Here is a 1,102,766-nt window from a genome sequence, read left to right on the forward strand (position 1 = left end):
TTTCTTGATAGATACCAATGAAGACAAAGCATGATAGGTTGTGATAATTGTCGTGTAAGAATTAAAAACGCAGCTTCCGCGGTGTGTAGTAAGCATTTTTTGTTCCATATTTTTAAAGAAAGGTCCTTCTACTCTCTAGTTTCGGCTACTATAGTTGCAGCCTTAATTCATGAGCTACAACGAAAACGTGAGTTTCATTTAGAGTCTATCGTAAATTTTATTTTTATTTGTATATTCTATGAATGAATCAAAGGTTTAGAGCCGTCCATGGTCAATTTCAATTATGATTTTTAGTGAATGCTGCAATTTTTCTATGCTAATTAATTTTTTGCTATGAATATATGTACGTTCATTAAAGTATGAAACAAAGAACGCATGCCTGCGACCTATTGAAAGTAACCCATATTTTGATATGAAATATTCACAATTTTCCAATCTTGACAATAGCATTAAGAAGTTTGTTTGCCTAATCAATCAACCCTCAAACATGATCAGCTAATGCGCTTTAGTACTGGCTAGCACGTGGAAATTGGTGCAATGTCTGTGTCTCACCTCCAAACTTCCGTTTCCATTTTAAAATGCATTGGCGTGCTTCCTATTGTATATTCGAACCAAAAATGTTTCGTAGTGTCCAAAATTACTCAAGGAATAAGTGTGGTATTTGCTGTTTTTAATGCATTCTATAATTTGTCTTATAAAGTAATACGACCGCTTATCGAGTTATATGGATCAGATTCTAATTTAGCAGAATTTTCTGAAGATCCCGATACCAGAATGATTACGCTAGTTACACTATGTTACTTTACCATGTTTCTTATTCAGCTGTCCCATGTGGCGTTTTTGTTGAGACAAATTGGTAACATTGAAGTGCTATTCAAATATTTATTAGTTTTAGCCGAGAGCACCAAATTTAAAAATCAACTATTATGCAAAAATATTATAATATTTTTATTTTCATTTGGGGCTCTCTTTGTTTTTGCAGAGCAACATTTCTCAATGGATTATACATCAATTCATAGATTGAGATGTCTATTTCAGCCGACTTTATTAATTTATAGCGATTTAATTTCGCTGGGAATTTTATTATTCGCAGTTTTAGTTCAGATACATCTATTGCATTGTTTAAAAAACACGAACATCACAATCTCATCTTGCACCAAAGTTGAAAACTTTGATATAGATTATTTAAGGATGACTGCAAGGTTAATATTTGATACTGTTGATTTGCTGGAAGTAATTATGAAAAAATTATTTCTGTGTCTCCTTTGCTCAAAAACTGTATTTATCCAATACACGTCATATTTTTTAACAAGAGATACTTTTAACCATATTAATGGATTGGAAACCTCAAATGGAAAAGAATTAAAAATGAATATAGTATTTTTAGTTCGAGAGCTGCTAATTGTTGCCATGCTATTTATCACCCCAGCGCTGCTAACAAATGAGGTGAGTAACGTCAATACTGCGTCAATGTTGTGTAGCATCCTCTCATATCTCAGCACCCACTGCTTTTTCAATGGCACATTCTAAAATTAATTAACTAATGTTCGTCATTAGCGTAGCCAGCAAGCGTGTATCAAATTTGCAATGTAAACCGAATCGCCGTCAATGCTAGGGCTGCGGTCAAGAGATGAATGGTGTTCTAGTGATTAAACAGCCGGTACACACTGTCTGCAGTAGACAAAAAGCCACATCAGGGAGCACAATGTGTGGTGCAGATGCATTAACCCACTTTTAAACAACACTATTTCCATGCATTTTTTCGCTCCCAGAGTGAAACTTATTTGTTTAAAACTGCAGAAGATAAAATAATACTAGTTTATTTTGGACTTCAATTTTGTTCAATATAATTTTCATTAAAAGTCATTTGAATAAAAAACACTATTGGCTGTGAATAATAACCAAATAATTTTTTGACAAAGCTGAGTACTAAAATAGCTATTGATTTTTGCTCTGTTATCTACCGCATCTTTGTTGGCCAATGCGGCATTTGCTGAAATATTAATGACTCAGAAGCAAAATCAATTCTCCTCATTAGTGTCCCACGCTGTTGTCAGAGCTGGAGCAACACTGAACTTCGCTCATTGTGGTTTGGCAGACATAATCATCCAATTACATGCAACAGAACTTACGCCCAGCTGCCTGCATAAGCACTAATAAGTAATCGCCATGCCAGTGAACGGGTCGAACTCGATTTACCCTCTCTTACTGCCGGTTGTCTTCATTTCGAAGTTCAGTTTCACCATGCCAGTGAAACAGAAAAACAATTTGCTGGTGCTCTCGCCCTCGTATCTCGCGATCACAGTGCTGTTCCACGTGCTGAACGAAGTTAGAGACATTAATTTTGTGTACCAGAAAATTGCGCGCACCTACATCAATCAGCAGAAAGGCGTGGACGGCTACCGCTTGCTCAACACCATCGGCGATGTGTGTTACAACCTCTACATGTTCGCAATAATGCACGCGGTGTGCAATGGCTCCAAGGCTATCGTCCGCATGTATGTCGATTTCCAATTTGCATTCAGCAGGATTCCTATTTGCCAGTGGAAACTGACATTGATCACGACGGCCATCTACCTTGTTACCTTTATTCTCTGCGGCATCTACTACGTTTTTCGAATATACGACTCTTATACTTATGGCAAAAGGTAAATATGTAGTCCGGATATTATAAAAAAATTAACTATAATAATTTATCTTTCAACTCAGAAATAAATTTTAAAACCATTTCTATACTGAATACAAAATATTTTTTACTAATATAATCACCAGTAGACCACAAACAATTCCTAATTTTGTGATGTATCTGCAGGGAAAGGAAAAGAACCTTCATACCGGCCACACTGATGGCCGCAATAGCAGGCGGAGGCCAACTGTCCGTGGAGTTGCAAATATGGACCTTCAGTTTTTTGCTGGCTTGCTTATTTTATCACTTCAACAGAAATCTGCAAACCGAATCAGCAAAAGAGACGCTGACCCCGAAAAATGTCGACGCTTTGCGAACCGTTGTGGTACGACTCTTCGACATAAGCGAAGCACTGGACTCGTGTTTTGGGGTTTGCCTGCTCTTTTTCATGGTCAACCGGAGCGTATACGTCCAGTTCTACTCGTTTAAGGGAGTTAATTTCCTTTATCACGTAGTCAACGGTTCCAGAGAAGATGCAGTTGACGAACACATCACCGTCACCTGCAGGAATTTGGCGATACAAATTGCGAGAATTCTACTCATCGTCTCTACATTCAACATAGTTGTTAGAGAAGTAAAATTCAACTACCATTTTGATCCATCAAACTGCCTTGATTATCAATTTTGAGCGAGGAAGTTTAATTGAGGACTTAAAAAAACCATGCTAAAATATTTGTAATTTTTGTTATATATCCCATGAATTCAATAAGGCATTTTATCTACGTGTGCGCAGCATAAAAACGTTATTATACAAAATTCTTCATTGATTTTAATGCCAAACTTAACGTCGATGCTAATTTATTTATTCACTTCATATGGTGAAAAATCTCTAGAACAAAAGATAATTATTATTGCTATATTTTTGACATAAAATATATGAAAAGGTAAAAATAAAATATGTTGTTGTGAAAGTTCAAGTCACAAACAAAACTACTCTTGAGAGAGAAAAAAATCGAAGTTGGTTCTATTCCTGAGAGGAAAATCAACGAGGATTTAATCTTTCTTGTTATTCACTTTCCTCTCAAGATTTAACTTGACGTGTAAAAATGAAAAACGTTCGAAAAGTGGAATAATATCTACTTTTATTGCAGTTTTTTGCATCGGCCAAATGTACAACCCACGTCACATTTGAACAGAAGTTAATTTTCCTATAATTAAAGAGCAGCGAACATTATTTGTCGCTCCAGCACACTGCTCAAACTGCTAGCTGGGCTGCTGGATCAATATACCAAGCCGCAGATATAATAAAGCGGAGATAATCGCTGAATTAGAGGCGAAGCACGTGCTGCTTATGCCCATTTTCACACGACAATTTCGGTCCAAAGAGGCGGCAAACGAGTGCTGCGTCGTCTAGATGCAATTATGGCTCGGTCGCCGCACAAGCTGCTTGAGGTGCTGCACTTGACCCTGGTGGCCGGCAAGCTTCTCGGGGTGCTACCCGTCTCTTACAACGCCACCCTCAGCCAAATTCACAGCAGCCGCGCTTGGTTTGCCTACACGATGGCCTTTCATTCATTTTTCTATGCGCACGATACACTTTTGTTGATAAGAAACCTAAAAAAATACTTTTTCCACGACACCACGGTCACCGAGGTTCTGGAAACTGTCGGTATGGCTGCGCACAATTTGTACCTTTTGGCCTCTCTGGGCATGATTTTCAGCCAGAAGGAACGGCTCATTGGAATCATAAGATCCATCCGCGACTTAGAAGTCAATATAAGACTGCAGAATTACGTGAGACTTGGCCATGTCGTGAAAGTGCTCACATTTGGCTGCGTCCTCTGGTTCAATTTGTATTTCACTCCAGACTTTATGTCTACGGATTTGCACCGAGCACACGAATTAATATTTGCCGTGATAAACGGCTCTTCCCACATTTTGGTGGAATGCCAATTTTGGACCTTTTGCCTTTTGATCTTCAGCTACTTTGCAGCTCTGAACAGGCGCCTCGCCTGCGCGGCGTCTCTCTCGCTTGCGCAAATCGAGGTCTTGCGAGACAGCGCCGACACAGTTTTCAACCTGTGCGATGAATTGGACCAGATTTATAGCGTGACTCTGCTTTTTTATCTGACCGTGCGAAATGTCTACATTCAAATTGAAACGTTTACCGTTACTTCGCATTTGTATGAATTGATTAATTTCCATTCGAACGCGCCATCCTTTTATCAATATCGGTGGCTGCTGTTTGGGATTGGCAGGGTGACTACTTTGTTTTGGATCTGCGAAATAACTGCCTCTGAGGTATGTTCAGCTGCACGTAGTATTGGTTTATAAAATCAAATTTATAAAAGCATGAGATTATATGACTGTGTAATCTTATCTCTGTACAGTCATTTAAAATAATCAAATAAATTGGCATTGCAAAAATAAGTAAACAGCATGTAATGGCACACAGAATAGACAAAACTACATAAAAAGCGTTAGTCCGCAAACCACTCCCATAACTACAGTTTTCCACAACATTTATTTGCAAATTCCGAAATACTTGCACATTAACTGTGTGTGAGAATAGCTAATTTTGAAAAAAAAGAAAAGAAAAACTTACAATTTCGTATATTTTAAAAGCAACAATTTGTTTCTAAGGAAAATCTTAAGTCTGTGCCACTTGCTTCATAGCATAAATTATCAATGACAAGAGAGCATTTTTTGCCCATTTGAAATTCAACAAAGCCATGTTTAAGGCAACATATATGTAAGCAATTTATTAAGTTCAAGGAAAACACAGCAGCACATCAGAGCTTGTTTTACATGTGACAAAATGCTCATGCCTATTCTATTGAATTGCTGCGATTGATTGCAGGCGCGCATTTAGGCAAACACATGGGCATTGTGCCCACATAGCAGGACTGATGTCAATTGGCATTGACTCGGCAAATTCTGTCTCTGGCGTGTGAGAATCTGCAGCTGAAGCAACACGCGCACGCAGCATGAATTGCTGGCAGGCGACACAAAACGAGAGACGTGTGTATACAAAGCAACGAGCAGAACTCGACGGGGTGCATTTGCCATATACGCTAATGAGCGCGCACTAATGAGAACGTTGAAATGTCAGCACGCCAATCATCGCGAAATGCCGCTGTTATCCGCATTCGACGTGGATTACAAAATGGACCGCGTTCACCGCGCCCCATTAGCCATGTCCCGCTGTTCTGCTCTCTAAATTTCCCGGGCGAAAAGTGCAAATCACGCGAGCAGGTCGCTGCTATAATTGCTTTTTTGATGTAAAGCGTTGTTTTAGCGCTGCGTGATTTCCAATTCACGTTTAGCTCGCACAACAATTTTGCAAACACACAAATTACTATAGAGCTGGTATTTTTAAACTTTTTCGCCAAAATAGTCGACTATTTATGGACGGTTTTATGGAGCAATTGACACGGTTTTAGACGATTTTGTTTTTAAATGTAATAAGAAATTTGCTAAAATTTTGTTATATGGAAAAATGTTTCCTACGCGCTATTTTTGAGAATTTGTGCGTGTACAAATCTATGTTAAAAGATAAGCCAATGAATAATTATTAGGATTTATTTGCATTTTAAACTCATTTATACGCCCATATTTATACGCCCATAAAGAGAGCGTTTAATCTTAAAGATTCCATTTTAAATATGCACAATTTTGTGTTTGCTGAGTTTGAGGTATCAATCGTAGGCTTTAATCGTTTGAATGAGGCCTAAAAATAAAATCTAAAGTTATCTTTGAAACGCTTGTTGTGAATAGTAGATTGTAATTTCCAGTTTTTTAAGCCAATTTGTAGAAAGTATTTTGTGGGTTATTATTTTGAATTTGGGTATAAGCGTAAGAGTAGGTGAAACAGTTGTCGAGATAAATAATGCACGGAGGAAGATCAAATTTATCTAGTCACTAGGATAAAAAGTTTAATTTAAAGTTCAGTTTAAATCTAAAAAAATCAAACTATAATCTGAATCAATAAATATTGCTTTTAAGTTCCACCAAGATATGTGTGAATTAACGTTCAAATTGCCTCTCTCCAACCCCCAGCCATATTCCGTTTAGCGCCTCCTCTAAAAGGGGTGCTTAAGCAACCAGCATCATGCGCGTTTATTTATTATTAAAGAGAAGACACATCATTAAAAGCGACGGCTCTGGAGGCACCGCGCAGATGCCCGCTTTCCCACATTACTCTCTTCCAATAATTCCGCGCAAAAAAGGAAAGCGGAGAGACCTCAAGAGGGTTCGGAGCCCGCATTTGCTGCTAAACCGCCTCGACAGCGATGGCCAGTGTTTCGCAAATCTTGAAACCGCTTTTCCTGCTGTCAAAATTCACCGGCACTCTTCCAATAGACGTGCGAACCGAACCCTGCGGCCGCTTTTCGACGCTTTCCATCAACAAAACCGCTTTTGCCTGCTCCATGGTCTATCACGCGATTAATCTGTTGAGGGATGCGTTCTACATGTACAGCGTGGTGGTGGAAATTATTCTCTCTAAAGAAAACCTGAAGCCCATCCAGGTTCTGAGTTTCATTAACGATTCGCTGTATAACTTTTTTATGGTCTCCATTTTTCTTTTGAACTTTTACAAATTTAACGCATTCAAATTTATTTTTTCCAAATTCAATGATATTGAATCAAAATTTACATTGGCCCACCCGCGTAGATTGAAGTACATTTTGGTGATGTGTGTACTATTTCAAATGAAGGACGTTTTTGAACTAGTGTATCGAAAACTTAGTACCTGGGCATACCAGCCAATGACTCTTTCTTCCTCCTTTAAATCGGTTTTTACTGGTCTGGCTATAACAAATCACGGTGTAATCGAAGCTGAATTTGGACTCACGTTGTTGATGGTTTTCTACTTCCTCCGTCACATTAACGACTCCACCTGTAAAATTCAATCGAACACAAATGTTAAATGGGACAATTTGCGACAGTCCTATTCCAATCTTCACGACATTTGCATTCGTTTGAATAACTCGTACGCTTTGTGCATGTTATGCAGCCTCGTCTATCGGACTATACTCGTGCAAATTGAACTTTTCAGAAACGCGATTGGTATTTACGAATATTTAAAGACAAATAGGTTTCCACCTGATCTTGACATTTACAAAAGTGTGCGGTATTTGTTTCTCGAACTATTGAGGCTCATCTCCCTTATCAGCATATGCGCCAAAGTTACGTCTGAGGTAAGATGCCAACAAACCCATAATTTATGTTTCCCAACACTTAAAATTTACAATCGTGATAATTAGAAAATTATAACATCCCTGAAATTTCAATCAAAAAATAATTTGAAATAAATGCACTCAATAGGAGAAAACATTTTAAGCAAAACAAGATACTTTTTTGAGAAAATTTTACCATCCATTAAAACAAGAAACTTTTAACAGTTTTCACCGACTGCATTAAAAAATTTAAACATATAATTTTATGCACAAATAAATCTGCATTGGCCTCACGTTGCATTGTGCGCGCGCCACTCGTGTAAACCACATTCTCTTTTCCCACGTATAACCAGACCAAGAAAGCTTAACACAAAGATGAGCTTCTGTTGTATATTCCAACACTTCTTGTCGTCATTTGCAATTCCAAGACGCTTACGCGGGGTTCCTTTGTACCCAAAGCCCGTATTTCCATAGTTATGCTTATAATTAGCAGGTGCAAATTTTCCCACTCTTGCCCTGCATTTTAAGCGCTCTTCGCCTTATTCATTACTGCGGGGACAATTCATTTGCGGTTGAAATAGCCTTCGCTTGATGATTTTCCAGTTATATTTAGGCTGCCGCTCCACTCTCTACTTAAATTAGTTTCTCGACTGATGATGAAAGTAATTAGCATATTTTATTTTTAATTAGTACGAAGATGCGACATTTTATTTCCCTACTAGGTTTTATTATGTCTCATATTTTTTGTAGCTCATGCACGAAAGAGAAATTTATTCAGTGTGTCGTGTGTCACGTCTGTGAGTGAAGCACAATAAGGTAAGTTTATTGAGTCACACACATTACACCCAAATAATGGTGTTTTGTCAATTGTGCCGCGCTGTCACCGGTTTGTGTTCTTAATTAGAGCACGTGCAAATGTTCCCACCGCCGTCTGCTCAAAAGTGCGTGTCAGTTAACTCAAGTAGGCCAGTCAGGATGCAGCTTTCGTGCCCATCTTTCGTCCTTAGGCCCATTTTAGTATTTTCGCAAATCTCTGGGACGCTGCCTTTTTCTTTTAGCCCAGATTCAATGGGAAACTATGAAATTGGGAAGAATTACGTCATTTGGTTTGGAAGCGCAGCTTACACCGTGGCTGCTTACATGCGTGATGCTCGTTATATTTTCGGGATGCGGCTGAAGAAACTTGTGTACCCTCCAGCAGATCTCAAAGCTACTGAGATCCTCTCCATTGTTCATGACTCTATTTTCCATTGCTTTCTTTTCTCGGTTTTTGCTACAAGTTTTTTGAAGTTTCCGGTTTTCAGGAAAATTTTTAAATCTTTTAAAGAAATTAGTTGTAATTTAAAGTTGGAGAATCCACGAAAAATCAGGAGATTGGTAATTTTTCTCTTCGTTGCAATAAATTTTCTAGACTTAGCCCAGCAGGTGTACTATCAGTTCATAAAATCTGGGTACCCAAAAGATCCACTCCTAATTCGGATTTTAGCCGCAATTGTTCGCTTCAGCCAAAATTCTGTCGATTTTGAATTCGGCTCAATCAGCTACATCGTTTATAAATACTTCCAACGAATTAATAAGAATGTTTTAAGGCAATCTGGGAAAATGAGCCCTGAAGATGCCAACAATTTACGAAAGAGCTACGGCAACTTAAATTCCATTGTTGACTGTTTGAATCAGATATATGGGCCATGCATCCTTTTTAGTCTCTGTTTGAAGTGCATTGCACTTCAGCTTGATGTTTACTATATACTGATACGCGTTTATAGCTTTTCACACGATCCAAAAAGAAATTTGACAGCAATCTATCAAGCATTCGACAGTTTACGTTGGGCTGTTGTTAATTGCTATCGGGGATTCCTCATTATTTGGCTCGCAAGGAATATCACCCAAGAAGTGAGTATTTTCAAAAATTATTAACATGATGTTTGGTTATTTACTCACACAATACATTTTTTTAGATGATTATTTTAGCGATTTTACTCAGTTGTTGATTTGAACCTTTTAACAAACGGCGAAGGAGGGAAACTGTGCCGCAGAACCTTCCATTCGTGCGGGTTGCACATCCATCTGCTATTTTCTGAAGTAAAAATCTCTAGTTAAGTTAGGAACAGCGCGCAGTGATTTATTGAAATTATATTTTAAGAAGACATGAAAATTTAAAAAAAAAATATGCGGAATAATATTTCTTTTGTCGGGAAATTGCTAAAATAATTAATATCGATATTGGTTTGTTAATCACGAGAAAGAAGATAAAATGTGTTTTACTCAGTAGACTCCCTAAAATTAGATTTTTACCAAATTCACTTTGACTCTAATCCCGTTGAGAAGCGTATGTTTCCAATATTTATATCTTTTTCTGACATAATGTTTTGCCTCTAATCGCAGTTTAAATTGTTGAGTTAAAATTGTTGAAGAAACCATGCTCTAAATTCGGAGATAACACCGCGATAAGAACTTCGACGAAATTCCCCACTAGAATTTGGTTACGCTGAGTTTGTAGTTAATTATTAATCAACTGCTGTAGCATGTATAAACACTGAAGCTTAAGCAGCCTTATCCATCACACATTTGTATAATCGCGCGTGGATTAAAACTTTTCCATTTGCAGCGTGCGCCATTAGTGTGATTGCACTATATGCTGCTCTCTTTTACAAAGTGCTCCATTTGAAAACGGCGTTGAGTGGACCAGCGCACAGGTCGATGCCAAAGCGAACAAAAGTTGCCAGGTGTTTCTGCAGTGTTTTGTTTTTTACACTCGCCCGCTCTCATTACACCGGAGGGCGAGAAACAGAAACACACAAAAATACTTTGCTCTCACCCGAGATGGAGACGAACGCCGCAGTTGCGATGCTGCAACCGGTGCTCCTGTGCTCTCGCGCCACTTTAGTTTTGCCCCTTGGCGACCGCGACAGTCTCTTCCGAGCGTTCAGCCTCGTTTTCCTCATATTGGCTGCCGCGGACACAATCTATAACCTTATAATGCTGTCCATTCGATTGCTGGACAAACCCGAAGAAATCGGGGGCGAATCTTTGCTCCTTTTTATTAGCGACAGCCTCTTTTCCGCGTATATATTTAACACGATTTTCATAATTTTTTTCTCCCTGCCAAAGTTCCGGGAAATTCTTAATTCTTTTCAGACAGCCAAATTCCACGCAGATATTTTGGAAATCAATCGAATTCGTTTGAAAATTGCATGTTTCGTAGTTTTCATGCAATCAATAATTGCTTTGGTCAATATTTTGTACTACTTAGACATTCCAGAGTATCAGGGCAGTTCCATTTTCATAATATGCAAATTCGTGTTCACAATTTTGTACGAAACTGGACAGGTATCGGTCGACTTGCAAATTTGGTGCCTTTTGATCGTGATTAAACAGTTCTTTGCCGCCGTGAACTCGAGTGTGGTGCAAGACCAGAGTGAGTCGAACCTGGACAGATGTCGCCAGTGCGTAGTGTATCTTCACCAAGCGTGTGAACACACCGAGGAAGTACTTAGTTTAGCCGTATTTATTAACATCACGATGCACATTTTTTACGCGCAGTGGGCATTTTTGCACATGATATTTTACATCTGCGAAACTCTCTTTTGGAACGATGTGGTAACTGAATTTTATTTTTTTGATGCGATGAGCTTTTTAGTGGATTTTTCGCGAATCATCTTACATTTCTGGTCAGCCATGGGTGTCCTTAATGAGGTAATTTAAAACTTTGACATTTTCTAATCGGGAAATTAAATTGCACATTTGTTTAAATGCTACTGTGTCAAATACATCAAACCTATTATCAGCATGCTCTTTATGAGAATTGAGCTTTAGAAATTTTTTACATGATATTTCGATCGTAAGAAAAAAATCAACTTTCAATTAATTTAATTTCAAAGTAATGTGAGTTGGTAAGGATTTCGAAGAGTTTCATTTGTCCAATCGTTAAATCAATACATATGTATATGACGTAGAGGTCCCCTGCATGCATTTTGATTAACACATTACGTGAAAGATTTGAAACAGGTATACAATTAATTAATAACTTTATTTTCACTGAATCATATACCAGCCCATTAGCTCGTATTGTTAAGGTATTCCTATGGAGTTTCAAATGTTAACGGCAATGGGAGATATTTGAGCATTTCTGTGATCTATCGGCTGCCCCATGTCAGAGATGGCAAAACGAGGTTAATTTATAGTTATTCGAAATGCTTTAATGGTTCAACAACGGTCTTAGGGACGCACCGGCGCCGACCCGCCACTTACTGGTTAAAAAAACTAATGAAAGGCAGAAAAGTGAAAAGGGCAAAATTTATATGCGAACAATAACGACATCAAATCAAAACATTGCCTAGTCGTACACGGCCTAAATGCTGCAACTCATTCACAAACACGCTATAAAATTATCTCCACAGATGAATTTTTAGTTCCGACGGGAATAACGATTCTATACACAGAAAGGAAAAACCAGATGATATTTATTTAGTTCCTTGAGAACAAATTTTCACTCGAGGTTGGTTTCATTCTTCATTCTGTTGCACTTAAAAATGATATGTATTATATTTATAATTAATTTTTGAATAATTACATTGAAAAGCATGCCTCCTGATGATTCCTTGTCAACCTCAGCCGATTTAACCTCTAAACAGAATTTTCAATCAACTAACTGTCACACAAAATTTAATTTCGCTTCAAAATAATATGTTTATAAATACCAAACAGTCTAGTTTCGCGTTTTGAGCGTGACAAAGGGATCCAATTTCATAAATTGAACACCCAATTCAATTAGCGACCTTCCAATTCACATTCATCAACAGTCTATCCTGATGAAATGGGGCCTAGTCTGCTTGCTCTCTTTGCGCCAATTCTTCTCCTTCTAAAATATACTTGTTCATTTTCTTTCAATTTAAATATTGGAAATGATTGGGTTAAGAAGGAAAAATCAGTTGTTATTAATCGCAAATGCACTGTTTTTTATATTTGCAGTTTCATGTCACACTTAAATCATATGGTCGGTCAAATTTCCAAGCATTATGTCAATGGCATAGTAAACGCGGATATAATAATAATGAGTTTAACAGAGATATTCTTTTTCGTTCACATCTACTCTATGTATCTATTATCTTTCAAAATGGCTGATAAAATTCTGGAGTTAATCATTACACTCCATCGTGTGGATTCAATTCTTAAAAACGGCTATAAAAAAAGCATTTCTAAATTCCAATTAGTTCTCATTCCCCTTCCGATTCTATTAAGTCAAACTATTTTCATTTTAGGCGTGGTGAAAAATCTTTATGAAGGCGTTTACGTTGCTTACATCTGTAGAATTTTAACCGCTTTTTGCATATTTAAGCTGCTCATAGCCCGCAGTTCTTTTATTGTGCTTGCCTGGTTGACTATTTGCGCGATTTTTGTTTTGCAAAGAAACGCAAATGAATGCCTTCGTAAATTACCCTCACCAATCAGTTATTATCAGATCAAGCTAATAGATATACTAAGGGAAACGCACAGGCAGTTGAATCATTGCACTGCTCTTTACGAGAGCACTTTTGGTCTTTTGATCCTTTGTACCTTGATACATTACGCAGCATATACACAGCATGACATTTATTCAGTGCTACGTGAATTGCTCAAGCTTTTCATTCAAAGCGATGAGCAGACATTTTGTTTAGGTAAACTGTTTGAGCATTTGAGGTGGCTATTCTCAACGCTTTGCGAGTTGATTGCCTTCTTCCACTTACTGGAAAAAGTTCAAAATGAGGTGAGGCGAATATTTTATGTCGACAAAATAAAAATGACCAACCGCTTGCTTATCATTGGCATTCATATTCCAATTTTCACTCGACATTAAAATTGCTGTATTTTCCTTTTCCCAGCCAGTATGCGTCATGACTTCACTGCTTGAACACTTTTATTCTCTATTTAATCCGCACGTACTTCTAATTTCCAAAATTTTCTTTGTGTTCCCTTTTACAAGAAAAAAAGGAAACTCTTACGCACTTTCTAAAACTCTCTGGCTTATAAGCATTTTTTACACAGTAATTGTAACGAAAGGTGTCTTCATTTATTCACTCTACAGATTTTTCAAATACTACAAAAAACACCTTGTCATGCAAGTAACCGTTTTGCTCGCAGATGTTTTTATAATGTTCGCCAATACGTCTTTGCTTGCATTTTTAATTCGCTGTCCAGACACAATTGCCAAATCATTACATTTTATGTTTACCAAAAACAAGTATATCAACGCAAAAGTTTCAAAATTATTTTCCTGTTTTTATTGTCTTACTTTACTAGCATTTTACATTGCTTGGTCTCTAATTCATGTTTTTAGATATTCCAAAAAACTCAAGGCAACGATTTTGTACCTTCCAAAAGAGCTTTCACTGTTGGTATATGAAGCGCATTTGGTTTATTTACTAAGCTTTATTGAAAATGCAATTAAATCTGTGAACCACCAATTAGAAAATTTCAGCGACAAAACTAGATTCATGAAAAGATTAAATTTCCTGCGCGTTTCTCATAGAAATCTTATCACCGTTCTAGAGAACGTGCAAAATTTATACACTCCCACCATGCTCTTTTTTCTGCTCAATACATTCACCTTCATGCACAGCTCCATTTTCCAAATTGTGTTGAGTGTTTATGAAAATTTATTTTTCTGGAAAGAAATGAGATTCTTCCATTATTACAACTTCATGTGGACTGTGTTCAACCTGGTCAGAGTTTACGTGTTTGTGAAAAAGTGTGATGGTGCCGTTACAGAGGTAACATATTTCAACTATATTATTGCCTTGTTTAGTTAGCATTGATTTGTATGTGATCCTAAAATATTTGAAAAAATTGGTTTTGATTGTTGTAAAAGTTAGCCGTATAATTCGTATAATTTGCATTGCATAAATATTTATGATTGCGTCATAACGAATTCCTGAACGCACTCTTATCAAAAAGAAATAGGAAATTTTGGCTTTGGCACATGAAACTCACAACATTACTCGAAACAAGAACAATTCGGTTAATACAACCACTGAAATATTTATAACTGAACTGGCATGTCAAACGGGACACATTCATTTTCGTCTAATGGAGATTATATTCTAAAAAAAAGAATGAGCTTCGAGACAGCATGCAAATGTATGAATCGAACTTTGCGTGTCTGACTCATTGCCACCATTCAAGTGTGTAAGCTCAACGAATAGGCCATGTTGTATTAACTTAAGTCATATTCCTTCAGGCGACTAGTAGCATAATGGATTTCACGCTGCAAAAATTTCTTATGCCGCCATTGTTGTTGATTGATGCAACCTTCACAAATTACTATTCGGTAAAAATTAACACTGACGGTGTTTCCGTTAAAAATTTAAAATCCTCACGGGTTGCTTTATCCGGTATTGTTTACCTCCTGGTAGTTTGTGTGTATTCTTATAAAACTCAAAGCAGATTTCAACTCTTTGAACAAGCAATTGACGCACCAAACATGATGCTGCTCAGCTTAAATATAATTTTCATAATTGAATTAATCTATTGTTTAAAGATTGCTTTTCATTTTCACGAAATACCTAAGGACATAATTGATCGATTAATTTTATTCAAGAGACTATCTACTCACTGTAAAAAAAAATTTAAGATTAGCTTGAAAAATGTTGTCGTAACATACATTCCTTTAATAATTTCTCATTCGCTCTTTTTTTACGGCATACTAGAATTTATTTTTGAGAATCCGCTATACTTGCTGACAACAGCTTCATTACATCTGATAAGATCATCTTTCTTTGTATTAGCAATTGCTGTAATCCGACTAATTTTTTTCTCTCTTCGCTATTCGAATAAGATAATCAGATTTTTATTAGCAACATGCTCAGACTCTAAAACAGTAGAGCTTTGGAGGTTGCATCACTGTCTTCTGTTAAAATGTGCTGAAAATGTGGATGCGCTTTTCAAAATTTTGATTCTCTGCCACTTGTCTTATAACTATGTGTCGATTCAGTTTGATGCTTTTGAAATTATTAAAAACTGTTATGAATTCGACGCTGGAAGATGCTTAAGTTCGTCTTATAATTTAACCCGAATACGGTGGATGGCCTCTCACTTAATGGAAACTGCAGTAATTTTTATCACGTGTACGCAAGTCACCAATGAGGTGAGTTATCTAAATATATGTAATCATTCCATACTTTACTTATGCACTTTACGGTGCGCGTGCTGATTTTTTTCCTTAACGTCTGGGCGACCCGCGGAAGTTGCGCGCCTCCGAAAGGTACCCAGAGGGTGGATTACGACGACACAACCTTGAGAGAAAATGGCAGCGCTGGGTATAAGGATAAAATTGTACATTGTTTCAAGGTCAAACTAAAAAAACATTGCTGTAATCTGCCCCCAAGTGCTGAAAAGGGGAAATCTGTGGGTCCCATAGGGGCCCCGCAGTAACCCAGATTTTAGTCGAATGTGCCGACTAGCCACTTTTGAGCTAGGTATAGAATGGAGATCATTGTGAGATTTTTAGAATTTCAAATCACGTGGTTTGACCTGTGGTGGAATATTGCGTTTTATTGAAAACTTTAAACTTCCAGCCGCCATATCTCGCGATTGGAAAAATAAATCAAAGTATCGAAACAAGTAAAAAATGGTTATAGTTCTTTTAACGCATTACAACCACTGAAATATTTATAACTGAACTTTTTGACACGTCAAATGTGACATATTAATTTTCCTCTAATGGATATTATATTTTAAAAAAAGATTGAGCTTTGAGATAGCAAGTAAATGTATGAATCGAGCGTTGCGTGTCTGACTCATTGCCATCATTCAAGTGTGTTAAGCTCAAAGAATAGGCCATGTTGTATTAACTTAAGTCATTCCTTCAAGCAGCTAGAAGCAATGGATTTCACGCTGCAAAAATTTCTTATGCCGCCATTGTTGATGTTTGATGCATCCTGTACAAATTACTATTCGGCAAAAATTGACACTGAGGGTGTTTCCGTCGAAAAAATTAAATATTCACAGGTTGCTATATCCGGTATTGTTTACCTCATGTTAGCTTTTGTGTATTCTTATAAAACTCAAAGCCAATTTCAACTCTTTGAAAAAGCAATTGACGCACCAAACATGATGCTGCTCAGCTTAAATATCATTTTCATAATTGAATTAATCTATAGTTTAAAGATTGCTTATAATTTTCACGAAACTCCTAAAGACATAATTGATCGATTAATTTTATTCAAGAGACTTTTTTCTCACGGTCGAAAAAAATTTAAGATTAGCTTGAAAGATTTTGTCGTAACATATATTCCTTTGATAATTTCTCTTTCGCTCTTTTATTACGGAATGATAGAATTAATGATTGATGAGGATCCACTATACTTACTGACAGCAGCTTCATTACACCTGATAAGATCATCTTTCTTTGCATTAGCAATTGCGGTAATCCGACTAATTTTTTTTTCTCTTCGCTTTTCAAATAAGATAATCAGATATTTATTAACATCATGCTCAGACTCTAAAACAGTGGAGCTTTGGAGGTCGCATCACTGTCTTCTGTTAAAATGTGCTGAAAATTCCGATGCGCTTTTTAATATGCTGATTCTCTGCCACTTGTCTTATTACTATATGTCGATGCAGTTTGATGCTTTTGAAATGATTAAAAACTGTTATGAATTCGACACCGGAAGATGCTTAATTTCGTCTTATAATTTAACCCGAATACGTTGGATGGCCTCTCACTTAATGGAAACTGCAGTAATTTTTATCACGTGTACGCAAGTCACCAATGAGGTGAGTTATCTAAATATATGTAATCAATGCAATCATTCCTTATTTTCCTTATTTTTTCCATACTTTATTTATAATACGGTGCGCGTGCTGATTTTTTTCCTTAGCATCTAGGCGACCCGCGGAGGTTGCGTGCCTCCGAAAGGTACCCAGAGGGTGGATTACGGCGTCACAACCTTGAGAGAAAATTGCAACGCTGGGTATAAGGATAGCATTGTAAATTGTTTCAAGGTCAAACTAAAAACAGTGCCGTAATCTGCCCCCAAGTGCTGAAAAGAGGAAACCCGTGGGACCCATAGGGGCCCCGCAGTAACCCAGATTTTAGTCGAATGTGCCGACTAGCCACATCTGAGCTAGGTTTAGCATGAAGATCATTGTGAGATTTTTAGAATTTCAAATCACGTGGTTTGGCCTGTGGTGGAATTTTGGGTTTTTTGATTCAAAAACTTTCAACTTCTGGCCGCGATTAGGAAATAAATCTAAATATTGAAACAAGAAAAATCGGTCATAGTTCTTTTAACGCAACACAACCACTGCAATATTGATAACTGAACTTTTTACACGTCAAATGTGACATATTAATTTTCCTTTAATGGATATTATATTTAAAAAAAAAAACAAGATTGAGCTTTGAGATAGCATGTGAATTTATGAATCGAGCTTTTGCGTGTCTAACTCATTGTCATCATTCAATTGTGTAAGCTCAAAGAATAGGCCATGTTGTATTAACTTGAAGTCAGTTCTTCAAGCAGCTAGAAGCAATGGATTTCTCACTTCAAAAATTTCTTATGCTCCCATTGTTGATTTTTTATGCATCTTGTACAAATTACTATTCGGTAAAAATTAATACTGACAATGTTTCCTTCGAAAATTTAAAATCCTCACGGGTTGCTTTATCCGGTATTGTGTACCTACTGTTTGCTTTTGTTTTTACTTATAAAACTCAAAGCCAATTTCAACTCTTTGAAAAAGCAATTGACGCACCAAACATGATGCGGCTCAGCTTAAATATCATTTTCATAATTGAATTAATCTATAGTTTAAAGATTGCTTTTCATTTTCACGAAATACCTAAGGACATAATTGATCGATTAATTTTATTCAAGAGATTATCTACTCACTGTCGAAAAAAATTTAAGATTAGCTTGAAAGATGTTGTCGTAACATACATTCCTTTAATAATTTCTCATTCGCTCTTTTACTATGGCATTATAGAACTAATGATTGATGAGGATCCACTATACTTACTGACAACATCTTCATTACATCTGATAAGTTCGTCTTTCTTTGTATTAGCCATTGCGGTAATCCGACTAATTTTTTTTTCTCTTCGCTTTTCAAATAAGATAATTAGATATTTACTAACATCATGCTCAGACTTTAAAACAGTGGAACTTTGGAGGAGGCATCACTCTCTTCTATTAAAATGTGCTGAAAATGCCGATTCGCTTTTCGAAATGCTGATTCTCTGCCACTTGGCTTATTACTATATGTCGATGCATTTTGATGCTTTTGAAATTATTAAAAACTGTTATGAATTCGACGCCGGAAGATGTTTAATTTCCTCTTATAATTTAACTCGAATACGGTGGATGGCCTCTCACTTAATGGAAACTGCAGTAATTTTTATCTCGTGTACGCAAGTCACCAATGAGGTGAGTGTTCTAAACATATGTAATCAATGCAATCATTTATTCTAATTACATCAGGATAAATTTTGGTGGCGAAAGATCAGATGTGATATAGGACTCCTCATTTACACGTCGGTTTTGGCAACGAATTTTTGAAAATATCTCTGAAACAGCCAAGTTATGCGGGTTTAAATTCTGGAAAAAAGTTTTTGTTACTCTCCCATATAAATAGCATTAAAAGCAAGAATTATTCGAGATATTCAACTTTCGCTCGGTATTTTTCGTTTTTTATTCTTTTACTGTCACAAAATGGAATTATAAATTAAAAGAAATCGAGTCGGTGGGTCCTATTGAAAAATTAAAAAAAAAAAACTATCGATTTTAGAGCGATTTACGACTCAGCCAGAAAGCGGAGGGAGGGTGAATTACGGTTTCAATTGTCTTATAAATCGACGGATTTAAAGTCAGAAAGAGGTCTTAAATTAATGGTCTTGCCGATCGCTACAACCTGATGACCTTTTTCATGGTACCGCACCCTGAGATCGGTCCCAGAGTAACTTTCGCGATTTTTCCAAAGCCGCGACTCCAACATTTTTCGTTAAAAAACCTCTCACCAAACCTGAAGCACAAAAAGCACTTGTTTAGTTAGCATTAATATGTGTGTGCGCTCTTAAAATGTTCGAAAAAATGGTTTTTATTGTTGTAAAATTAAGCCTTATAATTAGCATTGCATGGATATTCATGAACGAACTATTATCAAAAAGAAAAATAAATAGGTAATTTTAGCTGGTATACTCTGCACAACATGACACACACGACAGTTCTCGAAACAAGTAAAAATCGGCTATAGTTCTTTAAATGCAACGCAACCACTGAAATATTTTTATAACTGTACTTTTTGGCTTGTCAAATGTGACACACTAATTTTCCTCTAATGGGATATTAATGAGATTATATTCTAAAAAAAATAAAGATTGAGCTTTGAGATATCATATAAATGAATGAATCGAGCTTTAAGTTTCTGACCCATTTCCACTACTCAAGTGTGTTAGCTCGAAGGGTAGCCCATGTTGTATCAACTTAAGACAGAGCTTCAAGCGAATATTAGTAATGTATTTCACGCTGCAAAACTTTCTTATGCCACCATTGTTGTTGCTTGATGCAACTTGCACAAATTACTATTCGGTAAAAATTAACGCTGACGGTGATTCCGTTAAAAATTTAAAATCCTCACTGGCTGCTATATCCGGCATTGCTTTCCTCCTGGTAGCTTGTGTGTTTACTTATAAAAATCAAAACCAATTTCATCTCTTTGAAACCAAAATTGACGCACCAAACATGATGCTTAACTATGATTTTCATAGTTGAATTCATTTATAGTTTAAAGATTGCTTATCAATTTCACAAAATGCCCAAAGACATAATTGATCAATTAATTTTATTCAAGAGACTTTTCTCACGGTCGAAAAAATTTAAGATTAGCTTAAAAGATGTTGTCGTAACATACATTCCTTTAATAATTTCTCATTCGCTCTTTTTTACGGCATGATAGAAATACATTTTGAGGATCCACTATACTTACTGGCAGCAGCTTCATTACATCTGATAAGATCATCTTTTTTTGTATTAGCAATTGCGTTGATTCGAACAATTTTCATTTCCCTTCGCTATTCAAATAAGATTATCAGATTTTTATTAACAACATGCTCAGACTTTAAAACAGTGGAACTTTGGAGGAGGCATCACTCTCATGTGCTAAAATGTGCTGAAAATGCCGATTCGCTTTTCAATACGCTGATGCTCTGCCAATTGTATTATTACTATATGTCGATTCAGTTTGATGCGTTTGAAATTATAAAAAACTGTTACTATTGCTACGCTGGAAGATGCTTAAGTTCCTTTTATAATTTAACCTCAGTGCGCTGGATGACTTCTCACTTAATAAGCGCTGCAGTAATTTTTATATCGTGTACGTAAGTCACTAATGAGGTGAGTAATCTAAATATATGTAATCTAAGCAATTATTTCCACTAAAAAATAACTAGGTAAAATTTATACTATTATGTATACCTATAACGTTTTCAATGTGTGTAAAATTCCAACAAAGAAAATATTTCTGATACTTTGTTCATTTTAAAATAATTCACACATCATTCCAACATTGAAAAAAATCAGGTCCTGCTCGTTCTGGTGGTAATGGAAGGATTATTTAAACAAAAATCATATATCGAGGAAGAAGATTACACGATTTAGAAATCGTTGAATTTAGACTAAGAATATGGAAAATATCGTTATAACACTTCAGATTAGGAGAATCAGTGAATACACAATTCCTTATATCCTCAAATATTCATTTTTATTTTTATGGTTCTTGCATTTGATGTATTATTTACTGTAAAAAATGACTTGTATCATGAAATATATACAATATAAGTTTAAAATCCGCAAAGGTTGAGTTTCTGGGACTTCTTAACAGATTTTCTAGTTAAAAAGGGTCATGTTTTAAGTAAAAAAATATATAATCATTATTGTTGGACCCTTGGCCAGAACTTACAATTACTTGTTTCCAGAGATTTTAGATCATCTTTAATTTTTCCTTGCGTTGATCAATACATAAATTGTTTCACCATATTACAATCTCAATAATATTTATCAAATTAAAAGGTGGTCTCTTTCTCATAATCGAATACGAAAAGCAATAAATGAAAATATTGATATGTCAATGCGTCGTGTCAAACATGCCACACCTGACACTATCTCCCTTGAAACTAAATGTGTTATCCGCAGTCAAAATAGATAGAGAGTAACATAGTATATATAATTGCACGGTTTGAGCATGGTATAGCTAACTTATTCCTTTTTCGCATTTTCGATAGTTTGGTGGGGCGTATATGTGATGCTATCAGAGGAGACTCTAAATTTAGTAATGAGAAAATTTACTAAAGTTCTGTCAAGAATGCAATTTTCAATGCAAACATTTATTTTGCCAGCATTACAGTTTCTACATTTATCTTACGGAAATGTTTCCCATGTTAATGCTAATGTTAAACGTGGTTTTGACTCATACTTTAAAATTGCTCGTATTTCATGGCTTGTTTTCTTCATATCGGCTTCATGTTTTGTGTATAATGTTCATCATAATTTGTTTCAACCATTCATTTCCCCAATGGATGCTCCAAGCATAATGCTTTATTGTTTGAATATAATGATTTTTGTTGAATTTTGCTTCAATTTAAATACAACGTTTAATTTTCATGAACTACCTAAAAGTGTTGTCTATTGCTTGATTATTTTTCAAAATTCATCTTTGCCGTGTGACAAAGCTTTAGAAATTACGATGAGAGATGTCGTCTGTACCTACTTTCCTTTAATTATTTCCCAGTCAATCTTTTACTTAGGAATTATAGACATGTTTTACAAAAAGCCTTTTTTCTTAATTTCTACATTTCCATTTTACCTGATAAGATTGCCCCTATTACTATTTTTGATTGCTTTGCTGCGATTAATTTTTTTATCACTACAACATTCAAATAAAAGCATTAAACTGAAGGCAACGAAAACAAACTTTAGGCACGAAACTGTTGACCTCTTGAGGTTGAATCATTCTCTTGTGTTAAAAAGTGCCGAAATTACCGATCAGCTATTCGGCACGTTGATTCTTTGCCACTTGTCCTATCACTTTATTTCGATACAGTTTGATATTTTCGCTATTGTACACAACTTTTATGAATATTTCGCCGGAATAAGGGATACTATTTCTGATATTTCCGGCCGCCTTAGATGGATGGCTGCTCACTTCATTGAAACCGCAGCAATTTTGTACTCATGCATGCGAGTCACTTATGAGGTGAGTGTATACATCCTTTTCCCCCTGGTTAAGATCCTGTTTTGAACTATGAAAAAATCACGTCCTGCTCCTTAAATTTAGGTGGTAATTGAACAATTATTTTAACAAAAAATGATATCAAGATACACACACGAATATTTAGAAAGCGATAAATTTAGACTATGAATTGAAAGAAAATATCGTTCTATGAACGTTTTCTTTACTACAACACTTCAGATAAGGAGAATCAGTAAATAACCTTTTTTATCTTCAAATAATCTTTTTGTATTTATTTTGGTTCTTGCTTTTGATACCATTTACTTTAGAATATAACTTAATATATCAAGAAATGTATGCAAATCTGTGTAAAATCCGCAAAAAAGGTTGAGTTTTGAGGGCTTCTTAACAGATTTTCTAGTTAATAAGCGACACATGTTTTAAGCAAAAAAAAACAATTATAATAATTTTAATAATTGGTTGACCCCTGGCCAGAACTTTGTTGCTGCCAGAGATTTTAGATCATCTTTATTTTTTGCATGCGATGATCAATACGTACATTTTTTTGCCATATTACAGTCTAAATAAATAAATAATTATCAAATTAAAAAGTGGTCTCTCTATCACAATCCATTTAGAAAAGCAACAAATGAAAATATTGATATCTGAATGCGTCGTGTCAAAAATGCCAAACCTGATTCTATCTCTCTTAAAACTAATTGTATTATCCGCAGTCAAAATAGATAAAGAATAACATAATGTATATTATAGCAAAGTTTGAGCATGGCACGGTTAACTTATTCCTTTTTTGCTTTTTCGTTAGTTTGGTTGGACGAATGTGATGCTATCGCAAGAGACTCTAAATTAAGTAATGAGAAATTTCCCAGAAGTTGTGTCAAGAATGCAATTTTCAATGCAAACATTTTTTTTGCCAGCATTACAGTTTCTACATTTATCTTACGGAAATGTTTCACTTATGAATGTTACTGTTAAACGTGGTTTTGATTCATACTTTAAACTTGCTCGTATTTCTTGTCTTGTTTTCCTCATATCGGCTTCATGTTTTATGTATAATGTTCATCATAATGTGTTTAAAAAATTCGTTTACCCAATGGATGCTCCAAGCATAATGCTTTATTGTTTGAATATAATGCTTTTTGTTGAATTTTGCTTCAATTTAAATACAGCGTATAATTTTCATAAACTGCCTAAATATGTTGTCTATTGCTTGATTATTTTTCAAAATTCATCATTGCCGTGTGACAAGGCTTTGGAGATTACGATGAGAGACGTCGCCTGTACCTACTTTCCTTTAATTATTTCCCAGTCGATCTTTTACTTAGGAATTATAGACATGTTTTACAAAAAGCCTTTTTTCTTAATTTCTACATTTCCATTTTACCTGATAAGATTGCCCGTATTTTTATTTTTGATTGCAATGCTGCGATTAATTTTTTTATCACTACAACATTCAAATAAAAGCATTAAACTGAAGGCAACGAAAACAAACTTTAGGCACGAAACTGTTGACCTCTTGAGATTGAATCATTCTCTTGTGTTAAAAAGTGCCGAAATTTCCGATCAGCTATTCGGCACGTTGATTCTTTGCCACTTGTCCTATCACTTTATTTCGATACAGTTTGATATTTTCGCTATTGTACACAACTTTTATGAATATTTCGCCGGAATAAGGGATACTATTTCTGATATTTCCGGCCGCCTTAGATGGATGGCTGCTCACTTCATTGAAACCGCAGCAATTTTGTACTCATGCATGCGAGTCACTTATGAGGTGAGTGAATACATCCTTTTCCCCCTGGTTAAGATCCTGTTTTGAACTATGAAAAAATCACGTCCTGCCCCTTTAATTTTGGTGGTGATTGAACAATTATTTAAACAAAAAAATTATATATCAAGATATACATGATTACACGATCATTTAGAAAGCGATAAATTTTGACTAAGAATTGAAGGAAAATATCGTTCTATGAACGTTTTCTTTACTACAACACTTCAGATAAGGAGAATCAGTAAATAACCTTTGTTATCTTCAAATATTCTGTTAGTATTTTTTAGTTCTTACATTTAATAACATTTACTCTATGAAAATGACTTTAATCTTGAAATATAAACAATTCTGTGAGTAAAATCCGCAAAAAAGTAGAATTTCGGGGGCTTCATAACAGATTTGCTAGATAAAAAGGGATTTTTTTAACCCAAAATTAAAATAATTTTAATAATTATTGCTGGACCCCTGGCCAGAACTTTGTTGCTTCCAGAGATTTTGGATCATCTTTATTTTTTCCATGTATGATCAATACGTAAATAGTTTATCCATAGTACAGTCTAAATAATATTTATCAAATTAAAAAGTGGTCTCTTTATCATAATCGAATAAGAAAAGCAATAAATGAAAATATTGATATTTCAAAGCGTCGTGTCAAACATGACACTATCTCTCTTGAAACTAATTGTATTATCCGCTGTCAAAATAGATATATAACATGTGTTATTGCACAGTTTGAGCATGGCCTGGTTAACTTATTCCTTTTTCCCTTTTTCATTAGTTTGGTGGGGCGAATGTTATGCTATCGCAAGAGACTCTAAATTAAGTAATGAGAAATTTCACAGAAGTTGTGTCGAGAATGCAATTTTCAATGCAAACATATTTTTTGCCAGCGTTACAGTTTCTACATTTTTATACGGAAATGTTTCACTTGCGAATGTTGATGTTAAACGTGGTTTTGATTCATACTTTAAACTTGCTCGTACTTCATGGCTTGTTTTCCTCATTTCGGCTTCATGTTTTATGTATAATGTTCATCATAATATGTTTCAACCATTCATTTCCCCAATGGATGCTCCAAGCATAATGCTTTATTGTTTGAATATAATGATGTTTGTTGAATTTTGCTTCAATTTAAATACAGCGTATAATTTTCATAAACTGCCTAAAAGTGTAGTTCATTGCTTGATTATTTTTCAAAATTCATCTTTGCTGTGTGGCAAAACGTTAAAAATAACGATGAGAGATGTCGTCTGTACCTACTTGCCTTTGATTATTTCCCAGTCAATCTTATGCTATGGAATTATAGACGTGTTTTATGAAATGCCATTTTTCTTAATTTCTACATTTCCATTTTACATGATAAGGTTGCCCGTATTTTTATTTTTGATTGTAATGCTGAGATTAATTTTTTTATCTCTGCAATATTCAAATAAAACCATTATATTGAAGGCAAAGAAAACAAACTTTAGGCACGAAACTGTTGACCTCTTGAGGTTGAATCATTCTCTTGTGTTAAAAAGTGCCGAAATTACCGATCAGCTTTTCGGCACGTTGATTCTTTGCCACTTGTCCTATCAATTTGTTTCGATACAGTTTGACATTTTCGCGATTATACAAAACTTTTATGAATATTTCGCCGGAAAAAGGGATACTATTTCCGATATTTCCAGCAACATTAGGTGGATGACTGCTCACTTCATTGAAACCGCAGCAATTTTGTACTCATGCATGCAAATCACTTATGAGGTGAGTTAATACATCCTGATTCCCCTTGTTAAGTTCCTGTTTTGAAATATTATATTATTAGGAATTTTAATGGATGCACAATGTTATTTATGCCGTTTCGATTCCTTTAATTTTGAATGTTCTAAAAAAAGAAGTCAAATTTGTTTTTGTTAAAATAAAAACTTACAAAGCACATGAAATTCACAATATTTCTAGAAACAAGGTATACATCAGTTTATAGTTTTTTTTTAATGCAATACAACCACTGAAATATTTATAACTTAACTTATTGGCATGTCAAATGGGACACATTCATTTTCCTCTAATGGAGATTAAATTCTAAAAAAATAAAGATCGAGCTTTGAGACAACATGTAATTGTATTGAATCGAAATTTGTGTGTCTGACTCATTGCCACCACTCAAGTGTGTAAGCTCAAAGAATAGGTCATGTTGTATTAACTTAAGTCATATTCCTTCAGGCGACTAGTAGCAATGGATTTCACGCTGCAAAAATGTCTTATGCCGCCATTGTTGTTGATTGATGCAACCTTCACAAATTACTATTCGGTAAAAATTAACACTGACGGTGTTTCCGTTGAAAATTTAAAATCCTCACGGGTTGCTTTATCCGGTATTGTTTACCTCCTGTTAGCTTTTGTGTATACTTATAAAAATCAAAGTCAATTTCATCTCTTTGAAAAAGCAATTGATGCACCAAACATGATGCTGCTCAGCTTAAATATAATTTTCATAATTGAATTAATCTCTGATACAAGGATTGCGTACAAGTTTCACGAAACGCCTATAGACATAATTGATCGATTAATTTCATTCAATAGATTTTCTTCTCACTGTCGAAAAAAATTTAAGATTAGCTTAAAAGATGCTGTCGTAACATATATTCCTTTAATAATTTCTCATTCGCTCTTTTTTTACGGCATGATAGAAATAATGTATGTAGAACCACTATACTTATTGACAAGAGCTTCATTACATCTGATAAGTTCGTCTTTCTTTGTATTAGCAATTGCGTTAATCCGACTAATTTTTCTCTCTCTTCGCTATTCAAATAACATAATCAGATATTTATTAACAAAATGTTCAAACTTTAAAACAGTGGAGCTTTGGAGGTTGCATCACTCTCTTCTATTAAAATGTGCAGAAAAAGCAGATGCGCTTTTCAATATGCTGATTCTCTGCCACTTGTCATATAACTATGTGTCGATTCAGTTTGATGCTTTTGAAATTATTAAAAACTGTTATGAATTCGACGCCGGAAGATGCTTAATTTCCTCTTATAATTTAACTCGAATACGGTGGATGGCCTCTCACTTAATGGAAACTGCAGTAATTTTTATCTCGTGTACGCAAGTCATCAATGAGGTGAGTGATCTAAATATATGTAATCAATGCAATGATGTCCACTTATAAAATCTGGGAGATTCGTAGACAGGTTTTAATTTGTTTAAAATTCTATCAAAGAATGATTTTCGCCAATATTTACCAAAATGAGTGTTTCCATGTGAAAGTTTCAAAAATATTTCTCTGTTTTTTACTGTTTTGCATTACTAGCATTTTACATTGATTGGTCTCTTATCCATGTTTTATAATGAGAACGTGTAAAATTTATACACTCCCATGCCATGCTTTTTTCTCTGCTTAATTCAGTTATTTTAATCTGCATTCTACATCCTAAATTGATAAGTTCTCATGTATGTGCAATTCACCGTTGAGGTGAGTTCTCTCCCGACCATTAATTCTTGCTTTTTTTTAATTATAATCTTTCATAGTGCAATACCTTAATGGACTAGTAATGATTTTCTTGTTTTGAATTATTACATTTATAATATGCCACTCCTCCCGCCACTTGCTACACGTGTATTTATTAGCATAATAACACTTGAAAGCTTAAATGTTTCGTTAGTTTGACAGCTCTGCAAAATGCGTCCTAAAAGCGAGCTCACCACACTTCTTTGACTGCTCTTTAAACATCACGAAATGGAGAGAAAGTCCATGTTTCTGTCTCTTTCTCGAATTGCCGTTTTACATTCGCAAATTGCGGGTACTTTTCCATTTCGAGTGGGAGCGAACGATATTTCAGAATGGTCGCGTTTAAAGATTGTCAGCATTATTCAGCTCACAGTTTTCATTGCAGGTACAATTTATGTAATGCTCCATAAGTTTTACAGACACCACACGCTAGGTGCAGTTGTCTCATTTACAACACTTCTTGGAGACTCGTGTCTTTGTTTAACTAATTTGACTGTGTATCACCTCGCAATTTTCCAATCAAATGTCTTACTAGCCATCTTTAAAAAAATAATCATTTTGGAAAGAGAACGAAGCATAATTATAAATGATTCGTTTCCGAAATATTACGTGCCCTTTATTAACATAACATACTTTTTACTCAGTGTAAGACAGCATTTTATAATTGAAAATTTTTCCTGGTTTCAATCAATTTTGGCGTACATGAAAGAGTTTTCCCTAATGGCTATTGAGTGTCAATACATCGTCATCACATTTTTTATTAAAAGTTCCTTCCTTCAAGTTAATAATCGGATTGAAATGTTAATAGTATCTGCTGAAAACCTTGAAAGAAAAATAAATGAAATTAGAGAAACCATTAGTTCTCTGCATATTACAGTAGATGATATCAACAGACTGTACGGTCTTTGTTTGCTCATGTGCCTGCTTTCGCTGAACGTCTATTTAAATTGCGATTGTTTCTGGATCGTTAGCACTTTGTATTCAAAAATCGATTCCTTGGAAAAACTTGAAACCTTTTTATATTATGGAGTTTGTTGGACGTCATTTGATTTTATCCGTGTCTTGGCGTGTACGTGGATTTCGACTAATACATCAAATGAGGTAATACCAATCGATATAATATTGATGATTTTTTAGCTGTCTCAAAAACCATTGCCAATTTGATTTTCAATCCTCAATTTAAGCTTGTATTTGGTCGATTCATGGTACAATTGAAGTGCAGATTTCATCCATAAATATCTTACTCTTCCTACAACTTTTCAAAATTACTGGCTCTGGATTATTAAATTTTGATTTAACAACTAGGCTATATTCAAAGTTCTCCACGAATCTCAAAACTAGTATGGTAATAATCTAGAGCAGCAGTTTTCGCCACGGCTAAAATGACCTCCCTCTCAAAGTCATCTGTCAACACGGCCTTAAAGCTTTTTGACCTTGCAGTCGCGCCTATCGCGAGCTATGGGGTTCAGGTGATCTGGCCGTACTTGACATTGAGCGATTTCGCAAAATTAGAATCAGTAAAGACGAGATTTTTAAAGAGAGCACTCGGCCTATCCAAATATACGAAATCGAGACTGTCTAACAAACTGGCCGACACTAGCTTCTTTGTAGAAGATTTAGCTGCTAGATTTTCTCTTCCTCACACTGAGAATTATAGTAAATTAATTCAAAACCAGTGGTATAAGATTTTCCTGATTGAGCCGGGGTTTTTCGATACGCCCGCGATGGTCGACCAGAGTTGGAAAGCCGTGTGCTATTCAAATAGGCACACGTTAACACGGCACGCTTGTCACGGCTTCCATTATCTTTTGTGTAAAGTAAAAGAATTCCACAGTGAAGCCCTTCCTAACTGTGTTTGTAAACTTTGTGATAAGAACATGGACTTTTATCATTTCCTGAGCTGTGATAAAAATCAGATGAGTTTGACTCAAGCTGCAAAATAACCAGCTAAATGACTGATACAAATTATTATTATTATAAAATCAGTTGTACACAACTTGTGTTAAATTAAGTGATTGATTGATTGTAATAATCTACTGTATGAGCTAATTAATATTTTTGATTCAAAGCGTATGATCAGTTTGTCAAAACACAATGTTGGGAGTGGAGTCGTTAAATCGTGTGCTCATCTCTCCAATTGCATGCATGCTACTTCTTGTTACTATATACCTATTTTGTTTTTACAAAACAAAATGCACTGATGCATATTCATCAGTGCATAAACTGGTCAAATCTTGATATTAACCTTGATTCCACAAGCACATAACAATTTCAATTTTTTTTTTATTTGTGTTTATTACAATATATAAAAAAAATTCGAGTTGTGGGACCTTATTCCTCGCGCTTTACTCAATTTTGCTTTCATCAAATCCTTGGTAATCTTACATTTGCTTAAAAGGTGCTTAAATACTCTAAATTAAGCGATTGAAAAACCAGATAAAAAGTTTTTAATAATGTGCACAAGGTAGAAGAAATCATGAGTATTTATGATATAATTCAAACAGTTTACGGGCCTGTATGTGTATCTATCCCCACTATTAGAATATGCACTTTAAGGCATGAATGGATTTATACAATAATTTGACAAATTTATACACATAGCCATTGTATCCATTTAAACGACCACGAAGTTAAAATATTTAAATATGAATCACCGAAGTCTACTCTCTGGAATGTTATCGACGTAATAATTATATCGCTGGCATCAGTTCATATGGACTGAAGCTTAAAAAAGAGGTCCATTGAACTTTTCACTGTTGTGAAGCACCGCTAGAATATTATGTGCATCAAAATGTTTTGCGGCTCTAAATAATTGTAAGTAGATCATACTAAATATTACATGCAAAATAAAATGCTTCTTAGATGCTTTGAAATATATATTGACGCAATAGTAAATGATTGATAGTAGATAGGTTGTATATAAATTAAGTAATTAATATTGATCTCTTCATGAAATTCATTTAGCTTAAGATGGAAACGTTGACTATTATTGAGGAACGAAATAAACTTGCGTGATGGAAGAGTATAACAACGCAATACAGGACTGGGCGTATTTCGGCATATTTTTCGCGAAAAGGGACCGAGAGCGCTCACTTTTAAAACCAATTTCCACTAAATACATGCGCGTTTTATCAGTTGCTCTTCACATCAACTCTTTGATTGGCGTTTCCTGTGTTTTCAATAAGTTTTTGGACGCTAGCGAACGAGAAGCGCAAATGCTGATTAGATTCGTAACTGACGTTAATTTTCATTTACTATCCTTTGTATGTACAATGTTTTTTAGAAATAATTATATCACTGTGACCACCATTGTAAACAAATGTCTAATTTTAGACAAAAAAACTAGTAATTTCCCTTCGGATTCTATTTTTATTCGCTTTTGTGACTTTGAGCGTTGTTTTCCTTGACATATACAGCTATCCCATATCAATATACACAGTCACAACGGTTGTTATAGATATATTTAGAAATATTCTTTTGGCCCAAATTTACTTGCTGGCAGTTTGGCTCAAGATTTGCGTCCATTCTGTTAACACAGGAATAGCTAAAATTGGTAAAACCGTGTCTGAAGTCCACTTAATTCGCAACTTTCACTCAAATGTAACGGATGTAATTGCGATGGTGGCGGATATGTATTCGTTCACTTTGCTTGTACTTATATATGATCACTTTTTTTACGCTCAACTCGATGTGGCTTACATATGCTTCAAAATGTACGACTCTAATGTGGGAGCTCTAAGCTATGTGCCAATTGACAGAGAAGACGCAACAGTGCTGTACATTTTTTGGACCATGTTGGACGTTTTTGGTGTTATCACGATTATATACCTTGCATCAGACGTTGTAATGGAGGTATGGTTAATTTAAATTGGATAAATTCATTGCAGACAATTTAACTAAAGTATGAAAATATTTTATTTCCTATTCCATAACTTCAGATTTTAAATCATTTTTATGGGTCTCTTGGTCAAAAATAAGGTGACAAGTTGCAAGCATTTAATTACAAATACATATAAAGGGCGTCAAAAATTTAACCAGTCATGTCGGGAATGACCGCGTTTTTTTGTAATAATACTTTTTACAAATTTTTGATAACCTTTTGTGATTTTCTTTCATTCAACTTTAATTATTTTTTATTGCCTAGTTATAACATCTATCATTTTTTTAAAATCTTTTATCAAACATTTTTTTTTTGCTAATTTTAAAAGCTGAAACAGCTGAAAAAGTAAATGAATTCCTGTGTTAAATATGCACTTATTTAATTTGTTTTGGTATTAGTGTTGTTACATTCACAATGCTTATCCAGCCATCTTAGAAATTACAAACACGGCAAATATTATTTTATTGATTTTATAACGCATTCTGCTAACAATACAAAGACATTTAATACATTATTTGAATATCAAATTTTTATCTGAACTTAATGCTCTATAAGCAATAAAGTAGCAGTTCCTTTTTCATTTCTGTTATGCAAGCAAACAGCTTGTGTCAATGGCAAAATTGACGACAAATCTTTCACTCGTGCTTGGTTTTTTACACTACACTGGCGCGTTAAATATAAAATTTGACGAAAAACGAAGGATTTTCAAAAAATGTAGTGAATTCAAGTCGGCTCTTTTTTTAGCCACTTATATTGTTTTAGACATTCCATTTCTGCTGATGTGCTACGTGCGTATTTCAAAACCTGGGCTAGATGGGTCAGATCTTGTACAGAGCATATCAGACATTTCCTACAATATTTGTGTCTTTCATGGAGCTTTTTTCATTTATTTTCAAAGAAATGAAGTGATCAAACTTTTTAACCAAGTCACATCCTTTCAACTGACTTTAGATATTTCTCGATTAACAATAGCAACATCCTTTTTCTACTTAACGCTGCTTTTCATTTTTAATTATTTTATGTACGCTCCCGAAAATTATTTAGCAATGTTTACCATTTCCATATCCGACGTACTCATTAAATCTGTGGCATTGCAAATTTTGACGATATTCCATTTGTTCTTGCAAACTTTACGCTGGGTCAACTTTGAAGTTAAAAACGGTAAAATGCCAGTGGAAAAAATGCGACTTATGCACTCAAAACAAATGCAGATATATGAAAAATTGCAAAACGTATACGGATTTATGGTTCTCAACTTGATATTTTATCATTGCCTTTACATTCAAACTGATCTTTATAGAGGCTCTTCAATGTTGTATGACATATTTATAAGTCGTGTGAAAGAATGGGGAGATGAGTATCTTCAAATAATATCTTATCTCGCGTGGATGTTTTCCGACTTGGTTGCAGTCGCAAGCATCACCATTTTATGCGCAACTATTGAAAACGAGGTAAATTTTAATATCGAACAAGGCTTATCGATTGAACACCCACTTAAATTAATATTGATGATTTTACAGACCTTTTTGAGTGATTGGCTTCTTTCCTTGGTTGCTATATTGATCAGAGTTCATTTATAAAGTTGCAGCATTTCAAACAGAATATTTCCAGAATGAACCATGTCTTAGTTTTCTTGAAATTCACGGGCGCATTACTTATATCTGTGGACGAGACTTCTAAGCAGTTTAAAGTTTGCAATCGCGCATTTCTGATATTTTCAGCGTCTATGTGTGTGACCTCGGATGCAAACTATATTTTTGAATCAGTGACGGGAATAATAAACAAGGCAGAAAATTTTAGCGGGGTTGATTTGATTCGAATGGTAGCTGATCTTTGTTACCATTTACAAATTTGGCACACTGCGCTTTTCATTTTTCGAAATATGCCAGATATAGCAATTTATATGCATATTATCGGTATAAATAACAAAACCAATTTGTGCAGTAAATTCGCATTATTTGCTTCAGTGTATTACCTTTTAGTCATATTCAATAACAGCTTGAGTTGGACATCTGCACATTTTTTTAAAAGACACATGCTGGGTACAGTATTATGTTTTGTGAATGACACTTTTAATTCCACAATGATGATTCTTATTTGTTTTCTACTAGACAGCTCAAAAAATGTGCTGAGGTTAACACACAATCAGTTGTTAAAAGTAAACAGCGCCGGGAGTCAACTAAAAGTTAAAATTGACGATTTCAGATTAAAAATCCGAAACACAATTAGAGTAATTGAACATTTAAACAGTAAAATCTCGATCTTACTTCTGACAATCATTTTGGGACGATGTTGCTACACACAGATTGACATTTTCTATGCAATTTGCGGTTTACTTGAATCAATTTTTCAATTGCAACCTCAAACGATACCATCATTTACGGCGAAAGATTATCTATTTTGGGGCATCATTGACATGGCTTCAGTGTTTATGTTAATCATTTGCTGCTGCCAAGTCGAAGCTGAGGTAATAACTAGTCCTTTACATGATAATCGCTTGACCTGAAATTTGTCTGTCTCATAACTCACAGGACACACCACCATTTTCTGAATTGCCATAATTTAAGGTGAATTCTGATCGAATACATGAGTAAACATTACAACATAATAATTATTATCAAACTGCGTCCAACGAGCTAAATGATTATTTCAGTGTTTTAGTATTTTAGTTTCGTTCTAGAGCATCATGGATTCGGTCGGAATGTTGTTTAAGTGGTGCGGAACTCTGTTGATAAAATTTGACAAGACCGATAAAACATTCAAACCGTGTTGCCCGCAACTCTTGATATTTTCGGCCACATTGTGTGTTTTAAGTGATTCAGAAATAACGGTTCACTCGTTGAAATCAAAATTCAAAGAGTGGCCTTTGCAAGGGGCAACTATCGTTCACTTATTTGGTGACGTGATGTACCACACTCAAATTTTAGTTACGGCAAATATGATTGTTCGGAGCAGTAGCCACGTGGCTGAATTTTTTAGTGCATTTGGATACCATAACAAACGTCGTCGAGAATTTGTTGGCTCGGTTTTTAAATCATACGTTTTTATTTACATGGGACTGATTATTTATTTCAACAGTTTCAGTTACAATGCATGTGACCTAGTTTGGTGCGGTTTTTTTGCTAACCTCATTTGCTTTTTTAACGATCTTTACAATTGCACTATGTTTTTACAAATCAACTATTTGATAATAACGCTGCGAAATATGCTCGCAGACTGCAACAAAAGAATATTATGTATTAGCTCTCGTAAAAATGAAAGAGATATTAACAATATTCGGAATTTCAGAGCCAACATATTGTCGGCTCAGGAAAAATTTGATTCCACGTTTTCCTTTCTTATGCTGATTACTTTTTGTGAAAGGTGTAATTATGTGCAAATCAACATTTACGGCCTCCTGTGCAATTTATTTAGCCTTCACGCCGGGCATAGTGATGGTTTTGATTTCTCAATCGTTCAAACGTTTTTCTGGATGTCTCTGGATTTGTGCTCTGCAATCTCCATGGTTACTTGCTGCGCCTTAGCCGAGTATGAGGTATTCACTATTGTGCAAATCCCGATGAAAACACAGGATTCGGTTAGGAAATGAACGTTATTATGTTTAAAATGCAATTACCATCGCCCACCCTCTCCCCCTTAGCACACAACAGTAATTAACGTTGCTAGAGGGAACCTCGTCAACTGTGCTATTAAAGGTTACAATAATATTCATGAATATTGAAGTAGCGGTAACAAAGGCTCTTCATTTTAAAGCGCCGTGCAAGCAAAATTGCCACAGTCGCACAAAAGCCGGAAAGCATGCAAGACCCATGTCGTTATCAGACTAGGAGTTTTTCCCTATACTTGAAAATTACTGGATCGTTTCTCGGGACGCTGGCAGACGATAACTTATATTATCCGTTCACTGGGAGACAGTTAAATTTGCTAGGAATATTTTACATGGTTATCGGGTCACCGATGCTGCTGAAACTGTGTAAATCTATCATGGCTTTAACCCCTGGAAATTCTCATGAAATAATAAGGGTTTCCTCTTTTCTATTCCACCATTTATTTTTATTGACTGCATGTCACGTAATATTCTGGAAAACTAATTCAACCACTCAAATTTTAAACAGTTTAGTCCGAATTCAGTCTTTTTTAAATACTGAAGTGGAATTTCAAGTACTTTCCTGTTCACTTTTCTCTTACATATTGTTGTGTTGTATTACCGGATTCAGCTCTGTCAGTCAAGGTAGAATAACAATTCATGAATACATAGTTCTTGAAGTCAACGAGACAATTTCTACGTCATTTACATTCCTAATTATTTTTTTCGTATTCTTCAAATTAAAACTCTTAAAAAGTCTCAATCAAAAGGTCATGATCATTGATCAAAATTCAGATGAGATCCAAGTTATGAAATTAATAGAAAGTAGAGCTCATATTGAAGAAACTTGGCAAATTTTTGAAGATGCGTTTAAATATTCGCTAATACTGTTCGTTTTTCACAAATATATGTTTGCAATATATGATATTCGCTTACTTTCAGTGGCTATATTTACCTGCGTTTATGATAGTAAAGTTATAAATGCTAGCGTCCTATTCTCGATTTTTGTTAGTGTGATCTGGATCCTTTTGAACTTGATTTTACTCATTGTAATTGTCCACCTTTGTGCAAATATCGAATTTGAGGTGAGGTTTTCATATGCTGAAGGATTTTGCTTATAATATGTCCAAGGAATTTGAAGACTAGAAACATTTTGAATTTAACTTTTTAAAAAGGGTATTGGTTTGTTGCAGGCAAAGAAAACAGGACCGCTGCTTAGCAAAATTGCTAATTCCCTACCAGAGTCACCCACAAGGGAGTCGGTACGTGAGCAAAATGAGCATTATATGTTGACAAGATTTAACAGATAATATATATCACAAACAGCTGCTATGGTTTGCGTCTGAAGTTTCGTCGAGGAAAGTCAAATTTACTGCTTGTGGGCTCTTTCCTATCAATTACGAGCTTCTCTTTGCCGTAAGAAAATAACCTTTTGTTTTGTTGATTTCAAAATAACATTAAGTTACAAACAGGCAGCAGGGTCCTGTGCAACCAACATGGCAATCCTTATGCAAGCGCACATCGTCACATTGAAGCAGAAAGAACAATGAGCTGTACTATATATGTTCTTTGCTCTGGTCATCAGTACAAAAAGAGAAAGAATTATTATGAATTCAATAAACATCTAACAGTAGATTTTACATAAATATTTATCACAGATTGTAATTAAATGGGTTTGACGAAAGGTGTGCATAGATTTTTCCATATCAATTTAATTAATGCACTAAAATCAGTCAAGCTGATGAAGTTTGTCGATTGGAAACCATATAGTGAATCGCATTGTAACTTGTAACTCAACACACGTTATTTATTTTTCTTTCTTATAAAAATATGTGAAAAAGTGAAGCCTGTGTGCAAGTTGAATATATTCAATAAGAACATGTTTCCATTAGCTTTATTATTTTCTAATCGGGTGTCGTTTTTTTAACAATTGAGCGTAATTGTATTTTTTATATCATTTAGAAAAACTACTACTAAATTTGTATGTGAAAAATATCTCTGCGTGAAATTTGTTTTTAATTTTAGCGTTAAAGAGTGTTTCAATATGCAAAAAATAAATACATATCAATAGCGTAATATTAATTATTGTATTGCTTAAAATGACAATCTTTTATTTGTGTAGCCTCATAAAATGTTGTGTAATCTAGAAATGAGTTGACTTTAACTATCGATTTTAATGCTGAGTACTTGATGATTTTTTCAGTGTGTCGTTAGATTTCAGAGTGCTACCATGTCTAAAATTGATAATCATTTTTGTTTTCAAGTAAGAAAGTGTGTCCTGTTATTTAGGATTGCAGGAGTATATCTATTTAAAACAAAGAATTTTTGTTTTTCAACTTACGAGAGTCGTAATTTGAAACTTATATCTGTTGTAGCTTTAGCTATAAACTTCATTCTGAGCTATTTCCATTTTTTTATAACATTCAATAACAATTTATATTACCAAGGTCTGTATAGCACATTTGCGCTACTACGCTGGATGAGTTTTGAACTGAACTGTTTGACATGCCTCTTTGTTGTGACATTCAAGACGGTAGATATTGTTGACTTGCTAAACAATATCTCTACAGTTCACAAATCTCTCAAAGGGCAATACAAAGAGCAGAATATTTTATTTCTTGCTTTCGTTTTATTTTTATTGAATACACTTAATTTGTTAATGACCTCAGTTGTTTATGACCCAGTTTCAAATTTTGATATGATTATATTTGGTTTTAGAGAACTATTTACTATATTAACAGCATTTCAAGTTGCTTTCATTGCAGACAGCATTAAATTTTTGTTCTCTCAGTTAAATAAACATTTGTCGTCAGAAAAAAATATTTGTCCCAAACGAATGCTCGATCTAAGATTCAGCTGGGAAGCATTAATGAATTTGAGCGATCAAGTTGAAAATTTGTTTGGCTTCTTCATCCTTATTACACTGACCTCCAGAACGCTGTACCTTCTCAAAGACATAGATGTGCTGACCAAAGACTTGGTCGACATTTTCTTTGCTCCCAACGTCGATGAAAATAGACACATACGTATTATCGTTTACATAGTTTGGTGCACAATAGACACGGCATTTGTGCTGCTGATTATCTTTGCATATTCTCGGATTGAAAAGGAGGTTGTCATTTCATTCTGAAATTCCCGCACTTTTGTAAATGCTTTTTTATTTCAGAGTATAAAAATTGGCCCTCTGCTAATCAGACAAACAGGACGTATGCCAGTGCACTCTCTAATCAGAGAAAATGTAAACTTTGAAGGTCATTGAGCTATTGATGTTTTACAAATTACACAGGTGACGTACTTTGCACTGGAGGTGGCATCGAGGAAATTTAAAATTACTGCGTTCGGCTTATTCCCTATCAACTTCGAGATAATTTTTCTGGTGAATATCGTGTCGGGATATTTTTCTTGTTTCTATTTTCCAATTTCTAGATTGCAGGATTTTGTGCTACGAATTTTGCAGTACTTATTCAAGCACACATTATGACACTGCAGAAACAACCTGAAAACTGTTCTTTCTAAATATTAAAAAGCATGTTTAAGAATGCATTACTTTTGGTGAAACTGTTAATTTCTAACTTGATTGATTAAAAAAATAGTTTCCATTGACTCGTTGGAACTTACGTAAACGTATTAACTGTTAATCTCTGGTCAATGAAACAAACAAATTGATTTAAATAATATTTTTCACTGATAGCTGCATTCAAATTCATTATTAGCCAATTAATACTTTCATTTTATTCCCAAATAATTTAATGATATAGTAGTTTGATTAAGTTGATCAAATGTAACGAAATTTTACGAAAGGTATTGAAGGAATGAAGTTCAAATGTTAAGACTGTTCTACACTTGTTTTTGTTTATTTCATAAAAAGTTAAAAGCAGAAGAGCAACGGTGCCCATTCATCGTCTTTCTCTGGAAAGTCATCAAAGTGAGTGGATTGCCTTTGGCATTAACATTAGCCAATGGAAATAAACAAGCAGGCGGAGGGCAAAATCGATTTAATCGCGATTGATCGGCTTAATTGCGACGGAAAAGGTCTCTCGAGGAAGGCACAAATAAAATGCACGCCGCGCTCTAGCAGCGGGTGTGTTATTATTCAAATTTGCATATTGAAGCGGGACTAGCGGGGCGGGGGAGGAAGGACGGCGCCCCATTACACTGGCCCTGCGACAATCAACTTGATGGCGTCGAATTCGGTGCCAACTTTTAATGCGCCCTTTTACTGGCCAATAAAAATAATGTGCACACTCACTCCGTCAGCCGGAGCATACCTGCCGCCTCGTAATAACTCATTCTCATATTCAAATGAGCCGCCATAAAAATGAATTGCTGCCGAGAATGTCTCTCGTCGCCGTTATTGAACCTGCTATTCCGTTTTGCGAGGGCTGTGCGAGCCGGCCCCCAAGAACTGCTGCATGTGCGCTTTTTTGCTTGAAAAATTGAAGCTCTGCCTGGCTCTTGGATTATTTTTTTTACCACTTTGCGTTTCGCGCGGCTAAATCGCAATTTGCACACTTTACGGTGGACCAGGTCCAATGCACAGATTCTTCCTCTGCAATTTAAACCGCAGACAAAAATATTGGCCTTTGTTGCAGCTCCTTATGATATATGCGACAATTCATCATCACTTTTAGCATACAATTTTATTTTATACGGCAGAGACTATAGTGTCAATTATTGCTCCGTTTTTACTGGTCAAATGATAGAGGAACGATTCAGTTAAGAGTCCATAGCCTAATTTCTTGGTTGATTTTCCAACATTTCTCACTAATTCAAGAAGGTAAAAGTAATGCTGTTCACGTTTGACTCCTACTTTTTTTACTTTTTAAAGTATGCAACCCGCGAGCCGTTCATGCCGACATGCGTGCCTAACTTTGTTTCAGAGGCTGCAAACGATCTGAAAACATATTATTTATTATTTTTCACCCACAATAGTATTCACCAAAACTTGTGTTTTAATGTTACCCCCAGACAACATAATTCTAATACCACGCCGCATTTTGAATCCCTGGGCGAGACCCTTAAGAGGACTCCATGGGGTTGACCCCTTTTACTCCGTCTCTTTTAAAATTCATAAAGTAGCAAAATGAAAAATATAGGCAGTGACAAGTCCCCAGTTGCTCTTTTGAGCACGCAGAAGTGTCCACTCCTAGAGGGGATTACACATGGGCTGGAGCGCAGCGTGCAGGCAATTTTTATTCAGGAGGAAAAAACTGACACGCCGAGCCTATCATGGGAGTTTCCTCAAAATTATTCCAACGTGGTATTAGGCGTTGCTGCTCTCCGATGACGGTTATTCAATAACATTTTGCTCTGACCAGACTAAAGGGAGAGACATGCGTGGAGCTAAAAATATGACGAATCAAAAAGGAGAGAGAGAGAGAGAGAGAGAGAGAAAACTGATAAAAAATTCATGTCTGTTCCCGCATGCATGGCGGATTGCAATGATGTAAAATATAAAAAGGGTCCGACAGAGCGACACAAAATTCCTATTCAGTGGTTGGTCTGCAGACGAGCCACGCTAGCTTTTTAGGAGAAGCCCTCTTATATTAACCAAGCAAAATTGGCGGGGTTATTATATGTATGCCATTCCGTTTTGCTCATTCAAAGAAAAAAGAGCTGCCTCCAAAATTAAAGTGCTGCTACTAAAGGTATGACTCAGAATTTTCATTTCAGTGAGTGGCAATTTGGAAATATGTAAACCTCAAGCCTCAAAAACACAAAATGATAATTTTTTGTTTGCATAGGTGTGAATGCGAATTGATAAGTTATGGAAAACCTTTGCCGCAAAGAATTTATATCGCCTAAATTAATGAGTCTGCAAATAATGTCGGCAATTGAACATCATGGTTGTCTGTATCCGCATGATTTTTCTGGCGCTTTTTTATTTTCTTACTTTGCATTGAAATTTGTTCAACCGGTTCGTTCAACCAAAGGCAAAATATTTGGATTTCATGTTTCAGCAACGTTTATTCAACTTTTTCAATACACTAAACCGTTGCACACATTTGTGGAATAATGCAGTGGGTTACGTAAGAAAAACCTCGCAATTCGCCAGAGTGCAGGAATGCAAGTGACACAAAGCATTCTGTGATGGAACTAGAAGGCTGTCGCCACTGCAAGCAGAAGAAGGATTCCACTCCATTTACCAGGAGACATTTGCACCTGGCTCCAATATGTGAAACACAATAGAGTCACTTCTTTCTCAGTTTTATGCCTCCCTGCGCGGATTATTTTACCACCGAGCGAGAGGGTGGCCTATTTTTCTTAGCGCGTGGTGGTTTTACGACTCGACTCCCTTTCTTGCCTCTGCCTACATTTTATGCCGCCGACTTTATCTTTTACAGGATTGATGCTTCAAAAATTCAACCTGCCTGCCACACATGCATGCACCATACTACCTCCAGCAGTCTGCTACCGAGGAGCTGTAAAAATCCGCCAGGGAGAAGAGCAAGGGAAAGAAACGCATTATTAAAGCGGATGAGCGGGCCGCCGATTTTTCCTTTCCACCGTTTCTTTCCTTTCGCAACGTCGACACCATCACCTTTTGCTCACGTGTCCCTTCATTTTTACCACGCGTAAAAAGAGTAAGGTGACAAGGAGTGTTGAATTTATTATGCTTTAATGAAAAGAATAAGAGTAGCAAGCAGGGCGGCAGCGGAGGAGACATTTTCTAGCTAGTGCTTTCTCATCCCTTAGGGTGAACATTTTTAAATGAGGACGTTGGGTCGAAAGCTCGCAAATTATGTCAAGGAAGAAATGCTTGCCGGTCGAGAGGAGAGCACGATAGGTGGATTTGCGTTGAAAATTAATTCCACATCTTAGTGAAAAATGTATTTCGTTAAGATGAGCCCAGTCGAAATGTGTAATTACCATTTTCAGAAATAAAATAATTACATGCTTGTGCGTATTTGCAAAGGTATCACCCCTACCACGGCATGCTCTCACGTAGCGCTCATAAGCCAGAATTTAAATTCCTAGAGGTACGGAGGGTAGTATCCACTTTTATTTATATCATTATCTGTCTGGCTATTGCTGACACGACCAACCGCGAGTGAAATTATTTATATACCATTTGCTTACTATTTCTTTTAATTTAATTGTTTTAAGGTGAATGATAAAAGAAATCGTCCCTTCCTAAGGAAAAATCAACAGATTGAAAACAGAGTTGCAATCAATCTTGTCTTAAAATCCAGCGCAGGAAAAATTGCTAGAGTGTAAAATGAGAATTGTGACCATGGTCATGTGGTTTTTCTGATTCGTCACGTTATTCACAGAATCTGCTTCGGTCGTTGCGACCGGTTGTTTTTCTCTATATTGGCAAGCGTGCTTTACTGCAAACTTAAATTTATCGTCAGCGGCAATTCGAAGGCAATGCGCTGCTGACATGTCGCAATAATTCCTGACCTGCTCTGGAACTGCAGTTGGCAAACTCGGCAGATAAATTTCAATTTTCTGCAGCAGAAGTAATAAAAGTGCAACACCCCAAGCAAGAACAAGGCCGGCGGTGGCGTCGTAAAAGTTGTTGCACCAACTATTAATCACGCAGCGAGAACAACACCCCGCAGGCGAGCGCGGTGGTGTTCTTGAAATGACAATGATCAATCTAAATTTAAAGCTAACTACGAGTGTAAGTGGTAATTCGTGACACGAGATTGAGTGTTAGCGGCGATTTGTTGCCTTCGCAACTTTTTCCACCGCATCTCTCGTGATTGCGAGCTGATTTAATGGCACGGTGCGTAGTATGTACTTTATTGAGACTTTTTAATGGAAAAAAACTGACCTACTCATCCAATATGCAGAATTCCAAAAGGCTCACCTCCATTTTTAATCGGCAAAGGAATATAGGGAATGTTAAGTGCGTCTAGGGCGGAAAATGGAAACTTTTTACGCATGCATAAGTGCACGTGGACTGCACGTCGGTTGCGGCAATCACACAAGTTTTATTCACCGCACGCCGCGAGTTGGAGTGGCGAAAGCCAAAACGAGACCTTGGGGAATCGTTGGCTTCGCACAGAAATGGAGACGGAAGGCGGTAAAAAGCAGGTGCAAGAGGTGTTCCATTTCTTTTTCTTTCCTCTCCCAGCAACCAACAAAAATGACTCAAAAGAGGCTCTGGAAAAACTATTTTTGGACTTAAAGTGACAGACCTCTTCCACGTAAAATGCGAGTATTTCTCTCCATTTTTTATACATTAAGAAATAGCAATGGTTGGTTGGCCTCCATTTTAGAGGGACCAACTGGTTTCTCGTTACCGATTGATTATTTTGAATGTGTTTATTTTTAGTATACACCACGAGGTGTATGAACAAAATTTACAAAAATATTTTTTGGCAGGAAATTCTAATAATAATCAAGAGCAGTTCTAAATTAAGATATTGCTAGACAATGTTGACCCTAGTGTCTTAGAGAGAGTTGACGATATTTTTAAATAGAAGGATAATCAACAATAAATCCAATAAAAATTGGGAAAACAACCCACGAAGTTAATGTGAGCACTGTGAAAAAAATTGTTAACAAAATGAACGTTCCTATAGCTGCCTAAAATTTATTTTTTCTTACTATGTGAAATGCAAATCGAAATTCAATGGAAGCCTTCATGCATTCCACACGTTTGCAGGCTAACAAAAAGCGCATATTTCTACGGAGAGTCCATGAAGCTGGAGTCCAGTCTCCTCACCCTCGTGCGTAGTCTGAGCGCAAGCACCAGATGCTCATTGTAGCATTAATCATATCACGTATTACGCTGGAAAATGGATCTGAGAGGTTTCCTGTGTAAGCTTCGAGCACTAAATAAAGGCCTTAACGCTGGCTCGTCCAGAGCGTGAAAACTAGGCAGCGACCACAGAGCTGTTCGCCGAGCATACTCAAATATACAAGAACCCTGTGTGTGCCATCGGTGCTAGCTAACCCTGTTGATGCTGTTTATAGATATTACATACAAGCCACCTCCGTGCTAATGACGAGCCTCGGACACAGACAAGTGAAACGCTGCGTCTGTTCATTTTATAGATATATATGATGTATAACACTTACAGTCGGGTATTTTTATGCAATTTGAAGAATTTTCTTTCCAATGCTTGCAAATTTTACCCACCTTTACGGGAATGACTAATGCACTAAACTGGAATTTATGTTGAAATCAGTAGCATCATTTTTAAATGCAAATTATGTAGGATCTTTAAAAACTCGTACTGATAGGCCGTTGGGGCACGTATGATCTATCCTAAAATAACGCAATCTTATTCTAGAATCTATTTGAATAAATATGTCGTGTATAAAGTCATTTCATAGAGTCAAATAATTTAGGGCATCAAAAGTACTTGACAAAATAAAAATTAATATATTCCCTCAGCACCAATAATATTAATTGAACGTTTAATATTGATGACACTACCTTCAAATTATCACTATAAGCGGGATTATAAGACCTGCTTACAGATCAGAAAACTTTTGAGAAGGAGTTAAGTATTCTCGAATCGGTTTGCAACTTTGAAAACTCTTGGTGGAACAATCTGCGGTGTTCACAAATTTCATCGGAAAAGGACGTAGCAAACTTCAGAGAACTTGGTGCTCACGCAAGCCAGAATGATTAAAAACCGCAAGTTATTGGCTGCCGTTTTAATTTACCTTCGCTACTTTCACAACACTTAATTGCTTTTCGACGCGAGCGTCAACTTTACCAACAATAAATAGCGAACAGCTCTGCTTGCTGCGGCGTGTGTATTATTCCCGATAAAATGCAAGCGCCAGCGAGGTAAGCAAAAATTTTTAATTAAAATTTCTCTCCGCCGGCGTTCAGGTGCGTGCGGGGAAATATCGACTGCGCTGGTTTTGGTCTCTCGTTCGCTCTCACGGCGTGTGTGCTCGCGCGCGAGGGCTGCGGAGATTGAATAGAACTTTCAGCGACAAAAAGCCTGTTGATTTATGGCATCGGCCATGCGCAAGCCTTAATTGAAGCCTCGCAGAGCCGCTTTAAAAAGGAAAGTTTCATTTGCATAAGTTTACTCCTGCTGCTGTCCGCCACAAACTTTTCCCGCGCAGAGACTTTTTCCTTTTGAATATCATATCTGCTCTCTTTAATACCAAAAGCTAATAAAGTGTCTGCGAAACTTTGTTATTAAAAGTGAGAGAAAAGTGCTATATCTAGCGGTGGAATCATTTTTTTCCCGGGCTTCGCCAGGATTTTTTGGCAGTGAAATATTGCACCCATCAATTTTTATGCATAAAAGAGAAAGAGATAACGTGCGGAACCATTCTTTATCGTTATTACAATTTTACGTTTAAGGTATAACTAATATATATGAGGCAGGATTGCTGGCTTTATTTCTGAATGGTAGATTGTGCTGCAACGTCCCGTAAAAGCTATATGAAAAGGTATGATCTGGGGGTGGGAAGCTTTGATATATCACTGAAAAATATTTAACGCACACGTTTATAACATTTTCGAAAAGGATAGGATATTGTATGAAATCAGGTGTAAAATTTTTAGTTCCGCGCCTCTTGCTCTTTTGTTTGAAAGGCTATGCAACTATATTTTGCTGCATGTCACACAGGTTGCATACCTTAACTTTTACAGAAGTTAGATGCGCAAATCTAGGAGGATCACGTTTGGCGGTTTCGAAGGAACGAAATATTTTTTCGCGATCAAACTGAAATCCAAAGTAGGAAAAGTACTGAACCATAGCCTATAGCGGATTTCAGGACTACGAGGGTCGAAAATCCAGAGGGTCCAGCATTGCTACAGAATAGGAGTAGCTTCTACTATTAAATTAAATCCAAGAAACTACTATATTAAGAGCTCAGATTGTTTTTTACGTTTTTTATTCCTATTTCCATATTGCACAAAAGAACCATAATTCATTAGACATATGCAATATAGTGTCCATATTTTGTAATATATTTTTTAGAAAAGAAACTTGATAATGTATGTTATATTCATTTGATTTGAGAATCCTATAGCTTGGTGCTTTCGAAATCATTCAATGTTGAAATTTGTTTCCTAATAAACACAAGCGTCAGTTTCAGTTTATCTCCACATTGTAATAGTGAGTATGCTATTCTATAATTATTAATTAATTGGCTAAAGTAATTGCCTTGGGCTTCAGCCATCTATAACGCAGCCTTTGGTCGTGTTTCAAATTGCATGCTCGAACGAGTGAACTGACACGCAAAGACATGCTTGTTTGCATGGCGCAAAAAGAGCGTGAAAAATCTCGGGAGGATTTGCTGGTGGCATTTCTTTGCCACAACCAGACTGCCGAGGATACACGCGCGCAGCCGTGTGTTGGAGAAAAAGCCATCTCTGTCGTTGGGTTGGTGTTTTGGTAATTTTTCCGGCAGTTGAGTGGCTGCAAGTCCGCGGGAGAAGGGTCTCTGGTGACCTGCGGTATGTGCTCCGTAGCAAAGGCAAAGGCACACACGAAACTCATCCGCCCAGGAAAAAAAGCAACAAAAGCAGTGTGCCGCTGTGCGCAAAAACAATCCCGCAATTTATGGCTTCAGCTAGTCCAGGCAAAAAATAAAATTCCATTGGCCCAAGGGAGTCCCACATTAGCAGAACACGCGCGACAGTACATTTATTGCACTCCTCTTGGTAACTTTTTGTTCTACTGACGGGCTCGAAAAGCGCACAAATAGAGAAACCGTTGTTGATTTGCTATTTATATTCTGGTACTTAAGTAGTTTTTGGCAGCTGTGGCAGAGATTAAAATACTCCACAGAGACCAATAATAATAATAATAATAAAATTCCAGAATTAAAAAAGGATGTACAAGAATACTGTACTTATTGATGGATAAAAATTGTTTATAAGGTGCTAACTCAACATAGGTTTTTTAGTCATAACCTTTAAGCAGTATACTTCAAAAATGTATCTTATAACTCCAATTTTCAGCAATTTTATCAAAAATGAGGTATTGTCTGGACCAGAACTTCAGAAGGCCGGAACTGAATATATTCTCAAGGGCGGACTGGATTAAATGAAACTGTTGGAGTTAGTTAAATTACTCTTGAAATCAACGAGGATGAAGACTCTTGTTATTCATTTACCTCCTTAAATTTAAAATAGCAATTATTAGCAAAAAATCTTCCGTTTGGATTGGAAAAAGGTTTAATAATCGGAGATATTAAAACATTTGTCTGCTTCACAGATAGTGCCTTTTATTTATATGCAAATCTATGTAACCATATGTACTTCAAATAAGCGCAGACATGAAGCTGAAAACATTAATTTTTTATGTACACATGAAAATTAAAATGAACAAAAGAAAATTTTAACATCTCTTACGTAAGAATATACAGAGTTGTTTACAAATTGGTATCTATAGTCAATTGATTTCTAACTTTTACGTGTCCGATTTATTTACCTGATCTCTCGTTCTGCACATGAAACCAATAATTTAGAAAATCACATGTGCATACTTGTTGGTTGCAAATATAATTCAAGTCTTAACTAGATTTTATTGATATACCGACTAGACTTGGCTACAGGTCGTACGCTCTCGACTTCACTTAAATTATCCAGCATTTCATAACCCATGTAAATAATTAAATGAACAAACAATCAACCAAATATGATTAAATGGACCTGTAAATGATAACAAGGTGAAAGAGAATAGGATGCAATTGTCGAGAACGTGACCAACCAGCTGTATCAAGTCAACGTCATCCTCTGAATAGCCAATTTTGCAACAAAATTAAAACACGTGAAAGGATGCAAATGGCACAACAGATTTAAGCATGCACTGAATTTTGTTGAATGAAAAGCAATTCGCGAGTGTTCGAGATCTTCAAGTCAAAAACACGAGAGTATCTTTATCGTAATCATTTGATAGAACAATTTTCAGTGGTGCGTGTTCTGTTTGTTTACACTTTTTGCTAATGATATTTGGAGGAAAAGGCCCAAAATTTCGAATTTAAATGTTCAGACTAGTCACAATTCCAAGTTAATAAATATCCGAATGACAAAATTTTGTGCCTTTTTGCATTTTTGTTTCTCGTCCATTATTAGCGAGCTTGTTGATTCGGGGGAGGGGGGGGGGGGGTAAGACTTGAATCCGACTTCTACGTTTGTTTTGGTGTGACCACCACTCTGACAGTATCATACAACTCTCGCCTAACAAGATTAGAACTTAATCTTGCGTTCTACACTAACACCCAATCAGAATTATATTTTGTAAAAAGATACAAATTTGTGTTTGTAATCAACTGTGTCTCCAAAATCAGAAATTGAACCATTAAGTGTGGCCAACAGACGGCCTGAAACTAAACCCCAAAGAGTCCTTGACCCTCAGCCTTAAATTGAACAAGTTGAACTTGTGTCAGGATTTAATATTAAGCCACTGATCCATTGTTGGACAATGGCTTGCAGCATCCTTCTCGCACTATTGTAAAGACGTTTGAATGACGGACAACTTTGATTTTAGGACTGGATTGCCTTCTTTCGTAAAGGTATTGAATGTGCTTTGGTTTATGTTCCCAAAATGTGCTAAAACTAACATGGCTACCACTTATCCAGTGCGTTTACTCACTAATACTTCCCCTCTTGTCAATTTTGGTCCAAATTTCACCACCCCGAATATAGTATCCATTGTAACATTGACAAAGATTTCTAACAGATCCAGGAAACTAGTCCTAAAATGAAAGTGATCCATTGTTGTTCCAATCAATCCGAAGTAAGGCTGTGTGGCAAGAAATTTTGACAAACCTTGAGTGAATTTGTTTATTTTCCACACCATCCCGCGCTGATCAATAAAGACCCAAAGAGCAAAGAAATTTGAGTGTTTTGGTTGTATCAGGTCGGGCACTCTTAGTACCCTTAAAATAAAACCATCTAGCCACATCAATGTGGCTGTTACTAAAATGGTCAACTACTTGATTGCTGCTTCTCTAAGGAGGCTCAGCTCAGTGGTCAGCCATGGTAGCCTCCCCTATTCGAGCCTTTTTCACACCTTCTTCAAGATGATCAGCACCATCAGTGGTGGAAGTAGTCACCACCTCCATTTCTTCCTCGATGTTACGCTTCATACCGACAACCACCTGGTGATCAACAGCTGGAGTACTGGCTGGACTGACAAAGGTCCCGCTAGAACAGAAGCCAGTAGAATGTTAACCATACAGAATATTGACCATTTTAAATGCAATCACTTCATAAAACCCAAAAGAATGATTAGAACCGTCAGCATTTTGTTTAGCACAGTAATAGCAGAATGTTGATATTTTCCATTAAGAAGTTTGAAATTAGTTTAATTTACAAAAAAAAAAATTATTGACTTTGCCGCTCGGATTTCCTATAAGAGAGAATTGAGCGTCGAAAGTTGGATTTCTTGGTATGCACATGCTGCTCGCTCGCTGCATCTTCTGTCTTGCAATCTGTACTCCATAATATGTTCGTCTGGACAGGCGGCAAAGTGATGAAGGGAAAAAAGTATTCCTATGTTCTTGTATTGGATAGAAGCTGTATGGCCCCTAATGCCTCTTCAACAATAAGCACAACTTAACCTACAAAGCAAATTCTGCAACACAGATTATAAACTGCAGACATCAAAAGAGGTACATGCAATGAATTTCCGTGAATTAGTGCCGCATCAAAATACCTGAAAAAGCAGAAAAATTTATTTAAATTTAGGGCTTACAAATTTAGTAAAAATGGAGTTTTTCATAAGGAGAGTAAGTTGTTGTCGATTCTCTCATAGATTTGTGCTGTTTCATCTTGAGTGTCTTGAGAAAACTGGAAAACTACTGCCCAACAAGAAAATGATAGATTAATCTTTTTTCTTCCCTTTTCCTTTAGCCACAAATCCCTTCAAAACAGAGCCAAAATAATTTGTAAAATTGATTTAACTTGAACAAATTGAATTATAAGTAAAACAATTTCCGCCACAGCGTTGCCATTCTGTAATAATACATAAGAATAAGTAGAGACAATATATGTACATTGCCCCTGTTATGAAAAAGCACTCTTTAGAGGAACAATTTTTAAGGTCATAACTATGAAAAGAATTCATAGCTAGAACATTTTAGCAATAATGGCCGAGTTATTTAAAACATAATGTTGAATACAGAATAAAAATAACATGATAGAATTAGAGAGAATATTAATGGCTCTACTCTGCGCCGAAACAAGCAGAAATAATTGAAGGGTTAGCGGTTATGAGTGTAACTCAGTAGAGAAAAACTCTCATTAGCTCAAGTAGTGCACAGCAAACAGTTTCCAACCCTCTGTTCATATGAGGAGGCCTGAGTGGCCTTAAAAGTGTGCTGCATAGTACAAGAACGTGCGAGATAATTATTCTTTTCACGATTCACTTCAATTGTCCATCCTTAAATTAATTCTCTGCAGAGAAGAGATATCTGTAGTTCTTCTTTCTTTAGGCAGAGAATTATTTCCCAAAAGAGAAAATGCTTATGAACAGTGACTATATACCTGTAATTATATGCTGCTTGAACAATGACAGGGGCTGGTGTGAAAGCAGCTGGAGACACAGAGCGGTCTTCACTCTTGACAGCAACTAATGTAGTGGTAGTTCCGTTTCCACTGTTTTGGACAACATATTTCTCTGTAACAAGAGAGTTAGCTAATTGGAACAAACGCTTGAATGTGAGACAAACCTTCGCGCTGTTCTGCCACGACTCCGTTAGTAACCAAAGTGATCTGCTGGGCAGGCACCATGAGCCTAGTTTTGCCAACCACCACCGACTGTTGCGGATGAGCGTTCATCACCGTGCTGCTCACAAATGATCCCACGCCTGAAATTAGAACTGCGCGAATAAAATTAAAATGCATCACCGGAGTAAGAGTCAAGCATTACCTTGTCCAGGCGATCCAGGGGCTGACTGGCTGGTTTTAACCTCAAGGTGAGATGACCCGTGAGATACGATGGGAGAAGAAACTCCAGACGAGAGTGCACTGTCATTGTAGGCGTCAGGAATCGGGGAGCCTTCTCTTGAAAGCGACTCTGGAGTGATCAGACCGCCCATGCTGTGAGTCGGAGAGGCGGGTGCGCTGCGAGATGCAAGACCAAAGGGAGCCCTGAAGCATGGCACGCCACGTTGGCGTCGTCTCCGGAAAGCCTGCTCGATCAGCTTGGCCTCTGAGGTGGGGTCGATTCGCCAAAAGGAACCTTTGCCTGGCTCTTCGGTGGAGCGAGGCACTTTGATGAAGTAGCGGTTCAGAGAAAGGTTGTGTCGAATAGAGTTCTGATGAGAGAAACCAATAAATTAGAAACACATGGAATTGTTTTTTTTTAATAAACCAATGATTGATCTTGAAAGTAACAAAATCGTGCAATTTAATATTGGATTATTTTAATGACAGTTAAAAATTACACATTCCCATTCATTTTTCCAAATTTTGAAGTTATGCTCACTTGCTAGGGTTAACATCCCAAGCAACTCTCACTATTTTGAGAAAATATAAAGAGCACTTAATTTTATCGAACTTTTCCAGCTAACGCAAAAAGCCTGGAAGCAAAATCAAATAAGCTAACATTTTTGAGGGTTCAATTTTGGGTGCTTCGCTTTTAGCAGAGATGCTAGAAAATGGTTGATTTCTCCAGATTCTTCAATTTCCATAACTGGTTTCTTTCTTGACCTGCCTTCTAAAGTAAGATCGTGAACGTACAAACTTATTTTGTTTAAATTTAAACCAAATCCACTTTGACTTTGGAGCTTATCAATCCTGTGTTAATTTTACAACACATGAAATGCCCCATGGTGACTTTGTTTTTAAAAACAGGGCGATCCTTGATAATGACCTAGCTGTCAACAAACCAAGCAAGCGTAGAATTAAGTTGAAAAAAAAACAAGCAGAAATGCCAGAAATTTAAGGCTTAGTCAACAGTATCGTCATAGATTGTATAAAAATACCATAAAACCAGCAAGACATTATTTCTACAAGAGCACCAGTAAATAAGGTTTCAATATAGTTAGAAAATGTGTTGAATTCATTGAAAAAAATTGAAAAAAATCAAAATAAATTTTTTGCTTATATTATCTTATCATAATAAGAATATTCAAAATTAAATCAACAAAAGCGTTTAGAAAAAAGAAGTGACCATGTTTTACCTGCCAGCCTTTATCAGCAGTGCGATAGTATGGGTAGTTTTTAGTAATGTAAGAGTAGATGCCACTGAGAGTTAGTTGTTTGTCATGAGCCGAAGCAATGGCTTGGACTATCAGTTGGGCATACGAGAATGGAGGTTTTGAGTCATCCTGGAACAAAAAATATAATATTTTGTATTAATCTGCAACATGATATTATTGGTACATAGAAAATATCAAACAATAAGGCATGTGCTGAGGAAAAAATTCTGCAAAGCCACAATACATACCTTAGGTGGGCTATATTGTTCAGCAGTGGCCATTGGAGTGGCGGTTCCATTTGGTCCTGCCCTATATAACTTCTGGGTTGGTTGTTCCTCAGGAACCACGGAGCTGGAGGGAGCCGTGCCAATGTCGCTGCTGATGACTACAGATCGACCTCCTCCACCGTCCTCTGTGCTTGCTGTTGCAATAACTGGCCGCTGAGCTGCTGCATATGCAGCTACCATCGAAAGATCAGGGCCTACATTGCGGCGTCCAGAACCCCCTCGTGGGCTGGCCGGACATGAGTTGGCAGCACTGTCAATGCAGACGAAGTATTTGTTAATACTAGGATTCAATTTGAGGGCAAAATATTATGTTTTTATGGCAATAGCTATGCTAAACAGCATTCATTTAACATTTGACCTTAATAATGTAAATAGCATCACAATGAAAATTATATATATTGGAGAATTTAGATTATACTGTATGTGGTACTTAGAAACAAAAAGCTAATAACGATTACTGCACAAACAAGTAAAAGTAATAATGTTTAAGTGGTAATTTTAACATCAAAATTTTACTAACTGTTAGAATGTTAAAATTTAAAAAAATCAAACCATCAGAGGGAAGCGAAATACGTTATGCTTTCATAGGCTTTTTGATCCAGAAGCCATTTTATCAACGTCAATAGTCTCAATCTTAAGACAAATCAGTTTGTTTACATGCACTTCGTGTAAATAGAACTGTCACGTGACGACACAACACAATATCTCAGCGCCATAAGAGGTTACGCCTTTAAAAAATCAAGAAAAATCTTAAGTATCATTGAACTAAATTCATTAGGAAACGTCACAAAATTTGTTTATAAAGTGAAAAAAGGTACTAATATTTTTGTGGTAGTCAAAAAGATAGTTTGGAACCCGTTAGAAGTTCATTTGCAATCATTTTGTAAGTTTCTCCATGATTAAATACCATACTGTGCTTAATTAACATCAGCACAACAGGATTCCGCATCTGCGCTAGAGGCACGTGACATTTATTTTGTTATTATCATCTCCTGCAATTCTAGTCTAGTCGCTTTGGTGGTATGAGTTTTTAATCTGATTTATCAGAGGAAAAACTATATATGTTTTGACAGTGACGACACAGTTAACAGTGCTGAAATTTGATGATCAAGAGATAAATAAAAACATAACCTGTAGGTCCCAAATGCATTAGAAAATTTTTAACATTAAATTGGGTTAGGGGTTACCTAATTGTTCCGCTCGGGGACGGGAATGGACTACTAAATCCTCCGTCTGAGTCTGGAATGTTGATTCTAAGTGGTGCCATTGGCTTTTGTTTGGCAGGCGAAGGCATCCGGACTGCGACAGGAGGGTCTGCATCTCCCACAAGAGATTGGAACGTCAGCCTAATACTCGTACTTGGAAACCGGAAGGTGCAACTGAAACAAGCAGAGTAAAATATTATAATTAGATGGTTACAAAATTACTGTTGAACGTTGTTTGTAAATATGGGTAAAACATGGGTTTGTGTTTACTCAAGAATGCAGCAGAATTTGTCGGGCTCTATTAATATTTCAAAGTGCTGTTAAATGCACTTGAGAGAAAATTTCGATTTCAAAATGAGAGGTTATCCAACCTTAATGGAAAGCCACCGGGCGCCTGACACGCGGCAACAAACATTGCGTTCTACCAATGCATCAATTTAGCCCTTCCGCCCCCCCTTGAGCCGCTGTTAAGCGAGCTAAACCATCCAAGTCTGCGAGATAAAATCCTTCAAATTAACACAGGTAGCTGCAATTTCTCATCGAATTAAGCCTTCTAGCTGAGCATAATTTTCAAAATTGGGATGATCAGATGCTAAAATGATCGTCTGGCTGTGGGTGTCGTCGTGACCGACGAAAACATCCGGGGGAAAACAAGAGAGCGCTCGATAATTCAGCCTCCATTAGCTAGCGGCGCCCGTCGGCCCCCGACCGAGCCCCGCGGCCCCCATCGGCGGGTCCGGAGCCCGACTCAGGTTGCATGCCCCCTGCCGACCCACGGTGGCCCGGCGGACAAATATGAAGATGGCCTTGGGCCGAATGTAAACACGCGTGTGTTTACATTGGGCCGGGCCTGGCTCACTTTTTAGATAACTGGAGGGCCGGGGCCCCTTTCCGCTGGAACACGCCGTCGACGAAAACGCCATTCTTGCCGTTGCAGGTCATGTAGAAGTGCGGATGTTCGAAAAAGACTTCTATGTGTTTGCGCGAAATGAAGCTCGAGTGGCCCATGTTTACATCGACCTCGCCTCGCGAGCTGTTGCGGCCGATGGTGATCCTCTTCTGCCGCACCATAAACTCGAGGTCTCGTCCCTCTATCCGCGCGATGGCCACTCCGTTGTTCTCGGGACTCCATTGCACCTTGGAGGGACTTGCCGGGGCCGATTTGAGGGCCAATAGGGCCCACGCATCGCTTTCTTGGGACATAGATTGTGCGGCCATATCTCTGTTACGAATATGGCTTCCCAGAAGGAGAAATAAACCCAAGAGGGGAGGGGAATGACGGAGCCTGGCTACTGCTGCATTCCAAAACAAATGGTGGGGGAGGAGAATCATAACAAAAACAAATTATTTTCCTCTGACGGCGGGGAATTTTGTTTTGCTTTTTTCTGCTGGCGAGCTGAGCGAATGTTCTCCTCTCTCGTTTTTAAGTGACTGCCAGCTTGCTTGTCCAGAATAACTATTTTTATACCTAACCAGATTTCTTCTATTAAATCAGGATATTTTTTTGGTTTGATAATCTTGCTAGCGATTTTGGCCAAAAACAAGTCATAAATATCTGCAGTAAAAATATGTAGGATTCTTTGTTTGTTGAAAAGTTTGCTGGAAATCAAAGAGCACTTCAATAAATTTATGTATATCACAATATATAATTATGATATTTATTGCAAAATGGGCTCTGTATTTCACAGTTGGCAAAACACTATTTTACAAGCACAAAATGAACAACTTTACAATTTATAATGCGTATATTCTTAATCGTCAACTTTGTCTCAAAATGCAAAAATATCAGTTGCTATTGATTTTCATACAGTTTTACTGTCCAAACATTGCAACGTTAAGTTCTCTCGTCAGCTGAATGAAGGTACCATAGAAGGTTCCTTAATATTTTCAATATTTTAAACTAGTGATCACTGGATTGGCCCATACTGCACACCAAATTTGCGATAGCCTTTGCTTGGTCTTTGTATTTGCCATCCTCTAAACTAGAATACAATGCCCCAAGAGTACATTTCTTTGCTGTGAGGTTCTTCCATTGCAACAGCACCTGATAAGCAAATTCCCTCACCCCATCCCCTTTGTGATTTTGTTCAATGTTTGTGACTGTGCCTTCATCGAGACCCAAATTTCGACCAAGCTCTTTCCACTTAATGTTCGTCAAATGTTCGGAAGCTTTCCACAGATCATTTGTACTGAGCTTTCGAGTGTTTTGTCTGTAACCTAATGAGGAAGATTTGACAGACGCAACTCTACGGGATCGATAATGGGTGGAACGAACACCATCTTCTTCATCACTCTCTTCAACGCTGCGGTCAGAGGAACTATCTTTGTTATGACCGCGTCTTCGTTTTGGAGGTATTTCATTTCTTTTGAGACTTGAGGATCTCGCAGAACTAGGATGAGATCGTTTTCGAGAAGATGACGCACGTTCTTTAGAAGGGGGTGCTGGCATTTCTGCAAGATCATTGATAAGTTTTAGGCGAGCAAAATAATTGTATCTGACGCAACAACTACCTTCATCCATGTCAACTTCCTCTGGAGGCTCTTCTCCTTTTTTATTGCTCCACCAATTGAAGTATTTGGATATGGGCGATGATTGTTGGTTGTGGGATCCATTTAACGAGTTACTAGGACTGGAGCCTGTGCTGCTGCTTGGTGGGGTTTCGTCAGCGAGTCCGTTTTGTGCAATATCACGGTGTACAGCAAACAAAGCCTGGACAAACTCATCTGGAGTGCCTCCTCGATTCTGATATATGTTTGTCATAGCAACGAAAGGATCACCACTTGTCTGAAAGTTGGAGCATAGAGTAGCTGATAGATAATTAGAGCTTGTTTTCTTACCATTAGTTTTGTTCTAATTTCGTTGTTGTTGAATCCAACATACTTTGCAAACTTTTTCCAGTTATTTCCATCTGTGATCTGCAAATTTGCTGCCAGCTCTTTGATTGCAACAATTGTCCACCGCTCCCCTTGAACTTGCATGTTTAATTCAGCCTCATACCCAGACTGTCCAATTTGAGAAGTCAGCATCCATTTATAAAATCAATAGGATTATTACTTTGTAAAGGTTGAATTCAAAAACCAAATCATTCCTTCCAGAGCTCTTTGATTTCTCCACGAGAACTTTCCCGATTGTTCCGATGTCAATCTTGGCATCGCTCTTGAACCTTGGTAAAAATATATTTATATAGTACATTTAAATAAAATAACACTGGTTTATTACTTGCAGGCATATTGGAATTCAAAGTCCCGCCCTCTGAAATCTGGCTCCTCTTTGCACATTTCTGGCAATTCCCCAGCTTCTACGTCAGCTTCAAACATCTGCGATCTTAGTCTCACTAAAATTTTTCCAGGTCTAATCAATTTGGGCTTGTTGCAGGCACCAGCCCGGTGCTGAAGGTTAGTAACGTCTGGCAATTTGCGATCGCTGCGGTAGCAAATTACTTCCAAGCTAAACCTAAGAAGGAAAATAATCCCATTTAAAAGTTTGAATATTAAGTGAATTTATGCAACCTACCTATCATTTTTTGGGGTTTCTTGCATGTATGCTTCACACATCATGGAAAAGGTTACAAAATTGGCAAAGTGTGCCATGCCAACCTTGGCCTCATACAGACTGTTGGACACTATGTCCCAGAAGACTGTAAAGAAGCTAAAGTGCTTTACTTGAAACGAGATAATTGGAATCCCCGAGTGGTGCTTCAGGTTCAATTTGATCTCTGTTTTTAGCCTTTTCCAGACGATTGGCTCCATTTCATCTGATGGACTGTGCCAAACAGAGAGGGATTTAAGAGGGTCCTTGTCAAATTTCTTGCAGATGTCTTGCAGATCAGGCACTGGGAGATTTATTGTTACGGGGGGCCTATTTGAAGGGAACTTGAGCCCATGAGGCCCAATCATGATAACTGGAGAGGCAAGCGAGTATCTCATCTTCAGGTTGTTCGGAAATAAAGCTGTTTCGGTGTCAAAAATTACTCTGAGGTAGGCGTCAATATCATCTTCCAAACAGCCTTTAGGGAAGGCCACCTCTACACCAGGGATGTCCGGAATGTAGAGAGTGCCTCCATTGCGTTTCCGAATCCGTTTCAGCCTTTCTGGGTAAGGCTCCTCCGTTATCACAGTGAATAAGCTGAAGTGGTTCACTTTCAAGATAATAAAGCCATCTTTGTAGCAGTAACTTGTTTTTGGCAACCGTTCCCATTGCGCCTTCTGGAATGAAAGGAATGTAATTTATAAATACAGTGTGTATTACATGATCATATAGTTCATCTCATCAATAAAGTTTCAAATATTGTACTCAGGACACATTGTTCCAAATTAGAATATCTGACAAAGGAATTGTCTTAAATATTTTAAAATGTTTGTGCAAATAAAATAGCTAAAAATAGAACACAGCGGCAAAGGTCACATTAAAACCACTATCGTGATTTGTATTTTGAAGTCAAAATTTTCTTTTACCTGTCATCATTTTCCAATTTTGATAAAAAATTGAATTTTGAAAAATATCTGTTGAATTGGTCCATGCTATCAGTTAGACTGTTGTATGTCAATCAACCACTAATTAAAATATACAATCTGGATTTTATAACGTGGTAAACATAGCTGCAAATGAATTTCATTGCTTTAAAGATTTTTAACATGCCAAATTAATATGTGATTTGGGGTATTAGTTTTCCTTTTGGACAATTAAATACTGGTTTGATCAAAGACAATAAAAACCTCAAATTAGAAGTCTAACCTCAAATTCTGACGTGTTGCTAGTGAAGCACACAATGCAGCTCTCGTCGTGAACACAGACAGGGATAGAAAGATACACTTGGTACTTTTCCTCAAATTGCATGCCATGAGGACCAAGTGATATAATTGGGGCACAAAGACGTTGCATCTTGTTCAGTTTTGGCTTAAACTGGTCACCATTAAGTGTTTTCAACTCTGCGTTTTGTAGTAATTTTGAGCTAGAAGCAGGAATGATGGCAGTGACTCTGCTGTCAGGGTCTGTGAGCATTCTCGCTGTGGGAGGTCTGTCGCACTCCCAGTCTTGTTTGACCTTATCCTCCTCGCTGTCCCAGCCGCATGCCTCCAACGAATTCTTTAAGTCTTCCACATTGAGACCTTCATCTTCATCGCTGAAAATGAAGCTATAATTTCAGCTCCCTGCAATAGAAGAGGTTTAAATGCACGGGACCAACCTTGATAGAAATCCAACTCCACTCATGTTCTCGCAAGCGCAAGGATCATGGGGGGAATTGGAATTCCTGCTCTGGAATGACTGACTCGACTTTTCTGAAGCAGTCCCATAGTCAGACGTACTTGAAGATTCGTTAACTTTCAACCTAAGCCCTGGAAGATCACTCCAGGGCTTACAAGTGCCTTCCTGCCAAGCTTTAACGGATCCGCGGGTGACTGGGCGCTCTGGAGGCAGCGTCGGAAGGCGCAGTTTCCTTGACGCGGAAGGACAATCTCGCACTTGCCTTGCCCGATTAGGCACCTTGAACGCGTCTTGAGGCATTTTGGTTTGGGTCTTGTTCCACTTAAATATTGGTTCAGCATCTGGGAAAATGTCAAAATGTTTATTTGATAATTTTCATATTTCTGATTGCTTTGATGGCATGACACTTACTTGAGCTTATATGACACAAACGATGCACGAGAATCGACAATAATTTTTCATTTTAGTGGAAGAATTACTCACAAATTCGAGCCAATTTTGTGAGTGATTGGACTTTAAATGCAGCAAAATGATGCTCTCATAACACACAAACAAAAACAACACAAAGAGCGCAAGCGCATCTGGCGAGTGTGCTGTCACCTGGCTGTCACCAGCAGCGAGCAGCGCCCCTAGTGGCTATTCTGCGTTAGCCCAAAAAGTTATTTTTGCGCGGCAGTGGCGACACTGGCGACGCAAAACGCAAGAGCGGCAGAGCGCTTTTCTCGCTTTTCTAAGCTAGTGAGTAATAATTATCAAGTCGTTCTTCGAGCTCTTTAGAAAAGATGATCCAAACAAATCTCTCAATTTAAGGAAATTTACATATACACGCTGTTCAATATAAAATAGTTTACTTCTACAAACTTTTGTAGTCAAAAACCTTTAATTGGTAAATTAAACTTTAAAATTGCTGCACTTCCATACATTAGACTAATAATTTGAATTATTTTCAAATATTATCAAACATAATTACATAATATATATATAATATATATAATTCAACAAAAATATTAATGTACTTTAAATATTGAACTTGTGAGGGACAAATATATAATACATAATGAATTTAAGAAAGAGGGTTAAAGTGATTGCAAGATAATTTACAAAAATTGCAATTATGCCGCACCCCATATAAATAATACATAATATAATAACCAATAATAAATTGAATTATTACCAACAAATAATTTTATTATGTCCGTAATAGGTATGCTACAAATAACCATTTACAACATACATAACAGTAAACAATAGAAGTGTACATATCTATAATTGATGGAAAAACTGTATGAATACTGGTAGGATTCATCAATCCAAAGTAACAATCTTGAACACACATGCATTCATATTTACAAAACTGGGTAATGGACAAATTAGATAGTTTAAAAATAGGACACAAATAATTGAAGCCTACTTTTAAGCATACATGAGAGAGCCCGCTTAAAACCAGAATAAAAATTTTGTTCTTTAAACTTTGTTAACATTTTGTACTAGCCCTTACTCATGGGCAAACTGGAAAAATGCAAAATTAATATAGATGAGCCAATTGAAGAAGGAATATATCCCAAGTTTGCAACTGCGTGTAGCATACTTACAAAGCGCATTGCACAGCGAGTATAAATGACTTATTATGATCCCTTCAAGGTGAATTAACAAAAGTTTGTAATTTGATTGAAGTAAACCAATCATTTCACAGTCAGTTGCAACAGTATCTGTTATTCAACATTGAATAATCTCTCAATTTCTGGACCGTCGAAACTCCAAATTCCTGTTCATTGCTGGAAGTAGTCTACTTTGATCAGTACATGAACTGAATATTTCCCATGAAAGATCAGTTGTGTTGAATGTGTCAGTTTAGCTCAAACGACAATACAACTCTCAGTCAGTCTCTTTACTTGTATTGTCACAAATACAAACCACTCACTGAATTGAATTGAAAGAAGGTAACACATTGGTGGTCTAAAATGTAATACGTAAGTTAATTTGCATTACTTTTATTGCGAATTCTCTTCTTCTGGTCCAAAAACCGAGGCTGTCAATTATTCTAATAGTTTATGCGCTAAACACCAAGTTAGAATGTGTGCTTTAAAAAAGTGGTAACGTCACAACATGTCCGCAACTCTTCTCTCACGGAAGATCACACCGCGCTTAATCTAATAAGGCCAGCTTGACTGCTGTTTCCTATAGACGACGCCTCTTCTAAAGAATCCAAGTCCAGCGCGGACTCAATCATGGTAGTGTCCTGCAGGAGGCGCAGCCTGCTCGCACTCAAAACAGTTGTCTCTGGGGTGCCACTCGACATATCATGTACACTGTACGCGGCAGACATCTCGTACCTGACAGGCGTTGGCGTGTTCACAGGAGCCATCAGAGTAGGCGCGATGGTTGCCACGGCTACTGTTCCCGGCTCAGTGTAGGTTACTACTGTCGACAGGGCTGTCACATCACCTGCAAATCAAAGGTCGGTGTAGCAAAACGTGATTAGAAGGACGAGTCAGAGTGCACAAAATGTTCCCAAAGCTGTGGGACAAATTGGTTGTAAGAAGCTTTAAGCTGAAAGTCCAAATATTGCATGCGGAATTCCTTGTTGGGCCAAAAAACTAACTGAAGCAGTTGGTTGATTATTGGTAACGGTCACTTATTTTCAGAATTTAAAGCAATGATGTGTATTAATTTTTCAGTTATTTGCCATGCATTAATTCTGAAGAAAAAAAGAGTAACAACCAAAGTGCAAAGAGCAACAGTTATGAAACAAAAAATATAAACAGCAGCTTTGCTCGCTAAAACTAAATCATACCTTCAATTAGGTGAGATTTTAAATCACTTACCTAATGGGCACATAAATTAACACAAAAATGGATTTAATTTTGCGGAATGAAAATTAACATTTCAGACAATTATCTCCTCAATTATATCTATTTGCTCAGAAAGATTTAAGTTTTCACATCGCCATCGAAGTGTTTATGCTTCTGTACAAAAGAAATTAAAATATGACAAACTGTCATAATGCATAGCAAACAGTTATGCTCCTGTGTTTTTGTTAAGAATCATCCTAAATAATGACAGTAATAGCTTCACAAAACTTCCCCTAATGGACATTTACTGACACACTTTCCTTGCCTGATGCACATGAACACTATTTTAGACCAGAGTTCTTGTTACCAAAGCAAGAAACAACATGATGGACCATAAATATAATCAATTTTGAGAACGCAGGATGAAATCTTACAAAATTGATGTTAATTTCTTGGAAGCAATCCCCAACAAAGAGTTGTTAATAATTCACAGCCAAAGGAGGGACTAATGTGTCCACTTTCACAACACACCACATAAAAGTAGCACTAAGATAGCTAAATCAGCAGCATTAGAGTGGTTAGTCAACCAGATTTTTACAGATAACACTGGTACATGATTCAGTTGAAACCGACAAAAATTCTTGGTCTCCAAGCACAGACACGTTGGTCATTTTGAGTTACCTTAAAAAGCCATCTGCTTAGTAAAATATCTGTTCATTACAAAAGTATCTCTGGAATAAAAATTCATTGTTAGTGCTATTAGCCAGCAGCTTAATTTTAAGAGATTAAAAACCAGAACAGCTGCAAGTTAAAGAGATTGCGAAATACGTCAAACCACCAATGTACACTGCCTAAGTCAGGTGTCATCGTTAATCGGGCCTATAGCTGCCGAGTACGTGACGCACGGCCAGGGTCAGACTGGACTCTGGCGCATTTCAATCGAGTTGCACGGCGCGATTGGGGGGTTCTGGTAAGAGAATGGGGTGTCTTGGTACGCACCATTAATGGAATGTATCGAGGGCGATGTCATGCTCTGCTGCACCAAATTGTGTGTAGAGCCACCTACTTCACTCGGACCACTTCCCATGCTGGCAGACTGGCTAATGCCATTCTGAAATACAAAGGTATTTATGTTTAGTAATAGAATTTTAGATTCGTAGTCGGATTTATACAGCTATAATAGCTGATCTCAGACATGTGATTTAAATTATTTTTGGGGCGATTTGATATTACAATTAATGAATATTCAGCTTACCATTGTTATATACTTTTTTCAGCATTCTTTTACTTGACACTATAAAACCTAAAGTTTTTCAAACCCTCTTAATAATTAAAAAGAAAGAAAGGCTAGCATAAATAATAATAGGATCAAAATTATTTGCAAGTGCAAATATATTTAATAATTGACTTGAGGGGAAGTCAAGTTTACTCAGCATATTATTGATTGAGATTCAAAACTAGATCTATTGTGAATCATCAGGGTGACTTTATGTTCATATTTCACATTATTGCATTTTAGTTAGCTTATTTTTCCATATATTTAGAATTAGCTTTATATGACAAAACATGGAACAAAAGTAAAACTTAGCAGTACTTTTAAAAAGGATTTGTTTTCTTTTGGCAAGATAATCAATAACTTACCGTTGGCTGCGATATTCTCACAGTCCCATATGATCTGTTGGCGATGATCACATCATCTGCATTGTGAGCGATACTTGCAGAGTATTCAGGTGATACTTCGCCTCTCCTATCTGATTCAGGTTGTCAGCTTTCAAATAGCAAAAATAAATCTGAGCCAATTACCTATCAGGCTTGGAGGAACTGGTCCACACAGGACAAACACGCAGTTGGTGCAATAATTACCTTGGCTATAAGGGTTAAAGCTCTCTTGGCCTCGTCTTTTGCTGAATGAGCCTTTTATCTGCAAATTATGCATCATCAGCATTGCGGACACACAAGTAGAGAAATCTTACATCTTCGTTAGTTGTTTGATTTGTGGACGTGAGGTAAGTGTGGAATCCAGCCAGGCCAAGCACACTCCACACACTAAAGAAACAAATGACAGCCGAAATAATACTTCCTGGTGATTCCTTGATTGCATCTAAAAATTGCTTTTTATCCCTTGTCACTGCAAAAAAAGAGTTAGAGTCTCGTTCAATTGATTATTGGTATACTTACGTAAAACTAAATGTGTAATAGAGCAAGAAAATATGAAGACACACAGACATGCCAATGAGACGATGAACAGGTAAAAGTAGCGATAGTTTCTTTTGCCCACACAGTTCCCGACCCATGGGCAATGGTGGTCGAATCGCTCTGCAAATAATAGAGTTCATGTATATACCAATTGTTTTGAAAAATACATATGGAAAACAAAAACTCACCAACACAATTGTCACAAACGCTACAATGCGAAGCTCTTGGTGGGCGGAAAATTTTGCAGGTGAAGCAATACTTTAATTTCACAGTCTGGCCCTTGATTTGTATCTCTTTGGTGCGAGGAGGAGGACGATAAGTTGGAGAATTAGCATTGTTGGGAACTTCTGGAAAATTGAACTAGATTAGATGCAAAATTTGATAAAATTAATGCAAAGTCTTTTTCTAGTGATATCAAGAGTTAAAAATTTATATAAGTGAAAAATAGCTTTGGAAGTTTGAGATGTACTAAATTTTAGCCACCCTCACCTGTGGAAAAATAAGATAAATAGAAAGCCAATATTTGGCACAGGTAAGGTTTAAAAATTGTCCAATAATTATCATTTTTACAAGCAACAAATACTTACACCTTTAGTTCACTGTTAGTGTTTGGTGTTTCAGTGTTTTTATTACAACCACAAGGGAATAGAAAATTTTCAAACAATTCATTATTATTGTTTTGCGGTCTGAGATGACTTTTTTAATTGGTTTTCCAGCATTCTGCATGTTCTTCTCTCTCTCTCTCTCTCTCTCTCTCTCTCTCTCTCTCTCTCTCATGTTATGCATTTCAATCAAATTAATGATAACGTACTTTCAATATTATAAAACTCCTGGCAAGAATCAATAAAGACAGCAATTTTATTGCGACTTTGTTCAAGCATGAAACCAGAATTTAACACTGAATTAAATAGATTAGAGTGATATTATTGAATTTTTTTATCTTATATTTTATGTTGAATATTATTAGTGATTTCACAATGTTATGAAAAGGAAATTGCTATTAATTTCGAGTAAATAATTTTTGTCGTATACCAATGCTCCTCTCTATGTCTAAAGCCTCATCACGCGTGGCCCGTGGAATAATTCCAGGATCGCTGAAACTGGTCCTCAGAAGCGCGGAGACGACAAAAATGAAGAGGAGTCCACCAAATGCTGGGATAGCGGGTGTGTAATTCGTTGCCAAAAAGGGGCAGCTGGAATGTCATACGTAGTTTAATTATTTCATTAATTTTGTATCATAATGTTAACTTTCCACAAAAGACTTAAAAGTACTTCATTCCAATAATGTTTTTAATAAATGACCAGAATATTATAAAAAGTAACAATAAATATATGATTGTTATTGTTATTTATTAAATAATCCCATTAAACCTTGAGTAGCCTTAATTTATTATAATTGTATATATATGTATCTATTCTTTGATAGTCATAATGAGAGTCAAATACATAAATGACCTAGTGTCTGAGGTATCATAAACACAAGATCTTTGGCATTTTTTCGCAAACAGAGATCAGGTGTCACTGTTGGGCGGAACCCTCAGGTGACTTAACATTGAAGATTTACGCGACCACCTATTACATATTAACAAAATGCCCTTACACCCCAAATGGAACTAAAACGGTAAAATGATATAGGAGCGCACAACTTCCTGAGCCCGAAAAAGGAAATCCATTTCAACACCGGAAGGGTGACCCTGGGTGGGCCCCAGACACCAGAAGGTTGACTCACTCGAACACGAAACAGAGGGTGCTGGTTCCGACGATCAGGCCAAGGGTGACGTAGAAGACACCAGTGTGAGGGGCCATCATGATTCGGCCGTCGCAGCAAAACTTGTTGCGGCCTTGGAACACTTCCCATTTCCGAGAGACCCTTGGGGCCATCGCTAGATTTTCTCAGGCAGTAGACATGGACCGGACGAGCACAGAATCTGCAATCGATCACTCGAGCGGCGTTCGGGCCGATTTCTTGCGCACGAAACAGCACCACGACATGCTCTCCGTGCAGTTTATCGCCCGCCAGATAACCATCTTGATAATCTAGGCTGTCATTTCGCAAATTTTCACTCTTTGTTTACGAAATAAATGAACGTCTCTTCCTCGTCTTCTGGAATGGAATGCAACAATCGAGTCGTCGCCTCACTCGCCTTTACCCACTCACCACACCACTCACTTGCGCCACCTTGCAAAAGAAAGGACACTATCAGCAGTGCTACGGACTGCGGAGTCCCCGCCTCCTCTATTGACACCTTGAATTGGTGAAAGCCGCGAAATTTGAACTTTTGTTTACAAACGCATGTGCTTTGGACTGGCTTAGACTAGCCCAGACTAGCCTAGCCAAATCAATTCAATCCTCAAGTCCACCACTGGAGTTCAATTAAAAGAGCTCAATGAGTTTAAATGTGGAAAATAGGGCTGACAAGATTACGGAGTCAAAGGTTAAGGAAGAGGATGATAACTTTAGACTTAAGGGTACGTATTACATCCATTATACATACCTATTAATATACGTATTAAACTTTTCACCCTGCACCCTGCAATACTGTATGTATGTAGATGCCACTTCAAAATATATTTATTTTGCTATTTTTGTCATACAAATTTACAACTTAATGTATTGCATAAAAACACAAGCTTTTAAGATGTCAAGCGCAATCATACACACCGCAGGACCCCCGGGCCCCTAAACATAGGCTCCCAACCCTCTGAACTTTTCATAATGATACTCTCTACCTAATGGTCGAAACGAATTACACTCATATTTTAATTCTTTTGCTTATATGTAGCTGGAATTTTCCTTGGGAGCGTTTGCGGCATGTCGGCTTTAGTTGGATTCAGCTCTACTCTAGCAGCTGCTAAAAAGAGAGACCCGGACTTCTTTGACAAAGGTCTTACCAGTCAAACAGTTGGCAAAAGAGTTGTCCATGAAGCTGGACCAGCTCTCGCTATGAGGGCGCTTGGCTGGGGAACTTTCTACGCTGTCACAGGCTGTGGAATCCTATTTTATGGCATTTGGAAGATGCTGGGAGTCAAAGACGTAAGTACCAATAATTATTTGCCATCTTTATTTGTGTTTGGGGATTTTTACATTAAAAAGCTTTAACTGTGGGGTTGATTGTGAGTACAATTATAGGTAATAATGCCTGGTGTGTTATTCCGCTCTCTATGTTTGAATGTTTATATATGTATATTTATAGTAGATTAAGATAAATTTGATGAGTCGATTTAAATTATTTTAGCTTCACGAGTTCCGAATGAAAATGGGACACATGCTTCCACGGATACCAAAAAATGACCCACCACAGGGGAGGACTGAATTTGAGAACTTGACAGACTTACTGAAATATGTAAGTGAAGAAGGAAGCAAGAAATCATAAGTCTGTTAAGCGCTCAGCATCAGCATCTCACGGACATGAAGTGTATTCATAGAGATTTGAATAGTGCTGTGATAGTTTTTTATTTGCCATGATGATTAAGTGAACATGGAAATGTTTAGCTGAATGTTACATAAATATTTACAAAACATATAGAGATCGTTTATAAAATTTCCCGCTGGAATGAATCTCCTCGTCTAGGGAAAACTTGTTTACAAAATTGTGCAAGTCTTAGACTGTAAATGAGAAACAAAGTTAATTTTAAACCCTGTAATATCCCATTTTATATAATCTTTACCTTTTTCACTGCTGAAAAAATGTTCCCCGTGCTACTGGAGATTGCCTTTGCCTGATCTAAAACGAAATAATTTTACTTTCTGCTCCAATCCATAAAAGTAAAAGACAACATACCACTCAGCATGCCTTCTTCTTCTGGCATTTTTTCATTCAAATGCAGCAGTGACTTAACTTTCCTTATATTGCCACCAATGAATTCCGTAATTTTCCCTCCAATTGCTTGGATAGTGTTCTTGGCTCCAGTTTGCACCTCTTCAACAACTCCTTCCGCCTTGCCAATGATTTCCTTGACCAATGTTTCCTCTACCGGCTCCTCAGGTTGGTCCAACTCTTCAGGCTGAAGAGACAAAATTAATTTCCAATGGTGTTCATTAGCAGATCTGTTACCTCCTCAGGCTGCGGCATGCTTTCCATTTCTGGAGCCTCCTCGGGTTCTTGTGGGACCACTTCTTCGCTTACAGCTGCTGGCTCTTCAGGTTCTTCTAATGGCATTGCAGCCATATCTGCTGCAGCTTCTGCTGAGTCCTGTGGATCATTCGGAATCATTCCCGGCAAGGTTTCCTCCTCAGTTTGTACTGGGTCATTGATGTCATTTTCAGACAGTATCTCCTTCACCTCCTGATGATTAAAATCGGTTAAACAAATTGAATATATTTGCAATTTTAATTAAGAATACAACCTAAAAATACTGAAAAGAGCTATGTATAAATTAACTAGAAGTTCGTGACGTTAATCTCAAATTGGTAGGCAAGGAAATGATTTGAAATATTTTATGAGGAACCAGAAAGTCTAAATTAAGTTTGACATACTCTATATTTTCATCTTAAAAAATTATCATCGAGGTTACAGATAACCGGTAGTGATAATTGCAAAGAACGGCCTCTTTTCCCCCTTTCTGTGGAGCAGAAAATAAGGGCGTGTACTTTCATGTGCTCTTTAGATTTCCCTCTTGAAAGAGGTCAGAGGTTGCTCAGATTTTTATCATCACGTGTTGGACGAAAGATTGCGTGATTCTCGCACTATGGCCTCTTACCTCGGTGGTTTGCGCGGAGGGGGTAGGCGACGGGGCAGTGCTGTCGGCCAGCGGACTGTCAGAATCGCCTGGAGTTGCCGTTTCCAGCTCCAGTTCGTCGTCTTGCAGGACCATTCCTGCTTCAGATGGCAGAGGTAATTTGAATATGCTGGCTGACCTGGAAACAAAGTCATCAGTTTAGATCACAATGATACGTTTCTTCAAGAGCACGTAGTTGACGTAGTTGCATGTTAATCTTCAATTTCTCCTGACTTGAAATTTGTATCTGATATTTCTCGAGATTTTTAGTTTTTTTATATCAAACCCTAATTTTTGGTGTCATTTAGTTGATAATTATTTTTATTGATTTAACAATCACAGAAATAAAGAATGAATCTATGCCTAATCATAAATTAATGTTAAAAAATAAATTGATAATAATTTAAAGTTAGAGGTGGAACTTTTCTCTTTGCCTTTAGATCAGGAATTTAAAATTGAAATGAATCGTGCTAGGAGTCAAATGAGATAACTAAATATGTAGCAATGATTTGCGTTAAACTGTCGGCTAATACCAAGCCTTATTAGCAAATTTGGTACTGAAAATACTCACCATAATCCTTTCTCTCGCCACATTTGTCTCTTACACAATTTATTAAAAATTATAATTCTGACCAATTAAGGGAGTAGAAAATGTCCACCTCCAACAAAAGGAATTCTTAAATGGTCCATAGTTATTATTCCATAAAATTCCGCGTGAACGTTTAAAATTGTAATATTATAGTTTGAATCTGTCACAATCTTGCTATCTAACTATTAATGTAGAGCAACTTGAGTTGGAAGCAATAATGCCCTACTTTTATCTTCCTAGAACGCAACACAAAATTTTATGTCGAAAGCAAGAAAGCAACAGCCTGATTTCAAGCATTAAAGAAATGACGTTCTAGCGTCGTAGCGGCTTAAGTTATGCAACCGGTGTGACACGCGCATGAAACCGGTTGCATACATTAAAAAATGCAGGCGCGGATCAAAGTATAACCCACCTCCACATATAGTCCACATGGAAAATTGAATAATGAAGCGTGAGGTTAATTAAATCGTCCCGAAAGTATTTTTAGCTGCGATATCAACAATGGTGAGTCGACGGCACACTCCAAGTTTAGCAAACACCCGATAAATCTTCCGGTCAGTTCTGTGTTAGTGTGCGTCATCATCTGCGTATATGGCCCCTGTACGATCCAGGAGGAATAGTAAGTTGCGTGACTTAAGCAGCGAAACGAAAAATAGAACGGGAGAGCGTCTGTCATAATCTGAATTCGCCGTTACATTGTTCCTGCTTCCGCTTGCAAAGAGGAATGGCCGTAGATCGCGCTGATAGCATTTTAAGCCTGACACGTGAGAAGTGGGTATTTCCCACTATTTGCAACAAATATACAGAAAGAAACGAAAGAATATCAAATAAGATTTATTTATTATGTTAGTATGGATGGTTAATTGTTCATTTCAGGTTAAGTTAGTTGAATTTGCTTCGTTAATAATACCACACCTCAATAGAGTCCTTTAACTGATTTAATATGGGGAAACAAACGTGGATCTGCGCAGGGCGAAGGCTTGTTTGTTTGCTGATCTGCATGACTCGTACAAGGACTCTACCCCTTAATCAGTCTAATCGCTGAAAAAATTTATTTTTAACTAAATATTAGAAACCATTTTGGTTTGGCCCTCTGACGTGATAGCAAATTGTGAACATGGTTGTGAATATTTCAAGCGGAATTTATTTTCACGATAAATTACTCAGGAAAGCTGGCGGAAGGCATCTCCCGTTGAGAACCAATATAAATAAATAATAAAGAAGGCGTCACAAGCCTTGCTTTACACAAAGCTCAAATATAACAAAGATCGCTCTTTGAATTCCTCCATTCTTAGCAGCTTGTGAATAGGTTGTGGTGATCGATTTTCATGTTCAGTGTGATAATTAGCCTAAGACAGGAATGGCCGCATAGTAATAATCATTGCGTTTTTTCATTATTATTTTGAGATTTAATCTCGTCACTACTTTTACTTTTGACCAATCAAGAAGTTTATATTTTGGTGGTTGTTAGGTGATATCTGAGATCAACGTTGGAAAAAGGGATTTTCTGTAAAAAAAAGGTCACGCAGGGCTATACAATAGTGATAATATCATGTGGCTTTGACCCTAACCTTAAGCGGTGTTCTCTTATCTACAGCTTAAAATCGCGATTTTAGATTTGGATTATTGGCAATTCTCTAATAATGTAAAATATTTTGTTCGCAAATACAATATTTTCATTGTGTTTTTTTGAACCCGTAAATTGCAAACACATCTTAATCAATACAAATTTTTATTTTAAATCCAATTTTTACAGATCCATTTAACGAATAACATTTTCTCAACAACTTTTTTCAATTATTTATTTTGAAAGAAATTATATACATGAAGAATATTGAACCCTCTTTCTCAGCGTGTAATCGTTTTGACTCCGCCAACTAATTAGCGATAATTCAGTTTGTTCAGAGCATTTCTAAAAATTTCTTGTCAAATAAATCTGAATACTTTGATCTTCCGAATCACTTTCACTCGCTGGATTCTTTTAGAAATAGCAATTTCATTTTTTTCTTACCAGGCGTGAGGCGAAACGTAAACTCCCGGTCCAACAAATCCAATATGTGCAAACAAACACACGCTACGCGCTTTTCCCCAAACTGACGTGAACTGCGCGTCGATCAGCAGCAGGTGCCTATGGCCGCTAGCCCTGATGCAGACTGACTGAGGGTGGTGCGTGCTGTCCACCAAGGGGTTGGTGCACCCTCTCTTATCGACCACTGGTTCGCACGCCCCTGCTGCTCATTACGCTATACGCAAACATAAGAAAGAAAAGCAAGACGAACTGACCATTAGCTGAACGCGCATGCTTTCCCACCACAATTGCTTCTGGAAATTGCCCTTGGTCGTTCACGGTGGTGCTTTTGTTGCTTTCGGCAAATAGGAGAGGGCAAAGGTTGCAGCCAATGACCAGCGCGGTCAAGAAGTTGCGTCATTACTCAGAATCAAGAGCTGTCGCGACAGCGAGCAAAAAAGTGGTAATCTTGCACTTTCGTCACGCGAACAAGGCTTTTTGCAGGCACAGTGGGCTGCAGAGGTATCATTAAAATAGCCACTCTTAGAACACGTCTGCGGGCGGTGTAAAGCAATTGTGTTGTTAGCTCACAATTCCGAGACAAAACAGTTAGTCAACTTTTTATAGTAAAACAATATTTCAGTCGCACTATGTCGGCGAACAACACAACATGCATACCCAAATGATTTTTTGTCTAAATTTTGCCGCGTCTCTCGACTTGAGGTGCTCAATAATTGTCATTTTTCAAAGTTCACATCATTGAGCTGATCAATATAGTTATTTTTCAAATTCGATTCATTGTTTTGAATCCTTGTTTCTTCCTTAATTTAACTTGGAAACTCGAATCTTGAAAATTGGGCAAGTTTTATTTATAGCAATGCGCATGTAATTCAATTTCAGGGTTAATTTAACCCGCACTGCGCTGTTTTGGCAAAAGGCTGCAAAACTACTTAACTTTCAGAATAGTTGCATTGTAAAATTTAGAGCATTTATTGCATTGCAACACATACTAAAGCTGACATTGACGACAGATTGTGCTCAATTCAGAGTTTTCATGATTAATAGAATATTAGTGTAGCAATTATATAGCGATAAGATCAGAGTTATCCCGGAATCAAGGTTATGAGTTACCCCGGTGACCTCTTTCAGCACATTTTGAGTGGTGTTATAGGCAGCATGGTAATGCCACCCCCGTATGGTTGGTGCAGTAGAGAGGCATTGCATGTGTGAACAATAGAAACGCACCCCGTGACGAGAGCTCGTGATTCGCCCTCGTGCGTTGCGTTATCAATTTGCGTGCACGCGTCGAATAAAAAAAAGAAGCGCGTAGATTCTGACACAACCTTACACGACTAATGCGAAACATTCAAAAATTCAGTGTTGGTTGCCTCTGCGTGAATTTTTTCCTTATAATTTTAATAATTTATATTGCTCTTCGTTGTAAACGTGGGAAAAGAGACAGAAATGTTGTTATCCTGATGGGCAATGAAAGAAATTTACTTTATTTATTACATTCTGTATGAAAGAGTCTTTTTGAAGCACTTAATATCCAATAAATTATTCATATATTATGATCATATTTGGTGGAATTTATTTACATGACGTATATGTTATTTTGTCATCGGTGACATTGCTACGTAACAAAAACATTTGTATACTAATTTGCGTCATTGTAAAAAAAAAACACACCTATTTCGAGCACCATCATATATTGAGTTATTTTCAGTTTTCACTACAATCGAGAGAAAAAGCCAGTTCACTGGCACTTAACGAACTCGACATATCACGCAAACTAAATCTGTAGCGCTGCAATTTGTATGCACACCATCATTATTACAGCCGTCCGCGAAAGAGGAGCTCGCTGCCGCTGCTAAATTATCCACACAGGAGAATCGATATTTGCGTTGGTAATTCAACACAGCAGCGGCCAGACGGTCAGTTCATCGACCTCTTTTGGACAAACATCAACCTGCATTGCATAAATTATAACGCATAAGGACCTATTAGCATGAAAAAGAGAGTACGTCATGCAAGTGTTCTTGAAAATTTTATTTGCTTTCCGCGGATCGGAGGAACAAGAAATATATAATCGATGCTAACTAATATTTATGTCTAAAGAAGATCGTGTAGACATTTTGTATTTAAAAAATGGTTAAAACAACTCAAATGGGAAGATAGGTTGAAACAAAAGATGATCTCCCCCAGCACGCTTTCGCATGACATTGACGAAGGGGTTTGGAGGCTGGGGGAAAAAATCCGCCGTGGCCCTTACCTTGGCGGCGAAAACGACTTTGGCTTAGCGAACAATGATGCTATTTTTAATTTGGTTCGACAACAAAATTGAACCCAGCTCTAACGTTCGAAACACAACGGAAGAGTTAAATGCCTATTCTTCGTTGCGATGATAATTCGTTTTGAGCGATAGGTGTTATGTGTGTATATTAAAATAGCGGAAAATGAACAAACACCCTCCGAACGAATGAGTCACTCGAATTCTGGCATGCCGTCGCTGGAGGAACTCTCATTTGGCAAGCAGTCAGAAATATTTGACGCCAGATTTATGAAGCAGACGGCTGCATTTTGCGCTCAAAATTCGACTGCCGTCGTGCATGACATTTTGCTAATTACTCATGACTGGCTATTTTGGTGAAACACAATTTCTACGGCCATCGTGTTGACAAAACTGAACATTGTGCTATGCGGGCCTTTCTCATTTTTCAGCTAGTTGGGATGTAAACGTTATATTTAGTATGTTACTCTCAAATGTTTATAATCGATTTAGTTTAAATTCTGGACTACTTAATTATATAGTTTAGTGAGTGTACCATGCAATTAGATGTCATTATTATAGTACATGGGTTACAAGGGCCGCCTCTAGCCCTGATTCTGTAGGAATCGGACTGACCCGATATCAATTTAGAATAAAGATCGCTCAAACCGTTAATTAAAATTCTTGCAGAGCTGCACAAATTGCAGTCAGAAAGTGACTAACGATGTGTTGAATATATCTCGCGTCGCACACCAATTTGCATCTCGCAACTCTTGAGCAAAGCATCATTCTTGCGGGCAAGCTTGGAATTCGTGATGGATCTGCAGCTGGAATGGTGCCAAAATAGGCACGCTTCCCGTTCAAACTGCGCTGAAATTTTCTTACTTTAGCCTCTAGTCACTGCATTCCACAACGGCTGAAATCATCTTATTTATCACTATTTTCCTGCTGATCGGCGCCCAGTTGGCCACTCTGGAATTTGGGTCAACGACCAATTAACGCAATCGCAAGCAATGCTTTTAGGAAAATGGTTATGTTAAGCACTCAAATAAGTGGAATACTTAAGACTAAAACGCTGGACTGTTTCGTGTTAGCAAAGTAGGCTCACCAGATTTTTTTTTAGGTGCAGTTCATAAATTTTGCTGCCAATAGGAAAATTTGACCATGATTTCTTTGCAAAATAGGTAAAAAACTTGGTCGAGCTTCACATTTATCTTTTAATTTAAGAACACGTATATTCTATTTTGAAAAATTATATGATATTATGGATTTTTATGAACATATCATTTCAGGAAAACAAGAATTTGATTTTTTTCATGCAAGCAATCCTAGATAATTTATAAATTGGTTAACTTTTTAGCAAGTCAAACCTTAATAAATAATTTGCGTGGTAAAATTGTCGATTTTCTCATTCAAGCAGACTAAATAAATTACAAAGTTATAAATAATTGATTGTGCTAGAGGAAGTACTCGCATTGGAAGTATAGAAATCTCCGCATAAGATGGTTCCTTCTCAAAACAGAAAAACACTGTCTGTCGATTTTGAATTATTTCTCGTGACAAACAGGATGGCTGAAACAAAACAAATACCACTCACTTGTTCATTAGCCGATTTAAAAATAAATGCGCTTGCCGAAAGTTGAAAGCAAGAATTAAGACAAAAAGATTGTGTACCACAAAGAAGTACATCAATCGCGTTCGTCCCGGTGCGGAACAAAATCTTTAGGGTGGTAGCTGGCCACGTGGAACAACAGAGGGCGGAACGATCCAATCTACTTTGGTTTTAAATCGAAATACTGTATAAAAACAAACCAGTGAAAACGCGAGCGGAATTCGATTGTCTGACGTCAATGGGTTGCGTTTTAAGTGACTGGCTCGCTGTTTCGCTCGTCTCCCTTCGATTTAATGGCATTGCCCGCCGCCACAGATTGCTCCTTTTGTCACCAAACCCTCCTGACTGCGGCGCGTGTTTATTTGCACAGTCACTATTTTTCGCAAGGGGACGACGCACCAGCTGGCCAAATAGTGCCTCGCTATACGCTTCAAATTCGAAAGTGACATTCAATGGTACGAAGGGACTTGAATGTTTAACAAAAAATAATTTGTTTCCAATTGCGATCGATCTATAAGTAAAAATTCACTTAAACAGGTGAATGTGTATCATGTTCATTGTGGTCTGAATTAAATTGCTATTTTTCGTTTCTAAAATATTAATAAATTTCGTGTCACGACTATGAAAAATTGTTGTATTTTCTGGAAAAAGAATTTTACGGAAAGAAACAATTTTGAATGTTATCATATTAAACATTAGCGATTTATTCGACGTAGAAAATAAATACAGAATTCTTGTAATAAGAGCACACACATGCAGAAACACTTTAGAGTAAAGACATTGATAAAATGTAAAATATACAATGTAGCATGGAATGGAAAAAAGAGAAATCTTATTGCGCACAAAGAGAACGTTGACAGGCGATGTACGCAAAATAGCAACGCAAATGAGTAAAAAGAGATCAAACAAAAAATACTTATTGACAAAAAGCGGCCGACCTGACTCAAAGATCAAGTTTGGTCAGTTGTGTCTGTAATTTTCATGCTGAAGGAGGCTTGTGCATTGATCAAAATCGTGGTCTTCGTATTACAATAGGAATTTATCAAAAAATTAACCTTTTGAAAGTCTTCTTGGCATTCATAATTTTTAACATTGCTCCGTTGCCGGATCCGTGAAAAGCTAATATTCAGGTCGGCTCATATGGATATCAAGTAGCTTACAGACGAATTGTGCCCTCACACCAATCCCACGGCCTTCGCAACTAGCAGTTCCTGGCGAGTGACACGTTGCGATAGTTCCTCTGGAACCACACCATTTTTTGGTAGTCGACCTCGTAAACGTCTGGGATCTGCGTGCCTGCCGCCTCATTAAACACCATGGACACGGATTCACGGCCAAATAGCCGCAACTCGAGGTCGATAAGTTGGCGGAAGAAGCCAGAGTTGGGACGGACAGCTGGTCGAACATTTCGTAAGTGGGCGAACGCTTTTCGCAGTGGCATGTGCTGGTACTTCATCAGGTAGGCCAGGCACAGCGATGCACTTCGGCTCACTCCGGCCGTGCAGTGGACAAGCACGCAGCCACCTTTTTCCCTCGCTTCTTCAACCTGCAACGATAAAAATATTGGGATTCAGTTTGGTCTCAATTATCTAAAACAAAATTGCAACATCTTGTTATAATCAATGAAATTATAGAAGGCGTTAAAAATCTTAAACACACGTCTGTAGCCCTGACAATTTTTGTTAAGGTGAAAATGCAACCCACCTTGTCGGCAATGCTGTCAAAATAGGCACTGAGGTCAACCCCAGGAGAATCAACTACTCCGACCCTGAGCACCTCAATTCCATCCAAAGGCAGAAGGGGCAATTCCACAGTTGCATTCACAATGCAGGTGATCCTTAGAGCGTTTAAGCTCTGCAGTCTGACAGCGTTGGCGCCGCAAAGGTACAGCCAGGGCGTCACTTGGGCGATGGCCGAGTTAGGTACCACGGATGGCTTGTTTAGGTTTCCGCTAATGGACAGATCAGGATTGCTCTTTGAGTTCAAGTCTACCAATGTTGAGGGAGCTGGTTTTTATAGAATCGGCTACGCAAAACGAGTTCCGTTATTGTTGAACCGTCGTAAACACTACGTCGTTTTGTAACTATTTCGGCTCACGACGAGTCTTGCTCGTGCGCTAATCACTCGTTTTCGCTATGTTTATTTTTCTTCTTGCATACCCCTCACCGCCAAGACCGAAAAGCTCTGCTAATCTCAAACCCAAGCACCAAGTTCAAGAGGAATATCTGCATTGCATCAAGCAGAGAGGTGTTTACAAACCGATTCATAGGGAAGGAACAGTTAGGAATCTTTACCAAAAAGAGAAGTTCATCTAAAAAAAAACAATCGCTCACTTTTCTTTGTCGTCATCTTGGACCTCGACAGCATCGAGAGGATCCCTGATGTTGTTGTCAATCCTGTTTCCCAGGATAATCTTCATGTTGAACCAATGTGCCGCGCAGAAAGCAAATTCAGCCGCAGAAAGGGAGCACGTCTACACCGAGAGCGATTCGTGTTGTGACTGAAGCTGCGAGGGACAATCGGCTGGACCAAGAGGATGCGGTGGCTCAGCCGAGGCGGCGCGCATGCGGCGACATCGAGTCGTTGGCGCCCAAGGCTTGCAACTGGGCCAAGAATTCGGCGGGGTACTCCAGCCGCGGGACACCTGTTCCGCACACACGATTTACTCGTCATTATTCTTAATTATCTCCGACACACACTCTAGCCGTTCATTCCACCCTGGAATTTTGTTTTCGCTGCAAATGTGCCTGAAAATCAAGCGTGTTTTACGTGCAGACCACGCATTTGGTGGCTGTTAATTAATTTAATGTGTGATGGGAAAGTCCTTGGGTTGTTTTCAAAACAAGCCACACAACAGTTATTAAAATTTAAAATGTGAGATTTCAGTGGAATAAGGCTGTTTTTACTTTCATTTATGCTATAATTATAGTTTCTATTTAATACACAAGCATTTTTATAGCTTAAAAATGATTAATTTAATCATTAACTTTACGTGATCTTTTCTTGCAAAACTTTTGCATGAACTTTTGAACGATTTAAATGACTTTTCAGGGAGTGAGGGATGAAATCGAACTCGGATGCTTGATTTAATAACTTATATTATTCCAGTAGGACACTAGGATGATCTTTAATAAAATTAAATTCGCAATTCTAAACAACAATCTCTATTTGAACTTTAAAGATTAAGATTCTCAGCAATCCACGCAATAATTGACAAATTAATGTGGTTTGAATTATTATCTGATTTTAAAAGACTTAAATTAGAGCAAGAATTTACCCGCTTGATACGGGTACGTTGCAATTAAACTCTCGATACTTTTGTGCTCGGCTCCGTATCCGCTACAACTACAAAATAATTACCTCTGTAACAAGAACACTCAGTGGGCAGGACAATATTGACGATGCTCTCAATCAGGGTGGTGACCAAAATTAAATAAGTCAAATACGCGAAGAACAGCACCAGTGAGCCTCCATTGTCGAAATTCTCGTCCTGCTGGGGCGCGATGTTCAATAAGTGACACGTGTAGAGGCACACGCAGTTGATCAGCACCAATTTGAATATGCACGCCGCAAAGAAGACCAATTTCGACTTGTAATAATTGCACGAGCAGGGCATTTTTACATTCTCCTGAAATGTATTCGATGCGTTCGTACCATCACGTGAGAATGTCGACGCAGCTCTGCTCCCGACTCTTTGCGGTTCCGTGTGTACTACTTGCCAGGGCCAGGGAGACTCTCTTGTAAACACCCACGGTTGGATCTGGTATTCGTGACATAAAGAGAGGACACGCACGCAGGGAAAAGCCGTAAAAGTTGTTAAATGCTATTGGTTATACGCTGGAATTGGCCACCAACATGCGATATTAAAAATGAATTATAGTGGCTTGCTCGACGCATCCAAAAGTTAGTTTTATGGGATGGGGGCGAAAGTCTGCCAGGTAAATTAATTGTTTCATTGAAAAAACGCGAAGGTTGTGCTGCACTGTTTTTATTTGATGGAAAAATTAATGTTAACAATTTAAAATCTTTATATATAGTAAATACCTGTCTTAAATAATTAATTTGTTTATGCATCTCAGTCGGCGAAATGGCAAGCGATTCCCACACTCTGAAAGTACTATAAAAACTTAATTTTCTTTGATGTCAATAAACTAAGAAAAATTCTTTAGCTATTTTATAATTTAATTTTAACTTCGTCATGCTGATTTATCGGCAATTTATTCACCCGCCTCATATTTTTTACTTTTTTAATTTTATTAACTTCCACAAATCAAAAGCCTCCCAGACGATACTAAAACCAGCACACGCGCGTGCGTCCGTTATATTAATCCGCAAAAAGCCACATGATATACAGCCACTTTTTCTTCTCACCATGTAACTCAATGGAGCTCTCAAAGCGTCCCCTACGTCGTTTTTGCTGAGAGTGAGAGAAGCGGATAAATAACAAGGATTCGCAATTTACGATGGTAATTTAAATAGTAAATTAAGTCGCGACATCCCACGGCGCCGCTTGTGTGAAACTCGAAAGGAGCTCGTTTAATCCAGAGCACATAAAAAATACTACAGCAAACTACGCTGGTGCTCATTCGGTCCTTGAGTGCGAGCAAAGAGTCAACGACCACAGAAATGTGTTTGTAATTAAAGCTTGCGACGTGATAGCAAATTAATTTTTGCCGCTTGCACGCAAATTGAAACAAGGAGAAATTTGCTTTGTCTCGTGCGCGCTAGATATCGGCTTCGCGGTTCTCTCAGTTCGAAAGGAATTTGTCAACTCAAGTGAGGAACGTCGACGAGAAAAGAAATTCCTGCTCTCTCTCTCTCTATTTTTGCGCAGTGTTTAAAGCGGCGACTAATTTTATAAATAAGAGCAGCCACAATGTGTTTTTGCTGCTGTTGGGTGCGGGGAAATGCGCGAGAAGTGCCGGCCAAATGGCTGCGAAGGCCTCTCTGTCACTCGCTGGTGTTTATCTCTTCCAGACGCACTAATTTTTCTCCCCCAAAGTGCCCCGCCACTGCAGCAGCACGCTCCTTCAAGGCGGATCTCATTTCTTGCATAATGTGCTAGCGACGGATGGTTAGTGTCAGCGGCCAGACACAAATCATCTCGAGAGATGCCACTGCGAAATCCTGGCGTCATGTGTGTACTTTGAGATTCTTTCAAGTCAAAATAAACGGTTTTGCCTAAACAATCTAAAATGCTGAATTCAGTTTTTGTTGTATACTTGTTAATTTTATTCTGTTAGAAAATTTCAAAGAAAATTGGGTAATTACAATTGCATAAAAAGAATAAACCATATCAATTAATAAAAAAATTCCTATCCATTTAACAATTTTGCTTCAATATAAAATCATCACAATAAAACATTTTTCATTAAAGTGCAGACTAGCATGAAAAGTACTTGTTTTCATTAGCAAAAAGCATAAATTTGCTACTTTTGATAAAGATTTCCTCATTTATATCTGCGACTGTGATTGTTTTTCCTTAGCACATTTATCTCATTTGTTTCAATTCATTTTCAATCAAACTTCACCTGTCATCTTCATATATTCATATCTCTCCGACAAACAACAATATTGGAAGACGCATACAATATCTTTAACATTTGTTGCAATACAAAGTAGAGCTGACACATTCGCTTGCCCTTTTTATATATCATCTCGACTGCTCGCTCCAAGAATTCCACCCACTCTCGCTGCACTTCACTCTTCTCCAGGTACTTCCTCACAGCCTCCCTGATTTCTTCCCCGAATTCGAATGGCAGGGACCAAGGCAGATTTCTCTGCGTCGGCCAATTCCTCTCGCAGGCTTCACAATTGCATTTAAACCGAAATTGAGAGTACAGAATTTTGTTTCTCGTTTCGAAAGATTCTGCAATGAAGTGCGGGCCGTAGGAGTCAACAATCTGATCGCCCTTTTTTATCAGCGATATTGAACGCATGATGGAGTGCCGACCGATATTTTGCTTCGCAACGTTTTGATCGCAGGAATGGTTAACGAGGGAAAAAGCTGAGAACATACCTAGTGCGATACCGTGGTCCGACAGTTTTTCTCCATTGCAATTGCACCTGCACAGAAAAGTTAAAGAATTAAGAAATTATGTTCTTATTAATTTGGAATAATTAATTTTTTAAACAACTTTGTTTCGGAAAGTAATTGACTATTTTTTTACCGATTTGTGGCGCATCAATTATGATTCATTTACTTTAGTTGCAAATTTTTCTGATGGTTATTTGTCTAACATAAATAAAAATCAGCTTTCAAAAGAAATAAATTGCTCTATTGGAGTCTACAAGAAATAAATGGTCAATCGTTTTTATTTGACAGGAAAAAAGCTATTGATCAGAGGGTATTTCAAAGTCTATTGATAATACCTTTCAGCAATTTCGTGCGAATTCTGTGGAATGCTCTGCAAATTCCGCAGTACAAAAGCCGCGAGCTGAATCGATTGGGGGTGCCTGTCCAAGCCGTAAACGCGTAAGATGACTAGAGCCGTGACGAGCTGCCTCAGCGTTTCCTCAAAAGTCCAGCCTTGCGGGTTGCAGTGTATGTGCATAAACGCGTGCAGGCTGTCAGACTCAAATCGTCCTGTGGAACTAAAGCCGGCACAACGTGAATTGCGTTTGCCGCCAGCTTGGCAGCGCAGTATTTCGTCTGGCTTGGAGAGGCTAAGCACCCTGACAGCGAGCACATCCACCGGAGACAATCCAGCTGTCCGAAGCTGGCCAGCGATTTGGCACTCGACCGCGTGGTGTTCAGACCAGGCCGCCGCGCGGCACGACTCGCTGCAGTACATAGCCTGGTGGCAGTGAATTAATTATGTTACCGATTAGCGGTGTGAATGAGTGGGGCAGTGATTGACACGCGAAACGACGGAACGCTCTCTGCTAACATTTACCTGTGCGCAATTTTGGCAGGGAATCAGAAAATGAGCTTTCGCTAGGCATTGCGAACAGTGAGTGTACTTGCAGGACGAATGAAGAACGTTGGCGAACGGCAGCTCGACGCCAATTACGCACCCTGCCAAAAATTGATTCATCATTTTCGGCCACTGTAGATGATTAATGTATTTTGCATGTCATGTTTAAATATTGCTGTTAACAAGAAAATTGATTTTGTGGCTTCATTTATCATTTGTTCTCTAAATTGACTTGATTTTTTTTTTTGCAAAATTAGGCATTCAAAATTTTTTCTTAACAATAATATTGCTTAAAAAATAAAAATTTGGCATTTGTATAGTTTATTTAGACTGTGTCATACATTGTAAATCATTTTAAAAATACAAGATAGTGAGCCTGAAATAAAACTACAAGAAAAACAAAAGAAAAAACTACAACTTATACGTTTTTGCTCAAAGCAATTAATAAAAAACTTAATTTTTCGCGTAATTTAAAAAAATAAATATTTCTATAAAATCAAATCTTCTTTTCTACCTGTGGCTTTTAGTATTACTTAAAAAGCAAACAAGCCCATGTAATTATATTTTCTATTAATAATTTTTATTTTTCTTAATTAATGAGTGGTTACAAACAACTGATATATACAATTTTCAATGAAAGTAGAATTGTCGTTAATCACTCGGTGTTCCTTAAGTCAATTAAAATGAGAGGAATCAGGTTTTTAATTCGTTTACCTGGTGAAATAGGTTGCAACGCAATGAGGTGCCTTCCAAATTCCTCGTTGTATTGAAGCTCTACTGCAGCACTAAATGCACCGATTTCTCTGTTCTTACCCATTAATAACTTTGGCATCTCGGACGTCCACTTTAAACAATTTTTCCGTTCTTTTTCCTCTGTGTAGTCCCAAGTGTCACCAGTTTTTAAATTAATCTCGCTGTTCAGTCCTGACGTTGCAAGAACATGCTGTCTTTGAGATTCGATTTTCTTGATTATTTCCTTTTCCTTTGCAAAAGCAAGTGCTTGGTTCAGTGTCTTCAAGGTGAGGTGATATTTATGTTCTTTCAGGCTCTCTTCACTTTTCTTCAACAGCCTTGCAGATCTAATATTGGATTTGTTAGAAGCTATTTGTCTCATTTGCTTCTCACTCTTATTTAATTCTGTCTCAATGAAAGGTCGCGAAAACTTAACTTTTTCATCGTCGCTTCCTTCTCTGAAGACGCATTTCATTTTCGCGATTATCGATTCGTCGGCGCCGGCTATTACACGACGAGCACAATCTGACGGAGTCATTTCCCACGGTATTGTTGCTTGTCAGCGATTCAGACATTCTTCTCTAGCTCCAGAGTGCAGTCCTTGATCTAGTAAATGAATACCACTCTTCTCCACTTCGTGAATTCCGTACTGCTGATACAATTACGAATTTTATCACTTATTTCACACACTTACATGTTTTGACATGTCTAGACCTGCATCCTACAGCTGTGGTCAGGGATGCCAACACGCTGGAGAAATATTTTTGCACGCCTCTAAATCTATAGCAACAGATGTCCACGTTTTTGATATAGAAAACTGAGGACATATCAAATTAACTTTCAGAATACTTTTAACATATATATTTCAATACATACCAATAATAATTGTATACATAGTATACGAGAAAATTAAGGTGCGCGCATGATCAATAATTTTTGTTGTATTTACAAGTATTAATTCTTGAACAACAAAAAAATAATTTTATTAGATGGAACTGTCAGAATTTCGAAGCAAAACAACAACAACTTTGAATATCTTCAAAGATTCAAGCACATCGTATTACTGACATGAGAGTAAACTAGATAGAAGCGCGAGGCGCATTAAGTCCGCCAGGAGGTTTTCGGCACCGGCGCCGCGCAGTTGCAAAAGAACTCGATTGCGAAAAGAAATCACTCAGCCAATTCAGTGTGTGTGTGTGTGTGTGTGTGTGTGTGTGTGTGTGTGTGTGTGTGTGTGTGTGTGTGTGTGTGTGTGTACCACTTAAATTTCTATTTTTCAACAGCGCCACGCATAAATCCAATCTGGCGCACACTGACTCATGGACTCACGCTGATTTTGGCAGCGCGGTGTTCGGGATTCGCGCCTCACTCGTTAGGCAACCAGCTATTTTTCTTAAAATTGCGCCACCAGCAGGCTTGTTTCGCGAGCAAAAAATCCACTTTGCACTCTAGCTCTTAACTGCGAGGAGATAGAGGTAGGTCTCTAATTTACTTCATTACACTCGCAACTCACTCAGAGCGGCCAGTGTGGCGCAACGAGAGGCGCGTCTTTGCACTCTATTATTACGAGCAGAAACGTTTTTCAACTGCTTTTGAGTTATGAGAGGGCTTTTGCTGCTGCAGAAAACGAGATTCTTTACTTAGCTGCCTGTTGTAAATCCTGCGAAGGATGAAAGCCGCTTTGTTAATGAATAGTTCATTTTCGCGCAACCCAACAACACCTTGTTGAAATGTTCACACCTTTAGACTAAAATTCGTTTCATAAATTTGCTTTTTTCGTTTATGTATATTATGCAATTAACTTAAGTAGAGCACCTAAATATTTTTAATGAAGAATCAAATTAATTAAACCATTTTCTCGGACGTGGGGGAATGTTAAAGACTCGAATCTGGTAGTCTACTACAATTGCAATTCATAATACAATTAAAAATAAATAAAAGTGAACAGAAGAGATAAACTTGTTGATCCATATTTATAAAGAGACGAAAATTGCTCAAAACGCGGATTTTCCTCTTATTGTACATTCCACTCTTTGGCAAGACATGCAGAGAGGAAATGACTACAAAACTCGTTTGTGTGAGAGTAAGATAAGAATGGACCTAGCTGCACGAGACAAACGGTAAACAGCACCCTTGCTATTTTCGAAGGTTTCAAAATGGCAATATCGGTTGAAAGGAGACGACTCTATTCTTAGCAAAGTCAGACCCGACTGGCTGACTGAGTGGCTGACTAACGTTTTACGATTTGAGCCGCTCAAATTATATTGTTGCCGTCCCATTGTGGAGGAAACGCCGGGCAGCGAGGTGCTAATTGCACACTGTTATTCTCAATTTGCATAGCCAGCAATGCGGAGCACGTGACCCGACCGAGAAACTCCTGCGCAACCCGACCGCCCTCTCGCCGACCGAGAGATTTGCCAAATTTTTATTATTGCCACGCAAAAACACCTCCACGGACAAAAATACATTTCGGCAAAGGCACCTCTTCGGCCCAAGTCATTTGAATTGTGAATCACTCCAGCGTTATTCGTACAAACAAAATTAGATTCGAGACACGCCGCTTTTTAACAGGCTGTCACACAAGCACTTGCGAAAATTAAAGCTGTTAGAATGGGTGATAAATACTAGCACACATTAAAGAACTGCGCACTTTTGCTTTTTGCTGTAACGCATCTGTACTCTCGTCCTCGCATAAAGGTCGAAAGAATTTTGCAACCAAGGATTTTAAACAAATTCCTTAAATCATTCTAATTTCATTTGGTTGAGAAAAACTGCTACATATTGAAATATTTTAAGAGGTCAACAGACAAATATTCCCCTTCCCCAGAAATAGATAATTAAAACAATTAATGTTAGATGAGAACATAAAAATTGTAAAAATTTGAAATATACGAGCAGTTGAACTGAAAAATTATGAAATCTTTGAGGGCGTCTGCTTTCATTGACATCTTACAAAAAATATTACAGAAAAATAATGCAATGTTACCTGGGGGAGTTTTAATTCAAATAATTAACTTGCCACCAAGCCGATGTAAGGGAAACATATGTTATGAAAAGAATTTTTTACTAGACAATTCAGACTATATGTTTCAATAAGAATAGTCAAATTTCAAATAGTGACACTACTTTTACTAGGCTGACGCTTATCGCTAGTTTAATTTCTCTGCGCTTCCTCTTACAACCGTTTATCTTTGTGAGCTGTGTCGAACGTAGGGGAGACGTGCAGGTCTGCACCAAGAAACAAAACGTAGCAGAAGCACGTGAAACGCTAATTAAGGTATCGAAAAGAGCGTCAGAAAAGACGAAGCATTCCTTTTAATCGTCAACAGAATGCCTACGTGACGGCGAAGGCCACTCCGCAAAATTGTGTTTTGTGCCAAGCTCGAAAATGATATCTGTCTGACGCAGCAATCACACCGCCGCGTGTTCGAAAACTACCACGCAGAGTCAGGCAACTCCTGCTGCCCCAATTCCAATTAGACAGAGATCGACGAGATAGTCTGTTTTCGGTTCATCGAATTCGCGAGTTCGTTCTTTCTCGGGTCAAGGGTCTTGATTTACGGAAAGCTTATTTTAAATCCCAATGCTGAAATAATTCTCACAATGATATTTGGGTCAAATTGTCACGAGTAGACAGAAAGATCGGATTTGAGGGTGTAAATAAATTTCCGGCCGAGGATTAGAAGCTATTCACACCTTAGGGGAAAAAACCCCAGCACATGACCCACTTTTTCGCTCGCAATCTAATCGGCGAGACATCACTGAATTCCAGAACGGGGCCCAACAGTTGTTTTTGTGATGTTTTCCTGAGGCCAGCATCTCAAAACAGATTTGTTGATGGTGTTGGCCAATGAAGCTGAAAGCGAAAAGAGCAAAGCGGCGTCTAAAATGTAAAACTCTGTCTCAGCGGTGCTGTGTTATTTTTGCTGCTGAGTTTTCTTCAATGAAATTTCTTTTGCGCTTAAAATTCCTTTCTTCTCCTGGACAAATTTTTACCTTTTTCTTCAATATTTTAGCCACTATTTGAACTAAATAAATATGGCTTTCAAATCAGTCTCATATAATTAAGTTTTTCAAATTTTCAAACTATTATTTTTGCGACGAGTTCTATTTTTACTTCGGACAAGCAGGATGTTTTGCCAGAGCATATTAATTTAGATTAGGGTAGGCCTGTTTGTCGCAGAGCCACCCATCAATTTAACGTATATTTTATAATGATCATCGAACCATTGATTTTGGTTTATGCATTTATTTATTAAAGTATGCAAGTCGCTATAAGGTTCATACGAAAATGTTACTTGTATATCGTAGTAAATCATATAATTTATCTTAAAATATTTTTCCTCATCACAGAATGTGTGCTGCTGTATTTAATCTGTATTGAAGAGGAGCAAAAATGTTTTACGTATTCGACTATTAAAAGGGAATGGTTTCAATCAAGCGTTGCTAATATTGAGGCAAATCAAAAATAAACTTTATTTTTGGATTATAAGATTAGTGACTCACTGAATTGATAAAAAAACGATCAAAATTATAGTGTGACAAAGACGTGCATGATATTTTATTGCCAGTAGTTCTCTCGGGGTTGATGGATTTGAGGTGTAAGTGTAGATGAGTCAAACTTGAAGCGGCGATCTTGGTCGGCCAAGCATTTTGGTTTCCAGCCAAGATAGTTGGCACAAAATTAAAATTCTAAATTCCTTTGGGACGTGTGGTAATCAAAACATGGCGTGACACGTCGTGTGCTCTTTTGTGAGAGATTATTTTTACATGCAACATAAAAATTGTACGAATGAAGCATGTCCCATATTTTAATTGTCACTTTGCGTCCGGTAGTGCTTTTGAAATTTATAGCGGACGTTTAAATTAAACCGAAATTTGCGCATCTGCGATTCACATTAATTTTCCGTTCAATCTAGCGCTGCGCCCAGTTCAATCGATTTCCCTGTCGTCGAGAACAAAGGCCGTATGCAAAGGAGATAGGAGACAAAGGAAACATGGTTGCGGGCTTGCGAGACATTTTTGCACGTGACCTCTTTTGTGTAGCCAGAGTTAATTACCGACGCCGGGCAATGAACTCATATTAGAACTTTGTAAAAGTGAACCAACGAATAACCTAAAATACTCATCTGTCTAAAACAATATTAATTTTTGTCTGGATTTTTGCTAATTTGAAGTAAAATAAAATAAAAATTTTATGTGACTACTACTAAAGCCAGAATCCCACTCTTCAAATTCTCAGACACATACATATTTTCATATCATTATGTAGTAAACAAATTAATATGAAAGTGCTCAAGACCAGCCCGCATTGTTAAGGCACTCTCAGGAGTGTCAAAGCAATGTGAGGTATTTGAGCAGTTCGGAGATCTAAAACTGGCTACCCAATGTCAGAGATGGCAAAAAGTGGTTAGTTTAGTGACTCGAATTGCTCAAATTGCTCGACGGGCTGGGAGGCGCACCGGCGCCGACTCGCTACTTGCTGGTTTGCACCTTTCCAGCATGCGTGATTTGGCTTCACGGGACAAATGTCTAGCGTTTCAATGCAGTCCTCGGTGCAGAGGCAAGTGGCCCTTCAGTGGGCTGGGTCCCTGTGCGGCCTGGTGCGCCCATGTTATCCGTTCGCGGTGTTATTGGGACCCGGGTTTCAGCATTCGTGCTAGTGCAGTGCGCGCCCTTCCCGGTCCTCGGACGGACAAGGATAAAAAGAGCAAAAAAAAAAAAAAAAAAAAAAAAAAAAAAAAAAAGAAGCAACTTTCTATTTCAAATGCAACCTTGGGAGGCTGCATCTTGTTGCACAACAAAGGTTGCGGGTTGCTGTTCCACAACAGCTCTGTCTCTTTTGTTGTGACTCAAGCGCTGCTTTAGCAGCATTTTTGGCATCTCAAACACACCAATTTTAGGGGCGGCGCCACCCAAAAATAGATCCTTGAGGAATTCACTCCCTCTCTGATTCACACGCTCCCAGTCTCGGAGAGTTTGATGCTATTTTCGTGAGGGCATTCCTGTTGCTAAAAGCAAGATTTCTTCTACCTTTTATCGATTATATTTAAATGATGTAAAAACTTTCGATGACTTAATTTAAAAGCAGAATGACTCATGGCAAGAAATTTTATTCAGGTTCTAATCGTGCACATTTTTCCATTCAAATGTCAAAATTTTCAACAATCCATTTCGTCAAAAAGGACTTTTTTTATCTGCCAAAAGCAGTTGTGCTTTTTGCGAATGGCGATAATGATTTTTTGATGAAAGCAACATTGTGATTTATCCTGTGCGCATTATTAAGGTAACAGACCGCTTTCTAACATCGATATAATATATACATTCTATTTCTTTAATAATGTATTGTTTACTGACGACTTCAAATGTTTAAAAAAAATCTAGTTTGATTGCGATCGCGTAATTTATATCTGACAGAGAATCCCTCTTTATCGACATTATTTATTACGGTGTAAATGACTGTTATTTATAATAGCATACATGGGCAATCGGTTAAACAGAGAAAAATCATGTTGTATATAGGAAGCACACGTTTTAAGGCATAACAAGGACAACCATCAAAAGGCTAGCACTGCAGAGGCACCATGCCGTGATTGCACAAATCCTGCACCGAATTTTGGCAACAGGCTCATATAACGGGTAAGTCTGCAGAACTGGTTCCTTTTCTTTCAATTAAGCCTACGTAAACAGTATTTTTCTTGATTTAAAAATTATAATAAAATAAACATGGACGATGTGATTGTTGCAATAACATTGCAAAGCCTTCTCTGCTTGTTTCGCTTCAGCGCGCGTGGGCCTTGCAGAATGGACGGCCCTGCTTAGCAAAGAAGCTTTGACCCTCAAGGTTCTTCTTGCAACTCTGAAATAATGACTTTGTTGCATTCTGGCGTATTTGAAAGCTGTGTATAATGCATTACCGTGCAGTTGAAGCATTGGCTATGGTAGTTGTTGTTAAGGGCTTCGACCCAGCGATCTCCAGCCTCAATTGGGAACCCACAGGCAAAGCATTTCGTGGTGAACAGCTCATTCCAATCTGAAACGATTTTAAATATTTAAAATGCGATTTTACACGTAACAAAGTTTGACACTGACCTCCCTCACAGTAAGGAAGACCGTCCTCCAAAAAGAATGGGCTGTTTCCAAAAAGTTTGCCACAATACGCGCAGTTGAAGCACTCGGGGTGGAAATGCTTGCCAATCGCGTTCAAGCAATCCTGAAACATTATTTTACAACCATTATTAGGTATGATCTTTGACAAAACGAAGAAAAATATACCCCCTTGATCTTCTTGCGGCACTTATCACAAGCTGGAGCAAGGAACTGTTCAAAGCAGAACTCGCAATAGAGGTCACCTTTCTCCTCAACGAAGCCGCAGTCTTGTAGTGGACGCTGACACTGCGAGTTCACACACATGAAGTGGTCGGGGCACCAAGTTTTTCCCAGAGCAGTGATGAATGGGCCTCTATAAAAAGTTGACAGTCAGGGCTAATCTATTGAGATTTTAAGTTCGATGGGTTAGATGAATGCTATCAATGATGCGAATGCGAGGCGATTTTTGTTGTGGTTATGGGTACCTTGTTATTTCTTTGGCGCACGCAATACAAATAGGATAATCCTTGTTCGAAACGTCTTCCCTCAGCTTTGTCACTGCCGGTTCGACGTTTCTCGCGTAAGAAATGTCATTCCTTAGTGTCGTCACTCTGGGCTTGTCATTTTTGGCCACAGGAGCTTTGGTTTCTGGCGGACATTCATGCAAACAACATTTGGGTTACTACATCAACACCATGCTTTCTTTGAACTAGCTTCACATCAAGAGCGTGATCAATCATGCGTTATATATTTATAATTAAATGATCAAAGGGATCTTCGGGTGGAAGCATGCAACACTCTCCATGCCGCCGACCTGATTTGACCGTTGCAGAGACCGCAAAGTGGGACGCGGCCACCAGCTACTGGAGCAGTCAGAACACCCCTTCCGCGACGGGGAGCGGTCGTTCCTGCCAGGCTTCCACCCTTTGCATTGCCGCTGTTGTTTGCAGGCGGCGGTGCTGAGCCGAATCCTGATGGGTCAGGTTCAAATACTGGAGGTGGGGCAGCCGCAGCAGCCACCGCGGAGGACAGGGCTTTGTTCAGGTTCAGCAAAGGTGCTGGTGGAGGAAATGTCTGCTTGGCGGGAATACTGGTCAGGGGTGGTAGAGGCGAGGTCGGGCGGGGTAAGTTTACCGGAGCTGGAGGAGGGAAGGTTTGCTTGGCAGGAATATTGGTTAGGGGTGGCAGGGGGGAGGTGGGACGGGCAAAGTTTACTGGCGCTGGAGGAGGGAAGGTTTGCTTGACGGGAATAGTCTCCAACGGAGGCAGAGGCGAGATGGGTCGCAGGGGTGCAGCAACAGCAGCAACCGGTGGATTAGGTAGTTGAGGCTTGGGGGCAGCGATTTGGGGAGGAGGGGGAGGAGGAGGAGAAAAAACAATGGGCTGCGGTGGAGGTGGAGGTGGTGCGAAAACTGGCTGAGGCTGTGGTGCTGGGGGAGCAACCACTGGCTGAGGTTGAGGTGGAGGAGGAGGAGGTGCAATAGGCTGAGGGGCAGCAATTTTCTGTTGAGGGGCTTGGACTGGTTGGATGGGCTTAGCAGGGAAATTTTGAGGCTGGAAGGGCAAAGGCTGAGCATCGAATGAGGGCTGGAAGTGAGGTAGGTTGTGTGGTTGACCCTTGACAGAGGATCCACCCTTGCCCTGAACGGTCATTGGGCTGCCTCTCAAGTTGTAGGGTTGAGCGGGAGCAGTTGTAAGGGCGAAAACCATTGGGGAGACTGGTCTAGGATTGAATTCAGGCGCCAGGTGAACTGGAGGACCCTTTTCAATCGGAATTGGAGTGATTGAAGCGGGAGGTTTTACAGGGGCAATAAGCACAGGCTTGGTAGTAGGAGCTGAAACTGGCGCGATTTTGGAGGTGCCAGAAAGCTCCAAGGGAGTTGGGTCAAGAGGGTTGATGTAGATTGGGGTGGCTGTTGGGCCGGTGAGCATGGGATCCAAATCCTCTGGCTTTTGAGGAGGCCACACAAACTTTTGGCCTTGTTATTTGAAGTTAGGATTGCGAATTAAGCCGTTTTTAAGTTAGTAGCAGCGTGAAGTTAGGGAATGAGGAAGAGAGAAGCAAAGTTTTAATTAGTGAAGCTCTATGGCAACATTTGTTAAAAATTAAAAAACCTATCTTTTAAAAATTGTCTGATTTCTAATTAATTTCTGTATATTTTCTTTCAAAATACTTAAGCCAGTTCTACGTAAAAATCAATATCCAAAAATCTAACCTGAAAACTGTAAAAATGTTAATTTTGTTATGTCGAAGAGTAATTAAAATATTAATGAATTCACAAACATAGTCCAGACGTGCAGAAAACTCGGTTTATTAAATATGAAGCGTGATGACTTTTGAGAGCTACTCCAGGCAAAGAGAGAACGGACGAGGAGTCAGGTTAAAGGATTTGTATTCTGAAACGAAAGAAAGATAAAGGGACACTTATTGAGTTTCGACCACCAGAAAGTTCAGAAATAAAACAGGAAGCATCTAGCATCTTTTCAAGTGAAATGAAAAATTAATTTGCTGGAGGACAAATCAACTTTTAATTTCACTCTGTCGCAATGGTACACTAGATATGAGTAGCAGCTCTCAAAAGTGGTGATTGATATTAAATGGATTACTTGTGTCGTTCATGTCTTTTGTGTTTAAAAATTTCTGCAGATACTGTGTGCAATTTTTTTTAAATCTAAATTCAGGCCAATTCGATTTCTTGACATATTATCTTAAAACACGTTTACAGAGATTTCACTATCGTTTTGAACTGAGGTGGCTGAACGTGCTTAACTGGCCTCGTAGGCATTTCTGTATGCACGTAAGGTTGTGGAGGAGAATCAAAACTGGGACCAAATTTAGGAAGATTGGCAGGCTGAGCTTTAACGGAAGACTTTCTCCTGTTAAGTTCCAACTGATCAGGAAGATATGCCATTTGGTATGGATGGTCGGGGGCGGTTGTAAGCGCAAACACCATTGGGGTGCATGCTCTGGGGAGGGCGATCATGGGGTGCAGATGGACTGGCGGCCCTTGATCAACTACGGGTTTGGCTTCTGTGTATTGGGGAGCTTTGACGGGACCAAATTTGGGAGCAGGTTTAATCTCGACTGGAGTAACTTCAGCCAGGCTTTTGGACTTCTTAATGGGTCGTGAGAGGGTTTTCATAGCCTCTAAGTAAACTGGGGTTGCGGTTGGCCCAGTGAGCATAGGATCTTGTTCTTCGTCAGGCTTTTCGGGGGGCCACATGAAAGTGCGGCCTACAGAGGGGGAGAATTACAGATTTAGTACCTATTTCTAAAACAGCAGGAAATACTACACGAAACCAACGGCACATTAATAAGTGTTGTGCAGTGAGTGACAAGTGTGTCGTTTCTCGATTGGCCTGAATTTACAATGGAACACCATTCCAAGCGAAACTCGAAATAAAGAAGTGTAATGACCATATGTGTTACCTGATGGTTTGGAGTGTACAGGACGATTGTAAGTTGAGTAAGGTCGGTAACCACCTAAGAAAACGAATGGCGTGCAACATGTATACGTGAATATGTTTCGCACATGGAGAGGAAGAAAAACGATAGGAGCGAGATGCAAAAAGTGTGGATATTTTCGACGGTGGTTGCATTCTGTGCAGTTATTGGAGGAGCAAGGGTCAATGGAACATTTGTGTATGTTTCTTTGGTAAAGAAACTTCATGCCATTTAAAACATACCTCCAATTGGCTTGTTCAGAGCCGCGCTGCTGACCGTTGGAGGTGGAGGAGAGAAGAAGGGCTTTGGCGCTGAGGCCTGCTGGACGGGCGGCGGGGCCTGCTGGCCAGAGGCAGTCGGTCCCTAAAATTATTGCGTATTTGTTCAAATTCAAATAGCACAATGATCCGTAGCAGCTAATTATTTTTTTAAGCAATATCATGCAGCAGACGAGTTTTTATGAGGAAGATTTAATGGTGTGATTGGAGTGTATTATTTTTGAGTATTACGTGTAATATTTATTTCTATGTTTCTTTTATTTTTAACAGTTAACAAAGTTGTATAGCAATACATCTATTTGGATACTTTGTCGTTCTACACAGTCCTGTTCACGGAAGCAATTCCGTTTAACCATGCAATTTCTAATGAGGTTGCATTAAACTTCTGAAGAGTGCAGCGCATCATGGTAAAATTTGATCATTCTGGCGCCTAGTACAAACATTCTAAATACAAACTTAAATCATCAAACTAAAAATAAATTAAGTGTATCAGCCACGTTAATCTTACAGTAATTGATTAAAACTAGCTTGTTTGTAAGTAATAATTCAGCTCTTCTGGATTCTGCACCAAAGAGGACAAATAGGCTGCCTAATTACAAAAAGCTGAGAGAACAGGAGCAAAGAAGAAAATAAATATAATTCAAAGCAGTCCCAAATTGTGTTTGAGATGTTTGCTCATTCCACTCGAGTACTCAGGTTGTACCTGAACAAAGGTGCGAGGCGCGTTCACGTGAGAAGTACCTTTACGTGGTGTCTGCAAGAATTATTTTGTGCAATGATTGGTAATTTTCAAGTATGACGTGAATGAAATGTCTGCACTGGAGAAGTTTGAATGAGATAAGGTGCAGTAATTCAAGCTTACATGGAAAGGCAATGGAGCGTTGACATTGCTAGCCGGTGGTGCTTGATTCAGAGGCGCCGCGGCGTTTGCCAGAGGCATTGGTGGGAAGTTGGCAGCCGCCTGGTGTGCGGGAACGCTACCGGCTGGTGGAATTTGGCCCCTAAAAAAGACAAACTATAATAAACAAAACAAAGCACTTACAAAAAATAATATTTTGAATTCAATTTGAAGTGGTTATTGCACTTTTTCAATATAAAGAATGAATGTAACTGAGTGTTTGATTTGCAATTGGATGTTTGTGGTTTGGTGCATTTACTGTGTTAAATTATGTACATGTCAAAAGACAAATAAATTATTATTATTATTCAACCGGCTCAACGTCTATGTTACGCCGGTTGCCTAATTTAATAGAAGTCTACTTACGGAGAAACTGTGACAGGCTCCAAGTTAGGTCCAGGGGGATTTTTCCTGGCAGCCATTTTTGCGTGAACATCGCAGTACAGCTTGGTTCCGATGTTGTAGTAGCCTATTTGGATGAATAACGATACAAATTATAAAGATTGTACCTTATATTTTGGGCTTGAAAAAATTAAAAAGTGTAAAGTATAAATATATCCACAATCACAAAAATCAGCGGGAAAAAGCTTTGGCCAACTCACCAACATTCTTCAGGGACGCTCCACAGGTGGAACACTTGAAACAATCAACGTGCAGGTTTCTATCCTTGATCCTGACAAACACACCTCTAAAATAGAAAATAAACGCGGTGTTTTCCTCAGTAAATTGAGTGCCTCTGGTCAACTACAGGAGAGCACTTACACAATTAATCTCTCGCACTCAGAGCAAATGTTCTGTCCGGGAGGCAGCTGTGTCTTATTGTTCGACGGTGTGGTGTTGTTGGAGGCCTGAGGGGCGGGGGCGGGACGTGTCTCTGGGGCCGTCACTTTTCGCAGACTGCTTTTTGGAGCGAACGCGGGATCTGCGTGAAAATCAGCCCCTAATCAAATTAATTTCGTTGTGTTGAGCACGAGCAATGATTTTGCAAATAAATTAGACTGATAATTTCTTAGTAAAATTAAGTGCTAAGCGGCCTAGGCTTTTTATTAGAAGCGAGGTTCCTTTTGAATAATGCATTAAAAATGAGTTAATTTTACCACAAATTAACTAAATGCGAATGTATAAAATTTTGAAAAGTATGTTTGGTGAATATGAGGAAAATTTTTATTGAAGAAGTATGTATGCTATCAACAGGGGCTGATTAATTTTTTTTATGTGAGCAAATATCATGCAAATGAAAGATGTTAATAGTTCACATTATAAAACATGCACCATCTATACAACAAACTCTCTGACCTTCACCTCGTGTTGTTTCATTTACGAGCATCCTTCTTTTGCGGTATGGATAATAGTATTTATTTAAATGGAATTATCTAATTTCATCACTTCTTTGGAAAAGAGTATTTTAATGAATGATGATTTTAGTAAAAAAAATGAAAATAATGAAGCTCTTAGTGATATGGTTCCTACCTTTTAGTTGGCACTCATCCTCGAGTGCAGCCTGTAGTCTCTTAAACGTGTTCGACTGAACTGCACCAAGCCTGATATTCCTCAGGTTTTCCTTGTACTCAAATTCGGCCAATTTACCTTCAGGCTCAGGATCTCTAGGCTCGCTGTCCACCTCCTGCACCATCCTTAGCACCTCGCTATTATTGGGCTCGTACTTGCGTTCGTTCTTTTTGAAGTTGACTCTGCAAAAGTGCAACACAATGAAAATGTGGAACGGGCAATAACTCGTAGTGCGAGATAAAAATAATAGTTATATCTGGTTCAACTTTTAATAAGGCTATTTTCGTTTTTAATTGCGACATAAATTACCCAAGGACTCCGCTGGCCAGCACCTCAGCTTGTGCCGAAAGAGTTTCAGCAATGTTTTCTTCGCTGTATAGACCAACAGGTGTGTTATATTGCTTGTTGACGATCGACTTGACAGCGTCCACTTGTCCGTTGCTGCCGTTCACCTTTGAAAATCGCGTGATTAGTTTAAATGCTTTATTAACATACTGTCTACACAACATGCTGCTTTGCGAGGCGCAAAATCTTAACAATTTAAGTGTATGCAGGTCATTTGATTGGATTGAAATAATAGATTTAATTTAAAATCATAGCTAAAAATATTCTTTTTTTACTTGTGGAGCTCCAAAAGGCTTTGCAATGTTATTGTGTCCAGTTCCAATGGGGGCAGGCTCCTAGAGACAGGGATATTTTTAGAGCAACATTGCGGCTGGTTTTCATTGTTTAACTTACGGGATGGCTGACTGCGAGGGATGTTTTCGTGATGGGCGCTACATTGTTGTTTAGAGTTTGACCAGAAGGTTTTGGGAGTGCACCCACTGGAGCAACTTGGGGTTTCCAAGTGGAGCCTCCTCTGAAATTTAAATTGATTTTTAGAATATTAATAAATGTTAATTCGTTTATTGAGAAATAGGAAACATATGTAAAAGTAAATCACATGATTGTTCAATCGTTTTGTTCAGCGGATATCTCTAGTACTCTAATTCTGGAATAGTTACTCATTTTGCTGAGATAGGGACAGCGCCTGAATTATGCTGAAGTATGCAACCGGCGTGACACGAAAGCCATCAAGAAGAATAGTTTACGCCATTATCGTTTTGAAAGTTTTCTTTTATCTCGCAGCTCTGACGTCAAAGAATAATTCTGCAAAATTGTGAGGGCGCTCTCTGCTAGTTGTCCATTTGCACGGCAAACAAACATGGGGTTATTTCGGTGCCGGTATGGGCAAGGTGGGATGTGGGAGCCGACATTCGGGCTCCGCCGGGTACAACAGAAATAGGTGAGAGGGAAAACAAACAAAGGGAGCGGAGCAAAGGCCAAGCGATTTGATCAGAGCGGCGGTGGCGGAGGCCCACAAACAATCCGAGAAATGCACCCGCTGATCGGCCGTTCGATTTATTTTTAACCTCCAGTACCGAACGGGCCAAGTCACCAGAATCTGAAGAATGCCGGCCGTGCTTGTAGACGAAAGGGTGACTCGGTTTTTGAGTTTTGAGCCATTAAAAAGAGACCGAAAGAAATGGAGGAGCAAATGTGTTTCTGCCCTCAAGTCGGGCCCGCTAGCGATTACGTGGTGGCTATTTTCACTGCACCACCACAATGTTGCGACGTTTGACTCGCCCGCGCGGGATCTGTAGAGCAACCGACGGCGGATTTCATTCGGAAATCGAGTTTGAGCCGCCCGCGGTTGACACAATTTAAATTTTTGGCTGTAAGTCAATTTTTGGATGGCCAAATGTCTCAATCTTTACCAAATTGTGCAACGAAATTACTTTTTATATTTAAGTTTTTTATATTTAAAACAGAAAGTCAAACGTGGTCTTCAAAACGTTTTCCAACAACTGCTCTAAAAATTCTTACAAAATATCATTAATACTCTTAATTTATCAAAGCATTTTATATAAATTATGAAAAATATTTGACACCATTATGATGAGTGCTTTGCTGCTTAGCATACATATTTATTTTATAATATATATCTGCAACAAAGTTATTTTAAACTTTCAGCTATTGCTGTTTTAATAATGCACACCAAAACATGCAAGATGCTTTCCATATATTCACATGTGATCTGCGATTTATTTCGGGAGCCTCTCATATCGGATTAGTTAGCGATTCCGGTGGGCGGATTAGATATAAATTTTAGCGCCTGCGGGTGCTGCTGCTAGGCGTCCAAGTTAATATTTGGGACCATTAGTTTCGAGCAGATTTCCCGCGAGTCGCGGGCAGTCGACGGTACTTTTGGTCGGGCCGTGTGCAGAATGAGTGGACCGCAGCCAAAGCTCTGCAAATAGACGTGAGACCCACGGTTTCTCGCACCCCGAATCAACCGACACAACCACGCATCCTCATTACCACCACGAGCTAACTAAGTACAGTGCAGACGAAACGGCTCGGTAGTATTTTAGCAGTACTTTTCTAGCTAATTGGTACGACTGGGAATTATCAAGACCTGTTCATCTTGGAATCCATTTAAGTCAGGTTTAGTTTAAGAAAAATATGATTGAAACGATTTTTAATATGATTGGTGCAAGTTTAATGCAGAAAAAAGCCGATCACCCACCTCGAGATGGAGATTTCAAAGCTATTTCCGGCCTTAACGATGACATCTTGCGCCTCTTTGTGCCGCAGGTTGAAGACGTCGATGTTATTCACTTTGACGATAGCGTCTCCAGCCTGAAGACCCGCAGTCTCAGCCGGACTGCCCCCATTGACCTAAAACAGTTAAATAATATTTTAGAGCGATGAATTTTTTCAACCTTCCAATTATGACGTTTTGCCAAAATTTAAAAGCGTTGTTTTTCTCCTCGTGAACGGGAAATTCGAACTCTACGAGGATCGTGGTGCGATCACTTCTGCCTCTGTTCATTTTACTCACTGAAGTGAAAGCGAAAGTTCAAATTGCGGAAGAATGTGGGTCGGTTTTGATAAACTGGACTCTGCCGTATCAGAAATTTGATTGTGCACTCGGGTGTGACCTTGCATGCATGTGACGGAGACAGTTATTAAGCAATTATTACGAGTTCTTTTTTATTACCACGTGCACTTAAAAATTGTTATCAAAACTTTTGTTTTAGTTTTATATTTGCTCTCTTTGCTCAACTACAATTATTAATATTTTCTCCGTCGCGTGTGCAGTTGTTGAGTGTAGCCAGAAAATTTCCACATTTTGGAACAACTCGCTTGCATCGCCAAGTTGTGGTAATTATGCAAGCTTCTCGACGAGAATTAACCGACTTAGCGGATGTTCTCAAAAGATAATTAAAGGCGCCTCTCGCAAACGCTCTCGGTTAATTAAGCTTTGGCGCAACAACTCGGCTGATGTTCATGTTGGACTCCACCCCTTGAGTGAAAATGAGTGTCGTGCCAATCTTTTCCACTAAATCGATGATTATCTCATTTCCAGGAGCAGCTAAAAGTCAATATTCCCTTCTGATAAAACTGATAAGGCCAAAATGTTTTCAACTCAAGTGCGATCAATATTAATCTGGTCCGTGAAATTTGTAAAATATTTCAAATTAGCGGCTAATTAATGTGAAAGTTTAAAATGTTTGACCGACTCGCTTCCAAATAAATAACTTTTGAATAATGAAAAATATATCACCTTGACTTTAATGAATCGGAATAGATATAAATAGCCCTGCAGAACCATAATAAAGATTACTTTGAAACTAAATTGGATTCAGAACCAATATTAATAAGTTTTTAATCCGATTATAATGCACAAAAATAGTAAATCTGACTTGGAAAATAATATTTTGATGGGGTGCTTAATTTATATTTAAATTAAAACTTTTATCTAGATGAAATACATACATCCGATGCATAGTTCTATCACAATTAAAAATGCCAATATCTCTTATATCAATCAGAAGATTTAATTTCCCAGATTGCAGTTTCGAAATACGTTTGCGTACCCAATGGCGGTAGCCTGAGGAGAAGAAAATGGCCTTGTGATGCACGCAAACACGTAGCGCGTTCTTGTGTGTTATTCAATACCGCACTGCTCGGTCAATTAGCAAAGAAAATAAAAGTGCAGAGTTTCTCGTCATCGTGTGTGTACGTATGGTAGGTACATCCTGCCTGACGATGCAATGGTCAGACGCAACTTCTTGTGCTAAGTGCCAAGATAAGCTTCGGTTTTATTCGCGAGAGAGTGAGCACGCATCGAGATGAGCCAACAAGAGCCACCATTCATTCTGCCTGCGCGCTATGATAAATGCTGCACATAAAAAAACGGATGCAGAGTATAGGAAAAACGTCACCTTTCGTCCTCAAGTGATGTCATGCTCGCGGCAGTCGCGAGTGTCGACATCGCTCAAAATGCTCCCTCTCGAAATAGAAATTCTCGCGAGAGAGCAAGACGAAGTACCAGACGCCAGCCAGCACCCTGGCCCGTGTGTTTTACTTTCCTATTAAATCCTTTTATGAGAATCATTAAATTGTTCCTAAAGAGAGCCGAAGATACAATATTTACAATCTAGCCGGGGCAGGCTGTGGCGTGGAAAGTGGTTTTGATTGCGATAACATTGTCTCAGGAGGAACAATAGATTGTAAACGACACTTCTTGCAGCAATTGTTTCGATTTGAGATTTATTGGACGAATTGCACCAATTCTGTGTATCAGCATGGAGAGCACGTAACTCTGAACATCTTAAGTGATTTCCAGTTGCTACGAATCCTCTAACATACACGATTATTGAAAATTTCACTCACAAAATACTAAACAATCATAGATTAACAACTCGCATTAATGGACACGAATTCCATATTTTTTAATTGGAATCGGAATATAAAAAATACTTAGTGGCATTTTGGTGTTAGCATTTTTATTGTAAAATTTGGATATTAATTTTTTAATTCGAAATACAACATTAATGTTGTTTTGTTTTCAAGCAAGGAGGGCAGCTGGCGTGCATGATGCGAGGCAGCCAGTGGTTACAAATCTCGAGTTTCAGCGTGGCATCATACATGTGTGCAGTGCGCCACAAATATAGTAGATTCATTACGAGGGTGCAAAAAAATCTCGCACGCTGCCGCCTATGTGCTTTCTGCCGCTGACGCATTTTCGGTTGCTCGCCTCGCCTCCGCCACCGAACGTGTATTTCGGACCACGTGGTGTCTATTTCAAGAATATTAAACATCTACTTAAATGACGTGCTCCAAATTCACATCCTGATCTCTTTCGCGCCCCGCATTCGTCCACGAATACGGCGAGCTTTATGGTTTGCTTCGCTGAGATTTTAAAATCATTTCGCATTGAGAGCGCGCACTTAAAGTTTCCTGTGGCGGATGTTGAGGTCGCTTGCGTTAACCAGTTGCGGCTTAGGGCGTTTTTCGCAGGATGTCGATTACAGCATTGACACCACTTTCATTGTAAACTGAAAGCGTCCGTGAAATATTGAATGTAGGCAGCCCTCACTTTAATTTTTCTCGACGTTCACGCAGATATGAAGGCTGGAAATTACAAAGCTTGTTTTCAATTTAAATTGAATGCATTTTTCCCAAGGAAACAGTGTTAATGATAAACGAATTTTGTGCTCAGCGGAAAAAATATCCACATTTTTTTTGCGGTATCACATCCTGAGTTAAATGTTGGTCAAGGAATCTTTGTCTGAATTTAATAATTTTTAAAATGCTGTGAATTAGCTGTTACTGTTGCTTACTGCGGAGAAAACATAATCAAATGAAGCTATTTTGATCAACCACCACTGAATGAATCCACTTAGTGAATATTAACATCTCCAAAACAAGCCACTCCACTTCGTTTTTAAATATGTACACCAGAATACATTCGTTTATTTATGATAAGGGCAAGTCTAACTCACGACGAGTTGCCGTGAAAACGGCATCTGGAAATGCGCTCCGGTTGTAAGTTCCGTGCAACAAACAATTTTTTAAAGTTCACGTATGTGTTGCAGAAACATAAATTAAGCGCCGGACATGAAATTGCGACTATGAAAGTGTAACATTCCGAATAAATTTCAGCTGCCCGTCGCTTTTTGCTCGACGTCTGCGAGCGGGGACGAAAAACGAGCGTGCCAATAAAATAAATATATTCAACGTGAAGGGACACACTTGGTGACTCGTCGTTAACCAGTTTTCAATTATGATCGCGCACACATTGATGCAGTGAATGTGAACTGAAACGAAATCTCATCTCGTGTGCGCATTCCAACTCGAGAACCCATAATTTTCTCAACGCGGCGCGCGCGCTTGCTCGCCGAGTGTCTGTCCAAACACACAATATATGTAAAATTAAATTGAAGGCGCCCACACAATTGAGGATTAACATTCTTGTCTGTACACACACATAGAGCACGCGATGCACAATCACACACGCTTCGTTATGCTTGCGCGTGCGGGAGAAATGGAAAGGAAAGAGAGAAAGAAGTGTGCGGGACACTGACCCATGAGAACCTTGTACCGAAACAACAAAAGTGATACTTGAGTCATTGTGTGAGCTGCCTTAGATTTTGCTTCCCAAAAACATATTTTTACAAGCTTTAAAATTTGCATTTGTTAAGGTGTATTCATTTACATCGGACACCAGCTCATAAAGTGTCCAATAACTCCTACATAATTATTTTATATTTGGGAATTCGGAATTTCTGACGGTTTGATAATGTCGATTTAACAATAGGTAATGTGAACAGCTTCAATATTTTTAATTGTTTTTTAATAAAACCTGATGTTCTTCAGTGATTGCGATGAGAAGGTTTCCAATCCAAATAGCTTCAAGTCATACCTTAATTGGAAACTAATTTGAAACATCGTCTCAATTTGGTGAGCTAGGTCTCTCAACTCTCCTCACAAGGGCTCATTTAAAAAGAGACTTAGTTGTAGAGAGGCAAGGCTTGATCCTGAACTACAATGGTGTATTATGAAAGCACCACTCGACACGTAAATAAATGCAAAAGCTAAGTCTCACTGCACTTCATGACTTAAACTCAAAACATAATTGAGTTGCGTGTGTGTAGGCATGCGCTTTCCTTGTTTATCTGCGAACGATCAGTTGAGATTTTTGACAGGCCGCTTGGTGTTGAGGTAAAATAGTCGATGTATGCAATGATACTAAAGTTAAAGCAAACGGAGAAGCTATTGTGATGGGTTCTAAATTGTCTGTCTATCACAGATGCATTTTTTTCTTGATTTCTGAGATGGAAAAGAGCGGTACACGCGCCGGATGCACAACTCAAAGATCAGTAAATTGGTTGGCATCAAAAGTCACGGTCCTGTTTAACATCAAAGTCCATTTAAGTGCATGCTTCCTGCTCAATAATGAACATTAAATATCAAGATTTATTTCTGATGAAATTCCTGAATTGAATATATTATTTCATATTTTCCTCTGTTTTATATAAAATATCTCACATATTTTTAGATATTTACTTAAATAACCAATAATGACCTTTTAAGAATTTTTGGAAAGAGAACTCAAACAAACAAACCAAATCTAACTTAAACAGGTTTGTTTTTCATTGGATACCACAACAACTTTATTAACTATTATATCTCACTTTTCAACTTGTTTGCTAGAGTTTTCTTCCTATATTTTTCCAAAGCCTTATTTGGTGGGATAATTCAAACATTTGGGCGGTACTTTGATTTTAAGAATATTCTTAAATCAATATTCTAAAAAAGTCGTTGAAATACATAAAAACTATTTAAATGCATGAATAAACGCAAATCATTTCGTATTCATATATTCTATTGTTTTCAAACCATCTGGTATTAATGATATCAATTTCAAATCACATTTTTTCGCAGCATCAGGTTTCTTTACAGATTCTCTCACGCTCCTCGCTGCATTGGCAAACACGACCACCTCAAATTCCGTTTCAGAGATCTTGATTTGATCTTGAATCTACCTTCACCCTCACCTTTATAGTTTTTTATTTCGAGAGAGCCTATTTTTACTGGCGGCAGGCACCCTTCAACACGAGCTGGGGGCGACAAATTCATAAACCTATTCCTCATGAAATCTTTTTTCACCTGCATTCCTGGCCAGGGGCCAAAGCATCACCGCCTCTTGGAATACGTTTGTGGTCCTGCACCATTATTTGTTTGACGTGATTTTCACGAGTTTATTCACTCCTCAGCCTTATGAATGAATTCAGGATGGGAAAATATGCTTAGATTACGACGGCCAAGTGTGGGATTACGCTGCAGGCTTATTTCTGGAACGCTCTTTTGGCTTTGGCATTAACGCCGTAGAGACTGCAAACAATCCGCTGTAATTATAAGAGAGCTGAAACTGAATTTGGATTTAAAGTCATATTATTAAACAAAAAATCAGAAGTCATTTTGGAAGAAAAATTAATTGCAGAGAGGGCTGACAATTCGTTCCGATTAAATCAGATTATTGTTAAAAGATTGATAACCTTCGTTTGTAACACAGTCCACGCCACACGACAGAAAAAATCAGTTGGTTTTTTTATTTAATTCGTTAGATCGAACATTTCAAACTGTTGTTTCCTTCCAATGCACCCTTTTCGCAGAGCTCAATCAAGCCCACACCTGAGAACTCGCGTTAGTTCGCACCAGACGACATTATATATGCTAATGTGAACCCACTTGTATACACGGGACTGGGAGTTTCTACTGTGAGTAATCAAACGATAAACAAGAGGCGCTTTAATTGCCGTGTTAAAGTGAATAATCAAGTGATTTCTGAGAAAGCCAGACATCAAAGCGACACTATTTTCACTTAAAGTGAACGGGCAAAAAAGAAATTAATGGCAAGCGTGCGTAAATTTATTGAATCACGACCGAGGAATGCCATCGCAGTCAGCAGCGTATGTAACTTCGTCCCACATGATTTTCGAACCAACGACATCCGCACGGATGAATATATATAAAATTTCTCTGCTCTGCCGTTCGAATGACCATGCGAGTGGAATGTAAATATATTTAAATACGTTCCTCGGTGCAATTAACAAGGATTATGAACGTTTTATGGAGATGCTATTACTATTTTTAAGCGAATCAGCTTCCTTATTTTGGAATTTTTACGCTTCGGCGCACGGAAAAATAATTTGCTTCAACTACCTCCGGTTTCTCTAATTACCATCTGGTATATTCTGCCACTTATTCGAAATTTAAATTCAAATCGAAGTGAGCCAAAAAAGAGCTTTTAATGGTTGAAGTAGGAGATTACAAACTAGCATTTTTATGCGAAATTGTGTAAAAGGATTGCGTGCATTTAAATAGAAAGCGGCAGAACAATTTTTTATTAAAATTTGCTAAATTTCTACGCAAAGTAGATGCCGCTTTATTCACATCAAGCAATTTTGGTCTTGTTATTGGTACTTATATATTTGAATAATGTTGAAGTTTCCTTTTAAAGCATCAAATTTGCATTGACCTAAAAGCAAGAACCTTCAACTCGTTGGAAGATGAAACTCAAAATTAGAAGGACTTCTCTTTTTTCTTTTTTAACTATCATCTATCTTCAAGCTATTTAAATACAGACAATAAATTTGATATAAAAACAAATTATTCTGAGCCATGTGTCATATATAGTGTTAATAACCAATTAGTATTAAGCTAACTAATAATTATAGTGCTATTTAGAAACTGGCTCTTAATTAAAAGAAATGCCAGCTTTTATAAATGGGGCACATTAAAGATAAATATTATTAAGACCAACATAATATCTGTCTTCTATGGTGGTTTCTGGTTTCTATTACCATTTGATGATCATAAGATCGTGTTTCAGCGGTCCAGCCTCGCGAGCGTGCAATAAAAGGATGAGCGCGTGTAATAGCATTCGGCAATTCCTTTCCTCTCCATTGATGTCATTCAACCTGTTTTACACGACAAAAGGAAGCCTTCCAAAAAAATGCAAAGGGGCACGTGACTCTCCTCCGTGGGTGGCTCCTTGTTCAAATCTTAAAACGCTTTATTACACGGGACTCCTTTCACAGACGGAATTTGGTCAAACAGGTTGTCCTTCCTCTCTGTACCGTAGGAAATTCCATAACGTGCGCAAGATTAGCAGCGTTTGAAAGAATTTCCTTCTGCTACATGCGGTGGTCAATGGGATTTATGAGAAAGGCAGTGCTGAGTGAGGAAAGTGACTCAACAACTGTGTAAGCCCCTGTTCGCGTAATCAGGTGTGCGTTTTTGTGTGAGTAATGCCGACGCATAGCAGGGCTTCGGCACTCCGAGGCGTTTGTTGCTCGCTGATTGAGCGGGGGATGACCGGAGTGCAAAGGAATGCTATACAAACTTATATCGGCGATAAAAAAAGAGAGAAAGTTTTGTATCTATCGATTTGCATTTCGTCTCTCACCGTCAATTTTTTCTACCTTGAATTTATTTCTGAGAGTTTTTAAATTCGGCTTTAGTATGGAATAAAATTGTGTTAATGTGAACTGACATGATCTAGCCAAAAAGTGCGTGTAAAAAATCTAGGCATTTAATGCACAGATGTTACCGGCTGTGTCTTGTGCATATTTGATCTGAAACTCGCCTTGAAAGGTCCATTCGAATGATTTGCATATGAAAAGACACTTCTTTTGGCCGCAGAAATGAAATTTCCTTGAAAAGCACGCATTCCATGTATTGCACAAATGAGCGCCAACTTCATGCTTTTTTCCGTCTGTTAAAAAGAAATGTCCGTTTCGTACGGCCGTGGTGAGAGACGTGAGCGCCCCGTGTTTATTTTTTTACCGTCATGCATAAGTCCTTGGAACGATTCGCATATTTCCACAATAGTTGTTGTCACTCGACCCGTCCGGAGCTTAATAGTGTGGCATTCTTGCAGCCAGATTTACCATAAATTGCGCTCATACATCAAGTTTAGTGCAACTGGAATGGCAAGAAAAGTTGGTGAAAAATAATTCATGTTTTAGTGGCACTCGGCAGCTGCCTCTCTCGCGTTTGTTTGTCCTTTTGAGGAGAGCGTCGGTTTAATGACTCGCCGCCGCCGGACGCAGGCACAACGTACTTCAATCTGGAAAAAATCGTCAAACACGCGCAGCTTGCGAGCAAGAAATTTTGATTGGGACAGTGATGGCGGTCGTGACTGGCTGGCAATTCGAAATAATTGTCACATTCAATGCCTGCAATTAAGCCGCTTCCGCCGAGCAATGCAGTTTGAGTAATTTTCGCAGTGATTTAGTTCTTTATTTTCTGGCCACTTCTCGCAGGGCTGCTTCTCTCTTTTATTGAAAACGGTACACGGTGCCAATGAATAAAATAGTTTAAGTGCCACTCTATGGTTGATAAATTAAATCATTCCTCTTCTAGACGCATGAAATACGCTCGGTTTTCCTTCTCAATTAAGCGACTCATTCAGTCATTTGATCAGACCTCAGACCTGTTAAATTAAGTAGTGTATTCCTATTCAGGGACAAGCTTGCCATTTAGAGGGAGTGCCGAAAATTGTAATTCCATCCAAACAAAAATGCAAAAGTAAATCGTAATCAGCAATGCAAATAAGACGGATTTTCAAGCGGGCCTAAGGACGGAGGAGTAGTCTCGCGCGCAGCAGCGAAGGTGGCGTGTAGAAACTCGATAGTTTTGTGTACAAGATGAAAGCTCTTTTCAAAAATAACCTCCAGTGTGTGCGGTTCTAATTTTAGAGTTTTTATAGAACGCGAGCCGCTTGAACAAGAGCGCGACTGGCGGCGAAAATATTGAGACCAGACACCGCGCACCGCCCTCAGCCACCGTGGTCCACTTTCGGTTTCAATGAATCAGAATAAAAGATTTCAATTTTTTTCGTAAGTGTGTTCACATGATAGTTGCATTTTTAGTGTTTTAAATTATATTTGCAAACAAATTTAACGGTATAAGTTTAAATGCCGTCTTTCATTTCCAGGTAATTGTATTTTTATGGTCTGGGAAATGATCGTTAAAATAGAATAATAATACTGAGCAATATATGTCAAGAATTTGAAAGTAACTTGTAGCTTAATAAATAAAATTGGGCAATTTTAAAGTTGTACAAATCATATAATATTTCGTGAAAATCAGCTCGCAATTTCACCCATGAAGATAGACACACTATCAGGAAAGTACGCACCATAAGTAAAAATCAAGGCAAGTGAGTTTTATAGCTTTGTCTTCCTATTTTTAATCTGATTACAGGAGATAAGCCGGCTGTGCAGAATGAAAAATGTCCGTGGAAGTTAATCCCTTCAAGCAGTGTTGCGCTGCAAGAAGCGAGCGACGGACGTACCAGTGATATAGTTTTTTGCTCATTACGCATTTGAACTCTTAATAAATCAGCAGTCAATCAATCTACCGTCTGTTATGTTTGCAGCAGCAGCAGCAGCAGCGAGAAATGCAAACATCATTTTCTCAGTAGACTGAATTACATTCGAACGTGACAGCAAGGCAACGATTTGCACTCGACGCTCGTTGTCGTTGAATTATGCAGTAATCCGCACGTACCGCGCGCATATTGAACTTGGGAATGCTCAACTCTTTAAGTCTCTCGCAATCAGTTTTGATGCTAACACCTACTTCTCCTCTGCAGATTTTAAAATAAAACAATATGCGGTGTGCGTTCGGCCAAATCAAAAAGATGTCGATGTCCTGACTCAGTGGTCTGCGGGTTTCAGGTGATGTCACGGTGGCTTATCAAAATACTGTGGCTTTCATATTCATCCGTCTGATAAGTGCAAGTAGGATTTGACGCGGTTCGAAAGCAGGAGTGGTTAGAGCTTCTGATAAAAATATCAATGTGACACAAGCAACCCGAACGGAAATAACAAGAGGGAAAATGTTATTGATATAATAGCAAAAACAGCTTTTATAATAAGAAAATCTCTTATCGTAAAAAATTCCTATCTACAAAGTACAAACAAACCCAGAACAAAATAAAAAAAAAAACAGAAGGTCCCCACTAAATAAAGCCACTTCAGGAGTGGATCAAGTTCCTATTAAAAAATCTGCAGAAAATGAAATAAATGTGGCGAAATTCTTCAAAATTGGTGACAGAAAAGGGTTTGATAGGCGAATTCAGCAGATTACCTACCTTTTGGATGCAAAGGGGTTGGGCGAAGTCGATGCCGCCCTGGAGGCGGAACCCCCAGGGTGACCCGTCAAAGCGGGTGAGCTTGACTGTCATAAGCTGGGCCATCCTCGAAGCGACGGACGTGGGGCCGAATGCGCCGTGCACGACGACTGTGTCCGTGCGAGAGCACCGCTCTCGGCGCCTCCGTGCGCACACCGCTGCAACACCGGCACCGCCATCCGCCGGGCGCATGCGTTTCTTCTTGAATTGACCGCCACTCCGCCTGCCACGACCTCCTAGTCGCGTCGTCGGGACACAGATGGCGAATCGCAGACCCTCATCCTCAGACTCACTTTTCATCTCAGCAATAAAATATAGTTTTGTTATAATCGCTATTTTTTTAAGGCAAGAGTTAGAAACGTATAAAATATAAAGTTTATTAAAGGCTCACTGAACTGAACTTTTGTCGGCACTTTGAAAATAAATGCTTGTTGGCGTTCAATTTGTCGGTAATTGCCATCCAACAAGTATTTTCTACACAAAATCTGTCCAATTAGTTTGTTGTATTATTTAAAAAAAAGGCAAAAAAGTTCACCTCAGAGGTTCTGCAATTCAATTTTCAGAACTTTTAGGTTGCAGAATATTATTGCTTGGCCGGCGGCGATTGGGGGTGGTATTGTTTGCGCTGGTCTCTCTCTCGCATCCCGTTCTAAAATTCGGTCAGCAAGTTTTACTAAATAATCAAAATCATCATTTTCGTGCCCGATCAATGTTCCACTTAAGTTATCTGGCAAGCCCCGCAAAAATTGAGTCTTTATCGTTCGGTCTGGAAGACTTTTGCGCTGTAATTCAATCATAAATTACCCTGTAATACGGTTGTCTATGAGCTCTTACTTATTTGACAAAATAAATAAGCGATCGAGCTTGAATTATTAATACAATTAAGCAAAACACACAATTTTCAATCATTTTTTAGCAGGTCTATAACAAAATTTAAAAAATCCATTCATCCGCATCAATAGAATAGTACAACAGATCATTTTGCTTTTCTGATATACAAATAAGCTTTTATCAAATTGCTGTAAAATTTAAAACAAACTACTATTGTACTGTTTGATGGCGAAATATATGCAACACGTGCAACATTTCTGTTTAGAGATTGCCTAAGGTGCTGTGAATGTGAAGGTGATGGCTTAAGATTGAGCCACGCGCACCGCGCACTTTCATTTTTTCCTGACCTAGCGCTCCTTGTAAACTGAGATCAGGGGAAGAATTCGTGAATGAGTTTTTTAAAATTTGCTTTTTAAATTGTAACCAAATTTGCCTAAACTGAAATTTTGTTTCTCATTAATGAATTTCATTTTGATGCATTTAAAAAACCTAGGTCGGCTAATTCAAAGCCAGGTTCAGTCTTCAGGACCCAACCCTGACATGACCCTGAGGGTCGAAATTTCGAGATCGTCCATAGTTTTTGATTTTCTTAATGTTGTTTTGTGTTTTTGTGCACATGGTGATCAAGTGTTTTTTAATCGAAATAGTTGGTTTCAGTAAAAAACTATATTTTTATTGGGGGTGTTTAAATTCATTATTTTAATGCAGAATAACATGATATGCAGGTGTTTTGTGGCCAGTTTCTGCCAGACTAAGTTGAATTATCAAAATTCCTAAGCTAATCAATCATCTAGAAAGCATATATAAAGTTTAAAAAATCTTGACACCTACCATATCACAACAGCCCAGTGTTCACGAGCTCTCTCAGTGGCAGTTTGGTCTTTTGTCATTTAAAATTTGCTGGCGAAAAAGGACAACTATAAATTAACGTTTTTTATCTGTTCATAAAATAAGCCTGAATTAACATTGAGGATAGGTTGAAATTTCATTGAGCAAACGATTCTTAAGTATAAAGGCCACTTGTCATTGTTATCTCCAAAACTGTCCATTTCCTGGATGAAAATAATACCACCAACTTCCTCTAACTAAATGCTTTCCTATGCTGCTTGCAAATTAAATTCGTTACGAAGCCTCATTGTGCATGATTATGCCAAAATAATTTTTAACGCGAGAAACGTCGGGACGAAAGTTTGGCATTAATAATATTACTTCCTACTCTCAGGTTGTTTTATTGACCATTTTGGTAAGTCAAAACCTTACTTTTCTCTTCGTAAGTACTCTGTCAAACAAGGAACGATTTTCACAGACGAGTTTTGTCCAAGTCGTTTATGCGTCCAGCTCTCGTAATAACGTTAATTGCTGAGCTAACACCAGCTTTTGCCAAGTACAGACGTAGAATATTAAAGCTTTCTTCTCTGTGCGAAAGTGAAGTGGTTCTAAATGTCAAATCATGGTTTGGTTTTGTAAATCATTGCATTTTTACTATGATTTTAGAGGATAAATTTTCTGCTGATTGTCACAATAAAAAGCTCATCCTTTAATACAAAATTAACTTGTTCATTCGCAAGCAGCCATTAATTTCCAATAATAAATAATTCTATCATTGAGTCGGACAAAATGCAGCGGTCGGTTAAAAAGTCAGAAGAAGAAATGGAGACTTTTAAATTTTTCAACCAGTTGTGCAACTGAACCGCGGTGAATGAAGCGAAAATAAAGGGACTGTGTTGCTTGCTGGTTAAACTGGTTCAATACGACCAATCCTCTTTCCGATCCGATTTGAGCCCATATATCATGGCGCAAATCAACTCCGTGAGAGCAGAGCTGCGGGCCAACTTTTTGCTGCAGGAAGTTGGTGTCTGCCACTGATGTGTGGGGTCAACCACCCCTGCGTCTCGTCAGCCGCCGCCACTCGTTCGAAAGACACACACAAATAAATGCGCCAGTGAAAGTGGTCAGACGGGGAAGGTACTACTTACTTGCTTTTCTTGCGCACGAGGCCTCTCCTCGCATGTTTAGCTGCCGCTGTATGAATGTAAATTATTCACTTAGCCAAATCACACGAATTCGCCAGCGGAAAGATTGATTATAATGTTTTTCACTCTGTTGCCAAATAACATTTAGATGCCAGATTCTGGTTCGTGGGATGTGAGTCACTTTTAATCAAGATGTATGTTTACCTATCCAGTTGTATTGCGAATCAATGAGAGTGTTCCATTGTTCATTGTTGGGTACAAGTAAATCTGCAACGAATGGATTGTTCATAAATGTCTGATGCAAACAATGAAATAAATTCCTGAAAGAAGGAAATCTTTTATTTATTTTCTAACTGCTTTCGATCGCAATGCAATATGTACCTTACAATTTAAAATAATCTAATTAGGACTGTGTACTAACAGTGAAATTTCAGACCCAATTTATCGAAAAATTAGACGGGTTGTCAATTATTTTTTCATTTGATTTCGATTCCTCTCGCCGCGATCCATCCAACGGTGTGCGAACTCTAAGGTAAATATACTTTCTAGCGAAATAAATCATGATTTTCTATAGGGACGAGACAGTACTCGCCACGTGATTAGTAATTAGTATATGCAAACATTTGCACCGATTTTGTTAAAAATTTTGACGGCAACCTGGGAAAATGTTCAGCACTTTCCTTGTTTTTTAATTTTATAAATTAGTTCAAGATTGGAATGATTTTTCAGAATTAATGTATACACATATAACCACTTTATTTCAATATTTTATTTTCAAAGCTCAAAATATAATATAATATTTATAGTATATCGGAAGTTGTTGGAAATTAAGATTAAAAAGGAGGAAGGTTTAATTGCAACGAGGATGAAGCTCATTTTAATTAAAATATGTAGTGCACAATTTGTTAATACAAACTTTGATAACAGTCACATTTTGGTGATAAAAAATTAAATTTTTATTGATTGAACTTGATCAAAAAATATTATACCAAAGCCAGTGTACACAGTGTGCGATAATACACAATGAGGTCTTCATTCGTAATTTTTTCTTATTTTTCAATTCATAATAATTATGCTTGAGGCCAACTCCTTGCATTTAATTTGTTCCAGTCCAATTTTTACCAGACTCTAAACATTTGTTTTCAGTTTCAAGTGAGCAGTCAGAAACAGCACTTTCAAAAACGATTTTTCACAAGTAGGGCACACGTCCCTCGTGGAAGCTAGTAAAATCGCCCCAGCTGATTTGCATACAAAGTGAGCGAATTCCACGTGGAGCACACACTCGTAACAAGCACGTAGTAGAACAAACACTTGAGCAACGCTTAAAAGTGCTTCATTTACGAATGGAGCATTCTCTGAGAAAAACGCGCAAAATAATTGAGTGCATTATGCGATCTCGGCGGCAGAAAATCCCGAGGCACGCAATTAGGTCTCTGCCGGCCATTCTTTCTCGTCCACGTAATAATAAAGACACACGCTACTTCCTTATTTCCACCACTAGCAAGTTTCACAAATGATGCAAAGCGCCGGCTTTTGTGTTGTGTTTATATGAGTGCGGTGGCATGTGTGAAAACTCAGGTGCTGGTCTCCGAATTCTAATGACCCGAGGGGCCGCTTTCGGCAATTCATGTGCTGAAACTGCAATATTGTGGCGATGACAGTTATGTGCTTCTTAATTAAGCTATTCTGTTCTTTCGAAAGTATAATGAAGAGTACTTGCAAAATTTGAGGATTCTTTGCCGTCCTAAATTTATGTAATTGTGACGCACATATACATCTTTTACAAGTTTGTATTTTTTGAAATTTCACCGTCTGAAAATCCTTCCAAGAAAATGAAAAATGCCATAAAATGTGATGTATATTTCAGCATTAAACACCATAAAATAAACGGTTTATTTTATTAAAATGAAATATACTACTCACCTTATATATTTGCATCAAATAAATAGCCACGGGGCGCTGATCTGCATATTTATTACACGGCAATTTACTCATTACGACAGTGACAAAGACAGGTTTCAGGACGAGGGTATTAAAACCATTTCCTGACGCCAAAGACTCTGATCGACAGGTGTTAATCTTGAAAATTAAAACCCTCTAGCCTGTCCAGGCGGAACAATTGAAGAATTAGTTTCAATCATTTTGGTTTTAATCACTTGCGTTCATTGTACCAGGCACATTTGCAGAAGACTAAAGTGATAAACTGTGCTTTCCACGCGGAAAACAATTGAGACGAAACACCCGAGAGCGATTAATGCGAGTTGAATCGTGCAGGTGGTAATTTCAATTTGTTATTGTTACCTCACGATCAATACTGGAGGCAACAATGTAAATTAATAAGAGTTTTACATTATCTCGTGTACATGTCTCTGCCATCCCATTTTTCCTTATTGTTGACATCAATAAAATAAGAACCTGAAAAATCACAACTCAAGTAATACGTTTTAAACATATTTTTACGGTTTATTGCAAAATTGATTTTATATTTATGTATCACAAGTATTTTTCCTGTATTTCCCACGCATTTCAGCTACACAACATAGAGTTCAAAAGACTATACGTCCTTATGGGCACACACGTTTTCCTCTTCCGCAAACTGCACTTCCTGAATTATGATGTGAGAGGCCAAAGCTCGTATGCTCTCGGAATGGGTTTGCTCTGGAGTAAATTGACACCATTGTTCGCAGCAATGCGCAGAGACTGATCGCGCTGAAAGTACGTTTCAGCTCTCGAGGATAGCGCTAAAGAAACCACCTTGACCACCAGCTCGTGATTTGCCATGCCCTTGTTCCGGACTGAGAACAGATAATCGTATCTTCTATGATCACGATGCTTTCCGATCATGTAAACTAAGATTTACAATTTTGGTCGTGAATCGCTAGGATGTGAAATAATGATTCCCTGCCAATAGCAATTATATTGAATAAAAAAACATTCATGACCAAGCGTGATGACTGCGCACGGGTACAAAATTTTGTATTCATGCCAGAGAGGATTATTGTATCAAATTCTATGAATTTTCTCAACTATGCTTTAAAGATCAATGTATTTAAATTAATAATGAAATTTAATTAACTACTCATTGCTCTCGGCAGCACGCAAACTAGTGATGTGAACTTAAACAGGTGTGACTGTACGCTGCCCCTTGCAATGGCCATAATTATTACGCAGCAAGCTTTTTGATCTTGCGAGCTTATTAATTAAAGGCTTGAAATGCAACCCCATCACAGAGAATGTGGAATGAATCCGACCCTACGAGCAATTAATAACATAAAAATTATTGAATTTTCCCTGTGTGGATAGAGAACTAAATGCTCAATGCTCAGTTCAGTGAGGTCATTTACTTCGAAGGAGGTGCATTATAGTGAGGCTCTCTTAATGGCTAACATGAAGAGGCCCATCGATTTCATTGGAAGAAGTGGTCTTTTACTTATTAAGTTTTGGTCCATGCTTACATCGTGCAAAATCGGAATACCAGCAAGGGCAACAGAGATTCTACTGGCGACTCAGTTCTACGGGTCAGTCATTGGTATCGTCAGTGTAGGAGCAGTGCATCCAGCACCTCGAAAATTTTTCTCGAAATACTGGCTGCTAATGGTCCGCTTTGCAATACATGGGAGACTGTTGGCCTCCTTCTACCTATCCATCCCCCTGCTCAGGGAGCTCCTCACTTTTCAGCCAGAGCAGTTTTTGAAGTTCACCAAAAAACTTCAACTAGAACTGAAAAAGTAATTTCTCTTTTTATTTCTGTTTAGAATATATTGTTTATTTGCATTTCTAATTTTTTTCAGTGTTGGGGCAAGAAGGTGGAGAAACACAATCTATATTTTTACGTTTGTAGCACTTTCATTTACAGAGGCTTTCCTATATCTTAAAAAATATGCAAATAATCCGCAAATCGCGGGCACGTTTCATTTAATACCACTTCCCATTGCTATAATTTTTGTTATCACTTCAGCCATACTTACTGCAACTATTTTCACCGTTGAAGTCTCTTTCTTTATTTTCTCAAATTTCTTTCTTGAATACATACTGGCCTTAATGAACCACCTCCGATTCGCTGTTGAAAACGTACACTTGCGTACTCGACTTGAATTGTCAGCTGAATTCTGGCCCAGCGAATTTCAGGGCAACGTCTTTGACATACGTTACTTGACCGAATTCCACAACTACATCATTCAGTATTTAATTTACCAAGTTATCAGCTGGAAATAAACATTTACTCGATTGCAGGTTCGTTAAGAAGTTCATGAACGCCAGATATTTCACTATGTATTTCTTAACTCTGTATATGAGGAAGCTAGTAATGGTCAGCACACTTATTGCGAGGGTGATCAGCAAGGTATGTTAATAAACTGTTTTAACCAATCACTCATATATTTTGAGCGTAGGTTGTAGAAGTTGAAAGCTCGCCGGTTTTTATTTTAATCATCGGGATGCAAATATTTACTTTGGCTACCTATTGTTATCACGGAACTTTAATCACTGCCAAGGTAAGCCATATTAATAATGTAGTACGAAACCTAACACAGGCAGCGCAATTTCAGAATGTTGACATAAACCGAATGATTCAGTACAAAATGGCAAACCCTGGAGAAGGTGTTGATCTTGACCATCCTGATTTAAAGGGTTTGTCAGTTTTAGAGGCTCGCACCAGTTTGGATTTTTCCCTTGATCTCGACAGCAATTTCCCCCTCAAACTGAACACGAGCAGCCTCACAAGAGTAACTTATTTGTTAATTTGCATAGATGGTTGCTAACGGTAATTTTTTTCAGGTTTTTAGCTTCACAGTTTTAATCTTAATTTTGTTTTTGACCTTCGGCCCCTAGAAGGCGAGAAAAACGAATCCTGAGTTAATCATTAATCATTGTTTAAAAATAATTCGATGTGGTTGCGTAGCCTTATATTCAATGGTCTAAAAAGAATATATAATTTTTTTGCTGCAGCGCAACGATTGAATTCATAATTTGCCTGTCAAGTATTTTGAAACGCATTCACAAAGTCAAATACACTTACTATATTGTATTAATTAGAGCCAAAAATTGCCTGCCACAGTCAGTATCAGTGCATTGGAATAGTGTCAATTTCATAATTCGCTATTGACGAAATTCTACGTGTAAATGTTAATTATTACCTAAAATTAAACAGTATTGGAATTTTTGTGCCCGTAAAAATTAATCCTAGCTGTGGAGTTGTGGCTATTATAATTGTGCGATGAAATGTCTATTATAAAAAAATTATTCGAGATATTGAAAAAAACACTCCAGGCAAATAGTTTGCGTGTATAAATAAAATTTAAATGTGATGATATTTAAAAATTTGTGCATTATTTATATTTATTCCTTTGCCACAATTTTCCCACCATGCAACATTATTTCCAATAGTTTTAAATTTAAATCGCAGAGCTTAAGGTGCACTGTTGATATGAAGTTTTTACTCATTCCAATTTAATTTTCTTTTAAATTTACGCATATTGAAGGATTTGAATTGGCGATATGAAAAAGCTCGCGTGTAAAAAGAAGCGAGTGGAAGTGCAGGAGCAGATAGGCGGGAGAGGTGGATTCGATTCGAGTTTTCACTCGCGCCGAGTGTTCTCATTTCGACGGGAGGTGATTGGTGCCCCTTAACTTGACGGCTCTTGGCTAAAACCAGGCGCTCAGTAGTGCAAGTGAAGGAGCCGAAGAGCGACGAGTGAGTGTGCGTTCCTCTGGATATCTACCTGATCGAGAAGCTAACTTCACTTAACGCACGCTTTTCGCAACCAGCAGACAGAGACACCCTCCTCCCTCGCACGATACCCTCTATATAGAGGTGAAATATTTATTCAAAATGGTGAGTTCTTTACTTTCGGTCTGTGGTTATTTCCACAGGTTTTTCAGCAAGGCCACGTTTTGCGTTTTTTTTGCGGTAGGTGAGGTCAAATTTAATGTGCACGTGCTTATTTGCCACGCGCATTTTGCAGAAATGGCCAATTTAGGTAATTAAATGGTTGTGTTTTTGCACTGGTATTTTTCACTTAATTGTTTTTTTATAGCTATAAACTCATATGACAATTTTCCTAAGTTATGAGAAATTTTATTTTGTTGGACTATAATGTACGACAATACCAGATACAGTGTAGAGAATGATCTTAAATTGGAGTTAAAGAAACGGAAAAAACGTATAAACGTGAATAACTTAGTCAATCAGTCAACAAAAGTTTAATCTCTTCAGTTTCATTAGGTGTTCCTAAGGTTTGTTGCAGAATGAAATGAAAAATTATTATTTTTCTTCTTTTGGCCAGTCAGGCCGGAGGCGTGTAAGTTTCAAAAGAACTGAACAGGTTGTAACGCAAGCTCTTTAGCTCACTGTAGCAAGAGCGCCAGCTGCGTATTAACCAATTTTCTCCACTTTTCCCAACGAAACTTGTATCAAAGCGAGTGTGTAAGAGAGTACGCGAGGAGAGAGCGACAACAGAGAGAAAAGTCACCTATACTAAGCTGCATGCACTCATTGAAGTCAGTGGGTCAAAGCAGTGGGTCACACTCGGCGGCATCCAGACTAACTTGCTCTTCAAAATCAAATCACACGAATCCACAATCTCATCCTTATCAATTGGCGTTTTGTTTGCGGCTCTGGTTGCTCTCGGAAATATTTCGCGTTATTGTAAGTGGGCCACGCACTCGAATCGTTGGTCTAACAGGCCGATTTGCAAAACGCACAGCGGCGGACTGAATTAATGGCGATCAAAAGAGAGGGTCCGCCCATGCTAGTGGTAGCGCGGCTGCTATAATTTTATTGTTTTCTTTATTCTGTGCTTGAAACCGGAGCAAGGCCACCTCTGTCACGACAATTATGTTTTAATCTGTGGCTTCTACTGACTTGGAGCTATAGCACTGAGGGCAGAATTGGATATTAATTGGCTCTTTGACGGCCCACGCCATGCAAATTCTTTGGAAATCTGGCTAGAGTTGAAGGCTGACTTCTAAGACTAAATTAATTAAAAACTTATCGGTTCTAAAAACGGGGTATTTTATTAATTAATTTCATTCCTTAAAAATCACGCTGGATTCTACAATGTAAAAATACAATTTAAGCGCGTCCTTAAACTCATTGAAGTATTTCAAATTGCATAAATCGATCTTTTACAGTGTTGTTTCGATCTTGGCAAAAGTCCAGAACAGCATGCCGCGTAATCGTGCTCTATCAATCAGTCTGAACTCACATTCAGTAGCCGCATTTGTATTTTAATTCAGTCCAGCACATGCTCTATTATTACGTAAAATATGTTCGAAACAAATTCTCCCTGCAGCTATCCCTTGATAATTTTCGAACACCGCCCATGCAGAATTTTATTAAGTGCACAGCTTGTTGCCCAAATTCACCAATTGGAGCAATTTTCGTCTCGCGAATCGACTCTCTCGTCGGAAATAATCGAAATAATGGTAGGATGTTTGAAACACACTCGGGTGACTCACAATACCACATATAATCACGCCGCGAGTTATTAGAGGAGGCGTGGCTGCCTACCCTGAGAGGGCAAAGACCTGAGCCTAGGTTTGCAGCAATAATAAGCAACAGCGACCAGTGTGGATCGGAGAAAAAACGGCCTGGTTCTTGTCGTAATTAGCGAGAAAGTGAAAGGAATAAAATGGTTTTGTGTGCGAGCTCGAGTGCCGAGCCCGTTCGCAGCAGAGAGACCGTCGGCGCAGAGTCGGCCACAATCACCACAGCATATGGGTTTCTGGAAAATGACTTCCAAATGGATTTTCGGGGGTAGGATTTGCGTCGACGGGCGTTTCGGGGCACTTGGAGAAACGGCCGTTGAAATGAGAGCGCGTAGAAAGTTTGTTTTACTAAAAACGGCGTTTGAACTGCAATGCGTGTGTGTGTTCCACTTATTAATGTCATCATCGGCCAGAAGACAGCACGTAATTGTCTTTTGAAACCTCTTGAAACGATGAGTTCCCGGCCGCTTGAGCAAATATCGGGCGTGCTTTGAAAGGCTAAATCTCGGCGCCGACAGAAACCTGAGGTGCATGACCAATTCAAATTGGCAATGAAATCACAATGATGCCCCATTTCAGATTACTTTGCACATCCAACGCACAAAATTATTGTCTATTAAGAACTCAAGGTCTCCTTTTTAAAAGAGATTTAAAAACATATCTTTATTTAGTTTCATGCTTTAATTTCATAGTTTTTATGAAAATAATGTAAATGATACTTTTCTCCACTCCTTTCTGAGCGCAAGTCATCAAAATGCAAATCACGCCCGGAACCAGCAAGAACAGGTCAATGCGTAAGTGACCGCACGGAGAGTTAAATGTACTTGATTGCCGTCTGGCTTGTTGAAAAAATTCAGGGAGCAAACCGCCTTGGCAACAAAAAGTTGGTTCCCTTCCTGACTCACCACATGAGCCAAGGCCGATCTTCCGCAGAAAACGATTCCCGATAGGCCTTTCCACTTTTCGAGACTTTATTTGCTCGCAGCCGACACAGTTCATAAGTTTAATTGAAGACGTTCCACTTTCAGCCCGTAGAAATTGATCGAGGTAGCATAGACCACACGTTATTATTTTATATTGACTGAGCGCGAGTATATCTCCAGAGAAAAGTGCGAATGTCCTCGTCACACAAACGAGAGAGGCGAATAAATGAAATAAATACGTCACTTTCACGCACAGTCGATAAATTATTTCGAGCGATTCTCGTTTAGAAAATGAGCCAATGATAATTTATTGCAATGTGCGCGCGCCGCGTTAGCAGGGCAGTGGAGAACGTATTTTAATTAACGGCGACGCTTATCTAAAGTGGTTCTCAGTCAGCTCCGTGCTCCACATTAAATGGGATGTTGCTCAGGAGCATCTGAATAAACTATGGGAGCAGAAGAAAGGGAAAGGTTGCCTCTGAAAAGTCCATCGAGCCATGAAATTGAGGTTTTTCCTTTTCTCATGATTCTCTGCTTAAATAAAATATCTATTCAATTTTTTCTATGGAGGCAAACTTTAAATTAAAGGAAATGCTCTAATTCTAATAAGATCAGAAAGGATTGCAAAATTCCGAGATCTGCAGCCGCTGCTGGCCTTTGCACTTCCAGGTCAAATAGCTCGTTGTGCAAACAGAAGAAACGTTTGTCAGGCGTTAAAATCTCCGCCTTCTAAGCACTAGAAAATAACTCTAGGCGATTTGAGCAGCTGCAGTTGCGTCAGTTTTTTGTGTTACGTTCACTCGCATATATAAGAGTGTGTATGAATAATGATTGCAAATGACTGTGTGTGCTTAAATGCAAGGGCGCCTCGGGATCTCAAGCGTGTTACCTCTGCGTTTTTATCAGACCGGAGAATGAATGCAGGGTTCTTGGCAGACTGACGTCCGCTGCTCGTCTTCTTGCAATTTTCGCCTTCGGGCAAGCGAGCACTACACCTATCATGTAATGTGAATAAACTCTGATTGAAGAAATGCGTACTTTGTGGCATTTGTGAGTCTCTCAATGAATATTAAAAATAATTGCCACTATTGCATGGGAAAATTATTAAATAAAAATAGTTTAAAGTATTAAATTAAAAGTGAATGGATTTGATAAATATCTTCCTCCAAGTTGAAACTCCAACTTCAGGTTTGCGTTACAGAGAGCAATGACATTTATTTAGATCGCAGTATAGAGAAAATTCAAATAAATAAATAAATTATCTTCTTATAAGAAAAGTAAGAAGTAACTTATCCTCTATTTAAATGTGAGCTCTGCTTATGGATATACAAATCTCGCTGAATAGCAGAATCACGCACGCTAGAATACTGGTTTCTAAATGTAGCTCACTGACAATAAGTAGAATGCTTTTTTATAATTGTCATGCACACACATATGATGTTAGATGTGCCAAGTGGCAAATAAAATTACCGTATGCACTCCCCACTCTGCAGATTTTTCATTGTCAAAGGCGGTGGCTTCTCGGCGGCCTTGCCACCTGGGTCTCAGGTATGGGTTACTGGGCTGCGACTGTGTATGTCGAATGCACCTCACTCTCGGCCACATTATCCTCTTTCTAGTCGTCTGTTGGGGAAAATCACGACTTTCAAGACCGCTTCTCAAACTAAATCAAACAGAAATAGGTTATCCGCGGAAATCATAGTCGGCGACTTGCGGCAAAAGGTTCAACAGACTCCCTCGCGAGCAAAAAATGAGTTGATTGACACGGTTTCGCGTTTCACTCGCTCATTTTCTACATGCGAGGCGTGAAAAGCTTCTCAGTGGCCAATCAGGAAGTTAAGTTAATTGCGTACAATTAATCGCACTTGGTACACCCCTCGCGTATTTTTTTCTAACTATTTTCAATCACTTTCCGCAGTGTCAGCTTTCCAAAGCGTATAGGATCAGTCTTCATCGAGCAGCATTTCGCTCAATTTTTACGCATATATATATATATATATATATATATATATATATATATATATATATATATATATATATATATATATATATATAGTATATCATTCCGTCGACATACACGTTTCCAGAAGTGCATTAGATTAGAAAGCTCCATAAGTATTCACAGCGATCAACTGGATCGAGCGGATTTTGCACTTGAAATCATATACATAGCTGCTGGTTTCACGCTCGCAAAAAAATCAGCAACACTTGAAGGGCAATAAAATTTAGAGATTTGCGGAAGTTTGCTTGTGATGTAAGCCGCCGTTTTACAGCCTTATTAAATGAAGAAGGAAATGTAAATAAATATCTACGGCTGTTAATTAGTTGGAATATAGTAGATTCTTTTAATGTTGGTAATTTTTACATGAATCTAATTTTAATATTTGGTAGTCATTGCAATTTGCAAAGTCATAACTGTTCGTTATAAAAATAAAAGAAATCAAATTTATTCAACGAAACTACACAGTTCATCATTTGCATAACATGTAACCTTTTATTTACCTGTTTGCAATGTAATTTTTTACATGATAGATACTCAGATAGCTTGCGCCGCGCAACAAACATAAATAGAAAGCTACACTGGCGTTTTGCACTGATTCCAAGGTTCATGAAATGTCCCATATTTTGTCCGTTATTTATGTGCAATGTAAAGAGTCGCATATTAAACCTACCCAGAAGAGGATCGAAATTGCAAATAAATCTAGTCAATGCCACTCATTGACAAACTCGCCTTTTCCGCCAAGCATTCTCCATCAGATCCAATTGATTAATGGAAAATATTTGACAGCATATCATACGCTCAGCCAACCTTGATATGCACATTCCGCATGTCCATTAAGCGAAACGCCCTGAACCACATCACTCTTTTCACCCCCGCCGTCTTTTTGTTAATTTTTTCTCCTACTGTGCTCAACAAGAAGGAAAATCCGGTCCCGAGACAGACTAAAAAAAGTCCGGCGTGCACGCAGCTGACGTATGACCCAAGTAGAAAAATGGCCAGCAACAAATCCCGTTCTCGATCTTTCCAATTGAAAATTGCAAGGTCATCTGTGGCGGCGTCGGGCACCACGCCCTGAGCTGAAACCTTCCTACTTCTCTCGCGTCCTGCCCGGCGAGAAAGACGTCCAAGGTCCATCGTCCCTTATTCTCGCCCCACCCAACGCACGCCCGCCAACCCGCCGGACCATGCCTTAAGAGGTGTGCGAGTGCAATTTTACATAACGCACGAGAAATGTTCGAGTGATCGTGGCAGTGTCGAGAGATCGAACGCGGCCATCGGAACAGAAAGTGCGACTTCGCGGCCAGCGGGAAACCGACCATCTTGCACTCGACCTGCAACAAAGATTAACTTTGTCCGGCTCATTGCTCCTGTTGACGAGTGGCGTGCATTTGCCATTCTCTACTGGCGGCAACTGTCACAAATGAGCGCAACTCGGTTTAAAAATGAGTCATTTCAAACATTTCACTGAAATAATGCCAACGTAGCATAAAAAATTCTTATGAATAACTTTTAACGGAAGATAAGCATTTAAAACAATAAACTTTTGAAAAAACATGGATATTTCAGTTAAATCATTTTCTTGAGCACAATAAATTTTGCTAACTTGCTTAATTCAATATATTTTTATGAACATACACAAATAATATAAATTAAGTGCAGCTCTCGCCTTTTATTTAAATTTCATCCTTCATGATTTGTCTCTGTTTTGTCATAAAACCTCGACTGGGATGTGGAAGTCATATTTCTTAATTAGCAGCATAAAAATAAAATTATCAGCCTGCGAGCTAAAATAAAAAGCATTTTCATGCCCATTAGCGAATTTTCGGGCCTCTCTTCGCACGCATCCTGACAGGATCACTTTATGGCCAACCTTGACTTGTGCCCCACTCGGTGAGGGCGACCCTTTCAGATTTCCGCGGCGATTATAAATCGAGTTGGCTGCCTGGGCGCACCAGGAAATGGACTACTGCCTTTGTATAGCAGAGAGGGAGATGCGGAGAGTGATAAAAACACATTTCCCTTTACAACGCGTTTGAGGCGTAAATTTATGCAACAATCACAGCATGCAACTTCATTTCAGGCTACCTCTAGCCGTTAAATGAACTGCGGGTTGTAGCTTCTCACAGCAATGATAAACTCTTCTAATAATTTTTTCCTGAGGCAGATTATGATTTTCTTATTGCCTCTAGCTGCTTCAGACTAATTTGAAAGCAATAGAAAGGCAGTCCAAAGCTTTATTTAAAAATTAAGAGCATTTTATCAAATCAGGAGGCTATCACTGCAACGTGATTGGAACAATGTCATTTGATTATTGTATTCAGGCTTACAAATATTTGAACTGCCCCATTTTATGAATATGGAAAGTTCAGTTTTCGCCTCTTTCTACACTTCTTATATAAACAAACGCAAAATTCAGGTCACGACGTTTGAAATTAGCATAACAAAGGTTTTTGCTAATTCTGGTGTTTGCTTTGAACTTAGAGGGGGTCTAACTGTGCTAATTAATCATGAAATAGCTTTCGTCGGCATGATAAGTTGTGAAACTCATGCCAAGTGTGAATTTTAATGTTTTTTGTGCAGCTTTTGTGCTGCTGAGAAGCGAAAGGGATTATTGTTATTCCGATGAGAACTTTTTTTATGACAAGGTCATGCCGATTTAGCGGCAGAAATGGAGAAAATTACTCTCTCGCGCAGCCAGTTGTTCATTTGAAAAACACACACACGCCATGAGACAAACGCCACGCACTGCGAGAGTAAATAAACAAACAAACAGACGCAATTATATGGCCGTGAAGATATTTTGAAGCGTTAGAACAATTTCTGCTCGTAATTTATAGCAGCCAAGTGATTTCTGAGTTATGTAATATGTGCGTTACCTAATTTTTGCACGAAAAATTCACTTCCTTACAAAGCGCTCATTAAATTGGCCCTCTCTACAGCAAAATAAAACACAAAATTTCATTTAATTAACGTGCGTTCATTCGCATCGTGACTGCTGTCGGCATTCCTGCAAACAAACAGCGGAGCGCTCCGACTTTGAGAAGAAAAGCGAGCTTTAAGTGTGTCACTGTCTTCCAAAGAGAGGATTGCTTGCCTAATGAGCGATTCAATGTACTTTTTTCATTTTCCACAGCAAATTTTTATAAAACGATCGATATACCTTCAGAAATGGTTAGATAATTATTATGGAAGATCGATCAGACGAGGACAATCACCAATTATTTCCGCTCGTGCATGACTCAAATGCTCGAGTAAATAAACACGGTCATTATTTTCATTTGGCATCGTGCTAGACGCGCCCAGTGAAGCATGAGACGCACGACGCCAAATGACCTGGACAAAGAGCTAGACCTGCCTGCCAAATTATTCAGGCCGCGATGTTATTTAACGCTAAAAAGCACGTGGACTGATTCGCAAAACCCGCGATTGTAGTTCAGTAGCATGGTGATAGATCAGTATCGCGAGATCGTCTATTGTGATCAATAAATTTTTAGAATTGCGTCGACCTACTTGTCTCTGAATTAGAAACTTGAAAGTATGTGTTCGCATTCGTAGGTGGATTATTTATCAGGAGCAGGGAAACGGGTTCCAACCGCAAAGATCAAAGCTAATTTTGCAATAATTCTTTAATGAAACCAATGTGTGGATGGTTCACTCTTTGGTACGAAGAAAGCACTTTAGAGGGCAAATGAAAGTTCCCTACTTACATTTCACTCTAAATCAAACATTTCAAGATCTAACAATGTTTTGGTCCGTGACCCCTTGCTTTATATTCAAATATTGCCATAACTCGACAAAACAACAGTTCATTTCTTGCACCACCGAACGACCGCTCTCTTTTCCCTCGACTCTCTTCACACAATCTGCTTTTATTACCTTTATTACCACAGTTAAAAACAAAAAGCAGTTGAAGGTTCAAACGCATAAATAATATTTGCTGCAGCATGAAAAGTATGCAATTACTGTACTCGCGAATAAATTGCCTTGGAACACAATGCGAATAAACTGCTCACTTTTGTGAGGGGGCAAAAGACGTGCGGCTCGCTTCTGAAAATATGAAATGCCGCAACAGAAACAATGGAGTCGTAAGTGGAGGCCTGCTAGTCTCACATAATTTACGTTTTGCAATCGTGAATAAATCAACACAGCATTATGATAATATTTGAAATTGAAGTAGATTGGACTCGAAATGATGGGAATGGGAAAACTCTTATATGGCTTTTGGTCCAATTTGCACTTTTCTCAAGCTGAATGAGGTTTTATCATCATCGTCATATCTTAAGCAATGAGGATAACAATTGACTTCCTTTTTCGGAGCGATGTATTCTTCTTGATAAAGTAATTGTCTTGAAAAATGAAAACAGTAGTGAAACGGGTTCAGCCCTTTGATTTGTTCGTTCGAAGTGATCGCATCAATTTGAATCACGTCTTACCACATTATTCGATTACGTTCAAAGCCACAAGCCTAATTTCGCAAATTGCATCGTACATTTAGAACAATGAAGCTGAGTTCGTGGAAGTTATCAACAGAATGCATGGCCAAGAGGTGAAAATGACAGCTCACCGTACGAGACAAACGCTTTTGTTGAGTGCCGACTGATATCACTTTCACTGCGACCATTCAAATCTCCGCCTTTCTCTGCAAAATGAGCAAAAAAATTAATTTCAGATCACTGGCTCATGCTGATACAATTCCCAATCAAAAACTTCCTTTGTGGTCTAGAACATCAAGAAAGTTTAATTTGTGGATGTCTGCTAGGCCGTTAATTAGCGACTGCAGCTATCGTAGGGAAAAGCAGGCGAGCTTTTTGTGGAGACAAAGATTGAAATAGGCGCACGTACAATGCGGCTCTCCCTTTCTCACTTTGCCTGCATACGTTCGATTTCGATTGAATCAGCACTACGGTGATAATATCCGCTCTCCTTTCGCACAAGGATTTCCCTCAACCGCTCCGCTCCAAAATTCCCAAAGGGGTGATGATAAAAATTTAATTGCACATCCTGCTCAGAATGGATGTTATAAAAAGAGGCGGAATTAAAAACAAACTGAATATCCGTATCAATATTTTTTGGCTTTATTATTGAATTCAAGGACAACTTTATCCAATCAAGTAGTTTTGAAATACACAATCTTAAAAAATCGCATCTCTGCTGGTTAATACGTGTTGCTCTAAAAGTTAGCAAAAATGCTTCTCATTGACCCTGAAAATATGGACGTGGTAGGAATTTTTTGATTTAGTATCCCAAGAAAGTTTAAAAAATAATTACTCACGCCTTGGAGTAAAATTATATTAATATGACTTGCATTTTTTAATCATTTTCATGAAATTAAACCAGGATGCCACTAGAAAAAATTGTAAATATATAGCTGTTAAACAAATATTAAATCTTAACTAATGAAAGGTAAAGCTTCAGGCTTTCCTTTTTGTCCATAATTCTCTGCAGACATTTCAATCACTCATCTAGGACGGCCGAAAGCAAACACAGGTTTCACAGACAAATTAATTGATTGTGCCGGCGTGAAAATCGAGGACCAGAAGCAGCTCCCACTTTCTCTGCCGGCTGTACCGAAAGAGAAACAGACCCGAGAACGTGAGTGAGGCCCGACCTTGACTGGTGAATAAGCCGCGACGGTGACCACTTGCGCCAAATGACACCTCAACACGTAGGAAGTAAATCTGCGGGATCCACACCTGCCTGGTCAAACCCGAGATCGAGACTCAGGGTCAGGTGTGTGTGGCTCTGAAGGCGAGAAGAACGAAAACTGCACTAGTTGCACGTTGTCAACGACGCATTAGTTTATGTAATTAATTCGTGATAAAACGCGGAAGCTGCTGGCGGCTAATACTTTTGAAACGCACGCGTTTTTATTGCTCAGAATAGAGCGGCCAACTTTCTATTTCCTGACGGACAAACCCTTTCATTAATACTTATTGAGCTGCATTTTGGTTTATGAGCCCTTCTTTTAATCACTTGGCGTTTGTGAATGAACATGGTAATTGCCGCATGGCGTGCTGCTTCTAATAGGCCGAAAATATGGAGCTTCGATTATTGCACTTGATTATTAGTTTATGACGCACTCACGTGGAGATGCAATAAAAATTTCACTAGCTCACAAGCGCCCGGTTTGCGCTAATAACAAAGAAATGCGTTTTTCACATTCCACAGACAGTTGGATTGAACTAAAAATTATTGCAAATCGCCAGATTTAGAGTCATCAGAATTTTAAAGAAATGCTGCTTTGAATTGAGAAGAGAAATTGCCACTTTTAAAAAGTTGGATTCATCTTTCAAGCAGAAAACCGCACATTTCTCCTTTCATTCTTATTTTAATTATGCATCGTAACCATATAAACGTAATCATTGAATCGTTCCAAAAGACACAAAAAGGAGCTGCAAAGAATGTGCAGCTGATTCTCTCAGCTAACCAAAGCTATACGCTCTGATTGCACTCTACATACATTGTACTTTTTGTTACTCTTTATAAACTTTGTTACTCTTGTTAGAATAGTCAATTAAAAAAGCAAACAATTAAAAGGAAATGGACAGCGAGAAATGATAATAAAGAATAAGCTTCGAGACTTCACAATTTCATTTTTCAGGATATCTTACGAATATCAGTGCTAAAATTCCTGTACAGCAAAAAATTATCTGCTAGAGCAGTGTCAATAAAATGAAGTTTGACTGTGGTGTCCAATTATCTCATCTCTTTGTAAATAATTACTCAAAATGCATTGGTGTGTAAAAGACTAATCTATATAATTTGATTTGTTGTTCCTACAAGTCGATTAACATACACGAAAGCTAGAATTAAATATTTTTTAGTACTCTTCAGTTAATTATTTATGATTTCATGCATATGTGTCAAAAAAGCTTTCTTTTTGTAAGTAGCGCAGTTTTTTTTTAAGAAATACAAGCTGCTGTAAAATGCGGTCAAATCTGAATGGATTAGGATGCGAAAATCATGGTTCCCAGAGAACAGTGCCGAATTTAAAATTTGTAACTTCAAGAAGGACCCATGGTGTTAGCCACATATTATTTCAACTTTGCAGCCTTTCCAAACACGATGTTATTGCTGTGAATTACGCACTGACTGAAGCGTGCATCAATGATCACAGCAACGGCAGACCATCTTGGAAATTATAAATTAACATGTAAGCACACGTGAAACGCAGTTTTTTAAGTGCTCGAATTAACATTAAACAGTTTTGCACATTCGACAACAACTTTCACTCTTATATGGAAAAGAAATGGTTATTGTCAACTGTTGAAAAAAAGTTGCTTGGCTAGTTAATAATTTTGGTGGCTGAAAATCACGAATTTTCGCAACTTGATGATAAAGATAAATCCGAGAATTCCGCCTTTCACCCACGTAGGAAACTGTATCAGACGAAAATTCTGTGTCAAACGCCGGTTGAATGGCAGTTTGTGTTTCGCATTATGACTACGTGTACGGCGCATTTTTTACTCCTTACTTATTCCTTTGGACACGATTAATATGCTAGACCGGTAAACGTCTATTGTTCTGAACCTCGGAAGTCTCGACCGCATTATTTCACTCACTTTCTTCATTGATGTTAGGGCTTGTCGTTTACGAACATGGAATTGGTAAACACAAATGAAAGTGGAGGAAAATATTAGGGAAATCTGTCTCCTTAGTAAGAATCTAGAGGTTTATTTTTAGACTTGAATGTATAAAAATGTATGGATAATTTTACCTTTTTCAAGGTAACGTTTACACTTAGAAGTTTTCACAGAAATTCAAGTTATATAGGAAATGAGTTGACTCAATAGGAATTCATGATTGTAAATTTTGCGTAGAAGGTTAGAAAACAGGAAATGGATACCTTTCCGGGCCGCAGCAGGATGAAATGTTTATTTCGTGATACACCGCAAGCTGTCTTTCGGATTAATCATCAAGAATGGAGAAAACAATAGGGTTATAGTCAATTATGGTTTGATTGGCCCAGGGTTGGCCGAGAATTCACGCTCCAGTAGCGCCGCCTCCTAAGCGACTCACATGATTCAGTTTTGGGGAAAGGAAGAGCCTAATTTCCCAAGTTAAGCAAACTATCTCCACAATTTATGATGTCATTTCTTCGCTCTGCTGGAGCCATCTTTCAAATTTTTGACGCGTAGAAGTGTGTGCCAATATTTGAACTGTTTGCCACAGTAGCACAACATATTACGCGCAGACCTTGTATATTATAGCAAATTGATGGTTGCACTTTCCTCGTTTTAACACACGAGCAAAAAATGAATGTTTACACGTTAAACAAAATCATTTCATCTTATTATAGGTGTAGCAATTGACATACTAATTTATTTCATAAAACTCGCCAAGGTTTCCCTCACAAATACACATTTTACAATGATGTTTCACTCATTTATCACTCTTTATCTCTTATAACCATTGAAACAGGAAAAGTTTTTATTGCTTTTACCGATCTCGTACGTCTGTGATGAAATGCAATTGGAACAAAATGATCATTTTGCATCGTATGTTTAACTGTTCATTAATATATAATCTCTACGTTACTGACCTACTTGATTTTTTAATCTAGAGCAGGAAAATAATTAAATGAAATTCTTACAGTATATATTTATGTATGTTAGGTTTCGTGGAATGAAAAACCAGGAAGAATTGCAAAAGTTAATCAAAGTAGTTGAGTAACCCAAAAAGTGGTCACTTGCTGCCTTTTTGGCACTTCTTACAAAGGTCAGTCAACACTTAAGTCCATCGTCGAACCTGCATCGCAACTTAACTGCTTTTTAATCCCATAACAACTGCTAAACTTGGCTAATTTCGCATTCGTTTTTGTTGCAGGCGTCATCACGTCTTAGTCTCGTCCTATTGGCTGTCCTAATCGCCATCGCCGTGGCTGCCTCAGATGGTGAGAAAATCCTCGTCGTCACGTCAAACCTTTTACCAAATCACGCGTTTTTTTCATCGCCAGCGACGATGACCGACGACATTTGCGTGTTTGTTTGCGAAAATTGCCTCTGACTTTTCAACCTGCGCATCTGCTGGTCACAACCTGCAGCCATCTCACTGACTTTCCACTCTTGAAATTGACAGCTCTCGTCGCTAGCTCTTGATCAAATTACCAGCATAATTACATGCTCTGCCGCCGAGTAAATCATGGCAAACGCACTTTCTTTGCCAAAACAGCCGTGCGTGTGAGAGTTATTTATCTCAGTTAATGACTAGAGGAAAGGTCAGTGAACTATGTCTCGATCCGCGGTGACCCCAATCGGGTGTCTTGTGAAAGTTTACGACACTTAATATTACAATGAACAGCATGTGTGTCCGCCGCCACGCTTCCACCGACTTATAATAATGTGAGTCGGCCACGTTGTCGATTACTTCAATGATTTTGGCCAAAGATCGTTCATGCAGAAAATAATATAGTAACAAATAAATTAATTTATTAGGAAGCCTCGTTCATTTTTTATCTTTGAATTTTAATTATTACCTATAAATTTAGGAAAGTTATCGAATCTTTATGGGAATTATTAGAACTCACAAAAACCCAGTAACTTTATAGTTTTCATATTTTTTTTTTGTTACTTACAAAATATTATTTGTCATCGAGGCACGGTGTTATTATTAATTATTTATTAATTCATAACTTTTTTATCTGACTTGTGCAAATACCGTGACGACTGCTAACACCTTAAATCTCGTTCTTCCCTCAGGCCCGGTGCGTAGAAGACTGCGTAGACCAATTAAATCATCAAGCTCTAGTTCCTCAAGCCCTGCAGCGGAAGAGGCAGTTCCCGCTGCGCCGGTGCCGTCCAGGTCTGCGGTGACGGCCCTGCGCACGCGCGGCGACCAGGAAGTGTCTGCCAGCGTTAACCGGCTGCGCGTGCGCAACAGGCCGAGCGCCGGCTCCAAGAGCACCAGCAGCAACACCGTCAGCACCAGCACGGGCCCTGACGAGGATGGCTACAAGGTGGTGTGTTACTACACCAATTGGTCGCAGTATAGACCTAAACACGGCAAATTCTCCCCCGAAGACATCCAGCCCGACCTCTGCACTCACATCATTTTTGCCTTCGCCTGGCTGAAGAAGGGAAAGATCTCGTCCTTCGAGTCGAACGATGAGACCAAGGATGGAAAGACCGGTCTCTACGACAGAATCATGACCCTCAAAAAGGCCAACCCTAAGCTCAAGATCCTCATGGCTATTGGTGAGTTTCAGCCATTTAGAAAATTAACTAATTGCGTCTGAATTAATGATTTTCTATTCAAACTATTTGATTTTTGAGAAATCAAATGAATTGAATTGGTAAATTAATAAAAAAATCTTAGATATTATTGTGACCCCTTTTTTACGATGACCTCTAACTTAAAATTGCAATTAATCCAATATTTTAATCCTTACACACAATTAGAGATTTTTAACTCGCTAAATTTGTGCCCGAATGCATTCCAGGTGGATGGTCTTTCGGCACGCAGAAATTCAAGGACATGTCGTCGACCAGGTACGCTCGGCAGACGTTTATCTACAGCAGCATCCCCTTCCTGCGCGACAGAAATTTCGACGGACTGGACATGGATTGGGAGTACCCCAAAGGCTCTGACGATAAGAAGAACTTTGTCCTCCTCCTGAAAGGTACGGATTAGAAATCGCCCTCGCAAGCTCGTGCCTCGGAAAGGCGGAAACGTCACTCATGAAAATAGAATTAGCGGACGACCTGTCTGAGTGTATCTACACGCACGAGCAACAAGTGCAATTTCTCCGTGTCGTGAAGGGACTAACTCTTCCTAACTCCCTTAAATGGTCGTTTCCGCAGATAAAAAGCCGCGCGGCTTCTTCCTTTATCATTGTAGAAAGTTGCGGCTCTTTGACGTGATTTCGTGCATTTTTAATTTTACCTTTTTTCTCGCGGTTGTCAGTCAAACGTTCGAGAGCGCGCATATTGTTTCCGATTTTGCACGAGCGGTCGTATAATCTCAAAAATGAATGGCTTCAATAACGCCGACGTTTGCGTTTTTATTTTCGCGTGTCGTGACGTGCAGATCCTAGAAGGCGCTCTCCTTTACTTTGCATGGCCTCGCAGCAATCTCCGCGGCTATATTTTTGAGTATCACGTTGATTGAGGTCCATTGTAAAAATTTACCGTGGTGTGAAAACACTTTTCGGCTGTTAACCCAGATTTTTATGTAATGCCCTTTTTAATAATGCAGACAAATGATGCCGTCAATCGGGCGCCACGGCGCAATTTATTTTTCGTTTCTGTCTGCGTTTATTGTCGTTACGTGTGTGTACATTCAGCAGTCCCGCCAATTGTTGCTGCTTCTCAGAAAACGTTATAGTAGCAGGCAAATGCAAGGCCGCTTTACAGTGGTGTAGCTATTAACGATCTCATTTTTTCCACTGTTATGTGACTTAATATTCTTTCCTCATGAAATCTTATGACCTTATTTACGTTTCATAATTTCAAACAAATGATTTCAAGTTGAAGTGATGGAAATTGCACTAGAAACACCAGGCGATACAAAACAAGTTCGTTTATTCAAAAATAAATAAATAAACAATGAAAATAATATCTGATGATCAAAGAAAACTTCCAACAAAATTGATATCTATTCCTCCTAAAAGTCATATTCACTAAAATAAAATAATAATAATTCTTCTTCGTCTTTTACGAGGCCGCACAATAATTACACTATTAGGTTTTGCGATTTTGTTTATATTAATGTTTTGTAAGCGTATAAAAACTTAATACTTTGCTGTGGATAGATCCTTTATCTAGTTTTGCTTAAACTTGTGTTTCAGAACTGAGAGAAGCGTTCGAGGCCGAAGCCCAAGAAGTCAAGAAGCCCCGTCTTCTACTGACCGCTGCTGTCCCTGTTGGACCTGACAATGTTCGCGGAGGATATGACGTCCCCGCTGTTGCTGGGTAAGTTTACAACATTCCAATGAACCTACGCTCTGCGGAAATTTACTATTCGTGAGTTAATAATGAATAAAATTCATGCAATTCACTCTGCGATAAGAATTTTGCCGTAATGTTTATTTCCGCCTGTCAACTTTATCGCTCTCTACGCGGCTATTGTTCAATCAGCTGTGAAAAATGAAAGTCCCCTTGGCGCGGAGGAACGAACTGCGTCCTATATTATTTCAGACAAACTTGGCGTATTGAAAGTGCGGCGTGTGTTCGTTGCCGTTGCACCGAAATGGCCCAAGGGCTCAAACAAAAGACTTTATACAAGGAATGATACTGCCGCAATGAAGTGAATTCTGTTTAACTCGAGATAGCTGCACCTGTTAGACACTCACACTGTAGTCGGCGGCTACTCAATTAAACGCTCGCTTCTGGAGGATAATTGTGCAACGCTCTCGAGAGTCGCAGCTCACTTATGTAACACTTCACGGGCCCCGTTTCTAACAGATTTGTTTACTCGCAGGAGCGGTTCTCATTGTTTGTTTTGCGTGCGTAAAATCAGATTGTGAACTGTGAAGCTAAACCGTATCAAAATTTCAAAGCATCATTTACTTTTTCGCATGCGATGAACAGTATGAGTTTAAATAATGAGAATTTGTACAGAACCGACACTTGAATAACTAATTTTACTCTTGTTAAGTCAACACATAAAAATCAATTAGTAAGATTATTTAACAGCATTTAAATAAAATATCTTGTCCTCTGAAAGTCCCATAAACGTTCGCTTTTTCCATTAATCACCATTTTTGGTCAACATTAAACATATTGGTTCATGGTCATTAAATGGAGAGCTGCTGCTACCCTACAGCTAATTTAGAGCTCGGGTCTTGAAGGAGCAGATTGGAATCTCTGGAGTAAATGAGACGTCGATAAGTATGGACAAAAACTGGATTCGCTGGGAACCGCAAGAGATCGAACTGATTTTTCTCATCACCGCTGTCGATTCGATTATGTAAAGGTGCGCGTGTCCGGCAAAAAGCGAGGAGTATCGAATTAATCTCGATCGAGTGACGCAATGTGACTTGGGCAACCTGCTCTCTGGCTTCTGGTTCCACCAGATTCGGACGCATTTTCGGAGAATAAACCTCAGTTTTATTTTGCGCACGTCGTGCATTCATAAATATAAATCACTGCTGACCAAATGTGCGTCTGTGTATTGACTTCCAAGTCGGGGCAGCCGCAAGCTGCAATTAATTTTCAATTTAGGCTACGTTTGTTGCACAATTTTTGACAGGAGTAATGTATTTTGCCTTAAACGGCCGTCCAGTAAAAGCCAATAAAATAGCTGATTACGATTACTATGTGATTCGAACGTGCTTCAGGCTATTTACACGTTGCAAAACTCTCTTCTACTACAGCTGCAAAACATTCCTGAATTTTACGCTATCCTCAGATACTTGGACTTCATCAACCTGATGGCCTACGATTTCCACGGCAAGTGGGAGCGCGAGACCGGCCATAACGCCCCCCTGTACGCGCCCTCGTCCGACTCAGAGTGGCGCAAGCAGTTGAGCGTGGACCACGCCGCCAGCATGTGGGTGAAGCTGGGGGCGCCCAAGGACAAGCTGGTCATCGGCATGCCAACCTACGGACGTACTTTCACCCTCGCCGACAAGAACAACTTCCGCGTCAACGCGCCCGCCAGCGGTGGTGGCAAAGCTGGAGATTACACCAAGGAGGGTGGATTCCTCGCTTATTACGAGGTAAAATACATTTTTCTTTGCAAATAATATTTATTTACGAATGATAGTGTAACTTAATCTAACTTTATTCTGAATGGGTGCGAGTAGAAATTTATAGTAGTTTTAACATTTACAAATTCTTTGCTGTAGCAAAAAATTAACAAATAAAGTCAACAAATACCCAAAATATTTTTATTTAATTTGATTGTATTGTAATCTTACTGAATTTTGACTGCAAAATTACTTTTTGTATAATTTTTTAATTTTATTGATTTTGTTTACACTTTTTAATTTTTTTAAATAAAAAAGTAGTATTATTTATTTTTTTAAAATAATTAATTATTAATATTTTATTTATTACCTCATCACTTAATTTAGTACAAACTGAACACAAATTACGTAAGCTATGTGAAAGGGGTTAACTTTGAATTTAAAATTTGTCCAGTATTCCTGACTATTAAAATAAATCGAAAACTTTGAATATCATAGCTAATATAAATGACAATCATGAACTTCAGGTTTGTGACATGCTGAGAGCTGGAGCAACTTACATTTGGGATGAAGAGATGAAGGTGCCCTATGCCGTTCAGGATGATCAGTGGGTTGGATTTGACGACGAGCGTTCTATCAGAAACAAAATGCAATGGATCAAGGATAATGGCTTCGCTGGCGCCATGGTTTGGACCGTGGACATGGATGATTTCACCGGCACCATCTGTGGAGGAGGAGTCAAGTATCCCTTGATTGGAGCTATGAGGTGATCTATTTATTAATAAAAATTTAATAATATAAATTAGTTCCAATAAAAAAAACATTTGCTTCGCAATGGCGTGTTAGAACCGCATTTTGCGTGTTGATATCCGTGTTGTTTCTCTTTCCCTTCCTGCAATGCAAATTAGTAGTGATGACAAGGCTAATTTCACTCTCATTGTTAATCAGGGAGGAGCTGCGCGGAATTCCTCGTGCCGGCAACGCCAAGGACATTGACTGGAGCAAAGTGACCAACTCGGTGTCTGACAAGGACGAGCCGAAACCGTCGCCGATCAAGATTTCCGTGAGCGATCTGCTGAACAGGGCCAAGCCCCAGCGCAAGCAGAGCACCGCCCTCGCCACCGCTGCACCTGCCGTGGACACTAACTGTAAGCAAGCGAACCCAATTCTTTGCAAAGCAAACAAGGGCGTGCCCGCAGAAGAGAAAGCTGGCGAGAAATTTCGCTCCCACAATGCGTACATGCACTGCAGCAAATGCAGATTATTTCTCGCCTCGCGGTCTGGCCCGCCGTCTAGACTTGAAAGGAGCCGCCGCCCGCTTTGCTTTATTACTTTATCATGACTGGCCCTGGATTCATGACTCTTGCGGAGGACGGGCCATAAATTTTTCTCTAACTAGCTTGTTTTCACGCAAAAATATCTTTTCGTACGTTTAAACAGAAATAAAATCGTTTTGCTGATTTTTTTACGATTTTAGAGAGTTGGAAGCCATATATATATATAGATGCTCAATAAAGCGTAAATTGCTGTCCTTACTTAAACGCACTTTTTTCGTTTAAAATGTAAGTTAAATGAGATGCTTTCATAATTTTCCCTTAGCACTATTTCTAACATACCAATTATATTTAAAATTTGAAAAATTCTCAGACATCAATAGCAATATTTCTTTATTTCACGGTAACTAATCAATTTTTAAATCACTTTCCACTTCAATTTTTCTATTCTATATTTTCAACATCAGTTAAAATTATTTAGTCCCCTCTACTAGTATGAATAAATTTTAGAAGTGTAAATTGAACAAATTATTTTTCTTTCAGCTCGACCCGCCCAAGTTTTGTGCTACGTTACCAACTGGTCTCAGAAGAGACCTGGTCTTGGCAAATTCACCCCTGAGGACGTTGATACCAAACTTTGCACCCACGTGATTTACGCTTTCGCGACAATCAAGGACCATAAACTGACCGAATCCGACGCAAAGGATCCTGAAATGTACGAGCGAGTTGTCAAACTGAGAGAAAAGAACGCCAACCTGAAGGTAAGATCTTTTATCTTCTGGTAAATTTAGTTTATCCTGAGCTCTGTATCCGTTTGAATTTGTGCTGACGCTTTCTATTTTCGCAATGTAGGTTCTTTTGGCCATCGGTGGCTGGGCTTTCGGCTCAACGCCTTTCAAAGAGTTGACCAGCAACACCTTCAGAATGAATCAGTTCGTGTATGATGCCATTGAGTTCCTGCGCGAGTACAAATTCGACGGTCTGGATGTCGATTGGGAGTACCCCAGAGGCGCTGACGATAAGAACGCCTACGTCAACTTGCTGAAGGAACTGCGTCTCGCTTTTGAAGGCGAGGCCAAGAGCTCTGGACAGCCCAGGCTGCTGCTCACCGCCGCGGTGCCTGCCAGCTTTGAAGCCATCGCCGCTGGGTGAGCAGATTGAACTATGCAACCGGTGCAGCATGACGATGTTACCGGCTGCATACCTTAGCTGTAAAATAGAAAATTTCCATAATAAACTTGATGCAGTGGTTTTGCACGTGGGAATAAATTGTGACCGATATTTTTGCAGATACGATGTACCTGAAATTTCCAAGTACCTGGACATGATCAATGTCATGACTTATGATTTCCACGGCCAATGGGAAAGACAAGTTGGCCACAATGCCCCTCTATACCCTCTTGAAAGTGCCACCTCATATCAGAAGAAGCTCACAGTTGTAAGTATTTGTTAGTAAATTCAAAATTTACCCAGAATAGTTTTATTATATTCCTGATCAAATTCTTAACAATGTGCCCTCGATGTGTTCTTTCTCAGGACTACAGTGCCCGCGAATGGGTGAAGCAAGGTGCCCCCAAGGAAAAGCTCATGATCGGCATGCCCACCTATGGCCGCTCGTTCACTCTGGTGGAGAAAACCAAGTTTGACATCGGCGCCCCCGCTTCTGGAGGCGGCAGCCCTGGAAAATACACTGCTGAGGCTGGATTCATGTCATACTATGAAGTGTGCGACTTCCTGCACGGAGACAACACCACCCTTGTTTGGGACAACGAACAGCAAGTGCCATTCGCCTACAGGGACGACCAATGGGTTGGATTTGATGACGAACGCTCACTGAAAACCAAGGTAAAATCCGCTTAGTCATTATTTTTATTTTGAAGCCATAAAATTTATACTGTTTGATTTACAGCACGAGTTTGTTAAGATAAATTTGATTCAATGATTAATTTTGTAACATTAAATTAAAAGTTAATAACTGCGAGAAAAATACAATTTTTTGTCTTAATTTAGCCTTGCATTGACAATTAATTTTTTTTCAGATGGGCTGGCTGAAGGAGGAAGGATTTGGAGGAATCATGATCTGGTCCATCGACATGGATGACTTCCGAGGCTCTTGCGGCACTGGAAAGTATCCCCTGCTCAACGCTATGCGCCAGGAAATCGAAGGTTACAGAGTTTCTCTTGAGTACGAAGGACCCTATGAGAGCTCCAACCCTGGCTCCAAGGGATACACCACAAAGGATCGTAAGTTCAAATCCTTCAAATTAACCTAATTGGAACATGCCAACTGTTTTGGGCCCCTTGAGGACTCATCAGCAGAACTCTTCACAACTTGCTTAAGAAATCATGCCAAAGTAAATTTAAGTAAATTTTGAATTAATTGTTTGTTGTTTTAAAAAAAATCAACTGCACTAGTTGCTAAATACAGTAAAAAATCGGAAAAGCAAAAAAAAACATCTTGTTAAACTCCATCACTCGCTCTCCCTGCGAGAAAGTAAAATTCTTTCTTATAGAAATTCACAAGCCTTAGATTCCATCATTTAGATTGCCCCTTATTTCATCATATAAATATTAACAAATTAAAATTCTATGCACCTTAATCAAGTTGGTTTTAAAACATAATTCCGGGAAATATTTTCCACTAGAGAAAAAAATTTGGAAATCAGAACATTAAATTAATTTTTCTGATTTTTTAATTCGTGTGTTTGCAGCAAACGCAGTTGTTTGCGAAGAGGAGGATGGTCACATCTCTTACCACCGCGACAAGCTGGACTGCACCATGTACTACATGTGCGAGGGTGAGCGCAAACACCACATGCCCTGCCCGGCTCAGCTCGTGTTCAACGCCAACGAGAACGTGTGTGACTGGCCCGAGAACGTGGAGGGATGCATGCACCACACACAGGCGCCTCCTGCTGCCAAGCGGAGATAAACGAGAGTGGCCACAAAGTGATTAGCCAGGACTGTGAGGCCCAAGCGAGTGTAGTGGCACCCACGATTGGGCCCATTCGTTTAACTCTAAGTTCAAATTTGACGACAAAAATTGTATTAAACTATTTTTAAATTAATTTTGAGCATTCGTCCGTATTGTGCAGAACAGAGGCTTGTTTCAGATTTTCTCACCTGCGGATGACAAACATGGCAGCGACACTTTTTCCATTTAAAATGCTGTGAAATTAACTACAAACTTAAATCACGTTTTAACGCTGTTAGGAAACATTGAATTAACGTCTGCTTTTGCCGCATCCGCAGACTTTAAGTGTTTAGTTGAGTGAGATCCAAACCGACCGATGCCAAGTTTTTCACCCAATCTATCAGTTTTAGCTTTAAAGTTATCAAACTTGTGATCCGCCCTAGAAAGAATAACGCAGGTGCTTGGTCCAACAACCTTTTTATATTACACACGCAATATATTTATGATTCTTATTTTATACATAGTAGTTGTTAGGGAGTTATGCTGGTAAATATGCAGAACATGCGTGATCGAGTGAGTGAGTGCGACTCCGAGTTTGACGAAATAAATGAGTTGTGTGCGCCATTCTCAGCATCTGATGAGTGCATACCAATTTTCTACGCTCTCTTTCAATCAAAAGAGATCATTTCATTTGATGGTTGAGTGATAATAAAATTACACAATTGACTAAATAATTGTCATTTTATTTCATACGTCACCATTTTTACTTTAAGATTTTAACGTTATACATCAATATACAATTGATAACCTCAAAAGAGGATAAGGAATTATTAATTTCAATTTTTTAGGAATAAACAGAACTGTTTCAGTATAAATAGTGTCTTGCTTATTTACTTGAGTAATCTAAAAAAAGAGAAAGACATAATGAATAAGATACAAAATTAATCAAATTCGTGCATTATTGTTATCACAGGTTGCATATGAAAATTAATTTTCAAAGTTTACATTTAATGAAAATTAATCTAAAAGGGAGTTGTTTCAGCCAGCTGTATTGAAATAATTTTTTATACAAGTTGTAAATTACATCATCACGTTACTCGCCGGCAGCATTGAGGTTTTTCTCTTGTCTTGATTACTCATGACATTGCCTTGAGGCTAATTTAAGTTAAAAATCAGGCCGTACAAAATTTTTATTTAACTGCCATTTAATAAGTATGCATGGAGGCAAATTTCTATCCTTTAAAATGACCTAAAAATATCAAAGAAAAACTAAAATTGAAAAATAACAGCACTTAAGATTGACCATTTCCCATTTTATGATTTAATTCCACCAGAGAACAATAAAATGACTATTATGGCATTCGTATCTCCATTCAATTTTTGATAATAAATCTACATAATAATTAGTAGGGCCTGATACAACAGAGTAGAACGCTTACAAGCGACCTTCCAAAAGCAACACTATGTTATTTGTAGCGTCTCCCTTCAGGCAGAATTGTTAGAGTGCTACAAATGTTAATGGCAAAATTACCCTCCATTTTTTCCGCCTAATTGTATATATCCGGTTGGACCCTCGATCGCTTTCGAGTTAAACAAATTTCTAATTATTACTGTTGATCAGTTCAGTAACATTAAATGACTTTTATAAACTAGAAATCTCCAAATCTGGATTTTTTAAAGAGCATTGCACGTATTAAAATTAATGAAGTCCAGGCTGACACATGAATTGATCAGACTTTTTTCTAACGTGAAGCTAACGATTTTCATTTCTGAGATGTACTATTATGTTTAATAAATTCATTGTTGGAAAAAGTATTTTGATGCCTATTCATCGTTTCGGCATCAAGAGCGTGCGTTCCAGGCAACTCGAATCTGCCGGTTGCCCTCTCGACACCTGGGTGCTCGGATCATTAGCAGGTGATGCGCGCGTGACCTTCGTGCCCTGCCCGTCGACAACAAAGGCGGGCCGCCGGCTCGCGGAGCGATGCATTTTGCTGCGGCGAGCGCAAGTTCCCGTTACGACCCACTGGTACACAGACGCGCGCGCTAAGCAAGCACGGCAGAGCCGATATCGACGCTAGTTGAAGATGGTTAGTCGACGGCCGGCGCTTTCGCGGAGCGGCCGCACGTGAGCACCGCGCACATGGGCAACAACCACAGCAACGAGGAACTGCTGCGCTCGGCGGCGGCCGGCGGCCAGCAGGCAAACACTGCCGAGGCCGGCCGAATGGTTTTCCTGCTCTGGTTGGCACACAGGTACTGGAGCAACGTCGTGGACGTCGCCACCCTCAAGAGAAGCAAACGCAAGAAACGCCGACGCAATGGTTCTGACTGCTCCCTCGCCTCTGAAGATGATGACAACACTTCAAGGTAGGCCGTGGAGCGTCGGATTGTTTTCTACTTTAAAAATTATCAGCAGGGAATTTTTTACTTCCGTCCTAATTTTTAAAAATAGAGGAGAAATCGTTTAATAAGCCATGAGTTAGAATCCTGAAAATGTCTTAGTTATTGGCTTCGATCAATAATTCTTAAGCAATGTCACATGACTTGAGAACACTGTTTTTGAAACCAGCACAATTGCTTTCTCATTGAGACCACAAGATGCATATGATGAGCGCTTGGTCTGCACAAATTATCCACAGGAAAGGATGTTTAAAATTTCACAAAAAGGAAAGAACCAATGATTTAACTTGTTTACAAAGTGACGTTTGAACTAGAGAGTAGTGTATGTATTTTAGGAAATACGACTATAATACGACTATTTATAATTATTCTCTTTGACCAATCAACTCAAGAGTGCAAAAATTTTATTACACATACACGTCATATTATAATTATTTAGTAAACGAGGCGTTTTTTACTGAATACAAACAGTTATTAAAAATTTATTTTGTGTTTTGAACTCTAAAATAACAATCTTGTTTATCACCGACAGTTTATGTTTTAGCTTCGCGGCTTGTCATAATTAGCTTAAGCATTTCAGAACTTCATGTGCCCTTCTGACGAAATGTGTTGCAAACTGATCTTGCAGTAAATGCGGAAGAATCATCAGTATAATTAATGAGACTGAAAAGATTAGAGATTATGAAATGAAACAGTGATGAGTTGCCATGAAAAGAGCTGCATGTTTGCAAACCCAAGCATATTTTTTAAATGTTTATAGCTCTTTAGAAGGAGTAAAAAACTGTGACGGTAAAACTACAATCAGTTAGAATATACGCAGCTTACAAATTTTCGCAATTAAAATAAATTAACAAAATTTTATAACACGGAACAGCATGAGAAATATGCAAAATCACAGTAAAAATAGTTCATGTTATTTTTAAAATCATATTTAAAATTTTTATATTTTTGCGTCAGCAGAGGTCATATTCTAACTAGTAGAAATTTTCAATGCTGTGACTAGGTTAATAGAAACCAGAAGCTACGGATAATGTAAGAACATCAATCAGCCACACCTAAATGAATATTCGCGCTGTGGTCCACTCTTTTTACTGACAGGCACCTCTAACGTTGGGACGGGCAGTAATTAATTATCTAGCACCATTAAAATCGCTCTTTAAGGAAAATAAGGATACTCGTCTCCCCTCTAGGCCGCTTGATCATTAAGCCTGTTTTCGGCAATATCTAGCATCAAAAACGTTGTCTGCCGTGTTCACAGCTGTCCGGTCTGCGATAAAAAAATTATTACAACCACAAAGTTGGTGGCACCAAATCAGTCACTTTGGGTTTTTACAGCGTTGGGCACTTCATGTTAGCCCGTTCGCCAAAGTAAAAAGCCGCAAGTTGTACATGTACCACATGTACATATTATGAACTTATGGACCGTCATGCGACATCCATATATATTGTAATTTAACGCGCAGTTTACAGTTGCCTGGCTCTTTCGTAAATTGATATTTTAGCAATGCGTCAACCGCTCTCAGAAAATGCCACACGAATTAACTGCCGCGGGGAATGAGTAAAAAAATGACAAACTTGGATATTGTTTAACACGATTATGCAGTTCCTGCTTGTCACTTTATGTTGCCATTGATATTGCAATTTTTCTTTGTAATATATTATAGCATATAAATTATCAATTTTGCTCTGTGCTAATTGTCTATCCTGGGCGTTAAGACGTCAAAATTTATAAGTAGAGGTCTCGGCCGCAAGATTTAAGGCGTCGGCCGGCGGGATCAGCTTAGCCGATTTTTTTGTTCGGCGGTGGCTGGCTATATTTACCGACGGCTGGTGTGGCTGACAATATTTTAAACGAGACGTTTGATTGTGCTTAACGGCATGAAAGGCCGGAAGACATTTTTTTCTCCTGCACTTTTTAATTTTGACCCTTTTTCACCAGCAGCTGGCGTGGCTGGCGCAGCTTAGCCAGATTCACGGCGGCTGGCTGAGACCTCTATTTATTAGTAATATATACGTAATTCGCGTATTACCTCTTTATGCGAAGGTTTTTTTCTGAAAGAAAAAGGCACCCCTATTACTTAAGTCACAGTTGCAAACGAGCAATGAACGGCTTAATGTTACATAGAAAAAAACTAGTCCTAGTATTTGCTGTTGCTCTCACGATAACAAATCCAGAGATTTTAAATTATTGCTTTCAATCGCATGCAACGTACAAAAGGTACCGTACGTTGCTTGTCATTTAACGAGAATCGTGGAATAGATTAATTAGACCATCTCTCCCATTCGTGAGCGAAATCTTAATCAATAAAAAAGAAGTAAAATGATAGAGCAACCAAATCCTCAGCAAAATATTAAAAATTCGCTTTTTAGATTTACCCATAGCACAAGTATTTTTTTACGAATCAACCCATTGGTCTGCATCAAATAATATAAAAAAGCAATTGCGGAGAGCAATTCTGTAGAGCTATTACTCCAGATGACTTTCAGTTTGAAAAATGATGTTCGAAATCATTCATGACTGGGTTGATTTTCTACAAATATAGTAGCGGAAGAGCCGTCACTCGATGAGCAGGAAGCGTAGAGAATGAAACAAAACTATAGCTTTCTTTTCCTACTTATTCAATTCGGTAATTTTGTCAGATGGAATAGTGAAATAGGAAATTTCAAGTTGCGTAGCAGCTTTTTCCGCATTAAAAATGGAGCTGACGAGCAAAGGTTGCTGACGGTCATCGCGGTGACTCCGGATGCGGAGAGAAAGGCTGCCACTTCTATATTCATTTGTTTGATTCAACAGCAGGAGACGCGAGAAGAGCAAAAAGAGAGAATCGCCGCCATGCATCAATTTGTGCGGTGGCTCATGCTTGACTTGCTTGGCCCGGCACACTAAACACGACTGGCGAAATTAATATATATGCCGAGCAACGCCGAGGAAGCCGATTGCACTTGTACACCGAGTTTTTCGTCCGTTCGCCTCCGCTGCCCTGAAATGCACTTTTCTTTCCTTAAACAACCGTTTTTGTGGATATCTTTTGCTCTCCAGCAATCATTCATGCGACCACCGTTTAATCAAGATGTCAGTCAGCGTTAGCAAGAATGTGATTGTAGAAAGGGTTTTGTCTCTTTAAGACGCTTTTGATACACAATTAAGAAACACAATCTAATTAACAGTACCTCACTATTCCTTGCTTCATAGCTTTATTCATTAATTTAAATAAAAACGGTACCACATTGCATGCACAAACCAATTAATGGCATATTGTTATCCTTTGTGTCATAAGAAACGCATCAATGACATCAGATCTTTGAATAATTAGTGATCTAACAACCTTTTGTTTGATTACCTTGACATTGGGAATTTCGTTCTTAAATTTTTAATGAACAGAACAGAATTTGCGCTACTAAAACTGTAAGCTACTTACCGACAACATCAATTAGGTTTCTGAAATTTCTTGAAAGAATTAACGTGTAGCCTGTTAAGATTCAGATATTCTTTTATTTTGTTAAGCCAAATATTGACAGGGGTGGCTCTTAAAATAAGTCAGGTGTAGCCTTTTTGGGCTGTTAAAAAAAGCATGAAAGGTGACAAAAATGCTTGAATGAAGGAGACGGTGAAACTTTTGTCTCCTTCTTCCAGTCTAATCTCGAGACACTCACCATAAGCGACCGTGACTGTACTCATTGTCAGTGTATTTCAGCAGATATCATTACGACTCGCTTTTCTCTGGCAAGTGAATTTGCTGCAGGAGAGAATGCGTGAGATTAGTTCCCGCGCGGGTTTCCGTGCCATTCATTCTGCTCACCGCATGCAGTGATGCCTCTATCACAGCGAAAAGACCTCGGTCGGGTCGCGTGACAAAAGACGTGAATTGATTTTCATACTTTTCACGTTAAATCGACCGCAGATTAATTTTCGCTGCCACGCAAAGTTCAAAAGCGCCAGCCTTTTCCCACTTGTAAAGCGACACGCGGCTTAATTAGAGAGCGTATTACACGAAAACCACAAAGAAAGTCCTCAAAATTGCTCACAGCTGGAGTAGATTAAAGCTGTTGGACTCCTTTTTTACGCTTGATCTATATTTCAGAAAATAATATTTTCAAGTATTTCAAACTCTGGGAATCAATTCATTATATCAATAAAATTAATTATTCATCGCTATCCTGGATGAGAGACTTCATAATGATGCGTGCACAATAAACCTGCCACATTCATTATTTCTATTGTTATGACTTTGTAATTTAAAAATAAAGAGAAAATGTGCTGCAAAATCCTTGTTGTTGATTGGATTAGGCTAAAAACTAGATAGCTTGATAACACCAAAATTAACCCAGAGTGTACTGGATATACATAGGGTTTTAATCCAAGTTTTCAATCAAAGTGTAAGTAGTTTTTGAAAAGCGAGTAATGTATCCGCAATAGAAATTTGAAATGCCTCTTCTAAATTTATTCTTGATATGGATCTATCAATTTTCCTTTGAAAATCACTTCCAATTTACTCCTATTCAAAACATCAACAGAAATTAAATCATTTTCTATAATTTGTTCAACATCAGTGTTGTCTTAATATTTAATCCAAACATAAAATATACAATATGACATAACATGTACATTTTTATATAGTTTGTGTACCCATTTCGTTTAAAGCAAGACAACAAAAGTCAATTAAATTTCCCCAACAAAAAACAGTAGCCCAAAAGATAGTCTTACTTTTCCCTTTCACAGAGTCGGGAAACATTCAATAATATTATAATAAATAGGGGGTAATCATCGCACTTTTACAACCGCTTATTATGACCACTTTTTTGCAACATTTTACGCCGGAAAGCAAATGAAAATATTCTCGCTCGTGGGAATGCTCTAAAAGAGCAATGATTGCGATCATAAAAACTCGTTCGCAGCAGAACATGCAGGTACTGTAATTGATATAAATTTCGAGAGGCTTCGCTAACGTGACCTATGCTGGCAGTGCGCTGCAGATTTACTACGTGCTCGGCCCCTCCTCGTGGCCCACATACGGGGATGAAAACCAGAATCTCAGTCAGCTGCGAGCCGCTCGTCAATTACAGTACGAAAATAAATGCACAAAGTTCACTTAGCTGCACTTGGATGCAGCAGCGGCGGCAGACGCGTCTCAAACGCATAAAGCCGATGCTGTCCAGAGTGCATCGTAGCGGTGCTGATCCTCGCTGGCCCACTTTTAATTGCTTCTCGACGAGAAACACACAAAACCTGCTCTCTATTTGTCTTTCTCGAGATAGAGTGATCTCGCCGCTGACCGGAGCGAAACGTGTCTCCCTTTGTGCGCCTCAAACGTGCAAATTTCATGGGAGACGACTTTTGGTCTCATTATTGCATGCATAGGTGCGTAGGCGCTTTCGAAACAAAACTAGTTTTAACTGTGAACCTATTCAAATTGAGTGTCTAGGTTTAAAGCTCTTAACCTTGACTGCATGGTTTACGACGTGACGAGAGCACCTTGTAATTATGATTGATATCTTATAAAATCTGGCAATTTGTTTGTTTGTTGTAGTAGTGCGGCCTGTATCATTTTTTGAGAGCATGCAAGTGACTGTATGGGGATTGATCTATTACAACCTCTTTTCCCATTGATTGGACCAAGCACCTTTTATTTATACCTCCACATTTTAGATGATTGTTGTAACAAAATGAGACAAAATTTAAATTGCTCAGCACATTCCGTGGGCTATAAAAGCTCACTGGGTCCCGAGCGGATAGCAAGGGGCCCAAGTGGCTGCATAGGATCTTGGGCCCAATGTTACCATCTTTTCGGCCTCCCCGCACCGAGGACTTTGGTTGTAACGCCAGACTTTTGTACCTAAAGCCGCTGGACAGGTGCTAAAACCATTCAGAGCAATTGGAATTATTCAAGCAACAAAATTTCTCACCAATTTGCAAGGAAAGGTTTTTAAAAACAAATGGAACACGGGCATGAAAATAAAACATTCTTTACGCGTTGTTTTTGACGATTGTATTCCATGACAATATTTAAGCACCAACGTTTCTTGAAGCAAATCCAGACCAAATTGTTTCTTAAGTTAGCCTTGGATGATGTTATAAGATCGGAATATTTTAAAAAGTTTTTATCTAGATGATTGGTTAGGAAAGTTTATAGAATAAAAAATTAAATATCTAACCTACAAATTTTCTATTCGTGGTTTCTGCAACGATCTAGCTTAAATTAATGTTCCGAACATATAATCATTTTTTTAAAACATAGAATCAAGCTGAGCATAAATGACCTTGTTTGATCGGAAGGAGTACAAATGGAAGAAACGGTTGACTCAGGTTATCGCAGCTGAATAGTAATGGTGTAAAGAATTCGAATGCCACACTTTGGTCGGGATGCAATGAGTTTGTTATGGCCGGCACGTGAAACTTCGCTTGGCAATGGTAAAAATAGAGCGCCTACTAAACGAAAGGAGTGTGTAAAACGAAGCAAAGTCTACTTATCATTTATGCGCCTTATTGTGCGGCCGTACCTCCCACTAGGTTGTTAGGAATTCGCCTCGCTCAGGCTCTAACTCTGTGTTGATTTCTGTAGCATAACTGTCTCGCAAAAGCGCCTCAATTTGAACTCGAAAGTGGTGAAAAGAATTTCACACCTCTGTCGAGAAACTGGAACCGCAGAGGTGAGAATAATTACGATTTTAAGTCAACGCGGTGGCATTTGTGAGAAGAAATGAGGCGTACCAATTAAATGAACCGCAAAAATTATTGTGGTGTCAAGCATGTGGCGGATATAAGGTTTAACTTTTATGGAAAAGTGATTTATGTTCCTATTTTTTGTGGATGAGTTTATCATGATCAGTAACTAAAAGTAAAATAATATGGCAGTCCGTAACAAATTCCTGAGTTAGAAACGTATGCCCTACAGAAAGGCTGTTATAATAGAAAACACGCAGAAACACGAGTTTGCTTGTATTTAACCAAGAATATAAATATTTGTAAAATATATTTAAAATATAAAATATTTTAAAATATATAAATTATAAAAAATAATTAAAAAAATATAAAATATTTTAAAATATATAAATTATAAAAAATAATTAAAAAAATATAAAATATTTTAAAATATAAAATCATCAGATGTATTATATATACACCAGAATAATTTATGACCAAAAAACTCCCGGAGGATCTTTACTGCTCTTGTCTTATAATTATGCGTGTATGCATAGTAATGAATTTAGTATTTGAGCCCTGCGGCCGAGTGACAGACAGTCACGCTTAAGATCACTGTATCTTTTTAGATGCGCATATTGTGCGTGACCAGTTATATTCATTCCTTACTTGACCTCTTCACTGTATTTTGGCCTTGCCAGCGGATAAGTGGGACAAAACGACATTGTAATTTGCCGAAAACCGTTTTCAGCAACCGTCAAAAAGGGATTATAATTGTCTTGACAAATGGCTCGTTGGACCAGAAGACGAAACGCTACTTGATGCCGAGATCAGTGCCTGATTGGGATTGGCCTATCGGGCGTAGAAGGCTTTCCACGGGACGCCCTCCAACCGATAATATAGCGCTAGGTAAAATTTTCGACCTCAGGTCGGCACTGAATGACGTATAGATAATGATTACTACAATTTCTTGATCACAGCCGCAATGCTAGTAAACATTTAAAATCAGCTTAAATAATTGCAAGAAAACTAAAAGACGAATAACAATTTAATTTTAAACTGACGACTCATGGCAAAAATTGCCATCAATTTTTCGACCTATTCTGCAACCCAAATCTAGTTATATGTATTTACTCTATGATGAGTACATATTTTAAAATATAAGTTTAAATAACAAAGTTAGAATTGATAAATGATAGGTTCGATGTAAATTAGGGCGCATGATGATGATGATTGCGATAATAAGGATCCAATTATAATAAAATCATTTTTTTCGGTGTGATTTAATTATTTCCCTCAAGGTAATGCAGGCATTGCATGATTCGTGAAGCTGTGATAATAGGTGGGCAAACCCATAATACCGTAGTCCGCTCCAAATCTCGCGAGATGATGTACCTTTAAGAGTCAAAAGAAAAAAGCAAACTTAATGCCAGGATGGTATGCAACCGGCGGGGCACGCTATACCTTGCTAAAGATTCCAGTTCTCGCGTGAAGATGTCGCACCAAGTTCTTCTAAGCTGAAGAATCTCAAGAAGTAGAAAGGTAGAAGTGCCCGCGCTTGGCACGTTGCATAACTCGCAGTCGTCTTGCGAGTCGCAACTCGCGTCACGGTATTTCAAATAATAGCTTAAGAGATAAGAGCGGAATTCGTGTTTATGGTGTTTATACATAATTACTTGAAATATACTAGAGCAGAAAGGGTGATTGGTATGCGTATAGTGTAAAAACGCAAAAGATTAGAGTTGTGGCGTCAAAGTTTCAATTTATCAATCATCGTCATCACAAAATTCGCCTTGCACAATCTGTCATCAAAAACCCATCCATAAAACGCGATATTTCATTGCGTGCCGTCAGTTTTCCAACTGCGCCTCTTTTTTCTGCCAATTGGCGGCATCTGATAACAATATTTTCCTCGTAGTGTTGCAAAAATCACACGCATTATTTCACACGCGGCAGAACCCAAGCGTCTTGTTCGTTCCGCCTCCGTTAAACACAACAGAACAATTTTTCACTTCTCGCCTTTATTTTTTATGCTAGCGATCGTGAGCATTGCAAATGATAAATTCAAATGTAGTGCGTATCCCACTCACTTGGAACATTTTAAAGGGAGTGAAGTATAAAATATATTATGTCGCTTGTTCTTTTGCAATCATTTTGACACAGGATAAGGCGTCTTTTGCAAGGCTGCAAGTTCTGAAACATAAACGCAATTAGATTATTCCCTATATTAAATGATGGCCAGCTACATAAGTTTTTTTACCAGTCTTTTCAATATTGCCTCGTGTAGAAAATATAATATTTGATGGCATCAACTTTAATGTTATTTCATCATGACCCATAATAAATTCTGCAGATAATGCCCAAATTCAAAATTTTATTTTGTATTCTTTTAATTGCGTGTCCTGAAGAAACTGATTTCCTTTTAACCAAGGAAAATTTAAAATATCAAGAGATATTTTTTTGCGTTTGATATAATTATAAAATAATTTTTAGAGAATAGCACTTTGCTTGATGAATTTCTGAAATTCAACAATGATTACGAATTTGCAGACACAGACTTGTTTTCTGCGAATTGAGTCATAGATTTTCCTTGCCTGAGGCAGCAAAAGACTGTAAATTTATAGATAACCATCAGTTTAAGATCTCTGAGGATTAAGGACACGCCCGCGACGATCGACCGAAATTGAAAAATAAACTCGGTGACAATAATAGGCGGTTGTTTACGAGGTACGCTTATCAATGCCTCCATTATGGTGTCTTTAAAAGCAAAATGTAACACTGTTAAGTATCTGCTTACTGCATTATTTGCCAATTTTTAGATAAGTGATTAAGTTTCATTTCCTTTTTTAGATGTGGAAATGTCAATATTATTCAATCACAAGGCAGTAAAATAGAAATAGAGCCGTACAAAAATTTCACAATTAACTCTCAGTAGAGCTGCAGAAATGGCTGCTCAGAGCTAAAAAGAACCCAACCCTCTTTAGGTATTTTTTCTAAACTGATAATGGGGACCTTCATTCCATTTTTCATTTAGCGTGGCATTTTGGCAAAAAGAAAGAATAATCTACCGGTGGGGTTGGGAACGGCTTTAAAAGAGAGACTCGCATGACGCACTCACATTAGCACTCTGACAATGCAGATTAATTTATCGTGGCACGATTTACAGTCTGGGTGGCGCGTTTATTTCCTTGCCCTTCGCACTCGCGGCACTTGGAGCCACAGCTATGCGTACATACAACGCGTTGGTTTGCTTGCACGCGGCGCGGCAGCAAAGCTAATCGCCCGGCTGGCCTTGGTGCCGCGACACTGGCGAAATTATTTTGATCAGGGGGACTCACTTTGCGACGACACGACAGCATTTTTGCTCCTCAGCAGTCAGCCCTACGTGCTGAGAGCGAATTATTTATTTTGCGCGCCAGCATGTTTCGCCCTGCTCATTACGTCCAATCAGCGCGAGAGACAAAAGTCACAGAGAGACGCCACCGCCAAATTGCCACAGGTCTTCCGATATTCGCCACTATGGAAAGTAAAGATCTCTCAGGGTACCGGACTTGCAATCATTCCTTGAGAAAAATGAACCTGACCCTTTATAACAGAAACCCTATTTAAATATATTAACTCACGTGATTAGCTCTATTTTCACATTATAAATATATTTCAATAACTGAAGATATAGTAACGAAGGAATAGAAATTTCTAAGATGAGACATTTTTTATTGTGTGACAAGTTTAAACGAACTCCAAAGACTATGAAGAATATAATTGATTTAGCTCCTTTGATCATCTGGTCACAATTTGCTACGACGCGATGACTCAGGTTTACATTTTCTTTTCAATTAATATTATTTTGATTTTATTTTATTTTGAACTGCGTTCGTGCATGGAGCAGTCGGAAAACCCGTAAAACCACTGATGAGAATTGTCGCCTTGTTTTATTGCTTTCGCTCGAAAGCGTGGTGATGCCAAAATACAGCAATAAAAATCTGATAGAAAGTTGAGTTTTCTTTTGAAAAGTCAGCGTCCAGCTCCCTGTCCGAAAAGTGGAAGCTCATAAACCACTTTTGGTTTTATTGAAATAAATTTCCCATCGCCGGCCGTAAGGAGCGGTTATGTGTGTATGTTTTCTGCGCGAGAGGAAAAAATCAGGGGCTGCGAGTTCTCTCTTCGCCGACTTGTTGAACAAGCAGGCGCGCAACATGAGAAAATTTAATGCCGCTCGCAGCTATTTTATTATTATTACACACATCTCCAGCACATGCGTTGAAAGCAGAAATACTATATTGTTTTTGAGAGATCGGAGAAGAAACCCGTCCGAAACATAGTGTGTGTCCGGCCGACAAATGAAACATTACTTTCCTGCTTGGCTGCAAAGAATATTATTACTGCAGCGCAAGACAAAGGGCCGGTTCTCCTTCGTGCTGCTGCCTTTTTGTTGCTTCGCCGGCGAGGCACTACTCGTGGCGCTCACGTTTTCCCAATTCGTAACTCCTGGCAGTTGCAGCAGACAAATTGAGTTGTTGGAAAGTTTAGTTCTAAATAATATAAAGAAAAAATATCCTTGTTCGGGTACATTCCACAATTTTACAAACAAGAATTGTAACAAGTGTGGGATTTTTAAATTTATTAAACGAAAAACCCAATCGCACGCGGATTAATGTTTGAAAATGTTAGTTGAAGTGTGAAGCATTTGTTAATCTAGCTTTGACTTTTTGTCTCTTTCGAATCAATCAGAAATCAAAGCATGTATCTCATGCAATAAATCTCAACAGGCTTAGATTTTAATCCTCTCTTATTTCTCTAAACGCGCCATATTTAATCATTGGAGGTTAAAAAAACTCGTCAGCTCAAATGCACAAACCGCGTTGAACATATAAAAAGAGTTAAATAAATAGCAATCTCCTCGACCCTATTGCGAAATCGCAGCGTTTATTCCAATAAAATAAAATACAATATCTTGCTCGTCACTCTGCAGGAATAAACTTGATCTCTTTTCATAGGTGTACATAAATTTATTCAGACGAGGAAAATCGTCAAAGATTCCTCTCTAATCAATGTGTGCCCCAGCAAAATAATAATTGTATATTTTCACTAAGCCACCCAGCAATGTCTGTGATTTCACGCACCTAACGGAAGCTCAAAATGATTGCAAGCAAGCACCTGTTTTTAACGAAAGGTTGGGAAATTGGTCAATTACTCATTTCTCTCCTTCAGCTATTTTACCAGAACCGTGCGTTTCATATTCAAATCCAACAACACACATCCTTTGTAAATTGTCAAAAAAACAGCAACTCAACTCGATTTCTAAACGCAAATTCCAATAATTATTATTGCAGCTCTGCAATCCACCTGCAATTAAATGTGATTTTGTGAAATCAGCCGGCGTTTGTAGGAATTAGTTTATTATCATCGCCGACTGAGTGTGTCTCGGTTTGTTCACGCCGTTGTTCCTTTTTCGTTTCGCTTGCTCTTCTTGCTCACCAAGCCACTTGCTCAACCTACATTTTGATGCTCATTGTTGTGCAGTCTACGCCGCGGTTTGCGTGGACGCGAGAGAGAAAAGGGCCGATGAGTAAAAAGGCGAAGGGAAAACTAGTCAATCACTCGTTTTTTTTGCCTTCAACTTCCATTCCGTGTGTAATTTGTATTCAAGATTCACACAAACGCGGAAGGAGGTTAAGTTTCAGTGGGAAGTATTAGCATTTAAATCGCGGCGACTTCAAAAGAACACATAAGCATTGCTAGAAGAACCGAGGACGTTTGAAATAAAAATTTTAAACCAACGTCCGCCTCACGAAAGAGATTCTAAATATTATTTCGATTGTTTGATCGCTTCATACTTGTCATAATTGCGAACTAGAGTAATTCACTACAAGACCATTAATTAGAAACTCTGTCCATTAAGAACTGAAGTGCTCCTAATTCAGTTGGCACTCTTACGATCGCACTCAGCGTAATTCGCAGTTTAATGAACAAGACCATTTCTCCGCAGTAAAAGCAAGTGAACCACTTCTTCAATGTAAAATATTTTTAATCGTCGCTTTCATTAGTGGTCCTGCTGGCGCTAAATTTAATTAACAATCGGAAACGCTCTGTGAGAAACTCAGCCAATACAATCGGAGGATATTGCTCAACATAAAAAAACAGTTTGTACGCCGATTGAACGAAAGTCGCAGGATCATTTTCATAAATTTTTATTGCGCTCGCACAGGTTGTATCGAGCCGGTCGCAATTTTCACCTGATTACGAGCACACGCAGGAAATTTCAAAATCACTTTTCGTTTTTGCCCCAACGCAGCAGAGAGTTTAATTTTTGCCTGACGCTGTCTGACGTTGAGTATTTACTTTACTGCGGCATATGTATTTATTATCAGCCCTGATAGGGTAATTACTTAGGCTAAGTGCGACGCCGAGTTGTTTATTCATGAATTCACCGCGGCTTGCGATTATTAATAACTGGTTTTGCAGCTGGCGTAATGGTGCTTGAAGCGCTTCCTATCGGCCAGTTTCAATCAAAGTGCATGTTGTGTGTGTATGACTCAGGGGCAACGAACGCACTTTGGTGAGAAAATCCGCCCTTCCGATGCATAACACGCACTTTCGCGCAAAAAACGCCAGCAATAAAACGCGAACAAGCACAACACAAGCCGCACTCTGAGCAAAATTAATTGCATTTTTACTGTTCTTATATCTAAAGATTGCAACTTTGAAGCGATTGGTTGCAATAAGTAGTGCAGTTAAAATGTTTTAAGTATTCATGCCTCACTATCTGATTGAGCGAAAAGGAACGCAGCATGCGGAATACAAGAAGAGACGAGAGCATAGTAAGATTAAAAACGAGCATTTAAAATGTTTATTCAATTACTAATTATATTATGAGAAGAGTGGCAATTTGCGCGTTTTCTAAAAAAATATTGACTTGTCAATAAATTTAGAAAAAATCATTCGGTTTTTCAGAAAATTTTCATCAAATATCCGAGTTGAGCGAAAGTAGATGTCGATCCAGACGTGGGAAATGGAAATAGCATGTTAGCTTTGTTTTAAAGTTATGCATTGAAGCAAATATTTAAAAGCTGCAATGTGCTATTTTTAAATTGGGAATTGATATCGCTCCAAGTAAAAAGAAGGCGTCCTTTACAACTGAACATAATAAATTCTAAGGAAAAGTTTTCTGGCCGCTATAGTGTAAAAATTGAGTGGCTAAAATTGACGTAACAGGTGGTTGCACGTTGCGATGGACGAGGAGGGAGGGGTCGGTCAGAGGAGTTGGCCCCTTCTTCCTGCAGCCGCCTCGGCTCGACGCCACAGCAGCCGCCGTCGGTTCATTTTATTCAGTCGGCGTCTGCCTGTGCGCACGTTAAAGTCTCCAGCCAATTGCTCTGTTGCTCGCTTGTTGGTGTGTTTGTGCTTTGTTTGGCTGGAGGGTCGCGTCTGTTGGATACTTATTTTGCTATACGCATTTTCGGTCTGGATATTTGTAAGTACAATTTACTGCATATATATAAAGCATTCAAAATAAAATAATTAAAAGTAAAAAACTAAATAATGCAAGACATTTTATATCTCAATATTTTTTATCTTTTATGTATTTAAATTTTATTTAGTAAATCATTTTATTAATATTAAATTTATTTTAAATTAAAAAACTAAATATAATTTTTATTTTATGTAAATTTGCATGCAAATATATTCACAACATGACAAAAATTAATTGGAAAAATAGTATAATTAACATGCTCTGCGTAATAGTAATAGGTGTGCTCCTTTAAGTCCTTAACAATTAAGTGCATCAATAATTTTATTCTTCACTTATTTAACTGTATCCAGAGAAAACTGCAACCTATGAAATTAAAGGTACATCAAGTCAGGGGTTATTGATGACCGATTGCTCTTTTATTTTAATTTTAGAAAGGTGCAGTAGTTCCATTTTGTCTAGAAAAATGTAATTTTTATAATCAGGAGCTAACTAAGTCAGTAGAACTACTGTTTAGCAATTATCAATGGCGATTCGGCTATCTTCAACAATTATGGCTCGTACATCGGTGCGTCCTCTTTCTCTTCAAATTCAATACGGTAAACACGCGGTGTCCAAATAGACACAAACTCGTCCACCGGTACACCGCAGAGATCAAAATCAATTATTCCACTCGAAACAACTTAATTGGCCAAACTTCAGGCTGCAAATGGGACAAAAATCGGAAACAATCTCTCACACGGAGTGCAATCAAGCATCTAATCGGCGCTGGCTTTAATAATTGGCCTCGGAATCCTGACGTCTCTTTGACCACATTCGCGTGCTTTTCGAGCAGCAACAGTTATGTTTTGGGAATCGCTCCCAACTCGTTCTCAATATTGATTTACACAGCCGTAGCAGCATCTCCGCCGGTTGTATAATAAAAAGCGGCAGTTTAGGAAATACGGAGAATCGCCTGGCGATAAAAATATACCAGCGCCCGCGTCTTTGGATAATCTAACGGGCCTCGGAAATTAAATTTTTAATTCTCAATCGCATCGAGTGTGCATTGAAAGGTGTTCGTGTCGCACAATGCGCGAATGCATGAAAAGGCAGAGAGTGACTCCTCGCTTTTCTCGGCCGTGCAAAAGCTTAGGCAAATGAATTCAGCTGGCATTGCGATTTTATGAAGTTGACCTGCAATAAAATCGGGTATGCAGCAGTTTATGACATACAATAAACAAACTCTGATATAATCCAGGGCAAAAGTTTGTCTGAGTCTCCTACCAGTTAATTTTCCTCCTCGGTCATTGGCATTTTTGTCCAAAAGCACACATTCGAGCAGTTTGGATCCTTCAAATATTTGCTTGTACACGTCGCTGCTTAAAATTAATTAGAATCATCGTCTTATTCTCAGAAATTGGTCTGCTGGTGTGTACTCAAACTTACTCAGCTGCACTTGATAAGATATAAACGTGCGGCGAGATCGTCATCGCGGCTGGGAAAACACGTTTTAAGCAAATCCCTCTGCAAATATTGACGCCAGCGTTAAATTTTGGCCAACCTGGATCTGCGGATCGCTTGTTTAGCACGTTGATCATTGCCCAATACAAACTCCATAACATAATAAAAGAAGTAGTGGAAACAAAAGAGTTGAGTACCGCTTTTAAGTTGCTGCAGATTCGGAGTGAAATGCAGAAAATTGTTCCAATAATTAATTACCGCATGCTGTGTGATTAATGCAATTGCATTTAAACACAATGACAAACAAATTTAAATTACAGCGGAATGTTAAGTTGTAATTTTGCAATCATGGAAATATTTCTAGGCCAACCAATCGTATAGCTAACAAAGGAAAGTTAAAAATCAGCCTTTATGAAAAAGGCTGATACAGTAAGACAGTATATATATAATGTTAAATGCGCATTTGAGAATCACTGCATATCGCGTGGAATTTTGTTAGCTTGAAAACTTCTTACATTAAAGTTATAAAAAACAGTCATCGTCCTCTTTGCAGAACAACAAAATCATATTTTTCTTACAGTTCAGAATTAAAAACTTTTTAACTTTTGAAAAGGATCTAAAATTTTTAACTATAAAGCGAGTGAAACGCAAATCTTGGCAAAGACGTGCGGCACTTGACTTTGACAAGTCCTTGAACGAGCGTCGTTCCAGTTGAGAACTTGGAAGTTTTCATACACATTTTATCCCGCAGCAAAGGCAGCTCGTAAAATTGTGCTTTTGAGCCAAGCCACGCAATTTCATTGTCATCGCCGCCACACCGACTGAGAGCGGAGACGTCAAAAGCAATATCATCTACTGTTATACTTTAGCAAAGCTGCCAAAAAGTGGTCCTGCTCTTAAATACTTGTGGCGTCCGTCTTTTCCTTCGTGCTCTACCGCGGCGAGAGAGAAAAAAAAGCATGCAGACAATGCGTATGGAAGAGCAGGCGAATAATAAATAAATAAGTCATGCGGTGCACTCGGACTGAATCCACAAAAAGCTGCTTAGTTGGACGGCAACAGATGCAGATGACGTGTTTGGAAAATTATGCTTGCCGCGGTCCTTATTCGCTGGCCAGAAGAAGCATTGACCGCGCGTCTCAATTTCACCTCTCGTCGCGCAGACACAATTTTAATTTTTAATGAGCTCTGCGCCGCTGTGAGATTTGCTGCTCTCGGCCGCAATCAGAACTCACATAATAGGTTATGTAGAGACTAGCTGCCGTGATATTTCGCACTTTTCTTTCACAAAAGCGTCTTCCCGCTCGATATTTTGCAATTAGGCTTTTCTGCTATGCAAATCGACATCCTTATTGAACTGTAATTATTGGCATTCACAAGACTACATATTAATAACGCAACATATTATGTGAAGCTGTAAAAATCACTATCTGAAAATTATGGGTGGGAATGAATATTTGCCTGAATGCCATTTTTAACACTTAAAAAACCTTACACCTTTCAAGTCACACTTCCTGCATTTAGTCATCTCCCCTTTTTGCGCATAAATTAAAAAAGTACTGTCTCTGCGTGAATTTTAGAGTATATTAGCAGGTCGTGCACTTTCTTGCTAATGCCCCGCCTAAATTGCTTGTATTACTTTCTTCTAAACAATCATACACAAGCCGACGCCTCTGGCCACCACAAAAAACGTAAAACTTCGCATACGTTTTTTTGCAGAGTGAAACGGGCGGAACACATATATTAAGTTCGTAAATTTTTCGCTGCAGCGAATAGCAAGATCTTAAAACCGCAAGCTTCTTTTTTGTCTAATTGAGCGTAATTATACTGCACTGGTTTGCCTCAGTCATCCAAAGTGTGCTTAATTTTGGTCCAATCAACTTTCAAATGTTTTTTTTTTTTACCTCTGCCAGCTGGAGTTCCCGACCAGAGCAGTAATTCGCCAATGCCAACTTAAAACAAAGCGTGAAATTCCGGCTCGCCCTTCGAAACAATGCATCGTCCAATGTCCAATCAATCACTCTGGCAGCGAGAAGATTGAAAAGTCCAAATTCGTCCAGTTGAGGAGCGAGCGTCGCGAATTATTCGCGCCAACTCGACTTTGCCACGCAGCCCTGAGCGTTTTTTGGCCTGCCGCGAGACCTTGAGATGTTGTGTTTATCTCTTGCGACCTGCGCCGCGCCGCGAAAGGGTGAACGGCCCAAAATATGAAAGCCGCATTATCTCAGCCCGTGGGAACGGTGACGCCGGCTTCCCCTTGCAACGAAATTTCGTTTTAATAAAAATTGGTGTGTGTGTGTCTGCGAAGATTACTTTTTACTGCCTCCTCCGTCGCAGGGCAAAGTTTGCTTTTTTACTGTTTACGCTGAGAGTCATGCGAGAGGGCCATTACCGGCTGAGTTTTATTATTTTTCAAGTGGACGGTCGCACCTAACCTCTGCTAATTGTGCGTTCGGCTGGACAGCAATTACTCGGTATAGGTGCTTGTGCCGCAGCCCGAGCATCTCGAATTTACGGCTGCTGCTTCATTCCTCTCGCGTTTGTTTTGGCAGCTGGCAATCAACGATTTTCTTACAGCAGTCGCAGATTAAACAAATGTTCTGTCTGAGAGTAAAGGTCAAATTACTAGTTGACTCCGTGAAAAATGCTGCGGCAGCATGAAATTTTTATGTGTACATGTGAGGATGATCATAAAATATTTTAATATAAAAGAAAATGGAACGCAATGATCACGAGTATCTATTTCCCGAAGAATAGTGCGAAACAGTCACGCTGTCGAGAGACAATTATTTGCAACTAAGTAGAGCTTCTCCAAATAATGACGACTGCCGCTTTTACTTTTACGCTTCTCTACCAATAAAGTCATAAAAAAGGACTTTTTGATCACGTCTGAAATGCGGCAGACGAAATACCATATCGACCACGCGTATAAGAGTTTTCAGTGCCGTAAAAACGAAAACGAAATATAAAATCGGCACACACGCCGTCGGTCGTAATTTCGAAAGCGCATTTCCATTTCTACGCCGTGCATCAAATTGTTTTCCTCAGAAATTAATTTTGCCGAGTGAGGTGTTTGGGAAGGAGTTTGGGTCAAACGTGAGGCGGTAAAAGGTTGCTACTCACATTTTGGCATATCAGCTGCAGCAGCAGCCGCAGCAAAATCAGCACTTTACCTGCCATTTTCGTGGAGCATAATTAATCCGTCATGTCGGCGTCTCTCAATGAACGAAACAAATTGCCCTCTGTCAAGAAGAATTCGGGCTTTTCGCAGATTAATTGTTGCCTTGTGCAATAGCTTCGGCCCTTTCAACTCTGCTGGAGTTCAAAACTGCTCATTAAATGAAAATTCCACCTGTGGAGAACAAATCTTGAAGATTTTGAATTATCCGCCAAATTAACAATTTGTTTGGATTGTAAAGCCTTCTCTCATTATAATTACTCTTACCAGGCAAAGAATCTTCTAGAAATGAAGGGCGCAACCAACACTATAGCAAAAAAATGACGATGATTAGGTTTTATTGGTATACAAAATTTGATAGGTTTTCTATTTTATCACATCAATTTAGATTTTCACTCCTACTTTATTTAATTAAAAAATCAAATACAATATTTGCAGAAGAAAATTTTGCGGCTTGAAGTTGTAGAACAAAAAGCATTTTGCGGTGGCTGAGCGACCCGTTCAGGCGTGGAAAGCAGTAGAATCGTGAAGAGAACCATATCCTAGAGGAAATACTTGAGCTTATGTATATTTTTCAGACTTCTAATGCAGCTAATCTACATGCGCGCGAGAATGGTCGTTCACTCTTTGACTGCCGCGCGCGCGGATGTCGTAAAATATTATGCTGAATGAACAGTTAGCCACAGATATTATTAAGAAAATTGTCGAGAAGCACGCCAGTTGAATTGGATCCAATATCCAGTTCGAGTTTTGCTCGCTGCTGGACTCTTTTTATATATATAAAATCACTTGCAGCTGTGAGTGGATTTATACAACTTAAAAAATAGAACTCGCTGCTAATTGGGTTAAATGTCCGTAATGATGTTTACTTTAGGCATCGCACTAGAGAGCAAGGCAATAAAATTTTGTTTCGTGTTTCTGCAAAGATAAATGCATTCACTGATTTTGCTAACTTGATTGCATTTCAAAAATTGCTAAGGGATTTCATCATAAACTAATTTAAATTTAAACGGCCATTTATGTTCAATAGTAAGATAATAAACCACTCTTTAAATAATAAAGGCTGTTTGAACTCAACTCAACTGGAATTGTAAGTTTTGGCGTTGAAAGCAAAATGTTCATATTTCACTCTGTTCTTTAATTGCCATCAATGCCATTTTTTAATATGTGTTTTTCATATTTAAAAATGTAATTTTAAAAAACATTTAATCGATAGAGGCAGTCAAATGTGCAGTCTTATACTAGCTTACGATTGAGAAATTCTCACATCAATTAAAGAGATTAATCTGAGTAGAAAAACGAATAAAAAGTCAGTTAGTCTCAAGCTTCTAAGTCTGAAGGGACGAAATAGTGATTAAATCTGTTTTACAAAATTTTGTAATTAATAAAATTAAAGTAAAATACTTTGAACATAATAATTGCTTTAAACTATATTCCTCGACGGCTTACTTCGAAATAAATAAACGCTGACAAATTCCATAATCGCCTGTTAACGCGTCTTATAATAGAATAATTGCATTGGCCCCTTTCCTTTCACACCATTGAATCCTTTTTGCGCTTTTGTTACGCCATATGCCGTCTGTTCGAATGCGCACGGTTATTATTCATTTGCCTGTTTGCACGTCAGACACCTACAGAGAATATTCAGCACGCAGCGTGTGCGATTTGTCTTGCAAATATTTTTGCCAGCACGAATGACAATATTTCATCGCGCGTCAATGGCCGCTTTTCTTGGAAAAAAGCCCGAGGATGGCAAACGTGACAAGCAAATCTTGAACCAGTCGCGACGATAAAAAAATCCTCGACTCAAATTTGAATTTCATATTCGCCACGCAGTAAAAGATTCGTCAAATAATGCATGGCAACTCCCACTCTGTCGAAATTTTCTCTTGCTGCCGTTATTGGGCAGTAAATTTATCGCATTCTGACAGATTAATTTTACACCGCATAGCCAGCGACGATTCAATTAAATCTGCAGCATGGTTTTTTTCAATTGGTTAATAAGCTCAGAGTAGAGAATTACTGCCTGTCAAAAGGTCATATGTGGCTGTATTTCAAAAGAGAAGCTTACTTGTAATTAAGAGACCATTTTATTGCTTTTGGTGCATTATTAATAATTCATTTCGGCATAAGAACCAAAGCTTGAATTTTAGCGATGACGCACGTGCACTGCATACGAATATGGTGGAAAATTAATTTGCGCTCGAATTCGCCTACCGTTGCGCAGCATGGGCCTTCGCGTGATCGTATCTCCGCCATGCATACACACTCGCCTTCGCAAGTGCACGATTTCGGACGAGTGCGTGACAAAAATATTCTCAGCAACAGGAAATACTACTTTTGCAAGGGCACCAGGAACGGAAACGTATTGTTTTTGGAGGGTAAATTTCCGTTTTCATCGTGATATTGATATTTTGCTTGAAAATTAAGCCGTTTGGATCGTTATACTTAGCATTTTGTTATATAGAAAAATGAGCTAAATTTAATAAGGGAAAATGCTGAGCAACACATGAAAGACGTTAGCCAACGCTCCAAGCGCTGCATCTAGAAATTAAGATCTCTTTATTTTTATGCTAAGCGTTCTCACAAATGACTTCTTACGCCTCTAGTCAATAATTAGTGGACCAAACTCTCTCGTCCATCCAACTAAAAAGCACCGTAAAAACGCTTTTCCTCCGAATGTGATAATCCTGATCGTGGCGGGACCTTTCAACTCTGAATTCTTTTAATTGGCTTCTTCTGTTTACTTGAAAATGTTCCGGGCCACTCTCCTTATTTTCGAATCCGCGGGGCACATCATTTCGATTTTCAAACAGCGGTTAGATGATGCAGTGAAAGCTGTCGATTGGCGCGATGGAATTTGAGAATGGCACCAAGGAAAGTGCCACTGGAGCTCAACTTGACCCCTGCCAAAGGATCGTTTTTCGCCATCGATCGTGAGAGACGCAGCTGATGGATGCGCACGTGTTTCGTGTCACCCTACGCTTCTGGGAAAAATTCTAGGCTTCGTGACTCATTTCAAAGACCATCTTAATTGCTGCATTCCTATTAACCTTACCACAAAGCAGGTACTCTCGATCATATTTATTGAAACCTTCTCGCGTATGATAAATCTAATTAATTTAAAAAGAGTTAAGACTACTTTATTTTAATTAAACATAGCCAATCATCAGGATAAATAACATTTTAATTTTCATGCAAGATGTTTGAATCCGAGAACAAACCAGTTATTGCGTAATTAAAAAAAAACATTCGTCGCTCTTTAATTGTGTATTTAGAAAGGAACTTATTTGCTTGTAATTGAATCAATAATTCGTATCAACACGTCCATTGTACTTTTCTCGTGTTTCACTTTAAAGCTAACACACATTTTCTGCTTTACAATTTTACTGTGGTAATGAGAAAGGTGCTCTCTCAGTGAGAATCATGCACAATGAAGAGAGAAAATTGTAATGAGTTGCACATCCTGCTGTGTGGTTTGAGGTTATTGTCACCGGCCGACGCTGCTCAATTTTAATTTCTGAATTAAAAACTAATTTAATTCATTTAGTGCTGCTTCTTGTGTTACACGCACGATTGAGATTAAATCTAGCTCCCGCAATGCAAGGCAAAGCACCCTTCTGGTCTAATAATGGGCCTTTTCCTCATCACTTGCAATAAAACAAACACTGTGGTACATTTTCTAACTGCACCACTTCCTCCGACGGGATTTTATTCGCGACGAGCAGCAGTTTATTTCTCACACACTCTCGTGTCTCAACATTGAAAATTCCTCTTCTCGCGTGCACTTCTCGCTTTTTTATCGTACATTCTCGAGTTCATTCCGCCCAGGATAAGTGCATGGCGGGCATATTTTCCTTCACTTGCACTAGCAGACTGTTCTTCGAAATTGGTTCTTGCACAGTTAGATCGAACACACTGCAATTATTACAGGAACTCCTGCGGGCGTTAGAGGTATCACAAGTCCGTATTATTTACTTCAGAATATGGCAGACATATATAAACTGTTAAAGGTTTTTGGGAAAGATTCTAAAACTCTTTCTTCATTATTACCGTTTCGTTTTTTCCTAATAAATGAGCTCATAAAAATATTTAAAGTATAATTAGGTAGTGTCGGTTTGTAGCCTATTCCGATTTAAATGGTGCTGCCTAAATTTCGTCGCACATCTTGTATTTTAAATAGGGCTGGTTCTGAAAATTTAACAACCAACTGTTACCATTTTGAGCGGATTGCCGGCGAAGTGGACACTCACCGGTGCGAGTGAGACGTTCGTCTGGTTTATAACGGTACCTTAAACGCAACCACCGTTCTGCTCAGGTATAAATGCTCTCTCGCTCGTGTGCAGCTCCTGGTGCGCAATTTACACCGAGCATAATTTCAGCAGACGGACGAGCAACTACTATCCTTCTCACTCACTTCGGTTTTTACTCACTCGCTCATTTGCTCGTGTAGTTGGCCGATTTGGATTGGGTCTACACACGTCGCGCTTAATTTAGGGTTTGCTCACTTCCTCGAAGCCTCAAATGCAACAGTGTGAACAATCAAATTGAGCAAAAACTCGACAAATTGATTGAAATTGTTTATGGTGAGCGCAATCAAGAGAGTTTTTTATGGAGGAGTTTCGTTTACAAAATTTCTGAGCGGGGGAAAATGCAAGTATTTTCTCTGTAATTGTTTTATAAATCCCCGTTACGCTTCATAAATTTTTCCGCGAATCTAAAATACGATTTTTAATTGGGTTCCGGAATGCTGTGTATGCATGTACCTGTTTTATCTTGGTTCTCAATCATGAGCGGCACATCTCCTAGAATTTTAATCCGACCAAACCAGCTCCTAGACGACGTCAACCTGCAAACTAACGGGCCCGTCGAATGTGCGGCCGTGAAAAGCTGCCCTGTCCACTTATGCAAAATATGGTCCACGCACCTGTTGACGTTCAAAACGAGCTTGCCGCCCTAATCAAACTCGAGTGGGAAACCAGTAGAGAATATAAAAATTGGACCAAGGCACAGTGGTGCCATTTTGGCACTAATTCTGTTTTGTGCTGGTGTCAATCAACTCTTTCGCAATCCGATTGTTCACGCGTTAACTTCACTGCAATTGTGCCGCGGCAAACCGCGTGCCGAACAAAGGGTCGCGCAGCATGAGAGATTCTCAGCATCGGCGCCTCATAGATAATGTGCCCCTTTTGATAGTGTTTTGCGAATACAGAGGTGTTACACACGCACGCACACGACAGCAACCATTCCAGCCATTTAAAGCAGGCCTATTCTTCGACGAGATGGATGAATTGGTAATTATAAAAGTAAATCAGCTCGGCTCTTAAAAGAGGCAGACCTCAAAGGGAGATACGTGGAAGCCTTCGCTCAGTGTGTTGAGTTACTTTTCCATGTCTTACAGCTTGCTTTATAAATTTGTCATTCAGAAGAAAGGTATTATTAATTCAAATGTTAAATATAAAAAGGAAGCTAAGAATGATAAGAAATTACTTCAGGTGCCGAGAAAATGCTGGCCTTCGCTGCCGCGCACCTCTTTGAAAGACGTTTGTTTTATACTGCTGTCGTTACAAATTTAACTAAGATATTTCCTCGTAATTCTCTCAGCCTGACTGTTCAATTACCAGTGGCAATTAAATTTGTATGTATTATTATTCTCGCACAAGATAGGTTTCTCAGCCTTGAGTTTCCAATTAAGATATAAATCAATCTCGGCCAAGTAGATCTCTGCAAAATCAAGCACAAACCTATCGTTTCCGATTAGCATGCGCGCCATATTAAAAATTTCTAATCGACAGCCAAAGTAAAAGGGGACGAAATTCGATGAAAAGTTACGTTCGCCGCTGAGATTTCACCTGGACAATAAACGCAGCTTGATTTGGTCGAAGATAGCATTTTACTACTTTGAGAATTCCGTCGACGCGTTTCATCTGGCGCATTAAAATTTTTATCTTGAACTTAACGACCCGCAGGAGCAATTATATCTGCGCTATCTGTTAGATTCGAAACCCTTTTCCACGTGAATTAATCGCATTTCTGTCTATGATTCCAGGAGCTCGTTTTGGAGCGAGATGGCTCCAGAACCGCACGGCGCTGACGGTGTCCAGATGCGGCGAGGGAGCCGAGCCAGCGAGATGTCCTCCAGTCTGGCAGACCTTTGGCGACACGACACCACAAAGGTAGGAAAACCGCATCGCAACGGTTGCACGCAGCCCTAGCGAAGCAAGCCGAGCTGTACGCATGTTGATTTCATTATGTAAACTAACACGAAACCGAAGAGGTGAAAAATCCTTCAGATGAGGCAAATACCAGCACGACGCATTTCTGAAGGGCATTTCTCAGCTATTGGAACTATCTGCTCAACAGTTAGTCAAACAACTAATTTAAGTCACATTTATTTGGTGCCTTATCAAAATGAAAACTCGCTTGCAACGCAACTGTTCAATCCAGGCCCTAAATCGCAGTAGGTCTGGACCAAAGCCAGTTGTTGCTTACCTCAACTGACAAACCAGTAATCAACATGAAAGTAATTGTATCCCTTCTGCCACTGAAACACAAAGTTGGAAAAAATCGATTGCTCTTTCATTGCTTAACCCGTTGGTTTGAACGCGCTGCTGAGGACTCGATTTGCATTTTATTGAGCAAAATGAAATCTGCAACAGCAGCAATCATGATTATCCTCTATTAGAATCTGCTGAGAAACGGTCGTGAGCCAGCAATTATCGCCAAAAGCACACGCAAATTCTTTCCTTCGCGCACGCTCCTGCCGCAGCAACAACGGCTCCTTTCGCAACGACCGCTCGGATGCTGCGAACGAATTGAAATACCTCGACTTCACACGCAATAATTCATCTCTTCCAGCACTATTATAGGCACATTATAATTCGGTGAAATTAGAACTCGGAACTGTTATCGTGAAACGTTACTTGATTGTTCGTGGTATTTCTTCAAAAGCGATGACTTTATTTAGATGCGGTTTCAGTGTAAATTGATTTTTCTTTTTTTTAATTTAACATTCTAAACTATTTTACATTTGTATTTACATAAACAAGAATTCAATCTCAAACCTTTCAATTTTCAATGCTACCAGCGTAATATCTTCAAAATCATTATTTACTTATTTTAGCCTCGATAAATTGTGACTATTGGATTAAACCGTTAGCTCTTTAACTTTAAAATGTAGCTATCATTTCACTTTCTTAATAATTATCTTTGCTTTTGTTATGTTTTCATCAAAACATAAACCTAATGCTAGGCCTTATGGACACAACGTGAAATTTTAAATCGTTCAGCGTGCTCTGATTTAAACACGCAATTTTCTTAAATTATTCCTTTGCAACGAGCAACCCAGTCAAGCCTCCCAATCAAGCGTCCAAATGATTCACAGCATCTTGCGGTACCTACTTGGGGAGAGTGCGAAAAAACTAATCGAGTGACACTGAATCAGCAGAAAGAACTTGCATCATTAGAGAACAAAAACGACCGGCAAATTAGACCTATGAATGACTTTTGTGCTGCGTGACGACACGAGCTTCTATTTATAATTTAGAGAGAAAATTGGAAATTTCTAACGCAGCTAGCAGGCTCAATTTTCTTCTCGAATTTCCTCTCGTGGTCTTTTTCGTTTGCGCTAAATGAACACGGCGCTAAACAAGCGAAACGGTTCAAAAATTGCCTTTTCGACTGATAAGCAAGCACACGCTCTGGACCTGGATCACGTGATGGATGGTTAAATCGCGTCCGATAATTACAGGGCCCGATGCTTGGCCGGCGAATTAAATCAAAGGCACGCAGTCAAACCTACCGAAAATTACGCTCGATCGGCTCGATCGGGCCTGAGTTTACTTGACCGGCTGATCGGTTAATGGCCACTTTTTCGCCTGCGTGAATAGCTTTTCAGGGCTATTTGCATTTTCAAAGTAAAAGTCTATGATGAATGTGGCTATTTTGTGTGAGGGGTATGCCTTAAATGATCGCTTTCGCAAACATATTAATTTCATGGGTTTATTTGAGTCATCAAAATCAGAGTTTGATGAAAAATTTGTTTTGTTGGCAACATAATTTATTGAACTGGAGCTGGTGATCTTTTATAAATGGATATTTATTTAACGATTTTGCTCAAAGATGGAATGATTTTATTTAATATAATGTTGTTATATTGCTTTATATGGCCTTTGTGATAATCTAGATCATATGAATCGTTGCAAGCGTTTGTGCTGATGCTGATCAATCAAATTGAATGCGTTGAAAGCGAAATCGAACACAACAATGCGCGTGTTTTGATAATTGGCTCGATGAAAAGTGTCAATCTAATATCGTGCTCGAGATTCCAATCTGCAGACTTTCTAAATCACCAAATTCGGAAAGACGCACAGCATCCATAAACAAAATTAAAACGATGTTTACAGTTCCTTTGGCGTGCCGAAATTGTACACAACACATCCTGATACATGTTGCGTCTTCCGCCGCACAGAGGATTTGTGGGAGGAAGAACGGCATTCGCATAATAATAACGACTGAGAGGTTGATGTGCTGGGAACGAATGAAAATTTCGACCCAGCCATTCCCAAATACGGCGCCGATCGGCGAGAAACGCACAGGACGGAAATGATAAAAGTTTATTGTTGTTCGGCGGCGTGATGTATCCCACGATTTCGTGATTAATGCCACGCTCCGCGAGCTTGGTAACTGAGCAAGTTTGCCACTCATTCCTGATCGGACTACTATTCAGTTTTGAGTTGTTTTGTCTTTTACGCAGCCGCCTAGCTGATGTGAATACTCAATCAATTGTTTATTCAGTGCGTATTATTGATTGACTTGCAAAACGCCAGCAGGCGTGGGACTCTTTCGATGCCCGCAGTGCCCATTGTTCCTTTTTCAAATTGAGTGCTTGTTAGACAGACTAATAGGCAGGCTAATTTAGCTTATTTTGCTCTGCGAATGCAAATTTATAACGCCAGGGCGTTCCCCAAAGCGCAGCACGCCCTGGTTTATTTCTTTATTTATTAGGACCTAGCAAAGTTTACTTGACGAGTGAGTAAGGAAGTGTCCGTTTTATTGGCTGTGTTTTTGGTATATTGTGTTTCTTGCAGAATCTATGCTCCGCGGGTAATATTAAATGCCAATTGTTCATGACATCATATTACTGGAAAAGTGGTTGGATGAAAAATTGAGAGCGGCTTTTTAATTGGAAACTTCTACATGCACTTGAAGGAACTAAAAGAAACCTTATCCGAGATTTCTTATTGCCAGTTTTATATCAAGATGTCGCAAACTGAGATATCGATTGTATATCAATCAATGGCATGGTTTTATTTCCTGCTCCATGATACCAGAAGAGCAAACACGACAATATTCCGCAATTTTCCTCGAATTTTAAAAGTGCTGGTCTGCTTTCATTGCATTCGTGGCGCCTCGGTTAGCACTTTGTAGCAAGGCCGATACAGCGATTATTTATATCTCTAATCGCACGTAAAGAAGAGCGATAAAAGCATTTTCGCTCTCTTTCTCAGCACTGGAAAATGAGGATAAATTGCGTGGTGAGAGGAGGTCAAGCACCACGAGCCATAGGTCGATGATTGGCCTGCAATGAGGGTACAACTCGCGTAATTGCGGATTATCATCATTATGTCGAGCTGCTTCTTCTTCGCCGCCATTATCGCATCTGCATCAAAGCAAGAGTTATTTCACTCTCTGCGTGATCTCCTTCCCCGCGAAGGCCGAATTAATGTAATAAGCTTGCTACGCGCAATTATTATATGATGCCTCGCAGTACCTTAATTGAAAACCGAGATCTAACCTTTCGGTGTGATAAAATATTGCTAACATTGCATTACATTGTGATTTAATTGAATTTGTTAGCTCGTAGAGCAGTCAATTAAACGAAGCATAAAATGATTTTAATTGCATCAAGCTGATAAGCGCATTGTATTTTTAATTCGAATTAATTGAATTGGTGAAGTAATCAAGTGGCCGCACAAGAAGCGAGGGGTTTTTCTTAATTTGATGCATGTATCAAACGGACAAGCAGCAGCTGTTTGCCTGGAAGCCATTGCAGATAATACAATCGCGTCTTCTATAAATCAAATTCGCTCTTTGCCTTTTAAACAGAATGATATGGTACGTTCGTTGAAACAAAATCTGCATGCAACTGTTTCGAACAAATGAGCCGAGAGTCAAGATCAGCGGCATTAAATAGGAGAGCTGCCTCAAGTGAAATACCAAATTTCAGGTCCACTTGCGTTGAAATAGAATTAGTAACATTACCCAGACGGAGAAATGAACATAAATCCCTCATTGTGCAAAAGGAGCTTGAATATTTCCAAGTCGTTTTATACCATACTTAAAATATTTGTCTTTCGTTTTACCACTGCCTCTCATGAGGGCGTCGCTGTTTTATCAATTTGTAATTCATGGAGTAAAAAGAAAAAGTGAATAGCGCTCTGCAAAAATTTACATTTAATGAAGAATTTTGTCAAGCACTGCACTCTCTTGAAATACTGCATGAAATGCTAATTGAATTTAAATGTGTTAAGTCTGTGGTGAATGTAATGCGAAAGTGCACCTTGTGTACTTGAGGCGAAACATGCGTGTCGTGTCAACCAACGCAATTTTATGTCAACGCAATGTATTATTCCGGTACTACAGAATGGTTTATTGCTGAAATGTGCGTTTCTCAAAATTGTCAAAAGAAACGAAAAGTAACAACCCAGTTCCCAGGATCATTAAGAAGTATAAAAATACAAGAAAAGTGCCATTACTGCAGATACTGTTTCTCAGATCCAAATTAACATCCCATTATGTCAGCGTTGGATGTTTTTTGTTAATTACCCCCGTGCATAGTGCAATCATATCAAAATGAAAGGGAAATCGCCGCTCCTCGCTTATCAACACACGAAAACAGAGTGTTTTTGATCTCTTGCCGACAGCAACTCTCGCTCAATCTATATTGGTTGCAAATATTTTTAGTTATTTCATATTCTTTGAAATCATTATCTAAAATTGAAACTCAGGTACGCAAAAATAAGCTAAATGAAAGAATAGTGTTTTATAACAAGACATTGGGCGCCGGTGCCAGGCGCTGTCATCCTGAATGCCGATATCTCAGCAGGTCACGTCGGGGTCAGTTTCAGTCGATTAATCGAGATAGTCTTTGTCTTGCACCAAACCCTGAGAAAGTTAAAACTCCATTGACCTGGTATCAGCTATACTCCTTGGCCTTCTGAACTATCTCACAAAACCTTCAACATATATGTTTCAGCGCATATATGTCATTAAAAATTAACAGCATATCTCTTTTTGAAAAGGAAAAGTTTATTCAAAATTTAGTTACGTAAAAGAGGATGTTGTTCAAATGCAAAATCTATGTAACGGAAGTCTTCTTCAGTTAAAAATATTGCGAAAGTTATGATATGTGATGGCAATTTTAAAATGATTTACTTTGTGTCAGTATCGTACTGCACGTATTGCTGTAAATGTAGTAAGTGCAAGTTGATAAGCCTGCATCTCAAAGCTTAACAAATTAATGATTGGACTTTAAGATTTCTCAGAGCATTGTTTAGGGATTTGCGGCGTAGCATTATTAATGACTTCCAGCGGCTCAACAAAATGTCCTGTGAGATTTATTAAAGCTGCTGGGTTTTATCTGGATCATCAGGAAATATGATTTGCGAGTGCGCCATGAGAATTCTCCATCTGATTATTAATGGGGCACACACTGCTTCCTTGACAGCTTCCAATTACATGAATCAAATGGGAAGATGGGCCAATTATGAATGAGCGGAGGTTGGTGAGTAATTACTTATTGGCGGCTGTGTGACGGTCTATTTAAAGACGCAATAAAAGTGCATTAATTACAATATTATTTATAAATGACACAGCTGACCCACCTGAAGAAATTAATACAAATAGGCACCAAGCATGATCAACAGAGTCACTTTAACATTTGACTTGATTTTTGTTTGGGCTTCAATAATTTCATCTAGCTTTTAAATTATTTTTAAAATCGTCCGTGCGCAAATTGTGTTTATTTAATGTGTTGCAACTCCTTTATTCTCAAGAAAATGTGATCAATCTAGTGCGTCATTGTCGCATTACTGTGGAAATCGATTCACATAATATTTCTTAGTTGATTACGATCTAAACTCTTAAATGAAAATATACACAATGCGCCATTGACTGGCTTACTGTCCTAAAAACCAAGACAATACGTTTTTACTCATCCCTCGCAATATTCCAAGGTCTGCTGGACGCACGTAAGTTCGAAGCAAACCCACCGACGCAGCCGCCGCACCGACGACTTTTACTTTTTAAACGGCGAAAAATGGCGAGAGCGACGCAAACAAATGACCGGTTATCCATGTCTTGGCCGGCATTGGCACCATTGTGTTATTATAAATTGGCAGCATCGGCGCGCGGCTATCTCATTATCGGCGGCATCAAATCGGCCCAGCGACCTTGCACGGAGATTTGAACGCACGAACTGCCGGCGTTGAAAGCTGCGGCTTTTCTGCCAAACGGAGAGAAAAACGCGATGATCCTCTCTCGTGATGCAACCTCGCTCGTTTGACAGACAATGCCGGGTTGAAGGGCGGGGCCGCGTGGTCGCCAAATTATTTCGTGCCCGCCACCCATGAAACTGGTGCTCTTTGCTGAATTGCTGATAGCGATAGCCATTATTTTTAAACTATGCCGCCCGTGTGCATGACCATCGCGCCGCCCGTTTGCACGCTTAATTTGTGGTAATCTTGAATTTTAATCAACGTGATACGTCAGATACGTCTAATGGTTTTAGACGGGTATTGTGTGCAAATCACATACGTACGTCATGCTGGAACTGTTTAGCTAATTACTAAAATTTGCTCATTGACTTCATATTTATTTGCACTCATGAATTTAAAAACCCTTCCCCTGAGAGCAGGGATTTATTTATATACATGCAGCTAATTAACTAGCCAAATTTTCGCGTGACGTTAAGCAGTTTTAAAAATAAGAGTGACATAAAGAACGAGTTCATGTCTGTTTTGAGCAGCAAAAATTTAAAATTACTTGAAGGAGCAGGATACTAAAAACCATTACTTCCTCCCAACCGTGCGTGCTTTCTGGTTGAGCCGATGATGTTACGTGTGCATCAGCTTTCCTTATACAGCACTTGTCCGGTTCGTGAACCTGAGATGTCTGCTGCCGAGTTAATTGTGCTCGCTGGCAGCTTTTGTTTTGGCCCAAGTCTCACTCGGCGCGTAATGCCGTGTGTGTGAATAAATTTTCCTTCACGGAGGTGCTCTCGTCATTTATTTTCCTCGTGGTTCGTCAAAACTCGAGAGATGTGCCTGCCTGCTCTGCAGGTGGAATGTAACCTTGCTTCCTTCTCTCCATTAATTACGCTCTCATTGTTATGGGTCCCCTTACTCTTCATATCTTATCTAACCACCAGCGTGAAAAATAAAAATAAACTCGCACACACACGCAGTGCGTGGAAAGCAAAAGAATGAGAGCATTATTAACTTCGTTATGTAAAAGGGACGCGTTCACTTGCAGCAGACACCTGGCCTTGAAATTTTAATTTTAATTAGTTTTTAACACCAATTTACAAGTTTACAATTGAATAATTATTCACAATGGTGGCTAAGCTAGTTTTTTTAAATGCGTAAATTTTGTGAGTGAAAATTTCCTTAATTAGGAAAGTTTAGATGATCGCTTTATTTTTACCTGGTTTCACAACGCTACCTTAAAAAACGTAACGAAGTAATTCTGTAATTTTAAAGGCACAATGCACAATTCATTGCATTAAGAAATTTCATGGGCATAGTTGACCGAATTGTAAATTTTCTCATGTGCTAAAATCCAATATTTGCAAACATGAAATCTTAATTGCGACCTCATTTAAAATTAGCTAAACACCCAAGGTGCTACTGAAAAAAATGAATAACAGCCAGCTGAATCACCTGCATACTGTGGGACCTTTTGTTGAATTTCGAGAGCTTTTTTCTGCAACTTCATTCGCGAGTGTTTGTGTTGTAAAAACAAAGAAGCGATTATGTAACACAATAGCTGAGAGCGTGGGACTTGAAAGGGGCCGATTACACACACATATTTCATATTATGCTCTCCAGTTCTGCTGTATATTATTTGCATCTCACACCGCAGTTTCAATAAAATTATAAATCACGCCGATTTCCACGACCTGAGTCGCTGAAACAATATAAATAATCACTGCACTGGCTGGAGGAAAGTATGAAAATGTGTTTTCTCATTAGGGTTACCATATCTATTGAATTCATCTATAGAATATTAGAAACGGCTTGTGCACTTTCACTGCAAAGCTAGTAGTCATTGATAAAAATATTCTATTAGAGCTGATTCGGTAGCCAGTGCTGTTGCGTAATTTGTCTGGAAAAACGAAACAAACTAGATGATCCGCAGTGAATGATTGTTGCATCTTCGTGACTCTTTATGACTTACGGCAACCCTAAGCGTCGAGAGAGAGAGAGAGAGAGAGAGAGAGAGAGAGAGAGAGAGAGAGAGAGAGAGAGAGAGAGAGAGAGAGAGAGAGAGAGAGAGAGAGAGAAAGAAGGTTACATCAGCCAAGGAGAGAAATGCAATAAGTATTTTTCACACAATCTGCATCAACACAGACAGATTAAGTGTTATGCAACCTTTTTTGTGTTTTTATCGCTGTTTCGTGCTGCGAGGCGTTTTGTATGCTTTCAATTCAACCGTATACGCGCGGATCACGAGATGCATGCAAATCAAACTGGTCGCAATAATGATTTTTAACACACTCGCGTGCTGATCGCGCTGCAAAGGGGAAAAAATGCTAAAACGGCCGAGGCGAGGCTGCCGGCCAGTTTTTTGTGCGAATGCACTGACGATGTAAATAATTGGCGCTGCATTCAGGTCCACCTCCGCCCAGCCTTTGCTTTCCATCCGATTGTTTATTTACTGCGTCGCATTTTTTGCATTCGTGATTTACGAGGCGAAAAAGGCGTCGAGAGAAGAGTGCAGTGTGTAAAAACCAATAAATCCGGCCCGCAGCGGCATCAAACGAAAACAAATATCGCTTGTAGCAGTTGAGCTGTCAATGAGAGATTAATTGCTTCGCTTGCAGCATTACAGGGGCGAGCTTCTCGCATGTTATTAACAGTTCATGAGCCAGGGCGGCAGGTTTAAAAATGTGCATACCACTCAGTGCAGTCGCCGTGGATTATGGTCACACTCCTCTGCGACAGAAACCACAGCTGTCTGTCTGATCTTATGTAACTCAAAACTCATGGACGACTACAAAGAAGGTTTAACTGCGTACGTAATCATACAATGAAAGATTGATATTTAATCAGATTTTGCTAATATTTTAAGTTATCAGATTTGATTAAAAAAATTAACGAAATAAGCAGTTTTCAGAATAAAAGTAGTTTTTTTATTATGAAGTAATATGAAGCCCAGAGGAATTTTAATGTCAGGAAGATCCCACAGATCGATTTATACCTTGAATAAACTCTATATTTAGTTTGATGTCAAAATATTTAGCCAAGTTTTTAAAGTTCTGAAATTTGTCGAATCGAAAAATTTCGACCTCTGAACTTGGTTCACATCAAGACAGGCCACGCGATACTTACGAGATCTTCTTTTGTCAAAACGTAGAATGCTACTAGATAGTTCCTTGAAAGTCATATCTAATATTGCATGAACCGTTTTTTTACAAAAAGGTGAGAACTAACCAATCATTAACACCTGTGCTGTTATCAAAAATCAATATTTTAATCTCACGCGTTGCAAATTTAACAGCACGAGAGGAGAGGTACGTGCGCGCAAGTAAATCCAAAGTCAATCACGGTCCATTACGAACGACCTTAAGGCAATTTCACGGGCGTATCGCAAGTAAGCAACGACGATTGTCTCGTGTGCGAGAAGAGCATCTGGCGAGATTACGCAGAGATAATCTGGTTGCATGAGAAGCAATTTTGCTCGCTCACGGGCAGCAAAATCCGTCTAAAAATTGCGAGGTAGATTTACGAGATCGCCGGCCGCGGCGGCGGCTTGGTCACTTATGAGCAGTGTATGTGTCTGTGTGGGAGTTCATTGACCCGCACAGCAGAGGTACACTCGCGGACGAGAGGAGCAGCATCTTTGAATAGCTCCACGCCTGGCATCATTAGAGAAGAGCAGCATTTTTCCCCGCGAAGACGACGCATTTTTACTTTTTACCAACGGCGGCAGCTGCTCGACGAGAGCAAATCTGCGCTCGTGTGGATTTGGATTTGAGCAGGTTCACGCACTTTAATGGCCGGTCTGATTCGCTTTTAATTCCCATGCGTGATAAATGACAGGGGATTAGAATTCACACGCTGGTGCGGAGAGGCCGGACAAATTAAGATGGCTAATTTATGAGCACCTGCTGGATCGGTTTTGCGTCTGCAATTTATCGTCGGATTCTTCAAGGAAAGTGAATAAATCCCTGTCGTTCCACGTGTCAAGCCTGTTTACGCTTTTGAAATTAAACTGAGCTAAATTGTAATTTCTGGCCGTTTAACATTCCGAATTCTGCGGGATGCCAAATAAGGGGCCTATGTTGCCATTTTTGCCACTTTTTGCTCGTATAAATTTTGCGAGCAAAGAACGAAGTTGGTAATTACAATGGCGATGCCTATAATTATGACTATGAGCATTATTTTTTCATTAGATTGGAAATTCTCATAATTTGGTCTCTAATTTTTAGGTTGCGATTAACGTCAAATAGTTCGCCAGTTTTCCCTACTTTCAGTATCTTAACTTTTCAAGATTTATATTAAAACAAGTATTTCACAACAGTTTTTAAGGTTATCGAAAGCGGACGAAGCTCATTAGAATAAAAGAAACCAAGAATTGAGAGTTGCTGATCCGAAATCATCGCTTTGAGCGGACGTTTTGTCGAGAGCTGTTTCCGCCGCTCTCATTTTCGCCCGAAACGAGTTAATAATACAAATGTATCGTCACTCTGCCGACGCCCCAGTTGATATATCATATTTACTTTCAATTTTCACGCATGCCCGAAGTGAAACGGGAACTATAGAAGAAGAGACTGCACTGGACCGCAGGCAGGCAAATTTCATTTCCTGCGCGCATTTTAGCGGAATGGATGAAAGTGAAGTGATCAGCATCGACGAACTGTTTGACCAAGACTCGCACCTGTCTCAATGTCGGACTACTTTCAACACCAAAACTTGCGCTTTCTTCGAATGGGAGTTTGATAATTAGTGCAACTCGCGCCAAGGCGAATGAACTTGAATATTTGATGGCTTTCATAAAATAAGTAATGGACCGGCGCTGCCGCAGTGTATAATAGTGATAAAAAAGCATTTGGCGATATTTATAAGGAATTTGTAGAGGTTTTGTCCATATTTGGAATGGAAAATGCAGTCGTAAACTCCGAAACTTTTAACAAGCTAATTATATTGATCAAAAGGTTGCTGAGCATTCGTCAGTTTTATTTGCTAACTTTTGAGAGCAAACAAAAAATTTGTGTTTGAAGGCACATTAACTGGAATAAAAATTTACTATTTTAAATATTTTACAAAAACATTACCAGCAATTTTAATAATTAAATGTTGCTCAAAATGAAAAGAAAATCATTTAAGGAATTAGTTCTACAGAAATACTAACTAACTGTTTCAAACGATCCTGAAGTAGAGCTCATAGCCAGCCTTTGAGTCTCAAGGTTTGTCCAAATCTGCCGTACAATCTAAAATTATCATAATATGTATACGGTGATCTTCATCTCCTGTCCTCATTAACCACTCCAATTACAAAACACAAGAGCCATTCCATCTTGCACGGTAAATTACACATATTCGGCCCAAAACGTCGGTTAATTTTATCTCGCGAGTTGCTAACTACTCGAGCGACTAATCAGACTGCTGACTGAGATGTCGCATTAATTATTCCTCAATGACCTCTGACAATGAGCAGCTAGGGCGTCTCCACGTCTTTTGCTCAGGCAGGCGTGCTGCTTTGTCTGCGCCTCGAACAATAAGCCGCCTCCTTGGACTCACTTGAAAAGACGAGAGCGTTTAAATTTTTTTCTCTTCATAATAAAAATAGAGGCGTTGTCTGAAGCATGCACGCTCATCAATCCATCCATCAACACGCTGCAGCCGCTTTACTTTATGGTTGCACGGAATCCATCAAGGGAACTCGCCTGAATCTGAATTCATTAATGTCTCTTTTGAAAAAGCCATAGGGTGGAGAACTGAGACATGAAATCTGCTTCGTATTTCATTTTCAACTTTAACCAACTAACTAACGAGCAATATTTGTAAACGAGTCATTAAATACAGCTTCTAAACCGTGACTTATGGTTCGGCTAATGATGTTAATTTATAATTTAATATTAAAATAAATTTTTCCATCCTCATAACTTTGAATCACGATTCAATCTTCGTGCTGCAAGAACGTGTTAGTTGGAAATAGAGATATTTAAAAGAAATAAGCTTTTTGTTACATCTTAGTCCTTGCAGAAGCTGTGAACCTTAAAAAATATATTCGCCGTTAAATAAGGAGAGCATCTTCTACTCTCCTTACCGTTAAAGCTTTCCTCTGAGCGATCATCGCCCAGATGGACAAAAAACCTTTTTGCAAACTATCCCTCCATGAAAGTTGTTTTTTCGTGTCCGAAAAAAGCTCTCTTTAAACTCTCTGGAGAAGAGTGAATGAGACACAATTAGTGCCACACTCTATTTATACACGATGGCGAGAGAAGTCTTCAATCAATCAAATAATGAATGCGCAATATGCCACACCGCGTAGCTTGTGACGGTGCAAAAAAGAAACGAGATTGATGGTGAGATCCAAGTGAAAACGAAATTCACGCGACAAATATAGCTCTTCTAACAAATCAATCATTATGGATAGCCACAGCACGATCAATTTCACATATATTTCATGCTTCCTCTTCGAAAAACAATATGCAACGGGTTTGCAAGTGCACTTGAGCAATTCTGCACAAAAACGAAATATTCCGTTCTCGGCAGCCGCTTCATCGGACTTCCATCAAATTGGTACAGTCGCCTGACAAAACATCTCATCAAAATCGAGCTGGTTCATTCCGCAAGATTGCCTTCATGACCACACGCTCGCGCGAGTACCGTTTTTCTGCACGCATGTAGATTCGGCACAAAAAGAGCAGTGCACTCAACGGACGCCCATTGCGCCAGTCGAGCGTCCCGACGGCCAATTATTACTGCAGTCCCATAGTACAATCGGAGAATAATAAAGCATGGGCAACGCTCGAGTGCACCCGTCGAGTGTGAAAATCCGAGTGGAATGCAGCCCACGCACGCAGTGAAATGAGAGAAGTCTGCAACAAACACTTCACTTTCCCAGCTGAAACGCCGTTTATTCTTTTGGTGATTTATTGAACAAGTACCTGAGATTTAATTACGCCCTAAAAAGACTGATATTCACTCTGCTTTTGATTTAAATCGCGATTAAGAACCCCTGTTGCGAATAGTAGGGCATTTGATGCAGCGGTTGGATCCAATTAGGATATGTACGGCTATGTACATTTATCATCTACAGTTGAATTCTATTCACGTTATGGCAGTGAATTTTAAACTTCTCTCATATGAATAGCAGACTAAATAAGATTAATTTTAGGCGAATGTGGAGTTTTTGGCCCATTCTTTTCGCCCAGATTTTAACTTTCTGAATGATGCAAATTATCTATCATTTAACGGGCAACTTAAAACAATTTTCAAATGCCCTACTAATGAGGAAAAACCCGCTTCACAAAAATACAAATTAAATGTATACGTTATCATTCTTTCAGGGTAATTAATTCGGCATTATATACCATCGAAATGTAACTTCATCTAATTAGATGGATTTCTCACGCGCTCCATGCCGATGCAAATTCACTATAAACGCCATCGTTGCGTGTGCATAACTGTTTTTTCGTTCATCAAAAAAGAAGTTCTTGCGACGAGAAAGAAGAGAGATAATTATGCAATTTGTGTGTGTATCGCGTACGGCTCGCGCCTTGCGGAATTAACGCTAATTGTTTCCACATAATTAACTGCACTTTTCACACTGGGCCCGAGAGATCTGATTTATGTTTGCGTGTGGCCTAGTCTCCCGTCGCTACTTTGAAATGAATTTTTGCAAGCGTCATCCATCATTCAACCTCTGGACTCGTGCTGTCGTACTTGCAGTGAATAAATTTGGTTTTTGCCCCTGCGCGAAATATCATTAAATGGGTCAACTAGTATAACTGGCTCGAATTTCCAAGTGTCACTGCATTCGATTTTCGTTGCGCAAAATGTGTCCTTGTAAAATGCTATTATTGCATAGCATAAATATCTTTAAACATGCATTATTCCTCCTCAATACTAAATTTCCATGCTATCATAAAATTTAAAACAGCCGAATAGAAATTATTATATTTAAATCAATATTCATAAATATTAAAGAAAACCAAGTGACTTTTCAGGGTCGCCTAAAGGAATTCTAATGCAATCTCTAACAAGGTACTCATCCTTATCTCCCTAAAAGAAGTTTTCAACCTGAAGATAGTATATCATTCTATTTAGGCGTTGCGTCTGCCCCGCGCCAGAAATCAATGCAGTGCGTGCAATTATGCTATGGATGCCCGCGGAGGAGAAATGTTCAAACAAAGCTAATCGCGTATAAATCAAAGAGGCGCATCAGTGCGCTGCTGGCCAAAAGTAATTGGTTTCGCATTTATATTCCGACCACAAGTCAAGCTAATGATGCGACCTGTCAAATGTTAGGCACGATTTCAGAAATTCACTTTCCCACATTCCAAACGAAGAGAAGAAAAAAGAGAAAAACCTTTTTGTTGGGTGTGGTATATATGGGGAATAAATTTAGAGCGTTTTAGTTTCAAAGATAAAAAACGAAACAAAAACATCACACTTTATTCATCCGAATCAAACCAGCAAGATCTCACGGTTATAAATTTGAGAGCACTCGCCGTGAGAATTTGCCCAGTTTTTTTTATTCTATCTGAAACCTGCTTTGGCCTTTCTTACATAAATTATCAAGCTGCGCCAGATGATGGTTTGCCGAATTTAAAATGCGCGGAACGGCGAAAATAAGTTAGATGATAATTAGAAAGCGTCTAATGTTGGACGTCCGCGGTGGCTGATTAGCATAGAAATTTGGCGCCTCAAAAATCGGCCACAGCCAAGGTTGCTCGTAAAACAGCAAAGAGGACATTATCTACTTAGATTGTCACATTAGGACCAAGTTGCTTTGCATGCAGGTCCGATATTTATGAACGCCAAAAACATTTTGGTTAATTGCAGACTGTAAGACAGCGCACTGAGTGATTTACGGCCGGTGTGTCATTGCCCGGCTCCAATGGCCTCGGCAGTCGTTAAATTAAAGGGAAAAATCACTCGCATAACATGATAGCAAAGGTGTAAGTGATTTTTTTGCCGCACAACCATCAACGTGAACTTGAGTGCCTTGATTTTATTGGCGCAATAAAAGCGCCTTTGGCCTGGCCCCAGTCTCCCTTCATGAGTCATTTTTTGCGTTTCGCAACCACGATCATGATGTGTGCATGCAACAAACGCAGAACAATGAACCTGTTTTTGGCACACAGAGCAGGCAGTAATTGTTTGAAACGTATATATGACACACACACACAGACGTGTCCTTTACGTGCGGCCTATATTCGTACATTAAAAACCGCAACTTCTGGATCACTCTACCCGCGGATTCTCCATTGAAAAGGCTCAGTAGGAATCTAGCACCCATTGAATTTTATGCTCCATATTCAAATTTATACGCATGTCACCGCATTAGGAATGCTTTTTAACGCGAAAGAGCTAACTAAATCTTGCATGGTTATTCCTTGAATGAAAATTTTTAATCAATGGATGAGTCTAAAAACGGCCTGTTAGTAAGACTGAGTCATTTTAAACTTTTACTCTTTAAAACATCAGCCAAAGGGCATTTTTAAAACTGGCCAGGTTTGCCCATTCTTATTTCCCTGCATCCTGTTAAAGGTCAGATTCTGCTGTCAATTTAAACTTCGACACTTTCGCACGAGTTGACTGGACGTGAGCTGGTGCTCCGTGTCCATGAAATTAAGCACGGACAATGCAAACCGCGCGGCACAGTCGCTTTTGATTTACTCTTTACTGCTACTCGTTTTATCAGATCGAGGCGCTTGTGAGAATAATACAATAAGAGTTATTGGTTTTAAATTACGGGCGGGTGTTGGTTGGCCAATGCGGCGCAGAGGTTGTGCCTGGTCACTCGAAACATGAGCTCACCTCACTCAATCCACTAGCGGCAGGCAGATTCCTATCACCGCGTGATACATAATAAACAAAAAATTTCACTCTCTCGCCTTCGACAGCAGCGTTTTCAAACGCTCGCACATTACTGGTGATTTATGAACGATTGCCAGCAAGCCGTGCGGAGGCGGCTTGACCGTAAAAGGCTCTCGAAATTGTGCACGGATCTATTAGGCAGATAATAGCACTCAGTGGGCTTTCTGCACTAACAAACTCGCACCGTGAGACCAAATTTCATGCCTCATTTTTCAGACACTTTCGGGAAACTTTCTTCCAAGAAAGCCATTTTGGTAAAATTCGTGGAAGCACAATTTCATCATGATCAAAACTATTCCGTAAATATTTTTGCCCCTGCAAATTCATACTTCCTTTGTTTGTTCTCCTCGGTTGAAGAGGTGTTGATACCATCTTCCTGATAAAGCAATTCACTCTTCGAACGATTGTGTCTGCGCCGAATCTCTGTTTGCATTGTGTGTGTTTCGTACGTGGTGGTGCGAGGTTGTAATCTTGACCTCTATCCACGCAGGTGCTTCTGCCAAGTGCGCGCTCAATCAACATTGCCCATCAGAGTGCGGCATGATCATCACATTGTTTATTGTTTACCCGATGCATGACTACCGCAGCCTGCGCACAATAAAAACGCGAGCTCGCGATCAGTCAGTCAGGACTCGTGGCAGGAATCACGCTGAAAGTGCGCCGCTTTAACTGCTCAATTCGCCAATCGAATGAGCGCCTGGTGAAATTCACTAATTTTACGAGTTCATTAAATTGTGCTCATGATTTCACTCAACTTTTTATGTTTAGATTTCCCTTTCCGCGGCACAATATTAGCAAATTCGAAAACTCCCCGATTTGAAAATCAATTTGAAAAGCAAATCAACAGTTCAGCTGTGTTGACACAAAGAACGCCAGATGGAACTCGTCAGAAAATAATTTAGTGTTGAAATTTCATTATACGTTGTTATGGCTGATCATTTTGACGTTAACGTGAAAGAGCGTTGGCTTGGCAAACCCGAGGGCGCGAATCGCACGTTGCACTACAATTTAAATGACACATTGTAGCCAAAATAGGCGATCTCAGCCGGCGAAATCGCGCCCATCAAAAAGTCATGATCTCGTCACCGTCACCTTTCAAGACCTTTCTCACAGCAGGCGCGCGCGTGATTTTCGTTGAAACGATTTTCCTTTTGTTCTGTGGCTGACCACACAAAGCGAATGCGCCCACGCGCGCGATGCTGATCTCGAGATAATCTCTCTTGAGGCCTGATTTCCAACCGTGGTGGCTTCTGTTAAAAAAATCACAGATCAAGGAGGAAAGATTTGAATTAATTGACTCGTGAAAAGAAATAAATTAATAAAAAAATGAAAAGGCATCTTGTGCGATCTGTGTTTCCCCTTCCTCGGTTCCGTTTTATTTTTATCAAATTTCCCGTTGGTCACAAAACGGTTACGCTGCTTTAATGGGCTGATGAAACTGCTTCTGCTCGCCACGCATAAAACTTGATATTAATTAGCAAAACTGACCTCATTCCATTCGTCTTGGTAGAAGTGAAGGCACAAGGCCTGGATAAACAACATGAATTATCGCATTGATTTTTTAATTTCAAATCCGGCAGAAATACGAGATGAGTGCGCAATGTATTTGCGTTTCTATTTGTGGGCGATAGAGCAGATAATTGCACGGCGAGTAATTGCGATTTCGATTTCACACTGCTTGATTGTTCGCCAAAAACTGGCTGTCGGTTTTCTCTAAGCAAAGCAGCCACGATCTCCGCGGGTCCACTTGTTTAGTCCACTTGTGCACCAAGCTGTGGCCAACTTCTGAAGCCTCCTTTCCAAAAACTCGCTTGGCAGATGTATAGTTAGTTTCTGTTGAAATGTCAGAGGATGAGGACGAGAATCAAAGAGCCAATCAAGCCGGGCAGCAGTGTGTCACAGAGTTTTGAGATATTGCGCGTGTTGGGCTGCAAACGTAAAAAGCGCTCGTTCTCACTGCTGCCGACCCTTTGGAGATACCACAAGAGCGACGAGGTAATTTACCTGCAGACCCTTAACATTGGTCTTGCAAGTTCAGATTTTTTACCCAGTTCAATCGTGGCAGTTAACTGAGGATAAAGCCATGCAAACATTTGGCTTGAACAGCAATTTGGCATTGTACTGTGCGATGACCTGTAAGATAGCTCGATTAGAGCAGTACTATGGGAACCAAAACAAGCGAGAAAGTCAATTTGGCTGCGAGGAGCACCATAAATGTTTGCGAGAAGAGAGAATCTTTTAAACCCTTTTAGTATGGGACTAACCAAGCTGTAATTTCGTGTTATTAAGCGGCCAGCAGAACGAAAGCCTCAACACTTCCATCGTGCAAAATTTCCACGATTCAAATAACCACTTTGATGAAACTGGATGAATCCAAATTCTCTAATATATAAATACGCTGCAAAACACAGGTTGCCGCTAGTTTTTTTGCGAGGGGAAAAAGTAACCAAACGCAAAACGCATTCACGCGTGCACTGCGGGTATTTCTGTGAATCAACTTATTTTTTCTTTTAGTAAATTACCTTCTCAAATTGAAATTAAACCATTTTTATATTTTTGCTAAAAATTCACTTGGCTTTGCTTTGCTCATTCTTACAGGACCACCGTCCACCAGTTTACAACCCTGAAGATTATGCCTCCGCCCTGAAAAAATGGAGCCGCCGATCTGGACCACTGCTTTACGCCTCCAATATTGCCAACAGTGACGAGGCGACTATGGGTCCTGGAAGCACCAATACAGCGCCACCAAGATACAACTGGAGGTCCAGGTCGACCGACAACCTTCATCAGGAGCCCATGTCCCTTGGTGGCAGCAGGGATTTTAGAAATCCGAATCTAACTTCCTGTAGTCAAGGAGAAATGACTTTGAAACAATTTTCAAGTGTTTCTGAGCTGCTCAACAAATTGCGCCAAGATCTGCGTTTAGCACTGCCAAGGTATATTATCAGAATTATCAGATTTGGCCGGATTAATTGATTTCATTGTTTCCATGAAGCATGTTGTAAGTGCTTTTGACAACAACTTACCTAACTAATTAACTACATATCAGATCGCGCAAGATTAGCACGCTTTGTTTTAATATTTATGATGGTTTAATCGTCTCTTTCGATTTTATCTGGTTATTTACCATGACAGTAATCGTGACGTGTCATTAATCAATTCTTTGTGTGTATACAGGGTTTTGGTGTTGTCAATCAAAATTTAAATTTTGTTATATGTTAGTACAACTTTATTAAATAATACAAATAAATAAATTAACAATATAATATTCATTATAGATATATGTAACATAAAATTACCGGCGCCAGTCACAATGGTTAGGTGAAGCAATGAAAGAAGATCCATGTATGCGGTTGACTTAGAATTTATTAATACTTAGGTGCAGGCCAATTAGGTTTAATTTCAAAGTCTGAGTTGGGCTAAGCTAAGCAGAAGGGTCGCATCCAGCGTCCCGGGGCCAGTCGCAAACCTGCTTTTCGGCATTGAAATGGAGGCCATCGGGGCAGTCAAAGAGATAGCCGACTCCCCAGTCGCACTTGCAGAAGCTGTCGCAACGGCCAGGGTTGGAGAGGTGAAGAGCATATTCTCCATTGATTAAGGGGCACCTAACGTTAGGACAGGTTCGTCGAGGTGGGGTAACTGGGTCGGAAGTGGTGGGATTTCCGCCGGGAGAGGTAGTGGTGGGATTTCCGCCGGGAGAGGTAGTGGTGGTCACACCAGGAACACCACCCTCTTCTGTGCAGCCTGCGTCCTGAGGCCAGTCGCAAACCTGTAGGTTTGGATTGAAGTGGAGGCCATCAGGGCAGTCGAAGAGGTAGCCAGTGCCCCAGTCGCACTTGCAGAAGCTGTCGCAGTGACCAGGGTTGGGAAGGTGAACGGCGTCTCCTTCATTGATTTCGGGGCAATTGACGTTAGGGCAGATTGGACGTGGATTTGAAGTAGGGGTTGGATTCTTCGTAGTGGTGGGCGGAGCGTTTGTGGTCACAGTGCTAATTTCTGGTGGGTTCGTCGTGGTTATTTCTTCACCGTTACCATTGCAACTACCGCTATAATCGCAAATTCCCAATGCAGGGTTAAATTGAAGTCCAGGAGGGCATGGCTTGAAGATTCCAGTGCCGTTAGTGCACCTGCAGAAGCTATTACATTTGCCGGGGTTGGGGACATTAACGCCTCCACATTCGCCAGCGGGACAGGAGGCACTTGGGCAGTTATCCTCATCTGCTCCTGGGTCTGCTGGTCCTCCTGTTCCATTGCAGTTTACATTGCTAGGCCAGTCACAGGTTGACGTCGCGGGGTTGAAGTGCAGTCCAGGGGGGCATGGCATTAGAATTGGACGTCCCCAATCGCAGACGCAATAGCTGCCGCAATCTTCTGGATTTGGAAGATGGATGGCTTCACCTGCGTTGCTGTTCTCAGGGCAAATGACGTTGGAACAAAGTACGGGAGGCCTGTTTGTTGAATTAGTTGGCGGATTGGTTGGTGGGTTGGTTGGCGGATTGGTTGGTGGGTTGGTTGGTGCGTTGGTTGGTGGGTTGGTTGGCGGATTGGTTGGTGGGTTGGTTGGCTCTGTGATGAAGATTTCGCATCCAGCATTAAGGGGATGTTCGCAGACCTGTCTCTCTGCATTATAGTGCAAACCAGAAGGACATTGTTTCCAATTAGCGGTGCCATTTTCACAAAGGCAGTAGCTTTCACACTCCAAAGGGTTAGGAAGCGATCCATCTTCTGAAATTGAGCAGCGGACATATTGACAGCCGTTGATTGGGCCTGTAGGCGGCTCATCTCCTTCAATGCAACCGGCGCTTTCAGGCCAGTCGCAAACTTGCAGTTCCGGATTAAAGTGGAGGCCAGCAGGACAATCAAAGTAGATGGGAACTCCCCAGTCACATTTGCAGAAGCTTCCGCAGTCGTCAGGGTTGGGTAGGTGAATCGCCAGACCGGAGTTGCTATCCTCAGGACAAATGACATTGGAGCACCCTCCTCCTGTAGTAGGGGGTGGGTCAGACCCTCCTCCTGGTGCGGAAGGGGTAGTCAGGTCGCATTCAGGGTCCGTGACTCCTCCAGAGTTTTCGCAGCCAGCGGCCTCAGGCCAGTCACAAACTTCTTTGATTTTGTTAAAGTGAAGTCCGTCAGGGCACTTGAAATAAATGGCTTTTCCCCAGTCACATTTGCAGAAACTGTCGCATCTGAAGGGATGGGGTTTGTGCTCGGCTAATTCCCCGTTAAGGGGAGGACAAGACACGGTTTCACATCCTGTAGGAGCAGAGGTGGTTTGCGAGAGCGCGGAACTGACACAGGCCGCGAGTAAAAATAATGCTAGTTGAACACCTGTAAAAATTTAGGACATTTAAAACATGTTGCAAAAAACAGTTGAAAATGTTGTGTCACTTACTTTTCATTTTGTGTTGTGAGCCTCGTACCTCTGTTACCTAGTAGGTTGGTACAAACTGCTGTGAGTTTAAACACTTGAAGTGAATATGCTGCTGTAGGCGGATGCTCGCATATATATACCAAATTGGCTCGTATCTTAATCCGAGAGCTATGACGTTATCATTACCGTCTTTTACCGATAAATGAGTGAGAACAACGTCATTACTAAGGGGATTATGAACCATAATCCAATCAGTTTGAGCCTGGTAATTAATTACGACGCCCGCTCAAAATCTTGTGATATATATTTAGTTGTCGATTTCTGCAAGTAGCACTAAAGTACGCAATTAATCTTGATCCTAAATCTCTCGTCTCCTTGGCTCAGTTTTGCTGTGATCATTGCGCACATGGAATTCACGGTACAAAAAAATGCGCACTCTCTTGAGATAACGCGAATACGACTAATCTCTCTGTACAAGAAATGACCATGCCACCCAGTTTAATTAATCAATCGGGATTATGGAATGTCAACGAAAAATATTTCAAAAGTACCTACTTCTTATCCACAGTTTATATCATTTCATTAAACATGGCAATATACATATTGTTTGAACAAAACACGTTTGATATTCATTACATATCCTTATTTATAGGTTTTACAGCTGCCGGCATGATTATTAATGATTTTTTATATTTATTAGAACAAATTGTGTACAACAGACATCAAGCTCATTTTTAACTGCTCGCTTTTGCGTTAGTGGCTTGAGACAGAGTTAAATTTTCTTATTAGTCTAGGAAGTGGTGGAAATTAACTGGTTTATCACAGACTTTGCATTCACATTCCTCACTCGCGCAAGAGTAATCTTTTTACAAATCAAGTAGTGAAATACGTGACAAGCGTGTCTCGCGTGAACATGTGTCTATATATGCCCTTCGAATTTTGGTTGACCAAAAAAACTCAGGGTCGATATCAAAAGCTGGCTATAGCCATTAATTTTTCAAATGCGTCAGTCTTTACCAGTGAAAATCTCAATTTTTTTAGAATTAAACAATTTCACAAAAATTTGGCTCCTGTCGATTGAATCGTTTAAGTCTTTTGAACGTCTAAGGAAGGAGAAAAAAGTGGCTTTTCGCGCTCGAATATACATTCATATTAATTGCATTAATCAATTAATTCACGGCGTTAATTGCGTTGACTATCCTTTGGCAAAACCATACTGATTTACAGGAATGAACTCGACTAGGATGACTTGATTTAAGTGTTGCTTTTTTACAGTTTCGTTCAAGAGTTTGTCGGCGACCCTTTAGATGGTGTGACCCTTCTGTTGGAAATTCTTCGTGCTGTCCAACTGAGCCAAACTACCCAGAAAACAAGAATTCCACCCGCTATTGCCAGGAGGGCGTTGCTGGACGAACACGAGTGTCTGCAATGTCTGCAAAGCTGCGTGGCCAGGTCACAGGAAGGCGCCCGCAGATTAGCTTCCTCGCCTGCTGGACTTTTCACTGTCGCCGTTGGCATCATGAGCAACGTCACTAAATCCAGGATCCTCGCCCTTCAGGTATTAATTTTTCTTTTTCATAAAATAAAAGATTTAAATAGCCTTTAAGTTGTAATTAAAATGCTTGATGATGTATTTGGGGGGTTTTTAACACTTGATATTTCACTAGAAAAAGATGCAAAGGAAAGCGCGCTTGTTGTGAAAATTGCCGTTTTCTTAGAAAAATGGATTGTCGTGAGTTGCAGTGGCGGCTCCTCTTATTCAAAGATGATTTAGTGAAAAAAAATAATCTCCTCTCTCTGGTGAAATAAATGTTGGAATTGAGGAAAGTAAACACGCCGCCAGTTCGCGATATTTGTGTTTGCGCGGCATGCCATTGTGTTTGGAAATGTTCGTGACTGCTGCGAGATATTAATATTTGCATAACACACGCGAGAGGAAGATGATGACCAGATATGCAGCACGTACACTAATACAAGGCGCCTTGAATTCATAACTTTAATTTACTACGCAAAAAATTTATTATCCTGGGGTGGATCTTAAAAAAATGTTTTGCCCGCATCGCGTGCCATATACCACACTGCTCTATAATATGAGTTTAAATTAGACGTTTCTTCATAGCTTCGCGTGCAAAACGTTAGTTAATATATAATAATATATGAGGCCTAATTTTCACAATGCACATGCTCCTCTTCGTGCATTAAATTAGCTATCCTAGAAAATATAAAATTTGCTTCATTCAAACTAAAACTTGCGCACATTTATTCCTGCAATGAGGAAGCTTTTGTTCAAAATCGTTGAAATTTTTATCGCAAAAGCAATATAGAACGTCATGTTATTCTTATTAATAAATTTAATGTAACTTTTTAGTTTTATTTTTATCCCTTTACAGTGTAATGCGTTGATTACAAATAATAAAAATACACAGTATTTTGTTGAGCTATCATAAATGGCAAAGTGAGTTAAAATTAATTGCTGCAATTGACGCAATTCACGTTAAAAATATCTTGTAAATTGTAACAGACTAAAATTGAATCATTGTCCTAAATTAAACGTGAACGTGATATGAGTTTTAATTGTGTTATACTTTAATCTATCTTTTGAGTGCTAATCTATTAATTAGTATGACAGTTGAAGGATAGCAAATTCGAAACCGACAGACTAATTAACTCTGTTTCCAAATTATTTTTGTTACTAATTTTGGATGTAGAGATGTATAGTGTAAAGTTACTCTGCTTATCCGCAATAAAAACAAATTTTGAAAATCTCAAAAGTTATTCGCATAATTATATGAATGAAATTTGGTGCAGCTCTTTTGTGTCGTTGCCGTTAAGTTCAAATGATCGATGTACTGCATTTTTTTCGATTTTCGTGACATGTTACTTTTGAATTGAATTGAATTTACATATTTTCGTGATTTAAAATTCGTTTTTACCACGCATATCGTGGAAACGTAATTCCAAAATACTCGTAAAAATACTATCAATTAAGTTAATTTAAAATAGCCTAAAATCCCAGCATCAACAATTTCCGCAATTAATTTGACACTGAATTTTCGTGCGCAGTTGTTAACAAGAGCGTGTGAGCCGCCGGCCAACGGACACTCGGCTGTGTCTGAAGCCATGTCGACCCTGCGCCTCAGGTTCGGCGAGCCAGTGCGGTTTCGCTTCCTGGTTGGCATGCTGAGCAGCGGGGCTGGGGCCTCATCGCCCCAGTTGCAAAGCATCGGCCTCCGCTACGTTAACACCTTCTTGGAGGCGGCCCCCTCACCTCAAGTACGGCTCTACATTCAGGCAGAACTCGAGCAGGCTGGATTCCAACCAAGCACCATCAGAAAGGTATGATTTAATTGCAAATTTTCACATATTATTTGTAAAATTGTTCGTTTTTCCGTCGAAATTTTGAAGGATTTAGTTCCCTGCACTTATGGGTGAATAGAATTGTCCAATAAAGTCGTAAATATATCTGAGGCTTTTGAAGATTATATGTATCTAATTTTATTTGTCAACTACTATTTCAAAAAGAGTTCTTATTTTCTTTTTAATTGAAATTTCTGGCATCCTCTTTTAAACCAGCAATATTTACTCATGTAAAATCTAAAAAATCTAAATTAATTAGAACGATAGCTAAATCCATTTTGTTTATCGGTTCATCCATCAAATTTTGAAGGTTTCATGGAATATTTATTAATCACACACCTATTTGACTAACTAAGCTGTGAGATAAAATTTGCTATCCGTGCAATAGTTGCGAAATATTTGGGGAAAAAAGTCAAAATCAGTTGTACACAATTCTGTGTTTAGTAACCTTATATAACAAATTTTAGTCCTTGCCTGCAAACGCAAATGTTGCCGAGGAAATACAGAAGGAACTGAAAAGATGGGAAGACGGATATTTGGACATAAATATGCTGGAGGACAGAGCTAAGCACGCAGAGAAGGAGGTGTCGGCACTAAAGGAGAAAACATCTCTTCTGGAAAGGAAACTACAAGTATGACTTTAAGAGCCACATTCAATGTTTTTGTCTTCAACAAAATGTTTTTTCTTTCAGATCCTTCAGGAGGAAAAGGGTGTCCTCTTGTCTCTGGAGAGGTCTCTCAAGGAAAGATGTACTCAGCTTGAGGGTGAAGCCAATCACCAGCACATTATTTCCCCAAAAAGCTCAAAGGTTGGATCGACTCCTGAAGATGAGGGAATCAGTTCCTCAGACCAGCCCAGCAGTGGAGAGGAAGGCAACGGATCACCATTGGCACGCAGAAGGGACGTGATCGAGCTAAAAGTTGAGGGTCCACCTGTGCTCAGGGAGACCAGTGTCGACCAACAGGATTCCGATGAGGAGGAAACAACTATCGAGGAAGTGATGGAAGAGCTGAGAAATATCATAAATGATGCTGAGAGCGAGGATAGAGCTAGAATGCAGAGAGAGCAGGAATTGGAAATTGCAAGAACAAGGTATGTACTTCTTTTTATCAAGATCAATCTTTGGATAGCTGTAGAAATAGTAATCATTTTTAATACAGCAATTGCGACCTTTAAACTTCTTAATTAATTTTTGCTTAAATCCGCTAAAAGCTTTTAAGCTTTCATGCGATAACAGAGGACTTTAAAAAAAATTTTGCGTATCACGAAGTTTGATATATAGAAAATAACAACTTCTGGCATGGACGTTTTATTTTGATATTGATAGAAAAATTAAAGTTTTGCATCAAATGTAGGTCCATGGCATGGTTTTCTTTAATCCCTTGGCAAATCCCAAATTAAGATAACAAATATAGGTCAATACCAATAGACTCTATCATTTGTTGATTATTTCTGACAGTGAGATAGATTAATAAATCCAGTTTCATTTTTAGTAACAAGGCTAGACGCCCCCGCCAAAGAACGCCAGCTGAATATGAAGACCGTCTCAGCCCTGACACCCCCGCCTCTGATGAAATCGAAATCATCCCCATGAGGTTGCCTCAGCCTCCTCGCCGATCGCGAGCCCTGGCTATGATGAGAGACGGCGCCCAAGGAATTTTGTTTTTTGACGAAGAGACGCCAAGTGACACCAGTGACTCAGATTCCCTTCTCAGCGCCTCCAGAGAGCCAGAGCCTACGCAGAGGCCCACATACGTGTACGGGAGCAGGCCACTGATGCGCAGGGAGACCATATCAGCGCATCCTGTCTCTCCCATTAGACGAAGTGAATCTTTCCAATTGCAGCAGAGACCATCACAGGTATGATACGCATACAAAAAAAAGTTAAATAATATTCATATGATGGTTAAAATTGCTCTTCCAATTGTTATTTTCATATTTAATTCAATTTTTTCCATTGCGTATGTATATTAAAACACACTAAAAATCTGCTAGTTAAAAATCAATTGAAAATATAACCCAAAATTCAATTTTAATATCTACAAGGAAACTGATTGATTTTTCCTTAGCTTCAATTCAACCCAGTGCCAGTGATCACCAAGGAAACTACCACCCACCCACTTTTCTTTCTCAACGACTCGCCGCGACAAAACAACAGCAACAGCAGCAAATCGAAGAGCATGGAGCGGATCGACGAGGGACTCAACTCAATGGTTGACATCGTGACCCACGTCCGCTGGGAGACGCCCCAGGTGTCCTTGCACCATGACTACCGCAGTGGCGGCTTCCACAGGTACTCGGACCGGTACCCACCTGACGGTGCAAGCAGTGGAATGTCCGGCAGCGCTCTTTTCATTTCACCGCGGGAGCAGAGCCCTCCTAGCCATCACTACAAGGCGCCATTTATCAAAAGGGGCCACCTCAACGCAGGCCTTTACTCTGGCCAGGTCAAGCCAATGATGCAATGCCAGTCCTCGAGCAATAGCCGAACTGCCTCGGTGCCTAGCTCTGCTGGAAGATTAGCCGATCTGCCTTCAGGATTGTACTAAATTAACGAAAATTATTAGAGCCGCCTTGTACTGGTGTTAAATGAGATGATTAAAATTAACTGTTTAATTTTTTTGCCTATTGCTTTGAATTAAAAAGATGTCAAGGAACACAATTTGAAAGTTATTTTGATTAGACCAAGGGATTAAACAAATAATTTAATGAAAATCCTTGGCGCGGTACATATGGAAGTTAATTTTTTATGCGTGGATTGAAGGGTTGATTTGATATTTTCAATAATGTTCTATGCGTGTGTTGCAAACTGTACAGTTTTAATATATCAGATGCAATATGCTCATATTTGAACAGGGGAGAGGTGATGATCTCCAGATCACGTCATTTCCAATGTCTCTCATTGGTCACTCAATGACAATTTGCCAAGCACAAATCCTGTATATATTTGTACAAAGAAATAAAAAGATAAGTTTACAAAAACACAGTTTTATTTCTTATAAGTTATAAATTGTAACAAAATATAAATTTCGCAAAAAAGTGGTTAGTGATCACTATTAAACTTAAGTAAAGGAAAATAAATTATATTGTTATGATAAAAAAGAGGAAATAAATGCAGAAATGCTGACCTTCTGATCAAAAGTAAAATTTATAGTAAAATGTAGTGTCATATCACCCAGTACAGCCCCGTTCTTGGTCACCTTGAAAAGTACTCAATGGCACTAACTCTTCATCTCCACCACCAGATTTAGAAGATTGTATCAAAACATACTCTGCCAGAGAAAAAAGAAGTGGAAACAAGTTTTTATCTCACTAGGGGCCAATATCACCTTTAGTAATGTACTCATCAAGCTCATCCTCGTCGCCAAAATGAATAAATTCCTCTAAACTGGCACCTTTGAAGACTTCAATCACACCAGGCCTTAAGTTGTAGAAGTAAATTGGTTGACTCCTCCTCTTGAAGTCGTCAATTAAAGCAGCAATGCCCTGAAACGGCATTTTAGCACTTCAAATTGACATTTAAAATTGGTAAAATACTTTGGCCGCCGTAAAATCAGCACCAAGGACGAATTTACAGTCAACAACCACTGCACTTCGACCTTCTTGGCTTCCAGCTTTGCCTACTGTTGTCCTGATAAAGTCCACAGCCGGGAAATACAGACTGTTGCTGGGAGTGATCATCAAATAGCTCCTCCCTGATTTGGTCTGCAAAAAATAAATTACAATTTGTTTACATGCTATACTCTACCACCAAAATATTTATCACCATGGCTCGCTGCACTTGTATTGTTGGACGAGCTGATGGGTAGAGGAGCATGACTATGTTGATACCAACCCCAGCCAAGATCCCGTATTCTACTCCCCAAGCAAGACAGACAGCAAAGGTGGTGAACGTTGGCACCAGATCTTTTTCTGAAATAAATTTAAAATAAATTTGAAAAGTTACAGAAGCAAGCACAAATCTTACTGCTTGATCGCCACATTGGTGTGACCACCTCATACTCGATCATAAAAATGACTGCGCAGATAATGACCGCAGCCAAGGTTGCTTTCGGAATGAAGTAGAAGTAGGGCGTCAACCAACTCAGAGCCAGCAACACAAGGACGCCTGCAATGAAGGTGAACAGTCAGATTTTGAGTGTAAATTTTAAATGAAATTAGACCTGTGTATAAGCCCCCCATGGGAGTGCGGACTCCACTAGCGTGATTTACTGCACTACGTGAAAATGAACCATCCACTGGGTAAGCCGAGGTTAAACAAGCAGCCAGATTGGACATGCCAAGGCCAATCATCTCCTGAGTTGCGTCCACAGAATCACCAGTTGCTATAGTAAAAATTTTATTGATTAAACATGGGAGTTAAACATTAAATTTACCAAATGTTTTGGCAATGGCGACATTCCCAAGAATGGCAATCACTGGGACCAAAATAATGGAAGACCCAAGTTCTGAGACCATGTCAGTGAATGAGAGGGTTTGATTATTGAGGGTTGTGCTAAATGGAGGTAGTGATAAGCTTGGCAGACCCGATTGAACGGTTCCTGTGAACAACTAGGTGTTAACAGCGATATTTTAAACTATAAATAGGTGCAACCTATAAGTTGAAATGGAGGTTGGTTTCCAGTGGCCTCGAAGCAAAATGCGATTATTGAGCAAGCTATAACGACTAATATGTTTCTCGACACTGAAATTAGCCAGAGAGCCCTTTTCAGTACTTTGCGGACACTGCTTCTTCCATCTGCAGGTTCCTTGATTGGCAAATCCTTGATTTTCTAAAAACAAAAAAAGCGAAATAAAAATGGATCTTGGGGGATTCCTAGAACGTACTCTCAGAAGCAGTAACGCGAGTATACAAGAAAATCCAAGAAAAGTGTCTCCGAAACGAGTGTTCGGCAGATTCTTGAACACTTTAGTTACATTGTCCAGAAATGAGTTTGAGCTGAATTTGAGGCCAAGCAGCCCTTTCAGTTGGGACACAATGATGATAACTGACGTGGCTGACGTGAAGCCGATGCTAACCGGCACCGAAATGAAGTCCAAAAGGACGCCTTTTCAAAAGAAATGTTTAGTTTCTGTTTCGATTATATAGTGATAGCTTTTATCTCACCCAAGTTTAAAATACCAAAGAGCATCTGAACACAACCAGTTAGAAAGCAGAGGAGAACAGCGAAGTCTTTGTTTTTTCCTTTCACTTGGTCGTAAGTCATTAGAGACATGAGAGCGGTTGGACCTATTGTTATGTCTTTGCACCCGCCGAAAATGATGTACATGAAGCAGCCCATAAACGCAGAATAAAGTCCATACTGTAAATTTCAGAGTATAACGCGTATACATAATAGGTAATTTTAAAAATCCTTCTTAAATAATTTCTTAGATCCACTGATAATTAAAAAGGATGTATTTAATTTATAAACAGGATTTGCACAGTCATTCAGACACGTTTTTTGCGGTTTTTATAGAAAATAAAATATTTTTGCGTCAAGAAAATATACACACAGCTTTGGTTTTTTCGATTTTGTGGATAAAATGAAACACAATATTTGCAGCTTCTTTATACTCAGCTTCATAATTCAATTGTTAAACAGTCAGGTTATGACTGCATGAGTATGTTGTATAATTAATGAAAGTTTGCACCAACTTAATTCTGACGCGCTGTGTAAATTTTTGAAATTTAAAATTAACGAACGACTAAATTTTGAGCAGACAGATTAGCTATTACTGAATTTTTTAAAGAAAAACATTTTCTTGTAATGTTTCACCAAAACAAAATTTATTCTACAGCTGCAGAGAATTTGGAATCAGCGATTGTCGAATTTGTCCAGCTTTTCTTATTGCTGAGAATATCGTTTGTCTAACCTTTTCTATCGAAAAAATACAATAACTTAGAGTTTACTCTTAAAATACCATGAAAAATACTGCTGCAACCACAAAAATGCAGAAACTTGCATGACATTTTTTTGCAAAAATGTTTGTAATTAGCAAACCCTGTCTCTAAATGGTTAAATTGTATTTTTATACCTGTGGTTCAAGACCCGCGAGAGTGGAGTAAGCAAGAGCTTGTGGGATGACAGTGAGTCCGACAGTGACCCCTGCGATGAGGTCGCAGATGAAATCCGTGCGATCGTATGAGGGTAGCCAGGCGACGATAGGCACCCTTTGCCGGATCAACTGCTTCACCTTCTCGCGCTTAAAAAGGGCACTCATTGCTACCTCTGCAACAGCGGTTGTAATCAAAATCAGTGTTTAGATTATTGGAGCTTTCATGTTCTGCAAAAGCAAGCCTCTCTCTAGAAGTCACTTTCATCCTAATTAAAAATTATGCCCTAAGGGAATCAATCATCAGTCAGCAGTTTTAAGCATTGCAGTGTTCACAACGTTCATGACAAATACAAAATGGAGCAATAAAATTAGTTATTTTTTCAGTTCATAAAATGACAGCTTGAGAGTTGTGAAAGTGTGTTCCTGTTGATTTTTTCCAGATGTTATTATACTTTATTTTTGGTGATACGCACATTATTGATAAATGGCAGGTTATCTTATCTTTGACGCAACATGAACGTCTTCTGCCGGTGCAAAACAGGACGGTCTCATTCCGAATAATTCCTCAACTACGCACGTGGACGGAACACGTCTGCAAAGAGACTATAGCGCATTCTTAGTTAATCTTGGTTGAGATCATGTTTGCTGGAGATGACGAGGAACAAATCGAAGACTATGGTGGTAATCGTGAACTTTGTTATTGTGACGCTTAACTCTAAAACAAAACGATCTTTTGACATCAGATCTTAAATTATGTGCACCAATATAATGACAACCACACTATCATTTTCTAGCTCTTAACGATTTTCTCGAATTGAAGTATTACTTTACATGTGAAATTAAAAACATATATTAGACTAACGCCTATATCCTTGAATTAATATGGATGAAAATTAAGTTGAATGTTAAATCTCGATTTCTCGATTTAAATTAATGGCTGAATGACAAAGGTTGAGAGAACGTGCAAATATCCAAAATTTCTGACGCAAATAAAGAAGTTCAATTCCAATTTAAATGAGCGATTATGATGATGATGATGATGATCATGCAACCCGCATATGTATAATCTTTCGTGAACAACAAATTGCATAATTAACTAAATTATGAAATCAATTAACCTCTAAAACTGGAATTGAAATGACAAAAAATCCTATACAAACGAAAGGATTACTGACTCTATATTTACAAATATTGATGATTCCATGCTTCTTATGGTGCAGAATAATATTTGTATCAATATCTTTTGCAGAAAACACCCATTTAATGTTTTACTACCACTGATTGTGAGTGCAATTCTTGCATCTATGAATTTACACCTGAAAACAAAAATAGGAATACTCCTTAAATTTAATTTATTTTCAAAAGATTTTAAAGTACAATACATTGAAAAACTCACACTATGCACAACTACGTACTTACACAAATAAATTATTGATTCCCAAATTAAAACTAGAAGTTCCATGGGCATTTGATAATATATCTACACTCGGCTTGTTTGCAAAAATTACAAAACTATGACGTCATTTAAATATTTAGTTCAATTCTTTCGTGAATATGTATATTAGGGAGTAAGAGGATGAAGGGAAATTGTTTTGAGATTATTAGAGTTTAAGTGTAATTATTTTAAAAACGATTGAAAGTATTAGTGTTATGTACCTTTTAAGAAATTGTCAAAGGTAAATAGTACTTCATTGACATCACAAAGCAGGAAAACCAGGCAGAATTCCAATGCAGTGGCTAAACTTCATGATTACTTTATCATAAAGTTAAGAGTTAGTACGTGTCGTGCTGTCGTGCAGTGGGTCTGGGATGCTGCTGCTGCTGCTATCCAGCAAACAAATTTCACTGACATATGGAATCTGTAAACATGAGCAGTGATTGGTTGAAAATACGCTCTCTTGTCCTTGATTGGCTACAGCTGGAACTGCGCTAACAGAAACAAGAAACAGGAATTAAATTTTGTCCCTCACAAGTGCACTCTGAGCAAAAGTAAAATAAATATATTTTAACATACATCTGCAGACTCGGAGATGGCAGACACGTCAGGCAGAGACTTTTTATCGCAATACAGGAATATTAACGGCAAATTAAAAAAGTAAGCATGCTATAATGCAAGACAATCGTCGGTCATGTTAATTTTCTTTTAATAGGAGGTTTTTGCGCAAGCCAAATGTCGCCGAGGCTTCGGAGCAATATGGTATGTAACTTGGTATTTTACACTTTTTTATTGTTAAATAATAATCTTTTAAATTCATTTCTAAGACTTCAGAATTATTTGCTTAAGAAAAAATTCAATTGTCTGCAGCACTAATTTATTGATTAATAATGTTCTGTTTAGGCGCTTTAGTAACCCAGTTGGAAAATGAAAACCAGTTGGATTATGCGGGCTTTTGTTGTCTTTCTGTGGCCAAATGTGAGCAGAGTCTGGCCCACCTGCCTGGAGAGACTGCAGCTCTTATCAGAGCTTCCAGACTGTTTCTACAGGCAGAAAAGAACATTTACAAACTAGGATGCCCTAGTTTTGAGGAAAATTTACAAGTATAAATTATTATTATGATGTCTATGTTGAATAAGATTTTAAACACTGCATTTTTTAAGGCTGCTATTGGCTGCTACGGAAAGGCAGCAAATCTCTTGGTTGAACAACGTCAACCAAGTTTGGCTGCTGGTCTTTGTCTGGAGCTTGGAGATGCCCTCAGCCAACTTGGACACACCCTTGAAGCCACCACGCAGTACCAAAGAGCTGCAGAACTGCAAGCTGGCAGCCCTGCTGACCAGGCTCATGCGCTTGGTTTAGAAGCGTCTTGCAAAATCAAATTAGGTATACACTTCTTAAAGAATTTTGAGATGAATATTTTATAGTGATATCCTTTGTCTTTTTAGGAGATTATGATGGAGCCCTTCACATTTTCAATGACATGGCAGCGTTGGCTGAAACTGGCGGATCTTATGGAGTTCTTTGTGACATTAGGCACAGGTAACATCCTGATTACATTATTTATGGGTACTGTTTGGATTAGGTTTTTGTTCTGCTCTATATGTTCTAAGTTTTCACTGTTGCGTGTTTCTGTTTGTACTGGCAGCCACATCACCAATAATTTGGTGGCAGCGGTGAGGTAATGCCAAAATCACGCGTTACTTTACAGTCATAAGAAACCTTAATAAAGGTAATGCAAGGTTTGGCCCCAAATATTGCCTCAAAATATATGGTTGATGCTGTGGCTGCTGGTCCATGTTTGGGTGCTGAATAATAGGAAGCTGTGGCAGCGGCAATTACCATTAATAAGGATAGCAGAGATACAATCTGTCAATGGGCCAAAAATGCTGATACTCTCCATAAGTATTTCATTGGGGGTAACAGGATTTCGGATCCTGATCTCTACTAACCTTACCTGTTAACCTCTGACAAAAGGGATGAATTCTTATTTTTGCATGAATTTTTGAGCGATTTTTGCGCCACTCGAATTTGTGTTTCATTGTGAGAATTTACTGGCAATCGCTGCTCCCCCAGTCTTGCTTGGTTAGCTTTTCTTGATCTTTTTGCTATGTTGAAACTTAAATTAGGAAAAAATCATTCATTTTCAATTTTATCTAAATATATATCTTTAGGGCAACTGATTTATTTATAATATATCTTTGACGAGAAGAGAACTTCAAGAGAAAATTTTAGTGAGGCAATAATATTATTCAATAATATTTTGTTTATTGAAGGGTTTATTTGTTAATATTTTTCCCTCAAAATGATGTGGACAGTTATTAACTGTGCTGCCAAATAATATAATAATAGTAAAGGAAAAGAAGTCAAAGAAAAGAGCTAATCCTAATCTTTATTATTATTTTTTTTTAATTTTATATTGTACCCTATTCACCAATTTTGCGCTAATCTGCAAAACCTTAAAATTATTCATAAATAATTTAATATATTTATGAACGCTGGATTAACAAGGACACTTACAAATAATTGCTTTACTCTTAATTACCAAGTAAGTGGGGATTCATTTCAAGCCAATATCTACTGCAAGATCCTCATGTTTGGGCACTGGGAGCTCCAGCCTTGAAGTCTTTGGTGAGATACACAAAATATATCCTAGGCATTTCCATGAGATCCAAACATTTTTATCTTTTGAAATAAAATCAAGACAATTTGATGAAATTTTGGGCCCATTGTTTGTTCAAGAGGGAGCTATGTTGTAAGGAGGGTGAGTGGTGATATTGATTTGTGCTATGCAATGAGTTTGAGATCAGTACAATAGATTTTTTACCTTGTGCTCATGAAGGAAGCCAGCCGCGGATTGGTACATTGAACTATGTTAATTTTTAAATCTTCAATTTTTCTCTTGAAGGAACCCGCTTACGAAAATTATAACTATTTTTAATTTTTGTTTAATTTATTTAATTCGTCCAACAGGTGTAATTTCCATTTCTTTTTCTAACGTACTAGGCTAAAACGCAAAGATTTACCGTGGATAATTTTTCATTTAACGGCTTGGTGAAGAGCCATAGGCTAACATTTTAAGCAGCTGCACTGAAGTGTGATGCGTTTGAACACCACACCTGTTTAGTTCCTCTCCAAATGCAAACCTGTCACAAATAGTAGGAGTTGCATGCTGCATTCAGCCGCTTAATTTTGCACCTGTCTTAAACGACCACCCTGTCATGAAAACGAGGTCGTGTCACCCCTCTAAAATCAATTAAATTATGCAGGTGCGAGGTGACGCGGGTTCTCCTTTTGATGATCCTCCAACCAACGCCCCAGAAATTGACGCCCGAGCTTGGCACCTTGCTTGAAAAATACGCGTGGGCTGAGAATAACTCGCAATCAGGTAAGTTCTTGTTAGTAAGTCATTCCTACAAAAGCTGATGACTAACTCTACTCAGGAATCTTGTCTGAAGAGCTTTTCCTGCTTCTGCAATCCGTGGTTATGGCCTGTCAGTCGAAAGACGTGGATGCTCTTCATTTATTGGAATCAGATCTGCAAGAACTTCTCTCGCCAGAGCAAATGGATCTCATGCACATTCTCATCAGGTGCATGGTGTCAAAAATTTAATTATTTTCACATTCCTGAGTATTAACTATTAGTTTTAATAATATATTTGTTAGCCTATAGCTATTTCTTGTTTGTAGACAATAATAATGTATTTGAAGAATATTCGTTTATCTTTTCAGTAAACCTGTATTTATATTGTTTTAAAGGGTAGAGAAATAAAATAATATTATTTAAGAATTTTATACATATTTATTGAAGCTTTGATCTTGAGAAGCTTGGATAATAATTTATTAATTACGAGTAGTTGACAAATGTCATGAAGTTTTGACCGCCCAAGCAGCCAAACGACCAAACATACACACCTACTAACAAAAAATGCATTCAAGATTGCCCTGAGCGGGACCTTTTTGGAAATAATACTGGGCTACTAGGGCGATCACTTTGGTGGTGGTTCTGATTGTATGAACCCTACAGCCGGTGCACTTGCTTGGTTAAATATTCATATTTTACAATGGATTTAGATTGAGCTTGGAATGGACAAGCACTTGTCTTTTGCAAATTTTATTTCAATTTTAAGAACCCCCATAGTTACGGTAACAGTCTCTTTCTCGTTGGTTGCGTCCAAGAAATTTGCGCGTTTTCAACTACGCAGACAAACTTGATGGAGGCAACAAACACACTTACAAAAGGCAAACAAGGAATGTTCCGAAGTGGGAAGGAGATTCTGCAGATATTGATAAAAAAAAACAAGATGGATTGAAGGGGGTTCTGCTGACTCGAACATAAGAGTAAATGTAGGAGAAAATATAGAGGAAAAAGCTTAGAAGCATTTCCTGTGCACGATGGATGGGCCGGACTCGTCGTATTCCTGCTTGGAGATCCACATCTGCTGGAAGGTGGACAGGGAGGCAAGGATGGAACCTCCGATCCAGACGGAGTACTTCCTCTCAGGGGGAGCGATGATCTTGATCTTCATTGTGCTAGGGGCCAGGGCAGTGATTTCCTTCTGCATTCTGTCGGCGATGCCAGGGTACATGGTGGTGCCGCCGGACAGGACAGTGTTGGCGTACAGGTCCTTACGGATGTCCACGTCGCACTTCATGATGGAGTTATAGGTGGTCTCGTGGATGCCGCAGGCTTCCATACCCAGGAATGAGGGCTGGAAGAGGGCCTCAGGGCAACGGAAACGCTCGTTTCCGATGGTGATGACCTGTCCGTCGGGAAGCTCGTAGGACTTCTCCAGGGAGGAGGAGGAGGCGGCGGTAGCCATCTCCTGCTCGAAGTCAAGGGCGACATAGCAAAGCTTTTCCTTGATGTCGCGCACGATTTCACGCTCGGCGGTGGTGGTGAAGCTGTAGCCACGCTCAGTCAAGATCTTCATAAGATAATCAGTCAAGTCACGGCCAGCCAAGTCGAGACGCAGGATGGCGTGGGGGAGGGCATAGCCTGCGAAATAATGGCTCTGTTAGTCAAATTCACTTTGTTACCAATTTGATAAAAACGTACCTTCATAGATGGGCACTGTGTGGGACACACCATCACCAGAATCCAGCACAATACCAGTGGTACGGCCAGAGGCGTACAGGGACAGCACAGCCTGGATGGCGACGTACATGGCGGGGGTGTTGAAGGTCTCAAACATGATCTGCAACATGAAATTCAAATTAAAATTCACTGTAAAATAACTTAGTTACATAATAGCCCTGTTGCCATCGTTAGATGTCACTTAAGTATTCCTTAATTAGTAATAAATAAAAAACAAAGTTCCAAAACACTATCATTACACAACCTTAATTTAGGAAATATGAATTTTAAATGAGACTTTAACGCATAGACTATATAAGGAGATACATTTAGAAATTAAATAAAATATTTTGGAAAGATTTGGATATTATGGGCGTCAAAAATTGAAATTATATTATTTTGGCTAGCCATTAGAAATATCAATAAAATTACCTGGGTCATCTTTTCACGGTTGGCCTTAGGGTTGAGGGGAGCCTCAGTGAGCAGAACGGGGTGCTCCTCAGGGGCGACACGCAGCTCGTTATAGAAGGTGTGGTGCCAGATCTTCTCCATATCATCCCAGTTGGTGACAATGCCGTGCTCAATGGGGTATTTCAGGGTGAGGATACCACGCTTGGACTGGGCCTCATCACCGACATAGGAGTCCTTCTGGCCCATGCCGACCATCACACCCTGATGCCTGGGGCGGCCCACGATGGATGGGAATACGGCGCGGGGAGCGTCGTCACCGGCGAAACCGGCCTTGCACATGCCGGAGCCATTGTCGACAACGAGGGCAGCAACTTCTTCGTCGCACATGTTTGTTAGTTAGATTGCTGTAAACAGAGGATACGGCCAGGGTTACTCCTAGTTGCAATTAGCCAGCCGGTGGTTTGTCAAAGTGGGCGAAATTCGCGCGGCAGAACTAGCTGCTCACCGGCTTCACCGAATAGGGCAAATTGAAACCGAGAGTAGAGGCGGCGAACCCACATTTACCACCCCACACACGTGGCCTAATAAAGACGAGCCACACCCAACCCCTGACAAGGAAAGTCTACGGACTAAAACCGCACGTTCGGTTTTCCTGTCTAGATTTAATTTTTGCGGCAGGATGTTTGGGCGAGTTTACAGGTCGTTTCTTACGGTTGAAAACAATTGAGAAAACAAATAACATTGCAGGCAGTTTGAAGTCGAATTATGAACGAGAGTTTAAAATATGTACTTGGAACTGTTTAATTAAAGAAAATAAAACGAATTTAACAAATAATAACATTGGAAAGCAGTGAAAAATAAATCATTTAAAAGTGCTCCGAGCATAATGGAATTAAATAATTAAATGCCTGAAAAAATTATGTAAGATGTAAGTAAAAAAATAAAAAACCGAATAAATCGTTGGGAGAAGTGTACAAACTGCGAAGCGACCGATCCTGAAGAGTAAGTAATCCAAACAGCGGTGAACTGGGAGCAAGAACAACACTGACTCGCACGCGAACAATATTTCCGAACAAAACCAAAGAGTAAGGAAGAAACTTACAAATTTGTACAACTAATTACAAGATTCACACTGAAAGTGCCTCTAGGCCTTTCGAGAGCTCGATAGCGACTGAAGTTAAAGGGCCTGCTACGGCACCAATATACAGGCAGCAGGACCCTGTGCATGCACTCCCCTCCCTCCCCCACCCCCCATTCGACCAATCGCAGTTCTCATTGCCTTTTTAGGAATTTGTCTGCACTCGTGTTACTGATAAAACAATTCGGTCACTGGGGTTTCGCTTGAATGCCATTAATTTTTACTATAATTAGCAGAAATGGTTCCGATCAATGGACCTGCATTCGCGTAAGATAGAACATCATACTCAGTCGATCCGAGCTCTTGATACTCTAAAGATTGCTGCACAAAAGAGCGGGAAATTTGCCAGAAAGGCAGGCAAGGATTTTCGAAAAGAATTTGGTTTGAATTTGCGGTTGACATCACCTCGAACAAAGAGTGAGTTTGCTCGGGTATATCGGGTATATAGGTATTAAGGCAGTAGGCAGAGCAGGCTGCCGCCATGACGAAACAGCCACCGGCTCGGAAGCATGGCGGCGGCATCTAATTTTGGACGCGACCGGCAACCACCTGCCGAAAATCCCGAAGCCGGCGTGTCCCACCTGTTAGGCGACCGATTGCACGAGCAGAAAATGTGTGAAAATCAGAAAATTTTAGCTTAGCCGGAAAACTGTCTAAAGAGCGCGAATGCCGGTTAACGCGAGGAGCCGGCGCCCATCTGAAGGAACGCCTCTTTTATCTGTCAAAATTTCTGATAATATACCAGATTAGCGATTAGCTCGGCGATAATATTCAAGAGCAATCTTTGATTATTCATTTGATAATGTGCGGGAGACGATATGATACGAAATAGGCGAGATTTTAACATACCTTTTGAGCACTAAAGGACCAGCAGGAGAAGCCGCAACACAAACTTTGCCGCAAGTGAGCGAACGGTCGTTGAGCGAGGAGCGAAAGGCTCTCAGAAAATGGACTCGTCTAAGCGGGTGAATCCTGTTCGGCAAGTCCGACCGTTTAATTTCAAGCGCTAATGTTTCGGCGCAAAATCTCTATTCTGGACGTTTTTAGTGAGTATAGTTTCCTGAAGAAACGAATTCGGGCCAACAATTAAAAACAATTAATGAATGGCACGAATCTACAACCTGCGAAACTCCCCTCAACAGAATGAGACAGGCCCTCCGTCACAACTCCACAACGTAACCATATATGGGCATAAAACGCATGAGGCATTCTGATTGGCTGAACGGCGAGACGCCGGTCGCCGGTACGTTGAAACCGTTTGCTGGATGGCTTGGCTAGTGGCGGACTGGCGGTTCTAAGTTCTAAATCGCCGAACAGCCAGTGACACGTTTGCATAATTATTTTGATGCATCTCGTCTTTGATCACGGCTCCGAGGCTAGCCGATCGCTTCGATCACAGCTGCCGCGCGAAATTCTTGCGAATTTTTCATGCCACACCCCTAAACGACACAGTCAATAAGCCGGGAGTCGGGATTCCCTCGCATTCCTTACGCGACATAAAAAATGTTAACACGTAGTGTGTCCCTATTTTTTCCTAATAATATCAACAGGGCTGCTGTAAAATAAAAGAGATGAGGAATATCGGCGCTATGAGGGGGATAGGAATGCAGCAAGGGCCGCGTTGAGCAGAGAAATTATTAATATAAAAAGGTGCACTGGGAAGAGAGGGCAGTGGGGTGTGTCTCTACCGGATAATCAATACTTGTGCTTGGATCTCTCATCTTATGCCAAACTACTACGTACCCCACGTCAATTATTTTGTATTTAAATAAAAATCGTGGTGGACAAAGTTCACAGAGAATCGATGCCAAAATTCAAAATAATTGATCTTATCAATAATTAAACGCGAACAAAAGCACATGATTTTCTCTTTGGCTGCCTCACACAGGACGACGACAGTGAATTCCAATTTGAAGAATTGAGGTCATATTAAAATCTTGGCCATTTAAATTAATTTCACATTTATTTCTAGTTACGAGTAGCTATAAACAATATAATTATTATTATTGATCGATCATGGATATGAAATAATATTATTTATTGTTATTACTAAACCATTAATAAATAATATTTCAATAAAGTATTTTTCGACGATTTGAAAACAAGGTGTTGGTAAAAATACTATCTGGGCCAGGAAAGGAAATTATGGTTTCCTAAGTTTCTTTTCTTTGTTGTTGCACGACGCAAATAAGAAAATAATTTCAACCAGCAAACAAAAAATGAAGGTGGCATTGAGCGTTACAATTTTCCGCCAAAAGCTCGCCATGCATGTGGAGATAAAAATGGCCTTTCAGTGAAGAGACGACATTTTTCTTATTTTTACCCCTGGCATTCTTATACCAGAGAGTCCAATACTCTTCTGGACAATGGCAGCCGGGCACAGAAGGTGTTGTTCTCTTCTCTCCCAGGATATTATATCAGCAGCCAGGGAGCACCTGTCTCTCCTAAAAAGCTATTCGCCGGCAGCAGTTGGCGTCAAAAGCAACAGTCAACGGACTTTTTGTGTTTTTCCACGCGCCTATTTATGGAGAATAAATGCCAAGCAGCCTCATGCTTCATGGTACACTCAAGACCAAGATGGTAAGGCTGGGATGAATGCGCTTGGACACTAAAAATTCATTCAAATCACGCTGCTCTTAGAGGATACTGTGTAAAAGAAAACTCTAGATGGAATCCAAAATGGCAACAAGACGAAAAGTTGTTTAGTGCAGCTTGACAAATTTGGAAAGGGACAATATATTAGAATTAGATACCAAATTTGAGCATCGAAAAATTGACACATATTTAGAAGTAAATAATAAATTTCAGAAAATAAATGGCTACTCTATGTGGTAAAATTAAATTTGGATGGCCAGATATCAGTGGCTCATTGTCGGTTTCTTAAATTTAAAGACTGTGTTGTGTATTTATTTTCTGTTTTGAATTACTTCTTCATTTTCACTATTTTAACTATCTTCACTTGATATTTTCAAACCAATTTAAGTGCGTTTTTAATGATTTACTAATTATTACCTTCAAAAACATCATGATGGAAAATAAATCAACTGTCCACGTTTAAGGAATGAAAAACATGAGATGGCAAACTTCGGCTCGTTCAAGATCAAGAGAAGAGGGCAGAAATAAGTGTGTCTAGTGTTCACCTTCTGAATTAATAATTATGCAAATCTACTGAAAACACCAACACCTATGTGATCCAATTTTAATATGGGCAGAGAACATCACTAGTAGATTTGCATGAGCTAAAATATTTCCTTTCAACTTTCCTGCTCGCAGCGAGTCCGTGTCTTTCTTTCGCCTTCTCTACAGTTATAAAATCTCTAAAATCCCCTCTTCCTTTCACATTCTCGACGCGCTCTTCGAGGTTCAAAATCTGCTCACGAAGTTGACCACAATAAACAATAATTATTGCCAACAACGAAACCAATGTCGACCAGTACTCCCACACCGGCCAACGATTTCTGCACGTCTGGACCGCGTGCGCGCATTACCTAAAGGTGGTTAATCAAACTAAGAAATGTTACACAATAATGATTTCAACGAATATACTGTCGTTAAGAGAGTGAAAAAGTTGAATTTAAGCCATTGTCACGATGTTTTTGTTTTTTCGATTTCGAAAGTTTGTTTTATAAATTCAAAAATTACACTACAAAGGAAATTTACAGTCAGCACAGAATTTATGAATTCAAAATTGCCTGAAATTCTCAACCCTTGAATGCGAGATGTGTGCGAAAATCTGGCGAGCCCATATTATTGAGAGCGAGCGCGCCACCTTGACCCAGAATGAGAGCGCGAGAGGAGCAGGATAAAAAGAATTATGTCAACTCTCCATATAAGGCTGGCAGGCACCTAACGGGCCGTGAATACGCGAGACGAATAAACGAAAGCAAAAGTGCGAGTGGGTAAAAAGCTAAAAGTATGAACGAACACAAGCTCGCGTCTGGCGTGGAAAAAGCAGCCCCCGCGGCTCATTGATCTGCCAACGAGATCGGCCGTCTGGCTGCGGCGCGCCGACTAACAGTGGTTTGCAGCCGCAGAACAAAAGACCGGGGTGGACGCATCTGCGAATTTTAATTAGTGCGGCGGCCGTCTGGGCGTGTCGTCAGCCTCTAATCACAACATGCTAATATTTGTCTACTCAGTTTACACTAATTTGCTGTCTCTCAAGCTTAAATTGAATGCGATTGCTTCAGCCAGGGTTAATTAATCCTGGCATGCCTCTATTATATCGTGTTCAGTGAACAGGGTTGTTTCGAAATTTGTGATGTAAGAAAATTTTTCAATAAAAAGCTAACCTTGAAGAGCCCCTGAAATTGATCCACAGTTTTACGGCACCCCTTGTATGGTTGAAACATTTAATGTGACCATGACCCTTGTTTTTTAGATGATCACTATGGTTTTTACTACATTTAAAAAAAGTTTCACATATATGTAACTTCTGTGATAAACTTATCAACTTCAATACCATTTCCTCAACTGTGATTAGAACAATCTAACCTAGTTTCAAACTGCGAAAGCTATATAACGCAAAGTGAACTTTCAACTCCTTATTTCATTTGATGCAAACTTTTTTTGTGATATTCATTCTGTCAATAAAAATCTTAAACTGTTGAGCTCAAATTAATAAGTTTTAAAATGCATTTACTTCAGTTGACTCATTAACTTTGTCACCTGATGTTTCACGGGAAGGAAATAAAATATCTTAACACCATATATAAGTCTCCAACAACCTTGTAGCAACAAAAATTGTAGTTGTTTTTACTTGTTCATTCTTCCTGCAAGGCAAACGCAGTTTGAAATCAATTCAATTTAAGAATTTAAAATATTCTTAATATTTTATAATTATAGTTGTTGTTTCATTTAGTTATGTACTTATTTCACAGTTAATAATGCATTTTAAGTTTCGAAGAAAGCCAACAAACCGAAAATAAAAATTTCTCTTCGTAATTGAGTGTTGTTTTATTTAGTAAGAGAAGCCCTAATTGCCATTGACACCTCATTAATGAACATCCGAAACAAACCTAAGCCCTGGTTTCTTAGGTGCTGTACAATCGCACACAGGATGAAAGTGCGCGCGGCTTGTGTTTTTGATTTCTCTGCTTCTGTCAGATCTCGACCGTTATTGTTAAACTCTCCCACAGCAGTAAAATAACATCCCGCAGTATTAATACAAAAACATCAATACTCGCATCTCTCTCAAGACCTAAAATACGAAAACTTTTATATTTTGGCGTTTCACTGGCGGTTGTGGTGTGGTGTAAACTTCACCTTGATAATGAATGAGAGAATTTCTGTTGAGATTTTTCTCATCAATCTTTGTGTGCGCATTTCAATATTAGCTGGCGGTGGAAATGAGTCCTAAGGGTACCCAAGCGAGAGAAACTCGATCAGAATATGCGCGATGAAATTGGGAATTATGAGCACTCAATGTGGATCATCAAACTGCGAAGCAGACGAGGAAGGAGCGAGGATTATTGTTGAGCATGCATTCGACAGGCGCCTAGCTGGTAGATGGAGATGAGAGACTCATTAGGCAAAATCGAAATTGCCGCTTGTAATTTCCGAAACAGCGGTTCAGAAAATTAGATGCGCGTGAAAACAGCTGGTTAATTCGTAGTGTTAATTAGATGAGTATAAAATTGAATGGGTTATTGATTTCTGTTTTTAGCGCAAAGCAATTATTGTCAAATACTTTCCAGTTTTAATGGCTCGTAACGATAACACCAGCTAGTTCACAGGGAACCTTTTTACTTTTCTTCTGTCGTTAATCATAAATCTCGGCAGTTAAAAATTTTAATATTTATTATATGATCCTGCATTTTGGAGACTGATGCTCAACATGTTAATATTTTATAACTGATCTTGCTGATCTTCCAGTCAACATTTGTGAATTTTATTGCCTCATGCATTTTTATTGATTTAGGTTTAAAGTTTATTGTTTTTTCTACAATATTTACTCAAGCATTGATCTCATCCCATGTGTGCTATTACATCACTGCCGAATCTAACGACTGATTAGACGAAGCACTAGAGCACCAGATTTAGCGTGCACAATCGCATATCCACTGAGCAGCAATTTTTGCGCCTTTTTTGCGGTAAGCGTCTTGATGTGTCATCATTTTGGGCCGTTGGAGTGGCCTTCAGAACATACTATATGCGCCTGATAAATTGCAAACGGCGGCACATCCTCTATCATTAGATCATCCATCCTTTCAACCGTCATCCTTCCGAATAATCCATCCGCATACACAGAACGCCTCTAAAATAAACATTTGGCATCCGCGGAGGATTACATGTCCACAATGCATTGTGAAATCTAAGAATTTGGTGCATTAAGAGAACCATATCAATTCCTCGTGGTGCTTGGTTTTTCACTGAAGACAACATGTGCGGTTTATACCCGTATTCTCAACTTTTCCTTTTCACTTTTTATCGGTGAGAGAAAAGAAATTTGGGCCATGAAATTATCAAGCTCGCGTCACTTCAGAACAAAACAAGGTGAAATAATAATTTCCCAAGAGCGGCGGAAAAAACAAGCTAAAGGTGGAAGTTTCTAGATTACGGCCAGCCTTGCTCCACATGTTAAAACCAAGGAGAATAAGATAAGAAAAATTGTAATATTTGATCAAATAAGTGAAAAATGTGCTCAACAGGTGTACAAATAGTAAAGCATCTTTATTCCACTCAAACTAACATTTTTATTTTACCGAAATTATTTTCTATATTTGCTTCACAAACGTAATAAAGGTAAAATTTAAAATCAGTTAGATATAATAGCTACCAGCCAACGCATATAGAATTAAACAAACAAGTAAGGTAATGTATTTATACTCAAAAGCAGGACAATAAAACAAGACCTTCCTCCTTCCTTGAAATTGAAAATAAATTTGTTCGCAAGCCTGGAAAGCTAAGTGCGAAAATATAGCTTTGACGCCTTGACCCACAAAATGTGTGCACATGGCGCTTTGGCGACGACGCTGCGTTTTACTCTTCAAGTGTTGACCCTGGCCAGGGTCGATTTTACTCCAGTGCTGATCATCGCCAAATATAGTGATGTGGATGCTATAAGTATGAGCCAATCAATTATTATCCACGCTCCGCTTGAAGGCAAAGACATTTCACTTTTAACGCCTTTTACGTGCGAGGGTGTTTGCTAGCACGACGACCTCAAAAGGACACGCGTCGATTATAGCAACTAAATGCACAATGCAAAGCGACAGATTTTGTTTGTCGGACCAAAAATTCTTCGTGTGTTCTGCTCTTTTAAATTGACATAAAATTAGAAACACTTAAAATAAAATTAGAATCATATTTAAAAATCAAGTAAAGCAGATTGAGGTTGTGAAACTACTAAATCCGGGTGTGTAGTTTTTTGTTGCTCAACATTTTTATTGTTCAGAAGATTTTGAAGTTTTCTAAATATAAGTAATGATATTGTGTATTTTAATGTTTCAATATTTTACTGTCTGAAACGCATATTATACCAAATCTCATTGTTGAATCTATTTAGATGAAATTCACCCGACGGTTCAAACCTTCCTATTAACCTTAACTAAGTGAGCGATATAATAATGCTGTAGAATATATATTAATATTGAAGAGAAGCCAACCGAATCCATTAGGGCGGACACAGGGTGCGCGAGATCAAGGACTAAGCAAATAGAGCACTCGCAGAATTATTCCCACAAGCATGATTTGCACCGCCTAATTCAATGAGAAGAGAACTACGCAAACTCATGTGATTCTATTTGTCATGTCATTTCAGCACAATTGGACTGCATGCAGAGTGTGCCACAATTTCGCAAACAAGCGAGCACCATATCTGCATTGAATTTGTGGCAAATCAGTCAATATATTTTTCTGGTGTTTACTTTGGGGCCCTTTTTGCAATAAAAGAGACATATTGCCATTTTATATTTTCACTTATCCTTTTTTGAAGATATGTGTAGATTGGCACAACATGGCAAGTGACTAATGGACTTAAAATAGCCGCTGTTTACTACCGTAATATCACCAGGCACTTCTATATTGTTATCTCTAAAACGTTCACTTTTTAATACTTATCATTCATAAATCAATACTTATTAAGTGATATATTATATGATTGCTTATTAATCTTCTTCTACCCTTAAATTAAACTTTCTAAATTTCAAGCATTTTAATTTAACCTAATGGATAAGGTCACTATACATTCTTTTGGATCATGCCAACAATTTGAAATCAATGCCTTAACAACAACCACTCTGGCCATGAATTATGTATTTTTTTAAATTTACCTTTTTATAAATTATAAACTCAATTCTCAATTACTTGATGAAAGAAGACACCAAAATGGTGTAATTTGCATTATTTTTTTTTAACTCTGCTCAGCACAACTTGTGGGCTATGAGCTCACCGAATCCTAATAACACCACCAAGCGGATAACATGGGCCCCGAGTGGCCGCAGAGGAGCTTGGGCCCAATGTGGCCATCTTTTTGCCTCTCCGCACCGAAGTCTTTTATTCCCTAAAGCCGCTGGAATGGTGCAAAAAACAGCAAGTAGTGGTGAGTCGACGCCGGTGCGCCCCCCAGCCCGTTGGGCTTTTTGAGTATTCATTTCGATTCACTCAACTAAGCACCTTGTGCCGTCTCTGACATTGGGCAGCCAGTATATTAGATCCCTGAATGAACTGCTCAATATATATCTCCCATTGCTTTGACACTCCTGAGAACGCCTTGAGACCAGAATGCAATCGCAGACAAAGTTATAAATATGAGGAAATACGTTAATATATTCCTTTTGCAATATCTACAAAATTTTGCGTCAAAAATACTTGATATAGTCAAGTATTTTTTAGCACCCTGTCGCTTTGCTGATTGGAGTAAACCTGGTATAAATACGCACAAACGGCTCAAGTGCGTATCAAAGGTTGTCGAGTCTCGAAGCCAGCTAGAAGCACAACAAAAATGAATAAGGTAAAAATATTGGGTAAATGTTCTCGAAATGTTCCAAAATTTTAAAACGGTTTAAATTTTTCAGGCAATCGCGATCGGAATCATTGCAGCTCTAATAGCATTGTGCAACTGTTTGCCTACTAACGAGGACAACAGGCCTCAGGGTGTAGCATTTTCCGCGGAAGGCGCCAGTGCAACGCCCGCTGCCTCGACCCAAAGGTTGCCTCCTGTGAGGGCGAGCAGCACTACACCCGCATCTCCTGCAAGGCCCTCATCCCCCAACCCTCCTCCGAGGCCCGCCTTGACTCCTGCTGCTGCTGCTGCTGCCACTACTGCAAAAACTGTTCCTGCGACAGCCACTAATACCGCAAAACCGGTCCCTGCACCTAAAGCTCCGACAGTCAACACCACAGGATGCACCATGACTAAGGGTACAAGCCCTGCACCAAAAGCACAGACCAAGCACTAGTCTTGACTGTTATGATATTAACCTGTAAAATATCAGTTTTGATGCACAAAATATTTATTTATTTCCTTCCATTGTAGGTAGTTGTGAACGTTGCATTATGCACTTAGAACTGCCGTATTTTAAATTTCAAAGAAAATAAAAATAGCTCATATATAAACAGCAATTACTTCCTCGCTTCTTTCAATATATAATTAATCCTACCCTGTATGGCAGCAGCATAGTTTCCTCCGCCAAAAGTATTTTTTGTTTAGATTTTGCGGTTCTCTACTTCCGTTTCCATGCGCTGCGGTAAAATCTCCGGGCTGGAATCTGCCACGAAAATTAATTCTTTTGTGTTTTGTAGTATTTTCTATAAATGGCGTATGGCAGCAAAGTTCGAGGAAAAGGGAAACGAGGTTTGGTTTCGCGGTTTCATATCAAACAAGCGCGGGCAAGTCCATTGCTTCATAGCAAAAATAAAAAGGTGTGTTTTCCTAAAAATCTGGAGGCCCTTTTTAAGCAAGTGAGCAGAACAGGCTCTGAACTTGATCCGGTGAACACAATAAAAATCTCTTCATGAAAAACAAATCACACAGTCCACCGTCAGACACACTAACGGAGCAATTATTTTTTAAGAAGGCAGCCGAGTGAGACTTTTCGTGCAGAATTTAATAACGAGAGCCATTATACACGTAACATTTAGAACAAACATGCAATCCTGCTTGAAACCATAGTATTTCGAATCTAGATTTCGGTACTCCGCTGATTTATTCTTTACGTAAGGACAATATAACAGCTTTGATTTTAAGTAAATGATTTGGACGCGTTAAATTATATGGGCTTCTTTCCATAAAAACCGAGGGTTATCCGAAAATTGACTACGCGTATACGCAGCGCACGAGAGGGGGAGGTGAATGAAATGGATTTGCTCAGACTGTGAGAATCCATTGGCTCGAGGAAAATCAGAAAGAGTTCACGTGGCAGCGAGGGTGAAGCCACAAAAGACCACCCGCTGCATAAGTACGTTTTGTCGGCCTAAAATGCGCGCCCAACTGGTCGTCGAAACGCGAGATACCCCATGACGTCAGTGGTGAGCTCGCACGTGACAGCGAAATTGTCGCTAATTACTCAATATTCAGCTGCTTTTTGGCTTCAAGGCGATCAGCGATGATCACTTTCTCCACGCGATGATGATTTCAAAAAATTCACTGTGGGATACATAAATACAATTCATATAGGGATACATAAAGTGTGCAAGATAAATTATTGGTCTGTTATTAATCTAATCTGGTTACTTAATTTTTATTTCATTACTGGCTAAACATTTAATATTATTAGTTCCATCGGAAAAACTCTTTCCTCTTAATATTTCAAGAATGCACTTTCAAATTGCTGTTCCCAATTGAAGTCATCATACAGACAATTTTTGCATCGATTTAGTTAAGTCCCAGTTGACCTGATTAGTTAAATAGAAACTGTCTTAAACCACGTTTGTGCGTTGGAAATAAAACTAACATTAATTTTGGAATTTCAAACTGAAATTTCTATTGAAAAAATTGTTAATATATTATATCTGTGACAAAAATATTTTTTAATGTTTAAATTAGTGCTGGAATATACAAAAAATGAATCGCAAATTCCTCCACCTGGTGACAGAAAATTGCTAAACTAAAAGGCAAGGGACACTCATGTAAATTTTAGATTTCCAGTGGTCACACTAAATGAACAGCTGAGGTGTAATTAAATCTTAGAAACAGCGTGACTTTTTAAAATAATTAAGCCATTTCTCTATGCGAGTTGATTTTTCTACTCTCATTGAGCTGAAGTATTCGTGAATTTCACCAACAGGGTCCACCTACTCGCGAATGCCTGGAGTGCTTTCGAATCGCGCACGACTGTTTTATTATTCAGCTGCTGCAGCGGCACTAAGCAGAAAGAAAGCGTTTTGGTAACCCAGCTAGCAGGCACAAAAATATTTATGGCTTCCTCTCCCTCATGTTAACAATGCATACAACAATACACTATCGTCTTCACAGCATAGGGCAGAGAATGTGTAATGAAAATGCGCTCAGAATATAAAATATTCATTCGTCTGCGAGATTTCTATCTCAAATTCGTTGAAATCTTAGTGATATTTATTTTTCATTTTTGCTTGTTCTCGGAAAATGAAAAGCATCCTCTTAAAAACATTACTACAAACTTGAATGGAAATTAAGGCATTTAAAATGTGAGTCAAGTTTCTCTTTTATTGCATTGAACAATGTATTCAACCTGAATTTTTTCGTGCCGTCGTACTAAGTATGTGATTACAAAAAAGGAATTGGTGACAATCGGCTATTTGTTAAAACAATACAGGCGTTTAATCCTGAGCTCAATGAAAGGTCGCGCGATAGGTTCTTGGAGCAGCGGGTGAAATACTTATTATATTCTATCAATACTCTTACCAACAGGTGTGAGTCTTGGGTCGCGTGTGTCTGGCCAGGCGAGTCATAATGATTTATTCGAGGCTGACGTCACCCTTTTCACCTTACGATTTCCAGTAATATGACGTCAACTTCGCCGACACTCATCGATTCAGCTTGAAATTTTAGGAAGGCGTGTTTTTGCATTTTGTCATACATGAAGCACTTAAACGTCTGTGTGTTTTCCAAAACATTTGAGTTGACTCAGAGGTGTGTTTCCACATCTGGCAGCTCGTTCTGCCAAAACTGTTTATAAAATATTAATTACTAAAGGAGACCTAGAAACAAATTTATTTTATTTCAGAGTCAAAATCATCAACTTGTGTTATACAATATTTCTTTGCTGGAAGCTGTAAATATAAACTAATATTCGAAATGTATATCGTGAATGGCAATAAACGCAAAATGGCTCTGAAATTTTCCACCATAAAAGAGAAAAGTGGAGGTCGGACATAAAACTCCACATGTTCAACTCGCGTGGACGTAATACCATAATACCGAGAAGAATGTGAAGAGCTAGCTGGTTGGCTTGCAAAAAGTATTAAACTAAATTTATCGCACCGCATGCAAACAAGGTTAGCACCTCACACGCGTCCCCTATGCCACTATATTTTCTCCCCTAACGGCTAGAGCTTTTTTACAAACCACCATCGCTTAAGAACATGTCTACTCCGCTAGAAAATTTTAGTTTTCTTCCATTAAAAGCTATGTAGGTGCACGGGAATGCTGGTTTTCAACAGAAATTGATCATAAAACTCATATAAAGGGACGCTCACTGATGAGCAAAAAATCTGCTTAAAACTCCGTGATTAATTACAGGGCCATTTTGATATTAAAAATAACACTTGCAGCGTAAACTTCGTATATACTGAGCTTATTGATGAACTTCAAGCGATCTTATCGTTTTACTGAACAACAAACCATCGTTAATAATTCGATTACGTTATTTTCATACTTTCACGAGCGCTGGGATATAGTTAAAAAATTATCTCTATATTAATTATAGTTATGCATTTAATTAATTTTCAGCCCTGAAAATTTCGCTTCACTTTAGAAAATTCCCATAACGTCTTTTGACCTAGACGTTTTTTGTGCGCAGCAAAAGGCAGCAACCTGCGTGCTGGCACTTTTTATCAGCTGTCTTTAAAAACCACTTTTCCGCGTTGATCGCGAAGCAAATATCGCAAGCTTGTCAACGAGCAGCGAAAAAATATAAGCCTCTATCGGTGGACTCAGATAAGAAGCACTTTTATTGCCTCCTTCAAATACTAATTTACAACCAAATTGCCACCTTTGCCAGATTTTTATCGTCTTCTGCTGCGAGAAATTTATGTGACGCGCTTTGAAATGACGTCATTCCCGAAATATTTCTATAGAAATTGTTGTAACAATAATTATTTTCTTAAATCTCTCGATATGAAATTGGATTTACATTTATAAGCAAGAACTATGTAGTTACCAAATCAATTAAATCGAATTTCTAAACAATCAAGCTCGTTGGCTGGCATTGTTAAGGCTTTCGCAGGAGTGTCAAAGCAATGGGAGATCGGGAGATGTCTGAGCTTTTTGGGGATCTTTTAATACTGGCTGCTAATGTCAGGAATGGCAAAGGGTGGTTATTATTATTATTATCATCTTTAATTATAAAGTGACTCGAAATGCTCAAATAGCTCAAGAGGCGCACCGGCACCGACGCTCCACTTGCTTTCGCACCTTTCCAGCGTCTTTAGGGACAAATGTCTGGCGTTTCAATCAATGGCCTCGGTGCAGAGAACCAAAAAGATGCCAAAATTCGGCCCAAGCTCCTCTGCGGCCACTCGGACCTTATGTTATCCGCTCGGTGGTTTAATTTAGACTCGGTGAGCTCATAGTTCACTGGAAGTGCTGAGCAGAGGCTAAAAATTACCATATATGTTTCTACACACTGATGTAGCTTAAAGGAATATTTCCCGGCAGTAAATACAGGCATTCGTAATCACCGCAATATCGTCTGCACTCTCTCAATGTAATATATAAAACCAAGGCACGCCGATGGCATTCCTCTTGTGCTATTGATACCTATGCAGCCCTGGTGTATTTCATAAAGGGAATGCGTTTACGAGTACAACACAATAACGTATCCGCTGCCGACAGAAAGAAGAGAGCCGCGGATATACTTGTACATCTATCGCGTATACGTATATATTTGCCGATTGCGGCACTTACTCCCATTTGCTGTGACTGACTGCCTTTTAGTGTGTGAGAGAAATCTCCGCGCGAGTACGCACTACATATTGCTTGCTGAGTTATCCCACTTTGGCCGTGAAGCAGTTTCAAATAACAAGGCCATTGAACCGGCATGAATTTTACACACACGCAATGCAGCCACCGTATCATTCCGGAGTAAACGAACGGGCATCCTCTGCTGCGCTCTCGCAATTTTTCTTCCTCGCTGTCTGCACCAATCGCCCGCATACCTCCTTCAATTAATTTTATTTTAACTATTTCGCCTAGCAAAAAATATGTCGGACGAAAAACATCTCATCATCCGGGTGCTCAATTAAGCAGCTCAAAGATCTCACAGACAAAATTTTCTGCTCCATGGGACTGATTAAAATAATCGATTCGTGAAATACTCTTTAAAGATAAACCAAACTTTCAAAGATTATAAATAAATTAGACTTTCCGTGTAAAAATTTAAGAAATTTGTATTAAAAACTAAATTTTCTAATGAGGCTAATGCACTTGAGGAGATTTCTATTTTAGATTAAATGCAGCTCTTTGGTGCGAAGCGAGTAATATCTATCTACCGAAAGCTAAATAATCAAACATCTTTACTTGCCATTGTGTTCTGACAAAAAATTCTTAAATAATATGGCACGTATCGATTCCTTGCTGTGACTCGAGCTGAAAGCAAGAAGAGCGCTTCTTTTCAGAAAGATGGTAGATCTCATTTGAAATTCACCACCCAAGAGAATGCGCGAGGCACACATCAAGGAGAGCGAAGGTGCTCAATATTTATCGCGAAGTCAGCGCATTTGGATGAGAAAATAGCGCAAACGTTGCAAATAAGGAGAGATTTATTGTTCTCTCCTGCGCTGCTCCCGCACACTCCAGCGCCACCGCCACACACCGCGTCTTTCCTATTGTCGAATAGCAGGAGTGGCTCCAGCAGTGTGCAATTTCCACTGTCATTATCAGCGGCTTTAGCTGTCGCGTCCGTTTGAAGATTTGCGCCAACTCGGCGTATATCAATGTGTTTGCCGAGAAATTGACGGCTCTATTAGCGAAACTTAGGTGTGGCGGCGACACGCTCTAATCTGCCCGGCTGCGGCACTTGCGCGTCGAATCAACACAATGATTAATGCTTTCTTTTGATTGTGGGTGCATAATGGACATGTGGATACAACAATTTTCATTATTATCATTGTCAGAGTGTCTAGAACTCGTGTTGGACTCCTACGCAAAATCTGGAAGTAATTAACACTTTCCCATTATATTATTTTAAAATTTTGTCGAGAATAATACTCTAATAACTTTTTTAGAGTTTATAGTAACGTGTAAATTAGGGTTAGTGAAAATATCTCTGAATCCATTTACTGTGCAATAAATTTCAAGAATTAAACATTATTTGCGTCTTTCGGTAATGGTTGATTGTTTGATGTCTAAGCGAAAAGGCCGTCTAACATTTTTGCGGAAAGGAGGTCGTATCCGGACATGACTGCTTCGCCTGATTCTGCTGCTCCTTTCTATTCTTTTTGACAAAAAGAGATGCAGTTTGACCGGTTCCTTACTACAAGTACCGCGCGCGCGAGTGATTGAGCTCGTCTCTCTCTCTCTGTTTCCTAGTCTCTCAGCCGCGAGCTCGCATTTGATATCATATAAAAAGCACATTTAAATTCCAGTTTAACAGAGCAATTATAAAAACATATAAAACCCGTCTGCGCGAACGTGCAAATTGCTGTTTAATATTCTGACGAAGCGGATCAGGTTGCTTGACTCATTTGTTTTGATGAAAATTGAGCTCTTTCCCAGCAAAACATGTTACGATGGATTTTTTGTCATTTTCTTAACCTAGATTAGATATAAATGGAAAAAACAGTAATTTTTCACGAGGAAATGACATTTTAATTACACAGCGCAATACAATCTTATTTGTGTATTTACTTAAAGAATTTAAATAGATTTTCAACGGGAAAAATAGTTTTCCACTTTAAAACGATTAGGTTTCTCTTAAGAATGTTATGTTATATAGACCCTGATAATGATAAGCCTGCTAACAGCCTCTTAAAGATTTATGGCGTTCTCTTAGTCACGCAATGCTTTACTTTGCAAAAAGCTTTGATTCGCAAGAAAGGCAATGTGAGACGCGAGCAATTAGTTTTAATTAGGATTCCATATGTTACACTCAGTCAGCTTGACTTTCCTTACGCAGAATCACTGTGTTCGTTCGCTGCAGAGCTGATGTACAAAAATGTTGCTATGCACGCTTCACCAAAGGAGGATCATAAGCTGCGATGCCACGTATAGCAATAAAATTAAAATTATTGCGTGCCAAATGCTCATTCCGAATCCTAATTGATCGCTGGGTTATATGTTATGTTAACAACGGCTGGGCAAAATTTATTATAGAGGTTTCATTGCCGGATTAAGTCACGTGGTCAGCCGTCGTGATTTTTGCCATACACAAGTCGCACAAGCTACAGCAGGTGCTGGATCAAAATTAAAAAGTGCAATATTCAGAGAAAAGGGTTTTGCTGTTATTGAGCTGTAAGTTAAACTTTAGTAGAAAAATTAACAGACTTCCCAGAGTCAAGGATTCGCAGCTGACACTCCAATCAAACACATATAGATCGAACACAAAAAGATCTCAGAGAGGGACAGATAGTAAATTAAGCATTTATAATTATTACTAATTCTCATTTAATTTTACAAGCCCAAAAATCAGATCCAATTACTTCAATTTAGTCGACCACATGTGTGAGAAACAAAAATTTGCAGCATTTAGTCGGCTGGCTGCGAACCAGACCAATTTATTATATGAAAGGTTCCTCTCTGCAGAGCAGGTTTCCATATTTAACCAGCGGCTCTAAAGTTATTTGGCTGAAATCGGACTGATATTTATTCGACGGACTGAATTTCCTTTCAGTCTCGGCGAAAGTTCGGATCAGCCCACCCTGCCGCTTTTGCCAGTGCAAATTTTCTTGACCTGGATACCCGGTTGGCACATCGCTCGCCACATAAAAGTCGAGGTTTGTGTGCTTACACGACTGCGAGTCCCTCCGCGCGTTTCGTTTTTGTGTATGAATGGAGCTTGGAAATTCGCGACCAAATATGGGTACATGTATATAAACAGCTCAGGCACACACATGTGGTTCAGCCCCACTATTCTGAGAGACGTGACCCCTGCCGTCCCCCCTCCCTCCCCTAGATGCTGTGCAGTCGTGTGTCAGTGCTCGCTGAATGCAAGGGATAAATGAATGTGTGTCATCCGACAATGAGTGCGTGTTTTGCTTTTCTCGCCTTCATAATTATTCCGCTGAGCTTTGACTTTTTACACACGCGCTTTGCACAGCTGGTGCTGAGAAGTGATGGTTTTTGTCTGCGAGATGAATCTTTAAAGGGGAGGTTGTCGAGGGAGGGATCGATTATACGTGCGTCATTTTCATTTCCCGCTGAGTGAGAAGTATTATTTTTTTAGAAAATGGAGACTAAAATTTAAAATTCTTAAATTAAAGCACAGCCGATTATAATGCAAATGAAATTAAGCTTTCACAAAAATCATTTTCAGTGTTATTTTTTTGCTGCATGAGAGTGTCATGTGCGTTAAATGGAGAGTCGTTTGCGCGGACCTTTTACAGCATCAGTCTGCGAAAAAAAGCATCCATAAAACTGCTTTCCAAATTAGGCAAAATATGCTTACAGCGAAAAGCGATAATTAATCATGGGGGGCGACCATCTGACTTGTGTTTCGCAACAATTTTGACGCACTGGCCGCACTCGAAATGAAAAGTCGACGGCGTCAAAAAAGCTGTTTTGCATGTGGAGAACGATCGCCACTGGCGTCAATCCTGGCAACCATATGGATCTGGCCATTAAAGGACCACGACCGCGTTTGCCCATATTTGTCCTCTCTGCGCTGGTTGAGTGTATATTGGCCTACAATCTCAAACGACCGGGGGCTATTAAAAAACAAACGTGCGTCGGCCGATTGACAGAGGCTTGCGTTGGCCGCTGGAGTTGGAGGCGAACATTTTCAAACACAAAAGTCATTTCTTTCGTGAACAATGGCATTAATAAATGCAGCGCTCCAATGGCTTTTGTGAGTGAAAAACGTCCGCTTGACTGGACCAAGCTTTGGCAAATAATATGACTTTAAAGGCCGCTTGCTCTCTCAGCTGCTTTCTGTCGGGTCTGTTTGGAGATCTGCGCTCTAAATGGACATCCTGCTGTCATTCAATTAAGCTCAGCTTGCTTTATTTGTCCCTCAGCCAGGTATTGTGATTTGCAGAGATGGGGGCGCTTTCGTGCTATGCAAATAAATCAACGAAGGCTCTCTCTTTGCCTGCATCATTTCGTCCCTTTTGGAGATAAAATTGACCTGAGATTGTCATTAATTTGTGAAACGTTCTTTAGAAAGGTGGAATTTTCCTAAGACTATTGGGAGTGTTCTTACACCCCGGTGCACTTCAACAATGCTCTAAAAGTTACAGGTATATTTTTAATTCTTGTTTCATTTCTTAGACAGTGAATCTCTGACATTTTTCTTGTCAAAGGCTATATAAATGTAAGTTCCAGTAGAATGCATAAGACCTTTTTAATTGATTACGCTGCTCTAACTATAATTTTGAAATATCTTATAAAATATTTATTTAATGGAAAGAAAGCTTAGGTCATAAAGATTGTCAGAGTATGATTAGTTTTTAATTTGTCTAAAACAAGAAAAATACGTAAAATATAAAAAATCGACAAATTATCTTCGACTTGGTCGTTTGAGCTGGCATCATACAGCAGAACTCACCATATGGCGAAAGAGATCATGTATATATACAATGGAGAAAAGTAAACACAGCGTCCGAGGAGTGAGAGAACCGCGAGCAATAAAGCAACCCTTGGAATGGAAGCTCACGCGTGCATTTGTGTTCGGACGCCCATCCACGCGGATAGAGCACTGCTAATGAGCACCGAATACGCCAACCAAGGCAGGCTCAATTATCATTTTACAGCACAATTATAAACGCGCGGTTCTACTCAGAAATCGATATATGATCATTTAATTAGACCGGTGCTTCGCGTTCCGATTTTCGCACTCGACGAACTATGCGTTATTAAAGTATAAAAGGCACGCCAATTATACGGAACGAACGGCCTGCTTCCTGTCTCCCTTTTGTTCAATTAATTTCATCCCAATTCGTCCGAATGGGAGTTTTCCTAATTTTAACTTTTGAATATGAGCCTTTTGAAAATTTCTACAAAATCATGTGAAAAATTTGCATTATTTTTTCACTAACCATTTCTGAGACGCTGCTCTTCGTATAATTATATAAAATTAAAATCTTTAGCAAAAATAAAAAAAAATTGCGGGATTGGCAAGAAGTGTAAACAGATTAAATAATTTCTTTCCCCTATCATAAGTCGCAACCACAAAAAAAACTTTTTGTCTTCATTTTATGATGCAGCAGACAACTAATATTCTGAAATCTACTAATTTGCTTGTCCGGGCGCAGGTTGGAAGGAGTGGAGGCGCGTCCACGCATGGAGCATTGATGTGATTAAATTGTCTGCTCTCGGATCTGTGCATTCAGCATTATACGTTCCTCCCATCCGGTTCTCATCCACACAGGGTGAGAAGCCGAATTATTTAACGTGCCTGCTTGGCGTGTCCCGTCATTAGAAATGAGCACACACATGTAAGTGCCGCACAGTGATTAATTTGCATGTTTTATTTGTCCAGCCGGCACATGTTGCGTCCAACTTCGCGGAAATAAATTTAATGAGTCGGTGGGAGTGATGCATGACACTTGCCGAAAACACGTTTTTTGCTTTCCTCTCTCAACGATTTGAATTTCTCGCATTTAATCAACCGCGTCTGCAAGTCGGTGAGAGATAAGTTTATTGCTTAATATATGCCAATGACCGAGCGCAACTATTTTATAATTGGCTGCCTGGCACATGCATTTCAAGTCAACAAAGATAAAGTGAAGGCCGTTCGTGTGATGGTGTGATAATAATTGTGGGATGCTCATTATCGCACTAGCTCAGCCATCCCTGCCGCACGCCAGCCGTGAAATTAAATGGCTATATCTTCGGCTAGTTTATCATGGCAGCCTTCCCAGGCTCGTGCAAAGTTGACTCTAATTAAATTTGATCTCATATCCTCAGTACAGGGTCAAGAGGTCGATCCTTCCCTTATCTAGATTATTAGTCATTGATGCAACAAATAGATTTTAACTTATATATAAGAACGTTTACAATTTTAATCTTCTTTTTTCATGATATATCGGAACAACTCTCTAGCTTTACGACACCTTTTAATTTCTAATTTTATTTTCAGTTTGTGGTGAAACGTGAAAACCAGCTTTAAAATATTTGGTAATAATATTATGCAAAGGCGTCAATTTTTATCTATCATGAATTCTGTTGTCTGTTTTCAAAAATTTAAATTTATTCTAAACATTTTGTTTTCAAAAGTTCCACCAAAATATAGTCTTGTTGTTTGTCCTAATTTGTGTAACCCCACTGTTTGTTTTTAATAATATTAATAAAAATATATTTTCACAAAAGGGGTTTATGTTAGCATTTATTATTTTAACTCCTCCACATATTGAAATAGCAGTATCAATAAAAATTGATAACATCTAACAGAAAAACGAGTATCTATTAATTAAGAGTAAAGCTGTTGTTGGATTATCCGCTTCCTTCGCGAGATTTGTTCACCAACTTGATTCATTCGAGACTCTCTGACTCAAAGATGATAACAATTATCAGCAATATTCAATGAACTCAATTTATTTACGCACGTGATTCACAAAGTTCTTCCGTCACGAGAGAAACGCCTCCACTTGCGAAACGAGCTATCTATTTTATCGCTGCTTTTCCTGGAGAGCCGTTCTTTTACAGCGAACGCGTCGGCGAGCCCGTGGAGCTTTGCTCATATTTAGTTTTGTCCTTTTTAGTCGGCAAGGTGACGTGAGGACAATACTCGCTCATTTTCGAGCACTTCTCGACTGAAGCTGTTCACCCCTAGGGCTGCGAGCGAGCGAGAAACATCTCTTAATAAGGCCATAATCGAGAGAAAACTGGCGAGCTATATAAAGAGAAATGCCGGTTGCATCACTGCTCGGCGGCGCGTCGTCGTCACTCGATCTGCAATATCATTGCCTTCTGCTGCTGCTGCTCGGCGCCACCTTTTTTGTTTTCCGCCGTCTGCCCGGCTCGCCGCATGGCCTGATCGGCCGCAAATTGTTATATTTATTTGCCGGTGAATTAAAAATGAAATTCGAGTCGCGCGGCGTCTCGGCTTCCTTTTAGAGAAAAAGCAGCATTCGTTAAACGCACTCTCCATATTTGAGGGGAGGTCCAATTCACAAGTGTCCATTTACAGAATCTCACGATGCCTTTGTCTCTCGCCGGGTGTGTGCGACTTGAGTGAGTCGGAATTGCGCCTTTAAAGGAGATTGAAAAAGCATCGCAAAGCCAAGGCTCAGTACTTTGCACCAGCCTCCTCATCAAAGATATACTTACGCTTTCGCGCAGACCACACTGCCTGACAAGAATCATCCAAGCAAGAAACCAGCTTATCACCATCGATTTGGTTTTGTAAAAAGGCTCGCAGCGAAGATTGCAGCTTTATGTTCACCGAAACAATTGTTTTCTCCGCTTGACTGGCAGCAAATTCTCATCGCCCGTAAGGTTTATTTTTAGATTAAAAAGGAAGGCACAAGAGATAGTTCGTTGTTAAGTTTAATCCTTTGTTATAAGAGTTTTATCTGAGGAGGGCTCTGATTTAGCAATAATGTGGCAAACCATAGTTGAGAAGCATCATCAAAAACTACATGGGTGTGCAAAAAAATGCAGTGATGAAGCCCAGGCCTGTGAAGGACCTCCGAACTGATGAGAGCTTTGGCTTAAAATGTCATACTACTCCTTGAGCCATTCACAAAACGCTGAAGAGCAGTAGCGAGTTGGAGTGCTTTCGCAGTTCCCTAAAATACTTATTTTAATCAGTCTCTTCCGATTGATTGGAGTTTGAATGAACTTGCATCTCAGGCTATTTAACAAATAATCAACAAAAATAAATTTATTTCCTTTACACACTTCTTAAAATTTAATTAAACGTTTTACGCCAATTTAGCCAGCCGCGAAGAAACCTTGATAATAATTTAACGTGCCGTGCAATTTACGAAATTAAAACCACGCCTGAAAAACCGCACACTAATTGCTGAGACGTGAACTCGTTCGTCGGCGGTCGGCGGAATCAGACACCGTCGCTTGAGTCACGAGCACATCCACCAATTTTATATAGGCTCCTTCAATGGGTTTATTTGGATATGGCTGTTCCCTGTAGAGAATAAAAAATTATTGTTGGTGATTTGACGTCAGTTGAGCATTTGAAAAGGATGAGATCAAAAAAGGAATTAGTGTGGAGGCGATATGACTTTCAGGCTTGCTGTCACGCAATCAGAGTATGAGAGAGGGCTCGGATGCTGCATTTTTTTATTTTAATTTTTGATTCCCATTCAGCCATGTGTGTGTGTGTGTGTGGTTTGATATGGATGGTGGGAAACAAATTAAAATAGTAATTACATACATATGCCTCGCGTCTGCGGTGGGTGATGTGTGAGGATCAAAAGAGAGTCCCGCTGCGATGCAGTCTTTCGGGAGTTCATTGGCCAGCAGAGCATAAAAGTAACCGTTTAATTAATTGCCTTTGACCCAACTGAAGTGTGAATTGTGCAGAGCTTGTTAATTTTAAATCAAAATATGGGAGAGCGTTGCTATAGCTTGGAGAATTTCGACTGCGATTCCTTCGAGTCATTTAATTTTGGAGAAAATCCTTTATCATTTTAGCAGGTGACTTATTCCTATTATAATTTCCTCTTTGAATCTGCAGTAAGATGCTAATGGCGATATTCATTTTAAATTTAATAACGGAAATAAAATATGTTTTCTTCTTTCAAATTTCGTATAAATTTGTATAAAATGCCCGTCCTGAAGTGAAAATATTTGTGTCTATTATTCTCCTTCGTAGTCCATCATGTTTCATGCTTGCATTCCAGCAGTTTCTTCATGCTGTGAAAATGAACATTGTCCTTTGATGTGACGGATCAAGAACTTGACATTACCTATTGTGTTCACTTCGCCTTCACAGTTGTCAATATAAAATATTATATAGTCATATGTAATAGAGAAGACATGTCTTTAGTTTTCCTTTCAATAAGAACACGAGCGGGACACGCTGAGCGCGAGTATGAATATTGATGTCACGCACTTCCTCCACTCATTGAAAATCGAAATTGTTTTGTTTGTGCGAGTGCGTATATTAATTTCGCCATCATTCATTTATATCAGTACTCAAGGCATAATGCAAAGCGACAGGAATTAATAACCTCAAATGGATCGGCCCGCATGGACATAACAACGCGTGCCAAAAATCCTAAACTGCCAAGGTTAGCCTCGGCTGGACTAGTGCCAACTGCAAACAGCCAAGTCTCTCTATACGCTCTATACATTTGCGAATTTTCATCAGGGAGTGGTCCCTCAGCCGCCGCTGGAAGCCCAGCAGCGATTATTATACCAACGATTGTTCTCTTGGTCTCTCCGTCTGTACCCCACAGTCACATCATTCGCCTTGCGCTCTGTTGATCTCGTGACTTGAATTCTAGGCAAATGGGCCATCGGTCAATCTAAATTATTTAGTAGAGGCAGACGGGCGTTGCGCCGTCAAACACTCAAAATCACGCGATATCTATAAATGCAGCCCGCTCTCATTGTTGCGTCTCAAAAGTGTTTATTGTCGTCAGTTTCATGACGGCGCCATAATGGAGTTTTCCATTGTGATTAACTCGATGAATAATTGTAAATTTGACTCATATTTTGAAACCACAGGTGTGCGAGAATAATGAAGTAAAATCCTTTCGCCAAAGTAAAAAAAGTAAATATTATTCATACTATAATATCGTTAAGGATGCATAATTATATTTAAATTAAGGTTGAAATTGAAGTAAATTGGCTCACTTCCGCTGTAGATTCAAAATCAATAATATCATGACTAAAGAAAAGTGAGAAATCTTACCAAACACTCATTAAATTCTTTCCTACCTGCTTTGAAAGTGTCGTAATATATTTATCATTTTAAAACAATTTTTCAAAATACCTATTTATCGTGATTCATTTATAGCTACCTGAAATAAGCTATTTCTCATAGTTTTATGACCTGAAATATAAAGCAGATCATAAATTTCATAATTTAACTTTTTCACGTAAATTTTTTAGAATCAAATTTCCATTTCATATTAATAGTTAATAAAACACTTTAGGTTATCTCCATTTATATCAAGTCATTTAAATGTGATAAATTTGAGCCATCTACCACATATCCAGTGACGGAATTTCCCTATTTCCGATTGACAAATAATACGTTACTTCGAAAACAATTCTCTGTCAATAGCCGACATCAGTCAGACAATAACTTGATTTTTTGTATAGAAAAAAAGCTCGGGTGCTGCTGAGGCCAGAATTAACTTCGTTGTTATTATTTTCCCCTCGTGCAAAAAGGAATTCCCTGGCGATCGGTGCGGAGCCGTATGCTACTGCAGAGCACCAGCATAATTTCCCCGCGGCTGGCGCTGGCACGCAGACAGCGTGAGCTGCGAACTTCCCTACCACACCCCAGACAATGTTCCTCCCTCCTGGCCGGGGTTGCAGAGGCGTCGCATCTCGCCCCCTGTCGCCCCGTGGGCAAATAAATGAAGCAACAACAGCGTGGCAGACCGACCACCGCGCGAACGATCCGAGGGATCGGATGATTCAGTCACGCAGACACTGACCAAGGCCCGCGCCTTCCGAGTTTTTCTTATGCGTCACGCACGACACACACAATGACTCATCGAGCGGCGAGATATAGCTAGTGCTCCAATACAAGATCAGCGCGATATATAATGTATTGTTTTATTTGTTTCCAAAAAGGGATTATGTAAGGTTTAGATAAAGAGTTTTTGAAAACCATTTTTTGCATACAAATGGAAATAAAATAAATACATAGCTTTTTGGGAGAATGCTCGGCGTTTGCGAAAAGAGTGCAGAGAATCTTTCATGTGCTCTCTGGCAAAAAAATGAAAGTTGCACCATAACATTTTTATGGAATATACGAATAGCCAGAGAAAATGAAAGATAACCCTTTGATTTTCAAAGAATTCTATTATTCATTAGAGTGGAGCAACATTGTTCTCCTCATAAATATCACATGACATTGTACCTAATATCGTAATTCAAAAGGTTTCCGGACAACAAAGAAGTGATTTCTATGTTCCTTGCGTCTATACTTTTGGAAATTTGTATGATGCTTCGCATAATGATTTATTCTGATTAAAAGATACCATAATTTTTTAAATTTTTTCTGACTTATGGAAGATGTATTTTAGGGAAAAGCAAATAGTGAATTTTCTTGATTTCTGCAACCGTCTTAAAGCAACCAAAAGGGTATAAAAAGACACCATTTTTGTCCATGATATGTTACTATTGGTATTCTGATGAGGTAAAAGAGCGTGGAGATATTTAATCTGTATTGATGACTGCTGGCTAACACAAAACACAAAGTGAACTTTAATTATACACACACTATGTAAATATTTAATATAGAAATTCATAATACAAAAGGTTGCCTTAACTCCGTAATATAATAGGATACAAACTGTAGAATTGAAATGAAGTTAAAGTCTATTTTATTTTTGCTCTTTTTATCCCTGTCCTCGGACCGGGAAGGGCGCGCACTGCACTAGCACGAATGCTGAAACCCGGGTCCCAATAACACCGCGAACGGATAACATGGGCGTACCAGGGCGCACAGGGACCCATCCCACTCAAGGGCCACTTGCCCCCGCACCGAGGACTGCATTGAAACGCTAGACATTCGTCCCGTAAAGCCAAATCACGCATGCTGGAAAGGTGAAATCAGCAAGTAGCTGGTTGCTATACTATCATTTTAGTTAAAAATACCAAGAAAAATGCCCTCGCAGATGTAATTGGTTTTTATTCAAATTCCAAGAAGTAAATTTTTTCACGATACAATTTTTTAAGTTCCTGCAGAGTTGTGAGATTGAGTGTGGCATTCATATAGACAGGCTGGATATATCTTGTTTAAAGTTTTCTTTTTAAACTTTTATCTCAAATAACAGGACGTACATAGTGGTTTTGATTCTGGCACGTCGGCCTCTGTTTGCTTCGTTGGTTTCTAGGGCCTGGCTTTGGCTTCCGCATCGAAAAGCATAAACATAATGAGACAATCCAAATAAAATTGTTGAAGCTAGGTTAGACAAAAATTTCTAAATAATTTTATGAAGTTCAACTTGTTGCGCTAGAAATAAAATAAGTATTTTCATTCATTTAAAGACAAGCATACCGAGTGATGCGGAAATTCTTCATTTGACACCCAGATTTAAAGAAAAATCGGAAAAATCATTCCTTTCCAGCAATGAGACACATCAATTCAGATGTGAAACTTAAAAATTATTAATGGTTTATTGCATTCCAAACACAATATAAATGGAAAACTAATTATTTATTTAATTTTGTTAATGCCATTATGCGCACTTTACCTTTTTTAACAAAAAATGTGTGCTCCATTGAGTTGAATAGCTGAGAGCTCTACTAACTTAGAGTAGAGACGAGAAATAAGGTGTAAATTTTGTGCATTAATGTACTTGCAGTCCCTGTTAGTATTACTTTATGTTACTTAAATTATTATAATTTTAAATTTCATCCTTTTGGCTTTTCGGGAAAGGTGCGTCGCGTGAATTACAAGAGTGCCTAAAGTTAGACTTCTCGCTTCACACGTATAGCAGGTAGTAAAACTTTCATCCGCAAGGGGGCAGCATCTGAAAGATATCGAAACGGTCCAGCCAATGATAGCTCGTATTTTGAAAACGTCGAAGTTGAAAAGAAAACAGTGTTGTAAAATCATTCCGCAGTCATTGAGTGTGCAACGTGATGCAGTTTTTCACTCATTTTTGACATTGCACGCTGAACAAGACCGACTAGAGTCAGCAGACGTAGTTCCTGAGACACTCGAGTCTCGACCTGGAAGGATGTCACTAAACGAACAGCGACCGAGGCGAGTGCAGATGAGGCACAAAGTGTGGAATGGCTTTGTTACCCCTCAAAGTATTTCGACATGATCTTAAACGTTGATGGCTACTTTGAAATTTACAGCAGGAAGAGGTCGTTGCAAGATTGTGACGACGGCGCCTGTGATTTTGTCCCACTGTCCAAGAGGATCAACAACCTTCACCTGACAAGACCTGTGATTGGCGACGAGGCATTACAGGGCGCCCATAAAGTGGAAGCTCACCACAACCACCACCATGATCTTCCAGCCCCCCACCAGCACAATGTAATTTTTTTGTATTTGGGTGAATTTAGGATGGTTTACCCTCATACTAGAAGCATTTACTGTTATTTGGCTAAGCGTAAAATGCAGCTATCTTGATAATTATTGCATTTCACAGAGTACCTGATAGTTACTAATCAGAAAAATTAAATTATAAGTCAGTATAGCAAACTGAAAAAAGGAAACATTAATTTGGTCTCCAGTCTCCACACTTTTAGTTTATGCCACTATTGACGAATTAAATTATGTTTATTTTTTATAGAAACTAGCGTTATTTTTGTAGTGGCAAGCACTTCAATATCATCTGTTATATGGAAATTATACAAAAACCAGTTTCACAAATTAATTTCAGTTGTGATTTAACAGGAGTGTGTACGGAAATATTTCATTGAATTCTTGCTTCTTTTACTGTACAGTTGTTGAAGTTTGGCCCCTCAGGAGTGATCAGCAGTACTAAACCACCTGTAAAACAAAATCTAGGCTGCGGAGTTAGCTTTGTCTCTTTATTGATGTGCCAAAATATAAAAAACAAGGCTATTTTTGTTAACATTACTTTAAATATCTGGAGGGAAGAGTTGAAGTTTTTACATCTGTCGCAATATCAGGAGTGCATTTGTCAGCGATTTTGGCAATCTTCGAACTAGAGAAAAAACTGATTTTACTTATTAGCAAATGGAGTACACAACTTCTATCATCCAACTAGCTTGCACTCCTACTTTTCCTGCGTTTCTTTCAGGACATAACATTAATTATAATATTAAACAGTTGAGTGTACAAGAATTTTGAGGAGAAGAATGGAACAGAATTTCTATTTGCAAGAATAATTCCTCTTTTGTATATTTAACATATTTACAGAACAATCGTGTTGTAAAAATGTGAAAATATTCGTAAAATTAGTTAAAAATTATTATTTGACTTATTACTTTCTTAGCTAAAATGACAATATCTCTAAACTGGTTTGGATTAAAAAAATGCTTTCATACCAGTTCTCAATTTAGTTTGTTCCTTCAAACACAGGAAAATCCGGAAAATCAAATAATTATCTCACTAAGGAGAAATTTGACATTAAAGTAATCGCAGAAACTCGATCATCATAAGACTCTTCATCAAAATATACCATTTTGCTTGGCATATGCTTGCAAAAAACCAAAATTACTTTGTTACCATATATGTTGCTGAATGCTACATCTAGTCACATCACATCTAGATCGTGATGATTTCATTAGAAAATCAATGCGTTGGTGTAATGCCAGCTGCTAATTTTTCATTGATAATGAAGCTATTTTCCTTGCTTTAGAGTATATTTCAATTAAAAAATGGCTTTGGTCTGGTTTAACTAGCAATATTGAGTCTTATAGAATTCAAACATGTTATGAATTTCATATATTTTTCCTTAAAGTTATAATTTAGTTAAACGCACGTCCAAAATACGAACTCATTTTAGATTTTAATAAGAATGCCTATGCTTCTCTTTCCATTTGTAAAAAAGTTCCATGAACTGGCTATTCATAGGAAAATAGTAAACGCTCCTTGTGTTGCTTGGGTTGCACCCAATTTGTTCACAAATAAACATCCTGTGAATAAGAGACGCTTAATGAATGTGAGGTCCTCGACATCGTGATTATATTTTCAATGTCTTGGGTGCAATTCAATTGTACCGAATTTAGAATCAGTATATTTTACAGACTTCTTTCTTGGTTAATTTTTATGCTCTTTTTTATCTTCCAGGGACACAGCTCGAATGGTTTCATGAACGGCGTTAATGGTCACAATGGGTTGCCGGAGACTAACCAATACCAACAGCAACCATCGCCTGGACCATCAACCGTTGCGCCTTGGGTCACCGACCAAATGATGGCGCAATACGCTCCCCAAATCGAACAGGTGGACAGCCCGTATTACTATGAGCACAACAAATTGCTGTTTGCACTGTACTTGGAAAGACTGCAGAGGAACCCTCAAAACAGACCCTTATCTTGAGTATGCATTTTAAATCAAACAGCAACTATAAGTTATTTTAAGCATCCTTGTTGTAATAATAATTATTGTTAAAGATCAAAGTCACTCGGTCAAATGATGTCTTTCTGAAGTTGCATCTCTATGTTTTTGATCTGTGAGCTAGACACCACAATATTTCTTGACTGCCAATAATAAAACTGCGCATCTCCCACATTGGAGCTGAATGGATTCAACAGATCTTGTAATTAATTAATGCCACAGTATGGGCTGGTTGAAATGTTTCCCCTTCATATGTGTGATGCTATTACAGCTGTAACCTTAAGAATTTTAAAATGTGATTTTTTTAAAATTCAAGTTCATCAATAAACAAAATAAAACTCAAAATCTGGTCTCATTATCAATGTAATGTTGAGTAAATACTCGAAGCGATTTATTTTGCATGCAGTGGAACGAGATCTGCTCTGCTGATGCGCCTTGTTGCAAAATTACGTTCTTGATGGGGGGATTCTGTTTTTATATTTATTTTTTCAAGAGAACCAGTTTCAACTTCATTCATAGGAGTTTGTGAGTTTGCAGCCCCCACTATGCGTCCAATTCATAGCGCACCACGTGAATGGGCTTGTGTGTACTGTGCAGTTTGGTGGGGGCTGCATCCCAACTACCACCACCTCCAACCCAAACACGCGGAGGCAGGGGGACAGACGCGATGTCTGGCCGGCAAAAAATGCGAATGAGTCAAAGAGAGCGGGCCAGACCAAAGACGGGCGCCACCTCGCCATCTATCTGCCACAGGTTGGAGCATCGAAAATATTTCCCTGGCGTCCTTTTCACGTGTGTTGACGAGAGAGTGCGTTGACCGTGAGTTCAAGTTCCAGCCACCGTTGCCGCCGTTCTTCGAAAGCGGACGCGTAATCGGGCCGAACAGCGTGATTTCTTCGGCGTATATCAATTGCTTAAGAATTTCGATAAAATTTCCATCAATTTTTTTCGATGAAATAATAAAATTGGGAATAAATGGGGCAAAATCACCCCGATTCCAGAGTGTAGATTTGAATGTTCGCGCGCAAACTTTACGCTGCGGCAACGTTGGCGTAAGAGAAAACAAGCGAATAGCGCAAGCGAAGTACAGGTGTTTTCGTCCTTGTTGTGTTGTCGACGCATAAAGAGCCTAATTTCGCATTTGCTTGGTGGATTGGGGTGTTATGCCGAACAGGACTTCTACCCACGGCTCCTTCGTTAGGTAAGCCTCCCAGGAAACTCGAATCGGTGGCCGAATCGACGTCGCTAATGACCGAATGCGGCCGTCAGCCAGTGACCCTATTTGAGAGCACATAACGGAAGCACTCAAAGGCACTCAGCCACGACTTGTTCCTCACCGTCGGCACTCTGGGCCGATTCTCACCGTACCCTTGCTCTCTGTCCGCAGATGATACACGCTCCCTGTCTCACCGATATGCCAGTTTGCCCCGCTGAAAAGCGCCAGAGCGTTTTTTGACGTAAGTAGGTCTGCGCGCGGACTCGCCCCCACTTTCGCCCAAAAGAGCCCCTCCGCGGGCCCTTGAATTTTTCCCACCCGATTTTCAGTCGGTCAATCTATCAATGGGACCGGCTGTACGCAATTTACTGCCGGGAAAATGAGGTCAAAGCCACCTTTCTCCTAGCATTTCGCCACCCCCGGGACGTAAACAACCCCCGAGGGGTGTGTTTGTTGTATTCCTCGCCGGTCCAGGGACTGGGCCCAGTCGGAAAATTTGTGATTTGGCACCGTTTGTGAATAAAATGTCTCACTTTCAGGCTTGGACCACTTTCTGTGCTACTTTCTACACTGCTGTGAACTCGATTTTATTTTCTCGGTAAGTGCACGACTTTGAGTCCCTCTTCTTTTGTGCATGCATCGTGGTCGTCGTTTTTAATCACGCTGTGGCTATTATTTTATCATTTTTCCCTATTTGATCGATTCTACAAGTTTTCGAACGCACACCTTTGCCGCTTTGCTGGCGATTTCGCTTCGTAGTGAGCGATTTAATGCCTTCGCTTGCAACCTGATACACATTCCTTTAGTGCATGGTGAAAGTTCACTTAACATTATTTGATTCCGTGCTATATTTGTCTGCACGTTCGAACGAGATGACATGGTGGTGGTTTTACCTAGAAATTGTGTCTTTTCAGTTGCCGTTAGTCATTTTTGTTTTGTGTGTTTCTTTGCAGAAACCAGATTCGTAGGTCTCTGACCTACGAAACCAAAGGTTACCACCATTGAGCCCATAGTAGAAGGTAATATACACATTCTGCCACTATTGGTTATATTTTTTCTTATTATTTACAAATCAAAATCACTTGTGCTTAAGTTTGGTTTCTCGTATTTGTGTCTCGTCCAGCAACTACTTTTCATACGCTTTAATCGGTTGTAATTTCCTGCCAATTAACTCTGCTGCACCTTAAAGCTGATAGAATAGAAAAGGCTGAATCCATAGCTACTTAAACACAATGCGAGGCTTATTTTGTGCACTTACCCCATGCCAAGATTTTTTCATCGCTTTTTACTCAACTCTTTGGGAATTCAACCACCCTTAAAATATGAAGCATTACCAAATGAATGCCTTTTATTTCACACCATATTATACTTTGACCTTGGGACTTGGCCAACCGTCTAATAGGTGGAAGTTTATTTATTTTACTATTTCAAACAGAAAATTTCTTTTTGATATACTATGAAAATTGAAAAATTTATCTAATTGTAAAAAGCATTAACTCCAAGGAAGTCAAATTTTTTAGAATAGGACAAATAACAAAATGCATAATATGCGTGCTCGTCCTTCTGAATATTTACTTTTGAAATTACAGCGAACACATTGTTAGCATAGAAATGGAATATTGGTTGCATATCAAAATAATGCAATATCACAACGATAACACCTTAATTTCCATTTCAACACAGTTCAGGTGTGTGGGCTTACGCAACTATTTGGTAATAATCAAAATACTATTACGTTTCTCAACTCCCAAGAAAAATCTGGAATATTTATATTGCTTAAAATGATGTTACAACAATAACAATAAAATTGACTAATAGTCCAAGTAATTACCCCTCAGTTAAAAGAAAAAGCATCACAATATTTTCGTTTTGTTCAGAAACACAAAGTCAAACTTCGTTAAAGATACTTCCGGCCATAATTTAGAGAGATTAGTAAGTAGTGTCTGTTGGGGCAGAAGGCTTCGCCATATTCCAGGTTGAAGCTACAAATTTAAGTTGTTACATTCTTTGTAGGCAGCCTGCCTTGAAATTTTTTTTACTCCTCGCTCTACACCTCTTGATATAAAATTAATTTCATTTTCAACTTATTGCCGCTTGCGTTGGAGCTATAATATGGTAGCTCCACCCTATTCAGTTCACCCCACTTACCTAAATCAATTTTCAATCATCATTTAATAAGCTACTCCTTACTTTCACCTTGTCTTAAAAAAAATAACGATTTTGATCTTAGAATTAAAAAAAAAAACGAAAGAATTTTAAGAGCTCCAGATCATTAATCGAACTGGCTCGTTGGCTCGCATTGCTAAGGCATTCTCAGGATTGTCAAAGCAGTTGGCGATATTTGAGCAGTTTGGGGATCTAATACTGGCTGCCCAATGTCAGAGATGGCAAAAGATGGTTACTTAAGTGAATGGAAATGCTCAAATAAGCCATCGATTCGCCACTTACTGGTTATCGCACCTTTCCAGCGGCTTTAGGGACAAATATTTGGCGTTTCATTATAATGGCCTCTGTGCGGGGAGGCGAAAAGACGGCCACATTGGGCCCAAGCTCCTTTGCGGCCACTCGGTCCCCATGTTATCCGCTTGGTGGTGTTGTTGGGACTTGGGACCCGGTGGGCTCATAGCCTATGGAAAGTGCTGAGCAGAGGTTCTAAAAAAGTGATCACTTTGTTTTGATATTACAAGAACTTAAGTTTCCAACGCACAGCCAAATATTTTATATGGTCTAAGTCTTCAGATTTTATCTAAAGTTTAAACTGTGTATTTGCAGAAGCCCAGTGGAGTGCGATGAACTTCACGCCCTTCACTGCGCCCTTCACAGGCACAATTCCTGTGCACCAGTTTACCGCCAAGTTCGCAAATGCCAACGGCCAGACCACAACGGTGCCGCCCGGCACAGTGGTGCTTAGTGGCGGCGACGGCGGCATCCATTACCTGCGTCCCACTGAGGTGGTCAGCCAGGCGGGCACCCTCACCAATCAGACACTTATCACGGTACCGGTCAACCTCGAGCAGTCAACCTCAAAAGAAGACGGCACCACCACTGTCGACGCCCATACCATCCAGCCCACTGCCACTGTGCAGGCAAGTTTATAATAATTATGAATTGAAACATTTAAATGAGGAAGAAAATTATTCAATTTCTCTTGGACTTGACTGATTGGTTTCAACTGTATATTTGAAACTATGAAAACAAGGAACCTTAATGTATATTTCCACGGTAAATAAACTAAATTTAGCATTTTAACTTGATCCATTGCACACAAATGAATGAAGATACCGCAAAACGTTACGAGTTTGTTTACAAGATCAAGTTAAATGCGTCAGCACATATTATTTTTGCTATAATTCAAGAAAATTGATTTTTGCTCAAAATTCTATGCCCATTAATTTGAAACTTTCTAGGCACTATGTTACCATAGGACTAATGCTTTGCTCTGAAATTGTTAACGAACAGAATTTCGATAACAATTTCTCCTTACAGGTGTTGAACCACGCCGGCATCAAGTACAATATCACTCCAGTGTCCATGCAGCATTTCTCACAGGTCGGTGCCCCTGGCACGGTGCTCACCGTTGCGTACCCTGCTGATCTGGATGGAATCACTGTTGATGGCAAAGGCACCCAGACCCAGATGATCCCTGTGGAGATCCAAGGGCAAGACCTGTGCGCAACCTTGGTGGTTGCTGCTCCCTCAGGAGATGCTGATAAAGGTGAATACTGTTCCTGAGTCAAATCAATACATATTTCGTTTAGGTCGTTTACGTTGTCATACCAGAACCATTGTCTGCTTTTACAGTACTATTCCGGACACAAGAAGCAGATGGGTCTTTATCTGATGCATTAAACGGTACTTTTTTGTTTTTAAGTTGGTGTTGGGTTGGGTCAAATATTGTTTTCTTCCTTGGGTTGCAGGTGATTTGCACTCAATAAATTTACCTGTGTCATAGAACCATTGTGCTTTGAATGCAGTGCATATTTTAATTAATTAAATAATATTCTGTGACACTTAATCATTAAATTATCTCTTGAATATGTAATTAACACATCAATGACGTTTTTATATTTCATGCTTCCCAAACACAATTCAAACGCTCTTAATTCTGAACACGATTTGATATGATTTTTTTACACTTAACGCAAATTTCGTCCCGCAGGCATGCCTGTTGAAAAACTAATCACTATTAAGAGGGAGGAGGGTACCGAGGACGGCAAAGAGGGTGGCAGCTCCGAGCAACAGATCGAGCTGCAAGGCCAAACCCTGACGGCTGCCATGCCCGCTACCTGGCAAAGTATAGCTACGCCTGGCTCGACAGTGGCCGAGTATCTGTCACGTTTGCCCGCTTCAACCCTTCCACTCAGCTTGCACCACTTCCTGAAGTTCTCCGCCGAAAGCATCAAAAGAGAAAATAACGAAGCTTGCACAGTGACGCTGCCCCCCGCGCAGCCCATTGTCGTGACGACCCTACCAGACCCGGAAGGAGGCGAGGGCACCGTCACCGTGACCACAGTTGCTGCCCCTGAGGCTACGGAAGAGGCTGATGCTGCAGGAAAGGCTAAGAAAAGAAGACGTGGCACCAAAAAGGTGAAACAACCGAAAATGAGACCCGGACAGGTGCAGCTGACCACTGCCCTTGATGGCACAACGCTGTTCTGTTGCCCAGAGTGCAACATGGCCTACCCGGACAAAGATCTGCTAGAGCAACATCTAGTTGCTCATAAAATTGAGAGAAGGTGAGGAGGGTCTAGATCTAAAACTAATTTATTAATTGTGGTGCGTCTGTAAAAATACGATATATTTGTATAATGCGAATATGTTGTCAGTAAAAGAGTGATTTTTCTATTTTGACTTTGTGAAGTCACACTTTATTCTGAATCATGAGCTGCCACATTTTTATTGCTCCACTACTTCATTATGATACATCACATAAAAAATTTGAATGATTGAATATTCCCCATCAAGATACCTCTAGGTCATGGGCTGGAACATTCCTTTTATCTGATAAATTTTTGGCACAGGATTTGGAGACTGGTTTCCTGTCTAAACCACAAACCCAAAGCTAAATTTTCTTAAAAATTATTTTCTCTAGTAAACTCTTGACAAGTGCAAGCGAGTATTTTTTTAATTTATAATATATTGCTTCTCAGCTTCTGAGTTCTGTAAGTAGTTTTTAATTCGTTTTCCCATTTTCAGGTTTATCTGTGACATTTGCGGCGCTGGACTGAAGCGCAAAGAGCACCTGGACAGGCACAAGCAGGGCCACAACCCTGAACGACCATTCATATGTTCGGTGTGCATGAAAGGCTTTAAGCGCAAGGAGCACCTGAACCTGCACTTTGTCATCCACTCAGGTGAGAAGACGCACATCTGTCCGGAATGCGGCAAGGGCTTCTATCGAAAAGACCACTTGCGCAAACACTCACGCAGCCACCTCGCTAAGAGAATAAAGTCGGAAATGAACAACGCAGCAAACTCAACGCAACAGTCGACGCAGCCTCCGCAGCTCAAAATTGAGGTGATCCAGCAAGTGCCGTCAGCGGACACATCCTCGCCCACCGATGACCCCCTCAAGTTGATCCCGCTAAGTGATAAACTTGTGTAACGTCTGCCAAAGTGATGACGTCTGACTCTCATCAAAAACAAACAAACAAATCAAGAAACAAAGGAACTGACGTCGAGTTAGCGTGAAAGTTTGTCTATTTTTTGTTTAAATTGTATTGCAGGACCAGGCCGTCTTCTTAACGAATCTTGATTACTAGTAAAAATATCAATCTACACACTAGACATAAATTAATGCATTACGATGATTTTTTAATTTTAAAACAATGTCACTGGATGAGCAACATTGCTCGGTGCCTGGGCGAATCGTAGAATCAAGCCTGATGGCATTAAATTTATTTTTATTTTTTGTGCTAATACTGTGGGTGGTCTCTATAAACTGCTTTTTGTAAATGCGTGATTGACTAATAACTGAAGTGAGTTGCGTATTTATACAATGCACACGGCAGTGAAGGGCTAATGCAGTTACTCTCTTGCCAATGTTTTTTTTTCATCACAGCTTTTAAGTCGGCTGTTTTAAAGAGACCTGGAATTTCTTTTATTTCAAATACCTACGCACCAAATGTGATGCTGATAATGATTCCACTAGCCAATTCAGCCCAGATCGATCTGCGTTCGCTCCCAGGCAGACTTGCTTAAGTTTTCACTAGTGACGAAACCCAAACGGGCCTTACAATTATTAATTTTTATATGTTTAAAATCGCAATTGTTTGTACAGCAGATTTTCAAAGTTTGAAGAGCAGCGATTTTTACACAGCAAGAGACATCCACTCACACAAATACAAAAATTTGATTACATTTTTATTTTTGCATTGCTGTTGGCGAAATACAGCGTCCTGAAAATGAGAGATATATCCACGAGTAATATAAATAAATATATTTATTGTAGTTTAAAATCAGATAATTACTAATATGGGCTAGACTGGTACACTGGGTTTATATTTTTAATAATCAATAATTAGGTGTTGTGACAAAGCAGCAGTCTTATTTTACTAATGGCGTACCAGTATTCAAGCTGCCTGTTTGTTCATTCGTACGTACCTTTCATCAATTGTGTCAAGACGGAAAATAATACCTAATTTGAAACGGCCAATGCATTTTTGGATTTACCCTATCTTGATTGTCTCCAAGAAGCAGAAAATTTGATGCCAACCGAGTTTTAAATAATTCAATTTATCAGTCACCTCCTTCAAATTCAGTCTTGGCAAGTGGCTTGTTCAGACTCACCCATTGAATAGAATTACCAGAGCTTCTTGATTTCCTCGTTCCAAGTTGTAGAGACTTTACTGCTGTATATGCGTTGTTCTCTCAATTGAATAATATCGAATTGTTTATGATCCCATATGATGGACGCTTTGTCTTTATTTTCAAGAAGTAATAGTACCTCTAGCGTTATTTTTAAAAGGTGAAAATAATTGGAAGATTGTGAAATGGCCAAAGGTCTGATATGTTCTTGAATTGATTAAATAAAGGAAAGGTCTTGTCTCTCTTTCATAGTTGATTTATTGAGTTGTTGTAAAAATTGTTTTCGGGATTAATGCATTTTTATTATTATTTGAGAAAAATAAAGTGACATTACATTTTCAAAAAATGTGTTTTTGATTTCTATCAAGTCACGTGAGTAATTAAAGGGGTGGCATTTAGTTCCAACTACCCTCCAACAGAGGCGCCTTGCTCTTTAAATTACCCTCCCCTGCGGTGTGTTCACCCTAACATTTGCCAATGATGCAAAACAGGATATCCTCAACATCAAAACAATCCAATGCTCCAGCATTTTGAGGAAGAACAACTCACAGGTTAAGAAAATAATTTACTATCATTACGTTGTTCTTCTATGAAAATGTTCACTGCAGAAGTGCTACTGTGTAACGCAAAATTTGCCTGCTTGGATTAAATGAAGTAAAGGAGAAGTGAATTAGCCACCACATAGCCTCGCTGTTAAAATGAACTTCACAACCTCTGGAGGAACTTCTTTGGCTCTGGCGTTGCAGTTTGCGTCCAAAGACGAAACTGCGTCAGTTTCATTATCCCCAAACTTTGACACCACCCTATCCGTGCAGGCTGCAGGATGTGAAAACAGTGGCAGGCAGTTTGGCGACCTAAACCAGCACTTCAGCCAGGAGTTTCAGCCCACGCGCGTTCACCAGGGAAATCAGTCGACAAACCAGGTCGAGCTTTGCAAATATTTAATTAGTATTATTATTGATTGTGATTCTTAGGGTCTATTTGGTACATTCCAGCAAACAGGACACAGTCCTCAGCAGGACCAACAAACAAGATCAGTAATGCTGGAATATACAAATGAAAGTCATCAAGTATTGCTGGACAAGGATCAACCTCAGCAAACACTGCAGCCGGTTTGGCAACTGACAAATACTGGCTCAAACGTCGTGGAATACCTCTCTCACTTGCCAGTAGCCTCTCTTCCCATAAGCTTGGAACAAATTTTTAAGATATCTGGGGAAAGTACAAAAAAGGATTCTGCGCAGCAAGGATATTTAATCCAGGTAGTAAATATCAGAATGAACCGAAAATTAAAAATTTAAACGATTTGTACATCGAGCAGAACGCTAAAAAGAAGAAAAAGAAACGACCTGCGAAGGAACGAGCGCGCCAGCTTATTCCAGGTGAAGTTCGCATCACCACGGCCCTGGACGGGACCACCCTATTCTGCTGCCCTGAGTGCCACATGGGGTACTGCGAGAGAGAGTTGCTGGAGCAGCACTTGGTTGGCCACAAACTCGAGCGCCGTTTCATCTGCGATATTTGCGGAGCAGGACTCAAGCGGAAGGATCACCTGACAAGGCACAAGCACAGCCACAACCCTGAGCGGCCCTTCGTCTGCTCCATATGCAGCAAGGCCTTCAAGCGCAAGGAGCAACTCACGCTACACTTTGTCATCCACTCCGGGGAGAAGAGACATGTGTGTCCAGAGTGCAGCAAGGGCTTCTACAGGAAGGACCATCTGAGGAAACACATGAGAAGTCACATGTCAAGGTCTGTCAAGACCGACATGTCCAAATCCAGCGTCCAAACCCGGATTACAAATTAGAACAGCTTTCTGTAGAGAGCACTCGCAAAATACATGTGATATAGATTTCCGAAATTTGAGAATACCTGCTGTGAAGATCTTCATAGAAGGCCGACTTGCTTGTATATTTTGAGAAAACGTCGTAACTACGTATTATACGCCAAATATTGATGCTATAAATGTATACTTTGGGATTATAATGATTTTACCCTATGAAAGATAAAGTGATCTTGTGTAAACTTTGAGTACAAATTTAAATTCGGAAATTTTCTGCTAGTCATACGTCAGATAATAATAAAAAAAAACTTGCAAAGTAGTGCCACAAAAAGATTAAAATATTTTGAATCCGTGATTCAGTATGGTGACAGGTCAAACAGCTATTTTGTGTACGCACTAGTTTTATAACAAAGCGCACAACTAACGCTTGATACTTAAGCTCTAGAATTTATTTGCTGTGAACGTGCTTAGAAAAATAAACTGCTGTTCTAGAAGGCTTATTTATTTTAGAGTTTATTCTCATTGTTAAATGAAAAAATGTCTTGTTATTATATCAAATTAGTGTACGAACTGCTTCAAAAGCATTATGGCAACCTCAGACAGATCCGTCTGTGATGGCAGTTATAGTTAAACACTCACAAAATAACTACGAATTATCAAGAGCGTTCATAACATGACCCAGTAACTGAGGGAGTACACGCAATGACAACTAATGCTGCCCCAAAGATCACACTGGAGCTGACAGCAAGGACAACGTGGCACCATCTAGGTTGACGTTCTGCAGCGTCGTACCCATGGATACCATGGCGGCCAGCGACGCTACCGTGGGTTGGTTGGTCGATGGAGGTGGACTCTGTTCCGTTTTGATCCTCTTGGCAACGTGAGAGCGCAGGTGCTTCCGCAGATGGTCTTTCCGGTAGAATGCCTTCCCGCACTCTTGACATACTTGCGACTTTTCACCAGAGTGGATAATTGAATGCCGCGCTAGATGCTCGTTTCTTTTAAAGCCCTGAAACAAGGAGAAAAAACATAAGAAATTGGAAATATTTTGATCATCAAATCTCTCGCATTTATTCAGTGTGTTAAGATGTTAAAATAAAAACGCGCCCCTTTCAGAGAGTACTTCATAAAATCAAATTTTTCGCGCTTTTGCAAAAACCGAAACTGTTTATTTAGTTTGGATTTTCTGTACTGGTTTAATGCCTAGCAGTCTCTTGAATTATGCAATTTTAAATTACTATAAAACATATTATACACATTTCTATAAAACATAAATATATAATTTCTATTTAAGTTAAATTTGATGTTAATTTGGCGCAAATTAGTGCACATCAATGGACAGAGAAATAATAAAACAATGTTTTAAAAATAAAATATAATCAGCCATGGTTCCTACAGAAAATTTCTACATTTAGCCAGAGTAATTGACTGCTCACCTTCATACAAATATTGCAAACATAGGGCCTGTCAGGGTTATGACCCTGTTTGTGCCTGTCCAGGTGATCCTTGCAGTAAAATCCTTTCCCGCACTCTGGGCATATGTGTGTTTTCTCTCCTGAATGCATGATGAAGTGAAGGTTGAGGTGCTCTTTGCGTTTGAAGGCCTTCATGCATATGGTGCACACGTATGGCCTATCTGCGTTGTGACTCTGTTTGTGTCTGGTCAGGTGGTCCTTCCTCTTCAAACCAGCCCCGCAAATGTCGCACACAAACTTCCGGTCCAATTTATGTGTCTGAATGTGCCTCTCAAGGGACTCCTTCTCAGGATAGGCCATGTGGCATTCTGGACAGCAAAACAGAGTAGAGCCGTCCAAGGCGGTCGTAAGGCGGATTTCCAAATTTTTTGGCTTCGCAGGTTTTGGTCGGAACTGCTGTTGTTGCTGCTGTTTGACCTGCGCCTTGCCCTGAACACCTTTTAATGTCTTTTTCTTCACTGTCGTCGTTTGCGAATTGGGTGGTTGTCCACCGTCCCGCGTTCCATTTCCGTCCGTGGAGAGTTTCAAAAAGTGGTGCAGGTTGATCGGTAGCCTGGCAAGATAGTCTGCCATGCCAGGGTGAGAGACTAGACCTTGCCAGTTAACAGAGTTATTGCCCGAGTTGGCCGCTCTTGTGTCAGCTTGACGCATTTGATTTTTATTTTGTTCGTCCTCCTCGGATATCATTGAGTATTGTCTATTTTGCGAGCCAGTGCCCTCGAGATAAACTGCATGGCTCAGCTCTCCTGTCAAGTATTTGGAGTCGCCCATCTCTGCTGGATCCTCCACAGTGTACTTGCTGGTCATCTCGGTCAACATGCTAGGAGCATTTGCCGAATATTCGGCCTGCTGCGAAGTTTTAATTACATGCTGGTGCGGCTGATGATGTCCGCCAAAGTTCGCGGTGTACGAAGGAAAGTTTAGGGACATTTTCGTACCTGGAAATAACCGCGTTAATTTAATAGCCTCAGGAGAAAGGGCCTGACCTTCAATAACAAACCTCGTTTTAGTTGCTAAACTCAGATATAATCACAAAGTGCCGGCACAGTTTTGATCGTCACTATAGCAAAAGGTGTCTTGGCACTTTTTGAAAGCATTTTACGGCCATTTCGTCCCAAAATTTCAATCTTATACAGCATTAATCCCACAATTTTCGTAGAAAACACATGAGTTCGCCGGGCGAGAGTCAACTGTTGTCCCCCCAGCGCCCTCCGCCATCTCGTTCTCATAGCCTCCGGTTACTATAGCAACCATGCATTTCATTAAAATGGAAAGCGACTTCATGCTAGCGCATAATTTCCAATGATATACAAACTTTATGGATAAAAAAATCGTCCCAATAAATTGCTGAAGCTGGATTCATGAAATATATGTGGCGTAAAAGTTCTTTTTTTAAATACTTCATGAATTTATTTCTTGTTCCACCCAAATCGTACCACTAATTCAAATTGCGCGCCACGCTATACATCTACACCTAGCGATTCTAGCGGCGAAATCCTTCGTTCACATTGAAACGTCTGCACACCGCGTGTCTGGTATTGCAGCGTGGCCAACAAATAATAACCTCTTAACCATGGTAAGAAATTGCTAACTTTGATTTTCTATAGTAAAATGTAATGATCGAATTTTGCTCCCATAAAGGAGATAGAAATTATCTATTGAAGACATGATTTTTCTGTTAAAAACATACAAAATGTGTGCGCTACTCACTGATGGCTTGCCGACCTCCATCTTTATTGTGTTCTCAGTTTATTAACAACACCTTTACAATTTTCGCCGCCGAGTTACAGTTTTAGCCACCCCGCCACCCCTTTCTACTTTCATTATTATAAATACGGGAGTCTCATAAGAACTGCCGGGTTACACATCTCAGCAGTTTTTATGAGAATCCCATCTACATAAAGTAGGGGTGGCAAAAACTAACTTTTCCATAATATACATTATATTATGTACCTACGTCATCTATGTATCCATTTATGCAATGGATGTTGAGGTTTAGCTTTTTATAATATTTTGTGTACTAATATTTAAACTGTTATAAAGAAATATGAGAACAAAATGGCTAATATTCTCTGTTTCCAGGGTAAAGTCAAGTGTTCGGAGCTTAGAACAAAGGAGAAAAAGGAGCTCTTGAAGCAGCTGGATGAGCTGAAGACAGAACTTACCAACCTCCGAGTAGCTAAAGTTACTGGTGGAGCTGCTTCCAAACTTTCCAAGATGTAAGAGAAATTTTTGCTTGTACTCATTGTATCGTGTCTTATGATCAGTCAGGATCAGAGACACATAATACGTATTTCAACGCAGCAACCATGATGATTTTTATTTAAGGGTAATTTGCGTCTGTACAACTTTGATGAATAATTCTGTTAAAGTCTGAAAAACACTCACAACTGCCACATATTGGTACTGAAATTGTATCAATCCCATCTGTAACATTTTGTAATTTTTGCAGCCGTGTGGTACGCAAGGCCATCGCCCGTGTGTACATTGTGATGCACCAGAAACAGAAGGAAAACTTGAGGAAACTTTACAAGGTACGATATTTGATTTCAATTTTCAATAATTGTTAAATTTACATTTTTTTAAAGGACCGCAAGTACAAGCCTTTGGACTTGAGGGCAAAGAAGACCCGCGCCATGCGCCGTGCCCTGACCAAGCATGAGTTGAAGCTCAAGACCAAGAAGGAAATCTGCAAGCTTCGCAGATATCCTACTCGCGTCTTTGCTGTCAAGGCTTAAATAAATTTAATCTTGGTTATAAATCATACACAATTTAAAATAATTTGGACCCATTTGCCAGGCTGAATTAAGTTCCTGATTTAGTCAGATTTTATTTGCTTGTTCTTAAAAAAGTGAACTACGCTTAAAATTTTCATATTTACTTTTGGAATATGCAATAAATTTAAATATTTATACTCACCGTTTAGAACATCCTGGATTTGATAAAATATGCTAGTTATTTTGATAAAAAGTTGTATACTGACTGTTGCAATGGAGTGCTCAGGGTGGATTTTTGACTCCCATATTCTGTAAGTAACATACCCTTAATTAATGTGTCAAAAACATCTTTTTATGGCACGTTGTAAGCTCATTAAACAAAAAATATTTACTGTAGTAGCATTGGATGGCATTTTGTTCTGATAATAGCTCGTTTGTGTTGCTGATTTATTGAATAATGCAAGCTTAGATCAAATTATGAATTTCGCGTTAAAAAAATCTGACTTCAAAGTCAATTGAGAAGCAATATCATCTACGTTTTAAGTTGGATCATCATCAATAACTGAACTAAAAAGTAGGCTGACCAGACAAGAGTAGGAGTTAAACTGTTGGCAACACTGTCACATCAAAACATAAACATAGAACTAACAATAAGAAGCACGCAAATCACGGGCACAACTTCTGTCCACAACATCTTAAAGTATCTTTGGAATTACCAGGCACTACAAACAACACATTTTTCCGTACCCAAAACCCACTGAGAGAAATAAGTTGATTAGACACACACAGCTTACAGGTATGCGGGACCATTATGTACAATATATTATTATGTATTTGTACAAGCACTTGATGAAATCAGATGTGAAATTTTTTTGTTGAGTTTTGACTTTTTTTTCAGTTGACTCAAAATGAACCACAGCATACCGTTGGAGCATCTGAGAGAACAGCTGCGTGATGTAAAATGCACCATGAACACCTTGTATCCAATGATCGCATGCTGCAAGGATGAGCTTAATAACCTCACTTTGCAAGAGCTTGCCATAAGAACAGCGATGAGGACAAAGAAGAATGAAAATCTTAAAACTGAACCCGCTGAAACACAAACTGATCTGCCAATCCAACAATTCCAGGAGGTAGTAGTCAACACAGACACCAGCCAATTTTTTGAACCAGAGGAGGTAGATATTCAACCATCAAACTCAGCTCAGGGGCAAACGGATACAGAACTGGACTATAAAGAGTTTTTATACTTGGATCCAAACTTATTGAAGTACTCAAGTGGAGAAGAGGATGATGAAGATGAAGGGCAGGATGACCATTCAGAAGTCGATTATCGAGTCATTTTTCTGTCTGATTGCAATGAAGAGGATAGTGATAGCAACTGATATCAAATCTGCAAAGTGTGATGGTTAATTTCAGAGCTCAAACTTTATTATTTGAGATACAAAGTGTCATGTTTAAAAATATTGGAGCATACAACTTTCAAATAATAAATGGAATGTATGTTTGAAATAAACTTGTGCTATAAAGCTCAGATTGCAATTCTCTTTTCATAAGCAGCCCACAACTCTTCTTGATATAGTTTGGCCTCCTTTTCTGGACATTTTGCACCAGTGATGCCCCGGCCTACAACAATTACATCACCTCCCTTTTCAATAACTGCCTCCTCGGGGGTGACCCACCGTTGACCCAGACTGTCTTCTTTGATTTCTCCTCTGCGAACCCCAGGAGTGAGCTGCACTATTCCTGGCTGATCAGCGAGAAGCAGCGATTGGCAAACAAGGCCTGCCACAGTTTTTGGGAATTTGCTGGCCATCTGAGTAGATCCTGAGAACGAAAAAATCTTAAAGTTGATTGCAAGAAATGAGAGGTTTAAAGGTCCAGTATACATTTCATCCAAATGGAGATTTTAACTGGTGCCATTCACGCATATTTTGTATGTAAATTAGCGTTTGATTATCAAAGCCACATGACATAGCAGAATGATTAAAATTTTCACCTTTAATGTATTCAGTTGTGATAAGGTTTCCTTCGCTGCTCATTTCAGCAAGAAGGAAGCAGCCTCGTGGTTCCTCAATCTTCGCATTCTCTTCTTCTAGGGCTTTAACAATTCCATCACCAGGGAGCGAGTGAACTGTAACAAGGTCGGCCCAGCGAGACACCTCAAAACATCCTCCGGAGTATTGCTTGGCAACTGTGTTCCCAATGTCAGCAAATTTTCTGCAAAAAGTCTACTAAGCAAATTCCTCAAGGATATGAAATTACACAAACCTGTCTTCTAAAATCATGAAGTCAGCCTGCTTGGCTAGTGCGTGGAGCTGGCGCGATATCTCATCGGTGAAATTTTTAGTGAGGTCTGCGTGAGTCTTTAGAATGCAAATGTATGGTGCAAGAAGCTTGGCGAGGTCTATTAAATCATTGGCTTGATCAACATCCACTGCAACGCAGAGATTTGATTTCTTCCTGGCCATCAATTTCAGCAGTAATTGTGAAACTTCACATGGCGCTTGCTGGGCACGAGTTTCAAATGGAATCGTTGCTTTACTTGTCTTGACAACTAAATTTTCAAGTTAATATTAATTTTATTTATCATAATCCATCAGTACCTGGGTAGATCGGGGTTACGTCATTGTTGTCCTCCAAATAGGCTTTCACCTTTTCAACCATGGTAGAATCAACTTTGCCACTTTCTTTCAAAATAGACATTATCTGAAAAATAAATTGAAGTATTTTTAAATAAAAAATCATCGCAGCATACCTGCATTAAAGTGCACACACTGTGGCACTTGATGCCTTCTTTATGCAAGTTTTCAGGTCCTCCTTGCTCCCTATCGACGATTACAATAGCGTCAGTCACTTTGAGGCCAGTGCCTCTGAGGTCCTGAAATTTTGATTTAAAAATCAGAGTTTAAAGATAAAGACAAGGCATTCTATTTACAGCAACAGTTTCCAAAACGCTGGAACCAGTGGTCACAACATCTTCAATGATAACACAGACATCTCCAACATTAATGTCTCCTTCAATGAGCTTTTTGGTGCCGTAGCCTTTGGCCTCTTTGCGTCGGATTAGCATAGGGATGTTTTCGCGCACGGAAATCAGGGTGGCGATAGGCAACGCAGTGTATGGCACACCACAAACCGTGTCATATTTGGAGATACTCGGTGCCGCAAAGTTCCACATCAGCTTGGACAGCTCATCCTTTTAATACAGACATTAACATATCCTTAGAATAATTGCTTCTGATTAATTGTTTTATTTTTCTAAATTTTTATCGCACCAGAGATAGTGGAAATTATTGCACACGCTGCTTTTAGAAACAATAACTAGCAGATTTCACTAAACATCTCTTGATAAATATAGAAAAAAATCACATAAATCGTAAAAGGATTTAAATGCGCATATAATATGGAGGTTTCACACACAGATCTATATAATTTTAAGTATTATCACTTCTTGGCAAGATAGTGCAATAAATAGCAACTTTGGTTCTTCCCATCAGACCAAGAAGTTAGAAAAACATAAATCGCAAAGTCCAACTTAATATAGATATGCATCTAATAAGAATTTACATGATGCAAACATATGGTTCAAAAGTAGTAAGAGATTGAGCAAAATAACCCTGCAGAACAATAATAAATAAAGATCTGTTGAAACTAATTCAATATTGATACATCTCAAATATGCCCTTTAGTCCTCTCAAATAATATTATTCCATTTTTTAAACTTCAACAAACAGTTATTTATGTACATACCATGAGTTTTGGGTAAGATATGACCACTCTCAGGTCAATGTAAATTGGAGAACGGCGTCCGCTTTTCATAACAAAATCCCCAAATTTGATTCCTCCGACTTTATAGAGCAAATTCACAACATCGCTCAGTTGCTGCTGGAAATCCATGGTTTCGCCGGTTTTGCTGCGTTTTCTGAAATGCAGAGAATCAAGTGAAAAATTTGATATGTGTTATATGTTACACATTTGGGCACGTTGCTGCTCAAAAAAATGTGCGGAGGGCCGACGCAGAAGTTATAATATATCTTACAAAAGAAAACAATCACGCGCTTTGCCGGGACTCGGGCAACAGGTTGTTATACAGAAGTAGAAGCACAACGACGTATGTAAAACTTAAATGGTTGCGGTTTAGATTGATGTAAAGCTTAGATGGCTTCAGTTTACGACACCGGCGGTATCTGGCAGCTGCAAAATGCTATGCCTGTGCCTGTTCGCCTTGCCAGTGCCACCCTTTAACCCTCCCGAGCAAGCAATATTATTTCCCTGACTGCACTTGCGCATTGCTTCGTGTGGCACAACATGCACGAGCAGTCGAGTGAGTCGTGAGTCGAGCATCGAGCATGGTTTACAGTTTTGTATTGGTGGCAGCATTGCCGACGAGGGAGAGTGGGAGAGTGCACGTCAGCCGACTTCCGCCTCGCCTACTTTCGAAGTAAACGAAGTACAGCGACAGCTGTGGCAAAGCTGCACTTTTTGACGACGTGCGCCGCTGTCTATAAAAAATATAATTGACTTTGCTTTCAATTTGATTTTATAAATTTGGCCAAAATGGTGTCTGATGAGCCCGAAGTTGAGCTACAAGCAACTGAAAATGCTGAGCTGCAAGATGAAAACCAGCCTAAGAAGATCTGTACTTTAGAGAGTATCCTTTTCCAGAATTTTGAAGCAACATATGTATTTTTCCATTTGTTATGATCGATTTTTGTCCCAAACTCTTTCGCTTTTCATCTCCTGATCATTTAATTCATATAAATATGTACATAAATTCTTAATTATTATCCTTAACTAGTTGACAGTCCTTCGAATCATCAAAGAAGCTCAACAACAGCATGGTCTGCGGCATGGGGACTACCAGCGTTATCGGTATGATATCTACAAACGAAACTTATGTTATGAAAATCAGTATTAGCCAAAATTGTGTTTAAAATAGGGGATACTGCTCAAGGAAAATCAAACGCTTGAGGAAAGCCCTTCACATTCCTCAAGGAGACAGGCGCCACTTCCGTAAGAAAGATGTTACTGAGGAGATGGTCACCGAGGAAAAGTAAAATAAAAAATTGTAAAATGAGCAGTCGTAACTTTTTCTTTTGTGGCAGGTGGCTGTACATCCCTTTAATGCTTGCGGAAAGAGCCTGGAGCTACGCAATGCAGCTGCGACAGGAATCTAACACGGAACTAAGGAAGAAGTTCCATCTGATCAGCAGGCTCAGAAAAGCAGCCACCTATGCTCTTCAGCTCAACACCCTTTGTCAGGGTGACAAGGTTGATGCAAGAACGAAGCTAGAGGCTCAAGCTTATGTTGATTGGATCCACGGCTCTCTGCATTTTGAGCTGCAAATGTGGAAACCAGCTATGGAAAACCTGAAGAAGGCTCAGTATGATACACAGACGTTCCATATTTGCACTGCTTTGAATTATTGTATTGGTTTTAGGGTAGTTTATGAGAAACTCGCTGCAGCTCTTTCAGAGGACGATCGAGTTGTCTACAAGCAGAGGGTGGAAGAGCTGGCTCCCAGTTTGCGCTACTGTGCCTACAACGTTGGTGATGAGACGGCCATTGACGATTTGCTGAAGATGCGAGGAACAGGCCAAGGAGATCTCTTGGCTAATCTGGATGTAATACCCTTTGAATTAAGATTGTTACATATGTTTTGTTTTGACAGTTAAAACTTCTGAAAATGCATTTAAAAATACGAAATTAAAAAGTTTAGTAGGTTACTAGAAATCGTTTGTATTTATTAATTATGGCGTTTGTTTCAGACTCTGATAGCCCAAACAAGAGACAAGAGGTCTCAGGAGCTGTCTGATGTAGTATGGCGAGGTAGGACTGTTCCAGTCAAGCCTGACAAAGTCCGGCCTTTCCTTGCAGCGGACCAGGAGCTCAAGGAGACCCTTGATAGAGCACAAGATAGCCAGGCTAAGGTCACGCTCATTGAAAACTTGCTGATGGACTGCAAGGATGCTATTGCTGCAGTCAAGGATGAATTGAAGAACGATCCTGTGCGTGATGATTATTTCCTAAAAGATTGTAACTTTATTAAAACTTGATTTTGCAGAACTTCAAGATTCGTTGCCAATCTCAGAGCGGCCCCGTCTCTTCTCAGCATTATCTTCTCTCTTACTTGGTCTACATTCGACTGACCAGAAATGTCGAAAGAAACCTCATTATGGTTGAAAGCACCAAGCAGAATTTGGAGCAAGATGTAAGATTCAAAACAAACTCTTTGTTTCCTTCTTAACACGCATCTGTTATAGGGTGGCGAAGGGAAAAAGGCCAAGCCACAGGACTTGACTCGTCTCTATGAAATCATCCTTCAGAACATCACAGAACTGAAGTCCTTAGCTGGCTTTGAGGATGATGCCAAGTTCCAACAAGAAATTGAATCCCAGGTTAAGGGATACCGAGCATTCAGGTAGAAAATTTCAAGTCTTAGCCCTTTCCTTTTCTCATGAATTTTTCAATATAGATGCTATTACATGGCCCAAACGTTAGTGGGTCTGAAGCGCTGGAAAGAAGCGATTGCACTTTTCCACCGTGCTGAGGAGTACTTGAACCAGTCCTTAACGCAGCAGGCACCTGCACCTTTGTCTGCTCAGTTGAAAAAGCTGAAATCTGACATTGAAGGCCAAAAGTTCTCTGTACATGCTAACAGTGTGCTAAGTGAAGACGAGCAGACCGAGACGTCTACCAAAACTTACGTCAGGCAGAAAAAGGTTGGCTTGGTAAATTTTTTATTTTAGAAATTGAAAGTAATTTAAATTTGAATTTCAGCCACTTGCTGAGCGTCTGGATGAGTATTGCGAGGATCAAGCTCTCACTACAAAGCAGCCGAACGTTTTCAAATTGCCACCTGAATTTGAGCCAATCCCCTGTAAGCCGCTGTTCTTCGATTTGGCTTTCAACCACGTCGAGTTTCCCTCGCTGGAGGACAAGCTGGAGCAAAAACAGCAACAAGGCGCTGGAATTTCTGGATTTGTCAAAGGGTTGTGGGGCTGGGGTGGAAAGAAGTGATTTGATTTATCTGATTTATGAAAATATCATATAATTATGTTATTAAAACTTTCCTTGAATAAAGTTTTCTTTTTTGAAATATTCATCATGCATCATGATAAATTCCCATCGCAATAAATCAATATTGTGATTGCTAAAAACTTGAAAGTGACAAGAACAACTATTAAGGCTTATAAGTATGAGTGCACATTTGAGCCTAAAGTAAAAAAGCACGAAATTGAGCGTTAACTAAAACAGGCAAAAAGTTACGTATTCGATCAAAATAATCTGCCATACATCACCCAATTTTAATTTAGCTAGAGTCTTTCTTCTTATTTGTGCGTATTACACGAATAAGTCGTTTAAAAAATTGCATTATTTTGACACGACATATTTACGGCAGTAAATACAATATAGCAAAAATCCACACACTTAAGAACACGCGCCATTGAAAAACAATATTAAGTTTGAAGCTGTTTCGCGCCACAGGGCCTTAATATTTATTTTCTGTTAAGTTTCATTATCAATGACGATTGGCCTGGATCAGCCATCCACCAATCAGGACCGCTAGAAAAGAAACACCGACACCAGCGCCACGCTTGCCGCTTTGTAAACTTGTTTCTTCGAGGCTCGCCATCATAGCTGACTGGTTGTTCATTGCGTGGTGAGGTGAGTTTATCCTTAAATTTCTACATTTTCATTTAATCAAGCGCCTAAGTTTCGCTAACTATTGCATTTAATTATTCTTTAATTGTAAACTCTGCGCATTGCTTTTTCGATTTCAATAACGATGGCTCCGATTTTCGGAGATATTCAATGCCGGTCCGACTTGTATCGTGGCAGCGTGGGAGCCATGCTACTTTTCTAGACAGTGCCGTCACTAATGATAAATTTTGACAATTCCAGGACATAATTCTTCACCATGGTGAACGGACGTATCCCGTCAGTCCACAGCAAGACCTATGTCACCCCCAGAAGGCCTTTCGAGAAGGCCCGACTCGACCAGGAGTTAAAAATCATCGGCCAGTATGGTCTCCGCAACAAGCGTGAGGTCTGGAGGATCAAGTACGCCCTTGCAAAAATCCGCAAGGCTGCTCGTGAGCTGCTCACCCTGGAAGAGAAGGACCCCAAGAGGTTGTTTGAAGGTAAATTTGTTTGAATATTTTTCCATCCCGATGATATCAATTCTATGTAATGATGATAAAACACCGCATTCTGACACCTCTTCAGAAATTCTTTGTTGAGACTGTTGGCTGAAAGTCTTTAAATATTTAAAAATTATACACTCGTTTTTTATTCCGATAATAATTTCTCTTTCTCTTGATTGATTAGGTAACGCTCTCCTGCGTCGCCTTGTCCGCATCGGAGTGTTGGACGAAACCCGCATGAAGCTCGATCACGTGTTGGGTCTTAAAATTGAAGATTTCTTGGAACGCCGCTTGCAAACTCAGGTGTTCAAGCTTGGACTTGCGAAGTCCATCCATCACGCCCGAGTGTTGATCCGCCAGAGGCACATCCGGTAATTATCTTCATGCTAATTATTTAATTATCATAGAGCCTTATTCATTGGGCAAGGAAGCTTTGTATTTTCAAGCATTCCTAATCTATAAGGCGAAATTAAATTCCTTGCTTTTAATCCCAGTGAAATTAATCTGTAATTAACTGTTTCAATGCAAGGAAACACACATGTCTAATGTCAAGCAGTGTTGCATTGCGCACATATATTTGAATAGCTGAACTAAATGCGCGACTTTTGCAGCACCTGTTCTGAGTGAACGGTATTTAGACTCACGTAGACCACTTGGGCTTGCTTGCAAGTTCCCAACGTCTACTTTGGCTTTGAATTTGTCAAACAGACCACTTGCTTTTCGCTTGTCGAAAGTAACGTCTGCTAATAAATGCTGCCGGACAGAATAAGTGGCAGCTGCATTGAATTGACATGCTTGGTCCATTGAGTGAGTATCTTGATTGTGTTGTAAAAATAAATGAGTGATCTCCTCTCGGCTTAATTTGGTTTCTGATATTAATGGATTAACTTTTGTTGCAGTGTGCGCAAGCAGGTGGTGAACATTCCCAGCTTCACTGTTCGCCTGGACAGCCAAAAGCACATTGACTTCTCCCTGAAGTCGCCCTTCGGCGGTGGCCGCCCTGGCCGCGTCAAGAGGAAGAACATGCGCAAGGCTGCCAGCGGTGGTGGTGGTGGAGATGAAGAGGAGGACTAAATGTAAAAGTATCTGCCTTTCTAATAAAAAGGTCGAAATTGGAAACAACTATATTTTATTTCTATGTGATACGAATTACATTTCTACCGCATTGCAAAAGATCTTTCTATTTATCCGAGTACTTGTTTAACAATTGATCAAACGTTTCGCAGTCAGCCCTTTCTGTTCTAATTTCTTCATCAAGCTCGTTCAATAGCTCAGAATGTTGCTTTTTAATGCTTGATAGAATTGCCAAGTCGCTTTTGACTTCAGCTTCACTTATCTTAGTCCATATTGCTCCATGCCGCAGCTGTAGTTCTTTGTACCTCTGGTACATCTTCAGGATAACAAAAGTCATTTGAATCCAAAGCAGTATTCTTTTATATCTACCTGTTTAAGCGCCAGTTCAGACATGCAATCGTCACTCTTGAGCATAGCAATTTCACTTTTAAATTTACTCTTTCTTGAGGTGCCATCTTCACCCTCCTGTTAGGTCATGGTCCATGGAGTTGATTAATTTGGGCCAAGCTTTTCAATTTATTAGTACCTCCACGAGGGCGTCTTTCAAAGCAATATTTCTTGATAACAGATTCTGCGCCGCTGATAGTTTTTTCCTTAGACTGTTGTGTCGCATCTGTTGCTCCAACATCTTCAACTCTCTTTTAAAAATTGACTCTTTGAATTCATGTTTTTGCTGAGCATTTTGCGCATTAACACAAAGTTTCAATCTTAATTTTAAAACCTTGTCCTCCATCATTTTCTGCTCTTCAAACATTTTATTCAGCTCTTCACTCTGTAACTGCACTATGAGCCCTACACCAACTTCAAATTAATTGCATATCTATCTAGTTCACCTGCTCAGAGAGGGATGCTCTCCTACTTTTCTTGCTTCCCGTTTTTGGCCGCGTAGAGAAATAAATTCCCAATAAAATCCTTCTCAGATCTTCTCTAGCCAACTGGTGCTTTTCCTCCGCTTTTCTGTACTCATTTAACAGTCGCTCTTTAGTCTCGTATTGCCTTCTCTTTTTATGCTCCAATTCCTCATTGGCTTCAAAGTATTCCAAAAGGCCTCTTTCGAATTCTGCTTCATCAATTTCAGTGTCGTCCACTTCAATCTTCATTCCGTCTTTCTGGGTTGAAATCAGTTTATAAATTCAAGAATTTTAATATTTTCAAATCCTCTTACTAGGAATTTATGTCCAATGAACTTGGAGACATGTGCCAATCGTCGCTCATTTTTGCTTATTTCCTCATCAACTTCTTTCAATTGCAAATAGTCTTGCGATTTGCAAATTCCTTCCGTCATGAATGGTTTTTGGCTGGATGACGTACAGAACTCGCGGTATTATTTAGCGGCACCAAATTAACGAAAATGGATTGAACTCTCTTTCGCAGTGTGATCTTTGAATTTTATGGAGTTAGGTAGCAATTATTATGGTAACCTAGCAACGATAACACAAAAAATGTCATTTATTTTTGGCATGGTAGAAATTCGGGATACTATTAGTATTAAGCACTCACGAGTTGCGTTCAAAAGAGCATCTTTTCTATTTTTCCCAATTAAATACTCTCATCCTCACAATTTGAAAGGAGAAGACTAAATATTTAATTAGAGGAACGATATCAAAATCGACCAAAATTAAAATTTTAGTAACGAGTCATGCCGGTTGCATACTCGAAAAATAACAGGCGTTTAAAAAAAATCAGCGGGGATCTATGTAATCTATAATTTTAATCAAATTGAATTTCTCTGTATTCTTAACAAAAATACAAGATCTATAAAGCTCATTATTTTATTGAGAAGCCTTCTCTTCGTCATTCTTTTTCTGCTCGTTCTTATCATGGTCTTCCTCCTTAATCGACTTTCCATTTTCGCCCCAATTCCAAGGTTGAACTTCTCCAGACGCGGTAAAAACGTAAATAAGGTTGGTGGCGTTCATGACGCCGAACACGATCCAAAACACAGTTCTCCACTGCAACCTTGTTTTCTGAAATCATGACTTTCTATTTATATTCTAATTTCCTCACGCGAAAGCAATTCATACATCCACTGTGATGACGCCGACCAAATAAGGTGTGATGATTCCTGTCAAAGAGCCGATTCCGTTTACAATTGCCATCAGCACGCCAGCATAGTTGGGACTCAGATCGAGAGCGTTGACCTTCATGCCAGGGTAAAATGTGCCCATGAGTCCGACGAAAACGGTGAAAAGTGATATCACGGCGATTTCGTCGCATCCCGCGTAGGAGGCGGCAATCAAGCCAACGGCAGGGAAGAAAGACGCTGCACAGCAAAAATTTAAGACTTTTATTTAGCAAGCAAAATTTAATCTAACCGATAGATGTGAAGATTTTTCTGACGTTTGTGATGCTCAAATATTTTTTCTTCAAAAGCCAGTCTGCTAGTAGTCCAGAAGTCAAAGACACGATCCACATCACAAGATAAGGGATAGATGACACGAGTCCATTCTGTGAAGAGATTAACAGTTTTTAATTAATTATTAATTTGGAATTTATTGGTGTGATAATATAAAATCGAATTCTTGTATCGCTTCCCCTCACCTTTCCTATGCTATAATGTAAAACGTCGCTCATGTACAATGGCAAGTCCGTGACAAGAGTGTAAAATCCCCAGTCATGGCCAACCTGAGCTGCGACAAGACCCCACAACGGCACTGATGTAAAAATGGATTTCCACGGGATCGGTGGGAGCTGATCAGATAAATAATTAAATTCTCAGAGCCTTCCAGTATAGTGGCTGATATTTTTACATCTTTGTTCACTGTATCGTCTAGTTTCTCATGGAGGAATTTTTTCTCCTTCTCGGTGATGTAAGGGTGCTCGTCAGGTTTGCTGTAGCATATGAGCGTGAAAATAATGAACCAGACGATAGCGCAGGAGCCGAAGAAGTAGAAAACGCTCTCCCAACCGAAAGCCTCGATCAAGACACCACTTAAAGCGGTTCCAATCACCGTTCCGATTTGAGTGCCTGAAATGTTATTTGGAAATCATTATTCATTTTTTGGGGATAAACTGTGTTAATTACCAGCAAAAACCATTGTACCCCAAAATCCTCTCTCTTCAACCGGGATCCATTGCGCTAAAAGTGTGTTTAATGCTGGAAAAGTCGTGCCCTAAATAAACGAGTTATATTTCAGATGATAATATGATATAAAGGCGAGTGATCTAAATACTTCTCCCAGTCCCATAAGGACTCTGACGGCGATGAACCAACCAGGTCCTCCATATCTGGCCGCGACGGGTGAAACTAGAGTAAAGATTGCGGTGCTCAGGATACCAACGCTGAGAAGATATTTTCCGCCCCATTTCTCTGATAAAATTCCGCCGGGCAAGTGCGTAATTATATAGCCCCAGAAGAAGGAGCTTAAAATAAGACCCACTGTCTCGGTGTCCCAGTCAAACTCTCCCTTTGAAGAAAAAGTAAAATCAGTAAGAATTGCGCGCAACGAAACATTTTACAATTTTTTATATGCTCACTTCGACATTTTCCTCTCCGTTATTAGGTGGTATGGGACAAGAGTTCGGGTCTGTTTCAGAGGAGCTGCTACTGCCCGCCATGAAAACGATGGCCACAGACAAGCTCACCCTCATTGTGTACGCATTTATAATCGCAAATAGCCCCATGATAGCGAGCACATATCTTTGTGGAATGCATGCTGGAACATCACTTTGCATTAATTTATTTAGAAAAAAATTGGTTAGCTACAGCGCGTTTTAAATTGTTTTATGGAAATTCATACTTATTGACAGGTATGTATAATTAAAAGTTAATAGTTTTCATAGCGCATTCTCAAACTGAGAATAATTTTAGAACTGACAAAAAATATAAAATTTCATGACGTGACAAGCCAAGTTCAGAATGTTTTCGGCTCAAAAAAATATACATTTCAATTAAGAATATTTTTTTTGTAATTCGAAGCTTAGATCGAGTAAACTTACTTTTTCCTAACTTGTCGCGCCAGTTACTTGTTTCCACCATGACTGCTGCACTGTGTCAATCAAAACAGCGAAAGAGATAATATTCGATAGGTATTCATTTTAATAGCATTTGAATCAGTAGAGTGGGCAAAACATGACGGTTGAAGAGGCTGATTAGATTACGCGCCGGATTACTATGCTAAAATTGTCAACAGATGGACATCGAGAGAGGTCAACTGGTCGTCTTATCGCGTAAAAGACGAGCGCTCTTGGTCATCTTTTAAGTAGAGAAATACCTGGCTGATTAGATTGAGAACTCTGTTGCATGTGTAACTTGCTATTTCAAGTGATTTTGTGGAAAATTAATCATATGAAGTGCTTTTTGACGCTTAATCAACAAAGCTATATTCCTGATGAGTGAAAGTTGAAGTGGGTGTAGTCAAAAAAGAAAAATAAGGCGCATTTCTCCAGTCGATAGAATAGGGTTTTTATGTTATCGAGGTAAGTCGTACACCATTGGTTCCAATAAAATATAATAATTTCCTCTATTTTTACACAATACACACATATGCAGTAACAGTGTTGCAAAAAGTTATGATGCACTCTTTAAAACAAAATTTAATTTAATTTGGATTTCTGATAATAAAATCTTCTATTTTGGGGATAACAACTATATTTGTAAAAAGGTCTATTTGCACAGGTGTTTCATAAATTGCAAGGCGTCCCAGAGATCCATAAAAATGAGTACTGATCTATTACGAAAAAGTGTAACTGCATCGACAAAATTGCCTTGTGCTTCTATCAATTAAATTCAGTCTATTAAAGACGTGTATTACAATATGACTTCGGCTCGTTACGTTGACCATCTTTTTCACCTTCCTCAACAGGCCGTCCGTTTTCGCCCCAATTCCAAGGTTGAACTTCTCCTGAGGCAGTTAACACATAAATAAGGTTGGTCACATTCATAACACCGAACACGATCCAGAAAACCGTTCTCCACTGCAGGGCAGTGTGCTGCAACACCAATTATTCAAAATTAATACTCTTTTAAACTTAAAATAAAATTGCTATTCTTACGTCCTTAGCAATTACGCCGATCACATATGGCGTGGCGATTCCTGTCAATGAGCCGAGTCCGTTGATAATTGCCATCAAAATGCCAGCATAGTTTGGACTCAGATCAAGTGCATTGACCTTCATGCCAGGGATTAGTGTCCCCATAAGTCCAACGAAAAGAGTAAAAATTATCATCACGGCGGTTTCATTGCATCCCGCGTAAGATGCAGCAAGCAAGCCAACGGCAGGAAAGAAAGACGCTATTAAAAGAAATTGATTAAAACAGCAATTTAAAAAAATAATCAAATTATACGAACCAATGGTGGTGAATATTTTCCTAACGTTTACGACACTAACATATTTTTTCTTCAAAAGCCAATCTGCAAGATATCCAGACGATAAAGCAACGATCCACATCAAAATATAGGGGATAGACGTCATAAGTCCATTCTAAAAATTGATTTTGTTTTTATTAATATTTGGATAATAAAAATAAAATTAAAAACCTTATATCAAAATAAACATTTATTCTAAACTCTTCCACACTTACCTTTGCTATTCTGAAATGCAAAACGTCACTCATATAAAGTGGCAGGTCGGTGATCAGGGTGAAGAAACCCCAATCGTGGCCAACCTGAGCTGCGACAAGGCCCCAAAGGGGTACTGACGTAATAATGGATTTCCATGGAATCGGTGGAAGCTGCTCGCCAAGCATAATTTAGCTGAATATTTAATCTGCAGAAAATCGAAAAATTTAACTTACATCCTTTGTTACAGTATCACCAAGTCTTTCATGAAGGAATTCTAATTCCTTATCGCTAATAAAGGGATGATCGTCAGGTCTGCTGTAGCAGATAAGAGTGAAGATAATGAACCAAACGATGGCGCAGGTTCCGAAGAAATAGAAAGCGCTCTCCCAACCCCACGCTTCAACCAAGACGCCACTAAGGGCATTTCCAACGATGGTTCCCACTTGTCCACCTGAATTAACCTGTTCAATACAGACATGCCAAAAGAAAAAATATCAATTTACCAGAAAAAACCAGAGTACCCCAGAATCCTCGTTCTTCAACAGGAATCCATTGGGCCAGTAGCGAATTTAATGCCGGGAAAGTTGTACCCTTGAAATAGAAGGTAATTATAAATACGAGGGATATGCAACAGGATTATCAAAATACTTCTCCCATTCCCATGAGTACTCTGATGGCGATGAACCAACCAGGACCTAACCTGGCCGCGTAGGGGGAAATCAGGGTTAAAAATGCGGTACTCAGGATACCGATGCTCAGCAGATATTTCCCTCCCCATTTCTCAGAAAGCACGCCGCCCGGCAAATGCGTGAATATATAACCCCAGTAAAAAGAGCCCAAGATGAGGCCCACTGTCTCGGAGTCCCAATCAAATTCTCCCTATAAAAATTAATTAATAATTTGGTGATATTGTGGTAAAAATGTGAAAAAAATTACTGGTATTATTTTTTCGCCTTCAATGACAGGTGGGTAGGGGCACGAGTTTGGGTCGAGGTCCACTTGTGCCGAAGAATTACTGGAATTGCCAACACGATTTCCTACCATTGATACAATGGCCACCGACAGACATAACCTCATTGTAAATGCATTCGTAATTGCAAAAAAACCCATGATGGCGAGCACAAATCTTTGAGGAATCCATGCTGAAATTTTAAATTATATTACGAATCAAATTGCCAGATAATTGATGTTTGCGTCATTTTTATTTTGTTTTCGTGCTCTATTAGGTGAGGATTAAATTTGAAACAAAGTTTTTGCCATTTCTACCAATCCTTTTGATATATAAATTTCAAAATTTCTTACTCTTTTCAAAATATATTTACAATAATATAATATGCCATGGTATTTTTATCCCATGAAAACGTGAACCCATATGTTGTTGGGACGCGAGTTTTGCGAGTTATTGCTATCTTGGAAGAAAAAAACCGATGAACAATTTTGATTTCATACAAGTATAATAAGCATTTTCGAATATTTAATGTGAACAGCAAAGAATTCATTATTTGCAGTTGTCATCATCAAAAGAATGCTAATCAATATCCACACATTGATATGTGTTCAGACCGTGACATAAATTTAAATATGAATCTACGTAGAAGACTGTCAAAGTTTAAAGAGATCGATTAGCATCGATCTGAATGAGATTGATCACCCCAGTATGATTTGTACTCCCGACCATAATCCTCTGCAGCACAGAAAAGATTAGCTTTTAAGAACTATGATTATTGATTTGTCATGACAGAATAACTAAAATAATCCTAGTAAGGTAAATCACGAAAATCAGTGTGATATAAAAGATTCGAGAAACACTTTACGCCTTTAAACTAGTGTGATCAGTGATTATTTTTGTTAATATATCAAAAGAGCGATAAAATAATCATACAGATAAGAATACAAATGGGTTAAACTTACGTATTGCTAATTTTCCACGCCAGTCACTCGTTTTTTCCATAACTGCTGCTCTGTTTTAAAACAAATAATTTGTTTTAAATATATAGTTCCCTATGATAGGCTTCAATCAAACAAACATTCGATTTAAAGGCTCAAAGTTTTGGTTTAAATATATCGTGAATATTGACTTTTCAGGTTAAAGTGTGAATCGAGAATAAGAGTGGCCATAAAAAACAAAATATTATCCCATTATTATTCGGGTGTGCGTCCCATGTTGTCAGCGAGTGCATAAGCATTGAGCGAAAGCATACTCAGCTGGCGTTTTCAATGCAATATGCTTAAAATAATTTAACTTGTATTGGAGATTGCGTTCTTTGCAATCATTGCAAATTAAATAAATGGTTTTAATTACATTTTGAACGGAATTAATTACTTTTTGTTGCAGGCTGCTTCACAATAAACGAAAACTCATATATTTTACAATAGTTTCATTCTATTTTAATTATCGACGCAGGGCCTAATATTATTCAAATTGTTATCAATAACACCTACAATAACACTCTCTATAATGAATTAATTGGAACAAAATTGATTTGATTGATCATTACATCAAATCATTGAGCGCAAAATACCGTAATTCATGCCGATCTAAAATAGGACTAAATCTAATTATCGTTTCTTTAATTTCGCATGTTCTAGATTAGACAATTATCTGTCAGTGAAATATTCCAATTTGGTAATTGATAATAAACGTTTGATTAAGTGCTCTAAAAAGTTACAGAATTAGTTTTAGGGCAAGCTCGTTTAATATCTTAATCAATCAAGAAGTTATTATTGTCTAGCAATGAAATTAGTTGTCTACTTACTCTTGATTTGCAGTCGAAGAGACAGATGTTGACGCACGTTTATGCAGGATAGTTAAATACCATTCTTCAAGTTTGAGCTTTAAAAAGTTGGCCGCTAAAAGCGTAAAGCAATGAGTTGAGAAGCACAAGGTTTTAAAAAGGTACTTAATTTCTCATAATGGTTTAGGTCTACCAGGAAAATATATTAATTTACAATAACAGCTTTATTCAGTGGCGCTCTAATCGAGCAACTTATTTTACACGGCAGTGGCTTGAAAGTTGTCAAAAATGAATATTTAACACACATAAAAACATATTGGAAAACATCCCTTCGTTAAATATCGAAAACCAGGAAAATAGATTGCTTTCTAGCTTAACAAATTATTACAAATTTGATTCTCTCCAACTAGTACGTTAATTTGATGATAAAACATTATGCGCATCATATTTTTCAATTTTGTTTAATAACATATTGTTGTTTGAAATTAATTTTACTAGATGTGAGCTCGCAATAGCTCAGGGATGTGCTGCGCAGAGGTTAAAAACCAGTTGTAAGCACAACTGAGACGGCTCCGCCCTGATTTATCAGGCACCGCGTGAAGGACTCTTAGGCGGACTCAATTTTCGTTCTTATTGTTTGTAATTTTTAGGACTAAAATATTACTACTTATTCTCTAAAAATCTTTACTGGATCCCCTTCCTGTGTTAAATGCACTTATAGCAAGCCAACAGTTTTAAGTCAATATTTTATCTTTCTTCCCTTTTGACAACGTTGCATCAGTATTCATTTCCATGAGCAATTAATTTGTCAATTCATCGTTTTTGCAACTCTTTTGCTCGTTTCCGCAAACCATCTCTTTTTACTTTTCTTTGCTATCAATTTTCCCCGCAAATTTTTAACAAGAATAAACTGAAAGAGAGCTGCGATTATCACAGCGGGGTTCTTTCCAAATTGTGAATTGGTAAATAGTAATGGTGTCGCACGATAGGATTTTTTTTATTTTGAATACCATATTGACGAACTGTTGAGCAGCTAAAATATAATATATATTATGTACATGAATGTATTTGGTTTAAATGCGGTGGTTATGTTTTGTTACGGTAGATTTCAGTGTTTGACTGGCCAGCACAGCAGCGTCAACTCACCTTATCGCACTTGACGAGTGCATTTCGGTGATTTCTCAGGCAAAGAAATGAACGCAGCAGATAAGATTTTGCTATTGCAAAAAATATGCTCATTAAAGCTAATTTCGCTGAAAGTTGTTTAAGATATTTTTGACCTTTGAATTAGGCCACTCAAGCTGGAAATTTTGTGACAAAAAGTGAAGTGGGTCCACAGTTTTAATGATATAATTAATGATATAATATATAATGCACCACATACCGCGTCTAAGTGAGGAACATAAAAACAAAATCGGTCGGTATGTAAGCTTTACTCATTGCAGTTATTATTTACAATAAAAAAATTGTACATGCTCAAAACCCAGAATCTCGCTCATGAACAAAATTAATGAAAACAAATTCAAATTCATTCTTTACTTACGTAACTGTTAAACAGAACAAAATGTGAAAAATGCAACACATATGAAGGGAATTAAAAAATAAACTTTATTATATTTTAACATTAGCGCACGCTATTTTTTAAGCCTTTGTTTCCATTTCAATGGCTTTCTTTGAATTCCCTCGCTGTATTTGATCGTTGTTAAAATCTTTTCCATTTTCACCCCAGTTCCAGGGCTGAACTTTCCCTGTCGCGGTCAAAACGTAAACCAAGTTGGTTAAGTTCATGACAGCGAACACGATCCAAAACACTGTCCTCCATTGTTCGGCTGTGTGCTGTAATAACAATTATTAGCAAATTATAAATCGGGTCCTCTTTCAATCATACGTCTTTTGCAATTACGCCTGCCACGTATGGAGTGACGATCCCAGAAAGAGAGCCGATTCCATTTACTATTGCCATCAATAGACCAGCATAGTTTGGGCTAAGATCGAGTGCGTTGACTTTCATGCCTGGGTAGAATGCTCCCATGAATGCAATGAAAACGCAAAAAATGGTTACCACGGCGATCTCATTGCATCCCGCATATGAAGCAACAAGCAAGCCCACAGCAGGCAGCACAGACGCTGATTAATTGTACTTATTATTTGCCACTTATTTCATTAATATCAACGTACCGACAGTAGTGAAGATTTTCCGTACATTTGTAGTGCTCAAATACTTTTTCTTCAAAAGCCAGTCTGCCAGGAGCCCAGACGACAAAGACACAGACCACATTGCAACATATGGGAGGGATGACACAAGACCATTCTTTGAATAATTTTAATTTATAAATTATCATTTTGAAAGTACGCAATTTTGTTTTTTATTGCATGGTATTATAGTATTTTATCAAATGAGACATACTTATATTGCTTTTTTTTCACTCACCTTTCCTACTTTGTAGTGCAAAACATCTTTCATGTAAAGAGGCAGGTCTGTAATAAGGGTGAAGAAACCCCAGTCGTGGCCAATTTGAGCCACGACAAGACCCCACAACGGCACTGACGTAGCAACGGATTTCCACGGAATTGGTGGGATCTGTTCACGGATCAATTTCAAATTAAATTTGCTATCAATAACAGTTATAGTTGAATATATTACATCCTTGCTGACAGTGTCTCCCAGCTTTTCGTTAAGATATTCCAACTCTTCTTCCGTAATATAAGGGTGCTCATCGGGTCTACTATAGCAAATAAGAGTAAAGACGATGAACCAGATGAAAGCGCAACCACCGTAGAAGTAGAAAACACTTTCCCATCCCCATGCCTCGATCAAGAGCCCAGTCAGTGCGGTTCCGACAATCGTTCCAACCTGACTGCCTTTAAATCTCATTTTAATATGCCTTCACTAAAAGGGGAAATTTTTTAATTACCGGAGAAGACTAGCGTTCCCCAGAATCCTCGTTCTTCAACAGGAATCCATTGGGCTAAAAGCGCGTTCAGTGCTGGGAAAGTCGTTCCCTTAAAAATGAAAGTCGCAAATTTTGCAATAATTATTAAGAATATTTTAAAATTAAATACTTCTCCCAGTCCCATAAGGACTCTGACGGCGATGAACCAACTAGGCCCTCCATATCTGGCCGCGACGGGTGAAACTAGAGTAAAGATTGCGGTGCTCAGGATACCAACGCTGAGAAGATATTTCCCTCCCCATTTCTCAGATAATATTCCGCCTGGCAAATGTGTGAATATATATCCCCAGTAGAAAGAGCCCAAGATGATGCCTACAGTCTCGGTGTCCCAGTCAAACTCTCCCTTTAAAAAATGTCAAGGTCAGTTTGGGGAATTATGTCGAACCTTCCCAGTTTTACTTCTATTATTTTTTCTCCTTCAACGATGTCTGGGTAGGGGCATGAATTCGGGTCGCGGTCTACAATAGCAGAGGAATTGCCGTTACCGCGACCAAGGTTTCCTATCATTGATACAATAGCCACCGATAAGCTAATCCTCATTGTGTATGCATTCACAACGGCTAAAAGCCCCATGATGGCTAGCACGTGTCTTTGGGGCATGCATGCTGAAATTTTAAAACAATATTACTTTTTATCTTTTTATCACGGAAGCAAGGATGAGCTTTAAAATTTGTGTGCTGAAGTATTATTTATTTCCCGCCATGAATATATTTATTTTGTAAGGATATCACAAATTAATGGGAAATATCTAATCCCGCGTGTTGAGCTTTAAGCTTCGCTCATTGTCAGTCGGTGTGCAACTCTGAAGCTGGAATGAAAAGCCGTGTCCTTGAATCTCGACCACTGTCAGAAGGGCGAGTGCAACTAGGAGAATTACGTAAAAGGGATTATCGTTAAGTCGGACTTACTATTCTTTCGATTAGATCTCGAGGATAATCATACGAATCGTTACTCCCAATCGGGGTTTATATTAAAGTCTAATTGTAAGGTGAGGGAGCGTCGCGTTAGCCTGCTCGCTTGCAATTTCTCTCACTAACGTGAGTCGAGTGGGGAACTCTCAGGAGGAGAAATAAGGGAAGTTTTACAATTGGCCGCTGCAATTAAATCAATTTTTTTTCGAAAATTTAATTGCTTTTCTTAGTTATCGTGGTTTATCTTTTTTGAGATGGACGAACCCCCTCAACATGATAGCGAACAACTCGCAAAAACTCCGAGTCACAATAACATTGGGAACGGGTTGTACTTGGCTGGCACAGGCCGCACACAAATAAAGCGCACTTACCTTTCCCTAGCCTTCTACACCATTCGCTCTTCTCTGTCATGACTGCTACTACAGGAAAAGTGAGGAATGAAAAAATATTCATTATCAGTCTGTCATTCATGCATCATTCTTGAGTATGACATACAGCTCAAATTGTTTGGAAAAATAAATAGAGCTGATAGGCATGGTGCTCTTTTTAATTGTTTTATGTGCTATGATATTGAAAGTTTATTCAATTAAAGTATAGCCGTTTTTTAATTTTTGGATCTGGCCCGTTTAATTAAAATAGTATTCTTATTGAATGAAGATTGGGAAAATACGATAACATAGTATTGAGGGCAGATAGAATGGAATACATTGTTAGAGTTGCAGCTGAATTTAAATATGAGATTGTAAATCAAACTGGCACTGGTTTTGATAATTTTTTCAGATGGAATTTTAATGTTAGGCTTGTTCCCCCTATAAAGTCAAGTGGGGGGGGGGGTTTCCGACGGCAATGAAAGTTAAACCAACGTATCTTTCGCTTTGTAATACACGGATACACAAATCAGGTCTCAAGCTAAAATGAAAGTTGGTATTTTTCAGTTACAAATACAAAAGGTTTACTCTTTATTTTAATCATATACGGTAACAGAGTGATTTTTTCCTCAAATATTAATCATCGTTAACATTGATACATTAGAATCTTCAATAAGACTTAAAATAACGGATTAGGCATCAACAGAATAAGTCATATTTTAACACGCCAGCTTTCCAAAAACATGATGTGTACTTGTCATGATTTAAATCGAGAGCAATAATGCAATATAGCGCGCGCGTGAGTGTTTCCTCCCTTGCTTCATGTCCTTTGAAAGGGGTCGGAAAAACATACAACAACGTTCCACTGCACTCGCAAGCCCATACACGTAATGAAAGGCGTAATTGGAGAATAGATAAATTAATTACTAGTATTCTCTTGCGCTCGTCAACATTTACTTTGAATTTTCGCAATCTCGGTGATCACATTTTCCAGCTCCTCAGAAACTTAGGGGCGGAGAGAGGAGATTCCTTCTTAAATACTCCCGTTTTTAGACACGTGTGTAGGAAAATAGGGCGCTTGACGGTGGAATTTTTATCAAACCACAGGTTAAGTTCTACGAGTTATTAATTATTGGAAAAGGAGTCAAAAATCGGTGTGGTCGATCAAGGAAAATGTCAATAATTGCTGTTGTTCCAGGCGCGCGTTGCTTTGTCAGTTAGGTGCATCGATGTAAATAATGTGCTTTTGTGAAATGCCGCAAAAGATTTTTCCCGGAAATGCAACGTTAAAAAATTAAGGACAAGATTATTTTACATAATTTTAAATACCCAGAAGTATTTCTTTAATTGTTTCTACCATAACTAAATTTTGAATTGAAAACTATATTAATAAGTAATGAGTTATTGAAATTTTCAAACAACATATTTTCTCTCTAGCATCGCCATATTATTTATGAGTTTCGATTTTAGCAGATCAGGTTTGAAATTGAAATAATGCAGCAGCAATGACAATCATAATATCACGCTTAATGACGGTAAGTTAGGAGATTCGTCTAAATTTTGGTGTGGCTGCTGGAAAAAGCTGATACATTTTAATCTGAATGTGGTCAGTATTTATATATACCAATGATTTTGCTACTATACTCTCACATTTTATACTGTTAAGCCATTGAAATAATGCGGTGATAGCATAGAGATCAAATAATATTTCTTTAGTCTCTATTTTCCGGGGTTTCTTCTTTCCAGGCAACACATAATTTAGGCATTAGAGGACACTAATTTGAGATATAAATCAGGGGACTCGAATGTGCTGTGTAGCTCAGTTAATAGTGTTATGTTCGCTTAAGAGGTCCAAATTGATATTTTATTTTAGAATAATTTATTTTTAAATCAGGTCATCAGGAACGGTGATCTTTGAAAAGTTAGTTAAAATTGATTTATGATCATTAACAAGTTTAAACCAATTATTTGACTGTCTGTTTGGTTCAAATAAAAAATCACACAGGCCTTGTACGTTAATTAATAGTTAGAAAGTTCAGAAACATGCTTAGTAATAAAAAATAAACAACTTGAATAAATGAACAACACTAAAAAACAAGTTTGAACAAACGATTGTGATTAAATCGCGAAATCAGAGCCAGGAATGACCAGATATCAATAATAAAGCACTTTGTATACTCACTCTATAATCGTTACAGCATAACTACTTCAAGAAACTAAAGCAGTCCCATTAGGACTGTTTCACTTTCAACAAACGTTTAACAGCAGTGGTCTGCCAGCAGAGGTGTGAATGATTTATGCATGCTGGAATGGGTGGTAGGGATACCTGCGTTGCTGGGTTTGGAACCAAAGATAGTTAGGATGAAAAATATTTTGAAGGTTAACTGCTGACATGTGAGCTATGATATCTTTTGTTTTTGGTAACAAAATTTTAATTTTAAATAAATCATTATTAAAGCTTGTCATGAATTGAAAACAATAAGTTTTATAACCGGATTTGGAATGTGAGATTTGGAAAATTGAATTAAATCAATTAAAAAGTATTATCAATTTATAAATTATTATCTGATTTCGAAAACCTTTCGCAGAAACCGTTCGTTTAGACCTGGAGGAAAATAGCTTTTCTTAATTAGAAAAAAATGTATTAATCCGTTTTTATGGGGGAATGTTCTTAAAAGCAAAAATTAGTATTAGTGATAGAAGATGGACCTGACTGCGCGCGCCTCATTAGTCTGTGCTCATCGCACACTGTGTGACTTTAAAATATAAAAAGGCACAGTTTGGAGATGTTTTCAAAGTCAAAGGATGTATGCACCTCAACTGCTACGTAGTGTCTAAAAAATATATCAATATTGCTCTTGTCGCAGAATGAGAGGCGTCTTGTGTCTTTGCTTACGATACCTATAGAGTTTCCTTTTCTTTCGCTAAATTCTCCCAAGAGATAGAGGGATGACATGTAAATCGAATCAACTACATAAGGTTATCTTCCTGCAGGGGAAATATTGGCCTAACAGATACAGAGTGAAGAGTTGAGCTTTTGCAAGTGTATTTTAAAGAGAGGGAAACTGGAATCGTGTCGAAATGAGCGAGATTTCCCCGTGGCAAAGAGGAAGGACTGTTTCCTTGGGCCTGGTGCGGACAATTTTTGGCGTTTCCGCGATCCCTTGCCAAGAAAATCGAGCTTCCTTAGTATGGTACATTTACAAACAAAATTTGCGCGTGGCTCACACGCTCGTGCCAACGTTATAATTAATGGGACCGTTCACATGGATTATCAAGTTTGTCGAAGGTTACATTCACCAATGGTCGATTTCACTATAGATTATAATTTTGTGGCTCTCAAAGACTCACAAAAATTCGTGAACTGCATACACCAAATATGACAATTTACTCTTTTTTGCTCTCTTTCTACTGCTACCCTTTTTTGCGAATTTATAAATTACATACGCTTCCAAAACGTTCAAAGGGTTTAAAAATTTTACACAAAATTGACAACGTTTTTCTTCTTTTACAAAGGTGAGTTCTGCACTCTCAAATTTTTTAATATTGAACGAGCTACCGTCATCCATAATCAACACTCAGCTCACCATTTACTACTTTTTCTCTCTTGCAGAGCGATCAACACGTTTACATTTAAAAATCGACTCTACACGAAATTACACTTATTTTGAGGAATATTACTTTTACACACAAACCCTATCACAGAATTTCATATTACGTTAATGTAATCATAAATTTCTTTTCAGCTTTATAGCATATGCAACAGAAGTGAACGAACTCACTCCCAATCAGCAATCGCGAAACGTTTCAATGAATATTCATTTTGTCTCCAGCAGGGCAGATAGAAGGGAGGCCGAAAGTATGCAATTTTAGCTTTCACAGAAGGCATTTTTTCCATTATGTACTTTTGAACCGGATTGTATGTAAAGATGAATTGCGCGTGTTTGATTAATTGTAGCATAACATGTAAAACGAGCGAACAAAAGAGGAAATAAACGCACTACGCTTGATTTACATGCTTAAAAGGCAGCATTTGATTGAAATCACACAAATATTCCAAGGATATTAAGCTCTCATCATAGTCAAACCACCGAAAAGGAACCAAGTTAGCAACGAAAAAGGCGAAAGATCCCCAAAAAAGCGTGTCGGCCGCCGGATGCCCTGTTTCAGGTAAAGCGTACGCCAGAAGAGGCCTCACCCCGAATCCCAATCTCACTTTCATTTGCGTGTATGCGTTTAAATCTAGACGAACAACTGACTTATATAGGCCAAAAACGAAAACTATATCAACGCGACTTCGCTCACTAGAGTTCCGACGGCGAGGTGATAGACTCGGAGCTGCTGACTGTCTCACTGCAGCTGTCACTGTACGAGAACGAGAAGGTCGGCGTGGTGACCCCGAGGGGTGGGGCCTGCTCGCTGCTCGGGGTCTGGTACGGCGGGGGCACCATGGTTTTACCGGGGGCCACGCACTCGGGCGACAGCCCGCTTGACGTGTCGCGCGGCAATACGAGGGAGTGCAGGCTACCGCTGCTGCCGGGTCGTCGCAGCATCTTGCGCTCTGCTGCGCGACCACCCGCGCCGCCCCCGGAGGCGGCCGCGATGCTCGGTTCGCTGCCCGAGCGCCGGCACAGCATCGCCTTTGGACAGTTGTTGGCCGGGTAGGCAGGCGGCACTCGTCGGCGCAGCGGCGTCAGGTGCGTCGGGCGCAGCGGCTGAGAGATGCCCTGAGGCCCTGACGGCGCGTCTGTGAATTCACGAAAGTATGGTTAAGTTTAAATAGTTTTCACCGCTGTTTTTGTATAGCGATTAACAAATAAATACTCAAATGTTGATATCACAAACTCTCAATGACGCTTTATAGATAGGAACAGGGATTTATAAAACTATTGAAAATTGAATGTACTCGAGCTGGAGTAGATTATGGAACTCAATTTACAGTTGAGAGAAAACTAACAAGAAAGCAAAAATATGGGTTTGTGGGTCGATTTTGATCCATAAAATTTCGAAACGATTCACGAGGTTTCTAGAATTTAGACTTAACAATGAACTTGATTTTGCTTCTAAATTTGAGAAGGTTTCACAACCTAACAAATATGGGGGTAAAATTTATCATAATATGTTTCTTTTTGAATGAATGTGACTGTATGATTGTATTTTTTTTGCAATTGGATGTATGTAATTGGGTACAATTATTGTGATGAGTTATGTGCATGCCAAAAGTCAATTGAAGATATTATTATATTATTAGAGAAGAGAGCGAAAAATGATTAATTTCAGCTAATTTGTGATATAATTGACTTTATTCGTGTCAGTTATTTTACAATATTTTTTAGTATGTTCCGTTCTTTCAGTTTAATTTTCATTTAAAAGCATCTTAATTCTTGGAAAAGCAATATCAATGAAAACAACTAATATTTTTGCGACACAGGTAATAAAGAAATATTATTATTTTTGTTTCGAATTATCCAATCGTAGTACATTTGAGTGCCAAAATAAATAGCAAATAAATTTAGTAAATGAGTTTTAAATCAATATTATTATGCAGTGCCTGCCTCTGCGTAACGATATAAGACCCTATTTGCTAATTAATAAACCTCACGAATTCAACATAAAAGCAAAAATATTAACTTCCTATTTGCAGAATCATATACTTAAGACAATTTTATAACCTAATTTTTATTAGAATTAATAACAACTAAAGGAAAAACATTTGCCACTTTATTAAAACAAGTAATTGAAAAGTTCCTAAAAACTAACCTGCAGCTTCCTTAGATAAAGCTTGGCCTGACGCGTTAGTTCCGGCGTGTCCTTCTTCCATAGAACTAAATGTGAAATTAGCGGGTAGTGAGAGCACCTTGCTCAGTTGTTTGTGACGCCCCAAGTTGTTTTCCTCCTCCTGTTCAATACGAGGTTTTGCATAATTAGAGTTTGATCGCGACAATTTTTTTGCGCTGAATTCCTTACTTGCATGGTTAACCGTAGCGCCTGCTGCAAGGCCTCTGCAGCCTCCGCCTCCTCAGCTTCCTCTTGTTCCGCTTGAAGCTCTCTCTCCAGCTCCACCTCCATGTCAAGCTCATCCTCCATCTATTTAAAGTTACGAAATTTAGTGGAATGTTTGTGGAACAGTGGAAGAGCTCTGGAAAGCGTTGTGATTCGTGATGCATTTTAAGAAAAACTGAGCTGCAAATTGCATAATTGGTAAGCGTAAGATTGAAATTGATGCACAAAATTTGCATTTGCTGATGCTGAAGTGACACGCTGCGTGGGCACAAAAGACTGTAGAAATTTGCAAGTAATAAAAGAGTTAAAAAGTTGATTATTTTTACTATCTCCAAAGCCTGTGAAAGTGAAAACGGTGAAAAAGCGTTCAAAAGCGATTGAAAAATGACAAATTGAAGTAGTAAAAGAGTAAGTCGATTGAAGTGCCCAAAGTCTGCCCGAAGTTGCAGTATTGTAAAGGAATATAGCAGAGAGATAGATAAAATGAGAGCTGCACTTTTGAAATGTAACAAACCGTTGGTCACTAATCAAGCAAGTTTACTCTTGGATAATTACATCCCCCAGATCTGTATAAGCATCAGAAAATTCTGAGAGTGAGGGAAAAGGTCCTGTACACAGTCTGAACAGGGAGAATTTGGGCCCCAAATCCTCAGTTCCGTCAATCCAACTACAAATTCTAATTTGTCTACTTTCTGATTCACGACAGCTGCGACAAAACTGAAACAACGATGCACAAAAAATCGACGTAATATTTACACAAGACAGTAAGTAACGAGATAGGAAGAAAGAATAGAAAAGTTTGACAAGAGAGGAGATAGCGAGTGTTTACCTTCAGTCCGTGCTGAACATTTTAAGTTCGAGAAAAACACACATGTGTTTTGAATACGTTTTTCAAAATGTATTTTGCGGAAATATTGAGAGAACGTTTTATTGTTTCTGACAGTTTCAAGAGGAAGAGATAGATCAGATTCATAGAATAGAAGGACCGCGGTTGCCAATAATTTTAAGAAATTCACAGTATTATAAAGCAAAACACTAACCTGCTTATGCGACTCTTCTAGATGCTTCATAAGGACCGCGACGACGACGTTCACGAGCACAAACTGCGCCATCAGCACGAAGATGACGAAGAAAATTGGCGCAATAACCGTGGAAACGCAGCAGTTGCGTACGCAGTCGGCCGCATCATCACAAGTGTCCCGCAAGGTGTCTTTCATTATGCCATTCCAGTTGTCACCAGTGGCCACTCTGAACAAGGTCAGAAAAGCCATGCCGAAGTTGCTGAAATGCGCGTGCTCGCCTAAGCCCTGACAGGGTATTTCTTCACTGCATTCTGGAATTTTAAAATTGCGAAATAGATAGCTGCGAAAACCGAAAATCAGTCGGGTTACCCAGTCTGCCGAAAAGCTCGACTCCAAGGGCGGCGAATATGAAGAAGAGAAGAAAGAAGAGAAGGCCCAAGTTGCCCACCTGCGGCAGGGCTTGCATCACCGTGTCGAGAAGGGCCCTGATACCTTTGGCCATTTTCAGAAGTTTCAGAACTGTTGGAATTAATGATTTCGAATTTGTCAACTTTTCTACAATGTGAAAAGTTACCCCTGGCTATCCTTAGCACCCTCATTACCCTGATGATGGTAGGGTTGATCGGAATTATTTTTGACTCAACTTCTTCAAGAACGATTCCCACGATGGACAAAATCACTATCACTACGTCCAACTGGTTCCATCTAAAAAAAAGGGCTTGGTTAAAATCAATATAATCCACTCTAGACTAGGCACACCTGAACGCGACACACTCCCAACACATATATTGTTCTAAAAGTGATTATGCAACCTGTTCGACACTCGAGTGTTACAGGTTGCATTTATTCTTGTTCTTACAAAACATGCAGCAAAAATAAATATTGTTCTCACCCAACTCTAATCGTTCTTTTAAATTAATAAATTTAATTTAGCAAAGAACAATATAGAAAAAGTTTGAGCTGTGATGAAAATATATATTTTTTGGTCTTGCCTGTCTTTAAAGTATAAGTGCATTCCAAGGGCGAGTAGTTTCATCATGGACTCAAGGATGAAAACCGCTGTGAAAAAGTAGTTGAAAATTTTGAGCGCGTATGAGAGAGCTTTGGGCATCATGTAGAACTCAAGCGCCATGGTGACCACATTCAATCCGATGACTGCTGCAATGGCCAGGTCAAAGTATTTCGAGGTGACTACGTTGTGGACCAAAAGTCTGGGCCTCGAGTAGGTGGCGTAATAGGGCGGCTCGTGCATCCCTGTTGATCAAATGCCAATATTTTCCCATTTCTGATTAATAAAATCCTCACTTCTTCTCTTTTTCTCCATCTGCTTGGCCCTTTTGGCTGCCCGCCTTGCCTTCTCTTCTTTTTCTTGCTCTTCCCTACAGCGGTGGAAGTTCTCCACCACAACACCGACAAACATGTTGAGTACGAAAAAGCCGACAAGCAACAGGAATGAGATGAAATAAAGCAGGCGCCATTCCGAGAAGTTCTCGATGGGCTGAATTTGTATACATCAGCGGCGTGATTTAAAGCGTAAACAAAATAGTCAAACCTGTTGGTCAACGCCGACTGCGTCGAGGCCGGTGTACATGATGTTGACCCAACCGTCTTTGGATGAGAGCACGAACAATGACATGAGCGCTTTGCCCAGGTCGTCGAAATTGTACTTTCTGTTAACCCACGAGTTTTTCTTGTCGGCCAAACAGTCAGTCTTATTTCTCACATTCTTAATGTCTGGCCCTTCACAGTAGTAAAATGCACCTTTGAATAGCTGGAATTTCAAAGATATTGAAAGTCTGGATTAAAAGGGATTTATCCAGAAATATTTACCTGTACACCTAGGATTCCAAAAATAATGAAAAATGTGCAGCAAATCAGGACAATGTTTCCGATGGGTCTCAATGATGATAACAACGTTTGTACTACAAGTTTGAGGCCCGGCGCTCTGTTGATGACTCTCAGCGGCCTTAAAGATCGAAGTAACCGAAAAACCTGATGGCACATTTAGTTGCAACTTTTCCATTTCACATCGGACCATCGCAATACTCACTCTTAATATTCCAAATATTCTGGGGCTGCTTTCAGAAATCACGGACATAAGCAGATCAACTATGGAGATGAGAACGAGCACGCCATCCATGATGTTCCAGCCTGAAGTGAAGTACGCTTCGCGGCCGTAAAACATACCAGTGGCTATCACCTATTAATTTCAAATATATTTGGTTGCGTGAGCGACACGTCACACAAAGAAAAAAAACTCACTTTGATCAACATTTCTAGCGCAAAAACGGCGGTAAACACATAGTTTGCAGTGGCAAGAAATATTCTCTCAGTGGAGTCGGGCGGTATATTCGGTCTCTCCATGGCCAGGGTAATGCAGTTGAGGCCGATGAAGAACAGCACCACATTGTCAAACCACCTCCGCTCCACTATCCAGCAACATAACTTGCGAATTTTCCTAAGTAAATTTAAGCAGATTGAGAAAACAGACGTATATATCAGTTTTGCGCCATTACGAGTCGGTCGGCGAGAAAATGTAGAGGGAATAGTCGTCCCTCTCCTTCAGGCATCCCCTCGGCTCGAAGAATTTGAAGATCTTCTTGATGTTGGGCTCTTCCTCCTCTGTCGTGACCTTAACCTGGGGTAGTGGGGATGTGGACAGTTTGTGGCTGTTGTAGGATTTTGACGGGCCGATGGGGTGGTGATGCAGGCAAATGGACGCGTTGCGCGACCTATAGCCACCCACCTGAGGTCCCAAGGAGGGTCGATGGTGCAGCAGGCGCATTGGCACGTGCGCCCCCTCGCAGAGGGAGCTGTGCCGGCCGTGGTGGTAGTGTGCATGGTGTCTTTGCCAGGACGAACCCTGCAATGGGGTAGAATTTTGGATTAAATTGCGAAAAAACCGTAAAGTATTTAGTAGCCCCCAAAATAGTCACAAATTATTGATAAAATAAATTTAATATAAAAATAGATGTAGCCCTTTCAGATTTCATTTTTCGTCATTAAAAATATCAAGCTGAGATAAATGATTTTTAATTTTATTATTTTTGCACTTACCTGCAAGAATGGGGAATGCGGAGGAGCTATACTTGGAGATCTTGATGACGGATTAGAGACCGATGGTGGGAGGAGCGTGGAGCACGCTGAAGGGCGTCTCAGGGAACACGTGGACGTGGTGGGTGCCTGCACTGAGAGCAGGTTGTTGCGTGCAGGCGACTGAGTATCATTACGTATCGAGCCGAGGAGACCTCCATTGCAGTGCAAGTGCTGGTCGCCCTCTTGCCTACAAATTAGAATTTTTTAGTCTATATATTTCTTTGAAAGCAGCGTTGTCGCACATGGGAGGCACTGCGAGATTATTGTTTTGACGATTTTGTTGGTACGAGTTGTTGTGAGCACCATTGTTGAGTACAAAGTCCTCAGGGACCTCTTCGGCGCCCTGAATCCTCTGCCGTGATCGGAGGGATGGCCTTGATATTCGCCAACCTGCTGTCCTATTCAGTCCAGAGCTGAGAAAAATCAAACACATATTATGATAAAAAGTCCCATTTTTAAATATACAAAATTAGTGTGTCATAAAATATAAAAACAGGGAGAACAGTTATTAAAAATAAATGCTCTTCTGAGCATACCTAGGTCTGGAGCCACTTGGTGGAGTTACTGAAAGACTGACTCTTCGTGGTGTGTTAGAGCTGGAGTTTGTCGACCCTGAGGACTCGCGGGACGCGTGTGAGTGACTGGGACCCTGGGCCGGTGGCCTCAACAGGCCTGGAATGCTGCACTGGGATGACTGAAATGAGGGATTCGATTAGTTTTAAAACTCTCTGCATAATTCATACATAAACGGCCCTAAAATACCGAATTCTATTTTTAAAGCGTCATTATTTAACGCATAATATCTCTTATTGAGGTACATAAATTCCAACATCCAGGAAATTTTCATTGTCCTTGACACTTAACTAAATCTATGACAGCTATTTTGGGAAGGGGCCCACATTTAGTCTTACAAAATGCAGGCGGTTTTCCCAAAGTCTCTGGATACGCTGCGGAAATTCCCCGGGTAGAATCTTAATTTTAGTGTTCAAAAAGTTCGAAAGTAAAATATACTAACTGATGATCTGTCGATGGAATCAATGGAAAGAGAACTGGCGTATAAACTAATGTTAGGATTGAGCCTGTGCAGGCCAACGGCGCCAGGCTCGAGGGTGGCGTTCGGCGAGTCTTGCGGTGTGGCCGCCGTGTGGGTTATTACGGGCGCCGGCGGCATCGTCGGGGGTGGCGAAAGGCTAATCTGCTGGCCACCCTGTTGCTGCTGTTGTTGCAGCATTTGGCTTTCTGTGGACAAGAACAAAATATTTTAGCATACAAAATTGATTTTTCAACTGGTTATTAAATAAACATTCACCCCTGTTATAAAATTAAAAAAAAAACAACAAACCTTTTTGGATGTTGCATTTTGGTTCAAACTCAACTTGGGTCCTGACCTTCCACGCGTTTTCTCTCTCCTGCTGTCCAAAGTTGTTCCTCACAGGGTTGTCTGGCTTCATAACGTTTTCCTGCGAAATATTACACACAAGTCAGGACACGAGTAGCACTCCTAGGCAAATCAGGGCTGGAATCATCATTATCTCAAATGCTACAAATTTTTGAACAGACTTAAAGCCAAATGCACTGAAATTTGCTCCAGCTCTGACGTGGTGCTCAAATGCACGCAAATGCCATAGGCAGCACTCTATATGATAAAATAGAATCAAAATATCTAGCTACGATCATGAAAGTCTCCAAGAGAAATACGCCAGACTACCGTGAAGCGAGTCGGGCTGGCTGCGTAACCTACCAGGCAGGAACTGCTGCTGCCAGAGCCCCCTGAGTCCTCAGGGTCGTACTCTGCAGCCGCCGCTGCTGCTGCTGCCGCCGCCTCCTGGGCCGCCGCCTCCTGCTGCTGAGCCTTGGCAAGCTCTCTTTGCTCTCGCTCGAGTCGCTCATTTCTCTACAAATGCAAGCGTAAAGGATTCAGCCTAGCGTGTGCACATCTCTAAAGCGCCTGATTCCTCAAAAGCATCCAGCATGATTCGAGCAAATGGCGAGATTGATTTAATGGTTAAGTCGGAGCCGCTCCGCTGAGGATTGGTCGTAAACTTTCTCCAGTTAATTTGGTTTCAATCGGTTTGATTTCAAGTGTTTTATTTAGAAGAATTGTGTATGATCATGCGAGAGCGATGAATTATTTATAATCAACTGGTATAAATTGGAATATGCCACCACTTACTCAACAGTACACGTTTTTACTCAATGCTGATGCAAAATGGATGTAGAGCAGTAATACAAAATGTCATATGCAAATGTATGCAGATCGAATTTCGCATAAATAGAGAGAATACAAATGGGCCGACTGGCAAAAATGGTAAACCCAATTCCACTGTAGCGCTCTACGTAAAACAAGGAATAATATTGTGTGTCCTCCAGAAAGAACATAGATGGCTTTTTCATATATTAAAAAGTGGGTGCAGGTTGTGCATGAGGAGAGGAAACCAGTGCAATAGTATAAAGAGAAAGAGAGCGAAAGAATGTATATAAGAAGTTTTCTAAATAAAAATGCCGAAGGCGGCAGAGAGAATATTGCAGATGTTGTCGGGGAAATTGCGCGGTGTTTACCTCGGCGGAAAATCCCTCGACCAAGATAGCGACCAGCAGGTTGAAGAGCACGTAGTTGCCAAAGGTCATGAGGGCAACAAAGTAGAGGGCCGCCCAGTGACTGGTCTTCTCCATGCCGTTGAACAAGACCACGTTCCAGTCCTCTTGAGTCAGGATCTGCGCAAGAAAAAAGTCTCACCCCGGGGGCCGGAAAGCTCTCGGCGCGAGTGCCGTTCTAGAACGACTCGGTGGGAAAGTGATTAACAAGTCGCAACTTTTCAAGGCTCTAATTAGTAAAATAGCAAGTTTCGGCAGCGCGTACACTTTGCAAATCTAATTAATTCCGCGATAAGGAGAGAACGAGAGAGAATAGTCATGCAGATTTGCTAGAAAGGATACTAAAAACTTTTGGCAAATTTCCTTCGAAACACTGTCTCAGAAACAACTACTACGCTGCTGCAAAATATTTTCTGCTCTCCAGTCATCTATTACACGCAACAATGATTACTCTAATTTCGCGAGAGATTATTATGATAATAATAACGAGTCGGCCGGATTTTAATTCAATTAAGCCACCGGCGTGCTGCTTCGCAACAAAAGGCGGGCGGGGATTTACTTATGCAACCATTGCGTACGCCCAGTTCAACTTGTTGCATACCTAGCGAGCTGAGGAGCGGAACAGAGAATTACGCTGGCCGATTTTATCTAATTTATGGCCTTCTGAGCATGAAGATGGAACGAGCATAAACGCTTGCAGGAGCCAGTCGCTCTGAATGGAAATACGAATCGTACATATACGTAAAAGCGTGCGGTGATTATGCAAATTGGACTCGCGGCAGATTGCTGAGTAATAACCAGAGTTGCGATGCCAGTTCATGTCAGATTTTGAAAAGAATTTACTCAAACTTCCTCCATCAGTTCAAAGTAGATCATAATTTTAAACAAATCAAGTTTAAAGTAAGTGTGGAGAACGGTTCTTTCTCGAAATATCAGCTAAATCGCAAGCCTTTGGGCCTTAAAGATTGACTAACACATTCATTTTCCACCGAATACAAATATCCACTCAATTCCATCTTTATGCTGATAAAAAAGTTTAGCTGAATACTTTGCTAGCAGCAAGCAGCGTTTGTATAGATAAACGAGAAAACGTGTAGACACACGAATGTACACAAGAGGTGTTTTTATATTTTTAAAAATTGCAGATTCACAAGTGAGCGTGTCGAAGAAACAGTTTAAAGGATAGAGAGTCGGTCTACTTAAATTTAAGGGAGTGTTGAATACTCACCTGGAATACCGTGACTGTCGCCCATAGGATATTGTTAAAATGTTTGCGGTCACAAACACACTTTGGATCATGATTGACGATTTCATGACAAGAGCATTCCCTCGTTCCATCATACCACATGCAAAACTTACCGCCAAATAAGTACATTCCCAAAATACTGAAACAAAAAGCAAAAACAAGCGACGTGACCACAGCACCAGAACTTCTATTGGTTAGGAAAACTGAGAGATATACAGCACAGATATATTTATAATATATAGTAAATATTAAAGGTGAATCAAAAATTGAATACTGTGTGGTTTGACTTTACGTCACACACGAAATACTTTTACACTGCTCAGGGGCGTTTAAGTACAGTAAATTGTCAGTGTCAGGTTTTGGCGGAAAGGGCAACTAGGCCCGCGGACAAGTGCAAAACTGCATTGATTGCGTGAAATTCTATCGTTTGATTTTTCACTGGAGTACAGTGATCGGGCGCTATGTGGGTAGAGAAGGTTTGCTATAGAACACACAGGGAGCAATTTGAAATATATTGTTTATACAGAATTTGAAACACACGTATGATATATGTGATTCTAGATTAAAGGAGATTATAATATGAATTTCAAGTATAAACAAACACAGCATCGTCCGAGAGACGGAAAGATTTGCACAGAATAAGCGGACACAGTAGTAGTGGAGGAGTCACACTGGAATAATATGTGAGATTAAATATACGAATAAATGATAATAGTATAAAAACAGAGAGTTTTTGTCGACTGTATATAATACGTTTATATTTATAGTATGGTAATTGGTAATTGGACAGACACAGTGTATTATGTGGTTAATTTGTCGCATTGTTTGTTAAGTAGACACGAGGATCAGCACAAAGGTTCAAATGATTACACTCTTTCTACTGCCTTTTCAGATTCAACGGTTTCAACTAGAAGCTGCGATGCGCACTAAAGTACCAAGAGAGAGAGAGAGAGCTCAATGAGACAGAGGAAGACTGATGCAGTGCGAGTTTTTTTTAGCATATTATCATTATATTTGATGTATGCGGTCGCCGTGATGGATGGTTTATTCCAAGACTACAGGATGACGGATTTTATGCGTGTATTTACAGCAGGCGCGATGATGATCCTAGTCTGAAGTTGATCGATAAAATTCCGATTAGATTTCCACACTTGGATGGAATGAATTATCGCTCGATGAACAGTAAAGTAGCAGTTAGCAGGAATTTTCAAGGAAGAGCTGTCTGTTTGTGTACGCAAGGATGTATAATATCTAAAAATATAATGTGTCTATTCAAACCTACTACTGCTAAACAATGTAGAGCAGAGGTGACAAATATGTTGTGTTTGAGCAGGCAAATCGGGTGCAGTTAATTGAAGAGGAAAATACACGTCTCGCGTGACTTCTGTTAACTCTTTTCGCAAATGATGCTCATATATGGTCTTTTCGTCACATGCAAATTCGAGTGATATGCAAATAAGAGTTTGAAACTGGTGCAATCCCGCCGTCACGCGAGCGAACAGTAGTTTAACACACACTGGGGAAGAGGGTAGACGTTGCACGTACATAATAATTGTGGGTTGCGAATTTCAAGCAGCTGAATTTGAATTATTTTTCAATTAGAAATGGCACTTGCATGAAGTACATCGATTGCGGACGGTTATTTTTCAACGGCCTTTCATAAAACAACTTGAATGATTTCAAGCACTTTTTTTAGCCGTTGCTAACTTTTAAATTCATAATCTCATGCAATGAAGGAGTTTACTAGCATGAGTTTTTCACTTTTCATTCGATTCATACTTGTTTTTAAATCTCAGCAAACCATTCATGAAAAATTCACAACCCTCATAAAACAGAATTGAAGTCTAATGACTAGTAGAAAAACGGAATTGACTTAAATATGCAATTAATTGACTCACATTAGGAATTTCGCACACACGCGCACCCCCTAGGGTGATTAGTATTTAAAATTGCAAAAATATTATAGAAAAGCACGAGGGGGAATGAGAGAAAATCAGAAGCTGCGAAGTAATGAAAAACAGAGAAAGAAAGGGGAATGTACAAACAGAGTGGAAATGGGGAACTAACTCACGCTAGAGGGAAAATTTTAATTCATTTCAAATGTGTGCAAACGAAGTGAGCAGCATAAAATGTAAATGGAAAAGTGCACACAGAGTAAAAGCTGCAAAGTAAAGAGATGTGTGTGGAGTTTCAGAAATTGTTTGAAAATGTAGCTGCAGGCAGACATTCGTGACTCGCGTGTTTTTTGAGCCACCGAGGAGGCACATGCACTCTCCTGCCATTCGAAAGGTTTCAAAGGCGACAGGTGAGCAGAGTGTGTTCCAAAACGATGTAAAATATCAATAGAGAGAGAGAAAGAGAGGTAATATATACAAAACGAGTACGATCGACTAAGAACTGCTGTGAGATAGACTGTATTCATCAGCAAAAAAATCGAGTCAGCAATACGCAGCATAAAAGTGTTTATTTTACAGGTGCATGGCATGTCATCAATTAGAGTCTAAAGACAGGTGAGATATGAATGGTAATCGGATCTCAGCATTTGATGTAATGAGCAGAGAGACATTCTGGTACGTGTCAAAAAACTGCAGAAGCAAAAAACGTGGCATACTGTACCTTTTTGGTTCGTGAGGGGGACGTACCTCAAATCGGTCGCTCTCGTTCTTTCTTAGTTAAGTTAGTGACGAACGGAACGGAAAAATAATATGAACAAATGCGTTTCGCAAACAGGAGAAAAATATATAGAAGACTGCTCGAGTATTTATAAGTATGAAATATATATTATGCACAAAATATATATGTTCGGATTGGTTTGAAAAAAATGATGAGTGAATTGTTAGAGAGATGAGTGAGAGCGGATTCAATACCTGGAATACAGTCACAATGGCCCACAGCAGGGAGTCAAAATTTTTCCTGTCACAACTGACAGATCCGTCGTCGGCTTTATTGCAGAACTTACAACCAAATAGGTTCATCCCCAGTATACTAAAGAGGAAAAAATAAAAAAGAAGTCACATGATGTATAAAATGTTGAAAAGTATAGTTGGGAAATAAACATAAAATGTATATTTCTTATTCAGTACGGTGAGAGAGACATTTTTGTTCGTTATATGTGCCACTTGCGAGAATGCATAATATGATATGGGATGGTTACTCCTCTATAAAGCTGCTGATGTTTTGAGAGAGATAGTTTCATAAACTTTTCCAGAAAGAGCATAATGTGCTTTTTCAGACATGCTGTCCTGAACAAACTCGCTATTGAAAACCAGGACTGGATTATAACCGCCAATCAAAATCTTTCGACAAATTAAAGCTCAGTCCTGATTTTAGATGTTGCTTATTGGTGTCTCGCATAGTGTGAATCAACCGCAATAGTGGATGCGTGTGTGCATTTTAGAGCGTGTAATTTTAAGGGCGTATTTTGGTTTTCACTTTTCTTTTTAAAGGTGCAAGAAAGATTTACAGAAAGCCTCTAGATAGAATATAATGTTTGTTTTAAGTTTGTAGTGTTTACTTTTGGAAACATGTACCATGCCATAGTTTGCAAATTAAGCGTTTGCTAGTTATTATAAAAGTCTGTGTCCAGTTTAGCTAAGTTTTATTTTTGGAATTTGTATGTGGGTGAACGAAATCAGTATAACATTGTCCTACCTTGCGGTACAACTAAAAGTTTCTTTATCGAGATAAAGAGAAAGTAAGAGAGCAAGAAAAAGACAGATGAAACCACCAAAAGGAAAGTCCATAGAGAAAGTAAAGGAAGAGAGAAGAAGAGTATATAAAATTCATTGTATTTATATGTACAACAGGCGAAGTAAGAGTCCGATTAAATGACGAGGAAATCTCGTTATGGATGATTTTTTTGATGATAGGCAGTTATTTTCTCTTAGTCAAAGTCTCTTTTACTTGGATATAGTAATGACAAAATAGAGTACGTATCGTTAAGTATTCTTTTTACACTGTTCTGTCCTAGTCGAGTATTACTATTTTTAGATCCACTAAAATACGTGATATAACTCGGTAAGTACAGATCGTCAACTCCGTTCGCTTCCCTATCACATAGTTTTGGTATATTTTTTGTGACTAATATATTATTTTTCTACGGTTTTCCGAAATTCCATTCTGCAGCTAATGGTTGTGTTTGTTTATTTGTGAGTGTTGTAATTCATCATGGTACAGTATTTGCTTGGCCTGATCATAATTAATTTTCAGTATTTAAGACGGGAGGCAGTAACATTTTTTCCTTAGTATGTGTGTAAACACTGGAGGCAAAAAATCGCATCTTTGTGTCAGTAAAAACCTCATTCTGAAAGTGGACGTTACAATTGGAGTAAGAAGAAGGAAAAGTAGTGAATTTGATTCTTAACTTTGGCAAAATAGATGAAGTCCCGAAACCGTGTAAATCAGTAAAAATAATATGAAATTTTCCTTTCAATTGAAAAGAGCAACTAATTTAAGTTTTATTGCTTATCAACGCTGAAAAGTTTTCTATTTTCCCAAAGTCCACGAGAAACTGCCGAAAACACGCGTTTGTGAGGGTGTTAAAAGCCGCTAAGCGTCAAGCAGATCTAATTCGTCAAAGAGCACAAGGACAAAAGGGCCACGCCACTTTCAGAATTCTGTGCATGTCACAAAGTGGAAATTGATTAGCACGCAACACCACACAGCATGGCGCGTGAATAAAATTCCAAAAGTCAGATTTCCTCTGAGTCTCTCTCCAACACTGACTGTGAAAAGTCGAGCTTTAGGAAAGAGTGACGGAGGAAACCTCGGGCTGTAATGTGTCAAAGGTCAAGAATTTCGCTTTGATTGGAAAACAAATCTCAAAAAGAGTGATTCTGTTATTTTTCTGTGCGTATAAATGACATACATACCTGAATATAAAAATGAAGAGAATCAAAAGCGCAAAGAAAACCGCCACGTTATCCATGGTTCGCAGCATGACGAACAACTGGCGGCGCAAATTGGGCATGAACCTGACCAGTTTGAGGATGCGCAGCAGCCGGAAGGTTCGCAGGACGGATAGTCCTGAGCTGCCTTCGCGCGACCCAAGGAATGTTTGGCAGAGTTCCACCACACTGCGGGACAGAAATGAGAGGGTGGGTCACAATCACGAAACCGCTTCCGCCTCATTTAACCAGCGAGACGAGAAGCTCTCGCTTTTTCAGCTTCAAAGCGTGAAAAGCGCAAATGAAATCCCATTCATAAAGTTCTTTCCCTTGCCAGCCGTGCAGGCCAATTGGCCTCCTTTCACTGAGCACAGCCACTTTTCACTGATATAAATATGTGAAAGAGCCTCCGGTTGTGGTAGAAAAATAAACTAATTTTTGCATTGCCATGGAAAGCCGATTGTGGCAGTGCTTTCAAAACGGCCACAAAAAGACGGCAGAACCGAATTACGGACTTAATTTATCGACACTTTTGCCATCAGATTACGCAAACTTTTCTAAGCAAAATCGAAAAAAAGTAAAGACGAGTTGGAGTGGAACCGAAGTTTAGTGAACTATTTTTTGTCGGCTTGAATTGGTTCGTTGGGAGCATTGTTACCCACGGCAGCGTGTAGAACGTGTGCAAACTCACCTGAGGACAACAATGATGCCGTCAAAGACGTTGAATCCATTACTTATATAAGCAAAAGGCCCCTCTGCGGTGATTTTGAGCAGCATTTCCACGGCGAAAATTCCCGAGAACACAACATTGCTGTACTCCACAATGACAGTCAGCTCTTCAGGCTGTGGACAAATAGTAAAGCAGAAGCGTTCAAACGTCTTCCCGTGAGGCCTTGTTGAAAAACTCTTTTTTCTATTCTTAAAAATGAGAAATATTTGAAATAATTTAAACTGCATTATTCATAGTAGAATTTTTATGCAATCACCGTGTCACAATTTTGACACATAGCTGGAATTTTATTTGCCTGCTCACCTGGTTGTGGTACTCAATGCCCATACTGAGAGTGTTGACTAGAATGGCGAGCAGAATGCCTTGCTGAAAGTACTTGTGCTCGACGAGTGCTTTGATCATCCGCCGCACGCTGCCCAGGCAGCGAGAACAACAGCTTTTCTGGGCCGGAGGTCGCAGGGCTTGTTGGTAACAGCACGACTGCTCGTGGGCGTACCACTCAGCCTCACACTCAGACGTGCAATCGCCACACTCGTCCACGTCCGAGTCCCATTCCATCTGATTGAAAAAAGTAAAAGCTTTGAAACAGTGGAAAAATTTTGCTCAAAGTTCTAGTAAAAATACTCTGAGTTTTAGCAATAGAAGAAAACACCGCGTCACACAGAAAGATTTTAATCTGCTGCATATGCAGAATACGCAGGAATATTGGTGCCGAAAATGATTAATTTCTTTTTTATTTAACTGTGTTTAGCGTTTTAATTACATCAGAATAAAGCAAATGGAAAGCAACGTTAGGGAATTAAAATAAATATAATTAATTTACGAATTATGGAGCAAACTGATTAGTCGAACAATCCCAATAGATTACATCAGGCGTTTGTAATTGCCTCTCTCACTGAAACTTCTGATTGGAGAGAGAGAACACCTCCGGCGGATAAATTCCTTGAAAGCCAACTTCTGAGCGACTTTTATTGCCACTCAAGCGGCCATGTCAGTGTTTTTCATTATTTTCCTCTCTCACCGTTAGCTGAGCAAAGTGAGTGCACGCACCTGGTCGTTCTGCAGATCAGCGGGGGCGGACACATGCCTCCTGTCGCCCTTGCTGAGCGACGAAAAGAAAGAATGCACGTGCCTCGAGTCTAGGGCGAGCTGCGTCGGCAGGGCGGCGCTGAGGGCACCGCTGAGGGCCAAAAGTTCTTGACAAGTCATCGGGGCCGGCGCTGATATTGTGCTCTGGCGATGCAGGTCTAATTGATAGGCCGCCCCGCCAGCGTCAAACGAACTTTGCTGCGAACACGGCCGAGCACACACACCTTAGTTATTTCCACTTGGCGAGACATGGGGCTTTCCTCCGCCCATAACCAACATAAAAGTTGGCCACCTGGCTGGAAATTCAACAAAACTAATGGCGAATTTCCAGAGCAACGACCTCTCATCGATTTTCAATGATTTTCAAATTTCAATTGTTGATTTCTCGGATAATTTGTGTTTATTTACGGAAAAAATGTTCTATGCAAATTAAGTGATATTTCTCATCGCATTTGATTCAGTTATACTCACGTCGAAATTACTGACACGGGCAGATGGCGCACGAAACGGTAGAAACGCGAGCTAGGCTCGCATAAAAACTGAATGCAAAACTTTTCCCATCGGCATGAAACGCGGCCTTAAAATATGCAAAAACAGCCAGACCAATTGTTTGTTACCGCGAAAAAGCTGACGGCGCGTGTGGTCGTTTTTCACCTGAATCAATTTTCGCAAAATGTACCTGAACAACCGCACAGCAAGCCCCTATGTGAATTCTCCATCGACCGATGAAGATTAGAAAAAAACGGAGTCCACAAAGAATGCAAAATATTTATTCCAAATTTCAGCAGGAAAATATATTTCCACACGAGCAAAAACTCTTAATTTTTTTGCACCCAGGACGAGGATAAAAAATTATTCCCACCCTCCTCCCTAGGTTTCAACCCTTCCATTTGAAGTGGGAAAAGCTCCCTTAGGCTCTGATTGCACTATACTGTTGCAGAATCGAGGCGATCATGTCCATATTTAGGCCGCGCCAAGTGCAGCGAGCGCTCGCTCGCTCTGCAAACTTCTGATTGCTTCTTTTCTCTCTCCCACGAGCTTCGCAGCCGCAAGTAAGTGTATGGATTTGCGTTTTAATCCAGGCGAAAGCACACGCCACGTGCTTATGCATCACGCACAGTAACATAATCCCGTCCGTCGTACACACTTCTGCTTCTCGTGCGGCAGAACAGTTTTCTCAAGCACCACGTGTGCAATTAATGTGGTAGCTACCCGATCTGATTAACTTGCATCACCACGCTCTTGCTTGTTTGCAAACATTGTCTTTATTCCTGGATTTGTATTTGCAACCATGTGTTTGTTGAAATGTGCTTTTGATTGGCCTTGGTTATCAGTGTTCGTTTACATCTCTTCAACATGCCGTTACATTTTAGTTTGAGAAATCGTTGCGTGGAGCGCTATGTAGGTCAGCAAATTTAACTCTTTCATATTTTATTAGAAATTTCATGCTTTTCATTACAAGAAAGAAATATAGTGATTGTTTATTCATAGGGCTGTAAAATTCAGACGATTTTTTTCTTAAGCTTCCAAATGAGTATTGCGCCATTAAATCAATATTAAAAAATCGTAAATTGGCAAAATCATCTATTTTATAGCAGACTATATTAAGAGATCAGTTAAATGACCGTAGAAACTTGTATATTTTTTTCTTTTTAGAGGGCATTTTTTCGACTTATTAAAAAATTAGCTGAAATAAAAATTTTATTTTATTGTTTTAAATGGGTTCTATGGAATTAATAGTCTTATATACCCAGTTATTTTAACTCATTGAAGGAACAAGTCAAAAACCAAGCTGAGAAAATATGCAGCTGCATTTTTTTATTAATTCACTTCCTTCAATTTCAGAAACACTTCACAACAAGACTTCAAACAAAGCCGATATACTTACCACGCAAACACGCTTACTAGCACGTGTTTTTTTAGTAGTGCTATTACTAGCTAAGCAATCAATAGAGGGGAATTTTTTATCCCTCTGAAAATACAAACCGCTTTCATCATGCTCGCGAATTATAAAGTATAAAGGATTCATTGAAAACAACAGCTAAATAATAACTAATCTCACATACATGGCTGCGCAAATGTACTTGAACATTGCACCAGTCCAAGCGCTTTTTTGATTCGCTTAAAACAACTTGTATAAATAAAACAACTGGTGCAGAGTGCAGTGGATTACACGCGAGCGTATCAGCTAATATAAAACCAGTCGACTATAAAGAAAATATCTGTTTTTAATGACGACCCACTTTCTAACGGGGACATTTTAATTCACTTTTTCGCATCAGTTCATCAGTTGAATTAAAAGTGGACGATATTTGTTGTTCCACTGGCGCGCAATCGTCGCAAGTCGCAAATGATCGATAAGCGAGTTCGCATGAGTTGATGAAATGAAGATTATTCGGTGCTCGACGTCACGAATAGTGAGTGCACTTTGTCTAACCCTCTGGAGAATTACGGCCGGCTCGAAAGTTCAAGAAGAGTGCTTTAGATTTAACGAGGCGAACGCTCCGCCTTGAAATACAACAGAAGTGTCGCTCGTGCTGCCCAAGCCCAACGGGTTAAATAGAAAATAAAGCGATAAGCATGAGAGGTGCTCTGTTACGCTAAAGAAGTTAGAAGTTAAATGGCTACTCTACGTTAGCTAAGATTATGATTAAATTTCTAATCAATTGCAACTTCTGATGCTAATATAAATTTAGCCAGAGTAATTTTTCGAGGAGTGACTTTTCCATTATTTTCACAATTTTAAAAAGTAGATAAAAATAGGGAAGACTTACTGCCGAGAGTCCTCGTCCGCCTCGCCAAGAATGGATGTGCCCATCGCCAGCCTGGGTCATCTTCTCGCTAGAGCAAACGTTCTTAGTGACTCCAGGAGCGCTGTTGCTGCTGCCCTGATCATCGTGCAGCAGCACCACGTCGCTGAACATGACGCTGCTGCGTCTCCTGGCGTTGCCATTGCCTGGGGACAGAAGCCCTCCACCATTCCCTCCACCCTGAAGCACAATAGAGACAATGTTTTAACCCATCCAATTTTTTTCTTTGTTAGTCAAAAGCAAAATTGATTTGGCCCTATTTTCCCTTTCTGTTGTAAAAAATAAATAAATACTACGGTTTAATATAAGTATTATTTGAGACTCACCTCTCCTTCCCAAGCTCCATTGAAAGAGGGCACCCTAAGCAACCCACCGCTAGGGCCGCTCTGTTTGTTCCTCGGACTTGACAGAGGGTCGATGTCAGACACCTCTGGACTAGCCCTGGGGGCGTGAATCGACGGCGGCGAATTCAATTCGGGCTCGTCAGGCGGTCGGGGCCCGACCGGACACACTGGCGGTCCGCGACCGGCCTCCTCGTGCTCCAGAACGCGCGGCGGCGGTGGACCAGGACCGGCCTGGCTTTTTCTGCTCATCCCGTGCCTACAACTGAAAGATTAGTCTCGTCGTAATTTTTGACTAGGTCACTACGGGACACACCTAGAGGAAGAAGTTTGGTTTTATGTATGTACACAAATGGATTTTTATAGGTCTTAAAGAGGAAATATCTCATAAATATGATACATAAAATATCTTTACATATCATCTGTTATTTGTTTACAAATAGTTATTTTTTTATTCAGTAATTTTTCCAATAATGGTGTTTTTTTTGTATTTTTGTCCAATAAAATGTCCAGTAAAATAAATATGTAGGAAGCAGTATGTGAAGGTAGAAAAGGAGGATTCATTCAATGCGGGTAAAGCTGGTGAAACATATTTATATTGTGCGATTTTTTGGCAAATTTGTCACATTAATAAGCGTCTGAGCGATCTAACAATGAGATTGACACATTAAGTTAATTATAGTTTCTGTACTCACACAAACTCCGAGTGCCTGGCGCAGGGCTGAAAGGATAGGGGTGGATGTGTGTTGTTACGCTGCTGCTTGCGGCACTGGTAGAGCCGGTAGCGGTTTATGATGCGTCTCTTGGCCCTGCGCCACAGGTGCGCAGTGTAACGCACCAGTTCGGCGTAGCACGTGGTCGGCTCCGAGTTCTGCGTGCTGGCCAGCGTGGAGGACGAGTGGAAGCGCGCCCGCTCCAGCCGCATCCGCTCCATCTCGCGCTTCTTAGTCTCAGAGAACTGCGTAGCTATCACGACTAGGCACAGGTTTATCATGAAGAAGGAGCCGATCTGCAGAGCAAAAAATATGCCGCGTTTTTCACACACACTCCGCTGGCACGTGAAAGGCAAAGAGGATCATACCACAATTAGGAGGACGAAGTAGATCCAGTCCCAAAATGAGTGCGCGTCCTGCACGTAGTACATAATGTCCGTCCAACCCTCTAAGCTAATCACCTGAAATAAAAAAGCCATATTTTTATTATTAAATTTCTTAAAAATTTTATTTACCATTGTAAATATGTATATGCTTAATGTGTAAAATTTTAGAACAAAATTTGCAAATAATATAGTAAATTTTGTGCTTCAGTGAAATCTTTCTAAATATGTGGATGATTTTTTCAATCATCAATTGAAAATGTTGAGTTAAAATCATATTGTAACTACTCCAGAAAAGAATGATTTAAAAACGATTAAAAATTGCGTGGTTAATGGTTGCAAAAAGCCATTTTTGCATTCATGTTTAATTGAAACAATAATTGTAAAAATGAAGCAAATCGTCTGGATTGTCAGCACTTACAAGAAAAATGGCGACCCAAGCAAGTCCGATATTGTCAAAGGAGATGGCCCCCTGGAAGGGGTTGTTGCCCTGGCTCTTGCACTCGGTGTAGTATTGGTTCCAGTTAACACAGCTAGCGTTCGTGGGGATGTTGGAGCTAAAGGGGAGCGCGGTGCCGTTGCACTCGATTCCGTTGTGCCGGTATGGTGGCAGGTTGGAGCACGTGTGCATGCCGTTGTCCTCCGGTTTGGAACAAATGTAGTCGCGGTCTTGCTCCAGGTAGCGATAGTACGAACTCAGTGGCCTGGCAACGCGCGAGGTGCAAAGGATTAGTAGCGCTCCAACGCACTTTCCAGCACAGATTGAGTCACGATGTGGGAAATGACACAATTAGAAAGCAGAGAGGCGGAGTAGAGAATGACCTTTGACTTTTTCTGACATTTTTAAAATCGCATTTTCAAAAAATAATGAAAGGGGATGTCAAATTTTTACTGGTAAAATAAGAGTCTTTGAGATGGACCCATTCCGAATCAGCAAAACGAGTCGTTAGGAACTTAAAAATTAAATAGCTGTTCGTCGGTGGGGCTAAATGCATGTGTAGTGTTTATTAACCATGATTTATCCAGATTTATTAAGTGTGTTTCAAACAAATTTAAAAGAGCGGAAAAATCTTAATTAACTAAATTATGAAAACTAGTTTACTCCATGTAGCTCTTTTTTCGTTGTGTTTGGTGATCCCTATCTTATATCTAATTAATATGTTTTTATCTGATTAATTTTTTTCATATTTATTGACATTTTTTCTAATTCTGAATTGAAGCGATGCACCTCTCTGCTGTGAATGTTGGCGAATAGAAAACACGTCACGTGAGAACAGGAGGAAAACACGTCGTCCGTCAAACAACAGCACCACAAAGAGAAGCAGCCACCGAGCTAAATCATGCCTAATCGCCATCGGTCGGTGGAGATAAAGTGGCGAGGACCGCAAGCATGCTCGCTGAAAAGACACGCGCTGCACAGTGGCCGGAAAACAAGCCGGCCATTGTGAGGAGAGTTAGTTAGCAGGGAGAGCGAGTCGATGGACACACACACACACAGACGAGCGGAATAGATTTTCGGTGGGTAACAAAAACGGCTCCATTCCTTTGTCATTCCCAAGCTGCAACCACGTTAGAGGGACTAAACACGCATTCGTACATATGCACAGATACACAAAACAGCACAATCATAAAGTTATTTCCTCTCCTGGTAATTTGATAGCCTGAAAAACTTGAAAAGGCAGAGTGACTGCAAAACACATATAATTCAGCTGATTTTCAAAAAAATGTTTTTCCATTTACGAGGGGAATCGAACGTCTCAGCCATGTGAATGTTTATTTTCAATGACTTTTGGCGGAGTTTTCCGAGTGCGCCGTGGATATTCAGTGCTTGTCTCCTTTCAATTATGCGCGAAGTGGTTGTTTGGCGTGTTCGGAACACATGAGAACCGCGAAGCGCACTCATGAATGAAGAATGACCTGTTGGCGTGACCGCCGCGCGCGATAATGGCAACCAAGATGCATCAGGCGGAAGCACTTTGGTACGCTGATTGATAAGTTCGCTTCGATTTAGTGCTCTAGAAAAGAATGTGTTTTGTGCTTTCCCTGCCGATCCATTTGCGTCCAGGGGTCAAGTGGGAAAAGGGAAACTTCCATCAGCGGGAAGTCGTGGCATTGATGAACGTGGGCGTATCTTTCGCTTTGCTAATGACACTATTGATTGTTTGTTTCTTATTTCGCTTTGCTAATGGCACTATTGATTGTTTGTTTCTTACTGGTCATCTAAATTGAATTAAATTTTTCGAATCAATTGAATTTAACTTATTATATGTATTATTTTGTAACAAACAACAATGATGAAAACGATAGTTGGGGATAAATATATATAATATTTGTATTTCCATTACAGAAAATGATGTTCCGACTCTATCCATTCGAAATGAATTGTTTTGTTCTGTGCTACAAGCCAATAAAATAAAATCAGATTATTGACAGAAAATAAATAGCTAAAGGGCGTGGAGAACCAACAAAAACATACGAATTTATCAATCAAAAGAGATTATCTCTCGCTGCACTGATAGTGCGGCACATTTAGGGTGAAAATTAAATAGCTAGATTTAAATTTTTGGTAAAGAGCCCATTGTTTCTATAGGTTTGTAGTGGTTGCGGAGCCGAGCTCCCACTCCTTTTTCACTTTTGGTCTAGGGTATTGTTATTAATGATTGTTAAGCGATATTTGTTAAAAATTCGTGTATGCAACAGAGAGCGAATTTGAATTTAAATTAGCTTTCACCGAACACGAGCCAACAAGTCGCATCTGTAATTGTTCCGAGCGTTTAATTGAGAAGGACCCGGCTCATTCGGTTCATTGCATTCTGTTAGACTTAGTCGCCAAGTGACTGTCTTATATTAAAGAGAAGAATTGTTCAAGATCCCGCAAGGTTTATTTTACACCTATCCCCCAAAGTGGTGACCCCGACGTGACAGTAACGCAGCCAAACCATTTCAAGTATCACAGTCAAGCATTTCAAGATGTGAATTCGCCGGACACCAGCAAGCTCGGATACCCACTGGTTTCCTTAAACCCGGCGAACAAGCACCAAGAATTTTTTATTGGAGACCGAAGACCGTTACAGAGTGGACTCACAAACTGCAAATCGCAAGTTCAAGAATTTTCGGGTACAACAATCCCGAAATTTAAATCCACAACAATGCTGATGAGCAACAAGACAAGTAGTAACCATTTAGAATGCAAGAATTTTCAACTGAAGTCATCAGCATCAACCAACAATTAAGAGTAACAAGAGTAACAATGGACCATCGCACCAGTTTTAAGAATTTTCCAAGATTTATCCCCGTTCGTGTCAGCGGCCGCGACAATTTCGCTTGAGAGCCTCCCTGTCTGTGTGGAGTGAGGAAGTCTACAGATCTTCCCTTGGCCGGCCAAATGAGAAGAAAAATGAAGTCTGATATGAAACAGCAACTGCGTCCGCGTAGAGCCCACGCGAAAGAACAAGAGACGCCTAGTTCTGCTCGACTAATCAAAAAAAGGTTTGCCTCATTTGACACGGGTTAGATTCGGTCGCGATTGAGTTTTCATATAATTTTTTAATTTTTTGCCCTGCTGATCCGTAATAAACCAATTTTGAATCTAATTTTAATGCTAAGACAAAATGTGTCGCCTAATAATTTTCCTTTCTGCTGATATACAAAGTCATGTAAATTTCAGACACAAAATATTTTCAAACGCGCTGTTTTCGCTGTTGCATTTTTAATGTGAAATAGGAGTTCACGCTCCTTTCCACTTGCCCTTGTCTGAACAATGCGTTCGAAAATTCCCGTGCACCAAACACAGTATGACAAAATATTTGATTTTTTGTAGTTGATGATTGCGGCTGATCTGGAGCACAAACGCTCGACACCGTAGTGCAGCACCAATGTGCTGGGTTAATGACCGCGATTCAAAGTTGGTCCAGTTAAATTTTTCTTGGCTTTCCAAACTTCCAGTTTATGACCCCCCGGACTAATGTAGCGGTACAAAAAACAGCGCGGTCCGGCTTTTTGTTGGGAGCCAACAATTGTCAGTGGTTTGAGTTATTGTAATTTTGCATTATTGTTTAACGGCAGAAAGATGATTTTAAATTAAGAATTCAGTTTTCGTCCGTCAGCCACTCGGTGCTGACGTGAGCCGTGTAATTGTGCAGAACCCGATTCAAAGGGGTGAGTCCAACCGTCAGTTAAACAAAAATAATTTGTAACTTATTGAAAACCATTTCAGTTCTTGTACTTGATTTAAGTGTCCGATCGGAATGCAACTGTAAACTAACACTCCAACCAAAATTCGTAATCTGAATTTCATCGGTCTTCATCATTTCATCTCTTCATATCCTTTTTTTAGGTTTAAATACATTTTCCGCGGAGTCAAATGCTTAAAACCTATGTATTAATAACAGCTAAATAATTAAATCAGACATAATATTCAAGTTTCAAAGGACTAATATAATGATATTTGTTGCAAAGTCTCGCTGTGCTATAGCCGTCACTGCAGCGAAAGCACGCAAAAGCAAATTAAACCTCATTTGGGAGATCGTCGGCATTGTCCTTTTGCCATCGCAGTTTGCGGGGATCAATTTCGGAGAGTGCGTCTATTTGAGGCAGGTTGCTGTGTCTTGCCAGCATCAGTGGCGGCAGCAGCGCGTCGCGAGTCATTATTAAAACACACACAGCACGCCGAGCAGAGACAAAAATGAAATTAATTTCTGAATGAGTAAGGCGCGGATGAAATTCTGCACGCAAAACTCGAGGGAAGACGCGCACCTGGCGCCGAGGCAAGAGGCCTTGCGTCACTCTCATTATGATATCCACCTGGGCATAACTCAAAAACTTGTTTTTGTTAATTATACGACCGCCAACTTTTTAATTATTCCTGCTGCTTGCAGCTGCAAACACTACGTGTGTGTGTGTGTGTGTGTGTGTGTTTTGTCTGTGCTTCCAAAGGGGCTCGTGTCGCGCGCGACACGCGTCAAAAATCGATACTCCCCGCGCCTCTGACTTCAAAAAATGCGTGCGCGGATTTTCTTTCACTGGCGTCACGCCACAACAAACTGGAAACAAAAAGGTAATATTGCAACAGATACAACGGTCAAAAGAGGACGTGCGTTTATTTTTTGGTGTCAATGTCAATGTATTTTGAGCAGGTTATTATAATAACGAGGTTCAAAGTCACATAATAAAATATAAATTATTGTATTACCATTGAAAATATGAAAACTTGGTATTTTTTAGCAATTTCCAACGCCAAACAAATTTGATATTTCTTTTTTTATACAGCAAATCCATGTGAATAACTATTATGAAATGTTTTAATTAATATTTTTGGCACTAGCAATTTCACTTATCAGTAAACTCGAAACACAAGTTGTTGGTGAAATGTTGTACGAACATAATTTTCGATATGCACCAAATCATAGAGCTGTGAAGCATCATCAAACATTACGATACCTGGCGTGCACGTCAGAACTGTTAAGCGGCGTAGTGTTCAGTTCCAACTCTGTAATGCTCACTTCGTCAGCTTACAGTCGAAAATATTCTTGTACAGATTGTACCGCTTCGCTAAATCGACATTTATTTGAAATGAACGAGCCGAAATCGTTTTGAATGATAAGTCTGTTCACAAGTGAGCCTGCAAAATTGTGAACATAAAGTCCTTATTACCATGAAGCTTCATTATAAAGGGAATTTGCGATCCATTCAGCCCCATTTCTAGCTTTCGGTCTGGCACATCGCCCGATGGAAAATTTCCCTCTCGAATTAAATACACGCACATTAAAACGATATGTTCTCGCGAGTGGCAGAACATGTGTTTTGTGCGTGGCAAACAAACAAACCAACAAACAAACAAACAAACCGGCTACACATTGAGCTGGTTGGTTGGCAACCGAAAGACATATGTCTATCTGATTGTGAACACATCAGAAGCCCGCATTATTTTCCGCCACCGCTGAAATATCTCCCTGTACGCACCCTCGCGATATACGATGAATGAGAGCATGCTTTGGAAACGAGCATTTCAAACGGAAATTTCGATGCCAACATAATTTCAGGCTGAATTTGCGATCTGGCAGTTGTCAAGTGATCTTCCTGCTAATGGCTTCGTGAGTAGAAATTTAAAATTAAATTCTTATTGAAAAGAAACTAAACTTAATCCTTCGAATCTTTCATTATGTTGAAAACACCAGAAATTTTTCCAAATTTTAATTTTAAAGATTGCCTCAGAACAGAAAACAGCAATCGTTTGACAGTTGAAATACCATTACCGATCTCACTCTAGCAAATTGGAGAAGAGAAAGAATACGACTTATGGATTGCTGCGCTCCGATTTCAGCCATTTTTAAGAAGAGCAAATTTCGATTTGAATAAATCAAACAAAGCATTCAATAACTTATGACGCGCATTATTGACATGTACCCTTTTAATCTAGTGGTGTAGGTTAATCTTAGTATTTCAAAATTTTCGCACGTAGTTAGAAATAAACGATAATGTGTCAAAGGTTAAAATATTCTCTTGAATGAAAAACAATATTTTAAAGATAAAATAACATGTACCTTATATAATCGTTTTGACATTATTTTCATTTCAAATATATAGGAGATAAGCCTTTTGTTGATGAAATCGAACCCTGTCGATGCTAAAAATAGCACTCGCACACACAACAAACGAGCATCACGTTTCAAACGGCGTTGGCGGGGTCGCAAAAGAAAACAAGGCGATCCATCAGCAATAGATCGGTGACGAGGGAGGAGAGAAATGCGCCAAACGAAATCAGCTGGCGGATTATTTAATCAGGCAATGATGGGCGGAGAATAATTATGCGGCTGTCTGCTGAAAGCGCACGGTGATTTATAAACGACTGCACAGTGCCACTGTGGCCGATTAATTACAAGGTAATCGCATACGACCGGAAATAATGCCCCAGCCGATCAAACGCCATTATGGTGGTGCACAGCCGCCAGACAGCATGCACCGAGCGCATAATAAAGGGTATTATGCGCTTTGCCCGCATTCGTTGGTTCGCGCGCCAATCTAACTTGCACTACTTGCTGGCTAATTAATTTGTGCACTTGCAGCTTGCTTGCAATTACGTGTCTGGTGATTAACTCGCGACGCATGCTGCACTTGAATGTCTTGCTCCGACAGCACTCTAGCACAATTTAGGCAAAGAGTCGGTCGTTTGATGTTCTGAGAGTTGTAGGTAGCTGCTGCAAATGTTTTAAATGAATTTGAGAGCAGTTGTGACTAATTCTAAGAACTCTGTCGCAGAGTTTTGCAAGTTGCAATCGAATTTAAAAGAGTTTCTTGAATCTTTGCTCAGCACATCGCGTAGCTGTGAGCTCACGGAGTTCTAATAACACCATCAAGCGAATAACATGGGGCCCGTGTGGCCGCAGAAGATCTTGACCCAATGTGGCCATCTGTTCGCCTCCCCAAGCCGAGATTTTAATATTGAAACACTATAAATTTTTACATAAAGCCTTTGGAAATGCGCGCAAACCAGAAAGTGGCGAGTCGGGACCGATGCGCCTCACAACTCGATTTTTAAGAATTTCAAGACAAATTTTTGAAAGTGGTGAAATAGGAATAATGAAAGTTTGAACACCTAGAGCTGCAATTAACTTAAACTGTCAAAAATCGTTTTACGTTGTTTTTTTGTTAAGCACAGCCAAGAATCTTACTTTATTTCAATGAAAAATTCACAAAAAAAAAAAACTAAATGTATGACTCAATTCAAAATTTGAGGCAGTATTTCTGTACAAATTGTTTCCCTTTTTGTGGTCTCATGAAAGGCGTTGGCTGGCGTGTTTAACAGGGAGAAATTGATTGTGTCGTCAGATATCCGCGAGCTGCTGCGAAACGACATTCTCAGATGATGAATGAAACGCAATTGGAAAACTCGGCCGCCATTTGGAAATCAGATAATTTATCAACGTCGCGCCAGGGGGAAACTTTTGCAACTGAATTGCATCTAAAAAGAATCACAGGCTGGAGTGGTAATAAAAGGAAGTACTCGTCGTCGTGAGAGAAGATTAGTCTGTATTTATTGGCTAACTTTTTGCAGCCATGTTGGAGAAAAATCTAAATGCAGATCAAATTTGAGCTGAGAAAAAGCGCTAAAATAGAACTCTGGGAGGTTGCCCACGGGCAAGCCGATAGGCATTTTGCGTGAAAGCTGGAAATGACGCACAAAAGAGGCCGAGATTAGTATTACGTTCCGCGGGTCACAAAAGACACACTCTCTGGGACGGGCGGAAATTAGTAGAGAAGGCGAGATTAGTAGGCCAGTGAGTGAGGGGCACGCATGCCTAAATCAATAGGAACAACCCTTACAGAGTCACTTTCACCCTCATTGTGTAAAAATCTGGCAGGCTCCTGAAAAATATCAGTCGGGCATGATGAAATTGGCACTCGCGCGTTTAATGCGATAATTTCATTTTGCTTGTTTACTCAGTTGGAAAACTCAAAATTGAACTGGGGAGCGCTGGTACTCACTGCGGGTAGCTGATGTTGGGCAACTGCTTGAGAAAGCAACGCTGGCGTAGGATTCCCTCCCACAGCTGCACGCCGACAATGCCGAAGATGAAAAAGACGAAGAAGCACAACAGCAGGACGTTGCCCAACATGGGCAGGGTGTCCAGCAACAACATCACCAGAATGCGCATACCTAGGGAAAATAACGCTGGAATTAGTCAAAACGAAAATGACAAAAAAACGAGCACGTGTTAACCATAATTTTTAAAATCGCGGGTTCTAGAGCTTAGCTAAAAATATTGGCCATTTTTGTGCAGATTTTATACAAATTTTAAAAAATATTTTCCTTCCAAAAATACCAGATGGAATTATATATTTTGCAGCAGTTGATGAATGGGAACCTGCCATAAATTTTCACAATATGCTCAATCTTTAGCTTCACTTTGCATTGTTAGCTCCATAGCAAGTGGTCGATTGATTGAGTTAATTGTTTGTGAAAAATTTAAAAGATAAACTTTTCAATGTTTTCTAGTCCAAATATAGTGGGGAAATATTTAAAAATCTTAAGATTTTGCCAAGTTTTACAAAAATGGGCATCACTTGACCGTGCATTTGAGAATGTTCTCAATTCCGATTCTCGAGCTCTATCCAGCATCTGTAAATTAATTACATATCCAGTAAGGAAACGCCGTGTATGCCATTAGAGGAGTTGATTGTCACGAAAATTTACTGCGCTTTCAAGATCTTGTGCTCTTTACCGACGAAAACCTTTTAATATTGCGAGAGGCAACACATGCGGTGCTGTATATTATGTTTCTTAAAGGAAGTAATCAGGGGATGATGCGGGTTGGTGGTGGCGGTTCTCCGGAAGCAAGTAAATTTTGGCTTTAACTCAATCCTCAAAGGACGTACCAGTTAAAAATTGGCATTGAGAATTTTTTCTCTACATCGCTTGATTTTTAATTTTGAGGAGGCTCCCTTTATTTCAATTCCTCGACTTCTTGCTTTAAAGCCAACACGCGAGTTGTAATTACGACACTCTCGGATTTCTCACTTCCAAACTTCTAAATCAAATCCATGTTGCGAAAGGAAACCGAGGACTAGCTTAATTACGGCAACACGCCGCAGCTCCACTCAGAGAGAGAGTTGCGCCGGCATACGCGCTTCACCTGATTAGGCAGTTCGCTTGGCAAAATCAACCGCAAGTCAAGTGCGCCGGTGTAAAGATGTGTTCGTACGTACGAAGAGGTGGGTCTACGAGGCACGCGAGAGGCTTGTAGTGGCACGAAAGAAACTCGCGCGAGAATTAATCAGGTGGCGTCTTAATAGGCTGCTCATTCAGCCGGCGGAATTGGCAGGTTGTTATCTGACGAGCAGGTTTAGGTGCTGACAGGGGCATGATCGAGCGGGATGATCGTTCGCTTTTAACACCCGCCGCCGCACCGCTGAGGTATATTTAGTTAGGGGTGGAATTTGCAGTTGCTCTTTTGCATCAAACAAACAGTTGCCCGATTAAAACAAAAGCCTGACACAATTTCAAGATTTTGTTTAACAAAAATTTATTAGCGTGCCTTTCAAAGCTTGATTCAAAGTGAATGCGTTAAGTTAAAAAATGTGCTTTATCAATTTTGTAAATACAAAAATACCTAACGAAGATTCCTATCGAAGTCCTTCTTGACATTGAGTTGAACCTAAGGACATTTTCCTCAAAATTTAGCGTCTTTATTAAGCTCAACTAGTTTCGGCTTCTTCCCAATGCTTTATTTCATGAGAGGATTTTTTTCAGAACAAATATCGAATATATATATGATTAAATTTTGAAATAGGCGACCACTCGAGGTTGTGTTCATAATGGCAGTAAATTAACTTTATGTGAAATTTTGAATTATGAAAATATTAATTTTCGGAATATTTGTTTCTGTTTTAGAAATAGGGCTTCGGGAAAAAGCCGAAACGAGAAGACCAAATTAAAGGTGTTAAGCTTCGAGGAAAGTGTCCGAAATTTCAGTTTAATTTGATAAGTTATGGGGGTCTAGAATAGCATGCGGGTTTGTTATGTTACTATACTCTAATACATAATAATGACGTCAGTAAATTTATTAGATGGAGAGTTAAATTTGTTGCTTTTTGAAAGATTATTGAATTGTTTCACTAATGATAAGAGTCTTAATGTTTCTCCATTAATATGTCTTATGGATAAATTTCGCTGTCTTAAAAATTGAATTTTAAGTCCTTAAAAAGCATAGAGTATGCTATAAATCCCTTCCCAATTGTGCTGTCTTGTTACTGCCGTCAACAACACACAGGCTTCTCTATTAAAGCCCAGATTAGACCGAGCGAGTTTTCACTCCAGAGTGAGAGCTTGCTTTTCCAGGAGATGCGGGGATTTTTTTTATCAAAACATACGTTGGCAACAGGAACAAAGCCTGTTCGGCCACTTCGTTCAATTTAGCCGCAAAAAGCTGATGGAAAAAAGAGCGGCGAGTTTAAAAACCATCCGGCAGAGTGCCTCTTCCGATGGAAATTTATGGTGAGACAATTTAGGTTCTCAGGCCGCTTTATTCGATTTGTCAGAGCGAGGCAGGTTGTTTAGAGTTGCTCGGCTAAATTACAGTGTTGTCATCTTACATTTTCTCGGCACGCTGGTTTTCCGGCCAGAAAAACAAAGGTTCGCGGCGGTAAAGGCAAATCTTCATTGCAAATGCGTCCTTATGCAAATATACCCGCCTCCTGCTTATTTTCTCTCTTCAGAAGCGCAAAAGCTTTTGTCTGTTTATTGCGAGATAATTGCAAAGTCTTTTTTCTCTTTGAAGGCGGCGAAAGTTGTGACAATTTTAAAAAATGGCCACAAACTTAACGACATTTTCCCTTTGCTAGATTAATCGTGTAATGAGTCAATGTCATTCAGATTTTTTTAGTTTTGGAAGTGGCAGAGCCACGTCCTGGAAGCAGCCAGATACCAGTCAAAGCCGTGCCAAAAACGCCTAATTATGCTCGAAACGAGCTAAAAGTATTTTAGCTTAGCTTGCCGCAGATCATCTTACATCGAAGCAGTGATCTCAAAGCTAATTGCTGGAATGCTGAAAAATATTTCTTTTGAGAGCGACTTTAAAGCGTGTTCTCGCATGTCGGTTAATCTTGCGAGCAGTAAATATTAATGTACATTTTCCCTCAGGTCTCATCAACCACGCGTTTCCAGTTTCTCAAGAGTTTCCGGATAAACATGACCTTGGCATATATACTTCTCGTCGAGTGCTGGGGATGCGGAGATCCGATTTGCCTCTCGCGCTCCACACTCGCCCCTAGCAGTCGTCTTGTAAAATCTGCTGCGCTCCGCATGTGTACAAAGCTGTTATGCGCGTCGCGTATATGCGGAAGCAAACACCTCGAATCAATAGCGAGCATTGAAAAGCTGGCTGTTCCATTTGCTCCGAAATACTACTTTGCTATACACACTCGGAAAAACGGGCAAAACCGCTCAATATCGGCGGCTCACTTCTCCGGCGACAAACCTTTCATGGGGCTGTGACAAATAGCCAGATATAAATTCGTTCGTCGAAAACTTTAACTGATATCTTTTTACGTAGTAAATCAGATCGGGGTAAAAATTAACTATCGTTACATACAATCGCAGAAAGTGGGGCATGTTGCATCAAATTTTAGGATAGCAGATCAAGTTAACAACTTTTAGGTTTTGAATTTTTTTTCATGGGCCAACATACTTGTCCAATTAAACATATAAACATTTGAAATATACACAAACTATCACCTCGCCGCAATTAGGCAATCGTCAAATTAGTCTTGTTAAATAGCTTTTAAATGTCTAAAACACCACGCTTCGCGGAAATTTGTGCAAATTAGCATTGGTCCAGTGGTACCTTTCACAGTAGAAAGTAGTTTCGTGCACAAAATATGCACACCTGTCCTATCATTAGTAATTGTAAATTTTGCAATTTTCCACGTCCCCAGCTGTCAGATTTAGGCGGCGTTACGAAAAAAAGAGCATACTTACTTGGAATACGGTTGATGGCTCTCAAAGGACGAAGAACTCGAATGGTTCGAATAGCTGACAGGTTCATGTTCTCCACGTTCAGGCAGTATTCGAGCGCCCTGCAAAGAACAGAAAATAAATAAGCCGCCGATCGGCGCAAATTCATATCGGTATGCGGTAATGGGCCGTAAATATTATGATGAGCTCATAAGAAGTAGCCTGAGCGGCCGAGTGAGAGTGTGTTTATTTTCGATTCGCGGGCCTCGTTTTACGCAACAGGCTGAATCGATTGGCCTGCAATGTGTGTTGTGAGGAAGCGCTCGGCAGCGGCGGCGGCGGCAAGGTGGGCGCCGCTCGATGTGACTCACTCACGCCCAATTACACCCCCGGCCACTTTCCCTCAGCCCTCGCGCGTTTATTTGGAGACAAAAACCATTACCGGCCACCGAAAGTACACATATCATGATTAGTTATCAGCCGCGCCGGCAGATTTGATAGACGCCGAGATGCTTTTTGCACTAACCCAGCCATGACGATGAAAAAGTCGAGCCGGTTCCACGTGTCAGCCAGGTACGTTCCTTTCCCGTACACCCCCATGGCCAGCATCTTGATGGACATTTCGATGGCGAAGAAGGCAAAAATGAAATCATCAAAAATCTGCAACATCAAAAAAGAGATTAAATAAAAATAAAACATCTAGAACTGGGGTACAATATAATATATATTTTATCAAAAATTTTGAGTTACAATTTTTTTCTGATATACTTCATCGTTTGAAACGATTTGTTGTCTCCCATTAATAAAGAAAACAATAATAAATATTTTTAATCGCAAGTCTTAAGAAACTGCAGCTCTACCTTTCTTTTGAAAATGAAAATGACAAAGGCAAACAGCACAAAGAGAGTTATTTCTTTCTCCGCGAATACTACTTTAGGGAGAGCGTTACTGTGCGAAATGTTTCACAGTTGGTTGATTGAAGTAAATAATACGAGTAAGTAGTGAACGCTGCAGGCGTTGCGCAAGGAGTACAAAGGAGTAAAGTACATAAACCGGAGAATGCGGCTGTGGTGTGGTTAATTATTCAAACATACCTGGAGGATTTTGCACCTGCTGGTGGTGCAGTCGTCATCGATGCACGGCCGGTACATGCCCAGGGTGACGCAGTTGAGCAGGATGATCATCATGCTGACCCTCTCGAACCACGTGTTCACTGAGTTAAGGAAATTTCTCTTGTGTTCGACAAATATAGCAGATGGAGAAAAAGATTGAATTACAGGCACATAAAGGATTTCAGGTTTGAACACGATATGGTAATCAATAGCTTTAAATAGATCGCATTAAGGGTCGTGTCGGGCGACAAAAAGCAGAGGCGAATCACGCGAACCGATCGTTTACAATCTCGGCCAGACTGCACTCGTGTGTCCCGTCCGCGATAAAATCACGCACGCTGTCTCAATTTGCAGCGTGAACAAAGGTGAGCCCGACTGTGCTTTGTGTAATTGTGAGTGAGCAGAATACAAGGGAAAAGCTCCTTATGACGTCACGTTAATCCTGCTTCCTTGCGAGTCCGGCCTGCTTTTTAATCTGCCTCTGTCTCGCTTTCGCCGGCAAGTAAGGGGATTTTCAGTTTTCCGATATTTGCATAATCGCAGGCGATATTTCAAGATCATGACAATGTGGGTCACTGCTGGATTTACACCGTGTGTACACTGACAACGACAGGGATTATTTGTGCCCGATTTTAACTGGCAGAATCAATCGAATGTTTTCCTCTGCATCCATATGTGATCAAGTTTTATCCAGCATTTGGTCATCAACTTAATTCTCTTGTCGGACATTGAAGTTGACTCAGCTGTCCATGCAAAATACTCTTCAAATTATTTATAAATTATATTTTTCTAGCTCAGTGCCACGCCCCAATGCAAAAAATACTTTAGTTTTAAAAGACAGTGAGGACTATGGTGCAGCAGAAGAAATTTGAAATTACATTTGCAATTCAAGCAGCTCAACCTTGACCCGCGCTAGTGTCCTCTTCGCTAGATATGTGCCGTCAGAATATTTGCATTTTTTATTCAAAACGTAAGCACACGATGCAAAGCAACATGATTTAAAACCCCCATGTGAGTCGCTAGAATTTGATCCTGTGTAGGTTCAATACATCTCAAATGGGTCAAGTTATTTATAAAACCATTTATTCGAAATAGAAAATGTTATTTCATTATAAAAATACCTGAACCTCATTTAGCTAACCTAACGTAGTTTTATGCTGAAAAAGATTTTATCGCTACGAGCCTTCACCCTTCACCACTGATGGCCTCGAAAGAAGCAAAAGTCTCGAGTGTTAATTCGATGTGCAGTTTAATGTGTCAGGCGGAGCCATAAAAAGTGAGGTGGATGCGCAAAAACACGTTTGTCGCACTCTGCATTAGAGCATCAGGCAGAAAGGCAGCGGGGTGGATAACAATCGGCTACGTTTTATCGCATCGCGGTGCATTAATTCACGTGTCGTTCGTCGTTCTGTGGCGGTCGCTTACTTTCTCGGCTGGCCGGCCGGACTTTGTGTCCGCGGAACACACAATGGCTGAACGAGCGAGTATGGTGTTTCAAAACTCGTCAGGCCATTTATTCACATTTGCATATTAATTACCGTGCACAATAGTACGAGCGCACCGCGCGGCTGTTTTATGACGTGCGTGTGCGAGTGCGAATACGAAAGAGCCTGGAATGCGAGTGTGTGTGTGTGTGTGTGTGTGTGTGTGCTTTGCGAAATGTGAGTAATTCCAGCCTCTCGGTCTAACTGCGTTATTCCGCCATCAATTTGCAGTGCATGGAAGCCCATGCTCCCTGTTGAATAGGCCCGTGGGGGAATTTTGTGCATTTATAGAAATGGAACGGGTCATAAGCACCGAGCGTGTTTTCGTCCCGCGGCGTCATGACGCAGAATTTGTTGAGCTTATTAAATAAATTATGTTCCTCCTTTCCAAAACTGCTTTATGGATGCTATGAGTAGGCTCACAAAATGCGCCAAGTTTCAAAAGTGAAGGGAGGGGTCGTGAAATTAATTCGGATCATTTTGGGTGAACATTGCCAACTTTTATGTTCGTGAGCTAATTGTGAGCTTCAACCTGACTCAACTTCAACAAAATTTTATGCAATTGCTGTAAAATAAATTTAAATTCATATTCAAATAACTTTTAATCGAACTTTCATCGAACATTGCGACAAACCCAAAGAATTGAATTGCGCAGTACATACAAATTTATTTTTTCTGGCTTATTGTTTCATAATTCAAGATCAAAGCAAGAAAAATAACCCATGTTTGTGAGCTCAACAATGGTAGGAGGTTTATGCGGATAATCCTAGCCTTGACTCGATTAATCAAATTGTTCTTCCACTGAGGTGCTCAATTCACTATGTGGTTGTTGTTTTAACACGTTGGCAGAAGAGAAGCCTCTACTCCGAATTCCACCTGAGCTGCAACTTTTGATTAGTTTCCACGCGAGTGGCAACACAGGGTGCAAAAATAATTTGGCATTCCAAAGCAGCAGCCAGTTGGCAATGGCGTCACGCCTGAAAGGGATGAACTTAGGAATGTCTTTGAACGGATTGATCTGTGTGTGTCAGCGGGTGCATGCTGGCTCTAGCCGCCGCCGCCGCACACTTTATTATCTATCAGCACAGCGTGTGCGCCGAACCGGCTCGCTTTGATGCCCTCTCTCTCTCTCTCTCTTCTAGTCACCAATGCCAGAAGTAAATAATTCATGGCAATGAGTGGGAACCTCATTTGAATGCAAATTACGGCGTCGCCAACTTCGCCTGAGCCTACGTACACCCTCCGCCACCAACGTACGCTGACCTGTCTGTGTGCTGCTCACGACTACGTGCTGCTCCCTCTGCTACGTGTTTTGCTGATCTACTTTATTCCAACTTCCAAGAAATGGTTGAATTAAATTATTTAAATCACTCGAACCAGCCTGCTTATCACGGGATTTTACATGATTCTTGGTTTCTGTTTCAATTTAAATAATTGATTGATTTTCATAAAGAGATCAAATATAAAGCGGTTTTGGTTTATAAAATTAAAAAATTCAACATTCCTCAAGAAACTATCTAATTTGGTCATTTTTGTTCATCTCAATCTGTTAAAACCTTAAAAAATTGAAAATATCAGCTCTGGTGTGAGATATACTTTACAATAAAAAACCCTACTTAATGGGATTACCATTACCTTAAAATAAATAACATTCAGTTAATTTCTCATTCATTGAATCAAAAATTACAAAAGACCATCACATTTGAAATAAATTTGGCATTCATCGCATAAACTTATGATCATAATAGAACAAAAATTTACGTCACTGCTCTAACCACACAACATAGTAATGTTATTAGCCACATTGAATAAAATGGAAAATACCAATTTTCTGCAGAAATTAATAGTTAATGGAACTAGCCATTATAAAAACTGTCTGACAAAGTGTCTCCAAAATTAGTCTGGCCACTCTGCAAATTACACCGAGTCTCTTCAATTAATTTACCATCGAGAGGGCCATTTCGCAAATTACTTTTAGTCGAGAGCACACCGTGCTTACATAGGAAAAAAGCAACGCCCTCTGCGGAAAAGTTTTGCTCTGGAAACACACTCACAAAATCCAGACAATATCCTCGATCTTTCTCTTCTCGTACATGCACATACTATGCATAAAACATTTTTAATCCGAGCCGCTATAATTTCAAGCTGCTCCTCCGAATCATCCCCTGAAGACATTAGAAGCGCTGAATTTCACCGATCGATTTTCCCGGCGTGGCTCTCTCGGCGTGCGAGCATGCAGCTCCACTCCACATAATATCAAAGCGTGCGTTCGTGGTACATAATATAGAAAGCGGCGAGTTTTTGCCGCCGCTGTTGCGAGCAGGTGTCAAATAAATAACGCGAGATGAAGATATTGATTTCCAAGTTGCTGGTCCGCAACCCCGATCGCAAAAAAACGTGCCATGTGCCGGCCAGCGTGAAAGTTTGTCCGCGAATTGCACCGTGATTTAGGGGATTTTTGCAAACCCCACCTGGAAAATTAATTTCGGCGGTGGATTCCTCTTTCCTTTGCACGAACAGACGTGCAAAAATATTGTGAGAGAGTCTCTATAAAGCCACACGTTTTTCGTAACAAACTTTTCCGACTTTAATGACACTTTTTGTATGTGGGCCACGTTGGTGTTCCTTGGGAAACGTGTTTGCCTTCCTTACCCAAGAACAAATCCGTAATTATCAAAAGGAAAATTAAATAACCCTCAAATAAAGTTGCGAAATTAAAAATACTGGAAATGATTGCAACTCGTACTTCTGGACTCCTAAGCAATGCATTTAAGCAATCAAACCATTTCAAAAAGTTTTTTTTAAATAGTAAATTGATATTTTTTAAAACCATTTCCAAAAAGAACCCATATAAATTGAAAAATACTAATAGCTTTTGCCCTGATTACTACAGTTGTTTCAAACAAAATCTTGGGAGTTGATGCGTTCACACCACTTACTGGGTTTTCCACTCGTAATTATTATTTGTTTATTCCTACTGTCATAGTTACAATATTTAAGATTGCTTGAATGGTGTTTTAGCTTCAAGAATAAATTCCACACAGAAAGGGGCACTTTTGCAAGAAAGAGGACCGCGATCCAAATGCTATGAATTTTGAGTCTCAAAATCTAGCAAAAATTCTTTACTTTCTAAAGTTTTGCATTAAAGGGAAAGAGCAGTGAATAGAAAAAAGTTAAATGGCTTTAAAGGAATTTTTCGTGTAAATAATGTACAATAACAATCAAAAGAGACCAGTCTTTTTATGGCTACTGTGAAATATTTCAATTCAACGAAATTCAGTTAAGAAACGAAGACAGTGAGACAAAAAAATACATTCCATTTTGCAGAGGGATTAGGAAAACAGTTATGCAAATCTTTCTCGATTTCCTTCTTCCCACTTTGGCATGGACCCAGTTCGTGTGAAGCAGGAAAAATGTTTTCTTTGTAGGTCTAGATGCTCTCTTGGGTTTTGCACATGGGTTGAAATGCTTGGAACCGGGCGAGCGTTGGGTGAATCCCGTTTGGTTGTACACTTTGGGCGAAGAATTATAAGGGAGCATTTGCCTTGCACTGGCGCTGGCAACCGTGCGAGCCACCTTAAATATGTATGAACAATCCGCAAAACCCGGCACTCTCACCCCCGCCTGCTGCTTGTGCCGACTGACGTTATGCAGCAGCAGAGGAAAAAATGATTCTCCTCCTTACAATAGAGGCGCAGAGGAATCGAGATTTTGTGTTTTTCTTCGCACCTCCTCCTTTCTCTGTCTTGAACATTTTTGCGCGCGAGCGTATGACGTCAAGCAGGATAAAACAGGGAATGCTTTCACCGTTTGAATGTTGAGTGGAGTTGGCGATTGTAGACTGTTGACTGCAGCCTAATTTTGAAATAATTAATGATTCTTTGAACTGTCAAAAGAGTAAGCAAAATTGAGATGAAACGATGGAGCCGTGTATTTCAGTGTATCGTTCATTTAAGAAAATTTAGTTACTTGTAAAAAATCAAGTTCTCAACCAATGGCAATGATTTTCACACTTTCCGATAATTAGAAAACTGAATAATACAAATAGTTTTATCACGTTCTTCCGTTTTGATTACATATAACGGCTTCAAAAAGAGAAAATTGCTTAGTTTTCCAATTAAATTAGTGATATTGAATCAGGAACTTTAAAAAGACATCTACACAGAGAACTGTTTGAAGTTTTTATAATTTTGTTTTAAAGGTAAAATTAACGAACATGTTCGCACACAAAGGAGCGTTTGACTTACATTCTCTACAAAGGCAGAGGATAGCTTTTCGCACATTTTACTGAAAATTGTCTAATATTTCCTACCCGAAAATGGGAGAGTCCCTTTCCGCTAAGCACCCTTGTCTACAAGAGACAAAGGGCCACTTTGCTCAGCAGATGGGCCCTGTTTTTGCATAGTCCGCCGCCAATTAGAGGCCTTTGAGAGGATGAAGAATAATTTTCTTCCTTTTCTCGACGCGTTACTCGAGAGCTGAATTTTATTTATCGACGAGCGGCTCATTTTCTCCTCTCTGATCCTCCTTCAATTTCCTTAGGAATAACAAGCGGCTGAACGAAAGCTGCTCTGCACGCTCCGATGAGCTCGAGCAGTAAAAGTTGCCTAGTAAAAACAATATAAAAATAACGACTCGTAAAATCGAGAGAAACCCACTGGAGCTGCTCATAAATTTTATTTGCTGCCGAAGCGGTTCAGTTTTGCTCACAAAGGAGAGAGCAATCTACGTGTTGATTGCGCCCAGAAAATGCAATTTCTTTCATTCAAAGCTCTTTGTGAAACGTGTGCAGAAATTAGGGCCGAGCATGAAAGAATTGCTGGGTAAAAATACCCGACGTTTGCGTCGGTAATGGACGAGCGCTGATTCGGACTGACGGATTCAATTCCAGATGCTACCCATATTTTCAGCATTTTTATAGCTATTCTGACAGCCATTGTTTGCTTTAGTTAGCGAGTTTTGAGAGAATAATGGAGTTAAAATAAAATGGTTGCTTTGAGGATGAAAACTTTGAAGAGAGAGCTTAAATCTTCCTTAATTTTCCATCTTAGTTGAAGGTTACAAAATAAATAAGCGAAGAAAAATCAAAATTAATTTTGTGCAGAGTTTAAAAGCTTTTAGAGCTGTAAAATATTTATCAAAGGGGCATTATTTGCTGGAGTTGTGTTGGAGTAACTCCATGACCTCAGCGCTGCTGAATTAAACGGCATAGGTAACTACTAAATGGTCCAACTCACACAGCTCTCTACTCTAGCTCCAACACGAATCAATAGCAATTTAAATTTTATCAGCCCCAAATATAGAGGCCGTGTAGAACAATGGTGGTCGAGCCCACGAAGCTAATCAAACAGCCGCGTTTCATTCTCGTGTGCGGACAAAAGTTCCGGCTGCATAACGAGCTCCAGGGGCACCTAGAGCCGAGTTTCACAAGTATTTGCTCTTTCTTCTCCATGTATGGCATGCGAGAGCACGGCGCGATTCGGCCGTCGGGCGGGAGTGGTTTGCACTCCCTTCGGATTGGCCGAAAATGGAATTGGAAACCACCAACGTGCGCCATTTTTCGCCGAGAAGCAAAACGGGCAAAAGGGTTTCGCTGTTGCAACTTTATTACGCTTGTTTGCGGTGTGTGCGGCCTTGCGGAACAAATAGCCCGGCCGAGAGAGACATGAACTTGCGTACCTGCTGCTGCTCTTGGCAGACTCGATTTTTCGGCCTCTCTGCCCGCAGCGCCGAGTACGCAAAAAGCGGAGAAAGAGAGGGAGAGAATAAACCAACGCAATTTTTGCATGCAAATTGCTCCGGATTAAGGAGTCGGTTCAAATATTCATGTCATTTAAAGCAGACTCCGTGTGTTACCATTCTAACCGGCTGTATCAACAAAAGCAGATTTTAGCCCTTATTCATTGCTCCACAGAGTTTTCAGTTGGTTTCGACGATAGAAGGATATTTAAATTTAGGAATGCTAATGCTGGGTGCTGGGAGAAAACGGTCTAATTTAAATTTGGAGTATATATCAGGTATCTATTTTCCGACTTCTCATAATCTTACGTCGCACACTTATAAATCGTTTTCAATTATTATGCCCTAAAATCTTCTCTGCCGTTCCTCCTCACCTGTTGCTCGTAAAAAGGCTACGGTGCGAAAGCGCAGCGGGTTTTACCTCCCATTGCATCGCACTCTCCACTTTATTAAGAATAATTTCATCTCCGCCTCACACACGTGCTCCCATATTGTCATGCGAGATACGGTGAGAGAGATATTGCTAGTACCTGCCTGCCTTTTTGCAGAGAATAAAGATCAAAGAGCTCAAAACGGTTTACTGCGTGCTTGAGTGACTATATTGAATTTTGACTCACATTCTTGATAAAACAACATAATCTAATTTTTCAAACTCCATTCGGATTTCAAAGCAGAAGAAGATGCTTGTAAAAGTTGGTATCGGGTCAACTTGCGTTGCGCGTCAAATTTTTCGTGCAATCCAACACAAAACTTTCGCCTCCAGAGAGCAGAAGACAACAATAAATCCAGCAAAGTTGAACTGTCACGCCACAAAGCAATTTGCCAGTCGCAGACATGTGTAAATCGCTTCGTCAACAGACACGCCAAGTTAACCACACTCATTTTCAACGCGTCCTGTTGTTTGTCAAAAACACACGTGCCAGTGAGTGCTTCCCGAGCAATCAGCGCAACTTCCCGATTGCAGAATCGTTGTCCCCCCGTTCCCTGGAGTGGTTATTTCCGCTGCTAATGGCGATTGCCGTTTTCGTTATTAGTCTCTGCACTATCACCGCGCGAAAGTGCAGCGGCAAGAAAATAATCGCCTCGCAGACACTTTTGCAGTCGGAGTGACCCTGTTTCACTCGGTGCAATTTCCTCGTCCCGACACAATGATGTTGGCTGCCTCCGCGATGGTGCAGTTCGCCCGTCGTGCCACGGGTTAGATGTTATTTAATCAGTCATGAACACCATTTACACTGAGAACGGTGCTCGTCTACGTGCTTGTATAAATAATTACAATCGGAGAATCACACCAACCTGCTTACCCCGCGCATAAGCAGCAGACACAAGGCTCTTAAAGTTTCGGTCCATTCGGCTGGCACCCGACGTTGCGTGGTTTTAAACATTCAAAACCTGGCTGCTGCGAGCACTAGGATCAGGTGGATTACTGCACTGCACGCAATTCAATGGTTTCATGGATCGATTTGTAGCCCCTTGATATTGCAATTTGAATTTGAAATCGATTAATTAAAGAGTTCAAGCGTTAAATCAAACCTAAAAATGAGATGAATCTAAATAAAAGCTTCCAAATCTGTTTGCCTGTTTGGATGAGCTTTCGTTTAAGTGATAAAGTTTTAGTCACATTTTTTATGTGTAACACTTCAGATAAAATACTTTCATTCTTTATCATTATCATGGGTAAAATAGTAAAACATTTTTTTAAGGAGATGCAGAGCAAGAATGGACTAACAGCAAGAACGATTGATAACAAATCACAAGCCCTGAGCAGTGACAGTATTTTTTTAATTTAGAACAAGTGAAAAGTCCATAATTATGGGGTAATACATATAATTAATAATTGATTTTACAATATATACTCCCGCAGCCAAATTAATATTAATGGAAGGCAACTATTTTATTTTTGTTATTTTTCGACTTACTAGCCTTCCATTGCTTATGGAAGTAGCCATTGTAAAATCAATTAATAATTTTAATAATTATTATCAATATTTGATCGCTTGCGTTGTTATACTTACAAATGCTACGGATTATATTGTACAAGGAAGATAGCAAACAAATGCTTAACGAGCGGCCGAAAAGGGTTTACGTCGTCTGATTTCCATCTGCATTCACGTGAACCAGTCGGCATTTATTGCTGGCGTGCTTATTGTTCGCGTTTCGCAAATTGGCCATCATTGTGTACAAATACACGGCATTACGGTGGGTAGGCAGGCGGTGATGAGCAAATTCACGCCATTATACACACGAGAACAATGCCGGGCGAAATTGCAGCATACTCGGTGCCCCGTGTGTATGCATCGGCAGTATCGACCTGCTTGCTTTTGTGCCCCCGTGTGTTCGGCCCAAGCAGTGCAGTGTGCGGTGTGCACGAATTGAAAAGGTCGTGCTGCTTGTTTGAGGTCAATCCTGCCTGATTTGCATCGATTAAGCAACCGCGTGGAGCTTTGGTTTTTACCCAAAAGTAGTAAATTGAACACTCATGCCATTCACAAAGAGCTTATTCGTTTTGGACGTTTTTTTAGAAGGTCAATGCGTATGCAATTAGCTTCAACTATTTAAGCCAAAGTCGGATCTTTGATGTGGATATTGACTGGCAGGTGCTACCTTACTGCTCGTGCTTGCCGTTTTGGGATATTAATATTCATATTATCCAGTGGCCTATATTTTTTACTTTTAACCCTAAAAATATAAATTGTGTGCCAAAAATTAAACACAAAAGTTTAATTTTTAAATAGTTTACAAATTATGCACATTTTTTGATTCCGTTAATAGGAATACAAAAGAAGAGACCGCTCTTTGGGGCTGCGAACTAATTTATTCATTTCACGCCATCAGCCGATTAATCCTACCACAGAAAGGGCAAAAAGCAGCCGAGTTCCTGGAGGCCCTCCCCCCAGGGCGAAACGGGAGCGAATGTCGAATATTCGGCTGGTGGCTTTATTGCTTTGTGGCTGCGTGTGAATTATTGATGCGCCCACTTGCGCCAAGTTTAAAACCCCATAAAGCCCCGAAAGAGACGCCCGCTCTCTGGCTGGCTGAGCCGGCCGTGCGGTGTAATTGCAGCGAGCGCAGCAGCTACGGCGGCTGGAGGCTGGAGCGGCGGCGGGAGAGATCAGGCAGGTAAGTCGCGCACGCCCGTGTGCGTACCTCTGCCGTGACCAGCACAAAATATCAATAATATCATCCAGCAGCCGAACCCGGCAGCAACACGCCGGATGCTCCCGTCTCGCCAGCAAACTTCTCCTTTCTGCTCGCTCTCTCTCGGAATATAAATATTTCCCACTCTTTCCTCTCGACACGACCGGGCCAGGAGAACCCGAACCGAGGCCGGCGTTAGTTGCTTCTTTTTGCAGCATGGCCGGTAAATGAGGAAATAATGATCGTTGCGTAGAAGCAAAAGCCAATTTGAAACAGACGTCACAATGTCTCTTTTGCATCCTTTTTTGGCTGTTAGCAACATGAACAAATTTCAGTAGTCAGGCATTGTGCGACAAAATCATTTCGATAGTGCCACACTGCAGGAATATGCTAAAACTGGATTGTGAGTTAAAATCTTTCAGAAATGTTTGAATCGCATTACTATTAAAAGATGAATCAACAAACTTGCAATATCCTTACTGATGCAACAAAAGCAATTTTTAACTCTAACCCAGTAATAATTAATCATCATACTGTGCCACATCACTAAATTAATTACTTTTCTGGTAAGTAGAAGGAAAGCTCTGCCAATTTCCTTGGCACTCGTAATGAGAACTTGACATTCCACTTCTGAAAGTATATGTGTGTAAGAGGGAGTTTATCGCGGGAAGGACGAGTGGCGAGGTTTCACGAGATTTCGTCATTTGCATTGTATTTTTTGACTGTGCTCAACAGAAAAAAATATTGTCAAATGCCATTGATTCCTCATTTTCTGCCTCAAACACTGCTGTGTATATTTTTACGCGTTAATGAAGCCTTAGGGGCCAAAAGGTGCTGTAAAGTACGAGTGCATGTGTGTTTTTTTCCAGAAAAATAGACTATGTTCCATTTTTTTATTATTATTTTTTTAATTCTATTTTATCCAAGATATAAATGAGTGAGAAATATATCTTTTCCGCTTTTGGCTTACTAAAGTGACTTTTTATATTTTTCAAGCCCTCGTCTAGCTGTGATTTACAACAGACTCTTCACGTGACTTTTCTACAGAGCTTGGTGGAAAGCTTACAAATTAATTTCCACGCCACTTAACTAATCCACTTTGCTTGTATCAGGCGCAGAGCTAAAAAAGACCCATTTTTCTTTCGCCCTCTTTATCTTAAGCCATAAAAATCACAGTCTATTTTTACTAGTCTTGACTAACAACGAGGCAGACAGACAGACACCGTTCAACTTACATCAGAGAAATATGTTCACAATATATCGTCTCTCTCTCACTTTTGCAAGCCCAATCTCGGTGGGAATAAGCGAACATACTCCTCCTCTCCGAATCAGTGGTCTCACGTTGGGTTATAGAGTGGCAGATAAATAAATGTTACTGTTGTTTCTTTGCGCGCATTTCGCTCGCCCCGACAAAAATAAAGCGTTTCACAAAGAGAAATGTGCAAGACGCGCGGCGGCGAACGGAGAGGGAGATACGCTAAACACAAACATATTTCCCACCGCCACGATGCAAAAGGAGCCGCGCTGCCAGAATAAAAAGATGTTATCTGAGCAAGAGAGAGTGAACTGAATATTATTGACACACACAGCAAAAGAGAAAATTGCTTTCTTGCAGGCCGCTGCGGCTTTTTCAATTTGCGAAAAGAAAAGTTTGCTCTGCCACTGCGCGCCGCTTTTCCAGCGCTTCATGCACTAGAGACGTGTGTGTGTGAGAGAGAGAGAGAGAGAGAGAGAGAGAGAGAGAGAGAGAGAGAGAGAGAGAGAGAGATCCACATTATATTATTGCTATTGATTTCTACCGCCTTTGCTTCACGCGTGGTTTCATTTGACTCTCACTTCCACGCCATAAATTCATAATTTTGCAAAAACGGCGTCTGAGTGAAGAATGACTTGTAAGCGACAGTTAATGCTCACACGAAAACTAAAGAGTCAAGAAAAGTCATAATGGAGTTTTTTCGACGTTTACAGAAATATCAGAAACTGAAATTGTAAATTTGAATAATTTTCTTACTATACAGATTAAGAAAAGCAGATGGTTTTTCAATTAGTCTCGAAGCAGCATCTTATGGTCATCGTAAGCGGATTTTGAATTGCGGCTGGCAGCTGAGCCGAGATAAACTGCTGGCAAAGGCTGACACTGAGTGAGCGATGGTAGTGCACTGAGCAGACCACTTGCTCAACCACCGGGCAACTCGCAAACTTTATAATTAGCCGACTTTTCGCCAATCATTACTCTCAGCTCGAGCATGAAAGTTAAGAGGCTTTATTTTTAGCACCTGCCTCGCCGTTAACTGATTCAATGGCAGCGAGAACAATATTTCAATTAACATGCAATTTAAACTTTGTGCTGGAAGTTGCAATGTGACATCGTTAACTTTGGTTGGCATTTTGCGGCTCTGGAAATTAAAGCTTGAATTTATTCAAAAGTGCGTAATTAGATTGAAGCAACTTGCCATTAATAAACATTCTCAATGGTACTTGTCAATCAAATTGTCTGGAAATCCCAATTGTAATTTAGTGGACGCACAATTTTCGCAATTAGCTGGCGTCTCATTAGCGGGACAATTAGACACGAGTTGGCTCGGTAAACACTTGACGAGCGCGCTGCTTTAATTAGCGAAATTGTAGGCAAACAAAGGCCTCCCGTAGAGCTGATGGATGGAGGTCGGCGCCGAATCTGGGCACACGCACGACCTTTGCATCTGGGTCACTGCCAAGGGTCACGCGATGTTTGTGAATTGCCCTATGTGTGCCCAACAACGGCTGAGAGAGATCACACGTTCATGGAAAGCACCGGACTAATTGTTCCTGAAACAATGGGCAAGTTCCTATACAAACGCGGAGCTACGTAAAATGATAAGAGGAAAAAATTGTTTGACAGGGAGAACAGAAATAAAAATTAATGATATATAATAAATAGACTTAAGTTTGGTTTCAAACCGGCAAATATGACATCGTATTAAATTTAAAAATCAATTAAACAACATATAAATTTGAGAGTTCCCGTCTCAACGGTTAAAGTTGCGACGATAACTATAACCATTTAAGTATTTTTACCTTCCGGGAGCGAGCTATGCAATCATTTTGTCGTCCAAGGCGTGCAAGTTGCATACTTTGAAATATTCAAGGGGCTTGTGAGACCCAATTTAATGACGTTCAGTTGCTGCATTTAGGCTCGAGCGGGGTGGATTTTGTAAGCATCTCTTCGGAATGGGGGATATTTCCACCCTAACAGGTATAAAGGGCGATCGTCTTTGAACGCGCGCGTTTGCGGGACCTGTTGAATGGGAAGCCACGACGGCGATGGCCAAAAGTGTGCAAGAACGTGCCAACTGGGGCGAGGGCGAGATGAGTGCGACGACGGCGGCGGCGGCGAATAGATGGGCGCGTGGGTGGCATTCTTTGCATTGCGAGGCGTCGCTCTTGTTGATAAGCCGTCGAGCCGGAGCAAATAGCTGCGGTTTATTGTTGGCAACACACGCACACCAAGCGCGAAAGCCCTTTTTGCCACTTGAACGTCACAGCAGGCCGATTCGCAGTCGGACCGAATTCGTATCCTCTCGAGTCGAGCTATGTACTTCTGAATCGGCTCATTTTTTGGCAAATTTGGCAGAGCCGTTGAACTTGCATGCCGAAATTTGTGCCAACTTACAAGACGTCAAGCGAGGGTTCGGCGAATTAGAAAAAGTGAATCGCACTGTCAGGATTTCTTTACAACTTCCTCGCCTTGGAATTTAGTCCTAGCAAAATATTTGGACAGTGCAAAACGCGCGTAGAGTAAATAAACGTCTGGGAACGAGGCCAGCCGAATTATTCGATGACACCATTATTCGCGTTCAAACAACAGACGTATTACGTCATGCACATGCCTCTGCCATGTTTGTCGCTATTTTTCCGTATTCTCTTTGTCAGTCTGTTCCGTGAGAGGGACGTGAAAAACGGCCACACCTCCATGGAAAATTGCAGTCACTCGATCGTTAATTTTAGAACGGTCGCCAAATCTTGAGGAATAACATTTTCACCCTCTTCAACCCAATATTCGAATCTTTATGATTTTATTCCAAATCGGTGAGTGTTCAACGAGAAATGAATTCTAGCACTATCTCGCACTTTGTAAACCCCTCAGACCGCAACAGCCGGATTTTTATTTTAATTGTGCCCGAACATTGTCCCAGTGCAAAACATTGGTGATTCATTCAATCCGAGATTTCAAAGCAATTTTTCACATCCCAAACAAAACAGCATGCTGTTGCGCCAACTGTTTCAGCAAACATTCGAAATGTAATGTCAGCCCTTGTCAAACACGTTTTGTTTGCAATTAATCTAATCAAAAAGTGCACCCTTTTGCTACTGGGTACAATTCGAGGTCGTCAGCTGCTGGTTTTGTGTCGAAAAACGGCGCCTGTTGTTCGAACATCTTGGCGGCAGGGCCGAGTGACCTGCTGCTTTGCTCACTTGAGCCTTCCACCGCTGTGGCTCAATGTGTGTGACCTGCTCGTGAATCCCTCTCGAAAAGGATTTATTTTCCCGTCGTGCCACCGACTTGGGGAGGATGATGAATGGCAGAGGTGTGAAGCACTATTAGTCACTGCATTATGGAGTATGTGTAGTACAGCCGTTTTATTATATCTGCCGTGCAGCCGCGAACGGTGGCGTGATTTATGGAAAAGTACGCACCGCGGTCCCGGGAAATTGCATTTCGCCCCGCAATACGCTCCCGTTTTTAATGTGTTAATGGAAAAGTGCACTGCTTTCGTTCCTCCCAAGTGCGGTGGAAATTCATTGATAATGCTGCGTGTGATTTATTTCTGCCAGCGCAAGCGTTGGCAGTACGTGTTTTTTGTTTCCAATCACAGATGAATACGTAAACGAGATCTATTCCGGATCAGATTATACTAATTTCATAGAAAAGCTAGGAAAATCAATAGTTCTTTAATGCTCATCAATACACCGCGTAGCTAATTGTTACACATTTTAATGCATAAGACAATTTTTGAAACAAATATTTTTCAAGATTTTAGGCTTTATGATATTGTATTCTGAAAAATAAGACTGCAAATGAAGATGAAAATGGACGATGTTATTAGTAACATCTTTGTGAGAGGTGTCTGGATTTTTTATTTAATTTCTGCATGAATTTTATTCAAAATTTTTGTTGTTCTTTAACGCATAGTTTTTTTTATCATGAGATCCGAATTTTTGTCATCAGTCTAGAGAAAAAATTCTCTTTGATAATATATTCATTTGTAAACAGGGTTTAAAAGCAATCCATATTTTTATAAATAGGTACTATAATTTTTGTACCCTTTTAACCCTTTATGATAAGGTGAAATAGAAGCACACAATTTAAGGCTGCTAGTAATGTATGTTTTTTATCCATTTGCCTGATTGGACAGGTTTCAAATTGACAGCATAATTTATTCACCTGAAAATTTGATTGACTAGAGGACAAAGAACAAAACTTTTTAATTAATATCTTTCAGCAGTTTCTCACAGCGAGCAGACAAAACGTGAGCGGGACTAAAGGAAACACAAATAAACGAGTTGTTGCTCTTTAATCAAAAAAGTTTCCCTCCGCTCGCCCGCATGCTTTTCAACCAGGAAATTTATTAAGCCGGCGTGATTATACGCAGCGCGCACGACGAAAAATCTGCTAAACCAAGTTGGTCGCCTTATTGAATTGTTCCAGGCAACTTCTCACTCTCAGCTGTTTTCTTGAGTGCACCAGCTCCGGCCTCTGGTGCATTTTAGCTGAATAAGAGAGCAGAATTAGGCGCTCCTTTTGTGCGCGGCTGGGCGCGCGGCTTTGCTTGTTGAGTTATTGCACCCCCGAGTAGCATATTAAAACATGAAATATACGCGCGCAAACGCCCCTTCAGCGCCGGATGTATCGCCCCCTTCGGTGAGCTTTGAATGCTAGAGCAGATCGTAAAATAAATATGAAATTTTGATAAATTATACAATAATGGCAACGCGAGCTGAAGAGCATCCACACTTGCTATTCAATTTGAGCCGCTTTATTCGTCCAGAAGGAATTGAGTGTGGCCTAGAATTCGAATCCGCTGAGGAAGCGTTTTGTACGTGTGCAAAAGTTCTTCGATAATTAAAATGACTGCTAGGAATTGAACTAAAAGAACCATCCATTTTGAATTATTTTAATCTCTCATAAAAACGTAGTTGGCAAGCTAAGGAAAGGAAAAATGTTTGATATTTTCTTAACTGAATTCAAGTAAAAAATCAGTTGGAAACTTCAGACTTATTAAATTGTGTAAAAAACTTAATTATTTTAAATTTTTAGAACCATTAATTAATTCAGTTTGTTCAAGGTTTTATGTTGCCACGCCACCAGGCCAAGAGAATTTTTAATTCCGTTGGTTGGAGATTTTATTTTGCATATCTCATACAACAAAATCAGAAACGTATCCATGTACGAATAGTCAAGTCGCTGTCTTGGGATGAATTTGCTTCCCTGATTTTCGTGTGATTCGCTACTTCAAACTTACGAAGGAACATGGTTTGAAACTGTGCTCATAACGGACTTTGTAGTGTGCCGGAATGACTCGTACTCAAATATGCGCGGCGATTTCGGTGTTGCCACGTTTATGGCAAATTTGCAGGCAATTCCAGAGGCAGCAAATTGCGTCTGCGACAGTGAAAGTTGAGCTACAAAATCCGCTTCATTGTGAGTCAATTTGTTTACGGGCGCACATTGCAGTTGGCTACGAAACGCCTTTCATTTCGGCGGGGGTGCGTGGAATCAATAAAATGCGAAAGCAGAGGAACGCTTGGAATGAATATTTTTATGTACGTGTGCGATGCGAGCCGGGTGTGCGATAAAAATTACTGCGGCGCGAATGTATGCAAAGTAGGAGCCAAGAGAAGGCGCGCACTTTGTAATTTGAGCGGCGTGCGGATGGTTTTAAATTTGGTGCGAGCGTTACGGAAAGAGAATGAGAGAAAGAGCTGGAATCCGAGTGCGTAAAAAGCGGCAGGCAGGCAGCCCACTTCATTTGCGATCATTGTCCTCGCTGAATTGAGCAGCCACAACAGCCGAGATGTGCCAAGTGCTTAAAGGGCTCGACTCGCTTGGCAGGGATTCCACTTTCCACCGCCGTCGCGCAGACCAACCGCAAGAGAAATAATTCCTCGCAAGATGCTGGCAACTAAACCATCCTGCTAAATATCTAAACTGCGCGCATTCAAGCTCCTACCGAACGTTGGGTTGTTCAGTAACAACTATCTCTCCGTGCTATATAAATTGTTTATTGATAACGTACCAAACAAATTTATCCTTTGTTTACTAAATTTTGACAGAAATCCAGATCTCCCGATAGAACGATTCAGTTTACTTTTTAGAAAAATGCCTCACCTGTCACCTGCATTGGAAACTTCTCAATGATTAAAACGAGGTTTTTGATGTTAAATTTCCTATGTAGTGCTTATAGTATGAGTCTAGTTCCTAAGCATAAAAACGACAGATAGGATTTTAAAAAGATTGTGCGGTTGCATTTTTGCTTAAAATAAACTAAAATCCTTCGTCAATACTTTGTTATTAATAACCCTTCTTGCACAAAGATGACCAGGAAAACTAAATTTCATTGGTCTAAATGCAACAGTTTTTCAGAATCAGAGGCGTTTCTGATTTCCACTATTCCCTATGGCAATGCAAACGGTGCATATATTCCATATAGAAACCCGACAATAAACGCATGGTGAAGCAATTTGCGGCACAATTTCATTATTGCATCAATTGGCAAACACCTTGAGGCGCATACCGTGTGTGTTTGCGCGCTCTGATCATTAACGATACAGCCCACTCGAGCGTGCTGCAATTAATTAAATAACAATCACGTAGCCGGGCGTAATCATAATGCAATTTAATCCGTCCCTCTTGGCAACAAAACCGATTTACCAGCCGGCCGACGACACTTCATGAAATAATTTTTTGATTTCCAGCTCGAATTAATCCCGTGTCCAGCAGCAAATTGACGTCAGCACGTCGTCAAGGGACACACCATGCAAAAACTGCGTCCAATGTTTGCATGTTGTGTTGTTGTGTGTGCGAACACATAGGCTTCTCATCGTTTCGCGGGTGCGACTATTGATCCCGCCACTTTGCTCCCAACCACCTGCATAATGATCGTTATTAAATGTACTCGGTGACGTCCGTGACAGAGGGGATTTTCGCGGGTGACGCGCACCGGCGATCAAAATTAATGCCCACCCGCCAGGACAAACACATTCTCACACGCACAGGCCGTCCGGTATGAGCCCCTACGCGTCACCCATCCACTTCAACTAGGGTTTTTGCCAAGGGCATGATCTCCTTTTTTTGACATTGTTTATCACGCAGCGATGAATATGAACTCTACAATTAAACACGGTTCCTTGCCGGCCAATCCTTGGCAAAAAATGTGGAGGGTCCCGAACAAGAGTTAGGTAAGTAGTTAGGCAAGAGTTAAGTAAAGCTGGAAGCCTATTGGAGACTTCCAGGACCCCAAATATAGTGACGTTACAGTTAAATTTTCTATTATTTTACCAGCGCTGGCAGCAATTTTATAATTTTAACACCAGGAATTGACTTTGTATCTGATTTTTAATCTCATGATTGTGTGTTGGAATACAATTTTAGCCAATCTAACTGATATATAAGCGAATTTATTTGAGTGGGCACCCTTGTTCCTCTGATTAAAAGCTTGAAGTTTATATTTGTAAGTCAAAATGGTAATTTCCTAAATCCTTTCCGCGCTTGTGTAACCGCTCTGAATTGTCTGAAGTCTGAACAAGCGTGCGTTACAATGCCAGAGTGAGAGAAAATCCATTTCATGTATACTGACACGCATAAAACAGGGAAAAGAATGGTCACAAACAGTCGTTGAACACGAGGGACGTCATGAGGACATATGCGAGTTTCCGCAAGTTTCAACAGAAAAAGCAGTCCTTTTAATCAAAACATTTCAACCTTGCACAAAACTGCTCAGCAGAGCAAAAAGTGTTTTGCTCTCACTGCCCGTTTTTCTCTTTTTCTCACACAACTCCAGCGTACGCCCCATACTCTTAGCAGTGCGAGAGGCAAAAAGTCGGAATGAAGTCAAGAAATTCCTGAGGACGGTGGTGTCTCTTGCATTTAAAAAGGTAGAGAGTGTGTCGCAAGTCCATTCCATCCTCCCTTTCCAGCTCAGTAATAACAATATTCGCCCAAGTGGTGAAAGCTTTTCCCCATTTTTCCAGCGGTTGACACATTTCATGCGATCCTTTGATTTGCAATGCTCGTTAACGAAACGCCAATACGTGTACAACAGCTGTGCCTGACATGAACAGTGGTAATTATTGTTCAGCTAATGGCTCACAATAGGTACAATCTGAAACAATAAAAAATTGACCACCACGTTTCTCTGATTTAGAGCTCTAGCCTTTTGTTTTGCAATCACGCTCTCAGGTGCATGTCACCATATTACCTAGGTTTAAAAACTGTAGCAGGCATATAGTACATTTTTACTCTCTTTGATGGCATTATTGACTTACTGGCAATGAAATGTTTGCACATTTAACCATCACTGCCACCACCATCAAATTCGGCCTAAAAATGTCGCAAACTGTAATTGGCCGCTAAGCTCGGTTTGTCCTGCTGTTATATTTTGCAAATCCTCCGTAATACTGGCCCGGCCAATGTTGTTACAGCCGCCATGGTGATATTCTCATTCAAAGTGCACGGTCCAAACGATTCTATAAAAAAAATATTGACAAACCATCAACCTGTAATTTAGAGGCCTGCTGACTTGTTCGGCGCTGGGAAATCGGAATAAAAATTCATTTCTGGCCGTCTGGGAGTGTTTTGATCGATCCGTGCCTCTCTTCGTGACGCCAAACTGGTTCTCAGTGAACAGTCGCGGAACTGCTCAAATTGGAATAAGCAAAGCACACACGACTCGAGGAATTTCCGCTTGTACGTGCAAGCATGTAAAGTGTTGAAGTTTACGATGAGATTGAGGAGTGTCGACAGAAGGCTTAAACTGGGTCGAAAGAGAATAAGTGATATTTCTTTTTTTGCAGAATTTCATTTTTTACTTGGACAGCTCCTAGTTCATGATCACGCTAACACTTTTTCAAGGTCGCTATTATGTGCGTGTAGATTGCAATACTAAGCTTTTTTGTTTCAAATTTTAGTTATTTCTAAATCTTTAGTCAACACGATAAAAGTAAAAGAGGGAATATTTTTTCCTCTTTGTAAATTTCTATGGACGAGTATGATAAAGGTGAACAATTGTTTTCCAATTCATCTATTGCATCGCAGGATTAATGGTAATCAAACAAATGTTTTTCATTAACCCAGTGTTTTTTTTTCATTGAATTACCTAGAGGTATGACTGGATACGATAAGCAGCTCAAACCAAATTTCTCCTCTGGTACAGGTTTATTATTTAAAACGCAAATATTATTTGACCTGGAATGTTTGAATGATGAATACGATTTCCGACCGAGAGTGATTAATGATCGGCCCTATTTGCGCACCTTTGAAAAAATTATTGTCCGTGCGGCTCGCACCACCTGCGCGCTTGTTCGCCTCCCTTTTCCTCCCAACAAGGGCACGGCCGCCACAATAATGGTCCAATTTATTCTCTCTCTCTGCGAGCACTCGGCGTAATTTGAAACAGTTTTGCCGGGGATTTTTTTTACTCCCGGAACGTGTGGTTTGCACAGCCGTTTTTCACTCTGCGTGCAAAACAGCCAGCTTTTATGAACTTTATGAGTTTTCGCATCGACGACCGCGTGTTTGATGTGTGTGTCCTACCTCTTTGTCGGGTGCGTTTATGCACGCGTCTCCCTTCCTCTTCAAAGTCCTGGGAAATGTTAGCGGTTTGAAATATTTAATGAATTATAATTGAGTTTGTCCATATAATTAGAGACTAGCGTACGTGTGTGTGCCAGACGCACCTTTGTTCTCGTGAATGTCACCACTTTGGAACTTCCTCCGTGTGACGAACGCCTTTTCAACCTTTCTCTCCGTTATTTTAGTTGAGCTTTTCGCTTTCTGCTGGTTTTTATTCTACAACTCTACATAGGAAATTTTTAAACACAGTGCTAATTATAGCAAATGAAATTACCTTGTATATTTTAAATAGCATGGACTGAAAATCGTAACAAAAAAAATAGTAGAATGTTTACCATAAACGTCCTTTGTTCACTATTCCAAAAAATCGCATACTCATTAATATTCACTCCAACTTAAACTCCTTTTGGGAAAAGAGAAGCTGGTGTGTGCTCATGGATATCTCTGCTCTGACGCAGAATTAGATCAGAAAACGTCACTCGACGTGACACTATTTCCGCCAAGCTCCTGATTCAATTTGCTCTGATCCGTCAAACAAACCGTGTCCATTTGTAGCTCGCTTGACATGAAAGGCCGAGCTGGAGCGGTCGTGTTTACTTTGGAGGAGTCGTGTAAAATTGTGTACGCAACTACGCATACTCGCATGCATTCATTACGCACCAATTCGTGATGCAGCTCTCGTCGTCGGCGATTGCGAGCGAGCAAATAATGTTTTGTTGGTTAGTAGTTGAGCCTTTGTTGTCGTCTGGCGGACGGGATAATGGCCCCAGCCAGACTACACACCCGCCGCTGTTTATCTGCACATGCGAGAATAAGACGTGATAATAAACGAGCTTGGTTTCGTGAAACAATGGGGCAAGGTGGGCTTCGAATCCACCTCTCTCGCATTTGCACGCGCTAACCAGCAAACTTTGGTTGACACACGCGAAGTCTCTCAGAAATGGACCGATTGATTGATTGGCATGTCAGATTCACCGCGAGGAGAGTGAAACAATAAGACGATCTTTTTTAGAAGCATATAAATATGCGAACGGCTCGTTTGCGCATGACTGATGATGGAATTGATGAGGAGTCTGGTTTGCAAGGCAAACATTTGTTCTGCTGGCGAGTTTGCTGAGAGCCAAGTTGCTACCGGTGAGGGAACTTCTCGGCAAAGTCTGGCACAGGAAGTCCAAAGAAACTCGTATGTAACTTAAAAACACGGAGAGCTGCAGATTTCATCTTATTTCATCCAGTGGAAAATCTAAGCGAGGGTGCAACGCCCTCCAGTGCACTATGGATCGAGCAATTTTGTTGCTTGTGACTAAATTTGTTCAAATTAATCATAAAAACGGGAAAGGTATTTCATGGTTTATTATATGGCTTGAATTCCGAAAACTAAACCGAAATCTACGGATCGCAAAAGATATTAAAATTGCGTGATTAAATATTACAATTTACTTCAATCACTTCAATAATAAAAACAATGATACAATTTGGCTTTTCATATTTACTACAGAAACATTGCAAGTTTGGGTTGGAAAATCCTGAAATCGTACTGTTCCTGAATTTGTTTATCTTCGTAGAAACACTGAAAAAAGGGTGTGTGCCACTAACCTGCATGCTTTTATTTTAATATTTCAACCCAGCTAGTTAGTGACCTTATTTTTAGCCATTAAATTTTATCAAGTGTGGGAGAAAACTTTCTCTCGGTTATAAAAACGGATGCCCAGCTCCCCCAACACATCCAAATTTGCATAATCTTTGCATCGCCTTATGCTCTAAATTGCCAACCGCTTCGCTACAAAAACTCTTCTTCGCTTGGCTCCCCTTTTTAATCTGATTGTGAAATACAATAACCAACCAACTTATCACTCCCATAGAATATTACGAGAGAATACTTTAGAATTTTTGCATTGTTTTTTGCTGAAATTTGTTTCGTTTCTGCAAGACTACAGAATTTAAAGTAAAAAATATGCCTCAAGCCCTTATAAGTCGAAGAAAGTCCAATATTCGTTTCGCAGACAGCGCGATATCGCGTTTCCGATTTCGACTCGCAGAGTGCCCTTCTGCGATCAACTGAATAAGCAAAGCAAATTCGATGATTGCGTGTGCCTCTGCGAGCAGACGCTGCGTCGTTGGCAAACAGTATGCAGTGTAATTGCCCGCGGCAGGTGAGATCGGAGTGGCGCCTTTCGCCTTTCTCATTTCCTGCCGCTGATGACAAAACAGCGATAATTCGCTAGGGAGTGCGAGCGAGAGCAGAATTAAAAGAGCTGCAGAGCGAGCGAGCTGCTGACGTTCGGTGCAAATACGGAGTCCCTCGTGTGGGAATTAGTGTGCAAAATGAATTAGACAACTCCATTAGCAACGTGTTTCATACATAAAGGCCGACGTTGAAAGTAGCCGACAGAACGTTGCGAGTAGACAGCAAAAGCTGACTGTGAGCAGCTTAATGACAAAACCATAATGACCATTCTGTACCTCGTACTTATTGGCTCGATCCTCTTTACTGGCAGTTTCGGTCCATCTGTGATGGATTGGTTTCAATTTCACACTCGAGATGTAAGCCTTTGATGACTTCTTCCTCAGTAATTTGAGTCATAATCAACTATTCTCAAAGCTTTCAGCAGAGCAATCGACAAGGCGTATTATAAAATCGTGGATTTTGTTTTATTTAAATGTCATCTAATAATCAACTGGACTTTTTCGTCATATTGTGATTATATAATATACGCAAAATAACTGTCTTTTGTGAGTTTGTATTTACTTTTTTCGTTAGGTCTGGCCGCGGCATGTTTCCTTTTTCATTTCAGAAAGCTAGTCCAAATTTTTTTGTGTGCATTCAGATAGCAAATGTAAATATTAGTAAGATCAAGGTATTAATTTAGGTATTTAATTTTTCTTCGGGAGTTTTGTCGATTTTTATAATCGTGCGTGGCTGAATTAAGCAATTTATGAATTTCAATTCATTAAATATTTAATAGAACCGTAAAACAAACTTTTAAATAAAGCTGTGACTCTTAAGGGCACAAGAAATAAACATGATTTCTATGGATTTATTTACGTTCCAAAAGGCATTAAAATAATTAAAATTATCTTCAACCCACAGCCTCTCTGCAAACAAATATTTCGCTTTAAAAACTGACAGAACGCCAAAATATTATGGCCTTACGTGTTACATTAAACAGTCAGCCTTGTTGGCAAAATAATCCCTCACTACACAATTTTTGACGTGGCCTCCTTTCCTGATCATTTTGTCGTTCAAGCGCTTTTCTTCTTGTGCTCTAGCACAGGGCGGATGAACTTTGGCCTATGCGTTGCGAGGCTCACGGAAGCAACGCGGACTAATTCTGGGATGGGTAATCTGGTGAAATCTGCTGGTAATTTAGCAATTCGCGATGGGGATTACTCTTCTCCCTTGCACAAAGGTGCTGCGACGACATAGTTCCTCGAGGAGCTTGTTTGCTGGCGGTACGACGAATTAAAGCCACTTTGAATTTACAACGACCACGATTTCGGCGCCGCTTATGAGCTACGAAACGACGCGATGAAGCCCGCCCGGCGCGGCGGCGTGGACGCGCGTCTCGGAATGTCGGTGTCAGGACCGGCTTAATTTTCAACTCAAGTGCGTGCACGGTGAAAGCGCTTTTTGCACAGCAGTCTCGTGTCGGTTTCAAAACCTCCAGTCGTCTGCATGCCACAGCCGGATGCCTGAACAAACAGTGACTGTGAGCTGCGGTGTGTTGTTGTCCTAATTGAAGCGTACTTAGAATAACGACTTGGCATGCGAAACCGTTTGGGCTAAGCACGGAAAGTATTTAGCTTCGCTTTTTGCCAACTAATAAGTTGATTTTGGTCTCTCGGATATTTCTTGATGCTATTTATTGCTAAAAAGCTGTTATCATTAAAATTACTACCACAATTCATCAGTCAACAGCTCATACCCTCCTCTCAGCAGTCTAAATTGGCTGGACTTGCAATGTTCATACGTAAACTTTTCTTTAAAAAGCAGTAGATTTCTATTTTATGCGTGTGAGTAGAATCTAAAACTCAGAATTGGAAGCGTGCATTTTAATTTTTCCGAGTATCCATATGTCATGGGACCGTCATATTATGAACACGAACTATAACATTTAAAGTCATTTAAACCACTTTATATATAATGTATTTGACCCCAGAAAAAATAAAGAAGAATAAATTTGATGTCATCTAAAAGATTAATTTAAAAGCTACTGAAAGCATTTAATTCATGTGAATTATTAGGCAGCAGAATGATTAAATACGTTAAAACCATTTCTGAAACTGCTACTGTGCCCATAACCAAATTAGAATAAATTGAACCTCCGTTAGAGCAAACATAAATTCAATGTTTTTCCAACCAAACCTCTGGTGATGCATGAACCAGCAACGGAATCGAATATATTTTGTTAAAACGTTCCCTTGACACGTATTTCCTTCCAGGTTGCACTTCTCGCTCTGCATAATGCAATTTTCTCGGCTGTTGTGCTACTGGCCTGACACAACGACAAGACAAGTTGAGCTTCCATGCAACAATGCTACACCGGAGTTGCGCGAAATTGGTAGACGCGCTCGTTGAACGTGCAAATTCCCCGAAGCAAAATCGTCATCTCGGCAACAACTGCATCGGGAAGGGCAGAAACTGAAAGAAAAAGCGTCACAGGTGCGGACATCTATTTTTCATGAGTAACTGTGCTTTGTATGCGCAGAGCTCGTGTGTATGTGTGACGACGACTGGTGCTCATTATATGTATGTACAATTTCAGCAGCCACAAAAATGCCCTCGGGACTGACAAAGCAGTATGTAATAGGCTGCACGCTGCGGATGGCGGCGGAAAAGATACAAACCGGTCGCGCGTATTGATTTTCCGCTTGCGCCGCTTAATACGAAAAAGCTTTTAATAATTTATCGTGCCTTAAACAACCTGTGTGCGCGCCGCTCGCCAGCCTGCTTATATGTTGACAAAAAATGAACGCACACACGTCAGTCCTCTTTCAAATTATTGGCGTGGAAAATGCCTCGCGCTCTGAGACGCTGATATGCTCGCATTGTTGCTTTATTTATTTCGACTGGCTTTGTGCGCTGGGGATGTGCAAAGTAGCAACTGACGCATGAAAATTGTATAGTTTATTGGAAAGGATACGCGTGCTTATGCCAATTGTTCCAAATGTTTGCAGTTCATTATAGCTTTTGCTTAACTCAAACAAAATCTGCATACACACTCACAAGTTTTGTGAGAAGACTTCAGAGGATTATCTCAATAGTGATGGATTAAAACATTAATTTGATTTTGTGTTACGAAATATCCAAGAGTAAATATTTATTTACGGATGTTTACCCTTAACAATTTAAAATCGTAATATGAAGCCCAAAGATGGATTTTCCACTTTGGGCACAAATTGCCTGCAGCAAGTGTAGAGGAATCACGGAGCTAATTTTTAAATTTCTTTTAGGGTTAGAGACTTTTACGTGTGTCGTGTGTCCAATCATTTTCAAAACTTTTCGGCCGCTTCCTTTCCTGAAGTTCACCTTTGGTGCGATGCGTTTCGTTTCAACAATTCCTTTCAAATAATTTTTGTGCAATTAACTTCAAAACAGCCAATCGTTTATGCAAAGCCACTTAACTAAAAGTGTTGCTATTAGAAAATTCTCAACTGATTGACTGCTAATGGTCGAAACTCAAGTTTTGGTTATTATGACCAAACTACCGTCTTACACGTCCCCAACTGATAATGTCTATAACTGCGTTAACAAGGAAATTGTCAGTTCCACTCGCCATTTCGCATGCTGACGCAAAAACACAAACATCCTCTTTTTTCTGGGCCGATCGCGCGCGCCAGTTGCCCGCCTGCTAATATGTCAGAGTTCAAAAGTTCACCGGCGCGAGGTCGCGAGCGGCGAGAGCGAGAGACGAACAATTAAATTACCGGCCCGTCGATTGGAATTTGCATCCCGATGAACGTTTGCCCCCGCAAGATTGCATTATTGACGCCTGCACCGGTGATTGCTTTGCTTATTTTCCGCGCTCGCGGGACAGATTGCCCAAGAGCTAGCTGGTGGCGCGGCGCCACGAGAGCGGGCCATCAGCCAGCCGCCAGTCTGATTGGAAACTAGATCCGTTTTTAACATCACGCCTGTCGCCCATTTAGGACGATATCTCGGGTGGATAAGCACCGTCTGGAGAGGCTGGTTTACGGGCTCTGGACTTGTTTCGCGACGTCGTCAACCAGAGGACATCGTAAATGTCGGCGTTAGTGAATCTTATCTGTCAGACTGCTGGACTTATAGTAAGTCTGCTCCTCAGGTGATAAGACACTGCAGTCATTTCTCTGGGATCTTGGTAGCACTTGAGATTTTTAGTTGTTATATCCTTTAAGTTCCGAGTGCGCGCATTTTGACCTTTTTATTCAAAATATTTATTGCGCGACCAACATCAAAATAAATCATAATTATCGAGACCAGTTTTGAGCTAATTACAGGAAGCAAAAATCTGCCCACTATTACAATTGTTACAATTAGTTGTAAATCTTGAGGAGGGAAAATATCATATGTAGTTTACGTGTTTCAAATCAGTGGAAAGTAAATGCCAATAACACATGGAAGCGAGGACAATGAAAGCAGTTGCGTGACGAGGCGATACCAAATAGTATCGTTTATTGATGTAATATAAATCAGAGACTAGAGCCAAACGCAAACATTCGCGCAGAAATCTCGAAATGTGTCGCGTCCCGTAAGCAAGGCTGTAAAATTGTACGAGCGATTTCTTCTTTTTCCGCCGTTTGAAACAAACGCAGCAGCTCCGCCACTTGTGTGAGCCCACTTTAGCACTGAAATAACAGTAAAGACGAAGTGGTGGCAAAAACTTCCCCGCTTTCGAATAGCGCATTTCCGATCGCAGAGGGAACGGGAGCAGGCTTTCATTCTGCTGGACCCATTTTTCCCAATTGTTTGCACGCAGACAAATTGTTAGCTGCAAAGTCTTTCGAGGAGGTCTCCTTCGTTGTGCATGAAAAAGGAAGAGATTCTGATCTCCTCTGATATTTTAGCATAACAATTTTCTCAGTTAATTTCTTAGTATAGAACTAGAAAAAATAATTCATGGGAAAAGAAAATAAGAGTATTTTCTCGGAATTGTTTCTTTTGACTTTAGGTGTACACACTCGAGCAAGGCATTTCTGCAGAATAAATAATAACGGGATTTGTCCTCGTTGTTTGAAAGTTAAATCTTTATTATTTGTTCCTGCATGTTTCGGCTCCAAGTGGCACCCTGTTCATGAGGACATAAATTTTCCTATTAAAAATATCGTTATTAATTAAAAATATTTTATATTTTTTTTGTTAAGGTTGTTGTTTACTACAAAAGGGATTTATTATTTCTTTTAATGCTACTTCATATTTCCGAGGAGTAAGCCCTATTTTTGGGTTCAGCATTTTCTGATTCAGAGAATTTGGACTAATTATTTTTGGATGCAATGACGGCATCCCAAGTCCCACGGCCTAGGTGTTTTGTTGGTGGCGGAGGATGACAGGCAGAAACTATTTATCTTAATTCCCAAGCGAAGGCGATAGAGCCGAAAGAGGCGAGCAAGTAGTGTGCACTCTGTATCTGCGGCCGAATTAATTGTTTTTGTTTCACTGGTGGCGTAAAAAATAAAAATGGCCCGCGGGAATCCAGTCGCTATATTCAGTTTGCATGCACACACACACGCGCGCACATTTGGATCGATTCCGGTCCGTCGAGCGAAAAAAACAGCAGCCGGGAGAATTTGGAAGCTTCTAATCGAATAGCAAGTCGAATTGGCCGGCATAAATCAATCACATCACGCTTGATTACTTGCTCAATACTCTGGTGTTGGAGCTGGCTGGCCGGCCGGCCAGTCATGAATCAGATGCTCTTTCAAATGGCATTACCGACTTTTGGACGCTTAAGACGAAGTTTTTCCCCGCGCGCAACTTTTATTTCACTTTCGCTACGTGCACGCTTTGTGAGCACACGATTCGGTTTTTCAGCATGTTTGTGTCAAACCGACTCGCACCGCCGGCTAAAGTTCTGGCAGGCACTTTTACTTCGGCCGCTACGGAATCATATCGCTGTTTTCAACACGTCTGTCAAAGTACAAGAAGAAGAGAAACCTTGAACCAAACCACGCAGAAAAGCAAAAAAGTAGTTAAAATATATGACAGGGAAGATTCAATTTGGGCATAGACTGCTAAAATCTAAAATCCACGAAAATTTGGGCTCTTCTTTCTGATTTACATATATTTCATTGTGATTGGTCCATTCTATAATGCTGGGTAAAAAGTCAAATTTCTGTTCACGCCGCTATTCCAGCAGTCAATTTTGTAACGGATTTTCTTAAATCCCTCCTAAAACAAACCTTAATAAATTTTGTGCTAACATAGGTATGAATCAAGATGGCTAATTAGAAAGGAGAAATGAGTGTGGATTTTTTTTATTATATTATACGTCCCTTTATGTCATTGCTAACCAACATATCAAGCTGTTAAACAACTGTTACTAATCTTGCATCTCACTCATTTCATTTAGCTTTGAACAAAATATACAACATCTTGGCCTCTTTCAGTTTGCCTTGGCATTGCACCAACTCTTTTAAGCTGGAATCAAGTAATAACTTGAGCGTCTCGCGGTTGACAAGTGAGACTGCTGCTCTAAGGAGAGAAGAAGAAGCACATGACATTGATGCTCAAGATCGAATTTTTATCGCCCAGGAAGAATCTGCTGAGTGGAGAGAATTGCGAAAAAGCGGGTTTACATTGGACAAATGGGTCATTATCGGCGTAGGTTCCCAATAAAATTCTAATCAATTCCGTCTGTTACTCGCTGCATAAAAAATCTGATACCGGATTCGCGTGGGATGATCAGCGCCGACGAAAAGTTGCGTACTCGGCCATTGATCGAAAGGGATATTTAAGTCGTCTGCAAACTCGATAGACACTCGGAGAGAATTGTATAAGAAGGAGGCAGGCGAGCCTCGTCAGTCGCGCGCGAGAAGATTTATTTAACTTTTGCTGACGGGCTGCGGTGGTTTCATTCAATTAAATCAAGGAAATGTAACTCGCGTCGGAAGGCGTGTTTGCACAGCGAATCGTTCGCACTCACACTCTCAGCCTTCTCCACTGACGATCCCCAGCTTTTTGCGGATTTCGCGTGGTTAATTAGGAGCCGGCACTCCGCCGACGGAGAAGGCGGTGAAAAGCTGACTTTCTGCCATTGATACTGAATTTTAACAGCCTCGAAGCACAGCTCAAATAGAACGCTTTGCGGTCTTTGTAACTGTCGGATCGTGGGGGGAAATTAAAAAATTCATAATGGGAATTCTGTGGTGTTCAAATGTTTATTATGAAAATGAGGAGGATACGCCATTTCACTCTTTAAATTAAATTAAAAAGGTAAACACCCATTATTTAACAAACGAATATTTCGTTTAAAGCGCAATTCAACTTTTTATTGCAGTGCTTCATTATTGATGTTTTAGGTATCGCCAATATCTTGCGTACATTACAACTGAGCTGCTTCTCCTATATTGAATCTGAAGGAGATATGTGCGTAACTAACGGCGTTTAAATGCTAGTTTTCGGCCCGGAGCGTGGCGCAGATAATTCAATAATCGACGCCCCATGCCGCTCGCCGCCGTCAATCACGCTCTCGCAGGTGAAAATGCTTGTGGGTTTGGTTGCCGGCACAGACCAGGCCGCATTTATCTGCTCCCTTTTCTCGGAATGAGTCGGCAGACATTCTCTGCTCGCATTTTCCGAGAATTGATTTCGAATTTGGCAGCTAGGGCGTCGGGCGGCACTGTTGCGTCTGAGTGATGATCTAGTCGAGGCCTCGCCGGGGTATCAGATTTCAATCTGCACCACCGACCTCCCTTATTTCCACCAGCATCGTCTTGCATTGTTTGCCGGAAACCGGAGTCGGCCGCAATTAACGCGCGGCATCAATCAAATTTCGCACCGCAGAAATTCCTCTCGACTAATCTGCCCTGGAGTGGTTTTTCCGTTAGTTGCTGCTGCCGCGGTTGCCTGGCACTCGTGGAAATGCCAACTGATTTTATTGCTTTTTGGCGTAACACTCGGTGGCGGCAGCAATTACGGTAATGCATTTTATTGCATGTGATGAATGGTAAAAACGGAAACGCTCCACCGCGTACAGCCGTTTGGTGCGTTCGCCCGAACGAACACCGGCGCCACCAACGTATGAGTAGCTTTTAAAAGGGTGACAGAAAGCGGTGTAAAACGCACAAAATCGACAAAATTCCATTATTTGTTTAATGAATTAGACACCATTATGCTGCGGGTTACAAGGGGCTGGCGTGTTTTTTGCACTGAGTAGTTTTAAAAGGAGCATTCCCTTTTCGATATCTGCACGTCAGCCGTACTTTTTTCTATCTCTTTTTAGAAGATTAGGAGTCGGCTCATTGAGAATTCAGCAAACACACCGTTTTTCACCCATGCACGCCGGGCAATTACAAAAAAAAGAATCACCTGCTCACTCACCTCGGTGGCAAATAAAACGACGTGTCTGTTGTTCGCTTGACCGCCTTGCGCTTGATTGGAAATAGAGAAACAAAAGGCTTGTAATCGTCGGTCATTAGATGGCACCGTCTCGCTTAACGGGCGGGGTTTATCACGTCGATTCAGCAATCAAACGCCTGGAAAAGAGAACCAACAACGGCTGTACAAGAGTAGGAGGTGAACACATATACGAAAGTCAGTCGGCAAATTAGTTTTTATGCCTGCGAGGAGTGCAGAAAATGCCAAGCACCGCCGCTGCCCTTTCAGTTGCTCGATCCAAAGAGATTTTCTAGGCCAGTCAGCCTCTGCATTGAGAGATAAAAACTTTTTCTCCTCCTCAGAGATCAAAAAGTTGTGGAATATTCGTTCCTTTGAATCTGCGTTCAAAGATACCGTTTGATTTTCGTGAATAAGGTGAATGGGAAACTTGAACTTTATTCTACTTTAAGCCAGCGGACACTGCCAAAAAATAATTTCCGATTTTGATTTGAAAGAGAAAGGAGGCGCGGCTCCGTTCCAAAGAAGCTGACAACTAGGTGTGTGGATGCTCTCTCGTGACGGCGCATCACTAGTACTTGCTCGCAAGGGTGTTATTTATCCCCATTTCTCTCCAGCGGCGCGAACAATAAATACAAAGGGCAGGCAAGCCTTTCAGTCGTCCGTCGGTCGGTCGGCAGGCATCTCCTTGCCTTTTGTTATTCTCCAGGATAAAACCAAGCAAGCACAAGCTGTGGCGGCGGCGGCGGCACATGCTCCCCTTTCTCCGCCGCGCGCCGTTTCCATACTCCAATGAGCTCCAAAAGCTGAGGTCATGCTTAAAGCCGAGCTCTCCGAATAAAATATTATTATTATGTCCCTTTGTTGCCGACCGCTCACGCGTATCGCAAACGCAAAAATCGGCACACACATTGCACCTGCAAACGCCGCAATTTCGCTGCGGCTTCACGGCACAGATTCAATTTAATCAAATTTCGCCGGCGTGCCGCCTATCTGTTTTATGGCTTACATTATATCTCGCGCCACTGCTGCCTCCGTTATGAGTTTACGCGAGGCCAGAAGGTCGTCGGCGAAATCCGATGGGGATTCGGTGCCGTGGAAATTCTAAAAAATGGATTCCCTCCCAGCGCCTCCCAGAGTCGCGTCGTCGAGGGATGCTCGTTTTTCACTCTCTTCTTAAGCTGAAGATTGATTTTCTCAGGGACACGTTAATTTATTTTATGCTTTCAAGCTTTTTTAGGAAAAATTTGAATTCCCTTGGGTTCATCCTTGAAGGGCTGAGGCTCTATTTCACGATTAAAAATTGTTTGCGTTTTATTTAATTTCCCGAGCAATGGCAGTAGAAATATTGAATGAAAATCTCTGTAATTACACGAGGCTGACTGGCAGTTAGTTGGTTGGCTGAACGTGACTGTGGTCTTACGTCGCGAACGCTTTGAGCTAGCTCGATTTCCGGCTTCGTCACAGAGATTCTTTCTATTTGACCAATTAGCCACATTGATTTTGCACGACCAAACAGCTCAAGCCAAGTTCTGCGCTTTGAAGTTCCAACGGAAGGCAGCTTATAGTCACGTAAAACATAGCGGCCAAGCTGCGTTTTTCAAATCGCTCAAGGTAAAGGAAATGCGAAAAGCGAACGGACCTCCAAGAAGAGTCGGCTTCAAGGTAAGCATTCTTTGAATCCGTGAAAAGCAATCTCGGCAGATGCCATGATTTATTAAAACTTCATTAAAAATCGGCGGCTTGTAGCTAATTTGGCGTGTGGACTGCAAAGAGTGGGCAGCGTTTTTTACTTGTTCGCCGGCCGACAGAGCCGGCAGCAGCATCCAACACGCACACTCATTATTCATTATTTAATCTTCTCGGGCGTGGATGTGCGCGCGTGTGCTGCGCTGCATGTGTATAAAGTATGCGAGCTTCCGTATAAATTTTGCACGCCTTTCCTGCAGGATACGCACGCAGACGCTGCTGCTGCTGCAGAGGTGATCCAAATTGATACCAGTTAAACTTGTTACTCTGGGCACGAACGATCTCATCTTGTTGGCACGACCCTTCTTCGCCGTCCGCGTTAAGCAGACAGTGCGTATTATTTGTCTCTTTGCAACGCACACACGCTGCGTGCGAATGGAGCCATACATTTTATTTAAAGTTATAACCAGTCTCCTTTCATACTTGGCTTGAAATAAAGAAGTCGATTTGAAGTCAAAATTACTTTGTATTTTAAATCATCATTTGGAGAGAACTCTATCGTTCAAATATTTGGAGCCTTCATTTTACTGATCCATATTTTCAGTATAATTACTCGTGCATGCTCAAGGTTATTGAGAATTTGAAACGTTTAGACGACTTTTTACAGTTATTAACTACATGTAGCCTTTAGACCGTTTTGAGGCCAATCTGTAAGTTCTCAGATAGCTTTTCCCATTTTAATAATCAAATCACATTATTCAATGTAGTAAAAGGCATTATAGTCAAATTCAGACGATTTCTTTGGTTAATTTCGATTGTGTTGACCAAAAATTAATTATCTCGGGAATAGCACAACATTTTACTTTCTCAAAAATAACTTAATAAGTCGCAACCGACTAAATTTTGCTGAAACGAATGTTTCAAAAAAAATTCTTTAATTATTTGAATATTAAATTTAATAATATCATAATTCAACCAAACTATGTATCTTAAGCCTGATTTATGTCGCTGCGAAGATTTTGAAGACGCAACATTGGTAATTGAGATGGATTTTGACAATTTAAAATTCGCCTCCCGCTCGGAGCCCTGCTATTTTAGTGTTGCAAATCCAATGAGGTGAACAGAAAAAATATTCTACCGTCCTAAATACCCAACGATTTTTCTCCTTTTTTGACTAATTAAAATTCGAAAACATTTGAAAATATGTTACACATGATGTGACTAATGAGTAACACGTTAAAAATTTCGCCCACGTGTCTTTTATCACAAAATTATACATAACGCTGCAGGAAACTCCATTTTTATCTGTTTAGACGGGTAAATATTTGCGGTTCCCAATGCTCTTTTTATACGGTCGATCCGGAGGCAACCCGCGGCTTTCCAGCAGCTCCACAAAAGGAAGGGCAGAAAATCATAACGCAATATCAGCAGCGTGGCTGGAGCAGCCAGAGCCAAAATGGAAATCCTCGAGGTCTCACTCGTGCAGGCCTACATTGAAATGCCATTTTTAACAAAGTGATGAGGGATAACGGAGCCTCGTGCGGCCCACATGCCGCCGGCGCTCCCTGAAGCACATCAATAAGGAAGGAGCCGTGCAGAACACTACACGCCAGCCACCATGTAACAAAAGATTTGCCTGGCGCGCCAGCTTTTTATTCCCACTATGTATACGGTGTGCATATACACCCGCTCGAATGATGAAGGAGGGAAGAAACACTTCGCAGGAAAGCAGATTATTTCCTTTTCGCAGCGCCAGAGGTGGATTACCGTAAAAATGCAACAAAATGATGAGAAAATAAATCAAATGGTTACTGGATGATCCATCCGTCTGCTAGGCTCTTTCATCGCAAGTAAAATTGCGCCCTACTTTCCGCAATTAATCGCGGAGTGCGCTGCATCTCAATCTGCTTGATTGCGCTCCGGGCGCTGCAGAATGATGAATAATTGCATCAGCTTAGCGAATACTCGTCTGCTTCACTCTGCTCCTTGAGCTTTTAAATCAATTGGGGATGTGTTAAATAATCTTTCCAGGCTGAATTTTATGAGGGTGGGAATACCGAGAGAATACGAAACCAGAAAAAAAAAATTGTTTCATCTATATTATTGTTTTAACTTTTACTCAATGGGCTAACCAATGAGCAATGGCCAACCAAATTTAGCTACCAGGGATTTACTCAACAGCAGCATCATAATCTGGATTTTTACTGTCATTTTAGCCATTTTAAGTTGACTATGGAACACAATTATCTCAAAAATCCGTAGCAGAATAATTCTAGCACTTCCCTTTACTTGATGAAGCACTGCCTATTATCGTAGCTGAGTGATATTTCGCGATATTATCCTGCGTCAGCCAGCAACTCGCCCCGCAGATGAGACGCGTAATCAGCAACCTGCTGCTGCATTTCTATCTATACGAGCTGCGAAAAATATAGAGCCGCGCTTAGTCGGTGGGAGGATGCAGTATTTTCGCCCCCCGTACGTACATGAATAAGCCATCAGCAGGCCGGATTGTGTGCTGCAAAATGTCGCAACGTGCTCTATTCTACAGCAAACCACGGCAGTTGTCGCGTGCAAATCCGGTGCTTCGGCGCGATAAGGGTGCGCGCGAGATTTGCAATTTAATGAAAATTTTCCATCACTGCTGTGGAGCAGCGCTGCAAAATAAAGTGCTGCGGGCCGACGGCGTTTCATAAAAAGTGGATCAGCGAGTCGTGCACTTGCTGCGGGATATAAGCTGTAAATAACAGCGCACAGGTTTGATTGTTTCCTGAACTGTTTTCTTTTGCAAGTTGAGCGAGATGGCATTGCAAAACTTGGGAGATGCAGATTTCTATTGTTTCCTATTCGAACAAAGCTATCGTAAGACCCATTTGTCCGATGAAGTTGAACAAACGAGATCTGCATAAATTCGTTCCTTCTTCTTTACAACATGCTAGATTTCATTCTTAACCATTTTATGGAAACCAACAGATAAATCTTCAGGAACAGTATGCTAGCTTCCAAATTTATTCGAGTGTTCTAGAGTTTCAAGTCAACTAAATATTTATTGATGTAATTTTCAAGCTTATATTAGACCTAAACTAATAATTTAAATTTTGAAAGGAATGAACAAATCAATAATTACCACCAGTTAGCAATGAGTGGAAAAACAGATGCACCGAAAAGCCGTGTCGAAAATCAGGTTAAAACAAAATCGATGGCCATCGTCGCTTCATTAAGCCGCGTTCATTAAAGCCGGCGTGCGATTCTCAGCTCCCCAATGAATATTCTATCAGTTGAAATTAACTTCCTTGATCGGCCGTTAATTTGGCCTCGGCCAATGGCGGCCCCGTCACACTTGCCTTCCTACCGCTCGGGTCGCTCGCTGCTTCATGGTGTGTGACGCAAGTTTCGCGCGCTGCCTGCCTGATCTTTGGGGAATATTTTAAGTATACACACCGATATATAAACTCACAAGCACCTATCTGGTGCATATATATAGCTAGCTGCCAGTGATATACGAAAGCGTGGGCGACCCGGCTCTCGAATTTTCGCACAAGTCACTCTCAATGGTTCTATTCTTCTGCGGAGCTGCCGTGTGATTTTTCCGCTCTCCTGCTCGTTATGACCCTGCGGAGTTAGTTTCAAAGTTAAGCAATATCAATTTGAAAATAGAATTCAAATCAAATAGAAAGGGCAGGCTATATAACTAAAGGTGAAATGTGCGTTTTATCTTCTACTCTGATTTCGTGCAAAATTTATCATAGAAATCATGGCACATCCATGTCTTAAAATAAAATTACATTGACTTATAAATTATTCCAAAGAATTTTTTGACCAGTTACTTTTATTTTTCATCCCAACCGCGAGTGAGCGGTCGTGCGAAATCCCCGCAACATATTTTACAAGCCATCAGAGTTGATTCGGAAATATCAGCGGCGGTGCATTGGTGTGTCTGTTAAATCGGAGTGCGCAACAAATAAAGAGCAGCCAACCGCACATAAAGCGACCAAACGCAGGCAAACTGCTCTCGGCCGCACCGCTGTTTGAGCAGCTTTCTTCCCTTTCCTGCTGCCCGCGCGCAGTGAGCTCTTCAAACAAACAGCGTCCGAAATCTCTCGCGCGCGGCAGCGCGTGTGTGTACACAGCGGCCGTAACCGAGAGGAAGCCATTATTTTATTATTATAAAGAATGGACAATGACAAGTGTGTGTAAACAGGCCGGCGAAAGAGAGATCGCCGGAACACATGCGGCCTGTTTATAAATTAAATGCAGGCAGTCGCGTGGTGGCCCTGTGGCTGCGCAATTGGCACCGAGTGGCGCCTGGTGGCAGGCAATCCACAATCTTTACTGCGCTTTCCAGACAGCCAGCCGAACCGAGCTACTTCGCGGCTCGTGCAGGCCGTAAATCGAAAGTGTATTAGCGGCACTCACTGTAAAAACTAAACGAGCCTTCTGTTTTGCGATATTTTATGCTCTGATGAGAAAATTGGCTGTAAAATCAGCTGCAGCGTCTTCGCTGGGCACGTATATATTTAATATCCACCTTCAAACGACACACTTAATGTGATAAGCAATCATCCGTTCCGTATGCATGTGATTATAATGTAAGTGTGCAAAAGTCGACAGTAGAAAATCAATGGAAAAATATCAAATATTTATTATAGTGTAGCCAAGTTACGTTGAAGTAAAATTTTATCCTGCGAAGACAAGCACGATAGTCGTATATAATTATGTTTTGTCGTCGGTGTAAAATGCATCCTATACCAGAGGGAATATATGGCGGCGCCGAAAGAGTGTGGTGGAACGAACGTTAAAATAGCCAACCTGATTTTTCTTGTGATATATTCAAGGGCTTCAGATAATTCTATATTTAATGTCAGTCTGGTTGAGCAGGCTCAAGCACAAATTATTTTAAACAGGAGCGGATTTTCATGGTTGCTGGCTCGTCTGTTACATTAGCTGTTCCAGTCAGCCGCAATTTAAAAATTGAAAGTTCTAGAGTTAGTGTTTAAGTCTCGTCCATTCCACTTAAATAATGTGTCCATAATTTCGATCTTTTAATATCTAGACAACAGAAAATTGAAATAGCTGAAATAAGACTGCCCATTATGATCCACTTAACTCTCAAAAGAGTTGCAAAGTAAGCGGAAAGATCTTTATTAAAATTCATTCTCTTTTAAGGCATTTTTACGTTTGAATAGCCCCGCACCGCGAGCTCATTTCTCCAGCCGGGAGAGAGAGAAAGAGAGAGAGAGAGAGAGAGAGAGAGAGAGAGAGAGAGAGAGAGAGAGAGAGAGAGAGAGAGAGAGAGAGAGAAGGGTGAAACAGAGCTTATTACCATGTGAAATAATGCAAAGAGGATCCGCGCTGGCGCGCGCTTTTGACTCGGCTGCACGTGTGTGTGCCTAGCTGAATGGAATTGTTCTGGTTATGCAACCGGTTGGACAATTGCGTCGTGCGGGTCACGTGGCAGCGACAAAGGGCCGACGTTGCGTGAAAGCAGCGACGAAACAGAGCTCATTATTTTTACATCTCACCGCGGCAACTTTTCTCTTTGCACATAAATTTGAACGGCTCGTTTGACTGCTCGCCAAGAGTTTCTGCTGCCCTTCTTGCTCCCGAAATTGCGCAGCCAAGACCTCCACTCGCAGGGCAAACATTTATAATGAGTTTGGGGACAAAAGCCAGCAGGTCAGCCCTTTCTAACATAACGAATTTGGCGCCGAAACTTGTTTCAAAACTTTTCTTTGATCTGAATGCACTGCAGGTCCCTCTTTTTCACACTGCTTCGCGTAGCGTTTTCATTTTAATTTATTTTGCATCGGTAGATAGGGTGGACGATCGCAGCAACCAGGAATTTATAAACAAACTGGAAATAGTCCAGTTCGAATCAAACTCCTCTGCGGATCAAAAGATGGATAGCAGCGAAGTTGCCAAAATTGGGTTCGCCTCTCTTGGTCTCCACGCGTGCATGAAACCAAAACTAACTCCGACAAAACATCCATCAAACTCGCCTGCTCGCGCACACGGGGGATGGCTGCGGTTTTATTTGCTTCGGATATGTCAACCCGCTTCACGGGCAATTGAACTGATTCGCCAGGGTTTATACTCAGTGCGACCAAATTAAAACGGAATAAAACAGTGTTTGCATCAGTTTCTCCATTTTATTTTATCAGCGCCACGTCGCGGCCTCGTGAGATTGCGAAAAGGCGAGAAATAATCTCCAGACGGAATAATACACTCCTCTGCCTTCCAGGACAATGGCCAATTTGTAATTGTGATGTGCGGCTGCGAACTGAAATGCGCTTTTCGCGTGGCACTTTGTTAAGCTCGAACATAATAGAATTATAAATTTTAATGCATATATTGTTGGCATAACCAACAATGGTGATTGTTTTTTTATTTTATTTTTGGATGAGTTGGGCGCCTGCCAAAGGTCACTTTTGAATGTTTGATTATCATGAGCATTTACATTTTTACGTGAAACCTTGAAGTTGGTTCTTTTAGTGCTGATGCACTATGAATTGTTGTAAATGGAAATAAAATTTCGCCTCGGAACAATATTTTTTAATTTTTTTAAGATATTTGCTTATCTCAGCAATTTTGAACATTCGGCAATCGGCCAACTCATTCCAATAGTTTTTGAAGGCATTGGCAATGTGTAGAGGAATGAGAAATTCTCTAGCTGGTTAGTATTCAAGGTGAGCTCGTTTTAATTTCTCCAGAAATTATTTCCGGCGCTGCGAACAGCTGTTTCAACGTCCTAGAGCAGCCTGCTTGTGCAATTTATCTCTGGGCCGCTGGCAGAGGAGCCAAAAATCAGGATCATTCGCAGATTTGCTTTTATTAGCAACAAGATTGTGATTTTTAATTAGCACCAGTCAAATGACTGACAACCCAAGCACTTGAGGGACACGGCAATTAACTTGACGTGGATTAATAGAAAAAAAGAAGAGAAATTTTGATGCTTGAGGCGTTGTCAACAGCGCTGTAAGCTGGTCACTTTGTTGTGGATTATAGCCAGGGATCACAGCATTTGTCTAAACTAGACGCGTGATTAATGAACTCGGTTAACCAGAGCGTTATTCATCAATTTAAAAAGGCACCGTCGAAGGAAGGCTTTCAGCCAGAATGAAATATTGCTGCTGCTTGCTTTTAAAATGAGCCCTTCGAAATTTCGAAAGCTGATGAATGAGTTTTTAAGTTTGTCTCGATGTTGAGAGCAAACATTTCTCCAGCTCTATTCGAATTTGTCATACGTTTACTTTCAGAATAACGTATATAGTTGGACTAAATGACAAAAATCTAAAAAAAATTATAACCAGCTTCTTCAAGTTTCAAAAGCTTCGTTTTATGTAATGGATTTTATATATTATCCTAGGTAAAATCTCATTTTTTCTATTCTCATGCACTGTCTTAAAATCATTTAAATTAATTAATTAATTAAAACAAAAATTTTGGCTGTTTTGTTACTTTTGTCATTCGACAATCGATTTTTCTCTTTGTAAGAAAAATGTACCAGTAACAGAGTAAAGGGATGTTACTATTATTGTCGCGGCAAACTTGTTGGGATTACTCACCGGAAGGATGTGCAGCACATATTTCAAACGACCATGTCTTTGGCTCAGTGGCGTAATCGACACCCTTTTAAATTTATTGCAAAGCCACCACCGCGGGTGTGTTTCGCCACACGCACACTTCATTCGCATTCCAGCGCTTTAGAAGAAGACATCCGTAATACACTTCTTTACGATGGTGCCTCGAGATAAATTCTAAAACGACCGCAGCAGAAAGGATGAAATGTATTTTTGAAGCGTGTGCGAGTGGTTGATATCTACCGAAAAGTATAAACAGACCTGCCGCGCGATGCTCTCAGCGGCCGTAATTTTTATCAACGCTACGCACCATTTTTCCTAATAGAAGACGGACGCGAAGAGGAAGCGAAGCACATCCATAACATTAGCTGCTTTTCTGCTCCAAAAGTCGGCTGCTGCGCTTCATCACGATGCGCCGACGATAGCTGGCGTCTGCTAAATGGTAGTAAAATGAAATCGCTCTCCCTCTATTCATCTCGCTCTCTCTCTCTCTCTCTCTCTCACTCTCTGTCGAGGCAATAAATTTTTATTTACAACTCCAGTTGCTGCATGGAACGTTTGTACGTGAATATACGCGCGCCTGCTGCTGCTACTGCGACTTTTGGTTTGTGTATTTTTTATCACCAACAGCAGCGGGTCGTGGATATTTAACCTAATTTTTTGTGGCTGCATCCAAGGCTGCACGGAAGTGATTGTCCGGCCCGATGTGTGCAGACGGCCGAGGTTTATGGCCTTGTTTTCGTACGTGCATCGCTGGTGCATTTTGCTCGCAAGCTCTTTTCCGTTGGCAAATGCCAGCAAGCATCCTGAATTGCCTGACACTTGGGAATCTCTTGGGGCAATAAAAATGTTGAACTTTATGGGCCTGTCTGGAGCTTCCAATCCATGATTTTTGGCAATTCAAAACAAGATTATTTGCAATTTATACACGTGAATTCATTTTGAGAACTTACGCGGGAAGTAACAATTAAGTCGCTGACTGCGATCAAACTCTGTTGACTCAAGCTGTCAGGTCCGAGCAACTCGATTTATGATAATGAGCAAGCAGTCTAGCCGAAATCCGCCGCCTCTGGGTCCATAAATCAATTTGCCCAGTCTCCCCGGCAGATGCTGATAAGTCGTACAACTGCCGCAGCGGGAGCTTGAAAAAAAGAATCATGCGTGTGTGAATGTTCCGAGATTGTCAGGGCATTTTTCACTCGGCGGCAACGGGCTCTGCGCCTTAAAGCGATACGTGCGGCAATTTGTTGCCGCGAACAAGAAAACCCAGCAAGCCAGCGAGGAATTAGCATTCAAAAAGAGCGCTGCTGATGAGTTTCGCTTCGGAGCCGGCGGCTGGCTGACTGGGCTTGCGAAGTGACAGGAAAAGGACGAGAGCGCGCACCGCTGGATGGGCTAGTTAATATTTCATTGCCGAGGCTCCATTTCATCTGACTGCTGCTGCTGCTGCTTCTACTACTGCTGAGGGTGCACCAGGTAAAAAGGTGAGTGCGAGTCTGCCGTCAGATCGATATTTCACAAAACAGGCACACACACACACACACACTCGCACTCCGTGCTCGCAGTGTACGCATGCATAATGCACAAACGCGGATGTGAGCGTGTGCGCGGGCATGCATACATATATGTATCCATCATGCAGGATGTCTTACATACGCGGTTCAGAACGAGAGGCTCTCTCGCCATATTATTCTGCTCTTTCTCTAGAGTCTGGCTCATGCGTCTCACTAGAAACGCGTTTCGCCAAATGCGGGATGACATGTGGATTTATTGATTGTGTGCTCTTTTGGATTTGTGTCTACAGGGAAAGGGCGAAGTGGTTATTTGCTTATGGTTTCCCGAGTTGTTGCTTTCTTGGGGCAATGATTTATGCCCGGAAATTATTTCTACTTGACCTGCTTTTTTAAAATTTTTTAGAATGTGACATATTTAAATATATTGAAAACTCATACCCCTTTTAAAATTATTTGTCAGTAAAAATTATGACAACCTAGCGGACTTCTGCCTTCATTGGCCTGTATATTACCAATTTAAAAATTAGAATTTCTTCTCAGACTAGAATGTTTGAATTGTTTCCACGTGATTATCTAGAAAGCAGCAAAGCACTGAAATCAGAATCAGTTAACCAATTTAACTCTTACGCAAGTTGCGTGCTAAATGGAGCATACGTTAAGAACGATGAAAATCCAATTTTGAAACACATTGGAAAATAAGTGTCAGCCAATTGACCTCTATCGGTGAATATTACAAAATATTCGGTCGTAGGGCTTCAATATGTTAAGCTGAAGAAGTCTGGAACGTTAGAGACTAGAGCACGGAGTTGCGATGCCGAATGCAAACTCTGCTCGAGAACGGATCGCACCATCGCACGCGCCGCCTGAAAACAGGAGAGCAAATGCGAATCGGCATCACGAATAGCGAAGTTAGCAATTGAACAGCAAACTCGACGCTGTTTTGCGTGCGAGTGCTTCTGCAGTGTATTGTAATGTGATTTCGTCGCGCTGCAAACACCAACTGCTCTGTTTAACTTTGCGAAGCGGGAAAACGCCTGTTTTCACTCGGCGCTCGCCCTTCTCCATATGGCACGAGAGAGTGGTACAAAGCAGAGATGGATGGGTTTTTTGCTGCGTTCCGAGTGGAAATAATGGTGTAAACGGATGCAAGCGAAGATAAACACAGGTTGGAGAAAAAATAATTGGAATTTTTGCACCCCCACTAATTACAACGCCAGCATTTGGGAGACAATCAAATTTGCGAGGTTTAATCTTAGGGAGCCGGTGGAACGTAATCGAATTTCGCGGGTGGTTGAGTATAATTTGTTTATACTGTGGCCCTGCGAATAAACTAATTGGCTCGCTAATCCCCATTATTTAAGCTAATGGAGTGCAAGACTGCATTAACAAGGATTGGTAGGTAAAACAATTCACGGTGCCGTTCAAATTATTGAGCCACCCAACTTAAATTAATTTGGTTCAATCTTAGTCTCGATAAAAATTTGTACTACTTGTTTAACAATTAAATTTTAAGTTTGAATAATGCAATGACTACCTTTTATTTGAAAGTTCAGGACTCAAAGAAAAAACATTCCGTGAAAATAGGCATGTGCGTGAAACTAGTTTGCATAAAAATCGTGTATTCAACCTTTATCCCCCTGTCCAAGCAATTTAAACGAGGCAGTCGGTGGAGATGCAAGTATGAAAGTTTCATACGATCATGTTCTTGGCTTTCAGCTCTCCAGGTGCGTGCGGCTGTGGCGGGCAATTTACGCGAGACGAGTTTTTAGCATGTAAATTGAGCGCATTCCCCGATGGCTTCAGGTGCACACTCGCACGAGCGGCGCCCGAGGAGGAGTCAGGGCGGAATATTAAGGGCAATATATTCCGCGGAGAAACGAGAGCGCGCGGCGGGTTCATTATTTCGACTCGCGCCGAAACGAATGCCGCGCGCCGATGAAAAATGGCAGCTAATTTATTCTTGACAAGCACTTTTCTAAAGGCAAACGCCTTTTCGAATTAAAAAACGACGATGACGAGCGGCGCCTGCTGAGTAAATGAAGTGGTTATAGTGAAAGAAGCGCAGGTTCGTCGGCGTAAATGTTTCACGATTGAGCGTGTATGAATAATAAGCTTTGAGCCGCTCTCCGGTCCGAATGATGAATTGCCGCCCGCTGAAACAAAGGCGGCGAATCTCGGACTCGAGCGGATAATACGCTGTGTCTGTTTTTGTTCTCTTCTGCTGGCTGATCTTTATTCATAACTGGCTCAAAGAAGACACACGTCCTGCGACAACTGTTGGCGGACTCGAAAGTGGCAGCACCCTTTTTTGTTTCGCTCGTGTAATTTGCATTTTCTGTGAAACATGCATTATTATTACGCTTTGATGCAGTCTTTGTTAGGTCTACTCCTGGCTAGCTTTTTGTAAATTACGAACGTGTCAGAAAAAAGTTCAAGTTTCTGGCAAAATTTCGCATGATTTTTTTAAGCAAGGCATAAAAATTAATTGGAGGCAAAAAAAACACACGTGCTTTCTCGCTGAATTTCTCTTAAATTAGACTACTTAGATTTTGAAGGACTGCAACATATCAAAATTCCTCTCACCCTATATAAGAAGTTCTGGTAGTGCATTTTTGAAGTAATTAATTTTTGTGATTTAATTAACATAAATTATAACTTTAGTGCGGTGTTCATTAAAATTTTGTTCCGTTTGTTTATGCTTTAACCGTATTGATATTTGCTGTCACTTTATGTACACTTTCCGATGATTTGGGCTTGAAAAATGTTCAAAGCCTGGATATTAATCAACGATTAAATCGTAATGTTATTTCGGCTCTTCCGTTACACCTTAACTAGATGCCAAGGGTCGAAAACCATGACAACTCAATATAATGATTGTTTCGTTGATGATTTATAAACAACACAAATATGTAGAAGCTGACAAGACTTTATATGTGAATAAAAATCAGTTCTTAAAATAATTGCTGTATCATTTATCTGAATAGGAACAATTCTTCAAACGGTGAATATCAGACCTTGTCGAATTAGTACGTCTGTTGCTCCTGCTGTAGTGTGCCTCTTTTCGCGTTCCAAACATCTAGAGCAACAAATTTAAGCTTGGAGCCAGGCGAACCAATCGATGGAATGGTGCAATCGCATGAATTTTTCGATACGCCACCCTTTTCCATCATCCCTCCGCCTCTTCCGTGCGCAATATAGTTGTACGGCGGCTGTGGCGAGTGGTGGTACCGAGCAAGCAGTCGCACATTTATTTTTTCCTATCGCCTGGCGTCGAACAGTGAATGAGCGAGATAGACGCCTTTCATGAAACGTTGCGGAGCGAGAGAAAGCGATATTGCGCGGCGAGATTTATTTTTAAAACAAAGCCAAATACTGTTTGCGTATGACGGTCCAGTGGCCGCCTTTCGCAAAACACAGCCGCGTGCGTTGTTGCATATAGCCAGATAACAAAATTCAAATAATGGGGGTGAGATCCGCCAGATAGATTAGCGCACCCGCCGTTCCATTGGAAAGTGTGCCGCAAAGTGCACACACGAGGGAATGGGCAGGAAAAAACAGTGCTTTCGAGTGCTGATTTTGCAGCAATTACCGCGAGCCCAATTTCTTTCGGCACACCCTCATTTATAATAGATAATCCAGTCTCTCTTGATTTTTAATGAGGTGTCTGGCGTCAGCACTATTCGCCAGAGAGGCCAAAACAAACTCCATTGTTCATGCTGATGGGATGGAAAAAATCGATAAGGTGTGTCCCAAATTCGTTAACGGTGACACCGAACTGCTGTCTAAACTTTTTTCAACTAATTTTGTCAGAATGCGATGAGGATTTTGTGCTGCGTTGGTAAAGATTTCTCCAACCAGATATGCAAAATCGACGAAGGGCTCTCGCTGCAGCTGCCAACGGAAAACAATGGGACATTCAAACTGCGGAATTGCGTTTCCTTGGAGTTGTCTCTTCTTTCCCTTAATTAAGCTCAATGCGGAATTCTGAATTACACACCCGGAACGCAAAATAAACAAGCTATATCCGAGAAGGACGACGAAGCTTGTGTGCGTACGTATACAGCGTCCTCAAAGCAGAGGGTCCTTTACCAAAAGCATATCAGGCTGAATAAGATTGAGGATTAAAAAGGTTTTAGCTGATTTTCCACAGCGAATGACTTCGTATTCGTAATTCAGGCACGGACTGACCTGAATTTGAAGGTTTTACAAACAGTAACTTTGTCGTTTTTCTGGTCATGTTTGTATTGTTATCTTGACATTTAAACTATCAGCTTTAAATCAGAATTTAATTGCCTTTTCGCAGGGTGCATTTGTCATGAAATGGAAATTTTTAATTAAAAAATACTTCAAAGTTTTTCAAATGAAAATATTACAAATAACAGAGAAAGGAGAGACAGACAAACATATTTAATTTAAACTTGGTAATGAATCTCTGACGCAATTGCAAAAGCAAAAAATAAATGAATGAAGAAACCCACCAGCAGCGTTATTTTAGAACTGCCTCCATTCATGCAACCATGCCAAAATAATAAGAAGAAACGACCATAAACTTCAAACAGTAGAGCAGATTGCACAGGGGCTTAATTTTGAGGAAAAATATAATTTGCAAGGTAATATCTCAGTATTTGCACGGCGGGCAGTGCGGCCCCTTGGGCCCGTGCCGTCATTAAAAAAGTGCCGCATTCTCAAGGGTACGCCGTACCTGCAGCCCTAATTAGCACAATTATTTATGTGTTTCCGAGCTACAAACACACAACACATGGCGTCTCGGCAACTGGCACGCACGCCACACGCTGCAACTCCTATTATTTGGCGAATAGAGGAGGCCTGCTGTTGGCCAACCGACCCTGCTGCCGCTCGTTGCCGATGCCAAGCACGCAGTTTTATCGACGGAGGCGTGTGCGGCGGCGGCGGTCTCTAATTGATCGGCCCCTGATTACGGCGGCTACGGTGAGGGACACCGGGCGCACGGCTCACTTTAATATCGATCCGCGGGGGGACAGTAGCGCCTGTTGCTCTTCGGGGAATATGCAGCCGCAAGACTGCCTGCTTGCTTGCTTGCTTACTTGCACTGGCGGCCGGCGTCCTCGGGGATCCGAAGGCAGCTGAAAGCCTGCCCGGCCAGCTGGAGATGGATGAGAGGCCGCTTTGCCGACAGCAGCCCTCTCATCCCCGCCTTTATTTTATTCATAATTGATGGGACTGAGTTCGCACAAACTTACAATCTTCGGCCTCAAACTTTTGCTGTTTCTTGTGCACGGTCTTTAATAGTAATGAAACTCGGATGCAGAGTAACCGCGAGAAGGTCTTTACCTAAGTTAACATTAATGGAGCCCTAGTGGACATAGTACATAACTGCAGTGATTACGAAAGTCATAAATAATATCGTTTGCTGGGATATGTAAATTCTTGGGGTTTGTGTACTGGAAGAACTTTTTCCTCAAATTTATATACAAATAGAAAAAGAACTGCCACTCAAAATAGTCCCCACGCAACTTTTTACGCAACACTGCTCCATTCAAGTTTCATCAGCTCGAAACTCATATATGCATTGGACTCTTGCTTTTTTGCTCGGGGAGCAGTTTAATTTTGCTCAGGCTGAGAGTGACACGAAAAAGGTCCGAGACTTTTGGATGAGGGTGCCGCGAAAGTTGTTCCGGAAAAGCGGCCTGCTTTAAAGGAAGATGCTGCGGAAGTTTGGAAACTTTCGCAATCCTCTGGGGGAAGAAAGCAGTGCGAGTGCGGAGATGTGAGACATTCGTCTGCTTGTGTGCTAATTTGGCCGAGATAAAATGGAAACAAGAGCAAATGTGGTCTTGTGCTTTCCATTCACCACTCTCCACCAACTCGCATTAGTATGCGGTGCTTTTCAAACCAGATGCCTCTCCAGATCAGGCCGGATATTTAGGAACTCCAAAAGTTAGTTCTTTCATTTCAGGAAACCGCTCCATTTTACAGATATATGAATCAAGCTCAACCGGTACAAAATATTATTTTCTGTAGTGAGATTTAATCTCATTGGTGGGTGCTGTTTGAAAGTATAATTGAAAAGCATCGCCCGGAGCAAGGTCTCTGCTTGTGCGTGCAAATCAAAAGCAGGCTGGATTTCGCCGAAAACCATATCACTCCTCTTTTGAGCAGCACCAAATGCCGAAGGTTAAAAATTTCCTGCGCACGGGAGTTGCTTGGGAGCAGAAGAGCGTGCAATTAGTCTGCGCAAAAAGAATCGTTGGAAACCGTTCTGGCTGTATCTTTTTTTTTAATTTCTGTATCTTCCAATTGAAAACAGACGAGGCAAGACCTGTTGCCTGGGCTTTCGCTTTGCCGACCAGCTTTGTCGCACAGCATTCAGCGCCGACGTCGTAGCCGTTTGTTTGATGATAATCCAGCCTGCTCTGCCCAATCAATATCACTCGGGCTTTTGTAATGTACGCATATATGTTACATTCCGAACGCAGAATATTTTATTTAGACCGTTCTTTTGACTAACGATAAGATTCTACTATTGCAAATAATTATGGTACGTATTATTGATAAGTTGTTAATTCAATCCCTGTTTTTATTTTTAATATTTTGGCTCACTTGTCATTCAAACGAAAGTTTTCCAGCTGATATTATATACACCGTATATTCTGTGTGTCCTTTTGTATGGTTTTGCTCGTATAGACAGGATATTTAAAATAATCCTGGTTTAGTACGTGTTTTTAAATTAGATTTTCCTGTATATTTAATCTCATTCCATGCAGTGCCACCATTATTTCCAACCACCATAGCACAATCATATTCTACCTCCCCCGTTTCGTCCGCCGTTGAAAAACGAGCGCCCGCACATATACAGCGGAATATAGTAGGGTTATTTGTTGGACGGGAATTAATTTGCTCGTCTGTCGCCGACGCCGGTCAGTTTCCCCGCTGAATAAATATGCGAATCTCCTCCCTGCACCGCTCGCATGCATTTAAATTGCCTGCTGTTATTACTCCTGGGTGCGTGCATGTCTGTTTGTCTACTCGTCGACCTGTGAAAATCGCACCTCGAAGTGGAACGCGGCCACCCTTTCTCTAGCTCAGTGCTTGCGTGTGACCTTTACGTGGAAAGTAGCTTTTTATACATCAATATTTACCAAACGGCCTCTGAAAGCACTTCTTGTTCCATAAATGTTTCGTTCCTACAGCTGCGCCTTGTTGGTTTTGTGGCACAGCTTTGGCTCGTCATTTCGACAATTAGAAATAGCCATGGGTCAAATTCAAATGCCATTTTACAAATCAATATATGAATATCAGAATATGGCATAGTAAAATTGAGCAGAACCTGAGACCCGTTGAAAATGACGATTTGCTGTTTCACATAAAAATACCACCATTCAGCGAAAATATAACGAGCGAAATTCTCCATGAAAAAGGATCACGTAGCAGAGTACCGACGAGTGTTATATCTTGAAATAGTAACAGTAGTAGTCACCCTATAAAATAGCCAAAGTAGTCCATTTCACGGTCCATTTTTGCAGGCAAGCCGAGAGCGGCTATCACCATCGATCATTGCCGTCCGCTTAAGGGCCTTAAAGCGACCCTCAGAAGGCGTCGGGGCGATCAAAACAGACGGAGTGAAAACCATTCATTTGCATCCCTGCTGCAGAGGTGTCGGTGCGCGTGAAGGGTGCGTTCTGCGGCAATTAGTTAATGCTGAGCTGTGTCGTATCAGCCCGATATGAATAGCTAATATCGAAGGGCTGGCTATATAGGGTCCCCCGGGGCGTCGCTTCTGTCTCGGAATTGCACCGGTCTAATCCATTAATTAATCCAATTTCCGCTTTCGCCGAGCCGGGACAAAAATTAGGTTTTCCAGACTCTGCTCTGTTGTTTGGAGCACAAACGACGCGCTTTTTGAGCCGGAAAATTGGTCGTTTGGCTAATTATGCGTCACCCTCATCATCGTTTGCGCTTCGCATTTTGGAGTCAAGATTCCCAACTTTTGTGGTGCGTGTGTGGAAATTGTGTCGTTAAAAAGCATTTGGCAGTAGCTTTTGAACAATAGAGACCCATTTATGCGTGTTCCCACCTTCAAAAGCAGAGAACCGCAACACCATAGCCATTCTTCCGCAGCTGACATTTGAAATGTATCACGGAACGAGCGAGAATGAGGGAATTTCAAAGTTTGACCACCGACTACCACTGCAAGGAAGTGTCGACTGTCGAGGCGCGTTGTGGCAATGGTAGCTGGTGCTGGCCAATTGGCCCAGGCTGGCGTGTCTGAGTGCTGAGTGCGCATTAATCAAACTACAATTCCAACAATTACCCGGCTGCCCAACTATATGCACTTCACTAGGCCAGGCGCGGGGTTCAACGAGGGAGATAGGCCATTTCAGCAGGTGCGTGATGAGAGCATTTCACCGTATTCAATATCAGCTGGATGAATTATTGATAGGGGCCGGAGCAGAATTGCTTTTTGTGTCTTCCGGCTCTGAAATCTATATTATTAGTTGGACAGTGTATAACTAAGCGATGAAAAGTTTCAAATTCATGGCAGTGGGAATTGCTCACACACACGACACCAGTCAGAGTTAAGATTTTTGTGATTTTCTTTCTTTATTCGCTTTTTGAATTTTTAATTAATCGTTGATGCCAACCGCGAGAGCTATATGCAAGCATTGTAAACACGGTGGCACACATTCAGACTTGTGCAAAGCTTATCTTGGTCTGTATAGGGAAGTGGTAAAATACATAAAGTTTAAATTTTTGAATATTTGAAAAGTGCGACCACTCGAGGTTGTTTTCATGTTGAATATAATTAAAACCAGGCTTCATCCTCGTTGTCAATTAAAGAGAAATTCGTCTTCTTTATTTCTCGACCAGTTTCGACGTCATCAAGTACGTCCTATTTAAATTTTTGCATCGCAAAAAGTTTGTGGTAATTTCAAAATTAAATTCATTCTTCGACATTTAATTTTTATCGGTGTTATAAATCAAGAATAATTTTGTGCAAGGTTCGAGTATTAAAAATTCCAAATCCATATCAGACTGCTGTCTAAAAATCTAAAGGTACAAAATTAAAGCATGGTGGGAAGCTAAAATATTATGTCGAGTTTTTCATTTTTTCATGTCCCTTTCAAAGCCGGTACTAGTTCTATTGTCTGCCATTGCAGTCTAATACTCGAGGGTGCCGCAATTTGCAGCAGCAGATTGCACCCATAAATACGACGGCGCTTTGTTAAAATTGAATGTGTCGTACGTGTGTGTGTGTGTGTGTGTGCACACACGTGAATTATTTACAGGTTAATTACACACCACTGCAGCTGGTGGTGGCCATGGCGGCGCGCTAATGCTCATCAATAATGCCTCTCGTTCGCCCACGCTGGGCAGAATTTCAAAAAGCAGCAGCCACTACATGCATTTTCAGCCGGATTGTGTGGCAACTGGGGAAAAAATGAGCGGCCGAGAGCGAGGTGAGTTTCTGCCTGAAAAATTGGCCAACTTATGAAACTGCATACATATGCACGCTTTGCGGAGCGGTTGCATTGTTACACGGTTATGGTCATGCTGGGGTCGCTGCGGTGCCCTTTACGTACTACTAAATCGTTCCCGCGAGAGCGGTCATAATTTTTGCTGGCTCAAGGTTTGACCGTTTTATGCGATTGCGGAAGAAGCTAATTTGATTGAATGTACATTTTTTGTAATGCGCAATGCCTATTTAAAAATTGGCACCTCTTTAAGAATTCTTTTGGTGTTTCTGATGGGATTTAAATTTGTTTTAAATTCTTTCAAAAGTAATATTTATCTAATTCGAAATTTTTTCTGTATTATTCTCTAGAACCCTGGGAAAAGCTTTTTTCTAAGACTATTTATTTGGAAAAAAGCATCTCTGCGCCACTTTTAGACCCATGCAATGCTAGGCGTATTCCATTTTATGGAAATGTGTCAACAGGCTTTGCCATTCATCCAAGGTAATTATTTTTACTGCGCGCTTCACAATCACAATCACCGAACGAAATAATAGAATGGTGATTTGCAAAATAACCGCAGATCTGGCCACAAACACGTCACTCTTGATGAAATGAACCCTGCGCTGCTCATTGTGCGCGTGATGAGTTTGCCGAGAGAATTGCTGGCGTCCAAACAAATGGCCACAATTAACCCTACTCGGCCGCGATTGCAGATGTTAAATTTCAATGTTTGCGTCCGCAGCGTGCGATTAATAATTCGCGGGTTCGTCCATGCACACAGCTCACGTGCAGAAGCGGACAATGCGCCGACTGTATTCACGGATTTGACGTATTAACTCCAGCTGCCAGTCACTGTCGGCCGAAAAAGCCGATGTGTGCTGGGCTCCACCTGCCACCCGGCCAGATCGCCTGCTTTGCCAATCTGTCGCGTAAATGAGCCGCCGTAAAAATGTTGCGATGAGAGGCTAAATCCAAATTCATCTCGTTTTACACGCCACCCAGCGTTTCCGGTGCACTTGTTGAGTTCATCGTCCTGTCAAAAAGAAATCACATAGGAATGATAGTTCTATGGTGCTAAAAAATCTAAAGAGATGTTTCGTTTTTGCTACTTCTTTTAATTGATCAAAACTTCGTCTGCGGCTAAAAGTTTATATTGAGCATCGGTGAAAGAACCGTTTGCAAAATTATTAAAAGAAGAGAAAAATATGCTAAACTGGTCCAATTTTAAAATAAAGAAGAATCACGCACGGGATTAATCTTTAAAGTTTAGAAACTGAATGGATCTACTTTGTGTGGAAAATTAAATTTAGACTGTCAGTTATTAGGGAAAATCAAATGACACGCTCTTGACAGTACAAGAACGTGTCATTTGATTTTTCCTCGTAATATACTCAATAATAGCTAACCAACCAAGTTAAATGTTCTACACAGAGTAGAGTCATTCAGTTTCTTAAATTTAATGGTCCGATTTTGTTCAATATTTGCTATCTCCAATTAAATTTTTAGTTACGTATTTTCACTCAGACAGAATATAGTTCCCCCGTCAAATTTCAAACTACTGGAATTATTGCCGAATTTCTTAACATTACTTTTTTAATACCATCATTACCTTAAGTTTTATGTTCCATTTGGTTTTCGTTCCCGTCAGGTTTCTCGGGATGGTCTATTTCAAAATTGTGTGGGTTTCGATTTCATGCGTTTTTTACAGGCCCTGGGCGAGTTTACTTTCGTCCAAAATTACACCCTTGGAGCCGTGCGGAAAATTTTACAACCGAGCCTGCAGTTCAGTGTCGTCTCGGAAGTTCGCAATAAATTCGAGCTGATTCAGGAAAGACAATAATAACGGAAGCCAGTTGGCCCGGGGGCGGATCTCTGCTTTCCAGCTCCATTTGCCCGAATTGCGGATCTCCATCGCACACTCGGCTTCCCGGCGAGACTTTCCAAATTGCCTGATACGGACCGATGGGACGAGCCTGTATTTCAATTTGTCACTTGCGAGAGCAGCAGCCACCCGCCACTGTCACGCCGCTGAAATTTCCTTCGCGCCAGAAAGCCAAATCCCAGACGCTCGCCGGCTGCACGTCTCACTCACACTACTGCCGCACGAATCCTATTTGTCCCACACATACACACTCGTGCTGCATTCTTCTCCAATATGAGGCCAGGCCAGCATTTCCTCCGGCGAATTTAATCTGACATGATCCGCAGCCAGCAGGAGGCTCTGCAGGGCTGATCCCGCGCCGTTTGTGCTGCGATAAACTCTGGCACGCGCACGCATTAGCCACGCTCCGGCTTTGCCTGCGCATAGTGATAAAGTGAAAAATATGGCCTCTTTCCGCAGAGTTCTCCTGAATACGCCTTTTAAGCAGAAACACAGGCCTGTTGCTTATTTATTTTAGTAAACTCGAGACGCAGCAGCTGCGAGATGGACACTTCCTTTAACTCTAATTTGATATTCAACTCGAAGTAGGGCAACAGAACTGCGATATTATTCTCTGACAGCGAGAACCAGCGAGATGTTTAGGAGTGAAACTTTGAAAGACGAAAGACTCAGATAATCAAGCAGGCTTTGATGTTGCGCAGATATTTTACTCTCTAAGGTAAAAGCTCTTATATTTGTTAACAAAATGTTTCAGCAAAATTAAAATTAAATTAAATTTCAGGTGTTATGTCAGTTCTATGCACACACTGCAAGGGATATGGAGAGCCCAGAAAGTTTATATCAACCAGTATGTACTAAATTCCCTGGTAATTGTCTGCAGCGGTTTCAATTCTGCACTGCAGTCTGTGAGATTCATGGCTATGCAACACGCGCTCCACTGGTGCATGGGAATAGCCTAGACTAATTGGAGCACAGAGATATTACAATATGGTTGCCTAACATTTAAGTCGATATTCCTGGCAAATTTCAGACACTTTAAAGCAGTGACGCTCATTGAGAGATGTTTCCCGTATCCGCTGAAAAGTGATTTTTTAAATTCCAGCATAAGCAGTTAAGCTTATATTGAACAGCTTGGCAACAACCAGTAAAATTTGCATCTTGCTAAATTAAATTAAAGTTTATGATGTACTCCATCATTTTAGGCAGGCGTAATTGATGTTGACTTTATTCCGGAAATGTTAATGTGCTGCAAATTAAATTCGAGCGTTTAAAGCAGATAATTACCAATTCAATGTCCGGATCTTTTGAATACCGATGAGCGCCGAAAATTCATTCCATATACCCGCATAGAAAGGGACAAACACAAAGTACGCCATAATGGCGGATTTCCCATTTACACACACACACCAACTGGGCATAGTTTGTTTGCGCAGCTCTCTCAGTCTAATTAGCTTTTTCCACTTGCCGTGCCGGAGGACTCGCACGTCATTAAAGGTATCAAAACCTAGCTGTTGAAAGGGGCCTTCAACAGATGAGAGTCGACTGGCCTTTATGCCGATGCGAAAAGGCAGAAAACGAGTCGCGAATATATGCAGCGGCGGCGGATGGCCATTGTCGAGATAAAAGCACTCTCTCTGTGTGTAATGATGAAAAACATGACCATATAGCCAGCACAAACACGCGGCAGCAGCAGAAAAGGCCCTGCGTTATTATTTGCCGGCCAGTAATTAATTATTAAAATCGATCGGACCAGCCAGCTGCAAAATATGTTCTCTGTTGTTTGAAATGTACGTACTACGTGTGTAGATCTGTGAAAAAATTTAATTTTAAATTAAAAAAATGGAATTTTCAAAAACTAGTATATTTAAAAAAATATTACATGCAAAGCTACTCTGTTTTTATTCTGGAAGCTTCTGCTTTTAGCTGTTTGAAGTAAAATAAAGTTTGATCACAATCCTCGTATTTATGACTGTTTCCAACAAGAATTAAACGATATCAAATTTGGTAAAAATATTCAAAATGTTGTTTGCATCAAATCAATCCTACAAATAAAGCTAATGGTTAATTGTTTATTTCACTGCATTTTACTTAAGTTTTTTTACTTTGTTATTTTTGCTAATCATTCCAAAGAATTATCTTCTTGTACTGTGCAATGACTGTTTATTCAAATAAATTTGAGCAGTTTTCCACATCTATGGAGAGCGCGTGCTGCATGTATCATTTGATGAGCGATACGACCCGGCGAATTTAATCCAATATTTAAAGTCGCGCAGGAGCTTTTGTGCGTGCCACAAACTGTCATACAGGCGTGTTTGCACTTTTTGCGGTCCTTTTCACCAGCGTCAGCAGAAACGAGAAAGCGACCGTGACCGTATGCACGATCTACTAGCCCTGCTATGCTCTAAATTTATTACAAATTTAATTCAGCTCTATCGAGCGAGCTTGTCTCATCACTAATTGAAAACAGCAGGCTCACAGTTGATTGAATTTAAACCGAACGTTGGCCATCAGCTGGGAATCGTATTGATTGCGTTTAATGTTTGTTAGCGTTTTTAATTCAACGTGGGCAATCCCGCCCGCTGTGCATTCGTATTAATCAAAAGTTTAACTAAGACTAGGAATACATTTTTGATACATTTTTTTTTAAATATATGTAATCGGTACTAAGCAATTTTATTTTCTGTTTAATTTATTCAGCGTTTGTCTCACTCAAAGAATATTTTCCATGGTAAGTAAAAATTTGTTTGCTCCTTTTTAAAATTATATTTCAGCTCCGTTAGATACGCAGATCCTCTTCCTACGCAGGTTTCGTGGAAAATACGAAACCGCTTGGAACCCGGGGCTGTTTTCTTTGTATTGCTGCCGCGTGTGTATACGTCAGCGAGTGAGCCAGCCATATAGCATAAATAATCCTAAACAAACGACAGGCATAGGGCCGAATATCATCAATATTCAATCAGCAATCAAAATGAGTCGCCTTTGAAGCATACAGCACACAGACAAGTGTATCCCCTGTTTCCATTCCAGTGCATTGCAATTTGCGCTCGGTCAAGTCGCTTTGGTTAACACATCAAAGCATTGTTGGACGCTACTCCTGCTGCCCAAAAGGGAATGTATATATAACAGTGCATGTTGATTTTGAAAATTATATGTACACAAATCTAACTGTGGAACATACTCAAAAATTTACTTTCCTTCACAGCTGAACAAACTGAAATTTCCGGGGTGGAATTTGTGAAAAATCTCATGCTATGCAATGCAAATAGCAACTTGAACGTGAATTAACATTTAGATTGCAGTTCAAAGAGCGTCCCAGTTGCACACGCTGGGAAAAATGATGTCTTGATTAGCAAGATGCAGCTGTTGGGCTGGCTCTGCCTTCGGTGCATTAGAAGTACAAATAATCTCGACGCGGCAGCCAAGTGAAGAAGGCCGTTCATTGCCCTCTGCAGTGCTTGAGGAATGGAGTATGTGTGCACATCAGAGGCCGACCACAAACACAACACCAACAAATTTTGCTCGCGCGGCATCTCCTTCTCCGCCGCTCGCAGCATTCATCACGGAGGGCAACTCCTTCGCGCGAGCAAACAGCCAAATTGACAGTGAGAAATACAATTTGCGCGCAGTATGATATGGAAGCCGACGAGAGGAAATTGCCAGCGCTCCGGCTTCTTTATTTTGGAGCCTGGTTATTACCTTGTAGCTCAATTATTTGCTTTATATCGTTGCGGTTTTGTTGAAATTGAATCTGTCATTCAACCCGCGGTGCTGACGTTTTCCGTATTGATTCCCGCCGAGCTGCGTCACACCTCTACTAAAAAATTACTAATAATTCGGGTTCATTATACCGTATGTGTCACAGCGTCACAGCCAGTTGTTAGAGACGGAAAATACCTCATTCCTATTAGCTATGATGTATAAGCTAAAAGCACTATATAAGTTGCTTTTAAGCTTCTATTAAGCCAGGAAGTGAGACAAGTGATGGAAATTTTTAATTAATACTAAGCTCAAATTCTGGTGGAGACATTTTTATCATTACACGCTACTTATATTTATCAAACAGAGGCAACTACCCCCTGTCAAACAGCAAAGCTGTGATAAATTATAATATATCTAATTAACATGAACAATTTAGAAAATCTATCATAAGCTACTTATTATCTAGCAATTCAAAATTCTATGATTTTTAAAATACACAATTTGGAAACAAGTGTCACGTAAATTAGGAATTTCCGACATTTTCGTTTTTTTTTTTGAAACCACTAGAGAGCACCAAAAATTTGCCGTACAAGATTTTCACATGAACTTTGAAGCAGTTTGAGTCTAGCTCACTCGCTGCTCACTGACCGAAAAAGAGTCATTTGATCCTGAACCGAAACCTTTACACTTTTTTTTCTCGCTCCAGCGGAAAGTTAAGCTAGTTTGACAGTGGAATATACAGTGCGCACGGGCGTCCATTGCATTCGGCGAAAGGCGCGCGCAATTGTGTTACAAACTGTGGCGGTGGCGTTTCGCGTTGGCCTTTGGTAGCGGAAAAATCGTTTTTCCTGCGTCATCCAGCCGGCAGACGAAGAGAATAATAGAAAGCGAAGCGCTGCGCCGACGACCGACAGACTCGCGGCGAATAATGAGTTTCATTTTGTGCAGTTTTTCGAGTTTTTCATCAGCTGCTGTGCTGAGTAAGGAGGCCAGCGCAAAAACGGTTGTCCTGCTAGTTCAGCCAGACGCCGCACATGCATGTCCCACTTTGGTCTATTCTCGCGAAACGCGTCTGTTGAAGTCAATTTCAGGAGAAATGTGTCAAGAGGAAAACTCGGCTCAACACTCTGGAAAGGTCGTGACAAACGCTTTCTGGGTAAATGATTTTCGCTCCTCTCCGAAAATTTTTATTTCCATAGCTCTGATAAAGTTGCTATATTTTGCTAGGTTTGCTTAGTGAAACCCAAATTCTGTTTTTTTCTTTGTATGCGCAAACTTAAATTTTCATATGGCTCTAAAAGTTTACAGAAAAAGGTGCGGGGAAATGATTTGTGTCAATAAGTTGTCTCATCTCTTACTCTAATGATAAATTCATTATTTATAATATACTAAATTATTTTTCATTTAAACTAATGATCTACTACTGCGACACATGTTTAACGCTCATTAATCGGGATTAAATCAAATTAGCAACGGTTGTCAATTGTCGTCTGAAATGTCGGACAATCCTGCAAGTCTGCGGTTAATTGATTGAAACAGGCCCGGCAGCGTCTAGCCCGCATCGCCGTGCTGACTGACTGATCAAACCGACCATTGCATTTGCATAATACACATGAATATTTTATCAGGGTGAGCGGCAGCTCGGAGGCTGCGCCGAGAGGTATTTGGGCCGGATGTGTTTGGCTGCCCGAATTTGTATTAATACATGAGTGTTGCCTGCTCTGCGAGTGAGTGTTGTTGCTTTTGTGTGTGTGCGTACACACACACACACGCGCGCACAGCTTAACTAACTAGCCGAGGAGTAAGCAACGAACGCTCTCGCCCGCCCGCCAACCAGCCGCTGCGGTGCAACCAAAATTTGCGAGCCGAGCTTGAAGCCCCCGAGGAAAACGCGTGGCTTGATATTGGCCAAAATAAGCCGTGGCAGCCTGTGAATTTATGCTAATCAACGTTTGCGAGCCGGCCACGCGGGGCTCTCGACAAGAATTGTGCATTAAAGTTGAATTCGGATGCTCAAGAAAGATAAATGAGTTTTGCGAACAAGCGGGTGTGGCCAACAAGGTTTACCTTTCGACATTGTCTTGTTTTGCGAATTCATCTTCTAGCCAAGTGGTCATTAAAGTGTAAATTTGGTAAAGGTAACGCAATTCGGCTTTTTTAGACTGGAGCTGAGCATCACGGTTGGAAGGTATTTAATCTGCTTAAAGTGAACTCTTAGTGGTCATTAATAATTATTTAATTAATTGTTTCTTTATGTATATAGCGTCTCAAACGCCCTAAATATTGCTTTATATACATCATCTCCTCGCGTACAGGACGTCAATATCATTTTCAAGAGGCGCTTGCCACAACATATTTTTTTTACTCACAATCAGCTGTTTTCCAACCACTTTATTTCCTATATAGATTTATTATTCATAGGAGATGATTGCATTCACTCGACTTGATAAATTGAATTACAACCAAGCACCAACTTTCAGAGCTTGGCAGCACATCAGGTATTTAACTACGCGTTGTGGACGTCCTGGACGCGAAAGGAGGATGAAAAAATTTCGGGTATATGAAACGGTCATTATCCGGTAATGCGTGTTTTCACGTTTGGGACGTAAAATTTTATACTATCAAAAAAGTAACTAAAAAATCATCAGAGCTATTTTATGTTGATGTTTCCCCGGGTCCTACTTTTTATCTTTTCATATATGCCATGAAAATGAAATTTTTGTTCGTCTAACTATGGCGCAAGATGAAAAAAATGGAACAAAATTATTCACACATTTAATTTCAAATTCATGGCCTCCGCATAGAGGTCGTCTAGCTGATGGAGCGATAAATAAATTTTAATTAAAAGCGTCCGCACGTATATAGGTACTCATTTGTAAGCAAAGGTTGCTACTGCTGCTGGCGTGTGTGTCGTTCCCCTTTTTTATTTTAATTAAACGCCTGTTTTATGCACGTATGTGTCAAGAAGGAGTTTATCAGCGGCCAACACACATCCGCACGCTCTCTACACACATGTAACGAGGATTTTTGCGCCGTCATAATACGCTGCCGCAACATATGTTCCCATTTATTAACACAGTCCGCGTCGCTGAATTCGATTGTCCCTCAGCTTGTGTGACAGAAACGATTATAATACGGTTCACGGGGGGGGGGGGGGGGACGAATGTCCTAGATTTAAAGGTGAAATGCTGATTATTCCTCAAGGTTGCGAGACTCGAGAAAAGGTCACGGATTTCATCTGCGTGCGACTGCTTATTATTCCTGCGTATTAAAATTAATGAGGATTTTAATGAACATTGCAGCATCTGCTTCAACGCGCACCAGGCACAATAATGTAATAGCACGAGACGTGCTGACATGAGATTTCTCTGTTATCATTGCTTTCGCTCCATACTGTGTTTATTTAAGTGAACATTCTTTTACGCTTGTGCGAAGTGGAGAGGAAAATCGGTTAAATCCAGGAAAATTGGATTTTGTATGTATTTTAATAATTCACCGTTCACAAAAGAAGAAAATCCTATCTGACTCACTTAACTTGAAACCGCCGATCACAGCTAAATTAATTGATGGTAACTTTTAAAATTTAGTAATACCGAAACACTCTTGTCACCGAGAGTTTAATGGCTAAAAATCAATGTTCCATTTCTGAGAAAATGAACCCCACCGAACTTGTGAGAGCTTTATTACCATTTGGAAAGATTGCGTGATTAAACGCACTCTGTGGCGGCGTATTTTTTACTCAAATTCCACCCTCGTGCCGGCCTGACTTCATTAGACGAGAAATCACGACAGTGCAAAAAACGAATAAGAATGGGGTGATTAATTTTCTTGATTAATCTGCTGTGGCTTTCATCAGAGTAAAAGACGAGCGAGAAATTGGGGCATGGCATTAGTCGTTGGGTCTGGATGACATTCTAGATCTTCTTTAATTAACAGGCTAAATTTGGATTTTGTGGATTTCATTTTAAATAGAAATACCTAAATACAATTTCATTTGTGCTACTATCCAAAGAGCAGATCAATAAAGTTTGATTTGATAATTTTGGAGCTATTATCTGGTGAAATTAAATTTCTTGTTGCTTTGTAGATGAATTTTTTCTTTTCTACTTTTCTGATCGCTTTGTTTGATGACCAGAAACGATGTAACAAAGCAGAACCCCGATCGTCCCCCAATATCGGACCAGTCGACGAGCAAATAGGGGCAATTTGCGCACTGGGTGCGATAACTCACGGCTTCGACGCAGTACCAGAGTTTCGCATAATGGTTGGAACGCGAGTGGCCTGCATGAACAATGGCGCAGATAATGATGGTTTACAGGACTACATTCATTAGCACCAGAGTACATGTGTCCGAGCAGGCAGGCCGGTCGGTCGACTCCGGTACAATATGGAAATAATCACGCGCGCACGCGTGCGTATCGACTTTCCCAGGCCTCCTTCTTTCCTGGGGCTGAAAGGGTTGGTTGGTCGGAGAAACGAACTGTCTGGAATTACGTGTACTTTGCCGAGCAGCGCTAATTGAGTTTTATCCCGCGAGCGAGTGGTCCAGCGTTATTAAAAATTATCGTACCCTCGGCGAGAGCTGCCGATTGTGTCATAAAATTTTGGGTCACGCATGCCTGGTATTTGCAGTTCAATTCAATTAAAGGTCATGAAAATTTATCGCCCGTATCCGGGGATCCGAGCAATTATCTTCCTGTTTTTACGACGCATCTAGCATGTTTTCTCAAGAGGCTCGCTAATCCGTAGTGTGACACAAAGATTTTATAGCTTGGCAGCCACGGTGAATAATGGTATTGATTGTTTCTAATGCAGAAGGCTCAGTGCCTGGCGAAAATATGTATTCCAAATCCGCTTATTTTATTACCAGTCCGCGTATCGCATGACAATTTTACTGCCAAAAACCTCCCTTCTCATTCGCTATCTCTTGTGGAAGTGATACCAAATTTTCTGTATTTTTCGGATAGGGTTCAAATACTTTTTCACTGATCAAAAGTCAGTTTTTGAGAAGAATGAAATCTTGAACAAGTTGTTTAGCCTATAAGCGGATGTGAATATCTCGGCTGAATCCGTGTAAAATTCATAAAATGTCGGTATGGCTTAAGTTTTTGAGTGAAATTAAAATGTAAGCCTCTCAAAGCAATAAAACAAAGTTCTTCAAGAATTACCCTCATACAGAGGGCGCACATTTGTGCTGGATGTTTATTTACCCTTTCTGTCTCTCCCTGTTTTCGGGGTAAATTTTGTGTCAAAATAGCTAGTGGCACACAGTGCCGCAAGGCAATTATCTAATCCTCTTTCTACGTTATTATAAGCTGCCTGCCAACTTGAACCAGTGGTTCCTTTCCTGCTGCTGCTTCTGGTGTTGTTACTCCTGCTGTTGTTGTTGGGCCCGAAAAGTACAGCAGAAAAAGTGGATTATGTCCGGTAGCCGAGGCAGCGGTGGTAATTTTTATCAACAAGTTTTAGGAGCTTCAGCAAATGAAAGGATTTAACCTCTGCGAAAGTTTGTGACCGAGGGGTAGAGCGTAACTTCAAAAAACTGCTGCGCAAACACACGCCGCGAGAGTGCGAACAAGCCCGTTTTGAAAAAGATACGCAATGCTGCTTTTAGTGGCTGCTTCGCTATCAAACCAGCTCAAATAAAACCAGGCGTACTTTTTTTAAATATCCTACAGACTGGAATTTCGCTGGAGTTTGTTTGTGTTGCAATGCGGCTCGTGGAATGCTACGAAAAAGGCATTATGCGCTTTTTGTCTCAGGGTCCTTGTATTTCTTGGGGCGTTTTGCTCCACTTTGGGGACAGAAAAGCAAGGGGTGATGAATGGGGTCGTGCTTTGCAACGAGCAACCCTTGAGAGGCCGTGCGGTCGACGAAAAGGGAATTTTCTGCTGTTTAATTAAATGTATATATTTCAAGGGAGCCATCTGCAACACTTGCATTTTGGAAATTGGCTCCAGGCTTAAAGACCATTAACGAGACGCTCATCAGAGACACCAAAGGCCTTTTAAAACTCGTTTGAAAAAACTCGTATATTTTGCCTTTAAAACATAAAAAATTAATTTCACTGACAACTGTCTCCAACATTCAAGCACTTGATGAAAAAACGAATCTTTTTTTAACTTTTTGTTTTCTACACGATATAAATGTACTTTTCTCGGCACTTGTTCTATGACCGGACCGTAAAACGGTTTCTAACACAATAGTGTTCTTTTGATTGATAATATTTTATGGCGTAGAACAAAACGCGGCAAATCTGCGTGCACTCGGAAATGTACACACGTTTCCGTGCTTGTCGTTGAGCATGTCTTGCGGCTGCGGCAGAGGAGCTGAATGCGAGTGGAGAAAAAGATAGGCGCGCAAGGAGGCATTGTTGGCTGCAAACTCGGGATGAAGGAGGAGCGAAGAAGGCTGTGGCGTCACGACGATAACCGTGCGAAAAGAGTACAATGGAATGCATTCGTGCGTTAAAAAGCTGATTCAGATATATATGCTTTCCGTTTGCGAGCGAGCTGATAACGAACCGATAATGTGGCACCAAAAAAGACGCCAAAAGCAGGAGCCAAAAGGTTATCCACTCTCATCCCTCCCCCCCTCCTTCTATGAACGCAGCCGGCGTCAATCTCGCACTTATTACTGCAAAATTGGGTTAGTCGAGTTTCCTCTGGGTCGACCCTCTGCGCACTGCCTTGGCGACATATTGCCGTTTTGCAGAAAAATAAAGCGAGGGCGACAAATCACGTTGGCGGATGGGTCACGACCGAGCAGCAGTAAACATTTTTGTCTATTTGGGAAAATTGATATCGCTCCTATTTTCCGTTCTTCCGCAAGAGCTGTTGTGGAATGCCCTCCGCGATGCGGAATTGATTGTGAAACTTGTGTTGCTCTAGAAGCTATATAGCTCCATTTTTTTGTTCTGCCAGATCGATAAGTATGGACTTCTGCAGATATTTATGACACTGACTTGATTAAAAAGTTTTAAATATAGCTTGGATGCAACTTTGTAAGAGATACCTCTTATTATTGGATGCAAATGTTGAAACACGGCCGCATTTTCGTTCTACTTCGATGCGAGGTTTCCTGAGGGCAATATTTTATTAAAAGGCTGAACGGAGCGCTCGATTCCGCAATCTGCTAGTGTGATAGATGCGAAATTTCAATGAGCCCCTTTTCCGGCGAAAGAACGAAATCAGCACCATATACGCGGATACGTCTCTCAGGCTGGCTCGTTCAGCTCCGATCGCCTTCCTGAAAGTGCGGATCGAATAAGCAATTTATATTTGATTTACTCCTCTCGACATGTCCCGGCGGGAAAGGGTTAAGTTAATAAAGAGCCGGCTGTAAATTTTATGAGCGACTGCATCTCATTCTCGGTTTGCTGGGCTCGCGGCAATCAAATTAAGACGCTAGCAGGCCATATTGATCCTCGGCTGCTTTACTATGTTTCGCCGTTTCCGGCAGCGGGAGTTGCGCCAGCTAAAAATCTCACGCTCACGCGCGCAATTCCAGATGAAAACAAAGACGGTGCCAAAAAACACGCGCCGCTCTCACTTGAGTCGCTGCACTAAATCAGCTCGTAATCCTTGCCCGAGCAGCGGCAACAAAAAGCAGACTTCCCGGGTGCTAAGGAAATCCATTGTATCCCCTCGGTGAACTTCATAATTCCAATTTTTTTGCACCAAACGCAATATTAGTCCTTTGTTTTTATTGCAAGATATCTGGAAATTTTCTTTACTCACAGTCCTGACCGTAACTCAGACAAGGGACGAAATTTATAGTTACATTTTATATCCGGAATTGTGTGACATCAAACATAAATTGCTTTACGATTTATGTTTACTAAATTTTCCCATATTTTATTCATACAATGAAGATAACTTCGAGTGTTGATTTTCCTTCATAAATCTGAATTGTTAGGTTTCCTTAAAGCTTTGGAATATTGTTGCAATCCTTGAACTTAAATATAAATTGTAGAAAGAGGCGAAGACTATCATCCTCAGCTATATTCACACCTTCACTTGATTCCCCAATCCACAAGTGACCGTTTGCCAGACGCGCATGGAGTCCCAATTCCGACAGTGTGAGCGCAAATTGGCTGAAAATGCGGCACCTTTGCGGTCAGCAGAATGCAGGCATTCACGCCCATTGTCAACAGGGGATTGATTTTACATTTTCATCCGGCCGCGAACACTCCTCGGAATGCGAGCCGAGCCTCTTTTGTTGGCCACTTCCTCGCCTCGCAACACTTGGCTGTGTTTCGGCCAAACGGCGCCTGCCTTCGGCGGGCGTATGCAACCCGCTGGGCAGCCTCCCCGAGCGGGTTGCATAACACGAAAAACCGCTCGGCTCATGGATTTTCGATGTCCGATGCGACAGCCGTTTCCTTCCGCTTGTTGACATAGCCTCTTTATTATTACCATTATTTTTTCGCCCTCCTACAAGGCAATATTCGGGTCTGGTGAAAAAATCGCTGACCATAACACGGTGAGCATTGGATGGGCAACAAAAAAGTTATCCAATTTGTGGCCGGGGCCTCGTTTTGAATCAGGGCTTTTGAGCCATCTCGACAGTTTTCTTCTCCTGGTTTCTGTTTTCGTGATGACGCGATTTTTCACTGGGTCGAGCTTGAAATAGCGTCCATAAACTTGTTTCTGTGCACAAACTAAACACCCTTAGCACACATATCAGAGAGAAAATAACCAATTTGTTCGTCTTGTGAGTGGTGTGCATTGCAATAATAAACGAGGGAGGCAATCTACCGTGCGCAAGAGCAACAGTTAATGAGAGTCATTTTTCTTGCCGATAATGGCCATTGCCGCGTGGCTTTATTTCTAAACGACCGAACAAACAATTCGCTTCGCCCGTGCGCTGAAGAAAATGCCAATGAAACTTTCATCGTTACACACAACGGTCCCAAGGGCAGTATGTTGCCTTTGTGTATGCACGGTTATAGTAACTAACTCTTAAGTTCTGCCCCGGCTCGAATAATGAAGCCCATTGTTCTCTGCCGGAGCAAAAGTGCATACGAAAAAAACACAAGGTCTGCTGTTTGTGCAGGGCAACTTTTAATTATTAGCCGGCCGGCTGGCCTGCAAACAAGCGGCCGACCGAGTTTTTGCCCTCAGCCCGAAAGGCCGACTAATTTGGCAAAGAGACTAATGAGAGGGAAGGAGACCGACTCTTGCTTTCTCATTCTTTCACAAAAATCTCGCGTTCATTTCACAGATTAGTCGGCTGAGCGTGGGAAGCGCTCCATGTGCTGTGAAAAAGAAACCGTTCGTGCAAATGCGGCGACCGTGATGAACGCTTTTTCCCCTCGGTGTGGTTGATATTAATTTTGATGACCGGTCCATTTAATCTCAGTGAAAAACTCGCCACTCGACTGGCTGATGCGATTCGCACGGTTCCCAACATACGTATATATATATATCGCTGCTGGAAAAGCCTTTCGCTGTAATTAATTTTTCTGGAATGTAACGTGCGCGAGCAGGCCAATTTCGCGTACACCCATTTCACATAGCTATGCTCGGTTGGAGAGATTCATTAATTCGTGAATGGACCATTCAGTTTATATTAAATAAGGACAATCTTCAAACGCGATGCTACCTCTAATAATTCATTTTCTCCCTTTTTCAACGCCCCTTTCGCAATATTTCACATTCAGAGTCTCACATTTTCTCGCTTTCCAAGAAGAGTTATATTTCAAGGAGTCAAGGATCTGGTTCTCATAAATCAGCTCGCCTCCTCCTCTGCGCGATTCCTTCATTAGAATAGTTTGCTTTGTGCCCGATGCACGCACCGTTGCACAAATGAATTTCCAACGCCTCAGGTGCGGCAAAATCTGGAAGCGGTACATACATCAATCGCCAGCTCAGGGGATCTCATTAAAACGCATACTTTGGAGATGATCCATGCCGTCACTTCTTTCATCGTCTAAAACTGCATGTGTGCGCAAGCACAAAACGCCTTCGTGCATGTACGCGCATTGTTCTTCGTGCTCTATTTTCCCGAATGAATGGTGGGACGAGAAGAAGCTGCCGCGAATCACCAACCGACATCAAAGCACGAAACCTTTCTTGTCGCTTTCCACTCGACCCCGCTCGTTGATAAGTGACTTTTAACTTGGGAGCAACAATCGTGAGTTTGAAGTTTGCCTATCCATGTCAGAGAACGAGTAACTGTCTTTTTTGTCGGCTTCTCGCTCAAACCTTGATATCGATATCAAGTTCTGTACTCCTAGGAAAGGATTTTTACGTCGGGCCAAAGACTCTATGCCGTCGACTTTTCGAGAGATAAAATCAAGCCTTGAAAATTGTTTTTTCAATTTTAGTGTGCATACAATGGCCCTGTTTTAATAAATGCACTCATTTTAATTTTAAAGCTTTCTATTCAAACTTTGACGTCATTCTCACAATTGCCTTACCTTCATTTTGGGTAAATGTGGTTTGGGAACTGCAAATTAAAATTAATTAGCATTTTGGAATAAAACTGATTCGTAATTTAATGTTTTTGATATTCTGGGTTGGCTTGTTAGATGCGAAAGAGGGGTGCAAATGCTGCCGAGCATCAGTAAGTGATACCGTTTCTTGCAGCTCCCACTCAAGCCTGCTCGTGCCGACTTTTTACTTTGGAGCAACAACCGCGGTCGGCAAACTGCACTTTGAGCAAAGTTTTTCAGTGTGTTTGCACGCGACTGGCCCTGATAATGCTGTTTGCCTGCATAATCTGCCACCGCTCAACTCCCCCAGGTGAGTCTCCAGTTGTGTGTGAGTGTGTGTGGCAGACGCAAAGGAAACCAGCTCAAAGTAGTTGGCTGGCTCGCGGTTGCGAAATTTTCCGCCGCCGTCGTCGCAGCGCTCGCTCTATAAACAAACCGCTATGAAACTGCCGAGTCGTCGTCGGTCGGCCAGCTAAGTAAAAATGCAATTAAACCCACTGCCTGGTGTTTGTATGTATACTCAGTTTTATTGTTCGAGTCGAGCCCGCCGCTGGAAATAAAAGTGAGTGATCGTCTTCTACGATGAAAGGGTGAAAACGCTTTCGTTATAGACTTTTGGTTTTGTAGCGCTCTCTCGTTTCGGTTTTGCAGATGTCTCGTTTACACGGCATGGAAAAGATTGTTTTAAATGTTTAAATATAGACGAGACCTTGCGCTTTGGGACAGATTTTTCATGATAAATGGAATATATCTAAAACTAGTCCTGGTTTAATGGAATAAGATGCAGTCAAATCTTGTTTGCTTTAAATAATATTGCCTAAGTTTTCCCAACGTGCCACACTTTCAAATTACTTACTCTCTAACCTTTACTTATATTCTCCCTAGGCCAAAACTTTTAGGCTGTTCAGGTGAAATGTGCTGAAAAATGACTTGTGCTGCTTCTTATTTTTCTTCGAGTCAGGTAAACCGCGGGGCCACATTTTTCTCCTCCAATTTTTCCAGCGTGCGCCTCTCCCTCTTGGCAAATATTTTCTCAAGGATCCCCTCCGCCTCTTTCTCTTTTATTCTGCAGCAGCAGCAGCAGTGTCTTGCCTGCTCTTCATCAGCGCGCGGCCAGGTATGCAAAATCGATGGCACACGGCCTCTGCATTTATGACTTAATGGCCCAAGTTTGGCAGACGAAAATCGCAACGTCCGTCATTTATAACGAGATGCAGTCAACGTATATGAACGCCACCAAAGGCGGAGAACAATCGACACGATTTTATGATTGATCGCAAGACTCGAGTGGGCATGGACAATTTTATGGCTCGTAAATCCACAGAATTTTTGCTATCCATTGTCCTCTTTGGCGTTCTGGTTATTATGGTAATCCAACCATATTCTTGCAAGCATATAAGGGTGATAAAAATACACCAGACTGAGGGTATTCTGAGTGACGTCGCCGACCAAGCAAGTGATTTATAAAAGCTGAACATAGAAAGATAGAATGATTATTTCCTTTACATACATATATGAAGAGACTAAAGAGTGGAAAACAAACATTCGCACCAAAATTTTCGATTCCAGAATTGATTGTGAACTGTGATAGCCAATTAAAAGACAATTATGTTTTTTCTTTCAAATAAAACTGACGAATTCAATATGTAATTATGGCTAACTAGCTATTATAATTTTTCAATTAAGTGTCCAATATTACTCCAGTGCGAGTGACGATTGTAATAAACCTATTTATTGACTCATATCTTTCATGTCGCGAAAGTAGGTACGAGAAGTGAACAATGTGTAAAAAGTAATCATCAAAAAAAACTAGCTAGGAATGTAAATTATTGAATTTCATGACGTGTTTGCTCTTTCAATTCGTGTTATTTCTTTTGAGGTACTCGATGACGATTTGATTATTGATCTAAGCACATTTCCTTCCTTCAATGTGGAAGTGTTCTGCTCGCACCGTTCTCATTTACCGCTCTTAATTAGAGTTTGGTAGGCGGGAAACACTTGAAACGCTCTTGGGACCAATTATGCACAATCAAACGCACACTTTCCATTCATTGCAAGATTTCAATCTGGAGCACCAAACTTTGGCCAGAGGAACTTGTTGTCAGCGACGACGCTCTCACGCGCAGTGCCATTTCGTATTCTGGACCGAACAGTGCGTTTTGATCTTTTATTCATAAGTTGACTCTTTGTTGAATAATTTTGCTGCTCAGAGGCAGTAAGTGAAAATATAAGAAAACTGCTGCTGGAAAATTGAAAGTCGTTTATGCTGAGTGTCTGCTGCGAAACCTTTTGTTCCTGCCTTTTGCGCATTTCCGCCCAGAAGAAATTTGTATTGATATGGACAGAGTGTCGTGTATTTGCAATGGCTTGAAATTTTTCAACAGTTGTAAAGCATGATATTATTCCAGATGACGCAACGCTGCAAAAGCTCTCCAAGACTTGCGTGCTCAGCGCCCAAGAATTCGCAACGCACAAGAAAACCTCGGGGGCAGGAAGCAGGCACTCAGGTGCGCGCAGAGAAGTGCACAAAGGCGCAACCTTGCTCTTGACGGGCAGCCGCGCTGCCCCAAGACACACCGACAATTAAATTCTCGCTATTGGCGTAATCGCAGCAGCGAGCGGCTGAAGACGGGCGGGCGGGCGGACGCGGCAACTTAATCAACAACTAGAGGGGCTGCTCAGTTTTGAGCAACTCGTCAGCGAAATCGCCCGCGGCCCACTGGCTCAGCTGCCGGAGCTGTGTACACATTTCGCCAACAATGACAACCGAACCGCATCTCAGCGGCGAGTGGGAGACGTATGTGCTGTGTATTATTATGACGTCACCACATAATACACGGAGCAGTTTGGTGCTATTTCGAGAGAGCGTTGCTTGTGTATTGCCGCCCCGCGCGAGCGACCCACCAAGCGAGGTCTGCTGCTGGAATTTGTGTACCGAGTGGGAAGCCTCAATTGGTCCTAATACTACAATCCAGCCTCATTCAGACGGAGCAAAATTTATTTCATGTTGTGAAACTAAGCAAAAAACGACGTTTTCAAAATCTGGTCCGTGATAGCATCTGAACACACAAAAAAAGAAAAATTTATTCTAAGGATTTTAAAAAATTATTTCTTACACTATATATACTAGGTGTAAATTTAAATTACAGTGAATATAAATAAGTATTAGTGTTTTTCCATCTTGCTATTATTTAAATCAATTGTTAGAGCTATTTCTATTTAAATTATTTAAGTAAAAAATAGTTTTTCTGGTCTGCTTCATTCTGTTACCTGTTTCAAAGACGGGGTTGAAAACTTTGCTTTCTTCAAGCCGATTGCGGCGACCCTTGCCGAGTTTGCGGGCTCACGGCCAGACGCGAATCCGCGCGCGCGAGGCACCGTCGGTCCTTCCTTCCGGTTCTGCTCCGCGTCAAAACGTTCGACTTGTGGTGTGATGTCGTCTCTTTTACCCTAGTTTCACCGCCAAGTAGTTCACAGATATAAAAAAACACGCGTATGATATACTTTGTTGTCGGCACTGATTGAAACTGCCTGACGGATTTCTGCAGAGAATCACCCTTGAGGGGCGCTAAAAGATAACAGGCATTCGCACTGCCACAAAGGGATGTGCTAAAACAAAAAGGTGCAAATTTTCTTTGCAAGCTCACCGCGGTCTTCTATTTATCTGGAAATAATTTCAGCAGCAGGAGTGTTTGTTTCTTGACTCGAGACTGACAGAGTGATTGACTCCAGTGTTGACTTGTTCGGATTGCGTAATGTTGCCATTCGATGTTTTGAATAACTACACACAAACGTGGAGAGGAAAATGTAAATATTTTTACAACTTTTCATATTTCCGCGTTACCTCCAGAAATGTGGTTAAATTTTTTCAAAAGTCATAACTCTTCGAGACTTTTCAGCAACAAGAGCGACGGCAGGCGAAGTGGATTTTCTGCTCCAGATGATTCCGGCTAAATGCCCTATTTATCAACTTTCACGAGAGCCTCATTCCTACGTCTGCATACTTGTTTGAAGTAACAAGCCAACCGCCGCTGCGGCGCACAGAGTTTAAATTTGCAGCACGGCTTACCATTTTCTGGTTGAACTAACACTCCAAATGGACTCTGGCTGCCAAAATTTCTGCTCGCTCACCAAGCCAAAATCACACATGCAAAACGCAAACTGCTCGAAACGCGGCTGGTGAAACTGAAAACAAATCACACGGCCCATGTGCCGATACGTTTACAGTCCGGAAGGAGTACAAATTGAATATTTCCGTTCGATTCGGTGTTAGAGCGTTTTATTTTTCATCCACGGTTGGCACATTCCTCCCAGCGGAAATTATGAATAAAAGAGTATCATGCGCGCACGTTCTTTATTTGCAGCGCAGGGCCTTGTTTCCATTGTCGGTCGGGTGCTTCATTAAAATTAATTAAATGTTTACATTAATTAGGTGTGCTCACGGCAAGTTTTTACGACCCACTTGCGCCGTGCAAACCGATTCTAATTAATAAATTACCCTAAAAAATTTAATACCGGATAAAGCACTCGACTTGAGTTATAGGGACGTGAAAAGTTTTCATTTTGCGACATTTGGTAATTTATTAGAATGCAAAATTATTTTTAAAACTGAATATATTTTTGGTTAGATTAGTAAGGAAACTAAAAACAGTTAATCCTAGATTTTTCTATTAGACAAATTGTAAAGTGCTGAATAGCCTCAAATAGTATAAATTACTGAACTCTGCTCTTGGATTGTGACACCGCAAGCAGAATCTGATTTAAAATGTTTGCTCATTTCCATTTTAATTCCTCGGTGTAAATTATTCTTAGGAATATTAAATAGGCTATTTTTCACATCCCCAAGCCACACAGTTTCCCTTTTGCCCTCACAATTCACAATCTTTATCTCTGAAAGACAACACTCCTCAGCGCGGCTGCTGCTACATTTCCAAAAGATAATTCGCGCGGCAAAATACACAGAATTATAACAGCCGACCGAAACTTGCTTGCATTCCATTCGCCGTGGCAGATTCTCCCTGTAGCGGACTAAACACATACAAGAAGGCCCTCTTCAAATTAAAACTCCGGCTGCGCAAATGTAACTGGAAATAACCGTGCTCGGGCGAGTTGTTGTTTGAATTAGAGATTTGCCTCTTGCAGATCGCTTTTAAGAGAAACCAGTCGACCGCTGGCGGACTGGGTAATGAGAAACCTCCGGCGATTCTTTCGAAGGAGATGCACGGCAACTTAGTTTTTCGCTATATAGCTGTGGCACAAGTTCAACAGGCTGAATCCAAGCGTGTTTGATTTCAAAATCGAGGGCTTATTCATAAATACAAAGCGAGCTATCTGGTGCTCTGATTTAGTTGATTTGATTTGGAAATTTTATCTGCTTATACTAACTAATTTTTTGACTTTCAATCTTTAGTCTTAATATGAGGGAGAAAAGGAATATTTAGAAATACTTTCATGCGCTGCGTCTGAACATGCTAACACTATGAAACACTTGCTCATATATTTTACAGTGTATATATGAAATATATATTAATTGAGGAGCTAAATTGAATTGAGACATCGCTTTCGTACCAATGCTCTATGTCAACTGGTTTGAGTCGTGAAAACGATGCGTATCTAGATTGCAGTGCATTTTTTGGGCCTCTCAGGAAAAAAGGGCATTTCTCCTTTGGCTGTTTGAAGCGATGCCAACTTTTTTACGAGTTGTGGCTTTCAGTTCCTCTCCCCTTTTTGCTATCTTCATCAGGGAGGAAATGAATGAGAATGCAGCGGTAGCTAAATGGAATCACAAGTTTAATTGAACGCTCCAGCTCCATTGTGTATTTATATCTTTAATCTCTCCGTCTCTCTGCTCCAGTTGTTGCAATGCGGGTTGCATTCATTTTTACCCCCTTTAAAGCTGCTGACACTACTGCACGGGCAAAGAAAGCACGGTGAGAAAAAGAGAATGTCAGTGTGGCTTGACATGGCGTTGTTTATACTTGAAGATTTCCCCTGTGGGGGACTGAGCAAATTAATTTTTGTACACGCTAACACCGCATTTCCAGAAATTCTGGTTCATTTTTTATTTATAAATCCGAAATAATGAACAGACCGCGGGTATGTTCTCCGAATTTTTTCATTCCTTTGTGCTCGCATGTCGGCGGGGTACGTTCATTCGCAAATTCGTTCATTTTTGCAATTCAAATAGACTGCTTTCACGCTTCTTACAATGCGGCATGTGGATGCCAGGATTCGGCCATTAAGTGCTGACTCATGCTACGCGTGCATTAACTATTTTGCGTAGGATTAGCGCTATGCTATCGTTGTCCCTGTTTCGTTTATTTTGATTTGTCAGTTTGACGCCACTGGCATTTTTAATTTGTCGTGTCGCTGCCATTGTATTTGCGTGTAAGAGAAAATATCCAATAAGATTTTTATTTCATCGAACATTGAAACGGGGGCAAGGAAGATTAAATTCGTTGAGATTTTAAATGATTCAATTCAATAAAAATTAATTATTAAAGGAAAGACTGACGGAATAGTTCCAGGGTAATGCATAGATGAATAAATTCATATCATTATTTATTCAAATCCAAATACGGATGTTGATGGGCAAACAGTTTGATCTGCTTTCGTTAACAGCAGTCAGATGATCAGATTCCCAGCCTTCACCCCGAACGCGATCTCCTTTTCTCCTTCCGCTTGAGCACAATTTGCATTTGGGCTCGCGCTCGGGCGAGAGCAGATGAAGGAGTCAACACACCCTTCTCGCACACACACACACACACACACGCTCTTGAGGCATAACAGGGAAGGAGATAATACTATAAATATTTGGACATCCAGTTTACATCCTGTACGCCCTCCCTTGGCCCCTCTCTTTCTTTCCCTCGGCGAGACTTCTGCTAAAATAACCGGCGCACCGTTTCGCCGGCCGAGCCTGTTTCTTCCTCCGGCGGACGAATTCGACACGCCTCCGCGGAATCCGCCTGCTGGAATGCAAATCAGCTAGCTGGAATCGAACCAAATGAGATGAATGCAGATTTATTTCATCTGCTGACTGCCTCTGGAGAGAGAAAAATCTCGCCAAGCAGCGCGGCTAATTCCGTTCTCCAGGCCGCGTCCGTGCGTGGGAGGTAGGGAGGCTAATTTATCCGATTTGCTTTGAAATCTGCTGAGCAACAATTTCTCTTCTGTCTGCGAGTATTCCGATTGGGGAAATAAAACGGCGCCGACTGCTTACTCAGTTACAAGCAGGCGAAGACGAATTGAATTTCGGGAGAAACGTTGCCGAGGAAAATTGCCTATTTGTAAATCGATCTGGGGTGTTACGAGTGATTCCCGAGCTACTAAGATTTTTTTCGTGGAATCCCACTGAGGGTTTAAATACGTCCGATTTTCTTAATACGCATTTTGCTTTTTTCCTGCCAGTTCTAAATCAGCAGCCCGATAGAGAGGAATGAGAAAATTAAAATGTGTTTCCTCATGACTTGGAATATGAGCTATCTTTCGGTTAGTCAGTCCCTTCATCTGGCTGTGTTTGCATTAGTTTTACGACCCTCATTTTTCGCCGATGCCAACTCATCTGGCAAAACGCGTCAATCACCATTTCAAATGAACTGTTTGCTTTGGAACCCGACGCATAAAAGCGATAAATCCAACAAGCTTATTATGCCCCGGGGAATTTTTCGCAGACGATGGAACTTAGCAAAATCAAAAGGTCTTGAGCGAAACAAGAAATTGGCGATTTGTGTCGCCATTACCGCTGGCGGGCTGCTGGGGAGTTAGCTGCCATGCCACGTCGCCTCCGCACCAATCGACGCGCTCCCCAGGCTATCAGATTGACACCCGCTACCCGCTTTGCGTTTGATCCGATCAGGAAAAAATGTCGCTCTGCTAAAATAAACAAATAGACTTGAGAGCTGAGTCGGCCTTGTCGCGCGTGCCGGATTTCCAAATATTTGGACACTGATATACCGATATCCATTGTCCATGTTTTTCCTCGTGATTTTGTTTTATCACACTCTATGACAAGTGCAAATCGTTTTTTGATAAACAAATTGTTTGATCGTTCTCAATTTATTTTCTAGACAAAATCGACAGCTACGGGGCACACATAATCCTTGTTTCGATAGCATAAAGTTGATCCCTTGAGGATTGAATAAAAGCTGAATTGAACCCAGCCAGTTAATGCTCAATGAAAATTTTCCAGTTAGCTCTTTTGTTTGGGTGCTTGGTGAGCACTGTCTCGCTGCAAAAATAGTTTATCTTGAATCAAGGAATTTCTCCTTACCTAAGTATGCCTCGTTTTCGACAGGATTAGATATCAGCCAGGAAACTGCAGATTTTCGAGAAGATTGGAAAAATTATTTTTCCTCCGTTTAAAAAAATGATAAGATTTTTTGTACTTTCAGGTTGTACCAGGCTTGTTAGTCCGCAACCCTTTTGCAGTGTGGAAGGCAATGACCAAAATGCTTTTTAGTTGTTAAAGAACGTAACTCAAATGACCGCTCACCAAAAATCAAATCATTTTTAAATTGTTCCACAATAAAGCATAGCGTTAAATACAAATTACAGATACAGCAGGTCTACGGTCTTAGTTTGAATTTGATTGACAGCTCAATCTCGAAGCCATCAACGACCTGATTCACTGACAGTGAGGTATAATTATATCAAACAAAGTCCTTAGCAAAGATCTCGAAACGTAATTACAGTTGATTGTAAATAAGCAAACACGGCAAAGTTGGCCCAAGTTTGGCATTAATTGCTGTACCCGCCAAACTCGACGCAACTTGTGTAACGGTATAGTTTCTTGACTTGAGTATAAGCTCACACATACGTACACGTAAATATGACTGTCAGATGTGGTTTTGATCCCACTGTTGCGGCGAGGGCGAAATGCAAACAAAACAAGCAAGATTCGGATAAGCACGCGGCTGATGAAACAGTAAAATTTTTAATGATGCTGCTCGCGCTCGACGCGCTTGATGAATCTTAAAATTGTGTATGCGTGTGAAGAATTGCACGGCGCGTATACACGGCTCTCATCAGAACAAGCATGCGGCTTGTGTGTGTGTTTTGTAATTTAACAGCAGAGCAGCAGCATCATCATCTCGCCTCGTAAAATTGCAACCGCCGAAAATTCGCTCCGACCGCAACATTTGCATGCCTGGCGCAGGTCGGTCGGATTAATTCTTAATGAGCAGATGCAAAACGCTGAGCGGGAGGAGTTAGCCGGTTTTTTTGTCCGGAAATTAGAATAAACCGTCGACCTATTGAATTTTCATATCAGTATGAACGTGCGCGTTATGAATTTTGCAAATAAAGAAGATTAAAAAGCGGCATGCTAATCAGCCGGCTTATCGCGTTGCTTATTTATACGACTGCTGGCGCCGGTAGCGGGATGTGTGTTGTATCAGTTAATAGTAATGGGCATACACGCGCGAATTCATTCCTCCAGAGCGACGGAGAATGGGTGCGGAAATTAAATTCCATCTGCAGTCGATGAAATAATAATTATTATACTACATAACACATCTGATCTGCAGACTATTCATGAATAAATGGAACGAGATCGATGAACCGGCGAGAGCTGAGCTCAGCGACACCAGGGTCGTGAAAAGCGTAATTCAAATAATCAGTTGAACCACCTAACAGATTAACTAACAACTACTGCATGTTTCAAATTAGCTTGAATTTAAAATATCTTTGAAATGCTGTTCCTGTTGGAATATATTCCTTTAAAAATCATTAGATCATCTGATTCAGTTAATTAAGTTAAGTCTTAATTTGAATAAAAATGATATAAACTGTTGAATAATTTCTGTTTTTTGTTCATTTTTTCTAAACTTTTGCTATGGAATCCGTAACGAATCAAATCACCTTAAAAGGTAACAAAATTAAAACACCTCTCTAAGCACAAAAATAAAACTCTCACTGCCCTGCCATTGACTTTTCACATCCCTAACTAAACTGAGAGAGATCCCGATTTGCAAAATGGGTCTCACGTAGATTTTATTTTATCGCTTTTCACAGAGGGCGTTTTGATTTTACGACTTCTTATTTGCATCTCTTTCCAATGCAGTCACGCTGAATTGATATATTCGCATATATTCATATTCACAACGAAAATTAGGTTTGCTGTTTTCATGCATGTAATTGTCAGTTATTCTATTACCATAACATGTTCTTCCGAGTCCGAACCGTAAATAAAAATACTTTTATGTATAAGAAAAAGCATGTAATGAAAAAAGGTGGAGTAAACTATGGCTCAAACAACAGAATCAATTGACATAAAATTTCGCCCATGAGGATTGGCCTCTGCTTGCGTAATGCACAGAGCTAAAGCACTATTTTTATTATTGTTATCGAATTATATGATCGACGTAATGACCACCAAACAGTATTTGACCCGATCATATTTTTATGAACAGTGTTCTCAGAAATCCTCGCGTGTATATCAGTTGTTTGCTTATACAAATTGATGGAAAACGCGAATTGAAGGTCAAGAATTAATTCATGCAATACACAAAACAAACTAAATAGGACACTTCAATTTACTAGTTGTAATAGGATGATCAGCCCCAATTTAAATTTTTGCATCTTCTATAATACTTTTTTTTCATGGATGATTAGTAAATAACCATTTTCAGACCTTTTAAGCATAGGAAAATAATTTAATGTTGCGGTTCACCTACAAACTCATTTATTAACAACGCAAGCTCACAATAAAAAAGCCCTCTGCGTCGATTTCGCAATATACCCCACAGCCACCCACCTTGAATTACACGGAGAGGGTTAGTGTAGTTTCTCAACAAGAATTACCGGGAGCACCGTATCTTTAAGCTCGGCATGTCCCGAAATGCAATAAAAAGTTCCAGCGCGTGCGGCAAGAGGAGGTTCCGTATGCCTGCACGCCCGATCGGCCAGGACGCACCTTCGCCAAAGGGCTGCGGCTCGTCACGCAAAATTAAATCCCGACGTTTCACCAAATAGGCTTCTAAGTTCAGTGGAATAGGTGGCAAAAAATTGTGACGCACGGCTACCAAATAATGTGTGTTGTTGCAGGCAGCTTGATATAGCAATGCGCGCGTTTGCGAGGTTTCCTTGCACGCAATCAATACCCATATAATTACAGGCGACGGCGCTTGAACGTCTTAATTAGTCGGTGTCTTGTTACCGCCCTCACGATTATGTTAAAATTTGGTGTCAGCATCGTGTTATATATATATAATGATTTGCCTGATCATTATAGCAGGAAACTTTGTTCAGACAGCAATAATTGGAATATCATAACGGCAAATGTTCTTGGCGCAATTTATTCAGCAGTGTTAACAAGAACACAAAACCACCTTTAAAATTTGTGTCAATATATTCTAGGAAATTAGTTAGAAAACTACAGACCTGTGTAGTAGTACATAGTTTCTGTCGCGAGTGTCTATAGGACCTAAATCTAAACGATCATTAAAAAGTTCAATTGTAAAAATGGAATTGAATTAACATTAAATTAATCTAAAAAAATGCGCAATGCTGGAAATCGTTGAATGGATCGCTAAACAACTGTTTAAGTTTCCAAGCTTGATTTGCTCGCAGTTTTTTTAATAATCGAAATATTTTCAATTGCTTAAGTTCATATAATGAACCTTAAAATCCGTAGTGTTTTAAATTGTCGATGCTGACAAAAGAACTTCACCTTAGTACGTGTGCGCAAAGATTGAGATTGTAACTAAAGCTATATCGCATTTTTGCATTTAATTATATTTCATCATCATCATCATTGTGTAAGAAGTATTCAGGTTAAATGGTTGAAAAGAAGATAAAAATAAAAGGCAAAATGTAAATTCCACTTACCTTCTGCTGAGCCTGAAATTAGCACATTTTTCAATTAACCCTTTACTTTTCCACTGACGCAAAAGTTACATAACAATTTCATTCGTTGACATGAGACGCGGCTTCACAAAAAGACAAATTTGCTAGGAATTTCAGCCACGTCTCATATAAACAGCTCAGGCAGAGCCACTCGGGCCAGAACTTTGCTTTTAACGCGGGGTAATCAAAGTTGTACGAGAATAAAGCCTAATTACAACCGTCCTCGTCCAGGTGGAATGTAAAAATGTGAACATATAACCGGCGTATGTTTTATATAAATGTGTGCCGCCCAGCGACCCATTATGAAATGCTTGTGACCTCTGAACTTAAAAAAACCTGCGCTACTTCAACCAAACTCGCTATTCTTCAGTTTATGCAGACCGTCGGGATTTACTTAAAACAGAGATTTAAACCAAATTAAAGTCGTGCGTTTCACACAGCCGGCAGAGGGAAATGCACGGTATGCAGCGCGGCTCGTCGTTAAAACATCCCTTTGATGTTTCAAACAAGTAAATATATTCTTTTCGCGGTCTGCTAAAACCCTTTTTGTGCCTATATAGCTGTGTCGCATACGTTCAGGAAAAGTGAGCAGAAAAGGATATGGATTGGTGATCATCCGCAGGCACCAGTTCCTGGGTCGCGTCTGCTGGTCCAGGCATCCGAGGGCCAGGGGGATGAAGCCCGGGTAGGGCAAATCCTCCTCGTCATCGTCCTCATCGTCGTCGTCGTCGTCATCGTCGTCCTCGAAATCGGACATGGGCACGTCCGACTCGGAGTCGGCGCCGGCTCCACCGTTCACTTGCTCGCCGCCGAAACTGGTGGTGCCCTGACGCACCATGGTCGCTGCTGAAGACCCCCCTCCCCGCCGGCGAAAAGGGTCAGTCGTCACATTCAAGCATCACTCGCGCAAAAGTCTGTCGCACTAACCGATGACAAGTTTCTGACTTGCGGAGTGCTGGCTGGCTGCTGCTGAGGGTAGAAAAAAACTGCTGTGAATAAATGCAATGGACAGTTTGCTGGCTGCTGATGAGAGAGCGTTGCCACCGTCTCTTATGTGTGTATGACGTGCTGTGTGTTGTGTGCCGCTCGCTCTAACCTGTAGAGGAGCGCGCTTGTGAGTACTGAAATTACGCCGGTGCCTCTGCTGGCCAACTTTAGGCGTGCGCCGTGAAGATCGCGCGCTCGTCTGGAGGCTCCGCGCCGCGGCCCTGCTCGCCGACTCACTCCGGGGCTGCGCACCAGGGCGCAGCATCGCCCTGCGCGCCTCGCTCGCGTGAGCCGATTTTATTTTGCGTGATGCTCTTCTCACCCCATCAACGGGTGGGTGGTGCTATTTGCGAAGAATACGAAAAATACAATAGCTATACAAGAGAGCGTGATTACGGGATGTTTGACTTGGGGTGTGACCGAAATAGCTTTGATTTCCCGGAGCACGTTGTCCTGCCATTCCATCGTTCTTGAATCAAACACAAAATTGGACAGTGATTGCGACGCCTTATTCCTGAGTTTTTTTTATCTAGTAGCTTCTTCAAAGCAAACTTTTACTTTTAGTTCTATTTTATTTCAGTTCACTCAGCATTTTTTTATTTCTTCACACATCTCGCGGTAGCAGAGATATTAAAAATGTGCGTGTCAGTTACAAAAAAATAGTTTTTAAATTTAGCCCAGCATATTATAAAGATGTAACGCTACAAGAATAGCTCAAAAATTGATTTGAAATTTGTTACTTGTAAACTTTTGAGCTCGTTATATTTCTTCAGATTATCTCCTAAATATAAGTAATAAAATTATCAATTCTCTTTTGAATTTCAATATCTCGTCATTTTAAGATTTCATAGTTTCATTAGATTTTGTCTGTCGCGCACCTATTAAACCTAAAACCATATTTATTTCCTGCTTCTCGAATACATTATGCAACCTGTGTGACATATGTGAGAAGCATGATGCATAGCACTTTGCTGATTTTATCACCCTGCTTTCATATTTTTCAATTTCAAATCGAAGTTTATTTCTATTCAGTGCCTTTGGGCAACCTTTATTTAGTGTAGAAAGAGAGGTTAAATCAAAATTACCTCCTGTGAGTCACCACAAACAGTAGGCCACACAAGCCCCTGTTGAGAAAAAAATCAATTGATTTTTTAATAACTGCTCTCAATGCAATGAGACAACTTCATTTGCTTGTAATTTCGGCGTTGCTTTGCCAAGTTTCTCAATTTTCACATGGGCTAAAAGCAAAGTTCTTCTGAACAGCTCAAAAGTTTCGTAAATTAGTCATGTCCAAAATCAAGTCAAACCCAGCCAACGAAAATTTACATTAATATATTCATATGGAACTTTAGGCATTTTGAAATAAATAAATGCAAATTAAGCGTTAAACATCATTTATTAAGACTTCAACATTTAACAGAACAGTGCAATCGTTCAGAAAAAATACAATATAAGTTAGTTCCAATCACATAATTGTTAGGACTCAGCATGGCAAGAAAATATGTATAAGGTGGATAAGAAATAGCACTAAAATCGACAAAAATATATCTCGTGAGTAAACTTAGCACAAGATGGTGTCAAATAAATTGTTATCGGTATAATCTTAGGAGTATTTAATTGAGTTTGGTATAATTGTTGCACATAATTGTATTGTACTTTCATTTATCAGTTAGACGGTTCTAATGCCTACAAAAAAACAACAGTCACCCGTGGATTGAGCCTCCTTTTTTTGATTTGACAAAAACCAAGCCAGCTTGGTCTTTTCAGGTTTCACACATACTTATACCTAGTGCAAATCTAATTCGTTTATCATTATTTTCAGTTTGGCAACAGACTTTGAAACAGTTGTATTATTTTAAAGAAGTGAGACGCTCTCATCAAGCAACTGCTGAAGTTGCTCCTGCTTGGTGACAGGCAACGAACAGGTGCTATTCTTACAGACGTAAGCACTCGCCTTACCATCTTTCAAGACTTTCATCTTTTTCACGGTTAGGTTCTTCTGATACAAAATGCCGTCTTCGTCACCGTCAGCGTAGCCAAGAACTCTGCCAGGAATCAGTCGAGAGCGGATCTCTGCCAAAAGACGCTGCGCACTCTCGCTTCTTGGATCGCCAGTCACAACCACCTTTGACAATCAATTTAGCTAATTAGCGTAACTTTTATCCGTCAGATATATGTGACTGATTCTTCAAACGAATATTTTACTTTAACAATCGCACTCGTGAGGCGATGTTCATGTTGTTATTTTTTCCCACACATTGCTTTCGACAAGTACAAAAGAAGACTTTTTAATTACAATATCCTCACGAACAAAAATAAATACTGCTATCATGCTGAACTTAGTGTTTGACCCATTTAGTTTAATACACGCAATGAAAACATAAATACCTGAGTAGGAGAGTCCTGGTACAGTAGGAGGGAGGAGCTCATTTCTGGAAGAGCCACAGGAATTTTCTCCAATCTCTGCTTAAAAGCGAGCAGAAGCTTTTCGGCCCTGTCTTCAAGATCTTCTCTTTCCAGCATTCCAGCGAGACGGATCAAATTGGATGCAGAAACTGAATTGCAGCTCGGCTCTGCACCGTCTTGTCCTGAAACACCGCGATTTCAATTCTTGTTACTTTCATTTAGCCATAGGCGAAACTTTTAAATCAAAAAGTTGATTTCGAGAAGATTTTTCTGCAACCTGTATTTGATACCATGATTGAATGCTAGAGATACGCACACAAATAGGCCCCAAGGCAATCTGAAACGATGAAAGCCAATTATTCAGCAGGCAGTACTGCTAACACCGATTGAGCGAGAAATGCAGATTGGAAGACTTTGTCTGCCGCCTGCTGACAATTTCCCTTGCTGACAGGCCGAGCGCACAATGCTGAAACGAGCGAATTTCCGGTCTGCTCGAGCATGTAGGCGCTAATCAAGTCTTGCTTTTGCGAGCCGAGGACCAATAATGCCATGGGGACACGACATGAGATATATCCACTCAGTCCACCTCTGCAATGCGGTTGGCGTGAACGGGAACGGGAGCACACGTGACGTCGCATACGTTCTATTGCTGAGTAATTAAACTTTGTTGCACCAGGGATGATTTTTATTTCATGGAAATTGCTACGCGTCTGAATAACCTACCAGCTGCTTTTTAATTATCAGCGACCAGGGTACACGCGCGGGCGTGATAAGGGCTTGTTACAGTCTGCCTTGCTCCCTCAAGACCCATATGGTATTGTCAAGAAGGAAAAGGTCAAACGCACGCGTGGGACACCTTATTTCAGCGTACGTGTAAAAACAACTTTAAATAGAAACCGAAATCATTAATTTTTTGCTATACGTCAAAACAGCAATATTTCCCTTCGAAAACGGCAATCTTAGGCATTCCCCTCATATTTTATATTGAAAACGAAATCACACCCAGTTATTTTTATTCATAAGTAGTGATACTTTCATTTAAGTTAAGAAAGAGTCAATATTATAAGACCTGATGAAACCTAGATTAAGGTTCTTGCTACTTTGTACAATCTAAACTTATTTGATAACAAATAGAACGAAGCATGGAATAAATTACACAGCTATTTTATGTTGATTATGTGAAATAAAGTTGAGTTACTCGTCATGTTTCATTCAACTTGCTTCCACAGTTATGCTAAAACCCCTAAAATCGTAAATCAGTTCGGCTAATAGCCGTATATAGAAACGTGAGAAATATTTTTTTGAAATAAAACATCTTTCCCGACGATTCTATGGCGATTGGCAGGACGGAATTTTTCAGCACATCAAAATTAATAATTTAAAGAGCAGATTTGAGTCTCAAATCGTAGCGGAGTCGCATTAAAATCGTAAGTATCCTCTGGCGCTATTTATTTTCACAATCAGCTTCAAACACTAAGGGGCTTGAGCAACTGGTGAATTCAGATATAATTTGGAAAAACCTCACGATCTCTAAATTGCTCACTAATTATCGAGTTTTCCTGATACCTTAGTTGATCTCTAAACTTGAGAATCTTATAATTTTCCGGAAAATAACTGGTTTTCGTAAAATTTGATATTGCTAGATTTTATAGCTTGATCATGTTATAAACCATTGCTATTGTGAGAGAAATGTGATTTTCCATCAATATTGCTAAATCCAAAAATTCATTTTTATTGTTCCATTCAATAGAGGTGAATAAGTATAGCACCTTACACTTCTTTCTCAGGATATTTAACTCCCACACGCAGGCGTGACCATTTAGCTGGCCTGCCTCAATTTTGTTTTATATTCGTGTCTCATGGTCAGAGCTCCACACTGGCGCGGACGGAAGTTACCCCATGTTAGAATCCAGTAAGGCAGGTAACGTTCTATTATTTGAATCTTTCTACAGTACACATTATTGGAAACTAAACACCTTAATGTTTAAGGTCTTTCTAGAAAACTGAACTCATGACGTGCGAAAGCCTAAAAAAATACAAAAAGTAATCTTAGTCTGTGTGAATCCCTTATGGTACCAACACTAGTGGAAATTTCCAAACACTTTATTTCCAAGAATATTGAGCATTCCTCAAAGTACCATGAGTGATTTCAATCAAAATTGCCAAATGCGCTATTTCTAAGAATATTTAAGTAGCTACTGGGGAGTTCTTTCCTGCCGCCCGAATTAATGCCTGGGGCCTGGGTACGAAAATGTTGCAATGTACTTCTAAATAAAAGGCAAATCAGCTAGATTACTCCTGACAAAAGTTGCAATTGACATATTATGCCTGTTTCTGGTTTTTATAATACAAGCGATTTGATTGCCAAGAAGTTATTGTCTACTAGCAGATTTGGCTCAATCAACGAATTTTAAGAAATTTCCAACTGCAGCTTTCGGCGCTGCTTTTGTTATGCTTATGTTCAAAACTTTCTAATGCTAAATATTTTCCATGTGAATTTCCCTGAACAAAGATGCACCCAAATAATCGTAATTGGCTCGCGGATGGTGCGAGCAATCTAAAGAATTTATAACTTATTTAAAATATTACTTTCTTAAAAAGCCAGGAAGAATGCTATTGCAAGCTTGAAAAGCTTCCTTTTTCTCGGCAGCTTATGTCATTTTCGATTTTGTTTTTCACCATAGAAAGTTGACGTTAATTTTTGTTCTGATATTTTGAATTTTGAGAAAGCTTTCGATCGCGCAAGTCAAAATGATAGCAAACTTCGAGAAGATCTTCTTTATCTTATTGTGCTTAGGACCTGCAGGTATATATACATTTTTTCTATAAATGTCACAACGCAATCCAAACATTTTTTTTATATTTCCAGTTCTAACTATTGACGAACTTTATGTATTGAAAGACCTTGAAACAGCTAATGTGCTGCAGTGCTTACACAGCGGCCCTCAGGAAAAGACGGTCGGTCTGTCTTGGATTATCATGCCTATTGTTCCCCATTTGCTTGTTCATCAAAGTATATATCCTAATTTTTCTTACACCTCACGTAAAATGTTTAAAAAGCTCCATCAATTTCAACCGCAGGCCTCAAAAGAATTTCAATGTCGACGACAAAGGTAAAATTAGTTTAAAGACCGTTGAGGTTTTTATATGTATCGTTTTGTTGCAGGTCTTCAAGTTCCTTTCACACAGATTTACTGATAATAACTGGGTGAATATGAGGCGACATGCAGTTTCACACTTTGCTTTACCTCCAATTTTAGATGACAGATGGAATGGTAAATCTTAAAATTAGAGCATTATGTATTTTTAGAAATATTTCTTCCGTTTAAGACCTTCCAGAAGTAGAAACGAAACCCGGAAAAAATGTTAGGTTAGCTGAATTCCGCGACGAATTGCACTTCTCTGTTTTGGCTGAACACAGCGCTCAATTCAATCTGACGCCTCATACTAACACACCTGAAATTTTGTTCCATTACGTCTTTACGCTTGACCCTACTAATGATCTTGGTACTTTGAGAGTGGAAATTTGCATGGTCGACTCGTGTTTTCTTAAGAATGTAGTAAAGGTAAATGAATATCAAAAGTCAAAAAGCCAAAACACTCATTCGGCGTTTTCAGGCCCAGAACGGACCACATACTTGAAAAATGGCTCAGAATGGGTGCACTTTACAATCAGAGTTAAAAAAGTCTTGCGGCCTAAAAAATTAATACCTGTTGACTTGATGGACGCAAAAAGTGGGAAAGTTCTGTTCGATATCTCAATGATTAACTTCCTTCACTTATCAGCAGAAGTTTCAACCCTAAACTCCACTGGATACTGAAAACCTCACATTAATGGGTATTTTCTTAAATCATGTGACCCGCAGCTTTAATTTATTTTTGCAGATGACGCTATAATTCATAGAGGCAAGGTTAATGAAAGTAGCATAACCGTTAATATGACTAACATGTTTTCTAACGTTCCTTGTTTGAGCATCCACTATTATTTCCGCGAAAGATACGGGGATGCTTTTGTTCAGACAGGTTCCTTGATTCGTTTAGAGTTATAACTATAATGATTCAAAGTTTGCGCTGTTAATTTAAAAACGATTTTATACTTTTAGCCTACAAACGGGAAGTGGAAGCGTTTAGCTTTACGATATGCCTCAAACAGGTCAAGCGAGGTGGAAGTAGTAACTTTCAAGTTGCCAATTGTAAATGCAAGACTAGAACATCACGTGTTTGCCCTTCACGTGCCATTCAAGACTTGTGGAGGGGAAGGTAAAGTATTAGCCTGATCATTTAGATTTTTTTCCATTTATATCTAGCTCTTTATTAATTTGATTAACGCAATAACTTTTTCAATAGAATATTCCTATATTGATCTTCATGTGGGGGAAGAAGCGCTACCAGCCAAAATAGGTTGTCAAACCATTTCATACGATGAAAACAAAACTTTTGCATTTACACACAAAGCTGTGTTGGAACCGACTTGCTCATCGCTCCAAGGTGCAGCTAAATTTTCTTGTTTGAATTTAAAGTAATTCCTTGCATTTAGATTGCTCTGGCGGCCATAGCTTTGGACGGTATTGCAATATCTCATGTTTACCATTTGTGACTGGAAGCGGAATTCAATGTGGAAAAATGATCCAGTGCAACAGAGAAAAATGCGCGTATCTTCCAGGGTACAATGCCAGTAGAAATGGCTTGGACAAATCCTGCAGTAAGTTACACCCAATGTCTGTAAATTTAAATTCTAAAGCTTTTTCTTTAACATCCTAGCTTTAAATAATGAAACAGTAATTGATAATACTAAGCCCGTAGAAGAGAAGGATTATGAATACAATGAAGAAGAAGATTACAGTGTTGAAGAGGAATACGAGGATGAGGGAAATGAGATGGCAAAAAATTGGAAGAAGAAGAGATTAAAAATATAAACAAGATGTTTTCAAATTTCTTGGATGAGTCAAAAAAGGGACAGAATGAAAAAGGCGGAGGCATAAATTGGATTTTAGTCATCCTTTTTACAACTTCTTGGCTCATAAGTATTGCTTCAGTGATCCTTTTATTTAAAGGAAGGCTTGATTTGATTACTGCATGCCTACATGCAGCCTATCTGCGCTATAGACACAGGTAGGACCAGCAATAATATATGCTTTCAGGGCAACAACAAGAAGTTTCATTAGTCATGTACGTGGTGTCAGAAAGCTGTGTAGAAGTCTTGTTATTTGAGCAGTGAACACTGAGCGACTAAAATATCTAATTTTAATATTGATATGTAAAAATTTGTTAATTTGTTCGATGGGTGAATTGATATAATAATATTAACAATTTTTAAAAAAAAAATTCTTATTGAAAAGACATATATAGGTTACTGTGCTAATAAATGACAATAAAGTATGAGAAATGTTTTTTTTTTATTATTGAGCACTCGTTTCTGACAACGGCACTACTTGATTCACTTCTATTGTTCTATCTAACACAATATGTACAAAAACATGATATCAAACGGTCTTGATATATTAATAAAATTTGGTTAATGATATGGTCTGTTTTGCACTAACAGACATATAGTGAATATTATTTGGCGTATAGGTTCCCCACGATAAAGACTTAAATTTACTTAGGTTATAAAATTGTGTTACTAACCTTCTTTGAGGCGCAGTAATATGCTTGGATCCTGGGCAGTTGAGAAATAGCCAGCATCCTCATCATCCCAGAACTTCTCATCTTGCTTGTCTTGCAGCTCATTTGCCCAAGCGAGCCATTTAGAGTTGCCGCTGGCCTCATACAGGTCAAGCAGTCCTCGAATCACATAAGAATAGTCATCAGCAAATCCAGAAATCGGATCCTCACTAAAAAAACAATAAATTAATGATAGTACTTTTAAGTGTTAGTTACGCCTGGATAATTATTTTGCTTCCCTAGTTTATCATTCATGTTTATTAAATTCATGATAGTTTGAAATTGAAAGTCAATCTTACGTTTGAGATAGAGCTCCCTTTTCGCCTTGATAGCAACAGCGGAGTAATGAGCCCGTTTCTTTGTTGTACATGTGCTCCTCCAAAAAATTAGCTGCTCTGATCGCTCTGTCTAAAATGCTGGCATCATCAGTCGCTTCAAAGGCTTTGCTCAGTCCAGAAAGCATTAATCCTGCACAGAATGCGCGCAATTAAGAACAATTTTCTTCTACAAAAACAGTTACACAAGAATTTTGTTTGATTCTTTGATCTAACGCACTCTAACAGGAAGCATTTATGGCCATTTAATAAGAAAAAGATGTTAGGTTTAAGTTTTATAATAGTGCAAACAAATTAAAACATATTTTTGTTAGTTAGAGCCACTGAATATATTTTTTATTAATTTACGCTATCATAAATTACTCAAAATCTCATTAAAATAGATTTATACAGCCTGCTTTACACCGAGAAAACTGTATTTCATTCAACTGAGTTCAAAACACTCCTCCTAACTCCTGGAGAAATGTTTTTGTCCATATTTTGATAAAAAAAAAATAGGCTTGTATTATAGTTTTTGCCATGGTAAGATTTGTTCGGTTATAGTAAATGATTGAACCAGTCTAAAGCAGCGATTAAAGACAAAGTTGTTTTACATATTCATCCTTACTAAAGTGGTAAAAAGGTAAACAGCTAGAAATTAGCATCGACTGTAAACAAAACACGTTCAATTGAAAATCAATACTAACCATTCCACGCTGCAACCAACTTGTCATCAAGATGCGGCCTAGGGCGATTCTGTCTTGATTCATGCAGAACGCTTTGGATGATTTTAAGTGCATTTTTCGTCTCATGAACTGTCAATCCAAACTTCTCTGCTGTTTCTTCCTCACTTCCATTTACTATCAGCACATTCTGGTTCTTCAACTCATCATGAGGATCCTGCAAGGACAAAAAATGCTCAGCAGGAGCTGTTGTTGAACATGACACGCAATACCTGATTAGGATTTACATTTCCATTCATTCTGATATCGTAATGATGACATGCAAGTTCAAACAAGGTCACCGCACTGCCCTCTTTAGCAAATCTTGATTCCAGCAATGATTCAACTTCTTCGTGTGTCCAGACACAAAAGGCGCCTTCTCTTTTCTTTGGAGAGTCAAATCCTGGCAGCGAGTCTGCATCTTCAGCACTGAAGAAACCTCCAGACTATAAAGTAGCAGGGTGAATTCTTCTTTATTTTGAAGACAAAAATAATACTTACAGAGTGACTAAGATCTCTGCAAACGTAGGTGAATATGTCGTATATAATGTCGCGGAAGAATTCGTCTTTGCTCGCAACATACGCTTGGGAATACGAAACTAGCAATTGCGCTTGGTCATAAAGCATTTTTTCAAAATGCGGAACATGCCACCTTTCATCAGTTGAGTAACGAGCGAATCCCTAAAATTTCAAGTAAAGGAAATTTCAAGTAAAGGAAATTTCAAGTAAAGGAAATTTTCATCATGCAGTTTTAAGAGCTTACCTGAGAAATGTGGTCATGAATACCTCCTTTGGCCATCATTCTCAGAGTGTGTAAACTCATGCTCAGTGCACTTCTTCCTTCAGGAGATGAAGGGCTTCGAGAGAAAACGTGAAACAAAAAGTTGAAGTTTGATGGCTGAGGAAACTTTGGCGCCTGGCTGAAGCCCCCATACTGATCTTCAAATCCAGACGAGAGTTGCTCCAAACACGTTTTCCAGCTCGCAGATGAAATTTCTTCTGAGTCCGAAATTTCCATTTTTGACGTCCTTTCCAATATCTCCATTATCTTAGACCCTGATTCCAAGAAAGATTCTCTTTTTTCCCTCCACTGCAAAATAATTAGGGATGCATTCAAACACCATGAAACAATCAATCATGACATGTTAGAGTGGACGACAAAGACCTGTTTGCTAATCTCCAGCAAAACGGATTTAAATCCAGTTTGGCCATAGTATCTATCATTTGGAGGGAAATAAGTGCCTCCGTGGACAGGCGAAAGGTTTGGGGTTAGCCAGATGCTCATCGGCCACCCACCGTTCCCACAGAACTCCTTAAACAAAAAATATTCACCTGATTAGATAGACTTGTCAGAACAGTTTTGAATCCAGGTCGGCCGAAAGTGTTGTTGGGTGGGAAGTAAGTGCCACCAGCTATAGGGACTAGATCTGGGGTCAAGAATACGCTCATAGGCCATCCACCTCGACCTGAACTGGCCTGTAAGTATTTTTAGAGACTTCCATTTAACTAATGCAAGTCGATTCAAGTCACCTGGACAAAGGTCATGTAAACTCTGTCAACGTCGGGCCGCTCTTCTCGGTCCACCTTGATGTTGATAAACTGATCGTTCATGATGTGTGCAATTTCTTCATTCTCAAATGATTCATGCTCCATGACGTGGCACCAGTGGCAAGTAGAGTATCCCACAGAGAGAAAAATCAGCTTGTCCTGTTTGCGTGCTTCTTCAAAGGCTTCCTCGCCCCATGGATACCTTATTGCGTGAGTCAAAATTAGCAACATTTCCACAGATGCCCTGATTGTGAGCAGTAAACCATTGTTTCCCAAATTATTAATAATCTAAAAATGCTATATTCCAAAGGGTTGAAGTGACGGAGTTGAAGTTGAGGGAACGGCTCAGGCACTGAGTTTAATTTGATATCTAAATAAATTCAAGCAGAAATATTATAGTTACCAGTCAACGGGATTTGCTGCATGCTGCAGCAAGTATGGAGACTTTTCTTTAGCCAGCCGATTCATTTTTTTGGTTGAGCCAGTTGCCATTTCTCTCACTCCAAAATTTGTCTTCTTGTCCTCTTTGCACAAACTGTAGGAGCGTACAAATAAGATTTTTTGACTCTCAAGTGCCCGTCATAACAACAAATTACCAGTTGATGTAATTTTTACTTGTTGACTGGTGGAAGTCGGCCCTGTGGGGAGTCTGGAGATAAGAACCTTTGCCGACGAACGACACTGCAGGAACCTTAGCTCGAATTAGGTCCTCGCACTGCAAAACACTTTTGGCCGCAACCCTGAAGGTGTTAGCAGCTCGCAGGGCGCCGTACATACCATCCGTCAGAGAAAAACACTCGCCGTGGCAACGTCTGTTGACTTTCTTCAATTGGCACCAGACGTGCTGCAATGTTTACGCCCGACGCATGATTATTCTTGGCTAACAATAAGACGAAAAAATGATTGCTGCAATGCAACAATCAGAGCTTAACAGATAGCACAGCTTGTAAGAGAGGATAACACACAAACTTCGTTCGTTGTTTTGACGATCAGCAGTGTGGAGTGGAGTGTATAGTATACCAGCTGTGTTTGGGACATCACACAGGTTCAGCTTGATGAACGCATGCGCCTCTTGCAAAAATAAATTTACTGCATTATGGCGCGTTGGAATAAGTTGGATGAATAATTGCAATGACCGGAGCTATATTATTTTGCACTACACCAACAAAGAATTGTGTTTTTGTATTTTAATAATAGGTTTCGTCTAATCGTTACCATCAAAATCTTTCCAAGCACTGTGTCCTATAAAATCACAGGAGGCCATTGATGCAAAAAAAATGTAATAATTTATATTATTCATGTTTATTCTTGCGATGTCATATGTATATAGTACATAAAATACAAATAATATCAAATTAAGCAAGAAAGGGCGAACAGCACTAGCGAAAAAATGCTATAACGATCAATCACATTAAGGTATCATACAATATCGCACCGCACTGAGCCGCAAATCACATTATATTTAAACACTAACACTAGTAACACTAATCACGATCATTGTGCACTTTTCAAAGAAGTTAATCCTTGAATTTATTTTTCGTGTTATTTTGGTTATTATTTCATCAAACTTCATGGATTTTTGGTGGTTTTAGGGGGAAGGTTGAAAGGACGTCTGATTTCGAACCCAAATACCGAACCCACTGAAAACGGTGACAAATAAAGCATCATGTTTACTCTCTTTTTCTTGAAAAATATCCTTAAAAATTAAAACTGGCGGATATTTCATCAAGCAAATCAAAATAATGCACTTATCTACAGATTTTGAATCCAATTTAGACGTATTTAGACCGTTTTTGGATGCTTCAGACGGTTTTATAATGGTTCAAATGGTTAAAAATGGCATGATCCCGCAACGATTGGAAAGTCAGAAAAAATAGTCGATTGTCTAAATTTCACAGCTGTTTTAAAAAATAATTTTCAATTTTTAAAGCTAGTTTTTTATTCTGTTGATTCGTGACTGGCTCATGAGTTTTCAATAAATTATATTTCGTCATTATCCGTGAACTATATAAGGGTAAAATTTAAATTTGGTCCACTCTTCCCGTCTTTAATTTTTTAGATAACATGCTGGCAGGGACCAATAATACTGTATATTATTACATTTAATTTTGCATTTTCATAAAAATCTCCCTGTTGCAAAATAATTTTAATACACTATGAAACCAAAAACTCTATCAGAGTCACACAACTCGACCATTCAGCAACAGCAGCCAATAAAACCTTGGAGAGGCATCCGCTCTGCATTTCCGGACTGTTCTCCTGGACAATGTTTTAGAGCACACTCACCACGCCACTTTGTTGCAAAGCGAAAGGGCTAAAAATGCGTGCCCTAATAAACCAACTTATATTAATAATCACCACTGCCTATTTGGTGGTAGGCCAAAGCTCAGACAGCAACTCCACCAGCACCACGATCATTTACACTGCATCCTCAGATGGTAATTTACTTTTTTAATATTGTTAGGTATTCAAAAAAATAACATTTTCCCACTCACCGCAAAAGTGACGGCTACCAAAACTACACCTGCGCCTGAAATTGCAAAGCCTCTTATTGGAACATTGGATTCTATCTTGAATAAAGCTCCAGTAATTCCCGAAGTCATCCCCGTTCAAGCAATTTCCGACCGGGTTCAAATAATGCCAGAAGTGTTAATTGCTCCAAACGCGGACCCCTCTGCCGCGAGCAACAGTTCTAGCACAATTGCAGAGAGTCCGATAGTTAGCAGAAATAGGTGGAGGATACCACCACTTGGAAGCCCTGAGCCACTGCCTGACAGGGTGAATCCAATTTTATCTGCGGGACGAGAGGACCCGATGAAAATAAATCCAGTCGTGGACCCTATCGCACCCCAAGTGAAACCAATGATTATGGTTCCACAACTGCCACCTCTAGTAGTTGAATTACATAACTCGTGGCTTTAAAAGATGGTATTTAAAAAATATTATACAGGCCGCAACGTCAACGGATGAGCTTCCTGATGACGTAAAAATGCTGAAAATGGTTGAGTCTCCAAACTTACAATAGCAAACTAATCATAAAATAACATATTTAATTCAGATGATCAAAAATCGAGATGAAAAAATTAATTCTCTTATTGCTGATGTGAGTATAATAGGAAATTCTGAACGAATCTTGATTTGTTTCACAATGATCCCTTTCAATATAAAGATGACGCAATTACAAGACAAATGCGACAACAAGCCCGGACCAATAGGGATAGTGAGTTTGTTTACACTTTGAAAATAAGTAAGCACCTACGGATGTCGCCTTTTACTACTCAATTTTATCAGATACCACCTGGACCGATTTGTCCGCCGCCGACTAATGATATGGGATGCTCAGTAGTAAGTTTTTAGACAGAAAACCTCAATAATATTATTTATATATAACTTGAAACGTCAGTTTTCCCGAAGACTTATAATTACTTTTCAAGTATAAAAGACATTTATTTATGTTAATTTATTTTAAACAATGGCACATAGTAAATATTTTCGTATTTAGTCAGTTGTTGTATAGTTTAAAGATTGCTAGAAAAAAATCATAAGTTGATCTAGTTAATCGATTTAAATTCCCAGTTCTACGGATTTTGCAAAGACCTGCTGAAAAGGGGCTTTTCCAAAAACTTAATAAATAAATTAATTAATATTTCAAATATATTATTATTTGTTAGAATAAATTTTCTTCAATATAATTTTACTCATAATCCATGTGTATAGATTTTAGGAGCAAAAGATGATGAGATTCAAAATCTGAGAAAGCGGATGACTTATCTTGAGGTACGTGACAGCTGCAAGCATTAAATTGTTTTTTAAATTGAGTTTTAATTAAACATTAAATACTGTGTCAATCCTCAAAGAACCTTGGAAAACAACCAAAAAGGCAAATTGATGTATATATCCAAAAGTCGAAGCCGGTCAAAAAAGGAAAAGTAAATATTTTGCAACCACTCATATTCAAATATCAGCTTTCATTAGTTCCAGACAAAATCATCCACTGCAAATCCATCCGCTGCTGATTGTGAAAGCGCTGTAATAAAAATATATGAATGCAAATTTCTTTGAATGGCAAAATATTTATCATTTTAGCTTAATTATGAGAAAACAGTCACAACTGCTCTTCAAACAGGAGTATTATTAAACAAATTGGGCAAACTTTCGATTTCATGATTATAATTTGCTATAGGTGATTGAAAGAGATGTTCAAATTACAAATTTGCAAGAATCCCTGAAGAACGCAGAGGAACGAGCTACTGTCGTATGGCCAAAGTGAAAAATTGTAGTATTATAACTTTGTGAAAATTTGCAGATCCAAAATAGAGAAATTAACGCTTGCAACTTAAAAGTAAAGCATGAACAAAATGTATGCTTTAAATATTTTACAAAATTAAACACTTATAGATGAAGCGTGTTGAGATGGACTTACAGATGTGCAAAGATAGAGTTCAAAATAATAAATATGTCTCAAAAAATAGTGAAGATAGCGAAGACGATGAAGCTTCATACGATGATGAAGAAGGTAATATTTCTTGCCTTGGAGTTTCAATGAAATGAATACATATTTTTTCCAGATGATGAAGACGATAGCGAAGATCCTGGAATCCGTTCTATTGTTTACAGACTTTTAATTTCATCAGGTAAAGTGCAGTCTTTATTGAACAGTCTGATTTAAAGTTTACCTTTCTCATTCTGCAGCTATTCAAAACAGACACCCATTCGTTTATTTTAACGGTTTCCCGATGAAGTTTAACAGGCGTTTTGAAAATAAAGTACCAGTGATTACTTTGGGAAACAATGAATATTACTTCCAGAACAGTTCGAGGGTAGAGTATTATCATACGTGTTGTGCAATAAAAGGTGGAATAACATGTTACTTTTTTCAATTGCTCCAGGTGAACTGGAAGGTTGCCAGTAATAATTGTGAAAAGCGTAATATGAAATTAGCTTCGATTGAAAGTGAAGAAGAAAGCGCAATGATTTCTGCGAGTAGGACTCTTGCCCTGTTCTGTGTATATGGAGCAGTTATCTTTATTTTTGTTGGCATTCTAGTCATTGGCAACTCCAACTACAATTATTGGACCAGTGGGCGCGACAACTACGGCAAAGGAGATTTCCAATGGAGCACAATCAAAAAGCAATTCAACTTCACAAACTGGGCTCCTGACCAACCGCTCAATGGTAATGAAGAATATATTAATTTATCATCAGATGATTCTTTTTACCTTTCATTTGATTAGGTGATCCAAAGAGACAATGCGTGTCAACTGGGCCAGCCAATGATGGTGTGGTTTGGAAAGTAGAAGATTGCAACAATTACCTTTACTTTATTTGTGAGAAATCTTTGTAGCCATGTTGGGGCTGAAATAATAATCTATATCACAAATTTTCGAATCCAAAAAATATGCACTGTTCAAATGATGTTTGTTGAAAAGTGTTTTTATATCAGTGCAAACGTGCACCAATTTTCAATTTCATTGATCCAAGTTTGTTTTGGGGTCGGGAAATGATTTACTTTATTTAAATTTGCTTAAAAACCTTGTTACATGCTATACCTGATCTGATTGAGAATCAGTTAATAGCAGATTGTGATGGTGGTTGGTATGGAAAAGGAAAACACAAATTACCAAGAAAAAATTAATAAAACAAACATCCTAATTAGAATATATGCTTGCATTGTTTGATTGAAGAGTTTTATAAAATGAACCCAAAGTGTATTTTTCCAAATATTCTATAAAACAAAATTCTAAATTCTGTATCCAGGGAGAGTTGTAGAGTAGATGAGTGGATGTGGTACATATACATATGTTAATAATGCTAGAGTTTGTAGTTTGTTAATTCACATCAATAGTATGACTTATTAAGAATTCAAACTTTGAAAAGTGAATAGGAATAAGGAAAGACTGGCAATCAGTTTAGAATTTGTTGAAAAGGTAAAAATCGCAAACAGACTACTAGAGCTCTTTTATCTTTAGAATTAAAAACTATTAATTAGAAAATAAGAAGAGTAAAACTTTAATTAGTAATTAAAACTCCTAATTAGTAAAATAAAATCGAAAAAGTCAGAATATGGGAAAAGTAATAATGTTATATCATGCTACAAAATAACCAAATTAATGAATCAATTAATTAATCGCACGCGCTTTTCTTCCCCTCCCGGAATTCGCGCGCTTCGCTATGATTGGACCGTGAATGTGGTGAATGTTATACTTACGCCTCCTGTGCTCTCTTGTGTACAGCCTCACAATCCTTCTGTTTATATTTATAGATATATATTTGTATCTCTATCGTTAACAAAAATGGCGACGCTAGCGGCAGCAGCTCTTTTAGACGAATTAATGGGCAGAAATAGAAACATTCTGCCCGACGATGTTCACAATAAAATAAGCTGGGATGACAATGACGTAAGTAGCAGAGAATCGAGTAAAAATTCCGATCTAAACCCATTAAAATATTCGTTTTCAGATATGCAAGCTGCACCTTGTCAAACTCTGTCCACACGAGTTGTTTGTAAATACGCGTGCTGATCTCGGTCCATGCCCGAAAATCCACGATGACGAAATGAGGAAAGAATATGCGAAACAGTCAACCTACCGGAAGCAGCAATACGAGGACGAATTCATCCGATTTTGCCAAGGAATGCTGAACGAAGTTGAGAGGAAAATAGCCAAAGGAAAGGTCCGCCTAGCTCTCAGTGGACGGTCTGCCGATCCGGTAATAATATCAGTCTTTCATTGAAGTGGCAAAATTTTATTTTTATTTCACCCACAGGATCTTCAACAGGCTCCAGAAAGTGAAAAAGCCGAGACAGAAGAAATCCGAGAGCTGACTGAAAAAATCAACAAGTATGTCGAAGAGGCCGAAAAAGCCGGTATCATGGGCAACGTTGATGAAGCTCAGGAGTACATGAAACAATGCGACGAGATCAAAGAGCTGAGAGAGCAAATGCGCAGACAGAATGGCTACTCATGGACAAACGAACTTGCTCAAGCCCAGGAAAAGCAGATGGAAGTGTGCGAAACCTGTGGAGCCTTTTTGATTGTTGGTGATGCACAACAACGAATTGATGACCACTTGCAAGGCAAGCAGCACATGGGCTACGCGCGACTCAAGGACGCTGTTGATGAAATTCTGGTTGGTGGCATAGAGCTCTGGTTTGTTTTATCTTGATTAAATTCCCTTGACATTTTAGGAGAGCCGCAGGAAAGCTAAAGAGGAGCGCGAGAAGCGAAGGGAGGAAGAGCGGAAGGAGAGGGCTCGAGCTCAGAAAGTGGAAGAAAAGTTGAGGGAAGCAGAACGCGAGGTGCGAAGAATGAACCGGGGGAGCAAAGATGAGGATGAGCACAGGCACAAGAAGGTGAAGCCCAAGCACAGATCAAGGTCAAGAAGCCCACACCACAAAGGCAATCGACGAGATCATGACAGGCATGAGAAATCAAGGTTGCACTATGAAATGTTGCTCGAGTGCTGATTACTAATGAATGAATTGTTAGGCAAGGAAGGAGGAGCCCTGATTACAGAAGAGACTACAGAGATGACCGAAACCGCAATGATCGAAGTAATTACATTAATAATTATTGCTATCCACCTACGGTCAAAATGGCATTCCAAAACCAAGTGGTTCATTCCATATAAATTTTTAACGCAAAGAAAACTTTTATTACAAAGATAAAACTTGTTGACCGATCTGTAGACAAATTAATTTGGCAATTGCGGTCACTTGCAAGATTCAGTGGATTGACTGTCTTAATTGTTCCAGATGCAGGCAGAAACTACAAAGATTCAAGCCGAAGGGGTTCCTAAGTGCTCTAAATACAAGTTAGTGAAAATGGGAGCTCGAGGTAAGTGGAGACGGAAATATTGAATTTTCAAACAGGACCTCCCTGAGCATGTTTTTTAATTAAGTCGCCATGCAGGTATGTGGCGACTTTCGCAGAAGGGTTGATTATACAAAATTTGTTGTCTTGTCTTTGAGTATTTGCTGCTTTTGTTTTTCACTTTCAAAGTGAATAAAATGTAAATTGTGGTGGACAATTAGAATTCAGCATAGCGAGTCAAGCGAGCTTCACAACAGTTGTTGCCATCAAATGAGCCTGTCCATTACAGTGGAACCAGCAATATAGTCTGCTGCTACAATAATCCTCAGGTGACCCAGTTCTAGTTAGACAACAGTTTTGACTGTTGCTAATGGAAATTGTAGGGATTGTTCGCTCTGTTAAAGCGGCCAAAGGGCACTTTTAAGAATACATGATGACCGTGTGGGAGCAAAATTTCTCTTAAACACAACTGTTTTTTATTCACGTTAAACTGGTGTTCTTCAAGAGGCGAATATAAATAATAACAGTATGCATGTCTTTCTTGCAAATGTTGCTATGTAAGCCAAAATTATGAGTCCCTATCCGTTTGAAACAAACTTCACGAGCAAATGACTATCTAATTTTTCTTCCTTTTCCAGTGCATTCTGAAGGACTCTCTGCAGCTGGACGTGCAGTTTAACTGCTACGAAACCTTCTCATTATGGATCACGGACTCCAGGTGACTTAATTTTAATGGCCTCTGCATTCCTGAAATTCCCTGTAATGTTCTTTTGAGAGCCCACCTAGAATTGACACCAGCCGTTTTATCCGAGCCTTGATATATTCAACGGTACAACGGCACTTAACATAATTGTAAATCATTGCTATGTTAGTTAATGGGCTACCTAATTATTTGCTGCTGTTATATATTTGGTTGCTTCTTTTTAACACAAAAAAAACATGTTGATGTGGTTGCTCAAGTCCTAAACCCCATCATATTTTGCATGTTAAGAATATGTCAAGGCAGATTTTAATGCGGTCCACCAGACAGAACCTCTGTTGACCGAAGGTGATAATTTTCAGCAAGCTAGCTTAACACTGCTAGCAATTGGACATGCATTTAGAAAATAAAGTTTGAAAATTGAATTAATGTACTCTTGCGTTCTACGATTTATAACAAGTAATAAAGAAAAGAGAAATACCAAGCGTTTTTATTTAATGGAATATGTCACCAATTAGGCTACAACTTTAAGAATTTTTCAGTTTGTGTAATTCGTTAAAATTGAAAAGGCTGAAATCCGCGTGAGATCAAATATAAAATGTATTATGTTAACTATGGACGGTGGAGGGAGTGAGGAACAGGAAAGGCGTGTTTGCAAACGTGGCAACATTGTCATGGTGTATGGTACTGTGAAGTGCAGTACCCCTTGCTCTAACATTACTCTAGTGTTACATTCCATACTAAACCATGGACGAAATATTAAGTGATTTGGCTACTGACTATGCAAATTACTTAAAAATTGATATGGAAGATGAAGTAAGTCAAATTGGAGCTATTCTAATCAAGATAAAATGGTTTGTTTACAGTTGAAAAATGTTGGTGAAACAGTTGAGGATATGCTGACAAGGCTAGAGGAGTTTGGAAGTTTATTAGAAGGAGTAAGTTAAATTTTATGCCTAGATATGATTTAATAACACTAAAAATATTTTGTGCATAGGTTCACAATGGAGGTACAAGTAGCTTGTTGCACTTAGGCCCGGAATTAAAAATGAGTTGCCAGACGCTTGATGGGCTGTTCCAAAAGATTGACAATTTGGAAAAAATGGTTGCTAAAGTCAAAAAGGATGTTAGTACAATGGAAGCTCATTTGGAAAGTGCAGAAGCTAAATGCGGCATTCCATCATCTGATCTCAGAAGTTTTTTTAAGCCTTTATTCTTGGTAATTTGCTTTTAAAGCAGTAATTATATCGTGTTAAATTAATAATTTTCCTGGAATGTGTGTTTCAGAAAAATCAATTGTCTTCACCAGAAACAAGCTCTCAACCATTTGAGCAGCCTAACATCTTCAAGACATCCGAGTTCTTCCCCAAAGTTGAGGATCAAGTGGAGCTAAAATAAAAAGACGTTCTTTTACGATACCTAGTTGCAAATTTTATTTATATTTACAGCTTATATCCTTTTTGAAACTAAAAGTCAGGTAAATTCCAATTAGTTTTTCAAAAGGGTAAATCAGATTAAAAGGACTCTAATCACTTAACAGGTGAGGGAATGATTATAAAATAAAAATACATCTAACTTTATGAACAGATTCTTGGTGAAGTGGATAGAGATCATTGCGGCTGCTATTCCTTTCAAAGAAGCAACTTAACAAAAGAGCTTGCAGCAATGATTTGTCAAACCATGATCAGAAGAAGTTTAATCTAAATTTCGCTGCCACAGCAAATAAGTATAAGATAGGCATCAGAAAAGTTTCATGATAAAATAAAGGTTGGAAGGATTAAAATGAAGAAAAGAAAAATGTAATCAAGCGATGGACAACTCAATAATCTTCTTTGAGTAGGAGAATGCTGTTGAAAATCTTCACAGCTTGTCCAATTTTAAAGCCAAGAAGCTCCACAAGGTCAGATTGGCTCAACATTAAAAAGGCATCCCCACTGATATTCTGTGATGTGAGAGAATGTAAATTTAAATGTTTTAGATAATAGTAGGTAAGTACCTCTTCCACAAATTTTTTGGGTGTGTCTGCTGCTCCAAGTACTTGATCTGCAAAACTGCAAACTTCTTCTGGAGTCCACTTCTTCACTCCATCAATACTCAAATCAAATTTGCCCTCAATCTTGCTCCAGTTAACCAGTTTAGCGTGAGTTGCTTTAGCCACTGGCATATTCTTCACTGAAGGAGCGTAACCTGGTCTGAATACTGACTCGTGCACATCCGAGCGAACTGATTGTGGGTTGATAGGCGGTTGAGCAGGCTCAATTCCTCTCTTCTTCTTGTTGCGACCAATTGGAACCTCTGTTTGAGTATCCTCGGGAATTCCCAAAGTGGTGTCTTGCTCTTCCTCTTCGGGAACTTCTTCTTCCTCCAATTTCATCTCCACCTTCTCCACCTGCTTAAGCTTTGTCTCACTGTACCTGCAGAACCTAGCTTTGGCCAGGTTAGAGGTCGACAAAGGACAAGAGCCCATGTGTGGCAACACAAACTGGCTGTTTTTCAGAAGAGCGCGACAGCCTTGAGTGTAACACTGGTATTCAACGCCCGGGACTATCAAATTCAAGATTTAGCATTTTTTCTAATTTAAGTCAAGTTCATGCTAGTTACCTGGTGGGGGACCAAGAGGGTGACCAGTTTTGTTGCACCATCCCATTGGGTGTATGTCTGGAGAGTCACTGTCCATCCAGGTTGAAGTTTCAAGCGGCCAGTTGTCAAAACCAATATGAAGCCTGCTGTTCCTGACTTCAAGAATGGAACCAACCCTGAAAAAAGGTTACAAAAATAGACAACATGTTGATATTGTTGATTGAGCATGGAAGTGAAAAATATCAATCAAAGATCTATCAATTTTCAAAATCAGTCCTTACCGTATTAACTGTGGGAATCGTGGATCAACGCATTCTAATTTCATGCCCCTTTTAAAACCTAGGCTTGGTTTTGGCTTGAACGCTCTATGGGGCACGGCCTGACTTTTTGTTTCCCTCAGGTAATCATCCCAGTTGAATTCTCTGTATCCTGCAAAAAAGATAGTGATGCAGAGCAAATAAATTTAAGGCAAAAAGTGCACCTTTAGGAGGAACCAATTCAATTCCAACAGATTCACACCAGCCGATGGGATGAATGAAAGTGGACGAAGGATCAACCCAATAATCGTATGTGTCATCCCATGAATCAAAGTGGATCAAAATCCTGCCACCAAGAATGTCTCTCACAGTGGAAACACAAACAAGTTCATGGTTGGATTTGTCCAGGGCTTCTAGTTTCATTCCTATCCTAAAGCCACTGGGCCCAATCGTCTGCAAAACCAGCAAGTTAAAATTGACCATTTCAGAAGGCAGGTATTAAGACAGCTTACATTTTTGCTTGTTTGTCTGTGGACAAACAGGTTCCTTGGAGCAAGAGTGGCGTTTGTCGCCTTAACATAATGCGCCCAGTTGAACTTCTTTGATACTGCTTTTGGTGGAGATAACTTCCGCGAAATCTTTTCGCAGTGCCCGGCTGGGAAGATGTCTTTGCTATCTGCATTTACCCAAAAGTCTGTTGAGTCGCTTGCGCCATCGATGTGCATCTTTACTCGAAATCCTGGAGTGACAGTTGATTCATATGAGTCAATATTTTCATTAAATTTTCGAATATAGCTGTGATTAGTGGTACTGATACTTAAAGTTTGACCAAATCATTGATTTTTCATCATCACACTAATTGAGAGAGCACAAGCCAAAGTGGTCAATGCGTGGGAAAAATTTAATTTGCACAAAATTGGTAAAAAAATGCTTAGTGAGCAAACTACGCACTTTAAAGTACTTCTTCAGGATAAAAGCCAAATTTCAAGTGTGTACCAATACAATAATTTATTTTTCTACGAAACTGTAATGATTGAATGGGTCTTTCCTATAAAACTTAAATTTACCTTTAGTAGAAACAACAGTCAGGACGACAAACTGAGCGGGCATCCTCGGGTCAATGCCCTCTAGTTTCATTCCAGGCCTAAATCCATTTGCTCTGTCAGGAAAGCCACCTTCTTCGAAGAGTTTGGCTGGAGCTGCTCTTGTCTTCGTAAACTCCAAATATTTTGGCCACAAGAAATTCGGTGTGCGGTCAGTGTTAAAGTTAATCCATGGCATATCGTTAGGGTAACCCTGAAAATATAAAATCCATGGAAAAGATAAATAATGATGACAAATAGTTCAGGCATGGAAACTCAATTGACTGACTACAAGTTAGAAAGCATTTTGGTCCTGACTGCAAGCAGACATCACATGGGAAATTTCACAACTCTATAATAGCAAAATTGCTTTTATTCCATATATTTTAATTGTTAGGATAGTATTGGGTAAAATTATTAGGCGCTCATTGATTAAACTAAAATATACATTGAAAAAAGGGGAATGTTTGAGATGTTTCCTGGCACATTTTAACATAAGATGTATTCATTTAACATGTAATAATTAAGCTGGTGAATAATTAACACTTACCTCAGGATTTCTCGAGTCCTCATCTTGATCACTTACTGGGGTTGCAGAGGAAGAAGGAGCAGGCGAATTGGGCTCTGTGTTTGGCTTGCTGTCACCCGGCACGCTCTCTGCAGCACTTGAAGGAACCTCAGGATCTGGAGACTCAGGACAAGGCAGAGTTTCGCTAGTGCCTTCCTCGGAGCCTGTAGCCGATAATGTCCACTTAGAGACGTCGATTTTTTTCAATTCCACCTCAGCTGCTTCTGCTTTACTTTTTTCCTTGCGATCCATTTCCTCCTGTTCCTTCTTCTTTTGGGCAGCAGCTTTGCGCTTTTCAAATTTGTCTGAACAAGTTGTGCTGCAAAATCTAGAAAATCAAAACATAGAGGTGAAATTTCTCATTTGCAAACTGCCAAACAAAATACCTTTGTTTAATGTATTCCGATGCCAATCCATAGCAACCACATTGCTCGCAACAGCAGGTGCTATAAGAGCTTACCTTTTCTTTTCTTGCTCTTTTCTTTGGTACAGCATCTAAGATTAAATTTTTGTTGGTCCTCCAAACTGTAGTTAAAATTAAAGCAAAACCATTACCATCTACATCCGATTTTGTTTTCTGAATGATTGGGATATTCTCGCACTTCCTCAGCAAGTCATCTGTGTCAAGTTCCATGTCAGAACCTTCAGATTCTTCAACAAGCTCCATGAGTCCCAACTCATTTACACGAAACTGAAAAACCAATGAACATCACATTTTAATATAACTTGTACCAATTCCAAGGTTTCAACTATCTATATAACAGAATTATGGCTCGGCACAATCCGAATGCATTATTTTGCATATCCCTCCATATTGGACAGCAGCTATTTCAGCATGTGATATCTCATTAGCAGTGCGATATCAGCCAAACAAAATCTCAATTGAAGAAAGCCCAGATCTTGATACAATGCCAGTCCTGGCAGTAGCACGGTAGAACGCATCATTCATGAAATTTAAAACTCTCTAAGAGTGTGAATTTACCGAATCCCATCTATTTTTAATGCCAATATTCACATTGGTGATTGCAGTTAAAGGCAGGGTGCTTTAAACGAGGCCTTACAGATCTTTACAGCCGCTATCCAAAATGGAGATATAGTGTAAGTATTTGTTTCTCGGCCAAGTTTTGAGTTAATTAATAGTTTTGAAAAAATGTGCATTAAAGCCATTTCATGCAGAATTTTGAGATACTGAAAATGCTTTAATACTTTCAAGTTGCTTCCTGGAAGAACACCAACTCCATCTCTCCATTCCAATAAGTTTGCAGGGTCGAAGTCTTCAATAGCAGGTCTTATTAGACTTTGGTCTATTTTTGGTGCGATTTTTGCACCTGTCTTTTTGTCTCGGAAAAACTTAGGTTTCTTCTTCTTGTTACTCTCAACACTCTTATCCTGAGCATCCATGCGCCTCAGCTCCTCCTTCAGCTTTTCTTTCAACATGGCTTGCGAAGGTTTATCTTTTTTCTTGGCACCCAAGATGCTTGGTCGTTTGAACTGTCTCATAGGAGTTGTTGGCTTGTTGGATGCATCTTCATCGTTTTTTTGATCTGTATTTTCTGCAGCTTCGATGGATTCATTACCACTTTCTGCGTCATCCTTGCTCATTGATCCGATAACGCTTGTGCTGACAGAGTCATCCAAGTCGCATATGTCATCCATTTTCTCATCAGTTTCTAGCACTATGTCTTTCGTGGAATCATCCTCAACATCTTCTTCTGGATTCTTGGAGGCAACAGTAATGCTACTATCATCTGGAGTATTTGGTTTTTCGCTAGTCAGCCCATGAATTGTGATCAGATTGGGAAATTCATTCAGGATGGGCACATATGACCCATCTGCCAACTTTTTATACGCTATATTGCTGCCTTCCAATTTTTGAGTTTGACCTTCGCCTAATGTTGGATTTTGAGAGTCCATCTCTTCAGGTTGCGTCTTCTTAGACAGCTGAGCGGTGGAAAATAAATTGAGCTGGTTTAAGAGTTGATGATGCCCAAATTGAGCAGGCTGAAGGACTTTTACTTCACTGCCGGACACTGCAAAGAGGTATTAATAATATTTTGATTGAATTTAAATATATATGGACCTTTAGTCACAGGAAAGGTGCGGTTGGCAGTGGCCAAAGTTGTAGCTTTAGGCGTTGGAGTTGCTCCTGGAGTGATACTAATCTTTGCGCCTCCAGTTGATGAAGGAGTTACAACTTTGACAGTACCTTGACCTAAAATAAGTGCAATTAGAAAAGTAAAGTTGCTTTGGCATAAATAATTTACCTCCACTTAGCACGGGAGTCAGCATTCCAAATACAGTGTTGGGGGACTGCAAATTGGATCGTGGAGCTGTTGAGTTGATGATGAGGTTCTGAAGGGTTTGTGAAGGTCCAGCTTGTGTGGACGGCACAATGTGGGCTAGTGCAGACGTTCCATCAGGATTTGGAATGAGGAAAGCAGGCACCAAAACTCTTGTGGTGGATGACTGAAATTTTGGATTATATTAATTCAAATGTGTTATCAATCTAACATTTAATATATCAAATTTGCTTTTAGACACTAAATAAATCACTAGATAATTAATCACCGCATTGTTGGAGACTGTATTTGTAGTCTGAGTGCTTGGTTCTGTTGTAGTGGAACTAGTTTCGGTGGTTAAGACAGGACCAGGAGCTGGAGCCGCTGTCTTGGCATTATTTGTAGAATATACCTTTAAAACGTTGTGTTGTTGTGTACTCATCTACAACAGAAAAATAGTTATTATAATTTAGGAGGATATATTTTTGCCAAATTGAGAAGATAAATTATAATATTAGATTTCCTCATTTTTTTTTGCAGAACAGATTAAAAATTTTAACATTGCAAACAGAAAAATATAGAAGGAAATATGGGCTTAAAACTAGAATTACCAAAATATTTCAAGGAAATCAATCGAAAATATTAACGACGCGGCTGAAACACGATTTAAGTGCAATAATTTTACAAGGAAGCTTTCTTTGGACACTTATTTAATTCTGTAAATATTAATCTCCTCAAAGTGACCAGCAAAATCCTTATCCATTAGTGTTCTCACGGCCATATACCTAAGCCGCGATTTCGTAGTTAGCGTTAAATGGACAAATGAATTGAACCGCGTGTTAATCATAAACAACCGATTGCGCATTCAATTTTAATAAAAGTAGTAGCGCATTCGATTTAACATTTTAACTCACTCATGAAATTCAAACAAAGCAAATCGGAAATGCACAGCAGGTGGTAGCAACAATATTATCGAGTTGAGGGCATTAAAAGTTGAAACAGGCGGGCCGATAATCGTCACGAGGGTTTGCCACCAACAACACAGAAGAAGCGACTGAAAAGCCACGCCGCGATTGCTCTCGGCCTCCGCCAAACGCTTTCAAGCAGATGGTGCTGAGCATGCTTGCTAGGATATTGCTTAAGAAATAGTTTCACCCAATCAGTTATCCAGAAATTAAAGTGAAGGTTCAATTGCATATTACAAAAAATATTACTAAAATAATTACATAATAATATTCTTTAAAAACCCCTAAACAAATTCTTCAAATTAATAGTTTCAAATTTAATTTGAGGTTAAATTAAGTGCACTATAGCAAATTATTGAGAGTTAAATCTGAGCCCCTTATAATTGTGAAAAGTATTTTCATAATAAACTAAATTAATATTATGGAGCAATACAAACTGAAAATTATTTTTCTTACCAATGGAAAATTACGCGTAACTAGTGAATTAATAAAATAATACTAAATTTTATTCACGTGAGTATGATCGCGGGAACGTTTTGCTCGAAAAGTGAGGAGGAATATTGTAAAAATGTTCAACAAGTAATGAGATTTTTTATTTACTTCAAAAATCATTAGTTAGAAAAAATTGATAAATCTTCAATACATATATCCAGAATTAATATTGCAATAACCAGAAATAAATCAGTCGACATGAACGATTTAAAACAAAATATTGTTGCCTCATGGGAAAAATGAACAGGGCATCTCGCTACGTGCAGAGGGGGCGTTCTATTCAAGAGTTTCGTGTGAAGAACACCTCCATATCGCTTGAAAACGGCGCGAATTTCGATGACAACAAACACCACCTTACTGGATTTCGTTAAAATAAAGTTAAAATTATATTTATTTTAAATGGTTGTAAACGATTTCAAATAGTGCAACACATAACCTACGAGATAAATCCACAAAAAGATGACCAAACACAATTTGAAGGCGTGGAACGTGAATTTATAAAACAGCACTTCATACGGAAGCGTGATGACATTACGCACACGAACTATTTTGAACGAACATTGGGATAACTAAGAACTTTATTGAAGGTTGGAAAGATTTTTTCGGTTTCAAAGCAATGTGATTTTGAGTTTTTGAAGTTGTTTCGATTTAAATTACACACATAATTGTTCAATAAAATAGCTCCAGTTTAGATGGTGCTAGTTTGTGACGATCAGAATTTCTAGATCACGTCGTTAAACAAGTAAAAACTTCGTGTAAGAATATTAAAACTAAGAGATCATTGACTAAAGTAAAAGAAACGAGCAAAAACACAAGTGGATATATACCATGCTTAACGAATGTTCCAAAATTATCTAAGTTACCTTGATTCATGAAAGCCGTGGGGTGAGGACAGAGAGTGCCACCATCGGCTGCCTTGTGCCTTCCACTTTGCTGCTACGAGTGGACCAAGAGATTTGGTCCAATCAGCGTGCTGCTTTCATGGCCCGCCACTATCGAGCGCCGCTGCCGCAAAGCGGTTGTAGTTGGAACCACAAGCTGTTTGCGAGGTTGCCATTACCGATACTTTTGAGAAAATAAGATTTTACGTCTCTTTGCTACTATGCCAGTGTCAGTACTGTTTTGTTTTTGTATCGTTTGGCCCCGGTAGACCTGGGGCGCGGGCCGTTACGTTCTCTGAATGGTGGTAGTGGTATCAAGGCCCCCGAGATTTGGCTCATGTGAACAAGGACGAATTATCAGTGATCAGAAGAATCAGAGGCTGGAATTGAGTTTTGAATTAGATGCGATAGGTGAGAGTAGTTATGTATGTATTGGGTTATTTTTCAGTAGTAATTAAATGCAACCTCCTCGGTGTGTTTGATAAATTAACATCAGTTTAATAAAAAAAATTACATACGTACTTGATTTATTTATTAAAGAAATCTACGAAAATTTAATCTGACCGACTAACCATTGGTTCTCGTTTAATGTTTGGTCCTGGGATGGCTCACAATCTGAAATGCTGAAAATGAGAAGCCTATCTCAGCCCAGTATAGGGCCTTGAAGCTTGAAGACACCTCAATTAGACGAGTTCACGGCAGATATGCATAATTTGTATTCGCGTTTTCCAAAAATGCGTTAATGCATGAAGGTTGCTAAATTTCAATTCTATGAGATACTATTCTCGAGTTAGGTGTGAATATAGAGGCGGCAGGATTCTTTTTATCCTATTCGCACCAAATTTAAGCAAAAAAAAATTGTAGAAGTTGAAAGTTTGAGCAATAAATTCCATAATATATACATTTACACATTTTTTCTAAACTTCCACCTTGTGCAGGTCCATGGAACTGTGATGGAGGACAGCGCAATCGATGGCCTAAAACATTATGAGGAAGCAATCAAAAGAGATGTCATGTTTGATGAAATCGCTGACAAACTCGTCCCCAAAGAACTGCTGAATGGGGAGGAATTTTCCATCATCTCTAAACTGTCATCTAATTCCAAGAGAATGGATTTCTACTTAAAACAAGTTTTGCCATCTAAAAATAGAGGCTATGCGTTGAAATTCTGCGAAGTTCTCAAAGAAGCTGGTTTTCGGTGGATTGTCGACAAGATCATCCCACCAAGAAAGGACGAATCAACTAGTAAGAAAAGGAAATCTCTACCAACTGAGCCCAAAATCAAAGCAGCCACTAAAAAATCGGAGAATGAAGACGTAGTTGATGCAAAAAGGGCTTGTGCTGGATCTGTTGAAAATGTGGCTCCAGCTGAAATAGATCATGTTAATGCAAGAGAAACACTGTCAGGCGATGTAAAAAAAACTAAGCCCGAAGAAATGGTTGTTGATGGCAATCTTGGTAAGTGTCCCAGTCAGTTTACTTCCAGCCAAATTGATATTGGTACCAAGATGGTGATATTTATGTTCTTCTCAGGTGTTTCCAAGGAAATGATTGATATTGTCTCAAACGACTTATATGTGCTCAATGGATGGGTGTCGCTTGTGCACTCGCTGGAGATGGATAGCTGTTTACCTCAGCTTCGATTTGAGATGGCACTGAGTCCAAGCAGCACAACTACCATCGTTACGACACTTTTAAAAAATTGGATCAACATGAATCCCAAGAAGGCAAACTTGGGAGCATTGATACAAGGACTCAAGGAGTCAAGGTTCTTCTTTGCTGCCTGTAAGGCATTAGAGAATAATATGTCTCTCAAGTTGATAATTTACTGATCATTTTGCAGCCAAGCTAGAAGACGCATTTGGTACGCCGCAACATGGCCAATGATGGAGTTGATTGCAGTGCCCACGCATCACCTAGGAGGTTTTAAACCTTTCTCTTTGTAAGAGTTTTACTCAAGATATAATCTTCAACGCATTTATTTTGCTACCTTCTTCGATCTCTTTGTTTGAGAATATAATGAACTTATCCACTTACTTTTGATGATAGGAACCAATTTTGTATAATTAATCTTTAAATCCATCAATTTTAGACTGTTTGCAGAGGATAAATCTCAGTGAGTGAAGGGCTATTATGCTAGTATTACACATTTAAACTTAAGTTTTAACTATCTTGAATGAAATTTAGTTAACTTGTACCTGAATATTGAATTGCATCAATGCTTGCCTCTTGGATTGGCATACTTTGTGGAGCTAGCAACTTACAAAAGATGACTCAGGAATATTTCAGGGTTCCTGAAATCCCAAGTATTTGACACCTTTTAACACTAATTTTGTGAATATTTACTAAGCAACCTACACTTGTTTGTCTGGTTAAGAAATAAACGTAGTCAAATAGATTTATCAAATTAAATGCACAAAGTTTGGTTCAATTTTTAGCTTATATTCTCCTTTATTATATGAAGGTTCACAAGATGAAAAATAAAAAAATTGCAATTTCAAAATGACATTAACAAAGACTTGAGACAAAATAAAATAATCGTACATAATTACTCATGTATGTACATTGAAGACATGGTTCAGCTTTTGTGGGACACAAAATGGGAAAATACAAATCAATTGGTTTTAGCGTGTGCGCAATTTAGTTAAAGAGAGCCCAGTGTTAAGGCACAGCCCTAGAAGCTTCATGTAGTCGCCTACACTTTGAGCAATTTGCAATAAAAAATGGGATATTGGCAACAAAAAGACGCAAGGTCAATTAGAGAAAAGAATAAATACAAGATCGTGTAAATTTTTTACACTAAATTAATTCAATCAGAGAGATACTTAAGAGACGAAAGTGCAGCGCACTTAATACAAATTTATGAGTCCATTGACCTGTTACTATCAGCTTGAGCATCATCAATTCTGTCAAGTCAGGCTTCTCACTTTAAAAGTCATGTCCTCGATTTTCAAGAAATTGCAGATTCAAAACTAGATTGGCCACAGCAAATAATTCAGGAAAGTCTGCACAAAAGTTAAGTTGGTTGCTTTTCGCTATATTAATTCAGTCTAGCTCGAATTTCAAAAGTGAAATAATGCTTTGGTAACAAGTCAAGGAAGAGCATTTTAAGAGACAAGGAGGAGGGGGCGAGGAAATTGTTGTTATTACTAAAAACTCATATTCTTCCCTTTATACTCATTGTAATAATGACCGTTTGAAACAAACGTGGATAAAATATAACGGAAGTAATACACTCAAGTCAAACAGAATTTGAGTGAACTTGGGCTTTAAAGCTATGTTCTAAGACTAATATAGAAAATCTTGCAAATAACAAATTTAATTTCATGGTTTGAAAGGCAAGCCAAGGCAATTGTGATGAAAAAAACCATTTCTGCTGGCAGCATTATATATCAAATTCAAATTATTTTTGACTCTGTTGGCTAATAGTCAGTTTTATCATTTAGAAAATTGTACCTATGCTTGAATAATGAATATAATGGTGAAGAAAGTCACAATTAGCACAAGTAGGACATTTTACATTTCATGACAAAGGCTAATGAAATGACTTACAATAAAGTCGGTTTAGCAAAAAAAGAGTAAAAGAAAAAAGACTTGCACGATGAAGCTCAATTATTCTTCATCTTCTCCTTCTTCTTCTTGCTCATCATCCTCGTCTGCTACCGTGTCTTTTTCCGCTGTCGTATCTGTTGATTCGGCCTGCAAAACAAGAGCCAAGATTTGCAAAATTGTTGGGTGCACCAGCCAAATGCTATCAAGGATATAAGGCAATCTTGACGGACAGAAAGCCGCCCAAAGTTCAATGTCACATATAAGGCTGGCTGCCAATATTATTATTTGCCATTGCTAACCAAAGGTTGACTGTGGTTGGCATTCTTAACAAGCTAATCAAAAATGAGAATTCGGGATGCTAGAATTTTCTGTTTAAATGCTCCTCACTCGTGAAAGAGACGATTTGCAGACAACAATACAAAGCTGACATATATCTAGGATTTAAATTCGCATTTGTCGTGGGATAAATGATCCAATCACCCCTCTCCCCCTCTTTTGGCACAAGAACAACTGGCAGTAGTATTTTCTAGACAAGAGCGTGAATGAAAGGCATGAAATCAAGCAACACTTACCTTATCAGGTTCTGTTACTTCGGGTTCTTCAGCAGTCTTAATGCTTGTGGGCACTGGAATCTCGATGACTTTGTCGACGGATGCCTGATTGCAAGGCAATGAATAATATTTTCAATTAAAAATTAAAGCCGAGCAAAGTGCGGTATACATACCTCTCGACTTCCTGACACACCGTTGACTGTGCCATTGGTGCCCTCCTTCTTCGCCGCCTTGGCAGGGTCAACAGGAACTTTGAGGAATTTTTCCAGTTCGTCTATCTCATTGCTCAGATCAAAATCGTCGTAATCCTAAGGAATAAAAATGAAAAACCGTCAATTTTTTACTGATTCTAATAAATTTTCCATATTAAAAGCATGATTGTTTTTAAGAAATTTATCACATCATTACCCATTATAATAATTTATTTTTGACGACATTGAATCATGAGTTTAAGTTAATAAAATAAATTTGGATAACAAAGATGGATTGATATAATGTTATTTTTTGTAACGTAGACAGCGACAGTAAATTTTAACTGGTTCGTAAGATTGCTAGCTCAACGTTCAACGTGTCAGTGATTACATAAAAGAGCTCAAGTTTATTTGTGGTAGGATTAATCTGAAGCGCATAAATGTAGCTAGATGTATTTATATAAAAGCAAAAAGATTTATACAAGGGCAGATATTATGATGGCACAGCAGAAACTAGTACACAGAGTGCACCGGCCCATGTGGACTCCAGCCAAAAGCTAGTAAAAGAGCTACACTTTCAACTCAATGGTTTCAAACATGAGAGTTACGGGCCATATTTTCTTAATTCTAGTTAATATAACTGTGTTGAAACTTAAACTTACACTAATAAAAAAGAGCCTTGAAGGCATACCAGATGGAAACAATCACTTAAACATAATATACAATGCATGTTTTTTTGAGAGAGTAAAAATGGTGTTGTATTGTGAGGCTATTGATTTTTGTTCTGAATTGGAACTGGTTATACAGCTACACTTAAAGTAATATTTTTTTATACAAAGCACTTATAAAGATAAGCAGTGATTTTCTTTCTTTTAAAGGAGTTTTCAAGGGCATTATTTCCTTGGAATTTTAATTGAAACTTAGTAATCAAATATCACGTCGCAATCGTTATGTAAAAAACGATGGATGGCATTCATAGTAGGCGTTGCCGCTAACTTTTTCAAACAAAATTTTGACCTGTTTAATCCACAAAAATCCACGAGAAGCATTTGAGTTTTTTTGCGATTGTTCGCTTACTGCTAAGGAGAGTAAAACTCTCCTTATTTACAGCCAAATTTATGCTAACAATGTCATGAAAACACAGCGCTAGAAAAGGCGTGTGTCTTTGAAGGCCTATTATATTTGTATATCAATACTCAATTAACATAGTCATCATTTCTTTAAAATTCAACCAAATAATTTATTGTTTGATGCGTATGTACAAACCAAAATTTCTAATCACTATGATATCTTTCACTAACTAAATTAATATTGGGCCATTTCTTTTCCAGAATGTTAGAGTTTCTAATTATTAGAAGTGTGCTGCTTAAACATATATCCCTAAATTAACAGAGCGTTTTTAATGCAAAATCATAAAAATGCGGACGGTGAGCACAGATTGATTCCTCTTACGAGCAACGACCTCGGTTTGCACTCGTTTTTATTCCGAAACGAGCAACTGTGGAATTCCTTCCCATCCGTGATCAAATTGTGTCCGTGTTCCCCAGTTTACCAAATTTATGAGATGAAAAATGTTATGCATTATTTATACGTGGTGTGACACGTGATAAGAGTAGTGGTAATTTTGCTTCTAATTTAATCACATGTTTCAGCGGGTTGTACGCTAACTCTACAAATAAATTTAATGCCAATTTTTTCCTTTATGTGATTTACTGGACTATCAAATTTATGTCACATATATATTATATATGATGACTTGTTTTGGAGAAATAAGCCAAATTAATTTGAACTTCTATTTCCAAACTGTACTGACGCAACTGTTTGGACAAATCGTTTTAATATTTGAGTAAACATGAATACAGATAGTGTAAAACACAGAACCTTAACTTTATGATGAAGTAACAACTAGTAAAGTTGTAGATTGCGATAAGAAAAATAGCATGACATGTTATAACTTGCATGGTGTTGGTCACCTCAAATGTTGACACACTAGTAGTTACAATGAGGTCTAATGAAATAAAATTGCCAGAAAAAGTGCAAGCAAATTGTTGTCAGTGGTGATAGGTGGTAATACTTAAATGTATCGGTGGGAAAGTGACTTGCGCGCACTTTTACGAAATGATATATATTATATTGATTCATGCAATGCGTCATATATGAATGCTTTTTGAAGCATTTTGCAACTTTATTATCTTATCACGCCATCAAATAAACAATAGGTAAACTTTTCGCTGGAGAGTGTAATTATTGGAGCTTAAATGCGCTTCATTTAAAAGAGAAACGACGCATTTATTTGTTTAACTTTTGTTTCCCAACATGATCCACCTGTGATTTTAGAACAAATCGTCAAAAATGACAGCTCGCGAGCTTGCCGTGAGCATTCCTGCTGAGCTGCTTTCTCTTTATGAGCCAGCATCGCCGTATAGGGAAAAAAAATTAGCACACGGGCACCACCATGCTGGCCCAAGTCAATACACTGGTGGGACGCACACATGCATTAATGCAGAACAAAATGCAACCACTGTTCGGCTCAATGAGCCACATAAAGGAAGCAAGCAACTAACTAGACCACAGAGAGGGAAGTGGGTGTGGCTCTTCCCTTTCGCCTCACTCGACCAGTGAGGAAATGACCAAATTTTTAACTTAACAATAAAATTTGCAAATACTGACCCCGCAGTATTCACTGTCATTAAACAGTTGGGGTGGCAGCGGGTAGCGGTCGTTGTCTCTGTTCTTGCTGTTTTTTTGCATGAACTCTTTGTCCTCCTCTTTGCCAGGTTCTGTGATGTCCACCGCTTCGAATGGTATTCCTTTGCTCTCCAAAATCATTTGCACTCGTTGTTGGCGCTTTTTCACCTAAAACAAAAATAGAAAAAACCACTCGTATCAAGTCATCAATTGTATATGATACACGAGAGAGTCGCTGAGCGAGATTTAATATTCCAACACAAGATTTTATGTTGCAGCTTAAGTGTGTTCTTAAATTAACGTAGCCAGCGGTCTGTGTCAACCATTTGTTGACAGCAATCAAATTGCTTTGCAAGGTCAAGGTCAAACTACACAAATTGCTGCAATTGACATTCGCACCAAAACAAACTATCTATCACAACTTCATCGACGAAGATTGTGCTCCAATTCGGCAAGCACGCCTTCCAGTTTAAATGGACTGTGGAAGGATTTTTAGCACGCGCGTCGCAGCATTTGAGCCTGCTACGAGAGGAAACACGATTTTACAGAAATTTTAAGCTTAAATGAGAAGGCGAAGTGCATGTGCTTGTCGCAGACATTTCAATCTTCTCGTTTCTACAGCTTTTGTGTTTGCTAAGCGATGTGCAGCCACCCCGGAATGCGGCTGCTGCACGCACCCCGGTGCGACACCCACCTCTTTGTTTCCAGAAATTCCGGAGATGTAAATCTTGATGACCATCTTCAGATACGTTTTCGAACTCTCACAAACTAAATAACAGATACTTCTTGCAGTTAATTTTACAACGACCCGGGAAATCCAAAGCTCGCACTATCAGTCAGCTGCTCCTGGTGCTACGCCTTGATTCGGGAAACTGGTGCTCAACTCGACCGCTGGAGCGGCGCGGCGCTGCAGTCGGCTGACGCCCCTCTCTGCGCACGGGAGAACTCAAATCAAAAGCAAGACACGAACCCCACTCCACCTTTTCATGTCTCGCTTGTCTGGTTCTCTGCCCTGCTCCTTCTCTTGGCGAGGAATGTTATTTTTTGCAACCCACCCTACGCTCTCCCCCGCCGCCCCTATCAAATTCCTCTTTTGCTTGCAGACGTTGTAAACATTAACTTCTCGATTGACAGAGAATAGAACAGTTTAGTGGATGGTCGCACTTTGCGCAATTTTTGTTTTTGAGGGAAATAAAGCGAGGGTGAGAGCAGATATTTGAGAAATTCTAAATCAAATTAATATATTATTGCACAACCTTTGAAAATTCTTTTACCTTTAATTAACACAATATTACTTTATTTCAATTTTGACAAGGTCTAGTTGTTGCATTCACATAATTGAAGGAATTTTATTTACGTACTTTATAAATCCATTATCATTTTCGTTCTGATATAACGACTCATGCAAAGTACAAATTTTTACTCCAGATGCTAATTGTGCCTATTTGACCTTGCAAAAATCTCAGAAGTAGCATAACAAATTCAAATGAAGTACAAAATTAAACAACTCAATTTAAAAAATAATTTTTCCTCCTGCATTTTAGAAAATAAAATGGTTGATTTATAAAAAAGACTTGATAACACGTAAGAGCCCTTACATCAGACATGTTAGTTTTGCGCTTTTATGTATAGAATATTTTGCTAAAATATCCCAACTAACCCAATTATGACGATAAGGGTTCAAGACAATTTTAATTAAACCGATAACTTGTGAATTTTTAATATTATACAATAAAATTTATTTTTTTAATATAACTGTTCTCAATGGAGTAACATTGACTAAATACTTGGAGAAGTACCTTACAGATGCCCCCAGCCTTGAAGATTCTTCGTCCTCCGGCTCAACGTGCGTCAGAATGGCCAGAGCCAACGTTTTATCGTTCCTGTTTAAGTTAATCAGCCATGAAACTGTTTTTTTCCTTAAAAATTTAATATCACATACTTATCTGAGGATTTGAACAGTAACCATTGTAAAAGGCATTGAACCCTCTTCACATTGCACGCCAAACTAAGCAGCACACTGATGTCATCAATAATAATATTAACATGCGAGTATCTTTCATGGAGGTTGCGGATACTAATTTGAACAGTCTGGTAGATCCACTCAATGATGCTGTCGTCCAACTTTGGAGATTTGCATTCACGAACACTTCCTTGGGTTGCTTGAATGACATCGATGAACTTGACCTGCTGTTTGTCTATGTGGCTTTTCAAATTAAAGCCAATCTGGTTCCCCACATATTGATAGTGGCTCTGAGGATGCATTAGGGCGACAAAGCAGACAGCCTCTTTGTTCTTCAGAGCGTGGTCCACTACCGTGCTCAAAATGTGGTTGCCGTGACTGTTGTTTCCATTCTCAACAATGCCAATCATCTTTCCAATGTGCTGATCTCTTTTCTGCAGCTCCATCTGCACCGAAATAAAACTCTCTTTTGGCTTCCTACAAAATTAAGACAAGTGTTGAAAATGTAGTTCCGCACATAGTGTTTTTAAGAGTTAATTAAATATTGAAGATATTATTTAAGTCCATAAGTCCCACAAGTTTGCTTCTTTTTTAAGTAAAACAACAAAAAACAAGTTAAAGATAGAACTTACGAGTCCATTGTCAATTAGTTGGCCCCCGTCCACTTCCAATTTGGCTACGGTTCATCGAAAATATTTGTTTATGTATCATCTGCGCACCATGTGTTCGCGACAATGAAGCAATTCAAACGAGCCGCTGCAGAAACCTCATGCGATTGGCTCACTTGTACCAGCTGACCAGAAAGCCGATAGCTCTCCTCCAATGATGATTGAACAACCGAGCGTACGGCTGAAGTAGTGACGTCAGGTTCGATCGTCGGGCTCGGGGTCCATATTTGTTGTTGTTGCTGCATGAAAAACAGGAACATAATCACAGTGCATCGTTTTACGTGAAATTCAAGTCGCGTACATATTCGCCTAAGTGTCATTGACTCGGTGAGCGCGATGTCTAACGCAGGTAGCAGAGCAGCCGGTGCTCAAAGAGTTTTAGCCAAACTTCAAGATTCTTTAAGTAACGAGAAATATTATGAGGCTCATCAAATGTACAGAACTCTCTACTTTCGGTATGTGTCAGAGCCAGCACTACATAAAAAGTGACAAAATAATCATTTCACTATTTGCTCTGCCCAGATATTCCAGTCAGAAGCGATACCCTGAGTTGTTAGATTTGCTCTATGATGGTGCTACAAAGCTGTTGCTCAAAAATCAGGTAAAATCAGAAATTACTTCATGTTCTGCACGGTACGTCGTATTCTCATTAATAATATATTCGTCGAATGGCGTTGCGCATTACTTAACCATTTGTGCAATCACGCCCCAGCCCACGCGACGTGCTCAATGCACTACATACTTGTTGAGGCGTAATGAATGTCTTTAAATATTTGCCTTTTTTCTTTACAGCAAGGAAGTGGAGCTGACCTGGCAATTCTGTTTGTTGATGTTCTAGTTACTTCTGATGCACCGACGTCAGATGAGAACTTCTCTAAGATTTCAAAGTACCTTAAATTATGCTAAAACGAAAAAGAATTCCTGACCGGTGTGGTTGTACTTCAGGTTGTTCCAACTGATCAATTCAGTGGCACCTGAGAGAGACACATTCTTGACGAAGGCTCTCAGATGGTCTGGAATGGATGAAACCAAAAAGGGTCACCCTCATTTACACAAAGCAATCGCGCAAGTCTTCTGGAAAGGTCTGATATAATTTTCCTTTGTACAAGTGACACTAAATGATTGCTATATGTCAGAAAAAAATTACTACTTGGCCCGATTTCACTTCATGCACTCACCAGATGGTAGAAACTGTGCCAAAATGCTTGTCGAGCTTCATGTAGCTCGTGGATTTTCAAATGAAGCTGACCTTTTCATCGCCCAGGCTGTTCTTCAGTAAGACCTGCTACCTTGAGTTGGCGTGCAAATAAAAAAATATGATTTCAGGTACTTGTGCCTCCAAAACAAAAATGCTGCTATCCTGGCCTTCACAAGTTACACCACGAATCACCCAAACATTATGAAAAGAAGCCCTCCATTCCTGCTGCCTCTTTTGAATTTCCTGTGGTTTTTGTTGCAAGCAGTTGAAAGGTTGGACTTCAGTGATATCAGTCTTATGGTGCCTAGAACAAGATTTTTTTGCAGTGGCAAACTGGCCATCTTCAAAATGCTTTGTGATAAGTATAGGCCAAGTTTAGGAAGAGACCCATCATACCAGGAGTACTTGGATAAAATTGCCCAAATATTCTTTGGTGTGCGACCTCCTCCGAATTCTAGACCACGAGGATTGTTTGGTAATACTACGCCAAACCATTAACTTTTGGCGGTGGTGCTTATCCATACTCTGTTTGCAGATAATTTCCTGCAGCAACTTCTGGGAGGCACTGAGGAAGAGTCTGACGAAGATGGAGCCTCAGCTAGTTCAAGTTCTGGTCACAATACTCAACCCATGGAGACAGAGATGGATTAATTGACGCCTTGTTACTATTTGCATATTATGTTTTGTTTCAAACTTGATTGATCATTCAAATTTGTCTTAAAAACTAGCCCAAACAATATATCTTGAGTTACGACCTTGCAAATTAAGCGCATGGTATCTTGAAAAAGCCTGGTGTCTTACAATTATTCAATTAACTGGGTTGCAGAAAATTAATTAAGCTGTTACATTACCATTGTCATCACAACGCACTGATTATTATTTGCCTACTTAAACGTAAACACTACTTTTCATTTGCTAGGCAGACTGATGCTAACGTGGAGTCTACTAAACTAATAATTATTTGTCAGACACCTAACGTCCTAACCCACACTTCGGTTTTTTGTTGACTATGAATCAATATAATTTAACTGCTTCATGTTAAAAATTGTTTTTTAAATAAAGAATTTGTAAGGTGATAATTGAAATGGTGTCAATTGAAACAAAAATCCACACAAATATATAAAATTAAAATTTATTGCACAAACGTTAACGTCTCCATAAAATACTACACTAATACTCTTCATGAGTAAACGTGGTAAATAATAATCATTACTTTGAACCAACATAGTGCAAGTTCAAAACATGCCATCACCCCTGCTATAGGTTATCACTTCAATTACATAAGTTAATAAGTGATTTGCGGCGCAAGTAGTGCCTGCCTCCAGTATTGACGTAAAAACAATATAGAAATCAACACAGTCTCTTTGATGTGGTCAGTGGTTTACTAAATGATCTGCTCTATAAATTACTACTGTGTTGAAGCTCTAGTCAGATTTCACCCATGGCAAAAATAATGTTCGACAAAGCCTTTCTTGCGTCGTTTTCTTCAAAGCCCTCCAACTCCTGCAAGGCCTTTTGAGCGTGGTGCCGCTGCAGATCCTTGGTTTGAGGAATTCCAGGTCCGCTCATGACCGCGGCATGGATCTAGAAAAACACTCAGTATGGCCATTTAATTACAAGAAGACCAGGTAAAATCATACTTTTGAGTAATCAACATCTTCGATGTTTTCCTTTCCCTTGTTAATCTCTTCAAAGAGAGAAGGGTCATCCTGAAGAGTAAAGATGACCGGTGCCGACGTCAGGCTGAATGGCATTTGTCCATCTGCCCCAGCCGAGCTCGTGAATGGTTCCAACTCGAGGCACGCCTGTTAATGTCAAAATATAAGCTGATTTATCTTGAGATTTTTGTATCTGCTTACCTGCCAAGCCAAGGCCAAGTGCTGGCCAAACCTGTATCCCCTCAGCTGCAGCTCTTCACCATGTCCGGCCAATTTCAAAGTACCCTGGCAAGATTTTCCAAGCAGACTGCCCGCCGACAAGACACTCCTCAAGGTCCAATCTTGTTCTGTGAGTCCAGGAGAAGGAAGAGGGTTGTTTTGCTTGTCACGTTCGCCAACGAATTCACCCTCAGCCATGTCTCTCACAGCACTGCTCATTAGCTCCACAAGCTGAAGTTAATTTAACAAATAGGCTTCTTATATAAGAGATCGTCCTATGATTTAATTTGTTGCTCTTACTTCAGAGTTTCTCAAATTTGCAAGCTCGGCGCAAGAATTTCCAAGAAGGTAATCACCACTAAGCAGAGCGATTTTGTTTCCAAATGTCATGTCTTGCATTGTGCGTGCGTCGGTGTCCGGATACATTCCAGGGTAAATATTGACCAAACCTTTGTGGACAAGGTTACTCGTGCGGATCATCTCAGTAACTTCGGCAAGAGCTCGTTGGCTAAGAGTAACATTTTATAATTTAATTTTAATTCAATGTATTTGCATGACACCAAAAAATGTGTGTCACGGCTACCTATCACAACAGTAAAAATTTTAATTGTGAACGCACCGAGGTAAAACAAAAAAGGTACCTGTGGAGAACACCAGCAGCTTTGTCAATTTCGATGTCATCAACCAACTTGTGTCCAGCTGCTTTGGACACCAAAAGTACGATGAGGCCCCAGGCTTGCATGCTGCTGCGCCCATTATTAAGTAGGTTCCTTGTTAGAACATATGATAAGCAAACATAATATAGGCCTCGAGATGTAAAATAAAAATGCTTACTTTGCGGTTTTGAGCAAGGGATGATTTGAGCCAACTAATTTTCTGAGGTGAAGAGCAATGTTGGCGATTTCATCGCTGAGCAACCACCTTAAACTCAGGAAAGAAGTCGGGTAGCCCACAATTTTCTCAGCCTCTGACACAGCTCGGTTCCAATCTGGCCGCGGGTTGATGGCTTGTTTGTTGGAACGGATGGAGGTTGTGGAGAAGAAACTCTGTCCCTGCACAAGCACTGAAACTTTGGGTGCATTTCGGTGCACAAAGTTCGTTTTGTTCAGCAGGAATCGTCCGGCTCTGGACACACAATAAATAGGTTTCGTTCCAAGAGACATTGTCGATTCCTTCGATTCACTTTTGTCAGGAACGGTCCGCACGCACTAAACTTTCGTACACATTGAACTCTCTCCGGATTCTAGTTCAAGTTTGTAGGTCTTGAGGATGTTCTCTGAAAGAGAAAGTTATTCATACACATCAATGGAACGAAAATCGTAAAAATTAAAATCATAGAGCATGGCATTGGCGGAGAAAGTTTCCTCCTTCCAAATGCACCTGAGAAATTCCACCTCCAGAGCAACAAATTTACCTGGAAGGGAGGAGAGGCTTCTGACAGCAAAAAATAGATACATACATATGTATGTAATCCGAATTACATATACTTCACAAGATCTTGTGGTTGTTTTACCTCATGCGTGTGCTGTGTGTTTCCCCTGAAGTTTCACGAGCTTAACACGTGTAAAATTCCACATCCTTCTCTGATCGCTGCCTTTGCAAAGGTCATAACAAAAAAGGATTTATTAGCGGGGATTCCTTAGCGCAAAAAGTGCAAAGAACTCAGCGAGAGCCAGGCTCTCTGCCTGCTCTCTTCTCGTGTTTTCTTTTCTCGCCTTCTTGGCTGGCTGTCTAAACTCCGCCTTCTCTTAGTTTCCTTTACGCTGATAGGTCACACGCCTGCAAAAGTTGAAAGAGAGCCAATACAATGATGGGTCGAGGAGATTTTAAATATATTAATGCCGCGATTTACTAAAGATGTTTTTTGCGGAGCAAATAATGTAACATTAAAATGTTTATTTAAAACTATAATTACCAATGTCCACTCACGGCACTCGCACGACGATGTCACTGAAAATTGGTGAAATTGTCTTTTCTATTTTTAAATTACTACATATATATATGTTGTATAACTTTATATAGCTTACAATTTAATATGATACAAAATTATCTTATAACGTCATTCACCAAAATAGTTGTACTTAAATATCATAAAATAAAACTGCACTATATTGACTTATATTTTCATAAAAATCATTCATAAATTGTCTTTAATATCATAAAATTATGAAAGTAAATAAAGGGGGCGATCTTTTTTATAAAATCTAATTCTAAATCTGAATTTAACTGAATCAGTAGATTATCAGCACGTAGAAAATAGTCAGTTATATTCAATGTGGTTAGAATTACTTACCAATAACTAATATTGCCAAGATATGATTTTAAAACCACAACTTATACTAATTATTGCTCTCTTCAATTTTACTTTAACCATACAGCTTTTCATAAATAGCTAGAGAATTGTTGTTCAATACGAGTATTAATGTTTTGATAATCAGCACATCGTTTACATTTTGATAAATTTTGTTTATTTTTTAAAAATAACCTCTCATTTTAGCACGCCTGTGTATTCAAAACACGAGAGCAGACAAACAAATTTGAGAATTAGATATCAATGCCGAAAATTATAGAGCGACGGTTAGGACGTCATTTATTGTGAAAAAGAATGTTGTTTTTGAAATTTTTATTGTGTATTTACAATAACTCCAATATTGCAACAATCATTTTTGCAGAGTTATCCCTACTTTTTTCCTTACTTCAGACCATGTCTTGTCGGCTATGGAATGTGCCCTCTCTGCCCCATTATCCAAGACACTTTTAATATGACTAGGGTCTTTCACTAGCCGGTTGTATTCCTCTCGAATCGGTTTTAGAGTTTCAATTAGTACATCAGCCACTCTCAGTTTGAATTTCCCGGTATCTATGTCAGAATTCTCCGAGCACACTTGATGAGGAGGTTTACCTGTGCACAATGACACCAGGTCAATCAGCGTAGCAACTCCTCGTCGGCCTTCGGGGTCATATGTAACCTCAGAGGTGAAATCAGTAATTGCTTTTTTGCACTTTTCTACGATGACTTTAGGCTCATCCACTAAACTAATCCTGCTCTTTGGATCTGGGTCAGACTTAGACATTTTCTTCTCAGGATTGCGCAAACTTCTCAACCTAGCTACCCCACTTTCTGGAAGTTACAATTAATCAACTAACAATATATACAGCTAACCAGCATTATTCTCACCCTCAACCATGGCTTTGATTGGTGGAAATGTGTGTCCATATCGTGCGTTAAATGTGTTTCCTAAATGCTGAGCTAACTGAATGTGCTGCAATTGATCCTCCCCGACGGGAACGTGAGTTGCTCTGTAAATTAATGAATAAATTTCTAACTTCAGATATAACTTTATAAGTTATAGGAATTACTTGTAAAGCATGATGTCTGCGCTCTGTAGAACAGGATAAATGAAGAGTCCAAGAGGAATTTCCTTCATCGAAACTGATTTTTCTTTATACTGAGGTAAGTGTCCAAGTCTGGGCATAGTGGCAAGGCAGGCCAACACCCAACTCAGTTCTGCGTGACGGCTAACCTATGCATCCATGTTCATGATCACATGAACTCAAACCAGTTGACAAAGTGATTTTAAAACCATACCGACGACTGCAAAAAAAGAATGCACTTTTCAGCATTAATGCCACTAGCCAGAAGAGATGCAGTGCAGTTTAATATGTTTCGTGACAGCTCTTTTGGTTCCTGGAATTGAGGAAAAATATTTTATATGATTTTACAGTGTCATATTTAATTAATTTAAATTTTGACACAAAATATAGGTATACACATATCTCCTATAAAATGTATTATACAAAATTAAGTTTGTGAAAATGTACCTGTCGAAGCGTTATAGAATGCAGATCAACAACACTAAAAATAACATCTTCGCCTTCGTCCTGCAATTCTTTCCATCGTCGAACTGCACCAAAATAGTTTCCAATGTGTAAGCTTCCTGTTGGCTGAATGCCAGAGAAGATTCTTTTCTTAGCACCTATGGTTTCATTGGGTATCTAATAACAATAATTATTTATATTTTTTAAAACCAAATTCACACTTAATGGACTTAATAAAGAAATATGTAAATTCAAAACGCAAAGCTTCTCACCGGCTTGGAAGAGGAAATTGAAGAACTTGAAAGTTTCCTCTTCAAAAATTTTGTGCAAAATGACGACCGATGCATTCTGAATAAAATAAAGTGCCTTTTATTTTAAAATAAGAGCTCAAGGATTCTATTTTCACTTGTACTCAACTCAAAAATTGTCCAGCTTAGCTTTGGTTTTCAGATCAAAATTAAAGACAGATAAATCAGAATGCATAGCCGAGACCACACCAGTCATGAATAACAACAAAAAACATAAGGAGAGTAGAAACTCTACTCTCCTTAAAAAAACACATGGTGCGCCCAGCCCAGCCTCGCCCACTTTACCATCCCGTTTTGAAAGCGACTGTAACAGTGGCGACTGGCGAGATCGCAGCAGGGCGGGAGTTTTGGCATTAGCAGCATTATTACACCCCGTTTATGTTTCTTTCATCATTTTGTCAGGATTTATTATAAATTAATAAATATTGCTGTAAATCGAAAAAATGTGACTTCTTATATTTAATGATTCCAGCTTTTTTAGATTTTCAATTGTAAATAATGTTAAAATAAAGTACGTAAAATACAATAACATAAAAAGCCTATTTTATATTATTATTATCATTATTTGAGGTAGAACTTGGTAATTTGTGGAATAAACTGAATGAAACCGATATCATTCCTTTTAAAATAGTGTTGAAAATTGCCGTTCTAAATTAAGTAGTGTTTTTATAGCTACCCAAAAATGGATATTTCCAGTAAAAACCTCAAAATCAAATTTATTTTTGGTAGTAAAAGTGACCATCTTTTTAATATTCAGTTCAATAGAACAAATTTAATGCTCAAGGATCAACAGTAAAATCAAATAATTGTAGTAAAAATCGATTTAAAATGTGTTCAGCAATATTAATCTCATTTTATTGACTAAATTGAATCACATTTCTTCACATAAAGTTACCCATAACTAGGAATAAATTGGTTAGTCATTAACACTTTCCAAATATAACATCATAAACTTGTGCTGTATTATTAAATCAATCTAGCACTATTGACCAAAGGTGAAACAATTAAAAGTGATAATAAGAATTGGAATGAAGGTGATGCAGAAATCCTTGATTTACAGCATCAAAACAAAAATGTCAACGTGACATGTCTTAGTAACAGAAAATAAATGAATATATCAACGAGGCATAAAGTTTTCAAGAAAAATTCAAAATAGTGTACATCTTATCACAGCACCTATATCTAAAACACGAAAACATCTTAAGTCAACAATTTGCAGATATCTACCTCAATATAACCTTTGATCACATTTAGAAAAATTATTATCATCTCCATTTAAGGCTACGCTTCTCTTGCCGAATATTATATCAAAAAAATAGTTCATTTAAAAATTTTCTCCTCTGCAAGAAGTGTCCTCTCGACTTTCGTTCTTGATATGGCACTTAGTATGCTCCCTAATAAACGCCCTAATTTTAATCTGATGTATGTTGTGCTTCTTAAGTTCTAAATCAATTTTGTGCAATTAACTTCAATGTTAACAAAGATGTCTGAAAATTAAGAGGAATTTTGTGGTACAGTACCAAAATTCTTTCTCAGTTGTTCTAGGAAGACAAAGGTAAGGATTGTGTGAGGGCCGAGTCGAACGAATGCAGGTACATAGCCTTTGAAGAATCCAAGTGGACCAAGCTTACCCGTGTAGGTGATCAAATGCCACAAGTTCTGAAAATTTTTTTGTTTAACAAAATTACACAGTTATTATGATACTTACCCTGAACTCTCCTGGTTTGGCATTCATTGCCCTGGTTTTGATGACATCTAAAGGTTGAGTCATGGTCGTTGCGACAGCGCCCTAATGATAAAACATACAATGCTCAAAGACGCAAATCTCGACAAACACAAGAATCTTACTGCAGTAAGACTGGAGAGGAAGTGGGTCAACAAATTGTCCTGGAAGTATCCTGACGCGAGCAGCGTCAATTTTACTTGATCGTAGAAGGAGAGCTGGCCCACAGTCATCAAGACAGCCCTGCTGGTGGCAGTCGTGGCGCCAGCAAATAGCCGGCGAATTCCTTCTTCCTGGTACACCCGTAATAGACCATCAAATGCATGTTTGTAGCTGACATGGCAATTGAATCATGAGTGTAAGCGATTGCTTTGATTGTCCACAGTTACTTTCTCCTGGATTCAGGTGGAAGCTTAATGTCATTCTGCATACGAACGTTGATCATGTCAGCAGGCGTGCCAATGAAGCCCCCTGCAGCACCCGCAAGAGCCGCCAGGGCAACTCGCTGGTAAAATGGTATGGCCTCGCCAGATGGGGCAACAGCTTGTTTAGACACCTGTTATTATAAAAAAATAAATCTTGCATTTTAGAAGATTTCAGATGAAAGTTGAAAATAAAATGTATATAGCGTTGCTAAAACCAATTTTTAAAACAGAGATTGCCTCTGAGTTTCAGGTTGTTAGTTTGAACCATGAAGCCGACACCTGAACAGATGATGCCAGCAAGAGGAATGTGCTTGTGAAATTGTCTGATAATAAATACTTTTAGAAATTAAAAAGACGAACATCAAAGACCAATTTGATTTCATTATGTGCAGCAAACATAAAACGTTCAAAAGAAGCTAACACATTTCATCACTTTATCTGTGAAGCGCACATTAATTTGATATTATCAAAAACTATAATGTCAGTACACTTGTAAGGGACAGAAATTTCATCAAAAAAAGTTTTGCTAGTTTACTTTATGACTGTGTTGTTAGTTTGTGTATGAATTGTAGATATTAAAACAGGCCTCTATGTAATTTTCATAGATGAAAAAACCCATGCGTTTAAGTCATCCCTTATTTAAAATTAAGCCAGACTGATTCAAACTGAATATGAGGGAATTAATTTATTTGATTTTTAGCCAGACCTGAGAATGTTTTTGATGTCAGCAAACACCTTTCATCCAACAATAAGCATTGTTATTTACGACTTGAAAAGAATTCCTCATAAGGCCCATTTTTTTATTTTGAAGAACTTCGATTTTTATCTCTTCTATTTCAGATAATTCTGGTTGGTCTTAAATGGTTCACGGTTTGCCTTTTAATCTTAATATATTATTTAATTACCAAAAGGAATAACAGCACTGATTACTGATGTTGAGAAAAATTTAAATATTCTTTCCCTCGGAAAATAGCATAAAAAGGTCAAAAAGGCATAATAATTTGCATTGAATAAAAATATTTCGCAATTAATTTAAACTTTAGCTCAGAGCGCTGCCAAAAAGAGAAGATAAAATAGCCTTATCTAGAGAAATGATGAGGGCGAGCCTGCATCAAGCCCCTTTTATAAACACATCTGTGTGCGTAAGCAGCGCCAGGAGCCAAAAAACTTACCTCATAAATGCCAAATCTGGTGGTCGAGTATGACAACTGCCGGCACAGTGACGCTGAAAGACCATTATACAGTGCCAACACTCCTTGCTGACGCACGATGCTGCTTGCCATTCGCCCCAGACTAGATTTGCCCTCTTGTTGTGTTTGGAGATGGACCTACAAAATGACTTACCAAAATTAGACACAAAAATTTAACAAACCAGACTCATTACAAAATATTTAGGGGACTTTGAGACTGTCTTTAAGGAAAAAACAAAAGTGGAAAGAGATATAGACTTGGTCCAGCTCGATAATATTTTTTGTCTTTGAATATCTGTCTCAAAGAGAAGAACTTTGACCTCAAGATGACTCCTTGGCGAAAAAAGTGGTTGTCGCCAGAGGGGCGTGGTGGATAGGTAATGAATGAACCTCGCGGCTCAACGAAGCCACTTAAGTGCTAAAAGAAGGAAGTGTACTTAAAAAAAACATGTATACATGCCTTCAACAAGTCCAAGGGATGTGTGCAGCATGCTGCACCCGCAGAAGCAACTCCTCCAAAATACCAGCGGCTCAGTTTCTTTGCTTCGACTCCCATGATAAAAAAGTAGTGCACAAAAACTGACAGGGATTAAAATGTTCCTGATAAATAAAATAAAAGGAGAAAATCAATAAAAAGTTTCACAGAAGATAATGGGCGAAAGCTTTGAACCCACCCGATAGTAGCTCCTGTGGCGAAATATCAGGTGACTGGAGGGAGACGGGAAATGGTCTGATGGGAGCGACTCGTGAGGATGTTTAGTGATTGAGTGATAATTGCAGGCACATCGATTCCAAGCAATGCGAAGCAGTTTGTGTTGATCCAAACTTTGCTGTCACGATCTCATTATGCAAGGCTAGTCTCGCTGAAGAAGAGTGCGCCGGGTGAGAGCTCGCTCAAAAAAAGAGAGCTGCTGCCTTGTGTGACAGCGGGCCACACGATCCACTCATTCTAAAACTAGCGATACGCTGACCTTGGAGCGCGCATGTGCGTAAACTAATTGGTGGAAAGTGAAACCTAAAGCTTGGACTGACCGAAAAAACCGAAAGGATCGCAAGAAGAATGTGCGCTTGCTTGTTTTCTTAAGAGTAGTGCTGTTCAATTGGCTGACGCATAAAAACTCACAATTTCTCTATAAACACACGTTGCATGGAAAAACCAACATGCTCATTTTAAAGCACATTCATGTAGGCAATTTGCCAAGCCGTTATTCATTGCAGGTTGCATAAGCTCATAGCAAATTTTGGCGGGGACTTTTTGCGTCTTTTTCCTTAATTTTAATTCACAAATTATTCATAGCTACCGTTTTTATTTAACTCTGTACTACATTTTGTTACCGGTTCTAAAAATTTTAGTATCTTTTTACTATTTACTAACGGCTTTCCGAAGTTATAAATATTATAGCAGGCGCATATTTAGAAATTGTATGGAAATAAGTTAAAAATTAGGTCATTTGACAAATAACTATTAAAATAATTTTGATATACACTATATTACCAAAATTTATTCTAAATTCGCACTAAGAGCACTAAACACGTGACTAGAATAGCTTGGCTGTGAAAATATTTTTGAGAATCTTCAGCCATTCTGCACCAGTTGGTCTAACACAAGTACAATCATCGTTTGCTTTTTTCACTGCTTGGCAAAACGAAGCGCGACTAGGCACTAACTCCACAGTGTAGACATCAGAGTTCTGCTTTTCCCTCAAAACCATTACGGTGTTTGCTGAAATTTTATTGCCATTTTCAAGTAAAAGCTGAAATACTGCATAGCATGTATGCCGAAATTAAAAATACAAAAAGGTGTACTTACTGCACACATATTTGAGGCTGAAAATCCACGCAAGAGTAATAATGATTGGGAATGTTCGGATGAAATAACGGACCCTTGTCAGTATACCATTAATGGCATAGAACAAGAGCCGAATCTGTTGAAAATAACAAGCAAAAATGACCTCAAACTTAATATTTTGTGACGAATTAGCTCCATACCGTTGTGAAGAACACATAGTAAACTGTTGTTGTCGGCAATGAGTAGATCAAGACAGTAAACAGAAGAACTCCAACAAACAATTGGCTTGGAGGGTAATCAAAACTGTCAACGCATTGCCTTTGAGGGTTCCACTTTCGGCCTAGGAAGAGCCTCCAAAGATACATCAAAGCTTTTAGCTGAAGTGAACAAAAACTATAAATGAGAATGAGTTACAAATCACGTGGTTGGTAACAATTATTTAGCACTTACCGAGCGGCATACACGTAAATGCAGTAAGCATGGAAACTGGCTAGAGCAATGAGATCAGCTATAATAGCAACATGAGTTGTGATTCCTAAAAATCCAAGCCATCGAAGTGCGTGGAATGCTATCGACAAGACTGGTTGACAATGATCTTGAGGGACATACGTATCGATATACTAATACATTTTAGCTAATTTTTGGTGTTATGAAAAATCTTACCAAGGAAAACCCACCAGAGGTTGACATTGTAGATGAAAAATTTTCCAAGAAATCTGTTGAGATGGGTGTTTAATTTGAGCCCTGCTGGGGATCCCATCAAAAATGATAAAAGGGACCTGAGTGACACCACACCATCCTATAAAGTCAGTAAAAGGATCTTTTATTAAATCCCACCCCAAGTAAAGGTATGTACAAATAATTACATCGATGATGGACATCGTCCAATCGATCAACTGCTGAGGGGTGACAAGACTAAGAAAATAGTGCATGATGACAACCCCAAGGAAACAGTCGATCAGAGCGGCAGTCAGGTGGTTCAGGGCAGCAATGCTGTCTCTGCTGTCTTTGAACAAGCATTGTGAGGACCAGAGGAAGCCCTTGAATAGGTTGTGCAGATGAGTCAGGGAAGAACTGTAGCCGACGAGAGTTTGCACACACGCTTTCGGCGATTTCATGATTGAGACTTAAGGAAATTCATGCACTGAACTGAAGTATATTAAAAGCTGCGCATTTAATATCAGATTTTAACTCAAACGAATCACATTGTTCCATTAGAAATAAAGAAAGTAACAGATGCAAATTTTATGTTAGCCAAGAGAACACTTCGCCTGGTGCTTGGTTGCCGCTCCAGCTGAGCGATCAAGGGAGAGTTTGTTTTCGTTGGTGCCACCACCAATGAACGTCAAGAAGCAGTATTTTTAAAAGTATATTAGCGGGAAAAACACGTGCAATATAGCTGCGTATAGTAGAATGATAATTGGCATAATTGGGATAATTGATTCGCGGAATAAAATGAATGATTGCCTACAAAATGCCTTGGTAGCCTAGATTCTTAAAAAATCTCACCATTGCTTCAAAATTGAAGCGGGAGCAATGTTTAAAATTATCGGCAAAACTAATCAGACCAATTGTGCCGGGAATTAAAAGACATTATTTGAATATTTCAATGAACATTATTATTTTATATAATGTAGCTCATAAAAACAGTTAGGTTAATTCATAACTGAAGATATATCTTTAGGACCTCTAAAGGTGATCATGCAGGTTATGTTGCTTTGAGGGAAATTGAATTTTAAACGGGTACATTGTCATGTTGTTGGTAGATGATGCGGGGAAGCCATTGTTTGCGATAATGTTTGAATAAACCTCAGCAGAAAATTTTCTTGATCGCGGTCTTCTTGGATCGGTGAAGTTAATACTGTAAAGTCCAAATTTTTCCCTGCAATTTGAAAAAAAAGTAAATTACATAAGAGTAGCAATAAATTTCTCTTATTTTACGTGTATCCAGAGGACCATTCAAAATTATCGATGATGCTCCAGGCGGTATAGCCGAAAATATTGCAGCCATCCAAGTTAATGGCCTTCATCAGTTCATTGATGTAGCTCTAATTAGTTTGTGATAAAAATATTTATTCCCTTTTTAAGGAATATTTAATGAAAATTTTATATATTACGGTGTAATATTTGGCCCTGTCGTCATCTTTAATCTGTCCGTGGTCCGAAAATCCGTTCTCAGTGACAATTAGTCTGACGCCGTTATATTCTTTATGGATCCAGTTCACCAATTTGCGAAACCCCCACGGGACAACCTAATTGATGAGGTTAGTATCATAGGTTTAGGCCAATTATCTAAGACTTGATTGAACCTTAAGCCACGAAGATGCTGATGAAGGCCAGCTTGGATCGCTGCTTGAGGCCAAGTCCTGGTCATTTTCGTAGCTAGTCTCATTCCCTCCTTTAACTCTGTAGATCAGACGGGAAGTGTAATGATTCAACCCAAAAAAGTCATGTGTCCCTGGAGGTGGAGAATCATATAATTAACTAGGATACAGACCGATATTAAAAGTAATGTTTTTGCATCAAATCGTGCCAACTTTCATGAAATCGGAATTTTGACTGGTGTGGTTAATGTTTACATCACAAAATTGTATACGTTTGACGTCAAGAAATATACTAGTGACGGTCAGATCGTTTCCTTGTAAGTCTTAAATTTTGCAACTGTCATTCTAATTCTTGTAATATTTTTAACTCTAAAAAATTGGCATTCTAATTAAAAAACCTTTGATATAGTTGACCCAAGTCTGTCCAAATTCGGGAAGCCTGGACATATTGTAGCCTTCTTTGGCACTGCGACTTGCGATATACTCCTTCATGATCGGCGGATAATCTCCATTAGCGCTGAAAATGGGGTGAGCGAACCAACCAAGCTAAAATAAATTCCACTTATTTTTCTTGATTTTTCACCATTCCAAAATAATCTAACGTCACTCCATCGTAATCGTACTGCATTAATTAATAAAATTTAAAAAATATCACAATTAAATGAGTCAAATAAAAAATGACAAAACATAATTTCACCGTTCGATCCCGAACAGTAAAAACAAATAAACTAAATTGCAGCGGCCGAATGCAATTCCGCCGCTGCAAAATGGTTCAGTTATTGTCTAATCACGTTCATCGTTTTTATAAATAAGACCTTTATAAATCAAATGGACTACATATTACAGACCTCAAACTGCAAGGCGCGTTCGGCCGCCTCAATATCTTCAGGATTTTGCGTTTTTGGTTCATCCCAGGCGCAGTTGAAAGTGATTCCAACTTCACCTGTAAGCATGCGTTCAATTAATTTTTTTACCAAGTTTAATTAAGTTTAAATGACCATTTTGGGTGGCCCTGTAGTCTGCGTCATAGATGCGCCAAGCGCGGGCATGTGCTTTTATTTGGTTGTGCGCAGCGATGTAGTCAGTTTTGCCACTGCCTTTTACACGGGGTGCGAAGATCCCTAAGCCATAGCCCAAATGTGACTGCACCAATGGCTCATTGAAGGTGATCCACGATTTAACCTTAAGCAAAGAAAAACGTAAACCGTTTTATCGTTACTTAAAAAATCTTTAAAAAGAGACTGTAATGAACGTAACTCATTAATCACAAGCTTAAACGGAAATTTTGATAATTCTTCGCTATGAGGAAATTGGGGATGATATTCGTAGTTACCCTGTCCCCAAAGCTGCTGTATGAGAGATTGGCATATGCTCCAAAAATATCAACGACTTCTTCATTTAGCCATCCTCCAATGTCCTCCAGTGGCTGAGGCAAGTCCCAGTGGTAGAGGGTGATCTATGTGCGCGGCAGAAAATTAAAACAAGCACAGCTAGAGCATTAAGTTGGTGTACCATCGGGGAGATATTTTTGTCTAGCAGAGCATTGATCAGCTTATTGTAGTAGTCAATACCGTCTTGGTTGATCTGATCGATGCGGCCAGTGGGTAGAATTCGAGACCATGATAGAGAAAAACGATAGAAATTCACCTGCGGAGCGAATATTTCGAAATTGGCAATTTTGTAGAGTTTATTTTCATAGCGAAATTCTATAACAACTTTTTAGTTTGTAAAGCTCGTGCTTTATCTTGAAAACATGGAACTAAAATATAAAAATTTCAAAAATTTTAGTGCCAACAGAAATGATAGTCCAATCTCACCCCAGTTTCTTTAAGTGCTGCTACGTCATCCATGTACTTGTGGTAAGAGTCAGCTGCGACGTCTCCCGTGGAGTTGTCTTTAATGCCTCCATCGTATGCGTGGACCATTCTGTCCCAAATGTTTTCGCCCTTCCCTGCAAACCCAACCTTTCTCATGAACTCGCTGGGGCGCAAATCATGCCAAATAAATACCATTCTCGTTCCATCCACCCTCGATTTGATAGGACGCTGTAGCAGCGCCCCAAAGAAAACCTTTCGGGAAGGTGCCGTAGAGGAACTGGTCCTGGGCAATGACGAGACCAAAAAGGCCTACCATTAGTAACACCATCGCCATACACCTCTTCTTGTTCTCTGCTGAACTCATATTTTTACGCGTCGCAATTGAAAACTAACCTAGGCAGAGAGTAATAAAAACTTTCTCGATTAAATTGGTTGTCAAATAGTTACATGCGCGTGCACGTATATTTCACTGAAAGCGAAAGAAACTAGCAGATTACTATAAGAGAGGTTATCTGAGTTGGCTTACAAAGACGGATTATAAGAAAAAAAACTGTAGTGGTTGACGATATAATCTATATACCCGCGCGACCTCTATAAGCGGTAAAAAATAAGATGTTTTGGATCAAAGGTCTCTGTAGCTCTTCATTTTTTTCAGATTGATTTTTGTTTAATTAATTTTTACTCGGGTATCCACAGTCATTTTAATAGTATTTTAATGTAAAAACATTTCCAATTCCGCGGTTCTGATTATAAGGAAACTTTAAAGGGAATCTATCTTGTCAAATTTGATTTAAAATAATTGTTAAAAAAAAAACTTAGGAATTTGATGCAATCTCGTTCTTTTATGCATTGTTTATTTTTTACTCTCATAACAGAGTCTGGAGATAAAAAAAAGAAATTGGAAATACGTACGAATCAAAAAATTTTTAAATTATCTCTCGGAAAGTAAGGCAGGCAATGTTAAAACAACCTCCAGATATACTGAACAAATTAATTAATCAATGACTTCCTTTAACATTAAAATTATCTTTTTAAAAAAATGTTAAATAATGCCTCGAGACAAAGAAGTTAAGTTGGTATAATTACAGTCAATGGCACCTAAACTAAACAATCATGTGGCAGGAATAGACTACTAGATAAGAAAGATTATATCTTCCACGGGTGAAATGATCTTGCAATTTTTTCTTTTGAATTCTTTTAGAAGTAAAATTGTATGTCCGGAAGAAGTTGAATCTAGAAGAATCAAACAAAAAATATGCCTACTGATATGATTTGCATTTCCGTGGATTTCAAATCTTGTTCCATTATTCAAGAAGCTTTTCAAGAACGGAGATCATAGGATTTGCGAAATGAGAAGATCAATCTTTAAAACAAGTGAGGATAGAAGTCTCGCTCAGGGGTGATTGCACTCTTTATACGAAAGGTGCTAATCGTGCGTTGGTTTGGATTTATTACACGTAACTTACCGTCGCAGTTGAGGGCAAAAGAAGACAGCAACGCGGAGAAGGAGAGTTGATAATGAACGCCGTGTTCAAAGCGTTTTCCACCTACTTGCTCTTCTTTATTTCCTTCTTTTACTCGGCATTAAAGCAGCAGTGTGTGTACGTTGCGCACGGCATGAACCCCTGAGCGGGCTCAGTGCCCGTGCCAAGCGGCAGCCAGCCCCCGCACTGCATGCACGAATATGGGCACAACGGGTCCCTTGCCTGACGCGGCGAGCATGAACGCCTCGTTTTAACCTTGACAGCCTCTCAGGGACCACACCCGGATTGGCCCAAGCAGCGGAGGAAGCCCGCAACAACAAATAGAGTAAAGCGTATAACAGAGGGCATCTAACTCTTTTCCACGTCAAGTGTTACTCTTTGGCACGACCCAAAGTTTAACCTCATCAGGCGCAAATGGTATACGATAGCCACCGGAGGCGAGCATTGTTCTCCCGTTTGAATGTTGGGCCAAAATCAGAGTGCATTTCAAGGCTCCGCATAAAATTTCAACAGAGACTGATCCTTTTAAAAACAATCAAATAATGAATTTAAATTCTGAACATTTTCCTCAAAGCAAAAAATCGTGATCTTTATATTCTTGCTGATTAAATAATCGGACTTATTTTCCTCGTTTTTTTATTGCTGAGACTTTATTTTTCCCGACATTATTTGGCTCCACCTGGCGCCCTAGTTCCTATCACATAGCATCTCAGGCACAAAATAGAAACCCCTCATGACAAGGGAGTCAAAACATGTCGAGAGAAATTAAGTCCCAACTTTCAACCACGATGTCTAGTCCAATTAATCAATCAGCAGAAATGCCTTCCTCAAGTGAAAACACACCTTCAAGTCAGTCATCTTTTTATTGCTCTACGATAATTTCGGCTTCTGCCTAAAGCCCTTTCTAAATTATGAACAGCTAAGAAAAAAAATTCAGAACCATATTTTTTCACATTTACGAAAACGTTATGTGCTTTTTAACTTTTGTGGTTGCCTTCAAACTGTAATATTTAAAACATTTAAACGAATATTAATTAAAATGTATCATAAAAAACTTATTCGCAAAGATGCAATTTATTGACCTTGCGTTAATGAAAGTTAACATATCATAATACAGATATAGTCATTCCATTGTAGGTTGTCTAAAATTATATCACATCAGCAGGAACAGGAAAAGCGAATCAAAATTAACGTGCCGTTTATCTCATAACAATGATGTGCGTAGGCCTGTAGAAGAAGGAAGGGCGCGATTTTCACATGGAGGATGAAATTATGAAGCGGCTGCTGATGAGACATGAAGGCAAGGGTAAGGAAGATTTTTGCACCGAACCCGTCAAGTGGGAGTTGAACTTGCGAATTCGCGGGCTAACGCAAATCGCGTAGGCTCGTGCCAGCACACGCGAAATATTGAATTGCGCGTATATTATTTTCATTTCACAGAACGCTCGAGGTTGCTTCAGCGTTTCAATAGTGGTCACGTACGACGAACCTTCGAGAGCACAATGACGGAATTCTAGAAATAAATTAGTTCTTTGTATTTATTTATTTATTATTAACCTTATTGAAGCGTGCGGAGAAATAGCAACAATGTCCCTGGAATATGATTCAATTAAAGCGTTCTTTGGAAAAGTATTCGAATTATCCATGCACTTTTTTACAGCTAGATGAATGAAATCAATCAGTGGGGCATCTGGAAGCTAGATTGCCTACGCATGAATAGATCTAGCGATAATTACAGCGGAGAAAAGCATAAGGGAAATTAGCTTGTGTGTGTTCTTTCATGGAAAGTTCACCGAGATGAGCGTGACAAGTGATTTCCATTGTATTTAATAAAACTCTTTTCGCCCCGCAGCACTGCAACGAGTTGACTCACAAAGACGCGTGGAAAATCCGACGCCGGGTTAATAAACAAAAATTGGATTTTGAAGAAAAATTCTGAGAAAAGGAGAGCAAGAGGAAAAGATGATGGGCTCCTGCTGCGTTCTGTCTGTGGTTCAATTAAAAACCTAACACGCTTGGAAAACAGGATTCAATTTGTGATGCACGAGAACATAAGCAAAAACAGCATTGTTAATACCGCGCTCTGGGTGGGTCGGAGAATATTATTTTTGCGAATTGTTTGCTGTTTTCAATACTTAGACTTTTTGTTCAATCTTTCTGACTAAGCGTGCGGTCTTCATTCCATTCACACGACACGTGTTGCTATTATAGGAACTTGATCTGGACATGGTTGTCTATTTTATTGCACAATTACTACAATCTAGCAAGTGATTTATGTAATTGATTTGTTATGTGTGTTCATCGAATAATCCAAATATAGTGATCTCAACTTTTACGCGAACATAATTAGTGAGAGCATTTAAATCAGAATGCGCAGCCATAGTCAGATTATGCATATTGCAATAAACTGAAAGCAGTCCCTCGTTGCGCTGATTGAAACCACTGGCAATGCATCATTGTCTGCTCTCAATTCGCTTCATATGGTCGCCAATGGCCTCTTGTTGAGCGGTTTGGTGTACGTTACACTGTAAGCGTTGCATCTCCTCTGCATATTACATATTCGCAAACACAGTCTACTTTCACACCCGTCGACCTGTAAACGCCCTTTGGCCCATTATTACCATTGCTATTCGCTCGGCGCCGGTGGAATTCGGTCTTGGGAACACCAACGCGCCAGATTCCGAGCGCTATTTTATTATTTAATATAAAAAAGAAACCTGATATCACGTGCAGATGGCTTTCACGCTATTTAAAAGGTGTTTCTTCGTTTAATTAAGCATTATTTAATTTTTGGCAAGGTCCATTTCGACCATTTTTTAACAGTTTGGGCAAAGAGTTTTTTTAATTAAAGGCATTGCGGCATTTCTAAGCTAGAATGATTTGCAACGTAAATGCTTCGCAGAAGTGGGCGATTAGTAGATCTTTAGCTTGGAAATGAAAAGTGTGGGACTACCTTAAGGTCATGCGGAATGAAATATAATCTTGGTTCTCCACAATGTCGAACGAGCTGTGATGGGAGTGAAGATGACGGATTATATGCGCTGATTTGTGTTTTAATTAGGAACTGTCCAAGGTCACTCAGCTTTGATTTTGCAGGGAACAAGTTTGGAGAGCGAAATCTTAAGTAAGAGAGGATTACATTTGGGGCGAGCAAAAAAGTAAACCAGCCAGTTTTGATTGATTTCATGACAAAATTTCGATTCCCACGCACAGTTCCTTAGGGGCCACTCGCGAATTATCACCTGCACTGATCTGCAAACGTATGATTTGGGTCGCAGCTAAAAGATAAGTGAATGAAAACTTGTATAGCACTATATAATATAGTAATCAACGATAATTTATTTCAAAGACTGGATTGTGTCATTTCCAGTGATATTTAAATTTATTCAGATAAAATCTCTCTCTTTCATATAGATTGAATAGTACGATCATGTAACGGATATCTTGCACTCTATGTTTTTCCTGATTTTTATAAGATTATTTTTATGTCGCAAGAAGGCAAGAAGGGCACTAATACATCGAACAGCTCGTGCAATTTTGTGGTTTTTGGATCGCGTAATTCAGAGTGACATGCGGGGGACAATGCGACCGCTGCAGTGTTGTGCATGTCTTTCATCTTTCATATCACTCTTATCCCGTTGTTTCCACAGTGCGCATTCTCTTATTGCAAATGCGGCAACCGACGAGTGTTATGCACGCTATTATCTGCTTATTATTATTTGCGTTTCCCACGCATGTGTGAGTGTTAAGAAAAGATACGTTTGAGAGAAAGTACTTGTAAATTTATATGCCACGGGGGCGAGTTTATGTAACCGTTAATTAATAGCCTGGTTGGTCACCGATCAGTCAACACTTGATGTAGTGGAACATTACCCTTTCTGCCATGAGAGCTCCAGTTGCGTGTATTATGTATGATGTGCGAACGGGGAACGATAGCGAAGTGTTAATTGCTAACCAAATTAGGTTGCAACCGAGGTGAACCAAGTTTAAATTTTTAATAAAATAGACAGACTAATCCCTGTTCATTTGATTAGATATTTAAAAAACATTAAAGTCAGAGACTTTAAAAAATTAATTTAGCATCACTTGCAGATTCATAATTTAATTGATGCTCAATATTTCTCGAAATTGGATTTTAACAGTGATTTACTGTCAAACCTAAAACCAACCAATGCATTTTTTTCATTTTTTATTTAAAGTCGACGAAAGAGTGGGAATTTTTAAGGCCTGACGAAGGTAAATTAAATGAGCATTTCAAAATTTTCAAAGAAAAAGTACTTTAGATGCAGCGATAAATGTGCAATAAATTTGAATTTTAGGACTTTATAGCAAGCAGACATTCTGCAAAACGATGGGAGGCACAACATCTTCCTCAATATTAATAATATGATTCGTGTCGATAAATTATCTGGTGAATCGTGCAGCAGAGTCGATTAAGGCGCCTGATTCCTTCTTTGAACAAATGCAGGCGAGCTACGGTTGGGTTGCGCTCAATAAATTTCATCTGCGTGTCGTTTGGTGCATTTATAAATTATGCTAGATGATATGAACCTGACATTTTGCTATTCCTTCTGTGGCTGGATTTTCAAGCTCAAGGAGAAACATAGCCATTTGCGACGATTTGTCGATTCTATGATAACAACTTCCTTTTTGTTCAATGGATACGGATTTTCCTTTAACGTAATGTTAAATAACTCTTTTGAAATTATAGCTATAAAAAATGAAACTGTTGAATCCGAAAAGGTGAAATAATTGATTGATAATTAATGAGTTTCAAGTTGGCTCCACTTAAGTGAATAAGCAATGAGCAGCTACCAGTTGCAACGCCTCTGAAGAAGATCAGATAAAATAAAGAGATAAAAAGTTTATCATGCACTTTTCTACAATTGCCGATAGTAAAACAGCTATTGAAATTTTTCAAGAACTAACTTATTGCAGCTTTCTGAGAACGAATTATTTGGCGTGTAAAGTGTAAAAATTTAGATTTTAATTAATTTTTTTTTAATTTTTAATTTTTATTACGAATGTAGAAAAATAATTTTTGGAACTTATTTAATGTTTATCGCTCGAAACAGATGAAGCAGCTTCTTGTACATCCTGGTGAATATTTCAAGCCAACAGGAAATTATCACATTGCAAGTCGTGTTCGCGATATTATTCCATTTTAATTAACTTTTACGCTGCCGCAAATTTATATTGGAGCTATAAAGACAGCTCGAGGCTCTTCTAATTGCCGAATTTCATTTTCTTTGAGGGTAATATTCATCGTCTACCAATGCAATTATGTGATGAACGATATTTCGCAAGCTAAGCGCGAAGCAGGGCACTGTGTTGTTATATATATTTTTTTACAACACGCGGAGAAGGAACTGGTTGGTTTGAAGAATGTTATTCCGTGGCAAATTGCCATCAAAGGGGCATAATCATCGCTAGAAACATGTGCGTCAATTCGCAACTTGCGCAATTCTGAAATTGGTTTCACATATTCCATTATTATGATCGATTGATATAAATTACAAATTACGCACGTCAATTAATTTGTTTGTTTACATTGCGCTCAATGCTGCGATTCGATTGAGCAATGGAAAATACCTACAGTGTCGCTTGGGACGTGATACGATTTTAAATTTAGTAAAATGTTTCCTGCTCGAGAAAATCTCATCCCGTCAGCACATATTTCCGATCTAACAGAAATTTAGCAAATACATAATGTTTTGAATGCTTTAAGCCAATGCGGACAATTTTTTTTAATTCCATGTTCAATTGTTCACGTCTAGACAAAAATACAATATAAAACTACATGTATGCAAATATGAAGTGAAATTATTTAAAATAATTCATGATAGGTGTACAACAAGATTTTCCTTAAGATATTTTTTAAGAATTTTCGTCTGGTTGAAGTGATGAGTGACCAAAATTTTTGGTGACTAATTGCAGTCTTACGTAAGCGATTCATTTGGAGTCAAGTGTCTGCCAAACTGTGATGTCACTTTCCTCCGATATAATAGTCATGAGAAATGCCAGAATATATTCAAAATCTTAACGTTCATCATATTTGACAATGAAACCGTGTGTCATGAACGCACTGGCACAGGTGATAAAAACGTACGCACGTTCTCGCGAGTGATATGTGTGCGCGCCGCCTCATTGCATTTTTTGGGCCGAGCATTGTTTTGAATCGCTTGCGTTTTGCCGCCAGATTCCCATATTGGTATGATGCGACACAAACACAATGCGCTCATTAATTCAGCCAGAATGGAAAGAATGAACAGGCAAGCTGGAAAGTCAGGTTTTATAATTTAAAGTCTGCGGTGGTCAGGCCACAATCAAAACAGCTCTTTAACTTTTCGCGCATCGTTTTATAACTGCTGATTTTTCTTCCAAGTTTTCAAGCCAGCATTTCAATTATTAACAATTGAAATCATTTGGCAGACGATCTTTTTAATATTCATCGATTTTGTTGTTCAAATTTTAAAAATCATTACACTAAACTTTAAATGAGGCTACTTTATTATAGCTATCATCTTGAGCTATATAGATTTTAAAAAATTGGGCTTCAGTGAAATCCATTTAAATGACTAGTTATATTTTCATGTTTAGTTAAATAACACAAAACACCGGTAAAAATTATTCATCTGTCGCACTCAAGTGGCATAATTACTAAATAAATCATAAATAAAATATAAACGCTCCCAAAGGAAGAAAACCTGTTGCTCATCAGGTTGCCAAAATGCTGAAGAAATTAACGCTCAACCTCGGGCGTCGCAATCTTCTCTCAAACCCACGGGAGAGAATCGACCACTGGCAAATTGTATTAATTTATCAAAAGCTAGCGCTTTTGCGTTTTTTACGTGTGCCTGGGCAGGCAAAGAGGCAAGGGTGGCCCGATATGGGCCGAGATTGGCTAAGGCCGGCAGCGTGGGTCGCGTGGACAGCACCGGGGAGTGAGTGCTGGCGGGCTGGCGTGGGAGCTAGCCGAGCAGAGCAAGGACAGAATTGCCGCATCCAGTCAGTCGTACCTTTACCTCACAGGGGGACCTCCGCTCACAATTCAACATGCTGCTCCGCCACACACTTACGGTTAGTAATGCAATTTTCTGCTCTAATCAGCCTCTTTTTTAAGGACGCACAAGATAACTGTAATAATTAATTGATCTACAATTTCTATCTTATCCTAATTTAAAACTTTATTTTTAAATATAGCGGGTGGGAAAAATTGAGACTTTGAATTTTCTATAAGGATATTAATGACAATATTGAACTCAAGTATTGTTAATTTTCTATTCAACGGAATCTGATTTTTAATATGTATTTAGGATATTTAGCTTGTTTGAATGCACACACATGTCAATATTTAAATCAATCAAGTACAGTATTATTTAAGCCACTGCTGTTTGGGCAATGGATGAGTGAAGCCTAAAACAAAAAGTAGCAGATCGTAAGACGACAAGGATAGTAATTGCTTTTACAAGGAGAGAAAAAAACTAAAGTGTAATGCAATATTTTCAAACAAATTTTTAATACTGCACGCTGCTGTTTTTTTTTTAATTTAATGTTGCTTCGGATGCATCTCCTTTGCAACTATTTAACAAAAATTTCAAGTAAACATAAGTTTTCGCAAGAGCTTGAAACTCCTATCAAGTCTATATATCCGTAACAATACAATCTGAGACGATGAGTGTGTTTTTGTTCTGATGGCACTTCCGCCCAATTGAATTTTTTAACAAACGTGGCCCATGTAAAACGAGATCAAATGTATCAAGGCACGCACGCAGGTCTAATTGTCCATTCAAATGTGTAATAATTGAACCTGTTAGCGCGCAAATCAAAAAGCATGACTGTGAATATTAATGCGGTGGAAAATATGGCCTGCTGAATATCAGCACACGTAATTAATCATTGTGCCACGGTGTTGTATGCCGGCGAGTTTATAACAATGCGCCGACCGCGCATCACTGATTTTCCACTTTGATACTAACCAAAATTAATTAACCGGCGACAATACACGCAAGGCGTGGTCCAGGGAACAAAAACAAAATGGAAAGCAGAGAGTAGATGAGACTTACAGATTTGGGACCAAAAAGTTGCGCTCCCCAAATCCAAGGAGTTGGATGTTCTGGCCTGCGGACGCTGCCCAAAAAGGCTCTTGTTTGTTGTATTGTACATAAATTCTCGCTCGCACACAGTGGCTAATGTATTCGCGAGGCTGCGATGCAACCCACGGCCTGTGTTTCTGGTCGATTTGCATGCTAATGTGTCGAACGAGATAGCTGCGATTGAAACCATCAAAAGCGGTTTGATCAAGAGTGTCATTTATTACGCAAAGGATTCACTCGCGATTAATGGCTCTGAAACTATGAAACTCTAATGGATATTGATATGCTTTCAAAGCATGAATAATATTGATAGTAAAAAAGCATTAAAATATCCTAAATATTTAGCTAGTGATTTTTTCTCATTGTTTTTAACAAAAAATTTATGAGCCTTCTTGCAATTTGAAATTTTCATGTTTAAGTGTTAATTGCATTAGTAAATGAATCGGTTAAAATTTTAATACACCACAACTGCGCAAATTTTTTAACAATGAGATAGCAAGATTGAAGCATGTCAAATGAGCATATCACAAAAATTCAAGTAGATTACAATACAGAGGCCCTAAACATTAAGCAACCTGCTCTAAAGTCTTTTTCCCTGAGCGATCACATAATACACCGAGCCAAAAGAGAAGGAAGTGAACCTCTTTGTTTGAAAAAGGCGTTGATTATTTATGAAAACGCCTCATTTTTTCGCGGAAGGAAGCCGGCCGCGTCGGAATTCCAGCGCTGTGACCCCGAAGGTGCTCTGGATCGGTCCCTCTCCCTTAGAAAGGTCTGCTTTCTCCATTCATCTGAAGCCGGCTGCGCGCGAACGTCTCGTTATTCTCGTTTTCATGCCTGTTGTGTCATAACGAGCATTGAGTTGTGAAGTAGCGTGCCAAGCTCAAAGGCGAGTAGTGCGACACTTGAGCCGGTGACCGCAGCATCGCGGCAGCAAAGGAGCCCAACGCACCCAATATGCGTGCCCTCGCCAACCTAGCGGCCGCTACGGCTCTTGTGGTATGTTCGGCAAACCTTTGCCAATCGTTCCGTGCGCCAATAACACGTGGTTTGCTTTGCTCGTCCACGGTAACACACCCGTGTCGGCAGGAAACTGGAAACGAGTGCGAAACTTCCCACTAACGCCTTACCGGGAAGCTGTTCGTCCGTGGAGAGGCTGTGCTGCCCTTAGTCTAGCAGTCTCGCTATTGACAGGGACCGTGGGATAATTGCTTCACTATTTGCTCATAGCGTCCAACCTACTTATGAATTCCACAACAATTGTGTGCTTAATGCGATTGTTAATGAAATCCTTGTTGGTTCGTTTTGTGGAGCTCGAGTTTTTCATCACCTAGCTATTTTCTTCATTTTGTCACCCAAGCATTTTAGCACACATTAGCTTCAGTCTTGTTGACGGCATTTTGTTGAAAAAATAAATGGATCGGTGGACTTGAACAATGTAGGGTGTCTTCTCTCATCAATCAATTCTCTTCGCCATTACGGAACACAGATGTTACGCGATACTACTTCTTACCGCTGTAGCCAAACACCATAAAATAGCCAGACTGTGCCTAATCGGGTCAAAAAGAAAGTGTTTTGGGATCGAGTTTCAATTATATCAGAGGTCGCATTTCTCCGACGACATTACGCAGGAAGGATGACGCATCGACCAGCTGTTTCCACCGCAATTTCTTCCTCGGTGAAACTAAAGAGATGTAATTTTATTTTAGCTATTTTTTTTTTTTTTTTTTTTGAATCGGTTTAGTATTAATTTTCATGCAGTTGTGTGGCCCACCCACGAGAATTCAGTGGAAAATTAAATTTCTCGTCTGAATTCGATGCACGCGTGATCCCATCAGACACGGCTATGGAATCACAATTCGCGGCTTTTTAAATCGGAGAACAAAGCGAACGAAAAGGAAAAGCCGATCTTCCAAATTGCTGGCGGCAATTGCAGCTCTCGCAAAACCCATTGTGTAACGCGGCGTGCAAAAAACAAACTCGGCAAGTCGTTCACTCTGTCAGTAGCACACACATCACTATTTTAGTCTCGCGGTGCGTGCCGGCTTCTGAGATCGCATAATTCCGCGTCTCGCAGCATCACAAACTGCCGAGATTTGTAAACATGGCAAAAAATTCAAGGGCAGCTATGACTGGAATTCGTAAAACGTACGTGTTTTGATGAAGGAACAGCGCAAGTTTGGAGCCAGAAATGGACATGTCATCTCGTTTGAGCCCATCATTGCCATATTTTCGTGAAAATGTTTGTTTACATTTTAAGAACTCAAATATTTTTACCTCGGGAAATACGGAAGAAAAAAACGAACAATTTTACACAAAAATCTTAGGCTTTTACTCCGACGCAACAGCAGGAAAGAAAGTTCGCAAGAAATCAACCGCATAAATTGATTGATAATCGGAAATCCCATTTGTCCGGTGAGCTTCCTTAGCTCTCACTGACGTTTTTAAATAAATCGCAGAGTCGTGACAAAAGTTAATCGTAATTTCTCCATTATGTTAATCCTCGACGAGCACAAAGCGGTGATCAACGCACGTGTGCTCCGACAGACAGGTAAAAATAAGTCTGCCTCGGGCTAATAGGTTTGTTTAACTACCGCCTTCGATTCAGTTGCTCACTTTGTTGTCATAAAAAGCCAATAAATGCGTTCTATTGTGACATGAAGATGAGATAATGCCGAGGTTATAGCTAAAGAAAGGTGGAAATAAGCGGTTAGTGTCAGAGGAAGCAGACAACTCTATTTCGTATCGTTGAAGACCCAATGAAAATTATGCGTCGTTTTGTCAGGAAGAAGGGCAATAAAAATTTCTCTTCTGTTGTGACACTTATTTGGTTTCAAAAATAGTTTTTGACACAGGAGTATTTCCTGTTTAAAGATTTTTATAAGTTTCTTGAAATATAATTTTGAATGCAGGTTGATATGTTTTCAGAAATTATTCCTTTTAGTCAATATTTGTCAGAATATATTTTATGTTGCTTGATTTTACAAACCGAACAATTCTGAAGCTAAAACGGAGAAAGTTCAGCATTTTCATTAATGTTTCCTGGTTTCAAGAAAATGCCTTATTCAAAGAAATGCATGAAAATGTTGACTAAGCTTATGCAAATTTCGCGATTTAAAAAACATATTTTACTAAGCATTTTGCAAAATTGTTCACCACCTGATGAATGTCGAAAAGACGCAGTTGGTGTTGGTGTCTATCGCAAGTATCAAGACGAAAATCTTTCACAACAATGCTAATTAAATTAGACATTTTTTATGCAGAGTCCAAAGAATAATGAATCGCAAATTACGGCTAGGGAACCTCTCCGATATTGCCTAACCGCAAAGTCGGCTTTCCATCTTAATTGAGATCAGCGCACATTAACCTTTTTGAGTGGCGATTTGCATAATAAATCACTGAGCGAAACAATATTGACGTTGCTCATCCTCTCTCACACAATAAGCAGTGGAAAAAGGGAAAATTCCAGCGGCAGACGCACATCCCACGTGAAATTAACGACACACTGCTGCAAAACGCCATGCTTTATTATGAAACCATAGACAGTCAGAGCCTGCCAGACAGACAGTGAAGAGAGCCAGTCAACGCGCGCGAGAGCAGATTCCCTTTTTGTCTCGTTTAACTTCTCCTTTTACGGCAGCGAGAGGATATAAAGTATAAAGACTATGATCGACTTATATTTATATTCCCTGCGTCGAATCTTAACAAGTGCTGCTTGAGTTGATCCGATATTGCATAATTTGCCTTGGGTTCACGATTTAGATTGCGAGAGCACACATTTTATACCTGTAGCAGGAGAATGATTACAGCTTCCCAATGTCCATTTGCGTTGGATGCAAGGAAAATGCACCCACGCGAGAAATTATGGTTTGTGTGCACATCGTGCAATCATGTGGTGCGTGGAAAAAAACCGAATTATATTAACAAAAAGTAAAGTGTTGGACGCACAGGTGCATTGCAGGCTTTTGGTAATGAACAAGAAGCAAAGCTCTTCGGGTCATTCCTACTTTCCTACGCCAACTTGTATCTCGTCTAAAATAAATAAATTAAAAGCCAAAATTATTTGCCGAATTTTCAAGGGGTTCCTTTTAAAGGCTTTTCTTATTTTATGACAGCGTACTCAAAATATTTAGATCTCACGTTAGACTTTTGATGGTATGAGGTTGATAGCGTCTAAACGGATTTAACCCAAAAATGAAGAGCATTTTTGTAAAGTTTCAATCTTTTATTCAAATAGCTCTTTTCATTTTCATTTTAACTTGCCACATTTAGAACGCATGAGTTTCAAAAGGCATTAAAACTGGTATATTAACATGCGCAATGTTGAGTTCACAAACGATGCATGACTCACTTGCATAGGCGGATTGCGAGGCTAATCAAGCAAGGAAATTCTCTTCACACAATTGCATAATTTCAAGGAAATAAATGTAGTATTTTAGAAACTTTTCCTGAATTTCTTCGTGCGTATGCAACTCAAAAGCGTCACAGATGTCAATGCTCGTATCTATTTTCAGAAAATGGAATATGTTAACTCATTCTTAGCTTGTCTTTTTGCGTACGTTACTGGTTTCCGACCTTTGCTACACTGAAAGTAGTGCGACCATTGCTGAAATCGCTTTAAATCGAACACGCTGAGCTGCTGACGTTTCACGGCAAGGCGAACCGGTATGTGCGTGGGCGTATGGAGCGACGCAAAACAATAAAATACACACGGTTTGCGAATGACATCGAAATAGCTGTCCCTTTACTCTTTGTTTCCATTCAGACCGCGCCTAATCGTGGGATAAACTCACAATCAGAAAATTATGACAGCGCAGGACTGAAGATGCAGATGAGGTGAACATGAACTCGCGAGAATAATTACTGTAGATTTTCAGAGCAGCTCGTAAAATCTCCAGTTGCAAAACAAAAGGTGCTGAGGCAATAGAGCGGTTATAAACAAACAGATTTATATCGTCCGAGTAGGGAAACGCGAAGGGCGGTGTGTGTGATTAACAAACAGCTCGGCTTGATCTCTGCGTGTGTCGTACACCTTGTGCGTGGACGCGACTCTTTTCAATCAAGGCGAACCTCGAGTAATCTCTGCGCAGCGCGTATATTTATGATTATTGCTCCGCATGGCAGAGCAATTTATTTATTGGTTCATTACAGGGAAAGAGCTGTCTGGCACGCAGATGAGATGCTTTTTGTTTCATTTGGAGAGGCAACTCGCTTTCTATCATGAAAAACAATTTATGAGAATGGGGATTGAATTATGAATGGGATATACGTGAATGAGGAAACTAAGGATATTTCGTGTGGGGTAAATTTATAAGCAGATTATTTATACCTATCATTTAATTTAAAAAAGTATGGATCCCTATAGGAGTAGGAAAATTTCCCCCAAAATTTTTATTTTTACGGTATTTAAAGAGCTAGAGAAGGTGCATGAAAAAATTATTGCCACTCACAAACGTATCGGTTGATTGAAAAACGAAGGAATGATCACTTTTACTGTACAATGAGACTTTCGTGACAGCACGTGAAGTGCCGAACAAGAATCGCAAATTCAAGTGGCGTCCTGACTTTCACAGGGCCGCTGAGTATTCCAATATATTTGCCCGCTACTTTCGCACAACAGCTTTTGTCCGGCGGCTAAAACATTTTTCTTCAATGCACTGGGCGTTTGCTCTTCGTGCTATTGAACGAAAAAACTAGATGAAGTGTGAAATTAATAATGCGTTCGATAAAAGCGAGCGGCGCGCTTGACAAGGATTTATTTTTATTGCAATGCACGACTCGTGCCCCGCTATGTTTACTATAACGACCACGCACCTTTGGCGGGCATTATGCACTCTGCGTCATTAATAAAATACACGTTGTATTTAGCGCTAATAAAATATTCTGGACGCATGGTACAACTAACCTTGGTTACTTTTACAGAACACAATGAGACAAATATGCGAAACCCGATTCGGTGAAGCGAAAATTATGTCCAAGTTTCTAGGCGCTTTAAAATTTATTCCGGTCCAATAAAGGTTTTCCATCAGGCCGCACCCAAGTAATTCTCCTTCAAATTCGCCTTTGCATCTGGCATTACAGCAAATTCTTGCTCGAGTTTGATAAATCAATAATTGGGCGAGTACCAATCCAAGTGAGCTTTCCTCACGACTTCGTGCTTTGATGTTGTTCTTTCATCTGAAATAATTACTGATAAAGCCGATCAGAATTTATCTTTTAAATAAAATTCTTTCATCTTGAGGAGATTTCTTGCAGCGATATTGGATTATGATCTTACTGGTAGTACGATATTTTCCTATTTTGTCTCACATGTGTGAACTAAAAGAGTCAATCATTTTAATCTGCCTTTGAATTCTGACTGTGTGTTACCGGTTGGCGGCAAGACTGAGGATATTTTATCGCACGATCGCACCTTTGATAACGTGCCAATTAAATCGCTGGAATCAAAGCGTGCATTGTTTTGTCTCTGGGATAAAGTCAAGGCTAAACGCCTTGAAAATGTTAAATTTGTGTGCTGCTAGGCTCTAAAGAAATTTCACTCTCATGAATAAAAACAAAACCGTAAAAATATAGCATTCAGATTGTTAAAAGCTACAATGATTGGCCGCGGCCTTTGCGGTTAGTGTGGGTTAACCTGGGCCCAGGTTTGTTTTGTGGGCGGGCGCCACCGTCTCCGGAGTTTTCTCATAATTGACCTTAAAGAATAAGTAGTAAGAAAAGTTTTTCTCCTTTTACCGCTTTCAATTTGTGCAACTCCAGGCTAGAAATTTTGCCAAGGTCACGCGCGAGCAAAGAAAGAGTGCAAATTTGGCTTACAATCTGACATCTCTGACGAGCTGACAAAGGGGAAAACGCGCGGCGGCCTCTCACTTTTAGCCCCAATTGCGGAGAAATATGTATCAGCACCTTTGTTGAGCAAAGATCGTGTATGCACCCCGCGGGCACGTCAAAGGGCGCATTCAAGAGGAGCTGCGCGCACTCGAGCTAATTAATCGGGATTCTCGAGTTGCAATTCGGCATTCGGGTGTGATGAAACGCGTCGTGCTTTGCCTCCGCGATAGGGCAGACTCCCTTCAGAAGAACTTTCTCAGAAAGGCGTTAATCCCTTGAGACCTGCTTTCTGGATCTGATTTCTCTATTCGCTGGCGTAAATAAATTACTTTTACCCGCGGAAAGCAATGAGATGGATTGTGGAATGACGCAAATCGATTTTCTCCTTATTTGTTGCCAATCGCATTCCGCACATTCTGCAACTCGCCCATTTAGGAGATAAGATTCCACCCGTATCGACATCTAACCTATTTTTAGAAATAAAAATATTTTTATGTTTTTTGCACGGATGGCTATTTAGAGAAAGTAAACTTCTGTCGGTTATTCAGAACGACGGATGCTGTGTATATGCAAATTCTGATTCCAAACTGGTAGAGATTAACAAAGCTGCTCAAGTTTATTCAAACTAACGAACATAGCAGAAGCAGGAAATCAAATCCACCTAATACATAAAGCGAAAGCTCATATATTTTTGGAACACATAACAGTCAAGATTCATTTAAAAATGGATTCTACTATGGCCACAGATGACTGGATTTTAGGTTAATCATTGCCAAACGACCAAAACATGGAATCTAATTAATCTCCGAAATTAGATTTTTCACACGTCCCGCTAGAGAAGACAGATGTAACCTGAAGCGAGAAAAGTCGTGGTGCTAAAGATTTTATTGGGCAAATGTTTGCACACTCTCTTAACAGTGACGAGAGTTAATCATCAAAAAGGAGTATATTATCTAACACAAGTCTGGCTGGTTACGCCGACGCGGAGTCATCAGCTTCAATTAAAGTGACGCGTTCGCTTTCATTTCATGTCTGGCAACCAGCTCATTTTGCGTGCGTGAAATTTCACTGCCAATGCCAATCTGCCCTCAATTAAATGCGGACAAACAATGAAAGTCTTTGATATTTTCCAACGCCCCAACTGTAATGTAAGAGTGATTCTTAGCTTTCATTATAAATATTCCAAATCTGTGATCAAGTGATTTAAATTTATACAAGTTTTTATACTTATTGTGTTGTTTTATATTTGAATTGTACTGTAATGTAGCACACCTTGAGTGTTGACAAAATTTATCATCATTATAAATATTTCAAAATTGTAAACGTTTTCGACAAAGTGAAAATCTGGTTTTCATTCAGGAAACATCCTTAAAATCTTTAAAATGAAAAAAATGGAGGTTCATTAAAAAATATTGTTTTGAAATGGTTTTATTTGAAAGAGCTCCCGGAAAAATCTAATTTTATTCTTGTGGACACGCATTTAATAAAACGAAATTTTTGTTTCTAATCTTGTCCCAACTGGAGTCATTGATAGTCAACACTTAATACCATAATAAATTGAGCTGCGATCACAGCATTGCAACAATTCTTCCCCCGACACAAATTCAGTTCACTTATCCGTTTGGCCTTTGCCCTGCGTCAATTAGAGCCATGCGTTCCTGATAGAAGAGTTGAGATGGAAAGTTTCACCAGACCATCTGGTTGCGCCGAACGTGTACACGTTTTCCTGGTTTCACGTGCGTTGCTTCGAATGCACTTCTCGGCGTCTGGGGATTTATAAATTGCCATGCTCGGGAAAAATTCTCTTTGTTACGCCTGCCCATTATTGACGGCGCCTCGCGAATCACGTAATCGCGGCTCACATCACCAAGCGCAGCGGCACGCGCATTACACACACGTTATTAGCCGCTTTTAGAGCAAGATCCCATGTTTGGTCAGTTCCCACTTTCTCCCGCCCACTGAAACCACTACCTGGAAAAATTACGTTATAACCAGACAAGTATTATACAATTAGATTAGTATGCTTGCTTATCTCTTGATGGCACTTCGCAGTCCAGTTACTTTGTTGTGATTGCCCATTTCTGTACGGCGATCTGGTTTACTAACAATCTTGACTTGCAAGTCAATCAGGTTGGCTTGTATTAGATGCATAACAATTAGTTGGATTGAAACGTTCTTGTATTGGAATAAATTAAGTTATTATTTAAACTCTGAATTAATCTGACAAAACGTCATTTAGGAATTCTAATTGAGTGAATAAATCACTTCTAAGTTCTAAGTCTGCAGTTTGTTTTATAATGGAGAAAGTACCATAAATCCGAGCATCTGTTGGTCTGTACTCTAATCCTCAAGTCCAATTTTTGTTTGAGAGACGGTCTTGAGATCGTGAGATTGCTTCTAAGAATGCAGCTCGGCAGCCAGTATGCAAATGAGCGCATTTGGACGTGATAAAACAACATCCTCGCTTTTAGCTGCGGCTCTCGCGGGAGGAGCACATTTTTCACGATTGGCGGGGCATTAAATTTTATTGCAAAGTGATAAATAACAATAAAGGTGGAAAACCGAGCGGAGCGCGCGACTCCCACAGTGGAAACGATTGCTTTTCGGAGGTTTTGCGGTGTGCGTGAAAGGCGCACACTTTATACACAAATAAATCATCCTGGGAGCAGCGCCTGAAAATTGCACTTTTGTTGAAAATGGACCTTTACGGCCGTGACGACACAATATAACGAAGGATTGAAGAGCATGAATGAGTTTGATTTAGTGCTGCTCGAGAATGGCATTTCCGCGGAGGTGTGAATGTAGCTGGATATTGATTATGGATCTCTCTTAAAATTATTTATAGAGAAATCATAAACATTTGTGGGAAAGAAATAAATAACGTAGGAACGCGTTGCTATACAAATATTCACTGCCCATGAGTTGAAATATTTAGCTTTTTATTTATTATTCAAGTATTAATATTAATACACTACAAGAAAAATATAATTAGGATAAAATCTCGCAGGAAATAAACAAAGTACAAACAGTGCGTTTTACGGAACGGCCAATTTGACGCAAAAGAAGACTTTTCAGCGTTAATTTTGATAATTAATTCGTCATTCTTCCTTCAACAATTTTTTTTATAAGAAAACTGCATCACATTTTTTTTGTTAAAAATTTTTGTTCCAAATACAAACAGGTTTCTGATTTTCTATGAATTTTCTGTCTTTCAATTTTTAGATGGTTTTCGTGATTAATCTGCTTATCTAAAATTGTGAGCTATTTCCCGACTATCAAAGGCACGCAAGGCACTAACTGATATTTTTTAAGATCTTTTTTATTAAGTTTTACTAAGGAAATAAGCTGAAAAGTGATAAAAAAAAAATGGAAGACGAGAGCGGGTAATCAAGGGAAAATATTTTAGGGTTATTAAGCCTACGAGTTGTCAAAAACGGGAAATTTTTTAGAGCGAGACTTGGAAGGAGCGAAAATTTCTTGAAAACGTTTGCAAACACAAGAACTTGATTTGAAAATGAAAAGTTTTTACTATGAAAAGTTGATAATAATATTCCACCACTTTAATTTCTGGTGTTGCAGGTGGTCCTACTAACCCTGGCCGCGGGCGAAGCGGCCATCCAGGCCGGGTACGCTGGCTGGAACGATGATCCAGCCACGCAGTACCACATCCAGACGGACGAGGGCCCCGAGCGTTACTTCCGCTACCAAACCCAGTCTGGCCAATACCGCAAGGAGAAGAGGCTTGAGGACGGCACGGTAATCGGCACCTACGGCTGGGTTGACCCTACCGGCATGCTGTTGCTGCGCGACTACGTGGCCGACAACGCTGGCTACCGTATCGTGCGCACCAAGAAGGTGTTCGTGGGCACCGACGAAGGCAAGTCGGCCACGCCGACCAAGCCCGTGTACGTCGCCGCGCCCGTCGCCGCCGTAACCCCAGCCCCCATCGTTGTCACCCAGGCCCCCATCGTTGTCACCCCAGCCCCCATCGATGACACGCCTTCGGCCGCCCCCAACGTGGTGGTGATCAGGCCTAAGGTCACCTACAGGCAGCCCAGCAACACCAACTACCTGTACGACCACCCTGAGAGTGCCTCCAAACCACAGGCGTCCAACTTCAACAGCCACCCCTACTTCACTGGCGACTTTGGAGAGTACGAGCCCGTGGTTGGCTACCAGAAGAAGAAGACCGGCTTCCTGGTGCGTCCGTCCGTCTACACGTCGCCGACCGCGGCGCCGACCGCCCAAACTGCGTACTCGCCCAACTCGCTCGAGTACGGTGTGAGGAAGCAGCCGACTTACGCGCCGATCAGGGTGTTCACCCCCGAGCAACAGCAGTACCTGCTGCAGAAGCAGGCTGAACAGTCCGCCTCCGAGGTCAGGTACCAGCAGCAGGCGGCCGACTCCTCTTACGACGGCGTGTCGACCACTCGCAATGGCTTCAAGTACTTCCTGCCCAAGAACTACCACGAGGAGACGGGCACGGCCACCAACGAGCGCTCCGGAAGCTACGGCTACATCGATCCGTTTGGCATCAGACGCGTCGTCTACTACAACTCGGCACCAGGCACCGGATTCCAGGTGAAGAAGAACAACCGCTACGTCGGCTTCGAATCAACCCCGTACGACCCCCGGCCTTAAGAGCAGCGAGCGTCCCTGAGAGCGAGAAAATGCGCCCGTGCGCCTGTGTGGCATTAACTTATTAAGAAAAAGAAAAGACTAATAAGCAGTGGACTAATTATTCATGTAGGCGGGCTCTAATCCGTACTTGTACTAATGGTGAGAACGACGAATCGGAACAATAGAATTTTTTAAAAAAAGGAACACATGTGATAAATTAGGGGTTATATTTCGTGTTAAAATCGCAAATAAGAGAAATCCACGGCCGACCAGTTATAGGTTTTAATTTAATTTTTTCGAAAGCGAGAGATTCGCTGACCGGCGCTGAGAGCGCGTGCCAAATATTCCCACGCGTGGGAACGTGCTGGCAAATTACGCACTAAGCACGGGATGTTTACTCTTACTTTTGTAGGATTAAAAGCACTCAATTCGAGTGTGAGCGAGTCGCGTGCGCATATTTACGTGTGTGTTATGCAGTTCACTTTACATCAGCTTGTGGGAAGCAGTGCTGCGCACTCAGTAATTACCACGCCTCCTTAAAAAATGAAGACATTATAAGCTAATCTGCGAGTTTGAATTATTTCGTCGGCCGCTTCTGCGCTTTCCTCTTTTTGTGCTTTATTTACGCACGCGTCATTTCAAAAGCGGCGAGACGAAAATGAAACTCCCATGTTGCGATGCCATATATAATAACTCAAAGAAAATATGATAATTTTAGACGCTTAGTGGAAGATGCACTTAATTTTAAGCAAAAATAAAACAGATTGAGTGGTATTTTGATGCAAGTATCGTCAGTTCGTGTAAGCAGGTGTGCTCAATGGACCTTGACGATCACTGCACATTTTTGCGAGAAAGCATTGCATTCTGTCAGCGAAAATGGGCTCTAGTTGGAGGGTCCCTTCTGTGTGACTGTCAAATAAAAATTTTAAAATAAAGTGGACCAACCGATCTATCAATTCTTATTCCCCAATAATATATCGATGCCATCATTCCAAATTATTGGACCTCTTCAAAACACTCATTTGAACTGAAATTTTTTAAATCAAATTTATTTTAATAAGCTAATCTGGATTTTAATAAGTAATTTATATGATAGGTTTCTTGACATTTGAAGTGTACAGCAAATTATACAATATTTTTTTTACATGTATACCTCTAAAATATTTATTCAATATTTTAATTACTTGCGTTCGCTGTATTATAAAAAGTATGATTCAATTACTAAAAATTATCAAACAAAAAATTTTAAGATTTCGGCGCAATGAATTTTGAGCGAAATATAAATATCTTAGGTTCTTTCTAAATGATAATACAATTCAATGAAATAGCGAATAAGCTCCAGATAATACGCAGGAATTGCACTTTACACTCCTCATACTACTTTCTCGTTCTCTCTCTCTCTCTCTCTCTCTCTCTCTCTCTCTCTCTCTCTCTCTCTCTCTCTCTCTCTCTCTCTCTCTCTCTCTCTCTCTCTCTCTCTCTCTCTCTCTCTCTCTCTCTCTCTCTCTCTCTCTCTCTCTCTGTATACTCTTTGAAGTAGTCAATATGTCTAATGATTACAAATGATAAGCTGCGATCTTCCTCACTATCTCATGATTTGCGCGGCACCCTTATTCCAAGGTCACGTCATTCAGTGCTACTCATTAAGAGAGGCTAGGCTCAAAAGGGTGTCGCGCTTCACGGTCCTTAATTTTTATTTCCAACTATTAATAATCTACAAAAGTGGGAAAAGCGAGCCGTGCTCTCCTGATCAACATATTTTCACACTCTTCTTATCGCAGTAGGAGGAACCGAAAATACGTCAAAAAGTTGAAAACATAATCCTTGAGAGACTTAATCAGCCTCTTTTGTCGATAGCGGCTTGCTAATTATCTAGACTTAATAGGCAATTGAAGAATGATTCAGTCTTGATTTCCAGCACAGTTTGAGTATCGTGCTCGAGATGAAGATCGAGAAAACTTTCCTCTTCTGCCTCCTCGTTTTGCTCGCAACACTGAGGGTTCGCTGCAGAAATTTCATAGCGGATGAAGAAACTGTGGTTGTGGGAGACGGATCTGATTTGGTAAAAAAGTGAAATTATTTTTATTTTGCAAACATTCAAATATGTGAGTATGTGGGCAACGGAAAGGTCGCGAAGGAGCATTACGGAACAATTACGTTTCAATACACTCCCGTTGGCTGGGATCAAGAAGAACTGCAATTCAATATTATTGAACAAAATCTGGACCGGCTCAGCATTGACGACACAAAGGTTTTTTGGAACGAGTCAATTTCAAAGGATTAACACGTTGACAGTTTTATCCGAAAATCAGGGTCGAAAGCTGATGGTATTCCCGGAATACGCTTTGACAACAATCAAAGTTAAGGATGACAGGAAAGCAGCTTTCCGGCTCTCTCAAATTGTGCCGAGTAATGGAATCATCCTGTGCGATGACGCAGGCGACCCTGAGCAGGATTATCTGGTTTGAGAGTTAGGGCTTTTAAACAAATACTTTCCAGTTTATAAATAAGGTAAAATATGAATAAAAGGCGTATGTTAGGCAGTGCATCGTCTGTCCTGTCTCGCCCAGCGCCTGCAAATAGACCTGGTGGCGAACCTCGTGGAAAAAGTGGCGTGCAGCGCGACCGAAACAAATCAACCGTGCGGCTCTGATGGTGTTCTTTTGTACAACACGAACGTTGCATTCGATAAGGACGGCAGACTGTTGGCAAAGTAAAGTGAATCCACCATAGCTGCGGTGCCTTTGCCGCCAAAGAGATAAATAATGCACTTCTTGTTACTCTCAGGTATCGCAAATTCAATCTGCTCCAAGAGCCTGCTCTGAACCGAACAGACTCGGCGGAAGCTGTCACGTTCACGACGTCGTTCGGGGTCACTTTCGGTCTAGTTACAGGTCACGATCTGCTCTTCCACAAACCTGCCGTTGAATTGGTCAATGTTCACAGAGTAACTCATTTTGTGCACCCCACCGCTTGGGTTAACACTCTGCCTTTTAAAACTGGTACGAAATTAATTAAAAATAATAATTCCTGACTATGTATGTATACTGCTGCAAAATCTCTTCAGCTCAGCATACAATTTAAGCAGGATGGCAATATATAGTAAATTAAATATTACTCTCCCATATCCTATTTTTCATTGCCAATTTGCACTCATTTATTAAACTGCTTGTTTGCGAGTCTTTTGATGTTTTTTAAAATTATATTAAATCCAAAATAATTTTTATATGTATTCTTAAAAAATTACCCACCCTGCTGACCCACCAAAATATCATTTTTAATTAAAACAACTAAAATTCATTGTTACTAGGTACTCAAATTCAAATGGGTTGGTCGCGCACCCTAAAAGTAAATTTGGTGAGCAGCAGCTACCTTCACGTCGAGAAAGGCTACAGCGGCGCTGGCGTATACCGAAAGGATGGCACATACAGAATGGCAATTGGCCTTGAAACAGGTGGTGAACCTATAATCGATTTTTTCGACCAAGAAAAAGGTGCCGTCGATCTGACAATGAAAAGTTTCCACACCGAAAGTGACGCCCTGATGGCCGAGTTCAGCAGCACCCTTTTGCTGAACAACAAGACTGCTGAGACATGCCACGGAAAATTCTGCTGTCAGCTTGAGATTGAGGCCGATTTTGGCGATCAAGACCATTTCTATCAATTGTTGGCCTTTAGTGGCGAAGATGGGGCTGGGATCCAGATACAAGCTTGCGGACTTGTGGCGTGTGCAAATGCAGAAGTCGCCTCTTGCGGGAATGCGCTTGACGAGTCTGAATATGCAACGCGTGTTTCGTTTAACTCCATCTTACTGAAAGGCAATTTCAGGTTTGTCCTACTCAAATTCGATGCATTTTTTCCAATTTTAAGATTGCACAAATATTAATTAAAAAAACATTACATTAAAATTAAATTCAAGTAACTCACAAGACCTTAGAAAACACTTTTATCTTGAAAACGCTGCAGAGCTCATTTTTAATTCAGGAACAATTTCTTGATGCTATGCTGAACTGTGTGAACTGAAAATTGCAGCTCCTCCCACGTGATTCCGAGCACCCTACACTCGGAGAGTACACTGCCCTTTTCGTTCAGGGGCCAGTTGGCGAGGCAGTGGCATGAAAACAGCGGCTGGCTGTTCGGGCTCGCGCTGAGACAGCCGATTAAGGTGCACACTTTTGCCCTCTATTCCCACGACTACCGCGTCTCCAACAATGCAGCCGCTGCGATACCGTGCCTTATTTCGTTACTCTGCGCCACTGTGGGACTCCTTGTGTGAGGCCATTAACGAACTACACGTATAAAATATGCATATGTTCAACTTATTATGGTAATCGCAGTGGCACAATTTGCGTCACGACGTCCGTCCTTTACCTTTGTTGCTCATTGTTGTTTAACAACGCGCTGCAGCCTGGCGCGGTGTGAAGTAATTTATTATGCACTGAATTAAACACCCCCAGCTTCTTTTGTTTTGAAACTGTGGTCTTTTCTTGCAATTAAGAAATGAATTAATCGTTTTAAGTTTTTAAACATTGTCGCTGTGACAAACTGTACCAAATAAATAAATTCTGATCCTCACGGCGCCTCTGTCGGCGGTTTCCATGTGCGGACACATGCCACGCAACCTTGACGGAATCGTAGCATGTGTGCACCACCTACTTCATATAATTAGCATGATACAATAACACACGAATGTGGGCTGGAGATGAGTTTCAATCATCGTCGTCTCCGCTTAATAAAATCATTGCGCCATTCACGACTTTTAGGTTGCGATTTATCTATGGGTTGAGTGCGGTGTATTAGAGCGCCGAGAGATTGCCACACAAAACAAATATTTTGGGAGTAAAATTATGCAACTTATTCTTTAAAATGTCTAGTTAAATATTTGAAGTACAAAGGCGATTAACTATATATATATATATATATATATATATATATATATATATATATATATATATATATATATATATATATATATATATATATATATATATATATAGTTCATTTTAACATGAAACATCTTTATAGCAAATTTTATAAAGAATACAAGATTGAGGTTTTGAATTAGCTAAAATGGCTAATATAGCTTCGTAAGAATATAACTAAATCACAGCAGGCTTCAATTTTTGAAAATATTTATTATTATTATTGCTTGTTTATTCTCACCAAAAGATATGTACATACATGTTAAAAAACAATTTGTCATAAACTAAAAATATAAATCAGTGAGAAAAGGCACCATTCCTGGCAAACATCTCGCTAAAACTCTACCCAGGAGGGCAGAGCCGGAATGGGCCTTGAAAGGAGGAGATTAAGCTGCACTAGAAACACGCACTCACATACGCCTTACACTTGGAAGGAAACTGTGCCGCTGAACAGTCTTTCAATGCAGGTGGTGCAGCATTCCAAAAAGCGATGACACGAAAATCAAACACACACTGGCCGAGTTCAGTGCGCGCTGGTGGCTGTTGCAGCCGCGGATGCAGCGGGTCGTCGCCGCGGTGCACGCGGCCCTCGGTGATGCGCGCCATTGCGTCGTAATCTGTGAGGCCGCAAAGACTCTTCTTGAAAAATAGCAGGTCGTTGTAGCCAAGTTGGGCCGGCACGGACAGCATGTTCTGCTTCTCAGGTGGCGGGACGTGGCGACCGTGGATGAAATGGAGGGCTCTGTTCTGGGTTCTAACCATCTTCCCGATGTTTGCCTTGGTCCAGGGGTGCCACGCCGGAGTCCCGTAAAACAACTTGGGCTTCACGAGAGTCAGGTACGCCATCCTTTTCACTCTCTGCGTGCAGCCACGCAAATTGCGGGCCACGAATCCAAGAGTACGCGCTGCTTTCTTTCGCTGGACGTCGACATGGTGGTTCCAGCGCAGATCTCTCGAGATATGGACGCCAAGGAGGCGCTGCGTGCAGACGTAGTCGAGCACCACGCCGCCAATCGTGTACTGGGGCGTCCACGGCTGGCGCGCGCGCGAGATGTCCATCGCGACGCATTTCTTGGCGTTCAGCTGCATGCCGTTGTTGGTGCACCAAATGTCGACGAGGGCGAGGTCATCCTGCAGTTCGTCGACGTCGTCTTGGCAGCTCAGTCATTTGTATTACTCGGAGTATCGCTTGAAAATTTCAAGATGTTTTATAGTATAAAAGGTTTAATAGGAGTGAGCCATAATACGTTTGGACATGAAATCAATCACTTAAATGCAGGAACATTTTCATGATAGCTATCTGATGTATTAGTTTTGAAATTAATGCAAACAGTGGCAATAGTAAGTTAATACTTAAATGTCTTATTGTGTACTACAATTAAAAGTTTCAAACGCACCACTGGTGCATTGCTGCGACTGAAAATCATGGACTGATGAAAATTTTCTCTTCCACTTTGAATCTTAGCCAGTCTATACATATCATTATTCTTAATTGACATATCGGAATTTAGCTACCATTTTTGTTTTCAAATCGCACAGCAAAAATTTGCGGCGCGGCTTCAATAAGAAATGCGATATCGTCCGCGATATGATCAAATTTTGTGGAACTGCAATCGTAAAGGCCTGTCAGGTTTATTTATCAGCAGTGAAATGCTGTCAAGTGAACCTCGTCCTTCCCAAGTAATGTGGAATTCCCTTGCAATCTGAAACGAATAAAAAGTTTGAAAGACAATTCTAGCACCATTCAACAAAACTTCTCACTCTCAGAAGCATCATTTGAATGTTCTGCTCAGCCAACAATTTTGCAATGCACGCCCTAGGTCCGTGTCCAAAGGGTAGTGTAAGGTAAGGATGCACGGGTTCGTTCAGCTCGTGGCCTCTGAGCCACCTTTCAGGCAGGAACTCGTTTGGCCGTATAAAGTTGCTTGGTTGGCGGCACGAGACTTGATTCTGCGTCACGACCACTGTCTAATAATAAAAATATTATGTTTTTTGTTAATTTTTTCATAACGCGCTAAATAAATGTTTAAACAACTGCTAAAATCATGCACCTCCAAAAAATATTACCCTCTCATTGTCAGCCTTCTTGGACATCACCACAATTTTAATTTTAAATTTGTGTAACCTTCTCTTCATTTATCAAGAAATATAACTTTTTTGAATAAAATATTTTTATGGAAAATATTATTTGAAAGTTGTAGCCAAAGAATTAGCCAGGGATAAAAATGCTATTGCACACTCACCCCTTTGGGCACATTATATCCCGAGAAAACGGAATCGTGCTGGAGAATGCGTCCCACGCCAACCGATATAGGATTAAGGCGGAGCGATTCTTTGAGGACGGCTTTGGTGTACGCAGCGGCCGATAACGTCTGAGTCGTGATCCTAGAGTCAGGGGTCGGCAGTAGCGATCTCGCTTCTTCGTGCAGCAACCGCTGCTTTTCGGGGTTCGTCGCCAAATGGTACAGGGCGAAGCTAGAACTGTACGCCGTCTAAAAATATTAAATTTAATTGCATTATCCGGAGTGCTTAAATATAAATTTACTTGTAAAAGAGGTAAAAATAAATAGGAAAAATAAAAATAAAAGACAAACCGTATCAGCACCAGCGAGAAGCATGTCGACCACCATTCCTATCACATCTTTCCGATCAAGATCAGGGGACTGGAGGAATTGTTCCAGCAGAGACAAAGACTGCCCGACGCGGTTATCTACTGTCTTATAAGTCTCAAGATGTGCTGCTTTCCTCTCCACGAATTCGATAGCGACCCTATATTAATAGATTAAGAGAATTTGTTCTACAAGCTCCATTTAAATGATGCCGTTTTACTTTTCCAAGTGCAACATAGCTCTTTCCATTTTTTTGTACAATGGCGTTTTGAATTTCTTCCACAAATGGAGCCCTTGATCAGTGCCCAACACGCAGCTATTGATCGTTAAAGCAGCTTCCAACAGTTTCTCGCAGAGTACAATTGGTTCCTCCGCGATGCCACCCAATCTCTCATCAAAAGCTACTAATCCAGTTTCTAAAATTACAATTATACGACGTTATTCCTCTTTAACATAGCAAACGAAAATTATGCTTACGCTCAAGGCTCAGACGGGAGAGTTCGTGCAAAAAATCGTCCACCGGAGATCGGCACGCAGTCCTTTCAATGAGCTTGACAAAATCCGTGAGAACTTCATCCAACATAGGGATGTACATTCTGACATTTTGCGGCCTGCTCAGAGACTTTTGGAAAACTGTCCTTAGCCGCGCCCAATCAGGACCGTTTCTAAACACCTCTTTTAAGTTTGGGTAGTAATAACATAGGGTTAACTTTTCTCCTACGTTGGAAGGAGGCCGCCAGTATTATAGACATCGCGCCTTGTGAGCCTGAAGTGTAGAACTGCGAGGTGGCTCAACCTCTGAGGGTGTTTTCCCTCGCCGTGTCTGAAAAGGGTTTCAATATCGACGGGGTCGAATAACCACACTAGGTTGGTGCCTTTGACGATTTCCTCTCGCACGATTTTGCCGTATTGCGCAAGTTTTTTCTCTCCATTTCTGTGCAACCTTTCAAACTGATAATCACCTAAAAAAGAACACATTAAATAAATGGATTGACTTTTACTTTGTTGGCGTGAAGTAAGGATAGTAGAGATGAGGATCCCACAATCCTGTTACCCCAAATGTAATTCTTATGGAGGGTGACAGGATTTTGAGTCCATTTTGTCGGATCCTAATCTCTTACTCAGCGTGAAGATTGTTGGCGCGTATACAAGAACGATCACACTTAAAATTCGCTCCATAGAATTTTCCTTTTTTGGACCTGACTTTGGCCTTTGATTTGAAGAAATTGGCAGAGTAAAGAATAATCAAATCATACAGTTACCTACTGTTTAAAGTCGAGGAAAAAATTGATTGCAGAGATAAATTAAAAAAAATTGTCTCTCTCAAAGCCAATTTACGATTTAAATGTCAACTCAATTGAAGTATTATTTTTTCAACAAATGATTTTAATTGCTAAAACTGTTATGCATATTAAAATATAGTATGAAAAGTATTTTGTCCCATTGAATTTTATCTTTTAACCTTGAACCCTGACAAATCAACCTTCTGATCTTATGTGCATGAAAAAATGAAAATTCATCAAAAATTGAGGTAATGGAGACACTAAAATCCACAATATACAAAAATACTTAATGATGTTTTTAAATCTCACAAGTCTATCCTACACATGAGGTTGAATTGAACTTAATGGCCATTCCATGTTAAAATACTTCTGATATATTTTCGTTAAAAAGCTTCCGTACAAAAATGTTGTTCAAACAGTTTTGATTTCACCATTCTTGAGCACAGATATATCTCTTATTTCATTTTTGTTATTTTATTGTGGCTTGAACATCCAAATAATTACGCAGTAGCAAAAATTTGTTATTTTCATTTAGACGATAAAATGATAAAATAAATTAGCTCTATGTCATACAAAAATCTCTTTGTAGTAAATGATGTTGTGGCTAAAATTATATTTGGGTCAGAATCTCCATCTTAAGTATTTTAAATATCTGCAAATAAGAATTACCAATAACTGGGAAATATTTATAAAGAGTTCCTATGATTGGAAAAGATCGCGGTCCAGGCATATCTTGAAAAGGCCTGAAGGTGTCGCCATTGCTCAGGTGGCGGGCAACTGCTATGAGAAATCGACGGCGGGGGACGCCTGCTCCCACCTGCAGGTACCTGTCAAACACAGTTTGTTTTTATGCGCCACCCTGATCCAACAGTTCAGTATAAAGTGGAAAAAATTCTATTTGTTCGAAAGAAGAGAAATAGTAATTTTAAGTTGTAGCAGAAACGACACAGATTTTGTACTCACTTTTGAATCATTCGTATTTTGCTTTGATGATTTATTTCTCACAAAAATCTTCAAATTTTAACACCGGGGAATTCAACTTGCGGCTCTGGCACTATGATTCACAAGTAGATCAGGCCACCGCTTGTAGAGGGAGCTAAACCTCTGCTGCGTTCGGGGTAAGCTTCATAACTGAATGAAGAGAGTGGTTTATTCGATGAAGGCAAAGATCAACGAAGGTGAGAAAAATTTGCAAATCAAAACAGGTCAATCCAGAATGCAACAAATTAGTCAAACATGAGAGAAACTTCATCAAATTTAAAGCAACTTTTGTTTGAACCCATAGGCTGAATCTATAATCGTCTTCTAAACGTCTGCCTGAATTAATTCCTATTTATTCAATTTTTACAAAACTATTCCCTCTTGCTGTTGTATAATACGGTTGTAGAAATTATAAAATATTCATCTATTACCTTAAAAATGAGTTTAATACATGTCATGTTGAATTAAAGATTCATATGACATTCATTCATGAGAGCAAGTGATATATTTAAGCTGGTATTTTTTTTTCAAATTAAAAATAAATGTTTGTTCGCTGATCAAACAAGTACATGTTATAATTTGAATAATTAAATTTGCGCCAGTCACAATTCTTTCATGTGATCCTATTTGAAGGTCAATTAATTACTAGGCTTTTAGATAAAGTTTAATCACGGCGCTCTTAGCCAGAAGTAGTACCTTTTCTCACTGTTTTATCATTGACTTTTGTCATTTAAATGTGATGAATAATTTTTATATTTTTTAGGAATGAGTATTAAAATGAATATAAATATTTTGTTTACAACTTTTAACATAATTTATTAATGAGCCTCCTGCTAGTGTAACCTAAAAAAGACAAGGTCACGGTGAACAAAACTTAAGTTTCATCTTTTCAAATTTTAATTTACTAATTTAATTAAAAAATTCCTTTCACATGAATCATCTAATTACATTTTTTATCCATTCAGTGTAATTTGAAATCCTGACATACACGCCTGGAAAATTCTTCGAGCCGCACCCGACCCCTGTTGAGACAATGCCGATCAAATTGTGCACGTTGCCCTCTCGCATTACTAGCGGCCCGCCAGAGTCTCCCTGCACGATGAAATAATTAGTTTCAGTAGTGTCATTGCAACGGTCTCAAAGACTGGGGAAAAACCGTTGTACCTTGCAGGCGTCTTTGCCGCCTTCCTCGGTGTCACCGGCGCACAATAGATTATTTGTAATGCCCTGTGGATAATTCAATTTGGCAATAGTCCGCGAGGCAAAATACTTTGTGCATTGGCTATTTGGGATTATCGGCACGCCAACCTCCAAGAGAACGTTGCTCCGATCTTCACCCCATGCTGTGTCTCCCCAACCTGAAATAATAATAATAGATTTTATTTTATTTTACAATATACATTTTTTTAATGAATGAATAAAAGTTATTTATTTTAGTATTACTGCTCGGAATTATATTTTTGGTAATATGACGGCGTTGATGATAAATCAACACTCGAGCAGCTCTGAAGGTTTTGACCTCTCTGACATGTGTAATATTATAATACTGATGTCACACGTGCTAACTTTCGAACAAGGAAAATGTTCCTTTAAATATCCACTAATATATTCAATCCACTGCTATGTTAAATTTATCGATGCTAAAAGAGTTTACAAATTTTTAAAGCAAGTTACCGTGAGAAACTAAATGGTACAACAAACCATTTTGAAGAAATTTTTGGAAGTTTTTAAGTGCTCTAGAAAAATGATTTATAAGATTTACGAGATTTACATCATTGAGTACAAATTAGAAATATGAATAGTACCGAATTAAAATTATAAAATTTCTCAAAGTTATAAGGTGTTTAAAGAAACCCAGGAAATTTTAAATATTTATTCATCTTTGGCGTGTGTAAAACACACTCAAGTGTTTTTATTATTCTGTAGAAAAATGAATGAGGTGGCAAAAAGGAAAAGCAACATCACAACAATGACTGGGGAATAGTGGAGCTGTAAAAACCATTAATATTGCGATTCAGTACCTGACACTGTAGCGATGGCGCCTTCCAAATTTTTCATTATAGGAGGCGGCAGACAGACTGGCTGAATATACTGATTGAAGGTCACTGGCTCCCTCAGCTTGAGAAGAGCGACGTCATGGTAATAATTAGGAGGGCTGTAATCAGGGTGTTTCTCCACTTTAACGACAATAAAGTCTTTTGGCGCAGCTGGCTCGTCGGTGCGAGAGAAGTCAAGCTCTCCTAATCTCACAATTTCAGTCTTTCTGTTGACAAAAACGTGAGTTATTCACCTATTCATGTTTTTACATTAAAATTATACTCGCCTTGTGGTGCAGTGTGCCGCCGTAATAACCCACTGTGCGGATATTAAAGAGCCGCCGCAGAACCATTCAATCTCATTTTTAACGCGCTCACCAATTGCAGCCTGTAAAACAGAAATGATGAATAATTGCTGTGAAGCTACAGCAAAAAAAGGTCGGCTATTACCATCCAAGGTGAACTTTGGGCAGTTCGGAGGGGAACGCCGCCAACGATGGAAGCAGGGGCGTCATCGCGGAAGACGATTGCGCCTCGCGAATCAGACACTAGCTGGCCGCATTCTGTAATAATCACGATTTTTTTTATTGATATGAGTAAATCAAAATATTGCTCCGATTGTGAATCCTTCAAATAAAAATAAATATGAAAGTCTTTTTTGTATAAGATTGGGAAATAAATAAGAACTTATTCCCTTGTTTTAATGAAAATGATATTTAAAGACCGCAAACCACCTCTCTTCATTTTGAGTGATTTATAAAGTGTTTGTAGTTGTGACCGTCAAATTTAAAATGTTATAGTGATTTTTCCATCGCGATGACTTTGGTCTATTTGAATGATCTTCAATTGGCCTTGTTGCCCTTTTTTAGTGATGTACTACTGAATTTAAAGTGTCAATTTTTAGAGTAACCAATAAAATTAAAATGCTGAACCACTCACTTTGAACTTGAGGTTTGACTTGCACCGGAGGCCTGATATTATTTCTAGGCGGCACTCTTACGTCCGCTTGGATAGCCGCGTTCACGACGGGACAACACACCAAGGGCGAGCCAGCGCTCCATCCACAGTGCGTCCTAATGCCCCTAGGCTTGAGTGTGGTGCAGTTTTTGGTGGGTATGCACGGCCACCTGGTGCCTCCGCTCCAACCCCCGGGACAAGATTTGTTGTCAAATTGACTCTTGTCATCTTCTTCGTCGTCGTCATCGTAGAAACTACTGTCGTCCTCGTCGTGCGGGTGATTGTAATAGGGGTTGCGATGTGCAGTTGAATGGTGTGGCGGAAGCCACTCAGCGTCCTTGTTGCCTCTCCAGGGCCCTGGAGGGAAGCCTGCCTGGGGATTGTAGTAGGGGTACATAGGGCCAGGAGCGACAGGAGGGCCACGAGGCTGGGGGTAGAAACTGCCGAAACCATAGTTGCCGAAAACTGCTTCTGAACCTTTAAATTCAACAGAAAAATCGTTTTCTTTTACTGAAGATGATGACTTGATGCGATTAACACATTTAACTACATCTATTATTTATAATTTGTAACCCTAATAAAATTTTTCAATTATTATAAATTTTGGGTGCTATATAGGTCGAATTTTGCAACATATAATGGAGTTCTCCTTATGGGTGCAACTGTTAATCACCTAACAAAAGTTTCCTGTAAAAGTCACAGCCTACACACAACTTAAATATAGTATTAATTTTAAGGATCTTAACTCACATTCGATGAGAGCAAAAGCTGCAAAGATGATGAGTACACATTTCACTTGAGGTTCGACCTTCATCTTGGATAAAGTGCGGTGTTACATTTATAAAATACAAAAACTTCTGCGCTGTTAAGAGAACAGGTGGACGTAGCGAATCGCTTTTCTGCGAAAACGACAGGAGTCCTCCGCGAGAGATGTTGCATGAAGGAGCACAATCCAGTCAGTGACCAAGATGATGCCCGGGAATCCTTCTGAAAGTTCTGAAAAGTGAGTAAGATCGCCCTGAGAGATGCGGAGAGGTGGGGTATACCTTCGGTCTTGCCTGCCACTGTAACTGAGCGTATTTATTGCTTTAGGCCGGCTCCTCTGGCAATAAATACCACCGGTGTCGCGGCGTGGACGCGTGTGTAAGTACGTCAGAGACGGTACAATTAAACGACAAAATCACCCACACTTAAACGGATATTGTAGCGGTTTTCCTAAATAAATTACTCGTGCATTTTATTTCCCTTATTAGAGCAAAGAGGAGAACACACTGCTTTCTATTTCTCGCCATTCTTAACTTCTCAGTGGTGAGGAATGTGTTGAATATCATGTTAAACATATAATATAATGCTATTTGCATACACACGTAGCGACTGTCGCCGGTGCACAGACGGGTTTCCTTATTTTTCTGCGGACTTTCCTGTTTTCATTAGGTGGACAAAAAATCTGCCAAACGAATTGCAACATCACTTCCTTGATCATTTTGGCTGAAATTTGCAACTGTACTTAAACAAGACTGATTTGAACAAATCAATATAGGTTTAAGCCCTCTTTTTTTAAAAAAATAATAAGTATTTTTTTTTAAAACTCCAAAAAAGCAGCAATACAACTTTATCAACTTAATTAAATTCATTATTAATAACTCATTTCAACATTTCCGTGTGATTTATCATTTATCTTCTTTTTCCTTCTGTTAAAGTTTAAATGTTTAAATATTGTGGTTATATAAAAGACCTTTACAGAAAATATATTTAAAAAGGAATAAATTATATTTTTGGTCATCATTTGAATTGATGAATTTCACATAAGAAAGTGTGTTCAAAACGCAGATATTTATAGAGCAAGAATATATCGCGATGATGTTCAAAAAATTTTGAAATAGATTTAAATAATTTTTATCAGAAGCCCAAAAATGTGAAGTGAGTAAAATGTAATATCACATATTTATGCATACACTCGTTTTGCTGCACTTGATTGATATACCAATAGTTTGTTTTGGTCGCCTTATAAGAGTATATTTATTTACAATTAAAATCGAGCTGTTATATTCCCGACTCTTCAAGGCAAAATCACTCATCTGATCTTGGAAAAGCAAACACGCGAGGATTAGCCTCTAACCTTTAAAAATTAGGCACATCATGGTAAGTCATTATTTATTGCCACCTGATGACCCCGGCGTCTAAAAGGTGTTGGTGATTTTGTCTTTTCCCTTTTTTCAAATGGTGTGATTGATGATTAGATTACAGCAAATGTCAAATATCAAGGAAGCTCCCAACTCTATTTTTGAGAACACGAAACGCTCCATTCACTAATTCGCTACACGCTAGAGGCAAAATTCTTTACTCTTTAGTCACACTCTGGTGCGTAACATTGAAAATGAGGCAACGGCGTGTGGTGTTTGCAATCTAGTATAGTATCATTCATTTGTGTCCTGTTTCTTCAAGTTCATTAACTTTATCATCAACGTGAGCGTGTGATATCCGTGCTGCAATGATTATTCAGTATCGTAAAAAGTACATCCTATAGTCACGGAATTCCAGAAAGTGCTGAAAGTATAATATGACAAGGTCGAGGTAACGGATATATTATATGTGCCTGTTAAGTGAATTCAATTACTGCACAGATTCATTAAAACTGTATAAACATATATCCTTTATATACATATTTATTTATTTTATTTATGACATAGCAAGAATAAATAAGAACGAATATAATATCCTAATGTTAATTAATTTTGTTTTTTCTATAAAAAAAGTATTTTTTTTTCAAAACAGTTAATGAGTATTTTATGTGAAACTTCAATGTGTTTAATGAGTTACAAGTGTTGCTGGATAAAGAATTTCATGAGAGTATACGAACTATCATGTCTGGGAATCTGGGAACCATAATTATGCGTGAGCAGAGTATAATGACGCACTCTCTCTACCACGCGTCGGGTAAACCCAGCCTCGTCCCCCATTGAAAATATAACTGGCTTTGCCCAGCACAATCAAACTCAATCTGGTTTTTGGAGTAATATTTCGCTCAGCAAGGTGGGCTTTCTGCTCACACGCCACTCGCGTCAGCAACAGTCTCCAATTATACTCGTTCGAATGGTGCTTTTTTAACTTAGATACTAAAAGACGGCACAAAATCATGCACACGAAGGTTTGTTCCAGTTTACGTTGGTATATAGCTTCAAATTTTTATTAAACTGAAAAAATTTTAAAAGTCGATTTGATCAGGTAATTAGGAATGATTCTAAGCCAAATGAAACTCCAAAACTTAACTATTGAAATTCAACATACTTTATTTAATCAGTGTAATACTCTCTTGGTTTAATAACACACTCAACACATACAGTGCTAATATTGTATAATATGGTAGAAGTATACTTCATACTCGTTAACATGCGATATAATCATCTAATTATATTTAATATTTTTGTTTTAAAATAGAGAACAGCGCTGCAGTATACAAATGGTGGTCGCCCGTTTGATTATATTCAACAATATTTAATGGTCGAAAGGCTACTATAGTGAAAAATTACCCGTTGAAAGATAAAATGAATAGTATTGGTTTAAAATATAATATTCAGACTTCTCCAGGTCTTCTTAGAACTAATGCAGAGGGACACATTGTTCGATTAGGCAAAATATGGCAGCAAAAAACCGAAATGTGCAGACACGACAGCAACTTTACTGTTAGTTTATGCTAGCACTGGCCGCAATTGACAAAAGCACACAGGTACCAGAGTAGCGGTATTTATGGCAACATTCAAGCACTTTAAACAATAGTACACAATGTCTGCACATTTAACTAGTTAAAACACGGAGTGAATAGTGTGTCAAAAGAAAACTTGTAGTGTGGCAGTCTTTTATGTTCATCTCTCTGTAAAATGGCAACAAAAACTCATGTATATATATTACAAACCCAAATTTGTTAGATAATATGGCGATTTCATTAGTTTATTTTATGACTCTTAAGTTGATTGCACGTTGGCAACTTCGTTATAGGCTCTGTTGTGGTAACTTTCATAGCCCAACCCCAATTCAATTCTCAGATTTTTTGATGACAGCGTTTCTCAAGAAAAAACATATATTATTGAATGAACTCCTGCACCAGTCATTGAAATTCTCCACCTAAAAACTGCTAGAAAAAATGTTGACAAAAATTCTGGACTCAGCGAAGTGCTCAAAGGCTTTTGGTCAGGATTCGCAATCACTAAAATAGTTTTTGACAGCGATTTGAGACATTCGTTTTCCAAAAATTGTAAGCAATCCACTTTCGCTAGTAAAAGAGTAAAATTTTTATGCATGGACATCAGCTTGAATTTGTGCCATGGTGATCCACAGTCCATTTTTGAACTCAGCAAGCTTCTCCAAACTGATATTATTCAATGTTACGGAGTGCAATAGGCAAAAATACCTGCAGGGAGTTTTGTTCGTTAACATTTCTCTAGAAATGGCTCTGTGTTCAAAATTAACTTGATTCTCTAGAAGAGCAACACATTACAAAAGTTTCTAAATAATACACAATGATAATAATTGCCTGCGCCTTCCGCGCTTTTCTGGTTTTCTCATGGCAACTTAAATAACACTCTAAATGAAAATAAACTTCATAATTAACCGTCAGTTTTGGCAATCAAATCGATAATTCGCAAAATTTCTGTATATCCCTGAGAGTCGTCTTTGGGGTCGGTGGCTGATTCTCATTGTCTGGCACTCCTCTCCGTCTCTAGAAGGCATTCCCTGACCAAGATCCGCGAGTTGACAATGCCTCTCTTGAGCCTCTCGGCGGCTGTCTTGCTACCAGCGTAGGTCGGCCGCAGGTCTTTGCCCATGTCCTCGATGACCCTCAGCAGTTGAGCGTAATTGGACATTGCTGGTTGCTGGGGTGGCACCACGGTTATTGAAGCCATCGAGTTGGCCTCGACAAACGACACAGGCGGGGTGGGTGGCATGTTCGCTGGAATAGGTGTTATTGTCACCGATGGTTCCATGCTGGCGATTCGGGCTGGCAGTTCGTCGTCCATGGCTCTTTGGTCTTTGGTCTTGCTATGGGCCGAGTCTGAAAGGGTTGGGATTGGACTGAATTTATTATAGATTTTATTCAAGTTCGAAATTTCAAGGATTTGTTAATATTGCATACCTTTCTAGTGAACAAATAAAGAGTTCTCTTGATTTTGGGTTTAACGCACCGTAAAAGTTACTGCGACGTATTCTCTAATTTGAACGAAAATAGTGTTGGTACTGTTGGTTGTGTTGATGTGTTGTGAACGTGGTCGTGCAGATGGGGGTGGGATTCTGCTCCATATGATTTTTTGATGTTAGATGTGTGTGTGACCGCTAGAGGCGCTACTGAAATTTCTAGGGACTCGGTCAGAAATTGGATCCAGCCAATTCTTCCCATTTCTGCCAATTTTTTTGAGACTCGAAGGCAATAGCCACTTCTTATTGTGAAATTAAAATTTGGTGAGTGCAATGGTGTTGTGGATTATCATTTTCTTGTTACCAAAATGATTTTTATCAGCTTTTTAAATTGGCTTTTCACCCGCCTCAACGCGCCGGCTCAAATGCATGGTGTATGGCAGTGTTTATCGAGCCTCGGTACTCGGTATAGTCTCTTGTCTGTACAATGGGCCCCCAGCATAGGCACAGAGAAGGTTCAATCTCTAAATCGCTGAATTTAACTAACCCATTTTGACGGAATTTCAACTTTATTATTAAGAAGAGGACAATATGATAGTTATATTTACATACACAAAATAATATGGTACATATTACAAAAAAAGTGTTCGAAAATCTCCATTCAATAATACTTAAGGAATTGTTACACTATAGGATGGGTCTAAGCTTCAAAACTGTAACAACTGCAATAATTTTAGTGTTTTGCAATCTTCTATTCTTGCCGATTGATTTATTTGTAAATATCTAAATTTGTTGCCGGTCTGTCACAGTAGCTGGTACATAAAAGCTCTTTTATGTTTTGAAAGCGATCCAAAAATCAATGGCAGGGACAATTTGAATAAATATTTAAAGATTTCTTCATTTCAGCTGACTTCTATCAATTAATCGTATTCTGGGAAAATGGCAATCAACACAATTTTGATGGACTTTAAAGTCAATGAGCCTGCTAAACTGGGTGAGTGAAATATAAAATTAGTTGTCTGCTTGCAAAACTCACTCAACAATATTTAATTTGCAGACTCTGGCTCAAACATTCAAACTGACGTTCATCAAGTATTGGAGCAGTTCATTCCAGGGTTGAACATGCACATGATGCAGGACTGTGGCCCCGATGGCATCCTTATTTTATGGTCAGGGCCCAGAAGCTGCCTGGTGACTCTCAGGGCTTTCAGAGGACCTGGCCTAATTTCCATTAGCATTGAGTATTACAGAGGGGAGGAAGAGGACGCCCTTTTGTCTTTCGACGTAAGCTTCCAAAAAAATACCTAATTTAATCTCATAACTTGAAAAAAATGTTTTTTAAATGTGCCAAAATAATTTAAAATGTTTCCCATTGTAAATCGTGCAGCAAAGCCGGGCCTTAGAGTGTCAGATTAAGAACACCTTAGGCGCCAGCAGGGGCAAAATTCTGCCTGCCCTACGCAGAGGTGCTACTTTGGATGTTTACATGACTACTTCAGGTGACTGGCCACTGTAGCAATTTCCTCAGCTTTAATGTTACAATACCACATTGTATCAAGTCATTAGGGTTGCCAGCGTCTTTGAAATGAAATTGGAAAACAAGTTTCTCATTAGTCGTGGATGGGTACATTATTCTTGCTGGCAATCCTGCAAGGGCATTATTCTCCTCAATTATTCCTATCTTGGTGAATTTTGAGAATGTAGATTCATCAAGGTCGGTAGCTTGTAACATAATTCTGGCACATCTCATTATACTCGTCGCAATTTCTGATCATTATGATTTTTTGTGTGATCAACTATTATTTTAAAAAGGTCCTCTTTATTTGGCATGGTTAAATGCATGAGTCTAAAAGGGTAGTTGCACGTGTTGCAGCAAGTTCGGACCATTGAGTCGCTGCTGATTCCAAAGCTCAATAGCATTCGCAGCCACAAATATCCTGCCTTCAAGAGAGGTGGAATCCTCAATAGATATCTAGTCTCCTCAGGTCAGTGCAGCCGTCCTTCTTTTTATTTTCTTTGGTTATCCATTCATTACCACTGCATTCATAATTCGATCCAGCACGCATGCTCGCTCTATTGCTGTCCAATAAAAGGTGTGTTGGATCTTCTCACAAATTTGGAATTAATTTTACCTTTTTCTTTCTAGATGAAAGAGTTTTGGAGTACGATTTTGACAAGCTTCTCTTTGAAGAGAAAACTGCGCACCAAAAAGTTCAAATTTACCATTCGCCGACCTTTGGCAACATGCTGGTTTTAGATGACCTCCAGAGTGAGTTACATGGTGTCTTAGTTTCAAACTTTGGTATTACTTTTTACACTTGTAGACCTTGCGGACAGTGATATCATTTACACTGAAACATTGATGCAAAGGGGGAAGGAAAACTATGAAGGGAAAGAGGTGCTGATTTTGGGTGGCGGTGACGGAGCTTTGCTTTGGGAACTCCTCAAGGAGAAGCCAAAGTTTGTCACTATGCTGGAAATTGATGACGTTGTGATGCAGTCCTGCAAGAAGTACCTGCGTAATTCTTGTGGCACCTGTCTTGACAACTATAACGGGGAAAACTATAAGGTATGATTGTGGTCTTTAAGTAGTTGGATAAAAATATTTGGGGAAAAGTACAGCTCCCAGTATAATTTAAAGTAATTAGACAGAGTTTTGGGGTAGTAACTAACTGTTTGTTGCTGCTACTGGCAATTACATAATACAATTAATTGTTAAAACCAGACACTCAATGTCGACAAGGATCAATCCATGATTTTTCATCAAACTAAAATGTGAAGCTTCTTAAATTTTCTTGAAAAGTTCTTGTGATATCTCATATACTGTATTTGCATTATAATTTATGAAAGTTCAGATTTCATCAAATACTTGGGGAAATTAATTGTTATGAACTGCAACCAGGTAAAAAATGGTAAAGACCATAGATACTAACTAAAATGATGGATTTCAACACACGATGTTGGGTAGAAACAAATATATTGAAAAAAATTACTAAACCTAAAAAGCTTTTGAAATTTGGATTTCTTGATTTGGTGTTATATATCATATGTACATATTATGTCGTGGGAACTTCCAAGTGTAGCATGATTTTTTTTCAGATTATTGTAGCTGACTGCGTCCAATGGCTTGACAAGTACATCACCGATGGGACCAAATTCGACTATGTTTTTGGAGATCTCACCGATATTCCTCTCTCAAGCACACCTCAGGGTGAAATCTGGGATTTCATCAGACTTATCCTCAACAAGGCCCTCAAAGTGCTCAATAGCACTGGAAAATTTATGACCCATGTAAGGCACTTCTATCTCTCAATTTCTTTAGTACAAGATTGTTCTCAGGGGAATGGAATCTCATGCCCGACTGCTCTTGCCATGTACGAAGAGCAGCTGAAGAAGCTGGAGACCCCGGTGGACTTCAGTCGCGACCACGCTTTCGTGCCCAGCTTCATGGAAGATTGGGTTTTCTACCAGGTGTGGCGCAAGCAGTAGCACCCCCTGAATCATCTTGCTCTTCCTACTCGTTTACAGTTTTATTGCACCAGTAGCTGTTTACACGTAAGGAACACAGAATTAGACAACGCTGTTTCGTGACACCAGACCTATGGCTGCTCTTCTCAATTAATGCAGCCAAAGGGCGCGTTTGTAATTTACTTGTCTTGTTGCTGTAGTTGACATTCTTAACTATATCTACAAATCTCATAAATCTACTATAATCAAAATATTTTCGAGGCATCATGGTCAAAAATGTAGCCCTCGCATGGTTGTGCCACAGTCAGCCACCCAAAAAAGATCTTAAATTAACTAATAAATAGGAATTCTTCTAGAAATTGAATCTTGCCAATTCGGCGGCTATTTTACCTTTTTTTAGAAACTAGAACTAATCTTGCTGTTTTTAGTGCGCGGTATTGTGCGATAGAATTGAATTAAATAGTCTTATTTTGTTTTGTGCCATATTCCACTACAATGAAAATCCTTCTGTTGTGAATCACAATTACTCTGCTCGATTTCAACAAAAAAATAGATTTTTATCACTACGGTGGGAAGAGCGTTTAGTTGTGGATCCTGATAACAAATAGTTGACTTTACAAAGAAATGTTACCTTTTTAGTCATGAGAGTGTTCCATGCATGTGCCATCTCCTCCATTTTATGGCAACTTTTTGAATATTTTTCGTGGACTGTTACTATTGGTGCTTTTTGTTTAATGCTATTATACAAGCTTGAAGCTCAAGATTCCTAGATCGTCCATAAATTAAGTTTGAACGTGCCATCCAATGGCATAACTCATTTCGCACGGTATTTTACAGTTATTTCATTCTCCATTCCATTGACAAATTGACCGGTTTTATGATGTAATGCACCAAAGAGTAATTTTGAAACTATACCAGCAACTTCATTGCATGTAACAATTGATAAATGAATAAAAAATAATCATTACTTGAACAGAATCATATTAGTAATTCGTATTTTGTAGTAAAATCACCTGATTTCAACATCAAACATTTATTCAGTGTTTAATATGCTAGACAATAAACAAATATACACCTATTACACTAACTCTTCTACAGTCATTTGCATATATTTGATTCAATTCCATCGTAATTACACCAAACATTGAAACAATACAGACATCACATCACCCGTTATTTGTATATTTTAATGACACAATTAAATGGAGAACACTAATAAACAATACGCTGAACATTTTCATTTACAGGACTTGGCACCATTCTTGTCGAGTTTTTGTCAAGAACGTACCTATAAACCATAAGAATTCAACTTAAATTATTACATCAGTCTTATTCAATTTAAATAAAAGCATGCAAGCTCTTCTAGCAACGTACAGTCCATCTCTTAGGTGTAGAAGATAGCTCATCATTTGTTCTCTATCTTCACTAAGTGTACAAATATTAAAATACATTATATTATTTTTACAGAAATAAATATTTATCCGGTACAATTCTCCTCGCGTACTGGTATTGTCTTCATAAATATCTTTAAATATACACGTACATGAAAGTGTAAAAGTTATACCATCATACATTTAAATTTTGTTCATGTCCTAAATAATTTAAAGGACATTTAGTTTTTTCTGTGTTGTTGGGGTTTGCCGATTTAAAGCATTCGCCTAGATGCGGCGATGGTTCTCGGGGAGCCCTTACAGGTGGAGCGACTATACGCATTGCTGCTCGAGGATCGAGAGGCGAGCTCGCTGAGCGACGTGCTCTCGCCGCTGCCAGGCGCACCAGGACCGCCTCTCCAGCCTGAGGAACTGCTCAGAGCGCCAGGCGGGATTGACTCGGTGCCCCGCCGGCAAAACGGAATCCAAACCAAAGGAGGAAGTTTTCTAAAAACAGACAAAATAACTTTTATTAATAAATATTGAAGATATCGATGATAGATTGATGCCATTGAAGATAGACGTACTTCAAATGAAAACAACTCAAATTATTAAAAAAAATTGTAGCGTTATAGATTTGATTTTCATCGCACTGTACGATTTATTACCCAACCATCATGGATAATTTAAATCCCAAGCAATCATTCGCTTAACTCTACTTCGCTTAATTTTAAGATAAAAATTACGATTATGCAAATAATTCACAGCTACGTTCTACAGGTTGCTTACTTCCTGCTCTCCCCTTGCAAAGCATAATATTTTTTAACTATCCGAATTATTAAGACAGATCATATCGACCAATTTCTCTTCCGTGTGCCAGCCACATTGAAATAACAGTGCCATATATTGTTTTGAATTCAAAGATAAAATTTTAATCTTGACGCTGTGCGAGAGCGAGCCAAAAAGCCATGGTGTCATAAAATTATGCGCATAAAGAGAAAAACTCCAACTGGGAAATACTACACCGGCGTTAATAAAAATGTGCGCATGCCGACACATCTCGACGTAATCTGAAAGTGCAAAGCCCACACGTAACTACATGCTGTCTGTCTGAGGGGGCAGCGAGCGCAATTTATACAATTTATGGTGCGATTGTTCTTAATACCGAGTAACGACAGACACACAGAGCACTACCTTGTTATAGGCCATCATACCGCACGCGCTTCAATTACAATTCAGCGCACATTACATTTGTGGAATAGCTGGCTCGAGAACCTTTTTCAGTCGGACTTGAATGGCACCGAAAGAACAATAAATCATGCGTTTGTCAGTGTGCCACCGTTGGCGAAACTACTGCGGCTTTGTGCACCGCTCCCATTAATACTTTACAAGCGAGGAACGGTTCAAAAGTGTACATTGCGAGTGCCAAACTTTCATTGCGCGCCTTGCGAGCACACATTCAGTACGCACAGCTTTTTGCAATGAGGAACATTCGAGGCGTATGCCCACTTGTTACAGAAAATGCATGTGTGTTATCAGATTTCGCAGAAAGTTTTACATGCACATTAGCTTTTATTGTATCCGAGAGGCAATTTGCGCATAATGAGAATTTGAATTGTTGGTAAAGTTTACGTGAAACGAATGGAGCCCATTAAACCTTGAGCAAGTTTACATTTGCTTAAAAGACTAATTCTTGTACTTTACAGTGTCTGCGAACTATTTGCGATTTTTTACAGAAACGATACAGAAATTCTTTCAATGGCGAGCTTAACTTTTTGACTGGTGTGTGCTACATGTTTTTTGCTACAGCTTAAGAGCCCACATAAAATTAAAGCAGTTCTGGCTGTAAAATGAAGCCAAGAAAAAAATTATTTTCCTTCTCAGCCTAATTGGATAGTTTGTAAAAATGATGAAAATAGTGATTATTCCAATTACTTCCAGACGTTCTTCGTCAGCCAAGCAAACAGGCACGACTTTACAAGATTCACTTTTCATTTGTTTAAAGTAACATGAGAGCGGCTAACAGGTTTAATGAATATTTCATTCACTGTCTCGTTGAGAAAACACGTGTTTCAAACTCGTTCAGGTAGATCCGCGCCAAGAAAAGGTAATATCAACTAGACCTGAACCATCCAACTTTTGTGATGCAAATTCTCATGAGCAGCAGCAGCAGGTCGGCGCTATTATTATACCTCGACAATGGCGAGAGCCAATCTAATAAGCGGTAGGTACGCAGCGGCAATTAGACCAGCGCCGCTTACTCGCGCAGCAGCGAATAGAAAATTAAGCGTCATGCATGCGCCTGTTAATTTACGATCAATCACCAAAAATAGCAACAGCTCTCGAATTTGCGTTGCTAAATAGGCGGGTATAATCAAGAGGCGGCCTGCAAGACAAGAGCTTGGATGCTCCAAAAGGGGCAGATTTACGACTCCGGAGCGAGAAGTAATCTCGTTTGCGTAATTGAATGAACACAGTCCAAATTAACTGGGCCGTGTGTTTGTATGTTACCTGAGCGAGCGACAGATGCTGGAGGAGAAGAGGCAGTAGATGACTGGGTTGGCCGCCGAGTTGAGCGGGGCCAGCGACTGGATGAACGTGGCCACCGCCGTGGTGGTCTGCGTCCGCGGCACCTGCAATTACGCCGATACCATCTGCATTATGGCTTAATTTATAGGCACATACGCATGCAACACAATGGCAGAGATTTGTGTTTTGTGTTTCAATCGAACAAAATTTGTTGAGTTTTTTGTCGAAGAAAATTTGAGTTATTTTCAAACTGTCTGGCCTCAGATAAGATCTAAAGCCATTGTCTGCGCTTACGGCTGGCTGCTATACAATCGTGATTTGAATATTGTGTTTGAAAGGTTTCACGTGGTTCTTCACATTAATGGGACACAAGTTGTGGGGAAACTGGATTTCAACGTTTAAGGCGTGTGATTTGTTTATTGCCTGTAAAAAAGGATTTTGCTTGTAGAAATCAGGCTGCCCTGCTGTGCCTTGACACGTCGAAATTAGAAAAATGAGCTTCTACTTTGATTGAATCTTAACTTTCATTTCACTGCATAATACGTTTGTACACGACGCAACTGCTGATATTCCTTTTTAGGAGACAAAACGCATCAGGACAGCGTCAGGCTCAATTAAAATCAAGGCTGTGTAGCTGAGAGAGCTTTAATAGAGATAGTTAAATAAACCAATTAGAGGTAAAAATATTTTATTGCTGTAAACTCAATGAAATTTCCTAGTTACCAATTTGTCCTTTTCTTGCGAAGTACAAAGTATATTAATATAACTTAAGAGCAAGCATATTTTTAAACATTTAATGAGAACTAGAAAAAACATCCCTATCCTTCAGCACTTTTAAGCTTTTATAGCATTTGTTACAATAAAGAAGGAATAATTCGTATGGCTTTGCTAAAAAAAGTATCAATAAAAACACTTGAGCGTTGACAGAATGAAATATATCCCCATTTCCTGCTCTCATTCGACACGAATGTCAAAGGGAGGAGAAATCGAGGGATTTAACTAATTAAAAAAAACTCTGCCAGTCAGGTCAAGATGTTGGCAATTTTTCTCGCTCGATTAATAAGCCGTTAATTAATTAAGAAGAGGCGCCGCTTAGCGCTTATCCATAATGATAAAAAATCGGCAATTAATCACCCGAGTAGAAACTAGTTATATGCACGTCCAACACGCCGGCTGTAAATTTCCAACGAGTCAGCGGCACAAAACGCTGGAACGGCTTAACGAAGCAAACGAGACGAGAGCGAGCACACGCCGCGAGAATCCTCAATTAAAAATTGATTATCCATTCAACGCAATTTGCAGCCGCTCGTGTAAAAACGCGCAATCATTTATGCAAATGCGGGTGTCATAAATGCTAGCCACGAGATATCTATTGTGTCCTATCGGTGAGGTAATAACAAAGCATTGCACTTGTGCACGCGTCAGCTCTAATTTTAGTCGGCCGGTGCCAGTGCAGTGTGTGTATTAAAAAGCTCTCGATCGTTGCTATAGCTTGCGCTTTCAAACTAATAGGTCAGCCGATAGAAACGAGAATTTTTCAAGGAATATGTTGGCCTCTTACCTGCCCGTACACCTGAAGCAAATCAAACACGATGTATGGGCTCCAGCACATGATGAAAACTGCAAAAATCGGACGGCGTGTAAGAATGCATTGAAATTATTACAAATTAAAGCAGTCCGCCAGCACGTGTGCGCTGTAATTAATTCTTCGGCCTAGTAATTTACACAGATTCAGTTAATAGTACAAATTGCATTCTGATACAAATAGTTTTCAATTATATGAGGCTAATTGCATTTTTCAATGGCCAGCAGGATGGCAGCCATTATTAACGGATGTGTGTAAAAATATTTTTCAATTTTAATTATGATTTAGTTTCATTTCAAAAAGATATACAGAAAAAAGGAGGATTTTAATTGTGCTTAAAAATGTGTCAGAATGCAAAATGGGGGCGATGAGATGATAGATAATGAAACATTTTTTATTTGGTCACATCATGCAGTGCTTTTAAAATGTTGACATCTTTGTGACATAACCTGCGCTTCTCTTCTCCTAAAATAAGCTAATTTTATAATGACTTAAAAGTATAATATGAATGAAAAATGATAAACTCAGCCATCATGATATCTGCGGCATAAAAATGTCCACATTATTTTATGATATCACGTTATGAAGATCAAAATTGTTAAATCACGGCAGTTCGCAAAATTAGCCACATATAATAGCCCACTTACTGCGACAGTTTTCATTTATCCCAAGAGACGGAGCGATAGAAATAGTCGGTTGCATAATAATAAATGCCTCCAAATGAAAAGTAAACAAAAATAATACAAAGTAGTTTAGGGCCGCCACTTGTGAGCGAGATTATAAATATACATCTCACGCGTGGCCACGCTGCACTTGGAAGTCGGAGGAAGTGCCCAAGTGTCAAAATATTTATAGCTGCACGCACGCGAAACGTAAAATTAATCGAGATAATTAATAACCGCTCTGAGAGCAGATTCACTTTCATGAGTCCCACGGGTGGCTCGGAATCCAAAATAGATGCACACGGCTTGCCTGCTCGTTCGCGCGCGAGTGAGAGATGAAATGAAATGGGAATGCATTCGACAAATTGAAAACCATAAATTTCGAACCGGTCGACAGCAGGCGAATCGGTAGGCCATTCAGAAACAGCACTCGTCGCGTTCGTTTCTGACGCTCGTCTACCCTTTGAAAGGCTCAGTATATATATTCAAATTAGGCTCCAATAAGTGATACGCGTGAAATAATTAAGTTCCAGCAGAGCTGATCGGCGCGGAAATTTTCTAATTCTTAAAAAGATGTGTGGGTTTCAATATATTGTGTATATAGCTGGAAGCATTTACGGAAGCAAGAATCGTTTTGATTATCGGATGATTAGGAAATAGACGGCTCAAGTTTCAAACAAGCTATTGTGATATTGGTGCTTGAAAAACATAATGTTTTTAGTTTCACCGTAAAATGTATTTTTTTTATAGAAAATAATACCACCTTACGTCGCATGAATATCTGCTCAAAGTTCAAATTTTGTCTTAAAAATTCAGCTGTTTTTCAATTCCAAATATCAAAAAAATAACTTAAAATCGTGTTATCTATTTAATAGACTAAAACGACGATTTTCGACGAGTTTCCCATCTCGTTTCCTCTAGATGTTGAACTCAGTTTTGCTCACATAATGAAAGATCGCTCGAGGCCTTTGAACTGAAATTGAATTTGACTCAAAACACGTTCACCTAGTGCAGCATGGAAACCTGATAGACGCCTATCACGAATTCCCATAAAGTTGATATTTTCATTGCTCACAGAACTTCTGTCGGTTAAAAAAAACACCTTGCGTGTTTACGGCACACCGCGGCTTATTGCGCAAGTTTTGGCACTCAGCGCACACAACAATGAAAAATATAACTAATTTAAAATGCGCTATATGTATGTGTGAGAATGCCAATTCTAGAGCAGTGAACAGCGCGTTGAAATGATTCTGACAATGTCTTTCTCGACTGTTGAGATGTGCTAAGTGCTTCTTCGCCCTGAAAGATTTTTCTTCTTTATTTTTATTTTCGGCCCCCAGAGAACACGCGGTCTGCTCTTTTTCCTGCCTCTATTAAAGCTGACTGTCTTTGGAATCACTCACCAAACACAATGACGAGTGTCATTTTGACTGTTTTTATTTTGGCTCGCGGGATGAGGCCTCGCGAGCTAGCGCGCCTGCAGTCTGCTTCCTCTTCGGCGTGCCCGTCTGCAACAGAATATAGAAAGACACGCACAATTACGGCCAAATGGACGCATAAAATTGCTAGTGTGAAGGTATAGGCTCTTCTCTATTATGTGTAATTTTCCGCATTCTGCCCGGTCATTAGGATTTTGGCTCCGTTTTCTCTTTCTCTTGATTGCCACGATGAAAGTAAATTTTTTTTTGGCTTTTTGCCTGGTGCATGAGACGTTAAAATTGACCTTTTTTAACACTTTCCGTCTAAAATATTTGAATTAATACTGTGTGTTTCATTAAAATTATTTCCACAAAACTAATACAGTACATTGAGATGTATTGTAACCTCAAAGTTAGAGTAGCTGTTATGTTGAGTGAGAAGAAATCCCCCACGCACAACAGCCTTTGTCAGGTTTTGGGTATCTTTGAACCTGTGTGTATTTAAGAGTCAAAAAGCTAAATTTGCCTAATTTCAGTCTCTAATTTGCAAAAGAGAGCTAAAAAGATCGTCTTAGTGTGTCAGCCTTTGATAAAAGTCTCTACTATTAGCTAATAAAGTTTGAAATATTTCCTACTAGGTCATTTCACACTAAACATCAATTCGTGGAACTGATCTCTCAACTTTTGTTTGACATTTCACAAATCCAGCCGCACAATAAAACCATCGCGGGTTCCACAAATAGGTCTATCTCGGGAAATTTGGAAACAATTGCTCTAATGACGGGATTTTTATTAATTGTTTTGGCAGTCTCATCGCTTACATCAGTTTTTTCTAAAGAACGGACTAACTCGCAAGGTAGCTTTCTGCGCCAGGATGAAATAGAGAATCACTCCACAAAGTGACAGGTGCCAGCGGCGGTTCAGATTACGCGTACGAAATTGTGCGCTGTGATAAATTATACCGATCGCTGCTTCGAGCCACCTGTTGCCAACTCAAATTGCAAATTTGCGAATCATATACATAAGAAAATTAGCCAGGCGTAGATATAAAGACGTTAATACACACGAGGGCATCCATCTGGCTGGTGGATGGAATTTTATCACAATGAAGAAGAATGGACAAGTTTGTTTTGCTTCGAGACAATTTGTAGCTTTGGTCACACGCTGAAACGTGAGTATTTAATTTCAATAAATATTTTAAGAGGGATTTCTAGATGAGTATTTTTTGAGCAGCATCGCGCAAGGAAGTTATTAATTAATTTAAATCTGGCAAGTTTGCAGCAAATCCGGATCAATGATCAAACCCAAATGCATATATACTGTTTCCTTTTAACATTGTAACGGGTTGATTTTTTATAGAATGTGAGATGGAGGCATAAATTTTGCCAGGCCACTGATTTTCCCTTTTAATCACCGCGTCACCCTCCTGCTGTTAATCAACCACCGAAAACCTATTGTCTTCACTTGGCAACAAATTCCTCTGTAAATCCCCAGCATTTTATTTTTCTTCTATCTGCCTCTTTCACTACCCTGATTGGCGCCGAGTAAACTGCTGAAAGTGGGCGGCTCAATTAGCGCAACTAGTCGAGTGTACTGCAGATAATAACGGTAAAAAATGAATCAGATTTGCATGAAATAGTTGTTTACTTTGAATATTCGGCCGTGCGTGGGGTTTGGGGAAACTGGTTTGTGGCTGGCTGATCAGCATCTCAACAGCGAGTCCAAGGTGATTTTTGATTGACGCAATAATTGCTTTTTGGCCTGTGTTTCGTGACTAAATGCAATCCGTACAAGTGGCAAAACAATCGTCACGTAATTACAATTATTAAAAGCCGCAATTTTCCATGGCTTTTTTACACAACACACACTATGTCTCTCCAAGAGTGCTTTTGATTGGCGTGACGCGGCACATACATTTTTTCCTTTCTGCTTTTTCACATCTGACGCTTTTGCTACATGATGGGAGGCGCGCACAGTTTATCTCTCTTGCACATTATAAATGAGACGCTTGTATATTGCAATGTTCTAATGTCAAGTCAAGGGAGCAGATGTTCCGAGAGGGTTTACTTCAACCTCAACGATTTTTAGCCTTAGATATATACTTGGAAATTTGTAGCGCATTCAACCAATGATTTTTCGCTCTTCCCAAATCTTTTCTATCCTTTGAAGAAGACGAAGCTGTGATATTTACTCATTTCTATGCTCCATCATTGGGAATGCAAAATATGAAATGAAAAAAGAAATGAATGAATTGTGTATACTATAACTTTTAACAAATGTTATAATATTTAAGTCCCTTGAAAGTAAATTATAAAATTTAATGAACTGTGAGATTGAAAGAAGAGTCTTCATGTGTTGTTCTCATTTTGAGACCTGCGCGTAAAATTTACGAGTATACAGATAGGTATAACTTTATATTTCATATCTCCATCGTTCTTTTTGTGTTGACTATTTTGAATATCAAAGTAAGTATTTTTGCAGAAGGCTCTCGGAAGGCGTTTGCTAAATTTATAGTGGTTGAACTCGGGCCAAAGGAATGTCTTCGCAAAATCTATCTCACACGCGAGCTAGAGCATTGATATACATAATGCATGAACGTGCGGTTCCAAATTCGAGCCACTTTCTCGCACGCCGAGCGCAAAAAAGACACAGGACGCGAATAAATCATTTCAACGGTGGTCAGCAGCCCGGGAATCAAACTAAAGTATATTTATCTACATACTGGTCCTGGTGGGCGTCTTGACTCTGGAAACCTTTGTAGACCTGGCAGGCTGGGCGCCGAGGATTTTTCCCTGTGCCCAGATTGTGGCCACGATCACCGCGTAGCAGAAGGTGATGATGCACGCGGGGATGAAGAAAAGCGCCACCGCCACCAGAGTGATGTACAGCTGCCAGTGCCACTGCTCCGGAAGCTCGATCCAGCACTGCAACTGGCCTGGAAAGAGGAGGAAAACACGCGGTTTTATTGATCCGTGACCAACAGATAGGAAGTGGACAGGTCGCAAATTATTTGAAATGCCATAGATTAAAAGCCAATCCGGCAGTTATCAAAATTCATGATAATTAATTTAATCATTGAAACAGGAATTGCAAACTTGGCTACCTTTCACTGCCCACGAATTGTTTGTGTAAAATAATGAAAAAATCCAATTACCCTCACCAAGGCATCAATTTGCCGAATTGGATTAACAACTCAATCAAAAAATACAATCGGACATAATTTGGAAACGCTAATTCGGTGCGTGACGACCCTACAGTCGGTTGTCGTGCGCGTACGTGACTCTGGCACGAACCGACCACTTCTTGTCAACTCTTCTCCGTTGCAGGCTAGACTGCTTAAATTGACTGGACAGCTGCTTGCGACGCGACAAGCCCAATTAGCGAAAACATTAGTCTTCCGTCGATTTTAAGATGCTTAGAAACACGTCCCGTGGTTTAATTCAACGGGGATCTGAGTGCGGATTATGTTTGCAAAATGCCAGTGACACGTTTCCTAACTTTGGAGGACAATGTTACGGTTCCTGAAGGTTATCCACGTGCGGTAGTGTTTCCACGTGTTTTTCTTTTGATATTTTTATTCAACGTCAATATTATTTTTTCAATAAGATTGGCAATATATCATAATTTTTTTCATTTTATGGTCTGCTAAAGAAGCTGCAAATTTCTCAGAATAAGTAATTAAATAAAATAATTTAACGTTTTCTCAATTAAAATAAGACAATCTCAGCCTCATTTAAATTTAATATTTATTCACATTTGATTTTCACTAACTTTAAAATTCTCTGTCCTTGAAAGTGGAACAAAAAGACTTTGTAATTGCGCAATAAATTAAACTGCTGCTGTTGACTTCAGCCGGAAAAGATATAATGAACAAAAAGACTTCACGGTACATAAAAAGCTAATTATAGCAGCGTTGAAACTATAAAGAAAATTAACTGCTCACATGTAATAAGCAGCGTGAAATTGCAAGGGCACAAAAAATTGGAAATTGGAGAGCGTAATTTGAGATAAGGAATCGTGCGATGGAGGATCGTGATCGGGTCCTCCAGGAGAACAGCGAGCGCTCCATCTCTTTCTTACCTTGCACAAGTCGCTCTTCGAAGAGAAACATGATTGGAGCCGAGAAGAGGGCACTCAGCATCCATGCAGTGGCGATGAGGATGCGAGCCCGCCGCCCTGCAGTCAACCAAACAAACGCAATTCATTCATTCATTCGCCGCTGCAGAGAGGCGCATTGCTTTTTATTTTATTGCTCGTGACACGCGCGTTTAGCAGCGTTGCTCTTCGAACAGCCAATTAAAATTTTAACTCGTTCCTCGAGCAAAGAGTGCCGAGGAGCAGAGCTGGGCAATAAGCGTGAAAAGCCGTCACAGAGCCAAAATGGCTGTGACAACGAGTGCTAGAACCGAAAATAACCAGTAGTTAGACTGAAATGAAATTGAACTTTGAGGAGGAATTGCTGAATGAATGCAGTTCCATTCACATTTTGCCTCAATGGATTAATTCCAACCCAACGGAACATAGAGCTTAATTTTGCGAGAGTAAAACCACGTTTTTTAGAATTGTTTGTTGTCAACAATGTCATCCAGAATAGCAGGTAAAATTGGCCCGGAGGATTAAAATAATTAGCTATCATCAGAAATTAGCTCTACAGTCTGTACTTAAGAGCCAAACAATTTTGGAAAACTCTAGGTTGGCAAAAATATATCGTAGACTATTTATATTTAAAAAAAAAATAGCTGCGCTGCGTTACGAAATTTTTAACTGTCATTTAATATGAAAAGTATCCATGCCATCAAAAAAGTCATAAAATGAAATAGCAATGCGTTTGAAAAAGTCAAGTTGAGCGAGCAAATTAGTTTCGCGTTGCAGTTTCCGACGACGGCCCAATGTGTCACAGAGCTGTTTACAAGAACGCCCACGGCATGACTGTGCGGTTGAAACTGCTGCCTTTAATTAAAATGCGCAAAAGTGCATGCGACAAGACACATATGCACTGCCGATAAACTAGCCAGCATGCAGAATGTAAAAATACTCACAACTGCCGGAGAAGTTCATTGGGTGCCTGATTGCATCGTAGCGGTCAATGCTCAAAGCGACGAGTACGTAGGTGGACGCGTACGTTACTAAAACCTTTAAAAGTGGGACATACAGCTTAATATTTTACGCAAGACGAGAGTCAGAAAATGGTTGTTCCTAGGAGTACAAATTAAAAACAAAAAATATTGTCATATTGTATTAATCAAATGTCAGAACTAAAAGGTATAAGATTAACTCAACAAAATTTCATCAGGTTTAATCGAATGATACAGGGCACGATCTGAAATCTGAACATGATGTTTTTTGTCATCAGCTATAGTGATCGATTGAGAAAATATTTAAAGCAAGAAATGTGCGGAAGATATAAATATTTAAATTCAAAACTTGCCATTTTCCGCATATTTTAGAGTTCACTTGATCATATTTTTCTGGCTGATTTCGATTCATCTCGTGGAGATTTTTTTCTAGTAGTGTAAGAGCCTCATTATGGGGAATGTTGTATTAAAGAAATAAACTGAAGTAAAGCCGTGCTTGCCGTATGAAAAGCTCACAAATTTTGACTACAATTTTCTCGAAATATTTCAATGCTATACAACCAGACTTTATTTGAGAGGATGGTTCCACTGTAAAACTTGAATTCTAAAACAAAGGAAAAGGAAATTGAATAAAATATAGCTTCTTCAAAATTCGTGAACTAAAACAACCATCCAGCATAGATAGCGTGTCAAATCTCCTTTCCCGACATCAGTTTTAGTCAACCCCTCAACTATGCGATAAAACGATATAAATTATTTTAGATTATCTATGAACAATAAAACTCGATACCTTCGGACTAAATTCTATTCAAAGAAACCCAAGTTGTGTGGGAATGAAACGTTTCAGTCGAAGAAATCAACTTCCCACAGATATGGTGTCAATCGCAAAATAAACAAGGCATAAAATATCTCTCCAGTCCACGTGTTGGAGCAAAAACAACAGCAACTCTTACCGAGAAGTCAAACTTTTTATATTCTCACCTGCATGAATCTGATAAACTTGCAAGCCACATTCCCAGCGTACCAAGAGACGGTCTGTTTGCTGATGATGTCCGTCAGAACATTTATTAGGCCGACGCTCAGGTCTGCAAAAACAGCGAAAACACAATCATCAAGAGATGCTGGGTGGAGCGTTGAATGTAAAAAACGGGGCCTGAGGCAAGGTCCCTCCGCTCCGTTATTAGATCGACATAATCACGTGCGGCTGGAAGTCGCCGTCGCATTAATTCGCCACTGCTAAACCAGGCGAATTTAATTTTTGCACAGAGAATAGGAACGGGAGTTCGCTAAAGTAGATTCAAATAACCGTTCAAAGTCTAAACCAACATTAATAATTTTTTTAAATTTTAAACCAACAATTTAAGTCATATTTTACATGATGAATTTTATGGAAAAATATATTTTCCAGTTAAAATTAAAAAAGCCGCTCGCTGTACGGTTGTACACCGAGGAAGCTACTTTTAATTGCAACTGGAAATAATGACAACCTCAAATGCGTCTGTCTACATTGTCCTCTACCAACCAAGGAAACATGTTTAAAATTATTCTTAAATGGTGAACGCAATTTGCTTCATTCAATTCTAGTCCTTTGCTGTTCAACATGCAGTTATGTTTATAAGGATTTTATTCACCCACGTCAGTCTCCAGGTCATTAGGCAGTGAAATTAAATGGCATCAATCCTCTTTGAAAAGAGTGACAGTAAAAAGTACACAAAGGTGTTTTCAAATGCGTTGTCTCACCGGGACAATTGACGGAATGAATTGAAAATAGAAAAATGAATGGGTCTCCTCTTTTAGAGTGAATAATACACTGCGTCTCTAGAAGAGTGGATTTTCTTGGAGTCGTTCCAGGAGCAACTTTTCGAGATTGATTCTGCGGCTAGCAAAAGAAACTCGTCCTCCAATTAAATTATGCAGCGTCGACTTGAGATGTCTTCGGCGCTTTTTCCTCTCTCACTTTTGTGAAGAATAAAATATGAGGCGGCTAATACGAACTTTCAAAGGCAAGCGGAGTCGAGATGGAAATCTATCGCGACAGGGAAAAGCTTTTGTGCCATGCAGATCGATGTTATTATGTATATTTCCTGGAAATTGCTGGGACTACTCTAATATATATCGCGCATCTTTGTAAACTCTTGCACAACGTGTCTATTTCATGTCTCATCCATTACCCATTACTCTCAAACCTATTTGATTTTGCAGACATTCAAAGGATGGGGATATAATTCTTCTTGTAGAACCTTACATACCCTCGTTGTCAAAAATAACTCCTTTGACAGCAATGCATGATTAGTCTAGATATTAAAACATGAGCTTCCTATATCACTATTTTAATTTGAGTTTCAATCCCGCATGACTTGACTTATTCGTATGTGAGATAGAACGAAATAAATTCGCACCAGTGTGCAAGTGACGCGCAGTTTTCATTCCAAGACATGTACCTGCTATGGCAAGATGCATGATGAAAAAGTTCATGCGCGACTTTGCTCTCGTCCTGTCCAGTAGAAGTGCTGCCAAAACCGCTGAGTTGCCGACCAGAATGAGGATGAATAGCAGCCACATGACGATAAATTGCTCCGTCTGAAACAATCGAAAAAGCAGCAATTTTAATGCGGTGCCAGGAAAACGCCGCGCGACTCCAGCGCAAGGGCAAAAACTAGTCTGGCAATTAAAACGGGCAGTCTCTGATTTATCACTCGTTTGCTCGTCTGCGGAAAAACTGTAATGGTTTTCAGATATATGCAAGTGATTTTTCCCTTCTAATTACGGGCTCTAATGACGCATCTATAATCGCTTCAGTCAGTGGTGAAGCTCTTTTACAAAAGTCGTGTTTGAGACAAGCTCGGTGAAATCAATTGGGGCGCATTTTGCATTCGATTAGTCAAGCAGCGCAAGCAAATAAATATCAAAGAAAATGCAGGGCGTCGGTGTAAGGGAAGGCTCATTACTCCAGCCAGGCCGCATCACAATCAGCCACATTGCTCTCTGTAAGTGTGGTTCAACTGCTCCCGCGCGCGCGTTAAGTGCACGACGAGGAATTTGTGCTCGTCGGCTGCAGCTTAATTTTGCGCTTAATCGCCTCGCAAGCGACGCCAAGTCCGTTTCTTTGTGATATATTAATTCCCTTTTAAACGAGTAATGACTGAGAGCCCAATTCAATTAGCTGCACCCGACAAACCGTCGACTTGGACGAGACGCAAGCAGCTGTGTCAGACGAGGCGATGAGCTCTGATTGTCTCACCTATAATAAGCTATCACATTGAATAAATAATATATTAAATCCGGAAATTTGGATATTATTTTGCCACCACTGTTATTCCTTAATTGCTATTGCACCAATAAAAATTACAATAAATATACAATTTGTTGCACGTATTCTTATAAAATGAATATCAATTAAGGATTAAGGCTCTATATAGGATTATATAGGTTTTTGCAAAATCAGTGAAAGAGATTTGATTTTTTGCATTTTGAGAAAAAAATTAAAGATGATGTCTTATTAACCTTCCTGTCCCGTCTGGGGGCAGGACGTTTCTGTATAGAAATATGGAAAAATAAACAGCTACATACCGAGGACGCTGCATTTAATTCTTCTGACAAAATTGTTTAAATTTTTAATAATTAGAATTTGTTTATTAATTAGTTATATTTGACATTGCATGTCAACATTTCATTAGCAATATGTTCAAACGATTTTTGAACCTGCACACAAAAGTGATTTATGGCAGTGTATGTTGAATCATCTCCTAATTACTAATTAAATGAACTCGTCTTGCAATGGTTGAACAAGTACAAATAATAACACTACACTTGCTAAGATTTCCATCAGCAAATAATAAAACTTAAAGGGCAAGTGGGGCGATGAGTGTAGAAGTTTCGTTCTGATCTTCAAACGACGTACATGGGTAATAAAACGAAATCCCTCGAGCTTTCCTATAAAACACTCGCCGAGAGATATTCATCACAGAGCGACAACACGGTATATAAAATTAATAATAGACTCGTCGCTGCTGACTCGAGGTTAAAAATTATTAAGTGTGTGCTTCTCTTTGAGGAAATGTTCCTCTTCTCGTAAAACTGCAGCTGTAAAACAAAAATAATCCGACTGGCGTCTAATAAATCATTTGCTTCCTCACGAGATAATTTGCGTCTTGCAGAAAAAGTAAGAATGTACTTAAGGCTGTGACCCCTTTACTCTAATTCTTTGTTCTAAATTCATAAAATTTAATATTAAATCGGGAATTTAGTTGCTGGAAAAATTGTTTTCACTCTTAAGACAAAGTTTTTTTAATTGCATCTATGTATTTAGGGAGATATTAATAATTGAATTTTAAAATCACAGATTTTTGTACTCTCCTTCAAACAGGAAAAGTTCAAAATCCAAAAATTCCACACTTTAATATAGATCAAATTCATTGCCCCTTTAATATCCAGCCCATTTCCAAGTATTGCAATAGTTGCATTCATTAGTAATTGATAAGAAGTTAAAGATATTTTTGACATAGCAGAAAGGCAAGCAGAATTTTCAGGTTTGTCCAAATATTAAAAGTCCATGAGCATACCTCAACTGGTTGCTGCACTTACTGTCAGTGCATTTCATCAATTGACAGATTGACATTTTGCTTTTAATAGTTTTTAGTCAAGCTCAAGAATAAAAGAGCAAGCACCACTTGCAATCGATTAATGTGTCAAAAGCAGTCGAGAGACTTGAACACGAGAAAGTTCCTCAAAGTTTCCTGACGGTCGTCACAAACTGCAAGTGAAAAAGCAGTCCTGTTTTCCTCTCTCAGTACTCGGAATGAAAATCGCTGGCTGGCTCGGCTGGTGTAATTACAGAGTGCCGGTCGCTTGCTCGCTATTATTATCATGGTGCGCGGCTGTCGTCATTATGGATTCGCCGCATTTATCGCACCGCTACAATAATAATTTATGCATTCTCGCCGGGGCCATCAAGCAAGCAAACAGTGCGAGCGGACGGCCGAGTGCTCCACATCCTGACCTAGGCCAAGTCTTTGCTTCTTGCTCGCGCGCCTCGTGTCAGTGCATGCAGTCCGCGCGCGCCTCGCGATTTCGCTCGGGGCAGTGAATGAGCTTGAAAAATTGGCTGCCGGTGCTACAGTCTAGTCCAACGACCGTCCTTAGACTCAAATTGCGTGCTGAGGAAACATCAGATTCGCATCAGTAGACTCTAACGTTGGAAAAAGACGGAAAATTGGTCTTTTTCGCCAACTGCCTGAGACACTGGGATTTTCCAAAAGCAATTTAATTGTTTCTCAAAGTTAAGAACTAGTACTTCAGTCGTGCAACTCATAACACAACAACTGTGATGTGTTGCCTAACAGAAAAGTCACACCGTGACAAAGGATAAATGTTTTTGTGAAAATAGTACAAGCCCATCAAAATGGAGTTTCTCCAATTACTTATATATAGTTGTTTATTATTGTTCATACACATATCACAAAAAACAGCTATATATAAGTAATTGAAGAATCATACCAGAGGAAAGTGAGAACTAGAACACTGAAGGTAGTGCAGAGTAGGATATTTATTTGTTAAATGAGCCACACTGTGCAGAAATCTATGGTAGCAAGCCAGCAATTAGCGAGTCAGTCTGCCGAAACCAATCCTCCCTGGCCAGGGGCCAGATTCGCGCGACGCGTAGGTATGGCGTCGACTGGGGTACAGCGCTTAGAAATGGGCAAATGAAAATGTGGTAAATAAGCGAGAGTTTTTGACAATATTGTGATATGATTTGCATTACATGAATGAATTAAGTCCATATTGGGTCGGAAAAACACACTCACAACATTCTAAGCAAATGAGAGCTAGAAGAGTCCCGGATTTCTCGACACCATCTTGGATCTGACCGGTGGGAACCAATTTCAAAACGCATCTGACCACTGATAATATTTCCAAATCAGAATGGACTCGTCAATGCAATGCAAGAGAGTCAATTGTAGGCGAAAATCAGCCCTCATTCGACTTCTAAACATTGCAAGTGTACGCAAAGAATTAACTCATAAGTAAATCTTGCATTTTCTCATTTTACTTTTTGCGCAAAATCCCCATTTTTAAATAATACTTTAACGAACATATTGGAGTCAATTAAGACAGTAACATTATTGTGTCAGAATGGAGTGAGTTTGTGCAAATGCTTTACTAAAAATCTCTTTGAAGTGAACTTTATAAAAAGTTCATGAATTTTTAAATGCATATGAAAAGGATGTGTTTTAATTTAACTTTTAATAATGACGAACAAAAAAACAAACATATAAATTTAATGCAACACATACAGTCCTCAATTCAAGTAGTTTTTTATCTTTATTTTGCCCTTAATGCTGCTATTGCGGCAAGCTCGTCGTAATTGGCAACTCGCAACAAAGAATCTTTCCGCCTAAAAAGAAGCAAGTGAAAGATTTTTGTCGGGATTCACTTGGAGTGCCATCATCTATATCTTCTATTTACTTCACTGCCCTATTGCCCTATTGTGCCTGACGCGGCGCATATCGATTCCCTCGAACACAATACACCAGGATATCGTCAGCATGGAAATTTATATTGGTACGTAGTCGCGCAAGAAGAAGTTGGGGCTAGTATGTGCCGGCCGCGCGCGCACATTATGTGTGTGATGGAAGCAGATGCTGAGGGAAAAAATGGCGCGCCGGAGCACGCCACTTCGCCTTCTATCACGCTGCAAAAATGCCTGTCTGCGAACGCCAGCTGCAAAATGAAAATGAATCGAGCGCATTCTCGAGTGGAGTAAACCGAATTTGCGCGACACCAAACGCCTAGTTCCATGCAGCACGCCGGGTTCAAAAAAGCAAAGCCACGCCGGTCGAGCGAGGAAAAGAACTCGGGCGCAGCAAGAGCTACAATCAACTTGCATTTCTTTCTGAACGAGTTTTCAACAAGTGTTACACACTCACACTACCTCAACGACTTGGCAAAACTTTTGTTTGCGCGGGTGCTACTCCTTGATATTTTCCAGAGGCGATCTTCATGTGCGAGCTGCGTGTCCTCCAGAATGAAAAACAATTGCGACCGAGATGCTGAATGTTGTAATAAGCGATTACATCAACAGCGACAAAAACAATTGCAGAATTTTTCGAAGTTGCATGTTTCATAACTTAAAATATTAAAATTTATGTGGAAAAAGGGATAGAGAACAATACGTCTTTGGGAGATAGAAGGGTTGAAATGATGAAGACCGATGAATTCAGATTGACGAATTTTGTTCGTGGATTAGGTTACAGTTGGAAATCCGATCCACGAACAAAATTCGTCAATCTGAATTCATCGGTCTTCATCATTTCAACCCTTCTATCTCCCAAATTGGTCACTACTTTGGGGGGTAGTAGGTGGAAATTAAACCTTGCGGGATTTTCAACGAATTCTTCTCTTATTGAAACAGCTAGTCACTTGGCGACTTAGTCTAACAGAATACAAGGACCCGATTGAGCCGGGTCCTTCACAATTAAACGCTCGGAACTCTTAAGATGCGACTTGTTGGCTCGTGTGTCCGGCGAAAACTAATTTAAATTAAAAATCTCTCTCTCTGTTGCATTAACGAATTTCTAACAATCATGAATAACAATACCCTAGACTAAAAATGAAAAAGGAGTGGGAGCTCGGCTCCGCAACCACTACACGTCCTTATAGCACTAGAAAAGCTTTCTAAACTTTTATTTATGCTAAAGTTTCAACATATAATATATCACCCTGAAATGTAGATTACAGTTATTTCATATTATATCTCTATCAGATTTATAGCCTTAATGTGGGGTCAAAATGTAATAACCAAAATTAATCATGGTCTTGTCAGACATCAAAGCGCTATGCAACCTGCGTGACATTACAGACATCACCATTAATTCACTAAAAAAGCCTCCATGATGGTTACAGTCCAACGGGGTAGAGTAAGGGCTTTTTAAAAGGTTCGGTCCGCCTTTTTGCGTCAGTCAGGCAAAGAGGCCGACTTTTAACAGCGAAATTCAATCTCCAGCCGCTTCTGGCATAGGGGTTCAAGCAACTGCAAAGCCTGCACACACGAAATGTCCACATCATGAATATGCAAATTCTAGTGGGGCAGTAAACGCCCTTTCGTTTCTGCGGCACGTGCTTGCACAAGAGGCCATGCAACTCTAAATGCAGGTGCACGCAATCAACTTCCACTTGATGATGTGTTTATTTACTACAAACTCGAGAGAGCAGGACATGAATCCACGCGTGTGCTGTGTTTATCCACACAAAGAAATGATTTTGAAAACAAAAGCAAGCATTTTTAAAATCCAGAACAAAACATTGTTATGCATTTCATGCTATGCAGGAAAAGTTCAAGCAAGTGCACGTAAAAAGTTTCAGCCTCTTAAAACAACTTGTCAAAAGGGATGTCAGACACAGGGAGGCAGTAATGAGCTCGCAGACTTTCTGCCTGTAAACTTTTATACAAACTTTGTGGTAACCATAGCCAATCGATAATACGAATGCGTCGTACCAATGCACTTCAAATTAGAAGTTTTCTGTGTTCTGAAATACCAATGCACCTCAAATTAGAAGTTCGCTCCTTGTTTCTAAAGCCGTTTTCTCTACTAACTACAAGAGAGAATTTAAATCCACCATCAAAGCAACGAGGATTAAGTTCGATTTTCTAATACAACAGAACCAAACTTCAGTGAAGTTATTTTATCCTAAAACCACTATTAACTTACGAATGTATATAAATTTCCACATCTCATGGATTTTAGTTTCATCAAGAATACCAAAAATGCGAACAAAACGAGTTGTGCAGGTTTCATTAAATTTTAATTCCGTTTTGCATTGTAGTAATGAATAGTTCAATATAGACTCATTTGTTAAGGTTCAGCAGGGCAACTGCTGCAAAATGTTTATAATATGTAATGCTACATATACAAATATCTTTTCTGCACTAGAGAAAATTTGATTCTCGTAAAAATATAAATATCGATCAAATAGTATGTTGTTGTTGTTCACGAGCTAAGTGGAGAATGACAAGGCGTCTCTTGGAGAGAAATATTCCTCCAGGAAATGCCATGTCAAGAAAAGGAGCTTATTTTTTGCATGCGTTCCCGATCCATCCCGAGTCCAGAGATCACATTTGCTCCCTACACTTGTTTATCAGCTCAAAGGAGCGCAAACTAGGAATTCACCCTCGTGCTTTTTGAGCTGAACCATAAAGGGGTGAACGCGCTCCAAGCTTGCTTTATCTCTCTGGAGAGGAGATCAGAAAAATCCGTCCTCTTTGCTGACTTGGTAATCAAGAAAGTGGAGGAAACCGGGTTTCCGTTCAGAAGAATGGCCAAGGGGAAGCGAAATAATCCCACTTGCGCTTAATTTTTCTTCCTGGAGCATCGATCAAGCGCGGGGTTAATTGCACGCAACGAAAAAGCCCATAAAATATCGGCCAGCCGCCGAGTTTGTGCCAATGCATTTATGTGGCAGACTGGAGGCTGCATTAATTTGCAGTAAAACTGCATCCACTCGTTTATGCGAGTTCCCTTTTGCTGCGAGAGCAACACGTCATCACGGCAAGAAGAAAAGTAGCCGCACTGCAGACGATACCAGAGAGCGAAGCAAAAAAGCGCACCTTTCTCTTACATATATGTGCTCCGTACATGCTCCATCTTCAATCCGCACGAGCACTATTTTTATTTATTAATGACCGCTTGCTTGAATTGCATGTTGGTCGTCGAGTTCGAGAAGCGCTGTCTGAAAATGTCTTATCGGATGCAGTCTGGGAAATAAGTGCACCCTTTCCTTATGAGAGCAGAGAATGTTATTTACCCCGTTTTGTATTGGACAGAAATAACAAACTGGATGCCGCTCCAATACATTCTTTGAAATTGTTTGCCCGACTCTTTTTTATAGAATAGCAGGCGAATAAATACGGGGTCACACACACTAGTGGAGTGTATTGAGGGTGTGTGGTGTTTGACGTGACTTGCCAATAATCGTTTCCATTTGTGAAGCCATATCGTTTGTGGGCGCTGATAAAAGAAAACACGGAAGTATCACATGAGTCGATTTAATTGACGATATGATGATAAAAACCTTTACATGAACGGTACAACATTCAGTTCCATGGAGCTAAAACCTGATTTTGTATGATATAGCCCTTCGTTTCTGACTATTTTGTTTCTAATGTATGTATAAATTTTAAATGGCAGGTTTGATTTGTTCGTTTTATCTGTCACAGCCTTTGAATTTTCATTTCTAAGGAAATTTCTAAAATTTCTAAATAAATGTTTTTTTTATAAAAAGAGAAGGAAATTAAATACAAAGTAAGATGTTAGAGATATTTCGAGCTTCGTTTGTTTCAAAGTAAATTCAGTTTGTTATTTCTCACGTTCGTATTTTTTGTTTGAGATTACAAAAGATGGGGATAAATAATGTGTCCCTAGCCGAGAAAAGAATTTATCTTCCGAATATACGGCTCCCTCACGGCACCCTGGCTGATTTCGAAAACGAACGGAACTCCCGCGAAAACGAGCTGGAAATAGAAAATCCTGTGAAACAGAGGGAGTGATAATCCATTTTTTGTTTTAATTCTATGCAACCTAGTTTTGTGTGTGAGCCATGTCTCTAGATCTTTAGCCTGTGGGCTAGTTGGCCCGCATGACAGAAATCCAGATAGTCCATCAAAGTAAAATATGTTTTCACAAAACCAACACACGACGCAAGTCATTTCATTTCCGAGAATAAGATCATTGAAGCATAGGGAAGGGAAAAAGCTACTCAATTCTGCAAACGGGTTCAGATCTAGATAGCTTTCATATGATGAAAAATATATGCTTAATTTTGGCCGGGAAACGCTTCAAACAAGTCAAAAGCCTTTCAGCTCTTTGGATTCCGAGCGATAATAACATTCGTCCAGAAGCGCTGACCACAACTGGTTTTTGTTCCGAGCAGACAGGCTTTGCCATTTTGCACTAGGCGGTTCTTTGACAGCGGCGAACCTTTTATTATTCCTCGCTCTGATTGATTTAAGCTACTTGCGCAGCACAGACTCTGATAATGAGAGTGAGGAGGACGTGTGTGGAGCCTACGCTGCGAGCGCGCGGAGAAAAATTGCCTGCCGATCTCAGTCTGATTGTGAAAAAGCAGATCCCGAAGACTGTTAAGCAGCGGAATAATAAATGAAGCAATAAACGCTGGGTAAAATGTAATTCAAGAAATTTCGAGTCATACATAACATTGGCTGATATGTATCGCCGAGTGGACGAAACGACGAGCCGTGCCAGTGTAATTGAGTATTCACTAGATTTTATTTGCGGACGCGAAGGATAAATTGTGGTTGACCAGTGAGCCGGTAGGCAGCATTGCGAGACAGTAGGCACGAATTCAAAGAAATAATGAGATCCATTGGCGTAGCGGTCGAAGATACTAGGATTTTGACTCTTCTTAATCCTGAATTTTTGTGATACTCACACATAAATCAAGATATTGTATGTTTTTTACGATACCTTTTACAGGATAATATATTCTATTTGTCAATATTTTTCTTTTATTTAGGATTTTTTTACAATTGTGTATTAAAAAAGCATGATTCTGATCTATTCTGAGAATTCAAGGGGACCAGCAGTTGAATTAATTAAATAATTCAACTGCTGGCGTGCTATATGAAATCCTTTTGATTATGTAACGATTTAAAACTTTAAATAAATAATAAAGACCTAAAACTATTCTTACCAGAAAAGACAAATAATTTCCCTCTGAAGAATTTACCAAAAAAACCTAAACCAGACTTTAAAATAAAATTATTTGTACCATTCTATTAAGTTAAGTTGACCAAAAGTCATGATTTTTCATTGCTACGAAATAAAAATCTTATTGATTTTACTTTTCAATTCAGGTGATGCAGCAAGGGCAAAATCGTGTTCTTTGCTAAACTCATGCTGGAAATTTATTATTTCGTGGGGCTATTAAGAAACACGTATTAAATCGCACTAGGACTTGAAATAATTTATGCCATTACAGCGAGAGATAGTATCTGCGTGCGGCGGCCCCTGTGATTTATAGCCCCGCCTTTTGGATTAGGAAGCACCGACTAGCTTTACTAATTTAAAAAGTGTCACCGTGCTCCTATTTTTGCGAAAGTGCTCCAACCAGGTTGGCAAGCAATGGAGTTGTTAGGTTCTTTTCGAGTTTGTTTGTCTGGCTGCAGATAATTTGCTGGAGAGGAAAGTCTTAATTATGCTGTAGAACCAGTCGAGCAGCGAGCCGGATAAATGAAATTTTAATACACATGCACTAGTCTGCAGAGATATAAAGTAACAAAGAGTGCAACAGTGATTAATCGAAGCTCCAGCTAGCTCCCAGCTCTAATTATAATTGCGGGAGAGGTAATTAACGTAATTTCTCATTGACATTCCTCTAACAGAGCGGCTAATTGCTGAGTGGCGTATAAGCGCCTAGAGTGCCGCATTGCTGCAGGTTTTGCGAGAAAAATTGCCGTGCTTCTCTGGAATGAGTGTGATTAGTGGTTTTGAGAGATTGCATCGTGTTTCTAGGAATCTCTGACTCTTTACGAAAGGTATATTTTCATGGCTGGCAATGACAAATTTACGCTGCAATTGTGCCAAAAGCGTTTCTAAATTGAGTATTTTTTGCCAACGGAGATTCACAGTAAAAGCTCTGAAACTACTATACTCAGTTTTAAGTTATTTCCAATAAGTATGACATTAAAAACGTAAAGAACTATTCTTTAATCATGCAGATTCGATATCTATAATTGTGTCGACAATTGAAATTGAGGTTTTTTTAACCTCGCCCTAAGTTTATTCCTTACGAACGGCAGTTGCAAAATAATGTTTGCAGTTCAAGCTTCAATTTCTACATAAGATATAGAGAAAAAAATGATATCTTGATCTTGGCAAGCATTATTGTAAGGAGCAATAAATTAAGATATGCATTATTGGGGAGGTAAAAAAAATCCCAAAGGTTCTTGCGGTGCTCAAAATGATTTGAACTTGTTGGTAACCTCTTTGCAACTTTTAATTCTTGGCCATGACCACGGGAAAATAGGTCGTGTAAATTTGGTCATTATTATATCGATTATTTTTCAATCACCTCAAATGCCTATAGCTATTTGCCAACAACATGTGGCGCTTTCTTCACCTGTAATCAGCAAAAACCCTCGTTTTGCGGTTAGTCGGGATAATTGTGGCAAATCTTTTGCTACCAAGGAACGCAGCTTCATTATTAAGTGGCGAACTACGGAAAATTGACAAGCCAGCTATTTCCAACAAATCGAGCAGTCTTGGAGCGAGCGGATCCCCCGGAGCAGGAATTAGATTTGTGCGTTGACGCAATCGCCCCAAGCCCGAAAGCAAGGTGCTGATGACGAGAAAAACGATGACAATTTTCAAGCTCTGGGAATTGAGCGTGAAGGCGAGAGTTGTTTTACAATCACCTCGGCTCTTGGCAGGGAGCGGCGTATGTTTTTCTAATGCAGAATTTGTTTGTTATGACTTTTCTGACTATTTTACGGATCGCGGTGGCACGAAAGTGGCAGATATGAAGGCGCGCCACCGAATAAATTGTTTTAATTAGCTGAAAGCAAAGTCGCGTTTAGGTTAAATATACCACCTCCTTGGAGGTCTTTCAACTTTAATAGAGCCTGTTATTTATTTGCAAATGAGATTTTCGCGTCGTCGTCTCCCTCAGATGAAAGCTAGGCACTACTGCTAAAATCTTTACGAAGCGGATTACGAGCTTTCCGCACTTGCACTTTCCGTGCTGTTTGCGAGAGAGAGATATTTGAGGAAAACAGATGCGCTCGTCGATCTTTCAACTCGCGAGTTAAATGCTCTTTCGACGAGAGTAAAGGGGAATGCTCTTGTTGACACATCTCCACTCAAGACACTGGCACAAATCTAGATTTTAAAATATTTACTCAATCTCTGTAAAAAAAGTTGCATTTTATGCAAATTGTTTCGTTTTTAAATTTTGGTGCGGTCATATTCTTTGTCCGGGAGTCTTTTTTGCTCAAAGTAAAAGTCAGTAAGTAGCAAATATTAAATTAATCTTGTCTTTATCCTGTGGTTTCTACCTGCAGACGAAAGCGATAAATTGAATAGTGCTTCAAGTCCCTCAACAAACGCACTATTGAATTTCACAAATAAAATAAAATATCACTCTGCACAGTTTTTACCTATATACACTCTAGTTCTTATCTTTGACATAATCTCGAGACATCACTAGCATAAGTGTCGTTTAGTTTATAAAATTGTTTGTATCGGGTTAAAATTTTTGTTATCATAAAATAATTTACCTGTGCAGAATAACATTTGTAAAAAAAAGTGTCATCTGGAGTGTGTCCTCTCCGAAACTCAATTTCCAGCTTCACCGCTCCTTTGAAGAAATCGAGGCCAAACATCATTTTATTACCCAAGCGTTTCGTCAAGGGGCGCGTATTTCCGCTTTCGAAATCCCTCAAGCTGTCTTCAGCTTATTGAAACTCCTACTCTCGGCTTCGATTTGATGCCGAAAATAGTGAATTCCGTAAATTCCTGAAGTTGTGACGGTTTTTGCCTTGTAGAACGGATATTGCTCAAACACTGAATTGCACGCGACAAGGTTTTAATAGGTTGCCCACCTGACCGCAGCCTGCGGATCCGGGAGGTTGAAGCGTACGGCTCACATCGTGCTTGATTGGACTTAATTGGCTCAAGGGAATATTCTGGTGTGCAGAGAAAAAGCCAGTGCACCTGTGCACTTTGTGAGTGGAATTTATCTGTCATTCGACATAGCAAAATCAAGGACTTTATGCATAAGCGACTATTTTGTTTAACGTTGTCTAATATTTGGTCTCCACCGCAATCTCTGTTGATTAGGCTTTCAATATTCGTGTTGCAATGTTCGGGCTGTCTGAGTCACTTCCATAATTGAATTTCATTTGAATTGCAGCGATCATAAAATTTAACGAGGCGACGTTCCATGCGCAACGCGCTTTGCAATAGCACTGAATTTTCCATGCATTATACCTAATGTGGGGTTTGCTCCTGATTAAGTCGGTTGGGAACAGGTCATTGAGTAGTTATATTTAATATTTGTTTGATCTTCTTATTATAATGATTTTGAAAAATTATAATCTGATTCTCTAAGGGGTGATACTAATTCAACTTATCGATAGAAATATACCTCAATCCAGGATTGCCTTGATCAATACTTTTTATTTAACACAAATACGTGTAAAAGTAACGTTATCTGTCCTATAAACCACTTGTTCAAGTGACAAAAATTTGCGGACTTAGCTGCTTGTGTCAAACTAGTCAGGTTATTATCATTCAATTCAATTTGCCTTAATACTCATTATTTATTTAGTCACTTAATACGATAAAATTGAAAACTACTAAAAATGGACAAAAATTATTTTGTAGAAAATATGCCATGGCAAAGTGTAGTGCTACGAAAACAAATTTGGTTTGAATATAGCATATAGAAATTGTAAAAAAAATCAGTAATCTAGATTGGAAAGCTTAAAGGCAAATAAAATTAGCGATTTTTAAAAATTATATATGTGGATTCAATATGGCTAGAAAAGGTTTATAATTTTTTAGCAAGATGGGCAGTTATGGGTAGACTTGAGATCTACTGAGGATAATATTAAGCAATCATTTAAATAAAACTGTTATTTTTTAGCTCTTAACAGCGTACATGAGTCATTATTTACATCCATGTTTCGCCAGCTTTTGTTGGCCAGCCTCAATTATTTGTGGACACGAAAGTTTGTTACCCAGCCCGACGTTTTATTGTTTGCAGAGTGGTAATCTCGCACTTCTTGTTTTACAGCCCTGCCTTTAACTTACAACCCGACATAAAATTTCGCGCGCCAGCGTGCAGGAATTTCGTTCGAAAGCAAATGCGCGCGTCTCACTTTGTTGTTTGGGCCGCGGATTTAATCGTCGTGATCTCATTTTGATGGGTCCAAGAGCGATGTTCCGCTAATTAGTCTCATCGCGTCAAGTCTCGGGCAGCACCTGCAGTTGAGATTAAAGTCTATCTGCAGCAGACACGCAAGCACAACGTCTGGCTGACACTTTAATTTGCATATTAACACCGAAAAGGTGGATCGTCTTTCGAGATGAGAGCAAACGCGGCTCTGATTAATGGCATCATCTCGGTGCTATTACGCGCGCGTTTGAAAGTGAATTTTCGCCAGAGCCGAGAGCCAGTTACTATACGGCGCGCTCGAATTCTTGGCACATGTCCGCGTCTACCATGAGAAATGCCCCTCGCATTTAAAAATATGACCATCAAGCATTCGGCCGTTTATCATTCCGCGGACGAAATCGAGCATGCCCACCGGACGTTTCCTTCTTCTGCCCGCCCGCAATTTTATGATTCAATTTCGAGCGGACAGACAGTCGCGTGTTCGGCTGGTGCACAATTCCATCCCCCTCGTGTCAGCTGCTGCGACTTCCTTGATTGCATCTCGCTCGTCCCGGAAACTTTTCGTCGAGGACACTTTCCTCCAAGCGCACTATCCCTGGATGATCAGATGCAAAAGTTTGGGGAGGGATTCCTAGTTTCCTTCCATTCCATAAATCACGAAGCCAACTCTCCCAGAGCGATCCGGAGATGAAAAACTGATTTAAATAAAATTATAAAAGACCGTTGGAGCATGAAAATTACAAAAAAATAAATATCAAAGATCCACACAAAAGGAAATATTTTCATTTTTTAGGACACAAAATAATTAGTTGTGAAAAATTGAAATCTCCCCACTGCCAATTGGAAACACAAATAGAATTGAAAATAATTTTTCTGTTTTAAAAATTTTAGGTATTGACGCCAGCAAACTAAGGACATCGTTGATCTTAGAAAGCAGCCGATAGAATTGGTTCTTCAAACAATTGAACTCTAAACAATGTACAACAATTAAAAGAGGATTAAGCTGGCATAAAGCCTCAAATTTTACCTTTTACGGTGCTTCACCATTTTCTCAAGGAATATTTTGATTCCTCTCGTCGAAGTATATCCAACCATGTACGCCTTATCCAGGAGAAAAATTATTTCAAGTAGAGGGACAGTGCTCGTGTTTTGAAAATCTCACAAACTCTTGAGCCAATTTTCCCAAAAATAAGCAAGGAATTTTCAAGTTTCGTGGTATCAATCCTCTTTAAAACGATTTAAAGATAGCGTTCCATTTATACCTTCCATGAAAGGCATGCGAACAGAACCCTTCACATAATCTTATTTACATAAATTTTGTATGCAAAAAATCAGCAGCGGACCGTTATAATATTGGCCATAAAAATGCATGGCCAATAAATAAATAAAGCTCATTTTGATGAAAGGAGGATTGATAAACGATTGATTTGACTAGCAGAATGGGCAGTTAAAGGGCTTTTGTTCCTCGTGCGGCTCGGCGTCGTAAAAGCGCCACATGAACATCATTGCAGATGATTCCGCGCGCATCTCTGGTCGGCAGCGGCTGGTTTTGATTTCGCGCAGTTTATAGTTGCAATGCTCGCTCGGACCGATCTCGGGTTTCCCTCGGCAAATTGCAAACATTCCCTTGGGAAAAGACTATCTTCTTTCTCTCTCCGCGGGTAGGGCAACCTTCACATGTTTGGACGATTGAATTTATAGAGCGGCGCGCTGCCTTGATTGAGTGGTCGCTAAAGGGTTGCGACATTTGCATCGGCGGCGGTAATGACGACGATAAGAGAGCCTCTCGTTGAGGCGAATCTCTCCAAAGGGGACGATTTGCATGTTCAAACACCATGCTTTCATCAGCGCAAAATACTCGTCCTTTCCCACTAAAATGGGTCTCTCAGCGCCCTTTCCACTATTCATTTTCAATTTCAATTGAAAGGTAAGCGAATGACGAGAAAAGCAATTGCTGGAAATTCTGGTATTGCGCTGTTCAATCGAACAATAAAATTTGTTAATTAAATTTTACGATCAATTTTATTATGCAATGCTCTGGTGTATTTTTGTTCAAAGTTCCTTTCATTAGAACAGAGATCATTTAAATACAACTCACATTTATTACAACTCTTTTACCTCCAGCGCAAGCATCAAGGAAACATTAAGCCGTATACAGAAAATGAAAACAATGCAGCCATATTTTCTCAGTTTAATCTCTTGGAATCCGCGGAAAATAACGCAAAGCTCGAGAGGAGGAAAAAGTAAAGCAGCCACAGGGCGTGAAATGATTTTAACCTCGTCGGCTGTGTGCGTTTTTATTACACATCTGTCATAAATAATAAAAGCGTTGAGAGGCGCAAAGTGCACCGAGCGCGAGAGTAGCGGCGTTGCATCGGCAATTTTTGCACTGCATGCTCATGACAATGCATCTCTCTCTTTGCCGCTCGCTCTGTGCTGAATTGTGTGGCACGAGTTTGCAGCATCCCTCGCAGGGCAGCTTTTAAGGACGAAATTATCGAACGAGCCATAATGCAAACGCCGGCAGCATATTGTGCGAGCGCTGCCAAGCGCGACCTTTGTGCGAAGCACCTAATGTTTCTGCACATAATTTCGCATTAACAGAGCTTTCGCCATGCCATTACCAGACCAAGTTTGCAATTTTCTGCTGACAGTTCATTCCACGACGGAAGTTAATTAACTCACTGAATAACTTGACCTTTCCCTTTCATGATCATGGTGTGCCTATCGGTTTGTGAAATAGCTTTGATGTTTAATTGCTGCGTAATAGTGACAAAGTATTGTTAATGCTAAATTTAGAGTCTTCATTACAGCTATATTGAGAATAAATTTTTCCAAATGATCACAACGTGGTTTCTACTAACAAACTGTCAGGGTTGTACTCTCAACCTCAACATTATATCATTATTCTTATAATCAACGCATTTACGTCATAAAACAATATATTTTTGTCGAGAAATTTCTAGGGAGATGAGTGATTCTAAAGCAACCCAAAATATAAAATTCTACCTTATCCATAAATTTTCAACTACGGGAATGAACAGAAAAAAACACTTTTATTGATATAGCACCAAGACTAGAACGACATATTTTGGGAATAACAAAACATCGTTTTTTTTCTTTTAGCAAACAATCTTTTTCTTCCCTCATCTTCTCGTGAAACTATTATTTATTGCCTTGATGCAATGTTATATTCTTGATTCAGATAGTGCCACCGTTAAGTTGGAAACTTTCCTCCGTGCTCTTGTGGTTTATTTTTCTTTCCGCTCATCTGGTTATCAAAAAGTTAATTTTTTTGGAAATCATTTACAAACCACTTTTTGCGCAACGTTTTTACTCCATCGCTGTTTCCGCCCTGTCAAACAGAGACGAAATATTGCTCTTCCAGAAGAATCGGCTTTTGCGATCGTTATGGAGCAATAAGGCTTTTGAGCAAAACCTCCACTCGAAATTGCAATCCGCCACCATTAATCTTCTTTGCTCCTACTGGCACAACGCAATGCCAGATGCGAAGTGTCTCCCTTGGGGTCGTGAGAAGTAGTCCATTTTAAATTATTATATAGCAGCATCATTCATTTCAATTTGCCCCGGTTGCAGGAAATTTTCATAACCATTTCACTGAGAAAAATTACTGCTTTCAGGAGAATAAGACACTGAACCCTATAATTCCTTTACGATCATTTCCCCTGAGTAAAATTATACCACAGAAAATATTTCAACAAATTCATATTAATTTTTGTAATTGGAGCATAGAATTTTTCAACTCTTTCCTTGATTTGAATAATGAAGCTTTGTTTGAGGGAAGCATCAATTTCCACATCCCTGTACACTTCAGGGCCACCCTCCTTTTCGACCCACCCCATATCATCTGCGTGATGCAAGCACAGCAGAGCTTGGAAATGTGTCAGCAAGTCTACCGACCGACCGACGGACAGAGCTACACGACGCTAGGAACAACAAGCAGCCAGTATCTGATAGGATATCTAATGGCCGGCCGAGTGCATCCGTCGCCGTCTTCGAATGTCACCAACACACGAGCGAGCGAGCATTGATCCGCGCGCGCAATTGCACAAATGCATCTCCCTCTGCTGCATACAGTGTTTGCATGCGGTCTTAAAATGCCGATGAACAAATAAGAAAGAAATCGTGCCACTCTCGAAATATCATATTTCTGGCTCGATTTCAAGTCGTTTCTGCGAGAAGAAGTGGCCGAGAAACTGCTCTTTCTTGCACTTCCTGCTCGAGTCGACTTTCCGGATTGCACACAGTGTTGGCCGCTGATTTCATGCAGGTGAACATTCATGTCCCAGCAACTTTGTTTGCCTAAGAGGAAGTCGCTCTTCTGCGCGTTCCGCAGGAAGTACCCATTATCGGGTCGTTGTGGATGTTCAACGCGAGATGTAATTATCAAAAAATTCAATTACTCTTACGAATGCGTGACCTTTCCGGCGATTGGCTGTATTGGTAAAAACGCCAGACAAAGGGAACATTAAAACCTGCTGTCTCTGCCGCGGTTTCTCTTGCAATTAGTTAGAAGGGTCTGTGAACGTGACTGAAATTCAAATTCGCTGTATCTATAGAGCATAATGAGAACGAATGTGGTCCTGAAACACTCACTAATGGCGTAAGTTTGGAATGGCGTTTCTAACTCTATACTTGAACAAATTGCTTGAAGCAAGCTGTCCCAGCCAGGTGCGTTTGGAAGAACACTAATAATTAATGTTTTTCACTAATTCACAATTTGCAAATATATTTATAAATTTATTTTTAATTCTAAAATTTAAAAAATAGGTACTTTTGTATAAATTCTTCGGAAGCGCGCAATTCATTAATTGCTTTTTAACACATGACAGGCTTTTCGAGAAAAACTTTAATAATTTATAGTGATTTTTAGACATTTTGATATCAGTAAAGTAAAGCTTATACAAGTGGAGAATATTCAGTCACTGGTCCATCGTAAAAATACTTCTACTGATGGGATCACATATACATATGATATACGTGTATGATTTGAAAATCAACTTTAAGGATAACATTTATTCACGAAATGAGGATGAAATTTCATAACTTGACATAAGTTGCAGAAAGAACATCTCTGCTCAAGGAGATGAGGTGACGCTAAAAAATTCTCATTACTCTGAGAGTAGGGGCAACTCATTAAGGCGCCAGGCACTCGACGCGTGCATATTAAAAATTCCCCCAAAGCGTCTCCTGAGGAATTCACAAAAATACTTTCGGCAACGCTCCTCATGCGTAATGCAAAGGGTTCGTCAGCCCGGCACTTTCACCCTAGAAATTTTATTATTAAATTTGCAAATGTCAATTTGCTAAGCAACAACGAACGCCCGGGGGTGAAAAGGTGGTGCGAATACCGATGGCACTCTGCTGCTGCAACCGGAGGGAAATAATGCAATTAGAAAAGAGCCGGGCCACTATGCGAAAAGAATTTGGGTAATGCGGGCTAGCATCTCGGGCCGGAGGAATGTGTTGTTGTTGGTCGCCCGACGCCGTTCTCGCACGTAATTTTCCACTTTGCTTGGCAGCCCCGACGCCTTTTAAGTAATGGAAAATTCGCCAAGCAAGTGTTATCCGGCCGGGCGGGATGCATACGAGGCCAGGCGCGAGAACGAGAATTTCGCACACGCAAGCAGCCTGTCACTCACGCCCGGTGCCAACTACTTATGCTGTCGGTCCGAATTAGAAGCAGATAACAAACGATTGGGGAGTTGATGCAAATTGAATAGGCCCCCTGCGCAATGGAAAGAGATGAAATGAGTCGAATGGCAAAACGGGAAATCCAACAACGCAATCTGACAGACAGGTCTCTAAAACTTATCGTGAAATAACATCTTTCAAAAATAAAAATCTGAAATAACTTGCAGAGCAGCCCTTTGAAAATGCATGCAACTGCTTAAAGGCGTCAAATGTGTGAGATCACATCTTCAAAGTGCTCCATTGTATATTAAAGTTGCAATCGTTGTTTTCAATTACATAATATCGTTGGTTATAAACATATATGAGAGCATTGCTCTTATTGTGAGATTAGAATTGATTTAATAAAACCCACGTGTGGAGCACTTTCAAGCAGCAAAAAAAAATACTTGCACTCTCTCAGTAATTAATCTCTATTTTTGAGGAAAATAAATGAACAAATAAATATTCAACTAGCTCACAAAATTTGAAAATAATTATTGAACTAGAAGATTGTAAATAGTCATTCTTTCTTCTGAATAATGGACTTACAAGAAGAATTATGCGCCAAAGATTTAAGCTCCACTGAGAAAACTACCACTAAACCCGGAAAACCCCTTGCAGCCAACTGTTATGCAGTTATTAAAAGTAGATAATTAACTTTTTAACGTCTCACTCGTTGAAAACTCTGCAGAAACTTATATTCCTTTTAAACAATTTGATGAGAGACATTGTAAGCTACCAAGAAATTGCGAAAGTATGTTCATTAAGAGTCTATTTCTGCTTGAACACTTTGCGAAATGCGAGCAGACTCTGGATGGAGTTTATATTTAAAACAATTAACTGCACAAGCACTATAGCCTTGGGCTACATAGATTGCTATAAATTCGCAGAATGAAATCCAATTTAAACGACAGGCAAGCTTCAGCGAGGGGATAGCGCACAGTACGAAGAACTTCCCCGAGACAAAAGGTTGTGCGATTAACTAAGTTCAAGGCTGGCCACCACGTATCGCAGTGCAATGCAAATGCTGCAAATCCAATAAATGCCGGCGAATTCGCGAAACGGAGAGAGATTAAACGACGTAAATAACACGTTGGCTGCAAATTAAATTCCAGTAGCCACGAGCAGAGAAGCACGGAGTCGAAGGAGCAGAGATTTGCATGCAAATTATTACGCGACTGCGACAGAATCACACAGGGGTGAAGCTCTGATTTCTATCAAATCACACGTTCACTCTTGCAAGTCAGAATGGAGGCAGTGACACGCGCCCCGAGGGCAGACGTAAATTAAGTTTGCGTCTAATCCACGCACATGTCTCTCAATCTTTCACGACATGACAGCCCAAATCTTCAGTCGACCGCGGGGAAAAGACTTTAAATTGCTCCAGAATGACAGTTATCGGATAATGTTTGTTTTTCACATAATTCAGCTCTATAAGAAGCCCAAGAAATGAATTTCAGTGACATAAACCTTCCTCCTAATTAGGATATTTTTAGAGTTTTGATCTCTTACTGTAGAACCATTTGGAAGAAGTGCAACGCACTGAAAAAAATAGTAAAGTTTGTGGCGACTGTTCTCATGTCCAGCTGACCTTAATTTCTTATTCATAGATTTAGATTACTTAATTTGGGAAGGCAAAGAGAGGAAGCACAGGGTCGAGTTGTGCTTGGTCCAGTATTAAATTATTTTCTCTAAAGGATAGGAGCGGATGCCGGAGTTCCGCACTGCTACCGCGAATGCTTGCTATCAGATCGCTGTGTTTTGTGTACAGAATTGTTGGCTTTTCCTCAACAAGACATGACATCCCTTTGATATTAACTTTCAGCTACTACTTCTGAAGAAGACAGACTGACAAACACACGGCATGGCACTTTTCAAACTACTGGATCAGCTTTTGTAAGTCTCAAGATACAGAACGTTTCTTCCAAATATTCCTAAAAAGATCATTCAATGTGAAAAATTGTTCTTAACGAATTTGATTAAATTTATCAATTTAAATACAAATAGAAAATTTTTGAAAGCCCCCGGATTCATGTTATTGCCACGTCCCTGTTATCCTCGGTCTCAAATTGGAGACCAAGAACAAGCTTTTCCGCATGAAAACGTGTCCAACGAAAACACGCTCGCAATCAGAATATTCATTTCGAGTTACTCGGGGGAACAAAGTGGCACACAGGGGTGGCCAGCTTACCTCGTAAAAGTAGAACTGGTTGATGTCGCCCTCGGCCCCCGCCAGCGTGTCGTTGGCTGTGTCGTTGGTCGGCCCCTCGAACGCGGCGGTCGGCAACCCGGCGAGCAGTTCGCTCATTTCCTCGGTCGAGGTCATCTTGCCCGCGGTCTACAGCATTCCTCGCCTGAAAATAAGTGGAAAAGGAGATCAGAAATCGAGAGTGGACGAAATGGAGCTGCAGCGGGGAAAAGAGAGAACATATTGCTCTCGGCGGGCGCGATTTGGGGTGTGCTGGCAACAAATTTCTTATTTCTAAATATATATTTCCTCTCTGGCTGCAGCGTGTTAGTGTGTGGGCTGCGAGGAAATGTCTCTCTGTCTCATTCAGTCGGAAGGTGCATAAATCTCGGCTGATCGCATTGCCAATGCGAGAGGGAGGAATAACTTGAGTGCATTGCAACTATAAAACGCGATTCGTGTTATTATTTGTCCTCTGCCTCTGGATGCATTTCCCCGGCGATGTTATTGGCTTAAATGAAATATGGAGAATTTATGCATCATTGGGAGAGCTCGTCCACTTGCTTGGGTTTTCTATCTGTTCTCAGCTACGCTCTCGTTAGAATTGGGTTGCTGCACTTCTCTCAAAACCAAGAAAATCCCAAAGAAAATTGTACAATTTCTCGAGCGAAATTTGACTCTTGGTCTCTTATGGACCAGTTTTTTTTTAGATAAAATTATCATTTGTAGATAGATCAGCAAATTCAGACGCTAAACACTGCTGTCACATTACAAAAATAGTACATTGTAAAAAATGAATATCCACGGAGAAAAGCAATTTTTAACTTTCTGTTTCCTTCGTTTCAGTCTCTCAGAGTTCTTTTAATTCATGAGGGAGCTGAGTCCACAGTGTAAGACTTAAAATATGAAAATATCGAAAAGATCAGCTAAAAAATGGATTCATATCATTTATGGCAGAAATCGGTTTACTAGCTCAGCAATATCTTTCTCCGATATTAATTTAAACCAGGGATGGAAATTGATTTTTACGCGCACATCAGTTCGCCTTAAATATTGAGACGAAACGCGGCAAACATGCAGAAGAGGCGCACTCGTAAAAGAAAATCACTTTTTTTGGCCAGCGGTACGCGAGCTGGAAGACCGTGCGGTAAATCACGCATGCAAAGGGACGAAAGGCTTTATCGGATAAGCGTACGTATAAATTACGCGGTGGCCGTTTGTGGTGGTCGTATGGCACATCGGTATTAATAAGCGGCTGCGCGTCGAACGAGCCAAGTCCGATCGACAGACACACTCTTCTGGCCGGCTCACATAACACAGCAGCAGTTCGACGGACGATTCTCGCCCATTTCCATTCATGGGCAGAGGGCGTCCGCCCAGTGCATTCGCTCGTGAAAAGATTTATGGAATCTGCTCTTAAATTAGCATCAAGCAAAAATGCAGCTTGCAGAGAAAGAGAGATATCATTTCTGCTGCGCGCTCATGCACTTGTGAGCAGATCTCTTGCGAAACGCAGACGGATTCGCAAATGTGCGGCATAAAGGAAGCTGCGCGCACTCCTGTTTCTGGAGAGGGATGCACTTTGTCTTTGCAGACCTCGCAGCTGCAGCTTCAAAGGAAATTGATAAAAAGCCTTTGGCATGCATTCTCGCCATTCAAACGGAACAGTGCAAATCTGGAAGTTTGACTAGCTGGAAATTACACCTCAGATGGCAATCGTTTGTGTGTGCACTCACAGTGGGGGAAAGTGCGCTCTCCATAAAACACATGCTTGCAATTTGGGTCGTGCAGTATTGGAGAAGGTTCGCAAATATTACTTTTAAATATGCAGAATAGCATAAAAGTGTCTCAACGAAATGGCAATTATCTTTTATTTTACGGGAAATTAAATATGACCCACATGCGAATGATGTGATCAAAGTTCAAACAAATCTCAATTTAACATATAATTAAACAGACGAAATTGATTTTTTTTTACAATACGTGTATCAGGAGCTTCCTATAAGTTTGTGAAGAAAATATCATATTAATTGTTATTATAGAAAATAAATTCAAAAAATTATTATGACAAAATTTTAAGAAAGTTGTGCAATGTTTAAAGTTTTTAATATTTCTCACTGGGAACGCTATAGTTTTAGAACTGACAGTTCATTTTGTTTTTAATCAAAGGCCTATCCGACGCCTTTTACTGTCACACTGCAAATGGAAACCGTGGTGAATCTTTCACGTCACTAAGCCAATATGAGCAGCACAATCGGCGAGTGCATAAAAAGCGCGCAAGCAAAATCGTCAGCTGGCGGTGCACGCGGTGGCCAGAGGGCATGGTGTTGACCCCCGCCGACTGGTGCAGTCGATTTGTCGTTTAATATATATGTGAGTCTCTCATCACGGAGAGATGCACTCCCAGCAAAGCCAGCGCACATATTCTTGCTCTATCCCTCGCTTCCGCGCTGCTGTAGAGCCAGAGCGCAGTAAAATTCTTATATGCAGGTCATTTTCATGTATTTCGCACAAAGAAGCCGAGCTGACTAGCTGGCTGCCGCGCGCAGCAGAAAAGACGAATGAATGCTAATGTGATGACGCTGGGAGCAAGAAATGTGTGCAAGTCAGTACAAACGTGCATATCGCTGAAATTTATTATCGCCGGAGACGCGCGGCGTGTGTCCCTTTCAGCATCCCGCGCGCTTTGAGAGATGAATTTATGACACGAAACAGACAGCCGTCCTTTTTTCACATAACGACTCCTCAGTGGGAGAGACGCGGATTGGGAATAATGCAGATACTATAGGTTTCCAATAAAAGAGACGGTGCCTAACTTTGCCGAAATAAAAGTCCAAAGCAGTTATTTGAGGGAACAAAGTCCACCCTTCTTAAAGTTTGAATGCAAAATAAAACCAATATCTGAAAATCTGGGAAAACGAGAAACTGATTTAATTTATTTTGACGATTGTTGACTCGCTTGCTTCATGATCGACCAATTTCTGTCCTTTTTGACGAAGAAAGGGGTTTTTATTTTATTGTCGAGCAAAGGAATGGAATATCCTCAAATTTAACACGCTCTCAGTTGCTCTAGAGTAATGAGTAGTACTAAAATTAATTTTATAAAGTCAAACGAAGTGTCTTTAAGGTCTCTAGGAATATCCAAACGAATCCATACTTTTGACGCCGCGTTTCTCTATATTTGAGTCTCCTCAAAGTTCATTCATCTTATCGGGGTTAACTGGGTGCTAATTCATCATACGCGCCCCTGCTCCTCTTACAAAATATGTGCATATCGGCTGCGGCTGCACGGTTTCTTGGAACTAGATGTACTCTTTATGCAAAATTTTTTATAAAATGCATACGTAACGTTAGGTTGCGCGGTGAAGCAATATTTTTAATATACGCCTGCGAAACTTATTGCCCTTTTGTGCCGCAAAATTGAATAAGTTTTGCTCTCCCGCACACTTATTCTTGCGGACAGCAGCCGCGTGCGGGAAAATTGTGGTAATGACAGCTTCTACATCTCTCTTGCGAAGAGACGCTGCAGGCGAGAGAAAATGACAGGCCAAAATATGAAGAAAAAACGCTTTATTTGCGTATCACGCTTGGTAAATTGCCACTGTCACATTTGATTTTATCGTTGAGACGTGCCTTTTTAAAAATCACACCTTCTTTTTGTCTAGGGGGACTTCATTGGGAATCGTTTTAGCTACCACAACAAATTTTATCTTCAGCGTAGTGACATAATCAACATATTTGCTACTTCTGTAATACACGGCCTGATATCGGGTAAAATTTTGCTCCTCGAATTCTGAGAGTCAAAAATGCTGCATTAATGAGCAAAAAGCAAGTTGGGCTAATTAATGTAGAAAAACAGGAAAAAGCTAATCAACCCGCCGTGAAAACTATCCAACTCTAGGTCTGCAAAGCAATGAATCACGGCGCGGGCAAAAAGCGGTGGCACAATTTTGACCGCGCATATTTTTCTGTATCGCAGCAAAAAAGTCTCTTTCCCTCTGGCTCTGGTTCTTTGCCGCACAATAAAAATGAATTTGCGCCCGGCGTGCTCGCTGCGGTGAGAGAAAAGCGCGTCGGCGGGCGGCGAGCAATTTTATTATATCGATGACCAGCCAGAGAGCAAATTATTGCAGCAATAACAATCGATGAGTGGAGTCAGCAGAACTTTTAGAGGCCATAATTACGCCCAACTTTCGACATCGGACTAAACAGTGCCCTGGCATTGCAGCGAGGGGTACGTATGAGGGACGTGGAAAATGGTTATAAAATGAGATTTAAAATCAAATTGATCTTGATCAAAATACAAATTTTATTGAAGAAGAAATTTGGAAAGCCTTATTGAAAGACTTCGCACATTTTTCATAGAGATACCATATTCTAATCACATGAAATTGGAGTAGTTCCTGGTCAAAACTGGTTAGTATTTATTGATAATAATTAAAAATTACTTTTGAATCTAATAAAATTTACCGTTTTAGTTTTATAACTTTTATTGAGGAATAAAAAAACAATTATCCTGATTATGATTATATAATAACTCTTTTTTCTGGGGTCATATCTAATATATTAAAAAGAAAAAAGAGACATTTTTCACTGTCCCTGCCTGATCTAGACGGAGGACGAAGAAGGGCAGGCACACGAGCGGCGAATTGACGTTTGTTTTGGTCCAGCCGTTGATCGTGCTCCGGTGCTCTCGGGGGTGAATCAAATTTTACGAGTGGACGAAGAGACACACTGCTTTTTTTAAAGGCCATTTCTGCGCTGTCTTTATTTCATCTGTCGGAAGTGGCAGCATCGACGGAAGCCAAATTGTTTTTGGAGGGAAAAGCGTTTGCGAAAATGCCCTTTCGCGATCGTCATTCTGCCCAATGACTCGCGGAAAATACTTCCGCACGCAGTTGGTCAACTTTTTTCCCGGTATGCCTTGCGCCGAAGCAAGAAAAGAATGAACTCTGCAAAATGTTGGCTGTGAACGAAAAATAGCGCCCATGTACGTTGTTATTATCATTATTCGGAAAGTTTTCTTGTTAACAACGAAATTGCAGCTCGGAGTAACACTCGCGCGTGACACAAACACATCTCGCGCAGCTCGAAAAACTTACTACTACAAACTTTCTTGCGTGGAAAATTCATAAATAAGCGCAAGACATCATTGTTCCGTGATTGAAAACCTGAAAATGAGGGATTTTTCTGTTTTGTTTTTAATGAGTGCGAATCTATTCCTCAACAGTTTTGTTTATCACAATTTGCAGTCACATCCGTCGTGTTGTTTATCTCGGCAAGGTTAAATATGCACAGCAAGGGGAAACAAAACATCTCGCTCATCACCATTAACAACTCGGGAGTGCTTACATTCATTCATTCATTTGTCACTCGCGTCTCAAGCGTGAACAATTATATCCGATGCACAATGCGATGTGAGCCGCTGCTCAGAGAAGCGCAGCTGCGGACAAGAAGATTGCGGCCGTCGAGACATGTCAAAATAAAAAGCACTCGCTGCGTGTAATAATATGCACGGAGCTTGCGTGTATTGTAATACTGGTCCTTGGGGATGCTGCAGGTGTGTTGCGGCAACAGGCTGCTCTGTTCGCCGTTTTGTAATACTGACGCGCCGCGTGCAACCGACTTTTCCTCGTTACCTCGATAAATTGATGAATCTTTTTAATGACGTGACTCAAGATAAAATCTCCGTCGACGCTAAAATTATCCTAGAATTGCACCTCACCCACACTCGGCCATTATTTATAAATTAGATTCAAAATTGTTACCTTTATATCAAGGCAAATGTGATTATTTGAAAGTTGGCTATACGCTTCTAGGCTTCACAGCTCAGTCAATGGGTAATAAACTGGATTTAGATTAGGCGCAAAGAAGAATCGGATTGTTTATGGACGGCTGTAAAAGAAAAATAGAGATCTTTGATTTTACAAACCAGTTACTACTAAAAATTTATCTGGAATATCTAAACGATGCGTATCTAAATTCAGTCTGGTTACAAGTCAATTCAAGAGTAAACATCACGTCAGTTGGTGTCTAAATCCAATCTTGGGTTAGCTAATTATTTTGTACCATTTTTGAGTTAGCATTGAAGATTATATAAGGCTAAATCCGTTTTTACATTATATATAATTCAAATTATTTGAAGCTTATGTGTGTATGTGACGTTTGTGTGCCCGTAGCGCATCATTAGATCATGTGTAATTGACTCTCATGCAATTGCCGGCTAAAATAGTCACTGGATGATGCGATGGCATTTGAATTACTGCGAGATTGACAAGCATTCACCGTGCTCCACATTCATGAGTCCTCAATTAAGATGAAACGACCGCTCTAGTACATGCAATAATTATTACGATTAAATTGTTGATGCACGTCTATGAAATTGTGAGTCTTTCGTCAGATAACTCAGAAATAAATTGTTCCATTAATATTCCAAACTGGTAAATGATGCTGCTGGATCAGGACTTCTCAACACGAATCATTCTACTTTTGTTTTCAAAGAAATTAAAATCATTTTATAAAATAGCTCCCTAACTTTGTAAGTTTTTGGTATGATTAATTAATTGCTCAAAATTTTTAAAAGTGACAAAAAACCTGCAATTATTATCCCATCTGGAGAGCAGTAGGGTCAAAACCACGCGTGACACAAATTCAATATTGATGCATTTCCTACAAAAAGTCAAGTGAGTGTCTGAAGCGCCATCAAAACGAGAGCAAAGCCTTCAGCGACCAAGGACGTACGAATGTATGCAGCAAATCACAGACACGTTTAAATTGCCCGCTGCACACAGATCAAACCAACCACTTATGTAAAATTAATAACCGCACTTCTTGCTTTGTTTTCACCACAAAAAGTCGAGCGATCGCGTTGGCGTGGGATTTGCACACACATCCGAGCGACTTATTCATAAAGCACACTCGAGGAATTTAATGAGATCTTGCGGTCGGCGGCAGTTGCTAAATTTCGCCAGTCGGCACAAAATCCAGGTCACGGGCCGTAAATCGCGCGTCTCGGCCTGCGTGCCGGAAAGTGTGAATTTCATTTCATTCAACGCGTCCATTCTCCGATCCCTGCTATTATTCACAGCTTTTTATTTTCGATTCGGAGCCGGCGAAAAAGCGCGGCTTTTGAACGTTTGCCAGCCCGAGAACATATAAAAATACGGCTGGCGAAATATGCATGCACACACGAGGGCAACGGCTTTGTTTCCAAAGCAGTAAACTCGAGTAAAGCACCGGGGCGCATATTGCCAATCTAAAATGAGCGCCAGCCGACGACGGAGTCTGTTTTCCTTTTCGCAGACCGAATAGACACGCGTTATACGTCTTCGAAACAGATTTCACTTGTGTTAACTGCGCGCGTTGTTAGTCTACTTGTTGAGCTCGCCCGCGATCAACTTTTCCGCCGACGAAGTGCAGTGTACGTACGTGTGTGTATTTATATACTTTCCGAGTTGCGAACTTCCTTCTTCGCCGCGCGGTGCACTGAGCAAATTAATTTTGTGGGAGTGCTCCTCCTCTCTATTCATAGCAGAGGAATGTGTGTTACTTAAAAACTTTGCTCTACATCTTTTTTCGTTTGTTATCGAATTTGTTTTGACAGTTTCTCGTGAAAGGCACAACGCGAGTGCTGCAAAACAAGCGTATTCTTCGTGCAATGCTCTGTTATCTTCTGCGAAACATGCTAGTTTTATTAAGGAAGCTGGAAAAAATTATTAATGTGAACCAACATCGATTAATCTTGTTGAACTATTTATTTATTTGTATGTGAACGTTTGCCATTGTTGCCAAATGTTCTCGAGATATATTTTGAAACTTAACTGTACAACTGAGAAAAGCAGAAACTAAAACGTTGTTAAAAAATTTTAAGGTTTTGAATTTAAACTGCTAAATTAAAAAAAATATATATATGTGTAACGCACATTGCCTAGAACTGTAGCAGCAACTTGTTATCGAAACGCCAAAAAGTTTATAAACTGAATAATATCTCAGAGACTCCAAAATTTTTATGTTTAAAACAATATTGACCTATTTCTTGCCTTGTTAATACACAATGGAGGAGTTCAACATTAATGACTTGCTGTTGATCTTTCCCTTCAAGTTTCCCCATAACAAATCCTCCTGGTCAATTTAGAACATCAATGACAGCTCTAATGGCGATAAAATCAGCGTGTGTATTTCTGCTGGCATTTTAGTTAAAGAGAGTTTAGAGTAAGAAAGTATTTATAATTGTAATATCCCTTTGTTGTCCTTTGACCTCGTAGTGACCGATTGTTTTAAGCTCCGCGGCACTAACTAACTATTTTGCAAGAAAATAAATAAATATAAATAACCACGGGCTTTCCCTTGATGGAAGTCCTATTTAATCAGCTTAAGGGCAAAACTTACTCAACGCGGGGCGTATCTCTCGCTCGGCTGACAACTTCCTGTGCTGTTTCATCCTGCTGTCGTGGAAGCGAAAGAGTGCGTGGCCCTATTATTTTTAATCAGCATTGAGGTAAACCGGATTAAGCGCTATTTCCCAATAATGAAAGAGAGGCGACGCACCAAGTGATAAATGGAAAAGCAATTTCCTTCTCTGCGCACGTGCACCGACTAAAATGCAGTGTGTCACAAACGCAAAACGTGCCATTATCTAAACGGCGGGCGAATTATCGCTCAGCGTGGGAGGGTTGCAAGCGACGCAAGATAATATTCCAATTCGCCTGCACGCCGCTGACCTCATTAGACTCGCGTTTTCTGCAAGTCTCTGGCGCGAGTGCGTGTCGATAATTAATTACATGAAACCGCTTTGTACTTGTCGATTCCACGAACTCGCTGCGTTGTCACCCGAAGCGGCAGAGGCGCGCTTCACGGGAATTGTAGGTGCCGCGTTTAGGGCGAAGGAAATTCCTTTGCATATAGCAAGACTTCCGTTATTAAATTTTGCTTCGTTCTTCCATCTTTATTAGAACTCTCATGCTATACAATTGCAATTGGAGGTACATGCAATATAAAACTTTTCTCTTGTTTTAAAACAGAAGGGACTCACAATCAGCTCAAATATGAAACTGTCAGTTAATATGAATGAAGTGATTGGAAATTGAGAGAGTTTCATGATTTTAGGAATACAAAAATTAAATTTTGAGAAGCCATCTCAATGGGATTAAAATAAAAATGTATTTTTTTAGGTCTGCTTAAAATATATCGTCATGATTTAACCAAAGAGGAAGCGTACACCAAAATGGGTATCAGTCAGCGTGCCGCATATAGTTAATCGAAAGGCAAATTGGTTAAAGGCCATTATTTGTGTTTTAATGCCGAAATCCTTTGCCAAAAACTTACACTTGGGTGGTAATACCAAGTTTGCAGCTCCTTATCAAGAGTGAACAGCTGAACAGCTTTTCCACTTGATCTCGATTATTTCAAAGCTAAAAAGCGTGGAGTAAAAAAGTTCTATTAAATTTGGTTGGATCTGTTTTTCCAGAAAATCGAACCGTCAAGAGTGAAGATACAATTAGAATCTGATTCACACACAGATTTTCGCAAATTAATTTAGTTCGTAGAGCTTTGAGACAATCTTGCGTCTTTTAATCAAGTTTGATCACACTTGGAAGCGGCTACACTTCGTCTGAAGCTGAGAGGCAGTGTATAATTTTAATCGCATCAATCATAGAACGCGGGAGGTTTGTAATTACAGCAGAGCGTAGCAAAGAAAAGAAAGTCCGTCTCTCTCGAATGCAAATGCGAGTCGGGTAAGATAAATCGGCATTTCGTAACGCGTGGAAAAAAGGATCACAAGAATTGGATTATGTGTCCGTTTGAAGAGTTACATGCAGCTATGTAGTCTCGGAGATCTTCTCAGGACCAATTTACATCTCATTAAAGAAAAGCAAAACACGAGAAATTTATGGAAGACAAAGACGTGATTATGTATCCCCCGGGACAAAAATTGAAATCTGATATCGAGCCGCGGACGGAAAACAAACTTCGAAGGCTGCATTTTTTACCAAAGAACTGTTACTTTACAGTTTTCTCTCAAGAGTCAATCGGAGATAACGAAGGGAGGTGCGAACCACGCGCGTCTCCTCTGAACAACCGCAAATTGAATAGTGTGCGTGTTTTCGCGCCCGCCAGGCACGTTATTAATTTAAATATCTACACTTAACGACATTGTTCGGACAGTGGAATGTTCTGCAGAGATAATGGAGGCTCGACGGGTGTTTTGACAGCAAGAGTCAAAAGGCTCTTTTAAATCCATTGGCAGCGTCGGAGGCGCTGAATGAGAACGATAATGTGCGAATCAATATCCGCCGCGCGGTAATTGGCTGCAGATTTATAACCTCCGCGAGGGGAGAAGACTCATATAAATCACCAGCCTATATTTTCAATGCAAAAAAAAAATGTTTGCGATCGTCAAAATTTATTGGATCCGTCTCATTTTTTTGCCGGGTTGCGGGCTATGATTACAGCGAGCAAACGAAAAGATTATTTTTAAGCTTCGATGACAAAATGCAGCCAAAAATACATATCAATAAATAATAAAACAGATGAACTAAGGAAGCAATAAATTGGAAACCAGTAACTATTTTTATTTATTCCCACTCTTTATTGTAGCTTCATAATATGTAATGGTTTAAAATGCAAATTTACAAGGCATTCTGCGCTCTGTAACAAATATTCGACTTGAATGTTGTATTTTTTTCAAGGGGAGCTTTCATCCCTGGCAGCAACGAATTCAATTTGTTTTGTCCTTCAGGGGACTCAAGTGCTCCAACGCGTGCATAAGTAATTGCTGTGCTAAACCCAAGTGAAAGAGGAACAATTTATCACGAGTTGCTTTCTTTTGAGCAAAAGGGCACCTATGATATAAGTACTTTTCTTTCAGATTCGGTTGGCCATGGTAATAAAAATTTATCACTGGGAGAAAAAGCGCATGAAGAGCTGCAGGCGATCGACTCGTTCTTGTAAACTGCATGAACACCTTTCTATGTACACACGGTGCTTGACGTCTTCAATTTTATCAATTTTTGCTGCAATTCATTTTAATTCGAAAGTTGTATACCAAAGAAATTTATGATCGTTTGTTGCAGCGCGAGTTGTACAAATTGGCGCCCGACCGTAACTTTATTGCGAATCTTAATTAGCGCGTTATAACCGGAGAGGTGAGTATATAATTCATTTCGTAGATAATCGTTGCTTCGAGAAAACAGTAATGATTTTACATGGTTGAAATTCTGCTGGATAAATTGTTGGGGAGTTAATTACCGCAATAAAATATGCCAAGAAAATGAAATATCGTTAGCTGCTGTCAAAAAGAACCCTTCTGTTATATGAGAAATTACATTACAAATTATTTGAAAATAGTTTCAACCGGTGTGTGTGTGTGTGCGCGCGACAATTACATTTAGTCTCTGGCAATATCTGGTTACGGGATACTGCACAAACAAGGTCGAGGGTGTGCGTCATGTGCATGTTTATGTGTGTAAAAAGCTGAGGCACGCCAGTTTGATTGGGCATTCTGATTGCAAAAAATAGACGTGACCTTTATTGTTTCTCCTCCGCAATAAACTCGCAGCCTTTGATGTTCGCCAGATCTCCTCCAATGAAGCAATAAAGGCAAAGCGTGCTAGGCACCTCCTCACCATGCAGAAATCTCAAGAGACAACCGTGTTTACCCTCATTTTTCGCTCCTTTCTTCAAGCTTAGTCCAAAGAAGCTCACTCATAAATCCTTTGACAAACATTTGCTGTCGCTCGCAAGAAGTTTTGAGTAAAACTACAATATCTCATATGAGCTCGTCGCCCATGAAATTTGTGATATTGGTTAGTAAACGTATTTTTGGTTGATTTATTGAACGCAAATCTTTTTATGCGAATTAAATTTTTTTAGTGCAATAAACCAAATGACATTTTTTATCAGAGTTTAATATTTCTAGACGCTCTGGAGCTGAAGAAAAAGATCTAGATTTTGTCAGCATTGTCATGTGAAGGTGGTTTCACATCTCCCGACGACCGTAGGGGATTTCGCACCATGCAAATTCCGTTGCCATTCAACACTGCGCTCACCGCACGCACGAGTTGTTTCAGATATACGTGCGTGCCGCCGGACCATCGTCCAGCAGCAAGCTGGTCCGAATCTCGTTTTAGCAGCCGCGCGCGGGCATAAAAGTTTAAAAGTCCGCCCGCTGGGCCAAACAAAATCTAGTTTTTGTACGCATCTTTTCAGACGGAGCCATTATTTACTGGCGCGGCGCCAGAATAATCTTAATCAGCGAGCTTTCATCGTACATTATTCTGCCGATTTCTCGCGCCCTTATCACGCGCGTCGTGGGCCTCGCGACTCCGCTTTTATTGCCGCGCCGTTAAATTTTACGTCTTGTAATTTCGCTCCCGAGACCGCCGCACCACAATTAATTCATATTTTACGACATTTGACGCGCTCAACATAAACACCTCCACTCCTAGATAGGTGCCGTGTCCGCCGCCTTCTCTTTTTGGCCGACGATTTACGCCCGAACGTCATCGTAAATCGACGCAAAGTGGTGCATGAGAGGAGGATAATAGACAAAAAAACAGAGGACTAGCATTCTGCAGCTGTTATTAAAGGCTATGGAGAGCACAGACATTATTTCTGGAATTCGGACACACGATGGCTCCGATCTGCCGTCGGCGATATTGATCGGCTAATAGACATACATATTTTCAAGATCGCTCGTTGCGAGGATTGCAGCAGGATTTCCGGACGAAAAGCTATTGATTTCTTTTTTCTGGGAAGGTCCCAAAACAATTGAGATTTATTTGTTAATTGGGTTTTGATTTGGTTGTGAGGAAGTGAGTAAGATTGTTTTGAATGAAATAAAAATGTCTGAGAGCATCGGAGGCGTGGCTTGAATTTAATAGCCGGCGATTATATGCATGAATCAACTCTCGTCAAAATAATCGTAGCTTAAACTTGCAAATTAGTTTCAATGTGAATCATAACATTATGCCGTTCATTATAATGGAGGTGGATTCCATTTACTCACTGTCATCAACAGGACAGTCTGAAATGAGTTTTTATGAGCAAGCATAATTCATATTAAAATTTAATTCTCACGTTAAGAGCTCTTTGAGCCGTTTAAGAAAATGCGTGCCAAAATTGGAAGCGTTGATTTGAGCGAAAAATTCGAAATGTGCAAATTGAATAAAGACCGTTACAAAAAGTGGGAAAATGAGAAAAGTTCCTGTCCCTCACGAATTCCCGTGAGGGTTGAAAAGAGGAACGAGAAGGAAAGAGGGATAGGAAAAAGCTCAGCAGATGTTTTTTTCTGATGAGTGAAAGACGTTTTGGCTACAGGTACGAGAAGCTTTTTGACACCTCACTTGCTTTTCGGGCCATTCCATAATTTTCAGCATTGAAGAATAAGTGTATACGTATTATAATATTTGCGACAGTGTAATGCTCTCAGCGGACGGGAGGTATTTTGCATAAATTTAGTAGGCAACACCTGTTAGTCCGAGAGGCAAAAGTCTCTGCGCTGTTGCGAAAATCGCACACAAAGATGATGGTGCGTCTGGCCGCAATAAAATTTGCCAAAGCGCGTTTGTTGTTTTTGGCGGACCCTCTTCTCGCGTCTGACCCAAGATTCATTATTATTTAAGTTTTCGTTTTCATGCGTAAATTTCATCCACCATAATATTTATTTTGCTTACACACTTTTGATTTCTGCTCTGGTTTCATTTATCATGAAAAACATTCTAATTTATCGTCGTCGAGCCTCGTTTCGCAAATTTTTACGAGTTGGTCCTACTGCTAAAAACAAATCAACTTGCCGTCCGAGTTTTATGCGCGATTCACTTTTGATCTCTGTGAAGTCAAAGCACTGTCTGCAAACAGAGAGCGTGGAAAGGAAGAGAGATATTTGACTTTCTCTCCCAAAGGACGCTATTAGACCTGGTAGTCCTTTCAAAGGTCTATATATTTTTTTAATGTTTTTTCCAAAAGAAATCAAATAAATGCCAGTCATACGGAAGAGTATCGATTTCTAAAGTTAGCCTGGAGTTACAGAAGACAAAAAAAATTCGGCGAAATTTCAAAAACAAATTAATTAAAAAGTTTTGAAGTTGATGCCATGCGAAAGTTTATCACACGAATAAAAAGAAGTAATAAAAAATAAATCCCGTTGTATCGCAAACGAAAACCAATCTCTTCAATTTACTCCAGACACTTAACTTCGAGACAATGGTCAACTATTGGAGATAGCAAAAACCGAGTTTAATCAGTAGTGTCCAATTCACTGCCCGGAACTAATCACAAGGGAGGAAACTGACACACATGCAAGAACTCGAGCAATAAATCAAAGCGTCGTAAAATCGACAGGTTCACTTACCTCGCGAACAAAAAGTGAATATATCGAGATCGCGCGCGCGGAGTCGAGAAGGCCCGGAGGTTGCGCGCGAGCGTGTGTATCGGGAGCTGGGATCGGTCGTGCCGAATGAGCCGAGCCGAACACGACGACTGACTGAGCTTATACCGCGTCCTCTTAGACTGGCTCCGTGGGCCGGTGCCGCCGCCGCCGCCGCCACGGACTCGCGCACCAGCGTCTCCTTCCTCCCTGCCGCTCCACCACCACTCTGAGTGCATACACAAAACACGTACACCATAGCCAGGAAAGCATAGAGAAATAGCGTTGTGTTGCTCTGGAAACAGACACTCTGCCGACGATGTGAACATCTATCGGAAACCGCAAAGTTATGACACACTAATTTGGCATTAAAACAATTTGTGTGACCTGATCTTGAGAAGTGTCAGTGGCTCCTTTGAAGCGTTGAATTTGGAGATTTCAAGGGCTATTAAACAAAACTTTCTCGTGTACCTTATGTTTTCAGTGAAGGTCCGAGCGGCTATAATGTGTGCACCTGTGGGCAATTAAAATTCCAAAGAAAACGACAGGTAATATTGTTAATAGATGTGATTTTTTTGGTCAGACCAACTTTGATTGTGAGTTTAGTCGGTCCGTGCCCTCTATAATATGGCAGCACAGAAGGCGCCGCCCAACTTTTCAGATGTTTTTGATTAAAAATACCGTTTTTAATTTAAAAAAAGATTATTCAAGAAGTAAATGGAATGACAAAATATTAAACACGTAAAGTTTGCCTGGTTGCTTTTGACATTGAGCCGAAGAATAAAAGAAAACTCACCAAATAAAAGTATATTTTAGATAATAATTATAAATAATTAGAATTCATTTCAATTGTCGTGTTCCCCGAAGCAAAATTGTGTTGCTTTTTTGGCAAGATTAACAATTTGTTTCCATTCCGCTTGTACTATAAGCTCTAAAACACACTTGCAAAAAATAGTTCGGGGTATAGAGTTAGATGTATAGCCTCTTGACATTTTATTCTCTGAACATTACAGCTCATTTTTCGCGTAACGGATTTTCGAGAGTCTCCACGTGCCATATTAAGCAGGAAAAAGTTGATTCTCTAGCACTCGGCTTAAACACATTATCCGCACTTTTCAGGAGTGTCACTTGCTGAGCAGGTCGGTGACCGTCTCGCAGCAGAGGCCAAAAAATCTGCTCCTGTCGCTCGCAATGTGAAGCGAAATTAATGAAAATTTACGTCGATAAGTTGGCTGCTTCGGCTCCTCAAGAAACATACAAGATTCAACACGGCAGGTGAGTTTTGAAAGGTTCAGCCTGTCTACTGCTGCTGAGCATAACTTTAATGGATAAAGTAACTCGTAAAATCCGTGGCCTCACAACACTGATTGACTTTTTCAGCTCTAAAAACTTAAAATGCCACTTCCTAATTTATATAGTTGCTGGGTTTCGGAAAAATCAAGATTGTTCCTCATTCAAGTTCGATGTCTTAACAGAATGAAAAGATCAGAAAGTGCGCAATATCTCAATATCACGCGGAAATACGTCGTACACTCTGATAAAATATGCAATTTTTTAAGGATTGTGTGCTTGATCAAATCACGTTTGCTTCAATCCTAGGATTTTCGCAATAGGATGCAAATAGAAATTCTGTCGCAGTGATCTCTCCTGTGCTGCTGCTCGACATGGCTTTTTAGTTGCATGAGAGCGGAAACGCGGAAAATTTGCGCGAATTGAATTGAGCGCGCGCTACATCCTCTGGTAGAGAGCTCTCTGCAGATTATACGTCGGAAGACTTTTTTATTATCATCTGCACAACAAATTCGCAATAATTTGCTGCCGCGCGTGCACATTCTAGCTGCGTCGGCGGCAAAAACTGCGTCAGCGAGTGGAAGAAAAGTCCGCGTCCCTGGTGCAGCGGATAATGGGGCCAATTCGCACGGCCAACTCGGTGCGTACGTGTCGAAAGAAGGTGCGAACACTGCGCGAACTGAACCAATAAAACATAATATCCCAGCAGCCTTGACAGCCTGCGACCTCATAGATGTCATTATTATTATTATTTGCTTCTTATTATATAGCACTACGGCGCTGGCTGCTCATGGAATCAATTGTGTGTCACATGTCATGCGTGATAGATGCGAAATCTGCAAGTCGGCAGTTATATCCTGGCTGTCCAACCAACTACAGTGCGAATATAGTTGCTAAGTTGTTGCTCACACTGACTCATTTTATAGCAGCATACGAGGGGCATAAAATATGAATAAATTTTTGTTGCATCAGCATAAAAATTGCAACAATTTTGTCATTGCTTAAATTCAGAGGCTGAAGCCATTAATGCAGAGAAAAAATTGTAATCTAAAAATAATATTCGAAAATCCCAAACACGTGCCTCATATGTAATAAGAGGCTATATATTATACTATTTTTTCAAGATTATATGTGCTTGTACTTACGTTTTATTTTAACAATGAGCATATGGGATATATATATATATACGGATATAGCTTCAAATGAATAATAATTATGCAGTTTGATCTATGCTATTTAAACCATCCAAAATCGTTATAAATTGCCAAATCCAGCTGCAAAGCGTCTCAAAACCTTGAAAGTTATTTGCTAAAACTCAATTGAACCACCTATAATTTGTTTCGATCTTGGATATCAGGTCATTTAATCGATTAGCATATTTTTTTGGCTTAGAAATCTATCATTTTAATGTTTCTATCGGTTTCCCGAAAGGAATAGTATTTCCAGGCATTATAAAAGTAAGTTTCATTTAATTTTTTACTGATTTAATAATTTTACTTGTTGATTCCACGTGAAAAATCCAACAAATAATTAATAAGTGAATATACGTTTAAAAACTGACAACCGACTAACATGTTCCTATAAGACTAGGTAGTTTAATTATACTGTTAAACTGATCAAGGAAACTTGAGACGAAACTTGAAACCCATGCTTCCATTCTAGTTCATTAATTAGGTTTGCAACCAGTAGTCGAAACTAGTAGAGCAGGAAATTTCTGTAGAATTATGGCAAAATCAACAGCTCGCTACACACCGAGGAAGTTGCATTTAATTCGTCTGACATAAAAACAATTTAAACCATCACAGAAGCCTAAAACTGTCTATTTTGCTCATTAAACTGGCTTAAGATTGCTGGGAACGTCTACACCCTTTTTGCCATAAATCCATTATCAGCTCATGAATTTTCGAGATATGACATGAAAAAATGTTCTACTTTGATGGTATTACATCGATTTGTCTTTAACCTGGAAAAATTTACTTCGTGCGTGTTGTCGTCATGCAAGCTGCTCTCACGGGATTTGCACTTGAGACGAATTTATTAATCCCCGGGACGCTGCTTTCGCGATTCTGTTGCCATCTTTTTTCCGCCGCTTTTCAACCAGGGAATTAGCGCCCGCCATCCTTTCATTTCGCGGCCGCGTGTGCGCTCAAAGAAAATGCCCTGCGCACTCACTTGGCCGCGCTATAAATCACTTTTCCTCCCTGGCCCCCTCCAGCTGCCTTTCTTCTTTGTATCAAGCCTCATTGTCAAGAATAAGCATCTCTCAGGAGATAAAATGTTTTTAATTCTTCCTCCTGTACTCTCCAGGCATTGTGCGCTCCTCATGCTGCGCGTAATAAAATATTGGAGAAGCGGCTTCAGTACGTGACTTTTCGAGTGGCGTGCACCAAAAACTGCGGATGGAATTTATCTCATTGCTACGAATTCCATACTTTTATCACATTCTTTGGCAAAAAATGTAATTTATGGCTCTCCCGCAATGCGCATTTTCTATAAGCCATAAAATTCACTTGGTCTTTCATATCGCAAGCCTATTACGCTGTGTAAAGTGATCTTGTTACAGCTATAATTGCATCGATTAATATCTGATGTTCATCACGCCTAAAATCAAATCAAATTCTGGCTTCGCTTCGCTTGAACTTATTCAGCTGCCGATGGATTATTTTCTGCCACTTTTTGTCATAGAATGTTCAAGCATGAATTATACCGCCTTTTAAATCATTTCTAGCAATTTCTCGATTCACAGATTCTTATTGAAATTAATTCTTGAGAAGTTGAAATACAAGAAACGATCAATGCATGATTCATGATGGCACCTCAATTGTGCAATTCTAGTAACGACGATGAACGCGTTGGGTGCCAATTATAGCTTACAAGGATTGATCAACGGCATGTACTTTTACAACTGACTGAGAGAGTGAAAAGTCGAAAGGCAATGATGCAGAATCGAAAACATTGCGGGGCGTGTGTGATTGTTTTACTGCACCGATCATATTTTGCAAAATGCTGCAGCTGTTATATTATATGGCAGTTAGTTATGAAACGCGGAATGCAGCGTGGCAATGTGTGTGCAGTGCACCCGCACCCGCAGTGTGCAAATAAAGTGCAACTCAAGTGTCGGCCGAGAGCCAGGCGCCGTGTTTTTCGCGCTTGCTGACCCGCCGAGCACGCGCTGCCGTTTTGCATGCGACACGTTTTCACTCGCGCAGAACAAAAGGGAGTTATTATCACGTTGTTTCACAGCAGCAAGCGCAGCAGCTTCTGGCTCTCGTGATTAAAAATAAAAAAAAACTGCTCGTTTACGGTGTGAATATCCATTGTCAAAATGTCACTAGGTCAACTTCAATGCCAAGAATGACATATTGAAAAAATATTACATTTTGACATTTTTAGATTACATTCAACAGCGGTGGCAAGGAAAAAGATTTTTATGATCTCACAATTACTCTTTTCATTGAAATCTGGTATATAATACAAAATTCTGCGCCTTCAAATCGAGCGTCATTGGAATAATAAGAAGGAGCATAATTATTTTCAACTTCAGAGTTTGTTGATTTAATATAACGCTGAGAGAATCGATAGTTCACTACGTGCTGGATTAGCTACGTTTTTCTGCATGGACGGGCTTTCAGGATGAAAAACGGGACCATTGTTGTGAGGTGGAAATTGATTTGCTCTATTTTCCCCACGGGTAGAAATTAATAAAGGGCGTAATAAAATGACACGCCTTTAACCGAGAGCAGAGAAAAGGGCGCACGCACTAGCAATGAGTTAAATAACTAGTTTTCGCACAAGTGCCATAAATTGTGAGTATCGTGCATTTAGCGTCGTGTCGATGATGAGTGTGCATTCAAACACGTAATCTGATCGCGTGTGTGCAACTTTACTATAATTCCAAATCGGAGCGAACTTCGTTGTTTTCGCTTCACTTCTTCATAAATTCTAATCTCCAGTCAATCTCTTTCTGCTACTTTAGCCAAGCTGGAAATTCCGTTTCTCTCAACTCCAGTCGCTTAATTATTTTTGTTCGCTCAGCATAGGATCTCTTAATTAAGGAGCCTTTCCACGCAGCTCTTTCCATATTTTGTGTGTGCGTAACGACTCGACGCCTCACGCTCATTTATCATCCGTTTCCCCTGCATCCTTAAGCTGTCACAATTCGGTCTGCCGAGCAATTATCTCAATTATGAAGGCGTCTGATTGGTACACATAAGCCGGTGTCGATAATATTCTACAGAGCTTTTCTTTCTTTATTTCTTCATCTCAATCGCCGCCAGCTACATTTTGCGAGATGGAATTTTGCATGTTGAGCTGTCACGCTGATGTGCGTATTAAATAGTGAACAGATCTGATTTGCCAGCAGGTAAAACGGCGCTTCTTTCTGCTGCTGCGCACGTTGACTTACTCCCTGCTGGATGCTGGAATACAATTTTGACTCTTGTGTGTGGACATTGATTTCTGACGATGATATATTTACTAGGGAGTTTAAAATCTAGTGGTAATGAACAGATAGCAAAATCAATTTTGACACTTTTCCTGAAAAAGTTAATAAATGTGTGCAACAATTTACATTCATCATATACTTAAGCTATATATTTACATTTTGCAATTTGCTTTAAAACATCAGTGACTCGATCCACCCAAAAAATTGAAATATTTTAACCATAGAGTTGAGGAATAAAAGGGCTAATTATTATCAACAGAGAGAAATTTTCGTCGGCGAAATTTTGTATTATAAATAAAGTATTGTTATCCGGCTCGAATTGTATCAATTTCATTCGTAATTCAGAAAAAAAGGCAAAAAATTGTATTAGGGACACGCTATTTATATTCTTGAAGTGTATTATATTTATTTCTTCGAGCACGCGTGATGCTAATGCAAATTAGTCTGCCTGTAAGCGGTTACCTTTGAGAACAGTTAATTAGAGCCACATATTTTATGAGCAGTAGTCGTGAATTCAATTTTTCAAGTCCTTATTCATGAGTAAGGAAAACATTATTCTCAGAAATTAGACTGTGAGTTTTCAAGCAAAAAGGGACTGCTTTCTAAAGCAATTGTCATTGCCTCATAAACATCTAAATTTCCTTATATTTCAATAAAAAAAGTTCAAATTCGTAATCATTAAAGATAAGCATATATTAACAAAATAAATACACGTGTTTGTTGTGCATCTTATACTTTGTATTTATTTCCAACGCATTTCAGAACTCCCTGTGTGATTTTTTTTTAATTTTTATAAAAAAGCAACAATAACAAAAAACTTGGTCGATGTTTCATTTTCAGATGCCATTTCTCTGCAATAAGGAATGTCTTTGGTTATCAGGTATAATGCGGAATATGTATGCCCCATGTGTGCGCATTTCCAAAAAATGACACAAATTCTTCCATGACAAATTATTCGCTGGCATATGATCAGTCGCATTAATCACAGAGAACAATAATTCAAGGTTTCCTGATACCATTGTTTTCAAGTGAAAAAATATAATCGTTTTATTTTTTCTGCAGATTATGGAGGATTTCGTTGAATTAGACGTGATTGGACGAGGAGCCTTCGGAACTGTGACCTTGTGCCACCGCAAATCGGACAAGAACCTGCTAGTGCTTAAAGAAATCCAGCCGCAGGACAAACCTGAGATCACCGAAGAGGAGGTAAAAGTCGTCTCAAGCTTCAATCACCCCTTGATCGTCCGCTTTTTCGGCCGCTTCATGCAAAAAAACAGCATGTTCATCATCATGGAATACATGGCCGGTGGCTCCTTGTGGCACTACCTAAAGGGTCGGAAAGGAAATCTCCTACCTCAGGAGCAGGTGATCCGCTTGTTCGCCCAGTTGGTGATCGCTGTCGAGCACATCCACTCGAGAAAGGTGCTGCACAGAGACATCAAGCCGAAAAATTGCCTACTCTCTGCCGATCACTCCATCATCAAAATCGGAGACTTTGGAATATCAAAATTCTTGGAGTCAAGCAGGTAAAAATTAATAATTAAAATTCTGGATCGATTAGAATATATATATAAAAATATTTAAGGTCCCGCTCAGGCTCGATTGTGGGAACCCCTGAGTACTTCTCCCCTGAGTTGTGTCGCGGCGAGGCTTACGGACGCAAAAGCGACGTCTGGGCTTTGGGATGCGTCCTCTACGAAATGATGACCCTGACCAGACCCTTTCATGCAACCTCGGTGCCAGGACTGGCCATCAAGATCCTCAGCGGCGAGGTCAAACCACCGGATGCCCAAAAGTATTCTGAGATTCTCAGGCAACTGCGAAAGGACATGATGCACCCTGAGCCGTCTGAGAGGGTTGGAATCAGGGCGTGCGCTGCGTGTCCCCTGGTGGCAGTCGAAATAGTCAGACTTGCCTGCACCTTAGGGCGGGCTTAAGTGGAGGAATATTTCTAGTGAGGTGATGAATTGAATTTTAGAGCAATGTGTTGATTGGAAAAGTCCATTTATTTATCTGCAATAATTTTTGTCTGGTGTCTTTAACTTTTATGACCAATAAGCTTTAATAAATTCAATTAAATTGTGAAGTAAATTAAATCAAATTCCCATTTTTATTTTAAGTCTCGAATTGACTGTGCCACTGACGCTCAATGATGTGTGGCGTGGGGGCAACATATATTATTTATTATTTTCCTTTCTTTTTTGATCTTATAAAATGCACGGACATTAGCGTTCAAATAGTTGTCACAAAATTAGGGCTTTAGAAAATTGTGCCAAGGTTTAGTTAATAATCATATATAATCTACCAGTGCTGATTTTGCGGCTGGTTTCATTATTTTATGCAAGCAGTGCTCTCTTTTTAAACCCTTTTGCCTTTACAACTTCCCGCATCGATGCAAATTATTTCACTGACCTTTTTCAATACTAATATAGCAAAGTGAGAGATGACATTTATTGCTTCAATTAACTCTGGCAGCAGCGTGTGCACCTTCATAATAGCACCATGCAGCGTGAACCTTTATTGCTGATTATTAACGTTCGCAGCGATCAAGACGGCAGATACACACCAAGAAGTGAAGTAATATGCGGGTCGCGCTGGTGGAAATTTATTAACATGCAGGCCGACGTCATTGCCATTTTAGGACTCACATGGGTGTGAAAATGCAATCGTTCGAATAATTAATTACTATGCACCATAACATACAATTAATTATCATATATTCTGTCTGTCTTTGAATGGACGGATAGTATTTAGCGATACATAAAGTGCAACTATGACGTTATTTTGTAGGCCTATAGAAGAAGAAATATCCTGGATTTATTCTTTTGTTCTACATCTCAATTAGTTCCGAGAATAACGATATGAGGATCAGAAACGCCTCTTCTGTCGTTTAGAAGATTGCTTTTTAATGGGACAGAGGAAGGGATTTTTTTCTAAATTGAAATTAATTCCAAAGTTGTTTCTACGATTTTCATCAACCAAAAATAGGTTTTTCTTTTCACTTAAAATTTCTTTCTGCATATCACTTGTCACAATATTCTTAGTTGCTCACACTGGCTCTAGAAAAACATTTTAGTATTAACATAAATTATTTTTTAACAAAGATATGCAACTTAACCATTAAAAGCAATTAAATAATTTTTGTTCAAAATTTGACCTAATTGGAATATTGATTTATATAAATTTTTACAATAATACGTAAAATTGTTTAAAGGTTATAGAAAACTATAATGGACACTATCTCACTAATCGGGATTTAAGATTTAACCCATTTCTGAATAGTGTTTGAAATAAGTGGAGTGATATATTATACATTTTTTGTTGTAAATGTGACAAGCCACAAGGCAGATATATATAATGCTATCAAATCGGTTCGAAATTTCCTGAATGTCTGTGTTCTTTACAGTTCCTATATAGAATGAATAAGTACACTGTCTGTGATCTCAAACCTTCCCGTCCCCCATTTCCCGGAGCCCATGAGTCTATATGACCAGGAGGAAGGGAACCTAGTCTGGCATTTCTACTAAACCTTTTTTGCATCAAAAAAATTTCGCCTGATTTGTACGGGTACTCATTTTTTAGCTGACCTTGCAGAAAATTTTCAAATTATGTCAAATTAGCAGACCACAAATTTCATTTAAAATCTATACCAACAAATAAAACGACTCCAAGTGACTAAATTAATCCACCATTGTTTAACTCTTAGTGAAATCATTGCAAAACTCTAGCTATTAAATTAACTGTCTTGTTTGCGTAATTTATACTCCCGCATATCTGATATTTTATTGACGTTTTCTGGTGCGAGAGTTACGAAATGAGACCCGTCCTCGCATTGGAGACATCTCTGAAACGTCAAGCTGGCATACATATTTTAGCTGTCAGCAATTTAGATGTAAATGCCGCGCGCGAAATATGCTTTTTGCTGTCCAAAAAAATATTCGCAAGGGAATTTCGCGGAGAATCTTGAAAGCAGACACGAATCTCCGTCACTTTTTATGGGTTTTATATATTTATTCGATTCGACGCGAATGTAAAGTGCCGCAGCCGAGCATTAATAAATTTGAAACGAGCTGTGTGGCGCGCATTCCTTTTTTATCTCATTAACTTTAAAGGGGCCTGCTGCTAACTAAATTAATTTTGCGCCTCCTGCTCGTCGCGGCATGTCAGCGTGCGAAATAATTTATTCTAGCATGCGTCCTCTTTTTTGTTGATCCACAGTACTCACTTTTTCTGTAAACCAAAAGTTGAAAAGTTGAAGAGAAACTATCCGAAGGGAATTTTGTCAAATGATAACATCAAATTAAAGTTACAGCTAAAATTTCCCTGAATATTTTCCTTCGCCAATAAGTCTAGTAGTCTTTAAAGGTTTCCTTTAAAAGGGTTGCATTCCTAACGGTATAAAATTTTGTTCTTCGCGCGGTCTGACAAAAAACTGATGCAGGGGGTCATAAACCACGCGCGAGCTAGCCTGTAATATTGTTAATAACATAGAACTGAGCAGCTTCAAATTCATATTTATGCCGACTACAGTAGCAAATTAAAATGAGTGTCGCTCAGGGGCTCTAAGATTATCACCATAACGCAGACACTATTACATTTGGAAAATAAATTTAAAACGGCCTATATATATTTATCCTTTGCCTTTCTGGCTTTCAGCTAATCTTAAATCTATATAGGCCTTGCGCTCTTTTACTCGAAATGAAAAAAATGCAACGTATTATCTCGATTTTTTTAGCTATATTTGACTTGAGATAATTGTCTTCAGTTATTACAAGACCGAGCGTAAAATAAACTGCAGCTTCTTGTGCGCCTTATTTCTTCGATAGTTTAAAACGCGCAGAAATATCCATGTCGTATGAAACATATCACGTGCATGAGATGATTAAATCACGCTATCATATCTTTAAAGCTTTAATAAAAAACCACCGATCAATGTTCAAGTAAAGGTAGAGACATACCTCATCTCAAAAATGTATTATTATTTATATTCAAGTTTATTCACTTCCCTAATAGCATAGCAGTTAATCTGGCTGACTTACAATTAGCTCTGCCTTGCCTATGCATTTTGATGCCCCATTTAAATAGCAACTTTCATTTAGAACTTTAGTGAATTATTGCTTTCAGCTAATGTTGATAGGTTCTAAGATGCATATTATTTGTTCACATATCTCAGGCTTATCCACTAACAGGTTTTTGATCTTGACCTTTTGAGTATTGCAGGCACAATTTGATTAGAACAATGCAATAGTCATCAGATTAATTCAACTTTGATTTTAATATTATTTACAGCTGTCACATTTACATAATAAAACACATTTTCTCGTGGCTATCAAATTTATTTGATAAAAGTCCATTAAGCCTTGGTTTCTTCCTTGACACGGTCCTTCTTGAGGGGTCCCATGAAGGCAGACTTGTCGGCAGGGGTCTGGAAGCGACCATGACCAAACTTGGAAGAGGTATCGATGAACTTGAGGTTGATCTTCTCCAGGGCAGCCCTCTTGGTGTGCACCAGGAGTGACTGTAACATAAAATTCAACATTAATGCACTGCACACAATTGAAGAAATAATAATTAAGCATTAAACTTTCAGTCCTATCATTAAGCATCAAAAAAATCAGTTAGGGATATACTGGCTCTGATTATTCATCATTGAAAATTTAAGTTAAGAGATGCTACAGCGGACAAGGTGAAGTTACCTTTCTCAGAGTGATGACCCTCTTCTTCGATCCCATGCAGCAGCCCTTCAGCATGATGAAGTCGTTGTTAACTTCACCATAGTGGGGGAAGCCACCCATAGGTGTGATGGTCTTTTCGGAGAGATCGTACTCCGTGGCAGCGTTGTTCTTAATGACCTGCAAATTAAAAAAGAAGAATGTTAGAATTAGAAAACCTAAGGTACACTGACTGGAGAATGTAAAAAATAAGACATATGTCGGGAATATGGCCTTTGCCCACGCGTCTCAGCCCAATGGACTAACGGACCACAAGGAATATACCCCCGCCCTTCCTCAGCCTGGAGGCGAGAAAGGAGTTAATTTCGGACACTGCGGTTTGGAATGGACTGCACAAGCAGCTCCGGCGACCACTCTCGGGATCAAGCAGCAACCAGGAGGTCGCCGCCATTACCCAAGCATCCTACTTAAAATTTGCGGGAAGAGCAAAAAATGGGTGTTATTTTATAAGTTCTCACCTTGCCATCCTTGGTGTAGATGCCGTCACCAATGCGGTAGATCTTCTTGTTGATCTCAGTGCGGTGGTGGTAGCCCTTCTGACCAGCGCGGGCCACAGTGAACTGCACTCGGGAAGGATGCCACGCGCCGATGCAAGCAATCTTGCGCAGACCCTTGTGGGTCTTACGGGGGAGCTTCTTTGTATGCCAACGAGAAGTCACGCCTGTGAACATAAAAATAGATTGTTCCATTATCTGTGATAAAACTTGGCCAAGAAATATGAATTCAATTTTTTCAGAAGGAAGGCAGCAGTTCTAGAGATTTCTTCAAAATAGAAATTCAGAATTGCACTTAGAACATTCATCACTAGTGTATTCGACATATTAATGACTAAGATCAATCGTTGGTTTGGCTATAATCTTCAGGGTATAACCAAACAAACGATTGTAACCAGCTCACTTAAGAGAATAATAACTCACCTTTGTAGCCGTGACCCTTGGTGACACCAATGCAATCAATCATCTCGTCTTGAGAGAAGACAGCCTTAACAGGAACTGGCTTTTCCAGCTTCTCCCTAGCCCAGTCAACCTTCTCGCTGATGGTGCCTCCGTTGACCTGGATTTCCATGATGTGAGCCTTCTTCTGGCGTTTCTTGAGGAGCTTCATCTGCAAACAGGAAGAGAGAAATAATTAATAAAGAAAATATATATCTTCCTTAATTAGTGAATTTAATTAATTCTTTGAAAAACTATCAAATGGAATTTAGAAAATGTCGCAGAGTATGGCCTTTGCCCACGCGTCACAGCCCAATGGACTAACGGACCACAAGGAATATACCCGCGACCTTCCTCAGCCAGAAGGCGAGTAAGGATTTAATTTCGGACACTGCGGTTGGGAATGGACTGCACAAGCAGCTCCAGCGACCACTTACAGGGTCAGGCAGCAACCACTGCAACCAGGCGGTCGCCGCCATCACCCAAGCATCCTTCCAACAATACTTAGCACACGATGGATTAAAAATGGAATACACACCTGGGTGTGGGCAATGACACGGACGACAGTGCAGTACTTCTTGATTTTGTTGAGGTCCTTCTCAATCTCCTTCTTGCCAATATCCTCCTTCCACTTGGTGGAGGCCTTGGTGAAAGCACGCTTCTTGCACTTGTACCTGTTTTGGTCAAGGGCGCACACATGGTCTCATCAGTACACTGAGCGGAGACCAATGAATGCTCGGCTTCTTCAGCCGCAAGCAGGCAACAAAGCCCTCATCGGGACCGCAGTCGCGAGAGGAGGACTTAAGTTGTAATTTAATTTTCCTGCGATTTTAATAAGGGCTGTTCGAAGATAAGTTTTCACTTGGGGAGTTCATAAAAAATGCTCAGACCGCCCTAGACGTCTCATCAAGGAATCTCAGTGTCCATAAACGATGCATAAGTCTAGTTGTTCTCATCATTGCAAAATTCAACACTTAACCCACACTTCTTCAAATATTTTAATGGGGATAGAAAAAACTGACTAGGGCACCATAACGAATGGCAAAATTTAAAATTCTCACCAGTTCTTGTAGAACCTACGGCGGCACTCTTCTCCCAAATGCTCAGCCCAAACAGTCTTCAGGGCACGCATGCCATGAGGAGTCTCAATGTAGCCGACAATGCCAACAATGACCATTGGCGGCGCTTCCAAAATGGTGACAGGCTCCACGATTTCCTTTTTGTTCACCTCTGAAAACATATTAAATTTTAAAATACGCCCTGCATCAATTCACAATTTAACAAAATTAGGTGGTTCAGTCCGCTCGTCTTTAATCTTAAAGAATTTCATAGTTATAGATTTGTACACATGTGAGAGTTCATCATGAAACGAGCCAATGGCGTGGGACACGTGGTCTCAACTTACTTGAGCCGGGTCTGTCAGCCTCTCGGACAATGTGCGTCATGCCCGCTTTGTAGGCGATGAAGGCGGTCAAATGGACAGGCTTGCTAGGGTCATCCTTAGGGAAAGCCTTCACCTTGCCACGATGTCTGCGTGAACGCTTCTTGGGGTAGAATCCCATCGAGCCATGACGAGGGGCACTGAACTTACGATGCGACTAAACACACAATTCCATGTAGTTAGTTCACCAATTTTCCATAATTATATGTAACTCGGAAACTTAAGTGGCTTCAACAATATTACTAGAGTAGATGTTTAGAAATAGATGATTTAGCAAAGAAAATCTAAAACCTATTCGGATGTAACCATGCGGGAGACCGCCAAACGTGGCATTTTGTCTAAGTCTGTCGGCTTTCGTATTTTCCACAAAATTCGTACAATATAGCAAACAAATAAGCATTGAATACTAAAACAACATTAATGAAAATTATTTTCAAGCCAAAATGAAATAGAATGGGGAGAGGATGACTGAAATAATTCAAGATTTGAGAGCTGCCCTAAAATACGTACCATCTTGTTAGTCGTCGGTGTTCAAATGACTGAGAAAAATGATGCCTTGTTGAGGAATGGTGGGGTGGAGTGGCAAAAGTAACATGGCCGACATTATCAAGTGGGCAACTTAACATGTCATAATTATTGTTTGTGTGTTGTTTCACATTTCTCATAAATATTAAACAAATTTACCTCGAATGAGTGTTTTTTATTAAATGTTATAATATAGAACCTTATATAATATCTTAATAATTTAGAAATGAAACTGAAATAACTAAATATAAAACTCTACTACGTTGGCCTCAATGCGCAACAAAAAAATGTTGGATACATCTTTCAACGCCAGATGGCGTACGTAGGTACCAAGCCTAGATAAAACGGCGTGCAAGCAGCGTTTACCGCGCCCACCACACAGCAACGTTGCCACATAATCATCAATCATCGTCATTTTCGATTCTTGCGAGCAAGTGAAACGCTACCGCGGTAGGTTAAAATATTTCATTTTCCAAATCTTTGATCATCTGCTGAAGTCATTGACATTTTCCAATTTTTAACCTCTCAGATTGATACTGATATATTTTCTCTTCACACATGTTCAAATAAATGTGAAATTAATTCCGTACTTTAATTTTTACAGGATCCAAACAAAACGTTTCTAAAATGGTGAGCATGGCAGTGTGTTGTTGTCATTCAGTTACTAAACTTACTCTTCTTATTTTGCAGCCAAGGGAAATTAAGGAAATCAAGCAGTTCCTGCTTATTGCCAGGAATCAAAAGGATGCCAAATGTAAGATCAATATTTTCTGAATTGCTTGTTACCGAGACTGAAAAAAATGTGTTTAGCCGTCACCATCAAAAGGAACAAGGATAACACCAAGATGAAGATCCGCTGCAGCAGGTTTCTCTACACCCTTGTTATCACTGACAAAGAAAAGGCAGAGAAAGTTCGACAGTCTTTGCCTCCTGGTGAGTGCTCACTTATACGATTCAATAAATTATGTGATTACGGTAGATAATACATGAAACATTTTTAACAATAATATGGCCTGCAATGAGAGTTCAAACTGGATTTTTGCTATTGTTTTAGTTGAATCAGAGAGTGGCCAATAATTCCAATCAATTTCTGGTTTGGGAGTTTTTTTAATTTGTGCAAACTGTCAAGGCTGTTTATCATTGTTTACATTACTAAAATTAGGTGTGCCAGATAACTCACAGTCAGGTTTAAACCTGGAGATCCCTATTACCTCCTGTGTTTAAATTTCAAAAACAGATTCGCGGAATATCCTAATAAACCCTGAGATATCTGGGTCAAACTGGGAGGTTGGCATCTCTAATCTTAATTATCGGAACGTTGATTTAATTAGTATGTTGTACAGTAAATTAATTAGTTTTGAAAACAACAGTTCTCACCAGCTTTTAAATTTGAATTGCGAGTGTAGAGCATAGCTTAACAATTAAGGGTGATAAAAACGGTACTGTTTAGTGGCTTGGATGAGTATAAACTACTAAAGAAATAAAAATTTGTTTGGCGTATTATGAACTTTTCATTTATGTAAAACGAATGAAATTTATTTGCTGACAAGTTCATTCCAAAAAATTGATAAATTTTTCCGTGCTTTATATTATGCTTCTCTATGATTAAAATGATTATTGACCATTTTATATTGACAATGACTTGGTAATGTTGATGACAAATTGGTAAATACCATAAAAATTATTACTGCCTCGTGTAAGATGCACACAAGGGTTTGTTGTACTACGCTATTGTCATTTTTATCTGTTGTCTGCGCCAATTTCATGGTTTGGAATTAGGATCTTACGGATCTTATAATAATATAACCTTAATATAATTTTAATAACAATATAACATAATTATTTATCATACATTGCTGCATTTTTTAGGTTAGAAGTACAGAAAAATCGTTATACTTGTGGGTTTACATAGATACTTCATGCAGACATGATTGCAAGCTACCAACAAATTTTAAAAAAAATTAAATTCATTGGTCCATTTTCTTTTCTCAATTTCAATGTCAGGAATTGGAAAAAAATTCAATTTGATGATGGCTGGTGTTGGTTTTAGAGGAATTTGATTGTAAGGAAGTAGGGTGCAGTATGCTGGGCACACCGGTTCTCGTTAGATCACCGAAGTTAAGAAGCATGCGTTGCAACCAGTATAACTTTAGGCCAGCTCGCTACTTGCTGGTTTGCACCTTTCCAGCATGCGTGATTTGGCATCACAGGATGAATGTCAAGCTTAAGGAGAGTAGTCTCTACTCTCCTTAGTCAAGCTTTTCAAAAAGTCCTTGGTGCGGAGGCAAGTGGCCCTTCAGTGGACTGGGTCCCTGTGCGTCCATGTTATCCGTTCGCGGTGTTATTGGGACCCGGGTTTCAGCATTCATGCTAGTACAGTGCGCGCCCTTCCCGGTCCTCGGACAGGGATAAAAAAGCAAAAAAGTATTATTATCCCCTTTAATGAACTAAATAAATTTAATAGGACACAGTCCTATAAAGAGTGTACAGTTGAAACTTGATAGCTTAAAATGTGTTAATTACCCGTTATACAGATACATCCTTTTTAATTGAATGTCATTTTTTTTGTTGCAGGCCTTCAAGTGAAGGACATCAACAAGTCCAAACGAAGCTAGGTGTTTTTCTTACAATAAATAATTACAAAAATATCTCAAGAATGTTATTTAATGAAACTCCAAAACAGCGTCATCCTTCAAATCATTTCACTTGTAAATTTATTAGTTGTTCGGCTCTTTGTAATGTTAAAAACAATTGATTCATCAATTAAATCGCACTCATACTTCGGTTGAAAATTATTTTATGCGTCTCAATAGCATGGCTGATATCAAGTGGATAAATGACTAGAGGCTGTTAAGGATTGCCTGAAGAAGCTCAATGATTATATCACGAAATAAATTTAAAATGAAAGATAATGGTAAGTTTAACTCAATGATGTTGGCATGATATCTTAAAATATTATGGTGTAGTGACAATATTGATAACAAAAATCAACTCAATATGGCAATTTTCTTGACTTGCTTGAGAAATAGAAACAATTAAATCTTAGGTGTTGGCATTTTAAACCAAATATTTTGAGCTTAATTCTTTATTTGATGTGCAGTAAGTTGAGTTAAATTAAAACTTAAACAAAAAATATAGTTTAATATAGATCAGTGTAATAGCGATAACCTAACTATGCCGAAGCTGTATCATGATTTTAATATAGGGGTGTACATACTCTCTTGAGCTTGGTCACATTTTTTTTTAAATCAAAGAAATGACATTTAAAGTAATCCCCCCAGTGACTCTAATTCGATAAATGGAGGGGAAATCTTGATAGCACAATTGGAAAGATATAACTTAACTTCATCAGCTTAAAAAGTTATTTAAAATGCCAGGTATAGGCATAGGCAAGTTGCACGGCGCAACGGTGAATCAGGTTGCATACTTAGATTTTGGCAGGGGAACCAGTTCATTGATACATCCACCTTTCAACATCACCTAGTTGCTACAACTCAATTTATCACGTATCATGAATGTGTGTATCAAATAAAGCGGGAAGGGCAGGGAAAGGACTGAGCGGGTTGTTTCTTTGCTGATGCAGGAGATGGCATGCGAATCTGGCGCGGCGAGGGAGGCAGATCGCCCACACGCGGAGAGAGCTCGCGAGTCTCCCCTCCGGTCGGGCGGCCGCTTTGTGTTGATTCTCCAATTCCCCCATTTGACGGATCCTGCTGGCTGGCTGGCTGGCTGCTACACGGTGGTGGCAACCAAGTGAGTTCGCAACACACGGACCTCCCTTTGGCCGCCGCATTCCGCGAATCGGGGACACCTCTGGGGTCGTGTGAGCCCCACCAGTGATCCGTGTGAGTGTTCGCGGGCGACGCGGGGACCCTTTCGGCCGTCCTGCGAGCAGCGGGTTCTCTCGGCGACACAGCGGCCGAGCTGGTGGTGCGACTTTATTTTTAGGTTACTCGAGGGGCGTGTGTCAAGAGAGCAGTCTGGCCGCCGTCTGTCCGTCTGCACGCGGCCGAACCCAGAATAGACAAGTCGGACACGCACATTTTGGCCGCCCACCGCACGTCGGCCGAGCCAGCGGGCGCGATTTGCGAGCACCTACGTACCCCGAGTAAGCACCAATCCCCACCCTGGGTACCGCCATTACGTGGTGGTCCTCTCCGATCCGCGCTCCACATTGAGATAGTCCACCCGGAGACCCCACTTTTGGGCCCAACTCGCCCCGAACGCACTCCCCGCAGGCCGACAGCCTCGCCGACGACCGATTCGACCACCGAGGCGCGTCAGCCGACGCAGTGTGTTTTCCAGGTGGATACCCTCTCATAGGATATACCGTGTGCAACGTCAATACTCGCCAGCCGTGTAAATAAAAGGATACGCAGTCATTAAGGGTAAGTGCCGTGACATTTCTATTTGACACTATCTACTCTGACATGCTTTTCTGATTTTGGACGTTTGACACCCAATCGTGACGAGCTTAATTTGTCTCCCAGTGACATCGCCTTTAATTTGGGCGGACTCACTCAGTGGGGTGGGTGGTGCTCAAGATAATTTTGACAAACATTTGGCAAACAAGATTTATTTTTTGAATGACTTAATTCATTGCTCGAAAATATGGATAATGTGCCCTGATGTGACAGTCATGTCATAAACCACAAAACTGGTACATTGAAATTAACAGCATAGATTTTAAATTTAAAATTATTTTTGGCTGGCCAAAATTGTACAGGTTGTTATTTTTATATCATATTCTAAAAATTTTCTAAAACCGATTAGATATCAATCAAATTTCAGATTGGTGAATATTTGTTTATCAATTAATTGAATGGTCACCCAAGAAAATGCTGTTTTTCACAAGCCTCAATGTTTCGTCATAAATGTTGTTGCCTATTTTCCGTTGTAGAAATCGAGCATTCATCCGTAATAAGATATCCAATGGTGTGTATTTTGCACTGCTGCTGCTGATGTGATGCGATTTAATTTTGTGCGGCCAGCAACCAACCACTTCCATAGTGTTGGGACGTGAGAAAATCAATAAATGTGCTTGTTATACGAGTGTGTTATTCTGCGTGTGCTGCATTTATTCGCGGTTTTTGTCTCCAAAATGATTGTGAGTGGGGTTGTATGTGATCCTGCTCTTGGGTTGACGACAACCAGTATGCTGCCAGAGAAACTAATAACACAACTTCTCAAGAACAGCGTGTTGCAATTTTTCAACTGTGGAAGTTCGAGTGGAACGCAGAATGTTAAATTGCGCTATTCAGCTTAGCTGGGAAAATAATGGGGGAAATTTAATTCGCTGCAATCCTGCACAATATTGAAATCGCGGATGCTGCTGTCTCATCGTCATAAAAATGCAATATTGCCGTGGATGCCTTCGGGCGCGCACGCTTTTATGCTCCACACGTTATGTAACTGTCGATGACAAAGCTTTTCACTCTTCGTGCATGAACGTGGGGTTGCAAATCACAAAGTAAATACACAAATTGCGCTTGACACATGTCGAGCACTTTGTTGTCATAGAAAGTGATTTTAATTATGCTTATGCGCTTTTAAAAGTAACGATTTCGTCGAACAGATCTAAACATGAAAGCCAATCACGGCTGCGGGGAAATATTCCATTCCTTCAATCAAAGTCTTGATTTGAAATGAAAAAAATCAGATAATCCGCTACCTTAATTTTAGGTTTGAAATGAACTTGAATTACACAGAATTTGCTTTGATTGTTATAATTAGAAAAAATTTGTGAGTTAAATAGCTATCGAAAAGTTTTGAGCTAAAAGCCGTATGAGGCTATCAAACCGTCAATTACACCAGCTGAAACAAACAACAATCGCTGTTCTTTCGAGATAATAAGTGGCCGAAATTGAAAAAAAATGGGCAAGCAGGGTGGCTGTTGTGAAAGATCATAAGGGATACCATAATATTATTATTACTAACTGAAACGATTGTAGAAATTCCAAAAAAATACTCGTCTACGGTTAGAGAAAGTTAGAGAGTAAGTCACTTGATCAAGTTTAAATATTTATATTTGTGTTGAGATTTAAGCATTAAATTTGCCATTCAAATTCTTTGGTCAGCTTGCTTTTCCTCAACCAGTACGTAGAATATCCGAATCGAGAACGGCTATTTCCATCTGATTAACTCCCAAAAAACAAAATGCGATGTCGTTGTGGCGTGTTTGCTGTGCGAAAAGTCTCAGTGCCAATTTCCTGCGTTGGACGGCGACTTTTGAATGGCTGATGCGATGCGTCTCTCTGCTCTCTCGCATTTAGATAAATGAGCCCGACGTCCTCTTTTTTTTTTTGCTGCCAACAATGAAAGCGGCTTGCTTGATGCCACTGCGGGATGATATTTTGAGCTTAATGGGCGTATTGACATTTGCATCACACAGACGCTAAATAAAAGATACGCGCACGAAAATTGCTTTTCAGCATTAGACTGACTGTGCGGTTCTTTTCACTCGCTGAATGAAGTTACAAATTGAAACGCCGTCTAATGACGCGCCGAGAGCACCTTACAAATATTTGGTGTGCCCTGAGAACGGGGCAAAAAGTAAATTTGTCTTCATTCTCGTGACGCCGAGACTCAAGCAGGCTGGCTGTCGCCGGAATAATAATGACGCGTAATTTAGTTCCGGGTGAAAATAATTCACATTCCTCTTCGTGCTTGCTGGCTGCCTCTTGTACATTCCTTTGGATGACAAAAACTCCCGTCCAGACGTCTGCGTTTCTCTAGAGAAAATTTTGGAAAGGTGACTTTGCTTTTTGTGAGCATTTGCTCTGAACGTCGAGCAACTCATGAGTTAACATAGTTATTGCTTGGAATCTTGGAATTAATAGCGATAGGAGTTACTTATAATTATTCCTTGTTTTACAAAATGGATACTCTTAGATTTTAGATTTTGTGTTAAAATTTAAAATAAAAAATCAGTGAAGGAAGGATGCTAAACGCAAAAGAGACTGAAGTTACATGGTAACAAGATTACTCAAGAGAGTGGAAGACAAGCAAAAGCGATTTTACCCAGCACTAAACTTGCGTATTTTCAATTTTTTCCTTTTTGCACTTAAAATTATGTAAATTTAGGCCTGAGCTCTTTTTGCGCACCACAAGGAAAAAGTTGAGCCCCAAAACAAAAGTTAACATAAGATTCGCTGAGCCACAAATTTACCTCTCGTCTCTGAAAAACTGCAGCGCTCCAAATTAAAAAAGTTTCGCCATGATTATAAAAAGGATGAATGCAAACGACAATTTCCCCGGGCACCAGTCTGTCCCGTGACGAAGGGGGGCAGCGATACATAAGTCTCCCTTCTGTTTTTAATCACTCCTAAGTGGCGCCAGAATAAAATCATAGCCGCTCATGCTTTTAACTACTTTCTCCTTAGTTTTGCGTGACACAGTACAGCGGGCCGAAACGACGCACAACTCACAGCCGCAAGTCGACGGTCGACAACGACTGGTGCAACTTTTTTAAGGCGTAAAGTTTGCATCTCTGCGACTGGAGGCTGGAGAAGTCGGGGGAGGAGAAAGACAATTCCTGCAAGCTCGCAACTTTAGCGCTCAGGTTGAGATTAATCATGCTTTTTTCGTCATGCAAAGTAAGGGGCGCGTTGGAGTTACACGCCGCTATTTGATCTTCAGGGGCCCGTGGGGACAACACTCACTTTGTGCGTATGGATGGCAAGTTTAGTGCGTGTGTGCATTCGCTAAAAGGATGAGAGAGCGGGAAAGCCTTTGGAGGAGAGTGCGTGAATAGATGGGGGCGGCTATAGGGGTGTGAAAAGCAGTCGGTTCAAATGCTCTGCGTTGACTTGATAAAATTTAATATTTCGTCTGTTTGAGATTTGAGAACTGCTGCAAATATGCCTTTATGAAAATTTTCGAATTTCACTCACTTCCTTCAAAATTGAAAGTAATATGATTTTTTGCATTCAATAAATTCGTTTTAGTGCTTTTTTTACTTTGATTAAACATGGATTCTATTCTGTTAAAATTGCAAATGAAAGCTGCCGAGGTAAACAGAGCTTAACTTTTCTTACGCCCCTCTAGATTTCCCCTAAATTAAATTTGTTGCATAGTTTTCGAGATACTATACTCCTTCGAACAGGAAAATCCAGAGTCTAGCACACCCCTGGAGAAGTTTAAATCTGATTTAACAGACACGAACTCCGCCCTTCTGCTGTTGGGTTGCTTTCTCTCCTGAATTAGAGAGACATTGCGAATCAAAAATTTATTTCCCTCTCGGAACAGAAGCCGAAAAACGGCGCAGAATGCAAATGGTTTGTTTACGAACCGTCAGCAGGATAGTCAGCCGAGTCGACCCAGTGTAATCAATTACGGCAATTATGCTCGGCTCACGCATTTGACACTCAAATGCCTCTGCACCGAATATTTATATCAGCTCTAATTGTGTGTTTTGGCCTAACCGACCGACCAACTAAACGTTGAACCAGCTGGAATGGAATTTCGCTCTCGTAAGTTTCGTTGAAACCTTTTGGTTCGGCTCACTCATACTCCATACACTCACTCTCGCCGGTTTTTGAATATTCATCTGGCGCGGCCCGGCGCCTAGGCCATTTAAAATTGTAATGAGACGCTGCTGTGAGCTATGTGAAATTTATTACACGCATTATGTATTTATGTATGCTGAGTGTACTTTATGTATACTAATCGCAATTTGATTCTCCGCTGCTCTCGTTTCGCTGGCTCCTTTCGAATTAATTATGCACTTTGTCTGCAGAGTGATTTCCCTTGTCCTACAGATTTTAACTTTGGCCGTAAAACCGGGGATAAAAGTAATTTGCATTTGCTTTGTTGTTGTTATTTACAAAGTTGTCTTATTCCTTGAGAGAATAGAACAAAAGTAAAATTATAAAAGAAATAAGCTGCTTAAAACAGCTAGCTCCTCTTCAATTCTCCATTGCACTGTTCTCTTAGTAAGCTATGAAAAGCTATACATATAATGAAAAAAATTACATCTAATCTTGTGTGCGCAAAAATTTGGTTTTGTCTTGTTTGGAATCTTCCAAGTCTTCATAGTTTATTCTAAAAATCAGCTATCATATGTGCTCACTTATTATCAATCTCCATTTCCATGGTAGAAGCACGTTTATTAGTATGAAAAAGCCTGATATCCGAGTTGTTACGGCAAACCTATAGAAACGCAATGAATAATGACTGTAATTCAACTGATATTGAAAGGTATGTTGTGGCGGTTCTTTCCATTTTTTATCCCAACTATCGCCGCCGCGCCAGCTCCTCCTTTGCAGCTGCTATATTTATATTTATTTGTTCAAACATTGGAATTTCTCTCATTCGATTTTTTGTTTACCTTAGTAAGCCGATTTTGTTCTTGTCGCACAATTGCAGAAGCAGAGAAACTCTGCAATAAAACACTACAGGACAGCATTCATCCCAGTGCTCTAATTACCATCATAAATCATATTGCATTTGGAACAAAGGCACACCCAGAGATTTTTTGCCCATCTCTTATCAAATTGGGCCAAATTTTGTTGTTGCGTGCTGCTTCCGAAAAAATACCACTGTGTGAGTTATCACGCGCGCACTTAAACTTTTGGCTTTTCTCGCATGAATAATAATTTTGGTCGCGCCAACTATAAAATGTGTTCCACAGCGGAACAGACGTTTTTGCATTCTAATGCTCGCCGGAATGATTCTATCTAGAATGAGGCAGAACAGTTCCAAGTAAAGAGACGTCGAATGGAGATTCGCGGAGTTTTCCAGTTCATAATTTGCGCTCAAGTATTGCCCTCATGGACAGTTTTTATTGTTAGCCAAGCCTGACAAATGAAAATTAACAAAAATATGGCAAACTGAAAACATAACGTATAAGTTGATATTTTGAAGAGATAAATTATGTCACACGTTTCCATGCTGTACCGCTAGCTGTTACAGCCTTTCGGGCCTCATTAGCAGCAGAAAAAAATAATAATGAAAGAGAGAAAATTAACCTTTGTGAAATTTCAGAATCACCGGTCATTGGAAAAGATCGAATGCTCTCATCGCTGAGCACAGATAAAAAAGATGAAGGAGCGACAAAAATCTAGAGCTCTCATTGTCAGCCGCGAGTTTTAAGGAGGCGGCTGGCGGGACCGGCAAGAAAAAGTTAACTTTTTTCTCCTGTTATGCATGTCTTATATAAAGAAATCGCTCCTGCGGATCTTGTTCTTTCTGACAATGAGAACTCGCTTCTCCTTCTGAGATGCATAGCCAAGCACAGTCAGCCAAGAGCAGTGCAAGGTTCTTGTTCCTTCTCATTTTATGGCCGCTCTTCATATATAGTCGCTGCCATGCATTGGCCATTACTCGCTCGGGTCGGCGCGTGCATGCACCCGCGATGGATTAAGAAAGCGCGCGCGCGCCTAACCTATTTAGGCGTTTTCCCTTATTATCACTTAATCCTCGCGAGCAGTCTCATTGTCCCGCCGTTTTTCTGCAAGGCGCGCAACTTTATTAACTGCCTCACGAGCATGCTCTCGGGGAAACGCCTGTTCAATTAGCCGAACATAATCCAGTGGAAACTGCTGGAATTTTCCATCGGCTTTTAATTGCGAAGAGGAGACAGCGTTGTGCGATCCCAAGCACATTTTTTCCCGGCCTGCAATATTGATTTTCCAATATCTGCACGTGCTGGTGTAGTTTTACTTTATCTGTAAGGACTATTCTAAAATACGAAATCTGCGCATCGTTAAAATATGAGCTTTTTTCTATACTAGTACATAATTTGTTTTTGCTATAAAAGTAAATTTCTTACAAATTGAATAAAGCTCTCACTTTTGTAACAAAATTTAAAATTTTCGCTGGAAATAAAATGGCGGATTTTGGAAGCAGGTTTGTTCGCATGGCATTTTGGTGCTTTCAATAGATTTAAGAGTAAACTAGAGCGTTCATCGGGAGAGCAAAACTGCTCCCGCTCCTGTCTAGTCCCGTATTACTACTCCCGGTTTTGATCCGCCTCCCAAGATTTGGTAACCACTCGCTCCCGGTCTTGTCCCGGTTCTCAATTTCACGAGTGCACTCCCGGAGACTCCCGGTCTTTTAAACAGGAATTTTAATTTTCAAGAAATTCCACTTCAAGAATCGAAAAAAATGAATTTTTCATATTTCGTCATTTTTGCAACTTCAAATCTCGGGATCTGACCATCAGAATTGAGAAAACTACCACTTGTTGGAAACGTCTTGACCTTGCCTGACCAGCTGAAGGTTTAAGGGGTACTAACCCACCACCCCCAAATTGCTTTACTTGAACTCCCACAAAAAAGTAAAACATTTTATTACTTGGATTTTTGTAATAATTAATAGTACTTATAATTTAAAACATTTTTCCTGATTTGGTGTTAAATAAAGGAAAGAGTGATTTTTTTTATAGGAATTTTGGATATTTTAAAATATTTTAAAGCCCAGAAGATGAATGTTAAAATTTTTGCTATCAAATTTGTAGCAATGGGGTAGAAAGGCGATGGAGGTAAGCGACTCCTTAAAACTTTGGCTGGTTAGTAAATGTTGAAACGAGTGTAAATTGTAAGGCGGGTAGTATTTGCAACTCTGATGGTTAGAAACCGAGATTTGGAGGTGCAAAGAACCCTAAAAATCGATTTTTTTTTCTTTTAGTGAACGAATTTCAAAAAAATAAAAACACAACTCAGAAATTTCCAAAAATGGCGAAATATTTGAAAAATTTCAATTTCAGAGCTCTCCCGTCAGTCCCTATTGCGTTTGACTTTACACTCCCAGTACTTTCCGGTCAACGAACGACAGTCCCGCGGGACCGGGAGGGATGGGAAATTTCGGGAATCCCGCTAGCTCCAGCTCCCGATGAACGCTCTAGAGTAAACAAAAAGACTCTTGAGTGCCGCAATCAAATTCATTAGTCGCGCAATTGTTTCAATCTGAAAAGCCAAATTGTCTCATCTAGATATCGAGTTTATGAGCTCGTAAACGTTCCTTTATCACCCCTATTCCGTTGTTTACTTAATTTTTAAATTCATCTTTACTTTGCAACCGATTAAAATTATTTTAACACTGTAGGGTTACAGCTGTCGGTGATATTAGAAAAATTGACCTAATTTAAAATGATGATACTTGAAACAAATCAGGAGAGTTGCCTAATTTTGGTTTCTATCGTTCTGAATTTGGTGATGCCGATTTTCATGTGATTTAAGACATTGTTTAACCTTTCAAAATAAATGTAGAAATCGATTTAAAATTTTATAACACTCTTGGTTCGATATTGCTGGAATCTTATTTGCAAGTGTATACGTATAACAGCAATGAATGGATCGTGCAAAATTGCTGGTGTGTGCGCCATAAATATTTAGGACTGCCGCCGGTGCTCACTCTTCATTGCGAATTTTTCGCCCTGCATGTCGCTCTCGAAAGCAATTCGAGCAATAAATCTCGCGACGCGCACACAAAATATCAGAAATCCGCTCCATGCATCACTCGACATTCGGCGCTCTCTTTCATGCGTACCGCACAGCACAGAGGGCGAATTTATTTCTATCCTGGCGAGAGTTATTGCCGGTGCGGAATCGAAAGAGCGAGATGCTGTCGTTAGCAAGCAAGAGCAAAAAGAAATAGAGAGCGAGACGCGAGACCGAATCGAACGATTGTATTTCTCATTAATTCAACGCCGTCGTCTCGGTGGCAGAGCAAATTAAAAAACGCGGGTCTGTTGCATCGCCACCGCTGCTTGCCTGCTTGCTGCGCACGAAAAAGTAAATAACGAAGCCGCTGCTCCTTTCCGAAGAGCGTGTGTGTTTAAGTGCTCCGGAGCTTTAAAGGGGGTGTTTATTGTGCGAGCACGCCTCTGTACATAAATTTGAATCCCGGACGAGCAGGCCCGGCACGCGGAATACATTACTCGCTGTTTTTCATTTCCTTTTGTCTCTCCACCATAAATCACTCATCATCCCTTTTCGCTCCCCTTCACTTCGAAATTGGGACCATATTTTTAGCTGCGAGCCGCACATTGTGATGGAAAAATTGACGCTGTAAAATATGGAGGAAACCATTTTTGTTCATGTGTGGGATTTTAATTAAATCTAGAGGACCTTTCTCATTTCGCTGAGAGCAAGACAGCCAGAATATTATTTAAAATCATTAAAAAAGTTATGTAGTCAGCTGTTAAATGAAGTAATAACCCATATCACAGAAAAACAGTAAACTTTTACCACAACAATTGCTGCTACCATTGAAATAAAATATTGCTGTTCTTGTGATTGTGGTTAACTGTTCACAAAAAGAGCAAAGAATTGATGGCTAGTTAAGCTCTTCAGCCGTTCAATTGATGGTTTGCCCTGAACCAGTCGTGCCATCGCTTTCAGAGTTTTCCCGGCTACCCTTTGGTGATGAACATTTTCCCTCCTCCGAAACGTGTCGAGCTGAGGAGGATGAATTATGCAACAACTTTTTCTCCGCGGGAAGACCGATGAGGATGTGAGGCGCAAGGACAGATGTTGTGAGCTGCAAAATGATTGATTCCGCTCTTTCTCGCCCGCTTGGCGTTACGATGAAATTTTATTAAAGCGTTTTACGACAGAGCTCTTCAAGTAATTTTCCCCGTCGCGAGGGCCGCTGTCGAGTGAGATCTGATTGAATTTCTTTCTACTTTATAGAGCACTCCCGCTGTGTTTTATTGTGGAATTAATTTATGGCAAAAAAGCGGTGTGCCGTGCAGCGCTGTAAAGTGTCATGCCTAGAACGTGCTTATCAGATCCGTTGGGGAAAATGCTGAAAGCATTGTTCGTGTCATAAAAATGGCAGAAAATGTGTTTTGACTCGGGCTCCATACACGAGCTGCATTTTCAATAGGCGCTTTAATTGCGCGCCCGCAGATACTGTCGGAGCAAAATGAGAGCTGACGTATTTAAACGCGGCCAAAATTTCGCAGCAATTTGACAAGCAGAGCGGAATTTTAAGCAGCAGTTTATGCTCTGCAAAGCAATAAATCCAGCCCATTATTTCTTGAAACGGTTGAAACGTAATTTTGCTTTAATATGGCCTGAACCGCAACGAGGCTTTCTGTAACTACTGCTGCCTTCGTGAACAAAATGTGTGCTTTGCAAAGAGCAAAGAGAGCAACAAACAACGAACGAACTGCGGTTGGGAAAGCACGGAACCAATCGGGCAGGTCGTTGACTGCCGATTCATAGCGAAACGGGAATTTAGAGAATGGCCTCTCAGTTAAGCTTGATTTTAGTTCTGTTTTACTACTGATTCTAATTTTGCTCTTGTTACAGCTTTGTGAGTGTCTTATTTTAGCAAAGCAGATATAAATAGACAAATTTATACAGTTAAATGTAAAAGAATAATCTTGCTCTTTTACGATCACGAGTTGCCACTCTTTTTTGCCTTTGAAATCTGACGAACAACAATTCAAGTAATGTTCCCCCCTTTGTTTCAATTAGTCTAGAGCGGAATTTGCGCGCTCTGCCTGCTCATTACGATGTTTTCCGCCAAAAGCACAGCGCGAGTTGTTCTCCGTGATTCGCGAATTTAATTAACCGTCAAAATTTCCTTTGATTTGATGAAGTCGCCTGCTTTTCAATTAAAGCCCCATTATTTCGAGCTGCCTTCTCCTTGAATGAGCCCGGGCTGAAATAAATTTTCCAATATCCAATTAAGCGGGCGAAAACCAAACTTTGGCATCGTATTTTGCTGCTGCATATTTGGCGAGACCGCCTCGCCGCCTGCAAACACCTTTAGCCACATAATAATGCACACACACTACAAGCCTGGGTGAAATGTAACAGGCAGATTATTATTATTACAAAACACGACTAGTATGGCAGCTATTGTAGAGGTCGACGTGCAGCAGAACACACGAAAGGGCCAACAAAACGACCAGCCCAGCACTGCCGCCTGCCCACCACTCGGTTATGGCCCGAAAGCGGCACGAAACTCACAATCTGGGAAAAAGAAGTTTTACCAAGCCCCACAATAAGCTGCCAGTCTTGAAAATAAAATGAAAAGGGCGTCTATGGAAGAGCAGTCGATTTCTTTTGCCATATTCAAACTTTAGACCGTAAGTTGGTTCAAAAAATATAAACATTAGACGTGATCTGTTAGAGTTTTCGGCCGTTATTTTACAGCTGGCCATTAAGTTAGCAGCCACACAAACCACCTGGTCAAGAACCATCCAAAAAATGGTCAGAGGTTTCCTCCAAAAAAATTCGACGAAGTGATAAAACTGAAGTTTTATGCGAACGCCTTCTCGTCTCATTGCCTGCCCCAGGTCACGTTCTGGCCGAGCGATACCAAATATCGACCTAAATCGCGTGCCGACGGTAACACTTCCCTGTAGTACGGGCTGCTGGAAAACGCGGGCGCACGCCGGCGGAGGAGGAGGTAATTAAGGTCGTTCATACCGTATTTCAATTAGCGAGCGCACACACCACCTAATGGCTGCTGCCAGGGCTGCAAGCTGGGGGGCATCAGCAGCAGGCCGGCTGACTCGTCCTTTCTCGCTGGCTTGAAACGGGACTAATGAATTGTGAGAGTGGGCCGCATCCGCCACACCGCCACATTCCACCCGCTGCGAAACAATCGGTGCGAAATTCGCTGTAAACTACAGACTGATTTCCAGGAATGTGATTTGCGCTGGGAAGATGGAGGTGTTGTTTCCAGTGCAGACACCTCGTTATGACTGAACATTTTATATTTTTGCTTAGGAAAATAGTAAAACTTTATAGACAACAATAAAGGCACAAAAAAGTTACAAAAATATGATAAACAAATTAAAAAATTTGTCCATGCAGTCAATTTATATGAATCTAATTTGTATCAGCCGCATCCAGATTGATTGAAAGTAATGAGAAAATGCAGCATAATTTAGTGTACTACATGTACACCAGATAATCCAGCAGGAAATGTAAGCACATATATTTGTTTCGTTCTAAGAATTTCACTTTGAAGTGTGAGGTTTACTGATGAAATCCACATTTCCTTTAATTAAGAAATAATTTGTGCTGGTTGGCTAACAGGGCAAAAATTTAATCTGGCTTTCATTTCGGCTCTAGTTGACGAGTCGGCGAGCAAGCGGGGGTTGTTGCTAACGGTGCCAAGAAGTCAACCCGCCAACGGTGAAGTTCATGCAAGAAAAGAAATCAGGCTCCGACGCACAGCAGAAACTTTAATTACACACTCTTGCCGTGTGTGCTTCTGCCGCAAGCATTCCTCCGGTGTTGGGTCTCTGGTTCTGCGCCTTTGGCCAAATTACCACGCTGCTAGAAGCTCTCTTTGTCACACGCACAACGGTCGACCGCAAACAATGCGCTAATAGATTAGTTTACGGCCGAGAAATAGTTGCGAAAAAAGGGTATGTTTATCTCTGAGTTGTGCAGTGTCCGGTGATCCGACCAATTTAAAGTGCGAGAAAATAAATTCTTCTTTGTACTAGTGTGAAATGTATGCATTTTTGATTGTCAAAAATTGCTTGATATTCCCTATTTAAAATCTACTGTGATTTTTTGAAACGTTTAATTAAAAGGGCAATTTCAAACCTTACATATAAAGCAATTGCATTGTTAGGATTATTTTACGCATTTTAGGGGTTGGAGAAATAGTCCCAAACAAAACTGCCTCGCAATTGTGTTTCTGTTGTTTATGGACAAAGAATTGACGAATTGAATAACTGTTAGAAGTTGCAAAAATCAAGCATAAATAATTGTACAATATTTAAAGCATCTTTATCTAGTTTGAAAAAATATTTCAACATGAAATTCATTTTAAAAGCAGATAATGAAAATTTAATTCACATTTAAATTCACATTTAAGTCATTAACAACTGAACGAGAAATATAAATTCACATCACTGACATAATCGAATTGAATATTTTTTTACCTCCATTAATTTGAGCTCAATTGCAAATAAGTTTTACACGACGTGCGCGCTCAATTGTTGCTGTGATAATGAAAAAGGTGTTTCACAGATAGCTACTATAAAAAAGAAGAAAATCGTACAATATCACGAATTTCATTTGAAGCGCCTTTTCAATCGCGTGTTACGTTAACCAACTAGTCCGCCTCCTTTATCTGCGATAGGGTGGTGCACAGGTCAAACGGCAAATAATTTTTGACAGATGCGCATCAAGCGAGGAATCAGCAGTCGAATTTTATTATCCAGCCCACCGTACTCGCGGGGCAGTGGAATGGAATTGTGCCTCTGAAACGCGTCAATTATTCATTGCCACACATTCACAGCCGGGCAAATATGGCTGCCGTTTTGTGCCCCCAGCAGTTCGCACACACAGTCGGCGTTTTTCTAGCCGTTGTGTAAATAATTTATGAATAATTTAAACGATCTTGCCTGCCGGCCAGTGTGGGCATAAAGAAAAAGGGTTAAACCACATTACATGCTCACACACACACGTGTATACGAACGGTGGGTCGGTTGGGTGGAGGTCACTCCTCGACGTGCCCACCACCACCAACACCGGCATTAAATTATAAATAAGGATTTGCGCCACTCGGCGCTGGGAGATTGTCTTCTGCACAGTTCTCGGGAACTGCCGCTTTTTGTGTTCGTGTATCAGAACTGGTGTTTGTGTGTGCGTGTGTGTGTGCGCGATACGGATGTACACACACAACAGCAGCCCTCTGTGTTCTTTTTCATTTTCAAACGCACGCCCTTGGCTGCTGTTTCCTCGCGTCTCGACACTCGTTTCTTATTTATATCGTGTTGACTGTATTATTGATTTAATAATGTTGTTCGCGAAGCTAGGCGCTGTGTAGAAGAGGGAGCTAGACAATAATTTACGAGAGCCCGCGTGTTTTGATGGGGCGCGGCTGGCTCTTTTGTATTCCCGAGCCTTTTTCTGTTCAAACTGCTGCATTTTCGTGAGACGCAATTTATTGGCCTTTGGGAAAATGTCCGAAATGGTCTTCACGGCCCATTTGACTCGAATATTTCCATTCATCTACACTCTGAAATTATTTGCCGTTATGAACGCTTATTCGGTCAATTTAACAAATAAACCTAATACGTTTGGTAATAAGGACATGATAATCTGTAGTTCACCACTACCAACAGTTATCAAATTTTGGCATCTAATTTTGGCTCTAAAGAATATCTGAACAACGCACATTCTACACACACGTATTTTATAAACTAAGAACGCAGGAGTCAACTTACAATCAACTTTTATCGAATCAATTTTAACACTAACTTTGATGTCTGTGACATTAGAGAACAGTATAAAATAATCTTCTCCGTTCTTTGCAAAATGGGCGTGAATTCAATTTGAATCTCTTGAGCTCGTGCAAACTGGAAAAATAAAATTTCATCACGCCGCTCGACCAGCTCTAGCCATCCATGGTTTCTATTCAACAATTGAACTTACCTGCCTCTTCGGTGTCATTACTAGAAGTGCGAGTGTGATATTGCAACTCATCTTGCTAATAGCCCGGCCAGTGGAAAGTGGGTTAAGGATGCTCAAGAACTGCATAATATGCAACCAGCTTTGCGACGATAATGGAAACACACCATAGCAAAAGTCCGGCGTTGTATAGGATTTTTCTCCGCGGAGAGAGATCGAGTTTCTTTAATAAATTGGAATCTGTTTTGCAGCTCAAGTGCGCGTGTGTGCAAACACAACGTTCTTTGGCGAGCAGAATCGTTAGCATCATAAACCTTGAGCCGCAAAGCAAAAGAGAACAGGCACTTGCCAGTGAATAGCATCGCAATCAGAAATTGATTCCAAAAGTCCTTGTGCCCGTTTGCGCATCAAAGAATGCGAGACCACTTGATTAAAATGGTGACTTCAGTGATGACGCTTTGGGAAATGCACGATGCGTCAGCAGCGCTGTCACAGCCAATTATTGCTCTTAATTACGCACCGTTGGTAACCATACAACTCATTACTTGAACATTTCCCTCCCGTTTGCCGCTCACAATATTCTCAAAGGCACAATTTGATAAATCAGCTCGTTACACTTGGTATGCTGCTCGTTTCATGAATATGGAACTGCGCTTTACAAAAAGCAGTTTCCATAAATAATTATTTATCTTGCAAAAGTCATCTGAAGGACTAATTGAAAAAATTATTGATATACCTTAAAAGTGTTGTTACTGAAAGAAGTCGTGACTATTTTTGAACCAGAGAAAGCATCACTATCGAGAGAGTTTATTATTGGTTGCAGCAGAATTGAAAAGACGAAATTTGAAGCTGAAAAGTCGATCAACCAAAAGATCACAAAGCATATGCATACAAGACTCTTTGGGAAATTATATTTTCAATTGTTTTGCCAATACTTCTATTGTTATTTTCAGCTGCATGAAATTTCAACCGCTCTGTTCATGTTTGTTTAAAGTAAATTCATGACACAACAGCGAGAATTTATTTACAACTCGATGCAAATAGCGGGAGTCACCCCTCGGCTGGCAGCATTCGGCCTCAAATGCAATAAAACAACCAAATTAAATTCCACCAAATTTTCGTCTTTTACTCAGGCGCGCGCACTAAAGCATAAATCAATGCTTCAAAGGCACACTATGCTCTTACGTATTGTTAGTCTTGCTGCAAACTTGAACGCCATCGAGGCGGCGGATTAAATTTTAATTAACAAACACGCGTCCTTGCCAGGCAGCTCGCTTTCAGCTCACTCTTGAGCCGGCTGACGTGCTCTCGTGCAGCTGTGCAATAATAATTACCGTAATTACGCCGGAGAGCAATTTTTGCGCCGAGCAAGTCGAAGAAATTTCCGACACTCTTAATAGGGGTGTGGAAAGTAGCGAAGTGTGTGTCACCTACTTTTTCATTTCTTCTTCTTGGTGATTAATACCATACTTCTGCTAAAATGACAGTCTTCATTCTTGAAGTTTAATCAAATTATTAAGTTGCTCGATTTTCTTTCCTCTATGTATGAAATTTATTGCGAGGTCACAAAAAATGCACAAATTGTGTAATAGGTCTTGGCTCGCCTCGATTTTTCACGTCCCTGTAGCAGCACTCCATCAAGCGCCTGCGAGATGTGATTCACGCAACCCGCGCGGCCGAGCCGCCCGGCTCGCAGGCATAAGCAGGCAGGCGCAGAGCACTCGAAGAAGAGATTAAATTTTTCGCCGAAGCGTCGATTTCCACTTGCGACGCCCGGCTTCGGTGAATGACTCGTCGGCTGGCAATCGACCCGACCGAGCAACGACGTGTGGTACAAACGAGCGTAATAACTGCCGCCGCTCGAGAGTGCTTACAGACAGACGGAACGACATTATTCAACTGTCACATCTCATGATGACGCCGACTGGCTGGCTGGAAAAGTTGTTTTGCAGCTCGATAGGCAAGCAGGCTGTTTACCCTCCGCCCCTTCGCACCCCCCGGCAGCTGGCCTGCGAAATTTCCAGCGGGAACAATTGGAGCGGCTTTTGTTTACACCTCATCAACAAAATTTCTGCGCGCCTGCCTTTTCCTTCCATTGTGCAGGCGAATGGAAATTTTACGGCCCACCACCGCTGGAGAGCAGATTCGTTTGCAAAAAGGTGTCTCGCCCGCCTCGCGCACAAATCTGGTGTGATTCTTGCCAGGCGAGAGTGATGGTGGAAACGAGGAAATGCCAGTCTATAAAAGCTTTTCCAGGGGAGGGCACATTTTATGGACGAATAAACAGTGGCGTTGCGAAATTTATCATGCCGCCGCCTGAGAAAAAGAAACCGACTTGATTCATAGAAATCTTGCTGACGCTCCTAATTCTCGTCTCGGTTTCAAATTCTCTTGGGTGTCTATTTCTAGTCAACGTTAACAAAACAACGTGCAATATTCTCTGGTGTAGTTTACATCTTGACGATTCAAATTTATTTTTGTAAGGCTGACTAATGATTCAAGTTGCCCAGTGATTGCGAAATTTTCACCACGCGCAATTACTTTCGAAGCATTTCCGTCACATCTCTGAAATTCCCATTTTGCAAACCATCTTTCAAAACACACCTCACTCTCGGATTGTCATTCGCCTCCATTTAATTTCACTGCAGCACATCAAACGGGCGCAGCATAAAAACACGCTCGGCGCCGACAACGCCCTGAAAAATCTGGCACGTCGGCAAGCGCGCGCGTCGCAATTTCCAAAATTGTGCGTGCGCGCGGAACGTATTTGCGAAAGAATCTCAGTCCCACACATCCCTCCTCAGGCGCACCAGGCGAGAGAGGGTTGATTTTTTATTTTAAGCCCACTTTGCCCAGTGCCGCTGGAGCTAATTTTTCATCGTATTGTCTGCCCGCGCACTGTGCTCACCGGTGGCGAACATCGCACTGAGTGATGAGACGGCCCTAAATTATTAAGCAGCCCCTAATGAACGCGCTGCCGGTTTGCATTATACATCAAGCCGGCCTTTGAGCGAATGCATGTTGCGTGCCAACAACTATACTGTTAAAACGCCGCCGCACTTTTCCCCCACAGTTGGCTCAAGTCAGCCAAATTAACTGAACGCGCGCACCGCCTATTTTTCTCGGTGTATAGGCAAATTGTCAAACACACGCGACCCTCATTGGCTGAATCGCCGCTGCTCTGACAGAAATAATATTCCGCTCGCTCCTAGTCACCGCGGACTTCCCTCTCGTTTTATTTTCGACGAGGAAGACCTGGTTTGCAAATGACAAATTTCGATTCAATTCAATCTGGATTGTGATGAAGCCTGTTTGTTGATTGTAGCTTTTCAGAAGTCTGTATTTTGTATATTAAAAACACTGCGTCCTCAATATAATCAAACATACAAATTACCATTTTTAAGTGCGCTAATATTTGTTCATCTATCGAGTTTGTTGATTCTATAAATAAACACTTTGGCTTTGAAACAGACATTTGTGTTTGCTAAATGATCAGTCACCAATTTAGCTCTGAGAGAACATTTTATTTTACAGTTTTCACGTTTGATAGTGCATATAAAATGTGCCGATTTTTATATTTACGCTCCGAGCTGAATTCAAACAATCAAGCCAGATAACTCTTCAAGTAATAGATTTCAGGGAAGTTTTAATTGGAAATATGCAACTTTCAAGAGTCACAGTAAAAAGTTTCACGATACACGAATTTTGCTGTGCACCACGGAAATACAACACAACTCAGAGCGTCGCTTACTGAATCATAAATAGTAAATCCCTCTCGCTAGGCAGCTTTTTAAGCTGCACTTATTCGCTCAAATTTATAGTCTGGCCGGTGGAAAGTTAGGGCTGTGGGTCACGAAAACAATAATGCTCATTAACATTTTCTAGTGCGCGGGCCAGGAATCACGATTTTCATTTGTCCTCCGGCAGCGTGCGGTGCGTGTTGTGCATTCTGAGCAACCTTGTTTCTTTCACCCTCGTCCGCTCGAACAGCCCCCGCAGGCACACACACCATTATTTTATTCCAGACCCGTGCATTAGTAAATTGAAGAAAGCGGTGGCAAGTATAGCGCGAACGCCGACTAATCACGACCCCCAATCTTGGAGAAGCTGAATGCAATGGAAACCGCCTTGCGCACACCAGCGTCGATAAGTTAATTATTCAAAATGTACCGAGTTGCCGGGAAATTCGGAGGATTGTTCTCCACACTTTCTGGCTCGCCAGGGAACACGGCTATAAATTATTTCCTACTCACGTGTTATAGGAAATAATCGGTTTCGTGGAAGTGTCTCATTTTCTGCCAGAAATAAGGTGCTGTATTATTTTACTAGCTATACAGTTAATTGTGTTTCCAATGTCGTGCCTAGCCTAAATATTCATCGAAGAACGTTTATTTTGCCAAACTTGTTTGACACAAGAAACCCCAGATTTTTAACTGAGGCGTCAAATCTGTAGAGGAGAAGTGAGACTGTTTACCGAGCAAGTTTTTATTTTTATGATAAAATATTTGTGTCCGTTATTATTATGTTAACCTGCTCAAATCACATAAAAAAATTAAAAGCTGAGATATACTGATTTTTTATGGCGGTGGTTCCTGTGATGGCGTGTTAATAGGTTATTTATGCTTCGCTTCCGCGTTCGCATCACTTTAAATTGGCCAAGTTTAGAACGACCTTTTAGACGTATTCAGCATGACACGCATACATAAATATCCGTTTCCTGCAGCAACAAGATCACAGCAGAAATGGGTTTGCACCTTTTTAGCTCCCTTTGAGAGGCCTAAACTAAAATTACTCCTTTCGAGTGGCGGTACCCTCTTTGGCGTCTAATTGCTCTGATGATAATAACTTGGGCGAATGTCCGAAACACTCGAGACCGCACCTCCCTGCCAGTCGGTCAGTTTCTCCACTGTTGGCTGCGGTGAAATACGTCCGATGTGTGTTTAGCAAGATGGAAAAGCGGAGGACAGAGCTGGAGGAAAATCGAGCGGTGCGGCAAGGAGTGGCACTCGAAGCAGGTCCAACCCGCTCGGCTAATTTCGCAAATGATCACTCGAGTGCGGGCTCGAATTTTAAGCACCGACTTTGCTGCCGACGGCCTATTTGGCTGCGGCCGTGCTAAATTGAGTGGAAACTGAAAAACTGACGACGCGCACTGCAAATGCGGAATGTGATCCAGTCGGACACGAGCGAGCGAGCGAGTGAGCTAGAGAGGGAGGCGCGCGCATGATGAAATTCAATTATCTGATATGGTTAGTTCGCGAGCGTGTGTATTTTCTGAAGCGATGACGATTGCTGTCATTCTATTTCCTCTGGAGCGATAAAAATTTGAGTCCCTTCCTCATTTGTGTGCGTTTGGCCAAAAAATTATTATCTGCCGACGAGTATTAAAACGAGACGTTCGATTAGCCCGTTTCGATTTGTGCGAAACGGTGCGCTGGAAATTCCTCCCCAAATTGGAAGCCACGTCAGTGATCATTTTCAGCCGGCAATTTGTTACTGCTGTCAACCGCAGATTCATTACGCGAGCGGAAGGTCTTCCACACCTGGTGGTTCGTGGTTTTGAATTCGTGGAATGAATTAAATACGGAAAATCGAGTACGAATTTTACGAGCCGCAATAATAGACAAACGACGAACTTAACTTTTCCATTCTACTTTGTAGACTAAATACCAGTTAAGTACTCAACACAAAATAACCTACGCAGAGGACTGGATATAAAGGTTGCGTTTACTACAACCTGTTTTTCAAGGAGAATCAAATTTGTCATGTCAGTGCAAATTTGAGAACAGAAGAGAACAGTTCAATTCAATCTTTTTCTTTCGCGATCGGTGTTGGATCTCTTTAACATCACGACGAAGGGTTTCAAAAACATCGATTTGTATAAACTTGTGTTATTCAACTGAAGATTCGTTTAGCAAATATTTCTGTAATAATTTTACGTGAGATGAAAGACTATTTTCCTAATTCATTTGTGTAGAATTTATACTGGTATAAATTAACCACGCACTAACTAACTAGTCATGACCGCCAGAATTTCCACTCGTGTTTTGAGCTCATGCAACACAATCGGCCACTCATATGGCCGGGTCAACCCTCAGCACACTCTCTTTTATCGGCTCGATATCAAAAAAAGCAATATTCTCATTTAGCGGTCGTACGCTGCCAGATTTTTAATCACTCGTGCCGCACACATACTCGAGCTCTAGATGAATATTTTATCTGGAAACTCGATGAATTTTTCGTATCGTCATCAAAAAGTGAGCTCTCTCGTTTAATAACACCAGAGAGAGCGAGCAGATATATATGTCATCCAGCGGAAATTTAATATATCTGAACCTCACGTACACGAAACTTTTGTCCGTGCCGTCTAATTAAAAGCCTGGAGAGAATAGGTTGCATTATTTCGAAGTGCAGCTGCACGTGCATTAACTCATTTGAGCTTGTGCGCTGCCGCTAAAGTGTGTAATTCAATTTTGACGCTATACGGAACAAAACTCTCGTGCTGCTGCTGCAGCGGCATTAAATTTATCCCCTCTTGTAATCTTTTACTTAGGGCGGATAGTAAATACCCCGCCGCAGGTTCAACTTTGCTTCACTTATCTCACTCCAGACGTAAAAATGATACTTAGTGTGCAGCTTTTTTCGCAGAAGTCTCTCGCCGGTTAAAGCTTCTCCGAAAATAAATAAATGCCAAAAGCGCTTGCTTATATTTCTGCGCTAAAAGCTCAAAGGCCTCTTAAATTTGTCTCGACTCATTTGTCCCCAAAACACTGCAATTTGCTTGCATGGGGTGTGTGATACATGACGATTTTACAATCGGTCGAATTTAACGGCTACATTAAGAAAAATTATTGACCCGTGCTTATTTTGCAGGTATAAGATGCACTTGCATAAAAACAAAAAATATTAATAATTTATTAATGATAGAATAATTAAAAAACGAAACACAATAAAAAGCAGAATTAACCTGTTCCAAAATAAAAATTCTGGATAGCTTTTAATTTTGAACGAAAATTGGTTTTCATAAAGGAAGTGACGAAAGGATTCTAATACTACGTACTAAATGGCAACCTTTTAATATCATGCATATATTCAGAAGCTCCACACGCTCCAGAGCTTTTTGTACGAAGCAAAGTACATGCCCTGCGGCTCTATTGAATTCTTTGGGGAAAAGCTTTTCAGTCTACCTCTCTGTACCTCCACAATACCACACCCGTAATATCACCTGCCCCTTATAATGCAATTATTATTAGGATGGGCTTACGTATGATTTTGAAGCGCATTACCCGCATTAACGGTTAATCTAAATTCATAGAAAATTTATTATCACTTCACGGCGCACACTATTTCCACGAGCTACATTGCGAAGGCCTCGTATATATTCCTAATCTTGAACAACCGAGGTCGTTCGCCTGCTCCGAAAAAAATAATGCCCAACGCAGATCCACATGCGTTTCGCCAGCTTTAAAACCGCGCCACTATTTATGCCAATCGATTTTCCGCCTCCGAGCGCACTATAAGTAGGAGCATAAAAACCTCCCCCGGGCAGCTAGAATCGGAGTAGGGTGCATGATGCGAATGACAATAAAGAACCGAGTCTCGTCTATCCACTCGGCAAATGTGTTTGTGCATAAGTTCATTTTCTCGGGTGGCGCTGATTCAAGTTTCACATCACGCAACCCGGCAGAGAGTGCTACGATTGCACTTTTGCACAAAACTGGGACCGTGCTGCTTCATTATATTATATCAAAGCCGGTTGCCCTGCCCGGCGGGCATTATGCTGCCGAGTGTGAGTTTCACATTCGCACCGCGTCCTCCGCCCGGCCCAATGTGAATGCGGGTGGGTAATTGTACAAAGTGAGCCCTGTGCCGATATATACAAATTAATAACATAACACACTTTTCCCGTGTTCCAATCCGCCGGGCGGCAATTTAATTTGCATGCTGCCCGCCCAACGTACATATTTTCAAATGGTGATGCGTAATTGGAAATTTCAATTTGCAAACATCAGCAGCCTGGTAAAACTGCCTGCCGGGGTCGGTGGACTGGGTGGACCCTTTCATGTTGCAGCAGTGTACAACGTAAAAATAATTCGTATGTATTCAGGCAGCGTTTGCTATATTTAATGTTTAACTAGTTGATTAATTTATTTATTTGCCAAACATTTCGGTTAAATGTAAAGTAAATGGAGTAATTTAATATTACTTCATTTAAAATTTTATTAATTGTTTCCTAAATGATGTTCCTAATTGTAAGTAAAATTTAACTTTCTAAAATATTTCCCTCTGTTTACGGAGACTTGTGTAATCGGCTTATGGAGTTTTTCTTTCTTGAAACTTATCAAAATAAGTCAAGTACGTTTAGCATAAATCAAACGGTATTATTCCCACCAAATGGATGTTCTGGACGTACAGTCTGACAAATACATGCATATTCCTGCCCTTTATATTTCTGATCGGAGCCTTCCAGCCTGCTGAGTGTTTAACGGCAGGCAATAAACGAGGGCGAATGATCTACGAGCGTGCCTCTTGCATAATTCACATTTTATGCTCGTTCTTCACAGCAGCGACCAACTTCGCGGAGAACAAACTTTCCAATCAAAACAAGTTTGCTGTCTAACTTTTTATCGCTGCAAATTCACTTGGTCGTTTACATTAGCAATCTCGGAAAGAGTGCACTCTCGATCCGCGTTCCCTCCACTTTCCAAGTGCAAAAAGCGCTAATTTAAATGCGATCGAAGATAATCTCCGCCGTAACTTTGCCTCCAGATAAACTCGCCCGTCCCTATCGTCCCTGTGTGTATTATATATTGTATCTCCCCGTTCGGCCTTCGGTAAAAGCACCGCTAGTGGTACGAAATTTATTGAAAAGGCGAACCATGCGCGCGGGAAAACACATAAAGCAGGAAATTATCGCCGACGCAAAATAAAACAGGCGCAGCTTCCATTTTTATCTGCTACGAGGTGCGCACATGTGGCTCACAGGTATATAAAAATTTATACACACAAGCAGAGAAAGAAAAGGGCTGCTGATACCATGAGCACCACCGCAACGACAGCAGAAGTAGACCTGCCAAAAATCGTGCTCCCCCAATTCTATCGGGACATCTCTTTCGGCCGGCTCAAAAGCACGCACCGGCGATAAGCGCGCCGAGTATGGCAATAGAGAACGAGCGGATCATGCAAGTTGGTGCTGTTTGGATTCTCTGCCCTCTAATACGCCGGGGCTGGGGCTCTTTTGGGGGCGCACACTCGCTCGAGGGGCTCGCTGCTCTGTGTTTTGTGCGCGAGGCTCTCCTCGCAAATTGGAAACCGTATTAGCCGCCTCTGCAGGTGGAAGAGATGTTTTTATTCGAAAGAGAGTTACTAACAGAAATAATGCGGGGGCCCCAGGAGGTGGGCAAGGGTTATGTACGAGAGGGCGGCAATCATCAGGGGACGGAAATGGCGAATTTCATTTCCTGCAGCGTGTAATTTGTAAGTTTATTACGCGAGGCTATTCTACTACTTTTGCGGAAATTCTGGAGTGCCTGGCAATGCCACTAAATGACCCCAGCAGTGAATTGGCAGTTTCCATTTTCATACTCCAGCAGCTGATTCTTTTAAACGCTGCCATCAAATGGAATTGCGCTCCAATTTCACTTTCCAACTATCAATAAACGGAAGTTCACATTAACCGTCATGAAATTTTTATAAGGAAATGAATTATTTTGTGTTACCCACAGTCGTTTTATATAGAACCCGTATAGATTATCAACATTGTTCTGATTTGTTTGAGTCAATTTTGCCTCTGTGAACGACGTTTCTGGAATTCCCAGAATTCAAAGACAATTAAACAATTCTACAGAGCATACTCAAACATCATTTCACGAGATCCCTTTGTGGGTGAAAATAAACAGTGGGAACTGTGTACAGTATGCTCGAGACCGCTCCCAAAAGTTTAATTTTCTGCGACCATGCACTCGACACTCGACAGAGAGCAAACCCATTTCTAGTCGTTGGGACACGCTCAAAAGTCGCATACCGCGCGGACAAAAATCATCAGGAAACCATAGATGAACTTAATGAGAGAGGCATTAACGACTAGAGATTAAAAAGCCAAGACGGTCAAGCGTATTATAGGCAGAAACCCACGCGCGCTTTTTAAGGATATTGACGGAGGGAAACTTCAAAAGATGGTGCAAAAAATTTACCACACCATAAATCAGAGAAGCCGCCAAATTGATTCTCTAGACTAGAAAGAGAGAAGCGAGAAAGAGGGGCTCTTTGCTCCAGAATGCGGGGCCAAAAGAGTTTGGGAGGCGGGTGTCGGGCATAGTGAGCATGAGCCAAAGGGCGAAGTACCGATCTCTTTGGTTCTCCGACACACGGGGCCGACGGTGGCGGCGCCACGCGGCGTTCTCCGGCCCTCGTCGGGGTGGCATGGCAGCAAGCAGGGCAGAGGCAAGCAGGCAAAGTACGCAGGCCGCCGAGCGAGTGGAAGGAAAATCGATCGCGGCACGTCACAGGCCAGAAAGAGCCATGCTTGGCGCCGTTTGTGTTGTAATATGGAAGTGCACGTGCCCTGAGACCCATAACGCGCTCGCACATTCCAACTGCACACGGAAAGACGGGTCGAGGGGTGCGTGATGGAGGCGAGGTGTCGGCGACCAGAAAGAATCGTCCGGTGAGAAGCAGCAGAACGCAAATTTACGGCTGCAGTTTGTGGAATCTTGATGTGCGTGCGGCCTAAATAAATGATCGGCCCGCTACGCGTTTTTCACTCCGATCCGTGTTGCCCTTTATTCAGCTGCTTTTTTGGTTAACGCGTGCCGCACATACCAATTTAATTAATTTATTCCGGCACCCGGCTCACGCACCGGCAACTATTGTTCGCCAAATCGTACCGCGTGCTGGATAAAAATGAGAGGGAAAAAAACGCTTTTTGATGTAGATTATACCCTTGCGCGGCAATAATAATAAAACAAGCGTTTGTTTGGTTTTCGTTTCTGACATTCTCGCAAAAATACCACACGTTCCTTTTTTTAGAGTCTTAAATTACACTTGATTTTGAGAGTTCACCAAAGGCTGATTTTCTAAACATATATTTAGCAATAATCTGCCTTTGAACGTCGCTCCTGGAGTGCATTGCTTTGCTCCAAGGCTAGCACTCAGTTGGAAACGTTTCCCAGAAAATCAAACTCTCTGCAATTTGCACGTAATTGCCTGGATTTAATCCCATCGCACAATAATCTGAGCATAAATAGGTTTTGTGCTTAATCCCGTGCAACGAGTACACGTAAATTGCAAGCTGCTCACATGAAGCGCAGTGTCCGTCTCTCGAGTTAATACCCGCTGCTGTTGCTGAATTTTTGCAATCAAAGTTTTCCAGAAAAACCAAGCTGAAGCGCAATTATGCAGATGCAGCAGCCGACGAGGCGTAGTTTAATTGCGAGCTCTTCTTCGTGGAAAGTTGGTTTTAAAAACGCCACCGCCATCCACCAGCTGCATCGCTGAAATGACGAGTGTGCGGTGGAACACGCTGCTGGTTTTCTGGCGAAACCAACTCGTGGCATTTACAGAAGCAGCCAGGCAAATTAAGGCAGCGATGCATAAAAAGCAACTTACTGTTAGTGCAGTTTTCATTCATAAAACTAATATAGTGGCGCAAGTTTTAAATCGTGTGCTTCACAGTGTTTATTTATTATTATTGCTGAATTGAGAAAAGTGCGTGAGAATGTCCTTCATTTTATACAGATTGTGTGCTTAATTTACATTCTAGAATGTCTAGGAATTGATTATTGGAATACAATTTAAAGTAAAAATGTATATTTCCGTCGATCTAGCGTTGTTAAGCTGAGCAACAATATAAAAACAAAACTCGCAAAGTGGAGCTTGTTCACATGTGTGCCGTTTCCACGAATAGTATGCAATTGAAGAAGATGCCGGGAGTTGGCTGCTGAAGCTCTCTCTAATTTCATAATCACTTAGGCTGCCGTAAAACCAATTTATTTGAAATCCCACCCTTTCGAGAAGTGCTTAGGCTGGAGGGGGCGCGGCGCACATCCGCCGTCGACGCGCGAACAAAGGGATGCTTGAGAGCCAAAGTCATCAAGGTTTGATTTGAGGCGCAGCCATCACCGGCAGCCAGCCCGCGATTCGCCGGGCCTTCTTATTTATTGCATCAAGAGCGAAAACTTTGCGCATTATACAGGCCGTAAAAGCGGGCTTCTTCCTCTGCCCGATGTGCTGCATTATGCATTGCCATATTTCCAGCTCGGGGGCTGGCCTGCCGGTTGCATAAATCTTCGCCGACGGCCGGCTTTGTTGCGTTTTGTGTACGCAAATGGTTGCGAGCCTACTGCGCTTCAAATTGCCATCGATCTCGACACGGATGTCCGATGATCTCGTTGTTGATGCAGCAGTGTGAAGCAACTTGTCTGATGATTCATAATATGTAATTATATGAGAAGAGAATCAGGAGTGTCTAAAACCGGTAGCACAGCTGCGAAAAGCAAACGTATCAAAAAAAGTAAAGAATCGAGCACGATGATGACAAAAGTGATCAGAAAAGCATAAAACTGCGAAGAAAATTAAAAATTTTCACATCACAAAGCTCCAATTTTACACATAAAAATGCGAAGCAAGGAACAAGCGAAAAAAGCTGCATGATTTCGTTTTTTGGCTCGGATATGACACTCGTCAACTTCCATAGATGGTACTGTGGTGGCTCTGACTCTCTCTGACTCTCTCCCCCACTTTGTGCTAGTGCGCCCTGTGCTCTTGTGACTTCTCACCCCCACTTAAGATGGTGCTGAAAACCTCCAGAAGTTTCCCCCATCTCAAAATGTACTTAAATTAACAACATTAATTAGCTGACTAATTGTTTCCTCAATTCATCGATATTAGAATTTACAATAAACTCTGACAATAAAGGCAAACCCAATTTCACCCTTATTAGTAATGCACAGCAATAAATATGATTCAAATAAAACTCTACTTCGCGACGCACTTTACGGCCAGCCGTTTAGGCCGGTCTCTGTTCACTCAGTCTAATAAACCGAAGTTAAGCAAGTTAAAAATCAGTAGTTGAGTGTTTTACTTCATACGACTACCGCTCCTACAGTACCGTTGATGCATGATGCTCGTTCTAATATTTCAAATGTTTTTTAAAGTAACATGAATATTTTGATCTGGAAACCAGGATCATAGACAGTGACTATATCAAGCAGAAAATGTAAATAATAAGATCATCATCATTTTTTCTAAGAATAAAACGGTTCTGCTGATTATTATTTTTGAGGGCGGTGCCCTCTATCCAAAACCCCTTTTAATCAGTACTTTGAATCTTGATCGATTTGGAAACAAATAAACCATACCACCAAGCTTTTAACTTTTAAATTATTCTACCTATAGTCGAGGCTTCCAACAAAACCAAGTTACGCTAAGAATTTAGTTGAATTTCACTGCCCGCCCCATTTTCGGACGCATAAATGCGTGTGGCCCATAACATGAGTTTATCCACATAAGAGAGCTTTGCGGTGTTGTGGATCTGATTCTGAGCCAACTAATGCGGCATAATGAGGCTCCCCATTTTCCGCTGCAGGAGAGGTGTGTATGTAACAACCATTTCGGAAGTGTGCACGCGCGCTTTTCGAAAGAGGCATTTCTCACACCGACTTGTTTCGCAAACGTGCTCCATAGAGTGTGGCCGCGTTCGAATAACACGTGGCATAAAGATCATCGTTACTGCTGGATTTGTCTCGAGAGGGCGATTTCACCCTCGGCTAATCGGTAATTCGCTTTCAAGTGTTTTTACGAGAGCAAATACACTTTGTCGAGGAGCGCTGAGAAATCGATGCAAAAGCGTCAAAGTAAATGGAGGGTTTTGCCATCCGTCTGTATATAACGACGCACACATTTCTATATCGCACAGGGTGGAAATAGAGGGGGTTGCAAATGCGAATGGGAAATAAGTCTGACGGCAAAAGTCGCCTGTCAGAGACATGCACTATACAATTTATAAACCTATGAAGTGAAGCTTACTTAGATGCATCCTCAGGTACATTATCTACACGTTAATATTAAAAATGTAAAAAATCACTTTAAAAATCTTCATTCATATTATTGAGCTGGTTAAATTTGCAAAATGAAAAGGGAATCTCAAAGCAAAACCAGCCACACTCAAAGAGTAACCAGCCATTTTTTTAGGATCTTTTGTTTCGATTTCCTGCTTCTGTTAAAAAAACCGACTTAGATTAAAAAATGAGAGACTAGTTGTTTAATCTTCAAAGTCATTCCTCACTCTCTACTCTTTTCGACTTATCTAACCTCAAATTGTATGTTCGCAGGTCAGGAATCAACCCTCAATTGGCCAATGTAAGTACACTATTTAGATTGGGTCAAAATGGACCCAGTAACGTGAACGCCTTCCTTGTTATTTTTTGAAAAAATGGAATATTCTTCGAGCGTATTGAAATTTTAAACAAACTTCTTTCTCATTATGTTTTATTATTAATTCAAATCATTTATCCCTAAAACCAATGCATATGGATCTCATAGGGATTTTCAATCAATTCTAATCTTGCTCCTATGTTAATTATATTTTCTTCATTGATTTCATTCTTAATATGCACCATCCAGGATGCTAACTTTAATTTGCATTTCATCCAATTCCGCATCTATTCCCATGATTGCAAATTTCGTCAACGCGATTTGCAGACACATCCGATTTTATAATTCACCGTTTTCGCATCCTAGTTCGATCTGAATAATCAAGCGGGCGAGTGTGTGTGTGTGTGTGTGTGTGTGTGTGTGTGTGTGTGTGTGTGTGTGTGTGTGTGTGTGTGTGTGTGTGTGTGTGTGTGTGTGTGTGTACGCAATAAATATAAATAACGCGCGCGCTCGCAGCCACTGCCGGAATACAAGCAGCACCGCTGACGCCCAGAGCAGTTCACCTACCTGCCTAGCCAGCCGTTGGAGTGATTCATGTTTATTTATGACGGCGGACAACACCGCGCCGGCCTGCGAAGCCACCCACTCGGCCCGCGATCTATCTATACAAATGAGCACACCCTGTGCAGATATGCGCAATAAAATCATCATCCCTTAATGGCCGAATGCCGCGTTTTATTGTGCGCGTGTTCAATATGCGCGACGGATGTTTGCATTGGTCAAGCCCGGGGCTGAGGCCGTCCGTCGCGTGCAAATCACCCTTGTAAAATTTCAAAGCTGATTCAGAAAATAAATCCACATTGCCTCTTCTCCAGGTACGGCTCCAATTAGCCATGCTATTGCGTCGCTTTGTAAAATAAACACCAGTTTTCACTTCGGGATCGTGCAATAATGTTGGTGATTACGTTTGCTAGAGTACAAGTGGAGGTACTCTAGACAGCTTCTCTCTCTAGTAAAAGTGGAACAAAAATAATTATGCGAGCTACCCTTCTGACAGTGAGATGCAATTATATTGTTGACCTTAAAAAATATTATTTCCACATGGGAATTGAGACACGCTTTCTACCAACAAATCTTTATATCCATATAGGATTACCATAACTTGTGAAATTTAAATGCGATGATTTTAAATAAAGTTTTGAAACTTGTTTGTGGGGCTTCTGGCGTAACTATCCATGAATCGCAATTATTGTTCCGTCTTTTTTGTTACCTAAACATGTACAAGTCCAACAAATCAAATCCATACAAAACGTTTCCCATCTAAGAGTTAATACAAATAACGAGGAAGTTATGTTTAAAAATTAATATTAACTGTGAACGGCACTATTCGAGTGCTTTATTGCGTCTGCTCACAAACACGTAACTCGGAATCAATAAACAATCCATGGTAAAGAGGAAAGCCACACACTATTCGATCAAAAGGCTTACATATAACACAGTGAATAAACGCCTAGCGCGAGATTATTTATTCTGTATTTTCAATATCCGTGTCCAATGCAATAACTGCGCTGACAGTATGCATTTTGCAACAACCACCAACTGCAACTTGACGCAAACACTCATGCGATTCATGCGCTAGTTTCCATCACAACAGAGGAAACCAGAGTTTGCAGTGCGAGGCAGGGGGCCGCGATCAAATTTTTACCGCACCATAACTCGCCCGCCGTAATAAGAGTAATGACAATAGCAACGAGACGCTGAAAGCACATAAGAGAAAGATGGCGAGTCATGTATGTGCGCATTAAAGACCTGCAATTGAGCTGCGCGAACTGGGAAACCAGGTATTAGAGATTTGAGTACAAGGGGAAAAACAAAATAGGATGTTTTCAAAGCTTAAAACGATTCATAAAATAAATCTTGCGTCTTGCACGAGGAAAATAACTGTAAGACCTAAGACAGTCCCATAATTCTACAATGTTAAACGAGAGACAGACCGGCAGCTCTACGTCTTGGCCTCGGTCTCAATGAAATGTAAAAAAAATGTTTAAAAAGGTTCAGCAAATGGAGCTACTTAGCAACCGTATTTTAAAATCGAGAAAAGCAGGACGCTAGTTTGTTTGCGGCTCTCCTCTTTGGGTGTCGAGGACGAATGTGTCGCCATGCAAAACGCTGTAAAAGGGCCTGTGCAGGCAGGCAGGCACGAGTCAGGCACTCTGGGCGGGCGCTGGGCACGGCGGTGAGAGGCTCTTTGGCGTTGCAACCGCTCGCATTGTCCTTCGCTGCTCGTAATGATGCTGTAAATTTTTCTGCTCCACTTATGAAGGACTAAAGAGTGCGCCGCGCGCCACACCAAGTGTAATTATCATTCTCCATCATCGCCCCCTTATTGTGTATGTGTGTGTGTGTGCGCGCACCCCCATCCTGTTCCCACCCGCCCACGCATATTGTGCCACTTTTTGTTCTCCATACACCTGGACGCTAATCCGCGATTAATTTTTCGCGATGCGTGTTTTGTTTGCTTTGCTCCGCGTCCCGCGTCCTGTACTCTTTTGTGCGAATATGCGAGAAGTTGTATTTTTTTACGCAGCTCCCCTTGTTCGCTGGTGCTGATTGCGCACCCACTCTTGCGAAATTATACCGGGAGCGAAGCAGATGTGAAAGGGTGCGAGCATAATGTTCTCCTTGTTGCCACGCGCGCTGCTGCGAAATTCACGACTTTTTCAAGGGTTTGCCGTTCCGATGCTCGAAATATGGGCGTGTTTCAATTGGATCGAAATTGAAAGAAATCGGAAATTCGGCGGCCCTTCACTTTTAACACGTCAGCATACATTTCATGCTCACATCAAAATGGATGTTCTGTGTTTTCCTGAAAGTCGATTATTAATGTATTTCCTTTATATTTCCTCTACTATTCAGAAATTCAGAAGGAATGTGGTTAGCTGTCGCTTTTTTTTGGAAAACAATCATGTCAACGAATTGAGTGCTTCCTCTTTGCGTTGTTTCCACATGCTCTGATATTTCATTACTCTATTAAACCAGTCATTGGCACTCGCTTTATATAGCAGCAAAAGGCACCTTTTTACCGTTAGCTGAAGCTTTAATTCAAGGGGTTTGCACAAAAAACATGTAATACAACCCAAAAGGAGCAAAAAAGCCAACGCATCACATGTTTGGCCATTTAGAACGTCTGTGTTTCGCAAAGTCTAATGGTGGGTCGGTGCAGTTAATTTTAACGACTGTGCACAGGCGGCGAAGTGGTCGGTGGTTTGATGCAAACAGTAGCCGCTCGAATATTTCACCGCACCTCGGGCGCTTCGCTATGCTATTGAATAAAATAATCTCGTGGCGCTTTCATTATCGTAAAATTGGCTAATCCGTTGGGAGCTGCGCAAAAATCGCCTAGTGCAAATAGGGGCGAATTTCCCAAATATCTCTTTTTGTGGAGAATGTCGAATTGCTCATCTGAGAGGGAAATTGAGTTACCCCATTAATACTATTTTGTTCCAGCCCTCGCATTCTCCGCTACATGCGAGAAAGGTTTCATTAAAAGTTTGCACGATAATCCAATTTGATTGCATACCCCGCATCCTTGGTGAAAGAAAAACTTTAGACATATTTCAGAGGGCAACTCGCTAGTACTCGCACAAGCCACACCGACGTCATCGTCACGCTCGAAGGCAGTAACAATTATTGCCGTGTTTTCTCACGACGGAAGAGAGCAATTTGCATAAAACGTTACGATATGACAAACGCGAGTAATTCCGGCACTCTGCTAAAGGAAAAAATCAACTGTCTACGAGCGGTTGCCTGCACATAAAAGTTAATTCTCACTATGTATACTGAGAAACTGGATGGAGCTGCTGAGGGAGGGGTGGCTGCTAGTGATAGGATGACCACGTTCCACGGACTCGTTGCAGCCCGTGTGTTTTAAAAGGCCCCGTGTATGTTATAGTCACGGGTGTGAGTTAATGTCTTCAGCGCTGGACGAATAATCAACATGGAACATTTCCATGGAAAAACTAGACTGCCGCCATCTGTGCCAGCTGCAGTTCCGTGTTTGCAGACAATAATGATGTGCAGGTCACTGCACGTGATTGGGAATGCTTCGTTAGCGTCAATATAAAGGTGTTGAACTGGGTCAGACTGGCGCCTGGCAAATGGAAAACGTTTTATTGGTCGATTTTATAAATTTCAACATGCATTAATTTTTGCTCGTAAATCATATTCACATATGATTTATTTTTTAAACTATCAAAGACATTAATTTTGTGCATGCTTATAATTCTTTGTCTCTTATATAGTCAATACAAGATACATAAATAAACAAGTACAAACAATTAAATTAAATTAATGCTATAATGGGCTTACAGAAAGCAAAATACTGCAAACACGATTAATTACAGGGTAATCTCTCGCCGCACTGAGCCGCAATCACGAACGATTTAAGTCACTGATCACTGTTAACTTGCCACAAGTGCTTTTTGCACAGGAAGGAGAATTCGGTAACGAAGCTGTCCTAGTGCTTTTGTGGCAGATCATTGCTCTCCGAACAATTAATTACAAGAATTCGTAATCAGAGCTGAAAAAAATCGAGGCTTTACTGTAAAGCGCAAACTGCTGAATTCAAGACTGTGTTGAAAGTGTTTATTTACCGAGTAAGAAGGCGTCTGGTCTCCCTAACAGCAAGTGGAGCGCAAACGTAATTCTTGTCATGCGGCCGCCACACACGCCTGCGAAGTTATAATGTTATGCAACCCAATGAACACGTCCGACGCCCTGGCTGCCGCTGACGGTGCTGCCCTCGCGGGTTGCATAATCTCGCCTTTAGCTCGGCAAAGCGAAGAAAACTCGCATTTTCATACTCGGCTGGCTGCTTTTCCCAGCATTAATGTTTAATTATGTGATGCTGCAAATGCACCCTCTCGCTGATAAATGCGGGGCTGCATCCCGGTGCTCTCACAGTTAGCAATAATATTTGCATTACAACGCGAGGCGGCTTCATCAAGAGAGATGGATGCTTGAGACGTGTGCGCGATCATTCTTGTAGCTCCGCTCAACGATGAATATTTTAACGAGGCAAGCATGTCGTGCAGTTGAAAAGTTTGTGCCTTCGGATTAGGTACAAGTGAATTATGAAATTATTCTCACCTGCCGATAAAAAATGAATGCATGAAGTATTTATTTGGACACAAAATGCGTACGACAGACAATATACATCGCCATAATATTGAATATCTCCATACTACCAATGCTCACTGCTCATTTTTGCGTTGGCGGCTTGAGACAGTTAATTTCTTTTCATCACAGTCTAGGAACGGAATGAATTTACATTTACATTCACATTCCTCATTCGCGTATAGGATAGATAAGTCTCTTTTTTACCAATCTAGTAGTGAAGAGGAAAATGCAGAGAGCCTATTATTAGTTCCCATTGAGTTTTGACTATTCATATCTAGGCGTAATTTAACAGGCCTCTGGAAAAGCTTTTAGTAGATATATTGAAAAAAGTAGTTGTTATATTGCATCATTAATATTAAAAGTTTACCTCAATTATCAGTAGAAACTGCTATCAAACTTGTTGTTCTTGAAATTAGTTCAAATACCGCCTTTTGCTAGACGGCTTGAAATGGTCGAGTTTGCTCTCTGAATCAAGTTTACGTTTACCCATAATCTTGCTTTAATTAAACATACCTGTCTGCGAAATCGACTGTGATCTGCGAGAAAGTTGTTCACACACACAAACAGAATGGCTATGTATGCAGAACCGCAGCGGCAAACGATACTGGAAGCAAATAGAAGTGGACTAAATCGGCTTGGCCCGGGCGATTTGCTGGATTTGCAGGCTGGAAATGAGCTGGAAAAACAAGGCAGCCCATCCCAAACAGTGCGTGTCTCGCGTCCGATTCCCGGGATTACGGTTCGCGCGTATCGCAAATTAATCTGCCAGGGCAGTCGTCGTCGGTGCGTAATCCTAATCGAAATTGATTTCGGCGCCGCTCAAATGGCGCAGCGCAGCGCAGGAGCCGTCAGGACGCTCGGCCAGTCGCTAATTAATACGCCCTCGACCACCTATTTACATTGGCCGCACGACAGCGCACAGAGAAGCTGTCGACTTGTGTTTGTGTTAAATTGCAGTGCACGGTGCGACAGAACTCTATACGTACGTACGTATGAGAGTACGTGCAAACGCCAGCAGACCATTGTCAACTCCCTTGAATGCAATCTGATTTATTGTGTGCCCCGTGCTAGTCATTGTTTGCCCAGTCAGTCAATCAACGCGACACCGCATTCCTCATTAGCGCAGCAAGCTATTTGGAACACGATTGTTTCAACGCAGGAATCAATTGTGACGAGCCTCGTGTGTAAGATCAATCATAGCACAACTTTTTTTATTTGATTATACTAATTACAAAGCAACAATTTTCAGGTGAATGTTATTTAGTAAACAACAAGTTAACTAACCCAGAATAATCTTGCTATCACTTGCGTCTTTCGGAGGGATGAAAACTGTGCCGCCGAGCAATGTAATTTAAAATTTACCACTCTATAATCCATTTGTGTCTTTTAGACACGGGCTTTCAAGAATGGGATGGATGTAAATCCACTGGGCACACGGAGAATAAAATTTTTGGATGTGGGGATGTTTGCTGATCCGCAATAAACATAATTTTGAATATCTAAAAAAGGACTCTAGCCCAGGCCCAGGATTGAAAGGGCCTTTGAGACACTGATCGGCTGTCCTTCAATATTTTGCAGCAAAATGTAAGGTGGGTTTGCACCATGTGGATTTTTTTGCAAAAAGCTCGTTCGTGGCTTACAATCAGACGTGTTGAGCAAAATAGAAATGTCAAGCTTTTAATGAAGTTTAGCCCTGCTTCATTTTAATTATGTGATATCGTGTTTTGAAGCGAAAGTTAGTTTAAACTTTAGCTATGTAAAAACAGAAGCTCCCGGCCATTAATTAAAATGTGAGACACAGCAAAAAATCAGAATTTCCTACAACACAAAATATTAAAGTTCATTTTTTGTGTGTGTAGGAAAAGCACACGTTCCAGCTCATGCATACTCTGAATGAAATCTCGTTTTTCATTGACTTTGGACAGGCTTTGATCACAAAAATATCCATGTTGAGAGTATCGGGCTAAATTTGATTGATACAAAATCTCATGTCCATGCAGCAGTGAAATGGGCTTGTGGCTGTCGCTCCAACCCACCTTTGCTTTGTAGTCAGTCGCACAGAGTTTGCAAAGCCTGACGGCAGACAATGAGAGCTAACTGACTATAGGCAGCAGTTAGGGGCAGAAGGCAAATTCAAGTCTTTTGAACGTGCCACATCAGCGTTGTCAAAGTTCGTGACAAAGTCGGCGGAGTTGCGGCCAAAAATGGTGTTCTTTTGCGGTGGCCGCTGTCAAACGCATGGCGGCGGCTGCCAGTTAGTAATTAGGCGCCTCTCCCTCGTGCATCACAATGAAGCAGCCGTTTTGCAAACTAGATAGCATGTCAAAAACACGCGCGTTCACTCCGCACCAGCACAGCAACAGTTCATCTCTGCCAAGTTAATTCCATCAAAGTTTACAACGGCGGCCAACCAACCGTTCCGACTATGCAACCATGTTTGGGGTCTGCGAGCCGTCTCAGCGGCGTGCGAAGAAAAATATCGGCGGACGCCCTCGGAATGAGCCAAGCCGGAAAACTGCCGCTCCACTGCTATATACATATGTATATTATACACACGCGCGAGCTAAAGGAGCCACACGCTAGTGTTACGTTCCGCGTATTTTCAAGTTTATGTATACATACAAACTAAATGCACGATGCACTCAAGTGAACCGCTGATTCTTTTGGCTTCTGCAAAACGAAGCGACGGAGTTAAGTTTCAGTCATTGATATTCCTGTGTGATATTACATCGAGAGTGGCGTAATGTATGAAATTTCAGATCAGTGCATTTTACGTTCGTCTTAAGTGGAATTGGATGCCATAGCTGGTAGGATGGGGGGTTGAAAATGAATTTCATATCGACCTACTATTGCGATTTGATGGGGCACTTTTTCCGCGGATTTTTAGGCTTGAGCTTATTATTCGCCCTCTTTATATTTCATAAATTTTAGGAGAGACGGCGGCTGTTAAAAATATGTCAGCCATGAAATAAATACCAAGCTGTCAACAACTTTTGGAGTTGACGGCTATAGGTGTACCCCCACTGAGACTATCAAAACTCAAAGAAATCAAAGAAATTGACGTCAATGTTGCTGAGTGGGCAACGAGTTGGCTTATCGCGAACAATTCAGACATACCAACCGCACGTAAATCATTTAAGGAGCATATACCTACCGTTTTTTTGCTGCGTTTCTGCGAATACGCTTTTTCATGAAAAAATTGCCGGCACAGCGGAACTGTTTTTCCATAAAGGGCTTTCCTGTTTGAACGCGAAATACATCATACGAGCTTTTCAACTTTTCTGTGCCTCGCAGAAATAATGCCCTCTGCGAATTAAAATGCAATCCCACTAACAGCCTTTTTCTTCTTTCTCAGCTGCAGATAAAACGATTGCTTTTATATCCATCCTTGGACGTGGGAGTGCTGGAAAAAAAGAAGGAAAGGAAAGAAAGGAAAACAATACAGCGCGGCTCAGGCCGAAAAGAGCCAGAAACACATCCGCGCAGGGCGGTGGAAAAAGGATCGTGGATTAGTTGTGAACTCCTGCAAATTATTGTTATATTGGCGTCAAATTCCCACACACACTCAAAGGAGCTTAGAATATAGTGAATATAAAATGGGGGTTTCAGTTTGAGCCAAATACACACAAATCATCAGGACAGCAAATTCAAGATCCTTGTTCGTCGTGTTTTCATTGTGTGTATCAGAAAAACAAACCCATGTTTTAAAAATTTCGATTAGAAAACGGAAATTTCATAGAGTGGCTCTCGAATAAATAGTGGGGATTTTTTGGTAAAATATTATTAGAACGAGCTAGCGTGTTTTCTTCGCCGCTGCTCTCACTCTGCCCTGACTCTCTCCTTATCCGCGTGCCGCGCCGGCGAGGTTAATCGATGAAAACTGCTCTGCGCGATGTAGCTCGGCGTCAGCAGCGGCTTTCGTAGGCATTAAAGCTCCGTGTACCGAAAAGTTTACTTTCTGCCACGCCGGTCCGCACGGTAGTATAATGTATGTCGAGGTAGCAACCGCCGCCGTCGTCGACGACGAAAACGAGATTGCCCACTCGCCCGCCCGCTGCAAGAAACAAACAATCGTCGCACTGGCGAGAACTAAAAGCAGAGCTTGGTTTGCTCGGCACTAAAGGGGCCGCAGTTTCTCCTTCTACAGCTTCTTCTACTCTGCTTCTTTACAAATAAATTAAACTAAATGACGGCTCTATGAGATTCCTGCTTGCACTCGGCGGCTAGCTAATTTCATCTTACTCCGGGGAGAAAACGCAGGGGATGCTCACCACCGGACCGTGCGCCGAGGCTTTTCAATTAGGGTGTGTTGGTGTGTGAGTGTTCGGGGTTGAAAGCCGCCGCTTTCGCCACCCGTCCGCCAACAGGTTCAATTAGTCTCTGCGCGTTTCAAGCATTCACGGCTAATTTGGCCATCATTGTCCGGCCTGCCGATGCAGCCAGATGGGCGGAGAACTTTGGAAATCGCTTCGAGCCAACGATTGATTGCCGCCTTTTGATCGGCTCCCAGCCTGCTGGATTCCTATGTCCATTATTTGGATCTAGAAGGGGTTGTGGACGGTAAATCAAAGTCGGGTCGTAGAGCTGGACAAAAAATAGTGGATTGGGTTTGCGGAAACCTTCAAACACGGTTGATAAAATTGAAGCCGCTCATTATCCACGTTTTGCTGATATTCTGTTCACAGTTTTGACACTCTCGAGGCAAACATAGTATAGCGGAGGTGGATTTAAAAAAGCAAACTTTAGTCTTTATTTCTCGGCGAAAAACAGCTGGTGGGCCAAGTGGCGAGAGAGTGAACGGCTGCATGAAAGGGAATCGGTCGAGCATCACTTGGCCTAAAGTTAGTTCTCTGTAGAGTTGTTGCGATACTATCTTTCATCAAGAGAGAAAAAGAAAGCGCGGGGAGAGGAGGATAGCCAAAATAATTTTCAAAGCAATCTCTTTGTGCGGTTGCTAGTGAATGCGCCCACGTTCACTTTGATGCCCACACGAGTGCCCAGCCCGGCATCACCGCGCCTGATTCATCCCCGCGAGCTTTTCATCCACCCAGGGGAATTCCAGCCCCTTGTCTCGGACGCTGTTTGGCTGGAAACGAGAGCGAAATAAATGACCGTGCGAAATTTCCGCGTGCATCGCACGAAACAGAGCGAACGCCGCTCAATCTCTTTGCGCGCGTGCACATTCGCCAGCGTTATTTTTGAATGTTTTGGCACCAGATTCGTGTCCAACACCGTAGCCTGCTGTTACTGCCATCCGCCGTTGAAAAAGTTCGCACACCACTCACGTTCTACCGAGAATTCGCAATTTGTATGTTTGCTCGTCGTGGTGAAACCGCACTCTGTTGCAATTTCTTTTGTATCGCTGCCACAACAGTGTTTTTGCCAACCTGTCTTTTTTGATTAGGAGTTGAATAATGGTTGTAAATAAAAGCTAAACGAGTGTATTTTTTTAGACATAAGATACCAGAACATGGGGGGCTTAATTTAATTCAGCTACTGATTAAATAATAACGAATCTCAGAAGCTAAATTATTTTTAATTATGGTGGCTGTTGGAAGGAAAAGATTAAATTAAATGTTATTTTCCTATGGCGGAAAATACTCGTCATTTCAAGTAGTGTATTGAATTTTTTAAGCTTGATCGGTTCAGTTTTTAACGACTGATGTGATTTTAGTTCAATGATTATTTGTCTATACTTAATGGACCTGGCTTTTGATTTTATTTCCTGCCTAAAATTCAACCAACAAAGTGATCATACTTTTCCATTTCACAAAGAGAAAGGGTGACCCGGGCCCCGCTTTGCTACTCCTCGCCGCCGCCTCTCGTCAGCATGCAATTTTTCCGCCTGTGCCATACTCGCTCAATAAAATCCAGCGGACCAGTGTGCTCGGCGGCTGACTCTCTTTTATTTTAACAAGACCGTCAGCGAGTGCAATAAAAGAGCAGCTTGCTGATCATAATTCTGATAAAATTTCCAAGCAGCCCGCTTTTGGAAAAATGTTTCCATCTTTTGGCACTGCCGCGTGGCTTGCAGCAATAAAAGTGTCGCCGCGCCTTTTGTCTCTGCAAGAAAGGGGCGTCGAGTCATTAAATAAAAATTATATATACGCTGCTGCCTATGCTACCCGTCCCGCCGAGACAGCAGAAAAGTTTTGCCCTTCGCATTAGGCAGCCCCCTTTTGGCCCTCGCGGAGGAACTGTGACCTAAATAAACACTCCCCTTGTTTTCCCCAGGGCAAGTATGTTCTTTTTTCTTTTGATTATCTTATTGGTCCGGATCCAGTTAATTGCCTCTTGCGTTTTCTTCACGACCTATTTTTCCTCCTATCTAAAAGGTGGGGATTTCAAATGAGATATAGTTTGGAGCGATTGTCTCCTAATTAGCACTACTTGAAACTTAAATTTAGCATCGCAGGCGTTCGTTATGTTCAATGTGCAGCTGCTCTTGATTCGGCCAGCGAGCGTGGATGTTTCTTTTGTATTGCACTGCATTTAATTTACGATACAACGCCCTCACGGCTTGCGAAATTCACTCGCGAGTTATGACGGAACTTTGAACGTGAACTTTCATTTCCTCCAGTTTATTTTGTTGGCAGAATATTTCTCCCGATGTTTAACATGCCAGCCGTGTTTTCCTTGCAAATGCCACCCTTTGTTGGTGAATTAGTGGAGTTTCGCAATAGTTTCTGCCACTGCTGCCGAGTTGCTTCACGATTATTAAAATGGAATGACTTGGAGAATGTACAGAGAGCGCCGGCTTGAATATGGGAGGAGCGACAGCATTGGCATGGAAGCCCGAGTAGAAATTGTTTTTATCCTGAGAAAGTTGCAAACATTCAGAGGCCGAAGTTCGTTCGCGATGGTGTTTAAATGATATTAACCATTCCCTTGTGTATTTTAATATTGTTAGTTGTGAACCTGGAATGAAATTTAAATGTGGCCATTTGGTTGGGATGTTGAAATATTGCATAAATCATTATTTTGTAACGATTTCAAACGCCAATAAATGTATGTGTGTGTTTTTACACAATTTCACTTGAACTGTTACTACGCTTAGGACGAAGTAGTAAATTTTATCTTAAATCATTTGGAAATGGCTACTTAATATACTGTTTGAATTACTGATTTTTGAAATCTGAATCACCGACCGTTGAAAAAACGATTGACGACTCTCATTTTAAGGAACAATAAAAAACTGTTGAAGAAATAATTCATTTTAATCAAATTTACTTCATTACTTTTAATTTTCTGTTTTCAAAATGAGTCCCTCTGACACACATTCATCTCTTAAAAATATTATATTGCACAAAATTAAATATCCATAGTGGAAATTTAATAACAGACTTCATCCTCATTGATAAAATATCCTTTTATAATGTGATGAAAACTTCATTAGTCCGTTTAAGCCAACTTAATAAAAATAAAATATCTTTACCCGTGTTACGGCGCTTCGACACTCGGGCAGGCCAAAGGCAAGGCACAGCAATGTGTTTTGTAAAGAAAAATAAAAATTAAATCAATTTGATGATGAACGCATTATAAAATAATGATTCTGAGAATACTTCCGATGATTTCCAAATTGAAACGACACTTCCTTTTTCATGCAACGCATATCGCCTTTTCTCTCTCATTTAAATTAGCTCTTCTTATTTTTGCACAGTTCACGCGTTTGAAGCTTTAAAGAATAATTCCTTCATAATTGGCCGTCAACTTTTACTAGCCGGCAATTTTAATCCAATTAGCGGCCCAAGTTCTTCGACGATTCGATAAGTATGCCAAGAGCAGCAGCGGTGCAACCTCATCTCACGCTCGCCTTTCTTAACGAGTTCTTCAAATTTTCTGTGTCAATGGATGTTGATAATGACGAGCGCACAAGTTCGAGATGGTTCTGGGTGAGAAAAAGCCGTACTTCATTCGCAATTTGCACCGTCATAATGACCTCGGCGATAAGCATCGTAATTGGCTGCCTCTAACTTTAATTAAAACCGACTCGCGGAATCTGTGCGCGCGTAGGCGGAGAATCGATCAAAACGCCATAACTCAAGGCGGCGCGCGTTATAAGGATTAAATCAAGCGAGAGGCAGGCGGCCATAACAATAAATAAAATGTGCTAAGCGCGCCAGTCTAATAAAATGTGTGTAATCTCATTAAATCAATTATTATCTCGCTGCCTTTGTCTTCTGCGAAATAAGTGCTCCCACTCGGCTGAGAAAAGTTAAACGAGTTTCCGCCCGAATCGCAGCAATATATCATCGTCCCGCTTTTTGCCAGCCGGCTGAAATTACAGTTAAACGACGAAATGATGCAATGAGATGGAATCTCTCGCTCGTTTTTGTACTGAGTTAGTTTGGCGCTGGTTTTTCTCAGCCGGCTGTGATATATTCATTAAGCAACAGCGCCACTGGGGAGCCTCGGTTAGTCTGAACTGAAATGTACTTTCTCTTGGTGTTCACCGAATGTGAAGATTGCAGGCAAGATATTTGCTTCTAATTAATTGCCATTAATTAAAGCGTGGGTAAATAAATGCAGACTAGTTGGTTTAGTGGATTGGGAAACTTTATTTTCAGGGAATGTAGAACGATCAAATGGTACACCTCTGCGTGGATTCATTCAGGAGGGATTAGTGAAATTCTGTAGTTAATTTTCAGGGTTTTAAGACGTCATCAACACCAATATGGAATTTTACATTGTTTCTCATAAGTTAGATAATTGACATAAATGTTTTCTTTCTAGACCTTATGAGGTGGTCGGTCCCAATCCTTGCCTTCTTTTTTCCCTCTCCTGCTTTGTATTATTCAGCAGAAGTTGTGTCGCTGCAGAGGGGGCTCAATTTTTAATAAAATCTGGCAATCTGCCATGGGAATCAATAAAATTTAAACAGATAATATCGTCGGCGCGCAGAGGACCTGCTCTCGCTCTCTTGTGCTGTGCTGCTGGAGAATAGGCTTGCTGGCTGGCGAGCTCATTAAGATGTACTCCTTTGATACACATTCCTCGAGTTATGGCCCGGGAGTGAGCCAAACGCCATTATTCTTGTGCTGAGCCAGAATTTAAATGCAACATTAACGACACTTTCGGGCCCGTTTTTCACTCAATTCCTCGCGCCGAACCCCGAGTTTAAAATTAACTTTGACATCAGCCGGCAAGAGCTGTAATTCACTAAGAGACACGCAAACGATTTGGTGGACGAGACGAGTAAATATTTATTTTCCCATCGTTTGAGTCCTTTTCTCCAAATCGAACGTACTTCCGCTGAGGAGTTTAGAAGTTTGCCAATTTGCATTAAAGTTGCTTCAGCAGATGCAGACTTTTTTGCCTCATTTGAATAATTTATTTTTAGCTGCTTTCCCTCTTTGAATAAACAAACTCGTGCTTTAATGTCGAGTTTTTTATTCATTGCATTCGTCAGTTTTATTCAGAAAATGAGGGAAGCCAAACCAGTATTCAGCGCACTCGTTCCCGATTAAAAGACCCGAACATAGAATTTTCCAAACGGACTTCCTGCGCGCATCAAATTTATTCAAATGAGGCTGTTTGAAGCATTTTCGCCGAAACTTTCGCGTTTACATACAAACCAACCATGCGAACTTGTGAGCGAAAACAAACATATCCATCCTCTAGCAGTACACACACACGGAGCCGCTCCGGCTTCAATAATGCACGGCGTGGTAGAACCAAATTAAATTTAAAGTCTATTTGCCCCGTAGCCCTGCCGGAAAGTAAATAGACGATTTCCAGCGCCACTCGCTCTCTACTCCCTGGCTCGGGGCACAAAAAATGAGACGCTTTCATTTGAAGCACGCTTGCTCGCTGCGAAGACAACCCCTTAAAAATTCACAAGTGTGAGGGGCAGGCGGGCGCTTTTGCTTCGATTTATTTCGAGAGGCGCACGCATTTTTTGCCAGCCTCACCGCTAACTGTTTTTCGCGCTTAATTTGCCCTGCTTGGGGCGGCTTATCTGGTGCGCGCGACGCACTCCGCCGGGACAAAAAATCGGACGCACAAATAGAGCCCAGAAGGATAAGCCGGCCAGAAGAGTAATATTCGCGCCGCGTTTTTGTTTCCGCAGAGAAGCCGCGCTCAAGGGAAATGAAAAATAGTTGACTGGAACATAAATATATTTACTGGATTCAACATGAAATCAGACAATATCAAATTGTCTAACTTTTTGGACGAAAGGATATATTTCGGATATTCCTGAATGGGATTGCGGATGCGGACCCAGTGTTTCTGTTTCAAAGCTCACAATTTGAAGTAAACTTGCAATTCCTGTATTGTAGTGTTGGTGAGACCATTTTGACAAGACTCTTAATTCTATTTTCTGCACATGATTTTTTCATTCGGATAATTTTTCATTTTTAGACAGGATTTTTCACTTCCCTCTACCGCTCCTTTTTGTTGTGCGCATTCCTGCAGGTTTATATTATTGTCCGCCCTGGTGATAAATGTAAAAAGGGCGGCCAGTGTAGAAGCGATACATTTCATGCGTGCGAGTGTACAGCCCGCTCGCTCAACCCCTTGGCTGCGTGTATGCAAATAATGTCGTGCCAACGAGCGAGCAGAACATTTTCTCGCGACGCGCAAATTTGAATTGAAATGGCTCGTTTCTTTTGTGCAGCGAGCGCTGACGAGCAAACACGAATAAATAGCAAAATGAGGGAAGAGTTAGGAAAAGAGCTCTCGCGCCGCGTGTTGGTGCAAATAAATAAATGTATGTATGTAGTCGAGAGAGCAGAGTCACTCTTTCACTTGCGTCGGCAACTCGATGGGGATCAATACTTGATGCCGCCAATGAAAACTGCTTTTTATTTATTCGGCGTGCTTGCTCGAGAGATAAAATTGACTCGAGAGGGAGCAGTGAGTGAGACAGAGAAATGGCTCCGCCGAGCAAGTTTCGTCAACGCCGGCCGGAAAGTTTTGCCAAAATGGCTTGATGATGTTAAAAATTAAGATGGCGTGAATGAATGCAAGAGGAGTTGTGCGACAAAAATATGTACGTCAGCCGCAAAGTTTCTTGGTGAAAGTTTGCTTCGCAGGTAGAGCGAATTTTGCTGTACAAATTGAATTCATGACAAAAGGAAGCCGCGTGACTATCGTTAAGAATTCAGTGTTGATCATTAAAGCTCACTCAATCATTCTGTTTATAAATAATGGCTTTCAATTTAACTGTGAAACTGAGGATTCACAGTTGTTGAATGATTGCAAGATTGAAAGTATCGCGTAGATAGCAGCGTAATATTAAATTGCGAATCCCATTTGCTGAGTTTGCAATCTTATTTCTCTCCAGCGTGATGCAAGAAATGCAATCCTGTTCGTGCATTGGCTCGTTATTTTTCCATGCAATGCATTTGAGACAAGGTTTAGTCATTCAGATCATTATTTTTATAATGAGGCTTTCCTTAAATAAATAATGAAGACGATTTGTTTAAAAAATCGTCGTGCTGATCGATCCCATTTCTACAAAAGTTCTCAAACAAAAATTGCATGGAATTTTGTGATTTTTGTAGTATATTATTCCATAGTTAGAAGAGTTCATATATTAAAATGGCTTATAGTTATTTCAAATTCATCTTAAAATCATATCAATATCAGTGACATTCAATTTTAATTTAAACAAAATTTTGGAGGCACGAATGAAACAAAGAAATATCTTGACAATGCAACCATGCGTTGACAGTCAGTCGAAAGAAAAGTTCGCAGGTGAGCTTGGAAAGGCATTCTCTTTATTAGCCTTTTCGTCAGCATTCTCCTCTGTGCACTTCCATCAAACTTTTCAAGCCTCTGCGTCTCTCGCAGGGCCGTTGTTCCAAATGAAAATTTAATGACATTTAACCTCATCAGCCTTTTTCTCGGCCCACTCGCATGAAAGTCACTCCTTCCCCGGTGACGTGAAAAGTTAAATTCGCACTCATGATTTCGCACAATTTCGTCTGCAACGCGGCCTCGGGTGGCGCCACGACCCCATTGTTTCTGCACTCGGCTCCGTTTCCCTTTGTGCGATTTGATTAAGAAAGCTTTCGTTGGCGAGAGAGGGACTGCTTTTATCCCCAGTGACCTCCCATTTCGCTAAAGTAAACACGATTTCGTAGTTTCTGCGTTGTCACTGCGCTTAGAGGCAAGTGGCTTGAAAGTAATTTTTTAAAACTGCTATGCAAATTTTGCTTCACATGAATGTTAAAATGAAAAATGTGATTATTCTTGAATTGATTTTCATTTTCTCGTTCCATATATCTGCCTTTTTCTGAAACTCGTATTACAAAAGATTCTCAGCATCTTGACGCAGTAAATTGATGTGTTTTTGCTAAAAAATTAACCATCATACATTTTGTACAAAGATTTCCTATCTTCTCATAATTGAATTTAAGTTCGTATTTTCTTTGTCAACGGTTCATCATGAATTACCGGGGTGAGAATAAGAATGAAGATAATACCTTAAAAATTCTGGAAACAAAAAGCAGCCAAATTGCCATCTAGCTGGTTTAAATATCTATACTTTTATTTTACAAGGCAAAAATTCAATTTGATGTCACAAATTAAACCTTCTTTTTAATGCGAGGAAGAGCAAACTTATATTGACCACAACGTAAATTTTAATCGTGAAGTGCTTGTGAAGGCTTCTAACCGCAGATAACTGGCTGAAGCCATGTCAATTTCAAGCTATCTTACATTTCGAAAATACTTTTTTAATTTTTATAAAAAATGTGAGTGAATATGAATACGAACAATGAGCACGTTTTCAGCGTATTTTGCATTGTTTGTATCGATTACCTTCATTTGTTTTACCCAGTCCATTAGATCATATTAGATTAATATGAGGGGAAAATAAAAAAATACCCGCCTCACTCCAGCATTTTCTTGATTGCAAACATCGGATATTTGCTGGGAGGACGTATTTTTTCAGCTCTCACAACTTTCCCACAAAACGTGGAGAAAGCTGTCAATCAAGTGCGTGTGCTCACTGCCGCCCTTGTCGGAGGGTTCGGCCCGCGTGCTGCTTAATCAAATACGGACAGTTTGCTCGGCTGACTCGTCCCACACGCTCTGTTAATTTCATTCCGCCTCTAATTGCTTTCATTCAGAGCTGCTGATAAATAATGCAAAATCGTGATTAGTGTGGCGTATCCCGGCGGGTCGTTCTGTACACGAGATGAAAGCTAAATCAGCTTATGCACGTTTTCCTCAAAAACCGCACCGGGCTCTGTGCCGACGGCGGTTTTCGGCTCGCTTGCTCAGCACATTTATCTTGTTACTCGCGCGCGCGATGATGGAAATTTCGATTGCCGATAAGGAGACTTTTGAAATCTATATTCTGGGGGTTGCTCGTCGCACAAACTTTGGCGTGCGTTCAGGCGAAGCTTCCCTTTCCTGCGCACATTAGGCGACTGCTACTGCTAGATACCGACTGATGCGACGGACTGCCCAACGCACTCTCTGGCCTTTAATCATCGCGAACGTGATTTCGTCGCCTTTAACCGGATTCGACTCTGCAGTCGGTTCTTGTTTGGTTTTCCAAACTCAATTATTGCACAAGTAGCAAAGTTTAAGGTGTCGTCATTTCAGAGCAGCTTGTGATGATACTTGTCAGTCAGTATACCCATTCATTCTATTTAAGTGGATAAGGTACTACAAAATTCTGAAAAAAATTAACTATTACCTTAAATATTCTCTGATAATGGGTAAGAGTTAAAATTTTCCCTGGTTGCCGTTCATATATCTGAGAAAACTAGCAACAAAGCTTCCTCATTGAAATTCATAATTTATTTGGCGTGAAGGAAAATTTACCTCATAATTTGCATAACCTTGGATAGATCTCAACCAGAGGAATCGAAATCAAGCGAAAACCATTGCATGGACAATCCGTTTGATTTTACGAGAAATTGGGCAAAATGGAGACTTTTTAATTGTCCTTGGTCCTGATTTAGTTCTTATGCTTGTCCTTACTCAAAGATAAATTGTTGCTAGATTCCACAAGCATATTTAATGAACTAAGAATATTTTTTTAAAATCCTAACCTCTGCTATCCTTTTTGGCTATAACGATGGTAGACACAGGATTTGACAGTCGAATTAGATCCTAGTTACTCGCCATTGGCTAACAATAGCAAAGTAGCTATGATCCAAGTTGGCTGTCAACTGTCATATCCTGTATTTACCATCCTTATTTTTCCCACCATACTATACTTATTTACAATGAACCACTTTACGTAGCCAACAATGAAAATGGTGTTTGTTGTTGTCCTGTGTGGATCTGTTTTATTGAAGAATTTGAAATGCGAGATATGTGTATTATTTCTTCACAAATTGCATCCGATTCAAGTGTGTAGCATAAGCTATTTTCTTTTAAAGCCTCTATTTTCCCTGGAAATAAATTAGAATTGAATTTGCACAAATGGGAAGAAATGCAGGTGAAATACTGATGAAGTGGCCTGAAGGGCCTAAACCTAAAGAAGGTAAACCTCCTTACCTTCCTTACCTAATAACCTGTGATTTTATTGTCATTTCACTAAAAGGTCACTAAAAGCCACACCATCTGGTTTTAAATCCGCGTAGCAGAGTCACTCGTTAAATTTCTTTCTTTTACCTTGAGAACCATGTTTTAAAGGGCAGGAAACCGCTTAGTAGACTAGGAATAGAGCAGCTGTCCGGCAAGATGCCTGCCAAGCATGGATGCTCTCTTTTTGCTCATGCATTGCAAAAAGCATGTTCTATGGCAGCGCATACATGTATATATTCGTCAAATCAGTCGTGTCGCGCAGTGTATGCAATTTGTCGTCATCCATCTTTGCGAGTCAGCAGAACAGAGGCAGCAGCGGCATGAATATAAATAGTCTTATGCAGCCATGAAGTAAAACCAGCCTGACAAGTTGACAGCAACAATTATAAAATGTTTGTCCGTATAATAAAACCATAAAGCGTGTAATCATTCACCCGGCAAAGCGGAGATGCCCGGCGCGCAGTAGCAGCTCTCGCCGGACAACAAGCACTGTATGCGCAAACGTATTTTATGTGCCGCCGCCAACCATTTGTATTGGTTACTTTGCTCTCAAACTTTGGCATGTGAGTGTATAGTTCCGTTTTAATGCCGTTCGGCTTTAAACTGAAATGACGAATGCTGTGTGTGCTCTGCACGGTTTTGCGACTCGCACACGAGCTGTAAAATGAAACAGCAATACACACAGAGGCAATTTAAATTTTGTTACACCACGCACAATGAAGGCTGTTGGAACACGCGGTCGGCATCTACCAGCCCTGTGAAATTCTGAGTATCGTGTTAGAAGTTTCGTTCAACCAAATATTTAAAAGGCTCATTGACGTCGCACCCGATTTCCTTTGAGTGCGACAAACGCAAAATAAGGCAAACGGGAAAGCCTCAAATGCAAATTGCCATTCACCCTCCGTTCGCAAATTAAGTCTGCACGCATCGACTAAAGTGCTTTCTCTGCTTGTTGCAGGCAGGAAATGGTGAGCGGGCGCCGACGACGAGACGATCTCAAGTAAACAGCGTAATTAGAAGGGCCTTTGTATCGGCGGCTGACGACGATGGCGACGACGCAATTAGTGGCCTGAGCCCGTTGTCGTGCGCCGGACGCCGCGGCCCCGCAGCATGCTGTAAGGCTGGCTACTCTGCTCCCGCCCTGGCCGCAGTTCTCTGAAAAGGTGGCCCTCCACTGGCCGCACTCCAGGCTCGGCGCCGCGCAACCCTCGCTCGGCTGGGCTGGCGCCACCTGCCGGGCGACGCCGCCAACCCTTAAAGCACGGCGTTTCCACACAACAGCATACGTCACAGGTCAGTCTCACTATTTTTTGCAAACTCCCCTCCCCCACCTCCTATCTACGGTTTCAAAATAATTATAATCTTTAACACGTGGGTGAACCCCTTAATCTTGATTTGTGACAATGATAAAGGTTGAAGCAGACAGGAATATACATCCACAGTTCGGTTGGAGATTCTATTCACATTTATTTTTCCTAAAATGCTAGTCTTGGAACATTGAACCTTCTCTTATAATAAAGCAGTGCACCAACCATACAGTAATACGGTTACATTCATTCAATTATGATGCGAAGTAAATTCAATTTTAAATGGAATTACATTAAATTCGATTTTTGCAGTAATAAAATAGGAATGAGAACAGATGATCCTCTCTATTCATCTATAGCCACCATAGTAATTCAGACCTTATTGAAATTAATCTCCATCTCATCAAGAAAGCCTTTCATTGTGTATCCCGCTATTTGACTAACAAATTGCCAGGCTTGTCAAGAGAGAAATGCACCTCTGCAATGCAAATTACTGCGAGTTAATAAACCAAATTTAAGGGGTTCCCCGCAGTACCAAACATCCCACTTGTGATATATATCTGTGGCAAATTTCCTTCGTATCATTTACCAGCAAACGCTCTCACGACAGATTTCTGCTTCGCCATTTAGCGTGAAGTAATTTTTTTAACGCACGCCATCCATTGTTCGTGCGCTCAGCTGACAAAGGAATTGGGCAGGCGAAACGTGCGTTAACCATTATTGACGTCAGCTGCCCTTCTATCGCGAAAGGCCTGCAGTAATTTTTCTCGACAAACTTCCGCCCTGCTGCGAGATTTCCTGCTTGACCCGTTTCCATTGCAAACACCTAATAATAAAATCGATAGCATTCCCGCTGAATTCTTGCGATCCCTTGTGAATCGTTCCGCGTCCTTCGCTTTTCTTTTGATCCACCATTAATTCGCACGCAATGTGGGGAAATATATTTTCAAAAGTCGGCAAATCCAAGGCGAAGATTGCGATTTAACCGCTGCGATCCATCATTCCTAGTACGCAAATAGTTGAGTCTGAGGTGTCAGCCGACAATGGAATATTCCTTTCAGCCCGATTGGCATTGAATCCAACGCAGCACGAAGTCGTTTTCCTTTTATTTTCCCGCGCCAAGTTGACTGTCTTTAACTGGGTCAAGCGACAAGCTGATGTGAGAATGTGAAAAATTGTGCTTTGGAAAATTCATCATAACAAAATTCTGGTAGTGGTGGTGGATAAACTACTGAAATTCTCCAATTATAAAACAGATTCTCATCCGTGAATTAGTTCATATATTCAATTTATATGGAAATGCACCTATATGATTACTTCCATTTAAAATATCGATTTTTTCATGATAAAAAAGCCCAATTTTTAGTATGCCTGGCAAAAATTGAATTCCCATAGAAATTATATCAGAAAATTTATTGCTATCTCTATGTGGGTTGGACGGGGATATGCGGTGAATTCCTTTCTAGATAATCTACGATCTGTGTATTTCCTGAGCCGAAACACATCTCACTGCATCGACGTGGATTTTAATGGGATAGCCGACGGCGGTATTTGCACGTAGGCATACACGCTGCTTGTTTGCTGGCGGCTAAAGTGCGAAAAAACGGCCGTAGCGCGCCTCTCTTTATTCATGAAAGTACGTCCACCGACGAGACGAGAAATAAAGGGAACAGGGGGCGAGAGAAAGCGCAGCAGTTTTTCCCACTCGGGCTCATACTTTTACGCCCTTGTTCTAAAGCGCCAGACGAGCATACATTTATGCCACACACTCGCATACACACGCATCCAATGAGTGTGAAAATGGGCCACTTTGCTGTAGAAAAGAGAGAACCTTTTCATCCTGAATCCACGTCGTAAAACGGTGACGAGTCGCAAAAACCTACTTAAAAATTCATCGCGCTAGCAGATTTATGAATTTACGCTCGCGTGTGTTATTCCTGCAGATGGATGTTTATTTTCCATTTGTCAAGCTCAGGAAATTTAATAAAGGAACGTGTGCCGGGAGACGCTCGCCCTTCCTGGTCAAAAATTGCACAGTTTCTCGTCCACGGGCCAGGCGCTCCGTCGAGTATTGAGCCGGAAAATAAATAAACTGCCTTTGGGTATCTCCCCGCGCCAACAATAAGCCGAGCCGCCGCCTCTCCTTGTTAAAAAAAGCAAAGGAAAAACCACCAGCCAGATTGGCTGCGAGATGAGGCTTGACTCTTCAGGGACATTTTTCTGACGAGACGCTAGCTGCGTCTTGGCTGCTGGCAAATAATAATACCCTCTTATGTTATAAGGGTGCAATGAAATTACTCTCCTATCATCAGTTGCGGAATGCAGCGCAATTTTGTGGTTGAAGCAAAAATTGCGACAGTAGCAAATGACAAATTCCATTTGCAATAGTTAACCTAATTCATTATCAAAGAATTCATAGTGTAATAAATACTCATATAGATTCTTTCAAATGCATTCTTAAATTATGAAATATTTATAGAGCTTCCGAGACCTTAAAAATGCCACTGTAACAAGAGAAGCTGAATTACTCTGTGAGTCTGTGTTTAAAGATATGTCGGAACATATAGTTTATAACCAGAAATGAAAACGAATTGAACTATTCTTGAGAGCAAATGGTTTTCTTTCTTAACCAGTTCATGACGTTTTGAGAAACTAAGGAATAGTCGAGTTCAATTCTTTTGCATTTGCGAGCAGGATATGATGCCAGGAAATGAAACCCTCCCGCCCCCCAATGATGCTTCTTTGTGTACTATATTTATACTTCCCGCAACAGTTTGCTCCCCTGTTAGGAAACTGGAAGTACATAGTATCAACTTCCTGGAAGTTATTGACAGAAAAAAGTAAGCAAGTTGCCGAGTGGCATCAGAGCCAGTTACTTGTCAGCGAGTTTAACAAGTTTTGCATTAATTAGCAGCAATCCCGAGAATGCATCAATGAAAAGGTGTCCCTTCCGAAACAGACAAGACTTGCTGCCCGGCGTGAATCTGGAGCCGCCATCGCGAGCAGATTAATTAGTCAGGCCTCTTGCGGCAGCACGCTCCTCGCTTAGGCAGCCCGCAACATGCTCGTGTTGCAAATCGATCGATCGTGTCTGCAAATCCGACTGTTGACGCCCGTTAACTGCTGGAAATAATCGCAGTCATATAATTCATTCATCTCCAATTCCGTTGCTCTACTTCATGGTATAATTCAGTTTCGAGTAAAATATTCAACGTGTTCAGTAGTGATGAATATTTTTTGAACCTCTTTCCACTGAACATATTGAGCTACAATTTTATGACACATTTTCTCTTTTTACTAAGGCTGCTCCAGCCACGCCGGCCAAAAAGTCGAAAAATTGAAAAGGTCCGGACAAAAAAAATTGATCTGAATAAATACGACCTCATGCCGTTAAGCACTATCAAATTTCCCTTCTATTAATTTGTCTCAATAGCTACCGTAAGACTAATATCTATTGTTTCACAATTAAGGAAATGAGAGAATGATAAAAGCTCACACTCATATCGCAGAGATTATAAATACAGTCTGTAGTCGATTCACAATGGAAATTTTTGTTATTACACCCGATTACACCAGACATAATAAAGCTTGAAATTTGTTCAATGCCTCTAACTTTAGTTGAAAAAATAAACAATTTAAAATCGTCATAATTTAAATCTAGTTAAATTCCAGTTTCTGATAAATTAGCTATTAAAGAAGGAAGTAATGATTGATGTCACCCAGGTTGTCAGAGAGCAGGACAACGCCAGCAAAAAGGTTAATTTAGATGGATAAACCTATAATCTTGTTTTTAATATCAAATTTTGGTGTGGCATTTTTCTTTATTTCTCAAACTGCATGTCAACATTGTAAAATATTGAAGAATACAAACCCATACATTTTCTGTCCCCATTGCAAAAAGCGTCAATTTATTACCCAACTAGTTTCAGCATTATAACTGAAGCCCTAGTTCCTGGGAGCTCATTACCCTCCTGACAGTAGAATATAAAATTGATAACATTAAAATACTTATATTTCCTCATTGGTATTTTCAATAAAAAAAATTAAAATCCGGGTATGGTGATGTCTGGCGAGCTGTTTTATCGATCAGCCCACAGCAACTTCGTCATCTCGCGCCCTGGCAAACTTTAGCCGTCGCCACTCGAGCGGAGGCAAGTTAAACTGATTTTGATAAGTTCCTAATTAATATTCGCTGGCTTTTGGTCCATGGTGCGGTCTTTGGGGATGGCGCAGCCACCACTTTTAACCCGTTCGCCGTCGTCGCTGTGTGAGCGCTGACCTCGGTGTTCGGCTCTCACTCAGCAAGAAGAACAAAACGGTCGCATCAAGTGCTACCGCTTTTTATCCGCTAGCTGCGCGCTGCAAAACCGCACCAAAGAATATTCCAAAGTGGCTCGGACAATAGTGAGGTGGCAGCGCCACAGAGGCAGGATCCACATCCGCACTCGCCGCCGGAGTTTATCAAGCGGGTGTTTAGATACTAGAAAAGTTTATTTTTTCTCTCTACATGAGTGAAAGTATGCATTGAAAGTATGCATTTCTATAAAAATCAGTGATGCAAGATTTCCCGCCACTGGCAAAGCGGAGCTGAAGCACACAAAGGGCAAATATAAATAACGCCGTCGCTTTGTAAACTTTTGAGAAAGAGCGCCGCAGGATTTCCAGCTTAGGTTTAATCTCTTGTGAAGAAACAGTATGAGAATATAATGAGATTGGTATTTCGGTTACATGGCTTGCTTCATTAACATGCGATGAAAATGGGGCTGCTCCCATTCACCTCCATCTAATTATTTTGAACTCATGATCAGTGTATTATTTATGGCAGGGACTACTTTTTTATAATCTTTTCTCGCAAGGAATTTAACTAATTCAACTTTGATAAAATTTAATTTATGTTTTTTCTTGTTTATAATCTCTCTTCTTTTTTCCTGCTTAAAACCAAGCATTTCGAACTCGTGTTTTGCGTGAACTTGCAATGTTTGGGGGGTTGATTTGCGCCTACATATGTCTTGAATTGCAATTCCATTCGAATTTGGGAGAATTGCATTATCTTTCAGACTCTCTTCTGACTGGTTTGCACCTTTCCAACATGCATGAATTAATTTCACGGGACGGATGTTAAACGTTTCAATTGAAGACCCTGCAGGAACACAAACTGGTCAATTTCTGGACTAGGCTTTCAGGCCCCTGGCCCGTGTGCTCATGTGATTCGTTCACGATGTTGTTGGGATGCGGAATTTTTGCGAGTTGTTCTCTATCAGGGGGTCGCCCATCTAAAAAGAGATGAATGAACACAAAATTTGGAAATCTAAACAGAGTTGTTTTATTACTAAAAATTTGGTTTTTAATTTCGTTAATTTTAATATGAAAGTTTTTTATCCTCAGAGCCAAGTTAAAAACTTTTCATACGCATTTGCAGCTTTCTCCTTTTTTCAAAAGGACAAAGCTGAAACCAATCATGGAAAAACGTTTTTGATGCTTGCCATGCTTGCGTGAAAGGCAATTAGTGGAAAAGCATGCTGAAGCACCATACGCGTAAAATTTCACAACCCGGCCTCTTTTTAAGCGCGGATGCAGAACATGATTGGGGGTGGCCAACCTGTAATTCTATTGGGACGTGCTGTAGGAAGCAAATGGAGCAGCACAAAATTTTCAAATTATGGTTGCCAGGGGATATGAGCAGATTTTTCCATAATATTTCGATACTGCTCATCTTTGCCGGTTGCCTCTGTTTTGATGTTCAAACAAGCCAATATTTGGTGTAACATTTGCATTATTAGAGGAGTGTCTTTAGACAGGAAACCGATTAAAATCGCAATTAAATCATTTTTAAAAATCCTTTGAAGTTGTTAAGATGGATTTAATTCAATTCTCTCGACTGAGAATATCAAAAGTTATTTTGGATCAGGAGAAGATGCTTCCATTTTCGATTGCAAACTTTCTGCACCCAATTGCCAATTAAATTAGTGAGTGGCAACCCTGGGAGGCAGTACACGTGCCAGAAAGTGGGGACCGATCGGGTGCCGGAGCACGTGGGGTGCAGCCAAGTGGGAAATAATAATTCCCGATACCTGCGGCTGCTGCGGGCTCTTTTAATCCTGGGCCTGGTACATTGTGCGCACGGATGAGCGCAGACAGCTTTAATCCTTGCTTAATTCGCATAAAGCGATTATCCTTAATAAGAGCTCCACGGAAAATTAGTTTTTGCGAAAGAGAGAGAAAGGCACACTAAACTCGGCGCGATGGTGTACGCAGCCGATGCCTGCTAATTGGTGCGTAATGCGTGCGTGGTGCGTTAACAAAGTTATTGCCGGCGCAGGCAAGGCACTCGCGTAATCAATCATGCCAGGCCGCGCTTTATTATTCCTGCGCCGAGTATTAGCCTAATTGAATTGTTATTGCGTTTCACAGCCATTATCGAGACTTCGATGGGTCGCCATGCTGTGATGGACCGTAATGGCCATCGCGGGATTCCTCTCGAATTCCAACTAGGACAGATGCGCCCGCCTTTGAAGTCGGTCGGACTTGCTGACCGAGGCAGAATTTTGCACAGCGGTCTGTTTGTGCTGAAACTAACTGTTGCAGCGTTTTGTAAATTTGCGATGCTCCGCACTTTGATGGTGATGCATACCGCGTATTCAAAGCACGCTCGCTAGCAGTGAAAATCCGTCAAAAATAATGTCAACGCACAGAGAGCATTGCTTTTGGTATTGGTCAACTTGTATCAAAGCTGCGAAACGGTTCCGATATAAACCTGTCAGGAGTGGTTTGCTAAAGCAAATAATGGATTTTTCGTTTAGTTTCTAATTTATATAATCTAAATTCATTCGGAGCATCTGATTTCTTTGCGAATCCAATTAGTTCAATTTGACAAATTAAATGTTGAAAATAGAGATTACAGCCAGTACCAGGTTTAACTGATACATTTTAATCTACTTCATCACAAGAAGTAACCCAAATTTAAAAAAATGTCATTAAGAGCTTTTCAACAATACAATCTAAATCACTCGCTTTTACGAAATTTTAAAGCATAGCTATTTGCTAATTTTATATTTCCCTTTTGTCTTAGTGATAAAGTTGGTGCACGTTCTAAATGAAATGATCCATCTATTACGTGACCAGAAATTCAGAAAATCCAGTTTGCCCTATTTGCGGACTGGGACTTGTATCCTAAAACCTGACACGACCATTTTACTCGGTCCTTGATGTCCCGTTTGAAATATTATTTGTCTCCGTCGACGTGGAATCGAGGTCAAATTCGTCCTCTCCGTGCTCTTTATTTGATGAGCGAGCTACTGCTGCTGCATTCAGGGCATAAAATCGAGTAAAGTGGTATTGGCATTTTGTGTGTGTGCGCTCTGCCTTGTATCTTTTGCATCCGTGGCTGCCAACCGATGAGAATGTATCGCTGTTCTTGAAAGGAATGCTGCTGATGCCGGGAAACAATCGAGTTTGCGCTTATCAGGTCGCACAAGATAATTGGATTTTGAGCCGCCGCCTCGGGCCACCAATTGAATTTCAGCTGAAAGTTGCTGTAATTAGGTCTTGTCAAAATGAAAAACTTAATTTAGTTACCAAAGGAGGAAATTCTTAGCCTGGAATTTCAAAAAATGCTGATCAAATTTTTATAAAAAGTTTTGTCAGAAATATTTAAATAAATTATCTAACTTAAAATTAATGCCCCCAAACTTCAGAGATCAATTCCTCATATATTTGACTCAAGGACATATTAAAATAAAGACTGCACCAACGGTTTTCTCATCCGAATCCATCAGTCGAATTTACAGAAAAAACCCTAGGTTAGCAAATGCTTACAGCCCTTTTTCTGTTGAGTAAAATTTCTGTTAGTACAAGCACAAAAACAATAGTCTACAGTTACAGATAATTAAATAGGTTTGATGCAAAAATGGGTACTGTATTTATGCTAATCCGAATGCTATGCACGATTCCAATGAAATTGAAGCAAATTAGTGCTGTGGCCGTTTGTTTGAGCTCGCAACGCAAATTGGCTCAATCTTGTTCAACTCGGTTGCATCACGTGTGTGTGTACAATTTAGTGCATCAGCGTCACTCATCTTTTATTTATATCGGAATTGTAATTCAACGGCATTGTGCTCTCGTCACGGCCTTAATCAGCAAATGCATGCAGAGTGAGTGTGAGCTGAGTGCGTTGACTCGGACCGGGGTGGGTCGCCACTCACCCCCTGCCCCGACCGACCGACCGACCGACCATCTCTCTCCCTCTCGACCCAACTTTTCTTTCATGTTTACGGCCTCCGTGTGTTTGCGCGCTTCTCCGGTTGACAGATAGCCAAGTTGAGAGTCACGTTTGTCTGGCTTTTGGGCGCTGCCGCTTCGCAGAGTCCGTGCGCGCCTCTTAACACGGTATCATGCTGAAAAATCTTGCATTATTCATGCAACATGCAAATTATTTCAACCTGGAAACACGGCAAACGTGTGCGCCCCTTGCCTAACCAACAAATTAGCCAAGAACACAACTTTTTGCCAGCTTCCGCCGCACTCTTTTCGCTAAATTATGCAACCGGCTTGTCAGAGGTGCTGCTCCTGGTTGCATAAGCAGCACGCTTTGTTCAGCCAACTATGAATTATGCTCGTGCATACCCCCCTCTCTCTCGTTCCCTTTTTAATTTTCCTCTGCGAAATGACTTACTTTTACCATGGGTGGTCTTATTCCTTTGTTTCTCGGTTGTTTGAGGAACGAGGTATTCTTGTCAAATTAAAAAATAATAAACTAACTCTGAATGGAGATGAGGTTTGAGTTCCTATTGAAATTGTAATAAAAATAAAATCCTCTTACAAGCATCTTACACAAAAGCATTTCCAATTAGACCATCCTTTTGAATACAACATCTTTGAAATACTGCAGCTTAAGGCTGTTGGACGCTTTTAAATTTTCAAGCAATTATTTTTCGCAATAAAAAACCAACAAAATTCACAATTCATAGAAATTTTATCCTTTTGTTTGTTAACATATGTCCCGTGTTAACGATATATATATTATGGATATTATGGTAAATAACTCACCGATTAAAAAAACTCGCCAAACGAAACCAAATGTAATGCGTTTAATTTAAAAATTTGACAAATCTGAGTTTAATGAAACTCTTCTTTCTTGTAATACCATTTTGAATTTGAAGATTATTATTCTCCAAAATAATGCAAAATTTCACAATTATTTATAAGCTTAAAAATTGATTGTTTAGTTATATTATATACATACGTAAGATGCGTAATTTCAAGTTTAGTTTTTTCTTGGAGTAATTTCGACTTGTTTAAAAATGTGTATTGATGTGCTTTCAGATGTCCTGACAGCGGGCCGGGGGCGTGTGGCATGACATCGGTGCCTGACGGGCAGAACCAAGACTACCGCCGCCTGCTCGCCCTCCGCACTTCCGGCGCTACGCCACCTCCGTCTGAAAGGTTTCTGCCCATAGCTCCCGCGCCACCCCCGGCCAATGTCCAGCCGCAGCAGCAGCCCCAGCCTTCGTCGGCCTCGGCCCAGGGCGCGGCGTCGAACGGTCTCATCACCTCCGTCGGCGAGGCGTACATGAGGCGCGACGCGCCGCCGCCCAGTTCTTCCTACCACTACCGTCTGCCCCCTCATGTCGCCGCCGCCTACCAAACGCAGGTATGTGTGCTGTGGGCAGGGCAAAAATTAGTTTACACGGTCCAGCGATAGCTTGTTTACCCTCCGTGTAAATAACTCCATCGGTTTTTCTCTGTAGTCGCGGGCAAGCTGCCGGGAAATAAATACGGAGTCAGCCTTGCCTGTGCTTTTGAGTGTCTTTTCGCCTCAGTTGCATCAGCCCGAATATTTTCCCAAGCTATGTAAATGAGGATATCACGAAATTATGTAGCCACCAAAACATTTTGACGTGTTTTTTGGCCGTGCAGCCTTCTAAATAGGTTTGGGCGCGTCCAAAATATCAAAGTTACGCATGAAAGAACCAACGAGGATGTGTTGACGCACGAACAAACTTGGGCAAATAATTGCTGTGCAAATTACCGTTAACTGCGCAAAAAGTACGTTCAACGACCTTGTATGTCCAGTGATCCACTTGGAAGAGACTGGCGGCGTCTCCTAAAAAAAAGAACTGCACAAGAGACTACATGCCCGGCGCCTTTTCATTTTCATCGCGCTGTTTGGGTTTAATACGCGCGCAACGTGCGGAATAGAGACAAGCTGAAAAATTGTGTCAGTGCCGAGACACAAGCGTAATTTCATCGCGACGTCAAAGTCCACTTATCACGCAGAGAGGCCGCGGATGCGAAGCAAAACGCTTCCGTCGACGAGCGTAATGAGGAAATATTAGATGAGCTGTATTTCTCCCTCGACTCTCGCTGAGTTCTCAGAAGGGAATTAATAAACACGGCTAACAACAATCGTAAGTAAAAAGAGACGCGACCTCAGACCAGACGATCCTGAGAATAATTATAACAAAGCTAATCATAACTTTAATCGCCAAAATTCACTTGATAACAGAGACTTACCAAACTCTGCGCAGCATTTTTTTTCAGAATAGTCAGGACAAAATTATTCTTTGAAATTATAGAAGCGACCTTATTAATTTTGCTAAAGCTGGAGTAGGTTGCACTTTGCAGGTTTCCTTTAACCCGCATTTCGCTCGGCCCATGCAACATTCAAGCCCACAATTTCGAGCAGGGCAAAAGGCAAAGCCCGCGTTACTTGCAGCTTAGGCGATTAAATTTTCAAGCGATAAATTCATCATCTTTGACCCCAAACGGCCCTCCGGCGGCCTTGTTCCTCAAAGTAAGTGCGGCCGTAACTCAGTCGCGGGGGCAAACAAGAGAGGCAGTCCCGGTTCATTAACCGCGCCACTTGCGATGCGATAAATCAATAACTTTTGCTCTTAACCGCGTCCAGGGAATATATCGGGGCGGACACGCATGGAAATTGTAATGAAATAAATTAAATTATGACCGTAAAGGTCAGCTCACTCGCGCCTGCATGCAGCGCCAGTTTCACTGCGGTCGCATTGCACCAAGCCAATGTGCTCGCAACACCGAGAAACCGCCCGCCCCAGCGCGCGCGCGTGTGTGTGCATGGGCATGTGTGCCCTGTCAATAATAAATCGAAGCTAAGTAACTTTCGCAATAAGTTTTCAGCCATTGCTAATGAAATACGACCGCAGAGAGTGCCGGCGACGTGTGTTCTAGGGTCCGAACTGCCGAGAGCGAATGTTTCCAGCGTTTTGCGGTCGGCCCTTTGAAGTGCCGCCGCGTAGCTTTTATCTTTGTGCTCTCTAGTTGGTTGGCACTCACCCACCGTCACCGGATAATAGCATTCAATATTGGAGAGACGCGCTGGCGAAAATCGAAGATTCCTGAACAATGCAACTTTTTCTTCCGCTTTCATGATAAATGCCAGGAAATTGAGATCTGATTTTAGTCATGAAGTGAGCGCGGTGGATCTTAAGAAGCCTTTTGTAGCCGCTAGCGCAACGTGCAGCGGAATAACATCATCTTTTTGAGAGGACAGATTTTATAATAATTGCTATATTCAAGTGATTTTTCGCCACTTTATAACGATATAAAATACCGAATTGATTGGTTCCAATTACACAGAAAGACCAACCTTTTTATCCATGAATGATTAAATTTAATCACATGATCCGTCAGCTTGGTAAATTGAACAGAGTCCGCTTTTAGTGTGGACGGCGGTCAAAGATAAAAACGCTTAACGTCAACAGTCAGCCCAGAGCAAATTCTAGTGCCTTTAATCAGTTTCCAGGTGCAAAGACAAAAGGATAATATGAACGAAAGAAAGGTTCAGAGGGAGTTTCATCTAACAGCACTCCTTTTTACCTCTCAAAGAGTTTTCATCCTTTGTATGATAGCCCAACAAGGAAAACGGCTTATTCCACAAATTCAACAAAAGGGCCACCCAAGCAAACATTCCACAGAATTTGTTTTGGAACACTCGTGCAAGCGAGCTGGCTGAAAACAGACTAGATATCAAATTTCATTTCACTATAGCTGCTCTAGCTTGTTGTCGGAAGAGGAAAAAATAGCCTTCCTTTGCTGCTAACAGTCCAAGAGCGATTTCAATTTCGCCGGCCGAAAGCAGTGCTGCGAGAAAATTTTTGCGGAATCTGTGAGCACCTTTTTTTAGGGGACTTGTTTCAGCGGCTAACGCGGCGGCAGATTACACGCGAATTCACTCTCTCCCTTTGTCAGCATCATTATACTTGTGTAAGCACTTTTATGGTGGCGACGCATGCAAATGCAGCGTGTGCGGCTAAATTAACATGTTGCCAGGCGGGGAGAGCACAAAAGGCTGCCGTTTTGGCGAAAAATAACACTGCATGTACTCGGGATACGCCGGATCGGTGGGAATTGGAATTGATCGATCGATCCGCAGCTAGCAGCCTCGGGAGAAAAGCAAGGAACAAACTGCTGCTGGGCTGTGGAGGCGCGGAGCCCAGGGAAGTGACAGAGGGTTTTTTTAAAAAGTATAATTTTTTTTCTTAATTGTTAAATCAGACAATGCTTAATATTTCCTGCTAAACCAAAAATACTCAGAATAACTTTTCATAAAGATTATTGTTTTGATTGAACGAAACAAGCTGGGTTGCTTCATAGATCGAAATCATGCAAGTATATTCCTTTCAGAGGTTCCAGAAGTTTATTTTATTTTTTTCACGCCTTTCTAAATCAAAACTATACACATAAACTGTTGTCAAGCATTTTTCTTTAGCAAACATAAGAGCTACTTTTCACATCCCTAGTTGAGGGCTCAGTCGTTATTGTATAGCGGGCAACAGATTGGTGAACGACGAGAGAGAGAGAGAGAGAGAGAGAGAGAGAGAGAGAGAGAGAGAGAGAGAGAGAGAGAGAGAGAGAGAGAGAGAGAGAGAGAGAGAGAGAGAGAGAGAGAGAGGTTTTCTCTGTAATTTGCAGTGTGAGTGAACAACCACACATATGCATGCATACGATGGTATGCGGTGAATTCAAATTGTAGTTCGGTGGAAGAGATGTTGATGTTATTTGCGCAACTGCTTTCTCTCTGTTTAATATTGACCCTTTTGACGACGACGAAGACACGCTACTCGCCCGCTTTCTCTCTTTCCCGTGTAAACACGTACATCACATAATAGTAGAGGATTGTGCGTGAAAGCAAGAGGCGTCTCAATTCGGGGAAACGGCTCAGAAGGCCTGCTGACCCACAGGGGTCACACGCAGCTTGAAATAAATAGTTTTGAAATTCGTGATGCCTATGTAGCCTAAAAATTTTATTTATATAAATAAATCACGATGAAAATTTTTGTTCCCGTCCTTTATTTAGATTTAAATATCCATATCTTTGGTGCTTCATAATAAATTTATCGCAAAGCAGTAAGCACGCCTGCCACAGAAAATTTGAAATTACACCGTAAATTGAACCAAAGGCAGCTATTTCATTCAGAAAAGTTTCTCCCTCACTCCACCGAATGAAAGCCGCATTTAACGAACTCAAAACTACGAATTAATAACATACCATCACAGCAGCAGAAATATTTTCAACGAGATTACCCTCACGCCACAGAAACGGATTAAGCTGGGGCGGCACCCGCAAGCGTAAAAAGTGGCGGTAAAATTGCGAGTATCACACTGAAGAATCTACCGTGTTAATTATTTTTAATAACTTTCAAACTGGCAGAATCTCACCCCTCTCGAGTGCAAATATCATTACTTTTTCCGCGACGAGGGACCGTGAGTGTAATTATCTGCTCGTCGCGCGTGGGCGGCAGAGGGGTTGCCTGATGATGTTGCATAGGGCGAAAGATGCAAATTCAATTACACCTCACGCACACGCAGCCGAGGAGAGTGGCTGCGGGCTGCTCAATGTCACATCACCGCGTCGAGTTTGCAAATGGGTGTCATGTAATTACTCACACACACATCCAGTCACGTCTTCGCCGAGCTGCCATTTATGATTTATCACCGGGTCTTGTGATCAATTACTTTTCCTATATATCATCCCGTAGTAAGAAGGAAAACTGCTGGCCACAATTAAGGCCGGGGCAGAACCTGAAATAAATCACGCTTTGAAGTGAAGGATGCTGCACCGAGATATTACGTTGCGAAATCAATAGCAACGACTTCGCTTTTTTGAAACGAGAGTTTTCCGCTTTCTTTTTCGAGCGCACACGTACTTTGGATGAATGTGCGCGTATAGCCGGATTGAATATCAGATTCGAGACAGCGCCGGTTTTTTTATTTTTTCATTTTCTTATCGCCAATTTTTTGCCACTCTGCTCCATCCGACGCGCCGCGCAGCACTTTCGTATCGGCACATATGAGACTCTCTTTCGCCTGCACATGCTTTCTTTGACAAGACATGAAAGTAGAAATTTCGAGCAAATAATTTCGTTTCGTTCGGGTTGAATGCGATCTCTGTTATTGTTGCTGAGTGGTGATTTCACGTTGTCTGCTGGCAGCTTATGAAATATATACAGCAGTACTTCAATCTTGCTCAAGCAATTCCATAACGGAATGAAGAATAGTCAGCTATTGTGACAGATTTTGATATTTTGCATTCTTGTCAATGTTAAAAGTTGGTAAACATTTTAAAACATCATCAAAACTAAAATGCGATAAATTTTTGTAAATGTTATAGAAGAACGCTATAAATAATGAAAGGTTATAAAATTAAATATCTAAACTTCGAAATTACCACTGTGACTTGAAAGCAAACAGTGCAAATTTTGCGATAAGATAGTTATGAAAAACATTTATAAGTCAGATTGTATAGTTAGCAAAATGAAACCTGATTAACAACCTTGTTGTACACTTCAGTGTTCAATAAAAGCATCATGAAACTTTTTAAATTTGCAACAACCTTGTTAAAATATGTTTGAAAATCGATGCTACTTAACTTTATTTAATTAAGTTTATGCGTGTAATTGTATGGGTTAAGAATCAAAAGAGTATTATTTAATGCATTTAAGCAAGATGATAAAAATGTGCTTTTAGAATTTTCCGCCAGCGGTGAAATTTCGCCGGATTCTGAAATGTAGTTCGCGCTTGTGAAAAAGTTTCACCAAATACTCGAGTTGGGAGAGGCGAATTGTATTTATTTTGGCAGAAGGAGGGCGCGAACTGCAAGAGCGACGGACAAAAAGTGGGAAAGGCAGACAGCAAAAAGCGGTGCGTGTACAATCGTACTCCGTGCGGTGGCAGCCGAATTTTATTAACTGTGCGCGTGAGCAAAAGTTAATTCCGCAACTCACGTCAGCTGGGAAAAGTATAATGACAGTTTACATCGACGGCGTGGAATTTCCAGAGGCGAAACTTTGCTATCGCGCGTTCGGCATCTGCGCGGGGGCAAAAAGTTGAGAGCGAGAGAGTATGACATGCCTGCGCCTCGTAAAAAGCGACCAAATCATGAATGTGTGCCTTTTGCCTAGCGAGCTGGAGAGCTGTAATTTGTGAAATGACGATGGGGCGCAGCATAAGTCCGCACGACCCCTATTAGTCTTCGGGGACTGTCGATTGCCGTCGTTCGGCAGAAAGGGTTGGATTTTTCACTCGACTGCAAATCTCTCTCGTGCCCTGATTATCAAGGCTCGTCCGTGAAGCGCGCAGGGAGCATTAATAACTAAGCCAATTGCGAAAGAGCACGTGTCCTGTAACTTTGACCGACTGCGCGAGTTCCCTGCCAGTTTGTGTTTCTGACAAGTTCTCTCTTGACTTGGTGCCAGTGAAATGGAAACCCAGCAACATCGTTATGCCGGGGAGCTTACAATGTTTTAGTAAAACCCTGTTAATTAGCGAGTAAATAGATTCGAATTTCCACGTGTCCTTCTATGATATATTTTACAATATTATTTCAACTTTTGTCGACAAACCTACGCGTTCAGTGGTGGACTCGTTAATTGCTTTCCCTGCTCGTACATAAATAACGAAGTCAATTACAAGAGGCCCGCCGACGTGTCTTGCAACTTTGACCGGCAGCTCGTTTCCTCTAGCAGTTTATTTTTCCAGCCTCTCCAATTATGAAAGCCGTCGTTTTCCTCTTATTCGCCCCCACATCAGCCGTCCCCTTTTCGCTAGTCGCGAAATCTCTGACCTTAATTAATTTCCCCTCGGTGCCGCGCTCGGGTGGCGTCAGCGGCAGCGACAGGGAATTGCAGAGGTGTTATTGAGAAACACTACTTGCTGCCTTGGTTGCACACACAGATATGTATGTATGCCAACGAAAGTTTTCCCTCTGCTCCTCTCACGTCAGGCCTTGTGATCAAAGATCGGCCCGGATGAAAGCAAAGGCAATTACTCTCCCGGTGAAAAGTTGCGGCAGTATTTTCTGCCTGCTTGCAAGATGAAAGGCGGCTCTCTTTTCGCCCTATTCGCAGGCGTTTATAGCTTAACAACAAACTGTCAAAAGTCGCGATTTCGTGGTTTTCTCACCGTGTGTGTTTTCTGTTGCAGAACTACGACTGCGGGGCCTCGAGTAGCAGCTCGGGCAGCGGCAGGTCGCTGCCGCACGTGCCGGCCGACTACCTTTCGGCCTCGCACTACCACCCTGCTGCACACTCGAGCCACTACCACCACCCGCACTACAACACCATCTCCCACCCGAGCCACCACCACGGCTCACTGCACCACCAGCACCCGCACCACCGGTCGCCGCACCACCACCACCCTGACTACCGGCGCCACCTGAGCACGTCTCAATGCCCTGGCGCTTCCTACCTGCGCCACAGCTCGCGCAGCGCTCGCCTCGAGGAGCTCCTCAACTCGGCGGCGGCCGCCTCCAACAGGGTACCCAGCCCCCGCCTTCCGCCCACCCCCAGCACCCCGAGGACCACGCCGCCCCTGCAGACCCGTTCGCTACCGTCCAACGACTCGCTCGTGGACGCGCCGGCGCTCGACACCAGGGCCTCCCGCAGGTAAGATCTGCTTCGGATACTGAATGCTCGGTTTCTTTGATTAGCTTGTCATGAAAAATAGATTGTTTGCTTCTAGCAACTTGCTTTCCGTCTATCTTATCTCTTATCTGATGCATGCCAAAGTCGCGTAAACTCGGAGCTAATAGGCCTATTAAAAACATATAATATATATTACCAATTTTAAATATTATTTTGTAATTTTGACGAAGAAACTTTACAATGCTCATCAAATATCTTCAGTTGGAGTCAATTACATTGGTTTCTGTACGATTTTGCATTCCACTAGAGCAGCGTGCTGTCAGAAAATTTCGCTGACGATTTTATTCAAGGAACCGTCCTCTTTCGTCGCTGAACTATTTGGTTTCACGACAGCAAAACGTTTGGTTCCACGGTGGAATTGACCAATAATTAGTTGGGAGCGTTTGATACCTTTCATGGAAATGAACAGTTTCAAACAGAGGTGAATGCTTTAACGAGGAAGAACAAACGCTACTAAATCTCGCGTGGCTCACTTCCAACGCGAAGTCGGGAAGCGAATTTGCTTCAAATTCTCATTTCACTACCAATCCGCTTCCCTGGCAGTTTTTGGAAGCGTTTCGATTCCGCTGGAAGCGAATTTTACAGTAGACGTGTACCACCTTAGCTGTCTTATTCAATTTTGGGGATCGTGCTTAAACGCAGGCCTATGCAACTCACGTGCTTATTTCGCCACCTACAATACACTTCTTAGCTCCCTTCCTTGTCGTTGATTGTTCCGAAGGTATTTTTTCCGCAGTGGTTAATTGGTTGCCTAACTTTTTTTTAGCATATTGTGAATATCCCGTTTCCTTCTTGAAACTTTTAGCACGTTCATTTTGTTCCGAGTTTACTGCTGCAGAGAGGGAAACAATCATTTCATGTATCAATTTGCCGCTCAATTTGTATTTTATCTGCAATTTGGTTCTGCCCCTCCCCTGCTCCGTCAAGCGACAGAATCCGCCTGCGTCATGCACATAAACGTTTATTGCTCTCGCCAGGTATAGTGAGTGGGTGACGTTCTTTAGCACGAATGTGTTAACGTCGCATGCACTGAGCATAAAACCATTTTTCCTTGTTCGTGGCATTTTATAAACGGCCTTGTTGATTGCTATTATAAGCAGAGGCAAAGTTAGCACAATCTACGTGTTGCGTGAAACCAGGGATTCTGACATTGAGCTCGTTATTTTCTGCATAGAATAGAACTCTGTATTATGCAGCACTTAATGAATAGAAAATGCTTTGTAGATTACATCACGTCAACTATTAAATTAAATACATTGAAAGATCAAAATATCAACACCATGTTCTCATAGTAATACACAATCTGCTTACTGCGCAATTTATCTCGGCGCCTTTACATCTGTGCTAACTTCATCTCCATTTAAAGGTACCAACAGCAGCAAGCGGTGCTGGAGCAGCAGCAGCAACAACAACAGCAGCAGCAGCAATCCAACTCGAGACTGTACCAAGACCCAAGTCCGGTGCCCTCGCAGCAGTCCTCAAGGTCGTACCAATCGCAGCAGCAACAGCAGCAGCAGTCACAAGAGCCGTCGTCCAGCCTGACAGGCGCAGTGCAGCCGTCAAGACCAGAATCCAGGTGTTCAATTAGTAGTGTGGCTGGCAGTGCGTCTGCGTTGCCCCTGGCCTGGTAAGTTCAATTCAATTGTTTAGATTTATTTATTGTTATTTTTTTGGTCTCAAAAATGCTCATATATTCAAAAAATAAAAAATGAGAGAAATGGGGCTAACAGAAAAGCCGCAAAAACTATTGATCATAGAATAAACCTCTTATGCTGAAGTAGGCTGCATAATCTCTCGTGAGTTTAACGTCTACTTTTGCATTGCAACCCAAAGTATGCCGCATAAGCTCAATTCAAGAAGATGTCACACGCAATGCAGTTTTAATTTGTCTTTTAAATTTTCATTCTACTCCTTTGGAATCTTCGCGGTTGATTACCCAGCAAAAACAAAGGCTTCGTCTTTTTCTATCCTCCTTTGTGCGCCTTTAGTTCTCCACGGTGTGTTGTCAACAAGCAATTTTTTCCCGTCATTATTGCGACACAGATTCCAGCATTGACAGGCACTGTGAGCTACTTTTCACGCAGAAAAAGATTAACAAATTATTTATGAAAGAGGAGGCGTGCAGGATAACTAGGACGGAAAGAATGCTCGTATACATTAGAGCTTTTTATGAGCTGCTGGGTAATGGCAGGCTCTGCAAAGACAGCAGATAACTGGAAGAGACACACACAGTGGCTAATAAATCCGCCCCGCTCGCTGTCTGTGTATAAAATATAAATTACAGAGCGTGTCGTTGAGTGAGTTTGCGGCAAAAAAGCCGGCGGTCGGACACACACACTGCGAGTTCACAGTGATAATCCAAGGCCACCGACACCGCGCATGTAATGATACACCAAGTGGGTAGTGCAGTGCACCGACTAGGGTATGTAAATAAGTGCTCGCAATTTCCACCCACTCGCGGAGGTGCTGCTCCGATAGTAACAAGCCGCGCGCTTCACGGTGTCTGTCTCGATATGGATATGCAACCGGCTTGCCACTCGAGCTGCACAGGTTGCCTATTTTCTCATGTAGCAGGAACGTGAGACGACGCTCAACGAGCGCTCCTGCCAAGGAATTTCTACTTGCCTGCCACTTATGCTCCGTGATAATAAGTTGGCGGATTGCTACGGGGGTGTATCAAGGAATCTATCTGGCATTATATCCTCCCTATTCTGCCGACCAAGTGGCGCGTGTAGCATGGTAGTTTCCCAGATCCTTGGTGCGTTTTTCGATTTTTTTGTTCACGCAGCTGTGTTATGTTACCATTTAATGGTAGATAATGGCATTTTTTCACTAACTCCATAATGCGAGTGAAATATTACACTGGTTTTGTGTATGCTGCATGCTGTCGCACGCGCGCGAGGGCTATCAAGAGGATTAATTTTTTCACGCCCTTAATGGGGGTTGAGAATTAAACGGCGGCATTTCCACGGCTCGCAGCCTTTTCATTAATTACAACCGGTTTCAACTCGCACCTTCTCATTGGAATTAATTAATGCGCCGTAAAGTCTTTTGACAGCAGAGTTCATTTTCTTGCGACATACGTGTATTTCTCAAACTCGATGCAGTCCTATCGCTTCTCGCAAAAGAGGGCAAAAACTCCTTTAATTTAACGCTACAAGGCCGAGTGGCGGAAAATTTCCTGGTCGACCGAGAAGGAAAGTGGAAAGTGTCACTCAAGCACATATATAAAAGGCACCGCTGTGCACGCCAAAATGCGATCTCTGGCCGCATTCATACATATTTCTATAGGTAAAATTATGGCTGCGGAGCATTCTCCGTCACTTCTTTCTCTCTCTCGGACGGTCAAATCCAGCATGAGCTGGCTGATAATAATGACTGTATATGTGTGTGTGCGAGAGCAAGCGAGTTTCCATCCAACAACCTCCCTTATATCTCTCCGCCCCGCAGTAATCGATCAGGGAAACTCGAGCGACGACCTTTTTTACCCCAGTGACGGCCGCACTGCTGACACCTAGCGGCCTACCCCCGCGAAGTCCACCCTCCCCCCGATGGCGCTCTCTTCCGTACTCTGTACACCTGCACACTGCATTGTCTAATTCCGGCCTTGTTTTTATTGTGCGCGCGGCACATGATAGGATTTTTGTTTTTTGTTGGCAGCGCGAGCGCACTTTACGGCCCACCAGACGCGAATTGTGCAGTTCTAATTACCAGCTCGAATTTCATAACCGTAAAACAATGTGCCGTGAAGTAAGTTTGTTTACGGCGGCAAAACTTAATGCACCATATACGCGCTGCGAAATTCATGAGTGGATCCAATTTCAAGAGCTTTGAGTTCTCTCATTAAAAATTCTTCGCCATTCTAAACTCAGCACTTTATGTATAATTGTTTGTAATATGAACCTTGAACCTTTTTACAATAACTTTACATGAGACTATTTTTCGAAATATTTTTGTCGAACCATTGAAAACAAAATTTTAAATTGTATATTTTTCTTGGTAACACCCATTATCTGGAGGACAAATTAATGTATTAACCTTGCACGTTATTAATCTCTCCAGGCGGAATGCTGTGTCATCTGCCGCGGCTGCTGCCTCTGCGTCCGTGCCTCCCTGCACCCCGCCTGGCACGTCTCCATCGGGCCAGGCCACACCAGCATCACCTAGTTCCAGTTCCTCACCCTCTGCCTCCGCCACCTCCAGCACCGCCTCATGTTCCTCTCAGACCTGCTCCTCTGTCTCTTCCGTCTCTTCAGCTGCGTCCACCATTCCCGCAACCACCACCTCATCCCTGGCCCCTAGTCCGCCTCAGAACCCCACAATCACCCCTCCTGTCCCTTCCTCGCCCATCGAGAGCACAACTGCAGACACACCCAGAGTGGCGAGAGCTGTAACAAGAACTGAAACAATCAAAAAGTGAGTTGGGTTGACTTTTCCTTTCAAATTCGATCCTTTTTGTGACGGGCAGTTTCCCAAGGCAGCTCCATTGCCGCCTTTTAGCTTCCCATTATTCATTCAATTCAAATACCGCGAGAAAGTGCGTTAACAAATCAATCAGATGCTTGAAGTGGAAAATCTTTTTATTTAGCGTCTACAAGAATACTGCACCCAGAACAGTTAAGTGAATTATTAAAAAGGTGCTCCGGGTTTTCCCCTTGCACATATAACTTTTTTCTTTTATTAGTTGATGATTTATTTGTAATGCCCGCATAGTAACCAGAGTAAAAATACCAGCTTGCTTTAGATAACTGAAAATGTACGATTTAAAAATTTTCAGTTACATCAAACGCGGAACGGCCGAGTTCTTTGGACTGTGTGAAAATGATGAAGACGAAGAACGGCTGCGGCTGCGATGGTTGGAGCGGCGAAAGAGACTTGCAGTGCGGAAGTGTGGACCCTTGCGTGAAGAGTGTGCTCCGGTTGCGGCGAGACACGCGCCTGCCAGACAAAGGGCGGCCCAGGTCGCATCAAGGCCCGATGTTCTTCCTACTGACTCCCCGGACCACCCTGGGAGCAGCAGCGCGGAACCTGAAGGTCCTCGATGGACGGAGCCCCCAGTTAGGCGGAAAGAGTCTGTGGCCAGAATGGCACTTGGTGGACTTGGATATGTGATTACGGTGAATAGAAATGTCAAGAATCTGCCTTGAATTGGTTTTTAATCGAAATTTAATGTGCTTTTAGACGCTAACGAGACACAGAGCGAGGGCAACTTCGAGGAGTAGGGAGTGGTCGAGAAGCTATTCCCCCTCGGCGGCTCTGGACCCGCCTCAACAACAGCAACAACCAGCAACACCACCGAGACTCTTCCAGGACGAGGTGAACTCTTTTGTTGGCAGATAATGTCACTATTTTAATTTTCCAAATCGCCTTCTCAGGTATTCTTCGATAAACCGGCCTCAATTAGTGGAGCCAGTGGAGAGGGTGACAGTGGTGGAAACAAGGCTCAAGAAGAAAAGGCATCTTCGGCCTCAAACTTGCACACGGCTGCATCAGAACCTAGTTTTAGATCTGGTCAACAAAGTGGGGCATCTGAAAGCCTTCAGGATGACCCTGACCACAGACCAATTAGAGATCACAGATCATTCTCAAGTGATAGGTACTATGTCACTTTTCCAATTTTATGAAACTGTGGGACTCATTTGCTGACATTTTCAGAGCACACAGTTGGCGTCGTAGTAGACAAGAGCCCGGTGCCGAGGCTACTTCTCCTGAGGTTGGCGCCTCAAGGATTTGGAGCCACGTTCTTGACAGAGCACTTGACAACTCTGACCGCAGACAATATGGCATGGGATTTGTTGGCAGAATGTTGAGGTATAATATGTGAGACCATTATATATTCTAGATATATTGCATATTTAAAATATAATCAAAACCCCATATATGATGTTATCAGATCTTTGTGGAGGCACCACAGTAATGAGATTACAAGTTTTTAATTTACCATCACTTGATTTAATCTTTCTCTGACACAGATTATCTATTTGAATTTTCCCTTACCTCTTTAGTCAATCTCATGCCCTCAATTTATTTTTATGTTCTCAAAAAGCAGCAATTTTATTAATTTAAAAAAATACTTAGTCACAGCAATAAAATTGTGTAATATTTCGCAGTAGGCGCTCAAGAAAGCGCTCAGTCGTCCACCGCCACAAAAGGCAGTTGGATGACATGGAAGACTACAGACCTTTCTTTACGTACTGGGTAACGACCGTGCACGTCATGGTCATGGCCTTATCTCTCCTGTGTTATGGACTGGGTCCACTTGGCATCGACTTAAATCAAAGATCAAGCTTGGTAAAATGCACAACTCTTCTTTCCACTTTCTCATCATAAATAAATTTTCCAAAATTTCAGGTGATGGTGCCAAGCTTGTCTTTGCAGCAGGTTGACTATCTGGAGCCTGCCAACTTTTGGATAGGACCTAGAGCTGTAAGGCATTTTTACTTTTGCTCTGTGGGTTTTAATTTATTAATTCATCTCTTAGGCCGATCTGATACATTTGGGAGCTAAATTTTCACCCTGCATGAGAAAAGACCATAGGATTTGGAGGAGAATAAACAAGGCCAGGGAAAAAGAAAGAGAAACAGCATGTTGCATAAGAAATGATGATTCAGGTTGTGTGCAATCATCACAGGCAGAGTGCTCAGTAAGTAATAATTTTCAGTATTGTATTGAATTGAAGCAAATCGCAAGGAAAATCATACATCCCTGGGAAACTGTAAAATGATATCAGGGAAAACCATAATTTATGTTCAAAAGACTAATCTTGATCATTATTGTTGCTGCTGCAGCTGCGAGGATTGAGACCAACGGTACGTGAATATATTGCAGACTTTTCAGCATGCTTTTGTAGTGTCCAGAGAGTTTTCAGTTCATTTTCTTACATATATCTTCTTTTTCACTGAATTTCATTCACCTTTGCATTCACCTTGAATTTCTATTGCTTTTATCCCAATATCCTATTTTCCCACTTTTCACTGTCGTGATCAACAACCGCTAATCTTTGATAAATTCTATAGCAAACAATTTCTACCTGGAAAAAGTGGTCTGCCGGCGAATCTGGTCCAGGGGGACGCATCTCTGGTTCAGTGTGCGGGCTCGACCCAAAATACTGCGAGCTGCCCGCCTCGATAGCGCCGTTTGAGTGGCCTGACGACATCACCAAGTGGCCGATTTGCAGAAAACCCAGCTCGGTGGTGCAGAGACGCGGAGTCAACGGGGTTGGCACGCAGCTGCGAAGGGACAAGACCGCGGAACACATGGTCTGCGAGGTCATCGCGCACCCCTGCTGCATCGGCATCCACGGCTCCTGCTCCATAACAACCAAAGAATATTGTGATTTCGTCAGAGGAAAGTTCCATGAGGAAGCCTCACTGTGCTCACAGGCATGTTGTCCAAGAAGCTTACCAAAATCATCAATAATTTTAATTTGACTATTATTTTTAGGTGTCATGCCTGGATGATGTGTGCGGTATGATTCCATTCTACAACCCAGACAGGCCAGACCAGTTCTACCGACTCTGGACCTCATTGTTTTTGCATGCAGGGTGAGCGTGGTCTCATGAAATAATTTGATCAGAATTGCATTATGGTGGTGACTCAATTAGTGGCCAAAATCCTGGTCATGCCAAGACGAAGTACTTTTCTAAGTGCGGCCACTAACCAAGTCACACAACAAAACCTGGGCGCTAACTGATTCACAAGCATATTTCCTTATCACCTGGTTTTTACGATCAACATACTTATAATTTTTAGTATTTTGGTCACCACTAAATAAGAAAAAAGAACGGTATTTTTACTATTTTTTTTTCGTATTTAACAATACTTGTTTCAAACTTTTTTGGTCTAGCATCTTTATATTATATACTATTTTCGGACTATAAAATCTACTAAATCACTATATTGGAAAACACTAAAATATTAGTATAGATTTTAAGAGAGATCGTTTCAAAAAAATAATGTAACCCCTAATACTGTCCCTTGCAGATTTGTACACTTGCTGCTGACTCTGGTAGTCCAGTTGTGTATTATGAGAGATGTTGAGAGAATGACCGGCCCTCTGAGGATGGCGATGATATATCTGGGATCAGGCATGGGAGGCAACCTCGCGAGTGCTATCTTTGTGCCATACCGGGCAGAGGTACTACAGTTTAAATACGCGTCCTTTTAGAGCCACTATTATATATGGACACTTTTCCCAGGTTGGTCCTGCGGGTGCACAGTTTGGGCTGCTGGCCTGCCTTATGGTCGAGGTGCTGGACGTGTGGCCGATGCTGCGAAGACCGGAGCAGGCTCTACTCAAGCTACTGGCGGTGGTGGCTCTGCTGCTGCTGCTCGGCCTGCTGCCGTGGGTGGACAACTGGGCGCACGTGTTCGGCTTCGTGTTCGGACTGCTGCTGTCATCTGCGCTGCTGCCATTCGTCACGATCGGCTCGGCCCCGTTCTCGAGGCACAGGAAGCGATTGCAAGTGTGGTTGTGTCTGGGAGGCGCAATGCTTTTATTCCTAGCGCTCGTAGCAATATTTTATCTCGTGCCAGTGATAGACTGCCCGTTGTGTGATCTGTTCAACTGTCTGCCAATCACGTCACAGTTTTGTGCCGAGCAGGACATAAACTTTGGACGCGACGAGATCGTATGACGTCGACCCCCCTCGGTGCTGCATCATCATCAGCACCATCGAAGGCCATGGCGCACCTAGGGGGGTAATTTGCATAACTTCGAAGTTTTGTCTCTCAATCGAAAAATCGGCGGCGGACGCATAGCTTGCAATTCTTCGTTTGTGAATATACCAGTCAACCCTCCCCGGAGAAAATGAGAACTGCTGTGTCCTGGATCTAGACGATATGATAGTGTCTGATCTCTTCTTCTTAAACTTCTTCTTCATTGCAAGCTATGTTTGTATGATTCGTTCGATCTGCCACTTCTCTCAGTTGAAGCATCTTTATACAACCAAAGAATGCGTAATTTGGGATTGCATGGGAATTGTTAAGATAAAAAAAGAAAAAAATTAAGTCGGCCGGTATTTACCCAATGTTATATGAAAATGGTGAACTACAGATTAATCAAGTGACAGTTGTTTGTGATATGAAGACCTCTGATTTTTATCCACAGTGCAGCCGTGTGATATCAACTGAAAAAATGAGCCGTTTGAAAGCTTTGACTCTTCTCAGTGACGAGCGATGTGTTGTAGCCTAAAAGTATTTGACTCTCCGATACTGACGACGACATGCATTGCCAGGCAATTCACTAAAGACTATCATTAATGTAGGCAGAAAAGTGTTACATTGAAATATGATGGAAAAGAGAAATTCGGAAAATGGACACAGTTTGTTGTTTTCTGTTTGTTATATGCCATTATTATTATAAGTGAACATGAAATACTTCCCACCTTGTGTCACATCCTAATTACACAGCAATCTTACTTATTACATATAAATGCTGCTTATTAACAAATGAAGTTGTGATTTTGCCAACATTGCTGGCAAATGTGTGGTTTGATTATCAGAGAAAGAATGGTTTTCATTTTGACTGTCAAAACTCGCTACAAAGAAAAGTTGGCATCAAGTGCAATCAGAGTCGTTTGAAAGCCTGTAAATTTTTAATTGTAAAAAACTACCCTTTTGTTGAATTAGTACAAGACTCGTTTTCGATCTCAAAAAATGATTCCTGGAGCAATGCGTTCTCAAAAAGAGCTGATTGCATGATTCGACCGAAGACTTTTTAATTAGTTCTTCCATTAAGAAAGCCCTTGTAAAAGCGTATATTATTTCCTGTCTAGTCCCTCTAGCCAACAAATCACAATGAAACCAGTTTATTTTAATTGTAAAGGAAACGCGAATGATTAACAACAACGTATTTACAGTACACACCAGTTTTCATGAAAAAATTATTGATTAATATTACTGTTATTCTGGAAAGCCTTTATTTTCAACAACCAACCGCAGATGATTTCATAAATTGAGTGTGGATTTCATATCTCTTGTATGAATATAAAAAGTGTATGTGTATGACATAATGATATTATTTTCATTGTGATTGCATTTATGTTGTAAACTACTTGATTTTTCATTAAGTACCAGCTTCGACTAACAGCTTGCACTTAAACGTTGGTACAGTAAGACGCGCGCGCATAAAAATTATACTTGAAATCTGTCTCGTAGCAAAGAGCACTTACACCCCGTAAAAGTTTGCCACTGAATGCTCAGTTCGCAAAATTTATGTTAAGGGTTTCTCAGAAATTGTCCGGACAAGTAGAGGCCTAAATGTGAAGAACAGAGACGAGATTATTGGGTTTTGTTCCATTTCCCACCATTGGTCGCAGGAAAATTCACGCCAGTGATTAAAAAAATAATTATGTAAAACGAAAAGTTAAAACGAAAACGAGAAAAAAACAAATGTAAAATTATAGGAGATGACCTAATATTGGATTGCATTAAACATTCCATCACACGTTAACAAGGATATCATCAAATTGATTGTAAAATACACAATTATTATTCTTACGTGTACGTTATCGATTACTAAACACATTATTATAAGCGAGCTGTATGTCAATGCTGTGAACTTTTTTAAAAATAATAAAATTAATTGAAAATAATTTTGACTTTTTGCTCTCAGAAAGTCCCAAGACTAGATAGAGCTATGGAAATTAACAACAATGTTATAGATGCAGTGTAGTATGAAGGAGCAACCTGGAAACAATTATTATAATTTAAGAAATATTATATGTAGTAAAAATTTAGCAAATTATAGTCCTATCATACTTCATTGTGTAGGAGATTCAAATCGAGCAGGTTGGAGATCTGAACATAGCTGAATAATGCAAAGTTTGGTCGTTTAGGTCTGGGGTCAATTTAATATACTATTAATAAACTATTAAGTGGATTTCTCTTTAGTTAACATTAGCGCGAGCGGTAACACACTCTTGTGAGAATTTAAAAAATTAAAACACGATTATATTGGAAAAAGCAGAGCAGTACTTTACTAAATTGATCATATTTATTTTAAATGAAATTAAAAATTTGCATTAATTTTAAATTTTTGCTGCGCGCCAGAAATTTTTTGGATTTTTTGTATTTTTCCATTTTTTTAACCTTAAATCTGTATAATATAGTGAATATATATATAAAATATAATTATATTGCTTCTCTTGATATACCAGTTATAGACCACAAACCAGTCAGAAATCTAAATCTGCGTAAAATAAGTATGAATTAGATACAATTCGAAAAAATACAATATTTGGATACAAATAATGTTATAAAAGTTATAAAATTGTTTCGCGCCCGTGGTGTTTGAGCTGGAGGATCTACTAAACAGGAATGAAACTACGTCTGCGCAAAGCTCACGATTGGCCGTTGTGCATGGCATGTGTATATAACTGTACATACATGAACTCACGCTCCTCGCAGCGCAGCACAGCACGAAACCAAGCAGCTCATTTGTTTATTTACTTTCGTCTCGATTCAGAATTTGGATCAGATTCGGATGTAGCTGTGTTTCGCAAAACTGTTTGTCGTCATTAAAATGGTACTACACACCGCATTTGTACACACAGTCACACAGATGAAAATCGAATGGCCTGCTGCTCTAGAAAGTCTGTCCGATTTTAATATGACTGTCAATGGTAAGCATCATCGTCGCACAGTTAAAGTAAGCTTGGACTTAATTCGTTTGAATTCTATAACTTTGCCAATATATGTAAACGGATCAACCGTTTTCCGTGTTTCAGCGAGCCGCATGTAGTACATACATCACCTATATAATTTAAAATCAAGACAAAGTTTTAGTAAAACAAATTTTACACACAATGACGCACAACTTGTCTAGCAGCGAACCAAGTAAGTTCAATGAAAGAACGGAATCATTAATTAACGACTAAACTTCGTTCTTATCGCAGTGGACATTAGTCTTCGCAACAAATTAGCTGACAGCATATCAGGTCCGGTGGAAGTACAAGGTCAAGAGGCTGGAATTTGGCTGTCTGTATCAAAACTCCAGGAGCTAGTATCATCCCTTCCAAAGACCGACTTTAAAAGGATAACGCCTGAAAACCATGTAGAAATTCGGCTCACGGATGTTTTGGCCGGTAAACTTAAATTTTAAACTTGATTTTCGCGAAGAAAAGACAAAAATAAAATTATCCACACATGATCTAAAGCTATATCGTTGATTTTGCTTGAGACACGCAGGGTATGAACTTTTTAATGTTGCAGCTACCCACTTGAGTTCCTCGGCACCTAACTGTGATGCTCAATCAGCATTTTTTCCTCCGATTGGCGTATTCTGGGACATAGAGAACTGCCAGGTCCCAAGCGGAATATCTGCTCTCACAGTCGTTCAGTTTATCCGCGATAGGTTTTTTCAAGGCTATAGTGAGGAGGAATTTGTTGTTGTGTGCGACGTAACAAAAGAGAACAGTCAAGTAAGTGGAGCGAATTGTAATTGATGACGTTTGCTTGTAATGTATATGTTTGTAATCAAGGTCATGCAAGAACTGAATGCGGCACAAATTGATGTAGTTCATGTGTCGTCGATTTGCAAGAATGCTGCTGACGAAAAATTGAGGCAAGCTTTGAGAAGGTTTGCTGAGCGGCATGGAAGCCCTGCAGCTGTTGTTCTTATGACAGGCGATGTAAATTTCGCGTCAGACATAAGGGACCTGAAATATCGGTAATATGGCATTGCATTTTCTTTTGCGTCTTTAACCAGTGATTTTTTTGCAGTAAACAGATTAAGGTTATTCTTCTACACCCAACATACACAAGTGATGCTATGTTGATGAGTTCTGATGAACATTATAATTTTTTCGAGCTAACTAATTCGCTTCCTCACAGATCAATTTTGGTAATAGTTATTTTAAATCACTTTTATCTCGCAATTATTGTAATTCAAACTGCTGTTAACAGGGCTCAGTTTGCACAGACCATTTTGACGTTATTGTCAAAAATTTACCTGATAGTACAATTTATGGGACAAATAAGACGAGACAAAGACTGAAGTATCTTTCCTACAATTGCGGTGGAAAAATAATCCGCGTGACAAGATATGAGGCTGTTGTGAGATTTGGAAGTCGGGAGCTGGCAGAAAGGTAAATTTCCCTTTTTTCTGCTTTTTCACACAATTGTAGCATTTCATTTTATGAACTCATTTAATTCTCAAAAATATTTAAAAAAAATTATGGAAGTGACTTTATACAACTATTGACATATTTTTAGAATGTTTGAAGCATGGTCAATAATGAATGAACTCTTGTATGCAATTGTAATTATTACCCATTAAATTTAAATTAAGGATGTTAGACACAGGATACAACAATCAACTTGGACTGTAGTTTGCTATTGTTCGCAAATGGCAAGTAACTATAGGATACAAGTTGATTGTCGTATCCTGTGTCTAGAATCGTTATTTCAAACTGTCTGGAAACTGTTATAGAAGATGGATGGATATTCAGGATATTCGTTCATGTATCAAAGTAATATTGCAGATAGACTTTGGTATGGATTGCAAGTTGTTGAATGCAGGTGAAATTTTTGGCTTCATTCGTTTGTCCAGAACTGCTTCCTAGTCGATGGAAAATTTTTGAAATTCTCGAGAATTCTTGGCTCCTAACTCCCACTCTTTTGGTTCCCTTACTCCTGCTCCCATTACTATTAATCTTTCTCACTCTTCTTCCATCTGCCAAGAATACTATTTGCTCTGTAAGTTGCTCTTTCCTAATTTCCTGTACTGTCCATTTCTGAAAATTTAAATCTTGTACCTAATTAGAAATTTGCGATCCTTGTATGCTGGTTTTGTTTTTCTTTTGAATTGGACAAAAACAATTTTGTTACTTACTGCGTATAATTAGGGTTTCCACCAGCATTGCGATATTTCTCTCAGGGTTCGAAATCAGAGTTCTAGTCTTATTTATGTTAAACGTTATGGTTCTGTTTTATATCATATCTATTTCTCATAATCATCTAGATTTCAAATATATAATTTTGATATAATTTAATTGAGCGCATTTCATAGTTTTTCCTTAAAAACGTCTCACCAAGGAAGACATTAAAAATTCCAAGCATTCTCTCCTATTAAAATGTGTGGAATGTAAGTAATTCTGGTTCACTATTTTCCCCAGAGCCTGTATTCGTATGGATGGTGAAGATGTCCTAGGACGAAAAATAGTTGTTTCAATTCCCCAAACAGCAAGAAGCGCGAGCGCAGGTGTTGAGAACAAGCTAAGTAAGCGCAAAGAATGTAAAATATCTAGTCTCCTCTCTACATAATTCCAACAATTTTCTAGGTGCAGCCGAAGCCAATATCACAAACTCTCCAAATATGCCTCTCCATAAAGTTCCCCGCACCAGTTACCACCAACATGCGGTGTCTTCCAATCAACATCACTACAGCCCAGCTGTTAAGTCCAACTACTTCAATCCGAACTCACTTGCAGGTACAAATTGATTACAATTAATTTATTTGTTGTTTGTTAAACAATTCTTTGATTAATTTACTGTTGCTCATTCGTTCAGGAAATGGAGCTACGTCCTTGGCAACTGCTTCTGAACTGTTCAACTACTCCCTTGTGCCACCGCCAGCTATGCCAATGCATCCACCAGCCCCTTCTTTCTCACAAGTGCTGACTTCAGGACAGTCAAGCAAGAGTAGGACAGCTTCTCCAAACTTATGCAGCAATGGTAAAGGAAGAGTGAGCCCTTTCCCAACTCGAGCAGATGCAGATGGTTCAGATGTATGGGCATATTTTCATTACATTGTTACATCAATATTTAATTTATTACATTGCAGTCAAAGGAGAGATCTGAAAGCCCAGTGGAGTTGCAGATAGCAAATCTGGACTTCAACTTGGACATCAAGGAAGTTCGCAAAACTTTGCTAGAAGCTTTTAAGGAGCATGTCATGGTAACTGATGCTCTATTAAGTTTTGACTAATGGCATTATTTGCTGATGTATAATCTTGGTTAAGGTGCTGAACATGTCTGTGTTCACTCAGTCTGATGGCCAGCTTGGTGCCAGGGTGAAGGTACCGACCAAGAAGGATGCTCAGGTGGCAATCGCTGCCCTTCACAGAAAGCGTATCGGCAACCGTCGCGTCCGCATCACCATGTCCAGCCAGAGCCGCGGAGGCTCTGTCAGTCCCTCTTCTCAGCTTATCAGGGAAAACGTCAAGTCCCTTCTCATGGACGTACCTGAGCTCACCCTGCCCCTGTTCAAGCTCTGCGAACTCTATGAACGCAGATTCCTCTCCTCAGTGAGTGCTGATTTTAACTTTTCCCAATGTTATTCAAACAATTGTAACTGAATTCTCAGGTCAGCCTTTCTGAGTTGAACCGCATGCGTGATGTGGTCAGCATCACTGGCAGCTCCAATGCTGGCAGAACCATTACACTGCTTCCAGATGCTAGAAGGTCACCTACACCATCTTATATGGAGCTCGCAGAGGCAGCATTGAAGGTATTATTTTTCCATTGATTTTGTCATATTTTAATGTTGTAAAGTAATATTCTTTCCAATAGAGCCGGTGCTTATATTTTTCACATTATTCTAATTAAATTGTGTCCCATCTATTGTGACAGAATGGCCACCATGGTGAGCTACCTTACTGCCCGCGCCACTGCAAACAGACCTTCCAGGCTGGTTGGGCTGAAAAGAGCCTGGAGCCGCTGCCCAATGTCAGGATTCGCCTGCTTGAGTTCAGCGCTGAAATCTACCAGCTGCTGCAGTCGCATAACGGCTCCCTGCCACTGTTCAGTCTGCCCGCCTGCTACGAGTCCGAGATTGGCAAGATGGAGGCATACCCGCATGGTGTGCCGCTGGAGCACATGGTCACCTGGGTGCACGGTGTGGTGCTCAAGTCGTCTCCCAATGGAGGCTGCTCCAAGCTGCTCTGCTGGGGCACTGGCACACCCATCCAGCAGTGCCCCGTCTCATCTTTCGATGAGCCTAGCACCACTGAGGTCGCTCTTGAAAGAGCCACCTCTCCCGCTCAGTTGGCTGCTCAGCTTGCTCTCTTTGGTAGGGAGGTCGTCGAGCTGCTGCGAGGAGCCAACCACTGCCAGATCCAATTCACCAAGTTCATTCCTTCGTACCACCACCACTTTGGCAGGCAGTGCCGTGTTGCCTCTTATGGCTTTACAAGACTGATTGATTTGTTGGATGCAATCCCGACTGTGATCCAGGTATGTTCCTTATTAATTTTGTTGATAATATGCCCATCTTACATCGTGTAAATTTTTCTTAAGGTTATCGGAGAAGGCGAGAATAGGGTTGTTGTTCTTGCTCAACAGGCTCAGATTCGCCGCTTCACTTCAGATTTAATCCGAATCTTGAAGGCGCAACCCAAGAGGCAAGCTACTCTCAAAGAGATGCCTGACCTGTTCACCAAAACATTCAGCAAGGCCTTTGATCCCATTGATTACGGCCTGTGCACCTTTGAGGATCTAGTCCACTCTGTACCTCCAAACACTATAGTATTCGACCCACCTGCCCAAGAGGGTCAACTGCCTGACCTGAATACAATGCTTTCATTGCCTAAGAGGGAACAAACTCCAGAGGAGGCTGAAAGAACTCGCCACTTTGCTAAAGAGGTTAATTGCTCATTTATATCACTGATCAATTTTTCTAGATTGTGGTAAATTCCAAATTTAAAGTTATAAAATTAATTAAAAAAATGGTGTTAGTGCAAGAATTTCAGTTTTAAATAAAAAAAAATCATTATCATTGAATATGTTCTGCTAATTTTCATCACAGGTTGTGAGCCTCTTGAGAAATGCTCCTAGATGCGCCATTCCATTCAACAAGTTCATTCCTGCATACCATCACCACTTTGGTCGCCAGTGTCGGCTCTCAGACTATGGTGTTACAAAACTCACAGACTTGCTCATTGCTGTTTCTGATGTGGTAGAGGTAATTCAAATTTTTCCTGCTCACTTTTGTTTTTATCATAAAAATGATGACATTCGAGAATGGTAGAGGACGCAGTTGCGGTTGAACCGAGTTTCAAAGCTCCGGAGCCTGTAATAGCGCTCATTGACCACAGAAGCTTTGATCTTATCTGATTTTGCCTTGCGTGACCACATAATATATCCATGATGCACACATTTTAAAATATTGTCCAATAATTGCTGCAGATCAATGATTTGCCCAATGGTGATCGCCACATCATCCTTTCTCTGCATGAGCGCCAGAGCGTGCTAGCTGACCAGTTGAGGCGCATGCTGCTCCGAAACGGTGGCCGCATGCCTATTGACCAAATCAATGCAAGCTACCAACATGAGCATGGTGTCGCTTTGGACCCTGAGAAGTATGGAGCCACCAACATTTTCGATTTGGTCAACAATATATCCTCTTGGCTGCAAGTCATCAGCACTGCTCAAGGACCTTGTGTCCAAATAGTTAAGCAGGCCCAGAACATCAAGACTCGAGTATTGATCATCCTGGTCAAGAACTTAGGCGTAAGTAATCAAAGATACCAAAACATAGTTCTCTATTTAACTTTGGAAGGTCAAATTACAAGAGGTCATTCTCAAGCCATAATTTTAACCAATTTTGTTTTGCAGGTCGTCACCAAAATTGATGATCTGAGAGCTCGTTACTTTGATATCTATGATCAGTCACTTAGCATGTCTGATCTCACCACCATGGACAAGATGCTGTCGCTGGAAAACGGCAAAGTGAAGCTGACTCCTGTTTACACTTGTGCTGCGCAGATATTTGCTGTGATTAGTGAGCAGGGAGACTCTGTGCTCCTCAACAATCTGTACAGCCTGTTCGTAGTTAAATGGGGAAAGCCACTCAACACCACTCAGTATGGCCACCCTTCAGTTACGTCACTGTTGAACTCCCTGCCAGAGATGTTCACCATCACTGGAAAGGCTAACAAAAGAGTTGTCTCTATCCACCAGTTACTTGAAGGTATAAACTTGTTTGAATGTGTCCTGTATGATTTTACAGCGGCCTTTTGTTTGTTATATAGATTCAAAACCATGTTTGAAGTCATCTGCAAAGCCTCAAGCACAATCCATGCCTGCATTTAACAACAACACACTCTCCATCAAAACTCCAGGTGCTGCAGGAGGGACAGACCCAGACTTTGGACTACTTACCTGGGGTTCCCTCTTGCCAACACCAGCCCCTCAGCAATCTCAGGTATCTAAAACTTCAGCAATATAATTTTTAACTTTTTGTCCACTCAAGCTGAGACATGATGACAAAAAGGCCGAGTTTTATGGCGCGAAAGTTGAGGATTTACCTAAGTTCTCCTTTTGCCCTGCAATGAAATTAATCCTGCGAAGCGAATCTAGTCTGATCTCACTTGCTTGTTAATTCCTTTTTTCAATTTGCGCTTAGCAACTTTTAACACTGCATACTTTTAGTTGCCTTTTGCGCCTCAATCATGCATGCCTTGGATTGGAAAGCCTTTGGGCCTCCAACCTGCTAGCTACTTCAAGGTAATTTCTCACCCAACTTAAACACATGTTACTAAAATGCTGATGTCATTTTTGTGCGCATTCGTAGGACATGGGTGTAAACAATACTGGCATCTGGCCTGCTGCAGCCATCAACCCCATGAGTTCCTGGTCGCCTCCAAAGGCACACAGACAACTCCCATCTCCTGATCTGAGCAGGCTGCCAATGCCAACCCATGATCTGGCCACCAACATTGCTGAATCCGCTCTGGACTTGTCTGATTCTGGAATTGACCACTCATCTCCAGTGCCCTCCAAACGTAATTTTTTCAATACAAATAAATGTACATGATCTAAATAACACACGTTCTTTCACAGGCCGTTCTCGCTTAGCTGCCAACTTCAGCAATCCAATTGATTTGCACTAAAAAATATGTATTTTTAATGTGATGGGTAATGTTTTCCACAACTTAATTGGAAGGACAGGGAAAATATTATTTTATTTGTTTTGTTTGTGGGGATTTTTTAGATCTCACTAGCTTTACTGATTGGTTCCCCAGTAGGAAAATAACAAACACTTGTATGTTGTTAGGACTTGTTTCAGCGCTAGTCTTGATTGTTGCCAATGCTGGATATGGTTTGCACTGTCTGTGTGCGCAGCCAGTGTTACAAAGACTGCATAAATTGTTACGAAATATATCATTTGCTGGTCATTGCAATTAATTTTATTGATAAAGTGTATCTCTTGTCATGGAAGCAATCTTCATACTATTTTAAAAGCTTTTTACACCATTCAAATATTAATTGGTCCCTAGAGGAAGTTTTACCTTGTGATTGTGACCAAATGTTTAACAAAAAGCTTATATCACAATAACTTACTCGAATCTGGAGTATTCTTTTGAACATACTTTGTAAGGCAGCAATCATTTCTGCTTACTCAGTATTTTGTGTCTTAATTTACTAACAAGCACATGATTTTATGTCCAAGGTCAAAAACAGATTGTGATCGAGTAAAGTAAAGCATGTTTCACAATGTTGTGCCAACCTGCAATGTTTTCTGTATGAATATTTTACACAAATATGTGCCTGATATTCCCTGTCCTCAAGATGCGTTTTAGAAAAAAATACAGTTTTCTACGAAAAATATTAGTGTATTTTATTGTTAAATGCCTTTCATTGTTTTAATCTTGACCTTAGGTCATGCATAGTCATATTAAACTGAAAGTAATTTAAATTTTTATTTTTTCCAAAGTTTATTGAGTAGATCAAAAATGTAATGTGTTACATAAAAGGACCAGACTAAAAACTACTATTTTACCATTTTTTCAAACTATAGCAATCTGAAATTATCAGTCTTTTCACCGTGGTAAAAACAAAAAATGCTGACTTAATTAACGGCTTATTAAGATGAAAAACTTGCTATAGTTTTTGCATTAAAACGCACACCAATTCTTTTTAACAAATTAGAGTTTCAATGGGAAAATATGATTGCATTCATTACCAAATAGACAAGACCATTTCGTTTTGGCTAAAACTAATCCAGTATGAAGTTTGCCAATTTATTTTCACTTCATTTCTGCGTAAATTAAAGTTTCATTAAAGGAAGTTTTGATATATTATAATCTTTAATAATTGTATTTTAAAGACACTGGATTCCCAGTTTTACCCGTGAGGTAAGTTTTGTTGATGCTCGCTCTGCGTGAAAATTTTTTATTTCCTTAATACTGACTATAAAATATTAGAGAAATTTATTGATCCATGCAGTTGCTCTGCCAAATCAGATATCAAATAACAAGGAAATTTTCAAAATGAATGCAGTATGAACTAAAGGATATAGTAAAAACAACAAATGAAGTAACTTAATAATTTGCAATACTTGGCAAGTCTTTATTTGCTCTCGAAAACTTTAACATGTCACAAGTGATAATTTTGCAAGAGCTTTTCCGTTGTTTTAGCTTTGATATTGAGTAGCCGCACCAATCCGCACTGATAGCCAATGGCAATCCATCCAAAACTGGAGATGTTGCTATTCCAAGCCAGTCGGCTGATGCTTGAAAGTGGATAATTTGCTGAGCAGCAAGGATCCATTTTCTCCGTCAGCTGTGCTGCCTCACTTCCTGGTGGCCACTTTTTGTCAATGTCCAGCAATGAGTCACAAAAAACAAGTCCTCTCTTGCTCGCCTCCTCGTAGTTTGAAATGAAAGAATCACTAGGATTGTCGCATGTGAAAGATGTTCCTTCTCTTTGACGCAAGTCAAACGCCGTCACCATTGTCCTCGTCAGCATTGCCCTCCTGTCCTTCACGGGTTTCACGTTGTCAATACCAAACAACATCTGATTGCAGAGGAACAAGGAGACTTCGCCAGCGCCTGTGCAGTGCGCGACACAGTTTAACCAGTCAGACTTGGTCAAATCGCTCCCGGACGAGTTTTGCGGCAGCAGTGCGGTGTTGCCCATGAAGTTCCTCGGGGTCAAAGCCTGCGTCGCAAATGTTTGCTCCTCGTATGAGGCTATCGGGGTCGGCCAACAAAGCATCCAGTCTAAACTGGTGAACCTGCCCCTCTTTGTATTGTGTTGAATAACTGCATTTTCACCTCGCTCGTCCAAGTTCCAAAATAATAGATTCTTGTCTTGTATGCCTGCGGTCACAACAAACTTTGGCTTCGTGTGTGGGTAAATTTTAACAGAGATCACAGGGCCTTGATGAGCGTAAAAATTGAGATAAGGGAGGAGTTTGTTGCCAGCTATCTTGAGCAATGGCGATTCTGACGTTACATTCCAAAAGCAAACCAGTCCATCAGCAAAACCACCAGCCAAAACCTGATGGCCCTTGCCTCTGTACCAGTGAACGCTGATGCATTGGTTCAGTCTCTCTGAATTTTTGTGTGGAACCAAGGTCAAGGAGGCCTGAAAACATGAATATCATAATTTGGTTAGCAGGTGGAAGTTGAAATTTAACAAAATAAATTTCATGTAGTACTGTATTTTGTTTTAAAATATAATTGCTATCAAAGTATTGTATGAGCCTGGTATTTTTAACATCTACTCAGCACATCCCGTGGGCTATGGGCTCACCGACTGGGTACCAATAACACCGTTGAGCAGATAAAATGAGACACAGGTGGCCACAGAAGAGCTTGGGCCCAATGTGGCCATCTTTTCGGCTCCCCACATTGAGGACTTAATAATGAAACACTACATAATTCCCCCAAAGCTGCTGGAAAGGTGTGAAAACCAGCAAGTGGTGAGTCGGCACAGGTGCGTGTCCCAGCTTGTTAAACTTTTTGATAATTTCAATTTTGAGTCACTAAATAAACACCTTTTGCCATCTCTCACATTGGCAATCAGTAACATATCCCAAATATATCCAAATATCTACCATTGCATTGAAAATGCTGGCAATGCGTTAAAGGGCAGGTGTCATTTAATTTTAGTTTAATTTAAACTGGCAAGTAGTATTGATACACTTAATTAGAGAAGCAAATTTCTATAATTTCAGGGAGTGGCTTAATTTAAACATCTTTAGTAATACCTTAGCTTTCAAATGTGGTTGTTCAGGAATAGTGCTGATTATAGGGATGATTCTGACTGTTCCATCGGCACAAGCTGCTGCAAGCAAACCCAGTTTGTTTGTTTCTATGTCCCAGCAGCCTGATGGACACCATTCCAGCTGCCTGACAGCTCCCCACTCATGACCTAAGGTCATTAATAAGGTTGGGGCTGTGACAGTCTCTGTTTGGTTTTTCAAGAGGCCGAGAGACCATATTTGAATCAGACTGTTTTGTGGAAGAATTTCTTGAAAGCCCAGTTTAGAGTCCATACTCCTGTGGCAAGACACTGCTAGATACTGTTTACTCTCCGGATAAGTTTGAGGCGTTGGGCACCAAGCCAAACTCAGAATGGGGCCTCCTGCGAAGAACACTGGAGCATTGTTCTCTACCTCCCCTGTGGAGAAGTTTTAATAGAATCATTATTTACGTAAGATGTGAATGCAATTACCACTCAGACAATTTAAAGACCGCCACTCTGAGGATTCAACAAATGCTTTGTTAACTTTTGGCTTCATTGTGGAGGCTGAGCTAAAAAGTACAGAGGTCTTGGCTAGAGGTAGATACTCTTCTGGGTCTTTCAAGGTACAGAAGTCGGACTGATCAAAAAGCTTGGGAAACAAAAGTTCAGTGCTGTGGTTGGCTTTGATGAATTGCATTGTCCATTTAACGGTTGCATTGAATGGGGCTACACCCCTGCAAGATCTTTGCAAAGAAAAGCATTTGAGGATCAAGCCGTGGTGGATCGAGAGACCATTAACAGGTTCAAGTGATTCCTGCGCTCCCCTGGCTTTCTTTTTATTAGGGGTTGGAGTCAACTTATCTTCAAAATCTTCAGTTTCCTCTATAACATCCTCCTGTAAGTTGCAATTGCAGGATTAGAAAGACAAATTTTATTCCAATCTCAAACTTTCCTCTTGTTCTTCAAGGACTTCTACGATAGATTTATGGGTTTCTTTGTAATGAGCAAGGACCAATTCTTCACTTTGGAATTTTAAGTTGCATTGGCTGCAGACATATAACTGTAAATAAAAGACCAGTCATTTTTAAGCAAAAAAGTACGGAATTAATTTCCTTAACAATGAACAATAGGTTCCATGGTGTCTTGGTTAGCACTTTGAACTCTGAATACAGCGATCAGAGTTTAAATCTCGGTGGGACTTTTCTTTTTAATTGATATTTAAGACAGAAAATACGGAAAATACTTAGGCGTAAAGGCGCATCGCACAATATGGAAGGAATTATTTTATAAAACAAAATAATGTTCTTAATTCACAAGATGAAACGTCCTTTAAAAAAATATAATATAATAAAGAAATAAGTGTGTCAAAGCTAGGTACTTTTAATTACTTATAACGCTCTTGAATTAAAATATAAATAATTATAACATGTTGTCAGTTCTAATTTGAAATAAAAAATCCTTAATATTTACATTGTAAATAAATAAATTGTGTGGTTGTTTTCTTTTAGGAAAAAGAAGACTTTTTTATGGATTTGTGGGGACCTGCAGGAGAAAATTATACATGATGCTATTTTAGTTCACCTGCATTCATGTTATTGGATTCAATCGACTTTTAGTGGGCAATACAGGGACATGCGCAAGATATTACGCGCTCTAAATCTCATGGGTCATCAACGGGTTCCATGGTGTAATGGTTAGCACTCTGGACTCTGAATCCAGCGATCCGAGTTCAAATCTCGGTGGGACCTTGCTTTTTTGTAGGATTAGAGAATTGTACTTGTATGTGATATCAGTGAAATGTATCGCCACTTTGATATTATATATTTTTAACTCGCTGAACCTCTCATGTTCTTAATATGCAATATGCTGGTATTTGAAGAGATGGAAAATTTTAAATTCAACCATGATTTCAAACTGAACCCTTCAACTAATGGTAAAATATAACTTTTAAGTCAAAGTTGTCCTGAACATTAAAACACTTAAAAATTATTTTGAATGGGATGGCGTTTTACGACTTAATAAAACCGCGTTCAAAAATTATATCTCCTGCACATAAAAACTTGGCTTGTCATACCTTGGATATTTCTATAAATTTACATTCGTTTGTTACATATATGCCAAATTACATAATATCCTCGTTTTGCAGCACATGCACCCTTTTAGCTAGCTTGCATCATGGAATAATTATCAATTCTTCAAGAGGTAAAATTTTTAAGTGCAAATTAAAAAATTGAACTTGTTAAAAGAAAAATAAAAGCATAATTACCGTGGATTTGTGAGGGCATTCATCAACAACATGTTTTTCGTACTCAGCAACATCTGTAGATACATGATCACAGCCAATGTAGCAGCATTTTATAGATCCAAGCGACATCAAATCCTTAGCCCACGATTTCCTTTTCCATGTAATACCCTACAACAGACAGAAAACCTGTTACCACAAAATAACACGTAAATACATATTATGGATTTCTGTAATATCAATAGATATGAAATCGAGTTGCCTCAATAAACATGTATTTTGAATCAAACCAATCTTTTTACAAACTAGATATTTGTTTTACCATAATGTCAAAAAGCTGCTCAAATTTTAAATTCCAACGTGTTTTTTCTTATCTGCAAAGAAATTGCTTATGAACCCACCCTCTTAGATACAATAAAGACTTGCGGGAGTAGCAATTTTTTAAAACTGGCAGATAGGTTAAGGTTGTCTTAAATATTTAAGTGTTGTGTATGTTAATCATTCAGTGGATTCAAGTGCATACATTCCCTGAAAGTGACATGCAATATATATATATATATAAAATTAAAAAAAAAATTTCAAGTTCGCTTAGTTGGGATTAATGTTAACTAATTATAGGGGTCTCAGCCAGCCACGTTAGGCTGCACTGTGTCAGCTGCCCGTCTAAGTAAAAACTATCGAACAGTGCTAGAGATAAAACTGATCTCTAGCCCTTCAGGTCATGAAGCACTATCTAATCTCTATTAAAAAAATAAGCTGCCCGGCTGAAATTCAGCTCCAGCCAGGCAGCCAGCCGCCACCTCAAAATCACCTGGTGTGGTGGTTTCACTCAGGGCTAGATATCTATTTATAAATAAAAGTAAGTATCTCTAACAAACCCGTCTCGATTCAATTTTGATGACGCTAAACTCAGCACTTGGCCCGTCATTTTCTGTTGTGGTCACTGGCCCGTCGTCTTTTTCCAAGTTCTGCAAATATCCCCTAGCCTTTACAGCTGCAGCTCTCTTTGGGGTGCTATCAATGGCACGCTCAGACTCAACAGAGTTGCTATGACCAACTCCATCATTCTCTTTGTGTTTGCTCTCATGGAAATATCGACCTGACGGGGTCACTGACTTTTTGCAGATTGGGCACTGGAACATTCTCTTTTCTCGCTCCTCGTCAGAAACACCACAAAATGTGAAGTGCGACACGTAGCCCATGTATGAAGCGATCACCCTGCCGCATACTTGACATGGAAGTGCTGCGAGACAAAAGATGTACTCTGAGATCTAGCTTAGTTTCCATTTTGTCAGGAGACATACTTAATTTTTTAGGATGGGTGCCTTTCCCAAATTTAGAAAACGCTTCTTTCACTAGCAATCCTAGTTTATTTTGGTATAGGATGGTTGTGTTGTAGTAGTCGATTGGATCCTCTTCACCTTCAATCCAGGTCAAACCATGGTGAACCTCCAGTCGATGACTTACATACCTATCGCATTAATCATTAATATTTAGGGTTGCAACAAAAGCCATTCTTTACTACATATTCTTTGTCATTTTGGTGTTGCATGCTCCGCAGGTTATTTCATTTAACAGGGAAGGGTCCTTATTAGTACTCTGGTCATTCACGTCATTTTTGAAGAGCCCAGATTTTTTCACTCTAATTCTTGGAGTTGAATTCTCCCCCGTTTTGTAATCCTCGTCTTTGTTAGTTCTTCTTGCTGGGCCCTTTTTGCGTTCTGTAATTTAAACGCTGACTATGATTAATTGATTTATTTCACTGATTGAGAGTTCAATGTACTTTTAGGAGCAGGCGATACAGGAGCAGCAACGTCATCATCAGTATCTCCAGTCAGACTCTGCTCACAGTCAGATGTCTGTTCAGCTTCACTATCACTGTTGTCGCCATGACTGAATTCAGTATATTTCTGATTTTTGCCAGCGCTTGCTCTGGAAGTCCTCCTGACTGACTCTTTCGTATCTTTGCTGGTGACCTCTTTTCCCAATCTCTTCATACTACTGGGCTTCTTTGAAGCTTTCTCCGGCTGTTTTGAGACAACTGAAGCCTTTTTAACTATCTCACCATTGTCAAGCTCAATGTATTTGTTTGGACGGCCTCTCTTGCTTTTCCTGCTTTTTGAGCCATCATCAGCCTCGGAAGATTGCATTTGCAGAGTGTTGTCTGTGTCCTCCTCCATACTGGCATCTGAAATGGCGTACGATGTGCTTGGTCCACTTTGGTCTTCAGCAGAGACATTGTTCGGGATAATGACTACAGACTTGTTACTGAAATAATGAAGCGTTAAAAAGTTTTTAAATTTAATAAAATGAATTATCAACCTTGAAATGTGTTTCTGTATAACGTGTATTTGGTCTGCATTTATTAAACTTGACACGTTCAGTTCTTTTTTTCGTGAGGAAGCCACACTGTCTCTTCTTTGCAATGCTGAAGCTTTCCGAGCTGTCCCTGGTTTCCTTTTTTTAATAGAGCTCTGGAAAAATGGAAAATGCAAACATTTAACGATATTATCAAGGCTGTATGAAAAATCTGGGTACCATTTTCAACTCTCATTTATATATTCTTTTTGAATAGCAAGATTATCTAGAAGCTTTTGATTTCGGCTATATTTTGAAACTTAATGTGTGTATGTAACTGATCTATAAAACGGTAGAAATGTTTATATTTAATATTTATTATTAAGTTAACCTTTAAAGGATGTTATATTTTAATTTTTACAATAAAAAAGCGATAAAAGGAAATGATCGATTTAATTTACTTCAAAAACATGATAATTATACGTCATGAAGATGCTAAAAATCCTGGTACATAGATACATACACACGTCAATAACTAGATCATAAACTACATTAATAGATATATCAATTTTTTGGATAATCAACTTTCGCTCTTTTCTCTAATTTAAAACCATATTTTAAAATTTAATCATAAATAAATGAAAAGTATGCTGTACAATACAATTCTAAGCTGACTTAAAGAGCAGTGCGAGAAACCAGAGGTTGTGCGATCGAATCCAGCCCATTCCAAAACATGATAATCCACTAGCTAGAATTGTTGCCTGGACAAGATTAACCTATTTAATGCTGATAATAACTTTGTAACTACCATGGCTCTGGAAGTAAAAAGTTGTTTTGCTCTCTAGCAAGGTTGCAATTTCTGCATTTTGGGATTCCTTCTATGCCGGCATGCGTATGAACATTATAAACAGACAGTCACATACAGATCAGAGTTCACACATCAGCATAAACAAGGATAGAGATGAGAAAGAAAACCTCCTTGAGTAGGAAGAGTCAAAACCGAGAGGAGTGGGAGTTTTAAATTACACATCTCTGAACACACCAGGAGGAAACAGGTATGAAAATAACACAGCTGCCTGTTACTATCGGGATGAGGGGAGGAATGAAGATGTAGGGGAATCATGACAAGGTTGTTTGGGAACCTCTTGGCGCTGCAGCACGTCGCGTTCGCGTTGATATCCATTTTCTGTTAAAGTCTCGTGTTGAGTAGAAGCGACACACGGAAACAAGCCGCTAAATCAAGCTGTATCACCACGTGGGTAAGGGTTACAATGTTTTTCCTCGTGTTTTGATTGTTTATCGTTTATAATTATTCTATAATGCTAAAATATTGGAAATAAGGATCAATTTGACAACGATCCTGCTCTCTACATTTTCGTATTTTCTCCAAAATGCTCACTTTGAAACTGCACGTTTGCCTCGTGCGCTTGTTTAGGTTTGCTTATGCGGACGCGTGTAATATTTATGTTACTTTTATCAAATTTTAAGTTATCATTTCGATTTTACAGTTGCTTTCAAATATGCACAGTATATTTCAATACTAAAGCGATTTAGTTTGTTTTTAAAATACGAACAATTTTGAAGATTCTCGCTTAATCGCATCAACGAAACTTCTCTGCGTGTGAGCGGGAGCGTCATTTTTTTAGGTACATATCGGACGTTGCATTCTGTTTATTGGTTTTCTGCATCTCAAAAGGATTGGGATACATGAATGTTTCATGAATTAAGGATTTGATTTACAAACTGTATCATTAATATCGATTATAATAAGGAAAGTTTTGATTTTCGCATTCATTGCTACACTTAAATGTGGTTACTATGCACGTGGAGCTTGGCCTCATGGCTCATGGCTGCATACATAGTTATAAGGTTCCATTTTTTTACAGAATAATACATCATGGCGAAATCGAAAGCTAATGGTACTGTGGCTGCAGTGAAGCCCAACCCAGCAGATAAATTCAAGAAGGGCAAGAAGGGTGCTGTGGTGGCCAAGGCCCCTGCTGCTCCTTCAACTCCTAAAGCAATTCTTAACGCCAAACCGAAGGGCAAGAAGGGCGCTAATATTAAGGCAAAGCAACCATCTTCAGAGGAAGATAGTGATGATGATGATGAGGACGAAGAGGATTCTGAGGAGGAACAGACCGCCAATGGAAATGGAAAGGCCAAGGTGAGAATAAACATCACAATATTAATGATTATATTTTGGAATTTTGGAACAATTCCAAGGCCAAATCTTAAGGATGTTTTGGGCGCGTAGAGATCAGAGGATAATTTTTTCTCATTGTAGGAAGTTGAAAGTGAAGATGATGACGATGACGATGATGAGGAGGAGGAGGTACCAGTAGCCAAAACAAAAGCTGCGCCTAAAAGGTATGTTGATTTGCTTACTAGGTTTAATCAATATCAGCAACCCACTCGGGCTGTGAAATTAAAACCTTACTGAATTTGATGCATACTTTTCAGTGCCAAAGCTAAGGAAGAAAGTAGTGATGAGGATGATGATGATGATGATGAGGAGGAGGAGGAGGAAGAAGAAGAAAAACCCGTCTCTAAAGTACCTGCTAAGGCTACCCCTAAAGCGTAATTTTAAGAATCAGTCGTATCAGTATAATTATAAATAAACTTCTCATTTGCAGTGCTGCTAAGAAAGCAGAATCATCTGAAGAAGAAGAATCAAGTGAGGAGGAGGAGGATGATGAGGAAGAGAAACCTAAGGGTGAATCACCCAGAAAAGCTAGCCCACCATGCACAGAAGACTTCCTACAAGAAGAACCCGCGTTCAAACCCAGAGGAAGAGATTCGTTTAATAATTCCGGTGCTAGCTCTTTCAGAATATTCGTTGGCTACATTCCTGATGCGTAAGTTCAGGTCTTGTCTTTGACGATTTTATGTGCTAACATAACACTATTTTACAGTCCCAATCATGACGCTCTCATGAATCACTTAGGAGTCAATGAAAATGAGCTAAATGACATGCACATCATGAAGCCACGCTTTGATGAAGCTCCCCGGCCAAAGGGCTACTGCCACATGGAAGTAGCGGATGAGCAAACCTTCAAGGTACCTCTTAAGAAAAAAATCAATAATTATACACATCAATCATACGCTGTTTTAGGCTGTTTTGGAGAAGAACGACACCGTGTTTGAAGGCTGCAAGCTTGTCGTGGAAGCTGCAAGACCACGCGAAAGCGGCGGCGGTGGCCGTGGAGGTGGTTTCGGTGGCCGTGGAGGCGGTGGTGGATTTGGAGGCCGAGGTGGTGGAAGAGGTCGCGGTGGATTCGGTGGCGGCAGAGGTCGTGGTGGATTCGGAGACCGAGGAGGACGTGGTGGATTTGGAGATCGCGGACGTGGTGGCCGCGGAGGTGGTTTCCGAGGCGGTGACCGCGGAGGGCGAGGAGGCTTCAGGAAAAGCTTTGACGGAGAAGGTGGACCTCAAAATAAGAAAATGAAATTCGATGATTAATCTGATTAAGCATTTAAAATAAACAACTATATTCCTAGCTCTGAACGAAATCTTGTCTTTAACTCAACCTCTTCTGTCTTCCCTCTTCACCTAGCTTTGATTTGTTTTCCATATTTTCATTGGAACATTTTTTGCTCTTCAATAAATCAAGGTTTTAGTTTTATTATAAGTTTGTTTGGAGTGCACAACCAAACCAAAATGTAAAAGCATTAGTTTAGTATGAGAAGGATCGTTGTGAGATGAACATAAGCAGTTCATAATATATATTGCATTAAATATTTTTACGGATTCTCCCATGACCACGTGAAAGGAGAGAAGGGACTGACTACTAACCTCATGGAACGCAATGCGCAGCTGCTATGCCACGCCTTCTTTAGCAGGCCATGTTCGGCATTTGATTCCAACACAAAAACAGCACTTTTGATTGCATACACCTTTTTATTGTTAATCTTTCTTGCATAAATAGGCTAAACATATTTTAAAGCACCTAAAATCTGTAGAAAATAACCTGAAGTGCTTAATCCGCTAAATTCATCTTGTGTAGCTCCCAAACTCGATTTTATAATGCTGTGCAGGAGCCGAATTCTTCTGAACCATGTGGGCTCCATTTCTAAAAGGTTTCTGTTTTATCATCATTTTGTGTCTATTAATTCTAGAACTGCATGCTCACGAATTGAAATTTTAATATTTTATTAATTTTCTTATTTGGCTTTAGAATTGCAGTCCCAGCTTTCCAAAGGTTAAATCAATCAAGCCTTGCGGCGCCGGTTCCAGACGGGCATGAACAGCCGATCAGTCCGAAAATACAAACTCTGGTGACTGAAATTTCCAAACTTACCCTCCTGGAAGTTTCTGAATTAAGTGGCGCCCTCAAAAAAGCACTGAATCTACCAGATGCACCTGTAGCAATGATGGCTGCTCCTGGAGGTTTTGCTGCACCTGCTGCTGAGGTATGTATGATACATAAAAACTTTTGTTTAGAGGTCTCAGTCAGCTGGAAAAGTTGGGTCATGCAACCGCTTCTGAGACTTGGAGCAAAGCAACCATGCAGTCACAATAATTCACGCCAGCTGGCTCACAGAAATGACACCTTTTAAATTCTTTTGTCATGCAGCCTTTCTACACTCATAGATAAATTTTATCATACACAAACATGCTAGTTGCGCCAGTCACTGAGGCAGATTGGGGTGACTGGCCAGCTATTGCCTTTATTAAAATCTTGTTGCTGACTGAGGCTTTATATTAGTCACATGACATATTCAAATTAATCTACTTGTCACAGGAGGAAGAAGAAGCTGCTCCCCAGAAAGTTCAAACTGCTTTCACTGTCAAACTTATGAAGTTTGATGAATCAAAGAAAGTTGCTCTCATCAAAGAAGTGAAAAATCTCATCGAAGGAATGAATCTTGTTCAGGTAATTAAATTTTTGCCGAACTTTTGCCTCTGTGCAGGGTCTAAAATTTGTGTTGTCCAATGAAATTAATTATCCACTGTGTTTCTTTCACGTCATGTTAAATGTAAAACTTGTGATGCTTTTGGTTTCGCCAAACTTTCCCCTTTCAAATTGTATGATAATTATGATGCATTCTAAAATTAATTTAATAGCACATTCACCCTATCCACGTACTAATTTAATAATTCATAAAAGCTACCTGGTAGATTTCTACATCTTTATTTGTTGTTAATTGTGTAAATTTCATTTTTACAGTCCAAGAAATTTGTTGAGAGTTCGCCAACTGTTGTGAAAGCTGATATACCTAAAGAGGAGGCGGAAAAGCTTGTAGCCGCTTTAACTGCTGTTGGGGCAGTTTGTGAGATTCAATAGAAAAGCAGATAAACTGCCTTTCATAGAATTTTTGTATTTGAGCGAGCGAATGAAGTTAATTTTGCATTTTAACATTATTTGACAGCAAAACCAGCCGAATGTTGCAATGAATGAGAACTGTGAGAGTGAAATAATAAATAATATTAGATGCAACAGAAAATTAACGCATTTTAAAAGTTATTAGAGACCTTATCAATTTGTTTTAAAATATTGTCAAAATAAAATTTATCAATTCTAGTTAGAGCTGCAAAAACCTCTGGGTTTGACCCTGAGATCTTCGGAGTTTTTTATTTTTTGAAAACTCAACAAGGGATGAGGTAATTGGGTTTTTGGTCCCAAAATTTAACCTGGGTTTATCAGATTGGTGGGGGAAATCTCCGGGTTTGTAATTTTGGTTATATGGCGCCCATAATTTTGGTACTTTAGAGTAATAATAAAACTATTATTGAGATTATTTGGATCTCCAGTTGAGGTCATATAAATAGGTTACAATCTATGGTATAAAACAATTTGCCATATTACATTATTATTTCCCCCCAACAATACTGCGGTATATTAATTTTTAATGAACATTTTTTTTTTGTAAAAGTTTAATTATTTAAAGGGACGTAAAAGTAAGGGTGCCTTCGCACTACTTTCCGCAGAGCGAGGAGTTTCAATTATTCGCGCCTCTCTCAAGAAAGGCACGCCCTTTTCAATCGTCTCACGCCTGTTCGGAGGGCACCGCCATAGTCTGGGTGAAATTAATAAGAAAACAAAGTACTAGTTTTGTGGTTTTGGGATTAAAATGGGTGACAACAAAACACCCCGCAACATTTTTGATGGCTTCATCAATGCTGCCGTCACTTTAATTGACTCGCCTGTCACCTGGTTCAGAGGTAAATTTTGCTTTTCAATTTACTTTCGGGGGCTGAAAAAGTAATTTTTCACTACTTTGAACAATATTTTGCTCCGATTTGTTTGAAACTGTACATACATTACATATTTTAATGGCATGAATCTTACCCTCTTCATGAACAGAGCGAGTGGTCACTCCAAACCGCGAAAGCTACCCTTGGTATCACCAAAAGTTCCGCAGAGTGCCGACAATTGATGAGTGCTACACGGACGATGTTATTTGCTTTTATGAAGCTAACTCGCAGTTCAAGAGAGACAAGTATTAATTCAATTTAACCTTTTTACTTGACCTAATTATTTAAATAATCTCCTTCAGAGCTGTTGATTCTGAAATTTTGACCATCCTTCGTGTCCGAATGGAGGACTGCAATATGTTCCATGGACCAGATGCGGAGGCCAAGTGCAAATCTCTTGTTGAAACCTATAAGGAGGCCGAAGCCAACTGGTTCTGCAAATGTGAGAGAAATTACCTTAAAGGCTCGCCTTAAAATCAAGAGAGATGTTCCTTTTGAAATTCCAGATGGAGATTTGGGTTTCCACGGCAATGTGAAGGATGCTTACATGAAGCAGAAGCATCGCATGGTTTGGGAGAGGCGCCACGGACCAGTCGGCAGTGGAATGAGGGATGCGGCAGCAGCTGCTGGAGATGAATAAAAAAACTGTTGATATTTTGTTAGTAGGAAATGATATTGAGCGATTTCGTGGTAAAATGTAAAATAGTTGAAATACAGCCTTTATTGACAAACATCCTATGTTTTTTCTGGAACCAATCGTATGTTATAGCAGCTCTTGGAACCATTTGAACACAGTTTTAAACAATTAATGAATAGAAACTTGCACTTTTTTCAAACTGCCTTATCTGAAAGGGAACCACATTCCTGAGAAATGAGCACCACAAAAATTTGCTTGGGAAAATGAGGTTCACCGCTGCCACCACAGATATGAATTATGCAATAACTATTAGAAATGAGCAAAACTCATTTTTAAGGAGTAATTTTAAAACCTAACAAAAAATGGACGCGCAGTTAAATTAATAAAAAAAATTTCGAATTTTTAGTACAATCTTTATCCATCCTGAGTAACTCCGTGCTGAGCTGACAATAAGCTCCTAAGTGAATTTCAAACTTTTTTAATGACCGTACAATTTCAATTTTCCCCTTAAGTTCATAGCCTCGTTGTTGTCAGCAAAGTTAATAATTTTGTTGGCTCTCATTATATATTTTTTTAAATCGTTGAAGTTATTTTAAGCGCATTATAAAACTGCTATTTTTCTACTAGTAAATTACGGAATGCCTATATACTTAAATCAAAATAAGCACCAGTGTGCGAACAATGATTTTATCGAATCTATTAAATGACCACTCAAAGACAAATAACGCAGGGTATGCAGTTGTTGCAGAATTGGTATATATTACAGCTCATAATAGATACTGAACTTATGCAACCCGCTTAGTTTTCCAGGTACGCACATTGCCTATATGCACAGTAAGGTTTGTGCCTCAGACTTCCACAGTCAGCAGTATATTATGCCAATTGGTACACCTACACTAGACTCTTCCTTAATATATACGTTATTTGGATTTAAAAAATAATCAAATCAAATCAGGAATCGAAAACACTTATGCGGTGGTTTGCAGCATTACTGTAATTTTTATTATTTAAATTGGCGCTAGAATTTCTCTAATAATTTGGGCACGGTGTTCGTCATCACGATTATCCCTATTGAAAGTTTTAATTAAAGACTCATATAATTTCGCTAAATGGTCATCCATCTAAAAAAGATGCACATTATGTCATAAATGTTTTCTTCTTTTTTTAAACGGTATTTAATACCTTTTTTGGTTTAAAAGTTATGGGAGGTAAATAGCAAAATTATTTTTTGCCTAATATTTATTTAAAAAAATACTTTTTTGTGTTTTTCTTACTGAGGTGCTCATAAATATATTTTCTTTATACGTGCATTTGAATATTTTACTCATGATGTAAATAACGTTATACAAGTTAACATCGAGCTAAAATACTAAAATACGCAATAATTTCCGGTGAACAACTCGACTACCAGTAAGACATAAGAGCATAAGACCAGGAGGGCAAAGCTGGAAAGTGAGTTGATAAAGACAAAACAAAAATTACAAAATGTAAGTAATCCAGCAAATGATTATTATGATATTATCTTGCTGTCGCTTGTACGCCTTGCAGAGGGTTAGAAACTGTACCGTAGAACAGCCTCTCAGTGCGGGTCGTATAAATAAATATATATCTTTCCACTGCTAAAAATAAGTCACGAAAATTAAACATTATTTTTGGTCGAGGTCTGATTGTGAGTGCAGCCGCTGGCTGCTGTGCTAAGGATGCAGTCACTGAGGTGCATGCGTGTCGTCGCGTCGTAATCTGGAACATTTTTTGAAGATCAGCAGTATAATAGCGATATGCACGAGCGGGGCCGTCACTAAAGTAGTAAGAGATGTATTATGTATCGCGCTGCGCCTTGGCGGCTGGACGTCGAGCCACCCATAAAAAGTGCAGCGCCCTATAGCCCTGATCTGAACTCGATTAACATTTCATCATGTTTATCCTTATTCATTCTGTCCAAACGTAGCAGATGATTGCTTTTATTATGTGCGCACTTTCCTTATTTTGTTGGTCTTTCTATCTGTCCTAAAAATTTATTAAAATAAATTAGAAAGAGATCTATTTAGTGCCAGTTATTTATCCATCATTAATTCAAATGATTTTCCAGGCGATTTTAAGATACCCTACCATCTAGAAGATGACTTTGTAGGAGTAACGAGAGTGGTGGGTGGACATCTTGGGATCGGAACGGCGGTGCCTAATCAGTAGTCATTCCAGTGCGTCAGCTAGAGTTGTCAGTCGAGGCTGTCCGGGTGGTCTAGTGTCCAGGTTCCAGGGTGTCATCAGTTGTAGGTCCGGTGTTCTGGTTGTCGGTCTAGGGCCAGCCCCTGGACCGTCACCAGTTGTAAGAGTAATTGAGTTAATATACTCGTCGTGTTTCATTCAACTGACCCAAACTCCTAGAACTTATATCTGTCTTAATAAAAGTAGTATGTGCGAGGTTAACAGTAACCTTGACCCTTGGGAACGGAGCCAAATATCATTATAAATTGCAATTTAAGTGCTGGCGTTATTCGCGTTACAATTATTGCTGCATATCAGATTACGCACGGGCGTCGAGAGAGATAAATTGCCCACGTCCATTGCGTGCTGGGCACGCAGATGTATATTGAGAGATCAATCAAAGGTGATATCAAGAGCATTTAGATTTGCAATGAAGAATTGGAGTAGCGACCGCCTTAAATAATAATTAACGCGGCCGTTTTGCAGTTGGGGCTGTGCTATAAAAAAGGCCTGGCCGCTTTTACCGACTGAGGAATCTCGTTTTGTTTGCCAGTAAATCAACAGAGACGAGTGGTTTGTGTCTCACAGATCAGCAGCAGACGCTCTCTGCGCGCGGCTAATAATCATCGCGATCAACCAAGCGGAACGACTCGGACCTTGCTGATTAGCAGTCGCACATTAGCATCTCTCAACCCCTTCTCCTGTACGTTACAAATGCCAAAAGAAACGCGCCAAGTTTTCTGCAATTGACGGCTTGATCGAAATCTTTTTTAGCGAGATTTTTCCACAAGAAAGGATAGCCAAGCAGATCAGATGACACACACATCATCAGATTCTCCATGGTTAAAATTCTTAATTAAGGTTGGCGCACCATTTATTCTGAAAGTACGACATCAATTTCTTTTTCAATAAAGTTTATCAAGATGAATCAATATAAAGTGAGCTCCATTAATAAACTAATATTAGTCACACACAGAAGACTCATAAATTTCAACATCAACACCCAATTTTGTGCTTTTAGAAAATACATTTTAACCCCTGTCCGTAAAATTATTACCTCTCTAAGGTAACCATTAAGCCAGTAAAACACAACAGTAATGCTTGTGTCTTTCAAATGCGATATAATGCCTTAGATATTTTTTATTATCTCACTTTTCGAGTTGTATTAACAACTTTGACCCTTTTTAAAATGCACTTGAGCCTTCTTTGTAGGGCAAATTGGAGCTGTAAAGCTACAGCAGTTAAAACAAAGCCAGCCTGGCACCTCTGCTTTTAGCCGTCTCCGGTTGTTTCAATATGCAAGAGCGCCATGCATTCATCATGCTGTCCCCGCGGAGCGCGCATAAAAGGTTCCCTGCGAAGTTGTCTGGTGACCGCCAACATAAATAATTGTGCACACGTACTGTTCGCCTGCTCTCAGCTTGACGCATTTTCTCCTCAAACCGCCCACGCATTCAATTAGCGTTTTATCTGGAGCGGTGCAATAAACGTCTGAAAAGTAACCCTTTGGAATGTTGAAGCAGCTGTTTGATGTGTCTGATGGTAAATGTGCAAAAACGTTTTCGGGATCTCATAAAATACCTTACACTCTGAATCATTCAAGATACATCACTTTCAGATTTACTTTAGCGGAAAATTAGCAAAATCACACAGAAGAAACCTCAAATCCAATTTTAAAGACTTCAGGTGCATCGCAAATTAACTATAATTTTATAAAGCTGAATAATTTTTGTCTGATGGAAGGAAAATATTAAAGAGGAGATCAAGTGTCGTAAAAATACGATCAAACTTTCAAAACTGGCCGGCTGACCTACAGATAAAAAAAAAACTCTTTTTGTGCGAGTGTGTTTATTCCCTTCGCAATCATGACCAGTACAGCAGCAGAAAAGTAAGCGATTATTATCTCCTTGGGTTCTTTAGAGGAGCGATCGGAAATTAACACATTGTAAATATGTTTCGAGAGAAAAAGATGGAGGCTGCGAAACGCAACAATAATTCAAAGCGCGTTCATAAACACAGGTTGTGCAGCCGCGCTCGATTGCGAATAATGAGAGAGTTGTCCGACTCTAATCGTTATTTATTTGCCTAATTTAATTTGCGTCCTACATCTCGGAGCCACACGAATCATGCAAGCAGCGAAATTCGCTTCGATTAATTGTCGAGTGTCCGAATCAGAAATCCGCCTTCGCTATAGAGCACAGTTTTCCCCCGCGATTTCTTTTCTCTTTTTTGCGAGGGTTTCCTATGTTAACGACGAGAAAATGGATTTTAAGCATGCAATCAGATTGTCGCTGCTGATAACCTCTTCAAATTTCTCATAGTTCTTCGCTATAAAAAGCGAAAATTATACGCTACTTCTGTTTAGAAAGGCCAATAAAAGTGGGAAGTGTGTGAGAGGAACACAGTATTTTTTCATATTTCCTGGAGGCTGTTTTGACACACGCACGGTGCGTGTCTTGTGTTTTCTATTCTGTTTTTCAAACGAATCCAATACCGGCTGCCCAGTGGCAGAAGATAGTAAAAGGTGGTTAATTTTAGAGACTTGAAATGTTCAAAGAGCTCCCCGGGCTGGTAGGCGCACCAGCGCTGACTCACCTCTTTCTGATTTTTGCATTCGCATCTTTCCAGCGGCTTTGTTTGTTTGTTTATTCTCACCAAGAAAAAAAATGTACATACATGTTAAAAACAGTTTGTCAAAAATTAAAAAAATATAAAGTACATAGTGAGAAAAGGCACCATTCCTGGCAAACATCTCGCTAAAACTCTACCCGGGAGGGCAGAGCCGGAATGGGCCTGGTCGGGAGGTGAATAAGCTGCACTAAAAACACGCACTCACATACACCTTACACTTTGAAGGAAACTGTGCCGCGGAACCGTCTTTCAATGCGGGTGGTGCAGCATTCCAAAAAGCGACGACTCGATAATGAAACACACTTTATTTAGGGACAAATGTCTGGCGTTTCAATCAAAGTCCTCGGTGCAGGAAGGCAAAAATAGTGCCACATATTGAGCCTAAGCTCATTTGTGGCCACTGGCCCCATGTTATCCTCTCGACGGTGTTATTGGGACACTTAGAGCTCACAGATCACGGGAAATAATGCTGAGCAGAGGTAAAAAAAACGAATGAAATCATTGAATCTAGCAAGAATGCATCTGCTGAATATAAGCAAGGAATGCACCTCAAGCCGTGAGAAGAGTTATTTCCTGTTAATTTAAATAACAATGTACACCTCAATTGAATCTTGAATAAGATATATTTAAGTCTATAACGTGAATATTTACATTTTATGAACCATAAAACATACAACGGGAAGTTTTTTTTTAGAAGTTACGAGTTACTAAACAACGCAGTTAATTGCACAAGTTTTGAGAGCGCGAACATACATCGACGTCATTTAAAATTCAAATGGTGTCGAAAAAACGAGGAAAAGTTGCGTTAGTAAAAAATCAATTGCAAAATGGAGCAAAATGTAAAAAGATTAATTAAGTAATTATTATTCAGTAGTATATTATTGACTTCTTTCCATACCTCTAAATTAAAATTTCATATAATATAGCTATTCTTTAAAATCAAAAGAATCTTCCTTAAAATTACAGCTTTTTATTCGCATTATTTTAGCAGCTGCAGGTGACGTAAGATGGTACGAATAGAAAAATACGCAAAATTGCTCTATTTGAGTGATTTGGCACGAGACAATTTTCTCGTGCCAGCAACAGTTTTCTGCAACACAAAGCACGCTAGAGAGCAGCTAGTGCAGAACTTGAGTTATTCGTTGTCTGCACGGCCCGATCGATGTCAGTGTGTCTGTGCATAAAATAATCGCGATTGTGTAGCTCGCCGTTTATAAAATGCAGCAGGACTCTGTGCGGAGGCTGTTGTGTATCTGATGTCCATAACAAGACCTTGTTATTCAAAAAAGCCAGCCGCGCATAACCACGGAGGTGTGTGCGAAGAGATGTGTTATTTGAAAATGAGAATGCCACTTTCAGCAGCCGAGATCGTGGCCACAATAGCGGACGGATAAGTAACAATGAGCTTCCACTCGCTGCAGCTCGCTGCAAAAAGCGGCGATAAAATAGGCAAACAATCTGGAGCAACGATTACCATCTGATTCCGAGCCAACCGTGTGTGCATATATGAGCTGCGCGCATTAAGCCGAGTTATGCTGCGCTCGTTGGACGTTTTAATGGAGTTTAAATCATCTCGCGCGATATCTCTTGGCTAGCTGCTTATTCATGCCGCGCTTGCAGAAGCGTGTGCACTGCGCTGACCACTTGCTCAACGCGAATGCCAACAATTTGTATGCGCGTTGCTCCAGCTATGGTTTCATGTGTGTCAACTTCCGATGTTCGTAGCGCGTACAAACTCAATCTGCCTCCTCTTGATGACCTCTTAATGTCGGATCTGATTGTATCGGTTGGGTGGGTCACACACGTATCCAGCTAAACGATCTGTTTAGCCTTGATTCAAAGAATTGCAGAGATTTTTGAATACATAGAGATGTGTGGTGTTAAAAAAATGAGCATGGTGATATTTGATGCTTTGCAATAGTTGCTTGTTTTACAAATATGGAATTTTAACATTTGCTTGCTTTAATAACTTTTTTACTGTAAGGAGTACCCAACAGAGCTGTGGCATTCCGTTTCAACAGTATTTTTGCTGCACACGAAAAAATGCGAAATAAAGAAGCTGAAAAATCCGAGGCATCCGAGGGGTCAAAGCAAAATTAGCGATTCTGGTCTCGCACACGCATTTTTCGACTTTTGATCTCACTACTTGTGTTCTCGTGCGAATGGTGGAGGCGATTTGTGAAAGGTAACGGAAAACAAAACGCCAGAGAGCATAAAATCGCAATAGTAATGCACGTCGGGAATGCGAAAAGAGTGTGCGCGCTGAGAAAGAGAAAACCATTTGGCACGGTGCCTACCTTGTTGGTTTTCTGCTTTTACGCCAGATGACCACGTGCACAGTCCGGTGTGGATACAAAAAATGTAAAAAATGTCCCGTGTTCTCCCGCAGTAGAACAAGGCTTTAAAAATGAATCGCGGGTAGAGTGTTATTCCAGTCGGGCAGCTGCCGTGTTTGCTGCAAAAATGCAATAAATTATGCAGCAGTGGTCGTTATTGGAGTGCAGTTGATGCATAGTCCCTCTTGTGTTCTCCAGATCGACAAGGGAAGTGAAAAGAGAAAACAGCAACTTGGAATAAACAATTTGCAACTTGTGTCAAAGAGAAAGGGTCCAGTTTATTCAAGCCTAAAAAGGATTAAAATCACGCCGCACTTTGAATTAGTTTTTTTTTTCAAATATAACTCATGCAACAGCACCTTAACATTTAGATATAAATTCATGCGATGAAAATCACCCTAATGGCGTGAAGATTTTGCTAATTTTTCAAATAATTAAAAATTACGTCTTTTAATCAGGAACCAAAATAGACAAAAAATATACGACAGAAAATTTAATGGCAGAAATATTTTATTTTCCTTAACAACGTCGCTGTCAACCTATCCAAGCCTTTAACAAGAGATTGCCCACATCCGGTTGGTTGGACCTGGGTTGGACAAAGAGGTTAAATGCAGCTGCCTGGGAGTGCTCTCTCGACAGGTCTAGTTAACTTATAAGCAACAGGATTATCGTCACCTGAGCTCACGTTGTGTGTTGACCATTCGCAAAGTCAGAGCCACCCGCACGGCGGCCATAGGCAGCAGGCTGATAAAATTAGGCGTCGGCCGAGTTTACCCAGCGAGAGCACAATGCCAATGCCGGCTGAGTTATTGCCTCTTGATGAAGACTCGCAGTAAATTTACATACGCGAGACGGGAATTTGCATCCCTACGTTTGCAGCCCATTTTCCAATCAGCTTGGAATTTTTATTTTCGGCCGCGGACTGAAACAATGGGAAATAAAAGGATTATAAAACTGAAACAAAGGCAAACCAAAATCAGCCCAACTCGATCTGTGCTGTCGGTACGGAATATCGAGAGAGAATACGCGTGCCCACAGATAAATATATACACGCGAAATGACAACAAAGCTGTAGACTGTCAGATAGCGATCACTGATTAATGTTCATCGTCTAGAAAATGAATTTATTGACGCTGAATACCGCATTATTATTAATTAATTAGCCCGGAGGCTGCGGGGAACACGTGAACTTCTCGGAATAATATCGTCAGCAAAACTCCTGCAGCTTACTTAAGAAAAGTGGTTAAGGAACAAGTCCGCCATGCAGATGAGAGTGTGTTTACTGCTCCAGAGTAATAATTGCCCCTTGGGGAAGTGAGAAAGTAATCGTCCAGATAGTAAGAGTGGCTCCATTAATGAGGTTTCTGAGTGACTTTTGGTGTCAAAAAGGAATTAAACCACACAAAAATGCATTTACAAAACTGTGTTGATGGTGGCAATAAAATTCAAAACGGATTCCTCAGCTGAATATATGAATTTTAAACCCACGTAGGGGTGTGTATAAAGTTAGCATTAAGCGTTTATTGCCTGAAGGTTAACTATTCTTGGATGTTCTCAATATGCAAATTAAAGGAAAAAAATTAGCATAATGAGAATCAAACATGAGGTTCGATTTAGGCTCCTGAATTTTTATTTTTAAGTTCTCTCTTTTCATTAATTACAACGATAATGCTGTTTCACTGCCCTTGTTTAGTAAATTTATATTCCGTGGGCTGCACTGGAAACACACGAAGAGAGCAGCACAGCAGGCGCATTAAAGCATATTTTACGATTCGAAAATGCATTTGCCATGTGCATTACTGACTCGCTCCGGAGCAAAGGGCGTGGACACGAGTTGTCTGTTGGTGTGTGGTGACTGACCGCGAACATTACTCCGACCGGCGCTCAAAGAGTGCTCCTTGTCCTTTGTAAAAGTCGCACCGGTCGTGTCTCCGACTCGGCAACAGAGAAACAGCAAAATGTGATTCGCCAGCCGCCGGTCAATGGTCGCCGCTCACGGTTTGACCCTCGCGAAAAATAAAGCAATTACACTCTAGATTTGTACCGACGGCGTCTCCCCGTAGCTGTAAAATGAAATTCGCTACACGTGACCAATCGGGTTGTTGGCGTGTGGAAAGCAAAAGTAGGAATAAAATTGGAGCACATGATGTGCGGCTCACTTGAAAGGAAATCACTGGCATCTCGCTTATTACGCGCTTCCTGCGGCCGAGCAGATTTGAATTTAGAATCAAATTCGTGTTAAAAATTGCTTTTTGTCTGAGGTGAGTGTATTTGGTAATCAACTTTGGCAATCTTTTGGTCTTTTAAAATAATTGGCTGCATATTGCCCCTAAATTCAAAGACGTTTTGTTGAAGCTGGAAAATTGGTTGATTCTTGGTAAATTTAATTTAAAAAATATATTTTTTCCAAGAATTTTTAAATTTAAAAACAACATTTTTTAAACATAAAAGTTTTGGTTAGGAATATGATCAAATAAATTAAAATCTCCCCTCAACTTTTTTGTCTTCTTTAGTTGTTAATATTAACGGTACCAACTTTTTTAAGGTTTAAATTTTTGCAAAAAAATTGTAATTATTGAAATTAAGACAGAAAAATCACATATTGATTTCAAGTCTTACTCGTTATTCATATAAATCAATCGCCTCCTGATATTCACCTTGTCTTTCTCTAGGTTTGTACAACAATGTTGACTAGCATGGCACAACAAGAAGTAGTGAAATGCTGTGTATCGAGAAAATCAACATCCAATCACACCTTCGATTGCTTGCTTTATCTTTGCATCAAAACTGAAGCTCTCAAGTATTCTCAACAAGAGCAGAAGCACAGCAGCGGAAAGACAAGTGCGGGTAAGAAGTGAACATTTCACAGAGTGTCAATTGGCGTTATTTATCGTGATTTCTCTAATTTGCATGTGAATAGGAAAGAGCAATGACGCGACTGAAAGAAATGTCTTTTTGATCGACCCATTTAGTACAGCGCACATTAATTAAGCCATCTGCGAGTGGCGAGACCCAGAGTAACCTCTCGCGGGGACTTTATAACAAACGCAATGAATAATGTGTCCGCCTTTGCGCGAATGCACAGCCGGAATCGCGAGTCTTGTGTTTCATCCTTATTTATTTGCATTTATTCAGGCGGAGGACGAGTGTCATTAATAATCGGTGCATTATTGCAGCCAACCAGCACCGGCCACTCGACAACGGCGGTCACAGGTCAACGAAAAACATGCTCAAGCGGCCTCCGATCTCGAGGTGCGCCACTTCATAATTATGTGCGAGTGCACATGGTTCAAGTGGGCGACTTGGTCTCATTAGAAAAAATGGGAATGAGGAAATTTAATTAGCCGCAGTCCTTCCAGACGAATAATGGGGCATTTGGCTTGCAGACAATAACTGTTTCTTTCTCGCAGCATTTGAAAAACCCAAATTACGGTGAAAGGAAAGTCCCGACCATTTACGCCACTCATTTATCATTTGGTTGCATTCGCAAACATCCTTGAATTATTTTTTCGGCAAATGTGATACTGGGCTCTCCGTTATCGATGGAAAGGCTTTCTAACTCAAAAGTACTTGTGAGCATAATCATCAACAAATGTTCCCAATTTACATGGGTGTCAGGCGGTGGCCAGGCTCATCAATCACCAAGATCAAGGACCGAAAATCTCGACTCTCTCACCACAAATGAATTTTTCCTCGCCGCCGCCAGACAATATCAGCAGTCACGTATTTTATTTATTCAAATCACTTTTGCATCTCATGAAGTCATCAAAATTCGTTTTCAACGACCAGCAAGAGCCAAGAAAGAGTGCATTGACGTTTTGCTCATGTCGTGTTGTTGATTAAATTTTTGGCCGCAGATCAGCGAGAGTTCTGAACGTGACGAGTTCGTCGTATAATGACTTCTTCCAGCGTCGACTGGCCGCAGCGATTTTTGGCCACCTTTCGACCCCGAATTGGCAGACAGACAACACCACGATGTTCACGTCATTTCACTTGCGTGTAATCCAAAACTGTTATTACTTTTGCGTCCGACTGCTCGGTGGTCCCAGCCGCACGCCCACCGACTATTAAATTCATGATTCGGAAATGTGCACAAGAGAGTAGCATTTTTATTTTGCAATGATGAATTGAAGACCATTCGAACGCACATTGTCTTACAAAGATTATTATCCTTTCCAGTAATTAGATATTTAATGAGGAGGTTCAAATTTATAAGTATTGTAATGAAAAAGCAATATACTACAATTTAATTTAATTTAATTTCACGCTTCAATTTTTATTTACTTATTTTTTGTAAGCTGCGATAATTTGTGGAAGCGGATTGTCTGATAGCGCTTATAGCGCAAATTCTTTTCTTTGGTCCTTTCCAACTGATTTGACTTTTGTTCAGTAGCTGGAGCAGCTAATTTTAGTCAAAATTCCCGGAGGCTATAGCGGCTGACCTCGCAAGCAGTAAGCTCAGTCAGACCTTTGCTGGTTTCTGAAAAAATTCTGGCCAAAACTTGTTGCCATAATATGGTAATATATTTTTCCTCAATCAGCAGTTAGTTTTGAATGGGCAAAATTGGTTGCACGGAATATCAAAATTAGTACACCAATAATGTTTACGCGTATTAACTTTCCAAGACTATAAATGATCACATTTAAAATAATGACGATATATTTTTGTTTCATTTGCCACCAAAGAATGCCAAAAAAAATTTTGTATTCAAGAAGTCTAAAAGATATTTAAATAAATTAATAAAAATCGCAGTGAGCCCTATTGTGAACCCTCGAGGCGCGAGAAGAAAACCTAGTAAAATGAGATGTAAAGATCTGTCAGAAATGAATCACGCACTGGCGAGATATGGAATTCGCTGGAGAGCACATTTTTCTCTATTCACGCTTCTCAAAAGCCGCCGGTGGATTCCGGCGAATTCACCTTCGCGCCGTTTGATCCTTTATCAGTCTAACATCAGGTTGCAACAAAATACAAACAACTCTCTTTTTCTGCGATACGCTTGACGCTGTGTGTGTGTGTGTGTATTTGATTTATTTTATTTTTATTTTCTCCTGCGCGCCACTTGTACCTGCGATGCACACACAGCAGCACAACACAAGGCACGATATCTCATTTTGAAAGCACGACACGGAGTTGATGATGGAACATATGTTGCAGGCTGTTTGTTAAAATGTCTCTGCGCGCCTCACTGTGGCCGTATTATTCCGAGAAACTAAGCATACTAACAATAATTACGCGAATGGCGGTGCAGATGTGCGCTGCGCCAAATATTCCCGCAATATTTTGACGTTGATTTCAATCGGCCCGATTAGCGCTTCAAGGAAAATAGATCCTGTTCGCACAATCATCTGATAAAATGCACCGTGGATTTGAATAATTTGCTTATTGTGTTGTGCCAGCTAGTCTGGCAGAGATGAATCTGCTCTCCGTTTCGACGGTGAATTTGCATGAAATGTTCCTGTGACTCGCACATTTTGTGCATGAACTTTATATTCTGACCGAATCTTTGTTGTTTTGCCAGCATGCTAAGTTATACATAGAACAAGCCATATGGATTCCACATCAACGTATTTTTTCTATTGGAAATTATTTCACGTTGCGTAAAACGACCATTTCTGGTTTTATATAGGAAACATTCCAGATCTACAAAGAAGTTGACGAACTTTCCAAAAATTTGAAATCGCTCTCCCCACTTGCCTCTCATGATATTACAAAATTATGATTGAGCTAATTATCCCGTTTCAAGTTGACGTCAAAGTGTCTTCAGATCCTCAAATTTTAGTAAAAAACACCGGCATGGCCTAAAAATCCAAAGAAATACGGCCGATATTTCGTGTAATTAAGATCCTCGTCGAAGTGTCTCAGAAATAAAATGTCACCAAGATGTAAGAGGATTAAAAAGTTAAGTATGCAAATGATGTGACGAAACGCTCATCGCACAGAATGACAGGCACGTGCGGATGCTCTCAACTGCGTGGTTCGAGCGTAAATAAACGAATAAACAATTGCCAGAACAGTTATGTACCTGACGAAAACGCGTGTGTGTCTGCAGATTTCGTGTTAGAAAACGTGCCACATACAAAACGATCGGGGCACCTGAATTGAGATCGTGGTCAGCACAGACAGCGTTCGATTTCGTTTTGTCGACATTGTGTTTGTGCATACAGATCTGCTGGAATGTGAACCCAGACACGAGAAATTTATACCCAGGTTATAAAACGAAACGATGCAGTCATGCAAATCTCTGCGGCGCGCGCGCGCGTATATTTCCAATAATTTACTTTAGCATCAGCGGCCGCTTTGCTGCTGGATTTACATAGGGACGAAAGTAAGCAAGTATGTGTTCGAGAGTTATGTCAGGTCAGTTTTTAGTTGATGAGGTGGAACACAACACAATGGCCGGGTTCAAGGTCCGCGGATCCAAGCTAACACCGCGCGTCAAACAGCATTTATTATACCACGCCGCGCGACTGCAGCTCGGCCAACTCTGTATCAGGCGTAAAGATCCAATAAAAATAGTAGAGTTCATTCCTCTTAATTTAGTGGAGGCCTGCCGCGCTAAACCGTATTTCTGCTGGGTCAAACCATGCTAGAATTTTATTGTTGGTTGTTGTGCTGCATTAATGAGATTTTTTAACGTTTTGTAACAGTCAAAAACATATAAATTTGTGCTCTGGCAATTTGAATCACGAGTGTACAATAACCTAATCTTAAATGTCCAAATTTCGAAAGTGCGCTCTTTGCATTACTTTGCCCTTTTCCTAATGTGTTATGCATAACAGTCAGTTTAAAAACATAAGCGACGAACATCCAAACCTTTATGGCCTGCTGAACGTTTAATATCCCCATATCACCTCATGAACTCAGCGTTTTCTGCAAGGTCGATCAGCAGACATGCGCGTTAATGAAAACTAATATATGTTTCAGAATATGTCTGAGAAAAACAAATTTTATAGTTAAACTCATACCGGTATGACACTGTTAATTATTAACAGCCTTAAACCCGTTAAGCTAAAGAGAAAAAGCGTTTCGTTAAACATGAAGTAATTGTCACGCTACAAAAATCTGCTTACAAATTATTGGGAGTGCCAGCAATCAGCAATACCGCTCATATAACCAATTTATAGCTGAACATGCACCTTTATGAAATTCAGTGTCTTATTTAACAATACCCAACGCTCGAAATTTAATATCCCTTGTAATTTAGAGCACTAAAAATTCAAAAGAAAATCGGATGACTTCAAGTTGTAAAATTTTTTAGCTTTCATGTTCTTTATCTCATTAAGCCTTGTTGAATGTTCACAATTCAGGGCGTTGTCCTGCAGTAAAGCAATTTGCTTTACAAATTAATAATTCATCGCTCGTGTCCCAAAAAAAGAGATCAAGTTCATCTGGTAAAACCAAGTCAAGCCGGTTGGGCCAATGGCCAATAACAATAATTGTGTTCACCCGCGCAGCTCTTAAATTATCTGCGAAATCCGATTTCTCGCTGGGAGGCTGACATCTTTATGAGTTAGAAAATTATCAGACGCGCGTAACCTAGAGAGCAGCGTGGCCTAAAAATGTTAGAGGAAAACCAGGAATGACCAGCCAAAATGTGATGGAAAAATGATGAATTTACGCACAAAAAACAAGGCTCGTTTGCAAGCAATCTCTTTCGCTCTCCAAACCAAACGGCTCTTATCAAGTGTGCTGCGGAAAATTCTGGGCCAAACGTTCCAGTCAACAAATTTACAATAAAATGACAACACAATGAGAGGCTGCTCTGCTTTTGGCCGCGACGACGAATCAGCCCAAAAAACTGCTCGGCTCGCCGCGATATTATTATTTAGAAAGTGACTGAGTGTGTGCGACAGGCGAATGCTCTGTTGTTAAAATACGCATGAAATTAACTTCAGCGTGCGTCGGCGGCTTTTGTGCGCATCTGGAATGATAAGCAGGCGTGCCGAATGGATAAATAATGACCTCGCAATTTTGTTAATTAAAAAGTGGGCGGATTGTTTTCCGACACCTTTCCGAGCAGGCGGAAAGTTGATTTAGACATTTATCACTTTGTGGATATTCGTAGCAAAGGTGTTTAGGACATTAACAGAAATAATAAAGTGATTAATTCGTCGATTATATTCAACTGTCAAACTGGCTGACTTCTAAAAAATTTCAGAAAACCTTAAATACTTTTGGATCGCATATTAGCAAACCTTGCTTTACGTTGAAAGTTGAAATTAGAACTGTTTTTTTTCTGAAAGTGATAAAAATGATTTAAATAAACCTTAGAATTTACACCTCAAGCATTTTGCCACTCATTGCAAAATGAATTAGTTCAGTTGCTTACGGATACTCTTCATGCCAATAATTACTAGAATATTTATTTAAACTAATGAATAAAAAGCTTTAAAAAAATGCATAAACTTTACAGTAATTTATCGCCATCAAGAGCTAAACTTCAAATTAATGATTATAATAATAAGTATCATTTACCAAGAGAAGAAAGAAATACACACACAGGTTTGATCTTTAGATTTAAGAAAAACTTAATTTATCTACTCTGCGTGGAAATTTAATGATTTCCGAACTTTCAGTCACTTATTTAAAGTAAGGCCAAACTACATCTATACCATAAATGTTTCCATATTAGGAGAAACTTTTTAAAATATTTAGCACATATTCTATGGTTGATAGGAAACATTAAGATAAGCAAAGCTTAATTAGAGTCAAAGCTAATAAATTAGCTTACGTTTCAATAATGACAAAAAAATATAGTTTCCCCCTCTGCATCGTTGTCTTCTATTCCAGTTTCACATGCACAGATCCACTTAAACTCGCACACTCTTTGATTAAGGTCGTGAGTGCTAACGGAGCTCATTATTATTTTCCGCAGCACTTTTTATTTCGCGCGTTGTACGTACACTCTACATATATGCTTTCCGCCGCTCAGAAGATAATTGCGATTATGATAATCGCCTGCTTTTCGCATAGCGTACAATTGCACGGCCAGTTAATTAAACACGAGCGGAGAGATTTCCGATCGAGTGCTAATCAAGACTAAACGCTTTTTCTGCTCGACGAGCGCGGCAGCGTTGTTAGTTAGTCTTCCGCTCGTTTGGAACCTATCCTATTCTGCAACCCACCCACTATGAAATTGGTCACTGCCTACTTATTTATCGGGTCCACTAATGCGGATCTAGCGTTGACACACACTGTCTCGACGCGACTAATGTCTCATTTTATTGCCCTTGCACAACAATAAGCAATTAGATTTTGAATAAAAATATCATTGTACGCCTACAGCATACTTCATCAAATACAAACAAGTGTGGAATGCAATAAAGCTAATTGAAAGCGCGTCTACACTCATTAGAATGCATGCTGATTATTTTATTGGGCCGGTGGCAGTGCTAATGCAAAAGCGAGCGTTAAAAGCTTTTGCTGAGTGCGAAAGTTGCAGAGCGCGGTCATTATATAGTCCGAAAGAAAATCAACCGCCGGTCGGTCGGCTCTTTTATTATATTGTGGGATGCAGAAAGGAAGAAGTTTTGCTTTTCTGATGAGAGCAGTGCGTGACGAGAGCGAAGCAATTTTCCAATTAACCGCTGCTAAATGGGTCACATAAAATGAGACCTTGGTTGCCGTCTGGATAATCGCAACAAAAGAGTGAATTTTATTGTTCGCAGTCTTTGAGTAAAATTTTAATGTCCCCGAGATGAACCATGCAGTGAGTTGGAAAATATTACAGCATTAATAAACTAATAACTTCAGTGCGTGAGTAGAGTTTATGACTTTAATCTGTTCGATTTTTCTGTTAGAATCAGAAATTCAGTTTCTACACGCGTTCACAGTAAAATATCTCATTCGCATTGTCAGATTAGCATAAATCCAATCGCACTCGCTCTCTCGCTCATTCAGTCAGAACTCTCGATCTAAATCGAGTCTCATTTTGCTTCAGTCTAATGATGCCGACCATTAAAATTACCTCTTCTATTCTTTCACCAGAGTGAAGGGAAATGGCTAATTATGTCGCTTCATTCAAAATTGGATTCTACAATCCGTAGGCCGTTTAACAAATCCAGAATTTATGAGAATGTCTAGTGAAAAGAAAGTTGATAAGCTCCTCAGTGCGGATAATGATCATTGCTTTTTGTTCGTTGTCATTTGCAATGTGCTTTCGTCTGCAAGCAGAAATCGACAAGAATCGTCAACGACGAACGCATGTTGAGCCAAAGAAAGCAAAACGCGCAAAAACTAATCTCACCACCTGACGAGGTGTTAATTTTATATGCATTTCACTTGTGTTTTCGCGCATCGGGTGTATTGTACAATGGTCTAGCAGATTACTGGGTCGCGGGGGTTCATAAGCCATAACTAAACACCGCGAGCTCGCGCGAGGTTTAATTATAACCACCGCATAGCTCTCTCGCGCGGGAAAAATGAGTTCTCTTTCACTTGGTATCATCAATCAATTTAATTAATTCCAGCGCGCGGCAGCCGATCGGTGAGATTAAGAAAAGGAAAAACGCACAGAGCTGAGGAATTGGGCCAAACGAACAAAGAGTCGTTTACGCGCGTTCTCGCTTTTTGATTATTCAATTATTAATACAACATGCATGAGTGCGATCGCTGCGCTGCACTTTAATGTTGTACTCTTTAAAATTTAAATTGGTTCATTAAAGATATTTGGCCTTAATTAGTGTGAAGAAATAAAAGCAGGATATAAGAGAAGGTTGCATATTATAATATAAATTGTGTCTATTAAAAAGCAGGAAGCGGTTAGTGTAAATTGCAACGTTTCTTATTATTATACACACACTTGCACTTTTAGGCTAATTTTGTTTTCAAAACATGTCGATTTCTAGCGAGGCCACAAAATATCAGTTAGCAATGATACAGATACAAGATAGCAAAATTTCAAAATATGCGTAGATAACGAAATTACCTCTTTTAGTTACCTTCATTTAAATGTTTGAGAAATAAATACTTCCAAGGATTTCCTGATAAAATTTTAAAATAAATTCAATCCGAGCTAACAAAAGAGAGTGCAAACAAAAGCAAGTTTTTTCTAAAATAAAGTTCGTGCAGGAATCGATTGGTTCTATACGCATAAGCCTTAAAATATTAGGAAATATTTTGAATTCTACTGTTAATCATAATTTTCAGAGTAGGTAATTTTAATTTCAAGAAATATGATTTACGGTAAGACAAATCGGAGTGTGTTTCCCCTGCCGTTTTACTTCAACTTATGAAAGTCAGCGCACTCATTAAAGCAAGATTAAAACGAAACACGTCCTGAAAATCCCAAATTAATAGCCTCTCTTCAGAGTGGACGACAAAACAGTATAAAACGAGGGAAGCGTAATTTTCGGCTGAAACTCTGCGTAGGTCGCTCACACTCTCGGATATTAAATTAAATTTAATGATCGTAATAATGTGTCCAGTCAGGCCGTTTGATGATGAACAAATTATCGCGCCGCGAGCGAAGATTCAGAGAGATTGATTTGACAAGTGGAGCCGTCCATCTCGCAGCTAATTACCTGCGGAAGGCTGAAATTCTCGGCAGCAACACTCCACATGCATTGAAAAGGTACTCCAATAAATTCGCTTTCAATGCAATGCGTTCGGCTGCATTTAACTCGCGTGTTATTGTCGCTTTCGGAATAGTTTAACTTGTACTGCTCAGGGCAAAGTCAACCGCTCTCATTTGTGCATTGTGCTCTGGAGTAATGTGCTGACGGTGAATCGTTTTCGCGGCCTAATCGGATCCTTGGCTGAAAGATTTATTAGCGTGTAAACTGCATTCCTTGGAATATTGGTACACGAACAATTTGCAAAAATCTTCAGTTTAAGACGGACGCTGGTTTTTTTGGCGCCAGTTAAAATTTTTCTGTAAAGACTATAAGGGAACGGTTGGAACTTTAAATGCAGAAGGCTGTTATTATTCAAGCTCGTTGTTTCAAATAATTTTAAACCCCACTTGAACGAGGTTATGGAGTGTAACAAGTTCATCATTGATATCAAATTATCATATAAATTTTCACGCTAGATTTGAGGAATTTCATTTTTGAACTTGAATTGCACAACCTTGAACTTTTCTATTGAAAGGGACGCGGTGACGACAAAAAATTGATTCCATTAAGTGAACAAGTCAAAAGTCATCGTTTCTGGGAAATTTCGCATGAGCACAAAAGCGATGGTAAATCGGGTATTATTCCGCGAGTTTTGCTCCATGAAATTTTGCTTGCACTGCGTGCCGATGCATTTTATTGAAAAAAGCCGGCCCTCCGCGGGGGACCCTCTTAAGATCTGTCATCGGAGCTCTTTTTCTGTGAAAAGTCAGTTGAGTGGAGAAAACGTCCTTCTGATGTCTCGCTGCTCCATTTTCAGCACTTTTAACTCGCGAGACCACCCACGGTATTACGCACATCTCGCAACTCACCACTATCTCATCGAAAGCGTTTAACGAGCTAAGAGAAATGTAGATTTAGGTTTGGTGGACGAGCATGAGCGAGCCAATCAAATGGAATCAACACATATGCAAGGAACTTAATATTCGCTCAAGATTAACCGCATTTTATTTCTAATTGACATGCGGGCTGTCGGAAAATGGCTGATTGCTGTTTCGATTCGCCATTTGAAAAGCCCTTACGAAGATCGATCGTGCATTGTCTTTTAGCATACAAGCAAACATAAATAAAACATCCGGAGTGCTTAATTAACGGATATTTGTTCACTTGAGCTGGCAAGCAAAAAGGGCTGTCAATTAATTTTACATGTTCGAACGAGATGTACTTATGAGTTAAAGCATGACGCATCAAAGGTCGCCATTTGTTTTCTATGCACTAGACATAATACCGCTTGTTTTATTCTAATGGATCTGCTCAGCACAGACAGATGATCTCATATGCGAATTACAGAGAAGAGAAACGTTGTCCAAACTTGACTAAAAAAAATCGAGAGCATTGCATCCACCCACTTCTCCAGTGCAAATAAAAACAAAAAGGCTCCGTTGTTGCCGCCTGGAAAGTTGTCCGTGTTTTTAATTGCACCCACATGCATGTTTACGAGGAAAGGGCGGTTGTCCGTACTGTATAACGATTTGATGTGCTTTCGTCTCATGCTTTTTGCTAACTGTTCCAGGCGATTGCTTGACTATTGAACTTTCGGCGCGGTCGTTCAGTGTGTCATTTATAATAAAGCGGAAAAATGAGAACTCAATCATAAGCAGCAGCGTTTTTTGCGCTCACTGGGTGGACAATTTGTGCATGTCGCTCCGTTTTCTAATAAATTACATATATTGCCAAACAAGCAAAAGAAAAATATCAGGAAAATTTTACGTTTTTGTTAGTCTTTTTAGTCAAAATCAAATTTCTTGCTCTCACTTGCTAAACAAATCGAAGGAAAAGTAAATTTGAATAAGCTTCTTAAGATTTGAATAGTCTGATGTGAAGATAAAAGGACTTTAAAATTTGCACTGTGCGTCATTCTCCTTGACTATAGCTTTTTATGGCGCAATATATATCTTCATCCTTACTAATTACCACCGCAATCTTTTACTTTGTATAATTATGACACAGGGGCCTTCGGTAGTATTTTATGTGAAGATTCAAAGCTCTAAAATATGAGTATAACTGCAGCTTCAACACGCGGAAATTGCCTTTTAAATGGACTATAGAGGCCGTCTTGTGTTTACAGAAGCACTTGTTGAATCCGCGGTGACCTTAAAAGTGCAAATGCATGGTCCCGTCATTATATTTACCAAATGATACCACGATCTAAAACACAAAGGATCGGTTTTCATTTTCATTGGGCAAAAAGCTGTGGCGTCATCAATTTTACTTTTTTCGATCGCAAAATAAAACACAGGGAGACTGCGCGCGGCGGTCAAGGCAGTGATGTGCTAATTTTGCAATAAAAATAGTCATTTTTACTCAGGCTGCAAAGTGCAAATTAAGCTTAATGAATAAGTGAGTTTTTCACGAACGAAAAGGAAATGCTTCTTGTGTTCTTGGAAAGAAGCCGAAGTGCTGACTCACATACGTATCTGCTCTCGCGGAATGACACACGAGAGAGTAAGAAGTCGGTCAACAGCAACGTCTCTCTGACATTGCAATTAGGTAAACACAATTAACGACCACCGGCCGGCCAGCCAGTCGACTTTTCCTCTTCGTTCTGCGGGATCCCGAGATATTCTCCCCTGAGAATAAGAATTAAGATCAAATTACGCACATATTTATATATGCTGCTGAATCGAGTTTTTTATTATAATTTGTACGCGAGCACATTAGCTGAAGCGGAGATGCATTTTCTGCTGTTTGCGCTGTAGCTGTGCTTATTAATTAAATCCAGCGGATTGACATTGCCCTTTTATAGAAAAGAGTTACGGGTCTGCGCTTGTTTGCTTGTAAAGTGCGCACCGATGTCGTCGCCGGGCAGCAAAAAGTATAGTATACTTTCAATTGCTACATGTCAATCTTGATTATCTGATTCAGTGAGCGAGTCGCGCCACATGGATTTTAGAATTGTAATCCTATATATATCAGACATTCTTGTTCTCATTTCACAGTATAGTGTGCTCCCAGAAGGATAAATTTAATGTTGCGTGGGAAATGCTTAGTTTATGTCTTGATATGCGATTAAAGTAAAGTATCTATAAAATACATTTTGCAACTATTATTTAAAAGCATGCTTTGCCACATGGGCAAAAATTTACGACGATGTAGAAAAAAACTTTTTAATTTTTTTTTTATTTGCCAACTTTTACTTAAAATTGCTATACGGAGGAGGAGATCGGATTATGATCCATTACACAGATATGATTCATTACTTAAAATTTTGAAAAATAAATGGAACCAATTTTAAAATATGCAAATGTTTTGGTTCTTCAACATTAAATAATTTTTCCCCTACCAAACTTATAGCATGTTTCGAAAATAACGCGTAAAATTTCAGAGAACCGTGCATTATTTTTCTTAATTTTATGTGCCGCTAACCCCGTTTAAATCTAAAGCATCAGGACTCTTTCCTACGTATTGGGGTTTTTTTTTTGGGGGGGGGGGGTTAAATCAAGGAAACGACTGGCCCTAAATTGCTTTTGAAGAAGATACTATGCTCAAATGAAATTTTATATTTATTTTTCCTCAAAAATCGTTAAATTATATTTTTTAAAACAATTCTCATTTTCCTTTGACGGTCATTCCATTTTTGGAGCAGAAGAAAATCACATTTATTTTTAGATTACACTCTCCCTTGTGCTTTGAACAATAATAATAAAGCAAAAGTTCTACCATAAAGATGTGGTTACGCAAAAAGAGCACTGATAGATATCACAGCTATCATCCATCTGCGTTGCCAGATCAAATTACAATGGCTTGGACTGCTTTAATGACACGCCGATGGCTTAGCTCGTGATAATAGGCTGCGTAATTGAATCTAATATCTTGGCAGTCCAGCCTGCAGCGAATCCATAAACAGTAGCGGTTCATTAATTGCCACGAGCTTGGCCTTTAACTTGACTCAATTCCATCAGCTGCAATAATCTGATCGGGAAAAGAAAGAGCTGTGTGTGAAACAAAGTGACGAGCCCATTTGCATAATGGCCTTTTTATTAATGTTTCTCTGCGCGCGAGCGGCCAGTTTAACACAATACGCATCGCCTGTGAATCATCGTCATATAGACACTCGCGCAGGCGAAGCCGACCAATAGAAGAGAGCGAAAACCGCTGTAGGCGAGCAATTAAAATTTGCGGAAAGCAACTTGCATCCGTTTCCCGCGCAGAGGAATTTTTGCTACTTTACAAAAACTGTTTGATTCCTGCTATTGTTCCTCTTTCCGAATCTGGTGCAGTATTTAAATGTGGATTCTCACTTCTCACATTTGTCATCTCCCTAATTACAACTTGAGATAAATTCAAAGGTTAGCAGCCTTTGTACTCAAAAAGTTTTAATTTACGCTGACATCCGTGTGAAAGCAATCTAGAGGGTTAGTCCATTAGCCACCAATAACTAGCATTTTAATTGGAAAATGAACATTAAGTTAAATTACATAAGGTAATAGAAAAGGTGCGATCGTCTTGTTTTTATTTTCCTGATTTAAACATAATGATTTATCGTTTATACAGCTTGCTCGAAGAAAAATTAATTAAACTCTCATTCAACTTTCATTTTTAAACGAACACCGTAAAAATTTGGCTTCATATAGTTCAAAGATTTATTGGGAGATGAAAAGTAACGGTCTGAGCACAAAATTCCACCAACGCTCGCGGTAAAAGCAAAATTAGTGAACGATAACAAAGAGAAACTGCAGCTCGTTCGAGTGCATGCACATTAAACTTATAGCGGCGGCATCTAGGCCGGAATCGGGCGATTCTTCCGCTAATGCAGATAACGATTCGCCAATATGACCTTGAGCGTTGAAAGAGAATCCGATATTGCGGTTGAGTGGAGCTCTGCAGTCAATAAAGATAAAGATAGCGAAATTGCAGAGATAAATTTTAGAAATTTTTAATGCTTAACAGTATCAGAGGTCTATTTTTTACTAATACAAGTCTAGTCAACAATAAACGAATTCTCTGCGAAAATTTACTTTCTACTTAATTTAACGAATGGAAATTTCCTCATTTGACCGCGCTCCACTGGCGGGCATTTGCTGGACCTGTGGAATTTTGCGACTTTATTGAGCGTGCCACTCGTAAAATTCAGTTAACGTCTCGGGTCACAGTTGCGACATCCTCGGCGCATTTCTTCTATTCACGCTTTTAAATTGTACCAGGGAAAAGAAAGGGGTCCGACACATGGCTAACAAGAATTTTAATGAACGATTTTGCCCAGCTTTTGAATTCACACTAATCTCATTATACATTAGTGACGTGTTTTTCATTGTAACATGGTAAATCAATCACGGCGCGCGGCACACAGTCCGTTTTCAATTATTAATGGTATGTGTTCCATTTAACAGGACACAGAGAGCTAGCTGGCCGAGGAGATAGCCGCTCTGAGGAAAAAGGTCAAGCGCGAGGAAATCATCCACTCTCTTGTAGTGTCGGAGCAGCCGCCAAAGTAGACGAGGAAAATAGTGAATATGCATTATTTCTTCTGCACACATATCACATGCCGTGTCTGCCTGCACAGCACACTACTCACGCTTAAGATCGATGCGAAATCACGGCGAAGAGTGAGTGTGACATCTACCAAGAAGGAAAGCGCGGCGCCAAAGGATATATTATTGTCGTTTTGTAATTTCCGTGGGAACTAGAGCGATGCACTAGCAATTTATACAAAATCTCCATGCATGCTAATTTTACATATTGATCAGGATGACGAGGCCTACACTGTAGTGCAACTTTCCATGCATTTTTTTAACTAGTTTACTTTCTTGGAAAAGATCCCTAAGATGAATACTAATCCTGTGCTCTTTTATACTCTAGAAATTTTAGTAATTTTAATCAGATCTTAGTTTCTTATTTATTTAGGAGTTGTAATCTCATTTCTTATGTTCTCACCATTAGCTGTAGAGTAGGAAATCTTACGCTTATCATGGTTTGGATTCGATACCAATTTAGATAATTTAATGACAGCTTAGAGTTGATGGTATACTCCTTCAGTTTACACAACATTTTAAATAAGTACAAAAGTATTGAAATTGCGTGATTTATACTCATTCAGTGTCTAAAAATTAACCAGACGTACACACAATCGTATTAGTTTGCAATACTAGTATATTTCAGCATACTTACATGTTGTTTTAAAAATAACAAGAAAGGCATTTAAGTGTCTGAGTTGGGCTACAGATAGTGGGAAAAATGTCTAACTGATCATCTCTATCGCCTTTTAATGAAAAACCACAAAACACGCGTCAAAAATTAATAATTCAAAGAAAAACTAATTTCATTTCTTGGTATATACAAAAAAAAATAAGAGCCAAACATGCAACTCGTGCTTGTCCTAATTTTATAAAAATAAGGGCAATTCCTGTTCGACGTGGAAATCAAACCAATCTATGTTTTGGAAACTGGTACATATTTATTTTTCAAATATGAACAGTGCCGAAAGTAGTTTGGTAACCATGCAAAACACGATATGTCTGAAGAAAAAGAGCGATATGACCAAGGAGTGTAAAATCAAATATTTATCTCCAACATGGCCACGAACAAAACTCGCAGCGGTTGAGCAGAAAAGTGGGTTGAAATCGCAGCTGGCCGTTTCTAAAATTGAATTAGATGATGCGGCGTATGTGTACTCAGGTCCGTGTTATTTTTTTTCTTAGCTTTCGTACGTTGGGCGTTAATCCGAATCCCTGTGGAGCGAAGTCGGAGTCGCGCACGATGAGTTTCAGAGGAAACACGCCAAATTATGGAGTGCGCCGCATTGTTTGACCCCGTAATCGCCGGGAATAAGAGGTGTCGGAGTGGAGAGAACGAAATCTCAACGCAACACATGCGCTGAAATATCGCTACCTTCGCTAATCGAATTACCCACGTCAAAATTCACAGCTGTCGTTTTGATCGGGGCTTAAGTGCTCTCTTTACCGGGCCGACTCGCGAATATTTTAATGCTAATGAAGAGCATCCGCATTTCGGAGATGAGTCTCGAGATAATAGCGCGTGCCTCAACCTTAAAAATGAGGCGAGAACTGCTCTCAGTCATATGTATGGCCTCTTCAAGTTGTATTTCACAATTAGCGGAAAGTTTTAGTGACAATCCAGAGTGCGCGAGCTTGTCAAAACATCCCACTAAAGTCGCTGTTCGTTTTGTTGTAAAATGCGAGGAGAGATAATTTATGGTTGCTGTCTGCCAGTTATGTTTGTTTTAGAGGCACGCGCAAAGCAAGAGAAAAGTTAATAAAATAAGGCATTTTACGCCTTTAAATTCGTATCAACATTACTTCTTGAGAGTTGTGGCCTGAAAAAAATATGCTATAAAAATAGATGAAACAAAATAATATATGAAGGATTTGCCAGTAAGAATGCATGTGAAGAATGAGTAAAATTGAGCTCATTTATGTCGATCACGACTAAACTTTCAGCTGGTGTCTGTTGGCAATTTGTTCCCATGAATGTAGTTTGTATTATTTTATTATTTGTTTACAATTATCTCTGCAGGCCTAACGTGAAATTTTTTGTACACTTTTACGCTGCTTTTTTCCCCGAACGTCATTTTATTTTGATGGGATTCTGGGATGAAGTATGAAGAAATTTCTGCCAGAGAAAATGCCATAAATTTAATAACTTTTCAGTTTAAAAGCCGGGATAAATTCACTTTATTGCAAAAAAGTACAAATTTTCCTATAAATTATTTGGAAAATATCCCCGATAAAATATTATTTTATTTTTTTGTCGGAACAAATTTCGCTTATGGCAGTCAGCCCTCTGCGCTGCTAATGATGGCATAGACCAGCAAGACCAAGTCTTTGTCTGACCCAATAAATAAAGAAGAAGAAAATTCATTTTGACCAACTGCTAATCAGCGCACATCACAACATTCATCAGGTTGTCGGAGCCTCAACCAAAATGCGTGTGTGTGTGTGTGTGTGTGTGTGTGTGTGTGTGTGCGCGTGTGTGTGTGTGTGTGTGTGTGCGGCAAAGAGAGCGTCCAATTTAACTACCTGTTCTGTTGTTTTTATCGCTTGAAAGGCATCAAAAATACTTTTTCCATCAACACACACGACCATATTCTTATCCACTCTTGCGCGCGAGCGGAGAAACACACGTTTAAATCTCGTGTAATGCGGCGCGATAAGCCTTTCATTTTCGACACCTCGACATGGAATAAGCAAAGCCGACTAATCTGAAAAGCTTGCCGTCGCATCTTTGCTCGCTTTTAATTGGCAATCAAAAGTCAAATACCGCCCCTGCGCAACTTCCATAAACAAAGTGCGCGGTGAAAATGTGTTTTAAACGAGTCTCAAGTTCTTTATCGAATAAATTATTATCCGCTGCTTTCTTGCGGCCAGCAAGACACACGCACGCACACGGCAGTTTAAATTACATTCTCGCTTGTTACACTTTATCGTGAGGCACAAATCTCGCACTGCCTTTTAATTACTCTCGGATGTAGTCTGGCAGGCAAATTGTCCGCCTCAGAAATTAATATCCTCCTCCCAACTTGAAGATTTTGGACCGACACAGATTAAAATGTAAAAAACAACCCCCTTTGATTACCGTAAGAAGCAGATTTTTTACGAATCCATTCTAAAAATATTCTGCTCAAGGAAATGGACATTGATCTTCGAGGAACCTTTATTTTAGCTTGCCTGAATCTGTTTTGACGTGAGAAAAAGCCTTAAGAATTGAGCGGAGACAGATAACAGCTTTTATACCATTGTAAAAGTTCGCGCATTTCACTTTTACGTTTTTATTACACCCAAACGTTCCACGATTTAGGTATATTTCTTCAAATTTACGCAGCGGAACAGACAACCCAAATAAGAAGCAGCGTATTATAATGCTGGCTCCCGCGTATAAGGATACGGAGCATAGAATGAATTAAAAGGATTCAAATTTATTCAAATCAGAATTCACCTGAGCAAACTTCCTTGTCGTCGCACGCTTTCTGCTGTTTGTTTTTCGGCAATAATTATTGCTACGCGCGATTGTTTTTCGGGGCTCTTCTTTTATGGGGAAATAGGCCGCCACTGCGGTGTTTTGCGGCGATTTGATACGGGCGGCGTACGAAAGAGCGTCTGCAGCCGTTGAATGCAAATTTTTGGCATTGTGCTTTTGCACATGTGTGCTGGCACACAGGATGCAGGAAGTACGAGCATGCCAATGAACATGAGTGTTAAGTTCATGCACAAGTGCAAGAAATCGCACATTTTTGTTTCAATTGTTTGCATATCGAGACTACAATTTGCAAAGGAGAAAAATGTGCGTGTTTATGCTCTAGTAGTTGGTATACTCATTGCTCATTGTGCATGATTTCTGCACGCATTGAGAATATCAGATGCCATTGTTTATTTGCTAGGAATTTTCTTGCAAAAAAATATAAAATAAGAAGTACAGTTTAGATTTGTTGGTAGCTAATATGCAAATTTATTTTATTCACATTTAAAAAATTGAAGAAATTTTTATCTAATATCGGTAAGCGAACTTTGCTTTCTTTATGCGTGCAATCGCATTTATTTAAGCACTTCACCAGAATTTGTTTTAAAGCCAATTTTCACGCTTTTTACTAGAGCGAATTTACGCTTTCCTGAAGTAAACAACTGTTTAATTTCTCCAATTCTCTCTCCGATAAATTCGGCAGTGAGGAGGCTGCACAGTTAAATACCAATTTGAAATGGAATTGCAATTGCTTTGTTGATATATAGCAGTTTCACTATCAGCCTCCCATCCGCTTTGAACGAATTTAGATCAAGTTTCAAAGAAAGTTAGCAATTTTAATGATCGCCCATCTGCACTATAGATTTTGCTGATAGGATTTGCTTATAACCGTGGCGCCTGCCAATTCTTCGCTGTCATCAGCAATATAGGACATCAGTCGATTAAAATTCAATTGCAGCATCAGTTGAATTCATCTCCTCCTCGCAGAGGGCTTTTGTTGTATTCATGCATGATGTTTTAATTAAATTCGGCGCCCGGAGAGAGAGACTGCCGCGAATTATCATTTTTCGCGTGTGCGCCGCTTTGCATGATCTCTCCCCAGCGGATAATAATGGAAAAGAAAACGTGTATGCCAGAATATAAATGAACGGTCGTGACATTTCGGGCGTTTAATTCATCATTGCACTGAAATGGTTCATGTTCTGGGTAGATGAAAGGTGAGCCCTCTTTTTGAGGTCGAGCATTGTCAAATTACGGCGACATTTCTCATCTCCACTGCTGCTTCATTTTTTTCCTACCCAGCCGAGCTTCTCTGAACTCTGTTCAATTTCTCCGTGTCTTGTTCTCTCTCCACCGCAACATATTTTCAATTCTCGGCACAAACGAAAGAAGCAGCCTCATCTGTAACACTAAAGTGTGCGCTTGCAGTGTTTGTAATGTGAGCTGTGTGAATGCGCGCTCGCGAGACAGCAAATTATTTTATATCTCGCCGCCTCAAACACGCATCTGGAAATTCGGAGGAAAAATTGCCCGCCGCCACTTTCTGCTAATGGATTTAATGATTTCTGTTTTTGGGACGTCTGCAGAAAGTTTTGTTTTAAATGCGCTCGCACACAAAAAGCAAACATCAAACTTGGTAATTGCTGCCATATAATTTTTCTTGCCGAATTTAAAGGCGGCAATGAACATTAAAGGCTAAAGACGTCCCCATAATAATCACGTATATCTCGATGTCTTCTGATATAATTAATACAAAAAGGCAGGAAATGATCGTGTTTGCAGCAAAAAGAGTAAGCAATCAGCGTCCTAAAGTTTACCGCTCTCTTCTTTTTATTATTTGACAACTTTCGCAAATCGCAACCGAATTTCGCAGGTTATTGACGGGAAAATGAGCCATGAAGCTTCCTTGCAAGTGAAAAATGTTTTTACTCTAAAAATTAAAACTGTAAAAGATTTATTGCATTTTCTCTTTCTAAAATTTATTAATTTACGCTACAACCGCTAAACTTTTAAAGTTTTATAATCAATATTGCTAACCAGTTCATTTTTTATATCAAATATAATCATCAATTTGATGATGAGAATTAAAATAAAACTATCATTTTTACAAACTTTAATTTGTTGACGAATCTGCAACTTTAATTTTACCTGGAAGGTTGAGTTGTGTATTCGAAAAAAGCATCAAGTTTGATAGAAACTATTTCTAGAACCAGAAAAATCAAATTCTATTTCAATAAGTGCTCAAGTAAAAAACTGCAAGAGGAAAATAATCCGTGTTAAGCAAGAAAACGCAATCGTTTAGGACAAATAGAAAAAAATCATCAAATGAAATTCTTCTCCAGTTAAAAGAGTGTAGGTTTTTCTTTAAAATCTCTGGGGGTCTCATTCATTTTTTAAATTGATAGTTTACAACATTTACCGTTAGGCGTTTGTGTGCTAAGTGGATTAAAAACTACAAATATACAATTAACGTGTTGTGCGTTCAAATAATTGCGATCATAACTAACTGCAGAGTGAGATTCCTTCTCGTTAGCTCATTTAGGTTTGGGCCTTAATCCGCGGCCGCGTGTGAATCAGCAAGGCCGATTTCCCAAGCGCAACTACGGCGCGGCTGCCGCGCTCCTCTGCTTGTTGCCGAAACTCTTCTATGTTTCTCTTTCTTTTCTCTTTTGCACGCATGCATATCTTGGCTAATGCATTCCTTTTCTCATGTGTCTTATTGTTTCTTCTATGAATTAGTGGCGGAGATCTGGGAATAACATCAGCTGCGCTGCCTTTATCGCTTTGACACATATTTTTCTTCCGCCCAACGCACTCAGGCTGAGCAGCAACACTCAGATCCGTTTTCGGCACTCTTTGTCTCTCCTGTGTTTACGAAAAAATGTCGCGTTCACCGCGATAGAAATCATGACATGAAGTAAGCGCGTGTTACTCACTGAAATTCTCGCACGAGTTTCTGCGTAAGCGACATTTATTGCGCATTAAAATTGCGTTCAACTGTTATTTGCGTTCAGATTGTACACCTATATTTTGTGAGGTAAATTTCTTTTCAGGGAATTCGTACGAAAATGCAGTACTGCTATTCAACAGCACAAATGAGATAGTTTAAAAATTATACTCGTGAACAAATCTTTTAATTAGCGCACTTAGCGATTTTTAGATAATGCGTAATGAAGAAGAATTAGAAGAATTACAGTAATTCCTTTGAGAAAAAAGGATTAAAAATAATTTGAACGATTTCAGATTGATAATTAACTATGAAAATAAAGTGGAACCGAGCAGGTAGGAAAATTAGACAAATGAAGTGTAGTGTGTGGTGACTTTGGATGGAAGTTCTTTTTATTTATTTTTAACTGTTTGGTTTAGATTTGTATAGATTGTATACAGATTTCTATTTTCAAATTAAAACTACAATTGGCTAAACATAGGGGTTTCTTTATTTTAAAGGACAAACTGTTAGGTTTCTACGATGCCGTATTGCTCAAAGCCATTTCTTTGCTGTTTCTGGTATAATTGGGCTTAATTGCATTTAGTCATGTATATTTTTTCTCGTTGGTAATAAAGTCTCTTTGATTTAGTAAAAAACGGATTAATTAAACGGAAACATTCATCTGAAATTTTTGATTTGAAAAGAAAGTTTATAATGATTCCTCTGTTTCTTGTTTGATGCTCATTTATCAAAGAACCGCTCCGTGAGATTGCCAATTAGAAGCGATGTTTATATCGATCAATTATACCATATTTGAACGTAGAATCAAAGTTGAACAGCAGAGTCAAAGTGCTCCAGAAATGGCGATCATTAAGATTAATAAAGCACACACACAATAAATGCAAGTTCACGACGCCGTGTCGCATTTTATGTATATGGGTGCACAGAATATTGTGTTGCATGTATTATACATGCATCTCTCTTGGTACGAGTTTATTATAATAATTCCGAGCCGAAGAGCGCGCGGCGTGCAACGATGGAATAATTGATAAATAGTGCACACTCATCGCATGCTAGCTGCTTTTGTAATTACGATGCCGGCCAGATAATGAATATACCCACCCGAGCCGGTATTGGACATTTTTATGGCTGGATACGACACCACGCCACACCGCGCACCACACACATACACAACATACACACACACCGGTTCTTTTTCGCTCTCAATAAACTGACATGGAAAAATGACACGAGTCTCGGATGCATATAAATATAGGGACACATGGGAAGCGGCGTGTTCGGCTGACACGTTAGCTTTTTATTTCATAGATGATCGCTTCATCTCTCACACAATAACCTGCCGCGAGTGCACGGATGCGTTTCTTTATTGTTTAATGTATTTGTGTGTGCAGGTCGGAAAATCTGGAAATCAGCCGTCTTTCACTTGATCTTTGCGGTTTCTGACTTGTGTTACCCGTTGCGACGAGAAATGGGACTAAAACGGCGGTTAAATCCCAGTCAAAGGCGCAGATTTCTCAATTGTAACATTCGAAATTTAGTCATTGTTGAATTTGTTGCTCTGATTATTCACCTTCTACAGAGGCGTGCCCCAGTCGTTTTCTTACTGTTTTTTATTTCAGTATTTTAGCGTATCGAGCAAAAATCAGAGTTAGAAAAAGTGTTGTCGTGCTCACTTTCACCCGGAGTTGCATTCTCCGCTTCAATTTTAAATAAGTTTTAAAGTCAACGATGGTAAAGAGGGATCTTTCTTGATGCACGCCACACAACACCAATGTCAAAGCAAAATAATTTTTGTCTGCCAAACGCGTTGACATAATGTACTATATGTGTACTGTATTTGTATTATGACATGATGAGAATAAACAAGAATAACTGGTACCTTAATTTGAACAAATAATTATCATTTCCTGGTCCAGCTATGATAAATAAAATTGTCAACAATTTAACGAGTTTTCAATTTATTTAGTCTGGTAAAAATTTTAAGATTTCTCGATTAAAAGCCTCTCTACAAACATATACATCTGCATTGTGTTGGTGTAGCACTTATTTATCACTTTGTCATTAATTAAATATGTGTGAATGGTAATTAGCTGATAATGTTGTAACGAGTAATTGTATATCACTCGTTTAATTTCTTGTATGATTGATATGTTTCGCCATCTGAGGGATATGTTTGGAAATATTTGTAATTCACTATTAGAATGTTTGTGAGCCGGCAAGAGCGAATGCTCAAGCCTGGCATTAGGAGTGCGTGTCTGGCCGAGTGCAGCACGTAGCTCATTGAAGGTGGAATGGCCACGACGGGCCATGTCCACGAATGACGCACGCTTGATGCGGATCTGCGTACCTTTGTAATTTGAACTGATGTTCAAATTAATTTTTGCAACCTGGCCGATAGGCTGTAGCGTGGACACGGACCAGCTACTATTTTGAATTAAGGACGAACCGATAGGATGTTTAATGCTCGGATCGGATACGTACGAAGAAGAGATTAGCTCCATTGAAGATCGTCGGTTGAAGACTCATTTGTATATTTGTTGAGTATGAATGTAGATTACTAACCATGAAACCAAAATTTATAATTTAATTGCCACACGTCATTTAGAATTAAATTTGACGATTTTTAATTGATTTTTATCAAAACAATCAGTTTATTTCTCCTCTCGCCCCAAAGAAACTTCTATTCGTTAGAATGTATAATCATAATTTTGAGATTTTCCTTGACTTAAATATTAAAATAATTAGAACTTCCAACTGAAGCAGGAACTTTCATTTAAAAGTTTCGATACCTCTATTTCAATCAATTATATAGCATTTAAAATTACTTTCAACAAGCAACTAACAAAACTAACGCAACCAAAATGGAAATGCGTGTTTTGTATGAAAATATCAATACTTCTTCCGGAACCCATCGTTTTTATTCAATTATTTTTAAATTCCTAAGGAGAAAATCTTCCACCGTGTGTGCTTTCTTGAATTATAGATTTGAATTGTAATGAAATTCATTATCTTTTTCATGGAATTATTTTTTCCTCTTCGCGCAGTGTCTGCCTGAGAAAGATACATTGCAATTTTGACAGCGCGATATTTCTTCTGAGAAAAAGTCAAGCAAAACTTATTTACATTTCACGCCTGCTCATCTTTCTTTCCACGACGAACAGCCCACCTGATGTAAAGGTTAAGGCATTCACGCAGAACACCGAGGCAGAGAGAGAGAGAGAGAGAGAGAGAGAGAGAGAGAGAGAGAGAGAGAGAAGGAGAAGAAAGTACAAGATTTTGCACAAAAGAGAAATGGCGGAGAGCGTGATGAGACACCGTTTAGTTTCAGCATGCAACTTTTCAATTTATGCCTCGCAGCAGATGCGTGTGGATACCTAGACTTGATCCTCGTGCGTTCCTTCGAGCAGCAAATTGCTCACTTCATCAGGAAAAGTGCGTGCGAGTCGTGTGGCGCTGATAAACAAAACACACCAGCGATTTTTCGTGTGTTTTTATTAAAAAACAAAATTCACGATAAAGAGCTGATGTGAGACGCACACTTTCGCCATCTGCAAGACGCGCATGCATGAGCACGAAATCAAAAATGAAAAGATGCTTGATTGGAATGATGTGTGGTTGGAATTAAATTAATTAATGAGTCGGTAAAGGCCGTCAAATAATAAAACGCCACAAACAATAAAGTCCATCCTCTTCGCGGCGCGTGGAGCAACGATGAAATCTAGGCTTTCAATTACTCGAGAAAAGCGTGAAAATTAGCAACACCATTATTATCATTATTGCCTTATATTGCGCGGCTAATTGCGATGTACTTTGAGGTTTTATTGGAAGCGGAATTGCATGCCCTTCGGAGAAACGCAAAGTAAAAATAAGAATAAATAAAAGACTTTTCAGTTCACTGCGCGGGTCACATCCCGCGCAAATCGCAATTATTCATCTCAATGTTTCCATTTAAGATTGTTTGCTCTGAAAATCCCCCAGATGAGCTATTCTTCCATTATTCTCTGTACTCATTTCAGTAAGAGCATTACTCGTACTTTAGCACAAGTATCAATTTATATATGCGAGAGAGTTTTCAATAAAAATCTTTATTATTAGCTCCGTACTTCTTGCAAAAAAGTGCAAGACGGTGCGGATGAGAGCCTTTTTTCCTTCTGTAGTCACTTCTCATTTAGCAAAACAAATGGCGTGTTAAAAAATATAAGACATCATAAAATGTTTTTTATGAATATAAGGGACATACAATGAAAGGTTCTGTTATAGCTCATATTCCTGAAGTTTTCCATTTATTTATTAAACGGCGGAGTCAAAACACTAGAAAATATCAATTACCATGAATATTTTACTGACTGAAACGATTAATGGGAACAAGTCTGGCGTAATTATGAAATTAATATCAAACTTGTTGAGCTTTTAAATGAATGGCCGGATCTGATTTCTATCAAGTGCGACTGATTGTGAGTTCTTAAATTTCAACACAATTCAGTTTATTAATACCCGCTTTAAAATTCCCCCGTTTGACTTTATCCCTCAATTTAAAATGATTGCTTTGACTCAGTCTTGAGCGGAGGATGCGCTAAATAATGCATCCTTATAATAATGCAATCGCATTCCTAAAAGGGAGTCCCACGAACGAATTACGACGGCTGCGACAGGAGAACGACGACGTATGAGAGTTTAATTTCGCGTCGCCGTCGGAGCAGACAGCATATCCATATCGCAAGGAAAGTTGGTTGCTCCAGATATTAAATCCCCCTGCCTGCCTGCCTTTCCTACCTGGCGTCAGGATATGCAGCCGCATGCACGTCCTCCGCACTCAATCTCAGCTGTTTCCCATCCTCCCACCCGGCGGAGTTGGCGCGAGAGCAGCCTGCCGCCGACTCCTTCTTCTGCCTTCCTCACGCCGTCCGTTACGTCGGCATACAAAAAGCTTGTGGCCATCTCTGCTAGACTCATATTCCTCCTGGCATTCGGCAAGGTCGCATCGCAGCCTATTCCAGCTACCTGCAACCTTCCACCGGGATACCCTCCACCAAGGATAAATTCGAAAAGGTAGGATTTTTCCATTGGTTTGCCCAATTTTTCAATTGCAGTTTTTATATTATTTATTTTAAATTTATTTTGAGTTTTAAATTTAATGTATACCGCTTAAATTTCTTATGTTTTACGATTTTTAATATTTTGGTAGAGTTTCAAAACCTCTTAAGTAATGTGAAAATTTAAAACCGACTTTTGAGCTCATTTTTAATATATCACCAAATTGGTCAATGCTTAGGAATAAATTATGCTCCAGCGGGCAGAAGAATTTAAATTTTGTTACTTCGTCTTCTTTTTTGCCTCTGAAATTTTCAATCTGTACCGCCGGCATTCAATAATTTTCACCATTATGGTCAAGCAGAAATAGTTCTGCGGTCACGAGTTACACCTCATAAATTTTAATAGTCGATCATTTTCGTTCGGCCAATTCGCTAATTTGCCTCCAATCAATCTCGTCGACGCCGCAGACAAAACGAGACGTTTCTCCAATTTTTTCCTCTCGCACACCGGAATATATTGACGCCAGCTAGGCGGCGAGCAGGAAATTTGCCTGCCAGAGGCTCGGAAAATACACTCGCTCCTGCTTTATTGCCCCGTCGACGCAATGCAATTTCGATCGACCGTCCGCAGGGCAACGATCGACATTCGAACGACCTTGATTGTTTTACGCGCTCATCACTGGCGCCTGGCTGCTAGTGAAATTAATTTCGCAACACCTAATCATAACAAGACAGCGGTTCATAACAAGCGCCGCTTTTTTACACAACAAATGCTGGAAAGTAGCTCGTCCTCTTAAGCTTCCATTAAATAGCAGAAATATTAATGAGCTAAATTTAATATTGCCCTATGCTGCAAAATGAATGAATAGCATGCAATTCACTTGAGAAATATTGCGTGTTTGCATGCTCCTTCATGAATAATAAATTTTTCAATCAGAAAACCGGTATGCGTTAATAACATTGAGGAAATTTCCATTTAAATGATTTTAACTTACGAAATTAACCATTCGATTTTTATTTGCTCGGGCATTATCAGATTCACTATTTCGTTTGGAGCGTTCCTTCACATTTTCTGCTACGATCCAGGTTTTCCGCAGCTCGAGAAATTCAGCCTGAAGTTATTTTTCATGAGCACTTTTATCACCAATTGTTTCACAACGATAACCGCCCTTTCTTTGTAACCGTTTTACGAACAGATATATAGACCGACCCACAAAATTTCGGAGTAGAAAGGCATTGTAAACGCCCCCGCATTTAATTAGCCGCGCAGCCAGGTTTGCGTTTTACGCCTGTTTAACAGAAACTTTCGGCAGGAAATTGGGCCGCTCTTTGTCGGCATTGTTCACGATTTGCTCACTAATTAGCGGCTCAATCTTTTGTGCATAAACGAGCCGCCCGCAGATTTTGGGCTGTAATTTCGGCAAATTGATCGGGCGCAAACAAAGGGCCGGATAGTTTCGCGGGCATCACCCGGGCAATTAATCGCGGCAGCTGAATGCCTCATTTGTAATGCTCTAGTGGCACATCTTTGTGTCGGACGAAAATTATGTTATCATCGCGCGCGCGGCGAAAACGGCGCTTTTTGTTGTGGAAACGCTGACAACGAGATGATAAATTGAGAGCGCGCCGAGAAATAATGAACCGCCGTCAGGCAGCACTATTCAAATTCGCCGCCGCTGCACTTGTGTGCCGCGCGCGTTTAATTTCGCGCAAACTGCCCGATTTCGGTCGCATTCCTTGCCTGAAAAGGACGATTTTCTATGCTACAAACACACACACGCCCGTCTGCAGACGCCGCGCGAGTTTTAATTGTTTTCCCTCAAGGTTGCGAAAGCGTCTTCTGATGGAATTAAACATGTTCGGTGTGAAAACGATTCTTTTCGAGCTCTCTCGTTAGCCCTTTTAACGCGGAGACTTTGTGCCTTCTGCAGATGAGAAATAAATTGTTTGCTGTGAGCTTTTTCTTTGTCTCAGTCGGCTGATGTTGCACGCTTTTCGGATGTGCGGGCTTTACAATTATCCGCAGGGTTGAGGAAGGGTTCTGTGAACCCTTTCAATGGTTTCTTTCTTGACCAAATGTTTGCGGTTTTTCCAAAATGAAACTCCAGACTAAAAATATATCACTCGTTGTCAGATTTTTGTTTAAATAAACTAACACACCGATCATGTTCAATTCTCTGCAGAAAAATCTCTAACTTAACTGTCAACTGGCATATAAAATTCGTTTACAAGAACGCATTAAAGAAGAGTTCTAGAAATAACGAGTAAAATTTGGAAACACGTACAGAATAAAGAAAGCAAGCACTGGAAGACGTTCGATTTTGCGGTCTGTCAAGTTAATAAGATCTCTCGGTGAATACACATTCTTCTTCTCTCGGCGCAAAAATGGAAATTGTGCCCACCACCACAAGATTTACTTTCACATCTCATCACCTCACTTTTGTGCCGTTTTGTCATTATTATTTGCTCTTCTCTTGATGATTTGGCTCACTGATCTACTTTTGCCGCTCGCTAATTGCGCTCCTATTTTCCACTGCTGATGATCGTTACTCGCTCGCCCATGCGAATTCTGCGGATTTGGAAACAATGCCCGCGTGTGCTGATGTATCATTCATGAAGCAAAAAGTCTGCCTCAAGTTCAAGGAGAGAACGCGCTTCTCACGCCGCGAATAAAGAAATTTCTGACGCCAGTTTCACGATTATCTTTGCTGACTTCCATTCTAATTAATTGTAGAATTTTTAATTTTGGAATGCTGCATGACGGAGGAAAAATGTAAGGACGACTGAGATTTATTGTTTTAGCGGAACATGAAAACGCAATTCTCATAGCACCGTCCGGACAACGCAACAAATTATTTCAAGTTCTTTTTACTACCACCAATGCCATTTTTTGGTAATGCTCTCTTAGCTAAACCCCATTGAAGTATCAAGCTCGTTAAGACCATGCTTGTCTGTACGAGAGTTCATTACCGCGCAAAATACAATTGTGGCCCTTGACTGATATTGCTCACAATGGGAATAAACGCCCGATAATTTGCTCAGGGCAAATCGAATGCACCACGGTCGGGCCATGTCCAATGGGTGCGCTGAACGTTCGGTGTCCGTAGATGGAAGCTCTCGGTGGCCGGGCGTCCGCGACGATTGCACGCAGACGATTGTCTCACTGATTCTACGGCCCATTGTTGATTCGGGGCAAAAGTGTGTGGGAATGTCACGGCTCGACTTGAGACTTTGCATGCGTTTGCATGCAGCCGGCGAGACAAAAAGGCTGCAGAGGTGCGATTAGCCGCGCTGGTCATGGACTATCGCTCGAAATCGCAGCAGCCGCCGCCGATTACGCGGCCCTAATTGACCGCTGAACAACGGCAAACTGTCACAGCGTATGCACACACGCCGAGAGTCAGAGCAACGCCGCGGGTAGGGGCCAGCTGATGAATTTGTCTGCAAATAGGCTCGTAGCACGCTTCATTGATGCTATGACTTTTTGGCCGTACGCATTGGAATTCCGAGATTTATTGGTGCGGTAGAGCAAAGGCAATTGCCTTGAGTTTTCAGCTTTGTTTAGCACCCTGTGATCCATATCACTTAGCTATTAATTCCTGGAAATAAGTCAGGTGAGGTGACGCGTCCCGCTTCATGGGGCTTATGCTCTAAGGTTCAGAAATCAAATTGTTGTCTAAATTTAGATTCGTAGAATGTCCTTGGAGTTAGGTTCCTCAACGTAGAGCATTGATTTGATTAAGGAATGATTTGCAATTCTAAAAATTTTTAACTAAATCCCTTGCGAGCAATTTTATCACACTCATTTTGAAAGTTACAACAGAAAATCTGCTGCTATATAGATTTAAAGTTTTGTTATTTTGAATAATGCCCCACGAAAGATATTTCGCAAACAGTTTGAAATTTTTTAATTATTGCGTCTAAGTGAAATGCAGACTAAACATTTTTTCTCCTCTCTGCACCGCTTCATACAAATACAGACCAAGGCATGTATATGTGCTTGCAAATTCTCCTCGTGAAGATCCAATCTTCTTCTTTTTGTGTTCTTTCCGTGCAAACTTTTCCATTTCAAACAAGCTCGAAAAAAATATAATCCAACCTCATCAGCTCACCCCTTGACGCGGACAAAAACGGTAAGCAAGAAACCGCTAGACCAAACAAAACGCCCAATTGTTACGATTCTTTGCAAAGCCCGAGTGCGAGCGAATCGGAATTCATTAGGGGTCAATTTCATGAGCAGTGCCGAGTGCGGTTCAACGAAACTTGTCAATGCTTGGCAATTTATGAGTTATTGTGAGGAAGAGTTCAATCACCGATGCATGTAAGGCACAGATGAGAGGAAAATCGATAATTCCATTTCGAGTGTGTGTGCATTGTTTTGTATATCGGTAGGGAAAACGCGGCTAGTTGGCTGGCAAACCCCCACGGGGAAGATTACACCTTTCGCTTTTAATCTCGACGCGCTGCCTAATGATGTGGCGGACACAAAGTGAAGCGACCCGCGGCCATTTCGGCGTTTTTTCTGCTCTCATTGTTGGCCGGCCGTCGTTACTATTCACCACGAGTATCCCCACTGATTACACTCCTAGCCAGGCTCAAATGAACACGTATTAGGGAATGACAGCTTTTTAATCAGTCATAATGATACGGCTCGCCACCACCGGGCCGCCTTTTTATTTACCATTATGTTGCCAAATCAGAAGGAATGCCTGCCAATAGATAATGACGAAGCGAGTGAACGTGTGTACGCTCACAAGAGAAGCCTGATGAGAGATGCTTTTTCTGCGAAAGAACAGGCGTCACGGTGCCGTTTGACGTGATAAACAAACACTATACTCGAGCAGCCGACCCGGGGAAACAGCAAGGCAAATAATTTGGCGAGCCATCAGGATAAATATTAATTCTTGCTGCCTGCAAGGCTTTTCCAAGGTTCTCATAATATTTGATTAATTTACTGACCAACATTCGGCGCTGTTTCTGTTTAACGAGCACTTTTATGTTTGATTAACCGCCTTGAAGAATGGATTTATCGGCCGACGAAAGCCTCTCCAAAAAATATTAGCTTGGTCAGTCAGCGGCATTCTCTCACAAAATTATATTTCTTTATTATTACAGGCTCATGAATTTCAAATTTTGCTACTTATGTACTTTCAGCTGTTTTTTTGCGTTGCACAGCTTGCTATATACCGCCTAATCTCTTATTCGTTTGGTCTTTTTGGAAAGTGTCCTTAAAAGAAGTAGACGTTTTGTTGTACATTTATTCGCGCACAAGAGAACTGAAAAATGAAATTCATGGCAAGTGAAGAAGAGAGTTTCACGGACTGACAAGAAAATATAAACGGCAGAGACAAAATCAGGCGACTCGAATGAAGCGGCTTAGCGGGAATTGTGCGCATTCACAATGGACACTGCAAATTAGTGTTGATAGTAAGCAGCTACATGAAAGCGCACGTACAGGATCTGCAAAGAAAGTACAGAAAATGAGCCAGATGGACGCACGGAGGTTCGGCCAGCCAGAGAAGAAGCAAGCGTCAGCCGGCAAAAAGTAATAACGCTGTGCGATTGCGAAGATTATTCGTGCAAGACAAAAAGATTTGCAAAAAGCTGGCGACGGCGACACCTCGGCCATTTTGAGCGTATTTGTGTGTGGATCCGAGTGATTAGGCCCCCTGCGCGTCCGATGAGAGCAAAATAAGATGCCAATTAGTGAGCGCTGCATTTTGCGGGCACCGTTACTTAGTGTTCTTCGTCCTTTTCCAAATTACACACACACACACACACACATGAGCGGATGGATGGACACCCCGCGCCTGTTAATGTTGCAGCATCATTCAAAAGTGAGCATCGGACGTGCTCCGGCTGCTCTGTGGTTGTCAACAAAAGAAACTCAGCCAGAAATGAATTTCAAATTGCTGCAATTGTATCTCACCTCACTCTCTCGCCGGCGAAAAGTGAACTTGAATTCATTATCCCGACTAAAGGAGTGGAAGTTGCGGAAAATGGGCTTAATTCGGGGTTGTTGACCTTCCCGACTTTTCACTCAAACTGGCAGGATTATTTCTGTCGGCTTTTTTTTTATCTCTGTGCAGATTTAATGTTTTTTCAATTTGATCTTACGGCATATCGATTGAAAAATATTTTCTCAATTATTTGAGAGGAATTCCTTGACTAATGCGTAAAAGGCAGGTAACGATGTACTTGATTCAGTAGAATAACTTACTCAAAACAAGCGAGTCGTGATTTAACCCGAAATGGAACGATCAATAACTGCATTTCTGACTCAGAGTGGGAAGTGAAAAATTGAATCTTAATAATATCGTAAATTTTTAAGCAAAAACAGATTTTTCATGGATAAAGTTTCATTATAAATTTTCACTCAGATTAAAACCAGCACAAGATTGTATAAAATAATTAAAACGTTATTGCTAAAGGTATAACAATATTTATGCTGCTGTGGCACTCCCCTGGCATTTCTTATATATTATTATAAAAGGTAGTAAATTGAAATTCCTCATTACAACTCAATATTGCCGGTCAACACAAATGCTGTGCAATAAATTTAATATCGATTGCAAACTTGGCCGCGATTCTAAAAATTAATATCCAATAACAGGTATGGTAGCTCTTTCTCTCTCGCGGCTGGAATTCCGGCGATCCAGCAAGTAAGATCAATACCGGTCGCCGGCATAAAAATATAGTTTATTAGCTGGCTGCAGGTCGGAACTGAGCCGAAGATAAGTGCAATTAAACGGAGGCTGTGCCGCTGCCGCGGCGTAATTACCTCAAGAAGTAAGTCACGTCTGTAGCTCTTTTGCAGACTACTTTTGCTGCCTTGTGCCAATTGATTCGTGCGCGATAAAGGTCGTTAGCAAAAGCATAAATTGGCCGGGACAAACTCAGTGCGCGCGCGTTTTATCGCGGGGTGGGTCCAGCGGATCACCGCTCAGGCCCTTTTACGGCGGGCGGTCGCATTAATCAGTTTACATATTATTGTTTCTCATTACGGAGCGAGTGGAGCGTGAGAGCCGAGATGCAAAGCAAAGCTAGACTCGTCGCCTCTTAATGTCAACTCGTTGCTTCCCATTAAGGCCGTGCGAGGATGATAAAAGTGCAGTAGCAGCATGCAATAAAATGAAAATTAACCGGCCAACTGCATTTCTCGTGCACTTTCCCATAATTTGCACGGCACGGTGTGAGAGAAAAAATGCCGTGTGCGCCAGAGAGGCTGCTAATGCGCATTTATATACCAACCAAAGAGAGAAAGACTGCTGCACCTCGCAGACGCGGGTGATGCATACTATTTGCTTTGCTGCTGTTCTCACGACGCCTCTCTATGGATGGAATCGCGAATCTTCTGAAGCGGATGCATGATGCAACTGAAAAAGGCGTGCTCGTGATTTTTCAAAGTGAAGCCCCAATTAAAATTCGTGAGCAAAAATGTTTGAAGCACCACTGCAATCAATTCATATCAAAATTCAATCAAATATCAAATAGGAAAATATTTCATAGTTTTTATTGCCACAAAATCTTATTTTATAGGACAGCAGTTAGTTGCAGCCTTTTTTATGGGGAAGTCGTGTCCTAGGGAGGGCGGGATTGCACGCTGCCTAGAGCAGGAATGTGCGAGATAATTTTTGTCTTCACAATTTTACCCAAGCCAATCATCCCTAGTCAATCTGCGTAGAATAGAGCCAGTAATAATTTAATTTTTTTAATGTCACGTGTACAGTTGCCATGTTAACGAACCGTTTCGATTTTGCCATTGTATCATTAGATCACGAGATGTGTAAATCCCTGGCACATGCTATACCGTTGCAGAAAAAAATTAAATTCCACGAGGTGTCAGCTGATAGAAAGCAAATTGCAATCCATTGATTGGAATTTCTGTCGCATCGATAGGCAGCACAAGTGCCATGCCATGATTTACAGTTGACCGCTGCGCTGACAATCGAGACAGTCGATCGACCCTGCCTGCGCCTAACAATGCCTTGGTCTTTTTCTGCCATTACGCAACTTGGCAGTGACTTTGTCTCGGCGACATATTGGTATGGGCGACGGTGCACGCACTTTAACCTCCACGCAGAGTCCAGCAAAACGATTGACTCACGTTCGGTAAATTCACACGCCCCCGGAGACGTTCGTATGGACACGTTTGGCGCGCCGTTCGTTTCTCCGTGCCAAAAGCAGTGAAATGCACAACCGTCATCATTACCCACGGCGGGCTAATTGCTTTCGCACCTGAGAGGTTATCATTAGAAACCTTTTCCTAAATATAGGGCAATTACTCTTGGCTGCACAGTTTATGACGTGGCTCCCTTTCTTATTGTTAATTGTGTGCTTCGGTAATGAAAGTATTTGTGTGCGGGAATACTTTTGCTCGATGCCCAACTTAATTAGCCTTGCTGAAAGTTTAGCAGCTCGTGAAATGAGCAGTTAGTGAGCAACCGAGTTGGCTTGTGTCGCATTTAAAACAACCAAATTTACACATGGCAGCGGTTTGCTTGTTTGTTGGCCGTAAAGAGGCAATGGAGTGTGCTGACTGCGTGAAAATCGTGTGGGAACACAACTATTTCTCCGCCAGCTGTGTAATTCGCTTTGCATTTTTCAGCTTGTGGTGAGCCAGAAGCTTTGTAGGCGTCAGCAAAGCTGTGACAAAATTTCTACTGAGACTTGTTCGAGTCAAAAATCAGAAATCAAAATTATATGGGAATGCAGGCTTAAAAGCATTTTTCTTAAATAATTTTTAGTTCAACGATCAAAGTAAAATTTTTGAATTTCATGTAAAATTTAAAATCCATAAATTGAAAGGGTTATTGAATCCTTTAAAGCAATGCGTGTTAGATTTTATCAACAGCGTTATTTCTTCCATAACTGTATCTCAAGTCCGTCAGCTGTCATGATCACTATATATATTTTTACACCTCCTGATCAAAAGGACTGCGCGAAAATTGACGGCAAAAAAGAGAGGCGGCTTATTCCCACGCAGAGATCTGAAATCAATAATCACTGCACCCTGAAGAAAAATGTAGGTCTCCCGGCCGGGAAGACCGCAATGTGAAAAGTGCATGTACATGAAATATGTAGGCAGGTAGCTTGTTACGAAAATCCACTCGACTTGCTCAATTTCCGCACAGAAGCCCTTTATTTGCTCAAATAACTCCTCCGATTCGTGTCTCTGCGCTGCAATTGTGTGGTTGTGTGTGGTACGCTCGGAATTGCAGGCTGCAGCAGAAGCTGGGAAATTAATTTTTGACCTCGGGTAATACGGCTGGGCCGGGTAATGATCACTTTGTCGAACACTTTTTATTGCTTGTTCAATTTATTTTCTTGTGGCCGACACGGTAAACGCATTAACATCACAATCGCGCGCATTGGGTTACCAGGCGAGTTTATGACTCCTATAAAGATTATTTTTCGCGGTTTCTTACTCTTGCTAAACGATATTCCATACACTGTTGTACACACTGTTATGTGAAGTTAAATCGTGTGAAAAGAGTTAGTTGCACCTGAATTGATTCCATTCATGGTGTATTGTATTGAAAATTAATCTCAACTATAGCTCATGATTTTTGCCATTTTTAATCGTTTTTCCTCATGAAATCTATATTCCCAAATTTCTCACAGACACACGTGCCACAAAAAGATTAAATTCCACCTGACAAAACTGTCACACTCTTTCTAATTTCTTATGTCTCACGTTGCCACATTTCGCTCATTTTCGCAGTTGATAACCCCGGAAAGGTAAAATTTGCAAGTCACTTGGACGTAAAAACCAAAGTTTACTCACACTCGACGCGTTCTACTACAACTGCTTTTTTCGCCTGCTCATTTGCTTGGCACAGGCTTAATTGCACCCGTCAATGAGCAATTAAAATCCCATTTAATGGCACGGACGGAGGTCTTTCAGGATCTGTTGAATAGCGTTTGAATTCCTGCCAAGGACGCGCACTTGATGGGAATGGAACGTCTGCTCTCGTAAAAACCAGTTTTATGGCCGCACACACCTGTTAAATTTTTCATGAATCCCATCTTTTTCCGCGCGAATTGAGTGATTTTTACAACTCAAGCCCGCCATGAAATCGCTGTTTCGGAGATTCGGTGCTCTAAAAAGATTGTTATTTAATCGAGCGGCGGGCATCCGAAATTGATGCCGCCGAGGTTAGTCACGATTTCCCATTAGATTCTGCAAATCTAGCCGAACCTTGACATTCAAAGATATCACTCGAATTTATCTAATTTAGCTGCCAAGGCCGCGACTCTGCGAAAGTGTGTAACTGCAGCATCATTTTCCATCATGCACTTGTTTACACACTTTCCATTTAATTTTCGCGAAATAAGGTAAAAGTGTGGCGCAGCGGACGCGGATGCAACGATGATCGATGAAATCGTGACCCAGGGCCAAGAACCAGCAGATGCAGCCGCAAATTGATGCCTTCTGCACCGCCGAGCGAGAGTTTGCGGCAACAAAAGGCGAAAAATGAGAGAAAGAAATTTGTTCCGAAAGTGGTTTTGCAATTAGCCAGCGTTTTAACGGAATGACTTTGAATACGGCCTTGGACGGATGATTGCACCAATTTCGGCCGGGAATGAGCTCTTGGTGCATAGCCATCGAAGTGGACCGTGGTAAAAGTACACAATCTTCTCGAGCAGAGCAGCTGACACGAGAGGAAGCCCTTGTCGCGTTTTTTACGCTTCTCTATATACACGTGTTTTTCATCGACAGCTCATCCTAGTTGGGCACTTAAAGCGGAAATATCGGCCAACTTGCACACCGCACTCTTGCATAGTGAGCGAGCGAGGATTTACATCAATTACCGTCATCGCTGATATGTTTATCTGTGCCGATTGGCCATTAAATCGCCAGCATGAAGCGCGGAGAATCATTTCAAGTATCATATCGTGACACTTTGGATTCTAGTCCAGCGCTAGTGAGAGGGAAGTTGCTTCCTCCTCGTTGCAGGAAACGCGCTTTTCAGCCGGCCTAACGGATTTTAGTTTCGATCAGTGGGCGTCCAATGTGCATTAATTGTGTATGAGTCGGTATTCAATGATGAAATTCAGGTTATACGCATACTCTTTACAGGGTCAGTTATGCACAAAGACAGGTTTTGAAACTTTAATGGTTTTCAGTGACACGATAGAAACTTCCACTGAGACTGACGAAAAATGCAAGTTTCCGTGCAGGTTTGAAAGTTCAATCTCCTTTTGAACTTGAAACTCCGTTGCCGCACGCCTGACATTACGCAACAAAATTGCAATCGTAATCATAATGGGCACAATTACACTACGAAGCGCACAATAGCCCGTGGGTAGATGCCGCGCGAGCTGATCCCGTCTATTATAATTTGCCACAATTAAAAAACAATGAGAGAGTGAGCAATTTATATTTTAGCACTTTGTTGCTCACCTTTTATACCATGGTACACGAAGCTACAAGCGGCGCCTACGGTGCCATTCCAGCCAGCACTTAATGTTTCTTTTCCTCCGTTTAACACGAGTAGCGAGCGAGTTAGCGGTTGATAATTAAATAAACATCAGACTCATGATGTGTCGACGTTGAGATGAACTCGAGAAGATGGATTGAGGCAAAAGGAGCGCATTTTGACTCGAATTTCGAATGCCGCTGATGATGAATTGGCTGCGGTTTTGAAAAACGCATTCCATTTATCAGATAACAAATTGAGTTTAAATTGTTCTCCTCTTATGGTAGAAAGCTGAGCCGGAAATCGCATTGCAGATGAGTTCAAAATCATAATTTAAAATTTAGGTTTTGATATGCAATTAGCGGTGCGAAAACTAGGGGAAGCGCAGGATTTTCCTGGTTGGTCCAATTATTCTATGGAGAAGAACATAGGTTTTCCCAAATTCAAAGGTATTCGTGCGCATTATATTTTTTATACAGCAGAGACAGATTCCGGGAACCGAGCTGAAAACGCAATTTCATCTTTTCAATTCGATCGCATCCGCATATTGCCTCTAGCGTGAGATTATGCAACATTCGTTTCACGACTGGAAAAATTTATCGCGCGGCGCTGTCGTTTTTTTGCGACGCGCGTTGTGCAAAACTGGGCGTAAAATGAGGCATAAATCGCGTCCCATGCATCGCAATTTTGCAATGATTGAAGTCACCGCGCGTTAGACACTCCAAGGCTGCCGACGGACGCAAAAAGCCCACGCAATACCGCGCCGACGGGGATGACCATCGCTCTTCAGTGGTTGTGAAAGACTGCATTCCGCTTCTAATTGCCCCGCGATACGATATAATTAAGAAATCAATCGCAGCCTAATCATGTCTGCGCTTTTTCCGCGAAGCAAAATTATTAAGCTGAATCGAATGCGTGGGATTTTTCTGTCTTGACCAGCGCTGTCTCGCGTAATTATTGCCGGTGAGCACAAGTCGTAATTCTCTGCCGGCAATGACCTTGATATTGAAAAGAAAGACGGAAAAAGAGCCGCAAAGGATGCAGAGGTTTAATGAAGTAATGAGTAAAAAGTTTGCTTATGCGTGAATGTGACAAGTGAAATTTATTGTCGTGTACCAAGATGAGCGTGCGTATTAGTTGCTCACGTATCGACAGCAGAAGAAAACATAATTAGCAAGATCATTTCTGTGTCAAGTTTGAAATTATTTAATTCTCAGAAACTTTTTACTTACTGTCATCCACATCGGAATTTCCAACAAATTTCTCCTCTGCTTTAGAGTGCAACAGGTAGAGATTTTTCTTTTAAAAATGAAGATATCTACACTCATTCATGCTAATTAGTGCTGAAGCCGCGCTTGTGGCGTTCAATTTTTGATTGACGTATCAGTGCCACCGCACACACAGCTCTAGAAACTTGACACGGCAATGTTTTCGCCATGGCTCGGCAAGTACGTATATAATTATCATCGTTGAGATTTTAATTTCTCTTTTCAAGCGAGACAAAGCGAGTCGTGCAGTCGGCAGCACGTACGTCTCTCTTCACCTCGTCGTCTGTTGCATTCCTTCGCGGCCCTTTTTAATGCATCTTTCGCTCTCTCGATTAGTTTTCCAATTTGCGGGGAAGAGAAGCACTCTCGTTCGGGAAAAGGCAAATTAGCTGTGCTGCATCTAGTGGAATTCCGCTGAGTAATTAAAAGTCTTCTCGAGAAAAGATGAAATGAAGTGAAATGGGAATTTTCTTTAGTGCGATCAAATTGCTGGTTAATTGAATTGCAAATATTTATAATACTTCTTATAATTACTTAATTTACAAAAAAAATCTAGTTTAATTTTAATTAATTGCAGAGCCTGGTTCTGGGAAACTAAGTTGTAACACCAATAATATCGTATACTAACTGTTAAATTTGATTCATGAGCATTTATTTCAAACTTTAACGCCCACAATGTGTCAGTCAAATGTCTCGTATTCTCTCTCCCTTTATTTTTTTATTGGGCCCATATGAACACCAAATTTTTGCATTCATAATCTACACCCACTCGCACCAGCAAAATCACATTATTGCGTTTAAAACAGGCGTAGAAAATTCGCAAAAGCCAGGGAGCTGTCAGTGGCAAAGTTTCTCAAACTTCTGACAGGGAACTGTCGAAAGAATCACAAACGAAGCATTCAGGGAGCAAAACGGCGACGCTTTTGGCATTTAAGTGTCCATCAATATGCAATCGATCAAAAGCCGCGGGTCTGGAGGAAGCTGCAGCATAACACGCGGAGAGAATGCGCCGCAAGTGGAGCGTGCAGTCGAGCCTTATGAAATCTCGAGAGAGAAAGATCTTCTCGTCTGCCTCTCCGCAAGGAGCCGAAAAAAATTCGGAGCTCATTCAATGAAGCAGAGAGGAGAGCTGCACCTGCTGTCCCGTTTAATTTCGCCCGCGCTTTGTGTGCTGCGTTTTAATTGCCTCGTGTAAAATGACGCGATCGCTTATTACCGCTGAATTGGGATGAATTACAACGGTCGTGGCGTTTGTTTCTGTATTATTATCCTCGATGCCAACAGGGAACATGTTTTTCGGTGTAAAAAATTAATTGTTTTTAGACACATTAACCCAGGATTAACTGTGTTCCTCTAGCTTTTAAGAAATTCCTCCCATTAGAAAGCATTTTCAGGGAAATTACCATTTAAAGTTCCTGCAGGAAAACACCAAATTAAAAAATAATGCGTACATCAGGATATAACTGACCTGAATAACCGATACAAAAAAACTCTTAAAATTAACGTCATAGATGCTCTTTTCCTTATGAGGTTTAAGTTCCTGTTTGCATCTTGAGGTTTGTTATTTTTATTGTGACTGAAAACCCGTTCGAGAGAAAACACGGAGCAGTGCCAAACGTCAGAGGAGTGACGTGTTCTTGGCCCCCTCGTCGTATATGCGCCTCTTGCAATGCACATGCAACACTTCTGTAATTGCGGCCTTCCTTGGACACAATCCAGGCTGGAAATGACAAACAAGACAAGTGCACTCGAATGGCTTTAGTGAATGAAATGCGAGCAAAACGTGAGCCAAGTCACACAAGCCGTTTTTTGTCGACGTGCACTTCGCCGGAGAAAAGGAATCGCGAGAGGCTCTAACAGCGAGAGAAAGAGGCTTTCCTTCAATCAATACTCGGTAATTGCAAGCGCTTTTTCGCCTGACAATTGGCAGAAAAATCAACACCGCTGTTAGAGAGTGGCAACCCTCGACGCTCTCAGTCGGCCGAAGTACCGCTTATTCAGCATACGCCAAATGCTTGGGAAAAATCCGAATTGCTGATGAATCGATTGACTCGTCTCCATTCTCACACTAGTTGAGTTGAAAGGATGAGAAATCGACTCACAATTGGGAAAAAATCGTCCGTGAAATGGCTTTCCGAAAAATTGAATTGTCTCAATGAGTCACACAAGAATTGATTTGAAATAGATTTTGTATATACGTTTAGATTGGTTCTGGGGAAAATCTTCAAAGTTCCAAAAGTAATTTTTGCTGGAATGCAGAATGCAAAGATCGAAAATTTTAAGAACTTGTCTAGGAATGATGCATTACAATTCTAGAGACAAATTAACTTCCTCATTTTGAACCCTAACAAACGAGATTTTGATGCAAATAATGTTCATGACTAAAAAGTGCACAGAGCGTGGGAAAAGTTCATCGATCTTCCACATATAAAGCTGTGTGTTATGACAGGTGATTGTCTAATTTCACGCACCGCGCATAGGACACACGACGCCCAATCAGATGTTCAACTCATCGTCACTGAACTTATCAATGGATTAATCGCGGAGGGAAAAGCGCAGAATCATTTCTGAGCACTCCAAGGTGGTCACAATAAATTCAATTCGCGTCGGCCGGAGAGCTTAACGCTCGCGTTTCAATAAATCAAAAGGTCTAATTGAATTTTCTTTTTTTCCGCTCAGCACGGCCGCGCGTGTTCAAGTCGGATAATTCAAAACTGATTGATCGATATCGCGGTGTAGGTACGGTTCCTGCCGTGTGCCGAATAAATGCGCGAAAGACGGACCACACGTTGCTGCACAAGAACAAGGGACGCGCGTGCGGTATAATCCTCTGGTGGCCCAAATCCATTTGCTGGCTCGAGATCGCCGCAGGAAACACGCGCATTGCGGGATCCGTGTGCAGAAATCACCAGCCAAGCAGCTATAATTAATGCTCTTTCGGCGTTATTTTTGTTCGGATTTTTGCACATTTTTACTGAGCTAGATAGGCCTGGCTAATTTGTAGACGACGTAATAAAAAGATGAAATCTGATAAAGTGTTAAAAATGTGCTCGCATCAATTAAGCACCTCTTGTGCTCAGGAAATGTATACTCCGTATCATTTCAATTGTAACGAAGTTCAGGAAGCCTCTCATTTAAGTTTTCTGAATTAGGTTATTATTTTTTAATATGAAAACGTTATTAACCTCCATAATAGAGGAAAAATGAAGAATGAACCAACACTAAATTCATTTTGAAATCAAATCATGTTCTCTAGCCGCTATAGGGTGCACGGAAAATAATCAAATTTCATAAATATCTTTATCTCATTAATATCAGGGTAGCTAATTTTAAATTTAACTCTGTGTGATTTGAATGCAAAAACCTAAATCGTACATTTTATCTGAATGGCAGGCGTTCTACTCCACAATTATGTCCGTTTCCCTCCGCCCCTCGAGACTTTAATTACAGTATTTACGCAGTAACAGTACTCGGTCTCATCGCGTGGCGTCACATTACATTCTGGCATTCCCTTGATAAAAAGAGCTAGACGTGGACGAGCACAAATAATGGCTCGAATCGGTGAAAATATATTCGGCGCGTACCGTCTGAGCCAAAGATCGCCACTGGAGCCGAACATGCGCGCTTTCAATCACCGGCAGTGCCGTTTTTGCTGGCTAAAAAGCAAATGACTTACTTTTCTGCTTGGTAAACACCAAAATCAAACTGCTGGTTGACGTCAAACTCGCAAAAAATTTATGTATGTTGCATTATAAAAATAAAGCACAATTTTTGCCCCTGTAAATAGTCCAAGTGAGTGAAAGGATATCATGAACTCATTGTTTGAGCGACCATTTCACGGTCAAACGCGTTGGCCTCAGCGAATTTTTAAGTGTTTTATGCTATTTTTGTCACGTGCTCTTGTTTACAAGTACTTAGCCAAGTGCATCAGGGGCGTTTTTATTTGTGATTCTCCGTATCGAATTTGATTTTTCTGCAATTACGCTCTAGATATTCTTTTTAAATTTAAATTAGTGATGTACAATCCAAATAAGAATTCCCCTGAAAATGAAAGAAAAATTTCAATTCAAGCGGTGTGAAAATCGAAAGGTTCAGATCAGCTCGATAAATATTTTACTATTTCCATTGCTGAAAAAAGTAAATGGCAAACCAATTACAGTCTAATTTTAAATTGTAAACGATGCTGCCTGAAGGCGAACAATGCGAGTTTCATTCTACTTGGCACAATGATTAACAGCTCATTAACGTCTAATTATGTAGGCACTTTAGAAGCACCGGAATGTAAACTGCTAGTTTCACTCATTTGCCGCGGCCACCTACGCACACAAAAGCTGGCTAGCAAGGGGAAACTTTCCTCTATCGCACTATGAACAATACGAACAATACAATAAATCACCATGGAAAGCTTCTTATCACGATGTAACGTTTTTCTCCGAAAATGCTTTATCGCGGAGAGTGACCACCCACCAGCACGGAAAACGATAATTCTTTCAAGCTCTGTGATCGTTTAATGAAGAAATTAACCAACGCCTCTCGGAATTGAAATTAATTTTTATGCACACGTCAATTGGTACGCGCGGCGGAAAGAAAAGAAAATCTTACTCCGTTATACGCACCCAGACGCTTTGGGTGCGCTTCTCGCGAGCGGCGCAAGAATTAAATTATCTCCCAGCCCGCGAGATAATCATCGTGAGAATAATAACACCATTCAGCCGCTTTGTGCGTTCCGCAGAAGCCAAGGAGTTTTTTGTTCGGAAACACCTCGGCTGCGGGTTTTTGGGTCACTCATTTGAATTTAATTTAATTTTCGAGTGTTCCATCCTGGTTTGGCCGACCATTGTGCCCGCTGCCCGTAATTGAAATCCATTCATATAACAATAACTGCGCAAGAGAGATCGGAGAAAGAGATCCGATCTCGACCCTGTCAGTCGAGATTGAATTTCGATTCCACTTTTTTTCGGCTGATCGATTTGAAAGTTCGGACAGGAAGATGCGGTAATTGAAGTTTGGGAAAAGTTGCCGAGTAACGAGGTGCAACCTATATAGACGCGGCCCTATCGAAATTACATTAAATATTTTGGACGTCACTCACTACTAAAAGAAACGAGAGTTAAAATTAAGAGATAGCATTTGAATCAGACATGTATTCTGTAAAACCATTCAGTTATTCAATCACATGCTCAGTAAGTTAATCATTTTTTTGAAAACTGTCTATTGCAAATATTTTCATTTTCAGGCTCTGACTAATTGGCTTGGTCACTGTAAAAGAATTTTAATATTAACTCATTGAACGCATGAGAAGATGAGTAAGCTTTAATGTATACTTCAATTACCTACGTCCTAAATTTTGCGAACTAAAAAAACTGGTATCTCCTGGGTCAGGACCTCTGCTGATCGAAGTTTAATTAAAACGACAGTTTCTCCTTTCCTCTCGCGCTATTTCGGCAAAGTGAACGCGGACCACTAGATGTATGTGTGAAAATGGCAATCTCTCCTGCCGATAGGCGTCTGGAAAACGAAACTCGCATTAGCCTTGTTTTCAATTTCTCTCGGGTGTGCGAGGCTGAAAACAAGAAAATCAAGGTGCATGGCCCGCTGTCATATTATCCGCCCGTCTATCGTTGTTGTTAACCAACAAAAAATCACCACTTTTCATCTTTGACACACTCGATTGTGCCCCCATTCAAGACACTTTTGACGTGCTCGCAACTGTTCCCATTCACTCACACATAATGAGCTGATATTACACGAGAAGCCTGCGAATGTGTTACACTTTCCGGCATGGAAATGATATACATCCTTTCAACTAAAATGAGGGAAACACGGTCTCCGCGGGTAGTTATGAGATGCGTATCCGCGTCTCAGCCATTATAAAATGTGTCATAATCCCACTGCTGATCAAAGCCGCAAGAGAAGATCTGGAAGCACGCTTATAATTGCACGTTTCGCGCGGCAAAATTATTAATCCAACTGCTTGAAATGTCGACGGGCAACAGCCGCGCGCGTGGCAATCTCTCTGATTTAATGCTGGTGCGGAGCTGCAAATGAAATTGTACGCCGCGCGGCAGCTGGCAGGTTCAAATTAATTTAACTGTGTTTCGGAGAGCATTAACACGTGCTTCAAAAATTTCGAAAGACCACCGCGGCTTGGAAAATTACTTTCCATGCTGTAAGCCAGGACCAGACGGTTTGAATTTATTTCATAAAAAAAACACCTATTACTAACTAATTTATTTTTCGACCAGAGTTTAATATATGTAAACAAAAATTGGTCCATAAAAATTGTTATTATTAATCTCTTCTCTTTTTGATTGTGATAAAAATTTCAAAATAATGCATCTCTCTACGTTATAATACATTTAGAAAGGTGCGCATTAACAAATAGTTAAATTAATTGTAATTTCTTTTCACTCATCTTCTCCTAACTTGTTAAACAATTTATCAACTTCTTAAGTACTTATGAAATAAATTTCTCTTGCATCTAATGGTGTTTAAGATGATTAAAATGACGTTTGGATGAAAAAAAGATGCCGCAAAAGAGAAAACGGAATGCGCTCATTACACAAATGGTAAGCGCGCGCGTGTTCTCGCGTCTGGTACGTCTCGTCAGCCAGCATCCGAGTTAATGCCATTAACCGGAGGATTAAAGAGCAATGACGGGAGGTGAGATGACCACACGCGATTATAAATGGACAAATAATAACTCTTGCGACTGCAGGTTATTGGGTCACCAATGCTTTTCTTATTCCACGAACAAACCCGAACAGTGCATTTATCTCTCACGTTTTATTTATATCTCTGTGGCTGTCGGTGGAAGTAGGAAAGCAGTGCTTTACAGGCATTTATCGCCGTGTTTTATTAGCATAAAACGTTGCCACCAAGCTTGGAATTGGAATTTTGTTGCCTTTACACAAAGTGTAGTTTCTCCGGCAGATCACACGATTTTAATGAAGTGCTTTTGATTAAACTATAAATCATTTTGTATTCCAAACACTCTGATCATGCTTAAAACATTCTGGTATCCGCCAGACCTGATTTTAAAAATGTATTAACCCTCTCAAAACTACATGGCATTGATTGATGGAAGCGACTCTGTACATACGTTCAATCCTTACATGAATCCTCAAGAACTGATGAAGAAATTTCAAATTAAATTGTGTGCATCAATCTCCTTTCTGTCTTCATTCGCAATATAAATCAAAGGAAATTATTGACCTGACTCACGTGTGTTTTCCTTTCGCCGCTCTCTCCGCCCGTTTTATTGTTTGTTTATTCGTCTTGACGGATTTGCGGTTTCGTGAAAATAAGGAGAAAGAGATTCCAATCGATATTATTCGGCACGCTTCGCTCCACTATATATTGACTTCTCCAGCACTTAAAATCTCCGGAATGAGCTCGTTAAAAAGGAATAAAAGTCTTGATGGAAAACACGTCTGACGCGCAAGGATGATCATATAATATTTTCGGCCAAAAAGGAAAAATATTTTATAACTATTTTCCTCCCCGACATCGAAAGTGGGCTAATAAATGTTCAAGGACACGCGCCTCTAATTACTGACAGCATGCAAGCTTGGAGTGTAAATGATGGTAACCGAGTTTTGGCCAAAAGTAGAAAAAATGCGAGACGCGCAATAAATAAAAACCTGCGCCAGCAATAAAAGTCACGGATTTGACTTGCTGCTTCTTCTTCGAACCGCCTAAACGCTGTCGTAAAATTTGCGCTCGTACAATTTATAATTTAATACACTTTGAATGGGCATAGACAGCCGAGAAGTGCGTAGACGAAAATTATGTCACCGGGGGCAGAATTCCTCTTGTTCGAGCGTGAGATTCAGGCTATATAGCCACATTTTATTCACACATACACGCTGAAAACGGCTCTTACGTGACTCAAAATTTTACGCACAGGAAAATAAAACCGTTTAACGCCTGCATTTTTGGCAGTGTGCCACTCGTGTCTGATTTGCATCTACGCTGAAATATGGAGAGAGAAAAAAGCGCGCGGAATTCTAAGTAATTGCTCCTTATCGCTCGTTGTATAATTAGGCAACACAATATTTCTCGCCGTTTTACTTCTTAATTTAAGACATTACTGTCACAAAATTTTCGGTTAGGAATACCCTGTCCATTTTTAAAATTGTTTTCCTTATTTTGGCCATACCAGAGGAAAAGAAAATTACTTTCCTCATAAGCCGTCACAAAGGCGTCACCGGCAAATTAAATTTTTCAATTTCCTGCAAATGCGACTCGGCCTCAAATATTCAATATACGCACTTTTTCCACGAAGACAATTTGGCCCAGTCTGTAATTTTCATAGCCGAAAACCACAGCAAAGGAAAGGGTGTTTTTTTACATTGATCTCTCTAAATTTTTTTCTGCTTAAACAATTAGCATTGCTCACTGGGAACCACGCCTAACCTACTCAGCTGTTAAAGTAGCGAAAATATTTTTGCTTTGCCACAAGAATTATTATTGAAGCACAAAGGATTATTCAATGCCCGTAATTTAATTTAAAACTTAATTGTATGCAATTGTTACCACAGCTTCTCACCACCGGTTGCATACACACGCGGATAGATTAAGTTACACGTTTAAATTGGAAAAACCGTTTCCACTTCATTACTAAACAGTTTCTGAATATCCGCACAAACTTTTCTAATTGTCGAACGGCGTGTACAGTAATGGCAATGAAAGCGGCGCTGATTTGAATCACGACTCTCGCTGATAAAAAAATCAATATGCACGGATCTGCCGCCGCCGCCGTGTGGATACGCACACAATAAAACTGCACTGAATAATGGCCAGCGGTCCTGTTAGGACCGACAGCGCGTTGTATTCTTTGTGTCATAAGCCAGTGAGCATCGGAAAATAAAGTGCACCCACGCTGGCCAGCCGTGTGATTGCGCGCATTTCATATTCCATGCGGTTTGGCGCGTATTGATTCGCATCTACCGTTTTTCTCTCTTTGCGGCTGCCCGGCTCGGGTTTTTTTCCTGTCCGCGGACCAAACATACGTCGAAACGAAAAGAGCAACAGTGATGTGTGCGTCTGCCGCGATATAGGGGGAGAGAAGGAGAAGATCAACGGCCTTAATTCTCTCGCCGGGATTCTTTCGCACTGTTCGACCTTCCAAGGATGCGGCCTTCTCATCTTCCTCCTCGTAGCCAAACACAAATAATCAGCAGCCAACAAAGGAGCCTCAAACACAGGCTATTTTCCCCGCAGGCCACCTTTAATCAAAACACCTTTCTTTCTCGCTCTGACTTGACGCAGCTCGTCACGTAAAATGAGAAATGATAATTTGATGCGGATTGTCTACCGCTTGGTGATTGCTACAGGACTCTCGTTAGGGAAACTCCAAAACAGCGATTATACTTTAAACTGGAGTTCACCATTTTCGTCACAAAATAACAATATTTCCTTTTTAATATCAGTTGTCCTCCAAAATTTAAATGATCAATGAGGTTATATTTTTCACCGTGATAGGAATTTTCCTTGCGGGTTTTGAAAATGACCAAGTCAAGTAAGAAACAAGTAAAGCTTTCAAATTACTTGGCATCAGCACCAATTTTTGCGATGGCTATATTAGTTTAAAAACAACTCTTGCAGGCATACTTCAATGACTCAATTTTTCTTTATACCTACATACGTGTAATTTTTACTAATCTCCAAATCCCTCTGTCCTTAAAAATGCATTGCAGAACCATTTACGTCAAAGAAATAGGCCAAAATTTAACGCCCAATAATATGTTTGTAGGGTCGTGTTCCTTAAATTGGTCAGCCCAAAGTCCAGCGGTCATAACTCCCAGACTTTTCAATACCCTTCCAATCGAAATCAAATTGGTCTAGGATTACTACCTGTTTTAGAAAAAAATATTAAACAAATATTCATGAAATATCAGTTCTACGACTTAGCTAAATTGTTTACCTGTGATATTGCATAGTAACTATGTAATATTAGACTTTTTTTGTAATTAATTCATATACTTTGAGGTATTTTAATAAGTTGACTAAAAAGTAAATAAAAATGACTAACCTAATCGAAAAACGTGTAATGAAGATGTTACCTTTTTTACATTAATTGAACTTCAAATGCTCACCACCAACTTTTAAATTGCTCCATCCTGGTGAACCTCGGTAGCTTTTAAGCATTCGTCTTTATCCTTCGGACTAAAATCAATGACGCATGCAAACATCTTCAATTACGAACATGCGAACTAATTAGCGAAAACTACAATTAGAGTGGAATTTTCCCTTTAAAAAAAATTGAAAGTGTTATTCATTTTGATGTTAGAGGACAGAAGGCGCAACTATGGTTTTTGCGTGCATTAAAGAGTCATACAAACATCTGCCTGGAATAATGGGATTGGGGCGTTGACCAGAGAATTTTGCCAGTGTTTCTGGCTCCCTGCCGCGTTCCAGGAGTAAAAAATTTCTTATCGGCGGCGCATAATGTGGTGGCGATGCGTTTTGTGCTCTTGGCGCGAGCGTAATTACATCGCCGCACGGCAATAAATAAATTGCTTACGCGGAAAATAATTTGAGATGGCGGCGGCGGCTCGCATACTCCACAAACGTAATGATATGCCCTTTTTAGCAAATGATCTCTAATGACTCACTCTGTAAGTGATGGTTTGTAAAAATTGAAAGTGGGAGACGCGCGTTTTTATTTATTCCGCCGAACTGGTTTTTATGTCCGACCGCATTCAGGAAATTATAAGCAGGTGTGCATATTTGTGCCACTTTAAAACAGCCTTGATGGGTGATTAGCTGATTTTCATTAAATTATAATTTGGCCAATTTTATGTTATATGAGCCATTATCTCTTTAACGAATGCGGGAAACGAGCCCAAATTTTAAGAATTAATTGTGTGGTCTGAAGCTAATAAATCTGGAAAGGTTTTCCTTCGTTTCTTACGTTTCTTAGAGGGTAAATTTTAGATTAGCAAACCTTTAGAACTTGACGGTTGGTTGTCCCTTTAAATTTTCGAGCTCACACAGTTGTTGTCCTCAAAAGAATTTTAAAACAGTACGTCTGGACAGCTTCCGTCAATTTCATCACCTCAGCCGGCTGTATAACTAAACTTTCTAAGTCAAGTACCTGAGAAGCACTTAATCCCAAACATCAACTTTTTGTTGAGGCAAGAAAGCGTGTGCCTGTCTATATTTAGCAAGTGTGCTGGCAGCATGCATTATTGCATTATTATAATTCTGATTGAGCAGACAAAAAGAGGAGCACAAAAACTCTAATTTTCTTTAACAATGCATCTCAGTCAGCGGACGCGAGAGTTGCTCCCGCCGCACATATACTGATGGACCCGTTTGTGATCATGCAACGCACGGAGGCGTTGTGCGAATTTCCTGGAAACCAAGCGTGCCCGGCCAATTCGTGAAGATGGGTTTCCAAATGCTAATCGACTTACCCATGCCCCGGCCAAAAATCGCAAAAGCCAAGTCGAAACAACCGCTCATTGGCTAACAGCAAAAGGCCGATTCTGAGGCAAATTAAGGGTTCTCTGACACCTCGTTGCTCGCTGCTCGGCTCGTTTCGGCGTGCCGAATGGAATTTTTATGAGTTTATTTTTCCAACGAGTCATTTTGTATAACAGTGAATGTGCTTTCATTGTGTCCGCGCGTTGGAATAACAACGCCAGGCAGCCCATTACCAAATTGGCTTGCTGAGATATGGAATTGCTTATGTGCACACGCCGCAGAGAAATGGACAGTCACTTTCTTCTTTCTGCTTCACTTTTGTCCATAGCTGCGGTCCTTTTCATGTGCCGTTAATTTGCGTCTGCCGGGATAACGAGATTAATTCGCATCTCTCGAACTGACGCGCACGCATAACATCTGCTTCGCAATGCTCAGCTGGAGCCGCCTAATAAGCGTAAATCTGCTATAATAACTTCTGTTTGATGCTTAATTTTTATAATCATCCAAATGAGCTTATAAAAGTCAAAATAGACGGAAATAGTAAAGAATGCGCGAATGATGAAGTGGATTTTTAACTTCTCCTTGGAGGCAAGTAGCTTATAAATAATGGTTTAGACGCAGTAAAGTAAAATGCATCTCTTAAAAATTTAATCAACAGATTAAAGCTGCATTTTAAATCCACGTGGAGTTTTCACTGCTTGTTTGCATCATTTTTCCTACCATAATGAAGAGTTGAAAACATTTTCCTCGTCCTTTAAATTTTTATGACATGGAAAACTTGGCAAATGCTCGAAACATGGGTAAAATAATTCGACGACTTAATCAATAAATTCTTCAAACCTTAAACTGATTTGTTTAATATTTAACAAATTTATGCTATTGATAAATTACCCTAAAATATATCCTCTTCTCTTTGCAACAAATCACTAATTAAATCTCTTGTTGATTCCAGATGACGAGCTTCAAATTGTACTCAACGCTGTTCTCGCTGTCGCTGCTGGTGCTTGTGGTGTCCAGCGCACCTCTGCAAAGAGAGGAAGAGTCAGACTCGACGGCCAGCAGCCGCTCTGGCCGCTCCAAGGGCTCATCACGCAGTGCCCGCTACCTGGGCTCCTCGTGGTTCGACTTCCTGAATCCTGCGCCCTACCAGGACCCACTCCTGTCGAGGGCCGCCGAGGATGACAATAGCAGCAACAACCAGGCCGATTCGCCCATCTACTACATTCGGCTGCCGGCCAACCCGTACGTCTACATGCCTGGCATGGGCTACGTGAGCCGGCCGCAGCCCCTGCAGACCCCGGTGGCCAGCCCCCCGCCCGTGGTGCCCCCGAGGCCCGCCAGCCCCTTCTACCAGCTGCCGCTAGACTTTGTTTCTAACGGCAAGCCTGGCAGCACCGTGCAAATCTGGCCCCGTGACCCCACCCCCGCGCCCATCGTGCCTTCGACCCCGGCCGCCCCCGTTATGCCTCCCCGCCCCAAGCCTGTGTCGACCATCAACCGACTGCCCGGACAGTTCTACTTCAACGGCAAGCCCAGTGGATTCTACATTCTGCAGCAAGACCCCTACAACTCCTTATACGCGGACGTACTGCACAATTTCTACCCTTAAGACGGGCCAACCGACGCCGCCGTCGCTTAAGGGATGCTTAATTGTGCACGCGCTGCCCCTATATGGACTGAAATTATGTTTATCTAAAACCACAAAGCTGTGATTGCCGCCGCGACAAGTGTTACACTACTGAAAGTTTTGCAATCGGAGCTAGAGAGCCGATGTTGAGAGATGAATTTGTGCGTGTGAGTGCTCGACATGAACGATGCGATTCAAAACTCGAATTTAATTAAACCTTTTTATGTCGTAATGTATTTATGGTTTTAGTTAATTTAATTTCGAAGCAAGTGAAAATGAGCGAGTTGATGAGCCATGTTGGTGCGAATGTATTGTTTTGTAAATTAAAGAAAGTGAGCTTGACGAAAGATCTAAACTGTTAAAAGCTTAGCATCGTTAATACTATTTATGTATTTAATATTTAAGATCACAATAGAAAACGAATGTTTAATCTTATTTCAATTGTTCAGAGTGTTTTAAGCAATTAAAATAATAAATATGCAAAATCAACAACAGATTAGTTTTATTTCAATCCAACACATATTAAGAAAAAGAGGGGCATTTTGTCATTATATCCATATCTTCATCTAAAGATATAAAGTAAAAGAAAACTCCGCCAACTATTTTATTAGTTGGAACGATTGTTTTAAATAATATTTTTTCAAATTAAAGTTGTTCCAGGTGTTCTCAAGTTAACGATCTTAAATTGCAATAAACAAGATATAGTTAAAAAAGTCTACATAGCAGTAGTTCGAGATTGCGTTCATTAGTTTATTTGAGACTTATGTATCACATGGATTTTATTAAGTGTAGTGCAATGCTCCAAAATATGGATGCGTCCAATTCAATCATTAGAAGGCAATAGCTATGCTGCTCTGTAACACTCCGAGGCACAGCAGGTTGCATATCTCGCAGTTACGTTTTACTCAATGCAGCCGCTTAAAATCTTAACAACGCAAGTTCTTGGCTTCGTCATTTCTACTAATCTCATTATTCCAAATTTCCAAACATTCACACTGGTAAATTAAGTGCCTTGGTCTCATATGCGATCTAATTTTTTACTGGGTAGTTTCGCAAGTTTGAGGAAAGAAAGATGATACTGCTGTCTCATAGTCAGACAATGAATTTTTTGCACCAAATAATATCGCTTTAGGAACGAATAACATGATCAGCATGAGCGGTAAGTATTTTTTTGCCGTCCCATCGGGATCATCGCTGGTTACACCGCCAATCATTCATTCCGTCAATATCTAGGAAAAGAGCAAACCAACAAGAAGCGAGTCGGTGTGATGTTGCACGCCTTACGACTGACAATGATTTGTGCGTGCAAACGCAGGAAAGCAGGCAGCTCTGATCCAGAACCATCCATCACATATTGCATATAGATACAATGCAAATGCATGCGCTCTACAGTCAGCTTCACAAGAATCTTTTTTTTCTGTTTGGAGAGTGGAGAAAATAGAGCTCAACAAACCAGAAAAATTGCTGCATGGTTTGATAACTCCACACCAGTCTAGAAGTCTCAACTAGTTCAATATTTTCTCTTTTACTATTTTATATAGCATTATAGTGCGAAATTTTTTGATTCATTTGATAAAAATCATGCTGTATTAGAAGGTAATTTAATATATGAATTAACAATCCGAAACTGGAAAATGTAACTATAAAATTTTAAAACTTTACTTTTCAAAATTGTGTGTAGTTTAGTTTTTATTCGATATCATCTAATAATTTATTTTGGACACCGTTATTGAGGAACATATACTAGAGTCGTGTTTGTATGTAGTTGATTTTTAATATTTCTGCAAAACTACGCTGTTCCGCCAAACTCTAAAGCAATGCAGGCTGCATATCTTCCAGTGGTTAAGGCACTGTTCAGTCCATTAACCTTTATATTCAAACAATATGTTTATTGCAAAGAGTGTCTAGTGGCAGCAGTTAAAGCCATCATATTATTAAATAGTTTATTTCACTGAATTATATACATTAAAATGGACAAGCAATTTTCCTGATATTATTCGTGTCATTCATATCAAAGAAGTAAAATTGGCACACTTTGAAATAACGCCAAGGATAGGATCAAATGTTGAGCTTATGAATGTTTTAGGTCTGATTTGTGTCTAGTACGAGGACGTGCGAGACTTGTTTCTATCTTCACAATCCACTCGTAGCTCCCCATGGTATATTTAATATTTATTATCTGAATCGAGAGCCTATATGTAGTTTTTTTTATCTTAATTTCAAGAATATAGATAACTAAATTGAAAATTGAATTCTATTTCAGGTGTTTTAAATGTTTCAATACTTTTTACTTTTAGGAAGTTATTTGTCTGCTAAGTAAAATTAGAACTGAATTATGGCTATGATATAATAAAAATGTAGAAGAATCATTTAGACGTATGTGCGATTTCTATTTTTAAATAAACCTTATGTGTGTCAAATGAAATTGAATCACACAACAGAATTTATACGTTTTTAAGCAATATCTTCAGTGTGGTTTTAATTTTTTTTGGCATGAGAGACTGAAATAAATATATACCATTTAGCCTTATCAACTCGCTCGAGTTATGTGAAAAATATTACATACTAAAGTGCCGTGCAAAAAATGACTCTAAAAGAAGCTTCAAAACTTGTAACTGTAATAATTATAGTGTTGTACGCCAAGTGCGTTTGATAAAATTTTATATTCTATTCTCACTCGAAAAATGTATGCGTGATTAGGAAAGGAACGGACTTCTCTCGCTTTTATTCATCTTGACTCAGTGTGGGCTCTATTTATGAGATATGCTACCAGTTTTAAAAGTTCTCTCATAAATGATGCAAAGAAAGTCTATAATCTTATGGGAATGTTGTACAATTACGAATGTCATGTTGCTTTGAGAATATTTTATTAAAATGCAAAGAGTACAGTCAGTTTTACTGAAAAAGTCAGAAAGTTTGATATTATTTGCTAAAATTGAAAATTTAAGTCACATGCATTGAAACAACAAAGTCACCTTACTAGAACAGAGTTTGCAGTTAATTTTATAATGTCGCTATCAAAATGTTATTAAAATTAGTATTTACAGTCGTTTTAAAGTGAGGATACAAAATTCTAGAGCTACACAGATAATTATTGCTACATCAAAAGAGTACATGCGCGCGTATGCAGCTGAGCAGAACTTTCAAGCACAGCATGTTGCATAGCTACAAGGTGTTATTCATTTCGTGCCTCTTGTGCAGTTGGTTAGCGCGATTAGTCACTCACTGGCAATGGCACAATCAAATCTCCACACTCTGTGCAATATCAGCCTGGACTAAACATTTCTCTCGCATTTAATCCAGAGATTTCAACTATAAGCACAGGCCAATGTGGACATTTGCAACTAAAATTACAGTGGAAAGCTTTTAAAAAAAACACGGACACTCCATCATAAATTACGCTTACAGGATAAAGTGCTGTTCAGTACTCAAGCACAAGGAGCCTGTCGAATAAATACTGAACTTTGAAAAGACATCAGGCAAATCGTGCTCAAGTAGTCAACGAGTCTCGAGTGGACAACTTGCGCTGCTGCTTGTGAAATTCGGCCACCTGTGTTTGAGTTGGCGGACAGAAGCGTTTTTGTGCGTTTGAGCGTGTGTGTCTCCGTCCGCCGAACCTCGATGCCTTTAGTGCTTGGTCATCCTCTTGTTGCCCGTGCCGCTGATCCTGTGGATGGGGCTGTCTCCAGAGCTCTTCTGCCTGTACCTCTTGATCTGCACGGGGTAGTGCTCGCGGTGGTGCACGGTGCGCTGCTGGGCGTGCATGTGGTCGAAGCTCGAGCGCCTCCGCTGCATGTTCTTCTCCAGTTCCATGCGTTGCACCTGTGGCAGGTTCCAGTGGTAGATGCCGGCGGGACGGCCGTTGCTTTCGAAGCTCATCGGCAGCAAACGGCGGACGTGAGCTGTGCCTGAAATCACGAAATTAGAGAACGTTAATTAGGAGCGATTAGAGCATCTACAAAAAAGAATAATATATAATTTTCGGATGTTTATAAAAGACCACCCACTTGTGTTTTGTTTGGAGATTGTGGTTTTTAACCTTTATAAAGTCGAACCATTTACACTGTTCAATCAAAGCCACTTTTATTTATGTTGTCAAGTAAATTAAATTTTTCGCAATGCTCTTTCAACCTACCTATTAAGAAAATTATACCAAAATATACAAAGTGGTACACGGTCAAAAACCCATAACGATTCAACCAATGATTTAAAAAGATGCGTCTTAAAATCGAGAAAATGGGATTTTTTAAACCTAATATTTCAACTATTTTGACAAAAACTCAATTAAAGGTGGAAATTGAAGTTAAATTCTGCAAATAATTTGAGTTAATAATGAAGCTATCACTCTAAAGGCAAAATTAAGACCTCATACTAAATTTGAATACTTTCCTGACCCTTTTTGTAAAAACTTTTGCTCCCTCGAGGATTCGAAAAATTGACAGTGTTGATGGAACAAAATGCTTGTCCCAATTTCAGCCTAAAATCTGTTCCTTAAATGCGCCAAAAAATCAATTATTCTAATAGAGCAAATTATTCTCTTGGTTTGGCCGGAAAATAATCTCAGAATTAAAATTTAGGGCCAAAAATCGTTTAATGTGCAACAACATGAACTAATGAAGACAGTGACAATTTACCAAAGATATCATGAGGTCCTAATGTTTGCTGACGACCGACAAGAATTTAACGAGCTTTATTATTTAGGCACATATTTTAATATCCTGCATATATATATATATTGATCTCTCTCAGCTTTCTGCTATTTCCTGATACTATGCAGACTCTCTTTTGAGCCAACTGTCATCTGGAATTATGATTGCGGGACTAATCAACTTCTCCAATGACATGAAATTCACACCACAAGTCGTGGCTTCTGATGGAAAATCTTAGAATAAACATAAGAATACAGCTTGAAGACGATATTTGTTTTTAAAATCCGTTGGCCCTAATATCAGGCCACATTTTTCTGACGCTCAAGAAATCCTTTTCAAATCATAAATATCAAGATTCCGTTGTCAGATGCAAAACCATCGCATTTTCGCGCTGGAAGCTCAGCCTCCGCGAACGTACGCTAAATTGATCGGTACATGTGCTACGCGAGATTAAGCAGTCGCTGAGAACAGTTTGAAGGCGCGCTCGTCTGCCAAAATATGGTCGGGATTATAAATTTCTCTTTACGACCTGTCGTTCAGCGTTTGGCTTTGAGAAGAAAATGTGCCGGTCGCACCGTTCGTTTTCGCGCGTAAAAATATCGCAAACTTGACCAACTGGATCGGCAGCTGGATTGTAGGCGAGCCCCAGAATTGCTTGTTTTGCTAAGTAACCGCGTCCCAGATGTGTAACTTCATTATAAAAAATTAACTTTTATAGTGCTCCTAACACGTTGGATTAGGCCCGAGCTAAATAACGTGATGATATCAAATTAGAATCCTGCGGGCTTCTTTTATTGTGCCTTGAAACTATAATTTGCATTTTGATGTGATCCAGGACCTGTCTAAGATCTTGGATTGTGAAATTTACAATTACAGTTGCTTAAAAAACGGTTTTAGCGTCATTATAAATAGATACGTAGGCCAATTGACACCTTTAAAGCGATATAAGGCAGTAAACTTTATCCTAACATATAGTCGTAAATCCTTTCTTAAGGCCTCAAAATTAAATTTGATTGAAAAAAAGAAAAATCTATTCTTAATTGACCGCTCGCGGACATTAGAGCAGAAGTGCTCTGAAGAATAACATTTAGAGACCAGCTTATAGTATTATATTGTACACTGATAAATTGATGCGTACCGTGGGGCTCAAAAGGCACCTTGCTGCTGAGAGCGCTGTAGTAATGAGGACTGGCCGGCAGTTTGACGTAGTAGGTGTTGGAGTCTCCACCACGTCCAGCCACCGTCTTAAGCGGCATCAATCCGGAGGGCTTCTTGTGGTACGTGTCCTTGCCCATGTACTTGGAGTTGAGCAATTCGATTCGCGCCTCTGAGGCCACAAACAGCGCCATCAAGAGAACCAGCACACTGCAATCATAATCAAAGATTTATACATTTAATTTTTACAAACACAAGTAATTCGATTTGAATTTATAATGGAGTTGGAGCTCATTATATTATATTATTCAATTCAAAATTAATTATATTCTACTTTTCTTCTCTGGGTTGTCTTATAAAAATTTCTATATGAATGTAAGTTCTAATCGTAAATCTCATTTCAGCTTGTTAATAATCAATAGGAGCAATCAGAGAGGTGGACAACGTTTTTGTTTCAAGGCCAAAATGCAAATGAATGCACATTCACGAAGAGCAGCACGATTACAAACGCATGAAGTCGCCGCCGCCGCCACGCCGGGTAGAGAAGCAAAAAACAAACAATTGCGAGAGCGTAACAAAGAAGAAAAGGCCGGACCTGAGCATAAATCAAAGCGAGCAGACCCTCTCATTATGCGCGCGTAATTATATATCCTTTCATTTATGCATTATTGCAGTAAATCAATCGCATACGCCAAGTCTGAATTAATTTTCTTTTACTCGTCGCTTCAGTGGCGAGAGAGCGAAAGGAAAAGAATATGATAATAAATCTCGGGCCATAAACCTTCTGATGAATTGGAAGTGCTGGAGATTCACAATTTTACAAGCAGCGCCGCTGCACTTGAAATTTGTTTTCCCCGTTATTCGCCGTCGCGCAATTATCGCTCCGATTTATGGTGTGTAAAGAGAACGTGTGCTGCCTGAATTTACGTGAATACACGCCTTTTAGGAAATTTCATGTTCATTTTAAATATCGAATGGGGTTGCCAATTTTAAGCTGATCCAGAAATTCTGAAAAATGACAAATCTAGGAGTTTTTTAATTCAATATTTTTGAGTTGTGAAAGATTTGAGAGCATGTTTTAGATTTTTATTTTGGACTTGTTTTTAAAACCTATATATAGCTTCATAGCTTCTCTACTTTTGAATACATAACAGGATTTTTTAAGGAAAACTCTGTCCACAAATAGAATTGATTAAGTTGAAGGACTTTTCATCAAATGAATACAAGACGTATACTACTTGTAATTTTTTAATTCGCTGTGGAAAATTTTCCAATAAAGCTTAATCGTATATAATGATGAACGTTAAATAAATGCAGAGAACAAGAATACTTTGAGTAGCCTGTAATTGTCTACAATTTGCAACCCAAGTATACACTGCAAACCAAATAAAAGCACATTTCTTTCAGACACGTGTTTTATTGCCCTGCTGCTGCTGATCGTTTTACACCGTAGAAAGAAGAGCCACGAGCACGCTAAATCCATTATTATAGAAAGAAATATTGGCGTGGACCAGTAGCACGGCAGTGACGACGGCCGGAATAATTGTTACCACGCAGGTGGGCCACCAGAAATTCGGGCGAGGTCGCCTTTCATTCAGCCGGCCGTTGAACCTGAACTTTTGGCAACTAATTTATGTTATTATTGAGTAGCTGCATGCCATTGTCTATTTCCTATCGGACTGTTTAATGACTTGATCCATTCTTCCTGGAAGGAACGCGTGCAAAAGGCCGCGCGTGCGTGCGGTGCTCTATCATTAGCCTCGATTCGTCCCCTGGCCCGAATGAGATCCGAATCTGATTATTCTTCCTTTAGTGCCTTAATTGCTCCTAGGTGATATATATTCATGCAAGCTGACACGTTTGGATCTACGTTTATTTTGATGAACGAGTTCGACTTCTTGGAATCGGAGAAATGGTCCACTTGACTATCAACAGAAACACTTAAAAGTTGTGAATTATAAAACGGATCTTTCTTTATCTACGGAACAATCGGACCCAAAACACATGAAACGCCGCTAGTTTTGCTATGCAAGCGGTTAGACAATCCGATTGGGAAAAAAACAATTTAAAAGGCATGCAGAACAGACAAAATGGTCATCCAATTTTTCCTCTCTTCATTTTTTATTGTTAACTTCTAGACTGAATTTAAAACAGCTGTTTAATTTTTTTATGAATAAACCCGCTGTCGTCCTGGACCATAAATTGTTCTTCGCGTACGAAAGAAGTGGGAACAAATGATATAGTGTAGCAATATGATTATTAAAATTTCACAATGGCGATCTCTGAATTCCAAGAGTCACAATTACTGCGCAAATTGCTTTCAACTGCTGCGTATAGTCTGAGCGCTTGGTGGTCAGCTGGTGGAGTGAGTGCATTTGCCTCTTGCACAAATTGCTGGCTGTTTCCTCTGGCGGTTATTGTTATTATCATTTATCGAAAGCGGTAGACGCCACTTTGCGTCTGTTACCCAGTGTTTACGTTTACAATCTGGCAGAAGGAAAATGTTCCTCCAATGCGCCAAGGTCGCACAAGGCTGTTCCCAATAATAGTCTCGCGCCCAAGTTAATTACTCGCGTCATGCAACGCTGCATTCCGATCAAACAATGCAATAAATTCTGCTGGAGCGAACAATTAAATGCACTTATACTCACCGCGGTTGCATGCTCAGCTTCGAAATTTGTTTAGTACTTTCATCCTGAGCAAGAAACTTTTCCTTTTTATAAAAATGGCAAAAACTTGAATAATTTAAACCAGTTTCTCGAATAAGTCGTTTCCATAATAAGCGAGAATTGAAAATGAATTTAATTTGAGCTCATGCTTCATTCATGAAACATATACGTACAATTAATTTAGCCTTGCGAAATCAACCGGTTGTGTTGATCTTGCTCAATCGTTTATTTTGTCGGGAAAAAAGGGGAAAGAGAAAAAGGATGTATGAGACAATATTTACGTCAGCTTTTAAGCTAAAAAAGAGAGAACGCCAAGATCAATATCAAGAAATTAAATTTAATACCGGCTATAAAAGGATTTCATCCTCGCATGTTTGTGCGTTTTTTCCTTTCTTCAAATATTTTGGTACATCTCATGTGAGAGAGCTCTGCTGGAAAAAAGCAGCAAATGATGATGTCATTCTCCTTTAAAAGGTTCTTTTAACCGGCGGACACCGCATTTTTCGCAAATTAAAAGGGGGTAGCACACCGTGGAATTAACAACAAAGCGCTTCTTCGCGTGCTGAGAGTTGTTGAAATGCCTCCCAGAAAAACATTTCACAACTTCTTGCATGAGCTTAAAAACAGTTGGTAAGTGCCGCACAGCGTCGTAAACTGTTTATTAATCTGCAAAACGAATCTGCCCACGCTCGGAATACTTTAATTACCTCTGGAACACGCAAAGGTCGAATTTGGCTGTCAAAAGCAATTTTGCTGATTAATTTATTAAACCCGCAAAAAACGTTACTTGATGGGTGACGCCATTGCGTAAAAACAGCGGTGCTCTTCCCTGCAGACTTACATATAAAAAGGTTGGGAGATATACTAATTTCTGTAATTTTTGTTAAACGATTTGTAGATGAAAAATATTTTGCAAAGGATGAACATAATAAGGTTGCTGCAAGCGATTTTTTAGTATACGTAGAATACGTTGGAATAAATTTAATTTAAACATATGACAGAAAAACATCAGCTACCAAAACAACTTACAACTACTTTACATAATTTAACACCTCCACGATGAGAGGAAAAATCTTAGGATGCTAAATTTTTTTCGCTGATACAACTCTTAAGTCAGAGATCCGTTAGCTAAAAGCACGCATTCCCGCCTTTCCGGACTAATTACTCCATTAAGCCGCCTCTGCTGCGCGAAATTCAGCCAGGGCAATTATCGCACAAGGTCTCCCGCGCATTTATTTTGCTGAATCACGACTGCGACTCGTCTGCGACCCCTGACCCCGGTGGTCGTGTCCCCGCAGGCATGCGGTGACCGAGCGTGCCTCTTGAGTCCGGTACCCTACCGGAGGGCCTTAATAGCGGTCCTTTCAAGAGAACGGCGACTCCTCCCACCTCTCGAGGGTCTCCTCCGCGCGCACATGCATATGCCCGTCGGAAATTAATAATTCATCAGCAGCTAGCTGCCTCTATTTTGTGCACTCTGCCGGAATGGGCAGATTAAGTGAATAGGAAAGTATGGCCCTTTGGCTGTGCGCCGTGCGAGGCGTGCGCGCAAAACAGTTATCTTGAGAGAAAAGTGTTTTTAATAAATTTCCTCGTCCAGACAGCCGCGTTCAGCTTCTTGGTTTTAATTGACTGTTTTTCGCAACCAGAGATGGATATTAATTCGGGCCAGTTCGCGCTCCGCACAGCGCCGACCTGCTAATTTTTCTATCAACACTATAAAACCCGTTTATATGGAGTTTAATAGACTTAAGAGTATCGAATTACAAGCCCTCCCATGACTTGATTAACTGGCAGGAATGTCTAATTTTTCAATAAGTCGTAAAATTTAAGACAAATAATGTTTACTTGATTACATCAACTTTTCTAAAATAATTAGGACTATAAACAAGGGAAACCGCATTTAATACAGGGATTATAAATTTATAACATTTGAATTCTAATAAAATGAAATTTATTCTTTGTAAGTAAATACCGAGAAGTGCCACATTCATCCCAAAAGCAGCAAAAGAGTATTACAAATAAAACTCCGCCTTGATTGCGCAATAAAAAGGTTTGTCTTTCTTTTCTTTCTCTACTCTTAACAACAAGGTATACAATCCTATCACATTCCACATATATGTGAATCGCACATCATCTCGCTTTTCTGCTTCTCGAGCCAAACAAAGGGAAATCATAAAAAGCGAGAGTATAGTTATTGGTGGTCATCATCGTTTGAGTGCTCCAACTCTTCAAACCTTTTACGGCGGTAAAAGTCAAAAGCTGCGCTCGTGCTATACTCGCGCACAATTGGCCCCTAACGAAAAAGGAATGCATTTTAGAGTGCTTCGGCTAAAGGATCGCTTACACGAGCAAGGTGTTAATCACCTGAGCAATTTTTTCTCCTGCTAACTCTCCATCATTCGTGTAATTATCGTGGGCTCGCGCACAGGAGGAAAATGTCCGTCTCCCTCCGCCGGTCTCCGCTCATTTTTCACTGAGGAAAAGGGCTTTTTGTCTTGATTACGTCCGGATAGTGGATCAGAGTAGACAGCACACGCTCTCGTTGCTGTTGATTGTAATCTGATTTCGCGTGCACTTGGAATTACGGTGCCAAGAGCAAAAAGGGTTCGCCGTCGGCGACTTTTTCCGCACTCGCTTTTCACACTCCCAGGATCATAATAAGGTGTAACAGAGTGCCGCGCGTTTTATCATTACATTGCATCATTTCCGCGATTCGCTCACAATTGGTAAGTGATAAAACGTGCCACGGTAGCCCGGCGATTGAATCAAAATTAAGCGACTTGCGCTAACAGTACTCGATCTCTCCTCGCCAGGGATTAACTGGAAGAGGTTTCGATTTGCGAAACTCCCTTCTTACAGCAGCCAAAGGTCATCGTCCAAATGCGCCGCTATAAATTGTATCAGTGCGCGGTAATGAAGGCTCGCATTTTTACACCTTTGTAATTGAGTTAAGAAACGGATCGCTCGCGATTTCGATCCTTTAATTATTGAGTACACCGCGCCAATCAAAATGCTCTACATGTCTCAACATTATGACGTGGCGTCGTCGATTCACAGAGTGCTTACATTCACATGCTTAGAGGGTACCAAGTGTAATAATTTATCTTCCGAAACCAGTTACTTATCTACTTTGAGGCTGCCCGCGACGGGAATGCAAAACACAATCAGAGAGCGGAGCCGCGTGTTCCACTCAATCAATTTTTCAAAATCTGCCAAACGTCAAAGCACTGCAGACAAGAGTGCAGGGGTAACAGATCGCCTCACATTAGATGCGGTCATCTTGATTGCAATTAGGACTACGAAAGCAGCACTGAAGCGATCATATCGCTAATTTAGTGCATATAATATATTTTTCTCATCCATACGATATCTTAATAAAACCGTTAAAACTGACAAAAATGTTTGGCATTTAAACAGTCAATTTTGAATCAAATAGTTATCTTCAAGACACTTGGACGCTTATTCCTGTCACGTTCGAGCCCGAGTGAAAAGGTTAAATAAATATACTTGAAATGAATACAGTGAAAAACATGTTGGTATACAACTGAGAAGCAATCTCATAAATTCCCCATCCTGATTTGTATTTACAATGAAGCAGCATGGTTTAATGACAGTCCTTTTGCGCTCTGCTTCTGCATAATTTTCCAATTTTATTGACCAATATAAACTGCTCGAAAGACTAAAATAAAACGTTTTATACCGCAAGCCAAGCAAATGTCATGAGATCACTGCTTGAATAGCTCCAGCTGGCTCGCTTAAAAATAAAAATTGTGTGCCAGAGTCCCGTGGTTTTTTTCAGTCTGAACGAAAGAGCAGTAGCCTTATGAAAATTGGCGTGGCCAGCATTCCACCGGCTTGCCTCTTTATTCGCCGAGTGCATGATTTTTTTTGCGAAGACAACCCGCCCGGTCGCAGCATGTTTGTGTTTTTAATTGAGCCACGACGCTGCCTGAATAATAAAAGCGAAATCCCGTACTGGTCTCTTGGGACCACTTGCCGCGAGTGAGCCTATCAGAGGGGCCGATCGCTTGCTCTCTAGGTGAATTTTGGCAGATGCCAATTAACCTTTAACACAACAAAGTGCATAACCTTTTTCCATGCTTATTATGCGGATTGGCTGCCACAAAAGAGAACTGTTTACAGCACACTATTGTGTAATTAACAACTTAATTAGGGGTTTCCGATAGGGCGTCTTTTCTAAAATAAAAGCTTTTTGTTGAAGGGGTTGAACCCAATTAGTAAACATCACAAATTCCAAAAGCCGATTATTTAGTCTTTAATTTCAGGCTGTTGTGACTTGCGTGTTTCAAGAAATAAAGATGCTATCAAAATACTTATTTTGTGTTGGTGAAAGTGCAAAATCAGAGATATAGAAGCAAAAAACATTCCCTAAGCCAGAATCGAATAATATCATCTGCCGAGGATGAAATATGTTTCGAAGATGTTTGCGCTCCTGAAATGGAAGGTGATAGGGAAACCATGCCAGGATTTAAACTACGCTCGAGCGATTCAAGGCATGATTTTTTACAATGTGTGCGTCAAACGCTTGTATTCTTGATGCACACAAAAGAAAATAGCTAGTCGTGCGGATATAAAATGATATGTGACCTTCTTCAATTTTCTCCACGTTCATTTTCGCGGTTCTGCCAATTTTCCGGATATTTTCCGGCTGATTCGCAAAAACTGGCTTCTTCATGGAAAAAAATGGGATTTTCGTCTTGGGAGGTGCCTTGGTCGGCCACAGTGGGTAATCCACCGTGAGGTCGGCACTTTCTGCCAAATCTCATTATTCGGTAGTCAGTCAGAAATTCCAGTCGGAAATTAAAATGCTGCTTGGCACTTTTTTCCACCCCACGCGTACAGAGTAATAAAGACCAAGCGGCGTCCCATTCTTTTCGCGCATTCGCTTTTTGCGCAGTTGATCATAAACTCAAAGCTACCAATTATGATACATTTTTACAGTTTGTGTTGCAGCAGCCGCGAACAAATTTGCAGCTGCAGAACCAGTTTTTAGCGTGCCACTGCTGCGAAATTAGACGAAAGAGCAGAGGTGTTCGTTTCTGACAGCCAGCAGGGCCAGGTCAACCTTCCTCGACATATTTATGCTAACGGGTGTCTATTTTGTTAGTTCGCGGTGGATATCTTGTGAGTCTCGCCTAAGGAGCACATTTTTTTCTGCCTCCGAAAATATTGGAACAAATTTGAGATAAATGTTGTAGTTAAATATTTATTAGTGAACTCCACAGAATCGTTTTCATTGCACATGCCAACTGTTTTGGCAGCTGTTCCTAGCTAAGATTCAGTGCCAATAGTTAAATATTTTTAACAATATTTTATGGTCGCCAGGAGGCAGAAATCCGCTAAAACTCAACCGGTCATTAAGTGAGCATTTATATAATAGCATTAAACCCGACACAAGGCTACTTTGCGCAAATTTGAATGGTTTATAGCCTTTTGCTCACATAACTTTGTCTACAAAATCGGTCGCTCTAATCTGCACGCATTGAGCACAGTTCAGTAGTTGGTTAGTTCGTTTGCTAGTATTTTATTCGTGTTTCTTTATAGACAATCTTCGCTTCAAATATCATGAAAAATGTGTTCAGAAGCAGTAGTTATTTTCAATCCTGCGATATTGACCAGAACTGAATTTACCGGATATTTTTTCCATGCGCTCAAATTTTACATCAGTGAGTTTTGTTTATTCTTCAGCTAAGACTTGTAATCCCTATTGTGTTGAGTTTCTAAATTATTCAATAGAGTTCGATATTCAACTCATGCAATCTTAACATCGTCGTCATCAATTCTGCTTTTCCTTTTATCGCAAAAGTAAGGAGAACCAGTGTTTAACATGCACTGCGAAAGCCTGTCCTGCCAGCTCAATTACTTCATGTTCTTCTTAAGGCCTTTAATTTATCCGTAAATTATGTAACGCCGAGGCAACTTGGAGGAAAGTCCTGAAAAAGCAGTGGTCTGCAGGCCAGGGGCCATGGAGTGTCCGGCGTCTGGTGGCAAAAACGGGGCCACGCCATAATTGCATCTCGGCGGTCATCTCGCATGTGGCGGCCTTGCCATTCTAATTCCGAAGGCACGAGAGCAGCGGGGCCAGTGACTCTCAGCCGAAATGATCATCACTCAAACGTACCCTGGGGTGGTGCTAGCCCAGCATTTCCTTCTGCTCCGCCAGCCAGCGCAGCACGGTAGTTGAGGAACAATGAACGCGGAGAAAAGTCGAAAAACATTACGCCGAAATTGCTCTTTCTCTCTCTCTTGGCTGGCAATACCGCTATTTTCTGATTCCAATGCGCGCAATAGTAATTTGGAAGCGCGGACACGTCTTGGAATTCCACAGAAATTGCCAAATTGCACTTGAAGGACGTGCAGCGCCATTGGAGAGAAGGAAAATGACCTTGCCACAGAGCACACAAATCGATGGGCTTTTTGTTTCCTGAAAAGGATCAAATTCCCGATTGGCATTTAATGCAACACGAGAATTAAAATGCAATTTGCATGGTACAGAAATTTTTCGCTCGCCAGAGTTTAAGTACAAAAAATATATCATTAATTTTTTAGCAATATTTTTGCGATTGAAAAAATAATATGATTTGGATGAACGTAATATGCAATAATATTCAAACGACCGGTTTGTTGTTAACGTTAACTAGAATGTTTTATTTTTCTTCAAATGTCTTTCACCCACGTATAATTTGCCCTTGGTTCGTGTTAGGCGGCCTTGCGTTTAAAATGTGATATTTTAATCTTTTGAACGTAGGTAGATACATGCAGTTTGTTTTACTTATTCTCAGAACTGATTTACATAATTAGTTGAGCCAAGCAGGCCGGATCGGTTCGCGAACACTGCTTTCACATTTGCATAGTGTTCCACCGATATTCATCTCGTGTTTTTCTGCACACCAGATAACTTTTGAATGACTAAGCTTAGCACCGCACCGGTACAAGCTCGCAAACTCGCTCGAGCATTTTGGATATTTCAACTGTAAACTTCGCAAAATTGAAATTAAACGGTGCTGCTTCCGGCTGAGTGCTAATTTTTCAAACGAAAACATTCTTTGCTTCCTTTGAATATCTCATCGGCTGAAAAACTGTACAGATTCGTGACCGTATGTAACTGTCGCAAATGTAAATACCGCCAGAGGTAAAAAGAGAAGCACTGACCTATGAAGGAGATGTGCGAGGCAATTCTGGCAACATACGTGAGAAAGATTTTCTCATAAATGTAAGTACACCTAAGGTAGCTGTTGGATATTTTTTTATAAAGTTGAAAAATGCATACGTTTTAGAACTTCAAGCAAGGCAAAAAATATTTAAGAAAAGGAATCGTAATTTGTAATTAAAAGCCTATTGTATCTAATCAAATATTAATAAATCTAGATATTCCATCAGTTATCAAAAAGCGCTGTACTCTGTTTAAAATAGTGTTACATTTTAAACATTTGCGTTTTCCACATTCTACTATTGATTTGACAACATAATTTGTGTTTGTTTTCTACGAAATTTTTTATTTTTTGCAGAATTGTTTTAGCCAATGGCGTAGGCTAAATTTACTTTGAAATGATTATCCACAAAATTAATTGCCTCGTGGATATAACTGTACCACCGAAATTAGAATGTTCCTCTAGAAATTGGGGACTGGACCTCCTGAGGTCCGGCTAGCACATCTAACAAGCGTTTCGACAGTTTCTATAGTCTTGCGGTGATTTATTTCAATTTTTGGCGGCGCCGCATGAAAAGCTGGCGTGTGCATCTGGTAATGTTGACGGCTTAATACCTCCTTAGGCTCATACGCAGCCGCGGTCCTCTCGTTAAAGACGGGTAATAATAGATAATGACACGCCGGCTGCGTTTTAATAATGCCGCGACCCGTTATGAATAGAAAAATCGGCGGCCGGCATAATGAATTATTTCCATGCCACTCAGCGCTGATTACTATTTTGGCGGCCGCAAATTACCATTGTGCGCCCGCGATTCTCGCCTCGGCGGCTTTTTGCACGCCAACGGCGTGCATAATGCGCGCACTGTGCTTTTTGCCAGCAGACACCGGCGGCCCTTTGCACTGCCGAAATCAGATAATCGCTTTTTGATTGAGTCAATCACTCGCGATTGCTGCTCAACGAGCGTTTAAAACGTGCATTTATCGCATGTAAAAAGAGGTGAGTATACGCTCGCTCGCAGGCGTGAATCAAAAAGAGAGGCTTTGAAAACGCGGAGAAGCGCGGCTGTCAAACAGAGGAGCAGGGTTTTTACGAGTCTGTTCAAACCCGAACAATAAAAATTGGTTTAAGAGGAGTGTTTTAGCCATGGTAAATAGTTTCACTTTTTACAAGGAGCACTCATGACTAATTTCATTTGTAAAATTAAACCGACTGCACTCAAAGTTAGCTCTCGACCACCACTGGAAAGAATCTTGCTTGAAGATCATAATTTTTAATATCCTAATCATTTTTGATACTTTCCTTCCCAGAAACCGACGCGTAGTATAATCTCCGAAGCACGATAGATAGCGCATTAAATGGAAATTACAGCGCAGCCTAGAGAAAGGAGCAAGAGTCATTTCCATTGGAACGACGCCGGATCTCCCATTGCCAAAAAGACATTTAACCGTTCCAGAAGAGTACTAATCATACATACCTCACTAATCCCGCTTTAATTATGAAATAATTGCGCTGCCAAGAGCCAGCCTTTAATTTCCGATCGGAAAACACCGCGGGCGCCGTTGCACGTGCTGGCATGTCTGTTTTGACAGAGAATCTGCTCCAGTTTCGCCGGGAGTGACCAACAAGGTCTCCGGATTCCCATGCACCTTCGCACACGGCGATCGATTGTCTGGCGGTGCGGACAATACGTGCTGGTACCGCTAGCGTCGGACGGCACAAAAATGCGCACCTCTCATTCAAGTCTCCGCACTCAGCGCAGCAGACAGCAGCGGGCATCGCATTGTCCGTTTGTCCCCTTGTAGTCAGGCCCTGCTTTCACAGTGCAAACTTGCAAATTTAACCGTTCCCGGACCGATTGATGACTGGACAAATCGAGCGTGTAATTGAATTAATACTCGAGCCACTGCCTGCGGACCTCTTTTGCGTTCGTTTTTTATCCGGCGGAAAATTGGAGCTCCGTTCGGAATGATCGATTCGTAAACTAGAATGGAGGCTGGCCTGCTTTTAAACCGATTGGTGTGCGCGGCTGAAATTGAAAATCCCGTCTTGTGGTGCCTGCGTGGACGGCCACTGCGGTTTCGGCTGGGAAAATATCAATTTCGAGCGCAGTCTGGAAATCAATTCGCCTCGGAATTAATGGATCGGAAGAGAGGCGATCACATGCCTCTCAGTGGTTGAGCATTCCTCCTTTCAACTGACGTATGTTTGCCTTCTCTCTCGGTCAATCATGCCCCGAATTTCGCAATTTACGACGCTGTTTCCTTCTCAAAGTTCATTGATTTCCAACACGCATTGCAGATGATGTCGGCAATCATAAACTCAAATTATCGCATGCTGGGCAATGTGTAATAACTGCCAGAATAATTGAAAATTTACTACTCTGAAAAGCATCAGATGGACGGTTGAAAGATCCGTTTTCAACAGGTGTAAAAATGGGCCATAAAAGAACAAAAAAATTTGCAAGGCGATAAAAATTTACATAAACGATGGAGGAGAGAGCACAAATTTACAAATACCACGTGTGTGGTCTTCAGTCACGCATTCCGACACCTTCTTTACCATAGCTGCAGCCAAAATCTTAACCTAACTTGGCTCCTCCCTTCGTATTTTAATAATTAAAAACGCAATTTAGAATTTTAATATTTTAAATAAGTAAAAATAATAATGGCTCGCCTAAGTTTGGAGAAGGTAATCGACACCGTGACACCTACTGTGCGAACGAATATCCCACTCAATCCTTCTTCTCATGGCAGCCGCACGTTATTAGTATTATTTGTATTGATGGCATTTGCGCTACAACCACAATGAGATTAATTGCACTACTGTGCGGGGAGTCTCTTCTTTCAAGCTGGAAATCAGGGTGAGAGAGTTTTTCGAGCCGAAACCATTAGGCTTGTGTGTTTGTAAATTAGCAGGTGCGCGCAATGACAGGCAAACAAGAGCCAGTCAACGGGATGCAATTCGTATTGCGCGCGTCAATTAATCATAGCGGTCAATCAGGCAGCCACTCTTGTGTGAGCGACTCCTGATGAGGCGCATTCAGCTTTTGTCTGTGATATCATCTGATCCCAGAGTGCCGAGATCACTCCTGCGGCACGCTTTTCACGAGCAATGTTCGTCACTGCCGCGCTGATGAATCATGAAAGGAGTGCGAAAGGTGGATTCCTCTTCGCTCGGGTCACGCGGTGATGCGTAAGAAAGGTGGCCACAAAAAACATTCACCAGAGAAGAATTTTTCAAAAGGCACTAGACACTTCTGCGCCTGCAGAAAATGATTTGGGGATAGATAAAGCACCTGAGAATTTTGTAAGCCTTTGAGTTCTAAGACGAGAGACGAGAGAAGCACTAGAAATGAAAACTACAGCCTATATTTCAACAGGGAAATTTAATATCAATACACGACACAAATCTGAGAATAGAAACTGAGGAAAAGCATTCATTTGATTGTGGTTCATGTCAGTTCTTTAGGCCAAAAGAATATTTCTGATAGGTAGTTTCACTTTGAGAAATTAATACAGGCAGTGTACTTATAGTGCACAACATTTTCCCTAGAGTGATCTCGCCTTTGGATGCATTGTATTTAGCATAAACACAATCTTTGGCGGGGTCCATTGAAGGCTCGCCGTCATCCCAACGATAAAGCGAGGTGTTCAGAAAAGGTTTATCCTTGTGCTCACACCACCTGATCGATTTTGGGCATCCAAATGAGGTTGCCCCTATAAAGAACGTGGTGTCCTTAATACCATTCGCTTAAATTGAAAGGAGCATTCGGTTCAGTGTAATTTTATGAATAAAAACTGTACCTTTGAATACCTCAAGGACGCATTTGAGTTTTTCGGTCGATTCCAAAGTTAAAGCCATAAAGGCCTCTTCAAAATTTACTCTGCACCACTTAAGGCCCTGATAGTAGTTATACTAAGATTTTATTAAAGAATATCATTGTGAAAAACATTGCAAATTTATGTGAAAGAGGAAAACATACCGATGGTTCCGGGCATACATCAAATACTCTTTGGCAGCCGTAAAGGTATTTACAGTTCCTTCTGTAAAACACTGTGGGATTTGATTCTTATTATTAACAAGTTAATTAGATGAATCTTTAACTAACCGGTGTTTTTTATCCCTTGAATATCTCTTTTCTGAAACAGTTTACGACGTCACGGCTAGTTCCAAAATTTTATTTTACTCTCACTTCAACGGCGAATCCAACGGGGTGGCAAAGCGATTCTCGACAGTTTTGAGGTTGCTCTCTCTAAAATTTCAATCATGTCTAAACGGTGAAAATTTCTGTCAATATTTACCTCGCAAATTACCCGGCTCTTTGCACTTGGTTCACCAAATTCAAAACTCAGCAGCTCTGTTTTGGCATTTGCTTGAACCATAACAAATTTCCCGCTTGATTTCGCGTTCTGGGGCCGTGGCAACGATTCCTGGTCCACCACTTCTCCTGAACCATCCAACGAGCACCAAACATAAGTGCCTGTGCAATTGCTTGGCGTCGCACTTGTCCAAAAATTAATGCCACTTTGATTTCTTTCTGTCACATTTAAGTTAATTTCAAAAATCACTTATATTTAGAATTGAAAAACTTCGTGTACTTATTAGTGCTCGAGCAAAGCAATTAGCTTCCTCTGGAGTTTCAATACTGCCGACGCTCATGTGTTTGGTGCAGCAAAAGGTTTGGCCCGATTGTTGTGTAAACTATGGTCTTGTTATAAGTAATTTGGACTGGCATTATAATACCATTACGCACTGATGTTGATTTAGAAAGCAAGTACTGGCTTCCGCAGACTTCAAAACGATTTCCATCAGCTGGCTCTGGGAAATATTTTTGATATAACGAACAAAAAGATAAAGAAAAATTTCACTGTATCCAAAATTAACTGCTTTCTGACGGATTGACGTATTAGTTGGTGCTGTATTAGGTAAAAATATTTTTAAAACCTCCTCGCCACAGTCCGGCTCTCGGCAGTTTGCATAGCAGCTGCCAGCCTGATGTAAAATATTTTCCTTTGCCAAAATTCTTTGCATAATGGGAAGTTAATTTACCTCCCTAACGTTCTGGGTTGCCTCACATTGGTCATTACACGTAGATGAACATTTGTTCAAATGACATTTTTCTGGCAAGACGCATACGAAATTATTATTATTTTTGCAGTTTTCATTTTTTTCTTCAAAAGCTTTATTTCGGCTAAAAATATCGCTTGTACTAATTAAAATATTTTTCAATGTGAGGGTTTACTACTGAAGAACTTTGCACATTATAGTGGGGTTTCCAGGTAAGTTAGAAGAAGAATTAACTGTCTCCACTGTACGCATCCAAATTTTTGCATCTAAAATATCTGTTAGTGAGTGTTAGCAGCAGTTTGTTAAAATAATAAATCAAACCAGTTGCGTATTGTTCAATCAAAGACTTTTCAACGCCCAAGCTTAAACCATGAATGCTGCAAAATTTTTCCGCCTCAAATCTTGAAAGCTATACGAGTGATTTCATGCAATTTTTTCTTGTGAATTAATAATCAATCAAACCAGCACTAGCCGAGGAAAATAAAACAAGGGCAAATCCGAAATTTGCTTCAATGTCAACCCCCTTACTGAAATATAAAATTGCTGGAGTAACATCGTGTAAGTTGAAAATTAACCACTCTACATTTTACTGCACAAAATGACGCAACAAGCCTTTCCTGCGATATAAAAAACGCAATTTTTATATTATTAAATACGTTTTAAATTATTCAGTCACCTCTCGAACGCAATCAATGGTCGTTCGGAACGGAGTAAACACTCTTTCAAAGTATTTTGACCTCGACAGTTCGTTTAGCCTTGCTGCATAACTCGATTTACACTTGGCTATGCAGTTGAATGCTTTACCAGCAAACCTCCACGAGAATTCTTGCTCTAAATCAAAATTCACACAATTTAGGATGAATTGTATATATGTATATTCACTCTAGCAGAGCATATATGGCACTCTGATAGCAAAATTACTTTCCACATATGCTGACAGCCCACAAAACTCCGCAGACAAAACACTCTAAAAATAGCAATTGACTGAACAGGATTTGAAAAAAATGTACTCACAGTAGAGCCGAATAACAGGTAGAAAACAAATATGGGCGAGAAAATTTGAAACATGTTTAGTTACTTTGATTCAAAACGAATATGATTTTAGGACGGACTGCATAGTCGGGAGTGCACGGAAGTGATAAAAATGACGCAGTGTAGTTTGACTCGGGTCCACACATTTTGTCTCATATTTCACAGAGAAAACTAAAATGTGCGTTTTATTGTGATATTAGTTGAGCGAATGCGTTCATTTTTAAAATAAAGTTACATCATTTCAATGAAATAAAGATTGATATTTTTGTATCGTGCGTTTATACAGCACGTTTTGGAAAGAATTACATAAATTATTTTAAATTAACCCAAGCATCTGTGAATCGGCATTTTATACAAACAAATCAGATTTCTCATTTAATCAGAGCATTTCTCAAAATTTAAAGATAAAAAAATGGTTGACGACCACGACAAATAATAACTTTCTGCAAAAAGCGTTCCAAAAACCGCAACCTCTTTTTCGCCGTCTTAACTCGCCTACCTAATATGCAATTACTCTCATCCGGGCAGTCTCGCGCAGGTGTGTTAATATTAATTTCCCAGGGAGAAACGTCCGGCATGCCGCACAACAATTGTATGGTTGCCAATCTGAGATGACACTGCACTCTGATCTCCCATTGTGCATCTCATCGAGCACAAATTACCACGCCGACAGTTAGCTTAATAATTCCTAGGGCTGGCGACAAAAGCGCAAGTAAGGCAGTTCGTGCGCGACACACAATTTTGTCCGCGCACACATCTACAGTTAAAGTTCGATAATTTCGAAAGATGAGGCTGTGTATTGGGGATTTTGTCGATTTTCTCCTCGGTGTGCACATCAGGTTCACTCACCTTTCGCCTCTCGTCGATATGCGTGCATGTGCTTCAAGCCAATTACATTACTTATACGCCTCCATACTGCACTCCCGCGATCAAAGGATTATAAATATACGCGTAGCTAACATTCTTGTTTGCGACTTTTATCTCTTTCTCTCATGCAGCATCTTTGTCGATGCTATTATTACTGGAATTAAAAAATATTGTGCTTTTGCGTGTAATTTATGCGCCGAGCTCCGACCGTAAAATTGGAAATTAACTGACTTTCTTGTTGGGTTCTTGAGAGTGTGCCGTGGTAGATGGAGCGACACTTTGAGAGATAAATTTCTTTTGGAGAACCTTAAAAGGAGGTACTCAGTTTGCCAATTAACTTAAAACGCCTCATGCTTAAACCGAGCCTGCTGCCGATTTGTATTAAAGGAATTCGAAAAAAATAACGGCAGCTCGATTTGACTGACGTTACTTCTCAGAGTTAATACTTTTAGATAAACGACTAGTTTCTTTTCTACTAAGGTAATTCGTATAATTAAGAAACAATTAATGTGCTAGTGAACGTTTCAACTTAAGTGTCCAGTAGTTTGTGGTATTTATTTTCTCAAAGTCTAACTTTTAAAGTGAAATAGACAAGAAATGCGCATATGAGCCGCTTAAATTTTCTCACAAAATTTAAGGATCGACATCCTCGTTCATGTACTCGAAGAAGATCGGTTTACACTTGCGTTGAAGTGTGTGTATATAGAATCATGTATTTCTCTTATCAAATCTCAATAATCTGACCGAGAGAGCGTTTCAGCGTAATTCCAAAATCACCAGGTTTCTTTGATGACGATTGATTGCACTCTAATTAATGCTTTGTGAGGCTCTTTAGTTCGTTTTGAACATAAAATTGAATACCTTGCATCTTTTTCTGATCACAAAGTCAACATAAACAACAGTTTGACACAAATTCCACGGTCTTTTTAGCCAAAGTGATCCATCTGGCCACTTTTAATTGCCGTGCCAAACCAGTTCTGTCGTCTACGTAATTATTCCCTGCTCTTCCCACTTTTAATACACTTTAATAATTCCGAGGTAAAACGCGCGGGCCGTGCTCCACATTCGAGAGCACCACCTCCGATTGATATTGTGCGGTCAATTCGGCGAAATCACTATAGAGTGGATGTCCAAATAGGGACGCCGCCGTGAGAAAAACAATTTATTTCTGTCTCTCAGAAGTAATTCGTGTTTAACACAACCAGAACGAGAAGTTAAAAAGTCTGAACTATATTCTTAAAAAGAAAAGAGCTAGATGAAACCGAACATCCATTCAGATAAAAATGATTTTTCTATACAAATTGATACTGAATGCACATCCTATAAGCATGCATGAGCTTGGTTTTATTACAATTTCCGCTTTCTTTTCCTTTTTTAAAAATATTTCTGTCAGGAACGATCTTTAAATATTAGCCTTGGCAAAGTAAATAAAAAACCCGTTCCGCGCGTAATCTGCAATCAAACTATAACAAGTTAATCATCAAGCTTGTCAGCGCTGCTATCAGCCTCTCATAAAAACAGATGGCGTGTAATGATTGTGCGCATGCATGTTAAATATTTCACGTCCAGCACTCGGTTTTAAAGATAATCTCGGGCAATTACTCGAGGCACTGGACAACATCCTTCCTCGTCTCTCTCGCGAAGGGCGAACGTTTTTCTCTGAGAATCGCGCGTAAATCCAGATTCGCCAGCGGCAAGGTTGCGTCTGCAGGTAAAATTTCTGCTACATTAACGCAAGGAAAATGGTGGGAGCGGCCCCAAACAAATAAGATGGGTCGGCGACCTTTCAAGGAATTCACCCTCTCGCAGCTCAAGAAGTGGAAAGGCGAATAATAGCAGCTGCATGAGTGCTATTACCTTTGATCACTCGCTGCAGTGCAATAAAATTTTTCTCTCCGCGGGCAGTCCCTATGAAAGAGTGACGGAAGTCTTGCACTTGCAATGAGAGTGTTGCGTTTGACGCTTGTCATGAGAATTCCTTTGAAGGGAAAAATAATTATTTTTAGGTGTTCAAATAATGTGGCGGCACTTTGTCGCTGTCAAAGATTTATTTCACACCTTTTTTCAACAAAAAGTAAATATTAATTTGCAAAATTCTCCGTGCATGACTCATTCTTGGTATTTCCGGCCTATTTGAAACAGGTGAATTTAAGCTGTTTCAAAATCAGAGAAACAACATATGAGTCAGGAATATATGCATGAGATTTGAGAAATTTTGGCAACAGCAAAACGTGATATCGTGGACCATTTTTAAGAAAAGTTGACTCAAACAGTTATTATAATCATTCAGCATGCTTCTTTTATGTCTCTGATTTGTAAAAAAAGGAATCAATGTCCATAAGATTTATGTTTACTGCCTTTTACTATTCCAGCCGATGCCTTCTCCATCTAAATTACAGAATCATTTCAGGGCAAACAGCTGCAGACATCCACTGTCATATTAGCGTTTTTGCGCGCAATCCACATTGAAACATCTTTGCTTTGGCTCAATGTATAGAAAAGTATGCTCGAGCACATATTTTCAAATAATGTATAAAATGAATAGTCACGCACGGCTTCAAATCGACGGAGATATTTCAATCAGTGCATCCATTTCTGCGGATTCCAAACTATTTTCATTCGCTTGAGCGCAGAGGCGAGAGCGAACATCGAAAAACAAGACGAGCCGCGATCGCCGCTTGGAATGAGAAATGAGCGGAGAAGATGTAAAAGGTAATCCGGCCGCAGCTTCTAATAAAACGGCGGCGTTGAACGCGCGAGTGCATGCACAGCCAATAAGTTCAACAACCACTTACGCCGTCTTTTATGGAGTGCACTTGGCGTCCCTCCAGCTACAAAGACTCATTATGCATTTCGAGCGAAACCCCCTCGATCGGTGCGTATGCGCGTGAGATTTGTCTGGCAGGGGTTTCGGTCGCGACGCGGCCGCGGCGCATCACGCGTTTTTTCTTTGAGATTTCCAGCCCGGTGCATGCGAGATTTGCATTTAATTGCGCAGCTGCAGCACACCACCGCTCTTTTCTCTCAAAAATTGGAATATGCAAATCAGGCGTGATTTTCTTGAGGCTTATCGAGCAGACAGCATGTTATTACCGGCGTCTGCTCTCTTATGGCTAAAAATTTAATGAGCAACCAACGGTGCAGTCGAAATTAAAACCGCTTCCAGCTGACCGCTGCCTGTCGGAAGACTTTGCCGTAAATCACCACATTGTTGTTCCGCGGGTTTTAAAAATGCCCATAAAGTGTGCATCTTGTTTTTCAACCATTGTTCCGATTGAAATGTAGAAGGAGAATTGTGAGTGAGTATTTTTTCCGTTTTAAGAAAATTTCGTGATTTTTTTCTATCAACTCATCACCATTTCTAAAATTCAATTTTTTTCTGACTAACAATATTTTACAATCTTCTTGATTTGTTTATGCACTCGTTGTTAGAATTGAAGAAGTACAAAATAGTTTACATACGTAGGTAGTTTACATCTGGATGACTGAATGTTGGATATGAAAAAGCCTTTCGTATGATTTGCTAAATAATTCCTTTACCAAATTAGGTAATCCGTTGAAGTGGAAAAAAGGAATTCTAAATTGCTGATGCATTTCTATCGACGCTTCTAGTCAGCCGCCTGAGGCATTTTCACTTATTGAACTCTGATCGAGCCACTTTTCTTTTTCTTTCATATGAAAGTTATGAAACCGCAGAGAATTTTACGTGCCGGCACTCCTTTTCAGACGCGCTGCTGCAATTTAATATTATTCGAATTTTTCTCACTGTGATTTCCATCGCTTTACAAGGTGTCATTACACATTTTCCTCTCCAGTGGCGAACAACGCGCGAATCTTCACGTCCTGGCTATCAACCGTGCACCTTTTATTATGAGCATTTCTCTCCTGACAGCGACAGCAGAGGCGAACAACAGATGTTCCAGCGAGGGGATAAATTCCGCGAACGTTTAATCTCAACCGTTTCATCGAATTTCGCCATACTTTTCAAAATTTCATTGGATCTGACTTTTTACTACATGAGCGCAGTGTAGTAAATTTATCACAAGCACTATCTGCGTAAATTATTGCTTGATTTCCAGGAAAATCCTATTTGTTTTGAATTGATAGGAAGGCTTTTGATAAAATAATTATTGCAAGAGGTACTAAAACCTTTTCCTATGTGCCAAGCTGAAATAAGGCCCTCCAATAAACCACAGTTTTTATTAAACCATCTTACCTGCTTCAAAAAAGTTCACAATCTACGAGTTCAAAAAATATATTAATCAATATGATACATTACAAATTAAATATGCTCCATATGGCTCTAAATCAGCCACTGACCCTTATGATTCTCAGCAACTGCGATGTTGATGAAACAAGCAAAAAAGGATTAGGCCCGCGGCTACGAACCAATTCCGTACAGGCTCATTACTAATTTGTCGCCCGGCAAGTACCTCTCTCGCAGGCCATTAAAGTTGATTAATTTTACCGTGCTTTTATGGATTCACTCATTCGTCACGGGATAGGAGCTGGTTTTAATTGAATCCGAGCAGTCCTCGCCGAGATAGTTCTGTGCAATTAACTCTGCACTATATCATGTTCGTCTTGCCGCGAGAAGTGCGAAATCCTTGACATTTGGATTTATTTTCTCATGCCTGAGTAAGCCAAACATCCTTGTCTTCCGATCGTTTGAGCCGATTGAAGAGGAAAAAGGAGCAGAGCACCCTGCTTGGATGCCCCCGCTGATGAATTCATCGTTTTGCGCGGCGAAATTACTTATGATTCTCTCTGCTCGCGTGGGTTTTTGCTCACCATACTTGTTTACTTTTAAGGATAATTGAGCAGCTGGTCAGCCACCGCTTTGTTCTAACTAAAAATACATGAAACACGACGAGCACGTGTTTGTTTTCCATTGAACTGTCCGCCAGTGGAAAGGAGTCGATTTTATTGACGCATGCCGATACAGTTATTTAAAAACGGAGTATCCATTCTGTAATATTAACTTTTTGCTCTGCTACTTTTGAATCAATTTGGAATGCGAGTGCTAACCTTTTCGAATGGGAATATGAAGAACAAAGAAGGTGGAATGAAGAGTCTAGCGTATAAAATTACTAATCCAATGTAGTTTTTACTACATTCTTTTTCATCCAAAACAAATAAATTGTTTTATGGAAAATAATGCAGAATTGGCTCTAACGAATGTATTTTTCCCATTGTTCAAATAAATAACAAAGAGAATATAAAACATGAATTCATTGGTCTAGAATGGTTCATGAAGCAAGCACTGAAGAATAAAGCAAAAATGAATCACATATACATGCGAGCCACTCGTGCTCATTCCCATCGTTGAATTGCGTCCAACCAAATTATTTTGCCTCGACTACGATTTTTCCTAATCGAGAGCGTGAGTCAGATGCTGCAATAAAATATAGAAACAAGCTCATTCTCTTGGAACAATTCTGCGCAATTGTGAGGGATGCATCTCCAATTAGGGATTTACTGCAGATCCGCTCACGCTCCGAGCAGCACAATTTCCCGAGGCAGCGAGTGTGCGCAGCGGCCGGCCACACATCGCCGCGAACGATTAAAGGGTATATAGAGACCAGTTTTTAGCGAAACAAAGAGCAAAGAGGCTGGCTCCCACGCACGTTTTGTATTCTCCGTGGCGGCCTGTCCGCTCAAATTGAAATTCACCGCCCGACGAAGAAAACGAGCAAGTTGGCACGGTGTGCGATATAAAAGTTTAATGAAATGCCTGTTTGATCACTGCGTGAAGGTCGGCCATAAGTCACACTCAGACAACTTGCGGCTGTGCAGTAATTGGAAAAAGGAAAATGAGCAGAGGAGGCTGGCTTCGGCTTGCGCTCGCTTTTTTCTTTCCTGTTTACTCGGCTGGAATAATGACTTGCGCACATCCTGAAGAATACACTCCCTTCGAAAAAGATAAAGGGTTCACATGCCTAAACCTTTGACAGTGGTATTTGCCTCCTCATTGTTTGAGCTTGAATTTGTGATTTCGAGAACCCAAAAGGGAAACAATTAAGTGATTTCCTCACGTTTAGAGAAATATTAAAAGTACTTCCAAGGCAGGAACCAAACACTTTTTAAATTAAAACGCTTTCGCATCCGCATTAAGCAATAGATGGTTCCTTTGAATTTTCCTTTTTCCTGCAGAATAAAATCGGTCACGGAATTTTCGTTTCAGTTGGAAGCAATTTTTTTCGACTAGGTGTACCTTTAAAATTCATCATTTTAGCCCGTGTCAACAAAAAATATTTGAATTTGAGGATCCCTCAGTATCTGTTAAACGTTAGGACCATTTTTCAAGTTGATTGATTTGTTCTGCTATTTGAATGAAATGAAATAAACACTCCTGTTGGTAAGGGGAGAGGCAGGTTGCTCTTTGAAAGATCGTAAAACATTGCAGTGCGGCGTATTTCACAGACACAATAGCGTGACTGGAGAGCCCTTCGGATGCGCGGTTCCTGTGACTGACTTTATAAATTCATTATCAAGATGCCGCGTAGCGATTAAAAATTACCTGCGCGCGTGGTTCAACTAAATATAAAATAGTGTAGCCAGCTAACAACGGAAAACGACGGATAATCTTCCGGTGGGACCATCAGCATGATTTTTCAAAAACTGGCTGCGCGCGACAATGGGAGAACACAACAAACGTGACATCCACTTTACACGATAGGATGCGCGGCGTGAGCATTATTCGTGTGTACCTTGTATCGCGAATTCGCCGGAATGTAGCGGTTTCGGCCAAATTCTATTTTTTCTCTTTACCCGCGATGTCAGGCACAGCGTGGCTTCTTTGGACACGATTTACATACGTTCTCATGATTCAGTTAACCTGCTTTTGCTCACAAATGATAGACTATGGCTCATTGGCCAATTTGTGACGTATTTTTACTCAATATACGCACGCCGCGTGTTCAATTCAACCCATGACCTGCAAGACACTATAATAATGTCTTCATCGTACCCAAAGGCATTTTGTGCATTACAATGCGGTACAATGTAGGAACTATCCACGATCTGAAAATCACATTCTGAAATTTTTTAAGCCGATTTCAGGTAGCCAAAACTAAATTGCGAGAAATGAATATCATCACTGATATAAACTTTTTTGAATATTGAGACCAAAGATTAATTGCATTATTGAATTTTTCAAACAAATTCAACAAATTATTTGGTTCTATTGTATAATTTAGGAAGTTGCGAAATTTGTGAAAATCAATTAAATTTTAAACTAAAAAATTTTCATAATGGTTTATAAATGTATAGATGGTTAGACATTTTTCAACGTCTACAAAAGTATATTCTTCCAACTTCTATACACATCGGGCTTGTTATTTGCTACTTGGGTGGATAACAGATAGGAGCAGAAACTGTTCTTTTTTCTCCAAGCCACACACCAAATCAAACACAAAATATCTCACCGCCGCCGAGAATGAATAATCCTGACGCTTTTCCCATAAAATTCACTGAACACTTATAATTTTCGTCTTTCAGCTTGCATCCGGTTTAGCCTAGCTTCTTTTCACGAGCAGAATGGGACATTCGTAATAAATCTCATCCTATTAGGGCTGGGCGCGTATTGTGATCAAAGAGAGCAGCCAAGGCGGTCGGTAATAACAGACAACAATAAAAGAGAATGATAAAGAACGCTCGCGCCTCCCTCACCTTCGCTTTCGGCAAGTGCACCATAATTTTGATTTACAGGGAGCTGGCGGCGGCCAAATAATAGAAATTAACTTTTTTCAGTTGTGTGGCCCGGGATTTTCAGAGTTAGTCAGCACCATTTGCTTTGATATAAAAGGCAGGCCCCTCGGAAACTTTTCAGGCCTTTTCATTTCACTTGTCAGAAAGAAACGCCTGCAATCAAGGGATTACTATGGGAAGATTTTGAGCGAGAAGAATTTGTTGCATTGGAATAGATGCTTTTTAGATGCACGTCCATCATGCAGATGAGTTTTTTATTTCCAGATTCACTGCCTGCTCAGCATGGGTGCGCGCGATCGATTTCTTACACTAGAGACCAGAGACGCTATCACAATTCTGATCGCTTTTTTACCACCATACCTCCCTTCATGTCCTATTCCAAGGTTGAATATACTTTTTAGTAAAATGTGTGCCTTTTTATCTGACTGATGCTTTTTTTCATACAATTGTGGCTCTGCGCTGAACTACCCGCCTAGTGACAGAATCATTTTGGTAGCTTACTCAGACAGAATAAGCGTTTTAAATTTTACTGGGTTAAATTTACCAATTGAATTATAACCTTTTCAGTGAAAAATGCTGGATGTGAATCAGAAAATCATCCGATATAAATGTTATAAAATCCTTTGGTATTCCTCAGAATGCTCTTTGTAGCACGAGTTAAATTTAATTTTAAAAGAGCAGATTTCAGCAGAAGTTTAAGGTGTGTTTTATACTACATAATTATTTATTAATAAAGTTTGTCTGAGAAATGTATATTGTAATTTTTACTAGCGAACTAGCAGCAAATGATTTCATCCCAGTGAAGACCTTGTGTTTCGATTTAATTTTCAGCTCAAATTAAAGTAGCATTTAAACGTTAAAATGGTTACAATTATTTATAGATGAATTCTGAAATTTATGTTAACAATTAAAATCTGATCATTTATAAAATTGATTTTCTTAGTTGTTGGCCAAGATTCTGTTGACTCTTGAATATTTTAAAGTAAAAATATTGGCATATTTTCATAAGGAAAATTTAACTCCCGCCTGCCGCCCAAATTAATTTCACCATCGAAGATTGTGTTCATTGATCTAAGAAAGAAGAAAAAAATAGAAAAGGAACCAAATTTCTAAGTGTAATACAATCAGATTTAAATTACCTATTTAGTTTTTAAATTTGTATTGGAAGAAACCTAAAACATTGCTGGAATAAATGAGGAACTTACCTAAAAGTTGGGCTGAACATGTTGAGGTAGTCTTCCTGCGAGGAGGCTGTGCGATGCGGAGAGTGCGAAGAACGACTGAGCACCAGTGTCAGCGGCGTCCCTGAATTTACCTAGGCATCAGCGAGAAGAGTCTGGCCAGCCTTCCAGAGAGGGGGAGAAGAAGTATGTGAGTGCTGCTTGTTCTCGCTGCGGCGTATTTCACGAGAGAGAAGAAGCAGGAGGTGCAGCAGACTGGATCCACAAGAGCGTCACTGTTTGCACTGTCAAATGGAAAATACACTATAAGAGAAAAGAACCCCTTCAGTCTCCTGAGGGGACTCGAATCACCACAATACTTGCATATTTAAATAATGGATCAAAGTCCTCAGGCGCTCATTTGCAATTCTGCATCACATTTCACGACGTAATTTGTGTGTAAATGCGCCACAGCTTAAACAAAAGTTCGAGTTCATCTAAAGGCGAGAGAGGGATGGGGCCTCAAGTCGCTCTTATTGCTCCTGTATGAGAACTTCTTGGGAATAATAAATTAACCTTTTGGCATGAAGCTTTTACTTAGTGCGAATGCGGAGTTTTGCTTATATTATTCATAATTCACAAGTGAAAATGCTGTCTTGGTACTTACCATTAATGCCTTTACTTATATTTCGGAAAAAATATTAGAATCACTTTCTTAAATGTGGAAAATATTACAAACAGAAAATTTAACAATTCAAAGTACCACAAAACTTTATAGTTAGTGCATATTTCATGCGCGATCAATTAAATAATTTGGTCTTGACACACTTATAAAATGGTCACTTTTCAATACTATTCTAAATAATGTTTAGAGAAAACAGGATTTTTTACTGTTCTTTACTACTAAACTAAAAATTACTTTGAATCTAAACTAATTGTAAGATGTTAAATGACTGTAAGCGAGTTCCATTTAAAACTAAAAGTAAATACCTTGTAATACTCCTATGCTATTTTAGCAGGTATAAAATTAATTTTCGCAATTAATAATGGAGTGGATAGGTAACTGAGTTGATTAGAAGAAACCAATAAGAAAAAAACTTGATACTTGTGCAATGATTAATGAGCATCTGTGGCGACGGGATATTCATTTACCTTGAATAATGAAATGACTTTGAGAAAATCTCAAAACAGAATTCAATAGAACAAAATTCATCATTGCACAAGTATTGAGTTTGGTTTCTCATTGGTTTCTTCTAATCAACTTAATTACCTATCCATTATATTATTGATTACGAAACCTCATTTTATACCTGCTAAAATAGCATCAGGGATATTCCAATCTGCGTTCGCAATATTATTTGATTGAATAGTTTTCATTTTATCTCATTTTCAATAGTAGTCAATATTCAGTGGTAGTGTAAAAATGTTTTCATTGACGTCGTCGTCTTTGTGAAATTAAGTTAAGTAGGTTTTTACCATTCGCTTTTAACAATAAACCCAGAAACGCAATAAAAGAAGGTTCGAGCAAGAAAATGATTCCTGTTCCAGTTGTCTAATATCTCGAAAGTGCATTTTATTGAAAACCACAAGATTAGACTCAATTTCGTAATTGTGTTCCAAATCTACTTCTTGACAGGCAGAAAGACAATACAAACAGGATCGAAAAATTAAGACGCCACTTGGAGAGGGACATTTATCAAGAGTAAATTTGGTGTCGATTTCCTCAAGAGAGATTCTCTCGCGCCACTTAATTCCTTAATTACTGGCACACTAATAAAAAGGAGTGCCTTCAAAAGCGCTCCAAGCATCAACATTAAGTATAGTAGAAGTAAGGAATGATGCAAGTGAAATTTTGTGAAGATATATTTTACATTTTATTGATAGTTTGGCGATTTTAACAAATTCCAGATGATGGTTGTTTGGTTTTACAACAAAGTGCACTAACTGGATGAAGCAAGATTGGTTGGCATCAGGCGCAGTTATTGCCCCAAGTGAGGCGGAGAACGTGGTCTGCCTTTCTTGAAGTTGGTTTAATGAAGCCCAAGAACTGCATGTCCGCAATGGACTGTGTGAATCGAGCTCTGTTAATTAGTTAAGGAAATACCACTCTGAAATGTACTATTTATATATTTACATATTATGTAATTTTTCTTTTAAAAATATTTCATTTCTATACATTGCAAAATATTTTGTTGCTCGATGTTTTTGAAAATTCATATTTAACAATTTGATCTCAAATTAAAATGTTGGATGGAATCTGAATGCTTTCTTGGAATCAAGCCGGGGACAGAATCTAAAATATTGCGTTGAATGATATAAAAGCTAAATTTCTAATATTTGTCTTTTCAATTTGGCTGATGTGTATTAATGGGTCAATCAAATTCACAAACTTGAATAATTTTGCAGATACTGAAAAGACTGTCAAAATTTATGAAACACAACTTGGGCTTATAGTAATGTTGTATTTGAAAAGAACCCCCCCCCCCCCAATTATTTGCAATGTAAAGAAATGATTAATTGTCTTTGTTATTTGTTTGCATGTACGGAATAAATTAATCAACCCACATTCAATTATTGGTGAGACAAAGTTGAGAAAGTGGCATTTTACGAGAGCAAGGTTGATTGCTTTCTATGCCAAATAGATAAATTAGAATTTACTTTTGAGGTATTACCTTACATCAACCCAGATGGAATTGCAAATATTTTTCTATTTTCTTTTCTTTGTCACATCTTTCAAATCAAACTACTGGTAAGGAGTTCGTTCCATAAATTCCCTTAGGAATAAATTTGGTAAATTTACTCCAATTTAAATAACTTAAAATTTATCTTCAATGAGTGATCAAGATTTGATATTTTTTTAAATATCAAGGATAAATGCGTTTTGAAAATGGTTAAAAATTGAAAAGTTAATTTTATATTTTTTGGCTGACTAGAATTGCGAAGATTGAAAAGGATACTGTGTTTCAGTGCTGACAGAAGAGTCTTCTTCCTCTTTAGCATTCCGCTCAACAATCAGGTTGAAAGACTGAAAATAAATTTGAATCAGTATTCATGATATTTTGCGGGAAAAATCATAATACCTGGAGCCAATCGTACAAGTTGATGTGCTTCATGAATTCCAAGTGCAGATGATACGAGATGCACACGTCTGGGAATGAAGTACTAATCCCCTCTTCGTACTTTTGCTCACAGCATTTGCACTACAAAATAAGCCTCAGTGAATGCCGATATATATAATGTTTTGATATGCCTACTTTTAAGTAGTGATGAGGGTTGAAAAGCGCCTTGTTCAGGGCCAGTCTCGAGTTACCCATCAGTTCTTTCTTTGCCAGCTCCAGATCGTCAAACAACATGAGCTCATGCAATGGCATTTCTCTCGGAGGCCTCAGCAGAGACCTGAACATTTTGTCCACCAATTCCAAAGCTTCATTTCGAACCAGTTCAAACTTGTTTTGCACTGGCGAAGACTTTGAGAGCTCTTTCAGTTGCTGCTCAAAAAGAAGTTAATTTTCCATTTCCTTTATATCTTAATTTTAAATTTTACTTGCTGCAATTCAGTCCTACTGAGGCCAGAGAGATCTGCAGATTTACTTTGCTTCTTTGGAGAGCAGGAAGCACTTCGCTGACCGGTAAATATCCGCTTTAGCTTAGCGTTCACAGTAGTGATGTCGGCAATCCACTCATTAAGACCCGCCAGTTCATTGCTGGCACCTAAACACAATAAACACAAACAATCTTGATGTTACAAATTGTTTACAATACAGTATGAATATTTAGAAAATTTTGACTTTCCCCCCTGTCCGTGGTAGGCTTGCCTGGATTTGCCAAAAATTGGAATCAGTCATCAGGGAATGCCCCAACAGAAGATTATGGAATACCTGATAAAAAGCTACATAAATTGCGAAACGCCTGTTAAGGACCAGGAAATGTCAAAAACTGTTATGCCTAAAAATTTACGAGAGGATATTAAACATGTGATGCCCTCTAGCTTGTCTGTTTTTTAACCTCTGCTCAGCACATCCCGTGGGCTTTGAGTGGCCGCAGAGGAGTTTGGGCCCAATGTGTACATCTTGTCGCCTCCTCACACCAAGGTCTTTTATTGAATGGCAGACATTTTGTGTCCCTAAAGACACTGGAATGGTGCGAAAACCAGCAATTATCGAGTTGGCGCCCATGGAGCTATTTGAGCATTTCCAGTCATTTAACTAACCATCTTTTGCCATCTCTGACATTGGGCAGCCAGTATTAGATCCCCGAAATGCTCAAATAACTTCTGAGGATGCCTTAACAATGCGAGCCATGTAGCGGCATGTTTTTAATTAAAAAAATTCAAAATTTATTTTAAAGGATAGAACCCCCTCTAAAATATTTAGAAATTGGGATGGGAGGTCTTAATGTATCTCTCATCAGTCTACTGCTGTTCATTTTATGTTTCCTCTAGAAATATGGGACCCTGCCCAATGATTCAAGTCTTTTTTTAAAACATACAATATTAAATCATCTATTTTTTCAGATTTAAGTCAGCAAATACCACAACCATAGACATTTTATCTGCAGATTTGAGATTGTTATATTCATTTTTTTTGTGGTGCTGACTAGTTTTTTTTTTTTAATATTTTCCTTTTCCTTTTCTCTGAATTCTCTAGCAATGCATTATCTGAGTAAAGCGCAAAAAAAATTCTCAAAATATGCTTTAAGACGTTCCATTTTCAGTCTAAACCAGGGATAACTAATTGTAAGTGAACAATAGCATAATACTGTGTACTTCCGGCTCTACTTGGATTTCCCACTTGTCTGCTATTTACAACCACCAGAGCTTTGTTTTAGGTGGCATAAATTGATAAAAAACATTGTTAGTATTATCACTTATTTTCGCAAAAACAGGCAAACATTTAATGCAATTAAAAATTAGAAAAACTGGATTACCTCTTAAATTTAACTAATAATAGCTGCTGGTAGCGCAAAAAATTAAAATATTACAATATCACTCGCTTATTGTATCTTTATCATAAATTACCTTCTAAAATGAGTAGCATTCTGTCTAGTTGTTCTTCCAGCTCTGTCCCAGATAAGTGCTTCCACAAACTAGCGCATTTCAAGTATTCTGGCATTTCCCAGATCTTCTTAGAAACAGCTTCAAAGTATAAATCGCTAACCTGCATTAACATTTTTTCTAGAAGGTCATGAAATATTTATAGCAAGTGTTATACTTGTCGGCCAAGCGGATGTTGCGGCAGAGATGCGGTCATTTCATGCAAACACTTGAGGCCAACAAGAAAATAATCAAAATGGTCAAGCAGTTCGTTTTCCAGTCTTTTGATTGTTTCCTAAAATTCAACGTTAATTGCAGACGCCAAATCAATTACAATAAATACTTTGATGTGGTCGTCATTGGTAAGCAAATCCAACTTTTCTTGCCCTCGGTGTTGCTCGACAAAGAGGCGGAATGATTTCAGCTTTGGTACAATTGACTTTGCGACATCTTTGCTTGTCATTAAATCAACTGTTAAGTCCTCCTTGCAGTAAACAGCAAAAACACCTCTATTGACGAAATGATTGAGCATGCAGAACTAAACACAATAAGTCAGTAAATAATTTCTTATGTTATTCCCTGCCCCTGTTACCTTGAACTTTTGTAGAAAACTCTGTATCGAAAAATCATAGAAAAGGAAAATGTCTGTGAGCATTTTAAACACAGTCCCGCCAATGCGAAAAAGGCACTTTGATGACAAGATGACCTGATTTCAAAATGGAGCAATGTAAATGATCATTGAATTGAGTGAAGAATTAAAGTTATTACCTCATTAATGAGGTGGCTTAAGAAGTCTTTGGAATTTTTAGTGGCAAACGTTTCCATCGCCAATCTGGACATAATTCTGTGAGGAAGGGCACTGTGCACTGTCGTTTCAGTTGTCGCCACTCCAAACACAAGAGCCACAGGAACTTCACTCTTGTACTCGCTATTGGAAGTGATTAAAAATTAATTTTAACTGAGGAGAAAAATCACGGTTAACATACACAATACACAGAATTAACTTTACAAGCTTATAATACGGAATGGATTAGAAAAGATCCCAATGCGAGACTCTAGGAAAAGACATAAATACACATACAGTTGTGTGAGTTGTAAATCTATGGCTAGAAAATTTGATTGGCATGATTTTTCAGTAAGTTTAACTAATTTTAAGCTAAGGAAAACGTTGCTAATTTGCTGTAATACAAATTTAAAGACAAGATTCTCTACCCACCTAGCTAAGTAAATAAAGTCTTCAACAACAGTGGGAGTGAAAGCTTCAAAGTCTGTCAGGACCACAACGATTGGCTTATCACTTCCTTGGTTCTTGTACCACAAGGAAATTTCACTGAAAGTACACTTAGTGGCTCTCTTTCTCAGATGAGGAGTCTCGATGTCATCAGAGTCTTCAGCTGACTCGATTTCCTGTAACAAACCATTCATATAGATAGAGCTAATAATAGATTTCAGTAGAAACCATTTCAGAGTCTCCAAACTGGCACTGGTTCAGTATTTGACCAAATAGATGCCTAGCAGTAGAACAGGTTCGAGAGGAAAGCAGAACCACATGTGGAGAAATATCCTCGATCAGCTTCTTCTCGACTGCTTCAAAAATTACTGCATGGTCGGGAAGGTTTATTCCTAAATTAAAGAAGTTCAATGACGAGTTTTTATTGAAAAGGTATTAAATAACCTGTCAAAACAACAGCCGTGGGAATCTCGTTTATAGCAGTGGAAGATGTTCTTCCTAAAAATACTGACACGTTTTCCAGCAGCTGAGCGAACATATCGGTGTATAAGTTCTAAAAGCAAATAGATACATAAATGATTATTTATTTAGTTCATGTTAACTGACAGTTCAAAATAATTGACTCTTGCCTGCACTTGGTCTTCTAAAGATATTAGTACACATTTGTACGCTTGGTACCAAGTTTCTTGAGAGTATCCTACGCTCTCTTCATCCCAAGTTTTCCGAATTTTCCTTGGGGAACTTTTGTTTGGTGAGCGACTTTTTCTGCCTTTGCCTCTCTTTCCTCTATACACGAACACACCCTACGATTTAGAAAATAATCAATAACATAAGCTTATCGTTTCCTATTATTTATGTATTTTTCAATTTGCTTTCGCATAATCCTAAAATAAAACTCACCGTTGACATAGAGGAAGTTTCCATGATGTAAAGTTGTCGTGACACGACTCGGCCTGATTTGCCCCAACAATATTTATAACAGAAATCTCTTTAAAGGAGGACCAGAAAATATGATATCACGAAAAATGTACAGTCTTTGAAGCTAATCAATAAAAAATAAATTTTATCCGGTGTAAACAAATACAAAGAAAAGTTCAAAATAAAAATTGGCAGCGGCGGCACTCACTTCACCGAGCTCTGTTTGTGTTTGTCGGCTTTGCCGCGTATTTGAGGAGTGAGGAGACAAAACATATGATTTGGAGGTCGCGAAAGGGGCGTATCCTCGGCAAAGGACCGCGAGGCGCGATATCTCCACGCTGAACAAGCTACAGGCAATGACCGATGAACGATGAATATAATATTATGGCAAAGGTTTTTTTAGTACAATGACAAGGGTTATTGACCTAAATAAATGCCGCCTATCGTCAACTTTTCTAGATTCAAAAGTGATTTTATTGCGGATCAGCAGAGCAACTATGCTCCACACCTCCCCACATTCAGAACATCAGATTATCATTATTTTCACAGAATATCTCAATGTTAATCGGAATTGTTGGCTTGAATTTATGGGATAATAACTCCACTTTTTTTAAAGTGCTCGATCGTCTTACTCAAGTTCAATTTATAGCAGAAATTAAAATTGTGGTTATAATTAACTGTAAGTTAAAACCATCAACAATTAGGATCAATTTTTATAAATAATTATTATGGAGCACTACTTATCCCTATCACCACATAATTATATGTATAGCGCAAACGGAACACATATTAGTCACATTTTAATATTGACTGACCCGCGTGGATTATTAAAGCATAATTAAAACCACAAGACCACAAGAATTTAACTATCAGGGCTAGGCATGGGTATTAGGCGGTTTTTGCGGATCCATTTTTTTGCGTTTTTTTAGTTTCCCGCATTTTTGGTATCCGTGAAAAATATTACATTCAAAAAATGTAAACAAAAAAAAACTCAAAAACACAACAGTACCCATTCCCTCTCCATTTTTAGGGCATTGAATTAGTTCATTATATAACCATAACTACCACAAGGTGCAAAAAAAACCGCACAAAACTGGTAAATACAGCAAAAAACACACTGCACTGCAAGTTTGGGAATCTCCCCGGGAGATACCCAGCCCTGATAATTACAAATAAAGCGCGCAATAAAAATACACTTCATAAAAACCAACTTAAGAGTGCATATAATAATAATATACCAAGAAGTAGTACAAATTTGTAATGTACACACACACACACACACACACACACACACACACACACATATATATATATATATATATATATATATATATATATATATATATATATATATATTGTAGATTGTCCTACCAGTCGCTCTCTTTACAGAAAAGGAGCTCATTAAAAATATGAAACATCCTATGTTTTTTATATTACGTTTGGTCGCTATTTTCCTTATCGCAATCTACAACTATAGTTGTTACAAAATAAACTTTTTGCGGCCTTGCTTATAAAATACAGACCACCACTTCCGCTGGTTGGTGATAAATAGTCGAGATTCACAAATATAAATAGCAGGCCTGGTTATGAGTGTCTCGCAGAGAGCTGAATAAATTGCAATTGCCCTGGTCCCGTGGAAAAAATGTCCTCAAGTAATGATGTCGGCAGCACTGAGCTGGAAAATACTGATGGCGCAGTTTTGTTGGCTCTTGGACACAGGGAGCAACCTAGTGTATCTGTACCTCCGTTAGAAGTGTTAGCACAATTTCACCCAAACACTCACAAGGCCGCAGAGGAAGCTGCCAAAAAGAGTTTCTCACGACCTGCAGCACTGCACCGACAAACAAGTGGTCTTTGGGGATTGGAAAGGTATTAAAATGGATCAATTATTTAACTTTTAATATTTCTAGCACATTTTCTGGAGACCTAAGATCAAATTTTTATTTTATTTCTTATTATGTTGTGACATAAACCATATTTTTTTAGATTCACAAAAAATATTTAAATTTTCACAACAATACAAATATGTGCTTTCAGCTTTGACCCGTTTCAACAGTACAAGGTAAAAAATTAAAGATTTTGCTGTGAATTACTTGAACGACAAAGTAACTTTTAAAGGTGAACAACGAACAATGCGTGGAATTGACAGTAGTTGTTTTAAACGGCGAGAAAATCACAAAAGGCTGGTTTAGTGATCTCGGTAATCTTGACTGTTCGAATATTTGGAGATAAATTTAAATCATTTCAATTTTTTCCAGTTGACAAGCCTGATCCGTATGTGAGACTTGATATAAGAGGTATCGCAAACGGCAGAAAGCAAACCAGTTATATCGAAAACTCCAAAAACCCCGAGTGGAATCAGAAGTTCAAATTCAGACTTCCTGGTGCCTCGTGTGGCAAGCGCTTCAAATTAGGTTATTTTATTCGAAATTTTAAACAAAATTAATTTAATGTTTAATTGTTTATTCCTTTGCAGACCTCCGTCTAATGGATTCGGACGTGCTGATTGACGATAAAATTGGGAAATGTTCAATTGATTTAAGCTCGCTTAAATTGGCCTACGGAGAGGCACAAAATGTACAAGCGAAATTTGGAAATGTAATCGAAATGTTGTTATTGCTGAGAATCAATAATTTATAATTTAAATTTGAACAGGGGTCCATTATAAATCTCAGCATCAAAAAGGAGCTAAAGTAATTTTAATTTTTAATATAATGGATTTTACTAAAACAAAAATAAAACCAATTATAGCGATCAAGAGCCCGACCTGCGCTACAGCTTAGCTTTGTGCGATGATGAAAAATCGTTTGTTTCAAAACGAAGGGAAGTGGTGTACAATGCGGTTCGCCAACTGATCGGTGAAGTCGATGGACCCGACAACATTCAAAATGCATGATAGATTTCCCTGTTTAGGCATTCAAATTTTAAATGTCCTATTCGAAACAAAAGGTTCCGGTCATCGGAGTTCTGGGGTCTGGAGGTGGAATCAGGGCAATGGTTGGTTTCAGCGGAGCATACACAGCGCTGCATGACTTGGGAATTCTGGACTGCGTAACATTTGCTGCCGCCCTTTCTGGATCAACTTGGTAAAAATAGTGCAAAGAATATATCATTAAATGCAATTGGCAATTGATTTGAGGTTAGATTGAAATCAAACATTTTCCCAGGTACTTGTCCTTTTTGTACTCGCATCCCGATTTCCCCAAAAATCCTCCAGGGGCTTTTAAAGAAGAACTACAAGAAGTAGCCAGCAAGGGTTGGGGACTGACTTTGGCCAAAGGATTGGTGGTGTATCTGTGGAAGCTACGCCAAAAGGTTTTACATTTTTTCTAAAACTTCGATATTGAGTATTTTAATGATTTAATCCCAAAAGTACAAGTCAGGCCAGCCGATTTCCCTAACTGATATCTTTGGCCACATACTTGGTGATATGATATTGAAGGATCGCAAAAATAGCAAATTGTCAACTCAGAGGAGAGTCGTCCACGAAGGAAAAGCTCCTCTTCCGCTTTACACGTGTTTGAACGTGAAAAATAATGTGCCAGCAAACGTTTACCAAGTATGCATGATGATTAAATTTAATATATTGCACCCTCATTATTGATTTGCGTTTCTAGGAGTGGGTAGAGTTCAGTCCGTATGAGATCGGAATTCCTAAGTACGGCGCTTTCGTGGACACAGAATTTTTCGGATCCAAATTCTACTTGGGACAGATCGTTCGAAACTATCCTGAGCTTCCACTGCATTACTTACAGGTAATCGTAGCCTAAAGTAATGAAATGTAAATCTATGGAATGAAAAATTATGATTTTGGAAAATTGTAAGGATTTAATCTACGCATATATATGAAAATAGAAATTTGACTGTTTATGCCAGTTTTGAAAGAATTTGAAAAAAATCAACAACCTAGAGTTGAATCAGTTCTATAATAATTATGTTTGAATATTTTTATTTATCATAACTTACCTTCTTTAATCAAAACGAAATTTTATGGTCCCATCTCATAGATTTTTATTTTCCTATATCATCTTTTGCATAAATAATTTATTTAAAGATATCAAAATAATGTTTCTTTGCAGGGCGTTTGGGGTAGTGGATTCAGCATCCTTTTGAAGCGCTTTTTCTCCTCGTGGGAAGAATTAAAAAAATCAGTAACTTCTCCACCTCAAGGAACACCTGAAACTATAGAAATCGATGGATTTACATTCAACAGTTAACTTGAAATTACACAAAGATAATTTGCTGCAAAGTTTGAGTTTCACTTTCAGGGTCTCAACTATTCAGCGATGATGACTATCAGCAGGATGACAGTTCCGATTCAGACATTGATTTGAGTCATGATGACGATGAAATTTCGGCTTCGGGAGAAGGTGCAGAAGATTCAATCAGACTGGATAATTCTCTAAATCCATTGAGAAAGAGAGGGTTCCTCAAATTCTTGAAGTTCTCCTTGAAATCTCTGTTGGCGGATAGCAACCTCCTGGAGCAACGAAGCAAACGCGCAGGGTTGGTATTCAACCCTTTAAGAGGACTGACAACTCAACAATGCTTCCCCATGTCTCCTTTATCGCCCACAAATGCTGATGATGGTGGATATATTTGTCTATTAATTCTAGTTCAAGATTATAATTATTTTTCGATATTACTATAGCTATCGACTTCAAGGGATTTTACGAGCAGACAAAGAGTTCGGCGAAAAGAATGCTCATTGTGGACGCCGGGCTAAATATCAACATCCCGTTTCCGGCACTCCTGCGGCCGCAGAGAGGTGTGGACATGTACCTGAGTTTCGATTTCACTAACCGCGACAGTGATAGCACTCCTCCCTTCAAGGTATTGCTAACTGACCTAGAAAATTATCTTTATATTTACCCCAAATGAATTTTTAGGAGTTGAAACTCAGCGAGCAATGGGCACGTCTGAACCACCTACCCTTTCCGCCGGTGGCTGAATTGGCGACTGCGTACGAAAAGGAGGAGATGCGCGAGTTTTACCTGTTTGAGGACGAGACCGACCCCCTCTGCCCGTCAATCCTGCACTTTGTGTTGTGCAACAACCAATTTAGACGCTGCAAGGCTCCAGGCAATCAATCTAATTTGGATCTTTAGAAAGAGTACTAATCAAAAGCGGTTGTTCAGGCGTCCCCAGGAGCACGGAAAGCGAGACTAAATTCGCAGACTTCGCAATCTTCGACGACCCTGACGAGGTGTACTCGACTTTTAATTTCTGCTACACTGCCGAACAGTTCAACCGACTGCACGAGCTAATGGAATTCAACGTGCGACTCGCTTTGCCGGATATTAAGCAGCAAATCAAATTGGCTGTTGACAGGAAGAAAAAGTCACGAGAATCGGTACTGGGCCTAGCCTCCGATCTGATTAGTGGCGATTGTCGATACAATAATAATTGTGAAAGCACAGTTGGCGAACCACAACCGCTGTTCACCAGTCACTTGCATTTTGGACCGCTGAAAGTGGACAAAAAATTATAATGCCGCTGTATATGTGGCGCCAAACCGCATAAACCGGGAAAACAAGAACACATTTACGACCAAACTCTTGAAAAAAGAGCAGTATTTAAGTCGTTTTAAAGTTAGCAAATTTAAAGTACTTTCATTTATTTTATGGGTTCCATGCAATTGCTTGTAGAGTTAAGCAACCAATAAAAAGCTTAGTTTTATGGTTCAAAAGGCATTTGCTTAAAATTTTGAAACTCACTAAAATAAGCTAAGAATTATGAGTAGGGCACAACCTATACTCTCTCATCTCAAACGACGGGAAATGCGGTCGTTTAAATCACCAACGCTCATCGATCCAAATTTTATTATCCTGCCCGCAATTGCAACGAAATTTCTCTTCAAAAGGTGTCGATTGCCACAAGGCTTTTCTGCGAGCGATCTGAAGTCACGTTTCCCGCGAGAGTTCATTACGCCCGTGATTAATAGTTTTATGGTGCTGAGTCTAGATTGGCCCTTTTGATTGGCTTCCGATGAAATAATATCAGCAGCAGCGTGCTTTTACCATCTGATCAATGCCTCTAGCGGCTGATTCGTGCGAAAGTGAATGAGCAATGATACCAAAAGTGCCCACTACTGCCGAGGGAATGACTTTTGTAGCCCTTTTATTTCTACCAATTCACTTTCGTGTGAAGCTGTGCTGAATGCTGAATGATTATGTTACTTTTTATCCAACCCGGATTTACACAAACCATCTTTTATAATAATATTGCATTTAAATATATTTTTCCTGCTGTCACACTGTATGTTTTGTAATAAATGATTAATTTAGTTAAATAATTTAGAAATTTAATTTATTTAAAAATTAATGCACCCAAAATAATAGTTTAATTTAGATCAATTAATTAAATACTCACATATCCTTTTGAGTAGAGGCTTTTTTACTAAATACAAGTAATATGAAAAGTAAAGCAATATTACGAAATCAGAATACTCAGTTTTTCTTTACCCTTCAATTATCATAACATAGATTTTAAAACTCACCGAATAATCCGAATATGCTACAGAAATGTATCTATAAGTGTCATCGTTAATCGCGCGCAAGAATTCCTGATGTTCCTTTTTTTCGGAATATTGCCCAGCAGCCCAAATTTCCCGAAATATTAAGTGACACTTTTCGGGAAAATATATAATGTCTTGGATATGTTGTGCTATAACACACATCATCTTAAGTTAACTGTATTATAACTTGAAATAATCATTTTTACAGTCAATAGGCCATAGGGCATCTAGCTAAAAAAAACAGAACCTATGCTTTAAAGTTTTAGTTAACAAACCTGATTCAAATTTGTGTTCTTATTATGTTATATCTTCAAGACAGAAAAATTGCAACTCTTTTATCTTTAATTTTTAGCAATGTCATCAAAAAATAAATAAAAGTTCATGATACTGCACTGCATTCAAGTCATCCAAAATAATCCTAATGATAATTATGCTCTGGCCCCATGTTTGGCAAAAATGACTATGCAATATTTAGTTAATTTAGGCGCCATTAATAAGTTGATTAAGTAGACCATACCAAGCAAGAAGACCATTTCAAAAAAAATAAACAAGTTGTGCGGTTGATATCACTTTCATTCGCATTATTTTCTTGGCTCGCGTATGAGATCATGAGATCATCCTGAACATCAATGAGAGAGAAAACAAGAAATCACGCAGACTCACTCATACACACGAAAGCTAGTCTCCTGCTCGCAACTCACTCTGCTCTAATTATAAATTTCTCTCATTGTTGGTTCGCTAGCACGACTAGTAGTATAACGCGTGATTATGCACAGATATATGGAGCACGCTTACATTTACGATATTTTTTTAATTATAGAATGGCTCTGCGTGGTCACGACCGGCATGGCAGCAGCTATTTTTCGAAACCCGTCGAATCACTTTTTTTCTGCGATAAAAGTAGTTTTCACCGACTTCCTTCCTTTCCTCGCAAGATGACCGCCTGTATAATAATCTCTTGCTATTTTAATGCAAAGTGAGAGGGAGTTATAGCTTTACAGCGGGAGCAATTTTTTTTATTTCGGAACACCACACCTCTCTCGAGCTGCTGTGCCCGCCGGAGAGGCGAGCAAAAAGACTCGCACGGCCAAGGTATAAAAGCCTGCATGGCTCTTCCACAATCATTCGACTCTCGATCGACTAACTTTCAGCACTCGCAGTCATGTCCGTTTTTAAGGTGAAAATCCGCAACAAAATCTCTCTTTTGAGTGCCAACTCAAAAGAAAGCTAATTCTGATACTATCATGGAATTTGTTCACTCGGCAGGTTGTCGTCCTCTTTGCGGTCCTGGTCGCCGCCGTCGCTGCCCAGGAAGGCTACGGACACCATGAAGATTACCACGTAAGTTCAACTCAACTCTATCCTATTTATATTTTCGGTTTTGGCTTGAATATTACTTTTATTCAAATTCAAATTTGACGTTTATTTTAACCTATTCAAACAAGCTTAAACAATAATTACCATTTTTTTACCAAAATATATTAACACAATCCCATATTTAAAAAATCAAACGAAATATTAAAATTTTAAACGTCGAGAAGGCGCCATCTAGTGGATAAATCAGTGAATTAGATTTAAAACTTTCCCGTCACTTTTACCACATTACTTGCCGCCAACATTCAACGGCTCCGACAAATGCACTAATTGGAGCTATATATCCTTTTTAGGCCCACCCCCAGTACAAGTTTGAATATGGAGTTCACGACTCGCACACCCACGACATCAAGCAACAGAGCGAGCAACGCGACGGCCACCACACTGACTCTGAATACCAGGTGCTGGAGGCCGACGGCAAGAACACCCGCCACGTGAAAATCACCGTTGACTCTCAGCCCATCCATGGACACCACGGTTGATCTAGCAAATACGTTCCTGCAGCACAAGTCTTGATATAATCGATAAGACACCCACCCTAAATGTTAAGTTTGATACAATGATGTGATTTCTTTTTTCTAAAATAAAGATTTTTGTACAAGAAAACTTGAGTTGAAACATTTAATTGAAAATGAACATAAACTTATGCAAGAGGGTTATGCAAAACTGCATGGGAATAGAATAGGACGTAATTATTTCGCAGGCAGCTCGGCGTGTAAATATTTAATGTTCGTGGTGACATTTGACACGCATACTTCCACCCTTCGCTTTGCGGCCCTTCCGAGCAAAGCAGATAGGCTCGTTTCACCAACAACAATTAGCGCTAATGGACCGGATGGCGAGGGTGCTTAGTTAGTTGGCTTATAAATAAAACACTCGCCGGCCAGCCCTTTTGCTCAACTGCTCATTATTCCAGAAAGTTGAGGGCCCACCAGCTGTAGTTGAAATTCGATAGATTGGAAAGAAAGTGAAACCGACCGCAATTTGTGGCAAGGATGGAGAACATCGCAGAAAATGAGAGTTTGCAGCTCAATTGATGACACTTCAGATTTTTAGGGACTGCGCCTCTGCTCTTTTTCTTCCCCCGTAGATCAAAGGCAGATTGCAGGCAACAGCTAGGGGCAATTATTCAGGCAGCAACCGCAAGAGAAACAAAGTGAACGAGATCGAGAGAGGTACGCGAAAGCCACAAAACGCTGGACAGAACAGAGGCCCTTATTATTTACATGCTCCTCTGCACACGGGTAACGAGAATCGCAAATAAGGCTGAGTGCACACCACTGCGAAAAAAGGACAGTGGGTGTCCGTGAAAAACAGACAAATTGCGAAACTCGAGAACCATTATTTTTACCTTTGGCTCAGCAGATAACATACAAAGAAAAAAAATGTGATCGCTGCAGAGTGAAAAATAAACTTTTCACATTTATATAGTAAAAATAATTTACATATATGCAAAATAGACTTTATAACTAAATATCCGCACAAATGAAACAAAACATACGTTTCAATTTCAGTAACAAACCCACTGAACATTTTCTGTATATTTTCATATTTTCACGTCTATCTTGTTTCATATATATATATATATACATACATATATTTTGTTTCTTGTCAATAATAAATAATAAGGCTCTTAATTTATAACAGTTTCATATATTAATCTGTGTATTTATAGCCTCCTAATAATTTGTTAATCAGGTTAATCAACTCTCAACGACACGTTTCGAGTAATTAATTTATAATTAGCAGAGCCGAGCGTTGGCCAATAAATCTATAGAGGAGGGAATCTCTTAATAAGCCGCATCCTCGTGTTCCTGTTATTTGCTCGTCCACTAATCCGAGGTTCCAACCGTCGTAGCTAATACTGTGCCGCAGCGTACAAATAATCCGCATGCAGCACGGCGACACAAGTCCACATTGATACAACATAAATCAATTCCCTCGAGATCTTCTTTCGACGTCGATATAATTGGACTTGCCAGCAGCAACAAAGGCTTCCTGCGAATTGTGTTTCACCCATCTTAAATAATCCGAATCGCCTTAACTTTTCTTTTCACCGCCAGATCGAAACCCACAGCATGAACAGGATGAGAGTAATTTTTCCTTTCATCCTTTTATATCCAAAAAATCGTGGACTCTTTTACGTCGCAAAAATTGGCAAATTACCGGATTGAATCATTGATTAATGCGCATGTTAAGGGCATTTTTTAAAGGAATAATTCTTTATTACTGTCAAAAGGTTTTGGCGTCTGGAAATAACACAATTTAGATAATATGCATGTTCTACAATAAATTCACGTAAAAAATACAGTTTAATTAATGTAAATTTATAAGGTTTCAAATATTCACTCTACAGTTTTTATCGATTTCACCCAGCAAAAATAACAAATTTCAATGTGAACAATATTGCTTCAACGCCTGTCACGCGTCATTTCTCGCAATCAGCGTTTCCATCTACCAATTACTAATTCCACACAACCGAACCCGTTCATGCAGGGGTGTGTTCGGCAGTAGCAGCGATATTAGCCGCACTCACTTTAATGCGGACGTGGGCAAAGCGATTAGCCGAATCAAGTTTCGCGCTCCAAGTCGCCGTCGAGTGGTGCATTTGCATGTTGATGGGAATATTAGCCGAATATTTTCAGCCCCGAGGAGGCAAAGCACCCCTTGCGACCAAGCAACTCCCACGCGTTCGCCCATCTGGCGGGGTTGCTTTGCATATAGAAAGTGTGTGCAAGAACTTCAATATGTGACCTCTTACGCGCAAGTAGCTCCCTCGCCCAAAATTGCTCTTGTTGCTCTCTCACGCTATAAATTCACTTTCGTCGCCGTGCTGGCGCGATGGGGACGACAACTAAATCCAATTCGCAGCCAATTTGAGGAGAGAAGAGACAGCTACTCTGTGCTCTTAACAACAAAACTAACTCAACATGCGCCTACAGTACAGGGCAGAACTTCCGCCTGAGATAAAAGTAGAATAAAATTTCTTAAAGTCTGCAGTTGAATTTTATTTTATTTTTATTATATATTATTAAATTTATATTATTTTATTATACTATATTATAAACAAAATCGATTTTAGTTAGTTTAAAATGTTATGAGACCAATAAAAATATAATTAAATAATTATTAATTTCTTTATTTCTCGAAAGCTATAGCAAAAGACTTAAAAAGGAAGCCTGTAAAAAACACTACCTGCAGCTAGGGTACAGTCATCCGTTGTTTTTTATGCTCAGTCAGGGGAAATATTGCTGATTTCTGCTAGTTCTATACTCGTCCTTTGTTTGTTTTGTCCCCCATCTATTAGCAGTACAATTATGTCTATTTAATGTTTTAAATATATCTTGCAATATTTAAGTTTCTAACTTATTTTAAGAATTACTAATAAGGTAAAGCTATTCCGAAAACCAAATAACTTTTTAATAAGTCATTAAAAAAAAGATTTTACTATTGCTACTCCCAAAGGCAAACAACAAAAAATAGTGGCTAAAAATTGTAAAAATCAATAATTTCATGGATTGAAATAAGGTCAAATGGTTTTACTCTTTACTCCTTTTTTACATTTTTAAATTTTTTATACCATTTCTGCAATTCGGTACAGATAAATCAATGGAGGATTTAAAAATATATCTAGCTTTTCTTACATCACCCCAAATTCCTTACAGATATTTTATACAATGTTCTTGTGGGTCTCACATATTTATGTTCTTTACAAAGATGTGCTCTAGGCGCGGTCATTGCGTCATGCGCTCCATTTATTTGTGCTGTATACCGTATACCTTTTCCTATTCACTCGACTCTTGGCGAGGGCTGCGCAGCGCGTGTTGCCCTGGCACTGCCTCACCAATCCGTAACGTAAAAGCTCTCCTTTCTGTTATCGAATAAGCAGACGAGGAGATGAATCCGACCAGCGACTTCCACACATAATACTTAGCACCGCGAAAAGATATTTCATCACGCGTTCTTTTATGTTCAGATATGATTTCTATAATAGAGACGCGTCCACACAAAGGAGAGGGCGAGTATGGATCGAGAAAGGACCCGTCTGGCCGCACGAATAAAGCTAAGTGCAGATATTTGAAAGAGAATAGAAAAGAATGGAGGAAGGGCGAGTGGGCAGAAATGAAAAAAATTGAACCCAAGTGTTAAGTTGAGAAAATTGAACGACTTCTCCCCTCTTTTGGTCATGGTCAGCAAATTGAGTGTGGTGAGGTCATGGAAAATAAAATTATTTGTAAGTAGTTTGAACCTTCGCAAAAACCATTTTTTTAAATTTGTTCTTTTCTTCATCAATAATTCACAGTTGAGTTTAGCATTTAAATTAAAACCCAACAAAGTTCCACCGTCGGAGTGAGCGCTATAATGTGCTTTGCCTAGTATAAAATGCTTTTGAAAAAGCCACGCGTGATTGAGGGGATGGAATTCGCACCCCCAAACGAGCCCAGCACTCCGTGGCGCGCATGCATCTGAGGAATTTGTCCGCAATAAAGCTCCCACTGACATGTTCATTAACCGTGGAATGTCGACCACATATTTCGCTGTGATACGTTTTTCGTCCGACGTCAGGTGATAATTAAAACTTTTTGCCATGATCTCTCTTCTTTGAAGTGCAACTTGTGATATATGCTTTGGCATCAGTGACAGCACTGGTATATATTTCGTACCATACTAGAGCTCAAATTTTGCAATTAGAATAAATTAAAAATTTTATTACTTGATATGTATGTACTAGATATTTAAAAAAACTATTTAAATAATTAAGTGGTGCAAAACCTAATAACAAGCTGCATGATGAGAATTTCAATAAAAGCAGCTTAAGAGTGATTACGAACAGAAGTTTATGCTGCGAAAACATTACTGAGTATATAAGTTGTTCGCTGCTTTTTATAAAATAAAAAATAATCAATCCTAATTAATTTTTCAACTAATGTTTATAAATATACTTTCCACCATGCATGCTGATAAAAACTGCTGCAAATCCAACTCACCCCCGTTAGGTCGCTACGCGTGAAGCAATTATATTGACGTGCCGGAGAACCAGGCAAGCTGGGAACCAGTGACGTCACTTGGAGGGCGCAATGCTCTGGGCGTGTCTCTCCCGGTATCTGGGGGCAGATGAGTGCACAGCATCTCGATTGGTCCACCAGCGTTCCAGAGTCGATTGGAGCGTACGTGCTGGGGCGCCTACGAATCTCGTGTGCAAAGGGTTGAGTCTTTTGGCAAAATTGCAGCTTGCGCCGAGACCAGAGAGATGGATCTGAACTGGCTTGCGCCGTGGCGATCACAAAATTAGGAGTGCAACATAAACGGAAAGATGTATTTTCTTGGCAGGTTTCTCGGGGACAAATGAAAGGTTTCCTCATACTTTTTCTATCCCACTTTTTGCTGGAAAATATCAATATTGTAACTCTTGTCATGATACCATAATCTTTGCGAGGAAAGGTATTCTAAGAAACGGAAACCAATATGAGAAATTATATAAAATCTGGATTAGCCGGTTAAATTTTCTGAGCAAATGCAGCAAGCACGGAAATATATCAACAAATAATTTAACAATCTTTCAATTCAAGAAAGACAGTACATATATTAAAACAATGAAAAAATATTGTAGATATTTTCGCTTTAGTTTCCCAAAAAATCTATACAAGTATTATTTCAGCCACGATTAATTGATATTAAATTTTCGGTTTCCCTGTCAATTATACGATTATGGTCGTTGAAATTGAAAGCCATAAATTAGTATAAATGAAATTAAACGGGTAGAGTGTTGAGACTACTAAGTCATTTGACTCTAGAGAGCTAATGAGAGTGAATTGAACAGCAAATTAATTTTATCTAAAACTTTCTCTCAGCACTCGCGGTTGAGAAGTAGTGTGGATGAGCACGTGGCGCCTGTGGATACGGTTTCATTTGAGAGGACATCAGGGACAAACCGCACTTGTTTATGTATGTACTCAAAACAAGCGCGTGTGAGAAAATTCGAGTTCTCATGCAGCCACAAAAATCCCCGAGCGAGCGGTGGAAGCGTGGGAAGGCGGAATTTCGAGTCCCGTCGCGGCCGGGGCAGCAGCCACCCCCGACGACGCGCGAAATCAGAACAACGGTCGCGTGGCTGCAACGACGAGCGGGAGATTGAACGAACGGATTCTGGCTCATTGTGCGGAGCAATCCCTAGGGCCTCTTCTGCATCAGAATAGCTGCAGATGTCGGCGGTGCCACCCCCGTGCGAACGGGGGGTGGGTGGGATTCGTGATGCGGACGTGCCGTTTAAAAGGCATCCCTAGTTCCCTTGCTAATGGGCAAATTGCTCGAAATTGTTGCGCGGATGATGAGAGCCGAGTCCTGTTTTTTCATAACTAGATTGTTTCGCGGGAAATGAGGATCAAAGGGTGCCGGATCGAGTTTCTCAGAAGCACTTTGAGCTGGGGAGCCATTCAATCGGAACCAAGTTTAAGCTTACGTTTGATAATCATTTAGCGAGAATTAACTAAGAATAATTAAAAATTAAAATACATATATTAATACATTCATTGTGAAAATATGAAGTTGCATAAGACAACTTTAAAAAAGAATAAGAGGAAAAGTATTATACACAAGTTATGCTGTTACATTATATGATAACCTAATTTACTTTGTTTCTATAATTTACTCTTTCAATGTATTTTTAAATGTATGTTTTAAAGTTCCAATTCAGTGTCTCAAGGGACGCGTCTGAGGTTTCACTCTATTTCAAATCGGGCCGCCTGTGAAGGAATAACGTGCAAAATTTCGCGACGCCGAAGAGCAGACGCGGCACGACACAAAAGCAATGTAAAAGCAGGGAGAATGTAGGCGGATCAGAGCGGAGGGCTCATGATTAATGCATGAAAGGAAGGAAGAAAAGCGAAGCATGTTTTTGCCATTACACGAGACAAAAAAGAGGCGCGCAGATTTAAAAGGTTATTCCTTCGAAATGCATCACGTTTTTGCTGGCGGAGCGCAGGAATGGGCCAGTTCATGATGAAAAGGAGAGTCGCAAACTGAAAAACCACTGATACGGATTCAGTACACATTTCATTCTATGAAGTTTTTACTGGTAGTGAGCTATTTGCTTTAATGTAACACAAACTGTAGTTTCAAATTATTTTATTTGGATCTCATTAGAAAAAGAAAGTAATTTTCCATTAAAATCATGCAATTTTGATCCAGAACGTAGAATTTTAAATTAAACAAATTTTGATGGCCAAACGTCACCCATTATTTAGATTTTTTCAGACATTTCTCCTTTCACAAAGTATAACAGGTATAATTTTTTTTTCAAATAACCATTCGATTTTATGATAACAATGAGTGTAGAGCTTCACGCATCTCCGTTCGATGTAGCTGCAGCAGTGAGAGCACCGCCTCCATTGCCTCTATATGTAGCACAACAGCAGCAGGTAAGCCGCTTTCCACCGTATACATATTTGATGCGATTTTAATGTGCCCGGCTGGCAGGCAACCCGCACATTCGGCGAGCATTCTGCCACAGCTATTACAGGCGCTAAGCTCCTTACGCGGCCGACGCTCGACTAACGCAGCACGGATTTCTGCGCGGCTGCTGCGTGCTGGGCGCCAACACCATCAAACAATCTGCCTTTTTATCATGCCGCTAATGCTCACACACAGTTATTTATTATTCACGGCCGTTGTTTAGCTTTCGGCACTATTTTGTCATGACAAATGTTTCGACACAGAGTGCTTGTCGATTTTGCTCTCTTTGGTGCGCTATGCCGGCAGGATTTGAATGTGGTTTTGTGGTACAGGCTACTTATTTAATCAATCGATGTTGTTTGGAAATATGTGGCTGAATGTTTGATTCGGAGTTTTTTTAAGTTTCAGATTCAATATTAAATAATATAAAAAACGGGGGGAAATAACAATATTTACTTCTATGAGAATTCCAGTAAACCCATCTGAAGAAGGAATATCAAGGATGTAGTAAAAGAACGGACGGTTCTATCACCCAGCAAATAAAGGAAATATCAGTCGAAATATGGCCACAGCAAATAAGGGACATTAAACATTTACCACCCCAGTAGTTTGGCGCGCGCAAAAATTTCGGCCCAGTTAATCCTCTTTGCAGCACCGAAGCGTTGATCACATCTCTCTCTCTCTCCCTTCGCTCCTTCTCTCCGCGATGGAGCAGGTTTCCTACATGTTGCAATCGCACAAAAAGACCAGAGTCCGTTAGCAAACACTTTTTGCTCTTCGAGAGCGCCGTATAAAAGATTTTCGTCTGATATCAACGCGCACACAGCAGACACGCTAGAGTGGGTAAATATTTTGCAGGCAGAGTAAAAATGTTTTCCCTCCACTCAAGTCGCCCCTGAGCCTGGACACACACAGAAATTGCTCTCTCAACCAGCAGCCAAATTGCAGGTCCATTTTGCTCTTCAGATTGAAGAGCCTCCGAGTTTTCTGATTGCAAATTGGCCATAGGTTTTTACGACTGCTTCAAATTGGTGTTTACAAATTGGGAAACTTGTCAAGCTTTGAACTTTTTTTGCTCTAACTTGAGGGTTAACTGAAAGCTTGCTGGCAGAAAAGAGTTTCAACACTTATTGGACCGTCATAATAATCATTCGTATGAAAATATTCAGTAAACAGTTATTCATTGAATCATCCGATAAATTAATTAAGATAAAGCATAATACTCGATGAGGCCTGAAAATATATGTAGTACGAGATTGTTTGATTTTTAATGTTTTCCTTATTAAACAATCAATCAAAGTCACCTATTGCTTGTCAATTCAAAATATTTTGTATTTTCATATTTTTCTCTTTCATCAAACTAACATTTAGTTGAATTTAACCTAATGTTTGAATGCTTGACAAAATTAAATGTTTTCCAGGATTTTTTTGCCAATGTCAGTTCCAACGCTGCAAATTTCCTGTGACCATTTGATTTCTTACAGATAAAAAAATCATTGTTATTCTTCAAGCAAATAGAGCGTTTTGCTCTTCTCTGTGACGTTTAGTTTTTATTTTGAGATAAAAGCGTCGCCGGAAAACTGCGCTGTCATTTCAAGGCGGCGGATCCAATCTCGTCAGATCCATCAGAGGCACTTGAAGGTTTTCACTTCGACGGATAGAAAGACTAAATAAAAATACGTTGACGACGGCACCACGTGAAACGACAATAGATTGCGAAATTCGCCGTACGCGTCTAGCGACCTTTTTTCTGCGTCTTCCTGCCGGTATTCTCTTGAGAGATAACATTTTTCCTTTTTACATCAACAGGAGAGCGAGCGGAAGAGCGAGGAAGCCGGAAAATGGTATTGCCTCCCTGCCAGATAGAGAGATGATTATTAGCTTTGTAAAGTTCGATTTGTGAGTCTTCGGTGAAAGCAGCTCCTGCCAAACTCCCTCGAGTTTCGGCGGCAAAAATGCCCTCAAGATCCTGTTATAGAATCGGGGAATGGGAGAAGAGGCTCGCTAAACCGACTAATGGACCGATTTTCCGCGAGAAAGAACTTTCATAATTTATAAAAGATTCACACGCTTGGATTTCTCCACAATCTTCACATTTCTAGTCTGCTATGTAAATTTTCTAGATACTTTTTACATTTTCAAAACATTTACTCTTCGGTTGTTTTGGTGGGAATGCAAGATTAAAAAAAGTCAAATTATGGTTAAGGTATGATTAAAAAAGGGCTCGGTTCAATTTCAAATGAGAAAGATAATCGCCCTTCATTTTCCTGTCAATATTTTTAAATTTAGATGGAAAAATATAAAATACTCTTAATTTTTGTTTAAAAATTTTCAGAATTTTTTATTTGTTCTTTTTAAAAATGACATATTCTTGACATTTGGAAAAAAACCGTACAAGATTTTTCAGCAATGTTGCCAATTAGACTATAAACACGTTTTAATTGAGCTTAACCGATGTCTCGAAGAACCGTCTAATTTGCTTAGATAACAGCCTAAAATAATAGTCGACTATTTCCTGGAAACAAAACCATCTAAAATTCCCAGCCCTAATAATAATTGTTGGTGTAACCACACTTTAAAAAACTTGTCAAAATAATGAATCTTACAAAATAATTACCCCACTTAACATTGTGCAGAGAAATTTTCTTTGCTTGCAGGGGGATGTAGTGAAGTGCTTTGAAATTCGAGCGTATGCAAACCGCCGTACTGGTGAATCATGCAGGTTGCCTAGTCAGAAACGCATTAAGGCGGCTGTGACGGCAGTCAGTCGGCCGCTCAGCCCTCCAATTTGGCGGATCAGCCGCAGCGCACGAGAGCAGCGAAGAGGAGAGGTGGCCAAATTGTTTTCCATCGACGCCGATAGATAAGGGAAAATATTGATTTCGCAGCTAGAGAGGCGGAAAAGATTTTTCGTGACTGCAGCTGCATACTTTCGAGGGGAGCGCAGGCCGCGTGTCGTGCACGTGTACATTCTCTGCTTCTTTTTGTCCAACCCCATTCGCAAATACGGCAGCGAAAATGCGTCTTATCTGACGCTTGCAGCCGAGCCGATGGTGATTATTCGTGTGATCGTTATTTCACGCAGGATTTGTTCCTCGTTTGAGAATGAAAATTTAATTCGCGCCGATTGCTTTGGGGCCACTGTTCACACTTGCCGAGATGAAAGGATATCGGATTTATTTACGCAATATTCAAAGTGCAGATGAGTGCACATCCAATTTGATTTCCTCTCGTCTGTGCTGAGGAGTGGTGAGTCGCAGAAAACGCGGCTGCAGTGAGAATCACAAAGTTTATTCCTTGCAGTCTGTTTTCTCGTTTTTAAAGTTTATTCGCCAATCACAATTTTCTCCCATATAACTTTCAAGAGTCATCCACGGTTAATGTCAGAAACAATATTGCCTCAGCTCATTAAACGCGACAACCTATAAATTTACTTTGAAAAAGTGCAAAAAAGTTGAGTCGTGCGAGTGACAATATTTGAATCGCAACAATAAAAGCTGAAGCCAGTCTGTGGGCGGAACTTGCCTTTCGGAGCAAAGTGCGCGACATTAACAAGCCCAAGCCGCAGCTCGACGGGGAGAAAGGGTGAGTTTTGCGCCAGCCGGGGGAGTCTTTAATTGGCCTCCTACAGAGAAGCTGCTTTGATACAAGCGTGCGCACGGAGCGCAAATTAAAATTTATACACAGTGAGCACTTTAATGATGTGTCGCGCTCGGGCCGGATGACACTCTCAGATGCCTGGCCCAGACTAATCAAATAATGGGCCGAGCCGCTCGCCGAAAGGAGTGCCAAAAGTTATATATTGCTGGTGAGCGAGAGGGGAAACCGCTGCTATGATTGTTCAAGCCGGTTCGTTTTACAACAGTGTGGTTAATTGAACTAGAATACATCATTTCATGACCCTCGTGCATACTTCTAAATTTAGACTCTTGTTGAAAATGAAATTCCCTTTTTTCGTATTAGGTATTTCTGGAATAAGGACCGGACCATTTGTAAAATATTAAGGATGCTGAAAGGGAAAATATATTTTAAAATCGAATATGGTCAAATATAAACGCATTCTAAAAATTCCGCTCTTAAAATTTATAATTAATGAACTGTGAACTGGCGCTTATTCTCTGCGCTAAACTGATGTTCGTATTTATTTCTTCCATTTTTTTAAGAATAGCATGAGCAGATTAATCATTACTGAACCGATTCTCTTATTGATTTCTTTGGGTTTTTTTTTAATCTGAATATATACAATAAAATGGGAAACGTTTCTAATTTCATCAATAAATTTACGTTCTATTTTTTTTTGCTATTTTTATCCCTGTCTTAGGAATAGCTTTTTTCTGAAAAAGCAAATTTTTCAACCTAATTTTCACGTTTCCTACAATATCAAATTAAAATTTGGAAGGGTATAGACTTGAGCCGAGTGTGCTGATATTAATGCTGTGTTGTGCGAGTTTTCATTCAATTAAGGTGCGTATGAATAGCACGAATTTGTCTTGTTGTGAGGAGATATTCGATTAGAGAGTTACGCGCACGTGCCCTTTGACAGCTCGCAAACTCGATTAAAACGCGATTAATCTGGCGCAAGGGATGTTACATTTGCATGCATTCATCATTCCTTCCAACTCGCAATAACTCGATTACCCTTTCGCTCCGCGTTTTGAGCTTGCAAATTTGTTTGCTCCCTGCTCTCATACACAGCCAAGTTCTGAATATGGTGAGCGTTTAAAAACGTAGTACAACAGTAATAATAAAATTATTTAATCAAGAAAATCGAAATAATTCCAATCTAAATAATTGAGATGCACCGTATAGACGGTGGAGGGAAATAACTTTGCAAACTTGGAAATGAAAAAAAGCACACGAGTTGCACACGCAAACAAATTATAAAAATAGAGGCTAGTGCTCGCAATCTCGTCTTGCATCAAATAAAAAATCGTTTCACATGTGTGTAATTCGCAGTAATTGGGCTGGGTGCAAGACTGCAATGCACCAATAAATTGCACACTTCCTCGACACGTTTCTTGCTCACGAGCTTTGCATTAGGATTGACCTCAGCGTACTCGTGAGCAGTTCAATCTTCAGCCGTATTATACACACGTACGGGGAGCGAAATTGGCCCGATAAAACGCTCTGTTTCCATTCATTCCCAGGAATATTGCAGCCTGGAATATCAAGTGAAACATGAATCCGCCATATCGTGATCGGAATAAAAATAAGGACATGCAGCACCAGCGGAAAATCGACAGGTTGCCGACGACGTTGACTCGCAACTTTAATTTTTTATTTACAAGCAAAAGTTGACAGAATATAAAGAGCAAAATCTTTGTTTCGATCGATAGATTTATTTTCACAGTGAGAAAATATCACAATTCCTTAGCTCAACTTTGGCTAGCTCGCACGTTTGTCCTGCAAACCTATAGTTTTAAAAGAGTCATTTTGTGGAAATTAAATCAAACCAGTATTCAACTGTCCAGGACATGTGTTGTAGGCCTAATTTTTGTATTAGTTTGAGCAGAGCTTTGTAAAATTCATTAAAACATTACCAGCATCATGGATCGTTTCACGCATCTCAAAAGTCTAAATGGGCTCAGAAGACATTTTTGTCCCATGGTGTTGTTCACGTGAGCTAATGGGTCTAAAAATAGTTGTTTTTATCAAAGCGGTCACACCCATGAATGTGATATTTCCAACCTCCGTATGTTTGAATAGAGGAGCATTCAGTTCTTGCGTTGAATAAAAGCGTGTTATACGGTCCGCTAGGAATTAAAACGGCCAGTTGCTGGTAAAAAAGGTTTTCGTCGATGTAATTCTCCGGCGCAAGCTGAATTTGAATGAAACATTAAATGATTTGAAGTGTGAAACAAAAAATACCCAACGCTGCTGCTTAAAAATGCAGTGGACCCTACACTTTATCAGAGTTGTAGTATTATTTGGTTTAAAAACAAACGTAAAAATTTACAATATCTTCTATGCTGGATTTGACTGAAAACACACGGACATGAAAAATTTCTAAATAATATGCTGGAGCATACTTGTGCTGTTTTTCGCTGATAGATTTTTCCTAAGTGTCCATCTTCTAACGCTAACAGGGAAGAAAGCGCTAAAGATGCCTCGAAAAACTGGAATCGTCTTCCTAAGTACTGTTTGCTGCGGCGTACAAATGGCGTTTATGTTATCTGGGTACAGTTGGGGCACTTTACAGCACTGGTCCATCCGCTGGAAGTAAAATCAGGTAAAAAGCATGAGATGGAAAAATAAAAACTTTACTCTAAATAATGCAGTTGAGCAAGCGAAACCAAACGGAGCAGGACTCAATGCCACTGGAGCTGCAATCGTCACTTCTTGCCGACGAACGCGAGAGTGGATTCTCGCTTCGATATCAGATTCTTGGAATGGCATAAATATTTGGGTGAGTAATATTTGTTGAATTATAGTTGCCTATACCAATCAGAATTTTGCTCGGCTGATCTGAAATACTGGCTAGCTCCTTTATAAAATTTGAAAATGCCTGGAATTTTGATGAAAGTTGATGCTGGACTTGAATAACTCCAATATTTACCAATCCAATATAAGCTAATGCCAGAATTAAAATTAACACCTTCATTTTAGCTTCATTTTTGGTAAAGCCGACTGCCAAGTACACCACGGTTTGTGCTAGTTTTACTAGACCGAATGGTTGCACACCGGATGCACAACATGTTGACGATGAACGGAAAACCCCATGGGAACCAAGGTTGCATTTTATAGAAGGTAATATTCTGATCTATATTATATTCTTGTTTATTTTTGCTAGGATCAATACTATAAATTACATTAAATATGAAAATTTAAAAGCATTTGTAAATTAAATGTTTTAGCATTCGTACTATATTTTTTAATTGTCACGTTGAATTTAAAGTATAATTTCATTTAAGCCATCATACAAATAACATATATTGCAATATCTATTTAAAAGAGTAATGCGATTTTTTTTAACTTAATTCAGTTTCACAAAAGAAATTTTTAATTTGTCATCAAAAATCCTTTAGCTCATTCAATAATGGGACTTTCAAACGTGGTTATGTGGTGGCTTGTAAATGATACACGAACTGGAAATTTCCCCGCGTCTGCTGCGGCCGCTTTTTGCGACACTCTGTCGTCTGCGCTTTGCCGCGAGACACACGCGTGCCTAAGCATTGGACTGCACAGCGAGGCGCCTCGTCATTGCAGCCAGCCGAGCCAGAATTCCTGGAGCCGCAGCGCAATGCATTCAATCACGCGAGCGAATCATTCCGTGGCCGGTGTGTCAGTGTGCCCGTTTGCGCGCGTGGCTTTTGTGTGCGCGCCTACCGCCAGCCACCGAACTATTAGCGAACAATATGTAACGAGGAGCCAAAGAGCGCCTTAATCAACCCCTTCGCAACCACGCACAACAATGTTTGATCACTTCCCGATGGTGGAGAGTAATGAAATGCCGCCTGCACACCCTCTCCTTACTCCCCGGTAGATTTCGATCAGCGAAATGCACGAATATTGTACATGTGCTGAATTTTACTAACTGCGCGCGGATCGCATGAGGTGCACCGTGCACGAGACCACTCGCTGGCCCGACTGGATACGAGTAGTGCGTACACGGCCAGTCGTAAAACGATGATAATAATGGGCGACGGACGTCTGGCTCCAGGTGTAGAACCCTACGTCGAGCTGCAAATATCAATAAAAGCCCGACATTTATGCAACCGGTGCGTCGCGAGCGCCAAACTGCTGCCTAGATGCAAGGCTGTGAGCTCTTGGCTAACTGTATAGTTGGTGCTTGTTTTCTCATCTCGAATGAAACAAAAAATGTGTAAAGAGAAAATCACCTTTTAATCAATTTGAGGAAATAGAAAAAAATACGGGCTTGTTTTTCAACATGGTCCAATTTTTTATATTTCAAATATCTACCCAAATAATAAGAGACATTTAGCAACCCCTACATTTTTAAATAAAAAATTGAAATCAAAGTTCAGCAATTTTTTAAAATAAAAAATAGGTTTATGACATTTTACGATTGCCTAAAATTTCTTATATTTCGTTTTATTGGCTCGGAACTTTCAATATCTATTAATTCCCCCCCCCCCTAGCAAAAATTTAGCGAATCTCAATGTCACACAAACACCTGAGGACATTTTTATCTCTGAGCAATATCTTAATATTTATTGGCTGGCCATTTTAGAGAAAATTAAACTGAAGCCGTTCTGGTCGCTTTTGAACGTCTCAGGTGTCTAGTGGGTCGTGGGTAGTTATGCATTCGTACAGGGGGTGTGTAGGACTCCCCCGCGTATACCTAAACAGGGGCGTGAGTCATATCAAGTCATGAAATGCACGAACGGCGCCTCCGCGACTGCACGCGACCTGGCTGCGAGTGTGACTGAATTTCAGCGCCTGATTATAAATAATAACATTTTGTCGTGCTCTGTGGGTCTGTCTGGCCGGCTCGCCCAGCAGAGGCACAATTCTCGTGTTTTATATTCGCCACTCGACGGGAAATTCTCTCGAGGAATGCCGAGGGGAAAAATTACTAGAGAGAAATAGGCATGCGTGTGTGCCCGAATTCTGGCCTTTTAGGATAATCGGTTCGTCGCACACGCCGACTAATATGGCTAATGGTGCGCGCGCGATTCCTGCTCAAAAACGTTTTGATTTGAAATTTCAATTTATCAGTATCATGAAAATTAGTCTCAACGCGAAATATAAAATGAGATTAATCCATTAGGGAAATTTATGCAAAAATTTAATACCGTGTCTGGCGATGAGCTTAATTTTTAAACCTTTTTCTGGATATATAATATGTATGTATCTTGCTAAATGTTGTTTTTTCGGAGGAAAAAGTTTTATAGAGAGACGAATTGATTCAAAGTTGAAGCTCTACAAATATTCTCTTGGAGACACTTTGAAATTTCAATCAAGCCGATACAACGAGGAGAGAAAAGTGAATCAGTGTGTTCACCCCTCGCCCCTTTTAAAAGAGAATTCTCCTTTCACCACTGCAGTGCACTTCTCTCCCCACGTCTTCTTTTCGCTCACCTGCCGCTTGGAAAAAGCCGAAGAAGGTGAATCACAATAATAAAGTCCCCCATTTAGGAGGAAGTGCGGTGTGCATGACTCAAGGTGTGGCTGGCTGGCCGCCCGGCCGGCTCTTTTAACCCTCATCCCTTCTTCCTGTCCGCCCGAGCGAACAAACTCCCCCACAGCCATCTCATAATTTGATCCTATTTCTTCTTTTGTGCCACGACGAGCGCCAAGGCAATAGGCGAAGAACAAGTTCAATGAGCACTCTTTCGGTTAGATAGAAAAATTGAGCATGTGCCCTCGACCCTGCGCGAGCTTTAAACATTAGCAGCAAAGGTGAAGAGCGGTGAATGGGCGACGAAAGATGTTATTCAGGAACAGCATATAATGTTTCATAGGACGATTGTGTACCTTAAAATAGTCGCGTGCGGGGAAGGAATGTGCACAATGCGACAAAAGGTTGTTGCGTTGCACCTTTTTACATCAGCCAGGGTTGCTCTTCGACGTAAATTGTTGTGATGTTTCCACCTGATTTATAGTATTTTACCTTCTATACCTTTTTGACACTTACTTGCTTAGCAATTTTATATAAACAGCTCGAAAAAAAAAATGAATTCAATTTGATTGTAGATGATAGTTTAATGAAAGGTCCAAAATCTATACCCTCAACCTCACAGCTCAAATTAATTATTATAGAACAACGAGCAATATTGCAGTAGCAAAATTAAACATACCTTAGTTATTTTAATGCAGGGAAATTTTATAATCAACAAACTGATATAACAAAATTTAATATCTCACTCAAGCAAAGCTGCTGATTAATTAAGGTTTTTTTTATAATAAATCATAATTCAAAGCAGATAGGCGGAATAAATTTGCAGCTGGCCGATTAGGGATGCAGGAATGCGTGCTGCGATCTAATCATCATAATAATCGCTGCCAATGAGAATTACCTGAGCCGGCCCACCCCTCCCTGACGCGCTATGCTGCAATAAATAATAGTGCACACGCATTATTTTTTATCCGATGTGATGTGCCGTGTGTAAATTTTCACGTGCGTGTGCACTCCCTGCCCTGCTGGACCTAGTCTGCGTGCATTAATGAAACATGCCTGTGCACTCGGCCGACCCCGCTATACGTAATATGCGGAGGCAGATGTTCGGAAATATCTGCAATGTGTCCCGAGATCAGAGAGGTCACGCTATTCAGCTGAGGGGGTTGCGCAACTCTGGTTTCTCGGCAAGCTTTTCAATAAAATCATAATATACATTATGCAGCTCTAACAATAAAGTAAAATGGCAAATATCATTTATAAATTCTATCAAAGAATCTCAAGAGAAAATGCAAACAGATTTACTATCTCAGCTTTTTGCAAATTTTGTAAAACTTTAAATTTAAATGTTTTGGCATTACTTTGTTTCATTCTTCATTGTGTAAAACAAATTAGGTTTTACAGATAATTTTAAATAAATATTAGTTCCTGAATTTTCGTCATTGTTTCCATTTTGAAAATCAAGATATGGTTAATTGGAAATTATTTTGTAAAAGGATGTCTCTTACTGTATTTTAAAGAATTACAGTTTGCAGAAAATATTTTTAAATTGTGTATCATCAAAAGATTTAATAAAATATGGTTGAGTTCGGTATATATTCCTAAAAATATTTTACCCAATGAACCATAACCCCCTACGCGAACGGGTAATATTGGAATATTAATAGCAATTCAAACTTTAATTACATGAACACAAAATGATTTTCCTAGTGGAGGTTTCCAAATTACAAAAACTACTTTTTGGTGTCTCGCAGAAAATTTACCGTCCATAATATTAATATTGTTAGAAAATTGCAGCATCATTCCCTAATCATACAATAACGAAACTTCCCATGAAATCCAAAAATGGGAACTCACAGCAACACGGTTGACCGAGTTTTCACTTGTTTCCATAGCAAAAACATGTGCCACACCATTTATATCAAAACATATTTGCCGTCATCCGTGTCGAATTGTCTTATTCCCTTGATTGCTGAGTAAAATAAATACAAAGTGTACCATCCAACACCACACCTGCCCATCAACTCGATTGCTGAATTTCACTGCCGTGCACACGTCGAAATTTGAAAAGGGGGACCCGGGCAGCAGCTTTCGTTTTGAAAAGGGGTATAGGCAGCAGCAGAAAAGTACAAAGTATAATGCGCGCATGAATCAGCTCATTACGCTAGGTACTGTGCTGTGCAGCTTGTCACTTTCACCTCCCCTCCGCGGCGGCAGACACGCGACCACGCACGGCCAGGTGCGGCGCTCTTTGCTTTGGGGTGGTGCGACTGCAGCTGCCTTTGTGCCGAATCTCTGATCGAATGCGCGGCACAATGCTATACACCCCCCGAGCGACGCTTTCTTTTTTTGTCTCGACGCGCCGCATATTTATCCCAGGTGCTGCTCTTCTTTTCGCCGTGCACCGCTATGGAATTTTCACTTTTGGCGCGAATTTTCACTTTCGGATTGCTTCGCTGCACCTGGAATAGACAGATCCTCTCTGCACTGCTTTGGAATCTCCTCTCATTCCTGCACTGCACAGAGCTTGATTCATTCGGTGCGAATGCGGAATTGACAGTTAACTTGGAACTAAGTTAAAGACTCCTCTATTGTTGTTCCTATAGCTTTGACTTTTCCCCTTATTTTCAATATTTTAATTTAAGGAGATGTGATTAAAAAGAAATGTACTATCCCCACTATATGGGGGAAAATAATTATCTCTGTGTTGAGAAAAATAATATTGGCTGCTTATTCATTAAATTTAGCTTGTAAAAATTCTAAGGTGTTCAATATGGAAAAATAGTTAAAAAATCCTAAAAAGGCTAAAAAATTAGTAATCTTTTATGTTATTCAAATATTTTTTCATTAATATTCTTTGCAATTTTCCCTAGTTTATGCACAATCGTCTCAAAAAAAAATTAATAAAATAAAATTTTAGAAACTCTAAAATCTGGAATTTTCAGAAAATCTGAATTTCATCCCTCACGATTCAAGTTAATTCCTCATCCTTTATTCGGCTTTCTCTCTTGTGATGTACAGGAAAGAAAAATAAGAGAAAGTAGGTCTCAAGTGTGTTTAGCTGGTGCGGAGAGTCTCTCTCAATTAGCTGTCGCGAGCGAGGAATAAAAAGTCGTGAGTACAACCTGCCGCCAAGTGAGAGTAGCGAAGGGGCTGCAGCTGGCCCATGAATGGGAGATTTGAATGGAGGGATTTGTGCCCTTCTGAAGAAAGCGAGAGCTTATTAAAATGCCGTCTCGTCTCGTCGCCCTCGCCTTTTTGTGAATGGGTCTCTTTAGGCCTCTCCCAGAGGAGCTGCAGAAGGAGGAGGAGCGACTATTCGAGTTAGTTAATGAGGTTGCAGCTGATGTGCGGTCGCAGAAGCCACACTAGTTCCTCCAGGATCAATTACCAGACAACAGGGGCACGAGACATAACCCGAGTTCTTTCACGTCCGTGTCACCAGTGCTGGACATTCGTGGACAGGAAATCGTTTGCTGGGCTGCTGAATTTCCTTTGCTCTGAGAAGCATATTTTATCCCTGAAATTGAATATCCTCAACAGCGTATCAATGTAAAATATGCTTCCTTTAATAAGAGTAAAACAAAAATCGAAAATAGACAGCAACCATAATAAATTCGAAGATTGCTTTCAAGCATGTTATATATGCAAAAATCCTAAATAAATTTTAGATACATGCGTTATATTTTGGTAGAGTGAAATGCATTTTATGTGTAGTATGAAATGGAAAAAATTGAATTCACCAATTGGTTTGTAGCCCAGGTAAGTATACATAGAGATCTCTAGTTCAAAAAGACTCGGAGAAGAAAAGCTGTTGGTGGCAGCAAGCATATATCAGACTACAAAGTATAAAGAGGATGCGAGATTAAATATTTTTGAAAAGAGAGTCCTCATCACCATACAATTTCGAAGAGACGAGATTTTTCCATACACGCAGAGGCAAGTAATAACTATCTGCTGGGAAATAGAGCAGCGACAGCATGGGGTCGAGTTCCCACATGTTGGCGGTCCTTTGAAGACGGATTACTGTTTGCTGTGCAAATGTGCGTAATCTTTTTTGCTCTCTTTATGGAAATTTCCTCAGATTTGAACATGAATACGCGAATCAAAAATGATACCTACGCCGTTATGAATATGAAAAAAAATCTGATTGAAAAATGAAACCCCCCAGTATGTGTGTAAAAGCGGTGAATTACGTCCTCCATACACATTGAACATTTTTACAGCTTTCATTTGATGGTTTTCGATGACTATTTTTTGCGTGGTGTAATTTATAAGTGCATAGGGGCACCGCCATTTATTCCGATTGCAATCGCACTAACTTCACCCCTTGGAATCTCAGTAGGATTCTCGACTTGAGTGTGCATTAATACGTAAAAACCCCTTTCACACCACAGGTATCCATCCCCTAAGAGGAAAAATACCCTCATCACTCCAACTCTAGAGAGTGACACACAATAACAGAAATCCGTTTTTCCCAAGATATCAACCCTCATAGCCATAATTTGATTCTTATCGAAATAAAATTCTGTTGCGTGGTTTTCTTTTGCACAAGAGCAAAGTGATGTTTTGTAACCATCGAGTGGGTCGTTGATGCTGAATAAAAACGCGCCGTAACTCTCGTGGAAGAGAGTTTAATAACTCCGTGGAATTTTTAATAACAAAGCCGGAGCGCGTAATTACGCAGTCATCAACGTACTACTAAAAGTTTCTTTGTAGAGGTAATTTTTAATAACTTTCTTCGCTCTCGAGAAAGATACCCAAAGGAGAGTTTCAACGAGGTGCAGATAATTAAGAGCTGGTTGTTTTTGCATCAATGGACGAATTTCATTAGAACCTCATTAATAACGGTAAAATACTGAAAGATTGAGCTTTAACGAGAACATAACGCTTATAGAAGATTTTTTTACTATAGCAAAATTTCATCGTTTAAGTTTAAGAAATTTTGAAGGAGACAACTCCTTAATATTTAAAATTACGCTCCTCTCAAAGCAATTGATAATGGTTAATAAAATATCATAATAAGGAATAAAATTTTGGCAAATATAAAATGCTTCTTGTTGATTGTCAGTTGAGATAAAAAATTATAGCTATGAAGATTGACATAACTGAATCAGTACTGCTCCATAATGTTAAAAGGCATGTACCCAGCATCAATAATAAATGTCATTTTCCTCATCAGTCATTCACACTCCGTAAAAGCAATTATTTGTATGTAGTTTATTTTCCCCGCGACCAACACGCCACAATATTCTTCCCTGCCCCAGGGCGATTCGAGAGTAAAAGTTGCATTATTCCGTATCCCGCCGAGCAATTTGCAGATTTCCTCTATTCCGCCCTCACTCTCACTGTCAGAGGCGAGACGCGTGGCGCGATATTTTCTCCCTTACACGACCGAACAAAAAGTCAGAGTCACGTGGCTTACATTTATTTATTCCTGCACTCAAGGGGCCACTCATCAAAAAATCCCATTTCGAATGGGCGGCTGGCCGAGCGGCCACATTTTGCTAAACAACTGCTGTTGAGTCAGCTGGATACAAGCGTAATTTGAAAGTTAACTTCCTAGTGCTTGTTCGCTATTGATGTTCTTGATTCGGTCAACTCTGGCAATCATTAAAATCCTTTAAGGACTTTTTCTAGTCATACAAAGAAAAGAGAGTAAATATTTCTTTTAGCCAGCGACGATTTTCGCGATAGGATTAAGGCTAATTGTCAATTTTTTCCGACTTTATTTGCCCATCCTGAATTTTACATATGTTGTTAGGGATGTTTCATAGTGTGTAACCTGAAATTTTGAGCAAAAAATTCGGGGGCTCTTTTTGGGAAATCGCGATTTTCGAAAATTGAAAACTTCAGATAGTAAATCCGAAATATCAAGTTATCTTCGGTCCAGATTGGAATTTTGATAAGATTTTTTCACCTCTAGACGTAACTTTTTAAGTAGAACAAGTTTGCCGTTGGTCAAAATTTTGTAGGTCAAAGGTCAAGGTCACAAATTCGCATGACAAATGTTTGGTTAAAAATATCGCAAAATACGCCCCCTCGGATTTTTTTCATGAAAACGTAAAAAATGTAGCCCTGAATGCGTAGAATTGAATGGTGAAGAGAAATCGATGGGCACTCTCATAGATCGCGAGATATATTGAATTTAAGGATTCGTGTCGAGCGTCCGGCACGACGACAACATAATCTGGCGATTTTACTTTCGTAATTCACGTCGCAATTTGATCTGTAGCCCCACATGTTATGCATATGATTACCTAGAAAAATAAACGAGCTTTCCAGTGGGGGGCTTAAAATTTTTCTTGGTCTCAAACTTTTCAAGTAATAGCGGCGCGCGAAAAGAAAATATAAAATTTTCAAATATTGACATTTTTGCAAATCTCAAAACTCGGGTTCTAATCATCAGAATTGCAAAAACTACCCACCGTTGGACTCGTCTCGACCTACCCTAACCAGCTGAAAGGTTTAGGGGTGCTTTTACCCCCTACCCCTAAGATGCTACACTTTTTTTACTTTTTTTGAGGGGGTTTAAGTATATAAACTTAGGGGTAGGGGGTAAAAGCACCCCTAAACCTTTCAGCTGGTTAGGGTAGGTCGAGACGAGTCCAACGGTGGGTAGTTTTTGCAATTCTGATGATTAGAACCCGAGTTTTGAGATTTGCAAAAATGTCAATATTTGAAAATTTTATATTTTCTTTTCGCGCGCCGCTATTACTTGAAAAGTTTGAGACCAAGAAAAATTTTAAGCCCCCCACTGGAAAGCTCGTTTATTTTTCTAGGTAATCATATGCATAACATGTGGGGCTACAGATCAAATTGCGACGTGAATTACGAAAGTAAAATCGCCAGATTATGTTGTCGTCGTGCCGGACGCTCGACACGAATCCTTAAATTCAATATATCTCGCGATCTATGAGAGTGCCCATCGATTTCTCTTCACCATTCAATTCTACGCATTCAGGGCTACATTTTTTACGTTTTCATGAAAAAAATCCGAGGGGGCGTATTTTACGATATTTTTAACCAAACATTTGTCATGCGAATTTGTGACCTTGACCTTTGACCTACAAAATTTTGACCAACGGCAAACTTGTTCTACTTAAAAAGTTACGTCTAGAGGTGAAAAAATCTTATCAAAATTCCAATCTGGACCGAAGATAACTTGATATTTCGGATTTACTATCTGAAGTTTTCAATTTTCGAAAATCGCGATTTCCCAAAAAGAGCCCCCGAATTTTTTGCTCAAAATTTCAGGTTACACACTATGAAACATCCCTAACAACATATGTAAAATTCAGGATGGGCAAATAAAGTCGGAAAAAATTGACAATTAGCCTTAATCCTATCGCGAAAATCGTCCAGCTTTAATCATTCTCTGGCCATGAGTGAATTTATACTCAAGTGCATCAGACGTCAATGATTTTGTATTTTGATAAAAGCATACTCTCGCTGTTCATCAAGCACAGACTATAGAACTATAATAAAGCTCTAACATGCACCTGGTGTTTTAAAAAAAAGCTGAGCCATAACTTTCCCCTTTACTCGGCATCTTTTTCCGCCCCCGAACGCAGCTATTACGGCTAGAGAGTGAATTTACATGCACCTTTTCAGCGTGATGAGTCATTCTCTCTTTCAACCAGGCATTGATACTATCCCTATTGTGCAATTCGGCTCTATATACCTGCAGTCAGCCTGCCCGCGGCCACGTGTCGGCCAGATAATGATAAAAATACGCGTACACTGCATGCACGCGTGGCGTGTGCTGCTTTATTTTCTGTTTGATCTGCTTCGGCAAACAGTAAAAATAAAATGCAGCGGTGTTTAATGTGCTGCTTATTCTTTTAAGGCACGCAGCTCGCCGTTTTTCCGGCTGCATGCCCCGTGCGGTGTGTTTGTGCAGTCGAAAGTGTGTGGGAAAGCAAATAGAGAGAGATGGCTTTGCAAAAGGGGTCCCTGCTATTTACTCTCAGTCAGCCGTAATTGCGCTAAAACTCAATCGTAATTTAGATATTTCTCGCCCCCTTCATGAAGAGATTCAACTATAATTTATATTTTTTAATCGTGTCAGACTTGGATTACGTCTTGTTGGTCCGTGAAGAAGGCACTGAACTATTTTTGCCAAAAACATATTTTTTAATTAAACATCATTCTTCCTTTACGTGGCTGGTCCCGACTTTGGGTTCCTTTATTCAATCCTGCGATGTCAAAAAGAGCCGGCTTTCCAAATTTAAAAGGCGTAATTTCAAGTTTTTAGAGAAATTCTTAAAAAAAACAGTAAATTATACAATCCTAATGAACACCCCATATAAAGTTAAAAATTATTATTTTATTATTTTCATCATAAAACCTGTAGTCTAAAATGTTCACTAAATTTAAAAATGGCAAGAGCAATTACCACAACCGGTTAAACCAAAATTAGCGAAATGAAAGTGACTATTCTTCGATAACCTCAAACAAGTTAATTAAAAGGCGACTAGATTAGTTTGATTACAGAATATTCAGTCGAGTTTGAACAGAGATAATTGGGCTGCACGTCTCTTTTGTTTGCCCAGAGTGATAAGGCGGACATGTGCGAGTGAGGTTGCTTCGTGCGGCTCGGCAGGCGCGCGTTCTTGTCGGACCTGTTGCTGGAAAAAGTGAGCTTATCTAGTCGCCGCGCCAGATTAGGCACTTGATCGATACGCAGACGGCTGTAAACCTAGATGGCGCGGTTTAAATGCCACACCACTGGAAATAATAAACTGTTTCGGAATTTCCACGTACTCCAATTTGAAATTCAGATCGCAAAATTGGACGACATAATTTACTCGAAGCACGCCAACTGCAGAAATCAGGATCAACTTGCGTGAGGGCAACTCGCACCTTTCAAGGTCCTTGTCCCAGACTGCTGGAACCAATTGAATTGTTCGTTGCAATTAATCAGATGGCGCTGGGCTGCCAAAAATATTAATTTAAGTCGCGTGTTTCAACTGCACACTTACATTTGTGCTTCAGAACGATGGAATATTTGTAATTCTGATTACTCTAAAAAAAAATTGGGTCATAATTTACAATTTGCATGCCGGCGCTCGACCCCAGGGAAAATTTTCTCGGCCGGCAACTCATTAACCAAATTGCAGCTCGTGATCGTCGACCTGTGCGCTTTTAAACTTTTTATATTTTTTGCCAGTCACGTGTCCCGGCCGATCCTCTTGGGGGAATTTTGATGGAAAACATTGTAAAGTTAAATGTGCGACGTGCAGCAGTCAATAGCCATTAGCCAAAGTGACCTCTTAACGTTTTACCTGTTGTTCCTTGGCAGGCACGACACATGCCATATAATATACGATTACTCCTTAAGTGATTGAGCCGACGTCTAATGGCTTTATTGTAATCAGCTTTAAGCAACGACCACAATCAATTGTTCGGCGAAACGATCAATTTTCCCTTTGCTAATCGCGGACGAAAATCATGCAAACGCAGCCCCCTTGCCTGACGCGATCATTTTTCACTTTGCCAACTTATTTGCCTGCTGCCTGATATGAAAAAGGAAACGTTAATAAACAAAACCCAGCTCAGAAGTCACTTCCATAAAAATGTAGAGAGGTTTCCGTGACGACCTCCGTTTTTTATCCAACTTGAATCCGCTAATGGCTCAATCCGTCCAAGTATTTATACTGACTTTAATTGCACCAAATTCGTCAGAAATTTATTTTTAAAAAGTTTCATACTTGAAACGGGAAAATAAAATAAGTTTTCTTTATAGAATGACGTAGATCCCTGAGCTATATGACTACCTCGGGAATTCTCCTTTTCTATTTATATGCTCTGCTGCGCAAAACGCTTTTGCTTTATTATTTTTTTTGTTGATAACAACAAAACTAGGCACAAAATTATCGCATCCAAGTCATTTTTTAGATATTGCAAACTCCCAAATTGCAATAAATAAATAGCTCTTTGTTAGGAGACCTGCTATCTAAATTAGTAATCTGATGAAGAAAGCCGAAATGTGTAACAAAGTGCTATAACAACTTTATGAATAATTAATTATTTAATTAATTAAATAATTATTATAAATTATTCAGACATTTAAACTAATAGAAAATTTTCAGTTTTGATGTGTCAAATTGAGATGGTCAGCAATACGTTTAAGTCAAGTCTTGGCAGACGCAAACTTGAAATCGCAATAGCCACGACTGCAGTTGCGTTTTATACGTTGAATTGCTAAACTCACACACCAACTGGCACACACAGTGGGCCAAGAGAATGTCAACTGCTTAGCATGTCGGCATGCAAAACAATAATAATAACAGCGGCGCAGCGCACACCCTGCAATATAATGTGTGCTCAATGTGTCTCGCTATTATCCCGGGAAATGAGGTGCCATATTATACGGCTATATAAGTGGCGACGGAGTTCTGAGAACGGGTTAAAAGGCAGTAGTGCTGTGCCTCATACACATAGAAAAGAGACGCAGATAAGAGCTGCCAGTGTAAAACGCTCAAGAATGGGAATGCAATAAAAAATTGGTTTTCATTTAAATTAAGGCAGGCGGTTAAAAAATTCCTTTGACCATTGCGACCTCGTATTACGAGATTTTTTTTAAATAATAAGAATTGTGTGCAGTGCATTCTTATTTGATTAGTTACAAACTAATAAATGGCATCACTGTTATAAGAAGAAGATTTTTTCTTATCCATTATAAATATGGATCAAATATTCAAGAATTTGTAATCTCTTTGATTCAATTTAGCTATATTAAGTAATTAAATCAATAACCAAAAATTAAAAATAATCTTTTTAATCTTGGTTTATACCTTCAAAATTCCATTGCAAATTTATTTCTGGAGTGGGTTGATTCCCACCAGACTGCTGAGTGCTAGTTAAAATTATCAAATGTACAGCAGAAACTCCATTACTTAATTAAGCGTCGGCGACGAAGATTCCGAGCTCCCCGCGGGGCCGTTTTCCACCTGAACTGCCGCCGCCGGTTTGATGGATTGCGCGCCCCTCGCCGCTTTCGTGTGTATGAGTCATACAGGTGTGCTCACCCTCACCCTCCGTGTACTGCACGAAAATAATGCAACCAACAATCGCAATGTAATTACTTGTTTTTGTGTCAGGCGAATATAATTTTCAGCCTTTTAATCCAAAACTAGACTGGGAAAAGAGCTGAGGGTTGTTGGAATTGCCTGTCACAGCTAGGAATTTCCGCTTCACTTGATGCCCCGGAGGATTGCTATTGTTAACGCGATGCGAGAAGTGTTTGAATTGGATTCTTTTCGGTGAATCACTCTCTGTCCTATTAAATACAACCACAGTAGATGTGTATTGAAGAGAAAAACTGAATTGTATTTTGGCCTTGTCATTCGATTTAAATAGATTTTTGAAATATAAACTTAAGTCTGGAATCAAAAAAAGTGTTTTGGGTTAATCGTTAATTACATCTGCAAGATTTTCCCCCAAAAGTAAGAACTAATTTAATGTCGCACAGCACACACGTAAATCGCTTTGGTTGGAAAAATAACGTAAATGTTTCTAGTATAATCATACACAACATTGGCACCAAAATTGGCAAAAATGTATGGATTTTTATAATTAGAAAATGCTCTTAGTTCTTCAATATTATTATTGATTATCAGAGCACTTAATAAAATTTACTACCATATCTTCATGATATACTTATAAAAAAGGAACAATTAAAAACTTTTTCTCTAAAAATATTCGGAATAATTTTGTACGTTTGAACCAAAATTTGCTCCCTATAGTAGCTTGTTTGAATTTTTTAAGAGGAAAATCTATCGCAGGGAGCTGAGGGGTTGTCAATTTCGTTGCTCGTGTTTCTCTTTTCGTTTGCACTCTGAAATGAGTGTGTATATAGGCGGACGTTTTCAACGATCTTTAATTCAAAATTTTCTGCAGCTAATACTGTGGCCATGAATTTTGTTTAAAGTACTGCTAATGAGGCCTGCGGTGCCGAAAAGCGTGTTAAATTGTTTTGTTTTTATAATTATTCAACTAATTTGCTTTTCCTTCTTAGTAATTTGCCTCAGAAAGTAACCATTGTAAAATCAATTAATAATTAATTTTGAATGGCATGTCAAAGTCTTTTGTTAATAGGTTAGGTCGGTCTGGCGTGTTGAAGATCACCACGTCCAACTGGTTGCATACCCTTAGCAATGCGCAGGCGAACGCCTGATGCGGCATGCGAAAAGAGGAGCCGCAGCTCAGATTTAGTTTTCTATTTATCAAATTCAATCGCTGCGTGACATTCATAGGGCCGTCGACGGATTATTTTCGGAGGCAGGCAGACGTTGCCGGCGTCACGTTAGCCAAATTAAACGAGATGGCTCTTTAGGAGTTGTTAGTCTGATTAAACGCGGAAAATCGCGTCCCTAGGGGTGAAGAACGAGGTGCAGCCGAGTGTCGGGTATCGCAATGGGCCCGTGACTCATGCATGCACCCCGGCCAGCGGGGTGGCGTGCCAGAAGGCCGGGGGCGGGAAATAAGATAAAGGAATCCGCCGCACGACAATAGAGTTGCGTACAAACATATTCGGCCAAGACCGGCGAGATAATCAAATATGAACGGAATTAATTAATTATAGTGGATGATGGTGGCAGATTTAGTTTTGATTGATGTGAGTATGTGTTTTGCGGACCCTCTAGATCTGAAAATGAATATTGTCGACGCAGAAAAAGGAAGGTTTGGCCCTCTTGAGCGCCCCTTGGGTGGTTGTTACTTTCGTCGACGACAATTTTTATTGTGTGTGCGCAGGGCGGGAGCGCGTGTTACGCTCTTAATGAGCGAGATGAACGAGTGCTTCGTATACACACGCCAAACCAGACGCTAACTTGATTTGCCGCAGAGGAGTGCTCCAAGTCGATTACCCCGAGCATAATTTTGATTCATTGAAACGGCCACCAGTCTGTTATTAAATTTGCAGCGTGATTCATCTAAAAAAAATTCTATAACTTTATAGCAGTGATTTCCTTGTGTTATTCTGTAGTTATTATCACTTGACAATTATTACATTTTAAAAGAATTGGAAGGTTTTCCAACAGTTTAAAAACAATTATATTATTTGTTTGATTAAAATCGTTGGAAACCGTGTAATTTAGAATGCCATATAGTGTCAAGGTTTTACCTGACGAGAATATTCTCGTCAGGTAAAACCCTGACATATAGCAATACTTATTTTCTTCCTTATAACTTTATGGTAACATCCAGCATCTTATCTCAAAAATCACATTGGAAAATGTCTGACAACAAAATTGGCTCTGGGAGAAGCAGCAAAATTCCGCTAAAGTAGATCTGTTGAATGCCTAGGGTGTCTACAAAATTGAAATCTCCATGATATGCTATATATAAGCAAGAAAATATATATATTAATTTCTCAATACTTGCATTTTTTATAAGGAACATCTTCTATACAGTTGCTGGATGGACGAATCAGGGCTTTTAAAAAAATGAAAAGAGGAAATATTTTAGGAGCAACCTTTTGTTTAAGTAAATTCAATAACAAAATCATTAAATAAACGAGGATGCACCGTAGTTATTTTATGTTATTGCCTGGCTTTTGTTTAAGCACTCATATTTAATTAATTAAACTAGTAGTAAGAAATTTTGATTTGATTGGATGTAAATCAAAACATCAAACCAAAAGTAAACCACCATAATCAATAAATTATGTTCTCGCCCTGTCAAGATTTGTATTGTTTCAAGTAACCGACGCATGTCGAATCAAGAAGCCGCAATCTCAACTCCCCCAAAACCCCACTGCACAATTAACAAAACTGCCCTCATTCCCTGCAAGTGCTCGCGGTGCGGATAATTGCCTCCAGCAGGCCCGTATACAACAATTTTTCATTCTCGAGTGAAACAAAATCACCTGGAAGAATGATGCATAAATAGTCGACGCGCGCGTAGCATGACGTCAGCGGCGGGACGGTATCGCAGCATCGCACCTGGCCTGCTCAAGGGTTGCTGCTGCTGCCGGAGCAAAGGGAATCCCCTCGACAAGCGAGCCACGGCCGCCCCCTTGGTGGCGAGGCCCCTTTGTCTGCGCGCACCCGGCTTGTGGGGCGGGCGCGACATTATGCACTTCCAGTTTAGCTAAGCGAAACTCGAACAGCTGCCGTTCTTGAATCAAAGCTGCGTAGCTCTACGCCAGCGATAGCAGTTTTACTCTCCTCTTCTTCGCGGGTTCCGTTTTATAGTACACACACGCGGGCAGAGTAGTAGTAGCATTGCTTGGAGAATTTGTTCTTGAGGAGGGTCTTGACTGCTTGAATGAATGAGTTTGAATGAGCCGAGGGGCGTTGCTCCTGCCAGGGGCTCTTTAATGGTAGCACAGGTGGAACGCACCTTATCTTGAAACAGCTGCGTTTGTCGTCTTTTGTGCGAAGAAAGGCACAAGGTGGAGCTGAGAAGAAGGTGTACCGCACCTGTTAAGTAGGTCACTGAGGGAAACAGGTCTTTCTTTTAAAAGGACGCGAATTTTTTAATAAAAAAAATAGCAAACTAATTTTTTTCCTGTCAAATTTCTTAATTATTCGCGTTTGATATTTAACTTACATTTCATTTTTATTTAAATTCATGGAATCTTCATTGATTCTTGGTCAAATTTTTGTTATAACTCGAGTTATCATGTTTATTTTCCTAATTTGGTGCCAGTTCGAGTTTTCCCGCCATCGGATCGACAAGTAAATATTTCTGATACATTGCGATATGTTATGTATATTATTCAACTGTGGATTTTAACATCATCTCAACAGCGTAGTTAAAATTATTAATCTACAGAGGGTCTGCTGTATGAATTCCATAAAAAATCAATGCAACAAATTAATGTAGCCAGATTACATTATTTCAGCGGTGAATGCGGGCTGAAGTATTTTCAAATTTGCAAAATCGCGAGAAAATAATATTTATCAACCTCTCAAAACATTAATATCATTAACCAGCCATTCACACAGAGCAAGGCATTGATAAACGAGGCGTGATTGGAGTTCACGGTTACTTGGCAACAATCTGCGCCGATTGCTTTCTGCCCCTGTGCAGTTTTCAGCAGCATGAGGGTATGTTGGTCGTCGGCGAGGCGCATCGGGAGAGCACGTTATTTCGGCAGAAATGCGTCAAGGGTGAGCGATAATTGGAGCTGTTTTTGTGTCGAGCCACGCGATTATGAAGACATCTGCGCTCTCATTACACCAACTTGATAATGCTCGAGCTAATAAATCCCACCCACCCCCGTCAGCACAGTGTGCAAATTGATAAGATATCAAAGCTGAAGGGGTTGCTGAGCACACGGACTCGCGGAAAATGATGCGGAGAATTGCATCATTTCGTGTGATAAAACATTAGCCGCGGATGCTCACTATTATTTGCCTCATTTTCTATGTACTTCATATGACAGATTTTTAAAATTGATAATATCCATTTTATATCCACTTGATGAAATAAATAATCCTCTTTATAACTTTTGTACATCTTTTTGGTCAGCTTGTGTAAAGTCATTCAATGGTGGCGATTACCCTTTTCAGTTGTCAAATGATTTATTTTGATGTTGTAAACACGGCCTCACTAGGAAAAGTGGCCCCTTGCCGCAGGTAAAAGGCGGACAAAGCGAAACGCTGAAAATAACTCGTTCCCAAACAAGTTGAACTCCCAGTTGGAGCAGCCGCCAGCAGCAAAGGTGAAACACGGACAACTCTTTGAATCCTGTTTCATTCCTGCACTGCCGGATTCTAAATTTAGCGCCCTGGATTGGTGCACGAACCGGCTGAACGTGTTTGCGAGGGTACAGATACCCTCGGAGCAACAACCAGACCACCGCCAACCGTCTGGTCTGGTCTAGTCTGACCAGACTCACCCCGCCCTGCCTGAGCATCCCCCGAGCGCGTGCTGCTTTTTGTGTTTGCAGCTGATCCGCGGGAGCAATCACCAGCTGGCTGGCCGAGGCAGGTGAAGCGACAGTGTGGATGATGCGGGCATGCATTTTCATCCCCCTTCATCCCCCTGCTGCACCGAGTTGATTATTATTATTGTCGCCCGCTGCACGATATGATAATGCTCAATAACTATGCTCTTTGACGAGCCTCTCTTTCTCTCTCTATTTTTAGTTTTTCAGCTGGAACAATGTGCGCACTTTTTTGTGCCGCAGCGCGATGCCACTTTATCATCTGGCCTTTTTGCATCCCGCGTCGCGAGCATAAAAGCCACTTCGATGCGATGCGCTCGACATGATTAAATACTGTGGCCGAGCAGTGAAAAGAGTCCAGCGTCATATGGCTACTTTAGTCGCTTTTTGTTAAAGGGTTGTTGAAAAAGTGTGTGATATTTTCATTCTTAAGGGGTTACTATCTCTTTGTAAAATGCCACTGCTTTGTTATGTTGCAATTTGTGTCGACAAAGAGCGAAAGATGTGTCTGTTCTCAGTTCTCAAGCTAACTGAATTTTTCTGCGAATATTTTAGTCTAATTTTCCTGTCAATTTTGTAAGATAATGAATTCCTCTCCTAAATTAAGTTGGCATATAGTAACCAATCAGTGAATTAAGGGATTTGCTTCAAGTATCATTTGGGAAATAAGCATCTGTAAAAATTGTACCTATTTTTTGAACAGCACATATTGTCTTAATTTAATTACTCGATTCTTAGTAGTAGTAAAAATCTTTGTTAAATTTATAGCAAAAATATTACGAGTACAATCTTCACAAAATTGCAGCATTTTTCTGAAGTGTTAAGTCCTTTAAAAACGAATGGGGTGTTTGCGGTGAATTTCGTGGGCACGTGGTACTCTACATTTTCATGGGCGGTGTCCGCTGGAAACAAAGCTCTCTGCGGCGTCCGCGGTGCAGCTGCGACGCCATCCGATACTTACATACACTCGTTCACGACAAAAGAGGTCCCCTTTGTTTGACGAGAATGAGACGGGCTCTGCATGCTTTTAATTATGTCCGGGCCAATAACGAGCTGGATTAATTGACGGTATCGTGCGATAATTGTGGTCGGCACACTTATCTCCAGTTGTGGTTCTGGGTCGAGACACTATGTGTTTGATCAGCTTTCTCCGCTCATACATTCAATTGTTGTGTTCATTAATACCTTGTGTTTGAGATTACGAATTGTACTCGTGTTTGATGAACGCAGTTATTAATAAATTCCATAAAAGAAAAGAATAATTTTTTAATCCCCTTATTAGTCGAATTAACGCTTTCCTTTTACATTTCTATTTTAAATTCTCCATAGAATTTGAAACGATTTATTTATTTTTTAATCACAGTTTATCGGTGAAATTAAATTTTCTAAAGAAAAATTTGAATTTGTTTTTTCAAACTGATTTGGACACTGCAGGCAAAATTTACAGTTTAAAAATCGCTCTGCCTGCACGTGCATCAGCTCTCTTCAAATTCCACCCTTTCCCTCCGTCGTTTCCCGATCGACACCCCGTTGGTGCCAAGCGGAAATATCTGCCGTGTCTCCCCAGCGTGTACTCTACTGTGCGGCTGGATCTCTGGCGTCCAAACCACTTCCTTTTCCCCGTTTCTGCGTGAAATTCTGATAAAGCATCTACCTAACTAATCATGCCGCGCTCTCGCACAAAAAATGCACGAACCTGGCAGCTGCGTCACAATCCAACGCAATGTTTATTTTAGGCCGTGTCATTTCCGTGTGGTTATATAGAATGCAATAAAAAAGTAATCGCATTGGAACCTGACGATTCGTGCCGGTCGCTTTATAATCGTCGTGAGAGAGAAAATTGCATGTGATCTAATTAACGGTCGTAAATGTCCAGGCGGTCGTTATGGGGTCCATCTGTGCGGGTGCAGAGAAACTTTGACTAAATGCTAACATAAAAGCATCTCAAGTACCAGCTTCCAAAATATTTACTATTGCAGTTTTTTAAATTATAAAAGTTATAAGCCTTTAGATATTGAATGTTTGATTCAACTAAAGCTTTAACATTTGAAAATATTTTGAAAGGATTTATATTTATTGAAGAGACTGCAAAGCCATGAAAGTTGAATTGTTATTTTTGTATTATTCAGCTTAGAGATTTAAGGAACTTCATCTAATTACTAACGACATGGCTTCAATCGGTTATTGTGAATTGAATCAAGCTGAATAGTGATCGACATGTACAAGCTTAAGCGTGTTATCTCAGCGGAAGTGAGGCAGCATTCCAAGCATCAGGATATGCATGATGAATAATATGAGGGTGTGCGAGCAGAAAAACGATGTTGGTCGGCGTGTAGGGCTTTATTTCCGATAAATTTGTCGGGAAGCCGGAGCAATGCAGGCGACAAACTCATCAACGTGCCCCATCTCAGCAAAATGCCACACACGAGTGGAATGCTCGCTTCCTCCTAGGTCCTCTCCCAATATCAACAGATCAGCACTCAAACCCTAATTTAGCAAGACCTGCCGTACGAAATCTTTTCGCTCGGTATATAGGAGGAGGGGGAAAGAAACAGGACCTCTATATTTTCACATTTTTTTTAAACACATGGGAATCACAATTGATTTTAATTAACAGTAATGAGACTGTATATTTTGCTTTTTAATATTTTATAATTGTTCGAAAAAATATATTCACATGCTTAAATACATTTTTTAGGATCAAAAGAGTGTCGTCAACGAGTTGATAGATTAAATTTGCTATTAATTAAAGATTTTGAAGATCTTCAACATAGTTTACTGCATATACAAAACAATATTTTATTATTCTAGAATAATAACAAAAAGAACGAACCTTGAGCATTCTGTTTGGAGGATTTTGTTAATGACAGAATTTTCACTGTCAGATTAAATACTCGTTTTGCACCTGTCAAAATGATAATTCAAGTGACACGTAATCAGTATGACTGCGTTGCGCTAAAATTCGATGGCGTCGTTCCGGCATTTGGTGGTATTAAAATGCATCACCTGAACCGAACACGCGCGGCATTTCATTGTGATAAGGAAGGAGGAACAATTATGCACGTTTGCTGATTGAAAATTTGACGTGTTTATGGGGAATGCGGGACAGCTGGTGACACTGACTCTACGACCAAGTTCATCCTCAGAGTAAATATACCAGAAGGTGGGCGCGCGCGTGCCGCGTATGTAATTAAAAGAGGATGCGCGAGATGCGGGCGGCGGCATCGCCCTTTCATGACGCCGCCCGATAAGTCCTGAATGCTAATAATCGTGCCCCTTTAATATGCACCTGCACTTCCATGATTTACGCAAGCTCAAATTTTACGGCCGCCGCACGAGTGTTTGGCAGCGACGCGGGGCAGGGCCGCCGAATGGGCGCAGTCGGCCCTGCCGGCGCGCCTTCTCCCTATCACGAGGTCAGAGTCTTTTCTTCTGTGGCCAAAGTAGACTTTACAGGGTGCAGGGTGGATAAGAAGGGAAAATGCCCAGTTACTATACCATACCAGTTTATTGTAGATAGCAGCGACAGTACACAGCGTGTCTACCCAGAGGGACGAGCGGGGGAGCGAGAGAGTTACCCTCTTGCTCGTGTGCCGTCAGGAGAGCGAGTGCGTTGGTGCGAGCGGGTCGTGTGCTCGTGAGGGGGAGGTTCTTGCGTTGCCTTTATTGATACCTGAGTTTCTCCCTCCGCTCTCCCTTGTGGGCGCCCGAAAGTTCACGTCAATTACATATCGGTGCTGAACAATTATTAATGCGATCGTAATATCGTCAGGTAAAACCCTGACATCTCATTGGGGTTTGGTTTTTTGTTTTTCTTTTTTTTCTTAATTCTAACATTTGATTTATTTCCCGTGCTTACATTTTTATTTCGGACATAATTGTGTATTCATGTGTTTGTGTTGTTTGCGTGCCCTCATTACTTCAGTTTAATCTAATTTTTCTTTCAAATCTTAACTAAGTATGTATCAATGTGTAGATGTGTGTATGTGTTTTCTAATGTGTGTCTTAGGTGTCTAACTTTCACTTTCGGAGATTTATATTAAACGTTAATTGTAATTAAATGGTAGAACACCTTCTACACCTCCAACCAGCAAAGAAAAAAATTGGCAAATTAGAGTTCGAAATTTACAAAACAATTTAAATAAAATGTGGAGCGCATGAAAAGATGAAAAAATTCTAGAGGAAAAGTGACAGGTAAATTATTTGCTCTCAACCAAGTGAGGTAAGTGGGAATTATCGGTCTTGAACGTTTAAGACAGCTGCATGTAGGAGCATAGTTGTTGGTTGCAAGCAAATCTTGGGGCGATGCTAGATGATTCTGTGGTCGTGAGTGATATATTATAACGGCGGCCGGATCTTCCAAGCCCTGAGGACTGAATGATGATTATGGTGTGATGTTCCATGTGTGTAATCACACACGCTGCTGTAATCAGTTGACGAAGTTTTTTCCAGGATTTTACCCAAACTTCCTCGTTCTGAGTCAAATAGAGAGCAATTCTTCACAAATCAAATTACCACTATAAATGTTTAAAGTAATGAATTGGTTGGATGGTTTCTTTTTTTTCTTGTTAATGAATCGCGATTTGAAATAAAGAAGAAAAGAAAATACTCCGATAGCAAAATGTTAATGTGGAATAAATTTAACGCTTAATGTGATATAATGTAACTTAATAAATTAAAGTATGCTAAGATCTGGCAAATGAATATCTATCTTAAATTTAAGTAAAATTAATAAGGAAACGATATTCGCGTTGTGTCCCTTGATTGCCTAATCTGAACAAAACAAAGAAAACTTCTTGAACACGTTTGAAAGGCTGTCCGTTTTGTTACCTTGGAAAGTGAAAAAAAAATTGCTTATATCTAATTTGGACAACCGTTTGCTGAGATAGAATGAAAATGAATACAATTCTTCGTCGTTAAATTAAAGAAATATACCGAACATAATAATATAACACTCGCGTCCGTTGCACTATGAGTAAATGTCATTGTTTTGGTTATAGCACTGCACAACACTTGTTTGTCATCTTTTCGAAAATGTCGTACTGTCTGGGTCCATTTGTTGTGGAATGGCAGAGTCACAATAGTCTTTGGCTGGAAGGCTTCTAATTTTCCAGGGGTCATCTGTTTCAGGTACCACTTCAAAACGGACCGGGCGCGCTTGTTAAAGTTGTGGCTTCTTTGATTTTCCAGGGGTCTGCTTTTTCGTGTGCCACATCCTTATGGTCAATTCCAGAGTTTCGTTTAGGAGTTACTCTCTGTGACTGCTTCTTCGGGTTATGTGCCCATAAGTGGAATATATAGGTACAGTGGAAAGTATTTACAGGAAATGGCACTAAATGTACGTTACTTTGTTTGTCTGTGAACTTAAAAAAAAACTTCTTACTGCTGGTGCCTTAAAATTCAAAATTTCAATTCCATCGTGAGAATAAGATGAAAAATTATATTATAAACAAATCGGAAAATAAAACAAAAGGAAAAAAAATTAAATGCTTGCATAAAATGATTATAGTGCAAAATCAATGTCTATCAAATTTTACTGTTGTATCCAAATTAAATAATTTGTCTTGAATATGAATTATTATTTTATAAAGCTCAACGATATACTCTTTTTTCTAAGCGTTTATATTCTTTATATCCATAAACTTTGTAACTTAATTTGAGCAGCTATATAGCATATATGAATATTCTTGAAAATGTTGAAAAATACATTAATTTACTGCTAAATCCATCAATTCCATTTCTTTTCTGTTATTTCTTGTTTTGCTGCTTTTTGGCAAAATTAGTCATTTTGTGTAAACAAGGGTGTTTTAATGTGTTCTAGAGTAGAGTTGCTGAATTAGGGGAAAAATGTGGCATAGAGTTTAAGCCATGAAAGTGTGTGTGTTTTGTTTTGAAATGATCATTCCGTCCAATTTAACAGTGTATCATGTGATTGGTGGGCTCGTGAAAAAATATTTTTTTCTAAGATTATTTAAAATTGCCGTAATATTTGGTTTTGTTAGAAGATATAAAGTGAGAATTTGTTGATACGCAATTTATTTAATTATGAAGGTGCGGTGTTGTTAGTTCTTTGTCCTCCGTAAATTAAAAAAAAGAACGAAATTTATTTGTGATTTTAGTGTTGATTTTATGTATTATTGCTCAAGTGTGTGTGAATTTAATTTCATATTAATTTGTCGGTTTTCTCACGTGTTGGTTTTTTTTTTTTTTGTGTCAGTGTGTTGTATTTACGTTTCTGGCAGAAACTGTGGTGTATGATGTTTGTGGAAATGTCTTCTTTTTGAGTGTTTCTATTATGTTGAGTCTATTATTTGTCGTTCCGGCGGGATTGCTATTATGGCTGAATTCAATAGGTTTATTGCACAATGTGAAAAATGATGTTATTCTTGAAATGTGGTATAATGAAAATGCAAACGAAATCATTCCAATTAAACTTAATGTTGCCAACTTAATTTGATTGTGTCTGATCAGTATGATATGGGATAATATATTCAATTATGCCAAAAAAATTAAGAATCCATTTTTTACAGTCTGAATTGGTTTTGTTTTACGCTAATCTAATTGTTGAATTAAATTGTTTTTGGATATACTTTGCAATAGCATTCTTAGAAAGGAGAAAAAAAATAATTTGCTGCATTTTTTTTTGTTTGAAAGACACAAATTTGTTGAACTCGAATTACAAGCTGCCGTTAACCGTGATCTGATTTTTTTCTTGATGGGAAACAAGTCTAATGTAGTCAATATACAATTACTGGAAACATCGTTGCGCTTCTGTAAGTTTTACAAAGTATATTAGTTTTGTTCATTTTAATGGCTGGTATTAACTCAAAATTTAATCAAATCTTCTATTTTGTAATAAATAAAAATAGCTCATTAAATGGAAATTAATCAATTTGATATTATATTTTAAATATTAAACATCTATTTTTTTTTTCAAAAGATAAATAACTTTAATATCTGTGCCATTGTTATACTCTTAGGTAAAATTTAAATTATCGTTGGAAATGCTCAGTATTTCGAAATTATTACTTCAACTTGATATTTTATTTACAATAATCTGGCTTTTTAAGTTATTTCTTAAATCAATTCAACTCTCAAAACTCTTTAAACTCTAGTCTACTCAAAATTAATTCTCTACCTGACTATTGCTTTAACATGAGCATTTCAAAGAATCCGAAAAGAATACGAAATTAAACTTGAAAATAAAATTTAATTAGAACAGAACAGGGAGTTAGGGGAGATGCACGACTTTTCTTGTAGTAATCGTCGAGACTAATTGTTTATATTTACAAGTATTGACATTGACAATGTTGATACCCTTTATTTTTTTGAAAAAAAAATTGTAACCGTAAATTGTATTAGAAATGTGTGGTGAATTTTTGTATAATGTCACAAAAATGTTTTATGTTTGCTACACTCTGCCTCTGCGTACATTATTGCTGTTGCATGCCTAACCGGGAGTAATTTTCTATTATGTTAAACCAACGCTACCGCCGCCGCCGCCGCGTGTCTGTTTCTATTTCTCTGTCTCTGTCACTTATGTCATGCTATGCTCAAAAATCTCTCAAGATTACAAAATCTGCTTTGCTAATAACTATCTTTTTCTCTAATTATGTTTCCAATGAAATTAATTTTTCTTTAACTGCGGTTCACTGGACTATTATTCAACTCGGCTAAAGAATAAGACCAACAATCAGTCATAATTATTACTAACTTGGCTGCTCACGCGTTGCAGTAAGTTGAAATACTTATGAGATGTTAGTAATATTTATTTGCCTTCTGCCTATATTAGCAGTCAGAAATCCTCAGGCTAAGATCTGTGTTTTGCTGGCCATGCAAAAACACAGGACTAGATTTGCCAAGTGACTTCCAAACGTTAATAAAGTCCAGTCTCCCAAAATTTATCAAACTATGAAAATTGCAAAATGATTGAATAATTAATATTTTTTTATGAAAATTTAATATCTTTTAATTTATTAAATGAAGAAAAAGATAAAGGATCGTGAGTTGTTCGAATTTTAAAATTGATTTGAGTGATATGGTTTATTGAAATCGAAGTGATTCTATTAAATTATGCTAAAAGGCTTCCAATCACGGAATTGATTTGAATTAAAAGTTACGTTAGCATTGGGGTTTCGTTGAGAATTTTAATAAAATAAATTAAATTTTATTATGGCTGGCTGGCGCGCGGGAATGGGGGGGGGGGGGTAGGCGCTTTTTGTTTAACTCTCTTTTTGCTATTAAATGAATATCTGATTGCATATTCATTATAATTTCTTGATTTGAGCAGTGAGAAGGGTGTCATGTCAATACTCTATTAATAACTAAAATATATATACACATTCCATGTTTAATTGAAGTACCTTGTCTTTAATGCTAAATCAATAGAACTCATCAGAGAAGCGATTTAATGGGATTCGCCATTTATCAGAGGGATAAATACTTTTAGAATTGCCTTCTTTTTTTTTTTTTTTGGCTTCATGTATTCTTTCTATTCCAACAAAATAAACAGTTCTTTGCTTCAGACCTTAAGGTTTAGTCACGTATGTATACGCCTTGTTATATTGGTGAGTTTCCTGGTGGTTCGAGGTGGATATTTTACGCTCAATTTCTCTTTTTCCTCCTTGTCGCGCTTAATACTTTGACTTTACATTCTACAAAAGTGTCCCTTTGATCGCTTTGAGAAAACTAGACTCGAGAAATATCTTTACTCATTGAGTATCATATTCATAACTTTTATAAATTATCGCCACTTTGTTTTGAACCTTTTTCCTTTAATATCGTGAATATCTAGAAGTTCGTCTCGTTTTGTGTCTACCATGCTCACACGTACCGTTGAGGTATATTGGAAAAGTATACCAAAAAATTAGAGTTTCGAAACACATATTATGTTCACCTTGATGGTGCAAATAAGCCGCTGCTTTTATCGCAACATACATACTCATTATTTTCTTTTTATTTTCATGAAATTCTGTGAAATTTCCATAACTCTTAATTTCCTATGCAGGGTTTAACGCAGTGATAACTCATTCTTTACTTGTCATTTCTCTTCAATCATTATCCAAAAACCGTGTGTTTCCGAAATGTAACCAAGATATAAAAAAATTCAATTTTGTGACATACTATCTCGCTTCTGTCCTGTAAACGTCAATTGCAACCACTAATTAATAAAGAAATAAAACAGTTGACCTCTTAAAACTAATATAAAAAAATTTGCGCGCTCTTAAAATTAAGATAAAAAATCGAATTTGAGTCAACTGCCCGATTGGCCGGAATTTTCTGCCCACGTTGGAAGATTGAGGTATTGTTAACCTCAAATCTTGACCAAGTGTGTGTCGCGTAATGAAAAATTAAATAAAACCGCGACTAATATTTGTGTTGCCCTAGGAGTATAAACTAACAATTGGATTATCTCCTTCTTGGTTCTGAATCACGGGAAAGCTTTCTGCACTTTATTATTAAACCTAATTGCGTGTTCCTGCCATATTAATTCATTACTTAAAACTTAATGTATGGGTATTGAGTATTGTGTTCATATTAAAACAGAGAAATAAGAGTGTGACAAAAATTAAATACATAAAGAAATCGTAATAATAGATGAAAGAGCAGAATGTATCAATGCTTCATAAAAAGATAGGAATTTTAAGCTTTGTAAGAACTTGACAATAACCTTTTGTTTTTTGTATAGAACCAAGTACAAAGGTGTCTCGTGGTTATTTGTTCGCTTGACCTTCTAAAACAGATGTGTTTCGTTGTAAGAGGGCGAGCGTGAGATAAATAGAGGGTTTTCTGTGGTGGGCGGTGGTCTAATTCTTTGAAGGGGGGGGGGGGAATTTTTCCTTTTTTTTTACAACAAAAGTTTACTGTGATACAATGTCTCTTGTGCTGCTTTGATCCTCTTAAAATAGGGTTCTTTGACCTGTATGAACTTGAAGCTTTAATGTCTTGCCGCTTTGTGGGACTTTTTAGATGTGAGGGTATTTTTTAAGGAAATGTTATTTTTTCTATGAGCAAGAAGGTGGAACCCCTGGTGATAGTTTCTAAACCTCTTTGTTGTTAATTATGTAACTTGGAAGATTTACAGAGAATTCGTGGGAAATGATTTTGAGGAAAATTGATTGACATTGGTGGTTTTTGGTGACCTTTAGGGGAGTAGGATTTTATTATAATATTTTTTGAATAAAAATTGCGCCGCCTGTAATGAGAATTTGTGAAGTAAAGGTTTTCATGCTGTGTGCTATTGTTTGCTAACGTTTGAAGCTTTGTATTACGCTTTGTGCTGGCGAGTGAAAAGTTAAGGGACGGGGGGTTACTTGGCATTGACTTGGTTCATTGACCTGGATTAATATAATACACATTCATGTAGAGAGATCTAGAGACCTGACCTTAAGAAATCAGTGTGAAGGAAGAAGAAAAGGAATATATACCGTCGTTTTTTTCTTTTGTGGACGTTAATTTACTTTTAAAAAAATCTGCGATCGGGACTTTAAAAATTCGATAACCTTGCGACAATCTGGATTTCATAAACGCATCATTCCGTTTTTCTTTATATTTTTACTGCGCGTAGAGGAAAATTTATCAATACTGCTTTTAGGAATATTTGTATTCCGTCATGTCAAATTTGTTTCATGTCCTTTTTTGAAAGGAAATCGTACCTAATTTATTTATTTGGAAAATCATGCACATTTTTCGAAGAAAAGCGTTTGACGTTCAAATTACTGAATGTAAATTTCACAAATCGATATTCTAAAATTACTTTACAAGAATATTTTACATATGCAACTTCAAATGTCAACCGTTCTGTGGCTTGTTCGGCAATACCTCGCTTTTCGGTATTTTGACCATTTCGAAGTTTTTTGTGTCGTCTTGTTCGCGTTTTCGGTTAATGCGCCACTTGCTACTAAAGTTCCCAAGATTTCGTAAAAAATCTACTGTGTTCTTGATAATGGGTTTTAGTTTCAAAGGAATTTCAAGTTTTTCCTTAATCCTGTCACTGGGAATAGTCGTATCACCGTTGTCAACGTGATTTTCGCGCTCATTCAAGTTATTAGTTTCTTGCTTAACTGCTGCTACAGTATCTACTACACATTTTCCGGGCAATGTGATGTTATTTTCTGCTGTACTGATTACCGCTTTTTTCTGCGGTTCGAACTTATTTACAACTACGCCATTTTCTATAGCAGTGTCTTTTGCAATTTGAGTTTCAGCCTTTTGCGCGTTTTTTAAATTTTTACGTTCAATTTTCCCTTGTGAATTGATCTTCTTTGGAGTTTTCTTTTTCTCAACTTGAGATCTTCCTATCTCATTTTTCACCTGAGCTGATTGGAATGACTCTAGTTGTCCAGTTATTCCGACATTCATGGTTTCCGCCAATGTACATGTATTTTCTGGAGACCTTTTTTCGGACATTAATGCACTTTGAGCTACAAATCCGGTTGTGTGTGTAACTTCTCTCTTTGGTTCGTGCAAATTCACTACTGGCTTTTGGCTTTCGTCTTGAAAATATGACAAATTGAAATACTCGCTTGAACTTGATTTTCGCACTGATGAGAATGGTATTTGGTTAATCGCGTGCTTTTGTTGTTGCGAATTACCCTTTTCCGAGGGAACTGAAGACTCGGCTTCTTTGGAGGAAATGGAATTTACAATATTTACATGAGTTCGTTCCCTGGCGAGGTTTTGATTTTGCGTGATTGACGATACCCCTTTTTGATTCTTCTTTTCTGGGTTTGCTGCTGATTTGGGTGCATAAACCGTCATGTTATGGAGTACCTTTCGCGTTTGAGTCGAGTGCGCGTTCTGGTGAAAAATCGCGTTTGGTGGATTGCCGCATGTCGTTGCCGGCTGAGATGTTATATGGCCGTGCGTGCGCGAAGAGTAATTTTGTCTCCTATTTCCGCGATGCGCATCTCCTACGCGTGATTTGCATTGTTTTCTAATGTGTCCACTGCGGTTGCATTTGAAACAAATTTTGGGGACTCGGTATGGGAAAAATTGCTGTTGTTCTGACTGGGGTGCCGTTTGGTAGGCAGGTGCGAAATCTGGTGGTGGGTGTATTTGGTACGACGGGTACTCGGCTGGGTATTGGTAAATTGGGAAAACATGCTGTGGTTGCGGCTGAGGAAGGATTTCCACGAACTGTTGTTGTATAGGTAGCGGGGTTTGCATGAGTACATAATTAGTATGAGGTGAAGTTAACACGTATGTGTTTTGTGCGGTGCAAGGTGCCACTTGAAGAGTGCGCAATTGCTCTTCTTTTTGTTGCAACTGTTTGAGGAGGAGTAAAATTAGTTCATCTTTTTCCTCCTTTTGTGTTTTTGATTTTTTCTTACGGTCTCGGCTGACTCTAAAGGTGTAATCTGTCTCAAAATTATCGGTAGATTGATCGCTATCTGAGAAAGGGGAAGAATCTCGCGGCTCGCTATGTTTTCTCGGGTTATTAACGTAGTACGAGTGTTTGAAATCATTGTGCCAATTTTTCAAATCGTTCAAAAGTTCATCAAGTCCCTTATTTACATTTAATGGGTCACATTCCCACTGCAAATGCCAGTTTTTTGCGTGTCCTTGTAATTTGCCTGCAAGAACATCAAGCGTTTCCTCTTCTGTCATTCCAGAGAGTTTCCTAATTACGTGTAAGTCCTGTAGGAATAATTCAACGTCCTCTGTACTTTCACCGAAAAATTCATCGAGCAACCGGCGTCCGATTTGCATAGATTTACCGTCCATTTTAAATTTACGTATGTCTTAGCGTGCAAAGAAAAAATTAGATCGCCTAATGTGCACCTGACATATTTTAAATTATACAATATTTACAAAATTTGCCTGACGCGTACGTAAGTTCGATTTTACATGTCCTTTAGGAGGAAATTACGCGCTTGTTGGGGGGGTTTCGGGTCAAAAAAATTTGGAGGGCTGGGTTTGGGAGGGCACTTTGGCAACAGAAAAAAAACTCTTTGCTCATGAGGGCTGACATATCAACTTACGGGTCATCTCGCCGGTGCCTCCACATGGCAGCGACGCGGGGCAGGGCCGCCGAATGGGCGCAGTCGGCCCTGCCGGCGCGCCTTCTCCCTATCACGAGGTCAGAGTCTTTTCTTCTGTGGCCAAAGTAGACTTTACAGGGTGCAGGGTGGATAAGAAGGGAAAATGCCCAGTTACTATACCATACCAGTTTATTGTAGATAGCAGCGACAGTACACAGCGTGTCTACCCAGAGGGACGAGCGGGGGAGCGAGAGAGTTACCCTCTTGCTCGTGTGCCGTCAGGAGAGCGAGTGCGTTGGTGCGAGCGGGTCGTGTGCTCGTGAGGGGGAGGTTCTTGCGTTGCCTTTATTGATACCTGAGTTTCTCCCTCCGCTCTCCCTTGTGGGCGCCCGAAAGTTCACGTCAATTACATATCGGTGCTGAACAATTATTAATGCGATCGTAATATCGTCAGGTAAAACCCTGACAGTGTTCTATATGAGTCATTCGCTTAAGTAAATTACTACATCTTCAATAAGTTTTATAGTTCTGCATTCTGGAAGTTCAAAAAGCGGATAAAAGCTTTAGATAATATAAGATAATTTTTTATCTGAAATATAATGAACTGAATCTTATTGTTCATTTGTTAAACTTAACACTGATTTTATTTATAGATTTTTACATCCGTGGTTGATTAGCAAAAATCGAGAACGGTTCAAATCTTTATGGGAAGGCGGATATTAAGCAACACGATCGATCAGCCATGAGAAAACGAAATAATTTTTAAATGCCATATGAAAAATAATAGCAATAAAAAGGCCAAGAGAGTAATAAATATTCAGTGGATCCTGTCCAAAGGTATTTCCGGCCGCTGACCCTTTGCAGAGCTCACCTTTTCAAATGTAATAATTTATCTCTTGCCGAGCGATTCAAATTTCCTCATGTGCTAAAAAGGTTCAGAGAGAGAAAGAGAGAGAGAGAGAGAGAGAGAGAGAGAGAGAGAGAGAGAGAGAGAGAGAGAGAGAGAGAGAGAGAGAGAGAGAGAGAGAGAGAGAGAGAGAGAGAGAGAGAGAGTGAAACAAACTCATGTCTGGGTCCAGCTGAGTAAGAGCTAATAGGGCGATATTATTCTCTCTAGTCATGCACTTTGTGCGGACAGATGGTGTTGTATAATAAAATGCGTGAGTGTGTTGGCAGAGCGGAACCCTGAAAAGAGCGTGGAGTAGCAGTTCTCTCTGCATTTGATGAGATTATAATTTGAAAGCTCTGCAAGTCTGTAATAAAAATAATACCCTTGCTTACGCTTGTGGAGCAGAAACACATACGGTGAGTGAGGGGATGCGAAATCATATTTCATACATTTTTCATGCTGCTCCCATTCAAGCCAGACGAGAGAGAAGATTGATGGTCAAACTGATGCACCGTGTGTCGCACTTTGTGTGTAAGAGCGCTCACTGCGCGGATTATTTAAATGGAGCGAAAGGCTTCATTGTCAGCTATGGATGGCTAATTACATTTACTGCTGACTGACGAGATTTGCCAAGAGCTGAGGGGAGACCGTTGAAAATTCTATCAACTGCGATAACAGTTGAGGAGATCATGAACGCTCATTTTTCCCTTTCCTGGTAGCACCTAATCATCTGCTAATCTTACAGATCGAACGGAAATACTTTATTTTTATCCTATAAGAGTGCGACTGTAAAAAATAGGTGTTTGTGCACTGGTGTTAATTCATTTCATGCCACCATTAAATTTGCATCTCATAGAAAGTATCTGGAATCCTCTTAAGTGCCAGAAATAAATTCAAACTAATGCGAACCCCATAATCTCACGTGGCATTTTTCATTTCCTCAACAAACATTATTTAATCTGTGTCCGGCTGGTGGAAACCCTCTAAAAGCACCCTTGGCCGCCAGATCAAAACTCATCTGGACGAAAAAAATTTAATTCCACCACCAAAGGAAATCCGGATCGAAATAGCAACTGCAGTGTTTGTCTCTGGCGGTGATAAGGGTACTGCACGTCCGCTCGAAGGTATTTTGGTCGAGCGGAGGGTCACCTGAACAACTTCCGTGTGCGGAGAAGCGGCAATTCAAGCGTGAAGTCTTTCCTCTCCATCTATGCGTGAGTGTGCGCGCATACACCACCTCAGCGAAACACATGCTTGGCATTTCTGCTGATCTAATTTGTTGTTAATTATAATGCTCGATTATAGCGTCAAACAGCTGCGCGGATGGAGCTGAGTGTTATTTTACACGCTTGATTTTATGCACCTCCTGCTGCTCATTTAAGCCAATTCCAATGGATATTCAAATCATTTAAATTTGGGACAAGTACAATTTTTTTCTTTGAGTATAAAACTTAGAAATTTTAATACTAAAAAAATATTAAAATTAAATTTATTTGTAACATGCATATAAGAACAAGCAGCTTAATTTGCGTTTTTCCAAACATCTTCTGGATAATGAGGTGAAAGAGTCGTAATTAAAAAGAAGTCAAGAACGTCTCAACAAATTCAATGAAATTTAATTTATGTTGTTTGCTGTCAGCTTGCGTGATTCGATAATTGCAGAATCTAAAAACGCAAACATTGATCTGATTTTTTTCCAGGATAATTGTATCACTGAAAGTTTCTTATAATCTATTATTAATGAAATTTGGAGTCAATTTTTAGACTATGAGCATCAGAGAAATTTTCATTCATTGTCCCTTTTTGGAACTGATCGTTATATAAGAGTTGTGAGAGTGGATGACAAAAAACTCTTGATCTCTTTCCTAGTTCTGACGTGACAGGAAAATCATAAACATACGGTCTCATTATTATCAGCAGCATCGTTTCCGTCGCAATAAAGTGCATTCGCAATAAACGTGCACAATAAACGCATTTTCGCCACGCGCAACTCAGCTGTCTCGCCTTTGCGCGCATCGAGCCATATCGCTGGTTCTCTGTCGTTCTGCACACCAAATTTATGCATATTTCCTCCCTTTGGCTGAGCCGCACGCGTCGCGCAACAAAAGGCGATGCATTGCAGCACGCGTCTATCGCAATTGTCCAATACGAATTCTCATTTGAACGCACGCAGGGGGTGGTTTTATTCCGGAGGGTGGCAGCTGCACAGACAGCTAGAGAAAAGTTAAACAATCGATCAGCCACGAGCCGACGAGCGAGAGCAAAGAGCACTTTTTAGCGTAGCACGTCGCGCGTGCATTTATTGGCGGAGTGACGAGACCGCACAATTATAAATGTAGGGTCGGGTACTTTAGGCCTGATCCAATCCTTTTCCACCCTTCCCTTTTGAACTTCATTTATTTATTTTTTTAAAGCAGTTCAATGAAAAATAAGAAAGAAAACCAAATGGGGTAGTTTAATTTTCAAATAAATCTCACAATGGTTACTACTCATACAGGAAAAAAATAAGGAATGGGTGGCTCAAAGATATATTTCATCTTATTTTAACTTGAATGTCGTGGATGATATAAACAACCCAATTAGAAATCGTTCCCCACCAAATAGTGAGTCCATTCAAATTCAGCAACCCGAAAAACAATGAACGCGAGCTTGTTCCTTTGTCTCTCACTCGCACACGCATTGGCGTTTGCCTGATTCGCATTTCGGAGCACTCAATCTGCAAAACGATCGGCGGAATGAGCCATAGCGACCAGCCGTTTAATGGGGTGCAACATCTGCCCTTGTCTCGCGGCAAAGCAGCCCCCGCGCGCAAATAATATTCTCTCTGAATGTTCTATATATAATATGTGTGTCACCCCTGCACGAGCGACGCGCATCTTTCTGCACCAGTATTTGCTCAAAGGCGCAGCCATAGTCCAAGGGTTGAGGATGAATTCAGTTTCTGGTATTTGCGTATGCCGCACAATGCTTCTTTATTGTGACATGCAGGGGTGGTAATCGATTTGCATATTTTGCATGCCAAATATATTTAATCACTTATTTCATTAACAAAACCGTGAGAATAAAATCAACATTGCAAAATATACAAAAATTGAAGTTTAAATATTAATTTATTGATCTTCTGCTTACATTTTTTGCAACACATAAATCGGCAAGGGTTTTGATTTTCGGATAAATACGGTTTCAGTATTGATTCACCTGGTTAAGTTCATGGTAATAATTTCCAATCAACAACGCAATGTTGCTGAATGCAATTCAAATTCCTGATTTTTTTGCATTTCTGACACTTAAAAACATTCTTTGCAGCTTTATCTGTAGACAATATAATTGATATATTGACAGCCATCAAAGCTGAAATCATTGATTTTTTTTATGAATTGAGTGATTTTTAAAGCATGATAATTAATTTATGAATTTTATTATTCCGTTTAAAAAATTTTTAACTCACAATCAGTTGCTATATATGTATATATGGTTCATTTGAATGAATTGGGCATATAGGAACAGAAATTAAACAAGGAGAATGTTCGGCGTACCTAACTGATAGACGTTCCAATTCAGAAAAAAATTATGTTTAAGAAAACAAAATATATTGCCATTAAAAGAAATCAAGTAAAACCATAACTAACAATTTTGAGTAAAAATATTCATAATAATTCCTTAAAACATTTCTGCAAACAAAAACCTTCCCGCTTCTAAGATAGCGTATGTTCTAGGTTTCCCACAAATCAATTGCAGCATGTCGCATTATATAATATATTATTTGAATCATTAAAACAGTTCTATAGAGCATTCAGGAATTTAATATCAAATCGTTTAGAAACGAACGTACACACGGCTTTGCCACTCGTCTAATTAAGTCCCGGATGAAAAAAAAAATCTGTTTTCCATGCTGGCAGCTGCAAAATGCGAAAAACGGTTTGGTTTGATCCTCTCTGGGCAGAATATCCCGGCAGCGCCGGGACCAAACAAACGCAGCCTGTTTGTAACGGCTGATTCGGCGTGTTTTTCATATCACGCCAAACCGTTATGTAATTTTCTCGTGTGTGTGTGTGTTTTAACGTGGACAGCTATATACATATACAAATTGCCCTACAGCGCGGGTGCGTTGCCTATAGTTTACGGCAAAATAGCGGCTTTGTCGCGATCTGAGGATGCGAGCGCGTTGATCTCTCTGGCCGCGCGAGTGGGAGCGCCCGCCAATGAAACGGGCCTCGGGGCGGAGCGAGCGGCAAGGGTTGGCGCCCGGCGGGGTGGGGGGAGCGGTGTGGCCGAGGACCCGGGTCGCTCCGCTGAATCATTGCCCCCGCAGAAGTCGAGGTGGCTGCGTCGCCCGCTCCGACCGCCAGAAGCATGCCGAGGGGCTTTCTAGTCAAGCGGCAGCCGGAGCAGCCAGACCCTGGCTACCACAGCGACCACTCGGACGACACGCCACACGACCTGAGCAAGAAGTCCAGCAGCCACCAGGTACTACACCCGACGGCGGTGATCCACCCGTACCCGCCGCCGGGTCTGTTCGCGCCCCATCTACACCCGATGGTGGTAGAGCGGCTCCAACACCATTTTTACCCTCCGAGCGAACTGTACCCTGAGTACTACCACCTATACCAGCCGCTGCGGCCGGTGCAGCCGCCCGTGCAGCCGGCCGGCCTGCTGCTCGACCTGACCATCAAGGCAAGCACACCCATCACCCCTCCGGCCACCCCTTCGCCGGTCAGCGCCGCACTCACCACTAACAGCCACCACCACCAGCAGCAGCAACAGCAGGGTGGAAACAGCGGTGCCAAGCGCAAGTTGGATACCCCCGGCAAGGCGGCCGCGGCGGCCAGCCCCAGCAAGAAGCAGAAGGCGGCCACCAGACGGCTGCACTTTGACGAGGACAAGAGCTCGCCGGTGTCCGGCACCATCATCAAGGAGCTAAACGCCGACGACCCGCCCCTGGTGGTGCGCAAGGGTGACATCGACCCCGCGTTTAACGTGGTCGAGGTCACCGAGGAGGCTAAGGCCGAGCTGGCAAAGATCGAGAACCGCATCGGCGACTACATCTGCAAGCTGTGCTGCGAAATGTACGACGACGCCTTCATGCTGGCGCAGCACCGCTGCTCGCGGATCGTCCACGTCGAGTACCGGTGTCCCGAGTGCGACAAGGTCTTCAACTGTCCGGCCAACCTGGCGTCGCACCGGCGGTGGCACAAGCCACGCCAGCCTCCCTCCGGCGAGCCCGTCGACCTGGCCAAGAAGGCTTCCAGCTCTGACAGCTCCTCAGAGCCGGAAGACTCGTCCGAGCAGCAGTTCCCCTGTGATGTGTGCCACAAGCGCTTCCGGCGGCAGGCGTACCTGAGGAAGCACCAGGCCACACACGGCCCGGCCGCCACCGCCACCGCGTCCTCCGTGCCAGGCCAGACGTCCCTCTGCGCCGCCGTGCCCCACCTTTCGGCCTTCCAGCCGCTCATCAAGCCCGAGACGATGGTGCTGGCCGACTGACACAGGCACCACTACTGGACTGCCTTCTGGCACCACCACCACCACCAACAGCAGCAGCAGCAACAACAGAAGAATTTGCTTTGAGGTGAAGTCTTGGTTTTACAATCTCCCACGAAAACATTTGCCTAGTCTGTCCTCTAGTCATGTATAATTTTAAGAAAAGGGCCAGTTGCTAGTCACTTTTACGTAACCGATGCTAGTCGCTGTATTGTTTAAAAAGATGAGTCTCTCTTTACCTGATGCTAGTCAAAGCTTTAAGTCAATTAGTTACGATTAAGGTTTGCTTTTTTCAAAGTTTTATTTGTTTTGAAAATTTTCTAGTCATTTGTTGAAGTCAGTTTTGAAGAAAGCTTTCTTAAGATCTCGAAATGTAGTAGTATATTCGCGTGAATCTAGTCAGTTTTCTTATATTAGGACCCGATCTCAAATATAGAGTATATTAGTCAGTCGATTCTAGTCTCAAGATCTCGTTTCTCGAACGATCTCACTCAAAATTCAGTCATTGAAATTCCCCTAGTCCCGCTTCTAGTGTAATCGTCACATCAGCCATAATGATCTCGTACCATGAAAATATGTAACAGCTCTTTAGTCATTCAAATTAGTCATTTGAATTTTCTAGTCAATGAAGTTTTATCTCAACTAGTCAAGCAATTATAAAATTTAATCTTTATTTTTCATTCATTCTAGTCCAAAACGAAGTAAATTTTAACCTGATAAAATATTTCGCTGATGTGCCAAATTTCAATCGAATTTATCGACCAGCGTCGAAATCTAGTCCTAAATTTTAGTATTTTATCTCGCGGGAGCGCCTGTGCCTCGTCCGCGATGCCACCTGCGGCACGGCTGAGCGCAACTGGTTGCATACTTTCCGCGCTCGCAAGCGTTTCTCCGCAGTTGTTGCTTTATAGTAAAGGATTATTTGGAAAAAATCGATCCGTGCCAGAAAGAGGCGACCAAAGAGTTACAAAATGAATATATTTAAAGTTTGCTTTATAATTGAAATGTTGCGCGTCTAGTCGACAATTTTAGTTATAAATCTATTCAAGTGTAATTAAAGTAAGTGTATTAATTTTCAGTTTATCTTATTTTGAGTTCAGTGGTTTTGCCGGTTTTCGCTGCAAAAGCGAAAACAGAAAACCGTGGATCTAAGCTGCCATGACATTAATTTTAATTATCATGAGAGGTGGTAAAGTTAGTTACCATGAAGCTACACGCGCATCTTAGTAGATTGCTGTCAAGTGTAAATTGTCAGTTTGATTCCTGCAGTGTTAAGTACTTAAACTACACGCGAGCCATGTCCGGTCATTGGATGTGCCAATTGTCTTTCAAACTAGTCACGTAGGAATATTATGCATAGGATTTTTTAATTGCAATTTCGACATTTATTTTCTCCGTTCTCCAATCGATGAGTTCTCTAGTCAGAAAACTTCAGTCAGTTGAGATCAGCCAAAGTACCAGAAATTTTCAGACTTTCTGGTATTTACAAATCGAGAGCTGATCAACGATCTCAGTCTGATGTGCGTAAATGTCTAAGAATCTATTTGTAAATTAATGGTTAGTTATTCAATATAAAATAAGGCCCAAAAAGGAATTGCCGTCACAGATTTTGTTGTAAAATATAATATGTCACCCCCACCAAAACGCATTGTGTAATATACTGTAACTCTTTACCATTCGTGGCATTTGTGCTAAACAGAAGTGTTATTGTTGTAAATTGAAAGTAAAATATTTGTGAAGGCTGTATAAAAAGGCAAGAAAAACCAAGACTTCTCCTCGAAAATGTGTTGTAAGTTTAACGCATTGTTCATCGCATATAATTAAAAAGATTGTGCTAAGTGTAAATACAAAAAAATTCCCACTATTATCCTTAATGTACTAAAATGTGTAGGGACTCTACAACCTCGTAATTTCATTTCTGTATATCTGCTGACAACGATTGCAATTGAATTGCTTTATATCACACCGTCTTTTGATTTTAACTTTAATATTGTACTGCGTATGAATTTTCGATACTTTAATAAGGTTGTGTTGGACATTGTTTTCGTGCTGCATTTTACAAAAAGAAAAGATTGCACATATTGTTCACCTTTATATTTATTACGAAAAAATTTTGTGTGCTATCTCTTCCGCTTTTTAACAATTTTTGTGTTCGTAGAGAAAATAAAATGAACATTCTTCATGTAATTAAGAATTCTTTAATTTATTTTCATCGCAACTAATACCCTTTCTAGCAATACAACAACGACATAAACTTAATACCCTCGAAAATTAATTTCCTGGGAAATATAAAGAAAAATATAATCAGGATCATTATTATATTATAAATAATTTGACCATACGCGAATGCATTTATTACATAAATAAAAAAATTAAATATTTCAAAATTAATACCAGAGAGAGCCTGTTCTGGAAAGTTTACGCAATTCCAAAGGCTTACGATCACAACAGAAAAAATAATTACAATCCTAGTTTACAAGAAAATTTATTTCAAAAACGCTTTTAGGAAGAGAGAGATCGATGTGAAATATATTTTTAAGATTTTTAAGATTTTTAAAAATAAAAGTCGAAAAATACTCAAGCTCGCAACGTAACAACCGCCGCTAGTGTAAGCACAATATGCACTCGAATTTTAGCTACTTCGTCCGACTGTCGGCAGGGGGAGACTACGATGGACCACTGCGGTATACATACGCCACATACACCGTGTAGATGGCACTGCCTGTTAGCTACATCTAGCTACATCCACGCTCACATGCTTCGACACATCGACACTGACGCCACCACCACGGACACACTCCATAGTGACGCACTGGCATGACTCGTGTTCTATCATAAATCGCTCGCGATAAAATGTAAACATCACCGCCTTTGTTTTTATCAATATCAACAACGTGACGAGGGAAACAAGCCTGGGACGGATCGCATTCGAAACTAAAATTCAGTATTCGCTATTGGAGTTAGCGCCCATCGAATACTGTGCTACATATTTGTAAGTTTCGCCATTCAATTGATGGAAAAGCTACAGTTCTCGCCGAATTTACCGTTAATGGTAAAGTTACAGTTTCTGCCGGGTTATACACATCTCGCGAGAAGTTCTTATGAGAATCACATGTTAAAGTAGGGGTGGTAAAAACTGTAACTCGGCGGCGAAAATTGTAATTTTGCCATACTTAATTATGTATCTTCGTGTAGTATTCTGAATGGGGTAGGAGGGTTCTTTTGATCTATTTGCACCATATTTAGGTGCGAACACAGTTTTCTTATGTCGGAAACAAGGAAATCAAAATAATGTACGAAAATTAATATATTTTGAAACCGATAAAAATAGTTTTGGAAGAGGTCGGTAAACAATGTACTGCTATAGACAAATATAAATAATGCATAAATTGTGAACACACGACGTGTCTGTTTTCTGCTTTGAGAAAGTTCTAATTTTGGTTTCGTGAGCAACCACAGTATCCTGAGGGCTGTCGATTACCTTGTTTTTGCAGAGCACATTATTTTGTTTGTTATGGTCTTGATTCAGAACATGGCAACTCTAAATATGAGACTCCTTAAGTTATCTATGTACTAAAATTCTCGACATCGATGATCAAGATTCTAACGCAACTAACTCTCTCTCAATCTGAGCGTCTGCTGAAAAGGCGCGTAAAACATTTATTTTTTCATGAGCCCTGTTCTGTTTCAGATTTCAGTGACAGTTAGAGGATGATCTAATCACCCTTCTTGAGTTGATATAAATATGAGAGCATCGAAAGCCCCCAGGCGGGTGTTTATTCAAGTGGATGCTGATTCTCCACATCGCGACCAGACGATGTTGAAATTCGCTCGTAGAGATGCGGATATGGAGATGAGGCGAAAAAGAAATGACATGAAAATGCGTGCACCAACTGTCTCTGAACCACCGTGTGTGAGTAGTACAGCAAAAAGCACCAAGCACGAGGTTAACAAACCTCAAGGAGTTTTGACTGCTAAAAGTGATGATACCTACAACCAGTCATCCATTTTCGCATCATTGCAAGAAGACATCAGTTTGTCTTTTGGAAGAAACAATAACATGGTAAATCGGTCTCTGAATGCCAGTTTTGTTTCTTTGGGCCAGCTAGATTTGAACTCAACTCTGGCAGCACTTCCAGAGGTATATCGAAATGTCTTGTCTGTTGGAAAGTAATTAAATTGTTTCATTCTTGTTCCCAGTGGTTTGCTGATGTGCATAGAAAGCGGAATACGGGACCTTCGGTAATATACTGACGATACAATGAACCGACCCATTAATAGTTTTTCATTTAATGTTTTCAGCAAATTAAAGCCAAAGTGGAGTACAAAGCTACCGTAAAACCTGACAATGAAAGAACAACCGCTGATTCAGCAGACAGCAAACTAATGCCTCCTCCTCTTGCGCCTTCCTATGAGAAGAAGATAAGAATCCAGGATACCGCTGATAGGTGTCACAAAATCCAAAACTGGTACCTTGGGTTTTCAGCTAATGGCGCTGCTGTAATTCAAGGCTATGACACCCAGTAAGCTAATTAACTTTTAATGATTGGAAGTCTTATCAGATCTTCGCCTCTTTTTATAGGCTGCAAATTTTTAAAAATTGTTATCTTTTTCAAGCTTTAATTCGCTGAAAATCGAATAAATTTAATTGTTGGTTGTTTTGATCCTTACATTGTCGTTCATGATATTATAAGACCAATTTCATCTTCTTAGTTTGTTTCAATTCATTATTTAATGAAGGAAAAACGTCCACAATCGTGCAATTTTTGATTACTTTATAATATCTCTTCAGGAAAGGGAAGAACATCAAGAGCACAGATATTGTGGCTGTGAAGAACCTAAGAGAAATCTTGACGACTCGCAGTACCTATGTACTTGTTGGAAATTTGGATAGACGGAAGTGGATCAAGCAGCTTCCGATCCAATCTGAGAGTTACTTCAAAGATGGGTTTCCAGATGATTGGAAGGTGGTTGTCAAAATGATCAAAACACGTGAGTTGCTTTTAATCACAGATCAGATAGCTTTGAATAAATTCTACTGTATTTCACAGAGCTGGATGCTGCGAACCAAGTGGACACGGAGAGTGACGCTGAGAATGATCAAGGGAATTTCTATGAAATCCCTAATGTGTCAGAGAGTAACAGACGTATTGGAACTAAGCCAAGTAAATTGCAAGTGGATGCGTTCCAACCAAGCTTGGCTATCAACAAGGTAATAAATTATTTAAAAAAGATAGGCGAGTACTGCATTAGATATTGGATATTAAAAAAAGGACCGAGGATTAACTTTTGTGTTTTAGGTGGACCAAAGCAAAAGTGATGAGAAAGTACAAATCATTCGTCTAGAGAACTGGACCATAATTCTGGCTGGAAGAGGAAAACATGCTCAATTCAAGCTGGCTGACACCATGGCAAAGTTCGTTAAAATCTAAGATTTAAAAACCTAGTTAACATTACTTTTCAGTGTGAGTGGCCACATAGAGACAAAATTTGAAATATCTTTGGACCAGATTGTCATGAAGAGCAGCCTCTGCTTCGTGAGCAAAGACAAACCAATTGAATATCACTTGATTGGCTTTGGTATATTTGATGAAAGTAAGTACTTTTGATCCTCATTTGTTGTGACTGGCATGTGAAAACCATAGGGCCTTTAATGATCAGGTCCATTCTAATTCTCTCTAATTGGCAAACACAATTATACTTTGCTCCGTGGCTGCAATCTTTCTGTTTTTATTTTTTAATTTGCTAATTTTTGACTAACTTCCAATGAAGCATGTTTTTAATTCTCAGAATGGTTAATGTAAATTTTTATTTTAGACACACCAGAATTTGTGAAACAAGAGTTTGCTGACGGTTTTCCTCAACACTATCAACTGTTCCTGGAGAAGTGGAGGGACTACGATATGAGTAAATTTGCTGAATCCTCGGCAACGCGATCTGGACGGTTTCCAAAACCAACTGAAAAGAAAACTGGTATATAGCTAAGTGGAACTTTAGACTTTGAATAATTTTCCATCCTCTAGAACTTATCAACCAAACTCCAAGAGAACAAATAGCAAGAAAAAAGGTGCCGAACAACATAGCAAACTTGAAGTTGACAAAGCAATATCAGAAGTCATCAGCAGACCAGATGCCTCTCTCTTCCAATGATTTGTCTTCCAGTATGTATTGTGTCTTTTCCTTTGAACTTAAAAATTTATGCTTGCTTTTGAAGGTGATGAAGATATGACGAAAGCAACTGGCAATACTAAAAAGGCTGCAAAAGTAAGGGCTGATATCAAGGAGAGACTGAAGGAGTCAGCGACATATGCGGACGATGACTTCTTCTTCCGTGCAGACGCTGAATCTCCTGCTGAAGATGATTTGCATGAAGTATGTTTAAATTGTCCTGATGCTATGCTGCTATAAGAGTCGTTTCCACAGATATTGCAAACTCCTGTGCAAAAATTGAAGGCAAGAACTAAAGTTATGTCCCCAATGGCTGCATTCTTGGCAAGTCAACATGAAGAGCATCAGGAATCAGAATCTGACCAAGAAGAGCAGGAGGAAGAAGTAAGGAGAGACAAAAGGAAGGAGAAGGCAATTGAAAAATTTGTATACCACGAGAAGACACAGAGGTTGAAAAGAAAAGAGCCACAAAAAAATGTGGCATCCAAGATCCGGAAGTTGACATCTAAGTCCAAAGATATGCAGTTAATGGAACAATTTCTACAACGAGAATTGACCCGGAAGAATAAAATTGACCAGAAGTTTATATTCGGAGAAGACTCGGACCCGTCAGATATCTCTGATTAAAATTTTGGTTTTCTGTATTAGATGTTCATTTTTTTAACCGCTTAACTTAACTTGTGGAACAAATCTCTTGCCACAATAAATTGATATAACTTTTGCTTAGCAGTAAAATTTATTTGAATTTGAACATTGTACCCTTGTCCTCACAATTTATAATTTTTGGTAGGCCGTACAAAACCTAAGACCTGGCATAAAATTTAAGATCGTAAGCAGTCGGAAAAACGTTCACACAAAATGGCACCAACTTAAGCAGTGTCTGAGGAAGCAGGCTCTGCTTCAGACTCGTCACTTGCAGAGGCACCTCGTCCCTTTTCGAGATCGTCAGAGTCACTCAACTGCAGAGCTGTACGAGTTGGATTGGCCGCAGCTCTGCTCGCAGTAATAGCCAAACGGTGCTCCAATGGAGCCCAAGGGTCTTCAACCATTGAATGTTTATAAAACAGTGAAACATCTGCCATTGGCGAATTGTGGCCAACGTTACTAGGACCACCTCTTCTCTGAAACTGAACAAATTGGATTTTTTTTTACCAATGAGATGCATTTTATAGGGAAATGTCAAGTCAAACATACCCTTCGTCTAGGGGAAAACGAATTTCGGCTGTTGCCATAAGGGGACAGTCCAGAACCAAAGCCACTGTATTCACCAAAGTTGTTGGCACCACCACTGTTGTTGTTGAAACTCATGTTGGACTGCTGATAAAACCGTTGCTGCACTGTCCATTTTCCGCGACCTCTGCCCCGGAAGCGAGCGCTTGGAGCTGAGGATGGATTGTTTCCAGCGCTGGGACTGCTAGAGCTTAAGGGGATGAAGTCAACGTTGCTGCGAGGCGAACTTTTAAACAAAGGCGACATCGGGCTACCAGGTTGAGACGCGTCGCCGCAGTGCGAATTTTCCGTGCTGCTCCACGGACCTGACTCACTGTTGGACTGGGCGCTCATGATCGGCGAATATTTTGCAAAGCTGGTGTTGAATTTCAGGCCTGAATTGGCAGGGCTGCCCTGTCGGTTCGAGGTCAATCTGCCAAAATTCGGACTGGGAAATCCACTCATTTTCTAGCCTGGTGGTTGCGACTGTTTAAATAGCGATTTCATTCGTGTTGTTCGTGCGTTTGGACGACAGGCGGCCCACTGGTTGATGAAACTAAGTAAGATTTCTTGAGTTTTACAGATGATATATTGACAGGTGAAATTTTCAAAGATATGCTGCACTTTTTTCAATCGAAATAAAAATTTAAAATGCCTGCTGAATTTAGTGTACTTGCCTAGCAAACAATCACTCTAGCCACATAAACAATAATTCTTACTCTTGTCGAATCTTGCAAAATTTTTGCCTCTACATGTATGAATATCATTTCAAAATTGTTTTCAAATGTCCATATTTTAATTTTTTTTAAATTTATGTTTTTTCATAATAAAAGATTTATTTTTTTGTAAAATTTACTTCAATAATATTTTGCTACTGTTGGTAGTGGTTGGTAGTGTTTGAAAATGCAAAAGATATGTCACGCCCCCACATTTGGTCGTGCATCGACTGCATCGAGTCCAGTCCAGTCTGTCGTGTATGGGAACAGATGATGTTAAGCTATGTACATTGTACATAATATACGCTGAGAATAGCATGCATGGTTTTTGACGTTTGAAACGTTGGGTTGTCTGATCTGCTACTCGCTACTCGTTATCATTTTACGTGACTCGAAAAAGGTGTTTCACACAAGTTACTTGCCTTTAGAATGCTGATAAAGGTAAACATCGACACGATTTACTGCTAGCTTAACAGTTTTTGCTGTTACCGTCAGTTCAGTTCAGCACCTCACACGATGCTTTTTACTTTTTTTCAGCTCAGTCTTACAAATAATGTCTGCTGTTAACACGCCGAATGCTCAAGGTGTTTACTCACCTTTGCCATACAGCGATTCTGAATCCGAGGAAGAAGTTTTTAGCAAATCTTCTCAGCTGACTTCAAGGAAGCATGAATCCCAACACAAGATTTCTCCAAATCATATCCTCACAGGAGCATTGCAAAACGGTAAAATAATTCACTCAAACAAAAGTCGATATTAATCAGAATTTTAGGAAAAGCTATTTCTAACGCTGAGAGTACCCTGATGGCCGAGTACCGGCCCTTGAGCAACAGCGAAACATCCCTCAATGGCTTTCCCGACAAGAGCAGGGTGATTCTCGTCACCACATCTCCCAAAGAAAACATAAAGTTTGAGCATCACAACCCCAATTCTAAAGCAAACAATCAAACTGGCTGGGAGGGCATGTCTCACGCTAGGAAACTCTGCTTCCTCAGCTCGATTTTCCTATGTGTCTTTACCATAGTGGGTTTTCTGTGGATCTTACCATGTGATCTTGAGTCCAACTGTGAACCAACAAGTAGAGAATTTAGTGGAGATCACTCTCAGCTCACCACGCCTGGCTCCTGGGAGTCCGTTTTTCAGGGAATAGGTGCGATTTTAAATTTTAATTTTGAAATAGTTTTCATTCCAAATAATTAAATTTAGAGCTCACTGGACCACCAATTTTCACTCAAAACCGGCTGATATTTACGGTGCGAGGGCCCCAACCTGCAGTGCGAAGCCTTACTTCAGGTGAACCCAAATGGCGCGAACTCGGCTATGGGCCATACAGTCCAGATAAAAGGAGTGGAGGACAGGCTGGCGGGGGTGCCCTTGCTCTTCTGCCTACAACAGGGTCACTACTGTGGACAATTAACATCCCTGGCGCAGCACCAACTGCAGCAAATTGTGAACTCTTGGATGTGAACAGTAATCGCAATCGAGACTGCCTCTTTGCAAATGCTGATTCCATATTGGCCGCAATCGATCCTAAAAATGGTATGGGTTGGAGATTTTTTCTCTGCTTGCTCTCTAACAGTGCCTTTTGTAGGCAAATATCTGTGGACACTTGATGCTCAGCGGGATAATAGCACCATAAAAAATAACTCCGGCAGGCAGTTGAAGCCGCTGCAACCTACGCCAGCTAAAATCATTTTCCCGCCTATTGTGGTGCAAGATTTGGATGATGATAATGTTTCTGAGCTACTAGCGCTTGGTAGTCATAATCCTGGAAGAAGGTAAACGTGCATGACTCTAATTTGCGGATTTCATAAAATTGTTGCTTTAAATGCTCATATTCAACTGAAGTCAACGCCTTTAATTTCTGTGCGAATAGAACTCTAATCTGTCAGAGAGTATGATAACAATTCATCAATTTTTAGTGACAAAAATTAGTATTAGACTGACTCAATACCTTCCGATGCGATTATAATTAATGATGTATTGAGGATCTTTGGCTTTTAGTCGCATAGTATCTCTGCTATTGTGTTTGGTTTTTTGCCATAGTAATAACTTTTCTTGCAGCACTGATTGTTTCGTTTTGATCTCTGGAAAAACGGGTACAATCATTGGCCAGCTGGTTAATGTTAGTGGTTGCACCTCCATAAGCAAACTGGAGTTAAGTGAAGAAGGTGAAACAGAAAGTATACTCTTTGACTGCTTGTATGCTGTTGGTGGAGGTAAAGTGGAGTAATTATAACTAATCACACTTATTATAACAGAGAATTTGTAAAATTGCAGTGTCGGTTCGAAAAATGAATGTTGAGGAAATCTACTTACGGGCAATAAACAAATCTCAGCAGGACCTGGCATCTGCTCCACCAATTCAGAAAAGACAACAGCCGTATCGAGATTCTTTAGACCACAGCTCGTACGATGGTCACTCCTACTTGCTCGAGGCAGAAGGCCATTACTTATCAATTGAAAACAGTGGCACTTGTCCAAAGTGCAAATCTGTCTTGACTTTGACTGATGACCGCAATACAACTGTGTGGGGATACACTGGCAAGGGAGAAAGAGCTATGTCGCCTGTCTCTTTGCACTTTTCTGGCACCACAACCTATACGTAAGCGTTAAATCAAGTTTCAAAAATATAATATTATTTACTTCCTGAACAGCAGCTCGGGCAGTCCGATTCACAAAAATGGCTTTGTGTTCAAACTTTGGGTATGGCCACCATCTGCGCCAAAGTCAAGTAAATCTCCAAGAAAGCCAAAAAGCAACGAGCCAATCCACAAACTAATGAAGAGGTCAGAAAAAAGCTACATTATTGATCACGGCGGGTAAACCTTTCATCTTTCTCTTGTGGCTTTTTATCAAACTATTTTGCTATCTAGAGCGGAGGAAGGGAGCCCCAATCTGAATAATGACGTTGAGGTCCTAGAGCTGAAAGAAAGAGTCGTATTGATCACTTTTAGCAGCACCGACCTGCATGTTGTGAATGCCAGCCAGAGCAACATTGCAGTTCTCTGCGCCACCAACAAACAGCGCTACAGGAGCTCGTTTGACAAAATATGCCAGCCAGAACTTGCCGCTCAGCAAAAATCATGTATGTATTTTTTCTGAGCTTCCAACCACTATAGCACAAATTTTGCAATTTGAAGCCATTTTGAACCATGTTTTAAACTTTTTAAAACTGCCAAAAGCATCCAATGAGTCAAACTGTATGTTTTGCTTTTTTAGAGGTCTTAGCCGCGTAATTTTTTTATGGAGGCTGGCCGAACCAGCTGGAGCCGAATTTTAGTCAAGCGGTGGCTGAGCATATTTGTTGGCAGCTAGCGCGGCTGACAGATTTTAAAAGTCAAGTTTGATCGTGCTCAACGGCCCAAAGGTCCATAGAAGCCATTTTTTTGACTTTTTGATTGACAGCTGGTGTGGCTTGCACAGCTTGGCCAATCTCACAGCGGCCGGCCACTTGACCCAAAATTAGACGTCTGAGCGTTAAGGAAGCGCATGAGTAATTTGTCTTATATTTATGATAGCAACCTTCTTGTTGCCAAAAAGGGCCAGCGAATTAAGAGATTTGAATTGATTCTGTTGCATTCATTTAAGGCATTCTTATAACAATTAAAAGTATTCACCTTTAGAATAACCTTTCTCACTCTTTATGTGACAAATTACTATTGAAATGATTCATTAGATAACAGTAAAGTAAATATTTGTATTTAACTCATGAATCATGTGATTATCTTATTTTTCGCAGTATTAGTTGCTGATTTGGATGCAGATGGAACTCAAGAGCTGGTGTCTTTCACTTCAACCTACAACCCCGTTGCAGAACCTGAGGGTGGTATTTACCACCCCAATCGATTCAGTACTCCGATATTGCCATCAAAGACCTCATGGGAGCTGATTTCTAAGATTAAAGTGATCCACCTTGAAACAGAGCTATCAAAACTGAAGTAAAAGTATTTTTAGCACTCACCGATAGTCAACACTCAACACAAGGCTGCAGATTCTGTTTTTAGAAATCTAGTCATTTAAGTTGACAGTTATTTCACAAGTTGCACAACGGTTGATATTTTTTGTCAGTTTAGGGTTTAGGATCTCTCAATGCCTTAACATCGCAAGACCTGGAATCATTTTGTAAAAAAATCTCTTGCAATGCCTTGTACATACTACACACAAAATACTTAAAACTACACACTCAATAAAAATAAATTGTATATTGCGATTGGGTCCACAATTAACAAGCTAGAGGGCTTTTATATTGAGTGTAGATTGGAATGCTAGAACCTTGCTATATCATTGAAATTTAGTTTCTATGGTAATGAATATATTAAATAATCATTTGGGACATTTCAGTTGTGATTTTCTGTGAGATTTATGAACCTGTTTTTACGCTGTCCTGTTTCTGAACACAAGTGTTTTAAAATCAATTTCATAACTTATTATTTGTTCCTATTTTCTATTTCGCCATCAATCCTGTTTAAATAAAAACGATTATTGTTAATTGATTGCTTTTATTGTGTTGCGAAAAATGTGGGTCAAAAAGTTAACTGAGTGGCTGAGAAAATATGAGCACCCCCTTAGCGCTATCTCATCTCTCAAACTCGAGGAGAGCAGCAGCCCGCCTTGGCGCCGTGTTGAGCACGTAGCCTACATTTCGGTCGGATCGCTGGTGATCTGTACACTAGCGCCACCATGGTGGTAGCAAAAATCAATCATATGTTCGCTGTATATCGTCACGGAAAGTGACAACGACCAAGACAAGTGTTTTTCGATCAGCATTTTAAAGCCGCGCACCACCCTGACCGGCCTTCAGACACGCCGGACACCTTCTTCGGACTCGAGAGGACACCGTGTACGAGTCAACCACGGAGCAAATCCGAAATATGGCCGCGAATCTGGATGAGGAGCAGAGTCTGCGGGAGTGCGAGGCCTACGTCCAGAGGCACAACATTCAGCAGACCCTGAAGGACTGCATCGTGCAGCTGTGCGTAAGCCGCCCTGACAACCCTATCGCCTTTCTCAGGGAGTACTTCCAGAAGCTAGAGAGGGTGAGTCGATCGTGAAATTGGCTCTGTGTTGGCGTAAAGGGGGAGTGGCCGCTTGTTAGTGGCCAGGTTATTATGCATACACCTTTTTTTGCTTTTTGCGGAGTAGTGGCTGACCTCATTTTTCGCGTTCAATGTAAACGCACTTGCACGTCTCATTATCGGCACTCAAAGGTGTCGCTATAAATCATTGTCTGCGTGTTTGCACACTGATTTCCGGACTAAACATCTTGCTAAAAAACAATACATAATAGTGCCGATGGTGTTGCCCACTCTCAGTTCACATTCTGCGTTTCAATTAAAGTTCTCAATTAACTTGCAGTTGTGCTCCTTAGATGATGAATGGACATTGAATTGATTTGTTTGCGCCGCGTCTAAACGATTCATATCATTTTGCGACCTCGTTTTGCTGTATTAATTAATTTGTTTCAAGATTGAAAATAATTTAAGTGTCAAACGAAGATGCTTAGACAGAACAAGAACACCACAAAACTTAAAACATTTCGATTCATAAAAATTTTAAATTAACTTCATAAGAAGGATGAATTGAATGTCATATATTTCATTTGAAGTTTCAAGAGAAGGGATTCAGTATATTTTGAGGAATGTCGTTTTCAAAGAAATTACAAAATTCCCAAAATTTATTTTGTAAAAACTAAGAACACATCTCGCCAGAATTACAACTAATGAACAAGTTTTCTTGGCTTACTTACATTTTTATTATAGTCATGAGCAATTATTTTATTTAATTAAAATGCAAGTTTAAGCTCCATGCAGACGCAGACGTTTACCGTTTGACGACGTGACGATGACCTTATCTTGTTTTCGGATTGCACTTAACAACCTGCTATGATGTTGAGCCGTAGCAGGTTTATCAAATTAGCTGTCGCAAAACGCAATTAGCTCAGCGTGCAACAACTGCTGCAGCTACTACTTGGTCTAAAAAACATGCTAACATAGCAATTTTCCTTTGCAGAAAAGTATGCAAAATATATATTCTCCTAGATGCCGTTTTCATGGATGGATACATAAAAATTCTGGGGTAAATTGCGAAAATTTATTTAAGATGCCGTGCGAGTCTTGCAAACAGCAACATTGCGTTTGATGAGTTTTTTAATGACTCTCTCTTAGCCGTTATCGTATCGTTTTGCTTATTTTTACAATTTAGATCTTAAAAGTTACCTGTTAAGTAAATAACACGACGTAAATTCTTACCTGACTTAAGAATAATTACACCATTACACTCATAAAGAGCTCTTAATTGCCCATAAAAATTATTGAATTTAGAATTCATATATATTCTTTGGTTTCTTGAACTTCTTTGAGCTTACAACTTGCTTCTACGATTGGATCGGGAAACTAAAAAGTAATTAATTAATTTTAAATGCTAAATCATGCTCTCAAAGTTGAGTGATTTTATAAAACAACAATATTTTGAGAAACCTTTGTTATGAGAAATTTTTATCTGTGTGTAGACCTTTCTGAATTGCAACGGGTTCCTGGCAATATAATCTTAAAACACTCCTACGTGTCAATTAAGAGTAAAAAACACAACACGCAGTAACCCTTTTTGCACCTCCGCACCAACCTGTGATCCACTCTTGCGGGGTGGCAGTGATTGCGAGCAATTCTCGGTCCATTCAATTGGCGAGAGGTTATGACGGTGGGATTGATCGAGACGAGCGGAGGCTGATTCTGAGGAGCGTAGCATTTTATTGAATCTGCCCACGCACTTTCGACTCTGGCACAGCCCGTGTGTTGAACATGATGAATTGTGCGGCGCGTGTATTTATTATAGAGCGCGCGAGGCTCCATGGTAACCGTGACAACCTGCTGATAAAAGCCCTGGCAAAGCACAAAGCTGTGTTGTGCTCCGTTTGTGCCGCCAGCAGCACCACTAGCTCATGCCGACATGGGCAACACGCTGCACGGGCTGCTCATCCGCTATCTCCGCAGGGCCCACGCACGCTTCGCCCCGCAGGTAACACTCTAAATCCACCCTGGCCGGGCTCAAGCTGTGGGGCTAGTCCAGCCTTTACTGTTTTCGCCCGCTGTCAATATTTACCCTGCTTGCTTTCCGCCTCTGCGGGGACGCTGTTGGTGGTTTTTGCTCGTTGTATGCCGATGGCGATTAAATGGACAGCACGATTGAACAATTGACTGATCTTGTTGGTTCAGCACGCTAGATATTTAGTATATTTCCGTTTTCTTGAAAATCCAGCCCATTTTACTAATAGGTTCTAGGAAACTCGGATTTAAAATACGAAAATAAAGTTCAGATGTTTAAATTCAATTTAAATCACAAACTTGATACACCAATATAGATCTATGCTGAACATATTCAATTCAGACATCAAAAACATGCATGAAATTGAATAATAAATGATCGCACCTTAGATTTGCATATGTTTGTTGACAGTCGCAATCATAATATTTGATAATATTATATTCCTTTTTCTTCTTAGCTGCTATCAGATAAAGAAATGTATTGAGTGGCAGTTTAGATAATACATAGAAAGCAATCACTGAGTCTTGTGGTTGCCAATTCTATTAATTGTTCATAAAAATCTCTTCAGAAAGATAAGATAAACAAATTTATAGCTCCTAAACTTGCCCATTTGACGTGTTTCTATCAGTCCTAGAAAATATCCCTTCTCATCAATACTTGAAATCCCGATTCTTATTAATTTTTCTTTAATCGTAAATTTAAAAGCAGCGAGATAGGTGGAGTTCTTGACACTTCTTAAAACTTGACTGAATGCTTTGGTATTTTAAATTACATATTAGTGTTTTAGATTCTAACTTTCATGCTCAAATCATCAATCAATATTTGCTTTCAAATTTCACTTTCGCAAAATGAAAATTCATTACAACGTTTCACTACAACATGTTTCCATTTGCAAACGACGCGGCCAAAGTTTGTTTGAGTTTGCAGTGACAGGTGAGCATGCTGTTGCTAAAGGAAGCAATTTCCGCACTGGCGCTTGTTTCATTCCATCTCCCTCGGGAAGAACGTTCCGCAACAGGAAATTCGTCTCAACAGTGCAATCCAACCTCTCCTGATAGATAAATACTCCAAGTCTGTGTCGTAGTAGTCACCAAGTGATATTTCAACTGGTAAAACAGTGAAAATAAAATTGGATTTAACTATTTAAACACGACGAGTAACTCAACTACTAAACACTTAATTTACATAATCGAGAGGCTGAGAAATCTGGTGTTTGAACTTTCTGTCGTGATTTTAAGTATATTTCAATCATATTTATGATATTTATTATTGTGCACAGCGATTGGAATGAAATTGTGTTTCTCTTTAATGTTTAAGTTTAGGACAATTCAATTCAATTCGTTTTTATTTCTCCAAAAGTCATAATATATACACAAATATTTCAAACTCAAGAAAATCTCATTAAGAGAAATTAGGCATTTGAAATGTTTACAAACAATCCGCTGAAACTCGCGACTAAAAAGTACATTATGACATTAATTAAGTTGAAAGTAATATTCACTTAATTCTTAATTAGAATAATTAATTTAATTTAAATGCAAAATTCATATTTCAGTTAAATCAATTCCGTGCAAAATATTCCAGGTAATAGTTCATACACAATTAACTTCTATCGTGAATTCATTTTACTCATGTGTGCCACATTATTTGCAGTTAATAAACCGATATTGTTGGTAAATTCAACATAATTATGATTGATTTTTTGCTACTTTTCTAACATTGATAATATTTCGCATGCCTATGTAATATTGACAATTCTTTCGCTACAATCGCATATCTAGCAAGTGTTGTTTCAAAACGAACTTTTTATAAAAATCTGTAAAAAGTTAATCATCAAATTTCAAACCTTCAAAATTATTTTAGCCATTTTTCCACTTCCATATTATATATATTAATGAGATATCATTCTTGCATCGCCAAAGAGGATTTTTTAGACCCGTCAGGTTGTTTATTTGAAACTTGGAAGGGTTTGCATTGTGCCTGGAACTTGCTGACTGACAATGAGGCCCCGCTTGTCATCAGAGAGTGCAACTATTTCGCTTGTTTTGCCAACGTCTCCCCTGCGAACGTCGTAATCATAATTACACACCGTTGCCTCGTTATTTGCATACACTCGGCAAGTTTCTCGCCTCGGGATAGGCCTTCAGAAACACATCGCTGCCAACGAACCGGCGCCTCATGCACGGAAAAGGAAAACTCGATTTTGGCAAATCGCTGCTGACGCCGACTCGAGCATTTCGTCAGAGGAAATGCGATTACTCACGTGCGATTGCTGTTCTTTACACCAAATTTCCTTCTTTCCTTGTTCGGTTTTGATGCGTGATTTTGCGGTGTTGAAAAGGACAAAGTCAAGGGTTTTTTTCATATGATTAACACGTTGTAATCAGTTTGTGTCTGAAAATATACACCAGCGTGTGTACGCAAACTTTTGCATTATCTCTATGGTGTTTGACAAGCGGCGTCAAGTGTGTTAAAACAACAGTATTTTCGTGTTTGTCCGGGAAACGAGTGGTAATGGAAAAGAGGCTTAATATATCGCCGTCAATAGCAAGAATTGCCTTGGGAATGAACAGACAATGACCACTCGCTAAAATAGCACCGCTCGTCAAACGTTACGCAATGTTGGTTACTGATTGGAAAATTAGCATATTATCTGAGAAATTTCGATGCCAATGCAATTCAATTTTCTAAATTATTGTTTCATTCAATGATACTAATGAGGATATTGAAGTTAATGTGGCAATCAGGCAGACAACCGATTGCTTTTTCACTGACCGTTTATGCTTTATTTGAACCCTTAAATGCCTAATATAAAATTAACATCGGATTTCTGTCTCCGCAGGAAAGTATCTTTTAAGTGTTGGTAATTTATAGTGCAATTTTTTCAATGGTTGCATTGAAACTAAATTGCTAAAATACAAAATTGTATTTTAGCAATTTTGCTTTTAGTTGGAGTTAGGAATATGCTTCTAGATCACACATTAAATCTATTTTGAGTGCTAAAATCAATTGATTGATTTTTTCTGTTTTAGTCTTCACCTAAGGATGATGTTAGTCTTCATTTAATAATAATTACTATTTTTTTTTATTAAGTTGCTGCTGCCATCATATCACAATCTCGGAAGGTTTATCATGATAAATGATCAGTAAAACAGCAATATTTATGCTAGTCAATAGTGTGAGATATCTGTATTTTAACTATAAATCACTGTTAAACAACGAGAGAAATTCTTCCTCGGTATGAAAGTAATTGTGCCTCTAAAATCAAATCAAAAGCAGTCTACTAAAAAAACGGGTCATTTGCACCCGTCACAAAGTCTATTAATTCCTAAACTCGTTTGGGACCCATTCACAGAAATTGATAATATTGAAACGACCTTGGTGAAAATTTATGGTCTCATTCATCCCCCCACCCCGCGGCTTCTAACGAATCAGTCCGTTGACGTGACGTGTCACCAAAATCGCGCCTTGACAAGGACAATGATAAGGCACATGTGCATCTAGAGATTGGCGGTCGCATTCCGGGGTGCAAGGATACCCCCGGGGGTGGTAGAGCGCTTGAATGACGTCATTGGTGCCAGGGAGCGGGCGCCACCTGCCACCAAGATCAATGCCACGGCTCCGCCCCCTTCGAGCACCCGAATTCGCGTGCTTCCTCAACAATAACAACAGAATTGGCGCGCGTTATACTTTTACATCGCACCACGACCGCGACGGCCACACGCTGAAACCGCCGAAATCAATCCCAACATGGTGCTGGTGAGTTGATTTGACTCTTGCTGGAAATATTTATATCACGATTGTGGTCAGGGGAGTCGGAGCATTGGTTAAAAAATGGTTTTGCGTCTTTTCAGAAAAAACCGTCTGATTGGGGGATGTCATTCGTAATTTCTTTTTTGCAAACATGAGTAAAATTTCCAACCTTTTTAAACACTCCTACGAAGTATTAAATTTTTCTCAGAGATGTGATGATAGAATTGTACTATTCTACTTAACACATAATTTTAAAATTTATCTTTTAACAATTTAATTTAAACATCTCTGAGACACTCATTTCCGAAAAAGCGCTGCAGTATCATTAATTTTTAAAAAAGTAGAAGCTGTTCGTTCTCAGATAATTATGTGTCTGTTTTCAAATGTAAACAATATAAATTACCCCCTTATATATAAAACAATGATTTTTGCAATTAATTAATAGTTTTGTCTGAATAAAATGATTTCACTGGAAATTTAAAAATATAATCCAACTCCTAATTGCGCCAGATAACGATCCTCTAGTTACTTAAAAGCCTTTCAAAAGCTGTGCACGTCAACCTTTAAATGACCAGCCCGTTTGCTCGCATTGTTAAGGCATTTCTCAGGAGTGTCAAAGCAATGGAAGGTATTTGAGCAGTTCGGAGATCTAATACTGGCTACCCAATGTCAGAGATGGCAAAAAGTGGTTAGTTTAGTGACTCAAAATGCTCAAATTGCTCAACGGGCTGGGAGGCGCACCGGCGCCGACTCGCTACGTGCTGGCTTGCACCTTTCCAGCATGCGTGATTTGGATTCACGGGACGAATGTTTAGCGTGTCAATGCAGTCCTCGGTGCGGAGGCAAGTGGCCCATGAGTGGGCTGGGTCCCTGTGCGGCCTGGTGCGCCCATGTTATCCGTTCGCGGTGTTATTGGGACCTGGGTTTCAGCATTCGTGCTAGTGCAGAGCGCGCCCTTCCCGGTCCTCGGACAGGGATAAAAAGAGCAAAAAAATGTAAAATTTTGATTATTGTGAGTGCAGCTAGCTTGACGTTTGGCCGGGTATATCTCGTTTTGATTCCTGCCCTTTACCTGTACCTGGCTGCTGCGCATATCACTGTGGGTGGGCGTGACCGTCTGAAAGGTCAGCAGCTAGCAGCAAACGCGCGTGTGGGTTAATTCACATGATGCGGATGCAGGCTTTGAGCCTAAAAATCTTTCATTTCGTCGGGGGAAAGTCAAAAGAATAGAACTTGATTCGCTACCGGGCCAGAGGATGAAAGGCGATGAAATTGAGAGCAACGAAATGAAACGAACGAGGTGGAGCGTAAAAGTTTTTGTGCCGCCGACATAAAAATGAAGCTCGTCGCGGCTCGCGCCACAAAGAAGAGAGGCACGGTTTGTTTGCATGCGCTAAAAGAATGGGGCTGATTTTGATTCAGCCGCCTTTATTGAAATTACACTCGAATGGAAAGTGCTTCTTTGCTCTTTACAATTTTTAGTAGATCATCTTGTACAGTAGACCGTCTTTTTTATATTCGAGACCAGCAGATGATCAAATAAAAATTATATATTCCCACAGCTTAACCGGGTGACAAATTTTTCCAGTAGTTTTGAATTAAGCATTTATTCCCCTCTGTTAGAGGCTCTTTTGAAATCATTGCGTAATAAACAGAGAAGAGGATGAATTTGATTAAATAAAAGGGTGCTTTCTGTCCTTCTCGGAAGCTCATTCAAATAATTTACGGTGAATTTTGACGCAGACATACGCGGTGTTGGGAAATGAAGCTGCTTTTTACGTGAACAATTTGCGTAGGCCAAAACTCGTTAAGAACATCCCAACTTGCACCCCTCTTCGTGACATCTGCGAAATGGCTCCGCGAGGGTCAAATGATTGCTGATAATGAAATATGATTGCGGAACCACCGTAAACACGTCATCTTAGCTGGAAATTCTTGGCCCAAAGCAATTTAGCTGATTACCCGCCGAGCCAAAACAACACTTGAGAGATTTCTCAGAATTTGCCCTGCTCTTTTGATGACCTATTAATATGCCTCTTTTCAAAGTAAAGGCCATTCGCGAGAGCGGAATCCTCAAAATCAATAGTCACATGCATGCGTGCTCGATTCAACAGATTGTGCTAGCCGACGATTTTCCGCAAGCTCGTATCTCTGCCAAACAGTCGGTAACTCGTCCAAAGCGAAAGGCTGCGGATATGCAACCCGCACGGCAACAAAGAGCAGCCGGTTGCCTGTCGCTTTATCGCAGGCAATCCACTGCCTTTTGCATACCACGTCTGAAAGACCGCCCTTGACGTTGTATGAAATTGAATACGCGTCTTATTATTCACTGTTCCCCTTCAAATTAATCTCTTGGATTCATCCGCAAGAAAATTGTATCGAGTAGAGAAAAACTTATCTAGAATTTTGTCTTTGCTTTTACCGATCTACCAACTAAATTAATAGTATCCTGCAGTCTCAAATTATGCATATTCTTTTTTTTAGGGACATGCTGATACTTTATTTTTATTCTTAATTTAAGCTCTAAATCTTAAACAACTATTATCATTAAAATGCCGACTCCCAAAATTTTCAGCTGAAATAAAGATATGGTGTATAAAGTTAGTTTCTAAATTAAAGGTCCTTAAATAATTCAATGGCATACAAAGTCGCCTTGTTTACGAGAGGCGACATGCCGTCGCTGATCAAATCGGCTTTCCGAGAGGGGGTTGCAACCCCCTGACAAACACACCTTTATTGCAGCACACAATCTGGACTCCACTCGACAAAATGAGTCAGACGAAAAGGGCGGCACTGTTGCTCCTTCTTCTTTTGCCTGTCATTCAATCATTCTGTTTGCTCCGAGCAGCGAGGGAGCGTCTTTGTGTTCGCTCGCCAGTTAAAATAAGACGAACAATACACTGCGTGCCAGATAAGAAGCAACTTGACAACAGCCAGCTAGGGGTGCAATTTGGCCAAGACACGCGAAAGGTGACGCACATGGTGACGTCAGCAATCCGCACTACCTTTACAATCCGCGCATGAATGATTGCCACCGCTACATCACTAAAACTTTTTTCCTTTGTGCATACAAACATGCATAGGAAAATGCTCTCGCGTGACGTGAAAAAGATTAAATGTGCCGCTCAATTACAGCGGCAAACTTTTCTGCCGCCTCAAATTCCGATTTGTGTTTATCATTGGCGCATTGACCGACGCAGTGGTGAGTAAAAAATGTCAAGACGAATGGCGAGAGGCAGGTAGGAAAAGCAATGAAATGATTTCTAAACGGGTCCTGCTAAAGTGCTTTTTCAACGTCGCTCTTGCTGCAGTCCTCAAGGGGCACTTATGCCAGTTAAAACCCAATTCCTAGAATTCTGGGAAATTTGCAAAGTTTCATGAGAGGCCTCTCTAATTGGATCGAAGCGGTGTTTCTCAAAAATGCCGCTTACCTCCGCTTCTATGCCGAAAGCGAACTTAATGTAAATTGCTTATATATACCATTATGTAATACTTATTATTCTGAATTTTTGGTCGTCGAAGCGTTTGTCGTTTATCTGCTCTAGATACTTTGAAGTGCACATGTCGGATATTTCAAATGAATATGCTACTGATTAAGGTCGTCGATATCGTTGTTTATTTAAGTAAAATCCTTTTAAAGTAATCCTAGTAAACACAACGGTAGATACACTTATTACATCAAATGATACGCATCTATTGTGCTTGAATTTAAAGCCGACCTATTTCCTTTGCTTATAATGTTTAGCACACGACCCATCGTATTTAAAATTGAAATCAAAGTAATAATCGTATTTGTAGAAAATCTTCATTCGCTATTCCTCCCCTTTTATTTGACACCAGTTAACCTCAACTTTGAGCTACTGTTCACTGATTCCTAATGTAATTTTGGCTTTCAAGCCGGCTGTTCCAACTAGAACTTCAATTACTTTGGTGATCTAGAGCTACAAGCCTCAGCTCACGTGCAAGGTGCGCAGTGGGAAAGCAGGGGTCGCGAATGCCCAGCGGGAGGGTGAGTTGGCGAGCGAGCACCATAGTCTGACACGATATTTGTAAGCTTTGAGTGGTGGCCCGACAAACCGTGCGGTGGCGACGGCAGCGGCAGACCCGCGCTAGGATTTTTATATACACTTGGACCTTTATTTTGCCCTGTCAGCTGCAAGCTCGCGCGCGGCGTGCAGAGGCAGCAACTCGAGTCGGGGCAGCTCAGTCGGCGTGCAACTCTCGCTCGAGCACCACCAGGCAGCCGTTGTACACACAGGCAACGCACACAAAATGCCGCTGGTGAGTTGGGCACGCCACCCAGATCCACCGTTTCGATTTCACACGACCTTTCCTCCTGAATTTCCCATTTTACGTTTGGAAAGCCGATTTTCTTTTGTGTTGTTGGTATTTACTTCAGTGGGTATGGAGACTTTGGGGGATTTGATACATCATGGGCAAAAATAATGTAGAGTTGTCTCGATAATATATGATGAGCTTAGGAGATTTAGCGCAAGTTCAGGTCGAGATCAAGAATGTGTATTCCAATCCATAACGACAAGAAGAAAACTTTTTGAGGTTTCTCTGGACGAAACACATCGGGTTGACGACCTGTGTAAGTTGCGAAGTTTATTTGACCTGGTTTACAGATTTGAACCTTCAATTTTAAAGGTACCAGTTGAATGTTGATTTTTTTGCAAATACTTCTTATTTTATTTAATGATTTTTAAAATTGACAGAGTCTTGTCGATTTCCGCGCATGATAGGTTGTGAAAGAAGCCAACCACAGGCTTTCAAACAACTGAATTGTCCTCGGTATTACTCTCAATCCATCTTCACTTTTTACGATAACTAATGAAGTTTAACTGCGCACCTTTTAATACTTCAATTTATATATTGTATAATTATAATAAAATCCCTGCTCATTTAATTATCTGTTGAATAACACTTTTAAAACGGTTGTTGAAAAATATTATGGTTACTATTTGAGTTGGAGACCTGCTCTGCCCAATTTATCATTTGCAGACCTGCGCGCTTGAGATCTCTCGCTCGCTGTAATTGATAAATACGTGCTCACATACATTTTGTATTACCTGTTTGCACGCGCGCGTTTTGTGGCTACAGTCCCGCATTGTGTATTCTGTAGCGGTGGTCAGGTCAGTCGGTTAAACTTGCGTCAGATGCCAAACTAGTACGGCTTTAACTTTGCTCACAAGAGCAAGTCTACTCTGGAAATACGCTCGCTGAAAATATTAAGTCAGGAAGAAAAGCGATTAAAAAGTGGTCCGCCGACCTTTGTCCCGGGGAAGCAGGGAAATTTTCTAAAGTTAAATGATTTGCCACCGCTCTCAACTTTTCGCCTTTAATTTTCTTTGTGAGCGACTCTGGTTTAATCATAGAGCTCTCTTCTCAGTCGACCGCCCTTCTGCATAATTAACTTTTGCATATTTACCACGAAATAATGAATGTATCCGCAGGCTCTGAAGTACGCTGCGCACGTACCCGCTGGCTTGGAAATTAATTTTCTCGAGCCAATTCCTTTTTCCTTTCACAAAAGTTTCTTTCTTGTTAAGGCCTCTATCTGCAAAGAGTTTTGACAGTGCAAAAGTTGCATGCTCCTTGTGACCTTGACTTTTCATTTTGTTTTTAACTAAAAAGTATTTTTTTGCGAATTTTTCGTCCCTTGATTGAAGAGAAACAAAATGAATAAACACTGTGGGTTTGTTTTGCGTTCGCTCGTATTTTAAAAAGACATTGCCTTTTAGTTTCAAGATAATTTTATTATGCTTGTTACTACCTCTCTTGCTTTAAATTACAGTATTCTTTATTTTCGTTGATATAATTATATTTTTCAACAAGAAGCGTAAATGGAAAGCACCGCTCGCTTCCCTTTTGTACCAAAACTCATTTCCGCCGTGAGCCTTGTTTTTAAAAATATCGACACATAATTTGTCTCTCTTGTTTTCTGACCAAACTGCCCCCAACGGACTATGTAATTTGGTTAAAAAACATAGCTCGTAGCTAGCCGCAAAAATAGGGGCATATAACGAACACTCTATGTTTGTGCCATGTCCTACCAAAGGTCAGCTACTCGCCAAATGCGTCAGTCCATACATTTCCCAAGTGCCGATGATGAAAAACATTTGCCATGAGCACGACCGAAAAGCGATTTTTTCGGTGACACGACGGGTCCCGTGTCACTTGCTATCTGTGAACAAGCAAATGAGTCACATGGTTTGGTTGGGTGCAATGTATTTCAGCGCAGCAGTATTTGAGAGAAAAGAGGCCGACACGCATGGGTTTATTATTAACAGAAAGGCGACTAGAAATAACTCGCGAGGCGCGCGCGGCGTCATCGTGCGATATTTCCACCAGGCCTTGGCCGCGGCCGCTGCTGCACCATCGCCCGATCACTTTTCTGCGGACGGAAAATCCTTAAATCTTCTCATCATAATGCGAGCTCCGCGTTTTTTCCCTGTCGAATTGGCCGCCCGAGGCATTTTGCTGCAGTTGACAGAGTGAATATAACTAGACGAGGGATGACAAACCTTTACCGTGTGCCAATACGCACTTTGGTTACCCGGACGTTCCTCCAATTTATTTATTCAAATATTAAAAACAATCCGAGATCATGCATATGTTAATAATATCAATCAGTTCTGTTTCGATCCCAGCATAGAATCGCTAATAACGTGACGTTAGCCTAAACGTCTAAAGTCAGCTTTGTTTATTTCGCGAGTAAGGCGTCTTAATAGTGGCATTAACGTCACACAATATCAGATGACGAGTCTACTTCTTGCAGGAACAGCCAAAAATATACCCACAATAAATGTGAGAAAACGGACTGAGGAGCCACTGAAAGTTTCCGCTCAGGCAGCCGAAAGTATCAATTTTGCACGCGAAGGCAAGGGTCGCTCCGAGTGGCAACCTAAACAAACACGTGCGTTGACTCGTTCGTTCCCATTCCCAGCAGAATTTTTTAAGACTCTATGTCTCGTGTTTTCAAGTGCAAACACGATTTTAATCAATAAAACTTTCTCGCCTTACCAAACATTAAACTTGTCAAAAATATTTAATAAAATGCATTGTGTTAAAATATTCCTCATAAAAATATAAACTTGTGCTCCTACTAAAAAGATATTTATGATCACACCAGTAAAATAATTGTTTTTTCCCCGCTTACTTTGACAGATAAGCAAATAATAGTTTTCTTATAATAATAATGAATTATAAGTATTCTTATCTAACAACAATAATTTATGATGCTCCAGTTTCACATGTTCTTGTTTTTCGCTGTCCTTCTGTTTAATATATTCAAAAAATTCGTGTCATAGTCTTGGTCAATTGGAGGGCTTGATTCGATTGCTGCATTTGCTGGCAACAAGGTCTTGTGTGCGCACAGACATTCAGATGAACGACCACTTTTGCATCCAAAGTTCGCATTGGCGCAAAAGGAAAGTCGATATTTACGTTTTCCTTGGGTCTGCGGCTCCATGTGTTTTATTGTTACTATTTTACGCGGCCGGCAGCAAGCGGCAGCCGCATTAGCCGCCGCGCACGGCATTAAATAATTACACACGCGCCCAGAATAAAGTCGCGCGCGCATGCAAGCCGAATGTATCGTTCCAAGCGACGCTTAATTATTCGGCAGCCAAAAATGCGTCTGCGGCCACGTTAATTTTAAATGGACGCCCCTGCTCTGCACTCGCTCACGCCACCCATTGCTCTCGGTCGTTCTGCTGGAAATCGACGCGGCGACGCCCACCCCGCCGCTATTTATAATTGTCATTTTTGTGTGGTGTATTTATATTCTATTATCGTGATTTCCACGAAGCGATATAGGGTTTCAAGAATTTTATATGTTCTAGTAGTGCTATTTTCGGGTACTGGGTAATTGCTTTGTGTGTTCCTATAGAAAGTAATACAGTTCAATCGTATGTATAATATATATAAATAGAGATGGCCAATTTATATACTTTTAGTTCAGATAAAAATTCAACGATTTCAAATTATTAGTGGACAAAGTTTTTGCTCCTTTTTCAGTCTCAAAAAAATATATATGAAGGCTCACAATTTCCTAAAAGGGTAAGTTTTATCTAAAAAATTTATTTTTCAATCAAATATCTTCAAATTATCAATCTGAAAAAGAGAGCAAGTCTTTTAAATCTATATTCCAAAGCTTTCAACAAGTCTTTGTAGTGCAAAAATCCCCATAAATTATTTTGCCACATGGTTATCCTGCACAGGCACGTTAATACCGAATTCCATTTCAAATCGATTCACTTCATGGCTGCAAAAACTCATTAAGGTGCAGCTTTGCGGGCGTGCATGGCAGATAAGGCTGCTGGAGCCCGGTGTGATTAAAAAGCCCCATCAATTAGGACGCTGTATCCAGGGGGACGACATGCGGCCCGGCAAGGGAAAGATAAAGCTTGCACCTCGCTTTGTTTACTAGCAGCAGGTCTAATTGTGGCGTGCTCGAACACAGTATTCGCACAACTCGCTTCTTTGTAGCCAGACAAAAGCCATGTTACTCCGTCGTTTTAATTGCCTCTGTTTCGAATGCCAATTAACGCGACGCGCTTTTTAATGCGGCTCTGACAGCACGGAATATGGTTTGACGATGAAAATTAATGCGGATTATACTCGCGGCAGTTTCAATTATTTACTAACGGTGAAATTTTGTTTTTTAATGAGATTAATTTGCGAGATTACAGCCCGGTGCGGCAATGATTTGCATTGCTGATCCGATTCGCTTGCATCAGTGTTATGCAGACTATATTCTCATTTGCAACCACCACACGTTTGACATTTGCGAAAAGTGCTTTGGTTGGCACGCCGTCCTGCGTACTCAAAAGGCCAAAAGATTTTTTATGGCATAAACCATATTTTAACACCACATCAATGATTGTATTTTTTGCCATGAATCTAAATGAAACAAAACATCTTTGTTTCTTGTTGGGGGCGCTCTCGGCTTCCCTCACCGGCCTTTTGCGTCTCAATTTTCCCTTTCCCTGATAACCTTATTTTGTAGAATATTTATTATAACTCTGTTGAGCTGACAGCGCATCATCCTTTGTTTGAGTTGGAATCCCTGTAAGTGCTTTATTTACAGCTTTTCCTCCCACTGCAGAATATTTTTCCAATCTCGTTCAACCAAACATACCCAAGCCATCGCCCTCATTTATAAAATTAATCTGTGCAAACCACAGCGCTTGGGTCCAAAAATAAATTCCGATTTGATTCACGTATGCGGGAAAAATGTCATTTCCCCAATTTTCCGCCTCTTCGTGTCAGCCGCAGAGCTGGTTTTCGCCTGCTGCCTGGAAAAATTCAATCTGGACGCGTCAACCAGCATCACATGCAGCCGGACGAAAGGATGAAATTCGGTGGATATGTGTACAGCTGCGTTATGGATTGGCATGCATGAGGGTGTCGCCGGCTCGCCCACCCCAGAAATAACCATCGCGTCTCGACGTCGGCATCGCACGCCCGTCACAGCGCCAAACCGTATTAATAATATGAATAAGCTCAAATGTGGCCACCGAGCCAATATTCAACACGAGTTGAGCGAAACAGTGATAATTAAACGTCTCATGTGAATTGCCCCTCGTCAGAAGTGGTAGTTTGGATTTTCATCATGTTGACTTCGTGGAACACGGGGCCTTTTGTTTTCTTCAGGGAACTTCAGCATGAAGTTGAGCAGGGCAAATTTATCTCGTCGTAAAATTTATCTCCGGGAAAATACTTGAACAAATGCCTTCAAAGAAAACTATCATTATTTATCACATATTACTATAGGAATGTGAATCATGCAAATTTGTAGGAAATTACGGGGTATGAGGAAAAGTGGTCTTTATATCCCAACCCCTATAGTTGAAAACATAAAGTAAAATTATTTAGTTTCAAATACGACTTTACTAAGGTGCCTCCGAGATTGATTTTTCTGTTGGTGAATTGCATTGATGGCATTTTGTCCTAAATTACTGGTTTGCATGACTAAGTAAATGAAAAATGATATTTAATTTTTATGTGAAATCACGGGCTTTTAACTCATATACCTTGAACATTTTAAAAGCTATTAAATTTATACGCAAGCAATTACCTTAAATGAAAAAATAAATTCCGAGTATTCCATAGAGAAGGCTGATAGTCTTTCCTGTCTAAGGCTGATTTACGGGTCGGTTGAAATAATAGCGCTTGCAGGGTGGAGGTGCCACCGTTAAAGCTTGCAGTAAATCAACTCTCACCGCCGGCCATGCAGGATCTAGGTTCGCGTGCAGCGGGCGCCAAATTGAAAGAGCGCTCGCTAATTTCAGCGAGCAAGGCTCGTCTTCTCGCGCCAAGTCAGGTAAACGCGATGCAAGTTTTCAAGCCGGGGATTAGGTTTAATGTGTTGCGCCGCGCAATTCCACAGGGAACCACGCGAAATTGATATTCATGGAGCAGTCAGTGCTGCTGGGAAAAATGAAATTGTGTTTCCTTCTTGCTTGCCTCTCGCGCCACCTAATATACGAAGAGGCGCCCCCGAAAATTGGAGATTGCTTCTTGGTTTATTTATCCGGCTCCACCTCTTTCTCCCCTTTCTAAATGCAAATATTTAAATTGCAACTCGCTCGATTTTGAATCCGCAAGAGACGCGAAAAGTCGCACTGGTGTGCCTGTCAACAGAATTCGGACAAATAACTTTGATGCGGTTTCACGTGCGCAGGCGCCAGAAATCGGTATTTAAGCTGATTTTAGTCTCTTTTTGCAACAAAGCTTGGAAGGTTTTATCGGAAATGGTAAATGAGAATGTTGGAATAATCAAAGTTTCAAATGATTTGACTTTTGTTCGTATCTTTTTGCCGTTTATTTAATCACACTTTTATATGCGGTCTTCGAAAATCATTCCTTTTGTTCGGTGGGACGTAACAAAACCATTTTCTCCAATCTGAATTATTATTCTTTCTGATGCTCGCCTGCAACGTGGTCTGAGTATCTCTCCATTATTCTGCTCGAAAACGCAAGAAGCAGACGAGATATTTCCAAGGGGCAGCGCTGATTGCGAACAAAATGAGAAAAGAGGTGAGCGTTGGCGACTGCCAGCGTTTTTCCTACAAAAATAGGACGTCTTATCCCCGTTTGGGAATCTTTATCATCAGCATTGTGTGGTTTTTCATCCTTCTTATCCTAAATACTAAAGCTTTGTACCACTAAAATTGTTTTGAAATGTTAAATATTCGTTTTTGTGGATCAATTTTTTGGAACGTGCTGATACGTCAATTTAGCCTTGAATTTTTAATTTTAAGTTATATTTGTTTCTATTTAGCCCTTACAAATTCATGAATTCTGATACCTAATTCCGTCACATTAAAAACTGGAAAAAGAGCTTTTTAGTCATTGTTCGGAAGGCCTTGTTATTTCTTCTTTCTGCGGACTTGATTCAGATGGATCCCGCTCTGCCGTTAATCCGTGCCCCGTTCACCGAACACTTTCGCAAAACCATTAACTTTGACACCCAAGAAAATCTCGCTAAAGTCTCACTTCGCTTCTTGTTAGACAAAGCGGCAGTGACGCTCTCCGTATTCTAAGGAAATAGGTGGTTGATCCTGCATTCATGCCAATATATGTGTGCTCAAGTCTTTCGCCTGCGATGGGCTGCTTGAGGCCTGGGTAGCAGTTTTGGAAGGTGTTGACATAAGGGTCGTATATACACAGTCCTGCGCTCGACGAAAAGCCAGCTGTTTCCTTTAGTTTTAACAACCGGTCAGACATAAAAACACCCTTTTGAGTACTGAGAAGAAGCCCTTCCAACGCTCTGAAGGCGCAAAAATATTTAGATCAAATATTATACAAATTTCAAACGTTAATGGCTCTGGATATAGTTATTGATATTCAAGCAAGTACATAGAACTTCGTTGATGTTTCATTTCTTCAAACTGCTTTGTTAGAAATGAACTAACATTCAGCTCTGTGATTTTCTTATATTGTAGAAGCCAACACATTGAATGGCAATGCGTCTTATTGTTAGTACCAAATCCAGCACACTTTAAGCTAATTGAATCAGAGCTTGAAGTTATTGGCCATTAAATTGTATTTTCCGTGTGCTCAATCGAAGGGCGATAAAAAGAAAAATAAAAAGCTTATACACCTGCAGCAAATGCGCAAGGGGTGATCGTCTCGTAAAAGCGGTCGAGCATTAAAAGACTTAAACGCTTTGACGTCAGCACCCGCGTCCATAAAATAATATTGACACGCGTGCGTGGCAACCGCCGTACCGCCGAGGAAAGCCAAGTGGCCAAAATGCGTGCGCTCGATACACATGGAAATAATTGTGCAAATGGCCACTTTTGACTCGGGCGGCCGCCGACGCTTCCATTTGCATCCGGCCGCACACTCGTGAGCGAGGCAGAACCGCGGATATTTTTATCCCTTTGAGCAGCTACTTCAGAGTCGATTTCAATGTGTACAAATACGCATATACACGAGAGGGAAGTGCTTATCACTTTCTCGTTGCACCCAGGAAGACGGACAAATGGACTATGGGGTTGATGGCAAGAATTACCGGTCTCCCTTTGAATAATGCGAGAGCACCTGTGGCTTTTAGCTGAAGAGTGCTCGCCTAACTTCAGCTAACAGTCGATTGTGATTGAATTAATATTAGAGGCGAACTTGTTGATCTCATTTCCTCTTTGTGCTTGGAAAAGCGACGGGCTCGTTCGTGTTCGTATAAACTTTTTTTAACATAAACGGCTGAAACTTTGCTCCATGAAAGATTCATTTTTCAGTCCAGACCCTTTCTCTGACCACACCGGCATGCCGCTAGTTATAAAATAATTAGCATACTCTGAAGAATATAAAGCTTGTTCCAGCCTACTAAAAGATTAATTAGCCTAGACCTTTGATCTCTGTTTATAACTTGCAGACTGGAAAATTATTTCATTTTGCATTCATATGTCTGTGAAACACTCAGCATATCATTTCAGGGAAGCAAAGCTAATAATTATAATCAGTGTTCAAGGACACTTATGACCGAAATAGTCGTGACCTAATTGTGCTAATTACCTGCATTGCACGAATTATTTTTCGCAGTGCTTATCTATCAGCAACTGTGCACGACCGGACATGCTCAGTTTGCAATGAAATTTTTATTAGTCACTTGAGAGTTGCGAGCGCCGACTTTTCGCCACTCGGTAAATTAATTATGACTACTTGGGCAGAGACAGTTTGAGTGTTGACTACCTTTGTTGCCTGTATGGATAAATAATCATCTTCCTGGCCCAATGCATTTTACATCATAGCTGTCAAAACAAATGGTAAAATAGCCTAAATAAAGAAGATAAATTTCCTCGTTCCAGTGTCTGAGAAAATGACTTCCATTTGACCTTTTTTAAGTCGATTCAGGGCTCGGGACCCTTGAGACAATAATACAAAGCGCACGGGATCAGGTTGAAAAGATGAAAGGGTTAAGTGGTTTATATCTCTCGAGGAAAGGCGAGCTGAACGACATAAGAGCCCCTAGAAGTCATCATTATTTCGAGGCTGTCGGTACAATTATATTGCACAGCTGCTCTCACATTCCGTCATTTCTCGGCGTCGCCCTTTCGCCTTTCCAATAAAACTCTCGAGCAGCGTGAAGTTCATAATATGTATTCCCACCCGACGCCCACACAGCTCGAGTGCCAAGGAATTCCTGTGACGTCAATCTGCAGCCCCAAATGCTCGTGTTTGTCTCGGTCACTCATCATTCCCTCTTCTCTCTCTCACTCAGCATCATGTGATTCCATATTTCTAGCAAAATGCCTCCTGTCACCAGACGTTTCCTGCCGCCGCCGCCACGCTCGCAAAAAACCAATTTCGTCCGCATACCATAGAGTAATAAAGCACTAAATTGCTTAATACTTTATGGGGCACAATAAAAGTTCAGAGGAGGTAAAAGTCTTTTTACTTCTTCTGCACACTCGAGCGTTGGTGTAGATATTAATCATTTCTTCCTATTATTGCTTTGAAGATTCAATCTGATAAAATATGAATTATGAAATACGGTTGAGAATTTAGGTTAACTATTTTTCGTATTTTTCCACTCATGGAAAATAACCTCCCTGCGTCTGACAGTGCACATTAATTCACGTCACGTCAGAGTTGTGGTGCATTGCGTCATAATATTCAAATACACGTGTATATACTCATACTCAGTACATTACGCAGGCAAGTAATATTGCAATCATGTCAGTTGCAAGCGACGCTGGTGCTTTTAAGCTGAAGAGGCACTCTCCTGTTGCCTATTTGGAGAAATTGTACGGCTTTCTCGTGTGCCACTCTGAGAGAGTCGAACGCACTCTGGAAAGCAAAATGCCGCAAATCCGTTTAAAACAAATTTGCAAGTTTAGCTACGCTCCCAAATCGCTTCGGCACCACCAACGCCCGCAGATTTGGGCGCGCTTTTCCATCGTCCGTGAAATGTGGTTATGATTGCTGTTTATTTCTCTTTGTGTCGAGCGAAATTGCGTTTTCGCTGGCAACGGAGGGTGATTTATTTCCAACCGAACTCGTGATTTCAATTTCCGGTTGCAAAAGGCCCCAATTTTATTCGAAATCGCGCCCAAAGAGTGGTTCTACTTTTCTGGGAAAATGACGAAGACTTGTGCCGCAATTAAGCGACATAGTGCTGAACAAGTGTGCGGTGTGGGGTGTGGGGCGAGCACGCTGAACTTTGGCGCTGCTCCAGCTCCCTTCCGCACATATTTCCACCTGCTTTGACATATTTTCGTCGTCGGTGCCTTCTCGAGACTCGCCTTATGTGCTCGATCTCCAGATTATAGCCTCCGCGCCAAGCTGCGATAAATCGATTTTTGCATACTTTTATTGCGCCGTTCGCACGAGGCGCCCGATCAGGGAGAATTGTTAAACATACTTTAAAGACGGTTTATATATGTCAACGCTGTTAAATTGCATGTTTCCTAACAGTTAGTGCGTCAAGAAACGCTAAAAATTGTGTACAGTCATAATACTTTTAATTTCTGATTCAGCTGTATTTAACATGGCTAACAATGGAATCAGGAACTGTAATACATTGTTCGTCTCTTCTTTAACAGACTATAAAAAGTACATACTGGCAGGAATTTTGATGAAAGTATTAATTTGTAATTTGCTAAAATCTTTTATATCTATCAGCAAAAAAATAAAAAAAACCGCAATCTCTTAAAGTCCAAAGATCGATTTACATAACGTGGATTGATGTTGACTCACTTTTAAAGTTGAATTTATCGCAGATCGGCAGGGTAACTATTTTGAAGACCCCTTGAAGTGCACGAGTGTCGTTAGGGCAATCATGCAATGCAGGGCACTTTAAAACTGAACACGTTGCGTAACTGTACCGCTTTCGCTGCTCCAAATTTTTTATACCGAAAATGTTTGCAAGATTTTAAATATCCTGGGAAAAATTCTAGTTTTTGAGACAAATGTCTCTTAGCCATGAAATGCATCGGTTTACGTTAACATTTATATGATGAGCCGTAAAACACAAATAGACAAATTCAAAATAGCCACTTAAAAAGAAATCTCGGTTCCTTTTGCAAAACTCGAGACCCCAGTATAGTAAAAGTATAAACTTATACAAGAATAAAAGAGGCTCTAAACCTTCTGTCGATTTTTTTGTTCTCTCTTTAGTCACGAAGATGACCCTGGAAAACAATGCTCTAACTCTGTGTGCTCTAAAAGAAAACATAGCACTACATTCACATAATATGGCTCTTGTATGACACAAGAAATGAGGCTTGGTGGCTCAGATTACCTACAAAGTGAATGAGCAGCACACGCCTTGAGCAAACTGAATTCTTTTATTAGTATTACCTGCTTGTCGGGCGAGCCGGACGTCAAGAGAGAAGAGAAGGTCTTTGTAAACCAACTCGGTAGCGTTATTATACCCAGCAAGAAGCAGCCCTAGTCTCCCCAGGGTGCGGCAAGCGCGCTGGGTCGCAGAACCTTTGCAAATGTCACAAGAACGCCAAGTTTGCTCTTGCCGGACATCCGTAGATTTGTGATTCCCTCGTGCACAAGATTTTTTTCTTGTTTTCTGTTCCTTCTGTTAAAGGTGGTAGAATCTGTTTTGGCAAGGGTCAGCGTATAACTTTCGTAACTTAATTTGGTCATCCAGTCGCTTAACTTTTTTATCTTTCTACTGGAGTCATAATCGATTTACAAAATGGTCATAGTTTTCCTTCGATTAATCACTCGGAATAAATGGATTCTAGTTCGCTCCGGCAATAAATTAGAACTTCTGTTGGAGTAAAGTATGCAACTTACTAAATCATTTTTTAGCATTGAATTTATGAGAAAAATGAGAGCATTAACTCTTGCGAAACACTTTATTTTCTTATCTGATTGGCTATTGCTACCATCTACGTATCAAATGCTACAGGATAATGGAAATGATAAAAACGCATTTTCAAAATTAATCGTTTAATACCAAAGAAAAGCCAACTTTGACAGATAGGATCTTGCGACGAGATAAGTCCTGATGACTATCGTGGGGGGCCGCACGAGCGTTCTTTCGGTTCTTTCAATCCAATACTATCGTCCGCTTAATCAGCCCCTTCGTTCTTTCCAAATTCCGACATTAACGCGCGAGAGGCAATAATTAACCTCCTCCGCCGCCGAATTTCCTCTTCCCCTGCCACCCGTCTAGTAGGCAACCGGGCAGTCGTGACGCAGGTGCGGGTTGCCGCTCTGGCCCCTGTGGCGCTGTAGTCGCAGCTGCCTCCCGCCGATCTTGTCGGTCGGTCGGCCATGTTTGTTTATGACGAGTACGCGTGCAGCGAAGACGGAAAGCCGGCGTCTGCGAAATTTTTGCTGATTTAGGTCAAAAAACTGCCCGAGATGTCGTACAAAGGCCCGCAAAAGGTGCAGAAGGTGATGGTGCAGCCCATCAACCTGATTTTCCGTTACCTGCAAAACAGGTCACGCGTCCAAGTCTGGCTCTATGAAAACATCAACCTCAGGATAGAAGGTGTGTACAAAACACATAAAATGCAAAATTTTGATTGAATTCAATCGAAAAAATAACATGGGACCATTAATTAAGTAGAATTTTAAAAGCTCATCGATGGTCCTTAATAAAAGATTTGATATATTGTATGATCAAATCACATTTTTATGTTAATACATAAATATACATGACATTGACTAATGATTTAATTAATTTTCAGGTCACATCGTTGGCTTTGACGAATACATGAATCTTGTTCTGGACGATGCTGAGGAAGTCAACATTAAGAATAAGGGAAGGAAGACGCTAGGCAGGATAATGCTGAAAGGCGACAACATCACCTTGATCCAGAATGTGAACCCTGCAGAATAGTGTTGTTTACATTTGGACTGTACATATTGATCTACTGAATTGACTTTATCATTTACTTAGGCGTATAAAATCTACTGCATTTTTCTAACTGGCCCAAAATGCCAATGCTTGACCTTCTTACAAACCATCTTGCATTAAATTGTCACCAATAAATTTAAATGTTGAGAACTTGAACTAGTTATTTTCTTTCAGACGCTCTTTCATTGCTTCAAATTGATTTGACACATTATCCAACCTACATTAACTCAGGAAATATTATGGAAAAGCTACAGTTCTGGCCGACTTTACCGTTTCCACGCATCACATCCGTCGTCCCTATACTAATAACATTGAATGGCGAGAACTGCAACTTTTCCATATTTATTAATACTGATGAATGAGTTCAGTACTTCCTAAACAACGTAAATCCTTGAAAATCATCTGCCTTTTGGTTAAGGGCTAAACTATTTCAGAGTTAATGGTACAAATTGAAAAGATTAGATTATGAATTGAAAATTTGTAGCATTAAGACTTACTATTTCATCAATCAAAAGTATCCAGGAGCAAATATTTAAAATTATTGCAAAATTAGAGTAGCAATCTCGGTTGATGTGTTGAATGTCCAGAGGTTAATGATTTTTTTAACTACTGAACGCTTCTAAAAAAGGGTCTCGATCTCAAACCCTTGCGAGAGCACTGCGCTTCACTCACAGAATCAATGCACCGTAATTCCTATTTCCTTTAAAAGTGTTCTCCCGGCGCTAGCACATAAAAAAAAATTAAGCTGAAAAGGGTCCCATGCGCTTCCACAACCTTGACTGAAAGAGCTCTTCAGTATTAAGTCTGGAAAAACTTAATGGAGGGAACTTCAAAAATTAAAAAACATCGTTTTAGTGTGGCCCTCAGGGCTGCAAAAACTTTAACTGGACTTGTGTGCTCCACAAGGCTGTGGTCTGCAGTCTGCAGGATTTCACACCCTCCCTGCCCTAATAGCCACTATATACATTACAATGCCATATTTTTAACCTCTGATGTTTTCTTTAATATTTTAAAACAAAATTTAAAGCTTGAAATTTTTGTTATAGGAGCAGGCACACGATGCAAAGCAGGCAGCTGCCAGTCCAGAGGACACGGAGGATCTGTCACCCCTTCCAGCTCAAGCCCATCAGCCTGTGAGGCGCCGGGGTGGAATATCGGCCGAACCAGTCACTGAGGAAGATGCAACCAGCTACGTTAAGAAGGTAAATCACTCGGTCTCAACTCGTCTCATCATTAGGCGCTCAATTTATTTCTTTGGGAATCAGGTTGTGCCAAAGGACTACAAGACCATGGCAGCTCTCTCAAAGGCTATTGCCAAAAACGTGCTCTTCTCTCACTTGGACGAAAACGAGCGTTCGGACATCTTCGATGCCATGTTTCCTGTCAACTTTTTGCCTGGCGAGAGTATCATCAAGCAGGGAGACGAAGGTGACAACTTCTACGTCGTGGACCAAGGGGAGGTTGAGGTAAGCATACGGATAGCTGCCAATATATTGGTTCACTATTGCTCTTCTTCAGTTCAACAACAATAAGGTTTTATAATATAAAAAGCTCATTTATTTTTTCTTGGTTCTCAGGTATTTGTTAATGGAGAGTTGGTCACCACAATCGGCGAAGGTGGCAGCTTTGGTGAACTTGCCCTGATTTATGGAACCCCTCGCGCAGCTACTGTTCGGGCCAAAACTGATGTCAAATTGTGGGGCATTGACCGTGACTCCTACCGCCGTATTCTGATGGGATCTACCATCAGGAAGCGCAAGATGTACGACGAGTTCCTCTCCAGGGTCTCCATCCTTGGTAAAGCACTTAATATTACATGATGACGTTGGTTCCTCATGTTTGTATATTTCAATTATCTTGAGATATTTTTAATCGAGGAAAGCATTATTTTCTACTTTGGGTACCAAAATCGGTCGTTTCTCCCTCCAAAGTAGCTGCAATTTTTTCTTGTGGACGTGTTTCACCTCCATCTGGTTCCCTAATAAAACTTGGGAGCCAAAGTGTTGCAAACCCTCATGATCAGGGCACAAACAGTTCATGTTCATGTTCTGGAGAGTAAAATTAATTTTTTGTCATTTTCAAATGCAGATATTTCTGATCATCCTATCTCAACGCTTAATAGTTGACAAAATTGCTAATTAGATTATGAATAACAGAAATCACAGTAAATTTTTATTCATGATTAGCTAGGTAATAAACTTTTAATGTTAGGTATAAACTGCTGTTTATATTTTAATTTAAGCTAGGTTAGAGTGTCCGCGAATTTTTGAACTTATTGCTTGGAAAATGTTGATTGATAAATCTCATCCTGAAACAGATGAAGGTGTCGGTTGAACGAAACACGACGAGTAACTCAGTCACTAAACCTTACTATCTAAATCAACAAGAAGCCGTGAAATCCAGTGTTTGAACTTTGAGTTTATTTTAATTGTATTTATTGCTGTGTACAAGTAATCAATCAGGATGAAATGAGGTTATCTTTCTTATTATAATTTCAGTATGTTATTAAAATAATTAATCGGAAAGGTAGTTTTGTCGCACTTAATTAGAATAATTAATTAAAGTTAATATGGACAGAAAAAATTGGCATCAAGTGCTTTGGAAGTTTGATGAGTGTAGAATGGACGCGGTGTTATTAAAACTTACTAGCGAGCACCCAAGTGGGGAGAATCACCACGCAGTTGTTAGATTATAAACTTATGTTGAAAATTTCATTTTGCAGAGAGTCTTGACAAATGGGAGCGTTTGACTGTGGCGGACGCCTTGGAGCCAGTTTCTTTTGATGAAAGAGAGACTATCGTCCGCCAGGGAGAACCAGGTGATGATTTCTACATCATTGTCGAAGGCACTGCGCTTGTCTTGCAGTACAGAGCAGAGGGTGATGAACCTGTTGAAGTTGGCCGATTGGGACCCTCAGACTATTTTGGTTGGTACTTGTGAATTTTTAATGGCATTGCCCCTCAATTATAAATTTTCAGGCGAGATTGCTTTGCTCCTGGACCGTCCCAGAGCTGCCACTGTGGTTGCTAAGGGTCCCTTGAAATGTGTCAAACTCGACCGTGCTAGGTAGGTTTTTTGCTGGCACTATGTTTGCTGGAAAACTATGTATCTCAGTATTGAAGCTATTTAAAATTCAACTCAATTCCGCAACTCTAATAATAGTGTAAAAACTGAAACTTTTGCAACATTTTCATATAAGACAGCACTATTTAGAATTAAAAAATAAGCAAATCAATTAAAGCAATTGGAATGACCGTTACTAGGCTCTAATATCTCTCAAAATAGTATTATTTACGACCTAAAGAAATTTCAAATAATAAATAACAAATTAAGTGCTTATAAAGCAAGCATTTTAGTTTCATATTGCCCTGTTGGCGATTTTGCCTGACTAATACAAATAATAACGTAATGTATCCCACTCTTGTTTCAGATTTGAGCGTGTGCTGGGCCCGTGCGCTGACATTCTGAAGAGGAACATTCAGCAGTACAACAGCTTTGTGTCCCTTTCTGTTTAAATCTGTTGTCCTTGTTCTTTTCTCCTTTGTTGTTTAAGTGCCCTAAACTCATTATCTACAAAATGGAACCCCTTCACGTCTGCCCGCGACTCTAAATGTAAATTTAAGAATTCGTACTCACTCCTAGAAGCACCGTGAAGGAAAAAACGCTAACTTTGTTTACTTTCAATTACCAAAAGTAACTGTGAACCATCTGTGTAACACCATGTCATAAAATCTTTGAAAAAGCGAATTGTCATATATATTTTAACTGTTAAGGGGATCAAAATGTTTGTGTGAACTCGTGGGAACTGCCAAAATTTTTGCATTCGTTTGCTCGAAAGCAGTGTTAGGCGATTATAAATGGTCTTTCCAGCATTTCAATGTTTAGTTTGCACTGATGAGACGCTGAGAAAAGTACTTATTATATCCGCACTTGGAAAGGCCCAGACTAAATAAATGTTGTAAAACGATTCCCTCGGAAAAATCTTTTGTAACTCGCTATTATGGTTTCTTATTCAAACATCTGCAGAGGATTTAAAGCGTTGCTGAAGAATTAGTTTGTGGTTAGGCCTGATAATATTTTATAAAATCGTTAGGCTAATATAGCTACTATATTTATATTTAATCCTTTATTTCATACCACACTAATTTATTATAAGTAATCAAATTATCTAGACGGTTATATTATATTATTGTTGCACACACGTGAAGAGAACTAATTTCAAGGTGTAGGTATGAACTTAAAATGATGCCAACTTAAAACTGATCAACTAGTTTCGTAACAAAAATTATAGCGGATGACTCATGAGCTTAGAAGGGATAAAACTAATGTTTCTACACACAGTTGTCACAACCCTTCTTATTCGGCACTTTATGATAATCCAAATACATTATGTGAGTGTTTTAGACAACATACATACATTTGTAAATTAAAACTACAACAATCAAAAGCCATTTTCGCCTCTTGCTGGTCGAGAGGAAAAACATGGTTGTTGGTCAACGGCAAGCAAAAGTGTATCAATATAAAAACTGACAGTCTGCAAAACATTTCTGATGAGGAGTTTTCAGCAAACAATAGATTCTTACATAGTGTGAGCCATTGAAGCTAGTAAAATTATCTTCCCTGCAAGCAGGATAATTAATTGAATGAGTGAACACAAAAACACGACATGACGTCAACACCTGGTCAAGTGGAAGCACGCAGTTATTGTTGTACCAATGTTTCTTCTAAATTATGCTGTGTTCAAGATGAATGTGTCGGCGAAAACCAAGCCTGGCTGTCAAAGCGGCGGGCGCGTGAGATTGCGGCTGGCTCCGCGGCCAAGCGAGCTGCGCTAATTTGACACCCTGAGGGCTTTTTTGTGTGATTTCTGTAGTTTATTTTGATCAGAGATCGTAACACAAGGAAAACCTTTGCTGTATGTATCTTTTGTCTCTTTAAATAAAATGAGGAAATATTAATTGTGAAGCCAGTTGTCTTTGTTTTGAAAATAAAAATCCTTTAGCCAAAATCGATCATGATCACGATCAAAGTGTACGAATGGATTTGCTCTATGTGGATTTTTTAGCAAAATGAGTGGCTAAAAGTGATCAGTTGTAAAGGTTGTTTTTTAAGTCAAATTTATCTTGTGGTAAAATATTTTAATGTCCACCTTGCTACACAATCCTCTTAGGGAAGACAAAGCAGCCCTTTTCCTGTGCTGGATTTTTCATGTTATAAGGAACAATTTCTCTCTTTGAAATAGTTTCAAATTAAGGATGGAATTTTTGGCTTGTAGACACATTAAATTCATTTATGACCTAAGGTGAGATTGAGCATTAATTTAAGTGAGTGAAAGGGTTACACAAAATTATTTCTCCTGTAATTTTTTGGCAGCAATAACAATGAATAAAAATAATCTTTTCTAACGGCCAACCAATTTGGACAATTTCAGTGCACCCCTTATTAGAGTCGTCTGAAGTGATTTTTGTATACATTAAAAGTGTTTTATTACGGATGAACAGAGCAACTATGCCCCATACTTGAAAATTCTGCTGAAACAGGTGTTGTCTACTAAAAGAACGTGCAAGATCATTTTTTTTCTTCGATAGTTCACTTTTATCCACAATGTCCTGTTCAAAAATTCACATTATAGAGACAGATGCAACTTTTCTTGGTTTAATTAGATTCAATTTGAGCTTATTCTCAATATTTTCTGTTCCCCAACTTTTTCATGATTATTTATGCCATGCAATTCAATTACATGCGACTGCGAAAACGTTTAAAATATGGATTGTAGTGAATGTAAATCAATATGTAATTCATTCGTGGCTGTTGCTTTTCAAGAGATTTTAACTTTGAGAATTGTTTTGATAATAAACTCATATTTACTTGTAGCAATCGTCGGAGCAAAGCAGATAATAGCAAGAAGTAGCAATAATTTAATTAGTTCGAACCTAATGACAATGATTTCTGATATTGTGAACATTTATGCATCCCTTGAGGCTTTCAAGTGCTGCAGGTTGCATAGCTACATGTTTCAAATTTTGAAGAGATTCTCTATGTCACTTAAATTACATGGGATCCGAATTTTCAGTTTCATCATTTTTTAACCTACACTATTCTATCTTTTTCTCAGTAACTTACTGAGGTATTATTAACAGAAATCAATCTTTAATTAATTTTTACGCTAACGATCAGGCTGTTGCGATGATGCTTAACATTTGAAAACTCAAAAGGCATTGGTCAATAAACCTACAGTAGCTGAAATGAGAGATTTTAACACAGAGTTAATGTGAAAAATTAGTTGGAAAAATAAAGCAAATTTATCTCTTTATGTATCTATAATACGTATTCGTCTCGTGGCAGCCTGCACAGCGCATATGTGATGCAGATTGCATACCCGAATCTGAGCAGGCGCTTCAAATTATGCGTTGCGATGGTTTTTTATATATTTAAGTATGCTACGCAATTGAGATACGGAAAGCTAATTTTTCACTTAACTGTTTTTCAAACGATAATATCTTTATATCTCATTAAATCTTAAAGAGGGATATTTTCTGAAAAAAAATGGGTATAATCTTAGTTATCAAATCTCATTTTTATTTATCCACAAATACAAATATACATCGCAAACATATAATAAAATTCCATCAACGTGTAGTGGTTGCACATTATTTCAAGTGCGGTAAACATCTGAAGAGAAATAATATGTGACAAAAAAACTAATAAACACGCCACGACGTGTGAGGGGAGCCAGCACGTCGCAACGCAATCAAAACATTATACACTCTATACGTAATCCAAACATATCGAAAAAACGAAAACCATGAAATTGCGAGCGGCGAAAGAAAGAAAAAAGCGGAGAAGAAATCAATCAGACGGATGCTTCTTGTTAGGCCGCAAATGGACGTGAGCCGCTGCCCGCTTCCCATGACGAGATCAAAAAGAGGAGACCAATTTGTGAGTATGTGTGCGTGCCACTACCACGGCCGCCACATCGGTTGCTGCTGCGGCGGAGGAGTCGGCCGACGCAGACCGTCCGCGCATTGTCCAAGGTGGTCCACAATGCGGCGAGAAATCTGCAAAAAATGACGGGTCTTATTACTCTTATGGGTGTCGTGTTAATGAGAATTTCACACTGCTTTTGCAGGAAGGGAAAAAACAGTAGAATCAATATTGCTGTTCAGGGATGCGAAGAAAAAACAATCTAAATATTTTGATCTCGAAGGTTCTGGTTTAAATAATTTGAAATTTCTGGATGACATCTCACCTGAGGGTCAAGTCCAGGCAGACTGAGAAGAAAATGGCACGCCTCCGAGGCGCACTGGCTGAACCCTGCCTCAAAGCGTCCTTTTGGATTCTGGCAGTCCTCCTCAGGGCCACTGGATTCTTGTTGGAGGTGGTGCAGGTGGCGCACTGTCAGCTCCAGGATGTCTGCCTTCTCGAGCTTCGAGACGTTTTCACCCTCAGTTTGCAGGGCGGTCACGACCAACTCCTTCAGCTCGTCCAAACATCGGTTGATGCGTGCTCGACGCTGTCGCTCCAGCAGAGGTTTAGTAATCTGAAATCAAAACGATTGCTGGATTGTCAAAAAATTTGAAAAAAGCTAGTTTAGTAAACGCAGGGTTTGCAACAAAATAATTAGTTTAACGCTAATTTTGCAAATTGATTGATTTCTTTTATTTATAAATTTTTTCAATGACAGTTTTCTGAAAATAAAAAAAAATAAATTATTTGCTTTTTGGGGGTTGTGTTGTTCTGTGCCCTTTATAGCAGTGCAGATGACACTGTTCATCTTTTTTAATCTTTATTTTAGGGGTGAAAAATGTATAATTTAGGATTAACCCGTTACAAAGAATAAAAGGGTTGAGTAAATATCTATGACACGAATTTGATTTAAATGTTAAACCATACTTAACCCCTAAACTGTTGGATATTACTCTACAAGAACGAAATATTTACATTTAAATTTTGACAAAAATCGCATTTAATATGAGAAAATTGGTTAATTTCACTAAAAAATTCCAATATTTATTTCCAATTCACAAAGTGGCACTCAACACAAATCAATAATTGTAATAATTACTTAAACTGACCTTTTTGTATCGTTGCGTCCTGGAAATGGGCGCGTGGAGGTCGTGGGGTCCTTGCGGGGCCAGCATGGTGGGCCGACTGTGCGGGCATGAAGCCGCTTGGTGGCCCGCCGCCGTCACCGAGGCTCCTCCCCCGTGCGTCCGAGTGTGGGAACGCGCGCCTACGTTCCCACACTTTCCAGCTAAACGCGTAATAAGCTGCTGCACCTGTGCACACTCATAAGTGCACACACTACACGCCGGCCGGCGGCGCACTTGCTACTCTCGGCGCGGCCAGTCGCGCGGCGCGACCTGAATCGACCGACCTCCCGTCGCCGCCCTCGTCGCGTTTTACAAATTTATGTACAACAGATTATCATAACGCGCGCAGCGTGATTGCTGTGGCAGGAAACCAAGTGCAGCGCCGCGATTTTAAGTTTATTCCCATGATGATATCACATAATGTTATAATTCCCCCTCTGCGTGTGGAGTGATTTTAACTGGCGTGCCTGCGGTGATTTGCATTTTACAGACACATATAATATACACCAACCATTAAAAATCACAAAATATAATTAAAATTAAAGGAAAAAATTTTAAGGGGAATATTTCATTCCTCTTCTCCCAGGGTTTCTTATTTACACAATCACTAATACAATTCAATTATTAAATTGTTGCAGCTCGATGACGAAAGGTTTACTGCTTTTACCAGGCTATGCGATTTTCAACTATAATTTTTCCCATTCTGGCTAAGCAACCATTTTTACAATTTTGTTTTCTTATTGAATGGCGCAAGACTTACGACAAGAATAAAAGAACACGCTATATTAAAATTAATGCTAGTGCTTACGTTTTTAAGATATTGAAATGAAAAGTGTAATGGATTTGAGGATATGGGCAGATCCCATTAAAATTGCTAGCTCTCGAGGATTATTTATCTGCTAAAACCATTTACGAACTGCTCATACAAATTACAAACCAAAAGCTATATTATGTATAACACTTATTTTTGGATCATTAATTTTTCCATCTTGAGCAGCGTAAATAAACCCGTCAAGTTTATGAGCCTTGTCGAAAAGCGATAAAACTGAAAGGATTTATTTCTAGCAAACTAATTTTTTTCCAAATGGCTTTTATTTTACTTTTGATAATGTTGAAAAATGTTTATTTGGTGCTAGGTAATTTTTAACTTCGAAATTAGATCTTCTGTTGAACCTTAATAATTCTAAATACATTTTTATGTAGTATGTTTGCACTTGTAATCAAAACAATACTATTTATCATATAATCTAAAATAAATAAATAAAGAATAAAAATCATCCCAGGAGAAGTTTTTTCTAATTATATTGCCCCTTTGTTGTTTCCTTCCCAATTTAATTAGGCCATAATAGTATGAAGTTAAGCTTCATTGAGAATTTTCGAGAATCTTTCGCCTTCCGCTCAAATATGTTGAAATTTTGATGGATCTAGATATCAAAACGGTGTGTAAAATTTCAATTTGGCTGCCAAACAGAAATTAAGTGCTGGCCATTAGAAGAGAAAAGCAAACCTGTTTGGGCTTTACAGAGCAATTTAAATTAGCCTCCGTCTTGTTTTTTCATTCTTGCTGGAAGCAATCAACGCCTCTAATCTTGGAAGAAAAATCAGGAAAGGTCGCGTCTTTCAACAAAAAAGGAAACGAACCAGCGTGTTATCTGCTGCCAAATCGGGGTGTGGGTCTCTTTTTCGCTTCTTCGTCTCACTCATTATTTTTTCCCTCCTTTTTTCACTGAGAGCAAGAGCAGTATGCTGGTCTCGCAGAAGAAAATAAAATAAAAAAGTGAAATAAAGCGGGCGAGGACAAAGTGGCTTTTGTGCGTCCAGCATGCGGAGCACCCTCATCTTTCTTGGTCGTGAGTCAGCCATGGGGATCGTGGGAAGACGCGCGGAGGAACGCAGCCAGCAGCAAAGAAAACGCTAAGGAGGCAGGCGGCGGGCACGTGCGCCGTCTTGCTCTGCTCTTTCTTGCTCCTCACCTGCCGCGCTTTCCCACGCCTCTGCTCCAACGTCTTCGGGCGCGCATCTGCATCTTCGCTCGGTTCTGCCCATTGTGCCTATCTTCCAGTCTTGATTCAGCCGTCTTTTCAACTCCGTTTACACACACACACGATGCGCAGCGCACAATCGTTTTTTGTATAATTGGAAGGAATCATCTGGAGCGGATTTTACAATCAAATGGCCAGGCCACACCAAGCGTTTTTACTGTCAAAAAGGGATGCACTGATTGATTTATGTTAAAAAAATTAATCGTGTTCTTAAATGTGATCAATATCTTATCTAAGCCTTGAAGATTTGACGAAAATTGCAATATGTTGTCGCAGAGCAAATGACGTTACTTCAAATATAAAATTGTCTCTAGGAATTCTATTAAGAATAACTTCAATAAATAAATACGACCTCTAATATCAAATTTTTCATCACCTCCTCTTAAACTCTATGCCGGACAAAATGAATACTGGACTGAAGACGAACCTGTTAAATAATTATCTAATAACTTAATAATCCAATTGATGTATGTCCTTTGCACCTGTGGTGGTTCATCGCTGGGTGCCAACACATTGCACTGGATCAGGCTACACACCCTTCATTTGGAATTCAAGACGGTAACCACTAGTTATTTTCTTATCCCCCGATTCCCCCGATCCACCAATTTAAATCACAAAATGAGCACTAATTATATTGGTCAAATTTTGAAAAAAACTGCCACAAGAAATAAAAATTATTCTGACCCCGAACATGTAATTAAATCTAGCAAGAGTGAAGAGAGCACGAATTTCCGGGTTTAATTGAAGCAAACGCCGTTTTCGGGATCTAATATAGACGCTCTCTTTCCGCTGCTCTGATCAATCTGATCGTGGCTGACGAAATGCTGATCAATTTGATGCAGAACTGGCGCTCAGCTCGCTCAGCCGCCTTTATTGTCGGTTTTCTCGACAAAAATTCGACTCTTTGTTTGTGATCGGTTTATCTCTTTTGAGATGGGCAACCCTCTGATAACGAACAACTCGTGAAAAATCCGTGTCCCAATAACATCGCGAACTAATAGCATGAGTCTCATTGAAGGAAGCCTAGTCTAGGAGTCCAGAAAAGGACCAGCCCGTGATACTTAAGAAGTGAGTCAGGAAAGCTTTTGCAATCCTCTCGAACCCGGATGGATTCGTCATTGCAATGCAAAGGGAGTCAAACATTTAAGCACATCAGCCCGCACTCGGCCCCCAAACATCGCCTCAGATTCTCACATTGCAACGTGCACGTAAAGCATGCGCTCAACAATGCGAGCCAACGGCTGTGGTTATTAGATTTTGAAATTGCTTTAAAAATCTGTTGATTCTAGAGGCATAGAGAAATAACAAATTTTTACTTAAAATTTGCCTGAGGAATGAGGAAAAAATAGATATATGCGTGAAAATATGAATCAATAAAAACAAATCCGCTCACAATCAGAGAAGTTAAAATATTTTTTTTTATGTTTTAATTAAAAACATCTGTTTAGTTTGAGAAAGTGTTACAAATTAAGGTTGTATGTGTAGAGTTTTTAAGGCACAATATTGACCCTGTTGCGTAATATGATCAGTTGCTGACTTACATAAGAGCTTGAGACAAAAATAAATTTTCTTTTCGTATATTATATAAATAAATAAATGTGTTAGTAAAACTGTCAGAATTTATATAGCACTGTTAGGAAGCAAAAACCGCGTAAGACAACTATAGACCTTCCCCTAAAAAGTAATATTAATACTGACAAATCAATCGAAAGGAAATCATTGGAAAAACAACCTAAAAGCGTCAAAACAGTCTAACCGGATCGCTCAAATCGCCAAGAAAAAGTCTCTATTGTCGAATATCCCACATCTTAAATTATCCCTTTACTCTTTTGTTAGAGACTACCCGATAAAGCTATTTAATTCTTATTCGAATCCAAGCACACGCTCACTAATGAGCCAAGCTTCGATGGCTTCGATTTTGGAAAGGGTGTGCCCGCCCTGCTGTCTCGTTTCCAAAAAGCAAAAAGCGCATCGCCGGCACGCAACCCTGCTATAGTGCTTCAAAATCAAATTGCTTTGACGGACGCTGACACAAATTGACACGGCCCATGAATCTCGCTTCCCCTTCTATTATGTATTTTGTTTTAAACACAGACGTACATAATATTATTCAAATCGGGAACGCGCTGGCCGCCACTATATATTCTTTTGTGTTCCAATTGACCATCAGCGCAGCAGCACACACACTCTCTGCTAACGCGCGATGATAACTTTTTGCCTTTTGCGTGCTGATGCATAAGCCAAGGTCGTATGCGGTGCATTGTCTGCGTGGCTCGCGATTGTCCAGCCCGCGGTGAACGAGCCGCACAAATTCGATTCAGAGGGAGCGAGATTAGAGCGAGAGGGCATGTAAATCAGGGCGCGGTGCGCGCTTCCGGCTGGTCACTCGTCGTCGCGCCGCAAATGCTCTTTTATTTGCAGCGTGCATATTATTATGCCGAGGCACAAGCACGGCTCGGTTCGCGCGAGCGGATGGCACGATTTTGAAATACATATAATCTGACGGTCGCTTTATATATGTTGCATGGACGGCGAAAATCCGGTTTCAGCTCGGGATACTCGCTGCGTGTGTGCATGTGTTATACACCCAGACTAATTAAATCAATGTCTCATCAAAAGCAACAACATGAAACCTTGTGCAGTTGAATTTCGACACAAAATTTTACTTTTACGTTATTAATCGGGGAGGCTTAGAAAGAATGTGATTGAAAATCTATAATTCTTCTTCTTTCACAGCAGAATGAAATCGCACACGTTCTAAAATGTACAAAAGTCTTGGCACAGCTGCAGAAATTAAAACGAATTATACATATAAAATTTGATTGAAGGTCGCAAACGAGGAGTCGTCCATTGAAAAAGGTTGTCGTTTAATCTTGCCTCATGCCTATAAGTTTGGCTGTCATACTTAAGTCCTATTATTATTGTAAATTTTTTAATAGATTTCAGATCGTACAGTAAAAATACACGCAGAATACAAAATTAGATTTACAGCAGGCAAATTAAGAAAATATTTTTATAAAAAAGTATATTTCTTGACACAAACTTGTTTTGCTGTTGGGTTAAGACAAAATGTGCAATTCGGCACGCACAAACAACAATATCAAACTTTTAACGAATCATTTTCGCTCATATTTAAAAATATACCTTCACATAGCACTGAGTTGCGGACGCTGGGGTGCCTAATTTGAATAATGACATTCTCATAGCTTTGAAAAGACTTACGCTGGGGTGTCATTATCCATCTCAGCGTCCAGCTCAGTGCTATGTGGAAGGAAAAATGTGAGTTAAAAACATTCCTGAAATGTCTTATGACTGTTTCATATTGTTTTTCGTACGTGCCGAATTGCACATTTTGCCTTTATACCCACCAACAAAGCGAGTTTGTCCCATGAAATCAGTTATGTACTTTTTTCTTACAAATATTTCTGAGAATATTTTATTAATTTACCTGATGTAAATCCAAGGTCGAATTCTGTGTATTTTTAATGAGTGATCTAGAACAGAATTAAATTTTTCCATGAAATAGGACTGCAGTTGACAACCAAACTTGTATACATATATGCATAAATACAACAACGGCTTTTTTCAATGAAGAATGTCCTTATTTTGCTTCCGCTTATATTAAATTAGTTGTGATAGCCAGGATCTAACAATTTTAATTTTTTCAGTCAAAGAGTATATTTTAAAAAAGATTGCATATATTTGCGTTTTATGATTGCTTTCTTCTAAGAAAACACTCGTAATGCGTGATCCTATAAAACAATTACGTCAAATCCTTAATGACATATATAAGCACAATTTTTTCCACATAGTGCACCTTTTGTGTATATCCCGAAGGTCAAAAACACCTAATGAGACATTTGGTCTGGTTGCATTTTGTTGTTTCCAAAAAGGACAGACTTAGCGTTTAATTGGCTTCGCTCCGAGCTCGCGTGATTTCACATTATTTGCAGCGAGCGACCGCACTTGTCTTTTGATGGTGTTGGCCGAGTCGCACAGGTGTGTGTTGCTTGTTTCATGAAGAGCAAAGACAAAATCTACAAGCCACCATGCGCCGGTTTCCTCTGTGTATGCGCTCTCTTTAAAAACCTTTTCTCTTGCTCTGATGCGTATCTCGCGGGTTTAAAAGACTTCTTAAAAGGCGATTTCTGTTTGACCACGGTGTGAGCAGGATGACTTTGTGCGCGGGCAACTTTTTATTTTCTCTTGTTTCTTTCGAAACACTTGACTAATAAAAACTAGAAACCCTCTGCGCATGTATGCTAGAGTATTTTCCTTAACAATTTCGGTTGAAATTCAATTTATTTAATTGCTTTGCTTAGTCATTCAAAAGGTGAAAAACATAAAATTGTTAAATTTCTAGTACACTTCATAACACTGTGGTGAAAATGGGTGAATAATGTTCGCCACAACACCATTTAATAGAAATGCTCTTAACCCCAGAGAAATAACGCAATGTTTTATTTGATAAAATCACTTGGGAAATTTAATATTTTTAAATGAGAGGAAAATGAAAACGTATAGCAAACAAATTTGCTCCTTCGTATAACCTGAGGTGCTCTAAAATTTCAAACATTTTTCAAAAATGTATTTAAGATTTAATTCGGTCACTTTCAAATATTTTAAATCGAATCAATGTGACCCTTATGGACTGTGACAAAATCAGCAAAAAAAGGTAAATTAAAAAAGCTTCTTACCATCACAAATAAAATATTTACTCATTTACAACAGGTTAATTTACTCTAATGGAACATAAAGCTTTTAAAAATTTTTTCTCGGTTACGTCTGAACCTGCTTTGATTTTTAAATAATTAACTGAAATAAAATACAGAAATTTAAAAAAAGATGCTAATTATACACAAGCATCAGCTCTGACCCGTGGATAGGAATGGAAACAAGCGAATGAAATATGTTACGCGCTCTTTGCTCTGAATCGTTGTCCCGAGTCCGGAAACACGAGAAATTTTCATTTCCCGTGCGCGGCGGCGGCGCTTCGCAGGTGAATAAATGAGCCGACGCGCGCGACGAGCAGATTCAAATGTTTATACATGCATATATTTAAATCACTCGCTAGCTGAGTAAGCGGCATGATGGGAAAGTGACCTGGCCGCTTCCGGCCGCCGGCCTCGCGAATCCAAGCATGCCGCCGACACCAAATTAATTGCGTTTCCCTGTCAACCATGGGAAAAGGAAACAATCATTATGCGCGTCGCAGCAAAAGACACACGCACACGATTGCATCGGAAACATAAACACGCTCGATTTTCTTGATACAGAAAAGTGAAGTGCTGCTGCTGGTGAGAAGGTATTCTTTCCTTAACAAAGTGTGTGTCTTGAGTAATGGGCCACCGCCCCCCTGTCGCACGCACTCACCTAAAGGCTATACTTTTCGGCGCCTTTTGTCTGCCAATTGACTCTGATTGTGGGTGAAAATTACATTGATTGTATTTTTGTCACTTATTTCATTATTATAAATCAATTAATAAGTTAATCTGGAGCAAGAAAATGTAGACAATTTTGCAAAACTTGTGTGCGTGTTACTGCTGCAGTTTTAGTCCATTTAAATGCGACGGTTTCAAGGTGTTGCGATGAAAAATGCAGAAAATTCATTTTAAGTTGTGCGATTTATTTGAACCACCACAACTGGGGGTTAAAATTTAACTGTGTCTCTCTTACAGTCAATCATCAGATATCAGATTACAAATAATCTCTTTGTACCATAAAATATATACTTAATGGTGAGTCTTACTCAGGTAAGACATTCAAACAATCAATAATTTACATCAGACTCAGGTACATGTCACAGCAGTCTGCGCAGCAAGGGCGCTCAGGATCCTTCTCAGGGGCTCACCAGGGCCTCCAGACGCCGCCGGTGGTGGCCGCCTCGACCTCGGTGTCGGTCAGCGGCGGGCTGAGAGGGGGCGTCTCGGGCCGGTGCGGGTCCTCCTCCAGCTGCTGCAGGCGCTCTCCGAGGTGGGCGAGCAGACTCTGTCCAAGCTGCGGGTCGACGGACACGCCCTCAACCCCGGTGGCGAGGCAGCGGGACACCTCGGAGGCGCAGTGGCTGAAGCCGGCGCGGAAGCGGTCGGCGAAGGACGCGGGCCGGCGCTGCTGGCGCCGCAGACGGTGAAGGTGGCGCACGGTCAGCTCCAGAATGTCGGCCTTCTCCAACTTGGACACGTTCTCGCCCTCGGTCTGCAGAGCCGACACCATCAACTCCTTCAGCTCGTCCAGGCAGCGGTTGATTCGGGCGCGGCGTTTGCGTTCCAGCATCGGTTTCATCACCTGAGGGCGGAGAGAAAAAGGGCGGCTTAGTCAAAGTTGCGGAGCAAAAGCATTGCAGTCGTTCAACTCCCTAAAAATATTCGGACGCTACCCAACCACACAACCCCCTCGGGGGAAAGAGAAAAATGGGAAAACTGACCTTTCTGTATTGGTAGGTGCGCGAGATGGGCTGCTGGTCAGGCGAGAGACACGTTTGCTCGGCGGCGTACATTTCGGCTGCGAGAGTGCGAGTGCGGGTATGTTGCCTGCTCGGCGGTTCGCGGCGGAATGAGCGTGCCGCAGGGAGGGGAGGCCTTTTTCAAGTGATCAAACTGCGGAGAGCCAGGTGCGCGCCGGGCCCGTGCTCTGAGAGAGCCGTGGGAAACGAGAGCCGCGTTCCCACACTTCTCGGCCGGATTCCGTCCCCGGCAGCAAGAACACACACAAATACACACACCTGTGCGTGCGGCGTGCCAGAGCAGAGCCCCCCAGGTCCCTCTACCTTTTGGCTTCTTCCCAGCAGCGGCGGCATAGCGTCATTGCGGCGCACATTACGATATCAATGCTCCCCGAGGGCTGATCGCAGCGCGCGTCGCGCAGCACACTCTCTCCCGCGCGCATAACCCATTGATCACGCGCTCGCGACGCCAAACTCTAATCATATCTAATGAGTGGCTCGCGCGAGACCTAAATGACGCGTTTGTCATGGCTTTAGAAAGTGATGCAACTGCAATTTGATCGCTTTGGAAATCGAAATTGGTTGCCAAGACGACATTTTAAAAAGTTTAAAGCCGCAATTTATTTCTCAATTTCAATACTTTATAAAACGGAGTGCGTGGTGGATACTTCAACTGGAATAATTTGTCCCATTGTTAACTTATTATGTTTGAAGTTATCGGGGGGTAACAACAATTTATTACGGTATAAGCTGCAGAATATCCATATGTTATTTTTGAAATGTTTGTAATTTCACATATATTAGTGTAAATTTTCATAGGGAGATCCCAATTTTTAAGATACCTTGCGTCAAAAATATTAAAGCTTAAGCTAAAAGAAAGTTTTAAAAGTTATTGATTGCATGACTTATCTCAATTTATCAATCATATCAACAACGTGCACGTGCTCTTACATCCTTTCTAATAGCGCCGCTGCTCCTATTCTGTAGATGGCACTGACTTAACATTCAGAAGAAATATTATGTAATCGACACTGATTTCATTATTTTTGTATTACAAATTTTCATGCCCATTTGATCAGTCATGTTCAATCAACTCTCGAAGTTTATGAGCATGGGAGAAGACAAACTATTTTTTTACCAAAAGTTTGTCCCAGGCACATATATTATATAAATGCTGAGCTTCATACAAATTCTTGAAAATTCCAAATTCTATGAATTTCTATTATGTGCACAATATTCGGTCATTGTGGTATATATATATATATACACTGGAGATTGTATTTTTCGTTCTAAAAACCTTAATATAGAAACAGATCTTGCATTATAGTATAGACTGATATTTTAGCAGGTATAAAATTAAATTGTCGCAATTAATAAATGGAATGGATAGGAAATAAAGTTGATTAGAAGGCAAAGAGAAACCAAACTCAATACTTGTGCAATGATTAATGAACATCCGTGGTGACCAGACATCTGTAAAATAACACAACTTGGCCAGTCAGAAGAAAATAATTTATTTGGAAATTGTGAAAGATCGTGAGGAAAGGTCAAACGACAATTTCTCAATGAGCATCCCTTAAGAAAGATCTGTTATATATTTAGGACAGGAGGGCTTTTTTCTCGTTTGTATTGCTAACGTAAGATAAAGAACTGACCGCTTGTAAAATTAAAAGAACCGAATCGGACGCGCACATCTGGTGTTGTTTGTATAACAACAATTACAAGACTTCAGGATTGAATTTTGGGCTTGCGAGTTTATTTTTGTTGGCATATAGCGGATAGGGTGAGTAACGCGATTTCTAAAAAAAATTGTTATTCATTCTTTTGATGCGTGATCACTGTGATAAGCAATTAGTGTTTATCTTCATCCTTGATTCAGATTCTCTGTACAGAGTGTTAATTTTTTTCTAAATGAAGGAAAATAAACAGCCACACACAAAACCTAAAGTGAACACCTCTCTTGTATATATAATACTTGTTATATAATTTCCCTCTCTTAATCACGCGATTTCAATATTTGAATCTGATTTATATTCTCCGCTCCTGTGTTATGTCAATTTCCGTGAAAAAATGCCGCCTCGCCTGAATGAACCTACAAAAAGCAATTATGTGGAGCTAGAGACTTTAATAATGAATGAACTCTTCCACGGCACGCACGCACACACGCATACCTTAAAATTTTCCCATACAAACAGTGGCTCAGAAAGTTCCCGGACCTTCCTATATAAAATGATCTCAAGTTGCGTTTTACATGTTGACTTTCAGCGTGTTGGACAAAACAAAATGTGGAGAAAAAGTTGGTTTTATTGCCTCAATAATATTCAACGGAGAATTTTCTCACACCGCCTTAGCAGCATCGATCGCATAAAATGGCATCGCGTGCGTAAACGCTGTGTTTTTGTGTTTGCCTGCACGGAACTTAATGAGCAAAAAATCGTCTCGATGAACTGGCGAAGGGCATTAAATATATACAGTTCAGCAGGAAAATGCGGGTTCCAAAGGCTTGATGAATATTTGCGCTCTCTCGCATACCAAAAACTTGTCATAAATAATATAGACTCGATAGCTTTACAGGAATAATAAATATATTTACGAGGAACTTAGATTTCGCATTTTTTGATTAAGTTTATGATGCACTGAAGCAAAACTTGTCTTGCTGAGCAGGATCTCAAATATCCACCCCGCAACATCCTATTGTGTATCAGCCTAGCATTTTTCATTATATATAACTTGTTCTGTGTGTAAACAGAGAATCGCGTGCTCGGCGTTCACCTCCGATTTTCTAAGGCTTCCTCTGCGCCGTTGACTTCCATTCACACGCTGCTCGTTTTATTCGCTCCATTCGCGCCAATTTCCAATCAAACAGCAGTGCCGTGCCGTATGCTCTTATGTTAGTACGCGCGAAGAGGATTCACACCTGAGGCCCCTGGAGCCGAATCACGCGAAAAGGAGCAGGAAAAGGACGCCGGCCGCGCATGATTTGCGCAACAACTCACACCATCAATTATTTTACGACCGTATACGCGCAGCGGATTCACTCTCTCGCCGCTTTGTGCGCGCTGCGCTGCCATTAAAGATAATGAGAGCAGACAATGAGAGTGGAGGAAAATTCGCGCCGCGACCTCCAAGACACATTAACAACAAAAACTATAATACATGTTTGAAACAACTCTCGCTTTCCGGTTGCGCCAAAACGAAATTGCAATTTCCCCTAATTTGATGGCCTCTCAGCAGCATGAAGGCAATTTTCACCTCTTCTTACGATAGTACGATTAGTACACTGCCATAAGCATTTTCCAGTGAATTTTACCTGAGAACGTGTCTAGAATTAAAGTTTCAATGGTTGAGTTGAGAGTGTTAGAGACTCATGAAGGTTGACCGGATGTATTTTATTTCAAAAAATGATTCGTTGGCTGGTGAAATTTGAATTGACAGTGAACAAACATTTTTAGTTGATATTTGCGGTTCAATGATAAAATTTAACCTTGCAAAACGTGCATATATCAGTTTATTTTGGGTTAACGCAAAATTTTTTTATCTGCCACTTAAAAACATCGATTGTATTAAAAATGCAAAAAAAACAAGGCCTTTCTGTTATGCGATTATTTCTAGAAGGTTTATATACTAAAATCTATAAGCACTTCACGTTCACAGCATTAATTTATCAAAAGTAAAGAATTACTCGCAGGCTGCATCAATTCGAAGACAATCGACAAATTGAATAAACGCGAGTGGAACGGGCAGGCAGCGAGAGCAAATAAAACATTCAACACAGTCAGTGGACCGACCGCGAGAGAGAGAGAGAGAGAGAGAGAGAGAGAGAGAGAGAGAGAGAGAGAGAGAGAGAGAGAGCCGACGAAGCTGCGAGGAGCACGTGCGGTGGCTGGCTGCTGGGCCGGCCGCCGCCGGAGGCTGTTGGCTCGCTGGCAGGCTGCGTTCCCACGCTTCTTCTCTGGCTGCTTCTTAATTCTCGTTCCATTGACTAGCTGCCTGCCGCCGCCAAGAGCCGCGGGGCCAACAACACTTGTTGCTCCTTCTTACATCTCTTGCTCTCCAGTCCTCCGGTCAGAGAGCAATTTTTTATTTATTTTGCTGTTACGCCGAACAGCAAACAACGACTGAATCGCGGACACACACACACACACGCATACTCATCCTCCCGTCTTCACAACATTGAAGAGCGGTGTTTTTTGTGTGCAAAAGGAAAGCTTGAAACTTGGCCGTCAAGGTAAATGAGAACATGCACGACTTTAGAAATTAATAAAGACATAAAAAGATGGACAGATTGGATGAGCGTGTTTTGTTTTGGACACAAAAAGAGTGTGATTTGACGCAATATGTTTTTTACGTTTCAAAACTAAATTAGTTTATTTAGCAACCGTTCATGGAAGTTTATTAACATTCATTATTTTGCTGAAGTTAATTTTGCGCAAAGGGTGTTAGTTGATTAATTAAAAAATAATACGTTAATAAATTAAAGGAAAACTTCTGGAAGGAATTAAAAAATGTCCATACATTTGTAAAGACAATAAGAACAGGTCTAATTTAGGATTGGTTGTTTTTAAACTTTTGGCTTATTCCAATTCTCATCACTCATCAAGCAAACTTTTGTGGTGATAAAGACAAAACTCTGACAACCCCTTTTTTGTAAAATAGTTCTGGATATCACATAGGGTCGACGAAATTTAAGAATAGGTGTATATTCATTTCAGCAGTTCAAATCAATTAAAATAACTGCAAAATGATTTTCAAGTGGCAATTCTGCGAAGGCAGCGTCTGATTTCGCGGCTCATCTTCCTGCTGGTATATTATAGGTGTAAATTGAAAAGGAGAGTCACGTAACTCGGTTGGATTCTGGCCGGGTTGGTGCGTTTTCAGTTCTCCAAGCCTCGATTGGAGAAGGCAAGAGCATCTTTTTTCTGGCGGTCGGTGTCGGTCGGTCGGTCGCGGCGGCCGCGCGGCGTGGGAAAATGAGCGAGCAAGCGAGGCTGGCGCGCAGTAATTTGGGCGGACAAAGAGATAATGAGCCCGGCTACCGTTGCACGTGTGGCGGCAAAAAACGCGCGCCGCCGCAGCCTCAGCAGACAGAAGCCGAGCTCGCGAGCGTGTGGCTGCCTCTGATCGCCCGAGAAGCACACAAAAGAGGTCGGCACGGGATTGCAAAGGTTTATAGTCAGGGAGAAAAGTTATGAGGAAAAAACAAGGCTTCAATACTTGGTTGTTGGTTAAGGAGCTACGCTGATCAATTTGAGGAAGATTTTATTTAAGTAGAATTGAAGTAGAATCCAAAGAAATAGCTCTATTGACCTTTTTTGTTAAGCTGGTCCAATGAAAAAAGCGAATTTCTAATAAAAAAAACTGATGCTTTACTGTTGGTAATAATTTACCCGCGGTAAAAATGAACCCTAATATCACTTCAGTGACGGAAATGAGCATGGACCAAAACAATAGTTTTTTCCTATTAATTATAATTTATTTTTCTATTTTTAAATACGGAAGAAAAACCTAAAAACAGATAAATGGTCTGTTTCATGATTATTTTTAATTGATCCAAAAATGCTCTATCTTTTTCTTCATTTAATTAGGCACTGCCTATTTGAGACTATAATTAACTTTGTTTTACTTGTGAAGTTAAAACAAAAATTTCACGATCTCCTCTTGCTTATCACGCAAAAACTAGACAGTTGGAACCCCAGGCCATGGCTAGAAACATTCTGATAGGACTAGTAATATGAAACATCTCAATACTGCGCAATAGATCTGGTTCAATTGACTTTTGTAGGCTCTCGCAGGCCTCTAATGGGTAGCGGCAGGGAGCGAGCGATCGTAATTGAGCTTGGCCTCGGGCGGGCTAAGTGCTTCTTGGCGCAGGCAGAGGAACAGGTCCTCGGCTGGATGTTGTGTTGTGGTGCTCGTTTCTTGCCGCGCGCAGGCCGAGGTTTCTTCTTTCCCACAGTCGCGACGCCGCCCGGGGCCACCGTTGCTCCCCGGCCGCCGCGCCGCGCCGCGCGCACTCGCCCGCTGATGAGCTGTGCTCTTTTATGACTTTCTAAAAACTGCCGCCGCTCCGCTCGCACCACGCCATCCTTCTTCTTCGTCTTCTTTCATGCCCTTTCAAAATTTATACTTAATAATCGCCTCTCGCTGCTGCCAAGCGGAGAAAAACGCTCACGCCAGCGAGCAATTTGGACGCCGGAGCAACCGAAAGAAAGAAGTGAGAAAAGCCAGTTCTACAAACCGTGCATGCACGGGATCCGCTTTTTACAATCAGCCAAGGCATTTTTATTGCAACTCTCCGGTGGAAATTTAAGGGAAAATAGCGCCGCAGATGGAGAACGGAAATGGGGGGTCCTAATCTCATGACCGTTTATTTCTTGCATCACACGGCACAAGATTATGCGCTTGCAAATGCCGTCGAATGGTCATTTTTGACATTAATATGATTTGTACGTTCTCGAGAGAGCCCCTTCGCGTAAAAGGTCATGAATTCCTCTCGGTAGAAAATGTTTAAGCTTAATCATCGCGAAGAATTTTTCATTGCGAAAATGAGGCTCGCGAAGTATTTTTACGGGCTTGGCAATATACAGCATACAGCTCATAATTATAATTAAGAATCTGTAAATGAGATGTGGCAAACCAATATGTGATGTAGAATTTTCACTATACAATATTAACTCCCAAACCTCTTTTGTAAAGAGTATTTTTTCTTCTTAAAAATCTAAATAAAAATATTGGGGACATTCTTAAATTAAAAATTTAGTTTGAACCAAAGAAAAATTGAATGGCTCTATACTATCTGTGTGGAAAATTTATTCTGGATGGCTATTAGCTTAAGTGAAAATTTTATGAGGAAAAATCAAATAACACGTTCTTGCAGGCCTCATCAGCAGTGTTTACCACCAAAACAAAATTCATATAGCCGCAATATTATAGCGATCATGTCGAATACGTCCGGCCTTTCTCCTAATTGTAAAAGTACTGTTGATGAGGCCGAAATAGCCGCTGTAGTATACAAGAACGTATTATTCGATTTTTCCTTAAATAATTTTCACTAATAGCCAGCTACTCAGAATTAATTTTCCACACAGGGTAAAGCCAACCAGTTTTTCTTAAAATTAAAAGATTAAACCTGTGTGTATTTATTCCTTTGTCCTAAAAAATTGTTCTGATACAACTAATGTTTTTGTTTCATTAAGATGAAACAGAGTGAGTACTTTAGACAAAAATGTTTTTCTAATTTGTATTAGGTTTTAAGATAGCCAAAAATTAAATACCTGTGCGGGGATCAATTATATTAAGAACAGTTTTTTTCGCTTATGATTTATTTCACATTATTGAAAGCTGATCTTTAGAACGTGTATTTTATATTTAGGTGCAATAATTGTAAAATCATATTTATTTATAAAGACGAAATGACACTAAAACTTTGCGTTTAAACCTTTATAGCAATACATTAATATTTAATCATAAATTATAGTATTCAACCTAAATCGGTCGACAATGGATTGAAGTTGGATATTCTTATCAACTGATATATACACCATGCTTTTATTTCGTTTTTAACTCACAGTCGATAATAGAAATAATTCAAGAGTTGATTCTTTCTCCGGAGTTTGATATATTATATAGACGTGTTGGATTTTAAATTGAACTATCAAAAGTTCGTGTCACATTAATGCGTGATTTGTAATACGGTGTGTTGCCCTATGGATCGATCCACGGATCGGCGCGATGCCCAGAGGTGCTGCTGCAGACAAAGTAATGATTTCGGTTTTTTGCGTCACGTGCCACAGCCAAGAGGCAAAGAGCAAAAAACGAGGCTGGAAGGAGTTTTGGGAAGGTGATGTTGGCGCCTTTCCCACGGTCACGCGCCACGCGAACCCAAGACCCGCCCGGCGGCCGAGAGACTAGCGGGGGCCGCGGCGGGCCGCCCCCAGCCGCCTCCAACCGACCCACTCGCCCCGCCTACTGAGCACCATAATGGCGGATGACCCGACCGTATTTTAATGAATTATTCACTCGCATCTGATGGAGTGGTTTTTAATTTCGTTGTGCAAAAAATTAAATTGAACCTGGCGCGAATACATTATTTTGCGAGTGAACTCAAATTTTAATTTTTCTGAGCTTTCTGCATTTTTAATCAACAGTTAGATTGTATAATATTATTATCAAAAGTAAATTCTAAACTTTAAACAATTTATTTATCAATCAATTTATTATCAAAAGTAAATGCTAAACTTTAAACAATTTATTCGCGGTGTTATTGGGACCCGGGTTTCAGAATTCGTGCTAGTAAAAAGTGCATGCCCTTCCCGGTCCCCGGACTTGGATAAAAAGTAAAAAATTTGCCATAATTTAAAACGAGGTTCTTTTTGTTGTTTCCTTTTAACTTTCTAGGTAATATTTTGATAAGAAAAAGGATATTGCGGTTGCACAAACCTTTAGCAACGTCATGATTAACGCGTAAAAGGAAATTTTATTTCCTATGCCAAATATTATAATCTCTCCCGTTCTTTCCAGTTTTACTAACATGGCTAACGCTCAGAGGCTCTCAAATGAGCCTCTATGGATTGCATTTACCATCGTATCCATGTTCTTAATATGCTACATGGCGAGCATAAGTAGCGTTATGTATTTTATCAGTATGCCCTGCAATAGATCGGTATCTTAATATTCTAACCAAAATGATGTTATACTAAGCAATCATATTTTATACCTTAACAGTTCTATAGGGATCAAGGACAGATGTACCTACAGTCCAATACCATAGGGAAAATTTGCGTGGATCCATGTGAGTACGTTTAAAAGTATAAGATTTTTAAAAGAGAAGCATTTCATTGAGTTTAAATTAACTACGCAGTTGAAAACTTCAAAGGATTGACTGAAGTGAATGGGAAAAAATACTACATCCACACCAGAGAGCAAGTATATTTATGAATATTCATTTAAAACATCATTTGAAGTGCGAAATTTTCTGTCTCATTATCATTTTTAGACGTCCTGGCATGTGGCAAAGGAATTTTGCGAAGACTTTGGGATGACGTTAGCCTCGTTGAAAACGGAAAAAGAGATGATCGACCTGTTTCATGCAACGCACAATGTCTCTGAATTTTGTAATAATTAAAAAGTGATTTGGTTTGGATCAATAAGGTTATTTTTGTCCCGCAGATTCATGGTGGGTGTCTGCCAAGTATGATGGAGCCGTTTTCAAATGGGAGGATGGAACTGTCTTAGGATTGGACAGTAAAATTTGGGGAAAAAATTATTCGCAACCTAATACCTACCTTAAGAACAAAAACGTTTGCACTGATTTTCATTCTGGAACCTACTCTGGTTTGCATGACAGTCCTTGCTCAGCGAATTACAGATTCATATGTGAGACAAATTTGAACTACCTGCGTGCTTGCAGTATAAATAAAACAACATGAAATGTTTTATATATTAATATGTTCTAATGTATATTTTTCCTGCTGGACAACTGTTCTTCAAGCCTGCTTATGGAACTCATTTTAGGATGTAATAATTCTTTTTTACTTTCAAAATGGAAGTTGGTTTGTTTTTTATTTGTTTTTATCTACAAATTAAATTGCTTTATGTGTTTGCATATTGTATTTTATGACCATGACAAAATTAAAAGTATGGAAACATCGCTAAATTGCTCTGCTGATCCTCAGTAAAATTACTTTTGAATCTATATTAATTTTAAATGCTTTATTTTGCCGCATATAATTAATATTTGTCTGTGTATTAATTAAGTTATTAACAAAGTGACAAATTAAAGAGTATTTTAACCGAGAGAGGCACGAAGTAGTTTTATTTCATTCAGGAAATAACCTGTTGCTATGCTGCCAACCCACAGATATTAAAAAGTTAAGACTTCAAAGAACCAAAAGAGACAATATTTTTGGTGGGGAAATGTGATCGTGAGATCAAAATAAAAATTCTTTAATGTTGTCCTGATAGCCAAGGAGCAAAACCTCGAACTTTATTTATAAAATAACAAGAAAAACACACGTCTATGCGGTTCAGCGTTCATTGAAGGAAGTTTCCGCACCGCTGGCTGCGCTCAGCACCCAACGCCACTTTATTTAGTGTTTTATACTGCTTCGCCTTTATATATCATGCCCGCGCGTTGAATTTGAGCCGGACAGACACGCTTCTCGACGCGATTCACTGCCCAAGATGAATTTATGTGGCTCGACTTTTTTCCTATCATTTGGTTTCTGCGGCTCGGCGGCGCGCCTCTTAATTCATCTCGTAGCGATTTTCCCACACTCGTGTCGATCACGCGCGCCTCTTGTTCCGTCGGTCGCGCACTTGACGCCAAGCCAAGCGCGACTTCCACCTTAATCGACTGCTTTTTGTTCTCTTCCTCTCGCGATTTTCATCCTTTTTCACATGAATGGACCTCGACGAAAAGTCACCTGTGCGTGGCGATCAATGGGAAGCGAAACAGGACGCGCACGTCGAACAATTTGCTGTGTGTACGCTTTATAATAACAAAATGTCTTGTCAGTAATATTTAAAATGTGATGGTTAGGAGACTAAAAATTTATTAAATAAATAACGATACAAATTTTTTAAAATTGAATTATTATTTAATATTAAAATCCAGTAGATTTGAGTCGATAGTGTGTAGTATCTGCACCCCACTAATTCAAGGAAATCGCATAATGATTATTTATTTATTGGACACCATCAGCGTGCGACTTTATTAAAAAATTTTGGTTTTGATTTGATTATCAGGCACAATGTTACAGGATTTTTTTGTATATACAGTTGAGTAAATGCATACTATAGGTAAGCGAATAATCACAATAGATACATTTACAATTTCAGTAACTTCAAGGTGAAAACAAATATAATATTATTACTTTGATTTTATTTTCTCAAATACTTATAGTGAATTGGAAAATTAACTTTCCTGGAGTACTCTGTGCAAAGGAAAATCGGCACCAAAGTTTGCAGGTTGCTTTTCATTTTCTGTTTCTGCTAAAAATCATGATTTATTTTCAAGATATAAAGTTTCCTCCAAAGTCGTTTCTATACCTTTGAATCGAAATTATAGTACGAGAAAGCAATAGCTTTGTATACAATATTTTTCGAGAAATTTAGCTAAAAAGGGATTATTAGTCATTGTTGCTTGGTCTAAATTCTACTAGTATAACTAATTATAGATGTACATCGTTGCATTAGATTTTATACAAAAATTGATTTTTACGAACAACTTGATTAACAACTGTTTTAAATGTAAAATAATGTTATTCGTTGTGGTCCTTAAAGATCTCCCTTTCTTAATCAATTTTATTCAGCGAAACACTTATCGCATAATTGAAAAAGGAATTCAGTAACATGTGTTCCAGGATAAATAAATGTTAGCATTTACATGAAAAACCTATCCTAACATCCATGTCTCCATAGCAAATTAATTCTTACTATGCAAGCAGAACATTTGAAATAAATTACACAAAAAATTCAAATATTTTGTGAATTGAATTTAACTTTGAATCATATTTTCATAACAATAATTATTTAATAATTTACGCTAAATATTTGCATCCATATTTTCTATAAAGTAAGAGTATCATATATAGTAACCGATGAGAATGCATTCTCTTGTTTAGCACCTGCCACGTTAAGATTAATTTCACTCTCTCTTGTTAATGGACTGATTGAATAGACCCTTAACCTTTTTCCAAGGACGATCTTATTTAATCGAAACAGAAAGCTGCACTTCATTTATAAATCAACTATTCATAAAATAATTTGTTTGAAGAAACATCACGATCACGAGGAATATGCTGAATAGAAAAATATGTATCATATTTGTACACGGTTAAATTTACCCTCATTAACTTCCCCACTATTTTCTTTGCCGTATCTTAAAATTGCATTTTTATTCCAATATATTATAGTTTTTTGATCAACAAAAGATTTAAAATATGCAAAATGTAGAGGACTAACAAATTTGTTAAAGCATACAAGATGTGTTTGCCAACTGCACCAAGTTATTGGTTTTGGTAATTAATTTTTATTTGTAGCATTTGATCATTACATTTTAATCTTTCGGGGACCTATGAAATCAAGTAATGATATAAAGCAAAATTTCAATGATGCATAGGCCTATATAGCTTCTCGAGCACAATTCCAAAAATAAAATCTGGCAGACCCTTAAACCGATTTCCTCATTTTACATTTGATTCCTCTACTTTCCCCTTCGTATCTGTCAGTGATAATGCTCAGAAGCATAACTCATTGAGATGAAAAGCGAAACTAGAAGATGAAAGGCAATTTCCTCCTGAAAGGGATCAGCACCTGCCACCTGACGGCCGAATTTCACTTTCAGAAGAAATTTCCTGGTTTCCCACGCTGCTCATGAGGCAGGGCTGCACCGGGGGATGGGGAAAGGGGACAAAAGGCGTTTGTTTGCATCAGGTGGTGCGCGCATCTCAAAGAAAATAGGCACAAAGGCGCGGGTGCAGCGATCGAGCAAGCGCCGAGAGCTGTGTGGAATTGGGCGGGAGGTGTGGTTTGCTCCTGAGCCGAGAGCTTGTGCCAGCACCTGCCTCTTTTCCCACGCCACTGACTCACTCAACGCGAAAATCCATCTCGGCAGCAGCTAGTGGGCGACCTTCGTATAAACTCTCTGGAGCAGCATTGTCGCACACACACACACACACACGCACTTGTCGGCTCGCGCGCGCACCTGCCTCACATTCCCACGCTCTCGGTTGCCGTGCAAATGCATAATACAAATCTCGCCGCCGCTCCCAAATCCGATGACCCCTGCGGGATTTTAATGAACGCAACCTGCTCAACGCACATTTCATCGCTATTTTTGTCCGACTGCAGGTGGATTGGCCTGTTTTGCACAAAGCACATTTTGTTGTATATAGGGGTGATAAACACGGTCGCCTCTTCACAATAAAATCCACGAAGAATGATTTTCTCGGATTTGAACTTTCTGGAGACATCACAACAACAGGAAATGAATCATATAATCGGTTGCCTTAAATACAGAAAATGTCAAACAAGGTGTTGCACAATTGCACTTTGAACGTTAGACTAAATCATCATAGTTATTATTTTAGAAATTTTCGTAAATATTACATATTGGGAATTTGCTTTTGAATTGATATAAATTGTCTAGAGATAGTCGGGACCCGTGTCATCAATCACCCTAAATTATCAACACAACGGCATGTTTTAAGCGGCCAAACAGAACTATTAATTTTCTTGCTCAAATAGAGCGGTCGTGTGGCCATGGCCACCTCTTGAAGCCATCTCAGAATTTATTTAAGGAAAAAGGAAGATTATTTGTTAAGAAAGCAAAATTGTCATGTTGAACAGTGGTACACGGCAACATTTTGTTAACTAGTTTTAGCTCCGAGCAATTAAATAAAAAAAATAAACGAAAATATATACCTAACGCATTAAGATTTTGTGTGATAGACTTGTAGGCATTTTCTATTTTTTTAGTAATTTAAGATATATTTTCATATTAGCCTGAGAGCAAATATGATATGCGTTTGTCGTACCTCGTATCTGATTTAACTACGCCTTATTTTAATTCTTCAATGTCTTGAACGGAATCTTGAAATTTTTGATTGTAAAAATATTAAATATTTACAAATATGGTTTCATAAATGATTTAATTAAAAGCTATACCAAAAATATAAGATCATCATATTATTGCATTAATTATGCCCTAAAGAGCAATTTAAATTAAAAATATTTCTAACTTTGCCAATTTTAATTTCCAACCCAGAGCGTTGATGCAATTTTTAGGGGGAGATTAATTTAGTTCAATAAATCTGTTCCACCTTCCCCTTCGCCACTATCCAAGCCGCCATGCTAGAGATATAATACTATTCCACTCCTATATATAGGGCAAGCATACGAAAATCATTATGGTAAATAGATATAATGAATAGAACCAGTGCGTTCCCTTCAAGATAAAGAAGAGATTGTAGAAGAAGCCGTAACGGTGCCAAAGAAATCGTCAAGGCCGCACGAAAGGGTTAAGTTTTATCTTAATATGGAAGGAAATGTTTCTTTGGCATACCAGGAGTGCATGCGAAGACAGGGGGTCGCGTCTACCGGGTTGTTTTCTTCAACCACCGTGGTCCCAAACTGGTCCTATTCAGCTATAGCGGAGCGGTACGCGGGGCTTCTTATTTACTACCTGCGGAGCGGATCGAAGCAGGAGGGGAAAAGGTGAAAACAGAAATTCGTGTGCAGAGACGCGTGATGGGTCCGTATTATATTCGATCACAAAAGAGACTTTTTACAGCCATTTCACAATAACTGTATTTAAATTAAAAGGCGCGCAACTCAATTGGCCGGGAAATAGATAAAATAGTTTTCATGACATTTTATAAAGTATTTTACTGTTGCAAAAATGAGGGCATTGAAGAAGCGGTCAATTAAAATTTACTCTTAAGTTTTAAAAATTATATTTTTCGTCCATTTATATAAAACATGATAATATCATGCCTGCCTTAATAAAGTAAACAGAGTATAAATAATTCATTTCAGAAAGATAACATTTTAAATTTACCAGTGAAAGACAAAATCTCAGATAAAAACTTGGCGAGGCAAGGAAAGAATTGTATTATGTCACTAAGCGGAATTTGACGAGGGTAAAAATACTTGAATTATAATTTACAGCATTGAAGTAAAATTGGAGATTTCGTAAGGATTGCGTGGTGATTTCAAAACTTCAATTAAGGTGGAGTATTCAAGGATTCATTGGATTTGTTCATAAAAAGAATTGGAAAAAACTGAGAATTTCCTTCATCTGATCAACTGCTCAGCATAATCACGGATATAAACTGATAAGCTAACAATATGCAAAGATTCCAATTTCCAACTGTGCTCCCCATTCCACTACCAGATCTTGTACAAATAAAAGCAGCTTATGTTTTGAGGGGGTGGGGCAATAACATATTTGATTTTTGAGGATGGACCAGTAGTTCCACTGTGAGTTTTAATAGATAGGAAAATATATTTCCTCATTTCTCATTTCCAAACACTAAACATGAAATCCGACAGTAAATCTCTGTAAATTAAAATTTTTCGAAGGAAATGCCTATATTACTAAAATTACCCATGTTTCACTAGTGGATCTATCGCGTATCCTTTAACTAAATAAAAACATAAACCTTGGACGTTTATGCTCTGCTTTCCGTCAAAAAAAGAAGCGAGAAAAACTTAAATTAAAATGGTTCAAAGTAAATTTTATTTGCAAAGATCTATACTTAATTTTAGTCAGATTCTCAAACTCAATTATTTGCTATCAGAACAGGGGTGACTGATTTAAAGCATAGGCAACCGGTGGCACTTGGCTGTGTAGAGTGAGGCAGATGCGCTAGGCTCTGAACCACTGTAAAATGAAGAGCACAAATATGTTGGGACGGGAGAGGAAACAGCACACGTTCAACATGCGCCATATAATGCAATGTAAATGAGTTATTTTTTATTTGTGATACGTTTATAATATATCATAGCATAGGTTTTTTTGAGGTGACAGGGGCAGGACAGTATGGAAACAAATAAACAGAATTGTGTGTTTGATAGTAAATTTATTTTTTTCATTTCAAAATAAATTTATAATGGTAATTTGGTCACAAAACGCAAGTATCTCTTAGATCTAACCGTGCCAAACTGTGACCAATGTTAATGAATTTCAAATTTTTATTAGTATGGAAAGCTTTGTATCATTAGTTTAGTGACAAATAAAATTTCAAAGCTTTTCTTCTTCGAAAATAGTGCAAATACTAATGTGGGCTAATGCAGCAATAGATATGGCAAGTTTAAATCAGATTGTGAAAACGCCATTTTTATTACAGAACTTTTGGGAATTGACTTACTTGACCTTTAAAGAAATAATTATATCGTGCCGTGCGTCACCCGCGTGCCCCTCATTAAGCATCAGCGGTCGGGATGGGTGGCGTGCAATGCGCACGCTGACGTTATTTATTAATCGAAACGCGTGTCCCACTCGCGCCATTGTTTTTTCCGGAGCATGCAGCGAGAGATATGGATAGGACGAGTGAATCGAAAAAAAAACAAAGCACTGGGTGGAATGCGCGCGCCATGTGCCAGCGGGTCGGAAGCATGTGGGTCACGGGGGTGGCTGACCTGCCCCCAGCTCAGCATAGTGCACTTGTCCTCGGATGCCAGAGCGGCAGGTGCTGCTGGCTGCTAAGAGAAAAAAGCGGGCTCGTCTCCTGAGAGCGCGCGAGTCGCGCCTTTCCCACGCCGAGAGCGCACCTGGCACGAGCCGCGAGCCTGCCGACCCCCTCCCCTGCGCGCCGCGGCTGCCTTTGCCGCGCAGCAAGCCAGCCAGTCTGTCAATCACATGCCCGCACATCACCACGTGGTCGCCAACCGGCTCGTCGCGATGCAACCCCCGACCCCTCCGCCCCCGAGTGTCGTACCGGGTTCCCGCCAAGATGCTCCGCGCACCCTGCAGCTGCTCCGAAATCTGCGTCGTCTTCCTCAAGGCCGGCTCCAATGCGGGCTGGAATGTCAAATTGTGCTGGCAAAGAAGTCATAAAAGTTGTTTTTGCACCTAAAATGTGCAAAAAGGTTGATCAATGAAATTCCGGGTATCCTTGTTTATTCAAAATTACCCGGTGTATTTTATTGGCTTCAGAGCTGATCGATTTCAACCCAATGTTTTTTCGTTGAAATGAAATTAATCCTGCAAGTTGAATTTTCTTTGTCTAATTGAATTAAATTGATCAATCTGTAAAATATTGGCGCTGGAATTTGATTCATATTAAAATTTGAATTAAAATCTAGGGCTAAATTGCTAAATTAGTAGTAACAATTTAGGAAATCAACGGACGCTACAATAACAACAATAGCTAAATAATAACTTTTCAATCACTCTCTGTAATATAATGGATATTTTTTAGTAATTGCTTTATTCCTATGTACAATTTGTATTGCGTCTCCCACGGCCTCAATTTAAGAGGGCTCTGCTCCTTTTCCCTCCTTTTGCGCCTTCTCTCTGCCAGCACAAAAGACGCGAGTATCGTGTAGAGTAAGGAGCGTAGTAGATTTTTTTGTCGCCGCACACATGGTCTTTGCTATATAATTTTGTGCTTCTTCTGCCTGGGTGCACCGACCAGAGACAAGCAAACCACCACCCCGCCGAGAAAAGAAAACGGGGCCATGTGATGATGCAATAAATAAAAGCGAACAGGCCTGTTTTCTCCTGCCTCTTGAAAGGGGCTGCTTTTTTTCTCTCGCTCTTCTTTTCAGAGAAAGACAGACGCACACATTTTGACGTCACGCAACTGCTTGCGTAAATCGTCTTCGCTCTGCTTTTTGTGCTGCCACCAGATTTTTTCACGTGATTTACACAATTTGGTCGCGACGGGGGTGCCGCGTCAGAGCAGCAAATCGAGAAGAGGGTTCTGCACGCACACACATGTGACAATCGTTGGGGGTTGTAATTCAAGAAGTCTCGCAACCACCCGCACGAGATGAGGCAAACAAGTCTCTAATGAGATCTTTTGAAAGAAGGATCAACGACAAAAACACCCAGGTTTACCGCCTGTTTGGGATAACGAATTGATATTATAACCTATTGAGTGTCACGTGATTTCTAATATGACATCAATAGAAATGCGATTCATCAAAAGACGAATTATTTTCACATCGGATCATATCATAGAATAACTCATATGAAAATAACAATTCAATAATAACTCAAAAATTAAATTAGTGCTAGTTATTCTTAGTTATAAAGAAAAAGAGCACAAGCAGTAAAGTTTAAAATTAATGTTCATCGCTTAATTTGACTTCTGCGACTCGAAAAAGTCAGATAATTGCAGAAATTGTTTAGGATTTGTAGCTTTAGCATTGAATGTCTCGCTTGGACAGTGAGTTTTTTGGAATGAATTTAACCATCTGGAAATAAATCAGGCCGTTCTTTTTGCCTTATTGCACAAGGATATAATTGTGATTTATACGGACCAAAAAGACTGAGTCCTAAAAAAATTGTAAGTTAATCACTTGATATTAAATTTAAAAACATTTTCAAACACTTAATTCACTGCATATTTAGTTTCTTCAAACAAGTCTTATAATGTACAGCTATGCTATTTTAGCAAGTATAAAATACAATTTGCTATAAATAGTGCGATCAAATAGGTAATTAAATCGAAAGAAAACCAATAATAAAAGAAACTCAATACTTGTGCAATGATTAATGAACAAACGTGGTGACCAGATGTCGATAGATTAACACAACATGGTCAGTGAGAAGAAAATAATTTATTTTGTAAATGTGAAATCGTGATAAATGGTCAAACTATACAGTTTCTCAGCAAGCATCCCTTAAAAAAGGTATATTATTTTGGGACAGCGGGATGTGTCCTCAACAATATAAATGAGGACACATCCGGCTGTCCCAAAATAATAGACCTTTTTTAAGGGATGCTTGCTGAGAAACTGTATAGTTTGACCATTTATCACTAAGGCAAACAGTCTTACCCCGTTTATCCGGGTCAGCCAACCACCTATTGGCAGGCACTACATCACGATTTCACATTTACAAAATAAATGATTTTCTTCTGACTGACCATGTTGTGTTAATCTATCGACATCTGGTCACCACGTTTGTTCATTAATCATTGCACAAGTATTGAGTTTTATTTATTATTGTTTTTCCCTCGTTTTAATTACCTATTTGATCGCACTATTTATAACGAAATTTATTTTATGCTTGCTAAAATAGCATAGGTACATTTTAATCTTACGCTGAAAATTTGATTTAAATCAATTTCTTCGAAATAAATGTGAAAAAGAAGAACAGATTGAGTTTCCTTAAACAGAAGTAATAACAATTATCTCGGTTGCAAGAAGTATTATCTGTAATTTTTTTACGGTTCGCGTCTTCCGAGATGGGTGACCCTCTGATAGCGAGCAACTCGCGAGCAACATGGACCTCAATGAGGAGGAAGCTTAGACCACAAAAGGACCAGATCGTGTTGCTGCCCCCGGACCGGGGTCTTTAATTGAAACGTAATTAGACATTCGTCCCTTGAAATTAATTCACACGCATGCATAAAAGGTATACAAACCTTAGAGTAGCGAGTCGGAAAGCTTTCGGATTCCTCCCAAATCCAGATGGATTCGTCATTGCGATGCAAAGGGAGTCAAATGTACATCAGCCTGCACTCGACCCTAAAACATCGCTCGGATTCATCTCACATTGCAAAAGTGCACTCAACATTGCATGCGCTCAACGATGCCTGTCATCGGCTTGGTTAATTTGTTAATTTATTACATCACATCAGTAAGATTAAAATTTTTTAGACCCTTAATAATCTGCAGTACAAACGGTAATGGAGGACCAGATTATAAATTAGAAAAATTGTTATTAGAAAACTTTTCCAACTAATAAATTTATATTTAAAATTATATGGTTAATTAATTAATTAAGGGTGGTCTGCTAATAGTGAAATTCTGAATTAATTTCGGCTGAGAGTAAAGCCACTCTAGTTCATTTAAATTTTAATAAATTGCCTGTATGCACACATTTTTACTTTTTTTGTTCTTAAAATAAATACATACTTATATTGAAAAGTATTATACAAAATCAAATTATTGACATTTCCTCTATTTAACTGGATTGGTCTTCCCTTTTTTTAAAAAAATAGTATTCCCCAAGAACCAAGTCAAGAAATACACAAAAATTTTGTAATTTGTTACAAGAAATTTTTATATTTATTTTTTTTAAAGAAAACTGAAAATTATACTATGACTGCGTTTCACTCATAAAATATTTTTTACCATAAGCACCCTGTCTTAAAGTTTGGAGTTTAGCATATCAACTCCTCCAGTAGAATTCATTTTAATGGTGAATAAAAATCTGCTTGAATGGTGGATGAATTGCTCTTTTTCTGTGACTTTCATTGCATTGAAGAATGCAACGCGGGGAGTATAGGCTACAGCACATGCACACACTTAATAAAAGAGGAAATAAAGTGGCGATCTGCTGACAAAAAGCATTTCATCTGTTTTTCTTTGCACCTTGAAAAGCGCTTCCAAGGTGTGCCTGCTCACGCAAATAGTCAATTGTGTGCGCGAGCACGTTCTCAATAGGAAATGGAGGACCAACTGGAGAAGTCGGAAAGCGCGACAAACTCGTCTCCATTCAGGGTGGCTTCACGTCAAAAGCCGAGATTTGAATGAGTCTCGTTTCGCTTCAGAGATATCGCTTTCAAATTGGTCTCTCTTTGAAGCAGAGGCGCGACAAAGCGAATAATATGCTCCTCGTCTTCTCATTTGTCCATCGCGCGACTTCTTTAAATGGTTCATAATTTTTCAGCTGCCGCGTTATCTCATTGAAATCGGGAATTCCGCAGCAGAGCGCGAGATTTTTGTCAAAAAGAAGTCAATTGAGGAAAATCGATTGACTATCTCATTCACTGCCCAATTATTGTCAAATTTGGAGCTATATGCCCATTGAATATGAATAGAGCAGGCCCAGGTGCTCAGGTTTTCTATCTTTACGAGTCATTTGTCGTAAATTTCGGACAATTATGGGTATTGTATCGGAAAGTGGCGGCCGTTTAGCCTTTTCAACGAATTCAGAAGTTGCGCACCTTACCTCAAAACTGCATGTAAATCAATCATTCACCAAGCGGATGAGAACGGAGACAATGTGGGCAGCTGTTGGAAGCAGACAGAAAAATCTGCTCGCTTTTTCATTCATCCTAATAGTGTCCACATTAGTTTTAGGACAGTGATTTTTATGAATACAATAGAAATTAAACTAATTTTTAAGTAAATCCATTTCATAAAATCATCTTTCTTCATTGCTATATTATAAGATTTGACATCAGAACAAAATCACAACAAACCATCATATGCTCCATAGTTAACTATAAAAATATTTCGCCAGATCGCCAGTGAAATTTTATTATTGAATGAATTTCATTTGAAATATTAATAGCACCGCAGTAGTTGAAATTCTTAATTGCTACACGCTGCACTTTTCATCTGAAAGAGTGTGCACATTGGCAAAATAAAAAACTAAAAACAAAAAAATCATTAACGTGTCCAGCATTATGTATATGAAGAATAAATAAATCGAATTGAATATACTCTCCTACGCTGATTGTAGATTTCGATTACATTTGTTAAACGTTAAAATTGCTCGTAAAATATTAAAATGCAGTGTTGATTATTAAGCAGAAATATTTTGCAATTTTCATCAACGCGCGTGCCCTGGTCTGTGCTTTGATCTAATATCGTCATCTGCGAAGCATATTTTAATAAACAGTTTAACAATCTAATTAGCAAGGAATGTATTTGATTATTCGAGGATGTATCAAGGAAGCGCGGCGATATTCTGGAAAAATTCCAGTCAAATTGCTTAAAAGATTATTTTAAAGGATAAATTATAAAGAAAATCTTCTCATCTGCTGCTTCCGGCCAGATTGGCTAAGATTTTCGCCTGATCCGAAGGTCGATTAGCATAGAGGAATGCGCACGAGATAGTCTTCACGCAGGTGTTCGATTTGCTCGGCTTGTCTCGAAAAATGCAAATGCCGATGATTGAAAAAGTTATTGATGGGCGATCAGGAAAGGAATCTCGCATGAATTAGCTCATCGAAAGGATCGCAGGCGCTCAGATGAGCGTTGCAAATCAGCGTTGTGGCAATTTCGCAAAAGAACGTACCTGACGTGAGATAGTTGATTGATGATTGCGAGCCATGGCGATGCGACTAGATGCCGCGCAAAATTCGAAAAGGAGCGCAGCTGCTGCTTCATCCTTCACGACCTTGCCGGCCAAATCTCGCTTCGGGAATTTTCATTCCTTTACGCCGTGTTTCCGCGGCCAAGGTGAGTTTTATAACGACAGGAAGTCATAAATTTTCCTCCCTATATTCGAGTTGCTTAAAAAATTTGATATGTTAAATTGTAGGTTCGCTTGCCGGGCTTAAAACAGTCCAGCATTTATTTATTTATTTTTGCGTCTGCGATCATCAGCGAAGCATCAATTTTATTTAATATATCCCAAGTTGATGTACAGCCAGAAAAAATATTCTGAGCATTGAATAAATAAATACACGCAAGAATTTATTCCGGTTTAAATCTTTAGCGATAACCAACAACAAATATTTAGCAAGGTCTATATATATAGTTCCCCGTATAATATAGCCTAAAAAGACCGGTGTGATTTGTTAGTTTGCTTTTTTATTTGGTATGAAATATCATCTGACGACTTTAATTTAAAGGTACGAATGTTCTAAAAGCATCCTAACTTTTTTAATGATTCTTAAACAAAATTTTAAGAGGGGATTAAGAACCACTTTTCATAGAATTGAAATATTGCGGTGAAGCGTAATCTGCTCATCTCCTGTTCTCCCAGGATGTACCATTTACATAAGTGGACGTGCAAAAGCGCTGCCAGACAGTGGCGGTATATACACTCAAAACCATTCAAGCATACTAATCATTTATTTAATCATTATGCTGATTATATTTATGTGGTTATGTAAAGATTGAAAGGTGCTGATAAAAAAGTAAAATGAAACATTTTTTTTAATCTTCTAATCTCTGTAATCTCTAAAATATTTGTTGCAATACATTGAAATACGGGAAATCTCAATTTAAAGTAGCTGCATTCATCTCTTTCAGCTAAATGGCTCTTGAAATTCTAGGTGTAATATTTTATGAAACAATACATTTATGTAAAATAAACAGTATTACACAACTGTGCGATGGCGATGGATGTTTTATTATTTGTATCAATTGTGGTATGACTTATTGCATTTTACCATTTTTTTAAATTAATTTGTGAAAAATACTGTAACTGTATTTGAAGCCGCAAATATTAAATTGTGAACGTTATATTGTTCTTTAATAAGTTTTTTTGTACACTCTCGCGTATAGAAACTGATTTTTAAATTTGCAATTTAGCCTATACAAATTTGCATCTTCAAACAGCTCTCACGATGAGGCTCTAAAAAATTCCAAGGTGTGTGATGGCCGGCTTTAAAAGTTATCAATAATTATATACCACTCTTATAAAAATAATTTGATCTACATCATTTAGTGTTACCTCTCCATTTTTTTATTAATAATATAATATTTCCATCCTTTGAGGGAAACATTAAACATTCGCATTCCATTCAATAATTTGCGAGCAACATAGAGCTGCAGATCTCGGCCAAAGATTATTTCCCTATGGTATATAATTAACCGACAAAGGATGGAATTTCTATTTGGTGGTGGCGCTCTGGTTCTTAAAATTCAAGCCACGAGAGATACTTCCGCGGACCATATGCTCAATCGGAATTCCTGCTGTGCGGTGTGACTCTATTCAACCCTTGAAAAAAAAACACACCTGACCGTCGACCAAGAGAATCCAAACACACAAACATCCAATGATTGGCTTTAGGAATGCGAATTGTGGGGCAAAGCCGCGCCGCGCCGCTCATAATGCCTATTCTGTGGGGGGCAGGTGTGCGCGCAGCGCTCTATTGCGTGTTGTTTTGATTTCGCGTGTGTGCAGAGAGCACGCTGATAAGAATTCTTTTGATTAATATAACATTTGAGGATCAAGGGCAGAAATGCCGTCAAAATGCAGCTGCTCACTCCAAAGCTAAAAATTATTTTTAGCATTGGACAACAAACAACAAAGCTTGCACCGTCTTTACACTGCGTCGTATGAGACGGCAGGAGCAATTAGCGCGAAAAACTTTTCTCACTTCAACCTCAACGAGCAGCTGCAATTGTTTCGCACCTCCATTCAATGCTCCCTTTACAACTGATTTTCATTCAAACCTTCTTGCTGGCAGGTGAGTAAAAGAATGAAGTGCGAAATCAAATTGAATCTAGTCCATTGAATGGATCCATAAATTTGAAGATATTAATACGAACACTTTACTATAAAATGTTTTTTTTTTTAATTTTCATGAATAATGTTATTCAAATTGATCATTTCAGTTTTTTTAGAACACTTCTTATGTGCAGCACAATTTGTGCATTGATGGGATTTTCATGCAATAATTAATGGTATGTAAATAAATTTTTATTTTAGTGAAAATTTATCATGAAATATTTTATTGCATAGTTCAAGCAAAAATAACTATGATTTTACATTTAATTACATAGCATTTTTTACATCGCTTGGTTGTCACTGCCCACGCGTCCTTAATGCGGGAAAATTTTTAATTGAGCTCAGAATTTATTAATATTCTGCCCTCTCAGATACTAAATGCTGCAAATTTAACAGGAAATTTTGACAGCCACAATTAAAAAATTGCATTCCCTGTATTTTGATATCCGCGCAGATATTATGAGAAATCAATGTCGTTTGAACGAGGATACGGTTATGAATACTGCAGACCAGCTGCTATATTGGTGGAAAGTGAGAAACTTTAAGTTCGACTGGTTTTTATATCTTTTTATCTCGCTCTCTTTTTTAAGATACCCAAGAGTGTTCATTGAAAAAACAACAACAATAGATTCAAATGAACTCCTGGTGAGCTGCTATTGGAAATTCCTGTGAAAAGGAAACAGAAATTGACCAAGTGCTTCGAAATAATCGATTTCCGCTCGGTGTCCGGTTCTATGAACTATTTTTCCACTATTTTTAACGCAGCAAAGCAAATCAAAACGTTTCGTGTTTCTCTTTCAAGGCAAAGCGCGCCGTCTTCTCCCGTATAATGATAAGCTTTTGAACGAACAAGAGGTTTGCTCGATGCGGGCGGCTATTATGTGATTATCTCTTTTTCACGGTGACCAACGCCACAAAACGATGATCACTGCTGTGCGCGCCAGGTATAAATAAAAACGACCTTTTGTGCCCTGGCAAGACGGCATCCCCGCTGATGCTGCGGGGGCGAATTCACGCTCCTTTTTCCACTCCAAAGGAGCACAAGCTCCTTTGCTGGCTCCATTATTCCCTCGATTGGCCACATGTGCTCGGAAAACCTTTTCTTTCTCTACAAATAGCACAATCTCGTGCTCCGGAATTTTTGTGTACGCCCAACGCGGCGGAAAAAGTGTCAGGCGGACGTTTTTATTTATTATTTGGCCCACCATCTACAAATCCTCTGACGCGATGTTCTTTTCAAATACGGTTTGTGTTGAAACGAGGAGCAAAAGCAGCACGTGAAGCAATCGATAGCAATTTTTCCTCCTGCTAGAGGAGAAGAAAGATCTCGTTTATTATTGCACGAGTCGCGTCGAGTATTATGATTTGTGGCCCGTGAAAAGCGTTGATCGCCTTTGATTTCCTTTTAAATCCGTTTCTTATAAGGTGAACCTAAATCCTGACGCACACAAGGAAGAAATCTACTTTTGATTTTCATAACATGCCAGCAGGAGAAAATGGAACGTTGTGAGTGAACTATTGTTGCCACTATTTTACACGCTGTCTGAATTTAATTGAACAAAAACCGTGTTTTTTCTTGGCACAGTCCTTGATAGTTTTGATATTTTGCAGTAGCGGCACTGCTTTGAAATATATTAATTTCTTGTGTTTCAAACAAAATAATGAAGCATTAAAAGCCATGAAATACTTGTTTCGGATGGTTTAGGACTTTTTTGTCGAACAATTCACGGAGATTTTTTACTTAAATATAGACATTATTTGTTAAATTGTAGCGTGGCTCTTGCGTGCAACGATTTGTAGTCTTGTTTATGTTAAAGATAAAAAATATTTACATATAAAAATACAATGAAGAAACGGACTTCATCCTTGTTGCTTTATTTCTCAGAAAAATTTATATAAATCACGCTGTTGGTTCGCATTGTTGAGCGCTTGCTTTGCGTGTACTTGCGATGTGAGAAACCGAGCGATGTTTAAGGGGTGATTTTCGCCTATACATTTGTTTCTCTCGAATTGCAATGACGATTTAAATTAACAAAAAGCGGAAAATTTAATTTACTGTGAGCGGGAAGACAAGCTGCTGTGTTTATTGTGTCACAAAGATTATTTTTTATCTTTTTCAATCAAATGATCAATGGATGTGTTGAATTATAGATATATAGCATATTATACGAACCGAAATAAATCGAGACAAGAACAGCTGATTCAATTGTCAACTAGTGCTTTATTATAGCTACAATTTTCTCCTATAGTGTAAATTAAATTTTTGCAAATGTGCTATATTAAAAGCTCAGCGCCTATTCGATAAAGGCAGGCACTCTCATTCTCATTCATAACACGTCGCTGGCGCGCGGGCCAGGCCGGTCGCGAGCTACACGAAATCGATTATTCGACACGCGAAATCGGATCGGCGCGCGCGACCGTTGGTGCAAGAAAAGAACGCAATTTGCATCGATTGTACGCGCTCTACCGCCGTATAAAATAGCAGTTTGTAACCGAACACGCGGCGAGAGGCGAATCAAAGCGAAACAGGTTCCTATTCACCGAAATACACAAGAAGCCCTCATGAGGCTGAGGAAAGTATAAAGAAAAGTAAAAGGAGAGGAGTGCAACAAACCCCTGCTCGCTTGGAGCGAAAAAGAAACCCCATCATCATCATGCGTGGCATGGGTGCCGTGAAAAGCGAGATTTGTGATATTGGATGAGCGAGCCGAGCGCGCGGGCACTTGCTTAAACAACAAAGCGAGCAGGGGCTGATCTGAATGGCCGGGGGCGTTGCACGTGTTCGTGCATAGGTCGGTCGGTCGGTCGGGGGCGAAGGAATCCCGGGTGCAGATAAGATGTAATTGCATATCCATGGAGAGTGCCGGTGCGCAGCTGTCGTCTGCCGAGCGGGCGGTGTGGGAACGCGCACTTCGCCGAGGTTCCCACACTCGTGTTGGGCACACACCTGCCACGGGCCGTGACGTCACGCCACCTATATAGTCGTCCGCCCGCCCCCTGAGCCACCACTACTCGTGAACCCACCGACCGAGCAACTCCACGCTCCGCTCTCCACGCTAGAAACAACACGACTTTACCTACCGGCAAACATGGCCAAGAACTCGAGCAACTCCTCCGTCCGCACCACAGCCACCATCAAGGTAAATTTTCGTTTCTGTCCTTTGAAATCTGCCCTTCGGCTGTACCCCTCAAATCTCTCAAAGTGTCACATTATTAGCCTGATGACTGACCTCCTTTTTCTCTTTTGTCCACAGTTTTTGAAGCCTCTGCTCCGCCTGCTGTGCAACCGGCGAGCGACCAAGCAGGTCGACGTGGCCGCCGACCTGGAGGCCGCGGCCCAGAACGCGGCCAACGAGGCCCTGGAGGCGGCGATGCAACTCAGCCTGCAACAGCACCACAACGACCTCAACCTGCGGCGCGACCTGCAACTCCGCCTGGTCTGCTGAGCCGACACTGCGAGCCCCGTTGAGGACTCCGCGAACGCTGTTCTGTGATATCTGTTGTTGTTGCTACCGTTGTACTGACTGTAATTAAGAATTGTTGACGATGGATGTTGTGATCAAGCTTTCACACATGAATCTCACTACCTACGTGTCTTCCATTAGCCTGTAACGCGCGAATTTAGCCCCAAGAGGGTTTTTGTATACAAAGTTTTATTCGCATCAAGAGAGACTTGTCTATATTATGTAAAATAAAAAAGACAAATTTTATATCTCTAAAACTCACATTTCTCTTTACAACTTAACCTTACAATAAAAATCGTGGTTCGCTTCAATTTACTGCTTTTGGGTTAGAGATAATCTCCTCACTTGGGGGAGAGAGGTTTGCTGCAAACAGCTCTGTTGTGCACACATGAGTTTGGCTCCGATTTTTTGTATGCCTTGGGCCGCATTCCTAAACGGCAGGTGTCAGGTGTGCTGCGCTTGCCTTCCTACACGCTACGTTCTCTCCATCTTCACGGCCCCCCTGCCTCCCCTAGTAACCCACGCCGAGGCGAAGAGAAGCGCCTGCAGGGGTTGCGAGATAAAAAGACACCAAGGGCAATGCTTTCAATTAGCGCGTCAACGCAGACCCAAATATATATACACACACACAGCTCCAGGGAGGGAGGCTTAAAACAAGCGGATGAAAAACACTTCGTATCTGCTAATGGGATCAGAACCGAATTTATTTATGGGGTGTGGGAACGGCAGCCACCGATTATATAGTCGCCCCAATTATTTCACCTCGGTCGAGGGTTGATTAATCAAAGGCGCGCAGATTAACATCTATTGCTCCGGGAGAAGAAAAGGGTTGCTCTTCGCCACCATGAAATTGGAGTATAATATTTTTTATATTTATGAAAGGGTGCGATGAACGTATCGTAAAAAATTTGTTCTTTAATTGCACAATAAAATCATTTTTTAATTTACAGTATTAAGAACACTTTTTGCAACAATTTATCGCCTCGCTATAACGAAGTATTGTGATTTCGCTATTCTAAAATAACATTTTCTAATTAAATATTTCAAAATTTTTATTATTTTCCTATATTTGGAAGACGAGTATAGGGGATTATGATTTTCAAATCAAATTTTTAATAAGTGAAAATGCTAAAAAAGATTTCAATAATTAAATTTGAACCTTTTTATTGAATACAGATGATAAATAAAAAGATCCAAAAATATAACAAGCGCCGCACGCAGATTAAATCTGCACACAAATATTAATACCGCTAAATGATTAGATGTTAAGTGATTCAAATGGCCGCAAACGAAATCAACAGGTTGATTTTGAAGCAACCTGTTGCTCGTGTTCTCTTCGTTAAGAAAATATGCGTGATTTTTTAGATGTGGAATAGCAAAGCAAAAAACTCCTTTGATCAAAATCGCATAACATTTTATTATGCTTTATTCTCCTCTTTTTCATCTGTTTGTGTAATGCATTGTATTGTTTTGCTATCACGCTTTTTGCCTTTGTTCCGCTCCCTCGTCGCGGTTTGCCGGCCCCACGTGTAAATGATGTAAATAAAAGCATAGCATTCGCGCGGTGACTCAGTCTTTGTTATTGTTTTGTGTTCGCCGCAGCGTGTTCACCATGCTGCAGCGCACTCTAATTTGCGATGTTCAATCACCGCCCGGAAAACTCTTACTCTTTATACGCATATCATTTTAATCGCTGAATAATAATATACATTTTTTGTAAACCGTGAATGAGTCACTATTTTTATCATATAAATATAAAATATTAGTGAAAATTTAGAGTAAAAATTATTACACAATATAGAACAAAGAAATAAATACACAATGCAAGTAATTTAATTTTATTACATTTTACGTTATGGATCTGGATCAGCTCTGCGTGGAGTTATTCAGGAGGAATTTATTGATTAGTGGAATTTTGAGATAAATTTATCTTAAATATTGATTTCATGAATATAAAGTTCATTCACTTTGATTTTGAGATTTTTCGCAGTTTAACAGTTTAGTCACCTTTCCTAAAATATTGATGTACCTCAGCTTAACTCCAGTGACGCAACATCCTTTATAAAGAACACCTTTGTGCATGTTATAGCTTGTGAGTCGCTGGAAGCATCTTTACGGCGTTTGTTCATGATTTTTAACGTTTGCTGCAGGGTAAACCAAAATGACTAGATAATGTTCCTGTTGCGCGACGCGTTGAAAAGTCCAGGTGGAAATGCATGCACTCTTTATAAGTCATCCTGAAAAGGTGGAATTTATTGCTTTCTTGGTACAAAAGATTCAACGACCTTTTACTTCTTCATGAAAAGAGGCACATATATATACACGCGCCAAGAGGCTCTTTTCGGCCTATTTCGTCGGAGGCTGCAAGAGGAGCGGAAGAAATTAATAAACGGCCTCACCATCAAAAGGAAACTTTTGTACAGGAAGGAGATGTGGTTCAACGCAACATTTTATTGATTACACACTTCAAATCATTCAATTTTAATGTAATTTATGATGCTGCACAATTTTATGCGTTATATACAGGATTCGATCTCTAGTTAAAATTAATCTTAATCGATTGCTCTGACTAACTTTTGAAAATTAGTAAATATGGATATTATTCAAACACGCTTTGCAACATTTATATATTTTTAAAAGAAGATTCAAACTGAGCCAGCAGAATAATAACAATTTAAATATCAAGAGAAAAATATATATTACATATGTAATATAGCAACAGTTATATACTTAATAGCAAATTAATTTATTAATGCATCTTTAAAAAAATCGTTCCTGTAAATAACTTAAGACGCTAGGTGGAATAAATTGAACTTAATAGCTAGAAAATATTCTGATCTATTTTCCTTGATTGTCACGCACATTGCAATTCAGCTGGTTTTCCTTATTAGCATTTTTGAAACGCACTTTCCTCCGCGCAGATCGTCACAATAATAAAGAGGCATCGGGAAAACGAAGCCGGCTATAGCACTTACGCGATTATTAAAAACACGTGACGAGATCTTTTTAAAGGGCCTTTGTCAATTACCCGCGCACTCGGCTCGTTTTCTTAAAAATCCCCCTCACGGTGTGTGTATAAACGTACATGCTGGCTGCAGAGTGAGTCACTCCATCGCTCTTGTGCCGAGTGTGGGAAAATGAGGCAGGTGGTCGGTCCAAGGAAGAGCTGAAGAAGGAGCGACTCTCGCGTTTCAGCCGCAAACCAAACCTCTTTTTTGCCCCGCCGGCATGCGATGCCGTCCAACAAGCCATCCGTCTCTGCGCCGCGTTGCCTCGAAAAAACGACCATATAACATAATACGCTTGTATACATATACAGCATGCGCGTACATTCAGGCATTTTCGCGTCTCGCTCCTCTAATTACGCGCGCGCCATATACAAGTGAACGCCAAACTGGTACTTATAAAGTAGTGTAGTTTTTGAGTCGAGGAAAATAATCGGCCAATCGGAAAATATAAAGCATTGCGATATTTTCTGCAATCAGAGTTCTACTGCTGCTAAAATTAATTAAACACCGCATTTCCTGAGCACTGGCTTGGCTTTCCCCGATAAATTTTTATTTCATTGTCGAGCCAAATAATATTATCTATTTAATTTTTTTAACGAAGAATAAAGCATATTTATATGGAAAATAATTTTGCGATGGTGTCGTAAAAACATCTCAATCCGTAAAACTAGAGCAAATAAACATGCAAATAAATTGGGAAAATGCTTGAATAGCGCAGTGTGTGAACCACAATCATTCAACTACCATTTTTGTAATTTTCGTGCCGCATTTTTCACGATGGATTAAAAATATACATATAGTTGTTATTATTTTTATATCAGATAACTTATGAACAACGTCCTTGGTGCTTTTATTTTGACTACACCAAAACTACTGCCATAAAAATAATTTTTTAATAATTACACGAAAAACTTTGATTCACCTAATTTTGTTGCTTTTCCTGGCTCCAGCGGTGTCTCTCCTCATTCCGCTTTTGATTCAAATCCACGACCACGAGCTCGAAAGATTTGCATTATTATTACCTATTTTCCTGCTTCCCGCGAGACGAAAATCGTTTCGCAACACAGTTTTAAATTGTATACTAACCATCAACCATCTTTACTTAGCATGCACGGCGTAATTACCACTTATTTTGCTCGCGCGATTAACAAAACAAGACAAGCAATGCTTTTAATGCTGTGCGTGTATTATTTCGCGTTGTCGCGCTCTTTCCCACGTCTTCGTTTGCATAATTGCGCGCTCGAGTGGTCTCGCGCCGTAATTTAGCGTCGCGCGGAGAGCAGGAAAAGACAGCAGATTAAATTAGCCACTACTCTCTCGCTTATGAATATTTAATCGGGGCCAACAACTGCAAATGGAACTTTTTATTGCCAATCAAAGCAGAGTAATTTTCCAACCACCGCAGCAGTCAGAGCAAATTCATTTCTGTTCGCATTAATATACTCCAACTATTGTATAAATAGCACTGCCCAATGGAAAAAAATAAACACCTTTGCACATAAAAAACTCCAAAGGGTGATTTTAAATTGAAGATGATTATACTTTACGACCGTATTATAATATTTAATCTCTCATAAAACCTTGAAATTATTGCTGCTGGTCACTTTTTTAAAAGGGTGCTTAGCCAGAATCATCAGATTTTTAAATACCATTGACCCTGAACCTGAAAAGTATATTAGAAAACAAATACGTATTTTACACCTGGCATACCGCTCGACGCATTTGACCAACGGGTTGCCTACCCCAACATGGCCAATGATGCACTCTCAAATCGTGCATGCAAGACGCTCTCCTTTTTCTTTCCCATTCTTAATGGCTTTCTTGTTGCAAACGCGGCCAGACGATGTGATAATAAAATTTGTTCAAAACGTGTGCGTACAATAAATTGGAAAAGCATTGAGAAAGGCATCGGGAGCAAACAGAGGGCAACATTCATAAAAAGAGGGCCGCGGGGTGATAAGAATTAAGCAGCGAGATGAAGAAGGAGCACACATACGATAATAAATAAATAAAGAAGGTATAGATATATATAGAGAAGACGAGAGAAGAAAAGGCGGGCAGCTGAGCCTCTCTGCTTTATGGTTGTTAAAGGAGAAGAAAGATTTGATTCCCCTCGGCTGCTGCTGAAGGAGCGAGTGTTATTATGTGTGCACGGCGCGGCGTGTTATTAGCGGCGGCATCAGCTGCCCGAGCACGTGCTGCGAGTTTAAGAGCGAGCAAGAAACCAGCTCGGCGGGCTGCGTTCCCACGGTCGGCCGACAGGCAGCCCGCCCGACACACAACTGCTGCTGCCGCGCGGAATCTCTAATGAGCCATTCCCATACACATTCATGCTGCTGCCGGGCACACGTGACACACCCCTTTGTCCGCGCTTTTTTGCCTGCGAATCGCGTGCGCCTCTTTCTTCCTGTGTCAGCCGAGCACCGCGCGTCTGTCTCATTGTTGACCGCGTGCACACCCCGCGCCAAAACTCTGCACACGTGACACCAGGGGTGCATCCACATCGCGTGCACCTCTGATTTCGCATTCTCGGAAAGGGGTCGCGTGGATGCGGTTTAATTTGGCGGGTGGGGTTGCTCCATTTTTCTTTCCACTTTTTTTGCTGTCATTGAAATCACCTCTTACAGTTTAGGGGATGAAAGTGACATTATTTGTGACACTCTCTTGAGAAATAAATTAATTTTATTACAGATTTTAATTTGTGATCTATTTTCTACTCTACATTTTAATTCAGCTTAAATAAACTGGCAACCCCAGAAATTGATGATATTAATAAATATGTTAACTTATTATTAACTGCTTTTTGCTCTTTGGGGGAAATCTACATGTTTAAAATAAAAAATTGTTTTGGGAATAAATAATTTAAACTTGGATTGCCCAGCGATATTTTTATTTCATATAATATGTGATTCATGTCTTGTTCTCACTTTGTTTATACTCTGGCCATTCTAAACTAAACTAGCTCAAGCCAATCACAATTTTTTAACGAACAATCTAGAAACAGTGGAACGCTTAGCGAGTGGCAACTACTACTTGAAGAGCTGAGTCACATTTATTTTAATACTTATCAGAGAACTTTGGCCTGGATATTGATGTGCGTCTTCACCTAATTATTGAGAGATCTGTCGCGTGTCTGCAGTGCAAACTTGGAGTTAACAACTGATAAATTGCAAAGCCCAAGAATTACCGCCTGAATGCGAGTGCTAAAAGGCAAATAATAACAATCAGAAACAATCAATTGTGCGGCTCGCGAGCCGCGCACAAGTCGCGGGGGCGTCATCGGCGGCCAACCTTGCTGCGTGTGCGAGCCCGGCGCGCGCGATTATCGCTGCTTGAGTCTCATTAGTCAGAAAGAAGAGTGTGGGGCCGCGCGATGAAAATTGTGCCGCGTGCGCTGATTGTTATTGTTTACGGTGGTGACGTCACGCAAGTGGCGAGCAAAGCGAGCCAGGCCACAGCCAAAGCGAGGCAGCTGGCGGAGCATCCATAGCTATTTCTCGACGGCAGCAGGCACAGGTGGCCGCTGGTGTGTGGGAACGCTGCCGAGAGTCGGTTTCCCACGCTCGCGAGCGAGCGACACACGCCTCCCCTCCGCCTATAAAAGCAGCCGCGGCCCCCGCCACTGCATTCAGTCGCTCGCAGCTCTCTGCACTGAGCACAAGCACACAGTGACTATCGCTATTTCGTCTTCACGACAAACACACGTGGATTACCTCTAACTCATCATGCTGACCCACGAAATGGACCAACAGCCAATCTCCCGCACCTACCAATACAGAAAGGTGAGCCCTGAGTTCCGAGTTATATTTTTTAATTAAGACAAGGGAAGAAGGGTACTTAAATTTGGGATTTTGCCTAATTTATTGTTTTCTTTTGAGACACATTGACTAAATTTTTCTTTTTCTTGTCTTTCTCAGGTGATGAAGCCAATGCTTGAGCGCAAACGCCGCGCCCGTATCAACCGCTGCCTGGACGAGTTGAAGGAGCTGATGGTTTCAGCCCTGCAAACCGAAGGCGAGAACGTGTCCAAGCTGGAGAAGGCCGATATTCTGGAGCTGACCGTGCGCCACCTGCACCGTCTGCGGCGCCAGCAGCGTCTGTCGACCCTGCCCGGCGCCGACGCCGACCGCTTCCGCGCCGGCTACACGCACTGCGCCGCCGAGGTGTCGCGCTGTTTGGCCTCTGTGCCCGGCGTCGACGTCGGCCTCGGCACCAAGCTGATGACCCACCTTGGCCACCGGCTCAATGAGATGGACAAGACGGCGCCCCTGAGTCTGGAGGTGTGCAGCCCGCCCGCATCGCCCGTCGGCTTCGCGCTGCCGCTCACGCCCGCCTCCTCGTCGGCCGCGTCGCCCTCTTCCAGCGAGCACAGCGGCCTGCTAAAGCTCGCCCCGGCCACGCCCACCACCACCGCCGACCCCTGGAGGCCGTGGTAAGCCGAACAGCCGCCTCCGGCCGCCCGCCTCCATCCAACTGATCTCTCACGCAGCCCGCGTCGTCTTTCGCATCTCATTACGTGCACCCGATAATTTTTTTCGGTCTGCCCAGTCTGTGATACAACAAACAACCAACGCATTTATATGTTATTGCATTTGTAAATTTTTATAAACAAACGATGTTAATAGGAACGATGTGCTATGTTTGTACAGAAATTCCGTGCCTTAGTGCTGAAATAAATTAGACTTGGCCATTAGGCCAAGATTGTCTATGAAATGAAAATTTGCATTTTACGTTAACCCAAACACCATAAAAAACAAATCGATTCACTTCTTGTCAAAACCGGTCAAAACACTAAATAAGGAACATTATATATAACTTCATAAAAACCACAACTTCTCCGAAAAAAAATATTAAGAAATTTGGCGCCAAAGCATTATTCTTCATATAAGGGCATACATAGGAGATTTATAAGGCTGCCGTTGCCGTTAAGTGCAGTTTCCTGCCTTCTATAACGAACTAAAGAATGATGTAATACAGAAGTTGTTGACCAATATTTAAAAAAAAAATTAAAATTGAATAGGATTGAAACCCGCACCATATTAAGTAAAGATAAAGAAGTTTAGAGGAACCGTTCAAAACTGGCAAAAATATAACTTTGCATCGCGCGTACTGTCCTGCAAAACAATGAAATGGTATATCTATTTGAAACTGTTTTGATGCAGTAAGTCATAGAGCTAATCATGAAATGAAAGTTTTCATTCCTTCCCGTAGCAATTTATATAATTTATATATTTATGGCAGAACTAATTCCCCATACAAATAACTCGCAACAAAACAGTTGCAACAGTGAGTGTTACTTTCATGATGAATAAAGAATAAAATATAATTCGCTATACGTCGTATATAATCACAGTCAAAACTTGCATAAAATGACCTTTTCAGCCCCAAGTTCTTAAGCTTCCGAGGTAAACAATGGTTGCGTGCTTTGATTGAATTATCATCTAGAAGGGTTATCAGTTGTGCATGTCGACCACTAGGGGGGAGAAGTGTGTAGAAAATAATGATAATACTTTATTCAATATGCGACTCCGTGACGTGCGGGAGTCGCACTTCCTTTTGTTTCATGCGATCCTGATCACATCAGTCAAAGTCGCTGCTTTTAACCCACGAGGCAATGCGTCATCATCGTGAACTCAGCAAACAACCACAAAGACGCGTCCGTTATTTCTGCTGCAAAATCGTACACACCTTAAGTACACGGAAATGAATGTTGTTGCTGTACTGAACGTTATATAGATAGCTTGCTCCAAGAATAGATTACCATGACTCGTGTGCAGCCTTTTCTTTCTGTATTATTTTGTATTATTTGCTCCAATGTTCAGTTTTGTTTTACAATTTATTTAATTTGAGTTTTATTACTAAAATATTATAGTTTAAAAGAAGGACAAAATGAGTTTGGCGTTGTTGGGTAAGATTGATGGCACTGAAATCAATGTTTGGATGATTCTAATTATTAATTAAAAGTAATTGATATGTGGTGACAGCAGTGCAAGAAATTTGAAACGGATTGATTATAAAATAAAAATTGGAATAAATGGTAAAAAGTTTTCCCTTCCCGCGTTTGAAGCTCGAGGTTCTCAGTTCCTTAAAAACTCCAATCGTGGCGCTGGAATCATCGTTTGTGTTACAAAGATTAAAAATCAACGTGTCAGTTGCGCAAGCGACCACTAGATGGCCAGTGACAAGCAATATCTTAAGAAAAAATTTTCAATTGTTTCCGCAATTTTCTATCAAATTACAATTTTGTTAGTTGTTGATAAAGTATCAATATTTAAGTCATTTCATTGTTTTTATTATAAATACATTAACTGTATATTACTAAATTTTACCAGTTATATATTTTAATATAACAAAGTCTATGCAAAATAATAAATGAGTTTGAATTTTAAATTTAATATTATTAAAATTAATATAAAATATTATTTTTATTTAATTCATTTTTAACAAATTTATAGCATATTTTTTATTTTATTTAATAATTAAAACTAAATTAGTTTTATTTTTTTTTAATATGTGCCTCTATGATGTTTTAAAACTTAAAAGTGATAATATTTTTCAAAAAGGGGTGGTCAGCACATGTGTATTATATTATTATTCTATTTCTTAAACTATCAAGATTTGATATACGATTTCAATAAGTCATAACATATATCATGAAAAATTCTAATTTTATTCACTGAAAACACTGAACAAACAAACACTGGCAATGATATACTGGTTGAATCGTTACGCTCCACAATGAGCCGCTAATGTTCTTAATTTGCTACCCAAGTATTGTTTCTATGCTATGTATGTAGGGCTCACGTATATGCGCGTTGGATGAAATCTAAAAGTATACAAAAACACTAGATAGTTCATTTAGCCCTTTTGCTACAAATTTGCCCGCTTTAATTTCATTCTTTTTAATATAAACCTTTAGAAGGGAAAAAACACAAATTTCGTTAATCAGCTAGAATTTATTTCGGTGTGGCAGAGTTACATCTCTCAATATTAAATGCTACAGGAAATAGCTTTGCGCGGACGGCACTGGGCAGGCTGGGTGTGCTTCACTGCTGGACTAAATTGTTGAAGTACTTGCAGTCGGGACTGACTTCGCAAATGAAGTAATCGTCGTCGTTGCACTTATAGTCAATGAGGCGGCCGCCGTTGGTGTGCAGTTCAATGCACGTTTCCTTCGATTCGCCAAAGTCGTTCGGTTGTCCGCTCGACCACCACGTGTCGTCCACGCGGTGGCCCGTCGACCAGTAAAAATGGCCAGGAATGTGTCCGATGTCGCTGCCAGACAACCAGTAGTAATCTATGAATATTGAAATATTACATATAAGAGAATGTTCAGATAACGTAATATTTTTTTTATTTTCAAGTAATAGGAAATATATAAGACCTGAATATTAATCTTAACTGTTTGGGTTAAAAGCTAATTTTGTATTGTCTTTACTGTTTTTAATGGGGGCTGATGCAAATAAGGTTTTCCTCTCCTCCTCCGTCTCTATGCTGGCCAACTGCATGCCGAATCGGTCGCAGAATGCCTTTGCCTTGTACCAGTCAGTCTAAATATAGAGGTTAAAATATTTTCCAACTTTATTAGCATAAAACCATTTATAGATACCTCGACTGTACTGAAGTAGTACTGACCGGATGGAAGGGTCGTCAGAGTGAGGCGACCTGAAAAATGGTATTTAAACGAAATTCTCCTCACGTTTGAAGGATATTACTTGCTTTGGAGCAATCAGAGAGCAATTTGATTTCAATCTGCGAACAAAGTGGAAAGGGATTTAAAAAGCGCTTAATCTAATTTTAGATTTGAAGGATTGTTAAAAAATGAAGTGTAATGATATATGAGCTAAAAGTTGAAGAACGGTATCTCAACTTTATTTAGAAGAAGAAACACCTTTTTAAGGGAATCGGCCGCCCTGCTTAGGAAATTGGTCATTTCTTGACCTCTTACTTGCGACTCGTTTTTCAACTGCTCGATCTGTTTGCCTATGCGCAGCGAGCTTTCTCTCACGTCCTGCGCAAGCGGCTTCACAAGATCCTGAAACCAGTCAGAGAAATTCACTAATTAATTATTGTCTGTCTTGGTTGCGGCCGCAATTTGTCAGACCGTTATAGTTTTGTTCAAATTCTCGATCGTGTCCTCGCGGTGCTTGTCCAGCTCGGTCAATTTTTCATCAGCTCGCGTGAAACGCTGGTTCATTTCGAACATTACACTCGAGTTTAGGGACTACAACATGCGATTTGGTATGGTTGTTGGAGTATGCTAGATTTTAGAATTTTACGTGGAACATTTCTTCAAAACTGTGTTTCTGGATGTCGCGAGCCAGGAGTTTCTTTTCTTCCATCTTTTCCACCTTTTCAGAGAAAACGCTCAGCTTTCGCTCAATGTCAATCACCAGTGGCTCCAGCTTTGACTGAAAATGTTTTTATTCATATTTAAATCTGATGATTTTAAATTTGATGATAAAAATTGGAAATGAACCACTGAAAAAAATCAAATTTTGAGAATCTCACAGTTATTCTAGTTTCCAGACCATCGATGCGCTGATCTTGGGCCATACTCAGCCTTTCATTGACTTGAATCATATCGGTCAGTTTAGCGTAGACGTCACCTAAGATACTGCTCTTTATCTCCTGCGGAAAATAATTAAATGACCTACAGAGAAGAACAAATTATTTAAATTACGGTTAGTCTCGTGTCTAGAAAATTGATCGTAGATGCTTTGTCCTGCTCGAACTTCTTCATGGTCAGCTCAAACTTGCTGTCAAACTTGGAGATGCGATTGGGTAGCTCCTTCAATGCGGAAGAGAGCTCGTTTTCAAACGCCGACAGTTTGTTGCTAATCTCAGCTACTGAGCATTCGCTTCTCAAACCTTCAACCTGCTCCTGTCATGCTCGTATATTAAAATTTTAAACTTAAAAGTTCATTTCTTATACCTTCTCTGAGTCGGAGTCTGTTTTAGGGTGTGCATCGCCTGCTATGTGTCGTAGTATCTTCGCAATTTCGTTCACTTTCTGCTCTAGAGCCAACTTGTACCTAAGAATTGTATACTTGTTTAATTTAGTTCTAATCAATACATTTAAATGAAATAAAAGTTATATATTAAGCATGATTTGGTGATCAGAATCAGAAAAATACGGGTGTAATCTCTTAAGCCGCATTCAATATAAAAATATCAATTGAGAGACAGCGGCAATCACTCACTCTTCAGTCGCCTTTTCGATTTCAGCCTTGAGGAATTCGGTATTGACGGAGCACTGGTCACCGCCAGGTGGGCAGACCTGCGGAAAGGTGAGTCTGAGGTTCCATGGCTAAAATGAGCGTCACTCACGTTAATGGCACGGAGGCCGTCGGCGGCCACCAGAAGGATGAGCAGCAGCGAGCGTCTCGCCTCCATCGCCGTCGTCTGCGGAATGACGGAAAATGCTTCTCTTTCGCGTATTCTTTTTCCCTCCAACCGATTTTTAAATAAATAATTAAATTACCGATCAATCACTTATAGCCTGAATGGAGTGCACCGGTGTGAGCAAAAGCTGGTCGGCAGAGAGTCTCAAGTCATAATAACGACATGTCTGACACTTCCAGAGTAGCGGAACTGCTCTTACTTAGTGCCTTCAGCTTTTGAAATATTTATTTGTTTTATTAACTTCTGACTTTTGAATTTCTAGTTAAACGAAGGGCTGGGAATACATAGCTTTGCACAAAAGGGAAAATACTTAAATGAGATTATAAGTAGAAATCAATTATTGAAAGTGTATCTGAAGCTCAATTGGGGCGAACAGCTGAAACAATAATGTAGAGCCGACTTTACTTTTAAGTCATCTTTAATCCTTCCGTTAAGCTTGGCCACAATGTTACGTGTGCTGTTTCCCCCTTTTTCCTGACTGCATTTCTAAATTGAAAATATTTTTTTCTAAACTAAAATAGTTTTCCACATGGATTCAAATTTTGGTAAAAATTCCAAGCAAAAATGCAAAGAAAGCAATGATTTAGTAAATAACTTTTATTTATTTAAATAGACAAAAGAAAAATTGAGAAAAAATCTTCCACTGTTTGCGTGATCATTTTTTGAATTTTCTGCATCATCCCAGCCACCCTTTCTCATCCAAGGGTCTGTACGTGGTTGATGCAAGTGACGTACTTTTGTTCATACACGGGGTCAAGAGGAGCTCCGCAGCCATAGCCTCCGAGACGGTGGATGCGCGCGAAGTCAGTGCAGTCGACTTGGCCGTCCTGGTTGCAGTCCTGAAATGTTTAATATGTAATTATAATAATCTGCTTTTAAGTGATAAAAAAATCAATTTGTTGACTTACCTGGGAATATTTTGTCATGTACTGCTGCACTGTCAGGGCTGCGCAGTAAGGGTCAACCGTGCACCTCGCGTAAGCTAAAATTAAAAGGAAATATTTACAAATAAATCCGGAATAATATGGTTTAACATTACCTCCATCGGCGCCAGGGTTGTCACCCTGAAGGACTGGTTTGCCAGCGTCCGACCAGTAAGCCCAGGTGATCCTGAAGAGACCGCAAACGTCGCCGCTGCAGGTCAAGGTGCGGTTACAGTTGGAGACGGCCTCACAGATGCAGCCCAAGCACTCGACGCTCAAAGGGCCGGTTTGTTGTGCTGAAAAGTTCAGAGAGTATTAATCTGATAAATCTATAAATATAGTTGGAAGATCAATGGTGTATGAGAGAGAAATAGCTGATTTTGTGGTTTGTTGGATACTAAAGCTCTCTGACTCATTTAATGTGGTTCCCTTCTTGCATAAATTCGACAACGGATTTTGATTGGTGTATATTTTTTTAATTTAAACTTTTCAATCACACCATCTTTAAATAAGTAGCCACAGCATCAATTTTTGACGGGCATCTTATTCAATTCAACAATTTGTCAGCTTAAGAAGCTATCAGAAATGAAAAATGGGAAATTTAAATTAGAAGATTAAAGGATTCAATTTTTTTAAAGAAAAACGTCGCTTCGGCTGAGAAGAGAGAGAGCAAAAGGTCAACGAGTCTGATGGGCACAAGAGTGCGGCCTGGCCAAGGTTCATTAACCTCTGCCGCCGTTATGTACTTGTGCGATTGCAATTGCTGCCATCGGAAAGCTGTTTAGTGCGCCGAAACCAGTGGCCTCCAGTCATAAAAGTGGAGTATTTCCTACGCTTTCCACGCGCTTATTTGAGAACAATAAATTTCGAAACATCAAAGCTATACTCATGTGTTAGTAATTGTCATTGGAGAGGCGCCAATTAAATGTGGTTATAGTCGGCGCGTGCTGCCGCGAATTTCCTCATAGGTCGTTTCCATATTGCTTTATTGGCTGATTTGTTGCGGCTCTGATTACTAATTATTTGTAGTTTTCTCACTGGAATTCCGAGAAGCGTAACGTCGTCTGCCGTCGGTGTCGCCTTGGCTGCTGGCGTTTCGTTACAAAGGTAGTCAAGGTGAACACCTCGTCGCCTTTTAACTGCCTCCTTTATCCGCCTTAATCGTCTTTTTATTTTCACGCCCATGCGACTCTTTTTTAATGCCACCGTTCCAAGAACGAAAGGATCAGACTGAGGAAATTAGATTTAAAATTCCTGAAGGGATTTTCCTCGCTCCTAGCAACAAAAAAAGGACCCGCAGAGACAAAGGAAAAGGAAGGACGTTCTACACATTCCAATTAACTCTTTTGATTGACGTAATTATTTTGTAAATACTACATGGAAACTAAAGCAACAAGATGCACCTTCACATTAAAAAAGCACGTTAAGTAGAATATTTTTAGAAATTTGAAAGGGAGAAAGATTAAATAAGTTAAGTCGAATATTTTATACGTAATATATGTTTACAAATTCTAAAGATTCCTAATTTTATTATTTTGAATTTACCTTAAGTTTAAATTTTCGTTTCTAAAATAAAGAATAGAATTAAAGTTAGAAGCATTCTACATCCAAAATCTTCTTTGCTTTTAAGTAGTGTATTCTAGAAACATCTGAAAATTAATCATTTTGGAAAATTAAAATTATTAAATATATTTTAAGAAAAAGAATCGTACAGAATCACGTTGGAAACAACAATTTAAAATGGTTTACCTGCAGCCAGGGGTGCAAAGAGAGCAAGTGCGAGGAAAAGCGCGGGCACCATGGTATCTTGGTCTGCTCGAGGCGCGAATCGAAACAAAACTGACTCACTCGATCTTTGAGCCATTCCACCGCTCCAGCTTACAGAAGGCGAGGACACCTTGAAGAAGTGGGCTTGGCACTGGTAAACTGTCGTTTTCTTTAATTTATCTATTTTTCTAATATAAAATAGAAAGGCAAGCCGTTTTATCGTTCGAAAAAATATCAATTCATACTCATGCAGAGGCTGTGATGATTCGCTATATATCCGATGATTACGCGTTCATTTAAAAACTGCTACTCTTGTTAGAGGTGATTTAAATTAATCATAAAATATAAGCAGTTTGAAAAATCTTCACATATCGTTTGGATTTGGGATGGTGCAAATCAATTATTGAATGCGAGTTGCATTCCTGACTCTGATTTTAAAAAATTAATTTTATATCATTTTCCTAAATTTAAAGTTCACTAGCACCACGTCAGAGCCCACGTCAAAGAAGGTTCTGGGACTTGAAACAAAGATGAACGGGTTGCTTAACCGGCCGTCTATTCTAGTTATTGCCTGAGTTGTGCGGTGAGTCAGGTCGGCGTGAAAGTGTGCGGGGTCACAGGGCACGCTACTATACAAATTGACGAAACACGCGGAATAAGTCGTGCAATTTGTAGAAACTTCTACTCCCAACGACCTAGCCCACTTTGCCTTGGTGTTTCCAACGAGGAAAATTAACTGGCTAATTAAAAATCTGCTGCTGTAGTGCGCTACCTAAAATTTTGGGGGACAATCAATAAGTTCTGCCTATTCGATTTGTATTAAATATTGAGTTGGAAAAATTACGTTTTCGAAGCGGATGCGCGGCATTAAACTGATGTCATTCTTTATTTGATATAAGTTCAATCGCACCAGGAACCGGTAAGGGAAAAGCCCAGTAGTGTTGACGTGACGAATATAAGAGAAAACCAGCGTAGAGGTGTCTCTCGCCAAACGATCCGCCGGTGAAGGCCGCGCTGCACACTGCCAAGGCTGACTTTTTTGTTAATTATTTTGGCGTCAAACTGCGTTAGAGAATATATCCGTAATTAGAGCAGCCACGCCTTTGCATTGTTCTCGACTACGTCAATTATTAAAATTGCGAGATTAGGTGACGAGAGAATACTATTAACTTTTTTAAGACTGTGAGATTGCGAAAATTTATCCATGCAGTAATAGTCGTCAGCTAATTTCCATACGTTTGGAGTTTGGATAATTCATTAACACGTACTTTACGTTCAAGGAAAACAAATAGTCAGCAACATTAGTTAAAGTTTGATTTTAAGTAACCGTTGCGTCGATTTTGTAATGAAACATAAACTAAATCCTCTCAACTCCCACTTTCTTGATTCCAATTTTAAATTTGTTTTATAGGCACGAAAAGCTTACTAAATATATTTCATACATTCCCATCAGTTCCACCAGCTTCATGCAGTTTTTTTATTATAGAGATCCTGGTCATATGATTAAATTGTTTATTTAAATTTTCGGGAAACAATATTTACAAGATTGTCGTTAGACCTTTTATATCATAAACATCTATTAATTTTACGTCTTCTATGTAAATCCAAAATTATAATTTGGTTTGTTCTTTGTTACAAATTGGACAGAGAGCAGTAGAAATGTGCGTGCGTGGATACCTAATAAAATAACCACATAAAACAAGGATTTTGTTGAGCCACATGCGTCAATCACGACTTTTATGCTTTAACATCATTATATATGATATTGCGATTTGTATATTCTGCTTATTTCTATACAGATCCGTCCCAGTTGCTGCACGCAAGATATAGCGTCTGTCTATAGCAATTTTATATTGACTCACGGCTAAATGATTAAGATTTATTGGAATAATCAAATGGTGTGGAAAAACGCCAAGAGATTAGCAAACCCAGCCACAAGCAGTGTTTCTTGAGTCAATAATTCCTGCATCTATTTCATGCAAACGAGACACATCATACTCATTTATTATAGAAGCTTCTGAAAATTCAGCCCTGTATGCATTATTCGATACAACATAGCTAAAACGGTTTGTGACTGATGTTATCATATGCTCTATTTTACTATTAAATATAAATTGTTGCTGCCACGAGTCAGATTTTAATCGCTTACATAGCAAAATCCCTGTGTTATTACTAAAATTATACGTTGGGATTTCAAGCCAATCAGAAAGAATGACTTAGTCCATAAACTCGGAAGCGGATGAGAGCAAAAAAGCCTTATGGATGGATGTCTCTTTTAAGAGCATTATTTTTATTTGATGATGGTCTAGTAGATCCGTGATGGAAAATATTACAGTGTGAGAAAGGACTCCCCAAGGCGAGCACGCTAAATATTGCGTATTTGAAACGGGCGTGGAGCGTTCAGAAAATCGGGATGAAACTATTACGCTTTAATATTTAAATAAAATTGTTTGTTAGATTTCAGCCGTAAAAAAATTCATGGGCACTTTTTTAATCTGACGATGCAGATACTCCAGAAGTTTCTTAGATTTTGAGATCTTATTTAATTAATCAAATCTAGCAACTCTTTCAGCTCGTTTAAAATATTTGAAGAAAATAAACTACAGCTTTTAAAAATGGTTCAGCCTTATTTGCTATTCAAATATTTGGTGCGTAAGTTAACCTTTGGCCATGACTGGTGGCAATGATATCGTTTGTTGGTGCGTGGCCGGACAATAAAGGAGTTCTGCGTGTGCGATGCGAGGTTTGTTTGCGTCATTCACGACTCACAGTCAAGCACGGCACGCGGGAGAACTCCCGCGAGATTCTCAAGCGATCGTTTTGCTTCATTTTTCCCTTCGCGGAGCTGTCCACGTTCTCCACTTTAGCGCGCACGACCGGACGATTGGTTGTTTTTGTATAACAAGAACAACTCAGTGTCAGTACAAATTTTAAAGAAAAAATTAAAATTATATTGGCGTTTACCTCTGTTGTTTCTAGGTTGGCTCGACAATTAAGAACGATTTATCCGTCATATTTTCCGCTTTCTCTCAACGCCTGCGACTGTAAATCAAAGCGGAGGGTAATAAAATTCAAATCTCATCTCCTTGGCAGCACCTCTAAAATTCGCTTATATGATATCGTATATCGTGAATATTGTGCATATTGTGTGCAATTCAGTCTTTGCTGGAACCAGTTAAATGTTGCAACAGTGATTAAAAGGTCCAAACAGTTAAAAAATCCAGCTTTTTTGCAATAAATTTGTTTCAATATTATATGTTTTTGGCTCGCTTTTTAGACTGAAAAAAAAATAAATTTACTGTTACAACTTTGGCATACATATTTAAAACGATGTAAATTTAGAGTTTCGGTTACAATTATTTTAATCCCAATTTAACAAAATTACTGTAATACTCTTCAGAGAGCAATTTGAATTTTTTGGCAAACGGCTATTATACTCGTTCCCTGATTTACGTCATGAGATAAAAATTGTGCTGGAAATAAATTAAACGTGTCGGCTCATTTTATTGTTGCGATCCTCTCTCGCTGTAATTTACGTAGAAAACTGCGAAAATGCGGACAGATAGAAGAGACGAGTGCGTGACTGGCCGGATGGCCGGGAGCGGAGTCTGAGCGCTTAAAAGGATCTGAATCCAACACCACCTCCGCACTCGATCATCCGTCGCTGACAGGAGCTAGTAACTTGCACGAGATTTTAGACCTGGCTGAAAATGTATTGCAGAGTGGTTTTGTTTTCTGCGTTCTTGGCTTCTTTTGCAGCGGCTTTGCTTATTCCAGAGAGAGGTAAAGTACTTTTATCATATACTTATTCAATCTTTTATTCCTTCTTCATTTTTATTACGCTAGAATGTCCAATGATTTTTTGCAAGTTTTTATTATTAAAATTTTATATTAAAAATATACCCATAAGCAGTTATGAGAAATTAATGAATTTACCAGATTTACATTTTAGCTAGATTTAAATTTCGAGTTTTTGATAAATGATATTAACTGTGTATCTTGGGCGATGGGATTGAAAGATTCGCATAAATATGTGACAAAAACGAATTTATAATTTAATTTTTGTCGCTAAATTTTTAAAGTGGAATAGGGTTTTGGTTGATATTTTGATTTTGTCAGTTCATTGTTCCCATTTTGTATGAACACAACAATTAAATAATTTACAAATGATTTTAACGACTTTATTATAAAAGACTGCTACAGACGGAAATGTTTTACTAAAATGGTTAGACTTAAGATAGAGCTTATTTAAATTCTTAATTCTGAATTTAAAATGGCAATGCCAAATATGCTGCATGTAACCTTCACCATTAAATTTTGGACATTGGAATAAGTATAAATCGGTGCTATTTTCTGTAAGTCGTGGCGCACTTAATCACGTCGTGCCCATCAAAGTTGAATATTGGGTTTGTTGCAGGCCTGGAGGCTGAAATGTCGATTGAGTGTCTGGGCTGCGTGTGCGAGGCGACCACGCGGTGCAACCTCAACTACAACTGCACGCAAGGACTTTGCGGGCCTTTGCTGATCTCGGAGCCGTATTGGTTCGACGCCGGCCGCCCCGTCATCGACGGAGATAACCCAACTTGGACTGGATGTAAGGCTGCCCAACTCAGTTATTATTGTAACAAGGTTGATTTTTATTTTTGACTATTCCAGCTTTCTACAGGTGCGTGACTGACCCTGTGTGTGCTGGAGTCACAGTTAGGAAGTACATGGTGAAATACAGACAGGTAATTATCAATATTTAAGTCCCATAATTCTAATCGAATGCAGATTATAACATATATACATTTTGATTGATCAGATTTGATCTTATAAAGATATCGAATGATCTTTTTCGTTAATATTGCCTCTGAATAGAAGCGCATTACAGTTGAAAAGAAAATGAGGTTTTTTTCTCCAAAACAAGTCGTTTTATATATTAAATTAAAAATTAGACGAATTATATTTAGGAGAAATTGAAGGCATTGGCATTATCAATAAATGTTTATTTTAAAATCAGTAAAGGATATTTTGTTAAATACGTCGAATAAGCATGCATCTTACACGTAGGGCTTAGTCTAATATTTATTTTACAACAAATTACCTCCTCATTTTAATACGACCTGTTTTATTTTTAAGGATTGCAATGGTGATGGAAGAATCGACTGCGAAGACTTTGCTAGGATTCATTACTACGGGGGCTATAAATGCTTCAAGAGCCTTGAAGGAACCAAGTACTGGCGGCAGTTCCGAGAGTGCCGAACCGCCACCAATCAGTTCGGCCAAAAATGATTCTGCTGTATTTACGTTCAAGAAAATAACAACTGATGCGGAGGGAAACAGTTGTTGTTACAATTAAGTCTAATTTATTTTTTCAGTTTTTAATATCAAGTCAGTGAGTGAAATATTTGGAACTGAATAAATTATTTTCTATACATAAACTGAATCTTGCGTTAGAATTATACAATAGCAAAAAATGACCAATACACTTTGCATGTTGAATCTTCCTTTTTAACAAGACGAGAAAAATTGAAAAACTGCACCACCCAGGGTCTGTTTTATATTATATTAATACACGATTCGTGCATGCATCGACCTACTTTACTAGAGAGAAGAGGCCTCTGCAGGAGAAGTGGCAAACTTAAATCGGTTTTCGCATTGCTGCTAGGTGGGGCCACTATAAAGTGTCGAGTCGATCCAATATACAATAATTTAAATATGCTACTGTGATTTTAACAAAATTATAAACTTGGGTGCCTAAAATTCTTTAAAAAAGGTAGACAATTAACTTGTTTGGAAGAATTTAATACCAAATTTTAAATAAGTTTCTGACCATATTATAATTATATATTATATACCGTTGAAATGCAGCAAGTACGTTTCATGTAGCTTTAAATAAAACAAAACAAAATAATTCATGTACAAAAAGTTAAAATCTTTTAACCCGTAATTATTCTCTTCCTTATGGCGTTGGTTTAAATATGCAGTATTTCACTTGAGCAGTGTCCGATAAGGGGGTGAAACGGGGCTGTGGGGTGGGTGGGTGGGTGGGGTGAGTAATGCGTGCGCGCAGGAGACGGCGGTAATTAATGGGCAGTGCGACCGGGCGCTAATTTGCATGCCGCTTGCCCACTAATTTATTCTGGGAATTAAATCCCGAGAGCAACCAGTGGCTTTGGTGTTTATTCAGATCAGATGCAAAGTCACACGCCTCGGCACCGAGAGCAAAGAACAAGAAGCGTGCTTGCGTGCTCTGGTCGAAACGAACTTCTTGCGCGCGCGGGCTTCCTGTTCTGTTTGCTGCTCTCTTCGCCCTCCCGAGAGCCGAGCCCACTCTGGAAATTCAATAAAATCCTCGACGCCGCCCGCCGACTTTTCATTTCAGGGGGACCATTCAAACGAAAAAAAAATAAAACGAGTCTTGTTCGCTTGTAGGCGTGAAATGACAAATGAGGCTTGCATTTAATAATTACGCCCTAATTAATCAATTAACAGTTTCGTAAGATGTGAAAGAATGTCTTGTAAAATACAGAGTCTGTTTGAGTTTTTTACCAGTGGCGCTACTTGAATTCAATTGAGAAGGCCTTTTTGCCAGAATTGAGATAGATTTAAGCTGAAATTAAAAATCGTTATTTTACTGATTTGTCATTATTATGAATTACAAAAGCCATTTTAAGAAGTTAAAGGAAAATTTTGTGTTAATTACATATTGCGCAGATTGTGAACCATAATATAGAATAACCCTGCTTGTTAACCACAGTACGTTTAGCATAGATTTTTCACTTCAATTTTTTTCTTTAGGCCACAATGTGCGGATTTTTTAAATTGACAATGAGAGTGAGAACAAATAAAAAATATAATTCTTATAAGCGTCAAATTTTTAGCTAAACTAACTATTATTTTTTTTTAAATTTTAAATAAAGTTTTAAACAGAAGAAATATAGTTGTACCTTTCCCTCACGAAGCCCATCTTGATATACGCGTACTTCCAGCGTGGCACCCGAACACGCAGGCAAACACATTGAAAGTGGAGAGAGTGCAGAAATAGGCTTTGCGCTGATCTACGGACGACGACGATCGCTGCCGCCTCAAGAGGCAAACATTATGCCAATCAACCTGTAACTGAGGTACACGTACCTGAACCTTTTCAAGAAATGTGAGGAAGGTGCGATTGACTTTTAACGACCAAGAGCGCATCATCGAAAGGAGGAAGGTGCGAACGACTTGCACCAAAGGTCTGCAGCAGCAGCCAGTGCGCAGTGATTTTTCTGTGAGTTGGGTTGTAGGGTGTAATGAAAACAATTCCTCTTATGGCTTCATGTATTTGTAGAATTTGAACCCAATTTGGGTTCAGTCACGGTTAACACGGCGAGCCGGAGGTTGCCCTTCAAACTAACCAACGCAGTGCGCGGTGGTTATCTCAAAATTATGAGCACTATGGTTAATTCACCTACACACGCCTCACACGCTCAATTGCTGAAGGTCGAATGACACAGCTCGCACTGTTGTTGGCACAGGTAAAGCATATATGCGGGTTGCGCTCGCTCACCACCAGCAACGCAGGTTGCCTAGGCCGCCATAAGTGTAGTAAAACCGTGGAACGCCCTGCCACCTGAACTTAAGGACTGTACCGTGGCCGGATTTCCCTCCCTGTGCAAAAAGCATGTGTGACAAGTTTTCAGTGATTAATATTTTAGTTCTTTTCCAAATAATATGATATTGTTAATATATGCATATCAAATTAAATTTAAAAACTAAATTTTAGTAAAAAATATTTTGAATTTACAGAACAATCAGACACTAATGAAGAATTAGCCTAAATTCTGCGCTTCCTTAGCAAATTCGCAATTTCCTTGGCACCGATCGCTCGTCTGTTTCGTTTCAGTTTGTCTACATTTCTCTCTTGGATCGCCATTTGCATGCTAAATCCGCCACTGAGTGGAGCTTTGATTATATTGCGGCGCGAATTTGCTCGTCGTCGTCAGTGGCGCGAATTCGCGGGGAGTCATTAGTGCCTGGTGTGAAATCTTTGCGACGAGAGTGAGAAAGAAGGTTCCGAGCGAGTTGGCCGGAAAAAAAGCATCTCGCACGTGCAATAATTGGGCTATTAATTAATTAGCGCGCGCTTTTCGCGGCAAATCGAGCGCACGCGGTGGCTGCCAGGCCGCGAGTAATTAAGCCGCTAATTGACTGGTTTCGAGTCGCGCGGATACGGGTGGCCCTCTTGTTTCGTTCGCCTTCTATCTCGATGCACTCGAGCCGCGAGCGGCGAAACCTTCTGGAAGAACACTTTTTATTTATTTTTCCAACACACGTATATATAGTATTGCATTCTATGTAAATAAATTACAAATTGAGACCGAGCGAGCGAGCACGCCAACCTGTTTCAGCACGACAGACTCATTGCCAAGTCGATTCAAAGCCGTTCAGCTCATTTTCCACTTGAGCTCGTAATTTGGGGTTTCGCTCCGCTTACCCGACGTATCACCTTGCAAAGACGAATTGAAGTTTCAATGCATTTGCGAGAAAAGTTAATAAGACGCTGGTGACCCGCGAAGAAACGAAATTCGGCTCGTTTCTCGCAAGTTTTAAATCAGCTTTTTTCCCCGCGGGTTTTGCACAAAGCGACGGCAATTAGGAATCTGCAAAATCCTATCGATATAGCTATACGACAGCATGTCTTCTTTCCTGCTTAAGGACGGAAATGAATATTTTTTTACTTCTAATATAAATGAATCATTTTTAAGTAAAAAATATTCCAAAAGTTTACACTGCCAAACTGACTTTAAATTTTTATGTAATGCTATTGGCAATATCGAGTTTTATAGGATACTCGACGAATATTTTTCTGTTAACTGATTTATCTTGCCATCCGAACAAGCAAATGAGAAATATTCGTGATCGTCAACTACACGGTGAAACCAATTTTAGAGAAATTTTAATTTATTAATTGTTAAATTTGAACCTTATTGGCATATGAAGGACATGGCCTATCTAAGATTTCGTCAAAAATTTTTTTTTCGCTAAGTCAGACATTTACTGGCATTGTCAATATTGAATAATCCGAAAACATATTTTTTGTGGCAGAATCTGTGGAGCAAATATTCCGAAAAAACTTGCGTCAAGTGTGCATACATCATGTTCACATTTCCATGTTAATGATGGTTGAGTGTTCTCGAAAAATTCCCCATTCACTTGAAATGATATTCGAAGCGTAGGACAAAAATGCAGCATTTATTTTACTTGTAAATTAGTTCGGCTGCAGGCTCAAGGGGTCGTAACTTGTTGAGTTTGGCGTCGGGCGAGAAACGGGCGCGCGCACGTGTTCGATCTGATTAGTTTTCTCATTATTATGCGGCGCGCTGTATGATAATTATTGCGCGTGAGCCTTACTCCATCTCGCGAATAAATTTATTCAGAAACACACTGTTGCTAGCTCAGAGAAGGAACCTTGAAAGCGGAAATTATGATGCCCTGATTCTCATATAGTAGAGCTAAAAAAGCTAAACGATTTATTATATACCTATGAGAAAGGACGAAGAGAAAAATTAATAAGTATACACCGCAAAATAAGAGCTAACAATTCTGCTGCAGCCATGAAAAGTACAGTTTTTTTAGAGATAAATATTTTTTCACTGAAATAAATTTTGTTTTACCAGTGGGAACCAAAGCATACTTAAAAAAACTGTTGTGATTAATTGATACGCTATATCGGAGATCGAAGCTTAATTTTTTGTTTTCAGAAACTAACCCGATAATGGTTTTTAATAATGTATTGATTGCTCTTCGGCGAATTGAAAGAGTTTTTTTTCTTCTTTAACGAAGAGAGAATATTTCAATGGCTCAGCTCTGTGTGGATTTTATAAAAAGAATGGTTGCCTTAAGGTTAAAAAAGGAAAAAACAAAAATTGTCTCTCGTAGGAGACAGTTTGGCAGTTTCAAACCTTTCGGCTAAACAAAATCCGTATTACATAATTGACTACAGATTATTTTTAAATCAAACTTTTTCATTCCATGAATTTAAAATAAATGACCAACGGGGAAAGGTTATTTAATATTTTGCAGCGGCGGAGCAACGTTGTATTGGGTTGAGCAACTTTGGAGAAAAATCGTTGATGCTACTCTCGCAGTCAGGGTGAACGGTGCTCGCCACTTTTTGCTTTCCGGTCGGGGGTCGGGGGTGGAAGAGCGAGAGAGCCCTTTTCTGGGCGCGTCGGGATGCGCGCGCGGCGGATGGGCTTTGTCGGCGGCGGCGGCAGCGGAAAGTCGATGCCTGGGCGGGCCGGCGATGAGCATGAGGAGAGCGAAAACGCGCAGATACAGGGACGAGCAGGCCGGGGAGAGGGGCGCCGCTGACTCGCTCGCCGCGCGCGTATTGATCGCCGCCGCCGCCGTCGTCGTCCTCGTCGTCCTCCTCTGTGTGTGTGTACATATTTACGGACGGGGTGGAATCTGCCAAGAGGCTCACCCTGCGCCGCGTGTATTGATTTCCCCACCGAGTAGCATCCGCTTCTCTCTCTCATCCTCTCCCACCCCCTCCGCCCCTGCGAATCGCGCGACAGCACCTGCAGTGTAGACACCTTTCTCTGCAGAATTATGCCGCAGCGAGTCGAGAGAGAAAGAGTCGTTGAAGGAGCTAGAACAAAAGGGTTGGTTTCGTTGCGTGCGACCATTTTGCCCAGCCAGGGCCTCTACGAACGAGACCTTTTGATTTTGAAAGACTATTATGTTATTTGCAGCGACCAGGTTGCAAAGGCCTATGCTATAAAATTTGATTCACTTAGATCAAGGATACATTTTTAAGCTGTGAAATTTACAGCACCAAAGAACCAAAAAAATTGAACACTTTGATAGAAGATGGCAATCCAACGAGGCCAATAATAACAGAAATAAAAACTTGGGATGTGGAAATTATCTTATTCAATAAAAGGACGCAAATCCTTTGCATTAAACTGGTTCCTCCGTGGAACCATCATTTCTGTTTATGTACCTAACATATAAAAAGAAAAATCAGTGTGCTCCAGAAGTCGTTCTGTTGAAGCACCTGACTGGAGCAAAGGTAACCCGACATGCAGGTAGCATACCCGGCACGGCGGTCACCATGCTTAAAGCTCTAATTATAAGTGATAGGCCCAGTTCTTTGAAGTGTGAAGTCTCACAGTTGCTCTTGTACTGCCTTGTACCGAGGTCTTGTAACAAAACTCTAGAGGATCGTTCAGTGAAAATATCTCACGCATGCTAGAGAAGTGCAGCCTCACAAATTTGGTTAATTAATTCTAAAAATTTAAGTTGATTGGACTCTCTGATTGTTGAAAACGATTGACTGCGGAATCATTGGGTGCGAGATAAAAAAAGAAGCAAAATCTAGTCAAAATTTCCTCCGACGTGAATTTTACTGTTACAGGTAATGAAAAGTACACTACTGATGACGGGCAGTGGCTGTCCTGAACAAGATGATGATGAGATATATTTTCTATTTCTGCTTGCCCTCCTACTCTAAAAGTCAAAATGCGTCGAAAAAAGGTAATGTTGATATAATTTTTCCGTTAAATTTCCTGTGTTTGATTTTTTTCTAAAAACATTTTCAACGGTACAAGCATGCACTTTCTTAGATGAAGGATAAATACAAATTTCGAAATCAAATACCCGATTGTCGGGATTCGGTTATACTTTCAAGAATTTTGCTCTTTACACATATTGATTTACTCTTTTTGCTTGAGAGTATCAAAATCAAAAGCTTCAATGTTTAAAAAGCCATCTGTAAACGCAATGAAATACACATTTGAGACACCAACAAAAAGTCAGCTCCTTTACCATTGGCTTTTAAACGAGGATTAGCAATCAGGAGGGCCTGCTAGACTTATTTTGGGACTGGATCGCCCCGCCCTTTAATATCTGTTTGTGTGAATGGAGGATCCTCGGGAAGACACCCGACCATTTTCGTGCGGCCGGAGATGAGCACCGTGCAATTATTTGCGCATGGCGTCTTCCAATGGGGTGGCAGCGAGTTCAGGGGTTGGTCGAGCGGCGTCGGTGTCATCCCCTTTGTGCCTCGAACCGCGGTGATCATTGGCGGGGATGAGCACAGTGTCCTGTCTGCCGGCGCATCCTTACTCCCTCCAATCCGCAGTTTTGCCGGCCTGAAAGCGGCGGCGCCACCCCCGCCGCCTCCGGGCCTCCGAGCCAGCTAGCGAGATGTTCGGGGAGCGATCCCCTTGCTGTTCGCTATGCTTGGACGAGCAAAGCAGCCGGAGAGAGAGAGGAACTTTTGCCAGAAATAAAAAGCAGCAGAGCGGCGTGGATCGATCCAACCGCTCTCTTTTCGTCGAGAAGCACGCCCGGATAACAACTTATTTATAGTCTCTCTCTCTCTCTCTCCCTCCTTGGTGGAAGAGAGGAGCGAGCTCCCTTCAGATGTACTTTTCTTCTCATTCTTTGCTTTTCCCTGGCTCCCTTTCGAGTTGCAGCGAATTGGCCAGGCCTATTGGTGCTACTGCCTGAGAGCGTCTCATTTCATTGCAACGCTCCAATGAAGTCAATCCACTTCTCGCTGGAGATTTGCGATGGAATCGCTTTTGAATTCTGATCTTGGATTTGCGTACAGCTCTAGAATTTCTATAGCCATTCGATTCTTGACATTTTTTATACGTTTCCCGAGAAAACGGGCAGAAATGGTTTTGTTAAAATTGCATAACCAAAGCGGCCATACAATTTTTATAAGGGCCTGGCGACATTCGTGCAAGATTTTATGGTTAATTCGGGATTATCGAATTTTTTTTTACTTTAAAATGTTATATCGATGCGTAACCAGTTTGGCAAAACATGGACACAAAAGAATAACGTTAATGTAGTGAATATAAAGCTTAATAGTTCAAGAAAAGCTATAACTGAGATCTCTTATTAAAAATTAGAGCAAATGATGGAAAAAATCTTTTGGTTTTAAATTCAAATAACTGCGACGCATCAAAATCCCCTCCCTGTACAAACAGTTCTTTTGGTGCAATTTTTTAAGTGTTTGTTCGGTGCAGTTAATTTTACTAACTAAGTGTAGCACATGACAATGTGGACTCAATTTTTTATTTCACGTGTCTACGCACTTATTGTTTGCCATACATGCATATTATGTTCAAAGAAAGTATTTTTTTTATTTAATATTTCAAATCATGAAGAACAATAAACAACAAAGTAACAAATTTAACTTTTCCTTTCAAATTTTAGCTAAACGTTTATTAGAAACGAATTTCCCCGAATCAGTTTAATTTGTACCATGCTTGTAGAAGCACAAAGTTAAAAGCTTAATTTAGCTTAAGAATAAACCAACTTAGCACACACTATGCCTTTGAACTTAATAATTCTTGGAAAAGCACGCTCCCTTATATTTTTGGCATTTTAGGTGTGGAGCATGGAGCAGGAGCCGCCTGCGAAACACGGTGCTATGCAACCCCCTCGACACCTGAATCGCGCCGGTTGCCTTCCCAGCCTGTGAAATTCGTCCACTTGTCCGTTGGTGCGTGCGTAGCGTGGGTGCAAGCAGGCAAAAGCGTCAAACAAACACTCACTCGTCGCACTCGCTCACTTCTTCCTTTTCGCGGCTTTTTAACCGCGTTTTTCTGCACGCATTTTCCGCGTTTGAGAACACACGCAGCCGGGAAAGCTTTGAGCAGACCAAATTAGCTGACAGGCCATTGTGGCCGCCGACAATGGCTAATGAGAGAAAAGAGATTCTCGTTTCTGCATCGCTCGCCACTCCAGCACCGCCCGCTTTTCCGAGCCAGCGAACACTTTTTTATCTTCTCTCCCGAGCGCAAAACGAAAGTGCGGAGGAAAGGTTATAATAGTGAAGTTAGAGGTTTTCTTTCGAACAAAATGTATTATTAATTGAAAAATTAGCAGAAACAAACCATGGTTTGTATCGCCGTCAAAGGAATTTCTAGAAATCTTCATCTCAGCTTTAAGGATGTCAAGAGGAGAACCACGTAGGTGCGGTTGGAAACCTATCGTCTCTGATCTCTTGCGTAGGCTCCAAACATTACAGTTCTCAGCAGCGGCTTTTGTTATTATTTTCACCGAGACGATTCAAGATAATTGGCAAGCGCGCCCCGAAAGTGCTCTTTTGACACGCGAACTGGAAGCCAAAACTCGCGTGTTTCGCATCTTTCTTCATCTGTAGACCGGCTGTTGATCGAGCATTGCGAAATTTTGGCCGAAGAAAAAGGACCTGTTCCGTGTTCGTGGGCGGAAAATTTTTAAACAAATGCCGCACCGACTCACACGATACCCGCATGAAATTTATTTAATGCTCCACCGGAAGTCGTAACTGTAAAAGCAGCCTCAAAATAGCAGCTTTCAAATTCACTTAAACTTAAGTTTTCTTCTACCGGGCGCGGCCTTGAATCGGTCGCGATTTTTTCTTCGGCGAGAAGGAGCGATTAGAGAGGGAAGCAGAGAGTGCGGCCGAGGGGGCGGCGGGAGGCAGGGTGACTCGCGAGTATCAGGGGTCGTGCATCGGAGGACAAGAAGTGGACACGCAAGCAGATGGGGGACATTTGATAGCGTAATTATCGCTCGCTCGGCTCCAAGTCGAGCGAAAGGGCAACTCTTGGAAATATTGCATGCGGCCAAAGATGGCCAGATAAACAACGCAACCCGCAATTCATCATAAAACTCGAGCGCGCGCACTTTATCTGATCTCATTAGACGAACCGCAGCGGTGGCGAGCAGGAAGAAAATTCACTCGCCTTCCCTTCCTTCTTTGCAAACACCAAAGCAACTGGCTGCTCAGCGACCCAAACACTGACTGGCCTTGAAATTGGATTATTTACAACAGTTTCAATATTTCGAATCTGGAAAACGTCACTTTTAGGATGCACGTAGGCTTGCAAGCCTTACAATTGAATATCTTAAAAATATCTAGCTTGTTGAGAAATAAAACATAAATTTTTCTCTCTCGATGAGAAATAAAATTATTTGATTTTTCAGATGAATAAATAAGCCACTTATTTATTTCGTGTTAAAAAATAAATACTATAGGCTTGAAAAGATTTACATTCAAATATTTAAATTTTAAATTTTGTTTGTCAAATAAAATTTAATTGTTTTTAAAAGAAATGTATTTAATAAGTATTCAACTTAAAAAAGGTTTGCATTCATAAGCTCAAACACTCCAATTCAATTTGTGAACATAAATAAATATATTGGTGTTTTATTCTTCTTGGAAGCCTAAAATAATTTATATCTTAACTCAAGCTGTGCAATAATAATGAAAATTTTCTCTTCCACTAGCATCGTTTAAAAGATAAATTAAATAAAAAATCAAATTAACTTTCTCGATAAAACAGTAATGCGATTTGTTTAAATCAAATTAAGATTTAATCAACCTGTCTCTAATAATTGTTATTACCAGACGTACTAGACCAAATTTACTGTTGCGTAGGTATTATAGCCAAAAGTTTTCACGCGCAATGAGAAAAGAGTTGCCTATTTGCTGCATGCAAATCAATTTAAACTTGCGCAGTAAACTAAAAGAGCGTAGCTGTAAAAGACCCTCAGCAAGAATAATGCGATTTCATCGATTGGAAGTGAGATAAGGCCGTGGCGGCGGTTAAAAGTCGAGTGTCCGTCGAGGGGGTGCGTGGAGGGCCAAGGGGCGGGGGTTAATTAAGCGCCGTCGGGGTGCAATTACATACACACACTCACGGCGGATAAATATTTTAATTGGCCTGGCGCGCTGGCGAGATCTATCGCTGCTGCGGCCGCTTCCATCAAAGCCGCCGCACATTTTTCCATTTCATTTTTTTCCTCGAGCACAGCGTCGTACGTGTCACGCGAAAGAGACCACGCGACGAGAGGAAGTGACCTCGCAGCTCGCGGAAAATATCATGTCTGCTGGCAAGATTTGTCACCGCGATTGCCTCCTTTCTATTCCGAAACACATACACACACATGTATCATGAATATGTGTCCGACGAAATTGCCGCAGCAATTGTGCCGAATTTGAATCGAGATACATTTAATTTCGGCGGCTCGCATCGTCCTTATGTTTATTTGATGAGGCCCACGCTCATAAATATTTATCCGCGCCTTGTTTTCTCCGTATGTGGATGAATGCGGGTGTGTGTCGAGCGCCGATTACAACCCGCCTCTATTTGTTGTTCCTCCCGCCCGCGATGAATCAAATTCTCGGCCAGGGAAACCTTCGGAGTGGGCTTTAATTAAACAAACTTGTCCACTTCATTTGCGTACTATGAGATTTGTTAAAACAAAATCGTAACGAATATTATGGCTATACACATCTCAGCAAGCAACTCGCATTATCCATTTGTTTTACCTTCCAAAAAAAAGGAAGGTAACAAAAATTTAAGGATAAAAGCAATAATTTTAGTTTGTATCCCATTTTACAATTAAATTCAGAATTAAATATGCTTTTAACTTAGGAGAATTGAAAAATATCATTGTGTCATGCGCGTAAAACAAAACAAAATATATTTAAAATCCGTTAATAAGTCGGAAAAATCAGTGAAAACTGTCACGAAATTATCAGACAAAATTCAAAGCTATCAGCAGTTGGCTTTCTCCAAAGTTAGGAATTTTAGTACAGATATTTTACATGTATACTCTGATTTCAGGTTCACTCCCTCCTAGCAAAAATCTTTTTATTTGCTTGAAACCAAAACTTAATCAAGATATAAAAAAAGAAAAAAATTCACAACTTCTATTAAAATAGCAGAGTTGATGTAATATTCTAATGCTCCATGCGATAAATATTGTAAATTGTTCAGATACGAAAATGTATTGAAATTTAATTGCATTCAACTTTTGAATGAACGATAGTGCCATGTGTTGGGGGCTCCTATACCTTTAGAATGTACAAAAATGACTAATTCAACCAAACTTCTTCATGACTTTGAGTTTTTTTAATAAATAAATAAATACCTAATCTATATATTTAAAACCAAAAATCAAATTACTTCTCAGTGATAACCAGTTCAGAATTTCCTAAACATGGAAAATCTCACCAATAGCTTTATATTTTCAGTGCGAAAATGCTACTTGGATGCTTCCATTTATATATTTTGTAACATTGTGAGAAGGCCCGTAAAGGAGAAGGCCCACATTGCTGCGAGAGCGTTTGCGGAGTTCATTTGGGATTCAATTTAAATTTATCGGCCGGTATCTTCAGCCCTCGAAAGGTCTCAGCAAACTCTGGTCTTATCTGAGCAGCAACCCTCGGCCATTGTTGTGCGCCGCTTTTATTGGAAAAGTTTACGGCCAACAAAAGAAAGAAAGCTGGAGAGAAGGCATCTTTCTCTCTCTTTTCCTTCGACCGCCGGACGGACGCTCGGCGGGGCTGCAGTTGAAAGGTCACGTTTTTATGGATGACACATCGGCCGCTGCAAATTGAAAACGTGCACGGAATCGAGCAGACCACAACCAACACAAAAGGGCGGCTGACCCACCAGCACGCCATATTGCGGAACGATCCAGGAAATTGGAAACTTTACGGCCAATAAAAGCGTTTTAGCATAAATATTTAAGATTTCAGACTTACAGAAATTTAGATTAGACTTAGCATTAAAGCTTTTAGGTCAATTTTCGTTTGCAGACTTAACATATCACTGCTAGGTAATATTCACATATCTGACTTTTATTTGAATTAGCTCTAGCATTCTCGTTTATAACTTCATTAGTTTTCGCATTATGCCAATAACAATATTACTAGCCTTTAATAAGTACGTCTTGAAAACAGAAATATAGATTCGCTCTTGATTATCTTTAATCTTCTCGTATATCTCGTTTATTTTAAAAAGTCAGTATATTTTCTGAAACTAAATTAATGTTTCAAGCGCATTTATTTTATTAACCCTATAGTAAATTTATTATTATATTTTAATGAGGTTAATACTTAGTCTTCCATTCCACGTCGGTACAAAATGCAGTATTTAGTGAATGTATCACGTTTACATGTAATTTATCGTATCTGTAAGGCTGTGTTATGAATGAATTTATTATTAAACGCATATGTGCGTGCGACACTAATCCTATACAATCAATTCTTACAAGTCTTTGCTGCTGTTCTTAAACTAATTCTTTTTACTACACATTTCAAAATATGATATTTTTCACACTGTTCCCCACAAAATCTACATTTACAAATCTCCTGAGGTTCATAATGGTACATCTGAGTTGCACAGAACAAATAGTGATATCCATGGCGTGCAAATCGAGTAAATACATGTCTATCTTCAAAATTCGGCACCCTCCAATTCCCATTCATCATTGTTTGAGTTTGATAAAATGCATCACAAATCAAGCGTCTATTTATAATCTTTATGTTAACAAACTTCTTATAATTATCAGTTTCAGGGAGATCATATTTCATTTTAAGATCTGTAGCAAAAAAGTTTAAGTCTTTGGCCACTAGTTCATAGACGTATCGCGATCTATTGTATTTAGAGATCCCCTGCACTTTCTTTAGATATCGGGTTTTGACTCGCTCTAATGTTTCAAAATCATCTATCTTATGGCATAGAAGTTATCTGGCCTTATCTTACAATAAGACTGTGTTATAGATATATTCAACTTGATCTTCCTGTCTTGATGGTGTAGATGATGCACATTTGAAACCATTTTGTTTTAACTGTCTAATTCTGTCCTTACTGGCTAAAAATCCGTGAAAAAGGTGGTTTTGAAGAAGAAATTTTCAGGTGGATATTAGAGGGAAAAAATTGGATATCCAAAAGTTTTTTCTGATACAAATATTGGGTCCTAAATACATTCTTTGGAGGAGAATAATATAGCAAAAATGCACGTCGTTTCTTTTAAGAATTCAATTCATAATTCAAGACTGAAGGCCTAAAAAAGTTTAATAATTGCTACAAGTTTGTGCTATTTATCACGTTAAATATTCATGGTAAAACGTCGGTGTTTGTTGGCAACCTGTCCTCCATTATAATAATTTAAAATAAAATGTTCAATTTGTATACCTTAACTGCCCCTCAAGAGAAATTTTTTTAAAAAATTAGCTTTTGCTACAAGAAAAATATGTCTGAAAAAATGAATGAACAAAATAAATAATTTTACAGCTCCAATCATATTTAGCGAAAACAAGTAATTAGCATGACTGAAGACACAGCAAATTTGCCATTACAAAAGCTAATGTGCAACTAACATAAATAATGATGATTTATACAACTTTTTCATCGAACCTAAAACATTTGCAAGAAAAGGTTTGATCATTCGGTATAAGAAGAAAAAGAGCTTAGTGTGGAAAATTTAAGCTCAAGCTTTAGATGAGTGAAGTCTACTATTCAATCAACAGTTTTAAGCTGTACCATATAGCACAAAAAGTAGGGTCGTAAAAACATTTAAATGAAAAGGGTCGGGTGAGACCAGCTCTTGTCCACTTGGGTGACTTGGGAGCGGGAGCTGCGTGCCAGCGGCCGCATCAATCAGTGACTTGGTCGTGTCCTGTGCACCTTGTTGCCGTGGCGCGCGAGGGAAAGCGGCGGCAATTTTGAGCTGAGTGCCCACTTATCTGTGCGCGGCGCGCGAGAGTCGTAAACTCTTTCCACGGACGGTGGGGATCGCTGCAAGCAAGTGGCGCGCGCGAGAAAGATGGAATCTGTTTGGCCAGAGGGTCGACCGCATAAAATTCTGGCCCGCGCAGATTATCGGCGCAAATCGTTTTTCCCTTTAAAAAGAGAGAGCAGAAAAAATGCCGGGCCGATCTTGATAGCCAGCGCCGCGAGTTATGGGAATTCTTTTCTGCGCTGCGTGCATGTCCGCCCGCCCAGTTGGTTATTATTGCCATTATCAAGGGGCCAGTAAGCGGGAGGAAAGGCAGGCAAGAGGGCTGCTTTTCCGGCCAAACAATAATAAAGCACAAATGTTTTTATCAGCGCAGATAAAAAGTTTGACGAACAAGACGTGCATGCGAGCGCAATCGAGACTCACACACGAGAATACGGGATTTTCAGCGAGACACGACGACGACCGCTCGACGTCACGAGACTTGTAGGCAACCCGCGCGACCCCGAAGCAAAGACGACTGCCTAACCTGATTACAAGCAGGCGGAACCTTCTCTAGCTTTTTTGAAAAGTATTTCAACATCATTGTGGGGCTGCAGTTTTCCAATCAAAATTAAAACACGACCGAAAATCACCTCATTTCCAAATTTTGTTACAGTACAAGATTTTTAACCATTAATTTTGATTTAAAAAAATAAAATCACATAGGTTTTGCTATTATATACAAGAAATATTATTAAAATAATTAGAGGAAGTAAAATACCAGTGGGAGGAGCTTCCTGATGTCTTAATTATCTAGAAAACGTTTTTACAATGCAGTGTGATTTATGATTTGGGGCAGAGTTGCCCTGTCAGCCCATAATAAACTTAAATTTTGAAACTAAAACACGGTTTATATTCCTTTTCTTCATTCACCAGTCAGTCCAAATTGGGCTTTATCAATTGATACAAACCTATTTATTATAAAATTTAAATGTATAAATAATTTGTACTAAATTAATGCATGCAAACAGGAATTGAATATTCAACTTAAAACGATTTTTTCCACAAACATTTCACCCAATAAATTTATATTGAAGCTCATTACAGATAATCACAATTTGAATTTTTTTTTAAACTGAACTTTGAAAAGTAGAGATGTAACTTTCAGCTCTATTAATGACATGTGCGAATGATGTCAAAGAGACCAGAAATAGCAGACGATTATATTTTTGATTCAGCAGTTGAGAATTTGAAAGCATTCGAAACTAAAAAAATCCATCACATCGTTAACTGTCTTTACCAGTCATTTAAATTGAATTTTCAATATTGTATTTGTTCCAGATTATAGCGGTTTAAACATGTAGTTTTCTACATTTACAAAAGCAACTGAATTTTTTTCAAATGAAATATATTCGCGATTCAATCAAGCAAAGAACTCAACAAGGGGTGAGATGCGAATTGAAATTTAAAATTCACCATAAAATAAAGTTGTCGTTTTTACATGCAGAGCATAATTTCATGGTAATGCATTCTGGTGTATTTTGTGTCAAAACACGTGTATTAGTGTAGTATTAGTGAAGTATATGCAAATCGGCAAGGGTTGAAAAGGGGCGAGACTCTTGGCTCGACGGGGCGGGGGGTGTAATTAATTTTTATTGCGAGCGAGCAGTCGCAGAGAGATGTGTGCATGTGATGTGGGTGAGCGAGCGAGTGTATGTGTGTGTGTCATTTCGCTGCGCGCGCGTTTCGAGTGAGAGAAAGAAAAAAACGGGAGGAAAGGACGAGGAGGCACGCAAGCCGATCGTTTCGAGGGATAATTTTTGTTGCTCGCCAACCCCCTGGCTGCGCGGGCAAAAAGGCCACCCACCCTCTTAGCTGCTCCGGGGCCAAAGACACAAAAAGACACTCTGCGAGAAAAATAACGCGTGTGCCCCTTGATTTATGACTCGGCGTCGGACGAGACCGCACAAACGACGCGGCGACGACGAGTGCGCGAGAGTCTCGCAAAGTAAAAGCTTCTTTCTCCCTTTGGGCCGCTCGTCCGCCGCCGACCACACCGCAGAAAGGAAAAGTGAGCCATGGCAGGGGTGCCGATGAAATGGTGTCGCAATAAAATTAATTTTAAGCAGAAGATTGAACATTCAACAATTCTCTTTCGACACTGCAAATTCAATGGTTGAAAACATACAGAAATTTTACAAAGTGAAAACATGCTTATTCATCATGAGTATGATATGATACCAAAAAAGGTAAAATTAAAAAAGGCAGAATTTTATAAAATTAATATCAATCAAAAATTGCACTGAGCTCATTGATATTGGTAAATAAAAATGGTGAATCGAGAATTTCCTTTAGTTGTCTTTTCTATAAAGTTCTTGTTCACAGTTGCGTACAGATTTTAGGAACAGTGGTGATTTTCACATTAATCCAAGAGAACCAATAAATTGAGAGTTCGCGTTTTCATACTGCTTTGTAAACCAGGAGACATGAAGTGTGTGGCTATCACTAAACAGTTAAAAGATCAGTTTTTGGAATTTTTGAACCCATTACAGCGTGAAACATTTTTTTAAGAAAATGGAGATATTACAATTTTTAAATGTTAAACATATACATGAATTCAGGACTTTATTGAATATCGGAAATATATATGTATATACTCAAAAAATTCATAAGTCTTAAGGAGGGGAAAGTTCAATTTTAGTGATTTTAATGTATCCAACTGTTGCAGAACGATAAAAAATCAGTATTATTTTCAAATTTTGTTAAGAGGCCTATAATAAAAAGATAAAAATGCATTGTAAAATTATTTTTGGTCATTTTTTAAATATTTTAAGGGTTCTATTTTTATCTTAAATTCTGATAAGATATTTTATCATCATTTCTTTATTAAACACTATCATGTGTACAACGAAGTAAATATTACAATTTGCATTTTATTTAGCTGGGCACTTTCCAGCTTGTGTCAGGCTCATCTTATTTTTATCACAACTAAGGAAATGGTAAAAGTCTATACTCTCATCACAAAGTTTACACACACAAGTAGGTAGAGTTTCGCTATGGAATTCTGTTACTTTACATAGCAAAAAGTGGAAGCCGTGACAGGCATGGCGCGTTATCATGTGTCTATTCGCATAACACACATCTTTCCACCTCTGGTCGACCATCGCGGGCGTATCGAAAAACCCCGGCTCAATCCGGAAAATCTTGAACCACTGGTTTTGGATAAATTTACTGTAATTTTCAGTGTGAGGCAGAGAGAATTTAGCAGACAAATCCTCAATAAAGAAGCTAGCGTCAGCCAGTTTATAGGCGAGTCTTGATTTCATATATTTGGACAAGCCGAGTGCTCTCTTTAGGAATCTCGACTTTACAGACTCTAGTTTTGCAAAATCACTTAATGTTAAGTACGGCCAGAAAATCTGGACGCCATAGCTCACAATAGGCGCAATCGCAAGGTCAAAGAGCTTTAAGGCCGTCTTGATAGATAATAAGATATTTTACGATGACCAATTTTAAAAATAAATTTATTTAATATGGTACCCCCTAACGAATAAAATCAGTTATGCAGTAGGGATCGGTACTCGCGCCAAAAACGATATAAAAAATCTTATATTGATATGATATTCTAAATATCTGCGATGATATTGATATTTTACACCAAAATATCAAGATATATCAGATATTTTTCCGAAATATCAGCTGATATTTTCTGATATTCAAAATATCAACGATGATATTGATATGATATTAAAATATCATATCAAAATTGATATATCAAAGTTGATATACCGAACCCTATTATGCAGCACAAAAACGTGACCAAAGAGGCATCAACCTTATTCAAAAATTAACAATCCACAAATTGTTGCTGAATCTATGCCATATTACATAATTATATAATTATGTTTTCGTGATTAGCTTTAGTCTTAAAATCGACCTTGTCCATTTTTGCTTTTCAAAACAAACTTACCATTTTTTGGTCTACCGCAATTTAAAAAATTTAAAGCATTTATATTTTCTCATATAAAGTTGCCGCTTGTCCCAAATACAGTTTAAATGATATTTTCTTAAATGAAAACGAGCCTTCCTAAAAAAATCATACAAAAATCATACATGGCGCTCTTTATATGTTGCAGTTGAAACGCAGGGCTGCCCATCTCTTGAAGAACGTGCTGCCGAGACCAGCAAGGGTGGGTGGGTACGCACGTAAGTAGTCGAGGGCCAAAGAAATGGCACACTGGAGAACCGCGGGGAGGTTTTGGTGGAAAAGTGGCGCTGGATGCACGCTGCGGTGCCGGTGGCGAAGAAGAAAGGGGCAGGCAGGTTGGCGGCGGGCGATCAAGCGCCGAGCGCGGCTGATCACTCTGCACGCGACCTCCTCGCCGCCCGCCCGCACCCGCCCCCGATGGCCTCGTCGGCCCCCACGGACCCCACAGCATGAGGTCCAAATCGGTCGCCAGGAGACTGCTCTCGCCGACACTGGACACCAAGGGTGAGTGCCTTTTTGTTAATTATATATATAAATTATAAAATAAATTTTATTTGAAGATTTGATTTCTTATCATAGGTTGGCGTTTTTTTATTTTGTTTTATCAATTTAATTTTATTTCTAAGCAGCAAATTATTTTTATAACTGGTGGGTTTAGTTTATATTTTATTGTGTTTATTGATCATATTTAATGTACAATAGGGGCATGTTTTTATTTATTCTTATTACAAGTCCTGAAAATGCAAAGTAATTTAATTTATTGTGTCTCATTTTAGCAACTGTACTTTTTTTTTAAAAAAAAATGGATATTTTAATCAAATTGAAATATTGCACCCCATTTGCATGCAAATTACTTAATGCCATCGATATCTCAGTGTCCCAACAGCATTTCTTTTTTTTCCAGAGCCAATTGAATAAAAATAAGTAGATTCAGACCGGAACAAAAGGCATTTGGAAGTAATAAATAATATAAAGTGAAGCAAACAATGCAAACCATACATGCTCGGTTTGAAAAGGAGGCAGCTTGCTTGCTTGCTTGCTTCTGCGGCGACTTTGCGCATGCAATTTTTTTTGCCCACGCGCGCGGTGCGGAGCGCAGGGAGCAAAGGGTCGGTGGGTGGTTGGGCGGTCGGGTGGGTCGGGGGATGAAGCGACCGCGGGGATGAGGGATGAGATGAGGGAGGAAGGGGATCGATGGAGCCTGTTGGTCGGTCGGCGGGTTCATCTCGGGCTCATCGCCAAGCGAAGAAGCGGCCGGGCCAGCGCAGACTCGAGGGCGTGGCGAATAAGACACACCGCATCAACCCCGCTCAAGCCCAACGCTGGAGCATCCAACCCCCTCCACAGGCCCCTCGCTGCCCCCGGGGGCCGCATTCATATTGCGAAAAGAAAGAAAGAAAAAGATTATTGTGTGTAGTTATGTAACATCTTATTGGGAACAACTCGATTTACCATCTTCATTGTTGAAATTTGCAGATCTTCACCTGCTGGTGGGTTTGATTTAAAATGCTTGAAACTTTTTAAATAAAATAAAATAATTTTAAAAAATAAATAAATAAATAAACGTACTTGATTGAAACAGATTCAGCAATGGAAAATAACTTAGAAATTATCAAAGTTAGGAACACATGTTCTGTGATAAAACGAATTCATTTTTATGAAATAATCTATAACGCGATTGTGACACTTTACATAAGATTCCAGATTTACCACAACATCCTTCTGCTAGAGAAATTTGTAAGCTGAAAGGATTTTATATTCAGATTTGATAATAAAGCAGTTTACTATGTCATCTATTTTAAAAAAGATCTGGTCATATAACTCCTCCTTTCTTCTTAAATCCAAATAGTATCCCTGTGCTAAATTTTGCTTGACACCACTTTAGATTCAAAGTAATTTTTACTGCGGATTAGTAGAGCATCTATGTCCTATGCATCCACAATCCCAAAACCACAACGAAATAACAAAAAATCGAATTGGGAAACAGTGAAACTATTAAAATTATCATAATTTTCCGTTTTTTTTTTAAATTTTATTTTGCAATATATGGCCATCACAGTTAAGCACAGCAGGGCTAAAATCTCAAAGGTTCACCAGAATTAGGATACTTTCGAAAATCTGACCCTCTGTTATACTCGAAACAAGAGCAGCTCGTGCAGGATTAAATTTCACTTCTAAACTCTCGCGATAGCAACTCCAAAAATTGGCATAGAATTTTATGGGTTTTATTTTTTAAAAATTCTAAGGATTCTTGTAAAATTGGAAGGCTATAGGTCATGGAGGTCATGCGCGACAAGTGACTATGACCTTTGACAGCAGATTTTTTCAATTAAAAGGATTTTGTTTTGGGTCTTAATTTAGTTTGTTAGGAAGGGGGACCAATTTTTGTTACCAATTATCACCATTTTAATGATTTTTTAATTGCGAATTAAGACTTATCTATTTTTATCGGGTCCCAAACTCAGGATATCACCTCATTTTATTTTTAAGGAAAATTTGTGTCACTTAAAAATCTAAAAAGGTTTTCCTGGAGGTTGCGTGAGTTTTTTTGCGTAGCAACTTGACATTATACATTCTTCTGTCAGCGTTGTAGTCTGTTTCTCATTTTTTGCTGCTGACGAGAGAGGAAAAATGATCCTCTTTGCGGTATCCTCCCTTGGGAAAGCGTCGTGGGTGTCTTTGGAGGTCAAGCAGGTGGGTGTCATAATCCCCATCTCCGCAGTATTAACGACTAAAGATGAAATATATTAAGTGTTGGCGTTTGTATTTCTTGTGCTTCATCATTTCACAACCCCTCTGGACTGACTGTCACATTGTCTACATTTATGACAAATAATTAAACCACAAGGTTTGTACCTTGAATTCTCAAATAAAATGATTTCACGGGATATGATTCTGGTAGTTAACAGAATTTGTAATATTCTCAGGCAATGTTGTATTAATCCTTCCGTGCCTAATAATTCTAAAACGAATCATTCAGTTGTCTAAGTGAAATAGGTTACTGCGAGCATCCCATTTATCTCAAATTTTTTCAGTTTTCAGTCAGACCTTAAAAATTATTGCAACCTCGACAGCACGGATAATATTTTTGAAATTAAATGTGGTCATTAACTTCGCATTTAAATTAAAATATTTGTTTATTTCATCAAATAATTTTCATTCGCTGCGCTGATCCTTCGTCAGTTCAACCTTCAATTAATTCCCCAATAATAAAAAAAATATCCAAGGGTGGAGCAGCGGCTCACTCAGACAGATAGATAAATATCGATAAATCCATTGATCATGCAGAGCCGGTTGTACAATAGAAAAGATGCTCCCCGCTATTTCAGCCAAGCACACAAAACACGTGCCAGTCTGAAGCATTTCCATGTTGAATGAAAGACAAAATACTCGTGGCAGACGAGCCCTGGTCAAATGAAAAGAGGGAAGATTCGTTTTTTTCTAATGAGAGAGACCGGATGTGTTAGGACGCGAGAACAAAAAGTAGGGTAGAGGAAGAAAGAGAGGCAGGAGAGAGGCAAAGATGCGCGTCGTTTATACAATCCGTCGGTTATTTGCGTTCGGTGGCTGGTATATTATTATTCATAAATTTTACATGATTTCTTTGATCTTCAGCAACAAACAGCAATCAGGGCCGGTCTATAAAATAGTTACTTTAATTTTGCAAAAATATTTTTTTATTTTGATTTATTTTTGTTTGCTGAACATGATTCAGGGCTGGAGGAGTTGACAATCAATAAAAGCAAATTTATGCCCTTTTCCCCGCCCCTCGCAGGCCTCAGCATGCATTGACATGTATTATTATTTTCCGCCGCTGACACGCGGATCATTTAAATAATTTGATTAGCCACGGCAACTTTATTGCATATTATTGTCGAAAGCGAGTTGAGCAAAGGCAGGGATAAGATAGAAGTTCCGACCGAATTTCGTGCTGGCGATGCGGCCTTTATTTATATATTCCGGCAGAGACATTTTAATCTGTCAGCTGCGCATATTTTAAGCCTTTTATTCACCCGATGAAGACGCCGCCTGCCCACACGTACAACCAAACAGCGGGCATATTATAATATTTTGTTTATCTTCTAGCGTGGCGAGCTTGAAATTTATTTGCTCCACGCTGCAAGCAAATAAAATGTCAAAATTTGGCCGCGCGGGCAGGGGACGAGATAATTGGTCGGATGAGTTATGCGGCCGCATTTGCATCTCCCCTCGCCCCAATTGAGATGTATCTCTACCGGCGATTTTTCACTGCAGATAATTGTTTTCCTGTATTTTTTCACAATGTACATAATTGGATCCTACACGCAAGTAATTTTTAGTAGCCACTAAGATTGTAATAAATAAAATCCACGTAACATACAAAATAAAAGGTAATCTATAAAGCACAAATGTCGCGATAGATGTTGTTATTTACCAGAATCAATTATTTTTGTTGAGTTTATGATGAATTAAATCCGAATTTTGTCATCATTCCAACTCTAACCAAACAACATGATACACAAATGTACATATCTTGTGAATTTCATAGAGACTTAGCGTCGTCTAATTTTTTGCAGCACTGACAACGATAACATAATTATATATATTATTTTATATGGTCAGACAAAGATTTGTCGGTCTGCATATCGCCTTAAGTAGACAAAAATTATAAAATTACTGGTAAACGTTTACTTTAAACTAAAAGCTGTCAATATTTTCACTTACAGACCAAAGATGTTAAAGTTCTAAAAATACGAAAGGAAATTTTCTGTTTCTTGGCGAGTTCGTAACACTCAAAATGTATTGAGAGATAAAGTCATAATTTCGGAAAAGATACATTCATTTGCTGAATATTTGCTCATATGCTGAGACGAGATCATAAACCGACTTTTTAACTTTGACAACGGCTAGAGGTATAGCAAAAACGACTAAAATGATCAAATGTCTTAGCAATTAATTTTTTAAAGTCACAATTTCACAGAGAAATCGAATTCATGAATTTTTAGTGCTCCAAATTTGTGCTCATTCTGAATTATTATTTTACGATGGAGACTCGAAATTATTGTTCACCTTAGGTCAGTCCTCCGCGGTTACCTTTACCCACTCGTTCTGACTTCATGCAGTCATTCAATTTCACAACCCATCGTGTATTAAGGCACTGCTGAAGGGGTATAGATTTTCATAAGTGAGCTAGCAAACAATATGGTATCGATGCGCGCGATAGCAAGGGGCATGTTGTTCTAGTGGTTGTTGTTCAATTACTCGTCTGCACACGGTTTTCGTATTGTAATGAGAGAAAGAGCGGATCGGATTATTATTTCTGTTGTTGTGGCAGAGTGCATGTGGCGGTCGAGAGGAGCTTCTTGAATCGCGAAAGAGGAAGCAGCTCTCGAGAATGTCTACGCAAACAATATATTAATGAAATCAAAGTCGCGTCACTCACTCGCATGCATATGGGTGTGTATGTATATATATACTCTCTCTTTCTCTAGCTGAGAGAGTCAAAAGAGGGAAAAGCAAGCAGGGAATGAAAAGCGACGAGACTGAGCAGCAGTGGCCAGGTGAATCTATACGTATGTGAGAATGCACCATGTGAAAAAGCGACCGAGAATTGTAAAAGAAAAGTCGACTCTCAACGGATGCCGATTTTTGAAGAGCCTCTCAACATCTCTTTCTCTGTTTTTGACTCATCGACGCAACAAAAGCAGCAGCGCGCGGACGGCAAATTTTCAAATGCAAAAGCACTAATTCATATATATTATTATATGCTTTACTTTACGTACAAAAGAGGCTTCGTCCGCGCTGTGAGAGCCATTTTCCGACTCTTCAGCTCGTCGTTGTCAACCTTTGGGACAACGGAAATTTTATAAAATATCATTACCGCAAGTATTTACAAGGAAAACCTCAAGTTTTAGCACAAATTACGTTAAACAAAGTAGCTGGATAGCAGAATTTTTTTATTTTTATACGATATAATTTTAAAAAAATAAAAGAAGGCCAAAAAGGGCCCAAGCTCCTCTATGCGGCCATCCGGGCCCCATTCGCTCAGGGATGTTATTGGGCTCCGGTGAGCTCATAGCCCACTGGAAGAGCTGAGCAGAGGTTCTTGTAAAAATAATAACTTTTTATTTGTGCTTCTTTGATATTGAGCGTAATTTAAACCACGCTGGTCAGAAATATTTTATTTTTTTCAACTCCCAATTAATTTTTGTGGAATTGCTGTAAATATAAATTTTATTTAACGATTTCCTACGTCAGACGGACGAGGACGCAAGGCTAAGACTGATAAAATAATGATCGTTTTAAGCACCGACGAGCGAGCTCATGTGCAAATCTACGCTTTGCGATTTCCTCTCGCGCGAACATGCACCGGCAGTAGACATAATGAAGAATACGTATGGAAACTCGCGTCACTGTTTGAGCGGGAGTAGCGTGGAATATAAATTATTTCAGCGCACTCATCCATTTAGGCCATTTGAAAGAGCGCAGAAAAAAGCGAAAAATGAGCAAAAAATAAATGCACCCTTCCACTGTGTGGCGGCGGTCGTCGTTGGCGGTGTGCTGCTCTGTTCTCGTTTGCTCACAGTTCCTACAGGGTGGCCCACAACACCAAGCATTATTATTGCTATATGGACGTTAGCAAGTTAAAGTGACAATTCACGATACGTGTTCTATCAAAAGCTACAACCGGAGAAACAGCAACATTAAAAGGCAGGAAAATTCTTGAGCTATGCTGATGTTTCAGAATGTTATTGTTTCATTCGAATGTTAATAATATTTCTTTGCGATGTTTGTTTTTCAAAGGAAATTTTCCATGAACTCTCCATCATAAATTAATTTCGCCTTTGGCAAACGGGGGCCATAACAGCAGAGTTTGTCGCAGACCTATCAAAACTGTCAAAATAAATTATATATTACGTGAATTTTTTTAATTATTCTATTGTTAATTTCGAGAACTTACATATTATGCGTTACTCTTGCTCTACTTAAGGGACGTGAAGCGCAGTTTTTTTCGGATTGACAAGGTAAAAATTGAATTTGATCGTTCAATTACAAATCTTTGCTATATCCGGTTCATCCAAATTGCTTATACAACAGTGACTTACTTTTGATGATATAATGGCATAGTAAAAATGCCAGTGGAAATAATTTAAACGGTTCGTTTGATTTGCTTGAGAACTGTCGCATAGATAAAAAAATAATCATTCGAAAGAAACTGCCTCACACATAGATATCAATATAGCAAATAAAAGTGTAAATTATATATTTGTTAAAGTTTTATCAATCTTGGAAAAGGATTTTTGGACCCCCATGTGTGCGATTGCAAACGTTGTGGTGCGGTTGTTAGCGCGGCGGCCCAGAGTTTGTTCCTCTCGTGGCACAAACCACGCGTTAACGTATTTAATGTCGACTTAAATCTGGCGGAAAATCGTCAGAGTACCCTCTTTTGGCTTCTCTCTCTCTCTCTCTCTCTCTCTCTCTCTCTCTCTCTCTCTCTCTCTCTCTCTCTCTCTCTCTCTCTCTCTCTCTCTCTCTCTCGCAGTGTGTGCTTACTGGAAAATCAATTGCAATGTATATAGAGAGGAGGAGCGGTGTAGGAGGAGGCATCATTAAAAATCAACCGCTGGCACAAAGTCTTGTCGTTTGCGACGTGCAAGTAAGGTCGTCCTCTCTCTCACACACTCATGGCTTTTCCTCTAATTGACGAGAAGTGGGCAATCGGGCGGAAAATTGACGCTTCTCAGCCACAGCGTAGATTTCGTCACTCCTAATTGGACACGCGATCTGAGAAAAGCGCTGGAAAAACGGAGACGCTTGAAAAAAACGGAGGAGGAAAAGCCAATATCGTCTGGAGTTGAGGGAATGAACAGCTCATTTCTGTCCTTTGAAAGAGCTGTTAAAAAAGCATCGTCCGAATAGAGCTAGAAGGAGAGAGAAAAAATCAGTCGATAATTGCGTAATGTGGGAATCCAGATGCTCTCCAAAATGAACGGGAAAATCCAGCTAGAATATTTCCTAAAGTGAGCAAAAAATCACCCCTTTTCACGAATCAGTACTCGCGAAACGCGTTTGAAAGCGAATATTGCGTCTGGGTCGGGGCATAAGAAGCAGGATGCACCGCCGCTTCTATTCTCTTTATTATTTTTGCATGAATGCGGGGATTACCGTGCGTTGTGCAGAAACAAACAAAAGGCTTTTCAGCCACTATGCGGAATTCTTATCTGTTTTTGTCACTCTCGTCCAGCATCGCTGCAAAAAGCTTCCCATTCAAGCCGATCCCATTCAACGGACATGCTCCATTCAACAACGCCTTGTGGGAAGATTCTCCATACTGCACAGACACTGGAATTCTTTTGTCTATACTTAAGGGGTTAAAAGTGCGGAAAATCCTGCTGCTGCTTCTGCTCAATTCCGGTCGGAACTATGCGTGGAGAAAATAAATTCGGTGGAATGTGAAGAGAGTGCGTGATTATTTTCCCGATTGATTTTAACGAGCTGTCGCGCCTCCTCACTCGTTTCGGGACTCTATTAATGCCCCTTTCATTGTTTTATCGTCTGTCGTCGTCGACGATTGCGTGATGATGATCGTTTTCTATTATCACGTGCTGCAGATGCCGTTCGAAAGACAATAAAAACGAGCCTCTTTGTTTTACGACGGTGGATCTGAGAAAATTGGAGGGGAACGGAATAAGTGCTGAGAAAAGAGAGCTCTCGCTTAAACGACAATCAAATGGATTTATCGATTTCCATTTTTCGGAAGATGATGAGGGGAATCTTCAGGCCATTACCAATATGAAAAATTGTGTCACTCTGAATAATTTCGATTGGGTGAAAAAATACACGAGCAATAAAATATTTTAAATGGTTCATACGGTGGAAAATTATTCAATATGGTTGCATCCTCCCCCAACGGATAATAAATGCAGATCGCTCTGGATCAAATTATAAAAACTAGGCGAGCAGGATCTCAATTTGATAATCGTGTTATGTAAAAATCAAAAGGGTAGGCGTGCGACAGGATTAGAGTGGAAAGGAAAGCTTGGATATAATTCGAAAAATCGTGATGTTGAAAAGAACCGTTGACGCGCGATGATGTGCTCATCTTTTTCAATTTGCCGACCGCGCGCACACAGATGGATGCGTCTGTCTCACTCGCGGGATTTTTGTTTGACCCAGCCGCTTCCGCCGCGGCCGGTCCACCAGCATCCCCCTCACGCTCGTTCGAACCACGCGGTCGGCAGCAACAATGGGTGTTAGAGCACCTGGATGCTTTGTAAGCAGCGTGAATATAAGTGTCAATGTTTGCTTTCATGTCTCGCTGCTATCAGGGATTTCCCTGATCATGGGTGTCATCCCTGATATCATCTCCAATGTTTTACAAATGTTTTTGCCCCTTTAAGTCGGCAGTTATAGAGTGAGGCCAATTTTTGCCGGGAAACCTTTTCGAACCAAGCCGCACGAATTCTTAAAAATCTTTTACTTTTAAATATCCTTGCTGGTGTCACAACTTTACTCAGCTAGCTTTGAGGCTTTTGTCACGTTTCATGCGACAACAGTTGCCAATTGAACGATTTAACAGTTGGAACTATTTTATCGAGACAATATATATGTTTATTCTTTTTTGATCAAGAGGAACAGTTATTATGTATTGTGCTGGAGGAGAATGCAGGTTGTTAATCTGAATGGCAAGCTGCAGCCAGCCAGCCACCCGTTATGGAGATGTCTTATCAATGAAAAGAGAGGGAAGACCAGTAGTGAACAAGAAAGTCCAGGATGAAAAAATTACTCAAGGAAAGGTGCTCGGCAAAAGGCAGATGGCACGAGCGACGGTGCTGTACGCCCACTTCCTCCTTGCCGTTCACCCTCTCTATCATCCCTCAAATCATTTCCCTTTCGCGAATCAAAAGGAAATCGAAACTTTTCCTCCTTGACACACTTCGCTTTCACTCGATACACATATAAATACAATCATATAAATGTCTGATAAACGTTCAGAACAGACTCAATCTTGACGGTAAAGATGCATTTTCAAATAAATAATATTTGTCCTTTGTTAACCACAATATTTTGTGGATAGTGAATACTATGCAAACAAATATTAAAATATATCTTTCGGCAGTAAGTTATGCACAGCAAACAGGATCATTAATACAAATATAACACGTCCCATCTTTGTTCGAATAAAAAATTAACTAACTGGGAACGATTAGTCAAATCAAACGCTCAAATTTACCGTGCGTAATATGCACATGAAATAAAATATCAGTCCAATATTCTGAAACTATATCACATTTTTTTGTGTTTTCTGTGTCAAACACGTCTCTATTAAGAGAGGATTTTTCGAAACCTTTCAATATTTTTAATTGAATAGTTATAAAACTAAAGTGAACTATTTTATCATTTTCTGAATTGTGAACAAAAATGTTGGACTGAAACTTGCTAGATGAAACCTAATTAATGCCCCAGTTGTACACGTTTCAAAGTTTAATAAATGTTGCATCAACGATAGTATTAGTAACGCACTAAGCATACTACAATATATTAACTATTACACTGCAAGTATTGCACAATTTGCTGCTTCTCTAACAATCATAGTTCTTGTTGCTAAATACTTTGGAATGCTGTACTTTCACAAAACTCCCCGCAGAATTCACTTTTGAAACCACCGTGTGGCTACTGCATTCGAAGCAAGAAATCGGAGTGAAAGCGATAAGAGCTATTTTTTATCTATACCCAGAAAATAAGGTCCCAGCTAGCTTACATTTAATATTGTTTCAGTCTCATAAAATGCGGCGCAAATTAGTTGTCTTTTCGATTTCTTTGAGCTATAAAATCTTTTATTTTTGCCATTCTTTTTTCAGAAATGTCAAAAGCAATATTTTCTCTGTTGTTTTTGATCATCTATTTTACAAATTAATAACGTGAGAAAGACTTAGGCACAGCAACAGATCTTGCGAGGACGATTGCGGTATATTTACGACGAGAAAAGATGGCTGCCGGTGGGGTGCTTTATCTGTTTCGACTCGGTTTGATTGATTGCTCTCGACTGCTCTCGAGCGAAAGAGAGAAGAAACGCGTAGAGTTGGCCCTGGCGATGGAAAACGAGCGGGAGCGAATTACGCTCTCGTGCACTTTGGTGTGCGCGAGCACTTAACCCCCGACCGTCTCGTTTCGAAAACAAAAATGCAACCACATCCCGGCTCGACGATGCAATAATTATGATGTGCGCGCGAAAGGGGGCTGGGAGTTGAGCGTGGAGAGCAGTTGAACTGAAATGCGAGTTCAAGAGGCGACATCGAACCCTTTTCGATGCTACCAACGCAGCGCGAGTGAGAGAAGTGCTGCTGCTGCGTGCCTCGAATAAAACGACGATTTCGTCAAAAATAAAAGCGGAGGAATTAAAACGTTCCCCCACTTTCCCAAGCTATTAGCAAAAGACCAATTGAGCATTTTGGGAAGCAATTCAAAATACATTTTAATATTTAACTTAGGAAATGATTGCTTGCTCTAAACATCCAGAGAAAAAAGCATCTCGCGTTGATTATTGTTTGTAGCTTTGGCTGGAGCGACGCATTAGTCGCTCGTCTCTCGTGATTTATGCGCTCGCGTTTCGTGGACAAAAAGATGAAAAACGAATGTCACGCATTTCACCCCTCGCTGGGCTAATGCAACCCCCGTCCACCCTCCGAACGGGACGGCAGTAATTTTCACCTCTCGCGCGCGCACGCGGAAGCGAAATGGAGACATGGGGCATTTGCGGCAATAAAGAGATGATGGAAAATTATGTGATTCTATAAATAAAAGGCCGTGTTATTGGCCTGGCTGGATGGCGAGCGGACAAGGGGATGAATAGTAATCGTACCCTCTCCCCTTTTTGCGAGTGATGTGTGTGTATATGTGTGTACTGATGTGCTTTGCATATTTTGGCCCCTTAGTGCACGCGCGGAGAAGAGCAGAACGTGTCATGCGATAGTGTTTGTTCTGTGCCACAGCCAAATAAATATAACGCGAGAACAAACTAATTTGCGGCCCGCATTTTGGCTGCACTGAAAGACGCGCATCTGCGCTTCTCGCTTGTTTGCTCGCGCGCACGCATATGCACGTAATTGTTTGCGGCGCCCTTTCCACTTTTTGCGCTCAGCTTATGTCCCAGCACAGCAAAAAAGAAAGAAAATCAATAAACACGATTTATTGGGAAATGGCTAATGAGGTGTGAGCGGCGTCTTTTTAGTCTGATTCACCACGGCAATAGCACGGATAATAATATACTGCTTCACTGATACTTCTTCGAAATTATTGGTTCAGTGCGCTTCAATTTCAATGTATATTGTTTCATGTTACCATTTATAGTTATCACTTTCCCACAATATGATTTAAATTTTTTTTCTCAGCTGCCATTGTCGCAGCAAAGTTTTGATTGTGTCGTTCACATGGTCAAGTAATTTCCTGTCTAGATAACAAAACTATTTGGTCTGGAGTGTAGCCGCCTATAACTTCTTTTATAGTTAAAGATTCCTTATCAACGTTTTAAATAAAATGACAAAAATAATAAGAAAACTAAATTGGTGCTCTACTTATTTTATTCAACAAACCATAAGAATTGTCCAATTAATAAAATGAAAAATATTTGGCTCGCTTTTTTAAGTCTAACCAGTAAAAAAATTAAATCAGCGTTCATTGAAATCCACGATTAATCTTTCAGGATGCCTTTTGTATGGAATTGAAAGCGTGTAAACAGATATTCGTATCAAAATCACTTCCGGCTTGATTTTGCAAGGGCGCGAAAGTCAATTAGAGTGATAATGTGAGCGGAGAACTGAAAAGGATTGTCGTCGGCGCGTGAAACATCTGCTTTGCGGCACAAATTGAGCCGCGCCCGCCCTTTGCCGGAGAGATAAACGCGTCGTTGTTCGGGGATGAGGGATGATATTGCTACCGGGGGTGGTTTTGTCATATTTGATGTCTCAATTGCGAGCAGGACAAGTTTTTTGCTCTCACATCGCGCACGCCGGCTTTGATATTGTCGCAGCAATAGATTATATTTTCAGCGTGCAGTTATGAAACATAAAACATCTGTCTTTATTATATTATTCCAAAGCAGCGACGCCCGGCCGGCGTCGGAGACTTTATTATTCATATTGCCCCCGCGGCCATTTATCACCGCGCGTAAAACCACCTGAGGAGGAAAATGTGTGTTCGCGCCGCCACGAAATGTCTTTCTCCGCGAATAAATTGAACATTCAGAGTCCCGAGCAAAAAGCATGTTATAGGATGGCTTCAAAACGGAATATTAAAGGAGCCATGCAAAAAAGGGCCATTTCACAGGCAAATCAGGCTATATCAAAATGGCAAAAGAATCCGCCAAATGGCGCACTTTGAGTCTTTCCTTGTTATAGTCACTATTTAGATATGCAGAAAACACCGCTAAGTACATTAGTAAGGTTTCAATTACTGCGGTATAGGGCACTCCCGCAAAAGCCTTCAGTGCACAAGGGGAAATTAAAAGATTTGACGGACAGAAATATAGACCTTTCAAGTTTTCATATTCCATCTTTTACTCTTTGCAATTTGTATCGTCATTTTACTCTGGATACATATTTCCTTACTCCTTAACTAAACTAAAAGCCAAAGTTTTTTAAAAGCACTTTTAATTTAAAACAAATAACTGTCTCAAAAATTGTCCAGCCTAAATATTGTTCCTAGAGTTCATATCTTAAAAATCCAAAATAAGGTACGATATTGAAAGAATCGCCTCTGAATTCAATTTTTCACTGCATCAATAAATTTCAATAAAAATAATGCAGACTAAAAAATCCTTCATTATCGGTTTCTAGTTATAGGGCTGCAGAGATTTATAGGAAATCTATTTTTTATTTCCCTCATTACTATAGTGTAAATTTCAGAATGGACACGTTTCTTTCGAATTTTCGATATAAACACTCAGTGCGATAAAACATAAAAACTATATTTTTTAAATCACATTACAAAGGGATGGGGTTGGCATAGGGGGAGGGGGATAAGGTGATGAATTAAGAAAAAGTGCACTTTGCGAAAACGGCGCTTTGTCGGCTGCGATGAGGAGCGCCGATGATGCTGCCATAAATCGAGCGTGGGCCGTAAAAAGCGGGGGGCGCGAACACGAAAATGCAATTTGCGCGCGCTCTCGTGCCGGTCGGTTGCTTCCGACCGACTCATACTCTTCTTATACACGCGTTTTCCCGACATGCAGATTCGTCGTTTGGCGGCCGCGACTGATAAGCCTGACAAGCCGAAAAAACACAGCAAAGCCAGTGAGTCGGGGGTGTTAGCTTTGAGACGCGCAGAGGAAATTAGTCTGCCACTGCATCTCGCAGATAATCCGAAGCCAATAAGTTGCTCCGTGCGCCTCGGAGCGCACGCAACTAGGTTTTTTCCTTACGCCGAGCACGCGATACGCCTCCCTAAACACACACCCTGAGACTTTGAGAATCGAGAAGTACGCCAGTCGAATAAGGAACCAATTACCTTGATCAGTGATTTTGCAATTCATTATCTTTCTAACCTGCTATTTGAAAAAACTGAAAAAATCACAGTTAATTTAAATTTTTGAAAACTAATACTCTCCGCACTGAGGATAAATTTTTCACTCAAGATCAATATAAAATTATTCATTATAGCTAAGTAATTATTATTAAAGATTAAAAGTGGAAATAATTTATTTAAAATTAATTACCATCTCTAGCCAATTTAAATTCATTAGAATGGAAAGTGCTCTTTTAGTTAAGCTTGACATCAAGGTTCAACATTCTTTCCGACAGCTCTACCCTCTCACGCGCAGCCAAGTTTTGCTCGCGAGCAGAAAGTTAGGATGAGCACGTGATCGCGCGAATAAGTGATGGTTTTACTGCAGTTAATTGGCCCCGCGCTCGATTATTATCGCGTGCTGGCTGCTCATCGCCTTTTGCGCCCTTTCTTTGCAGCAGCGGCCGGCACGAGCAAAGTACACACTTAATTTCTCCCCCTCAGCACACACACGTTATACATACTGGAGGGACTCTTTTGATACACTTAATACGCTCACTTGGCAACTTGTAAAACACGCCGGCGGATCCTCTTCGAATAAATAATCGCGTCTATCTCTCACTCAACAGAGGACGTATTTATATCAATTTTGACTGTAAACAAGAGGGAGACGAAAGCACTTGAACGAATTCACGCGATCGTTTTATGGTGAGGCAGGTTTATTTACAGGCCCTCCCGTGAGCAAAATTTTCAATTTCTATTTGAATAATAAAATTTCTCTACGTCAGGAAAAAAATAGTTGTCACTCAAACAATAATTATATACTTTGTCCCTTCGACTTCCAACTTGTCTTCCCGTGGATGTCAAAAATCTATTTCTGCCCCCTAAAGCACCCGCGTGTATTCATTTGAAAAAAAGCTAAGAATTAAGTTGGGCCCAGCAGCATGCGGCGCTGTTTCGTCCGCTGTCAAATTATCTGTTTCCTCGCACTCTGCGAGAGTCTAATTCTCCGGTTGCGTGAGTGTCATCTGGCCTCTTTCTTTAGTCGTTCTCTGCCGTTACATTTGGGCAGAAGAAACAGCAGTGGGAATAGAAAAGGGGAGCCGCGCGTGATTAGTGAAAATGTTGAGTCTTCTCGCGCGCACCCCTCGCCGCCAACGAGGGCAAAAGGTTAAGTACAGTGCCAATTAGACAATCAGCCAGGAATGTGAAATATTCATAGCATTCCTTGTAAGAATTGTAAAGCTTTATTAGGATCGTTTTCTCTTATGTTTGTTTTATAAGTCATAAAATAATAATTAATAAATATTCGGTATAATTTAATAATCATTGGCAATTAGAGAAACTTATATGTATTTAAGCTATTGCGAGTCATTTCAAATTCCAAGAAAAAAACTCAGATTCTAAATTCTCAAGTATTGCTCATCTATCTATTTTTAAAGTGTCAAATTACTTGAGCACATTTTCTAGGGGTGTAAAGGTCTCGCCTCCAATTAACCAGAGCGAACACACATGGTCAGCAAACGCAGAGTTTGGTTCGAGGAAATGTGTTCTTATTAAGACACTTCGACGCGCATCTTTCCGAACCGAAGATGCCAAAACACGCGTCGCTTTTGATGGATCGCCATCCTCATTTCCTTTTCTGTTTAGCCGCGGCAAATACAGCTAAATTAGAAACAAACGTCTGCTTGGCGTTAGGAAAATGTGTTGAATGATCTCACTTCTTCTTACGCTTTTCAAGGTTGAAATTTGTTTAAAACAATCATGTCTTAAAAATTCAGTGTGTGAATTTCAAAAGTAAAATTGGATGATTTATTTTAATATTTATTCTCAAATTATATTTTAGATCCAACAGACCAAAGTTCAGTCTCGAAATTTCGATCTGTGTCGTAAATAATTTACTTTTCCCTTGTGGGTTTGCACTGTGGTGAATGCGCGTGTACGCGTGTGTGAAAACAAAGAGCATCCCTGCAAGTAGCCCCTGCCAACAGCTTTGGCGCTGTGAATTAATTTGTCACTATATTTACTCTCTTCTCGCACATCTCGCCGCTGCACGTCTCGTGAAAGGCTCGAATAAACCCACAACGAGAGAAGCCGTTCATTTCAGCTAATGAATCTGTCTTTTGTGCGGCTGCTCGCTCAATCTTTCTCCGGTGTTTCCGCGCGTGCAGATGCAATTTCAGTTACAGCGATGACTGCCTTGTATCTCTGTTTCTGTGCGTGTCGTCGCACAATGACACATGTATATGTATTGAACATAGGTGCACATGCACAAAGAGACTCTATATATGCGATATGTCGTTTGGGGTGCTAATTCTCCCGTTTTCGCTTTTATTTGTTTCCTCCTCTGCTCTACAGCGAATGATTTCAACTGCTTCTGTGCGCGTTGGTACTGTGTTATTATTGTTATTGCATCGTGCGGGTAGATACGTATGCAAGGGAGGTGTACGTGTTTCACCCTCCACCCCAGCGAGAAAACGAGAAAATTGAATGTAAGTTCGTGGAATAAATGCCAATCAATCCTAGACTACGCATTATACAATGCCATGGCTGAAAATAAAAAAAAAATTTAATGTGAGATGCTTAAAAAACTACTGTGCATTTGAAACAAGACTATGTGAGCAAACATTTAGCTTTTTAAAATTTCCAGATTAAAACAATAATCATTAATTGATTTATTAACAGTTTGACAAAGATTGCACAGAAAATTCCAACAAAATGCTGCAACATATACTTTTCCATAAACACTTATACCACTGTCAGCAGGGCCGATTCCTCACGAGTTCTGAGCTTTATTCTCTTAGCCATAACTACGGAAAGGGTTTGACTTCGTATTTAGCCAGTCGATAAAGGAAAGAAGGGTCAGTGGTTTGAAATCCATACCTATGGCGGTTTATTGGTGTCGGATGCGATGAGAATATTACACTGCGGCTACCCAAGGGATGAGCAAGGGGAGAGAGCTAGAGGTGGCCCGACTTGACCGGTCCGCCGCCAGCAGGAGAAGCAGAGAGCCTTCGCGGGTGTGTGTGCGAGCGCTCCCCTCCGTGAGGGGTGGTTGTATAACCTGAGACTCTCCCTCCACGCTCCCCTTTGGGCGCCCGAATAGTTTACATTGAATGCTTCGTTACAAATAATATTGATCGTAATATCGTATTGGTAAAACCCTGACAACCACGTATAGTAACCTGGTATATTTTTTATTTAATGTTTGGTTGAAACTAATTAAGACGTAAATCTTTTAAATATAAAAAATAGTTTATACAATTTTTGACGTCCTTTTGTATGATTTTTGGCAAGTAAAAATAAACTTTTTACTCTATCAGAAGTTAAAAACAAAAAAACATGATTTTCTTTATCAAATAACTCTCAATATACAAAGTATATAAATTCATATAGGTATTATATCCCTTTAATAGACCTGAATATCAATTGTTACGGACTGAAGGTACCTTCTAGTCAATATAATGGCGAGGGATGAATCGAATAAGTTTAATAGAAAGATTTGTGTTGGTTATATAGATATTATAAATAATAGTAGGCCATAAGAAATTGGGCAGTTCCTCCTGCAGAGTTGAACTTGAACAAAAATACTCCACTAATTGTAAGTTAGGTAAATTAGCAATAAACAAATATTCCATGAAAATGCGGGAGCAGTCACAGAATTTGCATCGGTGTCGCTCCCTCTCCATCTGCTAAGTTTGTCTCAAATTGAGTGAGAGAGAGTTAATTAAAGCCGCGGCGAGTAAAGGGAAACGCGGGGCGCGGAGGAAGCATGCGGAAGGTGGCTTTTGATTCCGCGCACGAATATTAATGCAGGTCGTAAAGTCGCGAATGATGGGTGACAGATTGCGAGCCACTTTTGTCAAAAAACACGCTCTCTCTCTCTCTCTCTCTCTCTCTCTCTCTCTCTCTCTCTCTCTCTCTCACGCGCGCGCACACACACACACACACACACACCGACGTTTCGCCTGTCGCCGACGCTAATTAAAAGCTGTCTAATTAAGCCTCGTATTTTATTGCCCCGCGTCTCAGGCCTGAATCGCGAAGCAGAATCTCTGCAGCAACTGCCGACGCAGCTACAGGGGCTCAATTTCACTCAGCAGTGCAAAATCAGCCGGTGCAAGTGAGACAATTATTAAAAGCAGGCTGGGCCATCCGCTGGCTCTTATTAAATTTAAGCGTGAGAATGTTCGCGTCATGGCGCTTTCGCTACTCTTTCTCACCCTCGCCTTGCGATTTGCCTTTTCAGTTCACGCTCGTGAGGAAGCAAAATAATCCATAAGTTTGAAAATATTGAATTCACGAAGCTTTCCTAGATTACCCAATGAGGATAATCTCTTTGTAACTTTGCAAGTTCCAAAATTATTGTCGAAAATTTAAAATCAATTGACAACAAGCCTCAACTTTTTTTGTGAAATTCTAATTATTTGGACGGTCAATTATAAAAATTTATTATAGAGACGAACAGCGATATGTTTCCATTGCAATATTGTCCTTGGCAAAATATTATTTTTGTAACACTTCTTCTATATAGACAGATATAGAACGTTATCTATGTTATTCACATTAAAGGAAGCGCAGAAATAAAAAAAAAATATAATTATTTTTAATTAAGCGCGACCGACTTTATGATTAGATTGCCACCGCAAGTCGCTTCCCTTTAAATTAAATTAATTTTCAGACTTTTCAAGATAGACAGTATAAATTGCGTAAGCTAAATATTTAAATAAACGCATTGCTGTCGACATTGTTTTTGTATTATTCCCCAGATTGATAAGGTGTTAGTGCGCGTGCTGCGGTGATCGGAGAGCCGCGTCCTTCCTTCCTCCCTTTCCTCTCTTTTTGCCCTCCACGCGGGCAACCACTCTGCGGCAACAATCGCCGCCGATCAGTCCACGCAACAAAAGTTTTGAGAGAAAGGCTGTAGCGCAGCTGGACCAACTTGTACAATTGCAACGAGCGTGTTTGCTGTTTCTGCGGCATCTCGCGTCATTCGTGGCCACTCGAGGCCGCACACAATGGGCTCGTGAGCAGGTGAGTATTCGCGACGCAAATCCATAATTAGTAAAACAATCGGATCCAGCCCGATCGAATTCATTCTCGACAATCGTTTTCCTATTTATTTGATTGCATCTGCTAACAATCGAGCAGCAAAGTATGTACTTTTGATTATTTTGCCGCTTTGTTTGCTGAGCGAGGGAGGCGAAAAGATGCGAGAGTTCCGAATCGTCGCGACAGCTGCAACTTTTTATGGTGCAACATCAAATGCAATGCTCTCGCGAATAAAAAACGTTAGGTGCGTTAAACTAAAACAAACGACAAGGGATAGAAAACATGCTCCCTAAAAAATTATTTTATTTCTTTGTGGCGTGGAATTGAACGTAAATGAATGAATATAAAAGCATAATCAAAAGCATGTGATGATTTCTATTTTTTATGCCCCAAAAGCATAATCGATTTAAATTTGATTTTTTTCACTCCAATCAGACGACCAAAACATCTCGGATTAAACTTTTTTGTCTTTGGTCCGACTAAGACGGAGGTCTTGTCTCTCTAAATAAAGCCCTTTATGCAAAGCTGAATGCATTGCCCAACTTTAAATATTTTAGAACGTGATTCCGAACTTGATTAGCAGCAGTAACATTGCTCCTTTTTAAGAATTCCTTTTTAAATTTTTAAATCGTTAACTCGTAAGCAAGGAATGAATTCTTATATCCTGTGATATATGATTTTTGAAGACAGTTGTAAGACAGAGGAAAATAAATATCGATGGAATTAGAAAGAATGTAAGAGCTGTGTCAAACTTTTATTATTTTGAACATGATCGATTTCGGACTCGATATGCTTCAGCAAAAAAAAAAATAATTGAAAAACCCAATCCATTTCTATCCGGGAGAGCGTCTCAAATAAAATAGATTGAAGTTGATGGCAGTTAAAGTTTTGGATGACGTTTTCACAATGGCTCTTATTGGCATACGTGAAGCCCGCCCCCGGTGTCAGTTGTCCCTGGCGGCAACAAAAGTGTGCTTTTCATGCAAACAGTGTAGGTCCCAATATGTACACATTCGCGCCGTGTGCAGTGTCAGACAGACTAACTTGCGAGCAGACAGAGAGCGGGTTTCTAATAGTTTTTATTGCCCCGTCCTCTCATTTCATTTGTGATTGCGGGTAGATGCAAAGGGGCGCGGGGATGTTTGCGGCCTAATCCGCGCTCAAACAGCCGTTTGGGCCATGAATACGCGCCCGCTCTGCACGCCGCTTGGGCAAACAACGCGGCCTCTTCAATGTTCAAGCGCCCGGCATAGAGATAGATAGAGGAGGATGCAGCCTAATAAGCCGACTTATTGATCCGAGCCCGCCTGCTCGCTCTATCCTCAAAAGAAGAGACACGCACACGTGCGTTTTATTATCGCCAGCCTGACAGGTGCTGAGAGGGAACCAAAATCACGCCGCATCTCTCCACTCATCGCCGCACATTCCAATTAGTCGCATCGATTACTTATTTTGTATCCCTCTTACGTGATTTGATTCTATAATGGATATTACATGGGCATCGCTCTCGTGCTATTGGTTATAGTTAAAACGGTTCACCGTCAAATCATTATATTCTTAAATCCTTTCATATCTCACTGTCAGATAGTTTTTATGCATTGAATACTAGATATACTAACAGTCACTCATCAAAAGGAGATTAAAATTTGTTTTCATCCTCCTGCATTATTGGTATACGAGGTATTAATTTATTAAAAAAAATTCTAAAAGTAAGTCAATATCAGTGTAATTAACTGAACTTTACATAAGAATAATTATTTAATATTTTGTTATTCTTCAAATTAATTAATTACATATATAAAATATAAATTTCTGATTCGCAACAATTGTTTAAAATGTATTTATATGTTTAATTGCAGTTCAAAGATTTATTTATAAATAAATTATAGTACAGAGTTAACACAATTTTAAATTGTGATTCTGTCCTCTCAAATATGTTTTACTGCTGGTTATTTGCCGAATAACCAGATAAATAATATGTCCAGTTAATCCCAACATGATATAAACTTGTCCACAAACAAATTAGAAATAATATATCATCATTCTTGCTACTATTTAAACAACCCACCTTTCGCACACAAAAATATATTAATTTTCTATTTCATATTTCATCAAACTGATAATCAAAGCCTATAGTTTTTATAGTTCAGTACCTATTTTTTCGATTTTTTTCCTATTGTGAGAGAGTGGGGTAGCTTTCTCAATTCGTTTCAATTTTTAAATAGTGGGTATATAAGTGGAAAAACCTTTAGACAGTCTCTTTGTCAATTATTTCCCCTTTTGCCACAACCTCTGAAAATCTAAGTATAGTTGACTAAATCTATGATGAGCAGAAATGTCTCTTTCTACCCTTTCTACTCAACCGCAGCTGTTTCTTTGCTATTTTTACTTAAATTCGCCGATAAATTCTGTGCACTTTTTCTATACGCTGTCGATGTATTTTCCAATAGAGGTCAAACGCCATAATTTGCTCAAATAAGGAATCCGCCTTTTTTGTGTCGAGTGGGGAAGATTGAAACACGCGCCGCTTGTCCGGTGCCTCATCATCATAAATAAAAAGGTGGCGGCGCTCTATTTGCTCAGCCCTCTCGGCTGCGGGAAAACAAAAAAGGTTGATTTATAGATCTGCCGATGGCTATCTGTGTGGGGGCAATTTCTTGCACATTGTCATGCAAATGACTCGTCCGCTTGTTTCGTCGTTCATTTGCAAGTCTCATTAGAGGGCAAAAAGCATAAGAAAGAGATGACCGCTCGCGCGACGGCGAGAAGTCTGCATTGGCGTCCAGCCACTTCCGGCGCTCGCGTGCAACTAAAAAATGTGCTCCGAAGGCCATTAGCGCGGCGGCTCCGATGCGCCCCCGCGCGTGTGTGTCTCCAAAGACGGCCAACTGATTTGCATGGCAAAACACGGAGCTAATGGAAAAAAGATAGAGCTACAGACCGTCTCGTATTTCACATGTGTGTGTGTCGGCGGCTATTTTCAGGCCTAATTTGCCTGGCCATGTCTCTCTTTATCTACTGAGGAGAACAGGACAGGAAGTGGGAAAATTATTGTATTAATGAGCCTGGAATTGAGCTCTTAACTTGCCACACAGGGAAAGAATCTCGGTCTCTTTTTATCTCTCAGCTCTGTGGTTTCGTGTAATTGCTAAATGAAAACGTAGCAGGAAAAGAAGTCCGCGATTGCTTGGGTCGACATGTTTACATTAATACTCTTTGAAACTTTTAGCTGGTGTTTGAAACAGTTATGCATTAAACTAGATTTTTTCATGAATCTAAATGAAAATATCCGGGTTTTTTTAAACTACCTAGATGGTATGTCTGATTTCTTTTCAAAATCCAAAGGGAGTTGAGGAAAGGAGAAGAAAATTTGCCAAAAAAATTAAGCAATTGCGGAGGATGGAAGTTTGCACCCCTTTCTGAAATAAGAGAGTTAGATTATACCTCTGCATGTGCTTCACATTTGCAAGCAAAGAAGAAATCGTTCCCAAACTTTTAATGTACATCCGTGCAAATGTTATCAAAATTTATTTTTTTAATATTAAAAAACATTTTACATTGAGATTAAAATTTTGTATCCAATTTTATGTGTTAAAATAAGTGTGATGCAGGCTTAAAATAGACATTTGTGTGAAAGTTCTGCTTCAATTTGGAAATTATTGGTCGCAAATTGCGTGTAAATCACGCAAGGGCAGAATGTTTGTGCCATGCCATGGGGTGAGATGGCCCCACTTGCGATGAATTGGTGTGCGCGTGCATTATATTTATGGACACCCACGCTCTCACAAAGCTATAATATAGAGTGAAGATGTGTATGGGTGTAGTAGAGGGGTGAAAATTAAGGAAACAATAAAACGCTAGCTGTTCCCAGGGCCGTAAATTGATGTGCGGCGCACGCCACTCTAATGTCCTCCGCGATAAATTGAAGGCATCAATTTTACCGCGCTGACTATCGTCTCCTTTATTATATGCCAGTATATGCAATACATTTTTGATAATTAGACAAGGTTACCTTGATTAGTAATTGGAATTGGAGTAGGGAAATTTTAAATTAACTTTGTTTATTCTGGTTTTATATTTGCTTTGGTTAAATATCCAAAAAAAAAAACATTAAATTGTAAAGCATCAGAATAATTGATTATTGATGCAATGATTTTTAGACTAAGATTCAGATCCAATCCAAAATTAAAATTATACAATAGAAGAAAATGTTTTCGTTCAAAAACGGAATTATTGAAAATTTGGCCATTGATTTTGGCTCTAATGTGATGCTTTGGGCGGCAGTGGCTTCGCACGTTTGCTCGCACACATACATATATGTATATGTGTGGACGCGGAGCGTTGCTTGCGGTGCGGTTTGGCGCGATGACAAGAAACAAAGGGCGCCGGGGATGCGATTTGATGACCCCGGCCGGGGGCGCTAAGTGCTGTTGATCATTAAGCAGCCGCGGGGAGTGGCGAGGGGCGAGATTGCACCATTGCAGAGACGAGCAGTGTGCATCCTCGACCTCCTCCGCCGCTCATGAAACCGCATGAGCGAAATCGCCCACTTTGCCCTTTTTGTCTGCTGCTGCTGTGAGAGCTGACAGTGAGACAAAAGCTCAGCACTCTCGCAACAAATGACAAATGTGCAAGCGTGTCTCTCGCTGAAACTTTACTGTGTCTAACCCTAGCTGCAATTAAAATAGGAAGAAAAGCAATTTGGGGCTCGTATTACATTTACAGATCCATTATTTTTTAGATGAAAAAACTGCATAAAAAAATGTTAACTGCATCCACTGTATGCTACATGATTTATTCTCTTCCTCATCGTTGAGCAAAAAATTTTCTGGGTTGCCAATTTTTCCTGACAAGACGTTTGAGGTAGAACAAAAAACTTAAGACGCAGTTTTTTACGAGAAGAGATGCAAAAACTATAAATTGTCTAAAGAATTGCGACTTAAGGGGTGAAAATACACTAAAGTAAGAACAGGAAAACCAACGGTGAAAAACGGGGTTTAAGATGTAGCCCTGCATTTTTTAAATTAAAATGATTTATTTCCATTCTTCAACAACTATACTAGCTTCATGCATGGAGCTCTTTGAATAATTAAGTTATTAATTCGATCGTCGCATTATTTTACTATCCATGAACTTAAATTACCACTGATAGACAGAAGTGAATAAGTAATAAGGACATTTTAATAAAACGGTTATCTAAGCAGTATATTTTATATATAAGTGCACATGTATGTGTCTCGGTAAAGTCAGCTTTTAGGTCATGAAATGATCATGATAAGTGAACTCACTTAAATTGTTGTTTCTTTTCCTATACAAACACATTTGGCATATCGTGATTATGAGCGAGACAAATAATTACAGCAGTGCGTCCTTTCGTTTTTCGCATGCGGCACTGAGGGAACTGAAGCACACGTCGTAAATTGCGTTTTTTTTTCTCAAGCGAGCGTGTGTGTAATCCACCGCATCGTTTGCTGTCCGATGAATATTCAAGTGGCCTGACGCTGAAAACGGGGCTGAAAACGGCGCGACACGTGTTTTACAGCAGTCATTACACTATGGTGCGCGACATACACTCTTTGATCAACAACCCTCTCTCTCTTTTCTCGGTGGCACACAGTGAAATGGTGTGGAAAATATATTTCGTGAGAAGTGGCTTGTTTTATTAAATAATTTGCCATCATCACGCAGCTAGCAGATAGATGCAGAAAAGTCGGAAATCAAAACTTACGTCATCACCGTTCTCCGAAGCGGATGTTTAGGGTGGAATTTTTTATGACTCTCCTAAAAATGGAAATCGGCTGACATATCGACTCTTTGGCATTTACGAGCACACACAAGAATTTGAGCGTTGAGTTTTGTCACTATTCATTGAATATTTGAAACGTTTGTTAACCCAATTTCGGAAACCCCTCATTTAATTTAGTTTTCAAAAAATATCTATCGTATATATCGACTTGAACACGCTGAGCTATAAAAGCCATTTGTCAATTTATTTGAAACACAGACACACACAAATTTTTACTAAATAGTTCCAAAGATGATATTAAGGTATAGTTCTAGACAATCTCATTTCCTTTACTGTTTCCTAATATATAAATTTAAAAATGAAAAATTGGACGAGTGTGCCAAGTTGCGTCTGCCAAGAGTGGATGTCTGCTGGGCGAGTGAAGAATGAGACAAGCGAACAAAAACAGGATGGCCCAAGTGAAGAGCAAAACAATAATTATTATTATATGTGCAGCGCTGCTCGTAAAAATGGTCCAGCGCGTGAGTTTTCACGACAACAAAAATGGACAGCTCGTTTCTTTCGACTCCAATTCTGACTCATCTTTGCTTTTTGTTTCTTCGCTGAGTGTGACGAACGACGCCGCCGCCGAAAGAGAAAAAAAGAAAAACGATGACGGCAAGAAAAAATAGTATTGTCTGCCTGAACTCTCAAAGTGAGTGCCTGGTAATAAAAATGCCATGTGCATGCCATCAGCTGACCCCGCAATAAACGTGTGGCACAACTGAGCTATATTTTGTATTGCTCCCCCGAAAGAGAAGTGAGTTACGGTCTGCCTTAGCCAAAACAAAGCGACTGAAAAAGGGCACATTATGGACTGAGTAATGAGAGAAACAAACCACCAGCTTGGCGTCCTGGTACAGAACCAAAATTAAATTAATTTTAGAAGCAACCATCGTAATTTTCATCAAACTCCAGAATTACACATTAAACGCTTTTAAAAAATAAATTAATAATAATTTCAATAACAAGCAGCAAATACAATAATTTGTCTCGTCCAACTCTCTTTCTGCTTTCCTTAATCATGTAGAAATTTGGCATCTCGGTTGAGGATGACGTATGGGGAGGGGAGGAGAAGGAGAGGCTGGCTCTTTTTTGTCGGTTAATTGTTCAGCCGCCGAGTTATGCTAATTAATAGTCGCGCCTCAGCGTGATTTACGACGCTCCGGCAGCTTGTGTCAGACGAACACTATTATTGCGTTGTGCGACACGAATTTCGCCCCCTCGCTAGCCTGATTCAACCCCATCCTTTCCCCTGGCTCCACGGGATGAGCGCATTAGCGTGCTGCACACTGAACATCAACGCAGCTAATTGTTCTGCTAATAGACACCCCTGATGTGGACTAATTTTTGCCTCTTGCCATGGATGAAAATCATAACACGTTTTATGAAATGTGATATTATGTTAGCAGTACAGAGTAAAAATTAATTTATTTTCGATTTATTTAAGTTTTTTCATTATAATAAATTTGCTGGGCAAAACAAAAATTACTTTTGACAAAATCTGCTAGTTTTTTTATTTTTTTTATGGAATTGCCAAACGAGATCATTGGAAATTTCCTAATTTTCAAAATAACTTTCATAATTTATTTCATTTCGTTGAGTCATATAAAATGAATTATGGCATAAAAATTTAAATTTAATTATCACATTTTACAAGTCCATTATTTCAAGATTGGCCTAGAAATAATATTGTTTGGAATATTTTTGTAGGACTACCACACAATGTTAATTCGATCAGGGAACTTTTAACCCTTTCAGAAAATATTTTCAGATGAAAAATCTTGATATGCATTGAACAAAGCAGACAATAAGAAGGACTGGAAGGCGGTAGCCGATTTATGGGGATGTTCGGTGCGCAAGAAAACGTGTTGCACTCGTTTCCTGCAGCACAGCAGATGAAAATAAATGTGCGCCGGGGCTGCTGCGCGTGTTTTATCTTTGGGCATTCAAAAGGGCGTCTGCTGTCACGTAATCGGGTGTCTAACAAGCGGCTCAAAGGGTCGATCGTGTTGCAATAAGAAGTGCGCGCGCGTTCGCTGCTCTTGCAAGATAAATCAGCCGAACATCTGTTTATGATGTGACAGGGGTCGAGCGGCGAAAACGCAGCCGCCGAGTGTGGAAAAGCCACCCCCGACCGAAATTACGATCGCATCTCGCCCTTTCTGCCCGTTAGCCTTCGCTGCGAAATATCTGCAGACATGATAGTGACACACGGCCAAAATTGATTCGGCCCTCGGCCAATCAGAGCCGGTGACAACATTTCCTCTGTTACTTCTTGATTGCCTATTTCTGGGGAGGAAAATACTATATACAGATTTTATTGAAAAATATTTTTATGGCCAAGCTGGTCGAGAACACGTGTCTGGCAAATTTAGTGGGTGTAAGAGTAAGAAATTTGGAGAGGATAACGTTCCGTGCCCCCTCCTCGCCTGCCCAACCTCATAACGTCGGAATAAAGCGATGCCTGAATTTCCTTCCGTCTGCAATTAAATTGTGTTGGAATTCCCGGTTGCAAAATAAAACATAAATATAAAAAGTATGCTAGGGCCAGGATTATTATAAAAATTACAGGCACTTTGCAAATTTAGTAATTTTAACTGATAATATTTTAAATTGCTCAAATGAAAAATGTTGTCTTTTTCCATTAAATTTAGAGCGAGACCATTTTTGAAATCAAAAGTGGACAGTTTGTTAAATTTAATTTGTTTGGCCTCTTGCCCTCCTCATTCCACGCGTTTTGTTCGTTTTTAATTTGGCGCTTGATGGAAACCCCGTCTCTCTTTCTCTCGTTTTTCTCTCTCACCGCACATTCTGCTCTGCTCTCTGCTAAAAGGATGCCATTGAATGCGGAGGTTGGCTTTTTGTGCCGGGAAAACAAATTTGCGGCGCGCCAGCTTTCTTTGGCGCATCAAAGATGCATGAGCTGCGCTGTTCTGATGCTGGGGGACAAATTGTTTATTTTGACTCTCGTACGCGCGCGGTGCAGCTTATTAACCTCTCTCTCCGCTCCTGGCTCTCTTTCTCTCTCGCTCTTCGTTATTGTTAAATTATTAGCGCCACGAGGCGCTCTCTGTCAGAACAAAACGAGGACGACGAGCGATGAGAGAACTGCTCGCTATGTGAATAATTAATCGACGAGTGTGTTTCGGTCAATACACGCTAATTCCGCCAATCTGCCAGAGCAAACCGAATTAAATTTTCAGAGAGGCAAACCAAGCATATGCCACGCAGTGAGCACACACGCTGAATGGGACGAGGGGAAGTTGCAGCAGTGAAAATTAAATGCTCATTTTGCCTTCAAGTTTAATTCATTAAATTTCATTCGAATTTTAATGCAAAAAGAACTTAGATCTTCAATTTTATTCAAAAAGTTTAATCCATTATATATTTTAGCTTTCATGGAACCTAGAGCTTTTTCAGCATTATCTTATATTATCGAGTATTTAGTTCGTTATTATTTTCATCAAACCAACAACATAACTTTAAAAAATGTAAATTTAACTGACTTTATCCTAATTCGGTTATTAAAGTTTATTTGTTACCAAAGTGTTTTTAAAATTTTTTAAATATTATTTCTCGTCAGAACACCGTTGCTCTCTTCTCTTTGTATGCGGCTCCGCCGCGCGTCGTCTCTCGTCTCATTAATTATGCACGGCTCTGCAAAATTGATCTCGCTGATTGTTTGCTCAGCAAAACAATCAAATTTGAAGAAGCCCCGAGCGAGCTGCCGCCGCTCTGTTCTCTGCTCTCTATGTGTATCAACGGCGCGTGCTTTGCTCTCTCTCTCTCCTCTCTGTTTGGCTTGTCACGACATACACAAAGTGGCTCTCTATCGAGGAGCGAGAGGCATGTTGCCAGCAAAACAGCGCCTCGCTGATGATGTGTGTACCTACTGTGCATACTTTCGCGCAGGGAGCAAAATAAGTGAGCAACCAACGCAAATATTGTGCTCTGTGCCACAACGCTCGCCGCGGAGGATACACAAGATTAAGTACCTTCGGGCAATTGACAGGAGCAGTCTATATATACGGCAGAACTTTGTTACCTCCTCTGCGACAGTGGCATTAATTTAACATGGCTTTTTCATTTAAACGATTTAATAAAAGCGAGCAGTGAAAAGAATGTGCTCCTAATAATTCGAATTTAAAAAGTTGAGTCTATGGCTGAAATATGATTTTTCTGTGTAGATTAAAGTAAAAAACGGCTTCTCTTTTTGAGTAAATGCATGTGTTTTTACGAGAGTAAAATATTTGACAGTTTTGATTCGTAACTAATTGAAAGCGAGCATCCGTCTTAATTGACTAGACAGGATTGTAATGGTAAAAAATAATTAATATTTGCTGTCTTTTGCTTGTTTTTTAATTTCAAGTTTTTTGAATGACTTGAAGTTTTAGTAAAAATACAAAAGTGAACCTTAAAATAAAACATGAAACCTCCAATGTGCGTAGACGAGAGTGAAAGGACTAAGGATAGGGTTTGTGCGAGTCGTTTATAAGAAAGGTACGTTTCCCCCGCAATTTGATAATTCTTTTTTAAAATTTATCGGTGGCAATTAGAAAAAGTGGCGCCGTCGACTTCTCGCGCCTCATCTTGTCTCTCAGAGGGGTTTCTTCTCGGGGGTGGTTTTTTTTAACTCTCCCCAGCTTTGGAAAAAGTTTCTCCCTTCTGTTCTTCCGCGTCTCTCGCACTTAAAGACATTTGCCGCCTGTAATTTATGTTTGGCCCTGGTGGAGCGAGTATGAAATATATAAAAAGCGCCCTTCTAATTTTCCATCTTGCAGATACAAGCAAAAAATTACAAATTGAAAATCTCCCTCGTGGTTCCTCCAGCTTCTCTTATTTATTTGTAAATAAAAACCTGCAGTCAGAGGATAACTTTTTTTACACGTCACAGTTCCAAGTGTCGACGCGGCGTTTCAAGGAGTGAGCGACGGTTGAGCAGTTTTCCGATGGGATGCTGCTCACTGGGGTAATAAAGTGTCAGTGAGATGTGCACTTTTGAATGTTGCACGGCGCGCGACGAAGACAAGGGTCGGTCGCGACAAAAGAGCAGACGAGCTGCAGCTCAATAATAAATATTTTTTGTGCCCACAATGGCGTTTATTAAGACGTCGCAAATCGGCCGATAAACTGCTGCCAGAGGGGTGTGAAAAATAGTTAATCATTGTGATTCGAAAAAGGCTACATTTAAGTAACAATAAATGTTGGATTTAATTGTAAAGGAAACACAGAATCTTAATTTAAATTTTAATCAAAGAATTTTAATCGATTCTAACTCAGTAAGTTTATCACGAAAATCATTGTGGCGTTTACACTGCAATATGTATGATTTCAATTTAAGGTTGAAATAATCGACCAAACAAAAAAAGGAGGAATTTTGCTCTTTATTTTAAAAAGGTAGTAGCTAAAAAAATCTTACAAGTATCTTGTCAATTAGTTCAAAATCTTTTCGAGCGCATTCAGTCAGACTCGTTTAACACATCCCCTCAGTTGCTCTTCCTGCGCATTTTAAACTTTTGACGCATCAAAGGAGCAATAATAGAAGAAAGAGAGAGGAACGATCGGCCCTTTCATTCTATTAGTGTCATTATATTTTTTCCAGCCCTCTTTTTTATTTATTTGCACCTCGCAGAATATAATGGTGCCACTTTTTCCTCCTTTCCTTACTGCTACCCTTTTCCTGCTACGAGATATTGGCGTAGAGAGAGAATTTTATCTCAAAATGCAACTGTTCCCACATCCAGAAGGCAAGTGGTCGATATACCAACGCCAGAGTTCACTGATACACGTACAATCGTCCCGGAGAGGCACGACTGTTCGTGGCCGCAAAAGAGAAAATGTTAGATAAAGGTTAAAATTTCCTTGTTCAATTCCTCCAGAAGCTCGACTTCTTTTACTTCTGCGGTTTTGGCTGGCAATTTTATCTGAACTACCGGGGCAGCTGCATGATGTAGTGGGTAAAAATTGTAAGAAAATTGAATCTAATATTTAAAACAAAATCTTTAATTTTACAACTCAGCCTTTTTTTTGAAAGGCAAATTGATTTTTATGTAACATTTTATGTAATCATTAAATTTACTCAACATCACAAAAATCAACAGGCATATTATTACTAAGCAAAAAGGTAATTTTTATTACAAGAGATGGACTTCCTGTAATTTAAAAAAAAAATATGAAGTACCTTCTGTATGGCCAAAGAGGGCACATATCAAAAAGACTTTCTCCAGTCTTGGTCTTATCTAGAGATGCTCTCTAGTCTTATATCTATCATGAAATATAAAACTCATTTTTATTTAAAATTAATGAATTTGCAATGTTGTAAACAGTTTTTTAATAATAAAAATAAATAGAGGCATACCAAATATCATCAACGCTAAGTTGGTGCACTTTGCTATCAAAAATTTATATATGTAGAACCCATATGGCATAGTAATCAGTCATGTCCTTCTGAACAAAAACATTTGTTTGTGGGGAAGAGTTATTTCCAGACCGGTCTTTGGCAAAGCAAATTTTTTCTAGAATCTCAATTGTTACGTGTTTTTCTATAATCTTAATGAGACCATCTTGTGGGTGCTGATTTATTTGCCAAGCAGGCAAAAATTCTTACGTTCACTCTTAAATATAATCCCTCAATTAATATTTTACATGAATCATTAACTCGCTAAAATAGTCTTCTGAAAGTTCAAGTGAGTCTGAGGATAAGATTTCGCACGTTTAATTTGAATAATTTAATAATAATATAATTTGAATAATTTTGAATATTAGCCATCTGGAAAAACGAGCCTTTAAAAATATATTATTTTTATGTGGATTCCCTTTGCAAACAAATTTAAAATTCATTTTTAGTCATGTATCTATAGTATTCTCATTCTCTGTGTCCATATCTTCTCTACACGCATGTTTGGTCGAGATAAGCAAACACTTCTGATCCCTGCGTCAATCAAAGAGCTCGCATTGACATGACATGAGACAAAAGGAAGCGCCAAAGAACTCTCCCACAATGATAGCAAACTTCCTTTGCGCCGCTCATCTCGAAAAGTCCATCCGCTCATCTTTCATAGCTCTCAATTATCTCAGCTCGGCCGGGCTCAGGCCTCGTGCTGCATTGTCGATGCCGACCTATTCCCATGATTGGACCAAGTCTTATCTGCCGCCAGTGTCACAAATCTCTCGCTCTCAAACCAAATGTTGGCGTGAATTCTCAAAAGCGCTTTTTTGCTCTCTCTCTCTCTCTCTCTCTCTCTCTCTCTCTCTCTCTCTCTCTCTCTCTCTCTCTCTCTTCCATTGTGCAGAGCCACCCCTGCTGGACAATTGAGAAAAAAAACTCTTTGTGTGCGTCTGCCCGCTTATCAATCGCACACATACAAAGAGCGAAATAGCTTCTTTCCGACCATCTAGTTAAATGGAATCGTCGAAACGGTTTTATAAATGGCAATCGCGTATCGGCCCAAAAATTACCGAATGACAGGGTTGGGTCAGACGGGAGATCGGACCTTGACACTTGTATTGAGCAGGAAAACTGACTGGAAATTTTTATAAGGAAAAAATGCATGTTTTTATGAATAGGAGTATGCGTGCATACACCAAAGAGTGCGATAAGTCTCTCGAGTGTCGATAAAAGAGCGCGTTCTCAGGAGAGGACGCAGGAAGCAGTCGGTCTCGCGCGCGCGCTGGCCCAGCAATTATCATCTCTTGGGCTGCTTCCGTTGAGATATAAGGCGTGAAGTCGCGAGCGTCGCGTGAGCCTCTTAATTGGCTGGCTGCAGCAGATGCCCAGCAGACTCGAGGGTTAACCAGACCGCTCGCTGCTGCTGTGCAGATAAAACCGCCAATTAATTATCGCTAGCTCGCTCGTGCATATTTTAAAAGCTGACTACATATATATCTGCCCGAGTGGCCGGCCGCTCTGCGGTTTCGCAGATAAGACCAAGAAAGAAACTTCCTAAGCTAAAAAACAAAAATCTTCTCACCATATAAGCGACACAGTTAAAAATAAATTACATAATTTGTTCAGCAACAAAGCACAAAATGGAATTTTAGAAAAATTGGTTTTTTTAAATCTAATTTTTAACCAGCAACCCTATATGGCAGGACGGCATAACTGTGCCAATGAAATATTGAAATGAAATTAATTTCTTTCAGTTGCAGTAGAGGCAAAATACGTCCAGCAAAAGGACATAAATAAATATTCTTAAATATTACGTCAGCAATATTTCGAAATATTATTATTTCCTAGTCTGGGCTCACTTCGGCTGTGTTATTCCAACAGAGTCTTAATTTACTTGTTTAACAGAAGTGTTGCCCATTCTCACATGCTTCCTTTCTTTGTAATTGACCTGTGATACTATACTGTATTATTATGACTAAATGTGAAAATAAATAAACAAATAAAATTTACGTTTTTCAATTTAAGGAAAAATCATAAGTCAAGGTTGAAATTTAGATGGCAAATTTTTGACAGCTTCCAACCGCCAATGGATGTAAAATATATCTAAAAGTGGATATGTATTACAAAATTCTGTAAAATGATTGAAATAATTATCTGTTAAGTGGGAAAAAGGTTGAATTTATTTACACAGGTTGACGTCTACATTTCTGTGAATATTGGATGCAAAGTTTGCGTGCTAATTAAGCGACTAGCACTATGTCTCCGTATTTGGAAATCACGAGAAATTTTGTTATATATATTATAATATATAGTTTTCACATGAGAAGCTTTGTGCCATATGCGTCACGCTCTGCGACACAATTTCCGCGCGTGCGACAGGGGTTGAGCACGGCGTGTACATAAAAAAGGAAGTGCGAAACTGCATTTGTGGATGTCGATTTAATGGGTTAAGGGATGATTCTGTCGGGGTGGCTGCGAACGGGGCGGGGGTGGGTGAGCACACAATTTCCGCGGCGACGGCACTTGCCTCTGACAGCTCTGCCGGCGCCTCGAGCTTCTGCAACACGTGTTACTCATCTCCAATATCAGCTCTCATTTATCTTTTTCCTCCCCAGCTCTTGTTTATTTAATCAGAGATCCATTTTTCGTGCAGCGTGTGCTGCGACGAGCAGGCCGGGGCCAAATCGATAAATAAAAATAACAGGGCATATATAGCCACTCTTTTCCTCGTTAAGGTCTTGGTGATTATTTTTCAACCTATACATCATTATGCAAAAACTGTATTTTTACTGCTTGAAAGTCTCCTTCGTCCGGACTCGGATTCAGTGCTTGTGAAATTTCCATTTGAATGCAACTCGATTTACAGAAATCAAACGCATCAATATCCTCAGATGTTTCACTGCCAGATAAAAGCGTCGCTCTGGTCGATTTGCATTGCGTTTTTTGCGAGTGGGAGAGCACTGCTGGCAACAACAAAGCTCCGCTGGACTAGAAATCCGCCCCTGAGGGAATCAAAACGTGGTATTTGAGCTGCGACGAGCAGAAGAAAGGAAAGCTTCCGACGCTCTAAACGCTCAAAGTGGGAAAATGTTTCAATCAGAAGCTGTCACGCAAGCCAATAATGAGTTTTCTTTGCTTTTTCGAAGAGCTCAAACACTGCTGACCATTCCTTTTCAAGCTTCACAATCCTGCAACTTGCATATAAATCGTATCAGGAAGAAAAAAATGACTTTTGAGCCATTCGCGATTCAAGACCCAAAATTTAAAAATAAGTAAAACAACGCTATAGCAACGAGGACAAGTCCAAACACCATTCCGTACTCTTTTAAAATGCATTCCATTATTATTTATTAGAGTAGAGCAATGAATTTTATATTATTTTAGTTTGGCGAAAATTAAAAAAAACGTGTTTAAATTCATAATAATATTAATTAGCCGTTGGTACGATTTTCAATTGGCCTGTCAAAAAATTCGGTAGATTTTTAATCACTTTAAATTTGATTAGCATTTTGTCTGCAATTAATGTGTCACAATCACACGCATCCTCAATGATGATTCAGTATAGCGTGAGAAGAGCACGGAAATTAATTAAAAAGAAAATGAGCAGGCGACAAAGGGTGCGTCCTGTAATTACATCGAGGGGTGACATCTTGCCCCCTGAGCCCCCGTGGAGGATGATGACGCAAATATTTTGTGTCGTCGCGCATCATTAGAAATTATAAAGCGGCAATTACCGCGAGTGTCTGCTGCAGACCGAGTTATTAATAACAAAAGTTGCGAGGAGAGCGAGAGAGTTGAGTGTGTTTGAGAGCGTGCGTCTGCCAGGGAGCCAGCATCCCCCGCGCGCTCGCTCAGTTCAAAAGTGAGAGTTGCAGAGAGAAAGAGGCACCCCCGCCGCGAATCCGATGGATGCTGTTCTGCACGGCGAAAGAGTGTAAACGAATTCGCTTTTAACACTTTATTTTGGTGAAATGTAATGTGTCAGAAAACAACATGCGTGTCATCCGCGCGAGATGTTCAAGCCTCCCCCTTTATCATGAGTGGATTTTGATATTCTTTTTCCAGGATTTTTCTCTCCTCTTTACCACGAAAATTATATTGATACACATTCATGTGGTTATATTGTTTATTAAATAATAAATTAAGGAGTTTCAAACAAGCATAATTTATAGAGAGAAAACGATCCAAATTTAAGAGGTTTTTATATTGTTAAATAAAATGTCAGGAAGGGAATTCATAGCCTATATACTTTAGGCTTATAGTATGGTTTCTTTTAATAGCTCGAATGCTTTTATGCACAATTTAAATCAATGCTATTTAGCAATGAAAGGCAGAGACAGAACCAGCAGGAAATTTGCAGATAACGATTTAATTGTAAAAATACAAGCATTTATGAGTCAGAAGTTCAAAAATGTTTTTTGAATATGTGGTCTTCTTGAATTAGCCAGTAAAAATTATTTTCTAGATTCGCTCGCGGACACATTTGAGCGTTTTTTAAGATATGAAAAGCAGTGTTTTTACTTATCTTATCAATCACGATAAAAAGCACACTGCGCACCAAGGATTGAAAAATCAGGAAATTCAACTTATAAAGCTCAAACCGATGAGAGATTGTTAATCTGAAAGGAAAGTTACAATAAGATAAAGCGATAAAAACGGATGTGTGCTCTAAGTCAGCAAGTTTTTTGCTTCTAGACTAGAAACATATATATCAAGAGTTTACTAAAGTGAAATGAATTTTCCCTCAAAAGCTTGTGTTTACGAATTGAAGCAAAATATTCTGAATGGTGATAACCCTAGCAAAAATTTTATACTTTTATATTTAATTGATTTAATTAATTTAAGCATACAATTATGCACAAAACTTTTAAATCCATGACAACAAAAATTGCAGTTAATAGATTTTAGATACAGTCCTCAATTACGTATTGGATATATAGAGAGCTCAGTTCGGTCAATCAGATGAATTCAAAATCAATGAAAAGAGATATTTTGTGTGTGTCACAGTACACGTTTTTGCTTTGTAGTTTTCATAATTTGGACACGGACATAAATCCCTCGCATTGAAGCTTAATTGGTGTTCATAATAATTGAACAATATCTTTTAGAGATAGGGATTGTTCTTTAATATGCTGACTGAGAAAATAGTAAAGCAGTTATTACGCAGCACGCTGTGTTGGGGAAATGTAAACATTCCTTGCAATACTTGAGTGCTATACGTCGTCAGTCCAGGGCAGGACACCATTTATTTCTGTTCGTCTCCTCCAACCAGAAACAATTAGGTTTAGTTTGACGTATTTTAATAAGTCACCAATGTAAATATTGACTTGAAGAAAATAAAAACTATCTGAATACTGAATATCTTTGTCAATAAAATTATATTGTGACATTGGCTCTTTTTCCCACTAGACAAGGAAATGCATAATATATGTTATCACATTTGAGCAGAAAGAATAGTGATTTGTTCTCTAAGGTTGGCTGCATGGCGAGATAAAACGTTTATAAACGCAAACGCGGAGAGGAGTATAGTGAAAGGACGAGACAAAGCGGCGACTCCCGCAGCGGCGGGCGCGAATCTTGATACAGGGCGCGAATCAAACGCGAAGATTGCCGGCAGCTGCTTGATTCACTCTTATCTTCCGGTGTGTGATTGCACGCTGCTGAATAATTGGAATAAAAGCTGCACATCCGGAAGTCGGCATCTGCGCGTCTCGTCGGGCACCACCCAGCTCGTACCCTTCTTGGTCTTCTTCGGCCAGACAAAGCTCCAACCGACTTTCGCTCGCGACAGGGGGCGTGCCGCCGCGACTATACCAGTTTCGTCCTGCATCTTCGCCCCGGGCCATCCGCGTCCGTTTTATTCTCTTTCACGTGTAATTCGGACGGGGCATCAAGGTAGTCATTAAAAAGTCGACGCGCGGTGGGAACGAGCCTCCTCCTGCGCCGCACACAAAGCGCTCGCTCGCAAACACTCTTCGCTCGCTGCTCTTCCGCTCTGCCGAGCCAATGCTCCACAAAGGTCATTTATTCATTGTGCCGACGACGGAATTTTGATTAGCAAAAACGTCTCTCTCGCGCTGTCACACGTCCTCCCAGCCGTTCATTACTACCCAACGGTCCTTACAAATTGACTTGTTGCAGCCAGAAAACTGTTTTCTTTTTATTTTAATTCATGCGTGAATGGTGCTGTTAAAATTTGTGGTCTACTAAATTTAAATTCTACTCACTTTCTAGGTGAAAAACCTTGTTATTTTTCCAGTAATTCATTTTCTCAATGATTTTTGGCTATAGAATGATAGAAATGACGTGGGCTGAAGATGATTTTGAACAGTTAAATGAAAATCGGATGATACCGTATTTCGAAATATATATTTTAAATAAAAAAAAGTGTCTTAAAACTAACTTAAGCCAAAATTGTATATTTTAGACCTCTACCACCAGTCAAATATTAAATTGAGGGCAAAAAGGCAGCATTGCTATTAAAAGTTTTTGTCCGTCTGTGCATTTCTGGACAGATGAATGGCTCTTCCTAATTTTCTTTCAGAATCATGTATATAGTAGTAAATCAGGTTTTTTTATTGAAAGAGGATCATTTAATTAATATTTCACTGGCCGGATTTTCAATCAATCTGCCAATGATAGATTTTTGTTTGAATTAATAATTTGAATTTGATGAAACATTTGACGGTGAATTTTTCTTAGCATTAACTTGTATACTTCATGGAAATTTTTAAAGCATTTTGTCGAAACATAAATGCACAACTAATCTGTGACAAAATAGTAATAATACTTTACTTTTCAAACCATAAATGCATCAATTATTTTGATCTAAAAACCCCCAATTAATTAAACTCTGACTCAAACATTCGACTCTCTAAAACACGATAAAATTTTAAGCGAAACTCAATTTAAGATTTATATTATTTATTCTATTTAAGCCTATTTGTTGAACTTATTGCAGCACCCTTATATATAATTTCCAATAAACCATTTGAGTGACAAAGTGATTGAACGGAGCTCATTATGCAATCTGGCGCCAGTCCGGGTGAGGTGAGGACGAGTGCGGATGGATGTGCCGATGCCGAGCACGCGCGCGCTCTGCCAGTGCCGATAACGACGAGTACATATCATGTATATACGAACGAACTACATACACACAGAGGACACATGCAGCGACGAGTGTGTATGTTACATATGCGCCGAGTACGTAATAGGTTGGTAATTCGCCACGGGCTGTTTGATTTAGTGGCAGCCAATATGTTGCAATGCTGCGAGCCGGGGTCAAATTAATTTCAAGCACATCTGTGATGTATATGCGTTCGGCCTATAAGCTGCTTTGCAACCCGAAATTTCACCAGCAGCAGCCAGGCATCGGATTTTGATTTATGCGCTTTGTTTGTTGTCGTCTGGCAGTGGAGCGGAAAGCTTGATTGGAAGACTATATGATGTATATAATAGGTGCCCTTTTTGCCCCCCAAAAAATACATATATACGAGGAAAAGCGGGCAGTCTTTGAGGATCGATGATGGTGCCGATAATTTTGATATTTTAAGGTGTTTTTGTTGCAGGCTGCCAAAACAAATAAGGAAAATGATGATTCTTTCTGAACAGACTGCTTGTTTTGTTTTCTATAACATGAAATCATGCTAGAAAAAACCTTATCTTGAGGAAATAATTAGTTTAATCTATATTTTACTGGCAGCATTTTTCGAAAGTCTAACCAAGCGAATAACCATCATGCTTCGCTTTAAGAACACTGATATAATATAAAGATGTTTAATTTTCGCTAATTTTTAATTTACTCCTAACATGAATTAACTAAAAAACAAAGCAACCATGAAATGTTTCTCTCTATGCAAACTATACATAAAATTAAAATTTCAAGTAAAAGAATCTGCTGCACGGTATACGAGAGAGCGTGTGATATTATATTTTTGTATAATTTTCCAACTGATTAGCCTTCCATATTATGTTTAATTCACCCATGTAAAATCAATTGACAAAATAGTCCCACGGTTTGAGGAATCATCAGCAGTACTTGTACCTTGAAAAAAACTCATAGCAGGATGAGCTGCAGAGTATTCTAAATCGACGGTCTAATTAAATTTACCCCTCAAAAGAGGAAATTAAGTGACGAGATCTTGTCACTCGCCCTCCCTGCAATTAAACCATATCCCTCACAAAAATTCATAGTCCAAAATTTGATCCTTTTATTTTAAATCTTTTTTAAAGATCGAATTGCTGCATCACGGGTTTTAAACTTTTCATGTTCACAAGAATAAAATCAGATCAAGCTTTAAACGGTAAACAATTCCAAATTATTCTTCATAAGTTTTTCCTTGTGATTTGTGAGAATTAAGCCATTTTTAAAGCAAGAAAAATTATTAATATGTCAATGCCTTATTGGATGAATTCAATAGCACTTAAATTGATGATAAATAAAATAAAAAGACGTCAAGTGCATAGACACTGGCCATATGAAAAGCAATGGAAATTATATATACAGTATAAACTCTTTAAAAATAGTTCCCATTTAATTAATTGAGTTAATAAAAATATATTTATCAATCATGTTATTAATTACTAATATAGAACTCCAATCTTATTTTAAAATCAATTTACGAAAACATGCATTTAGAAGGATTGCTCAAAAATGTTTGTTAATGGATAAGGGTAGCCTTTAATACTATATAACTTCGGTAACTTCAAAAGACCATATCGCGTCAATTACAAGAAGGTATAAAGGTATTTCAAATCCTAATCCTTTTAACTCGTTGCTCAATGGGAATACAGTGTCTTAATTTTGGACATCATATTTTGAAATCTATTTAGTAAAAAAATAGATAAGACAGGAATTCATCCTTTCAGAATTGTGAAACGACTCCAATAATTAGAAAAATCCTTGCCAGGTGTGCGTATTCCATTCGATATAGAAAATTATTTCCAGAGTGATGGCGAAAAAATAGATTATATGCAGTGTCATTGTCAGGCCTCCTACAGGCACTGTTTTGTGTTCAATTAAAGAAAGGTTACAGCTTAATGTAAGTTTATTTTTGCTGCGCAAAAAATAACTAAGACAACCTCGGATCATGCGCCTGAGAAATCGTTTAGTAAATTTGTTAAGTCCTATGCCACATTTCTTGGACAAATATGTTTACTCACACAACCATCCATATTTTTTGCGGTTATTACCTAATAACTATTTATCGCTGAAATGTCCAAATTTCAAATGAACCAATGGTGAGAGGTGATGGGTTATTAGGTCTCAGCCAGGCATTAAAATCAATATCCGTGAGATTTTGAGGTGGCGGATGGCTAATCAGGCTCCTCTAATTTTTGGCTCCACTTCAGATAGACCAGATTTGTAAAGTTTCGTTTAAAAAATGCATGCTGACACACTTGAGACAGCCCAGAAGGCCAGAAGTCAATTTGTTGCTCTGAATATTTTTCGTCAGGGCTGGTGCAGCCTAAGCATAAGATTTTGGCATCTGAAGCCAAAGTAGCAAAGGGAAATTGTAGTTTGGCCGGGCTCAGTCAGCCAGCTGAGTTGAATTCTTGTAGTCAATCTATTGGGGAGAAAGAAATTCAGGTTTTTTCCGAAATTTAAATCTTTTTTCTGACCACTTTAATTTAGTTGGATGAGCAAACTAATGCTTAAGTATAACCTCTGCACCTGATCCTCATTCAAAATATTACATACATGATTTTCATAATTATGGTTTATGGTGCATTTTTTCTATATTTAGTGCGGTTTTTGCAAGTGTCGCGCGGGCGGCCGCCGGGCAGGCAGGGTGCTCGTCTGTCCGCCGATCGATTAAAAGCAGAGAGAGCGAGAGAGAGAGAGAGAGAGCCCGCATGAGGATGAGATTGGGCCCGCGCTCTCCGGGGATGGCTCCGCCTCCCCGACTCCGCCCTCGAGATTCGAGTGAGAGAGCATCTGTGCGGCCGAGATTTTGCTCTGTCGGGCCCGTAATCAGTAGGTGCAGGAGCGCGCGCACAGCAAGTAGTGTACAGATCGTTCCGCCGATGCACATGTAGTGAGAACTGCTGGAATTCCCTTTTTCCAGGCCAGTCACAAATGGACCTCTCCAGACACACGAGCCAAGGTAGGACACGAATGCATTAAAACGCCTAAACTCTGAATCTGCGCTGCGTTTGAAATTTGTTCCCTGATTTTAAAGGGAGCAGAGGAAGGCAATTGGATTAGTTCCTTTTATTTTTGATGAAATCGGGATCATTTGTAGTGCATCTAGGTGTGAAAGGCTGCAGCATTTATAGGAATTTAAAAGCACTGAAAGAGTTGCACAATGGGAATTAATATAAGTACGAGGGCGACTAAAAAAATTTTTTCCAATCCCTATAATGCTCCATTAAAAGTTTTTGGGGAGCATCTGTTCTTGAACATGAATTTTAAAATTTAAACACTGCCTAAATTCTCGATCTAAAATTTTTTAGAAGCTGCAATAATTTGAATTATTAAAATACAACGATTTTAGTGAGTAAACATGTGCTATTATTAAAATTAAATCGCGAGCCAGAAAATGATTTTTCAAAGGTTTATTTTTGCATAGGAAATTTCTGTAAATTTAAGTTTCAAAATCCTCACATCCTTGCACCACATGATTGACTGATATTTTTCTAACACCCCCTTTTCAATCGGTGGGAGAATACAAACATATTATATACTGTCTCGTAAAGACTGGATTAATATTACGAGCAACAACAACTGTCGATGAAGCATGTTTGTCGCCGCTCATAAAAATCAAACCATTTTTTATCTCCGGCACAGACACGCTGATACGAGTGTGTGAAGTCGTCTGGAGACAGACGAGAGGCTTCAAATAATAAAATTCGTCTCGCGCGCACCAGATGATCCAAACTGGCCGATTGGCCACGCTTATAATCCTCCCTCATCTGCGCCTTGCCTCTCGTTCCAAATGTCTGCGCGTGCCTAATCGCCCATCTGACGACTCAATCGGCATGATTCGATCCGCCTCGTTATACACTGTATTTGTTAATTAGGCTTAATTACCGCACAGATTGTGGAATCGAGAGCATTATATTTCACGAAATTTGAGAAGGATATAAGAGAACCAAGTTTGAAAATTATCCTTGTTAATCAATTTTCCGCTCCCCGTTGAGGCCACAATACATATTGAAGATTGAAATAATATAAACGTAGTTTTAATTTTTTTTAAATACTTATTGTTTGATTTTAAATTATATTTGCTTAGTTTGGAAATTTTAACATTTGAATTCAATTAATTCTTCAGTTGCTACTATGCGCACCTAAATTAGATGCAAATCTGCAAATAGGGGCTGGAAGTCATGTTAAACACACTAATTTTTTTGCGATGTTAGTAAAAATCCAGAAATAAACGTTGCAAATATCATTTGTAGACCATTTAATTACTGTATAAGGTGTAGGATCTCATCCTCTTCCCATCAAATTTGTGTGCGAAAATATCCTATATAAAACTTTGGCCGACTCTAGCCTTGACAGATTGATCAACGCGGTGCGTATTTTTTCTTTGCTGCAGATCTCGAAGACAACGGGTTAGCCACCGAGTCGCAGGAGCAGCCGTTTGTCTCAGCCGCAAGCGAGTGCGACGGGCGAAGCAGCAGCAGCGCTGCCGCCGTCCAGGAGATGACCCCCGAGAAGCAGCAGGCTGAACTGGAAGCAAAGCTCGCAAAGTTCGTTGCCGATTCCGCCGCCGCCGAAGTCGCCCGTTCCCACGCGTTCCAGAACTTCTACCTATCGTTCCAGAGGGACAACAGGCAGAAGCACGACCACTGTGAACGGTTCCAAGTGAGTACAAAATCACATTTTAAAATGCAATCTTTCAAATTTATTATAAGTTATGGATTTTGGGTGAGCAAATGTGTTACAGTTTTTAAATGTTGTGTATGCTAGATATTCATATAGATGCAAAATTAAAATAAATGGTTCAATTACAAAAATGGCGTATAATTTTAATTTTTCCATTATTTGATAACACCGACATTTAACTTTATTTAATTTAAAACGATTTGTTCTTAATTGTATGACTTTGGCAAGAAGTAACAACAACAATAATAATAGTTTTTTCATAAAATATGGTTTATGCAGCCGGACTGTCGGGATGGTCATGCCGGTTGCCTATACTTTACTCAAAATGAGAAGTAATTTAACCGGCATTCTCGTTGCAACTACTGGTAATATCCTTACGGGTCTTAGAGTTTGATATTGTTGTTGTGAAAAACCAACCTGCCGTGGACCGAGGTGGGTCAGGGAGGAGTGGCTGGCGGCAAAAAGTGGGAACGCGTGTCAAAACTGAGGCGGTGGCTCTTCAAATTGGCCTCGTTGGCCGGGAATCACGCTGCGACCGGCCGCCCCTCGCGCGTAACGCCTTTCATCTCGGCGGCGACTTTTTGGTTTTGCACAAATTGGAATGTCACAAAGCAAAGTAGGCGGCTGACCAGAGGCGACGGGGAGCAAAAAGCGCGTGCGAGAAATGGACGTGTCATCACGTGCCCGGCTAACCGCACGTTCAGCTCGTTGGGGTAATTGCGCCGGCGAGAAAGAGAGACATTAGCCGGCGTGTCAGGCGAGGCAGATGACAAAGCGAGAGGGCGGATCGGGCCTTTCTTCTCAATTACGGCCAATACATCGCGTGCCGCGGGGCAGTATTCCGGATTCAGTTTCCTCTCCGATGGGACTCGTCGCACCTGCTGCGGTTTATTTCATAAATTGTTTGTGCCGCGCCCGTGTGTGTATGTTTGTGTTTGTTCAGCTCTCGCGAAGAAAAGGTTAATTTCGCCCGGACTTACTTAATGCAATTACCTGCTGCTTAATTATACAGATTTAATCTGGCGAGCGCCGTGCGAATAATTCATGCTGCGTGCACATAGACCGCGCGCGCGCTGCGACGGCACTCGCTGCTCTCCCCTGCTTGTTTGGCCAGCCGCTAATTAAACCCTTTATGTGCGCGCAATTCCGACGACAGGACAAACCGAGCGGCCGCCGCCCCTGCCGCGCAATTCTGCACCACCGCTCTCTCACTTTACACACACCCTTGCGCCTCAATTTCCGCGCCAACACAATTTACCCACACAGCATGAATGCTTACACACAACTTAAATTTGTCGTCTCTGAACCACAGGCTCAACAGATTATATTCGCTCAAAAGTAATATATTTTCTGCATCATAGCTGCGCGGCCTTTCACTATTGTTCTTGCCAGAGAAATGCACAATTTCAACCTTAGCTGGACGCATGATAATTTCAGAATTTATTTGATTAATTTTGTTTGAAGCGTGGGGACTGCAGCTAAAATGAAATGAACTTAATTTTTTCAAAAACATAATTTAATTTCAATATTCTCCTATAATACAATAGATATAATAGATCTCGTTATCTTTATGAATTGATTGCAAAAGACTCTAATTTCTATGTAACTGACTTAAAAGATAGATTTAATCTACCAGAGACTGATGTGTATATAAAGCTCTGTGAAGCAAAGAAAATAAATAGATTGTTAATTTGTTCTGAATTTTTTGAGACTGAAACTATGATTAATGACAACTGGCGTGGCCCTGATTTTCCTGATAGACATATTTTTGCAAGATTTGTTTGTCATGGCTATCATCATATTTTCTGTAATAATGTAACGTTTCACGATGAACCTAATAATGATTTTAGATGTAAATTCTGTGGCGGGACTTGTGAAAAATATCATATCCAAAAGTGTACAGCAAGAAAACTTACTTTGAGAGAAGCAGCGAAAATTTGTAAAAATTGATTAACCTTTTGATGTAGAGTGTTGCACGCATATTTTGCGTTTAATAAACCATTAATTCATTTTATATTCTCCTCACGACTAAGGAAAACATTCAGTTTTTCAGAAATGCTTTGTAAAGTTGAAACTATTTGTTTTAATAGAGAAGTTGATTATCTTTCAGAAGGGCAACTGAGCGCCATACATTACCGCTTTTTCATTAAAAGATTATAGTTTAAATTCAATGAAACACAAAGTGTTTTATATATATATTTGCAGCAAATGCGGAAAATGTTATTTTCTGCCAGAAAAAAACCTAAAATAACTCGGGGATATTTAGGTTCACTTTATTTTTCTCATATCCCCCCCCCCCCCTAGAGCCTACACTATAAAGTGAGTGCGTTTGTATTTAAATATTTTTATTGGAAACAAAATGACAATCATGTGATCTTTTCTTGATTACCGTGAATCATTTTTGCTGTACAAATTAAACATTCTAATCTGCTAAAAATTTGGCCTGCTTAATAAAACACAAGAATGAAATATCTCATTTCAATCCTCCAATAGGAGGAGACAAATCCATTATGAGCATACGAAGTCCTTTCTGCCAACTATCAGACGCAATATCTGCTGCTTATCGAAACAATGCGTAAGCGAATTAGGCGCGGCACATTTGACATCGAATTTGTTTTTGGCGCAGTGATTTTTCACTCGATTTGCGGCACAATCCGCCGTCTCGAGTGCTCGTGCTGCCAACAAACCGCCGCCGCCGCTCTGGAGGACCCTGATTGAAATAAAGGAAAGGCAGCAGCAGATGCTCTCGCCAGCGATTCGATTTTCCGGCTGGCCAAGTGCTCAAAAACTCACTTCCGCCGCCAATGCTAATCGACGCGCACACCGGGGCCGGCCAGTGAAAGAGGGGGTAAAAATTGCGAGCGAATAAATATTACTACTCAACAGATCTGGAGGGCAACGTCGAATGCAGTGCGGTTCAAATTAAAAACACAATTTTTTTCAATTTTGTATTGCTCTAAAATTCATGGTTACTTTTTTTAGTATTGTGGCGCCTTCCCGCCACTACTATCCTAACAATTAGTTTGAATTTAACCCGTATCGCCAGGTGGCAGTGCAAAGGTAAAATTCACCCTTATACTGCACCTTCTCCCCCACTGCACCTTTAGCCTCGCAGGAGAGCAGTCGAACAAAATGTTATCTCCCCGGCTGGAGGTTAAGAAATTGTGCGAGAACATTCTAGAAACTTTATCTCTTACTAATAAGACCTGCGCTACTTACGGGGTAAGAATTTATCTAATTTTTTAATGATTGTAAATGTCCAAAATCGATATCGATATTTTCATGTTCAAATTATTTATTGTAAATGTGATTTTTATTACTTATGTACATCAAACCACGATCCAAAATATATGATGATATCTACTAAAGGACGCATTTCTGTCACGGCTCCTCGTACCCACAGTATCAGACGAATAATACTAAATTTAAATTATTAAAAATTGCTGAAAACATTGAAATGAAACTGAAATTTCAGCGGGGAGATGATCAATTGCGCACTGCCCCTGATGCACATGAGCAGGGACTAAACAAACGCGCACGCAGCAGCCTCCCCCTCGCGGCCTCGCAGCATTTGTCAGAACATCATCGTCCTGGATTTATGGAATTAATTGCGGCGAGAGAGAGAGAGAGAGAGAGAGAGCGAGAGCGAATTTTTTGCGAATGCGTGCGCTGCGGCAAACGAGATGCTTGCTCGGGCGGGTAACACGTGTTTTTGAGGCGATGCATCCATCAGAGATTCGCTTCCGCACCATTTGATTCATTCCGTAGAGAGAGTGAGTCGCAAGTCGCAATAAGGAAAATATTTTTGTTTGCGGTCGTCGCATTTTCTCCGCGTCATCAGCGAGATTTTCACGCGTCCTCGTGTTTCTGCAGTATCTAAAAGCAGGACAATGTAAGAGAGGAAAGGTGGGCTCGTAAAATGGAGCAACGATAAATCTCGAACCGTTTTGGAGCGGGGAAATCATTATTAAATCGATAAACACGGCGTTTTACTTTATTTACGATGGCCGAGGGTCTGCCACTCCCTTTGTGTTCCGTTTTGACGGCTCAATTTGGCCGCTTTTTTATGTTTTTGCGGAGCGACAGGGGTTGGTTGGTTACTGACAAAAAAATAATATATATCTCCGCTCCTTTGTCGTCGCCCCAAAAGTCAAATTAAAAGGGGTAGCTAGCAGCCGAGTGTGTGGTGAAAGGGAGGCATCGCGTGAAAAAATATGCAAGTCTGGCAGCTGCGCGAGCCTCTCCTCGCGTTTTGGGCCATTTTCGGCTCGGTTGGGCGCGAAATTGAATCAAAGTGTTGCCGATTGTACGCCTCTTTCACGGGCTTAGCTCTACACGACACCTTCGCACTTGCATTGTCAACTGCTTTACTAAAGGAAGATTTAGAGAGATGAATGAATGATCGCAGATTCACCAGATGAATAAGATGAATAATATGTTTTCGATGCGTACGCAAGTGTCCACACAATGTCCCTTATGCCGAGGTGAGAACATTTTTATGCTAGGATAGCTTCATCCTCTTTGCGGGAAACTTAAAATTCTGTGTTGATAATAGGGGCAAATGATAGTGGTTTGAACATTTCATTTACGTTCGTTTACTGTTAAATCTTTTTCTCAAGCTCATCGTAGCGTAGTTAAAAATCTAAGTCTCGCACAACATAATTTAGGGTAATGCTGACACAGTATTGCTTTATGTTTCTCCCCATAAATAATACAACATAAAGAAACATAACTAAATTAATTTGTGTTACTGAACTAATAAATATATGTGATGATGTATACTTATTCATTCAAGTAAAGATGCCGCGTGAATCATCCGGTCGTCCATTGATAATGCAGTACAATCGACACGTTTGCAATGAAAATTCAGCATCGCAAAGTGTGTGATGCTACTGAAAAGCGCCAAATCCCTGTCTTTTATAGGTTCGAGCTGTTTACAATCCGAGAGTAAAATTCCGCTTTTCTGCGGTGCGTCGTTGTGAAACTGAAAAGGACTGTGATGAACCTGCACGATCTTCTGATCCTTTTCTTCGTTTCACACCTCGTATTAATTCTCCCTCTTTCAAGCGAACGCTCCGTTCAATAGGATGCTGCAGATGTTTCGAGATCAATTGACAGCTCATCCCCGGGGCGCGAACAAAAATATCTTTTGATTGATTGACGCGTATGCTGCTATTGTATAAAATAAACTTCTCATTTCATACCGGCAAAAAACGTGTCATGAATATCTCCTTCTGCTCGTCCCTTTTCGCAATCAAAAGGGGATTCAAAACACATTCGTTGGAATTCCGTCTTCAATTGGCTTCCTCGCCGATACAGACGAGGGACCCAAATCTTTTAAGAACGTTTTAATTTCTTATTGATCGGTTTCCAATAGGGGAATATCAAGTATAGAGACACTTCCAGCAGGCACAAATAAGAAAGCATGAAGTATCAATCAAGAAAAATGTCAAGTTTTCTGATGAATAATTTTCAGAGCGTTTTCAAATATTTGAGAGTTTTGATATTATTAAAAACTGGGAACATTAAATTGCAGATTTATGTTAATTGCCAAAAAAATAAGCATTGTAGGATGCCGGTGGCCAGCTAGAAGGAGACGCCGCCACCTGAGGGTGTGTTGTGGAACTAGAGGCTGCCAGGTGAAAGCGGGTCGCGCACACAGGGGGCTGACGTATCGGAAATTCATGTCCTGTCACGCTCATTTCAGAAAAGCAACTAACACCAAAATTCTACCGGGCAGATAATATGCTGTACAGTATTTAGAATATTTCTTATGCAACTTACGCCCCCAAGGGCATGGAAATAATGCTAGCGTTAGGTCAAAATCTTGAAATATTGGAAAGGGAATTTTTGTGCTTACCAAATTTCATGTTTTAGAAAGAAAAATGCACTCCATGCGGCGCTTACCGCATCCAATCAACATGGTGTGGCTCTATTCAGCCATTCACTGAGGTGTAAATCGAAAATCGCAATTTCAGTCACGCATAACATACCCATCTATGTAAAAAGCAATCAAAGCGTCGCACCGAACAAAAGGCTGCGAAATTGAATTGAATGGCGTTGGCGTTGAATCGACGCGCCGGCTCATCGGATTCGCTCGCTGGCGAATGTGGCGCAAAGGCGAAAAAGCGCTGAATTAATCGGCAACGAATCGTGCCGCTCTGCTGCTCTCGTGGAACCTAAATGTGGCTTTGAAAACCCGAGTGTGCTGCTTGCCGAGAATTAGAATGGGAGGGACGGAAGCTTGAGACGAAGCGCAGATCAATCATGTGTCAAAATAGACGCCATTGTAGATAAATATTCTCCTTACGGAAATAATGTATTTTGAACGGTGTTGAAAGCTCTCACTTTATATTTTTACTCTAAATAATGTACAATTTTCCATTGTGCACATTTGAGACAGAGAGGAAACCACCTTCTTGGCATTTTCGTATTTATCTTTTGCTGATTCAGTTTGCTGGCGACTTGGAACAACTTTTGAATGGAAATGTCGAGTTAATTAATTAACTTAACTGCGCCACCAAGAGAACCCGCACGAGCCGAGAATCCTGTCAAGGGACGAGCCGTTTATGGGAGCCTCTTTGGCCGAAACTTTGGCCGCTGAAGTGAACTGAGGGGGTGAAACTTTTTTGAAAAATCACCGACGCACGTGCCGCGCTGAAAAGGCCGTTCAAAAGAAACAACGCGCGTTCCTCCTCCCGTCCACATTGGCTCGTCGCCCTTTTTCCTCTTGAAAGTGCGTAACCGTGTTTTTCAATCCGTCAAAATAGTATCAGCATTCAAATACTTCCATTATCAACTTGAACTAAAAAATAAAACTCTTTAACTTATTCACCAAAATATGAAATAATTTTTGAAGGTATGCAACCGGCTGGGCAAGCCCGCCCGACAAAATGCCTAACCGAAGCGCTCCCTAAAAATCTCTAACTTTCTTTTTTCAGGCTCAAAGCAAGCAGACTGGTGGCAGAGCCCGTGCCGGCCTCGAGAGTCCGTCAGCCCAATCGCACTGCGACACAGGTACATATTATACTTGTTTTTAAATTTCCGTATTGACGGCCCTAATGGCCGGTGCGATTAGCTGCTCGCGGGGCGGGATGATAAAATTACGGACAAACGGCTTTTGTGTGCTCGGACATCAGCTCTTTTTGTGCTACGCTGCTGGATGAAAGTGACACGCGAGTCAATCGCAATCAGGGGTGACACTAGGTACTTTCACTCGATTTCTCGTTTCGATTTTATCGTCGCCATTTATCGGGAAATTTGCAAGGGGCATTTCCATTTATATAGTTTTGAATGATTTTCACTACAGGCAATATAAATAAGTACTAATCAATGTGTTTTTGTGTCTAGTTTAAAAAATGCAAATAATTCATTCATTATTTTGTGCTAACTGCAAGATATTCCCGTTCTGAATTATGTTTTTGTTCCGGAAATGGTTACGCCCCTGAAAAAAAATGTCGAGCCGTACTGGAGCTTTAAAAGCTTAGTGATTTAACAATGTGCTTTTATTAAATTATTTGAAAGGTAGTTGTCGTTTAAAATTGTGTCACCGAATTTTAACTGAAATCTGTCTAAACGAGTGCCTGGTGATTTCGCTACCAGATTAGGGATGAATTAGGAAAATTTATATTTGGTCGAAGCGGCGATGGCCGGTGATAAGATCTCGTTGATGATTTTCCAGACACGCGACGCACAACAAATAAAACTAGGAAAGGTCTGTCCGTGTCTCTTCAATAATGCACGCGACACCGACCATTAGCCTCTCGCGGAGCATCGATTGTTGCAAGCCAGGAAGAGACAAAAATTATTCCATAAAAATAAAGCTTGAAAGCGCGGCGGGCAATAATTAGCTGTTGCCGCCAGTCTTTCATTTTATTCCTTTTACTGGTTAGTCTGCTTTAAATTATTTTAGTTATAAAACGACTCACAACAACAGCAAGTTGAAAATTGAGTATTAGCAAACAAATCTTAACTTTCAATGGTTATTAATCTGGGTGAGCAAACAAACGCCGCTTCGTTTTGAAAGGCGGATGAAACTTCAGAGGGCATGTTTGAAAACGATGCTAATTTGGCAGGTGCGATTTGCGTCGGCGTTGAGAAGGAGCACCTGCCCCGTGTCAGTTGATTTTTGACCGCTCAGCCTATGCATGTGTTTCATTTTTTTCATACGAAGCCGTGATTATGGTAGCGCGACCTCTGATTGCGCGATTATCCTTGCCCGTTGACCCTTCCTCCCTAGCTGCTGCCGCCGCTCTCCCTTTTCCGCCAGCTGCCGCCACAGCGCGCCGAGAAAAAGCGTCTTTTTTCATTGTTGTTAGTTAATCCGTGCTCTCTTTCTTAATTAAAACGCGGCCAGATTTCTCTCTCGGCGGATTAAGTTTACGATGCGCTCGTGTCGCTAATTACCTCCTGGGCGCGTGTGGATAAATTATTTGATTGCCGCGCGCGCTGCACAATCGGCGGAAGAAACATGTCTTGACACGCGCCTTTTAATTAAACTCGTTAGTCGCTCGCATTTAAAATGGCATGCGAAGGGTGTGCAGCAAGAGATTCTCGACTCCGGCGCGGAAAAGAAGAACACGCGATTGAGCTTACACTGTGTTCTTGTCATTTTTTTCACTGAAATAATTAATCACTTATTATAGTCTCAACTTTTGTAAACATTGAGCTGATATTGCGTGTTTAAAAATTTAGGAATATTTTTCGATGGAAAATAATGCGAAATTATATAACAATTTTTGAAACATTAATTTCTATTTTACATTTGTTAACTACTTGACGCGATTGTTGTTTAGATTGGTGGAAAAGTTGTATGCTCTAAATGAAGCGTGGGAGCAGAAGCGATTCCCGTTGCGTTCTCTAATTCTGACACCTTTCCGCTGCATAATTATCGCCATTAACTTGTGAAGCGGCAATTGAAATCATATAGAGTTGGATCGTGGGTGATTTGAGGAGGAAATTGAATTTGGGGACGAGGGGGATATAAATACCAAAAGCAGGTGAGATGCGTTTGGGAACCAATATTGCATGGGAAGCAAAATAAATTTTGAATAAACAAAGGTATTTATTAAGCGTCAAAGAATGATTTTTCAATTTTACTAGCTTTTCTTTTCAGTAAATGTTTCCAGGTATTTTCTATACTAAAATGTTAAACTCACGCCCGTCAGTAATTTCATCGAATAAAAAACAGCAGACTTTATGCCATTTGATAGAGTGACAACAAAGAAATGTAGATCAGCAGGGGAGCAAATGAAAGAACCGCAATCAAATTTAAAATGGACTCGTGTGTGTCGTTTGAAAAATTTCGGGTTGACGTGCGTGCGTTCGGCTGGCGCGGGGCGTGCGTGTCGTCGTTGCAATGAAGACGTCACCCTAGCCAAATTCGATTTGAAACTCAAACAAAGAAACGCCCCCGTGCCGCGAGTGCAGTAATGGGTGTTTGATGGAAATCGTTGATTCGATTATTAGCATCATAATGCACCGTCGGCCAGAGAGAAAGAAGGCTGCAGGACAAAGGGCTGCGAAAGAGCAGAAGGGGCGCTTGTCACTGACACCTTCCCGCTTCCCACCGAAATGAACCGAGCCGAAAAAACCAGCGCGCCGCGGTCATTTCTCTTATTTCCATTGTGACTTCTGCACTCCGCAAAAAAGGGGCGGCTGCCTGCACACCCCCGGCTTTCCATCCCTCTTTAGCGTGCACAATCATTAACCCCGGAATCGATTTAGTTAACCCTTTTTGCGGTGGGAATTAGGCAGCCCCGTTGCGTTATATTCGCTGTTTATGCATCCCCGCAATTTGTTTTGGAAATTTGATATGCTTTTTTGGATTTGTTCAGCAACAATTGGGTATTAACTAAACTGTCAAAGCTTTCACAAATCATTATGTTCTATTCAAGAATTTGGGCAGTGCCTTCTACCTATGTAGTCTGAACTATTTTGTGATTTTGTTTAATTCAGCCACTGTCAAATTTGTTTATTTGCAAGCTCAAATTATGCTATTGAAATTAAAGACTCGCGTAATTTTTTTAAACTATTTTTTATTTAGATATAAAATGCTGCACTCACATAAAATATAAAATTTACCAATAATATTATATGATGGCTACTCCCGTAGGCAGTTACCTAGTGTAAAATAAATTTGTATTTTTTAATTTTTAAAGCCAAATATTTTGTAAGTTCAACTTTAGTGAGTTTAACAAATTCTTTATTTTCTAATAGTTCTGTCTGACTTTTTGATTAGGTTTAATAATACCTTCTGCGACTCTGATGAAATCGTTTTTTCTGGTTTAAAAAGTCAGGAAGGGTTGTAATTCACTTGCATATGCCACGATTGCGGTTCCGGCCTTAGACTTGCCGACGCTTAAATTAATAGTTATCGCACACTTGGTGCACCCGCCAGATGCCTCTTTGAAGCGACGAATCTGCGGCTCTCTAACAGGTGAGTTACGGTTTCTGGAGTCCGTGGGAATGGCGGTTGAAGCTCATGGAAAAAGACATACGTTATCTAGTGAGCCACGCTGTGGAACGCAAATAATTTATTTTCTATGGAATAGGCAAAAAATAGTCAAAATGTTTAATATTTTAATAGGCAAAACTTTGGAGCTAATTTAAACAAGCTAATCAATTCTCATCAAAAACTACATTCTAAACATTAGAAACTTGCTAAAAATACGTTGATCATTATAAAACGCCATTTTTTCCTCAATAATTATTTGCAATTAAAAGAAATTTTGATAAATAAATATTTTATTCATTCGGCTTGTGATGTTTTAATTTCTTTTTTAGTCTCAAACCAATGAAGTTTGGATTAAAAATAAAACAAATCACTTCAATTATTAATTGTGAGTGGTTTGTTTGCCGTGAAATTTAGCACTACGCTGGCTGTCCTCCCCAATTGAAATTCCCACAGGCGCATAGCGTCAAGAGGGTCGCGTTTCCTCATTGCTTGTGGCATATTAATAAATTTAATTTTCACCTCCGGGTGCCCTCGGTATTACTTTCCATAATAATGAGAAGGGGTCAAAAAGTGCGGGGGTTGCATCTGTCTGCGTGTTCCTTCCGTTGTGATTGTTCCGACACAACAGCAATTTCGTGCCTTCTTCGGTCACGCTCGACCTGCGACACTCGCGGCGGCAGGTGCTCCTCCATTGTGACTTCTCTCCTGCTCTAATTTAATATTTATGCGCGCGCGTTGCCGTGCCGTATTGCAACACACTTGAATTAATTCGCTTATTCAAACAGCCCGCGACGCTTTGAAAGCAATTTCCGTATGCGTTTACCATTTTTCAACGCTGCCTTTTTTCACTTTAAAATCTGATTTTAGCGGAATCGTGAGTCACTGCCTCCTACAGTTTCTTGTATCGTTAGACTTGCTTGACTGGAAGCTACTTGCATCGTTTTCGTTTGGTTTTATACAATCTTATTAAAATTAGAATTAGGGTTGAAATGGAAACAAAAAAATGTGTGATTTTAATTTACGATTTCTGACCTTCAACGCAGTTTTTATTTATTTTGTTGACTGATGGGGAATTATGTTTTTTTTTTATAAAAAAATCCCTAGCTCATAGAGGGGTTACAAAAAAATATATCTCAACCTTTCTGTGATCTTTTGCAATTTAAAATATTTCCAATTTTAAGCATTTGATTTTCCAAACGGACTTTAGCGATATACTAATTATTGCACGGATGCAATATGATTACTAGCAAGGGAATATAAGCATATTGAATGCTATATAATGACAATATTAAATTTGTCCAGCGGTGTTGCACAAAAAATTTCCATATAATTCGAGCTTGTCGAATCTCGTGAGAAAATCTGCTTGAGCGACGAAAGAGCCGATGTGCAGAAGGCGACAAAGGTCGGCGGTTGGAAAGTGCTGGAGCATGAGCCGCGTCATCAGGTGGCCTATGGCAGGTGCTCAGGGTCCAGGGTGGGGTAGTGGCGGCTGGAGGGGCACCGTTCGTCCGGGGGTGGCATCATTCAGGGGTGTGCGGGTGGCGGCGCTGGTGCGAGCCTTCTCATTTGATGGACAGTGCGTGTTTCAGCCACTGAGTCCGAGACCGGCGACGAAGACACCGGCGACGAGGTAAACGACGACGAAATCAACCGCTGCCCTGACTGCGACAAACCCTTCATCAACCTTGAATCGTAAGTAAATTTATTATTTAAGAATAGAAAATTAGCCACGATAGTTTTAAATGAAATAAAAAAGAAAAAAATATACTCATGGTAAAATAGTTCTACACATTTTTAAACTTACTTCTTTTGTTTGTATTTTGTTACATATTTTTTAATTACTATTTAAAATAATATAAATAATAAAATAAAATATATATTTAATTTTTTTACACGACATAAAAGAACTTAAAAGTATGTATTAATCATTATTAATAAGTAATACATTTTTATATTTAAAGTAATATTTAATAATTTAAATTTGTTTTATACATTAGTCTAAATTTAAAATTGATAAATTTTATTTTTACATAAATATATACGCAAACGGATTGCCTCTTAATGAATCACTTCGAGGATTCTTAATTTGTGGCTTTCTATTTTTGGTATCTTGAATTAATTGTGAGCAAATACCGAAAGAATAAATTAAGTAACTTATTTATCAAGTTTCCAACTCGATAATAATAAATTTGCAACTCCTATAGACATGAAAAATCGATGTTTGCAATTCTATTCACTTCTCAATTTTTTCCTAATAAAGTTGTGCCTACAATTAGGTCAATATAAAAAATAGTTTGCAGAAATCAATTTTAAAAATAAATGGAATCTAAATTCCTAGGTTTACGCAGATAACGGACAGAATAATGGGTGGCTGACAGTTGAAACATAAATGTGATTCACTGTGGTGGCGATTTGCCGGCCGGGAAGCAACTTTCGAAGGCACCGCATCGGCAATTTGCGGGCCCATTATCGTCATCAAATGCGACACGCGCGCGGCTAGGTGCATTTGAATGTGTGCACGCCACGCGCGGGAGGCGGGCAGCATCGAAAAGCTCTCGCGCGCGTTATTGTTTTAATGCCTATCCTCGGGTGGATCTGACTCGATTTTCGATAAAATTGTCGCCCGCCCTTGCATGGAACACACACACACTTTGAACACGGCCGCGCGACACGCGCTCGCTGGCGGTAATTGGCGCCGCCGACGGCGAGAGATTCACGCTCTGATATAGGGTGGACAGAAAAAAAACGTAACAGGGATTTTTCCAGCGATGGAAAAGTGCCTTGCAGTTTGAATCGCGTGCGCTGACGAAGCAACAGACTCCACACAGAAATTGCTTTCGGAGTCTCGGCGTGTCAATTTAAAAAAATTCAAACTCATGTCGCAGGGTAGTTAATAACAGCTGAACCCCTTCCAGGTTGGACGAGCACCTGGTGTCAGGTCACGGCTACCAGGCCGGGCAGCACAAGTGCGACCACTGCGCGGCGTCCTTCAGCTGGCGGCCGTGCTTGCTGCGGCACAAGAGCGTGCACGGCGAACAGAAGAAGTACCACTGCGAGAACTGCGCCAAGGTCTTCAGCGACCCGAGCAACCTCCAGAGGCACATCAGGGCGCACCACGTTGGTGCCAGGTCGCACGCGTGTCACGAGTGCGGCAAGACGTTTGCCACGTCGAGCGGGCTGAAGCAGCACACGCACATCCACTCCAGCATCAAGCCGTTCCAGTGCGAGGTCTGCTTCAAGGCGTACACCCAGTTCTCCAACCTGTGCAGGCACAAGAGGATGCACGCCGACTGCAGGTCCGCACCCCAAGGGTACCATTTTCTCTCGCATCCATTATAGCCACCACACGTAAAATTTAAGGCCCCAGAAACTAAAAGTCTCCATCCGTTTTGAACCAAAATTTCCTTCAAGCTGATTTGCATGACAAAGGAGCAAAATTAATGTTAAAATAATTGGTATAAAATGGATTTTTTGCCCTCCGAACACTAGAACAAAATTCAAACAAACGAAAGTTTGAAAAAGTTTAAACAATTGTCGAATGGTCTGAAGAGGAAATATAAAGATGCTACTTTTTGGAGCTAAATAATTGATTATGACTATGAGATCCAGTAATGGAACCCTGAAAAATCAAACTTGTGTTCAATCGTGATGATTTTTTCAATACTTACATATTTTTTATAAATCGAAAAATTTTGACATTTGAATTTTGTTCACATTACAACTGACCAACACAAATTCAATGAGATCGCCACTTTTTAAAAAGTGGAATCCTTATAGTTTTCCTGTACTTATTCAAACGTAAATATTGAGTTAAATTGTTTCAAAGACGAAAATGCAACCCATTAAATTAAAAACAAATATTGTAGCTTTTGCAAAACTTTGAGACTGAAAACTGACGTCTCCATTTCGATCATAATGATCCAGGTCGCAGATCAAGTGCAACCGTTGCGGACAGGCGTTCAGCACGGTGACTTCGCTGTCCAAGCACAAGCGCTTCTGTGATTCGAGCCCGCCGAGCTCAGCTTCGAGCGGCTCCTCGAACGGCTCGTCGCTGCCACCGCCGCTGGCTCCGCCGGTGCCGCCTCCTCTGAACACCAACCATCTGCTGCAGATGTATCCTCGTCTGCCCCTGTACCAGCAGATTCCCTTCCCGGCGCTTCCCGCGCTCTTCTCGCCCACTGCCCAGCCTTTTCTGGGATTGCTCACGCACAAGATGATGCAGCAGCACCACGAAGCCGCCAAGGAACAGGCTGCCAAGCATGCCAGGGTGAGTCAATAATTTTATTCTTTTCATATTTTAATAGGCTAAAGCCAGGAATATTTCCCCAATGTAAATTTTTCAGGTTTTAATAATTTTTTAACAGCATAAAAACTGCCTGCATTCAAATTTGACTGATTTTTAAATATTAAATTGCTGAAAATTAGCGATATTTGCGAAATATATGCTAAGAAATAAATATGATAAACTCGTGTTTTTTTAAACGTATGATAAGATTTTCTTCATTTTCTTATCCAAATAAATAACAATTATATACATGCCGCGTGGTTCATTTTCTAAAAAATTCAACATTTAGGACTTTAACATGAGACAGAGAGAGGAAAGAACGCTTAGAAATGATAAAAAATATTCCTTGTAATTATTTGCCTATTCTGAACTTCTCGACATTCACGACATTGCTACAACAAATCAAAATCATTTTAGCTCTTGCGAAAGACTGCGTTAGCTAACGAGATGATGTGTGCACAGGCGGCCGCCGCACCTGCGGCTGAACAGGAGCAACAACGACCGTCGCCGCGACCGGGCATGACGTACCCGAACCCTCGCGAGGTTCTGCCGCCGTCGCCGACCCAGCGGCGCCGCTCCACGCCTCCCTCTCCGCTGACCGCTCGAGGCGAGGCGTCGTCCCCGGCGCCGCAGCCGCTGGACTTGCGCATCGGCGCCAAGCGAGAGTCGCCTCCCAGAGACGACAGCCCTCCACCCCAAAAACGCAGTTCCGTGCCCCCGGAGGCAACGCCACCCTCACCACCCCCGCAGGACGAAGACGATGAAGAGTTGGAAGTTGACGATAAGGTATACACGAATTTCTTACTTTTTTCATAACTCGAGATTAATATTCTCTCGTTTGTCGTGTAGCAGGAAAAAGAGTGCTTGCGTCCGCCGGTGGCGTGTCCTTTGCCGCTGCACCCCTTTGACTCGTTCATGTACCGCCCAGCGTTCCCGCCCTCGTTCAACCCGCCGATGCACCTGCTGCCGTCTGCCAGGAGCTACGGCTTCGGCACCTCGCCGCTCAGTCCCAGGCTCGGCTTTGGGCAACCACCCTATAAGCCGATGCATGATTTGACAGGCGGCACCGTCGCCGCCCCGCCACCTCCTACCAAGCAGAAGGACAGATACACGTGCTCGTTCTGTGGAAAGGTCAGTACATTCTGTTATTTTCCAGAGCTAGTCAATTTTGCAAGCTTCTCCACTCTCTCTCAATAATAAGCCAAGCTGTTTGATAATTTTTAATACCTATTAAGCTCTTGGAGAATTCTCAAAATTAAATTACATTGGTTTGCGAAAAAAATGATCAGGGAAATATGCATGTTCCTAAAATTCCAAATTAAATCAATACTAAACGCATTGGAAAATACCAATTTTTGCTAACTCTATCTGTTGTCCCTTTTTTATTTTTAAGATCCTTGATTTAATTGCCTCTATTTGAATGTTCAGTTGTATTAAATTTTTAAAACCAAAAGGCCAAAGTTTTTAAATATGTGTTTGGTCCTTCACAGGTTTTCCCACGGTCCGCCAACCTGACGAGGCACTTGCGCACGCACACAGGTGAACAGCCGTACAAGTGCAAGTACTGCGAACGCTCGTTCAGCATCTCGTCCAACCTGCAGCGCCACGTGCGCAACATCCACAACAAGGAGAAGCCGTTCAAGTGTCCGCTGTGCGAGCGGTGCTTCGGCCAGCAGACTAATTTGGACCGCCACCTCAAGAAGCACGAGGCGGAAGACGCGGGCGGCGTGCTGCTCGACAGTCCGGCCTCCAGCAACGACGACCCGGCGCTGGCCTTCGACGAAATCCGCTCGTTCATGGGCAAGGTGGCCGGCGGGTACGCGACCTCTGGCGCGGGCCCCAACCTCCCGCCGCTGTTTGACCTGTCGCGGACGCTGGTCAACAACAACAACCTGACGACGCCGTCGTTCCAAGCCAAAGGTGCGACCTCTCCGCGCACCCACGGACAGAAGGCCCCGAATCCCAACGTCGCGAACCCCGAGTCACCCTGATTCCCCGTAACGCTAAGTGTTTTCAAGCCAGAGTCAAGCTTTCCAGTCAACGTTTAACGCTAGTTTGGCGGCCGAATGTATATAGGTTTAGAACTCGGGATTGAGCCCTCGTGAAAGGTAGAATAAGTGTGAAACGGCCACAACGATAATTGTATGTCGCGTGCGCTCGGTGGTCATTGGTAACGCCCGCATTCGGCGGGAAGAAAGTCACCTCGAGACACACAGCAATCCTTTGATGACGTTTATTGTTAAAAAATACCACGCATGTACCAAAATAAGCTCTCTTTCACTCTTTGCAGTTTATCTTGTGAGAAAAGAAGCATCTTATTATCCACAAAGTATTTCAATCGTCATTCATTACATGGTTGTTATCATTATGAATATTACCTACATATAGCATTTAATAAAACTACCAAATAGTAATGCAAAACAACGTTTTTGCGATTCGCTGTTCAACAATTTGAAATGCAAATCGACCACGAGAATCTCTCTCACGCTCTCTTTGTGCTTTGTATACTGTGTGTTTGTGTCGTTTCATGTTGCGAAAAATATCAAAATAATGCAAAAAATTGCAGCTACGAGACGCAAGTTTTAATAATATTATATTCTTTGCGTCTAAAAGTCGTGCAAATCATTGAATCAACCTGGAAACTCCACATTGTAATTTATGGGCAAATTTGTCCTTTAAGATCATGATACCATTTGTGGAATAAATTCCATCACATCCAATTTACTGTATTATATTCATTTATTACAAAATCCCCTTTCAGCTTTCCACCTATTTCATTGGATTTATAGCATTGAAATGATAGAAATTTGTGGTCTTACAAATCATATTTACTTTTCAGATGATTTTAAACAAATATGCAAATGCTTGGCTATCCAAAACTATAATAAAATACGAGACGTATTTTATTTGGGTCATCGAAATCAAATATCACTGTATATGATAAACAAAAATCAAATCATTACTTACCATTTTTCACTCTTCAAGATTATAGCTATAAAAATATGTAATCCGCATTTGTGACTTAAAAAGAATTTAAGTTAAAATTTCCCCGAAAAAATTCTCAACTCTACACTTTTGATAATAAGACAAAATCATTTTTGAGGCGCCCAAAAATTAATGAAAAATTAAGGCAAATTGTGATGAGTATGCAACCTGCTGTACGCTGGTGCCAATGAATCTATCTACGCATCGCTTTTCAAAAGCGATGTGCTGTCGTGGTAATAATATTTCTGGGATGCTCCTTTCCAGCGCTTGGGTTTGGACGCCTGAGACCGGAATCGTATGGGAAAAACGACCCAGATCCAGTCAGTTGACGGTTAGATCTTTTGCCAATTCGTGAAAGTGTGCATTGTTGAAAGCGAGCAACCTTTTTGGACGCGATTTTTCCTAATTTTAAACGGGATAATACGTGCCAAGATAATGGGAGATATTAGAGCATTTCTGGCATCTATAACTATATGACTGTCTGATGCCAAAGATGGCAAACGGTGGTAAATTAAACAGAGACTCAAATTTACTTCTTAAAACTGCACTTCTATATCAGAAAAAGATAAATTTTGATTCATAATCATTTTCTTGACTGTTGCACAGCAGACATGTCCTTATTATATAATTGAGGTCTAATAAAGATTGACATGATCCTAAAATTTTAACCTTGCAAAATAATGCGAGAGTGGCCGCAGAGGAGCTTGGGCCCGATGTGACCATCTTTTCGCCTCCCCGCACCGAGGTCTTTTATTGAAACTCCAGACATTAATTTGTCCCTAAAGCCACTGGAAAGGTGCGTAAATCAACAAGTGGCGAATCGGCGCCGGTGCGCCCCCAAGATCGTTGAGCCATTAGAGCATTTCGAATCACGAATCACTATAATCTTCCTTTTGCCATCTCTTGACATAGGGCAGCCTCCAGCTAGTATAATAGATCTCAGATATACTCAATTACTTCTCATTCCCAATTGCTTTGACACTCCTGAGAATGCCTTAACAATGCGAGCCTATGGGCTGGTTATTGAGCTTAAATTTTACAAGCATCTTTATAATATTGAACTTGAGTCACAACTTTTAGACTGTACAAATAACAGTCTTGAAAAACTTTTGACTTCTGAAATCTGGCTTGGAAATCTGGCCGGGTTTTAATGAGAGCTTTATCCAAACTTTCAAAATATGCAAGTTTGTGCTAAATCTTAAAACTATTTAGGCCTATAACCTGGCTAGCTTTGAAAATGGAATCGCTAAATGTGATCCTATAAGGGCTAACTGTTAGGGCATATGTGCTACTCCTGGAAAGATCTTCCATTTTTTTTTTTAGATAAAAGGCAAATAACTTTACTTTTCTATTTGACTGATTTTTTATCAAAAACAATTAAGTTGGCTATTTCTTCATAAAAATTTTAACCTTATTATAAACTCAAACAAATTTTTTTATGTTGAACGAGGGCTTAGGCTTGAACTTGACTGCGCAAACCCAAGCAAAATATATCTTTTGAAAAACATAAAATTGAATAAAGTGAAACCAAATTGTATTTTTGCAGCGAGAGACTATTTTTACTGTTTCGAAATAAAAATTTTGTAAGAGTAAATCAATACCCATAAGTTTTTATATAAAAACCGTATATTTGTCAAAAGTTAAGGTTTAACACAGGGTTTGCGGTAAAACTCGCATATGTATGGATACTGCGACTCGCAAGAAATGTCATTATGCAAGCCACTATTGTCTGTGACGTAGCAGCTCTCCTTGCCCTGGGTGCAGTTGGGCATTGTGTAAGACGCTTGGTTGGGCTCACCCGCTCTCCAGCCCACCCAGCCACTGTTTGCCAACAATGTGCCTGTAAAGTAAATGAGTGGATCTCTTAAAAGTAGCAAATATATAATCGTAGCAGCATAACAATACCATCAACGCGGGGACCCAGTTGGTGTTGTCAAAGAAGCGGCCGACAAAGGCATATTGGAAGGAGCTTTCGCTGTACTTGGCCAGGTTGCCGATCAGTTTGACCTCAGTCTCGGAATTCGCTACAGCCAACCTGGCGCCCATTTGATCGCAACTCGCCTTCGCATCCTCGAAATTCTTCATGTCTGCGCGGTAAACATGCGTCAAGCCAGGCTAGTTGCCGCAAGACTCAGCTGGACAAAGATTAAAGGAAAGATCACGTTAAAGTTTTAGTAAAATGACATTCTGCAAATGAGAATGGCATAATTATGGATTTTTCCTGATTTTTCCAACTATACCCGCACAAAAAATATAACCCAATCTTTGAAATTTTTTTAAGTTGGTATAGCCATTACTCCATTAAGTCCATTGCGGATAGCAATGGAATTTTAGCTTAATTTTTTTGCTATTATGGATTTAGGAAAACATGAACCAACAAATGCTATGGGAAAATGTTCTCGACCACAGCATGCTTACAAATTTTGGCAGAATAGGGCACTCAATGTTATTATTATGGGGAAAACGACGACTGTGCGGTTTATAATTATGAGTAAAGTTTTAAGTGCAAATTTTTAAACAAGCCAAAATTTTGGATGAACAATTAATCCTATGATAATTTTAAAAATCAACTGTCACCTTCTGGCACCAGCAAGACAGCAACAAAGGCGGCGGCAAGAGTGGCTGAAAAGCCCTGCTTGAAGTTCTTACAGCTGAACATTTCAAACTTGATTGCTTTGCGTTTAAAGTCTAAGTGAGTTTCAACAAACCCCTGATCGCACTTATATAACAAGCAGATGAGTCATCTCCACTTTAATTGTTTTTTTTTTTTGTATGGAATTAATAAAAATTGTGTTTTACCGTCCCATATAATTTTATGGGATACTTTTCTAAGAGCTTTATAAGTCTAAACGTCATTAAATTAAGATACCTTTTCCCTACCTTCTTTAGTAAACTAAAAAATATTACATAATAAATTTTTTCGTAGCAGACTCTTCCGTATGAAGGCTCACGCAGCATGTAAAAATTTGTTAGAAAATTTTATATACTAGACAGAAAATTGAAAACAAAGAATGAAGAATCCACCAAAATCATAATCAGAGAGTAAGAGAATATTAAAAAAGTGTTCCACGTTGAAATGCTCTGCCAAAAAAGCTGATCTTATTAAAACAAAAATTGATTTGCGTATCTTTAAATATTAACAAAATTTATTAAAATCAAGTTTATCACTTATCAAAATCTCAGGAATCTCAATCAAATATCAAACTTTAGCCTTGAGAGCAAGTTGTAATTGGGCGAGATCTTCTGGTTTGATCCTTCTGCCAACAAATCGCACTTTCCTTCGCAAGTGCATTTTAAATCTCACAGGCAGGTCTGAGGCAGACCTTAGCCTCAATTCCAGCGGGGACAGCATCAACCAGTTGACTTCGACAAGGCGCAGACACTGCTCTGACGAACGTTGCATCCACAGCAACACCAAGGCAGCCAGCGCATCCAACAGTTTGGTTGCCGCTCGAAGGGTGGCCGAGTTCAGTCCGAATGTGGAGAAGCCTGCGACAAGGCGCTTGGCTTGAAACTGACCGACAGCAGCCACCTTAGAGATGATGGCCCATCGGTCTTGATTAGTGCAGCTGAACAGGAGAGGCTGCAACTTGAGGAGGCGAAGAGGCGCCACCACCGCCCAAAACATCCTAGGGTCAAATCAATAAGTTTAAAGCCAACAAGAAATAAGTATAAAATGCATCTTACTCAATTTTGTCAAGGTCTCCTGGATTTGGTTTTCGGAGAGTTTTCATTAAAATTTCTCTCATGGTAAACTTGGCGAAGTTTGGGTGGACTTCCATTGTTTTCAGGTCATAGCTGCAGCCATTAAAATTTATCCATTTGAGGTCAGGGTTTTCCAAGTTTTGTTTCATCTTTGCAGGGTTGACCGTCCATCCGTAACCAGCTGCTTTCTCCTTAAATTCACACATGAACCTGTTGACTAATCAGTGGGGTTCTAACACACATTATTCATTCAATCTACCTGTAGGCAATATCCTTGTTCAGTGAGAGCAGGAGAAAATCATCTGATGTCCTGAGAAGGATGGAATGGCTGTCAGGTTGGTTGTAGTTGGCAAGGTGATTTTGGTAAAAGTGATGTAGAGCAAGGTTGCACAGGCTGTTGGTAAGCTTGTGCCCCTGGCCAATACCCTTGACAACTTGGAAGATCCTTTTCCTGCCAAAGACAGCCTTTTGCTCCCACACTACATCTTTCACTACTCCTTCCATTTCAGGTCTAGTTGTAATCTGCAATAATACACAAAATTAAGATTTGATGAGAAAGCATAAATTAACACCCAAATACCACAGACTTGTTGATTTTGAATGAACCCTTTAGTGTCTTTAATGTCTGGAGATCAATACTGTAGCCTGTGTGATGATTACGCTGGAAAAAATTTAGCAATAAAATACAATTAAATGGGGAGGCTTTTAAACCTACAGATCTGAGCTGTAGGGTACTTGGCTGCCTCTGCAAATTTTCTTTGAAGATTTTGAAGACGATTTCTTGATGAACGTTGCTGAAAGCATTGCTGAGGTCTGCGTAAACGTAGTAAAGAATTGGCTCCGACTCACTATTTTTCTTCTGTTCTGTTTAAATTTCTCATCAGTTAATTTATAAAATCATACATCACTCATTGAATAGTCTTTTACCAAGGTAATTATTTCTAAAAGTGATCCAGTCTTCACTGAGGTTTCCTGAATGGCCAACTATATTGTTCATAAATTCTTTACACGCAATGATTATGCTCTGCTCCTTATCAATCTTCTTGAATACTCTTCTATGGATGTTAATTAAATAATTTCTAGACTGAAACTCATTTGAAAATTTAACCTGCGTTTTTGATACTGCAAAATGCATCGAACACCATTGTCCTTGGGCACAAACTTCAACGCAGGGAGCTTAGAAGATGCTGCATGCGGCACTTGCCGTAAGTACCCATCTTTCACAAGAGTGCTAAGCGCCCTTTCAGTACGGCTCTGCCAGCAAGGTTTGGTGAAGAAAACTGGCACCTTGGTCGCATCATGCTTGCAGCCATAAAAGGCAGCCTTCATTAGTTCCGGCATCAATTTCGTGGCGATCCAAACTGCCACAGATGCTGCTAGGTAGCTTCGAAGGGCTCCATCTGGCACTAGTCCAAGCCACCCTACCTTGCAGGTTCCCTTGTGAAGGTAGGAAACCACATGGCCCACTGTCACTATTGGCTTTCCCTAAAATAATTATTAAATAATCATACTTAATTATAGAAATAAGTCATTGGGAGCAGAAAAAACCTTAAGTAAATCCCTGGCAAGTTTCTGTAGCTGTTTGACGTTGTTCCCAACAATACCTTGAGGCAGAATTTTTGCCAGGGCATTTGAAATGTAGGTAAGGACCACTTTCAAAGGTGCTGCATCTTCGCAGAGTTTGTCCGGCAAAGCCATACCGTTCCTTTTGAAAGCTTCTTTCACATGATGAGATACATTGAACCTCCTAGAAAAATATTCAGATACAAATTATGTAAGACATTTTTTACCACAGACATAAGCTAACTGAAGAACCTTTTGTTTTGAATGAGCTTGGACAAACTGTCTAATAATTTCTTCTTCGGTAAGTTGTCTTCCTCGTCAGACAAGAACTGGGTGATTTTGGACGTCAAATGAGATGGCATACCAACATTGCAGTTGAGTACAGAACGGAGGAGTGCACAAGGAGCAATTTTTCCACTACCTGTCAGCTCTGTTCGCCAGTTTGACGAATATAAAAAGCTATCCATATTGATTAACTTCTGCTTGTTGAAGCCACTCATTTTTTTCTGTCAAGAAAACAGGATTTAGGGATCATTGTTTTGAGGATAGCAATGGCACTTAGCACACCATGTGATCATGCTCTTGTTTGGATACAGTAAAGGGAGGAGGGGGAGGGGTGAAAAGTGGGGAGTTCATTTTGGCAGGCAATTTGCAGCGCATAATAATATACATTATGTATATGTATTATGTCGTATCCATCATCCTACAAGATGCCCTTCAACGAAACATTTCTAAATAATAAAATTGATTCAGCATGATATAGTTATGTATGTGATCTAACTAACTTAAGAGGTTTTTTTTAATTTGGATACCTTGATTCAGGATAAATAAAACAAAATATTATGATTTTTGAAAATAAATTAAGATGAAAGACACGTCATTTCATTGATTCTTTATTATGGCAAATCTGGCAAATTTATATAAGTCAGTCGATTTACACTAGATCAATTTTGCCTACAAAAATACATCAACAGCACACATACAAGTGGTCAATCTTTTTAATTTAGAGTGTGTAATCAATAAATGTATTTCATGGAAAAAAACAATTATTTTTATGTATTTACAATTCTTAAGAGTACCATTCAGTCAGTCAGTTTTGTGGATTGGTTGTTTTCTGGAGGTTTAGTGCTTGCTAACTAGGTTGCGAGATTTAGGGGTCTCGTATTGGACTTTGCTAGAATAAAAGAAATCGTCAGCATGTAAAATTAGTGACAAAAAAGCCAACTAAACTAACTTTGAAACAGGCAGAATTGCTGGCGCACATGGTTCCAATCTGGGCTCTGGGTTATCGACAATAGCGTCATGGATTCGCTTTAGAACTATAGTGCTGCTCACGCGGTACAAGCGCAAGTGAGTCTTGACAATAAACTGCATTCGATGAATCGAAACCACTACTAGCGCTGCAGCTCTGGAATTCAAATTGGTACGCAAAAAGTCAAGGTTTGAATCGCATTGTGCGTTATATTTTACCTGAATCTGGAAAGAGGTGAGAGAGCTGGTTGGGGCAGTGCCTGAGGTTGTCGGGCCTTGACGGCATCCAAAGTTGCCTGGAAAGATGTGATCACGAGCTGCAGGTAACGCTTCTGCCACTTCAGGGACTTGCAGCGACTTTCGCTGTGCAGACACTTCTCATGCAAATATTCCACCTAATGTAAGGAAATAAGGAAATAATTTCCCATGAATGCTTTCCAGTGAATTATTGATGTAGTGAGCAATGCTACCACTTAAACCACTCGTTTTATAGTAAATTGTAATACAAAATTGTCATCTCATGATGATATAGATTTTTGAAGTCAATAAATTGGGGAAAATTCCTATGAATAAATTTTTTTTAATACTGCTCACCTTATCGTGATCAACAATAGAAGAAGTATCTTTTGCTGCCTTATACTGCGCTTTCATGCGTTCCAGAATGTGATTGGCCTTTTCTTGAGTGAGAGCGGCCTCTGCCTCCTGTGCCCTGTGGCTCAGCAGCTGAGCCTCCGTGAGCAAACGGCCTCGCTCAGCGCTCCAGGAACGGCGTTCGGCATCAAAGGTTGCCTCATGATCGCACTGACGGTCCCTTGTGGTAACGGCGGCCAGCTCTTGTCGAAGTTTGGCCACCTCAGCGATCAGGCTGGAGCGGGCGTCAGAGAGGCGCTGCTCAAGCTCAGCGCGGTGGCGATCAAAGTCTTTCTTGTCTCGGTCGTGACGCTCCAGCAGCCGCATTTCAGTCTCTTTCAGAGCAGACACCATGTCCTGCAGCTCGAGCGTCTTGAAATGCATTTGCACATTCTTCTCACGCTCCTCCTGCAACTGCAGAGAGTGCAAAAAATTGTTAAAACGCAACCAAGCACCGCCACCAAAGCTCTCATTGGCTTTAGGCATGACAAATATATTGTAATAATGTAGGTGTGAATTTTTTAATTGATAGTTGTAATATTTACACAATATTTTGCATTGCATATATGTACATATTAATTTCCTCCGATTTTTATTTCTGTCTAATTGTACCTATTAGAGAGGAGTTTTCGACAGCTCTCATGCAAAGATTATGTCACTTTCATCACACATCGCATTAATGAGAAAAGCACTGCCATCACATCAAGGATTCGAATAAAGAGCAATGAAACCAAATCACGCTTGCTGGAGAGGTGCAATATGGCAAGCAACATCAACGTGTAAGCTTTGTGATCAAATTATTGTAATTGTATGCTCAAAATTGTGAATTATTGCGTGTGTTGCGTGGTGCAGCGTGGGCAGAAGCATACCTGAGCCAAAAGGTGGCGAAGGTGGTGACGAGTAAAGCGCTGGCTCACCTCTGCTTGGTTGTCACCGTGGAAGTTTAACATTTCCTCATTGTCTTCGATCTAAGAGATCATATTCATTAAAACAATATTAGACAAAAATTTAATTCAACCGACTTTGACTTTAGGGCTTTGCTCTTTGCTTGAGTCTAGCTGCTGGAGGAGACTTTGCAACCTGTTCACTTCCTGTTCAAGCTGTCCCTTTTTATGCGAAAATTCCTTATCTTTTGAGTTGATGAGCTGCAATTGATAAATTAAATTACATTTATATAAAGGGAAATGCAAATAAGTAATACCTCTTGGAGCGTGTTAAAGTTTCTTCTTGTGACATTATGCCTAAAAGTTTCCCCTTCCAGATCAGCCTTCGTAAGTAAACTCTCAGTCTCTGCACTGCCAAGCGCGCTCTCCAATGCGTTAGCCCTGCTACGTTCTTTGTCCAGGTCCAGCCTATACAGAAATTAGATAAATCACATGAAGTTTTACATCTTTATACATTTACTTTGATTGTTGCAGTTGTCGCTCTGTAAACTCCACGCGTTCGTTGAGTATTTGGATTCGAGACTGATACTGAAATGAGTCAGGACCATGCTTTAAGAGAGCCAAGCGCGCATCAGTGGCAATTTGCTTTTCAGTAGCATAGCTTTCCTCAAGTTCAGTTACCCGCCTTCCACTTTCTTCTAAAGCCATCTTCAAGCTGACAACTAACAAATAAACAAGAAAAATCAAGAGTTAATCTTTGAAACAATTTTTTAAACAAAATTGTTTCTACTTAGATAAAAATGTTTTTCAGCACGGAATAAAAACTCACTTTGTTCTTCAAGAATTTTCTCTCTTCGAGCGGCTTCCTGAGCTGCAGCAGCTGTTTCGCGCTTAAGGTTGGCCAGTAAGGTAGCTTCTGTCAGAGAGGACCTGATTGTCTGCGTGGCCATCGACTGTGTTTCTGGGACAGAGCCTGATGCGTGCTTGCTGAGGACTGCAAGCTCGCTTAGACTTAGCACCTCAACGCCACCATCCTGAACTCTAGCCAAGATTTTCTGCAGATTCTCTGATGCTATTGAAATGTCAAGACTAGCCTCTGAAGCTGCCTCAGCCTGCAGGCACATACTTAGCTCATTTTGAATCTTCTGCGCGTATTCTTCAAAGCGAGCTACACAGGAAAACAAAGATAATTGCGTTACTTAAGTTCATAAATCATGACTTACTTGAGATGGACGTCAGTTCTTTCTTTAGCTGTTCATTCTCTTCTTGCTTAGCAGCCAGCTCTGCCTCCTTTTCATTCAGTTCCTGCTGCAGTGCAGCTACGTTTTGATCCGGCTGTTCCTCTTCAGGCTGGACTGGAGGGCTCTCCACAATTACTTCATTTCTGCTAAACGACTTTTGCAGGGGGGAGCAAGCAAAGCTGGAGGGTGGCCTGACCGACTCAATAAAGGTGGAGTCGAAGGATTCCACCTCATAGGCAGTGGCGCGAAGCACCTCCTGGTCTCCACTTCTGATCATGGTTGAGTGAGAACGCGTCTCTCGATTAGCCATTCGCAGTTCATGGACTGTCTCAAGAAGCTGCTCTTTGTTTGAGTCAGAAGTTTCAAGAGTGTGGTGCACACTGTCCAGTCGCTCCCGCAACACCTGCACCTATTGAATAGCAATATTGTGTCTCAAAAAAGGGAATTTCAAGACTTGAATGGCAAAAAAAGTACCTGCAATGAAAGTTCTTCAATCTCGGCATTCTTTTCAGCAACCAAGGAGTTCATTAGGTGGCTGCTGAACTTGCCAGGGCTGGAAGTTGCTCGGCGAGCAGTCTCTTCTTCAGTTACCTCCAGCATTTCACGCAACTTTTGATTTTCCTCAGCAAACTCTCGCTCTCTTTGGACAGCAAGTGCTTCCTGTTCAGACAGCACGCGTTTTGTCTTCTCTAGCTGACTTTTCACCTCTTTCACCTGTCAATCAAATAAAGCAGAATTGCAGCCAAACTGAGAAGCAAACAGCTAATAATTTAGTGTGTCACACGCATATTTGAAACTTAGCCAACTAAAACCACAGTACTAATTTTATTATTTCTCATCTTCTCTAAGTCAATAGGGTAAAAAGTACCTCAGTCTCTTTAGCAGCCAACTTTTCTTTGAGGTTCTCAAGCTGTTCGGCTGAGCGAAGTTGCACTTGTCGCACATTGGAACTCTGGAGTTGTTCCAGGCTGCTCTGCTGGAAGCGTTGCTGGTCCAATCGTGCTTGCAGACTAGTGATTTGCTGCAACTGGTCTTCTACTCGCTTCTGTAGCTCGCATCGCTCGATTTGTAGACCCTGCAAACAATTCAATGATGCAATAAAATCAGTGATAGATATAAAATTAATCACCTCCTCCGCGCGTCGAGCAGATGAGAGTTCAATCTCCAACTTTTTAATGTGTGCGAAGGCAGCATCCTCAGCTCGAGTGTGGTTCTGCAGTTTGTCCTGCAAGCGCCGCAGGGAGGTCAATGGCGACCGAACCCTATCAGTACTTTCTGGCGAGGTCACCCCTTCCGCAATATCGCTTAACTCAGTGCGCTTGTGTACGCGCTCAAGTTCTTTAGTTCGCTTGTCAAGAGTCATTTCTATAGTTTTTAACTGAAATTGCAAGTTGTTTAAATCTTTGAATCTTAAAATATCATACAAAACAAACCTGCAAGTTCATTTCTGCCTGGGCAGGTGTCTCTTGGCTAACCTTTTCTTCCAGCTTTCTCTTGTAATCGTTCAGCTGTTCCTCCAAGGTGCCGATTTGGTCAAGTAGGTCAATTGAGCTGTGGTCATTCTTTAAAGCGTCCAACTGGAATAAAAGATGAGTGATTGTAAAACCAATAGAATGCATAGCGTTTTAGGGAAGTTAAAATGTACCTGCTCGCTCAAGACTCGACTCTCTTGATTGAAAGCAGTTTGCAGGTCACTCAACTGCAGTTTTAGCTCCGCCTCACTCTTGGATTTATCCTCCAATTGTCCTTCTAAGGTTTTGACCACTTCACGCAAAACTTGCACCTGCATAAAGATTATGAAAAATCTGAATATTTAATAATATATCAAGCATCTGTGTAAAATAAAATATAACAAAAATATTGCCAAAATAAGTTACAGCGATCCCAGTAAGGTAACACGCACAGCAAAAAGAAGACAAAATTATGATTGAAATATATGAAAATTATTTTTAAAATTGTGTTTTGTTTAGTTACCTTATCATTGGCGGCCTTGAACTGTGCAGCTGCGTCCGCGGCGGTAGCTTGCGCTTTCTGCAACTGGACGGTGTTCTCCCTGCCCAGTCCTTCAAGAAATTCAACCTTGAGGACAAATGAGAAACAAACGGCGTCAGTCTTTAATGATAAATATGCAAAATGTCAATGGGAACTTTGGAAAGGCGTATGGCTCGCGGCCAGCAGCGCCGCGTTTATTTTTAGACTGCTTCCTGCTATCTTGCTCTCAAGTTAGACTGCGCATGGGGGCGAGAGAAAGCCCACGTGCAACAGGAGACCCCAACAAAACTAAACGTGCCGCGGAGGGGAGGAAATTGGTCCATTGAACGACACCGCACTGCTTCCTTTAAAATACTACCATAGTCTAGTATTCTGTTCAGGTGTACGCTACTTGTAAAAATACTCGCGGAATTTTTTGCAATTTTAAAATCAAGTTTTGTAATATAACAAGAATGTATAAAATTTACCAAATGCGTAAACCAACCTCTTTGGCCAATCGAACGATCTCATGCTTGTCCTTATCCTTGTCCTTGAGGGCATCCTTCAGTTGCTGCAGCTGGCGGGCAAACTCGTCGCGCTCCTGCTCGCGCTCTGCCGCTTGTTCATCCATAAACACTCGGTTTGCACGCACCTGTTTGTCTGCGCACTCAATCTAAGGCAAACATACAATTGGTATTTTTCCCCGGTTCACAAATAATGGTAAGAAGCATAGAAAAAATGTAAACCAATATTGTTGGAATAACAACCAGACATTTGTTTTTAGTACGACAGTGCGTCCTTATCAAGGAATACACTAACCTGCATATGAAGGTCATCTTTTTCCCGCCTGGTCTCGTCTGCTAGTCTCTGTCCTTCTGCAACTAACTGTTCAAGAAGTGGACCAGAGGGATGTGGCTCGTCCTGCAAGGCTGCCTTGACCATTTCCAATAACTGCTCTATTCTGCTAAGGCGAGCCTCCAGACCAAGTGGAGCCCCATCATCACCAAAACCTTCAGATATTGTATCTCTTGCTCTGCCATCAAGACGGGCCTCTAGGTTTGCGACCTTAGCTTCGCTGGCTGCTAGCAGTTGTTTTAATTCATCCAGCTGAATGAACAGATATTTTAATTTAAGGTATTAAATGTCAACATTCTCTGCTATTTAAGGTTGAAATGATGTAATTCTCTCCGCTAACTTTAATGCAATCAAGACAAATATTTGCATTTTATGGTTTTAAAAAGAAGAATGATAAAAGCCTGGCTTACCTGTTTTGTGCCGACAAGAGAAGCCTCCGAAACCCCGATGATGTCAGCTACCTCACGACGGAGGCGCAGCAAGCAGGCATCAAGGTCTGCTCGCATTTGGGCTGCGTCAAGCTGCGAGAGGTCAAGCGCCTCAGATAGGGCACTAAGGTCTGGCGCCAAACGCAGTCTTCGCTCCTCCTCGCTGGCATTGCTCTCGGTATCACTGCCCAACGCGTGAGTGTCAACAAACGACGCAAGCTGCTCATCCAGCTGGCCTAAGTATCGCACTAGTTCAGACACCAAGTGCCTAAGCAGTTCATTCTCTCGGTTCAACACCTGTTTCTGTTGCAAAAATTGCTCTCGGAGAGGTGCTTCACCACCCTTAAACAATATTTATATATTCATTACTTAAAACTGTAGACATTTGTTAGCTTCTTAGTATTAATTAGGCATAACTTTTAGGCTGTCAGAATACTCTTTGGAAGATCTTGCATTTGCACGTTACGTTGAAACACTATTAGGATAAATAACCGTAACAACTGTGACAAGCAACTTAATAATGTGGCTCTGCAGCCAGTGACCCAAAAGACGTCGCTTCCCACATTAGGAGATCCTTTGGAGCGAGAATAATACACAATTTACTACCAATTTACAACTATCAAATCAAGGCAGAGGTCATAAAAAATCAAAACATGTAAGTGTTATAATAATTTGAGGTGAAAAACATTTACACCCAAACATTATTATATTAGCATAAACTTACTTGCTACACATTTGGTTTGAGTAAAAGATATTTTTTGCAATATATGAAAGAAAATTTGTGTATACAGAATTAAAATTGAACATTACCTCATTCAATTGCTGACGAAGAACTTCCATTTCCCTCTGATGTTGCTTCTTGAGCTTGTCCACCTGGGATTGAGCATCAGTGACTAGGTATTGGCGCAGCTGCTCCATTTCAGCAGGCCACTCAGTGACCTCCTGTTCACCAGCGAGCATCGCCTGTCAATAAAATCAACAGTAATGTAGGAAACCGCGTGACTTCAGTCGCGAGATTCAAAGTCAAGGGAAGAAAACACACGAGATAGAAAAACTAGCAAAAAGCCTCCACCAGGGTGCCACAACCAGATATGTGCTCTTGAAATGGTTTAAGGCGACTTGGAACAGTACCTGCAGGTGTTGGCTGAGGGCGGACACTGTGTCAAGCCGCTCTTGCTGCAGGCGCCGCTCGAATTCAAGCTCCGAGACGGCGCCGCGCTTCGCCTGGTCCTCCAGCAGCGCCACAAAACTCTCTTCCTTTGTCAGCCATAATATTTCCACATTTAATTAAACCAGTCGGCACAAAGTGTGATTTTATTCCCAATCATTCTCTTTCAGTTTGGCATTGCAAGGCGACAAAAATTCAATGCATGCAAACGAGCACAAGAGATGACAAACAATAGTTTGATAAAATGAAATCAGGGGATTCTTGACCACAAACGTTTCTGAATGCTAAAATGTAAAACGAATATTTTTTTCGTTCATTTAAAAGGCTGAACAAAATTTTTGACCAATAAGCAGTTTGTTATGTATGGGATAGTTTGGCCTATCATAATATTCAATTGAAAATGTTGGTTTTGAGATATGAGCGTGCCTGCTAAATTTACCAAATTTTTGAGTAGTTTTTTTTAAATATAGCATAACATCAGTACACTTTGAACGTTCTTCCAATATCAATTACTGCGTGAACTAGGAAACATTAACGTTAAAATTTTATGAATGGAGAGTTATTTTAGGATTGAAGTAATGCCCTGACCACTTTTAAGATTAGGTTGCATGTAATTTTGGAACAACAAAGGTTAAAGTGAAACATTCAATTTACAGATTTTGGAAAGAGACACATTGAATTGAAGGGTACACTGTCGCTTACCTGCTGTTCTATTGACTGCTGTAGCTTAAGTACTTCTTTTTGATGCGCCTGAGCAAGCAGCTTTTCCAATCCCTCCAGATTTTCAGCAAACTTTGCATTCATTTCATTTAATACTAGTTCCAGATTTTCTTTGTGCGCTGTAATAATTTGTTCAGTTTCAATCGTTTCATTAGAAATCAAGATTATCACAGTATTCTTGATAGATGCCAATAAAGGATAAAGCACGTGGTTCTCATAGTTTCTTCCGATATATATCAATTTAATTCTGACTATTGTCAAGAAAAATAGCGAATGATTGACATAATAAAAAATGTTCATTAGTAATGAACGAGAGTTTAACAAGCAGATTACTCTGTATATTAAAAAAATTCTCCACTGAAAAAATTAATGGGAAATTTTATTCTTACTTTTGTTCAACTCCTCCTCAAGCTCTCCAAGTTCTTTCTCATGCTTCACTTTTAAATTAGAAATCTGCTTCTCGTGCTTTCCTTGAAGCTCAACCAAACTAGCTTGAAACTTTTCCTCCAACTCTTTAATAAGCTTTTCGCGTTGTTCAATACATTCAATGGCAGTCTTTTTGTGCTTCTCCTCTAGCGCCAACTGCAATGAAGCTCAATCATAAGAATTTAAAGTAAGCAAGGTTTGGTGTTTCGTTCAAACCTGCTCTTGAATGCTGGCTTTTTTAATGGCAGCAATTTCCTCATCAATTTGAGTGCTAATTTTTTGAGTCTCTTCAGCTACTCTTCTTTCCACTTCCTGTTCAATTTGTTTGCTCCAAACTGGAATTTCATCCACAGATTCCTGGATCAAAGGGGTTCATTAATATTTCTGTGGGTTTTGTTTTTAGCTTTGCTTACCTCAATAACAGGCTCGCGTGTTAGATTGAAAGTATGTATCCTGGGTAGCATCTCAGATCGTAGCCTTTCGCTTTGATCTGTGGCATCAAGCAGCTGAGAGATTTCTAGCTGATGCGCATCTTGCATGTCTTTTGCTAGTTGCTTAATCTGTTGCTCATATTTCTCCTCCTGTCTTGAAAACTTGTCACGCCATTCTGCTTCCACAGCCTCAAGTAAGCGAACGTCAGGTCTACTTAGAGAAATGAGCATTGATTAAAAAAATCCAGGTTGAGTAAAATGAGTTACCTTGTTAATGAAGGCGGTTCTGAGAAGCTTTCACAGTCTTTCGTTTTGTCCTGATCAAAATCGCCAGACTGGAACTCGTCAGAACTGATTGAAATTTTTCTGCTCTGGCTTCTCTGGCTTATCACGTCCTCTGTGTATCTATGGTTCATATATATAACATGGTTACAAATATTTTAATTTCTTGGTGTTTAACACTTTACTTTTCACACCGCTGCTCAAAATAGGATCTCAGCTCGTCCATTTCCTGCTTGTGTTTCTCCTCAAGCGCTGACTTCAAATCCAGCAAGGTACTAACAGTTAACCCTGATGATCGCAGATCAGCCAAGAGGTCATTGATCTGTTGCAGGTCAGTCACCTCACTAGTGAATAGAGGTTATAAGTATTTCCTAGTTAATGTCTTCGATGAATCACCTTGACTTTTCCCATTCCAGTTTAATTTGCTCCTGGATTTTTGAGTTGGCCTCCTTGAGGGCTTTTCGCAGGTTTTCCATCTCTTGATGATATTTGTTACTGAGCTGTAAAGAAGCTGCCCTCACTTCAGCAGCCACCTCCTGACCACCTTCCAGAGCTGCCTTACTGCACTTTTCACCCCATTTCTCACAGATTTCCTTTAAAATCACCATTCCATAGGCTTTAAGTTTAACAGTTATAAAGTTATAGCTTACCTGGAAGCAAGCATCTAGTTGAGAACAGACTGACCTCTCCAATCCCTTCAAAAGGGATTCATTGTGGCGCTCTTTATCCTGTTTCAAAATATTCTCCACCTTCTCATTGCTAGCCTTGGTGTCAAGCTTCTGGACGAAAACAGTTAGCATTATCGACCTTATCCTTATACTGAAGAACTTGCCTCTTTAAGACATGCGAATTTAGATTGACTCTCAGCTTTGAACACTTCAATTTCCTGGTTGTGCTTTTCTTGCAAACTGAGTACCTGCCTTTCAAAGCTGGTATTCAGTTTCTGCATTTCCGCCTCGACATCTTTTCGAACACAATTTTGCACTTTATTCAAGCACTTTTCATCAAAGGCTCCCTAGAAATAATCATTATATTTGTAAATATAACATTGAAGGTCTAAAATAAACGTAGCTTCATATGTTGAAATCTCCTTGCATTTAGATTGGAAAAAAATGAAAGAAATGATTATGTTGCTCACCTCTAAATTCTTAAGTACGGCTTCCACTTCTTGCGAGATTTTTTGAGCAAAATTTTCCCTCAGATGGATCTCCTGAGCATCAATTCGCTTTTTCATATCCTCAAGCTGCATGAAAAAGTTAATTTAATTGAAAAAATATTTTCATAAATAAAGAGAAAGAAGTAAAATAAAACTTTAGAATATATAATTTATTGCGAAACAACAGCTAAAAACTTAACAGGGCTTCAAGAAAAATAACACTTTAACTAAAATCTATAAAATTTGGTGCTGAGAAAACAACATAAAAAGAGACATCAATTGGTGAAATGTAAACAAACTGGACCACTTGAGTATAACCAACTACTAATTCATTTGAAATTTTATCAAGCAATAAACAAGAAGCATGAATTTGAGCATTTAAGCCGAGGACACTGTTACAGCAGAAGGAGGAGATATAATAAATCAAAAAGTTTGCTGCACCTGCTGCAGATGTATCATTTGAAGTTGACTGATGTTAACAGGATTATGGCTAGCCAATTGTTCTCGCATTTGTGCCACAGCAGTTTCATGAATTTCATCCAAGGCAGTTTTGACCTCTTGCAAGCGACCACAACCATCAGTCACGCAATCCATCCCCTCAGACATTCGGGAACGACAAAGTAGCAATTCTATCTGTAAAACAAATAGGAAGAGAGATGCTTAAAATTTAAAAAAGGAAAGAAAGTAAAATAATTATTTAACTAGTATTTATTTTTAACCTATATATAAAAAATCAGTTGTCTCAAGAATAAATGACAACACTGAAATTCACTATACATGCAGCAAATAAATATGATTTAATTCATTGAATAGCACAAAGTTTCCATTAGTGTTACAAACCTCTTTAACTGTGGCTTCTGCATGAACCTTTTTCACTTCCAAATCTTTCTCAGACACTTGCAACTGCAGCAATTTTCTCTGTTCCTCCATCAAAAGCTCTTTCTGTTGAAGACTTGCCTCCAAAGTTAATAACTCGTTTTCCAGGGCATTTTTCTCTTTCAAAAGACCCTAGTTCGACCCAATAAACATAATCAACACTGAGAGGTTCAATTGAGAATTATTTAAATCACCTGGCACTGAAGTTGCGCTTGCGCTAAACGAGCTTGCAGGTCACGCACTTCAGCTTCAAGCTTCCCACAAGCATCTACTTCTACCTCTTGACGAGTTGTGGAATCTGTAATGGAATTTTTGCGGCATTCCAACTCCTCTATCATTTCACACAGTTGCTGTTCCAAGCGTACAATCCAGTCACCAGAAGTGCAGGAATTTTCTTCCTAAACAAACAAAAACTCAAAAAACTGATTTAACCAGAACTGACTAGATTTAAACTTTTATACAATTAGAAAATTAAGTTTTAGCTTTATTTATTTTAAAGGCTAATTTTAGAAGGAAGAAGTACCTTGGCCAGTTGAAGTTGCTCTTTTTGCTGTCCTAGTTTTTCAAGCAGGATAGCAGAGTTGATCCGTTCTTGAAGAACCTCTGGTTGCTTGGAGCTTTTGAGACGCTCAGCTTTCAAAGCGGCTTTCAGATCACCAACTTCAGTCACCAGCTCTTCAACTAGGTCTCGCAATCCATTTTCAAGAGAGAGGGTCAACTCATCAGCTGCTAGTGCAGAAGCCATTCGCTGCTCCAACCTTGCAGCCCGCTCTTGGCACGCAGCTAGCTGTGCTGAAAAGGAAGATGCTGCTTCCTGATGGCCACTGGCTGTGGCCCATGCAGCAGCTAATTCGGCACTACTCTCCTCCAGCTTTGAGCCAACAGCATTGAGACCAGCTTCAAGAGAGGTGACTAGTTCCTCCAGGTTGGAGACTTTAACCCTAGGGGTGCATAGATTAATGCTTGATTTTGTATGGGAGGATGGCTAAAGACTCACTGAAGCAGGTTTTGTGCTTGTTTTGCATGTTTGAGCGAATGTTCAAGAATAATGGCTTGCTTGGCAGCAGACTCAAGATCTCTGTTGTCCACTCGGCTTCCTCTAGCTTTGGTCAGCTCAGTCTCCAGCTGCGCCAGTGCTTTCTGCAAATGTCCCCGCTCATTCTCCAGCTGCCCAATTTTTAATTCATACTGATTCATAAGCAGCTGCAAAGCGATTTTAGCATAAATATACTATTATCTAAAATAAATCTAAGAATTACCTTTGATCTGGCAACTGACGCTGAGGTTCTTTGCAGAGTGACCACCTTATCAGAGAGCTCTTTGTTCTTCTGCAGCAAAGCGATCTTTTCCTCAGTTAGAACCCTGACTCTAGCCTCTTGATGGTCCATTTGAGTAGCCAGGCGACTAGCATTGGCCTCTGCAGTGCGCAGCCGACCAGCCATCGCCTCGCACCGCTCTACCCAGCCCATAAGAGCGCCTTGGCCAGTGGGAACTTCCTCAGGACGAATTTTCTGCCTGCTCACGCCCTTTTCAGCTGCATCCACTTCATTTTCAACCTCATACTGTACATTTTCAGCAATTTCTTCTTCCTGCAGCCAATTGATATTGATTTTGAGTTGATTTACTCATTTGCTGAATCAAAAGCAATGCTATCAAAGTTAAAAAATATCTCATTAGTGAACCTCTTCAATTATGACGTCCTTAAGATTGCTGTTTCTGGAATAGAGCCGTTTGAACCTTAGTGCCTCTTGCTCAGTGGTCCTCCATCGGCTATAAAGAAGCTCAGCTTCTGCTTCAGCCTCCTCTTTCTCCGCATGCAGGCGGCCACACTCTGCCTCAAGGGCTCTGGCACGCGCCTGCACATGTCTCAGAGCCTCTTCAGCGTCCTCCATAATCTCAATTTTCTCATACAGCTTTGCATTCTCTTCTCTCAGAATGGCCTGGTTTGAACGCAGCTCAGCCACCTCTTGGCTGCTTTGAGCAACCAATTTGCGTAAATCCACCAGTTCTTGCAACTGGCTTTTGTCTTTTTCACTTGCCAAGGCATCCAATTGGCCCTTTAAACTCATCAATTAGTTCAAGCGTAGGTGACAATAGCATGTTTTACCTTGTCAAGATGGTTTTGCTGCAATTGTGTTCGCAGGGCAGCAACCACATTTTCCAAGGACTGCCTGTCTTCTAGCAGACCTTGGATCTGCTCCTTCAGACTTGAGTTGTCAAATTCTGACTTAATGGATTCCAACTCAGCTTCAAGTTTTGTGAGCAGTTCCTTGTGCTCCTTTTCTGCTCGTTCTTGACTGAGTCTAATAAAAGAAAATTGATTGGAAAATTTTTGATACCCAAGTGTTAGATTTAAAACTTACTTCCACTGATGATTAATATTTCTAAGTTGCTCTCCAAAACGGGATTCGCTATCTTCCTTACATTTAGCCAAATTTCTTTTATTTTCTGCTATTAATTCCTCCTTCTCTTTGGAAAGTTCTTCACACCTCTGACTCAGCACCTGAATCCCTTGTTTTAGTTCTTGCACCTGCAGCACAGGATGTGAAAAAATAACGTGATTGGCTGTTATTAACATAAATACTTAGGGAAAATTGGGTCACTAAGGTTTCAATTACTTTATTATATAAATCTATCGCATCACATGCAGACATCCTGTGTCTGTAGTGTCTGTACCACCTAAAACCAGCATTGTTTTCATAGCTAAAAAATAATTAATGTTTGTGTCATCAGCCCATTGTTTCATATTTCTCATGGACATCATTTGACCTTTATTTACTGCTCTGAATGAAAGATTAGTTCTTTGATTTGCTTCACAGACGTCTGGTATTCTAAACACGATAAATATAGAGCATATTTATATTCAACTAAGACAGACAAACTATGCAATCAGTTTTGCAAACAGTGCACATATTAATATAAGGTTGTGATGCATTACGGTAGCAGCAGAGGCTAAGGAAGGAATACGATATCTTCTATCAGTGCAAAACAGTGTGATTCGGAATTGCAAGATACATACACACATATTTCGAAAGGGACGACATCAAGACACAAAGGAAAATATCAAGTATCTTAACACGTAAGTTAAACAAATTAAATAAAAGAGTTAAAAAATACTCTAACAACCAGGTTCTCCTGCACTGAAGTAATAAAATGGGCAATGTTGAGGGAACACGATGGAAAAGATGTCCCTCTCTAGACGTGTACAGGACGAAACCATCACAATCTTTGGTATTTAATTTCAAAAAGGGCGTTGCAATCAACATCTTTGACTGCAGCGCATTAAAGGTAAACAGAGGTTCATTTAGCAAACTCTTCAAACACACCTGATGGATTAAGCAAATCGATTAAAACGCTATCCATTTAAAGAATATGTGTCAGCAAAAGTCTTCCAACCTTGATATTGAGTCATTTGAAACCTATGGTCGCGAGTTTCTCCAGGTAGGCAGCTACGTATAGCTAACTCTCATTGTTCTCATGCTTGATGTGTTTTTCAACAGTGGTACACATCTCAAAAACATGGCAACTACATAATTTCACCGGTTAACTGTCTCTTAAGCATGGAAATAATGACAGCTGAAGCTAAATGGGGCACCCTAGCTGCAGTAGCCAAGGCAGTGCAACTGCCAACCGATTGCAAAACGTCCTTCCAAGTCATGGTCCATTGTCTTAAGGTATATTTCATTTCATTGCATCATTAAATATCATATTTCAACCACAGTGGAAAGTACCGTTATAATTTGAATTAATAAGCTCATATACAATAAATAATTGAAATAAATAATAAAAAAGTATATCTTAATGCATAATCCATAAGACTTTAAATTCAAAATAATGAAAATTATCTTTATGGAGAGATCCCCTCCAGATATTGAGGACTCCAGTGGCGTAATTTTTTGATGCAGGAGCCCTTTGACAAAAATGTATTGGAGTTAAAGATGGCCACAAAAAGCTATGTTACCGATTGTTTTGGTTTGGAGCCAATTCACCAAATCCTACTTGATGGAAGCTTTGAGGCTGATATTGAAAATATCAACGATTTCTGCGACAAAGGCGCCATTCATAAAATCAACAAATGGGCCAAAGCTGCAACGGGAGGCAACGTTTCGAATTTAATTGATGGTAGAAAGAAGCGCTGAGATTTTTTTCTTCCAAGACTGATTTGCGTAATTTTTATTTCAGGTTCTGCAGCTACCAGCGCTCAAGGATGCTCAATAATAAACTGCGTGTACTTCAAGGGTCGCTGGGCTGCTGAGTTTGACGCAGCCCTAACAAAAAATGAGACATTCTTCTCAGACAGAAGGGATAAAAGTGTTGCCATGATGAAGAAAATAAATAAGTACCAACACGCTTATCTTCAGGATTTAGCGGCGCAGCTGCTCATTGTGCCCTTTAAGGCAAGACCCAAATAATTGAATTTCGTAATTACAATCAAATGGCCTTGGGGAAACAGATGGACACGTTCTGCATGATTTTGGTGCTGCCAGACAAAAAATTTGGCCTTGGCGAGTTAGAAAAGAAGATATTTAACAAAAACCTGAGGGAGCTGGCTGCTGCAGCAGCGTTAAAAGATGTGTATGTCCAGATTCCGAGACTTGATATTAAATATGAATCGATCCATTTGGATGAGCAACAGGCAAAGGTTCATCAAATAGCCTAAATTCAATTTGATGCTCTAATATCTATTTGCAGTTGGGTGTTGACATCATGTGCAACGATCAGATGACTCATAATAAATTATTTGGTAGCAAAAACAAGCGTGTCACGCGTAAGTTAGATTGTATTGTGTTGCATCTCTAATCATGTAAAAAATTTAAGATGTTCCACACATGAGGCTTAAAACAGCTGATAGTGAACCACCTGTGCTCTTTCGGTGTGATCATCCTTTCTATTACTTCCTAGCCTACAAAACCGATTTCTGCTTGTTTGCTGGAAGGATAACTAACCCTACAAAAGGAAAATAGTGAAATAGCTTTTATTTTCAAACACTTTTCCACCATATAGATTTTTTCTTGTTAACAAATCAAGCCAAAGCAATTCTTGTAAAACAAGTCTTAATATTTACCCTAATTTTTAATTTAAACGCACAATTTAAAAAATAGTTATAATATTGAATACTATTTTAATATAAAAAATGCCCACTAATTTTGAGGATTTTAAATACCTGTCTTGAACTTTGAAGGCCAATCTGAGCTCTAAGGTTAGCTGCCTCAGCCTGCGCTGCAGCAAGAGCTTTGTTGAGACTTTCAGCAATATTTTCAGCTTGAAGACGGCCGTTTTGAGCAGTCATGAGAGCGACCGCGTCTGGTCCAGCAGCTGACTCCAGGAGGCCGGTCGCGTTGTGCAGTTGTTCCTGCAGCATAGCAACTTGACGGCCTAAATCGACAACGGTTGAATCCTGCTCAGCCCTGCTGGCTGCTTCCACCATCAATTCCGCGTTCGTTTCTCGTAGCTGGCGCTGCAGATCTGATTTTTCGTTTTCGAGCTGGGGGAAAAAGGAATTTTTAATATTCAAATAGTTCCTACAGGTATGCGCAGATTAATTACCTTGCTGATGATATCCTCATCTGCGTCTTTTTGCCCTTCGACAAACCTCCTTTCCATTTCTGAAAATTTTATTTTTTAGCAACAAAAACTGTGCAATCTTGCTCATACCGTTCATTATGAGTTCATACTCGTTGGCTCTAATGAGACTCTCATCTGCACTGTCCACACTTGATCTGGCACTGTCCAGGCTTTGCAGACAGGCCGCATCGCCATCCCCTTTCGTTCCACCCTGAAATAATAATTTTTATTAATTATATTATTAGATTGTACATAATTTATTCTCTTTAATTTATTAGAGTCAACTCAAGTATGTATATGATTAATTTTTTCCCAGGGTGTGCCTTTGAGAGGCCCTGACAATATGTAGCTACACGCCCGCGATCTTTAATGCAAAGCAGGGGAGCCACTCAAGCGAATCACCGCGACTTAAGTGTTCATGCCAAATCGAGCAGACCGCATCTATTTTCGGAGCGATAGCAATTAAAGTGGGCTACGAGGTGCCCTTCTTCACAACCTAGCGAGCCCCTCGGCCTTACGATGCCCGAATTCAACGGATTAGGTGAAATTCAATCGCGATATGAATGATAATGATCGACCTCAGGATGGCAGATGTGACGGATCAAAGGGAAAGGTGGCTAACAAAATCATGTTATGTAAGTTTGATACCTTCGACAGCCCTCCGAGGGGCCCTTTGCCGGCCTGCGGCTCTCTCTGCATGTCAGGGGCCTTCTTTGCTCATGCCCCTCTGTAAAGAAGATGCCTTGGCGCGGCCGATTCGTTGGCAAAATTTGTCGGATCGTCCAAGCACTGTGTGCCTGCAGGTCGTGTTTACGTTTCTTCAGTACTGTCAGTTTCAATCGCCACAGAGCTCTCTGACTGGTGAGGCTGGCGCCGGCGCGTCTTCTTATTGGTTGGCGCGACGAAACGCGGGAAGCGGGAATGTAGCACGCTCCGCTCACAAGGCGCAGATGGCTCCTGGTAGCTGATATTAAAGCTGAAGGCTGAATAGCACAATAGCAGCTACAGCTACTAGCTAGATGCAGGTGAGGTGTAGATGTGGTACGTAATAAAATAAACTGATTGTATTAGCGAAATTTATATTTTTATCTTTATAAAGTTACAATATGTATATTAGAAGATCAATTTTGAACATCTGTTTATATTTTAGAGTATGAGAATAAAACGAATAAAATAACCTGAGTTAATATGAGCGTTCCTCATAGTCAGAGGTAAGGCACCAAGCTTTGCTCGAAATCAGTGTTAATAATGCATTAAAAATTATATTTCATTAATTTTTGATAAATATTTCACATAATTAACTTTATTAGCAATATTTCATTTTCAGTCCTAAAACTTCTTTGGCAAAGTCGAAAAAACTACAAAAAAATTGGTTGTTGTTTAAAGGCGTGATTAAATATCTCACAACACACGTGACGTCAACTATACTGGCTTGTCAGTATCAGCTGGCGAGTACAAAGTGGTATAGAGGTCGCCACAAATTTAATGGCCAGAAGAGCTGAGCCAGAAGAGCTTAACTAGGCGTTTTTTTTACCAGAAAGTATAATATCTTATGCGATTTTGCTCCAGCTAATTTCTTTTCATTTTGCAAGAATTTTTGTTCCTCATAATTTCCAATTCAAAGCGTTTTATTCTTAATTTAATTTGAATAATTTTTTCCCTCTCCTCCTTTCATTGCTACTGAGTGAGTATTTCTTATTACACGAGTAATGAGGCGGCCACACTCTGCTTCAAGGGCTCTGGCGCGCGCCTGCACACGTCTCAGAGCATGTTCGGTGTCCTCCATAAGCTCAATTTTCTCATACAGCATTTCGTTCTCCTCTTTAAGAATTGCCTTGTCTGAACGCAGATCAGCCACCTCTTGGATGCTATGGGCAACGATTTTGCGCAAATCCTCTAGTTCTTGCAGCTGGCATTTGTTTTTTTCACTCGCCAAGGCATCCAATTGGCCCTTTAAAAACATCAATTAGTTCAAGCCTTGGTGACAATATAGAATTTTTTACCTTCTCAAGATAGTTTTCCTGCAATTGTGTTCGCAGGGTAAGAACGACATTTTCGTAGGACTGCCTGTCTTCTAGCAGACCTTGGATCTGCTCCTTCAAACTCGAGTCGTCCAATTCTGACTTACGGGATTCCAACTCAGCTTGGAGTTGAGTGAGCAGTTCCTTGTGCTCCTTTTCTGTTTGCTCTTGACTGAGTCTAATAAAAGAAAAATTATTTTTGATAAATGAGTTTAAGAATTAAAACTTACTTCCACTGATGATTTTTATTTCGAAGTTGCTCTCCAAAGCGGGATTCGCTATCTTCCTTACATTTGGCCAAATTTATTTCATTTTCTGCAATCAATTCCTCCTTCTCTAAGGAAAGTTCCTCACACCTCTGACTCAGCACCTGAATCCCTTGTTCTAGTTCTTGCATCTGCAGCAGAATGTGGAAAGTAAAATGCTGATTTTAACGTAAATATTAAGCGAAAATTGGGTCAGTCCCAATAACACCGCGAACGGATAACATGGGCGCACCAGGCCGCACAGGGACCCAGCCCACTCAAGGGCCACTTCTTTTCTTTAGCCAAAACGCATAACATCAAATTTTGGGCTGTTTTGATTTTTTTTGTCAACTATTTCATAAAATTTTTTTTTAAGTTGTGGTTTTGGTTGAAATTTTACTGTACACTGCTACATTTGAGCCTGGTATCCTAGACTCACACTTAGAAAATAAATCAAATATACTAGTCATACCACCAACACAAAAAGATTTACAAACCATGTACGACCAAATAATAAATAATCTCCCCGTGACCACTGCTGATGTGAAAGTAGTAATTTGATCAATTGTTTAATTCAAACAAACTTAGCTTTAAAGTCCCGTATTTTATTAAGTCAGAAGATAAAAAGACAAGCCAATTTTCTTTGAAACAGGTAAACGTGCCAATGTGAAATTCCTCTAGACAGTGCTACAAATTTATTTAAAAGAGGAAATTAACCTGTGGATTGAGGCATACAGGAACTTCAATTTATGGCAAATTTTTATGAGAAAAGAAAACAATGCCGTTTAAAATTTTCCTAAATTTTTGCTGCAAAACCTGCATATCAAATCATTCCACTATTTTTTCTTTGTATCATATTAAATAGAATAAATTATGGCATACATAGATACTTAGGCAAAATAATATATGTCCTTATAGTATGTTAATTTTTTGCCACCAAATATTTGTGCGGTTTGTTGCAGTTTTGTGTTTTGGTTGCGGTTTGGTGGCCGGTTGCCGTTTAATTGGCGCGGTTTGGGCGCGGTTGCGGTTTTAAAATCTAGATAGCGAAGAAGCGGTCGCGGTCTTGCTTTCAAGCAGATTTCGTGTGGTTGCGGATTAAAATTTTTGTCCCACGCAAAGCACTAGCGTTCATGCCAAATCGAGCAGATCTATTTTCGGAGCAATAGTAATTTAAGCGGACCTTGAGGTGCCCTTCTTCATAACCTAACGAGCCCGAAGCCCCTCCTGTCTGAATTCGAGGGATACGGTGAAATTTAATCGCAAAATGAAGGATAGCAATCGACCTTTTTGGATGGCAGATGTGACAGATCAAAGGGAAATGTGGCAACACAATCAAGTTTAGTTTGATACCTTCGACAGCCCTCCGGTGGGCCCTTTGCCGGCGCGCGGCTCTCTCAGCATGTCAAGGGCCTTCTTAGCTCATGCCCCTCTGAAAAGAAGATGCCCTGGCGCGCCCGATTCGTTGACAATTTGTCGGATCGTCCAAGCCCTGGGTGCCTACCGGCAGGTCGTGTTTGGTGTTGAGCTAACGTTCCTTCCGTACTTTTACTGTCAGTGTCAGTGTCAGTATCCGTGTCAGTTCCATTCGTCATAGGGGTCTCTGACTGGTGAGGCCGGCGCCGGCGCGCATTCTAATTGGTTGGCGCGAGGAAACGCGGGAAGCGGGAATGGGAATGTAGCACGCTCCTCTCACAAGACGCACGCACAGATGCAGATGGGCTCCGGGTGGCTGCGATAGCTAAAGGAGCTATTGTGATAGCGATAGCAGCTACAGCCACTAGCTAGAAGCGGATGCAGGTGAGGAGCTTGACGATGTGTGGTGCGCAATAAAATAAAACAAATTATATTATATGTATAATAATATGTATGCAAAATTTTTTTTGCGCAGATGATATTTTTTTAATAATGGATTTTAAATTATATTTAATAATTTTTTGGATTTTTTGATAAATATTTCATTTATATAATTAACCTAACTAGCATAATTATTTCATTTTTTGTTCTCAAGCTTCTTTTGCAAAATAAGAAAATTTATATAAAAAAAATCATTGGCTGTTGTTTGGAGGTGTGATTAAAGGTCTCACAACGTATGTATATATGTGACGTCAACTACTGGCGTGTCAATAACAGCTGGCGAGTACAGACAGAGAGTGGTATGGAGGTCGCCGCAAATGGGGTTTAGCAGAAGAGCTTGACTTTTTGTTTCTTGATCAGAAAGCATATAATCTTCTACGATTTTGCTCCTGCTAATTTCTCTTTATTTCGCAAAGTTAATTATTTTTGTTTCTTATAATTTCCTATTCAAATTGTTTTATTCTTAATTTTTATTTTGAATATACTATTTTCCCTCTCCTCCCTACGTTGCTACTGAGCGTGTACTTATTACACGAATCAGTACTGTTGTTTAGAGGGGATCGGCTGTCGTCACACTACTGCCCGACTACTGCCGGCCTTATCGGCCGCTCGCTAATCAGATGTGATAACGGGAGTCTCCGCCAGGTCTCCGCTCTCGTTTCTCAAAGCAGTCGAAGGGTCCTTTCATTTCTTCGACAGACCCTCACCCGGAACGATGTCGGACGTGCGGGATCTCTCTGCCCTAAGTAAGCTCATTTTTACTTTAAAATCATTTTTGTGTAAAAAGAATTTATGAAATATTTTCAGTTTGACTTATATATTTAACAAATCGATATATGATGCGACCTTGCCCAATAATATAGGCTTTTTTCTTATCTTCTTCCGTACTTCTTTTAAATTTAGATTTGGTATCAGTTTTTTATTTACTTCACCGGCAGATAAGGAATTTTGATTGAATCAAATTTAACTTTTTCTTGGAACAAATTTGAGGTATGCACATGTTTTAATTATTATCTCAATAAACTGTTGCAATCGAAAAGCAATTAAAATATTCCAAAAGGCGCGGCTTTTATCTGCCTTAAAGTGATAACACAACACATTAAGCTTTGTTGTTTTGATCCATTTTAAGATTTGAAGTGTTCCGCACTTCTTAAGACCATTAAATCCATCAAGCACAGTTTACGATCAGCTCGTACCCAACTAGGCACTTGCACTCATATAGATTGCATTCTATTGAAAGTATCACGGGAGCGCTCAGCGTGGCGAGCGTGGCCAGGAAAAAATGCTATCGATCGCAAGTATAGGCGCAGTTGCCTGTAGCGCCAGCGTCGATTACATAATTATATATACGTCCTTCAGGCACCGGAAATTTCGAAGGCTCAACCAAAACCACAGACTTTATAGTGTCAAATTTTTTATATTTTAAGCAATGTGTTTTCCACACAACATGATATATTACTAGAAATTCTATACAATTATTTTTTAATACGGGAGCTTAAGTAAAAGCTGATCGGGAAAAATATTTTCGGAAGCCAGCGAAGCAGTCAATTTTAATTAAGACACAAAGGACCAGATGCCGATTAATTAAAAGTGGAACTTAATCTCCTTTTAATTGTGCGCAGACAGCTCTGCTCAGGAGCTTGTGCGGCTCAGTGTGGGCGTCCGCGAGAAAGCCTACTGCCCCTACAGCCGCTTTAAGGTCGGCGCCGCCCTCGTGTGCGACGACGGTACCACCTTCACCGGCGTCAACGTCGAGAACTCCTCGTACGGCGCCACTATCTGCGCCGAGCGCTCAGCCCTTGTCGCGGCCGTCACCGCAGGTACCTGTCATTATTTGCTTACGTGCACGACCTCTCGGTGTCGTTTCCAATTGCAATAAATTCATTCCTTCTAAATACCGGCGAATAACTCATGCGGATCGATTTAAATAATTTAAATTATGTTCGCTTGTCCTGACGAACAATTTATTTTTCTTATACTGTCATATTTCAATGGGAATAAATTTAGCGGAAATACAGTGGATTTTTTAGAATCAGTTTATTGTTTATGAGAATTCAAAGTATGATTGATGGTTTTAGAACTTTCCAATTCGCTAAACCTAAATTAAAACAGTTCAAGGTCACTGATTTACAATGAAAACTTTGAAAATAATAATTTTAGTATTTCAATTAATTTATCAATTTTAGGATAAATATTTACACGAGTGTACCGGGATAGAAGCTAATAAATGAAACTCTGTTGAAACCCAGGAAATCCTTGTTGCCAATGCATAATCCAATTCCTGAGGATTCAGTTAAAGCCAAAATTGACCTAGGTAGCAATGTAATTTTTTTAGAAAATTGGCTACAAAATTTCCATGCTTTTCAAGTGGTGAGGCCTGTTTCATCCCTACTTTGAAATTTTATTTTATTTCACAACAAAGAGTTTCCCCAGGAAGTGTCATGCACCGTTGGATAGATCTGGATGAGAGGAATCAAACCAATAAAATATTATGGTCAAATGCTGTAAATTTTGATGAAAATTGGCAAAATTTGAATTTTTACTGTAGCAATTTAATTATTTATTTATTGCTTGTTTCTTTTCACCATAAAAATGTACATGCATGTTAAAAAACAGTTACTCAAAAATATAAAATTTAAAAAAGCACAGTGAAAGTACATAGTGGAATTAAGGTCCTCTTTTTTTCTGTAGCTAATTGAGAACAAATTGCTTACTGTGCGTAGCCAACAATTCTCATAATTTTCAATTTTTCCTTCCTATTTTAATTAATAAGATTAATACCAAGAACAGAAACTACTGAATTTCTTTTTGAATTAAATTTATGTAGACTCGGGATGGCTCCACTCTCCGTCCATTCAGTCTATTTAAAATTAACTATTAACCTGTGTGTGCATTTCTTTCTTTATCTTTAAGAATGTTTTTGTTTTTATATACCTGTTCTTAAATTCAAATAAAATATTTTTGAACCCTAATTTAAATGATATTTAATTGCTAATAGTTGAGTGATACCTTTGCTGTGTTCTTACTCTCATTTTCAGAGAAAAAATAGACTGAGAGCTGCAGGAAAACAGCTATTTTTACAATCAGATATTGCGACTTTGAAAGAGGAATCAAAAAACGTCATTTTAACTGTTACAAATATAATTTGCTAATTTCAAGTCAATTTCCAAATAGCCCTATTATGTGGATATACCGTTATTAGAACAGTCTTTATACTGTTAACAACAATAATCGCCCATATTACCGATATTAAAGTAACTGATCACTCCCATCGCAGGACACCGCAAGTTCAAAAGGATCTGTGTTAGCGCCGAGGCAACCAGCACCACTGGCTTCATCTCGCCTTGCGGTGTTTGCCGCCAGTTCATGAGCGAATTCGGGGACTTTGATGTCATGCTGGTCCGCCCCTCAGACAAGCGAGTGCTGTTTACCTCCGTGCATCACCTTCTGCCTATCAACCTGGACCCGCTGCAGGAGTTCCTCACCACCGGAAGCTAATTCAATCATCAAGCTTTTTATGTTTTGGATCGACTGATTGCGTAGTTAATTGAATAAGGCAAAGTAATTATTATTGTTAGCGTTCGTTAGACCTGTTGAACGTTTGCTCGTTCATTTGACTATTTTTAGCGATTTTATGACACTCGCAGTGCAAATTTTAGCACAGTATTACTAAATATTAACATCACGCACGAAAGCCTGTAAACATCCTAAATATAGATGAAGTACCTGTCGACACGAAATGCATTTTTACTCTAATTCCCGTAAGTTACTGTGCTCGAGGTAGTAATCGAGATGATCTTTGACCCGGTCAAGGTCAAGACCGACGTCCAGGTGGGCCAGCACCGAAGCCCGCAGTGCAGGGCGAGGGCCAAGGCCTTTCCGTTTCTTAAAATCTGCGATTGCTCGCTTGATGGGCTCCACAGGCCCGCCGCCTAGCCTGCACTGTTCCAAAGCTTGCTGCGCGTGCTGCAGAACGTCTTGGTCCTCCTGCTGAAATCTCATCCTGCGGTCGGCCTCCTCCGCCGCGTCCACTGCATCCTCCCACGCGCGGTTCGCCGCTTCCTCGGCCTGTGCTCACACAGCATTTAATTATCGCGTCTCTAGAGTAAACACCACACCATTTGCTTATCATAGGCTCGTCGGTTTTCGACCTGCTGCCGCCTCCGTTCTGCCTCCCTGAGCCGCTTCCACTCGTTTGTTATCTGCTGCTGCAGTCTCCAGTCAAAGGCGTTCTCTCTTTCGTTCTCCTCCTTCTGTCTCCTTCGCCATTCCTCTGCAGCCTCTAGCTGGTGGTCTCGGTGTTCAACGGCGCGGCGACGACGCTCAACCCATCGCGCTTCTGCCTCTGCTAACTTTTGCCTCTCCCTAAAAATTATTTAATTGGGTTAGCAATTTCACGATTGGGGGAAATTTAAGTTTCTCTCATTGATTTTTTTCGGTTCCAAACAATTTTTCTTATTAAACTACGAGAAAACTAACAAAGCAAAATAAAAATGTGTCGTTAATTATCATTCCTTGATAGGCATTTTGTATGAAACGTAAGCCTAACGGGTTGTAAATGTGAACTCACCGCTGTACTCGTTCGCTTGAAGTTTTTGAAAACCGATTTTCGAATTTGGCATCTCGCATTTTTTGAGCATCTATGATTTTTTTGCCGACATGCTTGCTTTTATCGAAACGCACTCTCTGTTATTAATTCATATTATTAAATATATTCGATTAAAAATAAATTTTCCAACCCCTTTTTGAATTTGGTCCAATTTCTGCTTGATCTCACTTTTAAAATCTTCATATGCAAGACAAACCATCCTCTCTCTTTCCTCTCTTTCTATATAATCCTTCTTCCGTATTTTCTCTTCAGAAATCAGCCGCATTTCTTCCTCAAGCAGTTTTTTTCTTTTCTCCATTTCATTTTCCTTCTCTTTCTGTCTCTCTTCCTGCGATTTTTCTTGCTCCTCCTTATTTTTCTGTTTCTCTGCTTCTCTTTCAAACTTTTCTTCACGTCTTTTTTTGTGCTTTTCGTTTATTCTACAATTAAAAATTGCTGCTGAATCACATAGGAAATTATATTAAAGCAAGAAAGCTGCAGATGATCCTACACGTAAACAAATAATTTTTTCTTAAGAACGAAAGAATAAAATTTTGCATTCAATCATTGGACCGAAACTACTTAAATTTGTTTTTCTTTTAATTAACAAAATTTTACACACTGTGCAAGTAAATCTCGTCTCAAGATCTGCTTTCTCCGTTGCACCTCTCTTTTTTTAGCTATGTCCGCCTCCCTTTCCAGTTTAGTGCGTTCCTGGACCAGACGCTGGTGCTCCCTTTCTCGCTCCATTTCCTCCTTCTTTTGCCGCTCTTGTACCTATGAGAAAAGAAAGTATACTAATTGACGAATCAAAGGTAGATGGTGTGGATATTTTACATTTCCACGGACTTGGGGGTTGTTGTGTATCAAGAAAGAATAGTCTTTTGCATGCAACGATAATTATACTTTTTAATTCATCCGATTTATCGACCTATGCTTTTATATTCTTCAAGCTTGGTCAAAAGGAAAATTAGTCAGATCTTTAACCAGGTGAAACATAATATCGAGAGCTTAAATTTTTGTAAATTTTGTGAATTATATAGCCTTAAATATCACTTGTTTATAAAAGTTGAGCCAAAAGTTGAAATAAACGCTTTAACACAAACTAGTTTTACACCAGAGCGTGGCGGGAGCCGCTACAATACCATATTAATATTCCGACGTGCATTTTTTTATCCTTTCAATACCTCCATTTGTTCTTTGCGTTGCTCGAGCGCATACACGGCGCCTAGCGCAGCGTCAAGCTGCTTGACTGCGTCTCGCGACCGAAAGGCGAGAGTAAGCTGCCGTGCCGCCTCCTCAGCAGCCCGCTCGCGCAGCTCCTGTCTCGCCCTGACCGCCTCCGCCGCCTCTCTTCTCTGCGTCTCGCGTAGAGCCCTCTCGGCCTCCATCCTAGCGGCCTCTGCCAATTTGGCCGTCGTGCCGGCCATTGCGGCTGTTGTGGCCGCGGTGGCCGCCCTGTCGGCCTCCTGCCGCCGCTTACGGGCCTCAGCCGCCTCCATCTGTCGTCCACGCACGTCGGCATTCGCTTCTATTCGCTCAAGAGTGGGACGACTCAGCACCAAAGGGACGTGAGCGTGTGCCACGCAACATTCAGCCGCCTCCGGGGGTGGCATGGTTTCTAGTCACCTACCCGTTTTTATAGAGATTTTAGTATATCATAGATGATTTTTCAATTATAACCCTTAAAAATCCCTATAATGTCCATGCTCACTATTAATATTTTTACCAATGAAAATAGTAATAATAATGTGTTTTAAATAGTTCGAATATGTAACAAACCTTTCAATGTCAGTTTTATTTGGATTTACTCCAAAGCGATAAACAAAGTTGGTCACCATGGACACTAAATTTCTCCACGGCATTGTGAAACATGGAAATGCATATCTCTTAACAATTTAAGTCTCTCCCCTGGGGCTGATTTATCGCCAGTTTTGCTTCAAATGGAGCGTGCAAGGGAGAAACCACCCCCACGGGCCTTCCTGTCTGGGAGCAGTTGTCTCGTGTCAATAACCATCAACGTCGCGCATTAGGAGAAGCAGGGAAATTCGAAGCCACGCACTGCTGGCCATGTGTTTCTCAAGAGGATCTGGAAAACCGCACAAAATCTCGAGCTTGAGGAGCAGATCTGCTTTTGGCTGTTTTACGACGAAAACTTGGCATCTGAAAAAACACGCGGAGGCTCTCTCTATGTCGGCTAAAATTCACTTTTCACTGCAGGCCGCTACCTTTTACTATCAGAGGATAGAAAAGTAAATAGCTATTGTATAGCATGGAGGCGTAAAAATGTGGCACGCAGTCTTTCCTTTTGGAAAAACTAATTGTTTGGCATCTATCACGTTTTGAGCGATTGCGTGCTTTGTATTCAGGTCCTACCCTGAGCAACATGATGCACCCAAAAATCTCCCCTTATCATGCGGTGCTAGGACAGGAGCACAATACAAATCTGGTTAAATGTGACATATTATTTCCTTTGTGCCGCACATGCAGGTACAAAGGCACGCAAATCCTTTTCATCGTTCCATAAAATTATTTTCATCCAGAGCGCTGCGTTTTCACGTTCTTTATGAAGCTGTGAATGGCGAATAGAAATTCTATGCTACAGAAATTGGATCGCGTTCACCAAGGGTGACATAGGAGCTATAACAGGAAGGTTTTAATCGAATTTCGTCAGCTTGAATGAGGTGTAAGGGAGTTTATAAAAAATAAGTTTACAGTTTAGGGCTATGCACACTTAAATCTCACAGAAGCGCAACAGTGTTAAAGTTGTGGTTAGATCTTAATTCATTTTTTTGCGGTAGACTCAGGGCCGTCCAAAATATTTCAATGTAAAGATTTTTGCAGCTTTTTTTAACGCTTTCAAGGTACTTTGTAGTTTTACAGGGTTGAATTTTCAGGGTGTGATTGGTGGGAATTCCGCGGTCCAAAGGAGCATATAATCATATTGATGATAATTTATTCAACACTCAAGGTGTGCTACAAGACAGTACAATTCACATATACAACAATAAAATTTGTATAAATATACAGTTTAAATCACTTGATCTGAGCATATAAATAATAGCTAACATAAAAGTGCTGTCCATCTGGGCTGGATATATCCATATATGGTGCTTTCCGCAGTAGTCTTGGGCTGACCAAAATTGTAAAGTAGAATAAGCTAGGGAAAATTACAACACATAGAAAAATGTCAGAAGAGACATAAGAAACAAAGATGACGAAATTATATATTAAGCATAACTTTTTTGTGGCTGAATGGGAAGTAAAATTATTGAGGGGGTGACCCTAGATCCATGAAAATCCGGCCCAGCATGTTACGATATTTTCCAGAGGCATTTGGTATATTATATATACCAAATATATACACATATTTGAAATTTTGATTCATATATATATATATATACACATACATATCTTCATTTAATATTGACTCAACATTATAGCATTCCTTAATATGAATTTTTATTGCCACACACTTTATCCAAGTCCAGGGTGCAAACAAGTTAGTGAGGTCATCTGCTCGCGGAGTGTCGCCTCGCTGGCGCATTAATTTGAGCTCATTTATTAATCCGGCTGGCTCTATAGTTGAGGAGGGACCACGTGACTCGGAGGGCGAGCAGCCAGCATGCCTGTTGAGCTTGCCGGGCTGCACGCCGAGTGCTTCTCAGTTAGTCTCAGCGCGGCTGCCCTCGAGACCGCGAGGTAACCAGCAATCGGCTCTGTATATTCTGCGTGTCGCATCGTGGTGGTGTGTGTGTTGTTGAAGGGGGTTGGAAATTATGTGCTCTAGTTAAATAGCTGGAAGGATGTCTCGTTGGATTTTGCTAGTATTTCTGCTCGTCAGCGTGCTCCAGCTCTCGGCGGCACAGGGTCCGTATATTTTTCCAGGAGGACAAAATTTTCCTGGGAGCTATATTCTGAACGTTATATTTCCAGAAACACTGGATTGTTGTACAAAGGGGACTAACTCGTGTCGCTTGGCCTGCGAAGAGGTAACATAATTTTTTTATTCATAGTTTTATCTCCAAAAATATAAGAAGATTATTGGGAAGCACTCTTGAGCACAAAGCTAAGCTTTCAGTCGCCCTTTTGCCAACTTGAATGGATTTTTCAGTTTAAAATGACTTCTAAAGTCACATTTTTTGTTAATTGTGAATGAAAAAGGAAGTAAAATACTTGCACTTAATTTATTTTTAACATTTTTCTTTAATTATTGCTTTTGTTTTTTCAAGAGAAACCGATCATTGCAAAATAAAATCATCCATATTTGAAATAAAATACGTTAGTGTTTTTGCGTGAATTACTTGATGAATTAAATTACTTCAAATTCCGTTCCAGCTTTTTAAAAAATCATGTTTAAAGCAAGCACAATTTGTATGCACAATTAAGGAAAACGGAGGAAAGCTGGCAGGATTATATTTATTCGTTTAGTCTATTTATGTACCCTAATAAATTGTCCATGGACTTGTAGAGAATTTGTATCTTAGAGGTGATAGAATTTAACGAGCCCACGAGTATTTCCCAACATCTCTCGAGAGAATTATTCTAGTTTTCGTCCACTGTTTTCGTACTTCGTGGCGCGCGGCATTAGTTTACGACTTTTTCGCCTCGAAACAGCTGTTGTTTGTTATATAAGGCCGGAGAGCTGGGCAGAAAAGCGACTTCACTGCGTAGTGAAATGCCGAGCATCATTCGCGTCTTTCGTTTCAGTTAATAAATTTCTCGGCAAGCAGCCGAGAGAACAGTTTGGTTTGGAGAGTGAGAAGAGAGAGAGATAAACTTTGCTCGGTCGTGGCTGCTCGAAATAATAAAAGTGTCCAGCGGCTCCAGATTTTTATCACGCGCTTGAGTTATGGACTGAAAGGAAAAGAGCAGGCGACAATTTTCGATTTTCCTCCTCTCCTCTCACCTTTGCGTTTACTTTGAACAATTTTCGCACGCCAAAGCAAATATACAAGCCGCTGATAATTTTAATGAATCACGACTCCGCGCTCAGAGTCCCTCTTTAATTAATTATCTCATCTCTGCTGCTTTTTCTTCTTAATTTCGTTTGCAGCATCAGCAACTTCAAAGCGACTCTGCTGAAAAAATTGCTCTCCAGCAGCGCATCTGATGCTCCTTTTTTATTTCAAAGAGTACAAGATAAGCCATCAGGTCATCTTGTGGCGCGCCTAACACACACAAAAAACACGTGGAAATCATACATCACGGATATGCGTATTTTATGAACATTCATGCGAGATGCAGCAGCAAAACACGAAGATCAGAAGGGCGTGCAACACGCGGTAGAGACGAAACTGATTTCATATCAAGTGAATACATATTCAAAATATTTGTTGAGAAACAAACATGGAATTTTTCTCAACTGTGAGTACACCCGTGGTGCACGGAAGGGTTGCTCCGTCGTCCTTTTCGTGGGCCTCCCCCGATCTGGAACTCTTCTGCCAGCAGGGGTCACGACAAGCACAACTACCGCTTGTCGTGGAATATTTTTCATGACCCCTATCTGCTCGCCTTCATCGCACTCGCTGATTTATAGCATGATTGTTTTCCTCCTGCTAAAATGTCACGCTGAGATCGGGAATCAAAACAAAAAATTAGACAATATTAAGAAAAACGTGGAAAGGAATATATATGATGTACATGAATAAAGAAAGAGATATATATAATAATGCCGGTCTTGGAGCGGTGTTTTTGGAATAAATACTACTCACTGGGGTTGATAACAGTCATGATTCGAATGTCAATGGCCAAACGAGGCTGACCGTGTTACTTTTATTTTATTTTTACCTGATCTTTGGCTTTTTTTGTGAGCAGCATATGTTAATTAGGCAGCGTTTAATTTTATTAAACCAGTTTCAGGCTCATGTTCTATTCGGCGCAATCTGATTACGCGTCCAGAAACACCGACACAAACCTTAACACTCTCCCTTTTTTCGTTGGTCGCAACTAATTTGGGAAAAATTCGCGAGAGCGTGATTCGGCGAGTTTCGCGCACGAAAACGAGAGAAAAATAGAAAATAGGTGCCAACTCATTTCACCTACACGTTTGATAGCATTTATAAATGCCTGAAGCATCAAAAGGAACGTGAAGCCGGTGCGCGTCCTTTTGAAACAATCGTTACAAGCAAACGCGTGGAAATGACGAAAGCGGAAAAGAATTTTACTGCCACCTCTGCTTATTGAATCATTTCATAATATTCTAACCCATCAGATAAAAATCACTCATGTTATTTTTCTTTTTTTCTTTAACACATACTTACTTGCAAGATGTCATTTTTAGGGATATCTTGAAACAGTACAATGCCATTTAAGATATCTATACACAGTACAACTTTCCAGATTTTAATTGCTGGTTATCCATCTGATTGTTTTAAAACAATTAAATAATGCGTGCATTTTACACATTATGTGTGTGTAAATAAAAGTTAAAAACATATTTGTCCAGCTGGCCCTCCAACCTATAGTGGCGACCGAGAGGAATTCCGCTGACATATGATACTTTTACTGGAAGAAGTTGTGCGCGGCCGCGGGTAAAAATAACAAAACTTTTATGCCCTTGCTGCTCCTACTTGTTTTCTTCAACAATATCTTGTTCATACTTCAAATTAATTTAAGGATTTTCCTTTTTAAAAAAGCATTCACGTGTAAAATATGACTTCCATTTTTTCATAGTATTCAAAAATGGAAATATTGCAGGAAATAAACGTACATACTAAATTAATAATTCATTCAACCAGTCTGAAAACGAGCTAATAGAGCAAAAGTCAAGTAATAGGACTCGTTATTCGGTCGAGTTTAAACAAAAAGAAGCCCGGAGCATCACACAAGCCACAATTCATCTCTGTAGAAATTTAATTACAGTCTAATTCTTTGGCTCTTAGGCTGTCACTTTTTTGCACGTCAAAATTTATTGCGGTGAGTGTTCGGTTGAGTTTGAGGATTCGAATCTGGCCGCGAGTCAAGAATTCAGATTTCCTCGTCGGTCCAGTGGTAACAAACAGGGTGGTCTCAATTTTTCTTTCTCGCGTCTATTTCTGCGCTTCTCTGATCATTTTCTCTCTAGCTTTCCCAGCGCGGTGCTCGAATTCGTGCAGTAGCGAGAAAGGAGCAAAATACATAATATGCTCAGCGCGCACCAGGGCAAAAACACAGAAGCTCAGGCTGACCTGGGCGCGAGGTCACCAAACTGGTCACGACCACGATTTCGCCTTTGTCTCTTTTCGGTCTCGTCACGCGGTTTTTCCACTTTTTCCCCGCGTGTCAGCTGAAATCAAAGCAAACGCATTCTTCCCTCTCGCGGATTCACTCTCGAGTGAGCAGGCTGCTTCTGCTTATTCAGTCAATGATAAATGCTCGTCTGCTCCAGCACTGTCATTAGAGAGGCGTCTGCGGCCCCCAGCTCTGCAGCTTTGGCATTTTTCTCGCGCCCGGGGTTAATTAGTCGAGAAAATTACCCCTCAAAGTATGCATAGGGCGACATTTTCAAGCTACTTTATTCTTTACTCCTCGTAAATTAAAATTGAGAAGGCTCTGAACATTATAGATCGCAACACTGCCCTTTAAACTTTAAGATGATGCCACTGCTGATATGTGACTGGAGTAAGCTGTAAAAATCCGAGAACCTTCTAAATAATATCGTTATGCAGTCAAAGCACTTCCTTTCAAAAAAAACTGCATCTCGTTTAGCTGTAAGAATAAAAAATTTAAAAATATGGACGGATGTTGCTTATCTGATGTCACAGCTTAATTCTACGGATCAGTAAAAAAAATATCAATTGTTAGGCCGTTCTTCAGTCCAACGTCCCTTTTCATGGCAGGGTGGTCGAGAGTTAATAAATAATAAGGCTCTAGATGAGTAATGGAGGGCCTCTGGTCGTTTTGTCACGCGATCCCAAGTCAAGATAGCAAAAGGAGTGCGATTTGATGGATGGACCGCTCTCTGCCATTCATCTCAGACCTGACCCCTCCTTCCCCGCCGTGCCGACCGCCGACCCTGACAGGAAACAAAACCCATTGCTCGCTCCCATTGATCAAATGTTGTGGCTTCTTAAATTCACATAATGGACAGTGAGAGCTTAAACTTCTGGCGTGAAAATCGGTCGAAACTGACAATAATATCAGTCAGAAAAGAAAGTTTCTCTACATTTTTTCTTTTCAATAAAAATGATTTACCAGCAGATGGTATTTTTCCCCACGCTTTATCATCTTAAGAAAAAGGCAGAAATGGACCGATTTCGTTCCACCCGTAAAACATAAAAGGGTTTTGATATTTCAGCCCTCTCTAAAGGGCAGCAAGGGTGTTTTGTTTTGCAGTTTAGGGGAGGTGTGATGCGCACATGTTCCTCTCTGCCACCCGCTATTATTTTTTAGGCGAGTGAGAAGATGTCGTTTTTTGTGCGAGCGTCTCTCTTTCTCCAGCACGGCGTTTTTTCATTTCTGCTGCTCTAACTCACTGACTCATTTTCCACGCTCGCCGGGCTCCAGCCAAAACATTTGAGACGCAACAGAAGCTGCAGTGGGCGTCTGCTACATCTGACAACGTTTATGCACAAAACCATACTCCCATTATGTGATATTCAAATTGAATCCACGGTATTTCGGTTGAATATGATCACACACACGCCCGCGCGTACGCGCCTCAGCGAATTCGGGGAATTAAATTTATCTGCGGAACTCTCTTTTTTGTTATCAGTTTTCAATGCGAACGAACAAAGCGACTGATTCATTTCTCCCTCACAGACAGACTGCTTTTTACTTGCATTCAATTTTTCCACCCGACGCGTACACCAGCACACAATATGACCATTACTCTTTGCGTATTTTTTTCTGCAATCGTCAAGGTCCTTGAACTGTGTAGCTAACCTTTGCCCGGCCTGCTCGCAGGAAAAAAATCAGTATTGAGGCTGCAAAATTATCAAATGGAACCAGCTTTTGAACTGCTTAAGATTTTGATGAAAACTTTATTAAGATTTTTAACATCCATATTTTCCCAATTTAATTTGAGGCAAGGTCTTTTCCCTGAACTTTCACAATATTGATGATTTTTGCATTCGAGTTCATTTAATTTTAATTAATGAAAGTTTTAAAATGCTTCAAACAGGATTGAGTCCGTATAAGTGTCAAAAGCATTCTGTTTGAACCTGATTTTGTCTTTCTAACGATTTTTTTATTTTTCTTTTAACTAGATCAAGATGTTCAGAAATAAATCATCAGAATATTGAAAAGCAAATAGAATATTACATAACAAGATTTTAACATAATGTGTAAATAATCCCCATTGAGATAATTTCTATTAATATGGTCAAAATTGTCCTACAATGCCACAAAATAGATAAGATCTTCCTTTTTTAACCTTATCTCACCCATCTCACCTTAAAAAATCTTTCTTAAAATGCGCAGTACGAAATCCGGAGGGGCTGTGATGCTCAGTACTGTGGCATTAGAAAAAATAGTCGTCGCACAGGCGGCAGCAGTCGAGAGTCGCATAATAAATAATGAGTGGCAAGGGTTTATTTTCGATCGAGTGCGCGCGAGACACGACGACGAGGAGCCACTTCCGCCCTGCAGCTCCTTCCTCCACTCTCCTTACACTCGCATTTCATTATTTATTTATTTATTTATTATTCACTCGCCATGCGTGTCGCGCGAGAAACGCCGATTATTCCCGTATTGGAAACGACCAGGCCCTGGCTGCTGCAGCGTCTTTGTTTGTCCCCTATATAGTTTTACATTGTGCAACTGCAGTGACCCTTTTGATTAATGGCTGAATATTTTAGCTGGGTCGCATGAGAAGCCAGGAAATGTTATATTTGCTAAAACAAAGTTTTTAACTAAGCAATTACCGTGTTTTTTATTACTTTGTATAAAATATGATATCAAAGTCTTTTTGCACTTTTTAAATCAAGATTATAGAAATTGAATGTAAAATGTAGGGTTGTTAAGAAAGCCCAATCTTTATTTACCAGACTGAAGGAATCATGAAAATAGTTTATTTCTTGAATTTCATTTTTTAAACGAGCATTCCTTACTGTCACAAAAATAAGTGAGACAATTAAACCTATAATTTTAAATTATTCCAAATCGATGGGCGTGTTTCCTAAAACAATAGAACCATAAACCACATCCTTGGTGATAATATCAAATGTTTATAAGCTTGTATAATTTTTAGGAAAACATCTTCGTCTACATCCTTTTCATGTGCTTTGACACAAAGAAAGGAAAAGTTTTTAGAATTGAATTTGACGTGTCGCCAAAGTGGCTCTCGTGCGGATAAGCAGCAAGCGAGTCAAATATCCGATTCTGGGCACATGGAGGCAATATTTTCGCTGGCGATTTGTATGCACGGCTGCGAGCAGGTGCGCAGAAACCTCTCTCAGCGATGCATATAAAATCTCCACGCCCGAAAACTGCTGGAATTCGGCCAAATCGCGTCGATTCGCACACGGAACTCAACTTTGGCCAACGCTCTTGGCTGCTCAATCAAGGATCGTGATGAATCTGCGCCAGACGAAAAGTTCCAAAGCTGCTCCTCTAATTCCATTATGTGGAAATTAATCCAGCGCGTCTTTTGTCTGGTGAGGCGTGGTACGTGGCACCGAAGGCAAATAGCCCCTGATTGAAAGCCCTCCCTTAATCCGCTTATTGCGAGCCTACGTGCAGCCGACTTATCGCCCGTCACCTAGCTAGAGCTATCTCTAACAGAAATCAAATTTCTTTCCTTAGTCCTATATTATAACCAACGAAGCCCCGACGCGAGTGAAAGAACGAGCGCTCCATCACTGTTTAAGAATCGAGACACAGCCGCAAAAAAGTGCACAAATTTAGCCGCGCGCGGCTGAAATGCCACTTTCGAGTCACGTCCTCGCGACTCTGCACGGATAATAATAAAAAAGTGCGAGAATTTCTCGGCAGCCGATAAATCCATCGGCAGATCGCGACTTGGCCACCACTCAACTATTCGCGCGCCAGGAAATCAGCTTAACACCTGCAATTCCCACGCTCCAGGCTGATCATTTCTGACCCTGGATTCAAATATGAACTTTCCAAAGATTTTTGCTCTAAATTTTAAGTGGCTTGTGTCGTTGGCAATTCATGTAATTTTTAAACACTGGATCAGAATTCGACGACTGTTTCCAATCATCAGCTGATGCAAACTTAAACTCAACTTTCTCCTCCTTCAGGACCCCCATTTACAAATACGGAAAGTTCTTGAACTTAACAACCGAGAATTTGAATTTTATTCATCAACCAAATGTCAAGAATTGTGCATCAGCTTTTAAAAGGCTTTTACGACTTCTGCAAACAAATTTTTTCGTTTTATTGTTGATGTGTATAATGAACAATTATGTGAAATGAGCTGAACACAAATTTGAAAAGCAAAAACTGGAATAAATGTTTACGACTTGAAAGAATGTCCTTTCTAAACAATGCTAACTTTTATTTTTATTAATCTGAGGGTTTTGCTAATGAAGGAAGCGTATTGGGTTGGTGAGGCTAATTATAGAAGAGGCAATGAAAAATGATTTTTTTAGCGTTGACTGGTTCATTATTGAGTTTTAATGGTGTGTAATAAGACGTTATCGAGACATTAAAACGAGTTTTCAGTGTGACTAGAAAGTCTTAAAATTGCAACATTCGTACTATACATATAGTTTGGTGTCTAAAAGTGAGCCAGAAGAACAGAAAAAAATAGTCGAGTATTTTTTTTATTATCAAACCTTTTTAAATATTTGAGTTCTGAAGCTTGCTTGTATAGTATGAAAACAGAAAAACAAAGAAATACGCACGCAGTAAATTAAAATTAACACTCCACTCTGCGCGGAGTCAACCACTGAGGATGGGTGGCTATTTTTAATTTCTGCTACAATTGGAACAAATAATTATGGTCACAAGATATTTAGTTTTAAAACATGTGTATGTTATTTTGCAGATGTCACTGGTCGCTGTGGCTGTAGACCCCAAAGAGTTGTCGACAAGGGTGAAGGAGATTCGCAAGTACTGTTCTGAAGAAAAGGTGAGTTTTCCATCAGTGGCTAAAACGTAATTTCTCTCTGTTGTCGCTTGATTCGCTTAGTTACCTGCAGAAACCGAACTCATTTTTATCGCGTAAAAAACCTGGAGCTGCGGCAGCAGCTGCCGTATCTGCTTTTGTCTTTTCTGCACGGTCTGAGCTGCTGGCGACGACGAAGATAATGAGCCAATCGGTCGCAAAAAGAGAAAAGAAAGGAAAACGCCCCTCGCACGTTTATTCTCTCGAGAGTGAGAGCACATGAGGGACTGAAAATGTATTATAATGCACACGATTGTACTGCTCTGCGTAAGCAATAATGCTTCCTTTTCTTTCTCTGGTGGCGAATTTGACGGCGCGAGAGCGCTTTTCTCACACGCATTATGCGGTTGCAAATGAGAGCAAAAAGAACAGGAAATTGGCTCCTTCATCATTCAATATTATTTTAATTATTCGCACCCTCCCTTAACAGAACTCGTATGAGATTGAAAAGAGGCGATATTTTTTTGCATCAAAGCATAGTTCAATTTATTCCAGCCATGATTTTCCCCTTTTCATTTTTTGGCTGCAGGAAGAAGTACTCTTAAATTTTTTAACTGTCTCAGATGCTGTTAAATTGAGAAATGTAAATTTAGCACATTATATTTAAGCTCATTAATTCACTGTACATTCAAGAAAAATGAGTGTTAAATTAACAAGTTTATATCAATTGTTATTTTTTTCTCTTCTGGCAAAACGCGATGACGCAATCCCTTTATTTAAGTCACTGAAGTAGCACTTGAGGATTCGTTCATAGAAAAAAGAAAAAGAGTCGGACATTCCTCGTTGAAGGTCGTGAAAAATACCTGAATTCATCGGTCTTCATCATTTCAACCCTTCTATTCCCCAAATACCTAATTCATGAAACAAACATCGCTTTGTTTTTCCGAAAGGTTTTTCCCATTTTTCCCAAATTTAGTATCGCATTTGCTGTAAATTTTATTGTTTTCATTATTTTGTTCGGCTAAAACTGAATTACTTCCCACGATGAAAGTGCTTTTTTCTTCCTCAGTTTCTTTGAAAAAAATTGTTATGGTATGGTCATGGTTCGCACTTCAATGTGCAAGTCACTCTTCACTTGGCAAAGGCAGTTTACTGATTATTTGAGCACTTGCTCATAAGCTCCACAAATAACACAACAACATAATTTTTCATTTCAAATCCCACTGCTTATTGTCCTAAAGCAGACAAACCCCTGCCTGGACAAAAGCAAGAAGAATAGCATGCAACTGGTGTTTGAGAGCGCGCGTTTGTTCTCTGCCTCTATTCTTTTCTTTTTATTGTGTATGGTTTCTCCCCAAATGACGCTTTGGAGAGTTCAACTACTTCCCGCTTTTCTCACCGCCCCCGCACCACTAACAATCCGCCTTTCATCTCTCTGCTCATTTTTTCTAATTTGAGATCGTCCGAATTTTGTTCTCAGAAGCTGTTCTGGGCGTGCATGAACGAAACAATCCAAGGTAAGAAAGCAACAAAGTCTCGCAGCAGGGGCCCCGAAACACGTTCCTTTCGCCGTGTGTGTTTTATTAGTCAGCGAAATGTCTATTTACCTTTTCGTGTTCGAAGGGAAATTGAGAATTCCCGCTGCGCGCGAAAATCTGCATACGCCAACAACGCAATGCCCTCTAATTATCCTTCTTGCCCGGTCAACAGCTATTTTTTCGCGGCCTTATATATTATAATGTGGCTGGCCGCGATCACACTCGTTGCTATTTGGGAGATTTTGATGTCAAATGTAGTCTGGAATTTCATACTGCTATCACGACAACGTACCGGCACATCAAAATTTAAGATTCAAACTGTACACTCTTATATGGGGAAGGGGTTACAATATTTTTGACACCGTTCGTCAACAGATTCCTTGGGTTTTTGTGGCATCGCAATCAGCGAGAATAAAACGAAAAACTTGACGTCTTTGGTTGGTTTACCAACATCATTTTCTAATTTAGTAGAATATTCCCTTCTACTGGAATAAATTATGCTTAAAACTCAAATTAATCTGAATAAATCCGATTTTTCAAATTTACTTAACCTCATCAATGCGGATATCCTATGACCCTATGACAAGGAAAATCTCAGGCTCTTCATTTTTACCAGTAGCTATTTGATTTGTGAAGCCCGGCGTAATGAGAACAAAGGTTTTTAAATCGAATTTTTTAATAAAGGAAATAAAAGGAATGAAGCATCCTTTAGGCTGTTCTTCACAAGTTAATTCTAAATCTTATTTTTCACTTTAAGTCTTCTCTTAAAAAATCATGCACAATCTGCATTATGTAGAAAATATTCGCTCAAGAAGAGAAAATACAATATTTTCAAGGAATTGTGAAAGCGAAAACTCTGATTTTGATTTTTGATTTTTATATTTATTTTCGCCAAGCATGTTAATTAAGTGCAGCAACCGCTTGATTGCGTTATCCGTATTTGACTGCTTCTCGGTTGCTTTGAAGCGCAATTAAGATGAAAGAAAGCGAGAAGTAGCGCTTTAAAGACACGATAATATATAAGAGATGAAAGGGCGCGAGAGGCGCGCAAGTTCGCACCTGGCTATCTACGTTTTAGCGATCTGCCAAATTTCTCTTTGCTTTATCGCATTGATTAATCGGCGCTCTTTTCTTGCTCAGTTGGACGCTTCATTTATTTATTTGTTTACGCGGCGGCACGCTGCCTTTGATCTCAGCCAACAGAAGCAGAAAGAAAGGGTTTCTTGAGCCCGTCGGCCACATCAAACGCTTCTCGGCAGTTTCTTTCCAACCCTCTGCGGCATACCAGCGAGGAGAAAGGAAAATTCAAACGCGAGACAATGGGATGAAGTATTTTCCTCTCTTATCCGGCTCAGTTCATCAGCATTCAAATTATTGAAGTAGTGCTATAATGTTATGCCCTCTCCTAATTTCCCCATTTTCAACGCCCGTTCCAAATTGAAGGCGAAAGACAATATTTCAGTTTGTCTTGAGCGGCAACAGCCCTGCCTTTGATGAATGAGAAGAGTTTCTAAATTTAAGCGGCGCAAAAAGCAGCACCGGTGGCACGCGCCCAACTTTCTTTCTTTCTTTGATCTCATCCCGTTTCTTTCCATTTCACGTGCATCACTCTCCAAGCACGAAAATACGTATATAAATGTAAACGCACGCACCCTACGGGAAACCACAGCCAGCGTGACCGATCGACCGGAAAAACGTAAAGACAAGTTGCGCAGCTCTTGCCCGCGCTGCATCTCTGATCGGCCGGTTGCATATCGCGGTAAATGTCTTTAGTTGAGCCGACCTGCCGCAACGAGCAGCACCTCACCAGCAGATACGTTTACCGTGATGCCCGGTAGAGGCGCTGCTGCAGCAGTCATTGCCGGCAGGTCGAATGGGCGAATTGTTTTCGACGAAATAAAATATGCCGACAGTGAAAATTAAAGAATATTTTATTTTACTATATATATAAAACTATGAATTATTAGTTAAAGTTAAAATTAAGTGGATTTTATGAGCCATATGATAAAGCGGATTAAAACTAAAATCTGGCATAGAATTGACTAGTTTTCAATCGTACGAGTTTGGTTGCTTGTCGTTCATACGGGTCAATGTAGTCTCTTCGGAGCTACATATACTAAAATTGGAACGATACAGAGAAGATTAGCATGGCCCCTGCGCAAGGATGACACGCAAAATCGTGAAGCGTTCCACATTTTTTTGTGTATATAAATACTTCAATGATCGTTAATGGTTAAATATTTTGTAATATTCACCTTGATTCTCTGTATGTAATTATTTTGATATGAAAAGAAAGTAACATGCTATGCATACTATTATGAATTTTCTGAATTTTGAAATTAATCATGACATTAAATTATTTTTCTTTCATCGCAAGAAGTAATTATTTTTTCTGATGTTTTATCCCCGAATTTGTGCCAATTTCAGATATAACTCGAGGCGCTAATTGGTCTGGACGTATTTGCTGTTCGCGAGCTTTTTCCAGCCGGTGCCAGACTTCTTGTGCGAAAGCAAGCTCACGAGACGACCTCAAATCTGACTGCCGCCAGAGCGATGAGATCGACTTCTTTGGCTGCCTTACACGCCAAGAGGTATGTATGCCATTATTTGCAACATTTTGGGGAGTTACAATGTATTTAAATTGTATTATTTTGTTCTAAATGGGAAAGAAATGAATTAATCATTAATTTTGAAACCAGGACGGCGACGATTGCTGCACACCTGCAAATTCAAATGAGTGCCGCAATGCTTGTGCAGCCGTTTTTCGCTCAGAGCGCACGCCAGACAGTGGAATGCGCGGAGCCGTTCGCGAGGCTTGCGCCGAACGCAGTCCTCGCGTCCTTCAGTGCGTCAAGAATCACATCAAGCTCACGCCAGCCCACAACACGGACAAATGTAAGCCGTTATATACAAGTTGAAAGATCCGAAAGATCAAGTTAATTTATATTAGAAATACATAATAGGGCTGTGAATTTTAAATCGTTTTTTTATCGTTGAATAGTAGACTGTATTTGGAGCGAAATAGACGGTTTTAGATTTTTTACTAGCAGATTTTGCAAGTTATATGACACATCAGCACTTTTTATTAATCTTATTAATAAATATGGCAATTAAAAAAATCTTACGTTTTTTGGGATTTGAAATATTGTAATTTTTTAAGAGATTATTGCACCGAATACACAAACAAAAAATGTATTTTAATATTTATATTAAAATGAATTGTTTTATATTTCTTCCAAATTGCAACTTTAAAAAAACATGAGTATTTTTTTCTTTTTATGTGAATTGAACGCCATTTTTAATCGGAATTAGAACTTCTTAACTTTTTTTATTTAGTTCTTTTTAAAAACAACTTTCTTTTCAAGAAACTTAATCGCGCACTTTTGCCTTGACATTATAGTGTCAGCTTTTGAACTGCTTTAGATTTAAAGTGATTTTATTGCGGATCAGCAGAGCAACTATGCTCCACACCTCCCCAAATTCAGAACAGAACAGATAAATATACAAAACATTTATATATATATATATATATATATATATATATATATATATATATATATATATATAACAGAGGGAAATGCTTTAAGACGATTCTATTCGCTTGAACACTGATTATTGCAGTTTTAGACGATTTTTAGTGTTAAAATTTCATGATTCGTGCTCATTTGATCGTCCCATGACGTGTGGAAACCCAGAAAAAAGTTGAACGTCTAAAATTCACAGTCCTATGTATGACTAATACCCTTTTTGCATACAATACATGAGCCAACGGGCAGAATTTTTAATGAAAATTGCAACTATTTTTAATTTTATACGTATTGGTTTAGAAATTAAAATATTTCCACTGACCATCCCCCTTAAAAATCCTATCTTTCATTGATACCTTTTAATTCTAACAAATTGGACACCAGATCTTCACTGCTGCGAGAGGAGCGATGACAGTAACTGCAGGAATGCTTGTTTGCGAACGTTGCGAACCATGACTATGGACCGCGAGTTAGTGCAAACGCTGCAGGACGGTGGTTGTGGTGTCCCAATGGTGTCTGATATGGTAAGTTTCCAGTGCAGTTTCCACCCGCAAACCTTTTACACTTCCCCCCAGATGTGGCCGTGCTTAATGCAGGCTGGCAAACCGGAGCCAGGCAGGATTTCAAACGGCGCGTCCAGGGAGAAGTCGCGGATAGATCTCACAGGGATTGACAGCGCAAAACTCGTCTGCTGCAACCAGGCAAACAGTGCGTCCTGTTATAACCTCTGCAGATTGGCCTTCTCCAACGATTGGAACCGTCTAATTTTGTCCTTCTACAGCAATTGCCTCTCGCAACCCAGCGAGGAGAGGCTCGTCCGTTGCATCACAGAAGGTAAACATTTTTACTCTAACGTTCAGCCGCTGAGTTATAGTATAAAGCCAAACTCATACCCTCAGTATAATTTATCAATTAAATACTCGATTTAAAAAAAAAATCAACTCAGTAATTTTTTCAATCCATATTAAGAGTTTCAAGATTTTTAATTTAACCTAGAAGCTATTACAGTTGTAAAGAGTGTCTAAAATTTGAAATTTTGAAAGCGCAAATAGCGGAAAATTTGCCAAAGGAAAATTTCCATATAATTTCAACCCCTGAAAGATGTAAAAAGTAAGATCAAATTTTTATTAATGAGTGTACTCTACTTGACAAAAAAAATAGTCAACCATCTGAAATTTGCTGCCCTATTTAGTTATTTATTATTAGCGAAGTCACAAATAATCATTTCTCATTAAAATATTTGTTTCAGTGGAAGAGCCCTGTGAGCTCGGCTGCGATGGCCTCAGCTTCTGCACAAACCTGAACCACAGGCCAACCCAGTTGTTTCGCAGCTGCAGCCGCCAGTTTGACGAGGCAGCCCAGCTTGACGTAGCTCTCAGGCAGCAGCAGGGTTTCATCAACATTTCCAGCTTCTTGCTGCCCATGCGCAACATCTCGCAATGCAGCCCTGAAACGTGGAAGGCGGTCGCCTGTGTCCTGCACACCAGGCCTTGCCACCCAGCCTCACACACTTCCAACATTTGCTACGAGGTAAAAATAATACGACACTTTTTGTTTCATTCTCCAGTTCATCAAAAGTTCCACATTAAATTTAATTTTACTCGTTCGCGTGGGGAGATTGTGGAATGTAGCCTTGACCGATGAAGAATGTTTTTTATTTAAGATGTTAGAACAAATCGGTGAAATATTCCGTAGTTAGAGGAAATGAAAAAATTGTGTAAGGAGATGAATGACAACGGTGCTAGTGTGGCTCATTCACTTCTGCTTGACTCTGCTTTTGTGTCCTATATGTAGCAAATTGCAAAATTTCTCCTTTGCGACGACAAATAGCCATCCTTTTATACAAAATAATAATTGTTAAATTGTTTCAGGACTGTCTGGACTTGCTGAACGAGTGCGTAGACGACACTCGCCTGCCGCAGGGGTCGACACCGGAGTCATTGTGCAGTCGGCTCTCCCCTCAGGGTGCATCCTGCATTTCCCTGCAGGACTTCATGCAGCCGAACCCTGAGTGGGTCGATGCGACGCTGGACCTACAGGTGACTTCACCCTGCCGCGGTGACCCTTGCAACGAGTCGCAGGTGTGCATCGTCAACCGCAACTGCCCCGCTGGAAAAGCGTGTCCCAAATATTCCTGCGTTGATGGTGCGAGTTTTAAATAATTGGTACATTGCGCAAAAGAACTGACGGGTTGGTTTATAGGGTGTCGCCTGGGAGACGTGTCCAAGTACGTGGTGCCTCAGGGCACCTACATGCGGCTGCCTGTGGTGAAGGCCGGTAAAAATTGCTTCAAGATTTGCCAGTGCTCGGCCAAAGGTGGCGCTGAAAACTGCAGCCACTCGTTTTGCTACCTGTACGACAGCTGCATGTACGGGTCGCACAAGATCAGTAAGTCTTTCTTTGCATTTTAATATTCAGAATGATCTGACTAATGGCCTTGTTTAGACCACACCGACACATTTTACATCGATTGCAACCAGTGCAGCTGCAACGCGGGAGAAATCACGTGCAGTAAGAAGCACTGCGGCACCAGAGCCTTTTCCAGCCTGCCCTGCAACTGCCCGCCGCATCACATGCCCGTGTGCGGAAAAAACGGCAACACCTACCCTTCTGCCTGCCTTGCTAAGTAATTAAAAAAACACATACATTCTTTTAAATTGTTTCAAATGCTAATTCGAAAATTAAAAAAGATATTATGACCAACCTTTTTGAGATATTGATTTCATTAGTTCTGCCTATTTCATCTTTTCAAATATCAATTTCACCACAACTTACAAAAATTATTTCTCAGGTGCGCCGGTCTGAAGGACGCGGACTTCAAAATAGGTCCTTGCTCCAGCCAGGACCCGTGTGATCCGAACCCTTGCGGCGCTGGCCTCCGCTGCGTGCCTTCGCGCCAGGTGTGCCTCTCCCTAGTACACAATGTCTGTCCTCAGTTTGAATGTGGTGAGTTTTTTTTAACTCTTTCTGCCAGAACAAGTTTTAATTTTGAGATCATAGTGGACGCAAGATCCTCATGCAAAGGAGTACCGCATGAAAAAGTGTGCGATACAGACAACCAAGAGCACCCCAACCTCTGCTTCCTTGTGCAATACAATAAAAGGCTTGCGTATAAAGGACCGTGCTTGGTAAGAATTTCTTTCCAGAAAATATGATAATAATCACTTACAAATGAATAAGTGATAAATTGGACACCTTTTTTGTATCTCTTTGAATATCCCAAAGAGGGTAATTGATTTATTTAGAGTTAATTAATACACGTTAATTTGTGGCATTCTCTTTACTGGGCTATTGGTCTTAATGAACGAAAGTTATTAAATTTATTGATAATTGTGAAGCTATCTTGTTCCTTTGGGACACCCAATATTTTAGTGTGGAAAATCAATCAAAAACACATTTTTACTAACAGTTCTTACAAAAATTTAAAATTTGGTCGAAACACCTCTCCTGAATCATAGCAAAATGAGCAATTTTGTAAGATTTTTAGCCAGTTGGGATAGTTTTACATTAGATGAAAATTTCAAAATTAATATGGTTTTAACTACTGCAATTTGCATGCTCATTTATAATTTCCATGATTGGAAGCTCAGAAAAAATTTCCAGGATGATTTCAAATTTCACAGCCCTACTTTTACATCAGTAATTTCAATTATCAAGCCCCCCTTAAATTAATTAAAAGCTTGATATATGTTATTTTATTTATATTAAAAAATATACGGTATAATTTATTAAAATTGACCAGATAAATTTTAATAAGTGTTAATATGTATATTTGATTTAGGTCAACTGCAAGTGGACAGGAGTCGTGTGCGGCACTGACGGTCAAAACCACCTATCTGAGTGTGCTGCACTGGCCGCCCGCGTGGCTGTGGACTACGAGGGGCCATGTCAGGCCGTCGGCCTCGCCCTGCCGACGGCTGCCCCACAATGCGGCGCGACAGTTCGGTGTCGACCGCTGGCGGCCGCTGGATGTGCTGCGGCAACGCCCCCCGGCTCTTGCTGTCCCGCGTGCGGCGGCGCCCTCAGGCTGCTGGTGAGCCAGAAACAGGCCGACCGAGCCGCTTTGACCATCCGCAAGACGGCCTTCTCGGTGGCCACCGTGCTGGACGCGCTGGAGCGACTCGTGCAAACCGCCGAGTGCAGACTGCTCGGCCACCTCACCATCGAAGCAGACTTATTCGTGCAGGTGCGGCCGATCTCGGCCACACCATCCGCTCTCCAGCTGGCCGCCTGCGTGGCCGAGGCCCAAAAACTGGCCGCCCTCGTGCAGACGGCCAATCCACGCCTGCTCAGCCAGCTCAGCCTTTCTGTGCTGACAGCGGCCGCCGTCGTCCACGAACCTGCGGCCACGGCCGCCTCGGCCTTATTCGCACCCGCGTGGCCGCTGGCCGCCCTTCTGGCTGCACTCTTCGTTCTGTGATAGCAGTTTCAGACTCGTGCAATTGTTACCAACATGCAAAGTGATTGTTACTATGAATAATTTAGTGCCTCACTGCGCGCAAAAATTTTAGTCAGTTAAAAGAGCCAAAGTGATACATTAGGAATGGAAACGAAGACACGATCGCCTCTGATTGGTTCTCCAAGTTCTGTGGCTTTTTCTCTTAAGGCAAGACTGATGAGTTTCGATAACAAAAATGATAAGCAATGTGTGTATTGACCACTTCCTCTGCAAGTGTATTTTCGTATTTAACTGTCCAAAGAATCAAAAACAGCTCAGGTATTATCGGAGGAAAATATCATCATTGCTACGTATTATGGAATATTACGTATTATGTAATAAATGAATGGAAATTATTAAAAACCGTTTGCATTAGTTTATTTGTATGATTTCGTGCGTTCTCCGGAATAAAGTTTTGTTTATTTTTGCTATTGTCAATACATAAAATAAATTAAAGGATCAAATAGAAAATACGGCAAGAAAGGGCATAGTACTAGCTAACATATTGCAAAAACGATTAATTACAATGTAATCTCTCGCCGCACTGAGCCGTAAATGACACATAACAAATTCACTGATCACTTTAAATTTGCAACTCCTATTTACTGTCCTTGCGAAAAGTAGCTTAATATGCTTAATATTAAATCTTAAGTGGATGTCCTGAGCGCTGTCAGCGATTAGGATTGTTTCAAAGATGCTGAATATAGAAAATATAGATATTAACTTGTATAACTTTAATACAGATCAATCATTAAACCCGTCTAAAAGATCATATTTTGGATCCAAAAACACATCAACATTCATTAAATAATTTAATAATAATAGTTAAAAAAGGCGAAAAACGTATAAAATAGAACTGGAGTCGTTTATATCTTTCAAAGTTTGAAAAAGGATGTGCAAAATATTCCGTTGACGGGAATTCCAGCTCCACCCGTCCTGACCTGACATCCTTACAATCAGAAAATTTCAGTCGCAGCATTGTAAAAATTTCGGGTAAAGAGAGCCTTCCCTGTTATGGCTTATAGCGATCGCTCAACCATCATATTTTAGGCATTGAAAGCACAGTATTTTCACTCCAATGTATATTATATATACTTTTTGACCTTATAATTTCATTTGATAGCGAGCTCCACTGCTTTTGGAATATGCAACCGGCCTGATTCCAAAGCTGCACCGGTTGCATACCTCAGTTAATTTCTCGAATACTGGTTTTAGTTGCACTAGTTAACGCAGCAGCATCGATCTGCCCTTTTGCAAAAGGCTTGTACATATTTGCAGAGCCGCTAGAAAATAAAACACGTTCATTTTGCGAAAGTGGTCCGCGAGCTGTCGCTTTGGGCGTCTCTTCGTCAAGTAAAAAAATTGCGCGATAATTTGGTCTGGACGGGCGGAGAACAGACAGATGATGTTATCAGACGAAGGCAACACGAGTAGCGTGTGCGCGCGCGATTGCTGGCGAAATCGGCTGCATGGAGCGAAAAGTAAAAGCGAGAAGCAGCTGGAGACGAGACGTTTTCGTCCACCGCCCACGCATTTTTCACGACCTTTTTTTCTTTTTTTAGCGGGGTGGAAAAGTAATGACGGTCCCGTTGCGTCGGCAGCGACGCTTGACGCAAGTAAAAAATAGCGAGATGGAAAAGAGAAGGATGGCACGTACGGCACAGCTCTCGACCACGCCCGGTTGCGGAACTCACCCAAGGCCGCAACTCGCGTATTTTATCCTCTCGCTCGCGCCGCGCAGATGCTCCTGGACCGATCTCAAAGATGTTGCGTCATTCCAGACTGACCGAAAGTCGCGTCACGACAGGAAAACACTCGATATGAGGCCGGATTCGAGCTGCGCACGCGGAAAAACCTATCATAGCACATCCGACACGCCATCATGATCTGTAGGTAGTAAAAGGAACTGTGTTGTTTGTTTCGTTATTTCAATAAGCGAGAAATCAGTTCACGTTAAATGATAATAAAATGCATATAATTATTTTAGAGTCATGGCTTCTCTTTATAAATGACGGTGTTAAATTGTGGTTGTATCCATTACAACATTTATATCGCCTGAAAATGTACCATTTTTATCAGTAAATTAATACTGGAAGTGACTCTTTGTTCAGATTCGTAAAACAGTCGCTAAATTATCAGTCACGGAATAACATTTTATAAGTCCATTAAGAATTATTCAAATTGAATTCTCCAGCGACTTTCTGATCCTCTAGGCGTGTCCCACTCTAGACAATCTTTGATCACAGTCCACAAAGAGACAAATCCCAAAGCCAACTAGGCGACACACATACATACAGAGGAAAGATGAACCTTTCGCAGCAGTTTGGCGGGGCGATTATTGTGCAGAGGCGCGATCTGGCTGAGTGTTTATGGGCGCAACGCCTCGATGTCTCATTCTCGGGTATTTGCGGAGATGTTGTTAATTTGGCGCGGCGGGCGGATTTTACGAGCTCGCAATTTATGAATGGGCGACGTGATTTACGAGAGTCTGCGGCCTCGCCCCTCGGACTCGTCTTCGCATACGTGTGCGCGGCGACACACTCTGTTATAAATTAATAAATAAAAATAAATAAACGCACGGAGCATTGACAATTATTTACGAGAGCATATTTCAAAAGTGCAGCGTGCCGATTGATTTAGCACGAGTGCACAAGCGACGTGAAATTAATAAAAGCAAATCATGCAGAAAAACATTAATTACGCGCTCGTCGCGCTCGGCAGAGTGAGGAAATTCGATTCCGATTGGGAAAGCCGACTGAAGCGCTGTTCCGCCACTAAAGTTTCATTATTACAACCCGGCGTAACTATGTGATTAATTTGTTTCAAGTATTTATGTAGTCACCCGACGGTATTTGCTTGTCTCGTTGTATCATGTGTAAGCCACTTGAGTTGATAATTTCTCGTTGCAAATATTTGCTTGCAGACGTGGCCTTTCTGGATTTTTACCCAAATATCTAGGAATAGCAGATATCCTTCCAACAGTAAAATAGTACATTTATCATAGATTGATATCCTCTTTTTAATTCAATTAAACATAACTCTTTGTGAAGTAAGTTTATTTCTACTAGGTTTAACAAGAGATAAATTAATAATTGACACAGCAAACGCAAGCAAGGTTCAGAAAGCGATTCATCTTAAAAGAAAGGTGGTGAAAACAGAAGCAGTTCCTGGTATTAGATCTGTTCATGAACTTGGTAGCCCACGGATGGGAGACTACAGAACGAACAAAATGCATTAATAAATAATATGAAAAGGAGCAAGGTTCCATTTAAGGCCGATTGAAATAATCGCTAATTGTTCTTGGAAGCATGCTCATTGTTTTTCTCAGTCGCAAATACACACGGGCCTTGTTTCTCATAATTCGGAATGCGAGATTATATGTATGGCAGAGAAAAAGGAGATTGGCATCATCTGCTGCGGGTGACAAAAAGCGAGGCTGGGCGTCGCGAGTGGCGCGCGCAGGGCGGTCGTCGCGCTCTGGGAGGCTCTTGATGCTCTTTGAAAATGAATTTTTCATCTTTCACACACAGCCGGGTCACACTCAGTTTTAACCCTTTTCACGCCCAGCTCGCCATATTCGCTCGTATAATTTTCGTCGCTCGCCCTTTTTCGCCTCATTGAAAAATTGGATTGAACTGCAAGTATGCCACGCACTCACTAATAATAATTACTACATGCTTGCCTGCCTACGATGATCCGCAAATCAATTTTAATATTTTCTCTTTATAAAATCTGATTCAACACAAGAGACTTAGTTGTCACTAGTATAATGATGAATTATCCCTCTAAAAAAACCTGCAAAACTGTTGTGTACGTAGTGTCTTTATCACGGCACCGGTAACATTTTCATCCCTCAAAATATTGATGGAAACTGATATCGTAATTTCGCAATTATTGCCTTACATGTGTCAATAGCAATCTCGATCAGTAATTTTAGTACTTTAAAAACTTTCCTTGCGTCTTCAACTTTCTAATCGTTCACAATACACATTGACCTGTTGTCGAAACAAAGTGATTTGAATTGCACCTTGAGTTTAATGGCCAGGATAGTTAAGTTTCTGTGACACTTACGCAGTTTAGAGTGACTTTAGTTCACCATTGCAATAAAAAACAGGATTTAGTAAGATTTACTGGGGCGCGAAACGATAAGCTGAAAGAGCTGCTTTTAGAGAAAAGCTTTCGGCGCGGCGGAGGTTCCATTTCCTCAAGATGCGTGCACAACCCATAAATGTAAATCAAAAGGCTTTTTGATTTGCAGGTACACACTGGAGCGGAGAGTTCACCGCGCGAGATGAAAGAAAGGTTGCTCGCGCGACTTGAAACGTACAATTCTGGCGCGCAAATAATTTTTATTGTCAAGCATGCGGTGGAACAAGCAGGTGTGCCTTGGCAGGAATCAGGGTGGAGATCTAGATGGCCCTTTGCATATATGTTGGCTTTACAAGATTATTTTTCTCTCAATTTGATCAGCGCACCTTCGCACGCCAAATAAATAAAAGGCAGACGGTTTTCTAGCGATACCGATTTAATCAGTTTTGGAAAGCTAACTGGTAAAATATTTTACCAACAAATGAAAATTCCTAGTTGGACAAATACCTTAAAACATGAAAGATTCCTGAAGCTTCTCAATTAGGAAAAGCTCATGCTCCTTACAGTGCACATCATTCATGGCTGAAGTCTCACATCTCTCGGAGCAGAAAAGGTTGACGTCCAGATACTCTCCATTCATCTCTCGACACTCCTGGCACACACGGAACTCGGGACAGTCCACCAAACCACACCACCTGCAGTGAGCGATGGGGAAGAAGGTAATCGTGCCAGGCTTCTTCATGAACACCTTCATATTGCGTCCAAGGGTTTCAAGCAGGGTTCCATAGACTTCAGGATTGTCCCTTGCAAAGCTGAGTGAGACAAGAGAAGGATCTTGTAGGGCACCGTGGGGGTTGAGCCAAGAAGCGAGTGCCTGCTTCAGTTTCGACCAGTCCTCGTCCAAGAATGCCGCGTAGGCCATCGCGAGGGGGTCGAAAGCACACGCGTTGGACGCAAACTTTCTCTCCACTTTCGATTTCTTATCTTTGGAAACCTGCTTCAGGCCCAGATACATGAGGAGGGCGCCCAACTGCTCATGGCTGACGCCCTGCTGGGGCTGGCTAATGCGCCTCTTAACTTGCTGCCAGTAGCTCTTGAAATTGTTTTCCTTTGCTCGGCGAGCCACTGCTTCCAGGAGACGGAGGAACTGCTTTAAGGGCGACGTTTCCCAGTTGAATGAGAATGGTTGCTCATGGACGCCACCATACCGCTTGGCTGTTGTCTTGATGGAATGGAGCACCTTGGCGAAAAAGCGGTACACCTGTGCTGACCAGGCCTTGAAGTTTGGCCGCCAAATCTGATCGTCGCTGTCAAGTTTAAGGAAAGTGAAGCCCAGAAATACGTCGTCAATGACCTCAAACACGTTTTGGGGCAGGCCTGTCCTCTCCAACTCTTTACTGATTGCCTCAGACTTCAACCTGGAAAACGTAGCACTATTTTATATTTAACTGAAATTAACACAATTTTCCAGCATATACCTGAGCATTGCATTTGACTCTTCAGCAGTGCAATCAGCCAGCAGAACATCTTCAAAAGTAATACTCGTATGACGGTTTATGTACTGGCATTTGGATAAATCATAGCTGCTTGTCAGATGGTGCAAAAAGGTGGCGTATTTGGGCAGCAAACTCTGGTCACTTGTACGGGACAATTCTAGAAAGTGGGCAACCAGAGCAGGAAGCAAGTAGTGCACCACCTGCACCTCCAAGCACAGCTTCCTGGTACCTCGTGGCGCATTCAAAAGGCTTTCATAGAGCATATAGGCAGTGTTCTTGATCCTTGACTGTAATGTTCAAATAAGACATATATGTAGGATTGAAATTTGATATTTAAGACTTCCACAACACACCTCAAATTGCTTGGCCACCATTTCAAATCCAAGAAGAAGGTCAGGATGCCGTGAAATGCTTTCTGACGAAGGGCACTGCTTCTTAAGGTCATCCAGAACCAAAGTTAAGTTCCAGCTGTCTACTCTTTTCACAACGTCCAACAGAGCTTTTTTGATGCTTTCTTCGGTGATCAAAGGTCCTGCACATCCCACTGCATTTGTGTATACAATGCCTCCGCGTCTGGTAGCGCGGAGCACCGAAACCAAGGAGCCCAGCGACTCAGCAGCTACCACCCTCAAGAACACATTGTAAATATCGGTGATCACACCACAATCCTCTCCACGAAATTCACAGAAGCCATCTGTTGGAAAGATAAAGTTTATATAAGTTAGTAAATCCCAATTAGTACAAATTCAATATTTCGTATGATTAATTAATTAACCGTTGCAATATTATAATGGTAAGTGTTCTCATTGTAAGAAGTAAGAAATTTTGTTAATTTTCACTCCTCAAAAGATCTCGAAACGTTAAATTGGAATATGTAACATATATCACCCCCAACTTGTAAGGAAAGCATTGGGAATATTAAGGCATAAGAATCGGAGAAAATAAATTTTGCCTTCTAGTTAATACATCGTAAAAGATAATAAATATTATACCTGTGTGCAGGTTCCAATTGTAGAACAAATGCTGGCAGAGTATATAGCCTAGATCATTTTCCATCAATTCGTCAAAGATTGCTGGAACTGCCTTTTCGTCAATACCTTTCAGCCAACCAGTCTTGATAATCTTGTCCACGCATAGCTTCACCAATTTGTCTTTAGTTACATGAGGCATCTCGTCATGTGGTACTAAGCTTGTAATTGAGATGAAACTTGAACTCTTCGGTTTCACAAGCATTGAACCAAAGATCTCATTGTATTTGCGCCTCGACCAGAAATTCAGATCGTAGACCATGTTGGGGATATTCAGAAAGCCAACGTGCTCAAAATACCGTCTTTGTGGAGACGTGCACTTGTCGCGCGTCTTGACACTCCATGCCATTCTCTTGAGCGAATCAATTATATTGGTGCATTCCAGACTCATGGCAAACTGAAGAATTGAAATGAGAAGTTTCATTCCTGAACCCTTCATCATTTCAATGGTTGCCGAAGTGGCCTCCTCCATATTGGAAGTCTTGCAATTGATGTCCAATACATGGAACACCTCCTTGATAGTTTTCATGAACAAAGATTGCAGCAAAAAGAGTACTTCAATAATTTCACGGAGACTCGGCGGGAACGTTACGACCGTGAAAAAGGCCATCTGCTCACGTAGCTTCAAATACTCAACGTACACTGCAGCTACCCACTGCTGCAGAATGGAGGGTTGGAAGGGTAGCTGCACCAGAATCCACGGGTCCAAAATGAAGTCTCTTGGCTTGGTGCACAATTCAAATCCAGGTGTCTGGAAAAGTGATGCAAAAAGTGAGGTTTCTTCAAGTTGAATATATAAATTAATTTTCTCTGCCTAATTTAGGCAGCATATTTTAATTTAACAAAATCGCACCATAAACTTCCTTGTTGTCTTCAGGTAAACGAGGATATTTGGACTTAACAGCAAATCATTTGGTCTGGACATTAGTACTTTGTAGAGCTTTGCGCTATGCGCGTTGTTGGCAAGGAAAAAGTGCAGTGCTGCTTGGAGATTAACAAAGCTGTTGTCCTTTGAAAGCTCCATACTTTTCATACAGTGGAATCTATATAAGACAAAAAATAAATAGAACACATTATTATGAAATTAAAGATTCAATGTTACTCACTTGGGAGATAGATAATGAGGAAGACACTCGTTTAGAATTTTGTATACAAACACGTTGAGCTCCCCTGCTTCAAAGTCGCCTCTCTCCATGAACAGGTCAAAGAATTCTGAATCCTCGATCTCCAATTTTTCGTTTGTGTATCCTGTGAGCCATGGCAGGCGAGCAGGATTCACGGGTTTAGACGCCATCCTCAAGCTGGAACAAGGGAGATATGTTTCAAATAAAATTGTTACAGGTACTTTTGCAAATGAAGGCAGATGCAGTCAGTCAGAATTTTCTCAGTTGATATTTAATGCAGGTTACCTTGGTGCAAAACAAGCCTTTTTTACGATTCACACTACGAACATTTTCCTGCTTAACTATACGGTTTCAGCTACTGGTTGCAACCCTAATTCATGAGCTACAATTTGATGCTTCTTTCAAACTGTTTTCACTGACATACGTTATCTTAGTTTAATAACAAATACTAATTAAATAGCAGCCTTGTTTAATTATTACTTAAAAAATGTTTAAATTAAATCATTAATACTTTCGTGCTTCCCGTACCAATATTTCTCCAGATGCATCACGATATGAAATTTTGATAAGAATATGTTCCATATATTAGTTCATGAATTAGAGCTGCAAATATTGCAGCTGAAACTATTTTCTGTAAAGTAATACACAACTAAAAATCTCACTTAACACCAAGGTCGCTGCATTCAATTTTGATTTGACTGAAAAAATATCCTTGTAAAAAGCCTCAAATAAAGAATATGATAGTAAAATAATTGATACGGACGATTGCAGGACAAGGAATCCTTGTATAATAGGAGTCCTAACAATTAGTGTTGCACGCATAATTAAGGTTTACAAATTATTCACTCGCATATTTTTTTATTATTTACATTTAATTTTGTCATTGAGAGAGCGAGTGACGGGACTTCACGAGATTACATCAGTATTACTTATCTTTTTATGCTCAGCGATCAGTATACAGTCAATCGCTTTCAAATGCAAGTAGTGTTTAAATATTCTTTTATGCGGTGTGAATTTCGTTTTACAAGTTAAGTATTGCCTCAGCCGCCCATCCTAGATATAAATCCGCACATAGTTAAGTCATTGAGCAATATTTCGTAGTTAAATTGCAATTTAAATTAATTTAATTCGACCAAATGCCACAATTATATTCAATCAAGCTGTGACTTGAATTTTGGTCACACAGTTCAAAAGGTTATCGTCCTTCACACGAATTCGGAAGCCTGATTGACAGGTGAGCTCGCGCTTCTTGTAATCCGCTTCCTCTCTCGTGTTTGACAAATTACAAATGCGAGACAATGTGCGTAGCAGGGATAGATCACCAAAGGCGTAAGCGGCTTTTACAAAATCTCTAATTTCAAAACACAGCCGTGCATGTATATATGCACCAAAAGGCAGAGAGAGCGAGTCAAAGGCCGCGATCGAGTGATAAAAGTGCTGGAAAAGTGGCAAAAGTGAGCGGGACAACATCTCGCAGAATATATAAATTGTATAATAAATAGGAAGCTGGGCTGGAAAACGAACCGTTCGCCGTTGTTTCCGCTCGAGTAGAACGAAAAATGGTCCGCACGTCGTGTGATAAGAGTGCAAGCACCCTTCACTTTTGCTCTCCGCCAGAATGACCATTACGCTCCAAAATACTTATCTCGCAACCGACTGGAGACCACCTGTCAAAAACTTAACATTCAGCGAGGACTTCAAATAATTCGTTTCATCCTTCATTTAAACGTAAGATAAAATAATGAACATTTATCTAGAGTATTAATTTAAAAAATAAATAAATAAAATAAAAGCTTGCTGTCGCTATCCTTCCTTTTGAAATGAATATATACCTGTGATTCACACATAAATTGTCCAGTCCGCTGTGACAATAAGTGCGATAGCATCAGGAAGCAGGGAAGGCAGTAAAGCTCGATTTGAGCGCAAACAGGCTGGTCGCCCGTCAAATTAGAGCGAAAAAGTGTTTGTAGCGTCGTACATCTCGCGGAGAGCTAAAGGCAGAGGAGGAAGAAAGAAAGGAGACGCTGGAAAGATGGTCGAGCGCGATATGCATATTATTGCAAGAAAGAGCAGCAGCATTTATATATTCTGCACGGCGATAATTTTATTCCACACATACATACACATGTGTGCACAAAATGCATAATACAGCGGAGCAGCTCTACGGAGCAGCAAAAGTAATAACAGAATGCAAATTGACGCGCGGCGAAAACGTATTCAAATGTGCATTTGATGCAGCGAGCGCGCGCGTGTGTTTGCTTTGCCCTTTTTATGATGAATCTCTCTCGTCTCATTTGCATTGCAGTGTGCATGTGGATGCAAGTGAGTGCATTTACATGGAGAATAAAACGCACGCCCTTCAAGCACGGAGCAAACACAATTTGCTTCTCTTCTTCTTAAACCGAGATTTGGACCAAATGATAGCACAATTTCAAAGGCACACATCATCCAAGAAAAACGTGTTACTCAACGCCTCGTGCATGAATGAACTCGAAACATGAAATTTGATTTGCAGCCAAACATTCAATCCCTGTACCTTCATTTGAAGTGTGTGTCGTCTACTAAAGTTTCAACCCGACTTAGTTTGATTCTTGTAATTTTAAAAGTTAGAACGATTACTCTTCCTGGTCGCTCCCAGGAAGACCTTAAAATTCTGTGGACCAAACTGAAGTGCACCGACTTAATTTATTTGATTGCGAATGCTCTGCGGTACAGGAGAGTTTTCAAAAATGGTATGGAGGTTAACAATAACATAAAAAAGAATCATTTCCTGATCAAAGCAAGAGACGTGACAGAACGTCATCATCGTCGATTTGTCAGGTTACAATAGGAGCCCTGATAATATATTTTATACGACGTGGCTTGCTTGAGGGCAGAAAGCACAAGTTTTTCTATTGTCTCCAGGATAAAATTGAAAATCACTTAATCATTAGTTATCACAAGAACCATCTCTTGCTAATTACTTTCGCTCATTCTGTTTGCAGAAACCTTTGTTTTCACAAAGCTGCCAGGGCGCATTAGTTCCAGGCTATAGCCGAAAGTCACTTCGTTTGCGCCAATCGCCGATTTTTATCTCTTAAAGCAAAAAAGAAAAGCTCGACCAAATGAAAAAGGAAGGCATCAAAATAAAATTTATCGTGCCGAGAGATATTAACTTGTGGACCAGTGCGACGATGGTTGTAGCTCGTATAAGTCGTATTGCGTGGGAGGCGTGTTGCCGTGTTGCAGAGCAAATCACTTGGAGCTCATCTTTAAGTGCCTCGCCCGCCTGGACGCCCGCCCGCACCCACTGCTGGAGACAAAATAATAAAACGCGCGCAGCCCTTTTTTCTCGCGTGTCAGCGCCAACAATGGGGCGTCTGAGGTCGTCGCCGCTCAAGCGCCCCCACGTCCGCCAAAAACACAACACTGGCAAATCCGAGGCATTAATTACAGATAAATATCGAGAGCAGAGTAGCCAACACTAAAAATAACAATTTTCTACATGCTTTTTTCAATTGGAAAAATTCGCTAAAATAATGTCACATTTTAATCATAATCGTCTATAAGCATCCATTTTTTGCCACATCTGAAAATCACGAATCTCGAAAATTAAATGTTTTGTGTACCAAATGACCTTCAATGCGTTTATATTAAGAGATAACCCTACCTCTGTTCAAACTTTTAAAAAGAATGCTCTATAGCATGTATTTTCTTTAAATAAATATTTGGAGTACATGGCTTTGAACAAATGGGTTTGTGATTATATGATGGTGTTTAGAGCAAATAATATTTGCGGAATATTTTAAATAAAATCAAAAAAGTCTCCCCGGCGGGGAATCGAACCCCGGTCTCCCGCGTGACAGGCGGGGATACTGACCACTATACTACCGAGGACTTAATAACCACCCTTCAAGATTTGATACCATAACACTCAAACCTATGATAGGAATCACGATACCAAAAGTCGATTAGTTTAGTGACCGCATTTATATCTTTTTCCACCTCAATTATTGTAATATTAGACGATGCGTGAGGGTGCAAAGCTATTGTTAAAGGGCTTTTTATTAATTCTTGATAGATTCCAATGAAGGCAGAAGCACACGAGATTGTCATGATGCATAGCATAGCAGGGCCTTTTTTAATTTCTGTAAAAATTTGGAAAAATAAATGGCTCACCACACACCGAGGAAGTTGCATGTGTATTAAATAATGTCTTCTGACATGTTATTAAGTAGAAACAATTGCAAACTTGAATGTGTGTTCTATCTTTAACTCATGTAATAAAATAATTCAATGTGAACATATCTCTACTCTGTCCTTGTGTTTTTACTTGAGGCTATATTATATTCTTGGCAATATGTATTTATCGTATTTACAACAATGTTTATATTACCGACGGATAATTAAGCTACTCATTGTCAGCTTTTACCTCAAATTAAAGAATTCTCATGTATAAAATATTTTTTGCTTCCTGAACTTGGAGCTATCTAAAATTCTTGGTTCGATTTACTGTTAGCCCTGTTAACAGTCAAACCCTGTTTGGTAGGAAATTTCCTAATATTTAGCTCGTGAGACTTGAAACATTAGGATAATATATTATTAATAATGTATAATGAAAGAAGACCTTCAATAACCTAGATACGTACATATAATAATATGTAATATTAAAATCGGAATCATTGACTTCGAACAATACATATGATATATATGCAATCATTAATAAGTGAGTTGGCATCTCGTTTAGTTAAGAATCTTCAGAAACGGGAATTCAATACATATTATCGTGTTTCGAATAAAGATTTTCAACACAGGTTCAGTGCAGGACTGACCTACCCTTATATAAGGGTGAAGTGGGCATCGCCCGGTAGAAATTTCGACCCCATTATGTTTAATGTATGATATGTATATTTTATAATGTTGTATAATAATGGTCATGCATATACATAATTTACATTACATATGAACTTAATATACAATTATGACGTACTAACCATACATATTCGAGTTTAGTACATATGTATGTATTATGTATTAATACACATCGCACACGTCTATTAGGCTGCATTCACGACTTCGTGCATCCGTTTCTAACTTAATCCACTTAAGCGTTATTGTATAATAATTATGATCCATATTATGCACATATATTTAAGTATTTATCATACATACATACATAGATTATGTATATTTCACATCATCCAATATCAAGATGTGCTGATTTCAATGTTTAAATGTACATATTATGTATGTACGTATGTATGTATCATACATATGTATGTACATATCTCACCAATGAGTGAAAAAACTTATTATTTACCTTATTTACATTCATAAATTTGTATCATCATCCAACTTAATATTAACTAAATAATCCAATCCCAATAAACAGATCAAATGTAATGTATCATAGATAGATAAATACATACATACATATGTTATGTAAATAATACTCTTACCTTCCAAAGCCTCTTGATTCAATCTTGACGGAAACGTCTGGACATCAACAATCTGACAATATCAGGTCAAAGCGATGGTGTAACCAAAATCCAAAGAGTTGCACTGATGCTTCGTGTGCTAGTGCTACTAATCTCTGCGTGTCTGCGCCCAGTTACGCTGCATCAGCGACAGCGACAACGATAACAACAACTGTCATCACTGTCATGCCAGTAGTAGTAGTTATGTAGTAGTTCTGGCTAGTGGCTACGTGCTAGCCAACGCAAGGCGGTCTAAAGCACTAAAGCAGCCAAAAGGATGGACCAAATTTAAAAGGCATAGTATTATGTATTATGCTAGGGTGGATGGAGATGGAGAATGCTCGTGCTTGCAGCTTGCAGAGTTGCTAGATTGTCAGCTTTCCTGCTACTGTAAATAAACATTAAGAAGATAAAAATGTTGGGAAAATCAGCGTTAAAACAATAAATAATTAGGCAACTTTTGATTCTAATCCCAGAAGTGGTCAAATTTATTCCCGTGCAAATTAATTTCAATCAAGAAGTATGTACAACTGATTTCAACGTCCCGTGCGCAGCCGGTATAAGTACTTCATAAGTGTAAACAAGTAGTGGAAAAGAAAGAGATGACATCGGATCTTGTTGCCGCAATTGGATCCTCATAATGCTTCGTCGAGAAATCAGTCTTCTTGTTACATATTGTTCTATTACACAATTCATTAACCCAGATTCACTCTCGCTGCCCTCGGTCCATTTTCAATCCTGGAAATGTAGACTCTTTTGAGCATTTTGTTATCAAAATATTCCTCAGCTCAATTTCCAAAAATTATATTTATATCAATTGACAAAACTTGCAACATCAACCAAATATTTCGGAAATTATTCAGTAACAATAGATTTTAGCAGGATGTTAGGTTAAGCCCTGAAAATGTAGTTGCTATATTGAAATGGCAATCTACAAATTGCAGATTGTTAAAGTTGAAATCGACAAAGATAATGTAAATCATGTTCTCCTTCCTTCAAATGTGAATCAAAAACTAATTGTAAGTTTTGGCTTGTAGCGATAATAATTGAATTTTAATTATTCCCCTTTCAAAAGATTTTTGATGAAGTGCCAAGCATCAACTGTACAGTAATCCGCAAGAATTTGATTAGTGTGTTTGCTCGTTGAAGAATATGCCAGCTCCTTAATCAGAGAGAGAAATCGAAGAACGCTTTTTATACATCAAGGGACTCCAGATAAATCAAACGGCAGGCCGACAACTTTTGCCTAATTAAAGGCTTCTGAAAAATCGCCGCTCTTTCGGCCAATTGAGCCACAAATCAAACATTGTGTAATTATCCACCAGCATTGGCTACTGCCGCTACCGAGGCAAATTATTTTGCCATAACTCTTATAGCGCTGGGCTTCTGCTCATTTCTCACTTTGCAGTCTAGTTTTCAGGGAAAAGTGCAGATGATGCTTTGCAATCGCGTGCTGGAGAAATTGGCTTTTTGTTTGCGTGCTCATGTGTGAGCGAGGAGCGAGCATCGCTGCTTTCCGTCGTCGCGTGCACCGTTGAGTCGTAAAATATGAAAATCGACCTGGTGTGCTCACTAAACCGTAATTACCGAGAGATATACTCGTATAACACTCATTCAATTCATTCGAAAACTGCAAAATCCGTTAGAAGAAAAAATATTAAAAAATTTCTGTTCCAAATACAGCTTTGTATATCCAGAAACTGCTCCGTTGTTTCAAAGAACATTGGCTATAAGTATTTTTTGCCCTTTCTGGTTGTAGATCAAAATAGATTATTCAGGTAGCACAAAATCGATGCAATCAATAAAAAGTCCGGTCCGCCACCGTTCTCACCGAAGTATGCAATCAGCGGGAGCCTTTTAATCGGCATTAAAGCCTGCGTTTTTATTTTACGAGCCATAAAAGCTCGCTCTCTCGTCTACAAACAAATAAATAAGCAAATAACGAAATGAATTAATAGCCGCGCGCGCGACACGGGAGAGCGGACTGAGTCATTTCGTTTTTTCCCCTGGCTCGTTAATAGAAATGAAATGAACGGCTTCCAATTCATAATAATTGCTTTTTGTCCTTTTCCTTTTGCTATCTCTTATACATACGCCCAGGAGACAATCATATCGGGGAAAATGAACCCTGACTGCTTGTATGTCGTTAATGTGATGGGCGTGTTGGGGCAAAAAGGAGCAGAGATGCTGGATGATGCAGAGTGCAAAAAGAACCGGTTTTTTGCTCTCTCATCTCGCTCCGAGAGAGTGGGTGCGAACGAGGCGAAAAAAGAAAAGGTAGCGGTCAGCTCGATATTTGCGTGTTTGCGTGCTGTATGTAACCTCGTGGGTGGGGGCACGGCGGGGGAGGAGGGGAGGGCGATCGAGGTCAGCGCGCCCTGCCCTGCCCGCCCTGCCCTCGCCGCTCTCGTTTCTCAAACAACACCTTCTCTCCGCGAGATGTGTCGCCCGCCCGCCGACCGACCAACCTTTCATCCTTCATGTTTGGAGCCCGCTGCCAAGAAGGTCGCCATTGTTGGGGTGTAAACCCCCTTTGACTGGCCATCGTGAGAATAAAGGGGTGTAAGACATAAGGGTTAATATTAAAAATTTTCCCGTCAATTTTTAGCATTTTTTTCTTTTGTAAAATTTTTCAACTTAACTTTATGATACTTTATGATTTTTGCCTATAAAATCATTGCCAAGCACTGAAAACTTCTTGTTGCTTATCGATTGAGATGCATCCATTAACATTTGATGATCAGCAATTCTACAAATGTATCGCCATCCAAGCTTTGGATTGAAATGCGGGGGACATTCTCTTTAAAATCAAACTCGTTTTGTTCTCAAAGCAGGCACAAATGTATTTTTCTCAATTTTATAGTTAAGTATTTTACATCCCCCCGTGACTATTATTGTTATCTGGTAATTTATTCTTTGGTAAGAATTGTAAACATAACCCGACGGGCCTATGAAAGAGGCCAGGTCGGAAAATGTCGCCTGTACAAATTAGATTAGCCAAGGTCGTCTTCTAAGACGAGTTACAGTAAATCGCTGACGACTGGTTCTGTATGATAATTTCGTGACTTCAAACGTGATCATCGTAGCGTGTGCTTCAAATTTTAAAAATTTTCCGCTTGTGATTGCTATATAAATAAGTTAACCGGAACTTTTATAACACAATCTTACTGCTCTCTTAATTTATCAACCTTCATGCCAGCTCTAGAAAAAATCCAATTTTCTCACTTCAAAATCCTTATCTTGCGTACCTTATACTTAGTCATTTCGGACAAATGCACCAGAGCATCGTGCGTATATAGTTCTGTGTAGCAAAAAGGTATATTGCAAACACATTAAAAATTTGAAATAGTTTGAACACGATAGTTTTGTACCTATCACGAAAGAAATTATTAAATGTTTTAAGTGTCCACTGGCCATGAACCCCTTTAGAGTTAGGAAACGCGCTATGAAGCAAGTGATGTGAATTTCACAAAATCAGGTCGTTCAAAAATAAACTGTTTCGGAAGGAACCGCTTCTCGAGTGGGTTTCGCCAGAAGCCCAAATAAAGATCGGATTTGAATTTACGGGATTGCGCCGCGAGGCAGACTTTTTGCATAAAACTGGTCTTTCCAAACAAATGGTCTGTTTGGCTGGGCGATGAAAAGTGAAACGCGATCGATGGGAGGAGGACGGGCGCAGAGGCGATTAATTAATTGTGACCCGCGGCGGCAAACCAAGTAAATTGTCAGAGCGCGCACGGCCGCGGTGCAGGACTATGCAGGTGCGCGCTTCGTCAATTAATGCAACCAGGGTAAAACGCGGCGTTTTTTGCCTCGAACAAACACATGCAAGTTTGTGCATTTGCAGAGCGTGGGTTCTCCAGCGTTTTATTGGTTCTAGCGGCGAGGAATAAATTAAATTGTAAGCAGCGTTGCTCGTTGTAAGTTAGCTGACGACGATCGATGCTACAATTTATGCTCGCGCAAACAATGCACCTGCACTCTGCTTTTAAGGGGAAAATCTCATTTTCCAGCCCTGTTGCCTAAAAATCAGAAACAAGCCAAACGATAGAGGATAAGACGCTGCGTTTTTGCTCTCCATTTGTGTCAAAGGAAAACGCGGGGGATCCTTCGGTTGGGGGCCAATTAAGTGAGATCATTTGCAGCTATAGGCAGCGCGACGGACAGGTCGAGATTATTGAATTATCTGGTGGCTGTTGTGCTGCGGACAGCTGCAGAGGAATAAATAAATTGCCTGAGCGAGAGAGAAAAAGGAGAGACGACCAAGAAGGCTGCCCCGCCGATTCACATTTATTTATTTATATGCACGTGCGGCAAATAACCCGGCGAGAAGAAAAGAAACCAGAGTAAGTAGTGATGTATGTACATAGCACGCAGGTCGCTCGCTAAACAGCTACAGCTACACATATAGCAAGCTAGCTGCATCTGCAAAAATGCGGCGCGGACACTCCCTATTCACGCGCGCGGTCACTTGGTACTCGGTAGTCGGCACCAAACGCCTCTCTTTGAGCAAACTTTCCTCGACTTTCCTTCACAATGCGATTGCAATCTCGATTTGTTTTCCAATCTGCTGAAATTCAATCACGTGTGAAAAACAGCATATTTAGCATTTCTGTTCAATTACTTAATACACTTAATGCAGTTTAAAATTATAATTCACGCCAGCAGTTGTTGTTCCAGCATTCCAAAATGAAAACTGGATCTATTATAACAGATAATTTTATTTTCATACTAATTTTAAGTGGTATAAACGATTTAAATTAAACGTAAAGGGATGATCTAGAATTTAAGGCGTTGGATTGTCTGACACAAGTATATAAATCAACACACAGTTAAAAAATCAACGCAAAATTTTCAATCCGATTAATTTTACAACAGAGGCGTATGATTCATTTGCATTACATTAAATTTTACTATTTTAAATTTTTATTTCTTTCAAGATTATTTTAAATTTTTTAAAAGGAAACACGCTCTATAAAATAATTTAATACAAAGCAGAAATATTCATTAGAATTAAAAACAATTTTAAATATATAAAATTTAAGGAAACCCAGCCCGTCCATATTCTATATCTTGTTTGTTAACATAACTATTTTATACTCCAATGCATTTTTACGTAAACTCTCTTTCCTGTTCTGGAGCACAAAGTGAGGGGAATTCACAATTTTTGTTGAAATACTCTTAACAATTTTCCACATAAATCTTTTCAAATAACTTCTCTTTTACACAGCAAAAAGAGAAATTATTAATAAATGGTCATTGTTTTTGCTTGAGCTCCTTTCAAACGCTCAAGCAGCTTTTTAACTAAATCGCCAGTGTTATTACCATCTCGTTCCACCAAAAATTCGAGGTAATTGAGACGTTTTGCGCCATATTTCTGCACTTCTTATCCTCATTCAGGCGGAATGCCGTCGATTTTTCTGCGGCGGTCGTAAAAAACCTCTCTCAGCGTGTTCACATGCGAGAACAAATGCAAGCGAAAGAAATAAGTCACGACGCGTATGTATATATGTGTATATGTTAACTTTTATTCATATTATTTTCATTTGCCTGTGTATTTATGGCGCGCGCGTCTCGGCCGGACACCGCGGCGCTGGCCGCAAATTAACTCGGCAATTAAAAGTGGCGCGAGCGAGTCGCATTCCTCTCTTGCATCTTCGTTTTCCAAGCCGGTGGTCTTTCTTGACCCCGGCCGCCGCAGAGAACAGGGAGGAGCGGCAAAAAACGAGCTACACCCGCACTCGCTCTCGCGGCCAGCCGGTTTGAAGATGAGAGACTAAAAGAGCAGGAGCACTAACCTCCGCCCGCCGGCACTTGACCTCGCTCTTCTTCCCACCGCTCGCAAATGGACATTCGCAGGCCGAAATCGATGGACATGGACGTCCACTCCAGCATCCATAGAGGCTTGAAGGTGTTCAAGTTCGGCTTGATCGCTCAACTAGTTCAAAGAACTAAAAAGATCAGGCTCAAAGCAAAATTTTAACGGGAATTTCTATCAATTTTAAAATATGTACTCCGAGTGCGTTTAAAATTGCTAGTCTGAAAAAAATGGTGTTTCTCCTTTTTCTAGAGGACCAAATTTTCAAAACTTAAAATAACATTTGACCTTTTTTGATCGGCTCACGTCTTTTGAGATGTGCGACCCTCTGATAGCGAACAACACGCGAAAACTACGTGTCCCAATAAATAACATCGCGAAAAATTAATATGGGCGCACGGGCCTCATTGGAGGAAGCCCAGTCCAGAAAAGGATCTGCTCATGTTCCTGCCCCACACCAGGGTCTTTTATTAAAACGCTTGACGTTTCTCCCGGGAAATTAATTTACGCATGCTGAAAAGGTGCAAACCAGCGAGTAGCGAGTCGGAAAGCTTTCGCAATCTAATTAGAATCGTCGTTGCAATGCAAGAGAATCAAATGTAGGCGCAAATCGACCCCCAGCAAACATATATCTAAGATTCTCACAAAGCATGTGCTCAACAATGCGAGCCAACAGCTTGGTTTTATGAATTAAAATAGTGCAAAATAATTTAATTAACTCAATTAACATCACTCTCAATTGCTTAACTAACAGTGTCTTTCTCCTCGCCCTTTTAAACATTCGTCATATTTTCTCTTTAAAAAAGTGAACGCCCCAATTAGATACAATGGACTATCTATCTTATATTTTTGGTCAGAACGATACTGAGTCATATCGGTCTGTAATACCCGCTGGCAGGCAAACTACGTACATTTTTTTAAAATTTATTTAAGATAAAATGTCTTTATTCAGTTCTTCTTTTCAACCAAGTCTTTCCAATTATAAAATTAACCTTAATTCATCCAAAAAAAATTTAATTGACTTTTAAAGGTGTTAAATTACACTGTCAACTATTTTTTCAGTTACGTTCAGGTATTTTAATTCTGAATTTTCTTAAGGAATGATCTCGACGAGTGTGAAAACCTGCTTCTGTTGAAGGAGTCTCTTTTAGCGCAATACGAATAAACACCACATTTTGTACCTGGCTGCATAATTAATGGCTAGGTGAAGGTTCGTCACTAGCGAATATCACATGGTCAAACATGTTTTCGAAATTACGATGGTCCAGTTCGCAAGGCCGCTCTAAAACTACGATGAAAATGGACACTCAGATGGATAATTGAGGCTCCAAATTGTTTACAATTTAGGCAATGCGGAGTAGCCCGGTCTTTTGCAACACGATACGGAGAGCGCGGTGAGTCGAGCACGCAGCCGCGGGTGATTGATTGGTTTTGGAAGGAATTAAGTAATTCGCAGGGGTGCCAATTGAGCCAAAAAATTGATCGGTCGATCGCCGTCGGAAATGTGTCGCGGACGTGTGCGAAAGAGAGTGAAACTCATTTTTATGGTCTTATGCAAGGCGCAAGAAAGAGCGGCGCTGCCGTGCTCAGCGTCCGAGTAATTGGCCTCTCTCTTCGCAAATCGCCAAACGGGAACATACCACGCCTCGCAAAAACCAAATGCAGATTGCCGTTCGCCCGCGACCGAACTAGCGCGTTGCAAAATTACTTGCGGCTTTTCAATTTTTGCGAGCACCGCAGACGTGATTTTAATTTGATTCATCGGATCACGGACACATACTTGAATTACATCACTTTTACATCAGGGAGTAAATCAGTGATCGTATTTATTTGGATTTCTGCCTCCGAAATTCTGGGCTAGTTAGTTTTTGCTCTAAATGCCGCTGAGATGTTCGCACAAAAAGAAAATTTGTGGGACACCTTGTTTTACCTGTATATAGTCAGTCAATATTTACAGATTTTGTCGTTGTTGTAACGGAGTGTTAGCACTGTTTGGTCGCCTACCTACATTATCCCACCGCTGGCAATTGAAAGTCATCATCGTGGACAACTTCTTGTCATATTTAATCCTGCCTTAAACGAATAGCTCTTTGAAAGCTGAACCAGCCGTAAAATAAACAGCTAGCCGCAAACTGCTGAACGAGCCGTAGAGACTCAGTGATCGTTCAGTCGTGTGTCTGCGTCTATTGCATCAATTAGCTACAACTTCATCTAGCTGTCCCCAGGCGTTTCCTTGACCGAATCGAGCTGAATCCACCCGCGCGCCAACCTATTTGCATATCAGAAATGCCCATGTTAAAGCATGAAGTGAGACAATAAAAATCACGGCATCTGTTTTCGGCCGCGGAGCTGGTCCTGTTTCTACATTAATGAGCTAGATCGAGAGCGAGCGAGAGAGAGAGAGAGAGAGAGAGAGAGAGAGAGAGAGAGAGAGAGAGAGAGAGAGAGAGAGAGAGAGAGAGAGAGAGAGAGAGAGAGAGAGAGAGAGAGAGAGAGAGAGAGATGAATTCAGTTGCTGCTGGAAAACGAGAGTGCTGCTGGAAGAAAGGAGGGGCGTGGTGCATTGTTGGTTGGGCTGGTGCTCCACTTTGAGAGACGATTCGCACGTGCTGCGCGTGGCCCCAGGGCTGCTCCGATTGTGAGTGCAGAGAGACTGACTCTCTTTTCTCGGCAGCAGCTCACAATTACGGCCGCGCGGTTGCGTCACGCTGCTGCCGCGCCGCACGTTCGTTGGGCAACGCCACCGCCCCGGGGCTCCCGGCCCCATCCTCTCATTAGCCACAGGATCGCCCCCTAACCTGCAAATCATTCTGAAAGCCGCCGACCACACCGAACTGTGCTCATTCCTTGCATTTTTAAGCAAGCATTACATATAACACGCTTTAGGTCATCAAATAAATTAATTTTAAGTCCCTTTGAATCCGGATAGAAGCAAATTCCGAAAATTCCCGAAAGGACTCTAAAATTCTAGATAGTTAGCAATTTAGTTTTTCTATGTGCAAGACATGATTTAATTCAAAAGATTATTTTAAAATGAAAACTATTTTCAAACCGTACAAGTTCAAGTGTTTTATTTAATATTTTCTAGTTTATAGCCTATTCAGGTGAATTATCTAAATATAGGTTTTAAAATTTGGACTGCAACACTCCAAATTTATTCTAAAAACCTGTATTTGCCACTTGCTTCCGTCCTATATGCCAATTATATTGAATCAAACATTACTTTCCTGTAATAAGCCTCGAATTGCAGCACGTTTGGAGAAACGAAAAAAATCAGGAGTGACTTGATTCACTGCTTAGTAGAGAGTAAAAGTAAAAAAGACAGCGATACGGGCGTTTTGTGCATAAATCGAGCACTTTGTAAGTGAAGGCCTCTGCATCGTCGATAGCACACCTGGCTGCGGCAGTGTTGTGCATTTTTCGCTCTGCTTGCGCGTGATTACGTGAGTGTGAGTGTGTGTATTATTGTTATTAGCACGGCGTTTAGGCGAAGAAAGAAGCCGTTTCGAAAGGCAGTGGATCGATTTTGGCCGAGGGGCGTGGCGATTAATTATTACGCACGCCGGCAGCAGATGATGAGGAAAGCAGTGAAAGTGGATCTGGAGCATCTCGATCGGTCGGTCGCCCAGGGCCGCTCGCGGAGACCAGCTCCATGCAAATAACACCGCTTCCGTCCTTCCAGTTACCAAATGCGTCCGCAACAATCAATTGCAGATGGCTTTTGTTCGCGACTCTGCAGAGCGGAAAATTGGCCCAAGGAATTTCTCGGTCTCTCTCGAGTGCCAATTTTGCTAATGAAATTTATCACCGCGAGAGGTGTGTACCATATGAAAAGTGCGGTCACACATCATCTACCACGCATCGCCTTTCTCTCTCAAATACCTGCCGCAAGAGAGCGCGCCGCCGCGGAAAATTCGCAAATTGTTTTATTCTTTGATAAAATAAAGCGCTTTTCGATGCTAGAGGCCGACGCCCAATCGGGTTGTGCAACTAAAATGTTTTGATTCTCACTCTCTGGGTCAGCGTGCACACGAATTTCGCATCAGATACACCTTTTGAGCAGCCAGCAGCTTTGTCTGTCTAGATTGCAGCCAAGTACGGGTAGAGAACAAAAACCACTGTTCTGAACTGCATCTCAAACGAATCTTTTGATTTCAAGGATCGCACTTCCATTCACCAAAAATTTTCCGGTGATATAAAAACACCACTTTCATTATTGGCATAAATTGCTATTTTTAATTTACTTACAACAAACATGCCGTTAATGTCTAACAAATTTTAAATTTTATGGAAACAATATCCTTCTTAGTCGCATAATATATAGCCTTCAGCCTCATAAAGAATTGAACGAAATCTTTTCGAGTCGTCGCCTGTCGAGAGGAGCCGTAAAATCAATTAGCCAGCTGCGAGCCTTGAGGCGGCCTCCAGGGCTTAATATAACTTACGACTGAGCTCGATTAATTAAGCTTTAGTACGAGTAGCATGTAAAACGCTTGGTTAAAATCTCTCGAAACAAATTTGCTGCAAAAAAATTAAAGTTTTGGCATGAAGTTTTTTTAACATAATCATACGCCTCATACCTCATATACGCAATAAATACGTCTGCACAATTCAGCTCTCGCTATTAAAGTTGAAAACATCTTGGGAAATGTAAACAAAAAATTCTTTGCTCATTGTAATATATAGTTAGGCGTTTTACAATGTTACGCACAGTATATACAAGAAAACATAGATTTAAAAATTGGCTTGTTCAGGAGAAGGTTGTGTGTGTGTATCAACGAACGTCTCAATCTCTCAGTCGGTTAATTTTGGGCCAGGTCATTGAAGAGACGCTCGACGCGGGGGAGAGAAATGGAAATTTGAGTGTGCTGCTTGCTTTTCGCGACCACGCCCGTACGAGAAACTTATTTCGATGCTGCCTCGGCCAGACACGCGCAATATTTTTGCAGCCAGAAGGAGAGACAAAATAAATAAAACAGTCTCAGTCTGGCACAAAGAGCAGCGGCTGCAGAGGCTCTCTCTGTCTATTTTTTACGTAACAATTAACAATGGGAGCAAAGAGTCAATTGTTGCGCGTGTGATGCAACGGAGGGAAAATGCAAGCAAGCAAGCAAACAAACGGCGCCAAGAGCGAAAGGTCACTGCCAAATCGGTCCTTCCTTGCAATCTCGACCGCTGCGCACCAGATCGTGGTGCACGAAAGACCCTATGTTTGCAGCAGCTTCCAGCTCTCGCTGTTTTCTTTTTGTGTGCAAACACTACTCACACCAGAAAATGGTGTATGCGTAGCCTCTTAATATGCGCGTGCATAACATTGCAGATCTTTCTATTTAACAAGTAGTGATCAACTTTTGTCATATGCAAAACATATGCAAAAGTTTCCATTCAAATTTAAATTAATTTTAAAATTTGATATATATATATATATATATATATATATATATATATATATATATATATATATATATATATATATATATATATATATATAGAAAAATTAAATCTCTGCTATTATATTTTCCCTCCTTAAAAATTTTGCTACCAGTCTAAGCTTATTTTCCATAAACTTCCCAAAACTGGAATTTTAACAAGTAAAATTCATGTTGCAAATAATGATCCTTTCTTAAAATCAAACTTGATTTTGCATTTAACTCAAATTTCGTAAATTATTTACAACCTTTATTCTAGAACTTTATAAATCATGACTTTTTCATTTGAACGGCTTGTGCTCACGTTATTGTGTACATATATATTTTTAACACATCAATAGTGGGTATTTAGAAGTGATATAAGGAAAAGCAATTTATTCGAATGAAGAAAAGCGAGACCCAATTTCTGCTAGCATAATAGTCGTTATGCGATCGAAACGGGGCCGACTGAGAAGAATGCAGGAGCAGAGATAGTAGTTACGTGTTGTGTTAGTGGTGTTTTGATTGATGCCACCGCTCGACGCGCGCGTGATTTTTCTGCAACAATTGTTGTCTAATTGCAGAGGAGAGGTCTGCATCGCAGGTTGCGCAAACGGTCGAATTTTTCTCTTTCTCCGCTCGCAATAGGCTGCTTTGTCGCGCCGACACAAAAGCCGAATATGATACTGCAAGGAGCTGCTCTCACTTCGCGGCCCTTTGATTCCGTTCGACTTGAAAGTGAAAAATCGCACTTTTGCGAGTGTTAACTCTTATTGATATTAATTCAGCCCCGCGAGGATTCGCCGTTCGAGGTCAACTCGCTTGACCTTTGCGCGGACACGCCCATTGAGTGGGTGATTTTGTTCCTTCGTAAATATTGCTCCTGCAGGCATTGCGGTCAGGCTGTCTGCTTATTATGAGAGTTCAGATCTTATTTCTTCTTCGGCGCGGTATACGTCGAAATAAAAGTACCTGTGTAGCTTGGAATTGATTGCTACACTGCTGGCCGTCTAACAATGCGTAGTAAAGTGTTTTAGTGTTGAGAAAGGGTCGACGGCCATCGGATTCTGCATTGCATGAGATGCAACAAGAACATTATTTGACCCTCTCAGAGTTAAACATTTTCAAAAGCGAGCTGAATTCGTCTGCAATTAAAAGTAATGCCTTCAATTTGCTGAAGATCAATCTAATTGTACGTGAATCAATTTCCTGCCTTCCTTGACTTCTTTAGAAGCAAACACGCCGCTTTGCGGTAGTGTCGCATTGTTAGCTTTATTTATCGCAGCCTATTGGCCCGACAAGAACAAATTGTGTTTATATTTTATGAAGTCGTTTCAGTAAAGCCAGAGGTAAAGAAAGGTCGCCATTGTCTTTGCGCTTCTGATGTCTCTTTTTGTCTTTGCACATCCTGCAGAGAATCCCTTTTAGTAACAGGGCTAACAAGAGAAATATTCCACCGTTCAAGTCTCCTCTGCGCTGGCAGCTTTTCGAGTGAAAAACGGCGTGCGTCGGGCGAGTTGCCTACCCGGACAGGCGTTTCAATGGCCCACCCACACGCGATTTAGTGCGCGCTTTATCAGCCGCGCGCAGCAATAACAATAATTCTGTGGCCGCAATTCGATCCGCGCGAAGCAATTTTTCCAGCAGGCGATAAATCTGGGAGCGAAATGCGATATGCATCTCTGCATTTTGATTTTTATTCGTCGGAGAAAAAGATGATTCGGTGCAATGCACGCGGCAGCGTCATAACCCTGGCAAAGGTGAGTGCATTCTTCCTGGTCACTAAGTAAGTGTACGTATCGATCGGCTGGAGGCGGGCGTCGCGCGTGGGCGGCCACTTTATTTTATTGGCGATGCATCTCCGGCTGTTACCGACTCTTTTTCTGCTTCTCTTTTTCGCTGCTGCCGTTGCTGCTGCTGCAGCCGCCGAGATTTATGGCTGCTGGTGTGAAAAGTGCTGGAGAGTGAGATGAGAGAGCCCGAGAAACAACGTACCAGCAGCACTCTTTTGGGTGTTTTCCTTTCGGCCGCAGCCGTGAGTCGCGTGGGCAAAATTCCTCATGGTACAAACCACCGCGGAAAAATCACCAGTTTCATTTCCAAAGTGCATCGATTTCTTATATAAAAATAACATGCATTTCATGATACTCTCGGATTTGTTATATAAATTTTATGAAGTAAAAAGCGTGGAAAATCAAGCAAAACAAACAACGTGGAATAATAGTACAGTTTCACTTTTTACATGCTCTGAGGAGTAGCCTGCGGCCCTTGTGTCATTGGTTGTGATGATTCATTACAATTCAAACGGAGCTCACATAGTTTTTTGCTAAATGTGTGAGAAAGTCGTTTGTATCAATGAAATTGCCGCGATTGGCTAGCGCTGCGGACAAGCAAAGTGCATCAGCAGCTTCGCGTTTTGACGGACTCGCAACGAAATCGATCGCTTCTACAGGCAATAAATCAACTGAAGGGAAACCCGCCCATTTCGATTAGCGCTTAGAATGGCTAATGATGTTTCTTCTTTGCGAACAATCCGCGTCCATCTTCGCGTGACTCGTCGCCCAAAAAAGCATTTTTGCCAGCGCCGTCAGCAGGAGAAAGTTCCGCAAAGACGATTTATATTTAGACATCACATGCTTTTTGTCAGAGCAGCGATGAGATGTAGCAAAAACGTACGATAAATAACGAATCATTGTTCGGAGAAAAAGCTTTTATCGCCGTCGATGCGCTTCCGTTTTCGTCAAATTGCTACGTGAAATTGCCGCTTTTAAAGAGCTAAAAGCCAACAAAACGCACTTTTGTGCAGAATCAAAGCGAACGAGACCAAATTCCGGTCAAGGTGGCACTTTTCGCCGTGTCCGCTCTTCCATTTCTCAACGAAATCAGCTGGACCGAAACCATACGGTTGCAAAAGTAAGAAAAAATTCTCCTTGTGGACGATTCGTCGCGCGAAATAAGAATGTTTGGTTGAGCGGTCAATACGTTAGCATCGAAGGAAAACACAAAAACTGTTATATGGTTAATAGTTATCTTGGTTTTACTTTTATTGCTTAAGAAATTTACGACTTGGCACTTTCCACATGTATCATCATCCTCAGCGTGTCTGATGTTGCTTTATTAAATGTAAATAAATGCTCTACGCTTTAATGATTCATATATTTTATGCAAAATTTATCTCTGTTAGCGATAAAATAGGTTCATTGTGGAATCTGTGGTGAATAAGACATCAGGGTTTTTATTTTAATTTTTGGCATTTTCATGCTTTTTTATTTGATACAATTATCTGTCTACATTGATGGAAACGAAGTACGCAAAAGATCTTTCTATTTATGCGCCGACCTGTTGTAGGTCGACGCTGGAGCAATTTTCGTAAAGTCGACGCAGCACAAAAAGAAGAATTAAATGCTTAAAAAAATTAAGGGGGAAGAAAGAGGGGTATAGCAAAAGCTCTAACAATTTATATTTACACACACCATTTATATGCTTAATTTTCACAGAACATAAGGAGAGCGAGGAATTTATTTTTAAAAAATTTTACAGCACGATCCAAAGTGACTAGCAGGTCAAAATAATAATCAAATTACATAAAATACGCTTCATTTTTTCCTTTGCTAATTCAAACCGATTGTTCATTGCCAATTAAAAACTAGAATTTAATTTTACTTTAACAAAGCATGCGGCAGTTCCTTCAACGAAACCGATCCGAAATTTGTTGAACTAAAATTGCACTCGTTGCTAGGAACAAATTACATATGAACGAAAGAGAGTTTGAACAAGGGGCAGCGCTGAAACGTTTTGTCGCTCAAAATTTGTGTGAAAAATAGTGACAGCCGCTCGAAAACCGATGGAAACGTTTGGCTATGATCATGAAATATCCATTTTACTCAAATTTCACCTAAATTATTTTGAGAAGTAAAAAATCAGTGTAGACCAAATGCCAAACTAACTTCAGATCGGTTTTGGAGAAAATTGATCACAGCTCGCTGGAATGATTGGAGTTTCCGAGTCTCGAGAGGGGAGAGGGGCGCGTTGGCAGTTTCGTCGTCTTCTTTGTTGTGGTAGGGTATGAACGGATGGATGCAACATACAATAAGTTAGGTGACGCAGCGCGGGATGATGATGGTTAATGAGGATGAATTAAATTAAATTAGATGATGAAGGCGATGAAACGCAAAAAATAACCTTAAGCCTATACGAGAATGAAAACGGATGAAGTCAATGAAACAAGCTGGTAACTCGAGGTGGAGGGGCACAATTCAGGGTGGTGGGGGGCGCTCTTCAGGTACGCTGGTCGTAGCGTCACTCGTGTAGGGGAGGTGACGCGGAGGCGGGCGAGGAGGCGGCGCTGGAGGCGTCCGAGAAGCGACGCCGACGTGCGCCTACCTTGCCCATAAACGAGCGAATTTCGTCAAAGTAGGCGTCGTGGGGTGCCCGCGGGGCTCCCACCATTCCCGAGGGACCCCTTGGGTCCAGGATAGTCGGTCCATCGGCGTCGTGCTTCTTGAGGTGGCGGTCCAAATTAGTCTGCTGGCCGAAACACCTCTCGCAAAGCGGACACTTGAACGGCTTCTCCTTGTTGTGGATGTTGCGCACGTGGCGCTGCAGGTTGGACGAGATGCTGAACGAGCGTTCGCAGTACTTGCATTTGTACGGCTGTTCACCTGTGTGCGTGCGCAAGTGCCTCGTCAGGTTGGCGGAGCGAGGAAAAACCTGGAAGCAGAATCCAAGAAAATACGTGAGCATCAGCACGTTTTGACTGTTCGTGATAAAGTCCACTAATTGGATTTGGTCGGGGTTGGAGAGTTTTGAAATAAAAGAGTAACTTACCTTTCCGCAAAATTTGCAGGCGTAGCGGTCCCTAGGCTTGGTGCCTGGCACTCCGTTAGGGGGAGGGGGCACATTGTGGTTGGCCGCTGAGGGGCTGTTATTGTTGTCCAGCACCTTGGGTTGGGGACACGGCTGAGGTGGTGGTGGCAGGAAGGGAGCGGCGTAGGGCCGGAAGCGATGTGGCTGCATTGCTTCCAGCACGATGGGGTAGAGCGCAGCCAGGGGCGGTGGCTGGGGAGGGGAAGGGGTGCGCATCACGAGGTTGCGGTTCTCATCGCGTCGTGTCTTCTTGTGTTCCATGCGCAGGTCAAGCGGCTGCTCGTCTCTTGAGTGGTCACCGCCGGCCTGCTGCGGCGGCGCCGCCGGTGGCGAAGCCGTCACCTGCCGCGACGACAGGTCAAACGGCTCGTCAACGTCGGCGGGCTCGACGCGGTGCCGCGCCGACTCGATGGGGTAGACAGCCGCCTGCTTGGGCGAACCGCCATCGGCGCGTGAGCTGTAGCGGCCGATCATTTTGCGCGGGCTCGAGTCCTTCTCGCGCATGCTCACCACAACATGGCGGCGCCCCGGCGCCGGAGGGGGGCTGGACGGCGGCTGGTGTAGGGGGGCCCGCGGGTAAAAGCAGTACCACGGCAGCGACGCCCCGACCACGCTCATCTGGAGTCCAGGCCGACCTCTGCTGAAACACAAAGGCAATTTGCAACGTTAGTTTGTGATTGTTGATCTGGAAAATCGATTTCCATGCTAAATTAGGCGTCAGTTTATTATTAGACTCATGATATCTAAATCTAAACAATTTCCTGTTACTGGCATGAGCTCAACGAAACGGATCAACGTAATCGCAATTCTGCAATCTACGTCTCATTTTTTTTATTAATGGTACTTGGAAGACAGCAGTTTAAACAAAAAAGCGTCACTTGCTTGATTAAAAACAGTTTTGCGACTTTTCTATGCACATCGCGATCTGGTGGAGCAGGAAGCATGGCCAGTTGGCCTCGCGATTGAATGTGGGGCAGAAGACTCTTTGTCGGAATAAGGAGCGAAAGGTGTGGCCCGAATCAGATCACACAGGCATGCTCTCATCATCTGCTCGCCGCTTTCCCGTTTTTTATTGTTTTACGGCCGCCAAGCGCACCGTGTGTCAAAGTTGACTTTTGCCAGTCGGCGTTTACGACCCCGTCCATGCTGTGGGAATCTCCCAAATTAAAGAGCCCACAGACGGAGCGCTTTTTAATTTCCTTCTTAGTCGGGTATAAGGCAAGGAGAGTTACCCTGACTCGAGAGATTTATCGCGGCGAGCGGAGAACATAACGGAGGCGCACGTGACACACCATCGAGCGCGAAACAAAGCGTAATTGCCTACCGCACCAGCTGACACAACACTCTCGCGCCGAATTTTCGCGTATCGACGACACGCGCCACCGGCTTTGCTACCAACATTTTGGGTCTGAAAACCAGTTTTCGCGTGTCAATTCGGAAGCTGACCCGCGAGCTGACCCCAGGAGGCGGAGCCTGTTTGTTTTGACGCCGCGCGTTTTACTTTCGGCGCCCACTTCGTGTGCGTGGGCGAATTAATTGCCCTTTCTCTCCTAATTGACAGCAGCGCGAGCCGTCGGGTGTGAATAAGCTGAGTGACTTCATTGTGAAATTTCGCGTCGCTCCACCGCTCTACTTCAGTTGGGAACATTTTGGTGACCCTCCAAACCTTGCCTCGCTTTGGCATCATCTGCTGATTATTATATTTTCTTCTTAAGTGTGAGGAAAAAACGAGAGTTTAATCAACAAATCCGGTACTCATTGAAACGTGAAATTAAAGCTCCAATATTATAAATATCAATTTCTAAATTGAGAGTAAAATTTGCTTTTAACATTAGAAATACACGGAAACTGTACTGATGAAAGTGTTATTAAAGTTGTTAATTTAGTTTGAGATTGACTCATTTTAAATTTGTGTGGTTTATACACATTTTAATTTGTTTTAACCAATCAACGTTTTATTTCCATGCACCAAAGGTGGTCTGCACATTTTCATCAGAGTGGAATTTGGCGGGCGGGAAGCAATTGCAGAAATACAATCCTAGCAAATCATTAAATCGTGATAAATGCACATATCTCCCTTTGTTCCACGGCGGCGAAATATGCGTAGAATGCGCAAGTCGACGCGGCTCTCATCTACAATTCGGATGAATGCATTGAGCAGTTTTGACGAACGATTGGGCGTCGATTCGCGTGCGCGTGGTAAGAATGCGGAGATGAATTCACTGCTCGCTTGGATTGTTATTACACTTCTACCTGTGTAGAGAGCAGTGGAATTAAATACGATTGACGTACGCTCGACGAAGCGCATCTCACAACAAGCAGCGTAGCCAGCAAAAATTAGAAATCGAGCAACACATGCAAACAGCCGCAGCCAGCAAAGCGGCAAATCCATAACTTTCGTCGTCGATCGAGAGAAGCAGCAAAAAATCGAATTATCGGTTCTCTGCTCTCGCTTTGCGGTTATGTCATTCGTAGTGTTGAAAGAACTCCATCCGATTGTCGCGGTCGTGATTTTCGCGCCTTTGTTTTCGGCTTGCACGTAATCGAGAGGAAAATGGGCCGACAGAGCCTTGGCTGCGAATTAATCGCCATTGTACAACCGTTTTCGCGCTGACCGAGCTTAAGAAACAATTGTGCCAAGCAAATCAAGAGCGTCTCGTCTCTTTCGGCCTCTTGCTGAATGAATCCAAGGACCAATCAATTGGCCCGCTCTCCTGTCTCTATTAATCCGGAGAAAAAGCCACTTTCGGAGAGCCAAATTAAGTCGTCAATTATAGCCGGTTTCATTCTAAACCAGCGATTCATCGTAGAAAACCTTTAATTAGCGGAAGCGCTGATTTCCATTTGCTACTCTACCGTGGTTTAGCACTGTTATAATGTGACTATTAAGAATGGAATGATATCATTTGACTGTCAATGAGTCACTTAATTCCAACGAAACGAGCAATTATTAAACTAGCATTAAACTAGGATTACATTTTTTCTCTTATTTGAAAGTTTTAAATTAACGATTAAACCAGGATAGACATTGTACAAAAAGGATTTTTAATTAAAATCTTTTTGTAATACTTCATTTATCCATTTCATTCTACTATATGAAAACTATGATCAATTTTTGTACCTTTTCCTTTGGAGCGGTTGTAAAAGATCGCAACCCTATATTTATATCAAAAGCGATCGTAGAAAGGCAAAAATTTCCTCTCGCAAATTATCCACTTTTAGAGCCTATAAATTGTCAGATTCCCGCGCGCAGCTAGGGTCTCTTTCACCGAATCGGAAATTGTTGTGAAACGGCAGAGTGGATAAACACTGGCCGGTTTAATTGCACTCACGGATTGGAAACGAATCGATTTGTGCACCTGTGTGGGGCTGGGAAACGAAACGATACTCGGCGCGTTGTGATGCTCCGAATTTTATTCCTAGACTCAATCAGCTGCTGCAGTTCCTTTGCGGTAACCGTAAATGTATCAATAGCGGCTGGAAAAAACGGCGGCGTGCCTCCCGCTGGGCAGATTTTTCGCTCGTCTCTTTATTATTTTCTATTTTGAGGCCGCGGCAAAAATGACACGGCGCTTTTACGAAAAACCGATTTCGATCCCGCTGCGATTCTCTCTTATTCAGCCGGCGTGATTCGTTTTCCAATCGAGTCAAGGCTAATTACGCGGCGCCGAATTCGCCTATACGCGACCGATGTATACACATGTATACAAATTCTCGCGATCTGGGTCACTTTTTGTGCTGGCGAGCGAAATAAATCGAGAGAAAGTGAAATGAAACGCCGCCGCCGCCCGAGATCTGTCCCTCGCTCCGGCTGCAGCAGATGACCACCTCCGGCCGCGACCGGCCCCTCCCCGCCCTAACACTTTCGATTATTCCGCAAACGAGCACTTCCTCGAAGCAAAACTGGAACCAGAATCTGTTAGCACATCGGCTACGCACGCAATCACGTTTTATGATTTATGCAGATCGCGCTGGTGACGCAATTCTTTCGTTTTGACTGCGAATTCGGTTTTATTGACCCTGAAAACCTATGTTTAGACACCAAACACTGCTGTCTAGTTCGTGACCCGGCAAATGAAAACTCTTTCTTTCCTGTGTGCAAAATTCGCTTACGTAGATCTTTTATCTCCATCAGGCACGTCCCCTGTTGTCAATTGACACATTTTTCAGGTCGGATTTCAAAGGGCATCTCGGGTCGGATCGCATGTGCTAAACTTTGTTTTGCCCAATTTTAATGGATGTAGTTCGCATTCTCAAAGGTCGTCTTATTTCCACTTTGCATTTTCATAGCTGCGTGTTTCCCACGATACAGAGCACTTCTTGTGACAGAGCATAAAAATTCGCTCCATTTTTCAAGATTCGCACCGAGGAATCATTAATGGATCTAGCAAAGAAATAGCTGTCATTCCGCGCGCATAAAAAGAAGTTTTCTATATCTTCGTTTCAATTAGCAACAGCCTTGGATTGGATGCTGGTACCGCGTCTCAAGAACTGACCAACGGAGTCAGCACTTTGCTGTATTCTCTCTATTGATATTTGTTTTATTCTCGCGGCGGACAAAAGTCGTTCAACTTTGATTAATTCATCTAATTAAAAGTCGTCCTCGACACGAATAAATCTGTTGTTTGAGTTAGCGACGAGTGCCGCAGAACGATCGGCCGACTTGCTGCTGCTGCTGCTGGAAATACAAGGGATAGGGTGTTTGGTCAGCGAGAAAAGGAGAGAAAGAAAAGGCAACGGCCTCATTTGCATCGGCTTATGAGCGGCTAATGATGCCGCCAATAAATCAAATCGCGCGCGCCACAATGACGTCGTAAATCTCTTTCCGATCGCCAGTGAGCGCATTTTTTGCTCTGGAAAACGACCTGAAAGGATGCCGCGAGTTGCCGTGATGCTCTCGAACTTGACGAGTGAAGATCAGTTCAATTTGCGACGAGTTTGTTCGTGACCAAATTGGGTATTTTCAATAAAGCTGCTCTTCCGTTTTATAAAAGAAAATGTCTTCCTTAGCAAAAGAGGTAAAATTTTACTCTCGATGAAAACAGCCAGATTGTATTCCTGAATTTCAGGTTCCCAATTAAATGCTGACCTGCGTATAACCTCTTGTTGAAACTGCAAAGGGCAGATTTAGGGTGGAAAAAGAAATGCTGCAAAACCAGAAAGTCCTGCGTCTCGTTATGTATGTGTATATGTAGAGAGCGCGCGCGCCTTTCAGCAGCTTTATGCATTCTAATCTGCGCACGTCCATTTTCGAATTGGTGCTGGCGAGTGTTGGAAAGTGAAATCCGTCCATCTCGCATAATAGGCGTTGTTTTTATTGTTGCTCGCATTAAAATGTTCCGGTCTATCGGAGAAGAGCTCGACAAGAGGGAAAAAGCAGGGACGTGTGTGTGTGTCGTGTCGAGTTGTGCCGAGCCGCAGCGAACGAGACCTCTGGTCAGAGAATTTTCACTCTCTCTCTATCTCTCTCCGCGCGCACCGCAGCAGCAAACGCCGCCGCTATCTGGAGCACTTTGGAGTTAATTAGCGCACTCGCAGAACATGTCGAGCCGCGAGAATTAATTATTCGTCGTAAATCTCAAGTCGACAGCAGCTGCTTGTTTTTAATTTTTTCCTTCCAAACACGCGAGACTTTGCGCCTTTTTGGAGTGCGAAGTGAACGCCTTCCGTGAAGAGGAAATTAAATTTATAACTGAAAAATGATTAAGGTTGCCCCTGAAGCATCTATCTCACTTGACTGATGAGCACCTTTCTCGGGGTGTGAGTACCCTTTTCAGGTCGAAGGGAACCGGTTCTTTCGATTTGTCGTTGGCGACAATTGGCTTCGGATCAAAACATTATAATCTCGATGTCAAAACAGCACACTTATTCTGCTTTCCCCTGCACATTTCAGGGTATACTCCTAACAAGTCAGGATGAGTTTTCTCGCTCCGCTTCTTATTCTCTTACACTAAAATATGCAATTTTTAAGACTTCTAATCTATAGATTCAGCCGATCTGAATAAACTTGCCACTGTTCTCAAGACGGCTAATGACGGAGGCGACCCAAAATGTGAATGGAGAGCGAGAAACACATGTACGTGTTTGGAAAAGCGTGCGCGCATTTCTCCTGTTGTGTGCTCATGTGGAAAACACTTCGAATTTGGCTCTGTTGCTGATACTCTTAACGTGAGAGATGCAAATCGACCGAGAAAAGCTCTAGCTGGCTTGCTTCGATTCATTTATTTATTATCGGCCGCTTATCTCCAGGTATGTACAGGCAACATCACTCTCCTTGCACATGCGAGAGTACTTTCTTTTGTGTCCCGGATGCTCTGCTCTGCACACACACACACATTATAAGTCGAAAACGGCGTTTATTTTTCCTGATTGATGGCAGCAAAACGATTGATCCGTCTCGTCCATTAGTCTTTTTCGCTCTCCTCTTGATCGTTTCTAATTAACCTTTCGGCCAGAAAACGGGCACCGCAGCGAGACGATTCGGTCCCGCCGGCAGAAATATTCATATAAATCTGCGCTGATCTGGTCCCGCTGCGGCCGGCTCGCGCGCGCGCCACACGGAACGAGCCAGAGATAAGAATGCAAATTCCGCCGCGGTCACGAGAGTGACCTGAGCCCGAGCGAGCTCTCAATCAGCGGCACGACCTTTTTATGCATCATTAGAGTAATGACGCGGCCGCGTGCTCAGCGCGCGAGCCAACGAGCTCGCTCGACTTTTTACGGCTCGTTTTCAGCGGCGACTTGGCTGATTTATGGCCAAAGGGTCACTCTCTTCCTCTCCCGACCTGAGCTTCTCCGCTCCTGGCGGCACATTCGGCTTTCTATCGCTAGTTAATCGCTGCCCGCCGTACTTACCCCGAGTCAGGTCAAGCACAGATTTGCCACGTTTATAACGTCCGCGTGCGGTGTGGAATTCTTACTCTGAATTTCCGTCTGAATTGACTGATTATTTCGATTTTGATTCTGAAAGGTGTGAAAAATCGGGGCTGCGGCAACCGACTACATGAAAAAACGATCAGCACGGTTAAGTACTTTTTTAATGTCCTTTTACAGCTCCGGTTGTTGGGCAGTCAGGTCACTACCCTGAACCTGGACTCGGGTCAACTTCTCCAGACTGGGCGTGTTTGGTGTCCATCAGTACGCTTTCCAACCCGGCGAAAGCGATTCCGCGGTCAGAGAGGTCGAAAAGCGCGTCCCTTGCGAGGTTCTGGGCAGCTGCGGCTGGAATGCGATCTCAGGCGGGGGCGGGCGAGAAAAAAGGGCGCAGTCGCCGGCTTTATTTATTTGCTTTTATTTGTGTCGCCCACGGCACGTCGGCTGCTGTCCAGCTTCAGAGAGAAAGAAGACAAACAATGCGAGAGAGAGAGAGAGAGAGAGAGAGAGAGAGAGTTGCATTTGCGTTGAAAGAAGTTGTTTGCAGCGAGGAGAGAGAAAAAATGGGCAAAAAGTAACGACTAATAACTTTTTTCAACGGACCTTTATGGGAATTTTTCTCGCTCCGACCGTCGAGATGGGAATTCGGTGCGCTTTTCTTGCCGGCCAAATTGGTCATTGTCCGGCAAGATCAGCGCGCGCAAAACGAAAGAACAATGGCCAGCCTCGGGGCGCAAATGTGTTCTTTCTCCAGCGCGGAGCGTGCCATATTTTGCAATAAATCGTGTAATGAGAGCTGCAAGTCGGGGGTCACGCGCGTCCGCGGGGGCCCTCGTGACCGGCCCCGGGGCCCTGTCGGCCGCGATTCACCGCGCAGCCTCTCTCCACGCGCTCTTCGTCCAGACGGGACCGCGCCTTTTTGCGTGTCCCTTGTCAAAAAGAGGCAGCCGCGCTCATCCTCCGCGGTGCGCTATCTGATGGAAAAAGTGAGTGACGGACAGGTAAGGCAGGCGATTCCGGCACACTGATCGCAAGTCACTCAGCAAGGAGAACAGGAGCGGACACTCGCCGCTTTTCAAACGCACGCTTTTTAATTTGGCATGATTCGCTCAGCCTTCGATCTTTTTTCGTTTCTCCCGAGGGAGTGCACTAAGCAATCTCACACTGTCTCTCGTGCTGCAGATTTGAATTAGGAAGCCTTGGAACTTATCAGTCGACACCCAACTTGGCATGATTTGCTATACATGCTTCTTACAATACCGCATACACGTACCCACCCCAAGTGCATGAATTGTTTCAATGTCAATATATGTACTAAATTTGATTGTTCCAATTAAAAGTTGTTATCTACAAATATTTTTCTGGTTCATGTCGAGTTATTAAGTTAGTAAATTAATTAAAATAAAAAATAATCTTTCCCTCTGTGCTCTAACGGTATTAACCAAAATGTTTTTACTGATTCAACAGGTTTTGCTGGTACAGAGCGTCAAACATACGGTTGAAATATTTTTTGCCTGGAGAGAAACTTCTGCCGAACTCTTTTCTTTGAATCATTGAAGCGAACGGTGCGGAGGCGGACATAAAAACGCAATGTTATTGCTGCACAACCTGCAGAAAGAAGCGGAAAATCGATTTGGCCCGTGCGAAGTGCGCTTTATTCCGAAATCGGCCGGTAAAGCACCTGAATGGCCGTCTGCCGCTGCTAATTTGTTCTGGGAACGTGCTGCCGATTAGTTTTTAATTTTACACGTGAGCTTTGATTTGATGTATGGAATAGCCGCGATCTGTAGATGCAGCTGCAGAAGGTAAAAAAATAACAACAAGGATAACTGCGCGTGCGGAAAGGAATCAATCATTTTTGTCGTTGGTCGAGCAAAATAATAAAGTGGTGCGCGCGGCGGATCGGATGGAGCGGCGCCAAGAGAAGAAAGAGAGAGATGCCAGATAATGTGCGGCGGGCGCGCGCGCGACAATGGCAATTTAAATGGCTGCTGGCTCGCTCGCATATGCACACTCGGTTGCTCGTGTAAAGCAATAAAGTTGCGCTTATTTATCTGTGGCTCGTTTTATTAAACACACGCATGCACACTCGATTAAGCAAATAAATAAATATGATGATGGCACGACCTTTGCCTTCCGTTGAGCGCATCTCGTTTTGCCTTCGTGCTCGCACTTTGCCGCTCAAGCTAATTGGCGACAGCGATTTCAGAGCTAAAACGGTACGACTCAATCAGAAGGTGATTGAATTGATAAGAAAATGAACAAGTTTTATGGTCATAAAATGAAATTTAAAATTTCTTATCTAAAGCCTTGTAATATATCATGCCTCTTAACTTAATTTTTTATACTCCTTGATCTGAACTTTGTGTAAAACAATCCAGACCAATAAATGGTTCATTTTTTCACTGAAGAATAAAAAGAGTTAAGCTACCGATGTCTGACATTGAATGCTGATAAAACTCTATTTTCGTACCATCCTCGACGTTTGACACTCATTTTTAGTCGTTCTTAAAGACTGTTAGAAGATGATGTGTTTCACCCACGTCATGATCATTTGACCGAATCGCCATTTTTTCGCTCAAATTCAAATGTGAAAGCGGCTTTGCGGCGGCGGCGCATCGTTTGACGAACACATACAGCGATATCGACTAACAAAGAGCGACGGGAAAAATATTGGGGAGCAGAAGAGCGATCGCCACAGTCAACTTTCATCTTGGGCGGGTGATTTGCTGGCAAGCCAGTTTATAAATATGCTCTAATCGCGCGGCCGCAAGTGTCAAATGTGGATTTTTCAGATCGAGTTTCACTTTCGTATTCGCAGCCGTCGTCGTGTCGTTGCGAACGCATGCAGCACCCCCCGGGCCAGAGCGCGGACCAGTTTTTCTCGCGCGCCACATCTCGTCGTCTCACTCTTGATTTTGTTGTGATCTGCTCCAAAAATTCTCACACTCTTACACCGGTGAATATTAACCGCGCACACATAATATCTAGTCTTCGTAAGAACAAATCGAGCGAGAACTGGTTTCAATTGTTGAAAGCTTGTCCGTGGACTTCCCTTGTTACGGCGAAGGTGGTTCGTGCACTCGCTCGCTGCGGAGATTTTAATTGTCATCGCTCGGCCTTTTTGACGAGCAAGTAAAAGCTGCTGTTGCGAGTAGCAACGCGATTATGCAAGGCGTGGCCTTTTTCATTTTTATTTGCGCTCATTATTGTCAGACGCACGGACGGTGGAGTGCGATCATTGTTGCTCTCAATCGCCGCCGCGCACAGCCAAAATATTTGCCTTCGCAAAAAGCAGACACGCCCACGCACCTGATTAATTAGGCGTCCCGCAAGCCATAAATTGTTCGGCTCGACCCAATTCGTCTTCGCCTCGAGATAAACATGATCGATTTGTCTGTTACAGGAACGTTTTTTGCTCGCAGCATTTACATTGATAATTTTGCGCTCTTTAAGCACGAATTTCAGCTTCCTGACCGTGAAAATTTTATGTTGGACACCTTATTTGGTAACGGTGCGTTTTCAGACTTGGCAAATAGTTGGAGAGCGGTGAAATATCGTCATTAGATTCATAATTAATTACTTTTTGGGTCGTCCCAAAGTCAAAGTCATCATATTTATTGTTAAATTTCGTAACAAATAATCATTTGTCTTTTTTTTAATAGTTTTTGTAATTAGCAACGTACGCGTTCAGATCAAAAAGGCATAGAGGTGATCATCGGCCTAAAAAGGTATCTGAAAATTGAGATTTCACGTGATGTGCGCGCGGAGGCGATTCGACGATTTTATATTTTGTCGACGGTCGGGCCCGAGTAGCGTGAGCGCCTTAAAAATGTTGAAACCTGATCCGAATCGGCGTCGAGCGAAAATTGGGTTCGAGGCGTGGCGTTGGAGAAAAGATGACACTGACAATGCCTCATTAAAAGGGCCCACCTTTCATATTTCTCGCGACACTTCTTATCCCAACGCCCATAAGCCGCTTTTTCATCACGCGGAGGCGAAAATCGGACCGCAAAGTTGACTTTTTACGCTGAAAATAGTCGATTGCTGGCAGAAAGACATTCAGGGAGCGGCTGCAGGGCCGATTTCACGCAACACCCCGAAAATTCATAATGCTCCGCGAAGCTGTTCCGTTTTAAAGAACGCACCCAACTGCATGAATGAGACAGGAGGATCCATTGAAACAGTCCCACGTGTGTGGCGCGAATGTTCAGTTGAACCTCCAACATTGACAATTTGATTTGACGACCAAATGAAGAAATAAAATTTTGACTTCGTTTTCATTTCAGGTGCTGTTCACTTAAGGGTAAGTGTCATCTTCCTCATCATAGCCAAATGACTTAATTGAAAAGACACCGTGCGTCGTGGAGACTTGAACGCGTGACATAAAGATAGTGAGAAAATATGTCTAAACAGACCTGGCGAGAGGGCGTGCGAGCCGGGCTGGTGTATCGTCGGGGTCCGTGGGGCACTTGGCGGGGCTGCTGCGGCTGGGCCACTGAAGCACCGACTGACTGAAGACGCTGGAGCGCGCGTCCGCCGGACCATCGGAGTGGCACCCACGCCGCCGCCCCCCGAGCCAGCCAGCGCACGCTCTTTCCCGTTAGCGCGCGCTGGCGGGGAGGGAGGGGCCGTCAGGGCGAAGGGGAGGGGCGCCAAACACTTTTCCTTTCTAAACGCGCGCGTCGCCTGCTAATTGTTTGTTACGCGATCCGGCCGTTCTTTGTTAAGCTCCCGAGGCCCTTTGAGCCGCCGCCGAGCACGACCTGGAAAAGGGCCCGCGCGTCACTGGACAGCTTGGCTCGGCATGTCGTCTCGCTTCCCTTTGACCTAGGTCGCGGTCTTCCTGTATTTTCGTTAGGCACGACGGCGGAAGTGTAATCGAGTGACAGCCTCCATTCTACTTTTTTGGTTGACTGAAGTGGTTGATAAATGATTGGAGTCTCAAATTTCTAACAGTCTTAAAGACGATAATTAAATTTGCATAAACCACCAGTAAAGGCCGAGCTATGGACCCAAATTTAACTAATGCTCAATACTCTAGCCTCAGCTCAATTCTTTTGATACTTTTTGCGGCACAATTTAGCAATAGATCGGTTAACTATTTGAAAACTAAGGTTAAATTAACCCTTTTAGCCTGGACAAGCTGTTACAAAAACTCTCTTTGATTATACGTTTGACTTCTCAAAAGAATTGATCCTTGCATATTGAATGCAGCAATGAGCAGATCGAAGCAGAGAGCTTTTTTGTGTAAAAAAGAGGTAGCTGAGTACCTGCGGCGCTGAAAATTGGTCTTGGGTGTATAATAAATATGCTCTTGCTCAATATGCATTACAGAGGGGAGTGTCCAATGCACTCAGTGTAGTAAAAAAACTCGCACCGAATAAATAAGGCATATAGCCATAATAATAATAATTGAAACGGCCTTTCTCAGGTACATCTCACGCGGTGGCGTTTAATTGAGCTCCTCTTTAAGGAAAGGCACGTTATTTTCCATTCGACACCGCTAAGTTGGAGGTTTGGAAACGTCTTGAGCGGTTTTGTGAAACGGAGAGAAGCTGAAAAGATATGATTTCAAGCCTCGTTACTTTTCATTTCGCCTGCGATTGTTGTCCAATCTGCAGCGAGCTAATTCGGTCAATCGTATCAATTTGGAAGCAGCTGCTGAAGCAATTTTCGCTGGCTCACGGCGGCGCTCGCCCCACCCTGGCTGCTGCTCGCCTAAAAAAATGAGATGCTGCGCGCTCACCGTGCGGAGGTAATTAAGCGGCGCGCGAGGAGCAAATGAAAAGCAAAAGTTGGATCCGATTTCGCAACCTTGATTGCCGTGGATCGATTTCGTTTCGATCAGCAACATCTCTCGACTTTTTTCCACAGGCTATCGCATTTTTTAAACATTTCGTCAGAAGCATACTATAAAGCAAAAAGCTAACTGGGCCAGTCGCGTCTGCCCTCAGGAAGAAGCCGAAAAACACATCGAATCGTGAACAAAAAGGACATTTTGCTCGTTTACTTTTACTCTCTAAGAGCGAGCGGGTTTCGAAACACCTAAAATAAGATTTACAAGCTTGCGGAAAAAGTGTATTTTTCACTTCCAATAAATCAGAAGCTACGCCAGCTATTAAAAACAAATAAAAATGGTTTAGCCCAGGCCAGCGCAATGCTACGCTCTCAGATCGATATCCCGAGAAATGCGAAACTTAAATGACGGATGATTGAGGTTGGTTACAAAGATTTAAAGCCCATTAATATTTTTAAATTCCATGACAGGCTATGAACAAACCGTTTTCAGATATACGCATGTAAAACAGATTGCCTAAGAAGCACCGTCAATAAATATTTCAGAAGAGTATACCTTCGCAGCTTCAGATTCTTCAATTGAATAAATATATTTACAAATTATTACTTTAAAACAACAAAATATAATTATAGAGCATACTGAATAATTTAGAGTAATAACTCGGCTTTGATTTTAATATTAGCGATACACGATGCCAAACGGAATAATTGATCTACTGGTTTATGAAAAACTTCACCAGGGTGCTTCGTTCACATTTATCAAGAATGCTCAGGGTGACATCTGTTTCGTAACGAAGAGCCCGAAATCATTTAATATTCTGTATGTGTGACATTAATAACAAGATTCTGTCTATGTTATGGGCGGAGCTGTGCAATTGACCTTTTTCAGGTCGCCGAAGGCATACTTCTCAGGTCAAACGCGAGCTTCGCCGTGAGATAGCCGTGTTTGGTATGCGTCTTTGGTATTTGAATGGCTGCGGTGCCGAATTCGGCCTCGAAGTCGAGCGAAAAATAAGCCCAAAGGAGACTCTGGGCGTTTCGATACGCTTTTGGGTCATCTGCCCAATGCGTGGTGGCTCGAAATCAACCGCGGAAAGTGAAGGTGAGCTTGGAAAAAAAGAGAATCGTATAATAATTTTGGGTGGAGCAGGCGCGGCTGTTTCGAAATAGAAAGTGGATCTCGTTCGCTCGCTCGGCCGAGATGCTGCGGCCGGATCGCGAGTGGGAGGGGAAGTGAGTCAGTAACGGCACCCTCCCCTCCGACCCTGAAGGCCGCCGCCCCCTCCCCGGCCAGCAGCGAGCCCCACCCGGCCTCGCCTTTCTTTCTTCCGTCCATCTCGAAACTAGATCAACTCTCGACCGGTTATGAAATTCTCTCCGCGCGCGCTTCGGCCGAAAGCAACACAACTTCTCTTCGAGCATCGAGTCCGACCGACCGACCGACCAACCGGCCACCGATGGGCGACCCTCTCGGCGGTGCATGTGCCCTGATTGCGCAAACACCTTTCCACAATCGCCGCGCGCGATTCAATAATGCCGAAAATACTCACTCAGTGATTTAACACTTTCAATCTCGTTCAGCCGTGAAATATTTTTAAACAGCGACAACAACAATAATCGTTGTTTGCTTCTTTCCGCTCGTAAAATTAAAGCGCAGTTCACGCTTCGATTAAGCGATCTGGTCATATGATTCGGATAGCCCAGAAATAAACAAAGGGCGTGCTAAAGTGAAAAGGTCAAATGGTTTCCAGATTAATGCTTCAACACCTCTGGAACTTTTAAGATGGCCGCGTTGCGCAAGGAAATATTTCATTAATGAGAACTACATACAAGTTATGTTCATGCTATAATGTGGCGCAGTTCAAGACGTTTTTAAATTAATGTTTTGGCTGTAAAATATTAAAATAATAATCATTTTCGCAATTTTTCTTTCCATGCATTTCTCTCTTATTCATTTCACCAGTACTGTCTCTAAATTTTCTGTTCGGTTTACGCATTCTCCATTTTCTTCAATCATTCAAACAAATTTGTGTCAGCTGAGTGAGCTATTATTTATTATATGTATTATATATTTATCCTTTTACTATACCCATATCACAAAAAATGTTAAAAAAAAACACAACAATAAACATGAACTCTTAGAATCGTCTGATTATAATTGGTGTCAAGTGCGAGGAATGTGTATATGTGGACCGCATGCAAAAAAGAAGCAAATTTACATAATGAGAAAAGAGCCACGGCTAATTTCGTCGGATCTTCGCTCGCATTATAATTGCGTGATAGAAAGTTATCGCTTAATTTATGCGTCTTGGCTGCGACGCCTGTGCTTTGCTCGTCGTGAAAATAATGTCAAACAGATGTTCGCCGGCAAAAACGAGGAGAGGCGCCTTGTAGTACACCGCAGCGCCGGCAAAAAAGGAATTCGGCGAGCTGAAGACTTTCTTCCTAGGTGGGCATTTCTTTCTTGATTTAATTAATCGCTCGCTCGCATTCTTGAAAACATTTTATATACGCTCACCCAACACAAAGCATTCTCTCTCTATATTTTATCGCTGCGCTCGCGTCCTACGTCCTTTTTTCCATCGTCCGGCAGCCCGAGCGCCGTGATTAATTAACCATTTCTTCTCTCTTTCCCTGCATGCAAGCCGGCCAATTAATTAATTAATCGTGGAGTGTGTGGCGAGAAGCGGTCATAAACACGCGAAGGCGATGCATTCTGTGGCTTATTTTGTGGCGAGGATGCAATTAAAAGGTCCTTAAAGATTTAGTCTAAAACACGCAACAGCATCTCGATCTTACACTCATTTTCTGTCCGCACAAATTAGCCAAACAAACATGAAAATTATTTTATTGCTATACCAGGAAAACACGCAAAAAATTATTTTTGCATCGACCATAAAATCCTGATGTTTTCGTTTACATTAAAAATGAGAACGGTCAAAAGTTATTAACGTATGACTCTTTCTCTTAGAATATTTTTATGCTCCTAAATCATTCAGTAAGCAAACTTGTGATAAATAGGTCTTACTTGAAAATTGTTTAATTCGCACTCGCTTTATCATAAATTTTAGGAATGGTTTCTTGTAATTTCTACTGAGGTGCTGGTTAATCTAAAATTCATTATGTTATTAATTGATTTTGAATCATAATGCATAAAAGTTAACTGCACGAATTATTGTGTGTAGCTTTAACTAAACCCTATTGCGGCCGTTAGACTACATGCAATTGGATCCCAAAACAACTTAATCTTAGGAAGGCTCTTTCTTAAAAGAACAACATTTCTCTGAGAATTGAAAAAAGATCACACCTTGCGTCAGTTATGGAAATAGCAGGACAAGTGGTGCAATATGTGTTTATATAAAAGCGAGATTTAAAAAGCGAGTGTGAATGCAGCAGTATACACTTTGTTTGTTTGTTTGTCTGCTCGCCGCACCATACATCGCGAGCAAGCCGCGGCGGCTTGGAATTGAGAAAAGAGCTAGCGCTAACAATGCGCGAGCGTTGGTGCAATATGCCGTGTGTGTGAACGAATTCTTCCGCGCGCATCCAGCCGCCGTGTGTTTTATAATACTGCATACATGTCCATTTATAATGTGTGTTACGCGCGCGTGCGGCGCTTCTTTGGAGATGCTCTTGGCAGCTGGCGTGGAAACGGGCGCGTGGGACCCGACGCACAATTTGATTATGTCAAACGCCACGTGCATAAATGAGAGAGGCATACGCCACCGAAACGCCGAGTGGCTCCCACGCCTTGCCTCATCCTTTCTGTGCAAATAACAAAGCCTCTGAAGATGCAACCTTTGTTTTCGACGCCCATTCTGCTCCTCCAGTGGGAATCACGCTCACTTTAGGATTTTCAATTTCATTTAGCCCAAATTGCAGGCACTTCGCATTTAATTTTTTTTTAATATGTTTGTGATAGAAAGCTCTAAAATTGGAATTATAAAAATTTAAATTAGGAAAAAATATGCTAATTATTAATGTGTTTTTAAATCAGGACTGTATAGTTTAAATTGTAACGGAAAAGCCTTTTATCACATATTTTTGTACTGGACAGCAGCTGCTTCGCCCTTTTAGCTATACAGGCCTCGTCAGCAGTGCTCAACCTGCGAAAAAAAAACAGGATCGATGTTACAGAGTCTAACTGCAGAGGATTAGAAATCAGCAGGCGTTGAAAACGATTGAATGCACTCATTGCTAAGTGAGTACAAATCAAAACGAAGATGAGTGACGAAATGCTGTGGATGTCGCCACTCGTCCTTCTATGGTGTCTCACACAACTTCCTCTTACCAAATTCACAAGCCCAAAAATCCATCTAATATTTGATGGTCTTTGCAGTTATTCAGTTGTTTCAGATTTAATTCTGCAAGTTCAAGTCCTACTGATGAAGCCGTAAGGTTCGAAACACAGGCTGTTCAGCCAGAGCAAAAGCACGTATGATTAATCTGTCCTCTTCAAATTTTTATAGTTTGGTCGCACATCAAGCAGAGCCATTATTTGTTAATTTTGTGAGATTTTCTTGCTATTTTAAGTTAAAAATTTCACAACAGAAAAATCCCACGTTGCAGAAATTTTGAATTTGATTTTTAATCGTCTGGCGCTCATGTCACACTTTTTACTCTTTCCAGGCATCCGTAGAAATTTAAAAAATGTATATTTTGATAATTTCATTTTGAGGATTTGTAAAAATTTATATTTTACCAATCCTATAATCAGTGTATTGAAAAAAAACAAATTGGAAAGGCTAGGAAATCAGCCGAAAACACTGATGGAAGGGCCTGCAAGCCTATTTTCTGACTGACTGCATTCGCGCTTTGTCAATCGTCGTCGAAAATGTGTGTCGAGCGCGCCGATGGAGCGTTGCCAGCGCCTAGAGAGGACAGTGGTGAAAAAACGGCGAGTGTTTTCACGCCGATCGGCCTTCCTCGCCGGTTACGTCCTTTTGGTTTCAAAATCGGAAACCAAGAGGATCGGAAGGTGGCGCGGACGCGGCTGGCGAAAAAAAGCCCAGGATCACTTTCACTGCGCCGCTGCTCTGTATATGTGTGCGGAGACCACTTTCGATTTGCAGCTTTTGCATCTGGGCGGCGAGAGAAACTCGGGCGGCCCGAGGCCTCCACACCCGCGCCGCGCTCCAGCATCTTTCCTCGGCTATCACATCCTCGCGACGCGTCCGCTGTGCACACACGCTGCGCTGACCACCTCGACGGTCGCGCTCCACTACACCCGCCAGACATCTCAACTGCATAACTGGAGCGATTTCCTCTTGCACACATACACACACGATCTTTCAAAACGGAAAACCGCTCTTTCCTCTCAACATATGCATAAAACTATGCAGTGCCACATTTGTCTTTTAAGTGGAACAAAAGTGAATCCGTTTTTCTAATTAACAGCGTGCAAAGACATTATTTTCTAGAGGCTAATTTTAATTGCTATATTGAGAGATGCTTTTTCAATCAATTTCTGTCCAACCTAATTTATGCTCTTGCATTTTTATTGGAAAGTCGATCATTAAAGCATTAAACACACAAACATAACTACTCAATCAAGATCTCATTAGACTATAAAAAATTGATTGATAATGTGCTGAATAAAGAACAAAAACATTCGATTGTTTATTGCTTGCATATTTGAGAATGTGATGAATTCCGTGATGTAAGGTACACTAATAATTATTATTACGAGATGAAATCAGTCTCGGAGAGCAATTAGAGGCAGGCATTAATAAGACGCATTCACGGCGTTATAGTATGTAATAGTAACATGCGCAATCAATCGTGGAATTTCTAGCTATATACCTCGATTTGGACGTCTGATTAATTACTATCTTCTTTTTAGCACTTACACATTAAAAGAAATATGAAAAGCGTATGAAAATTTATTCATTATTTTTTATTATCTTTTCAACGGTTTCACTAAGTAAAATAGTAATGTGACCCCAAGCCATGTGCTTTCCTCTATTTCATCGTTTTTTAAATGCTATCTTTTCAATCATTCCTAGCCATTTAAACTAGCAAGTAGATCAATATTTTTAAGAAACACGCTTAAAACTATGCACGTTACTAAATTTTAATCAATAAATCGCTTAGCATCTAATTTTCATCAATTAATATTTTTATAAGGTAACGTGTATTTTATATATATATATATATATATATATATATATATATATATATTATGTGTGAATTTATTGCTCTTGTAAATTCTATTATTTCAAAATCAAATAGTTAACTATTCTCAGAGATTTTTTTGATATGAAATGTTTTAAATTTACATTTAGAAATTAAATATCACTTATGTGTAAACAGTTAAAAGACTCAATTCTATATGCTATTTTATCATTGCGATAATATAATAGAAATATTATAGCCATTACATCAACCAAATTACAACAAATTTTATAATTTCCAAAATTGTAGTTTCCAGTGGTTAGATTAATTACTGCTAAGATTCCTAATTCAGCCAGAAAAGAAAAAAATGGAGACGTTTTCACTGCTGAAGCCGTGACATATCCTCTCGTGCAAATCGCATTTTTTCTGCAAACTAGCTGACTTTTTCGCAATTCTTTCACTTTTGCGCACGGCTAAAGAGCGTGAGTTCTCTGTCTCCGCGTCGTTTTTGCCCCGGCCGCACACCTTTGTGCCGTACTGCGAACCGAGGGCACAACTAAATGCATATAAATATTACACACTCAGAAAATACAATCTCGCAGCGGCAATCGCAATTAATTTTTCAGGGCGTCGGCCAGCCAGCAAGGAGCAGGAAAATTACTCGATTAATTTATTCATTTTCGCTCGCCGTGTGTGTGCTCTCGGAAATAATTTTCCCATCGGCCACGCTCATCACCCGTCCTCCGTAGGATGGAATTAATAATCGAGCGCAGAGAAAATGTAATTTTTTCCAAGCGAGAGATGCAGGTCGCGAATTTGCAGCTTGGACTGGTCGTCGGAAAGCGTCTCTCTGTCGATATGTATCGCATTAATTTTCCGAGCACGCGGTTCATTCGTCGTGCAGGCTCATTTGAGAAAAAGGCCTCGTCTCGCGTTTTTGACGAGGGTCGACCGGTCGGCTCGAAATTGCAGCCGCATGTCCATTTTTGGCGCGATGACCAAAAGCTGAAGCGTCTCGCGCCGCTTTTTTGCACCCTCCGCGCACGCACTTCTCCCTTTCGCTATACCTCCAGTAGTTGCCTTTGTGTTTCCGCGAATCCGCCGCCCGCGCGAAAAAAGCAGCCTTGCCGATGGACACTGGTCTCGTCGGTGCCTTTTTCGGACTCAAAGTGAGCCTACCACCCTTCCGAAAATGCAACGGCCAGACTGCCTTTTCATATATCCAATAAGGGTGCACGTTTTTACACCAACGCAGTTTTAATTTTTTAATATTGCTGTTCGCGTCCTGTTATCAACAAAATGTGGAGATGCACTCAATTTTATTTTTAAAATCACAAATTTCGTTACTAGAGCGTTTTCAGTTCTTCAATATTAAATTATTTATATGCCTGCAATAATTATCGTGGTTAGTCTCTACACAACTTTTTACCAGAGTGAATTTAATCCGCAATTCGTGGGGATAATTTTGTCTCTTAAAATATTATCCATAAAAATTAGGTAAAAGCTTAAGTTTGCCTTCAGTTCCGCTTAAATTTATTGTTAATTGTTTTCTTGCAAGTTGGTGTGCTGATCAGTACAGCAGGTACAGTCTCCCTACTGAAAATCATGATTTATTTCGCCAAAAGGACAACTTACATCATATTATTCGTCAAACTATTAGATGATCGTGACGCAAGAGGATTCGAAATCAAACGAGAAAACATTGATAAGGTAATAATTTTTTAGATATTAGGAAAACCTTGATTTTATTTTATGCTTGGTTCTGATTCGACTATTGAACATTGCATCAATAAATTTACATTAAATTTCACTAACAATTAAGTCAATATACTACTTACTTTATTGTTTCTCCTGAAAACGATCATCACTAAATTGGATTCTAGAAGACAGTAAAATTTCATTGATCATAGCAGTCATTTGGTATTTTCAAACCATGCCAATCCAAATCTATTAGTGTGGCTCGCCCTTTGATATATTTTATTTTTCACAATAACTATTACTCCTATATACCTAAACTAAAGTTATTGATTACTAAATTTTCCATATCGTTACGGTATGTATAAATTTGCGTTATAGTGAAGCTCATATTGTCTATGAGGAACTCTTTTCAGCATCCCCTTCAACCTTAAGAACCAAATGCTAAATCCTCATGCAGCATATAGCGGCAAGTGCAAAGAAAGCTCGTGGCTGGGCGGTCAAGGAATTTGACCCCGCAGCTTTTACCGCGAGGGCGGTCTGATTTGTTTTCGCGTTTTAAGAGCGATTTGCGTCCGACAACAAAGAGCGGAATTTTTATATGCGCATTTTATTGCCAAGTGCCTTACTTTCGCGATCGATTTGCTGGCTTGCGTCGATATTTCTCTCTCAACTTTGACCCGTGCGCGGAATTGTTTCCACCTCGACATCGGTAGGGAATTTTTCTCTCCGACCTTTGAGTTTTCTGACTGCTGGGAGCAGTTAAAATATGTGTCTCGAGTGGACAGCTGGTCGGCAGATGCGACCAATGCTGCTGGTCGTTTCGCGGATTGAAAATCGAGAGGATTTTCAGATGATGACCCGCATAGCCGAGAGCGAATTCGCGCAGATGAGCTGCTCGTCACGTCTTCTTTGGTGATGCATGTGGCACGTGCCCCAAGAAATCATTTTCCGGAGACTGCTGGTGCCCGCATATTATCGAGATCTACGAGCATTTTTTGGCAAACGAGCTGCGCGCAGGTGAGCGGAGAGAAAAAGGGTAAAAACTAGCAGAGGCCGTGACTCGGTTGCTCAAAATGCGCGGAAACCGATGGAGCGTCTTGCCAATGCTCAATGCTTTGAATATTGATAAAAACTTGGCAAATCGGCATGGCCGCACTACTATTTGCAACAAAAAGGTCGAGAGACCAACAACCATGGAATCGAACAAAAAGAAATATTGTTTCTCAATTATGAAACAAGATCATGAGACACTGTTGCCACACGTAAAATCAGAAGCAAGTAAATTATGTCTAGTAGTTCCATTTAAAAATATCCTTTTTAGAATTTGCTTTTAAATTAATTTTAAGGAAAATAAAATTCTTCAGTCAATGAATAAAACCTGTTATATTTTATTCTACTTAAATCGACAGACTTTTCCAGTATTTATTTTTGCCACAAAGACAATTAAATCTGTTAATGAGAGCTATATGCTCTAAACAAGGATTATTGTTCTGTTCATTACCCACGCTTTTAACTTCTAATTAATTGTTTTCAATGTTAATAACGAGCAGACAATTGAGCTCCATTGTTAATCTGAAGAATTATATCAAGCCACCAACAGACATCCGTTCGGAATGCAATCGAGTAAGGATGAGACAAAAGCAACAATATCGTTTTATAGAACATAATCGTGATATTTTCCGTTTTTTCTTCTGCAACCATGAGGCACATTGATGATGATGTTTTGATGTTTGCATCAGAACACACATAAATCAAATTGACATCACTGCTGAAAAACACTTGCTCTTTTTGTAGCAGCTGCAGAATCGAGCCGCGTTTCCTAGAAAACGCGCTGGATTAACTTTTTATGGTATCCTAAGTGAGTGTCTGCGGCAATTTGGAGAGCGGAGCAGAGCAAACGAGAGAGATGCTCTCTCACAATCAGCCAGCCGCGATTTTGGTCTAGGTCGGGAGCAGGAAGCAATAAAAGTAAAAAGCTCTCCCGTGTGCTCCTCTATCTAATAAAAACGAGTCGGAATGGATATTAACAAAACGAAACGACGAGTCACTCTTCTTTGCCCGTCCGCCTCCGCACTGCAACATCTCCAAACCATTTCAATGGGTGGTAATCGACTTAAAATGTTCTCATTCTCTGGAAATCCCCTGAACTGACTTTGCCGAGTTTCCATCATCTGTTTGAAAAACTCATAGAAATGATGATTACGATTAACACATTACAATAATTTAGTATACTAAAATGTGCACCATTCTTTGTCCACAATTAAAAAAGTCCTGGATAATATCTCATCTGAAATAAATTAGTTGCTCGCTCCTGAAATGTGAATTGGAGATTTTCCTACAACAAGAAGATTTTTAACAATTCAACTTCTCAGAATTACTATCTCTACAGCTGTTGTATAAGTCATTGATTATTTTAAAAGCTATATTGATAATCAGTTTTAACCACTCGGCTCTACTGTAGAAGGAACTTCAAATTGATGCAAGACCAATAGCCCTGAAAATCTTTTGTTTTTGAACTAAAAAATGTAAGCGAACAGATCTCATTGATACTCATCCAGTTCGTCATAATCGCAGTTTGTGTGTTGAATAAGTTTGTGGCAAACAAAGGCTTCGCCATTAAACCGGCTCGGAGCGCACCAATCTTTTTTCTGCCACTGTCCTT

General features: G+C 40.0%; 87 protein-coding genes, 8 long non-coding RNA genes and 3 other non-coding genes across 174 annotated transcripts; 47 read left to right on the top strand and 51 right to left on the bottom strand.

Annotated features, from left to right (window-relative positions):
- The first annotated feature begins 9,498 nt into the window (after positions 1 to 9,498).
- LOC135939933 (uncharacterized) lies at positions 9,499 to 37,849 on the top strand. 3 transcript variants are annotated; one of them, XR_010574798.1, is made up of 4 exons: positions 9,499 to 9,699; positions 36,955 to 37,023; positions 37,088 to 37,177; positions 37,234 to 37,849. It is a non-coding gene; the product is annotated as an uncharacterized LOC135939933 (long non-coding RNA). The 3 variants fall into 3 exon arrangements; XR_010574797.1 differs by lacking the exon at positions 9,499 to 9,699 and adding an exon at positions 29,304 to 29,396; XR_010574796.1 differs by lacking the exon at positions 9,499 to 9,699 and adding an exon at positions 36,512 to 36,846.
- A 10,054-nt stretch (positions 37,850 to 47,903) lies between these two features.
- Positions 47,904 to 55,597, bottom strand: FoxK (forkhead box K). 2 transcript variants are annotated; one of them, XM_065482138.1, is made up of 8 exons: positions 55,195 to 55,597; positions 54,318 to 54,509; positions 53,092 to 53,380; positions 52,826 to 52,972; positions 51,571 to 51,958; positions 51,371 to 51,508; positions 51,186 to 51,318; positions 47,904 to 49,844 (listed from the first exon to the last, which is right to left on the bottom strand). In XM_065482138.1, the coding sequence occupies exons 1-8, from the start codon at positions 55,551 to 55,553 to the stop codon at positions 49,664 to 49,666; spliced, it is 1,827 nt and encodes a 608-aa protein (XP_065338210.1). In that variant the 5' UTR covers positions 55,554 to 55,597; the 3' UTR covers positions 47,904 to 49,663. The 2 variants fall into 2 exon arrangements, with proteins under 2 accessions (XP_065338210.1, XP_065338209.1); XM_065482137.1 differs by having other exon boundaries at positions 51,371 to 51,520; positions 55,195 to 55,596.
- Positions 55,598 to 55,957: 360 nt separating this feature from the next.
- On the bottom strand, positions 55,958 to 60,085 carry LOC135938486 (uncharacterized). Its single transcript, XM_065482136.1, has 9 exons — positions 59,953 to 60,085; positions 59,522 to 59,882; positions 59,071 to 59,458; positions 57,850 to 58,541; positions 57,556 to 57,789; positions 57,391 to 57,499; positions 57,174 to 57,338; positions 56,847 to 57,120; positions 55,958 to 56,786 (listed from the first exon to the last, which is right to left on the bottom strand). The coding sequence occupies exons 2-9, from the start codon at positions 59,839 to 59,841 to the stop codon at positions 56,236 to 56,238; spliced, it is 2,733 nt and encodes a 910-aa protein (XP_065338208.1). The 5' UTR covers positions 59,842 to 59,882; positions 59,953 to 60,085; the 3' UTR covers positions 55,958 to 56,235.
- Positions 60,086 to 60,708: 623 nt separating this feature from the next.
- app (Palmitoyltransferase app) lies at positions 60,709 to 66,705 on the bottom strand. Of its 2 annotated transcripts, none has more exons than XM_065482749.1 (9): positions 66,259 to 66,705; positions 65,562 to 65,722; positions 64,718 to 64,873; positions 64,512 to 64,649; positions 64,307 to 64,461; positions 64,137 to 64,254; positions 63,975 to 64,084; positions 63,333 to 63,444; positions 60,709 to 61,986 (listed from the first exon to the last, which is right to left on the bottom strand). In XM_065482749.1, the coding sequence occupies exons 1-9, from the start codon at positions 66,408 to 66,410 to the stop codon at positions 61,676 to 61,678; spliced, it is 1,413 nt and encodes a 470-aa protein (XP_065338821.1). In that variant the 5' UTR covers positions 66,411 to 66,705; the 3' UTR covers positions 60,709 to 61,675. The 2 variants fall into 2 exon arrangements, with proteins under 2 accessions (XP_065338821.1, XP_065338820.1); XM_065482748.1 differs by having other exon boundaries at positions 64,718 to 64,876; positions 66,259 to 66,704.
- Positions 66,706 to 66,809: 104 nt separating this feature from the next.
- Positions 66,810 to 68,053, top strand: LOC135938814 (transmembrane protein 242). Its single transcript, XM_065482751.1, has 3 exons — positions 66,810 to 66,998; positions 67,313 to 67,563; positions 67,766 to 68,053. Exons 1-3 carry the CDS (start codon positions 66,917 to 66,919, stop codon positions 67,901 to 67,903), a joined length of 471 nt encoding a protein of 156 aa, XP_065338823.1. The 5' UTR covers positions 66,810 to 66,916; the 3' UTR covers positions 67,904 to 68,053.
- On the bottom strand, positions 67,965 to 72,105 carry LOC135938812 (uncharacterized). The gene is made up of 6 exons (XM_065482750.1): positions 71,849 to 72,105; positions 69,231 to 69,387; positions 68,585 to 68,815; positions 68,312 to 68,534; positions 68,199 to 68,254; positions 67,965 to 68,136 (listed from the first exon to the last, which is right to left on the bottom strand). The coding sequence occupies exons 2-6, from the start codon at positions 69,342 to 69,344 to the stop codon at positions 68,113 to 68,115; spliced, it is 648 nt and encodes a 215-aa protein (XP_065338822.1). The 5' UTR covers positions 69,345 to 69,387; positions 71,849 to 72,105; the 3' UTR covers positions 67,965 to 68,112.
- Positions 72,106 to 76,404: 4,299 nt separating this feature from the next.
- On the bottom strand, positions 76,405 to 78,196 carry LOC135940712 (dual specificity protein phosphatase 14-like). Its single transcript, XM_065485713.1, has 3 exons — positions 78,060 to 78,196; positions 77,431 to 77,677; positions 76,405 to 77,272 (listed from the first exon to the last, which is right to left on the bottom strand). The coding sequence occupies exons 1-3, from the start codon at positions 78,143 to 78,145 to the stop codon at positions 76,928 to 76,930; spliced, it is 678 nt and encodes a 225-aa protein (XP_065341785.1). The 5' UTR covers positions 78,146 to 78,196; the 3' UTR covers positions 76,405 to 76,927.
- Positions 78,197 to 78,267: 71 nt separating this feature from the next.
- On the bottom strand, positions 78,268 to 84,568 carry LOC135940711 (uncharacterized). Of its 2 annotated transcripts, none has more exons than XM_065485712.1 (5): positions 83,358 to 84,568; positions 82,623 to 82,744; positions 82,099 to 82,523; positions 81,746 to 81,792; positions 78,268 to 78,370 (listed from the first exon to the last, which is right to left on the bottom strand). In XM_065485712.1, exons 1-5 carry the CDS (start codon positions 83,911 to 83,913, stop codon positions 78,273 to 78,275), a joined length of 1,248 nt encoding a protein of 415 aa, XP_065341784.1. In that variant the 5' UTR covers positions 83,914 to 84,568; the 3' UTR covers positions 78,268 to 78,272. The 2 variants fall into 2 exon arrangements, 1 of the variants encoding a protein (XP_065341784.1); XR_010574912.1 differs by having other exon boundaries at positions 78,278 to 78,370; positions 79,087 to 81,792; positions 83,358 to 84,565.
- A 4,900-nt stretch (positions 84,569 to 89,468) lies between these two features.
- On the bottom strand, positions 89,469 to 109,837 carry Zasp52 (Z band alternatively spliced PDZ-motif protein 52). Of its 15 annotated transcripts, none has more exons than XM_065485723.1 (19): positions 109,592 to 109,837; positions 99,164 to 99,315; positions 97,333 to 97,453; positions 97,215 to 97,274; positions 96,904 to 97,046; positions 96,673 to 96,776; positions 96,556 to 96,615; positions 95,848 to 96,025; positions 95,688 to 95,773; positions 95,452 to 95,554; positions 95,050 to 95,188; positions 94,891 to 94,941; positions 94,152 to 94,272; positions 93,895 to 93,948; positions 90,950 to 91,112; positions 90,651 to 90,837; positions 90,468 to 90,588; positions 90,293 to 90,408; positions 89,469 to 90,234 (listed from the first exon to the last, which is right to left on the bottom strand). In XM_065485723.1, the coding sequence occupies exons 1-19, from the start codon at positions 109,820 to 109,822 to the stop codon at positions 90,157 to 90,159; spliced, it is 2,268 nt and encodes a 755-aa protein (XP_065341795.1). In that variant the 5' UTR covers positions 109,823 to 109,837; the 3' UTR covers positions 89,469 to 90,156. The 15 variants fall into 15 exon arrangements, with proteins under 15 accessions (XP_065341795.1, XP_065341796.1, XP_065341788.1 ...); XM_065485724.1 differs by lacking the exon at positions 90,950 to 91,112 and adding an exon at positions 91,279 to 91,435; XM_065485716.1 differs by lacking the exons at positions 90,950 to 91,112; positions 93,895 to 93,948 and adding an exon at positions 91,279 to 92,443 and having other exon boundaries at positions 95,848 to 96,007.
- Positions 98,635 to 99,940, top strand: LOC135940716 (uncharacterized). The gene is made up of 2 exons (XR_010574914.1): positions 98,635 to 99,081; positions 99,135 to 99,940. It is a non-coding gene; the product is annotated as an uncharacterized LOC135940716 (long non-coding RNA).
- LOC135940715 (uncharacterized) lies at positions 100,071 to 109,576 on the bottom strand. Its single transcript, XR_010574913.1, has 3 exons — positions 104,596 to 109,576; positions 100,866 to 104,546; positions 100,071 to 100,810 (listed from the first exon to the last, which is right to left on the bottom strand). It is a non-coding gene; the product is annotated as an uncharacterized LOC135940715 (long non-coding RNA).
- Positions 109,838 to 115,464: 5,627 nt separating the features above from the next.
- Positions 115,465 to 117,689, top strand: LOC135939977 (uncharacterized). The gene is made up of 3 exons (XR_010574805.1): positions 115,465 to 116,776; positions 116,826 to 116,927; positions 116,982 to 117,689. It is a non-coding gene; the product is annotated as an uncharacterized LOC135939977 (long non-coding RNA).
- A 381-nt stretch (positions 117,690 to 118,070) lies between these two features.
- Cht7 (chitinase 7) lies at positions 118,071 to 141,396 on the top strand. Its single transcript, XM_065482876.1, has 14 exons — positions 118,071 to 118,267; positions 131,674 to 131,740; positions 132,546 to 133,040; positions 133,286 to 133,465; positions 134,633 to 134,756; positions 136,195 to 136,504; positions 137,002 to 137,240; positions 137,423 to 137,622; positions 138,292 to 138,509; positions 138,601 to 138,896; positions 139,039 to 139,186; positions 139,285 to 139,593; positions 139,788 to 139,992; positions 140,460 to 141,396. The coding sequence occupies exons 1-14, from the start codon at positions 118,265 to 118,267 to the stop codon at positions 140,678 to 140,680; spliced, it is 3,015 nt and encodes a 1,004-aa protein (XP_065338948.1). The 5' UTR covers positions 118,071 to 118,264; the 3' UTR covers positions 140,681 to 141,396.
- A 1,336-nt stretch (positions 141,397 to 142,732) lies between these two features.
- mwh (multiple wing hairs) lies at positions 142,733 to 195,842 on the top strand. 3 transcript variants are annotated; one of them, XM_065485171.1, is made up of 9 exons: positions 142,733 to 143,032; positions 167,847 to 167,973; positions 186,730 to 187,067; positions 190,778 to 191,060; positions 192,566 to 192,838; positions 193,327 to 193,491; positions 193,552 to 193,952; positions 194,354 to 194,720; positions 194,930 to 195,842. In XM_065485171.1, the coding sequence occupies exons 1-9, from the start codon at positions 142,806 to 142,808 to the stop codon at positions 195,407 to 195,409; spliced, it is 2,661 nt and encodes an 886-aa protein (XP_065341243.1). In that variant the 5' UTR covers positions 142,733 to 142,805; the 3' UTR covers positions 195,410 to 195,842. The 3 variants fall into 3 exon arrangements, with proteins under 3 accessions (XP_065341243.1, XP_065341244.1, XP_065341245.1); XM_065485172.1 differs by lacking the exon at positions 142,733 to 143,032 and adding an exon at positions 157,024 to 157,179; XM_065485173.1 differs by lacking the exon at positions 142,733 to 143,032 and adding an exon at positions 165,628 to 165,751.
- On the bottom strand, positions 187,478 to 189,670 carry LOC135940330 (chondroitin proteoglycan-2-like). The gene is made up of 2 exons (XM_065485174.1): positions 189,524 to 189,670; positions 187,478 to 189,459 (listed from the first exon to the last, which is right to left on the bottom strand). The coding sequence occupies exons 1-2, from the start codon at positions 189,528 to 189,530 to the stop codon at positions 187,556 to 187,558; spliced, it is 1,911 nt and encodes a 636-aa protein (XP_065341246.1). The 5' UTR covers positions 189,531 to 189,670; the 3' UTR covers positions 187,478 to 187,555.
- LOC135940331 (sodium-independent sulfate anion transporter-like) lies at positions 195,833 to 200,729 on the bottom strand. 2 transcript variants are annotated; one of them, XM_065485175.1, is made up of 12 exons: positions 200,556 to 200,729; positions 198,879 to 199,072; positions 197,968 to 198,163; positions 197,688 to 197,908; positions 197,455 to 197,632; positions 197,237 to 197,401; positions 197,024 to 197,185; positions 196,828 to 196,968; positions 196,627 to 196,772; positions 196,398 to 196,565; positions 196,190 to 196,346; positions 195,833 to 196,132 (listed from the first exon to the last, which is right to left on the bottom strand). In XM_065485175.1, exons 2-12 carry the CDS (start codon positions 199,062 to 199,064, stop codon positions 196,032 to 196,034), a joined length of 1,821 nt encoding a protein of 606 aa, XP_065341247.1. In that variant the 5' UTR covers positions 199,065 to 199,072; positions 200,556 to 200,729; the 3' UTR covers positions 195,833 to 196,031. The 2 variants fall into 2 exon arrangements, with proteins under 2 accessions (XP_065341247.1, XP_065341248.1); XM_065485176.1 differs by lacking the exon at positions 200,556 to 200,729 and adding an exon at positions 199,373 to 199,506.
- LOC135940333 (40-kDa huntingtin-associated protein-like) lies at positions 199,440 to 204,047 on the top strand. The gene is made up of 8 exons (XM_065485180.1): positions 199,440 to 199,580; positions 200,922 to 200,994; positions 201,050 to 201,096; positions 201,238 to 201,437; positions 201,498 to 201,720; positions 201,783 to 201,876; positions 203,604 to 203,722; positions 203,778 to 204,047. Exons 1-8 carry the CDS (start codon positions 199,538 to 199,540, stop codon positions 203,945 to 203,947), a joined length of 969 nt encoding a protein of 322 aa, XP_065341252.1. The 5' UTR covers positions 199,440 to 199,537; the 3' UTR covers positions 203,948 to 204,047.
- Positions 204,048 to 204,113: 66 nt separating this feature from the next.
- On the bottom strand, positions 204,114 to 207,969 carry LOC135940332 (actin-5C). Of its 2 annotated transcripts, none has more exons than XM_065485178.1 (4): positions 207,810 to 207,969; positions 205,844 to 206,226; positions 205,394 to 205,532; positions 204,114 to 205,333 (listed from the first exon to the last, which is right to left on the bottom strand). In XM_065485178.1, exons 2-4 carry the CDS (start codon positions 206,207 to 206,209, stop codon positions 204,708 to 204,710), a joined length of 1,131 nt encoding a protein of 376 aa, XP_065341250.1. In that variant the 5' UTR covers positions 206,210 to 206,226; positions 207,810 to 207,969; the 3' UTR covers positions 204,114 to 204,707. The 2 variants fall into 2 exon arrangements, with proteins under 2 accessions (XP_065341250.1, XP_065341251.1); XM_065485179.1 differs by lacking the exon at positions 207,810 to 207,969 and adding an exon at positions 206,925 to 207,029.
- Positions 207,970 to 215,785: 7,816 nt separating this feature from the next.
- Positions 215,786 to 216,524, top strand: LOC135940024 (uncharacterized). The gene is made up of 2 exons (XR_010574809.1): positions 215,786 to 215,913; positions 215,978 to 216,524. It is a non-coding gene; the product is annotated as an uncharacterized LOC135940024 (long non-coding RNA).
- Positions 216,525 to 233,928: 17,404 nt separating this feature from the next.
- LOC135940416 (uncharacterized) lies at positions 233,929 to 236,731 on the top strand. The gene is made up of 4 exons (XM_065485290.1): positions 233,929 to 234,112; positions 234,211 to 234,391; positions 236,117 to 236,368; positions 236,443 to 236,731. Exons 1-3 carry the CDS (start codon positions 234,087 to 234,089, stop codon positions 236,366 to 236,368), a joined length of 459 nt encoding a protein of 152 aa, XP_065341362.1. The 5' UTR covers positions 233,929 to 234,086; the 3' UTR covers positions 236,443 to 236,731.
- Positions 236,732 to 237,433: 702 nt separating this feature from the next.
- LOC135941065 (transcription factor E4F1-like) lies at positions 237,434 to 244,755 on the top strand. Of its 5 annotated transcripts, none has more exons than XM_065486290.1 (9): positions 237,434 to 237,587; positions 237,774 to 237,843; positions 238,142 to 238,200; positions 238,556 to 238,621; positions 240,375 to 240,688; positions 241,062 to 241,317; positions 241,383 to 241,454; positions 241,762 to 242,338; positions 242,799 to 244,755. In XM_065486290.1, exons 5-9 carry the CDS (start codon positions 240,392 to 240,394, stop codon positions 243,205 to 243,207), a joined length of 1,611 nt encoding a protein of 536 aa, XP_065342362.1. In that variant the 5' UTR covers positions 237,434 to 237,587; positions 237,774 to 237,843; positions 238,142 to 238,200; positions 238,556 to 238,621; positions 240,375 to 240,391; the 3' UTR covers positions 243,208 to 244,755. The 5 variants fall into 5 exon arrangements, with proteins under 5 accessions (XP_065342362.1, XP_065342365.1, XP_065342366.1 ...); XM_065486293.1 differs by having other exon boundaries at positions 241,404 to 241,454; XM_065486294.1 differs by having other exon boundaries at positions 241,089 to 241,317.
- Positions 244,756 to 244,863: 108 nt separating this feature from the next.
- On the top strand, positions 244,864 to 246,666 carry LOC135941068 (zinc finger protein 169-like). 2 transcript variants are annotated; one of them, XM_065486299.1, is made up of 4 exons: positions 244,864 to 244,960; positions 245,018 to 245,332; positions 245,384 to 245,671; positions 245,731 to 246,666. In XM_065486299.1, exons 2-4 carry the CDS (start codon positions 245,108 to 245,110, stop codon positions 246,214 to 246,216), a joined length of 999 nt encoding a protein of 332 aa, XP_065342371.1. In that variant the 5' UTR covers positions 244,864 to 244,960; positions 245,018 to 245,107; the 3' UTR covers positions 246,217 to 246,666. The 2 variants fall into 2 exon arrangements, with proteins under 2 accessions (XP_065342371.1, XP_065342373.1); XM_065486301.1 differs by lacking the exon at positions 244,864 to 244,960 and having other exon boundaries at positions 244,976 to 245,332.
- Positions 246,667 to 246,678: 12 nt separating this feature from the next.
- On the bottom strand, positions 246,679 to 248,856 carry LOC135941067 (zinc finger protein 547-like). 2 transcript variants are annotated; one of them, XM_065486297.1, is made up of 3 exons: positions 248,668 to 248,856; positions 247,629 to 248,605; positions 246,679 to 247,201 (listed from the first exon to the last, which is right to left on the bottom strand). In XM_065486297.1, exons 2-3 carry the CDS (start codon positions 248,595 to 248,597, stop codon positions 246,920 to 246,922), a joined length of 1,251 nt encoding a protein of 416 aa, XP_065342369.1. In that variant the 5' UTR covers positions 248,598 to 248,605; positions 248,668 to 248,856; the 3' UTR covers positions 246,679 to 246,919. The 2 variants fall into 2 exon arrangements, with proteins under 2 accessions (XP_065342369.1, XP_065342370.1); XM_065486298.1 differs by having other exon boundaries at positions 248,654 to 248,856.
- Positions 248,857 to 249,116: 260 nt separating this feature from the next.
- RpL35 (Ribosomal protein L35) lies at positions 249,117 to 250,428 on the top strand. Its single transcript, XM_065486302.1, has 4 exons — positions 249,117 to 249,243; positions 249,750 to 249,886; positions 250,120 to 250,201; positions 250,256 to 250,428. Exons 1-4 carry the CDS (start codon positions 249,241 to 249,243, stop codon positions 250,403 to 250,405), a joined length of 372 nt encoding a protein of 123 aa, XP_065342374.1. The 5' UTR covers positions 249,117 to 249,240; the 3' UTR covers positions 250,406 to 250,428.
- A 1,357-nt stretch (positions 250,429 to 251,785) lies between these two features.
- On the bottom strand, positions 251,786 to 254,654 carry r-l (rudimentary-like). The gene is made up of 8 exons (XM_065486296.1): positions 254,427 to 254,654; positions 254,138 to 254,309; positions 253,323 to 253,583; positions 253,143 to 253,265; positions 252,991 to 253,093; positions 252,656 to 252,941; positions 252,384 to 252,604; positions 251,786 to 252,211 (listed from the first exon to the last, which is right to left on the bottom strand). The coding sequence occupies exons 2-8, from the start codon at positions 254,282 to 254,284 to the stop codon at positions 251,916 to 251,918; spliced, it is 1,437 nt and encodes a 478-aa protein (XP_065342368.1). The 5' UTR covers positions 254,285 to 254,309; positions 254,427 to 254,654; the 3' UTR covers positions 251,786 to 251,915.
- Positions 254,655 to 254,836: 182 nt separating this feature from the next.
- On the top strand, positions 254,837 to 257,491 carry Srp68 (signal recognition particle 68). Its single transcript, XM_065486289.1, has 10 exons — positions 254,837 to 255,038; positions 255,193 to 255,259; positions 255,327 to 255,440; positions 255,493 to 255,771; positions 255,829 to 256,012; positions 256,157 to 256,396; positions 256,453 to 256,599; positions 256,652 to 256,809; positions 256,864 to 257,110; positions 257,169 to 257,491. Exons 1-10 carry the CDS (start codon positions 254,945 to 254,947, stop codon positions 257,406 to 257,408), a joined length of 1,770 nt encoding a protein of 589 aa, XP_065342361.1. The 5' UTR covers positions 254,837 to 254,944; the 3' UTR covers positions 257,409 to 257,491.
- Positions 257,492 to 257,962: 471 nt separating this feature from the next.
- Positions 257,963 to 259,657, top strand: RpS9 (ribosomal protein S9). The gene is made up of 4 exons (XM_065484970.1): positions 257,963 to 258,056; positions 258,294 to 258,532; positions 258,720 to 258,906; positions 259,435 to 259,657. The coding sequence occupies exons 2-4, from the start codon at positions 258,310 to 258,312 to the stop codon at positions 259,607 to 259,609; spliced, it is 585 nt and encodes a 194-aa protein (XP_065341042.1). The 5' UTR covers positions 257,963 to 258,056; positions 258,294 to 258,309; the 3' UTR covers positions 259,610 to 259,657.
- Positions 259,658 to 259,730: 73 nt separating this feature from the next.
- Positions 259,731 to 260,952, bottom strand: LOC135940180 (uncharacterized). The gene is made up of 4 exons (XM_065484969.1): positions 260,775 to 260,952; positions 260,443 to 260,718; positions 259,979 to 260,381; positions 259,731 to 259,925 (listed from the first exon to the last, which is right to left on the bottom strand). Exons 1-3 carry the CDS (start codon positions 260,892 to 260,894, stop codon positions 260,121 to 260,123), a joined length of 657 nt encoding a protein of 218 aa, XP_065341041.1. The 5' UTR covers positions 260,895 to 260,952; the 3' UTR covers positions 259,731 to 259,925; positions 259,979 to 260,120.
- A 413-nt stretch (positions 260,953 to 261,365) lies between these two features.
- Positions 261,366 to 263,675, bottom strand: LOC135940382 (putative inorganic phosphate cotransporter). The gene is made up of 9 exons (XM_065485246.1): positions 263,549 to 263,675; positions 263,087 to 263,265; positions 262,783 to 263,016; positions 262,635 to 262,722; positions 262,360 to 262,577; positions 262,151 to 262,300; positions 261,925 to 262,057; positions 261,634 to 261,872; positions 261,366 to 261,576 (listed from the first exon to the last, which is right to left on the bottom strand). Exons 1-9 carry the CDS (start codon positions 263,586 to 263,588, stop codon positions 261,382 to 261,384), a joined length of 1,476 nt encoding a protein of 491 aa, XP_065341318.1. The 5' UTR covers positions 263,589 to 263,675; the 3' UTR covers positions 261,366 to 261,381.
- A 645-nt stretch (positions 263,676 to 264,320) lies between these two features.
- On the bottom strand, positions 264,321 to 266,268 carry LOC135938369 (putative inorganic phosphate cotransporter; the record flags this gene model as incomplete). Its single annotated transcript, XM_065481987.1, has 8 exons — positions 264,321 to 264,541; positions 264,605 to 264,843; positions 264,901 to 265,033; positions 265,134 to 265,283; positions 265,347 to 265,564; positions 265,617 to 265,704; positions 265,762 to 265,992; positions 266,050 to 266,268. Coding segments are annotated over 8 exons (1,473 nt in total), but the record flags the coding sequence as incomplete, so codon positions are not given.
- Positions 266,269 to 269,382: 3,114 nt separating this feature from the next.
- On the bottom strand, positions 269,383 to 274,326 carry LOC135940381 (putative inorganic phosphate cotransporter). Its single transcript, XM_065485245.1, has 10 exons — positions 274,264 to 274,326; positions 272,085 to 272,132; positions 271,202 to 271,407; positions 270,912 to 271,145; positions 270,764 to 270,851; positions 270,493 to 270,710; positions 270,280 to 270,429; positions 270,027 to 270,159; positions 269,737 to 269,975; positions 269,383 to 269,684 (listed from the first exon to the last, which is right to left on the bottom strand). The coding sequence occupies exons 2-10, from the start codon at positions 272,122 to 272,124 to the stop codon at positions 269,490 to 269,492; spliced, it is 1,503 nt and encodes a 500-aa protein (XP_065341317.1). The 5' UTR covers positions 272,125 to 272,132; positions 274,264 to 274,326; the 3' UTR covers positions 269,383 to 269,489.
- Positions 274,327 to 274,580: 254 nt separating this feature from the next.
- LOC135940378 (voltage-dependent T-type calcium channel subunit alpha-1G-like) lies at positions 274,581 to 391,536 on the bottom strand. 9 transcript variants are annotated; one of them, XM_065485232.1, is made up of 37 exons: positions 390,970 to 391,536; positions 310,541 to 310,652; positions 309,973 to 310,106; positions 309,471 to 309,568; positions 305,480 to 305,651; positions 305,318 to 305,359; positions 297,417 to 297,699; positions 296,981 to 297,073; positions 296,595 to 296,908; positions 295,885 to 296,158; positions 295,523 to 295,738; positions 292,710 to 292,946; positions 291,963 to 292,217; positions 291,621 to 291,772; positions 290,915 to 291,118; positions 286,026 to 286,182; positions 284,762 to 284,917; positions 283,944 to 284,096; positions 283,545 to 283,662; positions 283,218 to 283,441; positions 283,114 to 283,149; positions 282,739 to 282,896; positions 282,445 to 282,615; positions 282,164 to 282,389; positions 281,623 to 281,969; positions 281,369 to 281,564; positions 281,157 to 281,306; positions 280,937 to 281,098; positions 280,659 to 280,877; positions 280,412 to 280,604; positions 280,099 to 280,360; positions 279,681 to 279,811; positions 279,476 to 279,625; positions 279,125 to 279,417; positions 278,049 to 278,168; positions 277,842 to 277,980; positions 276,386 to 276,828 (listed from the first exon to the last, which is right to left on the bottom strand). In XM_065485232.1, the coding sequence occupies exons 1-37, from the start codon at positions 391,203 to 391,205 to the stop codon at positions 276,386 to 276,388; spliced, it is 7,026 nt and encodes a 2,341-aa protein (XP_065341304.1). In that variant the 5' UTR covers positions 391,206 to 391,536. The 9 variants fall into 9 exon arrangements, with proteins under 9 accessions (XP_065341309.1, XP_065341313.1, XP_065341307.1 ...); XM_065485231.1 differs by having other exon boundaries at positions 295,885 to 296,164; XM_065485236.1 differs by lacking the exon at positions 286,026 to 286,182 and adding an exon at positions 288,911 to 289,028 and having other exon boundaries at positions 295,885 to 296,164.
- On the top strand, positions 381,769 to 383,103 carry LOC135939828 (uncharacterized). 2 transcript variants are annotated; one of them, XR_010574780.1, is made up of 3 exons: positions 381,769 to 382,142; positions 382,201 to 382,327; positions 382,420 to 383,103. It is a non-coding gene; the product is annotated as an uncharacterized LOC135939828 (long non-coding RNA). The 2 variants fall into 2 exon arrangements; XR_010574781.1 differs by having other exon boundaries at positions 382,204 to 382,327.
- A 1,195-nt stretch (positions 391,537 to 392,731) lies between the features above and the next one.
- Positions 392,732 to 403,129, bottom strand: LOC135940379 (spermatogenesis-associated protein 20). Of its 3 annotated transcripts, none has more exons than XM_065485242.1 (13): positions 402,978 to 403,129; positions 402,605 to 402,852; positions 402,412 to 402,543; positions 401,991 to 402,210; positions 401,626 to 401,772; positions 401,224 to 401,550; positions 400,962 to 401,141; positions 400,694 to 400,906; positions 400,446 to 400,638; positions 399,724 to 399,892; positions 399,389 to 399,594; positions 393,743 to 393,942; positions 392,732 to 393,479 (listed from the first exon to the last, which is right to left on the bottom strand). In XM_065485242.1, the coding sequence occupies exons 1-13, from the start codon at positions 403,044 to 403,046 to the stop codon at positions 393,210 to 393,212; spliced, it is 2,574 nt and encodes an 857-aa protein (XP_065341314.1). In that variant the 5' UTR covers positions 403,047 to 403,129; the 3' UTR covers positions 392,732 to 393,209. The 3 variants fall into 3 exon arrangements, with proteins under 3 accessions (XP_065341314.1, XP_065341315.1, XP_065341316.1); XM_065485243.1 differs by lacking the exon at positions 401,626 to 401,772 and adding an exon at positions 401,793 to 401,936 and having other exon boundaries at positions 402,978 to 403,128; XM_065485244.1 differs by having other exon boundaries at positions 402,974 to 402,991.
- A 1,094-nt stretch (positions 403,130 to 404,223) lies between these two features.
- Positions 404,224 to 407,668, top strand: LOC135940594 (uncharacterized). 2 transcript variants are annotated; one of them, XM_065485542.1, is made up of 18 exons: positions 404,224 to 404,446; positions 404,512 to 404,903; positions 404,959 to 405,009; positions 405,067 to 405,111; positions 405,178 to 405,228; positions 405,300 to 405,353; positions 405,726 to 405,785; positions 405,866 to 405,937; positions 405,984 to 406,037; positions 406,095 to 406,136; positions 406,192 to 406,263; positions 406,315 to 406,350; positions 406,407 to 406,524; positions 406,577 to 406,642; positions 406,701 to 406,828; positions 406,898 to 406,991; positions 407,055 to 407,183; positions 407,243 to 407,668. In XM_065485542.1, the coding sequence occupies exons 1-18, from the start codon at positions 404,329 to 404,331 to the stop codon at positions 407,350 to 407,352; spliced, it is 1,692 nt and encodes a 563-aa protein (XP_065341614.1). In that variant the 5' UTR covers positions 404,224 to 404,328; the 3' UTR covers positions 407,353 to 407,668. The 2 variants fall into 2 exon arrangements, with proteins under 2 accessions (XP_065341614.1, XP_065341615.1); XM_065485543.1 differs by having other exon boundaries at positions 404,226 to 404,446; positions 404,512 to 404,900.
- A 578-nt stretch (positions 407,669 to 408,246) lies between these two features.
- LOC135941043 (luc7-like protein 3) lies at positions 408,247 to 411,738 on the top strand. 5 transcript variants are annotated; one of them, XM_065486264.1, is made up of 9 exons: positions 408,247 to 408,406; positions 408,468 to 408,716; positions 408,774 to 409,136; positions 409,195 to 409,442; positions 409,496 to 409,560; positions 409,762 to 409,843; positions 410,458 to 411,335; positions 411,386 to 411,457; positions 411,517 to 411,738. In XM_065486264.1, the coding sequence occupies exons 1-6, from the start codon at positions 408,302 to 408,304 to the stop codon at positions 409,803 to 409,805; spliced, it is 1,074 nt and encodes a 357-aa protein (XP_065342336.1). In that variant the 5' UTR covers positions 408,247 to 408,301; the 3' UTR covers positions 409,806 to 409,843; positions 410,458 to 411,335; positions 411,386 to 411,457; positions 411,517 to 411,738. The 5 variants fall into 5 exon arrangements, with proteins under 5 accessions (XP_065342336.1, XP_065342339.1, XP_065342335.1 ...); XM_065486267.1 differs by having other exon boundaries at positions 410,458 to 410,537; XM_065486263.1 differs by having other exon boundaries at positions 409,762 to 411,335.
- Blos4 (biogenesis of lysosome-related organelles complex 1 subunit 4) lies at positions 411,267 to 411,917 on the top strand. The gene is made up of 4 exons (XM_065481988.1): positions 411,267 to 411,335; positions 411,386 to 411,457; positions 411,517 to 411,738; positions 411,807 to 411,917. The coding sequence occupies exons 1-4, from the start codon at positions 411,267 to 411,269 to the stop codon at positions 411,915 to 411,917; spliced, it is 474 nt and encodes a 157-aa protein (XP_065338060.1).
- Positions 411,918 to 411,924: 7 nt separating this feature from the next.
- On the bottom strand, positions 411,925 to 419,726 carry l(3)mbt (lethal (3) malignant brain tumor). Of its 2 annotated transcripts, none has more exons than XM_065486261.1 (15): positions 419,606 to 419,726; positions 417,575 to 417,727; positions 417,271 to 417,472; positions 417,087 to 417,218; positions 416,213 to 417,036; positions 415,562 to 415,697; positions 415,393 to 415,501; positions 414,989 to 415,334; positions 414,424 to 414,652; positions 413,869 to 414,095; positions 413,581 to 413,809; positions 413,381 to 413,528; positions 413,121 to 413,275; positions 412,516 to 413,063; positions 411,925 to 412,461 (listed from the first exon to the last, which is right to left on the bottom strand). In XM_065486261.1, exons 2-15 carry the CDS (start codon positions 417,725 to 417,727, stop codon positions 412,339 to 412,341), a joined length of 3,561 nt encoding a protein of 1,186 aa, XP_065342333.1. In that variant the 5' UTR covers positions 419,606 to 419,726; the 3' UTR covers positions 411,925 to 412,338. The 2 variants fall into 2 exon arrangements, with proteins under 2 accessions (XP_065342333.1, XP_065342334.1); XM_065486262.1 differs by lacking the exon at positions 419,606 to 419,726 and adding an exon at positions 418,200 to 418,354.
- Positions 419,727 to 419,873: 147 nt separating this feature from the next.
- Positions 419,874 to 423,199, top strand: LOC135941044 (uncharacterized). The gene is made up of 4 exons (XM_065486268.1): positions 419,874 to 420,034; positions 420,562 to 421,081; positions 421,157 to 421,408; positions 421,467 to 423,199. Exons 2-4 carry the CDS (start codon positions 420,577 to 420,579, stop codon positions 421,508 to 421,510), a joined length of 801 nt encoding a protein of 266 aa, XP_065342340.1. The 5' UTR covers positions 419,874 to 420,034; positions 420,562 to 420,576; the 3' UTR covers positions 421,511 to 423,199.
- On the bottom strand, positions 422,045 to 427,491 carry LOC135941045 (SH3 domain-binding glutamic acid-rich protein homolog). Its single transcript, XM_065486269.1, has 5 exons — positions 427,300 to 427,491; positions 426,588 to 426,773; positions 423,900 to 424,034; positions 423,748 to 423,831; positions 422,045 to 423,322 (listed from the first exon to the last, which is right to left on the bottom strand). Exons 1-5 carry the CDS (start codon positions 427,342 to 427,344, stop codon positions 423,236 to 423,238), a joined length of 537 nt encoding a protein of 178 aa, XP_065342341.1. The 5' UTR covers positions 427,345 to 427,491; the 3' UTR covers positions 422,045 to 423,235.
- Positions 427,492 to 428,313: 822 nt separating this feature from the next.
- On the bottom strand, positions 428,314 to 429,355 carry LOC135938767 (elongator complex protein 6-like). Its single transcript, XM_065482684.1, has 3 exons — positions 429,201 to 429,355; positions 428,548 to 429,045; positions 428,314 to 428,488 (listed from the first exon to the last, which is right to left on the bottom strand). Exons 1-3 carry the CDS (start codon positions 429,206 to 429,208, stop codon positions 428,344 to 428,346), a joined length of 651 nt encoding a protein of 216 aa, XP_065338756.1. The 5' UTR covers positions 429,209 to 429,355; the 3' UTR covers positions 428,314 to 428,343.
- An 84-nt stretch (positions 429,356 to 429,439) lies between these two features.
- On the top strand, positions 429,440 to 431,513 carry LOC135938766 (Golgi to ER traffic protein 4 homolog). Its single transcript, XM_065482683.1, has 8 exons — positions 429,440 to 429,691; positions 429,759 to 429,837; positions 430,029 to 430,123; positions 430,182 to 430,318; positions 430,373 to 430,511; positions 430,563 to 430,706; positions 430,761 to 430,909; positions 430,970 to 431,513. Exons 1-8 carry the CDS (start codon positions 429,573 to 429,575, stop codon positions 431,083 to 431,085), a joined length of 978 nt encoding a protein of 325 aa, XP_065338755.1. The 5' UTR covers positions 429,440 to 429,572; the 3' UTR covers positions 431,086 to 431,513.
- On the bottom strand, positions 430,969 to 433,986 carry Pdss2 (Decaprenyl diphosphate synthase subunit 2). Of its 2 annotated transcripts, none has more exons than XM_065482680.1 (7): positions 433,825 to 433,986; positions 433,146 to 433,587; positions 432,953 to 433,081; positions 432,612 to 432,819; positions 432,294 to 432,542; positions 432,075 to 432,239; positions 430,969 to 432,018 (listed from the first exon to the last, which is right to left on the bottom strand). In XM_065482680.1, exons 2-7 carry the CDS (start codon positions 433,472 to 433,474, stop codon positions 431,863 to 431,865), a joined length of 1,236 nt encoding a protein of 411 aa, XP_065338752.1. In that variant the 5' UTR covers positions 433,475 to 433,587; positions 433,825 to 433,986; the 3' UTR covers positions 430,969 to 431,862. The 2 variants fall into 2 exon arrangements, with proteins under 2 accessions (XP_065338752.1, XP_065338753.1); XM_065482681.1 differs by lacking the exon at positions 433,825 to 433,986 and adding an exon at positions 433,726 to 433,743.
- Positions 433,987 to 434,920: 934 nt separating this feature from the next.
- TrpRS-m (Tryptophanyl-tRNA synthetase, mitochondrial) lies at positions 434,921 to 436,651 on the bottom strand. Its single transcript, XM_065482682.1, has 6 exons — positions 436,403 to 436,651; positions 436,134 to 436,307; positions 435,901 to 435,999; positions 435,672 to 435,835; positions 435,490 to 435,611; positions 434,921 to 435,432 (listed from the first exon to the last, which is right to left on the bottom strand). Exons 1-6 carry the CDS (start codon positions 436,475 to 436,477, stop codon positions 434,972 to 434,974), a joined length of 1,095 nt encoding a protein of 364 aa, XP_065338754.1. The 5' UTR covers positions 436,478 to 436,651; the 3' UTR covers positions 434,921 to 434,971.
- Positions 436,652 to 437,267: 616 nt separating this feature from the next.
- Positions 437,268 to 440,715, bottom strand: Dic1 (Dicarboxylate carrier 1). 2 transcript variants are annotated; one of them, XM_065484161.1, is made up of 7 exons: positions 440,451 to 440,715; positions 440,237 to 440,376; positions 439,759 to 439,914; positions 438,551 to 438,717; positions 438,287 to 438,494; positions 438,147 to 438,227; positions 437,268 to 438,097 (listed from the first exon to the last, which is right to left on the bottom strand). In XM_065484161.1, the coding sequence occupies exons 2-7, from the start codon at positions 440,330 to 440,332 to the stop codon at positions 437,933 to 437,935; spliced, it is 873 nt and encodes a 290-aa protein (XP_065340233.1). In that variant the 5' UTR covers positions 440,333 to 440,376; positions 440,451 to 440,715; the 3' UTR covers positions 437,268 to 437,932. The 2 variants fall into 2 exon arrangements, with proteins under 2 accessions (XP_065340233.1, XP_065340234.1); XM_065484162.1 differs by lacking the exons at positions 440,237 to 440,376; positions 440,451 to 440,715 and adding an exon at positions 440,097 to 440,172.
- A 535-nt stretch (positions 440,716 to 441,250) lies between these two features.
- Positions 441,251 to 442,854, bottom strand: PIG-Q (phosphatidylinositol glycan anchor biosynthesis class Q). Its single transcript, XM_065484160.1, has 6 exons — positions 442,432 to 442,854; positions 442,229 to 442,364; positions 442,016 to 442,160; positions 441,766 to 441,958; positions 441,587 to 441,701; positions 441,251 to 441,499 (listed from the first exon to the last, which is right to left on the bottom strand). Exons 1-6 carry the CDS (start codon positions 442,681 to 442,683, stop codon positions 441,315 to 441,317), a joined length of 1,026 nt encoding a protein of 341 aa, XP_065340232.1. The 5' UTR covers positions 442,684 to 442,854; the 3' UTR covers positions 441,251 to 441,314.
- Positions 442,855 to 443,158: 304 nt separating this feature from the next.
- On the bottom strand, positions 443,159 to 447,413 carry LOC135940274 (myrosinase 1-like). Its single transcript, XM_065485088.1, has 12 exons — positions 447,173 to 447,413; positions 445,899 to 446,099; positions 445,707 to 445,840; positions 445,402 to 445,536; positions 445,223 to 445,345; positions 444,888 to 445,071; positions 444,738 to 444,832; positions 444,288 to 444,435; positions 443,875 to 444,023; positions 443,683 to 443,817; positions 443,507 to 443,613; positions 443,159 to 443,447 (listed from the first exon to the last, which is right to left on the bottom strand). The coding sequence occupies exons 2-12, from the start codon at positions 446,068 to 446,070 to the stop codon at positions 443,255 to 443,257; spliced, it is 1,575 nt and encodes a 524-aa protein (XP_065341160.1). The 5' UTR covers positions 446,071 to 446,099; positions 447,173 to 447,413; the 3' UTR covers positions 443,159 to 443,254.
- A 6,723-nt stretch (positions 447,414 to 454,136) lies between these two features.
- On the top strand, positions 454,137 to 467,677 carry LOC135938858 (cuticle protein). 2 transcript variants are annotated; one of them, XM_065482843.1, is made up of 2 exons: positions 454,137 to 454,270; positions 465,697 to 467,677. In XM_065482843.1, exons 1-2 carry the CDS (start codon positions 454,247 to 454,249, stop codon positions 466,756 to 466,758), a joined length of 1,086 nt encoding a protein of 361 aa, XP_065338915.1. In that variant the 5' UTR covers positions 454,137 to 454,246; the 3' UTR covers positions 466,759 to 467,677. The 2 variants fall into 2 exon arrangements, with proteins under 2 accessions (XP_065338915.1, XP_065338914.1); XM_065482842.1 differs by lacking the exon at positions 454,137 to 454,270 and adding an exon at positions 455,895 to 456,285.
- Positions 467,678 to 468,472: 795 nt separating this feature from the next.
- LOC135940893 (pantetheinase-like) lies at positions 468,473 to 471,210 on the top strand. The gene is made up of 7 exons (XM_065486000.1): positions 468,473 to 468,799; positions 468,866 to 468,988; positions 469,050 to 469,199; positions 469,278 to 469,450; positions 469,525 to 469,739; positions 470,048 to 470,564; positions 470,769 to 471,210. Exons 1-7 carry the CDS (start codon positions 468,680 to 468,682, stop codon positions 471,010 to 471,012), a joined length of 1,542 nt encoding a protein of 513 aa, XP_065342072.1. The 5' UTR covers positions 468,473 to 468,679; the 3' UTR covers positions 471,013 to 471,210.
- Positions 471,211 to 473,076: 1,866 nt separating this feature from the next.
- LOC135940566 (cytochrome P450 302a1, mitochondrial) lies at positions 473,077 to 476,659 on the bottom strand. The gene is made up of 9 exons (XM_065485498.1): positions 476,514 to 476,659; positions 476,220 to 476,377; positions 474,989 to 475,229; positions 474,745 to 474,932; positions 474,488 to 474,683; positions 474,253 to 474,427; positions 473,902 to 474,150; positions 473,420 to 473,626; positions 473,077 to 473,361 (listed from the first exon to the last, which is right to left on the bottom strand). The coding sequence occupies exons 1-9, from the start codon at positions 476,522 to 476,524 to the stop codon at positions 473,251 to 473,253; spliced, it is 1,536 nt and encodes a 511-aa protein (XP_065341570.1). The 5' UTR covers positions 476,525 to 476,659; the 3' UTR covers positions 473,077 to 473,250.
- A 666-nt stretch (positions 476,660 to 477,325) lies between these two features.
- Positions 477,326 to 480,511, bottom strand: LOC135940346 (clotting factor G beta subunit-like). The gene is made up of 7 exons (XM_065485193.1): positions 480,275 to 480,511; positions 479,507 to 480,001; positions 479,018 to 479,130; positions 478,855 to 478,955; positions 478,553 to 478,794; positions 477,696 to 477,889; positions 477,326 to 477,623 (listed from the first exon to the last, which is right to left on the bottom strand). Exons 1-7 carry the CDS (start codon positions 480,336 to 480,338, stop codon positions 477,468 to 477,470), a joined length of 1,365 nt encoding a protein of 454 aa, XP_065341265.1. The 5' UTR covers positions 480,339 to 480,511; the 3' UTR covers positions 477,326 to 477,467.
- A 2,278-nt stretch (positions 480,512 to 482,789) lies between these two features.
- CDK2AP1 (CDK2-associated protein 1) lies at positions 482,790 to 484,809 on the bottom strand. Its single transcript, XM_065482263.1, has 2 exons — positions 484,656 to 484,809; positions 482,790 to 484,574 (listed from the first exon to the last, which is right to left on the bottom strand). The coding sequence occupies exon 2, from the start codon at positions 484,537 to 484,539 to the stop codon at positions 484,216 to 484,218; it is 324 nt and encodes a 107-aa protein (XP_065338335.1). The 5' UTR covers positions 484,540 to 484,574; positions 484,656 to 484,809; the 3' UTR covers positions 482,790 to 484,215.
- A 36-nt stretch (positions 484,810 to 484,845) lies between these two features.
- Sms (spermine synthase) lies at positions 484,846 to 489,100 on the top strand. 2 transcript variants are annotated; one of them, XM_065482262.1, is made up of 8 exons: positions 484,846 to 484,978; positions 485,561 to 485,648; positions 485,712 to 485,938; positions 486,042 to 486,153; positions 486,801 to 486,923; positions 486,979 to 487,223; positions 487,754 to 487,945; positions 487,994 to 489,100. In XM_065482262.1, exons 2-8 carry the CDS (start codon positions 485,594 to 485,596, stop codon positions 488,141 to 488,143), a joined length of 1,104 nt encoding a protein of 367 aa, XP_065338334.1. In that variant the 5' UTR covers positions 484,846 to 484,978; positions 485,561 to 485,593; the 3' UTR covers positions 488,144 to 489,100. The 2 variants fall into 2 exon arrangements, with proteins under 2 accessions (XP_065338334.1, XP_065338333.1); XM_065482261.1 differs by lacking the exon at positions 486,042 to 486,153 and adding an exon at positions 486,528 to 486,639 and having other exon boundaries at positions 484,849 to 484,978.
- Positions 489,101 to 489,139: 39 nt separating this feature from the next.
- LOC135938562 (cardioacceleratory peptide receptor-like) lies at positions 489,140 to 539,098 on the bottom strand. 2 transcript variants are annotated; one of them, XM_065482259.1, is made up of 11 exons: positions 538,906 to 539,093; positions 524,559 to 524,721; positions 503,203 to 503,341; positions 501,743 to 501,846; positions 500,726 to 500,819; positions 499,767 to 499,862; positions 498,409 to 498,621; positions 495,672 to 495,776; positions 493,583 to 493,641; positions 492,004 to 492,125; positions 489,140 to 489,999 (listed from the first exon to the last, which is right to left on the bottom strand). In XM_065482259.1, exons 2-11 carry the CDS (start codon positions 524,691 to 524,693, stop codon positions 489,768 to 489,770), a joined length of 1,299 nt encoding a protein of 432 aa, XP_065338331.1. In that variant the 5' UTR covers positions 524,694 to 524,721; positions 538,906 to 539,093; the 3' UTR covers positions 489,140 to 489,767. The 2 variants fall into 2 exon arrangements, with proteins under 2 accessions (XP_065338331.1, XP_065338332.1); XM_065482260.1 differs by lacking the exon at positions 495,672 to 495,776 and having other exon boundaries at positions 538,906 to 539,098.
- A 6,620-nt stretch (positions 539,099 to 545,718) lies between these two features.
- LOC135939415 (serine/threonine-protein kinase Nek8-like) lies at positions 545,719 to 546,657 on the top strand. The gene is made up of 2 exons (XM_065483780.1): positions 545,719 to 546,180; positions 546,240 to 546,657. The coding sequence occupies exons 1-2, from the start codon at positions 545,720 to 545,722 to the stop codon at positions 546,589 to 546,591; spliced, it is 813 nt and encodes a 270-aa protein (XP_065339852.1). The 5' UTR covers position 545,719; the 3' UTR covers positions 546,592 to 546,657.
- Positions 546,658 to 549,969: 3,312 nt separating this feature from the next.
- Positions 549,970 to 553,410, bottom strand: RpL3 (ribosomal protein L3). The gene is made up of 8 exons (XM_065483864.1): positions 553,270 to 553,410; positions 552,724 to 552,916; positions 552,380 to 552,548; positions 551,857 to 551,992; positions 551,304 to 551,490; positions 550,845 to 551,047; positions 550,351 to 550,506; positions 549,970 to 550,172 (listed from the first exon to the last, which is right to left on the bottom strand). The coding sequence occupies exons 1-8, from the start codon at positions 553,270 to 553,272 to the stop codon at positions 550,008 to 550,010; spliced, it is 1,212 nt and encodes a 403-aa protein (XP_065339936.1). The 5' UTR covers positions 553,273 to 553,410; the 3' UTR covers positions 549,970 to 550,007.
- A 254-nt stretch (positions 553,411 to 553,664) lies between these two features.
- Positions 553,665 to 555,933, top strand: RpL38 (ribosomal protein L38). The gene is made up of 5 exons (XM_065483865.1): positions 553,665 to 553,734; positions 553,889 to 553,914; positions 553,975 to 554,038; positions 554,095 to 554,217; positions 555,859 to 555,933. The coding sequence occupies exons 2-5, from the start codon at positions 553,912 to 553,914 to the stop codon at positions 555,897 to 555,899; spliced, it is 231 nt and encodes a 76-aa protein (XP_065339937.1). The 5' UTR covers positions 553,665 to 553,734; positions 553,889 to 553,911; the 3' UTR covers positions 555,900 to 555,933.
- Positions 555,934 to 556,946: 1,013 nt separating this feature from the next.
- On the top strand, positions 556,947 to 634,517 carry LOC135939291 (inactive rhomboid protein 1). Of its 2 annotated transcripts, none has more exons than XM_065483592.1 (19): positions 556,947 to 557,672; positions 585,950 to 585,977; positions 606,622 to 606,956; positions 616,292 to 616,619; positions 623,423 to 623,883; positions 625,289 to 625,549; positions 627,985 to 628,338; positions 628,700 to 629,039; positions 629,104 to 629,238; positions 629,298 to 629,518; positions 629,578 to 629,733; positions 630,036 to 630,213; positions 630,274 to 630,348; positions 630,404 to 630,565; positions 630,711 to 630,731; positions 630,939 to 631,304; positions 631,366 to 631,466; positions 631,906 to 632,059; positions 632,121 to 634,517. In XM_065483592.1, exons 4-19 carry the CDS (start codon positions 616,323 to 616,325, stop codon positions 632,556 to 632,558), a joined length of 3,720 nt encoding a protein of 1,239 aa, XP_065339664.1. In that variant the 5' UTR covers positions 556,947 to 557,672; positions 585,950 to 585,977; positions 606,622 to 606,956; positions 616,292 to 616,322; the 3' UTR covers positions 632,559 to 634,517. The 2 variants fall into 2 exon arrangements, with proteins under 2 accessions (XP_065339664.1, XP_065339663.1); XM_065483591.1 differs by having other exon boundaries at positions 556,948 to 557,672; positions 630,033 to 630,213.
- An 816-nt stretch (positions 634,518 to 635,333) lies between these two features.
- Positions 635,334 to 643,473, top strand: Marf1 (meiosis regulator and mRNA stability factor 1-like protein). Of its 3 annotated transcripts, XM_065483588.1 has the most exons (22): positions 635,335 to 635,546; positions 635,652 to 635,760; positions 635,820 to 636,008; positions 636,136 to 636,344; positions 636,405 to 636,592; positions 636,646 to 636,766; positions 636,829 to 637,010; positions 638,040 to 638,143; positions 638,205 to 638,354; positions 638,434 to 638,651; positions 638,708 to 638,821; positions 638,886 to 639,170; positions 639,230 to 639,373; positions 639,496 to 640,098; positions 640,162 to 640,506; positions 640,670 to 640,825; positions 641,050 to 641,373; positions 641,479 to 641,833; positions 641,895 to 642,067; positions 642,295 to 642,369; positions 642,437 to 642,647; positions 642,706 to 643,473. In XM_065483588.1, the coding sequence occupies exons 2-22, from the start codon at positions 635,730 to 635,732 to the stop codon at positions 642,753 to 642,755; spliced, it is 4,227 nt and encodes a 1,408-aa protein (XP_065339660.1). In that variant the 5' UTR covers positions 635,335 to 635,546; positions 635,652 to 635,729; the 3' UTR covers positions 642,756 to 643,473. The 3 variants fall into 3 exon arrangements, with proteins under 3 accessions (XP_065339661.1, XP_065339660.1, XP_065339662.1); XM_065483589.1 differs by lacking the exon at positions 642,295 to 642,369 and having other exon boundaries at positions 635,334 to 635,546; XM_065483590.1 differs by lacking the exons at positions 635,335 to 635,546; positions 635,652 to 635,760; positions 635,820 to 636,008; ... (2 more) ...; positions 636,646 to 636,766; positions 636,829 to 637,010 and adding an exon at positions 637,343 to 637,443.
- Positions 643,474 to 644,182: 709 nt separating this feature from the next.
- LOC135939292 (uncharacterized) lies at positions 644,183 to 651,340 on the bottom strand. Its single transcript, XM_065483593.1, has 11 exons — positions 651,186 to 651,340; positions 650,402 to 650,553; positions 649,863 to 650,347; positions 649,605 to 649,800; positions 649,384 to 649,550; positions 648,958 to 649,322; positions 648,104 to 648,250; positions 646,788 to 646,897; positions 646,327 to 646,730; positions 645,860 to 646,272; positions 644,183 to 645,234 (listed from the first exon to the last, which is right to left on the bottom strand). Exons 1-11 carry the CDS (start codon positions 651,186 to 651,188, stop codon positions 644,242 to 644,244), a joined length of 3,435 nt encoding a protein of 1,144 aa, XP_065339665.1. The 5' UTR covers positions 651,189 to 651,340; the 3' UTR covers positions 644,183 to 644,241.
- On the top strand, positions 647,514 to 647,585 carry TRNAQ-CUG (transfer RNA glutamine (anticodon CUG)). The gene has a single exon. It is a non-coding gene; the product is annotated as a tRNA-Gln (tRNA).
- A 142-nt stretch (positions 651,341 to 651,482) lies between the features above and the next one.
- Positions 651,483 to 653,890, top strand: LOC135939293 (nucleolin-like). The gene is made up of 7 exons (XM_065483594.1): positions 651,483 to 651,636; positions 652,264 to 652,544; positions 652,665 to 652,747; positions 652,841 to 652,957; positions 653,014 to 653,235; positions 653,293 to 653,437; positions 653,493 to 653,890. Exons 2-7 carry the CDS (start codon positions 652,275 to 652,277, stop codon positions 653,838 to 653,840), a joined length of 1,185 nt encoding a protein of 394 aa, XP_065339666.1. The 5' UTR covers positions 651,483 to 651,636; positions 652,264 to 652,274; the 3' UTR covers positions 653,841 to 653,890.
- Positions 653,891 to 654,216: 326 nt separating this feature from the next.
- Positions 654,217 to 655,825, top strand: mRpL12 (mitochondrial ribosomal protein L12). Its single transcript, XM_065483597.1, has 4 exons — positions 654,217 to 654,457; positions 654,556 to 654,790; positions 655,123 to 655,254; positions 655,549 to 655,825. Exons 1-4 carry the CDS (start codon positions 654,405 to 654,407, stop codon positions 655,663 to 655,665), a joined length of 537 nt encoding a protein of 178 aa, XP_065339669.1. The 5' UTR covers positions 654,217 to 654,404; the 3' UTR covers positions 655,666 to 655,825.
- A 529-nt stretch (positions 655,826 to 656,354) lies between these two features.
- On the top strand, positions 656,355 to 657,309 carry ND-PDSW (NADH dehydrogenase (ubiquinone) PDSW subunit). The gene is made up of 4 exons (XM_065485497.1): positions 656,355 to 656,543; positions 656,686 to 656,821; positions 656,879 to 657,018; positions 657,083 to 657,309. Exons 1-4 carry the CDS (start codon positions 656,453 to 656,455, stop codon positions 657,214 to 657,216), a joined length of 501 nt encoding a protein of 166 aa, XP_065341569.1. The 5' UTR covers positions 656,355 to 656,452; the 3' UTR covers positions 657,217 to 657,309.
- Positions 657,310 to 692,699: 35,390 nt separating this feature from the next.
- LOC135939294 (uncharacterized) lies at positions 692,700 to 719,140 on the top strand. The gene is made up of 2 exons (XM_065483596.1): positions 692,700 to 692,913; positions 717,974 to 719,140. The coding sequence occupies exon 2, from the start codon at positions 717,974 to 717,976 to the stop codon at positions 718,628 to 718,630; it is 657 nt and encodes a 218-aa protein (XP_065339668.1). The 5' UTR covers positions 692,700 to 692,913; the 3' UTR covers positions 718,631 to 719,140.
- A 2,358-nt stretch (positions 719,141 to 721,498) lies between these two features.
- On the bottom strand, positions 721,499 to 750,313 carry LOC135939321 (uncharacterized). The gene is made up of 3 exons (XM_065483632.1): positions 750,178 to 750,313; positions 724,436 to 724,662; positions 721,499 to 722,556 (listed from the first exon to the last, which is right to left on the bottom strand). The coding sequence occupies exons 1-3, from the start codon at positions 750,195 to 750,197 to the stop codon at positions 722,276 to 722,278; spliced, it is 528 nt and encodes a 175-aa protein (XP_065339704.1). The 5' UTR covers positions 750,198 to 750,313; the 3' UTR covers positions 721,499 to 722,275.
- On the bottom strand, positions 737,753 to 739,365 carry LOC135939694 (uncharacterized). Its single transcript, XM_065484204.1, has 10 exons — positions 739,241 to 739,365; positions 739,165 to 739,186; positions 739,050 to 739,114; positions 738,895 to 738,997; positions 738,598 to 738,833; positions 738,489 to 738,548; positions 738,405 to 738,435; positions 738,279 to 738,349; positions 738,100 to 738,211; positions 737,753 to 738,045 (listed from the first exon to the last, which is right to left on the bottom strand). The coding sequence occupies exons 1-10, from the start codon at positions 739,325 to 739,327 to the stop codon at positions 737,753 to 737,755; spliced, it is 1,080 nt and encodes a 359-aa protein (XP_065340276.1). The 5' UTR covers positions 739,328 to 739,365.
- LOC135939695 (uncharacterized) lies at positions 739,386 to 740,807 on the bottom strand. The gene is made up of 3 exons (XR_010574772.1): positions 740,378 to 740,807; positions 740,285 to 740,330; positions 739,386 to 740,194 (listed from the first exon to the last, which is right to left on the bottom strand). It is a non-coding gene; the product is annotated as an uncharacterized LOC135939695 (long non-coding RNA).
- Positions 750,314 to 750,315: 2 nt separating the features above from the next.
- Positions 750,316 to 757,468, bottom strand: Orc3 (origin recognition complex subunit 3). 2 transcript variants are annotated; one of them, XM_065483631.1, is made up of 16 exons: positions 757,296 to 757,468; positions 757,025 to 757,198; positions 756,840 to 756,948; positions 756,624 to 756,787; positions 756,381 to 756,571; positions 755,933 to 756,092; positions 755,757 to 755,870; positions 755,508 to 755,702; positions 755,343 to 755,459; positions 755,150 to 755,288; positions 753,677 to 753,843; positions 753,387 to 753,620; positions 753,213 to 753,332; positions 753,090 to 753,157; positions 752,078 to 752,213; positions 750,316 to 750,437 (listed from the first exon to the last, which is right to left on the bottom strand). In XM_065483631.1, the coding sequence occupies exons 1-15, from the start codon at positions 757,317 to 757,319 to the stop codon at positions 752,102 to 752,104; spliced, it is 2,088 nt and encodes a 695-aa protein (XP_065339703.1). In that variant the 5' UTR covers positions 757,320 to 757,468; the 3' UTR covers positions 750,316 to 750,437; positions 752,078 to 752,101. The 2 variants fall into 2 exon arrangements, with proteins under 2 accessions (XP_065339703.1, XP_065339702.1); XM_065483630.1 differs by lacking the exon at positions 750,316 to 750,437 and having other exon boundaries at positions 751,970 to 752,213; positions 757,296 to 757,467.
- Positions 757,469 to 758,898: 1,430 nt separating this feature from the next.
- LOC135939948 (cytosolic phospholipase A2-like) lies at positions 758,899 to 763,608 on the top strand. The gene is made up of 16 exons (XM_065484574.1): positions 758,899 to 759,182; positions 759,351 to 759,375; positions 759,432 to 759,513; positions 759,572 to 759,727; positions 759,790 to 759,911; positions 759,969 to 760,006; positions 760,065 to 760,203; positions 760,263 to 760,399; positions 760,481 to 760,628; positions 760,687 to 760,872; positions 760,931 to 761,068; positions 761,393 to 761,525; positions 761,582 to 761,902; positions 761,965 to 762,146; positions 762,203 to 762,395; positions 762,452 to 763,608. Exons 1-16 carry the CDS (start codon positions 758,956 to 758,958, stop codon positions 762,802 to 762,804), a joined length of 2,580 nt encoding a protein of 859 aa, XP_065340646.1. The 5' UTR covers positions 758,899 to 758,955; the 3' UTR covers positions 762,805 to 763,608.
- A 1,267-nt stretch (positions 763,609 to 764,875) lies between these two features.
- LOC135939296 (cuticle protein 19-like) lies at positions 764,876 to 765,810 on the top strand. The gene is made up of 3 exons (XM_065483598.1): positions 764,876 to 765,007; positions 765,097 to 765,171; positions 765,498 to 765,810. Exons 1-3 carry the CDS (start codon positions 764,993 to 764,995, stop codon positions 765,684 to 765,686), a joined length of 279 nt encoding a protein of 92 aa, XP_065339670.1. The 5' UTR covers positions 764,876 to 764,992; the 3' UTR covers positions 765,687 to 765,810.
- A 12,099-nt stretch (positions 765,811 to 777,909) lies between these two features.
- Positions 777,910 to 780,242, bottom strand: LOC135939416 (uncharacterized). Its single transcript, XM_065483781.1, has 10 exons — positions 779,213 to 780,242; positions 779,098 to 779,161; positions 778,921 to 779,039; positions 778,686 to 778,869; positions 778,613 to 778,635; positions 778,525 to 778,560; positions 778,345 to 778,474; positions 778,197 to 778,288; positions 778,110 to 778,143; positions 777,910 to 778,059 (listed from the first exon to the last, which is right to left on the bottom strand). The coding sequence occupies exons 1-10, from the start codon at positions 779,255 to 779,257 to the stop codon at positions 778,001 to 778,003; spliced, it is 786 nt and encodes a 261-aa protein (XP_065339853.1). The 5' UTR covers positions 779,258 to 780,242; the 3' UTR covers positions 777,910 to 778,000.
- A 35,550-nt stretch (positions 780,243 to 815,792) lies between these two features.
- Positions 815,793 to 819,183, top strand: LOC135940121 (insulinoma-associated protein 1b-like). Its single transcript, XM_065484876.1, has one exon. The coding sequence runs from the start codon at positions 815,862 to 815,864 to the stop codon at positions 816,990 to 816,992; it is 1,131 nt and encodes a 376-aa protein (XP_065340948.1). The 5' UTR covers positions 815,793 to 815,861; the 3' UTR covers positions 816,993 to 819,183.
- Positions 819,184 to 819,797: 614 nt separating this feature from the next.
- LOC135938839 (uncharacterized) lies at positions 819,798 to 823,892 on the top strand. Of its 2 annotated transcripts, none has more exons than XM_065482798.1 (12): positions 819,798 to 819,981; positions 820,681 to 821,130; positions 821,190 to 821,231; positions 821,292 to 821,512; positions 821,782 to 821,981; positions 822,041 to 822,201; positions 822,290 to 822,405; positions 822,454 to 822,584; positions 822,807 to 822,962; positions 823,013 to 823,150; positions 823,204 to 823,361; positions 823,413 to 823,892. In XM_065482798.1, the coding sequence occupies exons 2-12, from the start codon at positions 820,735 to 820,737 to the stop codon at positions 823,782 to 823,784; spliced, it is 2,091 nt and encodes a 696-aa protein (XP_065338870.1). In that variant the 5' UTR covers positions 819,798 to 819,981; positions 820,681 to 820,734; the 3' UTR covers positions 823,785 to 823,892. The 2 variants fall into 2 exon arrangements, with proteins under 2 accessions (XP_065338870.1, XP_065338871.1); XM_065482799.1 differs by having other exon boundaries at positions 820,681 to 821,052.
- On the bottom strand, positions 823,875 to 825,058 carry LOC135938840 (uncharacterized). Its single transcript, XM_065482800.1, has 2 exons — positions 824,352 to 825,058; positions 823,875 to 824,284 (listed from the first exon to the last, which is right to left on the bottom strand). The coding sequence occupies exons 1-2, from the start codon at positions 824,829 to 824,831 to the stop codon at positions 824,027 to 824,029; spliced, it is 738 nt and encodes a 245-aa protein (XP_065338872.1). The 5' UTR covers positions 824,832 to 825,058; the 3' UTR covers positions 823,875 to 824,026.
- A 298-nt stretch (positions 825,059 to 825,356) lies between these two features.
- LOC135938838 (uncharacterized) lies at positions 825,357 to 829,574 on the top strand. 3 transcript variants are annotated; one of them, XM_065482795.1, is made up of 10 exons: positions 825,357 to 825,523; positions 825,620 to 825,807; positions 825,855 to 826,232; positions 826,289 to 826,621; positions 826,674 to 826,860; positions 827,147 to 827,301; positions 827,363 to 827,687; positions 827,740 to 827,904; positions 827,959 to 828,170; positions 828,825 to 829,574. In XM_065482795.1, the coding sequence occupies exons 2-10, from the start codon at positions 825,636 to 825,638 to the stop codon at positions 829,025 to 829,027; spliced, it is 2,130 nt and encodes a 709-aa protein (XP_065338867.1). In that variant the 5' UTR covers positions 825,357 to 825,523; positions 825,620 to 825,635; the 3' UTR covers positions 829,028 to 829,574. The 3 variants fall into 3 exon arrangements, with proteins under 3 accessions (XP_065338867.1, XP_065338869.1, XP_065338868.1); XM_065482797.1 differs by having other exon boundaries at positions 825,358 to 825,523; positions 827,743 to 827,904; XM_065482796.1 differs by lacking the exon at positions 825,357 to 825,523 and having other exon boundaries at positions 825,586 to 825,807.
- A 207-nt stretch (positions 829,575 to 829,781) lies between these two features.
- Pka-R1 (protein kinase, cAMP-dependent, regulatory subunit type 1) lies at positions 829,782 to 858,182 on the top strand. 3 transcript variants are annotated; one of them, XM_065482334.1, is made up of 7 exons: positions 829,782 to 830,121; positions 854,264 to 854,419; positions 854,483 to 854,683; positions 854,795 to 855,014; positions 855,940 to 856,143; positions 856,196 to 856,283; positions 856,648 to 858,182. In XM_065482334.1, the coding sequence occupies exons 1-7, from the start codon at positions 829,957 to 829,959 to the stop codon at positions 856,730 to 856,732; spliced, it is 1,119 nt and encodes a 372-aa protein (XP_065338406.1). In that variant the 5' UTR covers positions 829,782 to 829,956; the 3' UTR covers positions 856,733 to 858,182. The 3 variants fall into 3 exon arrangements, with proteins under 3 accessions (XP_065338406.1, XP_065338407.1, XP_065338408.1); XM_065482335.1 differs by lacking the exon at positions 829,782 to 830,121 and adding an exon at positions 831,967 to 832,099; XM_065482336.1 differs by lacking the exon at positions 829,782 to 830,121 and adding an exon at positions 840,022 to 840,160.
- Positions 852,615 to 853,373, top strand: SmE (Small ribonucleoprotein particle protein SmE). The gene is made up of 2 exons (XM_065482337.1): positions 852,615 to 852,848; positions 853,048 to 853,373. Exons 1-2 carry the CDS (start codon positions 852,719 to 852,721, stop codon positions 853,197 to 853,199), a joined length of 282 nt encoding a protein of 93 aa, XP_065338409.1. The 5' UTR covers positions 852,615 to 852,718; the 3' UTR covers positions 853,200 to 853,373.
- A 1,593-nt stretch (positions 858,183 to 859,775) lies between the features above and the next one.
- On the bottom strand, positions 859,776 to 861,582 carry LOC135940678 (enhancer of split mgamma protein-like). The gene is made up of 3 exons (XM_065485671.1): positions 861,293 to 861,582; positions 860,467 to 860,757; positions 859,776 to 860,275 (listed from the first exon to the last, which is right to left on the bottom strand). Exons 1-3 carry the CDS (start codon positions 861,356 to 861,358, stop codon positions 860,177 to 860,179), a joined length of 456 nt encoding a protein of 151 aa, XP_065341743.1. The 5' UTR covers positions 861,359 to 861,582; the 3' UTR covers positions 859,776 to 860,176.
- Positions 861,583 to 868,957: 7,375 nt separating this feature from the next.
- LOC135940593 (enhancer of split mbeta protein-like) lies at positions 868,958 to 870,215 on the bottom strand. Its single transcript, XM_065485541.1, has 2 exons — positions 869,777 to 870,215; positions 868,958 to 869,637 (listed from the first exon to the last, which is right to left on the bottom strand). The coding sequence occupies exons 1-2, from the start codon at positions 869,846 to 869,848 to the stop codon at positions 869,200 to 869,202; spliced, it is 510 nt and encodes a 169-aa protein (XP_065341613.1). The 5' UTR covers positions 869,849 to 870,215; the 3' UTR covers positions 868,958 to 869,199.
- Positions 870,216 to 878,237: 8,022 nt separating this feature from the next.
- On the top strand, positions 878,238 to 879,591 carry LOC135939705 (uncharacterized). The gene is made up of 5 exons (XR_010574773.1): positions 878,238 to 878,456; positions 878,519 to 878,585; positions 878,655 to 878,719; positions 878,790 to 878,907; positions 878,963 to 879,591. It is a non-coding gene; the product is annotated as an uncharacterized LOC135939705 (long non-coding RNA).
- A 24,149-nt stretch (positions 879,592 to 903,740) lies between these two features.
- Positions 903,741 to 904,857, top strand: LOC135938561 (enhancer of split mbeta protein-like). Its single transcript, XM_065482258.1, has 2 exons — positions 903,741 to 903,920; positions 904,056 to 904,857. The coding sequence occupies exons 1-2, from the start codon at positions 903,864 to 903,866 to the stop codon at positions 904,572 to 904,574; spliced, it is 576 nt and encodes a 191-aa protein (XP_065338330.1). The 5' UTR covers positions 903,741 to 903,863; the 3' UTR covers positions 904,575 to 904,857.
- A 2,256-nt stretch (positions 904,858 to 907,113) lies between these two features.
- Positions 907,114 to 909,534, bottom strand: LOC135938371 (CD209 antigen-like). Its single transcript, XM_065481989.1, has 12 exons — positions 909,469 to 909,534; positions 909,342 to 909,418; positions 909,074 to 909,173; positions 908,822 to 909,022; positions 908,650 to 908,769; positions 908,418 to 908,549; positions 908,243 to 908,362; positions 908,009 to 908,173; positions 907,854 to 907,890; positions 907,748 to 907,803; positions 907,577 to 907,688; positions 907,114 to 907,435 (listed from the first exon to the last, which is right to left on the bottom strand). Exons 1-12 carry the CDS (start codon positions 909,532 to 909,534, stop codon positions 907,185 to 907,187), a joined length of 1,437 nt encoding a protein of 478 aa, XP_065338061.1. The 3' UTR covers positions 907,114 to 907,184.
- Positions 909,535 to 910,122: 588 nt separating this feature from the next.
- Positions 910,123 to 912,349, bottom strand: LOC135940393 (lysozyme-like). The gene is made up of 4 exons (XM_065485261.1): positions 912,216 to 912,349; positions 910,583 to 910,762; positions 910,452 to 910,525; positions 910,123 to 910,382 (listed from the first exon to the last, which is right to left on the bottom strand). Exons 1-4 carry the CDS (start codon positions 912,328 to 912,330, stop codon positions 910,239 to 910,241), a joined length of 513 nt encoding a protein of 170 aa, XP_065341333.1. The 5' UTR covers positions 912,331 to 912,349; the 3' UTR covers positions 910,123 to 910,238.
- Positions 912,350 to 915,707: 3,358 nt separating this feature from the next.
- Positions 915,708 to 917,661, top strand: LOC135939546 (lysozyme-like). The gene is made up of 4 exons (XM_065484011.1): positions 915,708 to 916,016; positions 916,651 to 916,827; positions 916,890 to 916,963; positions 917,355 to 917,661. The coding sequence occupies exons 1-4, from the start codon at positions 915,944 to 915,946 to the stop codon at positions 917,505 to 917,507; spliced, it is 477 nt and encodes a 158-aa protein (XP_065340083.1). The 5' UTR covers positions 915,708 to 915,943; the 3' UTR covers positions 917,508 to 917,661.
- Positions 917,662 to 936,075: 18,414 nt separating this feature from the next.
- Positions 936,076 to 996,712, top strand: LOC135939936 (histone-lysine N-methyltransferase PRDM16-like). 7 transcript variants are annotated; one of them, XM_065484548.1, is made up of 9 exons: positions 936,076 to 936,216; positions 978,962 to 979,230; positions 986,193 to 986,268; positions 991,285 to 991,399; positions 992,623 to 993,018; positions 993,632 to 993,974; positions 994,410 to 994,778; positions 994,842 to 995,123; positions 995,483 to 996,712. In XM_065484548.1, exons 1-9 carry the CDS (start codon positions 936,162 to 936,164, stop codon positions 995,981 to 995,983), a joined length of 2,406 nt encoding a protein of 801 aa, XP_065340620.1. In that variant the 5' UTR covers positions 936,076 to 936,161; the 3' UTR covers positions 995,984 to 996,712. The 7 variants fall into 7 exon arrangements, with proteins under 7 accessions (XP_065340620.1, XP_065340621.1, XP_065340625.1 ...); XM_065484549.1 differs by having other exon boundaries at positions 994,845 to 995,123; XM_065484553.1 differs by having other exon boundaries at positions 994,455 to 994,778.
- Positions 996,713 to 998,607: 1,895 nt separating this feature from the next.
- Positions 998,608 to 999,636, bottom strand: LOC135938372 (mannose-binding protein A-like). Its single transcript, XM_065481991.1, has 3 exons — positions 999,565 to 999,636; positions 998,890 to 999,092; positions 998,608 to 998,840 (listed from the first exon to the last, which is right to left on the bottom strand). The coding sequence occupies exons 1-3, from the start codon at positions 999,634 to 999,636 to the stop codon at positions 998,618 to 998,620; spliced, it is 498 nt and encodes a 165-aa protein (XP_065338063.1). The 3' UTR covers positions 998,608 to 998,617.
- Positions 999,637 to 1,000,095: 459 nt separating this feature from the next.
- LOC135940464 (uncharacterized) lies at positions 1,000,096 to 1,002,811 on the bottom strand. Its single transcript, XM_065485360.1, has 9 exons — positions 1,002,498 to 1,002,811; positions 1,002,231 to 1,002,429; positions 1,001,791 to 1,002,167; positions 1,001,610 to 1,001,737; positions 1,001,398 to 1,001,546; positions 1,001,263 to 1,001,343; positions 1,000,942 to 1,001,204; positions 1,000,665 to 1,000,892; positions 1,000,096 to 1,000,606 (listed from the first exon to the last, which is right to left on the bottom strand). The coding sequence occupies exons 1-9, from the start codon at positions 1,002,743 to 1,002,745 to the stop codon at positions 1,000,177 to 1,000,179; spliced, it is 2,103 nt and encodes a 700-aa protein (XP_065341432.1). The 5' UTR covers positions 1,002,746 to 1,002,811; the 3' UTR covers positions 1,000,096 to 1,000,176.
- Positions 1,002,812 to 1,003,091: 280 nt separating this feature from the next.
- Positions 1,003,092 to 1,020,975, bottom strand: LOC135941254 (golgin subfamily A member 4-like). Of its 8 annotated transcripts, none has more exons than XM_065486602.1 (44): positions 1,020,778 to 1,020,975; positions 1,020,220 to 1,020,340; positions 1,020,112 to 1,020,170; positions 1,019,729 to 1,020,049; positions 1,016,928 to 1,017,094; positions 1,016,672 to 1,016,867; positions 1,016,247 to 1,016,621; positions 1,015,824 to 1,016,153; positions 1,015,562 to 1,015,767; positions 1,015,088 to 1,015,505; positions 1,014,759 to 1,014,962; positions 1,014,529 to 1,014,696; positions 1,014,130 to 1,014,321; positions 1,013,671 to 1,013,775; positions 1,013,365 to 1,013,547; positions 1,013,183 to 1,013,308; positions 1,012,929 to 1,013,125; positions 1,012,718 to 1,012,876; positions 1,012,518 to 1,012,655; positions 1,012,233 to 1,012,464; positions 1,012,036 to 1,012,176; positions 1,011,783 to 1,011,975; positions 1,011,376 to 1,011,512; positions 1,010,637 to 1,010,762; positions 1,010,316 to 1,010,468; positions 1,009,488 to 1,009,847; positions 1,009,042 to 1,009,329; positions 1,008,728 to 1,008,895; positions 1,008,226 to 1,008,330; positions 1,007,897 to 1,008,034; positions 1,007,685 to 1,007,828; positions 1,007,381 to 1,007,629; positions 1,007,120 to 1,007,326; positions 1,006,726 to 1,006,965; positions 1,006,234 to 1,006,660; positions 1,005,840 to 1,006,178; positions 1,005,531 to 1,005,732; positions 1,005,328 to 1,005,478; positions 1,005,149 to 1,005,271; positions 1,004,996 to 1,005,094; positions 1,004,091 to 1,004,540; positions 1,003,716 to 1,003,891; positions 1,003,480 to 1,003,653; positions 1,003,092 to 1,003,419 (listed from the first exon to the last, which is right to left on the bottom strand). In XM_065486602.1, the coding sequence occupies exons 1-44, from the start codon at positions 1,020,826 to 1,020,828 to the stop codon at positions 1,003,368 to 1,003,370; spliced, it is 8,790 nt and encodes a 2,929-aa protein (XP_065342674.1). In that variant the 5' UTR covers positions 1,020,829 to 1,020,975; the 3' UTR covers positions 1,003,092 to 1,003,367. The 8 variants fall into 8 exon arrangements, with proteins under 8 accessions (XP_065342674.1, XP_065342673.1, XP_065342679.1 ...); XM_065486601.1 differs by having other exon boundaries at positions 1,012,233 to 1,012,461; positions 1,013,183 to 1,013,311; XM_065486607.1 differs by having other exon boundaries at positions 1,004,091 to 1,004,534; positions 1,005,044 to 1,005,094; positions 1,013,183 to 1,013,311.
- Positions 1,017,703 to 1,019,583, top strand: LOC135941256 (serine protease inhibitor 42Dd-like). 2 transcript variants are annotated; one of them, XM_065486609.1, is made up of 8 exons: positions 1,017,703 to 1,017,852; positions 1,017,934 to 1,018,005; positions 1,018,065 to 1,018,238; positions 1,018,470 to 1,018,686; positions 1,018,747 to 1,018,961; positions 1,019,018 to 1,019,206; positions 1,019,257 to 1,019,332; positions 1,019,383 to 1,019,583. In XM_065486609.1, the coding sequence occupies exons 1-8, from the start codon at positions 1,017,718 to 1,017,720 to the stop codon at positions 1,019,526 to 1,019,528; spliced, it is 1,224 nt and encodes a 407-aa protein (XP_065342681.1). In that variant the 5' UTR covers positions 1,017,703 to 1,017,717; the 3' UTR covers positions 1,019,529 to 1,019,583. The 2 variants fall into 2 exon arrangements, with proteins under 2 accessions (XP_065342681.1, XP_065342682.1); XM_065486610.1 differs by lacking the exon at positions 1,017,934 to 1,018,005.
- Positions 1,020,976 to 1,021,191: 216 nt separating the features above from the next.
- LOC135941257 (keratin, type II cytoskeletal 78-like) lies at positions 1,021,192 to 1,023,980 on the bottom strand. The gene is made up of 4 exons (XM_065486611.1): positions 1,023,749 to 1,023,980; positions 1,022,381 to 1,022,547; positions 1,022,133 to 1,022,328; positions 1,021,192 to 1,022,080 (listed from the first exon to the last, which is right to left on the bottom strand). Exons 1-4 carry the CDS (start codon positions 1,023,797 to 1,023,799, stop codon positions 1,021,769 to 1,021,771), a joined length of 726 nt encoding a protein of 241 aa, XP_065342683.1. The 5' UTR covers positions 1,023,800 to 1,023,980; the 3' UTR covers positions 1,021,192 to 1,021,768.
- Positions 1,023,981 to 1,024,821: 841 nt separating this feature from the next.
- On the top strand, positions 1,024,822 to 1,027,985 carry LOC135941258 (probable cytidine deaminase). The gene is made up of 3 exons (XM_065486612.1): positions 1,024,822 to 1,024,998; positions 1,025,875 to 1,026,072; positions 1,027,530 to 1,027,985. The coding sequence occupies exons 1-3, from the start codon at positions 1,024,968 to 1,024,970 to the stop codon at positions 1,027,748 to 1,027,750; spliced, it is 450 nt and encodes a 149-aa protein (XP_065342684.1). The 5' UTR covers positions 1,024,822 to 1,024,967; the 3' UTR covers positions 1,027,751 to 1,027,985.
- Positions 1,027,986 to 1,027,999: 14 nt separating this feature from the next.
- LOC135938373 (golgin subfamily A member 6-like protein 22) lies at positions 1,028,000 to 1,031,128 on the bottom strand. The gene is made up of 7 exons (XM_065481992.1): positions 1,030,623 to 1,031,128; positions 1,030,028 to 1,030,469; positions 1,029,463 to 1,029,617; positions 1,028,992 to 1,029,280; positions 1,028,823 to 1,028,938; positions 1,028,371 to 1,028,617; positions 1,028,000 to 1,028,320 (listed from the first exon to the last, which is right to left on the bottom strand). The coding sequence occupies exons 2-7, from the start codon at positions 1,030,454 to 1,030,456 to the stop codon at positions 1,028,000 to 1,028,002; spliced, it is 1,557 nt and encodes a 518-aa protein (XP_065338064.1). The 5' UTR covers positions 1,030,457 to 1,030,469; positions 1,030,623 to 1,031,128.
- Positions 1,031,129 to 1,032,331: 1,203 nt separating this feature from the next.
- On the top strand, positions 1,032,332 to 1,050,710 carry Reck (Reversion-inducing-cysteine-rich protein with kazal motifs). Of its 2 annotated transcripts, XM_065483341.1 has the most exons (15): positions 1,032,335 to 1,032,710; positions 1,032,777 to 1,032,832; positions 1,040,773 to 1,040,856; positions 1,042,313 to 1,042,349; positions 1,044,798 to 1,044,961; positions 1,045,070 to 1,045,265; positions 1,046,282 to 1,046,421; positions 1,046,473 to 1,046,731; positions 1,047,147 to 1,047,427; positions 1,047,769 to 1,048,042; positions 1,048,100 to 1,048,285; positions 1,048,343 to 1,048,523; positions 1,048,689 to 1,048,843; positions 1,048,898 to 1,049,025; positions 1,049,679 to 1,050,710. In XM_065483341.1, the coding sequence occupies exons 1-15, from the start codon at positions 1,032,647 to 1,032,649 to the stop codon at positions 1,050,315 to 1,050,317; spliced, it is 2,844 nt and encodes a 947-aa protein (XP_065339413.1). In that variant the 5' UTR covers positions 1,032,335 to 1,032,646; the 3' UTR covers positions 1,050,318 to 1,050,710. The 2 variants fall into 2 exon arrangements, with proteins under 2 accessions (XP_065339412.1, XP_065339413.1); XM_065483340.1 differs by having other exon boundaries at positions 1,032,332 to 1,032,710; positions 1,046,282 to 1,046,731.
- On the top strand, positions 1,044,463 to 1,044,569 carry LOC135941581 (U6 spliceosomal RNA). Its single transcript, XR_010574997.1, has one exon. It is a non-coding gene; the product is annotated as a U6 spliceosomal RNA (small nuclear RNA).
- Positions 1,050,711 to 1,054,842: 4,132 nt separating the features above from the next.
- On the bottom strand, positions 1,054,843 to 1,063,668 carry LOC135940603 (uncharacterized). The gene is made up of 7 exons (XM_065485559.1): positions 1,063,511 to 1,063,668; positions 1,058,055 to 1,058,249; positions 1,057,802 to 1,057,991; positions 1,056,913 to 1,057,699; positions 1,056,274 to 1,056,614; positions 1,055,903 to 1,056,207; positions 1,054,843 to 1,055,842 (listed from the first exon to the last, which is right to left on the bottom strand). Exons 2-7 carry the CDS (start codon positions 1,058,240 to 1,058,242, stop codon positions 1,054,933 to 1,054,935), a joined length of 2,721 nt encoding a protein of 906 aa, XP_065341631.1. The 5' UTR covers positions 1,058,243 to 1,058,249; positions 1,063,511 to 1,063,668; the 3' UTR covers positions 1,054,843 to 1,054,932.
- TRNAD-GUC (transfer RNA aspartic acid (anticodon GUC)) lies at positions 1,061,877 to 1,061,948 on the bottom strand. The gene has a single exon. It is a non-coding gene; the product is annotated as a tRNA-Asp (tRNA).
- A 14,318-nt stretch (positions 1,063,669 to 1,077,986) lies between the features above and the next one.
- LOC135939177 (transcription factor hamlet-like) lies at positions 1,077,987 to 1,091,458 on the bottom strand. 2 transcript variants are annotated; one of them, XM_065483405.1, is made up of 3 exons: positions 1,090,912 to 1,091,458; positions 1,079,582 to 1,080,257; positions 1,077,987 to 1,079,464 (listed from the first exon to the last, which is right to left on the bottom strand). In XM_065483405.1, the coding sequence occupies exons 2-3, from the start codon at positions 1,080,236 to 1,080,238 to the stop codon at positions 1,079,054 to 1,079,056; spliced, it is 1,068 nt and encodes a 355-aa protein (XP_065339477.1). In that variant the 5' UTR covers positions 1,080,239 to 1,080,257; positions 1,090,912 to 1,091,458; the 3' UTR covers positions 1,077,987 to 1,079,053. The 2 variants fall into 2 exon arrangements, with proteins under 2 accessions (XP_065339477.1, XP_065339478.1); XM_065483406.1 differs by having other exon boundaries at positions 1,079,582 to 1,080,260.
- Positions 1,091,459 to 1,102,766: the final 11,308 nt, after the last annotated feature.

The sequence above is a fragment of the Cloeon dipterum genome, chromosome 3 (genome assembly GCF_949628265.1).
Source record: "Cloeon dipterum chromosome 3, ieCloDipt1.1, whole genome shotgun sequence".
Classification (NCBI taxonomy): Eukaryota; Metazoa; Arthropoda; class Insecta; order Ephemeroptera; family Baetidae; genus Cloeon; species Cloeon dipterum.

Excerpts from the sequence above, each read along its gene's own strand:
- LOC135940712 (XM_065485713.1), bottom strand. The coding sequence starts at position 78,145 with ATGAAGATTATCCTGGGAAACAGGATTGACAACAACATCAGGGATCCT. Across the intron at positions 77,678-78,059 it reads CAAGATGACGACAAAGAAAA|CGGAAACCTAAACAAGCCAT; the intron begins GTGAGCGATTGT and ends TCTGTCCATTAG. Across the intron at positions 77,273-77,430 it reads TTGACAGCATTGCCGACAAG|GTTGAAGAAGCGAGGGAAAA; the intron begins GTGGGTTGCATT and ends TTATCGTTGCAG.
- LOC135940333 (XM_065485180.1), top strand. The coding sequence starts at position 199,538 with ATGTTTGCTGGAGATGACGAGGAACAAATCGAAGACTATGGTG. Across the intron at positions 200,995-201,049 it reads ATTAACGGCAAATTAAAAAA|GAGGTTTTTGCGCAAGCCAA; the intron begins GTAAGCATGCTA and ends TTCTTTTAATAG. Across the intron at positions 203,723-203,777 it reads TGAGAATAACTCGCAATCAG|GAATCTTGTCTGAAGAGCTT; the intron begins GTAAGTTCTTGT and ends AACTCTACTCAG.
- LOC135939177 (XM_065483405.1), bottom strand. The coding sequence starts at position 1,080,238 with ATGAGCGTGGTCGGGGCGTCGCTGCCGTGGTACTGCTTTTACCCGCGG. Across the intron at positions 1,079,465-1,079,581 it reads CCTGCAAATTTTGCGGAAAG|GTTTTTCCTCGCTCCGCCAA; the intron begins GTAAGTTACTCT and ends TTCTGCTTCCAG.
- LOC135941068 (XM_065486299.1), top strand. The coding sequence starts at position 245,108 with ATGAACTTCACAACCTCTGGAGGAACTTCTTTGGCTCTGGCGTTGCAG. Across the intron at positions 245,333-245,383 it reads GAAATCAGTCGACAAACCAG|GGTCTATTTGGTACATTCCA; the intron begins GTCGAGCTTTGC and ends TGTGATTCTTAG. Across the intron at positions 245,672-245,730 it reads AGCAAGGATATTTAATCCAG|AACGCTAAAAAGAAGAAAAA; the intron begins GTAGTAAATATC and ends TACATCGAGCAG.
- LOC135938767 (XM_065482684.1), bottom strand. Across the intron at positions 428,489-428,547 it reads CTGTTCAAATCCTCAGATAA|GAACGATAAAACGTTGGCTC; the intron begins GTATGTGATATT and ends TAACTTAAACAG.
- RpS9 (XM_065484970.1), top strand. The coding sequence starts at position 258,310 with ATGGTGAACGGACGTATCCCGTCAGTCCACAGCAAGACCTATGTCACC. Across the intron at positions 258,533-258,719 it reads CCCCAAGAGGTTGTTTGAAG|GTAACGCTCTCCTGCGTCGC; the intron begins GTAAATTTGTTT and ends TTGATTGATTAG. Across the intron at positions 258,907-259,434 it reads ATCCGCCAGAGGCACATCCG|TGTGCGCAAGCAGGTGGTGA; the intron begins GTAATTATCTTC and ends CTTTTGTTGCAG.
- LOC135941254 (XM_065486600.1), bottom strand. The coding sequence starts at position 1,020,828 with ATGCAGAGAGAGCCGCAGGCCGGCAAAGGGCCCCTCGGAGGGCTGTCG. Across the intron at positions 1,016,154-1,016,246 it reads AGGACGTCATAATTGAAGAG|GAAGAAGAAATTGCTGAAAA; the intron begins GTTCACTAATGA and ends AATTGGCTGCAG. Across the intron at positions 1,008,331-1,008,727 it reads TCGTTCGATTGGCCAAAGAG|GTTGAATTTCTTGAAGGACT; the intron begins GTTGGTTTACGC and ends TTTGTCCTCAAG.
- LOC135938858 (XM_065482842.1), top strand. The coding sequence starts at position 456,244 with ATGCGTGCCCTCGCCAACCTAGCGGCCGCTACGGCTCTTGTG. Across the intron at positions 456,286-465,696 it reads CGGCCGCTACGGCTCTTGTG|GTGGTCCTACTAACCCTGGC; the intron begins GTATGTTCGGCA and ends CTGGTGTTGCAG.
- LOC135941257 (XM_065486611.1), bottom strand. The coding sequence starts at position 1,023,799 with ATGCTGAGAGAGCCGCGCGCCGGCAAAGGGCCCACCGGAGGGCTGTCG. Across the intron at positions 1,022,548-1,023,748 it reads CCACCGGAGGGCTGTCGAAG|ATGCAAGAACTAGAACAAGG; the intron begins GTATCAAACTAA and ends ATTCTGCTGCAG. Across the intron at positions 1,022,329-1,022,380 it reads AATAAAAATCATCAGTGGAA|ACTCAGTCAAGAGCAAACAG; the intron begins GTAAGTTTTAAT and ends TTCTTTTATTAG.
- Zasp52 (XM_065485714.1), bottom strand. The coding sequence starts at position 109,822 with ATGCGCCCGGCGGATGGCGGTGCCGGTGTTGCAGCGGTGTGCGCACGG. Across the intron at positions 95,774-95,847 it reads GAGTGCGAGAGATTAATTGT|AGGTGTGTTTGTCAGGATCA; the intron begins GTAAGTGCTCTC and ends TTTCTATTTTAG. Across the intron at positions 90,235-90,292 it reads GCCAATGCTTCAACTGCACG|AGTTGCAAGAAGAACCTTGA; the intron begins GTAATGCATTAT and ends TCATTATTTCAG.
- app (XM_065482748.1), bottom strand. The coding sequence starts at position 66,410 with ATGGCCCCAAGGGTCTCTCGGAAATGGGAAGTGTTCCAAGGCCGCAAC. Across the intron at positions 64,877-65,561 it reads AGACATAGAGAGGAGCATTG|AAGTTCCCAACAATGCTAAT; the intron begins GTATACGACAAA and ends TCAATTTTCCAG. Across the intron at positions 64,462-64,511 it reads TATTACACATTTAGTTTTAC|TGACAAGGGATAAAAAGCAA; the intron begins GTAAGTATACCA and ends CTTTTTTTGCAG.
- mRpL12 (XM_065483597.1), top strand. The coding sequence starts at position 654,405 with ATGCTGTGCAGGAGCCGAATTCTTCTGAACCATGTGGGCTCCATTTCT. Across the intron at positions 654,458-654,555 it reads GTGGGCTCCATTTCTAAAAG|AATTGCAGTCCCAGCTTTCC; the intron begins GTTTCTGTTTTA and ends ATTTGGCTTTAG. Across the intron at positions 654,791-655,122 it reads TTGCTGCACCTGCTGCTGAG|GAGGAAGAAGAAGCTGCTCC; the intron begins GTATGTATGATA and ends TACTTGTCACAG.
- LOC135938371 (XM_065481989.1), bottom strand. The coding sequence starts at position 909,534 with ATGGAGGCGAGACGCTCGCTGCTGCTCATCCTTCTGGTGGCCGCCGAC. Across the intron at positions 908,174-908,242 it reads ATTTGAACAAAACTATAACG|GATCTTGTGAAGCCGCTTGC; the intron begins GTCTGACAAATT and ends GACTGGTTTCAG. Across the intron at positions 907,689-907,747 it reads ACTACTTCAGTACAGTCGAG|ACTGACTGGTACAAGGCAAA; the intron begins GTATCTATAAAT and ends CTCTATATTTAG.
- ND-PDSW (XM_065485497.1), top strand. The coding sequence starts at position 656,453 with ATGGGTGACAACAAAACACCCCGCAACATTTTTGATGGCTTCATCAAT. Across the intron at positions 656,822-656,878 it reads TCGCAGTTCAAGAGAGACAA|AGCTGTTGATTCTGAAATTT; the intron begins GTATTAATTCAA and ends AATCTCCTTCAG. Across the intron at positions 657,019-657,082 it reads AGCCAACTGGTTCTGCAAAT|ATGGAGATTTGGGTTTCCAC; the intron begins GTGAGAGAAATT and ends TTGAAATTCCAG.
- LOC135939416 (XM_065483781.1), bottom strand. The coding sequence starts at position 779,257 with ATGAAGGTGTTAATTTTAATTCTGGCATTAGCTTATATTGGATTG. Across the intron at positions 778,636-778,685 it reads ATCAGCGAAAAACAGCACAA|TCAAATCCAGCATAGAAGAT; the intron begins GTATGCTCCAGC and ends GTGTGTTTTCAG. Across the intron at positions 778,060-778,109 it reads TCCTGGACAGTTGAATACTG|GACAAACGTGCGAGCTAGCC; the intron begins GTTTGATTTAAT and ends ATAGGTTTGCAG.
- LOC135941067 (XM_065486297.1), bottom strand. The coding sequence starts at position 248,597 with ATGTCCCTAAACTTTCCTTCGTACACCGCGAACTTTGGCGGACATCAT. Across the intron at positions 247,202-247,628 it reads TTTGCAATATTTGTATGAAG|GGCTTTAAAAGAAACGAGCA; the intron begins GTGAGCAGTCAA and ends TCCTTGTTTCAG.
- LOC135940711 (XM_065485712.1), bottom strand. The coding sequence starts at position 83,913 with ATGACTCCGTCAGATTGTGCTCGTCGTGTAATAGCCGGCGCCGACGAA. Across the intron at positions 81,793-82,098 it reads TCGCACGAAATTGCTGAAAG|GTGCAATTGCAATGGAGAAA; the intron begins GTATTATCAATA and ends TTTTCTGTGCAG. Across the intron at positions 78,371-81,745 it reads GGACCACGGTATCGCACTAG|GTGTCCCGCGGCTGGAGTAC; the intron begins GTATGTTCTCAG and ends TGTGCGGAACAG.
- LOC135938766 (XM_065482683.1), top strand. The coding sequence starts at position 429,573 with ATGTCTAACGCAGGTAGCAGAGCAGCCGGTGCTCAAAGAGTTTTAGCC. Across the intron at positions 429,838-430,028 it reads AGCTGTTGCTCAAAAATCAG|CAAGGAAGTGGAGCTGACCT; the intron begins GTAAAATCAGAA and ends TTTTCTTTACAG. Across the intron at positions 430,910-430,969 it reads TAGACCACGAGGATTGTTTG|ATAATTTCCTGCAGCAACTT; the intron begins GTAATACTACGC and ends CTCTGTTTGCAG.
- LOC135941065 (XM_065486290.1), top strand. The coding sequence starts at position 240,392 with ATGAACTTCACGCCCTTCACTGCGCCCTTCACAGGCACAATTCCTGTG. Across the intron at positions 240,689-241,061 it reads AGCCCACTGCCACTGTGCAG|AATTTCGATAACAATTTCTC; the intron begins GCAAGTTTATAA and ends GTTAACGAACAG. Across the intron at positions 241,455-241,761 it reads TTTATCTGATGCATTAAACG|GCATGCCTGTTGAAAAACTA; the intron begins GTACTTTTTTGT and ends TTCGTCCCGCAG.
- LOC135940379 (XM_065485242.1), bottom strand. The coding sequence starts at position 403,046 with ATGTCCCAAACACAGCTGGTATACTATACACTCCACTCCACACTGCTG. Across the intron at positions 402,544-402,604 it reads AGTAAAAATTACATCAACTG|TTTGTGCAAAGAGGACAAGA; the intron begins GTAATTTGTTGT and ends ACGCTCCTACAG. Across the intron at positions 400,907-400,961 it reads GCAGAGATCTTAGTCACTCT|TCTGGAGGTTTCTTCAGTGC; the intron begins GTAAGTATTATT and ends GCTACTTTATAG.
- Pdss2 (XM_065482680.1), bottom strand. The coding sequence starts at position 433,474 with ATGTCTCTTGGAACGAAACCTATTTATTGTGTGTCCAGAGCCGGACGA. Across the intron at positions 432,820-432,952 it reads GCTGCTGGTGTTCTCCACAG|CCAACGAGCTCTTGCCGAAG; the intron begins GTACCTTTTTTG and ends TGTTACTCTTAG. Across the intron at positions 432,543-432,611 it reads CAAATTTGAGAAACTCTGAA|CTTGTGGAGCTAATGAGCAG; the intron begins GTAAGAGCAACA and ends AATTAACTTCAG.
- LOC135938373 (XM_065481992.1), bottom strand. The coding sequence starts at position 1,030,456 with ATGCCACCCCCGGAGGCGGCTGAATGTTGCGTGGCACACGCTCACGTC. Across the intron at positions 1,028,618-1,028,822 it reads TCAAGCGAACGAGTACAGCG|GGAGAGGCAAAAGTTAGCAG; the intron begins GTGAGTTCACAT and ends AATAATTTTTAG. Across the intron at positions 1,028,321-1,028,370 it reads GAGCCTATGATAAGCAAATG|GCCGAGGAAGCGGCGAACCG; the intron begins GTGTGGTGTTTA and ends GTGTGAGCACAG.
- LOC135939415 (XM_065483780.1), top strand. The coding sequence starts at position 545,720 with ATGGAGGATTTCGTTGAATTAGACGTGATTGGACGAGGAGCCTTCGGA. Across the intron at positions 546,181-546,239 it reads AAATTCTTGGAGTCAAGCAG|GTCCCGCTCAGGCTCGATTG; the intron begins GTAAAAATTAAT and ends AAAATATTTAAG.
- LOC135938839 (XM_065482798.1), top strand. The coding sequence starts at position 820,735 with ATGAGAGCATCGAAAGCCCCCAGGCGGGTGTTTATTCAAGTGGATGCT. Across the intron at positions 821,232-821,291 it reads AGCGGAATACGGGACCTTCG|CAAATTAAAGCCAAAGTGGA; the intron begins GTAATATACTGA and ends TAATGTTTTCAG. Across the intron at positions 822,202-822,289 it reads CAAGCTTGGCTATCAACAAG|GTGGACCAAAGCAAAAGTGA; the intron begins GTAATAAATTAT and ends TTTGTGTTTTAG.
- Marf1 (XM_065483588.1), top strand. The coding sequence starts at position 635,730 with ATGACGCACAACTTGTCTAGCAGCGAACCAA. Across the intron at positions 638,652-638,707 it reads CAGATGCAGATGGTTCAGAT|TCAAAGGAGAGATCTGAAAG; the intron begins GTATGGGCATAT and ends ATTACATTGCAG. Across the intron at positions 640,826-641,049 it reads CTGTTTCTGATGTGGTAGAG|ATCAATGATTTGCCCAATGG; the intron begins GTAATTCAAATT and ends TAATTGCTGCAG.
- LOC135938562 (XM_065482259.1), bottom strand. The coding sequence starts at position 524,693 with ATGACCTCGACCGAGGAAATGAGCGAACTGCTCGCCGGGTTGCCGACC. Across the intron at positions 498,622-499,766 it reads CGAAGAGCGACTTGTGCAAG|GCCAGTTGCAGTGCTGGATC; the intron begins GTAAGAAAGAGA and ends TCCTCTTTCCAG. Across the intron at positions 495,777-498,408 it reads CAAGACGCCCACCAGGACCA|ACGGGCACGCCGAAGAGGAA; the intron begins GTATGTAGATAA and ends ATTCTGTTGCAG.
- LOC135939936 (XM_065484548.1), top strand. The coding sequence starts at position 936,162 with ATGAGGTCCAAATCGGTCGCCAGGAGACTGCTCTCGCCGACACTGGAC. Across the intron at positions 936,217-978,961 it reads GCCGACACTGGACACCAAGG|ATCTCGAAGACAACGGGTTA; the intron begins GTGAGTGCCTTT and ends TCTTTGCTGCAG. Across the intron at positions 979,231-986,192 it reads ACCACTGTGAACGGTTCCAA|GCTCAAAGCAAGCAGACTGG; the intron begins GTGAGTACAAAA and ends TTCTTTTTTCAG.
- mwh (XM_065485171.1), top strand. The coding sequence starts at position 142,806 with ATGGGCAACAACCACAGCAACGAGGAACTGCTGCGCTCGGCGGCGGCC. Across the intron at positions 143,033-167,846 it reads GATGATGACAACACTTCAAG|GAGCTCGTTTTGGAGCGAGA; the intron begins GTAGGCCGTGGA and ends CTATGATTCCAG. Across the intron at positions 192,839-193,326 it reads AACCAAGCACCATCAGAAAG|TCCTTGCCTGCAAACGCAAA; the intron begins GTATGATTTAAT and ends AACAAATTTTAG.
- Orc3 (XM_065483631.1), bottom strand. The coding sequence starts at position 757,319 with ATGGAAACTTCCTCTATGTCAACG. Across the intron at positions 757,199-757,295 it reads AAACTTCCTCTATGTCAACG|GGTGTGTTCGTGTATAGAGG; the intron begins GTGAGTTTTATT and ends TCTAAATCGTAG. Across the intron at positions 756,572-756,623 it reads AGTTTGGAGACTCTGAAATG|GAAATCGAGTCAGCTGAAGA; the intron begins GTTTCTACTGAA and ends GGTTTGTTACAG.
- LOC135938814 (XM_065482751.1), top strand. The coding sequence starts at position 66,917 with ATGAGTTTAAATGTGGAAAATAGGGCTGACAAGATTACGGAGTCAAAG. Across the intron at positions 66,999-67,312 it reads TGATAACTTTAGACTTAAGG|CTGGAATTTTCCTTGGGAGC; the intron begins GTACGTATTACA and ends GCTTATATGTAG. Across the intron at positions 67,564-67,765 it reads AGATGCTGGGAGTCAAAGAC|CTTCACGAGTTCCGAATGAA; the intron begins GTAAGTACCAAT and ends AAATTATTTTAG.
- LOC135940393 (XM_065485261.1), bottom strand. The coding sequence starts at position 912,330 with ATGGCTCAAAGATCGAGTGAGTCAGTTTTGTTTCGATTCGCGCCTCGA. Across the intron at positions 910,763-912,215 it reads CTTTGCACCCCTGGCTGCAG|CACAACAAACCGGCCCTTTG; the intron begins GTAAACCATTTT and ends TGAACTTTTCAG. Across the intron at positions 910,383-910,451 it reads ACATGACAAAATATTCCCAG|GACTGCAACCAGGACGGCCA; the intron begins GTAAGTCAACAA and ends TAAACATTTCAG.
- LOC135941256 (XM_065486609.1), top strand. The coding sequence starts at position 1,017,718 with ATGGGCAATGTTGAGGGAACACGATGGAAAAGATGTCCCTCTCTAGAC. Across the intron at positions 1,017,853-1,017,933 it reads TTGACTGCAGCGCATTAAAG|AATATGTGTCAGCAAAAGTC; the intron begins GTAAACAGAGGT and ends ATCCATTTAAAG. Across the intron at positions 1,019,333-1,019,382 it reads CAAAAACAAGCGTGTCACGC|ATGTTCCACACATGAGGCTT; the intron begins GTAAGTTAGATT and ends AAAAAATTTAAG.
- Pka-R1 (XM_065482334.1), top strand. The coding sequence starts at position 829,957 with ATGGCCGCGAATCTGGATGAGGAGCAGAGTCTGCGGGAGTGCGAGGCC. Across the intron at positions 830,122-854,263 it reads ACTTCCAGAAGCTAGAGAGG|GAGCAGGCACACGATGCAAA; the intron begins GTGAGTCGATCG and ends TTTTTGTTATAG. Across the intron at positions 854,420-854,482 it reads CAACCAGCTACGTTAAGAAG|GTTGTGCCAAAGGACTACAA; the intron begins GTAAATCACTCG and ends TTTGGGAATCAG.
- LOC135939291 (XM_065483591.1), top strand. The coding sequence starts at position 616,323 with ATGACATCGGTGCCTGACGGGCAGAACCAAGACTACCGCCGCCTGCTC. Across the intron at positions 623,884-625,288 it reads GACACCAGGGCCTCCCGCAG|GTACCAACAGCAGCAAGCGG; the intron begins GTAAGATCTGCT and ends CTCCATTTAAAG. Across the intron at positions 628,339-628,699 it reads AGAACTGAAACAATCAAAAA|TTACATCAAACGCGGAACGG; the intron begins GTGAGTTGGGTT and ends AAAAATTTTCAG.
- Reck (XM_065483340.1), top strand. The coding sequence starts at position 1,032,647 with ATGTCTCGTTGGATTTTGCTAGTATTTCTGCTCGTCAGCGTGCTCCAG. Across the intron at positions 1,032,711-1,032,776 it reads CCAGCTCTCGGCGGCACAGG|AAACACTGGATTGTTGTACA; the intron begins GTCCGTATATTT and ends TTATATTTCCAG. Across the intron at positions 1,045,266-1,046,281 it reads AGCCCACAACACGGACAAAT|ATCTTCACTGCTGCGAGAGG; the intron begins GTAAGCCGTTAT and ends ATTGGACACCAG.
- FoxK (XM_065482137.1), bottom strand. The coding sequence starts at position 55,553 with ATGGCCGCACAATCTATGTCCCAAGAAAGCGATGCGTGGGCCCTATTG. Across the intron at positions 51,959-52,825 it reads CTGCTGATAAAGGCTGGCAG|AACTCTATTCGACACAACCT; the intron begins GTAAAACATGGT and ends TTCTCTCATCAG. Across the intron at positions 51,319-51,370 it reads CGTGGCAGAACAGCGCGAAG|AGAAATATGTTGTCCAAAAC; the intron begins GTTTGTCTCACA and ends CTCTTGTTACAG.
- PIG-Q (XM_065484160.1), bottom strand. The coding sequence starts at position 442,683 with ATGAAATCGCCGAAAGCGTGTGTGCAAACTCTCGTCGGCTACAGTTCT. Across the intron at positions 442,161-442,228 it reads CCTCTGGTGGGTTTTCCTTG|ATCATTGTCAACCAGTCTTG; the intron begins GTAAGATTTTTC and ends ATGTCCCTCAAG. Across the intron at positions 441,702-441,765 it reads ACTATGTGTTCTTCACAACG|ATTCGGCTCTTGTTCTATGC; the intron begins GTATGGAGCTAA and ends TATTTTCAACAG.
- LOC135938372 (XM_065481991.1), bottom strand. The coding sequence starts at position 999,636 with ATGTTCAGCTGTAAGAACTTCAAGCAGGGCTTTTCAGCCACTCTTGCC. Across the intron at positions 999,093-999,564 it reads CCTTTGTTGCTGTCTTGCTG|CCTGGCTTGACGCATGTTTA; the intron begins GTGCCAGAAGGT and ends TGCGGCAACTAG. Across the intron at positions 998,841-998,889 it reads AACACCAACTGGGTCCCCGC|AGATCCACTCATTTACTTTA; the intron begins GTTGATGGTATT and ends GCTACTTTTAAG.
- Dic1 (XM_065484161.1), bottom strand. The coding sequence starts at position 440,332 with ATGGGAGTCGAAGCAAAGAAACTGAGCCGCTGGTATTTTGGAGGAGTT. Across the intron at positions 438,495-438,550 it reads CCACCTGAATCCAGGAGAAA|CTACAAACATGCATTTGATG; the intron begins GTAACTGTGGAC and ends TTGCCATGTCAG. Across the intron at positions 438,098-438,146 it reads CCAAACCAGGAGAGTTCAGG|AACTTGTGGCATTTGATCAC; the intron begins GTAAGTATCATA and ends AAAAATTTTCAG.
- RpL38 (XM_065483865.1), top strand. Across the intron at positions 554,039-554,094 it reads GAATCAAAAGGATGCCAAAT|CCGTCACCATCAAAAGGAAC; the intron begins GTAAGATCAATA and ends AAATGTGTTTAG. Across the intron at positions 554,218-555,858 it reads TCGACAGTCTTTGCCTCCTG|GCCTTCAAGTGAAGGACATC; the intron begins GTGAGTGCTCAC and ends TTTTTGTTGCAG.
- LOC135939694 (XM_065484204.1), bottom strand. The coding sequence starts at position 739,327 with ATGCAAAGAATTTTGGCAAAGGAAAATATTTTACATCAGGCTGGCAGC. Across the intron at positions 738,350-738,404 it reads TCAAGGGATAAAAAACACCG|TGTTTTACAGAAGGAACTGT; the intron begins GTTAGTTAAAGA and ends CAAATCCCACAG. Across the intron at positions 738,212-738,278 it reads ATGTATGCCCGGAACCATCG|TATAACTACTATCAGGGCCT; the intron begins GTATGTTTTCCT and ends ATAAAATCTTAG.
- LOC135941044 (XM_065486268.1), top strand. The coding sequence starts at position 420,577 with ATGGAGGACAGCGCAATCGATGGCCTAAAACATTATGAGGAAGCAATC. Across the intron at positions 421,082-421,156 it reads GGTTGTTGATGGCAATCTTG|GTGTTTCCAAGGAAATGATT; the intron begins GTAAGTGTCCCA and ends TGTTCTTCTCAG. Across the intron at positions 421,409-421,466 it reads AAGGTTCTTCTTTGCTGCCT|CCAAGCTAGAAGACGCATTT; the intron begins GTAAGGCATTAG and ends ATCATTTTGCAG.
- LOC135940382 (XM_065485246.1), bottom strand. The coding sequence starts at position 263,588 with ATGGTGGAAACAAGTAACTGGCGCGACAAGTTAGGAAAAA. Across the intron at positions 262,723-262,782 it reads TCCTTATGGGACTGGGAGAA|GGCACGACTTTTCCAGCATT; the intron begins GTATTTAGATCA and ends TCGTTTATTTAG. Across the intron at positions 262,058-262,150 it reads TACATTATAGCATAGGAAAG|AATGGACTCGTGTCATCTAT; the intron begins GTGAGGGGAAGC and ends ATCTCTTCACAG.
- LOC135940180 (XM_065484969.1), bottom strand. The coding sequence starts at position 260,894 with ATGACGGAAGGAATTTGCAAATCGCAAGACTATTTGCAATTGAAAGAA. Across the intron at positions 260,719-260,774 it reads TCATTGGACATAAATTCCTA|AAAGACGGAATGAAGATTGA; the intron begins GTAAGAGGATTT and ends ATTTCAACCCAG. Across the intron at positions 260,382-260,442 it reads GAGCATCCCTCTCTGAGCAG|AGTGAAGAGCTGAATAAAAT; the intron begins GTGAACTAGATA and ends GTGCAGTTACAG.
- LOC135938840 (XM_065482800.1), bottom strand. The coding sequence starts at position 824,831 with ATGAGTGGATTTCCCAGTCCGAATTTTGGCAGATTGACCTCGAACCGA. Across the intron at positions 824,285-824,351 it reads CGTTTTCCCCTAGACGAAGG|TTTCAGAGAAGAGGTGGTCC; the intron begins GTATGTTTGACT and ends CAATTTGTTCAG.
- LOC135940331 (XM_065485175.1), bottom strand. The coding sequence starts at position 199,064 with ATGAGTGCCCTTTTTAAGCGCGAGAAGGTGAAGCAGTTGATCCGGCAA. Across the intron at positions 196,969-197,023 it reads CATGGGGGGCTTATACACAG|GCGTCCTTGTGTTGCTGGCT; the intron begins GTCTAATTTCAT and ends CCTTCATTGCAG. Across the intron at positions 196,347-196,397 it reads CTGATTTTACGGCGGCCAAA|GGCATTGCTGCTTTAATTGA; the intron begins GTATTTTACCAA and ends ATGCCGTTTCAG.
- LOC135938486 (XM_065482136.1), bottom strand. The coding sequence starts at position 59,841 with ATGCCTCAAGACGCGTTCAAGGTGCCTAATCGGGCAAGGCAAGTGCGA. Across the intron at positions 58,542-59,070 it reads GCAACACGTCAGAATTTGAG|AAGGCGCAATGGGAACGGTT; the intron begins GTTAGACTTCTA and ends CTTTCATTCCAG. Across the intron at positions 57,500-57,555 it reads GAATTCCAATATGCCTGCAA|GTTCAAGAGCGATGCCAAGA; the intron begins GTAATAAACCAG and ends ATTTTTACCAAG.
- CDK2AP1 (XM_065482263.1), bottom strand. The coding sequence starts at position 484,539 with ATGGACGACGAACTGCCAGCCCGAATCGCCAGCATGGAACCATCGGTG.
- LOC135941258 (XM_065486612.1), top strand. The coding sequence starts at position 1,024,968 with ATGTCGGACGTGCGGGATCTCTCTGCCCTAA. Across the intron at positions 1,024,999-1,025,874 it reads GCGGGATCTCTCTGCCCTAA|ACAGCTCTGCTCAGGAGCTT; the intron begins GTAAGCTCATTT and ends AATTGTGCGCAG. Across the intron at positions 1,026,073-1,027,529 it reads TGTCGCGGCCGTCACCGCAG|GACACCGCAAGTTCAAAAGG; the intron begins GTACCTGTCATT and ends CTCCCATCGCAG.
- Sms (XM_065482262.1), top strand. The coding sequence starts at position 485,594 with ATGGCAATCAACACAATTTTGATGGACTTTAAAGTCAATGAGCCTGCT. Across the intron at positions 485,649-485,711 it reads CAATGAGCCTGCTAAACTGG|ACTCTGGCTCAAACATTCAA; the intron begins GTGAGTGAAATA and ends TTTAATTTGCAG. Across the intron at positions 487,946-487,993 it reads CTGGAAAATTTATGACCCAT|GGGAATGGAATCTCATGCCC; the intron begins GTAAGGCACTTC and ends GATTGTTCTCAG.
- LOC135938561 (XM_065482258.1), top strand. The coding sequence starts at position 903,864 with ATGCTGACCCACGAAATGGACCAACAGCCAATCTCCCGCACCTACCAA. Across the intron at positions 903,921-904,055 it reads GCACCTACCAATACAGAAAG|GTGATGAAGCCAATGCTTGA; the intron begins GTGAGCCCTGAG and ends TGTCTTTCTCAG.
- LOC135940594 (XM_065485542.1), top strand. The coding sequence starts at position 404,329 with ATGCGTGCCCTAATAAACCAACTTATATTAATAATCACCACTGCCTAT. Across the intron at positions 405,229-405,299 it reads AGCCCGGACCAATAGGGATA|ATACCACCTGGACCGATTTG; the intron begins GTGAGTTTGTTT and ends CAATTTTATCAG. Across the intron at positions 406,137-406,191 it reads CAACTGCTCTTCAAACAGGA|GTGATTGAAAGAGATGTTCA; the intron begins GTATTATTAAAC and ends AATTTGCTATAG.
- LOC135940381 (XM_065485245.1), bottom strand. The coding sequence starts at position 272,124 with ATGACAGAGAAGAGCGAATGGTGTAGAAGGCTAGGGAAAG. Across the intron at positions 271,146-271,201 it reads AAGGAGAAAAAATAATAGAA|GGAGAGTTTGACTGGGACAC; the intron begins GTAAAACTGGGA and ends CATTTTTTAAAG. Across the intron at positions 269,685-269,736 it reads CAGGCGTAATTGCAAAAGAC|CACACAGCCGAACAATGGAG; the intron begins GTATGATTGAAA and ends TTGTTATTACAG.
- LOC135939292 (XM_065483593.1), bottom strand. Across the intron at positions 646,731-646,787 it reads GTCCTTGAAGAACAAGAGGA|GGATGTTATAGAGGAAACTG; the intron begins AAGTTTGAGATT and ends CAACTTACAGGA. Across the intron at positions 646,273-646,326 it reads GTCTTTAAATTGTCTGAGTG|GGGAGGTAGAGAACAATGCT; the intron begins GTAATTGCATTC and ends ACTTCTCCACAG.
- TrpRS-m (XM_065482682.1), bottom strand. The coding sequence starts at position 436,477 with ATGCATCGGTCGTCATTTTGCACAAAATTTTTGAAGAGGAAACTTTCA. Across the intron at positions 435,612-435,671 it reads GCAGACATCATGCTTTACAA|AGCAACTCACGTTCCCGTCG; the intron begins GTAATTCCTATA and ends ATTAATTTACAG. Across the intron at positions 435,433-435,489 it reads AATCAAAGCCATGGTTGAGG|AAAGTGGGGTAGCTAGGTTG; the intron begins GTGAGAATAATG and ends TGTAACTTCCAG.
- LOC135940566 (XM_065485498.1), bottom strand. Across the intron at positions 475,230-476,219 it reads TAAATATTTCCCAGTTATTG|GTGATTATCAGTTTGAAAGG; the intron begins GTAATTCTTATT and ends GTTCTTTTTTAG. Across the intron at positions 473,362-473,419 it reads TTCAAATGATGCTTCTGAGA|ATTGCAAGGGAATTCCACAT; the intron begins GTGAGAAGTTTT and ends TATTCGTTTCAG.
- LOC135940378 (XM_065485231.1), bottom strand. The coding sequence starts at position 391,205 with ATGGTGCGTCAGGGCACCACCAGTTTCGGCGGCGAGCAAGTGAACGGT. Across the intron at positions 281,565-281,622 it reads ATTTTCTCGCCGACCGACTC|GAAAATTCGCAAGTTATGTT; the intron begins GTAATGGCGCAA and ends AAATTTACTTAG. Across the intron at positions 281,099-281,156 it reads GAATATTTGGAATATTAAGA|GTTTTTCGGTTACTTCGATC; the intron begins GTGAGTATTGCG and ends ATGTGCCATCAG.
- Srp68 (XM_065486289.1), top strand. The coding sequence starts at position 254,945 with ATGGTGTCTGATGAGCCCGAAGTTGAGCTACAAGCAACTGAAAATGCT. Across the intron at positions 255,039-255,192 it reads GAAGATCTGTACTTTAGAGA|TCCTTCGAATCATCAAAGAA; the intron begins GTATCCTTTTCC and ends ACTAGTTGACAG. Across the intron at positions 256,600-256,651 it reads AGCAGAATTTGGAGCAAGAT|GGTGGCGAAGGGAAAAAGGC; the intron begins GTAAGATTCAAA and ends CATCTGTTATAG.
- RpL35 (XM_065486302.1), top strand. Across the intron at positions 249,887-250,119 it reads GCTTCCAAACTTTCCAAGAT|CCGTGTGGTACGCAAGGCCA; the intron begins GTAAGAGAAATT and ends TAATTTTTGCAG. Across the intron at positions 250,202-250,255 it reads ACTTGAGGAAACTTTACAAG|GACCGCAAGTACAAGCCTTT; the intron begins GTACGATATTTG and ends ATTTTTTTAAAG.
- Cht7 (XM_065482876.1), top strand. Across the intron at positions 138,510-138,600 it reads AAAAGAACGCCAACCTGAAG|GTTCTTTTGGCCATCGGTGG; the intron begins GTAAGATCTTTT and ends TTCGCAATGTAG. Across the intron at positions 139,594-139,787 it reads AACGCTCACTGAAAACCAAG|ATGGGCTGGCTGAAGGAGGA; the intron begins GTAAAATCCGCT and ends ATTTTTTTTCAG.
- LOC135939296 (XM_065483598.1), top strand. Across the intron at positions 765,172-765,497 it reads GACACCATGAAGATTACCAC|GCCCACCCCCAGTACAAGTT; the intron begins GTAAGTTCAACT and ends TATCCTTTTTAG.
- LOC135940121 (XM_065484876.1), top strand. The coding sequence starts at position 815,862 with ATGCCGAGGGGCTTTCTAGTCAAGCGGCAGCCGGAGCAGCCAGACCCT.
- Blos4 (XM_065481988.1), top strand. The coding sequence starts at position 411,267 with ATGGACGAAATATTAAGTGATTTGGCTACTGACTATGCAAATTACTTA. Across the intron at positions 411,336-411,385 it reads AAATTGATATGGAAGATGAA|TTGAAAAATGTTGGTGAAAC; the intron begins GTAAGTCAAATT and ends GTTTGTTTACAG. Across the intron at positions 411,739-411,806 it reads TTTTTAAGCCTTTATTCTTG|AAAAATCAATTGTCTTCACC; the intron begins GTAATTTGCTTT and ends TGTGTGTTTCAG.
- LOC135940593 (XM_065485541.1), bottom strand. The coding sequence starts at position 869,848 with ATGTACGCCGCCGAGCAAACGTGTCTCTCGCCTGACCAGCAGCCCATC. Across the intron at positions 869,638-869,776 it reads GCACCTACCAATACAGAAAG|GTGATGAAACCGATGCTGGA; the intron begins GTCAGTTTTCCC and ends CTCCGCCCTCAG.
- LOC135938838 (XM_065482795.1), top strand. The coding sequence starts at position 825,636 with ATGTCTGCTGTTAACACGCCGAATGCTCAAGGTGTTTACTCACCTTTG. Across the intron at positions 826,622-826,673 it reads CGCAATCGATCCTAAAAATG|GCAAATATCTGTGGACACTT; the intron begins GTATGGGTTGGA and ends TGCCTTTTGTAG. Across the intron at positions 827,688-827,739 it reads TCTGGCACCACAACCTATAC|CAGCTCGGGCAGTCCGATTC; the intron begins GTAAGCGTTAAA and ends CTTCCTGAACAG.
- LOC135938812 (XM_065482750.1), bottom strand. The coding sequence starts at position 69,344 with ATGGTCCTGCAAGACGACGAACTGGAGCTGGAAACGGCAACTCCAGGC. Across the intron at positions 68,535-68,584 it reads GCATGCCGCAGCCTGAGGAG|CCTGAAGAGTTGGACCAACC; the intron begins GTAACAGATCTG and ends TTGTCTCTTCAG. Across the intron at positions 68,255-68,311 it reads AGAAGAAGGCATGCTGAGTG|ATCAGGCAAAGGCAATCTCC; the intron begins GTATGTTGTCTT and ends ATTTCGTTTTAG.
- LOC135939546 (XM_065484011.1), top strand. The coding sequence starts at position 915,944 with ATGTATTGCAGAGTGGTTTTGTTTTCTGCGTTCTTGGCTTCTTTTGCA. Across the intron at positions 916,017-916,650 it reads TTTGCTTATTCCAGAGAGAG|GCCTGGAGGCTGAAATGTCG; the intron begins GTAAAGTACTTT and ends GGTTTGTTGCAG. Across the intron at positions 916,828-916,889 it reads TAACCCAACTTGGACTGGAT|CTTTCTACAGGTGCGTGACT; the intron begins GTAAGGCTGCCC and ends TGACTATTCCAG.
- LOC135939293 (XM_065483594.1), top strand. The coding sequence starts at position 652,275 with ATGGCGAAATCGAAAGCTAATGGTACTGTGGCTGCAGTGAAGCCCAAC. Across the intron at positions 652,545-652,664 it reads ATGGAAATGGAAAGGCCAAG|GAAGTTGAAAGTGAAGATGA; the intron begins GTGAGAATAAAC and ends TTCTCATTGTAG. Across the intron at positions 653,438-653,492 it reads CGGATGAGCAAACCTTCAAG|GCTGTTTTGGAGAAGAACGA; the intron begins GTACCTCTTAAG and ends ACGCTGTTTTAG.
- LOC135941045 (XM_065486269.1), bottom strand. The coding sequence starts at position 427,344 with ATGGTCATCAAGATTTACATCTCCGGAATTTCTGGAAACAAAGAG. Across the intron at positions 426,774-427,299 it reads GAATTTCTGGAAACAAAGAG|GTGAAAAAGCGCCAACAACG; the intron begins GTGGGTGTCGCA and ends TTTTTGTTTTAG. Across the intron at positions 423,832-423,899 it reads GTGTGTCAGGAAGTCGAGAG|GCATCCGTCGACAAAGTCAT; the intron begins GTATGTATACCG and ends CCTTGCAATCAG.
- LOC135940274 (XM_065485088.1), bottom strand. The coding sequence starts at position 446,070 with ATGAGTTCAGCAGAGAACAAGAAGAGGTGTATGGCGATGGTGTTACTA. Across the intron at positions 445,346-445,401 it reads ACAAAAATATCTCCCCGATG|ATCACCCTCTACCACTGGGA; the intron begins GTACACCAACTT and ends CCGCGCACATAG. Across the intron at positions 443,614-443,682 it reads ACAGGGCCAAATATTACACC|AGCTACATCAATGAACTGAT; the intron begins GTAATATATAAA and ends CAAACTAATTAG.
- LOC135940346 (XM_065485193.1), bottom strand. The coding sequence starts at position 480,338 with ATGAAGGTCGAACCTCAAGTGAAATGTGTACTCATCATCTTTGCAGCT. Across the intron at positions 480,002-480,274 it reads AGCTTTTGCTCTCATCGAAT|GTTCAGAAGCAGTTTTCGGC; the intron begins GTGAGTTAAGAT and ends TTGAATTTAAAG. Across the intron at positions 479,131-479,506 it reads AGTCAAACCTCAAGTTCAAA|AATGCGGCCAGCTAGTGTCT; the intron begins GTGAGTGGTTCA and ends TGATTATTACAG.
- LOC135940603 (XM_065485559.1), bottom strand. The coding sequence starts at position 1,058,242 with ATGGCGTCTAAACCCGTGAATCCTGCTCGCCTGCCATGGCTCACAGGA. Across the intron at positions 1,057,992-1,058,054 it reads CCTCATTATCTATCTCCCAA|ATTCCACTGTATGAAAAGTA; the intron begins GTGAGTAACATT and ends TGTCTTATATAG. Across the intron at positions 1,056,208-1,056,273 it reads TGGTGGCCAAGCAATTTGAG|TCAAGGATCAAGAACACTGC; the intron begins GTGTGTTGTGGA and ends TGAACATTACAG.
- LOC135940678 (XM_065485671.1), bottom strand. The coding sequence starts at position 861,358 with ATGCTGGCCCCGCAAGGACCCCACGACCTCCACGCGCCCATTTCCAGG. Across the intron at positions 860,758-861,292 it reads GGACGCAACGATACAAAAAG|ATTACTAAACCTCTGCTGGA; the intron begins GTCAGTTTAAGT and ends TTTTGATTTCAG. Across the intron at positions 860,276-860,466 it reads TGCCTGGACTTGACCCTCAG|ATTTCTCGCCGCATTGTGGA; the intron begins GTGAGATGTCAT and ends CATTTTTTGCAG.
- LOC135940893 (XM_065486000.1), top strand. The coding sequence starts at position 468,680 with ATGAAGATCGAGAAAACTTTCCTCTTCTGCCTCCTCGTTTTGCTCGCA. Across the intron at positions 468,989-469,049 it reads TCAGCATTGACGACACAAAG|GGTCGAAAGCTGATGGTATT; the intron begins GTTTTTTGGAAC and ends TCCGAAAATCAG. Across the intron at positions 470,565-470,768 it reads TTACTGAAAGGCAATTTCAG|CTCCTCCCACGTGATTCCGA; the intron begins GTTTGTCCTACT and ends TGAAAATTGCAG.
- LOC135939294 (XM_065483596.1), top strand. The coding sequence starts at position 717,974 with ATGACGAGCTTCAAATTGTACTCAACGCTGTTCTCGCTGTCGCTGCTG.
- LOC135939948 (XM_065484574.1), top strand. The coding sequence starts at position 758,956 with ATGTCCTCAAGTAATGATGTCGGCAGCACTGAGCTGGAAAATACTGAT. Across the intron at positions 760,400-760,480 it reads GCCCTTTCTGGATCAACTTG|GTACTTGTCCTTTTTGTACT; the intron begins GTAAAAATAGTG and ends ACATTTTCCCAG. Across the intron at positions 760,873-760,930 it reads TGCCAGCAAACGTTTACCAA|GAGTGGGTAGAGTTCAGTCC; the intron begins GTATGCATGATG and ends TTGCGTTTCTAG.
- RpL3 (XM_065483864.1), bottom strand. Across the intron at positions 551,048-551,303 it reads CAAGGGTCACGGCTACAAAG|GCGTGACTTCTCGTTGGCAT; the intron begins GTGAGTTATTAT and ends TTATGTTCACAG. Across the intron at positions 550,507-550,844 it reads TCTACACCAAGGATGGCAAG|GTCATTAAGAACAACGCTGC; the intron begins GTGAGAACTTAT and ends TTTAATTTGCAG.
- SmE (XM_065482337.1), top strand. The coding sequence starts at position 852,719 with ATGTCGTACAAAGGCCCGCAAAAGGTGCAGAAGGTGATGGTGCAGCCC. Across the intron at positions 852,849-853,047 it reads CATCAACCTCAGGATAGAAG|GTCACATCGTTGGCTTTGAC; the intron begins GTGTGTACAAAA and ends ATTAATTTTCAG.
- LOC135939321 (XM_065483632.1), bottom strand. The coding sequence starts at position 750,197 with ATGTTCAGCCCAACTTTTAG. Across the intron at positions 724,663-750,177 it reads ATGTTCAGCCCAACTTTTAG|TGTGCTGGTTCTCTTGATGG; the intron begins GTAAGTTCCTCA and ends TTATGATTGCAG. Across the intron at positions 722,557-724,435 it reads GGTGCCTTTTGAGCCCCACG|GCACAGCTCACGTCCGCCGT; the intron begins GTACGCATCAAT and ends TCGTGATTTCAG.
- LOC135940464 (XM_065485360.1), bottom strand. The coding sequence starts at position 1,002,745 with ATGAGTGGCTTCAACAAGCAGAAGTTAATCAATATGGATAGCTTTTTA. Across the intron at positions 1,002,168-1,002,230 it reads TTGCCAGGGATTTACTTAAG|GGAAAGCCAATAGTGACAGT; the intron begins GTTTTTTCTGCT and ends TAATTATTTTAG. Across the intron at positions 1,001,547-1,001,609 it reads TTTTAGAAATAATTACCTTG|AACAGAAGAAAAATAGTGAG; the intron begins GTAAAAGACTAT and ends AAATTTAAACAG.
- r-l (XM_065486296.1), bottom strand. The coding sequence starts at position 254,284 with ATGGATTTCCAGCAGCAACTGAGCGATGTTGTGAATTTGCTCTATAAA. Across the intron at positions 253,584-254,137 it reads TATCTTACCCAAAACTCATG|GATGAGCTGTCCAAGCTGAT; the intron begins GTATGTACATAA and ends CTGTATTAAAAG. Across the intron at positions 253,094-253,142 it reads GTGTGTGCACTTTAATGCAG|ATAATGTCTATTTTGAAAGA; the intron begins GTATGCTGCGAT and ends TTTATTTTTCAG.
- LOC135940416 (XM_065485290.1), top strand. The coding sequence starts at position 234,087 with ATGTCACTAAACGAACAGCGACCGAG. Across the intron at positions 234,113-234,210 it reads CTAAACGAACAGCGACCGAG|CAGGAAGAGGTCGTTGCAAG; the intron begins GCGAGTGCAGAT and ends TGAAATTTACAG. Across the intron at positions 234,392-236,116 it reads CAGCCCCCCACCAGCACAAT|GGACACAGCTCGAATGGTTT; the intron begins GTAATTTTTTTG and ends TTTATCTTCCAG.
- LOC135940332 (XM_065485178.1), bottom strand. The coding sequence starts at position 206,209 with ATGTGCGACGAAGAAGTTGCTGCCCTCGTTGTCGACAATGGCTCCGGC. Across the intron at positions 205,533-205,843 it reads ACCGTGAAAAGATGACCCAG|ATCATGTTTGAGACCTTCAA; the intron begins GTAATTTTATTG and ends TTCATGTTGCAG. Across the intron at positions 205,334-205,393 it reads CACAGTGCCCATCTATGAAG|GCTATGCCCTCCCCCACGCC; the intron begins GTACGTTTTTAT and ends ATTATTTCGCAG.
- LOC135941043 (XM_065486263.1), top strand. The coding sequence starts at position 408,302 with ATGGCGACGCTAGCGGCAGCAGCTCTTTTAGACGAATTAATGGGCAGA. Across the intron at positions 408,717-408,773 it reads GTGGACGGTCTGCCGATCCG|GATCTTCAACAGGCTCCAGA; the intron begins GTAATAATATCA and ends TTTCACCCACAG. Across the intron at positions 409,443-409,495 it reads GACAGGCATGAGAAATCAAG|GCAAGGAAGGAGGAGCCCTG; the intron begins GTTGCACTATGA and ends ATGAATTGTTAG.